Source organism: Mustela putorius, unplaced genomic scaffold, assembly GCF_011764305.1.
Source record: "Mustela putorius furo isolate JIRA1106 unplaced genomic scaffold, ASM1176430v1.1 tig00003858_pilon_pilon_pilon, whole genome shotgun sequence".
Classification (NCBI taxonomy): domain Eukaryota; kingdom Metazoa; phylum Chordata; class Mammalia; order Carnivora; family Mustelidae; genus Mustela; species Mustela putorius.
Window position 1 is genome coordinate 11,092,014 of NW_025422010.1, and position 1,153,433 is coordinate 12,245,446.

Here is a 1,153,433-nt window from a genome sequence, read left to right on the forward strand (position 1 = left end):
AGTATCCAAGTCTTATGTTCTTTTCAAATATGTGCTTTTCTTTTCACTAGTGAATGCTTTATATATCCTGAATGTCACTCTTTTATCAAATATATGCTTTATATCTATGTTTTTTTTTTTTCCTAATCTGTGGTTTGTTTATTGGACTTCTTAGTGATCTCTTTGGATAAGCAGCAGTTTTAAATTTTGTTGAAGATTAATTTATTTAATTTAAAAGGGCTCTTTTCTGTTCCTCAGAAAGCTCTGCTTATCCTCAAGTCACAAATCTACTCTGTTTTCTTATGAAGATGTCATTGTTTCAGGTTTTAATTAACAATATTCATCCCTTTTGGATGAATTTTTGTATGCCTCGTGATATGTATATACAGTTGTTCTAGTACCTTCTGTAGAAAGCTTCCTTTCTCAATAGGGTTCCTTTGACACCTGTTGAAAATCAAATGACCATGTAAGCGAGCACCTCTTTCTGTGCTATTGATATAGGTGTTGGCCTTCACTCTGCAATGTCTTGTCTTAACAGCTGTAGCTTTAGATCAGTCTTTAAATCCCTGATTCTAATCCAACTTTGTTCTCTTTTGGGGGGTATTATTACTTCAGATGTTTTAGATTCTTTGCATTTCCATATAAATTTGATAATAAGTTTGCCAATTTGTACCTAAAAAGCCTACTGGTGTTCTTACCAGGATTGCATCAAATCTATGGGTCCGTTTGTAGAGAACTGACATCTTGCCAACGCTCTTCTATTCATCTGTTCCCATGCAGAAATGTGGTATATGTGTACATTTATTTTGCTATTCTCTAATTTCCACCAAAAATAGTTTTTAGCATACTTGTTTTGAATATATTTTGGTAAATGTTTACACAACTATTTTATGTTTTTTGATGCTATAGAAAATGGAAATTAAAACATTTACTTTCCAACTGTTTGCTGCTAATATAAAAAATACAATTAATTTGGGTGACTGGGTGGCTTAGTCAGTTAAGCATTTACCTTCAGCTAAGGTCATGATCCCAGGGTTGTGGGATTGAGCCACACATTGGGCTCCCTGTTCATTGGAGGGTCTGCTTCTCAACCTCTCCATCTGCCTGACACTCCCTCTGCTTGTGTGCTCTCTCTCTCAAATAAATAAATACAAAATTAAAAATTACAATTAATTTATATATAATCATCTTGTATACCATGACCTTGGTAAATTATTTTACTAGTCCTAATAGCTGAAGATACTCTAGTCTTTCCCACATATTCTTATCATTTATAAATAGAGACTATTTTATTTCTTTTCTCATCTTTATGTCTTTTCTTTCTGGCCTTTTGCACAGGATACACATTAAGATGTTGAATTTTTTAAAAAGACTATGAACTGGTATTGAATTTGTCAAATGTTTTTTTTCTGTATCTATTAAGAAAGTTTTTCTTTTAAAGATACATATTAAAAACTTGTCCCAAACATCAACTCAAATAAATTTAGGAAATTGTTTGTTCAATCTATCCCTTACCCACAGCTGTCCATTACTATCGTGCTATATGGCTTTTGTACAAGACCACAACCTGGTGGGTCAGTGACAGAGAGTGGGCTCAGACACATACCTTCTGACTTTAAAGCTCCTACTCTTACACCAGCATCATGGTGCCCTTAGACTAGCGGAAGTATCATAAGAATTCTTGTGACAATGCTTTTAGTATTTTTCTCTTTATTTTTATGGATAAAATGCAACATACATATTATACTTAACAATGAAAGTTGGGACAAAAGAATCAATACTAACTTTTGAGATGGGAGACAACATAAGACAACATTGGGATTTCTTGTGACATTAAATAATTTTCTAATCAGAGCACATAGTTTTAGAAAATACTCAGGAAAATGACAAAGAAAAGATGTTGTTTTTAAATTAAGGTGTGTGTATGTGGAAAACTATTTAAAATGTTTGAGAGAAACATTTTAATCCATGTCATATTATTTTTTATTAAATGACACATTGATGGAAAACATTTGAAAATACCTGTCAGAAACTAGGAACTATTTAATCCCATAATATATATTCTTTTCAGGCATGTAAAACATTTGTGAAAAACATTTGAAATATGCTTCAAAGAAAGAAGGGACATTTTAATCTCATGCTACTTTTCAGTCAAGTGCAGTATGGGGAAAACAGCTGAAAAAATGCCTGAAAGAAGAGAGGACTATTAATTCCCACACTTGAAGACCTGCATTGCAACATGGTGAGACACACATGACAATGACTCCATGACAATGACTAAGGGACATGAATTCTCTCAGAGTATAACACAGGTCACAGGTACAGAGTATTTTTGGCTTTAAAGCTTGCACTAAAAAATATTTTACATCATTAAATGTTTATTATTAAATGTACACTGAAAGCTAACTGAAGTGACTTAAATAAGATGACTCAGGGACAGTTTGTAACAAAAACTGTTAAAGTCCATTAACTTTTTTCCTAAGAAAGACACGTGAGGTAGTTTATACTGTGTATACATTGTAACAAAATTAATATTCCAGTTTATTTGAAGATCTTACTGGCTCTAAGAATCATATCCCCCAGTGACCTGCTTAACAAAGGGATCCTCTTTTGCAAAATGGAGAAAACAATGAGCCAGCTCTAGGGTTTTTTCTAAGTGTCACTAAAATGTTAACTTTCTCTAATGCCTTCCTTGATATTATTCTCCTAACTGTACACCAAGAGCACTTGGGAGGAGGTGGGTGGAAAGCTAGTGAGAACTGAATCTAGGAGCTCAGGATCGGACTCTTGTTTGCATACATACTACTCATTTTTACAGACTACCATAACTATCTTAAAACAACTTTTGATAAAGCAAAGATAGTTTCAATAATTATTTGACAGAAAATTTTAAATTGTAATTGTAGGGGTTTGTTTATTCTTTAAGAATAAAATCAATAAAAAGAACCTCTACTCATACAAAAATTTGTGTGTCTACTGAAATTCTATAATCACTTAGTTTATCCTATGACTAAGAATAAAAGTTATATTCAGAGATACTAGTATTGACATGGCCTTCCATATTACATAGTTATTTGAAAGTTGTCACACATACTTAAATACATTCAAGTGATTTATTTAAAGCTATTGGGTTAGCTAAGTCTTTAACATCTGACACCACACAAAAGTAAGATATTCAGAAACAGTTGTCTCCTGTCATCTCTCACTTATTTAAAAGTAATGATAAGTGGAGTAAATCTTAAAACCTTTGGAACTTATACACAGGTTTAACATGTTTTCAGCCCAAACATGGGAAAATTCTCAAATAAAAAATTAGATCTGCAAATTTTTGATTTAAAAAGTCTTCTACAATAGTATTTAACTATATGAAACTATAGGAAGCACGATGAGAAAAACCAGTCCCTGTTTTCATGTATAAACAGAAGTATGAGAGCTAATTTAAAGAATTTCTTCTGTGTGTGGGTATAAATTACTGCCATCTTATGCTCTGGAAGTTAGCAGCTGCATAAAATAAAATGTTTACTCCTATTGTTCTGAATTTCAAAAACAATAAAAAGCATTTTTTCAGACTCTTGAAAACCATTATGTAAACTAACATACCATCAATTAGTGAAACATTGAAAAGTGATGAAATGTAGGAATATATAAAAACCTACATGACACATGTTTATCTTCTAATGGGTTTTCAGGCACAGGAAATAAAAATTCTCAAACAAATAAAATGAATGGATATTTGAGTTTTTTATAAAAATTAAAAAAACCCTAATGGCCAGAAACATAATTATCTACATGTTGAATATAAATAATGTTTTCAGAGCTATCAAGGCATAATAATGCTGCATATAAAAGATTTCTTCTAGGGGTACCTAGGTGGCTCAGTCGGTTAAGCATCTGACACTTGATTTTGTTTGGCTCAGGTCTTGATCTCAGGATGGTGAGTTCAAGCCCAGGGTTGGGCTCCACCCAGGGTGTGGAGCCTACTTTAAAAAAAAAAAAAAAAAAGATTTCTTCTATATGTGGGCTTAAATTATTATGTCATGTTTTAAGAATTGGTAAGTAGGAACATTGGTAAAAACACTTTTTTACCAAAACATTGGTAAAATGTTTTCTGTATTTATAACGTTACTGTTTGAACTGCAAAAGAGAGTCATTTGGACATTAAATCTCATTAAAATTGTTATAAATTCAATGAAATCTCAATCTGTGGATTCTAATCCAAAGCATGCATGTAGGATAAATGAGACCTCTGTCCCCATTTCTAGCTAACCTTAGACCTATATCTGTAGTCTTAAGATGAAAGGCAGAGCTGTCTGACCCTTCAGCACATTGTGGATTTGCTCTCCATTAGATTGTGGATGTGTGTTCTCACTGATTGTAGGTCTAAAAAACGGCTCTGCAGGATCTTCATAGTAAGACAGTTTCCAGCTTACCAAATACGCATCTGACTTTAAAGTCTGAGGCTAATCCACAGTGCTTGGCCAATCTATGAATGATGAACAGAAACAATTTGCTTTTACAGCATATAAAACCTGGATATAAGAGTATTTTTCAGTACTTTTGGATGAAGAGCAGTTGGATAAAGACAATTCTCTATTTTTAAACTGGGGCTACCGAAGTGACAATCTACAGTTGTAAAATATTAAAAAAACGATATGTTTGATCAGGAAAGGAAATCTGTGCCTGGCACAGAGAAAGCTTTTCATTGAGCACCATAATCATGATGAAAAGATAGAGGTCTGTGACTGGTAACTACACAGAAGGTTATGAAAGCATTAGAACAACCTCTGTCAAACTAACCTTTGCTATGGGAACCTGTGCTCATAAGAGAACAAGCTTTAAAAATATAAATTTTCAAGAACCCACAATAGAGAAATGTTTACTTGCACCAGAATGCGGATAGTCATAATACAGTACAACATACGTAACAATACAGTGTTCTTTCAACAGAAGTTCATCCTCCTCCAATTTGGGAGCAAGTCAGGGCATCGATATTGGATGCATAACTTTAGAAACTGATTCCTTTTGAAAAGAAAATCTGAATTATTTTGCAGAGCAGAAATTATTGATACTTCTGGCATTCTTGTTCAAAAAGGTCAACATATATATAACGTAAGTAAAACAAAGACTCTTCCATGTCTGTGGTGGAAATTATTGATACTTCTGGCATTCTTGTTCAAAAAGGTCAAAATATATATAACGTAAGTAAAACAAAGACTTTTCCATGTCTGTGTAGCATCTGCTACATAAAGAAGTATTTTTTATCTCTAGGTACAAGACGAAGTTCATTTCTGTTGTGAAGTCAAAGTACCAGAAATGATTACAGAGTTCCATATACTAGCTTGGCCTTTCCTCTGGAACAATCACAGCGTCTTTCCTTCACCATTATTAAGGAACCATAGGAGAAAGCCTCAGCTCAGTCAACCAGCTCCTCCTCCTCCACAGTTCATGTTGACAATGCCGGGAGATGCCTCTTGGGCTGAGAAACACCAAGAGGGCTATTGAAACAAACATGTCAAAACAGTCTTGTTATTTTCCCTACCAAATGTAGAATCTTCTTGGCATATAATACATGATAGGTGCCATCTTGGGGGTTATTTCAAAAACTTGGCTGGGGTTTAATCACCCACTCTGCTTGAGGATTTACATGATATATATCCAATATATAAGCATCTGGATCCAAGCAATGCTGCCCTAAAGGAAAGAGAAAATCAGAGAATGTTTTCGAGAGTGCACACTTCTACGTGTGCATGTGCGTGTGTGTGTTGGGAAGGTTCAAATAAGGCCAAGACAGTTCTCTTAGCCAAAGGTTAAGGTTCTTTAGCAAAACCAGTCTGCCTGCCTGCCTTATTCCTTCCCTTCTTTGTTTCTTTATGACTGTGAAATGCTTCAAATAAATCCCATGCAAAATTGTGGGGAAAAACAGTTGTACCAGCTATAGGCAAATTGTTCCCTAGACTCACCACATAAATTAGGAAAATACGGCAAGAACCTGTCTGAGGTATAAACTGGTCATTTATATAATAAAACATGTCTTCTAATGGTTTTACAGACAGTAACTTGACCAGGGCTAGAAAAGATTAAAATCACGTTCACTTCAAGAATGGTCATTTTGTTTCTTTACTACAGGTGCAATTCCCACAGACAGGAAATCTAGAAATGATAACAACAAAAAGATCATTCCATGAAGCAAATACAGTTGAAAATTTTTATGTACAGTGTGTTTGGAATGTATATCAAAGTCTCAAAGGAAACCACCAATATCTGACTCCTTGCTTGATTCATTTATCAAATATTTCTTGGAAGTTATTATATTCCAGGCACTATTCCAGGGGCTAGGGTCATAGAGAGGCATCAGATAGTGAAAAATATTTGCCCTGAGGGCAAATAAAGACAAAGAGCAAATAAGCAAGTATAATATAAAGTAAGTGTTGTGGTGATAAGAACATGAGAGAACAACAAAGCTGGGAAGGCACACCTAGAGAAGGTGAGATCCTGGAAGGTCTCTTTGAGAAGGTGACACAGTGGCAAACACCTGTGAGAGGTGAGGGAGTGAGAAATGAACACTCAAAAGGAGAGCATTCTGGGAAAAAGTCAGAGTAAATGCAAAGGCTCCAAGGCAAAATGTGCCTGGTGAATGGATCTGCAAAGCTGGTGCTGAGAGGAAGGCTGTGTATAACTTGAGAGGCAACTGCCCGCAGGTGCATTTAAAACAATGAGAAGGACTGAGCTCGCCAAGAAGTTACGTATAGGTAGCAAAGTTCCGAGGCCTGACCCCACAGTTTTCCACATTGAAGGTTGAGAGGATGAGAAGTAGCAGGCAAAAGAGACTCAGGAGCTGCCAGTGAAGTGGGACAAAACCCAGAAGCTTAGGTTGTCCTTGAACCAGGTGAAGAACGTGTGTTTTCAAAGAAGGGAAAGATCAACTCCGGCAGTTATCAAGACAGAACGAATGACTGGATTTCACAACGTAAGAGTTCTCTGGTGGCCTCAACAAGAGCAATTTTGGTGAAGTGCTGCGGGGTAATGCTTGACTGGAGTGGTTTCGAGAGAGAACAAGAGGAAGAAATTGGAGAACAGAAAATGGATTCAAGGAGTTCTTGCTGTAAAGCAGAACACTGGAATGGAAGTAGGTTTGAGAGAGAGTTTTGTGAAGATGAATATTACAAAAAATGTTTATGTAGTTGGAAATGATGCAGTTGGGAGGGAAAAGCTGATGGTGCTGGGGAGAATGGGGGGCTGAAGCAAGGCCCCCAGTGGCAGGCGGGAACACAAAATGAGGCACACGTGGAGGTGCTGGCCATCAGTGGGAGCTGGCGTGGTTCATCCAGACTGTGCAGAGGGCAAGCAGAAGACCTGAACAAAGGGGAAGGCAGACACAGATGCAAGCAGAGGCAATTTCTGTTGGATTCCTTTTTGTTCCCCCTCAGGGAAATAGGAAGAATTAACCTGGGCTGAGGATGAAACCAGGGAAGTTAAAGAAGAAAGGTGTCACAGTGGCAACGTTCCATGATGTTCTCTGTTTTGCAGGGATCTCCAGGAAGCGACTTTCCAACTCTGAGGCACACTTAAAAGACTCCAAAGTCTGCTCCGTATCAATTAAAATATCCACATTTAAATTTTGAAAATATTTTAGAAAATTCATACAACTGTTCTCATATGAAATTAAAAATTCAGAAACTTACTGATGTTGAATTTATATTTAAGAAACTCATAAAATATGCTTTTACAATAATAGCATCATATTTCTTTTAGAGTAATCAGAAAATTTAGGAGTAAAAACCGTTAGAGAATGCATACCTATATTTCCTCCAATTTCATATAACCGTTGGTTCTGAATCTTAAAGCATTCTGATGAACCATGACTGGAAAAAAAAAAAAAAAAGCAATGTAATTTAACCTTCTTCCATGATTTGAGGTAAATCTGTGCTTTAAATATCATGGCAACAATTCCTTCTGCCTTGAATGAAATACACTCACAAATCATTATTATGATCAAAGTTATGATAAATAATTCTATTTGTTTGACATGGCCAAGCATCCAAGGCACAGGGAGGGTGGGACGATTCCAAACCAAGATGGACACTGCTGTGCCCTACAGCAACCTGGAGCCCATTCTACCCACAACTGTCAGCTTCATTTAAGAGAGGGCTGTTACAGACACAGCAAGGCTGGTGAAGGAGCAGCTGCATGTTTAATACTGCCTTGTCATTGGTCACATTACTCTCAGTTCAAAAGAAGTCAGATTTCATTTCTCTTCTTGCCAAAAATTGAATGGGATTCTCTCCTCTGTCTGTGCCATGTTTCTAAACTTGCCTAAAGCTTTTCAAACTGCTTAATGTTGACTTCATTGCATATTTTTGCTCTATAGTGAAAGCAAGTCAGAGATAATAATTGTCCAATTTAATTTCTCCACCCCAGACTAAAATGCTGTGGTAGAAGAGTTGGCTAATCTTCATCCTACCTGAGCAATGAGTTTCAGTTTTGTTACTTTTAAAAAGATTGACCTCAGCTCTTTGTGAGGAGGAAAGATGTGTGACCTATTTTCTTTAATTAAACATTTTTATTTGAGATCATTTAGATTTGCTCATAGTTTTAAGAAACTCCACAGATAGATCCTATGTACCCTTTCCTCACTTTTCCCCAGTAGTAAAATCTTGCAAAGCTCTAGTGCATTACCACAACCAGAATGTCAACATTGATTCAGTCAAGATGCAGGACATTTCCATTGCCACCAGACCCCTCTCATTTCACTATAATAAGCCACTCACCTCCCTCTTCATCCTCATTTCCTACCCTCATCCCTTATCTCTGGTAACCTCCGCTCTATTCCACATTTTCTAGAAGTTTGTCACTTCAAAAATGTTAAATAAGTGGACACACTGAGTTTAGAACACTTTGTATTGGCTTTTTTTTTTTTTTCAATCACCATAAATTGGTGGAGATTCATCCAAGGTGTGGCATTTTATTTGCTCAGTAGCACACAATGGCATGGATGTGCCAGTTTGTTATTTACCTGCTGAATAAAGTCTGGGTTTCTTTTTCAGGCTTTACTATTATAAATGAAGTTGCTATAAGCATTTGCATACAGGTTTTTGTGTGAATATTATCTTCATTTCTTTGGGATATATGTCCATGGGGCACCTATCTGGTTCAGTCCATAGAGCATGTGACTTTTTTTTTTTTTAATAATATTTATTCAATTAAGAGAGAGAGAGGGACCGAGAAGGCACAAGCAGGGAGAGAGGCAGAGGGAGAAGCAGGCTTCCCACTGAGCTGGGAGCCCGATGCAGGACTCGATCCCAGGACCCTGGGATCGTGACTTGAGCCGAAGGCAAACGCTTAACCATCTGAGCCACCCAGGCGCCCCTTGCTCATCTTTAAATTAGGTTGTTTCTTTCTTATTTTTGAGTATTGAGTTTTCCTTTTATATTCTAGATACTAGTCATTTACTGGAAGTGAAGTTTGTTAAGTATCTTTGTCTTTTCATCCTTTTCATTGAATCTTTCAGTATGTTTTCAATCTTGATGATGTCCAATTTATCAATTTTTACCTCTTATGGATCATGCTGGTTTTTTGGTTAAGATTTATTTATTTATTTTTGAGAGAGAAAGCATGGGGGAAGGGGTAGAGGGAAAGAATCTTAAGCAGACTCCCAGCTGAGCATGGGGACCAGCATAGGGCTTGATCTCAGGACCCCAAGATCATGACCTGAGCTGAAATTAAGAGTTGGTCACTCAACTGACTGAACCACCTAGACATGCCTGGATCATGCTTTTGATGTCAACTTTGAGAACTCTTTACAAGCCTGACAACACAGAGGTTTTCTCCTTTGCTGTTTTCTAAGAGTTTTATAGTTTTACATTTTACATTTAAGTCTGTGATCCATTGTGGATTTTTTGTTTTTTGTCTATAGATGTTCAACTACTAGAGCACCATTTATCATTTGTTAAAAAGGCTACCTTTCATCCACTGAATTGCTTTTGTACTTCTCGCCTGGGTGGCTCAGTTCATTAGCTCTCCAACTCTTGGTTTTGGCTCAGGTCATGATCTCAGGGTTGTGAGATCGAGCCCTGCATCTGTCTCCATGATCAGCAGGGAGTCTGCTTGGGTTTCTTTCCCTCTCCCCCTGCCCCTCCCCTCTGTTCTCTCTAAAATAAATAAAATAAATCTTTAAAATTTTCAGTTATTAGAACAGTCAAATTCATAGAGACAGAAAGTAGAAGAGCAGTTACCAGTGGCTGGGGGAGGGGGGAATGAGGAGTTACTGTTTACTGGGAACAGAGTCTGAGTATGCAATGATAACATCTTTCTGGAGATGGAAGGTGGTAATGATTATATAATAATGTGAATGTACTTAATACCAGTGAGCTGTAAATTTAAAATGAACTTTGTTTTTTTTTTTTTTTTAAAGATTTTATTTATTTATTTGACAGAGAGAGATCACAAGTAGACGGAGAGGCAGGCAGAGAGAGAGCTAGAGGGAGCAGGCTCCCTGCTGAGCAGAGAGCCCGACGTGGGACTCGATCCCAGGACCCTGAGATCATGACCTGAGCCAAAGACAGTGGCTTAACCCACTGAGCCACCCAGGCACCCTAAAATGAACTTTGTTATGGGCAGTTTTTTCCTCTCCTACAATCAATCTTTCCTTCTTTTTTCTTTCTTTCACTCTCTCTTTCTCCCTCCCTTTTTTTTTCTTTCTTTTCTTCCTCCCTCCTTCCCTCCCTTTCTTCCTCCTTTTCCTTTTCTCCTTCCTCCCTTCCCTTCCTTCCTTTTCTTTTCTGTTTTTGTCTTATTGCAGTGGCTTAATCTTCTAATAGTATTTGAATAAAAGTAGTGTTCTTGATCTAGTGTTAATCTTTCATCATTAAGTATAATACTAGCTGTAGATTTTTGTAGATGGTCTTGATCAAGTTGAGGAAGTTCTTCCCTTTTCCTAGTTAACTGAGGGTTTTTATCATGAATGGGTATTGGATTTTATCAAATGTTTCTTCTGTATCATTTAACATGATCATATGCTTTTTCTCCATTCCAATGGTGGATTCTACATTAATTTCTAAATATTGAGCCAAAGTTGCATACCTGAAATGAATCCCACTTGGTCACTGTAATTCCTTTAATATATGCTGGATTAGCTTTGCTGATGTTTTGTTGAGGACTTTTGTCTCTAAGTTCATGAGAGATATTAGTCTTCAGTGTTTGTTTATTGTCTTTGGTGTCTGGTCAATACTAATTTCATAAAATGAGTTAGGTAGTGTCCATTCCTCTTCTACTTTCTGGTAAAAGAATGTGGTAAATTGGTGTTCATTTTTTAAACATTTGCTAGAATTCTCTAGTGAAACCATCTGGACTTGAAGATTTCTCTTTTGGAAAACTTTTAAAGATTCAATTCCTTTAAAGGCTACAAAACTATGTCATCTTTGTTGTCTTTCGGTAACTTGTGGGTTTTGAGGATCTGGTCCATTTCTTCTAAATTTGTGATTTTGAATATATAGTCTACTCACAATATTTCATTATCCTTTTAAGAAGGGGAGAAAATACAGAGAAACACAAAGAGGATGTGAAGATGGAGAGACTGAAGTGATAAGTCTATAAACCATAGAATGCCAAGGATGTTGTCAACCACTAGAAGCTAGGAGAGAGGGATGGGAGAGCTTCTCCCTCCCAGCTTCCAGAAGGAACCAACGCTGCTGACACATTTCTTTCAGATTTCTGGCCTCCTGAACTGAAAGAATACATTTCTGTTGCTTAGTTAGTTGCTAGTTTGAGGTAATTTGTTATGGAAATACTGGGAAACTAATATATAGTCATATCTCATCAGGCTCCTCTGTTTTTCACACTTGCCTTGTTTTTTGATGTCTTTGAGGAGGACTCATCAGGTATTTTGCAGAATGTTTCCAAACTGGGATTTGTCTGATGTTTTTCTTGCAGTTGTTAGGAGTTATGTGTTCTTGGGAGGAAAGCGACAGAAGGGCCATTTTCATCTTTTTTTTTTTTTTTTTTTTTTAAATCAGGGCTACATACTATCAGTGTGACTTTATCATTGTTGATGTTAACCTTAGTCACCTGCTGAGGTCAGATTTCATAACTATGAAGTTATTCTTTTTCTCTCTTTACATACTACAGTCTTTGGAGAGAAGTCACTATGCAGACAATAAAGAATGCTGAGCCTCAACCCTTTTAAAATATAATTGTATTGGGCACTTGGGTGGCTCAGTAGGTTGAGTGTCCAACTCCTGATTTCAGTTCACATCGTGTTCTTGGGGTCTTGGGATGAAGCCCTCCTTCTTGCTCCTCACTGAGCGGGGAGTCTGCTTGAGATTCTCGCTCTCCCTCTCCTTCTGTCCCTACCCTCTCCTCTGCCCTTGCTTTCATATATAAATAAAACTTTTAAAATAAATAAATAAGTAAAGTCTTAAATCTGTCCTCAACATACACTGAGCACCATAACCAGTGGTGCAATTTTTGCTTCAACCATCAAATATGATTTAAGAAATGCATAAGGAGTAGGATAATCTATTACAGTTACTATTTTTAACCCATGCTGATGTTCTCCTTTCCTTCCTGATGTTTCAAGTCTTCATTATCATTTTATTTCTATTTCGAGAACTTCCTTTATCCACTTATGGGTAAATTTGCTAGCAACAAAATCCTTTAGTTTTGCCTCACCCAAGAATGTCTTTGTTTCCCCTTCATTCTGAAAGATATTTTTTGGAGGACATAGAATTCAAGGTTGTCAGTTCCTTTCTTTCAGTAGTTGGAAAGATGCTATGCCATTTCCATCTGGCCTCCAGGGTTTCAAATGAAAAAGGAGAAATCTGCAGTAATTAGAATTGGTGTTCCCTATAAGAAAGGCATTGCTTCTCTCTGGATGATGTCAAGATTTCTTTCTTTGTCTTTAATTTTTACAAGTTTGATTATGTTGTTTTGGAAGGGATTTCTTTGGTTTGTCCTGTTTGGGTTCACTTAGTTTCTTGAGTATATAGGTTTATACTTTTTGCTAATTTGGAAAGTTTTCAGTCATTATTTATTTACAAATACTTTCTTTAGTTCCTGTTTTCTCTACTTTTGGTATGGCAGTGATGCAAATGTTAGCTCTTTTGTTACCGTCCACGGATCCCCGAAGCTCTATTCACTTTTTTTGGGTCTGTCCTCTTCCTGTTGTCCAGAATAAATAATGCTACTGATATTCCTCAAGTTTACGAATTATATTCTCTGTTATTTCCACTCTACTACTGAGCCCAACCAATGAATTTATTTCAGTTATTCTAATTCTAATTCTATTTCAGTTATTCTAATTCTCATTTCATTCTTTTTTATAACTTCTATTTGTTTGCTGAGATTTTCTATTTTTTCATTTGGTTCAAGATAATTGTTGAAACGTGTGTGTGTGTGTGTGTGTGTGTGTGTGTGCACGCGCGTGCACGTATGTGATGGCTGCTATAAAATCCTTGTCAGATGGTTCTAACATCTGATTCAATTTAGCACTGGCATTTCTCAATTGTCTTTTCTCATCCCTATTGTGATTTTCCTGGTTTTAGGTATAATGAGTGATTTTGTATCATACTGCAGATACTTTGGATATTATGAGACTCTGGATCTTACTTAATCATCGTTTTTTTTTTGGCAGACATTCCTCCTGTTGAAGTTTAGCATAAGGTCTGGGTGGATGTGTATGTTCAGCTTTTTGCTGGGCCCTGCTGACACCTTCGTAGTGAATGTGGGGCACCAATTGGCACTGCTTTGCTGCCTCAGATTGGGGGTGTAAGATCAGCTCCCTGCTGGCTCTGCTGCCACCAGGGAGAGGAAGCAGAAGTTTGATTCTTGCTGCTTCGTTGCTGTTGGCTGAGGGTAAAGCTCAGCTCTTCACTGGACTTCACTGAGGCTGGGGTGAAGCTGGTGGATAACTGTCTGCCGTGCACTGATTTATTAGGTCTCACTGCTGCTGGGGGGAGGAGACTCAGCTAGAGGCAGGACCCTGCTGACGATGTTGTGGTTGGGAACTGGATCACCACCTGATTCTGTTGGGTGGGGCATGTACATCAGTTGTCTGCTTGGTCCCACCAAAAACACAGGCGTAGTGATGTGCTTTTTCTGTTGGTGTTTGGTTGGAGTAGGGCAGGTATTGCCAAAATGGTTTTTTGTGGTTAGGCTATCTTCTCACCAGTCCTTTGGCTGTAGGGACAGGGTCTTCTTGGAGCTCCTTTATTGTGCGTCCCTGTGCCAGGCTGAAGGTTCCTGCCTATATGTCTCCCTGCCTGGACATATGGGAGGCAACAAGGAAATCCAGGAATTCACCATCATGTTGTTTCACAGGCCCAATGTCCCTAGGCAGTCAGCACTTGTCTGTCTACCTTTCAGAGAGTGTCCAACTTTCATTGTGTTATGTCTGAGGGTTTTTAGTTATAAGAGGACATCTGGGAGGAATGGGACTTCTCTCCCCTTTTTTTACTTAAACAGAAGAAGTGGTCAGTCAGAAAATAAGCCTCTAGTGAAAAAGGCAAAAATGGGCCAGTTTACAACTAAACTAAAGTTGGCCACAGTTCTAACTAGTGAAGAAAATGGACTGAACAACATCTTTTGAAGTTCATACAAAGGATTTGCATCTATCCATAGTCACAGATTCTAATCTATTTTTATTAGAACATTTTCATTCTACAAAAGGTCTACATCAGAATACAAAAGCAATTTTATCACGCATGTAACTAGCAATCATTTGGATGGTCACATCCCCCCAGTGGCATTTCAAGTCTCTCTATGACTGCCTAGTGGTAACTACTTACAGTGTTCTAGCAACAGAAAGAAGTAAGTTTTCTGCACTCCTGTTGGCCTCTGTCTACTCTTTTCTTTTTTATGTATGCTTATATATACACATACATAGATATATGGAGAAGGAGAAAGAGAACATACAAAGCATGCACACATCATAAGAATACTTGAAGAATTTTCATAAAGTGAACATACCGTATAACCAACCCCCATAATACTAAAAAACGAACTTCTCAGAAACCACTGTCATGGGTTCTTAGTTACTATTCCCTTCACGCTCACAGAAAGCCTCTATCCTGGCTTCTAACACCATAGATTACTTTTATTGGTTACTCTTGTTTTTTAAAATTGAAATATTTTTGAGATAGTGGTAGGTTCATATGTAGTTGTAAGAAAAAATACAGAAAAATTACTCATACTCTCTGCCCACTTCTCCCTAAATTGTAACATTTTATACAAATACAGTATAATGTCACAGTTAACATACTGACATTGATATGATCCATCTATCCTATTCAAATTTCCCACTTGTACTCATTTCTGTGTGTGTATATTAAGTTCAACATAACATGAAGAGGTTCTTTGATCTACCACCAGAGTCAAGATACTGAGCAACTCCAACACTGTCAGATCTGTGTTGCGCTTCTATGACCATACCCATCTCCCTTCCATGATGTCCTCTCCTCAGCTCCCGGCAACTACTAACAAACCCCCCATTTCTAAAATTTTGTTACTTCAAAATGTTGTATGAATGGAGTCTTGTGGTATGTAAGCTTATGCAACTGGCTTTTTTCCCCTCCCCATCAACATGGGTACCCCTTCTTAACAGTACTGTAAAGCTTCTCTTTAGGAATTTCCATCAGTTTTGGGGCACCTGGGTGGCTCAGTTAAGTGTCCAACTCTTGATTTTACCTCAGGTCATGATCTTGTGAGATCGAGTCCCACATTGGGTTCTGCTCAGCACAGAGTCTGCTTAGATTCTCTCCATCTGCCCTTCCCAACAGCCCCTCCCCTCTTGCTCTCACTCTCTCTCTAACAACAACAAGAACAAGAACAAAAATAATATCCATCAGTTTTACTAGAGACCATCAAGCTGTACTTATTCTCTACTGGATGGATTTAAACTAGTGTCTATCATGTTTCTCATCTTTTAAAACTCTCAGGGCAAATGTTTATCCTTGAATAAGCATGCCTGAAGAAAAAATCCTGATTAATGTTACTTCAAGGTGACTTATGGGAGAAACAAAAGGATTTTTTTTTTTTTTGTAAATAAAATTCTGATCCCAAGATTTATTAGTAGTTTTATTTTTTTTTTTTTTTTTTTTTTTTTTTTTTTTTTTTAATTTTTTATTTTTTATAAACATATATTTTTATCCCCAGGGGTACAGGTCTGTGAATCACCAGGTTTACACACTTCACAGCACTCACCAAATCACATACCCTCCCCAATGTCCATAATCCCACCCCCTTCTCCCAAACCCCCTCCCCCCGGCAACCCTCAGTTTGTTGTGAGATTAAGAGTCACTTATGGTTTGTCTCCCTCCCAATCCCATCTTGTTTCATTTATTCTTCTACCCACTTAAGCCTCCATGTTGCATCACCACTTCCTCATATCAGGGAGATCATATGATAGTTGTCTTTCTCTGCTTGACTTATTTCGCTAAGCATGATACGCTCTAGTTCCATCCATGTTGTTGCAAATGGCAAGATTTCATTTCTTTTGATGGCTGCATAGTATTCCATTGTGTATATATTAGTAGTTTATTTTAAGGAAAACAACGGCTATGATGTCCATTTAACTACATAAACTATCTGATGTAGGCAAGTTGAAGCTCAATGAAGCCTGAAATGTTATTCCAGGTATCTCTAAAACTAACTTATTATATTTTTTATTTTAATAAATGGTAAAACTCATGTAGTAAAGGAAACCCCCAAGATAGAGCATGTCTGTTAAGACTCCCGTTTGTAAAACTTTCTTAAACAAACAAACAAAAAAAACAAAACAAAAACCCCACTTTTATTACCAACAATTCTATGGTCTACTTAATCTCTTTCTCTACTTTTGATTTACTCTATTGGTAAAGTCCCCAAAGTAAACAGGTTCTAATTTTCCAAAAAGGTCAAGTTTGTAAAAGCCTTGGAAAGTTACTTCATCTGAAAAAAGATCACCTTCCTTGTATAGAGACCTTTGAGGGGTCAAAGGTATATTGTATATTCACTTATACTCACCTGTTCTCATATTGAAATTTTGCCAGTATGTCTTTGGCTTTGGTGTGACTAGTGAGCTGAATGGCCATGGACACCTTAGAGAGAAGCGGAGCATGGACCCTTATGACTCCTTCCGGCACGTCAGACTGCCAATGAGGAAAAATTCAGTATAATCTGTCAAACTAGGATGAATATCACTTTAATGATTGCACTTAAGAGATATGAAAATCAGTGGCAATGCAAATTAGGAAAACACATGAGTGTGACCAGTATTTAACCAGAATGAAACACTGCTTTCTTTTCAACAGGAGATTCACTAAACTTAACCTGGGATTTTACTTTTGTTACATGCTTAAGGCCTTGCTATATTTCCTTAAAATGAGAGAAGTAACACTAGGTTATGAAAAAAAAAATCTTGTGTTTCTATCAGTTTATTTCCTTGAACTGTGTCCTAAATAAACTTACTTTCAGCAGAATTCTATATTTCAGTATATTGTAAAATCAAGATCTGAAAAATTTGAGAATCAATTAGAAAATACAGCTTTTTAAATATCCTTTATCTTTAGTTAATAACAATGATTGGGGGGTCCAAGTTGAATTCCAAATGAGTACTTAAAACTTGATCTCTTGGGATGCCTGGGTGGCTCAGTTGGGTAAGCAGTGGCCTTCGGCTCAGGTCATGATCCCAGTGTCTTGGGATCAAGTCCCACATTGGGCTCCTTGCTCTGCAGGGAGCCTGCTTCTCCCTCTGCCTCTGTCTGCCAGTGCTCTCTCTCTCTCTGACAAATAAAGAAATAAAATCTTAAAAAAAAAAAAAAAAGTGACCCCTCAAAGTATGTGATAACACTCTGAAGAGGAGCATATGGACTGCTGCTGAGTATCTGTTTTCATGTGACAAGACTGGCCTGCAGACCTAACTTGGAGCTCTTATTAAATGACATAATCAAAGAATGGTATGGTCTAATTAACAGCAATTTCTGTTTTGTCAGGATTGAGTGGAATATTCCTTTTGTTTCCAAATTTTGAATATTTTAGAAATTAATTATCTACCTAGATATGAATAGAAATAAATTTCTATCTGGGGATCTTGCTAATTCCTCAGGTAATCATTTTAAATTGGAACATTCTCAAAGGATGGCATGGTTGATATAGAAGGTTCAAGTTGAACTGACTTACTATGTGCCCTAAAAGGATATGTTAATGGGTTGAACTGTGTCCCTCCAAAATATATATTGAAGTCCTAACCCCCAGTAGCTGAGACTATAACCATATTTGGAAATACGATCTTTGCAACTGTAATTAGCTCAGAGGAGATCATAATGGAGTAGGGTGGATATATATCCAATATGGCTATTGTTCTTATAAAAGGAGAAGAGACACAAACACACAGTGTGTAAAGATGGAGGCAGAGATTAAAGTGATGTGTCTACAAGCTAAGGAATATCAAGAATTGGTGGCATCACCAAACACTAGGAATGATTATCAAGAAAAGATCCTTCTCTCACAGCCTTCGGAAGGAATGAACTAAGCAGACACCTTGATTTCAGACTTTTAGCCTGCAGAATTGTGAGAGAATAAATTTCTAATATTTAAAGCTACCTATTTTACAGTAGGAAACTAATAGAAAATATTTTAAAATAGGGTCAGTTATTATTATGCTTTTATACTATCATCAGTGAGAACCAGGAGAACATGCCAGGGAATGGATGTTGAGGGTGCAGGCTGTCAACTTATTGGAACCAAGACTAAACTCCTAAAACATTGTTTTGGTTATTGTTGTCCTTCCTCTTCCAGCACCCTCCACCTCACCCCAGAAACCTCTGTAAGATAAATTACACTTTCCTGACATTACTGAACCTGAGATCATAATAATCACATTTTCCCTATAAATTCCTACACTATTCATACTTAGGTACAGGATACCTAACCATACATTTTGAGTCATCAGTTAGTTTACTCTCTCCCTATACTATTTCTTCATGTGCCACATGAAATGTCAAGTTTGAAGGCTAGATCAGGACCAAAATTATACACAGGTATGACAGACATGGCCAGAGAATGCCATGTAGGGACTTAATAAGAGAGGAAAGGAAATTATTTGTTTTCTTACCATTCTTCTCGAAGAGGGTGATTTTTGTAGTACCTTTGAAGTCTTGGGACTTATAACCTAAATAAAACACATAATCCTCAGGATTAATGTAGGCAAAACAAATACATGCTGCTATTAGAAGAGTAAACTGTTAAAATCTTTATGGAAAACATTTTGGAAATATTTATCAAAGTATAAAATGAGCCAACAATACTGCATCTGTAAGTTTATCCTACAAATATACTTTACTAGTGAGAAATAATGTATATACAAGTTTGTTCACTGTGCATAAATCTTACTAGCAAAAGACACAATCTAACTCTTCAACAATATGGGATTGTTCACATAAATTATGATATGTCTATGGAATACCATGCAAAAGAAGCAAAGAAGGCTTTGTAAACTCATAATGGAATCATGATATGGAATAATCACCATGACTTTTTAAGTCAGTGAAGCAAGACACAGGACAGTATTTCATATATGCTACACTCATGCAAAAAAAGGGGGGAGAACACTGTCTAGAGTTCCAGCTGCACTCCATGGTGTTGCTGCCTCAGTATCTATTTTGTTTGGCAAGCATCCTGCAGTGACCTTAAACTGACAGTAGTCCCTCATGCAAGCCCACGTCCTAGACATAAACCCATGCAGTCATGAGAAAATCGTGGAGTCCTGATAGGACTTCCCTGTAACCCTCATGAACAATAGTCTCCCCACATCCCAGGGTCATCCCTGTGTGTGCCCCTTAGATAAGACCCCTGTGGAATGTACAAAAAACCCTACTCTTTTGGTTTGAATTGACTAATTTGGCCTTAGCCTGGGAACCCCAAAGAACTGTACCCATGAACCCCAACAAAGAAACATGCTCCAAGTTCTATGGCTATGTCTGCATCCTGCCTTGACCTACCCATATGGTTCCTTGAGGCATGCTATGTACTTCCTCCAGAACCTGTGAATACTAAACTTTATTTCAGTTTCTGTAATGGTTTGCTGTTGAGCTGTATGTGATTCACCATCCAGTGCCCTGTGCTCCACTTAACAAATGTTAATCTAACAAAGTCATAATAAAAATACATTCATATTTATTTGCATATGCATAATACCTCTTTGGAAGTATATACATCTGTATGCTTTTGGGCACACCAACCCTATCACTGGTGATTATTACCTGTCTTCAGGAGAGGAAGTCAGAGGTGGCCTTATCCTATAGTATTTTGTACTTTTTGAACTTTGTAACCTATTACTGAACTGTCTATTCTAATCAAAGTTAAGAGGTAAATACATGGTTTAGTACAACAGAACTAAAGAAAGACTATTTCTTTAAGTATATGCTTCCATGGTACTTAAAACTTGAAATTCTACCTTTTTCATATTTCTAATGTTACAAGCAAAAAATAAAAATAGCTGACGTTCATATAGCATTATACAACTCACAAAGTGTTTTTACACATGGTAAGTGAGTTAATGCTAATGACAACCCCATGAATTAGATATCCTTACTTTTCTCCCCAATTTATAATATAAGAAAATTGAGGCACAGAGAAAGGTTTTAAATCACTGAGGCTACTAGCCCGAAGGATGTGACCAGGGTACTGTTTAAGTAAGAAAAACAGGGTACCTGGGTGGCTCAGTCAGTTAAGCAGCCAATTCTTGATTTCAGCTCAGGTCATGATCTCCGGGTCCTGGCATCGGGCCCTGTGTTAGGCTTCATGCTCAGGAGGGAGACTATGTGAGGATTCTCTCTCTTCCTCTGCCCCTTGCCTCACTCACATTCCACCCCCACCCTCTTTAAAATAAATCAATCTTTAAACTTATACTTTTCCCATCTCTGGTGCCTAGCTCAGTGCCAGGCTTGAAAATAACAGCCTGCATTCCTGGTTCAGGTACAGGAGGGAGCAGAATGACTCATTCACAAAGAATTCTAATTCTTTGTTCTGACCTAGGTGGTGGCTCCCTAGAATACTGGTTCAGAAGGCTTGCCTCTATCTTGACTAACTTGGAACCTGACCAGTGCTAAAGTGGTAATGGTGAAACCATTTACAGGCAAATGTTTTAGTGATGGCTGCCTGATACAGTGGATAAGAGTTGAAGAAGATGACAGACTAACTAAAAAGCTTGAGAGGCAAAGCTGGAAACTGAGATGCTTTGGGGATTAAGTGCTTTGAAAAGCTCCAAGTATTCCTGAGAATCTAGAAGGTCATTAGCATGTGGCTATGCATGTGTTCAAAAAAGACCTGAAAATAACTGAAGCTGTCATCTTAAGCTGGCTGAACTTCTTCTGGCTCTGTCCAGGCAGGAAGTGAAGGCTCAGGCAGAGTCATAAAGTGTCTAGTTGAATGCTGAACTGTCTATTCTAATCAAAGTTAAGAGGTAAACTAGTCATAAAGTGTCTAGTTGAATGTTGAAACAAACACACAGAATTCATCTGCAAAGACTGGGATTATTTTGGTACAAGGTGTTTAAGAAAATCTCTGTGCAAACATTAGCTAACCACTAAGCTCATGGAGCAGAGACTTCAGTAGCCACACAAAACAATTCAAGCTTTACAAAATTAGCTCAGCAAAAAAGTAATTAAACAAATAAACAATAGCTGAAACGAGCACCCACAAACCCTGGAGAATGGGGAAGAATCTTATTTCCAAAGTTGCCACATTATAATATTTAAAATGTCCATTCTTTAGGGCACCTATGTGGCTCAGTTAAGTATCTGCCTTTGGCTCAGGTCATGATCCCAGGGTTTTGGGAGAGCCCCACAGAGGGCTCCCAGCTCACTGGGGCGCCTGCTTCTCCCTTTCCCTCTGCCACTCCCCCTACTTGTGCTCTCTCACTCTCTGTCAAATGAATACATAAACTCTTACGAAATAAAAAAAGAAAACGTCTATTCTTCAACAACAACTAAATTATGGAACAGGCAAAAAAAAAGTCAAGAAAATATGGCCCATACACAGGGCAAAAGTAGGTTCGATAGTTTCAGAAGAAACTCCTGAAGTTTCTAGACATTAAATGTACTAGAAAAAGCCCTCAAATAAGATATTTTAAATATGTTCAAAGAATTAATGGAAACCATGTTTAAAGAACTAAAGAAAACCATAAGAATAAGATCTCACCAAATTGGGAATATCAAAAAAGACACAGAAATTATAAAAAGGAATCTAATGGAAATTCTGGACTGAAAAGTTCAACTGAAATGAAAAATCCACCAGAAGGGCTCAACAGCAGATTTAAGGTGCAGAAGAAAAAAATCAGGAAATTTGAAGATAAATTGATTGAGATTATCCAGTCTGAAGAATAGGAAGAAAAAAATAATGAAGAAAAGTGAACAAAACCTTAAAAAACAAACAAAACTTTAAGAACAAAACTTTAAAAAACCTAAGGGGAATTATAGAACAATATCCAATATGAAATGCACCAACACATACATAATTAAGAGTCCCAGAAGAGAAGAGAAAGGGACAGAGAGAATATTTGAAGTAATAATGGCTGAAAACTCTCCAAATTTGCTGAAAACACTGATCTACCTATTCAAAAAGCTCAACAAACCCAAACAGGATAAATTGAAAGAGATCCACAGCAAGATACGTCATAATCAAATTGTCAAAAGACAAAGTGTTTGAAAGCATCAAGAGAAAAGCAACTCGGCATGCATGAGAGATTTTTAATAAGAATAACAGCTAATTCCCCAGCTGAAACTATGAAAGCCAGAAGACAATGGGATGACATATTCAAAGCGCTGGAAAACAAAACAAAACAAAACCTGTCAAGCAAAATTCTATCTGGCAAAACAATCTTTAAAAAATAAAGAAGAAGCCTTAGATGCCACTCTGCTAGAGTCACCTGTGCCACCCAGTCATGGTGAACCCTCCATATCTTCAATATTTCTGTTGAGAAGTGAGTCCTTCAGCTATATTTCCTTTGAGCTGCTTAGAGACACAGTTTCAAAGACAGAAAACATTCATGCTCTGAGCACTGGGAAGAAAAGATTAGGTTATAAAAGTTCCTGCTTTCACAGATTATTTTGGGATTTATGTGCCAGGGCAGTGATTTCCCATGCCATAATTACACTGTTAGCAAATCTCTGGGGAGAAATTTCATGATGAAAATTTCATCCTAAAGCACATGAGGCCTGGTATCTTGTCCATGGCAAATGCTGGACCTAGCACAAATGGTTCCCAGTTTTTCATCTGCACTGCCAAGACTGAGTGGTTGGATGGCAAGCATGTAGTCTTTGGCAAGGTGAAAGAGCGCATGAATATTGGGGAAGTCACAGGACACTTTGGGTCCAAGAATGGGAGGACCAGCAAAAAGATCACCACTACTGACTACAGACAAATCTAATAAAATTGACTTATGTTTTCTCTTAACCATTAATATTCCTTTTGTAGCTCAGAAGAGCAACCCCTTATCCTCATCTGCTTAAAACAGCTTATCTTTGTGCTCTTGGAGTTCTTTGGGTTGCATAATTTCCTTATCCCCTCTAGGTGCAGCTGAGTTACAGAGTTAAATTCATGATTGTTAAAGAAAAACAAAATTAAAAAATGAATAAATTAAGACATCCTAAGATAAATAAAAGCACTCTTAGGAAAACTTCCCTGTAAGAAATATTAAAGAGGGTCCTTTAGGCTGAAATGAAGACAATAACTTGAATCTACATGGAGAAATAACACCAGTAAAGATAACTACATAGATAAATATAAAAGGCAGCATTATGTATTTTTTGTGACTCTACCTTTTTCCCTATCTAACTTAAAAGACAGTGCATAAGTCAATAATTATAAATCTATATTGACAGGCACATAATTTATAAGGATGCAATTTGTGGCGGGGCACCTGGGTGGCTCAACTGAAAGCATCTGCCTTCAGCTCAGGTCATGACCCCAGGGGCCTTCGATGGAGCCCCACATGAGGCTCCCTGCTCCATGGGAAGCCCTCTTCCCCCTCTCCTATTCCCCCTGCTTGTGTTCCCTCTCTCGTTGTCTTGCTCTGTCAAATAAAAAAATAAAATCTTCAAAAAAAAAAGATGCAATTTGTGGCAATAACAACATAAAGCAGGAGATATGGGGGGTCTATAAGTAGAGCTTTTACAGGTGAAACTAGTATGAACTAGATTGCAGTATCTTAAGATGGTCCTTGTAGTCCTCAGGGCAACCATTAGGAGATAATTTTAAAAATGTGTAATAAAAGAAACAACGGTTTCTTTCAGCAAAAATATATAGTAAAATAATGAAAAGTGGTATACTAGAAAATGCTCTACACAAATGAAAGCAGTAATGGAGAAATTGTGGAAAAAAATCATACAGCAAAAGACATATCATAAGACATACAGAAAAAAAATGAATGGAGAAACAGACAGTCCTGCTAAAGCTAGAGATTTCAATATTTCAGCACCTCACTTTCAGTAACAGAAGAATAAGGCAGAAGATCAGAGAGAAAACAAATCTTCATCTAGACATAATAAACATCTACAGAACACTAGTAACAGCAGAGTCCATTTACATGAAGTATACACAGAACATTTTTCAGGATAAACAGTATGTTAAGTCACAAAATGTGTCTGAATTAATTTAAAAATATCAAAATAATATTGGGGCACCTGGGTGACTCAGTTGAGCGTCTGACTCTTGATTTTGGCTGAGGTCATGATCTCAGGGTTGTGAGAGTGGACTTCCTGCTCAGTGGGGACTCTGCTTGAGAGGCTTTCCCTCTGCCCCTCCCCTCTTCTCTGTAAAAATTAATAAATCTTTAAGAAAAATTTAAAATATCAAAATAATATGAAGTATATTGGCCATCCATATTGGAATTAAATGAGAAATCAGCAACAGAAGTGAATCTGGGAAATTCACAAATGTGTGGAAATTGAAACATACTCTTAAATAACGAATGAGTTAAAGGAAAATTAAAAAGTGCTTTGAGGGGCGCCTGGGTGGCTCAGTGGGTTAGGCCGCTGCCTTCGGCTCGGGTCGTGATCTCAGGGTCCTGGGATCGAGTCCCGTGTCGGGCTCTCTGCTCAGCGGGGAGCCTGCTTCCCTCTCTCTCTCTCTCTGCCTGCCTCTCAGTGTACTTGTGATTTCTCTCTGTCAAATAAATAAATAAAATCTTTAAAAAAAAAAAAGTGCTTTGAGATAGATGTGTGAAAATGGAAAAGAACATACCAAAACTTATAGGATAGGGCAAAAGTAGATCTCAGAGGAAAATTCATAGATGAAAAGGTTTACATTAAAAAAGAATGAACTCATCAATAATCTAAACTTCTACATAAGAAACTAAAGAAAAAGGCCAACTAAACTCAAAACAACCTTAATAAAATACATAATAAAGATTAGAATTTTACTAAGATTAGAAAAACAAAAGAATCAATGAAACAAAAGTTGGCTTATCAAAAAATCAAGAAAATTGACAACATTTAGGCTAGACTGTGAAAAAAGAATGAAGATTCAAATTATAAATCCCAAATGTAAGTGGGGACATTACTGCCAATCTTTACAGAAATAAAAATAATTATAAGAGCACACCATGAACAATTTGTACACGAAAACTTAGATAATCAAGATGAAAAAGACAAAATTCTAGAAACACGCAAACTATCAACACTGGCTGGAGAAGAAACAGCAAGTCTGAATACAGTTATAATAAACAAGAAGACTGAATCTAGTGTTTTAAAAAATTTCTACAAAGAAAAGTCTAGATCCAGACATTTTTGCTGCTGAATTCTGCAAATTTAAAGAATTAACACCAATTATGCTTAAACTCTTCTAAAAATTAGAAGAGGAAGGAACACTTCCTAGCTCATTTTATAAGGCCAGTATTTTCAATACCAAAGCCAGACAAGGTATAACGAGAAAACTAGAGACCAATATCCCTTATGAATGTTAATGTAAAAATCCTCAATAAAATATAAGCAACCTGTCTAGCAGCACATTAAAAGGACTGTATACCTTGGCCAAGTAGGATTTATCCCAAGAATGCAGGGTTAGTTTGATATATGAAAACCAATCAGTGTAATATATAATATTAAAAGAATGAAAGGGTAAGAAAAGTGATCATCTTAATAGAGAAAGAAAAAACTTTTGACAAAGTTGAATAGCTTTCCATCATAAAAGCATCCAAAAAATCAAGAATAGAACGTGTTTTCTTGAGGTCCATCCATGCTATTGAAAATGGCAAGATTTTGGGGGCATAATGCCAAGCGAAATAAGTGAGATAGAGAAAGACAAATACAGTATGATCTCTCCTATGTCTGGAATATATATTTGGAATATATATATGTGTACACACATACACACACACACACACACACACATACACATCCCAGCTTGTAGACACAGAGAACAGATTGGTGGTTGCTGTGGTGGGGAATGGGGTACAGTGGGGAGAAATGGGTAAACTATTTTTTTCCAGTTTACACAAATTGAATTTTAAAATTTTTAAAAATTTTAAAAAGAAAAAAAATGAAATTTTCTCAAACGAATAAAGGTAATCTGTGAAAAACCCAGATTTAACATCATAGTTAATGATGAAAGATTGAGATTTCCCCTTAAGATCAGAAACAAAACAGGATCTCTGGTCTTGTCTTCTTATTTAATATTTTACCAGAGTTTTAGCCAGGAGGAAAAGAAGTAAAAGGCACTCAGACTGGGAAGGAAGAAGGAAAATTATCTCCATTCACTGACAGCATCATGACCTTATATGTAGAAATCCTAAAGAATCAACACAAATAAAATCAAACTATTAGTGTCAGTAAATGAGTTCAGTAAAACTGCAGAATACAAGATCAATACAGAAATAACAGTTGATTTCCATACACAATTAGTGATCAAAAAATGAAATTAAGAAAACAATTCCACTTGCCATAATACCACGATATCAACACGAATAATATTTAGGAATAAATGTTAATCCAGGAAGTATAAGACTTACATACTAAAAACTATAAAACAGTGTTAAAAGAAATTATAAATTATAAAAAAACCTACATAAATGGAATGATCATTCGTTTTCATAGACTAGAAAATGTAATATTATTAAGATGGCCATCCTTCAAATTGATCCACATATTTAATGTAATCCCTATCAAAATTCCAACTACTGTTTTTTTTCCCCCCATTTCCCAGAAATGGGAAAACTGGCCCCAAAATTCTCATATGGAAATTAGGGAAGCCTAAATAATCAAAGTTATTTGGAAAAAAAGAGTTGAAAGACTCTCATTTTTCAATTTCAAAACTTAAAAAAAAAGCTACATAAGGATAGACATACCAATTAATAGAACAGAATTAAGAGTCTAGGGGTAAAAAATCAACACACATTTATGGTCAATTTTCAACAACAGTGCCAAGATCATTCACTGGGGAAAGAGTAGTTTTTTTCACCAAATGATGCTGAGATACTAGATAGCCACATGCAAAAGTATGATCTTGTATACTCCTACCACATATCATATACTAAAAATAACTCGAAACAGAACAAAGACATAAACATAAGAGCTAAAACTAAAATTCTTAGAACACGTAGGGTTCAAATCCTTATTATCGAAGACTTGACAACAAAAGAAATACATAAACTATACATCATAATTAAAAACCTTTGTGTATCTAGGACACATCAGGAAATTGAGAAGACAACCCACAGAAGGGGAAAAAATATTTCTAATCATACATCTGATAAGGGACTTGTATCTAGAATATATGAAGAATTCCTACAACTTAACAGTAAAAAGACAACCCAATCAAAAATTGGCAAAGAATTTGAATAGACACTTCTCCAGTGAAGATACAAATAGCTAAGAGGCTCATGAAAAGATGCTCACCATCATTAGTTCTCAGGGAAATGCAAGTCAAAACCACAATAAGATACCACTTTATACTAAAAGGATGGATAAAATTAGTTGCTGATTATAACAAGTTTTGGTGAGGATATGGAAAAATCTGAATCCTCATACACTACTGGTGAAAATGCAAAAATGGGACAGCTGCTTTGGAAAAATAGTCTAGCAGTTCTTTAGATGATTCATCACAGAGTTGCTTTATTACCCACCATATACCCAAGAGAATTAAAACATGTCTCTATATATAAGTATAAAAGTTTATAGCAGCATTACTCATAACAAGTAAAAGATATAATCAACCCAAATGTCTATCAATAAATGAATGGATAAAAAATATGTGGAAATCCATATAAGGGAATGTTACTTGGCCATAAAAAAACAAGTACTGATACATACTATGACCTGGATGAACCATGAAAATAGAAGGCTAAATGAAATAAACCAGTCACAGAAGGTCACATAGTATATGATTTAATTCATTAAAAGTATCAGAAAGTTGATAAATTGTTGCTTAGGACTGGGAGAAGGAAATGTTGGAGGTTTATTTAGGGGGATGATAGCCAAAGAGGATGGTGTCTTTTCAGGTGATGAGAATGTTCTAAACTTGACTGCACTGATGATTGCAAACTTCTGGGACTATACTAAAAACCACTGAATTTTACACTTTAAATAAGTGAACCATATGATATGAGGAAAATATCAGCAAAGTTTTTTAAAAAATGGACTTTTTTTTTTTTCTCAAAGCAATCTTTTTTCCAAATTTAAATGTTGATTCTACTTATTCTGAAGTCACTTTGCCTGTAATCAATAAAGGAATACGGCCATTCATCATGATTATGATAGATCAATAAGCAATACTCCCAGTTCACTGCTTTGCCATTTACTATTCCTTTCCCTGGATTAACTTTTCCTCCCTTCTCTCTTCAAAATACCATCTGTCCTTCATGATGTAGCTCAAACATCACACTTCTTTCAGAAGTTGTCCACAATTCCCCAAAATGGAGCTCATTCTTTCTCTTCTGCGTTGTCCTGCCACACAGTCCATACAACTGGTCTAACACTTAATGCATATTCATGGTTCTTGTACACATTTCTCTCCCACATTAGGTGGAAATTCCTTTAAGAGAAAAGTAAATTTCTCTACATCCTCCTCAAGGATGAATGTTCTGACACTCATGATCTTCCTCAAATTAAATTAAAGCAATAAAGATAATTCTTCTAAAACCTGTTCCCTTTTCACCTCCATACAAACTATACTTAAGCAAAAATTCTTTGGAATGCAATGAATTTACACTAAACAACTCAAAGACTAAAAATTATTTTATTATCTAATCACTAGAGAATTCTTTATTTATTAGATATACTGGATTGCCCTAAATCTAATTTGCAGGAACTAAAAGGTTGACGTCCATCTTTGTGAGAACCATCTTAGACTTAAGTACTTAACAGAATTTCAAATAACTGTCATGATAGAGATATTTCAAAAACTTCAACCAGAAGCACATAATTCAACAAAATGGCAAGACCTTGGTACTCTGTTATGAATACCATTTCAAAAATATTTATAGTCACAAGGGTGAGAATATAAATTTTTTGGTTCTAAATTACAAGCTACTTCGTGTTATACTTTGAGAAATAAAAACCTGGGTAATAACAACATTTGCATCCTTAGTTCATTGTCATTACCTCTCGCTCTATGGTCTTCCTCCTCAGCAGCTTTTTGACACTTGGGAGCTGCTTCTTTAACAACATGGTAGCTTCATTCATTCTTCTGACTTGCGTGATTAAGAAAGACGGAACCTGGAGAAGAAACACTGCTTGAATCGAAAGGAAAGCATCTGAATTAAATCTCCCTGTTAGACTCCTTCTGGACACTCAGTATCCTGGAACCAGGGACCGTGGCATTTGTCCTTGTAAAGATTAGAGAAAATGGTAAGGATTCTTGTTTAAAAGTGAAAACATGCTCAGGAGCAGCCATTAAAGAATGTACAAAGATGTCACAAGCAACCTGGGATTATTTTCTCACATTTCCTCCCGTGACTAAGGGCATATAGACTTTATGTTTCCTGGGTGTAGATGGGATTCCAAGGAAAACAACACAGTCATCACACTGTTACTCACCTTCCACAGAATTTTCTGGTATTTAAGCATTAGGCGGATGATGTGCGCTGCAGTGTTTGCTAACTGTAATTCTTCATAATCAGAATGCTTGCTTCGACTGAAGAAAAGGTTTGGTGCCATTATAGTAGAAATATTCCATATACTCATTCGGTTTTTTGATTCGTTGGCAATCACTTTATTGAAGAATGTCATGAGGGCCTAACAAGAAACAGCACTGTGTCACATGACTGTATTTTATCAAAAGGCATCACTGATTGCTATCACTCATTTCTATACCCATTCATGGTGCCCCTGGAAAACTGTAAGAACTATAGAATGGTTAAATATATAATGTTGCCCCTTTTATTCCTTAAAAGTATTAATAAGAAATGCGAATGAATAGTCTATTGAATTCTCTAAATCATAAAAGTACTTCCATTTTTATGGAGTTTATTATATTAGAGATTTTATAAATGATAGTTTGCATTTTTATTTTCTTTTATCCAAAACAAGGCTGACAAATATTAAAATTATGTAGTAAACCAGAAAGAGGAAACACTGCATTTCAAATAAACACGAAGTGAAGTTTTGTTGCAAAGGAAGAAAAGTAATCCTAAAAAAATCCTTAACTTAAAGCATTACCATTGAAAACTATCTACTATTTCCTTGGGAAAGGAAAAACCCATTAAAAAAAAAAACACAAAAATCCCCGAAAACATGAGTAGCTCATTCCTCGGTCCAAATGTAAACTCAATTGAAAAATTGAAAAATTTTACTTTCTGGGTATCATTTTTCTACTGCTTTTCAATTTTGGAATATTCAGCAGACCAAACGGAAATGCTTACATGCAGTTGTTCTTGGCATTTAAAAAAGAGAGAGAGAGAGATTTGAGAAAGCTTAAAAAGTTTGGCTGAGCCACCAAAGTACAGATGCTTATGGGAACCTTCTGAAATTCACCAAGAGGGCTGAAATCTTAAAATGAAACGATACAAAAAAATTCTCTTTAGTTTCTCAAGTTTAAATTCTGCTATAGTATTTTTTTTAAGATTTTATTTATTTATTTGACAGAGAGAGAGAGAGAGATCACAAGTAGGCAGAGAGGCAGGCGGGGGTGGGGGGAGCAGGCTTCCTGCTGAGCAGAGAGCCCCGATATGGGGCTCGATTCCAGGACCCTGAGACCATGACCCGAGCTGAAGGCAGAGGCTTAACCCACTGAGCCACCCAGGCGCCCCAACTGCTATAGTATTTTAATGTGAAAATGGTTCGCATCTAACAGTAATAATAATCAACATTTATGTGAGGGTTTCTTAGGAAGCCAAGCATTCTTAATACTTCATATATATCACTGACTTTATTATTATTACAAACCCTGTGAAGTAGGTACTATTATTAACACTGTTTGGCAGATGAGGAAGCTAATGGAAAAGATTCAGGTAGCTCTCTCTGCCCAATGTCAATTAGTTAAGTGCAAAGCCTGGATTTGAACTGAGGAAACCTGATTCTCGAGCCAGAGCTCTTGATCTCTATAGCACATCAGCTTCAATCCTAGATCCAGTCACAATGTAGAATGGGGAAAAAGTGTGTGTGTGTGTGTGTGTGTGTGTGTGTGCGCGCGCGCGCGCGCGCGCGCGCGCGCATCTCCACCAGTCCCATGACGTTTTCGAGGATCTTCTGATAGAAAAGTGTTAGATTACCTGTTCTTACTGCATCCTTGGATATATGAGAGGATAGATGACATTCTGAGCCAAATATCTGACAGCAGATGCATCCTTTTTCTTCTTTATATATAAAAGAATACTGTTTACAAATACCCCCAAAACAAGCTAATAAATTTCCAGCTTTTGAAATATTACTGCATTATACTAGAAATAGACATTCTTATGTCACATCCAACCCCCATCCTTGCGGATATAATTGACATATAATTGACACACTTATTTTATTATGTAGGAGAGTAAAGGCTCTCACCAAATTGAAATGTCTGATGAGAGGCAGCACAAAGAATCATCTTTGTTTTCAGCATTATGTTTACTGGCCTCAAAATTACGGGCTCTTTCCAACTCATCTTAACTCAATTTCATTTGAAAGATTCCAAACACCTGTTGTACTTACAGCACATTTCCTATTGCATACAGAATCATTATCAAAATAAGAAGAAAAACTTTTGATTTTTGCCAACATACAGCAAGGAAATAAATCTGAAATAAGGCGCAAAATATTTGGGAGAACCAAGGAATATGGTTCTACCAAATGTTATACTATATGTTAATGGAAAAATCATTTTTCTGAATCTAATTTTCCTAACCTATAAAATGAGAAGATCATATCAGGAGATTTCTAAAATACCAAGATTCTAGGATGGTTTCATTGAATTATCTTTATAAGCTGTAAGACACCAACATTTTAGGAATTTCATTTAAATCAGTGACTTCAAATTTCCTCCCTTAAGCATACTCTTTGGATCTTTTGTCACCATTCTGAAGTGAGTAGCTGAGGACCTTAAATTATAGAGCTTTACATTCTGCAGCTTACATAATGGCCTCTGACATTATCACATTTGTCTTCTTCTGACATTATCCAATTTGTCTCCCATCTTTGCTTCTCCTCTTGCTAACCCTAGGCCAGTGCCTGGCACTAGACAGATACTCAGTATCTCTTAATAGATTGAATGAATTAAACTAAATGTTCAGAGAAGATTCCAGGATTTATGTTCTTTCCTGTCTTCCTTGGGAGAATAGCAGTAAGAATGTGGAAAGGCAATCACAGGCTGGCAGCATGCTTAGCTGGCTTAGTAAGTTGTCATCTTGGTCTTTATTTTTCCATCTGAGCCATTATCTTTGACTACGAAGGGCCAATGACAGACCATAAGGTTGATGTAACATACCTGGGCTGTGTCCCTGTTGGCATCAGGCAGTGCCATGATCATGAGATGTAAAGCTTGAAACTGTACTTTGATGTGAGGCCCTCCTAACAAGAAAACAGAAATAACCACACATTTTGAACAACACTGATGCATTCTGACAACATTTCTTGCTAACATCTGGTGGCACAGGAGGGCTCCTGACAGCTTTCAGTGGTGAAGACTCCGGTTTTGTGCCCAACAATGTAAATTTGTTAACTTGGACAACAGCCGCAGTCGATCAACTTCTCTTTTACATCCCATAATGTTACTGTAGAGGCAGGTGGCCAATGAGATCCTCAAAATAATTCTAGATCTGTATAACATCTCCCTTTTCAAAGTACTTCCACAGGCCTTGCTTTCCTTATATGCCATAAACAGAAGGCTTAAAATTAAAAGTTCAAGTCAACAGAAAATAAATCTTGTTTCTACATAACAAGGCAGCAAAGTATAATTACTAAGAGGATCGATTCTAGAACCAGGTTCAAATCCTGCAACTACTTTGGTCACTGAGTGACCTTGTGCAGCCTATTTAACCCCTCATTGCTACTATTTTGCCATCTGTAAAACAGGAGTAGTTATTGCAAAGACTAAGTGAGTTAGTATATGGAGAGTGTTTACATCAGTGCCTATAACATAGTTGCCTCTATATGTGTATGCTCTTGTAATTGTGATTAAAGGCATTTATTCTAGATCATAAATGGACATTTAAGGAACGTGACTATTGTTGGAGCTTTAGAGATTCTTGAGTATTTTATTCCTTGATAAAATGACAGAAGATGGCGCTAGAGGGCTTACATTTATAGCTGTGTATTAAACACTGATTCTTCCTGTTTTAGGGAAAGAATTTTAGGGATTCCATCCACAACTGGATAATCCACAACCAGCTGTGCTGAAACTGTAGAGTATATCAGAGCATTCCAGGCTTTGCTTTGTCTATCTGTATTCTCTTCACAATGGTCTCTTGGTGGGGAGTTCCTGGGGGGAAAGCATTATATTCTAGCATCCCTGGGGAGTTCTCAACTGCATGAATATCTATTTATATTCAATGGATGAAAGGCATTCACCTGCCTGTAAAGTTACTTAGCTTTATGGCAGTGGAAACACTCTTGAGACAAGCTACTAGGTTACAGGAGATTGTGTGCATCCTAGTTAGGAGCACATGACAAATGTGCATAACTATGTAACAAAGAATCAGCTGGGAGATTATTTATAGGACTGTATCATCTTGTCTTAATATAATCCCCATGTGGATTTTTAGAAATTTAGTCAAGTTTGTAAACAAAAATGACACAGGGTCAGGATGTTTTTGAAAATGGCTAATGTACACTGACATGAGTTTTCTTGATTAACAGGAACTAATCAGGAACATATCTCAGTACAAACCACTGAGGGACAGATAAGGCATTATTTGAATACATAAACTACAGGCTGTCTATAATCTTCCAATGCAGCCAACCCTCTGGCAGAGGGAACAACAGATGCAGATGCAGCCTCTGTATTTCCACCAATTTCAGAGAAATTATGAAGTTACTTTTAAGACTGAAACTCTAAACTGGCAAATAATCCATTTTCATTTTATTTAGGAAACCTATACCTATACCACTTTGTAGCTAATAGATTCATAGTTAATTCATTACCACATCCTGGTTAGGATCTTTTCCCCTTGAGGTCATTATTTTCTCAGAAACGTATTCAACTTTTCACAAAAGTGTCTACAGCTTGACTTAGTCTTTTAGTTTTATGGACAATTTTTGGGTCAAGTTTGGAAAGAGAATGTGATTACACTAAAAGACTACATTCTCCAAACCTCATTTTAAACCATAAAGATTAGCAGTTTAAACACAGGTACCCATAATTCTTTCCTTCAGAAATTCTTTCCTTCAGAACTAGGGCTTACTCTGGGTAGCAAAAAGGCCATTTTCCCTGCTGGGAGCAGCCCAGAACTCTGGGCTTCCTGTGGGGTTTGATGGTATCAAATCAATCACTGCAACATGGTATTTTTCACTTTCAAAGTCATACAAAAAAATATGTGGATTCCTCTGTGAACCTTTTCAAGATATTTTCCAGATTTCCTCCCTTCAATGAAGTGTACTGGCTACAGTCAGACACGGAACAATGATGTTAAGGAAACCTAGTTTATCTGTATGACTTTTTAAAATAAGATTCTCTGAATAGGACTGGCATTGGACTCATCCTGGCAAAATTTCATAATACCACAAAACCGCAAACAGAAAAAAAAAATCTTCTGTGGCACCAATTTGTTTTGATGAATTATTTAGTGTATATAACACAGATCAAAGGAAAACGAATACTTCTCCATTACCCAGGAGAGCAAACTATATAGAAAATACTATCCTTTTTGAACTTACAAATTGAAGGGAGGAAATACTGCTTTTGGTATGGCTGAATAAGCTCCTTCCTGACTAGACCCCTGAAGATAACTATAAACTCTGGACAAACACAAAAAACAACTAATCTAAGGCAGTGAAAAATTCATAAAAGCAGGCAGATTTAGAGGACTGGACGCTTGGAATTAGGGAATGGCACAGGGAGTTTCCCACTATTCTGGCTTTTAGTCTATGGTGGTATTGTAGGAGTTAGCTGAAATTCCAGTCCTTCTGCTTGAACAACCAAAAGACAGGATTCAAGACGACCAGAGACACTGGGAAATAATAGGAGGAGGCCCTGATTCTGGTATAAAATCTTGGCTGACTCATGAATGAAGCATGTGTGGAGTAACACTGGTAAGGATACATAACTGAACTAACAGTTCAGAAGACCATTACATTTGAGTTCAATTTACATTCAAGTAAATTGTTGGCTCAAATACAAACAAACTAGCAACAAAAACCAAAACAAAACTCCAACCTCTTTGGAGAAATATTATAGAATGCAGAGTCTCTAAAACACAGTATTTACGATGCTCAGGATATAGTTTAAATTTACTTGATAATGTAAATGCATTCTCAAGGGAAAAGACAATCAACAGAAACCAACCAGGAGGAGACCCAGATGCTGGCACTAGCGGACAAGGATTTTGAAACATCTATCATAACTATGTTCAATGATGTGAAGAAGAATATGCTTATAATGGATGAAAAAATAGGCTATCTCAGCAAATAAAATCCTTAAAAAGGAGGTAAGAATATGGTAAGGGAGACAAGAATATTCAGCAGGGAAAAGACAATCTCTTCAACAAATGGTGTTGAGAAAACCAGCAGCCACATGCAAAAGAATGTTACTGTGGAACTAGACCATGGTCTTACATACTTACATGCAAAAATGAATTCAAAATACCAAAAAAGGGGCACCTGGATGGCTCAGTTGGTTAAGCAACTGAGGTCAGGCCATGATCCCAGAGTCCTGAGATCAAGCCCCGCATTGGGCTCCCTGCTCAGCAGGAAGCCTGTTTCTCCCTCTCCTACTACCCCTGCTTGTGTTCTCTTGCTCCCTGTATCTTTGTCAAATAAATAAATAAAATCTTTAAAAAAAAAAAAAGAAAAACTCAAAACAGATTAACAACCTAAATGTGTGATCTAAAACCATAAAACTTCTACAAGAAAACATAAGCAGTAATCTCTTTGACATCAGCCAGAGGAAGATTTTTCTAGATAATAAATATCCTCAGGCGAGGGAAAAAAAAGCAAAATTAAACTACTGGGACTACCCCAAACTAAAAGGCTTCTGCACAGTGAAGGAAATCATCAACAAAACAAAAAGGCAACCTACTGAATGGTAGAAGATATTTATAAATGATATATATAAGGGGTTAATATTCAAAATGTATAAACTTAACACCAAAAAACCCCAAGTAATCTGATTTTAAAAATGGGAGTAGGACCTGAACAGACATTTTTCCTAAGACGATAGAGATGGCCAACAGACATATGAAAAAATGTAAATGAGATGTTACTTTACACTTGTCAGAATAACTAAAAAAACACAAGAAGTAACAAGTGTTGTTGTGGATGTGGAGAAAAAGGAACACTTATGCACAGTTGATGGGAACGCAAACTGGCACAGCCACTGTGGAAAACCCTATGGAAGTTCCTCAGAAAGTTAAAAGCATAACTACAATATGATCCAGTAATTCCACTGCTGGGCCTTTATCAAAAGAAAACAAAAACACTAATTCAAAAAGATATGTGCACCCCTAAGTTTACTGCAGCATTATTCACCATTACCAAGATATGGAAGCAACCCCAGTATCTACCAGCAGATGAATGGATAAAGAAAATACAGTGTGAAAAAAAATTAAGCAGATGTAGGGTTTGTATGTGTGTGTATATATATATACACAATATAGACACACACACATGCATATAATGGAATATTACTTAGCCATAAAAAAACAAAAAATCTTACCATTTGCAAAAACATGGTTGGATCTAGAAAGTATAATTCTAAGTGAAATAAGTCAGTCGGAGAAAGAAAAATACCATATGATTTTTTTTTGCAAACGAAAAAAATCAAATGAACAAAACAAAACAAATGAACAACCAAAAAAAAAAAAAAAAAAAAGAGAGAGAGAGACAAAAAAAACCCAGACTCTTAAATATATAGAGAACAAACTGGTGGCTGCCAGAGGGGAGGTAGAAAGGGGATGGGTGAAAAAGATAAAGGACCCAGCAATAGCACTACTGGGTATTTACCCTAAAGACACAAAGGTAGTGATCTGATGGGGCACGTGCACCCAAATGTTGATAGCAGCAATATCCACAATAGCCAGGCTATGGAAAGAACCTAGATATCCATCAACAGATGAATGGATAAAGAAGATGAGGTATATAAGTACAATGGAATACTATGCAGCCATCAAAAGAAATGAAATCTTGCTATCTGCAATGATGTGGATGGAACTAGAAGGTATTATGCTGAGTGAAGTCAATCAGAGAAAGACAATTATCATATGATCTCCCTGATATGAGGAATTTAAGAAGCAGGGTGGGAGATTTGGGGGATAGGTAAGAGAAAAAATGAAACAAGATGGGATCAGGATGGAGATAAACTGTAAGAGATCTTAATCTCACAAACACACTGAGGATTGCTGGGGGTGGGGGGGGTGTAGGGAGAGGGTGGTTGGGTTATGGACACTGGGGAAAGCATGTGCTATGATGAGTGCTGTGAAATATGTTAGCCTGATGATTCAGAGATCTGTACCCCTGGGGCAAATAATACATTATATGTTAGTAAAAATATTTTTTTAAAAGTACACTTATGATGAGTACTGAAAAATGTATCAAATTATTGAATCATTATATTATACACTTAAAACTAATATAACACTGTATATTAATTATATTTCAATTAAAAAATGCACCAACTGGAAATTCTAGAACTGACAAAACACAATATCTGAAATTAAAAAAGAATGAAGCAAACTAGCTCTTCTCTCTTTGTAAGCGTCTCTCATAAAACAAAATACTACATCTTACAAAGTAAAGAGATCCTAGTCACAGATGGCATGTGAAATAAAGCTTAGGAAAAAACTGCCAAGGCAGTTTTTTGTGAAGGCACAAAGGATTATTTTATGAATCTGATTTAGTTAAAATGTTTAAAGATTTAGAACCTACTATTTTTTAGGACAAATTTTGTCATAAAACTTAGGACCTATTATTTTCTTTCACTGTGGTTTTAAGGATTTTATAGTTCTGGTCAACCTGCAGGAAGCTGTAAACTGGCAGATATAGATATCATTTGTTAGGCTCACAGAGTGTTTTTAAATTTGAATTTGTAGCTGATATTTTCAAATTAGCAGTTTCCCTATTAAAGTGTGGATTTTGGCTCTCATTCCTACATGGTAACCATTTTTTAGAGCTGAGCAGTGGCCAGCCTTTTTATAAGGGGTGTGTCCTTTCAGTTTGTCCATGGGCCTTTTTTGTCCATGCAGAATTTCCATTTATTTAACAGCTTTGTGACCCCTGAATTCCTCTGGTTAGTAGTCAAAGCCCCCTTCATGTAAACCTATTCTACTTTTCTAAATTCTCTCTTGTCACATCTCCACAATATTCAACCCTCAGGCTAAAAGCATGCCAAATTATTCTCTCATTGCCAAATACAACACACACTTTCCAGTTTCCATGCTTTTATCCAAGTTCCTCACTTAAGATCTAATCTATGTGACTTTGTAGTTTTCAGAAACAAAACACCTTCTGTGTTGCATTTATTGTGTTTTACACATCATCAAACCCAGGTCCTTGGATTTAAAGAAGGAAGAGACCTTCTATTTTTGGAAGGACTATTACACACCAGGTATTATTCTAGATGTCTTCATTTGATAACTACAACAACCCTGACAATCAATTGTTATCTGTAATTTATAGGTGCAGTAATGAAGCTCAGAAAGGTTGATTACATGGCTAATAGATGGTTGAACAAGAATTCAAATCTCAAGAGCCTGGTCTTTTGGCAAGCTGTTCTTTTAATGGTCATAAAACCCGCTAACTTGTATCTACCAGACTTAATAAGGAAAAGAGAGGATTGTTTACCATCAAACTCAGTATTTCACCAACCACTGCCAGGAAATAGGAAATCTGTACATTTATGATCACATTTGATTATGCATCTTTCTTTTGCTCTGTGTCACTTTATTAATCTTCTATCTTAGCCCATTCACACTTTAACTTCTTCCACCTACTTTCTATGAGAGTGATGAAGGCAGGTATATATTCCACAGGGAAGAGAGAGGTGGGTAGTTCTCTGAAAAACGCCTTCAACATTACTGCAGCTTCTCTATGGCACATTCTGTCCCATTTAAATTTATCAGCATTAAACTTGGCATCCAGTTCTTCACGGTATTGCTGAAAATCAAGAAAAACAGTCAATATTCAAAGTGTTTTTACCACCTGATCCCCCTTTCCCTTTTAAAAACTGTCATTACATAAATTATTTTTGTAAATAAATTGAAAAGCCAATATCTACCAAACCTAACTTTTTCAACATAATTAAAGAACTGAAATAGCTCTTTTTGAATGATTTTTTCTAAAATCTTTTCAGAATAATGTTAATCTTGAAATAATGTGCTAATTCTACAAAACGATAAAATTCTTTACTCATCATAGTTTTGTTTCTGTGGTTTTGGCCAAATACAACTTATATCCCCACAGGATAAACGTACTGATTTGACAAAAGTCTCCACTTCTTTTTTTTTGTTTGTTTTCTTTTTGCCATCCTGTCATCTCCTTCTAAATTAGATCAAGAATGTATGCCTCTCAACTATTTCTCATACAGAATGAAAACTATGCCAGTAAAGGAATTCTGACCTCATGGCAACATGCAGACCAATGACATCTTCCTGGAGCAGTTACAGCAAAGTGTTAGGCCAAGAGGTACACATGTCTTCCACATGTCTGCATGCTTGCCCAATCCTTCATAAGGTTTGGAACACTGCGTAAATACTTTAAAAAAATCACTAAGCCTCCGTAAGTTTTAGGTTATACAGTTCACATTATTGATTCATCTGATTATCAATGCCCCCATTCTCCATGTTTCTTTTTCAAACTCATTTTCTACCACCCCCTTGAATTGCATACAATTTACCTATTAATAGCAGTTAGTTGTAGCAGCTCCCCAACTGACACTAACTACTCCAAAAAGAGAACTCTGAAAACTCTCAGGGTGTTTATGGCCTTCCAACCTTGAGTCACATAGAGCCAGAGTCAGTCTGCACGTCTGACCTTTCCCTACCACACTGCAGCTCATTAACCAGCCCAGACATTAATGCTGTCATGGCGCCCCAAACCTGGGACATGGGAGACAACCTGGCAGTACACAGAAACAGACAGGATTCCAAGCCACTCCCTAGCCCTTATTAATGACAGCAAGAGGAGATTTTCTTCTTGTCCTTGAGAAGCTCAATCTAATAGGAGTAAGAGAGCAAATCAAGGAAATCCTTTAATGATAAATACACTCTGTAAAGCACTAAAGCATATATCTGAAGCATACATACAAAGTGCTTCCTAGAATAAAAGAAGTAGAGCACAGACTGGGCTCTGGTAAGAGAAGGATGCATGGGATCCATTCTTTGCCTTTAGGCATCTTGCAGTTCTGTGAATGGGACCATCTTATGAACTCCTGATGCTAACTCAGGTCACATATTGGATGCTATACAGCCAGGAAAGAGGAGAATCCAACTTGGCTCAGGCCAGTCTTGAGTCTGTGAGGAACTTGTTGGGGGAAGAGGAAATAGAAGGGTACTCAAGACAGCAGAAAGTGCTCCAGCAGTGGTACACATGCACAGAGCCCCACTGGGTCTGGGGAACTCTGGTAGGTTCAGTATTGCTAGGGCGCAGACCAGAGCCAGCCCTCAGGTGACTGAACTTCATTCCATGGGCCACAAGGCAACATGGAACACATCCAAGCAGGAGAACAAGGTGAGATTTATCCTTTCTGACAGCCAGATGGGAAAGCGATTTGGAGAATAAAGCTTGGTGTTGATTAGGGAACAGACTAGAGGTAAGGAGACTAGTTACTGGGCCATTGCACCATTTCTGGGAAATTGAGGACTAACCTGGATAAGCAGATATAAGACAGAAAGGAGAGGTGGCACTGATGGAATGCCTGAAGAAAATACTCACAAATCAGTGATGGATTATTTAGAAGGTGACAGATCTGTCCAAAATGACTCTGACTGCTAGCTGGAGTCATGGACAGATGGAAGTGTTGTTAACAGGAAGTACAGGGAAAGCAGCAAATGTCTTCCATCCATTGCCTGGTGCCACAAAGCAAAGGTGAAACTGTTTTCAAGGAGGCAGGAAGCACCACTGAGAGCAGAATAACTAAGTTTCATCTCCCACATCCCTCTGCTGCAGGAAGCTGTCTGAAACACACCATGGCCACCATTTTAACCTGCCAGTGGTGCACTGTTGCTTGGTAAGCAACATGGTGCCAGCATCAAGAGTGGGCTCTATGACTAGATTCTTTAGGTTTTTATCCCACCTCCACAACTGACTAGTGTTAAGGCCTATGCCTCAGTTTCTCACGGTATAATAGGGATATTAAAATGACTTCAGGGGCGCCTGGGTGGCTCAGTTGTTAAGCATCTGCCTTGGGCTCAGGTCTTGATCCCAGGGCCCTGGGATCGAGCCCCGCATGGGGCTCCCTGCTCAGCGGGGAGTCTGCTTCTCCCTGTGCTCCTCACCCTACTTGTATTCTCTTTCTCAGTGTCTCTCTCTCTGTCAAATAAAAATATACAATTTCTATAAAGAAACAAAAAAATACATAAATAAAATGACTTCACAGAGATCCAATCAGTTAATACAATATAAAGTTCAGTGGGGAGGGCCCACCCCAAAGGAAGCGCTCAGTAAACGCTGGCTGCTCATAACATCCCCTCCTCTCAGTCGGTAATAACCTTTAGTATTATTAGTATGGGAAACCCATGCATATGTGGTTATTCGGGTAACAGTATCTCTTCATCTTGACCAGATGGACAGCATATAACAAACTGAGAGAAAGAATGTCCTCTCTTCCTTTTGACCAGAAAAAACTGAGGGCCATAGGAACAGAACTGACATTTCCATGGTGGTCCTAAACATGAAATCATAAACCAGGTGTTGAATTTAGCTTGCCAAAGACAGGAAAGGAAGCATTTAGAGGTTAAAGAAGTCATGTTTTCTGTCCAGTGTTAATGAGGACACTAGGTCAGGGTCAGATACCACGTCCTTCAATCTGCTCTGAGCAAATATACAACCTGCTTCCATTTCGGAGGTCGTTTTATAAAAATGCAAATGACCCACCTTCAGCTTCAAAAACCAGGTCAGGAAGGGAAATCAGTAGACCAAGTAACATAATTATGAAACATTTAGAGCAGCCTCAGAATAACTGAAACAAGTCAAAAACAAAAACAAAAAAAACCCACCCCTCGCATGTCAAACAGCCTGCCTTCTTCCATAAAATGTATTCCCCAGTGTTCAGCTCAAATTACTGTCATTTTTTGAAAAGAAAATCATTGGAAACACCAAGGCATTAAATTGGTTCCAAATGATCTGTGGCCTCAAATACAGGAACAGGCTCCACTGTTGTGTTCCCTGTGTGGCCAAAGCTAGCAGCTTCCCCCCAGGCCTGTGCCCCCGTTAGTCTCACTGGGCCTTGAAAGCACCAGACTGCTCACAATGATACATTAGAGTTAGTGTCACCCACTTGGCACAATTTGAGGATAATTATAACGGAGTTTTTAAAACTATCTTTCCCTAAACACATTCCTAGAAAAACTAGTCTAACAGAAGAATTTACACAAATAGTTTAAAGTTTGAACAAAGAAGAGAAATAAAGACCCCTTTAATAGATCACGTTACAATGTCTTTCTAACTATGATATTCCCCTTGTTTCTGTTTGCTGGCCCGGATTTCTCTCACATTGGTTTTCCTGGAGCTCAAATCATGCAAACATCTGGATTACATTCTTTCAGAGTAGTAAGAGAATAAATAGGCTGAAACTACATAAAACCGATTAAGGAAGAAAAGGGACTTTTCCCTAAATATGGTTCAGGAATGCATGTGCCTATAAGAACACTCTGAAGGAATTATTAGCCTTTGGTAAGCGTTTTTCAGGCAAAGATTACCTAAAGAAAAAGAAATTCTGCTATGGTGTTCAACTTCGTGCTTACAACGGTTGTGTAATGTTGTCTCCTTTTGATTATTTGAAAAAGAGAGTTTAAATCACCTCCATTATGATTTACACACACACACACACACACACACACAAGCTGAGAATAATCTGTGTAAATACCACTTCTCAGTTATGGAGGGAGATTTAGAGGAATGAAGTCAAATTGTGTCTAGGAAATTTGTTTCTCTAACTTCACTTTGGTTCTCTGACTCTTATCCTCTGATTCAGGGTACATATGACAACCATAACTCTTAGAATCTAAGACAAAAAGCAGATTCAATTTAGAAAGAATAAACCTTGAGGATCCATTAGGAATTTTCTTGCCTTTCAAATGACCTTGTGCTAGCATCTAGCAATCTCCATTCCCAGGGAAGTGACAACTCTCCAAATGCCCAGACCCCTACTGCCACTGGCAAAGTGGCACACTGCTTGGACTTCCCTTACAAAATCAATTAACTGAATAAAATAATGCAGGTGACTCCTGAAAGCTGGCTCTGCCAGCCGTTAGCACCTGCTCATCGGCCTCATCCCCTCCTTCACAGGAAGCCAGAGCAGTGACTGTGTGGTGTGGAAGCTGGTGCCGAGCCCCTCTGCCTGCTGAGGGGCTACACCCAAGGGCAGGGAAGACCGGTGTCAGCTCTGCACCTGGTCTGAGGCCCAGCCTGCTCAGCCTGGCTTCCTCCCTTGCACCCTTCAGAAGCACTATGCCTCTTCTACTCCTGATTCCATCTCAGAATCTGCCTTCTGGAGCTTCCAATAGACACAGCCTATTTATTCTCAGTTTCTACTTACAAAAGCATCGCATCACACTTCTAAATAAAAACTCTGAGATTTCTGATACAAATAGAATTTCCCTAAACATGTACCAAAATGAATTAATGAAGAGATGCTCTTCCACCTCTATGCATTGCAACCGAGTTAATTTTTCCCTCATCCTGAGGCTTTTTATTTTCTCAAGGACTGATTATTTAAAACTGCTCAGATTTTCACGTCTTCCAGCCAGGGAGTGATTCAAGGGCAGAGTGGAACTGTTCACTGTGATACCCCCAAGTAGACAAACTTATGAGTAATTTTAGTAATTCTCTCCTTTATACCACTGTGGAGTTTGCCACTATATGGAAGGAAGAAAGCAAAGCAAAAGGAATCACATACACAGGTGGTTTTATAATGTAGAAATTAACATTACTTTCAATAAAAAGAGGTTTTAGAACTACTGAGTGATTATTCTAGTGGGGACAGCCATTCCTACGTATTCTTATAAAGACTTTCATTAAAAAGATGGCCAAAGAATGTTTCCAAGTTTAAAACAACTGATCATGGGGGGTGCTTCAGTAGCTCAGTGAGGTAACTGTCTGATGCTTGATTTCAGCTCAGGTCATGATCTCAGGGTCATGAGATAGAGCCCTGCATCAGGCTCCATGCTGGGCGTGGAGCCTGCTTGAGATTCTCTCTCTCTCTCTCCTTCTGTCCCTCTCCCCCAATGCTTAAAGAAAAAAAAAAGAATAGTACATAAATAATAAATAAATAAGTAAAGCAACTGATAATGGAAATAAGGATTTATGTAATATTGGCTTAGTAAATTCCATGACCAAGAAGAACACAGCAAACTAAAGTGTTTAACCTTGAAAATAGTGATGGGACATTTTAGCTTTTCCACACTAAAGGTAAGCAGCAGTTTTTCATGGTAAATTGATGTGTTGTTTCTCTGTTGCTGGTTTTTTATTGTTATTGTTCTAAAAAATAAAAGGATACACAACTCAGGATCATGGAATATTTAATCACAAGTATCCAGGAACACTGGACAGGGTCAAGTGGTCCTACCAACAGCAATGACAACAATGGATTTAACACCTGGGGCCTGTATGAACTGGGTCTCACTAGCTTTGGTCTCCCACAAGAACGAAAAAAAATGTTCAGTACCTTGACTTTGGCAGTGCATCCTGAAAGTCGAAAAATTCCTTCAGATTCCAGGCCCGATTCTTCAACTTTCTCAAAAAACTAAAAAGTAATGATAAATATTATAAAAATGAATACCTCCATACAATAATAAACATCTGAAATAACAAGACGATGACAATAATAAACAAATTACCACGCATATATACATGCCTCGTATTTGAATGCCTTGAGAAATGTTCACAACCGCCTCTAAGGTCAACAGTAGTTTCCAATTTGCAAATGCAATGGAGACAGAATTGTCCTGTCACTTTTCCGGGACCAACCTCAAAAGTAATGGCCCCGTCTCTCAAGCTTGTACTTGGCCAATTTAAGATTTGATTACTATATATCTCTTTCTGCAGATGGACCAATAAAAAAAGTTTCTAAATTTACTATTATTAGATACAACCACATTAGCTGAGAGACAATAGGAATTCTAGAAATATGACCAAAAAGGCAGAAACTGTAAAGGTTTATACCTCTCTCAAGTTCCCATGGTGATACTGATGATGATGATGATGCTGTTAACGTAATAACAATATAACTTAACATTTATTGTGCACTTACTGTGTCAGATGCCCCTTTCTCAGCATCTATTAACTATTTAATTAACTATTTGCCATCTATTAACTCATTTAATCCTCACACTAATTCTACCAGGCAGGCACTAACCACATCCCCATCTAACTGCCAAGAAGACCAAGGCATAGGAAGGGTATTTGACTTGCCCATGTTTACACCACAGAGGAGGATCATCCAGAGTCTCTGCTCTTTTCCTTTTTTTTTTTTTAATAATTAAAAAAATTTTTTTATAAACATATAATGTATTGTTAGCCCCAGGGGTACAGGTCTGTGAATCGCCAGGTTTACACTCTTCACAGCACTCACCATAGCACATACCCTCCCCAATGTCCATCACCCCACCACCCTTTCCCTATCCCCTTCCCCCCGGCCACCCTCAGTTTGTTTGGTGAGATTATGCTCTTTTCCTTTTAAGAAATGGTGGTGCCTTGGGGCGCCTGGGTGCCTCAGTGGATTAAAGCCTCTGCCTTTTGCTCAGGTCATGATCTCAGGGTTCTGGGACCGAGCCCTGCATCGGGCTCTCTGCTCAGTAGGGAGCCTGCTTCCCCCCTCTCTCCCTCTGCCTGCCTCTCTGCCTACTTGTGATTACTTAAAAATAAATAAATAAAATCTTAAAAATAAATAAATAAATAAATAAATGGTGGTGCCTGAATGAATGTACTTTTTATAGGTTGGGTGAGAAATGCGCATTTAGGCCAAGGAAATATGTCCATAAAAAAGGTTCTCCCATAGGAGTAGAAGAATAATATCTTAAGCTGTCTTCAATGGAGAATACTTGACATGAGGAGTAGTAACAGCTAACATGTATTGAGTTGCTAAGATGATATAAATCCAGATTTGGTTGAACTAGCATTTACTGGGCACCTTCCACTTGCTAAGTTACATAATAATATAAATTCATGTGTTGAATCTCCTCAGTCTTAGATTTTTATGCATTGTCTTCAGACTCTGTCCTTTACATAGAAGAGAGAGGTCATCATTCTAGTTCTAATTCAAAAAAGGAAAGAAAATGTTCATGTCACTGTGGACTTTGGCCATGGACATAGGCTATGCTTCCTTTTGCCCTTCCTCCTGGCTGGGTGTATGTTCAAGGGTGAGGTATCTCACCCTCCTCTGCCTCAGTGGCCTCATGAGTAGAAGGGAGATGATAACACAACTTCCTCACGCTGCTCAGTGCTGACTACCCATGTTAGCCTAAGGATGGCATCTGCTCAGGGGAGGCACCCCCAGATGCCCCCATGCATGCTGGCATGTCGCCAGCACCCTCTGGCTCTCTCGTCGTTGTCCTCTGCCTCTATCAGCAGCTATCACCTCACTTGAGAAGCCACTTGGTCTGAGGCCCTGGCAGCAAAGTTTAAAGAGTACACAGTAAAGAGGCATGGCATTGTTACTGTGAATAAAGTAACTGTTTCCTCAGTCAAAATTTTTCTATATTACTTAACAACTCAATTTAAAATGCAACAAGATTTGTGTTTAGGGCTTGGGATTTTAAATGTTCCACTGGATGTCACTATTGAATAAATACATACTTGAGTAATCCAGTGTAAATTGTTGGCTATAAAAATGATGACTTAAAATCAAATCAGCTATTGAGCAATGATGGTCACAGAGATACTGGCAGATGAAAGTTAAGGTAATATCATTTCTCAAAACTCCTTTCCTCCTAAACATATCCTATCATAGTCATACCTGAAAAACCACCAGAAAAGTGGATTTTAGGCTTTATTAAGCTTTGTTTGGCAAATTCATTTAAATGATTATACATACATATTTGAAAACACCTAACTTGTGATATAGCTTAGCAAATACTTAATCAATAAACATACAGCTGATGATTAATGGTCATCTTGTATTCTGCAGAGAATATTCAAATACAGAGACATATAATACACACAAGTAAGCTTTAGAAAATACCGGAAAAAATTATGACAGAGGGAAGCCATGTGACAGAGCATCTGTGTCCATCACCTGATGCTTTATGGGCAGACATTGCAAAGGGCTCCAAAAGTCTGAAGCAAGGCAAACTGCTTCCAAGTGCTGTGGGATGATTTGGGGATGCATGAAGAAATCTGAAAATCACCAAGGGCCTGAGTCCTAAGTGGGTGTTAGTATCTTTAAACATACAAGAAAATTCATTAGCAGGTTTACAACTCCAAACTGCAAACAGGAGGCTCTATCATTTTCCCAGTCATTTACATCCCACTTACTTTTTGTAACACCAGGGGAACCTTCACTCCAGGGTCTTTCTTTCGGTCATTGTCCAATAGGACTGTAAGTGGAACGCCAAAAATACCATTGTCTTCATTGTATAATGGGCAAGAAAGAAAGGAAAAGGAATCAGCAAAGCACTATTCTTATTCCAGGGTGACAAAGTATTAAAATCAGAAGAAACCTGTGTTAACTACCTCGTCCTTTTACTCTCTCAGTTTTGTTTCTTTTCAGTTGGATTCCAAAGGCATCAAAAAAGGCAGTCAGTTCAATTAGAGAGAGATGGCGGACTTTCTTCATATCTTCAGCAGACAGATCTCCTGCTTCGGTTAGGCCAAATCTGGTTTTCTGGACAATAAATTTCTAAAATACATATGGAAGATATTTATTTCTTATGGCAAAGGAAAATTATTATCCCCTCATTCAAATGCCACCTGGACATTCTAAATCTGTAGAGCAAAATATGCTACTTGTACGAAAATTTCTGAGAAGCAAGCTGTGTCATAGAAAGATTGTGAATGATTTTTAGAACATTTGCAGAACATTCTTATGCTAAATTAGAATCAAAACAGTGGTCTGAAGTGCACTATAAAATTGTCATCACAACCATGAAAACATCTTTCTTCCAAGAAACATTCTGTGTTGTCCACTGATGTCCCATGTCCACCACATGGAATATACTGACCAGGGGCACGTGTGACAGGGTTCACACAGATCCCAAAAGCTAAGTACTCCCAGAAGAGCTTCTGATGTATCCTTTCAGGTTAGGGGACCATCAGTCCTTTAATCCGGTGTGAGGTATTCTCTCTGCATCCTCCAAAAGACTAACTAATCTCCCCACTGAATGTGATGAACAAGCGTGCTGAGACAGTAGTTATTGTACCTTAAACCTCAAATTCAGATATTTAAAGCCTAAATATTTCTAAAAAATAAAAACATACAGAAGGTACCAAATAATCTCACTATCATTTTGAGACAATGAAATTGCTATATTCCCCATTTCCACAATAGGAAACAAAATAAAGTAAAATGGTAACAACAACAACAAACTTTTGAACAATCCAGAAATACTGTGAAGACTAAAATAAGTAAGACCTCTTTTATTTTTTAAAGGTTTTATTTATTCATTTGAGAGAGAGAGAGAGAGAGAGAACAAGCAGGGGGAGCAGCAGGCAGAGGGAAGGGAGAAGCAGGCTTCCTGCTGAACAGGGAGCCTGACATGGTGCTGCATCTGAGGACCTGGAGATCATGATCTGAGCCGAAGACAGAGGCTTAACCATCTGAGCCACCCAGGCACCCGTAAGACCTTTTAAGAAAAAATTTGTTCTTATTAATATCCACAAGTTAGCATGGCTCTCAAAAAAGCTGGTATGGAAAAAAATTTGCTAAAGTAGAAAAATCTTAATTATTTCAGTTATAAAGCTTTGTATATTCTCTATAGGGGGTCCCTCAGGTTAGAACTTTCTTGAGGTTTTTAACCATCCACTCACTCATTCATTCATTTGTTCATTTAGTCAACAACTGTTCCTTGGAACCTCAAGTATTTTAAAAGTAAAATAAAAAACAAAACAAAAAAAAGTAGAATGCGGTTTGGGACATAACTTGTTCTATAAAAAAACTTAGTTGTTTTCCCTTTTTTCTGAAACCAAGGCTCCACATAACAGTAATATATAGCAACAACAACCAAGGCAAAAACTGTAATCATTCATTAAGTAATTACCACTTGCTAAATCCCAGCCTGGTTGAAGGAACTGGGGGCCAGCATCCTCATCCGAGGACCTGAAGATCATGCCCCTGAAACCAGAGTCCCAGTGGATTCCATCTTCTGCCCCAAAACAACCCTGTGCCCTCCAACATAGAGGTTTGCTTAAGGACCAGAAGGAGTTTTAGAGTTTGACATACGTAGGTTTAAATCCTATTTCAGCCTCCTACTCACTGTGGGGCTTTGGATGTATAACTTAGCTTCTTTGAGCCTCAGTTTGTTAGCTGTAAAATGGGAGCAGTCACAGGGTGATTGTAATGAAAATACCTAGTACAGCAGGCTGGTAGAAGACACTCAGTGAACCTTACAGTTCTTGCCCTGGCCTCTTGCTCCTCCCTCATCATGGGGTTGTTGTCCGGGAATGGTCCAGGCTACGTAGGTAAAGACTCAGCCAGTTTTTATAGGACTCACTGCTTCAGTCCTTAAACTGTCTTTGCCCTGCTGCTCATCATGCCTCTTGCTCTGATCAGCACAGAATATTCAGGACTCTACATCACAAACTCCACAAACGCATTTACAGAGTAGCCAACAGATCAATGTAACATAGTTCTTGTAGTGGGCTTTCAGGATATAACATCCTGGATATAGATAAAGATTCCAATATATAGTTACATAGATACATACTCTGAGGCTTTCAGGATAATGAAGTATATAGCTCCACTCGTCTATTTCATGATAATATTATAAATTCTTGAGAATATTTTTGATGGATTTTTAGTGCCTGTTCTGCAAGTGCTCACTTCTTGTTATGATGATTGACTTTTTGCAGTAAGCCCCTCTGATATGTGGTTTCTAGAGACACAACTAAGTATATAGTTAGAATCTGCATTAACCTATAAGTAAGGATAGAAGTTTCATGAAATCACACAAGCCAGGAAATCCTATTTCCTCTGTAAAACAGTATTCAAGCATACATCCTCACAACTCTTTTGCAACACAGTACTGCCAGGTACGGTCAGGCAGGCTGGGTACTGCATAGCACTGATGCCTGCCCTCTCCCTACACACACACACACACACACACACACACACTTAATAAAGAAAAAAAAAATCCTAGTTTGTCCCATGGAAAAACCATAGGAAGTTATTGGAATAATCATGAAAGGTTTTACATACAGTTAAAGCATAGTCCTCTTTCTTAAAATCTGATTTCTTGAATTTACTTCTTTTTGGAGCCTCTGTAACCATTTCTGAATAAGATACTTCAAAGGACAGCTCTTCAGTTTCTGGTGGAATGTTTTTTTTCCGATAATCATCATCTAAAAAAAAAAAAAAAGGATGTACAATTTTTTTATGTCATTTAATCAATCAATATCATGTACTGTAAAATAAGCACAAAATATTTCTAAGTTAACCTATAGGCACATCAGAACATTTACAACCAAAGAACAGAATCAGACTCACCTAGAGGAGTTCAGATAAATAATAATGTGGGGTCTTCAGACTTCCATATGAATGAATTTCTCTAATCATTATCCAAACAAACTTTCTATATCATCTGATGTTTTTAATCTTGTATTCTTATATCTCATGAAAGGCACTGAAGATTACTAGAGGAAAGCCCACAAAGGAGACATTTCTTCTGTATGTTATGATATTACAGTTAAGTCCATCGAAACCCAATGTTGCTGCTCCTGAGGAAGCAGAAGCTTAAGGCAGAGGGAGAACGGGCAAAGACCCCACTAGAATTCCTGCCTAAATTCACTTCTCCTGTGTTTCTCCCAAACTATAGGAGGTTTGGTTCTTAAGATGTGTTAAAATTCAATTTGGACTTCACTTCTAGGTCTGTTCATGTAAATTAACCCAAACTCTTGTAATTTGATTTGGTTACCTGACCTCCTACGCTGTTTATTAAAAAAGAGCCAAATGAGTAACAAGAAATGTCCCACATTTCTTGTGAGGTAGTTTGAAATTAAGACAATAAATTCCTTGGCCAAAAACAAGTGAATCCAGAAATCATCTGAGTAATCCTAAACTCTGATTCCTAACTAATATTTGGCTTGCCATCTTTTTTCATTGCCTGGAAAAACTGTTCATATGCAGTGAAAAAAAGAAAACTGATTATAAAAAAGAGAACTCATGTCTTTTACCCTCTTCTATAGACAGTGACTAAAGAAGAACAACGAAAAGAAATGATAGAAGACCTAATTAATCTCACATTAAAAGTTAAATGGAGAAATTTGCAAATCAACAGATTTTAAAATTTTAAACAGAAATACTGAACAAAAATACAATACTCAAGTGAAAGAGGTCCAGTTAAAAGGTAACCCTGTAGCCTTTATGTATTGTTAGAGTTGCTATGTGAGAGTTGCTCTGGTGCTGTACACACTTGAGCCTAAGTAGAGATTTTTGGAAGTGTCCTACTTCCACTCACAACTATTAAGCAGATCCAGATTCCTTGTGAAAGAGACCTCAAATCAAAGACATTACCCAAGTGAGTAGTTTCTAAATGATGTGAGGGTAGTGAAAGAGAAAAAGATTCTGCTTCCAATTTGGCTCAATTAATTTTTTCTGGTGTGACAGAATGGGGTGTTTGGAGCTGGCAAGGAGTGAGTGCTGGAGTGACAGAATCAAAATAGAAAAAAAAAAAAATCCCACATATTTTGACTTGACAAAGTCATGGCTAACTGTACTGAGTGCCAGAGAAAAAGCGAGAAGACACAGCTTCAGTTCGATATAAAAGGATGTGCCACTCACCACTCCCTGCATTCTGAACTGCCTGTGCAGGGTCTGGAGATCCGTTGGAGAGAACTGGTAGGGCTGGAAGAGGCTCGAGTACAGACTGTGAAACAAGGGAAGATGAACACAAGACGTTTTAGTATACAAACACATGCTCCCCAACATTCCCATCACATTTATGCTCTGCAGTTTACACAAGTTCTTCTCACACAAAACAATTCTCGATTCCATACACAGCCTGCACCTGATTTATTTTTCTGAGTTCAATCCAAACCTGCAGAGCTAACACGGTTTTCTCAACAGAGAACTCTGTCAAGATGAAAATAACTATCTTCTTAGCTCTTGAGAATTTGCTGCTTTTACCCTTCCTACGATGTAAAAATTACAATGCTTGATGTCACATAGTTTGACAATGACGGTATTTTTTATTCTTGATGTGGTGGTCATGCATATTGATCTTAAATTTCAGGTGATGATGTGGCTAGATGGTTAATGCAAAGGCCCCTGAGGCCAGATTGCTGGGATTCTAATCCAGGCTCTCCCACTTACTGTGTGACTTTGAATAAGTCTCTCGAGTTCTCTATCGCTTAATCTCCTAATCTATAAAATGATGATGATATTAGAACACATTCAAAGAGGTATTATGAATTTTAAATTACTTGTTCTGTAATCACTTCAAACAATATCTGATACACACTAAGCACAAAATGAGCGTTGGTTACTATTAATACTCAACATATTAATTCCTCCATGAAAAAATGAGTGTAATATTGTGAGAGTGATAATAATTACCGAAACCGTAAGTGTGTTTTCTAGTTATTTCTAATTTGCTACTTTCTTCACTAAGATCCTGCCAAAGCTTTGTCTTCTCCTGCAATATTGTCAGAGTTGAGTATCTTTTCTTTTTTTAAAGATTTTATTTATTTTCGAGAGACAGAGAGTATGGTAGGGAAGGTCGGGGGTGAGGTGAATGGGAGTGGTGGCACATAGGGAGAGGAAGGAACAGACACCCTGCTGAGCACAAAGCCTGATGCAGGGCCAAAGGCATATGGTTAACCAACTTGAGCTACCCAGGTGCCCCAGAAGTTGCATATCTTTATAAAGCCCTGTGAAGCAAGCCAACTGCTCAAGTCTGGATGGGTATTAGTAAAAAACCAAAACCAAAAACCAAAAACAAACAAACAAACAAAAAACTTATACACAAATTCTACCATTTCTACCAATATAAATTTTAATGTGGTAGTTAGTATCTATGAATGCGTGTAATGATAGAAATTTGCTATTCAATCACCAATCTTTTATGTACTATTCAATATAAAGTCTGTTCATTTCTTTTCCCCAGAGCCTGATGTTGTTTCTTTTACTCTCATATTTATTTAGCAATAACTGAACACCTGTTTCATGAAAGATTATCATGTGCTACAAATTACACAAGGGTGTCTTGAATTCTGAGCTTTGTGTTCTCTTTTTCCTATTTTATTTCAAAAGAGATGACACAATTGTAATTGTGTAAAAATCATGTCAATACATGGCTAATTATTAAAATATAGATTCCCAATTACTATAATTGGTAGATGAATGAGAAGAGGGGCGCCTGGGTGGCTCAGTCATTAAGCGTCTTTCTTCAGCTCAGGTCATGATCCCAGGGTCCTGGGACTGAGCCCTGCATCAACCCCTGCTAGGCAGGAAGCATGTTTCTCCCTCTTCCACGCCACCCCCACCCCCGCTTGTGTTCCTTCTCTAGCCAACTCTCTCTGTCAAATAAATAAAATCTTAAAAAAAAAAAAAGAAAAAAAAAGAAAAGACATAAAAAGGACTAGAGCTGGGACGCCTGGGTGGCTCAGTTGGTTAAGCTGCTGCCTTTGGCTCAGGTCAAGATCCCAGTGTCCTGGGATCGAGTCCCACATCGGGTTCCTTGCTCAGCGGGAAGCCTGCTTCTCCCTCTGCCTCTGCCTGCCACTCTGTCTGCCTGTGCTCACTCTCTCTGACAAATAAATAAATAAAATCTTAAAAAAAAAAAAAGGTCTAGAGCCATACAATTCGTTGTCCATCAGATTTTTGGTAGTACTAAAAACAAAACTACAGAATAAAGATTACCTGTACACTAATATCCTTAAAATGATATGGACCACTTTTCAGTGGTCTTCTGAAGTTTTCTAAAAGAGAAATGCTTTCTCAATTTTTGAAATAACTCACCAATGGGAGACAACACTCTTAAAAACTGAGAGACTTTTATTTAAAGGCTGAAACTGATGGTTTGGGATGCTTAAACCTACTAAATGTCAGTTTCTTAATCTGTGAAGTGGAGAAGTGCCCATCTGCTGAGTTGATTTATTAAGTCTCTAGTCAGCTCTGCTGGACTGAAGGTGTGCCTGCCCTTTGTAATGTAAATTATTCTGGGGGCTGTCTTGGGGGAGGCAGAAATTTAATCATGATCCCTGCTCATGAGTTATTATTTATAATGAGGAGTAGAGTAACATTTATGGAACATTACTGAAAAACAATCAACCCACTGTTCAGAGCTAATTTCTACAACACAGCTATGTATTTACTGGAGGGCAATGGAGAAGAAAGAGGTGCGGCCCGAAAGGGTTTCACCCAGAGGCAGGTGAAGCTGACCTAGAACTCCAAGCATGATGGAGAGGACTTACAGATGCAGAGGCGGCTGGCAAAAACATTCAGGCCCAAAATGAAGGTATAATTTCAGGTATGGAAATATCTGAAACACTTCCGTTACATGGAATTGTGGAGAGACTGGTTTGCCAGGAGTTGAGGCAAGGTATTAGAAAAACATGAGAAATAAAATAGTCAAGATGGTCAGCTCAAATTATGGAAGGCTTGGAAAGCCACACAGAGAAGTCGAGACCCTCCTAAGGGCTAAAACCAAACAGAACAAAACAAAGGAACATTCATGTGTTAGAGTAGGGGAGTGACGTGGTAAAAATGAAAAGGAGAAGAAGTCTCCCAATAAATGGATTTTGAATTCTTAAGTAGGTTGACTGAAAAGGCTAGGTGCTTGGTATTTATAGTGTAAAAATATCCACTCACCCATTAAACATATGAACACTAGCTTCCTTTGAAATTTTTACTAGTTATTTGAATATATTTGAAATATTAATACCATTCCCATTTAAAACACCCTTCCTTTGCTTGTCCATAACAGGTCCTACCATTTCCCTATGTGCCTAACCATAAAAGGCTGGGGCTTTAACTGGTGAGGAAAGGCAAGGTTTTCCAGCCCGTGAAGCTTGGTCTGCTGCCCAAATCATGCAGCACTAGGACTAGAGAGTAGAATATATGAGGTATGATTATTTTGAATTCCAGTCTGTAGAAAGTTGGCACTACCTGTTTGAGTTCTCTCAAAATTAGACTTTGACTGTACAATATTTCCTTCACAAGAAACACCGTACCTAACATTTTTCATGTTCATTACTTATAGGAGAAATTCACTAACTCAAAAGCTGTTTCTGACCTTCCTGACTAGCTGGCTGCTGCTTTTTTCCCTCAAGGTTTGAGTTGGTGTGTTATAACTCTATGTATAAAGCTGCCTTGAATTAATAGATAATAAGGTTTCCCCTTCTTCCCCTTATGTCCCTGAGATTGGAACTGGCAAATCTACATCTTGCCAAATTCTCCAGAGACACATGTTTATTTTTTTTAAATTGAAGTATAATTAACATAGTGCTCTATTAGTTTCAGGTGTCCAATATAACAAATCAACATTTCCATAGAATTTTCAGTCTTTATCGAGATAAGTTTACTCCTCATCCCCTTTATCTCTTTCACCCATCCTCCCACCCAGCGACCCCTTTGCAACGTTACTTTGTTCTCTGTATTTAAGAGTCTGTTTTTTGTCCCTTTTTTATTTTGTTCATTTGATTTGCTTCTACAATTCCACATATGAGAGAAATCATATAGTATTTGTCTTTCTCTGTCTCACATACTTCACTTAGCATTACACCCTACAGGCCCACCCATGCTATTGCAAATGACAATATCTCATTCTTTTTTATGGCTGAGTAATATTCCACTGCATCCATGTATACCACATCTTTATCCATTCATTTATTAATGCACACTTGGGCTGCCTCCATATCTTGGCTATTGTAAAAAAATTCTGCAAACATAGGAGTGTACATAACTTTCTGAATTAGTATTTCCCCAGTTTGGATAAATACCTAATACCCCAGAGATAAATAAGTGATATTCACTGACAAATATGCCATCAAGTTTGAAATAAAACATAGTAACAATTATAAAATCTATCCAATTGTGAATTTAAAGACATTCTCATAATATCTTGGATTAAAAATTAAATCACATGTGAAATTAAAAGCTAAATGTTAGAAAATAAGAACATTAAATTCCAAAAATCCATGATAAAAGTTAAACTGTTATTCAGAGATTAACTCTTAACTTTAAATGCAAATAAGTAAGATTAAAAGTAAATGTGTTTATAATCCAAGAGACTAGAAAAAATTATACAAGTAGAACCAAGAAGGAATGAAAAATTAGTAAGGATTAAATATATTAATACAATAGGAAAAGCAGGCTCATAATCAATTATACAATTATTTTTAGGTGATTTCCTAAAAAAAAACTGCTGGTAACAGGCAACTATTTACAGTTCTAACTGGGATAAAAGACATAAATATTAGGAACAAAAAAGGTGAAATACCTACCTCACAGAAAATTTAAAATTATACACCTAAATAAGTGTGTGTATATATTTGTGTATACACAAACAGCATATACTGAAAATGCTAAATAAACTGAAAGTTTTGCTACAATAAATATAGGTTACCAAAACTCACACCATTTGGGATGGAAATGAATATAATGCCAAAACCATATCCACTGAAAAAATAATCAAAACACTATGTCTACACTGATGCCAGGTCTTGGAGGTTTCACTACAAAATTACAATACAAGGAGATTATGCTGAGTGAAATAAGTCAAGCAGAGAGTCAGTTATCATATGGTTTCACTTACTTGTGGAGCATAAGGAATAATACGGAGGACATTGGGAGATGGAGAGGAGAACTGAGTTGGGGGAAATCTGAGGGGGAGACAAACCATGAGAGACTGTGGACCCTGAGAAACAAACTGAGGGTTTTGGAGGGGAGTGCGGGGTTGGGTGAGCCTGGTGGTGGGTATTATGGAGGGCACGTATCGCATGGAGCACTGGGTATGGTGCATAAACAATGGATTTTGGAACACTGAAAAGAAATAAAATGAAAAATAATTACAATACAAGCTTAAACATAATGGATTTTATAGATTATATATTTACACCAAATTTTAATATATGGCTCTAAAACACTGAAAAAGGACTCTTAACATATTCATACCAAGATTAGTGTATCTGTAACAACAAAAAGAAATTATATATAGGCTAAATACCACTATTAGAATCCTACTAATAGAACAGTTGTTAAAATGCTAAAATAGTAGAAACTGATATTCCATAATGTAATAAAGGTTTTATTTAGCAACAAATTTATAATTCATTATTAGAAAGATCTATCAACAGAATTTCCTAAGGTAACTGCTTAACAAAGAAAAATATATTTATTTTAATAGATGGACAATTGCTATATATAATTCAACCTTCATTCCTAACAAAAACAATTACAAGGCTCAGAAACTTAGAACTAATATTCTACTTAATAATGAAACTTGGAAGAATTCCTGAAAAAATCAAGAACTTATCAAAAGATTCCCATAATTATTATTTAATGTAACAAGTCATTATGGTTCGTTCAATAAGACAAGCAAAAAGAAATAAAAGGATTATTTCAAAGAATGAGTAATGAAAAATTTCACTATTTCAGGTGATTATTTGCACAAATTTAAAATCAAATGAACAGTTCTTTGAAGTAAAAAGAATTTTTGGAAAGGAATCTATAATTGTACAAATATAAAAAAAATTACTTTCCTTACATCTCTACAAAAACAAACTGGAAGATGACCAAAAAAAACCTACCATTTTAAGATGTCAATGAAAACTATAAAGTTCCTAAGTAATTAATCAATGAAAAATGTGTATGGAAAAAATGAAAGAAAGAATATTATTAAATTTTATTGAAGTATAGAAGACATAAATAAATGGAAAAACACAATTATTATTTCTCAGTGGGAGGAGTCGATATTTTAAGATGTAAATTCTATTCCCAACATTAATCTTTAAATTCAATGAAGTTCTTAGTGAAGTCCTAATAAGACTAATTTAATGGGTGGTTATAGCATTATCCTAAGTTCATCTGGAAGTAAAGACACCTAAGAAGAAAGAAAATTTTGATCCAGAACAATGAGAGTGAACACATCCCAACAGATTTCAAAAACAAACCACAGAGCCATAGTAATTAAGACAGACCCCATATATATATATAGATAAATAGACAGATTACAATTATCATAAAATTGACCCTTCAAATATATAGAAAAGATGAAAGATGGGGGGGGGCCAAAAACAGTATTGGTCAAGCTACAGTTAACCTTTTAGTAAAGTTAGGTCACCTACTTTAAACCTTTCCACAACACAAACTCCAAAGGGCAAGTTCTGGGGACCCTCTGAAGTCTTGAAGATGACAATAAAATGTCCCTGGGAATTTATACTGCCAGGTGAGATTTACTTCACAAGAGTCATGGCCAGAGCCCTTGAAGCCCTTGTTAACACATCACTGAATTACTGGAAATCCTATCATCTAGAAGAAACTTTAGAACCTAACTGGGATGTCAGTGGCTCCTTATAACCAAGAACCAGGGAAGGCAAAATGTATTCTCCTCATGGTACAACATTCTAGAATGATTTTCAGTACAGATGCAGTAAGGGTTAAGGTCTCATCTGTGGGCTGGCTACTCTAACAACTAACCAATTTGTTGAATATTTCTAAGTAAAGATATTCTGAGTATCAAGCAGTCCAAAAGAAGTCACACTGGAGACTGGTACTAATGAGATTTTTTTTGAGTCTCAATACCGCTGAAACTTTTATTTATATCACAATCATGATTCAATCAGTTTTCAGAAAAACAAAACATGAATGACTAACATACTCCAGGAGATACTATCTATAACTGCTACATAAGATTACAGTCTTTCTCTTACACCCTCTAACTTTCAAGAATCCTCTATCTGCTGACAATACATACCTAATAAGACTTGGTGAATGAATGAATGGATCAACAAAAGCCTAACAAACAAGGCCAACCCCAAATCCTCCTCAGCGACTCAATTATGCAACCATTCTGCTCCAAGTGTTACTTGGTGTGTGCATGGAACCACATGCCGTCCTTCGTTGGCTCATATAAAATGCCTGGGGCAGAAAAGTCAGCTAGAGAGAGAGGTGTCAGACTGTGTCAGGGGTTTTTACGTCAACTAAAAGACATGGGGGAACTGCAGCAGGCATTGAAACAAGGCTTGCATGTTTAGATCAACAACTTGCTGCTGTGAGGAGGATAAATTTAAGGGGTGTATACTAAAGTCAGGGAGATCACATAGGGGGCTACTTCAGTAATAAAGGAAGATGATTTGTTTCTGTAATAAGGAAGTAGTTACAGGAAAAGGGGGGAGTAGAAATATTCTATAACTATTTACAAGACAAAGTCCGTATTTCTCGGAGATGGGCACATACAGGGCAGCATGTAGGCAGAGTTGAGGCAAATGTATAGGGATGGTGCCCTGGGCACACGAATACCAGCAGCTGAGACACAATATACAGGATCCTGTACAAAAGCCTTGGAGCAGGAGCCCCCAGTCACAGGACCACAGCACAACTGTGAGAGGTCTCTTAAGGGTAACTCCTCATTTCAGTACCTATCAGAGTTTGTGAGGGACTTACTTTGTGTTCATCCATCAGTAAGTAGCGTGCACTGAAAAAGATCTCTAAAAGAGAGACATCCTTACTCATTTGCATGCCAGTGGACAATCTTAAATAGGAAAATAGCAGCCAGATTCAGAGCTGGCCGGTCAGACAACGGGGGCAAGCCCTAGCCCATCTGTGCCATAACCTGTAGGGCTACTGATAAGATACTCATCGTCACTCACATTCTTTTGTGCTTCTTGTATCATCACTGTGTAACAAAGCAACCTCAAAATCAAAAATCTAAAAACACAACAGGAAAACTCCTTCACCTGGGGCTCGTGACGTTCTCTCTGAACAATGGGGATCTACTGAGAGCGTGCTATGCATGTAAACATCAACCATCTTTTGTCTCCAACTGGTCAAAAGATGAGAAACTACAGCTCAGAGGCTCATGTGAACGTGCCCCCTCCACCTGCCTGACTGAGGTGCTCTTGCCTGCCATCAACTTGCCATCCAGTAACCACGACCTCACTGAACAAGGTCTCTGCCAGAGCACCTGCACAGAGACACCAAGTGGGGATGTACAGTGGTTCTAGGAGGGGGAGGGACATGATGAGGCTTTCTGATCAAAAGAAGTAAAGTTCTGTCACTCAAGGCCAAGCGAGTGAATGTGTTTGGAGTGGAGGATGTATATAGGTAAGTCCTGAGCTCTAAGGCAATAGTGCCTTCAGTATCAGGATGAGGGTGTTTTAATTTATCCTGTAGGGGTAAAGGACTTCTCGGTTTAAATGGCAGAATTAGGCCAGATTACTGGTGTGAACTCAGTCAAGAGGCCTAAAGGTACCAGATTCTTCCGGGCTTGATACACACAAAGAACATCCTCTAGTTTCTGACCACAGTGGTATCAATTTACAGAGTCCTCTTTTAAACTGAGATCTAGTGGGGCACCTGTGTGGCTCAGTGGGTTAAAGCCTCTGCCTTCAGCTGGGTCATGGTTTTAGGATCCTGGGATTGAGCCCTGCATCGGGCTCTGTGCTCGGTGGGGAGCCTGCTTCCTCCTCTCTCTCTGCCTACCTCTCTGCCTACTTGTGATCTCTGTCTGTCAAATAAAAAAAATAAAAATAAAAATAAAATAAATTGAGATCTAGTCATTCCTTGGTTTTGAGTCTCCTACTTCCTAACTGTTAAAATGTTGGTGGGTCTCCTGGCAGCTGTGGTTTCTTCACAATCTTAGTTCAAGTTTTCCTTATCTGTTTTGAAGAAATTGCTTCTTCTTGCCTTGAACTTGTAAATATGCTGTGCGATTGTTTTGGTGGGTGACGACTTACCACAGAGCCACTCCTAGGAACTGCAAAACCCCCTTCTTCATCTTGGGACCCATCTGACAGGGTGGTATTGTTGAGAGAAGCACCATCTGGCTAAATGAAGAAATAAAAGTACCATTTTTATTCAGGCAAACACTTCTAACGTGTGTGTTACACTATGTGTATCTATTTAGATGTGTGTGACACTGTACGAAGCTGTGACTTCCTGGGCAGGGACAGCTGCATCCAGTCCTTCAGGGAACATCACTGTGAGTTCCTAAATGCCAGGCCCTTCCACAGACACTGGACAGACCCCGGGCCCTGGAGCCAACACTGCTATTGCCTGCCACAAACTCCTTTTTCCTTAACAATGTCTTGGTTTCGTTCCAGGGAGTTAAACCAAAGAACTTCATTTCTAGGTTGCTTTGCAGCTGGGAGTGATCATGTGCCTAGTGTGATCAATGAGAGGTAAGTGTAATTTAGCAAGAGTGCTTCCAGAACAGTTAAGGTTTTCCTGACCAAAAGAAAGAGGGTCATCTCACATGCACTTGTGACAGTGCTGTAGATGACAGCCTAGAGTTGCGAGGTATCTTGTTGGAATAAGGATGATGGCCAAGACAATGGGCAGCAGAGGTGGAAGATCAAGCCTACCTGGGTTTGTGCTAAGGCATCCTGTAATACCCTGTCAGACTCAGACCACCAAACCTCCACGTGAACCAAAACAACTTCAACCCTTCCATTACATATGGCCAAACTTGTCTAATCTTTAATCTATAATTATCTTTTGCAGGGACTAGAATTCAATAGCAACAGTACCAGGTTATGTTCGTCATTTATAAAGTTAGAAATGAGATTTTTGCTGTACTGGACAATGGTTTCACTAAAATTTAAGACGTAAATATTCTTTTTTTACTAAAGGAAACTTACAAAATAGAATATATTGAATACTTATGAAAATACAGTGTTCTGTGTTTTTTTTAAAAAACTGTCACTCGAGGCTCAGTTGGTTAAGCATCTGACTCTTGATTTCAGCTCAGGTCATGATCTCAGGGTTGTGAGATTGAGCCCTGTGTCAGGCTCTGCAGGGGCACGGAGCCTGATAATTCTCTTTCTCCTTCTCCCTCTGCTCTCCCTTGCCACTTCTTTCTCTCTCCTTCTCTAAAAACGAAACAAAACAGAAAACCTTTTACTCCTTGCTTGACCACTTTTTCTATATTTCTTATGGAGAGTAGGCATTACTTTATAAAACGGAGAAGATTTTTTGAGAGAGAGAAAGAGAAAGAACACGTGCACAGGAGTAGGTAGAGGGGTAGAGGGAGAGGGAGAGAAAAAATCTCAAGCAGGCTACACACCCAGCATGGAGCCTGAATCTGGGCTTGATTTCGCGATCCTGAGACATGACCTGAGCCGAGATCAAGACTCGGCCACTTAACCGACTGAGTCACTCAGGTGCCTAAGAACCTTTTCCTTAAAAGGACAACTAAAACATGAGAACTAGTATAAGATGGTGGACTAGTAGTCAAGATGCTCCCCTCCAACCTCCTTCACCAAAAACGGCAGAAAACATACATATATATATATTTTTAAGGAGGACATTTTTTATAGCACTAGAAACCATCAAAGAATTCCATAGCAGACCAACACAGAAATTTCTAGATGAAAAGCAGATAGAATCGGTTTGGTAAAATAAAAACCTCTACCAGTTGCTTTGGAACATTTCTAGAGAGGAAGGAGAAAAACAAACAAATAACAGAATTGTACAAAGAGTACGAAAGGATCCTAGGTAAATAGTTAAAAATGTTTGCAAAATAGAAGCTAAGTAGACCAGCCCCTTAAATATACAGACAAACCCTGAATATAATGCAAAAAAATCTCCCAAAATGTAGTTTAAATAAAATGAATTAACTGCCTTAGGGTATAGGATCCCAGGATGAGTATACAGGCCTAAGAAGGAAATCATGAGGCCTAACAAAAGACATGGAGGGCAGATTGAAATGAATCAGTTTTGCCTGGAAGCAATAAATTAGGTTCTTCATTCCTGTCATCGGTTTGGTATCTGCGGATAATGTGTACTTGACCTACCTGCCTCCTCTACACACTTCAAAGTTAAGTACACCCCACTTAGAAGAACACACAATCAATAATTTTAGCCTTTGGAGAAACTGATCTACTCAAGTGCAAAGGAAATATATCATCAATTAAAAATTAATAAAGTCAGTGCTATGACTCTACAGAGAACTTTAGGGGCCCACTGAGCTGTAGAGTTCCACCTGAAAGTGTGCTGGTGCCCTCTGTCTTGTGGAACTTTCTACCCTATGCTTCCTTGGATCGAGTATCTGGTGGATCATCCCCCCCTTCTGTGACAGCATTCTCAATGGACAGCAGAATGAGGGAGGGACTGAGGAGCTGGACAGGAAAAAACACCCTGGATCCAGACTCCTGGTCAGAAGCTCTCTCTGCAGTGGAGGCAAAACCTAAAACCGGAAACACGTGCTGCCACTCAACAGGAGATGTGCACTTCCCTGACCAGATGGTTCTCACATTCAGGCAGACACTTCACTGTTTACGTCACTTATTATTACACATTCCAAAAGCTGACATTTTTCCACACAAGATGTTTATATTTGAAAATAAATGGAAAAAAATCTAAATATTTATATCTTAGTTGATACTTGAAAATATTGAAAAAAAAACATTTACATGGTAGTCTGTTATTTTTATGTATGAGCTCACCCTTGAGGATCAAGCTTTCGTTGACAAATCCTCTACTTGGGATACATGCACAAAAATTAGTTTTTGTGTTTGTTTCTCACTATAGATACTTTTGAAATTTAGTTATTTTTTTATTTACCTACTAAAGTATTCCCTGCTGAGTTTATGAGCTATGGGTGATGACCCGTGGATGGCTTGTTTGCCAACAATCTGAATTACATTACACCTTTACTCAAGAGAAATGACAATATACACCCTTTACATGAAATGAATCTCCATGGCGGCATTAGGCACAACTGCTCAAAACTGGAAACAATCCAAACGTCCATCATGAGGTGAACAGATATACCATTAGTCGTATATTTATGCTATGGAATATTAGTAATAATAAAAGAACCAAACTTCCATCACATGCAGCAAATGGATGTATCTAAAAAACTTACCGTGAGTGAAAAAAGCCAGACACAGAAGTGCATTTTGTATTTATAGTTCTACTTATATGAGAGTGAAAACCATCCTAACATGTTAGAAATCACCACAGAGCTTGCCTGGGTAGGAGCAGGATGACAACTGGCTGGAAAGGGGTTCAGAGAGATTTCTGCTGTGATGGAAATGTTCTGTTTTGACGGGCTTGGTTGTATGGGTAAAAACATATGTTGGAATTAACTGAATTACACACCTAAAATACATGCACCTAATGTTTATAAATTATACCTCAGTAAAAAAACCATAAAAATAATTTTGATTCCTTCAAAAAATTTAATTCTTCTATTCAGTGTGATTTAAGGGGCCATTGCTGCTATGAACCAAGAACCCATGGCTGTTCTAGGGAAAAAGTTGTTTTTGAGAAATAAGAATTTGTTTATTGAAACTTAGAAAAAGAATGAGACAAGCTAAAAAAAAAAAAACCCTACATTCATGACCAAGAAAAAAACCTACTAATCTGGAAAATAAAGATGAAGAGACAGAGCAAACAGACTAACATGAGAGGAAGTTTAGGAGATACGAAATTTAGGGGGCTCCTGGATGGCTCAGTTGTTAAGCATCTGCCTTCAGCTCAGATCATGATCCCGGGGTCCCAGGATAGAGCCCATATAGGGCTCCCTCCTCAGTGGGAAGCCTGCTTTTCCTTCTCCCACTCTCCCTACCTGTGTTCCCTTTATCACTGTCTCTCTCTCTGTCAAATAAATAAATAAAATCTTAAAAAAAAAAAAAAGATACTGAAATTAAAGGATGCCTGGGTGGCTCAGTTGGTTAAACATCTGACTCTTGATTTTGGCTCAGATCATGATCTCAGAGTCGTGAGATGGAGCCCTGCATCAGGGTCCACACTGGGCATGGAGCCTGCTTAAAATTCCACCCCCCTCTCTCCCCACCTCTGCCCTTCCCTTTCCTTCCTCCCACAATTCTAAAAAAAAATTTAAAAAGAAGATACTGCATTTCATTCACACATAGCAACAACCATCTAATATGTGTTCTAGAAGGGCGGGGACACAGAAAAATGGGGAGGAAAAAATGACTTAAGACATAAAAGAAGACAGTGTCCAGAAACTAGAGGGAGGGGGGAAAACAGTTCTAGGTGAAAAGAACTTGTCAAGTAGAGACCAAAATGAATGAAATAAAGGGCAGATCCTCAAGAAAATTCCGAATTCCAGGAATAAATTCAAAATAAATTAAAAATTCAAAAATTGGCAGGGAAACAAAAAAATATACCCCCTCATTTATGAAGGAATGAGATTTAGGCAACTAAAATAAGAAAATAAAAACAAATAATGTAAGAGTGCAATAGTCAGTCACTAAACATTAGAAGATATTCTATCATAAAAGTTATCCAGGACAGCTAAGGTTTTCCAATAGTAACGGTCAGTCATTTGACACACGTTCCTATTGGGAATACTAACATGGTATCCAGAGTTTGCTAACCATCTTGTAAGAGTATGGATTAAATGTTAAGGTGGCAGCATAAAAAGCAAAAAGCAGAAGTTCATGCTAAGCCTGTACTACAGATGTACCAGCGACAGTTTACCAACCAACATCAGTACTTGTTTTGTGATTAAAATAAACTCCTACTTGTTTAAATCAAAGTTCCTTAGATTTTATTTTCCATGAAGCAAACACAGATGTAACTGACATTGTTTTTAACAGATGCTATGATTGTATGCTGCAGTGAATTATGAAAGAATAGCAAATACAGGCATTTGATTTTCACTTAAGACACTGGAAATAAACTAGATCAACTACTTTGCTTTTTGCATATACTAACGCCTCAAATGACTAATTCATTTATGTGGACTGCACATTTTATCTATCCAAGAAGTGATTTTTAGAGGTTTGTTATGATGTTAGACTGGATTGTAGGACTTTTGTAAATGCCCAAATTCAGTGGCATTTGTGATGAGAGTCAAGGGTCAACTGTATATAATACATAAATAGAATATTTTAAGTAGGTTATTTCAAAATAAATACTTCAGATATTAATAAAATAATAAGATGTAATATAAGGATTATTAAAGATTTACTGAGCTATGACATACAATTAACTACAAACATTTAAAGATTAAAGTATACAGTTTGATGTTGTTTTGACAAAAAATGTAGGCCTGTGAAACCATCACCACAGCCAAGACAATGAACAAAACCGGCACCACAAAAATGATCTTATAGCCCTTTGTTAACCTCTCCTTCCTTCCTCTCCTCATCCATCCCCAGGTCACCAGGGAATCACAATCTTCCTTCTCTCACTATAGGTTAGTTACATTTTCCATAATTCTACATAAATTGGATCTTTTTGATCTGGCTTCTTTCACAACGCATAACCACTTTGAGATCCATCCACATTGTACATATCAATTAATTGTACATATGTACATATAAAGTTCATTGCATTTTATTGCTGAGTAATATTCTGTTGTATGGATATGCCAGAATTTGTTCATCCATTCATCTATGGGGAAAAACTATTCCCAGTTTGGGACTATTGTACTAGAAGCATTTGAGTAAGTCTTTGTATGAACATATATTATGTATGAGTAGAACAGCTGCGTCTGCAGTATATATATGTGTAACATTTTAAGAAGCTGTCACACTATTTTCCGAAGTGGATGGCCCACTTTACATTCCCACCAGCAGTGCAGGAGAGCGTCAGCTGCTCTACACCCTCAACAGCAGCTGAAATGGTCAGTCTTTTTAATTTCAGTCATTCCACAGGTTTTGTGGAAATATCTCACTGTGGCTTTATTTGCATTTCCATAATCACTAGTGCTACTGAGCACCTTTCACGAGTTTATTTGCCATCATTTTTGGTGAAGTGTCCATTTGAATCTTTTTCCCATTTTAGAAGATGAGAAAAATACCAAACACTGGAAAGCTCAAAGTATATTCTTGAAAGAGAAAGTGGATTTGTTTTCAGAAGTAAAGGGTCTATGTGCTTAAATTAAGGGAACTAAAGGTTAAATACTGGCAGGAAACAAACTGGGAATAATTTTCAATATCAAAAGAAATTTTATATTATTTCTGTAAACAATTGGAGTTATATTCTGGGATTAAATGGGAAAGTTAATCAGATGATCAAACCTCTCTTTTCTAAAACCTAATACAGTGAACAAAACATAAAAACAGGAAAAAAGATTCCCAGCAACATTCACATGAGAGGTGACTGGAGAGAGAGATATTCTAGGAATAACATAAATTCTTCTATAATCCAACTGCTGCCCCATCAAAACAGCACTAATGAAGAATATAAATGGAGGGGCACCTGGGTGGCTCAGTGGGTTTAGGCCTCTGCCTTTGGCTCAGGTCATGATATCAGGGTCCTGGGATCAAGCCCTGCATTGGGCTCTCTGCTCAGTGGGGAGCCTGCTTCCCTCCACTCTCTCCGCCTGCCTCTCTGCCTACTTGTGATCTCTGCCTGTCAAAAAATAAATAAAATCTTAAAAAAAGAGAAAGAGAGAATGTAAATGGAGAAAATTTTAACATAGACAACTGTCATGTCCAAAATGAGAAAAGACAACCCAAAGTGTGAGTAACCATACTTGGGTTCACTATATGAACATTCAAACAAAGACTCTCCCCAACACCATGTCAGCAAAGAGGAGAGAACCTACTACAATTCACCATTCTGCCTTTTGTTATCTGGGAGGAAGTTAGGAGAGGGAATATGATGACAGAAAAATAAAAAAGAAAAAAGAGACTATATGACTTCTACCAAAGAGAGAAGGTAGGAGTACACATAGAAACCTGTGAGAAAATGTTCTGGGCTAAACCATAAATGCAGTCCCCTTTCCTGTTTGGAAATAGATATAAGCTCCATCCTCCTCCTCAGGCTTGTCTGGCTGTTCCTTCTTCTGGGTCACCTGGGAGGAGAAGTGGGGATGGGGCAAGCAGGGAGATGGGAGAGGGAGGGAGACACTGGACACCTGAGGTTACATGTATGGTCAGAAGGAGGGTGCTTGATCTTCAACTTGTACTGCACAAATAGTAGAAACCTGAGGACACATGTTTCCCCTCCAGCAGAGGGACCTATGACTTGATGGAATGAACACTCTTCTGAGAATTTTTTAAAATAAAAGAAAAATGGAGAGGAGATAAATCTGTCCCAGGAAAGGCCTACAATCATTGGTTTTCTGGGTATTTATCTGTTTTTATAGAGTATGCAATTATTTGTGGATTTAACTATTAAACTTGGCTTTATTTAATGCTTAATGTTTTCCTGCAAATTGAGTAAATGTGGATAGGTATGTTGAGAGCTGTAGTTGTCCAGCCATCTTAATTATGGTACATTGTTCTGAAGTTTTGCCTGATTGTCTTGAAAAAAATGACTTCTTCATTCATCCCTATCCCCAGCTATCCTGCTGTAACTTACCAAGGACCCACTTGTTTTGATAATTCCTGGCAGTTCTTTTTCCTCCAGGGTTCCATCCAACTGAGCAGTATGGTTGTCACAGGTATCACCTGGCTAATGAAAGAATGAAAGTCATTTTCAACCAGGCATATCTGCCCCAACATGATTGTTTATTCAATTACACATTATATAAGACTCTACAAATGTATAGTCATATGGTGATGGAGCATAAGTTGGTCTCAAAAGCAAACACTGTTAATTACCTGCCAAAATCCACTTTTCTTAACTTACAAATATCATGATTTGCTCCAAAGATGTTATGTCTAAACTAAAAACACTAAAGTGTGATCATGTGATGGCTCTGACCAATGAGATACAAGCAGAATCCTACTTGGTAGAGCATCCAGGAAGGCTAATGTTTTCTTGTTAAAGTGGATAGAATCCACTAGCTGACGCTGCTTCTTCTTCACAAGGACCCAGTGTCTGTGATGCCCAGATATACTTGAGAAGCACTAAATATTAGCCCATAGGCCAAGTGGAGCAGAATGGAAAGATGAAAAACTTGGTAGATTCATGCTAGGAAATCAGCCACACCAGCCTCAGACTTTAAGGATAATAAATCTCTAATCATCTAAGTCATGAAGCTTACTGATTAACCTATGCCACTTTAAAGCCAACTTTATAATTTTTTGTAATGATTTACAAATCAGCAAGAGCAGTTTTTTCAATCAAGAAACTAGAAATACATTAGGTTGACTAACTCAAAAACACATAAGACTGAACCAAATATTTGATTCCTATTCACTGAATATTGTAAAAGCTCTGATTTTCATTATGCAGCAAGTGTTATCTAGAGATTATTATGATTGTGATAGATGGCATTTTAGGTCTTGTGCATATGCTCTAAGATTTTTAGCAGCATTTGTGATATAATGGCTTTCCCCAAAATAAAATGCAATTATTCTATTCCATGATTGAAGCAACATTTTGCCAAATTAAACATACTGGATATTAATGAAATCATACATTGCTACATGAGACTTCAAAACTGTTGTTTTTCATCTTGCTTTTCCATATTTTCTAACTTTCCTCCAATATGTATGCATTATAGTAAGAAAAATAGACATTATAGTAAGAAAAATAGAAGCAATGCTAAAGAGGCAGTACAAGAAACGAGGTCAGGACAGAGAACTGAGAGCACACCACTTCCAATCACTCAGAACTAGAGAAAGGTGTGTACTGTTATAAGAATAGCTCCAAGTGGCACTGGAAACCAACAGGGTGTCCTAATAACAGATGAGACATTGTTAGAAATTCCTGCGAATTAAAATGTAAACAATGTATTTCATAATTGTATAGAACTTACTCTAAGAACAGCATAAATCAACATTGCTGGCAAAGAAAGGTTAAATCGACAAACAGCAAACATACAACCAAGCGAGTTCAATGTGAAAATTACAAAGGGGAGGAAGGAGCCTTAGCTCAGTGGCCACAATAATTTATCATGAAGTGTTTCCTCAATGGAGGGACCAGACAGATCTCCCAAAGGCTCCCTTTACACCGAACAGCAGGCAGTAGCTACATATGGGCCCAAGAAAATCACTTCGGCTGAAGTGAACCACCTGCCTTGGAAAGTTGTCCAGGGTTGAGACCAAAACACATCTCAGTATCAGGTAACTCTGGACCTTCATCAAAGTCACGGAAGGGAGAATAAAAGGAAACATCAGTTTTTGTCTTGGATAGTAAGAAATGAAGTCATTCACCCCTCTCCTTTTGGTGTGTGTGTGTGCACGCATGCATGCGTGCGTGTGCACACGTGCATGTGAGCATGGATACTCATCCATATATAGAGTTTAACTTCCATTCATTCCCATATTTTACTGACTTACACAGTACCCAAAATCAGCCCTCTCATTTAATAAAGAATCCTTTGGGAAAATATCTGTATCATGGTAGAGAAATCACATAACAATAACACATCCTAAGTCACTAAGGGGTTGGTCTAGCCCATTAAATATATATCAATCACCAAGGACCATTAGCCATTTGAGAAAATTAGTGTAATGAATAAATTTACTCATGGCAAAAAAAAAAAAATCAACATTCTAAAAAAGTACAGTGATAAACATTCTGGGAAAAAGAATTGAGGGAAGGGAAAAGACTTAAAATAAGTTAATTTCAGAGAGATTTGAAAAGATATTACAACCATAAATCAGGACAAACTATCATAATAAAGGGGAAGTCATTGAAAAATGAGTTCCTATCAATTAATAGTATGACTACTGAATTAAAAAATCAGTAGAGGCTAAATTATAACCACTCATGGCAAAAATGACAATTAGGAATCTACAAATTGATATATACAAAATCTACTAGCAAAGAGAACAAATAGGAAAAAAGACAAGGAAATACAACATACAATTTAAGAACTATGTGAGTTTAACACACAGGCAATGAAAGGAAGCATAGGAAAATGGAAAATAAATGAAAGAAATAATGGAAAGAGAATGGCTAGAACTGAAAGAAAAGTAACATTTTTCACCAACAAAAAGCTAAGTGCTGACTGTAATTTAAAAAAAAAGGTGTCAGGGGCACCTGGATGGTACAGTCAGTTGAGCATCCAACTCGATTTCTGCTCGGGCTGTGATCTCAGGGTTAAGAGACTTGAGCCCTGTGTGGGGCTCGTTGCTCAGCCAGTAGTCTGCTTGGGTTTCTCTTTGCCTTTGCCCCTCCCCACAACTCCCCACCAAACACATGGACATAAGCTCTCTTTCTTTCTCAAATAAATAAATTTTTAAAAAATAAAAATAAAAAATAAATTTTTTAAAAAAGATGTCATATCCTGATGACAGTTCCAGTCTCCAACACTAAAGATAAAGGTAAAAGGCTTCCAGAAATATAAAAATGAGAAAAGGAAACAAATAAAGGAGTAAGATTTAGAGAGACATCAGATTTCTCAACATTAACACTACATGAAAAAGCAAACAGATTAATATTTACAAATTTCTGAAAAAATTAATATAGGGCCTAGCATTTGATACTTCTAGTTTAGGATTTAAGCTTTTTAGATCTGAAAATTTAGTATCCACAGATATTTTTTGCCAGTTTGCTCAAAGGATAAAAGATGTAATCTGCTAAAAAGATGTAACATTTTATAATATATATGATTATGCAAATTAGTATTTGTACCATTCTCTGTATTTACTCTACTATGTTAGCCCTCACCATCCTCCTAGGAGAAAGAACAATACTCGCTTTCTCATTCCAGAAACCTGTCAGTAGTTCAGGGGTAGGGCTGGAACAAAACTTTAATGTTCTCTTCCATCTCACTGCAAGATTTCTTCACGTGTTTGGCACCACACTTGCCCCTTTATTCACCTTTAAAAGGTGGTAAGATCTTCAAGGAATTGAAATACATGGAATAGTGATAAAAGGGAAAAGAAACAAAAGAAGCCTAGACTAATCATGAGAGTCCATGGCCAGGGTAGATGTATTGGGTGTGGCATATAAAACTTCAAGAGTAAAGCTCACTCTTCAGGTGGCCATGACATCTGGTAAGAGCGCAAGGACCACAAGTGGTCTAACTAGAAGCTCCCCTCCTACTCTGGTCCCTCATAAAAGGTCCCCTAGACAGACAATGTTCCTTATCTGGGGGACCAGACACAATTCCTGCTTATCCTTGAGTAACATGTTTCAGTTCCCTGTTAGCCAGTGAAATTATTCAAACAAGCGAATCACATTCTCCCATGGGAACCACGGGGTACCTCACTCTCTTGATACTACAAAACCTGTCTCCTACCACCCCTGGTTATTCACTCTGTTCCCAAGTGCACCCCACACATGGCTCTGTGTCCAGATCTCCCAAGCTGTGAGAACATGTGATAATAAATTGCTGTTGATCTTGTCTGTTGCTGAGTGTCAAGATACCCCTGTAACCCTAGGGTGGGAATCCCTCCCTCATCCACAGGATGAAGAAGAGATGATCAAAATAGTATACAGAGACAGCCAGGAGAAAGGCTGATAGAAATCCACTATTTGAAAACACTAGTATCTACTCTGTGTGTCCCTATTCTGGCTGGTCTGGAAGAGTAAATGGGAGAGAGGAATCACAGCCTGGATCAGAGTCCTGGTTGGAAGTAAGATATCTAAGACTCCCTACAATGCAGGAACAATCTAAAGCCAAGGGCACTTACTGCCAAGATAGCAGAAAAAGTAGACTTCTAACTAAATGGAATTAATAATCTTATGAGAAAATAATGAAATTAGGAAAAAAGGAAAAAAAAAAACTAGTGACAAAGTCTGCAAAATAGGATTGCTCACAAAACTTGACAAAACTCTCAGGCAACAGAAGAGCAGCCAGAAGACAAACTAGACACATCCAAACTCTTAAGCAGAATTTGGAAGGAACCAACAACTAGTTTGAATTAGGACAATCTTTTAAAGATCCAGATAGAATATTCCACATAAAATACATGTAAGATAAAAATAAAGTATAGAAACTAAAGATCATCATCATCATTATTCATCAGATCAATGATGGTACAAGGGTTATTCTTAGAACACCTAAAGTATCTCTCTTCCTCTGGTAGGAAAGAAAAAAAGTAGAGCTCAAGAGAAGGTTATATATGAGTTGTAACAAGGGAAAGTCTCTCTCCATAAATTTCCTGCTGTCATGAGTCCAAGTGGAGGCAGATGTCAGTAAACTTGTGCCCTTCTATGCCTCTAGTCTGGGTGCAGCACTTGAGTAAGAGGATGCAGGCCTTATGCTAAGTAGTATAAATCATGGCACTGGATTCATCTCACACATAAACCCCTTCTACTGAGATCATGTCATTGGCAGTTACGAACTCAGATTAGCACTCTTTGAATCTCTGAACTAAAATAGACAAGGTGGGCTCTACTGAAATGTGTTTACCTCTTGCACTAGACAGTGTACTTTTCCCCACTTATTGTTACACATTTAAAATGCTACCATGCTGCCCCTCATAAACTATTTATATGAAATGTCAAAGTATTTCTTATATTGAGAATTAAATCAATATTGAAAGATACATGGAGAGTAGCATAAAACTCTCTATTACGTGTTCAGGAAAAAGAACAACATTTAGATGATGACATCCCTGACATCTTGACTTCTGGCTGGGGCTAGAACTGCAGCCATCGTTTTGTTGTTGTAAAAGCAGACAGGCCATGTAGTTATTTGTGGATTTAACTAATTTTTCATTCCTGAGTTTAAGAGTCTCTGTTTCCTTCTTTCTTTCTTCTTTTTTCCTACATAAGTTTTTGTTTTTTAAAAGAGCACACTTACCAGCTGAATGGAAATAAAGGTTTCAGATATTTTCCAAAATATTTATAAAACACTTCATTGTTGAGAAATCACTTCTGGAGTGGTGGCTATCAAACAAATAATTATAAATTATTTTTTCAGTGTTCCAAAATTCATCTGTTTCCTTCTTTCTTATAAGGCAAGTAGGCATTTTGCTCAAGTTTTCCTGACTGCCTTAAAATAATCACTTTTCCCAGCCTCCTTACTCTTAAGTCCCTTGCTTTACCTTACCAGCTGACCATTTCTGCGAGGAATGGCTGATATCCCTTCTTCATACAAAGTCACATACAAAAGAGGAGCTGGGATACAACCAAAATCATCTGGCCATTGAAAAAAATGAAAGTTCAGGTTTATTCAGGCATATTCTCCACAGCGTAACTGCACATTCAAGTATGTGTTCTGCATATATGTGTACATTGATGCAGATTTGTGGAGAGATCCACAGATCTTATTGCTGTGCACCAATCACTGCATGTAGCCACTCATCTGCCAATACTGAGAGCCCACTACATTCAGGGCATGATGACAGACATTGGTCTCTGTGGAGAATACTGTTAATTGTTCACCCCAAACCCAATCACCAGTCTTCCTTAAAAGAATCCTGATTTTCCACCCCTCAGGGACATTTGTGTCAACTAAAACAAATGAAAACCAAACAAAAAAAAAAAAAAACGTTGAATTCTTAGACTCTGTTGCAGCTAAGGATGATCACATACATTTCTGGGCAATGAAAGGCAACTGGGATTCTACAGAGTAAGATTTCTAGGAGATTAAGCTCAGAAAGATAGAGTGAGTTGGTACAAGTTCCAGGAATGGCCCGGAATATGAATATAGCGCTAGGAGTGGCCCAACAAACTTACAGGTAAAAGGATGAAGGCTGCATATGAATGACAAAGTAGAAAGACAGAAAGAAGATGGAAGCACAGAACACCTACCTTCACCTTCTTCCAAAAGAGAGAGAGAAAAAAAAAATCTGTATTTGTATAACTCATGATTTCTTAGGTTTTCTGTTACATGCAGTGGAATGTGTATACAGGTAATACAATCATCGTTTCTTAAATAAGAGTGAATGAGGAGCTCCTGGGTAGCTCAGTCAGCTGAGCATCCGACTCTTGATTTTGGCTCAGGTCATCATTTCAGGGTCATTCGGAGCCCCACATTGGATTCTGCAGTGGGCTTGAAGCCTGCTTAAGATTCTCTCTCTTGGGAAGCTGGAGGAGAGGTGGAAGGGTGGGGAGTTGCAGGGAGAAGCGATAATTGGGTGAGGGGCATTGAGGAGGGCACCTGATGTAATGAGCACTGGGTATTCCATGCGACTATGAATCACTAAATTTTACCTATAGAACTAATTAAAAAAAATTCTCTCTCCCTCTCCCGCTAGTGTGAGCACATGCATTCTCTCTCAAATTAATTAACTGAAAACTAATTCAGGGTGCATGACTATTTTTATGCAGTCAGTTATGCTGGTCTCACCTTTGACTAGTTCTTTATCAATTATGAAGTTGGAAATAAATTAGATAGACTGTTTTGCTCAATTAAATGTGTTACTGAAAGGAACATCTGATTCACATCTTCTATATATTAGAAACAAATGTATTTGGGCACTGAAATTCTACTCCTGATGAACAATACTATAGACTGCAATATGTAACCAGAAGCTGATTTAGGATTTGTGATTTAGTGTATAATAGTTCTACTAACACAAGGGTTAAATATTCTTTTATGGCTAGGATTCCACTAAAAATTATATTTATTGGATATTTAATTAAATCATAAAAATTTATTTGGGGCTGTGGCACCTGGGTGGCTCAGTGGGTTAAGCCTCTGCCTTTAGCTCAGGTCATGGTCTCGGGGTCCTGGGATCGAGCCCTGCATCAGGATCTCTGCTAAGCAGGGAGCCTGCTTCCCCCTTTCTCTCTCTCTCTGCCTGCCTCTCTGCCTACTTGTGATCTCTCTCTCTCTCTGTCAAATAAATAAATAAAACCTTAAAAAAATTTATTTGGGGCTATAGAAGCAGTCATTTATCTTGCTTGTCCATATTTTCTAAGTTTCCAGGAAAGATTATTTTTGTAATAATAGGGAAAAACACATTTTTTGGAAGAAACAAATATTACTGAAGAAACAGCATAGGAAAATTGGATCAAGATAGCAAAATGCACATACCAATTTCCCCTCCCTCCACAAATCTGACTCAAAGTGTCAAAGAGATACCTTTTTCAAAGAGTAGATCTAGAAACCACTAAACATTTCCATTAACAGAACAGAAATTGTTGGATGTTCCTGGAAGATAAAAAGCAAGCAAGAATGGTTTGATAAGGGCAGAGGAAAACGTCAGCCCGAAAAAAAACTACAAAGAAAAATGTGTAGAAGATAAATGTTGATCTAGAAAAAGCACATATCCAACATGAGAATAAAAAAAAAAAACAGTAAGAGGGTGCTTGGCTGGCTCAGTGGGTTAAGCCTCTGCCTTCAGTTCAGGTCATGATCTCAGGGTCCTGGGATTGAGCTGGCACAACGGGCTCTGTGCTCAGCAGGGAGCCTGCTTCCCCCTTCTCTCTGCCTGCCTCTCTGCCTACTTGTGATCTCTGTCTGTCAAATAAATAAATAAAATCATTAAGGAGAAAAAAAAAAAAAAAAGAACAGAAAAAAAAAAGGCATCCCTAATTCAGAAGACAATGGCCAAAGTAACCTAAGAATGTTCTGAACAAAGAGGCCAGGAAACAATCCCTTCCTCTAGCACTGAACAGCAGGCAGCAGCTAAATGGGATTCCAGAATAAAACACAACAAGCATTCTCTTGGTGAGCACCTGACTTGGGGAGGAGGAGGAATGTTGTCCTGGTGTAGTGGTCCTGGACAAAAATAAAATTGACCTTCACTGGAGCCTTCTAAAAGAATATAGATAGAAGTATAAAAAGGAAAGTTAGGTTTGCCTGAAAAACAAATAAATTACAGTTCTTCAAGATTATCATTACTTTGGAATTGATACCGTACTTGTTTGTCTTAAAGTGAAATGTGAGAGCTGACTGACCCACTTGACCACTCACACAGGCCCAGACTGCATCCACTACGAGAATATTGGAGAGAAAATAAGTGTACATGATTACACAGGAAATATACAGTCTTTACCTATACTGATCAATCAGTCAATGACTTAACCTAGTCCTCCATTAATAAATAAGAATCAACACCCAAAGATCAAAATCAACTGAACAATAGTAATGTAATGATGGCAAAAATAAATACAGGATCCTGAAGAAGAAAACAGTAATTCAAGGAAACAAAGACCACGTTGGAATTTAAGGTTTAATTTAGTACCTTAGAGTGCAAAAAAGAGCAGATCACTAAGGCACAGAGAAACTCAGGGGAAAGAAGAGGCTTCAGGAAATTAATAATATGACTGTTAAATTTCTTCAAATCAGGACAACTGGGTGGCTCAATCAGTCAAGCCTCTATCTTTGGCTCAAGTCATGATCCCAGGGTCCTGGGATCAAGTACCACATTGAGCTCCCTGCTGGGTGGGGAATCTCCTTCTCCTTCTCCTCCCTGCTTGTGCTCACTCTCTCTCTCATATAAATAAATGAAACCTTTAAAGAAATTTCTTAAAATTAACTAAATGCTGAAGTATCAATACAACCATGACCAAATTATTGTCATTAAAAATAAAAAAGTTGAAGAGATAGGAAAGAATGTAGAATAAGCATACATATAAATAAAGCTTGGAAAACAAGAAAACATTTAAGAGACACAGAGGTTCAATTCAAACAATCCAACAGTCATCTAACAGAAGTTCCAGAAGGAGATAAGGGAGAAAAAGAGGAATTAGTATTGGTTTTAAATGTTAGAATACAATATATAGAACCAAAAAATGACAGTGCTCATATTGAAAGAGCTTTCATATGGAAAATCCCTAGCAGACTAGGACGTATGTTGTGAAAAGGTTAAACTGGAAAAAATGCAAGGTTCCAACAATAAACATAAAGCTCAAAAAGCTTCCACATTGGTATATAAAGGAATGAGGTCAGTAGAGATACCATGCTTCTCCACAGTCAACAGTGCACAAGAGAAGACAATGGGCAAGTATCTCCAAAATTCTCGAGGTTATTCCAAGCATGGGATTCAATGTGCAAAAAATTAAGAAAAGACTAGCATAATCTAATTCTCTTTTAAGTTACTGAATTTGTATCTTCACTAGGTAAGTACAGTGGATCAGATTCATATGTATAAGATTAACGTAAACTTATCTCATGAAACTCAAGACGTTAAATCTTCATTAAGAAAGTGAAATGGAAACTTTAGGTGACTGTTCTATTATTGTACATAAATGAGGACAAAGAAAGAAAGAGTAGGAGTGGATGGAGTACAGGAAGACAGAGAAACACACACACACACACAGAGAAGGAAGGAGGAAGTGAAGGAGGAAGAAGCAAATAAAGAGACAGAGAGGGACAGACAGGTACTTTGGGCAAAAGAAGGAGGGAGAGAGGAATTGGTATTTATACTGTCACATTCAGATAGGAACTTAAAAAGTTTAGGTATGTTTCTAAGAAACTTCCAGGTCCACTTGCAGAAACAGATGCTGAATTTTTTAGGAAGAAAATCTGTGAAGATGTTTATCAGGTCTGATACATGGTACATATACCATATTTTTTAAAATTAAATTCAATTAGCCAGCACATAATATATCATTAATTTCAGATGTAGAGCTAAGTAGTTCATCAGTTGCATATCACATCATGACCCTCCTTAAAGCCCAACACCCAGTTGCCCCATCCCCCTGTCCACGTCCCCTCCACCAACCCTCAGTTTGTTTCCCTCAATTAAGAGAGTCTCATGGCTTTTCTCCCTCTCTGATGAGTTCTTATTCACTTTTCCCACCCTTCCCCAATGATCTTCTACACTGTCTTTTATATTCCACATACAAGTGAAAGCATACAATAAATGTCTTTTTCTGACTGATTTATTTTGCTCAGCATAATACCCTCCAGTTCCATCCACGCTGATGTAAATGGTAAATATTTATCCTGTCTGATGGCTGAGTAATATTCCATTGTACATATATTCCACATCTTCTTTATCCATTCATCTGTCAATGGACATCTAGGCTCACAACACAGTTTAGCTATTGTGGACAATGCTTCTATAAACATTGGGGTATAGGTGCCCCATTGGATCACTACATTTATATCTTTGGGGTAAATACTGAGTAGTGCAATTGCTAGGTCATAGGGTAGCTCTATTTTCAACTTCTTGAGGAACATCCACACTGTTTTCCAGAGTGGCTGCACCAGTTAGCATTCCCACCAACAGTGTAGGTGGGTTCTCCTTCCTCCACATCCTCACCAACATTTTTTTCCTGACTTATTAGTTTTAGCTATTCTGACTGGTGTGAGGTGGTATTCACTGTGGTTTTGATTTGTATTTCCCTGATGCCAAGTGATGTGGAACATTTTTTCATGTCTGTTGGCCATTTGGATATCTTCTTTGGAGTAACACGTGTCCATGTCTTCTGCCCATTTCTTGACTGGATTATTTGTTTTGGGGTATTGAGTTTGGTAAGTTCTTTATAGATCTTGGATACTAGCCCTTTATCTGATATGTCATTTGCAAATATCTTCTCCCATTCCATAAGTTAGTTGCCTTTTAGTTTTGTCAGCTGTTTACTTTGCGGTGAAGAAGTTTTAATCTTAATGAAGTCCCAATCATTCATTTTTGCTTTTGTTTCTCTTGCCTTTGGAGATGTGTCCAGTAAGAAGTCGCTGTGGCTGAGGTCACAGAGGTAGTTGCCTGTGTTCTCCTCTAGGATTTTGATGGAATCCTGTCTCACATTTAGGTCTTTCATCCATTTTATCTTTGTGTATGGTGTAAGAAAATGGTCCAGTTTCATTATTCCACATGTGGCTGTTCAATTTTCCCAACACCATTTGTTGAAGAGACTGTCTTTTTTCCTTTGGACATTCATTCATGCTTTGTCAAAGATTAGTTGACCATACAGTTGAGGGTCCATTTCTGGGTTCTCTATTCTGTTACATAGATCTACATGTCTGTTTTTGTGCCAGTACCATACTAGCTTGATGATTACAGGCTTGCAATATAGCTTGAAGACCAGCATTTGTCACAGGTTTTCTATTGCTTCCTGTTCCAGTTTTGATAGTTTATATGATTCTAGGAATATATCCACTTCTTCCAGGGAGAACGAGAGAAAGAGAGAGAGAGAGAGACAGAGAGAGAGAGAGAGAGAGAGAGAGAGAAAACAAGCAAGCAGAAGGACAAGGAGAAGCAGGCTCCCCACTGAGCAGAGAGCTGGTCACAAGGCCTAATCCTAGGACCCTGGGATCATGGGTTAAGCGGCTCAGACGAAGGCAACGCTTGAACTGATTGAGCCACCCAGGCGGCCCCCAATATTCTTCTGATGTCCATTAAATGATAAATCGTTCTTCACTCCCTCATTTTCAATCTACAGGTGTCTTTGGGTCTAAAATGAATCTCTTGTAGACAGCATATTGATGGCTCTTGCTTTTTTCATCCAATCTAATACCCTTTCAAAGGTTTTCATTGGAGCATTTAGCCCATTTATATTCAGAGTAACAATTGAAAGATATGGATTTAGTGCCATTGTATTATCTGTAAAGTCCCTGTTTCCATAGACTGTCTGGTTCTTTTGGTCTATGTTACTTTTGCACTCTCTCTTTGCTTACAGGACCCCCTTTTATATTGCTTGCAGGGCTGGTTTAGTGGTCACAAATTCTTTTAGCTCTTGGCTTTTGTTTTTTTGTTTTTTGTTTTAATTAATTAATTGACACAGAAAGAGAGAGCATGTGCATAAGTGGGGGGGGGTAGCAGGCAGAGGAGGAGGGAGAGGCAGACTCCCCACTGAGGAGGGAGCCCAATGCAGGGCTCAATCCCAGAACTCTGGGATCATGACCTTAGCCAAAGGTAGATGCTTAGCTGACTGAGCCATCCAGGAGCCCCTTTTTAGTTTCTGTTTGTCCCAGAAGCTCTTTATCTCTCCTTCCATTCTGAATGACAGCCTTGCTGGATAAAGTATTCTTGGTTGCATTTTTTTTTTTTTTTAATTTAGTACCCTGAATGTATCATGCCAGCCCTTTCTGGCCTGCCTGGTCCCTGTGGATCGGTCTGCTGCCAGTCTAATGTTCCTACCCTATAAAATAAGGAACTCTTATCTCAAGCTGCTTTCAGGATTTTTTCTTTATCTCTGAAATTTGCAAGCTTCACTATTAAATGTCAGGGTGTTGACTACTTATATTGATTCTGAGGGGGGATTCACTGTGCTTCCTGGACTTGAATGCCTGTTTCCTTCCCCAAATTAGGGAAGTTCTCAACCATGATTTGCTCAAAGATATCTTCTGTTCCCCCACCTTCTTCTTCTGCAACCTCAATAATTCCAATATTGTTTTGGTTTATGGTATCACTAATTTCTCCCTTCATGGTCCATTAGGTTTTTTTTCTTCCTTTTGCTCAGCTTCCTTCTTTTACATCATTTTGTCTTCTATGTCACTGACTCTCTCTTCTGCCTCAGTTCCCCTAGCTGTTAAAACATTCATTTTAGACTACATCTTAGTTAAAGCATTTTTAATTTCGGTCTGATTAGATTTTATTTCTGCACTAGGAGATTCTCTAGTGTCTTTTAAGCTTTTTTCAAGCCTAGCTAGTAACTTTATCATTGTTATTCTGAATTCTGGTTCTGACATTTTCTTATAACCGTACCAATTAGATTTGGGACAGAGAGTATTACCTCTGGTTCTTCCTTTTGTTGTGAATTTCACCTTCTAGTTGTTTTGTCCAGAGAAAAATAGATGAAGAAGAGAGCAAAATAAAAAATATCAACCACAACCCCAGTAAAATATACACTAGACAAATCTGAAGAGGTCAGCAAGCAAACAAGAAGAGGAAAAGGGGGGCAGAGAATATAATCTTACAGATGGACAGAAAAGAGTAATCCACTTGATCCTGGGTGTGTTTTGGTCTATTTGTTAGAAGACACTAAATCCCCAAATTGTAAAGAAATAAAAACTTATACATATAAGAAAATAAAAGTGAATACAGTAAAATGAAGCCCAAAATGAAGAATATATCTATAAAATGTAAATGTAAAATTAAAAATTTTTTTAAAAACCTGAAAAACAAAGAGTTGATGAAATAAGAAACTAGGTGAAAAGGAAAAAAAAAAAACAGAAAATTTTAAAATGAAATACAAAAGATTCATGAGAAATTCTATATACTATTTTCCCTTATTGCAGGAGTTTTTTAATTCTGTGTGATCCATAAACTTGGTATTTGCCTGATGCCCCTGTTGGACTTCTGGGGGAAGATTCTGAAATTCTGGGAATCTGTTGCATGGATTCTCAGGTATCTTTGCCTGGGTGGAACTGTACCACCCTTGCCAGACAGCCGGCCTCAGTGTAAGCTATTTCAGGTTGCTCTCTGTGGCTTTTGTTCCCTGAAGGCTTTTCACACCGCTTTAGAGGACGAACAAAAAAGTAAAAATGGCAGTGTCCTGATCTGCTGAACAACTAGTGTCGCCAGTCTTCAGTGCACCCTCAGGGAAAAGCAGTTAATCCCTTCTGTGTGTGCTAAACTCTGCAGACTCCTGCGATGCACACCCACACAAATTCTCCTGGGAGGGGGGTCTCATCATGGTCCCCTGGCTCACTGGGCCCCTACTTGGGGAGTAGTTGCCTGATCCTATGACAACCCCTGCTGTTTCTCTCGGGCGGGGGGGGGGGCGCAGAGTGGGAGGAGAAGCAGCATGTTGGAGTAGTTATCGCTTATTGGACCTCTGCTTGCTTAGAGAGCAGTTGCTGGACTGTGCCGTGGTTCCTGGGTTTGTGGCAACACCTAGCTGAGAGCCCATTCCAGGCTCACTGAATATAGCTGGCTTCCTGGCTCCAAAGTTTGGAACTCTGCCACACTCAGGCAACCCCAGTCTGTCTGTGACCCTGGGGATCCAGAGACCACACTGTCCAACCTAAGATTATTCTGCCCTGCTTTACCACATGAGCACTTTCCAGGCGGGGATGTCCCTCACTGGAGAAGACTTCTAAAAGTTCTGATTTTGAACTCTGCAGCTTTATCAGTTTCCAGTAGCTGGCTTATAGAGGCTCCTTCCCCACCACAGTTTATCTTATGATATATCCCCTCAGATTTATGTCTCTGCACCTCCTACCTTGCAAAAAATGTTCGCTTTTCTATTTGTAGGATTTCAGCAATTCTCTTCTTATATCTCAGGTTGAATTCAGAGGGTTTCAGAATGGTTTGATAGGTATGTGGCTGAATTCCTGGGACCAGATGAAACGAGGGTCCCCTACTCTTTTGCCATCTTCCCTAGAAAGCCCTACCATATTTTCTTAAAGGCTAGCTTTATATGGGTCTTTACATTTTTGTTGAAGAACAATCTGAATTCTGAACTTACATAAACAATGCCAGGCTTTCATGGACTTCCAGATGCTACCCTTCTCGGTATAGTGCAAGACCTCTACTCCCTTCACCTATAACCACTCTCCCTGCTGCACACCCATTCTCTGTTCACTCTGGAATGGGGCCTCAGCAGAAAGAGTAGAAGGGAGAAGAGGAAGATGTGCAGGAGAGAGAGTGCCCAGGGCCATTCCCCTTGCCCACCATAAATGTGGCCGTCTCTCTGCCTTTGCGAAAGTTAAACCCAGTTTCCTAAATCTGCTTATTATGGAAAAGTAAGACACCCTTCAGTTATTTTTACACTTAAAGCCCCAGTGAGTAAGTGCCTACTTTATATTTTCCTTGAGGTTCTAGGTAAAAGAGGGAAGAACACTGTTTCTATGTGACAAGAAGTTTAAAGCTTTAGAAAACATAAAGAAGCACTGTATGCATCTTCTTGAGTACCTGCAGGATTCGGAGAAGCCGCAGATACTCTCCTATTTTGCAGTTTGCTAGGTTAGAGGAAAAATCTTAGTCTGAAGTAACTAGAAACAGAAATGGGAAAGGAAGCATAAAGACCAAGTTCTTAGGAATCACTTGAAACAATCTGGGGGATAAACGTAAAATGACCCAAGGAATTTACACCAGCAGGGTAAACCTTTTCTTTGATAAGTATCTTGGCCAAGATTCTCATGGCTAAAGCCCTTACTTCAAGTTGTGGGTGTCACTTTTACTCAAATATAGATATAGAAATCTTGCCTTCCACAAAGATACAGGTTTCAACTAGGATGAAAACTGAAACAGCACAAAACTAAAAATGGACTGCCTTAGGTATATCAATTTGTACTGTGAAAAGTTCTAGAACTGTACTGCTCAATACATTAGCTACAAGCCATATGTGGCAATTTAGATTTAAATCAATTAAGATTAAATAAAATTAAAATTTCAGTACCTTATTCACACTAGCTACATATTGGACACACACTAGCTGCCCTTTTGGAAAGCACAGAAATCATTTCCATCACTTTAGAAAGCTCTAAAGGACAGTGCTATTCTAGGGTATTATCAGCAAAAACACAAAGAGCAACTTGGAAATATGAGCTACTCTGACAACTACCCAGGTTGATTCATGTATCTAAGAGAAGATATGACTTTTAGATAACCTAAAGTAACTCAGATTGGAGGCTGCCTTCAAGCAAGCCTGCTACCCAGTATTCTTTAAGTTTTAATTTATGTCTTATGATAACAAATTAAATAGTAAGAAACATAGATCAGAGTGATTAACTAACTTGTTCCAGGCAACTATCTGTAACTATAGCAGAATATCAAGTTTCTTTTTTTTTTTTCTATATATCCCCAAAACGCCAAGAATTCTATCTGCATAGAACCTAATGTAGGACATAGGATCTTGCACACTGAAGGTATCCAGTAATACTGGTTGCATCACTGATACAATTATTGATTTCAGCGATGCAATGAATGAAGGAATAAATGAGTAGAGCTAATAGTAACATAGAGCAATAAGAGAACATGACTAAGAGCCTCAGAAATAAGATTGTGGCCACAGAATTACTAAGGGTGAGCTGGAATTTCAACCAGCCCTTTCTCAGAAAACATGTGATGCTTTCCTTATGTTTCTGAATCATTCTGTTGCCCACTTAATTAATGCTGTATCTTTCACTTTTTACTGCTTGCTTAGAATACTTTGGACTCACTTCCCTGGGAGTCCTTTGTCTGTTCACAGAATTTCCACCCAGTGCTAGATTTATTAAGTAAAGTCTCTGTGAATCCTAGGCACAAAGATTTGTTCCATTACCAAAGAAGGGAACAAATTTAGTGTTGAGGGAGACTGCTATAGGGGGGATAAGGAATAACACTTAAGTTTCAAATTTGTAAAAAATTTTGCAATCTGCTGTCTGCTTTAGTTTTCTCTAAAAGAGACAGGATGACCAACTTTTTCTAAGATCTTCTTCATGTTCTCCCTCTCACCCCTAATCAAGCCAAAATTCTGAGCCGTGTTCATTACTTACAGGAGATTCACTGACTCCAAAGATGTCTCTGACATCCCGAACAGACTGCTTGTTCTTTTTTCTCATGGTTTGAGTGTAAGTATTATATCTCTTTTTCACAGCAGCTGCTTGGGTTCGAGTCAGTGTAGAGAGCAAGGCTTTGCCATCCTCCTCTTCATTACCCGAGATCAGGGTTGATAAACCCACGTCTTGCAACCACTCTGCTTCAAGTTCTCCTTCTGAAAAATAACATTACCAAGAAAAGGTTAGAGCAGTCTGCATTTGATTAGACAACATGTGTATCTACAGGCCTGTTCATATCAGGGTATTAGGAAGTGTCAATAAACACTATATAAAGGCCATCTTGGACCCTGAGGGCATGTTAAGTGAAATAAACCAGAAAAAGACAAATCCTGTATGATCTCACTTCTATGTGAAATCTTAAAAGAAAATAAAAACAAACAAAAAACAAACAAAAACCTCACAAGCTCATAGATACAGAGAACCAACTAGTGGTCGTCAGAGGTAGGAAGTAGGAGGTAGGTGAAATAGGTGAAGGGAGCAAAGGTATAAGCTTCCTGTTATAAGTCATGGGGATGTACTGCATGGCATGGTGATAATAATAATAAATAATACTATGTTGTAATATTAGAAAGTTGCTAAAAGAGTAGATCTTAAACACTGTCATCACAAGAAAAAAAAATCTAGCTATAGTGATAGATGTAAACTAGACTTGTTGTGGTGATCACTTTGCAATGTATACAAATATCCTATCATTATATTGTACACCTGAAACTAGTATATCATATGTCAGTTATATCTCAATTAAAAAAAAAAGAAACCATCCTTTTTTCCAGAGTAATTCTGGGAAAGACCTGTAGGAATGAATTAAAAATCCGTATATTTTTAAAGCATTTATTTATTTGAGAAACAGCAATGCATGTGTGTGCACGTGGGAGGAAGGGCAGATGGAGGAGAGAGAGAGAGAGATAAGCAGGTTCCACTTGCACTCAGAGCCTGACACAGGGCTTAATGCCATGACCTTGAGTTCACTACGTGAGCCAAAATCAAGAGTCAGACGCTTACTTGACTGAGCTACCCAGCGCCCCATACAATATTTTTTAAATAAGTCAATTTTTTGAGTATTTTCTAGGAGAGTAAGGTAAATTGGCCATTTAGTAAGGTAATTTTCTTTACCAGAGTGTTAAATATAAGCCATAGTTGGACTTCCAATCTCAAACAATGATAAAATATGAATATTTAAACTAACTGTAATGGAAAAAGAGTGGCTTAGTGATATAGAAAAGGGTTTTTTAATCATTCAAATTCTGGTTTAAATCCCAATGCAACCATTTACTAGGTGAATGGCTTTGGACGAGTTTTAGCTCTAGGTTTCTGTCCTGCTTAGCAAAATTGAGGTAATAATAAGATGTATCAGTGACTATAAGGATTATTTTATTAATTTATTCATGAGAGATGGCAAAGACTCTGGAACAGAGGATGAATTCAATAGATATTCATTCTCTTGCTTTTCTCCAAAAGTCTGAATATTAGGTAATCTTTCTTTTTTGTCAGAAGGAAACTAAAAAACCTGAAATTCATCATAATGAGGGTTAGATACTATTGTAAATTAGATGTGCAGAAATAATTTTAAAAATTCAGAATAACAACATCATATAATGGAAAATTCACTACAAAAACATTCCTGGAAATATACTAAACAGGTATTACCTGAATTAGGTTTATTTAAAGTGCAGATTATACTGATTTATAAATAGCCTGTCAAGTCATCAATCTAAGACTCTTGGGACTCTGCTTACATTATTTCGTCACTGGTATATGAACAAAGCCTCCTAAATGTACTTTACAGGTTCAATTTCTTAGCTAGGCAATCTTTTCTTTGCTCTGTTGTTTCTATTATTCATTTCCTTTATAAGCTATCCCTTTAACAGAAAATGAAAAGGTAAACATAAACTTACTAGCCTTAATCTAAAATAATAAACTTTTTAAATTAGTGAGCTCTGACTTTGAAATCTTCCTTTACTTAAGCCATAGATAAGATTTTCATTTTTAAGAAAAAATTTACAAAAACATTTAATATTAAAGTTTTAAAAACTGGAATTTTTCCTCCCTCCACCTCTGTAAACAGTAATCAAAGAGTAGAAGGAAGGAGTAATAGGTGTTAAACATATACTAGGGGTGAGGATGGTCTAAATCCTTTCACTCAGACTACAGAAATCTGTAGAATATATATTCTCCATAGGAAAGAAATATCTCAAAGTAGAGATAAGTATTATTCCTGTAACACTGCTAAATTATGGAAACTGATACCCTGTATTCATCCCTCCAATTGCCAAATACATAACTTCCACATAGAACACGCCTTTGAATTTCAGCTCCATATATCCAACTACCTACTCATCCAACTATCTACTTGACTCCATCAATCATATATCAAACTCAATGTGTTCAAACCTGAACACAAACCTTCATTCCCAACTCTAGGCCTTTTTCAGTATTTTACATTTCAGCAAATGAAACCCACCATTCAACTATCCAGTTTGGCAAAGAAACTTAGGAAACATTATTGACATCTTCATCCTTTACATATCAAAACCAATATATCACCAAGACTTTTTGATATTAATTCCTCATTATTTCTCAAAAATTTTCCACTTTATTTATCTCTTCTGCTCTGACCCTGGTCCAAGTTACTATCATGTCTCACCTGAACTGCTGCAAAGCCTCCCTTCTGTTTCTCCCATTCTGGACTCCCCTTCTAAACCATTCTCCATACTGTAACTAAATTAGACCTGGGTACCTCTGCCTTTTGCTTGGGTCATGATCTCAGGATCCTGGGATGGAGCCCTGCATCAGGTTCTCTGCTCAGCAGGGAGCCTACTTCCTCCTTTCCCTCTGCCTGCCTCTCTGCCTACTTGTGATCTCTCTTGCTGTCAAATAAATAAATAAAACCTTTTTTAAAAATTAGACCTTTCCAAATGCAAGTATAAGCCCTTTTCTAAAATAATGCCACAGTTCTTCCTTGCTCTTGGGGTTAAGCATAAAACCCTTACATGGCCCACAAGACCCAAAGCCACTGACTTTCCTTTCCAAGCTTGTACCATGCTCTCTTCATTCTCCCTTCTCTAGCGGTGCTGGCTTACATTTGGTTCCTCAAAAGTTCCATGCTATATTTTGTTACAATGCCTTTGGACATGCCAGTCCTTCTATTTGGTCCCCTAATTACTGGTCATTGAATCTTTCAGATCTCAGTTTATTCATTTCTTCCTCAATGAAGTCTTTTTTTTTTTTTTCCTGAACCCTTCAGTCGAGGCTAGGTCCTACTTTTACCCATCCAAATCCTGCTGTTTGTGTTTTTCCTTCAAATAATTTTTTCCCCAACATACATCTAGTTATATCATTTCATTAGTTATTTTCTTTCCTCCGAGATTATAAACTCCATTAGAGCAGGAAACATTTCTGTCTTTGTTTATAACTCTGACACCAACATACAATGCCTACACAGATTAGGTACAAATATTTGTGAATTCTCCGTCGAAATATATAATTATTCTAATTCAGAAAATGAATGAAAAACATCAACTTTTGGAAATGAGTGTAGTTATCATACATATCATTCTGTAATGAAAATCCACCAGATCTGTAGGCTTGTTAGAGAAAGATATCAAAAAAAAGGAATAAAATCTTCCAGTAAAGGTAGAGTAGCATGTATAGAAATAACAATTCTGTGTAAAACAATTATGAACTCTGAACTAAGTACATGAAATAATTATTTGAGGGAATGTAGAAGAATCAAGTACAAGCAGGAACTGAAAAATAATTAAATTTTGACACAAAATGTACTGTGAGATTTACATCTACACAACTTTTCAACTGAGGTCATTTTCCAATCACTACACTATACAGAGTATGTAGGACACAAACAGAAAACCAGAGTCTTACTAATTTCAAGAGTCACAGGATGGAGTACAGGATCATTAGGATATCTGGAAAGTGAGGGGCATATTCCTGTTAGGAGGGAGCCTCACCAGAGAGAGCTCCAAAATCTGTGCGTAAACTCTCATCAAATCCTTGACTAAACATTAAACCAAAAAGGTGTATGTGAAACTCCAGGCATCCCACTGAAAAATAGCAGTCAAAAGGCTAAAATAAATGAGCCAGGCTGCATAGAGCAGAAAAGATGGTGTATAACCAAGTGAACTGTAGAACTGAAATTTACTCCCTTTAGAGAAAGATAGTGGGATACAGTCTCTAAAACATATCATAATGTTATAATATTAAATTATCAAAGAATCCCAAAAAAAGGACTAATTTGGCATGAGAAAAGATCATCATTAGAAAATACCTCTGATGACTCTGATGCTGGACAAGGACTTTAAGGGAAAGATTCTCATGAGTGAACAGAGAATTTCAGCAAAGAAATGAAAAAAAAAAAAAAAGAAACTAAAAGAACTAACACATAAATTATAGAACTAAAATTAAAATATATTAAGTAAAAATCTTGCTGGAAGGGCTTAACAGTATATTAAGGACTATAAAAGAAAGGGTTGGTAAACTTGAAGAATACAACAATATAAATTATCCAATCTGAAAGACATAGAAAAGTATTTAAAAATATTTAAAACAGAGTCCAAGTTACCTATTGGGAATGTTAAGTTTGACTTTCAGAGAAGAAAGCCATTGTTACAGAAAAAATTATTTGAAGAAAAAATGTCTAAAATTTTCCAAACTTTGTTGAAAACCACCTTGCTTAACTAACACCAAGTAGGTCACATACAAAAGAAACTGCACTTAAGGACAACCTGCTGAAAACCAAAGAGAGAGAAAATTTGAAAGCAGTCAAAGACAACAGATTACATCAGGGGAACAACAATATGCATGTGCAGACTCCTTATTAGAAATAGTAGAGGTCAGAACACAGATGACATTTAGAATATCCAAAATGAAAATAAAAACCTGTTAACTGATCATTTTAAGTCTAGCAAAAATACTCTTTAAGAACAAAGGTAAAATAGTTATTATCACATGAATAAAAACTAAGAAGTTTATTGCTGCCAACTTGCTCTGTAGTATATACTACAGGAAGAGCTTCAGGCTAAACAGAAAAGATATCAAATGGATACCAGATATATAAAAAAGAAATAGTGAAAAGTTAAAAATGCAGATATTGGTTTCTTTAAAAGATATACAGCTACTTCCTCATTCCCTGAAATTGAGTCTTAAAGCATAAAGATATTACTTAGACACAGTAAGGCAGGTGTTTATGCAGAGAAGCAGGGTGGACTGGGATGTTGGAGACCAAGTGGGATGAGCAGGGCAAGCATGAAAAATAGAGGAACTTGATAATATATGGAGAGATTGATCAAGTAAGTATATATGTTTAAGATAGTGGAAGCCAGTTTTCTCCTAAGAAAGGAGTCACAACAGGATATAAAATCAATGCACAGAAATCGACTGCATTTCTATACACCAACAAAAAGACAGCAGAAAGAGAAGTGAAGGAGTTGATCCCATTTAAAACTGTATCCAAAATCGTAAGATACCTAGGAATAAATCTATCCAAAGAGGCAAAGGTTATGTATTCAGAAAACTATAGAATGAATATTCATGAAAGAAATTGAGAAAAACACAAAGAAATGGAAAAACATTCCATGCTAATGGATTGGAAGAACAAATACTGTTAAAATGTCTATGCTACCTAGAACAATCTACACATTTAATGCAATCCTTATCAAATTACCATCAACTTTTTTCACAAAAATAGCAAAAATAATCCTAAAATTTGTATGGAATCAGAAAAGACCCCAAATAGCCAGGGGAATGTTTAAAAAAAAAAAAAAAAAACCCACAGCTGGTGGCACCACAATGCCAGACTTTAAGTTCTATTACAAAGCTGTAATCATCAAGACAGTATGGTACTGGCACAGAAACACACAGATCAATAGAACAGAATAAAGAGCCCAGAAATGGACCCTCAACTCTATGGTCAACTAATCTTCAACAAAGCAGGAAACAATGTCCAATGGAAAAAAGACAGTCTCTTCAACAAATGGTGTTGGGAAAATTGGACAGCCACATGAAGGAATATGAAACTGGACAATTTCCTTATATAATACACAAAAATAGACTCAAAATGGGTGAAAAACATTTTGTCTTTCATAAATGTGAAACAGGAATCCATCAAAATCCTTGAGGAGAACACTGACAAATAACTCTTTGACCTCAGCCACAGCAACTTTTTCCTAGACATATTATCAAAGACAAGGGAAGCAAGGGCAAAAATGAACTACTGGGACTTTATCAAGATAAAAAACTTCTGCACAGCAAAAGAAACAGTCAACAAAACCAAAAGACAACCAATAGAATGGGAGAAGATATATGTAAATGATTTATCAGATAAAGGGCTAGTATCCAAGATCTATAAAGAACTTATCAAACTCAACACTCAAAGAACGAATAGTACAATCAAAAAATGGGCAGCAGACATGAACAGACATCTCTCCAAAGAAGATATCCAAATGGCAACAGACACATGAAAAAGTGCTCAACATCACTTGGCATCAGGGAAATACAAATCAAAACCACAATGAGATACCGCCTCACACCAGTGAGAATGGCTTAAATTAACAAGTCAGGAAACAACAGATGCAGAGGATGGTGAGGATGCAGAGAAAGGGGACCCCTCCATACACTGTTGGTGGGAATGCAACCTGGTGTAGCCCCTCTGGAAAACAGTATGGAGGTTCCTCAAAACCCATGACTCAGCAATTGCACTACTGGGTATTTACCCCAAAGATATAAATGTAGTGATCTGGAGGGGGACCTATACCCCAATGTTTACAGCAGCAATGCCCACAATAGCCAAAGATGGAAAGAGCCTAGATGTCCATGATGGAATAAATGGATGGATAAAGAAGATGAATGGATAAAGAAGATGCGGCATACGTAAATAATGGAATATCATTTAAAAAAAATGAAATCTTGCCATTTGCAATGACATGGATGGAACTAGAGGGTATTATGCTAACAAAATAAGTCAATTATAGAAAGACGATTATCATATGATCTCACTGATATCTAGAATTTGAGAGACAAGGCAAAGGATCATAGGGGAAGAGAGGAAATAATGAAACAAGATGAAACCAGAGAGGGAGACAAACCATAAGAGACTACAATCTCAGGAAAGAAACTGAAGATTGCTGGAATGGATGGGGGTGGGAGGGATGGAGTGGCTGGGTGATAGAGACTGCAGAGGGCATGTGGTATAATGAGCACTGTGAATTGTGCAAGACTAATGAATCACAGACCTGTACCCCTGAAATAAATAATACATTATATGTTAATATATTTGAAGAAATAAAAATTTAAAAAAATTTCCTGTGATGATGGAAATGTTCTATGTACATACTACCCATTATGTCACTAGACACATTTGGATACCAACACTTGAAATGTGACAAGTATGATTAAGAAACTGACTTTTAATTGCATTAATTATAATTAAGATACATTTATATTAAAATAGTGATGTGTTAATGGCTATTATATTTGACAGCACAGATAGAAGCAAGAATAGACCATTAGCAGTTGGGTACACAGAAAGCCTGGATTTTTATTTTTAAATTCCAGTTGTTACTAAAAGAATTCAGGACTCCTCTGGGAAAAGATTGATTCTAGAGCTGGTCAGGGAAAGTATGAGATGAACTTGGAAACTCTTATTGTGACAAAAAGTAAAGAACTGCTTAAAGAGGGAAGAGTCATATCAAAATAACATGAAATCCAGCTTATAGGATTGCTGCTGGTCAAAGACGGGACATTTGGACATCAAAATACATAGTAATCGTAAAGAATTATAATCCATTAGATAAAAAATATCAATGAGTGAACTTGAGTATAAATTAATAAATGTATAAATAAATACATAAATTAATAAATGTATAAAAGTATAAATAAACAGAAAGAAAAAGTCAATCAAAGTCAAATTTTACATGTACACAAAGCAGGTTTAAAAGATGTGGCTAGAGCTTCTGGGGCCATTGCCACTCTTATTTTGGCAGTGGCCCACTGTCACTCTTGAATCAAGTGTTCTATACTTATCTACCCAATAAACTCTGTAACTCCAGCTCCCCTCCCCCTCCCAAAAAAGAAAGGAGTCACAAATATGGAAGGGGAAGAGTAGAATTAACCTAGCAGGGGACGCCTGTGTGGCTCAGTTGGTTAAGCGGCTGCCTTTGGCTCAGGTCATGATCCCAGCGTCCTGGGATCGAGTCCCACATCGGGCTCCTTGCTCGGCGGGGAGCCTGCTTCTCCCTCTGCCTCTGCTGCCTCTCGCCCTGCCTGTGCTCACTCTCTCTCTCTCGCGCTCTCTCTCTGGCAAATAAATAAAATCTTTAATAAAAAAAAAAAAAAAGAATTAACCTAGCAGTATTAGATTAGAACTGAAGATATAAATATGAACTCATGTATTTTAACATCTTTAGTTTTAGAAATATAGTTGTAAATGTTTATGTATGTACATATACATTATATTATATATATAAGCATACACTGTTGTACAAGTACGTATGTGTACATGTGTGAGTATGCATATGTATATGTATGCATATGTACACCTATATATAGGTACACATATACATATATATATTCCCTAGCTGTTTCCCAGTTCAAATATGGAACACTTTCAACATCAAAATAAATGATAATAAAAGATAACTAACAACCCACTAAATAAACCAGGAGCCTGTTCTGATATAAAGAAATAATTTGTAGCTTGATATAGAATGGGATATTTACAGAGTTTCAAAGAACCTCCCACTAAAATATGTATTGACCACAAAGATGAAAGGAGTACCTTTACATGGAGAAATCTTGTATATCAGCACCTGAAGTGATTCAAGTGGACACCGTCATTAATGGGAAAATCAAAACCCTGTGAAAGGGTACAGTGAGAAGAACACAGCATCATGACCTGCCAAAGATGCAGATTCTGAATCTGAATCATCAAGAAACATTGAGACAGGGTGCCTGGGTGGCTCAGTGGGTTAAAGCCTCTGCCTTCAGCTCAGGTCATGATCTCAGGGTCCTGGGATCGAGCCCCACATGAGGCTCTCTGCTCAGTGGTGAGCCTACTTCCTCCTCTCTCTCTGCCTGCCTCTCTGCCTAGTTGTGATCTCTGTCTATCTAATAAATAAATACAATCTTAAAAAAAAAAAAAAGAAACATTGAGACAAATCCCAGCAAAGGAACATTACACATAATAGCCTATAATCTTCAAAAGCATCAAGGTTATAAAATCAAAGAAAATCTAAGAAACTATTCTATACTGTAAAAAACAAAAGGAACATGACAATTAATTGCAACAAGTGATTCTGAACTAGATTCTTTTATTGTAAAAGATAATATAGAACATTTATATTTATATATATTTATATTTATAATATAGAACAAGTGTAGTCTAAGGACTGGATAACAGCAATGTATCAAAAATAATTTCTTGATTTTAATATATTATCATTATATAAAGGATGGCTACATACACAGAGAGACAAACCACAGGCCAAGCCATCAGAGATGAAGATTTTAATAACTTCCTTTCAGTAACTGATAGAATAACTAGAAAAATGTGTGTGTATACAAATATATATTACAAAAAACTAAAATATATAATATATATGTGATATCAAACACATATATAAATATGTAAAGACCTAAGGTAACTGGGAATAACAAGGGTTGGCAAGTTACTGACAAATGATCAAATTGTACCAAATTTTTAAAAGTTATTTAAATTATATTTGTAATTTTTTATGTTTTAAATTATTTCACAATAAAAATATATAAGTCCATATAAATAATGTTATATTGATGTGATATAACATGTGGAGATGTTATATATTTGACAACAGTATAAAGTACTGTACAGGAAGGGAAATGAAATTATACTGCTGTAAAATCCTCTCATTTTATATGAAGAAGTGCAATATTTACTCCAAGTAGATTATGGTAAATTAGAGGTAAATATTATAATACCTAAGCAGTAACTAAAAACAAACAAACAAACAACAACAAAGCAGTATAGTTAAGATGCATATCAAGAAACTATAAAAAAACATGAAAAAGAGACAAAGACAGAGTAAAAGGATGGAAAATGATATAACACACACACACACACACACACAGTGACCTTAAGAAAGCCAGAGTGTGGGTCACCTAGGTGGTTCAGTGGGTTAAGCATCTGCCTTCAACTCAGGTCATGATACTGGGTCCTGGGATCCAGCTCTGTGTTGGGTTCCCGGCTCAGCAGCCCCTCCACTGTTGCTCTCCCCCTCAAATAAATAAAATGAAGAAGAAGAAGAAGAAGTAGAGGAGGAGGAGGAGGAAGAGGAGGAAGAAGAAGAATTGTTAGACAAAGGGGACTTTAAGACAAGAAGTATTATTAGAAATATATTAGGGAGGGTGAGTTCAAAAGGGCCAAATTAACAAACAGGAATAGTAATCATAAATGTATATGCTACCTAGTAACAGTTTTAAAACATGAGGCAAAAAAATGACAGAATCAGAGGGGAAAATAGACACACAATCCAAGTTGGAGATGTTAAAAACCTTCTCTCAATAACTGATAGAAAAATTAGGCAAAAATTAGTAACAGTGTAATAGACTTGATCAAATGTACCAACCACCTAAACCTAGTGGGCATTTACAGACCACCACACTACGCAACAATGATAGAATATGTTTTTTTTTTTTTATTTTTTAATTTTATTTATTTATTTGTCAGAGAGAGAGCGAGCGAGAGCAAGCACAGGCAGACAGAGTGGCAGGCAGAGTCAGAGGGAGAAGCAGGCTCCCTGCGGAGCAAGGAGCCCGATGTGGGACTCGATCCCATGACGCTGGGATCATGACCTGAGCTGAAGGCAGCTGCCCAACCAACTGAGCCACCCAGGTGTCCCTAGAACATGTTCTTTTTAAGTGTACATGGAACTCTGGCCAAGACAGATTATATGCTGAGCCATAAAATAAGTCTAAATAAATGGCAAAAGTTGAAGCTTACAAACTGTTACCTAATCATAACACAATTAATTTAGAAACTCGTAACAAATGATATATCTGCAAAAATATTTATAAATCTTAAAACAAAACATTAAAACATTTAAAACTGAATGATAATGAAAATATAACATATTAGAATTCATGGGATGGAGTAAAGCAGTACTTCAGGAACTGTTCATATTCCAAAAGATAAAAGGGTAAAGTCAGTGCTCTAGGTTTCCATCTTAAGAAGAAAAAACAAGCAACTTAAACACAAAAATCACAGACAGAAGCAAATGCGGTTTGGCTATGAGCTGTCACTCACTTCTATTCAGCTTGTACTGAAGGCCCTACCAGCACAGTAAGACAAGATAAAGAAATAAAAGCACAAAAACCAGAATGAAAAAAGCACAATTGCCTCTATTCACAGTGATTTGTTTATGCTGAAAATCCTAAGAAATATAGTAGACAAATACTAGACAATGAATTTAGAAAGGTAATGAAATATGAGACAAAAATCAACTGTATTTCTACATACCAGTTGCTAACAATTGAAAAATGAGAGAACGAGAGTAATAACCAATCAAAAGACCCCATTGAGGATATGAATGCACAAGCCACCAGATCGTGAGAAATATTTGCAGTACATTAACTTGACAAAAGAGTTGTATCCAGAATATATAAAAATTCACACAGGTACACAATTAAAAAAAAAAAAAAAAAAAAGCCAAGGGGCATCTGGGTGGCTCAGTTGGTTAAGTGTATAACTCTTGATTTTGGCTCAGGTCATGATCTCAGGAGCCTGAGATCCAGCCCTGCGACCGGCTCTGTGCTCAGCAGAGAGTCTGCTTGAGATTCTCTCTCTCCCCCTCCCTCGGCCATTCCCCCTAACTCACACTCACTCTCCCTAAAATAAATAAATTTAAAGAATAACATAAAATAAAAATAGTAAAAAGATTTCACAAAGCAATTTATATGAATGGACAGTTAAGCTATAGCCACTATGAAATACCTCCACACATCCACTAGAATCATTCACATTAACAAGTCTAATATCTAATATTGCAAGTATGCAAAAGAATAGATTTGTCTGTCAGATAGTGGTGGAGGGAGTACAAAATGATACAACTGCTCTGGGAAAAAGTTGGCAGTTTCTTCTGTAGTTAAACATATTCTATGAAAAAAATATATATCCAAGAGAAATAAAAACATGTCTCCAGACTTTCACAAAATTATTCACAGCAGCGTTATACATAACAGCCCAAACTGCAAACAACCTTTAAGTCCATTAACAGTTAAATGGATAAACAAATTGCAGCATATTTGTACTATAGAATGCTGCTGTTATAAGTTGAATTGGGCCCCCCAAGAAGACAGACTGAAGTCTTAACCACCAATACCTATGAATGTAACCTTACCTTGAAACAAGGTTTTAGCAGATGTAATTAAGATATAAACTGAGATGAGGTCATATTGGAGTAGAGTGGACTCTTAATCCAACATAAGGGGTGTCTTCATAAAAAGAGAAGGAGAAAGACAAAAATTTAAGGAGCAGGCTATGGGACTATAGAGGCAGAGAATGTTGTATGTTGTCTACAAGTCAAGGAACAGCAAGAATTGTGGAAAACACCAGGAACTGAAGAGAAATACATGAAACAGATTGTGCCCAACATCTTCGGAGAGATTCCTGACACCTTGACTTCTAATCTTACAACTGTGAGAAAATAAATTTCTGCTATTTTAAGCCACTGGGTTTTGGGCTACTTCATTACAACAGCCGTAGTAAACTAATACAAACTACCCAATAATAAAAGGAGAGGAACTACTGATATACCAGATGAATCTCGAAAACACCAAGTTCAGTGAAAGAAGCTAAACCAAAGCTAATCTATGACACAAGAGCATCAGAACCAGGGTTGCTTTTGGCCAGATACAGCAAGTCATGGGAGTGTCAAGATTGGGAAAAAGCATGAAGATGTTTTCTCAATTGACTAAAATGTCTTCTCTCTTGATTACTGTGATGTTACAAAGTTAGCATTTGTCAAACCTCACTGAGTTGTACATTTAAGTTCTGTGCACATAGTTCAAAAGAAAAAATCTGTAAATAAATATTAAACTCTGGGGCACCTGGGTGGCTCAGTGGGTTAAAGACTCTGCCTTCAGCTCATGTCATGATCCCAGGGTCCTGGGATGGAGCCCCGCATCAGGCTCCCTGCTCAGCGGGGAACCTGCTTCCCCGCCTCTCTCTCTGCCTGCCTCTCTGCCTACTTGTGATCTCTGTCTGTCAAATAAATAAATAAAATCTTTAAAAAAATAGATATTAAACTGTAGTTAGTAGCTATGCTTTTTGTAGAAGTTTAGGTTAGCAAATCTGAAAATATTTTGTATACTCTAGGCTTAGGCAAACAATAATAAAAGCCAGGTCTCTCATTATTAGAGGAGACAGTTATAAATACAGGGGAAAAAAGATGCAACAACAAACCTGGTTGTGGTGAATTAGAATAGAAGGTTATCAGTATAAACTCACTTTTTTTTTTTAAAGATTTTTATTTATTTATTTGACAGAGAGAGATCACAAGTAGGCAGAGAGGCAGGCAGAGAGAGAGAGAGAGGAGGAAGCAGGCTCCCCGCTGAGCAGAGAGCCCGATGTGGGGCTGGATCCCAGGACCCTGAGATCATGACCTGAGCTGAAGGCAGAGGCTTAAATCACTGAGCCACCCAGGCACCCCCAAACTCACGTTTTTTAAGATAGTTAGCTAGCAAGTAAGAAAAGGGGATGAAGAATGACAGATATTTTCCTTCACATATCTTTCTATCTTTCTGGATCTGAAAAGGCAAAAAAGTAAGGGTGTAAGTTAAAGGGATAAGAATACACTTCACTAATGGAGATGGTTCCCTTGAATGGATTCTCATTCAATGTGTGGAAGAACTTTTTAGTTCTAATGGTTTGTGGTGTACCTAAATTATTTTTCAGACCTAAGAAGGATAGACTTACAGAAGAAGGAATGAAGAGTGAAAACGTTTTTATTTTTAAAGATTTTTATTTATTTGACAGAGAGACAGAGAGAGATCACAAGTAGGCAGAGAGACAGGCAGAGAGAGAAGGGAAGCAGGCTCTCTGCCAAGCAGACAGCCTGATATGGAACTCGATCCCAGAACCCTGAGATCATGACCTGAGCTGAAGGCAGAGGCTTAACCCACTGAGCCACCCAGGTGCCCCAAGACCAAAAACATTTTTAAAGTTTCGATTCCATCTTGGTAGTCGTCTAGCCTAGACAACTGGCTAATCACTGGCTAATGAAAACATTCTTAGGTAGATACTTACTACCAAAGTACCTTCAGTCTTTCTTGGATGTCTTATGTAATTACCTGTTGATAGGCAGCAACTGGAGATGACCTATTTTAATTCAAGGAAAGTAATTTAGCTCTTTCTAAAAAGAGTACATAAACTAGTTTGGTTTTTTTTTTTCCAGTTCTCAATTTTCTGTTTCACTGAAAATTAGTATATTTGACAGGGTTTTTATTTTGAGAAATACAAAGTAGTCTGTTTCCTAAATATATTAACACTATGGGGCACCTGGGTGGCTCAGTGAGTTAAAGCCTCTGCCTTTGACTCAGGTCATGATCCCAGAGTCCTGGGATCGAGCCCCACATCGGGCTCTCTGCTCAGCAGGGAGCTTGCTTCCTCCTCTCTCTCTGCCTGCCTCTCTGCCTAGTTGTGATCTCTGTCAAATAAATAAAAATCTTTAAAAAAAAATTAATTCTAGTAAATGCCTCAAAATCAATTTTTTTCCTCCAAAATTGTAGGGAATTATTTTCCCTTCTCTTTCTCTCTCTTTCTTTTTTGGAATTAATAGTCAAGTATACAAATGTAAAAGCCATTAAAACCAGAATACTCAGTCTGCTAAATGATGATGAATCAAATCAGTGATAGGCACAGCATCCCTAAGTAGATATGTAAGGAATCAATTTGGATTTTGACAGCCCTCCTTAGATAATGTCACCATGTATAGAAGCCACCATTAGCCAATCCAGTAGATATAAATCAGTGAGAGCTGGGAGCTGATATGACAAATTCTACAGATTTCATTTGTTAAACTACTATTGGAATGATGTCGACCTGCAAACAGAATAAGAGAGAGCACACAAAGAAAGACAGTAAACATATGGGACAAAAGGTCCTGCACCTTACCATCCACAGGCTTGACTTCAGCTGGTAACTGTTCTTCCTGTCCTCCCATGCTGTTCTCTTTAATGCTTTCTATTTCCCGCAAAAACTCCTCCATGGAGGTGCTGTCTATGGAGGCTTGTGAGTTGGAGCGGCTAAATGCAGGAGAATGTAGGGACTCGTTGGAGAGCATCCTGTTAATTCTTCGGCAGCGAGGAATAGATTTTCTGCAGAAAGAATAATATCTGTTGTTAATAAAAATCAGTCTTTGATGTTATAAATCACAAAATAAAATTTAGGCTTAAAATCAGTGGAGAAATGAAGTTAAGTGTGACAGAGAGGGGTTTGGGAGAATAATCTGCATTCAGTGGCGGCCCTTCTATTTTATTCTCTATAATTCGTAAGACTTTGTGGCTATGCAGGAATCCCCATGAAAATACTTTTTATAATTTTCACACACTCATAAAGTATGAAGTTACTTGGATTAGCCAAAACATATAGTTCAAGCCAATATCTCTGATGAACACAGCTACAAAAATCCTCAATTAGCAAACTGAATTCAATAATACATTAAAAGAATCATTCAATATCACTATTCCAAGGATGCAAGAATGGCTCAATATCTGCAAATCAATCAACATGACATATAACAATCACAAAAGAAAGAATATTAACCATACGATCATCTCAAAAGATGCAGAAAAAAACATAAAACAAAATTCAGTATCCATTCATGACAAAACCTCTTAATAAAGTGATTATAGAGGGAACATATCTCAACATAATAAAGGTGATATGTGACAAAGTCACAACTAACACCATACTCAGTGGTGAAAGACTGAAACTTTTCCTATAAGATAAGGAACAAAAATGTCTACTCTCACATTTTTATCCAATACAGCTCTAGAAGTCCTAGTGACAACAATCAGATAAGAAAAAGATGTGAGGCTTCCAAATATGTAAGGAAGAAGTGAAACCATCAGTATTTGCAGATGACATGATACTATATAGAAAACCCTAAAAATGCCACCAATAACTATTAGAATCAATCCATGAATTCAATAAAACCACAAGATACAAAATTAATACACTGAAATTTGTGGAGTTTCCTTTTTTTTTTTTTAAGATTTTATTTATTTATTTGACAGAAATCACAAGTAGACAGAGAGGCAGGCAGAGAGAGAGGGGAAGCAGGCTCCCCGCTGAGCAGAGAGCCCGATACGGGGCTCGATCCCACAACCCTGGGATCATGACCTGAGCTGAAGGCAGAGGCTTTAACCCACTGAGCCACCCAGGCGCCCCGGAGTTTCCTTTTTTTAAAAGATTTTATTTGTTTATTTCAGAGAGAGAGAACATGCACACAAGTGGGGAGAGACAGGTCAAGGGAGAGGGAGAAGCAGACTCCATGCTGAACTGGGAGACTGATGTTGGGCTTGATCCCAGAACCCTGAGATCATGACCTGAACTGAAGACAGATGTTTAACTGAGCCACTAAGGTGCCCTGTAGTGCTTCTATACACTAATAATGAATTAGCAGAGAGAGAAATTAAGAAAATAATCCTATTTACAACATCATCAAAAAGAATAAAAGACCTAGTAATAAATTTAACAAAGGAAGTGAAAGACCTGTACTTTGAAAACCATAAGACACTGGTGAGAGAAGTTGAAGACAACTCAAGTAAATGGTAATACACATCATGCTCATGGACTGGAAGAATTTGTATTGTTAAAATGTCCATACGCCCCAAGCAATCTACAGACTCAATGCAATCCCTATCAAAATAATAATAGTATTTTTCACTAAACTAAAACAAATAATCCTAAGATTTTTATGGAACTACAAAAGAATTTGAAGAGACAGAGTAATCTTGAGAAAGATAAGTTGTAGGTATCACAATCACAGATTTTAAACTATATTACAAAGCTACAGTAATTAAAACAGTATAATACTGTCACAAGGCACATAGATCTATGGAACAGACTAGAGAACCCAGAAATAAGCCCACACTTATACAGTCAATTAATCTATAACAAAGAAGTTAATATACAATGGGGAAAAGGCAGTCTCTTCATTAAATGGTATTGAGAAAACTAGACAGGTACATGCAAAAGAATAAAAGTGAATCACTCTGGGACACTTGGGTGGCTTAGTTGGTTAAGTGCCTGCCTTCAGCTCAGGTCATAATCCTGGCATCCTGAGATCGAGTCCCACATCGGGCTCCCTGCTCAGGGGCAGCCTGCTTCTCCCTCTGCCTCTGCTGCTCGTGGTCTCTCTCTCTATCTCAAATAAATAAATAAAATCGTAAACTTCCCCCAAAAAGTGAACCACCTTCCTATACCAAGATACAAAAATAAATTTAAAATGGATTAAAGACATAAATGTAAGACCTGATACCATAAAACTCCTAAAAGAAAACATGGGCAGTATTCTCTTGGACATCAGTCTAAGTAGTATTTTTGGGGATGTGGTTCCTCAGGCAAGGGTAACAAAAACAAAAATAAACAACTGGCAATCCATCAGGCTAAAGAACTCTGGACAGTGGAGGAAGGAAGGAAACAACACAACAAATAGGAAACTTATTGACTGGGGAAAGATATTTACAAATGGTACATCTGGTAAGGAGTGTATGGTGCACACTGAAAGGGTGATTTATGCAAGCATGACCCAAATGTCCCTGCTAATCATTATCTTGAGATCTTGTCCTCCTTCTATATTCCCATCAAACAGAATGAGTAGAATATATTGTTCAGTTTTCAAGGTTAGGGGCTCCAGGGGTGTCAACCCAGAGCAACACCCTTATAGCTACAGATAGTTGCAGGCTAATAGCTATACTATAAAAGATTACAACATGTAGATTCCAGAAGTGGATGCTGTCCAGTTGGCTGTTTGTAGACATAATCTATGTAAGTTCTCTCAATAAATCTATGTCTTGATCTCCATCTCTGAGTAATTTCTTCAATCTCGCCAGACCATCATACACCTCTGGCTTAGCGTCTGCTGGGATGTGGTTACACAAGGGGTTAATATCCAAAATATATAAAAATTCATAAAACTCAACACCAAAAAAAAAAGTCTAAATAAAAATGAGCAGAGGACCTAAACAGACACTTTTCCAAAGAAGAAAAACAAAGTAGTCAAAGACACATAAACGGATGCTCAACATGATTAATCGTTAGGGAAATGTAAATCAAAACTACAATAAGATATCACCTCACACCAGTCAGAATGGTTAGTATAAAAAAGACAAAAAATAACAAGGGTTGGCAAAAATGTGGAGAAAAGGGAACCCCTGTGTACTGTTGGTGAGAATGTACATTAGTGCAGCCACTACAGAAAAAGAGTATGAAGGTTCTTCAAAAATTTACAAATAAGAATATAATTCAATCCAGTAATTCCACTTCCATGTATTTACCTGAAGAAAATTAAAACACTAATTTGAAAAGATATGTGCACCCCTATATTTATTGCAGTGGTATTTATAACAGCCAAGATATGGAAGAAACGTGTGTCCACTGATAGATGAATGGATAAAGAATGTGATAAACACACACACACACACACACACACACACACACAAATATGGAGTATTACTCAGAGTTAAAAAGAATAAACTCTTGACTTTTCAGCAATATGAATGGACCTAGAGTGTATTATGCTAAGTGAAATAGGTCAGAGAAAAACAAATGCCATATGATTTCACTTATATGGAATCTAAAAAACAAAACAAATGAACAACTAACAAAAAATCAGAATCATAAATACAGAGAACAAACTGGTGGTTTCCAGAGGGGAGGGGAGGGGAGTAGAGCCATGCATGAAATAGGTGAAGGGGATTAAGAGGTACAAAATTCCAGTTGTAAGTCTTGGGGATGAAAAGTACAGCATGGGGAATATAGTCAATAAATTGTAATAATGTTGTTTGGAGACATACATTGACTATACTTGTCATCGTGAGCATTTTTTAAAAATATTATTAATATATAAATGTCAAATCATGAAACTCAGGTTTCAGTGGGCATGAGGGAATGAGAAGTTTTTGTTTAAAGAGTATAGAGTTTCAGTTTTACAAGAGAAAAAGAGTTCTGGAAAGAAGTAGTAGAGATAGTTACAACAATGTGAGTGTCTTGATACCACTGAGCCATATGCTTAAAAATGGTTAAGATGGTAAATTTTATCTTATATGTATTTTACCAGAATTTTTAAGATTTTATCAGAATTTTTAAAAATTGACAAAAAACTGGGAGCCTGGGAGGCTCAGTCAGTTGAGTAGCTGACTCTTTATCTCAGGATCGTAAGTTCAAGCCCACACTGGGGTCGACACCAGGCATGGAGCCTACTTTAAACAAACAAACAAACAAACAAACAAATATTTTTAACAAGTTGGCTGCTGAAATAATGAGATAGTGCGAGGAAATAATTTGTGACATTAAATAGAATTACCCTACATTAGGGTGAGGAAGAGGGTAATGACCTGGCCCACAAACACCCATAGTTAGTTCACGGAGAACCGTATTACCACAAAGCGTGGGGCCCAACCACTGAGGAGGGCAGAGCAGGCTCCTGTTATCTATGGAGGGCCACAATAGGACCACTGTCAATCTTTAAGACACACAGCTGAGAAGAGCATGGAGCAGCTTCATGGGGCACTTTCTCATGGAGTTGCTTCAATCACTAAATAAATTTGCACGTGTATGCCTTTAGAACATAAAATTATCGAACAAATGTTAGTTTAAAAATCAAGAGACACAATGGGGGGCATACATGCCAAAATGCTGGAATTCTCAGAAATTTTTAAGATTTGCATAAAAATAAAATTATTTTGGGAGCACCTGGGTGGCTCAGTGGGTTAAAGCCTCTGCCTTCGGCTCAGGTCATGATCCTAGGGTCCTGGGATCGAGCCCTGCATCGGGCTCTCTGCTCAGCAGGGAGCCTGCTTCCCTTCCTCTCTGCCTGCCTCTCTGCCTACTTGTGATCTCTGTCAAATAAATAAATAAAATCTTTAAAACAAAAATTATTTTTATGTGAGGTGGTGATGTGTTAAGGGATCTTATTGTTATGGTAATCATTTTGCAATATATACATGTATCAAATCAGCATGCATGCATCTTATATTTAACCCAATGTTATATGTCAAATATCTCAATAAAACTGGAAGAAATTCAAAATACATTTGATTTCTAAGACATATGATTGACAAATATCATATTTCCTAAGAACAATGTCTGATTAACAAGAACACTTCAGTCTCCAACCATGAATAACTGAGCTGCATTATGCAGTATGATCATCTGTTCTTACTCTTATGTTATTTTTTCCTTCTTATTAATCTTCCAATTTGGAGTGGGTGTGCAACTTCTTTCAAAGAACTCCAAGTATGCCTTCTTATCCTTGGTTAGGCAAAGTTGAACCAAAAGGCTGAAACTACCTCTTAACTAATGTGCAGTCTGAGCTGTTACACCCCAAACAAGAACTCCTAGACGGAAAGAGGCAACCAAAGCAATGGCATACCAGTATCCATCCGTGGCACTATGACTCATTTAGGGAAGTTTCATTTTTATATACAGAGCAGCAGTGGACTGCTATGGAATTTGGCCACGCCCTACAGCATATGCAAAGAACACTCATTTGAATGAGCAAACAAAGAGAGGGGAGTAAGAAAAATCCGTATGATATTTTCTATACCTCCAGGAATCCTACATTTATAAGTTGCTTTTAGCAGAAATTTCTGGAATTTTATCACTGATCCTAATACTATCATACTGATAAGTAATGCCAGGTTTGAACATCAACTGACCGTGAGTTAGCTAATTAATTTATAAAACTCAAAGCATTTTAGGAAAGTATGAACTATCTACTTTTATTTTCTTATGCTATGCCATGTGATAAAAATAATTTTAGGCAGCTGTGTTTAAAACTTGGGTGGTAAGAGTTTTCTACTGAATTCTTTACAGTTTGAGAAGACAGATTCTAATGGTTTTAGTACATATGAAATTGACAAAGGTATCATGATGCTTACTGCTTCCTTTATTATTTTTAGGCTCTTAAGACTTCTCCCTTTTGCAATAAGACCAATACTGAAAGCCACTAACAACTCTGTAGAACTCTAGTACAGAAACATCTACTCGTAAACATTCTGCTGGGGCAAGGAAAACAGAGGCAAAATATAGATCATGAGCATCTGAGTGACACACTGGTTCATTTTGAGATAATCCACCCAAAGAATTCTATAAATGCAGTGATCAACTCTTTTTTTTGGCAAAGAAGTCAGACAGTATTTTTGGGAAAAGCACATTTGGAAGAGTTCTCACTTCTTTAATCAGGGATCCAAATATTTCCCCCTTCATCCCGGGACAGAGTAAGGGTTATGACCTTCCACTCTTAAAATATTACATAACTGTGATCCTGAGGCTCATCCAACACTTTGATGAGATTTAATCTGTAGTTTCATACCTTACCATATTAGGATAAATAGAGCTTAATTTTCTTAAACTGTTTGTATATTTTAATTCCAAAACAATACCAAAAAAACATTACACGAAAAACAGAATGCAATTGTATTACACAGTAACTTTTGTTGGTAAAACACCATTAGGTTTCAAATTAGATTTTAAGAGCATGGTAATTTCCATAAATCCAAAGTGGCATTAAAAAAAGATTTTATTATTCCATTAACAATAATAATGGAATAAAAATTCCATTATTTTTCTAGAAATGACTTATATTATGTAGTAATGATTACTGGAGATCTAAAACTTCTTAGAGTCTACCCTGATTTAGTATTTTACAACTTGAGAACAACATAAATACCTTAAAGTAGCATAATTCTCTCTTTACCTGTCAACTGACTTAAAAAGTCAATAATCTTTTTAAAAATTAAATAAGTAGTCTTTTATATTTATCCTTTATGGTGTTCTTATATTTATTCCCACATGTCTCTGTACCCATAACAGATCATTTGCAATCAGCTCTGAGAACTTCATTTGGCATTTCCTCTTTTTTTTTTTTCCTTAGCACTTGTTGTACTGTGTATCTGCTGCCAACAAACTCCTTTAGATTTCTTTCTGAATACATCTTTAATTCCTTTTCAATGTGGTGAATTTGTTTACTGGGCAAAGAATTCTAGGCTAGCAGTTTTTATTGTTTTTTAAGACCTTTTATAAATGTCATCCCATTGACATCTGAACTCTTTAATCTGATCAGAAGTTTATTATAATTTTTATTGAGATACTTCTAAATGTCCTTTTTCTAGATGTTTTTCATAAATGTTCTCTTTCTATGTTTTTATGTTTAATTTATGTTTAATTACGAAATGCCTACACCGTGGTTTTGTTTTTATTTTGCATGAGATTTACTGAGTTTCTTAAAATCTGTGGGCCAATGTCTTTCATCAATTTTGAACAATTACCCATTTTTCTTCTTCCTTTTTTATTTTTGGTCCCACTCTCTCTCTTGTCTTCTTTTGAACTCCAATAACATGTATGTCAGCCATTTGATATTGTCCCAAATGCCCCTCTTGGTCTGCTTTGCTTTTCCTCTCACTCTTTCTCTGTTTTTCAGTTGAATTTCTACTACCCTGTCTTCAAGTTCACTTTTCTTTTCTTCTATGCATCTAGTCCATTGTTAAGTTCATCCAAGGAATGCTTCAAGTCTGGTATTATGTTCTTTTCATATGTCAAGTTAGTTCTTTTTAGAGATTCTATTTCTCTGTTGACATATTCATCTTTTATCCATTTTATGCAACTTTTCCTTTGATTCCTTTAACAATTATCTTTATTTAAAGGTTCTTGTCTCTTAATGTCAAAGTCTGTGCCATCAGTATGCCTTCTATAGTGATCAAATACCAGTCAATTGTTTATGGGACACATTTTCCCTTTCTTTTACTAATCCCATAATTTTTTGTTCTGTGCAGACATTGTTTTTAAAGGAACTCTAGAAAACTGGAGTTAATAGCAATTTCCCTTTTCTTCTGTCTAGTAATTAGAGTAAGACACAGATCACTTCGCTCCAATTAGGAGTTGACCTGGGTCTGGGTTATATTACAACTTTAATCAGTTTTAGGTTACCTCTGGTTCTAAATGTTTTAAATGTCCTGTGTGTTTATAGTTCCCACCCCACCACCAAGGAGGGCTTTAGGTTAAACACCATGGAACTAAGAACTCTCTCTGATTTAGAGTCTAGCCCCCAGCCTCCTATATTGTAGGGCTCTCAGAAAAAAATCTCAAGGGAGATGATTATGAGGTGTGGAGGTCCTACATTTGGGGCTTCAACAGATTCCAATCTGCTCTGCAGTACAGACAGCCATTAACAGTTGTACTGCTATCTCCTTGCCACAGCAGAGGCCCTCCACCCAAGCAGTATCATCATCAGCTGTAAAGACTCAGGGGGGAAAATATGCCCAGGGAGGGAAATGACAACTGGGCTCTGTCACCTAGGAGGAGCTCTGCCCTCCCTGAGATTTATCTCCTTTAGGTGGTGTGTCCATAGCTCTCCACCAGTTTTTAAAACATATCATGTTTACATTTATCCTTTGTTCTCTAGTTGCTATGGTGGGAAAGAGAGTCAGCCACCATGTAGTCTAGCCCTAAATGGAAGTAGAACTCCCACAGAACATTGTAAACATATCTGATTTCTTTTAACATCGTATTTGCTAATGAACTGCTAGCTCTAACCCAAGTCCAATTTTTCTAAGTATATTCCATAGAATATGTTTAAAAGATATAACTTTTGCTAAGAAATAACCTATGGGCCCTTACTGTCTCTTGTAAAGAATTTCATATATATCAATTTACTACCATACACATTACATCATTTGATCCTTACATTAACTCCATAAAGCAGCCAAAACAAGAATTCATGTCTCATTATATAATGAGGAAAACAGTTACCAACAGCAAAGTGGAGACACATAACTTCCCACTGCAATTACAATAAAATGTAAATGCTCTTCTAGGATTTCATGGCCCAGCACGTTCTGTCCTCAAACTGCTTCTGCAGTCACTCCTTATATCACTCTCTCCGGCGTTAGCACTAGGCATGCTAATCTTTTCTCAGTTTCTCTAAAAAGACAAGCTGTTTCTTCCCTCAGGAAATTTTCCTTTACTGGTTTTTCTGTCTGGAACATTCTCCTACTATTTCCATGCCAAGATGCCTCTCATCATTCAGCTCCCAAGGTAAATGTCACTTCCTCAGGGGATCTTTTCCTAGCCATCCTAAATTAGCATTCTTCCAGTTATCCGTCATCTCAGCTTTCTGCATTTCCTTTTCCCCATCCATCAACAACTTACACTTCATCTACTCACTTACTTCATTTTTGGGGATTGATTTTCCCCAGTAGAATATAGAGGAACCATGTCTGTCTCATTTACACAGTATCTGGCCAGTAACAGGAACTCAGAAATATTTGCCAGAATATAAATTCAAACCTTTCAATCCTGTCCAAATACTTTCCCTACAATAATCTTTCTTAATTTCAAAAGCCCCCTTAGGTATTACTGTATCTGTGTATGGCTATACATGTCTTTATACCATAGAAGAAATATAATATGGTTATTTTAAGAAAAACTGTGAAGCCAGCTGGCCCAGGTTTCAATGCGGGCTCTGGCACTTTCTGGATCTATGACCTACAGAGCAAGCTACTGAACCTCTGTTCCTCCACTGCCTAATCTGTAAAAAGGGAATATCAGTCACATACATGTCCTGGGGCTATTATAAGGATTGAGTTAATACATGTGAAATGCACAGCACATAGTAAGACCATGTGTTAATAACGGACTGCTATAATTTAATTTTTTAGCACACTTGTAACTAAACTTACAGTAAGGCTATAGTGGGTGCTAAAATATCATCAGGGCACTAAAATATCATAAGAAATATAATGAGATAAATAAAACTGCATTTGTCATAATTTTTCTCTGACCCAACCCCATGCCCAAGCCTTACTTCCTTAGGCCACAAAGGGCTATCTTACACAATTCTGGCCAAAGTCACATCATGGTTTCAGAGAGATCTTTTGTTTTACTGAAATAAGTGCTATCACTTTTTCTTCCTCATTCTCCCTTCTTGAAATGTAGACAAGATGACTAATGTCTCAGTAGGCATCTTGCAATGATGAGAGAAAACTCAAGAAAATTGCAGAGACAGGCCCTGCCATTACTGCATCTCAGAAATAATTTCAGATGTTGCCTATCTCTAAACTTCTCTAGAAATGTGAGGATAAGCTCCTAATTTTAAAAACAAATCTACCCTTTGTTGTTGTTATTGTTACTTGCAGTCTGAAGGACTCCCAAAGGATGTAACTGGAAAGAATACTTCATTAATTCATTTGCAATAGGGTAAGATTAGATGCCTTCTCTAACTCCACTCCTTTAAGGGAATTAGTCAAGTAAGAATAAACAGTCTTGTGTGCCTGAGTGGCTCAATCATTAAGCATCTGCCTTCAGCTCAGGTTATGATCCCAGGGTCCTGGGATCGAGACCCACATCAGGCTCCCTGCTCCATAGTGAGGCTGCTTCTCCCTTTCCCACTCCTCCAGTATACTTGTTTTCTTTCTCTCACTGTGTCTCGCTCTGTCAAATAAATAAATAAAATCTTAAAACAAAAACAAAAACGAATACATAGGCTTACTAAAAGAAGATGTGTCTAATGTAATGATCTTCAATTTAAGGAGCTACCAAATTATGTGCCTAATCCCATGTCTTGGTATGGCCTTGGTCAGTACACTCTAAAGTTAAACTTCATTCCCACTGAAGATATCCCTGTCTAAATATACAGGAATGTATTCACATTGTTCTCAAATCAAATATATTCCAAAAGAAGCAGAAAGAATATGCCAAAATCACAAAAATTTCCCCTTCCTCTTTCTGAAAAAAGGATTGAATTTTCCATTGTCACTCTCTTTGAATGATGCCAATGGCAGCTCAGCATAGTCATCTAGAGAAATCATCTTAGATCCTGACCTCAAGGAAGCCTTTGCATCAAAGCTCTTGCAAGTGAAATTGTTCAGTCTGTGGGACAGACCCTAGGCATAGTCCCCATAATGCAGTTGTTTGCCCTCTTAGTTCCCTCAGGAGGCCATTTAGGTAAAGTAAGAAGACAAATCCCTTGTTTTTAATGCTCTGGTTTCTCAGCAATCTTTGGATTCTAACATGCTTAAAACAAGCTCAACTTGGATATCTTGCAAAAAGCACTTGAAAGGCAATGGTGATAAATGGAAGCTATAGTTTCAGAGTAATAGAAGCAAGAACACAGAGCAGGTTTCTCAGGCTCAGTGACTCTGTCTTTCAGTATCATCTGGCATCCTTCATTCTCCTACCATCCCGGTTTTCTGTTCCTCTCTTGGCCTGCCTCACCCCTCTTTGGAGAACAAGGAGAAAGCTAATGAAACTATTCCATCAAAAGGTAAACAGGTCTGCCTGAACCTCTCTGTTGGCAGAAAAAAAATACAGAAAAATGTGTTTGTAGATTAGGTGGAGGCTTAAAACAGCAAACAAATCTCAGTTACTCCTCAGGGAATATCTGAAATGGTTCTGAAAGCTGGAAATTTTTCAGCTAACTGAGGTTCCTATCAGCAATTAAATTCTTATGCATGTATATATCACCTCTGAATACAAGCACGGGTCTAGAAAGGGGATAAATTGCAACCTGAAAAGAACAACTTCCAACCATTAAACATTGAACCCCAGGAATTTACAAAGGAGGAGCTTCAAATGGTACAACAAGCTCTTCGGCAAGAAAGAATGACAGAATCTCTTTTTGAGGGTAGAGGGAGGACAGCATGTTTTTCTGTATCTGTAGCTATAAAATAAAGTGAGCTCCGTGCTCGCTTCGGCAGCACATATACTAAAATAAAGTGAGCTCCATATGCTTGACTTTGAAATTTATGCCATGTTCTGTCTACTGCTTTACCAAGAAAAGGCCACTAAACCACATAATTAGAATACATCATTTATTTGGATATATGTAAACATTCATGAAAAAACGAGAATGTAATATTTCTTAAATTTCCCCTACGTTGGTTGAGGGAAGGGGTAAATAGAAAGTGACTGCTTATAGATATGGAGTTTCTTTCTGGCAAGATAAATATACTCTGGAATTAGTAGTGACAGTATCACAATTTTGGGGGCTGTACTAGAATCACTGAACTGTATACTTTATATTTTTGAACTGTATATTTTATTTTAAAAATTTTTATTGTGTTATGCTGATCATACTGAATTGTATATTTTAAAAGAATAAATTTTGTTATATTAGTTGTTCATCAATAATAAAACTATATGAGAAAATAATTCTAATTACTTTCTAAAATTTTGATAATTAAAAATGCTTTGACACTAACAACACAAAATACTGGTGAGGATAGGGAGAAAGAAGAATCTTCATTCATTGCTGGTGAGAATGCCAAAAACTATAGTTGCTTTGGAAGACAGTTTGACAATTTCTTATAAAACTACACATACTCTTAACCATACAATATAGCAATCACGCTCCTCAGTATTTACCTAAAGTAGGTGGAAACTTATGTTTACCCAAAAACCTGCACATGGATATTTATGGCGCTTTATCCATAATTGCTAAAATTTGGGAATAAAGATGTCCCTTAGCAGGTGAATGGATAAACATGGTACAGCCAAATAATGGAGTATTATTAAATGCTAAAAAGAAATGAGCTATCAAATCATGAAAAGACACAGAGGAACCTTCAATGTATATTTCTAAGTGAAAGAAAACAATCTGAAAAATCTACATACCATATGATTCCAACAATATGACACTCTAGAAAAGGCAAAATTATGGAGATAGTAGAAAGACCAGTGGTTGCCAAGGTTTGAGGGGGCGTTGGGAGGGATGAAACACATGGAGCACAGAGGGTATTTAGGGCAATGAAAACATTCTGTATGATACTTTAATGATGGATACAGGTAATTACACATTTGTCCAAGCCCACAGAGTGCACAATTCCAACAATGAACTCTACTGTAAACTATGGACTTTCAGTTGATTACAATGGGTCAGTGTAAAGTCATCAATGTAACAAATGTACCACTCTGGTAAAGGATGTTAATAATAGGGGAGACTGTGCATGTGCACTACAGGTGGTATATGGGAAGTCTCTGGATCGTCCCCTCAATTTCGCTTTGAATCTAAAACTGCTCTTAAAAAAAAATCTTAAAAAAGTTTTTTTTGTAATTTCAAATAAGTTTTAGGAATCAAAAAAAAAAAATCAAATTTTCAAAAGGGGCCATGGAGAGAGACACTCCTATGAAAGTCTATTGGCTGTTTTAAGCAAAGTATAATGGTCATAGATGGGAAACAGTCTTACCCATTTGACTAATAATCCTCTAAATAGGTGACGGGCTAAAATGTCTGTTTTTAAGGCAAAGGGAATCACCAAGTGTGAACATTTTAAACAAATACACAGTTTATGACTTTGATGTAGATTGATTTTGCTGAAGCTCAATCCCCTAAGTAACTAATCACATTATCCTCAAAGATAAGTTAAAATTATTAGTGGAAAACTAGTTTGGTGACACCTAATCATTGCTTAGAGGCTCATATTTTTTATTCAATTAGGAACTATGGGGGAGTGTCTATAAAACAGAATGCAAGGAAAAAGCAGCTTTCCCTTGCTCTTTAACAGAATTCTACACTTTACCTCTTCAGTGATGTATGTCATTAGAAAAGTCTTGGAGATTTATGTATTTTGTTCTTCTAAAATTACTCTTCTCCAAGAAATCTACATAAATTTCTGGAAGATTGTCTTCTTAGTTCAAAATTAAGCCACACATTCTCTCTCTTGATTAGTAATCAATTATTACCAAATTTCAGGGTATATTTTTGTTCTGTGGTTCCAAAGGGCTGCTGTGGCCAGTACTATTATGCATGACTTTCAAAGCAACTGACCAGATAAGTTCTCAATCTGGTGTCATCTGAAAGTGTGCCTCTTTGGTACTCTTGACAGTTGCTAGAATGCAACCATGTAACCTCTTTCCTTCTACATCTCTAGTGTCTATTTATTGTTGTTATTACCTAGTCATTAAATGGTCAGCCACAAAACATGAAAATGCTATTCTAGGGCATCCTTGTACTATTTTATAATTCTTTTGTCTATTGTCCTTCTCCAGCTCCAAAAATTCAATGACAGAATCACAAACAAGATCAAAGGTATAATCAGGCAGTAGCTCAGCTTCGGGTCCCATACAGTCATTCCCATGTGCATGGTCATTCTCATGTACATGGATTTTAAACAGCTAGCTGTGTGGTCCATCCTATTAAGGTTTTCATCTGGCCTTTTTCCTCACGGGGCAATAGTGTCAGCTCAACTTCAAACTATTTAGTAAAAATCCAACGTAAATATAAACCCAATTTATTAAATTCTGGCAGGAATGAATTGGCCATTTGGATGAATAATTATCCCTGATTCTCCTTTTTCACAATACATTTTCCACACTCAGACTTATTACATGATGGTTTTAGTTCTATAGGGTCCCTTGAGCAATAACAACTTTATGTTCCATTTGTTTTCATTGGCTAACCTTAAGATGGTGGCTCCTATCTTCCATACAAACAGCTTTAAATTGGAAACCCATAACTAGTGTTTCCAATGAAACAGAGGATCCTAGAGTTGGGGAGCTGAGAGGAAATTTGAGCAATGCCCAAATAAATCACATTTTACAGATGAGAAAAATGACGCTTAGAGAAATTGAGTAACTCATCTAAGAGCGCACAGAGCATACAATGCTAATTATTGAGAATTATAACTATAAATTTAATCTTCTTATATCTAATTCCATATTTGTTTTCCCTGGTCACTAGTCTCCTAATTCATTTATATTTTATATTCTTTACTCATTCACACACACAAAAAAAAAACCACCACCAACAGAAAACCCAACCCAAAAGCTTCATACTTTTACATTAGATAATTCTTTTTTCCCTTAATGGATTTCTTAAAATACACATGATAATCAAATGGATCCTATTTTTATCATATGTTGAAAAGTCTATCAGTAGTCAAAATTTTCACTAAATAACAAAGAGAGCTATCTGTAAAAGTGCCCCACAAGAAAAAGATTTTTTATTACAAAATTCTCTAAAAACCTGATATTCTGCCAGTTAATAAAACTGGCAATTGTAACAGACCATATACACTGGCTATAAAATACATATACCATATATTTAAAAACAACTATGATACATTTCATCTACAATTAATATATTAGCACTGTTAAAAATAAATCACATTTTTAATTTATCCATAGGCTGGTATATCATGATGTATTAGCATTTCTTGAAATAGTGTCAATAATTCACATCTTTTATTTAAAACCATTCAAAGAAGTAGAAGCTGAATTCCATTTGCTCAATTTTCCTTGTGGCATGTAGAGACATTTCCCAAGTATAACAGCCAGGTTAAAATAAAATAATAAATTCTAAATTCACATTTTTATTATTGTTGCTATTGTTAATCATCATCATCGACATCTAGTTAAAGGTAATTTCATTTGGTTCTCTACCTCACCCTCTCCAATTTAGTCTTAACATTGTTCATCATAAGATAAATTCCTTTAGCAAGCCATTAAGAGCCTGCAGTCAGCGCACTTTGCATACTCTAAATATGCCATAAAAACAACTGTGAGAATTAAGGTCCTCAAAGTCCTAGTTACAGAATGACAGGGAAAGGCACTGACCAGTAACTTGAATGCCCATGTTAAAATGTGAACTTTGGAAAAACAAGAGCTGTAAGTTCTACAAAAGAGAATCAAATAACTAATTTCATAATGGTTGACACCTCATGTGGTGGGGGCTCTTGTTGCCATTGCCTCTGAAACTACAACATTCAAGATGAATAGCTTTAGTACTTCAGTACCTAATCCCTGACAGCAGACAGACAACTATAAATCCCTGATCAATAGTTTATACCATGGGAAATAGAGTGATTTCTTTTCTGTCATTTTACAGGAAGCTTTTTCTTTCTAAGAATAACCCAACCAGGAAGTTCTCCCTCTTCTAAGGCTTCTATCCACTCCTTTCCAGTAACATTATCTTCTTTCTTTACCAATAGCTGGGATTAATTATGATAATCAGTAATTCCCTGAATAGACTCTTGTGCACAAAACTGGTGAGCTTGTGTAAAGAAGAGATACAAATGACACAAAGGACTTAGGTCTTCTATTTTATTGTGTTTGCTTTCGTTTATTTAAAAAAGAAGCTGACTCTTCATGGTTTTTCATAAATGGGCAAGAGTTTTCATTTTTGCTTTCATTTTCCTTGCAAAAGCTCCTTCTTTAAAGCAAAAAGTAGCAGCTTCTGCTTAACAGAATATCTGTGCTTCAGTAGATTATAAAATAAAATTCTACCAGGGTTTCTGTTAGCCTATATAGAACCATTATATGAATTCAATAAAGTCTATCCTCTCTGAAAAAATATGGCTTGCCTAATGGGTCAGAGCTGAATCTCTGCCCCACCTGACCCTTTGGCATTCTTATTCAATAAATAACTTGTACAACTATATTCACTGACCTTGAATTTTACTAAATGACTCAGTTTCCCACTTATGTCCCTTACAGAATTATTCTAGGAAAATGCCACTCTCCAGCCAAAATGCTAAAATCACATCTTTTACAACAACAGCAGCAAAAGAACAGCGTTCTTAAGTTTTGGATAATGTGGATATATATTAATTCATTAAGGAAAAAAATAATAATTATGGGAAAGATTGTGAATATTAGTAATGGTTAATGAGTAACCCTTTGAGAAATATGATTTTTCACAAAAGATTTTATTGGTGTTATTATCTGTGACAGAAAAAAAAAAGCACTATGTTTTTCTCAAAAGAAAGCATAAAAAAAGCATTATAATAGAAAAAAAAAATTGTAGTGTTAAACCTCCAGGACAATGGTAAGTGAAAACTTCCCAAGCCTCTCCTATACCTCTGCACTTCCAAACATAATAAGCAGGGATACATATGCTCTGTTGTACTTCAAAGTATATTTGGATGTACTTAACAGACATGTATTAAAGGACCACTGCAGAGCAAACTCTTAGAAAATGTTTACTGAATGAACAGTATAGACTTTGCAAAGGAATGGAAGCTAGGACCATTTCCACATCTGAGGAATAGCCACATGATAATCAACGAATTCAAAAAGCATATAATCAACCGGTTCAAAAATGATACCTGCCCCTCTCTTTTCTTTCCTCAAACATTTCCTTCTCTCTAATCTACCAAAATAGTTATTAAAAGCATTAAAAATCTTTCATTTTAAGATGTTTTACTCATTCATTCAATGAACATTTATTAATTTAACAAATTAAGTTTTGAAGAAACTTGGAAAAACATGACTCTAGTAGTTGTAGCAGCAAGAAGATTCAGGATCCAGGACTATTCTTCAAGTGGCCAAATACCATGGAATTTTTACAGTGTGATTAGACTAGTACTTTCTATTATATTTCATTGAGTTGATAATTCTTCCTTCTTGAAACATTAGTCCAGTGGCTGATAATTTTATGTTGTGAAAAATTTCTCAGAGAACTTGATAAAATGCATGTAACTGGGCCCTACTCAAAAATTTTCAATTCAGGTTTGGGGAAAGACCTGAGTATATGTATTTTTACAAACTCCACTCCCATGCTTATCCTCAGGAATTCTGGTGTCACTCATTTGTAAGTTACCTATTTGTGAGAAACACAAATCTGTCTTCTAGCAAGGCCATTCTATCCTGATTCTCATTAAACGCTTACAACCAGTACTTCTTTGCCTATTTTCTGAATCCTCTTTAACCACAGATCCTTAAATATTAGTATCTCTCTCAAAGTTCTTCATACTCTATGTATCTATATAGATCCCTCCCCTTCAAAAAAAACTTTTCCAATGTCAGAGTTTAGTGTTAACCTATATATTAATATCTTCCCAGTCCTTAACTCCATTCCTGACTACTCTCTCAGACTCACCCAAGGGCCTACTGGTCATCTCTACCTAGATATTGCAATGAGATTTCAGGACAATGGTATCCTCAATCACACATCCTACAGATTAAAGGCTAAATGGCTCTCCCCACACTTTCCCAAAGCTTGGAGTCTTCCCTCCCCTCCTGACTTAAGATCCACCTTAGGTGGCCTCTCCCTAAGCAAAGAACTTCTCAAACCCATTCTGCATTCCTCTTAACCTGGGCTAATGGAATTCTGAGCATACTTTTATCAATGCACTTACTGGTAATTCTATGAAAGACATAAAAGTAATTTGTATGTGAATGCTTTCGAATTCACATGAAGATAAAGACCATTAAACTAGAATATTTTTTCTATTCAGCTTCAACCTTCTTACCAATCAGCCAAAATGTTGGCTTGGCAGCAGAAAAAAGAATACAAGGCTTTTGCAAAGTATCCAAGAATTTAATCTGAGAGTGATTTAGAGGTGAAAGTGAAATAGGAAACGTGTAAAAGGAACAAAAATGTATTGCTGACTACAATATGATAATGATGATGATGATGAATAACTTAACCAATGTTTATTGAGTACCTACTAGTACTAGGTATGAGGCTCAAGGTGCCAAATACCATAAGAGTGGCTGGGTGGCTCTGTCAGTTAAGCATCTGCCTTTGGCTCAGGTTATGATCCCAGGGTCCTGGGATTAACCCCCAGGCTGGGCTCCATGCTCAGCAGGGAATCTGCTTCTCCCTCTCTCTTTGCCCTTCCCTCTGCTCATGCTTTCTCTTATTCTCTCTTATAAATAGAACCATAAACCACAAAACCTAACACTCATTGAGATTTCTAGTAAGGACAAATAAAACCCAAACAAATACTGTATATATTCATGTATGCAGATGTGCAATTAAAAATTCATAAAGTGAGGGACACCTGGTTGACCCAGTCGGTTAAGTGTTTGCCTTTGCCTCTGATCATGATCCCAGGGTCCTGGGATCAAGTCACACATCGGGCTCCTTACTCAGTAGGGAGCCTGTTTCTCCCTCTGCCTGCTGTTTCCCTTACTCGTGCTTTCTCTCTCTTTCTCTGACAGGTAAATAAATAAAATCTTAAAAAAAAAAATCATAAAGTGAGCTTCCATTTCCAACCATGAGAGACCAAGAGGGTTCAGAATTACCTTCCTACTGTAAACAACTAGGAAAGTGGGCAAAGAAAGGAAGCAATTGTTTTTAAACTTTAAAAACAGGCTATGCAGGACTGTGATGCCAGGAGAAAGTAAACAAATGCAATGAGACTCCCAGTGGATATGCCTATCTACTTGGAGGCAATTTCACAGAGAAGGAGATCCTGAAGATAACCCAGCAGCTGTCTCACAGAGGTAAAAGAGCAGATATCAAAACTCAGAAAGGCTGAGTCAGCTAGAATTTGCTTGTCAGAGTACCAGAACGGCTGGATCTATGAAGTGAAATTGCTTCAGGAACTGGCATAGGGGTCCCCTTGACTATTTGGTTAAACACCTACCAGGGCTACAGAAGTTGAACCTTCACAATGGTAGGTACAAATTAACTCCTGGGAAAAGAACCAGCAAGTTTTAATACAAAAAAATTTCCAGACTTCAAACAAGGTTAGCAATGTCTGCATGTACAGTGGTGTATATATTAGAAATATATCAGGTGGACTTTTGCTTTCACCCATGACAAAGTATAATACTTAACATTAGCCAGAGTAAAGAAAAAGAGTACACAGGACATACAGTAGAACCCTTAGAAGTCTCATGTCTTACTAGTAGGATTAAAACTACTCTAGTTGGGGCGCCTGGGTGGCTCAGTGGGTTAAGCCGCTGCCTTCAGCTCAGGTCATGATCTCAGGGTCCTGGGATCGAGTCCCGCATCAGGCTCTCTGCTCGGCAGGGAGCCTGCTTCCTCCTCTTTCTCTCTGCCTGCCTCTCTGCCTCCTTGTGATCTCTCTCTGTCAGATAAATAAATAAAATCTTAAAAAAAAAAAAAAACTACTCTAGTGAGAGGTAGACTAGACACTAGAATGCACTGGCTTTCCCTCAAATCCACAAACAATGGTTTGCCAAAATAAATCTGTGCAATCTTTAAAGAAATACAATAAAATTTAATAAACCACGCCTAAAATTTGCAAGTTCAATTGGCCAAACAAAATTAATAGATATGAAAAAGGAAGAAAAAAGTGACTCATAACCAAAATAAAATTGGCCATAATAAAGACACAGGGACAATGAAATTGGCAGGAAAAAAGGTCAAAAGAGCTATAATGAAAATACTCAAAATACTTAAGGACTTAAGATATGAACATAATGCACAAAGAAACAGAAGATACAAACAATGAAATTTCTATAAGTAAAAATACAACATGTGAAATAAAACATTCATAGAATGAATTAACAGTAGATTTGATACTGGAAAAAAATATCAGTGAACTTGAAGAGGCATCAATAGAAACAGCATAAACAGAGGTGCACAGCTAAAAAGGAGTGAGAAACAATAAACCACAGCCTCTATGACCAACAGGAAGATGTCAGGTGGTCTAATAAGTTTATTGCTTCCAACCAAGATGAAGTAGCAGGAACCAGATTTACCTCTGGCCTGAAATGAACAACATACACATACATCCACATACCCACCCACACTATTAAAAGATTCTCAAGATTATTAAGTGATGGGAGACTAAAAACAGTGATCACAAGCACAGAAAACAAAGAGTCCTGTAATAGCCCCAGGTTAGAGAGAGCTATCAGGCTATGGTTCCCATAACAGGAAACCCAGCTGAGGCTGCTGGTCTCTCAGAGTTTAAGAAATGCAGCTGAAGTCAAGGAATCTATGGAGCTCACAGAGTAGGGTACTGAAGAGTACCTGGTACTCTCCAGAGGATTCCACTCACGTCTTCAGTTTTCATATATGCAAACTACCACAGGCTAGAAGTCACCAGAGAATAGGATCCCCAGTAATCACAGAGGGTAAGGAATAGTTTGTATTCTCAGCAGACAGAGTGAAAAAGCTCATGGTTTACAGGACCTTGGATAGAGTACTCAGAAGCATTTTATCTCTACCATAGGGATAACTCTCCCATAGAGTAAATGCTACTCTCATCACACCCAACAAATTTTAAAAGCAAGACACCATAGTTTTCAAGTGCCAGAAAAAAAAAAAAAAATCAAAAATATTTACAAAAATATAAAAATATCTGGTCCCAACAAGATAAAATTCACAACATTAATTACAATTAAAAAAAATTATCAAGCTAGCAAAGGAGGAGAAGGCTGTGGCCAAGAGGAGAAAACTCAATCAATACAAACAGATGTAGAAATGACACAGGTGATAGAATTAATAGACAAGCACATTAAATAAGTTACTACAATTTTATCCTGCATGTTCAAGAAGCTAGGGGAAAATGATATGTTGAGTGAACAGAGGGAAGATTTTGAAAAGACGCAAACAGAATGTCCAAATTTGATGAAAACTCTCTAAAGTCCCTGATTTTAAAAGCTCAATAAACTCAAAGCATAAGAAACACACAGAAAACTATGGTGGCACATCATAATCAAATTGTTTAAATCAGTGATAAAGAAAAAAATTCTTAAAATCAGAGTAAAATACAAAAACAGCATGTAAAGAGGAACGAATAAAAGAATACCAGATTTTATGTCAAAAACAATGTAACCTAAAAAAAGCAGAGCAACATCTTTTAAATACTTGAAGGAAAAACTATCAACCTACAATTGTATACTCAGTGAAGCCATCTTTCAAAAATTAAAGAGAAATCAAGTTTTCTCAGGCATAATAAAAATCATAGATTCATGAGCAGCAGAACTTTCTTTCAAGAAATGTTAAAGGAAATCCTTCAAATGGAAGGAAAATATCTAGCAAAACTTTGATCTGTACAAAGAAAAGAAGAACATAAGAAATGGTAGTTACACAGGTAAATATAAAAGACTTTACCTTATTAGTTAAGTCTCCTTAAAGGCTAATAGATTGTTTAAAACAGAAATAATGTTATTTCATATTAATAATATTAAAATTAATCCATAATGTATGTTATCAAGTAATACTTAATTGAAGGTAGACATAAGAAACAAAGATTAAAATATGTAGCTTAGGGACGCCTGGGTGGCTCAGTTGGTTGGGCAGCTGCCTTCAGCTCAGGTCATGATCCCAGCATCCTGGGATCGAGTCCCACATCGGGCTCCTTGCTTCGCGGGGAGCCTGCTTCTCCCTCTGCCTCTGCCTGCCATTCTGTCCGCCTGTGCTCGCTCTCTCTCCCTCTCTCTCTGACAAATAAATAAATAAAATCTTAAAAAAAATATATGTAGCTTAAAGCAAACACTAAAACAACACAAAAGATCTATTAAATAAAAAATACCCAATATATCCAAAAGCAGCCCCCAAAATGAAGAAAAAAGGATAAGAAAGACAATTATACATAATATAAAAATAGTAAATTTACACCCAACCATATTACATTAAAGTGAACATAGTTCAAACTTCCAATTAAAAGACAAAGATTGTCAGATTTGGTTAAAATCAAGACATTTAAAAGCACTGCTGACAAGAAACACACCTCAAATATAAAGACATAGTTTAAAAGTAAAAGGATTTTAAAAATGTCATGCTAAAAAAATAAAATGAAAACTAGATGGCTGTATTAGTAACAGAGAAAGTTGATTACAGAGCAAAAAATATTACTAGAGATTAATAAAAATCATTTTATAATAGCAAAAAGGTCAATCAAGAAGAAATAACAAGCTTAAACTTTTACATACCAAATAACAGAGCATCAAAACATATAAAGCAAAAACTGATGGCCAGCAGAGAGATAGACAAAAATTACAATTACAGTAAGAGATTTCAAAAACCCTCTTTCAACAATGTGTAGAACAAGTACAGAGTAAATCAGTAAGTATATAAAACACAACTTACTTAACTGAAAATTACAGAACACTCTATCACCAATAGCAGAATACATATTCTTTTCAAGAGTACATTTACCCATATAGATTATATTTGGTCCATATAACCAGTATCAATAAATCAAAAATAATTCAAGTCATAGAAACATATTCTTTGACTACAAATGAATTAAATTAGAAATCTATAGCAAGAATACATGTAGAAAATCCTCACAAAACTAAAGAACACATTTCTAAATAACCAATGGGTCAAAAAAGAAAACAAGATGAAATTATAAACTATGAGAGTAGTAAAAATACAACGTTAGGACAAAAGTTGTGGGATACAGCTAAAGTTATTTATAAGTTATTTATAAGGAGGAAAATTTATAGCATGAAACAGTCATATTAGAAAAGAAGAAAGCTATCCAACCAATGACTTCAGTTTTCATTTTAAGAAAATCAGAAAAAGAATAAATTAAACCCAAAGTCAGGAGTGCCTGGGTGGCTTAGGCTTAAGTGTCTATCTTTGGCTCAGGTCATGATCCAGTGGTCCTGGGATCCAGCCCAGCATCTGGCTGCCCCCACAGCAGGAAGCCTGCTTTTCCTTCTCCCACTCCTCCTACTTGTGTTCCCACTCTTGCTGTATCTCTCTCTGTCAAATAAATAAATAAAATCTTAAAAAAAAAAAAGTAAGCAGAAAACAGGAAATAACAAAATATGAAAAATAATAGTGTAAATCAATGAAACCAAATGCTTGTTGTATTAAAGATCAATAAAATTAACAGACCTCCATCCAGATATAATAGGGGAAAGGGAAGAAGACACAAACTAGCAACACATACAAGATGAAAAAGGTGACATCATTACAAATTTTACAGATATTAAAAGAATATGGAAATATTATAAACAACTTTAGGCCAGTAAGTTCAACAACTCAGTTATTAAAAAAAAAAAAAAAAAGATTTCTTATAAGACACAAACTGCCAAAGCTCACTCAAAAAGACACAGACAATCTGAATAGTCCTATATGTGTTAAGCAAATTGAACTTGTAGTAAAACATCTTCCCACAAGGACAACTCCAGGTTTAGATGGCTTTACCACAGAATTCCACCAAACTCTGAAAGAAGTAATTACCAACTCTACACAAATTCTTTCAGAAAATTAAATAGGAGGAAACATTTACAAACTCATTCCATAAGACCAGCATTACCCAAATACCAAAACAAGACAAATACTACAAGAAATGAAAACCACAAACCAAAGCCCTCCATGTGCATAAATGTAAATATTCTTACAAAATTTACCATGTCAAATCCAAGAATATATAAAAAGGATAATACATCATGACCAATTGGGATTCATCCTGGGAGAGCAAGGATGATTTAACATTTGAAAATGGTTAGTTCGTTTAATTCATCAAACTTAATTATCTTTTAATTATTAACAGAGTAAACATTGAAACCACGATTATAGAAAGAGATACGGGAAAACCATTTGACAAAATCCAGTATCCATTCCTATAAAGAAAAAAGAAAGAAAGAAAAAACAAACAACAAAAACTTTGCAAATTAGGAATAGAATTACCTCAGCTTGTAAAGGGTATCTAGGAAAAACTAATATACCATATTTAATGGTAAAAGACGAAATGTTTCCCGCCTAAGATCAAGAACAAAGCTGGACGACTGCTCTCACCACTTTTAATCAAGATTGTGCTGGAGATTCTAACCAGCACAATCAAACAAGAAAAAAAGAGAAAAGATATCCAGATTCGAAGGAAAAAACTAAAAGTATTTGTAATGCAGATATCATGATAGTCTAGGTAGGAAATCCTTCAGAATATAGAAAAAAGGTCCTAAAATTAATAGATTAGTTCAGCAAAGTAACAAGATAAAGATCAATATATAGTATTTTATACAATATATAACATATAATATAAAAAAAACCCCTGCATTTCCACATACTAACAACGAGTAATTAGAATCAACATTTAAAAACAATACCATTTCCAAAGCATTAAAAATGTAAACTACTTAGGATGATAAATCTGACCAAAAGATGGGAAAGATCTATACACTGAGCTGAGAGAGATTAAAGAAGACTTAAATAAATGGAGAAATGTAAGCTGTACATGGATTGGAAGATTCAGTACTTTAGATATTTATTCTCCCCAAATTGATCTATTGATTCAATACAATCCCAAAGTCCAAACAGGCTTTTTTTTGTAGAAACTGGCATGATTTCTACAGTTGATATGAAAATACAAAAAACACAGACTAACCAAACGACTATGGAAAAAAAAAAAAAAAAACGAAAATCAAAACACATATATTACCTAAATTCAAGACTTATATAAAGCTACAAGAGAAAGCCATATAATATTATGATCAAACACACTAAGATCCAAAGGAAGAGAAGAGAGCCCCAAACTATTCACACAAATATTGCCAACAGGTTTTCAGCAAAGGTGCAAAGGCACTTCAGTGAAGGAAAGAAGAATCTTTTTAATAAGCAGTGCTGAAACAAATGAAGACCCATTTTTAAAAAGAAGGAATAAAAAGAATTTCCATCCATATCTCAGACTATATATAAAAATCAAATCAAAATGGGTCGTATAGCGCACCTGGGTGGCTCAGTCAGTTGGGCATCTGCCTTCGGCTCGAGATTGAGTCCTGCGCCGGGCTCCCTGCTCAGTTGAGAGCCTGGTTGTCCCTCTCCCTCTGTAGGCTGCTCTGCCTACTTGTGCTTTCTATCTCTTTCAAATAAATAAATAAAATCTTAATAAAAAAAATAATTCAAAATGGGTCATACACCTAAATGTCAAACCCAAAACCTTTCCAAACTTCTTAAAGAAAACATATAAAGGGTGCCTGGGTGGCTCAGCCCATTAAGTGTCTGCCTTTGGCTCAGGTCAGGATCCAAGGGTTCTGGGAGGAGTCCTGAATTGGGCTCCCTGCTCAGTGGGGAGTCTGCTTCTCCCTCTCTGCCTCTTCCCCTGCTTGTGTTCTCTCTCTCTCTCTCTCTCTGTCAGAAAAACAAAATATTTTTTTAAAAAAATTTAAAAATATGGGAAAACTTTTGTGACCTTGAGTTTATGTAATAATTTCAAAAGCAAGACACAAACAACATGGTCTGTAAAATAAAACCTATATAACCCGGACTTAAAATCTGCTCTTCAAAGGCACCGGTAAAAGGATGAAAAGATAAGCTATATTTTATAAGAAAATATTTGCAAATCACAGACCTGATTAGATACTTGTACCCAGCATATTCAAGAATTTTCCAAATTTAGTAATAATAAAACAACTGAATTTTTACAATGAGCTAATGATTTGAACATTTTGCCAAAGAAAACTGTACACATTGTTGAGAGAAAAATGAGATGTTGTATAAACCAAGAAGTAATACTTTCTCTAAGATACCATCCCTGATCTTATAAGATGAAAATTCTCTACCAACGTATATACTGCATTGACTTGAAGCTATGACTCACCTAGTTTCTAAAATGAAATTAGAAATTACGTTAGATTTATTGTGACATCCTCCAGCATAGGTCCTCACATGATGTCTGCTTTACCCAAGTACATATTAAATATATAAAGATGGATGAATAGTAGGTATATAGGGAAATTCCTTTTTAATTGAAAGTTGTATTAAAGAAACATGCTTCAGAAAATTATTTTAGGGGTGCCTGGGTGGCTCAGAGGGTTAAGCCACTGCCTTCGGCTCAGGTCATGATCTCAGGGTCCTGGGATAGAGCCCCCGCATTGGGATCTTTGTTTGGGAGGGAGCCTGCTTCCCCCCCTCTCTGCCTGCCTCTCTGCCTACTTGTGAACTCTCTCTGTCAAGTAAATAAATAAAATCTTAAAAAAAAAAAAAGAAAGAAAATTATTTTATAGGTGTAATCATTTTATAATTTCTTTTATGTGCTCTAGAAAATTCTGAATTTTATTAAACAAAATAAATAATTCTTCTTCCTTCCAAGTTTAATGCTTTTCCTTTAACTTCAGGTTTCATTTAAAAAAAAAAACAAAAAACTTGTTTTTATAAACCATTATCTGAAGTTAATCACTGTTCTCTAATTTCCTCTCTCTCACAGACCTCCAAATTGTAGAAATCAGTTCCAGGCAGTGCCAGCTCTCAAAAGATAACAGAGCTATGCTATTATGGAAGAGAAAAGGAAACAGAAGACTGGGGAAAGGGAGAGGGGGAGAAATATCATGTAAAATTTCATGGAAACCCAGAGTTCTTAAGCTGTATGTATTGTTCCAGAGACAACTGCCAGGATGATTCTGGCCTCAGACAACACTCTGAAGCCTTGGCTCTGAGAGCATCCGGAGGACAGAGATCTAGGACTTGACAGCCATCTTTTCTTTTCCAATCTCAAAGTGACAGAGAACAAATGCCAAGAAGCATCAAAGTGATCAAGGTTTTTTCCATTTCTAAAGTCTTGCTTCAGGTGGGGCATACCAATGCCAAAAGGGGAGGGGGAGGAGCTGTCCTCCCAAAACAGGACAGATTCTGAAGTGGATATATCTTACACAGAAACTTAACCTTGTATAACACCTGAACCCTAACAGACAAACAGGCAGAGACCCATTAAGCCCCGAAAATCTATTTACTTTCAATAAATATTTACTGGACATAGGCATATAAATTTGGCCCCTCTGCTGAGCTCTGAAGGCTGCCTGGATAAACCTTATTTTATCGCCATTATCAGTTTCCAGAGCTCTCTGCCAGCAGCCACCCTGACTAATGTCTGTTTCTTATTTCCCATTTGCTATTTGTTAAATTTAAACTTTTACATTAAATTCGAATGAAAAGTAAAATCACAGATTTCATGTGTGGCGAAAAGGAAAAAGAAATACAAATAGGAAGATTCAGAATGACATGGGACTTTCCTCCTTTCATTCACCAAAGGTCCGATGGGACTATATTAGACAGGTTAACCTGCCAATCTCATTCTTTATAAGACCAATAGGATATTACAATTAGATATTTTTGAAAAGCAACAATAAAGCTGAACTTAACAGAATTTAGAAAGAAAAAAGAGGAGAAAAACAGATTAACTTTAAAAAGAAAATGTAGTGAAGGAGCACCTGGGTGGCTCAGTAGGTTAAGCCTCTGCCTTCAGCTCAGGTCGTGATCTCAGGGTCCTGGGATGGAGCCCACATGGGGCTCCCGGCTCAGCGGGGAGTCTGTTTCTCCCTCTCTCCCTGCTCACGCAGTCTTTCTCTCACACACACACTCACTCTCAAATAAATAAACAAAATCTTAAAAAAAAAAAAAAAGTGTAGGGAAATGGTTACCACTGAATTTCTTAGCCAGCATGACTCCTTATCTTTTCTGAAGAAAATGATTAACATGTAAAAAAAAAAAGTTGTTTTCAAATGAGCAGTTATTGACTTAGAGGAGAAACATCTTTGAAGGCAGCAGGGCAAGAAGCTTTTAGGAGAAAAAAGATTGATCTATAAGGAAGGGGCCAGTGGGGACTGAGCAAGGCAGCTAAGGGGCAGGAAGGCACAGGTTCAAGCATAGCAGAAATCCTGTTTTTCTCAGTCAGGAATTCAGAGAGGGAGGAAGATTTTTAATGGAGAAAGGTAAGCCCATGTGGTCTCTGTATTCTCTGAAAAAATGAATATACATATGTGGGTATTTTTACCTATACAGAGCTATCTGGGTGTGCACATGTGTGTACTGTGCTACCATTTATCAAGCACTTCTTTTTGGGGAGTGCATGCCAGCAGAACTTGCTGGCTATGTATTCCTAGGGTCTGTTACTCTTGTACCTGGACCGTTCTAAGAGTTATTAAATAAATGGGATACTGCCCTTGCATGCTGCTATACATTTTGTTAAGCACTTCTATCCATCCATTTACCAGGCTGTCTCCAAACACAGAAAATGCCTATAGGCCTTAGGTATGATAGCCTGGCTTTGCCACCTGCTATAATTTGAATTTAGACTCTTAGGTTACAAGTGAAATATAAGGGTATAACTGTCTCTTGGCTATGTGTTGGTTTTTTTAAAAATTAATTTAATTTTATTATTTTTTAGTGTTCCAAAATTCATTGTTTATGCACCATACCCAGTACTCCATGTGATACATGCCCTCCATAATACCCACCACCAGGCTCATCCAACCCCACACCACCCTCCAAAACCCTCAGTTTGTTTCTCAGAGTGCACAGTCTCTCACGGTTTGTCCCCCCCTCTAATTTCCCCCAACTCACTTCCCCTCTCCGTCTCTCAATGTCCTCCATGTTATTCCTTATGCTCCATAAGAGTGAAACCATGTGATAATTGATTCTCTCTGCTCGACTTATTTTACTCAGCATAATGTCTTTCAGTTCCGTTCATTCTGATGCAAAAGTTGGTTATTCTTCCTTTCTGATGGAGGCATACTACTACTCCATTGTATATAGGGACTATATCTTCTTTATCCATTCATCTGTTGAAGGGCATCTTTGTTCTTTCCACAGTTTGGTGACTTTGGCTATTGCTGCTATAAACACTGGGGTACAGATGGCCCTTCTTTTCACTACATCTGTATCTTTGGGGTAAATACCAATAGTGCAATCGCAGAGTCATAAGGTAGCTCTATTTTTAATTAAGGAATCTCCACACTGTTTTCCAAAGTGGCTGCACCAACTTGCCTTCCCACCAACAGTATAAGAGGGTTCCCCTTTCTGCACATCCTCTCCAACACTTGTTGTTTCCTGTTTTGTTAATTTTGGCCATTCTAACTGGTATAAGGTGGTATCTCAGTGTGGTTTTGATTTGAATCTCCCCGATGGCTAGTGATGATGAACATTTTTTCATGTGTCTGTTAGCCATTTGTAGGTCTTCTGTGGAGATAATCACATGCAAACAACGGCTATATGTTTTAAGACTTTCCTTAGGGTGTCCCAGGTGGTGGTCTGGATCCCAAAAGTGCTTAGGGAGCCCCAACCGATAAATATCTGGTCACCCCAAATATCTCCTCTCACCTTGAGGGTTGGGCTACAGCAGCTATCCCAAGAAGAAGGTGGGACGTGACCAAGAACAGAGTCAGTGAACTACATGCAACAATCCAGTCTCCAGCTGCCTTTAAAAAAAAAGAAACAAACCAGCTTTACTGACATATAGCCACTCCCACTTGCTTGACTATAATCTATGGTCACTTGTAGCTTCAGTGGCAGAGCTGAATATTTACTAAAGAGATCTCAGGGATCACAAAGCTGAAAACATTTACATCTGGCCTTTTAAAGAAAATCTGCTGATTCCTGAGCCAGAACAAATGAATGTGTTCGGGGCACGTGTTGGCCGCCTACGACATGGTAAGAAAAAATCCTCTGTCTTCCCCAGATCAAGAGACCAGACCATTTCCTAAGGAGCCGGGGCTGTTAGAATAACACACTCCACATTTTCCCACTGGAAGCACAGGCTGTGTCCTCCTGGAGCTCTGAGAAACTCTAAGACCTGACTCTCCTTGCTGGACCTTGGGAAGAATGGGAAGCTCAGTTAAATTTCCTGCTGGTTTTTTTTTTTTTCATACTCTGAGTCTGAATCCTTGTACTCAGGTCCATTCATCTAGGGAGAAGAGTGCTCTGAACTCCACTCTTTGATTCAGATAGTCTTTAATAAAATAACTATGCAGGAAAATATACTAATGGCAGTCTGTGAAAATAAGATTTCAATGCTTCAGTTGATTTCTTCAGAAGACCTGTTTAAAAACTGTTTGACCCACTTCTGTGCATTTATGAAAAAGTGTAATTGAAAAGTTAAAATGGTCATGTGATTTTTAAACGTCTTTTTACATATAGAGAGAGGTTCAAATTCTACTGAATGAACAAAAAACAAGATTTGAAATAACGGTCTAATAAATTAGACCCATTAGTAAATCTAAGGAATGTATAAGAAAAACTGAAAACCAGAGTGAAGTTTTGATATCACAACTTAAGGAAAATAATGTATTCCTCAATGAAATTACTGAAGTATAGCTATGTCTTATAAGGGACCCAATAGCAGCACAATATCATCAGCCAATGGAGGGTCAAGCTCCTCCTGGCAGGACTGGTTAATTCCAAGACCCCTCTGCAGTTCACAGGACTGTTACCCCCATGTTCTTATTACATGCCAAAGGTCAATGAACCCATTTTCAAAAATGACAATTTCTCGGGGCGCCTGGGTTGCACAGTGGGTTAAGCCGCTGCCTTCGGCTCAAGTCATGATCTCAGGGTCCTGGGATCGAGTCCCGCATCGGGCTCTCTGCTCAGCAGGGAGCCTGCTTCCCTCTCTCTCTGCCTGCCTCTCCATCTACTTGTGATTTCTCTCTGTCAAATAAATAAATAAAATCTTAAAAAAAAAAAAAGGCAATTTCTCTAAAGTGTCTGAAGTCAGGCAAAAACATTAAGCAAAAGCCACTGGGATTTACTTACTACATTATGAAGGAAAAAAATAGATTTGAACAAAACCTGCCACTCTATTATGAAACTGAGTTTGTGGGGAAAAGCAGAGGGGCTGGGAGAGGAATACTCATTGTGTGAAGTGAGATAGGCTGGGAAAACCAAGAATAAACTTGGCAACTATTTTAAGAACAATTAGTTTTCCATATATCTATTTTGTAACATCTCAAGTTTAGGATTGCACACTGTACACGTTCTCTTAAAGAGAAATATTGTTTGACTTTAAGTGGAAAAATAGCTTAACGGTGTTTGTTACCTAATATTTTTGTTTTTCTTTCCTAACTGAAAATGAATAAAGAATTAATACAACTAATTTCATGATTATGTAGAATTCACAAAATATAACCTCTCCCCTTAATAACCATTGTTAGAATGACCTCATAGAGGCTTTAGCAAGTAATCCAGAACACTCTCACAACAATGAATGAACAATGGGTGTAAAATTTTCCATTTATGTTGTGAATTATATTTTCTGATGTCCTTCTTAATTACCCTTACCCTTCATGAATCTAGATGAGTCTCGATCAAATCCTCAGCATATTAGAATGAAATATACATCCTTTACCGAGGAAAGCAAACAGAGGATAACCTACCACATTTTAAATGTCACTGCCAAGAAACACATGCTGTGTTTTACAATTCACAGTATGGCTTCCCTTGGAAATGAAGTGGGGGAAGGAAGGAGAGTAGAGAAAGTCATTTAAACAGTTTCCAGAAAACTGACTGCAATTCTTTATTCTCTTCCACTCAGCAAATCTCCAAAAGCCTACATTTCACTTTTCTTCCACACTGTTTCTACCTCCAAATTTGCTCATTTCCTTTGGGCATGGGAATACAGAAAGAAGAAGGAAAAATAAGCATGAAATGAAACGGGTATATATATGAGTAGCACCCATGGTCTGAACACTTGAAATTCAAAGAACCACTAAAGAAGCAACTTCCCTTATTCATAATTGCTTTGAGCATTAAAAAACCTCACCTACTCTCACATGCCATGGTCTTCTCTGTATTAAAATTGTGTCCCATAACAAGTATGGACCATGTACTTTATGGTATTTTAGGGTTTCACATTTATCACTTTTTATAAGTATTTTAACTATGAAAAAAGGGAAACCCCAGATGTTAAGTGACTTGTCCAAGGTGACTTAAAATTGAATGGTCTTTCTGGAAAACATGTAGAAAGCTTTTGTACCCAAAATGATCAATATTAATGACACAAAAATCACCCAGAACAACTGAGGCATTCTTTTGAAGATCCTCATTATGTTCTGCTTAATGCTTAAAATACAAGTTTGAACCAGGTAATTATAAGCATCAGCCTGGAAGCAGCTTTTAAGGAACAGATTTTGTGCATAAGTAGATGGAAACTGGCTAGGTAAGAGCCATTTCTAAGGAGAACTACAACACTATGTGTCTAATGAATTAACCTAACAACCTATAGTTGAGAAAGGAAGGAAGGGATTGCAGCAATTTATGTACGAACAGTGGAAAAAGTCTATGATTTGATTAAGGAAGGAGGACCACACAATTTTACAGAGAGTTTACAGAGATCATGATTACCACACCATTAGGTTATTTCCCCTCCACCTCTTGTTTAGCCAGCACTGTAAAGACTAAAGAACACTAAAGATGAAGGAGAGCAATCTGACACTGTGAACCTATGCTTCTCTCTTGAACTGTGTCACTCCATAGGGAGTGTTCTGGAATGCTGTGGGAGAGCTTTTTGATAACTGCAATGACTGGGACTCTTGCTGGTATTTAATCAGCAGCGCCAAGAATGCTAGGAGTCCTACAATAAAGGAGATAGTCCTATACCAAGAAAGAATGGTCCCGTGTCACACATGACTTTCAAATACCCTGCTGGATATTAACCACAGCTGAAAGACCTGTTTATAGTTGTTGAAACCTAGAGTCTGATTCAGTGGAAGTCTTTTTTATATACTGAATTTTCCAGCAACACAATTATAGTGTCAGTTGATGAAAAACTGCACTTTATTTGAATATTCAGCATTCTAGAAATTCATGTCGTGTGCAGCAATCCAGCTCAGGTAGACTGGTCTCCACATGCAGTATCCCTATCCATAGTACTTCTTTGTATCAGAGTAACCATTTGACTCCTTCCTTGTGTCATCTCCTTTAGTTGCTTCTCAATGTTGACATATCAAAATACTATATAAAATGCAGTTCCATTTTTCTCTTTATATTACAGTTGGGCTATTATATTGATTTTTAAATTATATGCTTTGGTATGTTATCTACAAATATCACCTAGGGATGGTCAAGGGACAATGTGTCTGATAGAGTTGACAACAAGGGCTATCGACAATTTTTTCTTTTCTGGAACATCTCTCACTCCTGGCTTCTGTAACAACACTAACTCCTTGTTTCCTCGAACAATCATCTATTTCCCTGGCTCTTCTTGTGTCTGGCTCTTCAATGCAGCAATGTTCCCCTGAGTTTCACCCCTCTACACCCCTCTATTCTTACTGATTTATCTCTTCCTCTTCTATGACTTTGACCAACATTTACTTGCCAAACTTCTCACAAATCGAGAATGTAAGTTTTCCACCCCTTTTGCTGAATTTCACACCACATTTTCAGTTGCCCACTGTGTACTACTTGGATTATCTACCAGTGCAGTCCCTCAAATGCAACTAGCTCCAAAGAGAGCTCATTATCTTCCCTGCAAATCTGTTCCTCCTATATTCTCGTTTTTCTTGGCTGGTGGTGATATACTTTACCAAGTCTGCCAAATTAGAAAACTGGGATCATTTTAGGCCAGTTCATCATTTTTTACTCTCCCAAAGCAATTGTTCACCAAAGCCTACTAAATTATCCTGTATCTTGAATATTTCTAAAATCTAAAGCTCAATGTTTTATACTTTTTCTAAAACTCAATACAGCAGCATTAAAGTCCTAATGATCAGTGTGATTTAACACATCAAATCCTACTTGTTATAAGCCTATAAAAAATAATAGTTTTAGGGTGGTGCAGTTGGTTAAAGCACCCAACTCTTGGTTTCAGCTCAGGTCTGATCTCAGTGTGGTGAGATTGAGCCCCACCCACTTAAGGCTCCCAGCTCGGGTGGAATCAGCTTGAGTTTCTCTCTCCCTCTTCCTTTGTGCCCCTCCCCCACAATCACTCTGTCTCTCTCTCTCTCAAATAAGTTAATCTTAAAGAAAAAAAAGAAGGAAATAAATAGTTTTAAGCAACTGAATGCACAAAAATGTTAAATATAAAATTACTTATGAAAGTTTGAAACAACTGAAAGGAAATGATTTGGTTTTTTATTGTTCATCCCTACAAATGTGACTCTGTAGCCATTGAAATTATGCTAATGGAATGTCTTTATTATAACAAGAAATGCTTTTCATAGTGTTAAATGAAAAATCAAAATCTAAAATTATCTTAACCATATAAAATGTGCAGGGAAAAGTGGAAGAAATCACTAATGGCAATTATCTCTCATGAAAGAATGATAGATTATCTGCATTTTTCTCTTAATATTTTTCTGTGATCTTCCAGATTTTTCACAAGGCTCATGCTTTCCCTATAATTACTTTAAGTCCTTTTCAAGTCTTGTCAATGGTCCCTGTACCATAGTTCAGTCTCATAGTCCCTGTACCATGTACTTTCCTTGCTTCTTATTTCCTTGCTCTTCAGTCCATCCTCCAAGATACTAATGAAATGAACCTTTTCAAAGTGTGGACTTGTTCATGGAGTTCCCTTTCTGCTGGATTCCTACTGCACAAAGGTCCAGGAGCAAATGAGTAAGCATGTCATAAAAAGGTCGGACAGCCTCTCTCTAAGTCTGTTTTTTCAGCTTCATCCCCTGCAATTCCTCAGCAACACAGACCTTCCCACTTTTGCTTGAACAAGCCATGGACTGTGGCATTTTTTGCAAGGCTGTTTTCTTTGACAGGAATGTCCCTTTTTCCCCTTTGCTGCCAGGTCAAGAAACATATTTATCCTTTAAGACTCAATTCAAATGCCATTACCTCTATGAGGCTTTTGCTGACAGTTAGGAGCCATTTACACTCTCCTCCCAAATACAGTTGTGGATACTCTATTGTAGCACTTATCTCTTGGCATAAGAGAGACACGGCCAAAGAAAAGAAATTCCTCTTTGTGGAAAAATACAGTGTCTACGTCCTCATTGCATCCCAAGCCCTGACACAAAGTCTGGCACTCAGAAAGTATTTGATGAATGACCAAATTAATGAACAAAGTCAAAAGCTATAGGAAGAAAATCAGCAAGCACCTCAGATCAGCAGCTGGCCTGGAGAAATGATAGCTGGGCTACAGTTCCTGACTAGACAAAAGGCAGAAGGAACCAGAATGTTGGAAGTAGCAGAACTACTCAAGTTAGTTATGAAGAGGAAATGACAGATGGGTTATGCAGTGACTGATAACTGCTGGAGATTGTTAGAAAAGAAGGATTATACTATTACCTTAAAAAATCTCTTGGGGGGGGCACCTGGGTGGCTCAGTGGGTTAAGCCTCTGCCTTCGGCCCAGGTCATGATCCCAGGGTCCTGGGATCGAGCCCCACATTGGGCTCTCTCCTTGGCGGGGAGCCTGCTTCTCCCTCTCTCTCTGCCTACTTGTGACCTCTCTGTCTCTCTCTGTCAAATAAACAAATAAAATCTTAAAAAAAAAAAGTCTCTTGTGGGGTGTCTAAGTAGCTCAGCCGTTTAGCATCTGCCTTTGGCTCAGGTCAATATCCCAGCATCCCCGGATATTGAGCCCCGAGCAGGGAGCCTACTTCTCCCTCTCCAGTTCTCCCATGCTTGTGTTCCCTCTTTTGCTATCTCTCTGTCATAAATAAATAAAATCTTTAAAAAAAAAAAACCCAAAAAACAAAAACAAAAACCCTCTTGTGCCTTTGTACTGGAAATACAGAAGTCTTTGAGAGCTATGCCTAACACCTTTCATAAAGAATCAAAAACTCTGTAACTGTGTTTTTGAGTAGTAAAACAAAACACCTAACATCAGAACACCCATGGGAAGCTGAGACACCAGAGTATTATTTAAGGTACCTTGAATATTACTCGTGCAGACTGCACATTACAACTTTTTTTTTTTAATTTAATGCAGGGCTATGTTCCAGATCAACTGGGGCCCAGATATCACTGTTTTTTAAAAACCCCCACTGTTGGGAATCACTAATCTACTAGAAAACAATTTTCCCAACTGTATGCTGCATCTCTAAAAGGAAACCAGTAACTTCATGATTACTGTCATTGTTAATCTCATTCCTGAAAAGTGAGAGCCAATAACATACATTTAGTATCAAAGAAAGGTAAATAACAACATAACTTAAACAACTTCTTCACTCAAGTTAACTTTTATTTTAGCTGATTTTTCCCCTGTATCCTCAAAATGCACTTTCAATATAAAATTCAAACCTGAATAAATGATCATAGTGGAATACTATATTCCAACATCATATTTTGCTATTTTAAGGCCAGAGGAAAAAACTTGGAGAATAAAAAATTTATGAGAACAAACTGAGCTCTAAGAAGAAAATGTGCTATTAAAAGGATTTTTTTTTCCCCATGACTGGCTCAATTTTAATAGTTTTCAGTGGCAGTTCTTGCTGTGGGGAGAATGTGTTCTAATCCTTTAGACCTTACTTAAAATGGTACAATCTTACATTATTTTCAGGGATTCACCTATATATAGCAGGAACAATGGAAAAATGTTCTTGAAGAATTAAGAGAACACTGATCAGTCATCCTAAGAAGGCATTCTGGTAGGCAAGTGATAGGAGGGTAGAAGAGGGACAATAGTGGGGACACTGGGATGAGAAGTGAGGCTGTCGGGGTAAACTGAGTTCCAACTTTCTATGTCTGAGGGTTGCTTTCCTCTGAGTTCTCACATTTTACCCTCAGTGTAGCCAACAGTCCTGACTTAGGTACACACTTACTCCCTTTCAGATGCTGGCATAGTTAGGAAATTTTCTTAATTTTTCTTTAAGAGTATCTGATCAGGATAGTTTTTCGAAAAAAATCTTTACTAAAAACTAGAGAAAGGTGGGGGAAAGAAAATGAAATGGTAAAAAGCCATAAAATTTATAATAAATAAATAAAATATATATACATACATGTATATGTAATAGGCATATAATAATGTAAGTATGTGACCAATAGAGGCTAACAGTGCAGTTAAGCTGGTATAAATTAGCACTCTAGAAGTCATTATCCTGGTCATTTGACCTCAAAATGCTATTTTATTTAACTGATTTTCTCCTCCCCATTTTAAGACAAGCATCTTACTCCTGATTTCTCCCCACCACCAACCTCCAATAAGACTTCTTATTTTAAACACTGTGTTATCTTCTAGGGGAGTATTTTTCAAAAAAATTTTAACCACATATCAGAAGTACATCTCTGTCTATCCAACACACACATACATCTTATATGCCACAAACATAAACTTCTCATTATGTGTGATGTAAAGTCTCATTATGTGTGATGTATTCTGATATATTTCCTTTTCTACTCTATTTTTTCAAATGGTGATAGCAGCGTACTAAACTGATTCCATAACCTAGTACAAGGGAGTACTAGCAATAGAAAAACCAAGCAAAACCTGAAGATTTCCATCTTCTCTAATGCTCAGATTAACATGGAAGTTCATTTATAGACCAAGAGCAGGATAATGCCCCTTTCTTAGTTTTTCAACTCTGCCCATTTCTCTGGAATTCTCAGAAGGTACTGTTTGGTTCAGTTATTTCCCATAAGGTAAAGGACTATGACAAGCCAGGGATATAAGAATGATAAGGAGACCTGGGGCACCTGGGTGGCTCAGTGGGTTAAGCCGCTGCCTTCGGCTCAGGTCATGATCTCAGGGTCTTGGGATGGAGTTCCGCATCGGGCTCTCTGCTCAGCAGGGAGCCTGCTTCCTTCTCTCTCTCTCTGCCTGCCTCTCAGTGTACTTGTAATTTCTCTCTGTCAAATAAATAAATAAAATCTTTAAAAAAAAATGATAAGGAGTCCTAATCAATTTTAAGTAGTGACAGAAGTCAACCCAAATGTTAGCTGCTTACCAGCAGAGGAAGCAGGGAGCAACATGTACCAGCCTAAGGCATCATTTGGGCCAAAGAAGAGGGCGTTGAAGTTCAAGAATCCAGAATGATGAAGGCATCTTTTCTCTATCACTCCGTTCTAATGCCAGGAACAGGTGGCAAAACTGTGGCTCTAAGAGAATGATTTGAGTAACAGCTTTGTCCTCTTGAATGAATGAAAGAATGAATGAATAGTTAGGTCAATATTCACAGGCCTAAGCCAATATTTCATTTTTTAAAAATTACATAATGGTATAAAAATTGCCCCCCCCTTTGCTTGGGTAATTTGGAATGTATGTTAATTCATTTACATGAATTATGCAGAGACTTGAATGGGAGTGTAGCTTACAGGTGACAAAAGATGCCGGCCTAATTAGCAAATCCTGTGAGAACCCTTTTGAAAGGGGGATTTAGATTCTTTAACAAACACTGAAATTAACTCCAAGGACAGCTTATGAGGTAATCAGTTGGGTTTTTTTCCTCTATGAATTTTCTTCCCGAAAAAAATCAGCTCCTTAACGGCTTTAGGGCTCTGGCTGCCTGGAAGCATTTGCTGCTCTGCAGCTGCCTCAACAGGAACGGCTGTGACTGCACAGATTACTGGCTGTTCCTGGGAGAGACACTGCTATTTGTCAAATGTGACACGAGGATGAAGTTTGAGGACAGGGGATTACAATCAGGTATCGTCAAATGTGACTAGAATCAGGAAACACAGTGCTTTCACAGGATTTTACAGAGGGACTTTCTCACATTCACTAAGCATATTCATATTTAATTATGATAACTTTGGCCTCTGTTTCCACCTCATTTTGTTCCTATCTCTGCTACAGCATGTACCTCCTGCTATCGTGACACTGACTATGAAGATGCCTTCATTCCTTTAATAATCCAGTTGAGGGCAGGCCTGTGTTGCCTTATTTGTATCCTTAATACCTATGGCAGTACACACTTGGAGCTTAGAACGGGTGAACAATAAGAAGAGGGGTACAGGGATGTGAGCTTTGCTCTGGGATGCAGGATAGAGTGAAGGGTGAAAGCAGGGCAAGAGAAGCAAGAAAGGAAAGAGATGACATTTTAAGTAGAAAGCTTAAACTCAACAGGGCTCCTGGTCACTTACTCTCTTAGGAGGAAACTTATCTCTAGAGCAGGGCTTCTCAAACTTTAAGGTGCAGAGAAATCACCTGAGAATCTTGTTAAAATGCTTCTGACATTGGAAGTCTGGGGCAGAACCTAAGAGTCTTCATTTCTAACAAAGTTCCCAGGGGTTACAAATACAGCTGGTTCACAATTTAGACATACCTCAAGTAGCAAGGCACCCAGAACCTGTGTTCTAACATCTGTAGTAACTGCATGGATTTGATCAAGGTCCTGGGAGGAAGTTAGTAATAAATTCAAACAGAGTAACTGAGATTTTGGTAAGATGTGAGCAACATTAGGGGATGCTAGCAGCAAAAAAATTAAGGCCCCTAAGGCTAGCAACTGGGAGGAGGAGCCATCACCAGCCCCAGAAAAAAAGGGGGAAAAGGAGGGAGAAGTTACCAGAACTAAAGAACTTTAGAGCTGAAACAGGAATAGTTGGACATATAAAGATCTGTGTTCTTGGGTATCTTTGGTAGGACACACAAATTTCCCAAGGGAGTGAGAAGACTCACTCCTGTCCTGCCTTCTGACACCCTGCTGTGCCTCCCACTGGCCATACCCAGTTGGGACCTAGAGGGCAAGGTGGAGGTGGGGGGGATATTCTAAATGACCCCCCAGAGCAAAGAAGGAAGGGAGAGTATACCAAGGCACAGGGAGCTCTCCCACAGAGGAATATTTGACCAATTTAACTATTCACTATTTCCTATGGTTAAAAGTAAATATCCTTAAAACTGAGTCTGGCCTCCCCTGAGGGGGCTACAGAGCAAAAAACTGCAAAGAGTCTATGTTGATTCTGTAGGTAACCTTTGGAAAGAAAAGAGCCTCAAGGGGCTAGGTAAGTAGGGGCAGCTTTAAAGATAAAAGAAAAACAAGCTAAATGCCTGAGGCAGAAGCAAAAAGGAAGTGCTGGGAAACCATTAAAAGACCTGCTCAGGAAGTTAAGAATATAGTGGCCCCTACAGAGCCTGGAGAAACAGGACTGGCAGGTTGGCGACAGGGGCAAACAGAAAGACCAGCCTTCACTCTGGTTTCAAAAGCACTCTGCCTGAAATGCTTTAGAATTTAGACGCAGTACCACTGGTAGATTTCCAAGATTTGGGGAAGAAAGCAGACCCAAGGAAAACTAGAAACAGTAAGCGCGAAGACTAGATAGTCAGTTCCTAAGAAAACGCAACCAGAGGTCTCATAGAGAATTCCAATTATAATTGTGTGTGTGTGTGTGTGTGTGTGTGTGTGTGTGTGTGTGTGTGAGAGAGAGAGAGAGAGAGAGAGAGAGAGAATATATACATGTATACACATTACACATACTAGATTCCTCATTAGAGCTCCAATCAAGGCTCTTAGGAAAACATTAAGAAATGGAAAAAAGCAACATCCATATTTAGATTTTCAACATGTTAAAACCTCCTATCTTTTACCCTAAAAAACAGTGCCTTCTCACCACCCCAAGGGATGTGCCTTGTTCCTCGTTAGCAAAAGGAGGGACTGTACAGCAGTCATTTCCAGGTGTGGAGGTCAGCCCAAAATGCCTGGTATTGCAAGGAAGTGAGAGTACAATGTGGACCCTGCCTGATGAGTCAGATCAGAGTGACCTTTGCCAGGATGTGATAGAATGATGACTGGTTCTGCCCCCTTCACTACTTCCACCCCCTTCCCTAAGCCCATACAGTCAGTTCACCATTGGCCTGAGGGGGAACTGTCAGGAAAAATGGGGGGGGGGGCAAACAAAGATTCCAAATTCTTGGTTCTAGTTCAAATGAAAGACAAAAGTTGTTTTGAAAAGAGATATGAACTGGCAGAACAAGTTTTTTGTGCCTGTGAGAGTGTGTGTGTGTGTGTGTGTGCGCGCGCGCGCACACGTGTTTACTACCCTGGGAAGAAGGGAAAAATTCAGAGAGGAAAAAGAGCATTATAGGCAATTAGAGAACATGCATTCTGTGTCCCACCCCCAGAACAAAGCCCCTATCTATTAGGGTGGGATTTGGGATAATCACAGATTTCCCCCAGAAGTTTGGGAGGATCTGGTAAGAAGCTTGTTTGCTTCCTGCCTCCCTTCTTTCATTATTAAGGGAGATAGATGCAGAGACATTCCAAGTGACAAGGGCAGGAAGAATGAGCAGGGATGGCTTGGTGGGCTAAGGCAGAGGGCAGGGTTGCCTGCCTTGCCTAGGGGTGCTGAGTTTAGCTGACAGTAAGAGGAGATTGATTGATGCCTCATCTGGCTGGAGACAAAGGTACTGATAGCAGGGGCTTGCAAAGTGAGTAGCTGATGACAGGGAGCCAGGCAGGAGACAGAAACACCCACATCCACAGAACCACGTAAGCATCCCAGAGGCTCCTCAGCCAATCCCATCAGGGTCTGGGCATCAGTTTGGAGCTCTGAGAAGTCAGGGGAAGGAGAAGGTGCTGATCCAGAATAAAGGTCCCCTGACTGCCTCTAGAGCAGTACTCCTTAAAAGCAACATACAATAAGGAGAGGGAGGAGAGGGGTGGAGAGAAAGATCCTAAATATTCCGGAATCTTAACCAGAAGCAACTTAGAAAGCGCTAAATTGAATGGAACAGACTGGCTGTGGCTGTGACTAGATTAACTTTTTCTGCTATCTGCCAGAAATGGGGAATTAGAGTTAGAATATAAATTTTGTGGCCAGAAATGAAGAAAATTATGTTCTGTGACTGTGAAATTCATGTGCATTACAAGACTGATGGATTTTCCTCAGCATCCATTGCTTAAATGTTATATGTGAATATTCAGTTAAGGTCAAATTCTATCCAGAAGCAGCAGCACTATAGTCTGACTTCTGCAAACACTGGAGAAGCAGATCCTGGCTGGTCATCTGGCCTTGACCTGGGATATTATATGAGCTCTGATTTGCAGGGGGGACAGCTTCCCAGGTCCAACCCAGACTCAAAAAGCAGGGCCCTGCCTGGAAGCACCTGGGCCCATGCCTGAGAGGTGGAAGGCAACGTCAATCCCTTTTCACACGTGTGAATATGCCAACAGCTCCACTGCTCACAGGAGGGTCCTGCCCCTTCTGCTTGCCTCTCCTTGCCAACATCTTGCTGCAGCCTCTTATTTCTTCTAGTTTTCCAAACAATTCCTGTTCATAAGGATCTCTTATATAAACCAGGGACTCCTGGGTTCCTGTCAGTGACATTTTGGGTTCTCTTCGATTTACTATCATAGCAAGATGACTGAATTTCTGCCAGAAATTTGTTAGAAAGATGCACATTGGCCAGAGTAATTTTGAAGCAATAAAGAATTGTCAGGGTCTGTACCAATTCTTGACAAATGCATTTTCACCATTATCTAACCCATTTTCCCAATAATGAGGGTCTTTAAAATGCTATACAAGATGAGGCAAATATTTCTGCTTTCCACAAGGACTGGTGAGCAACTGAATGTGACCTTTGTCTTAGAATCAGGGCAGATACTGTTCATAAATGGCTGTTTAGGGGATCACAGTACATCTGTACCCTGGGAGTTACAACTAAAATTTTGTAGATTTCTGATGAAAACAACATAGAGAGCCCAGAAAATAAACACCGAATTCCTATACAGTTTGTGAAGCTGTATATATTGAAACTGTATACATACAGTTTGTGAAACTACCATTGCAAGTAGTTGCAATGGTAAAGCCTCTTGCCAAGGAAACATGTGAAACATGTGCAACTCCTGAAAACATCCAGCTTGTCAGGACTATGATTCATTTTCTTTTTTTAGTTTCTTTTCTTTTTTTCTTTTTTTTTTTTTAAGATTATATTTATTTATGTGAGAAGAGAGAAAGCAAGAGAGAGCATGAGTGGAGGGATAGGGGCAGAGGGAGAGGGAGAAGCAGACTTCCCACTGAGCAGGGAGCCTGATGAGGGCTCGATCCCAGGACCCTGGGATCATGACCTAAGCCAAAGCAAGATGCTTAACTGACTGAACCACCCAGGTGCCCCTAGTATTCATTTTCTATTACACAAGTTCCACAACCCTGATCAGCAGCCCAAACAGGTAGATACTACCCTCTGCTTAACTGCAGAGCTTCAATATCTATCTTAATATGCAATTTGGGGGAATTTCCCTGATAACATGATGTAGAGTTATTTTTACATGCACTATGCAGTATACCACCCTTCAATAATACCTGGGCCCAAACTAAGTCTGATTTTGATAATGGCCTACAAAGGGACCTGGGCTCTTATGCCTGCATGACTGTATGTCAGGAACATTAAATAAAAAAACTTCTACTGTAAAACTCAGGCAAATATTCCTTGAAAACTGAGCTGGAGAAAAGGAAATGAACATACTATATCAGCAGACGAATTCATATGTTCTGACCCCTGCTTAAGCTGGAGAGTTAGGCCAGTGCTTTACTGACAGGTGTGAAGTGGTGATTCTGTAAAAGAAAGGGAGGGAACCCTAAAAAAGCATAGTCTTCTAAATGCATTAGAAGAATGAACTGTTGTGATAGTCCCATATCCCCTAATATCAGAGAATCTATTATTCATAGTATCATCTAGCTAGGAATTGTATTACATTCAGAAAAGTCCAATTAAAAACATATCCAGAGAATGCAGCACTTACAAAGATATTTAAAACAGAATAAAAGAGAGAAAATAACCCTAGTCAATGTGCATTAATACTCAGTAATTATACAAAGCACTCCCTAGTGCCCAACTTTGGGTAAAATACCTGTTGAACATCCTCAACAATTCTATGAAAAATATTATCAGTGCTATTATAATTTCTTTTTACAGATAAAAAAAAAAAAATATATATATATATATATATATATATATATAGGCTTAAGGAGAGTTAGTCACTCATCTGAGGACCCATAGCTGTAATGGGTATGTAATATAAGATGTAGGATTCAAATGTAGGTAGTAGGACCTCAAGATTCAAAACTCTTTGCCCTGTACCTTGGGTGTTTTCCCCCAGACTACCCCCAATGTTGCTACTTCTCATGACCTGCTCACTGCTAAACAGCTGTCTATGAATAGACAATATGGACAGTTTTTAGAGAAGTTCCTGTTCACTACTAGAAGAGCATGCCACAATAGAATCAAAGCACTCACACATTTTTAGTACCTAGGAAACCACCAGTCAAGTTTTTAAGACATTTCACAAGAAACCTGGAGCCATTTAAGATATTGTCAGTCATTTCATGTGCATTCCATCACTGTACTAATTTATTTTAAAACTAGAAATGTAATGTGCAAATTTTATGAAAACAAACAAACAAAAAAAGATCCTAAAGAAATGATGAGACATCTAACAATTGATTTATGAGTGAGTTATACATTATCTCTATACTAATCCTTAGTCAATTTACAAAAAGCAAATTATTTCCCAAGTTTGAAGCTGATCAATAGTCTGGGAGTGATCCTGGTAACAAGCAACTGTTAATGGCTTAGCCCCTGTCAAAGGAAGCCAGCATAAAGAACAGCTTAGAGTCCTGTTGACAGAGGCTTGGGAAATACCTACTCCAAAGAGTCCACAGGGTAGCCATGAGAGTAAAACACCACTGAGGAGAGTCACACCTTCAATATTGGTGGCTATCCTGAGTTTTGTCCTGTCTACTTGTGGCACTGAGCTCCTCCCCAGGAACTTATCCATTGCTGTGGCTTCACTTATTGGCTGAGGATTCTCTAATCTTTGACCAGATCACTCTTGAACTCACACTCTTCAGGATATCAAATCATCTTTGTATGTTTGACTCATCATGTCCAAAACTCAGCCCCTCCCAACTGTAATCACGCCTTTTCCCCAGCCTCAGGAACGGCATCACTACAACCTTGCTGTTTTTCACTTCTCCCCCTTTTTACACATTATATTGGACAGGCCCACAAATCTGGCCAAATCTACCTTAGACACATCCCTCAAATCCATCTTTTTTTAATTTAACTGTATGTCCATTTGTATACAAATCTATGATATATCTAGGCTACTGCACACCGAACTTCTCTCTCAATATTTGGCTCCCTGACTTTTTAATACCCTTTACATACACTTGTAAAGGTTACTAAAACAAAAATTATATAAATTATATAATGCCATTCTCTTGTTAACCATCAGTGAATGAGGCTAACCCAACCATTTGGTAGACTGTTACAAATCCATTAGCTGGTATAAATGTTTCTTTACAACCTTTTTTACCTTTTTTAACGCATCTAGCCCCCACTCTAATTATATTTGCTGAAGTTCATCCATAATTTAATCGTGGGTCCCTTACGTAGGCTGGTGAATAGGAGTCAAGGAGGACAAGAGCGTATAGTGGTTAAGAAAGAGGGCTTTTCAGTTGGCTGATACGAACTGAATCATAGATTTACCTCTTACGGAGGTAGTAACTTATGTGTCCACTCTGAGACCTCACTTCCCTTTGTCTCAAAAAAATGGGATCACATAAATTTATTGTCAGAACTAATTAAGGCAATCTGTTAGCTATTACAATAATAGCTCCTCATCAGGTATATCTAGAGCAAATTTTCAAAGAAGAAACACTTTGTACAAATATATTATTGTTAGTTAAGTAATGATGTCCTCAAGGTTTGTATTATTTAGTTTTTAGAGGTTCTTGAAGGGACAGTTTGGAAAGAAGATGGAAATAGTTTGGTAGCAATTAAGAACTATCCTGTTGAGGCTCTTATACTACCCAGTTTTCTACACTGCTAACTTAGTAGTTCACTGAGTACAAGAACTAGAATTTGCCTCATATTATTACTTTCTTTACTGTGTTTTATCTCCAAATAATACCTTAGGACAGAAACTTCATCTTCTACTTCTTAACATCTCAACATCTCAACATAACCTAGCCCAACACGAGATTCTTGGTAGACCTTCAATAAATACTGAGGTCAGAGTGAGTTATCAGGCTACAGATTGATAATCCTCATGATAAATGCCCAAAGTTAAATGCATGAGTTTCTGATGCTGCTCAACCACGATGGGTTCCCCCCCCCCAAGGAATAAAGATTATACTTTATAAAAGGAAAAAAAATGCTTTATAATTCCTTTTGTCACATTGTACAAAGCAAAATGTAAATTAGCATGAACCCATGGGCACACAAATTAAAATTAAGTTTGAGTAATTAATTATCTTAATTGCAATGTTAATAAACACAGTTCATAACACGAAGGCCATCTTTCTCCAGGTTATCTGCACTACTTGATACAAGTAAATATGCACAGTGTTTATAAAAATGTTGACTAATATTTGACTGTTAAGTGAAAATAGCTATGAGTCTGACCTCTGATTGGAGACCATCTCACAATGCCTCCTTAGGAAAATGCTCCTCTCTAATATTCTGTCTCCACAAATCTATAAATGTTTCCTCTGACTGCCATGTTTTGAGGATTCAAAAAATTATGTCCATAAATTATTCTGAGCTTCACCAGCAAAATTAGCAGTTACTCTATGCCAGGTACCATTCTAAGTACTAGTCTGAGCCTCATAATCGGATGGAATAACTGAGGTTTAAGAGAAAAATTCACTAGCTGACGATTATTGCCTTACTAAGGAGTACAGTCCAGATTTGCACATAGCGTATCCATTCCCAGAGCCTCGCCTCCCAATCACGATATCATATGTCACTCATAAAGTAGAATTTAGTACATATTTTGGGAACTAGAAAGAAGGAGAAATTATACTCCATTAAGATTCAAGAAAGACCTCAAGGAGAAGGATGTGTAGGATTCTGACTGGCAGAGATGGAACAGGAAGGATGTGCATTCTAGGCTCTGGTGAACAAAGTCACAAGCCAGGCAGGTGCAGAGAACGGAGTGGGATGGACGAGGAGTCCACTGGCTTGGCTAGTGCTACAATAGAAAGCATAGTTGTGACAACTCTTCAGATGCCACAGGAGAACACTGTGGGGCTTTAACTAGTAAGCTGTACAAAGTTTTCTCGACAAGGTAACATGAGTTGAGATATTCTTTGGGAAGATTAGATTCTTTCTTTTAAAGCTTAGGAACTTTTTTCTCAGAAGATCATTTTCCTTACTTAGTCTAACAGACTATTTTGGATAATAATCCAACTCAAGAAATTCTCCACTGGGAGGCCTAAGGGACTGAAACTAGCAGGATGAAGCTTAATAGAAATGGGGATAAAGTTCAGGAACTTCAGCTGCCCATGTTTAGGATGACTGCTCCCTGGCAAGAATAAAGTTCCTATGAAAAAGATGAAGAGATTTTGGCCAAATTCAAGGTCAGTATAAGCTAAGAGCATGACACGGATGCCAGCAAAACTAAGTGGAAGATTAAGCAGCATAAAAGTATATCACACAGAAAGAGGAGATGATTATCCTAAACACAGCAGAATTGGAATTCAGCTCTGGGTACCACTAAGGGGGGATGCTAACAGCCAGGACTGATCTCAGAGCAGGATGGGTGAAGACAGAAAGTCAAAAGGCTACGCCACTTGTGTAAATGTTGAAAGCACTGGAGAAATTTAGAAGGCTCCAAGGAAGCATGATTACTAACATTTCAAGAACTGTCTTGGGAAGAACAATCTGTTTAGAATCACAATACAAAAATAGAATCAACAAGAGGATAATATAACCAATGAATCAACTAATACTAAAGACAAGCTCTCCATTAGTTACACGGGAGGAGGGATGTTACCAAATTAAAGGAAGCAATCAGTGTGTAGTGGGCTCCCACAAGCTAGCCAATGACAAGATAATGCTTTTAAAAAGAAAATTCACCTTGCTGAGTATGGGAGTATATAAATACTAGTCTTCAGGAATATAAATACATAGTCTAAGTATAGACTTAGGCTTCAGGAATTTGGAGATGTCAGTGTGAAGGAAGCGGTGAGACGGGGAGAAGGAATTTGAAGCTGGAATTTGAGCTGGACTTTGACAGATGAATCAGTTTACAATCTGAAGTGGTCAAGTAACTGCCAAAAAGCCAAACCTTCAGTAAACAGATAGAATTGTAAACAGATTACTGAAAATGCTCATTAAGTCCACTTAGGGCTTAAGAACATACAATAATTCTCTGTAATACATTCCTTCTCATTTTATTGCAGTTTATAGGGGGTAATGTGATCCTTTCCCTTCTTATCTCTCAAACGTATCCCCTATACACACACACACACACACACACACACACAAGCACACATGCACGCACACGCACCAAGCTTTATATATTACTGTGGAAGAGTAACAGATATAACCTTCTCCTTCAAGACAATAGGTCAGAAAAGGAAGTTAGAAATCAGAGAACACAGAATATGGGGGTCCTATTAATAGGGAAAACAGCCTTCCTTGACTGTTCAAAGTCCTACAGCAACTTCCACCAAAATAATAGTTTTCCTATTACCTCTAAATGGGAAAACACAAATAACAAATTTTGTCATTCCCTCAGCATTGTGAGGGAGAAAATGCCCAGGCCTCAAAGTCAAACAAATTTTGGTTCACATTCTTGCCCTGACAATCATCAGTTATATAAAATGTGGGCAAGACACTTGGCCTCACAGTACCTCAGTCCCCTTAACTGTAAACTGTGGATACCCACTCCTGCAGGAAGTTTTTGTGATGATAAAGGAAACAGGATTCATCAAATGCCTGCACCCATTCTGTAGTTCTACTCATCATTATCACCAAAATCTAAAGATTGCTAGCGGCAGACGTTTTGATAGCTCAGGCATTTCTGGGACTTTGGAAATTAGACTTCGTGAAAAAGCTCCAAATGAGCTTGTCTAATATTGGCTTCTGATTTCTCCTATTTCATAGATTAGAAAGCAGTTTTGAAGGAACTGTAACCTCTTAGTGGTAAGGGATATCTATCCATTGACTTCCCTAACTCAAAAAGAGACTGCACTTTGGGTGTTTCATTTTGTTAGAAAAAGGAGGTAAGGAGGAGCAGCTGCAGCAGCTGGGGATGGATCAAGTGATAAATCCTGTCCTTATTTTAACTAAAATACACTGGAAGATTCGTACCTACTGAGTAATTCAAGATTGGCAAAGAATGAAAAACAATTACGATGTAATATGCTATTATTTAAAAAGAAATCTTTTCAAGTAGGTAAACTGTGTTAGCCTCCATTTTAATGACATTGCTTCAAAGCATCCTGCCTGGAATAGTCACATAGTTCCTCTGGGCGCCCTACCCTGGCCCAGAAGGCTGTCCCATATGCTCCTGTGAGGACAGGCAGCACTGTGTGGGGTTACTGCCTCCCATATCTCCAGCATTCCTTTTGAAGTTTATGGAGGCATTTGGAATGAGCTCTGTAAGTTATGGGACAGGAAAAAAACATATCCTTAGCACCTACTTATGCCAGAAGTTTCAGATAGTTATGTACCACCTTAACATACAAATAACTGAAATATTGTGCCTGTCTTTTGAAACAAAATAATAGATGCTTCATGTCCCAAATAGTGATTTCTGTTTAGTACCAGGTTGGATTCTTGGTCAAATCTCCTTTAGGGTGATGAGCAGCTGGGCAGGAAATATCTTCATTTCAGACCCTAATTTTACTACTAGGTATATCCACATGAGAAATTTGGAAAGTTTTAAGTCTTCATGTTCATTTAATTAAACACATCTGACATATGGAGCATTATGTATGGTAAGCTTCATACCTAACAGAGAGACAAGACCTGTTTACTCTGCTCACTTACAAAGAGAGTTTGCTTGGTACTTGAGCTTTGTAAACCTATCATTTATTCATCACTAAAGGGCCCTGGCAATGAATGTCCATCTCATCAGCAGTGACATTGTGCAAACACTCCTCTCAATAGTTTTTGTCCCCTTAAATAATCCACAGGCTTCTATATCACTAAGAAACAATTCCCTTTTTCTCATCTCCCCCCCCCCTCCTGTTTAGATAAGCACTTGGGGGTGATTGTTCTCAGTGCAATCTTCTCTCAGCGAATGGTCTTATCACCAGGTCACACTATACCTTCAGAGATAGCCGAAAGGCTGTTAGACTCTGTCTCTGAAGATGGTGGTGCATTGCTTCCCCATGTCTTTACTATAATACCACTGCACATCTTGACTGAACTGGCTTCACCTTCTGCACTTTTAGAAAGTTTCCAGGCAGGGTCTGTGTTTACGTCAGCAAGACTGATTCAAAACACCACCTCTGGGGTTTTAAACAGGCTTTGAAACACATTCCTGCACTCTGCTCAACTCAGGTCAGTAGGAGGCTTTCCAGTAAATCTGTTACTTTACCTTGTCATTCTACTTTTTACAGAGGGGCACTGATTTCCTTGAAGTTCATCTCATAAGTGATTTTACTTTTCTAAAATTTCTGCTGGAACCTTGGCTAATAGAGCCTTGCATTATTATGCCCATTGTCTCCAGAACTCCTTCTCTATGAAGATTCAGCTTGCTTAAGGAAGATAAGCATTATTCTGTTTGGTTTTTTTTTTTTTTTCCCCTTCAGCTTTAGGACCATAAAAATTAAGTTCTTTTTTATATTTTCCAATCTAAGCACCAGTTTTGTCTTGTTAAACTTGCTTTTGATTAGCACAGTTACTATCCAATTAATCCCTTAGTTTATAGTTTAACAAGTGCCTTACAAAATTTGTAAGAGATAGGATGTGTACAAAGGGGGTTGGGCAGGGGGCAGTAATTACATGCACAACTATGGGGGGGCTATCAAAACAAAACTGTAGAATTTAAGAATGATTTCTAAAAATAATGTAAATCCTTTTTACTTACAAGATTTAAAGTAAAAGAAAGACTCCCTATTAGTAATACTCATCAAAGCACACTAGTATAAAATTATTTTCACAAACAAGCACATGAAGCATATCCTAGACATTATGCTTGAAATGTATAGCCTATCATAGACCTTGGTTTTGCTTACCACACTCTGAATCTAAAGGTAAAACTAAAAAGAAAAGAAAGGCCTTACCTCTCTCAAATCATACCATACAAGAAAAGCAGTATTTCTCTAAATGGGCTTTCTTAACACACTCTAATCTAAAAAGAAGGCTCAACAGGGTTAAAGGAGACTCTACCTTTGATTACAAAAGACATTAGTAAAACAATTTAAAAACAATAAAGAAACTATAAACACACTGGCAAAAATATAAAGATGATGCTACTTAACTAAAAAGAACTCCGAACACTCTGAAGCAGATGATTCTAATTTAAAGGAAATGAAATTCAAATAAACAACAAAAGCACGGGTCCTAATACTTCCCCTTCCTGTAAAAGGCAACACAAAGGACAAAAACAAGAGAAAAAAAAAGAAAGAAAGACAGACAAGACATATAAAGAATCACTGAAAAGGGGGCGGTATGGATAACAGTGCTCTAAAAATTAAAGGAGGTTAACAGATACTGTGGAAACCTTTCTGGGAAGGGCTGCATTTGTGTTTCTTGAAATAGGCCTTCTGTTTGCTATTAATCAGACTAAGGATGGCTTTGAGAGTATTCTATAACACAGGTACCGATTTCTTTAAAAAGGTATATAAGGGAGGAGAAGGTGGAGGCCAGGAAAAGATGAGAAGGAATGGACAAAGGCAGCACCCAAAAATCCCAGGCACAGTACTTTCTGTAGGGCAGGTATGCAATGGGCACTCCCTCTCCAACCACCTGTCTCTTCTAGAAGCAGGGCCAAAACACAGCTGCTTCTAGTTGGCACCCTTTGTCCTAACATGGAAAACCAGAGGAAAGGCTTGGTAGCCTGACCAAGGAAATACATTAATTCCGCTGAAGAGTGGAAGTGCCTACTTGAGTAATGGAGTCTACCTCAGTAGACGTTTCCAAAATTAGATAATGAACTAGAAAGACTGGATTAGAGGTTTTTTTTGTTTGTTTGTTTGTTTGTTTGTTTTTTAAGATTTATTTGAGAGAGAACACACACAGGGCAGCAGGCAAGGGGCAGAGGGAGAGGGAACAAGAATCCCAAAGAGACAGAGCCGCACATAGGGCTCTGTCTCACCCCCCGAGATCCTGACCTGAGCTGAATCCAAGAGTGAGACGCTCTACTGACTGACACCCCTGGATTAGAGTTTTAAAGGCTCCTGCTCAAAAACCTCCACTTACTCATTCAATTAAAAATGCATTTTTAAAAAAGCTATAGCAACCATCTACTCTCTTCTTTCCTCTCTTATATGAAAGAATCAGTCTGAGGCAAGAAGCTTATAGCCCAAGTGATTGATCTAGAAAGTGCTCTCAACCTTACCTTTTAGGAGGTTAAAAGTCTCACGGATGATATTCTTAAGGGAGAAATACGGAACATCTGTGCGACCATGTGTCCTCATGGCCTAGAAATGGGGAGGCCATCCTCCAGCCCATATCCAACACCCCACACCCTCTGAGCACTGCCTCCCTCCTCTGAGACAGGACAGCACTGGCTGCCTCCAGCCCAGCGGCAAAGAAACAAAGGGCACTGGAGTTTCTTGCAGGAGGAGAACTAATTCCCACTGCACGGTAGCTATTTAAAGAGGTAGTGCCTGTGGGACAGATTTGCCTCCCAGCCTTCCTGTTTGTGTCCCAGCTCCAATTTTCACCCATTTCCTAAGGAAGACCGCAAAGTGTAATCAGCCTCAAGAAGGCTGAGATTTATGAAAACTCGTGGAGCGCACAAGGGCGAGTTTTACAGTTTTCCCCTTTTCTTCTTTTCCCCACTAAACAGATATAAGACTTTATTAAAAGTACTTTCAAAGTCAAAAGCAAACACTGTATGTATCATGACTTAGTAAGTACTTCTACTCCTGAAAGAATTTTAACCTGAAATGTAGGAACAAAAGAATTTGTAGATAATTAATCTAACAGGTACCAAGTATTAATGCAGAGCAAAAACGTGCACCTTATGGTCAGAAGGCTAAGGCTTGATTCAAAAAACCTCTGGGATTTGCTAGCTTTAAGTAAAAAAAATTCACCCAATCTCTTGGGGCCTCAGATAAGAAATTCACCCCATCTCTCTGAGCCTCATTTTCTTTGTCTGAATAAATGGGAATAATAACATGTAGTTTACATGTCTACTGTGAAAACTGCATAAGATAACCGGAAAAAAACCTATATTTTGCCTTATGTAAAAGATCATGTAGTCACTGCATACTGGCATCTAATTTCCCAGCAGCTGTTACACAGTATCAGTCATTAGTAGATGGATACAAAGAGCTAATACATCCCCTTTCATCTCTCCAAAATTATATTATGTATGCATTTGTTCACTTTCCTGTTGTCTGACTTCCCCACTGGTAATGAATACTTAACAATATTCCCAGGATCAAGAATAGCACTTATCATTTATAAATATACAATAAGTACTTGTTAAATAAATGAAGAAATAAATGCATAATTTCAGAAAAATCAAGCAAAATGCTCTCCACACATAAACCTGTAACACTTATTGAATTAATGAATGAACCACAACTTTTTTTCTATAGAAAAACATCCCATAAAAAAATGCAATATAACAGAATTTTAAGGAAAGTTGGAGCTCTGAAGATTTTTGACATAAATATGACTATATGTTTTATGAGATCTCCCTGTTCAAATATATTATTAAGATGGTTAAGGTAAAGGCTTCTTACAACATGGATATGAGGTACAATAATTGGTATGAATTAATTCAGTGAAAGAGTTTACCTTAGTTTAGAATCTACCTAAAATCCTTCCTCAGGCCTCTTTGTTAAAAATGGGAACTCTTGGGGCGCCTGGGTGGCTCAGTGGGTTAAATAAAGCCGCTGCCTTCGGCTCAGGTCATGATCCCAGGGTCCTGGGTGGAGGGAGCCTGCTTCCCTTCCTCTCTCTCTGCCTGCCTCTCTGCCTACTTATGATCTCTGTCAAATAAATAAATAAAATCTTTTTTAAAAAGGGGGGTAGGGGACTCTTTTCCTCTGCTGCCCTTCAAGTTCTAGTGTGATGGCAGTGGGATTTGATAAGGACTCATTGATTTTTTTTTTTTTAAGAGCTTTACCCAGACAAGGAGGATAAAAACCTGGTGTCTCTTGTGTTTCTTATGATCCAACTACTAATGTTTAATATGACATAACAACATGCTGGGAGACAGGAGAGTCTCAGGGATCTGAAACAACAGATTTAGTTTTGAGCCTTCACATCATTGCCTCAATCCAGTTCAGGCCAGGTCAGTCTACCAAAGACTAAAAATCAATTCGTTGAGGGCTGCTCATTAATTTATCATGTGTAAAGAAGAAAGTGACTATAGTGGATACTTGTCCATTTTATTAAATTATTAAGAGAGGAAAGATCTTGCATCTTAAAAGATCATGTGAAACCTAACTCCCTCTAACTTCTAAGGGTTTCTCTTGCTTTAGCTTGAGAAATACGACCTTCCAGGTCTCACGTCCTTTACTCTCTGCCCTCTCTCTTGGCTCCCACTTTATAGATAGAACAAGAGCTAACTAGAGATTTTTGGGGAAGTGTTAAAAAAAAAAATAAAGATTTGAAGCTTCTCCCTCTGGATGAAGTCGTTTTGGTTCTGCAATATGAGGAAGCATTTCAGACTCACTGAGCCTGAAAGTTGGGTCGCTTTTGGCTAACAAGAAAGAATCTCTGAAGAACAGAGAGTGGTGGTAATATAAAAACAGAATTTTCTGCCTTTAACAAGTATCTACACTGCTTTTCTGAGCTCAGAGTTTCAGACATGACATGGTGTTTACCACAAACCTACTCCTCTCTGACACAACTTCCCCAGGGCTAAAGGCATTTTTAATTGAGTAATTACAGATACTAAAGTACTCTTGAAATAGATTTTTTTGACAGCTTCAGCAGCAAGGCTTTCTCACCTTACATGTACCTCTGCCCTGACAAACACCAGTCCACAGAGAGCTTGTAAGTTCAACTACGAGGGTTATCAGATGTGGCTTAAATGCCTCCTTGAACATGTACATTTGACCCTGGGGGAGGGGAACAAATGGTCAAAACTGCCATCCAACAATCATCTGATGTAAGAAGAACCCTTGGAAGCACCCACCTGAAGGCTCTGCCATCCTCCCCTGGGGATGCTGATGTACCACTAGCTCTATCCCGGAGAACAACTTTATTGCCCTAGTTACTGACAGACTTAATCAAGATAGCACTGTGTATTTGATTAGCAAACAAAAAGAAGATAACTTCAAGTTACTGATTACAGGGTTCTGCTATGCTATTTCTATTATTATATAGTCTCAAGTACATATCTTATTTCAATAAACATTTACCTCATGCTACAGAAAACATAAAAATCAACCTTTAAGGGAGAATAATGAATAGGCATGACTAAAGGGAGCAAATATCATAGAACACATTATTTCAAAATCTGCCATTACTAGGTATGTACACTGCACAACAGAATAATAATGAATGTTTCCTTTTTGCCATCTGTTGTTTTATAAGACAGCTATTTCCTGTGAGCTGATTCTAGTAACTATGATTAATGAGAAATAAAATACGTAAAACAAAGTTACATTGAAAAAATCAATCTTATTGATAAGAAAATATTTTGATGGCAAGTTAATTCTAAGAGGTTAGGACTGTTTCTTTTCCAAAATGAGAGATAAAGAAGATGATTGTTGTTCCTCCTTTTCTCCCTCTCAACTTGGTCTGGTGAGGGGCTCTGAAGACATAACATGTGTAGTAAGCACAGGGTTCCTATTCTCAATCAATTCATGAACTGGTAAGACAGGTACAGAAGTAACTATAGTAACTAATGTAGTGTGTACTAAAAGGGAAATATAGCTTAATATCAAGAGTGCAGGGCATGAAATTAAGAAGACCATAGGTCTAAATGGCCTTGCCACTTGCACAATGTATGAGGTTGGGCAATTAATCCTTCTATGCTTTGTCTTATTCATGATAATACAGAGGTCATATTAGTGCCTGCCTCCTAGGACAATGGTGAAAAATAAATTAATTTTGAGTATAAATCATTAACAGAGCATGTTGTTTTTCAAGTCTTCAATAAATAACACTGATGCAAAAGAAAAAGATTAAAAGAAATACTTAAATTGCCATGGATATCCAAAGGAGAAAGACGATTCCATCCATAAACAAGAGATACAGAATTTTCTAGCCAGGACACTCCTCTCTTGGGATAGGTTGAATGTACAGGTTATCCTTGATATGTAACTGGGGAAAGAGTACCTGGAAAGAAGAGGGGCTAATGCCACCTCTTATCTTCCAGTTCCCATACCCGCTTCTTTCTGAAATGCACAACCAAGATCCTATGTCCAGTCTCAGCCTGTGCCAGTCCAGGGCACAGTAAATGACCTTAGAGTCTCTTCTCTCCCTCCCCCAAAATTTCTTCTTGTTCAACAATGGAGATGTTCTCAAAGGCTACCTTATATGTAAAAGAAAACATCCAGAATATTCATAAAAACTAAAATTTCTGTTTCTAGTCATGATGGATTAACTGGGAATGGAGTAGCCTTCCTGCTATTCAACTGAAAAACTGGATAAAATACGTGAAAAACTGCTTATAAATATTAGAAGAAAGTAAAGATGTGACCCCTGGGAGAAAGGGAACAACTGAGATGAATCCTACAGTTATCCTAGCTTTCATCTTGGATGCATATTCCAGACTGGAAATGCAGTGAGAGGAAACTCAAGAATACTGGGGTCTCATTGACTTCAGGGACATAGAACAGAGTTCACAGAGGTTAAGGGAGATAAAATTTTCTAGGACAAATACCAAAGAGGAAGAAGTTATGCAGGCTCAAGAAATTCATATAAGGGTCTCCTTGAGTTTGTTGTTAAATATAAATCACACATAAACACGGTTAACTTCATAATGCTAGACAAAAGACAAACGAGGATCTTTAAGTTAAATGATTCACAGATATTGCAAAGAGCTAGGAGACACCTGAGCTTTTAATAGCCAGACTAGAAAGTCTGTGTTGAGCACTTGGGGCTTCAGGTCCCAGCCCCAGAAGGGTCTATAGTAGCAAGATAACTTTGAAGTATCAGTTTAGTAGTATGGCTAAGTCCACCCTACAGTAAAGGTTACAGTAGACCTGCCCACACAAACCTTTCAAGAGAAAGACAACAAAATTTACACTGAATAAAAACAAATCACAAATCTAGCATTCAATTAAAAAGAAATACTACTCATGCAAAGAAGCAGAAAAATGAGATTCAGAAACAGATTCCAAATGACATAGTCGAGGAATCAGCAGAGAAGGACAATTATAAATATGCTCAACATACTGAAGAATTCAAAGGAAATAAATGAGGAAACAAATAGAAAATTAAAAAATGAGAATTTATAGAAATGAAAAATTATCTGAAATGAAAATAAGCTAGATGGGATTATCGGGACATTAACTGCAGAAAGACTCGTATCTTTGAAGACAAGATAGAAGACAAGATAGACAATACACAGAGGGAAAAAAGGCTATAAAAAATGAACAGCCTCAGTGATTTGTGGGATGATAACAGAGTGGATTCCTAGGATAGGGGCCAGAGGATAAAAATGACATATAGAAATAATGGCTGAAATGTTTCCAAATTTGATGAAAACTACGAACTATAAGTCCAAAAAACTCAATGAGCCCAACAAAGATAATACAAAGAAAACCACAGCCAGGCAAATATCATGACACAATTGGTAAAATCCAGAGATAAAGGGAAACATCAAAAGCAGCAGAGGGGAAATATCAGACATAATATACAGAAGAACAGTAAGAATGACTACAAACTTCTCATTAAAACAACACAAGAAAAGAGTAGTTGAATAATATCTTTAAAGTATTAAAAAAAAAAAGAAAGATCATCCTAAAATTCTATATCCAGTGAAAAATCCATCAAAAACAAAGACTAAATAAATACTATCTTAGACAAACAAAAGTACAAAGAATTCATGACCAGCAGATCTGCACTACAAGAAATGTTAGAGCAAGTTTTTCAAGAAAGAAAATAATACCAGATGGAAACTTGGACCTGCACAAAAGAATTAAAAGTGTGGACACTTGTAAATTTGTGAGCACATGAAAAATTAAAGTATGTCCTTGTTTTTTGATTTCTTTAAAATAAAATCGACTGTTTAAAAACAAAAATAGTACCAGTGTATCATGATAAGCTTTTTGATGTATGTACTAACATTCATGACAACAATATCACAAAGGATGGGAAAGAGAAAATGAAAGAATAAAGCCATAAGGTTCTTAGATTACACATAAAGTGATATATTATTTGAAGGTGAATAGTGATAAGCTTAAGTGGAATACTGTAAACTCTAGAGTGACCACTAAAAATAATGGATAAACAGCTATAAGACAAGACTGGAGATAAATGGAATAATAAAAAATATACTTAAGTAATCTAAAAGAAGGCTAGAAAGGAGGAGAACAGATGGGATAAATAGGAAACATTTAGCAAGACAGTAATATTAAACCCAACTACATAGGCTGCTTATAAGAAACACACTAATTAGGGGCATCTGGGTAACTAGGTAACTTGAGCCTCTGACTCTTGATTTTTACCATGCAAACCTTAATCATAAGAAAGCTTGGATGGACATATTAACTCAGACAAAGCAGATTTCTGTGGCAGTTTGTGTCCTAGGGGAGGCAGATGTCAAGATTAAATTAGAGGTTCAGTAGATTTATTTGGGGAAACACTTGTGCAAGACAAAGGTAAGAGAGAGCAGGACTGGACAAGGAAAGACCTTCAGGAATGAATGCTATCTGAAACCAGTGAAAGGAGAGGAGGCGAAAGAAGATTTGGGTTGGGAGGGCCTCAGGCTGCAGTGCAGGTGCAAGTGTCTCAGCCAGGCTGATGGGCAGTCTCCAGCAGATACTGCCCAGTAGAAGACCTGGAGCTGGACAAAAAAAGCCCAGCTCCAGGATCATGTTGTGCTGTCAAGACGCACCATCCTGGGGAGAACACCCACAAGGATGGCAGCTAAAGTCATGGGCTAAGTATACTACTTTTTGGAAAGGAGTTCTGAAGAGCACGACTCTGTGGCAGCCACAACTTTAGAACAAGGGATATGACCAAGGGCAAAGCATTATTTCTTAATGATAAAAATCTGCTTTCATAAAGAGAACCTAACAACCTAATTCTAATGTGTGCACTAAATTATAAGACTTCAAAATATTTAAAGTCAAAACTCTAAGAACTAAAAGGAAAAACAGACAAAAACAGACATCTCTATAGAGATGTAGAGATGTATATAGATCTAGAGATGTCAAAACTTCTCTCTCAGTAACAGAGCAAGTAAACAGAAAATTGGGAAAAATATAGAAAAGTTAAACAACAGGATCAACCATATTAACTTAACAGATATTTCTAGAATACTCCCATCCAAAAGAGCAGAGTACATATTCTTTTTAAATTCAAAGTGCACGGGGTCCCTAGGGGGCTCAGTTGGTTAAGTGACTGCCTTCTGCTCAGGTCATGATCCCAGAGTTCTGGGACTGAGTCCCACATCAGGCTCCCAGCTCCATGGGGAGTCTGCTTCTCCCTCTGACCTCCCCTCTCATGCTCTCTCACTCTGTCTCTCTCTCTCTCTCTCTCAAATAAATAAATAAAATCTTTTGAAAAAATAAAATAAAATAAATTCACAGTGCACATCACCAAGATAAATCATATGCTTGGCCATAAAACAAGTGCCAATAAATTTTAAAGGACTTAACTCATAAAGTATGTTCCTTGACCATAATGGACTTTATCTAGAAATTGGTGAAAGAGATCTAGAATATGCCAAAACACTGGGAATCAAACAATATCCAAAATCCAAAAGCTTACATGAAAATGACAAATCCCCTGAGAGATATAAACTACTAAAACTGACAGCAAAAGAAATGCAATCTACCATATTTATTAAAGAAACCACAAAGAGAACCCCAGGCTTAAATGGCCTCACATATAAAACATAAAAATGAAAAAATATCAAACCTGCACAGAAAATGGGAGGCATAGGGAACTCCTCCCAGTTCATTGTAAGAAATCAGAATTATCTTGATGTGAAATCCATACAAGACCTTAAAACTAAAAACCAGCAGACCAACATTGTTCATAAACATAAATACAGAAATCAAGAGATATCAAATCTAGTAATAGCTGATGACAACCTGTATCTGACTGCTAATAAAGTCTACAACAATATTACTGTTGAGTTGTATTTATGCTTATGTTACTGTAAGTCCTCTGTTGGAGATGAAGACTTATATTGGCACTGCTCATTTGATTTAAACTCAATAGAACAGATCTTCCTCGTTAAATATATTCTATACTGGCTAAGATAATGCAGTAAAATGGCTGATAGATAGCAAGTGCCTACAACGTCTAATGCTACCATTTTTTAGCACCTACATCCAGTTAAAACATGTAGGTAGTCAAATCATTGTTTGCAGACTTGAACTAATTAGGCAGAGGGATCCTATTAAAATAGTGAATTCTTTAATTATCCCTGTTCATAATACAGAAAAACTGATGATAGAGGCTGCAGACTGATCTTACAAGGAGTTAGAATTGATTTGAATTCCAAGGCAAGCTTGGAAACAGGATCTAAGGGTCTTGCCTGTGCACTGGGTTAGCATACAATTCATACCTAATCAGTTAGAGAACAGGCTGCGACCCCAGGAGACAGAGTCTATAAACTCTTGAAGATGGACAGGCTACTGCAATAATGAGAGGGCCAGCTTAGTCCCAGCCAAGGACCCCTTGATTATAGAAGGGAGGGGACATCTTCCTGTGAACTTGCAGCATTCAGGCTTCTCTTAAGACATTGTTTATTGTCTTGAGCTATTCCTGTGGTGATTAGGAACAATCTGATGGAAAAGATTAATGGTGCTTTATCATATCTGAAAGTACAGTGGAAGTCTCACTGTTACTTTCTATTTTCCCTTAGCACAGTTGTAAACATAACTACTGCAAAGAGTCAAATTCACTTAATGACTAATAATAATATTAGCTTTACTTCTTTTCCTTTCCTTTTTAGCTAATAGAACAATGGGTGATTATATAGTAGATTATATAGCAGACTCTTCTTCAGGTATGTTTTGGAGATCTACCTGAATACTCAAATTTGTCAATATAAAAATTTTTTCACAGGCAGATGGCTATCTTACAATTTATACTTATTATCCTCATATCACGAATTAACTGCCTTCTTAAGGTTTATTCAATTCTTTTTCAATAATGAAAAATTTACTGAAATGATCAAGCATCCCTGTTCACCAAAAAAAATTCGTAGTGGGTGGCTCAGTTGGTTAAGGGTCTCCCTTCAGCTCAGATCATGATCCCAGGGCTCTGGGATAGAGCTCTGCAGTAAATAAACAGAGTCTTAAAAAAAAAAAATTATAGTGGGAACCTCATGTCTATATGAATTTCTCATATGTATGAAACTAAATTTAATTATCTTCTATTTAAATTTTGTAATGGGCTTATTTTATATCACATGTATATAAACCAAGACGAAATTTGACTTTCTAACTAAGAATAGCTTTATTTTCTCTTTACCTTATCCTCCACAATTTCAGTCAGGAAAGCTTCTGCATACTCAAAAAAAAAGAGGAAAATATAAAGCCAGGCTGAGATTCAGATCCTGACCAACATAGAGTCACACTTAACTAAGTGACTCCCCACTAACCACTCCTCAGTACACACACACCATGCAATGTGAATGATGGGGTCCCTACAAAATAAAAAAAGAAATACCTCATTTCACAGAACTTTCAACAAATAGTAAAACAAAATGGATTAAGACCATAAATGCTCATTCACAGTATTATAAGAAGAAAAATACTTTATTTGTGGGACATAAGGAATAGCATGGAGAACATTAAAAGAACGAAGGGAAAAATGAAGATGGGGAAATCAGAAGGTGAGACAAACCATGAGAGACTATGGACTCCAGGAAACAAACTGAGGGTTTTAGAGGGGATGGGAGTGGGGGGATGGGTTAGTCTGGTAATTGGTATTAAGGATGGCACATATTTTATGGAGTGCTGGGTGTTATATACAAACAATGAATCACGGAACACTACATCGAAAACTAATTATGTACTGTGTGGTGACTAACATAAATAAATAAATAAATAAATAAATAAAATGTAACAAAAGAAAAAAGAAAAACACTGAGAAACTAATGGTATTGATCCTGTTGAACAACAACGTAAAACCAGTCACCATTCCAACTATTTTTTATCCATCACTGTTTGGGTGTCTTTAGGCAAATAAGAAATCTTCCTTTAGTGGCAACAATCCAGACTATAGTAGTTCAACAATGGATTTCATCTTTGTAGGTAACCACCGTATCACAGAGGTGTTTATCTTATTATCAGAGAGTACTTGTCTTATCCAAAGAGACTATGTAGGACCCATAAACACAGAACAACACAAGCCTTGATTTATAAAGTGTCTTTCTTCAGGAACACAGAATTATTTGATATCTGTATTTCCTTGCTCTACTTCTATGAAGTGGAAATAATAGCAGTAGAACTGATTACTAAGGCAATTTTTCAGTCAGCTTTCCACAGTGAGGGCAAGGATGGCAGGGAGGCAGAGAGAAAAGCTAAGGAGGAAATGAGGGAGAGTAAACTCATCCCAGGCCTGAAAAGAATCTGCCAGCAAAGGCATTCTTCATTCTGATTGGTCTAGTACTGACATAGAACAAAGGATTCCTTCATTCATTAAATGTCCTTAAGAATGTACCAGGTACCAGGCGCTATATTGGAGATAACAGATACAATGTGAAGCAAAGACAGACATTCTTGGCCCTTGTCAAGACTGTGGTCTGAAAGGGAGGTAAATCCTATGACTGCAATTACGAAGTGGTGATAAATGTCATGAGTGAATGCTTCTCTGAGGAAAAGCTTCTTGAGCTGCAACTGGACAGATGAGTAGGATTCAACTCTGTGCAGGGTGATGAGGCTAATGTCCAGAAGAGCACTACAGACAGGATAAATGTGGTAAGAGGGAATGTGAGGCATCCGAACAACTTAAAGAAATGGAAGGAGCACCGGTGGCTAGAAAGGTGAATATGGCCAGATACACTGCCCTCCCGGCCATGGAAAGGATTTCAGTTCAGTCCTTATCCTTAAACAACAGGAAACCATTAAAGATCATTTTAAGCAGAATTTTATTATTGCTTCTCTAAGATTATTTTTTACCAAGTACACTAAGAGGAAGCATGGAAATCTTAATGAAAATAATTTCCATGAATCTTCCAATATAGTGTATGTATAACATGGTCCCTTTCAACATACAGTAAAAATGACTTCCCTCAATGCAAATGGAAGGCTTAGTCACAATTTTCATTCATCAAACAAATACTTGAGTACTATATGCCAGATATGATTCTCAGACCTGATTCCTGAAATTCATCAGAGAACAAGATAAAGACCTTCACCGTCATAGAGTTTAATTCTAGTAATACAGAAAAAAATAATACAGACAAGAAATAAGTAAATTATGTAGTAGTTGAGAAGATAGTAATGTCAAGGAAATAAGAAACAGGGTTAAGGAGGATAGAAAGAGGAAGCAGGAGAGAGAGGTATCAAGCTTAGTATTAAACAAGGTTTAATTAATTAAACAAGGCCTCAATTAGAAGATGAAATTTGTATAACTTTGGTTGCTCAACAAACTTTGACTGAAATAAAAGAATAATTCTAGTGCCATTTCTCAACACACTTCAAGTTTAATGTCTGAGACAATGAGATCAAAGGAAATATTAGCTATTGCTCAAAACTTACTGCTTATGTATTTTCTGTCTTGTCATGGTTCTTCTATTAACAATGACATTTTGAATATCAGCTCACAAGTTTACTGCACTTTCCATATGGCAGTGATTTATTCATGAGCAAAAGAAAACCAGTATCACCAGTATTATAACTTCAGCTTCTCTCAGCTGGTAAATGCTGACAGATTTTTATCCTCAATTCAGTCCTTATGTCAGTAAGGGTAAAAAAACCAAAAGATACTTCACAGTAACAGATACAGCAGGAGAGGAAATGAAAGGTAAATGTACATTACTAAAGTAATAGTACTTGTATAATCAATACAAATTTTTATTAGCTAATACCCTTAATTACAAGCAAGCTTTAAAATAAGTTTTAATACATGTCAAGATTGCAACTCACCTCTTTGTTTTTTGGAATTAAAAAAAGGTGGGAAGTGAAATTATAGCTTCCTTGACAACACAAATGGTCCCAAAATGATTACTGGGAACAAAAGAAGCAAAATGACTATCAAAGGAAATGTGCTCTGAATCCAGGACAGCAAATAGTTCTTGTTTACAGTAAGCTGTGAACAACCAGCTTTGACTATTAGCAGTTATGTGCCAACGATTATTAACTCAGCTACATACTGGGGGCATTAAGTCACAGGATGATTGTTGCTTTTATGCTGTACTTCCACTAAAGCTTGATTTTATTGCCCATTTTCCACAGCTCTTAGATCGGCTTTAGTTGTAAACAACAGCCTTTGGTAATTCTTCTACAGGAAACAAATGATGCAGCCTATGAATAAAGCCTTTATTATTTATATTTTATAATGTATTATAATATTGATAGCATTCAACAAGGGAAGAATAACATATTCAAGCACCATTCTCCATTTATAAGTCAAATGAGTTATCTGTCTTACCTAATAGATTATGTTTTTAATTTCGATCATCAGTGGCCTTAACAAATGAAATCATTTTTATTTTTCTCAAGTGTTTATGTTTCTTCTATTAGAAAGCCAAACTTTAGTCTAAACTTCCAGAGGGAGACATGTACATTAAGATGCCATGCCAGACTTAAAATAATGATAGTAATTGTAAAATATTTTAGATGTTTACTAGGTGCTGATTAGTGTGTAAGTGCTTCACGGGTACTATCTAATTTCATCCTATGTCATTAGATATATGTACCACCCTATGAGATTGTACTATTACTGGCATCATTTTACAGAAGAGGAAATGGAGGCACAGAGAAGTTAAGTAATTTTCCCAGAATTGTATAGTGAACCTTCTTCTGACTCTGTATGAGGCACAGAAAGGTTAAGTAATTGGCCCAAGATTGCACAGCATAGCTTCTGATGTTAAATGAGGCACAGAGCAGTCAAATAGTTTGCCAGAATTACAGAGCTAGGCTTCTGACAATGTTTGAGGTCAAGAATTAGGCAGCTAGCCTCTGATACTGTACAAACAGATGAGTAATCCCGCAGTGCCTCATTTACTACCTCTGCTTTCACATTGTAGGAATTTACATTTTTACAAGTCATCTACTTCTGGGAATGATTTTTTTGTTTGTTTTTGTTTTTTGGTCTCTATAGGTACACTATGCTGAATCAGGAAAATTATAGCATGAGGAAACAACAATACATTCTGTGAGCTTTTCAGCCAGCAGGTCAACTTGCTGGGATGAAAAGATTTGCAGTAATACAGTAACACACTCCCAAGGCTGCAAGTGCGTTTGCAAAAAGCACAGTAACAGCATGTGGGAAGGTGGAATGCTGAAAGGTAAGCAGGACAGAGCTCTGCCTGGCACAGATGCCTGGCTTCTACTGCCCGGAGGAAAGATAGATCAATTCAGCTCTAAAAGCAAAACTTAACTAACCTCTACGTCTTGGAATGAGAAAAAGATGCTACATCTATTTGCAGAACCTGTCCTCTAAACCCACTCGTAAGACAAGAAAAATCATTCTTGGTCAAGTATTCTCTTTGAATAGAAGACCTGCAAAGAATATGTAATCACTAGATGATGCTATGTGACTCATGGAAAGGGAAGGGGGAAAAAAACCAAATATTTATTTAGTTCCCAGGACTGGGCTAAACTCCATTTTATAGAGTTCCCATTTCATCTAATTAAATCTCGACAATGTACCTAAAAGGTACATTTATAGTGTTCTGTGTTATTCCGCCTGTTTGTAAGGATTAGAAGGACTGAGGGTAACAGCAGTTATGTAGATTGCCTGAGTAAATAGGAAGGAAGGTCAGAGTTTCACCTCAGATCTGTCTGACTCTGAAGGGCCACACCCCACACTGCCCCGCATGGCTGTCCCACTCAGAGGAGCATCTTTGTAAGAGACGGTCTATTTCTTTTGGAAGACGAGATTTTATCATGGTCAAGAGCTGAACTCTGGGGTGAGACTCCCTGGCTTTGAAACCTAGTTCTGCTGATGACTGACTAGTCATGTAAACTTGAGCAATCACTTGACCTGGGTGTGCCTCAGTTTCCCCGGCCATAGGTAACAGTACCTATATTGTAGTACTGCTTTGAATGTTAAAGGAGTTAATATACATGACACTTTAGGGTTACGCCTGGCACATAAATGCTCAATAATGTTCTTACTTATGTTATTAAGAGAACTCTGCAATATCATGAACTGCTAGAAAGTATTACGTGTGCAGTATTACAAACCTATTGTAGCCCCACTGTTTTATATAATGCTTGATATAAAATACATGTTTAGTACAGTCTGATAAATAAATTAATATCTAGACCAGAGGATTATAAGTTCTTAAAATGTTTGTTATCTGACCTGTCATTACCTCTCCCAAATCATCTCCTGCTCCATGCTGCCTTGTTATCTCCACTCCAGTAACACTGGCCTTCTTGCACTTTCTTGGGAAAAAAGACACCCTAGGGCCTTTGCCCTTGCTGCTCCCTCCAGCAGATTAGGCCTTCTTCAGATCTAAATTCAAATTCTTTTTCTTAGTAAATCTCTCTACCTTCCACCCCCATTTTAAATTGCAACAACCCTTCATCCAGGCCTCTGGAACCCTCAACACTTTGTCCCTCCTTTATTTCTTCCTATTGCACTCATTTGTCACAATACACTACATACTAAGAAATAACTTATTTCACTTATTTTCTATCCCCAGAACGTAAGCTTCATAAGAGCAGAAATTGTCTGTTGTGTTCTGTATACTACTGTAAGAGTATACGGTACTCTCAGTACTGAGAAGAGGGTCTGATAATACGTATTTGCTGGGTGGTGAATGAATATAAGCTATAAATTTACTGAAGATCATTATTTCAACTTTGTATGAGTCTGAATATAGAAATACATAATGATGCATGCTAGGAAAATAACAAAAGGACTGATCTTTGGGTAAAGATGGGTGTGAGATACTAGTAAAATATAAATGCTCCTTTCCTAGGAAGCTACTAACTTTGTATGTAAGTTAAACTGGTATTTCAATTCCCGTATTGCATCTATAATCATGGATAGTAGAGGAAGTTATCTATTTTATGGGAAATGAAAAGACAGTCTTTTTTTTTTTTCCATAAGTACACATGGTAAGTAGATACTGTTAAGCTTTCTCTTTGCCTACAATAGACTGACTCTGCATTTCACCTAAGTTAAATGTCTTATTGTTTTTTTTTTTTTTTTTGATCAGCATAAGTATGACCCTCTGTCATGACTTTCTATCCCTAAATTTCCAAAGGGAAGAACAGAAAATATTCTGTGCCCTCACCAGGTCCTACCAAAATTCACTGTAGCATACAAAAATGTATGTAGGGGCATACAAAAATGCTTTGAGCAGGGTCGCCTGGACAGTCCAGTCCATTAAGTGTCCAACTCTTGGTTTCAGCACAGGTCATAATCTCAGGGTTGTGAGACAGAGGCCCTCATCTGACTCTCAGATCCATCTCAGAGTCTGCTTAAGTTTCTCTCTCCCTATGTCCTTCCCCCACTAAAATAAATAAATAAAATCTTCTAAAAAAGGCTTTGAGCAGAAATGCTACCCACCCCTTCAGGACATTTTTTTAAATCTTACTTCTGTTTCCTAAATTATTATTTTTTTAATCTGGATATTAAAAAAATCTAAGATAATACAGATAATATTAATAAACTATGCTTTTTTTGCAGAGTCTTTATAAAAACAATAGAAGTAAAAATGCATGTCCTATGTAACATACATTGCAGTACATGTATGTATAAGTCAGTCCACACACTTAATTACATTTGATATAATTATATAGACAATCCTCCATAAACACTGAATTTAAAAGTTAATACTCAGGTTCTTTTTTGTTTTCAGTTTCTTTTTAAAATTCCAAATTTTATCTTTCAAAACCCTACTAAAATTTTACCACCTTCAAGCTACCTTACCAGGTTCCCTCACTATTCTGAGTTAAACACTTAATTCTGGATGCCATAATACCTGTAATCTAAATGATTTACTTATATATCGTCTCCCTATGAGACTGTGAACTGGAGGGCAAGACATTTATCTGTGTATGCCAGAGCCTGGACACCACATGGCACAAAGTAAATGTTCAGTAAATACTGAAATGAGTTACTGAATCAAAGTAAATTTTATAAATGAAGCTAATGAACCAAGTCACGCAGGATAAATTGAAAATAAACTCAAGTGTTGGAAAATAGGTATCAATTTTTTGAAAGGCACTTTTGATAATGATCCTTTTCTTTCTTTCTTTCTTTCTTTTTTTTTTTTTTTAAGGTTTCATTTGTTTGAGAGGGAGAGAGAGAGAGAAAGAGAGCATGAGCAGAGCGAAAGGCAAAGGGAGAAGAAGAAGCAGACTTCCCATTAAACAGGGAGCCATATTCAGGGCTTGATCCCAAAACCCTGAGATCATGACCTGAACCAAAGGCAGATGCTTAACCGACTGAGCCACCCAGACACCCCATATAATGATCCTTTTCTTAGAAAAGTTTTGTGTGTGCCAAAAAAAAAAAAAAAAAGTGGAATAATTAGTTTTATCTCTAAGTGGAACAATATATGTTTCAAGGGTTTTTTTCTCAAGCCAGCTTTTAAGGCCACTGCCCCTATAAAGCTCTTCTATTTCCCCAAATGGTAATGGCTACCGATTCCTTTATGACCCCAGGTCCTGAATATATTCTATCCCAGCCTATCTCCTTCATTAAATTTGTTTGCTCTCATGACAGCCTCTTTCACTAGACAGAAAACCCTCTGAGGGCAAAGATTATGTTATCTTCATATCCCTGATATCTGGCACACACTAAGTCTTTAATAAAAACACACCAAAAACAAAACAAAACAAAACAAAAACCACCACCACCTTCTTTGAGTGTAAAATTTTAATTTTGAGGGCACCTGGGTGGCTCAGCGGGTTAAAGCCTCTGCCTTCGGCTTAGGTCATGATCCCAGGATCCTGGGATCAAGCCCCACATCGGGCTCTCTGTTCGGCAGGGAGCCTGTTTCCTCCTCCCTCTCTGCCTGCCTATGTGCCTACTTGTGATCTCTGTCTAATAAATAAATAATATCTTTTTTAAAAAAATTTTTAATTTTGAACTAGCCTGACTCAGTTCTTTCTGGGGTCCCAGAATCTGGATATGGGCCCATTTGCCAATGTTAATGGACCCTCAATTAGAGGAAGGGCCTGTGAAATCCTAGAAAAAGGCCTAACTTACATTATTTTTTTTTTCTAACAACAAGTAACTCAATAATGGAGCTATTTGCCCTTCATTGCAATGAAATCATTCAGTCTCTTATGTTTATGTGGACTCTTCCCATGGAATTTCCAAATTAAATTGTATGGAATTATATTTTATCACCCACATGCTAAATTTCTGAAGAAAACTTTTTTAAGTTTTTTTTTTTTTTTTTTAAGATTTTATTTATTTATTTGAGAGAGAGAGAGGTCACAGGTAGGCCGAGAGGCAGGCAGAGAGAGAGGGGGAAACAGGCTCCCCACTGAGCAGAGAGCCCGATGCGGGCCTCGATCCCAGACCCTGAGATCATGACCTGAGCTGAAGGCAGAGGCTTAACCCACTGAGCCACCCAGGCGCCCAACTTTTTTAAGTTTTAAAAGAACAAAATAGCCAAAGGAGGGCCAACTAGATGTAGGAATATAGACTGGGTATGTAATATTTCTTGATAAATATCTGTTTTCATAATTCCCTTCCCTGATCCCAATAGCCAGAACTGCAAGCACCATGGGGAAAGAAGAGGGAGAAGCTATGAGATGCCATAGTCACTTGAGCCCCCTCAGCCACACTTCTGCCCCTTCACCCTCTCTCCTGAGAGCATTGCTGCTGTTTTCCTTCCCCATTTGCAGGCCAGGCACAATTTCTCTGGCAGCTAACTTTCCTCAGCAATGAAGCGGGGAGCATCCCACAAATATTAGTAAGCCACACACTGTCCTGGACACTGGCCAAGAGAATGGCGGGAGAAAAGCCCAGGCAGAGTCTGTGTTCCTGGAGCTTGGAAACTAGTAGAAAAGAAAATGAAACATGGCTTTGCAATAATATTAGATGAATGCTACAATAAGGTACATAAGGGTAAAGTGGAGTCAAACTCTGACACCTGTGTTGAGAATATATTCTACCTTAACAAGAACTGAGGAAAAGACATAGGATCATTTGCAGATGAGTGTATGGCTGGCAACTCCTCTTTTCCCAGTTTTCTGATCAGTAAATGTAGATGATAAACCTACCTCCCTCTTAAAGTAGTTGTAAGAATTAAATGGATGGGGGCACCTGGGTGGCAGCTAAGCATCTGCCTTCTGCTCAGGAGATGATCCCAGGGTCCTGGGATCCAGCCCCACGTCAGTCTTCCATCTCCATGTGGAGCCTACTTCTTCCCCTCTCTCTCTGTTCTTCTCCTCTGCATTCACTCTCTCCTGCTCTCATTCTCTCTCTTAAACAAATAAATAAAATCTTAAAAAAAAAAAAAAAAAAAACCACCAAACCAAAACAAAACAATTTAATGGCTGGCAAAAGATACAGCACTGTGACCAGGGCCTGACCCACCATAGGTACCAATGCCTCTCTGATATGATGTGCCATATGGAAGTCAGTCTAACCTAGGCAGTGTCTGAGATAAAGGGACTTCTAAGCTCAGTCCTGAAGAATGGGAGTGAATACACTGTAGATATACTACCCTCCTAAGACTGCTGTACCAATGTTCTACATGCAAGGTAGGCTTCCACATAGAAATTTATTTTCTCACGGTTCCAGAGGCTAGAAGTCTAATATCAAGGTGTCAACAGGTTTGTTTCTCCCAAGGCCTCTGTCCTTGGCTTGAAGATGGCCATCTTCTCACTATGTATTCAGATGGGCTTACTTCTGTGCCAGGATGCTTCCTAGTTTCCTCTTCTTATAAGATCAGTCAGATTGGGTAAGGGTCCACTGTAACAATCCCATTTTAACTCAATTACCTCTTTAAAAGCACTATCTCCAAATTTAGTCACATTCTGAGATACTGGTGTCAGACACTGAACACATGAATTCGGGGGGGAACACAATTCAGCCCATAAGAGGCACAGAGAAGAGGGTTGTTTCTAACAAATATACCACTTTGAAATAATTATTACTCTTAGAAAAGTTATTACTTCTAATAACATGCATGAAGTGAAAAAAGATGGTGTAGCATGTTGAAAAGAAACCCAAAGAATGTAAGCCCTTTCGCAGTATAAAGGGGGAATAGCAAAAGTTGAAAATAGAGAGGGAAGGAGCAGCAAATCGGGCCATGTAGGGTCTTACAAGATAGTTTAAATATTAAGCAACGGTAGTTTATCCTCAGAGGAATGGGAAACCACTGTGGAATTTCAAGTAGGGTGCATATGCAGCCTGTCTGAATTCCATCTTAGAAAAATCATTCTAAAAAAAAAAAAAAAAAAGAAAAGAAAAGAAAAATCATTCTTTCTGTATTATAAAGAGTTTTCTGGAGGCAGAGTGAGCATCTGGGAGCCATCTGAAGTAAGACAAGTGAAAAAGACTGATGGCTTGAACATGCCTTGGTAATGTAAGAAACTGATACAATCTGGAAAGCTATTCAATGGACCTTGTGATGGATGGGGGGCTAGGGGGGAAGGAGGATGATTCCTACATTACCAGGAAATGGGTAGATAAAAGTAAAGGAAGATGACAAAGTCAAAATGGACATTTTGAATTTCAGAAACTTATGGGGCTGCCAAGAGACCATTAGCTATTGATAATACCTGTGGCTTATTAATTCCTCACTCTACAACACATAATGTACCAAGAACTCTATAAACATTATCAAACACCCTTCTACAGAAAAGGAAGCTAAGCCCTAATGAGATACTATAACTTAACCATGGCCCCATATGTCTTCCACAGCCATCCCCAGGAACACCACTATCCTGAACTCTAATACCATATATTAGTTTTGGCTATTTTTGTACAGTGTATGGATAAAAGTGCTGTGTATATAATCTTTCGTATTTAATGTACATGCATCTTAAAGTCTGTAATCTAGACAATATGATACTCTATGTAGAAAACCCAAAAAACTCCACCCCAAAATTGCTAGAACTCATATAGGAATTCACCAAAGTGACAGGATATAAAATCAATGCACAGAAATCAGCTGCATTTCTACACACCAATAATGAGACAGAAGAAAGAGAAATTAAGGAGTTGACCCCATTTACAATTGCACCCAAAATCGTAAGATACCTAGAAATAAACTTAACCAAAGAAGCAAAGTATCTGTACTCAGAAAACTATAGAACACTCATGAAAGGAATTGAGGAAGACAAAAAGAAATGGAAAAATGCTCCATGCTCATAGGTTGGAAGAACAAATATTGTTAAAATGTGTCTATGTTATCTAGAGCAATCTATACATTTAATGCAATCCCTAACAAAATACCATCAATTTATTTTCACAGAGCTGGATCAAATAATAATCCTAAAATTTGTATGGAACCAGAAAAGACCCTGAGTGGCCAAAGGAATGTTGAAAAAGAAAACCAAAGCTAATGGCATCACATTTCTGGACTTCAAATTCTATTACAAAGCTGTAATAATCAAGACAGTATAGTACTGGCATAAAAACACACAGGCCAGTGGAACACAATAGAGAACCCAGAAATGGACCCTCAACTCTATGGTCAGCTAATCTTTGACAAAGCAAAAAAGAACATCCTATGGAAAAAGACAGTCTCTTCAGCAAATGCTGTTAAGAAAATTGGACAGTCACATGCAGGAGAATGAAACCAAACCATTTTCTTACACCATACACAAAAACAGACTCAACATGGATGAAAGACCTAAATGTGAGACAGGAATCCATCAAAATCCTAGAGGAGAACATAGGCAAAAACCTTTGTGACCTCGGCGGCAGCAACTTCCTGCTAGACATGTCTCCAAAGACAAGGGAAACAAAGGCAACTGGGACTTCAACGAGATAAAAAGCTTTTACACAGCAAAGGAAACAATTGACAAAACCAAAAGACAGCCAAGAGAATGGGAGAAGATATTTTCAAATGTCTTATCAGATAAAAGGCTGGTATCCAAAATCTATAAAGAACTTATAAAACGTAACACCCAAAGAACAAATAATCCAGTCAAGAAATAGAAAACATCAACAGACATTTTTCCAAAGAAGACATCCAAATGAACAACAGACACATGAAAAAATGCTCCACATCACTTGGCATCAGAGAAATACAAATCAAAACCACAATGAGGTACCACTTCATACCAGTTACAATGGCTAAAATCTAACAAGTTAGGAAACAACAAATGTTGGTGAGGATGTGGAGAACAGGGAACACTTTTACACTGCTGATGGGAATGCAAGCTGGTACAGCCACTCTGGAAAACATTATGGAGGTTTCTCAAAAAGTTGAAAATAGAGCTACACTACCATCCAGAAATTGCACTACTGGGTATTTATCCCAAAGATACAAATGTAGTGATCTGAAGGAACACCTGCACCCCAATGTTTATTAGCATCAATGGCCAAAATAGCCAAACTATGGAAGAGCCTAGATGTCCATAGATGAATGGATAAAGATTTTATATATATATATATATATATATATATATATACACACACACACTTACATACATACACACACATACATACACACAGGATGGAATACTACTCAGCCATCAAAAAAATAAGAAATCTTGCCATCTGCAACAACATGGATGGAACCAGAGGGTAAGCAAAATAAGTCAATCAGAGAAAGATAATTATCATATGATCTCACACATATGTTACTTAAGAAACAAGGCAGAGAATCATAGTGGATGAGAGGAAAAAATAAAAGGAGACAAAATCATAGAAGGAGACAAACCATAAGAGATTCTTAATCATAGGAAGCAAACTGAGGGTTGCTGGAGGGGAGGGAGTGGGAGGATAGAGTAAATGGGTGCTGGACATCACGGAAGGCATGTGATATAATGAGCACTCAGTATTCTATATATTATATAAGACTGATGAACCACTGACTTCTACATCTGAAACCAGTAATACATTATATGTTAATTGAATCTAAATTTTAAAAATTTTAGCAAATAAGTTTGCAATCTAACTTGAGAGAAATAAAGGCTGTTATAGACAGAAACATAAGTATAATCACATGAACCCATTTTCCTATATTCTAAGGTATATAGTACCTACACATTTGAATTGCCAGGTAAAATCAATAATGTGAAATGAATCCAAGGAAGATTAAGGCCCATTTTAGTGTTGTATCTTTTGAAGGCACTCGGTCACTGACCCAGAGTAACTGTAACAAACCCCTTCATATAAATTAAAGATTAGAATGTAAAGCAAATAGTAATGGGGAGAGAGCAGTTTTAAAGGTAAAGTTCTACTTCAGTAACTTAAAGTAAATTTAGGTAAGTTCTGGACAATAATAAATCTGAAATTAACTCTGATTTCAATTACTTTGTTTATCAAAGTAATTACCTTTTCTAATTAGGTATCTTTCACACTGCTGAGGAACACACAGTAACCAAGTATTTTGAATGTGTTTTTTAAAACAATAGGAATGTCAATAAAATATAAACTTTTTTTTACTGGTTTTTAAAATTCTTTTCTAAAATAATTCCAAAGAAGTTGTGTATTTAACTTTCAATATTTTACTGTATGTTCAATATACTTTATAATTTTACTATGTGCTTGCTGATTTTGAGTTTGTTTCAGGCTTGGACCTAAGAACTTCTTGGTGGGGTGGAGATTACAGTCTTTATTTTCAGGATAAGATTTTCCTCTGATAGTTCTTCTTATGAATTTTACTATTTTTGCTCTCAATGACAGTATAAAAAACTTAAAAAATTTTTACTTGAAGGATGAAAACAGTCACATTTGCAAATTTACTGCTATCCAACATTTAAAGTTGCCCAACATATGTAAAGGTAGAAAAACTCACCTATACATTATAGTTCTCCAAAGAATTTTCTTTGATCAAACGTATAGGGGCATGCATAATTATGATATGATTCCATTTCAGAGAATATTCACATCATTTTCTAGCACTGAATTCTTTCTGTGAACTCCTCCTGCAAGTCTTTGGATCCTGAGTTCCTCTGAAACCCCTAACATTCCTGATTATATTTTGATGTCTCCCTCCTAGAAGAGAGCCAACAATTAGCACAGACTTCTTGTTGAACCAAACAAGGTTCTGATTACAATCTTAATTAATCTCCTTTGAAAAAACAGTCAACCACCTGTGACCAAAATTTTGATTGCAGGACATTCTGCCTTTAAAATCAGTGGGTAGCAGCAACTTCTGCATGAAATTTAGTCTGGTTACTAGTTAGCAGAGGAACTCTGCACTTGAATATGAAAGTCTAGTCTCTCCATATTATCTTTCATTTCTTTTCAAGGTCAGATAACTAAGAATCTGTGAACATGTTCAAATATTAGCTATTTTCTTCTTTTCATTTTTGCTCTTGTAATTTCCATATTTATTTCCTGTCATAGATGAGTTATAGATTTCAGTTTCTTCACTCATTTAAGACTGATGTTCCAGAAACATCTCTGGCTTATTTAAAATTTTTAAATTTGTTGCAGAGCTCAAGCTCTAAATATACAAATACATACATACTATATATATATGTATATTTTAATATTATATATAAGTATATTCACATTTCCTATATGAAGACAGTCATCGCAACTTTATATATAGTACAGAAAAAGTATAAAATGATAAAGACTACCCAAAGTGGGGCTTTTATTGATCACTAACAGGATATTCCAAATGAAAACTAGAATTGCCTTATTCATTTCTGAGCTTTTCTTTTTGAAAAATCTAAATTTTTCCAAACTTGCCAACCAAGTCTTTAATAAAACTTTCTGAAACTTAATTAATTGTGTCTAAAAGGATTAAAGTAAGAACTAAACCCACATCTGTCAGGATATCTGAGTTTACCTCTTTTAAAATTAAATATAAGGCATCAGTGGTAAAATGAAGATTAGAAGAAAAGAGAGTAAGTATTGAAAAAAAAAAGCCTACTCCATGCTTATTAAGTACTACATTTTAATTGATTTTTAACCAGCATTTCACTCAAACTTACATTATACAGTGTCACATGTGAAATTAGTATGATTTTAAAAACCCATTTAATAAAGAAATATTTTAGAACAAATTTAAAGCAGTCTTATGCCCCTACCTGACTCTTACCTACAAATAAATCTTCAGTTCCTATTTTGCCTTTTCTCTTCCCTGATTAAAAACCACAACTCTTATTTATCGAAGATAATAAGTGGACAGATACAGAATGAACAAAAGTCACAAATACCATAAAATTTCATTTTCAGGTCGTTTTCATATAAATCTTTAACTAGACCAACCGACTAAGAGGAAAACTGGGTAATTTATATTTCCCCTTCTTTCCCTTCCTGCTTTCTAGAGTAATATTAAAAAGAAAGCAAGAAACAGACTCTAGAGCCATCTTTATGCCCTATACCAAAGGGGAACAGCACAATCATACTTATGATACACGGATTTTAAGCACCACCCCCCATTCCCATTTCTCATCTGATACAATTACAGTATGTTTGCCACAGGAATTTCTTACTTTGAATCTTCTAAACAATATTCCTAGCAAACCTACAATGCAGTGACATATGTTTAAAAAAAAAAAAAAAAAAAAGCAGTTCCTCAAGCTTCAGGTTGTTTGCCAGCTCCTCCTCCCCAAAACTTGGAAACAGCTGGTTAGCATAGCACAAAGAAAGGACTCAACAGCATTTGGGGAAAGGTCCTCAAAGTCAAAAATTTCTAGCTGAGGTATTGAACTACTGAGGCCTAGTCTAGGGGAAACACCCTCAAAGCCTCTTGATATGAAAGGTAATCCAAGGGGCAGAACTCATCAATTTTCTTCTGGGGCAAAGCAGTGTAAGAGCTTAAGATCTAGTCCTGCTTATGTTGGATGAACAACTCTGTGTTCAATGCTCTTCTCTACCAAACTCTGGAAAGACCCTTAACATCAGTTTTTAACTAATTTACTAAAATTGCTATAAAACACTGGCAATTTAATCTGTCCCTGTGTCTCTGAAGTCACAGGTCCCATTAACTTTGGAATGATAGAAGGAGACATAATGCAAGAGAGAGGTAACAAAATTGGAAAAATTATTTATACTCTTGCCATTGCTTAATTTTTTTAATTCAATGGGATAAAGAGGTAGAACATCAACCACTACTTAAATGTTCCTTTACTAAATCTATATGAATTTTCTTTCCCCTGGTAACATAAATAAACAAGCTGTGTATTAATCATCAATATATCCCTATAATTTCTAATTCATATACACTCTTCCCAATATGTAATGCTGGCCAGGTTTCTGCCCTCATTATGTCTGCCTCTGAACCATCTCTCTAGAGACATTTTACTTCTTTAGGTTTTACTCCAATTTGTTTCCTCCTCTTTCAATCCTGGTCTGCGCCCCATCTTTCCCCATATATCTCCACAGAATACATAACAGGGCTTCCTCCTGTTTCCCAAACTTTACCTTGTTACAGAATGGTTCATTCGAGGAATCAGTTTCAATCTTCCAAAAAATACTATTTTCCATTTCTGATAACTATTAAAACAGGCCATATTCTCTGTAAAGGGTCAGAAAGGATATTTTGATGCTAAGAGTTATCTTCATTACTCATCTTGGGTTTTTAACACATTTGTGACAAAATGATGGACCTAGAGGAAATGATGGATGCTAAGTGAAATAAATCAGAGGAAAACAAATACCGTATGTTTTCACTTATATTTGGAATCTAAAAAAAGAAACAAACAAAAAAACAGAAACAGAAATAGACTCACAGACAGAATAATTTAGTGGCTGCCAGAGGGGAAAGGGATTGGTGGGGGGGATGAATGAAATAGGTGAAGGGGATTAAGAGGTATAAATTTACAGTCATAAAATAAATAAGACAGGAATTTAATATACAGCATCTGGAATATAGCCAATAATACTGTAACAACTTTGTATGGTGACAGTTGGTAACCTAGACTTATCATGGTGAACATTTCTTATGTATATAAATATCAAATCACTAGATCATACACCTGAAACCAATACATACTGTTTGTCAATTATTTTTCAATTAAAAAAGGAAAAAGAGGACATGAAAGTTAAAGTTACAATGGGATATTTCCACTGTACCAGAAAATAAACCAAAGAGAAACAAAATAAACAAACAAAAAAGGGTGGAAAGCTCTTTTCAGTAACATCTCTTTAAACAAAAGGAATAATTACGACAGGCCCAAGTAAAAGTCAAAGCCAAAATGCCCCAAATAAGATGAGAAGGATAAGAAGATGACCCTGTGGCTATGATGTCATTATATGGGATTCAGGCATTGGGCCTGTGTCCCCAGAAGGTATTATAAATATATATATATATAAAATATATATATATAAACATATTTATATATATTTACATTCACATTTATAATTATGATGTTAACTTTATCCAGATATAATTTGTACATCATAAAATTCACCCATTTTGAAGGTACAACTTAATGTTCTTAGTAAATTTTAAAAAGTGTACAACCATAACTATAATCCAGTTTTAGAACATTTTCATCAAATTATTGTGACAATCATAATGGTTGCTCAGATGCCTCCTCTTCTTTTGATTTGAGAAAGCTGAATTACTTAGAAGTCTGGTGTCTAGTTCAGTGGGATTTTTTTTTTTAAGATTTTATTTATTTATTCAACAGTGAGAGATCACAAGTAGGCAGAGAGGCAGGCAGAGAGAGAGGAAGGGAAGCTGGCTTCCCGCTGAGCAGAGAGCCCCATATGGGGCCCCATCCTAGGACCCTGGGATATTTCTGTAGTTAACCACAATGTATGCTTTGTCAGATTACTATGAATCCTGAATAAATAGTAAAAAATGGTGTTTTCTTTCATTTATTACACTTTGATTTTTTTTTAAAGATTCTATTTATTTATTTGACAGAGAGAGAGAGAACACAAGCAGGGGGAGCAGCAGAGGAAGAGGAAGAAGCAGGATCCCTGCTGAGCAGGGAGCCCAGTGTGGGGCTGGATCAGAACCCTGGGATCTTGACCCAAGCTGTAGGGAGCTGCTCAACTAACTGAGCCACCCAGTAGCCCCACATATTTTTCTAAGAGGGTAATCTAGAAGAGAAAAATATACTGTAATGTTACTAATGTATTTTAAGTATGATTGTATAAGAATGATTTCCTCACTTGCAAATGAACACTACTTGTTTTTTTTTTTTTTTAAAGGCGGAGCAGGAAGAAGAGAAAGGGAGAGAGGGCAGGAAAGGAAGATTCAAAGACAGCAAAACATGAATGGTGCTTCATGAAGGGGGAAGGAAGAGGAGGAAAAAGAGAAGTTGTTGATTCTTTCACAGATCTTATTATGTGGCAGTTGATGTTCTCAGGTCTTGACTTCTAACTGGTATTTGTAACCCTCACACTAAGTCTATAAAATGTATGCTATCATTACCCTTAGTGAGGAACCTGAGCCAGCCCAAGGCTAGATAGATACCTTGCCCAAGGTCCCGCAGTCAGTAGAAGAGCCAGGATTCCAATCCATGCATGCACTCTGGTTCCTGCCACTCACCACTGATTCGCTTCTTTCAGACCTACCAGAGTTGAGTATTTCAATACTGGTGAGGCTGAAAATGAAATTAGCCGTGACTTACGGCCAAAATGCCCCAATTCTTTTGTGACCAAAATATGAACCACAATACTTGAGACGTATACAAATTTAACTGATATTTTTGGTGTATATTGATAATACAAAGAAATTGCTCAAATGCTGTCCAGGGAAAACATGGGATACATTTTATATTATTTGGACTCAGGCTTAGGGTGACCATATGTATTGATTTGCTCACAAAATTCCAGTTTAAACCTGTTGTCCAGGCTTGACTGTACAGCATCTCCTTTTGCTTTCAAAAGTGTCCCATTTGGACAATATAATAAATAATATTAGTCATGCACAACCAATGTAAATGGCACAAGTCAAACTGCATAAAATTCAGACCTAATCTCTTTATTATATTATTTTTCATGTCATTCTTTATAGCAATTTCAGAAGCCACTAGTCTATACCAACAACAACCAGTGGCTATCCAGCATTTACTCCTATTTTCATGTACATTTTTTTCTTGTTGCATGGTCCATCCCCAAGCCTTCTATTTAGCAAGAATCTTACTCTTAGTTTTTCCTACGTACAAAATTCCCTAGGACTGTGGATAAACTTCTAAAAGGCAAAACTAATATAAAACAAACAACCTCCTTCCCCATCTGAACATATACATAATAAGGAACTTTCTATAAACCTAAAGCTACATGAAGTTATCTCTGTAATGCTAGTTTATACCATATATGCTCATAAAATGGAGAATTCTATTAACATTTTCTAAACATTTTAAAGGATCTGGTACATCCCTACATGAATTTATTTTAGAGAGAGAGAGAGAACAAGAGAGCGTGAACAGGGGTAGGGGCAAAGGGAGAGGGAGAAGCAAAGACTCCCTGCTGAGCAGGGAGCCTGATGCAGAGCTTGATCTCAGGACCTTGGGATCATGACTTGAACCAAAGGAAGATGCTTAACCAACTGAGCCACCCAGGCACACCCCGACCATGAATTTTCAATAGTCTTTTAAGGGTACCTGAGTGGCTCAGTCAGTTGGGCATCTGACTCTTGATCTCAGCTCAGGTCTTGATCTCAGGGTCCTGAATTGAGTTCCACGCTGGGTGTGGAGCCTACTTTTAAAAAATAATTAATTAAATAAACAAATAAATACATAAATAAATAGATAGTCTTTCAGTTTTCCTAGATTCAATATCTGCACAAAAGCTGATAAGTGCTGCAAACGGCTTTTTTTTTTTTAAGATTTTATTTATTTATTTGACAGACAGAGATCACAAGTAGGCAGAGAGGCAGGCAGGGAGAAAGAGGAAAGGAAGCAGGCTCCCTGCTGAGCGAGAGCCCGATGCTGCGGGGCTATGACCTGAGCCGAAGGCAGAGGCTTAACCCACTGAGCCACCCAGGCGCCCCAGTGCAAATGGCTTTAATAACTCTGATTCTCTCACTTTCTTATCCTAAAACCCATTTTTCTTACATTGTGAACCCAAAGGTACCACTTTCTGTTTCTCTGCCTCTTCCTTCAAACACTTCATTTCCCTGTCTGTCAAATCACTGCCTCTCTTCCAATACTTTCTAGTCTATAATAATCACCCTAAAGACATTTCTATCCTTAAAGATTCCACTGTCACTTTTTGGAAATAAGCTATTATTCAATCTCACTCTCACTTTATGCTTCCTATAATGCTTCTGACTCAGCAGTTGCCTTAGTAGGCCTAAACTTTCTCCATATTACTTTACTGTTTTTCTGAAAAATTACCTACTTTTGGTCTCCTTATATAAACTCCCTGACCTCCTTCCCCTTGGATCAGGTTCATCTACCCACTCAGAGGTACAGACTTCTGGCCTCCAGCCTTCATTTACCCTACTGCTTACGAAGATCCTTAGGAAACCGATCTGCAGAAGGAAGGGAGAAAATTGCTGTCCTTGCTCTGAAGCACTGGATACCATTAATTTACTTTTATCTCAGTGCACAGAGTTACAGATGGTGGAGGGTACAGACATCATTAGTTATGGAAAGGTACTCCATGCCAGTTTGAATTAGTATGAAGGAAACAACTGCCCACTGTATCTGGCTTAGTTATTTGAAAGTTCTGACAATGTTTTCTCTTGGCCAGCACAGATTCTTCAGATCTTGGTATTTAAGATTACTCTGACTGTGATATCCCACACAGAAGTGTATTCATCTTTAATTTCCCTATATGTAACTTCTACCATGACTTAGCGCCACCAAATGGTCTCAGTTATCCAAAGAGAGGTTTTATCTTACTCTGATAAGGACATGTCATTGAAGGGTCCTCTATAAAAGCTGTCTGGATGTGTCATACCGTTTTGGAAGAAATGATAATAAGGTCTAAAGATCACATTTAATAGAAAGAAAGGGAGTTCATTAAAAATATACGGAAAATAATTACAGTTTCAGAGTCACATGATCAAAGATAAATTATATATCTTATTCTATAATAATGTTTTAAACAGTCATTTCTTCCTAATTATGTTACCTTGTTCCTTCATGAAAATGGTCTCATTTGAGATAAGTAGACATCAAGACAAAGATGAGATCATTGCAAACAGAGAATCAATGTGTCAAATATTTTAGAGCCACTGACATGATACTTAAGATAAGCACAATCTGCTGATTTAGACCAAATATGACCAAATCTTAATCCTGAAAAGTGAGCCTGCTTCTTTGTGTCATCCCTACACAATTAGACTGCCTAAGATTTCAGCAATCTCTTTTTTTTTAATTAACATATAATGTATTATTTGTTTCAGGGGTACAGGTCTGTGATTATCAGTCTTACACAATTCACAGCACTACCCATAGCACAGACCCAATATCACATACCCCATAGGACATCTCCAATGTCCATCACCCAGCTACCCCATCCCTCCCATCCCTCTCCCCTCCAGCAACCCTCAGTTTGTTTCCTGAAATTAAGGCTCTCTTATCAACCTTTTTGTTTTATGACAGTAATTACTAAGACAAGAATCAGTATGCTTGAGTGCAAAGTTTCAAAATGAAACTCGACAACAGAGTGAGAAAGATGCAGTAGCCACACCTCTGAGAAGACCATCAGAACACAAAAACAATAACAAAAATAAGATGAATCAATTCATTCAATTCCATTCCTCCAAATATTGCCTTTTCATTTAATTTTAAAATATCTCTTTTATTAGGAATCATTTTTTTTTTAAAGATTTTATTTATTTATCTGTCAGAGAGAGAGCAAGCGAGAGTGAGCACAGGCAGAGTCAGAGGGAGAAGCAGGCTCCCTGCGGAGCAAGGAGCCAGATGTGGGACTCGATCCCATGATGCTGGGATGATGACCTGAGCTGAAGGCAGCTGCTTAACCAACTGAGCCACCCAGGCGTCCCCAGGAATCATTTTTAAAAGTCAATTTCAGGTCAAACCTCTTACTCTGTAAGGTTTTACAGATTATGTTCTTCCCTGGGTCTGCAGATGTAGAATAAGCTGAAACTATATGAGTAAATCATAAAATTATGTTATCCCCATGAATCACACATATAAGTAGGGGATGGAAAAAATACATATACAGTTGATCTCAATTTTGTCTCACTGAAAACACAATACTTATTCTTATTGTCACTTCACATTAGATAACACAGGAAAACCTAATACATTTTTTAAAGGCTACTTTGAAGGAACTTACTTTTAATTAGACAAGAGCAGTCATTCTCATGTCAATTTTTTATAAAATAATTTTTTATCTTAAGTTTTTAAAATTTTAATATTGTACTGAAAATAAGCAGAAATATTAAACTGTCCCCTTCAAAGAGTCATTCCTTAAAAAAAAAAAAAAGTACAAAATACGCTCACTGGTACTACTGCCCACTAGGCACATCCTTATCTCTCTGCCTCCTCTCAAATTATAGCCTAGACTCAGAATCGCTTAACTAATAGTATGACATTTCTGTAAGACACAAAAGCTACTGATTTATTAGGAAAGGTCTGAGGCTCTATTTATACCTAATTTTTACTCTCATGTATAGTATTCATAGCAACAACAGGAAAACAAAAAGTCATCAGTGAGTGGGCCGAAGACAAAAGCAAATGGAAAGATCAGGAGCCCATAACAAGGAAAAAATAACCCTGTAATACTTGGTGCGACATTACTGACTACATTTCTTAGGAGCCTAAACTCTGAATTCCTCAACTGCGACCAGAGCTGATAAAGAAATGTTGAGAGCAACAAGCCACTTCCTTGTTACCTGTCTGTGCTCTTCAGCTGAGAGGAGGCAAAACCTGTGTGTCACCACACAGTAATCCCAGGCTAAGAATGAACCTCATACCCTATGAGAAGCTTCCAGAGCCCACTTCATAGCAGTCCTTTCTGCTTAGACATGGTCCTCTTTGTACAGCAGTTGGAGTGGATTTAGCAATTGGTTTTGCTGAGCTTGGAACCTTTGTTACACTGCATGAGGCCTGTGTTAACCAAAGACACAAACGGTCTTGGATGTAGACAAAAAAAAAAAAAAAAAAAAAAGGGTTGTAAAAGTACAAGCTGGAGGAAGAGGATCAAGAGAAAGCTCAGAAGGAAATCTGAAAGTTAAGAACCATGTAATGCCAGTGATACAATCAGAATAGGTAGGAAGGTCTGTCCTGCTCCTTGGTTTGAATTTGGGTATAAAGACCCAGTAATAGGTGCCTCATTAGCACAGTAGGTAGTGTATCAGTCACATCATAAAGACCCAGTAATTTAGGATAACTCTCATAATCTTTTGAAACAGTTCCAGAAACAATGTTTGTTGAACTCAGTAGGGGAAAGAATCCATTTGGCTCCTCATGTTTCCCTCCAAGAGTAGTAATGAGGATTAATAAAAAGCATGGCTGAGTAGAAATCTTATTAGTCTACCAAGGGTGAATGGTCTTTAGCCAATTTGTAAAGGGAGCTAAAATTAAATTTTTAATATGATTTAATGTCAATTAAATGCTTACAATAAAGAATGACCACCCTGAAAATTAATCTATCTAATAGCTAAAATATAATCAAATTGGTCTGTTCTAAAAATGAAGCCCTCCTTCCTTTCTAATTAAATACTATTTTATGAAGTTGGATTTGCCAGATCCCTGGAATTTTTTTAAATTTGGAAACATGTCTTCAAGTTTGCTATTTCTTGTAATCAGAAAATTGACTTCTTGTCCTAGCAATTGACAATTAACTTTATAACCCTAGAGAATTTCAAGGACAGAAAAATCAAACTAAAAACAGGAAAGAAAACCAAACAGCAAAAAGTACGATATACACAATTTCAGAGAGACAACCCTCTAGTATTTTGTAATCAATCTCTAATGTTGCTACTCTTATTAGATCTGGCAGTGCCATCTAGGGTGGACCACTGCCACAGAGAACCAGTGCATTCTTCAGACACCCCTGTAGAGCATGTGTGTATCTATGATATGCTCTGAAAACATCCCAAGCTACTGAGCCCTAAGTTAGGTGCTGCATTTTAACAGGAGACAAATTATCTCCAAGAAGAGGCACTGCCTCATATGAGGTCATGGAAATTTTAGTTTTACACTGTGAAAAACAAAAACATTTCCTTTCTCATTCACAATTCAAAGCCTGGGGTTGTTGTGTTTTTGTATTTTGGTATATGTGTTTTTTTTTTTTTTTCTTTTTTAACAAAAAGTGAAAATATAAGCAACTAACTATGTGGAAACTGACCTTGATCATCACTTCCCTGTGTTTCTTCAGGGTTTCATTTTCTATTTATTTTATAAGAAACTGTCTTCTGTGATCAAGTCTAACTGAGTCAATTATTTTGACTCCCAGTTTTGGAGAAGAAAATTCATACATTGTCCCCTTCCCTCCATTCCATGAACATGTACAAGCCATGTTGCTGGGTACTGACATCATAAGGATAATGGCTCCAGCTCTCAGGGAGATTGCAGTCCAGCATGGGGGCAGGGAGCAGCTACAGAGCAATATCATAATTATTTCAGGAATAATAAATCAAGGGCTGCAGTGGGCCTAGGGAGCACAAAGGAGATAAACTGGCCCCAGATGGAAGAGGAAAGTTAAAGGTACTAGGGCAGGCTTTCTAGACAGTGTAATCTGTAACCAAGGAGGGTAAGTCTTAACCGGGAAAAGAAGAACGGGAGAAGGCTCTTCAGGCAAGGGAAGCAGGATGTGTAAAAAGGGGACTGAGTGTTGTGGTTAAGAAGCACAGGCTCAGTTATGTATATTGTTCCACAATTTCCAAAAAAAAAAAAAAAAAAAGAAAAAAAGAAAAGAAAAAAGCAGCAGCAGCAACAGAGATTTTGGAGTGAGGCCACTACAGTTGGCTTGGGCAACTCACTCTCTGTGTCATTTCCCAATCTGTAAAATGAGAAGCAAAACAGTACCTACGTCCTAGGAGTAAGATCCTTGTGGCTTTAATACACATAAAAGTACTTGGACCTGTGTCAACTTTAAAGGAAGTACTAAATAAACATTAGCATTTATTATCATGTTTACAGACCCAGAGATGAGAGAGGACAGGGCACTTTCAAGGGCATGATGAGTTTAAGTTGCCTTCTCCAACCAGAAGAGTCCAGTAGACAGAAGAAGGAACCCAGAAAAGAGAACTGGGCTAAAGTTTATCGAAAGCCTGTTTTGAAAAATACTGGTTTTTGTTTTCTTTTTCATCTATATGAGATGATGGATATGAACTAAACTTGTGACAATTATTTCACAATATATGTAAGTCAAATCATTATGCTCTACACCTTAAACTTGTACATTGCAGTATGTCAATTATGTCTCAATAAAACTGGAAAACATGAATTATTTTTTAAAAATTAAAATGACATTTTGAAGATATACTTTTTCCTCCCTGAGGTCATCCCTGAACTTTAAATGTACACGAGGGTGTATCTTTCAATTAGCAATAATCGCGCCTCGGATAAACCTCATTGGCTACGATACTGCCACTGCGCAAAGCTTACGAGGGTGTATCTTTGAAGCTATGTACACTTCAGCTGTTACTCAAGATTAACCTGCCAGTACAAAATAATTACATCTTCCAGCATTAAAATACTCCTTTTCAAAGGGCAGGCTGATCGCACTACTCTGAATATGCCTTCTATCCCAACATCCGAGAAGGGGTATACTCCTAAATCTATGGGTGCCAAGCATTCCCACAAAAACTCATGTTTGGTTTCACACACAACATTTGATAGTCTGGGGACAGAGATACTTATGTTATGATGCCACATGGTATGTAGGAAGGAATGGCAAGAGGACAATATGAGACAATGTAATGAATCTTTCCCATAAAATAACATTATGAGAAGAATAAATGAAACAAGATGGGATTGGGAGGGAGACAAACCATAAGTGACTCTTAATCTCACAAAACAAACTGAGGGTTGCTGGGGGGAGGGGGTTTGGGAGAAGGGGGTGGTATTATGGACATTGGGGAGGGTATGTGTTTTGGTGAGTGCTGTGAAGTGTGTAAACCTGGTGATTCACAGACCTGTACCACTGGGGATAAAAATATATGTTTATAAAAAATAAAAAATTATATTAAAAAAAATAACATTACAGAAATATTGGAATATTGGAGGCTTGAGTTACTTATCATCTTAGTTTCCTCACTGGAAAAGTAAGGTTAAGGACCCTGGGACCTCTAATTCCTATAAACTACTTAATGAACAAGATGTATAGAATCAAGTCTGCACATAAAACTCTAGTAAGGAGGAATATCTGTGCTGTCCAGAAATCTGTCAGGTAATGCTACCAAGGAATGTCTGTAGGAGAGGGCAGTTATCTCTAACTTTCCAGGAAAGACTCACTAATAATTTACTACTCAGACTTCAGGCAACCTTTCTTTAATCTCTATTTTCAGTGTAATGTGGCCTCCTCAATAGACAATGTGGAAACAGATCAGATTGGCACATGAGAGTAGGGACTGGTAGTCTCAAGGGCAGATCACATACCTGCACAGGGATCCGAGAAAAGCCCTAGCAAACTTCCAATAAGGAGAAGGGCCTTGGACAGTGGGTGTGAGGGCCAAAAGGGTTATTTTGTCTTCCTATTAGACAATAATTCGTGTAATTTCATCATGTGTGAAATACTGAGAGGCTTCCATTTCCTCTACCTCTTCCTTGAGAAGTGGCTAAAACTCAGCACCTTCTTGTGCCATGAGCTCATTAATGTTGATGCCAACATTTTTCACTCCTGAGAACAGAAATATCCTATTCATACAGGTATTAAAAGCATAAACCCAGGTACTCAAGGTTCTGCCCAGTCAGCTTTCTCACACTAGTCCAAATGCCTGAGCCACAGACACTGCCCATCGTGCCAATGCCACCCAGAAGTATTCTGAATATAGGGAGACAGAAACGAACAGCAGTCTCTCGCACAGCAGGCATTCTAGTCAGTCCCTAGGTTGGCCAAGTTTGTTTTTATAGTGAATTTGTCTTCCACTTGGTCAAAGCTAATCTCTAGGTACTAAGGAAACACAGCTCTCTTGGGATATAAAAATGGTCATGAAAGCTATAAATATAAAGGTGAGGGAAAAAAAGAAAATTTTAAATACAATTTGACCAAATCTTCTTAACCTGTGCTTCATGATTACATAAAAATGCATGCAAATCCATATAACATACTTAATGTGTGCTTTTCACAAGGACCTAAATCTTTCATTAGGTTCTCTTTTTTTTTTTTTTTTTAAGATTTTATTTATTCATTTGGCAGACAGAGATCACAAGTAGGCAGGAAGGCAGGCAGAGAGAGAGGAGGAAGCAGGCTCCCCACAGAGCCCGATCCCAGGACCCCGGGATCACGACCCGAGCCGAAGGCAGAGGCTTCAACCCACTGAGCCACCCAGGCACCCCTCATTAGGTTCTCAAAGAGTTCTTTTTTTTTTTTTTTTAAGATTTTATTTATTTATTTGACAAAGCAAGAGTACACAAGCAGGGGCATCAGTAGAGGGAGGGGGAGAAGCAGGCTCCTGATGTGGGGCTCAATCCCAGGACCCCAAGATTATGACCCAAACTGAAGGCAAATGCTTAACAGACTCAGCCACCCAGGTGCTCCAGATTCTCAGAGTACTATGACTTGAAAAAGCTAAAAAATACATGATAAAAATATTATTTTAAAAAATACAACTCAAATCCCCAAGCTAGAAGTAACAAGAAAACAAAATACATCATTTTGTCTTTCATTTAAGTATCTTTGAGTAGGGGTGCATGGCTGGTTCAGTTGGATAAGCATCTGCCTTCGACTCAGGTCATGATCCCGGGGTCCTGGGATTGAGCCCCTTGTCCTGGCTGCTTATCCCTCTCCCTCTGCATCACCCCTTCATGCTCTCTCATGTGCTCTTTCTCTCTCTCTCAAATAATCGAATAAATAAATAAATATCTGTGAGTAATAAAAGTAATTCCAAATTAAAAGACACTATATGCTATACATGTTCAGTTTGTAAAAAGTTACCTCGCTTCAACAGTTCATCAAATAATTTTGACAATACTATTCATAATTTCGCTTTAAGTGAATTCCTCCTAACACGGGGGGGGGGGGGTGGGGGAGACAGCTTGGATAGAAAATAGTTCCCCAAATTAGGTACTGATGGATCATTTAATTGACTACTTGCTGAATTTCAGGTCCAATCATGCTTGGATATGTGAAGAATTCTATTCTAGGGGTAGCATCATTCCATGAAGGCAGAAAACCTGTAACTGAATCTCTTTATCACTTTCCCAAAACAAATAGGGGTACATTCCACTGCACTAGCAGCCATGGGCTTAACTGCAGCTGACCAAGTTTGAAATGACCTCCAAAATCTGTTCTTAGTAACATTCTTGCCTTCATGGAATTGCCAAAATGCCTGCGGGGGTTGGGTTTTCCTTACAGTTGAGTTGAATCTTCTCCCTCCACCTGCCCTGCATCCCTAACTCTTATCATCCACAATATCCAGCTGTGTTATCCAATGGCAAGGCAAGTTAATGGAGGGTAAGAGCTGTGGTGAGAGCTGTCTACAGCTCTGTTAAATGTGAAGTCTGAAGACTGGGACTTTGGCTGAACCGTTAGGATTCTGGCATATGTTTACGATTATTATTAAGCCAACTACTTCCAATGTGTGAGCTAGCTTCTATCAGTTATTTGACTGGGGGCGGAAGCATGACATGAATTCCAAAAGAATAAAGTTTATGTTTAAGTCTGATTCTTTCAAAATTAATGCTTTACTTCAACAAATTATATGGTATCTCTAAAGAATTGAAGATAGCCTCCCAAAGTGAGGTATTTTTACTTTTTTTCATTGTTTTGGGTGAAACAATTGGGATCTTTTCAACAACTCATTCAATGAGCCAACCCCAACTCACAAGTAAAATCCTGGAAATATGTATATGGCATCTACTACGACTTCCCTTACCAAACCCTCAATATATTCAAGCAGAATTATTGGCTCCTTCCTACACCACCTCTCTGCCCCACACCCTCATCCATACACTGATATACCTACGTCACATAATATATATCCACATACCTAATCCAAACACCATTTTTTTCTATGAAGCAAGTCCTGTGTTCTCTCCACAGGCTTCAAAACTTAATGAGATATGGGTCCCAACTGCCTTGAGCTCCCTTTTAAGCCCCTCAAACATGAGAACTCTGTCTTATTTAGCTTTGCTCCTTCACAGTGCCTTCAAGAGAAGACATCCAATGAATGTTAGCTTTAAAAGAAATTGAAAGAGAAAGATAAATCCACGAATGAACTAAGTAAAAGAGGATCTACGAGTCTCTATTTTCTCAGTTAATTTTTTTTTAAGATTTTATTTATTTACTTGACAGATCACAAGTAGGCAAAAAGGCAGGCAGAGGGAAGGGGAAGCAAGTTCCTCTCTGAGCAGACAGCCTGATGTGGGGCTCAATCCCAGGAACCTGAGATCATGACCTGAGCTGAACGTAGAGGCTTAACTCACTGAGCCACCCAGGAGCCCCTCAGTTAAGTTTTTTATTTATTTCTTTTACACACTGGTATTGTTAAAACCATTATTTGGATACAGTGTTTAATATACTGGCCTTTTTTCCATTAATATGTTTGCTATCTGTGTAAGTCTCATTCTTTCTCAAACAACTCTTAATTCAAATTTCAGAATGCTAACACCTGAATTTTTACTTGTGCCTCTTTTATTCCTTTAAAATATGTGAGCTAAGATAGTTTCCCCAAAAGTCAATCCAATAGTATATTTGAGGTAATGTGACTTATAAACTGAATAGGGTAAAGAACACTAGTTAAAGATGTGAAAATTCTGAATTGTCTCGGTTCTTTGTGACCTTGAAAAGTTATTATTCTGAGATTCAGTGTCCTCGCTGAAAAATGAGAGACTGTAACAGGTGCAACCTCTTATTCCATTCGACTTTATATATTCTGGAGAACTAATTCTCTGTATTTTGCTATGATGGGCTTGATACACAAACCTCACAAATACACAAAACAAGAAGCTGTTTACATCAGGGGCCTGAGTACTATGGCCCACTGCCACATTCAGCCCACTGCCTGTTTTTGTTAACAAAGTTTTATTATAGCACAGTCACATCTATTGACTTATTTACTGCCTTTTGCATGCTAACAACAAAAGGGTTGCAACAGAGACCAAATGGTTAGCAAACCCAAAATACTGGTCTTCTGTAGAAAAACTTTGCCAGTCTCTGGCAAATGATGCGCACTGTGCTGTGTGACTTCTTCCCTAAAGAACCCCACCCCTCTGTTCCCTGAATGAGACCTGGAAGTTCACCATTCTTTAAAATTCTACATCTGCTCTGAAAAGGTAAAACACCAGAAGTGTTACGCAAACTCTCAGCTGACTGAATCATCTGACTTCTACCTGGGGGCACTAAAAGGAAAAAGGAAGTCTTCGGTACAACAAAGCAAAGTGAGCAGGCACCAAAGATAAATCTGCTTATACCCTAATTTTGCCTGGATCCGCCACAGAGAGAGAAGTCTTTAGATTCTGATACTGTGATGGGTTTTAACCTAAACCTGCTCTCGTACCTCTTATATGCAACAACCGTACCTGGAGGCCAGTTGGATAACAACCATATAAAATAATAAAAGAGAACTACCAAAACTTCTACATACGTTATTACCACTTTTGGACTGTGATAGAATGATGTGTTTAAATCCCATTACTCTGACCAAAGGAAGGCAGACACAAAATAATATATACTGTAGTATTCTGCTTATGTAACTTTCAAGAATAGGCAATACTAATCTATGGTGATAGAAGTCAGAAACTGGCAGGGAGGAGGTTAAAGGGCAAAAGGGCATGGAGAGTTTTGGGGGTGATGGAAACATTCTATTATCTTCTTTTGGATGGTAGTTATGAGGCTCAAAAGTCATCTAACTGAATACTTAACTGCATTTTTCTGTATTTGAATATACCTCATTTTTAAGGGACTATTAAAGAATTTTATAAATTTGGGGGTATGTCTTCAGAAACCTTGGAGTTTTTTAGGATCACTGTTGTTACATAATTTTCTCTCCACAGTAACAGACAGAAGGGTGAGGTAGTAAGAGAAAGAAAGTGGGGGCGTTGTTGATGGAGAGAAAATTCTTGTCCAGCCTCTAAGACCATTTCCTTTACGAATACATTCTTGCAATAAGTCATCAGATACCTCAGTCTGGGCCTTAGTCTTCCAACAAAAAAAAAACTCAAAAGCAGGAAATGAGGAAACAGGTAAAACAGATCTTTTTCCTTTAAAGTGTGTGTTTGTTGGACTATTAAAAACCACAGAAAATATACAAAAACATGATTACACGCCACCTGGAAGTCTCTACTTTATTCAAGTTGTATTAAATCCATTCTAATTTTGTACCAATATAATCAGAAATGTTAAATCTAGTATATATAATATTGATAAAATTTATCTTACCAAAAAGTAAATTATTAATGAATGCTCTTTTTAAACTTGAACAAAAAATACAATAAAGTATGTTCCTCTTAATTTATGATCATCTGAAAAATCAGCTCTCCTTACTAGACAGGCCTCATTTTTCAAAGAAAGGCTTAAAGTCAAACATTTTATTGATCTACTGATACCCTGGCTTGGGTAGTTTGGTTGAAATAAACCAAACTCTACTTACAGTAATTGAGGCCACTAACACTGGACAACAATCTGTGCTTACTGCACAGACAGCAAAGACAGAGATCAACTAAACAAGCAAAATTAAATGAGACGGGATACATATTATTATACAACCAGTACAGGTCTAAAGCCAATGTTTTGGTTAAAAATCTAGAATTATCTAATTACCTTCATTTCCAACTTAATAAGAGAGAGAGAAAAAAAAAAGAATTTAAGTGTTTGAAGATTCCCCGGAGGTCAACTCATCAGTGGAACCCCCTCGTTACCCAAATGAAGAAGGAAAGGTGTGAACTGAGCTTGGCCTGAGCCTCACTGGTTGACCCCAAGTACACATGCAGTGGCCCCTGCTTCCCCAGCTAGTCTCACTTTAAGCCTGCTTCAGGGACACCAGCACCTGGCTGCACGCCGTTACACCTTTTCCTTCCACCTGCTCTTCTGCCAAAGACACTTCCCGCTCTCATTCCTCCTAAAGACTTGTGCACATTCTCTTTGTTTTTGTTGTTGCTGAAGTTTGATTGACATACAGTGTTGTATCAGTTCCAGGTACACAGAGATTCATCAATTCTATACATTATGAAATGCACACCACCCTAAGTATAGTCACCATCTGACATGAGAAAACGTGACAATATTATTGACTACATGGCCTATGCTGTGACTTTTTGTAACTGGAAATTTGTGCTCCTTCTTGGAGACTTAATTTAGTCATCAACTCCTCCAGAAGCTTTCCTTAACGCCTCTATCCAACTCTCACCAACCTAACCCCAAGTGGCAGTTACAACTTCTCTGCTCACCCAAAGCACCACAATTTTCTTCATTCTTCTCACCATTCAAATACGGAGTGTCCACACTGGGCCACTGCTAATGCTAGGGGTACAGAGGAAGAGGCAGCGTTTCTACCCTAAACCCTAAAGCAAGTGCCTCTGTACTTCAGAGGCAGCTGAAATAACCTGTTAACCAGTTGATCTAGTCTCATTGAAGGACCGACTATTAACCATTTGTTCTAGTCCCCAAACCCAATATATGGCACCCAGAGGCTCAACAGATATTTGTTCAACTTTGCTTTTATTATGAAAATTGGACTTTAAATTTTTCATGTTTTAATGAGTGAAAAAAACCTTAAGCAAAATTTAATCTTTAAAACAATGGAGGGTATATTTACCTTCTATTCATTATCTTTTTCAAAATTTTATGTGTCAAGGCACACTACTCATTTAAATTGTCACCAGTTTTTATTTGTATTTATTATTCTTTACTTCATAGCATATTACCAAAAGTTTATGTTAATTTAGTGGATTCTGAGAAGGTAGGTGGCATGTATGGTTAGAATAGTCTATTCCCTAACAGAACACCAACCCAAGATTTCTATACGTCTAGTATTTTTCTAACTCAAAATAGCAAATTCTGAAAATATCACCATATACTTGAGATTATTTCTATTTAATGAATGAATTGTTCATTTACTCAATAAGCATACATACAGTACCTTGACTGTATTAGTTCAGGAAACGAGATGAACAAGACATGGCCCTTGGCATCAACAAACAGAAGTACTGCTACTAAGTAGTGGGTTAGGTGCAATACTAGAAGTGTGTGATGAGGTAGAAAAGGGGCAAATATGGACATGACCAACTTGGTTTGAGGGGGAGACAGCCAGGGAAGAAGACTTCACAAAAGAAGTGATGCGCATTTTTTGGAAGACTTCCTGGTAGCTCCTCAACCCAAGGGCAATCGCATGTCCACATTTCAGCCTCCATTCCTTGCACTCAGCAACCATTTGTTAAAACTCCACTGAAAGCCAGGCCCTTTGATGGGGAAAGTAGTTAAGGATTCCGCAATAAAGAAAACAGGAACGTTCTTGTACTAACAGTGCTTATATACTGCCGTGGGGCTAAGGATAAAGTTTTATCCTGTATGCAAACATGTTATTATCAAAGGATTTTAAGTAGGACCAAATGTGTTTAAGTCTTGCATTTCAGAAATCTAGGCTTCATCACAGTAGAGTACGAGAGGAAAAAAATAAAACAAGATGAAATCAGAAAGGGAGACAAACCGTGAGAGACTCTTAATCTCAGGAAACACACTGAGGGTTGCCTCAGGGGAAAGAGGTAGGAAGATGGGTACCCGGGTGATGGGCATCAAGGAGGGCATGTGATACAATGAACACTGGGTGTTATACAAGACTGATAAATCACTGAATGCTACTCTAAAACCAATAATATATTATATGCTAATTAATTAAATTTTAATTAAAAAAAGAAATCTAGGTTTCTTTCTTGACTTTGACTGAATCTTCAGCTTTTTTGGTTAACTTTTTATAAACACCCCCCTTCAGTCTGCATTTTTCCTCTCTGCACCTTCCCATAAGCTAAGTTTTTATAACAGGTTCTATTTGCTGTCTTTATTTCCTCACCTCACACTTACTCTCCAACCTGCAGCAAACTGGCCTCCACTTTTAGACCCTCATTAATCCCACTCCAGCCAAGATCTTCACTGTTATCCACCCTCCAGACCCAGGGGGTGATTTTCAGTCTTGATATTACTGGTCATCTAGCTACTCCTGATACATTGTCTGCTCATGTGGAACCTAATGCTCTGGCTTCCAGAATGCTCCTAGCTTCTTAGTCTCCCAGTGCACTGCCCTTCCCTATTTGGCACTGCTCCCCAGATTTCGGTCTTTGTTCCACTGCTATTTCTACAGATACTTTATTCTCTCCTGCCAGATTGCATACAGTCCTGGTTTTAACTCTCCTGAATGCGGAAGCCTCCCATGAATAAATAGCTTAGAATTTTCAGGCTTGATCTCCCTCCCAAGCTGCCAGTTTGTAGAGCTTACTACCAGCTGTACATATATACACTTAGCTCAAAGTTTCACCTGCTAGACTATCTCCCCATCTACAATCTGATCATCTGCCAGAATTCTCAATTTCAATTAAAATACTCCCAAACAGAAACCCAAGTAATTTTAATCATCAAATCATACCAACTCCATTGCTTGTTTTCCCCAAGAATCCATCGCTCCCTTTCCTCTGTATTCTCACAATTCCTTATCATCTTTACTTGAACAACGGCATTTGCCTTCTAAATTATTTCGCTACCTCAGTTACAGTCCTCCTTAAAGCAATCTTTTAAACTCCAGAGAAATGAGAAGATTGGAGGATCCTGGAACAGAATAAGCAAACAGTTTCAAAATTACAGTTGTAACTATATGGATTTTAATTCAATTGTTCTGAAACCAGATTAAAACAACAAGAATGATCTGAATTGGGTATAAACATGTTGGAGATGGAGAGTGGAAGAAACAGAATGAGAATAAACCAGGTTAAATTTGGTTAACTGAAGAGAGTTCCTTCTTAAGACATATAAAAAAAAGTCCCTCCATGGACTCTAAAGAAAATTGGTGCTAATCTTTTTCAACTCCCACAAGAAGAACTATTTTAGAGTCTGGATACGTCTCATGTTTGTTTAAGATTGGCATAATAGAAATCAGCTTCATTTGAGCTTCTTCTAAGCAGTGCCTGACTCATGTTGTTTTAGCTGGTGTTGACTCACTGCCCCACAAAGGATGACACAGCTTTAAATAGGCAGAGGATGGCCTGCTTTTTCCAATTACATGCTTCCAGCAACCAGAAGAGGTGGGGGTCTTCTAGAGTTGAGTTTTCTGCAACTAAGCACAATTTAAACCTAACAAAAACAGTTGCCAAGTTGACCTGGTAATCACTGAGCTTTATAAATGAGGAGGGAGAGAAGTTAAGTTGTGGTATGTTAAAAATCACAGGGGCCAGGCATCCTCTGTTTTTCAAAACAAAATCTGCGGAAACTTACAGTCAGCTCTTTTCCCATTTAATTGCTTACTCTATTGAGGTCAGCAAATGTTTTTCTTTAAGATTCCAATGAAAAGCCACAAGTGTGTTTTTAAGACTCTCCACGTTAACTTTAGTGAGATAACGTAGAGGTAGCTGTAATCATGTTTGAAAGGAAGCTAAGGAAATGCCATTCTCATAATTGTTGCCACCTCTTCTATACTTCTATATCCTTCATGTCTCCCAGTGAGAGAGCGAGTTTCCCCCTCTGCCATGATTTCCTTGCCGTCAGCCGAACTGCTCCCAGAACACATCAGACCATGTTGTGGGCCTGAGTGGGTGCCCAGGGGTCAGTACAATGAATTCCGAGTCTGGTTCAAAAAGTTGGTTATTCCTTATAAGCCTCTCAGCGAGACACTTCTATACTTGGCGTATATGTTGTACCACAGAGATTGCCCCTTGCAATCCTTACTCATAAGCAGTCTTTTTTTTTTAAGATTTTATTTATTTATTTGACAGACAGAGATCACAAGTATGCAGAGAGAGAGGAGGAAGCAGGCTCCCCGCTGAGCAGAAAGCCCCATGCGGGGCTCTATCCCAGGACCCTAGGATCATGACCTGAGCAGAAGGCACAGGCTTTAACCCACTGAGCCACCCAGGCGCCCCATGAGTAGTCTTTCATGATGCATCATTCCTATTTGTAACACACTCTGAACTCCCTGGCTGGTTAAGAATTGTTAGAAGAGACTCCTAAAGACCCAGCAGTTAGGAGAGAAGTCTGGACCACACTGTTTATATATAACTAAAATGACTGTCCATTCTCCATAGTGTCCCAAGAACTGAAGTTTATCAAAACGAATACCTTATAAAATAAACACAAGTGCACAGAGCTGGAGGCCATTCTGATTCAAGTCCAGACTACAATGGGCCCTGGTTTAATTTTCCACATACAAATCCTTGCAGCTCAATTTTGGTCACTATTCTCCATTGCTCCAAGGTCATTGACAGATCAGGGCTATTAAGACTAGGGAGGGCTCAGGGGTCTAGATTGCCACAACTTATCTTACAATATCTAAAATTTTTAGAAAGATTTAGAACAAAACCAATCTTTATAAAAGTATGGCCCAGAACCTGGATTGGTATCCAGCTTGACTTCAAATCAGGATAAGCCAAAAAACTGACTGACTATTGGAAGACAAAATAGGGAAGATCCATTAATTCTCATGGAGTGTTGTTCCTCAACTTGCATTAAGAATTCTTACATTGTAGGGGCGCCTGGGTGGCTCAGTGGGTTAAGCCGCTGCCTTCGGCTCAGGTCATGATCTCAGAGTCCTGGGATCGAGTCCCGCATCGGGCTCTCTGCTCAACAGAGAGCCTGCTTCCCTCTCTCTCTCTGCCTGCCTCTCCATCTACTTGTGATTTCTCTCTGTCAAATAAATAAATAAAATCTTAAAAAAAAAAAAAAAAGAATTCTTACATTGTAGCATTTTTCACAGAACTTAAACAAAAACACCTACAATTTATATGGAACCATGAAAGACTCCAAACAGTCAAAGCAATCCTGAAAAAGAAAAGCAAAGTTGGAGGCATCCTTTATTTTATAAAACTGTAGTAATCAAAACAGTATGATACTGTCACAAAAACAGACACATAGGTCGCTAGAATAGAACAGAAAACCCAGATATAAACCTACAATTATATGATCAATTAATCTTTGACAAAGCAGAATACAATGGGAAAAGAGTCTCTTCCCCAAATGGTGTTGGGAAAACTAGTCAGCTACATGCAAAAGAATGAAACTGGGTCACTTTCTTACGCCATACACAAAAATAAACTCAAAATGGATAAAAGACCTAAATGTGAGACAGGAAACCATACAGACAATAATTTCTCTGGCATCGGCCATAGCAACATTTTTCTAGATATGTCTCCTGAGATAAGAGAAATAAAAGCAAAACCAAAACAAAACAAAACACAAACAAACAAACAAAAAACTATTGGGACTACATCAAAATAAAAAGCCTCTGCACAGAAAACAATCAGCAAAACTAAAAGGCAACCTATTGAATAGAAGATATTTGTAAATGACTTATGTGATAAACGGCTAACAACCAGAATATACAAAGAACTTATACAACTCAACACCTGAAATAAAAAATAATCTAATTTAAAAATGGGCAGAAGACATGAACAGACATTTCTGCAAGGAAGACATCCAAATGGCCAACAGACACATGAAAAGATGCTCAACATCACTCATCATCAAGGAAATGTAAAACTACAATGAGATATCACCTCACACCTGTCAGAAGGGCTAAAATAAAAAATATAAGAAACAAGTGTTGGCAAAGATGTGGAGAAAAAGGAAACCTCTGGTGGGAAGGCAAACTATTGCAGCCAGTGTGGAAAACAGCATACAGAAGTTCCTCAAAAAGTTAAAAATACACCTACTACGGCACCTGGGTGGCTCAGTGGGTTAAGTGTCCTCCAACTCTTGATTTCAGCTCAGGTCATGATCTTGGGGTTGTGAGACTGAGTTCTGTGTCAGACTTGGAACTGAGCCTGGAGCCTGCTTGGGATTCTTTCTCTCCCTCTGCACCCCCTGAAAAAATACTACTACCCTACCATCTAATAATCACCTTAATGGGTATTTACCCCCAAAATACAAAAACACTGATTTGAAGAGATACATGCACCCCTATGTTTATAGCAGCATTATTTACAATGGCCAAATTATGGAAGCAGCCCAAGTTTTCGTGGATAGATGGGATGAACAAAATAATAATGGAATATTATTCAGCCATAAAGAAGAATGAGGTCTTACCATTTGCAATGACATGGATGGAGCTATAGAGTATAATGCTAAGCAAAATAAGTCAGAAAAAGAAAAATACCATATGATTTCACTCATATGTGGAATTTAAGAAACAAACAAACAAAAAAAGCAAAAAAAAAAAAAAAGAGAGAGAGAGAGAGGGAGAGAGAAACCAAGAAACAGAGACCCTAACTATAGAGAGACAAATGAGAGGAATGGTTATCAGAGGGGAGAGGGGGTAAAGGGATGGGTGACCTAGGTGATGGGGACTAAGGAGTGCACTTATCATGATGAGAACCAGTGATGTATGAAGTGTTGAATCACTATATTCTACACCTGAAACTACTATAACACCATCTGTTAATTATACTAAAATTAAGAGAATAATTTAATTTAAAAAACTATTGGCACTCTCCCCAAGGGAAAAAAAAGAAAAAAGAACTTTTATGTTGTGAGTCACACTGCAAGGAATGAAGTAAAAAATACCTTTTCAACTATAGGAATCTTTTAAAGAAAGCAGTTAATAAAATTAAAATGAAAAATTCTAAGAGCTAGTTACTAAGAACATCAAATTAAAGGATTAACAATTGCCCTTCCCCGCCTCTAAGCACCCCCCCCCCGCTAAAAACCACAGAAAGTTTTCTTGTTACTAATTGCTTAGATCTCACTTTATTGGTGAAATTGAATGACCTCTTAGCACATTTGTATACTTTACAATACTGTTACCTAAGACTGCATGAGGGGCAAGAATTTAAATTCTTTTAAATTAAAGGAAAAAAATTCCTAACATCGTACTTGCTTCAACTGATGACAAAATTTTTCAAGCTATTTATATCCACTCATATTTAACACACTGAATACTTACTCCATTGGAACAGAATTAAAATGATTTTTTAAAAAAAGACTAAATCAAAACTGAGTATTTGTAATATCTATTATGTGAAAGTTGCTAGTTTGCTAAGGTGGATACAATAGCAATACTGTTCCTGCTCTCAATTAACCTATGACCAAACTGAGACAGAAAAACACTAAATCCATAATAAATAATGTTTCAAGATTTAAACAAAAGGTTAAAAGCACCAGTTCTGGAAGGGTTGGATGGGAATCCTCGCTCTATCATTACCTCACTGTGTAACCATGGGCTGCTTCTCTGTGCCTTAATTTCTTCCTATGAAACAGGACTGTTTTAAAGATTAAATGATAATGTATGTTAAGCTAAGTAAGTTGTCAATAAAAATAGTCCTTTAAAAAAAAGAAATGACATCATAGGACAACGATCTTTATGTATTGACAGGTGAAAACTGTTGTCAAGGAAATTTTCAGGAAAGAAGTTTAGTCCTTACTTTTCTATTTATTCTCCTTTGTTTGGTACTTCATCTCCAGACACAAATGAGAGTTTGGTTCCAACACAGACGTGCTAATTTTAGTTACTTGCATGAATGTTTAGATATGATAATGAAGGTAGGGAAAAGTATCAAGAGAAGAAATCAAATGTCCTATTATTAGCTATAATGTTATTTTTCTATGTTCAACATTTTTTTCTAAGCACCTGTCAGATATCTCTACAGATCTAAAAATATAAATACACCGATGGACCTTTGTATAAAGACAAATGCACTGGCTAGTGTTTTCTAAATAGATTTCATAAATGAATACTGAACAAGAAACCTCAAAAGAATTCTTTTCTCTATACATTACAGATATACAAAAGTAAACTTTCTTGCTAATCACAAAATTTAACACAGATCCAAAGATTTATCTCTCATAAATAAGATAATCAGCACCACAACTTCGAATTACTAAAATAGTAGAAATAAGTCTCAAGTGCTTCATAATTTTTAAAATTCTACATACTACTTTCTCTTTGGTTTCCTGTCCTTCATACTGTGTGCCTGTATGCAGTTATCTTCTAGTAATCTAAGGGATCAGAAATGGAATGCATAGATTTAATTACTTTTGAAGAGTAACATGAGACAAAGCAGCTGGTTCTCTAAGTGACAGTGTATGTTCTCCCACCCTTGGACACTTAATACCTGTCAAACAGATAGTTTTATCTATAATACTAATTTATTAAAGAGTGACATAACACAGTTGATACTAAAAGAATGTGTCATAAACCCAGATACTTAAGATGAATATATAGTTAAACAATCTTTTAGTTCCCATTTTAGAAAAGAGCAACTTGAAGCTTTTAGATATGCTACGGTTTATTCTGAAATGCATCCTATAGTAATCACAAAGAAATGAACACATGAAATTTCATGTGATGAAAAATGACACAGTATCCAAACTCACTAACTCAATTAACTAGAACACAGCAAGAAACTGAATCCAGACAAGCAAACAAATATATGCTCAAAGAAACTGAAATAAGTGCTATCAAAATCTTTTGTTAGATTATACAACTTAGTCTTTTCTTTGCACAGTTCTAACAACCTTGATTATCTAATGAAAAGTAAATTATAAAGCATGTTAAAAACAACATTAGAAAGAACAAAAGTACTGCTAAAGGTTTTCAAGGCTGCCTGAAAACAAAGGGGACTATAACAACAATAAATATTATTTAAGTTATATAAGAAATAAAACAATATACCAATGTAGGCTATTTACTATGAAGGCAAGCAAACTTAAACACCATACTGTCTAAATGATAGGCTATTTACCATGAAGGCAAGCAAACTTAAACACCATACTGTCTAAATGATGACAGTCATTAAGGAGCGTTACGGCCCTAGTTAAGGGTATGCCTGACCTTATATTTTTATCCAAAGAGGCTTAAAGCAAAATTTGTCACTTAAGTGGATAAACTTTACTTCCAAAATTTTCTTCTGAGGACATTTTATTGCCTTCCTTGGCTCTGTTCCATAACACCCTGCTTTTATTCTTCACAGGAACTGATATCTAGAGACCACAGATTGAGAAAAAGAGAATAGGAATTACTTTAGAAATGAAATAGTTTAGTTTAAGGACAGAATGAGAAGAAATTTTAATTACAGGTAAGTTAAATATCTACTTTAGTTATGATATATCTGCATATGTTCAGGTACTATCTCAGGAACACTGGTAAGGGGAAAATGTTTCCATTGCGTATAAACACAGTTCTAAGAAAATATAGCCACAATAATACCTTCTAAGCAAAGTGGGATTTAACATCTATCCTCTCTTAACACAGAATTTAATTTAGTAGCCTTCTATTTTTCTCTGAAGACTACCATAAAATTTCTCCGAAGACTATCATAAAATTAGGGAATAGGTTTCATGAACTCGGACCAGAAAAAACCGAACCATTTTTTATATTTGGTTGATTTTTTTTTAAAAGGTGAAGGAGATAAAACAAAGAGAAAATACTGAATGTGGGCTTTATAGAAGGGAAAATACATCAATGTAGAAGAATTGAGAAAAAAAAATCAGTGGAGGAAGTTAGAGAAGAAAACAGGAGTTATTTCATAATCAGAAAACCTTTACCCCAAGACACTTATTAATCACATAGAGGAAAATATAGTTTACCAGTACAGAAACCCAGCAGGCACCATTTTAAGCAGGTGATCAGAGCCAACATCAACATTAACAAGATAGATCACTACCCACTAATATGATGCACTTGAGAATGGCCCAATATCATTCTGTGGAAGTCTTACCCACAATGCATAATTTCAGTCTAATCATGAGAAGACATCTCACCAACCCAAACTGAAGAACTTCCTACAAAACTCCAAAATCGCCATAAGAGATAAGGACAGACTGCCAGAGACTGAAGGTTTGGGAGGCAAAACTAAATACAAGGTGGGATCTCAAATTCAATTCTACAACAGAAAAATTCTAATGCTAATTCTAATTCTAGTTCTCTGAATTTTTGTGGATACATTAAGGATTAGCGATCAGGAAGAACTGATCAGGTTAAAAATGGACAAAGCAACTGGCCAAATGTTTAGCCAAATGACATGATCAAAGGAAATGTGCCAGATGTTTTCCAACAGCTCCACATATGGAGGCACCTACACTCAGTAGGGGCCCCACTGTAAAAAGAAACCAGAGACACAAACTCTAGTTTTAACCGTAACATTAAAAATGACCCATAAATATCTTATCCTCTTATTAAGAATTCTATTTCCATAACTATTTCTGAATCCTCTAGAAAAAGTACTTTTTAAAAAAAGTATCTGCCCCATATGTTAGTATACCTCTGTATATGGCTGTATATGGCTAGTGTACCTCTGTAAATGTATAAGTCACATAGACTTATATAAGTACTTAATTGAAGGAGAGCTGGCACCTTGAAATAAATGTCTTTTCAATTTCCATCCAGGAAAAGTATGGCACTAAGGGTTGTTTGATTTAGTTTTTTCCACAAAATAAAGTATTTTTAATCATCAGTAATTCCACTTTAATCAAATTATTCCCACTACTATGAATAGTTAAAATATTATAAAACAATATCCCCTTTACAAAAGTTTTAACTTTGCTATAGAATTAGAATTCCTAGGATAACCCTGGTGAGCTTCTTTATTTGTTTTTTGAGGAAGAGCTGGTTCTCTTCCTCTTCTATTTTTGTTCTCTCTTGGGAAGTTTATGGTAAAATGAACTAAACATCAGAAATTCTCATGGCCCTTTAATTCTATACATGCACGAAAAAATATTATATATATATATACTTCTTCTTATCTATAGCTTAGAAAATCTTTGAAAAACAAGACACCTTGCTTTATCTTCAGATATCTTTCATTCCGTAAGCAAAATTAATTTGTATGTATGTCAATATTTTCACTTTGGATTCTGATTAAGAATTTAGAAGCTCAGCCTCTTTGAAAAAAAATCACATGATTATAAAGATAGTCCCAACCACTTAACAGAACTAGAAGTTTACAATCCTTCATTCTCTTTTATATCTTACAAATAGACTGTAAAGACAGAATGTTTGTGATACAAGGAATTATCTTCTCTCCTCCCAACAAATACTTAGTTCTCCAATTTTTTTTTCCCCTCCATGAATACATTTTGGGGATAGGTACCAAAATACCCAAAACATTTTACTCTCCTCTTTATATCAACAACTGTGATTAAAAGTTATAACAGTAATAATACATCTAACAATTACTGTATGTTTCATTGGTATTGGACACTATTCTAAGCACCTGAAACAAGCTGCCCAAGACGACGTGGTAATAAATGGTATAGGTGATATGTGGGGTCTGGGAGCCTGACCCAAGCCTGAGTAACTGGCAAGTACACTTTATACTGGCTACTTATTTTAATACAATAAAATGTCAATCCCTAAAGAAACCACAGTGGCCACCCAGCATCAATGCTGAACAGTTAGAGGGGAGGCATGTAATGGAGCAGCCATGACCGCTTCAGTTAGTGCTGGCAGGCAGCAGCAGAGCCCTGACTTGCTGGATCCTTTATTCTTTTATTATTATTTATTTTAATGAGAAGCTGGCAGTCCAGAATGATATCTGAAGACTCTTGCTTTCAAAATGTTGCTACTTATTCTAAGCTTTCTCAGAAAGTCCTATTTGTCTGAAAGGTAAAGGGCCACATTCTCACAGTAGGGGCTTTGTCTTATTTATCTTTGTATCCCTAATACCTAATGTGTGGCTGGCACATAGTAGGTACAAACAGATTGACTTCTGCTGTTAAAAATCCTGCTGTTTTATCTTGACCATTTTTAACCTTAGTAGGAATTCATTAATTTATTCAACAAGCATTTACTGAGCTATGACAATGTGCCAGACGCTGCTCTAGGCACTTGAGATTCCAACAGTGAACAAAAGAGAAAACTGAAGAGAGAGATAGAGACAGACAGAGATTATATTTTAGTGGGAAAAAATAGGCCCCCCAAAACCTGAAAGTCCATAAAGTCAGATGGAGTGGAGGCTTGAAAAATAAGGAGATGGTTTGCTTTGAACTGAACCTTTGCTACTCAGAGCTAAAGAACAATGATACAATAGTCCATACTGGTCACTCCTCCACAAATATGTTACACATATGTAAGCAATTAAAGGAAAGGGTATTCTTGAAAGAGAGAGTGCTTTCTTCATAAGTAGAACAATACAATCTTGCTCCTTGGCTTGAAAGGAAGTATTGATCAGTAGTTAGGGAGTCAAAGGTTAATAACTCGGTCCTGATTATTTCTGTTATCAGACTCATGATTGATGGTGTCCTCTGGCTCCTTGTAAATGCAGGAACCTCTTTTTGATTGTTGTTACTGGGAACCAAAAAATTAAGCTCTTCTCTCATGATTTAGTTACAGGGTACGGGGTCAACTATCTCCTGCATCAGAGAGTTGAGTGGTACAAAGGTTCCTATAGAGAGAGTGAGTGGTCACCAAAAATGCAAACTTAGAGCAGCATAAATCTGATTGGCAGCCATATGATAAAACACTAACTATGACACACAGCTCTTTTGCTCTCATGCATTATCATTCCACAAGACCACATGCTGAGTTAATGGAACTTCTCCTCCAGTTTGCTTTGGAAACGGATGTAGTTTCGGAAGGCCCAAATGGCACAATCTAGCTATTACTCCTAGACAGCTGCTGGGAGTTAGAGACAGGACAGCTACACCAAAACCATTTAAAAATGCACAAACCAGACCCCTGCTTCTCAAGAACTCACTTATATCTATTTAGTTCCTCATAATCTGAGTAATTATAGTCAGGGATTAAGTTTAAAAAAGACATCCTAAAGACAAATGCAAGTTTGTATCTTCAAGTAGCCTTTAAAACAATGTGCTACTAAAGCTGGAAGAAAATGTTACTTTCTCATTGTCTTTACATAAAAATAAGATTTCACTCAACCTGCTCTTTTTGGAAGAAACAATATTGTCTTTGTTAGCCAAGCCTAACATAGATCTCATGCCAATGTGGTTTGTTCTTCTCATGGATACTAGCCAAAAGGATATTCCTTGAAATAAAATCACAATCTGTTGAAAGCCTCACAAATCAATTAGATGAGGAGACAGAAGTAATCATTATCACATAACCAAAGATAAAAGTATGAAAAAAATAAACGAAAATAAACTTGATGCAAAAAAGAACATCAACACTCAAACTTCCCACTTGTTAAAAGAGAAGAAAAAAATAAAAAACCATTCCTCAGTGGATCCATAGTAGATAAAGAGCCACATTTAAATAAGCAAAACTTCCCCTAAATATGAGTCAGATAGCAAACCATCTCATTTATCATTGTCTGCCCAGGGAAATTTCCTAAGAGTCTAACATTTTTGTTTAGTTAATGAAAGTCACATTGGCCTTGATCTTGCGTCGAACGGATGAACACTGATACAGAGTAATTTAACATAGATCCATGCTATATTAAATCTAAAATACACATAATGAGATGGTTATAAACCTCTTTTGACCCAAAAGAAATAAACTATAATAGCATTTACAGCATTAAGTCAACATTAGCAATAATAAAATAATGATACCAATGTATATATGTATATATGCGGCTGAATGGTTTTAAAATCTAGAAATAAAATTGTTTTTAAAAAGTCTACTCAGATTTACTTTTTAGAGCATCTTTCCAGTTATGTTTTAACTCAGATGGCATGCAGTTACTAAAAAACTTTTAATAGTATTCGAGGATTTGGGATAATATATTTTAATTTCTTTTCTTTTCTGCTTGTCCCATTTCCAATGATTTTTTTTTTAATTCTCCAATATATCAATGAGTGAATTTGGCAGAAATGAGGCATATGCCTATTTATCCTCAAGTTGTATCAAGAACACAGACTTTAGCCACTGTCGGCGGAGACTTCGGTGCACTTCCCACTTGCAATCAAGGACACAATACAAAGCAGTAGACCCACTCATCCAGTCCACTAAAAGTTGGAACAAAAATCAAGTGAAGGTGCTCTTATGCCCTGGCAGAAAACACAGCTGGGAGATGAAAGCCCAAGCCCGGGAAACCTCTGCTCCCTTTGGAGTCGCTCTGGGTACCTGCTGCCAGGGTGGCTGGCGGTGGCCCTGGGCGCGCAGCGGGGTTCTGAGCTGGGTGGCTGGGAGCGAGCGTACGAATGGTAGGCAGTCAGCACCACGCCGCCCGAGTCCTCCACTTCCATCCTCAGCGGCGCATGTCCCCGCTCCGGCCCGAGAACAAAGGCGGAGACCAGCATGGACCAGCGCACGGGGACTCGGTCACCAGCGGGGCGATGTGGCCCGTCCAGCTCCAAGGGGCTTGCTCTGGCGGCTGTCAGGGGCGCCCTGGGAAGCCGCCCCGCCCTCGGGACAGCCCTATTAGCAAGGACTTAAAGACACGCCCACAAGTCCCGCTGGGGGTGGGGGGGGTGGGAGCCGGGAGAACGCGGCGGGAGGTGGGGGGCGGGCGGGCAGGGGGAGGAGAGAATCGGGGACCGGGGAGGGGGGGGATCCCTGTTTCTAGGAAACTGGAAACCTGCTGTGATCCTTCAGGGCTCAGGCTAGCTGCTCTAGCAGTTTTTCTTGCTTTGTTTCTTCTTCCTTTCCTTTTCCTTTTCTCATCCCCCTCCCCCCCCACCACCAAATGGGGGAGGCTTATCCCATAGCTGAGAACATTTCCTGCCTGGCAGCAAGAAGCAAGAGAAAGAAACCTTGCCCTGGGAGCCTGGGCTGAGAAGGAGAGGGGCCCGGTCTACAACGTGTGGTCTGGGAAGAAAGGGAGAAAATGTGACACTCTCTCATTTAAAGCATCCACATCAAAAATTGAAGAACCGGATTACGTTGCTGTGTGCTTGGTCAAGTTACAATAAACTTGATTTCCTTTTGGGCAGGTAACTCCCTCTTACAGCAAGCAGAACACCTCCCTCCCTCAACCTCAATGCCACCACAGCAACCAGACTCTTACCTCACTCCACATCCCTTTCCTCCTCCCAGTCCTGATCACACTAAGATACTGCTTTCAGCTTGTCTGAAAATTAGACTTGATTATTCTGGGCCCAATGCATGTTTTTTCCAGAAGTCTTTATTTAGAGGAAAAACGTGTTACAGGGAGGCAGATAAAAAGGGGCATAAGCAGAAATTATTTTCAATGATTTGGGATCTGAAATATATCTTTAGGTAAATAAAATTAGCAGCACAAATGGAAAGACAACATTCTTTTAACTACATGAAAAGGGAACCAGAAGTATGCTATGGAGGCCCATAATGAGTTCTATCTTTCAGGGGCAGACAGGGTGTTTTACCTGTTGTCTCTCACACTCCCCTGGGAGCTAGGTGAAGGAGAAAAAAGAAGTTAATTCACCCCATACTGAGGGGTGACCTAGGTCATGCTATTTAATAACATCCCAGAGTCTGTTTCTGCATCTGTGAAATGGGGAAAACAATATGTTAGGTTCTCAAGAAATGCTGGTCCTTTTTGCTACTTCCTTCATATTTTCAAGAAGAGAGACATTTGCTTTCACTGCCCTTTCAAAGGTTGGAAAAGAAAAAATATATACACAAAATGCTTCTTAGGAAATATTTTGTTGATTGAAGGGGTTGGAATAAGAATGACTAACATTTATTAAAATACCCTTTAAGTGTTAGATCCTGCTCATTAGCTCTTTAAACTCTCTGAGGTAGGTATTCTAGTATCTCAATTTTGTGAATTAAAAAAAAATCAAACATCAGTGTATGAAAAAGGAATGTTTCACTCTTCAAAAATTTCAGATACAAAGACATATCTGTTTACCTACAATGTTTTATACTAAATGCATCAAAACAAAGATAATACTTTCTTAAAATGTGAAATAAATTCATAATGTAATTATTGATATATGTCCATAATACTGCATCTAAAATTTTGGGTCCAGGGGTGCCTGAATGGCACTGTCATATCCAACTCTTGGGTTTTTGGCTCAGGCTCAGGTTCCGATCTTGGGGGTTATGAGATAGAGCCCCACATTGGGCTCCATGCCCAGTGGGGAGTCTACTTGAGATTCTCTCTGCCTCTCCCACTCATGCTCTCTCTAAAATAAACAAAATCTTTTAAAATAAATAAATAAATATAAATAAAACTTTGGGCCAGATATGTTTCAGAATTTATAATTTTTTTTTAATTTTTAAAAGTAATTTGGTGCAGGTGCAATTTAATATAGAACACTCTACCTCCAGTAGTTTGGGACAGGACCCTTTATTCAAACTTATTTCCCAAGCATAAAGAATTGATTCTAAACAGGATAAATAAAGCCTATTCATAGCCCACATTTATTCAGATCAGGTCTGTCACCAAATAAGTTTTGACACTAAACTTTTTTAAACATGCAATTTTTACAGCTTTTTACATTTTGGAATTACCATAAGGAATTACAGTAGTGAAACGTTTTCTGGGCATGGAATTTGTCTCGTTAGCATTTTTTTTTTCCCCTGAGCTATAGATTCAGAATTTTAAATACTTGCAGGGCATCTCCTTGTGAATATTTTTAGCCATAACTGCCTCAAGATGTCCAAAACTGCAGTGGTGTTCCCTCATGCCAGCTTCAGCAGCCAGGCCCCCTCTCTTATACATTCACATTTTCGATGCCCTGGAATCACTGTGGCTTCTCCCTCTGATCTCTTACACCACATCTGTCATCTCTTTCTCAAAATGTCCACCAACTGCTGCTTCTATTGCCCATGCTGTGGTCTTTGTTCTCACATCACCATCTCTTGCCTAGGTGACAGCCATCCTTCTTTGAAACAGATGACTTTCAACCACCTTCCTCTTAAATCCTCCCCTTCTTCAAAGAGCTGATAGAATGATTCCCCTAAAACATAGTTCTTCCCCTTCTCAAAAGCCCTGTTGTAATGCACTTGCTACAAAATAAAGTCCAAACTCCTTAGAATAGGTGCTCATTAATCTACTTTGATCACCTATTACTTTTTTACTACTGAGACTGGGCAGCCCTCTCACAACAGGCGGTCTTGCCCTCTTCCTTTACCCTTGCTCCTACCTGTTATTTTCCTGTCTAGAAATCCTTAAAAACCCTCTATGCTCCCCTTACTCCATGAAGCCTTCTCAGGTGTTCCTAATCCCAAGCCCTCCCCTTGCTTCTGTTACCAGAACCATCTCACTCTGCCATGCAGTTAAAGCACAGTCAGCCAAAACTGTGCACCATGTACACACTATGCTACTGTGCCCATGGCACACTCAACTGATAGAGGTTTTTTCCACTGAGCTCACAGGCGGTTAAGAAACCCTTCTCAAAACAGAGCCTCCAACAACAAGGCAGCTTTGCGATGAAACTATCTGCTAACCCAGAAGTGTATTATTATTTTCCAACAAAGCAGTGTCTTTTTCTAAATTGCAAGCTACTAGAAGAGCTGGTGTCACATTTTTGTCTTTATACTCCAGAGCCCAAAGTGCTTTGCAGAGTAGGCAATCAACAAAGAATATCTATAAAATCAATGACCATATAAATCAATGAATGAAGGAGATAGCACTCTTTCATTCAGTAATTCTAATCTTTCAGGGCAGCCAAGGAATTATTATAAATGATTCATAAGTCTGTACAACACTGTAAATAGTAACTGCAAACTAAAGAAAAAAATGTTCCACACGTATGTATTAATACTTTTTGAATGTAGGCATATGCTGTTGACTTAACAATATACAACTCTAAACATTCTTGAGTTTGGGGGCTTCAGAAAGATGGTAGAGTGCATATATTGGGTATTATAGTACACCCTGCAGGACATTTTCCTTTTGCCCTCCAGATCCCCTTGCTACCCTCGGTAATGCGTGGGGCCCCAGTGGCTCACCTTCTGGTCTACATCCCTGAGCTCCCTTGCCTCTGGGGTCAGGTAGAGCGCCGCCAAAGAAAGGTGCCAGCAGGACATCTACAGGGAAGGGGAAAAGCCAGTTTGCGTATATATTTCCCAGATTTGCTACCAGCTGACTCCTTCCACCTGCTAAGGCCTTACTTAGCTCCTGAGGGCAGCCCCCTCCCCCACTGCGCTCTCTGGAGTCCAGTAATGCTTTCTCTACCTAGTCTTTCTTTTTTTCTACCTAATACTCCTGCACTAGGAGTATTCGCAGCTCCTGGTGCATCAAGTAATCCCTCCTTTGTCCCTCCTGCAACATCCCTGTTTGCCTTCAACCCACCCACAGCCTTACAGACAATCCCTTTACTAAGCTCTCCTCATTTACCTGTGCCAAGTGCCCCATCTCTTCCTGCCAAGATTCTGACTGATAGGTGTCCCCACTGATATCTGGGGTAGTATCCTATAAGCAAAAACGCTGGTATGCCTGCAGTAAAGTATAAAAGATACACATACCAGGAGGGAGAAATACAAACGATAAATAGCCTCCTGTCAGTTCAGGTGATTTATCACTACATAAGCTCAGTTCTGAACAAGTTTTATAGTCATGTGATTCATGAAAAAGCTTTCAGATTAGAGAGCTTTGGGGATTTGGGAATTATAGATATGGGATTGTGGAGCTGGTAGAGTCTGTTAACATTTTTGGCATTCTAGGGGTTCACAGCACAAGACTATGACAGCTGGCTTAGCAGCAGAGTAACCAGGGACCCTGGGAAAGATACTCCATCTGGGAACTGGGTTGATAAACAGCTCCTAGAGTGGACAGAGTACATTCAGAGCACAGAAATAGCACTGGAATCATAGAGGGAAAATTCTAGTTTCCTATGCATACTGCTTTGTATATCACCGCAGCACCCAGCACTGGACCAAGAACAGGACACCTGGGTGTCAGCACCAACTCTGCCAACAGAAGGCAGGACCCAAGCAAATCGCTGAACTGCAAACCTGTTTCTACACACACAGATGAAATAAAACATTTATTTATTGAGTACTTACCATGTGCCTGGCTCTATTCTAGGCATCAGAACCTCAATTCATGGAATGCTCATAGCAGCTTTTTGAGATAAGTATTACTGATAGCATCTTCACTTTATAGTTGAAGAAACTGACTGCATTAACTTGTCCAAAGTCACCCTGGCTAGGACATGGCAAAACGAGGATTCAAACTCAGGGAGTCTGTCTGGCTCCCTACATCCAAGTTCTTAAGCATTGTATTTCTTTCTTTTATCTTTTATCTTTTTTTTTTAAGATTTATTTATTTGAGAGACAGAATATGCAAGAGTGTACATGTAATTGTACATGTAATTGTGTAGAGGGAGAGTGAAAGAATTTTAGAAGACTTCCTGCTGAGTGTGGAGCCCAAACTTGGGGCTCGATCACATGACCGTGAGATCACGACCTGAGCCGAAATCCAGAGTCGGACCCTTAACCAACTGAGCCACACAGGTGCCCTTATATTTCTCTTTAGTAAAAGTTTTGCTGAGGTTCAAGATACACTTCTCCTTTATATTGTAATAAAACAGGTCATCGGACTCATTTTTCTTTTGGCAGCTTCCTATAAACCTATTTAGCATTTTGGAGGATAGATATCACTAGCAGGTAAGAATAACGATGAAAACAGTAATAAATGAAGAGAGAATTACACGCATGTTCCACATACAACAGTAAGGTAGTTCACAATTTATACATAAGAACAATTCATTAGGGCACCTGGGTGGCTCAGTGGGTTAAGCCGCTGCCTTCGGCTCAGGTCATGATCTCAGGGTCCTGGGATCGAGTCCTGCATCGGGCTCTCTGCTCAGCAGGGAGTCTGCTTCCTCCTCTCTCTCTGCCTGCCTCTCTGCCTACTTGTGATCTCTCTCTGTCAAATAAATAAATAAAATCTTAAAAAAAAAAGAACAATTCATTAATTTCTCTCAGAATGTGTCAGAAGTTAACTCAGTATTTCATTCGGCCTTGTAAGTGTGTCAGTTGATGGTTATACATAAGGCATTAGAGAATACTACCATTTGTGAACCCTGCGTGCACAGAGACTTCATTGGCATTTGCCAATGAAACCGAGGAGGCAGAGTGGTAGACCAAAAAGGGTCAGACAGAGTTAAATCTGAATTACGAATTTGCTACTTTACTGCTTATGTTACCTTAATTTCTCTCCTTTTCTATTTCCTAATTGAAGCATGGAGAATCTCCTCTGACAGGTGATGGGAAGATAAAATGAGAGAGCATCTTTAAAATATCAGTTATAGTGCTAAGCAATCTTAGATGCTCAAGAGATGTTGGTTTCCTTCTCTCTTCTTTACTATCCGCTGTCACCCGTCCTCTACCTTTGCCCTTCTAGAAGCATCATTTGAATTCAATGCCCAAAAGTAAACAATCTGATTTTAGGAATTCCAAAGGCATTTCATAACCTTTACTGAAAGAAGAGTCAGACTCAACTCTCATAATGATGCACCTAGAAGAGCCTCACAAACTCTGGCCCCTGGGTGTCAGTAACACTGCAGTATTATGAAGTATGGAGACATCCCAACATACTCAGTTCTATGAGGAGAGGCAAGAAAACAGCATTTAGGCAAAACCTCAACAGGGACAAAAGAAAAGTGCTTCTTGTGGCCTTGGCTGCTTATCTGGCAAAACTACTGCTAGAATAATCACTTAAGAGCAGAACAGGAAAACAGCTGCAGCTGCAGGAGTCTTTGTTGTGCTGACCGCCGTTCCCTTAGCAAGAGGGCTTGAAGTTACATGGTCACTGGTCCTATCTTGCAGGAAATGAAGGCACAGTTCTCTCCTACCTAGGAGAACATGCTAGTTCTATCAAAACTCCTTATATGCATTCCAACTTCCCCAATATTCCCTAAAAAGGTTGGGTCAAATTAAGGGGAGTAAATGCAAATTTTCATTTATATGAAGAGGAAATACTTTAATGAAACAGGTATTTTAAAAGTATTTCGAAAGGTAATATGTAAACCCTCCATCATTGGGTCAGCTGATTATTCTTTAATTACTACCCTGAAATTATTCTCAAAACTTACTGGCACTAATTAAATTACACAAATTTATTTTCTGAATGCTCTTATTATGACAGAATTTTTAGACTACTCTGATTTTCCTACTGCTTTCTTATTGCCTATTTTTAAAGACATATTGTGTCCTATATTCTTCAGTAATTATTCTGTTCTCTATGATCAACTTGGTAATTGGGGTAACAGACTATGTCACCACAAGAAACTGTCAGCCAGGTTGAGACTCTATGTTATTTATGTAAGGGACGTAACTGAGTCACTCAAGTGACTTAACTGACTTCTACAAATAAACTGAATCGTTATTGACTGGAAATAAATCACAACCAACACACCCAGGCAGAGTGGGGGGGAAGAAGCCAGATCAACCACAGACATGAAACTTTGGTCTAAAGAGACTTGCATTATGGAATACTTTCTACACTCTGCAATTATACAAGGGGTTTTATTTATTTATCCATCCCTCCATCCATCCTGAGAAGGTACAATCATCATTAGTACCTACAATGCTAAACACCAGGTATGTAAAAAGAAACACGAATTTGAAAGCACAGTCTCTGCAAGAGGTAGGAGTAACTGTTGGAGTAGGAAGTCATCAAAGAACCTCCCAGAGGAGGTAATGCTAGAGATGAGTCTTAAAAGATAAATAACAATCAGCTAGCTCAGGTATGGGCAGTTGGGGGTGATGAGAAGGGTATTCCAGAAAGAGATAAGAGACTGAAAGTTACAGAGAAAAGTACAGATCAAAGGTACAGAAAATTTGAATTCAAATTCAAATGTGGCACAGGCAGGGATCTACCTTTAGTTTAGCTTTGTTGGACAATAAGGTATAAAGGAAGGAAAGCTAGAGATGAAGCCAGAGACAGAGGCCAGGCACTGCAGGGGTGGGTGTGGGGAGTGGGGAGTGGGGAATCCGAATGCCATCTGAGGAGTTTAAATTTTATCCTTGAGTTCAAATGGGAAATCCACTATAGGTTTCAAACAAGGCAGTACTGGGATCCTCTTGTGTTTTTGGATGGCCCCTCTGGGCTCTGTACACCCTGGTCTGCACTCAGCACTTCTGACCTACTTCTCTGCACTTCACAATCCCGTTTGGAAAAGAACGTACAGAAGAGCCTGGGGAAGAAGAAAGCCTGTTGTAAATGGCCAGATGCTAAGCCCCAAACAGAACTCTAAGAAAAAACCCAAAATGGATTTTAAATAGCTACGATGAAGAAGTTTAGCTTCATGCCTCAGAAAGGAAGTTGAGAAAAGGACCCAATCAGTCTCCTCTCTCTGAAACTGCTCATTATTACAGATCAGTTACCTGGTTTATTTACAGTCACCCCAGGCAGTGGAGATGGCCTGACTTGGAAAGTGATGAAATAAGCACATCAGGTTTCCACTGAGTAGAGGAAGGGGTGAGCAGGACAGTGAGGTGCTTGGGAACCAACACGGCATGCAGGGCTACCAAGGAAAAAGGTTTATTACAAGAGCTCACGGGCTGCAAACCACAAAAACATTTCTGATTCTGAAACAAGGAACAACGTTTTAGAAATATCGTGAGACTATCACGTGATGGAAGGTCAAAGCTTCAGAACACGGTCTGGGACAGAAATGAGAGCACAATCTTGCCAGAATACAGTCTGCCGGGGTGTCTTTCTTCCCATCCTTGCTTCATTCTTCTCAGGATACAGAATATCAGAACATTGTTATCAAATTCTCTGTGCTTAGGCTGCATGCTTATCGTCCATTAGACAGTCCCTGGGTATTAAAAGAAACAGTCTGGTTGACATGGCCTTTAGCAATGCCCTTGCCTTCTGTAATGGCAAGGCAAGCCCCAAGATCACACACCATGTTGAAGGACAGTCCCTAAATTGTTATTTGGGTGCAACTGGGTAGCAGGAGTGGATTCTGAGACACCAACAAATAATCAATGTCTACTATAGCAAGGTTTGGTGAAGCCACAGGGAGGCATATCTGGCATGAAATCACCAGGCAAGAGGCATGGTCAAGTCGTAGAGGTAAACACATCCAAGAGCTGGGAAGGGAAAAGGTCTTACAGAGAGTGAAGTAAAGAAATGATGCCCAGAAAAAGAATACTCTTGCCCACCTTGCAGTTTTGCCTAGATGTGGCCCTAGTTTATTTCCTGAAGTTCACAAATCATATGGACCTTTGATTTTTGTGATGAGAATAAGAGGGTTCAAATCCATATTGGCTCATCAGTTCTCAAATATGGCTCAGATGACATCATTCATTAAGACTTAAATGACCATGGGGCGCCTGGGTGGCTCAGTCAATTGAGCAGCTGCCTTCCAGTTAGGGTCATGATCTCAGGGTCCTGGGACTGAGCTCCACATTGGGCTTCCTGCTCGGCGGAGAGCCTGCTTCTCCCACTCCCTCTCCCTCTGCCTGCCGCTCTAACTGTACTCTCTCTTTCTGTCAAATAAATAAAATCTTAAAGAAAAAAAGAAAAAAAACGTCTTAAATGACCTGACCTGAGTCACTTGGGTCTGGAGATGTATAATTGAAAGTATAATTTTAAAGTAAGTTTGTGAAACGGTGGTTGAAATGGTAAGGGTGGAAGAAAAGCAGTGTTTGAAGTAGCAAAGAGATATGAATAAACTGTGTTTCTTCCATTTAGTGGTATAGGACTATGAGCCTTTATTTAATCTCTTCGAGATCCAATTTTTCTTGTCTGTAAAATGAGATGGTAGTACCTACCATACACAGTTGTTGGTGAGGATTTAGAAAGGAAAACTTATAAAACTGCTCCATACATAACACTCAATACACATATATTCTATTATGCTATACTTTCAAGAAATTGCTATTCTACCTTCTACTTTTTTAGCAATACCTATTTGAGGTTTCAGGGAAATCCAATAAATTCTAGCTACCATTATCAGTCAACCAAAGAAGACAATTCAATACATTCCTAGGACTATAAATATTTCTATGGAAAGGGTCATGACTGTATTAACAGAGCCATGCATTGAAACGGAGTTGGCCAACTGTAGGAAACTCATGTTTGTTTGTCAGTTAGAACAGTCAGTGATGTACCTAGTTATTATTCATTATTAGCCAGCTCAAAAAAAGTCATAGAAAGCCTGAATGTCTCAGCATCACAGACCAGAATACTGGCATGCCCCTCAAGAGGAAGTCTTGACTCACAAAACTGGCACTCCAAATCAGTCACTTCTGGTTGCTTTCTCAGAAGGCAGCTAGCACACTTAGTACAGATCCTGGGACAAGGTAGGCTTAAACAACTATGTAATGAATAAGGAGCCTTCTTCCACTTAATCCTTAGTTTTTACACCTGCAAATGTAAAATGAAACTATAGGTCTGCTACCTGGCTGTGCCTTTCTCAAAAAAAGTGGGAGGACTAGAAAGTCATAAGAGTGCAGTGCCAGTGTGCCTCAAAACTAGAGAACAGGATGCTGTGTAACCTCTGCCCCTGGATTGTGCAATGCAGCCATGTCAGAATGGTCTAAAAAATAGGAGTATAAGGCTAAAAGAAACAATAGTTGTAGTAATAAAACCTGTATTGAGGGAGAGGCCAGTTCTGATCTCTGCTCTGTCACCTGACAGCCATGAGACCATACCTTAATACTGATTTATATTTCTACCTGATCCCTTTCTTTAGAGCATCACCCCAAGTATCTTTACACAGGAGATACCCTTAGGCAATGTGGTCTGGATTGAGTACACCCAGCACCCTCTGCCTCAATGTTTGCTCAGACTTGAGCCTGGGTGTACGAATGGGTATTTGACCAAAGCTGGGTCACTTTCCTGGGACCTCTGCTAGATCTTCACAATAAGAATTTTTTTCTTTCTCTGTAAGGATACTGAAACCTCTGCAGTTGCAAACAGCCATCTTGCTACCCCAAAACTTGTGTGATCTATCTTGAAGCCAAGGAGAAGCAGAGATGCTGGGGACCTTCCTAACAGCATCATCAGACTCTCCATTCTGAGGCATGTCTGAAGCAAATACTACCACTTCTTTTGGTCCTTAAGCTAGTATGAGTTGGGTTCTTATATCTCACAACCACAGAATAATAATAATAAATAATAATACTAATAGCTGGCACACATATGGCTGTAAACTCTGTTTCTTTCATTTAGTGCCATAGGACTATGAGCCTTTACTTAATCTCTCTGGGATCAGATTTGTGTTTTACACACCTGACTCCCTTAACTCCCATAACAGCTGCATGAGGAGCTATTGTCAATATCATTCTCTCCACTCTGGAGATGGGAAATGGGAGCACAAAGAGGAGAATTCACTCAGGTCAGACATCCAGAAAGAGATACAAGTGGAATTCAACCCAGGTAATCTGACACCAGGGTCCAGGAACTTAGCAACTACACCACTGTGAACTTGGGTGGGGGGGCAAGCAATTCAACATATCTGAGCTTTCAGTGTGAGGAGGAAATACTTAACATTTTATCAGAGCAGGCTCTAGTAAACAGCAGTGATTGCAGTGTTTTATATTATTTCCCTATTTCATCCCATTTCCTTCATTCTGAGCGGTGCTTGGTGGGTGTAAATAAATGACCTTACATTTACAAACAGCTCTGAGGATTTGCAATGAATGCTGGGTTCTAAGAATCATGATAGTCTGTTCCCTAAAAACAAGTAACAGTTCTCTTCCTTTCCACAGAGAAAGAATGAACCACAGTTTGAACCTCATAACTTGATTGTCTGTCCTTGTCACCATCATATGCAGAAATAAATGGCCACTTGATGCTTGGCTGTTTTTAAAAAATCCTCTCAAAGTGACCGGAAAGAGGCTGGAGATGATGAGATACTTGACAAAGAATTAGTATACCCTTAACAGTGCTTCCAAGAATTCAGAATCCCTTTGTTCTGAATTCATTTCAACTGCTAATGGTGGAAAAAGGGTATATTTCCTAAATCAGATGAATTCCTGTTCTCTACAGATCACAAATCTGATCCAAATGAAATATAATTCTAAAGGTAATCTGGATAATAGAAATTAACCTTGAGATAACTGCAGTCACTTAGAGTCTGCTTCTTTTATGATTTTATGCCCCTGCAACTTCCCCATTCTTATTTGGAACTCTTCCCCTCTGCTGAGACAGGCCAAACCAGACACTTCCCTCTTCTTAGCCAGTTTGGTCTTCCAGGTCCCTCTGGTGAAGAGCAATGCAATAGGTGCTGAGGCATTCCTGGGCATCACCACTTGGCTGCAGCTATCAAAGGGAAAAAACACTCAATTTATCTACCCAACTATAAAACTAAAGTATTGATTTGATTTTGTATTTCCCAATATAACATTCTTCCTTTTCACCAAGAGTACAACTGCTTTAGTGTGAATTCTCCAAAGAAGGATCATAAACAGATAAAAGGAAGTGCAGCAGGGGCGCCTGGGTGGCTCAGTCGGTTAAGGGTCCAGCTCTTGGTTTTGGCTACAGTAGGTATCTCAGGGTGGTGAGATTGTGAAGCCCCACATCAGCTGGAGCTCGGCATAGAGTCTGCTTGGGATTCTTTCCCCCTCTCTCTCCCACCCCATCTGCTCCAACCCACCCTCTCCCCCTCTCCCTCCCATATGCTTACGTGCTCACTCTGTTTCTCTCTCTCCCTCTGTCTCTCTATCTCTCTCAGCTCTCTCCTAAATAACTAATTAAATAAATAACTTTAAAAAGTAGTGCAATATGGTCTCATGGCTAACAAGTGACAGAGCAGAGATCAGAATCAGCCTCTCCCTCCAACACAAGTTTTATTACTATAAGTAGTATCTCATTTAGCCTTACCCTCCTGTCTTCAAAGCCATTTTAACAGGGCTCCGTTGCATAACTCCAGGGACATAAGGCACACAGCCTCCTATTTTCTGCTTGAGGATCACTGGCACTTCTCTCCTGTGAATTTTGAGTCCTCCTACTTTTTAGAGGAAGTTTTAGTAAGGTAACAGTCCTGTACTTACAATTTTATAATTGTGGATGTAGAAACTGATGAAGTTGTCATTGTCAGAAAAGAGAAACAGCTACAGCTTTATTAAGTTCAGATTTTCACTTTCAAGATGGGCCCTTGAAGGACATTCCAGATATACTAGTCAAGAAAACTAGGCTTTTCATGACTCAAGCTCAGCACTTAAGGTTCCTAAACTTCCCATTAATAACAAAACCAAGAAGATTGGAAGATTGAATGTGGAATTTTTAAACCATAACACATAAGGCTGCAGATGGTGATATAAAGAAAAGGGCAGCATTGCTCCCACACAGAAACTGTCACAGAAGACCTAGAGAGGACCAGCAATGTCCAATATCCCCCCAGTAAGAAATGACTGGCAAACTCAAAGGGGAATTACTACAGCTAAGATGAAAATGACTTTGTGACACAGGGCTTCAGGGTTGATAGCCTAAGCTAGGGAGTCAAACAGTAGGCCTAGGCAGACCACAGGAGATCCCCAGGGTCAGAATAGTTCTAATGAGCAGGAGGAAATGCTGGAGATCCCAAGAAACACTGCCTATGCCTAATGAGTGAAATAGAGCTCCACCAGGAGTGGGGACAACGTGAACAACCACCCCTCCTGGCCTTCCACCACCAAAGAGTAAAGTAGGTAAGAAAAGTCTGAAGGACAGCAATAGCCCCACAGTGTTACAAATGTCTCCTGTACCCAGACACAATCTCAGGATACCAAGCAGAAGACAAAAACCCACCACAGAAAAGAAAAACCATAATGAGAAGTTGGAATTTTGATTGAGCTTAAGTCAGGAATTCAGTGATCTCCTAAAAAAGACTTATTTAAATCAAGATACTGAGTGTTTCTGAAGAAGCATAACAGAGATGAGTTCAAAGACAGATGAACAAAGGTACACCTTCTGTAAATCTAGCTTGTAAATCTAGCACTGCATGAAGATAAATGAGATAAAATTCTTGTCTTAAGCAGCTTATAATTTAGGAGTGTATTATAAGGTGAGGCATTGAAGCTAGGAGTTTTCTGCCTTATAATTTTGTATATGATTGGTCTTGAAATTTTATGAATAAATACATTTCATGCTTATAAACTGGGCCTATGGCGGCTAAGTGAGAATAAAGTCAAGGACCAAAAGAGCTAATGTTCTATTGCACCAATTGAGAAAAACATAGTAGAGCTGGATGAAAGCCCAGTAAAGGACAATCTAACTAATCACCAGGTTGAGAAAGATGCTTGATGAAAAGAAATATTACGATAATAAACCAGTCAAGAAATGAAAATACGGAGAGGGAAGAGATTGATAGGTCTTTTTTTTTTTCTTTATGGTATTGCAAACACCATAAAGCATTACTTGATCCCAATCCCAAAAAAATTATAAATGGGTTGGCTATCTCCAGGGTCTGATTCACTCTCAACATTTTTTTGACCTAATAAACCCCCCATGATATCAGAAGTAACATGATCTTAGGTATTTGTACTTTATGTGCTATGGATGCAGGCATGGTTCAAAAGGTTTGTTTATTGCTCTTGCGCAGGAAACATCCCAGCAATGGAGGATCTGCTCTCGGAAGACTCCAGTTAAGAAGGGACTTTCCCCAAAACACTTTAAAGCCAGACAATGAGAAAACCCAGATGTGATTGTAGAAGAATGCTTGTTACCCAATGAAACCCCAGCCACAGCGACACTGTCTACATGGAGCACCTTCAGGAAAGGTTCAGAGAACTGCAGACTCACATAGTCACTCCTAGGGCAGACAAGACAAGTCTCACAACTCAGAGTGGGCTTTGGGAAAATGCATAAGAAATGGCTTAACTCTGTACCCAGGACTTCAAAGCAAGAAACAGACATCTCAGGACAAAAGAAATTTGGAGTTATGGCAGCAATTTGGCCATGTAGCAGATGAGGTGGCTGGGCCAGCAAGGCCATTCAAACATGACAGATAAAGCACTATCATCAATTCAAAAGCAAGGAAGAAAGAGACACCTGTATAAAAACAAATCCTCCTTCCTTTATAGTTACTGTCACATGTTCGAAATTGTACAGAGATCTTATCACAAAGAATGGGTTTAGTCATTCTCAACAAATGCTTCTGATGTCTCCATAAAAATATAACTTAAATATCCCCCTCTGCATGTATCCTAACTGGTTATTAAAATGAAGATTCTGGTAAAGAGAAGCAAGGACCTTTTTTTGGTGAGTTTGCTAAACGGGCTATACTTATTTATGCTTCTACAGCTCCTATCACCTATTACCTTTCCAAGCTATACAATCTCATGGTGGTTTTGAATCTCCTGTGTACCCAGGCTGGAAGATGTGATTTCTTCCACATGCTCCTTTCTAAGTCAGCATCTAAAGTCCCCATGCTGTGCCAGTCGTGTGCTGGAGCTGATTTGTGCTGGCTCATAAAAGCAGATTATTAAATTTTTAGGAATTTTGTGAGCCAGCTGTTAAGACACAGCTGTTATTAAAAATGAATTGTATAACCTTACAATTAAATAATTTATATTTAAAACAAAGGTAAGAGACACTAATTATTTAATTACATTTTACTATTTTTTATGCCTTGGAGACTATTTATATCTGTACTATATATAGCAGAAGTACCACCTAATGGTATGCTCCTGTCTCAATCTCTTCCAACTGTGCACTCTGCACTCATGTCGGTAGTCTGAAATTGGCCATGGTGGGATATTTACTCCAAGAAAATCAGCAATTTACTACAAATGAGGGCTTGATTGTTTTGTTGATTGTCTAGAATTTAAAAAGTGAAGTAGAAATTGTTCACCATACAGATTAAACCTATAAGTATATTGTACCTGTAGCCATTACATTGTAAATACCAAACATAGAACTATTTATTCTTCCAATATTCAAAAACTATTTTCTGATTGAGCAAAGAAGCGATTCATGTCATCTACAAAGTAGTGATCCTGGGGCGCCTGGGTGGCTCACTCATTAAGCATCTACCTTCAGCACAGGTCATGATCCCAGGGTCCTGAGACTGAGCCCTACATTGGGCTCCCAGCTTGGCAGGAAGCCTGCTTCTTCCTCTCCTGTTCCCCCTCTCGCATTCTCTCTGTCAAATACATAAATAAATAAAATCTTTAAAAAATAAAAAAAGAGTAATCCTGACATACGACTTGATTGTTTCACTGTTGTCTTTCTGCTTAATGTAAATGCAAATATCAACCAACATTCATGTCAAAACTATACTCATTCATCAAGTGCTACTACAGGTTAGCAACAGATAGAACGGTTCAGCCAAAAAAAAATCAACAAAGTACTTTATGAAAATCAATTGGCTATATGAAGTTTCCAGTAAGGGTTTAGTGTATTTATTATTATTTATAAATTGTGTGGTACACATCCTACATATAAGTTCTATAATAACCTCATGTACAGAACACATACATTTTTTTTCCAGAGAGATAGTTGTTAAACATTTTATAAGCAAACCACCACCTGTGCCTCACTCTCATATAGGGAAAGGGGGAACTGGTCCATTTTTCTTTGTTAATTTTGTTCTTACTCTTAGGACAGTTATCTCTCTTTATTGAGAAGTATTCAATTTCAGATCTTTGGCTATTGGCCCTTTGTTGTTTTCTACAATGTCAAAGTAGCTTGGCTTAAGGGCTACTACAAGGAAAAGGCAGTAATTACCTGTTTTCTTTACAATTAAAAGTGGTTTTTAAAGATGAATATAGTTGACCCTTGAAAAACATAGATTTGAACTGTGTGGTCCACTTATACGCAGATTTTTTTATAGCACAGTTCTGTAAATATATTTTCTCTTCCTTATGTTTGTTTTCCCTAATAACATTTCTTTGCCTCGAGCTTACTTTATTATTTTTTTTAAAGATTTTATTTATTTAGTTGACAGAAATCACAAGTAGGCAGAGAGGCAGGCACAGAGAGAGGGGGAGGCAGGCTCCTCGCTGAGCAGACAGCCCGATGCGGGGCTCGATCCCAGAACCCTGGGATCACAACCTGAGCCGAAGGCAGAGGCTTTAACCCACTCAGCCACCCAGGCACCCCTCAAGCTTACTTTACTGTAAGAATACAGTACGTAACACAAATAACATACAAAAATATGTGGTAAATGACTGTTTATGTTACTGGTATGGTTTCCAGTCAACAGTAGGCTACTACTAGTTAAGTAGGTCAAATGCTATATGCCAATTTTCAACTGGAGGGGTGGCACTCCTAATCTTTGATTTTTCAAGAATCAACTTTATGCATATACCGCATTGTTTGTGCTAATAATCAAACTGGCCCAAAACATACTAGTTGTGACTTTGAAATTATTTTTATGAGCTTGAAAAAGATTTATGTTTGTGATATTTGAAAGAAAATGACTTTTTTTTAAAAGGAAAACAGTATGTACTCCGAGAACCACATTTAATTTAATTAATTTATTTATTTTAAGATTTTGTTTATTTATTTGACAGAGATAACAAGTAGGCAGGAGGCAGGCAGAGAGAGAAAGGGGGAAGCAGCCTCCCTGCTGAGCAGAGAGCCCAATGCAGGGCTTAATCCCAGGACCCTGAGATCATGACCTGAGCCAAAGGCAGAGGCTTAACCCACTGAGCCACCCAGGTACCCTGAGAACCACATTTTAAACCCAGATCTGCAATCTTCCAACTCTGTTATCCTCTTAGATAACTTCTCTGTACTTCAGTTATTCCATCTGTGAAATGAACATGATAATGCAATCTAATGAATAGGGTTGTTACAATAATTAGATTTGTCGTTGTGTGTAAAGTATTTAAAACATTGCCTGGCACACAACAGAAGGCTTGCCATTATCATCACCCCTGCTATTATACTATAAATGCTGCTGCTGCACAAAAAAGTCAACTTACTGACTTACAGATACTAAAAGCAAACTGTAAAGAGTCCTGACCTCAGATTCATGCAGGTGTAAAAAGTGACTTATCAAAATCATACAATTTGTAGTATTAGAACCCAAAACAGATGACCTATCTCTTGATAATCTATTCTCTTGTTAAGCTATTGGCTTCTTTCTGAGCTTTTCATTTATCTTAACTAGTCAATTTCTAGGAGCTGTGTGATTCTTCTTTGGAAAATAAAGCTTTAATCTAAGCGGACTAGGATGCTGGGCAGGTACATTGTCCAATATGGTAGCTACTTGCCACCTGTGGCTACTGAGCATTTGATGACTAGGGTGAACTGCAATATGCTGTAAGTGTAAAACACACAAAACATTTTGAACACGTTCCATAAAAATAAAATGTAAAATGCTCTTTAAGAATGTTTATGTTAGTTATAAGTTTAAACCATAATAGTTTGAATACATTGGGTTAAATAGAATATATTATTAAAACTAATTTCACCTATTTTCTTTTACTTAATGTTGCCTCCAGAAAAGTTAAAATTATACATGTGGCCCACACTTATGGTCTACATTATATTTATTTTGGACAGTCCTGCTTTATACAAGAGTAATCTCTATGTCCAATCTTGAAAGCTGAAAATATCTTTCTGTTTCATAAATCAAGACGTGTTCTTTGGCTCAAAGGAACAATTATCCACCTAGTCATGCAAGTTAGGACTCTAAGAGGTATTGATGACTCTTGCCCCTTCCTCTACCCCACACACAAGAGTAGCTGAATCATTCTCAAATCTCTCTGTATCCATCCCTTCTGCCAGTGCAGTCCTCACCATTCCTTAGTGGATATTACAAGTGTCTTCACACCATGCTACATGGCCCCAAGCCTTGGTTCCCAAAAATCCATCTCCAACATTGCTGCCAGAATAACATGTATCTAAACACAAGTCAGATCACGGCACTGTACTGAGAAAGGTCCATCCCTTGATTTCTATTACCAAGTTCACTGGCATGACACATTCCCTTTACCCTATGACTTTGACGCTGCTTACTTGTCCAGCTCATCTTAATTCTTTGTACATGCTACCTTTGAAGTGATACAAAGAAATTCTTAAGTATGCACAATTCTGTTAATTATTCGGTTGTGGTGGGAGTGCGAAGAGTGGAAAAGAATGGAGAGGAAGACCTGGGCAATGGTATAAAATGATTACTTATTATATTTATAAACTCATTAGTAAATTTTTTGAATAAAATATAAAACACATATTCAACATCCTACAGGATGTCCTGGCCAATGTGTTAAAAACAAGAGGAAAAAAACCAATCTGTATGGTTTTATCAGACACATGTTATTATGATTCCTCTGGTTTCCTCAAAATTGTGACCTCCTGAAATAAAATCATATATGAAAAGAGTTTTGTGCCTGGGACATGGTGTATATTTAATCCACAATCACTTTCTAACCCTTTACTTGCATCTCGCCTCTACCAATCCTACCCTTATCATCATAAGTCCCTAGGTGGAAGCCCAGGAGATGAAATCCAAACTTTCAAAAATAATGGATGGTTTAAGCAAGAGATCACTTGGAAGGCCTTTATCCATGTCACAGACCACTGATTACCGAGGAGCTTAAATATATGTTATTGCATGGAAGAACCTTATTTGTTGAAAATGAAGAGAGAAAAAGAAGAGCACTGGAAGCAGTGTGAGCAATAATTGGAAAAAACAGGAAAACACATTCCAGGCAGGCTTCTTTGCTGACAAAGAAACAGAAAGAAAGAAATCATGTGAATAGCCAGGTTATCTCTACTTCAAAAAGCATATGTCATAATATATAGAGATACACTGGAGAATTTCACTTAGTAGTAACATGAAACTTTCATCTTGATGAAAGGTAATTTGCTCCTGGCTAATATTCTTTTTTTTTTTAAAGATTTTATTTATTTATTTGACAGAGAGAAATCACAAGTAGGCAGAGAGGCAGGCAGAGAGAGAGAGGAGGAAGCACGCTCCCTGCTGAGCAGAGCCCGATGCGGGACTCGATCCCAGGACCCTGAGATCATGACCTGAGCCGAAGGCAGCGGCTTAACCCACTGAGCCACCCAGGCGCCCCCTGGCTAATATTCTAACTAACTATCCTGCTCAGTAACTAACTTCACTCTCCCTTTAAATTCTAAAAATTAAAATGTAATTCTATAATGACTGACTTACACATTTAGTTAAATCAGCAATTATGGAAACATCACTGTCATCTTGGTGAAAGTTGCCACTTTCATCATGATAATGCTTAGACTTTTTTTCCTTCAGAGATGTATAGTCCATTTTTTTTGTTTTTAAGATTATAAGAATTTTTTAACAGTCATCACCTTTGTGACTTAGTAAGATATGTACTCAGCCTGAGGGATTATTTGGAACACATAATTAATAATTATTTTCACTGTTACAAAAATGAAGATGCATTTACAAAACTGAACTTCTCCATTATTTAACAGTTGGCCAAAAACAAACATTCTCATAGGCTTTGCTATTAAGCTGCCTATGTTTGTAGAATCTGTGAGTCTGAGAAATACTTAGAATCCACCTAATCCACCTTCAGACCCAATTTAGGCACCCCGTTCAATTCATCAAGAGGTTTTCCCTCTTGCTCTCAGATCTAATTCATCAGACTTTTATATAATGATTGGACAACTTTTAAGCTTTCTATAAGTTTAAGCATCAAAATGACGCCTCTGGTTAAGTACTGCACTAAGAAGCTGATTTCCTATGTCAAAATTCCCCAATTTGAGAGAGTTCTGACACAGGGATGTTTTTTCAGTATACAAGGTTAAGGGGATTTCAATCTAAAATTTACATTTTATTTCTGTAAAACTACATAGTGGTAGCAGCCACACTGGAAGTTTTAGCTCTCTGAGGATGCTAACACAAAGGCATGATGATATTGTTGTGACTTTTTCCCCAGACTTTGCTGTGCTTCCAACACTCCCCGTCCTCACTTGCCCTCCAATCCCAATCTTTCATTCCAGGGGTGGCAAACCATGCCACATGGGCCAAATCTGGACTGCCACCTGCTTTTGGTAAATAAAATTCTATTAGAATACAGCCAGGCTCATTTGTTTACTATGGCAGCTTTCGTGCTACAACAGGAGAACTTAATAACAGTGATAGAGAGCATATGGTCTGCAAGCCTAAAATAATTACAATCTGTCCCTTTGGGTTAATATTTCCTGACCTCTGATCTAGCAGGATCACTGAGTTCTCTCTTTTATCCCTTCCTCCTATGTGGTGGATGACTAAGTCAAGGGAACGCTTCCACTTTTTCAACAACACAGCAAATACTTTCAAGCCACAAAACACTCTCTGCTAGTAATACTCTCCTTTATCTTCACTTTGTTGAGTTTCAATTCATCCTTTAAAATTCAGCTCTAGTGTCATTTCACTTGGGATTCTTTTCTTGACTATCCCATGAAATAAAACTCTTTTGTATCATTTTATTCTATAAACACTTTTGTCAGAATTTATCTCATTCTCTTTTAAGAATATCTTTTGTGCCCTCAAGTACATCAGTAAGTTCATTTCGAGAGAACTGATTTCTTTACTATACTATCTTACTATACAGACTCATGATATTCATTTATTCAATTCTCCTTAAGAGCTGTTTTGAGCTATTCTTTTCTAATAATAGACTTTGATTCAGAAACAGTATCATATATATCATATATCATATATTGTATCATATACAACACTGCATTTCATTTTCCCCAAATCCCCATCCAATCTATGCTTGTCAATCCCCAGGTAGCACAAAGCACAGAGCTCAGTACATAGTGTAAGATAAACTCCAAAAAGATCAGAGATTAAATGCAAAATATTAAACCACACAAGTACAGTTGACCCTTCAACAACATGGGTTTGAACTGTGTGAGTCCACTTATACACAGATTTTTTTTGATAAATATACTACAGTACTGTATATATAAATACTATCTCTTCCTTTTGATTTCCTATATAACATTTTCTTTTCTCTGGCTTACTTTATTATAAGAATACAGAATACAATCAATGTTCTTGGTAAGGATTCTAGTCAACAGTAGGCTATCAGTGGTTGAGTTTTTGGGAAGTCAAATATTATTTAAAGATTTTCCACTATATGGGGGGATTGGATGTTACCTCTAACCCCTACCTTATTCAAGGATCAACTATACTTGAAAAAACCATGATGAATTCCTCTATAATTTGATAATGATAAAAACTTCCCTAACTATAACTCAAAATTCAGGAGGAATAAGAGAAAACACTGATAAATTTTATTCCATAAAACCTTAAAAAATTTTTTTATATATAGGAAAGGCAACATGAGTAAAGTAAAAGGACAAATGACAAATTGAGAAAAAATATTTATCATTTCTATCACAGAAAAAGAGATAATGTTCTGAATATAGTTTTCAAAATAGAGAAGAAATAAGCCAACACTTTATTGAAAAATGAGTTGAAGATATTAACAGATAAATCAGAGAACAAAATGCATAGTTCTTATTACCCTAAGAAGATACTCAACCTTACTAATAATAAGAGATGTGAAAATTAAACTATAGTCACGTATTTCTCACTTAATAGACTGGCAACAATAAAAACATCTTAAATCTGTTGATTTTTCCTTGAGGAAACAGGTATTCATATACCAATAATAGGAATTCAAAATGATACACTAATGGGGGAGAATTTGGCAACTTCTAGCAAAACAACATATGCATTGATCTCCTAACTCAGCAGTTTGACATCTAACAATCTAATCATAGATACACTAGCAAAAGTATGAAAAGATATATGCAGTTGTTCATAGATAACAGATTGGGTGAGAACCACAGAAAACTATGAAGCTTCAAACAGGAAGGAGGAATACCTCTCCAAGACTACTATGGAGAGATCCCCATCATATATTGTTTTTGGAAGCAGCTAAGTGCACATGGTATGTGTCTGCTATTTTTCAGAAATAGTTGTTTTTCTTAACCCATCTCTCTACCACCTATACACACATACCAACAACAGCATATAACTTCAGAAGTACCGCTTGATGCCTGGATTTAGTTTGAGTCACAAAAGCCAAAGTGAAAGGTTCTCCCCCGCCCTCATTTGTTTTCCTAGTAATACTCAGAATCTTCTCAGGCACCAAGGGCCTGCAGCACTCTGACCTTGCCTCACCAGACTTGGGGAATGTAAAAAGCTTTTCAGACCAAATGGGTTTAGTTATTTTCATCATCTCCAATTGACCAGGCCCAAAAGCAAGTTGATTTTTTCATAATAAAGCCCCACATGATAATGCAGTATTTAGTACTTATCCAAAGGAATGTACAGCTGAATTTCCATAAAAAATATTTTCATTGCTAATTATGGGAAGAATTTTACTTAACACTTATTTTACACCTACTATGAGCTAGGCACTATTTTCATTACTTCATAAATATTAACTAATTTAATCTTATAAAAACCTATAATGCATTCTCACGGTTTCATTAAAGAAGAAAACTGAAGCAGAGAGAGATTAAATTATCTATCCAAAGTCACACAGCTAGTAAGTAAGGGCCAGAGCTGGGATTTAAACCCAGGCTTGGCTATTTACAATATTCTGCCGCCTCTCTATTGAACTCTTCTAGCACTTCAGTTATGCATGCTATAGTTCACAATACAGGCTGCCTTTTTTTCCCCATAGCCAAATGTCATGTTTTAAGCATATAAATCAACCTAAGCATATGGCAGTTTTTAAAATATCTTTGGACATGTTTTTAAAAACCACGTAAGACAGTCTTCAGAACAAGGGTCAAAGGGAAGTTAAGAATAATAAGTACATTGAGTTAAATACACAATTCTTTCCGATGCTTCACAGATGGTTCCCTAACTGTTCATTTACTTAAAAAAAAAAAAAACAAAAAACATAGGGGGAAAAATTTTCTGGATCCGTTACAAATATAGACAAAAACTCATTCACTTAAAAAAAGTTGCAGGTTTATCGGCTTATTTCTTTCACTATGATAAGCATGTGTATCATTTTATTTGCCAAAAGCTCACCTCTTCTCAATAGAGCACACAAGCTGGCTCCTGGGAGATTGAAGAGTGCCTCTCAAAGACAGACTTTGGGGAGTACTTGGTGGAAACATAAGCCCATTCCCAGTACATGCCCATATGGAACAATGTAAAAGGCAGTGAATAATCCATAGCAGAAATTTTGTAAAATGTAAGATGACTATAATCTATATATTTGAAGACAGATTACATTACAGACAGTTACACTATTATATAATTCATGGTTATGGTAGTTTATTTTACAGTTAACTTTGAAAAAAAAAATGGCCCAATTACAGACAGTATCTTACACTTCTTTGTGACGGACCACAGGCCTCCTATCACTTGCATTCTCTAGCCCTGAAAACTAGCAAAGCCTATAAATAACACTATATTGAAATTCCCTTAAACTCGAGGGATTAGTGATACAGGTATTCTCATGCTAGAAGGCAGTATCCAATGAGAAAATGTCTTTGTAAATCCTATTCATTTAGATATTACGGGAACAATGGAAGAGGGAGGTAAAACTCCTTAAGCCATTACGACAGATATAGGATATCCCCAAGCGAAGTAGAAATTCTCTTGCTCTTGGGAAATAAGAAAAAGGAATTTAAATTGTCTTACGACATCCTAGAACAGAGGGGCAAAATTTAAAATAGTGGGGAAAAAATCCAGTAAGGACTATAGAGAACCAATAATTTAATCAATTCCCCTGCTCTTCAGACGAAAACATAATGAAAATGTATGTTAGTTCAATACTCAAGATAGAACAGGGGAAAAAAACAACAGAAACTAGAAAAAGGGAAGACCCTCACCTTCAGGCATACTGCCATTATCATTTCTGTAACAACAGCAACCATGCACGACATTTTCCTGAATCACTCCAGTTTCAAATATTCTGTATTATTGTTCGGATATATTCATCTGTATTTATCACGTTGTGATTTTTGCATAGTCCAGGCCCTCCTTCCTGACTAGTAGCTGGACAAAAAGGGACCCCTGCCATTTCCCTCTTCTCCTCCCCTACACCCCAACAACCCCAGCCCTAATGTGTTTTGGTACTTTAACCATACCTTCCTTCTCACAGTGACAGCCAGGTTTCCCAACCTGACCAGTCTCAGACTTCCAGCCCTGAACCGTTCTCAAGGCCATCAATGCAACCCCATCCTTCACCTCAACCGAGAAAACTTAGTTTGCTTGGCTCTGTGCCCAAAACTTCCTGATATCCCCCAGCTGCTTTTTGGCCACGAGTTCCCTTTCCATAAATCACAGCAACACAAAAGCATATTTTAGGTACTTACCTACCCAGCTAACTTTAGTTCCTCACTCTGTGAAAGGTTCTCTGACAGCGCAGTGAAGAGGAGGAAACAGTGAAGAGAAAATCAGTTCAGTTCAGTTCCTGAAATATTTACTGAGCATCCGCTATCTGTTCCATGTAAGCACTCTCCTCCAGGCTAGCTGAGAAGAGATGGCGCTGACACACATTGAGAGCAATGATATACATCCCTTGCTCTCAAAACTCTTAGAGTTGAATGGGTTGGGGCAGGGCTGAAAAATCAACTATAATATACGGATAATTCTTTTTTTTTTTTTTTAAGATTTTATTTATTTGACAGAGACAGACACAGCAAGAAAGGAAACACAAGCAGGAGAAGTAGGAGAGAGAGAAGCAGGCTTCCTGCTGAGTAGGGAGCCCGATGAGGGGCTCCATCTCAGGACCCTGGGATCACGACCCCAGCTGAATGCAGACGCTTAAGGACTGAGCCACCCAGGTGCCCCATATAGGGGTAATTCTTACATGACATGATCTAGATTCACTTGAGAAATGAATTACAGAGAGGATGAGCTAGGGAAATAATGGTTGTCTTTCTCTGTTAGGAGCACCAAAGGAGAAGCAATTGCTCTGACCAGAAGACTAAGAAAGTCTCTATGGAAGAAGTGGTTCTGGGATTAGACCTGGAATGATAAGTAGAATTTCAGTAGTGGACAATGAGAGAAAGTATAGGGGAAATGCTCTTGGTGGCCCTGCCTATGTTGTAGCCTCCTAAAATCTGACTACCTACCCTCACTCACTTTCCAGCGGACAAAAGTGTATTAGTCTGCTAGGTCTGCCATAACAAAGTACCACAAACTGGCTTAAACATCAGAAATTTATTTTTGCCTGGTTCTGGAGCCTAGAAGTCCTAGATTAAGGTTCCTGGAAGGGCTAGTTCCTTCTAAGGGCTGTCATGGAGCATCTGTTCTTACCTCATGCCTAGCTTCTGGCAGTTTGCTAGCAATCTTGTCATTCCTTGGCTTGTAGAATCATTACCCTGCTCTCTGCCTTCATCTTCACATGATTTGTTCCCTGTGTGCATATCATTTTTCAAATTTCCCCTTTTTATAAAGACACCAGTCATACTGGATAGGGCCCACCCTAATGACCTCATTTTAACTTGATTACCTCTATGAGGACCTTATCTCCAAATAAGGTCACATTCTGAGGCAAGGAGTGTTAGGAGTTTAACATATGAATTGGGGAGGAGGGATACAACTCAATCTTTAATGGGAAGATACTAAAAATATATACCAATATGTGAATATTATATTAATTATATTAACACTAAAATATAACACATGTATATTAGTCAATACAATTATGAGTAATATAATTATAATAATACATCATAAATATTAGGATATATAATATTTATAATGATAACATAGATCTTTACTGAGCACTTACTATGAGCTAAATTATTTTCTCAATATTATTTCATTTCATTCACAACATTCTATGAAAAACTCCCTATTTAAAGATGAAGAAAAAAAATAAAGATATTCAAAGGGGTTATTCAAAGGAGTTAATAAACTGCACACAACCACATGCTTACAAGCTGAAACTTACACCAAGGTCTATATATTTTTATCCTTGGAACCCTAATCAACTGCACTAAATATGTTATTAATATACACACACATTTAGAAACGGACAGCAGTAAAGTAATAAAATGGATTCTTCTGTATGGTTTGTGAAAATTATTCTATAGTTACATATTATGTAGACAAATTAGAAAAATTGCTTGTAGCACAAAAGCATTTTCATATTTCTGTACTTTTGTTAGGTGAAATACTGGTCTTTTTCAAATTCTTCACAACAAATCCAACAGCACCTTGAAGCACCTCAAGTTTCATATTTCTGAATAGCAAGAAGGGCACATTTTATGCCTACAGATTCCAAGTCCAAAAATGACTTGTTTTCTTCCCATGAGAAATAAATGAGTAAAGGGAACAGATAATGCTTTACAGTACAAACAGGATCCAAATAAAAATACTAAAGAACCTGGCTCCTGAATAAGTAATAAAAGGTTTAATGCCATCTACTCTGACTCTAAGTCCCTTCCAGAGGATACCAAGTGTAAAAGGGAGGAAAGAAAGTGAGGGTATTTTCATCTTTCCATTTCGGTAACAGGAGTTGTACTAAAAAGGAATCATAAGGGTAATGATACTTTAGATTTTCACGGTGCTTTAGAATTTTCAGTGTTCTCACTTATTTTGTTTGGTGGGCAAAATAAGGGCAATGACCTCCAATTTACAGATAAAAACATTAAAGCAGAGGGTTTAAGTGGTCTCCAATGTGACCTAGCTAATAAATAATAAGAAACACACACAAAAATTTCCATATCTTCAGAACAGTTTTTTGTTAGCCCCTGGAATGCTAGCCTTTGGGAATACCATGTAGCTCTTAACATCAAAGCTAAAATGATTTATGAAGCTCTTCATCAAGAATCTGTTGCAAAAGATGCTGAATTATTTTTCAGGTCAAAATGTTCATTAACTCGGGGCACCTGGGTGGCTCAGTCATTAAGTGTCTGCCTTCAGCTCAGGTCACGATTCCAGGGTCCTGGGATCGAGCCCCGCATCGGGCTCCCTGCTCAGCAGAAGGCCTGCTTCTCCCTCTGCCTGCTGCTCCCCCTGCTTGTGTGTGTGCTCTCTCTCTCTCTTTCTTACTATCAAACAAATAAATAAAATATTAAAAAAAATGTTCATTAACTCTTAATCAAAGTGCTCCTGATAGGTCTTTGTATGATTTCATGAGTGGCTACCAAGTATCTATCACCTGTAAACAATGAACTGCAGAAAAATAAAACACAAGACCATATCATTCATCCAAGGTTTAAAATATAACATTAATTTATTCACTGACTCAATGAATGAGTTGAATAAATGAGCTGAATATTGACAAACTACAATGTGCTAGACATTGCGCTATATACTAGGAATACAATAATTAGCAAAAATGAAATTGTCCCATCTTTAAGAATTTAACTGGCTGACATGTGTGTGTGTGCATGTGTGTATGGGGAGGTGGGCCCATAACTATAAAATTTTGAGATATGAGGTGTACTATGAAAGAAGATTGTCTTCCAAGCAGACAGACTGGGATCATCAGGAAAGCCCTCTTTGAAGAAGGGATATGAGTGGTGAGGTTCGAGTATGTGGATGAACTTAACAAGGAGCAGTGGTGGGGTAAAGAGGAAAGAGATAACCACACAGAGGAAAGAACGGGTACAAAGGCTTCAAACTGGGATGGCACATAACACATTTTAGAATATAGATGAACTGTCAACAACAGCCACCTCTACGTTCTCACCTCTTTCTCTCTTTAACACTCTTCATTCAGGTTTCCATCTCTACCACTCCACTCAAACTGTTCTTAAGGTCAGCAATAACCACCATATTGTAAATCCAGCAGGCACTTCTCTTTCACCTCATTCATCTCTTACTGGCATTCAAACTGTTGATCATCCCCCTTGCCTCATGAAAAAGCTGAAAACAATCTCTTGGCTGGCCTTCTCCATTTTTTTGCTGGCTCTTCTTTTGTTTGACCTTTAATATTGGAGCCCTAGGGTCTGATCCTAGGCCCTTTACTTTACTGTATTTGTATCTTTAAAAGATATCACCCAGTCACAAGGCCTTAATCCCACTTAGTTGTTAACTCTCAAATACGTACTTCTAGACCTGATTTTCCACTGAGATTCAGACTCTTATATATAATTGCCTTCTTGACATCTCCACTTGAATACCAAACGTAGCTCTCTCAGTTAACATGGAAAAAACCTGATCTCCATCTCCTCAAATCTGCTGATCTTCTAGCCTTCCCTGTCTTAGTGGGAGCCTCATCCCTCATTCTTCTCTTTCCTTTACCTCCATAAAAATACATTTGCAAGTTTTTATCTCCAAAATGTACCCTATAATCATTCACTTCTTTCCACATTTATTACTATCACCTTAATCCAACTAACCAAACACAGACAAGTTTATATATAACTAGTCTCCCTACTGGCATTCTTTTTCTCTTTAAATCCAATTCCACATGACAAACAGTTGTTCCTTTTAAAATGCAATTTGGATCACTCCACTGTTCTGCTTGAACCTTCCAAGGGGTTTCCCTTTCTTGGAATAAAATCTAAACTCCTTAACCTAGCCTACAGGTCTTTCATAATCTGGTCCAAACTCACCTTTTGTCCTCATCTTCTACACTCTTCTTCCTGTGGTAAGTGGAATGTCTCCCTCCCCTAGACACCCACACCCAATCTCTGGGACTTGTGAATACATTACTTTATACAATTAAGGGGGATTGAGGTTGCAGATGAAATTAAGGCTGCTCACCAACTGACCTTAAAATGGAAAGTTATCCTGGATTCTGTAGGTGATCCAATGTAATCAGAAGCGTTCTTAAAAGAACAGGGAGGCAGAAGAGTCAAGAGAATGAGATGTGATGACAGAAATAAGGTCATCAACATGACATAATCTAAGACTCAACCCACATTGTTTTGAGGGTGGAGAGGAAGGGCCATGAGCCAAGCAGTGTCAGCAACCTCTAGAAGCTGGAAAAGGCAAGGAAATATATACTCCCTTAGAACTTCCAGAAAGGAATGCAGTCCTGCAGCCACCTTGATTTCAGCCCAGTGAGACTCATTCAGACTTCTGACTTCCAGAACTGTAAAATGGTAAATTTGTATTTTTTAAGCCACTATGATAATTTGTTGCAGTAGTAATAGAAAACTAATATGCTAGCTCACCATGAACCAGCCACACAGGTCTATTTCATAAACAAACTTGTTTCTCCCTTAGAGCTTTTATCTTTGTTGTCATCACCACTTGGAATGTCCTGTTCCGATACATTCACATGGCTGACCTGGCTGCTTCTTGTCATTATGAGCTCAGCTTCACAGAGATGTCTTCCCTGACCACTCAGTTCAAGGTAACTTTTCATCACTTTCTTTCTATCACGTTGTTTTGTTTCATTGTAGAACTTTTACCCTCTGAAATTATCTTTTTTATTGATATGGTTGCTTGTAGCCTAATTTCCTACTCTAGAATATAATTTCCATGAGAATAGGGAACCAATGTACTCACACTTCTGATTTGGTAAGGTTTGGAGACAGAGTGAAGAAGGGGCAATGGTATACATGGATATAAGGAGAATAAGTAAGAAGGATACTATTGGGCAGTCCAGGCAAAAAATGATAGTAAACTTGGACCAGGATAGCAGCAGTAAAAAAGCTAGTGTATTAGAGATACAAATTACAATTAAAATGAATAAGACTAGATGATAGATTGAAATATAAGAAGTTCAAATGAGAGGCGCTTGGATGGCTCAGTTGGTTAGTTAAGTGTCTGCCTTCAGCTCAGGTCATCATATCAGGGTCCTGGGATCTAGCTCCATGTTGGGCCCCCTGCTCAGTGTGTGGGGGGAGGGGGTCGTCTGTTTCTCCCTCTCACTCTGCCCCTCCCCCTACTCACGTTGCTCTCTTGCAAATAAATGGATAAAATCTAAAAAAAAAAAAAAAAACCCAAATGAGTAGATCTCGAGAATGACTTTCAGACTTACATTTTAAGTAAATTAGAAGAATATGATGTCAATTTCTAAGGGGGTGGGGAACTGAAGAATGAGCAAGCTGAGTGCACGCATCAAGGGGAGAAATTGGAAGAACAGTTTCACTTTGTTAAGTGTGATTTGTCCTCAAGACATAAAAGTGGAGGGGTGCCTAGGTAGCTCTGTCTGTCAAGGTCATGGTCCCAGGGTCCTGGGATCAAGCCCATATCAGGCTCCCTGCTTGGTGGGGAGTCTATTTCTCCCTCTGCCCACCCTCCACTCATGCTCTCTCTCATTTTCTCTCTCTAAAATAAATAAAATCTTTAAAGAAAAAAAAAAGACATAAAAGTAAAGATATCATACAGACTACTAAATTTTGAGCCAGGAACTCAAATTAGAAGCAGTGGCAGATGATGTGCTCTGACAATAAAAACACAGAAAGTCATGAAATTAGATGAAATCACCTAGGGAAACGACATAAAGAGATAAGGCTCAGGACACTGCAAGTTCTCCTGTACTGAGAAGACTTACCAATGCTCCTCATTGCACCAGAAAGCTGTCGATCATGTACCAGGAAAGATGCCTGTTTGTGCTTTGAGAATATGCTCAGCCCATTTATATAAGTATGGACAGAATTCCTTCTTTTCCACTCCCCTCTGCACATTCAGGCAGAGGAGGGACCCACAAAGGAAATGCTGAAAAACAGCAGTTAAAGAGACTGAGGGAAACCAGAATTTCACTTCATAGAATCTCTAATAATGCCCCAAATAAAAAGAAAAGATAAGAAAATAGGAATTTGTGTGGAATAAATGACTCCTCCCTCATCAGAGCATTATGATACCAAAGCTTCTCATCCCATGCTAAATGCTTGCACTGGATAAAAATTTAGGGACATGCCTCTCAAAGAAAACACAATTTTGATGCAATTAGTTTTCCTATAAAAATATCATCAAAAAAATAATTTGCCAGCTCGCAGCAGCCAAATTCAAGTACCGGGATCTGTTTCACTGTGGTCCCATGGCACTTCCCAATTTCCTAATCCAGAGGTTCTCAAAGTGGGAACCCTAGAGTTCCCAAGACCCTTTCAGGCAGGTTGCAAAACCAATACGAGTATGATATTCCTAACACCAAGAATGTAATTTATCTTTTTCAGTCCATTCTCTCTAAAGTGTATAGTGAAGTTTTCCAGAGACTACATGATATGGATATCATAACAGACTGAATGTTGAAGGAGATGGAACATATTAAAGAGATGAGCAAAAATGTAAAATAGTACCATTCTTTGTTTTGTAACGTTATTTTTCATAAACATTGTAACATGTAAGGGGTTCATTACTGAGTCTTAAATAAACTGAAATTTAAATTTAAATTTTAAATTTCCCAGTTTTAATTTCTGACAATAAATACTAACAGACAAAACCCATAGGAACAGAAGCTCTTTGCTCCTCAGTAATGTTAACTGTGTGAAGAAATCTTGGCACCAAAATCTGAGAAGCACCGTCCTAAAAGGTAAGAGAAAGGGTTCTGACACCTGGGATAAAGGACAGCAGGCTCCCCATTCCCTTCCTCTGGCCAGCAAAGTCTCACTTGCACTGGAACTTTAGGATGCTGTCCCCAGACACCCCAGCCTCGGCCCTGGTTTCAGTCCCGGAGTCCCAGCCTTCTCCGAAGTCGCCGTTCCCTGGGGCCCGGCCTGGCCTTCACACCTCCAGCCGCCACCCAGCCAGGATCTCCGCACGAGGCCCGGGCCTTGGGAGGCCCTCAATGGTATTTGGCCAGAACGGTACGCACGGGCGGGAAACACCGCGGGCATCTCACCAGGCCTGTGGAGAGGGGAACTCGCCCCACCACCCCCGGACTGGGCCTCCTACTCACCGGGGTCCCAAGTCTCAGGAATCACACGAACCGCTGGGGTGCGCGACAGCAGGGACCACGTCACGGCCAGCCCTTCGCCTGTGCCGGGACAGCTTCCTTGGACTCTTGAAGGAATATTCAGCCCCGCAGGTCGGGCAGTTTCGCGTTCTCTTGGCCTGTTCCTGCTCCTCAAGCACACAGAGAGGAGAAACTTGGGGCAGACGTCTTCAAAGCCCTGTCGCGAGTGAACATACTGAGGCGTGGAGGAGGGCAAAGAAGCAGACGCTCCAGGGACAGGACCAGCCAAGCGTCAGCCACCTCTGAGTCTGCGCAGTAGAGATGGTGTAAGATCTCCCACAATGCCTGTGCCCCATGTGGCTACAGGGTGGGGGTGGGGCATCTGGGGGGCGGGGCGGCCTTGAAAGGGGGCGGGGTTAGCAAACTGGGTTCTAACCCTGATAAGCTTTGGTTGGTAAAAACCAAAAGAATACCTCAGTTTCTGTGTTTACAGGGTGGGAATACGTTTTAAGAATTAAAACCAAATACTCTAAGGAGCAGAGCATGGCATGTCTAAATATAAACAATAGTTTGAAAGAGGATAGAGCCAGACTACCCAGCCTAAAGAGGATTGTATACAGGGAGAACTGGGTGCAGAAGAGCAGACTCAAGGTCAATATGTAGTTCAGCTTCTCTTAAGCAAGCCCTGGGAATTGCTTGGGCCACCCGGAGCCCACTGTCTGTCAGCATCTGAGTGAGCACCCCCTCCTCCTGTCCTGAGAAGGCACCAAGCAAGATGTGATCCAACAAGATTCCTGTCTACACTTACAGACTTCCCTCAGCCCCTGGATCACGAAGAGTGGAACAGTGGATATGCCAGCGGCCCTGATGGTGTGAAACAGAAAGTTGCTACAGCGTCGACATATAGTTGGGACTTAAAAGACCCAGCTCAAGATTTATACTCCTCTCATTCCCAGACCCAAGCTGGAAAAGTGATGAAACCCCTCCTTCTTAGAGAAAAGGACTTGAATCCAGAAGATCTTGTCTGAGAGGACTTGATAGCAGGCCAAGAAAAGACACTTAAGTTCAAAGGAGCTAGTCAGAGCAGGACTGAGCAGAAGGCTCTGTGAATTTGAATTTCAAAGGCAGTAAAAAATGACAATAATTCTCAGAGCAAAAGGGGCTGTGTCTCACAAACTAAACAACTCTGCTGTATCAGTGTCTCTGTCTCCACTCTTGACACTCACTAATAGATTTTTTCTCTATATATCTGGACTTCCCATTAGAAAAGAAGTATTTGGTCTTCCAACTTGGCTTTTCAATGTCCAGTCTACATTGTATAACTATTATCTTTTTTTACATAACTTTTTTAAAAAAAGATTTTATTTATTTTATTTGACAGAAATTACAAGTAGGCAGAGAGAGAGAGGAGGAAGCAGGCTCCCGCTGAGCAGAGAGCTCCATGCGGGGCTCAATCCCAGAACCCTGGGATCATGACCTGAGCCAAGGCAGAGGCTTTAACCCACTTAAAGCTCAGCCACCCACTGAGCCACCCAGGCGCCCCTTTACATAACTTTTGATGACAAAGTAAAGTAGCCTCAGCAAACCACACAAACTAAAATCGGTAGAACTACTAACAAATCAACAAGTTATAGTTCTGAACCTCCTATTAAGTCTAATGATTTTTGTGTAAATGGGGCTTTTGTATTGATGTATATACATTAAAATGCAGTCAATTACTGGCTTTCCAGAGCGGTGTGTACGTGTGTATCAGAGATACAGATTTAGAAGCAAGTGTCTTGGTAGAAATTCCAGTTTTCATGTACTGAACTTTCACGGTCACTTGACGTGCTAATCAATGGTAGGTGTCTTACAGTAAACAAAATATTACTTGTCTGAAATGACAGCCTTCACAATGAAAATATAAATCCTGGCTAGAAACTCCTGGGCCAGCTAATGAAAAGCTTGATGTATGTAAGATCAAGTTACATTACTTAGGGTGCCTGGCTTGTTCAGTTGGTTAAGCATCTACCTTCGGTTCAGGACACGATCCAGGGTCCTAGGATTGAGCCCCAAGTTGGGCTCCCCATTCAGACAGGAGTTTGCTTCTCTCTCCCTCTGCCCCTCTCTCTGCTTGTGCTCTGTCTGTCTCTGTCTCTCTCTCAAATAAATAAAATCTTTTAAAAAACAAGTTTACTAACATTCATCAAAAATCGCGTGAAGTCAGACTGTGTTGTATTCAGTCCTGTTCAACTTTGTCTATGTGCCAGTGTGTTTGAGAATGCAATAAGGAACTTACAAAGCTGTGTCACAATAAGTATCCTGACACCTAGGAGGCTCTTTCACCTTACCAGATTACAAACGTTATCAGATATCATTGACAATGACACAGAAATTGTGGGATGTAGATGGATGACTGCGTTCTTAAAGCACAGAAGCCGAAAGAGCAAGCAATTAATCAACCACTGCTCTGTGGAGTCAGCATGGCGTGGGGAGCTCGTAGAGAGCCTTCAGGAGCCTGCGATCCAATACCAGTTTACACAAGGGAAATACAGTCCCAAGTCCATGAGGTTTCTTAAAAAATGAGAACTGTCATTGGGTTCTGCCTCTTGGGTTAAACATTATCCATTAATGATTGATACACAAGGAGAAAACTATCTTGAAAGCTGGAAAGTTGTGTCCCAGAAGGAAAAGCAGCATTCTTATTATTTAGAGATTAATAAAATGTAAGAATCACATGGCTTCCAGGTAGAAACTTAAGTGGCATAATGGGGGAGTATCAGGAGTCAAACTACATGGGTTTGGATCCTGGCTTTGTTGAGTCCCAACTTCTCAAATTGGGCAAGTGAATTTCAGCCTATTTAATGGGGAGGATAACAATAACATCATAAAGCATTAAGTAAGGAGATGCATATCAACCACTTAGCATGCTGCCTGACCCATGATAGATGTTCAAAAGGGTTTCAGGTATGGAATGGCAGGACAAGGGCCCCAGGAGTGAAATTTTAGACCCCGCCCATGCACAAGTATCGAACCATGCTCATCTCAGCCCCATGACGCCCGATAAAAAAGGTACACAGTTACAATACAGACTCTGGTTGTAAAGAAAGCAGAAGCGAAGGGTCACACAGTGTTCCAGACTTCCGGTGGCTTCACTCCATCACCCACTCGCACTCAAATCCAAGATACAGATGATCATAAGTTATTTGGACTCTTTGAGGGAAAAAATGTTGACTTTACATGATATTTGCTGCCTTAACCACCCAAATTTTTAAGGCATAGTGCCCAGAACCCAGGCCAGGGTTGGAACATCTAAACTGCTCTTCGTTTCTGGCTGTCTTCTACCTCATATGACTTTAGGCATGTCGTTAAACACTCTACTTCCTCAACCAATAAATGAAGGGGATAGAATTTTTGCCTACTTGCTTCATACATTCTGTTAAGAAAATAGAGATAATAATTTACAAGCATTTTGAGAGGGGAAATGAGTTTAAGAGATACAGAAAAAGAATGATAATTCTAAAGTTCATTATGTGATTAATAAATATTCTTTGGAGGGAATTGAATGATTCACCGTGGTAACAACTGATAGATATGCATGACATGCACATAAGTGAGTAGAACATACACACAGCTATGTAACCGAGCTATGTATTTAGAAGGAGATGTCCCAGTTCTGACACTACCTGGTGTGACTGTGATTTGAAGTCTGTGACATTAAGTCAATTAAGATTTCTTTTATTTGGTTTTCTCAGTTCAAGAACACAGACAATAAAATGCAAACTCACAGCATTATCTTTTGAAAATCAAATAGATGTGAATGAACAGTTTATGGTTTCCTCTAAAAATTACAATGTTAGTAATTAGTACCGATAGACTAGTTGAAAATCTTTAATTGTGGTAAAATACACGTAACCTGAAATTCACCATCTTAACCATTTCTGGATGTACAGTCCTGTAGTGTTAAATGCATTCACACTATTGTACAACCAATCCCTAGAACATTTTCATCTTGCAAAACTGAAACTCTGTACCCTTAAGATAAAAATACTCATTCTCTCTTGCAACTCAGCTCCTGGCACTACCATTCTCTGTTCTGTTTCTATGAATGTAGTAACTCTAGGTTCCTCATATAAGGGGAATCATACCATATTTGTCTTTTCATGACTGGCTTATTTCACTTAGTATAATGCCTTCAAGTTTCATCTAAGTTTTAGGCTTTCCTTCCTTTTTAAGACTAAATAATATTCCTTTACAGTATATTAATAATGCAAACAGTTTTCCTTCTTTTTTTGGTGTTCTTTATTTATAACTTATTTTCCTCCTTCTGAAGATATTTTTTAGCCTTCTCCCTGTACCAATTTTTGTATCTTTCAAATGTGTTATATTTATCACAACCAACCTGATAAACTCATTCCTTTCACATCAAATGTTACTCTGCTTTCTTCTGGGAACATCTGGTTCTTTTTAAAAAAATGAGAAGCCTGACAGAAACTATAATAGGCTAGTGCTGTACCAACTTGACATAAAAAGCATTTCAACAAATTCAACATGATTGATGGTAGAGTCTCTTAATTTAGCTGTGCAGAGAAAAACTGCAAAGATTTGGCATGTGTGTCACTATCCTCATGGAAAAGCCATTTTTTTTACAAGATCTATCATGACTGTTATTGTAATTGATAACGTGGTCTAGTGCTAAAGTTTAGTGTTGCTGGTTCTGTAGAAAAATAATTTTGCTTCAACAAGAAACACTTATTTTATAGGCATACCTTGGTGATATTGCGGGTTCAGTTCCAGATCGTTGCAATAAAGCAGTATTACAATAAAGCAAGTCAAATGAATTTTTGGTTTCCCTGTGCATATAAAAGTTACATTTATACTATACTATAGTCTATTAAGTATGCAATAACATTATGTCTTAGAAATGATGTAATGTTTTACATTCTTTGTTGTCGTTTCAACAATCTTCACAGCATCTTCATCAGTAATAGATTCCAGCTCAAGAAACTTTTTCTTTATTCATCCGTAAGAAGCAACTCCTGATCCATGAAAATGTTATGAACTTGAAGCAATTCAGTCATGTCTTCAGGATTTACTTCTAATTCTAGTTCTCTTGCTGTTTCTACATCTGCAGTTACTTCCTTCAATGAAGTCTTGAATCCCTCAAAGTCATCCATGAAGGTTGGAATCAGCTTTTGCCAGACTCCTGTTAATGTTGATATTTTGACCTCTTCCCATGAATTATGTATATTCTTAATGTCATCTAGAATGGTGAATCCTTTCCAGAAGGTTTTTAATGGACTTTGCCCCGCCTCATCAGAGCAATCACAATCTGGAGCAGCGATTGCCTTGTGAAATGTATTTCTTAAATAATAAAACTAAAAAGTCAAAATGACTCTTTGATCCATGGACCACAGAATGGATATTGTGTTAACAGGCATGAAAACAAAATTAATTTTGTTGGACATCTCCATTAGAGCTCTTGGGTGACCAGGTGCATTGTCAGTGAGTGGCAGGTTTCAATAGTGGCCTTAAAATATTTAGTAAACTATGTCATAAACAGATATATTATCATCCAGACCTTATCGCTCCCTTTACAGAGTACAGGCAGAGTAGTTTAACATAACTCCTATGGGCCCTAGGATTTTCAGAATGGTAAATGAGCATCGGATTCAACTTAAAGTCACCAGCTTCCTTACCCTCTAATAAATGAGTCAGTCTATCTTTTGAAACTTCAAAGTCAGGCACTGACTTCTCTCCAGCCATGAAAGTCCTAAATGGCATCTTCCTCCACTAGAAGGTGATTTCATCTACAATGAAAATCTATTGTCTGGTGTAGCCACCTTCAGCAATGACCTTAACTAGAGCTTTTGAGTCACTTGCTACAGCTTCTCCATCAACATTTGATGCTTCACCGTGCACTTTTAAATAATATAAATGGTTTCTTTCCTTAAACCTCCCGAGCCAACCTCTTCTGGTTTCAAACTATTCTCTTGCAGCTTCCTCATCTCCTTCAACCTTCACAGAATTAAAGAGCGTTAGAGCCTTGCTCTGGATTAGGCTTTGGCTTAAGGGAATGTTGTGGCTGGTTTGATCTTCTAATCTAGACTACTAAAACTTTCTCCATTATCAGCAATAAGGCTGTTTCACATTCTTATCATTTGTTTGTGTATTCACTGGAGTAAACTTCTAATTTCCTTCAAGACCTTTTCCTCTGCATACACAACTTGGCTGTTTGGTGCAAGAGGCCTTGCTCTCAGCATGTTTTGTCTTTACTAAACTTAATCGTTCCTATGTTTTGATTTAAAGCTAGAGACGTGTGACTCTTCCTTTCTTTTGAACACTTAGAGGCTGTTGTAAGGTTATTCAATGACCTAATTTCAATATTGTTGTGTTTCAGGGAATAGGGAGGCCTGAGGATTGGGGGAGAAAGGGAATGTTTGGGGAATAAACACACATTGTTTATTGATTGTGTTCACCATCTTCTATGGGTACAGTTTGTGGTACCCCAAACGCAATTAAAATGGAAACATCAAATGTCGCAGATCACAGATCACCATAACAAATATAATAATGATGAAAAACTTTGAAATACTATGAGAATTACCAAAATGTCACACAGAGATACAGAGCACACGAAGACTGTTGGGAAAATGGTGCCAATAGACTTGTTCAGAGTCACCACAAACCCTCCATTTGTTAAAAAATGCTCTAAAGTGAGGTGCAATAAAAAAAGTTATTCTTGCATACAATTTTTGCTACTGGTTATTAAAGAAAATCACCCAAACAGAAATTCATTTACAGAAAATACTTTGCCACAGAGATTTGTTCCTGTCTTATTTCAGAGGTTTTTAAGAAATTATCTGATTTCTCCCCTTCACTAATGAGAACACTTTTCTGTAGCTTTCTTTCTTATTACAGAGAAAAAGTCTAAAGCTAATTTGAAATTTTTCTAAATCATTCCTTAGAATGGTTTGAATTTTTTTTTATTCCGAATAAAAATCCGTCACTATTTCTTTTTCAGCATTTATTATCTGCCTGCTGTTTGAACTCTTCTCCCAAATGTGAAGTATATCCATACACAGAGGATGAAGTAAATTTGCGATAAATGTCAAGGTATTCCCAGGGAGAGGTTTTAGACTGTTTCTACCTCTTGGCTAACCATTTCCCACAGTAATGTTCTCTCTTAGTCCCAGCCAATAATTTTCTCCACATAATTTAGAAAATGGTGTGAATGAAAGCACAGCATCAATCATAGTCTGAAAGAAATTCTTCTCATAGGTTGTTTATCCGGTGTGCTGAGGTAGGGGTGATAAGCCCTCAGGTGTATGGGGCCCCTGATCATTTCCTCAGCCCTATTGGCTGCTGCTCCATTTTGAGTTTACATCTATAAAATGGCTTCTTTTTTCAAGGATGCTTTATCTCTTGTGCCAATCTATCCCTCTAGGGAAAGCGGAATACCTCCTATAACAGAAGGGGAAAAGCAGTATTCCCCTGGGAATCTATCCATGTTAGAACTAACTATTGCATATATTACTATTCAATGCCACCAGGAAAGATTTTCCCAGCCCACCACCCGTCTGCTCCTAGCAAAAGGAAGATGGCTTAGACAGCCACCTGTACCAGCCATCTGTTGGCTTCCTTCATGAAACACAGACAGGCTGAATCCTGGCCTAAGATGTCTGGTATAGGGAAAGATGGCTTACTTCCAAAAACCTCTGGACAGTACCCAATAATTTCCAGGTACTTTTCACTTGATCATGAATTTAATACGTTTTAGTGTAACACACACACACACACACACACACACACACATATATATATATATATATTTTTTTTTTTCTGATTATCAAAGTAACCCAGTCCCACTTCTTGGGAAAAAATTGTAGCTAAATCTTTACATACAACTTTATTCATCACATCATTATTGGCAATATCAAAAGACTGGAAATAATATTACTGTCTAGTAGGGAAATGCATGGTAACATCCTGCCTTCATTACAAATGGTATTTTAAAATTGAGAATCAGGAAAAACCTTACCATATAATGTTAAGCAAGAAGAAGAAGAAGAGGAGGAAGAGGAAGAGGAAGAAGAAGGAGGAGGAGGAGGAGGGGGAAGAGGAGGAGAAGGAGGAGGAGAAGGAGAAGGAGGAAAGGAAGGAAGGAAGGAAGGAAGGAAGGAAGAGAAAAAGCGAGCAAGCAGGATACTTGACTGAACAGCCAGTATTAAGTCAAGTGTCAAGTCACATACACATTCATATTTGAGTGCTCAGAAAAAATGGAAAAAAAACATACCCAAACGTTAACAGTTATATTCTCTAGGTGATGGGGTGGTGATATGATCTTTACTTTTTTCCATATACTTATTTGCATTTTCCAGTTTCTCCACAATGGTCATGTATCGCTTCTATAGTCAGAAAAAAATGCTTTTTAAAAAATGCATGTTTATCACAGAAAATTTGGAAATTACTAAAAAACGCTATTAAAAAAATGAAGTTACCCATAGTCTCAGTATCCAGCGTCAACAGCTTTTTAAAAAATGTGTTTTTTGGACGCCTGGGTGGCTCAGTGGGTTAAGCCTCTGTCTTCAGCTGGGGTGATGATCTCTGGGTCCTGGGATCGAGCCCTGCATTGGGCTCTCTGCTCAGCAGGGAGTCTGTTTCCTCCTCTCTCTCTGCCTGCCTCTCTGCCTACTTGTGATCTCTCCCTCTCTCTGTCAAATGAATAAATAAAATCTTTTAAAAAAATAAAATAAAAAATAAAAAAATGTGTTTTTCTCTGATCTCGTTTCCATATACACAGTGGACTCACACTATACATTGATTTGACTTGCACATTTTAACTGATAAATAAATAGTGCCACTCCAACCTCTGCTCTCTTCTTCCAATTTCCTTCTCTGACTCTGCCTCCCTCCCTCCCTCTTATGGGACTCATCGGATTACATGGGACCAACCTGGATCATCCAGGCTAACCTCTCATTTCAAAATCCTCAATATCGCAACATCTCTAAAGTCTTTTTTTCAACAGGCTGCAAGGATTAGAACATGGACATCTTGGGAGGCACATTATTCTACCCACCACAGTGATTAGTCATCAATTAAACTAAGTGCGAAAGCCATCAGGACTCCTTGGAAGCATATAAAGAAATTCTCATTTCCTGCAGTTGGAGCACAGAAAAAACAGAAGATTAGTTTGAGGCCCTAATTAGAAAACTATCAGACCTCCAGAGCCGATTGAATCCTATCCTGTCTCCTCTCTGATAAAGACGAGTGCCCTCCCTTTCATCTGAAGAGGATACAGAGGCCTCTGTCCGCCCTGCAAGACAGAAAATGCTGCCGTGCCTAACCCCATTTTCCTCCCTGGACACCAGTGACCTAAACAGAGTTAATTACCACATAGCCTCCCTGGGGAAGTGTGGCACCTGCTAAGAGAGGGAAATAATTATACTCGAAAGAAGCCGCAGCATGTTGCCAACAAAGACCTTTGGAACCAAGAGAATTTGAGTGGCTCTGTGTCCTGCCGGGACTTGATAAGAAGTAGAAAATAAAGTTAGATAGGTAAGGGAGTTTATTTGGAGATTTGCTGATAGGGTGAAGGAAGTACCCACATTAAGTGAACTGGAAATCTGTCACAGCAGACTATGGAAGAAGGGACCAAAAGGAATTGAGAAATGGACATTCTAAAGAGGACATGCTATGAAAGGGCTGGAAAACCCCCCATATATGGCTATGCACCAAGGGAGGGCCCAGAGGACATTCTATACACCAAAGGTATCGATAAGGGATGAGCATCACAAAGAAGCTCTGAGGTGATGGTCTTCTGTATGCAAGGGTGATGACAGAAAGTGTTGGTGCAGAACTGCACTCCCAGATAGCAACAGGGATGATAGCATCTTGACATAAAAGAGGCTTCAGTGTCAGAAGAGAGTGGGTGCCATTATCATAAACAACAAGGTTGTGACATATACAGAGTTGTGGAGATGATTAATAGAACACGACAGCCTTTGGGGTGTGATAGACAAAATGAAACAAGATTATGTCTTGATCTGTACAATTCAAAGAAACCATAGATGTCTGATCAAGAGACTGAAAGCAGACACCCAAACTGGAAGTCATGATGGCTTGCATAGTTTCCAGACCTGAGCCAGGTTCATACCCATGGCTCATTGACTAAAGAAAGCTTGGGGGTCCAGAAGAAAGGACCTTGCAATACAAGCATATGAAACATCTCCTAGCTTTTCCCCAAGAAAGACATGTGGCTATTTACTCAGGTAACTACACATGTTGCAAGAAGAATGCCAACTATTTCAAAGACTGTTGGACACAGGGTCTGAGCTAATGCTGAGACTCACCATGGTCTCTGTTAAAGTGAGTTTAAGAGAGCCAGGTTACAAGTAGGTTAGTCTATAATAGGTTAGTCCATAGACGTAGCCAGCGGCAATTCCCCCAGTCCCCAATAATTTAATTGAAATTTTGGTATTCGATAAATATTAGTTGGTAATGATAACACATATTTGATAGATTGTAAGAACCTCACATTTATTCCTTAATTTGTGGAGTTAAGAGCTATCATGGTCATCAAGGCCAAATGGAAGCATCTGGAACAATCCTCAGTCCCCATCCACTATCATCACACCCAAACACCCTGGCCAAAACAGTATCACGTTTTGTAGGAAAAGCAGAGATTGGGGCCATGCTTGGCCTTAAAGATATAAAGGCTTTAAACCCCTTCTCCACTTAATTAACCACATTGAGCAATTTAAATGAATCCTGTCAACTCCAGAATAAACAAAATAAACTTTGTAAATAATCTCAAAACCTCAACTTAGCCAAAGTTGACTTTATCTCCTCTATTGGTTAATTTTTATAGGCCAATATCACTACCACATATTCTCCACATAAATTACTGTTGACTAAATTCAGGCTGATGTACTGCTGAATTGAAGACTAGATAGAGACTGAACAACTTAGTCTCACTGGAATCAAATATGACATGATATCCCATATTAGCTAGAAAGATAGAGTTCTCAGACAACTTTAATCTACTTCTCATTTCTTTAAAGTGGTCATTTCCAATTTCACTTGGAGATGAAATATTAATTTTTAATCCAGGAAAGGCTGTTCAATCAGATAATATCAAAACCATGGAAAGGAAAACAATAGGAATAAACAAGTCTTCAAGAAAAATATGGACTCAGAGAATGCAGGGATATAAGAAAAGCAAGAAAGTGAAAATGGCTCATCAGACTTCAATTTATTCCCCAACTTTATCTTTTGGGGAAAAACAAACCTCAAAAATATTTATTAAGGATCTAATATATTCTCTAATGATTCTGTATCAATTTGCTTGCAACTTCCGTAGGATATGAACAGTGATTATAATCTGATATTAAATCTCAGCTCGGGGTGCCTGGGTGGCTCATTTGTTAAGTATCTGCCTTCGCCTCGGGTCATGGACCCTGTGTCCTGGGATTGAGCCCCACAGCAGGCTCCCTGCTCGGTGGGAATTCTGCTATTTTCTTAAATAAAATCTTAAAAAAAAAATCTTAGCTCTACTACTTAATAGCTCTCTTATATTGGACAAGATACTTAAATTTTATGGTTCTTAGTTTTCTAGTCTAAAAAGTGGAATGAATTACACTACTTGTTTCACAGGATTTGAATGGATACTGAATGAGATAATGTTCATGAATAGTTAGCATATTATCTGTACATAGTAAGTGTTCAGTAAAATTTAGCGATGGTTGATGAAATTATTCTGATAATAATGATATTCCATAATGAGATTAAGAGTTCCTACTTTAGGGGTGTCTGTGTGGCACAGTTGGTTAAATGCCCACTTAATTTTGACTCAGGTCATGATCTCAGGGTCCTGAGATTGAACCTCACATTGGACTCTGTGCTCAGCAGAGTCCCTCTCTCTCTACCCCTCCCCCAGCTTTCCCTCTCTTTCTATCTCTAAAATAAATAAATAAATCTTAAAAAAAAAAAAAGGGATTTCTTACTTTAGGGGCACCTGGTGGCACAGTTGGTTGAGCAATCAGCTCTTGGTTTCAGCTTAGGTCATGATCTTCATGTCCTGGGATAGATCCCCACATTGAGCTCCATGCTCAGCCTGAAGTCTGCTTGAGATTCTCTCTCTCTCCCTCTCCCTCTGCCCCTCCCACAGTGCTGTCTCTCTCTCTCCCTAAAATAAATAAATAAAACCTTTATAAAAATAAAAAAATTTTAAAAATTCTACTTTACATATCTTTTGGTTAAATGCAAAGAATTGAATTTTAATTGCAATTTTTAAAGCCCACATCATTCCTTTTTGATTTATGGGAAATTTCAGAAAGTAGGACTTCCTAATACAAAGTTTAGAACATTTGTATGAGAAGAATAAGAATTCTTTGCTAGAACAAAATAGTTGTAGTAGAAACATTAGAGACTATTCTATCCTAATTGATTACAATTGGCCACCTCATAAACTTTAATGCTCTAGGCAAAAATTTCTTTGGAAATATTTTCAATATTTTCAGCTTTGGTCCTATAGCTTTCAATGTGTCATATAAAATGACTCCTAGGAAGTAGGATTTGAGAAAGTCTAGTTTGGATCGTAAAGGAAACAGTATTTCTATTCATGGAGAAAGAAAATGTATTTTCATTGTGCAAAATCTACCTGCCTGAAGGTTGAAGGCTGAATTAGGGAATTTTAAAAATTCTTTTTCTGTGGCATATAACTTATATACAGAACAGTGCAAAAACAAGTAAACATCACCCAAATCAAGAGATAGCATTATTACCTAGGAAACCTGACATCAAGAGAGAGAACATTACCAGAATCCCAGAGATCTCGTGTGTAACATCTTAATCATGAAAACTACCCTCATTTCCATTGTTTTCCCCAGGAGGGTTGAACTAAGTAATCTAGCTGGTCATTTCGAGAAATGGAGTCTCTGGGTGATTTTTGAAGTCTGTCTTAATCCTACCATCGAGTAATGAGCTTAAAAGTGTTGATCGATAGGAGCACCTGCGTGGCTCAGTTATTGAGCATCTGCTGTCCGGTTCACTCAGGTCATGATCCTAGAGTCCTGGGATCTAGCCTGCATCGGGCTCCCTGCTGGGCGGGGAGCCTGCTTCTCCCTTTCCCTCTGCCTGCTGCTCTGCCTACTTTGAATCTCTCTGTCAAATAAGTAAATAAAATCTTTTTTTAAAAAAGTAATGATCAATATGATTACATTTCTATGCAAGTCTCTTTTGTAATAAGAGAGCGCTACACTAAACTAAGGCCAAGGATATCCATGAAACATTAGTCAATACTCAGCTGACTTGAAGAAGGGGAGAAACCTTGAAAAATCCAGATATAATATTCATGAATGTCTCTCATGATAAAGTCTACTTACTTGAAAGAATTACTCATGGGTTCCTCTTTCGTTGAAACTGACAGATACTTATCACATGTTCTTCCCCTGCCCCATACCCCCCTACCTCCCCAAAGTTCTCTCTCTCGCTCACTCAGTCACTGAGCAATTCTTCAGGGAACTTGAGAGACTTACTGACTTTTACTTCTGAATTTTAAATTCCATTATAAACAAAGACTCCTTTTCCTATTGATTTTGTCCCCGTTTTCTGGAAGCTCCAAATGATTCTTGGCTTCTGTACATCATTCTCAGAGTAATCTCTTCCTTTCCCCTTTGGAGCTTCTTAAAACAAATCAGCATAATTGTGTCTACTTACTTCTTTAGCATAAAGCCTTCCTTCTGGTCTTTAAAACCACTCAATGATCTTAGAAATGTTTTCTCCACACTTTTGTTGACGAGTTTTAAAGCAAGTAAAAGCAAGCAATCCAAATGTTTGATTATTTTAACTAACAAGAAGACCCCTGCCACCAATAACCTTTCTTTGTAAGATTACTGGTAAAGTTCATTACTGCTTCAAGCATAATTCCTTAAAATATAAGACTGTCCTTTCTCAGGGCTCCTGGGTGGCTCAGTGGGTTAAAGCCTCTGCCTTTGTCTCAGGTCCTGATCCCAGAGTCCTGGGATTGAGCCCCACATCGGGCTCTCTGCTCAGCTGGGAGCCTGCTTCCCCCTCTCTCTCTCTGCCTGCCTCTCTGCCTACTTGTGATCTCTGTCTGTCAAATAAATAAATAAAATCTTAAAAAAAAAAAAAATTAAAGCCATCATTATTCGGCTGAACCATGTCAGAGGAAATGCATCTTTTTTCTTCTCTCCAAGATCAATATAATACCATACATGAGGGGAAAACTTTATCTGTATAAACAAAAATGGGCTTCTCAGAAAGAAATCTGAAACATTAGATGCTCTGTTTCTTGTAGTAAAAATATTTTTTCTACTCTGGAATAAGTAACCCAGATCCAAGCAACAGTTGCTTAAAATCATATATATGATTTTAAATTCATATATATGATTAAAATCATTTATATGATTTTATAATAAAATAAAATAGTTGCTTAAATATAATAGCAAATAAAAATAATTGCTTAAAATGGTCAATGTCTGTCAGTTCCATTTTCCATTGCTTGGGTATGTCCCAATGGTTTTCAACACACAAAAGGAATTTTTTCAGCATTTTCATAAGATAAATAGTCAGATTTGCAATAAGAATGTTCACTACTGTATTTCTTCTTTAGAATAATAAATCCTGGAAGAAAACTAAAAATTCATTAATTACTCATCAGGAATAATGTTTACTTTCTTCATACTGTTTTGAACCTCCTCAACGTTAAAATTAGCTGATTATTTTGTAATAGGGATTTTACCAAAATTTTAATCCACAGAAGACAACTTTTATTGTTTGATTTTTCTCCAGAACAAATATAATTGAAATGGGGGGAGGGGGACGAGTAAGGTTGCCTTTATTTCAGAAAAGCATTATCTGACTTATTGATTTAGGTCTTCATTTTGTTTCAATAGTACTCAATTAGCCAGAAAGTAACATCCAGAGATTTAATGAAGAAATCACCTTCAGTATAGAGTGGGTATATGTCTCAGAGACATTCCTGTACCATGGTTTGCCCAGAAATATTTTTTAGCAGATTTTGATTCGGGTGTTTCTACTAAAAGTTTTTAAATTTGCATTAAATGTAAAAGACCAAATGACAGGGAGCCTGGGTGGCTCAGTGGGTTAAGGCCTCTGCCTTCAGCTCAGGTCATGATCTCGGGGTCCTGGGATCGAGCCCCACACTGGGCTCTCTGCTTAGCAGGAAATCTGCTTCCCGCCATTCCCCCCCACCTGCCTACTTGTGATCTCTCTCTCTTCTCGTCAAATAAATAAAATCTTTCAAAAAAGACCAAATGACAAATAGCTAATTAGTACTTGATATTTTTATAACTATATTATTTCTATGTTGTAGCCTTAGAAGAAAGTTAGTATTAAAAATGAGAAAAACACTTTGAGTTCTTGCCCTCTTGATTTTTCTATGAAACTATTTTGGAAGACTGCCAAGCATGTGTTCAACAAATGTTTTATACTGGAAATGTTTTGCCATAATCACAAACTGATTGAATAACTGTGATAATTTAAGTGTTCTTTTGTTCACATGCTTCAATGTTTTGTTCATTTGCTTGAAATATGTGCTTTGCTTTTAGCTAAAATCAGGTTCATATGTATTGAAAAATAAAGAGCTGTATATTTCCATAGCCATATTCTTGTAACATGAGATCTGTAAAAGATTTGAGAAATAAGTTAATAATCACTTGGCATCAAGTGAAAAGAAAACTCTGTATGGGATATGTTTTCATAGTAAGAGCATTTGATTTTGGTCAAATTCATGTCAAAGAAGAATTAGAATTAATTTTAACCTTGGTATGCCTAAAATATAGACAGCCAGATTATTTTAATAGGAAACATATCTTCACATTCAGAATTGCTTATTCTCAGGCACAAAGTTTCCATTTCAAGCACTATAGCCTTGTAGAGCAAATCCCTCATTTATCTGAAAACCTCAACTATCCAGATCACCTTTGAGAATCAGGAAAAAAAGGGGAAAAGCTTGTGAACATCAAAAATAGAAACCACAGATCCTCAGCACACCAGCCCTTCTCTGAGAAGTCTATAATAGATTAGGAATCTCCATTCAAAAAGACTCTTAAAAGTCAGGCTGAAAATAGTACAAAGTAGTGATGTTGACATTACAGTAGTTCAAGAGGAAGCTTCGAAGCTGTAAAGTAGGCATCATGAACAGAAAATTGAAGGCCATTGTGAGTAGGATCAGCATACTCTTCAAGGGCAGACTGTGGATTGCAAAATACAATAATGGGTATGCTTTTTTAGAAAGACTTTATTTATTTATTTGAGAGAGAGAGAAGACATGAGCAGGGGGAAGGGCAGAGGAAGAAGCAGGGTCCCCGCTGAGCAGGGACCCAGAAGTGGGGTTCAATCCCTAGACCCTAGGATCATGACCTGAGCCGAAGGCAGATGCCCAACTGACTGAGCCAGCCAGGTGTCCCTATAATAATGGGTATCTCAGTGACACTGATTGTTTGCTCCCAAACGCACATCCTGCAACAGTGTTTCTCACACAGGGCCATCTGTGGCTCTCAGAGCTCCTGTGGATTGGCTGTGACATGCCACCCATGAAGTGCAGGGACAGCAGTTCCAAAGATGTTCAGAGCAGAGAAGGATCAGGTCAGTTATGTACCCTCCTCAGTTATCCTGGTTTTCTCCTCACTGCCTGCGTTTGTATAAATTCATAGGATGGAAATGCCAAGAACATAATTTGCCTTACAAGTGACAATGTGGTTAAAACAATGATATATTATGGCCTGGAGCATTTTCATATTTATATTATAAGACATTCCTAAGTTTTCTTATGGGAAAAAAAAATCGGTCAGAGAGGGCACATAGAGCTTATAAATATAGCTCACAAATGTATCGTGTGATTTTACAAGTGTATTATTAGTTTCCAGTAAAAGAAAGGGAATTCAGATGAGTCTGTTTTCTAATGAGCAAAAGCATAGAAAGGTCAAGAAAAAGATACAAGGACCCTGCCTGGACCCTTTGCAAAATTCTTTGCAATTACAGAAAGTTAGAAACGACGACTCTGAGGATCTCCAGCAGCACACTTGGAAGACCTCACAGGCAGCAGGAGTGTCCCCTTGAATATGACACTACACCTCTGGCTTTGCTGCCTTGGCCACAAAGAGTGAAGTAGGAGCACTGTGAGCTGGTAAAATAAAACTGGACAAAAAGGCAGCATTTGTAAGGAATGCTCTTTCCTTGAGGGATATTTTAAAAGTGCATGTCCTTTTTTTTTTTTTTAAACTGAAAAAAAAGTCAAATGTTAATATCTTTGTTGGGGTTGAAATTTTATCACGGATATGTTTAGCATTTGCTTTCTCCACTGCAGGGGAAGGGGATGCTATGCTTTTCTTCTTAAAGCAGCTGGAAATTTATTGCCAGTGCTAGCAAAAGCAGTACCCTTTTCCCTCTGCGTTTGTACGGATTGCATAACTGTGAATTAAGTGATTAAGTACAATGCCCTGTCTTACTGAGAGGTAAAGAGACACGGGGCTCAGAGGCCTACTTTGTTACATCAAGGATCACGCTGGAGCTCATCATACTCTTGATTCAAATCATATTATTAATTTTGTTTTGGATGAGAACACTACATTTTGATTATCGAGACATTTTTATAGAAGGTAAGAAAAAATAATGAGGGCAAGGAGCAACCTCCCTCATGTGAGCAGACAGCAGTGCTAAGTGTTACAAGCATCAGAACATGCTAGAGGAAAATGAAACAGTTACACGGTTTCCTGAAGGTGCCTTCTTTCTTCTTGTTTTCCACTACTTAAGCTGCCTTTCCTCCCCAGCGGGACATCACTGAGACTGCTGGGCACAGTGAGATGACAAAGAGGTTTATAGCAAGCACTTAAACTTAACATTGAATACTGTCACTGGGGGAACGTTGCGTGCGGGAGGTAGAGAAGAGAGGACAGAGACAGGGAAGGACACAAAAGGATGAGTAGGCAAGAGGAAAGGAATGAGACAGTTGATATTTCTGTGTCTGCCAGTACACAAGATATTAATGGTGTTTAAGATCAACCACCAGTGCGGTGCCTGGGTGGCTCAGTGGGTTAAGCCGCTGCCTTCAGTTCAGGTCATGATCTCAGGGTCCTGGGATTGAGTCCCGCATGGGGCTCTCTGCTCAGCGGGGAGCCTGCTTCCTCCTCTCTCCCTCTGTCTGCCTCTCTGCCTACTTGTGATCTCTCTCTGTCAAATAAATAAATAAAATCTTTAAAAAAAAAAAAAAAGATCAACCACCAGTTGTGAAAAGTACTTTTTAAAATTCTTGATATTTGAAAGACTAATTCCAGATTCAGTAATTAGCAAATTTTTATAAATATTATTTATACTGTATTTGTCAAGTGTGCTATTTCCTGCTTCAACAGTCAGGAAAACATAGTAAAGATTTGCAGTATTTCCCTGAATTAATTTTTTTTTTTTTACTTCTGTTTCTCTGAAACGATTAGCCTTCTCTGAGCACAGGTCCCCACTCCCTGAAGCCCTCAGCTGGTTCATGCCTCCTCCCCCTTCAGGTCTTTCCTCTTCGATGCCACTTGTTCTAAGAAGCATTCCCTGAAACTCCAAGTCCAGATTTGAAACCACCAGCATGTTCCATCAGCACCCTACATTTCTCCTGTCTGATCTCCTAACACACTGTAAAAAGAGTGGTCCATTTATCTATCTTGATTCTCAGCTGGACTCCAAACTCAGTAAGGAAGGAAAGGGATAGTTAGGAGCATGGGCTCTGGGATATTAAAAACACTTTGTAGGGCGTGTTCGTGCCAAGTATTAGGCTGAGCATGTTACCTCTCCTAATGCATTTAGTCTTCATCAGAACCCAGAGGAGAATGGGGCAGAAGCAGATTAACTTTCCCTAAATCACAAAGCCAGCGACTGGCAGATCCAGAATCCGAACTCTGGCCTTTGTTTCCAGAGACCTCCATGTTCTTAACTGTAAGACTCTGTTGCCTCTCTAGATCAGAGCATCTTGGGTTCTAGAACAAAGTCAGCCACGTACTAGTCATTTCACCCGGGGTTATCTCTTACTCTGAGTGAACCTTGGTGTTTTCATCTCAAAAGTGAGAATAAATAACAACATTTGCTTCAAGAAGTTGAGGAGATTCAATGAGATAATGTCTCCAGAAGTCAGCAGATAATGCACTCAGCATAGTACTTAGCATATAATGATTTATTTATTTATTTATTTGTCAGAGAGAAATCACAAGTAGATGGAGAGGCAGGCAGCGAGAGAGAGAGAGAGGGAAGCAGGCTTCCTGCTGAGCAGAGAGCCCGATGCGGGACTCGATCCCAGGACCCTGAGATCATGACCTGAGCCGAAGGCAGCGGCTTAACCCACTGAGCCACCCAGGCGCCCCAGTACTTAGCATATAATAAGTGCTCAATATTATTTCTTTGCTGTCCTTTTATTCTTATTCCTATTATTCTCCACTTTTTCTTCTTCCTCCTCTCTTTCTTTCTATTTCTTTTTCTCCCCCCTTACTCTTTAGAATTGTGCCTTCAGCTCTGAGAAGAAGACAGACATACAGCAGACATCAATGAACATGTCATAAATGAAGAAATAAGGCAACGGATGAATGAATGAATAAACGGGATCTCAGGCAAAATTTCTTTGATGCCCCTCTGCATCTTCCATGTGCCTTAGCCGTATATTTTCTGCCTCAGCAGACTGAGAGAGAGCTGTCCAGGACACCCACAACCCTGGAGAGGGTTGGCCTGCCAGGCCCTGGTATGTCTTCTTCCTCCCAGCAAAAACCTTGCTCAAGATCAGAACCTTTCCAGGCTAAAAATGTGTGACTTGGTTAAAAGTGAATGAGTGACCAGGCTGTCCTAGAACCACAAAGCGAGGTCCATTTGCAAGAGCTTCGGAAATGCCTATAAGCACTGTTTAGCCCCAATTCTAAATTACAGTTGACCCTTGCACAACATGGGGGTTAGAGACTCGGACCCCTCATGCAGTAGAAAATTCATGTGTCCTTTCTGATGGCCCCCCGAACTTAACTACTAATAACCTACTGTCAACCGGAAGACTTACTGAGAACACAAATAGTTGATCAACACCTATTTTGTATGTTGTATGTATTACCTACTATATTCTCAAGATGAAGTAAGCTGGAGAAAAGAAAATGTTATTAAGAAAATCCTAAGCAGCTAAAAAATGCATTTATAGTACTATAATGTATTTATAAAAAAAAATCCATGTATAAGTGGACCCACACAGTTCAAACCTGTGTTGTTCAAGGGTCAACTATATCTGGTTTTCAAACAATCTCAAAAATATGCATTAGACTGACATTATGGATATATCAACATATTGCTAAATTAAGCTAATAAGCACCCTACAAAACCATTACGATGGCATTGTTATTGAATATTAATTTAAGCAATAGTGAAAGCAGTTATTGTAATAACTGCTGGAATGTATATGAAATCTGTATTTACTTATTTATTTGGAGTTCATAGCTCCAAAATAGTGTCAACATTTGAAGCTGCCAGATTATATTGGGCTAAACACGATTAGCAGACATTCCTTGCTGGACGCACCCACCGGTTAAACATAAGCCAGAATCCAACACCAAGTGCAGTTCAGGCATTCCGGAATCAAATACCTAAGGGAAGAAAAATGATAAAATCTCAGGTCTTCTCATTCTTGGCAAGTACTTCTACATTTTTTTCCCAGTGTTAGATTTTAGGGAGAATTCTTACATAGAAGGAATTTCCTGTGAAGTGAGAAATGTCACAGCGGTGTGTTTTCTCCTGACCCCGAGTCAATTCACCAAACTTGCCTCAACTCCCTAATCTGCGGGGATGATTCCTTTATCCTTTTATTTGTCTGTGCTCCTGCTTCCCCGTGTGGGTTGGAAATACGACTGGGTGCCGAGGTGAGCGCCGGCAGCGCCTACACTGGAGAAAACATGGCAGACTCTGGTCAGCTTGGGTGTTTTCAGTGGGGGTTTTGTCAGTTCTTTGTTTGGTGGTTCCCTTTGTTGCACTCACCCCTCTTCTTCCCGCCCCCCCCCACTCTTTTTGATAGGGCTCTACTGTTCCTTTTTTGTGGTTGTTGAGAGTGGTTTGATCTGGGAGAAGATGCAGTTCCTGGCTTTCTCTTTTGGTGTCTTGATTCTAAAAGGCAACTAAAAAGAAATCCAGATGTGTTGGGGACGGCAGGGGTTTCAGGAGAGTCCCTGCCGGGGTTGTTTTCATGGTCCCCGTGGAACGTTCAGAGCCATAGGCAGAAACCCACCCTCTAGGCCAAGCGTTCGTTCTCAGCTCTTGTCAATTGAGTTAATGGGCCCAAGGGAGTGAATGCTGTTTCAGCTCAGTTCTTTGGCATTTTGTATTTGTCTATTTCTTTCAGAAGAGTCCACTTGCCTTCACCAAATTTGGCATGTAAAATTTACCTCAATTTTTGGTTTATCTCTGATTTTTTGGCTTCATCTAGCACCTTGAATAAAACAATAGATCTTCTGGGGAAAAAAAAAAAGAAAAAGTCACTAGGATTCAGTCTCAAACAAATCAAATTGGTGGAAATACCTGTCTTTCACCTGCACAGGGTTAACTCTGACATTGTCAGGTTCTTCTCTATTTACCAGAGATCTGCATCATTATCTAATGAAACTTAAGGCATTTCCAAGGACTCCACAAATAGAGGAATTTAAAATAGCTATTTATAGAAAAGAAAACTTAGTTAATTAAAATCGTATTAACTAAATAGCCACAACCGATGACTTACATTTTAATTATTGATGGTTCACGTTACCATGGGCCAGGCCTATATTGTTTCATAATATATTTTAAAAATTAAGCATAGATTAAAAAATAAGTTTCAATAAATTGAAACCACTTTCTCAAAAATTTACTCTGTAAAGCATATAGTTACAAAATACAAAGTTTTTTTTTTTGTTTTGTTTTGTTTTGTTTAAATATTTTTTTTAGAGAGAGCATGAAAGTACATGTGTGAACATGAGCCGGTGGAGAAGCGCAGAGGGAAAGGGAGAGAGAGAATCTTAAGCAGCCTCCATGCCCAGCCCAAGAGCCCCATGCAGGGCTTCATCTCACAACCCTGAGATCATGACCTGAGCCGAAACTGAGTCCAACACTTAGCCGACTAAGCCACCCAGGTGTCCTCAGTACACAAAGTTTTATTGTTAAGGGCATACAAGTCTCTCAGAAAGGGAGTTTCATTATATTTTACACCTGAAACTAATACAATGCTGTATGTTAATTAAGGAAGGAAGAAAAGGAAAGGTTCCTAACATCGGAGGTGTATATTGTGGTGAAGAAATTTATAGAATAAAACCTCTCGATGATATATATGTGTAAAATTTCTATTTAGGATAAATGATGTTTAAAGAAATAAACATCATATTATTAAAAGCAAAATAACTTTAAACAAAGTCGTTCAAATAATATTGCACCTGTTCCTGAATGCATATTGAGTGTCTGAGGCTAGAAACCTGAGCTCTGGACAATATATGGGGATAACAGATGTGGTTCCTGAGCAAGAAGAGAAAGATATGACTGCAAAGTGCACAAAGGTCAGACCTACAGTGAAGTATTGTTATATATAGCACGGACTTCCAGAAGCAATCTGTTTCCCTCACATATGCACAACACACGCTTACATACACACACACTTTTTTTTTCTTTTCCTTTTATGATGTTAAAGCATTTGGGGTTCCTTAATCTCAAATTCCTATTAAATCCTACCTGGTATCCCTCTTCTAATTCACATCCTTCCTTAAGGGTCTGTGTATCTGTTCGAACATTTTTCTATGCACTTTCGAATTATTTTTCCAATTTTAAGTACAATCTACCACCCCCAACGTGGGGCTTGAACTCAGGACCCCAAGATCAAGGGTTGCAGGCTTCACTCACTGGGCCAGCCAGGCGCCCTTATGTCCTTTTAAATTGGGTCTTGATTTGGGCTGTAAGTCTCTTTGCAAATTCTACCCTGGTGGTCCCGGAATCTCAATGTGCAGGGATCATTAAAGTTATCTGCTCCAGCCTCTGCTCTGTGTGGGATTCCTGACTTAATTTTTCCCTAAAGAAGGATGTTGGGGGTTGGCTTTGCTGCCTAGAGCAGTGGGAACTGCCTTCGTCGCAGGCCTGCCGGGATCGCTGCTGGGAATTCCTCACACTGGATGTCTGCCCTCCCCAAGTCGTTCCTTCTCCTAGTCATCCTGTCGTGTCTCCCCAAGTGACTTCCTCAGTAATAGTTTTCTCTGTATTGTTGACCATGCTCCTTTCTTTCCCCATCCTCCTCCCCTTCCATCCTTCACCATCCCTTAAAAAGGACTTAAGAAAAACCACACTAAAAGTATTCCTACCAAGTGTTCTAATGTATCTAAGGGTCTGCCACTTTAAGTATAGATCAACTTCCATTGATACACGAGCACGGACACACACGTACCACAAATACACACACTGCACCATACATGCCATATACACTCACACATACACACATGCATACACCACATACACAACACACAAATAGACAATGCATACATGTACACACCATACATACACAATACACATACATCACACCACACACAGAACACAACACACACACGCCACTCGCATGCAACACACATATACCATAGTGCACACACCATATACCCCCATACATATACAACACACCCACCACATACACATGCATACATACCCACACCACACACCATGCACACATGCTTGCACACACACACCATACCACACACCCCCCACACACACCCCCATACACACCCACAACACACATACCACAATACACATATGCTCACACACTCATATACCACACAAACACACACAAATGCATACCCCACATATACAAACATATCGGCTCCCTGGGATCTAATTTTGATCCACCATCTCCTTTTGTCCATGAAGAACTTGACATTTTCACATACATCTGGTATTAGTAAAATTTGCAAAGTAATACCAAGGATGATCAACACGTAGCATTCTGAGTCTTAAGGACCTTAGCAGAGACGAATGCCCTTAAGCTCCTAATACCAAGCCTTTGAACAAGCAGAAGGCACTCTTCGCAATCATCTGGGAAAGGGTTGGGATCCACTGCTCTGATTTCTTCTGAACCCCCATCCTTACTCACAAAGGCCGAAAAGTTAAAACAGAGGTTCACAATGGCAGCCTACGAGCTGAATTGGGCCCTTGGGTACATTTTGTGCAGTCTGCCCTGAGGTTTAAAGATAGTTCAGTTAGTGGCCAGCATTTACAAACAAGGACATTTTACCTAAGAATCTGGGTATCTGTGATTCTTAAGCAAGTAGACACTTAAACAATCCTTGCGCTGTAGTCCTTCTTGGCGGCAGTCGGCAGCTCGACTCCTAGACAACACAAGGTACAAGCTCTCTCTGTTCCCTCCACCATTCACTTTCTCTTCCATCTACTCCCCACCATCCTGCTGCCTTACCTCCTTGGCCCCTAGAGGCAAGGGAGAGGTTCCTCTGATGGAGACACTTGGAGTCTGCTTGCAAACTGATTTAGAAAAACAAAACCTTAGGTGGGTCACAAGCGGTGACTGATGATGGCAAAGATCGAAGGAGACTTTGGAAACATGGATAACATAGAATCCAAGCTCCAATCTGAGCATATTGCTACTTACTGGGGTAAATCCCATGCAAATAATCTATTCGCAAAAAAATGCTAATATCACAAAGACAGAAAATTGGGGGCAACAAAATGTAAGTGAGAGACTACTGTGTGCTTCCCGAGCTCCAGTTCCTTTCCCTCCCAGGCAGTGAGCCAGACTGCCCATCTCAGCCTCCCCTGCACTTGGATGTGCCACATGACCTAGAACTTGGACAGAAGAAAGGGTGCCCCCATAAGCTTGACCCCAAAAACTTCCCTCACAATCTTCCCTGTTTTCTTTTGGTGCCCAATCTCCAACCAAATGGAGAGGACACCAAGGACCTAGAAGCAGGTAGAAGATTGGAAGGAGTCTGGGGAACCCACCACCCCAGGCCCATCACAAACCCCCAGATCCGACTCCACACTGACTTGTGACTTGAGTAAGAAATAAGCATTTGTATCCCACTGAGACGCTGAAGTTTGGGGCAATGTACATTACAATAGTCAGCCTGTCCTCAATCCATACAGAAGGTTCCTGAAAGCCAACTAGGAAACGGATGGTGTAAAGTGTTCCAGATGGTAATGATTGCTAATAAGCGTATCTGTGCCACCAACTAGATAAGGACTCACATAGAAGCTCTTTAGTCCTTAATGGGCTAGAAGGCTGCTGCTGCCAGGTTCCAGCTCCCTGCTGAAGAGCAGATGAAAGGCTGTTGCTGTGTTTAGGAAATCTTTTATACAAAATTGCTTTGCGCAGCTGTGCTTTTCCTGCCCAAGTGGAGAGGAATACATAGAGGCAAACCCCATCTGTTTGGGATCTGTTTGGAGACAGTTAATGTGCCTCCAGGCTCCCAGGTAACACATACCTGAAGAGGGGAGCAGGGAGAATATCAGGATGAGACTTAATTTTGCATAAGAATAGCGTCTGAAACCTGCGGCCCCCTAGAGGGATACGCAATTGCAAGTTAGAACTCTTTATTAGCTTAGGACTATTGAAATGTTAGGAGCTTTAAAATTCTGATTTACATTGGCCTTCAACTAGGGACACGTTTTTCCCTGTGCAGTCATGAGGACGCCCATTTTCCCAATTGCAAGTTTTCCCTTTTCTGTCCTGTGTTGGCAACTATAGTGAGGGTTTCTAAGGATTTAGCAATTTTTTTGAGATAATCAGTAATAAAGGAAGAGATGGTATCATAACTAACTCATTACTTTGGACTTTTTTAAATTTTTGCTCTGCTTGTTGCAGGTTGTGTGTGTGTGTGGTTTTTCTTTCTTTAAGATTGTATTTATGCATGCTGAGATTATATTCACTGTTTTCTTTTATGGTATCTAAAGCAGAGTTAGGCATTTAAAGGACGGCTTATTAGGATATAATACGACAGATACAATTTTAAATGACCCAAGGAGGCTCATTTATGTGATACCAAGTATTTGTGAAATATACACTGTCTCTAGAGAAGTGAACACAGACTCGCTGACATTCTATACTTCAACGCATTTACCATTTACTTTGGCAAAATCCCACTGGATTTGGGCAACCCTGTGGCAGGTGGCATTACAGTCATCTGTGACTTAGGCATGTGTAAGGCACGTGTCAGGGAGCTCACAGTTCCCTGGACATAGTGAAGGAAGAGGCATTGTAGCTTTTTAGGTCAAAGGTTCAAAGACCTGTTTTCAAGCAAATTTAGATTTTTTTAGAGGCTGAGCAGCTGTTTCCCATATTCTTGGCATAAAAGAATAATAAAAATGACTATTATTCATTGAGCTCTTAATACGAACCAGGTACTTAGCACTTTGCACACAGAATTTCATGATCTGCATTCAATAATGCTGTGGTTTCAATATTATTATCATCTTTTTCCAATGACAATTCTGAGACTTCGTGTCTGGCCCGAAGTTTACAACAGCTAAGGAGCAGAGGAGGAACCCAAGATATCTCCATTTTAAATAACCAGCCCAAGGTCAATCAGATAAAGAGCGGCAGCCTTGCAACTTCAACACAGTTCACACCTGAGCGCCCGCTCTTAAGACCTATTTGATAGTTTTCCCTGCCAAAACAGTCCCAAGCCGTAAGAAAATAAGTGTAGTTTAACATAGAGCCTATGACCCAAGCCCAGTGTCTCAGAGCAGCATTCATAATTCTAGCTACGAAAAGGTTAAGGGGAAAGGAAGCAGTACTAGGAAGGATCAGAAGCAAAGCAAGGTAGGAAAATGCCGAACAGTTGTCTCCCTCCTTTATTTTCTAGCTTCCCACCAGCAGGTGAGCTGATGTCAGGCTGGGGTTTGAGGCCAAGATTCTGCTATCCTAAGAATCACACTTTTCTTTGGCCTTCCTAAGAGACTGGATGAGCTGAATACTCCCAGCTCCTTAGTTACTGATAACCCTTCAAGCACGTGTGGACTCTACCTGTGGAATAATCTGGAAGCCTTCCCGGTTAGTCTGTAGATAAGTGAATGAATGTTTGAGAGCCTACAGCTTTTCCATGTCCTCCACGAACATAACTTTTTTTTTAAGTAAGGTTTTTATTGTCTTCAAACAGAGACTTTCTGGTTATTGTAGGCAAAAGCAATCACCTGAATGCAAGGCTGGATTGAAGAATGGATTGTTATCTAAAATTGAAATTTTTCTCCTTGGCTTATCTTCCATTCACATATTTGCTCATTCATTTATTTATTCATCAACCCTTACCGAGAACACCCAGTGTGCACCAGTGAACTTGGAGTGATGTTCTGAGAGAAAAGGAAAGGGAAAAGTGACAATCTGTGAAATAGATCTCTAGGGCCAGGTGCCCTGACATGACCCTAACTACGGACAGGGGTGGGGAAGTGTGCTCATGAGGATGTGAGATGGGGGCTGAGGCTATGGAGCAAACCAAAGCAAATCGGATTATCAGCATGCCCATCTGTGGAGATTTTCTGTAGGGAAGGACCCAGTCCAAATATAATGAAATAAGAAGATGGAGAGCCCAAGACAAGACAAATGGGGTATTTACTTGAAGAGGTGATGAGGGTTGGAGATGAGAAGATGAGAGATGAGACTAGGTACCAACAAACTGAAGGGCAAGTCGAGGCCATTCAGATGCAGAGAATATAGCCCTTTCCAATGCCTTCCTCACAAAATGGTTCTTCTCTTGTTTTGAGGCTGGAAATGTAAAGAAATAAACAGCTCGGGGCACCTGGGTGGCTCAGTGGGTTACGCCTCTGTCTTCGGCTCAGGTCATGATATCAGGGTCCTGGGATCGATTCATGCATAGGGCTCTCTGCTCTGGGGGTGGGGGGTAGGGGGCTGGGGGTGGGAAGGCTGCTTCCTCCTCTCTTTCTCTCTGCCTACATGTGATCTCTGTCTGTCAAATAAATAAATAAATACACAAAAAGTCTTTTAAAAAGAAAGAATGAAACTGCTCCACATTGATGGCACTTGGTGACTGAATGCAATGTGTGGTGTGGAAGAGAGAGTCAAGAGTGCAAATGTGGGGTCACAGTAAGTTCTGCCTGCAGGGCTTGAGAAGCCTGTGGTACATTCAGGCAGGGTTTCTGGTGAGCAGGTAGATACGCTTATCTGGTGTTGGGAGACACGGATGCAGAAGTTACTGGCCCAAAGGCAGGTCATCTCCTATGGAATGTTGTTCTAGAATAGAGTCCAACTTGATGGCAGGCAATCTGTCCATACACTAGGGAATCTCCAGTTTAGAAAGGTCACTAAGTTCAAATTCCATTCCAGGATTATGATTCTGGGATGCTAGGTCCCAGTTTCCCTTTTGGTTCCTCAAGCCATAGAAAAAGAATTGGTCAAAACATGTCTTTTATACTCTTGGAATTCTCATCTGCTTTCAACGAATTATGTATATAGTTACAGAAGAAATGTTCCCTTCTAAAAATAAGCCTATAAAAATCAGACAAAGAGGGGAATCTGGGTGGCTCAGTCGTTTAAGCGTCTGCTTTCAACTCAGGTCATGGTCCTGGGGTCCTGGGATCGTGTTCCGCATCAGGCTCCTTGCTCAGCAGGGAATCTGCTTCTTCCTCTCCCTCTGTTCTCTCTCTCTCTCTCTCTCTCTCCCTCTCTCAAATAAGTTAAAAAAAAAATCCAAATATCAGATAAAGCAAATAGTCTATATCATTTCCTGTAGGTGTTTTTGGTATTTCACCCAAACCAGGTCAAAATAAACTCACATTAAGAAATCCGACCCTTCGCTCTCCTATGTTTAATCCCTCTTATCATAGAAATTCCTGGTTTGGGGAGAGATAGTTCACGGAAAGTGCAGATGCTTATTCATTTGAATGACCAGATCTATGGAACCTCATTCTGGGCAGGGAAATGTGGACAAGCCATATAAATTCTTGCCAAGCACAGCTAAGGAGGGCAGACAGAAATGCTGCCCTGAGATCACCTGTTAGGAAGGCAATTCCTGCGTTTGTGCCCTGGCAGGTCCCTACAGTCTCAGACTGAAACAAACATTGCAAAGGAGAAGCCCTGCCTTTTACATAATTCCTGCAGAGCAGGAATCTCATTAACAATTGCTAAGAAACAACGCATGGGAACTCTTCAAGATTCATTTATATGTCAAAATGTTCCTGACTTTTGGGTTAAAAATGAATAAACTCTAAGCCAGTGAAGTGGGCAGAAAAACATTTCTGTTGGCAATTTTACACTGCTTCCTCCTTGCTTGTTTCTCTCTCTCTTTTTCTAGACTTGTGTTTCTATTCTGTGAGATTTGCTACCACTTCTGGAAGCAAGCCAGTTGGAGGAATGGACTACCTATGGCTTTGGGACATACCTTCCTGGGTAGAGCCTGGCCAGGGTGCTGCTGTAAGTAGTGTAAACCTCTGGGCTCAAACTCTGGCCAATGTCCCTGCTCCCATGTGTGCTCGTCCAGACCTGGTCTCCCACCAGCAAGATACCAGAGGAGCTTCTCACCCTTACTTGTGCCCCAGCATGGCCTGAGCTCCAGGGTGGTGACCAGGCTCTGCTTCTTTCCCCAGTTGGAATCCTGTCCCTGAATCCATCTTCCTGAGTTTCAGCTCCTTCCTGCTCCCACCATGCATGAAACCCTGTCAGCAAGATCCCATAGGCAGTTTGCTTAGGAGCTGTGGCTGAGTAGCCTCCCCCCAACCCCCGCTCTGGAGAAGAGCTTGGGCTTTCTCCAACCAGGCTTTATCCTGGAAAGCTACCTTCCCCATCAACAGCACCACCAAAATGAAAGAAAGGATCTTTGCCTCCCCATCCCAATGTCCAGGATGTAAGGGTTGAAAGATACATTAAGTCCAAAAACCAGACTTGTGATTTAAAGGGCACTTTAAATCTAAAGAGCCTGATTGGAGCACCATTCTTCTTTCTTCTTCTTCTTTTTTTTTTTTTTTTAAGATTTTCTTTAGAAAGAGAGAATGTGCATGTGTGAGTGAGGGGAGGAGCAGAGGGAGAAAGAGAGAGAGAATCTCCAGCAGACTTGGCACTGAGCATGAGCCCCACATGGGACTCAATCTTCTGACTCTGAGATCACGGCCTGAGCCGAAATCAGGAGTCTTGTGCCTAACCAACCCAGCCATCCAGAAGCCCTTTGAGCACCATTCTCATAAGGGATATTACTTACTGAAAAGAGATTCCATACCAGTTGCTCTTTAAAGAAGGAAGAAAGATAGGACGCCTGGGTGGATCAGTTGGTTAATTGCCCAGCTCTTGGTTTCAGCTTAGGTCATGATCTCATGGGTCATAAGACAGAACCCCTGGGCAGTGCACACTCTCAGCAGAGAGTCTCCTGGAAGATTCTCTTCCTCTGTGATTCTGAAAGCATGTGCACGCCAAATTTTTTTTTTTTTAGATTTTTTTTTAATCTCAAAAAAAAAAAGTAAAGAATGAAGAAAGATCAAAAAGATGCAAAAACAGGAGCTGTTGTGAAATCACCTTGTCAGATCATGTACAATAAGACACTCTCTTCTCGCTCTATGCCACCATCCTGATCAAACAAATCTCAGCTTTTCTCTACATGGCTTCTTTTGATCTCTATATTCACAAAGAAGGCACTTGATGGCTTAGTCCTGGCTGGATCCTTGTGATGGGTTTCTCCTTTGGGTAATGTGCTCTCCATGTCTGTACATCTATGGTCATCTGTCCCATCTGTGTGTGCCAAGCACTTCTTCTGTCTTCCCCACTAGCTGCAGCAGTCTTTCTAAAAACAACTTTGTTCTGACTGCTATCCTGCTTAGTGTCATTGGATAGGAAAATAGCACCCCTATTCCTATACTCCCCCAAAGCCCACATGGCCAAGGGCCCTATTCTTGGCCTCCACTCAGGCCTGCTGTGGACCTCAACTCAGAGCAGAATGAGTACAATGACCAGCTATGTCTTCCTGTTTCAAATGACTGTCATTCAGTGCCTACAAAAGAGATTCTTTCTCTGGGAACTAGACCAAAGGGTTAATTGAGAAATGAAAAATGATTAAAGGAATCCTAACAATAAAGTGTATACAGTTCGAATATACAATATCCTACTTAAGTATACACTTAACTTTCCATACAAACTGTAGACATTGTATGATGTGGGTCTCGGATGATCTCTCTCTTGCTGAAACAGTCCATTAAGTGCAGCAAAGGAAACTGGGCCTCTGAGTGTTAGCTAGACTTTCCTCTGTGTTCATGACTCTGCCCACCTGGTTCCGTCTCCCTGCTGATAAGCACGTGCCTTGGGCCTGCATACCAGCCCTGGGGATGCCTTGTCTCTCACATTGTGATTCCTCAGTACTCAGATGTGAACTACAACCCCTTCATCAACCATTCATGTACTTTTTAGCTACCTAAGACTCTACACGCGATTAAGCAGCCCCTGAAAATCTCACCCTTAACTGCATTTGTTCCCACCAAATGAGTCTCAGCAAAATGTTTGCTGGAGCCGTGTGTTACGCTAATGATCTTTCTATTACACTATAAGTCCCACTTTTCATGTATCTGCTTTCCGCTCAAGAAGGCATGCCTTTCTAAGGCATTCTCATCAGCCCGTACTTTGTTGTCTAAGAAGCCCAGTGATTTTCTTTCCATTAATGCTCTCAGTACTCAGTAGATGACACATCCTATAAGTATTTTGGATGACACTACTTTAAGTATTTTGGACAATGGGCTTGATTTATGTTCTCTGGCAGGGGTTGGGGCAGGGGGGAGGGGGCTGGCCCAGGTGGTGGTAATTCCGCAGGCCAGATTGCGACAGAAGGATTACCTGTAATTATTGGCACAAGTTACAACGTGTTGATAATGACGGTCCCAAGCAGGATGCCAAGAATCAGAGTTAGAGAATCATATTTGGAGATCAAATGTGCCATCAGGTCTATCAGGGTCAGAGATAGAATTCAATGGCCAAGGGATCATGAAAGAAGAGCCCAAGGAATAAAGGATTGAAACAAGGGAGGGAGGGAAATCTGGGTACCAAGATGGGATGATGATGGGCTTTTGAGCCTTTTGAGGCTGAGATGAGCCTTTAGTGAGCCAGCCATGGAACAAAAATAGTGTGTTTTCTGCTGCTTGGTGGAAAATTCCAAATTTGATAATTATTTGCGAAGGGGTTACTTTGGCTACAGAATTAAAGGCTCAGCTCTTAAAGCTTGTGTTTCATAAGGAAATAAAAAATGCGTACACAGTGTACATTAATGAATCACAAGATGGTATAAGTTAAGTATAACATGAGTAGTATAAACAACATATTCTAATTATTCACAGTGATAAGAGATCTGAACTTTGAATTCGAAACCCTAGGTTTTCGAAGGGAAGAGCATCACATTTTGCGAAGATTTTTCTGGAGACAGCATACGTAACAGATCAAGATAAAGTGACTGAGACAGAGAAATCCCTTAGAAGATTATGGTACTAGTCCATATATGGTAACAGAAGGGTTTAGTAATATAAGTCATAGCAATAGAAATATTTTGGATAGACCCATTTAAGGTTGTCCCTCAGATTTTTTCTTTAAATAATAATATCAAAGATAAAATACATTTGTTTCATTAAGTTCACACCCCACTGAATATCCTTTAAGCCATCTCTCTTTATATACTGGTCGAGCTTTGCACAGAGGGTCTGGAAATTGGAAGGTAAGGTGCTACATAAGAGGAAACAATTATAGGAGGAGATAGTACGGTAAAATATTGGTGCCTGCATGAGTGTTGGAACTGGACACATCTGAGTTCAAACTTGTTCACCAGTGTATAATCTCGGGCAAGTTACTGAAAACATCTCTAAACCTCTGTTTCCTCATCTATAATATGAAAATAATCTTTCCCTAGTGGTATTTAGGAAGGGTTTAAATGCAACCACATAGTAGCTATCTCTAGACTGCCAGCACTACAGAAATATAGCCTATTGTTACCATGAGACCATTTAAAAGAAAGTGTTATTTTCTATGATAATGATACCCCTGGAAGGTCATCTGGAAGGTTACTGCATGTACAGACCTCTTTGGATGTCCACAGAACATGGTGGTGCTCTGGTCCTTATGCACGGTTGACGCTGTCCTCAAAACAAATCTTGCATCCATCTATTTCATGTTGTGAACATTAGGTTTTTAAAAATATTTTTAAAAAGATTTTACTCATTTATTTGACAGAGAGAGAGATCACAAGTAGGCAGAGAGACAGGCAGAAAGAGAGAGAAGCAGGCTCCCCGCTGAGCAGAGAGCCCGATGCAGGACTCGATCTCAGACCCTGAGATCATGACCTGAGCCAAAAGCAGAGGCTTTAACCCACTGAGCCACCCAGGTGCCCCACGAATATTAGTTTTAAATTATAGTAAGTTCCTCATTTTTATACTTGAGGTTAAGACTTGTTAACTCAATTTAACATACATAGAAATGCAAAGCAAACATTTAAATCCACAAATCCACATTATACTTCTTAGGACAAAGCTCTAACATTTAAAAAAGAAATAGTTTTGGATTACCAGGCACAAAAGTGTAGGCTTATATTTTAGTATCTTATTTTTTATTTTTGCATTAAATGTCTTTCTTTTTAAACTTCAGTATCTTATGGAAGCAATGTCTTCTCCATGTGTCTGTGTGAATGTGTGTCATACATAGTTTCGGCGATTAGTTCTGAGACACATCTGAAAATAATTAGGCCGCAGAGAACGTGAAAGAGGATTACTTATTTCTCTTCTGGTTTCATGTGACTAAACCCAATCAAGAAAATTGCATCCATCCTGAAAACACTTTGATGCAGAATTTTGGCTTTGATGGAGGAGGGGGACACATTAAAGTCAAGAGAGACAGGGGCTTGGGAACAGAGTCTTTAAGAACTGTTGGGTGTTCTGGTCTGTGACCCACTATGACTGAGTATGATAGGTAGATAACAGAGTTCAGTGGTCCCATTTGGTGTTCCTTTATTAGGAAATGTTTATTCATTTTTCCTCTTCATTTCTAGTCCCCTAAACTGGCTTTAAATACCAGTGCCTGTATCCCCACAAAGACAAAAACTCTCAGATTAATATCAATCGGAGACTACTGAACTATTTAGTTTTATAAGGCAGTTTTAGAATCCATCCATAAAACAAAGAAAGAATTACCTGCAGGAACCTACAACTTCTTAAATGTCAAAATCTCCTCCTAGATAAAAAGAAGGAGGAAAAACTCCAACACAGAAAAAACATTTGGACCAACGAACCACCACCTCCTATAATTTCATGGTAGTGATCAGCATAAGTGCTACCTGTCACAGGTGTCATGTGATATAAAATAACTATCATTTATTTTGGCAACTTCACTGCTAATATTCCAGGGAGTGGTTTGTCATCTGCGTTCCAATGGGAATAAGATAAAAAACATCAGTTTGAAGTTAGTGAAAATAAAATTACAATTTTTTTTTCAGAAATAAAGAAATCAATAAATTGAACTAAGTCAAGGAAAACTTCAAATAGGATGGCCAACATGTTGGTTTCTAGCACATGTCAAGCCTGTACATTTATTTCAGATCCATTGGCTCAAGTCTGTGGGGACAGGACAAAGAAGACAAGAACAACAACAAAAGGAACTCCCTGCAAAGGCCTGGCTTATTCAAGAGCTCTGTGAACACTGAGGATGAAATTTAATGGTCTGTGACTCCTCTAAGCACAGACCACCTAGTTAGCATCGTTGAATGCCTTTGATTAGCTTGGCCAGGAGAAGTAACCTACTGAACCCTGAGTAGATGTGGCAGACAGAAATCTAAACATCACTGAAAGCAGCGAAGTCATAGGCATTAACCTTCCACAAATATTTATTGAATATCTGGCAGCCTAGGGGCTCTCATTCCAGGAGGCTCTGACAAACTAAAGGAGGGAGCAAGAGAGACACGCATGTGACCAACCGCAATTTATTTTCACAAGCAGTGTACTGAAGAACAAAGAACTAGGAGAACACTTCAAAAGACGGCAATCTCTTCTGACAGGGGAGTTGGAGTAGTCTGGAGGAACTCACAGAGGTGGTGATGTTCCAGGAAGACCCTAGAAAGTAAAGAAACCCACCCAGCACAGTCAGGTGGGAGGGACGTTTTATGTGGGAGTGAGAAGGGCATGGACAGAATGGGGCAGCAAATGGCATGTGGCACCAGAGGGGACGGAACATGAGGGGTGGTGAGAAGGGAGGGGAGTAAAAAGTGACATTGCAAACCTGTTCTGAAGGAGCCCGAATGCCATGCCAAGAAATGTGGGCATTATTCTGGAACTATCATGAAATCATTGGATCATTCATTCAAACAATATTTTAGAGGACCTACCATGTGTTAAGTAGAGGTTTTCCTCCCATCAGAAAGTATAGCATTCCTGTGGTATCCAGATAGCATCAAGTATGGAAGCAACTGCCACTTGCTTTTTTTTTTTTTTTTTTAATTTTATTTATTTATTTGATGCGAGGCTTGATCCCAGGGTCCTGAGATCATGACCTGAGCCAAAGGCAGACTCTTAACCAACTGAGCCACCCAGGCACCCCATAAATGCCACGTTCTAAAAGTGAAAATCCTCTACGGATTTTTTTCATTAGCAGAAGCAGGTATTAATGTAGGCATCTTGTAAAAACAAAATGGTGTAAGGCAGCTTTCAGATAGCAGGGAAATCTGTACTATGTTAGCTTCTGAAGAGTAAAAGAAAGAGAAAGGACAGATTTTTCTCGAGGGGTGCATAACCTAACAGGGAGAAAGGCAGGCAAACAATCCCTACACAGCAAGTTAAATGCTAAGACAGACGTGGAAATACCGGGGACTCCGGGAGACAAGACCAAGTCGGGAAAACGCAAGGGAATCCTGACAAGGGCTTCCCTACGAAGGCCGTTTCTCTGCGAGTGCCCAGAACTATTGTGTTATGGACACACAGACTCACTGACTCTTGCAACAACCACCCAAGGTAGGGGCTCCTGTATTATTAATCCCATCTATGGAGGCTGAACCCGGAACAGTGTGAGTCGCCAGGCCCTAGGGTTGGTAGGCAGCAGAGGTAGGCTTAGAAGCTGACAGTCTGGCATAAGCTTGTATGTTTAACAACTTCGCTGTTTCATCTCTGAAGGGAAAACTTCACTTGATCAGAGGCTCCTAGGGTGAGAAAGCAGAGACCTCTGAGTTGAGGTGGTTGGAGGAGCGAGAATTCTGAGGGCCCAGGCCGAAGCCGCACAGGGCCTGGGGGAGGACAGTGAGTGCAGCTCAGCCTCTGGGGCCAGGACACGGTGGAAGGGGGTGAGGGGTGGAGGGTGGGGAAGTGCCAGGGTGGCCCCTGAGATTTGGCACCAGGCCAGAGCTAGACTCTAGGCTCTAAGCAGCATCTGTCAACACGGTCAAACTCTAAGAGCATTTTTGGGACAATCATTTTCTAACTTGATATTTATTTATATGTTTTCAAAGTCCTAATTGTTCTCTTTCTCATACCATGCCAACCCAGAGCCTATCTGTACCTTCCATGTTGGAAGATGGCATCAGCGATGTTGTCTGTGACCTGCGCCCACCCAGGGAGCAGAAGATCTCCAGCCTCACCCGCCTGACCTCAGCGGCTCTGCGGCATGTGGCTCTTTCCACCTCAGCCACTCCCTGCAAAACTCGCAGCCACTCTGCCTGAAGGCCATTTGGCCTCTAAGCTTTCTCCCAAGGCCTGAGGCTCACTGGGTCTGAGGTACAGCCTAGCAGTGTGTGTGGGGGGAACCCAGAGGCAGATAGGGTAGGTGCATAACCACCCCACCTCAGGCCCTTTAGGTGGGGGAGATTCTGGTGTGTTTCCTGCATGCTCCTGGGGACCTGACAGGGTTGAGTCCCCCATGCCTCTCTGTCATGGCATGAGCCCATTGTTCATTGGTTCTTCTCCCTCTGACCTATTCTCCAGCTCCCTCAATCCTCTCTGCTGGGACCACCTCCAGGTAAACTTAACCTGCACCAAATCCTCATTTCAGGCTCAGCTCTCAGGAGACCCAGACTAAGACGATTTCTTTAAATCCTGTTGCGTTTCCTCCTTTCAGCTTTTTCATCATGACCGGCTCCACGGGTTCTCAGGCTGCCACAGTAGCCAATAAGGGGGGGGGGGTCTAAGGTATTAGTGACCTAAAAGAAAATGACATCCACCCCTTTTAGACAGAGGAAGAAAAAACTGTCGGTGGTTTTTAAGTATTTGTGTGGAGATTCGTTTCCATAATTTTCTGCCCGGACCCTTGATATTCCTATTCCTAAAATAAAGGAAAGGAAATGGAAAATACTACTCCATTTGTCATCATCCGAGGAGTTTGTAGCTACCGCACAAATCCCACCCTGTCCTGACCTCTGGGTGAGCTGCTGTGACTACCCAGCGCAAGGGGTTCCACCAGATTTGAGGATCTGAAGATTTGGCAAATATCTTTACTTTTACCTTTCCCCCATTGAATTGTAGGTTTTCCTTCCTTCCTTCCTTCCCTTGCTTCTTCCCTCTTTCCTTCCTTCCTTCCATTTCTTCTTTCTTTCTCTCCCTTTCCCTCTTTTTCCCTTTTCCCCTTCTTTCCTTTCCTTGCACTTTAAATCCCAACCTAGGCCCCTCGAATCCCCAATATTCTTAATATTGTGAGAGTGTGTGTGTGTGTGTGTGTGTGTGTGTGTACAGGCAGTTGGTGGGGAGTCTGAGAGCCAGGGAAGGCAAGCCTGCTCTTTGGTCCTCACTTCCTGGTTGATTATAAATTCAGGATGAAAGGAAGATCAGAGAAGATGACCTCGATGAATTCTTACAGAATCCTATGACGGGAACACCGTCTCAACAGCGAAGTAAAGTAATAATGAGGGAACACTAACATCTCAAAGAACAAAACTAAATTGTCATCTGCTGAACATAAAAGAGGCTTGGAAGCAGTAGCCAGGAATTAACAGAGCCTTCCAAAAAACAGGTTGAAGGTTTAAAAAGGGAGTACCCCCAAACGTGGTAGAATCCCGAGATGGCTCTAACCATTTCTGTTAGGACCTAGCCCACAGCCTGTTCAGAAAGAGTCTTGCTCCTAACCGGCCCTCAGCTCATTCCTGCTGATGTGCTAAGTGATGCTAGCAGGGAGAGTTAACTTAATGAGGAACTTTTAAACATCAAAAAACCTTGAAGATCAGAAGAAACAAGGAGCTAATGGAGTGAATCCAGGCATGGTGACAGGCATGGGACAGATAACTTGAGAGAGAGGAGTTTTCATAGCATCATTAAGTCTACATCATGGAGAGGGCCCCTAATCTGGCTCCTTGTAATACCAGCCCCCCACAACCACTGTCAATTTTCTGCTTGATGAGGTGGGGCATGAGAAAGCAAATTATTTAATTGGCCAACACCTGCACTTACCCACAAAAACCTCAAGAACTTCATGGAAAGACAAGCATATTTCAATAAGACACGGTGAAGCTTGAAAATAAAAGCAAGTCTGCTATTTTCCTATATTGAAGGTGAGTTCACATCAGAAGCCCCTTCCTGGGGATGGGATGGCTGAAGACAATCCATATTCCTGGGTTGGGGGTGAGGGGGATAATGATTTATCCCGAGACCCAAAGCACTAAAGGTTTCCTTTGGACAAGGATGCTTGTGGCAACACCTATCAGGGCCTTAAAAAAATAATAAAACTTCACTTACAAATAAAGGAGAAATACAGTGATGTTAAGGTACTTGCTTCAGAACAATAAAATTAAAACATTCAATCTGATGGACTTAAGATGAACATAGAAGAGCCTTCCATCCTTGTTCTTGTTTTGTTGGTCCAGGTAGGATAGATTACTGGGAAGAAATATACTGAAAAGCCTCTTCCTTCTTATTTTTTTTTTTTTCATATTGGAGGAAGGAAAAAAAAAGACACATAAGGAAGTTTGGTTTCAAACATTCGCAGGAATAAGTATCAGTTAGTTTGTGGTGAATAACAAGCAATCCCAGAAATTAGTGGCTTCAACCATCCACCACTTATGCAGCCTTATGATTCTGCAGGTCAGTGGTTTGAGCTGATCTGGGGGGCTCTTCTGGTCTTGACTGGGCTCACTTGTGTGTCTGTGGTCAGCTGTGAGATAGGTAGATTTTAGGGTTACCAGCTGGGCTGACAGAGGCAAGAGCAGGATAGTCTGAGCATACACACAAGGAGGGGTGAAGAACTCTGTCCTTTCCCACACTCGAACCCAGCCACTATGCTATGCCTGTATAAGACACAAAAATCCCGAAGGTGAAAAAGAAGACATCAGCATTATGGCTACTTCATGACCGCCATTCTCCTGGAAGAGAATCAGTTCTAAAAAAGCCTGTTTGTGTTTCCTTTCTCCAGCCTGACATTGCCTTAGTATGTAATATTATGAAAAATGACACCTAATAAGCATAGGATATTATATAAAATAATACTTCTAACGTGTTTTTGTCTTCTTCCTATGACTCTACCACTATCTTCCCAGTCACCTTCACCTTGAGTCACAGCTGGACGATCACTGGAGACAAAAGGATCACAATGAAAGAGCAACGTGTCTAATATCCTGCTAGTGATGGAGTTATTCACTCAACACTCAGAAAATATAAACAATTTCCCCAAAGTCAGTTAGAGATGAGAATAGTACTGGAACTCCAATTTCCTTTCCGTTTTTTCCTCCCTTTCTCTTTCTTCCTTCCCTCCTTTCTTTCTTTCTTTCTTTCTTTCTTTCTTTCTTTCTTTCTATTATTTATTTATTTTTTTGGAACTCCAATTTCTCGATTGTTTTTTTGATACTCTATTTCCACACCCCCCCCATACTGTGTTCTTTACACCTGATTGCCTGGATGGCTTTTGCCAATAAGTCTGATGAATCGGTTGGTTTTCAGATGGCCAGAGTGTTCATGAACAGTGTACTATCTGAAAAAGAGTGCTCTGCTAGAATAAGCAAGATCAGCCCGCAAATCAGGACCTCCCTACTATGCTCCAGGAGCCTCTTGCTGCTGGCTGTCTTCGGGGACTCCTGCTGGCGTTCGTCCCCCCGCCCCCCTTCCTGGTGGCTGTACTTCTTGAGGAGGTTTAGGGGCAATGTCGCTGGCAGAAGAGTCCATGCCTTGAACTCTGTTGTTAGTGGCCCTAAAGATTAGTTTGGGTTGAAGAAAAAAGAAAACCCCCAATAACAGTTCTATAAGCATCGTTCTCTCCTAAAACTCTTCTCACGTCACGGAAGTTGAGTTAGCTGAATGGGGCCAGAAAGGCAGCTCTGCAAATTCCTTACAGACCCCGGTTGCTCCTTTCTGCTTCTCTCTTCATCTTTAGGTTATCACTTCTGCCCTCAAGGGCATTACAAGGCTGCTGAAGCTTCAGCCATCACATCTGCCATCCAAGTAGTGAGAAGGCAGATGGAGGAAGGAGGAATATACTTCCTAGTATAGCTTCCTCTAAGCACCCTTCTTGGATGTCCCATCCAACATTTCATCTTACTCCTTCAGGGCTTGTTACAACACTACACCTTGCTATAAAGAATCTGGGAAATATAGTCTCATTTGGACACATCCCTAGCCTGAATAAAAGCAGGCTTGTCTTACAAAGAAGATGAGATTGACATTGGGTAGGGGCCTGTCAGTCTCCCACACTTGCTCACCAAAGATAGCCAGACTCTGGTGAAATAAAATGTTGTTTCTCCTCAAAACAGTATTTCTCTCCTTGTGATTAGGGAAGGCCCCTGCACTTGTAGTAGGTAGTCAGAAATTCTATCTGGTGACAGGGCCAAAATTTCTAACAAAAGATGGCAAGAGGGCTTCTCTAGAGTTCTGTGTATTTAAGAGGGTCTTTTTATTTTTTTTTTTAACTAAAATACATGTGAGCTCATGAGATTTCCTCCCCATGAATTTTCCTTAACTTTCAACATTTAAAAGTAAATTTTGGTAAAAATGAAATGAGAATAATGTTATTAGAGCAATGCAAAATTCTAATGTAGTCATCAGAAGATGCAAACTAAAACAGAAAAATTAACAATAGTAAGTATTAATAAAGATTGTTTATTCATAGTTGCTCCAGGAAGCAACTGGAACTCATGTGTTGCTAATGGCAATGTGAGGAGGTACAATTTCATGAAATTGGCGATTTAAAAAAAATTGGTGACTTTTAATCATGAATCCCTGGCAATCTACTCCTTCACATCCAACCCAAAGAACTGAAAACATATATTAGCACAAAGGTTTGAACTCTAGTGTTCACAGCAACATTATTCACAATAGCCCTAAGCTGGAAACAACCCAAATGTCTGTGAAGAGATCAGCAGATAAAGAAATTATAGTATATTCCTGCCACAGAACACTACTCAGCACTAGGAGTGGATGACCTGCTAAAATAAACAACAACATTAGTGAGCCTCCAAATTTTAAAAATACGTGAAGCAAAAGAAGCCGAACACAAAACGAGTACATACCATGTTATTGTGTTTCTCAGATATTCTGGAAAAGGCAAAATTATAGGGAGAGAAAACAGATCAGTTATTACAATGGGCCAGGGCTTGAAGAGATTTACGACAAAGGGGAACACTGTTCTACACCTTAATGGCGTTGGTGATTACACGGATGAATGACTTGCCAAAAGCAGGTGAAGTGAGTGCATTTATTGTATGTAGATCATGTCTCCATAAAATTGATTTTTTAAAAGATTTTATTGATTTATTTGGGGGAGACAGAGAGAGAGCATAAGCAGGGGGGAGGGGCAGAAGGAGAGGAAGATGCAGCCTCCCCGCTGAGCAGGGAGCCTGATGTGGGGCTCGATCCCAGGACCCTGGGGTCATGACCTGCACCAAAGGCACACACATATAGACTGAGTGTGCCACTGACTGACTGAGCCACATAGACACCCCAGTAAAACTGAGGTTTTAAATGACATGAGGATATCCCAAGAGGTCATTACCCATTTACCTCCAGGGAGCTTTATGTGAGGAAGTCCTTCTGTGTACCCCCTTGGGACCACCCTCGCCCTATCAGCTCTGGGGTCTCGGATTGCTGAGGACAAGGGGAACTTCGTCTTCTGCAGGAGCTGGAAGCAGTGCAGGTAACAACTGAATTCCGTATGTATTTGAGAGTGGTTAATAGGACAGAAAAATCCTTTGGCTGAATAAATGGGAAATTAACCAGTGTCTGTCTGAGAATGAATTTCAGTAGGTGCTATCCAAAGTGCTATGTCACAATTATAGATGCTTTAAGTATCTAGTGAGACTTATTAAGAGCAAGACTGTAAAACACTGGGCATAGAAGTGGCTACCTGAAGCAAGGTAGATAAACAGGCTCAAGTCTGTCTCCAGGAAGGCTCCCCAGACTTCACGGGACCTGCCTCACATAGCCTCCTCACTCCTAGATCCTATGTACTGTGTCCAAATGGGGGTAGTACCAGCTTCCAGAAAAATGTCTAGAGAAATTAGCTGTTTGCTTTAAACCACTCCAACTGTCTTTGCATATACACTTAGGAGATAAGTAAAATCCGTATTACTCCTGGAATGCAGGCAAGCTTGTGGTATAAGTTAAAAGCAATTACTATGATAACATGGATGCGGGAATGGAAATTATCTTAACAAATGTGTGGTTTTGATTAATTATATCAGCATTTCTGTAGGCCCCACAAGATCCCACATGCTTGGGAAAGGCTGCATATTCTGATGCCCTCTTGGAGATCCACAAAGAATAGTTGCTCATTAAAGGGATTTAAAAGCACTATATTTTAGAACTCTAAGACAGGATTTCCCAAATTTACATGACCAGACCCCCTCTGCCCCTTTTCTTCCTTACCTTTTGTTTCCCATGTAAGACGTTTTAAAATTCCACGGCCCCTGCCTCAGGAATTGCTGCATAAAATGACAAGTTGATTCAGCTGCTACAAAAGCACTCCTCAAAGGTCACTGTTGTATTGGTGTCACCTGTATGTAACGATGACATTCAGAGAGCTTTTATGCACACGTTTTGTCTTACTTCAATAATTTTATATCTGTGAGAGTGAGATAGGAATGTATATCCAGATTTTTAAAAATTTCAGTTTCTACACTTAGGGTTAATTTTAACTTCCGCATTAACTTCCAATTTATATTAATAATTTTTCCACTTACAGATGCAAAATTTGGTACCCAAATGGTCATGCAGAAAAGCAGTCCACTGCTGGCAAAATAAACTACTCTGGGTACAGTCAGCCACCTGGCGCTGACTAGATGCCATCCACTAACGGTTGCTTACAAGTGGGGGCCAGAACTACTTTACTATGTTCCTTCATTTGTGGAGAAAACGTTAGGCATAATTTTAAAAGCAAAAATAGGAATATTAGAAGAACATCTGAACTCTCTCAAAAAATTACTATCCTAGAATAATTTCTCAATGACTATATAGTTTGATTTAACCTGTCTCTAAGGTTTTCAAAGTGCTATGATATGCATGGGTTTTGCTCATTCCATAATTTTGGTTTCCTTTACCAGAAAAATCAACTTTTATTTACCTGAGAGGGTTAGATATTTTATCTTTGTCAAAAGACTTGTGTGTAATTTCATGATTTCTTTTTATGCGTGTTTCTTGAATTTGAAGATCAGTTCCCGACCATCATCAGTGGACTCCTGCCCATGGCTTTGGAAAATACAAGTACATCGTGTCAATAGAGTGAGTATGCTGTGATTCCCCTGAATATGTCTATTTCCTAGAAGCTCCAGTTCTAATGAACTTCTTAGTACATTTTTTTCTTGGTTAGATCTAGATACATCCATATTATATAACCTAAAATAAAAATGCTTCAAATATGCTTTTCAGAGTGACAGACAATTGAATGTGTTCCCTGGTAGGCCTCAGAGCTCCCAGCCTTCCTGGAATGGAGCAGGTATGTCCTTGCATTTGATAGTTTATTGACTAGTGATAAGAAACATTAATATTGAAAAATTTGACCATGTGATTAGTACCAGGTAGTATCATAGACTACAGACCACTCTAGTCAGAGACAGTCAATGTAATGAGAAAAGGGTGAAAAGACACAGCTTGGAAGCCCTTAGTATTCCAGGTTTCATTAGCTTGATACTAAGGACCACTACCCTTTGTGTGTAGAAATAAAATTGCACGTGTTTCAGCATGTGAATATGGAGAGGAATTTACTTCCACTTTGCATAAAGAGGCATTAGATATAAAAGTAATATTAAAAGTTATAGCCATTTCTTCCTAGTCACATAAGATAGCTAGGAAGACCTTATCATTTTGAATGCTACTGTAAGATCATCGAAGGAGGGGAGGGAAGAAGGAAAGAAGGAGTTGGCCATTTGGATTTCATGATAGTTATAATTAAGGGTTTTCCAGGGGACTCATTAATTTTAAAAATGCTTACAACATTACCCCTGCTGAAATTTGTTTATAATAACTCAATTACTACTCTATGGTTACATTGTTTTTTTTTTTTTTAAGATTTTATTTATTTATTTGACAGAGAGAGATTACAAGTAGGCAGAGAGAGAGAGAGAGAGAGAGAGGGAAGCAGGCTCCCTGCCGAGCAGAGAGCCCGATGCGGGACTCGATCCCAGGACCCTGAGATCATGACCTGAGCCGAAGGCAGCGGCTTAACCCACTGAGCCACCCAGCCGCCCGGTTACATTGGTTTTTAAAATGATATGAGTTAGGCTTTAGAGCAGGGCTCTGTTGTTGGTTCTACCTACTGCTCAGTAGAATGACCCAGGAGACTTTGAGAGAACACAGAGGCCTAGATCCTTCTCTAGAATAACTAAACCCTAACTTCAGAGGTAGGCCTGGGACTGTGTGTTTTCTAAAGATTCCCTCAGGTGATTTTGTGCCCAGAAGCATGGATTCCAATCCTCACTGTTGAAGAATTATTCCATATAGTCTCATGAATACTAAATGAAATGTTTTTATCTATCTGAGATACTTTTCACTAGAACAAACTAATACACGTTTTAAAAATAAATGATGTGTTCAGGTAGATGATCGGGGGGAGTCCTCAAATACCCTGGTAATTACCTTCATCAGTTTGCGCTAGATTCTACACAATTCACAGAAATAACTGAAATGTACATCTAAATCTATGTAAATTATATACCCTTATAATTAGCACCTTGAGGTTTTTTGGTGAATTTCTTCCAAGCTGCAGTTAGGAAGCTCTAAATTCTGAAATTGGCTGCAGAAGGAGGATGCTTTCCAATTAGGGTATTTTCTCTTAACTAAGTAATTAAAGTAGCTCAGTTGATTTTAACAGCCTTCAGGTAAGAACAGACAAAAATGGTAATGTATGTCCTCATTAGGGAATAATATGCTCATGCAGGAAAAGAATTCACAAAGATGGAAGAACAAAGTGGAAATTATTCCTTAGGTATGATAGCTCGTTAGCAGAATTTTGTACTATACCATTACTTAAATCTAAGAAGAGATTTAAGCATCTCCATATATTTGATAGTAATCCAGAATAGTTCATTCTAATTCAGAGTGTACCATCTCATTTAGGTCTGTACGGATTTTAAAAAAAAGTATTGGAAAACAAATGCATTCTTTAAAATATATTCTTTTTTGTGCTAAATAAATAACTATCCAAAAGTATTTGTAGATTAAGTTCACTTAACTTTGTATTTCAATCACTTAAAAGACTACAGAGTTATTCTAAATAGTGTTTATCAAGCTTGAGACTTTTCTCCAGGTTCTGTCTTCCTTTTTGGATCATATTTTCCCACACTGCTTTGGAAGACTGTAAAACCTCAGATAACCAACAGCAGGCATAAATATTTTGGAATGTTATTTTTAGACTGAAAAATAATTTTAGCCCCCAAACTCTTGATATGAAAAGTCTCCTTTAATTTGCCAGTTTCATTTCTAGGATGATTTATTCATTCAAAATGTTCTATAAAGGATTGTGGGTTAATTAAATAGATCATCTGGTAGAAATCCCAGCATTCAGAGGACATAGTTAATCCAAACTTCAAAGAATATCAAACTAGGATAAATACAAGAAAACAAAAATAAATGAACACAAAATGAATCCATATTTTCCTCCTGTAAACTAGTCATGGTTCTCTTCAAATGCCACTTTGGACAAAAATATAAGACAAAAGCAGAAAATACCCCCAAGTAGTTAAAATTTAAAGATTTGGTGGTGTTTAGATGATGCTGGTGTAGCAGAGACTAGAAACACATTGTCTCAAGACAGAAAGACAGATAGATGTTGCTGTTTGGGCTGTTTGGGTTGTGGTTTTTTTTTTTTTTTTTTGTGGATGTTCTTCATCCTGAAAGCTCAGGAAAGGAAACAAAGAATACTTGTGAAGGGAAACAGATTCTACCCAACAGCATTATTGAAATCCTATTCAACAACTTTTATTACCTGAAGATATCCTCGAGTAAAGAGTCAAATGGACAGATTGGAGAATTTAGAATAAAATGATCAGATCTGAGAATTATATAGAGAGGCTTCTCATTAAAGATGGCAGACAGAGCACTTATATCTATGTCTCTGCCTACCCAAGGTCTCTCTGAAATTACTTAAAACACATTTTTAAAACTGTACAACATACGGGTACCTGAGTGGCTCAGTCAGTGAAGCATCTGTCTTCTGCTTGGGTCATGATCCTGGGGTCCTGGGATTGACCCCTGCATGGGGCTCCCTGCTCAGTGGGAAGTTTGCTTCCCCTTCTCCCTCTCCCTCTGCTCCATCGCCCGCTCGTGCTCTCTCTCTCAAATAAATAAATAAAATGTTAAAAAAAATTTGTGTAACCATAAGTGTACTATCAGGGGCCCAGAGTTGGCTTAATAAGCAGAATAGAACCTTAGAAATTGTCTCAGAGAAGTTCCGATCTGGAGGATATTAGGGTTGAGAAGAGGTTATTTGCTTATTTATTCAATCACTAATTTGACAAATAGGTATCAGTGCCTACCCTATGCCAGGCAATTTCTAGGTGCTGAGGATTAGCCAACCCCACCATGGACAAAAACCCCTGCCCTCTTAGAACTTACACAGGCCACATAGGAAATCAATCAATCAATCCATAGATAACATATGTCATATGGAAATGAAATAATATGGAGAAAAATAAAGCAGAGGATAGAGTAAGGGAGTAAGCAATAGGGCTGGGGTCTTAAATGGAAGTTGTCCTTGCCCATTTGGGCTGTGCCATAGCCAAATGACACAGATTCAGTGACTCATGGACAACAAATACTTGTGTCTCATAGTTCTGGAGGTTGAGAAGTCAGGTGTGAGAGTTTTAGGTGTCTGGTGAGATGTGTTTCCTGGTTCAGGTGGCTGTCTTCTTTCTAAGCGCACAGGGTGGAAGTTGGAGGGAGTGCTCCAGAGCCTCTTTAATAAGGACACTAATGCCATTCATGAGGGCACCATCTTATGATCTAACCACCTCCCAAAGTGTCCTCTCGTGAAACCACCACATAGGGATTCACCCATATGAATTGGGGGGAGTGGTGCATATACACACATAGCAGGGGACTCAGAAAGATCTCCCTGAGATCTGAATGAATTGAGGAAGCAAGTCACACAGATATCTGCAGGAAGCATGTGTTGAGCCGAGGGAAGAGCAGGGACCATTGCCCTGGGGAGACAGTGTAGTGGGGATTGAGTGAAGAGGGATGACACACAGGGGGTGCCTGGGTGGCTAAATGGGTTAAAGCCTCTGCCTTTGGCTCAGGTCATGGTCTCAGGGTCCTGGGATCAAGCCCCGCATCGGGCTCTCTGCTCAGCGAGGAGCCTGCTTCCTCCTCTCTCTTTGCCTGTCTCTCTGCCTACTTGTGATCTCTGTCAAATAAATTAATAAAATCTTTAAAAAAAAAAAAAGAGGGATGACACACAGAGGAAGTGACAAAGAAATAGTAGATCAGATGAGACTTTGTGGACCATGGTGAAGACTGAACTGTATTCTGAATGAGATGAAAAGCCATGAGAGTATTTTGACAGGAGAAATGAAATGATGTGATAACATTAAAAAGAAATCACTCTGGCTCCAGTATGGAGGAACAGACTGGAAGGGCAACAGGAAGGGCAAGGGATGCAAGTTAGGAGGTTATTTTACAGTCCAGTTGAGGCACGATTGTGGCTGAGATCTGTACATTGAAGTGAATGAGAAGTAACTGGATTCTGAATAGAAGACATCTGAATAAAGTGAACTTGAAAATAAAAACAATACGATTGCTTAAAACACATCCGTACATACACAGATTGGTAGATGATGTGCTGAAGTTAAAAATTGGACAGCTGGGTGGCTCTGTCATTTGGGAGTCTGCCTTTGCCTCAGGGAATGATCCCAGGGACGTGGGATCAAGTCCCGCCTCAAGCTCCCTGCTCAGTGGGAAGACTGCTTCTCCCTCTGCCTGCTGCTTCCCCTGCTTGTGCTCTCTCTCTCTCTCTGACTAGTAAAGAAATTGAATTTTTAAAAAATTGGACAAAACTTGGAGAGTAAATTATTAATCTGGAAGGCAACATGAAGGAAATATAATATTGACCAGAAAACAAAGAGATTAAAAATTAAAGTCAAAAGCCATGAAAGGCAGTGAAGGAAATCCAAAATATAGCCCAGATTTCCAATTAGGAAAAATAGAAAAACAGAGGAGGAGAGGAAATAAAGAAATACAGAAAGAAAATTCTGGAAATTTAAAAACAAAACAAGGAGACTCTTCAGACTGGAATCACCACAGACCAAGCAAGGCTGGTGAGAACAAGTAAAAGCCTCATAGTCAGAGATCTCTAGAAAGAATGGCACATCTCTAAAAAGGAAAGCGTACAGACTTAACATCAATCCTCTAATTAGAAACACTGTATGTTAGACACAAGTGAAACAATTCATTCAAAGTTCCGAGGAAAAAAAAATATTTTGGTCCTGGAATTCTTCACTCAACCAAAACAACAATCAAATGTGAAGACAAAGCAAAATATGTTCAGACACGAATCTTACCATTTGTGTAACTTCCATGGCAAGAAAATTGCAAAGTGACTTGTCAAGAACAGGCAGAAGTCTGGGATTTCACTCTGCTTACAAGCTGGTTTTCCAGTTTTGTAGCTGCTGACAGAAAAGTGACTTTGTTACTCATGGTACACTAGGCCCTACTAGGCAGCCCCCCAGTCCTATGGGGCTGATGCAGGGCAGCCCAGGTGGGTGCAGTGCATGACAATGGTTTTGCCTCAAGGTGACCCTGACCTTAGGAAATCTCTGGTCATCCAAGGGGCTGTAAGTAAAACTGACCAACTCTCCCTTAGAGGAACACATCATCATCATCATCATTATCCTTGTCAGGAAACAAATCCGCCCTCTATCCCAGAGGAAGATACTAAACTTGCCATACAAATGGCCTTGAAAAGATTGTGTTGGAAAGGCTGTCACAATCCATATAGAAATGTCATGGAGTTGTCCCCCAACATTATTCCAGCAAGACAGAGGGAAAAAATCACAGGAAAAAAATATGAGATATCCTTATGCAAAAATTTTTACATCTGACTATGACCGGGGAAATAGATAATGCTCGAAAGAAATTCACATATAATTACAATGAGGTGCTTGGAAAAGTCTCCTTTGACCCACAGAGTTTAAGTGGCACAACATTACATTTCCATTTCATTCTATGTGGCTTGTGGATAGAACCACATTCCAGTTCTACAGTGAGTAAAGTTTACATAACTTTTTAATATGATTAAATAATACTTCACTGTGGTTTATTTATTTATTTACTTTTTAGATTCAACCCTCAGACAACTTGTGGGAAATCTAATTCTAATTACAAATGAAATCTTAATATTATAAAAATATCTTAAGCTGGCACAGCCCAGACAGGACAAAATAAGAAAGACCAAACTTAACTTCCCTCCATGACTAACTAAGAAACTGCACAAAGTATGTGGAACAACTGTTTTCAGGGGTTGGACAACAGCCAGCTCCGGACTATGATCCCTGAGAGTAGACAAACAAAGTAAGCTCTACGTTGGTCCTGTTTCTGCCTGGAAGCACTTTCCCAAACACAGGTGTAAGGAGAGGAACCCCAGACAGGGCCAGTGTCCCACTGAGAGGACAAGATGGAAATCAGAGTTCGAAAAGCCTGGAGCAGCTGGAGATTGAAGGCTTGAACCCCCAGAAACCAGACTCCTTCCATCTTACAACACTGCCATTTTCAACACAAAACCTCAGTGACCCACACATGAGTCATTCCTTTGAAGGATGACAAGGTTCAGAATCCCCACCAGTGCCCCCTGCACTCTGAGAAAACATTATTGGTTTTAATGACTGTTTAAGCAATAAACTCTCATGTTGTAAGCCAATGAAATATTTAGATTGTATATCACAGCAACTAGTGTTACTTACCCTGACGAATAACACATGATGTTTTTCAACTTCAGCATGGCAAAAGAATTTCATAAAACAGAGATAAAAATGGCAAAAGTAGGAGAATGTATTTGCAATATGAATTGCAAAGAAAATGCTGAAAAATCAGTAAGAGAAAGACTAACAGGTCAATAGGAAAATGGGTAGAAGTTATAAACAGAGTTTTCATGAAAAAAATGCAAATGGTATTTAAACACATCAAAAAATTCTCAAACTTGCTCATCATAAGGGAGATGCAAATTAAAATTAAAATTATATAGTGGTTTATATTTTTTAAGGCAGTAAAGTTCATTTAAAAAAGCAAATGTTTTAAAAAGACTTTAATATATTTAAACCAAACCTCAAAAATAACAAATAAAAATGTCCTTATAAAAATGCATATAATATCCCAATATAAATTATTAACAGATAAAATTAATAAGTATTATTCAAAAAATAATAAAAAACAAAAGTGTTATTCAGAAAAAAAATCTAGACAACACATTAAAATCAAAAGCATGTAATTAATCCCCCCAAAATTTAAATCCAGGGGCGCCTGGGTGGCTCAGTGGGTTAAAGCCTCTGCCTTCAGCTTAGGTCATGATCCCAGAGTCTTGGGATCGAGCCCCGCATCAGGCTCTCTGCTTGGCGGGGAGCCTGCTTCCTCCTCTCTCTCTGCCTGCTTCTCTGCCTACTTGTGATCTCTGTCTGTCAAGTAAATAAATAAAAATCTTAAGAAAAAAAAGTTTAAATCCAATGATGTTATTGAATCTTTTGAAGTCTGATCTTAACAAATAAAATGAATCATGTCACCATGGTTGCGTTGTGAGTGGATTACTGAGCAAGTATTTTCAGTGGCTGAAAAATCCCTTGCTGACTTTGTTTCAGTCACAGGAATGGTGAGCAGACAGTACTCCAAATGTCTTCTAGAGCTCCATCATCTTCAAACAATTCTTTTTTAACTAAGAGAAGTTTTCAACATTTTTTCCTTTTTTTTTTTAAATAGCGGAACTGCAATATTTTTATCAATCACAAACCATAGTTCATCTCTAATTCACCTTTAGCTTAATTTAATCAAATATAGAATTTCCCTACCAACAAATTTGACAACCTAGAAGAAATGAATAAATTCCTAGAAACATAACCCAGCAATGTTAAATCATGAAAAAACAGAAAATTCGAATAAACAGATTACTCATAAGGAGGTTGCATTAGTTATCAAAAAACCCAACAAATGAAAGTTTAGGACCAGATCACCACACTGAATTCCTATCAAACATTCAAAGAGGAATTAATGCCAATTCTTCTTAAACTCTTCCAAAAAGTAGAAAAAAGAGGGAATGCTTCTAATCTCATTTTATGAGGCTAGCATTACCCTGTTACCAAAATAAGACAAGGATGTCACAAGAAAAGAAAAATACAGGCCAATGGTCCTAAAGAACATGGATGCAAAAATCCTCAAAAAAATATTAGCAAGTTGAATTCAACAATACATTAAAAGGATCACACGTCACGATCAGGTGGGATTGATTCCAGGCGTGCAAGGATGGTTCAACATCTGTAAACCAATCAGTATAATATAGTACATCAACAAAATGAAGGATAAAAATCACAAGGTTATCTCAATAAAGCCGCAAAAAAGCATTTGACAAAATTCAACATCCATTCTTGATAAAAACGCTCAACAAAGTGGGTATAAAGGGAATGTGCCTCAGCATAATAAAAGCCATATATGACAAACCCACAGCTAATAGCATATTCAATGGTGAAAAGTTGACTGCTTTTTCCTCTAAGAGTAGGAACAAGATAAGGAATTCTACTGTTGCCACTTTTACTCACCGTAATATTAGAAGTCCTGGCCAGAGCAATGAGGCAAGGAAAAGAAACAGAAGTCATCCAAAGTGGAAATGAAGAAGTAAAACTGCCACTATTTGCAGATGATGTGATATAATAGTTGCAATACCCTAACAGCACCACTAAAAAGCTATTAAAATTACTAAACGAGTTCAGTGAAATTATAGGATATGAAATCAGTATACAAAAATCAGTTTTTTCTAAACACTAACAAATTATCAAAAGGAGAAATTAATAAAGCAATTACATTTACAATTGCATCCAAAAAACATAAAAAATACCTAGGAATGGGGACGCCTGGGTGACTCAGTCGGTTAGGCCACTGACTTCAGCTCAGGTCATGATCCCAGGGTCCTGGGATCAAGTTCCACATGGAGGTCCTTGCTCGGCAGGGAGCCTGCTTCTCTCTCCGCCTCTGCCTGCTTGTGCACTCTCTCTCTCTCTCTCTCTGACAAATAAATAAACAAATAAAATCTTAAAAAAAAAAACCAAAAAGCCACCTAGGAATGAATTTAACCAAGGACATGAAAGGCCTGTATGCTGAAAACTATAAGACATTAATAAAAGAAACTGAAGAAGAATTAATACTGTTAAAATTTCCATACTAAATAACCAATCTATAGATTCAATGTAATCCCTATGAAAATTCCAATTGCACTTTTCAAAAAATAGAATAAACAGTCCTAAAACTTGTTTGAAACCACACAAGCCCCCCAGATCTGGGGGCTTTCAAGTGTCCTGATTTCACGCTATATAACAAAGCCATAGTAATCAAACTAGTATGGTACCAACAGTACAACAGACACACAGATGAGTGGAACAGAACAGAGAGTCCAGAAACAAATCCATGCATATACGGTCAATTAATTTACAACAAAGCAGGCAAAATATACAATGGAAAAAGGACAATCTCTTCAACAAGTGGTACTGGGAAAACCTGACAGCCAATGCAAAAGATTGAAACTGGGCCATTATCTTCAACCATACACAAAAGTTAACCCAAAACTCATTAAAGACTTGAACATAAGACCTGAAAACCATAAAAATCCTAGAAGAAAACATGGATGGTGAGCTCCTTGACATAGGTCTTTGTGACGATTTTTTGAATATGACACCAAAAGCCAAAGCAACAAAAGCAAATATCAACAAATGGAACTACATCAAACTAAAAAACTTGTGCATAGCAACGAAAACTGTCCATAAAATGAAATGCAACCTACTGACTGGGAGAAAATACTTGCAAAGCATGTATCTGATAAGGGGTTAATATCCAAAATACGCACATACAACTCAACACCACAAAAAGCCCTTTATGCCCGTGATAGAAGGTTTGCCACACCACACTGCTAGACTCAGTGGGATTCATGCAGAATCCCTCCTATCTGTACTTGTAGACCACACACCCTTTTGAAAAATGAAGTCCTTGGTGGCGCCTGGGTGGCTTAGTCAGTTAAGCATCTGACTTCAGCTCGGTCCTGATCTCAGGGTCCTGGATCGAGCCCTGCATCAGGCTCCCGGCTCAGCAGGGAATCTGCTTCTCCTTCTTCCTTGGCCTGTCTCCCCCACTTGTCCTCTTGCTCTCTCTCTCTGAAACAAATAAATAAAATCTTTAAAAAACAAGCAAACAAATAAATAAATAAAAATGAAGTCATCAATTTTTATCTTAAAATGTAAATTTTAAATTTAAATTCAGGTCTATTTACAAAAAACAATGATATCCCCACACCAGCCCTCTCCCCGACCCCCCGCCCCACCAATACCATATTTTACTACTGAAAAAGGACAATGTGTCAGAAACAAGGATTACAAAACACTGGCCTTCTAACCTTTTCTCAGGTTCAGAATGTGTAAATCAGCAGTAAGGATAACTCATGGTCTTTGTGGGACAATCACAGAGATGATGACAATAAAATGTCTGGGACGTAGAAGGCAGTCAAAAGTTTTCCTAACTTTTTGACGAAGCTGAAGGCACGTGTATGGGGAAAATCGTGGAGGTTATAGAGAACAGAGTTGGGATTTTGGTCACAGGACATGAACATTGGGATCAACATTGTTCTAGGGGCTGCTGGAAAGGATATTCCTGTCACAGTGTCAGCTCTATTATGAGTATTTCTTCAGTCATACGCACTATCAAAACTGCCCAGTAACAGAGAAAGTGGAAGCAGTTTAAGTAGGCATTTGGTGGCATTAACGAGGAAAGGAGTCAAATTTTCATCATAGTTTCATGTAATCAGAGCGATTTTTGGCTACAGGGGTCATCCTGGCAAAGTAATATTAATAATAACAGTTGCCAAGTCTTTTTTTTTTTTTCTTTCCCTCTAGAACAAAGATTAGTAGGGTAAATCTAGTGAAGGATTTTGAGAAAAACTGATATATGAGCACTGTTCTTAGTATCATATTCATCAGGAGTTATTTGCAAAAGATTAAAGACAACTTACTGCCCAGCTCTAGTGGGCTCCAGGACAAATTTTTCCAGCGTTTTATTGAAAAGAACAACAATGCAGCAAATTCAATTTGACCTTAAGACCAAAGAAATAGTTCGAAAAATTGGCTTACTTGAATTACCATAGTTAAAAGCTCGCTCTCACGCTGAGACCCCCTTGGATCCCCATTTTACATTCCACCACAGGTTAGATAAATAGCACTTCCTGGGGCTCGCCACAGTCCCCCCACGACATGCTGGCTAGGACAGAACAGCCAAAACCAGAGGAATGACAACAAGCACTTTTTGTATTCTTCCCCACGCGGCGGGGGTGGACCATTGCTGTCAAGGTCAGAGCTCACTAATCATTAAATATATATAAAGGATTGTTTTAAAGAAAACATGTTCTTTATTTGCAGGCACTGAAATGATAAAACCAGGGCACCCTAAATGAGAAAACCAGAGGATGCAGCCTAGAACCTCTCAAAGGATCCACACCATCATGGCAATTTGATAAAATGTTCAAGCTGTTGAACTGTGGCAGGTGAAATTCAGGATAGATGCGTGAAAAAGTCCTAGTCACAGAGCAGCTCTAACGAGATTTCAAATGACTAACCCTGCCACCTTTCCATCTCTTCTTGGCCAGCTACATTCATGGTAACTAAGCCACTGGAAGCACCTGATGTCCATGTCTGTCTTGCATGGCTCCTGGTAGCTGGAAGCTTCTGGAATGGATATGGGCAGGTCAACTGGGATATCTGCCAACACTGTATCTCTTGTTACTAGATTCTCAACCCTCTAATCAGTGAGCCAGGGCAGTCAATCCTAGGGCAGCATGCTTCTAAATTCTCATGTCAACAGTTCACTTACCCAAATACTCCATTAGGAGGTCTACAGAAATTGGAGGGATTCAAAGCTGGTATATTCCTGGAGAAATGAGTACTTGAATGGTTTTGGCAAGAAGGAGAATCTGTAAATGTGTGCAGAGTCTCAGGGCACAGTCATAATCAGTTGACTTTTTATCTTTTCAAATGTAAAATTATGATATTGAATTTGCTTTACACTGAATGCATTTTTTCTTTTTTTTTTTACATTGGATACAAATTCGATGTTATAATTTTATATTATTTTCATATAAATTTCAGAAAATGTAGCTCAAAAAATTTTCTTGATGTGCGACAGATTGTTGAAGACAGTGAATGGTGTTACTTCTTAATTTTCTGTGTTTACTACTGTCTTTACAATTTTTAGTGAAGATAGTGATAATTTTACATTGGTGCCAAAAACAGCTTTTTGAAAATGAGAAACATTGATGTAGTCCATATCCTCATTTTTCTGGTGCATCCCAGGTCCCAGCTCTGACCTGGGAATCAAACTGGAGTCCGAGCCCTATGATGATGGCGCCAAGTTCACAGAGGTGTTTGAACTTGGTGATTGAGGAGCATTTGTGAGGATGCCCCGAGTGGGGCTTAGAGTCTGTCAGCATTTGGAGGTGAGCTGGGATTAAAACCCACACCTAAACAGAAGCCGGGGAAATGACCTTGGTGTTTGCCATCCCTGAAACATTAACTAGAAACCGTCTTTTGACTAAAATCTTAAATTCTTGTGTTTTATTGCCCTTGACTATTTATACACAGAGAAAGTGTTCAGTTATTTACAGTTTCTTGTTACTTAGACTCTGGATAATTAAGGTTTTATATATCTGTCTGGAAAGACAGACATGAGGTTCACTGCTACATGCTGTTTGATTTGATAGCTATGTGTTAAGGAACATCAAAAGCGAGTTTGGGGAGCGTGCTACAGACTAGCTGGGTGTTGTGGTCAGACCAAGCTCTTCCCAGCTCTTCCTTCGGGTGTGGTCGTTTCAAGCAGAGCTCAGAAAATCACTGGAATTTGGAGACTCCTCAAATTAAAGTAATAAGCATGTTTGGATTCAAGTTCAAACTGAAGAGAGAGATTTGCCTGAGAAAATTTAATCCCCTAGCATAGCTATAATTCTGCTATTTGGCGTTTTTTGTTTTTTTGTTTTTTGTTTTTTTCCAAGTTAATAAGGAATAGATGAGCATTTGGGCTCCAATCAAATAAAAAAGATTTTTAGGACGTCTTTTTTTTTTTTTTTTTTAAGATTTTATCCACTTATTTGACAGAGAACTCAAGTAGGCAGAGAGACAGGCAGAGAGAGGGGGGAAGCAGGGTCCCCACTGAGCAGAGAGCCTGACAGGGTTTGATCCCAGGACCCCAGGATCATGACCTGAGCCGAAGGCAGAGGCTCTAACCCACTGAGCCACACAGATGCCCCTCAAATAAAAAAGATTTTAAGAACAAAACTGTATTAATATCCTAAAAACTCTCCATGAGCTTTACCAGAACCCTACAGTTGAAGTTCTCTTTCTGTTATTAACTTCTATTGTTAGGTTTACAGTTTTATTCGGGAGACCTGCTCTGGCCAAAACCTGACAAACAGGTTCCCATTCTGTGTAAATGAAACACCTGAAGGGGAACCCGCCAGCCCAGATTCTGTACACATTTTGCAGTTTCTCCCTTTCCATCTGGGACTACTGGGATATTCTGTATGTGTAAATAGGCAGGCAGACACATAACAGGGAGGGTTCTACCCCCCACCCTCATCCAGAGAAACTGGGATGAAGATCATTTTGTAAACCAGAGAGGCAGGACTTTAGGCGAATGTGCCTCGCAGAGCCCTCCCACTGGTTTAGACAGTGGTACCGTCTCTTGCAAGTGAAACATCTTCTATGCTCTCGTTCAGGATTTTGGCAGACGAGGATTTTTGCTATCATTACAGCACTCGGTAGAGCTAATGATGGGTTCTCTGTAATAGCAAGCCCTCCCACGAGCCCTTTGATTAGAATTCACAAGACTTTTGCTTTAAAATAATTTCTGATCAAATTCTTCTTCTTTGTTTTTCTTTGCTAGCTTCCTCCCACTTTGTTGGGCTGAAAAGGAACGAGTTTGAATGAGTTTAAATGGCTTATTAGTCTTATTTCAGCCTCTGCCCCATCGATGCAAACTGGCCTCCCTCGGCTTTTTCCTTCTTTCTAATTTTTCTTAAGAAAAATGGAGCACCTTGTGCCAAGAAAAATATTTTCTCCACCAAGCATCTTCCAAGGAACTGAGTTTTTACTCCAAGTTTCAAAGTTATACTTCAAAATCTCAAGAAGCCTCCACACTTTATCTCAACCTTACATTTGGAAACCCTAGTAACTTTATCTTTGCCTGAGCAGCACTGTCCAAATGGCAAGTACAGTTTATTCCAATTTAAGTGAAGGATTTCGAGTTAAAACTTTTTCTTTTTTCAAATCCTTGTATCTTTTGGCCAGAACTATAGCTCTCTCTTGAATGATTCTTAGATCATTCCTGCCTGCTTATCATGGAATTATTAACACCGAAGAACTCACCCTACCTCCACCTTCCCCAGCTTTTAAATTTGTCAGGGTGGAAATATCACAATCTCTAGGAGCCTACTTTCTTGTAAACATTTGCTACTGGTGTGTTTACCACATGAGGATCAAATATGACTATTGCCAACAGAAAACTTCCCAACCTTGGAAAGGTTTGCAAATCCCGCTGCAGTTTAAAAGAAAAAAAAAAAAAAAAAAAAAAAAACCATCCACAACAGGAGACTAAACTCATGGATTCTTCTAGAAGGGCATAGCCTTCTCTACCTCCAACTCCTTTTCTGTGTTTGGCTCATCACGGCATGAACTCCCCACAGAGAAGAGGCAGATTAAGGAGGGAAAGTGTAAAAACAAAAGGAAAGGTTTGGAGGCCAAGTGGGCAAGCATCCAAGGAATGAGATAACTACTGGAAAAAGGCAGAGCTCCTTCCGAATTAATCATCCCTTGTCCTCATTTCTATATTGCTCATTCTCTGTTTTGAGCCCAGAGGAGGTTAAAACAGAGAGATGAAATGAAATACCTCCATAAGCAAACCTGTGCTGATGATACTTTGTGGTGCTTACTCGAGGAACATGGGCTCTGCTCCCTCCTTTGGCTGTCACTGTTGCACAGCAGGAATGCCACAGGATGTGCACCTTTACGCTGATGTCACTGATGGTGCCGTAGCCAAAGGATGTCCCTTTAAGTTGACCCCAGTTAAAGTAAATATGTGCATTTCAATGGGTGCTAGATAGCAGCAGGACAGACTTCTCTGATGGTTGACCTTCTTAGGGCCAAGTTCACTGCCTATTGGCCTGGTTTGGCCTCTTGTAGGCAGTGCTCCTCAAATTTAATTACCTCTAGGATGTGAAACAATCTGCAGGATAAATGCCATCAGGTTTCCTCAAAAATGCAGGAGATTAGAGATTAAAGCACTGTAACTCATAACTTACAGTGTTTTCATAATAAAAAATATGATGGTTGTATTTCAGGTGGGATGTAGAATTCCTACTTTATATAAGAGAACATCAGGCTACCAAGACTTTACTATTTAGGGGCCTTGAATGTTTAAGGGGCAACCTCAGAAACATTGACTCTCTTCTGTTTATAGGTGGCTTCAGTAACAATATTTTAGAGATACTGATTGAAGGCAGCACTGCTAAATGAACGTGCCAAGTTATACTTATCCATTACTGGGCTGCAGGTTAAATAGACTTTTTTTTTTTTTAAGATTTTTATTTATTTATTTGACAGACAGAGATCACAAGCAGGCAGAGAGGCAGGCAGAGAGAGAGGAGGAAGCAGGCTCCCTGCTGAGCAGAGAGCCCGATGCGGGGTGATCCCAAGACCCTGAGATCATGACCTGGGCCGAAGGCAGAGACTTAACCCACTGAGCCACCCAGGTGCCCCTAAATAGACTTTTTAAAGAAAAAGTCGGTTGTAATGACAAAAAGCAGATAACTCTTAGTTGGGGAGACCACCAGCAGTTTGGGAGGAGATTATAGACAACCGGGGGGAAGGAAGAGGACAGAAGGGTCCGAGGTACTTGGTGGTCAGAGTGGGGCTGCCAGCCAGCGTGTCCTGGGGACACATGTCCTCTCTTGCTCCAAACCAGTCAGTTCATGGGTCAGTAATCAATGTGTCCAAAAATGCAAACAGGCTTTGGAGACTCAAGTGGCGGTTAATCATTTGTATATTAGGGTGGATTATGTGAATCAGATGTTTTTCTCCTGACACCTGAATTAAAAATGGATTCGGAGCCGAAAATCATTCAGGTGTGAAGGGGTAGCATGGCTCTCCCTGGAGAAGGGCTGGTCTGGGAAAAGAATGTTCTGTGAGACCCAAGATACCATAAGGGCTCTGAGACCACAGTCGAGAGTAAAGGCAGGTGGAAATCAGCTCAGAAAGGGAGACAAACAGATCCCAATGACGAACTTCAGGTATTTTCATATTTTGAGCACATGAATGGAGGGGTTTGGATATTCTGTGATATCCATATGCTGAAATTCTTCCTTTCTGTTCTTTGTTTACAAACCTAAAAACCTGAGAGACAAGGCTTTGTTCCTAGAAAATCAGGGCTAAGTAATTTAGCCAGGCCTTAACTACCATTTAGAGCATAATGCATGGGAATTGTGCAGATGTCTTGAATGCAATTTCTTCATTCTGTGCCTCTTTCTGGTTTCCTTAACTCTCCCCATTCTTCAGGAAGTAGCACCCGTTCCAGAATAACCAGTCTGAAGTTGGCGAGCACCAGCTGTAATGGAAGGTAACCTTTCAGGTGAGAGGTCAGGTTCGGGGGGAACGGAAGGCAGCAAGCGTCCTTCCCACTGGCCTCCAGGTGACCTTGCAGTGTCTATTATCTCTTAGAGTCCATACTGGTCCAATAAGTTCCTTCCTAGCCACCTACTCTACTAAAATCACTAACTTCCAAGTGGGCAAATTCAATCCGAAACGTCCACAAAAAGGTCGTTATAGCAGCTAATTTTCATTGGGCGCTGAGCATGCCAACACTTCTTCCATGTGCTCGTGATCTCTAGGATTGGGTCACACAGACAGCCCAGGAGGCTGGGACAGGAGTGCCAGCTGGAGGGGCTGCTTGTGTCTAAAGAGGCCAGTAAGTGAGTGGGAGCCACTGAGAACTCGCCCTGTGTGCAGGGGGAGAAGCGCTGTTGGAAGAGGAGACCTTTGAGGGTAATTTTTATGTGAGAGAAAGTATGTACCCCATGAGTCCCAACAGCCATTCCAAGGAAATGAATCTGTTTTCTCTTTATGGTTTCTGGTGGTCTCGGCTCTATTTTTATTACATTATTTTACTTAAGTGGATGTGTTAAAACATTTCATAGTACTTGTCTAAGTGCACAATTGTGAATGGTTTACTGCATTCTTTTGTGGTCTCAGGACCACAGTTTCTTTTCTCTTTGTGGAACATGCTGCTGAAATTAAATGTCAGTTGAAAATATGACCCAATTTACCAAGATGGATACTCAATTTCTTCAGAAAGTTCCTTTGTGTAAAGCAAGAGACGACTGGGTTTTCCTCTCCGCCCCCCAATCTCCTACCCAAGGCAGTGGGCGTCAACTCCTGCTGCTCTAAGGGGGAGAGATGGTGGAGGCTCTGTGCCCAGGCAGCCTTGGAACTCTGTTAGTGGCATGACTGGAAAGTCACTGGGATTTAGGGGCACCTGGTGGGCCACATTCCTCCCCTACTGATACCAATTCATTCTTTGACACTTGAATCCATCCTCTTGAAAAGGAAAGGAAAAAAAATAGTGAAATATGTATACTTGGGGTGTATGTGGGTTTTGGGGTCATCAGCCAAACCTGGTGAGGGTTTCAGATCTGTTGCTCTGTAGTAGAGACATGGGGCAGGCTGCATAGACTCTGTGGGCCTCACAGGAGGAAAATAAAGACCCGGGTTTTGACGGGACCCAGTGCTGGCTCGTGCTAGGTTCTGGGTAAGTGATTGTGTCCTTCTAGAGAATATATCAGGCTTACTTTCTTCTGTCATCGGAGAATAGCATAATGCGTGGAAGTGGAGGAAAATGGAAAATGGAGGGAAAGAGGTGAGTGGGAAGGAAGAGCTGCTAAAAAACTGGCTTAATGGTGAAAAAGGGATTCAGAAAAGGGGTGCCTGGGGGTGCACAGTTGGTCGAGTGTCAGCCTCAGGTCACGATCTCAGGGTCGTGGCATCAAGCCCTGCATCAGGCTCTGCACTCAGCCTGGAGTCTGCTTGAGATTCCCTCTCCCTCTCCCTCTGCCCCTCCCACTTGTGCTCTTTTTCTCTCTGAAATAAATAAATAAATAAACATATATATATGTGTGTATATATATACACACACATAAAAATATATACATATTAAAAATATACATATATATGTATATTTTTTTAAGAGGGGGATTCAGAAAAAAGTTGAGGAAGCAGATTTGTCAGGGGGCAAACCCAGAGCTGAAACTTCCACAGAAAGGTGATAACAGTAGCCGAGGTTCATGCACCGCTGACCAGACCAACATATCCTAGAGCAGATATTGTTCTTATCGCCCCAGCTGGACAGATGGGGATCCTGAGGTCTAACACGTTGAATTGGCATGCTTCAAATCAGCCCCCTGCTAAGGGGTGAAGCGGTGAATTAGAGTCAGACATTCAGAAATCAGAGTTCTTGTGAAACTCGCGTGCTGGGTAATGACGGGCGGCCATGAACTGCCTTACTTTCCTCTGCTGTGCCCACAATGGCAGATAGATATTTTTGCACATTTCCATGAGGTCCATGAGCTGACCTGTTGGTGTCAGGGAAGGAGGGAAGAAAGGGAAAGGGAGGAAGGAGGGGAGGAAAGAAGAGGGATAAGGCAAGAACTCCAGAAGCAAGAGCCTGCAGAGGTCCTGGCACCTGCTGGGGCCCCAAGAGACCCCTGTGGGGCAAGGGAGCCTGGTGAGGGGGTCACATCTTTGGCAGCACGCTGGCCCCTGATTTGGGCAGAGTTCTTGCAGGCTTGAGAGAGGAGAAGCCTCCATCCATCAGAAATACTTTCACAGTGGAAATGTGAGCAACCTCAGATTTCCTTCTGGCCTCTCTAGCATCTTCTTAGCACAGCCAGCCAATTTCAGCTATTAAGGACAATTTATTTTTTTATAGAAGGATTTGGGTTCTTATTCTTTCTAAAAGCTTTTTTTTTTTATTCATTTCATACGGTATTTCTGGACACTCTTAGCCTTTTATTTTATACAAAACTCACCCTATCACACATGTGTGAAATTAAAATTATTATAGCAGGATATGTATTTGTCTTTATATGTGTTATGGAGAGCTTTGTGATGGTGCATTATTTTGTTACAATGTATACAAATAGTCAAATCACATAGCAAAAACGATAGAAAGTAAAGGAAAAACTCACCCACAATTTCAGGCTGCTCACATAAAATCTGTTATAATTTTTGTTCCAGTCTGTTTTCTCCTATGCAGGCATTCACAGTATTTGCACAATTTTATACCCCTCCTTTTTCACCTATCATTTTGAAGGTATGTTTCCATTTGGGACTAGTTCTTTATCATCATTTAAAATTGCTTAATATACTATTAAGTACCTACAGTATATTTTTCTCAGCTATTCTACTAGAAATTAAGTGCTGAAGAAAATTGTGATTAATATGAATTTTGGCATGAAAAAGGACATGATGACTCTAAGGCACAAGGCAAAAAAAATCTCTATTAGCTCTAGTAGATAGCTGCTTAGAAATCTTTTGAAAGTAAAACCATGGACTATTTTTATAGTAATCACTATTTTTCTTTACTGTGCTACTAGAAATCATAACAGCTAATATATATCGATCACCTCCCATACACCGGGCCATAGTCAAAGGGCATTCTGGTATTAGTTCATTCATTTTGTCCCCACCTGACATGAGGAAGGCACTATTTGGAGCCCTATTTTATAGCTAATGCCACTGAGACACGGAAGGATGAAGAGATTGCACAAGTTCGTAGCTAGTAAATGGCAAGGTGGGGACTCGAACCCATGCTGGCTGGACCCCCAGTTTGTGTACTTAGCCACCATAAATTCAAATTAGTAGAGTGGTGCCTGGGTGGCTAGTTGGTTAGGTGTCCAACTCCTGATCTCAGTTCAGGTCTTGAGCTCGAGGTCATGAGTTCAAGCCCCACGTTTCTATAATAATAAAAATTTTAAAAAATAAAATTAGCAGAAAACTCTTGCACATTGGAAAGAGTTTGACTTGATGGGTTAGACCAATCTGGGTCCACTTTTGACTGTCCCTTACCAGCTGCCCATGCTTAGGCAAGTTACTTAACCTCTCGGAAACTTGAGTTTCTTTACCTATAAAATGAAATTAACAGAGTTGTTAGAAGGTACACATGGAATCATAGGAGCAAGGTGTTTGGCGCATAGATGCTCAATGAATGTTAGTTCTGGCCTTTCCTCTGATCATCAGTTTGATAGGCAGCAAGAGAAGGAGTGAGAGGTCAATTCTCCTTCATTTAGACTGGAAGAAGCTGGTAATAGATGGGGGATAAGTCCAAGCTTTTAGTATCATGTTGGTTTTCACTTCAACCCTCAAAAAAAAAAAAAAAAAAAAAAAAAAAAGTGAGCTATCGGGATAGAATCGTATGATGCAGAAGTTAGTTGAGCAAATGGTAAAGGATAAGACGCTGAAAAATGGTCTAAATTAACCAGATCTATTCATTCCAAAGTGCAGGCCCTCCAGACATGGTGATGTCCCCAGCACTAGACTGTACTTGCACACAGTGGGTGCTCATATGTACACATTGAGTGATGTGTATGATGCATTGATGCCTAAAGGCTGCATCTCAGACATTGAAAGAGGTTTGCACTTCTTTCAGGCTGGCCTTAGGAAAAACCGTGAGATGGATGAAGTCTGTTTTAACTCTCTGAAAAGTTCCTGAATTCTGTCTCCCCTTCTGGCAACTTGCCTTAGGTTTTTCACAGCCTCCGGGGTTCTCAAAGCCTCATTCAAACGTCTTCACGGGCTTGTCCTCGGCTCTGCTGGAGACCTTGAACCTTTGCATTGAACCCTCCTACCCTGTCTTCCTCTATCAAAACGCACCTGTCCTTCAGCCAGCTACCCTCAACTTCTACAGTCCTGTGCGGAATCTGATTGCCTGAATCAGACTTGAGTTCTATGCCCATAACAGCCTAATGTATCTTTCCTTCTAAGTGGCATTTCAGTGCCTGGGCTTTACAGGCGACAATATTTTGGAGGCATGAGCCATTCGTGCCATTTAATGGGAAATTAACTTCGTCATCTTCCAATGACATGTCTCTGTTGATGGGAATTTTTAGAAACTTGTTCTGCTCTCTACAGCTGAAGCTGAAGAAGTTACAGAGAACATAAAGACAGTTAGATGGTTCCACCGAGAGTCATAAGAAGGAACAAATAAAGAGAGAGAGAGAGAGAGAAAGAGAGAGAACAGAGAGGGAGAGAGAACATGAACACTTCTTTAGAGAAAGTGAGAGTTGCTTTAATAGGCATTTGCTCTGTGCTCCCCTGAGACCAAGCAGGGGAGGCTTACACTGCAGTCTCGTTTGTCCATTTCTGAGTCCGTTTAGAATGCCTACTTTGTCTCCAAGCACTCAGTGGTGGGACTCAACTCATATGAGGGTGGTATGATCAGACATTAAGGGAGGTTTCCTGGAAAAGGCTAAACAACTAGAAGCCATTAATCAAGGAAAATGTGAGATCCTTCTCTCTAGAGGTTAAGGCAACTCATTTCTCTGAAATGATTTCATCGCGGTTGTTCTCTAGGGTAAGTGACTGCCCTAAAAGTTTGCCGACAGCCTTTTCTGGTCTTGAGAGCCGACCATTCCAGACTGGTAAGAGCAAATATCTGGAGGAGTGCTTTCCCAGGCAACCCGAAGTCACCACTCCACTGGTGCTTTAATCTAGCGCTGAATAATGGCAGCAGTGGGGGGGTTCCTCTTAGGGAGAGGGAGCCCCACCCCAAGCCAGTACATAGGATTGATGCCCATCTTGTTTACGCTCAAACCGTTCATGCTTTTAGGGATAGCTTTGGCCCTGGGATGGGCCGGGCTCTCCACTACCCTTTGGAATTTCCCACGGCCTTGTGCCATTGTTCTGCTCCTCCTAATCAGGCCTGAGGCTTCCATCAAGTCATGACTGTTTGCTATTTTCAGCAGAGAAATGAACAATGCGGGAAATATGATCACTCTTTCTAACATGTAAACAAGCCGAGTTAAAAACATCAGGGCTTCCCCCTCACTTCACGCCAGCCATGCTGGCCTTTTTGTGGTTCTCCCCCTGAGGTCCTTTGCTCAGACTGGTATGTTTTCCTCTGGCTGATTCTTCAAATAACTGGCTTCTTTTCTTTCAGGTTTGGGTTTAGCTGTTTACAGCCTCAGAGAAGTCACCCGTGACTTCAAGACCTAAAGGAGCACGGTGATGTCTAATGGCACCTTCCCGCTTTCCTTCCTAGGACACCTCCCCCCCCATTCCCAAACAAGTGAACGAACATTGTCTACACGCATACACACACACGTATATTTGCACATACCTTGGCATATATATTTGCCAACTTGTTGTTGGTCTCCTACACCAGACTCTCAGGACACTGGAAGCAAGATCTATGTGTGTCTGCTTTAAATCCAGAGATAAGCACAAAATAGGAACCCTCTGTATATTCATTGAATGAATATGAATGAATGAATGAATGAATATCCATAAATCCTTCCTGGCAGAATAGCTAATGCTCTATTGTCTCTACCTGTGCTGTCCCATGGGGCAGCCACCACCTGCAGGTGGCTGTTGGTCACTTGAGGTATGGTACAACTGAAATGTACTGTAAGTGTAAAATATCTCCTGGACGTCAAAGACTAGGCCCCCAAAATGTGTGTAAAAAGAATCCAATTAATAATTTTTAGTTCGATTATATATTTAAAATCACATCTTAGATATACTGGGTTCAGTAAAATATAGGATGCATTATTAAAATTAATTTTCCCTGTTCTTTTTACTTCCTTCATTATGGCTACTAGAAAACATAAAATCATAAGACTTTCTATTATATTGTTATTGGCCAGTGCTGGTCTATACCTTCGCAAGAACAATCACGAAGTCAGGATGTTACCTCTAAATGTTGTTTCAACTCAAAGAGTAACTTCTCCCCAGTATTTACCATGCTGGACTCTAGTCCTGGATCTGCCAGTAACTTGCTGGAAGATGGGGGCTGAGACACCTTCCTGCAGGGGTCACATTCCCTCGTGTAATTAGGCAAGAACGGAACTGGGTCCTTTCCGCTGGGACAGAATAGTATATAATTCTGTTATTAATTGCGCAGTATGGATTAGGACAGCAGAGAAATACTCCTGTGGGATGGAGAGATTTTTCTAAACACCTGCTCCCTTCTTCTCCCCTTGTCTTTCAAATGTACCCTGCAAACTAAGCTCCATAAACAAAGTCAAAGATACATTTTAACAAATAGCTCTGTTTTTCCTGGACTCGTTCATTGTAACCAAAGTTGATACAAATAATAATCTATTAATTGGATTCAAAGAAGTTATTTTAAGGGCCCAGGGGTGGCTCATCCGGTTAAACATCTGCCTTCGGCTCAGGTCATGATCTCCAGGTCCTGGGATCTAGCCCCACATCGGGCTCCCTGCTCAGTGGGGAGCCTGCTTCTCCCTCTCTCCCCTTGTCCTTCCTCCCTGTTCATTCCCTCTCTCTCAAATAAATAAATAAAACCTTTACACACACACACACACACACACAAAAGGCGGTTGATTTAACTGGATTTTCAGAGCAGCCTTGGTAGAAGCCACTATTTTTTTCTGCACATATTTATAGACAAAAACTCCCGAGGCCCTGGCACATGGCGTTTTGCCCCATCCGGCTCGGCAGAGTTCCGTGCTGCAACTGGCCTCGCCTGAGTTGGGTCCAGAGCAGCGCCCAGCATGCCTGATACGTTACAGGATCGATACCAGCCTCCCTGCTGTGGGGATTCCAGCTGGGCTAAATTGCTTGGCAAATTCAAGTGGGTATGTTTTGATTTTAGGTTCAGTACCTATTTGGTAAACCTCAAGAGAAAAGGGTGAGGGAACTTTATAGCAACTCATATATACTCATAGATTCTTTGCCAGAGTCCTATTTGTAAAATGTGGTTTTGACCATGTTCATTGCCTGTGCGGCTGCTCCCTCAACAATGCCCCGCCTCCCTCCTCCATCCTGTCCCTTTGCTTGTGGCTTTCTTCTGGCCTGGAGGAGCCCTCCTCCCATTCCACTTGGGCAATCCTACTCATCCAGCTAGCTCCTCTCTTGAGTCTTCCAGATTCTCCAGACAGGAAGTGAAATGCTCCTAATCTGTGCTCTCGTAGGAAAAGAAAACTGAACATTGATTACTGAACGTTGATTATTTCAATTTTGCAGTATTATCAGATATAATTTCTCCAGCGACCCGCCGTAATAGGTAGCAGCGAAGAAGCTGGGGTGCAAAGAGGTTAAATAAATGTCTCCAGGTCACCCTGCAGGTCAGGGTCAGGCTCAGGATGCAAATCCAGAGCCTGGATATCTTGAGAAGGTATATACAGCCCCTTTTTCCAAGATGATGGGATTTTTTGTTTTTTCAGGGCCTGCTCTATGCCTTACTAATCTTTTTATTTCCCAAGAGCATATAATAATGGCTGGCCTACAACAGATACTCACAAAACGCCTCATAATGAATGCATTAATTAATATTCAATCTAGGAAAAACCTGTGTTTAAACTTTTAAAAAGTCACCTGAAATATTCAGTCTTCATGTAAAACTTGCCACTACTCAATTCACTTGCTTTCGTCCCCCGAGCACCTCTTCACACTTCTGCCCAGACAAGGTATGTAAAGCCCAGTAGACGTCAGGAACACAATGAGAGTAATGCCCACACTAAGATGAGGCTATGGGGTGTGGTGACCTCATGTGGTGACCTCCAGACCTCCCTGGAGGACAGCAGGGTCTTTGGTGTGAGGGGATTCCTTCAATGCAGTACTGATCACCCATCCACTTCCCACTTGGCGTTTTCATGCTCAGGGGATTTGGTTCTACCGAGTCCAGGAATCCAGGAATCCAGGAATAATTCCAGGATTCAAGACCACAGACATAAGGCAAGATATCACCATTCTTTCTCCAACTTTTTCCTGGCAAAGACCTGTGGATGATCACAGGTCCTCTCTCCCACCATCCTTTAACAGAAGCCCAAAATCTTCCTCAACAAAGCCACTAATAATGGATTGGAGTTGACACTCTACATGAAACATATTTGCCATCATGAGCAAATATGTGTGTGAGCAAAGCATTCGGAGGAACCCACTCCAGCAAGTCAGCCCCACAGTTGCTGTAGCAGACCCTATCCTGCCCATGTGTCCCTGTCATTACAATTTTAATGGGCACTTGTTGGAGTCCCAGTTGTAAGCACTTAGTGTAGGAACCCACATTTCACCTCTACACAAAAGGCTGGGAATGCTAGAGATTAACAATAAGGCCATGTGGCTGCTGGAAGTTAGTGTATAAATACCCCAGGTTCCTCACTCCTGAGATGTCATTCCTTCTTTTGAGGGACTCTGGTAGCCTCATTAGACAGTTGTCACATCTGACTGTGGGCTTTCTGGCAACTCGCTTGACAACGAACCTTTATTTGCTTCTTCCCCTTTTCTGTCTTACTTCTCCATTCCCCTGCTGCTGTCACCTGGAATCACCTCCCAGATGAGCTGCTTGCACTGAGGGTCATCTGAGGGTCAGCTCTTGGGGGCACCAAAGCTAAGACAGTGGTCATATCAAAAGTCTGAAGAATGGCACCTCAGAGCTGCCTGAGCTGTGTTCAGTGTTTATGGAGAGATGAATTGCTTCTGATGGAAACTCGAGAGTAGGGCTGAGAGCATGAGAGAGTGAGAGTAGAGTGGGGCTGAGGTATGGGACAAGGAAAGAAGGAGTTTATTCAAGAGGTTCATTCTGCTATAGGGTCAGGAACATGGGGCAGCAGCAGCAGCTGTGCAAAGGAGAGATGTGTGGAAGGATGCGAAACCCGCCACTAAATCAGTGCCTCCTGGGAAATCATGAAATCTGATTGAAACAGACATCCATACGGCTCTTTTTGTGCTATGCTCTTTTCTTTGGGGGAATTTGCATATTCCTTGATTAAAAAGATAGGCATAAAGTGTCTTGAAAAATATTAAGAAGTAAGCCATTGTACAAAGCCTTTCGTTTTGAATAGTAAGAATGCTGTTTTCTCATTTCCTTTGGAAATCTAATTGAATATTCCTTATAAAAAATTGCTTCAGGATAAGCACTTAAAATACACTGCTACTAGCTGTGCTCCTGTTTTCTCGTGAATTTTTACCTACAAGGAAATCACATAGATCATGATAATGGCCCTATGACTTACCAAGTGGAACAGTATTAAGGCTATTTTCATTCACTATATTGAATGTGCTATCATCTTTCCTGTAAAAGAAATGACCTAGACCAAAATAATTTCCCAAAAGTCACTAGATTGTTTGATATAAGAATGTTAAAGACCTTTTTTTTTTTTTAAGAATTTATTTATTTATTTGACAGAGAGATCACAAGTAGGCAGAGAGGCAGTTAGAGAGAGAGAGGAGGAAGCAGACTCCCCGCTGAGCAGAGAGCCCAATGCAGGACTCGATCCCAGGACCCTGGGATCACAACCCGAGCTGAAGGCAGTGGCTTAACCCACTGAGCCACCCAGGTGCCTCTGGTAAAAACCTTTTAAGAATAGGTGATATGGGACACCTGAGTGGCTCAGTCAGTTAGTATTTGACTCTTGATTTCGGCTCAGGTCATGATCTCCAGGGTCCTGACATCAAGCCCCTCATGGGACTCTCCGCTCAATGGAGGGTCTGCCTGAGATTCTCTCTCTCACTAACCCTTGCTCTCTCACACTCATTCACACTCTCTCTCTAACAAATAAATTCTTAAAAAAAGAAAAAAGAATAGGTGATGTACAAAGACCAAGAGTAGAGTAAGTTCAACAAGAATCAATTGCTATGAGATTTAGTTGGTCTAGCTTGGTGTTCCTTGTCCTTTTTTCTGGGGAAAGGAGCAGACCCCAAAGACTTTATTTATGCAAAGACTGGGATGTATTAGAATGGGCTCTGGCTTGAAGAGAAGCAAAGAGAAGGCAATGAAAGGCAAGCACGGGGCTCAGAGTTACTGGGTCTGTCCCCCTGTCCCCTGCCCCAGCCCTTAACAAGCTCTGTGCTCAGGCTCATACTCAGTCTGGGAATAGTCAGAGTGGCCAGCAAGGATGTGCTCCGTCGAACACAGGGTGCAGGAAAAAACTGTACCCGGGACTATCCAGACCAAATGTTGCCAGTTTTACGCCACAGTAAAATAGATAAAGAGAAAGTTGTAAAAATCCCTCCAAGATAGACTCGGTGACAATGTACTCGGTGACAATGAGGGTGTGTACCATGTCCCCAGAACAGACCATGGGTGGGGCAGCAATGCCTGCATGGGGACAATATGGAGGAGAGGGAAAGAGGGGTAGGGTACACCCCAAGGGGGCAGTCTATGAAAGAGAGAGGGAGATGGTGGGGGGACAGGAGGAGAAGGGGTGCTTGGCTACTGGCCTTGGTTCTAATGCTGTCTGGACATGATTTCCCACACAAGTGACAATCCAGCAGTGACACGTGCACAACAGATCTGGCCAACCCCTCAGGACTGCTGCATTCACCCACCAGATCTTTCCCAACATCATATATTTCTTTGTTCCCGCCAACCCACTGCTCGCAGCATCCTTCCCATGCTCTCTACCTGGCTGGCTCCTCCTCCATGATCTAGTGCTGGCATCTCCTTCTTCTGGAAGCCTCCACAAACCCCAGGCCTGGAGTCTGTCTTCCATAACAGCCTAGAGTACCAATAAGTCTTACGTGGGCATTGTGTCTTTTAATGTCTGTCCCTTCTATAAGCTGGAGAACCACTTGAGGCAGACACAGTCACCCTTCCATGTTTCTTCCCTAGTCCTTGATTGCATAACAAGTACTCAACAAATGTTTGCTTCTTCAAACTACATCTAGCTACATGATGTCTTCCTTTATGCAGTTTCCACTTATTTGCTCACTAGAAGAAAATTGTTCTTCCGAACGCTGCTCTTGTCCATCATTTTCTTAAACAACACAGTTAACAATGATCATGCTATCCGTAGGCATCAATGGAAGGATCTGGGCAGAACACTTCACTCAGAGTCTGCTTCTTTCACCTGTGGAACTGGCAGAGTGCTATGAAATGTCGCCCTGAAATGTTTGACAGTCACTGTGACTCCCCAGGTGCTGTCCAACTTGCAGTGACTTCGGTCAGGCACTTCATGGTTACACAAGGTGGATGACTAAGGCCCTAGGGGGGACATTCAGGGATCCACATCTTTAAAATCTTCTCAGATCCTTATGATGGGGAGCCATGGCTGAGCGCTGCTACCTCAGTCCTGTCCCCTTGGTCTGCCCAGGACTGTCTGTCAGACTGTGAAGTGAGGCTGGTTTTCTTTACGGAAGGACTGGGGCCATCTCAGAAGGGCACTGCCATGTTCTCACTCTTCCGCATGCCCTGACGGTGAATATTCTGCCTCAGTTCCCATCAGATACAACAAACTGCTTTCACCTCCTGAGGCAAGGGCGCTCAGCCCTAATCCAATGCCAGCGGACAGACGGCCCCAGGAGCTCTTTACTGAGAAAGGTGGTGCAGGGTGTATCCCTGTTCCCCTGTGCTGTGGGGAGTCGAGGACACCACAGTGACATGGAGCTCCATGCAGAAACTGGGCAAAAAGGAAACAAAAGGAAACCCTGAGTTACCCATTTTCCTCCTCGCTTGTTATTCTCTACTTTTTGGTAAGCATTGCTGCACAGGGTGCCGTTAAAAAAGCTGAATCTGGGGGCACCTGGGTGGCTCATTGGGTTATATGTCTGTCTTCAGCTCAGATTATGATCCTGGGGTACTGGGATCGAGCCCCACGTCGGGCTCCCTGCTCAGCAGGGAAGTTGGCTTCCCCCTCTGTCCCTCATCCCGCTTGTGCTCTCTCTCTTGCTCTTACTCTCTCTCAAGTAATTAAAATCTTAAAAAATAAAATAGGTGATTTTAGTTCTCTTATCTCTGATTTAAAAAGAAAAAAAAATAATCTTAAGCTGGTGTGAGTTTTTAGACTCCTTGAGGCTCCCTGTGGCTCACAGGGCTGTCCTTCTCTCCTAAGCATTCCTGATCACAAGTCTTACTGTATTTACATAGCAAATGACTGTGTGATCATCCCTGTGACTTCTACAATGAATACAGTCTACAGAATGGGAATCCCTGTCAGATTTCTGAAAATAAATTCTGTAAGCTTCTGGGTTCCCTGTCATATCCTTTCATGTGGCTGCAGCCAAATGGTCAGATAAGGCCAAAACCGACCAATTTCTGCTGCCCTTGGGCTTTGAAAGGGACTGTGGGCTTTCAAATCACACAGACCTGGGGGGCAGGCTGGGTCTTGCCATTTACCACACACAGAAGGAAAGCTTCCTTCAGCCCTTTTAAAACGTCTGTAGGAAAAGCGGTCTTACTAGTTCTCTTGGGTTTGCCCTTTTGGAGTGCACGCCTTAACACAAGGGACCTATCCATCAGCCAGGCTCGGATTATCTTCCTCTGGCCACTGACCATGTGCTGGACTCTGGTGAATCATGGCCCACAGAAGGAACAGGCACCCCTCTTGGTAGGTGCCTCAGAAGACAGGGAGTAGAACAAGCCTCCTGTGTTTCCTGCCTCGTGGTTCTCAAACTTGGCTGCACCTTGGAACCATCTGAGGACTTTCAAAACCTCTTGATCCCAGGTCACATCAGTTCTGGGGGGTGAAGGTCAGGCATCAGGAGTTCTTGTAAGCTTCTCAGGTCATTCCAGTTGGCTACAGAATGCATGTGCCTCTCTATAGATCTAGTTTCTTTGCTCTTCTCAAAATTCTTGATCAGATTATGCAGGTAAGACTTTTTCTTTATTGAAGTATGGGGACCATTTCAGAAGTGAATTGCAATCTGAAAAAAGAAAGATTAAACCTTTTGTCAACTTGTAATTCACCTGAGTCTCTCAAGAAGACACTCAAAGACCCATCATGAGGAAGAAGTCTCCAACTCCTGACCTTATCACTCTAGCATTCATGGTCAAAGGACATCCTTCCTGGAGCTCTCCATCCAGAAGCCTATATGCTGCCCCCAGCAGAAAACCCACTCCCATTCACAGGGTGGCTCCCATGCCCTGGACCCATCCTGACAGCCTCCACACCTCTTTCTCCCCTAGTTCTTTTAAAGTAGCTTCTCTGGTGATCCATCTGGGGACAGTGATGGATCTATGGGACACACATCCTACAGCAGAAGAGAAGATTCAGGTCCCATTGTCTTTCCACTTATGTGAACTATGTAGGTGTGCTGGTCTCTGTGACCAAAGGATCCATTACGATCAGCCAGTGATACCCCAAATAGGAGACATAGTATTTGGAGGAGGTTATCTAATCTAATAATAAGATAGCAATCCCAATAGTTGTAAGATGTCTTTCATGCTTTATCTGGGAACACCTACTTGCATTCAAGTAGGTTGAATTCAACTTGGTTGAATGCATACATTCCCCAGGGTAGGCATGGGCAACTCTTCTCACACCACCAGATTAAAAAAAAATTGTAATAGAACTTAATTTTAGGGATACCTGGGTGGCTTGGTCGGTTAAGCGTCGAACTCTTGATCTCAGCTCAAGTCCTGATCTCAGGGTCATGAGTTTGGGTTCAGCATGGAGCCTACTTTAAAAAAATATATATATGTAGATATAGATCTATATCTATATTTTATAGCATTTTTAGGTTTACAGAAAAATTACACAGCAAGTACAGTTTGCACATATCCCTTTTCCTCCCACACAGTTTCCCCCATTATAAACATTTCTCATCTATGTGGTCCACTTGTTACAATTGATGAACTTTTGATGTTATCATCTGTTGATGTGTTATTATTCATATGTTGATGTTGATAGGTTAATATGTTATTACTATTATTTTTATGTTGATATTGGTATGTTATTATTGATACATTGTTACGTTATTATTAACCGAAGTCCATGGTTTATGTTAGGGATCACTCTTCATCCCACGGGTTTGGACAAATGCCAAAGGACACATATCCTCCATTACAATATCATACAGAAGAGTTTCACTGCCCTAAAAATGGCACCAGTTCCATCTCTTCTTCCTTCCCCTTGTATGTCTGGTAACCACTGATCTTTTTTACTGTCTCTATAGTTTTGTCTCTTCCAGAATGTCATATGTGGGAATCATACTGTATGTAACCTTTTCCTACTGGTTTCACCTAGCAATATACATTTAAGCTTTCTGTGTCCTTGCATAGCCTGATGTCTCATTTCTTTTCATTGCTGAGTAATATTCCATTTTATCACTGTGTGTGTGCATTCACATATGGGAAGATATCTTGGCCTCCTCTCAGTGTTTGGTAATTATGAATAAAGCTTCTATAAACATTTGTGTGCAGGTTTTTGTGTGGCATAGCTTTCTATTCAGTTGGGTAGATACCTATGAGCACAATTGTGGATCATAAGAAAGACTGCTGTCTGGTTTGTAGGAAACTACTGAACTTCCAAAGTGGCTATACCATTTTTCATTCTGACCAGCAATGAATGAAAGTCCCTGTTGGTCTACCTTCTCACCAGCATGGGGTATGGTCAGTGTTCTAGATAGTCACTGTTCTAACTGGTGCTTAGTGCTATCTTGTTGTTTTAATTCACAACTCCCTAATGACTTTTGATGTAGAACATCTTTTTATATGCTTACTCACCACCTGTGAATCTTCTTTGGTGAGGTGTCTGGTCAGGTCTTCACGCATTTTTTAATTTAGTTGTTTGCCTTTTCTTATTATGTTTTAGGAGCTCTTTGCATATTTTGGATACATATAGTTTGCCTTCTCATTCTCTTAATGTGTCTTTAACAGAGCTATTCATAATCTCAATGAAGTGGAGTCTAACAGTTCTTTTTTTCCATGAATTGTGCTTCTGATGTCATATCTTAAAAAGTTATGGCCAGCTCAATCCCTTACAATTTTTATAGTTTTATGTTTTACATGTAGGTCCATGATCCAGTTTGAATTAAATTTTGTAAAAAGTGTAAATTCTGTGTCCCAGATTCATTTGTTTGCCTGTGGATGTCCAGTTGTTCCAGCACCATTTGCTGAAAAGAGTATTTTTTTCCTCCATTGAGTTGCCTTTGATTTTTTATAAAGATTTTATTTATTTATTTCTCAGAGAGAGAGAGAGTATAGGTAGGCAGAGGCAGAGGGAGAAGCGGCTCCCTGCTGAGCAAGGAGCCCTATGTGGGACTTAATCCCAGGATGCCAGGATCATGACCTGAGCCAAAGTCTGCTGCCAACCAACTGAGCCACCCAGGTATCCCAAATTGCCTTTGTTTTTTATCCAATGTCTGTTGACTACCATGGTGTGGGTCTATTCCTGGGCTATGCTGAATCCCTTCTCTCCACCATATAGGGAAAAGACAATTTGGTGAGATTCTATATCTTTTCACCAATTTTTGTTTTATGAAACAGTTTGATCTCAGTAGATATTTAATTCTGTTCTTGTCTCACTGCTTGTTCTAAAGTCCCTCTCTTTTCTGCTTCACTGGGTTTAAGGCCGTGGGGAAGAACCGAGTTTATTTGATATGTTTTCTCATCTACGGAATAAGAGTGATTATTCAGGTCTCATAGGGTTATGTTGGGGAATAAATGACATAATATATCCAAAGTTCCTCCAAAAGAGATGCCGGCTAACCAGGAGCAATCCTAATTCCCATTAAGAGAGAGAATGGGTCATGCCACGTTCTAGTCATAGTGACACCTCATTTTATGTCGAACTTGGGGGTAAAATGGCATGTATGGAATCACATCACAGTCCCCAACATATATTCGATTCTCAACAGACTTTTATTAGATTGAAATCGAATTGCAGCAAAACATTTTATCCAGGTAGCTCACATCCCTTCAGAATGGCCGGTGGCGCCTGGCATTCACCAAACTTGGTTAGCCTTGTCAGGACGACGCAAGCTTTGGCTGGGCTAAAAAATAACATTGGCAAGAGCTGGGAAGATTTTACACTACTCCTGGATCTCTGTTCCCCTCGCCACCAAGGGGTCTGTTCCAAATTGAGAGCCGAAGCCGCAGAGCCACGTTCCCGCTCTAGAGATATTGCTCCCTTTCCGCTCCCAGCAGACACACTCCATGGCCTTCAGCACGCTTCTCTCTGATTCTACCTTTTCTTCAGTTTCTTTTTCTTTTTTAAGATTTTACTTATTTATTTGAGTGAGAAAGAGAGAGAGAGAGAGAGAGAGAAGGAACAGGGGGAGCAGCAGAGGGAAAGGGAGAAACAGGGTTCCCGCTGAGCAGGGAGCCCGACCTGGGGCTCAACCCCAGGACCCTGGGATCATGACCTGAGCCCAAGGCAGATGCTTAACTGACTGAGCCACCCAAGCACCCCTCCTTTGGAGTGTTTTTAGGCATCCTCTTCTCTGAATCTTTCCTGCTTTCTCCTGCTCTCTTCTTCACAGTGAAGCTTCTTATAGAACAGGGAGCTAATATCCCTCCGTGGCTACTAATGGGGAACTCAGGGAAGTCATAGGAAGTGATGGTCAAGGACAAAAGTTCTGGGGTTTGACTGTCTCCATCTGCATCCCAGCTCTGCCACACACTGACTGTGTGACCTTGGGCACTTGAGCTGACCTCTCTGGGTCTCTGCATCTTCATCTGCCAATTGAAGAGTATAGTCATTGGACCTTTCCCACAGGATCAGGGGCACATTGAAAGTGTTTCACGGGAGTAAAGTGCTTCCTCTTGCTTCAAGATCTCAGCAACCATTACTGTCATTAAGCAAAACAAGGAAAGGGCCTGTGTGTGGCACCGATGCTTTCAGGCTACACCCACACAAGTGTCAACATTATTTGTACCTGGACAAAATACCAGACAGACAAAATCTTTTAGGAAAATATAACATTTTTAGCTGGAAAGGATTAGAAGATCAGGGTGTTCAATGGGTCCGTTTTGGAAGAGAGCACAGGTGAGATGTTGGGGCCATGCAAGGTCACACGGGGCTAGGATGCCCACCCTGGAGTCTCCCAGCATTTAGGTTAAGGCACAGCAAGCCTATCTCCCACCCCAGGACAGCCAGGATTCCACACTCATCACTCTTCAAACCCCTGTGAAGTCCAAGGCATAAGCATTCCCCATCTTCCCTCTGATTCTAACCACAGGAGAGTCACCCCAATTGCCATGTTATTTTATACATTCAGTTATGGTGCTGACTTCATCCTCTAGAATATTCTTTGGGACAAGGACTATTTCTCATTCCTCTGTATCACTAGCCCAGTAGAGGCATTAGGAAAATTACACAAATGGCACCATACCCACAAGCTGCTTAAAATCTGACAGGTGGGATGGGGGTAAGACAAGAATGTACAAACCCAACAAGTGACTCAAAGAATCGTAACCCAGCACCATTCAGGAGGTGTCGACAGAGCTCCTGAGTTCCAGGGAGTCCTTAGCTGTCCTGCAAATTGCAGGTCTCCTTCTGTCTTTGGTGCTTCTGCTCGGGCGCTGAGCCCTCGGGAACTGCTGTCCTTGTCACCTCTGGATGTAGCGGAAACAAGTGGCAGCTGGCTAAGCCCTCAGCTGTCAGGTGGCCAAGCAGCTGCCACACGGGAGGCCTGCCAGGAAGTGCCTGTGCCTGGCAGGGACAGAGGGGACGCGGGCCCCACAGGAATGCTGTGTATTGAGGTGGACTTCTCGCTGGCATCTTCTCTTTGTCCACAGGAAAATATGACACTGCTTATTGCTGATCCCCTTGGAGGCCATTTGGGGCGGTTTGGTGGGAGTGGAACATGGGGAGGGTGGGTAGTGCCATCTCGGTTAACCAACCAGGCCAGGGAGCGAGGTCTTCTGGTAACAGCATTCCTCAGCTAACGGAGGTCGCACGTGTCCCTGCAGGGGCCCCGCGTCAGCAAGGCTGCCCCTCTCGCATTCACGCTACTCCAGTCCCTTACTCATTTCACCTTCCCAGCTGACATCTCTCCAGTCTTGTGATCAGAGGAAACCACTGCCACATCAGCAGCATATTTTGAAAGCCTCATAAAAGAACAATTAAGTTTACCTGTGGTGATTCTGATGTAACAGAATCTTCTTGAGAGAAACCTCTCAGCGGATCAGAAGAGAGCAGAGTCCTAGAGGAAAAACAGTGATTAGAAACGAAGCAGTTGTCATAATTCTGGAAAACAGTGGGGGAATTGTTAGCATAATGAGCAGTTAAAATGTAAATGTCAAGTTGCCTACGAATCCCTTTGCCTAGCCTAGTTGAATAAACAAAGCTGAAAAGGTAAAATTATTTTTCCTTTTGAAATCCGAGCTTGAAAGTTAGCCAGCAGAAAACCCCGGAAATCATAGAGAAATGTGCTGAGTATTTGGTTTGTCAACCATATCTTCTGTCCAATACAGGGATTGGACCGTATCTACAGGAACCTCAGAAGCTGTTTACTTTCCTCTATCATATGTACATAAAAAGCTTTTTATGGTGCCATTTTTGGGGGCTCTGGCTTTCCCAAGCTTGCATCCTGGTATAGATCAATGCAAGAATGTTTGTATGTGGCCTGGGGCAAGTTACCAAACTATTTTTGCCACTCTGTAACAAACTCCAAATGGTCCTGTGGTTCGATCTCTGGATATATCTGTTCTGTCAACTTCTTGTGTCTTTTGGATTCTTGAAAGAACGAATAATAGGCACAAATTAAGTACTCACTGCACAGCAGCTGCCTTTCTATGATTTGGGAAGCCTTTGGACCTGGTTATAGTTCTAGGAAGAAGACTGAAACTCATTTAGAGTTTTCCAGCACTGGTGAAGGGTTTCTGCAATCTCCTGGCCTCTCCAGAGCCTGAACCTTATCTGTTGTTTAAATTCTGAAGACTAACACCGTGCCTGGTACTGAGGAGGTCCTCAGGATACCCAGTATGCAAAGATTTGCCTTCCCTGTGGATAGGGACGTCCAAATGGGCTACCCTCATGAGTTGTTAATAAGAGGTGAATCTTTACTCAGGTGCCCCGCTAGCTACGTGAGTCATTGTGGGCAACTCATTCCACTTTTTCTCCTTGAAGGGCCCCAGTCTGTACATTGAGGATAACGAAATCCAGCATATAGGGTTCTTATGAGAGATAAATAAGGCAAAGTATATAAAGCACACAGTAAGTGCTCAATAAATGCTCTCTTCCTTTTTATTCTCTCTGTTGATTCCTTTCCTCAGTCTTACTTGCCTCCTCATGGGAGATTGGATTTTGGTGACTATCCCTCTTCCTGCTAGAGCTATAACATGCCAGTCGTCTCAAGGGACTCTGGCTTCTCCCTAACACATGGATTGAGGAGGCATGGGATGGCTCAGAGGAAAGTTTCTGGGCTTTGCAGGCAGCCAAGAGATCCAGTTACCCTGGTTTTCATACACCACATTTACAAACCATAGCACATTTTCATGCTAGTTTGTATTCCAGAAATGATTTGTTAATAGGGAGACAAATCCTGGCCAAGCCAAACGACCGTGTTATGACTTATACATCCCCAATCTTTTTTCTAACTACAGTTCTGGTATTTCATGAATAAATCTTACTCTCAGGAAATTTATAGCCACTTTGGAGATTTCAGAGAACAGGATCATACCGATGAAGGGTGGGCAAGGATTGCAAATCCAGCCGCTTGGCCTCGCCTGTCCAGGATACCGGAGGGAAGGTCTGTGCTGTGAGCACCAGGTGACTGTCACACTGCCCTTCTCAACTGCCACTCAGACCAAGGAAGTTTCTTCCAAGTCCAGCCTTTAGCTGGGAAATAGTGCAAGCAGCTTCGAATGATTTCTCCCTCCATTTTATACATTATGCTGTTATTCCGTTTTTCAAAGTTTCTTAGTAACCAATAGCTAATCATTATTATTTTTTTAGAAGGTAGAACAGAAACTGTGATGGGCTGAAAAAGAACTAGTGAATGATTTGTCATTGTTATCCTTGTTTTTGCTTCGGGGGAGGGTTGGGCTGGGGCCGCAGACAGGTGAGGGCATTTGCCCAATCTTTGCTTTCTAGGGCCTTCTCTGAGGAAATGCCATGCACAGCAACCTTTAACCACAGACACAGGACAATGGCTTGCCTTCTTCTCAATGTATTCTGAAAATCCGCGGCATTCGTTCATATCTTTACACAGGTATTATACTATTTAAAATTATATGCTCAATACTGAGAAGTATGCACTTCTTCTACTTTAAAAGACCATCATTACACTACACAATATCTGGTGACTATCAGGTCTCCAAATCAGTGTAGATCCTCAAAAACTCTTTCTTAAATGACACTGACAAACTGACCTCTGAAGTTTTTAGGACGGCTCCAGGATTTCAGCGGAAGGGAATTTCCCAGCTGGAGTTGTCAAACCTATTTACTTTCACCTGCCACGCAGTATATACTAGCGTTCTATTTTTCTAGCAGATCAGATGCTGAGAAAAAGATGGGCTCATAGTGCTCATGGAGTTTTCTGTGCGGAGCAAAAGGCCTCTACATTATCAGTTTAATGGCGAATGACAAAATGTTCAAAATGAAAGTCCAATAGGATTTGTTTTATGGGGCGCTCACATATGTCTCAGCTTTGTCTGTCTTGGGAGTTTATCAGTGCACATCATAAAATATTCCCTAGTGAGCACTAATGCCAATATAATGGTGCTCGTGGTGCACCAGGTGGTAATGTGTATGGTGCAATATTTGAATAATGTTTAGGGAACAACTAGCTACATAAAGTTTAATTAGTTGGAGCACAAACATCACGAGCTCTAAACAACTTAATTATTTGCTGGCTATCAGTGTAATAACTGCTTCTCAAGCAGCACACCCTGAGGGAGACTGCGCAGTAATGACAGTGGTGATGAACACAGCCCATCAGAATTTCAGGAGCTTCGACCTTCCTGCCCTGAGCAATAAGTCCCTGTCCCTTGCCTGCACCCCTCACACTCCTTCCCTCTCCTGAGTCCTGTGCCCATTCAAGCCTACCCTTTAGGAACCATTTGCTGTCTGCACCAGATGCCCTTCACTCACCAGGCATTTATTGAGCATCTGCTGTACGCCAGCAACCTGGTTCCCGACTCCTTGCAGTTTACCGAGCACCGCGGGTCCTCTTAAGTTCTGTGCCTGATTGCTGCTCGCCTTCCCCTACCTGCATTCATAACCAGGTCCGATGGACACGGCACAGTCTTCCCCGTCACATGAGGAACAGATGTACTTGCACTGCTTCTCTGAGCCTGAAGCATCTCGGACCGCAGGCTGGTGTCCCTTCCCTGCTCGCAACTGCCCAGCCTGCAGAGCAGGCAGGACCCCAGAGAAGTGGGCGTGGTCTCCAGTGCCAGAGGAGCCGGGCTGCCCTCCCATTTCCAAGTCAGGGCCCAGCTGGCCTCTTCATAACTCCGAGCTTCCATGGAGGTAGAACTAACCAGCCCAAGAACAGGGAGGCTCACTTGAAACCTTTGCTACTTCGGCTAAAGTAGCTTAGTGGGCTGTTCCTTGTAGGGAGTACTCAGAAAAATTGTTTGTAACTCGGTATACCAAAAAGCTAATGATATCAGCTGGGTTCTCACAGTCTGTAGGGCAACTTTATACCAGTTAGCAAAAGGGAAAGTCTCTCCTCTGAGCAGACAAATTAGAAGCATGTGCCCCTGGGCGCCTGGGTGGCTCAGTGGGTTAAGCATCTCCCTTCGGCTCAGGTCATGATCCCAGGGTTGTGGGATCGAACCCCATGTCCGGCTCCCTGCCCAGCTTCTACCTCTCCCTCTGCTGGTGCACTCTCTCTCTCTCTCTCTGTCTCCCTGTCTCTCTCAAATAAATTAATAAAATCTTAAAAAAAAAAAAAAAAGAAGAAGAAGAAGAGGAAGCAGCAGCATGTGGCCCACTTAGGGCAAATGCAGCCTCGCACACAGAGCCAGGCTGGCATCCCACATGCTGGCCTTCCGCTCCCACTCTCCCCTGTGCCAGTGCCTTCTGCAGCCCAGGAACCACACCTGCATGAGGTTTCTCAGTTTAGTAGGAACGTGGCTCTGGTGGACAGGCTGGGTTCCAGAAGCGCTGGGCTCTGTCTGCCTCAGCAGGGCGCTCTTCCAGGAATGTCACGTTCACACGCAACCCCTACACAGCCAGCTCTCATTCGGGCTCAACAGCCATGTTGCATTGCGGGAGTGGGGGTTACCCAACACACCTTTCTTGGTTTTAGTGGTCTTCCACGTGATCCCGTGGCACTTTGGGCTTACCTCTGCTGCAGCTCCCGGAATATTCTATTGTAATGGTTAGTCTGCTTCTTGCTTATAACGTGAACCCGTGAAAACAGAGAATTTGTTTTACTTAATTTTGCTTCCACTTTCTGGTTGGGCATCGCTCTCAACTGATGAAGTTGCATCTTATTTGAAAAAAAAAAAGAGAGAAAATTAGAACCGAATTTCTACATGCCTCCACGACCAAATCTACCACCCACCTGCGTCTGTCTGTACTGTGCACTCTGCCTTCTCTCCTGATACCATGACACAATGGCCCTTGTGCTTATCTGTGACCAACCCCTGTCATCTGCTCCAGGATAATCATTTCCAAATCGCCTCCACCTTATGAATCACTGGTTTTTCTCTCTAAACTGCATTATCCCTGTCAGAACAATACTATGCTATAGCATTACATGTTACTAAAAAAATCTCCAACCATTCCGCAATTTCTCAGTTCTATTTTATAGCAAAATTACTTTAAAGAATTGCCCAGATTATGCCTATATTTCTACCTTTGCCATTCTCTCTTGTGCTAACTCTAAACAAGCTTTCCCCCAGCCCCTCTACTCCACTGACACTGCTCTCATCCAGGCCACTGGTGGCCTCCATGTTGCCAAATCCAACGGTCCATTCTCTATCCTCATTTATGATCTATAGCATCATTGGTTGGAGGTGATGACCCTCCTTCCGGGAATACCATGTTCATTTGGCTTCCAGATCCTTATCTCCTGTCCTCCCTCACTGGAAGCTACCTTTCGGACACCTACGAGAGCATCCCCATCTTCCCAGCTTCCAAACACTGGAGCATCCCAAGGCTGAGTCCTCAGTGTTTTCCTCTATCCAGACTCACATTCTCTGTGACTTTGTCCTGCCCCAGCACTTTAAATATAACCTACAGTAGACCCTTGAGTGACTTGGGTTTGAACTGCAGGTTCAAACAGATTTTTTGTTGATAAGTTCGATCCTATAACAGTATTTTTTCTTCCTTATGATTTTCTTAGTAACCCATTCTTTTGTCTTACTTACTTTATTGTAAGAACACAGCACATAATACATACAACATATAAAATATGAGTTAATTGACTATGTCATTAGTAAGGCTTTCAGTCAAAAGTAGGCTATAAGCAGTTAAGCCTACTGAATAATTAAGTTGGGGAGGCAGAAGTTACACATAGATTTCCAACTGTGTGGTCAAGCTCCCATAACCCTTGTGTTGTTCAAGGGTCAACGGATATGCTGGTGATTCTCAAAGTTTTATCTCAAGCCCAGACCTGGTCTCTGAATTCTGGGATTATATTCCCAAATACTCAATACCTTCACTGGGATATCTAACACACATCTCTGACTTTTATTTTTATTTTATTATTTTTTAAAGATTTTATTCTCTCGCATGAACAAGAGAGCACACACGAGGGGAGCAGCAGAGGAAGAGGGAGAAGCAGACTCCCCACTGAGCTGGGAGCCCAATATGGTGCTCAGTTCCAGGACTCTGAGATCAAGACCTGTGCCAAAGGCAGACAATGAACCAACTGAGCTACCCATGTTCCCCTGGAGCAACTCTAACTTAACATGACCAAAATTAAACTCTTGATTTTTTTTTTGACCCCCAAACCAATTTGTGCATTTTCCCTTCCCCATAATTGATAATTCTGTGTTTCCAGTGTTTGCTCCCAAACATCATAAACTCTTTTCTCACCTCACCACCAGTCCACCAACAGTTCTATTGGTTCTTCCTTCAAAACCCATCCAGGATCTGAAGATTTCTCATCAATTTCACCACTACCTATCATGAGTCACCATTCCATATCAGGAAGACCCTTTCTTCTCGAGACATGGTGTGTGGAGCAGCGGCACCAGCTTGCTTGGGTGCTTGTTAGAAATGGAAGCTTTCCGTTTCATATCAGACAAAACACATTGGAACTGCATCTTATCTAGTCTCTAGATAGTCCATTTGTTCATTAAAGTTAGAAATGTTCTGATTCAGACTAGTGCAGCAGCCTACTAATTGTCTCTCTTCTATCCTTGTGCTCTTAATCCTATTTTTCTTACAGCACTCAGAATGAGTCAGGATGTCACTCAATTTTCCCAAACCAGTGATGGCTTTCCCATAGTTAATGTCCTCACTATGGGTCAGAAGCCTCTCTCTTTTTTTATTTTTTAAGATTTATTTATTTGACAGACAGAGATCACAAGTAGGCAGAGAGGCAGGCAGAGAGAGAGAGAGGGAAGCAGTCTCCCCGCTGAGCACAGAGCCAGATGCGGGGCCCAATCCCAAGATCCTGAGATCATGACCTGAGCTGAAGGCAGAGGCCCAACCCACTGAGCCACCCAGGCGCCCCCAGAAGCTTCTCTTTGATCTACACTTTCATCCCCCTACCCTCTTCTGACCTCATCCCTTACTCTCCCTTTGATCACTCACTCCAGCTATGGGGGCCTCCCTGATGTTCCACCCATTTGCAAGCATACGTTAGCTGCAGGACCTTTGCACTTGCTGCTTGAAACTCCTTCTCCTTGCTCCTTCACTCAGATCTCTACTTAAATGTCACATTATTGGTGAGTACTTTCGTGACATCATAAATAAAATAACATTCCTCCATCACCCTTTCACCCTTTTCCCTGCCTTATTTTTCTGCATATTTCTTCATATCAAACACTCACTTGTTTATTGTCTGTCTCTCCTCAGTAAAATGTAGGTTCCAGGAGGCCAGGGACTTCTGCTATCATGTTACCTGCTATTGGAATGGTGCATGACACAGAGTGATTGCTCCTGAAATAATGACTGAGTGCACAGTTAGATCTCCAGGGTTTTGTTGGATATGCAGTTCACCTTATAAGAACAATAACATTTGTTAAATGCCTGGGGCGCTCTTAGGTCAAGTGACCCCCAGAGTAGGCCATGGTTTAGAAGGCTTTAGAAAGTAGGGATTTTTTTTGGAGCTTCATCAACTGATGCATTTATTCCATGTCCTTCCTCAGTGGTCCAAGCGCTGGAGACAGGGGAAGGAGACCCAGTGCCGACCAGGGAGATGGGAGGGCTGGAACATACGTGCCATGTGTGTGACATCAGCCCAGCCTGGCTGGAGGGGTTACTCCTGGAAATGTAGTAAGAACCGTGGCCCAGATCCAGTGTCCGTTTTCTCAAGCGCTGACCTCATCTCCTGGCTGATTTTCCCTTCATTTTATGCTTAGCGGCAGGTTTGCATTCAGCAGCCTCCAGCTGAGTTTTTGTAATCAACAGTGAAGGTGAAAAGTCTGAGCAAACCTTCGGTGACAGTGGAAGGCAGGCTAACCGCGCCAGGTCTGCCGGAAGGTCGGCAGTAAGCAGAGGAGACGGCAGGATAGTAAAGAACCCCCAGGTCTGAAGCGTTCAGAGAGCCGCCGAGGCACAACCTCTTTGCTTCTCAGTCACACAAAGAACCAATGTCCAAGATGCTCTTAAAAAGTTTAACAAGGAACTGTATCCTAAAAGCATCTTAATCTTTGATGTTTATTAACCTGGAGGGAAGTAAATGCCTGGGAGGATTGTATCTAATCAGGCAGAGATATTTGGCAGGCTTACCTACATACGAGTCGAGTTCCTCTTTGGGAGGAACTTGCTTTTTTTTGGAAAAATATTTTCCCTAGTGCTTGTAACAAGCCGGTTTCAATTGCACATGACTGTTTTCAATTACCTTCTGAGTTTCTTAGAGTCACTCAGTGCTGTGGGTGGAAGAGGCCTGAAAAGGGTTCTTGCCCAAATCCGTTGTAGTTCCATAGATAAGGTAACAGAAGTTCAGGAGAATGAAGCAACTTGCCCTGAAGTTGTAAGCTGTAATGTTCGGAACGCTCTTGGGCCTTCCCAGGGGTCTGGTGGCCCATCTGCCTCCCCAGTGGTGAAGCCACACTTTGACAATATGAGCAGTGGTCTTGCATCACAGCCAAGGGCAGAGTAAAATCTTCAGCATTTACCACCTTCTCTCATTAACCCCCACCTCCAGCCCCAACACCCTGCCCACTGCCTTGGTCCCAGACCAAATAGCTCCCCTTTCCTAGCTTCTGATCCAGGTACAAAGCCTGGAATTCAACTCTGCCCCTCTAAGTTTCTCTCTGGGAAAATAACTTCATATTTCAGTTCATCCTCTGAAAAATGGGAGCCAATGTTACTAACCTTGTAGGATTTCTGTGATGTCTGTAAGAAATGGAGTGAATTTCCTATAACCTTGTGGATAAATACGAAATAGCTACTCTCGTCCACCACGGAGTCCCACTTTATTGTCTTGTCTTCAGCTTTTACTAAGGAGGAAATGATTCTAGTGAAAGGCCTCAGAGCCCCTGTTTGACCTTGAGCAAGGTGCAAATAATTGATAAAACTTAATGCAGAAAGAGCTGGCTGTCTCATCCTAGAGCCCTAGAGCCAGAGGTCCTGGGCTGCCTCTTTTCTGCTAGTCACTTACCACTCTCTGAAAGAGAAATCCAGGCAAGGCCAGCCAACCCTCACTGTGAATCTCCCTTTCTTAGAGCCCATGGTGACAAACAGGCTATTGGGCTTCTCCTCCACACCTCCTTGCCCATTCATTATTGCACAAGGGCCAGGAAAAATGTCACACTTTGACACAGATACAGTAGAAAAGATTACTGGGCATGTTCTGCAGAGGAATGCTACAGATATTGTCCATAATTATATAAATTAGACATAAATTATACAAATAGAATAAGGAATTGGTTCATGCAATCATAGATGCTGAGAAGTTCCTGGATCTGCAGCTGGAGGGCAAGCTGGAGACCAGGACAGTGGTGTGGTTCCACTCACAAGCTAGCGAGTGGGAGGCCCACAAAGAACAGGAGTCAGGATGAGGTGCTCCCTCACTCTTGTTCTTGTTCTTGTCAGGTCTTCAGCTGATGAAACAAGGCTCACCACATCACAGAGGGCAGTCTACATTATTGATGTGGGATGCTCATCTCATCCAAAAATGGCTCACAGTCACATCCAGAATAGTTTGACCAAATGCTGGGCACCGGTCCCTCCACATTAAATTAACCATCACGCTAAATAAACTTGCAGTGGGATACTGGGCACAGCCCTCGGGATTATCTGACTCTACAGGGTCTCTGCCTTGCACTGTCCTTGAGTTCATTTGTAACTCTATAAACTGTAGAAAACTGATAGTAATCCCAGTGATTTTTGTCCATAGAGAAGACACAGATGAATTTTGTCCTGGTGGAGATGTAATCAATTTCCCACCTGGGGAAGAGGCCAGTTTGCATCTGTTTTGTTTATTTCTGCATTCCTAATTGCTTATATATGTTCTTGGATTCTCTCGACTTTTTTTTTTTTTTTAACATTTGAATGATTCACTAATTAATAAGTGAAAAAAATCTTTGACATGTGTTCCTGAAACATCTTGAAGAGAGTCTTAAAAAATTATCCTTCAATCTTGGGGACTTTCCAACCTACAAACTAAGGCTCCCATGGAACTTCCAATGAGACCCTTTTTGGCTTCTTCCATCTGAGCTCCTGGAGCACTCGTCCACACAATACTTTGATCCTGTCTTCTTCCTGGTATTCTTTGCTTCCATGTCACATCTCTAAGTAGCCTACATATCGCTTGACAGCAAGGACCATGTCATGTTGTCTTGTATGTCCTATAACACCTGTCACCCTGCCTCACACAGGCTAGGTATCTTGTCAACACTTTTTGCCTTCCAAGCCTCAGACAACTTGGAATACTTCAATTAGCTCCTGATTGCTAAATGCTGACGAGGCCTCCAAGTGTTAGTTTTGGTTGAAAATAGCAAAAAATAATAAATGAAAAAAATGCCTAAGGCTTGTGTATTGTTTTCTGTGTTGCAGAAATGTTGTAAGCATCCTTACACATGTCTAAATGTTTAATCCTCATGATAACCTCACAAGGTTGTCCTGTTCCAATCTGCAATGTGAGCAATGATGAGTTGAGGCAGAGAGTATTAAAGTAACATAGCTATGTATAAATACATATATGAGCTCTCTGGGAGCTCTTCCCGCCCTCCTTCATCCAGACCTGCAGTACAGGTGAACACACATCACCTGTCTACCTTCTGGCTCATCCCTTCATTACGCCACCTTACTGTGGGACTTCTCTCTGTGCTTACAGATTCTGGGCACTTTCCTGCCTGCCTTCAGAACCATCCAGATGTCCAAATGTCCTTTGGTCATTAGAGACCTTTTGAATCTGGAGAAGCCCAGATTGAAGGAGCATCTGAGTCACAGGACGGGCTACAGTGCATCCCATGGAGGGTCCCCTATTGCTCCTGGTACTTAGAAAATGATTCATGAAACAATTCTTCCATGTATTCACTCATTGAATCATCTATTCACTGTGGACTGTGTGATGGGCCTACAGCAGATGGACTTCCCCACCCTGGAGGGCCACGGCTATGGTTCTGGTGGCTGGTGGGAAGGAATCCAGAAGCCTCACAGGGTAGAGCCACCAGGCACCCAGAAGCTTGCACTCCCTCGGGGAATGTTCCTCCACCCACAAGAGAACATGTTAAATAACAATCAACCTTCTCCAGCCTCTTTTCACCATTATAGGTGAAAACATAGCTATGTTACTTTTCACCATTATAGGTGAAAGAGGCTGCAGAAGAACAGAAAGCATGTTCTATGTTATATTTGAACTGCACCTTCTGCTTTTTCAACAAGGACCCCACAGATCCCATAGCTAGCACTGACTACAGGCTCAGCTTCCTGCCAGAAGAGGATCTTTTCTGCTCAGCCCCTCAGATCCCAGACAGTCCATCTCCTTTGCCCACAGCAAGCACACGTGAGGGTTTCAGGCATTTCTGAATCTGAACAAAACTTGGGCTATACTAGGATCCCAGTTGGAATATAAATGCTCCATAAAGTGAAAGCGGGTTGCCACTGGCTGTTTACCAGACTGTGTAAGTGGAGACCGCAGCCCCCCCGCCCCCCAACCCCGTGACTCAGCCCTTTACCACCTGGGTGGCCTTGAGCAACTTCCTAGAGTCTGTCTATCTATTAGAATGGAAGACAAAACAGTACTTAGCTCAAAGGGCTATGCCAGCAACATAGTAAGCCTTCAACAAATGTTAACTAGTTCTCTGCATTTGTGGAGAATTATTAAGTGTTGGGACCATGGAATTAAGATACGTGCATGAATGTGCAAAGATTAAACCAGGAGTGGAAGAACTCTTGTAAGACTAGGGAAAACTTGACCAGCCTAAAGGCATTTGTATTCAAAATTTTAAAAGAAAACACCAAGGAGCCCCCCAAAAAACCAACACAAAACCAAAGAAAAACCCAAACTTACAGAACTCTGTGGGCCATATTTTACCCATGGGCAACCATATAAGTGAATGTGATTATGTTTTGCAAGATTGGTTTCCCGTTGCTACTTCTTTGCCTACTTTAGCAAAATAATAATACAGCCCCTGGATTTATCATTGTGAACAATAGAATAGGCAGTACATCTCACAGCACGCTGAGATGTTTTTCTAAGGTTTGAGAGGAAGAAGAATCCATGATATTTAAAACCTTCAATAACACATAATACAGATTGTTGCATTTTGAACATGGGTTCTTTTTTGGTTTTGGATGGAATTGCTTATTTGGAAACTAGTTACCTCTAGTGAATGATATTGTTATATCTAAGGTGATACTAGCAATACAAGACAGAGAAAAAGAGTCTACCCCTAGGATCTTTGGACAGTCTGAATCCCTGAGTACCCCCTAGAACCTCACCCCAACCCAGGTGCATACCTGCAAACTACACAGTCTCTGCTCTGATTAACTCTAAATTCTCTCTGTTCCTTATTTACCTTACCCCAGTTTCTTCTCCTGACTCCCCAACTCTCATGGCCATGGTATGTGAGTTCCATCCCTTTTCCGTCAATTGTTAGCTGTCTCTTGGCTGGCCAACATGTATTTGCAACCACCATACCACCATTCCCCAAACCCATACTTTCAACACATACCAAAGCTCTTTCCTTATCAATGCAAATGAGCTTAGCTCAGATGGACACACGATTGAAGCAGTTCCCAATCATCGCCCTGAAACAGACCAGATCGGACGGACACACTGCCCCTTAGGTTCTCCAACCAGCCATGTAGTAATCACATCCTCAAAACTTTCTCAGAAGTCCAAGTAGATATTGTGAAACATTGGAGTTTTCTGGCTATAAATATTTTAAGTGAGAGGGTATGTCAACTGATGCCAAGATGTTGATTTCCAAACAATATCATTCTAAATAAAGATCCCTTCCTTGATATCAGTATATGCATAAAGAATGTATGGTAGATAAGATAGAGGGTAAAACACGCAGTAGATTACCTTTGAAGGATGTTTCAATTCCCACAGGATATAATGGAAATTCCTGAAACTCCTAGGGAAAGAGATAAAACAATGTGTTCCCTACTTTGATGGATAGGATGCTAATGTTTTCTCTTCCGGAACACACATCCCTTAGGAAACAGAAGCCTGCGGTAATTGGTTGAATTTTCAACTAAGTTGCTGCCCCCCACTCCAGGCATATGGAGCTCTGGAAGTTCAGATTTGTTTTGGTTACCTTTTTGCAAAGGAAATTGACTTTCCTGAAGATAGGAGTTTAGTTGGCCTTGAGACTTCTTTGGTTCTTCCAAAAACTGCATTAGCACATCCCTATTTTGTATGCACACACACACACACACACACACACACACACACATATGCTGGGAGAAACACAGACCAGCTTGGACTCCCAGTGGGAGATTGTAAAAGATATACAATACTGGGTTCCCAGCTCCTGTTTGTTAAATGAATGAAGGAATGCGAGGTCCCATTATGTAAACCATTCACCATGGGAACACGAGAAAGGAAGCAAGCAAAATATAAGCCTGGGCAACTGGAATTACAAGAAGGTGGTGACCTCGTAGATGGCGGGGACTGGATTTACTTAATTTCTGTTGTAAGACGCCAACCAGACAGAGAAGTAGAGTAGGTCATCCACCCACGTAGATTTCCCCCATGCGGCAACATGTCTTCCACCCCTCGCCTCTACCCTTGGCTCCCATGGCCTCTACTCTCACTGGCCACGAATGCCTGGACTTCTGGAGGATTTCAGAGGCCATCTTGTCATTCCCACATACCATGAGCTTGTAAAGCACTCAGTTCCAAGAACGACTGCTAGCATTTAGGAATCGTGAAAAAAGAGAACCGGAGAACTTCCCCCAGTAATTCGTCTGTGGGTCTCAACCCCTCTCACGGCATCATCTCCTTTAACCTGGGGGCAGAAAGAGAGATCCTTGGGACTGTCAAAGTGTAAGATTAATCAATAAACAGCACAGTAAATATCCGGTTAGGCTTTGATAATGCTGTCCATTTATAAAGATGTGTACCTAGGGTACAAATAATCCTTTGCAGGAAAGGCACTAGTGTGAACTCTTCAGCTTTAAAAATCAGAGTTCTATTAAATATTAAAGAACGAGACTGGGTACAACTTCTCACAAGCCAACCATGAAGTTACATTAGTGGCCAAGATAACGTGTAGAAAACACAGTAGAATCTCTTTCGATTTTGAATCTCTTTCCTGTTGTGCAATAATAACCATTTCTCCTTTTCTTCTTGCTCACGAGTATTCCTTTGTACGAAACAGTATCTACTCTATGGTAAGGAATTTTCATAGTTCCAAGAGCATCTCTGCATTACCGCACCATTACCTTTCCTCTGTGTGTTCAGGGCAAACCACTTTTATGGATTCACTTACACACTTCACATCCGTGGAGAAGCAGATTCCGGAAGGACGGCATTTGCAGGAGTAACTGTTTACTCAGAGAGTGACTAATGGACCATTAGTGTTTTCTCTGTTTCAGATTTATTCTCTCTGATTTCTTACCAAATGCTCCCAGGTAGTGAGCAGTTGGGGCTGAGGCACTGCAGAGTCCTACACAGACACAAACCCTCTGGCCGTCCAAGACTGATTAAACTGTCAAACCTATGGAAGGAAGGAAGGAAGGCAGGAAGGAAGGTTTAAATAATAGGAAGGGCTAATAAAAGGAAATAAAATGTGTGATGTCACCCTAAATTTTGAGTTTTCTTTTAATTAAAAAATTAAATGTGGGCATGTCCACTTCTCCCTCTGCCAGCTGTTCCCTGTGCTTGTGCTCTCTCAGACAAATAAGTAAATAAATAAAATCTTAAAAAAAAAAAAAACTGGGTGTGGATTCTATGCAGGGTATAAAAAAAGACAAATGCTTCCTTTGGTGTATAGTTGGGCAAGAAAACTGGTGGCAGGCGGTGAGCACCTCGGCAAAGGGTCCACAGGTACTCGGTTCCAGACATCCAAGTCTGGGCTCTACCAGGCACTAGGTCCACGGCTTTAAGCAAGCTTTGTAGTCTCTTGACACCTCAGCTCTCTCCACGGTACAAGAGCAGTACAATCCTGTCTCAGAGAGTCATTGAGAGGATTAGAAGAGAAAACACAGCAAAAGGCAGAGTGTGGCGTTTCGTATACAATGGGCTCTGAGCCTTCTGGACCAAGGCAGAGAGGGAACAAAAGGAGTTTGCACATAGGACATGACCCCAGAGGCCAAGGGAAGATGGGCCACTGGGGCGGAGTACAAGCAGAGTCCTAGGACAGACACAGGTCCCCCAGTCATGAGACAGATGAAAATGCAAGTGTTTCCGGCAACTATAGCTTAATTTGCCTAGAACCCCCAGTGATTTAGAAAATCACTCTGCTCTCTACTAATCTTTAGTCAAGGTTATTCTTAGTCTGTTTCCATAAGAAGACAGAGCTTCTGCCCTTTTGGAGAATCAGGTGCACCTCTAGTTGCCTGCTGCCTTAAGTTTTTACCACATCTGCAACAAAGGTGTGAGAATATTGTTAATGGCTGTGTTTTGTTCCTCTCAATGATACGAAAGGCTTTTTCACACCTTACTTGTTATATTTTTGAGTAGGCAATTTCTGAGTTTGGATGGTCTCTTTCAGAACCAAATTAATTAAGTGTATATTGCAAAAATGTCTCAAGTTCAATGCACGTATATTTCTACGTGACTAATACTCTTATTGTATCTTCAACCCAAGACATGAATAAGGTGTAGACCTTTGGTGTCTACTGATAAGAGCCTGGTTTAAGTACTTTTATAGTTTCTATTCACTGTTTGTTTGCCACTTAAGCACTCCTATCATTAATAACCTACTTGATGATTCCAGCTGTAATTAAATGCTAGAAAACAAACTAAGTGGACAATATCACAACAGAAGATTTTAGTGTTTTTAGTGTTACATCAAATTGTAATTAACTGAATCAGCATAATGTTAAGCATATTTCAGAAAAAAATATTTAAACACATTTACAGAAGTTGAATAGACCAGAGAAGTATACTCCGGCTGTAGAGGCAGATTCTTCTGGGTCCAGATCTCATTTTAAACTTTTCAACATTCCATAAGCTATGTGACCTAGAGCAAATTACCTTACCTTTCTGTGCGTCAGTGACTGTATGTAAATTGGGACTGATTTTTATCCACCTCAAAGAGTTGTTTCAAAAATCAAGTATACGTAACATATATAAATTACAGCTCACTAAGAAAATAGTGGTTTATTCTTAACATTGTTATTATAATAAGTTTAAAAAATTCATAATTGGGATCTGTACTGTATTACCTTTGAGGCACTTGGTCTCAAATCCAGTATTGGGAACAATCTGGTATTTTAATTCCTTGTTATACCACAGATTAGATGTTGTTGAAAATGGGAAATGATAATAACCACCAAGAACTATTTTTTTTAAAAAGATCTCCCACATATTTCTAACAAAGGCCTTAGAATACTCCCTCAAACCAAGGGAGCTGGGCAGTGATGGGGCAGACCAGTAGAAATGAAAAGTAAGAAAACCACAAAAGGTTAAGTCATACAAAGTCCACACAAAATGGCACCCAGACACCCCACAAGGTGAAGGGAAAGTATAAGGCAAATCAAAGTCTCAGGGCACCTAGCTGGCTCAGTAGGTTGAACGGTCTGCATTTGGCTTAGGTCATGATCTCGTGGTCCTGGGGTCGAGCCCTGTGTTGGGCTCTCTGTTCAGCGGTAAGTCTGCTTCTCCCTCTCCCTCATGATCTCTCTTGCTCTGGCTCTCTTTCAAATGGTTAAGTAAAACCTTAAAAAGAGAGAGAGAGAGAAAGAAATCAAAGCCTCAATCCCAGAAATAGGAACTGGGGTCTGTAGAAGCCAGAAGGCCCTGACCAGGAAGCTAACACCAAAACACCTGAATCCCAAGGAGACGTCCCTCCTCACCTACACCTGGGGAAAAAGGAACATTATTACTAGTGTCATCATCAATATCAACTAATAACCTTTGCTAGGTGCTCACTAAGTGCCAGGTGCTATGTAAAGCCCTTTGCATGTAGTATGGTTTCTCCAACAGCCCTGGAGTTCATTACTGGGATTGCTGGTCCTGTTTGCAGGTGAGAAGATGGAGGTGTAGCAAGTTGAAGCAACTTGGCCAGCGCCGAAACTCTAGGGCAGACTGTTGCCCGGTGGGTCTGACACTGAACTCCATCTTCTTAAAACAAACCAATAACAATGGCACAGCCCACAGAGAAGCAGGATTCTGAGGCATTTTTATTTGCTTCCTCTAAGTGCCTCCTGTTCACACAGTGCTGGCCTGGTGTGGGAGTTGGCTCCTACCAGTTCCCAATGGTGTTTGATGACTTTACAATGGTTGCTTGAAACTGACCACAGTGGGAGTGTTTACACTCCAAAAATTGACAAATACTGCCAATTGAGGGTTGTTTTTTTTTTTTTTTTAAATTTGAGTATTTGGCCAGTGAATTCACTTCTCTTCTGTTCAGTGTTTCACTTCTACCCTGGAGAAAGTGAGCATCTTTAAATTTCCATACTGCAATTAAATTTCCATACTGTCATTTGTCTTTTGTGACTTAATGGATTTTTATTAATTAAAAGTAAACTTAATATTTGAGCTAAAATCCAAGTGGTATTTATACTGTAGGTGCTTACTACACACCACACTTCTGATCAGTTATTTGTGAAAGGGTAAGCCTATTAAAAGAAATAGTCTCTTTGAAAGCAGTCACTGCTACAAACACAGCAGACTATTTTGACTGAGTTTGAACTCCTCAGCACATTGGGTGATTTCTTCATTAAGGCAACATATATATGCTGAGTACCACTCAACACCAGGAACTCTGTCATGGGCTGGTCAGAGAAAGTTCTTCCTTCTCAGTGTAGTAGCAAGGAGATAGAAATGTGGACAACACTTAGAATTCAATGTGTCAGCACTGAATACAGTATGTGTATAATAATAGAGGTCTGTAGAGAGGACCCTGGGACACCAGAGGCCACACACTGACTCAGGATAGGCAAGTCACCAGAAGGCTTTTCACACAAGGTGAGGCAGGAAATTCTAGACTAGAGAATAGAACGAAGAAGGTCGTGGGAAGGGGAAGAAGTAGCATGTAGTCAAGGTTGACTAGGCAGCATGGGGAGACTCAGCCAGTAGTCAAAGCCACTGCTAGAAGATACATGGGGCCATGGTAAGGAGGAACTGTGGAACCAGAAAAAGAACGCCTTCTCAATCTGTATGAGAGAGATGGCTTTCATTGTAGGGTGTGCAGGGCTAACACAAGGAGAGACAGAGGAGACCAGATGGCAGATACTGAAATATTCCGTAAAACCAGTGGGAGGAGACTAGACTGGAGTCTGGCAGGGGGCAGAGAATGGGCCCTTATGCAGTGTGAACAAACCTCCTTAATACTAGGGGCCAGGAAGTCCTCACTGTATGAATGGAGGTCTCAGGTCCTTAAATTTCCCAAGGGAAGATTCAGTGTGGATCTGAGCTGGGGTCAAGATAGCCAGAAAGAAAGTAGCAAGCACAAAGCAATTTATTAAACTGAAAGCATACTCTCAATGTGGGAGATCATGCAGGTTCTTCCAGGTGGAACCAGCCCCTAGGTATCTTGAGCTTGGATATCATTGGGTCTCTCTGGGCTGGGAGGAGCTGTGACGCACAATGAGGTCATCTCTAATGGAGGCTGCTTCCAATGATTTGGGGGACTCCCACAAGGTTTGTGCCAGAACCATCATGACAGCCTTTCTCCATGGGGAGCTGTCCTTACAATGCAAATACATTAAGAGTCTAGGGGTTACCCTGGGGTAGGAGTAGAAGAGGAGAGAGCATGCTCTGACCTGTAGCTCTTGATCCAAGGTCTTAGAAGCCAAGGTCAGCCATGAAGTCTCCCAGGTTTTTATTTATCACCAATTTTGCCTCCAGCTCCTGTCTCTATCATTCCCCTTCAAGGACTTGGGACTCTGTCTCGAGACATTCCTTCCACTGCTCAGGTCTAGCTCCTAGCTAACACTTTCACATGATTTTAGAGGAGGTGGGGATAAAATAATAAGTATGGGTAGGTAGGGTCCAGGCTTTCGGGCTCTTACCACTCAGTGACTACAGTCATATAGCTGTGACTGTGCACCGTGGAAGGACACGCGGACCTCAGCTGGTGGTCTGGAGTGTCAGAGGACAATACCTGTGAGCTATAAGAGCTCCACTCCCCCACTGTCGGGGCATGGGATTCTGTAGCTGGTACCTTGCTTGCTGCTTCATATTCTCTCAGTGAGTCCTTGTTCAGCTAGGAAGAAAGAGCTGTCAAGGATTCAGAACTCAGAGGTTTTGAACAAGGAGGTAAAGTCTAAGTTCCTCAGCTTGTTGGCAGAAAAACTGTGTTTGTGTCAAGGATGAGATGTAGGCTGGATGGAATACAGACTCGGATCCTGGGATGTGGGTCCAACTGGGGCTTTCTTCCGTTTCAGCTGCTGAAGTCCCGCAGCGCAGTAATTCACAGCTGGCCTTCCCATCACCGTATTTGCACCAGTAAAGGCTTGCTGTTTATGGTTGTGAGGGACAACAAAACACCGATTTCTAGAAGGGGCCAAATATTGGGGTTTTGAACTGTTGATGCAGAAGGGAACTTAGAAGTTTCAAACTTAGTTTGTGGCTATAAAATTGTCATACATTATGGAACATGGTGAGTAAAAACATCGACTGCCTCTAGAATCATTCTTTGATGGACAGTCCCCTTCTTGTTCGGTGTTCGTGTGGAACTCAGAAAACAGAGCCATTTCTGCTAGGAGCTGCTATCATCCCTTTGCCTTCCGCCAGTCTTTTTAAAGTTGTGCATCCCAAGGAGATGGAGGGTCCCCAAAACATACCAATTGACTTCCAGGAGGTACAGAGGACAGACCAAAGTCTTAGAAAAGGGAGGAACCATGAAATAAAATCTACAATACAGGCGAAGGGTATGTGGGCTGTCTCTTGACATTTCTAACCATTTCTAGCCAATTCTCCAAAAAGCCGCCACACGCCACACTGTACCACCATAAAATACTCCCTACATTCTCAAAGGCAGCCTGGCCTGAAAGTTTAAACAGACTGTGTCTCCTCCTCCTGCCTGCCAACCCATGTGCCCTGAGCTTTTGTTTGTAAATTATATTGTTCCTTAAGAATAAAAAAAAAAATAAACAGATGAAAGAACAGTTTTCCCCAGTGCGTTTCAAAGGCATTTATCAGAACCTCAGCAGTAAATCTTATTTTATTTGAAGGGATATCAACTGACCAACATCCTTCCAAAACAAAAAGTATCTGGATGGGCAGAAAGCTAAATGAACCCATACGGTAAATTTGTAGCCCTGGACTTGTCTGCATTAACATTTTCCTCTTCATCCATTCATAAAATGTAAATGTAATGGTCTGGAAATGCTCACAGGCTTTCTAAATGTTTCTTTGCCTGGTATTATACCAAGGCTCATTTATTCATGTCCTAAGCTATAATATAAGCTTCCTAGCAATGAATCACCCTAATTATGATCAGGGCCTACACATTTCATGTTAAAGAGCATTGAGAGTCCAACAGATCAGAAGGAAATTGCTCTTCAATGCATTTTCTCCCCTGCCTTTCTCCTCTTTCCTCGGGAACTTTCCCTGACAATTGAGGTAAGTGTTTCTATGGTTTATAATTCATATTATTTTAGTCCTGATCCCAATTCAAAAACTCTGAGACAGAATAGCCTCATTCTCACTCAGGGTTAAACTGCAGATTTCCTTCCTCCTTGATACCGGACATAGGGTTCAAAATATCTGGCCTTGGGACACTGGACCATCCTTTAACAAATAAAAACTGTTCTAAAAGAAAATGCCAGTTTCATATACCTTGGATACTTACACTTTGGACTGGAATCTCTTACTAAAAAATAAACTCACCAGTTTTCTTATTTCCATTTACAAATAAAGATTAAGTAAAGATTTTTATTCAGTAATTTTTGCCTTTGGGGACACCTGGGTGACTCAGTTGGTAAAGCAGCTGCCTTCGGGCTCAGGTCATGATCCCAGCGTTCTGGGATCAAGTCCCACATTGGGCTCTTTGCTCAGCAGGGAGCCTGCTTCTCCCTCTGCCTCTGCCTGCCTCTCTGTCTGCCCTGTGCTCACTCTCTCTGACAAATAAATAAATAAAATCTTTAAAAAATAATAATAATAATCTTTGCCTTTGGTCATAAAATTTCAGGCAAATTAAATGACTGCATAAAGGGAATGCATGAGTGACTGAAAGTCTGGGTTTGGGGAAAAATAACTGATATGCTAATTAAGTCGGTTTCCAACTAACTCTTTCCAAAGACGATGGGAAACCGATATGCTCGGCTCACCAGCAAGCTATTTTAGTTGGCTCCATCCCATTCGGCATTGCCCAGGAAGTGGTCCGAGCCTCCCTGCCCCCTGCAAGGTGGGAGGAGAGGAAGCAGTCTTCGAGTATGTCCGCAGAAATGAACCTGAAAACAATCTGAGTTTTCATCTTCCCTGGGCTTTCTCGGAAGGGATCACCGCCCCTCTCCTCATATCACATAGAGATAAAGGGCTGCAAAATTCTTATTACAAAAGGATTTGGCTTTTCAAGTTCATTTATTCCCCATCACAGAAATATTCTGCAGTGTAATGACGATACAGGAGATTTTTCCGGAAAGATTTAAGCTTTGTCCTGGAATTTGTACCATTTCAGAATTTTCATAAAGAGAACGGTACTCAAAATAGAGGTTTAGTCTTTCCATAAATCATCTGCTGAAATTTTCCAAGGACACCTTCCTTCTCCTTTCTGAGGAAATCAAGATGGAGCGGAACCTTCAGAAGGACAACCGTTACGTGGCTTGTCATTCGTCTTCCCTACACAAAGTCTCTTCCGTTCTCAAAGTCCTCAGGACCCTGCTTCTTCCAGTCATGTGACTCCCTGAGGGTCTCTGACAGTAATTCCTTCTGCAAAGGTCTGTCCCCTGCCCAGCCCTGTGGGGAACAAAGCATATGCATCACATCTAGCCAATCAAAAACATCTGGCTTTCCCTGGCTAACTACTATCTTCTCATACATCCTTATGGCTTAAGACCTGTTCTTTTATTATTATTATTGAGATGCACCCCATCGGAGAGACTGTTTTGAGCATCTTCAATGCAAGCATACCTTTTATAAGCTATAAATATAGACTACTCTCGGAATATATTATGCATTTCTAAGATTTTATTCAGTCACTCATTCATTTATTTATATTTATTTAGAGAGAGAGGGGGAAGGGGCAGAGGGAGAGAGAATCCTGAGCAGACTCTGAGCTGAGCGTGGAGCCCAACACGGGACTCGATCTCACAGCCCTGAGAGCATGACCTGAGCTGAAAATCAAGAGTCAGATGCGCAACCAACTGAGTAACCCCGGTGACCCATTATGTGTATTTTTAAGTATCCATGAAAACTGAACTTTAAAGGTATCAAGGTAGCCATTAGTAGAAATGCTAAGATTTTCTTTCTTTCACTCCCACTGGGATCGGGGCAGTTGACTTTGCCGGTGACTGGATGGTGGAAAGTGGAAGGTGATCCCAGACCTGCACACAATGGGGGTGGTAGAGGAGGAAGAGGGGCTCGGGTGCCTGTGTGCAGACTGAAAGGAAGCAACCGTGCTCTAATTGAACCCGGGTTTTGTGACTTGACTATTTCCAGATTCATTCTGAGTCATTTTTGATAATCCCAGCTCCCACCAGACTCAACAGTGTCATAATCAGAATGACTCACAGCTGAGCTAATAATACATCTATCAAGTTATGGACACCTCAGAATTGTTCCCACAAAACTGAAAGAAGTTGGGAGAATTTGACAGTACTCAATTCTGTCTGCTAGAAATATACACTTCCCCTGGCTCTTTCAAAGACACCATGCAAAGTTAGACTATTTGAACATGCAAGAGTCATTACCGGAAACTGCAAATCACATCAAACAAATTATCCTGATCTCATCTAAGAGGTCTCCTGACCCGGCATAAAGATTGTGAATTTGCAGGAATTTGTTCATCTGTATTTTAGATAAAACATTTGAAGAAGTCTATTTTGTTTTCATTCACATTGTGAAATAATTCATCAAAACATCATTTTTTTTTTAAACAAAAAGCACACAGAGATTTACTAGTTAAATGTTGAGTTTGTTGTTTGTTAGAAAATAAATATTATCTGTGATGTCTGGCTGGCTCAGTCAGTGGGGCATCTGGACTTCAGCTCGGGTGGTGATGTTGGGGTCCTGCGATCAACACCAAACCCCCACAGGCTGTCTGCTCAGCAGGGAGTCTGCCCCTCCTCTGACTTGTGTTCTCTCTCAAATGAATAAATAAAATCTTTTTTTTAAAAAAGGAAAGAAGTTTTGTCACAGATCTCAATTGTCTTTACTACCTCTAATATAACCCCTGATTTCTGCAAGGTGATGGCAGAGAAGTACTCAGACAGAGGCTTACTTCAAAAAGAAATGTGAAGGAAACCGCCTGCTGCTTCCTGAATGATCAAACAGAGAGAGCTGTTTCATTTACCCACACATTTGTATGTTCCCTCATGCACCAGCTTCCTTTGAATCCTAAACTATGCTAGGCAGTCAGGGTTCAGAGCCCAGAGGCAGGTTAACTAGTTCCCTGCAGGAACTAACCCAGATGGCCCAGAGAGTGGCTGGGAAGAGCCCGAAGTTTGAGGGGTCCTCTACTCTTGCTGCCTGGATTGAATGATAAAAACAAAAACAAAAACAAAAACAAAAACACAGTAAAGTTATGAAAAAAAGATAATAATAAATAATAAACATTTACTGAGCAAGTGTTGTGTCACCTACGCTCCTACACATTTAACGAATATAGTTTCATGACAGGAATATAGTGAGGGAATCTAAGGAAAGGCCCTTGAGTTCTTGAACTCCTATCCCAGCGTCAGCATTGACTGGCTGGTGGTATTGGGGTAAGTTTAGCTCACTTCTCTGAACGTCAGTTTCCTCCAATAATAGTCTTTATCTCGGAGGTCAGTACTAGAGTTAGGAGGCATAAACTAGGTGTTCGGATAAGCACTTGGGGCAATGCCTGACCCAGTAGAAGTCCGTACGTTTTGGCTACTATGTGAATCCTAATAACTCATGCATTGGCTATGAGGTTATTGCTATTGTTTTCTCTCTTGTACCGATCAGGGAAGTAAGGCCTAGAGATGTCTGGTCACTGGCAATGTCACCTTCATGATGCGGGGCCTGGGTCATCAGGGGACGGTCCACAAAGGCCCGGGAAAGAATATAAATTTAAAACACGGTGACTGAGGGAAGAAGGGAGGAGAAGATGCTTCCACAGGAATGACGATCATGATAATTCCAGAAAGAAACTCTTATTTTCAAAGAAAGAACACACTAATATCCTGGAGTATCAAAAAGAAGTAGATTAGAGAGATTTTTCATTATGTGGATATTAATAGATTACAAGGGTAGATGACCACATGAGCAGATGAGAAACATTATCTTGAAATTTCAGAATGTTAAGTGGATTTTAGCTTTTTTCCTCGAGCAAGCTAGAGAGGAAGAGACTGAAGAGATGCGTGTCTGTGTCAGCTGCCCAGCTGGGAGATGCCGAGGTAAAGATGGAAGATGGCAAAAACAATGAATTCTGTTATGCTGGGGAAAAAAAAAAAGTTAATACACAGCATAGATTGACATTTTGTTTTGTTTTTCCCACTTGTTCCATATTTTGTTGCTATTTGGCATTTAATTATAAAGGGTATATAACATACTACTTTGTCATATCAAAACATTCTTGGGGGCACCTGGGAGGCTCAGTTGGTTAAGCGTCTGCCTTTGGCTCAGGTCATGAACTCAGGTCCTGAGATGGAGCCTGGCATTGGCATTGGGCTCTCTGCTCAGTGGGGAGCCTGCTTCTTCCTCTCCCTGTGCCCCCTACCCCCACCCATCCCGGCTCCTGTTCTCTCTCTATCTCAAATAAGTAAACAAGATCTTTAAAAATTATTTTCTTTCTTTTTCCATTTATGAAACACTGATCCCTAAAATTTCTTCCCTTCTAGTCTTAAGACTCAGTGTTCTATACTCATGTGCTATGTCCTAAGTTACAGTTCCATCTCCGGCACAGATGATGGAGACCAGGAAAAGGACATAATCCAAGGGGACCGAGCAACTAGTAAGAGGTCACTTTTATAAGAGTCACTATCAGAAATAAGACTATACACCCATGTCTGTAGGGTTGCTTCTGAAATGAGTACCATCTCCTCTGTTAAAGTCCTATCCCTTTCACTACTAGAAGATCTCAGGGTATGGGGACACTCCTACTAACTGTCATTCTGTTAATTTCTCCAACGGACTGGGTGGGGAGCAGTATCTTACTGAAATACTAAGTTAGTATTTTTTGTTTTGAATGATAGAAATAGCAACAATGAATCATTACTTCCCTTCAAGTATTTACTAACTCACATGTCCTACTGAGACTCAGGGTTGAGAAAACAGAGGTTTGACTAACAAAGTTGAAATTTGATGTTATTGTGTGGCTCATGGCTGTTTTTGTCCAATAAACCAAACTTGAGGCACTTCTTGATTCCATTAATGTCCACTCAATATAAGGAGCTTTTCCATACGCCTAGCAAGCTTTCTTTCTTTACTCTGAAGAAGAGAGGCTTTGAAAACAAAGCAGTAGCTTCTAAGACCCCCAAGGCATAACCACAAATGAATTATAAACAAAGGAAATTTTGCTCACAACTTTTGCCATACAGATGATATAGAATGGGCTTTCTTGCACCTGTAGATCCAACAGGTCAAATTTTGCTAATACTTTCTGCCAGATTTCAAAGTCATTCAGGAAAAAGTTTGCAACATCACAGGAAACATGTACAATTTATTTCAACAAATACTGTAAATAAAATCACTGAACATAACAATTAGTTGAACATAAAGTGCATGCAAACTATAAGATAAGCTAATGAATAACTTTTCTGTTTTTATTAAGAATATGTTCATGTATATTGTATTTTTGTTGTTAAGCTTTATGAGTTCCTATCATATTTCAGATATTAACCCCTTATCAGAGATATGGTTTGTAAATATTTTCTCTCATTTCATAGGTTGCCTTTTCATTTTGTTAACTATTTCCTTTGTTGTGCAGAAGCCTTTAATTTGATCTAGTCCCATTTGTTTATGTATTTATTCTTCATTGTCTATGCTTTGGGTATCATGTCCAAAAAAAGAAAGAAAGAAAGAAAGAAAAGAGAGAAAGAAAAAGAAAATTCATTGCCAAGACCATTGTCAAAGAGTTTTTTCCTTATATTTTCTTTTTTTAAATTTGTTTTGAAATTTTATTTATTTATTTGACAGAGAGAGAGAGAGAGAGCACAAGCAGGCAGAGTGGCAGGCAGAGGGAGAGGGAGAAGCAGACTCCCTGCTGAGCAGAGAGCCCGATGTGGGGCTCCGTCCCACATGACCCAAGCCAAAGGTAAACACTTAACGGACTTAGCCACCCAGTTGCCTCCCCATATTTTCTTTGAGGAGTTTTATAGTTTCAGGTCTCACATTTAAGTTTTTAACCCATTTCAAGTTAATTTTTGTGAATAGTGTAAAATAGGGGTCCAGTTTCATTCTTCAGCATATGGAGATCCATTTTTCCCAACACCATTATTGAAAAAATTTTAAATTAAAATTTATTTAAATTTAAAAATGAGCAAATAAACCGAATAGATGGTTTTCCAAAGAAAATATACGAATGGCCAACAGGTACTTGAAAGGCATTCAACATCACTAAACATCAAAGAAATGCAAATCAAAACCACACTGAAATACTCCCTCACCCTTTAGTGTGGCTATTATTGAGAGAGCAAGCGAGTGGTATGGTGGGGGTGGGGTGTGAGAAGGGAGGAGATAGCAAGTGGTGGAGGGAAGTGGAGAAAGGGGAACAATTGTGCACTACTGTAGAAATGTAAATTGGTGCAACTGCTATGGATAATAGTATGGAGCTTCTTCAATAAATGAAAACTAGGGGTCGTCTGGGTGGCTTAGTCATTTGAGCAGCCAACTCTTGGTTTTGGCTCAGGTCATGATCTCCAGGTCCTGGGATCAGCCCTGCGTTGGGGTTTCCACACTGAGCAGGGAGTCTGCTTGAGATTTTCTCTCTCCCTCTCCCTCTCTAAAATAAATAAATACATTTTTAAAAATTTAAAAACTAGATTTAAAACCAAATTTGAAACCAAAATCTTTTTTTTTAAAGATTTTATTTATTTCTTTATTTGACAGACAGAGATCCCAAGTAGGCAGAGAGGCAGGCAGAGAGAGAGGAGACTAGAGAGCCTGATACGGGGTTCGATCCCAGGACCCCGAGATCATGACCTGAGCTGAAGGCCGGGGCTTTAACCCACTGAGTCACCCAGACACCTCTAAAACCAAAATCTTAAAAATAAATGAAAACTAGAATTACTCTATGATCCAGAAATCCCACTTCTAGGTATATAACTAAAGGAAATGAAATTAGTGTCTCAGAAATATATCTGTACTCCCTTATTCACTGCAGCATTATTCACAGTATGGAAAGATATGGAAGCAACCTAAGTTCTGTCAATGGATGAATGGATAAAGACTATATGCAATAGAATATTATTCAGGTATAAAAAAGAAGGAAATCCTGCCATTTGCAACAACACAGTTCAACCTGGAGAACACCAAGGGCTATGAAATAAATAAGTGAAATAAACCAGACAGAGAAAGACAAATATTTTATCACTTATATGTAGAATCTTAAAAAAACAGAAGTGAAACTCACAGAAGTTGAGAGTAGAATGGTGGTTTCCAGCAGAGCATGGAGGAAATGGGAAAATATTGGTCAAAGAGTACAAACTTCCAGTGATAAGATGAGATAAGATGAAGAAGCTCTCAGTATCTAATGCACAGCACAATGACTACAGTTAATAATATTGTATCATATCCTTGACATTCGCTAAGAGAGTACCTCTTAAGCATTCTCACCACACACATAGAAAGTAGAAATTACATGAGGGATTGATATATCAATTAACTTGTTTGTGGTAATCATTGCACATTTATACAAGTATCAAATCATCACATTGTATACCTTAAATATGTGTAATTTTATTTGTCAGTTATACATCAACAAAGCTGGGAATGGGGGCAGAGAATACATTTATATGGTCTTAAGATATAATAGATACATGGGATACTTGGATGACTCAGTCAGCTAAGCATCCAACTCTTTTTTTTTTTTTTTAATTTTAATTTTAATTTTTTAAATTTCTTTTCAGGGTTCCAGAATTCATTGTTTATGCACCACACCCAGTGCTTCATTCAACACATGCCCTCCATAATACCCACCACCAGGCTCACACAACCTCCAAACCCCCTCCTCTCCGAAACCCTCAGGTTGTTTCTCAGAGCCCACAGTCTCTCATGGTTTATCTCCCCTCCAATTTCCCTCAACTCACTTCTCCTCTCCATCTCCCCATGTCCTCCATGTAATTCCTTATGCTCCACAAGTTAAGTGAGTCCATATGATGATTGACTCTCTCTGCTTGACTTATTTCACTCAGCACAATCTCTTTCAGTCCCGTCCATGTTGATACAAAAGTTGGGTATTCATCCCTTCTCATGGCTGCGTAATATTCCATTGTATATATGGACCACATCTTCCTTATCCATTTTTCTGTTGAAGGGCATCTAGGCTCTTTCCACAGTTTGGCGATTGTGGCCATTGCTGCTATGAACATTGGAGTACAGATGGCCCTCCTTTTCACTACATCTGTAACTTTAGGGTAAATACCTAGTAGTACAATTGCAGGGTCATAGGGTAGCTCTATTTTTAATTTCTTGATAAATCTCCACACTGTTTTCCAAAGTGGCTGCACCAACTTACATTCCCACCAACAGTGTAAGACGGTTCCCCTTTCTCCACAGCCTCTCCAACACTTGTTGTTTATTATCTTGTTGATTTTGGCCATTCTAACTGGTGTAAGGTGGTATCTCAAAATGTGATGCCCCCAGTTTTGTTTTTCTTTTTCAACATTTTCTTAGCAATTCAGGGACTTTTCTGGTTCCATACAAATTTTAGGATTGTTTGCTCCAGCTCTTTGAAAAATGCCAGTGGGATTTTGATTGGAATGACATTGAACGTATAGATTGCTCTAGGGAGTATAGACATTTTAACAATGTTTATTCTTCCGATCCATGAACATGGAATGGTCTTCCATCTTTGTGTCTTCTTCAATTTCTTTCATGAATGTTCTGTAGTTCCTTGAGTACAGATCCTTTACCTCTTTGGTTAGGTTTTATTGCCAGGCATCTTTTGGTACCTGGTGCTATAGTAAAGGGAATCGATTCTCTAATTTCCCTTTCTGTATTTTCATTGTTAGTGTATAAGAAAGCAACTGATTTGTGTACATTGATTTTGTATCCTGCTACATTACTGAATTGCTGTATGAGTTCTAGTAGCTTGGGGGTGGAGTCTTTTGGATTTTCCATATAAAGTATCATATCATCTGCGAAGAGAGAGAGTTTGACTTCTTTGCCAATTTGAATAAATTTTATTTCTCTTTATTGTCTGATTGCTGTTGCGAGGACTTCTAGTACTACGTTGAACAAGAGTGTTGATAGTCGGCATCCTTGCTGTGTTCCTGATCTCAAAGGGAAGGCTATCAGCTTTTCCCCATTGAGGATGATATTTGCTGTTGGTTTTTCATAGATATATTTTATGAAGTTGAGGAATGTTCCCTCTATCTCTATACTTTGAATTGTTTTAATCAGGAGCAGAAGTAATCCAACTCTTAATTTTGGTTCAGGTCATGACCTCAGGGTAATGAGATCAAGCCCCATGTCAGGCTCCACCCTTAGCAGGAAGTCTACTTGAGATTCTCTCTTCCTCTGCCTCTACCCCTCTAAATCACCAGCCCCGCCAACATTCTCTCTCTCTCCCAAATAACTAAATCTTTTTAAAAATTTTTTTAAAAAGATGTGAAAAATACAAATGAGATCTTCTAAATTCTTTTTGGCCTGTCTCTGGCTCAAGTAACTCTAAACAGAAATAAAGATGTTTGCTGAAAACAACATACTCAATGAGTTCATGTGAGTTATTTTTTTCTCCATACTGGCTCCTTGGGGAGAAAATGGTGGTTAGCATGTAGTGTTCTTATGCTCCACTGTGTTGGGTATCCCTTAAGGAACAAGTTGAAACCTTTGGGAAATCATAGGGAGGTTTTACAGAGACTGACCATGTCATTGAATGTTGTCACCTATAGCACCCACGTGAACAATTCTCCCAGGTACAAGCAGTGTTGTTTCTACTCTTTGTTCTGCTTTTCTCCATCTCTTTCCCTTCTGTCATTGAGGCTGTGCTGTGTGCTCAGAACAACTAGGCATTTGCTCAGTAGTTTGTACTTCCATCAACTTTTCTTGAATGAAGGAAGTGAGAAAAATTAGTTTGCTGCCCCTACAAGGCATTTGCCCAGATTCACATGAAATAACATCAACTTGTAGCAAAGGCTGTTGGGAAATTATAAAGGAGAAGATGCTTTAAACTCTTTAGGGAACAAGAAGGACCAAAGGAAATAATGTAGCCACATAACCACAGAAAGTATTTATAGAATGCCCGGTCTATAAGCACTTTAATACATTATTTTATCAAGTCCTCATGACCCCCCTTCAGCTGATATTACCATCTTTCTTGGGTGAGCAAGGCGGGAAACAAAGATAGGTCTTTACTAGGAGTGAGTCTGGAAAGTGGAATTATTGCAAACCTTTCAGCTGGCATCTTTTCCCACATGGTTCACTCCTGGCATGAGCTTGTCTTTCGGATTCCTCCACTTTTGTTTCCCCTCTCATGTAGCTTCATCTCTACTTCCACGTTAGCCTTCTCATGAGCGACTTTACCTCTCCGGGAATGCACAAAAACAGGGAAACACACAGCCAAGAAATGATAAAAATGACGAGATAGTGGGATGTGGGGAGAGAGATGGTGGGATATAGGGAGAGAGACGGTGGGATGTGAGGAGAAAGGGATATTACATAGGATATGCCTGAATCAATGGGAAATTGGTTTCTGCCCAGAAGCCAAGACCTGAATTTGCTAGCATCTGCAGAAGTTTGGGGGCTCGTGTACGCATTTACAAGGTAACACTTAGATTTGCCACATACATATTCTACAGCAATATCACCTACGACCTAATGCTGTTTTCCTGGGACATTCCTGAAATTAGAGCCTTATTCCAAGCCTTGATGCAGCATTTATCTGAAAAGTGATCCTGGGGAGCAGAAGGTATGGGCCCCGGGCAGTGAAAGTGGGGAGGAAGGAAAGCCAATACAAGATGCGTGGAAGGCCTAATTCACCGACTTTCTGAAGATGTATTCATGGAATTGTCTGAGCAAAGGACATAATGGAAAACTAGCGACCCTCAGTTCCCATCTCATGATGGTCAAACATGGCCCTGTGGGCATTAAGTCTCCTACCCTGTCCAGCAGGCTACCGTAGGCACCTGTAGAGAAATCCCAAGGAGGAAGCAAGAGGCATAGACAAGGATTTCATGGGTTCCACCAGCTCCAGGCCAGTCAGCGCCTCTGTGTTGTGGGTCATTTCAGTGTTGGCCACGGGGGGAGACAGGGTGGGAGGAGAAGGGATGTGTACCTCATCTCCAAAAACTGTACATAATATTCCTAGGTACTTGTTGGGATCCATGAAATACTGATGAAGATTTCATGAATATACATGGCCATGGACAAGGCCCCTTCTGCCTCCCTTCCATCCCTCACCTGTGATGTGGGAGATGGGTTGAGGAAGAACCCTGATTATCTGAGCTCATTCTCGTTTCATCTGCGGCTCTTTTCTACAGAGACTGGTTCAAGGAATTCAGGCTGAAGTCAGTCAGAACATGATATTCTCATTGTAATTTGTCCCAGAAGCTCCAGCAGCCTCTTCCCGGGGTGGGCGTTGTGGCATACGTGGGTATGAGGCCTGGCATGGGTACGAGCATTTCTGCCCCTGAGTGAAGCCAACCTAGAGCAAGAACAGGAGGGAGTAGCTAAAACCACGCAACTGCTGGATAAAGCCAGTGTTGGAGCCATCCCGTCTCAGACTCCCAGCTGAATAATACTTCCCTCATCAATTAAGCCATTTTAGGACAGATGTGCCATCAAAAGAATCTTAGCTGCTACTCTGGCAGTCTGAGTTTCCCCATCTTTTATTTGCTTTTTAAAGATTTAATTTATTTATTTAACAAAGAGAGAGAGAGCAGAGGGCAGCGGCAGAGGGAAAGAGAGAAGCAGTCTTCCCACTGAGTGGGAAGCCCAAAACGGGGCTCGATCCCAGGACCCCGGAATCATGACCCAAGCCAAAGGCAGACGCTTAACTGACTGAGCCAACCAAGCACCCATGAGTCTCCCCATCTTTTAGTCAATGATTTAATCCCACAGAGAAATTTTGATTCTAGAGGAGGAAAAGTTGCCTCTCTCTTAGGAAGAGAGTAAGCTTCTCTTTCTTAGTACATGGATTGACTTCTTTGTAGTTACACTGGTTCAATGAGTAAGAAATAACCACTTAGTGTTATCCCATCCACAAAGCCTTCAAATCATCATTGTTTTTCCTTCTGGAGCAGTTTGACCAACTAAGCCACCATGTGCCTTAAAAATATATTTCACCCATGACCTGCACAATCAGAGTGAGTTGATGGGAAAGAATTCAGGGCATTTTCCAAGAGGCGGGGGGGAACTTAGCTTATGTAATACAAGGAGTAGCGAACTGTTACTTATTAAAGAAATTCCTGTTGCATTAATATTTCATACCCCAAAGGATTCAGTGTGCTGGCCCCATTTTGTGTGGGTTCTGCAAGACTCTGTCCTTAACTTGCGAGCTATTCTGTGGAATAGGGATAGCGGTTAGTGGGAGGAAGACAAAGTAAAACTTTACAGACAGATCTCTGGGGATGGGCATGGCTCTCTCTGCTGCAGAACACGGGGCTGCCAAAACACTTCCTGTGGCATTGTGTCCCCAAGCATGACTCATTCTTGTAGTACTTGCTGCCCATCCATTAGAACTACGTGAAGGACCTTTCCGTGTGACAGATACTAGGACAAATCTATTATATGTTTAAGTAGCCATGGCAAGAAAAATTCCAAATCTGTCAAATGTTTAGACAAGGTTGTTGCCTGGCCTTCCAAACTGCTGCCCATTTGGCTTTAGTGAAATATGACGTTTGACTTTACATCTTTGTCTGATGATTCACTAGATAATTCGAGGCACCTTTGTCTTCTGACTCAGAAAAGTTAATGAAATGGGAGGCAGTGCTGCCAATTTTCTGAATCTCCCAAAAGAAGAGTTATGAATATTCACTTTCCATCAATTCCTATTCAATGCCTTATCCCAATTAAAGCCTATTTATTATAAGGGCCTGAAAACTCTTTCAAATTATGCTTTCTGAATCTAATCCTCTTATGTTCTGCTGCATGAATACATTTGGACTGTCACAATTACACATTCTGGTATTTAAAAAAGATCCTAAACTTTTAAAAATATACCACCAAAGGCATGATCCATGAAAGAAATAATTGGTAAGCCAAATTTCACTAAAATGTAAAACTTCTGCTCTGTGAAGGACACTGTCAGAAGAATGAGAAGACAAGTCACAAACTGGGATAAAATATTTGCAAAAGACAAATCTGGTAAAGGGTTGTTATCTAAAATATACAGGGAACTCATGAAACTCAGCAGAAAGGCAATGTATAATACAATCAGGAAATGGGCAAAAGATCTGAATGGACACATCACCAAGAAGGTATAACAAATAAGAATATTTCATCAGGGAAATGCAAATGAAAACAACAGAGAGATATCACTATATGCCTATCGGAATGGCATATAGTGCCTATCAGAATAGCCCAAATCTGGAACCCTGACAACATCAATTGCTGGTGAGGATGGGGAGCAACAGGAACTCTCATTCACTGTGGGTGGGAATGCTATCATTCTAAAATGACATAGCCACTTTGGAAGACAATTTGGTGGTTTCTTACAAAACTAAGCATATTGTTACCCTTTGGTCCAACAATCTTGCTCCTTGGTGTTTGCCTCCACGATCCAAAAATTAGGTCTACACAAAAGCTCGCAGATACATATTTACAGCAACTCCATTCATCATTGCCCAAACCAGGAAGCAGCCAAGATGTCCTTCAGTAGGTGAATGGAAAAGTAACTTGTGGTATATCTAGACAATGGAACATTATTCAGCACTGAGAAGAAATGAGTTATGAAGCCATGAAAAGCTATGGAGGAACTCTCAATGCAGAGTGAAATAAATCTATCTGATAAAGCTGTAAACACAGCGATTCCCACTAAGTGACATTCTGGAAAAGACAGAACTATGAAGACAGTAAAAAGATCAGTGGTTGCCAGGGGTCAAGAAGAGTAGGAATGAATAGGCAGAGCACAGAGGGTTCTTAAAACAGTGAAAATAATCTGTATGATACTCTAATGGCAGATACAAGCCATTCATTACATTTGTCCAAACCCATAGAATGTCTATCACCAAAGTGAACCTTAATGTAAACTATGGGTTGTCACTGTTAATGATGTGTCAATATAGGTTCATTGATTGAAACAAATGGACCACTCTGGGGCAAGATGCTGATACTGAGTCAGGCTTTGCACCTATGGAGGGCGGGAGTATATGGGAAATCCCCATCCCTTCTGCTCAATTTTGCTATGAACCTAAAGCTGCTCTAAAAACTAAAATCTATTTAAAAGGAAAAAGAAAAGACCTTGAGTTTAAAGCAAGTGTATATGGCACCAACCCATTCCCACATAGGCAAGACTTACAATGTTCCTTTTTTCAGAGAAAAAAGGAAAAAAGGGGCTAGTGATCTATACATGTAGTAAAAACTTTAAGGATTCTGTTTTCAGTGCAACTGGTGGAATTATTATTCCAAAATAATCTAAGTCATAATTCAGAAGGGTATTTTAAGGTTTTCAGCAAACATGAGTTTTAAAGAACATTTTCTTCTCCTGCAACTCAGGGGTGTAATGGTGGGTATGACTCAGCACCAAATACGAACCCGTGCCCCAAATCATGAGTGGGGAGGGTAAGTGAGTCATCTTCTCTGAGCCACCTTTGTTTAGGGAACTGAAATAATACCTCTAAGAGTGTTGAAGGAATTAAATGAGATAATAGTAAATGTTCATTTCCTTGCCCGCTTACCATCTCTTGGAAACCCTTCAAGAGAAAGAAAACCCAGGTTTCTTGATTTTCAAACTTTCTCACTCTTTCTACCATGCATTACCTCATGTTCCTCTGGCAAGTTGAGAACCACACAGGGAAGATTATTGCAGAATTATAAATAAGCAGCTGCGAAAGCTCAGTTTTGAGATGTTTTCTGAGAGAAGCAACTGGTGGCCCAAATTAGGTATGAACAAACTGAGCCTTGTGTTTTGCAAACAGACCTGCTGGAGACTAAACAGGATGCAGGAGGATTGCCCTTCTTAAGCTTGACTATATTTCTTCTAAAACTTTACCATTACAAAGACTTAAAAAAAATTCATCACAACCCAACTATATAACTTGTAAATATGAAAGTGCTCTAAAAGGATTATTTGTGAAAGCAGAAGGCTAGAACTAGTTGCTTGAAACAATGATGATCTATCCCTTATTGGAATGACCTCTTCCAGCTCCTTCCCTCTGTTTAGGCATGGGCTCACCTCCTGCTTTTGCTCAGCTTGAGATTCACCTTGGGTGTTTTTGTGATTTGTAGGGGAGCTACAGGAAGCAAGCATGTCAGCAGAGGATTCAAAGCCTTCTTCTAAGGTGAGAGTGTTAAAATACTCATAACCAGTCAGCTATCAGTGGATTGTGACCCTCAGTACAAATGACAGTGAACCAAGTAGTTAAGACTGTAGTGTCTGCAATCAGGTGCAAAGGCTCTGTGGTCAACGTGCTCCAAACACTGATTGATTGATTACATGTTAGCAGTAGGTCAGACCTTTTTTTTTTTTTTTTTTTTTTTTTTTTAAGACTAGTGGTTTGAATACTATTCCTCAAACATTTCTGGTAGATATTATGAAAAAGAAAAGAGAACCATAGATCCCAAATGGCATCACAGAGGCCAAGTCACCAAACTAGAGTTAATACCTAAGCTAACTGCTATTTCAACCTCCCCTAGAAATGTAGTCTTTATCCATTCATCTGTTGATGGACATCTAAGCTCTTTCCATAGTTCAGCTATTGTGGACATTGCTGCTACAAACATTGGGGTGCACATGCCTCTTCATATCACTATGTTTGTATCTTCGGGATAAATACCCAGTTGTGCAATTGCTGGGTCATAGGTAGCTCTATTTTCAACTTTTTGAGGAACCTCCATACTGTTTTCTAGAGTGGCTACACCAGCTTGCATTCCCACCTGTTGGATAGGAGGGTTCCATTTTTTTCCATATCCTTGCCAACACCTGTCATTTCCTGACTTGTTAATTTTAGCTATTCTGATTGGTGTGAGGTGGTATCTCATTGTGGTTTTGATTTGTATTTCCTTGAATGGATAAAGAAGATGTGGTACACATATACAGTGGAATATTATGCTGCCATCAAAAAGCTCAAAATCTTGCCATTTTCCACCATGTGGCTGGAACTAGAGGGTATTATGCTAAAGGAAATAAGTCAATCAGAGAAAGAGGATTATCATATGAACTCACTGATATGAGGAATTTGAGAAATAAGACAGAGGATCATAGGGAAAGGTGGGGGGAATGAAACAAGACAAAACCAGAGAGGGAGACCAACCATAAGAGACTCTTAATCTCAGGAAACAAACTGCTGGAGGTGGTGGGGAAGGGATTAGGGTGGCTGGGTGATGGATATTGGGGAGGGTATGTGTTATGGTGAGTGCTGTGAAATGTGTTAAGACTGATGATTCACAGACCTGTACCCCCGAAACAAATGATACCTTATATGTTAATTAAAAAAATTAAAATTAAGAAAGAAAGAAAAGAAAAAAAATGCAGTCTTAATGGGCAAGTCAGGAAGTTTTAGATCAGCACCAATAAGGTAATCTGTTACACCGGTCCTCTCCATCCGCCAAAGGAAGATGAGGTGCTCCACAAAGAAATTTCTGCCCCAATCATAAGCAAATATAAAAAAAGGAAATGAAAACATTACTTCTCCTTTAGCAAAGTCCTTTTCCTTACTACTTTCCTTGCTTGGTTATGAATTTCAACAAATGCAAAAGGCATTTTAAATCTAGAAGTCAATTAGAAAGGATGTTTAGAGTCCACAAAACTCATAAAATTCTAGAACTCAAGTTGACTTACTCTTAATTTTGCAAATAAGTAATCTGTAAACCATAGACATGGGGCTGGTATAAGTAAGAGAAGCAACTAAAACTATTAAATGGCACAGATGAGATTAAATCCTGGCTCACCTGATCCCCATTCAATGCTTTTCCTTTATCACATCCTACCATTCAAGAAACCTCCCTACATGGTCTTCATCTCTTAAGGGCAATTATGTTATGTGAAATAGCTGTCACTTACACTAGTATAGTTTGTTGAATTTAGGTGTCAATAGTTGATGTTTTTTAGACACAGGAAAGTCATCAAAAGGTAACAGTACTTTTCCTTGATCAATGCAATCTAATCGTTCCCATTACCATCACCCACCAGGAGGTCCCCAGGATGATGCTGAAGGTGATACCCAAACTTTATAGTCTATGATTTTCCCACGTTCTGTATCTTAGGTAGAAAGAAAGCAACTGAGGTTTCACAACAGTCTGAAATAGGAAATGAAAGTCACCTCTCCCTTAATCCACAAGAAACGCACGTCTTGATATTGTACGGAATCAGCATGGTCCTGTCTCAATGGTTTCTTCTACCTACACAATTAGAACAATGGAACTTGCACTAACCTGCTTTACAAAGAGGCACCTTTTCAGGTCTGCTCCTGCGATTTAGTCAATCTTATCTTTTTTAGGATCTCCTTGGCGTCTGAAAGGTAAGCACTGAAAGCAAACCCCATATGAAGTAAAAGAACTAGATTCACTTCTGGAAATCCAGGATATTATTTTCCAATGTTATTACAGTGTATCATGAAAACATACAAATCTGGTGGACCCAAACCTTTCCTTACATCTTAACCCTGGTGTTAAATTCATGACCGTCACAACTCTTGTCTTTTCACCCACACAGAAGAAACCCACACCTTTTTCTGCCCCATGTGGCCTGGTACTGGTTTTCATCTTTTGCTACTGGAAAATTCTGCCCAGCTTTCATGATTCCCAGTAATTCCCTGAGCACAGCTCAGAAGAGCCAGAAACGACAGTTCTCCAGTCAGTTGCTGAGGTATCTGTAAGGGGTATTGACCCCACGAGCAATCAAGTGTCAGAGAACTCTGCCTAGAAGTTTCTATAGTTGTAATCCCACCCTGACTGAAATAAATTCATTCCAGGCAATGGACAGACAGAGGGACAGATAATACCTTGAGTCATATACTAGCATGAATTGACCTTTTCATGTTCTGTCCATTGTTTTAGGCATTTCAAGTCCATTTTCTTCCTTAGGAGAACTTTGGAATCTTAGGTCTCATTAAGAGTCATGACCCTTACTACACACACATACTAGAGTACCTCTGAGTTAGAATGTTGACCTGGAGAGGACTCCTTCTTTTACTTTTACCAGCTGATTTTCAGTTGGCCAAACTTTCGCCTCTGCTCCCTCTGCTGGAAAACTGTTGAGCAATGAGGATGATCTTAGGTAAACATAAAGTGCAAAGAACCTTGAATACTGCTAATTTCTTAAATACTGAAGCTTTTTATTCCACTGGGGAAAATGGCCCCCTAACAATGTACTTCTAAAATTTCTGTTCAGTGTCAACATAAATATCTCTGTGGAAAGAAATTCTGTGGCTCCTCCATAGAAACTTGCTCAATCTGTTATCTCATTTCTGGTCTAATGACTGGAAGGTACGATACCAAGAATATGAAGCAATGTATTCGTTGTTTAGAGCACAATGCAACTCTGTTGATTGTATGCAACTTTTCATGAGTTATGCAAGGATTTAAACCAAACATTCCTTCATGTTTATACTAACAGTATTTGTTATCTCTGGGATATCTCTCTCAATTGGAAGGTCCTTGCCTCACGTAGGAGATTTGTTCTAACTAAGCTTAATTTTCAACATACTCTGAAGCACTTTCTTGCCCAGTTTGTTTATACTGAGTATTGGGCTCTGCATAACCTTCTCTTGATAAAAACGAACTGGTTCAACCGGTTGCATTACAAGCAGGAAACACAATGCATGTATTCATGGGGAATGTCTGTCTTTCCCGTAAAACTTTTAAAAACTAAAGCTTTAAAATATTTTATTTTAGTGTTGATTTTCCTTTTATGAATCAAGAAATAGTCTGCGCTTTGGCATAGCTTGAAGATCAAACGTCTCTCAACAGGATAGACGCCTGATTAGCTCATCAAACGGGGACAAAACTTATTGGGGGTGGCGATGGGACGGGGGATGGTTCTTAGTTCATCACTTAGTTTTGGGATCAGAAACATTCAGTGACCAGCTAGCCCTTTACCCTCAAGAAAGTCATGCTATGGATGTGTTTGTACAACCTCTTGTAGATTGAATAAGGCAAATGGCATCATTTGAGAAAGGGTTGGACTCCATAGCTTTGACTACAAAACATGGGCCTGCTACTGCCCTGCGTGACCTTCTTACTCAGTGGTCTTGCTCTCCTGGGTTTATTCTCAAGTCAAAGCCAAGAAGAGGTTGTTTGAGTGCATTCATTATCACCTTCCCCTTCCAAATCTATCCTTGAGAGTTTGCACAAAATCCCAACTTTTCCATCCCGACAAGGCATATTATCATATTGCCTCTCTCTAGAGGAAAGGTTAATATAATTTTCTTAGATGCATTAAGTGGTATGACTTGCAAATGATTCCCACTGTTCCATTTACATAATCTATGAAACGTTCCCAGTATTTGTATCTCAAGGGAAAACAGAAATTCAATTATACAAAATTTCCATCAGGGCATTATATGATAAGCTAATGATTTACCTATTGCTTTTTACTTATTTGTAGACTGAAGTGTCAGAAAAAGCAATTCAATGAGGATACAGCCAAATTGTTACAACTGTAATGCTTTAATAAATATAATTTCTTATCCTTTAATGTAATTTCTAAAATTTAGATTATATGATTTTGATGAGCTTATAAATGATATTTTAAATGGCTTACCTAAAGCTACAGGGACCAAAAATTGTAATTTAAAGCACAGAAAATCTTTGGTACACATTTTCTCTATGACCATTAGCTTCATATCATGATTTACAGGAGATCTGCTTTAGGTCTTTCCTTAGGAAGTTATTTGTTATGGTTTGGGTGCTGAGATTGTGTTCGGGCACAATTAATTGAGATGTTCTCAAGATTAGCACCTTGGGGACCGAAAGAAGTTTTGGGCAGAGGATGGACTGAACTGTGACATGAGCATCAAAAATGTAGGAGATCTGAGTCTCTCCAGAAGGCAGCTCCAGAGCTAAGATCTGAGTCCCCCTCCCCACACCCCACCTTGAAGCAGGAGCATCAGAAAACTACCTGCTCCCTCCTTGGCCCCCTTGTCCAAGCAGCCCTGCCCCATGGGGCGAGTCTTTGGGGAAGGCAGCAATCTTCAGCCTGACAGTTTGTGGAGAAGGACTCAGAAGGGAGCCTGGAGCTGCTCATCTTCCAGCAGCAGGGAAATGGGTAGATCAGTCCTGAAGGTAAGATCTGGGTGAGTCACCCGAGCATCCATTACAAAATCCCAAGGAAATCCGCTGGACAAGTGGTTTGGGTCAGAAGGCCAAAGGGTTTGCTGATCTGCATTAAACCTGTCTCAGCTTCCCCCCAGGAACAGTCGGGAAGAGCACATAGTTTGGATGGAGGCAGAGGGGAGTTTACTGAACCTTTTACCAGCTGCACGTGGCTCCCTGAGCTTGTTTTTACCTGCCCGCATAGGGAGTAACGGTGCATGTCAAGAGTTATGAAGAAGCCTCATTTTGTCCTACTTCCAAGCTAAGTTAACTTGCCACGGTTTCATGGATTCCGGCTGAAGACACAGTGTCAAGGACTCTGTCCTTCTGGGTCTGGAGGAGAGCGATGCAGGAAGCAAAGGCAAAAGAAAAATTCAGTTTCCTTATTACTTACAGCCCATTGACAAGTTCTTGAAACAGGCAGAGTGACATTCTTCTAGGAACTCAGCTGCCTCGATGTCAATACTTTGCTCAGGGCAAAAGGCAATCTTAGCCTGATCTCCACCCCCCCCCCCCCGGGCCCCCACCACCGTGGTCCTGTGAGTCTCCTGTAACATATAAAAATTCCTTTGGAAACTTTATTTATCTCTACCTCCCAGGATACGTGTTAGCAATCATCCCCCAAACATATGACCCACTGATCTCATGACTAAGGTTTTATTAGATGGTAATAAATAACATTTCCCAACAGTAGCTAGCCCCCTCAGCATCCTAGAAGCCTTGTTTCCAAATTCCTTAGAGGGTTAAACTAACCCTAACCCCCTCCCAACTTGAAAGTACCCCAGTGTAGCTCTTTCTACCCAGGAGTCCTGTCCCCATGCTTTAATAAAACCAACTTTTTGCCCCAAAGATGTCTCAAGAATTCTTTCTTAGCTGTCGGCTCTGAACCCCACCAACACTCCGAAATGACATCAAAAAGGACAGTTTATTTTTCACAGTAATAAATTCACTGGAGTGTCAATATTTGCTTTTGTTCTCCAAGCCTCAGTTTTCCCAGGCTGGCACAGAGAGGGCCAGGGGCCCGTGAAGACACAGGAGGCTGTGATACAGGGATGGAACCTGGAGCCCAGAGGTCACAGATCTTTGATACAAGCCCAGAGTGAGCCTGTCCTTTGCTCCTTGGGTGATATTATCTCTATCTTACAAGACTGGTGGCTGTACAACTGGTCCTTGAACAAGAAGTCTGGAACAAAGGCAGTTAGTACCTCTGCTAGAAAGGCATGCATAAACACTAGAAATCCATGAATTGTCACTCAGCAGTACCCATCTCATTTGCTGACAGAGAGAAGGAGAGTGGAGCACCATAGCAGTTAAGGGTCTGACTTCTCCGTCTGACTTCTCGGTCTGACTGCTCGAGTTTAAATACTGGCTCGACCACTTTAAAGAATGTGACTTAAGGTTCCTCAACCTCTGCCACCCTCTGTCATTCATCTGTGAAACTGAAATAATAATAGTACCTGAAACATAGGGCTGTGGTAAGGATAAATTGAGATAAGCGACATAAAATGGAAGACACGTGGTAAGTAGATCCTCAATAAACGGTAACATTATGATAGTAGCCTGGACACTGACCAACTTCCTGGTTGTTTTCCCCAAGCCATGCCAGAAATAGGAAATGAGATTTTCCTTAAGTCTTAGTGAGGAGAAGCGTTTGACCCCACATAATATTCTCTGCAGGCTCCTCCACACAAGATGCCTTTCAGTTCCTACTCCCATACCACACAACCATGTGTTTGTGCTCATTTGGCCTGAGGAAAGAAGATAGCCCTTCACTCTGGATAGACTATGACTTGGGCAGCTCCATAGGACTGACCTAGAATGTTTGTCCTGACAACCAGCCACATGTGCCTAACTGTCTTGCCCAGCCTCCTTTTACAGCGACCACACTGACCACACTGCGACCACACTGACAGATCCCAATCAGTGGGCTCAGCCCACCACAGCGACTTGGGCCAGTCCTCACCTTGCAAAGGAGGAACATAAAGATCTCTACAGAAATCACTCAGAGCCTCCACAGCAGCAATCCTGTAAGTAGCCTCACTCTGCCCTCAGGGGCAGAGAGGTCCCTTTTGGCTTCATCTGGGATGAGGGACTTGGAAGGGCTAAAGGACCCAGCAGGGTTCTTGACAACCCTCAGATACCACATCCTTGACCTTAACAAGCAAAAAGGGAGATGTCTTTATGGAAGAGATGGGTCTGAGGAAGCAGACTAGGCAGTCAAAACCACTAGGCTACACCTCTTTAATCTTCCTGACCACCAGGTATATAAACCCACCCATGCCTTCTTCTCCTGTCCAGTCACAACATCCCTCCTCCTGTCCAAGGCCAATCCCCCAGAAGGTCTGGCATTCCGACCCTTCTCAGTCTCTCAGATTAGGCCCCCTCCTGTGCTCTTCTCCTCTTTCTCTTCTGGATCATTCCCATTCAAAATGTACAATGTGGCCACAAACCAGGAGCAGTGGCACCAGCAGGAAATTTACTAGGGATTTTGAACTTGTACCCCACGTCTGCATTTTAACAAGCTCAAAGGGGATAGAAATGTCCATTTAGGACACTGGTTCTCAAACTTGCCTGTGCACTGGACTTACCTGTATAGTTATAAAAAAAAATACAGTTGCCCAGACTTCCCCTTGCAAAGGTTCTGATTTAATTATGACTAAAGAAGGTCTGGGCATCAGGATTTTAAAATTCTCCCCAGGTAGTTCGCTATAGTCTTAAGCGAACTACAGTTCTAGGTTAAGAACCACAGTTCTAGGTTATCTTATCTTTAAAAAAAAAAAAAAGAAAGAAAGAAAGAAAGAAAGAAGAAAAAAAAGGCTCTACTTGAAACTAGTTCTCCAGTTATTTATTTTTCTAATTACTCTTTCTTTGCTTCCTTTGCTTCATAGGCAATAGATGACTTTCTTTGACACTTTGTCTCAAATTCACTCCACAACCAATTCCAGTCTGACTTTTCTTCCACCAGATTACCCAGAATGCCTGTGCTAACCTACCAGTATGCTCTGGTTTGGCTAATGGGGAACTTTGAGTTCAAATCCGTATCAGTATTCTTGTTCTGCCAGCTACACAGTGGACTCATTCTCTGGTTTCCTCTTTAAGCCAGACATTTCTCTCTTCTCTTCCAACGGTCTACTTGACATCTCCGCTAGGACCTCTGTGGGCTTCTCAAACTCAACACAGTCTGAGTGGAACTCTTATTTTTCCCACCAGAATTAGTCCCTCTTCTTGGCTTCTTCTCAAGAAATGCTACCTCCTTTTTCTATCTCATTAAATGATACTTCAGTCGAACTGGTTATTCGCACCAGAAAGCCATAGATGTTTTTCAACATCTCCTTCTATCAATCTATCACCAAACCTAACAGAGTTGACCATCAAAATTTATCCCAAATTTGTCCCCCTTTTATCCCCATCTGTACTGGTATCAGTTCAACCCAACCTGAACTACTGCAATGGTTTTCCAAACAACCTCCCTGTTTAGTCTCCTGCCCCTTCAATCCATCGTATCCACAATCCACATCATCTCATCGTTGTCTGCTTAAAACCCTTCAAGGTTTACATGTGAATTCAGATAAAATGAGCCCTTTCTTACCCCTCCAATCCTGCTATGTTTCCTGCTGAAAATGTTCTTTCCACACAACACTGTCAAGCCTGTCAAGTCTGAGGTTCTTTCTTACTGAGGAAACATCCCATCGTGTGGACAGGTAGCTGCCTTGGCCCCAATGGCTCCTTTGAGTACAATCTGAATTGGATGGAAATGAGACCCGATCCCTTCTCCAAACCATTTTCTTAAGGAAAGTATTTTAAAGGGACTGCCCCTTTCTCTCAATACCATCGTTTTCTCCAAAGCTTACCAAATAATGCATCAAAACTAAGTATCAAGTTCAGGTTGTCTGTTTAGCTTTGTTGTGCTGTAGTAGGGATTTAATAAATCTCAGTCTTTGACTGGCTGGTAGGTAGTAAAATACATTTCACAGGGGATTTAGTTATTTTTTTCCCATGAAGTCTGGTCTCTTAAAATGTTACTACAAATAATCTGTCTCTCAACTTTATAATGACATCAACATATGCCAGAAAATATCTAAAGCAATTTGTTTCTTACTATCATAATGGCCTGTGATCATTCAAAAAAAAAAAAAAAGAGGGCATCAACAAGTAAAGGGTAGGAAGGAGGGAAAGAATAAAGGAAGAAAAGTCCTCTCAACCTATAAAATCAGAAGCAAACTTTAAAAATAGTTAATGCAGGGTGTGTGGTATGATTTCTGGAAAGTATGCTACATGTTCATCAACTGTTGGTTGAATAAAATTAAAATTAATTTTATTAGCCTTAAAAAGTAAAAGAAGACATGGTGATCTCTTTGACATTGGCCTTAACCACATTTTTCTAGATGTCTCCTGAGGCAAGGGAAACAAAAACAAAATTAAACTATTGGGACAACACCCAAATTAAAAGCTTTTGTATGGTGAAGGAAACCATCAACAAAATGAAAGGCAATCTACTGAATGAGAGAAGATATTTGCAAATTACATATCTGATAAAGGGTTAATACCTAAAACATGAAGAATTTTGTGATCTAGTGTGGAACACCAAATAATGTAATTAAAATGAGAAGAGGACTTAAATAAACATTTTCCCAAATAAGACATACAGATGGCCAACAGACACATGAAAATGTGCTCAACCTCACTAAACCTCAAGGAAATGATATCAAACCACAGTAAGATATCACCTTACACCTGTCAGAATGGCTAGAATAACAAGTGTAGGTGAGGATGTGGAGAAAAGGAACACTGGTGTACCGTTGGTGGGAATGCAAACTGCTGCAGCCACTGTGGAAGACAGTATGGCGGTTCCTCAAAAAGTTAAAAATAGAACTACCATATGATCAAGTAATCTCACTATTGGGTATTTATCCAAAAAAAACGAAAACACTAGTCCTTTATCTGATATGTCGTTTGCAAATATCTTCTCCCATTCTGTCAGTTGTCTTTTGGTTTTGTTAACTATTCAAAAATATATATGTACCCCTATGTTTATAGTGGCATTATTTACAGGATACGGAAGCCATATCAGTGTCCAATAACAGAAGAATGGATAAAGAAGGTGTGCTATATATAAATGGAATATTATCCAGCCATTTAAAAAAAAGGTATCTTACTATTTGTGACAACATAGATGGACCTAGAGGGTATTATGCTAAGTGAAATAAGTCAGACAGAAAAACAGATGGTAATATGGTAATATGATTTTGTTTATACATGGAATCTAAAAAAAAAAAAACCAACAAAACAAATGAACAGACAAACAAAAAACAACAAACCAAAAATCAGACTATTAGATACAGAAGATAACTGGTGGTTCCCAGAAGGGAGGTGGGCAGAGGGATGGGTGAGATAGATAAAGTGGATTAAGAGGTATAAATTTCCAGTTATAAAATAAATAAGCAACAAAGATGAAAAGTACAGCATAGAGAATATTGTCAATAATATAATAATAACATTGTATGTGGACAGATGGTGACTACACTTAATGGTGAAAAAAAACCCTATCATTTGCCAGTGAGATAGACAGATTTGTATCACTGTCAATTTCCTGTTTGTAACCCTATGCTATAGTTAGTTACATAAGATGTTACCATTGGGGAAACTGAGGAAAGAGTACATGGGCTCTCTCTGTGTTAATTCTTTCAACTACATCTTACGCAGGCAATCATTATATATGTGTGTATATATACACACATATATAATCCAGTTATCTCAAAATAAGTTTAAATCATATCATCTGAAAATGTCAATACAGTGTTTGATACACAGATAGATGAATTGATAGGCTTTGCTTTATACTGACCTCTCTAGCCACAGCAATAGTCAACATAGTTATTTAAATGGTAACTGTTGTCTTTTCATCTCAAAGCCAGTTTCATTCTGAAGCATTAACAGCTATTCTTAGAACTCCCTCTCACCCCTGAAAAGTAGACATACTCTGTTTTTTGTATTGGCCAAGACCTTTTTGTATAGCCATTAAGGCTAATGGATTTATGTAATTCCACTGTTTTTTCCATCCAAAGGTACAAACTTTTCATTTCTCCCTAAGATGTTGCTCATTGGGATAAAATGCATCTTCAACATAAATTACACAAAAATAGGTTAAAACTTACCTTCGTTTCCTCACTATAATTAAGACTGTGGGTTTAATCCACTGGGACTATTTTAAGCTCTGAACTAACAAATTGAATTTTACTGTGTCTGTTTTCTTTCATTTTTTAGGTGTTATGATAGCAAACAAATATTTTATAAAAGAATTAGCTTTTAAAATGCTACTTTGTCTTTCAAATGCTTTTAAATAAATTACTTTCAAAAAATTACTTTCAAAATATAAATGTGGACCATCTTTTTATTTTGAAAGTAATATATAGTTGTTTGCCTTATTGCTTTAAAAAATACAAACTTTTTACTTTGAGATAATCATAGATTCACAAGCAATTATGGGAAATAACACAGTAAGATCTTATGTACTTACTCCCCAGCTTCCCCAGTGGTAACATCTTGTAAAACTGGTAGGATTTCACAACCAGGAAATTGACATTGATACAATTCACATCTTATTCACATTTCCTCAGTTTTGTTTGTATCCTTTTGTTGACATATGTGTTTATTTCTGTGCACAAACTTTTTTTTTTTTTTTCCTTCCAGTAAGTTTTCAACCAGAAGAACATCAGACCTCATTTGTGTTTCTGCTTCTGGAAATAAGAGATAGAGATTTTAGCCACAGAAATCAGAATCTACCCTGGAGTTTGCTGTTTCCCTGTGATAGCATAAAAATGTTCCATACTGCTCCCCACAGAACAATCAGCAACCACAAAAAACACATGACAGTTTGGGTGGTCTGTCTTGGTCTTTTATATCAGAATTCTATATATTAAAAGGGCAGGCTTTTCTCTCATTGCTCCCCACCCACCCCTGTCACCGCATCAATCCCCCTCCTTACTTTCTTTCTATTTGTTTTTAACATATGAACTAAAAAATAATAATAATTCTGGAAAATCACAACTTAAGTAAGCAAATCTACTTTTCAAAGAGTTGCAAGCAAATGATTAACCTAAGGAAAAAACTATTTAAGGGCAAGTAGTAAATAGATCTAATCTTTGTCATGAACAAGCTTGACGGTTTTTTTGTTTGTTTGTTTGTTTGTTTTAATAGTAGGTTGTTGGTGCTTAAATACGAAACAAAAAGAAAAATGTGACAGTGGAAGATCGGGAGAATAAAAATAAAGAATTCATTCTCTATAAATAGTTGTGATGATTTCTTACATCTCGGACAGTCTGTTTGCCTTAAATTAACACATATGCACACAGCAAGTACGCACACTAACAGGTACACACATAGGCACACATCTCACGCACTCAAAGAGTTCAAGTGCCAAAAGCTAAAACAGACAAACAGCCCAGCTAGGGTAGCGGCTTTCCTAAGTTACAGATACCATAGCTCCTGTAATAAATGAAGGGGAAAAGGATTGTTGTTGGCAAAGCATGGAGGATGGTGATTATTTTCTCAGGAAAAAAGGGTTAGATGTCATATTTTCTTCTGTTTTAACACAAATGAAAGAGCATTTAGAAAAACAAGATGCTTAAATCTTGTTAGGATAGGTAATCTAATGTTAGCTTAACAGTAAAACCCAAAATCTGTTTGCCCCAGATTTTTTTCCACAAGGACAATGTCATTATCACTTGATAAAATTTTCCCACTGGGCTCTTTTCTCTCCATGCTTCCTGAAGTAGATATACTTGAGAGGGGGGAAAAATGGGAAGAAACACCAAAAAGGGGAAGTATTCTAGAATGAACTACTCTCATAAGCCATCAGCCAGCCCGTTTGAACTTTGCATTCATCTTTAAACAATCTGAATTTACACGGCACAGTCTAAGAGTATTAACCACAGAAAACAGACCAAATGGGCCATACATAATAGGTGTGCAGTCTGATGGAGTTTTATGAGAGATCCAGGGCGCATTTCTACTCATCTTGCTAGGTCACGATCTTTCTCTCCATGAGCCTTTGGTGTTTTGTGCTTGAGCTTTTAGCCGAAACGAGAATGAGAGGAGCCCTCACACTTTATGAATCCCAGGTGTCTGTGAAGTGGGACTGGGAACTTCTGCCTCCCCACCGTGCAAGGGCTTTCTAGCCAGAGAAAGTATTCTGAACCTTCTTTATTCAGACCCAGGTATTCTGAAACCTACTGAGAGGTTCACAGGATAGAAGCAAATGAGATCAGTGGCTTCTCTCCTCTCACTCAGAGATGGGTCCCTGCTCACTCACACTGTGAGCAGGGAGGGCCATGCGCTAGCCTGGATGCACGCTGACCTTGAGCTCTGCCAGGGGGGAAGGACCACATCAGCAAAGTGATCTCGCGCACATCTGAGTCTGTCCGCAGGACGTCATTCTGCATTAATAACAAAAAGTGATGAACCTTTTGAAAACATGCTTTCCTTTTAATTCCTGAACACATTACAGATACAGCAATTTGTAAGCCAACGCAATCTTTTTTCAGTTATGCAGACATGGAGGCCTTTCGGGCCATGGCCAAACCAAGCATTATCTGTCACCAGGCGGTGTGTGGGAGCCCAAGGCCAAGGCTCTGCTCCTGGCCTCGGGAGAGCTGGCTAGGGAAGGGGATGGGCCTGTTTCTGATTAGTCCATTTCACCCAGTTCCAAAAAGGAGCCTGGCTCTTGCTCAATCTGGCAACATAATCTACAAGAGACGTCGATTTTGGACAGCATCCCAGAGCCGCGCTCAGGAGGAAGGTGTCCGATGGTGACGTCTTCCTATGGGAAGGGCAGAAGGGAAAGCACCCTTTTACACACACGGCACCTCCTGCTAAGGATTTAGCCTCTGGCCTGACAGGCCAGGATTAGTGGCTCAGCTCTCAGAAAGTCCCCTCAGTCACTGACATTCATTTCCTGGACACTTAAACCAACTGATCTGCCTAATAAATCCAAGCCAGAGTCCTCTACTTCCCTGGCCACCCCGTTGAAAATGACCAGTCTCCTCAACTGATGGAAGCCTTAGCTGGTGTCAGCATCAAAGGCTGGATTGAGACTTATCTCTGGCCTGCAGGCTGGACAGGCTCTCATGATGCCAGGCCTAGAGCGGCATTCCCAGGATGGGGCATGTTTAATGTCAGCGTGTGGTCAGTGAGCCCAGGACTCAGAGGCCAGGACATCCTATTGGCTAAGCTACAGGTCTGTTCTCTCCTTGGGTGGTTTCCTTTATGTTCCTGAGCAAGCGTTACCCCAGCAAGGAGCCACTCTTCTCTCTTTGAAGTTGTACAGGTGAATCCACACCCACATACTCCCCTACACATCCACATTCAGAAAACCTACTGTGAGTCTATAAACTTTTATTTTTTATGTGTTACTTGCTTCAGGGGCACAGGTCTGTGAATCATCAGTTTTACACAATTCACAGCACTCACCATAGCACATACCCTCACCCATGTCCATCCCCCAGGCACCCTATTGAGTCTCAGAGCTCTAAAGTTGATACTTGATCTTCCTAGCAGTGACTTGCTGATTACATTCTTGTTTCCACAAAAGTGTGCAAAAAAAAAGAAAAAGGACATAGTTTTCTTCACTGATTATTTTCAAATAAGCATTTTATTTGCAGAGATACTTAATGCTATAGCAAACTTTTTAAATGCTCCAACACACTCATATAAAATTCTGATTTCTGTCTGAATTCAATAAGGAGTCTCATATGGTGGTTAAGCATTCAGGCACAAGAACGAGTGTTTCTGTGGCAAACGTAATTCTTCCACCTCCTAGAGATAGAGATTTGGTAAGGCTACTTGTTACCAAGTTACTTTGTGCCTTGATTTTTTTCATGTTTGTAAAAAGGGGCTAACGGGAACAGTCCTGACCTCATAGGCCTGTTAGGAAAACGAACTGAATTAGCACAGGGAAAGGGCTTAGAACCCTGCCTGGCATTCAGCAACTAGCCAGGAAGAGGGTTGTCCTGGCTGTTACTGTTCAGTGAGTGTTATCCACTAGTGCTCTACAAACAGGTGCCGGTGGAAACACTTAGGCAGCAATTCACTGTTTACAGCATTTCACTGTTTTCAAACTAAAGCCACATCCATTATGCTATTTTCCAGGCTTCATCAAGAAGGCTCTGGTGGGTGTGCTGTGCCTTGTTTCCTTCATTTACTGGCTGTAAAAATGAATCCCAGAGAAAGTATTTGTTCAAAGGATGCAGAGAAAGTTCCAGAGTCCGAATGAACCCCCCAGCTTTCTAAGCTCTACAATAACTATGAGTTATTCAACCTACTTTGCCAATGATGTAAGTCATAATTACAATTTTCATTTGCTGTACAGCAAGGTGTCTTTGAGTATTCACAAAAGGAACTCATTTCTCTTTTCCATGTAAATACAAAAAAGCTCCTAGAAGAATTTTTGCATCCAAATAGAGCAATGATTTTCAAACAGTGGGCCACAACCCTTTAGTAGATAATGAAATCAATTTAGTGAGTTGCCACCAGTAATTTTTTTTAAGGGAAATGAAACAAGATAGATTATATTAGGATAGAATGGAAAATACTGGAGAATAGTATTTATTATTTTGTGAAGCACTTATCTCATTTATGTTTCATTTGTGTGTGTATACGAGTTTGTAAGGTAAAGGATAAATAATTTTTAAAGTGCATTTTTTCACACCCGCTAGGATGGTTATATTTAAAAACAATGGAAAATTACAAGGATTGGCAAGGATGGGAAGAAATTGGAACCCTTTTCCATAGCGGGTGGGAATGTAAAATGGTGCAGCTGCTGTGAAAAGCAGTTTGGCAGTTCCCTCAAAAAGTTAAACATAGAATTACCATACGACCCAGCAATTTCACTCCCAGACATATAGTCCAAAAAATTGAAAGTAGGTTTTCAAACAAATACTTGTACACAAATGGTCACAGCATCACTACTCACTACAGCCAGAAGGTAGGAACAAATCAAAAGTCAATGGATGAATGGATAAACAAGATGTGGTATATCCATGCAATTAATATTGATTCCGCAACAAAAAAGAATGGGTAACAAAAAAGAATGGCGTTCTGATAGATGCTACAATGTAGATGAACTTCAAGAGCATTGTGCTAGAGTGAAAGAAGCCAGACATAAATGCTCACATATCAAATATGATTCCATTTATGTGGAATACCCAAAATATGTAAATCTATAGGGATAGGAAGCATATTAGTGGTTGTTAGGGGCTTGGGAGATGGGGAGTGAGTGACTCCTTAATTGATATGAAGTGTCCTTGAGGGTGATGACTGTATTCTGGAACCGGTCGGGGGGGGCAGGTGGCCCAACATTGCTAGTATGCTACATCCCACTGGATTATTACATTTTAAAATGGCTAATTTTATGTTGTATGAGTTTTGTCTCAATTTTTAAAAAAAGATTTTATGTATTTATTAGAGAGGGAGAGAGAGAGAGAAAGAGAGAATGAGTGGGGGAGGGGCAGATGAAGAGGGAGAAGAAAGCTCCTCGCTGAGGAGGGAGTCAGACATGGGGCTTGATTCCAGGACCCTGAGATCATGACCTGAGCTGAAGTCGAGTTGGACGCTAAACCAACTGAGCCAAGCAGACACCCCTCAATTTGTTTTTTTTACGACTTTATTTATTTATTTGACAGAGAGAGAAAGAGATCACAAGTAGGCAAAGAAGCAGGCAGAGAGAGGAGGAAGCAGGCTCCCCGCTGAGCAGATGTGGGGCTCAATCCCAGGATCCTGAAATCATGACCTGAGCTGAAGGCCAAGGCTTAACTCACTGAGCCACCCAGACACCCCCACCCCTCAATTTTTGTAGTGATAAAACAATTTCTACTTTTGGGTCCTAGTCAAAGAATTTGTAAGCCACTGAAATGGAGGGTTATGTTTAATCCAGTGTGCCTGTCCCCCTGACACAGCAGCATGATCTCTCCATCTGTTTTGACCGCACATGGGAGAAGAGAGGCACCTTCCTTCCTCAGTTTCCACACCTAAACTGCTTCTTTCTATTCAAGGAAGGGAAATTGGACTTCAAGACAGAAACTACTACCTATCATGGATTTTCTCAAGAACTGAGAGGAATCATGGACTCCTTCCACCTTGAGAGCAACATGGAAAGACAGATAGCAACTTGGCCTTGAGAAAGGGGTATGGGATTTAAAACTAGGTCTAGATTCAAATCCCGACTCTCACATATTTGTAATTCATGATCTTGGGCAATTATTGTATCCCTCTGTTTCTTCATGTGCTAACTTAGCATTTTTGTTGTGAGGATTAAATAAGATGATACATGTAACACTCATAGAATCTAGTTGATGCTTAACAGTAGCTACTCTTGGAACAGCTGGGTGGCTCAGTTGGTTAGGCATCTGCCTTCTGCTCAGGTCATGATCTCAGGGTCCTGGGATGGCATCCTGCTTTAGGCTCCCTGCTTCTTCCTCTCCTTCTGCCTGCTGCTTCTCCTGTTTGTGCTCTCTCTCTATCAAATAAATAGATGGAATCTTTAAAAAAAAAAAAGAGAGTAGCTGTTCTTATGATGATTGAAATTATTCTAATATTTTATCATTTTTAAGCCCTATATTTTTTCACATTTCAACATCTCCAAAATCAGGAGGTATCTTGCAATTGAAAACCATTCATAGTTTAAGAGGCCTAATTTTTTATATTTCTTAGTGGCACATCTTACAATTGATAGTATCTTTGATTTGATGAAATATAGTACTTGGAGGCAAGTGGGTTAGAACACTGAGTCTCAACCCTATAAGACCTCATGCTCCTTTAAATAATTTTTCTGTATCTTCCCTTTGATTCTGAAGTAAAATCTACAGTTAACATAATCAACCTACATACATAAGATCAAAAAAGTCAATATACTCCTTCAAAGGATGTAATCAAGTGGGTTGATACTTTACCTATACAAAAAAATCACTCTAAACACAATAACTACAAAAATACAACAGTGACTAGCATGATAGAGAAAACAATTGGGGATTTTCTTTAAATTCAGTAGCTTTTTTCTGTAAGTCTAGTAACTCACTTAATCCTTGATAATATGGAGATACAAGTACTAGATGTTTCTATTGGTTTGACTTTTGCTATTAACAAACACTTCTCCCACTAGAAAGAAAAGCACACTGCTTATGGGTGGCTAAAGGGATAGTCTTACAAGGATGCATGCATTGTTTCAGAAAAGCATACATATACCAATCCTACAATAATTAGTAACTGCCATATATCTGCCATGAGAGTCAAGGGCAATTGTTTTGTTAAGAATTCACCCACACTGGGGCGCCTGAGTGGCTCAGTCGGTTAAGTGTCTGCCTTCGGCTCAGGTCATGATCCCCAGGTCCTGGGACTGAGCCCCATGTCGGGCTCCCTGCTCAGTGGGAAGCTTGCTTCTCCCTCTTCTACTACCCCTGCTTGTGTTTCCTCTCTCCTGTGTCTCTCTGTCAAATAAATAAATAAAATCTTAAAAAAAGAATTTACCCACAGCATGAATTACAACTAAAATAAGAGACAACTATTTAAAAAATGCTTAAATTTCTAAATATCAAAAGACACACTAAAGAGAGAAAGTGAATAAAACATGAAGTGTATATATTTACATTTATTATGAAAACATAAATGTAAAAATAGTGTTTACATGTATTTAAAAAACAATAAAGGAATAAGCAAACAAATAAAACAAAAACAGTTGAAATTGTTAACTAGGAGGAAGAGGGAGAGGATAGGATAGGGGGGACAAATTAACACGAAATTTCTTTAAATATGCCTTAGAATCATGTATATATTTTATATGCAATTAAACAAAAGTTAGCTCAAAGCAAAAAAAGTAAATCCTAAAATTATATGTAATATTAAACAATGAACTTAATTACCTAATTGGTGGTATACCCTCACAAAGAACTATTCCTGGTAACTTTACTTTGAACAACTCTAATATATTGTAACTAAAATAAAAGAAGAATAGCTCATAATAATAATAATATACTTTTAGAACTATTTCTAGTAATCATAATGTTTATGCGAGTGTTAGTATCATTATTCTGAGATAGATGTGTGTGTAATGTGAGAAGGTAATTGTATTTCCATCATTGAATATTGAGATTTTGGTATGGGAGAAAGGATATAGAGGATTGATTAATCATTGAATTTAAAGTAGAAATGTTAGTATAATGTATTTTATCTTTATCTTTAATTTTATCTTTAAAAGCCAAAACATATTAGTTCTGTTACTGAAAGGGTTAGAAACAGTGACCAATCTAGAAGCAATGAATACCCACACAATCCAGATTGTGGTCTCTACATACCCATCTTGTTAAAAGCAAGCAGGCTTAGAAATCTTTTCAAAGCAGCTATCAAAGATCTTATCGAATATAACTAGGAATATATCAAAGGACTGAGGATCTCAATTAAATACTCTCCCATTGACTAAATATAGGACGATTAGAGCATCAGTAAGAATAAATAATAATGCAATAATAATAATAATAATAAATAATGCAGAAGATTGCAACACATCAACTTATGTTTGAGGACATCTGCAAACCAACTTATTTTGCCAGCAATCAAAAGATAAATATCAAACATTTATCCTGTCTTTCCAAAGATCCAAGCAATGGTCATCAATGTAGTTAACATTAAATAGAGTCAAACATACAAAATCTATCTCCTTGTGGAAGTAAATAGTACTATCCATGAAGTCTTGGGAAGGTGAAAAGGAGAGAGAAAAGAACCAAGCATCCAGATATAACTACCACTTGAGGGGCACCTGGGTGGCTCAGTGGGTTAAGCCGCTGCCTTCAGCTCAGGTCATGATCTCAGAGTCCTGGGATCGAGTCCCGCATCGGGCTCTCTGCTCAGCAGGGAGCCTGCTTCCCTCTCTCTCTCTCTGCCTGCCTCTCCATCTACTTGTGATTTCTCTCTGTCAAATAAATAAATAAAATCTTAACAAAAAAAAAACTACCACTTGACAAGAGGTACAAGTGACGGAGGAACAAACATGTTAAAGGACACCACAGGACTGTAACCAGCAAAACCACACTGTATGACACTGCAACTGAACAAGAACCCTGTTTATGATGAAAGGGGTGGGGTTGGGAAAAGGAGGAGAGTATAATTAAAGACAAGATAGAGGATATCCTGTATAATAAGTAATAATAATAAGTAAAGATGGACTTTAATGACTGAGAAACCAACTGTTAAGCATAAATCTTGTCCGGATCCTGATTCAAAGAAACAAAATCTATGGGCACCTGGGTGGCTCAGTTGATTAAGCATCCAACTTTTGACTTCAGCTCGGGTCGTGATCTCAGGGTCCTGGGATCCAGCCCTGTGTTGGGTTCTGTGCTCAGTGGGGAGCCTACTTGAGGATTCCTACCCCTTTTCCCCTCTTCCCCTTCCCCTGCTCACACTCTCTCAAAGGAATAAATAAATCTTAGAAAAACAAAATAAAATCTGAAACCCATATTTAGTACAATTAGGGAATATGAATACTGACCAGAGAGTCAATAAGATTGTGTCCGGGCACCTGGATGGCTCAGTTGGCTAAGCCCCTGACTCTTGGTTTCGGCTCAGGTCATGATCTCAGGGTCCTGGGATCAAGCCCCAAGGGGGGCTCTGCACTCAGTGCAGAGTCTGCTTGTCCTTCTCCTTCCCCCTCTGCCCCTCCCTCCAGCCTGGTGGCTTGCACTCTCTCTTTCTCTCAAATAAATAAAATCTTAAAAAAAAAAAAAAAAAGATTGTGGAATTATTCTTTGGTGGGGGTGTGGGGGTAAGGTGGTGGTTATTGATATTGTGAGTATGTTTAAAAAGGGAAATTCTTGTTTTTTTAAAAAAGATACATAGAGAATATTCACAGATGATATACTCTGACACCTCAAATTTACTTCAAAATAAGTCAGAGGGGGCAGGTGGTGGGTGGGAGCACAGAGGAAAAAGAATGGCCAGGAGTTGATAATTACTGGAGATAGGTGATGAGTACATGATGGCTTATTATCTCTACTTTTGAATGTACTTGGAATTTTCCATAATAAATAAATTCAAATGTATGAAAACAAAAATATTATAAATAAAGCATTCAAAAAGAAACTACCAATAGTAGTTAACTAAAAGAGAAAAGATTTCCAAAGAACCACAGGAAAATATTATGGATTTTCAGGATAACAGTTTTGAGATGGAGAAACCATATGGTAAACCAAATTTATATATCCATGAAAGACAATGAAAACTTTGTTTATCTTAACTGTGTGCCTGTTGGCTGACTTTGTGAGAAAATCATTTAGAAAACTCCTGAAAAAGTAACTAGAGAATTGAATATGGTTAAAAATTGTGGCAAACCACAAAGTTGGAGTTTTACCAAGTTAGATATAAGATATAGAGTTTTTACTGTAGCCAAGATTATGCTGGAAAATTAACCTAGTCATTCAAATGAATGATAAATATGACATTTTCTGTTATATTTGCACAATCCCAAAACTTTTAAACAGACATATTTATTTACACTGTCTCCTTTGAAATTAATGGGAAAAACACAGAACTTAAATATAAACTCCTGACAAAGATGTGTTCTCCGAGTCAAGGGACACTTACATTTCTGCAGATACAAGGAAGTCATTGATTCACCCGTCCTCCGTCAGCCAATAGCTTGAAATATGGCCGTTAGGATTGCATGAAGCATATAAAGCAAAACCTCTGAAACAGCCCATCCCCACTGAGATTTAACAAACTAAACTCCCCTTAATAATTCTTCCACATGTCTAAATAATTCCCTCTGGAATATTAACTTACTCAGTTAAGAGAAAGAAGAGAGAAGAACATACCATATTTTATGTTTACCCACGGAGTCACTTGGAAAACCATTAAGTGGTACCACATGGGGATCCTGACATGTGAGAGCCAAGTGGTCTCTGTGCCTTTCTGTTTGTTGGAGGCCGACCTGTGGAAAGCACACTGGATTGGCAACTGGATACTTGACACACGGCCAAGACTCTATTACTTATGAGCCGTATAACCTTGAGCTGGTCCCAGCTTCCCTATCTGTCAATTAGGATTCCAAGGGTAGAGGAGCAAGGTAACAAAGGGAAAGTCTTACACTTCTCTTTAAACATTCACCACAGGTTCTATGCCAGTGAGTCAGACCATGCTTGGCTCGACTTTTCATCAATAATAGCAAACACTTATTAAATGTCCGTGAACCCTCAAATACCGTGTTCAGGGCTAGGATAGAAAGATAAGTAGAAGGTCTCCCTCCCATCAAACCCGTTAGGGTTCATCAATGAGCAGATGAGTAACACAGGGCAATTAAGATGTTTTTAAACATAATGTGCTATGGCCCAGAAAGTCTCCTCAGGATATTTATGTGCACAGAGTCTCAAAGAAGGAGGGAACCGTTTATCACCACTGGCAAAGCAGAGAGAAGCATGAGGTGGGGAAAAGCACATTCCGAGCAAAGGAAAGGCTCAGAGAGAGAGTTTAGGAAAATCCAGGGACATGGAACAAATATCCCCAAGTGGCTTACTGATGGAAAGATGAGACCAAGAATGAGTAGGTTGGGAACAGACCGTGAAGGGCCATGAGTGTCCTGATAAGGAATTTGGGCTTTATCCTCTGGACTTTTGAGGCCCATCAGAGATTTTTTTCACCCAGGGAAGCCCACAACCACTTTCTTGTTCCGTTCACTGCTGTCAACCTCCATTGGTGGTGTTCTGAGCCTCCCAGGAGCAGGGCCAACATGACCTGATCACATTTTTGTTCAGAAACATCACAGGCCATTTTACACACTGCACTGTGGGCACAGTTCCCCCTGCTACTGGTTTTGATGACACATGGTTGAAATTGCTCTTAGTTTATGCTGTTGACACTGATGATCAATTTTAATTTTAGATCCCTTGTACATAAAATGCAGGAGAAATCTGACTCCAGATTATAGTCAGGCAGATTTGTTCGCAGTACAAGCTCTCCCTCGGGCTGTTTCAAGCCATTAGGATGAATGTCTTGCCCTGGGCTATCTATGACGTATTTGTTTTCTGAAAGAGTTAATGCAACTCCCAAATGTGTCTAGTTTATTCCCCTAGAATATTTGAACTATGAAGGAAGAATCTGTGTTACTTAGAGCTACGAAAGCCAGGATTTACCTAACTGCTTCTTCAAACACAGTGCTGTACACGTTATGAGATTCCTAGGGGTTACAGAGAAAGAGAAACAAGAGAAAGGCTAGTTTCTGTCCTGGAGTGTTGACAGTCTAAGAGGAGAGGCTTCGTGAGCACAGACCTAACGATTGAAAACACTTCATTAAAAACATTAAGGAGAAATGTGACTGTGACATACTTGGAAGAGACAAGCTTACCAGAGTAAGATTTCAACAGCTTCTAGGTGATACCCTTCCTAGAACATGCCACTGTATGTCTCTATCCATGTCTTTACAGTAAGACTTGCCAAGAAGAAAAATTTTAAATATAACTTTAATTGGTAGATGCTGTCCTTCTAATTTTGAGCTCTTAATGCCTACTTTAAGTCTTTCTCCTCAAGAGTTCACATTCTCAGGTACAGAAAATTATGTCTTTTCCTTTGCTTTTTATGCAGTCATTTTGTCGGGTGCAAATGCTGAAAATGAAATTTTCTAGAGAGAGCAGTCAGCACAATAGTTTCCCCAGAAACGAAGGAGGACTACCAGGCAATGTAAGAGACCAGCTCAACCTTTTCCCACCCCTCCCTAAGGGCACACAGCTGAGAGGCTCTGTAGCCTGCCTTTAGGACCAAGCAGAAATGATTTCTAAATGGATAGTTCAGGCCTGCAATCCCTTATTGACAATTCCAAAACCTCCAAAGCTCTGAAAACCAAGCATTTTTCTAACTCATTGGTGACAAAAGCTGGCTTGCACTGATAATTGGGTTTGTTATTTATTCCATTTGGTATGAACATATTTTCCCACAGACACAGAAATGTGTTTGATCATAGAATGCTGCTCAACCCCCGCTCAGCACAAGTATATAAAATTTATGCTTTATCATTTGAAGATCTGAAAATTCTGAAGTCTAAAACAAATCTGGTACCAACAGTTACAGATAACAAATCATAGCCATGTCATGGGAGCCACTTATAAAGCCCCTCTCCCATCCAAGAGCTGTACCAATATCCTCTCATTTGATCCTTACTGTGCCCTATGAATGTGGCATTAATAGCACCGTTTAAATGATGGAGAAACTGAGTCCCAGCAAAGTTAAGCAATTCGTCCCAACATCCACATCAACCAAGTGGTGAGCAAAAGACTCAAACTCAGGTTCGTCTGATTCCAAAGCTCATTCTCATTGCATTCTGCCTGGGGTTTCTCATCATTGTCCCTGTTCACCGCCCCCATCAAGCCACCCCCTTAATGGTGAGCCCTGGCTTCTGGGATCCTTCAGGTCTAGGCAGATGCTGAGGAAATGAAGCTGGGAAGCATCTACCCGAGCTAGTTTCTCTTCTTGACCCTTTGAACTATGAACGGGTGTCTTCTTTCAAGACCTGCATTTTTATGCCGATTCATTGCCATCTAGTGGTCATTTTTAAGATCAGTTTTGCATACTATGTTAGGATGATGTAGGATCCTTTCTAACAGGCAGGGGGTTTGGTCCTTGGATGTATTGGAAAAAAAGAACAAGATGTGTAGTAAAAAGGAACCTAACCCAAGTAAATAACTTATAAAATGAAATAAATGTTCATCTTCACGTTCTTCAGGTGAAGGACTTGCAAGATGGGCGGGGTTTGCTAAGGCTTTATAAAATCTCACCTCTGACCTAAATAATCAGATTAAATCTCCCGACACAGGCTGCTTAGGGAAATAAAAGCTTTCTCTCGAACCATTTCATCAGCCTTTCCTCAAAGTTTGCCAGGGACTCTCTCTGTTCTAATTATAATATTTACAGTACAAATTGGCAGTTGCCATGTACATTCTCCCCATGAAATTTTAAAAAGTCATTCATGACCTCATTTACATATGTTCCTTTCCAAAACTGACAAACTCTTACTCATCTTTGGCAATAATGATACAATGTAAAAACTTGAAAGTGGGTGACAGGGAATCATAATATCGCCCATCAAAAGGAAAGCTTTTAGGCATTTCAGTTTAATAATATCTATTGAGCTTCTGTCAAGTCCTGTGACAGATTCAAATATGGACTTAACAGTTTCTTGACCTCAAGTTGCTTAGAATCTAGAGGAGAGAGATCACCAAGTACACAGTTGAGGGAAAATACAGAATGTGATGCGGGAGAATCTGTCCAATAGATTTATAAATTGGAATAGTAGGAAAATCCTGAAGACACTCACTAGCTTGCTAGTTTCAGAGGCCAGGACCTAGGAACATCATAACACAAAGTGTCCTTGGATGAACTGAGGTCAACCTCAAGTACTTAATTAATAGACCCACAAGAGAATTAAAGTGGCTTAGCAGTTAAAAATGAATACCTTTGGTGGCATGACACACAACCTTCCACTTATTCTTCCAGCCTAACCCTCCAGCAGGAAAGTCATTTGAATGTCAGCATCACATGAGTACCATGACATGGTACCTTTGGATTAAACAATGAATCTTGGGAGGCAGGAACATGAAATAGTGAAGCAGATCCCCCAAATTCACTTTATTTTAACATTATGTGGCTTGCAAGAGAAAAAAAAAGGTGTAAGGATAAAATGAGGAGCTTAGGTATTTTCTTTTTTGAAAGCTAGCAATCTTTTTTTTTTTTTTTTAAAGATTTTACTTATCCATTGAACAGACAGTAGTAGTAGACACAAGTAGGCAGAGAGGCAGGCAGAGAGAGAGAGAGGAAGGGAAGCAGGCTCCCTGCTGAGCAGAGAGCCCAACGCCTGGCTCAATCTCAGGACCTTGGGATCCTGACCTAAGCTGAAGGCAGAGGCTTTAACCCACTGAGCCACCCAGGCGCCCCTGAAAGCTAGCAATCTTAATCAGAACTTAGTACTACGCCCAGTGCCATTTGTCTCTGCTTTTTTCCCTTCGGCATGTTTCTCTCGGGTTCCTTGGTCTCTTAATTCTGAATTGCCAGAGTGTCTTGCTTTGGTACACATGTTTATTCATGGGGTCCTGTTTACAGATTTCATTCTATCCAAGCAAGAATGCAGCAGTAATGAGTTTTTTTGTTTGTTTGTTTGTTTGTTTGTTTGCCTCTGGGTGTGTGATGTCAGTAAGAGCAAAGGCAATAAAGGACAAGACTCAGAGACTCAGCACCGAGTGGAAGAACCCAGCGATTTGCACAAGGGCGAGGGTGGATGGAAGAAACAGGTTATGCTGGAGAAGGGCGAAGGGCTTCTGAACTATGGCCCAGAGACAGCACAGAGAGGAAGGGACAAGGGACCCCACACAGTACTCAACTGCCCAGTTCTTCATGAAGACTCAGGGCATCCTTATTTATTCCTGAAATTGATCCAAATCCTCATTAGGAAAACAGGAGATTCTCATTTAGGGAAGGACAGCACGGAAGGCACTCCCTTGTCCATCTGGAAAACGAAAGTAATGAAAGTCCCCAAATGATTTCCAGAGTTCCCAATACATGCACAAACTTTATCTGAGTCTTTCAAGAAGTGAGGCTTTGGATGAGGCGTACAGCTGTGCGGTTCGTTCATTGGCAACATACCCTGTTGGAAGGCGGTACCGGAATCGTAAAGGCACTCATCAACTCTAACTTGAGGCCACTTAGATTCAACCTCCATTAGCTACCCTGAAGCTGGGCAAGTTCCTTGACTCTTCTGTATCTAGATCCCATTATCTGCAAAGCAGGAAAGTGATAGGATTTGCCTCCTGGGGTTTTTCAATGATTGAAGAGTGAATCCAGAGTGAATCCATATAAGGCACTCGGCATACTGCCTGTCACAGAGAAATCCCTCAATAAACACTAGCTGTTACTATTACAGGGAAGTGTTGTGTTAGCTTTAAATAATTCAATCTGAATGCACTTACCGAGTGGTTAATACAGGCAACAAATAGTAAAATGAATGTTCATAGAAAAAGATGGTTATTATCTCTATGGAAAGAGAAGTTAGCAATCATTGACTTAGTCAACTACCATGGTAATATTCTTGAATGCAGTATTATGAAAAAAAAAAAAAAAAAAAGATGTGTTTTGGGTAATTGATTTTGGGGGGTAAATTTTCCTGTTAAATTCTACCTTACCAAAGATTTTTGTAGAGGCAGTGAACGTAATGTAATGACAGACAGATAGTGCATGGCTTTCTTGTGATCTAGCTCATTTCAAGAAGTTTGGGAAAACTAAAGGGAGAAAATGCTAAGCACGTCCTTTGGACAATTTTCCCTCATATCTCAATTTCTGGAAAATATCTCCTCATTTATCAATTTCTTGACTGGGTTTTTCTTCAGGAGCGACTCAGTAACCAATTTAGCATTGAGCTCTCAGAAAATGGCAAAAGTACTAAAGACCTAGGACATAACACTATTCAGGATTCAGGGTAACTTTTTCCATTTTTTTTTTTATTAAACATATTTTTTAAATGCCAGCACTTACCAACTGTGCAAAGAAGAACGTCATAAAAACAAAACCCCCAATCCCCAGTGTGCACAGTAAATGGAGAGGCAAAAATTCAATAATAAAAAAAAAAAAAAACCAATTTCAAGTTTTGGCTTCTGTGGAGTTCCATACACCATACAGATTCAGAAATCTTTTAAAATGAGAAACCAGCAATGTGTGAGAGACCCCTAATAATTGACAGTTTATTGGAATCCCGGGACAGGACACAAGCAGTGGTGTAATTGTCACATGGAGAACGTGATGATAGCGTTAATATTTGTAAAATGTTTAGAAGGTGGGTGAACGCTAGAAAAATGATGGAAACAAAGCTCTAGAGTTCTGCCTGGGTTTTGTTGTTACTGTTGTTGCTTTAGCCCAGCCCCAACCTTGGAGAGAAAAGTGTTCACAGGCATGTCCTTGAAAGTCCCATCTTGGGCCTCCAGCCCAATTTAACATAAAAAAGCCAAGCAACCTAATTTTGTCACAGCCTCTGCATTGCAGTAAAGGACAAGCTCATGTGTCCACTTCTAATTCCTGCTAAAAAGTGTCATCCGTGGTTCTGTTCTACCTCTCAAACCTACGTCTATTATGTCAGCGAACCCCATCAGCTCTGTCTTCACACTCTGTCCTGCATCCAGGCACGTCTTACCTGCTGTGTGCCACCGTGGTCCCTGCCGCTGTAGTCCCAGTCCCCGTCATCCCTCCCCCCGCTCATGGCCATCATTTCCAACTGGCTCCTGGCTTCCTCACTGGTTGCCTTTGGTCTATTTTCAAAACAGCAGTTGGAGTGATTCTGTTACAATGTTAAGACACACCATGTCAATCTGTTGCCCCCAAACCTTCCAATAATTTCCCTTCCCGCTCAGTAAAAGCCGCCAACATCACTGTAATGGCCAAAGGCATCTCCTATCCATGGGTCCCTGCTCCTTTGGGCTCTCTGACCTCCTTTCTCCTGCTTCATTGCTCTCTCTCTTTCCTCGTCTCTCTCTCCCTTCCCCTCAGATGCTAATCCCACTCAGATACTCTGAACTGAAACACACCCTTCCCTCTAACACCCACTTTGCCACAAAGCTCCTTGGTGGTATGAACTTAGTAGTCTTCCCTTGTGGTACTGAAAAGTGCAAAGCCCCTTCCATACCCTTTCTTTCCCTTTCCCGACTTTTCTCCTGAGCACTTATCATCACCCAACTTACTGTGTGTTTCATTTTACTTAGTTTTCTAACAGCCAATGCTGTCAGAATGTAGTTCCAGAAGGGAAGGATATGTTGTATTCACAGTGTCTGTCCCTGGTACCAAGCAAGTGATGAACAGGGCTACATTTAGGTTTATGGGGCCTGAAATTTAGTACACAATCTGAAGGACCCGCTTTAAAAAAACAAAAACAAAATTACCAATACAAAATTTGGTATAAAAAGTGAATATTTACTTAGAATTGGAAATCACAGTAATTATTTGCTTAATAGTCAAAAGCTAACATAAGAATCACAAAGTCCAAAAAAAGACACATTGATTTAGCCTATTTATGTCTATAATACTTTTTGTCTACATTTTTAGCTATTCCCTCTTTAATACCTTAATACTTCTTTTTATAACAATACTTTTAATAGCTTTTGTAGAGAAAATTAAAAAGTCATTTGGTTTTTCCTCTGGTGTAGTTAACTGAAGTTTTGTTTTGCTCCTTTTAAATTGATTGCTTGGTTGATTTATTGTTTGTTTGTTTTTTAAAGGTTTATTTATTTGTTTTAGGGAGAGAAATTGTGAGCGGGAGGGGCTGAGGGAGAGGAGAGGAGAGAATTCTAAACAGACCTCGTACGGAGCACAGAGCCTGATGTGGGGCTGCATCTTATGACCCCAAGATCATGACCTGAGCCAAAACAAAGAGGCACCCAACTACGCAAGGGCCCTGATGTTTGGTTTGTATTGAAAGTTAGCTTTACAGCTTGCTGTAGATAATGTCACATTAAGTTATTAGGATTGGAGTCTAATTTGGAAGAATGTTTTCAGGTTTCTTTCATGTATAGTTAGAGGATTTCAGGTTCCTGTGCCCTGACCAATCTTTGATACTCCCTGAAACAATGACCCTCACCATTCATCAGTGACGTCCTCACTGGAATGGCCTGATAGGAGTTTCACGCTAATCTTCGTAAATGTTAGTGGGGATAATATTTGCAACTTAACGCACAATTTCACTGTTTTTGTTTGTTGTCTTTTTACAGATTCACTGCTTTTAGTATACAGGTTTGTACCTTACAACAATAGGACATCCAATAACATCTAGTACATGTAATTCTCATCAGAAAGAAAACATTGCCTGGTGTCTTTATAATTGTATCTGCTACACTTTTTAGTACATTCCTGACCGGGGATAACTTTGGTTTTAACCAGGAGAATGGAATCAACTATTTTGAGTTTAACAAACCTAGTGAATGGAAGAGTTTTCCTCTAGAGTTCTGCCCAGTTTTTGTTGTTACTGCTGTTGCTTTAGCCTGGCCCCAACCAACTGAGCCACCAAGGTGCCCTGAATGTGGTACAGTCTTAAGTGATAGGAAATTCAAGCTACACACGCCCTGTATGAGCCCTGTCCCTCTAGGTTAAGAGGAACGTTGTGAGGATTATATGTGTGGCAAAGGGCAGCAGGAAGGAACACTGAAGAAATGGTGGGAAAATGTTATAAAATTGGGGAACATTCTATTGATGCTCTTGGCACTGGTCTGGAATTAGAAAGGCCAAGGAGGTAAGGGACACTATGACTTTGGACAAGTCCTCTCTCAAAGCCTCAGTTTTGCTTTCTACAAACGTTTGGCCCACCATGGGCAATCAGTAAATGGTACAACAATATTGTTGTTTTGTTGGTGGTGATGGTGTTATGTAATGACAAGACTGCTGTGATACATGAATGGGTTATTCGTTCACCTCAACTTCTTCTGGTTACCTTTCTGGATTCTGCCATTCCTTCTTCTTTAAACCACACACCAAAGTGAACAAGGTGGGGGCCCACTTATGGCTGGTCCCTGTGCCTGATACTCGTGAGCACTGATGGTAGGTAGGGCACCTCACAAAGCAAAAAGTCAGTCATGAAAGTCACAGCCCTCACTATTTCTGCCTTCATATTCTGTTTTTGCCATAAAGCTCAGAGCTTTTTCTGAAGCCAACTTCCCAGCTGGCAGCCTAAGCTTAATCCACTTTTGCCCTTTCCCAGAAGGTAAACTGGTATGTGAAGAAGAAGAAGAAAATATCTAGACCAATTTTTTTTTCCCCACCCACTATAAAGAATTTTAAAACCACAGGATTCATGAGTTTTCACCAGATGTGACATATGTAGTAGCCCTCTAGTTGACCAGTCCCTCCTAGTTCACTGTTGAAGACTCATGTGACTATAACCACAGACAAAATATTACAGCAATGGACACAAAAATATGCCCCCCTAAAGTAAATAATATCTTTTGTGAATTACATTTGAAAGCTAAAAGTCTATTTTAAACTAAATGTATTTCAAGTTCTTTATTCATTTTTTTCTTGTGGTAGAAAAATCCCAAGTTCATGACCACTGCGATGAGAAGGAAGGCAAATGTCTTCCTTCCTCAGCCTGCAGACGTGGGAAGGGTGGCCAGCAGCAATGACAGATGGCTTGATCCACTCTGCCATCACCAAGTTCAAGCTTTTCCAAGTGCATATAGAGCTCCTGTTTTCATAGGGTGTCCATGTATACAAATCCATGGAGAAGGGGATGTGGGAGTCCAAATGGGTAAGAGGAATATGAAAATTCAATAAGAACGCAAAGAAATTATTTGGAAAATAGAAGTAAACACTCTTGGAATTGTCTCTGGAATTTATGTGGCTTATAAAGCAGATACAGATATCTATTCCAATCAGTGTCGGTTTTGTGCCCCAGGAATTTAAATTGAAATGATTTTTTTTCCTTGAGAACATTTGACATCTGCACATTAAGTTTCTAATTTCCTTATCCAACAATTTTGTACCCACTTGCTGACCTATAACTGTGCAGTGACTTGACATTGACAATTGACCCCGTGTTCATTCTCAAGCCAAGTGCTTTTTTCCAGGTGCGCTTTTTTTTGTTTGTTTCTAGCCAATTTCATGATAAACTTTGGCCTCAATTATATACTTTCTAAAATCAATGAGAAGGAGTTATTTCTCCTTTCTCCTTATATAGCACACAAATTAGTGAGACAATATTCTTGTCTAATGTTATACATATTTTTTTCTTTGCAGTAATATTGATTGTCCCATTTTTCTCACTTTTCCCTGTGAAAGCCCAAAGGACGGTCATTTGTTAAATGACCCCACAGCAGATGAAATTAGTTCCCACTTCTTTCCAGAGGCTTTCTCTGCCAGGGTTAAAGCCATTCTTTCATAGCAAAATACCACAAATGCCAATATTGTATTTTAGATAAAATATGTTTCGAAACGAAGAATGACAACAATTACAATGGGCTTGCCCAGGATTCTGAACAATTATTTATCCTGACGTTTGGACCTTAATCTCCAGTAGATTTTTTAAATGTTGCAAAATTAGAACTGATTAATTATAATAGTATATTCTTAGAGCTTTTAGCACCCACAGTCTAGACTGGGTCTAGAAACCTATAAACCTGTGCCTTGATCATAGCCTGAGAACAGGGCTATGGGCAACAGGCATGGGTAAACAGATAATCATCCTCATAGAATAGTAAGCTTGCTTAGTTAGGCTATGGATCATCTCTCAAAGACAAGGTTAATATTTAAAAGGGAGATTTCTGAATTCTAAATATTTGTCAGTTCTCTCTCCCTCCCAAATTATGATTCCCATGTATGGGGTGTCATCAATCTTAACTTTAAAACTTATCTTCTATAATTATAGGAATTGGCAATTATCTTACCCCTGAGGAGTGAGCCCAAGGGTGAATGCTCTGGCCCCATAGTTGAGTTCCCACTTAGGGCTACTATGTAAAATACAAGAGGCTCAGTTAGATTTGAATTTCAGGTCAACAATAAATTATTCTATGCAATATTAGGGGCTTGGTTATACGAAAACTCATTTAGTATTTATTCAAAGTTCAAATTTAATTGGGTTCTTTGTAAGAGACAGAAAAGAAGACACAGGGATAAAAGGAAAAGGTCATGTGGAGACAAAGGAAGATCCTAGAATGATGCAGCCATGGGAACACACAGAGCCACCAGAAGCGGGAAGAGGCAAGGAAGGATGGCTTCCAAGAGACCTCAGAGGAAGTATGGCCTGGCCAACCTATTGAATTTGGACTGCTGGCATCCAGAACTGTGAGATGACATGTTTCTGCTGTTTCAAGTCCCCGAGTTTACGGTAATTTACTATGGGAGTCCTGGCAAATGAATCTACTCACTTATATCACTTTTTGTTGCATCTTGTATTTGCCTCCAACCACAGTCCTGATTCAGCTGTCCTTACCATTTTTTGTTTTGTCTCTCTCTAAACCCAAATGATAAAAATATGCCATTTGCTAATAGACCTGAATGAGTCTATTACAAATGAAGACCCAATATAGTGTAGTACTATTTGTCATTTGTTGAAAATACATAGATTGATGTCTATTTCACATTACATGTTTTCCCACAAATCCTCCCCTCACAACACCCCATACTCTGTGTGTATATACAATCTTTTACGGGCATGTATAAAAATAAAGACATTTAAGAAAAAAGTGAAACATTCCACTTTAAAATCACATTAAAAGCTCTGCTTTTAACATGTAAATATCATCATTTGAAAAATAAAGTTTAGCTTCATCAGATTTGGGCAATATAGGTACTTCTAACATGAATTTTAATCATGAAATGTGACACCTGTGTTGGTTTTAAATGAAGAGGTGAAAGAAGTGATAACATAAGGTTTTCGAGTTGGATTTTGTTTCCCCTGTGTGAGGGAATTCTAAAAACCAGTTATCACTGAGAAAACAAAGACTATTTCCAGTAAATAGAATGTTTTTGCAATGAGGTTAGACAGGAGGTAGTTCCGGCAGTGGGCATGAGGTGGGGCAAAAGGGCAGGTTGCTAACTGACCTCAGTGAGCGGGTCTTATTCTGGACTGTACACAACAATTGCTCGGGGAGCTTTAACAAGATGCACGGGCCCTGCCTGGAAAGATTCTGACTCTGTTAGTCTGAACTGTGGTCTGTCAAGGGTATTTTTAAAAGCTCTCAGGCAATTCTCTTGCGTGGCCAGGGCTAAGAAGCTCTGATGCAGACTGGAAGTTTGGTAAGTCCCAAAGTCTCACTCTGAGGAAAGTGTGCTCACACACACCCACATAGGGTCCATGCACCGTGGAGAACAACCATTATCAACCACCCATCCTGAGCCACAGGCATCTTGGTGGTCCCATGGCTCTCTTGGCTCCTCCCAGGATTCACAAAGTGTGGGTGGGGTCTTTCATGTTTACATCTTGAAAAGTAAGAATCAAGAATGTTAAGGATGTTCCAAACATGCTTGTAAAAGCAATGGAGATGGGTACGCACGAAGTTCCACCTTTCTACAAGGTCAATGCCATTTCCACTTTGTTTCTTTGTCTATTTCCTACTATTGCCGGTGCTGAGGAAAAGATATAATTTAGGAGTGACCCATATGAAATGTGTGGAGCTGCTGGCTGCATATGCTGCTTATAGAAGAGAAAAGAACTTTATCCCAAAGGTACTATTCATCCTCCAAAGCCAAACTGACTGACGTGTATAGAAAGGTATGTGATGGTTTTTGGATATATCAGCTTGGATAGGCTGAACTACAGTCTCAGTTACATTCTCAAGTACCACTCTAGTTGCTGCTGTGAAGGGATTTTTGCAAATGTGATTCAAATTCCCAATTAGGGGCCACCTGGGTAGTCACAGTTAGTAAAGCCTCCTACTCTTTGTTTCTACTCAGGAGGGATTTCAAGCCCTGCCTTGGATTCTGTGCTCAGTATGGAGTCAGCAGAAGTTTTTCTCTCCCTCTGCCCCTTCCGCTCTTGTGCGCATGCGCACGCGCTTTATCTCTCTGTCTCTCTCTCTCTCTCATTCACTCCCTCAAATAAACAAACAAATAAATAAATCTTAAGAAAAAAATCCCCAGTTAGTTGACTTTAAGTTAGTTAAAGGGATATTATCCTTCATGGGCCTGCCCTAATCAAGTAAGCCCTATAAAAGAGAGTGTAGGGACCCCAAACAATTTCTTCCCTGTGGGATTCCAACCAGTCCATGATACACTTTTCATGATCGTCTCCCCAATAGACTTCAGGCTTGCTTAACTAGCCTCCAGAGCTGCATTATATTTAAAATCTCCTATTGGCTCTGCTTTTCTTACAAGTTCAGATAAAAGCAACAACAACAAAAAAAGGGCTTCGTATCTGTGCGTGTATATCCTTGCTTCTAAAGAACTGCTTATAGAGGTTCATTTAGCAAACCACAAATTGCTCTAAGACAACTTGTCAACCAGAAAAGACCCTCTTTCTTTTGTTTTGTTTTAGACCAGGGGTTTTCAAAGTGTGCTCCCACCCCCTTTCCCATCCCACCAGTAGCATACATATCAGAAGAGAATGTCTTACCAACACAGATTTCTCCAGCCCCATCCTAGGCGACCAAATGAGAAACTCTGGGCCTGGTCTGCATTCTGTGTTCTGATAAACTCTCCCGTGATACTGATGCAGGCTGACGTTTGAGAACAATTTAGGCAATGATGTAAGGATAGACATTTGTAGAAGTTTTTTTTAAGTTATATAACATGAGATAAAACAAAGCTAAAGAATTCCTGTTTATAAAATGCATGTCTCTTTGGTTCACTTTAGAGCTGACCGCATCTCTGCCTTGGAAAGGAGCCCTTCCAAATGGAGCAATCAAGGTTTGCCTACAGGATAGTGACAAGCACAGACTGTCAATCTCCCATTCCATCAGTGCTGTGGCATCAAAATCGCAGTGGCTTTATGTCTGCATGTGTCATTGCTCCCTAGTTAACTCTTTGCTGGCTGGAAAGTTGTTATTTGGGTCATTTAAAGTCAGGTAATGGCTGTCTCCAACCAGAATCCCTCCTGTTTCCTGCTTCCCCACCTTGTATGCCAATCTGCAAAGTCTGGGCTTCACCCTAGCTATTGTTCTTTTTTGTTGTTGTTTGGTTGGCTGGTTTTTATGTTTACAGTAAATAGATTAGCTCAGCTGATGACAGGTTGGTGTTCTTAGAATTTATTTAGTGCCAAAAAAAAAAAAAAAAAGAATTTATTTAGTGCCTTTGATGCTTACTTTTGTTTCCTTCTTTTTTTTTTTTTTTTTAACGTCACCCCATATCCATAGGCTGGACTCCTTTCTCCAGCCAGCCATGTCAGAAATGCATGGTTTTTGTCCCAGGTGAAACAGGGAAAATCAGACCATCACAAATGCATCACCCCTTCTTGGAAAATGAACTCGAGGTGCTCAACCAGAGGTGGACCATTGACATCAATCCAAACCCTCCTTAACAGAGGAAGGAAATCCACTTTGCAAGTTCTATCAGCCCTGAGTTAGCACCTTTGCATTTTCACAGGAAATAAAACCTGTTTTAGTGCTTATTTGTGTACTTTGTTTTCTGTTCTGAAGCAGTGTCATCTTGATGTCTCAACATAAGGAGGGATGAGAGCAAAGATGAAAGTGTCTATGCAAATTTGAATAACTCAGTTACTGAGTTTAACATCTTTGCATTTCCACATTCAATCCATTTGAATAAGAATGCCTTATTTCTTCTTTAAGATAAGAATTCACCTTCAATACTCTTATCACAAGCCAACCTTACCTACAGTTTGGGGCCAAGTGGGAAGGTAGCAAAGTAGCATTATCATTCTAAAAACACCTTATTCTTTTTCGAAGTTCATGGTAATTTTTATTATATATATATATTTTTTTCACATTTGAGATTGGTAAAAATCACTTTTTCTAAATATATTTGGGGGTGGGGGGGGGGGAAGAAAACCTAAGCTGAAAAAGGTCAAACAGACCTTGTAAGTTAGGTAGGCCATTCATTCACCCATCCATTTCATTCTTCATACATTAATTTCTTCATTCATTCATTTAGTGAATATTTGTTGAGGCTAAAGTTATAAAACAATTTGATTGGGGAGTATGCGTGCATGTATATGTGAGTACAACATACTCTAAAAACGCTTTTAATTATTAATGTATCTGTTATACTCTCATGTGTGCATTATTCTTTATTCTTATACCATTAGGAATAATTAATTTAATATTCCCACACATACAAGATTAAGACAATCTCATATCCTTAGAAAGGAAGCTTCAGCCAGCCTCTCAATTTAAAATGTCAATTCAGTGTGTTAAAACACCAAAGATTCATATTAGGACGGTGAAAGCAAATATCAAGGCAGCATAAAACAAACACTATTACAAGACAGATGAATATTTCATCAATTCTTGTTTTCTTGTTCCTTTAGATTGGCCAGTGTCTGTGTATGTGGCTGATGTTGGAACAATGGACTTAATGGAAGTGATGTTAGCACTTAAATGAAAAGTACTAGTTGAGTAGTAATTAGAGTACTGAGTTTCTTGATATTCTATCAAGATATTCTTGAGTTTCTCAAGTATCTGTTAACTGTCCTAGACTGACATTTCTGAGCAAAGCCTTCCCTATGGTATGTATTATCATAGAAATACAATTCTCAGAGAGAAAAAGAAACTTTAAATAGGTAGCAAGGTGGGATACAGTACTTAGTTCAAACCTCAAGTTGTTAAATCAGTTTCAAATGGCATAAGCAGCACTGAATGGAACAGAACAGAACAGATTGGAAAGGAAAGGAAAACATCAGAATGACTCTCATGGAATGCCATAAGTTGGGTATTGGGTGAAAACATCTTCCTATATAAGGAAAATCTTTTGCATCATCAGCTATAAATCTTCCATTATAAACACAGAATTATTTCACTTTAAGACAAAATTGCTCCTGAACCTACTAATCACCCTGACTACTGTCCCAATTCTTTCCTTTCCTTTAAAGCAAATTTCCTGAAAGTAGTATCCATCCTTTCTCATTCTCTCCTTCAGTTTATCTTGACTACTCTTCCCACAGCTTTTTGAGCTCACCACTCCAACAAAACAACTACAGTCAAAGTCACCAGTGATGACCATATTTCCAAATTCAATGGCAAATTCTAAGCCCTCATTTGCTTGGCCAACCAGTAGCACAGGGTGTGTTAGTTCACTCTTAGAAACACCTCCTCCTGGGGCAGCTGGGTGGCTCAGTTGGTTGAGCATCCATCCAACTCTTGATTTTGGCTTACGTCATGATCTCAAGGTTTTGTGATCAAGCCCCACATTGGCTCTGAGCTCAGTGAGGAGTCTGCTTGAGATTCTTTCCTGCCCCTCCACCCACTATCTCTCTCTTTCTCTCTCAAATAAATGAAGAAATCTTAAAAGAAAAAAGAAAACTTCTTCTTACCCCTCCACTTCTATCATTCTGGTCCAAGTCATCTTCTGTCTCTCATTCTGCTCTATCATATCTGACCACTCTAGCCTACTCCCTATTTCCCAAAACTGACCAGACGTGCACATTATGGGAATCCCAAAAGAAGAAGAGAGAGAGAAAGGAAAGGAGAGCTTACTTAAATATCCAATGGCCCAAACAACTCAAAACTGAGAAGGGAAAAAAAGGAGATGTAAATTCAAGATGCTCAAAAAAATCTAACTAAAATTAAAACAAAACAAAACAAAAACTAACTAAAATCAAAGAACCACACAGGGACACATTACAATCAAATTGTCTAAAGTCGAAGACAAAAAAAGAATCTTAAAAGCATCAAGAGGGAAGAAACTTGTTATATACAAGAGAAGCTCTGTAAGACTATCAGAGGATTTCTCAGTAGAAGACTTGCAGGTCAAACAGGAGTTTAAAATGTTGAAAGAAAACGAAAACTGTTAACCAATAATACTGTATCCAACAAAACTGTCCTTTGAAAACGAAGAAGTGAAGACTTCCCTAGATAAACAAAACCTGAAGGAATTCATAACTAAAAAACTTACTCTATTAAGAAATGCTAAAGGGAGTCTTTGATGTTGAAATAAAAGGTGCATAGAATGTAAAAGACAGTAAAAACCTAATCTGTATCAATGTATAATGTATGATAAAGTTGTAATTTATAATACAAATAATATAAAATGTGGAGAGATGGAGGTACAAAACAGTGGAGTTTTTGTATGTGATTGAAATTAAACTGTTATCAATTCAAAATAGAATGCTATAACTTTAAGATATTTTATGCAATTGCAATGGTAATTATAAAGAAATTATCTATAGAAAATACATAAGAGAAATGAAAAAAGAAAAAAGAATCAAAAGAAATAAATAAGAGAAATGTCACTACCAAAAAATATATGAAACACAACAGAAGGCATTACAAGAGGAAAGAGGGGATGAAAATGCTACACATGATACAGAAAACAACAAAATGGAAATAGTAAGTCCTTCCCTATCAGTAGTTACCTTAAATTTAAATGGATTGAACTCCTTAATCAAAAGACACAGATTGGATGAATGGATGGTTAAAAAGATAGGATCCTACCATCTATAGTCTACATGACATTCGTTTTAGATTTAAAAAGACACACAGACTGAAAGTGAAATAATGGAAAAAGATATTCCATACAAATGGTAACCAAAAGAGAGAAGTGGTTATACCACAATCAGGCAAAATAGACTTTAAGTCAAAACCCGTGATAGTGATAAAAGAATCAATTAAGCAAGAAGACATAATAATTTAAATATTTATGCACCAAACCTCAGAGTCCCTAAATATATGAAGCAAACTTTGGTGGAACCTCTGAAGGGAGAAAGGCAGAATCACAGTAATAGTAAAAGACTACAACCCTTCCCTTTAATAATGGATAGAACAACTAGATAGAAGATGAAAAATATCACGCTTGAACAATTAGATCACTCTGACAAACCAGACATATACAAAACAACAACCAACAGCATTAGAATATACAGTCTCCTCAAGTACACAAGGAACATTTTTCAAGCTAGACCACAAATGAGGCCACAAAACAAGTTTAGAAAATTCAAGAAGATTGACCTCATGTAAATTATCTTTTCTGATCACAGTGGAATGAAACTAGAAATCTGTAGTATAAGGAAAACCAGAAAATCTACAAATATGTGGAAAGTAAGCAACACACTCTTCAACAACCAAAAGAAGTTACAAGCAAAATTAGAAAATACTGTGAGGTAGACAAGAGCAAAGTGCAAAATATGAAAACTTATGGAACACAGTAAAAGCAGAGATAAGAGGGAAGTTTGTAGTTGTAAATGTATACATCAAAAAAGAAAAAAGATCCTAAATCAAAAAACCTGACTTTACTCCTCAAGGAACTAGTAAAAGAACAAACTGAACTCAAAGCTAGTAGAAGAAAGGAAATAGAGGTGCCCAGGTTGCTCAGTCAGTTAAGCCCCTGCCTTTGGCTCAGGTCATGATCCCAGGGTCCTGGGATAAAGCTCTGCGTTGGGCTCCCTGCTCAGCAGGGAGTCTGCTTTCCCTCTCCCTCTGCTCCTTCTTCCTGCCTTCCTGCCTTGTGCTCTCTCTCTCTCTTTCTTTCTTTCTTTCTTTTTTTTTTTTTTTGTGCTCTCTCTCTTTCTCAAATAAATAAATAAAAATCTTTTTTAAAAAGAAAGAAAATAATAAAGATTAGAGCAGGGACAAATAGAACGGAGAACAGAGAAACACGCAAAAAAAAATCAACAATACTAAGAATGATTTTTTTGAATGGATCAACAAAATTGACAAAATTTTAGCTAGATTAACTATAAGAGAGAAGACCCAAATAACTAAAACAGCAATGAAAGGACATTACAACAGATGCCACAGAATAAAAAGAAAAGAAAATAATAAGAAAATACTCTTGGGGCGCCTGGGTGGCTCAGTGGTTTGAAGCCTCTGCCTTCGGCTCAGGTCATGATCCCGGGGTCCTGGGATCAAACCCCGCATCAGGCTTTCTGCTTGGTGGGCAGCCTACTTCCCTTCCTCTCTCTCTTCCTACTTGTGATCTCTGTCTGTCAAATAAATAAATATAATCTTAAAAAAAAAAAGAAAATACTCTAAGCAATTGTACATCAACAAATTTGATAAGGAAGAAATGAATAAATTCGTAGAAATAAACACTCAACCTACAGTGAATCATGAAGAAATAGAAAGTCTGAACAGACCAATAAATAGTAAGGAGATGTATCAGTAATCAAAAACCTTCCAACAACAACAACAACAAAATCCTAGGATTAGGTGGTTTCGCTGGAGAATTCTAGCAAACATTTAAAGAATTAACCCCAACCCTCCTGAAACTTCTCAAAAATTGAAGAGAATGGAACACTTCCAAGTTCATTGTTTGAGGCAAGCCTTATTTTGATACCAAAGCCAAAGAAGCTACAAGAAAAGAAAACCATGGAGCAATATCCCTGATGACATTGATGCAAACATCCTCATCAAAATCCTAGTAAGCCCGATTCAACAACACATTAAAAGGATCATATACCACAACTAAGTGGGATTTATTCCTGGAAAGGAAACATTGTTCAACATATGAAAATCAAACAGTGTAAGTTACCACATTAACAGAATGAACAAAAACCCCCACATGATCATCTCAACTGATGCAGAAAAAACATTTGACAAGATCCAACATCCTTTCATGTGTTTCAAAAGCACTGACAAATTAGAATTAGAAGAGAATTACCTCAGGGTGACTGGGTGGCTCAGTTGGTTAAACGTCTGCCTTCAGCCTAGTTCTTCATCATGGGATCCTGGGATCAAGCCCTAGGTCAGGCTCCCTGCTCAGTGGGGAGTTTGCTTCCCTCTCCCTCTTTCTCTGACCATTCTCCACCCCTAGCTTGTGCTTACACTCATGTGCATGCTCATTCTCTCTCTCCCTTTCTCAAATAAATAAATAAAAAGTCTTAAGAAAAAAAAAAGAATTACTACAACATAATAAAGGCCACAGCTGACATCCTATGCAATCACGAAAAACTGAAAGCTGTTTCTCTAATATCAGGAACAAGGGACCAATGTCAGGTCCACCATTTCTATTCAATATACTATTGGAAGTCCTAGTAAGAGCAGCTAGGCAAGAAAAATAAATAGAAGTCATCAAATTGGAAAAGAAGTAAAATCATCTGTTTGCTGATGACATGAAGTTATATATAGGAAACCTAAAGATTCCACAAAAAACTGTGAGTATGAATGAATTCAGTAATTTATGGGATACAAAACTAAAACACAAAAATCAGTTGTGTTTCTACACACTAACAATGAACAGTTGAAAAAGTAAATTAAGGAGCTAATTCCATATATAATAACATTAGAAGAGGATACAATATTTAGGAATAGAATTAACCAAGGTGTGTTGAAAGAATTCTCCCCTGAAAACTATCAAACTATCTCTAAAAGAAGTGAAAGATGACACACATAAATGAAAAGACATTCCATGCTCATGGATTGGAAGATTTAATATTGTTAGGATGTCTGTAATACTCAAAGTGATATAGATTCAGTACAACCCCTTTCAAAGCTCCAACAGCATTTTTTGAAGAAATAGAAAATTTCAGACTAATAGCCATTATGAAATCTCAAGGAACGCTGAAGAGTCAGAAGGATTTTGCCAATGAAGAAAAAAGTTGAAGAACTCAAATTTCTTTATTTCAAAGCTTATTAAAAATCTGTAGTAATCCACACAAGGTTGTACTGGCATAAAGATGGACACAGAGACTAGAGGAAAGCCCATCAATAAATCCTCCCATACATGGTCAAATGAGCTTTGATAAGGTCACTAAGACTACTCAATGAGGAAAGGAGAGTCTTTTCAACAGTTGGTGTTGGGAAACTAGATATCCACATGCAAAAGTATGAATTTGGACCCTTATCTTACACCAGAAGCAGAAATTAACTCAAAATAACTCAAAATAAATCAAAGACCTAAATGTAACTCCCCAAACTGTAAGCTCTTATGATAAAACATAAGGGGAAAACTTCGTGACTGGATTTGGCAATGATTTCTTGGATAGGACACTAAAAACTTAGGCGAAAAACCAAAACTAGACAAATGGAACTACATGTAACTTTTAGTCATCAAAGGACATAACCAGCAGAGTGAAAAGGCAACCTACAGAATGGGAGAAAATATTTGCAAGCCGTACATCCAATAAAAGGTTAAAATCCAGAATACATAAAGAACGCTTACAACTCAACAACAAAAAATTAAAAGAGCCCAGTTAAAATATAGGCAAAGGACTTGAGTAGAAATTTTCTAAAGATGATATGCAAATGGCTAATAATCACATGAAAAGATGCCCAACATCACTAAAAATCAGGGAATTGCAAATCAAAACCATAGTGATATAGCACCACACAGGATGGCTACTATCAACACATATACACACACACACACAATAATAAGTATTGGTGAGGATGTGGAGGAATTGGAACCCTTATGCATACAACTGTTGGTAAGATTATAAAAGGGTGAACTATGGAAAACAGTTTGGGTTAAAAATTAGAAATGCCATATGATCTAGCAATCCCACATCTGGGCATATATCCAATTCTTTTTTTTTTCTTTTTAAGATTTTATTTATTTATATATATCAATTCTTGAAAGCAGAGTATTAAAGAGATTTGGTATCCCTATGTTCTTAGCAGCAGTATTCACGATAGCCGAGAAGTAGAAGCAACCTACAAGTCCATCCACAGATGAGTGGCTAAACAAAATGTGATATATACATGTTGTTGGGGCCAATTCCACGTTAAAACCTGTTAAACCCCTAGGGCCTGCCTGGGCCTACTTGGCCATAGTGACTCTATGTTGCCTAGGTAGACATTTTGTTGTTTAATAAATGCCTCAGCAGTTACTAATGTCAGTTACTGATATCAGTTCCAGGTAACTGTTGCTAAAATGCACACCTAAAACAAGGCCATTTTGTTTAATAAACGCCTCAACAATTATTGATATCAGTTCCAGGTAACTGTTACTAAAACACACACCTAAAACAAGGCCAGACAGGTGGAAACATCCAATCAGCCAAAGCCACTTATGTAGAGGTCTGCAGTTGTACCCTATAAAACTAGCCTGTAAGACCAAGGGGTCGTCGCTCTCTTTGGAGGCGGTCCTGGCTGATCTGTCTGAAAGCTCTACATAACTTCCTCGTTCCCCTGGCTGGTCAGTCTAACTTCTAATGCTTGGCATATAATAAGGCTTTACAGAACTTTTACTTTGTCTCGGTCTTGTTCCTTTGATAACGGACCAAACAATATAATGGAATATTATTTAGCCCTGAAAAGAAAGGAAATTCTATCACATGCTACAACATAGATGGACCTTGAGAACATTATGCTAAGTGAAATAAACCAGACTCAAAAAGACAAATACTTCAGGATTCTACTTATAGGAGATTTCTAGAGCACTGAAATCCTAGAGACAGGAGGTAGTATGGTGGGTGTCAGTGGGTATCGGGTAGGGGGAAGTTCTTGTTTACTGGGTAGAGAGTTTCTGTTTTGCAAAATGAAAAAGTTCTGGTAATCTGTTTCATGGCAATACAAATATGATTCACACTACTGAACTGTGCACTTAAAAATGGCTAAAGTGGTAAATACTGCTTTATTTTTTCACTACACTCAATAAAACTCCCAAAAACTAAAAACAACTATGTGTCTTCAAGGAGTCAACACTGGTTTATAGTTTTTCTTCTGAAAACAAATGGGAGAGGCAGATGTTTTCTGAAACAAGTATGTGTTTAACTCTAGTTTATCAGTTTTTCAACTGCTATTACTGAGTTTCTACACCTTTTGGGGTCACTGAGGTATCTGTCATCGACTTCCACAACCTAGCTCACAGCCTTCAGCTACTTGGAGATTTTGTGTCAATTTCGGAGAGAATATGAAAGAGCATAATGTTAATCCTGAACATGCTCTGTGCATAAAACAGAAACAGATGTTACCTCGGAGGGGCTGTGAGTTGCACTGGGGTCCATCTTGCTTCAGGTGACTTGCCTACACAGAATTGTGGAGAGACCTAGAGCTGCCAGAAAGCTGGAGGAGAGCTGTATAACGAGCGCCTCAGGAATAATCCCTCAGCTGGGCAAAGGTGGGTGGCTGCTGGCAAGCCGGTTGTCATTTTTCTCTGCAGTCACCATTGCTATATAAATCCGTCTGCTGCAAAGGCTGCTTTAGGGAGCCAAGGCAAACGCCACACTCTTTGCCAGATATGTCAAATGAATCCCCGTATTTCTGACCAGCAGCCCATAGACTTTTTCCTGGAGTGGGTAGGCGGGTGTACCTCGGGGCAACTGCTGTTTAATTCACTTTTTTTCCTCCCCTAGGGAAGGACAGCTTTGCCAAGAACTCTAAAGTCTGAGGAGATTAAATTAGTTTGCACTAAAGGCAGTCAATTTCTGGGTAATTTGTTCAGGCACCGGTGTGTCCCACTTGGATTACTTCCCCAATTATGTGGGGTAGTTTTACTGATCCCGAGGGGATTGGGTTTCAATAACCTGGCTCTTCTAAGGACACCATCCTGGGGGGTTGAAGTGTCCCTCCCAAGGAAATGCTGTGCTGCTTTAGCGGATTCTTGGATGACCTCCTGTGGGTAAGAAAGTTCCAGGTGTAAACGCTTCCTTACCATGAAGGCATAGACAATACTTCCTACTTAGAATCTAATCTCCACAGACTCGTGTGGCTTTGTGCTACTCGTAGATGTTGCTTACAAAACATTTTCATGAAATAACTCTTGCTCCCCTAAGTTAATCATTTACCCTTCTTTGACTCTCTCCATTAGAAAGCAAAATATACAGTTGATCTCAACGCGGGCATGACCCATCAGCTGTGACTTCTCAGCATCACCCAGATATACATTAGATAGGCGGTGGGAAATCCTAACGTGAAGGTACAAGCCCTGTGGTCCCTTCCGTATCCCCTTTCCTGATTCTACAACTCAAAGAGGACCAGGACTGACCTGACTTCTCCCCTCCAGCGTTGGCTCTGAGACTGAGCCTGCCCCCCACCCTGCTCTCCTGCTGTGATTGCAAACACTTTGCTCCTGGTGAGGAATGGTGAGGGCTAGGTGCTAATCAGAAGCAGAATAAAGACTGGGTTTTAAATTTCAGACAGAGAAAATGGGAGATTTTCAGGAGTGAGAGGTTGAGAGGCACATCCAGGGGTAAGGTTGGGGGGTGGCGGGAGTGGTGGGAGCAGGAAGTTACCAGATGTGGGAGAAATTTGAAAGCTGGGACCATAGTGTACACAGGTGGGTCCTCAGGCTAGTCTGATGAGACTGTGGGTCCTCCCCCAAACACCTTGCCCTTTTACCACCTGTCCTTCCAGATTTTCCCCAACATCACTCTCAGCAGAGGAAGAAGATGTTGATGGGAACAGCGAAAGTTGGTTAAAACAATACCCCACTGGGGTTGCCGTGGACATACACTTTCAGAAGCTACAGTTCAAAGGGTGCACACCCGAGTAGTCCCAAGGCCAGGCCAGAACCTCTGTAAGTGAAGTGCTGGGCTCTGCCCACTGTGCGGTGGAGAACTACAGCAAACTGGGGAGTGGCCCTGCCTTGCCCAAGGTCATCAGTTAAAACAAAAAGAAAAAGTCTGTGCTAAACCAAGTATATGTCCAATGGCCCATCTTCAGACACTCTTGAGTTCAGTGCCTCAAATATTCCCTCCAAACAGCCAGCCAGCACTATTACCTTTAAAAGAAATTCTAGTGCACCCAATGCTGTCAGCAATGTTCAGGCCCCTGGAACACTACTCAGCACATGTAGGTTCCCAGGAAAGGCTTGTAAGAGGTCTGAATGTCATCATCAAAGAGCAGGTGTGCATGCTGCAGGTCTAGCCCCGTAAACACCTGTGCATAACAGCCCTGAACTTCGATGTGAGAAACACTGAGCTCTCTTGGTCCAAGTGTACTGTGTGCTAGATCCCATTGTTTCACCAAGTTTCCCGAGATCCTGGAGAAGGAAGGCCTTGCCACCTGCCTGTGTGTCATTGGGTGACAGCCACAACTGTTAGAGGGTGAGACGTTACCATTCAGCCAGTAGGCCCGGAGAGCTTTGAAATATTCATCACGGTGACCGTTGGGCATGTCTGAAAACTCACAGTATTATCCCTGAGTGGTGCATGGGGAAAAAAGGAAGAAGAGAAGACACAAAGTCAAGTATTCTCAGCTTATAGAGAAGCTAATTCTTCATTCATTCATTCATTCAGCAATTTGGTTTGAATTCCTGAGCGCCAGGCATGGTCAAGGATGCTGGTTCTATGTTAAAAGTAAAATATTTCAAGGTAAGTAAGGGGAAGGAAAAGCCTCATGAAGCCCAATCTTGTTAGCTGGTCAATGATTTGCATCAGGTGTGCTGTGATGCAGCCCATGAGGGGCGTTTGGCCCACAGCCCTGCTGCTCACTTCTACTCCGAAAAACTACTCGCAGCAAATACCTGCCACGGTTCGTGACAACGCTTGAGGGATTTTTTTCCCTGACTGCAGGGACATATTTGGCTCTTAGGTTTCTTCCGGGGTGAGCCAGAAGTGCCAGGAAGATAAACTCCTGGGAGCATACCTCAACCAGTGAGGATGGGCAGCTCCTGGATAAGAAATGACCTCACAGTCTTGTCCCTTTACTGGGATGAACGCCGAGGCTGGCTTGCTCTATGCTGCTCCTCGTGACTCAAAAACGTAATGTGCTTCCTTCTTTATCTCAGCTCCTCATTCCCCTACCAGTGCTTCCAGGCTTCACCTGGAGAATTCATCATGTGCATTCAAATCCTTGTTTTAGGGTCTGCCTCTCAGAGAGCCTGAATCAAATTACCACATTACTGACATTTTTCCAGATAGTTTCAGTTTAAAAAATTCCATCCCACCAATATATGTCACACCCTCTAGTTTAAGAGAATCTATTTGCCACGCATATGAGCCACATAAGGTATCTTCCCAAGAGTGATCTTGGTTTTGAATCAATAAATCTCCCCTACGCCTACCATTCCACCTCCAACTATCGATGCTACAAATGGACATAGAATAGAGAGAGAAAAAAAATTTTAGTTTCTTTTTATTAAGAAATTTCTTTTTACTTTAATTTCTACAAATGTAGTCTGCTTTATTTCCTGACACCTGGGACTATACAAAGTTTTCTGGTGTAAAGTTCAAGTTTCACCTCCAGCCATGTTGAAGAGAATTGGGTTAACGAGCCCCATGATGCTGGCCCTGCATAGCCCTTGCTCCTGTCAGTATGCCCCTTGCTCTCTGGGGTGGCCATTGCCAGCAAGCAAGCACCATGCTTACAGAAGAGCCTTAAAGGCCAAATAAATAAATAATTTTTAAAAAATCAATTTGATTGTAGACAGTCTAGAAAGGAGTACACATATGGGATCCAAAATGGAAAAAAGATAAACTGTGAGCTTCAGAATTTGTTTAGTGTCATGTCACTTACCTCCCCAAAGTCTTGATTTTAGCCAGAGTTTCCTCAGGCCAGTTTGAAATAAGGATATTTTTTGAACTACTGAATAATAACCAAACTGCATAAAAGAATGATGATTTGTTTTTTCTATATTTTATGCAAGGGATTGGGGGGGGAGCATTTTTAAAGCAGTTCTATGTAACTGTAGCTCAAAGAAGTCATAAAACTTTGTGAAAATCTGTGCAAGGTATTTGGCCGATTGCTCCATCCTATAAGAATTTAACCATCAGAGAAAACGCAGTGACAGACACACATACATTTGTGTATGCACACACCAAACACCCACCTGGCTTACCATTTTCTCAGAAGCATGTATCAACTAGTAGCACGCTGCATATTTGTTCACAAAAGACAAATTAATCTGCAACAGTCACCTGTTCAGCCCCCTCACATCTGCTGGAGCATCCCAACTGGCTTTTATCACCTTCACAGGCAATGTGAAGCCAAATCTCATGGGGCTACACTGAGAAGTGACATAAGCAGACAATTTTAACAACAGTGACTTAGCGATCTTAGTCCCTGGGAAAAAGAAAAGAAAAAACGAAATTACAGACAAAAGACTGTTGGTTTTTGTTGATAATTTAACACAAGATGGAATACACTTAGAACATGGAAAAACCAGAGTGAAATTTTGTTATTAATTACAATAAGCAAAACCATTAGAAAGAGAGTAAAACATTAGAAATAGTTAAGGGGCACCTGGGTGGTTCAGTGGGTTAAAGCCTCTGCCTTCGGCTCAGGTCATGATCTCAGGGTCCTGGGATGGAGCCCCGCATTGGGCTTTCTGCTCAGCGGGGAGCCTGCTTCCCTTCTTTTCTCTCTCTCTCTGCCTGCCTATCTGCCTACTTGTGATCTCTGTCAAATAAATAAAATCTAAAAAAAAAAAAAAAAAAGAAATAGTCAAATGTGCACGAGCTCTATTTTGTATTAAGCCTATCACGTGCCAGCCTTTAGGTAAGTTTTATAGCGTATACCTTAAGTTTTGAGACAAGTAAAAAAAATCAAAATAAAAATGTATTTTTATGTATATCAAAATTAGACTAAAACTCATAGCACTATATCTATTTTAAAAAGGTAAAGTTCAATTCAATTGAGCAAATATTTACCAAAAAATTACCAGGAACTGGATACTATATTTAACTTCTCCATGCATTAGTTTCCTTCTCTGTACAATAGGGATGACCATAGTACTCACTTCAAAAGGTAGTCATGTGGATTAAATGAGTTAATAAATGTAAAACTCTTAGAATAATGCTTTTTAAATAGTGAGCTTTCATCATCACCACCATCATCACACATCATCATCATCACCATCATCACTATCATCATCACCATCATCACTATCATCATCACCATTATCACCATCACTATCATCACCATTATCACTATCATCACCATTATCACCACCACCACCATCATCACCATCATCACTATCATCATCACCATCATCACTATCATCATCACCATTATCACCACCACCATCAACACCATTATCACCACCACCATCATCATCACCATCATCACTATCATCATCACCATTATCACCATCACTATCATCATCACCATTATCACCACTATCATCATCACCATCATCACCATCACCATCATCACCACCATCACTATCATCATCATCATCACTACCATCATCACCATTATCACCACCACCATCATCATCAACATTATCACCATCATCACTATTAATCATCACCATCATCACCACCACCATCATTATTGTCATTTTTCAGTTCTGAACATCACGGGAGAGAGAAAGCTGAGGTAGTCCTGCCTACATGGGATTTAACATGTTTGTGGGGGGAAATATGCTAACTACACAAGTAACTATAACCCAAGGCACAGATGGAAATTTCTCTCAAAACTAATCCTAGTATACTCAGATATGGAATAATTTATTAAGAAAAAACTATATCAGAGAGCTTGCATGTGATATTGCTCATTCTAGGTATCAGAACTTTGACACTTACAATCAAAGGGTCCACCCAGTTCTGGTGTCTAATACCCAGAAATAGTCTTTAAACTTGGGACTTCATATGAATGGAAAAAGGAGTTGCTTAAAATGAATAAAGCTATAGTCTGTAATAAGAACTCCACATCCTCAGGCACAGTGAGTCATAAGGATATGCTGGTGTCCCTCTCCAGGCCACCATCAGTAACACTGGTAGAAGCCATTCCCCAGAGTGCCAGTCATCCACCTGCATTCTCCTCTGTGATGTCCAGATACTAGGATGTCTGCTTCTTACTTCAGGGCACTCAGGGTTAACCACTGATAGTTTCAACTCTTGCTTTTTAACCCAGAGATGGCCACATAATGAACACTGCAGCTGTTTCAATGCCCCGAGTATATTTTGAGAGCCACTGGCCACTCGTCTATTCCATCTGCAACAATGAGCAGTGGGCTGTCCTAATCCATGTGTTTTCTCTGCCTGTTGCGGCCATGGGGGACATCATGAAGCCCCTACGAGAAGACCACCCATCTTTCTTTTCCCTCTCTTATGGTTCCCTTTCCCCTCCTCCCTTTCGCTTTCATTCTTAAAATGCCTACTACATATTACTTCATTTATAAAGCACATATAATTTACAACTTATGAAAAATTAAAAACCGTCTATGCAATAATGTATTTGTTGTCATGATTTCATAACAGATGTGACTGCCTGTTCCAAACAATGAGACAAAGATGACTCTTTGCTGGCCTTCCAATCACTGTCTTAAAGTCAGCCAAATGGAACAGGGCTCCTAGGATAGATGATCTTCAAGGTTAGAAACATGCTAACAAGTCTATGTGTCATAAATAATATTGCATTTACAGAGAGATTTGAAAAAGGTCAGTGCATTTTCTCCACTCTTTTGAAGCTGTTCTCTTTATTTATTAAAGTGTTTGGGTTACAGATTAGCTTTCTGCCTTTATTAATGTCTCTTCTACCTTGAAACCAAACTGCTTGGAGAAACAGCGAAGGACTGGCTTACTTTATTGCATTTGTAAGTACCTTTAAAAATCATTTCATTTGTGAATTTGATTACTGTCTTGGGGGAAAACATTTACCAGCCAAGGAGAGGAATCAAAAAGAGACAGAACTTAGTGTTCACCAAGAAATGACATTTTGTCATAGGAAACTATTAGATAAAATTTGAACCTCATCTCTTTAAAAAAAAATAGAATTCTTTATTTTTTTTAAGGACTCGGTATTCTGGAAAAAATGTGTTATGAATAATTAATAATAGAATTTGAAGTTTCCACTTAAAAAAAAAAAGCCATACTGATCAGCATACGTTTTGCAGAAACACCTTGAAAACATAAAAGGTGGCACCATTGAGAACCTCAGTGCAGGTTTTTTGCTTTCCTGGGACCACATGACTCACCCAGCATCTGAGTCACTCAAATCCTGTCCCCAAACTCCTGGCCCCGAAGCATCAGTGAAGATTAGTCACTCTTGGGACGCCTGGGTGGCTCAGTTGGTTGAGCGGCTGCCTTCGGCTCAGGTCATGATCCCAGCGTCCTGGGATCGAGTCCCGCATCGGGCTCCTTGCCCCGCAGGGAGCCTGCTTCTCCCTCTGACTCTGCCTTCCACTCTGTCTGCTTGTGCTCGCTCTCGCTCTCTCTCTCTATGACAAATAAATAAATAAAATCTTTAAAAAAAAAAAGATTAGTCACTCTTAGGGGAAGTCACGTCCTTCCCGGAAGCCTGCCTCCCTTCCCTAGAGGTCCCCTCAGCACGCAGGGATTTTCTCTCCTCATCTTTCTATCCTCCCTTCCCTCTTCCCTTCTTCCCTCCTTCCTTTCAAATTCTCTTCAAATGTCTTCTCTTCAAATTTACAAAGTTTATTTTAGCCTCACAACTAATATAAAAATATATTCTCACTGTGGAAAATTCAAAAACAACACTATATCTGAATTTGCCTTGACCCCTCAACACCGTGGCAGTCTCTCTTTTTAGAAGTGGGCACTGTTTTCAGAGCAGAATGTAAAGCAACCACATACTCAAGGATGTAGGTAGTTCTGTCTGCGTGAATGGGTTAACCAAAAGGGTATGACGCTGTATTCTGAAATTTATTTTTTAAAAAGTATTTTAGGGGCGCCTGGGTGGCTCAGTGGGTTAAAGCCTCTGCTTTCGGCTCAGGTCATGATCCCAGGGTCCTGGGATTGAGCCCCACATTGCGCTCTCTCCTCAGCGGAGAGCCTGCTTCCTCCTCTCTCTCTGTCTGCCTCTCTGCCTACTTGTAATCTCTGCCTGTCAAATAAGTAAATATAATCTTAAAAAAAAAAAAGAAATAGAATCTTACGTTTGATTTTAATCCCATCCCCTGCTTTTCTCCTTCACAGTAACCACTCATCATTCCTCTACTTCTCTGGATAGTTTTTCCATGTATGTATCCTCCCTAAACCATTTGTTCTGTAGGTTTTCACATTTCTTGTACTTTACATAAATAGGATCAAATCCATATACATACCTGTAGCTCATTCATTTTCATTGTCCTGCAATAGCTCATTGTATGATTAGACCACCCTCAATATATACATTCTATGACTTTCTATAACTTAGATCACTGCCTATTTGTTTCTAGGTATTTCCTTGGATAGATCCAATGACATCTACGTGTGGAAGTATCTAAGGCATGTGCCCAGGACTGACCTGGTCAATGGGTATGCCCATTTTTCAATTTAACAGATAATGTTCAATTGTTTTCCAGATTGGTCATGCCAACTCCCACTCCTACAAGTAGTATAGAAGTTCTGGTTCTTCACATCCTGCCCAGCACTTGGGAATGACGGGATTTGTGAATTTTGCACAATCAAGTGGCTATGAAATAGCACCTCATTGCTTTCATTTTCACTTCCCTGATGGTTCATGTGGTTGATCATCTTTTCCTCTTCTATGAACAGCCTATTGATGTTTCAGGTCCATTTTTCTAGGTGATTATTTCCCTTTTGGAGTGGGGGCTTGTAGGAATTCTTTATATTGTTGGATATGCATATTACAACTCTTTTCTCCCTGTTTTGGCTTATCTTCTCACTTAATTCATATCTTGTGATAAACAGATTTCTTAATTTTAGTATAGTCAAATGTGTTAATATTTCCCTTTTAAATTTATGATATTTTGTCTATTTTTAAGAACTGTGCTTCCCCTGAGATTATAAAGGGAGTTTCCTGTCTTGTGTGAATTGATGGTTTTGCCTTTTACATTTAAGTTTTTAATCTACCTAGAGTTGTTTCTGTCTGATGAAAAATAAGATTCAATTTTCATTGTTTCCATATGGATAATCATTTGACATCACTCCATTTATTGAAAAGTTCATTCTCAGTTGATTTGCAAAGCCAGCTCTGCAGTAAATCAAGTTTTCATATAGATGCAAGTAGGCTCTTGGGCTTGTTACTTTCTTGCATTTCATGTTTCTTGTGAGTGCTGATACTTAGTAGGACAAGTCTCCCACCTTCATCTTCTCTCTCAAGAGTGCTCTGTAATTTTGTTTGTTCTTTATTTTAGATTCAGCTCATCAAGTTCCATTAAAAGGAGCCCTTCCCCTCTTCAAAAATCCTATTGGGATTTTGACTGGAATGCGTGGAATCTGTAGATTATATTGGGGAGAACTGATATTCCTATGTTGTTAAGTATTCCAATTTTGGATACATAATATGGCTCCCATAATTTTGATATGCTTTAATGTCTCTCAATACTATCTCAGTGTACTACACTCAGTATACTTTCTCAACATACTATCTTCATAAAATTCTTTTACACCTTTTGTTAGCTTTTTTCTGTATAGTTTATATTTAATGGTTTTTATTTATTTATTTGACAGACAGAGATCACAAGTAGGCAGAGAGGTGGGCAGAGAGAGAGGAGAAAGCAGGCTGCCTGCGGCGCAGAGAGCCCGATGCGGGGCTCGATCCCAGGACCCTAGGATCATGACCTGAGCCGAAGGCAGAGGCTTTAACCCACTGAGTCACCCAGCCACCCCTATTTAATGGTTTTTAAATGGTATTTTATTATATATTACACTTGTCACTATAGTATAGGCATACCATTGATTTTTTCTTTTTTTGTTTTAAAGATTTATTTATAGATTTATATATAGAGAAGAAGTAACGTGGTTGGGGTGGGGGACAGGGACAGAGGGAAAGAAAGATAAGCAGACTCCTTGCTGAGTAGGCAGCCAGACCTGGCTGGATCCCACGACCTTGAGATCATGACCTGAGCTGAAATCAGAGTCAGATGCTTAATCGACTGAGCCACCCAGGCACCCTATGCCTTTGGTTTTTACATTGATTTTAGCAAATAATCTTGTTAAACTCTTGTTTATTATAAAAGAAATCTAAAGATTCTTTCGAATTATCTATAGACAATGATATCATTTGAAAATGAGTATTTTTTCCCTTTTTTTTTCATAGTACTTGTGAATTTTATTTTTTTCTGGCCTTATTATATTAGTTAAGACCCCTAGTACAATGTTGAATAAAAAGGTGGTAATAGGCTATCTTGTCTCTGTGGTTTTAAACAGAATATATTTATGGTAATGTTTCACATTACTTCCAAGATAAAGAATTAAAATCCACCAGGCTGTGGGAGGAAATTAAATGGAGTACAAAAAATTAAGCCTAACAGCAATATGAGTGAACAACATAATTATACTGGAAGAGGTGGAGAAAAAAGAAATAATCTAATCATTTTGCAAGAACAGTATCTTAGCTGTATAGTATGAGTTTAGGTTTACCAAAGAACTGTACCCAACTCTTGGACTTGAGATAGTAAATTTGTATTTCTCAAGGGCATGGGTTAGAGATTCTGGAACTATTTGAGGTCTTCGAGGATTAAGAAAATAATGTAATGCAGATAATGGGAGTCAGGTTGCTCATTGTCAGAGAAAGGTGTTACATAGAAGGAAAGCGGGGACAGGCTAGAGTGAAACTGTGACGTTGGATTGGAATCCAAAGTGTCTGCATGGACAGTGTTTTAATTACATAGAGATAGACAGATACTCCTTATCTGTCTATAATAAGATAAATTCCTTACATGTTTCAGACCCTTCTTTGATATTTTATCATATTAAACACATATTAATACTCTATATTCATTATAATACCAAAATATTTTAGATTTGACTGTGTTGATTTGTGTGACTCTTCCTCAGCCTTTTTGTTTTCAGTTAGGCAGATAAATAGGTGATTAGATAGAAAGTAGATACGGAGAGAGAGGAAGAGAGAGAAAGCTCCCATTTTTCAGACTCTTATCTGTGGGAATTCTTTGAAGACTTGGTTGAATGTGGGTCCCACTATAGCATTTATATTTGTATCTTAGGTCGTCTGGGTACAAGACAGAAAATCATAGGGGAGGGGAGGGAAAAATGAAACAAGATGAAACCAGAGAGCGAGACAAACAATCAGAGACTCTTAATCTCAGGAAACAAACTGAGGGTTGCTGGAGGGGTGGGGGAAGGGAATAGAACAGAGCCACACACTTGATTTTGGGTGTATTTTGGTTTGTTAGAAGAAGCTGCCTCCCAAAATTTTAAAGAAAGAAAAACTTGTGTGTGTGTGTATATGTATATATATGTATATATATACATATATATATGTATATATATATATATGGGTAAACATGATGAAGGGATGGAATATGACTGTAAAGATGAAAATTTTAAAAAGATTTTAAAAAAGGAATTGCTAAGAAGATGGTTGAAAAAAGAAAAAAAATAAATAAAAAGGAGAGAATGTGATCAGGCTGGAGACTAGAACTAAGCCATACACTAGATTTAGGGTATTTTAGTCTGTTAGAAGAAACTGTATTCCAAAATTTTAAAGAAAGAAAAACTTATATGTATTCAAAAAACAAGGTTAAATACAATGAAGGGATAGAATACAACTATAAGAATGAAAATTGAACAAGATTTTTTAAAAAGGTATTGATAAAATAGGTTAAAATAGAAAAGAGGAAAAATTAGAAGAAAAATAGAAAAAGAAACAAATAATGAAAATTAAAAAAATTAACTTCGAAAGACTAAAGGATCATGGGGAAAAAGTCATAAATTCTATGTGCTGTATTCTGCTAGCACTTGTGTTCTGCAGTTCTCATTGATCAGTAAACATGGTATTGGCTGGATGTTCTTGCTGATCTTCTTGAGGGGGTGCCTCTTGCAGTGATTCTCAAATGTTTTTGCCCGAGAGGGAATTGGACCACCCTTGCCAGGGGCCAGGATAAGTAATCCATTCGGGTTTGCTCTTGGGAGCTTTTGTTCCTTGAATGCTTTCTGTAGAGCCCTGGAGGACAAGGATGAAAATGGCAGCCTCCCAATCTCCAGCCCGGTGGAGCGGAGAGCTGGGGGGGGGGGGCACTCCTCAGTGTACCCTCAGAGAAAAGTAGTCAATCCCTCCTGTCTCCCTGGTCTCTGGCTGGACTATGAGCTCACCTGGCCTGTGACCCAGGGTTTCTCTCTTTGGTGCACGGCCCCATTTGGAGTCTCCAAACCCAGCAGATTCCTGCCACACCCTCCCCTGAAGCTCCTCTGGGAGGAAGAAGGCGAATCTCCTTGAATCTGCCACCTGTGGGGTCCCTGCTTGAAGAGCAGTGGCCAGAATGTGACTTGAATCATGGTTGTAGGTAACTCCAAGCTGAGAGTCCCCTCCTCAGCTCCGTCTCTGCAGCTGGCTTCCCTGCTCTGATACCTGGGAGCTCTGCCACTCCCAGACACCCCTGGTCTTTTTATGACCCTGTAGGTCCTGAGACCACACTGTCCCCACAAGAATTCCACTCCCCACTTAGCCACTGGAGCGAAGTCTCTCCTGGGAGCTGACTTCTACAAGTTCTGCTTTTGTGCTCCACTCCTGTCTCACTTGCCGATAAGTGGCTGACAGAGGCTCCCTTTCCCCACAGTCTGTCTTCCCAAATATGACCTTGGATTCACTTCTCCACATGTCCTACCTTCCAGAAAGTGGTCGATTTTCTGTTTCTAGAATTGGTGCTCTTATTCTCTTCAATCTCCTGTTGAGTTTGTAGGTGTTTGGGATGGTTTGATAACTACCTAGCTGGATTCCTGGGACCAGCAAAATTTAAGTCTCCTGCTCCTTCGACATCTTGTTTCTCCCCTGAGGATTCCTTCACTCTTGCTGGCTCATGAGTACAATCTAAAACATTCATCCCTGTATTTTAAGCAGAATGTGCCACTGTTCTCTGCAGAAGGATTGGGTTCTGGCTGCCTCTGGAAATGCTAACAAAATCTAGTATATGTAGAGGATTTGTTTTCTGCCAGGGCTCTGGTCCACAGATTATGTCATGTAATCCTCACACTAACCCCAGGAGACAGGGACAATTGTTTTTGCTATTTTATAACTACTTTATAAGTGCTCCTATTTAAGGAACTCACATAATGTGGTTCAGTGGTAAAATAAGTTTAGGTAATGTTATTCTTGGACCTAATTCTCTGTTCAGGATTATCTTCCAAATCAGCACAGGAAGAGTAGTTAAAGGTGAGTTAGAATCCTGGTTGGGTATTACCTCTGAGTCATTTCATATTGCCTATTAGCTTGTAAGAATTATTTGACTAGTTGGAAAAGAAAGGGGGTTCCCTGAAGAAGGAACAAGATACAGACAGCTCGTCTCAGAGGGAGGCATCCAGGGGTGTCATTATGGAAGACCTTTAGAGGATTATTGTTTATATGGGGAAAAGGTCTAAGGATGTGTGCGCCTGGCAAAATGCAAGATTTTGCTTCAAAATTGTGTCTGTTATTTTTTCCAGTTAAGGTCTGGTAGAAGGCTCTCCATAGATATTTTTGCTTTATCATATTTAGAGCATTAGATTGAAGTTTAAAAATTATTAAAAATTGTTTTATTACTGGGCACCTGGTAAGTTCAGTGGGCTGGATGTTGGCCTTTCGGCTCAGATCATGATCCCGGAGTCTTGGGATCGAGTCCTGAGTGGGGCTTCCTGGTCCACAGGGTGTCTGGTTCTCCCTCTGCCCCTCCTCTCACTCATTCTCTCTCTCTCTCTCCCAATAAGTCAATAAAATCTTTACAAATTTTATTTTGGGACTTAAAAATAGCCCTGAAAAACAAAGCAAAAAACAAATATATTCCTGAGACTTCTATAAAATATCAGGAATAAATAGTCCTTTCAGCAGACACAACAAATTGAACAGTGAAATAGGCATTGTTATATTTGTTTGGGGTTGTTTTCCATAGAAATTTATTCTAAGAACAAAATTTTCAAGCAGAATATGACATATTCACTCTGATGGCATTTGAGTCCAGCCATGATTTGACAAATTTTTAGACATCACAAAGAGATTTTTTTTTTTTTTTACAAAGAGATTTTTTTGTAGAACTCTGAGGATTTAAACATTCTTAAAATCTTCATTGGGATAAAGCTGTTCTTAACGTCAACATGTCACAGGGGTAAAACAGGTCGTGCTTTTCTGGCAGTAATTTTTCCTGCGTAGTGGAGGCTGCATTTAGTACACATACCTTGGCAGAGTGGTTTACATTTTTATGTGTTTAATCTTTATAATATGTATCCATCCCATATTGGGATGAATGTTTTAGCTCTAGGATAAAATAACATTTTAACTTCCCTTTCTCCTCTATTTTCATTCATGTCCCTGTTGCAGTCAACATAACAGAGACTTTCCTATGAGACAAAAATAATTCATCCACAGGATTTGTCAGGGGAGGTAGAAATACATATATGACTGCACCCACTCATGTATGAAATGAGGAAGGACCAACAATGCTAAGTGCATACATCTTCAATGATGTGCTTTCCCACATTGCTCTCATTTGAATGAAAACTGGCCAACCCAAAGACCCGGTGTCTAGCTAAAGAGCTAGTTTTCTTTATAAAGATGTATAACACTAGTGCTTTGATGGTAGTAAGACTTTAAGAGTTTGGTGTAAATGCCAATGTCGTTAGCAAGTCAAATGATGTCGAGTTTGATATTAAGAACTCTAGCCCATCTTCTGCATATGGCCCAAGTTAGGTTATATCTGTGCCATGGGATGATGGAACCACCTGAAATCCTTTCAGGATTTGATTACATGCCTATGCACCTATGGTGTGTGTACCTATGCACCTATACAGACAAACAGCTAGATGACGTGCTTGCATCTGAATCCAGGGAGGCAGAAGGTTTGATAAAGTACAACAAAAGTAATATTTTTCAATCAGAATTTGGTAAGAATTTGGTAAGAAGTTTGTAAAAATATTAATTGTAGTAAAATAATACATAACATAAAATTTATCATTTTAGCCATTTTTAAAACATTTTATTTATTTATTCATTTGAGAGAGGGGGGGGAGAGAGATTGAGCACGACGGTGGGAGGCAGTGTTGGAGGGGAGCATCAGGCAGAGGGAGAGGGAGAAGCAGACTTCCTGCAGAACAGAGACCTGATTTGGGGCTCGATCCCAGGAACCTGGGATCATGACCTGAGCTGAAGGCAGACGCCTAACTGTTTGAGCCACCTGGGTGCCCGCCATCTTAACCATTTCTAAGTACATTCACACTATTGTGCAACCATCACCGTTTGATAAGAAATGCTGTTTTGTTACTTTCTTGTTTTTTAAATTTGTACCTAATATCATTCTTCCTTAAACTTTAATGGACTTTGGCCTTTTTAAAGAAAGTGAATAAAATAATAGTATCTTCAAGAATATGAAGAGAAAGTATGTAAACTCTGGGTTGGAACATATGCTGTTTCCGACCCATAAAGCCAGTGCCCCTGAAACACCAATAAGGCAAATGCTGTAAGTTGTCTTTCCAGTAACAGTGAGGATTTTGCTCTGATTAAACCTGTTCTCTTAGTCTCTGTTGGGATCCATCGCAGAAGTTTTTTAAATGATTGGCTGAAATTTGGGGGTTTTCATTTATTCATATTGGGCTCCCATATGGTTTGATCTTTTTTTAAAAAGAGATAATTCTGATAAAATTCTAATAATGATTTTGATGCTGAAAGAGATCCTTTGTTTTCAGCAATGAAAAGATTTTAAAAATATAGATCACACCCTAAATTATAATCCTAACACTGGCCAAAGAATTTATAACCATAGGATTTTTTTTTTTTTTAAAAAAAGGGAAGAAAGAGAAAAGGGAAGAAAGAGAAAGAGGGAAGACAAGGCAAGGAGAAGGGGGGGGAGAAAAAGGCCAAATACAAACTCACTCCTATGGAAAAATCAATATATACACATAAAAGATACATATTTTTTAAACCTTCAAAAATAATTTTATGTATTTATTTTTGTTTGTTTCATATTTCAAGTTTTTAAAAAAATTAGTTAGTTAACATGAGTATAATATTAGTTTCAGGAGTATTATTTAGTGACTCATCATTATACCTGTAGAAGATACTGACACCCATATGGCTACTGTGGCAAAGACTGCCAGTTGCCTATAGTACTTCCATCCTCTCTTCCTCTCTTATTAGTGGGTCTTGATTTTTAACTTAGCGAATTGCCATCTAACTATGAGACTATGTGTTCAATTCTCCTTTGCAACAGTTAGATATGGGTGATGTGTTGTGTGGAGTTTCCACACATCTTGGCCCGTGAGGATTTCTGATGCTGCCATCTCTCCAGGTTCCTGGTACTAGAACTATACCTACCCAGGGGCTGCTTCTTTGCAGACTTCTTTTTCAGGGAAAGAAATCAGCTTTCCTCTTACAGAAGTTGCTGTTGTGCGGTTTCTTTTATTTGTAGCAAAACCAAATCCTAACACAGAGAGCTGCTTAACTCTATCAATATTAGAAAATAGTTTCACAGTTATTACTTCTTTATAGATTGAAAGTAAACCTATAATATAGGTAGAGGAGAGATTATAATCTCCATTTTATAGACGAGGAAATGGAGACTCAGGAGAGGTAAGTATCTTGTCCAAAGTCAGAAGGCTTTCAAGCGCAGAAGCAAATCAGGCATTCATGTCTTAATCTTACTTTCCACTCTATCTCGGGAGTCTCTCTGGCCTACAGAAATTAGCTTGCTAGCATCTTCATTGTGCAAATAATATTTAATATTTAATGACCATTGCTATGTGCCAGGCATTACCGTAAGTTATTCAGCTTGGAGCCGAATAGTTCCATGGAATAGGTACTCTAAATTGTTCTCGTTTATTTTTTTTTAAAGATTTTATTTATTTATTTGACAGACAGAGATCACAAGTAGGCAGAGAGGCAGGGAGAGAGAGAGAGGAAGAAGCAGGTTCCCTTTTGAGCAGAGAGCCCAGTGTGGGTCTGGATCCCAGGACTTTGGGATCATGACATGAGCCAAAGGCAGAGGCTTTAACCCACTGAGCCACTCAGGTTTCTCCTTTAGAGATGAGCGAACTGAAGCTAACGGCAAGGTGATGAATGGCAAGGTTGTGACTTGCTGGAGGCAGATTGGCTTTAGAATATGAGAGCTTCACGTGGGGCCTCTAAACGGGTGAAAGAAAGGGCATCGCGGTGGCTGTGGTGTTTCTTCTGAACAAGGATGAAACATATTGCCTTAGTCCACTTGCACTACTATAACAAAATTCCAGAACTGGGGTGACTTGTAAACCACAAACACACTTTCTCACCCTTCTGGAGGGTGGAAGCATGAGGTCCTGGTGCGGGCAGTTTCTGTGTTCTATCAGGGTCCACTTCCTACACATCCGTGTTTCTGCTCTAGCGACGATCTCTCTGGGATCTCTTTTATGAGGGAGCTAATCCCATTCATGAGGGCATTCTTATGACCCAATCACCTCCCCAAACCCACATCTCGTAATCGCCTCAGTGTGGGCATTAGGTTTACAACATGAGTTTGGAAATTCAGACATTTCACAAACACTCAGACCTTAACGTATACACTGCATTATAATTCCCAATATGGAGAGCGTTCATTTGGAAGGACTTTCTTACCATCGATGCCAAGAAAAAGTCTAACTCTTTCAAGAGTTTTGTAGTTATTCACTTGTTTGAGATGGGCGGGACTCTAAGGTAAAGGATGGGTTTTTCCTCCTAATCCTAGGATGTTTTAATCTTTTTTGAGTTAATGAAGTTTTTAGATCAAATAGGTAGCAATCTAGAATATAAGGAGAATGGGAAGATATGTGTGGTGTTGAATTACATAGCTAGAGAAGACCAAATAGAAAAAGCATAGCGTGAAATTAAATTTATGCATGTTTGTATTGTACCTAGACAATGCCTAGCCTGCTGTTGGCCCTCAGTAAATATAGCAGCAATTACCCAATTGGTCCTCGGATGTTGTGCTGTGTGGCATATATCTTGCTTGTTTGACTAATTTTTTGTCTGCTTAGCCTTCATTTCAACTTCTAACAGTACTTCCAACAAGAACCACACTGAGTGACTGAAGAACATTCAGTCAGACCACTGATGTTCAGGCCCATGTAATACACACAAGGACAGGAGCAGCTAGGAGCCCAAAGGATAGGATTCACTTCTTTTGAAAAGTAAAGCGTGGATATTTCAATGTGACTGAGAATCATGCAGAAATGTTGCTCCCATTGGAAATGTGACTTCATGTGTTGTATTGGCCTCCCGGACTCTTAAGCTTTGCTGTGACATGAAGGGCCATAAAGTCTATATGAATGATTGACTCATTTCCCCCTTATTTACATTGGAGAAGTTTCGTTCACTGGAGAAGGGGAAAAAGAAAACCTCTTTTGTTTCATCTCCAGGATACTCCCAAGAAAAGAGCCTGTGTTTTCAGACAGAATGACAACTTTGCCATCATTTGCTGGCCATTGGCTTCAGGCTTAGTTACTGCAATAAACTAAAATTTCTCAGTGCAGGACGGAACCCTAATTCTATGATGAGAAAGCATGAAACCAAATCTACATACAGGAAGCCTCACTGAAAAGATGGTTTGCTTGTCTTCATGGGATAGTATCGGCCTTCACAGAAACAGATCTTTGGGGGAACTTTATCCCACAGCAATCTGAAAAGTTACAGGTGCGGCATAGCCGTTGCTATGGAGATAGCAAGGCTAAAGGAAGCCTTGACAGTCCAATCTTCCCTAGACGGCTGCCAGTGAGTTCTCCCGAAAGGTGAGGGCTAATGTAAGGTAGGAATGCAAATTCTCTTTGGGGAAAAGAAAAGGGGTGGAATTGTATTTAGCACAGAGAATGCCTGAGTGGTTATAACCTGCTTCTCAAGGAGAACAGGAAGTCTAGAAGGAGCAGACAGCCAAGAAGTTAGCAATGCAAATCAAATCTGTCTTTTTAGATTAGCTCAGGAGTAGTCATTTAAAAGAGAAATGAAGAGAGGGCTGGGGGTGGGGTGCAGAAGTAGAGAGGAGCTCTGATGATTTAGCAAAGAAGGCAACCCCTTCCCCAAGCGAGAGACAGACAAAGATTTTGATACAATGTGAAATCACGGAGCCTAGAGCTATACAGATACATAGGGGTTGTTGCTAAGGCCTGAGAGATGTTGCTAAGGATTTCTTGTTTTGAAGCCATAAAGGAGGAAAAAAGGAATCCTAATACTTAAGGATTAGTGAGATAGGTACCAACTTCTGGCTCAGCCAGAGATTCTCAAGTGGTAATGTGCATACTTCCCCTGGGGGGAGAATCAAAAGTTTCAGATCATGTAGTTCACAAAGCGACTCAAACATCCTTCAGTGATATCCTATTGCTTTAGAAATAAAATCCACTCTCTATCACGGCCCCTAGGGCTGAGCACCAGCTTGTTCCAAAGTCCCCCCACCCCCAGCCCCTTCTCCTTCCCTCTCCTGTCATTGTGGCCCAGAATGAACCTGGGCTGTTCACCTTCCTCCTGGACTCTCTCGCGCGCCTCTGCCTGGATGACACATACAATGTACAGTGACATCCTTATCCCTGGGTCTGTGCTTGTCACCTCCCCCTGAAGATGCCCCTCCCCTCCCCCCGGGGGCTTCCCTGATTACTCACTTTCTCATCACTCAGCCTGGGTTACAACCTGCAATTACTAGGTTTATTCATTTGTTTGTTTGTGCATCTTTGAATGGTGATCCACTCAAATGCTTACTCATTCAGGCAATATTTCCTGAGCCTACCAGGTGCCTAGAACAACACGAGCTTTTAGGGTTTATCAGGAAACAAAACACACCGAGATTCCCACCCTTGGGAGCCTGACATGAGAGAGGGGAGAGCACAATAAATAAAGTACCTAATATGTCCCATGGCAACATTTACAAGCTGTAAGGCAGGGAAGGCCTAGTGGGAGGTGGGGGGTCAGGGGGGGCGGGGGACCGCAATTTGAGCAGATTTGGTCCTGCTTCAGGTCCAGGGCACAGCGCAGTGTGGATCAAATGCGGGAGACAGAGTGTGAGGGAGGGAAGAAAAACAGCAGATACCCAACCCAGGCATCTTTCCAAAATTCCACCACACCTGTAATCATGGTCAAATCCTACAGAATTTGCTGGAGGGGAAAAAGTAGAGACACGCCGCCTTAAACATCCTCTGCACCTTCATGAAATACACTTGTTTGGGTGCTGTTCCTCTACTACATAGTTCAGGATTTCGCCTATGATGGAAGGATGCCAAAGCTCACCAGGCTGCATGATATCAAATATGGACGTCAATCCTAAGACGCATCTTGATTTAAGACACGTTAAAATGAGAAAATGATCTTTTAACCAAGGAACTATTTTAATTATATCTTTAGAGGAGTTGAGTGGAGAAACCATGATTTTAATTGGGATTTTAGCCAAAGCACTTGCCTTGTAATTCAAGGCACCAGAAACCTGTTGCCTGTAGGCAGTAAACAGTCATTACAGGAGAAAGTGCTGAAGGAGGGAGAGACAGCCTTGGTGCTTTTCATGATGACTCCTAGAGTGCTAATGGCAGGTGTTTGAGGTCCCAAGGTGTTACCAAATGGCCTAAGAATGTTATGCAGGAACCCCGCCACTGCAACATAACGTGAAGTTTTCCAGGGGATGGGAGTTTTAGATACTAGATCATAAGAAGAACTTGAGCAGAGAGCAATGCTTATTACAGAAAAATCCCAGTGTGTTTGCATTTTTAAAAGATTTTTCATTAAATTTTTAAATTTTTTAAATAAACCTATAATGTATTTTTAGCCCAAGGGGTACAGGTCTGTGAATTGCTGGGTTTACAAGTGTGTTTGCATTTAATGTGTTCTTCTTGCATTTAAAATTGGGGTGATCATCTCCAGAAATGTGTGTGATAAGTAAGCCAATAACTGACTCTCCCTTCCTACCAAATGCCACCCCAACAAGGAAGTGATTGATTTCCTCCCAGAGTCACATGCCTTGACTGCCTGGACAGGAAGCAAACAGACCACAAAATGTATCTTTAACATGGCAGTATTGAAGAATCCAGTGTTTATTTCTCAGGATCAAAAATTATTATAATAAGCTCTAAGAGAATGTTCACATAGTTTGCGTGTCTTCCAATTTGGTTGTATTGAATATGGCTTTTACTATACCACTGGTATTGGTCTCCAAGTCTTTCATTGTAATGGCATTCAGCTTATACTTCCTTTGGATTTTTTAATTATTCAGGCTCAATGGAGAAGGCTATTAATTATTCACTTAATCCGTCTCTCTAGTAAAATGCTCTTTGGATCCTTATTAGGCATTTTGCTACCTAGTTAGACATAATTATCCAAATAAATAATAACTCTCTGTTTTTTAGGAACCATTCATGCATAACCTTGATTTCAAGAATGGATTTGTAAGCATAATATTATTATGTGCAACAAGACTGCTAAGGTCACAGTCTGATAGTGCACTCATCATGTGTGACCAGGGATAGTTTTTTACAGACTATACAGGCTGAAAGGTGGCCCACACTCTTCCCAACCTAGCAAAGCTTCCACGCTTTTCCACCTACCCGATCAATCAATAATGTTTTAATAACTTAGGAGGCTGTTATAAGTCATCCATGACATGGCCAAAATATTTTATTGTAGAGCAGAAAGAGGATCATACTTGAACCAGGCACCTCTGGCACACATTTCATGATCCTCCAAGGCCATCGCTGTGGGGGCTCTGACCATGTCTCACTGGTGTTACAGTCCCATGTGTGCATGCCTCTGCACAGTGTTCCCCGCCCTGCTGTGGGGCCTGCTTGAGACTGCGGTACATAATCCAGAGATGGTTGGGAGATGTAGGGGAGGGTCCTGCCTCCACTCTCTGCAGAAGACAGTTCTGAGACACATTTCCTAAGGCTCTTCCGAAGACTCAAGCTGAGGGCACCTGGGTGGCTCAGTTGGTTAAGAGTCCGGCTCTTGATTTTGGCCCAGGTCATGATCTCAAAGTCAGGAGATCGAGCCCCACATTGAACTCTGCACCATGCTTGGAGCCTGTTTAAGATGTTCTCTTTCCCTCTCCCTGTGCCCGTTCTGCCTGATCTCTCTCTCAAAAAAAAAAAAAAAAAAAAATTCAAACTAGACAGAGCTTCAGTAGTGCAAGCCCTTAGAGAAGATGTTCCATGAGATAAACTAGCTGGCTCTGTTTGTGGGGGAGTCCAGGAACTCTATATGGTTTATGTCTTTCTACAGTGGCAAACTCTTCATTTTCTCTTTAAAGAAGTCCAAACAAAAACAATCCTGATAGAAAATCCCTAACCCCATATATAGCCTGGTAAAATGCTAAAAACAGCCCCAAGAATCAGAAAAGAGCCGTCTGGGCCCTTACTTTTCTGTGAATATATGCACTGGGCCTCTGCCAGCAGCCAGCTCTCTGCCACGGTGGGTGCACAGGGGAGTGTGAGCTGAAGTCTGCCTTGGGCCACCCTCTCCCAGGCCTCTCCTTAGAGGACATGCATAAAGGACGGGAGTCAAAGGTCAACTTTCCAGTTTCAGCTCTAAGTTATGCGATTTTACTATTGTTACCTGTATTAGATATTATGTGCAAGCAAAATAATGATTCCCCTCTTGTAGTACTGAAAGCAATCACATCGCTTTGCCTGTGCAGGCCCCATTGGGCTGGGAAGCTGTGGTAACCCCTCAGGCCTGGGGTTCCGACCAGCTCTCCCCACCACGACATCCTGCCTTCCAGCAGCATTTCCTCCAGGTGGTCTGAAGAGGCAGCCCGGAGGGGAAGCAGGCAGCTGCTGGGCTGGCTGGACCATTCTCCCCGGGGCCAGTAGGTGGTGCTGGGGCAGCACGGGACCCCGGGCTACACTGGGGCTTAGCATTTTCCTAGGTAGGAAAAATGCAACACAAGTCTTCCTTAGACATTAAACAGGCAGTGAGTTTTGTAATCCTTTGCATGTTGCAACTAAAATCTCCAGTGCTTTTGTCTTGAACTCATTTCTAACTTTATTCATCCCAAAAGTTCAAAATAGTTTCAAGGTTCTTTGAAAGAAAACCTACCAAGCCAGAGGCCTTGTCTTATTTACCTTTGTGTGATCGAAACCTAACAACTTAGTAGAAGCTCTAGAAATGCTTCTGAAATAAACAAAGCATCCACGTAGCTAAATCATTTATAGATGAATAAGCCAAGATTCTGTGGGGCAAAGTGGTTTGTTCAAGACCACATCAGCAGTCTTTGACCAGCCCCAGACTAGACCCGGGGCTCCAGAAGTTCTTTCTGTTGTCCCACACCACCTAGCTGCTGCTTCTGAAAAGCGCCCGATTATTCTCTTTATTTTATTATTGTTTTTGAAACATTTTTGAAAGTTTTTTAAGCATTATGAATTTAATATATCAATCAATGAGAAAGTTTGGCTCCATGTACAGAGAAATTCGGCTTACAGGCATATCTGTTTATTAATATGTATTTGGGATATTTAATTAAAAAAGAAATCTTCGTGTCAAGGTTCAAAAACTTCAATTTCCATCTATTTCAAATTATTCAGCATGGCATCATTATACACAGCAGGAGAATTGTATGATAGCAAAACTTCATTTATCCAAATTTAGTGGGGGTACAATAAGCTAATTAAAAATGTGAACTCAGCAAATCTTACTTTTATAGTCCTCAAAACATTTTTGGAAAATGTTAACCATTTTGGATGGGTAGCTTTCTTAAATATAATATATAATCCTTGCCAAATATGGCAAAAAATATGGCATTTAATCTAAGTGATCTGTTATGGCTGAGTCCCCACTGAACTTGTTTTGCCCTGTGCAATGATGCCATCCGGGGCGTCAGAGGTCAGTTTTGACAACCAGCGCTCTTTGTCGTGACCATTAAAGACAACCTTACTCATTTTAGTTCTTGTTTCTGCAAATTTGGGTTTCTTGTTTTCTCCTTATGATCATTCTGTCTGTTCTGCTTCTCCCTGTTGTATCTGGTTTTCTCTTGCCCCTGTCTCTAATGGCTTTCTCCACACTGTCCACAGTCACCCAAAGCTACACACACACACACACACACACACACACAGAGCTGATTCCAATTTATTGTGGGTTGAGAAATAATTATCGTAAAACTGAAATAAAAGCAAAACCCTGAAACTGTTGCCTTGCAGTAGAACACGGTACAAGAAATCTTGATAGGGTTATTGACATGCATGGCCTTTGTGTGAGTATGAGTTCTGTGCCCAATTCCAATGGTGGTGGTAGTGGGGGGTGTTTCCAAACCACTAAACTATGCTCAGACATCAGCTGGGTGTCCCACAATTCAATTTAATAGCGATACCTTCTATCTGGACAGAGTGTCAGATCTCTCAGGTTAAGGGCTTAGTCATATGGGACTGCCTCCCTACACACACACACACACACACTCTCTCTCTCTCTCTCTCTCTTCAGATGTCAGCTGCAAGTTCAGGTTATCACCTGGGCTCCTGACTCCCTGGCAATGGATGGGAGGCTCCAGTGATCCCTCCTTTAGGCTTAATTAATGTTAGAGTGGTTCATGGAATTCAGAGAAACATGGTACTTATTGGATTAACAGTCAATTCAAAAAGGATGGAACTCAGGAACATCCAGATAGAAGAGATATGCAGGGCAAGGTAAGAGTGTGGAGCTCTCATGCTCCCTTTCCAAGCAGCCACTCTCCCCACTCTCTGGCTGTTTACCAACCCAGAAGCCCTTTAAACATTGTCCTTTGGGGTTTTTTAAAAAAGATTTTATTTATTTATTTATTTGACAGACAGAGATCACAAGTAGGCAGAGAGGCAGGCAGAGAGAGAGAGAGAGAGAGGAGGAAGCAGCTCCCTGCTACGCAGAGAGCCTGATGTGGGGCTCGATCCCAGGACCCTGAGATCATGACCTGAGCCAAAGACAGAGGCTTAATCCACTGAGCCACCCAGGCGCCCCTCCTTTGGGGGTTCTATAGAGGCCTTGTTACATAGGCATAATGGTGAAATCACTGGCCTTTGGTGACAGAACTCAATCTCCAGCCCCTGACCCCTCAATCTCCATCCTTAGGGGCTTTCCAAAAGTCACCTAATTAACATAAACTCGGGTGTGGGTGAAAGGGGTTTGTTATAAATATTAAGATACCTTATGGTTCTTAACTCTTAGGAAATTCCAAATTTTTTTCCCTTTTTTAAGATTTTATGTATTTATCTGACAGTGAGAGAGATAGAGAGCACGAGCAAGGGGAGAAGAGCAAGGGTAGAGGGAAAAGCAGACTCCCCACTGAGGAGGGTGCCTGATGAGGGACTCGATCCCAGGACACTGGGCTCACGAACTGAGTCAAAGGCAGACACTTAACTGACTAAGCCACCCAGGCATCCCAGAATATTCCAAGGGTTTTAAGAGTCCTGCCAGAGGGGTGCCTGGGTGACTCAGTGGGTTAAAGCCTCTGCCTTCAGCTTGGGTCGTGATCTCGGGTCCTGGGATCGAGCCCCACGTGGGGCTCTCCACTCAGCAGTAAGCCTGCTTCTTCCTCACTCTCTGCCCGCTTCTCTGCCTACTTGTGATCTCTGTCTGTCAAATAAATAAATAAAACCTTAAAAAAGAAAAAAAAGAGCCCTGCCAGACATGGGGAAGAAGAGCAGACACAGATTTCTTATTCTACATCACAACATCACAGATCACCTGCTTCAGAGTATGGAGACTTTGGGGCTGACCATGACCTATGCAGTGAGATTGCTTACCAAACAGCTTCCAGTTTTGGGAGGTTTTCAGTTTCCTTGTATATGATGTTTCATATGCTTGGCATATCCACTTATCTCGTTTTTTACTTTGGTGAGCTCTTGCCTAAACATTTGTAAAATGCAACACACCAGTGGAGAGACAGCTTACATGCCAGCAACAACTGTGTGAGTTTTGAGACCTTAAAAGAAAGAAAATCTGACAATTTTCAAGGAAAAGAAACTAAGCAATATTTACTTGCCACAGTCTGGGAGAAAAGCCAGTATTTTAGGGGTAGCTATCTCAAGAGCCTCAATTTTAGAGAAGGAGCTGGGAGTCAAGGTTGCTGGCTGAGGACAGGATGTTCTAAAAGTATCCATACTTTCAGGAATGATGAGTAAATTTGTGGCCCGACTCCAAACACCTTCTTTCTGAGCAGGACTTTTCTTTGTCTGAAGACCTATTTGGCTGTTCTATAATTACTGGCCTTTTTATCTTAATTGTAGAACCATGTCTTGTCTTCTTTATTGTGGGGCATGTCACATCCTTGGCTTAATTGCAAAAATTTCCATTTAAAAACAGCCCTATTATTAATGATATTATTCAACCAAACATGCTAAATTGAATATTGTCTATACGGCCCTTGATTTTAAATACTCCAGGGAATATAAAAATCTTTGGAATACCATGATTTCAATACCATACATACACTTAGCTTCTTTGGTCCTTCACTGACTGGTTTTCATCCAACCTCTTCTTCGACTCATTGTTTAGCCTCTGCATCTTGGCTCTTCCTCCCTCCACCCTCTGATGAGGGGTCTTCCCAAAGCATGGCCTCTGGCCCTCTGCCTTCTCTGCCCACAGCCTCTCCGGAAGCACTTTTCCCTGTTCATGACTCCACTAACAACACATGCATACAAAAGATTCCCAAATGTACATTCTATGCCAGCCACCTTCTCTCACCATCCTTTCAAGGTCAAACCCAATCTTCCCAGCCACCCAATTTTAGAATCTAGAATAATCTTTGACTCTGTCAATCCTTCAGTAGCCTTGAGATGTCAGGCAAACAACTTTACATCAATTTCTTTTTCAAAATGTTTCCAAATCTTGTATTCTTTGCTACACCTGCCCCCCTACCCCCCACCCCCCAAAGCCTCTGGATAATTGTGCTTGCCTTCTAAATGATCTGCCTGACTTTAGTTTTCCTCTTTTTTAATCCCAACTGCATATCATCTTCAAACTAATATTTTAAATACACTGTTCTAATTACATTACTTCCCAACTTAATAATCCCCATTGGTTCCTTTTTTAAACTTATAATGTTGAGTATAAATTCCTCTGCCTGCCTGACCATTAGCTCCAGGGTCAGCAAACACAGTTTCATATCCATTTCTGTCACTTGCTATCTGTAAAATAAGGATAATCTACCTGCCTTTGAAGATTTTGTGAACACTAAATAAGATTTGCAACATCAAGAACAGAACTTGAAAGACAGCAAATGTTTCTTTAGAAATATGTGCCATTTCCCACCCAATTTGTTTCTTGATGAGATTGAAAACAGTAACATTATCAACACTGCAACAAACCAGACAGAACATTTATAAAATATGCTTGAGGAATGGATACATGAGGCTGGGAATGTTCATACCAGTGAGTGTTTGGGAGATGGCATGGTTTCAGAGATAACAAGTTCTACATTAAGACGGTGGCCATGGGGGGCTGAGATGGCAGGAGGTCCGGAGGTCGGTGGTGAGGAAGACTGTGATCCAGGATGACCACAATGATGAGACTATTATGGTCCCAACCTAGGGGTCAGTGTAAGAACCACTAGTTGTAGGTATACCAGATGTTGTATGGCTTCTAAATTGATGCAGTGTGAGGTCCACAATATCACTAATGATCCATTCTAGCCAAACACTCTAAATTCTATCCGTTAGCTTTCTAGATACAGTGTCCCTTAGATATAATTTCCAGGAAACACAGATGTAACAACCAGGCAACACAAGACTCAGATCTGCTGTTGGGGGTATAGTTCACCAAGGACCTCTGGATTCGCACCGGCATGGCTGCCTTCTTTTTCTCACCTCACACCTGTAAATAGTTGAGAGCTTCTGGGGTCCTAGTACAGGCTATTCCTATGAGATGCAGGTGTCCTCTGGTCTGCAGCTTCTGGCTAAGAGCTCTCCATTAGCTCATCTGGAACATTAGTCTGTAATCTGTGATGAACTGTAGTCTGTGATTATACATCCCAATTCCTTCCTTCCCCTTTTCCCTCACAAGACTCAGACCTGCATGCATCATGGTCTGACAACTCACCAATTTCCCTTCCTCCCTACGATTTACAATTCAAAGGCATATCCATCAATAAGTATTTTACACATCTAATCCCGTTTTGACATCTGCTTCTCAGGGGACCAAAACTAACACCAACGGTTCCAGGAGTTTTCCCAAAAATTGAACCATAGGATTGGGATTGGAGACTGGCACATGTATCTCCTACTGGACAAAAACAATGTTATTCTGAATGTTATATGAGATGAAGGTAGTCCCTGGTCCAAAGAAGCGCTCAACTACTGAAGATTTTATGGGTGACAGCCTGGGGAGAGTGCCAGGGAAGGAGACTACCCTTGTAGGTTGAATTATTTAAGCATTTGAAAAATATGGGGGAGGGGGGACAATGTCTACAAGGATGGCAGAGTTGGCTGGTTACTGCTAGATTGTACTGCTGCCCTGCAGAGGAATAATGGGAGACTGAGGACCAGTAGCAGGCTGAGTGTGAGAAGCAGATGGCCTCTTCAGTAGCTTACAAAGAGGCCCTTGTCTCTTGCAGCAGAAGAGTAGACACAGCTGCATAACAGACACAGGCCCGATAGAAGCACAGAGTTCTGGAGATGTCTAAATGCTCAGCCAAAGTCTGTTATGCTAAGGGCAGGGCCGGTGCTACACTGGACCCAGCTCTTCCTAGTTCTTCCTAGTTTCAAGTATTTGTGTCTCTTCAGAGCTTAACATTCAAGGACATCATGTTCATATCTGAAATCAGCCACTGTAGGATATTGATACCATGGAAATCAAGAAATACCAAAATTCAGGGGGATTTCCCTCTCTTTGCCTGAGATCTGGTTGTTAAACACTTACCAGCACACCCGTAGTCAGGGCTTGGCTGGCAGCACCTGGTATTCTGAAACATCGGATAGAAACACCTGGATGAAAATTCCAGAAAATGCTGTCTCTACAGACCACGTGGACCCTTAGAGGTTGCAGAGAGGGCCCACCCTTCACTAGGAAGAGCCAGTGTGTCCCTGTGCTCAAAGATGTTGTAGAGGTCTTCCATCTGCAAAGCAGTAGGTACTGCTTCCACTTTCTCTTCCAGACTTCAGGCCTCTAATCAGGACTAAATCTGTCTGGGAGTGTATTGGACCAGACAAGGGAAGAAGAATATACATGGAAGGAAGGAGTTTTAAGAATTACCTGCAGTGCCCTGATAGGAGCAGGGGGAGCGGGGGGTACCCCTGGCACTGGATTTTTGGAGATTCTTGATCAAGGGGAACAGAATTTAAGACTAGATAAGCAAAAATTTATGTGAGTGGGGACACAGGACATAAAACCTTGGCAACACCTCAGGGAGGGCTGCCAGATAAGATAAAAGCATGTTTTGTGCAACATTTGAGAGATACTTATACTGTAAAGTATTTGTTGTTTATCTGAAAGTCAGCCCTAACCCCAAGAGATGGGCAAACCGGCTGCTAGGGGAGTTCTTTGGAGCCTGGAGAGTGATGGCCAACTCTGAGCAAAGTGGGAATGCCCGAGTTGTCCTGGCAGAAGGTAGAAGAAATAGGCTGAGGGAAGTGAGCTTGCTGGAATGCATGTTATAAGGCTGGAAAACCCTCCAGGAGACTGTGTTCCACAGGGGGACTGCAGGGACACGCCATCCATTGAGGTCATTAACAATGCCCTGATGCGAGGGCAGTGACGTCACGAGGACGTTCAGAGGTGCTCCTCTGCTGGTGGGGGTGACGGCAGGAGAGGCGGGCCGGGAGCTGAGCTCATACGCCTCCATGGTGTTGATGAAGCCCCAAAGTGACAGAGGCCAGGCTGCAGTCTTACAGATGGTGGGCTGCAATTTCTCTGACAACCAAGGACAGATGACCAAGGGGACTTGTGGAGATGTTGGCATAAGATGGTGAGGGAACCCAGAATTTGCATTCTCAGATGCACTCATAAATGCAGCCAGACAGACATGCACAAGAATAACACTTAGAGCACTTTTCTAACAGTAGAATAATGCAAAAAGCCTAAAACCTAGGGCTAGTTACATAAATAGCACATTCAACCCTAGAATGGACTCATTACCTGGAATCAGCTTGAGTCTATGTGCTGAAGGAAAGATCTCCACAATGCAGTGTTGAGTGAAAACAGAAAGTAGTGAAAGGATGTTGATGTGTTTATTGACTTTGAGACAATTTATCTAACCGATGGGTGCACTTTTCTGTATATATGTTATCCTTGAGGAAAAGTATACTAATAAACTGAAATAGTGAATAGCATGATCTCCTTTTATAAAAACAAACAGCTATGTAAGCATGCAGATACATGCATGTATATTATTACATGTGCACAGGAGATGTCTTCTCTTGTGTGTCCATATGTGTACATGTTTGTGTAAAGATGCAGACAGGAGTCCATGTGTGTATATGTGACACATGCTGATGCAGGGACACGTACATAGATGTGCAAGTGGATGGCTGGGGCGCTGTGTTCTGGGGTATCCCTCATTTGAACTTTAGATCGACCATTTCTATTCTTCTTATATTTAGAAGATAAATTTTATAATTCTCAAAAAATTAAGAAGGATGGAGAACTGTGGTCAGGAATTGGTACTGGAGGAAAATGGAGGGACGCTTACTCTGACTCTCGGCTTTTAGTCTGAGAATCTAAACACCCTGTGTGTGGGACAACTGAAGGACACTACCGTCTCCAGAGGACAAGACAGGCTTCAATTAAGGCAAGGTGGCAGGGGGAATGTTTAGAGAAGGACTAGAGGAATTTGCTGATCCCTGAGTGGGAGTTCCAGAAAGCACAAGGACTGTGCTAGAAGGAGATGGGGTGCAGTGAAGCATTCACTCAGCAGCAAGAATATGCAGGGTAGGATAGGGATGAGAATCCTGGGGAGACTAGAGGCTATATAAGGACTGTGCTTTGGGAAATAACTGAAATCATTGGAGTAGGGGGTGTTTAATTCTGATAGGTACTTGGAGGAAAGTCTAAGAGTGAGACCCAAGGGGAGGAGAGAGGGCTCTGTCACCTAGAGCAAGCGTGTCACAAACAAGCATGAAGCCAGTTTTTTCACTTGGTACATGGCGAACATGGTGCATGTGGGTGTGGAATGTGACCTCGGCAAATCCACGTAGTCTCTGCTAGGTCACCTTCTCCGGGGGATCAGGCTTCTTTGTGACCTCCTGCTTGTTTGGCCCTGGGATGGGGGTGAGTGGGTAGCAGTTAGGTATGGAGTAGTTAACGTGTTCTAGCCGGCACAGCATGGTGGATACGGACCTGGGAACCAGGGAGAGCCTGGTGATGTGCAGATGAGACAACAGGTCGGAGAAATCCAAGTCACGCAGGCCACTTTTGGCCTTTGAAAGGACTTTGGCTCTTACTCTGTGAGTTAGGTGAAATCGTAGATTTTAAGATCATTCTGTGTCCCTTGGTTGGTAACTCCCCACATCCCCCTCCTCAACCCCTGGCAGCCAGCGTTCTACTCTCTGGTCGTATGAGTTTCACTACTTCAGATTCCTCATATCCATGGAATTATATAGTGTTTGTCCCGTGACTGGCTTATTTCCCTTAGCATAATATCCTTATGCTGTCACATTCCGTAGGATTTCTTTCTTTTTAAGGCTGAATAATATTCTAAAGTGTGTATATGCCAAATTTGTTTATCCGTTCATCTGTTGAACATTTGGGTTGTTCCCATGTCCTGGCTTTTGTGGATAGTGCTGTGATGAACACGAGAGCACTAATACCTCTTTGAGATCCTGATTTCAGGTCTTTTGAAAAAACATCCAGACATGGGATTGATGGCTCATATGGTAGTTCCATTTTTTTTAAATTTTTTTATTTTTTATAAACATATATTTTTATACCCAGGGGTACAGGTCTGTGAATCGCCAGGTTTACACACTTCACAGCACTCACCAAAGCACATACCTTCCCCAGTGTCCATAGTTCCATCTGGTTTTCCACAGCAGCTGCACCATTTTACATTCCCACCAACAGTGGGAATTCCAGTGTTTCTACCTACTTGTAAACAGAGGTCTGCTCTACCACTCTCCCTATAATTAGCAATACTGAAAGGTAAACTTCAACAGAAATTAAGAGGTTAAATCTTATGTTAACTGCTCTTACTACAATAGATTTTTAAGAGTTTTTTTTTTTTTTAAAGATTATATTTATTTATTTGTAAGAGAGAGAGAGAGAGCATGAGCAGGGGAGAGGCAGAGGGAGTGGAAGAAGACTCCTCACTCAGCAGGGAGCCTGATGGCAGCTCAATCCCGGGACCCCGGGATCATAACCTGAACCAAAGATGCTTAAGCAACTGAGCCACCCAGGAGCCCTATTTTTTAAAAAAAAGATTTTATTTATTTGAGAGAAAGAGAACATCAGAGCAGGAGCTGGGTGGCGGGGGCGTGGGGAGGGGTGGACGGTGGGCAGGGAGAGGGAGAACCAGGCTCCCCGCTGAGCAAGAAGCCCAATGTAGGACTCCATCCCAGGACTCCAGGATCATGAGCTGAGCCAAAGGCAGACACTTAACTGATTGAGCCACCCAGTGCCCCATTTGTTTACACTTTTATGCGGATTTGCTGGATTTATGCCTTTAGCTGGTGAATTTTACCCAGAGGCTCCTGAAGAATTTGCCCTGAGCAGATACTACACCCTGTCATTTTCTAGGGATGGCTCTGGGCACTCTGTCTCCTCAGGATCCCAAAGGGTGCTTAGTTGCTGCCTTCCTCCACATTACAGGTATTGGCATAAAGTCACAGACTGATGATTTCAAACTGTGTATTGTCACGATGCATTCGAAACCAAATGCATTTGAAGTCATCTGAAGCCTAAAGTGCTCCTAGTTTTTCTTCTCTATCAGATAGGTGCGCTACATAGCAACAGAAGTAGCAGATCAAGAATTTTTTTAACTGGAGAAGGAGAAAATCTCTATACAGAAAAAAAGCTGAAACCAGAGTACATACTTTAATAACATAGTATATGCTCAGAATTCGATCTTTTTTATTGTACAAAAGCTATTTTAAGAAAATACCTTATGTGCCTAATTTTGACAAACATGAGTATAGTGACTCAGTTCTAATAAAAACCTGGATATCATTTAATTCCAACTAATTTTGTTATTGACATGTTACTTGGGATACAAAAAATGTTTTCTTCCTAGTCTTTACATGGCTCACAAGAAAACCCTGGAGGATTCTACCAGAGTACAGAGGTAAATTATGATTATATCCCAATTATACAAAATTTATCATAAAACTAGTTGCAGGGATGCTTAACAAATCATTATTAGACTCACATAAAAGACAACCAAAGATGGGATACCTGGTGGCTCAGTCAGTTAATTGTCTGCCTTTGGCTCAGGTCACGATCCCAGGTCTTTGGGATCAAATCCCACATTAGGCTCCTTGCTCAGCAGGTAGTTTGCTTCTCCCTCAGCCTGCTGCTATCTCTCTCTCTATGTGACAAATCTTACAGTCTATTCTGACAAAAGCCTCAAGTTCTCTGTCCATTGATTAGTCTATCCAATCTGATTCCATAAACTAAAAATAAATGCAATATTGAGTGTTAGCACAGTATTCTAAGAAGGCATGTGCATGTACATTATAGGACATGTACAACTATAAGTCAACGTTCTAGTGATCTGGGATCATCCACATTTAATATTAAATATTAAGATTAAGGGATTATAGGGCGCCTGGGTGGCTCAGTGGGTTAAAGCCTCCGCCTTCGGCTCAGGTCTTGATCCCAGGGTCCTGGGATCGAGCCCTGCATCGGGCTCTCTGCTGAGCACGGAGCCTGCTTTCTCCTCTCTCTCTCTCTCTGCCTGCCTCTCTGCCTACTTGTAATCTCTGTCTGTCGAATAAATAAATAAATAAAATCTTTAAAAAAAAAAAGATTAAGGGATTATATATTTTATTTAGCCATAGGCTGAGTCATTCTGCCTCATTCACCTCTGTTCTCATATGATGCATGAAAGAATCTAAGTTTATTCCAAAGCAACAAATCCAATGTCCTGCTCCATGAACCAGAAGCTAAGGTACACCAGCATGTACTAAGGCACACTAAGTACACCATGACATTGATCTTATTTCAATCCCATTAAGTAGTTGTCCCTGGATGGGCATAAAAGGAGCACTCTGATGGATCTTCAGTGTTCACAAAATTGGCTCTGCAATATTTCCTTTTAGCTTGATCATTTGTATGGACTGGAAGGGTGTCCCCCCCCCCCAACCTTGGGTCTTATGTTCACATCCAATCCCAATGTGACAGTATTAGGAGATGGGACCATTGGGAAGTGACTGGATCATGAGGGTGAATGTCATGAGTGGGATTAGTGTTCATAGTAAGAGGCCAAAGAAGTGAGCTGAGCGACGTGAGGACATAGCAAGAAGGTAGCCATATATAAACCAGGAAGCAGGCTCTCACCAGGTACTGAATCAGCCAGCACTTTGATCTTGGACTTTCCAGCCTCCAGATATATGCTATTTTCTTAGAGCAGACTGAGCTCAGAGATTTTCTTTCCCTTTTCCTCTTTATTCTCATTTTTTAACCTTAGCCTATCTTCTAGTCTCATGTGTATGTAACTAAAATAGTTGGAAGACTAAATCCTATCTTTCTAGGTTTTGATCTCTGGTTTGTTTTAATTGGGATACAAGCTTCACTGCTCTAATAAAGGCCAAAATAACAGTGACTTCAACAAGATAGGACTGTGTGTCCACCTCATGTAACAGTGTGAGTGCAAATGGCCCAGACCTGATACGGTGCCTCTGTGATTTGGGGGAGCTAGACTCCTTGCTGGCTGTTCTGCTATTCTCAGTAATGGCTTCCAGCTTGTGGTTTATGATGATGCTCCTTATTTCATCTTCTGTCCTACTTTCGAGCCAGTGGGAAAGGAAATAGAAAAAGTGGAAAACAACAATCTTTCCTTTTAGACAAACAATTCAGAAGTTGCATGTATCAGTTGGTCTCATAATTCATTGGCCAGAATTTAGCTTCACGGCCACACACGGCTGCCAGGGAGCTGGGTGTGGCTGCTAGGGAGCTAGGAATGTAGTCTTTACGTGGGTAGCCATGGGTCCAGCAACTTAAACTGGGGCTGACGGAAGAAAAAGAGAATGGACAACAGGAGATACCGACATTCTCAATCACAGATTCCATTGCCTGTTTTCACTAATAACTATGCCTTAGGACTGTTTTTCTCATGGGTGGGTATTTCTAATTTAAGCCCCCTTTTGCGTCCTGCTCTGGGGATTTCTTCTATTTGTGTATTGCTCATACCTCTGGCCTCTAACAGGTATCACTGGGTCTAGGAATAGTCTGGACACAGAATTTAGTGGCGGATCACTGGTATGAGGACATGATCTAATCATGCAGAATATCCTAACATATGTTCTGACATTTCTATCTTGGACACTTCAATATTGCTTCAGGATAAATGTGTGACAATTTTGCTGATGGGAATGCGGCCAAGCAAACATCTTTTGGCAAGCTTGCTTTGCCAGAGAATTACATCATGAGCTCTTTGGGACTAAGAGAAAAGAGAAAGGAATCAGGACCTCACCAAGTGGCCTCAGCAGGTCTTGTTAGGGTCACTAAAAGTATATATACAAATACCTGTTTAGGAATTGGTGGCCTCAGAGGCTTTCTTTCACTTGGACTGTGCATTGCAAGAGGATAGCAGCCGATTTGATTTGTGGTTGACTAGGAATATTTGCTGTTGAAATGTTAACAGGCCTTTTCAGGAAGGCTATGAGCTCACGTAATTTCAAAAGTGCTTGGGCTTTGCCTGATCTTGAACAGTTCCAAAAAATTAGATGTGAAAATCCCATGGGCCGTTTAATAAAATTAAATGTAGCTATCATATATAATTTTATTCCCAGGCCATAATCACCAGGTTGTAATCAGAACTTAATTAGACTTTCTAGAGTCTCTTGGGAACCACGAGGTAGCCAATATTTTTCTTCTTAGGGATGATTTGACATATATCAAGGATGAAGGATGGCTGGAAATAGGCCCCAAAGCTCTTTACATGGAGCTATCTATGAGGCCAAAAGTCCTCACATACAAAAGAGTTCCAGAATATTCCATACCTACTAAGAATTCTTCCAAGCAACTAGGTGAATAGGTTGCAAACCAACACCAACAGTCTTTTCCAAAAAAGACTGAGCTTCTTTTTTCTTCAGCAGTTACTAGTAATCATTATCAATTGTCTCACTTGATGTAAACCCCGAAGTTTTCTTTAAGCAAATGCCTAATAGATCACTTTAATTTTTAATGGGTCAACTTAAAATATAATAGTCTGAATGTATACATAAGGAGTGTGAGTCTTTAAAAACCATAGATCAAGCAGCTGGGATGAAACTGAAACAGAAGACTCACTGAGCATTAATACTGGAAGGAAGATTCGACTTGAAAGGAAAGAGTAACATTTAAGAACATTTCAATGAGATGCAATTACTCTTACTAATTTCAATTTGGGATTAGTTGGAGGTATTCAATCTGGGATAAGAAAAGGTGATCCATTTGGAAAAAAATAGTAATTAAAAGGTTCAGATAAAAATGTGGTCTCAAGACACAGATAACAGCTACAGTTACGAACATCTAAAGATTTAAAACAACGAAATCAAAAGCAGGCTTAATGAAAATAGGTCCTATGCTTGTTTTTGTGGTTAAGCTGTATAATGAGCCTATCTGTTTCCTGCATATGCCTTTCTGTTAGCAAACAACTTGGGAAAGAGCTAGTGAGGCAGAGCAATAATCTCTTTAAAATATGAATTCATTTTAATAAATCAAAGTAATAACCTAAGTTACAGGAAGTTTGGGGAAAAAATAATCACTCATCATACCATTACCATAACATATTTAATGTTTTATTTCTGGTGCTTTTCTTTCTATCTTTAAACTGTATGTATATTTTCTTTCATTTTTTTCAGTCATTCAGTCATTCATTCGCTCATGTAACTGTTGAACAACACGGACTGAAAAAACCCTTACCCTCCTGGACAATTTATTGTCATTAGAAGGGAGCAGCAAACAAAAGAAAAGTATGATGGAGAAAATAAAGTGGAGTAAGGTGGATGGGCATAGGGTATATGTTGTAATTTTTAATGGAATGATCAGAGTGAGGCTCAGCCAGGTAACTTTTGAGCCAAAGCTGGAACCAGGTGGGGAGTGAGCCATGAGGATATCTGGGGATCAAAGACCTAGGTAGAGGAATGGGGAACTGCCAAAGTTCCTGGGGAAGCTTGCCTGGCAAGTCTGGGGCGCTCCAATCCCAGCTGGAAAAGCTCAGTTCTCCTTGAGCACCTATTCCCGGCAGCCATGGACACCGAGAGACCCTATCTTCATGTGTATCATTTCATTTACTCTAATCTCTCCCGTGCTCCATGGTTTTTCCCTTTTTTCCCATTCAGACCACGACAATTTGTTTTTTTAAGATGGTGTGCTGAGACATACTGTCTAGTTGGTTACTATTAAGAGTGGAAACAGTTTAAATTGTAATTTCTTTAAAAGTGGGCATTGCTGCTATAAATGAACACTATATGTTTTAATAAATTTATTTTGTAAGTACTTCATTGTATTTAAAATTCTCCTAATTTTTCAACAGACTCATTTGCCACTTTTAGGCTTACAATTATGCCATTTACAAGGTGTAATAATTTTAACTTTTGCTTTTCTATACCTAGGCATCTAATTTTTGTTTTATGCTCTCTTGTCATTGTAAAAATTGTCTATTAAATAATAATCATAATATTAGGCTCCTTTATTTTATTCTGGATTTTTTTCATGAAACTGTCTCTGGTAGTTACCTTTTTTTAAAAAAAATTATTTTATTTTACCTTTTTTCAGTGATCCAAAATTAATTGTTTATGCACCACACCCAGTGTTCCATGTAATACATGCCTTCCTTAATACCCACCACCGGCCTCATCTAACCCCTGTTCACTAAATTTTCATTTCTGTTCATGGTTTTATTAGGGATAGGTCAAATTCCTGTTTCAGTTTCTATTTACATGATTATTTTGAATAGAGAACAAACTGAGGGTTGTTGGAAGGGAGGTGGGTGGGGATGGCGTAACTGGGTGATGGGCATTAAGGAGGGCACTTGTAATGAGGACAGGGTGTTATATGCAATGATGAATCCGTAAATTCTGCCCCTGAAACTGATAGTGCACAATATGTTAACTAACTAGAATTTAAACAAAGTCTTGAAAGCAAAAACAAAAACAAAAAACCAAAATTTTAATCCACTGATGGGATATAGCTAAGCATCTTTTAAAACTGAACTTCCCTTATATTATTTTTTTTAAGGGTGGGATTTACTCTTTATTTACATGGTACTGTAAGATATGAGATTCCACATAGAAATAAGTGACCCCCTGAGAGGAGGACCTTCATAGAACATGTCCAGTTTGGAACTGTTCAAGTAGTTTCCCTGTAAAAAGTGTGACAATTAACAAAACACATTTAAACAGACTTCTTAGTAGAGAAAGAATAAGACAAACTTATACCAACATGGTATACAACAAACTACTTTATGCCTCAGCTGTACAATCTAGAAGTTCTATGTCCTAGGAGTGCCATCTTGAACTTGGAATGTAGAACTCTCAGAGGTAGTTTCTGACCCAACATTTAGATCTTCATTTTCCCCTACAGAAAAATACTTCTGTCAAGTTTTTTATTTATTTATTTATTTATTTATTTATTTATGAGAGAGAGAAAGCATGTGGGTGAGGGTTAGGAGGGGCATAGGAAGAGGGAGAGAGGAAATCAAGCAGACTCTCCACTGAGCATGGAACGCAACGCGGGGTTCTATCTCACGACTCTGACATCATGATCTGAGCAGAAATCCAGAGTCGGGTGCTGAACTAACTGAGCCACCCGACTCTGAATCAAGTTTAATGAAGCTGTGTACACAGACTCATTTTCATGGTTTTATAGCCCTTCAGTTTTGTTCAAATCTCCACATTCTTCAATCATTATACCAAGTGTCTCATTTTCACCTAGTTTCTAGCAGCCTGAAAGATAATTGAAATGGCATCCTGAATAACCGAATACCTTTGGTATCTTTCACAGTTGAAAGGTTCCTCAATGATTCTATTATGCCACAATGAACAAGGTACACAATCTGTTCAAACATTCTGCCCCTTGTATGGTTGATCACAGCCCAGACAGCTTCCTTTTGTGTCTGAAGGTCTGACTTAGAGAGAACATCAGAGAGGAATGGACTAATCCATGATTCACAACTTGCTGTATCTTTTCCTGGTGGCCAGCTGTGATGTTTGACATTGTCCACAAGGCTTCCTTTTGAATATTAATTTTGGGGTTCATTAGCAGGCTGGGAAAGACAGCAAGTGCTCCTGCATCTATTACAATGTGTATCTGTTCATCTGTCTCCATGACAGCATTTCCTATGATTTGTTTGTCACAATGGATGATTTGGTAGCTCCTAGAAGGTTCATAAGTTGGGGAATGACTCTTGTTTTCACAGACATTTCAATCCATTCGTTTGGACCATCAGGAAGGTAGCAAATGGCCCAGCAGGTATCTGCCATTACTTCTGGATCATCACGATGCAGGAGAGGAACTAAGGTAGGAAGAATCTGCTTAACAGCTTCTAACGGAGGTGCAGGATGCTTGTTGCAACAGAAGTTTGAAAGTGTCCAGGCAAGATTAGGTAAATACCACATGCTAAAGATGATGTATCGGGAATTGCAAGGAGAGCCAATGGAGGGGTCAGCTGCCCATATGTGATAATGAAGTCTCCGAAAACTGAACTGTCACCTTCAATGTTTCCCAGAGCCCACACAGCTTGTTCACGGATGTGGGCATGGGGAGATGCCAACAGAGAAATGGAGGTGGGGATAGCACTTGCATCTTCCTCAGCCTTGGTCACGTCTGATGTCCCGGAAGCAAGGTTAGTGAGAGCCCAAGCAGATTCAAACTGAATGCTGCTATGATCACTTCTGCCCAAGAAGGACACACATTTTGGAATTAAACCAGCCCAGATTATACTGTCTATGGGGGGCTGCTTTTCCCCAGAAAGGAGTTTCCTGACAGCTTGAGTTACCCAGAGCTGGCTTTCAAATTGTTGCTATTTATGCCTTTGATGATGTCATCAACAGACCAATTCACAGCGCCCTGGTTGGTGTGGTTTTCCCCGCAGTGGAGAAGTAGCCTCATCAGGATGGGAGCTTACATTCCTCCTTATCAGCATTTGGTCATCCTTCTTAGCTTTCCTCAGCTCCACATTAACTACTATTCAGCACCGCCTCATTTCTGTACTGTCTTTCCCCGTGTTCTTGAATCTGTTAAGACGGGCAGCTGGTGAATTAGCATTCTCATTGGTGGGCGTGCCTGTGAGGCAAAGGGAGAAAGAGCCGCAGGCTCAGGCTTCCATGGGGTGGCATGGGGTGGGAGGCGGTCGGGGTGGGCAGGCTGCAGGTCAGCTGCTCTCAAAACATCCCCTAGGGCTCAGCCCAAAGATGGCATCAAACTTTCCTCATATTCTTGAGATGACTTTGGTCATGAGGGGGCTTACACTATGGTGTTGGATGACAGTGACTGTCATTACATAGAAGGTATTCACATCTGTATCGCTCTAGCTTTCTTGGGGGAACAGGAATTTGAGCAGCGTATTAAACAATTGGGAGTTTGGGGGGACCCCAAGCTAACCAGTGTAAGATAGGAACAATATAAATGAAGAACTGGGTATTGCAGCAGAAACCATGTGATGGAGCTCGGCTGAGGGAAAGGGGTAGTGTACGCTCTCCAGGAGCCCGCGTGGGCACTATGGGTCAGATCTCAGCACATGAGCATCATCAAGCCAACGACAAGATCTTGCTGTTCTGCTTGTGGAGCTACTCAAAGTTTGGTTTGGAATCTTTGTGCTGCCTCCGGTTGTTATCATTCTGGCCTGATACAGCTTGTGAAAGTTTTTTGAGCACATGTACAGATGTATCTCATCTGTGGAGGGCCTCCTTGTGTGAAACCTTCCATAGGCTGAGTCATGATTCTTGTAGCAACAATTCTAGAGTTTCTTAAAATTGCTTCTAAAATGCTGCCCAAGGGACAGGGGAAGGGAAATGTTCTCTGAGGAAGTCCCTCTAGGGAGACATTAAGTTTGTTCGTGGTCATTTAACAGGTTTAAAAAGTTGCTTGCAAAAACAAGCACAGAGAAAACATTTCCACTAAATCGGAATTCCAAAGCAGCTCTGGCAATTATCTGTTAAAGACTAAGGTCAGTGGGAGCTAAGGAATATGTAAAACATTCCTTACTAAAATCTTTGGAAAGCTGCTATCTCAGCCTAAATTCACTTCCTGGGGACATCATGACATGTCTGTCATGTTTTGTGTAACAATAATAATATCAGGACATTACTGAGCACATATGAAATACCAATTATCTTATTTAATTTTCATTTCAACCCATGATTCTACAATCAAAACCAATGGATAAATGACGATTCAGACTCAAATGTGTCTATTACATTTCCCTTAATCACATGGCTAGGAAGTGGGAAAACTTGCATCAAAAAAATGTTGCTTGCTGGGGCACCTGGGTGGTACAATGGGTTAAACATCTATCTCTTGGTTTAGGCTCAGGGCCTGATCTCAGGGTCGATCTCAGTGTCGATATCAGGTTTGTGAGACTGAGCCCTGTGTTGGACTCCTTGCTCAGTGGGGAATCTGCTTGGGATTCCCTCTCCAAAGCCCTCTCTCAAATAAACAAATAAATATTTTTTTAAAAACCTGGTGATTCACAGACCTCTACCCCTGGGGATAAAAATATATGTTTATAAAAAATAAAAAATTATATAAAAATGTTAGTTGCTAAGATTAACATCTTTTAAAAAAATGTTATTTGCTAAGAAAGAGGTTATATAGATGGTGAGAGGGTCAATTGCATTAAGCCAATTCAACAAATATCTATTGAATATCTAACATGAACCAGGCAGCATTCTGGACTTGGTGATAAATGTCTAGACTGAGTTGATGACGTAGGCAAGACTCTAAGGTCCCCGCTCACTTTTGTGCCCTTTTCCTACCAACCTCTTTCCTTCTCTCCTACCATAGCCTCCCTATGACTCACTGTATTTTTAAATTCTTTTGGGTGCCTTGTGACTGAAAGGTAATCATACTGAAAAGTAATAGTAGCAATAATGATGACAACAACAAAAGAAATAATTACTAATATTGAACACATACTTTGTACCAGCCACATACTTCTAACTGCATTAACTCATTTACCCCCAACAGCATACTGAGGTCAGCACCGTGAATACTGTGCAACATTACATCCCTTGCTTACGTTCACATGGACAGGAGAAGTACCAGAGCCAGGCTTTGAACTTGATCTCAGTTTTTTTAGTGAACAGTCCATGAGCCAGGCTCCAGCCATCCCTGGGCCATGTGCACCATCTGCTATGTTTATGGAAGGAATGTGCAGCAATCATTAGTTCACATGGAAAATAGCGCTATTTTCACTCTGGCCTCCGTATTTAGGAAGTAACATGAAGAAATTTGGCTGAAATCAGAGAAAAAGAAGAACAGCCCAAATTAAAAAGTAATGAAAAAATTAGGTTTGTGAAAAAGTATTATGAAGAGTTTGAATTATATGATGTCTAGAAAAGTCAGCAGAGGGACAACCAGAGTGTTTTCCCATATAGGATGAGCTGAATGAAAGGGTTAGGACTCGTGATTAGCCACTTCCACAGAAGGTACATCAGAAGGAATAGAGACCTTTGAGTAGAAGAGCTGAGTAAGATAGAAGGTAATGCTTCCTGACAGCTTAGCAAGACCCATTGGAAAATCTGCAAAGGGGGATTCATGAGATTTAGAGAAGAGGGCATGAATTCCAGACGGTTAAAGTGTCATTCTGTCAAAGCTTTGGACAAATGAGTGCTTTTCAGAGTGTTCTCTGTGCAGTTCCAGCAGCTAATTTATTCCCTCAGACTTTATTGAGTATCTACCGTTTGCCTGTTACTGTGTGAGCTGCCTGGTTACAGTGGTGAAGGAAAACTGATGTGGGTGGGTTCAGCCTTTGTGGAATTTACAGTCTAACAGAGCAAACAGATAAAAAAGTAAAATCACCTCCTGATACCTAGAAAACTGCCTGGCTAGTATCCTGAGGGCCTCTCCCCCTTACCATTTCCCTACCCCAACCATGTCCTGCTTCCATGGACCTAGCCAAACTGGGAGCCCAGCCCGGCTCAAAGCCTCTAGGGAGGCATGGTGGGGCAGAAAACCCCTAGAAGTTTCCAGGGCTAGCAGCCTCTGTAAAATAAAAACACAAACCCTCAAGGAATGAAGATTCCCTAGGGTAGAGGAAGTAGTTAGTCAGAGCAGGCAGTTCTAAAACTAGAAAGTGTTTTCTTCATTGTTGAGGGGAAGAAAAAGAATGGAAAGGGGGGAAAAAAGAAAAAGCCCAGTGATTCCGCGGGAGAATACCTCTAGAAGTGGCAAGATCCCTTAAAAGTGTGCGGAATCCCAGGAGTCGAGGAGATCTATGATCCCTGCCCAACATCATGGTCCCTTTGGGGGGTGGTGACACCACAGAGGAGAAATCTTTTTAGGCAGAGCAGCTCTGTGTTTGATCTGGTTTATAGAATGCATTTCATGCAAGAAAAGGATTCTGTGGCTAAAATTTGAAAACTGCTCTACAAAACCATGTCTTGATGACTTTATTCTAAGCATTTTATACTTTGAATCCAGGCTAAATAGGACCTTTATTTTTCAGCACATAGGCACCAGCAGCTCCCCTCTCCCTTCTCCCTGCCCTGCATTTATGCTCTCTACTCTTCCCTCCCTGAGGCTGTGTGCATGAGATACTGCCCCGTGTGGGGGAACCCTAAGATGGCTCTGCCACTCCTGGATCCTTCTTCCAGTCCTTCCTCTTTTTCCCTCTTAGTCTTTCCAAACTCTTCCGTCTTTGTTTTGGTTCCAGCTCTTTGGCTACATTGCACTGATGAATTAGAAAGTTAGAAAGAAATCAACAATGTATGAGTTTAGGTAGGGGTGCCTGAGTGGCTCAGTGGGTTAAGCCTCTGCCTTTGGCTCAGGTCATGATCTCAGGGTCCTGGGATCAAGCCCCACATCAGGCTCTCTGCTTATCAGGGAGCCTGCTTCCCCCTTTCTCTCTGCCTGCCTCTCTGCCTACTTGTGATCTCTGTCTGTCAAATAAATAAATAAAATCTTTAAAAAAAAGTATTAGCTTAGGTAGTATTGTCACAGAATAATTTATATTTTAAGAAGGGTGATTTTCTGGGACCATCACTTTAGTCATGGCAGCGAATGTTTACCCAATGCTTTGTTATTTGCCAGGAGTCAGGTTAAATATGTTCAAAGGATAACCTCACTTAATCCTCACTATAAACAATATGGGGAAGGCATCGTTACTAGCCCCTCTCTATAGAGAGGAAAATTAAAGCACAGAGATGTTAGGTAATTTGCCCAAGTTAATGCAATTAATAAAAGCGACAGAGGTAGAATTTTAATCCAAGCAGTTTGATTCCAGAAGCCAAGATCTTCACTGCTTTGCTCTCTTGTCCCCAAGGAAATAGAGCTTATTCTCCTAATCTATTTGTTGACTTCCTTACCCAAGTACAGCACTGTTCTAGGTATGCTCCTATCATCATGTAATCATTGTTACATTCTATGGAAAGATAACAGAAGACTTCTTCAGTAAATCCTTGCAATTTCTAAAACATACATAGAGAGTAATAGATGCTCATTACACATCTTTCCTAATATTGAGAAGTAACCTTGGAGGATTGAAATTGTCCAGATGTGTAAGTTTATATTATATATAAAACAATAATCTATATACAATAGCCTAAAATTGCATAAAGTACATATTTTCTATTTTTTCCTTTAGCCCCAGAGTCTATATGCTTATTATTTAATCATTTATAACCACTAATAAACCGATTAAATAAATCTGATTACATTTGTCAAGCTATTAGCTTTATCTGCAAATTCCTTTTTCCTTTTGGCCTTCCTTTGGGAATCATTGAAATTGGGGCCAACTTTTGACATTTGGTGAATCTTAGTAATATATCACATGCTGGTAAACATTTATAAATTGATGCCTATGTGTATGAGTGTATATGCAGAAAAACAAAACTCCGGGTACATTGGAGGAAAGATGACATACATCAGAGTCACCCACAAGTTTCAACACATTTCTAACATGTGGGATTGCCTCTGAAATAACAGATACAAAGTAAAGTTGAAAACTGGTTCAACTGCCTACTTAATTCTAATCCAAATATGTTTCATATCAAATATGTGCCTAATTAGGAATACATATCTGAAATACACAATACATAGATTCAATCTTTCACATCCCCTCAAAGAGTCTGTGCACTCTGTGGACTCCCAAGGCAGGACATGTTTCTGTCTCTTCTTGGTGATGAAGCTAGAACATAGTTAAATATGATGCCAAAATTAAGTAATGTTTTACAGTTCACAAAACCTTTTCATGTACATGAGTTCATTTGTGCATAAAAGCTGGGCTAAGTGGCCAGCCTAAGGGCCAGAGGGATGAGCCTCATTTTAAACCTCTCTGATTCCTCCAAATCCATGCTTTTTCTAATAAAATGCAGCCATCCTGTGTGTTGGTCCACAGCTTTCAACAAAAAATGTTTTGTAGAGTCATATTTGGTTAAAAATGTCCCTTTGTCTGCAGAACTATAGGACCCAAATGTTCTTACCACAAGATCCAAGATCCGTGAGACTCCAGGGAGTTCATGCAAGGAAGCTATTAGGGCTGTGTGGCCCTCTTATTGTCAGAAGCCAGTTGTTCTGTGCATATTCAGGGCAGCATTTATTTGAGGACATAGCTAGTGATTTTTGAAACATTCTTAATTCTGTGGACCTTCTGCTTCCAAAAACATAAGAGCACCGCATTAGATGTCCCCAGTTGAATCCCCACTTTTCTTATTTGGTTATGTGCTTCATAGTTAAGGATTAACTATGACATGTATGAAAATATGTACATGTATGTAGGCATGACAAGGATGCAGGTAATGTTTTCTGAATGAATTTATGAAACCACGTGGCCTAAGTCTAATTGCTTTGCTTTCTGCTTGGTTAGATAGCTGGGAGGTGACATTTTGGTTCTTATCAATATTTGGTGGGGGAGAAATTTACCATCAAGTCTGAAATTCCACTACTCAGTATTTATCAAAGTAGATATTTTAAAAATAAAAATTTCCCTCATTATTTACTTCAGAACCACAACCTAGAATTAAGAGCCCAGATCCTAAAGCCAGAAAATGTGGCTTCTAATTTTAGCTCTGGAATTTAACTAGGTAAAGATCTGTGAACCTCTCTATACTTAGGTATTTTTTTTTTTATTGTGACATACATAACATGACATTTATGTGACCATTTTTAAGTGTAGAGTTCAGAGACTTTTTTTAAAAAAAGATTTTATTTATTTATTTGACAGATCACAAGTAGGCAGAGAGGCAGGCAGAGAGAGAGGAGGAAGCAGGCTCCCCACTGAGCAGAGAGCCCGATGCAGGGCTCCATCCCAGGACCCTGAGATCATGACCCGAGCCGAAGGCAAAGGCTTTAACCCACTGAGCCATGCAGGCACCCCCAGCTCAGTGACATTAAGTACATTCACAGTGTTCTGTAGCCATTGCCGCATTCCATTTCCAGAACTTTCTCATCATCCCAAACTGAAACTCTAAACCCATGAAACAATAACTCCCCTTTCCCTATTCTCCCCACCCCCTGAGAGCCACCTTTCTACTTCATGTCTATGTGAATTTAACTACTCCAGGTATCTTACTTAAGTGGAATTGTATAGTATTTGTACTTCTGTGACTGGGTTATTCTACTTAGCATAGTGTCTTCATGATTTATCCACAGTGTAGCATGTAACAGGATTGTTTTCCTTTTGAAAGCTGAATAATATTTCATTGTATACACATACAACTTTTTGCTTATCCATTCATCATCAGTGGGCACTTGGGTGGTTTTCATTTTTTGGTCTTTGTTGATAATGCTACAAGCATGTTCACGAACCTGTTTTCAATTCTTTTGTGAACATACACAGAAGTAAAATTGTTGGATTATATAATAATTCTGCAAGTGCCACACTGTTTTCCACTGTGGCTGCACCATTTTATATTCCAACCATTTTATATTCCAACCAGCACCATTTTATATTCCAACAGCAATAAGGTTCCAATTTCTTCACATCCTCATCAGCATTTCGTATTTTCTGTTTTGTTTTGTTATGGTAAGCATCTTAATAGGTATGAAGTGAGATTTCACTGTGGTGTTGACTTGCTTTTCCATAATGATTAGTGATGTTGGACATCTTTTCATGTGCATTTTTGCCAATTGTGTATCTTCTTTAGAGAAATGTCTACTTAAGTCCTTTGTCCATTTATTAATTAGGTTCCTTTTTTTTTTGGTTGTTGTTGAGGTATAGTAGTTTACATATTCTGAATTCCAATCTCTTATTAGATATATGATATGCCAACATTTTCTCCCAGTTATATTCTTCAAAATGGAGATTCTGTCAGTTCTCATTTCATAGGTATACTAATTTCCATGGCTGTTGGGAAAAATTACCACAGACTTAGTGGTTTGCATAAGAGAAATTTATTTTCTCACAGTTCTGGAGACCAGATCTGAAGTCAATATCTTCTTCAAAAATCAAGGTATTCGCAGAGCTATGCTCCCTCCAGAGGCTTTAGGGGAGCGTCTATTCCTTGCTTCTTCCAGTTTGGGTGGCTGCGGGCATTCCTTTCTCTCTGAGTCTATGGTCAATGCCTTTTCCTCTTCTGCTTGTCTCACATCTTCCTCTGCCTTCCTCTCAGTACACTTACAATGGCATTTGGGGCTCACCTTGTCCATTCAGTATGATCTCCTTATCTTAGGATCTTAAACTGAATCACACGTACAAGACTTTTTCTCCAGGTAAGGCAGCATTCCCAGGATCACAGCATCAGGACCTGATTTGTTTGGGTGACCATTATTCAGCTGAGTAGAGTAGGGTGGTCCTGAGGAATCATGAATGGACCCATGTTAACACCTAGCAGTGTGCCAAGGCTGGGGTAAGCCATCACGAATGTTGCGAGTTATTACTATTACCTATTCAATAACAGTGGTGTCAATCGCTTCAAGTGACTATGACTTGAAATCATTAATGGGGCTTTTCCTTTTAATTTTTCTCAAGGTTAGTGGTGATGCCAACTGGAGGATCCCCAAGAGAGAGCAAGATGCTGCAAGTCTCACATGACCTGTCATCTCCGCCCATCCATTTCCATAGAGATGGAGTCTGGTTAAGGCCAGTTCAGACCTTATAAAAGAAACTTGCTTTCAAAAAGCACAGTCTGAAAGCCAACTGAAGGCCTGTGACCCGGGTGATTAAGTGGGACAAGGTTGTGGCCTGTGAACCTCGAGTCTCTTGTCTTCCCCTGGGACAGTCGGTGGTACCTGTCAAGAACAAAAGAGTGGGGAAGAAAGAACAGTTTGTAGCAAGTTTAATCACTGAAAATTCTTCTCTACAGACAGTGCTTATATCAAGTAAACTTAGAAATATGGTCATTTTGGTGATTTTGCTCAGTTTCCCAAAGCGAGCATTAGTTATATCTAAGTGGACAAACTGTATAAAAATATTGAATTATGTAATTATATATAGAATATATAATGTACATAGTAAAGTATGCATGTACATAATAAATACACATACATATAGGAAATATGTATATTCCCTTTGAGATATAAAATTTATGGAATTTATTTAAAAATTCAGAAAGTAAACATTGCTTTCCTCCTATGTGTCAGGCCCTTTCAGGGCTGGTGAGAGTATGTGAAAAAAATTGAGCAAAGCTTTGCTTTGATAACCTGCATTCTAGTGGGGAGAGAGAAAGAAAGAGGGAACAAATAAATAAACAAATATTTCATATGTCTCATGATGAAGTGGTGGGAGTGTGCTGTTTCCTACAGAATGATGATTTGAACAGGACTAAGCCCTAAAGACTGTGAGAAGACTTCCAGGAAGGTAAAACTACTTAGCATGTCATAGTTCTTTCTTATTAGTACACAGAAAACGGTGTAACTAAAATCCCATAGTGTCTTAGAGCCCCTGAGGTATACACAAAAATCCTTATACTGATAATCGTTTTTATTTTCAAGGCAAATTACATTAGAGATCATGCTTCTCACTTAAAATGAATTAAGCCAGAAAATAATACCATTCCCTATTGTCTTCTGTACTATTAATTTTGAGGCATCGTTGTGGAAAATATGCACTAACAGAAATCATGGAAACCAAACAAACTTTTTCTGACAGACTAATCATCACCAACTAGATCATCATTGTTAAGTGTCCTCTTGGAGATCAATATGTTGAAGTCCTTCAATATTTTACGATGTGGCCTTAGTTGGAAATATAATCATTGCAAATGTAGTTAAGTTAGCACGAGCTCGTTACATGGGTCCTAATGCATATGACTTTATAACTAGGGAGAAATTTGGTCACAGAGACAGATACACACAGAAGAAAGACAATGGGAAGAGATACAGGGAGAAGGGGCCGTCTCAAAGCTGAGGAATGAGGGCTGGACCAGATCTTTCCCCAACTGCTCTCAGAAGGAACTGTCTCTGTCAACTGATGCCTTGATCTCTGACTTTTGGCCTCCAGAACTGTGAACTGACCTGTTTCTATTGTTTAAGTCACCTAGTTTGTGATACTTTGTAACAACAGCTTTAGCAAACTAAAACAATCATAATTTTAAAACTATAATTTAGAAATTCATAATGACAGAGAATTTAGTATCCAGCAATTAAAAGCCCCCCTGCGCCCCTAAAGAATTCCAGAATGTTCCTATGTCATGGATGTTCTTACCATTAGATAAAAATCCGTTCTTAAGTAAAACAGTCACCCAGTTTCCAAAATTTTGGCTCCAGTGCCATGTAGACAGCATACATTGTCTTTGTACCCTGTGTGTGATAGTAACAATCCATATTTGCAGGTCTCTACAAATGTGTAGCTTTCATTATTCGCCTAATAATGAGACTTACTCTACATTTTCAGGCATTATTCTGCCTAATGACAGAAATTGTGGTCATGTCTCTGGTGTTTCAGATTTAAACTTTAGTGAATTCATGATTTTGCCTTCTTCCTGAGGGCCATTCCATTTTGAGGTCAGCTACGGAGTCACGGCCCTGGGTGGGTGTGTTGAGGAGGGGTGTGTTGAGAGCGGGATGGCACAAGACTTCTGCTATGTTCAGCCTGTTCTTTAATCTTGTGGCATCTGCTGAGCCATAACCATTCTGCTTGGCGCCCAGCAGGGACCCTTTCTCCCTATTGGTATATTTGACTATTGCCGCTTGCTTGGCAGCGCGTGGCACCACTGTGGAAGCCAGTGTTGGATGTACGCCGTCTGTCCCATGCTGATTTCCAGCCTCCTTCAAGTGCATCAGCCTTCCCTCGGGTCATTCATGCTCCTTCTTGGGGGTGGTAGGAAGCTTTGGGATCGCTCTCCTGCCCTTCGGAAGTTGAGCACAGCTGCCCGGACTGTCCTAGCCTGTCTTAGCTTACTTAGACCCGTCATCACCACCCTAATGGCTACACGATAGAGGAGGATGTCATATTTGGTTTGCTCTATCGGCTTTTCTGAGCCTTACGAGTCCCCTCTATCTTGGGATCTCCAAATTTTCTGGGGGATTTTTCAGTGCACCCACGCACTGCACACACTTTCTGGAGCTCAGCTGGTCTCCGTGGAGGGCAAGGAAGCACAGGGCTCTCTCAGAATCATCACCAGGACCAGCCCGGGGAGCACTTCCCTCTGCTTACACAGAAACTTGCTCTTCAAGTGAGCTGTCAGCTTACACCTGGATCAAGCATTTTGTTTGTCTTCCACCTCCTGAAAACTGAGAATTATGAGATCTCTAGTCTCTGGAGCAGAAAAGACCTACATCTGGACGTCAAAAAGGTGAATTCCTAGGAAAACAGAAGAACAACAGCAATGCAGTGATGCCCCAGAGGGACTTAATATGTCAACTACTACTCTGTCACATGTTTTTCATTTTGATATGGTGTGTTTCCAGCGGGTTTTTTTTTTCCTTGCAGAAAGGGGATTGCTTCTTTTTTAATATTTTTGTTGTCGATGAGAGTCTTTGTTCTCCCTAGTGTCTACATCAGACCCTATTAGTTAGTTGGGTGCTTGAGAAAGCACGTTATTTCGCATATTAGAAAAATTAGTCAGTATGATGATGTTCCTGCTTTCATATCATTGTTTAGGAAATAAAGCATACGGTTAATGATTGGCTATTAAATGTGCATAGTAAGTTGAATATGTTCACAAAGAAAAAGTACCATTTCAGCCCTCTTCTAGCGTGTGATTGAAGATGCAGTAGAAGGGTGCCTGGTTGGCTCAGGCAATAGAGCATGTGACCCTTCATCTCCAGGTGGTGAGTTCAAGCCTCACATAGGGTATAGAGATTACTTAAATAAATAAATAAACTTTAAAATACAGTAAAGCAACCAGTAAAAAAGACCAGTAAGTAATTTTTACTTTCTTTCTGTACTGATATTTATTTCACTCTTCAAAAATGCATGTAATTTGGGGCACCCGGGCGGCTCAGTCTGTTGGGCATTCGCCTGCCTTCAGTTCAGGTCATGCTCTCTGGGTCCTGAGATTGAGCCCTGTGTGGCTTCTCCCTCTCACTCTGCCCACTCATGTTCTCTCTCCAAATAAATAAGAAATAAAATCTTTAAAAATGCATATAATTTATTAGCATTTCTTTAGAAGTTTAGTTTTCTTCATACTGAATCAACTTTAGAGTTAAGAGGTCTTTGAAATTTTAATTTATAATTTTCTAATTTTATGGGATAGAGAATCAGAGAATTCACATGATTTGTCCAAGCTCATCCAGAAATCAAGATCTTCTGCCTCCCCAAGAGAAGCCTCTTTTTTATTAATTAAAAAAAGTATTTTTTTAAAATTATGTTATGTTAGTCACCATATAGTACATCATTAGTTTTTGATGCAGTGTTCCACGATTCATGATTTACATATAACACCCAGTGCTCCATGCAATTTGTGCCCTCCTTAATACCCACCACCAGGCTCACCCATCCCCCATCTCTCTCCCCTCTAAAACCCTCAGTTTGTTTCTCCGAGTCCACAGTCTCTCATGGTTCCTCTCCCCCTCCAATTTCCCTTCCTTCTCCTCCTTTTACTATCCTGTGTACCTCTTACACCAGACTTAGAATGTTATTTATGAGGAAATTTATGTTTAAGGTATGCCTGAACAAACCTGCAAAAATAGTATTGGGGTGGGGGGTTTAAAATAGGGACAGAATCCAATTTATTAATATACTTTGCCTGCCATATATTGTTCCACTAACAGAAAATTCCTCAGAAATGTAGTTCACAGCCATTCTGAAACATATCCCAGGTCTCTGTAAGTTACAAAAGATATGATTGGCACTTAAAGGTATTTTTTAAAACATAGGATATGGTAAAACAAAATTGAGTCATTTTTCCCATATATAAAAATAAACTAGATTGAGCTATTTTATGTTTTCATCCACTTTCAGAAATAATCAGTGATGCAGCTCTGGAGAAAGAGGAGTGGACCATGTATTACAGTATCATTATTTCTGGAAGAATTGTTAGCACATCAGATAATGTGATCCAGGGAACATAAATTGACTTGAAAAAAGGGGGGTGGGGTGGAGAATTCTATTTAAATGTGTAGAAAGTGGGGATACTGTAAAGAACCAAGGATGGAGATGGACAGTAAGGCTTCTAAGATGGTAATCATATGTCCACAAGGTTGTTAGTTTGAATAACAGTAACCCATATGTGATAGGAGAGAAAAGATTTTAAATGCTGTTAAGAATTGTCCTGCCAAAGCAACAAGTTTGAATGAGAAATGCATCTTTTCGAAGCTGCAAAACCCTTTTCCCTTTGCCTAGCAGGTGAAGGAAAATCTTTGTGAAAGAGGGAATAGGGAATTCTTAACATAAATGTCTTATTTTCTGAATAATAAAGTGTTTACTATATAATCCTAGCACAGAGTTGTACACAGAGTTTCATAAGTTGTAGCCATCATTGTCATGATAGGAATATAGATTTATAAACTCCAAAAAAATCAGTAAAAAAATCTTTAAAATAAACATGTTGAACAAGGTCACAGGAATACAAATACACAAAAATCTATTGCATTTCTCTATAAGAGTAACACACAGCTTAAAAGTGAAAAAGATTTCATTTACCACAAAGACAAAATATTTGATTCTTGGAACTTGAACATTATATTTTGTTGAACAAATTAAATCCTGGGGGGGGGTGGGTGGAGAAAGAAACTTGAGAACAAAAAAGAAACAAGTACAAGTAATTCATTAAATACATTAACTCAATTACTCTATGAAGTAGACATTTTTTATATTTGACAGAAAGAGAGAGAGAGGGTGAGGGGGAGAGGGGGAGGAAGAAGCAGACTCCCCGCAGAGCGGGGAGCCCATTGCAGGGCTCAATCCCAGGACCCTGAGATCATGACCTGAGTCAAAGGCAGATGCTTAATTGACTGAGTCACCCTGGCATATGAAGTAGACAGTTTATAATATATATTATACAGAAAAGGAAAGTGAAGTACAGAGTAATAAAATAACTTGCCCAAGGTCACACCCACACTAGAACTTTCTCTGTATTGAAATGTGTGCACACTTATACACTCAAAAATACAAAGAAATCTTCAGTGAAACAGTCAAAAATCCAGTTGTCTGTTCATTCTGGTTCTGAGATGGGTATAACCATGTGACTATTAGAAAACAGAGCTTAACATCAAAGATGTTAAAACAAGAATCTTGTCTGATAAGTTCAGTTATGAAGTTAAATGTAGCAAAATAAGTACACTGATACCTTCACATCCCCATTAAAACAAAAATTTTATTCTTCACCATAATGGTACATTAACTTCATACTTTGAAGTACTCCCTCAGCTTCAAATACTTGGCAATAAAATGAGTAAAAAATAAAAATATATAACTGAAAGAAAATACAGGTTGGTAAACAAGTAAAACAGAATTTTAGAAGCAGCTCAGAGCAGTGAACAAGGCTAGAGATAACCACAATATTTGTTCCATGTCTGGAACAAGGAAGTGGTCACTATGGAGTCCAGTTACTGAGACGAGGAGAGAGGAGCCCTAGAATTTTCGTGGAGGGATTGGGGGGGACGGGAATGAGAGCTGACTTAGGAGGGGCTCCTACATACTGAAAGGAGTTAAAAAAGTGTTGAAACCCACCACCTTAATCTGTGAATTTTAGCAAACTGTAGGTCTAAGCAGGTAGGGGGACAGAAGGCCGGCAGTCAGGAATGGAACCATGCCAATCACTGGTTTCAGGAATGGGTATGTGCTATCCCCAGGGTTCCCAAGACAATGTAAGAACTCAGTTTTGAGAGTGGCCATTCATCTCCAACTGAAGCATAAAATAAGTACTATTTTTTTTTCCTGGAAATTGGTAGACTAATTAAAAGACATAACTTTTATATGTAGAATAAATAAACATATACATGCAAGAACAAAAGGCCAAGAATTGACATCAAACTTTTTTTTAAAAGATTTTATGAATTTATTTGACAGACAGAGATGACAAGTAGGCAGAGAGGCAGGCAGAGAGAGAGGAGGAAGCAGGCTCCCCACTGAGCAGAGAGCCCGATGTGGGGCTCGATCCCAAGACCCTGAGATCATGACCTGAGCTGAAGACAGAGGCTTTAACCCACTGAGCCACCCAGTTGCCCCTGACATCAAACTTTTGAGGAAGAACAAAGAAGTGGAGGATATTTCTATCAAACATAAGACTTTCATAAAGATAAAGTTTGGGGAGAGACTAATACACCAATGAACGAGAAGAAAGAGGCCTAAAGCCCAACCATATATATAGAAGTCAGATAAATGACAGAAATAACAAGTTAGTGGGGAAAGGAAGTATTCAATAAATGGTACACGGAGAACTGATCAATTCTTCTATGGAAGAAAAATTGCTGTCTACTATATACACCATGAACAAAAATCAATCCTCAGGTGGATTCAACATCTAAGTGTGAAAATTGAAACACGGGAAAATATCTTCATGACTTCAAGTTTCTTAGAGAATAAAAAAACACAAAATATACTTAAGGAAAGATGGGAAAAGGTAACTATTTTATTTTCTTTTTTTAAAGATTTTATTTATTTATTTGACAGAGATCACAAGTAGGCAGAGAAGCAGGCAGAGAGAGAGGGGGAAGCAGGCTCCCTGCCAAGCAGAGAGCCCGATGCGGGGCTCAATCCCAGGATCCTGGCAGATGCTTTAACCCACTATGTCATCCAGGTGCCCTGAAAGGTAACTATTCTAAAAAGAAAACTTTCACGCGGGGAAAAAACACTATATACTGAAAGTGTAAGTCATAGATTAGTATAAAATATGTGAAATGTACATAAACCATAAAGGATTTGTATCCAAAAACATAAAGGTCTTAAAGAAAAATGACAAAACAATTCAACAGAAAAATGATCAAAGTATGTGAATAAGCAAATGACAGAGGAAGAAACCAGAAAGATGTTCAACTTCATCTGTCATCAGGGAAATGTAAAATTTATAAATTGGTGGAAAATGTAACATTTTGCAGAGTAATTGGGAATAAGAATTCAATCATGTTACTTCTTAGTGTGTGTGTGTGTGTGTGTGTATACTTAAACTCTATGTATATATATAGTGTGTGTATAAATATATGTACATATATTAAATGAGCAGAAAAAGAGATACAGGAGAATTTTCACTGAGTTATAAACCAGCTTGTAATCTTGAAAAAATTAGAAACTGACATTATATTCAATCAGAAAAAGATATTTGGAATAATATATAACCACTAAAATAAATACACTAGGTATGTATGTTTTGAAGTGAATGAAATTTAAACAGTTTTTTAATAGAAAAAAAAGTAAAATTAAAGTATGATACGCACAGAAAATACCACTTAAAGTTTTAAAACATGAAAAACATAACCTGTATGTTTTATGTCTACATATGTATGGAGGAACAGTATAAAAAGGCACATGATTATAATAAACACTACCTTTGGAATGATGGTTAATTCTAACAGGGGTGGGAAGGGTCCTGAGTTGAGGAAGCTTGCACTGGAGGCTTTAGCTACATCAGTTATATTTCATTTCTCCCCCATGTGGTGTTTTCAGGGTATATTTAATATATTTTTTATGCATTTCTGTGTGCTTGATACATGTGATGCTTTCTTTTTTTTTTTTTTTGCGGGGGGGGGGGAAGCTTGCTTTCTCAGGTATGGAATAATTGAGACAAATTTATAATGCCTAACACTCAAATTCTATTTGATGATTGTTTAAAGGAAATGAGCATTCAATAATAGGAAACTACAAATAAATCATAACACTGGTCAATCCATATCTCTATCATTTGTTAATAAATATAAATTTTGGCAACATTAAGAAACCATTTTATACATATTACCGAATAAATAAAAATTATAAAATGTCAATTTTTATATCTGTTGGATCTGAGAATGCCATAAATTTTAAATATTTCTAATCACATTTTCAATGGCTATAGATTTTTCTGGAAAAAATAAACCAAGAAACTATTCGATGTCATTTGGCACAATAATCCTACTCTTTGGAACTCTCTAGGAAAATAAACAGATAAAAACCAATTTCATTAAGAATATTTATAGCGATGCTATTTATGATTGCAAAAACAAAAATTTAATAGGGAAAACCCAGATGTCTAAGGATAGGAGATGGCTAAGCAAAATAGGTCATATTACAGTGGAAGATCACTGCAGAGCTATAAAAATGTCAACTGTGTGGCTCATGCTGATGCATGAAAATATGAAATAATATTAATTTTATAAAGCAGAGTTATAAACATGTCAACTGTGAAAACCATGCTGACACATGGAAATATAAATTAAAATTAATTTGAAAGAGCAAAGCACACTATTTCCTGAATTCATGATTTCCACTATGAAGAAAAAACAGCAATAGTTGGCAAAGACAAGAAGAGAATTTGGAAAGGAATAAACACATTACGTTGGGTTTATTGGATTATTATTCTTTCCTTTAAAATTGTCTGTTTGACATGTATTCATTAATGAAACAAGACCACAGGGACTCTATCATAAGCGTAATGATTTTGTGTATAAACAGACATACATGTGATGCTGTGGTATGATTAGAAAATACCCATCCTTTTCTCTTTTGATATTGTTCATCCTCTAGGCAGGGGGCCGCATGATATACTAGGGAAGAACATTTTTCTTAATAGATATGCCCAGACTGAGCCATGTTAAAAGTTTACCATGGCAATGGTCATCGATTAGTTTCTTATTTTGTAAAGGATACAGCTGATGCACAGTCAGGTGTTAAATCCACAGATATAAAACTGACAAGAGTCATTTATAACAATCATGTCACCATGAGCTACAACCCTGTATTTCATATACATTTCTATATGTCATTCTGTGCCATCACTAGGGTTAATCTTCCACTTGGATCAATGCATGTATAATCAAAGGTACAAATAACCCCCCAAACACTGTAGCTTTGTACCACGGCTGAAAATCTTTTTTTTTTTTTTTAAACAAATGAATATGTGAATGACATTATGGAGGAGATAAAATTCTAACAGAAAGATAATACTAGAAAATTAAAATTAGCTCTCTGGGATAGAGAAGATGTGAAATAATTTTTTTAGAAGGACAAAATTATTTTTGAAGTCTTCTGTTTTATCTTAAAAATCCATGTACTTTCGCATCTACTGTATGATAGATCCATGTTATTTTAGTATAAATTTTTAAGCTTTTAAAAATTGAAATGTAGTTGACACACATATTTACACTTTTTTTTTAATTTCAGAAAGAAAATGAAACCACTAAATCTTTTCCAAGATAAAGGATATTTATACCTATTACTAGAAAAAAAGTTTGTAAATCATTTAATAAATTGTTTTCCAAGCACTAGTTGGTGAAAAATAATAGTATTAACTTTTGCTTCATAATATTTTTATTTGTGGATCTACAAAATAAATGCAACTAAATGCTTTACTATCAGGGATCTGGTTCTTTAAGGTAGGATGTTCTCAAGGTTGTATTGTATTGTCAGAAATCAGTGAAACCTAATTAACAACACTGTAGAATAAAACTGAAGGCCATAGAAATAATAATAATTTTTCCATTTATAAACTAAGAATAATGATGCTAATAACTCAATGTGGTGAGAGATGATATTAAGAATTGTGAAATACTTAGAAATAAAACATTAAAGGGGCATTGACAGTGTGACAACTGAATTTGCATAATTAGCTACTTCAAAATTAGCTGCTTCAAAGAAGCACCTGGATAAATGTTGACCAAAGCCTCTATAAAGAAGATTATTGGACAAAAGTTTTGAAAATAGTATTAGAATATGGCATAAGTATTATAAAACATAAGTACAGTGAAAGACCTTCACTAATATGCTGAGTAAACAATGAGGGATTCAATGCACACAATTGACACGTGGTACTCTGGCTTATTGGTACTTGTATCCATGGAAAATTCAGTTTGGTTGTTAAGACTGTTTGTGATAAAGTAGGTGTCCCACCTTTTGATTCATGTTTGCCGTTCATTTATTGTGGTGGTGGTCCATTTCCAAGTTTAATTAGAGCCTTTGGAAGCAAGAGAACAGAGAACAAGCCTGTGCATTGGAACTTAGAACAAAAACCAGGGTGTCATACCTGAGTTGGGACCCAAGGTAAGATAATATAAGAGTTAAAAAGAGCAATTGTATGGATTTTTTTTTTTTTGAAGATGGAGGTTTATCAAGTTGCATATCCAAAGCTCTCCTTAATAGCACCCGAGTCATTCCATATGCCAGAGCCCAGAGTTGGCACTAAATAGAGTAAGAACTAAAGGAAAAGGAACTAAGAGGTGGAAGGGAGGTAGACGTTAGTTTAGGAAATGACAGGGATTAAAGAGTAGACTATGAGCCCAGACAAATAGGCTAGTTGCTTGCATACATTTCACCATAACAATGATTGTGAAGATTGGCAGAGAAAGAAAAATCTGAAGCAGAATATTGAAAACATATACGAAATATTACATAGGTCCCTTGGGGTTAAATTGTAGCTGTAGCACCTCCCATACCATCCTTGTCATGCTCAGGTATAGATCGAGCAGTTGGTAATCATCTCTTCTGGTAATTGTTTGAATGTGCCTATCTTCAGAGCCACTCTATTCATGTAAACAGGCGTAAAATCTTGGAATCTCCAACACAGAAAGGCTTAATAAATTTCATCTAGGTCAAGCCTGTATTGATGAATGAATTTCCTCCACAGCTCATTTCTGATGAGCATTCACCCAGCTTGCCCTGGAACAGGGTGCAGTGGTTTTTTTTTTCCCAGAAACTTTTTGAGCATATAATGTGCAAAGAACTGTGCAAGGTCCTGAGAGGGATATAAAGTTAAATTAAGACATGGAAATGTGGAGAAGTTACTGAGTAGCTTCCTATCCTGGAACTCCCTATCCTGATCCAAACAAAGCCACTGAAACAAATTAAAATGACAAGGCAGTCATTCCCATGGTCTAGAAATATACAAACACAGAGACACACAGTGGACTGCAGGGGCTAAACTATCAGAGACAAATGCAGGTCCATTCTTCTCAAAAAAGCATTTCATGCTAGATGGAGGACTGGAGCAAGACTCAGTATCTAAAACTGGGGTCAGGTACTCTCACCTGGCTCCGCAAAGGAGCCAGAAAGCAGATACTTCTGCAGGCTTCTGGCAGTGCAGCCAGAGAGAGGAAGGTTTAGGACCTAGACCAAGTTTCTCCCCATCTAAACCCTCAGTATCACCATAGACTGGAAGTCTAGCACTTCCAGGACAAGCCCTGAACCTGGACAAGAAGGTGAGGACCAGGTAGAGGCAGAAAATGGAGGGCAGTGGAGAGAGGAAGGGGAGAAAACACATCTCTACTCGAAGACTCCAACGATAACTGACACTGAGAAAAACAGGCAACAAACCAAAATAGGAAGAGGAATTTACTGGCATTAAGGTGTAAACAGGAAAAAAACATCAAAATAACTTTGAAATAAGCATGGCTAAGAGATTCCTCCCCCGCCCCCCAGAAATAAAGGAATAAAATATATGAAAGAAGTGATTACAAAAGGGAAAAACAATGACCATCTCATTAGAAATCGAATGGGCATCTGACAATATCCAAACTTGTTCATGTAAACAAAAACAAACAAAAAAACACTTAGTAACAAAAGATACTGGAACTTCTTTAACCTGAAAAAGGATCTCTACAAGAGACTACAGTAAACACGGTAACTTTAGAAGCATCCTTACTAGAGTTAGGAGCAAAATAAGGCTGCCTTGTATCCCCTACAGGTTCATAAGTACTTGAGGCCCTAACTAATACACAGCGATTAAAAAGTATTTGAGAAATAATATCATCTTTTATAACTCAGAGTAAGGAAGGATTTCTTTCAAAGAAAATTCAAAAATCAGAAGGATAGAGGCTTATAGTAAAGGATGCACCAAATTCATCCTAACAGTTGTTGTCTCTGCAAAAACAGATAGCAAGAGAGGAAGAGATGAGAAAAGAATTTAACTTTAAATATTATGTCTTACTTCTTGAAACACATCAAGTATAAAGTGTGAACTGATAGTCTTTCTAATTGGTGGATGCATGGGTGTTAATTGCATTACCTCCTACATTTTCTAAAAAAAAGAATTTGTCGAAAAGGACAAAAAGTAAAAGTAAAATCCCACAGATAATTAAAAACATAAACACTAAGTTAAAAGTTATGGTTTCTCTTCTTCAGAAAACCATAGTTCTCAGAACTATAGTTCTCTATATGTAAACTAGTAAGGAATTACAGTTAAAACCAAAATAATATAAATGCAATATAGATGTATAAACAAAATGCTATAGGTATGTAGGAGAAAGAAAAAAAGTAAGGTAATACAGTTGATAAATGACTCATGGGAGAGATTTCATTAAGTGTTGAATCCTCAAAGGTACATCTTATTTTAATATTCAGAAAAGCCTTGATAGAAGAGGGCTCCCGGATAAGGCTTCTGGGCAACTTGACAAAACTTGCAGCCATTCTGAGAACAGGGAATATCTTGTCTTCAGCAAGAGAGTGGGAGATGGAGCTGGTTGTGCTGTCTGGGGTAAAGCGTGGTGACCTGGAAACATTTCGAGTAATGTCTGGACTTGGAAATATGGGCCAAGGATAGCCATGAAGGGTTTTTGAAGCTTCTGAGAGGGGACAGCACTTGGGGCATCTGCCTATCCCTTACAACAACACATCAGGTGTGGGCATCTATAACCTTCTGAATATGTATGCTGCCCACTTAGAAGTTAAGAGTAGACACTTGAGTCCATCTGGGCTAATTAATCTTTCCCTCCCAGGAAGGAAGAACTAGCATCCAGCAAAGGGGATCAGTCTGTCACGTGCTTGAACTGGAAGTGATATGAAGTTGGGCCTGGAGTGGTTGGCTATCTGCTGAGACGGAGAAAGACACCGCATGTCCAGAGGGCAGGAGAGACTTGAGAGACCAGAGACTCGAGAGACCAGAGTATCACCTGGAGTGATAAGGACCTGACCCTGGAGAGTCAAGCTGTTCTTCCCAACTTTGATTCTAGAAATACCTCTGATTCTGCCTGATAAAATTGCTTTTTTTTTTTCTAAGTGACCTCCATGGGGTTTTGTCTTTAACTAAGGCCAAAGGAGGTGAGTAGGCTCAGTGTTGTTAGAAGTACAGGGGAGTCCAGCAGGTAAATAACCAGATGATGACATGAACTAGGACAAATTATACAGCCATTTATGACCTTTAAGAGAAGCATTTCAGCAGAGTTCTGGAGTAGACTTCAGGCTTGAACTCCCCCTTCTGTATGGGGACAGAATGGTTTTCTGTATATTGGTTGTTTACCCTTGCGATGGCATGGCTGCCTGTCAGCTACAGCTGCTGACCAGCATCACTAAGGAGAATCTTCCAGTAAATTACCAGTCTGGAGTATTTGAAGTATAGTTTCCACTGGATGAGTGTGGTTTTTAGCACACCATTGAAAAGCTGAAAAATCCCAAGTCAAACTGAAGTCCTGGGCCATCTATAATTGAAGACATTAATTTAATTAATCCACCACACTCACAAAGAAGGATTTTTTTCCTGTTTAGATGGAGTAGGGAACTATCCGAAGGTCAATGGGGGGGCGTGTTTCAAGGATGTCCTGAATCGCTGAGAAGTTTAGTAATAAAATAGAAGGCTTAAAATTACTTAGCAACAATTTCCTTATTCTTATATTTTATGTTGTTGGCTCAACTAGACCAAACTGGTGAGCTTTGTTCCATTCAGGGATATAGATAGATAAAAACCTATTTTCTGGATAATATTAATTGTTCAGTAATACAGAGTAATCAACTGTCTTCAATCCAGAAACAATACACGATATTTAAGTTCAAGGTATTCACTTGGTAACTGAAAGCCTAAAGAAACATGCATCTTTTTTTCCTATGAGAATGGATAAAGTCTTTTTATTTCTTTAAGCAAATGTCACTTTAGTAGTTTTAGGTTGATTCATACTTGAAGAATTGAAGAATTTGTATTGGAGGTATTATAATGAAAAAGAATACAGGCATATTCAGTATTTTTTCATGGAATCATTGATGTTAAGATAATGTACTAAACAAAAAACCCTGACCTTTTAATTTTGGTTAAAGTTTTAATAAAATAGGAAAACTAAATGTAAAATGGAAATAATTCAAACACACTTTTATTTAAGCAGTTAGTATGGAAGGCATCATTGATACTTTTGAATTTTGGGGATTGGGTCAAGAGAAAGTTAAGAAAAAGTCATCCTTGCAGAGGTTGAAAAGAAAAAACAAATCAGCGCATTATTCTGCAGTACCAGCCCTCACAGAAGATGGTTTGTAAATATACTGCTGATGGAGTTTTTTAAAGCACCCAAATCCAGTCAAGGTGACCTGGAATAACCCAAGGATTGGAATGCAAATGGAAAATGGACCTCAACGAAGAGCATCATATCCAGCTGACTCAGCCTTTGGGCATCTTGGCTGGAGACGTCCCTTTATGAGAATGGTTCTATCAGACAGTGGTCTCTTGTCGACACTACCCACTAAGAGCCAGCTTACCTTGTTTTGATTTCATGGCCATTGGGCATTCCTTTAACTAATTTGCCTTCCTTTGTAGGCAAGATAGGATGCCCACCACTGCCACGGTGATGGGAATGTAGTGGTGGGAGTGTGCTGACCCCCAAACATCCATCTTTTTGGCATTTATATCTGCCAGTTTCATTGGTATTCTTGTCTTTAGCTGGTTGCCTTAGCCCAATCACTTCTGGGAGAATTAACAGACTCAGATTTCTGGACCTACAATGTTAAGAACTAGACCCAGCCCCTAAACTTGGTGATTTCGAAAGGAAGTACTCTGCCATGAGACATACCCTCTGTAGCCAGGTGGCTTCTTCCATGATGGCAGAGGCAGGAATAACAACTGCCTTTCCTGACACCTGCCATGTGTTCTACATATCATCCCACCTGTTATTTCTTAGAGAATGCACATCTAGCCACTGTTATTTGGGGCATATATCTTTTTAAGAAAGTATGAATTGCCTACTCTGAATTTCCCATTTTTCTTTTTCCAGCTCTCTCACCTTGGAGATGGTATGGTTGTGTCATCAATATCTTTGAAAATGCGATTAAAGGGATGCCTTGCTTGCCTTCTGCAGTTTTCAGGCCTTTTTCCAAATCCTATTAGTTCATTCAGTATGGTTGTAGTGGAAATTGAAGTTTGCCTATTGATGTAAGGATCCTAATCTTGTTCAGTTTACACAGATTTTAAATATCATCAGAAAGATTGTGTAGAAGTTGGATTTTTAAAAATTCAAGGGAGTGTACCTGGAAAAGGGTTTTTTAATGCTATTTTATGAGAGCTTTGTTCTACCAAAAAAAGTGAAAGTGTAAAAATAAATAGATTTCTATATAAATTTTAAGTCTTTAATTCAAAATTGTATAATGTGCATATTGTTTTACTTATGAGGCTTTTTAGTATCATCTGAAGTTAGCTTTAATTCTTCAATATTATTTACATTTCTGTCTGAACCAGTATTTATACTTAAGCAGAACTCTATGTAATTATTTATATATCAACTCATTAAGAAAGCTTAAACTTGGACAGTCTACTTAGGAAAATATTACTGTAACAGAGAAAATGTGGTGTGGTGTGAGTAAAATTATTAACAATGGCATTAATATGAAAATAAACTTGAGGATAATAATTATTGATGATAAATGGCGACCAGTGAAATGATTTTAGCTGCAATGGACAATTTGTTTGTGGAGTAAGCATAGAATGCTGTTAAGATAAACTCTCTTCAATTATACAGAAGCATATAAAGGTATTTACTCTGCTTAATTCCCAAATGGTCCTAATAAATATATGCTAGGAAGCAATCATGAATTTTAAAAACACTTTTGTGTCAATGGGCAATACCGTTATTGATCAAATAATAAAGCAATGTAATTTAATTCTACTTAAAACAGCAAACATACATATAAAAATAACATGTATACAACATTGACAAATAAAATAAATCCCCAATTAGAAAAAAGTAAATAAATTTAGCAAATTTTAAAATGGAGGTTTTTTTTTCAAAGATTTTATTTATTTATTTGACAGATCACAAGTAGGCAGTGAGGCAGGAGGGGGGGGAGGGGGGAAGTAGGCCTGGGGAAGGGGGAAGCAGGCTCCCTGCTGAGCAGAGCCCATTGTGGGGCTTGATGGGGGGCTTGATGTTGGGCTCGATCCCAGGACCCTGAGATCATGACCTGGGCCGAAGGCGGAGGCTTAGCCCACTGAGCCACCCAGGGGCCCCTAAAATGGAGTGTTGTTTAAATAAAGACCATCACTATCTCAGTAAAGGAGGAGTTTTCATTTCCACCCATGAGGTAAACATTCTAGAACTGCCATGACTATAACTGTTATGTCTTGATGACATGCCTAAAGGGGCTCTTCTGCCACCAGTGATTCCTATCTAACAATAAGCCATCCTTACTTCTCTGGTCAACGTTAACTTTGGCACTTAGTTTGTTAGATTCAACTGAGTTATGAATTAAAAAAATGCCTAGGAACCATCACTGTTCTAAACCCCATTGTTCACAACCGACCATTGGTAACATTGCAATACTCCACAATGTGGCTATTTCATTTTAATGGGCAGCTGTTCAAATAAAAGGGGTTTACTACAACAGCTTTTCAAAAATTCTGTAATAAGTGTACCAATGCTTACACTGCTTATATTTCCATATAATTTGAATAACAGTATCGTTTAAAACAGATGTCAGCTTCTTTGAATATAATCATATGTGGTTGTCAGCACTATGCACCCATAGATTTACATATAAGTAACCCAGGATGAGGTTCTCTGCCTGTGTCACCTGTCTCATTGGTGCATTCTTCCTCTCATTTAAACCTTGCCCATGAAAACAGTGTTTCCGTTTTCATCAAAGCAAGCCAAATATATTCAATAAACATAATAATAACTTTTCTCAAAAAAATGAGGACAAGGTGATGTAAATTCACTCTATTTAGATTTCAATCCAGCTTTCTTTGATTTTGTGTAATATTAACATTGATTTGTCTAAGGTAAGGGTGGAATCAGAAGTGCTTTTAACTCTTTCCGTGCTGGGAACATTTTGACATTTATATCACTAAGATTTAGCGTCTTTAATGATAGACACTGTTGGGAGAGACCACGGTTACACTGCAGTAATCGGAACACTTGTCCTTTGCCAAAATTGTTGTCTGTGCTCCCAAAGGTAGCAGATGGAGGGGAACCTCTCATTCATCCTCTGGATTCCATTCTAATTTCATGCAGTCAGGTGAGTAAGTATGTCAAGATAGTCTCCTGATGTGTGCCTGTTGTCACAGAAATATATCACAACTCTATAAAGTCTTTAGCATAAACATGGTAAATGGGATGAAAAAAGTACACCACTTCAACAGCTATTTTTTTCTTTTAAGATTTTATTTATTTGACACACACACACACACACACACAGAGATCACAAATAGGGAGAGGCAGGCAGGGGGCGGGGGGAGCAAGCCCCCTGCCGAGCAGAGAGCCCCATGTGGGCCTTGATCCCAGGACCCAGAGGCCATGCCCTGAGCTGAAGGCAGAGGCTTAAACCACTGAGCCACCCAGGCGCCCTCAACAACTGTTTTAAATGCTCGCCCTATACCGATGCCCTCTGCTTCCTTTTCTTTTTCTTTTTTCCCCAAATCTTTTCAATTGATTAGAGCACAGAACCCAGTTTGTGTGTGTGCGTGTATACTTGTAAATTTCTATAATCATGATTCCCAAAACGAAAACTGCATTAGCAAAGGGTTTTATAGTTCTCTTTTCCGTAACAACCCTAAATTATGTTTGTAACCAAGGGACCAGTCTCGCCTGAAAAACAAAACAGTTACAGGTGTTTGTTTATGGTAGTCAACAACAAAGCAAAAGATCATTTTGGAAATTATCATTTGGAAATCATCATGGTTAATCATGTTAAATTACCGCATTTCTTGCCGGACTCAACAAACTAAGATATATATATATATATCTCCTAACGGCTATTATTTGCGTATTAGAATTTTTATACAAGACACCTTCATGAAAAGAAAATTACATTTAAAAGTCACACAATACGGTCTTCGATTGCCAGCTACTGTTAAATAGAAGCCAAAATAGATGATTTAATACATTTCTTTACAAATCGGCAACAACGCTTTGTGAAAGCCGGACGCTAGTCAGTCAGACTCGAAGTTCCATGAGGGCAGGAACTCCTTAGTTCCCGCTTCCTACTCAACCTCAAGCAGCTAGAACAGGGCTAGTCAACATTCGTTCTCGCCACGTGAAAAGAGTCTCCTTTTATTTTGAAATGGGATCCGCAGTCCGGTGTGTAGCGAAGTCGAGAGCGGGAAAGGGGCATCGGAGACGAGGTTGCAAAATCGGAAGGAGCGGAAGGACTGAGAGGAACCCGGAGGCGAGAGAGAGCATTCGGAAGGTGAACCCTCAGAGCTGGGATGAGGCAGGGACGAGCGCCCCGGGACACCACTGCGCGAGCTGGGAGGGGCCAGGCAGGAAGTAGCCAAGATTTGGGGGACTCCTTCCCAGGGAGCAAATAAGAGAAAGACGCACGTGAAGAGAAAGCCGCCGCCACCTCCCTCCCACGTGAAAGCCCGAGCGGCCGCCCCGCGTCCACTGCGCTCCCGGGGGAGCGGAGCCCGGAGCGAGGCAGGTGCGGCGGGAGCATGCGCGCGGGGCCGGCAGGGGAGGCTCCCCGCGCCCCACCCGGCGCGTGCACCCTCGCGCCCCTCCCGCCCGGCACCGCGGGGCCAGCGGCGCCGCAGCCTGGGCCGGCCAAGCCTCGCCGCTCCGGCTCGCGCCCCGCCGGTCTGTCGCCGAGTCGGCGTTGCGGGCGGCCCGGCTCTGCTGGGGTAAGGAGGACGCCGCCGCCCGAGCCGTGTGGTCGGGGGACCGCGTGAGCGCCCACGGCCGCCACCGCCAGGGATGGCCCCGGGCCCCGCGCCCGACCGAGGGGCGTGCGCGTCGCCCGCGGCGAGGCCGGGCCAGGGGGCGGTGGCGGTTAGGAGTCGCCTCCGCTCGGAGCCGGCTCTTTCTCTTTCTCTTTCGCCGCTGGGCGCGCGCCGGGTTCCCCGCGCGAGGCGCTGCCCCACTTGTCGCCCACTTCGGACGGGCGTGGCGTGGCCCCGCACCGTCCCGCTCCCGGCGCAGGGGCCACCTGGGCCCGGGGTGTCGGCGCGGTTACCTGGGCGGGGAGGCGCCGGCGCAGCCCAGGGCCGCGGGACGAGGGGCCGGGGCGGGACTCCCGGAGGTCCCAAGCCGGCCTCAGGCCACCGGTCGCCCGGCGGTGGGCGTTTGGTTTTTGTTTTCTCTCGCGGGTCGGGCGTCCCCGGCCTCCCCGTTCTCCGCTGACAACTGTCGTGTGTGCCGGGACTCGGCTGAGGCCAAGACCCCCGCGGGCGCTTCCTTACTCCATCCCCTTTTTCGTCCCTGGTCCTGGTCACTAAGTTCTGCTCAGCCTGGGGCGGGAGCGGAGCAAGTCCGCGCTGGGGCCCGCCTAGCCAGTATGTGGCAGTTTAACTAGCTCGACCCCCCCCTCCCCGCCCCCCAAGCCCGGAACTGCGCGGAGGCACGCTGGCGGGGTCTCCCTCGCCCTCTCCGCAGGAGGTGGGCGGAGGGGGAAGCTAGTGGACCTGGGTACACCTGGGGCGGCCGCAGTTAACGTGCGGGATTGGTGTAACCCTTTTCTCCAGGTGGGAGAATTCCGGTGGGTTTGGTGCCCTGCCTTTTATATCCTGTAGTCACTGATTAAAGTCCACAGGATGTACTTTATTTTATATATGCCTTTATCCACTTAGAGGCATAGTCTTAATCTGTCCATGCCTGGAGGTGGAAACTAAATAAAAGGCAGGTCTGGACATTGTTATTGTTGAGACTCTTGCGTGTGATTACTTCATGAAGTCAGTCTGGTCACTGTGACCTGCTCTGCTGCGGTGTTTCCATGCCCACCACTCACCCTTCAGGGTTATTTGGTCTCCAGGACCAAAGTGGCATTGTCTCCTGGATCGCACTGTTGGAACTGTTTCCGGAAGTTGCTCGGGGCAGCTCCAGCTTCAGTCCTTCGCTTAAATAAGTGTGGTGGAGTCTTCTGGTGTCTTTTAGTTCCCTTAACTCCAAAAAGGTGAAAGTGACAAACAGGTGGAGTTTGTTCTTGATGCTTGGTAATAGATTTGGAATGCATTTAGCTCTTGGCAAGACACCGAAAATTCCAACTTCGGTTTCTCCTCAGGATACCCAAGAATTGGGAGAAAGGGTTTTGAAAGAGGATAGATTTCAGGAGCATCCAAGTGGATCGGATTCTGCTGTACCCGCATGGGGTGTGATTGTTAAATAGGAAAGATGAGCTTAAAACTGCAATTGATTATGCTCTCATACTGTGAGGTACATTGATGAGTTTGTATGGGAGGTAGCTCTTGACTTTGGAATTCTTTTTTCAGTGCTTTTTAGGACAATATGGGTCTGCCTCTTCAATGACATCTCCATCTGTTTTCTGAGAAAGGATATTGGTGGGAGGATGATCAGGTGAAGATAGAATTAAGGAAAACTAAGGAACTGTCTTAACTTTTACTGTAAGAGAATTGTGCTTTTAGGTTCATCACAAGGATTTTAGGTGAGCTCTACCATCTCCCAACGTATTGCAATACTGTGTGTTTGTATCTAAAATTATACTTCTAATTCATCTTTACTTCTCTTAAAAAATTCAGTTGTCATTTGCACAATAAACCATTTACTATGTAATTTACTATGTATGTTCATACATTTGTATGACAAACCACTAAAAAACTTGAGCTTTTAATGTGTTGGGAGATCAAACATGCACACCACATGTTTGTGAACAAGATGATATACAGGAACTAGTAAATGGGATTTGAGACTAAAACAATCTAAAATAAAATGCTGTTCGTCTGAAATAGATGGGGGTCAGAGGGTCTGGCAAGGAGAAGGTCTTTGGGGTCTGGAGTGATTAGAAAAGAACACAGAGAGAGTAGGCCTTGGGCTGAGTCTTGAGGAATGTTTCTTCCACAGATTGACAAGGTGAAAGCCAAAGAGATTGGGGGCCTAGGAAGGAGAAGGGAGTTTCATGCCTCAAAAGGGATAATTATGATTTGTTTAGGACTAATAAAAATTGTTTTCAGTGTCCACGTTGGGAAATATGGTTGTGCATGCTCTTCCCACCAGCCCCTATCCACCCAAACTAGAAACCTTTTGTTCTTCATGATCCAGTTTAATTCTTCCTCTGTGAAGGTGTCCCTGATTTTCGCAACAGACTTCCATTCCTTGACTCCTACTTCTCTTGGTTCACCTATAAGTGCATATGTAAAGACAGTTTTTTTTTTTTTCCTGATGGCTCAGGCTTTAGATTTTGCTGTTTCCTGTTTATTTATTTTTAAAAATTGAGACAAAATTGACATATTAGTTTTAGGTGTAGGACATGATGATTTGATATATGTATTGTGAAATGATTATGACAATAATTCAAGTTAACATACATCACCACACAGTTATAACTTTTTTTCTTGTGATGAGAACTTCTAAGATCTGTTGTCTTATTAACAACTTTCATACAATACAGTGTTATTAACTACAGTCACCATTAATGGTAATCATCAAAAAAGTTTTATATATTTTTCACAATTTAGCTTCCATCTTTAAGTAACACATATTCTGTTATGAACAGGTCCTTAGTCTTCTTTTTATTCAGAATATTGTTTGTACTGTAGTTCTAGCCTTTTAACTTAAATGATAACCCTTCAGAGTCTGGCATGGTCCTTGACAAGTGGTTAAGTGCATAGTCAGCAGATATTTGCAGGACTGAATATGGATTCAGTGTGAGCAGGCGGCTGCTAAGCGGAGGCTTGGGGTGATAAAAGCAGCAGTGGGGAACATCATTCTGATGATGAAGGAAGATTTTCAGATGGAAAGCTCTGAAATTCTTACTGCGAAGAAGAGGGAGACATGAAGCCACTGGGGAGAAGGGGGTATGGGAAGCGCCAAGGCCACCCAGTCTGACCAAGGAAGCAAAAGGAGCCCCAGCTTCTCTGCACCCACCCCATTCCCTCACCTGTGTCTTTGGTTCCCTTTCTCTAGAGCTGAAGGAGAGTTTGAAAATCACAATTAGGAAAATGTTCGTTTTTTCAACGTTTTTATTTAGGAAAGAATGCTGCTGTTGAAATGGGGAAATTAGCAGGAGAGCCCAGTAGGTGGTTTGGGAGCAGGGTGGAGTGGATAAATTCAGTGTTTAAAATACTGAATTGAAGGAGACACTGAAGTGATGAGTTTGGAGAGAGGAACTCTGATGTTAGGCAAGGAGAAAGCCATCTAGGAAATGCTCAGCTGGAATGGGGGTGATAGTAAAAAGCACGAGACAGTGTGAATACCTTATCATTGGGGGGCAGGGGATGAGAGAAGGTCCAGTGACTGGTCCAGTCAGTGATGGTGTCAGTGAGAGCTGGTGGTCAGAAGGAGGAGGAAAACCGGGCATCACAGGAACAGGGAAGCCAATGGAGGAAGTTCCACAGGAAACTCCCTGTTAAGCCTCATCTGTTGTTAATGAAAAACCGAACTGAGAAGGTGTGGTTGAACTTGGCTGGCAAGAGGTGATCTCAGTGGTAAGGCTTCAGTAAGAGCTGTTTGTAGCCTTTGCTTTCTGTTGTAGGTATATAGATGTCCCCCTTCAATTTGAATAGTGTTTTGTAGTTTACAAAGCATTTCCACCTTATAGTATTAGTAAACATATTTTGAACATAGTTTATTATAGGAACATAACTCCAAGTGAAAACTATTTAGATTCATTAAGAAACCAATGGACTATTCACATACCCTTACAGCAAGTACTATAAATATAGATGCTATCTTGTATTTCAGCAAAATAAAAGCAAAAACAATGAATTAGAACATAATTGGGGGAAATGAAACTCTTCGTTCACACATGTAATACTATCTTTTAAGCATTTGCACTCATTTTTCCTTTTAGACAAGTGCCTTAGAAGAATTTGTCCCTGTTTTATTTTGCAAATACAAAAAGAAAAAAGTTTTCCACAGTAGAGATGGAAAATCGCATTAGTTGTCACTGCTCTACTCCCCCAGTCTGTGTGTGCCTTTCAGGGAAGATGTCACTGCAGGAGGGCCACTGCTCAGCATCACCTGCTGAAACTTTCTTCATTTTGTATTGATTTCAGCTCATGTGTGAAGCCATCCTCTAAATGAAGCTAGCTAGAGAATGCTTATGCATCCCCTCTGAAGATGGATCTTAAATGATGAAAGTGTGGTCGCTGGCACAATTAATAATTGATTAATAAATTGTTTGGAAAGTATCAGGTGTGGGATGTGGGCAGTGGAGCAGAAGTGCATGCATCTTTCTTTGTCACCGTGACTGGCTACAGAGAACATGTTTAGGACAGATGGACAGTGCAATACTTTCATACACTTTGCTTTGGTGTGTGAGCTATTATGATAGCTTTTAGGATAATGATAGCTTTTTAGATTAAATCATTGTTGCCCTCTTCCCTGTCCTTTTGAGGGAGGAATGAGCTGAGGAACACAAATGGGGGCAAGGCATTTTTTTCTAGTATCCACTCTGTGTCAGCTGTGTGCTGTGTGTATTGGGATGGCTGAAAAGGACTTAACTCCTGCCTTCTTGGCCTGTACAGGCAGGTGAGAGGGCAGATATTAAGCAACATCCCAAATAAGTGTAAAAGGGCAAACCTTCAAGTTACTATGAGAAGGACCAACAGGAGTGCCTAATAAAGGTTTGTGGGTCACAAAGTTTCTCTCTAAGGATGAGTAGCTGCTAGCCAGGTAGGAGCAGGGCAAAAAGAAATTCAGGCAGAGGTAAGCACATGTGTGAAGCCCTCCAAGAGGGAAAGAGCTCATGCTCTGGAGGAAGGGAGAGGTGCCAGCTGGTTGGTGGGGTTGTTGATGCCAAAGCATGTTGAGACCCCTTCCTGCCCATGGAGGCCATGCTGAGGATCATGCATTCTTTCTTGCCATAAGAAGACTTTGCAGAGTCTGAGCAGAGTATGACATGATCTGCTTTGTAGCCAGTGAGGCCCAGTCTAGCTGCCATCTACAGAGTATTGAGCACCTGGCGAGAGCAATTAAGATACTATTGCAGGTGTCCAGGTGGGAATCCTGGTGCTTGGGCCAGGCAGTTAGGGGGTAGAGATGGGTAGAAATGAAAGTAGTTCAGGAATATTCTGATGGTAGAATTTATAAAATCGCTGATAGGTTAAAGGGTAAGGGAAAGTAATCCAAGGTTATTCTTTTGATCTTTAGCATGAGAAATTGGGTGAATTTTAATGGATGGGGAAGATTAGTAAGAAGCAGACTTGGTAACTTTGCTTTGACTGTTTTTTCCAGTGAAAAACATACAAGACGTAAAATATATTTTAGGGAGATAACTGGATGTCATTGTGATAGGTGTTATTTATCCAGCACTGTGCTGGACCCATGTTTTAGGAGTTTAGCAAATATGGGCTTTCTTTTCCCCTCTTCTGTGGCTGTAGGCTTTTTGTATTCTGCTTAGCTCACATCAGACCTAATGGACCTCCTGAATTTGAATAGCCAGTCTGTCTGCAAATGGGCACACGCATCCAAATATGTGTAGTCTCAGAGCCTGCTGGCAAGCAGCTTTGGGGTGTCCCAGTACTGATCCTGTCACTGGGAGACTCTCCAAGGCCCGAAACGCTCTCTGGTCCTGCAACTACAAACCATTGCTTGCCTTCATGGTTCCTTCTTTTGTGAGTACATTAGACTTAAAGATGAGATTTTCTTGAGAGACATTTAAAAAATTGCTTTTGGTTATTATTATTGCTATAATATATTTCTAAAGAAAAACTGTGGAGTAGATGATAGACATGCTTCTAGGTCTTTGTAAATGGATGGGAGTTAACCTTGATGCCAATTCAAGGCCCAGTTCATAGATGAACCCTTGTTCATCTGTGCTCTTGTCTTTGGCTTTCTGGATTTCACCATGCATGAGAAACTGGATAAACTGCAGGAAGACTGGTGAGAAGCAGACCTGATAGCTTTGCTTTGGTCATTTTTCCAGTGAAATACCTACTGAGTATAGGCTGATATTAGGACGACAAGTTGATGTGGGTTGTGTTATGTCTCATGTGTATACTGACTTGGCAGTCTTTGGCAAATGGAGTTAAGACTTAAATCCAGGGTCACCAATTTGGACATGAAAAGGGGCTAGCAAGTAAGGGCACTGAGTGAAGTAGACAGAAGAAAACTCACAAAGCGCCCTTGATTTCAATTCTATTTTCTCACCTTTGAAAACTGGGCATAGGTACTTGTCCACTCTAGGAAGTTCTTTCAGTACAGAACTGTGGGAAGGGAGAAAAATGCCCTCTGTGCTGTGCAAACAGTGGGGAGTAGTTTTATATGGTCTAAAGAGGTAGCTGTTATTAAAACACACACACAACAACAACAACACCAATAGCCAAAAAACCTCAGATTGGAAATCTGCATTTAAAAAAAAATGTGAAATCTCCCTACTTAAAAATACTGGCTCATACTTTTTAGGACACTGCTAAGATAGACAATGTATTTGCAGACCAGATGAAGTTGTGGGCTGCCTTTTTACAACCCTTGACTGGTGGGGTCAGCTCTGGGATTCCGTTTAATCATTTTTTCTTTCTTACTTATTATGATGGAGAATATCAGGAAGCATACCAGCTTGTTGCCCTGATTCCTGTCCATTTAAGTCTGCCTTGATTAAATCTGTGTGTGAGGAATGGGCTGTGGGCCTGGCCTTGATTCTGTAAGGCAAATACTTGTGCAGGGGGCTAGAATTCTCTAAATTTGGGTAGAATCTAGACATTTTAAAGCTTTCTGTCATGTTTCTGTGGAATTTTTTCATGTGTCTCCATTATTCAAGTCTGTCTTTCCCACCGGTTGTCTAAGAGTTTGTGTAACTTATGGACACTACTTTCTGTGATTGGAGGGGAACAGTGTTTGCTCTGGCTTATGGACTTTTGCACATTTGTACCTGCCTTTCTTGTGGCTGTGAACTTTCCTGCTCCAAGAGTCCTCCAATTCTCCCTAAAAGTGGATCACTCCCACCCCTCTGGGCTTTCCTTCACAATGTGCTATTGTCTGCTATTTCACTCAGAAGGATGGAGCCTTACTCTACTGTGTTTCCCAGGGAAATTTTTGGATTCAGTTTACTACATCTTTCTGAAGTTTAGCAATTTCCTGACATATGTCAAAGACCAGTAAATAAAAGTTGAATGATTTTTAAAAAAAATTTTATTTATTTATTTGACAGAGAGAGATCACAAGTAGGCATAGAGGCAGGCAGAGAGAGAGAGGAGGAGGAAGCAGGCTCCCTGCTGAGCAGAGAGCCCGATGCGGGACTCGATCCCAGGACCCTGAGATCATGACCTGAGCCGAAGGCAGCGGCTTAACCCACTGAGCCACCCAGGCGCCCAAAAGTTGAATGATTTTGAGTCAATTAATGACAGGCTCATAAACCAAAGAAGTTCCACAAAATCATTAGCACATTGGGATTCTGTTGAGTAACTAGCTAAGACTTTGAGTTTGATTAAAAAGGTAAGCACTGACCTTTCAGCCACTATTTTTTTTTAAATCATTATTATGGTCACATATCAAAAAGAATATAAAGATTCTTCTCTTTTTGCTTTATGGCAAAGAATATTCCCTATTATTATACCCTTAATTCCCTATTATTATACCCTTTAGTCCTGGTCCTAGACATTATCAAGGAGAATTATTGCAGATGCCAGGGTAGCACTTCCAAATCTATATTTTATGCACTCAATTTCTGAGGATGGTTAGAACAAAGATTTTGTTCTCCTTTTTCTTCTAAAATTGTGAGCTTGCTTTGATTTTTTTTTTTTCCAGAAGAAAAAAGAATGCATGTTTCTCTGGCAGCTGAACACATCCATTTGGGTTTAGAATAGAAATTGTCAGGGCTAACAGACCCAGAATTTGAGAAGCCTTGACCACCGCGGGAGAACATCTTTCTGCTAAGAGCACTTGGAAAAATCCAAGGCTTATAGGTGATTTTCAAGTTGATAGACTTCTGTGTAGGACCACGAGTGTATTTCATTTGTTTTGTTAATTGAATGTCACGGATACTTGTACTTTTTAGAAAGATAATAGGGTAAGTCACATTGCTGGATTTTGCACCCCATGTAAATTAGCAGCTGTCAGCATGCTGTCTTGGGCAGAGACCCTCTGTACAGTACAGACGTGTCCTCGCTTCCGGCCGTTGCCATCTTTGTGTCTTGTGTGAATGAGGGTGCTCAGCCATTTTACTGCAGTCAGTCATTAGTAATCTTTAGGGCCACTTTATTCTTCTGCTGAGGACAAGGAGAACATCATTGGCAGTCTTTTCAGAGCTGGCTGGCATCTGTGTGAAAAAACAAACAATGCCCATTGCTGTGGAGTAAATGGTGAGGAAAAAGAAGCTGTGGAGGGTATAGTTATACAGCAATTACCAGTGTGATGTACAACGTGTAAGCCTAGTAGACATGGTTTTAAATTAGGCTTCTGTCCAAATAAGTTGTCTGTCAAGTTTTTAGAAGCTTCAGCTCAGAGTAGCTGTGACTACTGTCACAGAACAACCACAGCTTAGGAAGAAGTCTTGGCTGTTCCACATTTAACAGTTTAGATTCATAATATATATATTTTTTTATATTAGAGGGTTTGGAAGTACTCTAATTCAGTTCTCTCTCAATCCCTATAATGAACAGGTAATGTTTTTGTTCTCAGGAGGCTGTCCTGTGTGCTGTAGGATGTTTAGCTGCAGTATCCCTGGCCTCTGCCCACTACAGGTCTGTAACACCTCCTCCGGCTTAGTTGTGACAGCCCAGATTGCCTTCTGACATTTCCACATGTCCCCTGACGAGACGACCAAGAGGGGAAAGTCACCCCCGCTGAGAACAACTTACCCAGTTCAGCCTGTTTTGTAGAGGACAAATCAGAGGTCCAGTTGTATTAATCATTGTGCCCAAGATTGGAAGTCACTATGTGAGAATATGAATTAAAAAACACATTATCCAATGGGAAAGGATTTCGTAGCAATCAAAACTCATTTTTCTCATGTAAAAAACTAGTTCTGATGACAGTTGCTGTTGATTCTGTCTTGCCATTACTAGCCAAATACAAATGTCAGTGCTGTTAATCAAACTGTGGCAAAGACATAAATTACTAATAGTACTTCAAAAGCCAAAACAAGTTGTAAAGTAATTGAAATTTTACCACATTGATAAGTCATGTATAAAATTACTTGGTTTTGAGCTCCATCTTCTTATGTCTTGATGTTCTTTGCCCACTTCATAAATTTCTACTAATAACAAGGATAAACAAATCTTGTCACATGTATTTCTAATCCAAACCCCTTATTGCAGAGAGGGGAAAATGAAAGCCCCATGGAAGGCCTGATTTACTCAGATTCTTCCACTTGAGTAATGGCAGAGAGTGGGAGGCTTGACTTGGCCTTGCTGAGCTCTAGCTCTGGCTGTTTGCTATTAGAGCACATCACCTTCTGTTTCCCTTCGCCAGGCTGTACAGCAAAGTTGTGTTCAATAGCTTGGCCAATCTTATTCTAGAGTAATAATTAATCCTTTGTGTGCTTGCACAGTTGGGAATTATGAAGCCAGTAATAGAAATATCTGCCAAGTCAGAGGACCCTCATTCAGTCCATAAATGTTTATTCAGTGTCTGCTTTGGCCAAGGATGTGCTAGGCTGTGAAATGTAAGGGAGGTGAGAAGGAGTCAGCCGTTATGATGCTGATCCTGCCCCCAGGAAACTCACAACCAGAGACACATTCAAATTTGAGGCTTCTCTGTATCACAGGAGAGGAGATGTGCTGATTTATTTATGTATTTATTCATTTAGCTGCATTTTTGAGTACCTGCTGCATGCTGGGCCAATGCTAGGCCCAGGGTACTCTGTCTTTTTAGTCTAGGAAATACCCAGCATGAAGCTGAGAGGGGATGGTGTCTGCTAATGAGTGGTCCCTCAGGCTCTACAAGAGAGGCGTGAAAAATATCAATGCCTATGCTGACAAGGGAGTGACCAAGCTTCTCAAAGTTAGTGAGAGCGAGAATGTCTTTGTTAGGTCCATAGCTGACGAGCATTACTGTTCTGCTCCACAGATGGTGCATAGAAACTGACTGTGGAAGGTCACACAATGGCAGGGCTGAGTTACCTTCATGCCAGTTCTAGTCATTGTCAGCTAGATCACATAGCACTCCCTCCAGAGACCAGGTGTAACAGAAGGAAGAAAACTTCCAAGGTTTTAATCAACCCCTTGTAGGGATGATTGATGTCTTCAGGGTTGTGTTATTTCCATATTGTTTATGTGGCTACTGTTGGCATATGGCACAAAAGAGGAGGGAGTTCATTTTTTTTTTGGAAATTGACAAATCTATGTCCTTATCTTTGAATGTGCTCATTGAGTGTGATATCACAAATGAAGATAATAAATTCGGCAATATGTACACTTCTGAATGAACATGAAAAAAGTTCTCCACCTTTTCCCCAGGCTAAGTCACTAAATGTCAGTCAAAGCCAAAAATAAAAAAAGTGGCTTATAAATTATTTTGAGAGATGATTTAATTCACTCATCTTCTTTAAATTATTCTGATTTTTTACCTAATCCACTTCAGAGTTTCCATAATGAATATTCTTATGGCTAAACAAAAGCACAGTTCCGTTTTACATCCCTCCTTAAGCTCACACTTTCCTACAGGCAATGAGGGTCTTATTCTTATGAGACTAAGTCAGGAAACCTTTTTTTATTTATTTACTTACTTATTTTTAAACTATTTATTGGAGAGAGAGCGTACATGCACACCGCATGCCCATGCACACAGGAGGGAGGTACAGAGGGAGAGAATACCAAGCTGACTTTCCACTGAGCACAGAGTCCAACTGGGGACTTAATGCCACAACCCCGAGATTGTGACCTGAGCCAAAATCGAGAGTTGGATGCTCAACCAACGGTACCACCCAAGAACCCCAAAAGCGATAAAACGTTTAAAGAGGGAAAAGCAAATTGAGGGTTTTTTTAAAAATTCATTTTGCTCCTAGAGTTTGTACTTAACTCCCACTCCTGGCTAGGCATAAAATAAAAACCTAAGTGAATGGCTTAGGCTGTTCCTGTCACCTGTATTCCTTTTTCCCTTGTTTGTTGAACTTGATAATAATAATAACCAAGGTCTATGAATGTTTTGGGGTCAGGGGTTCCAACTTTACCAACTCTTTGATAACATATATTTGTAACATCCCTCTTAGTATCTTGAAATGATATTATTAGGTAAATAATTTACCTGCACATGCTTTCAGAAAAGTCAATATAATGTCCATATATATTAAAATGGGAGAAATAAATGGAAGGTAATTTATAATTAAATGATTGCACCAAATGTTTGGACATGATTAGTCTAGAAAATAAAATGAAGTAGTTGGATGGCTTGTATTATATAATAATTCGCCAATAAAAATGCTGACTGTATATGTGGGGGGAACCTGGCACAATCATTTCAGTTTCCAATGAACACATGGTTTCAGCTCATGTTGTGATCTCAGGATCCTGAAATTGAGCCCCACGTTGGGCTCTATGTTTAGCAGGGAGTCTGCCTGAGACTGTCTCTTCCTCTCCCCTGCCCCTCCCTGCTGCATGCCCTCTCTCTCTCTTTCTCTCTCTCATATATAAATAAATCTTTAAACAAATGCTAACAGGGGGGTTGTATCAGGGAAGGGGAGTCTTTGAGCAGTCATGTGCTTAATTATATAATTTTCTAAAATGGTGGAAATAATTGTCAAAATTCTCCTTGAAGCAAACTAAAACCTTTCCCCAGTTTACATAGAGTTGCATTCCTGGGAAAGGCAGGACATATTAAAACCATTGCAAAAAAGCACTTTCTGAATATATTTAAAATGAAATTATGCTCCATGTTTACAGAAACCTAAGTAGGGTTTGCATATACATGACTGTCAGGTAAGAGATTCTGACCTTTTAAAAGTGAGAGCCTTTGCAGTACCCTGTCTCTTCCTTTTTTTTTTTTTTTTTTAAAGAATTGAGAAAGAAAATCAGTGTAGGGGGTTTATCCATGTATGGTTTGGCTAGAAGAGTCCTATATGCAAACTGTTTGTTCAACTCATTGGTACCATATCTACATTTTATAAGCTCTTTCTGCCCATGCAGTTGTTGCTCTGGGGTGGGATTAGATTCCAGCACATTCTCACAATTTGAATAGGATGTAAAAAGCCACAACAAATTTCTACAAAGTAATATTTTTTAAAAAGATTTTATTTATTTATTTGTCAGACAGAGATCACAAGTAGGCAGAGAAGCAGGCAGAGGAGGAAGCAGGCTCCATGCTGAGCAGAGAGCCCAATGTGGGATTTGATCCCAGGACCCTGGGGATCATGACCTGAGCCAAAAGCAGAGGCTTTAAACCACTGAGCCACCCCGGCGCCCTTACAAAGTAATATTTTAATGGTGTTTGATATCTAGTTAAAATTCCAAGAATGAAATATAGTATATAAAATGATTATGCAGTGATATCTATAAATAGCGCTTGTAAGGATCGAAAGTTAATACGTACCATGTACTTATAATCATTGAAACACCTCCACACTCATGCTCACATTGGACGATTTTGAGTTTATTGTTTTTTTCTTTTTTTTTTGGCGGGGTGGTTATTGTTGATTTGGTAATCCTTACTGTCCATGAGAGGTATAAAGGTATATTCACCTATATTCAGTTTGCTTGCCACTGTATAGTTACTATCAGATATAGTGTAAGATTGTGTTGAAAGGGTGGTATGTGTGATCTTCTGAGGTCTGTTTTTAATGATGCAAATTAGAGGTGAGAGTAGGCGAACACATCTGGCAACCTACAGATTAAAATTGTGTTCTGGTCCAACAGTGCAAATGGGGGAACATTGTAAGTATTAGCTTCTGACACTCAACAGCGAGGATGCGGCAGCGTGGGAATCTGAGGGGATGGCTTTGTGAGTTTGGCCTCTTTCACTGTCTGCATTGAGGATACCGTTCAAAGCTTGTTGCCTCTCTCAACCTGTCTGTTCTCAAGAGGTGTATTGATTTTGGGGATGAGCATTAAGCCATTTTCTTGATTATTGCTTGCATGTGCAGAGCTTTTGCTGCGCTTCCCAAGTAGTTTACAAAAATCAGACCTACAGGTTTTATAGTTACTCTTCTTTGATATCATCCCTGGCCTTTATGTGGTTGGTTGTTTTTTTTTGTTTGTTTGTTTGTTTTTTGCCTCTTGTTTTATTCTGTATCTAGAGGCCAAGAGTAGAAACACCTGGACAGGTGCAACCCATGGTTTGTCAATTAATATGGATTTAGAGCTAGACCAGATGTAGAGGAGGCAGAGAACATTGACATAATAAATTGTTTAAGATTCACTGTTTTGAGTTTTAGAAGGTTTATGATAGTTTAATTTTTTTTTTTCTTAGCAGAAAAAATTTTTTAAATTAAATTTTATTTTTTCAGTGTTCCAAGATTCATTGTTTATGCACCACACCCAGTGCTTCATTCAACACATGCCCTCCATAATACCCACCACCAGGCTCACCCAACCCCCCAACCCCTCCCCTCCAAAACCCTCAGTTTGTTTCTCAGAATCCACAGTTTCTCATGCTTCATCTCTCCCTCTGCTTTCCCACTATTCACTTTTCCCTTTCTTCTCCTAATGTCCTCCGTGTTATTCCTTGTGCTCCACAAGTGAAACCATGATAATAGACTTTCTCTGCTTGACTTATTTCACTCAGCATAATCTCCAGGCCCATCCATGTTGATACAAAAGTTGGGTTTTCATTCTTTCTGATGGAGGCGTAATAGTCCATTGTATATATGGACCATATCTTCTTTATCCATTCATCTATTGAAGGACATCTTGGCTCTTTCCAGTTTGGCAGTTGTGGCCATTGCTGCTATAAACATTAGGGTACAGATGGCCCTTCTTTTCACTACATCTGATCTGTGGGGTAAATACCCAGTAGTGAAATTACAGGGTCATAGGGAAGCTCTATTTTTAATTTCTTATGGAATTTCCACACTGTTTTCCAAAGTGGCTACACCAACTTGCATTCCTACCAACAGTGTAAGAGGGTTCCCTTTTCTCCACACCCTCTCCAGCACTTGTTGTTTACTGTCTTGTTCATTTTGGCTATTCTAACGGGTGTTAGGTGGTATCTTAATGTGGTTTTGATTTGAATCTCCCTAATGGCTAATGATGATGAACATTTTTTCATGTGTCGGCTAGCCATTTGTACGTCTTCTTTGGAGAAGTGTCTGTTCATGTCTTCTGGTAGTTTAGTTTTTGGGAGTGTGAAAGAATGTGAAAGGTCATGATGCAAAATATCTTAGGTTCCCACACTTTTTTTTAGCACTATGTAAGGTGTCTTTTTAAAGTTTGGTATTTCTGTAGTATTTTATACTTTCAGAACATATCTATATGGATTTCAGTTATTACTGTTTTTAAACATGTGCTGATACTGCTACATAGTGATTTCTCAAGGTCTAGTTATTGGTGGCAGTAAACTCATAGCCAAAGTATTTAAGATATCTGTTTTCATCTTTATTTAAAATTTTTTTGTTTATTTATGTTTTAAAGGATTTTATTTATTTGAAAGAGAGCGATTGAGAGAATGAGTGGGAGGAGGGTCAGAGTGAGAAGCAGACTCCCTGCTGAGCATAGAGCTGGAAGCAGGACTTGATCCCAGGACCCTGGGATCATGACCTGAGCCCAAGGTAGACGCTTAACTGGCTGAACCACCCTAAAAGGCGTCCAAAATTTTTTAATTAAAAACATTTTTTTGCAGGTCATCAGCTACTCAGAATTTCTGTAATAGAAATAATGATTTTGTGAGAAACTAAAATGATTAGTATTCTGAATATCTCAATGTGTCATATAAAGAAAATGCATATGAAAAGTCTTAAGATAGGTTGAATGAAATTTACTCTGTTAATTTCCCATTAGCTCTGTTATCTAAGAGAGTTAGAATTTGTTACTTCCTAAGAGGTAAGTATAGCGAAACCTGACATTTTGCTGGCTTTTGAGAAGATGGCAACTGCTGAGATTTCTCTGCTGAATTATATTCAGTCATTTGTGATAAAAATGAATTGGAAATAAATGGTTATGGCTGAGGATTAATGTGCAGTAAAAAACCCCTCAAGAACAAAGCTGCTATACAGTTGGTGGCACTGTTTCCTTTTTCTTTTCAAAGGTTTGACTAAGTGTAATTAAATATAAAGAGGTTTCATGTGGCCTTCTTTAGATCTAGCCAGATTAAAAACAAGTAGGAAAAGTAAATTAGAAACCAGTTTGAGGTGAAGATCCAGCCCCCATCTGTTACTGAAATGTATCTTCTAACCCATAGTTATTTAGAGCTGCTGAGCAAATATTGGGATACAGTCTCGAGCTGCTCAGGGCAGGCTATAAGGGCCAATCAGCTCCATGTCTTCTGGGGCCAGGCCAGTCACCTAAGGAGGTGAGGTGGCCCTGGGTTTAAGGCAGGAGGGCACTGGTGCCCTTTGGAAGTTTGAGCTCTTTGTTGCTGGGCTTAATGTTTTATTTGCTTGATTTGTTTGATTGTTTGCTTGATTTATTTGCTTGATTGTTTGTTTCAAAGTCAGAAATCCAGTGGTATAAAATGTGTATGTAATCTCCATTCTACTGTAGAACCATCTCTCCCTTTTCTGGTCTCCAAACTCCTAACACCTAGGGTCTGAAGCAGAGATTCTGAGCTTTGGGGCTGTTTATACACCAATGAAACTACATGTTAGCTTAAGGGAGTTGCTGATTTTTTTAAAATTTTCACAAACAGACAAAAAACAGCTACCATGTATATAACGTCTTCTCAGGAAGGTCACCGTAACAATAAAAATGTAGGAGAACGATCATCTCACAACACTGAATTTTTCATTCCAAGCAAGGACAGGTGGAAATTTTTATAAAACTGGCCTAGCTGAAGAAAAGAACTTATGATACTTTTCATATGTGAAACTTTTAATATTTTAAAAATGATTTTTATGATGTCACACTAAGATACTGCTTCACGTTGATTTTTTTTTTCTTTTTTTTAAATGAGGATTTTTTTTAGTCTGGGCTACTCTTTGGGCAACATTTGAAATAAAGACAGGATGCCCACTTGTTCTGGCAACTTAAAAACAATTACACAGGTATGGACAATAGGGAGCAAGGGTCACCATTGGTTTGCTCAGCTTGCTGTCATTGGCATGATGTAGGATGTTGGCATCTATAGTAGTTTTTGAAATAAAATACTGTGTTTACCTGCTGTTTTTAAATGCTTGTCTCCCAGTGTCTTGCAGTGCTGTGTTCAGAGATGTGGAATGCTTTGCTCGCGACTTCCCTGTGGATGGGCTTCTGTCCGGCTCTCATCAGCCCTGCCTCCTGTTGCCCTCCTCTCCTCCCCTTCTTTGTTGTCTCCGTTCTTCTGAATTTCATCTCAGTGTGGCTGGCTTAGCTGCTCATGCTTATTCACCATTTTTTTGGTTCAGTTTCTGAGAATTCCTAAACATCAATTTTTACCCTTAAAATGTTTACAGCTTTGAGTAAATAGATGTTCAGAAATGCCCCCCCCCCCCAAGCTCTGACTCCTTGCTTAGCCTTTTATGGCCATGTGAACTTATTTACTGTACCTCGGCTTTCTCAGCTGTAAAATGGGAATGACAGTAGTGCTGTAGGAAGAGGAAATGATTGTAAGCATAAACCACTCAGAATGAAGTAGCAGATAGCTATTGTTCAGTAACTGTCAGAGACAGATTGTCAGTTGTTATAAACACTTACTTAAATACTGCCTCAAATGGGTGTAAATTTAGTTACACACTGCAGAATGACATGCTAATTCCCCAAGAGAATAAGTAAATGCATGCTGAGGAATGCATTCTTTTCTTTGGGGAGGTCACCGTTCTTTGTCCATCACAGGACTAGTCTGTGTGGAAACCGTTGCTTCCTTGTTAGTTGGTGGCAGCATGGGTTAGGAGTCCACACCTTCCTGCTGCACCTGGCCTGTAGGGCACAGGTGGGCCTCCTGTGTGGGAGAGAGGCACCGATAAGGTGAACGAGTGGTGGTAGATGGAGAGCCCGGTGTCCAGGCTGCAGAACCGGCTGCTCCATTCCCTACTGGGTGCCACCTTGCACTCAGGCCCTCGCTGTGTGACTCCAGGTGCCCATGCCCAGGTCCAGCCTTGTGCAGTCAGGGATGCCTCTGGAGGCTTGTGGTATTTGTGGGAGGGGCCCCCTGAGGCTTTGTAATACCCCATGGCTGTATAGCAATTGTTTGCAGACTGTGTGGTTGGTATGAAAAGAATTGTGTAATCTTAAAAAAGGGGGCTCTGTTTGACTCTTCATTTGGGAGATACTTTTTCATAACAAAATATTTAAATACCAAAAATTCAGTTTCAGAATGCAGGTCATCTACATTTACTGTAATAAACTCAAAATTGCATTCTTTTTTTTTTTTTAAGATTTTATTTATTTATTTGACAGAGAGAGATCACAAGTAAGCAAAGAGAGAGAGGAGAAGCAGGCTCCCTACCAACTGAAGAGCCTGATGCGGGCCTTGATCCCAGGACCCTGAGATCATGACCCAAGCCAAAGGCAGAGGCTCAACCCACTGAGCCACCCAGGCGTCCTGCATTCTTTTTCTTAATTCATACAAATTGTTGTTTTTTTTTTTTTAACCCAGAGGGAGGAATAATCATTGATTAATATGTATTTTGAATATGCCACTTAGAAGAGCTTGGATTCAAGTTTTGGTCTTGTCCAATACTTTAAGACTTTGGGAAAGAAATAATTTTATAATGCTCTTTCCTTTTCTACTCCTTTATTGAAGATAATATCCCTGGGGGCTAAATTATAAAAATAATCAAAAGGAAAACTGAATATGAAATACCCGTGTGATATGGTAATATATTTAGCTGTTGGGGAGCACAAATGACAGTCATGTCTCGATTTTTACTGTGTTTAATTATGATTTACTTCTCCCCAAGTGAAAGTTACCTCTGCTTTTCAAGTGTTGCTACTACTCATTGTATTTTTTGAGATCCATGATTGAAATTAATGCACCAAACATATTTCAGTGCATATTTTTAGCACTGAGAACCGTAAATTGGGTATTTCGGCACACATGTCACAAGTATTGAGTCAGACATGCCACTTTGTTAATATTACACTTTTTAAAATAAAGAGAAATTTCCCTGACTCGGGGCTGAGTTGACCTTTTGGTGTTATGTGCATTTTCACTGTACACACATCCTTCTTCCTTCATCTGTGTCAATAGGATGGGACAATTATTTTGATCGTCTTTTCCAAAAGAAACCAGAACAATATTCGGTGAAATATGAGGAAAGCAGAATATGATGAATAGGGGTAAGACAGGTGGTCATCTAATCTAGTGTCATATGATGGAAGAAATAAGGCTGTTGTGCAGGAATGATCATTTTTTATTATTGAAGGTAATCTTGAAAGGAGCAGTTCATATATATTTTATATAAAGTACTGGAACAGCTAAGAAGGAAAGAAAAATATATGTGTGTATATATATATGTATATATATGGAAACAATCAGTTTTGTAAAGAATGAGCTATATCCTTCTGTGTATTGAAGGGAGTATGAAATTTATTTTCATGAGATTACATTTGCAAATGACCTTTCCCTTCATTTTTTATATAGTCCCATCTACATGCATTAAAGGCTCTTGAAAATGGTATAAAAATAAGAGAATTGAAGCCAATTTGTTCTTGGTGGTAAGGTGGGATCTCTTTTTTCTTTCACTAGATTTACAAAGTTGATGGATTAGGTAAATATGGTGGCATTATTTCAAATAGAATCATTCAACATGTGGGTATAACACCTACTTTCTTTATTCCACAAGTAATTATTGGGGGCTTGGTGTGTATCAGGCACCGTTACAGGCGTTTGGGTGCATTAGTAGACAAAACAGGCCAAGATGCTTTGTGGTGCTTACATCCCATGTAGGGGGGAGACTGTCAGTAACAGCTGAGCTCACTAAACAGGTAAATCATTTAGAATTTTAGAAGATGACATATTATGGAAAAGAACAAATAATGCAGGGTAAGAAGTACTGGCAGTGCTGGCTCATCAGATGTAGGTGTCCATGAGGAGAGATTCCAGCCAAGTGGGTGACAGGTAGGCAAGAGTTCCAGAGAGAGGGAGCAGCTAGAGCAATGGCCCAAAGGCCCAAGGGACAGTTTGGAGACTGCTGTGAATAGGGGAGTAGTAGGTAATAAGGTTGGAGAAACGAGGTTGGGGGTGAGGGAGGGGAGGTGAGCCCTTATGGGGACCTGGTGTTTATGTTGATATGGGGAGCTGTGGGAAGTTGTGGTTGGAGGGTTGGCATGGATGGATTTGTGCTTTAGGACCATCACTCTGGCTGTGAAGTGGAGAACAGTGCTGAGGGATACCTGCTGGGGAGGCTCTTATAAATAAGGTGGGAGACAGTGTGGCTCTGACCAGGGTGATCACAATACAAGTGGCAAGAGGTGGCTGTGTTCTGGATGGTTGGTGAAGGTTGACCCACGGGGGTTTCCTGACTGAGTGGGTGTGGCTGTGAGAGGAATCCATCATGGCTCCCGGCTTTTCAGCTTAAGCAATTGGCATGAGAAAGTTGCCACTTGAGATGAATAAGTCTCGAGTGAGCAGATGATTGTTGTGAGAGTAACATGTGCCAGCATGTATGAAACTCTTAGACCAGGGTCTGCTCAGGGTTAGGTCCTCAGTAAATGTTGGTGTCTGTTGTTAGCATTAATAGTAAGTCGTAACTGGGTGTTGTTGTTGTTGTTGTTTTTCAGTCTGCTCCCAGCGTATCTTCTTAATGCTTCCTATGAGGAGTAGGTAGTATAGAACAGAGTCAGCAGAAAGCTGGACTCCACAGACATTAGTCAGGTGGGTGGGCTCTCCTTTTCCCACTTGCTGATTTCCAGTTTAGGGCAAGTCATTTCTTCCTCTAAGCCCACCAGTGTCATGGAAAGCTCACATGAGAAAAATAGGTTGCATATCTAAGAAATTAACATATATAATGCACATAATATATGATTATGTTTGGTCCATTGATTTCACAAAAATAAATATGATCATAGTATGCTCTGTAGGTGTTTTATTTTTAAAATTTTCATTTTTTTTTTAAGCACAGTGATACACTATATGACACATGAAAGAATTTTAAAAAGCTTCATGCCCCACTTTCCCTATCCCTACCTCTCCCAGTTCCTAGAGGAAACCTCTTTTGTTTTAAAGGCTTTTTCTGGTTGCCTCCCCTGGTTCCCTAATGCCCTCTTCTCTCCCCTGTTAGGGACAGCTGACATCTGGGTGTCACTGCTCTGTTATATCTCTGGGCTGAGTTGCCTGTTTAGGAGGACCCAGGCTGTCTCTGACCACAGGGCATGTCCAGCCTGTCCTGGACTCATACCATCAATTCTACTTCTCATTGTTGGGTTTTCTAAAAAATCCAACAAAAATCCCCATATTTCTTATTAGTTATACAGATAAACCCATACGCAGAGTTTTGCCTGGCCAGTATAATTATAAGGGTGTTTCTCCTTGAGTTTTTCTTTTCTCCATTTTAGCTTGTCTCTTCCCTCTTCTTCTACTTCCCTTTGACCCACCCCAGTGTCTCCTGTCTCCACTGGATCTTGCTTTCTGTGTCCTACTTTTCTCATACAGCACCTTTCCCAGTCAGGTGGGACAAGTCTACTTCATTCTTTTAAAGGCTGCTTAATATTCCATAGTAATGATGTGCCATACTTTATTCTGAAATTTCCATATTGTTAGGCATCAACTTTTTTTCTCCCCAAATTTGTCTTCAAATAATGCCACAGTAGACATCCATGAACATATTTTATTCAACCATCTCCATATTGTTGAGGACTAATGTTTTTCATTTTTTTCTTATTAATGCTAGAATAACTATCCTAAATATATTTGGTGTATATACTGGTACTTTCATTTTTATGACATATATTTTAAAGAATGGATTCTTGGGATGATGGGGATATATATATATATATATACCTCATATATACATATATGTGTATAAATACTTAAAAGCAATCTAAATATGCACGTGGGCATGCATGGGTATATAAATACTTTTCTTAAAAGCAGTCTAAATATGCATGTATGAGTATATATAGATACCTATGTATAATTTATATATACCCATACATGCATATTTAGACTGCTTTTGTTTTAATAATTTTATTTATTTTAAAAGAAAAATTGTGCATATTTAGGTGTACGATGTGATGTCTCTTTAGACACATGTACATAGTGAAGTAAGTACCACAGTCAAATTAAATAACATATCCATTATCTCTCATAGTTACCTTTCTTTAGTGTGTGTGGTAAGAATCCTTGAAATTTAATATCAGCAAATTTCAAGTACATAATATGTTATCATTAACTATGGTGACAATGGTGACTGTACTGTACATTAGGTTTCCAGAACTTACTCATCTTATAAATGAAATCTATGCCCCTTCCCCTACATCCCAGCCTCTGGTAACCACCATTCTATTTTTTATTTCTATAAATTTGACTTTTTTTCCTTATTTTTTAGATTTCACATATAAGTGAGATCATTCAATGTCTGGCTTATTTCATTTAGCATAATGTCCTTCAGGTATATTATGTTCTCTCAAATGGCAAGATTTCCTTCTTTTTTAAGAAGGCGCAATGTGTTGCCTGTCTGTCTCTCTATAGATTTAGACGTAAGTATGTGTGTATCATATTTTCTTTAACCATTCATCCATTAGTGGGCTCATAGGTTGTTTCCATATCTTATTTACTGTGAACAGTGTTGCAATGAACATGGGAATGCAGATATCTCTTCAAGATAGTGATTTTATTTCCTTTGGATATATACCTAGAAATAGGATTATTGAATCATATGATAGTTCAATTTTCAAGTTTTTGAGAAAACTCTGTACTGTTTTCCATAACGGTTGTACCAATTTACATTCTCACCAATAATGCACAAATATTCCCTTTATGCTACATAACTGCCAACACTTACTGACTTTTGGTTTTTTGATATAAGCCACTGTAATAGGTGATAGTTCATTATGGTTGTGATTGCATTTCTCTAGTGACTGGTGATATTGAGCATCTTTTCAGGTATGCACTGTACATCTAAATGTCTTTACTGGAAACATGTCCATTCAGGTCCTTTGCCCATTTTTAATTTTACTTATTCTTTTTGCTGTTGGGTTTTGAGACTTTTTAAAAAATATATTTTAGATATTAATCCCTTATCAGCTATATGGTTTGCAAAATTTTTTTTCTAATTCCATAGGTTGTCCTTCCATTTTGTTGATCATTTTTTGGCTGTGCAGAGCTTATTAGCTTGATGTAGTCCCATTATTTATTTTGTTGCTTATGCTTTAGGTGTCATATCCAAAATATCAATGCCGAGTGCCAAGTCAAGGAATGTTTTCCTGTAGATGTTTTATAGTTTTAGATCTTATATTTAAATCTTTAATCCATTTCGAGTTAGGTTTTTCTGAGTAGTGTAAGAAGTCTAGTGCCATTTTTTTACATGTTAATATCTAATTTTCCCAGTATCATTTATTGAAGAGAACTTCTTTTCTCCATTAAGTATTCTTGGCTCCCTTTCCAAATATGAGTTGATCATATATGCATGGTTTTATTTCTGGGCTCTCAGTTCTGTTCCATTGGTCTATATGTTTGTTTTTATGCCAGTACCATAACTGTTTTGATTACTATTGCTTTATATATAACTTGAAATTTGGAAGTTGATGTCTCCATTTTCTTTTGTCTGAAGATATATGTACTTATATATCTAGATATTTATCTATATATATATGTGTGTCTGTGTATATGTATATATATTTGTATATAAACATATTTTATTAAGTTTTAATTTTAATTTCAGTTTTGTTAACATACAGTGTTATATTAGTTTTAGGTATATAATATAGTGGTTCAAAAATTCATTTTTTAAAAATTTTTATTTGAGAGAGAGTGGGAAGGAGAGGGAGAATCTGAAGGACATTCTACACTGAGCACAGAGCCTGACATGGGCTTTATCCCGACAGTGAGATCGCGACCTGAACTGAAGCCCAGGATCAGACACTTAACCAGCTGAGCCACCCACGTGCCCCTGATTCAGCAGTTCTGTACATTACTTAGTGCTCATAATGATGAGTGTACTCTTAATCCCTTCACCTATTTCACCCATCCCCTCCCCCACCTCCCCTCTGGCAACCATCAGTTTTTTCTCTATAGTTAAGAGTCTGTTTCTTGATTTGTCTGTCTCTCTCTTTTTTTTTCTTTGCTTATTTTTTTGTTTCTTAAATTCCACATATGAATGAAATCATATGGTATTTGTCTTTCTTTGACTTATTATGCTTAACATTATACCTTCTAACTCCATTCATGTTGTTACAAATGGCAAGGTCTCATTCTTTTTATGATTGAATAATATTATAAACATATACCGCATCTTCTTTATCTACATATATTTTCATTTGTCTTTTAATTTTTTCTTTGATCCATTGGTTGTTCAGGAGAGTATTGTTCAGTTTATACCTGTTTCATGAATTTTCCAAGTTTCCTCTTTTTATTGATTTCTGGTTTCATACCATTGATTTGATTTCAGTCTTCTTAAATTGTTGAAACTTGTTTTGTGGCCTAACATATAATCTACTCTGGAGAATGATTCCTGAGCCCTTGAGAAGTATATATATATATTGGCTGCTGTTGGACGGAATGTTCTGCATATGTCTATTAGGTCCATTTGTGTAAAATGTAGTTCAGGTCCAATGAATGTTCAGGCCATTCTTTATGGATGATCTGTCTATTGATGAAAGTGGGGTATTGAAGTCTCTACTATTACTGTATTGCTCTCTATTTATTCCTTCAGATATGTTAAAAATTACTTTACATTCTTAGGAGCTCTGAAGTTGGAGATGTATCTGTTTACATCTATATATCTATAAGTGTATACACAACAGACACACACACACACACTATTGTTATTTATTCATGATAAATTGACCTAGTTATCATTATATAATGACATATTTGTCTCTTATTATAGTTTTTGACTTAAAGCCTATTTTGTCTTTATATATCTTCTCCATTCTGTTTTGGTTTCCATTGGTATGGGATATGTTTTTCTTCATTTCACTTTCAGACTATGTATTCTCAAAGTTGTAGTGAATCTCTTATAGGTAGCATATAGTTGGGAATTGTTTTTCAATACATTCAGCCACTCTGTGTCTTTTGATTAGAGAATTTTATCCATTTACATTTAGAATAATGATTGACAGGTAAGTACTGCCGCTTTTAAAATTATTTTCTGCCCCCCCCAGTAGTTTTATAAATTCTTTTGTTTTTTTTTTTTTCCTCTTTTGCCATCTTTCTTTGTGACTCAGTGATTTCCTGTAGTCATATGCTTTGTTTCCTTTCTTTTCATCTTTTGTGGATCTGGGTGCATGAGCAGCTGCAGAGGCCTGGGTTATCATGGCGGTTTGGGTGGGAGAGGGAAGAGCAGCGAGGGAGTCAGTAGCTGGTGTCAGTGAATATGAAAACCTGGAAAACTCTCAGCAGCAAAAGCTGCAGTGGATGGCAGTGGTGCTAGCTGTTGGTTTCCTCAGTGGTGCAAGCAGGCCTGGTCTTCTGCAGAGTGGTGTGCTGGGGACCATGAAGAAGTCCTCCATGGTGAAAGCTGTAGGTGTCCACAGGCACCTGAAAGGGTGGGTGAGGTCCTCAGCAATGCAGGCTGGTATCCTCTGCAGCGCAAGACGCAGGGTACTGCAGCTCCTCTTACTGCATGGCTCATAACGGTAGCCCGTGTCCTTCTTCCTTGTTTCTAGCCATTTCTAGATGTCTAAACTCCAACAGTCTCTGGGTGGGGTGAAATTGAAAGGGATCCTTCTTGCAGTGCCCCGAAAGGTGGGGAAAGTGGGTCACTCACCCTGCTCTGCTTTTCCTGGTGAAGAAAACTCTGTCAGGCTGGGGAATTCCCTCTGGGTGCTGGGTAGTGCCAGCCTGGGAGGTGCGGTGATGCTGGCAAAAGGAAGCTTTTAATTAGCCTTTTGGTGCAGTCATTCTCAGCTTTTTTTCTCCATTGCATTCCTGAAGCTTACATGGATTCCAGAGCATTTGCACTGATGTCTTCATTTGTGGATAGCTGTCTAATTGCTGTTACGGGAGGATGGAGACTGGTGTCTCTCACTCTCCATTTTGATCACGTCAAAAATCTCAGGTTGCTTTCTAAAATCACATCTTCGGGTGCCTGGCTGGCTTAGTCAGTTAAGGGTCTGACTTTTGATTTTGTCTCAAGCCATGGTCTCAGGGTTGTGAGATCGAGCTCCGCATCAGGCTTCATGCTCAGTGTAGTCTGCTCGAGATTCTTTCTCTCCCTCTCCCTTTGCTCTTCCCCCACATTTGCACTCTCTTTCTCTAAAATAAATAAATGAAATCTTTAAAAACAAAACAAAACAAATCACGTTTTATGTCCAGCAACAAGTAAGAGGGTATCTTTTCCCCACATCTTTAGTTAGAGCTCTTTTTAATATTTTGTCAGTTTGATGATTATAAAAGGACATTTAGTTATTATTTTAATTGTATTCTCTAGAGTCTAGCGAATTAGATCATCTTTTCATCCATTTGTTGGCTGTTGGGTTTGCTGTTTTTTCCATAAATCTAGATTAAAATGTGTATGCCTCTACATTTTGTTTTATCAATTTGCATATACTATTTGTTAACATTCAGATGGGAAGGATGAGAATTACCCTGTATTTATACTACTGCTTCTTCTTTATTTCAGTTTGTTTCTTATTCCATCAAGATACTTTTGACAGTTTCTCTTGGTTCCCCACTTTTCAAGATTAGGATATTTGCACCTTTCCTTTTCCTTCTACTTTCCCCCATTTCTCTAATTTAACTTCTGTTGGTTGCATTTGAACACTGTGAAAGATGTTAAGAGTTATATTTTATTCTGTAACCACAATCCTGTACACTGTGTTTTGCACACTAGAAAACAGTAAAGGTTGAAAGCCAGTAAAATTTGTTTACGACACAGAGTATTAAAGCATAAGGGTCCAGAGATACTATTTAAACCACCACTTCTCATACTCTTCTATCAAAGCATGCCAGTGTCAGTTGAGAAGAAATATAGTTCTTCTCTCATAAACTCATACTGTTAGGTGCATGTTCAGGCAGTGTTATCTCTTCTCCATAATATATCAGTTTTCTTTTTTAAGAAGTATAATTGGTAAATACAAACCACTCCCTGGATCTGTTAATACAGTTCGCTCTCTGGAGAGATTTGTAAGCTTGTATTGCAGCTTGAGTCCTCATGTGGGTACTCTAGTTTGATAAGCATAGACCTAACCCTTTGGTTGATTGTATGGATAAGGGAGTGGTAGCAAGGGAGATGACATGATCCATCCAAGTTCTTTTAGGTGAGGATCTCCTGTTTTAGATTTCCCTTGTGGCTCCCAAGACTTTAATTTTATAAGTGATATATAGTTAGGGCCAACCTGTATTTCCAGCCTTCTTTTCTTTTGAGTATGCTTAGCTCCCAATCCTTGGAGTCATTACCCTGTCTCCATAATAAAGTCAGACATCAGATCCTGGCATCTTCACTTTTGAGGTATATCCAGAATCTGGCCCCCTCATGTGATCTCTGATGCCACCATCTCTACCCATGCCATTGTCTTCTCACCTGGACCACTGCTGCAGGTTCTTGATTGGCCTCCTGGCTTATACTCCTGCCTTTAGTAGGGCCCCTTGTATTCTTTTCTCTGTTCAGAATCCTTGAATCTCATTCACATTTCATTAATGGCAAAATGAAAGTCCTCTCCATAAACTGTGTGATCTGGCTGTTCTCTGCTTCCCTGATACCATTTCCTACTTTCTCCCCCCATTTACTCTGCTTTAGCACATTGGCTTCCCTGCCATTTTTGGAGCCTGTCATTAGGAACTACTGCAGGCCTTTTGCATTTCCCTTTGCTGGGAATGTTTCTCACATAGATATGTCAGGTTTTTGTGCCCTCATTCCTTTCAGATTTATGTTCAAATTCTCCCTCACAGGAGAGACAACTTTGACCTTAGCACTTATCCCTCCCTGCAGTATATATTATATGCTTTTTCATGGTCTACTTCCGGACTGGAGTGGAAGCTCCACGAAGACAGGAGCTGCCTTGTTACTGCTCACCTTCATATGTGCAGTGCCCTGAATAGTGCCTTGTACATAGTAGGTGCTCAGTGAAATATTTGTTGAGTAAATGAGCGATTCTTGATGTTTATTGCTCCTGGCCCTAAATATCTGACTTCAGTCACACAAAGGTGCATCCAGTCATTTAAATCCCAAGTATTTATTATATATTATATGTCACCTGTGCCAAGCATGATGTTCTCCTCCTTATCATGGCCTTTGCTCACACTGCTCACATTTTCTCAAATGATTTTGGCTTATTTTTTTACTTGTTCAAATATTTCCCATTATTTAAGCTTAACTCAGATATAATTTCTTCAATGAAACCTTCAATCCCCAAGCTGCAGTTAAGCGCTTTCTCCTCTGCATGCCCAGTGTGCTATTTGTAGCTCTATTTATTACCGTCTGTCTTGTATTACAGTTATTTATATACATGACTTATCTCTCATCCTGGGTGGAAGGAGCTGTTAGGAAATCTTTATACTCCCTGAGTGCTGGGTTCTGGTGTTTTGGCACACCAGGTACTTGTGAAATGATCATTGAAATAAGTTATACGTGATACTTAACCCATGGCATTGGTTCAGATTTAGAGATGGTTTCACATTGTAATTGATGTAAAGAAGACTGGGGATTTGGGTGACTTCCTGAAGATATAGTAGAAATTAAAGGGCTGGCAGATGGACCATATGGGAATTGAGTCCATCTGGCCTTAGGAGGGAGATTTAGGAGTAGGAAGGGTTTTTGGAAAGGGCTGTCTTGGGTAATCATTCTTGCTTCAAAAGGATAGAAAGTTAATTTACCTAGTAACTAATAATTAAAAACTAACATGTGGAACAATGTGAACTAAGAGCTTTAAAACTGACATATTGTTTTTTTTATATTATGTTATTTTAGTCATCATACGGTACATCATTAGTTTTTTTTTTAAGATTTTATTTATTTATTTGACAGAAAGAGATCACAAGTAGGCAGAGAGGCAGGCAGAGAGAGAGGAGGAAGCAGGCTCCCTGCTGAGCAGAGAGTCCGATGCAGGGCTCGATCCCAGGACCCTGGGATCATGACCTGAGCCGAAGGCAGAGGCTTTAACCCACTGAGCCACCTAGGCACCCCACATCATTAGTTTTTGATGTAGTGTTCCAAGATTCATTGTTTGCATGTAACACCCAGTGCTTCATGCAATACATACTCTCCTTAATACCCATCACTGGGCTAACCTGTCCCCCCAAAACCTCTCCCCTCTGAAACTCTCTGTTTCCTGGAGTCCATAGAGTCTCATGTTTCTTCTCCCCCTCTGACTTCCGCCTTCTATTTTCCCTTCTTTATCCTGAGGTCCTCCATGCTATTCCTTATGTTCCACATATGAGCGAAACCATATGATAATTGACTTTCTCTGTTTAACTTATTTCACTCAGCATAATCCCTTGCAGTTCCATCCATGTTGATGCAAATGGTGGGTATCCATCCTTTCTGAAGGCTGAGTAATATTCCATCGTATATATGGACCATGTCCTCTTTATCCCCTTGTCTGTTGAAGGGCATCCCCGCTCCTTCCACACTTTGGCGATTGTGGATATTGCTGCAGTGAACATTGGGGACTCCAACTTTTTTTTTTGAGATCTTGAGGAATGGTTAAACCACAGTTGCTTTGAACGAAGGTGGTAACAGGCTTAAAGGGGAGTGAACTTTTTAACCTTGTTGAATATGGATGGTGCCTCTCACTGGTAACCTTGCCATTTCTCTTTCCTGTATTTTAGCTACTCTTGCAGATATCTACCTGTAACTTACAGCTTTTTATCTTACTCTAACTTCACAGAAATACTGAGATCTTTTGCTTTGAATTTATTGCCAGCCTGCTTGTCTGCATCCAGGTCTGTGTGTCTCTTCTTTTTTCCCCTTCTCCATTCTACCTCAGAGGAAGGATATCCCTCCTCCTTTCCAAGTCTGGGGTCCTGTAGGAACTCTTCACCCCTCCTGCTCCCTGTTCAGGTGTCTTTACTGGTTGTTCCTTGTCTTTAAATTTCCTACTCCTTTCCCGTTCGTCCCATGTGCCTCTCCATGTTCTGCACAGATAGCTTCAGGGTCCTCACAACTTGGTGGCTGGCTTCCCTCAGGGATGCTATTGAAGACAAGAAGCGAGCCAGGCAGGAGCTGTCTTTTCTGTCCCAGACTTGGAGGGCATATGGCATCACTTGTGCACATTCTCTTCGGGAGAAGTGAGTCCCCAACTGGCCTTCATTCAAGGGGTGCAGGATTAGATCTGACCTCTTGAAGCAAGTAGTTATGAAAACATTTGCGGTCATATTTTAAAATCATCACGGCATTGCTGGGAATGGTGTCCCACATTCATTGCAAGAAAAGAGAATTTTATAACTTTATTGGTTTTTCAGTAGATAAATGCAAGTGGTACACAATTTGAAGGGGAAATAAAGCTCCTTTCCACACCATATTCTCACTACCCACTTGCACTCCCTGGAGACAGCCATTGTAACCACTTTATGTATGTCTTTCCAGAGAAATTCCAATCCCGTGTGAATATAAGAAAGTGTATATGCATGTGTGTATCTGCATAAACACATGTGTATGTATAAAAAAGCACCTTAGGTATGATTATATTTTCAGGAGAGAAACCATGGGAGGGGGATCTGGCTACCCTAGTCAACAGGCCCTGCACATAGGGCAGCAGTAGCTTCCTCCCTCTGATTGGTGAAGACCGCACCTCTCTGGGGAGGCCGGCAGTTCCCAAATATGGCCGGTCATCACAACTACAAGGAGAGTTGGTCCAAAAAAGTCAGATATTTGGCCTCAACCTTTAGAGATTCTGATTTAGTAAGTTTTAAATGGGTTTGGGAATTTTAATTTTAATTTTAGATAGTTACAAAGATAAATTCATATATTCTCTATGGAGGCAATTTGGTAATATGTTTAAAAATTATACCCGATCTTAAAGTCTTACTCAAAAGTTTTTAACCCTATAGTTAGAGCAGCCAGTGTATGAAATGATATGTATTCAGGTTGCACAAGAAATTTATTAAAATTTCCTAGAAATTAAATTAAAATTAAATTAAATTAAAAATTAAATTAAAATTCCTAGAAAACTTCCTAGTAAGGGATGTGTGTGGGGGTGGAGAATGGGGTGAATAGGAAGGGCGATTTCTCCATGCATTCCTGTGTGTATTGTTTGGTTCTTCAAATCAGATGAATGTACACTCATTCAGTGTACGAATGAGAGGATGCATAACTAAATGAATAAGTACAACAAAATACAGCGCAGTGTTCCTACTGGTCAGGGTAGTGACCCTTGAGATAGGAAGTTGTGAGGAGGTAGAAGAAATCCTTCACCTCTCTTTCGCCTTTCCCCATTCTGGCTCCCTCAGGAGTTTTATTTGCCTTTTGTTAGAGCTTATTTCTGGAATTCCCAAGATGACTAGTCAGCATTTTTAGGTTCCATGTATAGTTGACACTTTGTATCCCTTTTTGTGTTTTTACAACTATTTCAATGATAAGGGAGGAGAAGGGCAAAGCCTGTCCTGATAGCTTTATTAATCCATTCACCTATTCATGCAATGAACTTACTGAAATATTAGCAAGGGCCAAACTCCGTTGTAAGTCCTGGGAGCTATGCTGGTGGAGGACAGGGTGAGGGCCTGAACTTTTGGGAATTTACACTGTAGGTAGGATAGGCAGACAGTAAATACACAAAACAGCAGTCTGAAGCAACTGTTAGGGAGTCAGGGAGTGCTGCTTTGATGATTGTTCTGATTGGCAGGGAGGGCCTTCAGGAGGAGGAGAGAGCTGGGATGAGCCCTACCTGTGTGATGAGAGGCAGGAAGTCACATGAGAGTCTGGGCAGTGTTCCAGGCAGAAGGTGCGGTGGGTGCCGGGATGCTGAGGAGTGCCTTGCTTGGCACCTCCAAGGGGCCGTGAGACCCACTGTGGCCAGAATGAGGCAGGCAGGGGGAGAACAGTTAGTGGAAAGGATATTGGAGGGTTAGAGAGGGCTAGACCATGCAGTGCCTCATAGGACACAGTAATGAGCTTGAAGTTGACGTAAGTGCACTGGGAAGCGATGTGCATCTTGAGCAGAAGAATGATGTGTTTTTAGTTAAGTCCTCTTGGACAAATGTCTTGGGGCACCTCACATTCAGCACGTCTAAAACTAAACTCATTACTTTGTCCCCTGGATTTGCACCTCTGTCTACTTTTGGTGAAAGGCACTGTTTTATTATTGCCCAAGGTGGAAATTTGACTTCCCAGACCCTCTATCTTTATTACTTACTGATCACATCTCGTCTGTCACCAAGTCCTACTTGATTCCCCCGTGTTGTATTTGCTTTCTTCTCTACCTCTCCCTCTTCACTGCTGGGGTCAAGCCATCAGCATTTCATGCATTATAACCATCCCCCAGGCATTATGGCTGGTGTTTGAGATACAGTAATAGGGAAGTCTTCTTGGAGTGTAGTCTATTGAGGAACAAATAGTGATGAAATATGATAAGTGCCATGGTAGGGAAAAGGGAAAGTGCTGACGGAAGACTGTAGCAAATGTCCCTCACCTGGGAGACTTTCTAGGAAATGCCATTTAAACATTTAAACTGAGACTCAAGGTCAAATAGGGGAGTAGGAAGTGAGAGGGAACAGGGTAAATTTGCTGCATGGCTGACTAGGATGTGAGGTCAGTGAGCTTTGGGGAAGTTAGGTCAGGAAGTACCTTATGAGCCAGATGAGGCTGGACTCTGCCTTAGGGCAGTGATCAACTGGGCAGAGCCAAGAGCAGAAACAGATTTTTGGGCCACATGTGGACAGCGGATTTAGAGGGAGAAAGAGTGACAGTGATGATTGGGGCTGAGGCAGAAATCTATCTGGCCACCAGTGAGTCAGTATTTGAATTTCTTGTGTGGACCTATAAATTAATTCATCAGATCAAATTTGAGTTATGACACAGTAGCAGCCAAGATTTCTCAATTATACTAAAGCAGAATCTTTTTGGAAACCAACATTTTTTCATATTATAGGGAATGTCTTCAGAATATAAAAGCTTTATTGAATTGGATCTGAAATGAATTTCATTTAAATATTGAATTAATTGAAAGCCTTGCTTCTGAATATTTTTCCATAGATTTCACGCTCCTTTAGAAACTTCATTTTGGCTCGTGGTTTAATATTGGTGATAAATACTGGTAATGGAGGAGGCGGTGTTGAGAGCAATGACAATGAGAAGCATGGCTGATGGTTTGCGTGGAAACTCTCCCCTTTATTATAGGAAGGGATTGGCATGGTGGAGGGAGGCCAGCAGTGGTTTTATGGTTTCCATTGGGTCCAGGACTGGCAATGTAGGGACAGATAGTATCCCTCACTGGTGAGGACAGCACTCAGTCCCCAATTCACCATCCTGATCATTTGAATTTAATGAACTGTTTGAAATTTTAAACATAATCATGGAAGAAGGGACTGGTTTCTTCATTTATACAGCTTTTTGGGTCCATCTGTCCCACACATATTTGTTGATATTAAATGTGTTTTAGTCACTAGCCAACAAAAAATACATATTTTTCACATGAGGTAGGCATCAAACCTCCTTTTGTCTAAAAGAGATATTTTGAGATATTTTGAGATACTTTGATTTTATTTTGTGGCTCTCTTCATAATACTTTTTAACAAACACCTGTGTGCCAAGCACTTGATCGAAATTAATCCCTTTTGTCCTCATGGCAGCCCCATGTGGTCCGGTGCCATTTTTATTAGCAGTCACATGCAAGGGAGCTCAGGCACATAAGACTTGCCTCTGTTGCTCAATGTCAGGAGGCACAGCTGGACTCGCCCCCAATGACTGTGGTTCCAGAGTGGTCACTGTGGGGACAGGAAGCAGGAGGATGTGACTCTTCTGCCAAGGGTCAGCAGTGTGTTCATTGGCTAAATGTGGGTGACCACGTAGGGTTTGCATTCTGCTACTACTTTTTACGAGAACACTTCCACATGTGGACGGCAAAAGATTAGAACAATTAAAAAAAATGCTCTTTTAAACACATATGTTTGTTTCTGCTATGAATTTCTCAGACCCATCCTTTAAAGAAAACAATAGTTCAGCTTTGTCTCTTAATTAGAAGAAAGCAACACAGTTTCTATTTTGATTAGTCTATCACTTTCAAGTTTACTTTTATAATATTTTAGTCTCTAGAAATGATGGAATGAGTTTATCTATTTTTATTAATTCACTTGGCTTTTGGGCATATCTAAGGCAGTTTGTAAACCAAGGCCTACACTGTAATTTACTTTTACTTTCTTCAGGATTATCCTGTGGCTTACTTGAAGGCATGTTTTGTACAGTTCCTGATCTGTTTAACCACATGCTTACTTTGCTGACACTTGGTAAGCTTCCTTGTTTATGACAGAGATCACCATAATTTGGGGTAGAGTGACTTCCTTTTTCCTTTCATCACATCTTCAAGATCTTCTTGTATATATAGGGGATGCACAGGGCTAGTAGGAGTGGGGTTTGCTAGAAAGCTGTGCTTGGCTGCTGACCCCAAGCATATAGATGAAGAGGGAGCCATCAGGGACACTGAGCTGAGTGATTGCCTGTGTTTCTATGTGAACAGTACATGGAGGGGACCTTGCTCCATTAAACCTGGTGGAGGGCATGTAGAAAGTTGTTCAGAGGCATGAAACACTTTGGCTGCTCTTTAGGAAGGTTTGAGAGAGGACTCCTCCATTAAATTGCTTCTCTGCAGTGGATGAGACAAACTGTCCAACTCCCAGCATGGATGGGACTGCAGAGACAAGGATATGGAAACTGGATGGCTTCCCAGAATCTACAAAGTCCCATCTTAATGGTGTAGGATCGTTATTTTCTTGGCGGATTTTTTTTTCCCCCAGATTATTGTGGGTGGAGGGGCCAGTGTTTAAATATTAACATAAAATTTAATCAAATGTGTATGATTTTTGTATCATTCCCAATTTTAAATGATGATTTCCTAAAAGGAAAAAATAAAGCCTTTCTAAGTGTGTTTTGCAACAGTAAAGCTCTTAACGAGCATTCATTATCATCTTCTGTCAGGAGGGCACTGAATATAAAACTTTCCATTATTTGCAAAATATAATTATAGTGGATCAAATTCTTGGGGAAAAATTGTTTTCAATGAAGGAATTAAAGTGAGATCATGTTTTTCCATTTTGTTTTTAATAAAAATCCCAAACAAAAAATTTAAACAATTAATATACTTGCAAAAAGTATAAATTCATCTATTGGCTTATAATTAGGGTGATCATATATTTTAATATACAAGCCAAGATACTTTTGAGAGGGAAAAGGGGGACTTACTGGACAGGAATTAGTAGGTCAGCAGGTGTGAACTGGGCCATCTTATGCAAACAAACAGCTTAAAACAGCTTCACTTTGATCACCCTTCATATAAGAATGCCTTCTAAAAAAATGAATATCAAAAAAAGGAAAATAAAATCAAATGTTTCAAATTTTATTTAATATTGAGAAGCATTATTATTGGTTCTGAAATTTGATGTTACCCTGCTTACAAATTAATAAGTTAGCTTATTACTGTTTCACTGATCTGGGCAGAAGACAGGAGACTTCTGGGTCAGACAACAGGTTCTACACTTTTTGGCACAGCAAGCACCATGAGCATCCTCATAGTCATGTCAGTTTCCCTTTATCCTAAAGACCCACAGTGGTGACTTGATATGGTCCAGATGGAGGCTGTGCATATTGGATGTCTGCATCACAGTTGAGTTCTGCACTGAGGGTGTCCACTGCTTTTATAGCAAGCAGTAAGTAAGCCTGGTCTTTGCTGAGGGTGGGAGAGGAGATGAAGAAAGGAGGAGAGAGACCGACTTATCTGTCAAAGGTATCAGTTACATAAACAACTTAAATGGCGTGGAAGATGAAAGAGCAGGGCCTTGCAGCTGTGGTACATTCGGCAAGATGTATAGAAGGGCATAATGCCCAGGAACATAGTCTCACCCAATGATTTGTTATAAAATGTATTTTCTTTATGGTTTCAGGCCTGTGTTCATTGTATTGAAGTAGAAGGTGAAGTAGAAGAGGAGACAATCATGGAATTCAAAGGGCTTCTTAATAGTGATGTTGATAAGCTTCCTGAGAAACCAAGCCAGACTTCTGCAAACATGTGGAGTTTCTATTTCTTTATAAAATGGGAATATGATACTAATATCTGCTCCATAGGGTGTGCTGAGGACTAAATGAATTTCATCCATATTTTGTGAATAAAATTTGTGGCATCTCTTAAAAGGCAAATCATAGTCTTTTGTGACCATTAATATTGTTGATGATGTACCTTTCCAGTGATGATGGGAAATCTGGAAATGGGGTAGCATTCTAGCAATAGCCTGGCCCTCAAAGCGCTCCATCCAAAAATCTCCTGCCCTGAGGCTGGGTGGCCCCTGAAGATTTCTGCTGAACACACATGAGCTGCTACAGCTACTTGGTGAAGAGCTGTGGTAGTGAGGAGACTGCTAGCTGTCTGTCCCAACTCTAGCTTTCTTTGTTTCTTTCTCTCTTTTTTAAAAAAAAGATTCTATTTATTTATTTATTTGACAGACAGAGATCACAAGTAAGCAGAGAGGCAGGCAGAGAGAGAGCAGGGAGCAGGCTCACCATCGAGCAGAGAGCCCCATGCAGGGCTTGATCCCAGGACCCTGAGATCATGACCTGAGCCGAAGGCAGAGGCTTTAACCCACTGAGCCACCCAGGTGCCCCCTGACTCTAGCTTTCAAGGGAATGGAAGGGAAGGGAAGGCTTAGGATGCCTGTTGTACTCAGATGGGAGAGGACAAGTGAGGATCCGTCCTCTGTGGGTCCAGGACCAAGACCACCTGAGGTAGGCCATGTCATGACAGTTAACACCTAAACCTCCCAGACCTGGTGGGAAGCCTGCTTTCGCTAGGAGACCCCTCATTTTCCAGGAAGGGCACATTGCCAAACAGCTCAAGAGGGTTTAACTTGAACTGAGCTAAACTGTCAAGGGCAGTGGGGTATCTGTGTGTTTGTTTTCCCAGCCTTCCCAGTGATTATTTCTAAGTAAGTTTTGAAATGAGAACACTCTGTTCTCTATTTTACTGGAGACTGAGGAGTGTTCTGTGTACATATACGGAGAGTAAATTTTCTTACTCTTCAGAAAAGATGTCATTTCAGCTCATCAGTAGAACCTTTATGGAGTTAACTCCAGGGTAAAGCTCTCAGGTCGTCGACCTTAGCTCTTACTGGGTGAGTCTTCCTCATGGCTGTGCCTTCTGGTGCCTGCAGCCCTTTCTGTGAGGAAAGGGTGTCTCTGCCCAGTCTGGGGTTTCAGTTAGGCACATCACAGCAAGTTCCTGCTGTGTCTTCTCTTTGTAATGCAGAGATCTGTTCCACAGATAGTGGTTTCTTTGGCTAGAATAAAATAAAATGTTCTGTGGTTGTAGGGGTACAAGTAATTCATGAATTTCCTTTAAAGGCAATGATTTACATTCTTGAATCTGTTGGAAAAAGGCAGGCAAACTATGATAGAAAAGCTAGCATTTTGATGGCTTCCCAGTATCTTGGGGGCATAAAACAAACATCTGTATTCAGCAGAATATTAATGTTACAACATAATCTAGTCAACTGGATTTTCTTTCAGTGAATATTCTTTTTGGGGACATATGAAATTAGATCCCCATTTAAAGTTGTATTCACTGCTTTGCAACATAATAGAGATATTTAGAACTTTTGAATATTAATTCTTTTGTATCATGAACTTAATAGCTATGTGTTTCACATAGAAAGACTCCTAAATCTTACCCAGTTTCTGTTTTGTACACTTCTTTTTTTTTAATTCTGAAAAAGCTATTTCTAATTACTAATGTCATTATATAAAAACATTGGTTTTTCTGTTTTAAGAATTTCGTGATACTGTGGACAATTTCAGTTCTTGGAAGATGACCTTAACATAGACTTACCATATTATGATTCTCTTGTTGAGACAAAATAGCCACAAATCACTCTCTGATCTGAAAGTGCTTCTCTGTGTCTTAAGTATGGCTACGTTTTGGGGGGATTTGTGTATTTCAGTTGTTTAATGAGGAGTGGGCTAATCATCTGTGGACAGGAAATATGTTAATACTGTAAGGAGTTTATGTTATATATAATTATTACGTTTGTACATTTAGAGAAGGAAAAGACTAGAATTCAGTGGTTGAAAATCCCTTCAGTCTAGCCCATGCACACATATATATGATTGAATTCACAAAAGCACGCTATCTCTCTGCCCTTCACACCCGCCCTCCTGACAGAATGGTCCCTATTGACTGCCTTCTGTGAGGTGCATTTGGCCAAGGCTCTGTGGCTTTTTCCAAGCTTATGCATTGACAGTCTCCTCTTTATTCAGCATAGGAGAATAACCTTGATTAATTCAATTTAGTCTAATAATTATAAAAAATTAGAAAGTGAGGGCAAAATCTACTGTTCCTTGAAGAACTAGCAATGCAGGAATTTGACGATCTCTTTATTTACAAACAATGCAGCATTTCAGGTAAGGTTTTTCAAGTTGGCATTTTTGCAGAAGGCAGAAGGGACTGAGGAGCCAATTTATATGAGGAGATAGTGGTCAGGATTTTGCTTTTTCCTTGACTTTACAAGCTTGTCTTGCTCTGTGGGCCTTGTTTTCTTTATCTGAAGTATGAGATCAGATGATTCAGACCTTTGTTGCTGCCTTAGCTTCGTAAGAGAAGTCTGAACAATTTTCTTTATTTAGATGGCTAAAATGTCTATTTTCAAATAGGAAGGTGACAGTAGGAGAAATCCTTCATTTCTTTCTCTTAGGAAGAAACAGAATAATTTCGAGCCAGTCTAAATTAGCCTAAATAGTTGTTATTATGTGCATTTATGATTAACCTACTTGTATTTCTTTTTGAGTTTATACTGTGTATCTTTATTTCACAAAGCTAATAGGAAAATATCTCCTAAGACATCTTGGTCTTGATGGACAGAGTATTTCTTTGATCTCTTTATCTCTTTGTCTGTGTGTGTTTTCTTTTTCTCTTTCTTTCTCCTGTATAAAACATCATGTTTATACATTTGGGTTTATATATTTTGTAATTTTTATAAACTTTTTTTCTGGAAGGAAGCATGTCTGTTGCATAAAACATATTCATACATACTTTACATCTAGATATGATCATCTCTGCCTTTAATAGATGTTTTTGGCAATGATGATTGTAATTGCATTGATTGTAAGTATAAATATTCAAGCTTCAATTTTAAAAGATATATAAACATATCTTAGTAACAGCAGCATGAATTAACATTCTATTTAATTTGAGAACTTACATTATACTTATGATTTTTCTTGACATAATATATTAATGAAATGACTGACATCCTTTTTGGTTACTAGTCTTTTTTTTTGTTTATTGCTATGGATGTTGATAGTACCTTTTGAGGAGCTGCTTTTGAAACATACCATATATTTTGTTTGTGAATATAAGTCATCAAATTGAACTGTCTGGATGTTAAAGACATAGCTACTGAGGCCTGAGATTATAGTTATGAAGTTATTGTGTTTAATATAGAAAGCATATATGATAGATAAAATATTTTGGTATTATAATTATTCCTAATTAATTTTAAATATGATTAGTCAATCACAAAAATACATTATTTTTGTTATGCTTAGATGTAAATTTATGTTAAGTGTAAATTTACGGGGTAATCTAATTTGGTCAGTTTTGAAATTTACCAACTCATGTAATCATGAAGAATGGGGTGGGAGGAGTAAGTTCCCAGTCACTCTTATCTTCCAGTTAGGAAGCACCACTGGAACTTTTAGGTTTGAATTATGGACTCTCTGTCCCATATAAAAGTAAAGACTTAATTAGTATATTGTAAGATGGTAGTTCTTAAACTTTTGGTCTCAGGACTGACCCTATTATACTCTAAAAAATTACTAAAGACCCCCAAATTGCTATTATTATTATTATTATACATTTTATATATCAATATTTATTGCATTAGAAATTAAAATAGGAAAATTTTAAAATATTTGTTCATTTAGAAATAACAAGAAAGTTGTTAACAAACATATTTTAATGAAAACTAGCTATTTTATAAAACATATTTAGTGGAATTGTTTTATGTTTTTGCAAATGTCTTTAAGTGTTTGACTTCACTGATGACAGCTGGATTCTCATATCTGCTTCTGCATTCAGTTTGTTGTGATGTGTTGTGCTGGCCAAAGCGTATGGGAAAAATCCAGCCTCACATGGATTACTAGGGTGGAAAAGGGAAGACCCTCCTGGGAAGTATCATGGAGACCGCCAAGGATACTCAGACTACACTTTGAGAACCCCTGTGTGAAGATGTTGAAGATGTTGCTATAAACATTTGAAAGATCCTTCCCTTCCTCCCTCTCACACTTCCTTCCTCCCTGGCTTCCTTTTCTCCCCTGTCCTCCCCTCCCCCCCCTCCTTCCGACCCTCCCTCCCTCCCTCCCTTCCTCTCACCCTATCTTCTCTCTTACAGTGTAAGTGGTTGAAGGAGTGTGATGATAATGAGAAGTCATGGAATCCTCCTGGAGTAGGGTATACGGCTGTTTCTAGTTATGTGAATTAAACATATACTGTTTTTGAAACACAGTATCTGTATTCTGTGATACGATTTACTATAGGCAGTGGGGAACTCTGGGTTGGGTTACCTGTATTCAAAGCTAGGCATTTCCATTTGCTGGCTTTATCAGCGTGGGCAGTTTCTTAGTCTCTCTAATTCTCATCGTTTATCTATAATACGGGATTAGTACGTGTACCTGCTCCCTATATTTATGTAGGCCTTGGGGTGAAAATTCCTATAAAGTATTTGAAAGTCTGGAATACAATAAGCATTCAGCAAGTTAGCTATTATTATTTTGATTGTTGCATTTGGGTTTTTGAAAGTAGCTTAATGGTTATGCTAGGAAGTAAACACCATTTTCTTTATCTTTGTAACTTTTCACATCATGCTTCATTTGCTTTGGTATGATATACTTGAATATATTTTTCCTGATTGTCGACTTTCATCATATTACAGTTTGGAATATGCAGGGATTCCTGGAGCCACATGGGCTACTACTGTCAGGCCTGGTTATGGATGGGGATGTATAGGTGCTGAATGGTCAAGGTCTGCTTTTATAGCTGGCTTTCTGTAAATGAGTTTGTTTGAAGAAATGCTTGTGAGGTTAAACAAAGTACGAAATTCACTTATTGTTAACTGCCACAGTTTGCCAGCTGTAAAAAGGAAACTTGAACATATTTGGTGATTTTTCTTTTATTTATTTTTTCCACTAGGGATAAAATATCTGTGTGTAGCATTTAACTGTGTTCTTGATGTTTCTTCTAGACCATTATCTCTGTAAGATTTCATAGAAAACAACCTCTTCATTTTCACAGGAATCAAGGGAAAAGTGCTTTAGAACAGAGGTTACTTGCTGTAATTCACAGAACACAAGTGCTATTATTGGGCATCAGTGTGTTAAACACATACACACCTGCTACTCCCTGGGCTCCTCCCCCCAAAGCTAGAATAACTTGGGAATTGTAATTTAACATTTCTTTAAAAAGTGCATTTGTTTCCCTATACGTTATATTGCTTTTCTTTTCCCATTACTTTCTAATACCATATATAAGAAAGTGGCCTCTTAAATATTGTTAATGAGTTGATAGTAAGATGTTATAGGACACAAGGGAAGAAAAGTTGGATATGAAAAAGTACACATTTTGAAGTCAGAGATACTTGGGTTCAAATTCTGGCAGTTATGATTTGGGGCAAGATGATGGATTTCTCTCTCATTTAAAAAATAGTTAGGGGCGCCTGGCTGGCTTAGTGGGTTAAGCCGCTGCCTTCAGCTCAGGTCATGATCCCAGGGTCCTGGGATCGAGTCCCGCATCAGGCTTTCTGCTCAGCAGGGAGCCTGCTTTCCTCCCCACCCTCTCTGCCTGCCTCTCTGTCTGCTTGTAATCTCTGTCTGTCAAATAAACAAATAAAATCTTTTAAAAAAAATAGTTATGACGGTACTTCACAGGGATGTTGTAGAGTCTGTAGATTATGTAAATGAAATGTAGCCAGGATTAGGGTAGCATCCCCTTCTAGAGTCACATGGCTGGCAAAGTGGGGAAGAAACATTTTTCCGCTAGAGAGGGAAACTGTTCCAGAAGGAGAGAAAGGCATTGAGTGGACAAGATGTAGAGACAGTGTATGTGAGGTCTCCCAGTGTGGGACTTGGCACCTGCTCATACAATGTATTTTCTACTGCTTGGGCCCTTTGGTTGCTTGAAACAGAGACCCAACTAGAGGTAGTCTAAGATAGGAGAGGACAACCATTGACAGTTTCCTGATGTGCTCATGGAATCCAGGGATGGGATTGCAGCTGGACTGAAGAACAGACCCCAAGAGTGCTACTCTGCTGAGGACTCTTCTTCTAAGTCTCCTTCCATAGCGCCTTCATTTTTTGTCTCTATAGTCTGTTTTAGTCCATTTCCACATTATGAAGATTGGGTCTGGCAACAATTCCCAGTCTATGTGTTACATTCTAGCTGGCCAGAGAAAGATTAATCTGATTTGCTGGGATTCCAGTTACAGATTTCTTGGGAAGGAATCTGATGTGTCTGGCTTGGGTCTGGAAGCTACCTCTGGTCCCATCAGCTCTTGCCAGGGCCTAAGTTCATGTGGTGACCTTAGGGCAACTGCCAGGGTAACAATATGGTTGGGAGGTGCTGGAGATGGGGCAACTCCTGGAAAAGGGATGTTGGCAGGAGAGGCTGGCAGACTGGTCATTATAATTTATATGGGAAAGAGAACTGAATTTAGTGCAAGAAGCTTTGTATTTGAGCCTTGACTTGCTGTTTTGAGCCACAATGGCCCTAAGCATTTCTCTTAATGGGAGTGTGACTCCCAGTGTCCTCATCGATGCCTTATGCATAACATATTGCAGGATGTCATTGAAAAATGAACAAAGGCTCTTGCCATTACCATTGCTGCTGTGTTTATTGCTATTGATATTGTTATAATTATCATCATTATCCAGTCCGCCCACCCAGTGTCACTCCTGAGACACAGTCAAATCAGCTAACGTATGTGAAAGCAGATTAAATACACACATACACACACATGCACGGGCACACACACACACACACACACACACGAAGGTATTACTGTTTCATCACTATCTTGTAGTGAGTCCATCTTGGATTTCTCAGCTTACCTCATTAAAACATTAAAATGATAAATCTCTTTCCAGAATTTCTTGGCTGCTGGACAGTTTTTGGATGGTTGATATATAAGGCCTTAGAAAAGTGAAAACCTCTAGAGGAGTGACTGGTTTAGTCTCCTGTCTTATCTGGCTTTCTAATATCCTCCCTAACAAGTTCTATTTCTATATTAAGTATGGTATTTATGAGACAGAGAATTACCTTTTACTTGCCAACTTGTTATTAGCTTGTCATATGGTGGCTCAGAATTATCAACTCATACTTAAGTAATTATGAAACACAAAGAGAGGAAAAAAGGGAAGACCATGGTTTTCCCATGCACTCTCCCCTGGAAGCCATTGTGATTGCCACATTCTGCTTGCCACACACATGGACGGACATGGAGAGTGAGGTGCAGAGAAGGCTCCATCTGTGTGGTTGAGAAACAAACTTGGAAGACATTCTCAAACTCTCTTTTTTAAATAAGGCTCTGTTTTGGTCATCTCATACTTTAGCATAGCATTGGAGTTTCATTCTCTCATAACTCTGGGCATATTTTCTGGGATTAAGATTCATTTACTGTAAAATTCCTCTCAAAATTCCTTAGAACAAACAATTTACTTAGGATGCTTTGTAAAAATAATTTCTTTTAAAAAAATATGTCATGGCCTAGTCTTCTCCTTTTGAAGGGTGATATATGTACAAATGAAAAAAAAAGTTTAGTGAGAATTCATTTCAACCATTTGCTCAGGAATATAGTTAGGAATTATTTGTGATTATGCTGTATTGTTACACATTGACTTGAGAATTAAGGAAATTACACATTTTTATATGTTAAGGCAATTTCAGAATGTCTTATATATATGACTGCTGAAATAAACTTCTTACTAGGCTGTGAAGTTAACTGGCACTAGATAGAAATGTTGGATTTTCATCAATAAATACAAAAAGACCAAAATGCTTGCCTTATGCAAGGCATTTTCATACCCTGATATCCCACCAGCACTGTCATGTTGGATATTTAACCACAGAGAGATGAAAATTGCAACTTAACCCATTCAGTTTAATTTCGTTCCATCTCTTGTGCTCTTGCACAAAGACTTTCCTGGTAGAAACCACCAGGATGCACAGTAGGGTATCTCTCTCTCCCTGTAGACCATCTGACTTCCCTGGCACTGTCCTCTCATTTGTTCTCTGTGAATAAAGGCCAGTCTGAGCATTTGAAAAGTTAACTTTGTTGAGTAAAGAAATTACCCACAGGTGTTCTGACTCTCAATCCAGGAAGGATCATACAAGTTCTTGGATTTACCCTGGACTTACTAGACCGATGGGCGGGGAAACAAGGGGGAGGTAGCTGATGTAGTTCGGGGTTACTTTCTTATCCCCAAAGCCTTGACTTTTGCCACAGCTTTCTTCCATGTTGGGTAAAGTTTTTGATACTGTGTTCTAAAACTCTGTTGGTTTTGGAGGAATCTGCTTTGGAAATGTGGTAACATTATTCATGTGGCACCTTTTTAGAGGGTACTCTTAGCTAGGCAGCATGGCATGTTGCAGGCAGCCCTGAAGAGGATGTTGTCCAGCTATCTAGGCCTGAGGCTCTTGTCAGCTGGCCTTTGGACCCTGTCTCTGATTTGTCTGGGCCTCAGTTTCTCTTTCTGTAACACAGTAAGGTTGGATTGATTTGGATGGGTATTTTATGAACTTTACTTCCATAAAACGCAGATTCATTTAATAGGTGCTCTGATAGGGGAAGGGATTTATTTTCAACTAAGTTTAAAAATAAGGTTTGGATTCAAGTTAGCATTTTGTTTTCAATTTCAGATCTAGCTACTTTTACATTGTTAAAATTCATCAAGAGGAATGATTTAGTGTTCAGGTCTTCTCAACCTTATTTAGTCACAGCGTATAAATAAGGGTTAGGAGTGTGGGGTTTCCAAGATAGCTCAGTCTGTATCTGAGCCATGCCCTTTGCTCATTCTATAACCTTGGGCAAGTTATACTCAGTTTCCCCAACTGTAGAATAGGGCCCTGAAGATTATATGATGTCTGAAGAACAATTTGTAAAATTCCTTTCAATTAAGTAAGTGCTCAGTAAATGTTAACAAGTCTTAGAAATAGTAGATTATGATTCTATGACTGACATATCTTACCTATCACATATATTTTTATATGATGGTGGTAGATAAAGAATCATTTCCATTTTATAGAGAACAAGATAAAAATCTGGAGCATTTGAGTGCTTCGCTGCAGGTAAAGGTATACCACGCTGTAGAGCCAACACTTGAATAGGGCTGCTGCTTTTTTTTTTTTTTTTAAAGATTTTATTTATTTGAGAGAGAGAGAGACAGAGATAGTGACAGAGCAGGGAGCCCAACTCAGTCCTCAATCTCAGGACCCTGAGATCATGACCTGAGCTAAAGGCAGAGGCCTAACCAACTGAGCCACCAGGCACCACCTGAATGGGGTTTCTGATTCTCCATCCAGGACTCTCCTCACAGGACTGCTTCCTGTAACACAAGTAACACAAGTAACACAAACATTTCTTAGCTTAGGAGTCCATGTTTGCAGTATCATCAGTGTGGAGACATTCTGTTACCTAGCTGGCCAGAGTCCAAGTTAAGGACATTGTCCCAAATAGAGTTACAGAAGTGTAAATTAGACTTAAGTCTTAGAAGCCATCTTCTAGGGGGATCTAACGCAGTTATTCTGCAGATGAGGTCATAAACTCCCAGAGCAGCAGAGGCCTGGCTTAAGGCTGCATAATTTCTAGTGAGATCAGTTTCTTCTCCTGATAGAGGGGACGACTTTTGTGGATGAGACTGAAAGAGGACAGAACCTTCTGTGATGTTTTCCCTGCTTTATCTGTATTTGTCCATGGCTTACTTGAAATTTTTAGTGGCTACAGTTTGTGATTTCACATGAACTACAGGAGAACAGTGAGAGAATAAGATTATGTTCTGAACTTTAAAGCACTAAATGACATCAGACTGAAGATAAAGGTTTTAATGGGGGAAGCATGAGTAATTGCATTTTGATGGTTGTATCACAGTTTATGCATCTTACATAATCCATATTGTTTAGGCAGCTGATTTATCCATCAAATAACCAGCAAATCCTGCCAGTCTCTTTCCTTTATGCCTGTGGTCTAACCTTTCTCTAATGATTTTTTTCAAAAGACCAAGATTGTGATAACTGGGGCCCACTAGTTGAAAGGAAGTTTCATAATTGCTTTATAGCATTTTGGTAAGGGCAATTTAAAATCAGGCAATCAGCATTTTGAGTATTCTAGCATTCATATTGAGAAGAAGAGCAATCTCTCTCTCTCTCTTTCATTTTTTTCTCCTAAATTTTAACTGTCCGGAATTAGAATAGCTCACTGGTTGAGGAGGGAGGGTGAATAGTTTAATAGAAGAGATAGCAAAATTAAATGAGCTGCAGAATGGAAAGAAGGTACTAGTTACCTCATCTCAGGATTTCTTGTTTAGTGCTTTTATATATTACTAAACTTTATCTCATGCAGTTCCATTCAATACAAACTTAGGCATTGGGGGAGGGGGTTTGGGAGAAGGGGGTGGGATTATGGACATTGGGGAGGGTATGTGCTTTGGTGAGTGCTATGAAGTGTGTAAACCTGGTGATTCACAGACCTGTACCCCTGGGCATAAAAATATATGTTTATAAAAAATAAAAAATTAAAAAAAAAAAGAAAATAACAGAATATAAAGTAGTGTCAAAGACTCTAGTCTGTCATCCCCATTTCTGTTTAAGAAAAATGAGGTTTCTTAATTACATTTTTTTGAGACAGACATAAGCAGGACAAAGTGAAGTTTCAAATGGGAACTAATTTGGCAAGATAGTGCTTTGAATGAGGCACTGCCAAAGTTAAATATGTTTAGAATGATCTAGAAAATCAGAAGAAGCATCCATACGTGAGGATGTGCACACAGATAATTAAGTTGTACTATGTATAGAGTTTGGGAGTATGCTCGTGTATGTTATGTTGATTCCTATCCTCTCTCTGAGGTTGGCCTTTGGGTTCCTTATGAGTAGGAGTAGTATCCTCTGCTTCCCCAAGGCGTTCTTTGGAATGTAAGTATCATCTGGTACCAGGTCCTATGCAAGCATAGAACTATTTTGGATTTGAAATGTGTAAACACAGAAAGTCCAAATGACTCCTGTGACTTTTATTAGTAACTAGAAGGAGAGCTTCAAGCAGATGGCACGAGGGTGAGGTGGAAAGAATGGCTTTGGGAGGACCATGACCGTGACCCAGTGACCTGAGAGTGGAGGAGTGGAGGAGCCTGGGAGGCCCTAAGCCTGCTACTAACTATTGTGGACTTAATGTGGACTTAGATTTTGGTTCCACAGAAATGGGTGTGGCTGACCCCACTGGGGATGAATCAGACAAATACTGATGAATCACTGTGCATGCACATAGAGCTGGCATAAATCCTATTGCTTTAATAATTATAAATTTAAATTAAGGAAAAATAATTCATATTAAGGTAAGGTGGGGCTAATGAAGTTTTACCTTTATCTAGCTCAGTGTTTAGGCATGCATGATGTAAGTTAATGGCGTTTTAATATTGCAGGAGTTGACTTGAATACCACTGAAAGATTTTTAACTCATTGAGATTAATTTATTCAAACTAGCCCTATGTTCTTAAATTTCAAAAAATGGTAATTCTTTACAACTATTGCATTTCCAGACCATTTACGTTCAGATGGTTTTTTCTAATTGGTTGATTGTGCCGGTTGGTAACCTTCTTTACAGTAGCCCTGGGTTTTACTTGTGTTCTGAGGTGCTCTGTAGACAAAATGGAAGGAGGTTATGCTTACCTAGCACTTTGGCTTTTAGACTTAAAGAAAAAAAAAACCCCACAAATATCTTTGTGTTATCCTAATGCTATTGCAAACAATTGAGTGACTAAAGAGTTAATTTATTGAGAAATGTGCTTAGTATGCTCTTGACAGAATTTATTTTAAAAAGCCTATGCCACTCGTATTTTTGTACCTTTTATTTCATCACATCTGCTTAACCGAAGTCCATAGAATTCTTGGCTTATCGTGCATAATATAAAAATTCTGTAGTAAGAATGCTTATTGAAAATAATGAGTGGAATGCATATGTGATTAGCAGCAAACAAATATGCATAGCTTTTTTGCTTTAATCATGGTCTTTTGAAAGCTGAGGTTTTAGAGCTGCCTCATAAACAGTCAGTTCTGTTGATTTGTATCTTACTATGAGTTATGTCACTGGCAGCAAGCCCATATATTTTCCAACCTAATTTTTCAAGTGTGTTTTTATCAGAGGTGAAATATCTGGAAAGCCTATGAAACAGAATGTGCCCATTTAAAAAGATACTGCATTGTTGTATTTTATAGTAACTTTATAACTATATAACTTTATATGTTTCAGTTCAATGTATTGATAAACCATGATTATCTTCATTTAATTCTAGAAGTTCACAGGAGGCACAGTTGACCCTTGAACAACTTGCCTTTGAACTGCACAGGCCCACCTGAATTTTTTTTTTTTTTTATAAACACATCACAGTACTGTAATGTATTTTATTTTCCTTATGGTTTTCTTAACATCTTTTTTCTCTTGCTTTATTGTAAGAACACATTGTGGAATACAAGTAACATATGAAATATATATTAAACAACTATTTATGTTATTGATAAGACTTCCAGGCAACAGTAGGGAATTACTGAGTAAGTTTTTGAGGAGTCAAAAACTTTTGTGAATTTTTGACAGCAAGGCAAGGGGGTTGGAACCGCTAACCTCTGCCTTGTTCAAGAGTTAACTGTATTTGGATTTAAAAAAAAATAAAGTAAGAATTTATATAAACTCTTCATGATACATAACTATTCTTTAGGAAGGTATGAAGAATAATTTAGAAGAAAATGAAACCTAAGAAGTAAAATATTTTTTATAATGAAGTACCTGAAAGAAGTCTGCCTTCAGTTTCTTCCAGCTTTGAGGCGAGCAACTGTATCTTTTCTTTAAGTCTTCAGGACATAGGAAAGGTAGGGAACAGATGGAGTAATTTTATGATCCATAATACAGCTTCCCTGTGCATTTCGCTGAAGAAGTGAGGTTACTACTGCCTGTATCCTACTTTCAGGGCAGTCTCTGGCTCAGGGCTTTCCAGCCTCCGGTTTGAAGAAGGCAAGATTCATAATGTTGGAAATTATCTAGATGTTAGGGAGTGAAAAAAGACAACTAGTCACAGTAGAATTTGTAATAATCTTATCAACCACTTTTATTCTTCCAGACCAGAAGATAGAACATGTGATATGGAAGTTTCTTAGTGTGAGAATATTTACCTTCTTCTTTATCATAATAGGTTCTTAACAAACTTTGAATGAATAGTAATATTTAAAATTTATAGAGTTCCTGTTTTTGGAATGGAGTGAATGCATTAAGTAATAGATACAAACTAAGCTAAAGATTCGACACATAATGTTGAACATATTTGATTTGGTTAAAAGGATAGAATTACTAAGAAGGGGACTGATCATGGTATTTTGGGATCTTTGGTTTTGAGCTATAAGTGCATAGGTATTCCAGACTTTTTTTTTTTTTTTTGTATTCCAGACTTTTAATTAAGAGATTTCAAAGAGAATGACTAGAATGCCCCCTTTTTCAATGATTATGAGGAATGAAATGAATAAAAATTCACTTGTAATTTCATCAATTAGTACAATGACTGGAAAAATAACACATGCTCAATAAACTTGAAAAATCAATTAGAAAAAATTTTGGTAAAATATGTATAACATGAAATTAATCATTTGAACCATTTTAAGTGTATAGTTCAGAGGCATGAAGTATATTCACACACTGTTGTGCAGTCATTACCAACATCCATCTTTGGAACTTTCTCATTATTCTGAACTGAAACATTATACTCATTAAACAGTAACTCCTTATTACTTTCTTCCCATTATCATATTTCCCAAACCTATAAACTAGATAATTATAGATACCTCATATAAGTGGAATCATACAATATTTTTTAATCTTTTTTTTTCCCATTTGACATAGTTTTCAAGGTTCAGTAGTGTTGCAGCATGTGCCAGAATTTCACTTCTTAAAACTGCATGATACTCCGTTGTATGTATATACCACCGTTGTTTATTCATGCATCTGTCAGTGGACATTTGGGTTGTTTCCATCTTATAGTTTCTGTGAATAATGTGGCCATGAACATTGCACAAATTTCTGTCCGGGGCTTGGCTTTCATTTCTTTTGGGTATGTACTGAGAAGTGGATTGCTGGATCATAAGATGATTCTATGTTTAATGTTTTGAGGAACCTCTATACTGTTTCCCATAGTGGCTGCATCATTTTATATTCATACCAGTAATGTACAAATGTTCCAGTTTCTCCATATACTTGCCAATATTTATTATGTTCTACCTTACTGTGTATGGAGTGTATCCCATTGTGGGTTTTTTTTTTTTTTAAGATTTTATTTATTTATTTTTTGACGGACAGAGATCACAGGTAGGTAGGAGAGGCAGGCAGAGAGAGAGGAGGAAACAGGCTCCCTGCGGAGCAGAGAGCCCAATGTGGGCCATGATCCCAGGACCCTGGGATCATGACCTGAGCCGAAGGCAGAGGTTTAACCCACTGAGCCACCCAGGCACCCCTCCCATTGTGGTTTTGATATGTATTTGCCTAATGCTAAGTCATATCAAACATGTTTTCATATGTCTCTTGACCATTATTATGTATTCATTGAAGAAATGTCTATTCAAGTCCTTTGCCCATTTAAGTTTTTTTTTTTTTTGTCATTGTTGAGTTTTATGAGTTCTTTATGTATTCTGGATAGTATCCCTTATATGATCTGTACATATTTTCTCCTTTCTATATGTTGTTTTTTCACTCTCCTGACAGTGGTTTCTGATGTTCAAAAGTTTTTAATTTCACAAAGGCCAGTTTATCTTTTTTCTATCAATTGTTGCCAGATCTAATGTCATGAAGCTTTTCAACTGTAGAGTTTTGTAGTTGTTATATTTAGGTCTTCCATCCATTTTGAACTAATTTTTGTGTATGGTGTAAGATAAGGGAACACTTCATTCTTTTGCATGTGGATATCTAGTTTTCCTAGGAGCGTTTGTTGAATAAGTATACTCCCAAGTAAATTTCTTATTGAGCTACAAAATACAAAAAAGTTCACATATCTTAAGAATACAAGCTCAATAGATTTTTATAAAGTGGGTACATTATGAACACTAGTACATAGGGACTCTTGCACCTCTACATGCTGGCTTTGTTATGAGGACCACAGAAGCCTCCTCACTCTTGCCCTGCCAGTCATTCCCCACAGTGTTCCATGTCACCAATAGGATTACTCTGCATAAGTTAGTTTTGCCTGTTCTTGAGCTTTTATCAGTCTGATCAGACAGTATGTTTCTTTGCGTCTGTCTCCTTTTGCTTAGGATATTATCTGTGAGAGTCATTGATGTTATTTTATGTATCAGTATTTTAAAAAATGAATATGTATTATTCAGTATATGAATATACCACAATTTATTGATTTATTCTCCTATACATGGACATTTTGCTTGTTTCCGGTTTGAGGTATTAGGGATAGTGCTACTGTGGATGGCATTCTCGTACAAGTCCTTGGATGATTATATTTATTTTTATTGGATATATACCTAGAAGTAGAATTGCTAGGTCATGGGAGAGGTATACAATCAGGCTTAGTTACTTCCAGATGGTTTTCTAAATAGTTGTACTTATTTACATGCCTACTAACAGTAAATGAGAGCTGTAATTGCTCTACATCTTGTCTACCACTTGGTGTTCTTTTATTTTTAATTTTAACCATTTTGGTGGCTGGATAGTGGTAGTACTTTGTGATTTTAATTTGAATCTCCCTGATGACTGCTGAAGTTAAGCATCTTTTCACACGTTTACTGGCCATTTGTATATTTTCTCTTGTGAAGTGCCCATCCATTCAAATCTTTTGGCTACTTTTCTACTGATTGCTGTTTTCTTACTGATTTGTAGGAATTCTTGGTATTTTCTGGGAGTCTTCAGTTTCACATATATATTGCAGATACCTTCTCTTGCTCCTTGGATTGCCTTTTCACTTTCTTAACAGGACCTTTTAAAGAATAGGTATCTTAAATTTTAATGTAGTCTAGTGTATGTACCTTTTTCCTTTATGGAAAAACAGTCCCTTTTTGTGTACTGTTTAAAGAATCTTTACCTAAAGTCATGAAGATACTTCCCATTAATTTTTCTAAAACCTTGATTATTTTACTTTAATTACTTAACTAGGTCTATGGTACAATCTGAAATTCCTTCTGATGTAGGGGTAAAGTAGAGATCAAGATTCTTTTTATACCACATGGATATCCGGTGATGAAGACCATTCTTTCCCTATTGTATGTGCTATTGCAGTTCCTTACTTCAGACTGTGTGATCTTTGTCATAAATTGTGTCTGTTTCTGAACTCTCTGATCTGTGTGCTGGTGTCTATTTAACTTTCTATTGATGTTGGCTGCCATATTTTATACTGTAACTTTAGAAGTAGTGTAAACATAGATTTGTTGCTCTTTATTTTTCTAAGAGAGAGAGAAGCTGGGGGAGGGACAGAGAGAGAGAGAATCCTATAGGCTCCAACCCTGAGATCATGACCTGAACTGAAATCCAGAGTTGGACAACTATCCAACTGACGCATCTACACACTCTAGATTTGTTCTTCTTATTCTTAGGCCTCTGCATTTATATAGAAGTGTTAGGATAAATCAACTTCTTTGTAAGAAAAACCACACATGTTAGGATTTAAGTAGAGTATATTGACTGTGTAGATTGCTTTAGGGAGAATTATTACCTTTTCAATATAGAACTTTCCATTCCATGCACAGTTAACCCTTGAACAATGCAAGGGGTAGGTGCACTAGCCCCTCATATAGTTGAAAATCCACATCTAACTTTGACTTTTCAAAAACTTAACTACGAATAGCTTACTGTTGACCAGAAGCCTTACCGATAGTTAACACATATTTTGTATGTTATCTGTAGTATGTATTGTATTTGTATAATAATGCAAGAGAAAAGAAAATGTTATTAAGAAAATCACAAGGAAGAGAAATTGCATTTACAGGACTATAATGTATCTACTGGAAAGAATCCAGTTTTAAGCAGACTCATGCAGTTCAAACATGTTGTTTGAGGGTCAGTTGTATATGGCATATTTTTTCTTTATTTGAGTGTTAAAATTTTATTTTCAATAATGTTTTATAGTTTTCAGTGTAGAGGTCTTACTCATCATTTGTTAGATTTAGTATTAGATTTTTAATATTAATTAATGCCACTCTAAGTAACCTTTAAACATTTAAAAATTTTTATTGGTCATTTATAGAAAAAATTTGTTTTTACATTGACTTGTATCCAGCAATATTGGCAAATGCACTTATTTCTAGTAGTTAGTTGATTGTCTTGGATTTTTTTGGTCTTTGGAATCATGTTGCCTGCAAATAAGGAGAGTTTTGATTTTCTTCCTTTCCATTTCTTAGACTTTTTATTTCTTTTTATTGCATCATCACACTAGTTAGGATATCTAGTGTAATACTAATAGGAATGCTAGTAGGCATCTGTCTTCTTTGCTCTCTCAGGAGGAAAAACTTTCAGTAATTCACCATTAAATATGATTTTTTAAATTTTATGTCTTCTTTTTTTAATTGAAGTATAGTCAACATTATATGATGTTTAAGACTTCTAGATAATATTTGTTAGAATTAGATCACTTATATTCCTAGTTTGATATGTGTTTTTTAAATCATGAATTGGTATTGAATATGTCAGTTGTTTCTTTTTCTATATATTGTGATAATCATAAGATTTTTTCTCTTTTTAAAAAATTTTTATTTATTCATTTTTTATCATTCAGTTAGCCAACATATAATACACCATTAGTTTTTGATGTAGTGCTCAATGATTCATTATATATAATACTCAGTGCACATCACAACACGTGTCCCTCTTAATACCCATCACCTGATTACCCCATCCCCCCAGTCGCCTCCCTTCTGTAACCCTCAGTTTGTTTCCTGGAGTCCAGAGTCTTTCATGGTTTGTCTCCCTTTCTAATTTTTTCTCATTCAGTTTTCTCTCTTTCCCTGTGGTCCTCTGTGCTATTCCTTTTATTCCACATATGAGTGAAACCATATGATGGTAATTGTCTTTCTCTGCTTGACTCATTTCACTTAGCATGCTCCCCTCCAGTTGTACCCATGTTGATGCAAATGGTGGGTATTCATCCTTTCTGATGGCTGAGTAATATTCCATTGTATATGTGAACAACATCCAATGGATAAAGAAGATATGGTTCATAGATACAGTGGAATATTTCTCCCTTTTTTTAAAAAAAAAAGTTATTTATTTATTTGACAGCCAGATATCACAAGTAGGCAGAGAGGTGGGCAGAGAGAGAGGAAGGGAAGCAGGCTCCCCAGGGAGCAGAGAGCCAATGCAGGGCTTGATCCTAGGACCCTGGGATCATGACCTGAGCCAAAGGCAGAGGCTTTAAGCCAGTGAGCCACCCAGGTGCCTCTATTTTTCCCTTTTAAAAAGGGTATTTGCACCCATACTTATAGTTTGTAATTTTCTTTTTTTGTCATGTCTTTGCCAGGTTTTGGTACTATTAGTTTTTGTTTTATTTATTTATTTTTTGTTTTTGTTTTTGCTTCAGAAAATAGATTGAGAGCATTAATTCTTCCTATTTCTGGAAGAGATTTATGTGAACTTTGTGTTATTTCTTCCTTAAATAATTGGAAGAATTCACCAGTGAAGGGATCTGGGCTTAGAGCTTCCTTTATAGGCAGGTTTCAATAAGAGTTTCATTTTATTTTATAGGGAAAGTTATATTCAGATTTAAAATGTTCTCTTCGTGACCTGAGCTGAAAGTTTCATTTAACTGACTGAACAGTGGAGGCACCCTGATAAATATATATATATATATATATATATATATATATATATTTTTTTTTACTTTTAATTTTTTATTTTTTATAAACATATATTTTTATCCCCAGGGGTACAGGTCTGTGAATCACCAGGTTTACACACTTCACAGCACTCACCAAAGCACATACCCTCCCCAATGTCCATAATCCCACCCCCTTCTCCCAAACACCCTCCCCCCCGGCAACCCTCAGTTTGTTTTGTGAGATTAAGAGTCACTTATGGTTTGTCTCCCTCCCAATCCCATCTTGTTTCATTGATTCTTCTCCTACCCACTTAAGCCCCCATGTTGCATCACCACTTCCTCATATCAGGGAGATCATATGATAGTTGTCTTTCTCTGCTTGACTTATTTCGCTAAGCATGATACGCTCTAGTTCCATCCATGTTGTCGCAAATGGCAAGATTTCATTTCTTTTGATGGCTGCATATTATTCCATTGTGTATATATACCACATCTTCTTGATCCATTCATCTGTTGATGGACATCTAGGTTCTTTCCATAGTTTGGCTATTGTGGACATTGCTGCTATAAACATTCGGGTGCACGTGCCCCTTTGGATCACTACGTTTGTATCTTTAGGGTAAATACCCAATAGTGCAATTGCTGGGTCATAGGGCAGTTCTATTTTCAACATTTTGAGGAACCTCCATGCTGTTTTCCAGAGTGGCTGCACCAGCTTGCATTCCCACCAACAGTGTAGGAGGGTTCCCCTTTCTCCGCATCCTCGCCAGCATCTGTCATTTCCTGACTTGTTGATTTTAGCCATTCTGACTGGTGTGAGGTGATATCTCATTGTGGTTTTGATTTGTATTTCCCTGATGCCGAGTGATATGGAGCACTTTTTCATGTGTCTGTTGGCCATCTGGATGTCTTCTTTGCAGAAATGTCTGTTCATGTCCTCTGCCCATTTCTTGATTGGATTATTTGTTCTTTGGGTGTTGAGTTTGCTAAGTTCTTTACAGAATCTATAAAGAACTTAGCAATATATATATATATTTTAAAATTTTTCTTCCTCCTGCTTTCTTTGGGTTTGCTTTTCCTTTCTTTTTCTAGCTTCTCGATAATTCATTTAATGCTATAATTTCATTCTAATCACCCATTTTAGGTGTATCTCACAAATTCAGATATGTCACATCTTAATTATCATTCATTTCAAAATATTTTCAAGTTTCTTTTGAGATACATTCTTTAGTAAACAGACTGTTTGAAGTGTACTATTCAATTTCCAGATAGTTGAGGATTTTCATTTATTATATAATTATATTGTGTTCAAAAAATATATTCAGAGTATTATGATTACTTGAAGTTTGATTTATGCCTGAACATATAGTTACTTTTGGTAAATGTTCCATATGCTTTTGCAATATATTTGTATATAATTTTTGTTGGTGCAGTTTCTGTGCTTGGTCAATTTGTTCATTGTATTATTCAGATTTTCTTTAGCCCTAATTATTTGATTTCTTGGAAGGACTGGGGTAGAATCTGTAGCTTGATGTCTTTCTTCAGTTTTGGAACTTTTTTTTTTTAAGATTTTATTTTTCTATTTGATAGAGAGATCACAATTAGGCAGAGAGGCTGGCAGAGAGAGAGGGGAAGCAGGCTCCCTGCTGAGCAGAGAGCCCAATGTGGGGCTTGATCTAGGACCCTGGGATCATGACCTGAGCTGAAGACAGAGGCTTAACCTACTGAGCCAACCAGGTGCCCCAGTTTTGGAACATTTTTGACAATTTTATTTTCAAACATTGTTTTTTGCTTAGTTCTCTCTTTTCCTTTTTGGGACCCAATTACATTTTACATGTTTAAACTGAATCTAACACATCTTTTATGTTTTTTTTTTTTCCGTATTTCCCATTCTTTATTTCTTTTGCTTCAGTTTGGATATTTTCTACTGATTTGTCATCAGATTACTGCAATATCAACCAGCTGTTAAACCCATCTGTCAGCGCACTTCATATAATGTATTGTCTGTCCAGTTCGAGAATTTTCATTTGGTTCTATATATTCCAAATATCTGGTGACATTCTCTATCTTTACATCTTTTTTCATACCTTTTCCTTGATATTTTAAACATAATCTTGGTTATTTAAAATTCTTGACTATTAGCTTCAATATCTGTATTATCAATGAGTCTGTTGCGGTTTTTGGTCATCTCTTATCATGCATAGTAATTTTTGATTGAATGCCAGGCATGTGTGTAAGAAGTCATAGAGGTTCTAAATGTTATAAACTGTAATTATCTTACTCTAGAGAAGGTTTACTCTTTCCTCTGCAAGGCAGAAACATTGGAGATTGATCACCTTAATCTAGCTGAACTGATGTTACGTCACAGTTTCACAATCTCAGTCTACCTCTGGATGGTCCCTTTTCCTTAAGGACACCCCTCAAGGACTTTAACTGAGATTTTGTTGTGTTTACCTCTTCTCCTTGTGGAGTCTTAAATTCTGATCTTTGTTTGCACAGTACTGTGAGACTTTAGAAAATTACATTGGTTATAGATGCTTATGGCTTAGCTTTTTCATTTTTCATCTTGCTGTGTATCAGAGTAAAATGGGTCAAATGTTTGAGGACCTACAGGTGTTTAATTTTGACCCTGTAACCCTCATAAGATCACATAATCTTCACCCTTGTCCTTTGCATGTACAGGTACAACCAGGAAAGTGTTGTATGGATCAACAATTCACCTTTCTGAATTTTTCTTTCTTTTTTTAATATTAGCTTTTCTAGTTTTCATTACTTTCATACCTCTCTGATGCCTTTATTGGTTTAGTATTTTATTGACCTTTTCTTGATGTTATTCAAGGAAGTATTGGTTTGTTATTAAGCATTAATTCTAATTGGATGTCCTCAATAAATGTTTATTTGCAAAAATTTATGGCTTTTAGAAGCATGTGACATCATAGGTCTGAACTATGATTGTAATTCACGTCTTTAACTACTAAATTTGACTTAATAAATGAATGCTAATTAAGGAATGACTATGGCCTTTGAAAAATGATTCAGAGTTAATAGGGGATCTTTAAGACTTTTCATTAAAGTAAAGAAAATAATTTTAGTTTGTAAACTCTATTGATTTTAGAGTAGTGACAAAATTCTAATACCCATATAATTAGTGTGCTGTGAGAGCATATTATTTTTATCTCTAGGAGTGAAATTGATTTCTGAGAGCCTTGATACCTTAGACAGATTTTGGAGAGACAAAAGTAAAACCTTAATGTTTTAGGAGAGGTATTAGTACACGCCTTTTTAGTGTTCTTGGGGTTGTAGTTTCCTTTCAGTGATTTTGACATATATAAAAGGGGACATTTTAGAAGTAAATGACATGACCTTATTTAACTCCAAACACAGATTTGGCAAAGCAGAGATACAAAGAGTTATGTCAATAAAGAGTTAAATTACATGAACAATATTAAAAAGAAATCAGCTCATATCTTCTTGGAAATCACACATCTCCTTACCCCAGAACAAGCCATAACTTCCATAAACCAGATATGCTGCATATGACTGTTGTATAGATACAAACCACTGCATTTCATCTGTATAAGACACAACTGATTTTAAGTAATATTATTATTTTAAGGGCCAGTAGTATGATAAAGCAATGCCAATTAAACAGTTATATGGTGTTTTCATATCACTAAGAATTTATGTTTTGTTGAAAGAACTCTTCTGTACTTTCTTAAACATACATTTTTATTATTTATCACTCTTGTACATATTCAAAAAGGAAGATATCAGTTTAATACTTTGGATTGAGCTTTTCTAAACTTAGTCACCTTCAGAGTACAACTCCACTGAATCACCACAACTCACTCATCATCATCTGTGTTTTCCCACACAGTATCAGCCTCTGTGCCCTCAGGAATGCTAATGTTGAATCATTTCTTAAAAGAGTGTTTCAATATTGTCTCTGGGATTTCTTCCAGGCTGTTGGCATACATTCTATGCATTTTGATGATATCATCAGATGGTTTATCTGACAACAACAAAGACTCAGTATTCTTTCTTCAAATGATCTGCAAGTGGTTTGTTGACCAGAGCATCAAAGTGTTGTCATTGTTCTGTCTAGCCCTCAGGAGGCACTGCCAGGTCTATGCATGGGCAGGCAGTGTTAATTACATAAGAACTGCTACCTGGCTGGCAGCACTGCAAGACAGTCCTGGTTTCAGATTTGTTTAATTGGGCAAGCTGTGTTTTATCATTTTGTCAATATGGCAGACATTGCTATGTATTATGGCCACTTAATTAGTATCTGGCTCCCCTGTACATGACGTGTCCTGTATTTCTGGCCACAGAAACACACTTCTTCAGGCAGACAGTATGGAAAGAAAGGATGAATTTAGCATACTGCTTGACATGAATATTTGATATTTGGGGCTTATGGGAAGATCATTTTAAGATTATTGAGTGACTAGGAACATAAAAAGGCACAAGAGACTCTGAAAGTGGATGACAGTAAAAAGATGTGTTGTTTCTATTGATTTGCCTGGGAGACTTTTGTAGTCTCTTCTCACATAGCTGGAGTCATTCTCCAAATTACATAAACACATATGTGAGCATCAGTCTCTACCCCAATCTTGTCCTTCTCCTACATGCTCATCTTACTCATAAACAGTTAGGTATTTGTTCACATAAGATAATTGTGTTGGTTTAGTGCACCAAAATCTCGCCAACTATTGCTTCTACATCTTCCAGAACCCAGTCATTATCATCATTATTGATTCCTATTCTTTTAAAGCTTTAATGATGCTTTTATCTTATACCATCTCTTCATTTCCCCAAAATTCTGAACATCATATTTTTAAAGTTTCAAATATTTAATCATTTGTTTTGAAGTTGTTGTTTATAATTTCGTAAGGTCTTTTAAGGTGGTTGGAAGAGCACAAAGACATTATAAAATGAAAATTAGACTCACAGAGTAAGATTTGGATGTTGAGTTAGAGAAATGTTGGGATTACAATCCAAATCGTTCTCAGTGTTCTAAAGTGGGGAACTATTTAGAGAGCAGCTGTCCTCTTGATGTTGCTGCTGCCACTGCTGCTGCTTTGCTACTAAATTTTTTTGTTAGCCTGGACTCTTTTAGTTGCAACTGACAGAAATCCAATTCAAATTGGCTTAAGCAGAAAAGGAAAATTATTATCTCATAAAACTAAGAAGTCCTGGTGTGGCATTTGATCAGGTATGGTTGGATCCAGGGGCTTATCATTCTCAACATTTGGTTCTGCCTTCCTCTGTGTTGCTTTCAGTGAAGCTGTCTTTTACTTCGTGGTCTCTGCAGCTCCACACTTAGCTTCTACATAGTTAGCAGTCTCAGAAGGAAGGTTCTTTTGCCTAGTATCTGCAGTCAGAGTCCTAGAATGGATTTCTTTGATCTTTATTAGTTTGCATATTTATTTTGGAAGCACTAACAGTGGCCAAGAGTGCGGATTTTATCAAGTTGGCCCTTTTTAAACCTTCCTGAGTTACCTGCCTACTTTGGAGTTATGTGGACTCAGAATGAGGCTTCCAAAAGTAAAAGTCAAGTAGCTGGACAAGGAGGATGTTGGGCTAGCCAAACCAATGGGTTCTCTTTATTGGTGCTATTATGCAGAAGCTGGTGATGTACAGCACATGTAATGTAGTTGGCTTATGTGAACAAGTAGGGAAAGGAAAAACCACAGGGGAGTAGATCCCTAACCTAAGCTCTGACTCTCTCAGGCTTATAGGGTAATAGTACTTTCCCACTTCAAAATGATGTTAGTCTATCAGGTCTGAAGGGGGCTATATGATGGCACTCTATGGAGGCAGAGTGTTAAGATTAGAAGAGTCCTTCCCTGGGAGTCAGAGTCCCAGGTGCTACTTTCTAAGAACATAGACCAGTAAGTTTTTGCTGCACCATGAGTTCCTAGAAGGTAGAGAATGTGCTTATGTTGCTTTTTTTTTAAAAAAAAATATTTTTTATTTTTATTTATTTGAGACAGAATGAGAGAGAGAGAGCATGAGAGGGGAAAGGTCAGAGGAAGAAGCAGACTCCCCGCTGAACAGGGAGCCAGATGCAGGACTTGATTTAGGGACTCAAGGATCATGACCTGAGCTGAAGGCAGTCATTCAACCAACTGAGCCACCCAGGCACCTTTGATTTTGCTTTTTAAACATTTTGAGTCTTTAAATTGTTTTCTTAATCTCTCCTTCTAGATCTGTTAGATGTATGTTGGGACCTCTCCCATTATCCTTTATATCTCTTTTATAATTTTTGTACATGCTTATCCTGTGTTTATTATTCTGAGTGATTATCTTAGTTCTGGATTCTAGTTTATCAGTTTTCACTTCTAAAAAGTATACTTATTTAACATAACTTTAAAAATTTTTTTTAAATTTATTTGACAGACAGAGATCCCAAGTAGGCAGAGAGGCAGACAAGGGGTGGGGGGACAGACTCCCCGCTGAGCAGAGAGCCCGATGTGGGGCTTGATCCCAGGACCCTGAGATTATGACCTGAGCTGAAGGCAGAGGCTTCAACCCACTGAGCCACCCAAGTGCTCCCTTATTTAACATAACTTTCATACCATATTCTGCATTTCATTTCCATATTTTCTCTTTATTTTTGAAATCTACTTTTTTAAAAAAAAACTGAACAATGTTTTTTTCTTGTCTTAAGGAGTCAGTATTGTCATTTATTTCTTCAAGAGTTTATACATTCTTATATTTAAGTCCTTCTAGTCTTTTTCTATTATGAAGACTGCCAAGGTGTTAATTCTTTTTGGTTGCTTTTGTTGATCTTGTGTGTTTCCTTGTGTAGTCTGTGGTTTTAGTCTATGAGTTCACGTTCAGGGAGATATTCATGTGAGTTTTGAGATTGACTTTGGTGGGTGAGCTATCTCGATGGGGCAGTTTTACTGTTACTGATCTGTACTTTCTGGATAGGGGGCAGTGGAACCCCATACCAGTGTATAGTACAAATCTGTGTTTCTGATTTCTTAGTGATTATCTTCCCACCAGTGTTTTAGTGAAGGTGACCCTCTTAAAACCATGCTTGCATCTTTTGGTTTCAGTTCTTACTCCCCAATGGGAGTAAAAATCAAAGCTCCTAATTCGTATATCTGATTTCATTTCCTCAGTTTTATCTTTGTTTTTGGCATCTGAAGATTTCCCGCTTTTAACATTCTAGAGTTCAGTTGTGTAATACAAACATTTTTGTTATGTTTTCCCAGTGTATATTTCCCCCCTGCATCTGTTGTATTTCCCATCTTGATCAGAAATCATCTGTAGCTCCTAGTATATTGTCTTTCACGTAGTGGAAATTACACAGACATACATTCACACACAAATGTATTTTTAAAATTTACTTACGTGCTTAGTAACTGGAAAAGTGTTTTTTCAGTTAGAAGAATTACAAGGCTGACAGAAGAAACTAGATTTGTTACATAGAAAGGAAGAAATTTGAGTTTACCATAATGTTATAATAAAATGTTGATAATACCTACAAGTTTTAAAAAACATGTCCAAAATACATGCATATTATGGGAGGAAGAATAATGATCCTCAAAGATGTCCATATATTAATCCTTGAAGTGTATGAATATGTATGAATATGAGTTAAGGTTGTAGATGAAATTAGGATTACTAATCATTAGACCTTAAAATAGGGAAATTATCCTGGACTATTCAAATGGACCCATGTAATCACATGCATCCTTAAATGTGGCAGAGTGAAGCAGAAGAATTAGTGTCAGGGTGATGTGCTCTGAGAAAGAATTGACTGGCCATTTGGCTTGAAAGATGGAGGAAGGAGTTTCAAGCCAAGAAATGGTAGAAAGAAATGGTAGAAACAGCAAGAAAGTGGATTCTTCTCTAAAGCCTCCCCTAGAGCCTTACTGGCCCCTTGACTTTAACCTAATAACACCCATATAGGACTTTTGACCTCCATATATAATGTATATATGTATAATAAATTTCTGTTGTTTTAAGCAATTAAGTTTGTGGTAATTTGTTACAGTGTCAATAGGAAAGTATTGCACATACTGTATGACCCAGCAATTCCACTCCTAGAAGAAATTTGACGAATGTACATTTCAGCAGGAAAAATGTAGTAAAATGTTTGAGTAGCATTGTTTGTAATACTGCATACCTTGAAATTACCCAGATGCTCATCAGAAACAAAGCAGATAATTATGTTGTGACACGCTCTGCAAAAGTGTGTAACAGTAAGAGAGAACTATCTACATGTGTATGCAACAATATGGATGATTATTACAAAAACGATTTTAGCAAAAGAAACAGACCCAAGAACAATGCATACTGGGTAAGTCCAGTGATAGAGTGTGTAGAAAATACAGAAGTTATCAATAGTATTTGAAGTTGGCATAATCATCAAGATTGTCTTTGATGAATAGACTGAAAGGGAATAGGATTGTAATACTCTGTTTCCTGATTTGGGTACTAGTTACATATGTTTAGGTGTTAAAATTTACTGAGCTACATACACTTATATGTATTTTCCTTTCTTTTTTTTTTTATTTTTTTAAACATTGTATTTTTAAGTAACTCTACACCCAGGGTGGGGCTCAGACTCACAGCCCTGAGATCAGGAGTTACAGCTCCACCCACTGAGCCAGACTGGCGCTCCTTTTACACATTTTTCTGTGTATATGTCACACTTTCATAAAAAAAGAACATGTCCCAGTCATTGGGTCATTTTCCATAAAAACAGCAATCTAGTCAGTGGGGCTGAGGCTTAGTGTCATTGCCAGTGAGCTAAGAAATCAGACTGAGAACTTGTGATTGGATGAGTTTTCTGCTACCTGTCTGACTTCTTCCCCATCAGTGCATCAGAGAAATAGACACAGAGAAAATTTCTTAGTACTAGTTTTTGATTTGCCTGATGAAAATTCTGATTAATAGAATTCAAATATATCTAATGCAGGCTTGAAAAACTTGTGATAGATACATACTATAGTAACAAAACTACCCCCCCCAAGTTGGTTGGTTATTTATTTATTTATTTATATTATTAACATAAAATGTGTTATTTGTTTCAGGGGTACAGGTCTGTGATTCATCAGACTTACACAATACACAGTACTCAACAGAATACATACCTTTTCCAGTGTGCATCACCCAGGCAACCCATCCTTCCCACCCTCTTTCACTCCAGCAACCCTCAGTTTGTAACAAAACTATTTGATTTTTATTTCTGCAGATAATGTATTTTTATATTATCTAATGTGTCTTGCCATTTTAGGCAACAGTTCCAATTACCACATTCAAGTGCCAAAGTATTAAAGATATTCCTGGAAGGAGATTTATTTGAATGTGCTTAGTGGTGCTTAGGAAAATTTAACTTGGGCAAGGCTTCATAGTGACATTTGTTGGAAAGTCTGTTTTAATGAGTGTAGTCTGTCCTCAATAAAATATGAAGTGGTCTGTTGTCCAAGCCATATTTACACATTTTCCCATTATCTTACCATCAAAAATGTATGTCAGTACTACTGCTCTGCACTAAACACATGCTTTGTCTCCATGTTGTAGCTAAAGGCAGCAATAGTAGGTTTTTAGAAACAGTCATTAGTTAAGGTATACGATTCTGCAGTTAGACCTGTTCAAGCTTTGTCCTGACTGGCCATGTCACTGGGGGCTTGTTAATTTCAACAGGGCAGGTGAGAGGCTACCACCACATGGTTGGTGCACAGAAGAATAACTATAAATAATAGTTACAGGGATGATGATATTCATGCTTTGTCACATGTCCCAGTTGTCATTTAAGGTTCTGAATGAATGGTCGATACTGAGTGAGGATATAACTTTGTAACTTGATGGTAATATTCATGGGCAAATGAAACCTTTGTAGAAGTAAATATGAAGATGTAGCACTCCTTCTCTAAGACTACCCATGAATGCTGAATTTTCATCATAAATATTCCAAATACATAGTGAAGAGTTGAGAATAAGCCAATGAACAACCCTCTGCCAGCCATCTAGACTGAATAATGTCAGTGTTTTGTCCTGCTTACTTTGATGCTTTCCAGGCAATGGAAACGCTGTAGTTCCAGGTGCCGCCTCTTTATCCATAGTCCTGTTTCCTTCTACCCGCTACTGAGATGCAGCTACTAAGCGGCAGTTTTGTGTCCCCTCTCAGTCATGTGCTTACATTTTGAATAGACCTCTGTGTATCCATAAGCAGACGTTTCATAGTTGGGTCTTTGGTGTGTATATCATTCGGCACCTTGGCTTTTTTCTTCAAATATATTTTAGAGATTTATCTGTGATGGAATATATATTGAGCTCATTTATTTTTAAATGCTATATAGTATTCCCTTTTAAAATATATTACTAGTTATTCATTGACTTTCCTATTAGTGGGTACTTGGAATATTATTCAATTTTTCTTATTACGGACAGTGTCACAGTAAATATATTCTTTTTGCATCTGTGCCAGAGTTTTCCTGTGTATCTAGAAGCATTTGGATCCAGTTGGTAGTTACGTGAGTTTACACTTCAGCAATATGTGAGAATTCCTGCTGCTTCACATTCTTTCTACAACTTGATAAGTCCTTGCCAGTCACTTTCCTGGGTGTAAGAGGATATTTATTTTTAATATGCATTCTTTGTTTCTACCTGACCCTGCCATAAAACATTACATTTCTGAGCCCTGGATATTCTTCCAGTAAATGCCCTTTTGCTTAGGAGAACCAGATTCTTTCTCTGACTTGAAATTTACATGCTTATCTTTTGTCCCTGCTGAGATTTTACTCAGTGGAACTAGAAATGCTGGGGCTCAGCTTATGCCCTGGGACTGACAAGCAGAATGGAGGAGGCTAATGCCCCTGGTTCAGTTTACACCCCTGGTTTTCCTCCTCCCTTGAGAATAACTGGTCTAATGAAGGCCTGCTCCTGGCCTATCCACCCCTTGCTAACTGCACTCAGTACATGCTCAGAATGGGTCTAGCGAGATATTTTTTCCCCAAACATTAGAGAAAAAGGCAGCAAGTCTTGGTGAAAAAAGGGATTTAGCAATAAGAAAAATGGACTGTTCAGTTAGAAGAAAGTGCTATGTCCATTTTCTCTTTCCCTTTCTCTCTCTTTTTCTTTCTTTCTTTCTTTCTTTCTTTTTTTTTTTTTAACCTCTGTCAGCTTTTCTTATCTTGGATGACTAGGTTACACCATTAAAAATGGCTAAAAAGGGGCACCTAGGTGGCTTAGTTGGTTAAGCGTCTGCCTTCAGCTCAGGCCATGATCCCAGGGTCTTGGGATTGCACCCCACATTGGGCTCCCTGCTCCAATGGGGAGCCTGCTTCTCCCCCCCTCTCTGCCTGTGGCCCCCTCTGCTTGTGCTCTGTCACTCTTTCTCTGTCAAAAAAAGAATCTTTTTTTTTTTAAATAAAGTTACTAAAAAAAATCCTTTGCCATTTTATATATACAAAAACAACATATTTTAAGATTTATTAGAGAAAGAGAGATTGGGGGGTGAGGGGCAGAGGGAGAGAAAATCTTATAAGCAGACTCTGCTCTGAGCCCAGAACCCCATGTGGGGCTTGGTCTCAAGACCCTGAGATCAAGACCTGAGCTGAAACCAAGAGTGCTTAACCAACTGTACCACCCAGATGCCCTCTCAAAACATATATTGTATGTCAGTTATGAAACTTAATAGAAAAATATATACCTATGAAGCCAATGTCCAGCTTAAGAATGAAAACATTACAGTGCTGTTAATTTTCTTCTCCACCTGCTTTGCTGCATTTTATGTTTATTATTTCCTTGCTTCTTCAGAATAATTTGCCACATAAGAATGTATCTCTAAGGCACATATTGAATGCTTTTGCTTGATTTCTTGTTTTAAAAATGTACTATGCAGTCTTCTAGTTTTCTTTTTTTATCCAATATTATTGCTAATTAAGTTCTTACATATGTAGTTGCACCTGATTCATTTTCACTATGTAACATTAAATTGTGGGAATATTACACAAGTTATTTTTTCAGATTCCTGTTGATAGATATTTGGATTGTTTCCAGTCTTTTCCCCCATTTAATACAAACTTTTCTCCTAATAGAGTACAATTACTAGAGTTCTAGGGTCCTGGGATTTGCTCAAACATCTTAAACATCAACAAAACTTCAGTTGTTTTCAATGGTTAATCGGCTGCCAGAAGAGTATGAGAGTTCCCATTGCTCCTCACCCTTGCCAACATCTGGTATTGTCAGAGTTTTACATTTTTGACACTCTAATGGTCATGAATTGGTATTTCATTGTGGTTTTATTCTTAATTTTCCTGATTACTAACATGGCTGAGCAACTTCCTTAAATTTCTTCGTGAAATTCTTATTCATGATTTTGTCCCCTTTCCCCCCATCTTATGGACTGTTCTGTCTGCTATTGCTACCAAAAACTATTGCATCACAAAATCTTAATAGATCTTTGTGTGATTTGTCATTGGGCTTGCTTAGGTGATTTATGAAAGACTTAAGGCCATTCATATGCTGAGGCTTGGCTGCAGGTGGAGTCAGGTTCAAGTGTGTTCTACCTGCGTTCATTTTGGGGTCAGCTCTGAAGGATAAAAGGCCAACTGAGGCATACTCTTTTGATGGTGGGTAGTTGTAGTGTAGTAGGGTCAACAGTAATTGCACAAGCACATTTTAAACCTCAGCTCACATTGTATTTCCCATTGGCCAAAGCGAGTCATAGGCAAGCCCAAATTTAATGTATTTGGTTCATATGGAGCAATGGCAAGATTGAGAATGTCTCACTCTGTTACAAATCAAGAATTTAAACTGAGAAAAATGAAGGCTTGGAAAAGTATATTTATATAAATGGAAACCAGAAGAGATCCTCTTAGCTTCTATAGCTAAGAGGGGTGGCTACACTTTTATAAAAAAAAAAAATAGACTTCAAGTCAAACACTGTCACAAGAGATAAAGAAGAACATTATATAATGATAAAAAGGTCAACCCATCAGGAAGATATGACAATTGTAAACATATATTTACTTAACATTAAAGCAGTTAAGTATATAAAGTGAACATTGACTGAACTAAAGGGAGAAATGGACAATAGTTACTGTGGGAGTAGGAGACTTCTGCACCCCACCTTTAGTGATGGATAGAAGATCTGCTAAAGATCAGTAAAGACACAGAGGACTTAAACAATTGAATAGAGCAAATGGACCTAACAGATGAATATAGAGCGTTCCACTCAACAGCAGCAGAATACCTGTTTTTTTCAAGCATACACAGGACTTTCTCCAAGGTAGGTCATGTGTTATGTCACAAAAGAAGTCTTAACAAATTTAGAGTGATTGGAATCACACCAAGTATCTTTACTGATCACAATGGAGTGAAGGTAGAAATCAGTAGCAGAAGGAAAACTGGAAAACTCACAAATATGTAAAATTAAATAAACACTCTTGAATAACCAGTGGGTCAAAGAAGAAATCAAAAAGAAAGTTAGAAAATATTGAGACAAATGAAAAAAAAATACAACATAATGGAACTTATGGCATACTTAGTATGCAAAAGCAATGTGAAGATGAAAATTGACTGTGGTAAGTGAATACATTAAAAAGAAAGATCTCAAATAAACAAGCTAACTTTACACCCCAAGAAACTAGAAAAAAAGAACAAACTAAACCCATGGATAGCAGGACAAAGAAAATAACAAAGTTTAGGGCAGAAATAACTGAAATAGAAAACAGAAAAACAATAGAAATAAATGAAAATAAGAATTGATTATTTGAAAACATAAAATTAAAAAGTCTTTAGCTAAACTAACTAGGAAACAAAGACAAGACTCAAAATCAAATACGCGGGGACATTACAGCTGATGCTATAGTAATAAAAAGGAACGTAAGAGACTATCATCGACAATTCTACACCAACGAACTGAGTAAATCAGAAGAAATAGAAAAATTCTTAGATATATATAACCTACCAAGACTAAATCATGAATAAACAGAAAATCTGAACTGATCTGTAACTACTGTGGAGGCTGAATCAGTAATCAAAAAACTTCCAGCAGGGGTGCCTGGGTGGCTCAGTGGTAATGCCACTGCCTTCGGCTCGGGTCATGATCTCAGGGTCCTGGGATTGAGTCCCGTGTCAGGCTCTCTGCTCAGCAGCCTGCTTCCCTATCTCTCTCTCTCTGCCTACCTCTCCATCTACTTGTAATTTCTCTATGTCAAGTTAATAAATAAAATCTTAAAAAAAAAACTTCCAGCAAAGAAAAGCTGAGGACCAGATGGCTTCATTGGTGGATTCTACCAAACATTTAAGTCTATGATCCACTTTGAATTAATATTTGTATATGGTGTGAGGAGGGCCCCCAACTTCATTATTTTGCATGTGAATATTCAGTTGTACCAGCACCATTTGTTGAAAAGAATGTTTTTCCCCTAGCAAATTGTCTTGGCACCTTTTTGAAAATTAAGTAGACAACAATGTATGGGTTTATTTCTAGAAGATCAATCTGTTAAATTGGTCTGTATGTCTGTCTTTATGCTGGTCCCATACTGTTTTGATTATTGTGGTCCCCCCTCAGTTTTTATTTAAATTACAGTTAGTTAACATACAATATAATATTAGTTTCAAGAGTACAGTATAGTAACTCAGCACTCATATACAACACTCAGTGCTCATCACAACAAGTGATGACAGTCCCCATCACCTATTTAACCTGTTCTCCCACCCACCTCCCCTCTGGTAATCATCAGTTTTTCTCTAGTAGTAGGGACTCTGGTTTTTAGTTTGCCTCCCTCACTCCTTTTTGCCTCCTTTGTTCCCTTGTTTTGTTTCTTAAATTTCACATATGTGTGAGATCATATAATACTCTTTCTCTGATTGACTTTTTTCACTTAGCATAACACACTCTAGTTCCATGCATGGCATTGCAAATAGAAAAATTTCATTTTTTGATGGCTGAATAGTATTCCATTGTATATAGATATCACATCTTTATCCATTCATCTGTCAGTGAACATCTGGGATTTTTCCATAGTTTGGCTATTGTGAACATTGCTGCTATAAACATTGGGATACAGGTGCCCCTTTGGAGCATTACATTTGTATCTTTGTCCCTAATAGTGCAATTGCTGGGTGGTAGGGTAGCTTCATTTTCAACTTTTTGAGGCACCTCCGTACTGTTCTCCAGAGTGGCTGCACCAGCTTGCATTCCTACCAACAGTGTAAGAGGGTTCTCCTCTCTCTGCATCCTTGCTGACACCTGTTGTTTCCTGACTTGTTAATTTTAGCCATTGTGACTGGTGTGAGGTGGTATCTGAATGTAGTTTTGATTTGTATTTCCCTGATGTCAAGTGATGTTGAACATTTTTCATGTGTCTGATGGCCATTTGCATGTCTTTGGAGAAATGTCTGTTCATGTCTTCTGCTCATTTCTTGACTGGATTTTTGGGGGGGAGTAGGAGTGTTGAATTTGATAAGTTCTTGAGAGATTTTGGATTCTAGCCCTTTATCTAATATGTCATTTGTGAATATCTTCTCCCATTCCATAGGTTGCCTTTTAGTTTGTTGATTATTTTCCTTGCTGTGTAAAAAAGCCCAAGTCATGATCCCAGAGTTGCAGAATCAAGTCCCACATCAGGCTCCCAGCTCTGCAGGGAGTCTGCTTCCCCCCTCTCATGTTCTCTCTCTCTCTCTTTCTCTCTCTGTCTCACTAAAATAAATAAATAAAATCTGTTTTAAAAAATGCTTTTTATCTTGATGAGGTCTTAATAGTTCATTTTTGCTTTTGTTTTCCTTGCCTCTGGAGACATGTTTAGTAAGAAGATGCTTCAGCTGAGGTCACAGAGGTTGCTGCCTGTGTTCTTTAGGATTTTGATGGATTCCTGTCTCCCAGTCAGGTTTTTCATTCATTTTGATTTATTTTTGTGTGTATTAAGTTTTGAAACCAGGAAGTGTGAGTCCTTTCTAATGATTGTTTTGGTGGTTCTTTGGGGTTTTGTTGGTTTGTTTGTTTTTTGCATTTCCATATGAATTTTAGGATCAATTTATCAATTTCTGCAAAAAAAAAAAACCACTTGGGATTTTGATAGAGATTGTACTGAATATGTATATCAATTTGGAGAATATTGTTATCTAAATTGGTAAATCTTCCAATCCATGGATAAGGAATATCTTTCCATTTATTGATTTCTTCATTTATTTATTTTTATGGTATTTAATAGTTTTCAGCTTGTAAGTCTTACACTTCTTTATTAAACTTGTGTTTATTTTTTGATCCTATTATGAATGCAATATTTTAATTTTGTCTTGTCAATTATATTTGTATAAGAATGCAACTGATTTGTATATATTGATCTTATTTAACTTATCTATTAGTTCTAATAGCTTTTTAGTTGATTGCTTAGGGATTTTTTACATACTAGTCATGTCATTGTAAACAGAAACATTTTTAATTCTTCCTTTCCCATCTGGATACCTTTTGTTTCTTTTTCTTGTCCAGTTGCCCTGACTACAACCTCTAGCATATTGTTAAGTAGAAATGTTGAAGAGAGACATCCTTGTCTTATTTGTCTTATTTGTCTTTTACCACGGAGTATGATCTCAGGTGTAGGAGTTTGATAAACACTATCAGCTTTAGGCAATTACTTCTATTCCTATTTTGATGAAAGTAATATTTTTTAATCACTGAAAGTCTAAGTTTTGTCAAAAGCTTTTTCTTTATTTATATGATTGTGTGGTTTTTATCCTTAATTTTCTTTTTCTTTTTTTTTTTTTTTAAGATTTTTATTTATTTATTTGACAGAGATCACAAGCAGGCAGAGAGGCAGGCAGAGAGAGAAGGAGGAGAAGCAGGCTCTCTGCTAAGCAGAGAGCCTGACGCAGGGCCCGATCCCGGGACCCTGAGATCATGACCTGAGCCAAAGGCAGAGGCTTTAACCCACTGAGCCACCCAGGCGCCCCTTATCCTTAATTTTCATAATGTGGTATTATATGTTCATTGATTTTCTAATGTTAAACTAACTTTCCATTCCTGGTCATGCTGTGAAATTCTTTTATATGTTGCTGGATTCAGTTTGTTAGCATTTTGTTAAGGATTTTTGAATCTGTGTCTATAAGGAATATTGGTGTATAGTTGAATTTTCTTGTGTTATTTTTGTCTGTAGACAAATTGGGGCAGTACTGGGTCTGTCTCATAAGATGAGTTGGAAGTATTGTTTCATCTATTTTTTTTTTTTTTTGAGAAAGAGTTTGTGAAGGATAGGTATTAATTCTTTGAATATTCAGTATAAATCTTGCAGTCCTCGCCTTTTCTTTTAGGGAAGTCTTAAAATTATTACCTTTATCTCTTTACTTGTTATAGATATATTCAGATTTTCTATTTCTTCTTGACTTATTTTCAGTAATTTGTGCTGTAGAAGTTTCATTTCTTCTTGAGTCATTCTCACTAATACGTGTCTTTGTAGAAATTTCGTGTAAGTTATTTAATTTGTTTGCATTTGGTTTTCATAGTACATTTGACCCTTGATCAACATAGGTTTGAGCTCCATGGGTCTACTTATACATACATTTTTCTTGATAAGTATTGTAAATGTATTTTCTTTTCCTTATGTTTTTAATAGCAGTTTCTTTTCTCTAGTTTATTATAAGAATACAGTATATAATACATATAACATACGAAATATGTGTTAATCAACTATTATGTCATTGAAGCTTTGGTCCACAGGGGTTGCTTCAAGGGGTAAAACTGTCTCCAGTACCCACATTGTGTTGACCACTTGACTCCTAACTTCCTCTGCCTTTCTCTTGTTCTCCAGCCCAACAGGCTCAAGTCTTGCCACTTTGTTTCTGATGTACTGCATATTTATAGAGAGGGTTATTTGGGTATATTTTAATGGTTTTGTTCTTTGTTTAGAGCAATTGACTGTTTCCTCATCTGTGAAAAAAGGCTTTTAATAGTTTTTGAGGAGTCTAAAGCTCTAAGTGGATTTTTGATTGCATGGGACACCTATGACCCAAGCCCTGTGTTGTTCAAGGGTCAACTGTATTCCCTTATAATCCTTTTGATTTTTGTAAGATCAGTATTGATGTAACCTCTCTTACTCTGGTTTTAGTAATTTAAATATTCTCTTTTTCTTGTTCTAGCTAAAAAATTAAATCAGGCTTGGTTATCTTGTTGACTACACTTAAAATTGGAAAGGTTTTAAACTTTTTTCATGTCCAACCCTTTTTCTTCACATGCTTGTATTATTGTTTATAATTTTTTGTTTCACTTTTTAGGACTGTCTTTTCTTTTACCTTTTTGAGCATCCTAAACTTAATTATTTAAAGAATACTTATTAATATTTTCTTTTTAAAAATACTTCATTTATTTGAGAGAGAGAGATTATGAGCAAGGGGTGGGGGGGTCAGAGGGAAGCAGACCCCTTGCTGAGCAGGGAACCTGATGAGGGACTCCATCCCAGGAATCTGATCATCATCTGAGTTGAAGACAGGTGCTTAACCAACTGAGTGACCCAGTTACCCTCAATATTTTCTACAATTTAAATTTTATCAAGATGAATTCCACCCCCCTAGTAGCTGATTTTTTTTATCTTTCTTAGTATTTGATTTATCTATTTTTGAATTTTGATTTGCGATGCACTTGGAGTAAGATTATTTTCTTTTCTTATTCTATACATGCCTTCTCTCTCCTGAATTTTTAATGTTTGTGGTTGCCTGTGTCTGGCTCCTCAGAACCCACTTTCTTGTCAGGAGTTAGCGTTTGTTCTTCCTGCTTTCTCTGACTCATAGTTATAACCCATCATTCCAGGCATTTGTGGCAGAAGTTCCATTTGACTCCCATTCAGCACTGGTGCAGCCTCCTGCCACCTTTGGCTTCAAGGGGTAAAACTGGCTTCAGTACCCACATTGTGTTGACCACTGGACTCCTAATTTCCTCTGCCTTTCTCTTGTTCTCGAGCCCAACAGACTCAAGTCTTGCCACTTTGTTTCTGATGTACTGCATATTTACAGAGAGGGTTATTTGGGTATATTTTAATGGCTTTGTTCTTTGTTTAGAGCAATTTACTGTTTCCTCATCTGTGAAAAAAGGAGTGATAATGGTATATATGTCCTTGGATTGTCATAAGTATTAATTGAAAATGTATAGGTAGAGGGATTCTAACTATATGCCAACTATATGCTAACTATATGCCAGGCAGATATGAGTATTCAGGTAATGTTAGCTATTAATGCAATTAAGAGAGAGCAGGAATTCATGCAGAAATTGTCAAAATATACTCAGTTGCAATTGTTTATTAATTTATTCAGACACCAACTACTGTGTATTATAATCGACATTGACCACCAAGAACACTGATGCAATTGCACGAGGATTTATTTGACATGCTTAAGCTTGGGCCCAAGTATACCCAATGAATACATTTTAGCCTGGTAGCGTGCACTGCAAATCAGTGCAATAATCAGATATTTGTATTGGATATTGTGGTGCTAAATTCACTTTAAATTCTGTGCAACATCATAGAAGCAGCCTAAATGTTCCTACACAGTACATTTTCTAATCAATGTTAGACATACTTTCCTTTCTGTGAACAAATTGCCCACTTTAATTCTTTAATGGCAAGTATTATGTTTCTTGTTAACTTATGTATGTTTCTTGTCCATGCAGTGACCATAGAATTTGCTGTCCAAACTGGAACATTTTGGGGAGTGGAAGGTGGTGTTATTGATAATTATGCCAGTATGGGTGGCATGAGACAGAATTATGCTGGGTTATCCAGGGCAATAATGGCTACCTTCATTATCTTCCTTTCTGGAATGTCTTACATATCATCCTTATATTCTGCAAAGTACCTGTGACAGTCTTGATGGTAACAGGTAGTCAATAAGCATTTTGTGCAAGAATTACCAAATAGCAAGTGGACATAGGCAGGCAGTGCATTATTTTTATTATTTCAGACTTTTAAAATTTGAATTGAAATTATATGTTTTCTAATAAGTAATCTAATTTGTCTTCTTAATTAGAAGGTCAGTAACACAAGTGTTTGGCAGTATGCAGTGTGAAAATTCCACTAACTCTGAAGGGAAATCAAACTGATTCAAAGGATTCATTTGAAAAATCAGTGCACTGTTACCAAATTTTCTACAGAGATACAGATCATTTACATATATTGGATGTCTTGTTTTAATATAACATATTATTAGGAGAGTCTTTAATTAAAATCATTTAAAATCACGTCTGTTACATATAGTTAGTGCTTGGATATAATTACAAAGCCAACGTGCACTGGGGAGTAGTGCCACCTGTCACTATTCTTCATTTCTTCTTGATAAGATTTCTCTGATGTGTTTTAGAGTCCAAGGTTATTCTTCCTTGACTCTAATTTTTTTTTTATTTCTTCCAAACTCGGAAAGGAGGCATGTGACTGATGTGACATTTGGGGCATTTGGGGACTGGGCATTGTTAAGGCAATCAGAATAATCCATATATTTTGAAATCATGCCAAGGATATCAGGTTAAATTTATATCAAAAGAAGTGTTCTATCTTTTGATCAGAATACATCTTATGAATTGACATTTGAAGGGATCATATAAAATCCCTGTCTTCCTGTGTGTCATCTTGTCTTCTGTCTGTCTGTCATATCATCCATCTCCTTTGTTTTGCATTTTATGGAATATTTGATTCTTTTTTGTCTGGGAACAAAAACTTACATAGGCTGTTAGGTATCTTTTATATTTTTGGTTGTATTATCTAAAGGGAATCCAGTTGTTAACCAAATTGTACTTTGAAACTTCTCAGTGGAAAAATTTTCATCTTTTTTTCCCCAATACATAATAATATGGATTCAGGCTTCTTGTTCTTTCCAAACAAACCAGAGTTATTGAGATAATTACTAGGAATTAGAAAGAGAGATCACTCTGGTGGCAGGAGAAAAGCATTAGTAGCCAGATGATTTCAGTTTGACAAGCTATGGGGTGTTATTAATTGTGAAATGCAAGCTAGCCTTGGTGGTGCTTATGTCTTGTGCAATAATACTTTGCTAAAGGCATCAAGTCTAAGCTGTCCATCTGCATACATGTTCAGAGTATTCCTGGGAGCTACACATGATAAATTGTATTTATACCCTATAAAATGAATGTGATGTTATTGAATTTAATAGGTAAGTGCCTATTGTAAGGACATAAATATCAAATGACTGGAAGGAAATGGATATGAGGAAATGTGTTTTGTTTGTTTCTTTGTTTTTTAATATATGAAGGAAAAAGAGGGGTTGTCACGTTAGAGAACTATACTCACACTAGTGAAACAGCACTGTAAAAGGAATAATGTGTGGATCAAGGACTGTAACACTAACTTAAGGTGTTTGAGGCTTCTCTGTAATTCAGAGATGTGTTTATGCAATTCAGGGTTACAAATACATACTGAGCCAGAAGCTATGTAGACAATAGGAAAATAAGGATCAATAATTCACAGTCCTTGTCATTGGCCACATAAGGGGAGACCTATATATAAATAAAAATATATAGTATAAGGTATTGAATAATGTGACAGAGATAAGCACAAGTACAATAAATTTTATGTCAGATGCACCTTGTCCTTTGGGAGCAGGAGGTGAGCAAGGAAGGCTTTTCTCAAGGCCATGAAGTCTCTTTAAGTTGAGTCATAAAGGATGAGTAAGAATTCAATTGAAAAAGGAGGGATGGATAGCAGGGACGGTTTTCCAAGGTTGAGGGATCAGCAAAAGTGTGGGCTGAGAAGCAGCAGGGTATAGTTGACGGGATGATAAGATTGGAGGTGGTCAGATTTAATAGATATAAGGGGAGAAAATAAATCCAAGAATTGTAGAGGGGTGCGGTTAAGCATCTGACTCCTCATTTTGGCTTAGGTCATAATCTCAGGGTCCTGAGATCATGCCCCATGTTGAGCTCCACTCTGGGTCTCCCTCTCTCTTCCTCTCTCTCTGTCCTTACCTCTCCCCCCTTTCTTTCATTCTCTCAAATAAATAAATAAATAAATAAATAAAATCTTTTAAAAAAAAGAAATGTCAAGTAGATTAAAAATGAGCAAAACCTGATAGGGCTGATGTAATGGATGAAATGATGCTAACTGCTAGTCCTCTGGCTCTGGCAAAGTCAGGGCCACCAGTAGCCCAAGAGGTGTCTTTAAAAAAAAAAAATCACTCATTTTTTAAAATTTCTTTTCAGTGTTCCAGGAGGTGTCTTTGTTTGAATCAGAAGAAGATACATTTTTTGATACCTGTCCAGGGGGAGTGGTGTGTGTGCACAGCCCAGAGTGGATTTCAGCCTGCACTTGCCCACTGGCTTGGTGCTCCTGGGCAGTGTCTTGTCTGAAGAATGGCAAGGGGCAGATGGGGGCAAACAGGTGGGCCAGTCATGTCGTTAGTGCAAACAGGAAGAGAGAGTGTAGCTGGGAGGCAGTGGGAGGGGCAGTGATGAATTCAGTAGTGAGTGTGTTCGGTTTGTAGCATCCAGGGTCATTGTGCAGGAGGACATCTCAGGGAAGAAGTTTGAGTGAATGATTCTAAACACTGGGGACTGTAGATGATTTAAGTTAGCTAAACTTTTAAATTACATGTCAGTCAGTTGTAGCTAAAATTATTCAAACCAAATTCTTGCTTCAGTGGTAATCTGATAATGCTAAGGGCTAAGTTCTCTAAAATGGTGAACCTGCTTATCAAAAACTTATTCCAGATAACTTTTCAAAGAATGTCTACTAGTGTTTATTCATTTTTTTAATTTTTATTTTTTATTGAGCTACATTTGATGTATAATATTATGTTAGTTTCAGGAATATAACATAGAGATTTGACAATTAGGTACATTATGAAGTGGTCACCACAATAAATGTAATTATCATCTGTCACCATACAATATTATTATAATATTACTGATCATATTTCACATGCTGCACTTTCATCTCCATGACATATTTGTTTTATAACTGGAGGTTTGTATCTCTTAATTACCTTCACTTGTTTTACTCATCCTTCTATTTCCCTCCCCTCTGGCAACCACCAGTTTTGTGTCTATATTAGTGAATTTATTTGTTTGTTCATTTGTTTTATTTTTTATATTTTACATATAAGTGAATCATATATTGTCTTCTTCTATCTGACTTATTTTACTTAGCCTAATACCCTCTTGGGCCATCCGTGTTGTCATGAATGCCAAGAATTAATTTCTTTATATGGCCAAGTAATGTTTCATTGTGTATATTTATATATATAGATATATATCACATTTTCTTTACCCACTCATCTGTTGATGGACACCTTGGTTGCTTCCATATCTTGGATTTTGTGAATAATGATGGGTGCATGTAACCTTTTGAATTAGTGTGGTGTGTTTTCTTTGGGGGGGGGAGGGAGTGAATACCTAGAAGTGGAGTTACTGGGTTGTATAGTATCTCTATTTTTAATTTTTTTTTTTTTTTTGAGGAGCCTCCATACTGTTTTCCATAGGGGCTGTACCAGCTTGGATTCCCACCAACAGTGCAAGAGGGATCCCTTTTCTCTATATCCTCACCAACTCTTGTTATTTATTGACTTTTTTTAGTAAACTCCACACCCAGGATGGAGCCCTATGTGAGACTTGAACTCATGACCCCAAGATCAAGACCTGAGCTAAGATTGAGAGTTGATGCTTAACTGACTGAGTCACCCAGGCATCCCTTTATTGATTTTTTGATACTAGCTGTTGTGACAGGTGTGAGGGGATATCCCATTGTGTTTTGATTTGCATTTCTCTGATGACTAGTGATGTTGAGAATCTTTTCATGTGTCTTCTTTTCAAAGTCTCCTTTGGGAAACTGTCTATGCATGACTTCTCTCCATTTTTGATTGGATTATTTGCTTTTTTTGGTGTTATATGGATTAATTCTTCCTTCCTTCCTTCTTTCCTTCCATTCACATTTATTTATTATAGAGAGGGCAGAGGGAGAAAGAGAGAATTCTCCAGCAGACTCTTGCTGAGCGTGGAGCCTGATGTGGGGTTTTTTCCCATGACCCCAAGATTACAACCAGAGCCAAAGCCAAGAGTCTGACACTCAAATGACTGAGACACTCAGGTGCCTTGAATTCTTTATATATTTTAGATACTAACCCATTATCAGATACAGCATTTGAAAATATCTTCTCCTGCTCAGTAGACCACCATTTTTTTTTATTGAAGGTTTCCTTTGCTGTGCAAAATCATTTTAGTTTGATGTAGTCCTATTTGTTTATTTTTGCTTTTGTTTCCCTTGCATGAGGAGACAGATTCACAAAAATAATACTAAGGCTGATGTTTAAGAGATAACTGCCTACACTTTCTTTTAGGAATTCTATAATTTCAAGTCTTACATTTAGGACTTTAATCTATTTTGAGTTGATTTATTGTGTATAATGCATGAAAGTGATCCATTTTCATTCTTTATTCTTTTTCATGTAGCTGTTCCAATTTTCTCAATACAATTTTTGAAGAGATTGTTCTTCTACCGTTGTATTATATTCTTATCTCCTTTGTCATACATTAACTGACCATGTATGTTTGGGCTCATTTCTGGGTTCTCTATTCTATTCTGTTGATCTGTGTATCTGATTTATTCAGTAGCATATTGTTTTGGTTACTATAACTTTATAATATACTTTCAAATCTGAGATTGTGATACCTCCAGCTTTGTCCTTCTTTTTCAAGATTGCTTTAGTTATTCAGGGTCTTTTGTGGTTTCAAATAAATTTTAGGATTATTTGTCCTAATTGTGTGGAAAAATACCATTGGTGTTTTGATAAGGATTGCAGGGAATTTGTAGATTACTTTGGGCAGATTCGACATTTTAACAATATTGATTTTTCCAATCCTTGAGCTTGTATTTGTTTTATCTTTAGTTTTTTTTCATCAGTATCTTATATTTTTTAGGACACAGGTCTTTCAGTTTCTTGGTTAGATATTTTCCAAGGTATTTTATTATTTTTGATGCACTTGTAAATGGGATTGTTTTTGTAATTTCTTTCTTTGACTTTTTTTTTATGGTGTATAGAAATGTTGTATCCTGTGACTTTAGTGAATCAATTATTAATTCTAACAGTTTTTTTGAGTCTTTAGGGTTTTCTCTATAGTTGTCCCTTGAACAATGTGGGGGCACCAATTCCAGTGTAGTGGAAATTTGTATATAAACTTTCAAACCCCCAAAACCTTAACTACTAAGATCCTACTGGTGAACGGAAGACTTACTGATAACATAAACAGTTAAGTAATCCATGTTGTGTATATTATATGTACTATATGTTGTCTTTATACAATAAAGTAAACTAGAGAAAAGAAAGTGTTATTAGGAAAATTCCATAAAGAGGAGAAAATGCATTTATTGTATTTTACTGTATTTATGTAAGTGAACCTGTGTAGTTCAAACTTGTGTTATTTGAGGGCCAGCTGTATATAGTATCATGTCATCTGCAAACAGTGGAAGTTTTACTTCTTCCTCACCAATTTGGATGCCTTCTATTTCTTTTTCTTGACTGATTGCTGTGGCTATGACTTAACAATATATTGAATAAAAGTGGTAAAAGTGGACATCCTTGTCTTGTTCCTGATCTTAGAGGAAAAGCTTTTAGCTTTTCACTATTGAGTATGATATAAGCTGTGGTTTTGTCATATATGACCTTTATTATGTTGAGGTATATTCTCTTTAAATTCTGTTCGTTGAGAGTTTTTATCATGAATGAATATTGAATTTTGTCAGACGCTTTTCCTGCATCTTTTGAGATGATCACATGATTTTTATTCTTTGTTTTAATAATGTGGTGTGTCATGATTAACTTGCAGATATTGAACCATTCTTGCATCTCTGGAATAAATTCCACTTAATCAGGGTGAATGATCCTTTTGATGTATTGTTGGATTCAGTTTGTTAATATTTTTTGAAGATTTTACATCTGTATTTATCAAGGATAATGGCCTGTAATTTTCTTTCTTGTGGTACCTTTGTCTAGTTTGGTTTAAGGGTAATACTGGCCTCATATCATGAATTTGGAAGAATTCCTTCCTCTTATTTTTTGGGGGGGGGGATAGTTTGAGAGAGATAGTTATTAACTCCTCTTTACATGTGTAGTAGAATTTACCTGTGAATTCATCTGGTCCTAGACTTTTGTTTGTTGGAAGGTTTTTGATTACTGATTTAATTTTGTTACTAGTCCACTACTGTTTATTAGCATACTGAAGAATGGTCATGGTAAATTGGATTCATATTTTTTTTTAATTTTCTCTGTTCCAGATTTCTATGCTATTCCTTGTATGACAAAAGCCCTCTCACCAAGAATACTTTTGCCTTGGCACTTGTGGACAGTCAGACCATGTGAGTATGGAATCTGAGTAGGTAGATTGCAGTGAACCTGAATTAGTTAAATTAAGCAAAAAAGAAAACAAAAATAAAAACAACTGCCTCCCCAAAACTGCACAAAACAGCCAAAAATATTGTGCTAGGTAGACCAAAAAAATAGTATCTATTTTCTTTAAGATACAAATTCTAGATGAAGTAGAAAACTCATCTCTTTTCCCCATTAACTTATTATTTTAGTGGGATCTATAAGAGCAACAGTGAAATCTTATGTCAGCTCATTTTTCAGTGTATTTATGGCAACCAGTTAGAAGTTTAATGAAAGCATTATTTGGGTTTGTTTTTGTTATTCTAAAGGGGCAAAACTCCTAAACTTTTTTTTATGTGGCACCATTTTGCAGAAAAACACTGCTAAGAAGTGCTCAAGTGGCAATGAAACAGCCCAACAGAAAGAGGAAGCTTAGTATGGATTCCAAAGAGCATTTGAATCAGGATGGATGCTTGGTAAGATGTCAAGTTCCTGGGCCCTTAGTTTGTGCTCACTGTGGAAATTTACAGTGTAATTGTATAGTTTGTGTAATCACAGCAGAGGCTGTTTTTTCAATAAGTAGGAGCTGTCTGCTTCTGGTTGAGTTTTATATACAGAGGTATAGAATATAAATGTCATTAAAGCCTGACAACATTTTAAAGGGTAATAATTCATTTTAAAGTAAAAAGAGAACTTTTTAAAAAAATTTTAAAACATTTTAATGCATATCCTTTGAACACATTTACATGTATTTTAAATATAACATATTGCAGAAAAGAAAAAATATTTTACTATGTATATCTCATAAGATATGGTAATTCATACAGTTACATCTTAAGATATTCTGTGACTGGCCTGTGCTGTCCAAGATTTTATGCTGGTATTTACAAACACAGTGCATGGCTATGATAAGATAATTATCTCTGTGAAAAATACTTACAGGATTTAACTTTCACAATAAATGCTTTGATACTTAATATTTTATCAAATAAAATTTGTTAACTCTTTTCTTTTAATTTCCCACCAAATATAGCACAAATAATTTATGTCTTATTAGAAAAGGATATTTCTCCAACTGAGGGTGATTATTTGATGAATAATCTAAAAAAATATAAAAGATAAAAAGAAAAAAATACTTCCCCCCAGTCAGTTATCTAATAGTTATTTAAGGAGGAGCTTTAATTTGTCTTGGAGACGGACTAAAACATTGAGTAGTTATTACTAGATGATTGGATACAGGTGCTTTTTACATTGTCTTTTCTTTTCTTTTTTTTAAGAGTTTATTTATTTATTTGCCAGAGAGAGATCACAAGTAGGCAGAGAGGTAGGCAGAGAGAGAGGGGGAAGCAGGCTCCCCACCAAGCAGAGAGCCTGACGTAGGGCTTGATTCCAGGACCCCGAGATCACGACACAAGCTAAAGGCAGAGGCCCAACCCACCAAGCCACCCAGGCACCCGTATGTTATCTTTTCTATTCATATACTTTACCATTAACATGTGTTACTTTTTGAATTAGAGATAAAACTATACATATGTATGTGTAGGAAAATACCAGGAGGAAAATCCAAATATTAGTCATGGTACATTTTAGTGGGAATTTTAGAGACCTTCTTCCCCTCCCTCCCTTCCTCCCTCCCTCCCTTCCATCCTTCTTTCCTTTTTAAAGATTTACTTATTTGAGAGTCGAGAACACACATGCATATGTGAGTGAAGTAGGGGGAGAGAGTGGGGGAGAGAATCCTCAAGTAGACTCCATGCTCACTGTGGAGCCTGACACAGGGCTCAATCTCACAACCCTGAGATAATGACCTGAGCTGAAACCAAGAGTCGGACATTTAACTGACTGAGCCACCCACACGTCCCAAAGGGAATTTTCTTTGTAACAATGGAGGTAACTGATCATTATCAAGTGAGGGACAGAGACTGTGGACTGGAGGGTGTTGTGTTTGTTAGGGTTCTCCAGAGAAAGAACCCTAGTAGTTGACTGTCCTGTCACATCCCTGTTGACAATCTTTGTCCCTACTTGATAATGTTGAATTAGATGTATATGTGTACAGTATATAGAAAGATTTACTCGAAGGAATTGATTCATACAATAGTGAGAGCTGACAGGTCTGAAATCTACAGGGGAGGTTGGGAGGCTGAAGACCCAGAATAGAGTTAATGTTGCAACCTTGAGTCCAGAGGCATTCTGGAGGCAAAATTCCCTCTTTAGAGAGGTCAGACTTTTTTTCTATTAAGGCCTTCAGCTGATTAGATGAGGCCCTTCCACATGATGGAAGATAATGTGTTTTACTCAGAGTCTACTATTTGAGTATAAATCCCATCTAAAAAATACCTCACAGTGACATCTTGACAGCTAGAGGGTATAATACATCTTGCTTTTAGTAACTTATGCTCTTTCCCTGTGGCAACTTTTTGTATTCCTACACATTTCAAGGTGGCAGAAGTGACCAGGATACATCCATAGTGACGGTTTTGGTGATAGTGGGGCATTAGAACATTCTCATTAGTGACCTCTCATAGGCTCTTACCATGTATTGGTCTGGGTTTTGGGGTCTTCAAGTGGTTTGTGGTTATGCATTTACATATTGCAGCTGGCGAAGTGACATGGTGTCATACACTCTTTGGTTTGATGTCAGGTTAGGTATGGTTTAATGAACTCCCAGCATTAAATAAGACATGCCAAGTGATGATCTTGTCCACAGTTGGTTTTTGGATGTTAACTGTATGTCTGTGTCTAGTCACAGAACTGCTTCCTTCAGATCAGCCTCACTGGGAGGTGAGATGGTTAATGTGGGGCTGGGATCCAGTCCCCTTGAGGTCCTGATTGGCTTCATCTCAGTTCTTTGAGAGTTAGTCACTCTCAGTGTACCCCAGAGAGCTCACTTCAAAGGGATTCCTTGGACCAGACTTAGAAAGACCTGAGCCTGTCTCAACTTATGTGACGATGATGTTTTTCTCAGCATTTTTGGTTTGTTGTGTCATGCCTTCTGAGGATACAAGTTACTAAATATGTTCACAGTTGTTCTTGGATAGTGGTTCTCTAGAACAACAGCATGGGCATCACTTGGAGGTTTGTTAGAAATGCAATTTCTTGGGCTTTACTCCAGACCTCTTGGATCAGATATGTCAAGTGAGGCTCAGCAGTTTGTATTTTATAAGGCCTCCTGGTGATAGTGGTACGCTCCCATGTTTGAGAACCACTGTCTGAGAGACAGTTAGGCCTATATTCCCTACTAATTGTCCTAGAGTCATTCAGTAATGACTAATGAAGATAGGCTTCATAATTCTTACAGTTTTGTGTTTAATATTGGAGACTGCCTCTCCTGTCTAAACACATTTGCTATTTTTTCTCAGTATCATTTTCTGTCAAGCTGCTAAAATTATTACTGTCCATTCTCAGCACTTCCGTTATCTTGCTCTACAACATGAGTATTCAGACTTCTGTCTTTTCTGTATCATCACAAATCCTAGTCTTCTCTTGAAGCTGAACTTGGTTTCTAACTTGATGCCGGTAACTTTACTATTATTTCCTTTCCATGTTGGGATTTCCCCATTTTTGAACCCCACAAGTGCTCAACACTTACATAGGAGCTGTTTGAGTGTGGTGCCTTACGTGGCTGGATTTCCAAAAATATCTGTTGAATGATGTTCCTGGTGTTTAATGGTATCTCCAGGCAAGTGGGCTTCTTTGATCATACTAAGATAATGATATTTCAAAGGACCATATTACCGACTTGAGTTTTGAGGTGCTTGGAGCATACAATTATTTTTAAGAATGTTCACATGGGATAATAAAAAAGATGTGCATTTAGGATGAATTCCACACTATACTGTGAGCTAGGGGCTTGTTGCAAGTTAAAGTGTCCACTTTAATAAGTTAAATTTAATAGTTTAATATAATAAACTGATTTACATCTGTGGCTGCATTCATGGTAGAGAGAAAGGGGTTCAATCATGCTTGAATTTGATTATGAAAATCATGTTTGAAATTTGCTTGAATTATCACTAACATACTTTACATTCTTTGTAACCCATATAATTTTACAAGTGACATTTCCCATCAACTAAGCAAAATAACATTGCTAGATTAAGCACATTAAACATAAAACTAATGAACAGTTGGGTACTTTCTAAACATCTGCTTTTGGGGCACCTGGGTGGCTCAGTCATTAAGTGGCTGTCTTCGGCTCAGATCCTGATCTGGGTCTGGGATGGAGCCCTGAATTGTACTCCCTGTTCAGGACCTGCTTCTCCCTCTCCCACTCCCCCTGCTTGTGTTCCCTCTCTTACTGTGTCCCTCTGTCAAATAAATAAATAAAATCTTTTAAAAATTTTAAAAAATAAACATCTGCTTTTGAGGTAGTAATTTCATATCTTCAATATCTAGTAATTTACAGATGCTGATAATAGTATCTGCCAATGAATGTCTTCTTATACTAAAAGTTTCTATTTCTTCACAGAAATTAAAAAAACATTCCTTTATATTTTTCAATATGCAGGCACATAGTTTAAAAAAATAGTACAAATAGTATGGAAATCAGAAATAAATTCTCTACTGTATCCACTGATACACATGCTAAACCCCCCAATTTTCTTTTTTAAGATAAGGAGAAAAAGAGCAAGGGAGGAGCAGAAGAAGGAGAGAGAGAATCTTATGCAGGCTTCATGCCTAGTGCAGAGCCTGACTCAGGACTCACTTTCAGGACCCTGAGGTCATGAACTGAGCCAAAATCAAGAGTTGGATTAAGTTGATTAAGCCCCCCCCCGGAACCCCTCACAAATCTTTATTTAAAGGTGTGACCCCGTTTGTATTTTCTCATCTATCTGTATAGGAATCAAAAGAAAAATAGGAAGCTAAAAAACCCAAACCCCTTATGCACAAATACATACAAATACATTCATAATACCTACTACATGCATACATGTATCCCAAAAGGGCTCATATTATACTTCCTGGTCCATATCTTATTTATTTATTTATTTATTTATTTTTTGCACTTAAGCATGTATGTCTTGGAACGCATGCAGAACATGTCACTGTTTTCAGTGGTGCTTAGCATCCCACTCTGTGAATGTACCATAATCCATTAAACAGTACCCTTCCCTAAACATTTAGGGAATTTTTAGTTTTTGTTGTTCTCTGCTGTGTTGAAACCAAATGTTCTATTCACATGTTTTCATAGGCTTTTATAGTTGATTCATGGATAAAATCTTATCAGTAGACTTGTTATACTACATGCATTTAACATCTTGATAAGGCTTTTATATCATCTTCTGAGGTCATCCCAGGGTATACCCTCTCTTATGCCATCTGCACGAGTGCTTTTTTTGCTTAGGTTTTATTATTGCATGTCTGATGCCTTTATTTACTGAGATCTGTCATGTGGATGAGTTTCATTTATGGGCTGGCCCATGGTGCTACCGCAGGCTTGAAGAGGGGCATTGCCCTGGGTCTGGTAGATTCCTTAACATGTCATGCTTCTCCGTGTATCCAGCATGAAGACAGGTGTCCTTTGTTGTCTTTTTCCCACTCACCACCGTTAGAATTGACTGGAAAAGTGTAGGTACATGATAATTGAGGAAACAAGCATTTTTTTTCCAAAGTGATTTCTAAAGTGTTTGGTGTGCATGTGAATGTTCTGGTCATAAGACCCCAAACCATGTGTTGACTGTAAAATTTCAGATTTCCTACATAAAAATGTAAGTTTCCTAAATGAAAAAGGAAATTTTATTTAACTCTAGAAGAATAAAATAATTGTGTGTGTAAAATATCTGATACTGCGTAAATATTGGTTTCCATTCTTTCTCTTCCTCTGTACCTCTTAAAATCTAGGCATCTATATCTGATTAGTGAACTCTAAACTTTGATAAATAGAAATAGGAGACATCTATCTCTAAAGGATCTGAATAAATCTGAAAAATGAACTTATTATTGTTGAATAGAAAAGAACTAACAAATACAGGGCAATGTGCGACAACTAACTGCTTATGCACACGAGTGCTCCTAGGTGCATTCAGCCTTCAGAGAAAGGTAGAGGCATTGAGGCCTAAGTCTCGGCTTTGAAGGATGAGAATCTAAGACATCTGTATTTAATGTTTTATTTAATGTATTTAACAAATAAAATTTATCTAATGCATATTTAATGCTGTTGTAACAAATGGTTCATAAATCCAACCTGGTAAAATAAATCCAACCTGGTAAAATGCAATATGAAAGAATACAACTTCTTTGTATTTTAATATCTGGGTGCTCTAGGCAACTAACCTTGAGAGATAAGGAAGTTGAAGGGTCAAAGGAAGGATCATCTGAGCCAAGGAAGCAGCATGACCAAAGGTATGGGGTTGGAAGCAAATATGATATATGTAATAAATGACGAGAGTATAATGACTTGTCTGACTGAGCAGATGTTGCTATTGGCAGTTTTGTAGAAAGAGTGTTAGGCCAGGAGTCAGAGTATTTGGATTTTAGTCTTTGGCTCTGGAGGTAATTAGCTCTATGATCAAGGACAAGTCCTTCATCAGGCTGGGGCTCATTTTCTTTGTTTATAGAACAAAAGTCTTAGATTAAAATATCTTAAGGGTCTTTCCCTTTCAGTGAGTCTGAAATTTGGTATGTAATGAAATAGAAAGATGACTCAAATGGACGTGAGTGGCTAAGCTTAGAGAGTCTTGACGGCAGAGCAGAGGAATTTGTGCTTGATATTGTGTCTGCCGACCTTGATATACTAGAGGAAGGAGCCATGGTTGGCTTTGACTTAGGCATAGTGTAATGAAATTTTTTATAATATACTCAAATAGATATTGAGAAAATATTTAGGGTAGGGTTGTATTAGTTTCTTAATCTTGAGTAGTACCTAATTTTTTTTTTTTTATCATTTTGCTGCCCTACACTTGACTGCTATACCAGTTTACATCAGCCAGTAGAATTCATTTATATATGGGGGAAACATAGAAAGGGGATCTTCTCTCTCTCTCTCTCTCTCTCTTTTTTTTTTTTTTTGTGGAAGTCTTAGCTGATACTCTTTTAAAATATATCTGGAATTTTGTTTTTATTCAGGTAGAGTGAGGCTAACAGATCTATAGGTGATTTCTGAAAATTAGTTTGCTACTCACATTTCCCAAGCGGGGAGCACAGCACACTGTGCAGCACTGTCCCAGGAAGCCCTAGTATGTTCAGGGACAGAAAGAAGGAGGGGAAAACATGGGCAAGAGTCTTTATTTTGTGTGTATGTGTGTGTTTAAGGTTTTATTCATTTATTTGACAGAGAACAAGAGCATGAACACAAGCAGGGGAAGTGGGAGAGGGAGAAATAGGCTTGCTGCCAAGTAGGGTGCCCAATGCAATCTAGATCCCAGGATGCTGGGATCATGACTTGAGGGGAAGGCAGATGCTTAACAACTGAGCCACCCAGGCACCCCCTTTATTGTGTTTTTTAATAGGAATGAATGGATGAGGAGGGTCAGGAAACTAAGGAGGCTTAGGATTGGCTGGTTTTAATAATTTTTGTAGTTTTGGGCTTGGGGAATGTTCTCTGATTGTCCGGTACCTGGCCCTGGGATGATTTAGGGCTGGAAGATAGCCTCCCAGACTGCAGGAACTCGATAAGTAGCAGTGAGTGGGGAATGGGTTCAGGGTTGGTTGGTTTGCATTTCAAAGACATGATCCAGGCAAGTTGTTGGCTATCTCTAAGAATTAATTCCCCCACCCACAAGCCTCCAAAATGTAACAGCATTATAAAATACTAAAAAATAAAGAACATGATGAATACAAATACTAGAGAGAGATTTCTTTCAGAGATTATATTATTGAATATTTGAATAAAATGAGATCATTTCCTTCTGTCTGTGTGCATCTGAATTCCAGGAGAGCAAAAGAAAGTAATCCTTTCCTGTTTTACTATTACTATTTTTTAATCTGAAGGTTAATTTCATTTGTCTTAGTTTGTCATGCACATTGGATCAGAGACAAAGAGAATATGAAAAGTGAACTTGACAAGTGAAATTCAAATGCTAGTTTATTACTGGAGATTTCAGTGGTTTCCATAGTCCATGAAACCAATAGCTGTCATCATCTGTTCCTATGGAAGAGAAGCAGTGGTGGCTGGATAGCTGTCCTGTGCCCCAGGGACTGGTCTGAGGGTGAGAGAGGAAAGGGCAGTATATGGTAGCTCCAAAGTTAGGACTTGAAATTGCTAATCACAGATCAGTGGGTGAAAATCCTTTGTTTCGCTTCCTTGATTGGAATTTGTAGATAGGGAAATATAGTCACTGATTAATTAGAAAAATCACTGTAATTTGTAGTAAAAGTACATGATGCATCCAGGTCCATCAGGAGGTAACAGAACATGAGGGCTTGGTTATTTTACCACCTTATAATCCTCTCTTCCAAATGATGCATTTTAGGTTGGCTAATGGAAATGTACTGTAGCAAAGACTTATTTTGTGTTCCTTGAACCACTCTCTCTCCCTTTTCAGAGTGTTTTTTTTCCCCCTAATGCTTTATTTTCAGTTTTCAGAACTGAAGTTTGAAACCTGAGAAATCACAGTAATGGTTTTATTTTTCTCAATTCATACTGATTTTCTTAAGTGTTCTGAGAAGATAAAGAAAAGTGCTCATTTTACCTTTCTTTTTTTTTTAATTAACTCTCTATTCATTAATAGCATTGTGGATTTATTACCTTTATGGAATAATTAATTAGCTCAGATAGAAGCAAAGAATGTTAAAACTAGCAGGAGCTTTGGAGAACATTTAGTCTAATCCTTTTATTTTATTTTATTTTATTTATTTTTTTAAAGATTTTATTTATTTCTTTGACAGAGAGAGAGAGAAATCACAAGTAAGCAGGCAGAGAAGGGGAAGCAGCCTCCCTGCTGAGCAGGGAGCGTGATGCAGAGCTCGGTCCCAGGACCCTGAGATCATGACCTGAGCCAAAGGCAGAGGCTTAACCCATTGAGCCACCCAGGCACCCCAATCCCTTTATTTTATAGACAAGAGAAATTAGGTCCAGATAATATATATCATTTGTTCATGATTATATACTTTTGTGGGTGGGGTTGGGATTTGGCATTATCCCAAATTCAGCATTTTTACTGTTCTAAGGTATGATATTAAGTACTCTTTTATTTACAAAATTGTCCAAAAAGTGAGGTCAGTGTATCTTAAGAGAAACATAAATTTATTCTTAAATACAAAATTGTGATCTTTCAGGTGTATGTCTACGTATCTATAACCTTGATTCATCCAAAAAACATACGGACATAAGGAGCTTGGATAATTTAATTCCAAAGTGAGAGGTAACATTATTTTTCAGAGGAATATGATTCTTCTATCTAGGCAGAATTTCAATAGCAAATAAAGAAGTGTGAACCAAACATCCTAATCTACAAACGGAGTGACAGGCAGCATATTATATATTTCTTTTTATATTTGAATGATACAGTGATTATAAAAATGCTTCAGTAACTGTTGTGCTCACATAATCAACTCTTGAATACTATTTCTTGTTACCATTTTCAGTTTTTGCAGTAGAACTTTCATGAGAAAAGACTGGTGTTGTTTTGAATTATGTAAATTTCCTGTGTATTGAGTGGGTAAAAAGGGATGAAATTGGGGTAAAGAGCTGCCTTAGAAAATTAGACCGATTCAGTTCATCATTTTACATGCAGTGGAACAGGATTAGATTGGATTGGGTTATGGCTTTTCTGTTTCCACACCCTGCCTGGTAAATGGTGCTGTGGGGCTCATGCTGTGGTCCATAGCCCTTCAGGAGTGGCATCAGCAGAGGCTTGTCAGAAACTGGTAATCTCAGGCCCTAACCCAGATCTATGGAATCAAGGCCTGCCTTTTAATAAGATACCCAGGTGACTCATATGCATGTTAAATTTTGAGAAGCTCGGGATTATAGTTTTATCAGGTTCTATTATTTTAATTGCATAAAGATATCCCTGATACTTTTGGGTGTGAAATCAGCAGGGTAGAAAAGTACTTGAATTCATGCCATCATTCAGCAAATATTTGTTGAGCTACATTAGGTGCCAAGTTTGTTTTGGGGATGAGAGATGGTTAAGATACTGTCTGCTTTCAGTAAGCTCATCAAAGCAGGTGAGACCAATAAGACAGATGATGGTAGTACAATGTGATAAGCCCAATAATAGAGATTTGTATATGATATTTCCAGGTGTAAGTAGGTTACCTAATTTTCATGGGTGGAGAGGGGAGGAGGAAGTAGGAGAAAAGAAATCTCCCCGAGTTGACTCCATTTTTTTTTTTTTTAAGATTTTATTTATTTGACAGAGAGAGATTACAAGTAGGCAGAGAGGCAACCAGGCGGGTGGGGAGGAAGAAGCAGGCTCCCTGCCTAGCAGAGAGCCCGATGCGGGACTTGATCTCAGGACCCTGAGATCATGACCTGAGCTGAAGGCAGAGGCTTAACCCACTGAGCCACCCAGGCAGCCCACCCCAAGTTGACTCCTAAAGGATAAGTAGGCATGTATTAGTTTTCTATTGCTGCTTAACAAATTACACCCAACTTAGTGGCTTGAAAGAGCTAGTTATTATTATGTCACATTTTCTCTAGGCCAGACACCCAGGCATGACTCAAATGAATTTTCTGCTTAGGGTCTCAAAGGGCAAAAACAAAGTGTTGGCCTGGCTGAGATCTTTTTGGGGATGGGGGGTGTACTCAGTGGCATCTTTCCAATCTCATGTGGTTGTCGACAGAATTCTGTTCCTTGTGGTTATAGGACTGAGGTTTCTGCTTTCTGCTGGGTGTTGAACAAGGGCCGGTCTTGGCTCCAAAGAGACACTGTAGTTCCTTGTTACAGGCCCTTTCACAGCATGGTATCTAGCTCTTTCAAGGCCAGCGGGAGATCCTTCTGCCTTAGTCACCTAAGGTGGAGCCATCTGTTAAAATGCAGTCAAGGGACTTTGGATCTGCACTTTCAAACCTGGTGGAGAGAGATGTGGATCCATTGGCCATCTTATCTGTGAGTCAGAGTGAACAGGACAGAGGTGGGCAGGAGGGAAGCTCTGGAGAGCAGCAGGGATGGTTGCATACAAGGTGCAGGAAGGCAGGGAGACATAGGTGAGGTCAGAGTGGTGCAGGGAGAATGTGCCAGTGCAGGGTTGTCACAGAGGAGGTGAGAATGTGTTAAGGAGTGGGAGACAGCTGAATACATTTAAGTCTTTATTCTTTCCTCCATTAGCCATTCAGTGGTAAACACCTATCCGTGTACAAACACTGGACGTTGTGTTTCATTTGTGCCCCAAATCCACCGTGGTTCCTGTTATATAATAATGGCTCAAAAATGTTATTTATTGGGGCGCCTGGGTGGCTCAGTGGGTTAAGGCCTCTGCCTTCAGCTCAGGTCGTGATCCCAGGGTCCTGGGATTGAGCCCTGTGTCGGGCTCTCTGCTCAGCGGGGAGCCTGCTCCCCCCACCCCCGCCGCCTGCCTTTCTGCCTACTTGTGATCTCTGTCAAATAAATAAATAAAATCTTTAAAAAAATGTTATTTATTTATTTATTATTATAATTTTTAAGTATTTTATTTATTTATTTGAGAGAAAGAGAGGGAGAGAGCACAAGCAGAGAAGCAGAATGAAGGAATAGAGGGAGAGCTGGGAGCCCAATGTGGGACTCAATCCCAGGACCCTATGATCATGACCTCAGCCAAAGGCAGATGCTTAATCATCTGAACCACCCAGGCACCCTTGATAAGTGTTTTTTAAATAGGTAATTAATTTCGTGAGGGTTTTGAGATTCTTTACTCTCCCCTCAGTATTCTTTCATCAGAGATTCTGTTCTTTTGAGATAATGTTTCTTCAGTCGGTCAACAGGAATAGGTAGGCTAACTTAATTTTTATGAAGTCTGGATATATTCTTGGCAGTTTGAAATCTAACAGAACACTTGACAGCTACCGTGGGGAGTCCACCATGTGCCATGTGCTGCAATACGGCTTTCTCCGTGGATCTCAGTTCAGTAAAGAGGCTATGATTTCTCCAAATCACAGACTAAAAAACAGGGTCCCAGAAATGAAATCACTTGCTTAGCATTGCACCACTAGTAAGGTGACTGGGGATTGGACCCTCAGATGCCTGACTCTAACACTGAACAGAAGAGAACTCACTCACTGTGTGTGAAACACTAAATATTTTAAGGAATCCTATTAAAACACAAGGTTGTCGTATTAAAGCAGTGTGTCACTGCTAACTGAAAAGATAAGCCAGAAAACCAGAAGAGAAACACCAGAAGTAGGAGCAAATGCACATGGGAGTTTAGTATATAGTATACACATGTTGGGACAGATGAATGGCCACCTGGTGAAGATACTGGGTGCTTACTTCACATTATTGTGTGAATATATTCAGATTTATCAAAGATTCAAATGTGGGAAATTGTAAATGTAATAGAAAAACAAAGTAGAAGCTTTTTATAATTTGAGAGTAGAAAAGGATTTTCTAACTTTTATTCAAATCTAGAAGCCATGAAAGAAAAGTTTGGTAATTTCCGTTCTTAAACAACAAAAATCTCTGCATATTTAAAAATATCATAAAAAAGTTAAAAAGACAAATGACAAACTGGGAAAAAAAGAATAAGGCATCTATTAATGTAGACAAAAGACTAATCTTCCTAATTTATCAAGACCTAAAGATGAGTAATCATTCCAACAGAAAATAGACCAAGGATGTGAAATGATATTTGACAGAAAAGGAAAAACAAGAAACTTTTAAATATACAAAGTGATCTTCAGTTTCTTCCTAATGAAATAAATGCAAATTATAATTATAGTAAGATATTTTTCATTCATCATCTTGGCAAAAATCCAAAAATTTGATAACACGCTCTGTTGACAGGCTACAGGAACACAGGTCCTAATCCAAGGCTCATGGGACTATTGAGTGGGGAAGCTCATGTGGAAATTAGCAGCAGGAAAATATGAGTCTCTGTTGACCAGCAGTTTCACTTCTTTCTTTTTTTTTTTTTTTTTGGAAGATTTTAAAGATTGATTTCTTTATTTGAGAGAGAAAGTGAGCAAGCATGAGCAGAGGGAGAAGCAGAGAGAGAATCACAAGCAGGCTCCATGCTGGATGCAGAGCCCAATGTCTTAAGAGCCTGAGATCACAACAGGAGCCAAAACCAAGAGTCAGATGCTCAACCAACTAAGCCACCCAGCCCCCCCGCCCCCCCGGCAGTTTCAGTTCTGAGAAGCCATTCCACAGATATCCTAGCACAAATGCAAAATGACATACATGCTAGTTTTTCACTGTAGTGTAATATGACTTGGAGAAAAGATCAGAAACAACCCAAACATTCATAAATATGGAACCAGTTAAGTAAATCATGAAATATCATTCAGTGCAATTCTGTGCAGCTGTGATGAAAGACCAAGAATGTTCTCTGTGACCTGATAAAAATCTCTGAGGTATTTTGTTAAATGAAAAGAGAGGTAGAAAACAGTATTATGATATGCTGCCTTTGCACATCAGAGCAAGAAAATAAGAATATATATTCATGTTTCTTTGTATTGTTATAAAGAAAATGTTGCAAGGACATATTAGACTCTAATAACAGTGGTTACTGGGTGGAGGTATTGAGTTGGCCAGATGGAGGTGGATGAGTGGGGAAGTTTTCACTACACTACTGCTTTCTGTGTATATTTTTACCTTGAACCATCTGAATTCAAAAAACAAATGATGTATAGAAAGATACCAAGCTAAGGCATCTCACTGAATCTATCACAGTCATATACGGCTATATTGGCAAGTGGTTGCCTGGTTTGCTTACCCATCAGTAAAGAAACATTAATCACATATCTCAATCTATGCATTTATTTGAAAATTATATGATTTACTATTATACAAATTGTATTTTGTACCTTAAAGCCATAGACCAAAAAAGGAACTGAAATTGTGTAATATAAAAATGAAATTAACAGTATTTATTCTGTTACAAACAAGTTTGTTATCATTAAAATATTAATATTCATGAATCTTTTTTGAAAGCTTGATTCAAAGCTTTATGTTGACATTATCTGAAGTCTGTTTTTTAGATTCATTTGTAATGGTTATCATAGCCAGGATGACTGAGTATTTTGGTTTCTCTAGAACTTAGGGGTTCCTCACATGTGGGACTTCAGTGCTGTGACTAGGTCAATCCGGGGAAAACTGGGGCAGTCAGTCTCCCTTGTCATAGCTTAAAAAGACATATCCCAAAGATATATAAGACTAACTTGAAGAAGTGATCGTTCACCAAACCTACCAAGTCATGACACTCATTTCTCAGCATCTCCCATTAATTATGTGAAGGCTTTTGCATATTTCACCTGCTGAATTTTCATCTTTCCTGATGACAGTCAGTTTTTCTTGGAAATCAATAAAAAGTATCACATATTTGTATTTTTAAAAGTAATTTCAAAGCCCCCTCAAACCCTTCATTTGGAGGATTTTTTTTAAAAAAGATTTTATTTATTTATTTGAAAGAGTGAGAAACAGTGAGAGAGGGAACACAAACAGGGGGAGTGGGAGAGGGAGAAGCAGGCTTCCTGCTAAGCAGGGAGCCTGAAGTGGGTGGGGCCAGATCCCAGGACCCTGGGATCATGACCTGAGGCGAAGGCAGATGCTTAATGACTGAGCCACACAGGTGCCCCTATTTGGAGGACTTCAAAATTGGGAAACTGTTCCCCAATTTTTAAGTGTGTAATTGTGAGTTTATATGTAGGCATACATTGTTTATGACCACAAAACTATGTAAATGAAACATATTTCTGGATACCCATTAACAAATGCTCTTTTCCAGTGAGTATCTTTCTTTTTTTTAAAAATTTTTTTATTGTGTTATGTTAGCCACGATAGAATACATCACTAGTTTTTGACACAGAGTTCCAAGATTCATTGTTTATGTACAACACCCAGTGCTCCATGCAATATGTGCCGTCCTTAATACCCACCACTGGGGTCACCCATCTCCCATCCCCTCCCCATCTTCCAAAGCTCTCAGTTTGTTCTTCAGAGTCCACAATCTCTCATGATTCATTTCCCCCTCTGATTTCCCCCAATTTACTAATCCTTTCTTTCTCCTAATATCCTCTAAGTTATTCTGTATGTTCTACAAGTAGGGGAAACCATATAATCGACTTTCTCTGCTTGACTATTTCACTCAGTATAATCTCCTCCAGTCCCGTACATACAAAAGTTGGGTATTCATATATTCCATTGTATATATGAACCACATCTTCTTTATCTACCCATCTGTCAAAGGGCATCTCAGCTCTTTCCACACTTTGGCGATTGTAGACATTGCTGCTATGAACATTGGGGTACTTATGGACCTTCTTTTCACTACATCTATATCTTTGGGGTGACAAGCCAGTAGTGCAATCGCAGGGTCATAGGGTAGCTCTATTTTTAATTTTTTGACGAATCTCCACACTGTTTTCAAAGTGGCTACACCAACTTGCATTCCTACCAACAGTGTAAGAGGGTTCCTCCTTCTCCACATCCTCTCCAACAGTTGTTATTTTCTGCCTTGTTAACCTTTGCAATTCTAACTGGTGCAAGATGGTATCTCAATGTATTTTTTTTTTTAAATTTCTCATTTGTGAATTATTTTGTTATCCCTCCCCCCCCTTTTTTTTATTAGTTTTTTATTTTTTGTAAACATATATTTTTATCCCCAGGGGTACAGGTCTGTGAATCACCAGGTTTACACACTTCACAGCACTCACCAAAGCACATACTCTCCCCAATGTCCATAATCCCAATGTGGTTTTGATTTGAATTTCCCTGATGGCTAGTGATGATGAACTTTTTTTCATGTGTCAGTTAGCCATTGTATGTCTTCCATGGAAAAGTGCCTATTCATGTCTTCTGCCCATTTTTAAACATGATTATCTATTTTTTGTGTGTTGAGTTTGAAAAGTTATTTATAGATCTTGGATATCAACCCTTTGTCTGTAAATATCTTCTCCCATTCCGTGGGTTGCCTCTTTGTTTTGTTGACTGTTTCCTTGGCTGTGCAGAAGCTTTTTATCTTGATGTAGTCTCCAAAGTTCACTTCTGCTTTTGTTTCCTTTGCCTGTGGAAACCTGTCTTGAAAGAAATGCTGTGGCCACTGTTGGAGAGGTTACTGCCTATGTTTTCCTCTAGGGTTTTGATGGATTCCTGTCTCACGTTGAGGTCTTTCATCCATTTTGAGTTCATCTTTGTGTATGACATAAGAGAATGGTCAAGTTTCATTCTTTTATATATAGCTGTCCAATTTTCTCAGCACCACTAATTGAAGAGACTTTTTTCCACTGTATATTTTTTCCTGCTTTGTTGAAGATTATTTGACCATGGAGTTGAGGGTCCATATCTGGGCTCTCTACTCTGTTCCATTGGTGTTTCTGTTTTTGTGCCAGTACCATGCAGGACCCATCCATATGCTATCTACAAGAGATGCATTTTGAACCTAAAGTTATATCCAGACTGAGAGTGAATATATGGAGAACCATCTTTCATGCCAGTGGGCCTCAGGAGAAAGCTGGGGTAGCAATTCTCATATCAGATAAATGTAGTCAGAGGTATAGAAGGACACTACGTCATTCTTAAAGGGTCTATCCAACAAGAAGATCTAACAATTATAAATGTTTATGCCCCCATCTGAGAGCAGCCAAATACATAAGCCAACTGTTCATCAAAATAGTCATATTGATAAGAACATGTTAATTTTAGGGGATCTTAACACACCCGTCTCAGCAAGACATAGATTCTCTAAGCAGAAAATCAACAAAGATATAAGAACTTTTTAAAAAAAATTTTTTAAAGATTTTATTTATTTATTTGACAGAGAGAGAGATCACAAGTAGTCAGAGAGGCAGACAGAGAGAGAAAGAGAGAGAGAGAGAGGAGGAAGCAGGCTTCCCACTGAGCAGAGAGCCTGATATGAGGCTCGATCCCAGGACCCTGGGATCATGACCTGAGCTGAAGGCAGAGGCTTTAACCCACTGAGCCACCCAGGTGCCCTGATATAGGAGCTTTGAATGACTTTTGGACCAGATGGACCTCATAGATATCTACAGAACATTCTACCCTAAAACAACAGAATAACCAAGAATAGACCATATACTGTGTCACAAATCAGGTCTCAATACCAAAAGATTGAGATTATTCCCTGGATATTCTCAGACCACAGTGCTTTGAAACTGGAACTCAATCACAAGAAAAAGTTTGAAAGAAATTCAAGCACTTGGAAGCTAAAGACCATCCTGCTCAAGAATGTTTGGATCAATCAGGAAATCAAAGAAGAACTTAAACAATTCATGGAAACTAATGAGAATGAAGACACATTGGTCCAAAACCTATGGGATATGGCAAAGGCAATACAAAGGGGGTAATTCATAACCATCCAAGCCTCACTCAAAAACATTGAAAAATCCTGAATATACAGGCACTCTTTACACCTTAAAGAATTGGAAAATCAACAACAAATTAAGCCAGCCCCACCCACAAGAAGGGGAATAATTAAGATTGGAGCAGAGATCAATGAGTTAGAAACTAGAGATATAGTAGAACACATCAACAAAACTAGAAGGTTGTTCTTTGATAGAATTAATAAGATTGATGAACCACTGGCCAAACTAAGCCAAAAGAAAAGAGGAAAGACCCAAATTATTAAAGTTATGAATGAAAGGCGAGAGATCACGAATAACACCAAGGAAATAGAAACAGTCATCAGAAATTATTATCAATGGTTATATGCCAATAACTTAAGCAACCTAGGAGAAATGGATGCATTCCTGGGATAAACTTTCAAGAGTGAAACAGGAAGAAATTGACAACCTGAATAGACCAATTGAAGCAGTGATCAAAAACCTCCCAAAAAACAGAAGTCCAGGACATGACGGATTCCCTGGGGAATTCTACCAAACCTTCAGAGAAGAAATAATACTTATTCTCCTGAACCTATTTCAAAAAATAGAAACAGAAGGAAAACTTCTAGACTTTTTCTGTGTAGCCAGCATTACCCTGATCCCCAAACCAGGCAAAGACTTCATCAAAAAGGAGAATTTTAGACCAATATTCCTGATGAATATGGATGTCAAGATTCTTAACAAGATCCTAGCTAATTGGATCGAACAGTACATTAAAAAAAATTATCCACCATGACCAGGTGGGATTTAGCCCTGGAAGGCAAGGGTGGTTCAACATTTGCAAATCAATCAATATGATAGAACAAATCAATAAGAGAAGAGAGAAGAGCTACATAGTCCTCTCTCAATTGATGTAGAAAAGCATTTGACAAAATACAGCATCCTATCCTGATTAAAACTCTTCAGAGTATAGGGATAGAGGGAACATTCCTCAGCTTCATAAAATCCATCTATGAAAAATGCACAGCAAATATCATTCTCAATGGGAAAAAGCTGAGAACCCTCCCATTGATATCAGGAAAATGACAAAGGTGTCCACTCTTGCCACTGTTGTTCAACATAGTACTAGAAGTCTTAGCAACAGCAATCAGACAACAAAAAGAAATAAAAAGTATTCAAATAGGCAAAGAAGAAGTCAGATTCTCTTCACAGATGACATGATACTTTATGTGGAAAACCCAAAAGACTCCACCCCCAAATTATTAGAACTCATAAAGCAATTCAGTAATGTGGCAGGATACAAAATCAATGTGCAGAAATCAGTTGCTTTCTTATACACTAACAATGAAAACATAGAAAGGGAAATTAGAGAATTGATTCCATTTACAATAGCACCAGGAACCATAAGATACCTGAGAATAAACCTAACCAAAGAGGTAAATAATCTGTACTCGAGGAACTACAAAACACTCATGAAAGAAATTGAAGAAGACACAAAAAGATGGAAAAACATTCCATGCTCATAGATCAGAAGAATAAACATTGTTAAAATGTCTCTGCTTCCCAGTGCAATCTATATTTTCAATGCCATTCGATCAAAATACCAGCGGTATTTTTCAAAGTGCTGGAACAAATAATCCTAAAATTTTTATGGAACCAGAAAAGACCCTGAATTGCTTAAGAAATGTGGAAAAAGAAGAACAAAGCTGGGGTCATGATGTTGCCTGATTTCAAGCTTTACCACAAAGCTGTGATCACCAAGACAGCATGGTACTGGCATAAAAACAGACACATAGACCAATGGAACAGAGTATCTTTCAAAAAAAAGTTATCCCTTAGTCTTTGTTAGATGGTCCACCTTCCTTCCAGAGTTTCTACGAGAGTGTGTCTGATGAATTGCTTGCTCTGTGGAGAGAAGTTCTGCCATGTTCTTGTTGGGCACTTGTGGTGTTTGTCATATTCAATCTCTGGTCTTTTTCAGAGGAATCTTTGAAGTCCTTTGTCTCTACTTTGCAGGTTAGTTTGTCTAAAGTTAGATAATATAATCTGGACTGAGTCATAATAATCTGTCATAGGTGCCAGTAGGTTGAAGGAAGATGTATGTTGGAGGACTTAGCTCTGGTGTGGGACTTGCCTCTTCCATCAGCCTGCCACTGGCATGACTATCATACCCAGGCAGGAAGAAGACGATTTTATCCACTTCAGTATTAACTGATATTGAACTTTAATCTCTCTCCTATTTTAGCCACCAAAGAATTAAGACAGTAATAAAGGATTCCTCCCATGTCCAAATGATCGTGGTGTGCCTCTGGGATTTGCATACCCACCCGAAGGCCTGGCTGCTGATATACTATCCCCATTGTTACAGTGCTTTTCATGGCATGGCTTCCTGCACACAGAGAAGTTCGTTTCTGGTGTGTCAAACAGTTACCCAAAAATATGGCCTAAGCCACATTTTCTGTGTTCTAGGAGCAAGCTGAGGAAGATAAGAAGCCCAGAGATGGTGCCACCCCATTGAGTCACGGTAATCATCCCCATCGTTTACAATTTTAGTACACAATGAATAACTTTTAAATGAAGTTTTTATTAGATTGCTTTTGTTGTTTTAGGTTTATTAATTAAGCTTGTAAACATAGTGTCATTTATTGTCATTGCTGTTACATACTGTTCTGGAGACTTTTTCAGAGTCATCTAAGATTTCCAAATATGTACAGCAAGAAAAATGCTGAAGCTCTGGCCTTGTTTTTTTGCCTTTTAAAAATGCTGTAAGTAAAACAACTTCTGTTTTGTAAACCTTCCCTGAGAACAAGACAATAAGCAATGTTACTTAGTTTAGTGTAATTCTTTGCTTGAGCTTTTCCCAGAGTAGTTTCATCTTCTAATGATTGCATTTGTGCTCTTCCACTGAAGTCTTGTTTTAGAAGAGATTGCACATTTGCTCTAAATTGAATATCCCTCATTATGGTTAATACATCAATAGGTTTTAGATAACAGCTTATTAGTATTCAGCTAATTCTCTGATGTTTTAAATTTATTTATTTATTTAAAAGAGAAAGCACAAGTGGGGGACATGCAGAGAGAGAGGGAGGGAGAGACCCTTTAGCAGGCTCCATGCCCACCGCAGAGCTCACAATGGTGAGATCATGACCTGAGCTGAAATCAGGAGTCGGATGCTTAACAAATTGAGCCAGCCAGGTTCCCCTCTGATGCAGATGGTATTTTCTTGGAATATATATTCCATTATTTTATGATTATTACTATACAAGCAGACACCTGCTATTAAATTTTCTGTAAAATATAGTTGAATTTTCAACATTTTTGCTCCATGGAAGGAAGCATATACATTTGATAAATGTTTTCTAATGATCTTTTGAAAGTATGTTTAACATTTGTTGAATAAGCTTTTTTTTTTTTTTTTAATAAACAATGGAAACAACTAAAAATATCTTGAAAAAAATGACAAGCAAAAATTGAGGTTTTAAAGACCATTTTATATTGTTCAGTTTGGGGACAAAATATTGAAAATTCATGATCTTCCATCTAAATGCTTTTAAAATAAAAGTTGTTTTCTGCTCTAAGCAAAATATGCTGCTTTAAATTCTTTTCTTCTCTTGCTGTCAGATAGTCATGTTCTTTGCTGAAAAAGCAAAATAGAATACAGTAATTTGATAATTATGTAGCTTGATGTTCAACTCCATTGAGATACATTTTAGTTATGCAACATTAGAATTCTAGAAATAAATTTGGACTGTATCTGGCCCTAACAGCGGGGCTTTTTTAAACGTTATTTTTTCCTTTGTACGAGAGATTTTGTGATTTATAATGTTGTTGTTCTCCTTTGCAGGTATATTTTCACTTTAACGCAAATTGTTCTAGATTCTTCTACTCCATGGTTATAACATTTATTCTAGAAAAAGAAGATGCAGTTAGACTAACAATTTAAGAATGTTTGGCCCTCAAAATTTAGATATTTTTAGTAATTTAGTATTTATAGTTTCATATAGCCAAATATATGTTTGTTGTAAATAGTATTTTCAGTTTTATTGGAAGTGCCTCTTTGCTCTTGTTCTTCCATTGTCAGACTAGTTTTTATGGTTAGTGGTCCATTCTCAAAAGTTTTCACCTGTGGTTTATCCTCAAATCTGAGGTTGTTGCTGTTTGTCCCAACTATTGTCCATAGGTACATGTTTAGAAGAAGGATGGGATTAATTTGTGCATACAGATGCAACAGACTGCTAGTGGAAATGGAAATGAAATTATCTGAGGGGGCTTTTGAGGTCCTGCTTTTAGTGGAATGAAGGAAACTGTTCTCTAAATTGCCTATTATATTATAGTGACGATTTTCTTACTCCAATTCCTGAAAATTGTTTGATTTTTTTCTGCAGGCTTCTTGCAAGACAAAAGATTTAGTCCTTACTTATGTCTTAAAAATAATAACAAAAGGAAAGCAAAAAAATTGAATACATACATATTTATATGTAAACAGAAAATTGTATTAAAAAATAAACACAATTCTTTGTCCTGATTTTACAAGGAAGAAATTTCTTTGGAAATCATTACAAAATAATTTACTGAGAGCACAATCTGTGCCCTAATACTGTCCTGTGTTATAGATGATGAAGCTTTGAGAGGCCCTTTGACTTTTTTAGGGTAGATAACTAGTGAATGATGGATCCAGGGTTTAAGCCCACATCTAGTAATTCTAAAGCATATGTCCTTTCTGCTTTACCTGTTATTTAGCATCCTCCTTTCTTTGTAGCTATTAAGACAAAAATAGAGAAAATGAATCTTGCTAAGAAATGTGATGGGAAAGATAACTGCTCATAATCAAGGTGCTAATGCTGTGTAATCCAGCCCTCTGTGTCCATGGGAACTGGCTGAACTAGATTTTTCCTGACATAGTCATGCCTTGGAATTAATTTTGTTTGGTTCTTTTGGAAACTTTCTGAGCTAGAGTATTCCTGGTGATTCAGAAATTTTAACAATTGCCTTGGATACCTCTAAGAAAAAGTTTGTTTTAGTAAGTATTATTTGTTAATAATTATTTATGACTTAAGGTATCCAGTCAGTGTTATTAATCACTCCATAATCCCAGATCTCTGTACCTGAAGTCTCCAAGATAAAAACAGCTCATTTCTTCTGTTGGATGAGTGATCTGGCTTTTTTCCTTCTAAATTTTAAGTGTTTTTTTTTAACTAATGCTAATATTTTTTGGTTGAGTGTTGGGGCAGTGAGGTCTTTATAAACATAAAAAGAGTAGAAGAAATTATAAAGGAAAATGATATATATATATAAATTAAATAATATATAAATATATTTATATGCACATATAAATATATTTATATATAATATATATAAATTAAACTTTGTACATCAAAGAACACCATAATAAAAATTAAAATGGAAATAAACCAGCAAATATTTACCACAACTACTGACTGAAGGTCCATGCACACAATGGATTTAGAAGAAATAATGAGATACACTAACATCTCAGTGCAGAAATAGACAAAAGACATGAACAGGCAATTCATGGAAGATGGAATAAAAGAAGCTAAAACAGAAATGTGTTAAATACATTTAATTTACTAGAAAGCAAAGAAATACACCTTTAAATGTAATGATGAACATTTTTTTGGCCTCCTAATTAACAATTAAAAACATGCTGACTCCACTTGCTGGTGGACCAAGGGAGCTGGCTGTCCATACGCTGCTATTGTGAGTGCAAGTTGTTCCATTGTTTTACGGAACATATTGTTGGCATTTATTGTTAAATAAACATTTCCTTCAACTCTGGAACTCCATTTTTTGGAATTTCTCCCAGTGAAGTAAGCCATCTGCATTGAAGGTATGCATATGATATTGGTTGTGGTACTGATTATAAATGGAGAAGAGCTGGGAATAATATAATTGTCCTATGAATTTCGAATAGGTAAAATATTATGGTACAACTGTGTGTAGACAGTTGTGTGTTCACTTAAGTGCTTTCGAAAAAAATTAAATTACATGGGAGGGAAAGCTTATGGTAACATATTAAGGAGGAAAAAAGCTCAGGTGAGTAATCTCAGTGTGGTTGAAAAAAAAACAACTATCTATAGCATGGAAAGAAAGATGTTAACAATTATGATCTCTAAGTTGTGAAATAAAAGAACCTTTTCTATCATTTCTAAGGTCTTTGTTTTGTTTTATTTTGTTTGTGTTTTTTTTTTAATTAATTTTTTATTTTTTATAAACATATATTTTTATCCCCAGGGGTACAGGTCTGTGAATCACCAGGTTTACACACTTCACAGCACTCACCAAAGCACATACCCTCCCCAATGTCCATAATCCCACCCCCTTCTCCCAAACACCCTCCCCCCAGCAACCCTCAGTTTGTTTTGTGAGATTAAGAGTCACTTATGGTTTGTCTCCCTCCAAATCCCATCTTGTTTCATTGATTCTTCTCCTACCCACTTAAGCCCCCATGTTGCATCACCACTTCCTCATATCAGGGAGATCATATGATAGTTGTCTTTCTCTGCTTGACTTATTTCGCTATGCATGATACGCTCTAGTTCCACCCATGTTGTCGCAAATGGCAAGATTTCATTTCTTGACAGAATGGGAGAAGATATTTGCAAACGACATATCAGATAAAGGACTAGTGTCCAGAATCTATAAAGAACTTAGCAAACTCAACACCCAAAGAACAAATAATCCAATCAAGAAATGTTTCTGGTTTTTATATTTTGCAATTAGTAGGTAATCATGGTACAGTCAGGTAAATATTGAAAAATTAATTTGGAAAATTCTGAACATAAAAACTTCAGTTTATGGAGTAGAGGATGCTGTTGGAATGTCTATTTTTGGATTTTTTCTTTTTTTGTAAGTAAACTTTTCATTTTGGAATAATTTTAGATTTGAGAAAAGTTGCATAGTATAGGTAGTCTTGTATGCCCTTCCCCGGTTTCTGCTAACATCCGTCTGTAGGACATTTGTCTGAACTAAGAGATTAATGTTGGTACATCACTGTCAACAAACTGCTTAGTTTATTCAAATTCCACTGAATTTTTTAATAATGCTTTTTCTCCAGATTATCATTAGAGGTCTCTGGGCATCTGGCACTTTGACCGGCACCTGCCACTGAACCCTGCCTTCCTCCATTTCGCTTTGGCCCAACAGAATATGCTGTCTTGGGGCACCTGGTTGCCTCAGTCAGCTACGAGTCTGCCTTCAGTTCAGGTCATGATCCCAGGGTCCTGGGATGGAGCCCCATGTTGAGCTCCCTGCTCAGTGGGGAATCTGCTTCTCCCTCTGACCCTTAGTTTGCTAGTGCTCTCTCTCTCACTTTCTCTGTCTTTGAAATAAATTATAAAATCTTTAAAAAACAATAATGTACAGTCTAGACCTTTTGCTGTCTTTTGCCTGGAGGCCTCTTCTTCTGGCTTATCCAAGTAGCTGGCTCCCTCAGAACAGCATTATCTTCTCTACTTTCCCTATTTTGTGTTTTTCTCCCTCTTCTGTTTTCTCTCAGCATATCCTAGGGCATTTGGCTTTTAAAAATTAAGTTATACAATATGCTTTGTCTCCCACTTAAATTGGGTATCTTTTAAAAAGGCATGTCATCAGGTCCAATCCGGCTGGTAGGATTTACCATTTAGTATACTGAAGTATACTGAAGTAATAATTTACTAGCACTCTGAAGGATTAATTAGCTCAATGGCCTGGAGAAGAATTAGCACAGCTTCCAAAAGTGCTTAACTTACTTTCAGGGAGTAGTTCTGGTGCTGGGGGATATGGTTCATTAAATGATTCTGAAAGATTCAAAGATGGTCCTTTGAGCATTGTACTTCTGTTAGAGTAACTAGTTCATTTTCTGGGTGTAATGACAGAAATACTACTTTACAAAGTAATTGTATGTCAGTGGAAATAATACCCACAATTTTAAAACTTTGTGAGCGGTCTGTTGATTGTCACCAGTGTAGTTCCTTACCTAAGAATGGACAGCAACACCAGCAAAGGGAAAAAACAAATCAATCTTACTTTAGTCCCTTCTATTTTTATAAATGGCATTTATTGTCAATAAATGGATAGCTAAATGTTTAGGTATTTGGCAACTTTGAATATATGGAATTACATTTTCGTTGAGCTATGTAACTGTCACTGGAGGATAAGCAGGGGACTTCTTTGTAACTAATAGACTTTTTTGGGGGGAAACTTTAACAAAATGTGTTCAGATGCACTTTAATTTAAAAAGAAGATGTTTTCTACACACACACACACACACACACACACACACACTACTACTCCGTAAAAAAAATAGTTTTTAGTATATATTTTCAAATAATTTATTTGGTCTTGAAGAGTGGTTTATAAGGGAGCTAATCTTTGAACTTAAATAGTCAAGTTGACAGACCTCCCTGTAGTATTCTGACACTTTGAGGTGAATTAGCAGTGCTGTGAATATACACTCTCACAAAGGAAGAAGCACATTTATTTTCTTCTGGGGGGTCAGTCAATAGATGATATCAATTGATAAAACTGTATAAAGTGCAAAGATAGAGGAAGGGCCTGTATTTATAAAACTTAATCATGAAGAGTTTTTATTGGTCATGTTGAATTCTTTACTATATTAAAGTAGACATCATATGAAAATTTTTACTGCATTAAATAACTTCCTGAGAAAGCCTTCAGATTATGTTCTTCAGCTGTCCTGCAGAGCAGTCTCTCCTACTTCTGTTTCTGGAGGTCCCTGGTGGGTAATAAATGTTAAACTCTGGAAAAGGGACTGAGGGCTCTGGCTTTTGGATTGACTTAGCAAAAGGAGATGTCACAGAAAGTACTTGTTCCCCTGGAGGTGTCAGGGAGGCTTTCAGGCTCTGCGGGCCTCATAGCTCTAGGGAGGGCCTGACTGCTGCCAGCCACCGTCTCCTCCTGAGGGTCTTCCTTGTTCTGTTCCTAAAACCAGAGACTTTTGTTTAACCAAAGGATTCTTTTTACTAATGTGCTTTGCTGTTTTAAAGCATATTGATTTTTGTTCAGCATAATTATCTTTTGCTACTGAGATTAAAGCTGTTTTTTGGGGGGCATTTCAATATTCTTTTGAACCTAAACGGTTTCCCTGTGAAATATTTGATTTGGACTCTAGGCTTATTTGCTGACATGCCTGTGTTTAATGACTGCTTCATCTCCCTGTGCTCTCTTAGCACCGTTGAGTGAAGCATTCTTCTTTCTTTAACTACATTTCTTAACAATTTAGAACTATTTCAAACTTACGGAAAAGTTGCAAGTACAGCTCAGAGACCTTTTTTTTTTTCTGGAATACAGAGTAAATTGCCATCCTGATGCCTTCTCATGCCCAGATGCTTGGGTATGTATGTCCTACAACCAAGATCATACCCTGCCCAGGCAGGAAGTTAAAGTCTATACCTTACTGCCAGGCAAGCCACAGACCCCACCCAGGTTTCCCCAATTATCCTGACAGTGCCCTTTGTGGGAAAGGATCTGGTTCAGAACAAGGCCTGCATTTAGTTATCTGCCTCTCCAGGCTCCTTCAACCTGAGGACCAGTTCCTCAGGTTTCCCCGGACTTGAACTTGACATTCCTGAAGCTCATAGGCTAGTTATTCTATAAATGTTTCTCCTTTGGGGTGTGTCTGATATTTCCTCGTGATTAGACTCAAGGTATACATCTTTGGGGGAATATCACAGAAGTGATGCTTTTTTCCCCTTTTGGCCTCCTATCAGATCGCACACAATCATGATTTGTCCCATTTCTGATAACTTACTTTGATCTCTTGATTAAGCTGGTGTCAGGTCTGTCCTCTGTAAAGCGTCGGTTTTTCCTTTAGAATTGTTAAGTATTATAGAGAGGAAATTAAAAGCTCTAAATATCCTATTTTTCACCTTACTTATTATTTTCTTTCTCTCTCTCCTTCCTTTTTTCTAATTTATTTATTTGAATGTAGACTTATGGTTCCTTGTTTATTTATTCATTGGATTTTAATAATTTCTGTCAGTATTTTCGTGCCAAATTGACTGATATTTGGCCAGTAAGAGCCCCTTCAAGTTGGTTTTCATATCTTTTCGATAGGACTGTATTATTCTTTGAGCCCTTGCATATTTTGTAACTTAAGATGTTTTAGTCTCATCTTATACTCTCCAATCAGTAATATCTCCAGAGGGCTCTGGTTGTTTTTCATGGCAGGGGTTAAGTGTGTTCATTGCTATTAGGCTGTCATTGTTCCCAGGCCTTCTCCCTGGACAGAGCTAAGGAATATCTCTTTGTATGTTTATACACACACATCTACATTCATACAGATTTATATGCCACAAACATACATGCTTCATGCCAGCATGTACTTTTATTTATATCAGTCTCTCTCTGTATCTTGAAATCTATGAATTCATAGCTATCTCTCCATTTCCAGTTGGATGCTCAGGATTCATTCTAGTTTTCCCCTTCATAGATTTGAATTTCAGCTTTTGACAGTGAGAAATGTAGCTCCCATTATCTTTAGTATATTTGCTTACTTGCTGAATCTTCCATTTATCCTCCCATTATCTTTAGTATGTTTGCCATTTGCTGAATCAACCATTGTTGCTACCGCCCCCTCCCTGGCATGTATGACCACCTGGCTTCACTCAGGCGCTACCATTCTGGACTGCCTCCATTCAGATGCCATCCTCAAGCTCCTTTGCACAGACCCTCCTCTGCGGGACACCTTCCTCACCCTAACTGGCCTTGGATGCTCTGTCCCAGGCTGTCCTTCCAGGGGGCGCCCTCCTTTCCCCATTTGGACTCTGACTTTACACTCTGGGCCAGCTTCCCAAGTGGATGCCCTTGACACCATGTTTAGGATTCCTCCACCCCCTGCTCCGTGCTATTGCATCCTTCCATGGTGACATCCCCTCACCCTGCCAAGTTGTCAGACTCTGCTGGACTCCCTCCACTTGTGGGTATTTTCTTTATAGCCCCTCATCCCTGCATCCTCCCATGTGGATGCCTCCCTGTTCTGTCACATAGGGCTTTAGAACAGGGGAAGGGAGGGGAAGACAGGAAGGAAAGAGAAGGGGAAGAAGAAGGCCAGGAGGATGAAAAGAACATGATACCATTCTTGAAGATGAGATCAGGAGAAAATGAGTAGCATCTGAAGTGGTGAAAAAGCCAACAGACAGGGCGGTGAGGAGTTCTGAGTGTGGGGGTCCTGCCTATGTCTCGAGGCTGGCTGGCTATCTGCCTTGCCCAGGTGAACACCATCTTTAAGCAGATCGTAGTTTTTTTTTTTTTTTAATTTTTATTTATTTATTTGACAGAGAGAGATCACAAGAGATCACAAGTAAGGATAGAGGCAGGCAAAGAGAGAGAGGAGGAAGCAGCCTCCCTGCCCAGCAGAGAGCCCGATGTGGGTTTCAATCCCAGGACCCTGAGACCATGACCTGAGCCAAAGGCAGAGGCTTAACCCACTGAGCCACCCAGGCACCCCTGTAAGCAGGTTGTTCTTGAAGCTCTTGTGTTTCGGGGTAATCCAGTCATTAACATGTCATCTGAAGGCTCTGACTTTTCTGTGTGCCTGGTACTTTCTGATCTCATGGTAGGCTTCAGATCTACATTCAGCTGTGCACCCTCATTCTTCTCCCAGCCCTGAGGCTGACCCTCTTCCAATGCGTCTGGGCTTAATTCCCAAAGTTACGAAGCACAGGGGAGAGTCAAGTATGACAGTTGTGTTTTGAGTCTCAATACATGGGATCAGTGTGGATGTGACACGGAGGCTTCCACAAAGTGCCCATGGATTTCCTTCCATGGCCAGAAGGAGATAGGAATTGCTGGTGCATTTTTGCTGCTTTGCTTGTTAGTTGTTTCAGTATTTAAGTGCAAAGCTACATTTGTACAGTAGCTCACTTCATAGAGCAGATGAATCCCTTAGAAATTCATTTGGAATGTTCATGACTAGAATCTTATTTTTCTCTACTAATTTTCATACATATAATTGAACCCTACATTAAAAAAAAAAAAAAAAGCTTTCCTTTAAGATAGAATCTAGCTGACACTGAAAATGTCATTGTGTAATACACGGAACCTTTCCTAGAGCTCAGGCCAGAGCATGCAGGCAGGTGGGCCCAGATAGAGGGCTGGGCCCTGGGGGTCTGGCCGTGGATTGGTCATGAGCCCAGGGTAAATGTTATCTTTCAGAAGTCCAAACTTTTAGTTTCTCTTTTGATATGTGAAAGGAAATAAAGAGTGTGTGCTTAGAATTAAGGAGACCTCGTTTGAATTTCGGTTTTGCCACTTAACTGGCTGTGTGACTTCCAATAATTGTTTCACTTCTCTAAGCTCTAGTTTTCTTGCTTGTGAAATGAGAGTAATAGGTAATCTTTCTTAGCCTATAATACTTCCAGGATTGAATGAGAAAGTACTTACAATGTGTTTGGCTCTTGGTAGATACTCAACAAATGATATTTTTCTTGAATAGCTTAATAAATAGGGAATTTTTGTGTTTGCTTTCAGTAGTTTTTAGGTTGTTTTTGATATCAGTTCTCATATTTTGCTTAGGAGATTTCTTAAGGACAGTTTAAAAATTATCTACCCTAGAAAATTAGAATTAGGTGAAGCATTTTTTTGAAAAATGTTTTATCTGTGTGCCAGCATGGCTCAGTGGGTTAGGCCTTTGCCTTCAGCCCAGATCATGGTCTCAGGGTCCTGGGTCTCTGCTCAGCAGAGAGCCTGCTTCCCGCCCCCCCCACCCCGCCCTGGCCTGTCTCTCTGCCTACTTGTGATCTCTCTCTGTCAAATAAACAAATAAATTCTTTTTAAAAAAGTTTTATTCTACTTAAGAAGGGAATTATTTTTCTTTGAGGAATAGACCAATACAAAGTTTAAACCTTTAAAGTTTATTTATTTACTTATTCATTTTTAGTAATCTCTACATCCAGTGTGGGCCTTGAACTCATCACCCTGAGATTAAGAGTCACATGCTCCACCAACTGAGCCAGCCAGGTGCCCCTAAACCTTTAAAAACTCATTTGGTTGTCTTCTCTGCTGTAACTGGAAGCAGCACAGTGTGTTTGTCGCAAGTCTTTCTGAAAAGCCTCTTTGGCGGGTAGCTATGTGTAGAAAGTAAGCTTTTGGAAAAACACTGTAAGTGAAAATGAAAGGTTGTTGCCAATATTTTCTGACAGTTGCGAGGAAAATGAGGAGCATGGGAAATGATAGTGCCATGGGTCTGATCTTTAGTAAGTTGAACAGATATAAAAAACATATGGGGTTATAAAAAGATATACATTTTTGGAAAACTTGCTGAATGGGTCCATTATTTGGGGATAAAAGAGATCTTATATTTGACTTAAAGTCATTCCTGTCTTAGCAGAGCCCATGCCCAGCAGCCTTGTAGAGAAGAAGACATGCCCAATTTGGTGACAGGCCTGCCCACCCATCAGATGTCCAAGCTGAGACCTGGATGGACACCTTAATACCTTATTATTATTATTTTGGCTTTTCATGGACAGTCTATCATCAGGGGCTGTTGGTTTTGCTTCTGGAATATTTTTCTAGTCTGTCTACTCTTTTCATCTTTCCTTAACTGTGAATCGTTGTTCTTCTCCCCAGTGACCTTCCTCCATTGCATTTCAACATAAAGCCCAAAGTTGTGAAGCACAGGGGAAATCCACTTGAATCCAAGCTGTCGCCCTTGTCTGCACGCCCCAGCTCATCTCCCAGACCTGTTCTTGAGATGACCTACGCCAGTCTACACATTGCAGCCACACTGTTCTTTTAAAACACAAACCAGTCTTTTGCTTTGCTTAAAATTTTTAAAATGCTTTCCATTGCCTATAAGATAGAATATGGGAAAATCTTAATAAGGATTTAGTAGAACTTAACCTTGGAGAATCTGGAATCTGGTCCTTTCTTGCTTCCTCAGCCTCCTTTCCAGCCGGGCGTCTCCCCATTCCTCATGCTCTGACGGCCATCCTTATTTCAGGTTCTGTCACAGGACCCCTGTACCTGCTATGCTTCTTGCCAAGGTGTCCCTCCTCTTTCTTTCCAGGTATGTAGACTTGGTGTAGTAATAGGTATAGTACTCAAGTGCCCAAGGTAGTACTCAAGTGTACTACTTGCCTAGGTGTAGTACTCAGTTGTTGCTAATGCCTATAGAGCCTCATGTTTTCACTTTAGGAAAGCTTTCTCTGATGTTCCAGACTAGGTTGAGCTGTCTGTTCTATGCCCCTAAGACCCTATATTCTATGAAAGAAAGCACTTAATATAGTTTATAATATTTTTGAATATTTTATTCTTACCTTATTTTTTTTTTTTTTTTGAGAGTGCGCACATGTGTATGCAATCATGTGAGTGGGATACGGGGCATAGGGAGAAGGAGAGAGAATCCCAAGCAGGCTCTATGCTCAGTGCAGAGCCCCATGCCTGCTCAGTGTCACAGCCCTGAGATCATGACCTGAGCCAAAATCAAGAGTCGGTCACTTAACTGACTAAGCCATCCCCTAGATTAATAGCTTGTGAGTGAGGCCTCATGTCCACTATTGTGTCCACAGAGCTTAGCACATAGTAGGTTCTCCATAAGAATTTGTTGAGTAAATGACCAGAGAAAGCAGTTGATGAGGCTGAAAGTTGATGTGGGCCATTGGAGAAGCACCTTATTTGCTGTGTGATGCTGGTTGGATTTTATATTCTTGTTAATAAAGAGACTTTGAAGCTTTGGGCAGGAGAGTGATAGCTTCTCTTGTGGAGAGGGAACTGCACGAGAGTCTCTGGAGAAGACTGGGGAGAGGTGGTGGGTAGGAGAGGAATGGAGAGATCAATGTACCGGTGAGAGCTGGTGAGATGGGGCCGCTCAGCTACCACAGAGCCAGGGCACCTAAGAGGAGGAGATGGGTCCAAAGGTATTATTAAGAGGTGGAGCCATGGGAATGGTAAATGGGTGACTGCAGGGGCTGCAGGAAGCATCATCAGAACTAGTGTGTGCCCCAAGTCTCGGACTTGGGGAACATGGAGATCTCACTGGGGAACAGTGCTGGATTTTTGTGTGGAGATTGGGGCCTGTGAAAACCTCCAATGGTTTGCATTAGAAGCTGGTAAGAGGGGTTGAGGGGCAGCTCGAATTTGAGGGGCAGCTACATCAAGTGTGTAGGTAAAGATAGGAACCTGTGAGTACAGAGAAGGCTAAGGATAACCCTCCTGTGTGGAGAGGAAGAGAATCCATTGCGGAGCCAAGATGGAGCCCTCAGAACCATGGAAAGAGTGTTGGGTGGCCAAGAACCTTTGGGGTGTTCTTTGTGTGCCCCAGGACTGACCATACTGCACTCTGTATGAGTAGTTGGGACATAGAATAAATCTGTCTCTGTGATAGAGATTTTGAAATAGAAACTTTTTTTTCCTAATTAAGCATAAATTTCTATAAAGCCACATTTTAGAAGTTTATGACACTGCTATTTTAGTTTTGCTGTACATTAAAAGTATTCTAACAATATAAGTCTATGGGTTGCCATTTTCTTTGTACTTTTAATTATCTGTAGTTGTCTTCACAGTGCTTAGGATCTTGTGAGAAATTATTTCGCTATGGTGGTTGTTGTAATCGTTTACAATGGCATATCTGAATTCAGTAGTTCATATCTTAATTTGACAATGAAGCCATATTTTATTGATGATTTTAAAAGCTTAGGCAGGATGCTTTGAAATTGAAAACAGTTATTTAAATGAATGCACATTTAAGGCTTATCAGGATAATAGGTTCATTGGACTAAGCCAATTATGCCAAAACTAAACCTTGGGGAAATTTTTTTTTCATCTTAAAAATGATTAGCTGATTTGTTAGATACCTCCCATCCCTAAAACTTTGACTATATATTTTTTTAAAAAAATTAGAGAGTTAATGCCATAGGTTTCTATACAAAAGAGTTCTAGGAGAGTGAAGGATTTTGGTGCTGTCTATATGTACTAATATAAATGAGTTCCCTGAACATCAGCTTAAAGGGACAGGAAAATATTAGCTATGAGTGCGTTCTCTTAGTTCTTTCATAGTTCCTTTATTTTATACAGTGAACCTCAGTTCGAATCAGACAATATAGTATCTACTATGTGATAATTTTTGTCCTAAGCTAGCTTACCGTTTGTGGATTCCTTCTTATTTTTCAAACAAATTAAATTGATTACTTGGTCCACTTTCATAGTTACTGAGTATTCAGAAAATTTTTGGTGGTGAATTTGGACAGTTTACTGAGTATCAGTACTTACTCTTTCTGACATACAGTTCTTTATTAGTTTCTCATGAACACGACTTAGCAGTTCCAGCAGCAGAAATTTATATTACAGTTCTGCACATTAGAAGTCTGACACGGGTCCCACTGGGCTAATGTCAAGGTGTGGGCAGGGCTGTATTCCTTTGGAAGCTCCTGGGGAAGATCTGGTTCCTTGCCTTTTCCAGCTTTGAGAAGCCAGCTATACTCCTTGGCTTATGGCCCCTTCCTCCATCTTTAAACTACCATGTAGTATCTCCCTTATCCTTTTGTCATAGTGACATCTTCCTTTAATCACAGCTGGGAAAGCTTTTCCCCATTTTTGTTTTAAAGATTTTATTTATTTATTTGAGAGAGGGTGAGTGAGAGAGTGAGCAAGAGAGCACATACAAGTTGGGAGAGGGGCAGAGGAAGAGAGAGAAGCCAGCTTCCTGCTGAGCAGGGAGCTTGACATGGGGTTTGATCCCTGGGATCATGAGCTGAGCTGAAGGCAGATCCTTGTTTGTTTGTTTTTTTTAAATTTTAAATTTTATTTATTTGTCAGAGAATGAGCACAAGAGGGTGGGAGCTGAGGTGGCAGGCAGAGGGAGAAGCAGATTACTTGCTGAGCAAACATCCCCGTGCATGCAAGACCTCATCCCAGGACCCTGGGACCATGACAAGCTGAAGGCAGATGCCCAACTGACTGAGCCACCCATGTGTCCCTGAAGGCAGGTGCTTAAGTGACTGAGCCACCCAGGGACCCCAAAGATTCTCCACTTTTAAGGATACCGATGATTACATTGGGTCCACCTGGAAAATCCCAGATAATCTCCCTACCTTAAGGAACTTTAACTTAATCACACCTCAATTTTGACATTTAATATAACATTAAGAGTTACATTACATTTAATGTAACATTGAGAGTTTCTAGGGATTAGGATGTGGATGTCTTTGCGAGGCCATTATTCTGCCTAACGTAAGTTCTCATTTGCACAATCACTTTGATCTTCCTGGTAGAAAACGAGAATTATTTTGTACCTGTTGCTAAGGGAAAAGTACTAAATTTAAGGGTCTTTTACTCATTAGGTCTGCAGTTGCTGCACTTTTCTTGTTGCCTTTATACAACATTGTAATTCCAAAAAAGTCCAAAAGAACTCAGTGGAGAAAGAGACTGGTGGGGACTAATGGAGTTTTCATTGCTGCTTTGCAGGCACTTTCTAGGAATTTAATTATATGAAACTGGTTTAGATGTTTTTAAATGAAAATTCTTTTGACAGTGCTAATTATCTTTCCACTAATAACAGTAGTCTTCCTTGACCCAGATGGTCTCCTAGTGAACCGAAATTCAGTGTTCCTTCATGGATTTTAAACTTATATTCACTGAGCATGATGAGTGTTTTAAAAGGTTATAAATCTGTTAGGTTAAGATATGATTTGGGAAGGAATTTATTTTAAGCACTTTTAGTATCAAGAGAGAAAACAATTTTGAATAATATTTAAAATATGTTCATTAATTGAAGCCCAGCAGGGGATATGTTGAATAGAGGAAGGTCTAAATTCTGATCAACAGATTAATTAAATTAATGAAAGTTGGAATAGCAACTGGAGCTCAGTTTTATTTAGTAGATTACATTAGACGTTTCTAAGATATATTGAAGAAAAAGGTTAAGGGAAATATGCAGTTAATCACTTTATGAGGAGAATATTGCCATCTCATATAAATGGATATTAATTTGAAGATCTGCAGGTATTTATAGGGGAGTATTTTAGTACAGCCAGTAATTATAAGAGTCTTCTTTAAGGATTCTTGGCGATGAAAATTGTTTTCATAGAACTGCCTGCCCCACGTTTACTACGTGTCAAGGGGGAAATCAGTTAACACTAGGAAATCTACACACAAGATTTTTTTTTTTTCCTACACACAAGATTTTTACACTTTACTGTGCTCTTTGCCATTAACCGAATATTCTAGTAAGAACTCTGAAGTTCCTTAGTTCTTTATTCTCCTCTAGTGACACAACTGGCTCCACTTAGGAATCCTGATCTTCATTCAAACCTCTTGTTAAAGTGACCCTTCATCTCTGGAAGTTTCTTCTTGTCTTCATCTTGTATTCACCTACCCACCTGTCTGACTGATCTCTCAGGTGAGGTGTTTACTATTTCTTCCTCTTCTCCACCTCCTCCTCCTTCTCCCTCTTGTCTTCCTTCCCTTATTCCTCCCTTCCCTTCTTTCTCCTCCTCTTTTGTTACTTGCTCTTTCCTTGTATTCTAATACACCAGTCTGTCCTGGTTTTCATGTCTCTGTGCTTTCTCTTTACCAGTTCTTTACTCTCTACCCTCCATAAAGTGTTGAGATCTCCTTGTATTTCAACTATTATACTTTTTTCATATTTCACTTTTTCTTTTGGTGATTTCTGTTATCTGGATGCTACCTCAGTTATTTCTGCCTAGCTGCAGATTCATATCTCAGCTCCGCACTGGAAGTGGACTCCACCTGCTTATCCCTCACTCTATCAATTCACACCCTCCTCAATCTTCTTTTCTTTTTGTCTTTGGTCTTTCTCTCCTTCTTTCTTTTTTGGGGGGGGATGGGGGTGGGGGTGGGGGGACATTGTTTCAACAATGGAACAGTTTGATATTGTAAAATCAGTCAACAAAATTCATACCTCAACAACCTAAAAGGGAAAAACCACATAATGATCTTTAACAGTGAAAAGGCTTTTGGTAAAATTTAACTGTCATTCCTAGGAAAAATTCATTTGTGAAATAATTAATTATAATAAAAATTACCAAAGTGTGATAGCAAATATACTAAAGAGCAAAACAAAACCATTTCAATTAAGATCAGGAAATAGAGATGCCGATTACATTTGTTGGTACTCAATACTGTCTTGGAAATTTTAGTGAATGAAATAAAAAGCAAATTTAATGAGTAATAAAAACTTTGGAAAGAAAAGATAAAACTAAATAGATCAATAGTTGCAGATATATGATCTTTATATATAGAAAACTCAAAAGAATCTCATTATAAGCTACTAGAATTACTACAAGAATTTTGAGGTGGTTGGATAGAGAATAAATATAAAAACTCATTAGCTTTTCCATATATTGGCCACCAGTTCCTAGAAGTTGAAAAGGGAAAAATATTGTACCCATAAAAGCTATATAGTATACAAATTTTAGAACAAGTTGAATAAGAAATTTTGTATGAAGAGAACTGGAAAATTCTATTCATGCATATAGATTAATATCTGGATAAATGGGAACATGTACCACAAAAATGTCAACTCCTCCAAATTAATATTTATTTATATTTGTTTTCTCTTTAGTTTTTTTAAAAGATTTTATTTATTTGACACATAGAGAAATAGAGAGCACAAGCTAGGCGAGCTGCAGGCAGAGGGAGAGGGAGAAGCAGACTCCTTGCTGAGCAGGGCCCTGGGATCCTTGGGATCTCTGGGATCATGACCTGATCTGGCTGGACATTTAACTGACTGAACCAGATCAGGTGCCTCATCTTTTTACTTATTTAAAAAAAAAATTAATTCCCGGGCATCTGGGTGGCTCCATTGATTGGGCACCTGACTCTTAATTTCAGCTCAGGTTGTGGTCTCAGTGTCCTGGGATCTAGCCCCAAATAGGGCTCCATGTATAGCAGGGAGTCTGCTGGAGATTCACTCCCTCTCCCCCTCCTGCCCCCTCTCTTAAATAATGAATGAATAAATCTTTTAAAAAAATTTAATCCCAGTATAGTTAACATACAGTGTTATATTAGGTATACAATACATTCAGGTATACAATACATTCAGGTGACTCAGCTGTACATTTCTCAGTGCTCATCAAGATAACTATACTACTCTTAATCCTCTTCACCTAGTTCACCCAACCTTCCCCACCCCTCTGGTAACCATCTGTTTGTTCTCTATAGTTAAGAGTCTATCTTTTGGTTTGTCTCTTTTTTCCCCTTTGTTCATTTGTTTCTTAAATTCCATATATGAGTGAAATCCTAATGGTGTTTGTTTTCCTCTGACTTATTTTGCTTATCATTATATTCTCTAGATCCATCCATGTTGCAAATGGTAAGATTTCATTCTTTTATATGGCCATATGATACTCCTTATATATAACACACACACACACACACACCCCACATCGATTATATATATATTCAAAATAAATATATATCTTTTGTGGTGCCATAAGATTTATGATTATTTGTTCTAGTTCTGTGAAAAATGTTGTTATTTTGATAGGGATTATATTAAAAGTGTAGATTACTTTGGGTAGCATGGACAGTTGAACAGTATTTGTTCTTCCAATCCATGAGCATGGAATATCTTTTCATTTCTGTCATTTTCAGTTTCTTTTATCAGTGTCTTACAGTTTTCAGGTATAGGTCTTTCACCTCCTTTGATGCGATTGTAAATGGGATTGCTTTTTAATATTTATTTATTTATTTATTTTAAAAAATATTTTATTTATTTATTTGACAGATCACAAGTAGGCAGAGAGTCAGAGAGAGAGGAGGAAGTAGGCTCCCCGCCGAGCAGAGAGCCTGATGCGGGGCTCGATCCCAGGACCCTGGGATCATGACCTGAGCCGAAAGCAGAGGCTTTAACCCACTGAGCCACCCAGGTGCCCTGGAATTGCTTTTTTAATTTCTCTTTCTGCTGCTTCATTATTACAATATAGAAATGCAACTGAATTCTGTGCATTGGTTTTGTATCCTACAACTTTTGTATCCTACAACATTTATCATTTATTGGTTCTAGTAAGTTTTTGGTGGAGCTTCTAGGGCTTTCTATGTATAGTATCATGTCATCTGCAATTAGTAAAAGTTTTGTTTCTTCTTTATCAATTTGGATACCTTTTGTTTCTTTTTTTTTTTAATAGATTTTTGTGGTTAGGACTTCCAGTACTATGTTGAATGAAAGTGGTGAGAGTGACATCCTTGTCTTGTTTCTGATCATAGGGGGAAAGCTCTCAGTTTTCACCACTGAATTTAATAGTTGTGTTTTTCATATATGGCCTTTATATATTGAAGTTATGTTCCCTCTGAATCAACTTTGTTTGATGGATGCTGTACTTTGCCAAATGCTTTTTCTTCAGCTATTGAAATTATCTTATGGTTTTCATCCTTTGTCTTATTGATATGATGTTATTTATTTATTTATTTGTTTGTTTGTTTGACATAGAGAGCCCAAGCCGTGAGACAGAGGATAAGGGAGAAGCAGGCTCTTTTGTGAGCAAGGAATCCAGTTCAGGGCTCAATCCCAGGAGCCTGGGATCATGATCTGAGCTCAAGGCAGTCGCTTAACTGACTGAGCCACTCAGGCACCCCAATATATTACATTAATTGATTTATAAATATTGAGCTGTTCTTGCATCTCTGGAATAAATCCCACTTGATTGTGATGAATGTTATTTTTAATGTATTGTTGGATTTGGTTTGTTAATATTTTGCTGAGGATTTTTTCATCTGTGTTTGCCAGAGAAAATGGCCTGTAGTTCTCTTTTACTACAGTGTCTTTAGCTGGTTTTGGTATCAGGGTAATTCTGGCTTTGTAGAATGAATTTAGAAAGTTTTCTTCCTCTTCTATTATTTGGAATAGTTTGAGAAAAATAGTATTAACTCCTCATTAAATGTTTGGTAGAATTCACCTCTGAATCCATCTGGTCCTGGACTTTTGGATTTTTGGGGGGGTGTTTTTTGATTACTGATCCAGTGTCATTGCTGACAATCAATTGGTCTGTTCAAATTTTCTATTTCTTCCTGATTCAGTTTTGGGAGGTTACATGTTTCTAGAAATTTATCTATTTCTTTTAGGTTGTTAAATTTTTGGCATATAATGTTCCTATTTTTTCCCTTATAATTGTTTGTATTTTATGGTGTCAGTTGTTATTTCTCCTCTTTCATTTGTGACTTGTATAAATTATCTCTCCTTTTTTTTTTTTTAAGTTTTTTGATGAGTCTGGCTAAATGTTTATCAACTTTGTTGATCTTTTCAGTGAACCAGCTCCTGTTTTCATTGATCATTAATCTGTTCTATTGTTATTTGTTTGTTTTTTGTTTCTATTTAATTTATTTACGCTCTAATCTTTACTATTTCCATCCTTCTAATGGTTTGGGGTTTTTCCTTTTTCTTCTTTTTCTAGCTTCTTTAGGTATAATGTTATATTGTTTATTTGAGATTTTTCTTGCTTCTTGAGGTAGCTTTGTATTGCTATAAACGTCCCTCTTAGAATGGCTTTTGTTTGATCCCAAAGATTTGGACCATTGCATTCTCATTTTCATTTGTCTCCATATATTTTTGATTTCCTCTTTGACTTCTTGGTTGACCCATTCATTGTTTAGTAGCAAGTTATTTAACCTTTGTGTATCTGTGCTCTTTCCAGATTTTTTCTTGTAGTTGATTTCTAGTTTCAAATCTTTTGGTCAGAACAGATGCATGGTATGACTTTGATCTTTTCGAATTTGTTGAGGTTTGTTTTGTGGCTTAATACATGATCTGTTCTGGAGAGTGTTTCATGTGCACTTGAAACGAATGTGTTTTCTGCTGTTTAGGATGGAATGTTCTGAATATATCTCTTAAATCCATCTTGTTCAATGTGTCCTTCAATGCCACTGTTTTCTTGTTGATTTTCTGTGTGGATGATCTATCCATTGATGTAAGTGGGGGTGTTAAAGTTCCCTACTATTACTGACTATTACTGTATTATTATCGCTTAGTTCCCTTATGTTGTTATTAACTGTTTAAGTATTTGCGTGTTCCCATGTTGTGAGCAAAAGTATTTGCAATTGTTATGTCTTGTTGGATTGTTGGGTTAATGATTATATAGTGTCTTTCTTTGTCTCTTGTGACAGTCTTTGGTTTAAACTCTATTTTGTCCAATATCAGTATTGCTACCCTTTCTTTTCACATGCATTTGCATGATAAATGCTTCTTCATCCCTTCACTTTCAGTTTGCATTTGTCTTTAAGTCTGAAATGAGTCTCTTATAGATGGGTCTTTTTTTTTTAATCCATTCTACCACCCTGTGTATTTAGATTGGAGCATCTAATCCATTTATAATCACACTAATATTAATAAATATGTATTTACTGCTAATTGGTTACTTGTTTTATGGTTGTTTTTGTAGTTTTTCTCTGTTCCTTTCTTCTCTTATACTCTTCTCTCATGATTAGTTGGTTTTCTTTAGTAATATACTTGCGTTATTTTTTGTTTGTTTTTTGCATCTCTTGCTCGTTTTTGAATTGTGATTACCATTTGGTTTATGTATAACATCATCTGCATATAATGGTTTCTATTAAGTTGATGATGACTTAAGTTTGTGCCCATTCTTGATTCCTCTCCACGTTTTAGGTATATGGTGTCATACTTTACATATTTTTGTTTTGTAAGTCCCTTTTTAGAAAAAATTGTGTTATGTTAGTCACCATTATTATTTTTTGATGTAGTGTTCCATGATTCGTTGTTTGTGTATAACGCCCAGTGCTCCACACAATACATGCTCTCCTTAATAACATCACCAGGCTTACCCATTCCTCCACCCACCTCCCTTCTAAAACTTTCCATTTGTTTCCCAGAGCCCATAGTCTCTCATGGTTCGTCTCCCACAACAATTTCTCCCCCTTCATTTTTCCTTTCTCCTAATGTCCTCCATGCTATTCCTTATGTTCCACAAATAAGTGAGACCATATGATAATTAACTTTCTCTGTTTGACTTATTTCACTTAGCATAATCTCCTCCATTACCATCCGTGTTGAGCAAAAGTTGGGTATTCATCCTTTCTAATAATTGAGTAATATTCCATTGTCTATATGGACCACACTTTTTTTTTTAAAGATTTTATTTATTTATTTGACAGAGAGAGATCACAAGTAGGCAGAGAGGCAGGCAGAGAGAGAGGAGGAAGCAGGCTCCTTGCTGAGCAGAGAGCCCAATTCGGGACTCGATCCCAGGACCCTGAGATCATGACCTGAGCCGAAGGCAGCGGCTTAACCCACTGAGCCACCCAGGTGCCCCGACCACACTTTTTTTTATCCATCCATCCGTTGAAGGACATCTTGGCCCTTTCCAACATTTTGGCTCTTGTGGACATTGCTGCTATGAACATTGGAGTGCATGTGGCCCTTGAATGATTTTTACAGATATTTTTACTGTTCTTTTTTTCCCTACTTTCCTTATTCTTGCTTTGATCTTTCCTCCTCACTCAAAGAGGCCCCTTTAACATTTCTTGTAGGGCTGGTTAGGGGTCATGAATTTCTTTCCATTTTGTTTGTCTGGAAAACTCTCTATATCTCCTATTCAGAATGAAATCCTTGCTGGATAAAATATTAGTGGCTGCAAATTTTTCCTTTTCAGCACTTTGAATACTATCATGGCACTTTCTTCTGAAAAATCCACTGATAGCTTTATATGGTTTCCCATGTATGAAATTATTTTCTTTTCTCTTGTTGTTTTTAAAATTCTCCTTTTATCTCTACTTTTTGCCATTTTAATTGCTACAAACCTTTGTGTGAACTTCCTTGGGTTGATTTTGTTGGGGGATCTCTGTGCCTCCTGGATTTGGATTTCTGTTTCTTTCTCCAGATTCAAGAAGTTTTCTGCTATTATTTCCTCAAATAAGCTTTCTGTCCCTTTTTCTCTTTCTTCTCCCTCTGAGATTCTATAATGTAAATATTATTATGCTTGATGGTGTTACTCTGTTCCCTAAATCTGTTTTCATTTTGCATAATTTTTTTCTCACCTGGTCAGCTTACTTTCCATTACTCTACTAGGTTGCTGATTTGTTCTGCTTTCTCTAGTCTACGATTTATTCCATCTAGTATATTTTAATTTTCATTTATTATGTTTGTCATTTCTGACCTATTAAAATCTTTGTTAAGGGTCTCTCTGATGTCCTCTTTTCTCATGTCCCATAGTTATCTTTATGATAATCACTTTAAATTCTCGATCAATCATATTACTTTTATCAGTTTCTCTTTCATGTGGGGCATATTTTTTTGTCTCCTCATTTTGACTGACTTTCTGGTGTCTGTGTGTTAGGAAAATCAACTATAATGCCTGCTTATGAAAGCAGTGACTTTAGGAGGAAGAGGTCCTTTCATGCCTTATGGTGTCTCCTCTCCTGTTCAACAGAACCTGGTGTTACGGGGTGTCAACTCTGTCTGTTGTGTGTGCTCTACTATTGCGGCTGAGCTGTTTTTTCTATTGGTGCTGTCATCTGCAGTAGCTCTCTTTGCCTGTTGTGGGCAGTGCTGGTCCCTATGTTGTTAGTGAGCCAGTCAGGCAATACCTTGCGCTTAACTTGAATCAGACCATGCATTTACCAGAGATGCAGTAGCACCAAAGGCAGGGCACTTGCTCTGTGTTGTCCCCTGTGAAGCTTTTGTTGGTAGGCAGGGCCTGCAGTTAAACCAGCTGTCTGCTCCCAGCCCTTTGTGGTGCGTGCAGTCTGACTGGTGTGTGTGTGGTTATCTCTCCCCTTCCCTGGGGCAGGAGTCATTTTGAAGTGGCACTGGCTCTTGTTGGGGCTGCTTGCACACTGCCAGGCTTGTAGCCCAGTTTGGATGGACTCCAGCTGAGTGTACTGGAGGGAGCAGGACTGCAGAAATGTGTGGGGATGGAAGTGCAGTGTTAGTGAGCTTTGTGCTGGCCCACAGGACTGATACAGGCTGAGTCGAAGAGGGTGGATTTGCAGAAGTGTGAGGGAGGGCATGTGTGATTTTAACAAATTAGGTAGCAAATGTCGGCACTACATTGGTTTCTGTAGGTGGCTGTGTGTTTATGTTGGGGAGTAGGGGAGGGAAATGGCACCCACCAGCTCCTTTGTTCCAGAAGTCTCCCAGCAATCCCTGCTCTTCCAGCACAGGCTCAGAGATGAGTAAACACATTGTTCTTCTTTATACCCCTGTTGTATTTTAAACTGTTGCTTCTATCTTGTATCTCCTCAGGGATGTTTGTTTGTGCTCTCTTTTTAAAGGTGGGGACCCTGTTTCCTCTCGCCCTCTTCACTTTCCCAGAGTTGAACCTGCTGCTTGTTAATGTTCCAGATTTTAAGTCCTGCTGGTTATAAGAACTCAAGAAATGTGGCTCCTCTGGCTTTCAAAGCCAAATGTTATGAGGATCTGTCTTCCCCATGGGCTCCCTGGGGTGAGAGTCTGTTTCTCTCCCCTCTTCATACCCATGGTGTCCCTCCTTCCTGAGGCCAGCCCTGCCCTCCTGTGGCCAGCCCTGCATTTGTTTAGCTCCCTACCAAGTCTTTGCCCTTTCTACCTTCTTCAGTGAGGCCTCTTCTCTACATGTAGCTATGGAGAGTCTGTTCTGCCAGTCTTTGGATCCTTTTTTGGGTTATTTACACTGATGTGAATGTTACTTAGTTGTATTCATGGCATGAGGTAAGCTTAGGGTCCTCATCCTCTACCTTCTTCCTTAGAGGCTCCCAAATTAATATTTAATTCAGTTTTAAAGTAGAATCCCAATAGGTTTTAATTTGAATTTGTTTAAATTATGTACTGAACTCCTCAAGATTCCAGTTGTATAGTAACAGGCAAGAATCTGTGGCACTGAATAGAGAAACCAGAAGGAGGTTTCTTTCTTCTTTGTATGTATGTAATACATACAAAATTTCTATGTATGTAATATATTACATAGAGGGCTAATATACATGGTATATTTGGGTATATCAGCTCAGGAGAACAAAGTGTAGACTTTTTGACAGATTGTGTGTGTCAAATTGGCCATCTGTCTATATAAAAATGAATTACAAATAGATTAAAGATTTAAATGTTTTTTTAAAAAAGGTTTTACAAGAATATTTTTAGAAGACTAAAATGAGTTATCTTAGGAGTGAGGTAGAACTTGGTCAGGAGTGGAAACTATATTCTGTGACAGAAATGATAGACATGTCAAAATAAGTTTTTATTTAATCTGAAAATGTTATTTCACTCATTTTGGAGGATGTTTTCATTGGATATATTATCTTGCTTGACAGTTTTATGGCTTTCTTTGCTTTAAAGATGCCATTCTGTTAAGTTTTTACCAGCATTGTTTCTGAAGAAAAGTCATCATATTAAAATTACAGAGCCCCACCTGCACTAATACTATCTACCCCTTTTTTCTGTTTTATTTTCTCCTAACCCTTACTAGCACCTGACACACTATCTGTTTTATTTATTTATCTTATCATCTGTTTTCACTCACTAGAATTGATGGTGGAAAAAGGAAGGGATTGTTTTTGTTTCATGCTATATTATGAGCTCCTAGCATATAGTAAGCATTCAATGAGTATTTCTTCAATGAGAAATAAAAACAGAATGGATAGTGTTGTTAATTTTCTTGTCCACTGTGTTCTCACAGCTCCTAGCTCACATCTCTGCAGTTGTGATTTTCCTTGTTCCATAATAGTTACCTTGTTCCCTGCTAAGCTGCATACTCCTTAAGGGCAAATACTATATTTTATTCACCTTTGAATCGTTAGCACTTAACAACACAAGTTCGCTGTCATAGAAGATTCTGTTTGTAGAATCAGTGAGTGTACTTGGTTCACCTTGGTTTTCTCTGTCTTACAAGGCTCCTCATGATTAGACTCTCAAGACTCTTTGAGCTTGTCACTTCTAAGATTACTCTTTCCTGTATACATGTCCATATGCATACCTATGAACTTTGTCCTCTTCACAAAGCCTGCTTCCAGTCTTCCTCCTGGTCATCTCCAGACTTCCTTGCACCAGGGTCCATTACTGTTTTTTTGGAAGTATTTATTTCCTCCCTCATTCATCTTGTTTCTCTTGTTGTTCTTTCTCACTGTCCTTTACTGATTGTTTTCTTTGGTACACATCTTCAATGCTATCATTCGCTAGGATTCTGTCCTATCTACTTTGGTACTTGGTCCTATCTACTTTGTGCTCTGCACATATTCCCTGAGAATCTCCTCTGCTTCAACCCCTTATTCACTCATGGCCATTAAACCCAAGTTCCTAGTCCTGATTTTTCTCCTCAAAAATCTGTGTTTTTAATCCCTCCACATAGCTTGCCCTAAATACCATTTACTCCTTTATATTTCAGAGATTTTTTCATTTCTGAAAGTGTGTTCATGTTGCTCTCTGAGCCTATTCCTCTGAGTTTTGTCTTGCTTAGGGGCAGGCACATTCAAAGACTCCTGTCTCCTAAGCTTGAGATGTCGAAGTCCTCACTTTCCCATCTTAACAATTATCCAGTTTTGTCAGTTGCCTTTCAGATGTTCCTCTGAATTCTTTCTGCTCCTCTCAAACTCAGTCCTCCAAGCCAGAGCAGCTGTCTGACGTCCAGACCTCACTAGCTCATGCCTTCTTGTTGAGACAGCTTTCTTTCTGGTGTCTCTGTTACCAGTTCTCCCTCCTTGTTCAACCCCATCATCTGAACAACTTCCATCAGTAGTATCTTTTTGTTGTTGTTGTTTTAAATCCAAACAAGTATAAAACCAACAATGGGCAGGGCAGAGGAGAAATAAGACCAAAACTTACAGCATGCTGTGCTACTGAGCTTAAAAACATTCACTGGTTTCCCAGCCTATATATAGGCTAAGACTGAAATTCTTCACATGGTGTTTTAATTTTTTTGAAGATTTTATTTATTTATTTGACAGAGAGAGTGAGAGAAGGAACACAAGCAGGGGGAGTAGGAGGAGAAGCAGGCCTCCCACCCAGCAGGATGCTGGGATCATGACCCGAGGCGAAGAAGGCAGACTCCCAATGACTGAGTCACCCAAGTGCCCAGAATCTTTCTTTTGCAAGAGAGATCACTCAATCTTTCTCAAGAAATGGACTCTACTATAAAAGTTGGGGGAGATCATGGAGGCTCATGGAAGTTGAGACAAGATTGTGGGCAGAGTACCTATCCTGCTGCTGTCTTCAGGGCTATTGGTAGCTGGAGCCTGGTCCCACTCTAGAGCAATGGTTCTCCCTTCCAGGGCTTGTGAAAGCAGATTGCTTGGCCCAGCCCCAGAGTTTCTGATTTTGTAGATGTAGAAATTTTAATCGATACCCCAAATTTGTGTTTCTCACAGTTCCTCAGGTGAAACTGATGCTGCAGATCCAGGTGCCACACTTTGAGAACATTTTTCCTTTAAGGCAAATGTCATGTCATCAGGAAAGTCTTCTTTGATGATATTAGTCAGAATTAGTTTTTTCTCTAATTTTCAGATTTTTATGTATTATGTTAGAACAGCAATTCTTGGGGTATCTAAGTGACCCAGTTGATTGAGCATCTGACTCTTGGTTTCATCTCGAGGTTGTGGGATGGAACCCTCACATCAGGCTTCACAGCTTGAGATTCTCTCTCTCTTTCCTTCTCCCTTTGCCCATCCCCTGCTCTCTCTCTCTCAAATCTGTTTTTATTTATTTTTTTATATTAATTTATTTATTTTCAGAAAAACAGTATTCATTATTTTTTCACCACACCCAGTGCTCCATGCAATCCATGCCCTCCATAATACCCACCATCCGGTACCCCAACCTCCCACCCCCCTGCCACTTCATACCCCTCAGATTGTTTTTCAGAGTCCATAGTCTCTCATGGTTCACCTCCCCTTCCAATTTCTCCCAACTCCATTCTCCTCTCTAACACCCCCTGTCATCCATGCTATTTGTTATGGTCCACAAATAAGTGAGACCATATGATAATTGACTCTCTCTGCTTGGCTTATTTCACTCAGCATAATCTCTTCCAGTTCCGTCCATGTTGCTACAAAAGTTGGGTGTTCGTCCTTTCTGATGGAGACATAATACTCCATAGTGTATATGGACCACATCTTCCTTATCCATTTGTCCGTTGAAGGGCATCTTGGTTCTTTCCATAGTTTGGCGACCGTGGCCATTGCTGCTATAAACATTGGGGAACAGATGGCCCTACTTTTCACAACATATGTATCTTTGGGGTAAATACCCAGGAGTGCAATTGCAGGGTCATAGGGAAGTTCTATTTTTAATTTCTTAAGGAATCTCCAAACTGTTCTCCAAAGAGGCTGCACCAACTTGCATTCCCACCAACAGTGGAAGAGGGTTCCCCTTTCTCCATGTCCTCTCCAGCACATGTTGTTTCCTTACACCATTCTAACTGGTGTAAGGTGATATCTCAATGTGGTTTTAATTTGAATCTCCCTGAGGGCTAGTGATGATGAACATTTTTTCATATGTCTGATAGCCATTTGTATGTCTTTATTGGAGAAGTGTCTGTTCATATCTTCTGACCATTTTTTGATATGTTTGCCTGTTTCATGTGTGTTGAGTTTGAGGAGTTCATTATAGATCCTGGATATCAACCTTTTGTCTGTACTGTCATTTGCAAATATCTTCTCCCATTCCGTGGGTTGCCTCTTTGTTTTTTTTTTTTTTTAATCATCTATTGTCTTTTATTTATTTATTTATTTATTTATTTATTTATTTTTTAATTTTTTATTTTTGATAAACATATATTTTTATCCCCAGGGGTACAGGTCTGTGAATCACCAGGTTTACACACTTCACAGCACTCACCAAATCACATACCCTCCCCAATGTCCATAATCCCACCCCATTCTACCAAACCCCCTCCCCCCGGCAACCCTCAGTTTGTTTTGTGAGATTAAGAGTCACTTATGGTTTGTCTCCCTCCCAATCCCATCTTGTTTCATTTATTCTTCTTCTACCCACTTAAGCCTCCATGTTGTATCACCACTTCCTCATATCAGGGAGATCATATGATAGTTGTCTTTCTCTGCTTGACTTATTTCGCTAAGCATGATACGCTCTAGTTCCATCCACGTTGTTGCAAATGGCAAGATTTCATTTCTTTTGATGGCTGCATAGTATTCCATTGTGTATATATACCACATCTTCTTGATCCATTCATCTGTTGATGGACATCTAGGTTCTTTCCATAGTTTGGCTATTGTGGACATTGCTGCTATAAACATTCGGGTGCACGTGCCCCTTTGGATCACTACATTTGTATCTTTAGGGTAAATACCCAATAGTGCAATTGCTGGGTCATAGGGCAGTTCTATTTTCAACATTTTGAGGAACCTCCATGCTGTTTTCCAGAGTGGCTGCACCAGCTTGCATTCCCACCAACAGTGTAGGAGGGTTCCCCTTTCTCCGCATCCTCGCCAGCATCTGTCATTTCCTGACTTGTTGATTTTAGCCATTCTGACTGGTGTGAGGTGATATCTCATTGTGGTTTTGATTTGTATTTCCCTGATGCCGAGTGATATGGAGCACTTTTTCATGTGTCTGTTGGCCATCTGGATGTCTTCTTTGCAGAAATGTCTGTTCATGTCCTCTGCCCATTTCTTGATTGGATTATTTGCTCTTTGGGTGTTGAGTTTGCTAAGTTCTTTATAGATTCTGGACACTAGTCCTTTATCTGATATGTCGTTTGCAAATATCTTCTCCCATTCTGTCAGTTGTCTTTTGATTTTGTGAACTGTTTCCTCTGCTGTGCAAAAGCTTTTGATCTTGATGAAATCCCAATAGTTCATTTTTGCCCTTGCTTCCCTTGCCTTTGGCGTTGTTCCTAGGAAGATGTTGCTGCGGCTGAGGTCGAAGAGGTTGCTGCCCGTGTTCTCCTCAAGGATTTTGATGGATTCCTTTCGCACATTGAGGTCCTTCATCCATTTTGAGTCTATTTTTGTGTGTGGTGTAAGGAAATGGTCCAATTTCATTTTTCTGCATGTGGCTGTCCAATTTTCCCAACACCATTTATTGAAGAGGCTGTCTTTTTTCCATTGGACATTCTTTCCTGCTTTGTCGAAGATTAGTTGACCATAGAGTTGAGGGTCTATTTCCGGGCTCTCTATTTTGTTCCACTGATATATGTGTCTGTTTTTGTGCCAGTACCATGCTGTCTTGATGATGACAGCTTTGTAATAGAGCTTGAAGTCCGGAATTGTGATGCCACCAACGTTGGCTTTCTTTTTCAATATCCCTTTGGCTATTCGAGGTCTTTTCTGGTTCCATATAAATTTTAGCATTATTTGTTCCATTTCTTTGAAAAAGATGGATGGTACTTTGATAGGAATTGCATTAAATGTGTAGATTGCTTTAGGTAGCATAGACATTTTCACAATATTTATTCTTCCAATCCAGGAGCATGGAACATTTTTCCATTTCTTTGTGTCTTCCTCAATTTCTTTCATGAGTACTTTATAGTTTTCTGAGTATAGATTCTGTGTCTCTTTGGTTAGGTTTATTCCTAGGTATCTTATGGTTTTGGATGCAATTGTAAATGGGATTGACTCCTTAATATCTCTTTCTTCTGTCTTGCTTTTGGTGTAGAGATATGCAACTGATTTCTGTGCATTGATTTTATATCCTGACACTTTACTGAATTCCTGTATAAGTTCTAGCAGTTTTGGAGTGGAGTCTTTTGGGTTTTCCACATATAGTATCATATCATCTGTGAAGAGTGATAATTTGACTTCTTCTTTGCTGATTTGGATGCCTTTAATTTCCTTTTGTTGTCTGATTGCTGAGGCTAGGACCTCTAGTACTATGTTGAATAGCAGTGGTGGTAATGGACATCCCTGCCGTGTTCCTGACCTTAGCGGAAAAGCTTTCAGTTTTTCTCCATTGAGAATGATATTTGCGGTGGGTTTTTCATAGATGGCTTTGATGATATTGAGGTATGTGCCCTCTATCCCTACACTTTGAAGAGTTTTGATCAGGAAGGGATGCTGTACTTTGTCAAATGCTTTTTCAGCATCTATTGAGAGTATCATATGGTTCTTGTTCTTTCTTTTATTGATGTGTTGTATCACATTGACTGATTTGCGGATGTTGAACCAACCTTGCAGCCCTGGAATAAATCCCACTTGGTCGTGGTGAATAATCCTTTTAATGTACTGTTGAATCCTATTGGCTAGTATTTTGTTGAGTATTTTCGCATCTGTGTTCATCAAGGATATCGGTCTATAGCTCTCTTTTTTGGTGGGATCCTTGTCTGGTTTTGGGATCAAGGTGATGCTGGCCTCATAAAATGAGTTTGGAAGTTTTCCTTCCATTGCTATTTTTTGGAACAGTTTCAGGAGAATAGGAATTAGTTCTTCTTTAAATGTTTGGTAGAATTCCCCCGGGAAGCCGTCTGGCCCTGGGCTTTTGTTTGTTTGGAGATTTTTAATGACTGTTTCAATCTCCTTACTGGTTATGGGTCTGTTCAGGCTTTCTATTTCTTCCTGGCTCAGTTGTGGTAGTTTATATGTTTCTAGGAATGCATCCATTTCTTCCAGATTGTCAAATTTATTGGCGTAGAGTTGCTCATAGTATGTTCTTATAATAGTTTGTATTTCTTTGGTGTTAGTTGTGATCTCTCCTCTTTCATTCTTGATTTTATTTATTTGGGTCCTTTCTCTTTTCTTTTTGATAAGTCGGGCCAGGGGTTTATCAATTTTATTAATTCTTTCAAAGAACCAGCTCCTAGTTTCGTTGATTTGTTCTATTGTTTTTTTGGTTTCTATTTCATTGATTTCTGCTCTGATCTTTATGATTTCTCTTCTCCTGCTGGGCTTAGGGTTTCTTTCTTGTTCTTTCTCCAGCTCCTTTAGGTGTAGGGTTAGGTTGTGTACCTGAGACCTTTCTTGTTTCTTGAGAAAGGCTTGTACCGCTATCTATTTTCCTCTCAGGACTGCCTTTGTTGTGTCCCACAGATTTTGAACCGTTGTATTTTCATTATCATTTGTTTCCATGATTTTTTTCAATTCTTCTTTAATTTCCCGGTTGACCCATTCATTCTTTAGAAGGATGCTGTTTAGTCTCCATGTATTTGGGTTCGTTCCAAACTTCCTTTTGTGGTTGAGTTCTAGCTTTAGAGCATTGTGGTCTGAAAATATGCAGGGAATGATCCCAATCTTTTGATACCGGTTGAGTCCTGATTTAGGACCGAGGATGTGATCTATTCTGGAGAATGTTTCCATGTGCACTAGAGAAGAATGTGTATTCTGTTGCTTTGGGATGAAATATTCTGAATATATCTGTGATGTCCATCTGGTCCAGTGTGTCGTTTAAGGCCTTTATTTCCTTGCTGATCTTTTGCTTGGATGACCTGTCCATTTCAGTGAGGGGAGTGTTAAAATCCCCTACTATTATTGTATCATTGTTGATGTGTTTCTTTGATTTTGTTATTAATTGGTTTATATAGTTGGCTGCTCCCACATTGGGGGCATAGATATTTAAAATTGTTAAATCTTCTTGTTGGACAGACCCTTTGAGTATGATATAGTGTCCTTCCTCATCTCTTATTATAGTCTTTGGCTTAAAATCTAATTGATCTGATATAAGGATTGCCACTCCTGCTTTCTTCTGATGTCCATTAGCATGGTAAATCCTTTTCCACCCCCTCACTTTAAATCTGGAGGTGTCTTCGGGCTGAAAATGAGTTTCTTGGAGGCAACATATAGATGGGTTTTGTTTTTTTATCCATTCTGATACCCTGTGTCTTTTGACGGGGGCATTTAGCCCATTCACATTCAGGGTAACTATTGATAGATATGAATTTAGTGCCATTGTATTGCCTGTAAGGTGCCTGTTACTGTATATGGTCTCTGTTCCTTTCTGATCTACCACTTGTAGGCGAAAAAAACGAAAAAAAATGAAGAAAAAAAAATTTAAAAGAAGAAAACACCTAAGAACAATGTAAAAAAGAAAAAATATATATATTAGATAAACTAGTAAAAAATCGTTAAAAAAGAAAAAGGTAACAGTTAAATAAAAATTTTACCCGAAGGCGAGGGAAAAAAAAAGCAAAATATGAAAAAGAAAAAAATTAAATTAACTGCAAGATTAAAAAAAAATCACAGGGAAAAAGCCATGAGTTCCGTGCTTGGCTTTCTCCTCCTCTGGAATTCTGCTGCTCTCCTTGGTATTGAAACCGCACTCCTTGGTAGGTGAACTTGGTCTCAGCTGGATTTCTAGTTGATCTTCTGGTGGAGGGGCCTGTTGTAGTGATTCTCAAGTGTCTTTGCCCCAGGCGGAATTACACCGCCCTTACCTGGGGCCAGGGTGAGTAATCCGCTTGGGTTTGCTTTCAGGAGCTTTTGTTCCCTGAGCGCTTTCCGTAGAGTTCTGGAGGATGAGAATACAAATGGCGGCCTCCTGGTCTCCGGCCCGGAGGAGCCGAGAGCTCAGGGCCCCACTCCTCAGTGCGCCCTCAGAGAACAGTGCCCAGTTACTTCCGTCTGCCTGACCTCCCGCCGCGCTCCGAGCTCACCGAGCCTGCTACCGGTTCAACGTCACCCCAAGCTGCGAGCTTACTGTTGGCTCTGTCTCTGTAGCCGGCTTTCCCGTTCCAATACCCGCAAGCTCTGCGACACTCAGACACCCTCGATCCTTCTGTGACCCTGCGGGACCTGAGGCCACGCTGACCCTGCGTGGGCTTCGCCCCGGTTTAGCCTCTGGAGCGATGTCCCTCAGCGGAACAGACTTTTAAAAGTCCTGATTTTGTGCGCGGTTGCTCCGCCGCTTGCCGCGAGCCGGCCCCTCCCCCGGGGTCTATCTTCCCGTCGCTTTGGATTCACTTCTCTGCCAGTCCTACCTTTCAGAAAGTGGTTGTTTCTCTGTTTCCAGAATTGCTGTTCTTCTTCTCTTCGATCTGCGGATGGATTTTCAGGTGTTTGCAATCTTTAGATAAGCTATCTAGCTGATCTCCAACTAGCTGAAGCAGCCTCAGCCTGCTACTTCTCCGCTATCTTGACTCCTCCCTCTCTGCTACATTTTCACCATGTATGCCGACGTGAGGCAGTATTGTATTATGGGAGTGCACAGGTTAGAAATTTTGTTTGAATCCAGATTTTTCCAGATGTGTGACCTCTGTAAGCCTGTTTCCTGTAATTTTAAAATGAGGCTACAAATATGATATTTACTTTTGTAAAGAATAAATGGAAACTATACTTTCATACATACACACATCATGTACATGCATTGCATGTACACACACATACACACACACACACACCCTGTAATTTGGCACCTGGCATATAATAGGTGCATATTATGTGACAGGCCATGTATAATCAAATATATGTTATATATTAGTATGTGTGGCAGAAGAGTAATAATTGGAATGTTTTGCTGTAGCCACTGTATATAGTGAAAAGAAGTGGAATTTAAGGTTTACAAACCTGTGTGCCTATCTAATACTCTGTGAAATGAATGTCGTCTCTGTAGAACATTCAAGAAAATTACATTAAAAATAAAGAGAATTCAGTGCCTGAAGCAGTGCTGTTCGTAACTGGTTCTTACTCTTCAGGAAATTGAGCAATGAGTTCGTCAAAATAGATTATCTCTGAATTCATTTTAAAAGCCAGAATTATTATCTCACCTGCCTGCCTTCCCTTTAATTCATTGAATAAATATTTATGGCCAAGCATGGTTGTAGCTCCAAGGTACAGTCATAGACAAGATCAACGAGATCCTTTGTTTTTAGGAGTTTATATCACAATTCTAAATAAGCAAACTAGTTCCTTTCAGCTGGCATGAGTCCTCATAGAGTCGGTGATGACTCCAGGCCTGTGTGTGGCCCCAGGAGCAGAGGAACATGGTATTTCCTTGTCTCACTGGCCGGTACCATGTTGCTGACTAGTCCTCTTGCTTTACAGAAGTACTGAATTCATGGAAAGTTGTTATTTTTGATACCATGTTTTCTTTTTCTGACAAAACTTCAAAGGGTTATTATAGACTTATGTGATCATAAGAGATGATCATAGATATGATTTAGTTCTGGTGAAATGATGATATATAACAATGGGAAATATGATTAAATTGAGAAATTATACACAATCTTTTTAAGAACACAGATGTAGAAAATGAGGTATCTATATTTGCTTTAGAGACAAAACTGCCATAATTTTTTTTTTGTAAAGCAGATAATTGTAATGTAGTAAAATACTTCTGTGAAAATAGGGATGTTGAATAATCTTACTAGCGAATCTTCGGGGTTTGTCAAATTGTTTTCTCTATTTAAAAAAATAAAATATCTCATATTGTGGTACAAATGGCAGTAAATATGTAAGTGCTATAATGGTTGAAAAGACTGTAAGCTCCTTGATGGAAATCACACTATGATGTCTTATTATTTTCAAACAAAGCAAGAAAAGCCATTGATGACAATTCTGTTAGCTTTATTTGGTGATTAAAGTGTTTTTCAATACACTTTAGTAAGTGTATTTCTTAGCAAGAATATGCTAGTATGTTGTGATTGATAAATAGTAAATATTAATGTATATACTGTTTTTAAACTCTAAATTGACATGATTTCTCTTTATAATCTGAGCTTAAGTTACTCCCTTTCAGTCAATTATATCTATATGTATATCAAAGGATAAATAATATATATCATTTATTTATTTTTCATCTACTGGATAAGGGACTAGGTTATATTTCTATTTCAATGGGCAGCACACTTCTTATTACATTAAATCTCATCAAATATTTTTTAAATAATTAGAAGTCTACATGAATTCTTCCTGTACAATTAATGGATTTTTATGTTTGTCACTGCATCAGGTTGTTTTATTGTCTTGAGAGGTTTCAAACGTTTGACTTAGAGGTGCATCTTACTGCCTGTCACTCCCAATGCTTATGCAGGTCTGACCTTTTACCATCTGTCCCTTCTTCAGGAACATTCTACAGCATGATAAACGTTAAAACTCATCGAGTGCTTTTTGGCCATCCAGGGTGTGTGCATATGAGAGTGTGTGTGTGTGTGTGTGTGTGTACATGTATGTTACTAATACTTGTAGAGAATCTTGAAATAGTAGAAAGTAACAAAGAATATTTACATTAATCCTACTACCCACATAGAGTCACTATGCATATTTTGCTATTCCTATTCAGTTGCTTTTCTATGCATGTGTGTTGTATGTGTGGACAAGTGCCTTGCACAAAGAAGGTACTTTATAAATGTGTTGAATGAGCAGATATCTCAATATATGTAAACATTTTTATTTTAAAACTTAGGATAATATAATCTGTTTTATGATCTTTACATTGATTTTACTTAACCTAGAAAATTTCCAAGATATTTTGTTACTTAAAATATAGTTTTCAGGGGCGCCTGGGTGGCTCAGTAGGTTAAAGCCTCTGCCTTTGGCTCAGGTCATGATCCCGGGTCCTGGGATCAAGCCCTGCATCGGGGTCTCTGCTCAGCGGGGAGCCTGCTGTCTCTTCTCTCTCTCTGCCTGCCTCTCTGCCTACTTGTAATCTCTGTCTGTCAAATAAATAAAACCTTTAAAAAAATAGTTTTCAGTAACTTCAAAATCATATGTATATATGTGCCTATGTATATATGTATATGTGTTATAGTCTTTTTAACCTTTTTCTCATATTACTATTATTTTGTGTTTTTGTCATAATAATGTTTTGATGTATATTTTTACTATCAACTTTTATCATGACTATTTAGCACGTTAATCCTAGAGGGGAAATTACTGGGATATCAAAGTGTAAACTTAAAACAGTTATCAGTCCTTTTCATATTTTTATTATTTAAAAATGATATTTTTATTGAATTACAAAGGATAGCTATTGATTTAGAAAATTTGGAAAGCAGAAGGATAAAGTGCAGAGAAAATTGGGAAGAAGCCATAATCCTGGCAGCAAAAGATGACTTCACTTAAGGTTTTGATTTACGTAATTTTAGTCTTTCATATTTCAATTACATATTTTACCAAAAAGTATCATTTTGTTTTCTAAACTGTTGTCTTTTTCCCCACTGGTAGTATATCATTTACATAGTCTTTCTCTGCCATTAATCTTCTATAATGTAATTTTACAGCTTATTATTAAAGTGACACATCTGTATAATGTATTTAATTAATCCTCTTTGTAGACCAGTAGTTTGTTTCCAATGTTTCATTATTATGAGGAGTTCTAGGATAGAAACCCTTGTGTGCATTCACTGTAATCACATTAACATCCAGATTCTTGGAAACAGAATAGCTGGTTCAAAATTATATATGAAAATTTTTTAAGGCTTTTAACATATATTTCCATATTGCCTTCCAACAAGTTTTACCACTTGATGTTCATCCCAAAAAGTGGTATGAAAACAAAAGGAGATTATACAGATATTTGCAGGTCATTCACCTTAAAATGAACCAAGTCATGTTTTGGAAAAGCAGTACCTGTTTACTCTTCTTTGAGAGGAATAAGAAACTACCCATTTTTAAAAAGATTTTATTTATTTATTTGACAGAGACACAGTGAGAAAGGGAACACAAGCAGGGGAGTAACAGAAGGAGAGGGAGAAGCAGGCTTCCCGCTAAGCAGGGATACCGATGTGGGGCTCCATCCCAGGACCCTGGGATTATGACCTGAGCTGAAGGCAGATGCTTAATGACTGAGCCACACCGGCGCCCCCAAACTACCAATTTTAAGTGTTTATCAGTGGTCTTCTTGGGGAAGGGGATATATTCATAGACTTGTTCTAAAACAGGAGAAGCTGCATATGGACTGGTTAGATGATTTTACTAAATGCTCATGGAAAGTGAGAGAGAAAGTTTTTATTAGTTGCTAGTTCTCCTGATTACCTATTTGACAAATCAGCCTGCTTGTTGTGTCTATCTTCAGTTAGATACTATTTTTCTGTCCTTAACTGCTTTAAGAAAAGTCACTGTGTTTTCTTTTCCAGTCCCTTCAGTGGCTGCACAGGAAGCATGGTCGTGGGAGCAGTACTTGACAGAACAGAAGGCTATAGCTGCACCTGTTGAACTGTTTTCCAAGGTGAATCATTAACAGTCATGTTTTGGCAAGGAATGGGCACTTAAGAGAAATAATCAAAAGGAAATCATTTGCCTACACAGAACATTCAACTGATTTCAGTTGTAGGTTTCACTGGAAAGTAACATAACAAAGGTAATGGAAGCCTTAGTGATTCAGAATGTGTCCTCCAGAAACCCAGTGCTACTCCCTTTCAGCTCTGTGATGTTGGGCAAGTCATTCATTCTCTCTCTGCTTCAGTTTCCTCATCTGTAATGTAAGGAAATTACCATACCTACCTCCCAGGGTTGTTGGAGGATGAAATCAGTTGTTACACCTAAAGAGCATTGAATGCAATGGGCACATAATCTTTCTTTGTATTAGCAGATATTACTTGCACAGGACCACCCAAGGATCAGGTTTGAGGGGTCCTTTTTTTTTTTTTTAAGATTTTATTTATTTATTTGACAGATAGAGATCACAAGTAGGTAGAGAGGCAGGCAGAGAGAGAGGAGGAAGCAGGCTCCCTGCTGAGCAAAGAGCCCAATGTGGGGCTCGATCCCAGAACCCTGAGATCATGACCTGAGCTGAAGGCAGAGGCTTAACCCACTGAGCCACCCAGGTGCCCCTGAGGAGTCTGTTTTTGATGTGTTGCATGGAAGTGTTCGGTAAGGCAACGTGTTGGAGGAGATAGCGAAACCCCATGTTCTGCCTGAATCTAACAATGTCCAGAGCAGCCTGTGTGGGCTTGCTTGACCAAGTGACTGTTGGCACAGAGGTGGGGAGAGGTTTGACTTGAGGGGAATCATCTTTACCCAAGGTACCAAATCTCCTGCTACCCTTTCTATTCTTCTTGGTCTGTGTTTTCAACATTTCGGGGGAATTTATATTTAAAAAACCGCATCAGATTTCATCATTATATTGCATTTTAACCAGCGGTGAGAAAGTAATGCTTTTTATTTGCTTTGCTTTTTATGACATTTTGTTGAGATGTATCTAGTACTTTTTACTATGCAAAAGGGCTAGCAATATTTTAAAAGATTTAATTATTTATTTTAGAGCAAGAGAAAGAGTACAGCTGGGAGGAGCAGAAGGAGAGGGAGAAAGAATCTCAAGCAGACTGAATTCAAGCAGTCAGAATCTGAGCGCAGAATCTGATACTCGGCTCGATCTCATGACCTTGATATCAGGACCCTGAGATCAGGACCTGAGCTGAAACAAAGAATCAGGTGCTCAACCGACTGAACCACCCAGGTGCCCCAAAAGGGCTAACAATTTTAATCCTGGCCGTGGCAATAGAATGGGGGAAGAAGTAATGTTAATAGGGAAAGAAAGAGAAACCAAATGCTGGCAGCTCCCATTTAAGAAATACTAAATATTTCGTACTCAACCCAATCTTCACATCAAATGCCTTTCTGGAGCTTTGGAAAACCCATGTGTATGGGTATTCCCGAAACCTGCTAAATTAGAACCTCAGTGACTGGGGCCTGGCACCCTGGAGAACCTCCTTGGGCTTCTGTGCGCAGGATGGAGGTCCGAGGTGGTAGTAGCTTGTAGGAACTATGCAGTGCCTGCTGACTCCTGATGAGACTGCCACTTGATGAGAATTAGGGTTCAAGGTCCCTAGGGAAGGGGTCTCTTCTTTCATGTTTCTTCACAGTCTCTGTTCTTAGTGTACTCATGATCAGTCAATGTTGAATGACTTCTGGGTAAACTCTTTTCATTTCTGAGCATGGAAGTTCCTTAAAGAGAGTTGGCTCTGACTGGAGCAATCCAGGGCAACCTGTAGTTACACTTTCTCTCCATCCTTGGGCCCATCTTGTGCCCGTGCTGTGTGGTCACTGCAGGACAGAGGGTGGAGTGGGCTGGCCCCAAATCCAGCTAAGGCCTGTCAGAAGCTGGGAGCCCCATGGGCACATGTAGTCCATCTGGGCCCATGGTGCAAGGTTCACCACAGGACATTGACCAGGCTTGTGATCCAATGGCTGGGCATGGATGGGTACCGTAGGGTCTCAAGGCAACCAAGGTCCACAAAAATGTGAGACCAGTCAATGATTGAAGTTAGGACTTCCATGTAGCAGTATTGACCATGAATGATTCAGGGTCTTAGGAATCAGACCCCCGTGGGTCTCCTGGCTGGGGTCCTCTCTTCTTTCCACTGAGAATTGAACCACTTTTTAGTGTGTTTGGCTGAAATGGGCCTTTGTTTCCAGAGCAAGGCAGGTTTGGGCTGATGACAGAGAGCCATTAGATTCTAGCCAGTGCCTGCATTTTTCCCTCAGCTCAGCTAGTGAGTGGATTAATGTTATTTCTTGATTTCTCCTTCAGGACAATTCAAGGTCCAACAGCTAGTGCAAGAACACCTACAGATAAGAAAATTTCTCCCCCAGATTTTCCCTTGTGACTGAGTAAAAAAAAAAAAAAAAAAAAAAAACCACCAAGGGGCAAATGTGAGATTTCTGTTCTAGAGATCTGATAAGAGAGGTACTGGCAAGCACTAAGTGAGGGGAAACATGGCATTGTGAAGGCAGGGGTGGGTTCCCTCTAGAGGGTGTAAGTGAATCTGTGACTCTGTCCACAGAGGAGAGATGAGCAATGAGCAGGGAATGCAGTCTTTGGGGAGTCCTTGCCTCATCATGTGACTTTAAAATATGACTTTCTCAACCTTGTGGACTCAATTTTGGTCAACTCTGAAACTGACCATAGAGTATGAGCACGTGAGAAAGTGGACATGTCTGACCTGTAGGCATGGCTTTGTCTTCACTCAGAATTTAACAGTCAAGCTACTCACGTTTTTGAGGCTCCATCTCTACAAAGCTCCATGTAAGATGTAGACTGAGACACTAAGGGGTTTATGACATGGTTGCTTAAAATCTTGCCGTCTATTGGGATATAAGATATTCCTGAAAACATGACAGTGGTGTGAGGTAGAATGTTCTCGTCAGTCAAATGTGCATGTAATGAGCTGGGTGTCCTGAGGAGAGGTGGCATCTCCTCCAGGCCTTATCGAGGAGGAAGAAGCTTACCAGTTACTAGGTCTGATTTGTCCTGATGACTGAAGATGCTGTGTCCAAATAACAGTGTTACTCTGACTGGACATTTATATTCTGAGATGAAGTGACATGGTTTATAATTGAAAATAGCTTTCAGTAGAATAAAAAAGGCAAATGGGTCAGGCCAGTCTTCTGAGAAAGATGATCAGTTTGAACTCAGGTTTGGAGTAACATTGTGCTCTTGACTCTTCCTGTCCATTTTAAATGTGTAAATATTGTAATAATGATGTTCAGGTCAGCCTGCTGAGATGGAACTTTTCAGGACCCCGAAATGTTGAAAATAAAATGAAACTGTTTGCATGTCCTGATTGGAAAACTATTAAAAATATATTAACTATTGCTTTTCTTTCAATATGTCATTTCCATCCTAACATTCAAGTTTTAGATGGTGTACCAGTGACACACACACACATACGATCAGTTCCATCATACAAATCAGACATGTATTCTACGAAGAAAATGTATGTGTGTATTTTAAGAGTGTGCTTATTTTATTTGCACACAAGATTTTTGAATATCTATAGGCCCATTTTGAATTTCTTTTTGTACAAGACAAAGCAAAGTGTTTTATAATTTATGGTTTATCTTACCATCTGGGGTAGTGAGTGTACAAGGATATAAACACCTTCTGTTGACAGAAAATATAAAAACATTTTCTCTTCATTACTGGTGAAATGTGCCTATCGTGACTTGATTCAAACTTCAAAATATTTTTTCCTTTGGTTTTGAAGTTGGTTCTAAAACTTTCTCTCATCTCTCCTTGCCAGTCATCTGACCGTCCACTGCATCTCCCTGAAGCATTCTTTCCACCTGTTGCCCATCAAAGGCTCAACTATGCCAGCCTGGAATCCCAGTCCCCACAGTCTGGCCTCATCTGCAGATGCACATGAACAGCTTCTGTGCCGGTCAGCCTGTTGCTGCCCGGCTTAACTGTTCAGAGCCTTTATCCACATGGGAGGCCTCTGTGTCTCTTCTTGTTCTCTGAACTTCCTATGTCCCTGTTCTTCCAGGACCCTTCCCCTTTATGAAGCTGTCCTAGCCTCTGCACTCTGACCTGTGGTCTTGGCAGCCTCTGTCTTCCTGGCTCCGGCTGGTGGGAGTGAGGTTTGGGAGCAGCATAGGACCAGCATGAAGGCAGATGCTGTCCCTCTTGCTGTCTAGCCGTGAGCTAAAGGGACCCCCACCTCCACCTGTCCCAGCGTTCCAGGGGCAGGTCTGACCGGGGTAGCATAACCCTCCCTCGCCCCAAACCGCCCTTGTCCCACAACCACACATCCTGGTTGTCCTTAGTGACTTCCCTGAAAGCTCTGCTTTTTATGTCCAGCAGATGTTTCTGTCTCCCCAGCCAGTGTTTGGCCGAGCAGATAGGCTAAATGTGTGCTTGGGCTCCTGCAGGCCAGGGATACTTGAATATTATTAAAATGATTGGTACTTCAGAGCAAGATGAAAGTCATCATGGAAAAGCTAAAATTGCTGGACTTCTCTGTGTGTCTTTCTGTGTGTCTTTTATAGTGTATAGAGTTACAGTTTGAATTTTATATAGCAAACGGGTTGTTTTTCTTTCTCTTTCTCTCTCTCTCTCTCTTTTTTTTTTTTTTTTTTGTACTTGTAACAAATTACCATGAACTTAGTGGCTTAGTATAACACAAATTTATTATCTTAAATTTCAGGAAGCCAGAAGTCTAAAATGGGTTAGCCAAATTATGTTCCTTCTGCAGGCTATAGGGGAGAATCTCTTTCCTTGCCTTTTCTAGCTTCTAAAGGCTTCCTACATTTCTTAGCTTGTGGGACCATATCACTCCAACCTGTTTCCATGGTCACATCTCCTTCTCTGGTCCTTTGCCTCCCTCCTACAAGGACACTTGTGATGACATTGGGCCCACGTGGATAACCTCTCCATCTCAAGATGGTCCACTTAATCACATCTGGAAAATCCGTTTCGCCATATAACATACCATATTCACAGGTTCAGGGATTCAGACATGGCTCTCTTTGGAAGCCACTGACCACAGGTGCCATCTCCTTTCCATTACTGTGCTGATCTGTCCCTGCCCCTGGCTTGAGTGGCTTCTCATGGCTGGCTCCCTGCCGTCATTCTCCTGTGACCTCTGCAACACCCTCTGTGGTAAAACAAATGATGTATTGGGGCACCTGAGTGGCTCAGTTGGTTAGGCACCTGACTCTTGATTTCGGCTCAGGTCATGATCTCAGGGCTGTGAGATTGAGTCCCATGTCAGGCTCTATGCTTGGTGCAGAGTCTGCTTGAGATTCTTGCTCTCTCTCAACCCCTACTGCCACCCGTTCTCTCTCTCTTTCTCTCTCTCTCACACACAAATAAACACATAACGAAATCTTAAAAATCCCACAAGGGATGCACCATCCTTCATAGCCCCCCTTCTTGAGGCGGCATGCATAGCTGCTTTGCTGGAACCTCCATGTCCCGAGAGTGCACTGTTGTCTCTCCCACCCACGCTTCTCCACCCCTCAAGGTCAGGTCTCCACCACAAGCCTCCTCCTGCCTGCTCCTTAGTATTTTGTCATTTATGCTGTCTCTTCCCTATGGTTTCCACTCTTGTTACTTCATTGGACCTGCGCATGTACGCCTATGTGCACGTGTGCACCCACGTACTGCCTCCCTGAGCTTCCCCTCTGCTCTTGCCTGGGTCTCCTGCTCATCCTGGGACATCCTTTGCCCACACGAGCCACCTAGTGCCTCACGTGCCAGACCCCCCATCCTGGGGATGTCCACTTGCTTTCCGCTACACTTGCATCCATCAGAACTGGACCTCTCCTGCAGTGTGGAACTTTAAGTCCCACGTCTGATCCCATCCACTGTCTTTGCAGCCCCTTTTGCTCCCTTATTCTCATAGTACCAGCTTTTCCTTTAATTAAGACCTGTGGTTGTTGAATTTGTCCTTTACCTTCCTTCTGGCTTCACATCTTCCCCTGGCCAGGCTAGGCACCCTGGTGCTATCATTTCAGCCATTTTCTTGCCAGGATCTTCAATTGCCTTGTCCCCCGTCCTCCTCTCCCCATAGATGCCTGCCAAAATCCCAGCTCCGGATGGATCACGTGTGCTTTCTAACTTCTGTGCCTAATTAACTGCCAAGCCCTGCTGCAGAAGAAGCACAAACATCAAAGCTTTGCAGCTTGATGGCACTGTAGACTAACAGTCTCTGCTAAGAGGGCAGTGCCTGGCTGTCCTTCTTGCCATCAGTCTGAGCACTTCCTACTCTCTGGGAAGGCACTACTCTCAGGCCTCTGCCCTCACTCCCAGCAGAAGGCATCACTCCTTGGATGGACTTGGTGCAACCTCCCTCCATTCCCTGCCACAGACCTTCACTCACACCAACTCAGACCTCTTTCCCAGGCTGAACTGGGAGACGTATCCCTTTCCTCCCCCTTTTCCTTTTACCTACACTCAGGAGCCTTCCCATTTATGCTTTTCTAGAGAGAACTGATCAATGACCCATCAATCATCTCATGTCCTGCTTGTAAGCTACCTTTGCTTCTCTTCCAAGTGATTGTGTCTAGAACATGAACACACCTGTCTGTCCCATCTTTAAGAAAGCATACTGGCCCTTGGTCCTTCACTCCCCTTAATAGCTCACCTCCTTAGTCTGCTCTAGATTCTTGAAATGTTGGCAGGCATTTTCTCTTTTCTTTATTTTCTAACCTTTTCCTCCTCCAGCTCTGCATCCTGGCCTTTACTCCCACCATGACCTGAAACTGTGCCCACAGAAGTGCCCCCCTCCACTCCCTGCCCTGATTTCAAAGCCACACACATCAGGCCTTGGCTTACACTCCCTCTGCTCCAGGATGCTGTCCACTGTTAGCTGCTCCTTCTGCGTGGTCCTAGCTACTCCTTGCCAGGCACTTCTGAAAATCCTCTTCTCTTGGGCTTCTGTCTTGGGCCCCACTCTGCATGGCCCCTGGGGCATCTCATCTACCCCCTTAACTCGAGTTCCACCTAGACCCAGTGGAGTTTGCAACGTCCTAGATCTCTAGATCTTCCTACCTCCTCATTCTGTGTGATTACACGTAGTGTGTTTTGTCTCTGGGTAGAGCTGTAATCTCTGTGAAAACTGACTGGGTTTCTTTCCTTTTTTAAGTTCCTCTCTGCTTCGTGATTCTCTGGGAGAGGTGCACCTTGGAGCATCTTGTTACTGGCTGGGTGCTGGTACATGTGCTGCCCCATTAAGCCCTTTCAGCTTCTTTCCCTTCACTTTATAGAAGAAGAACCCTGTAATGCATTTCTCTGACTCTCAGTTTTTAACTGAAAGTGGCAGATTATATCACTTGCTTAGAGACTGTTGAAGAATTACATAAAATATATATACAGTGTTTAGCCCAATACAGCGTCTGACATGCAGTTCGCTTTATTAGATGCAAGAATTCTTAAGATGACACGTGTCAGATTCTAGTCCTTTACTGTCCCTGGAACCTGCCCTCCTTGACAGCGTTCATTCAGAGCCCTAGCCAGAACGCCATCTCCCGGGACTGCGTCCTCGTCGGGACTGGCCTCCCTTAGACCACAGCAGTACTCTTGGCTGCTCCCTGTGAAGCATGGTCTCCCAACTGAGGTCTCCTGATCTCCTGTGCGTCAGGACGAGTGTCCAGTCTGAAAACCATGCATCACTGGAGCTTTGTCTGAAACCGTAGTGTCGGCAAGTCCTGCCGTTCTACAGCTTCCATGTTCTCTCCTCCTGCCTTTGTGAGGGGAACAGAAATGTCTCCTCGGTTGCTCTCCTTTGTCTCCCAAAACAAGGCAAAACCATGTTGATTTTGGCATTTCTGCTTTTCCTCCCCCTGCTTTTCTTCAGTGGCATTTTTATCTCGGACACTCCTTAACATGTTCTTGTATTGTACGGTCCCTCCACCTCTCTTAAAATCTGTAGTAATCTCCTATGATTTGGGAAAGAAATACTTTGTGTCCATATAAGGAAATTTTAGCCATCTGTAGGATGATGTGGTGGTTGTGGGGAAGGTTCATGTGGGAAAGGTTGAGAGTAGTTGGGGAACAAAGACATCTTCCTAATTTAACCCCCTAATTGCCCTAGATATGATAGCTTTATTTGAACACACTCCTGTTCTCGCTCAGCCTTCCTTGGTAAAATCCAAGTGAAAGGAATTTTAACTTTAAATTTAACTTCTGTACCCAGACCTGAATTATATTTTTAAAAATCTATTTTTTAAGATATGCCAGTACATTAAATAGAATCTGAAAGACCCGTGTCTGTGTTTTGTTTTTGATGAAGTCTAGAATTGTGTTTAGCATTGCAGGTGCAGAAAGATGCTGCCATGAAAATTCATATTTGTTACAACCCCCTGTAGAATGATTTCAGACAAGTAGGACCTTTCCAACCCAAACAATTCAGTCAGATGTCAGGTTTTTTGTGCTTTGAACATGCTTCCAAATTATTTGATAATCACTGAGAACATTATCATAGTACTCATGTAGATCCTTCTTAGATAATACTTTAAATATTAATCATTAGCCACATGATGACCATGCATGGCTTTTTTAGTAGTTAAAGTGAAAAGGAAATATCTCATTATATTATGAATTCTGATATGGTCAGAATCAGATTATAGCCTGGATCTATATCCTGTTTTATATATTTAAAGTGTGTGCTTGTTTTTCTCTTTGTTTTTGCCTTCTATGTGTATTTTGATGCCCCCCAGTTTTAGGATAACCTCGTTGATATTTAAGAGTTCTCCCGGGAAAGAGCACATTTTGTAAAATAATAATAATAATAATAATAATGATAATAATAATAATACTGTGTGTATTATATTCACATCTTTGATTGGGGCTTAAATCCCAAGGCATATTGGACAGAGAAAGACGTGTGTTTTAAAACTGGACTGTAGCCTCAGTATGTGAAGTCATTTAAGCTGATTAATGGCTGGGGCTCTGAAGAACAGAGGGAATTCTCATTCATGTTCATTTCTCATGTTCTCTAAAGCTGTAAGTTCTGGGGCAAAACTGAAGATACATCGTGATCTTGCAGCTCAGATATTTTTCCTATTCTTAGAATCCACTTGTCTGTAATAGTGAGATTCAAAGTACCAGCGGCCTGGCAGATAGTTGAGCAGATCTGAAGCAGTGAGACCAGACAGTCCAATCAGGGCTGCTTTCTCCTGCTTGGAGGGGGCTTGGAGCCCCTGTGAAGGCTGCTTATCTGCAGTTCCAGCTGGAAGCCGAATGTCATGTTCCAAGTTGTTCAGAGGAAGAGAAATTAAAAGAAAATAGTGGTATTTAGAATCAAGAGTAAACAGTTTCCACAGTTCTCCTCTTACAGTTGAAGCAAATTTATATTAGAAATATCTTTGTCTTTTTACCCTAGGCAGGTTTAGTCCCTTAGAGGAAAAAAAAATACGTGGGCTTATTGCTTTAGACACTATTCTCAGAGATTTGTGGAGTCTACTCATGTTGACCAGTGAATTATCAGACAACTTCAGAAGTTATTTTCAAAAGTTCTCTCTAGGCAGTCATTTATTTTATACTGTGTGGGTTCTTTCTCTTTGTTCATAAAGATCTTTGTTGGTGTAAAGCTGCCTAGATCTAACAGTATTCCTCCCACTCCGCTGTGAGCTTCCCTTTTGTTTCTGAGACTGTAATTCAGTCAGTGGGTAGGTCAGGGTGCCTGGACACACACACACACACACACACACACACAAACAGTGTCAGTGGGTAGGTCACGGTGTCTGGATACACATACATACACACACACACACACATACACGCACACTCACACACATACCCCTCAGCCAAACTTCCTACTACCAATAAGGTCAGTAGTTCTGGTGAAATGACAATGTTTGCATCTGAGATTATAGTAGAATAGATTCACAAAAAAGCAGGAGGAATTGCATCCACTAGCTTCTAGAGAATACTTGTGTTGTGCCATGAATTCTTTGTTCTCTTTTTGTAGAGTGCTGCTTGGTATAATCTTGGCAACAGTTTGGGATACAGAATTAACCTATGAAAAATGTTCAAAATAACAAGGAAGTAGTCTCTAAAATGAGAGTTTAAAAATACACAACCAGCCATCCTTCACTGCCGCCTTAACTGAAGCCTTGCAGCAAGTTATGTTTAATTATGTAGGTGACGATTTTTCCCCATTAGCCTAACAAATAGATGGCAAAAATAGGCATCAGTTTGAAAAAGCAGGATTTGAAGCATGTCTTGTTGCCTGGCCTGTATATCCATGAGGACCAGCTGCAGGAACTGCTTGGGCCTGCTTATCGAAGACTCCTGAATATGTTGTGTAGTCAGGGGATTGATTAGTGACAGATTCCCTTAAAGGACAGCCATGTGACTCCTAACCTTTTTTAGATATTAGACCCTTTTGAATATCTAATGAAAGTTATTGATAATCTCTTTAGAGAAGTGCTTATATCCATTCGCACACAAAATTTTAAAATATAGGAGGTTTCTAGAATCCCAGAAGACATCATAGATGCCACTTCTACTCTGCCATCGAAACCAAGGACCCTATACATGAGTGCATGTGTGTATGCATTTATCTGTATCTGTATATCTATAAATACAGATGTATTCAAGGTCTCCATTTTCTCTGTGATTGAAACAACAGAAAGCCAGGAGGATTCTCATATTCCTGGGAGGTTCCATTGTTAGCTCAGGTGAAAATCATAAAGGTCCCAGAAGAGAAAGCAAGAAAAGAGTTTCATAACCTTTCATATTCTCTCAGTATTTGCAGTGAATAGACATTTAAGATGAAAGATTCATTGCAAGATACTATACCTAGGGGGACATTGAAGCTATAGTAATGCACTAGAAATTTAGAATTGAAAAGTATGTACAAAAATGTCATTGTTCATGAGCTATATATAGAATCCTTGAACATATCAGTCAGTATTGATAACATTTTAAAAGTAAAAATTAACACCTTATGGAAAATCTGGGTATTTCTTCCAAGCCTGAAACCTGGGTGTCAGTTTAAAATTTCCTGCCTTGGGGCGCCTGGGTGACTCAATCAGTTAAGCATCTGCCTTCAGCTCAGGTCATGATCCCTGGGTCCTGGGATTGAGCCCCACATGCTATTGGTCTCCCTGCTCAGCAGGAAGCCTGCTTCTCCCTCTCCCACTCCCCCTGCTTGTGTTCTCTCTCTCACTGTGTCTCTCTCTCTGTCAAATAAATAAATAAATAATCTAAAATTCCCTGCCTTCTTCGTCCTCTGCATCCGGCCAGTCCTCATGTACTCCCTGTCTTGACTTCTCCGTAGGTACTAAATCTGCCCTTCCCACCCGTTCCCAGCTTTGGCTCCACATTGGTCACAGTCCTCTTCATCACTTGTCCAGGCACCTGCCATGTTCTGGAATGGAATGTAACTTTGCAGTGAAGCATGCAGACCAGGGTTTGAATTCTCATTCCAGCTTTTTAACTGACTGATTGTGCAAGTAGGGTATGTGTGAGTATCTCAAGCCTCAGATGTGACATGGGGATTATAGAGTTCCAATACAGGGGATTTTAAGGCTTCAATGAACTGAGTTAGATACTATAGATGGCACATGGCAAATTCTCCTTAAACATCTTCCCTATTTCTAGTCTTGTTATTTTTTTCTTTTAAAGATTTTACTTATTTATTTGACAGAGAGAAATCACAAGCAGATGGAGAGGCAGGCAGAGAGAGAGAGAGAGGGAAGCAGGCTCCCTGCCGAGCAGAGAGCCCGATGTGGGACTCGATCCCAGGACCCTGAGATCATGACCTGAGCCGAAGGCAGCGGCCTAACCCACCGAGCCACCCAGGCGCCCTAGTCTTGTTATTTTTTAAATTAATTCTCTACACTGCCACTAATAAGATCTTTATAGAAGGAAGAATGTTTTTCTCTGCCCTCTGCTTAAAAGCTTTTGCTAGCATTTCATCAACCAAGAATAAACTGAAAGGGCTTCTTGTGACCTGTGTCCTGTCTTCCTGCCTAGCATCGTCATTACTTAATTGTGTGCGTGTGTGCTAATTTTTAAATTACAATGCCATTTAAAAAGTCTATCAAGACAGAAGAGTTTGAAAGTTTTAAAAGGCTTTCCCTCTGTTGGTACCTCTCTCTAGGTGAACCACTCATAATAATTTGACGTGTCTGTATGTATGTAGTTATGTGGATAGGTGAATGATGGTTGTCTAAATAGTTGTGTTTTACTCATCTGGTGATTGCTTCATATTTATGAGTACATTACAGCTATCATGACACCTTTCCAGATTGAGGCCTGTATCTTGCTTTTTTTTAAAATATTTTATTTTTAAGTCCTCTCTATACCCTTTAACTTAACAACCCGACATCCAGAGTCACATGCTGCTCCAACTGAGCCAACCTGTCTTGTTTTTGTAATAGCTGCACTGTCTTCCATTGTATTGTGTGTTTTGTCTCCATCTGAAATTATTTTTACATACATTGTTGTGGTAGGCATATAACTGAGTTTTTCTTCCCAAAGGATAGTCATGTGCATGTGTCCTAATGACCTTTATTTTCCTGACTTAAAATGCCACCTTTACTCTGTATAAAATTCTCATACAACATTGGGCGATCATTTAGTGGTCAGATAGCATATATTCAGACCATCAACTTTGTTTTTTTTTTTTTTAAAGCTCATTCTAAGTGTTAATTATGAAGGTTTAAAAATGTTGAAGTCTTTAGTCAGTGAATGGGATGGTGTTGATTTACTATACTGACTACTCACTCTTACACTAAAGCCAGATACACACTGTGGTCTCAGGCATATTACATAACCGCTTGTGCCCCAGTTTCATTCTCTGCAAAATGTACATAATGCCTATTTCATAGGACTTTTATGACAATTTAATGAGTTGGTATTTGTAAAGTGCTTAGAACAGGATTTGGCCCAGAGTTAAGTGCTACATACGTGCTTGTGTATAAAAGCCATCTGTATATGGCCTGATAAAGGATAGCTCAGGCTCTATTCCCATTCCTTCTTATTCCTTATTCTTCATTTTGGTTATAGAGATAATTATATATTGTTATTAGAGGTTGTTGGCTATGATAGCAGGTGTTTGATGGTTCTTCAAATAGATCTCTATGGTCCTGGATATATTGATTAAACATAAATTCAGAACATTTTGTTTTATCAACTGCTAAGCCAACAAGAATATCACCCTCAAAACCCAGCAGATGGACTCTGCTTCTCGTAACTTCCCTTTGGTTGTATTTGTTTTAGGAAAATGCTTCTTTATGTTCCCTTTGGCAGTGTTTGAATGATTTTTTTTTTAATCCCATCAATAACATGATATTTTTTTTCCCCTCACTGAGTAAAGAAAATCATCAAGTATTGACCAAGAGTTAAATTTTCTTTGGTTAGGCTGTCTACATCACAGTTTGCCTGCATAAAACTTCTTGTGATCTCACATGTCACATTTAAAATTGTGACATTTCAGCCTAGGAGATACACATGGAGACAGTTTGAGATTTTTGAAGATGTTGCTGAGATAAACCAGAGAAGAAGACCACTGCACTCATGGCAGTGGTCTTTGGTGTTATAAGGAATCTTACCTCACCATCTGCATATAAAATCTGTATGAACGTTTTTCGCTTTGACAGCCATCCCATGAAGGTTCAGAAATCAGTGGCCTGTCGTCTTGGACTGGTCCTCTCCATGGCCTGCTAGAGGTGTGTACTTCAGCGGCTGTGACTCCCTTGCCTCATTTCTCCATTTCTCCATTTCTCTCGATACTGAATTAAGACCAGGAAAATATTGTTGCCTGCCAACGCTTGCCTGTGAATAAAATAGAATGCCTGTGGGCACGCAGATAGAATCTTCCATTTAGAGGATTGATACAGCTCTGTAACACACATCTAGCTGCTGTTCGGCTGGTGCTGATGGCCACCAGGCTTCTGCCGTCTCCACAGAGTGGCTCAGAAACAATCAGTACCAGCATAATCTCTCTGGTCCTGTGAGGAGGTGCTCAGTGTCAAACAGAGTGAAACGCCCAGAATTTCTCACAGATACCTACCAAGTGTCCAAGAGCTGTTTACAGGGTATGTTTGTTACTTTGGAGCAGAGATCTACTGGCACGCAGAGATCTACTGTGATGAGTGCCTTATGCATTGTACTTCACAAAGGAATTCTGCCGTTAGCCTGTCTGCTTTGCTCTAGGCGTGGCGTTTTGTTTTATTTGGGTTGGTTTTTTTGCTTGTTAGCTTGTTTCTTTTTTTCCTAATGCTTGGGCTCATTTTATTTTTTTAGTAATAGTATGCAATTTGTACCTGCTTTTGCTATGTGGTATAGAACTTGGAATAATTCTTTTTATCATTACTGACAAACTTCATTATTTTGCAAATGTCTGGGAAAAGAAAATGATGAAATAAAACAGCTTTACTTCTGTGCCCAAGAGTACATGGCACATCTTTGGAAATGCCTTCCATGGCCTTGAGCTGGGTTTTGTTTTGCTTGTTCTGTTTCCACATCTGTCCTCTAATGTGGAACAAACAGTTGGCTGGCTTTCAGAAGATTTGGGTCCTTAGTTACAATCTGCTACCAAACAGGTCGTATGACCTTGAGAAAGTCTCTTCACCTCTCTGGGTTTGAGTTTATTTAACTCTAAATGTTTTTTCAAGTCTACAGACCTTATGATTTTTATGACTGAATTTAACAGACTATTGTTTGCTTTAGCGTGTGATTCCAGTTCCCTTTTGTCACCATAAATATAATTTTATAGCACAGCTATCAATTGTATTCATAAAATACATGATTTTTAGAAAGGAAAAAAAATTAAATCTGCTATGAATAAACCATTAAACAGAAAAGAGACTGATGAAAGACAATGCTGTTTCTCACTAGAAGCTGCCTTTCAGATTAATGTTTTGTCTTTTATTTGAAACCCTCCAAAGAAGCTGTGACTGTTGTAGCCGCGTAGCATTCCTTGCAGTGCTACCTGAAGCTCCCAAATTTTACTTGAGAAACCTTCTGAAAATGCTGACAAGAATAACATTGCTCATCCTAACTCCCAGCTCTGAATTATTGTCAGTGTCTTGAATTTATCATTCATATGTGAAAAGGGAGCACAGTCTGTTCCATATAATCCTGGTTCTTTCCTGTCCCCAATTTTCTATCTTTCGGTTTTGTTAAACATGAAAAATGTTCTCTCAGTTTTTACAGTTTCTTAACTTTCCTTTCAGAATTATTGATATATTCCCTGTGGTCTTTCCTGTTCCGTTGGTTTCTTATCAGTGTTGTGTGTACGCACATGCATGTGTGTGCAGTGTTTTTGAAGTTAACCAAGAAATTTCAAAGCAGCGAACAGGAGGCAATCACATAAAACCTGTTATATACAGTCTGCTGGGAAACAGAGTAGATGTGAGAAGAAGGCTGGGGAATTAAACACACACATGACATTTATTTTTGCAGAAATAAAATATTTCTGAGAAATCATTCATTCTTGCCATTTCATTTTTGGGTTTTGTCATCCTTTAAGTTTTTCCTTGGAAGCTTCTAAAATGATCTGTGAATGTTCTTAACGACATCTTACAAGCCAATTCATAAAGATTTAAAAACAATTTCATATTCATATAAAAAAGGCACACACTCAACTGTAGAAGAAGGTTTAGTAAACTATGGTACTTACACAGAGTGGAGTATGATGAAGCTGTGACAAGGACTGTGGGCAGTCGCTGTGACCTGACATGGAGTGGTTTCCACGAGGTGTTAAGAAATGAAAAAAGCCACATGCAAAATAGCATATATAGCATATATCGCACCTTTTTTTGTGAGAAAGAAGGGGAAAATAAGGCAAAATGTTTCTTTTTTAATTTTTACAAAAAGAAATCCAGGAAGGATAGACCAAAAACAGTGAGGGTGGTTACCTCTAAAGAGGTAGAATGGGGAGGATAGGATATGGGAGACAGAGAGACACTTCTTTGATAACCTTTTTGTACAGCTCGAACTCATGGAAGGATATTAACATTCTACATATTAAGAAATAAAAACAAATCACCAAGAACTGAAAGCACATTTAAATCAATGAACACAACCATATTTCAAATGGATACTTTAACTGCACTAGAGAGAGAGAAAAATGTGAATCCAAGTAGGTTATGAACATGGTTTTTAACTGCATACCCCATTCGTGGACAGCAGAGCAGGGAGGGAGAATTGCAAACAAATCCTGAAATCTTTCAATAGATTTTTTTTTATTATAGTACTGTGGGTAAAATAGTTCTGAAACTATAGTAGATGCTATAGGATTTAGTATATGAGTAAATGTGCTGACCTGGTTAGAGGAGAAAGACAAAAATGGATGGGAAAATGCAGAATGAACTCTTTGGGGTGGTCTGGGATTAGACATATCAGTATGAATTTAGGATTTTTAAAATATACATAAGTATGCATATACATACATCCATGTGTAAATATTTCTGTATGTATATGTATGTGTGTTTTGTATGTAACTGTATAGTGAATTGGGCAACACTGTCATTGTGTGATCAAAATCAACACCACCAGTGAGAGGATGCATGGGTGTCCTGTGGCTCCAGAGGAGATATCCTGAGGACGCTTGTCACCCATGTAACATACTGGCAGAGAATGCATGACTGAATCTAATCATGGAGAAATGTCAGACACATCCAGAACGATGAGCTTTCTGTTTAAAAAAAAAAAATGGAGGAGGGGAAAGACTGTTTTCTTTAAAAATGTTTTTGTTGTAAGAGGTAAAGAGCGCGGCCGGAGGTCAGGCAGACGGGAGGTAAAGAAATAGTATGGAAAAAGTTCCAGATTAAAGGAGACTAAAGAAATATATCCACTAAATTTGATATCTGACCCTACCTGAATCATTGTGGAGGGGGAAAGTGTTATAAAATGCCTTGTTAGATAAATTGGAAACACTGGAATATGAATTAAAGATTAGTTAAATGTTATGTTTCCAGAAGTTGATAACTGAATTGTTGTTACATAAGAGAATGTTCTCATTCTCAAGGGAACTACACTGCCTGCTCTTAAGGGAAAATCATTTAGTATTTAAGGGTAAAGGGCCTTCAAATGATTCAGAAACAGTCATATATACATGTGGATGTATATGTGTATATTTATATCAGTGTACAGGCACAGATATGAGAGAGAGAGAGAAAGAACACAAATGGTAAGACAAATGAGGTTTCTACTGTTGTTAACAATAAAGGAGTCCAGGCAAAGGCTATACATGTTCTTTGTATTATTTTGTTCTTGCAGCTTCTCTTTTAAGTTTGACATTACATTCAAATGAAGAGATTTATTTTTCAAAGGAATAAAAATAAACATTAATGCGTTAACCGGTAATAAAGAGTAATAAAATTAGTGATTAAAAAGCAGCTCTTGTTCTAATAAAACTAGATTTTAATCATTTTCTATTAGCATTCTTATAACTTACTTCAATTAAGAGTAAATTGACTAGTAATGCTGAATCTGCTCAAAACTGCTCAATAGTAATGATAATTTGCTAGGCTGTGGGAAACAAGGCTAGTATTAAAATAATATGAATGGGAACACATTAGAAAGTTTATTACAAAGTAGATTCCATTTACAGTAGCAGTAAATATTAAAAGGTACACAGAAATAAACATAAGAAAGCATTTTTGACGCTTTTTTGAAAATTTTAATAACCAATGATGTTGATTCAAAATTTTAAAAACATCTTGGACAAACAAAATGATTAAGTTAAATGGAGAGGGAACAAGTTCCTGAATTAGAAAATGGAATATGATAAAGGTTGCTCTCCATATAGAGTCATAAGCAAATAAGTTAATGTGATATAGGAAAATATACCAATGAACAGAATAGAAGGGCCATAAGTAGACTCATAAATGTTTAGAAATATGATATAACAGAGATAGTTTTGCTGATAATGGAAGTATGGACTACACAAAAAATTTTGTTGAATAGTCTGTTTTCCGTATTAAAAAAATAGATCCTACCTCACACCATAGAACAAAATTAATTTCAGTTGCATTGTAGATTAAAATATGAAGAACAGAAGTTTTAAAAGAATGCTAGGGGAATGTCTATGTAACTTCAGGGTTGTGAGGGGTTTCATAATGATGTGCACACTGAACAGGAAGTAATTGATGTATTTTACTACATTAAAATAAAAAAATTCTCTACAACAAAGTCAGAAAGAGCCAACTCACATACTGGGAATAGGTAATCATTACAATTAATAAAGGATTGTTTCCAGAGTACAGGAAGAGCTTCTTCAAACCACTAAGGAAAAATGGGCAAAAGGAATAAATGGGGAGTTCACACGACATGTAGTTTCCATATAAACTGTTTCCTAAGTAATGATAAAATGATCAAAATGATCAAACCATCTTTGAGGCCCAAACATAGAAAAGCAGCCATTGATCTTTAGGTGTATCACTGAGCCTCCAAGCCCATACTGTGAGTCCTTGATTGCATGCATAGCAACACCAAGTGTGTTTTAATATCACATTGTAAAGGTATTTCAGTAGCTAATGTTATATCATGAAATTTCATAGGACCAATCCTTTCCGGAGCATGAAAATGGTTTTCAGGTTGGAATGAGATTAGAAGGCATTGACCCCCGACATCCATCTGTATTCTGTGTGCTTTCTGTAGCTGAGGTAAGAGGTGGTGTTATTGTCTTGGGCTGAGTGCACAGTGACAGAAGAGAATTTTCTAGAGAATAATGAATTTGAGTGCTTTCCATTATAAACAAGTTCTACTACATCACAGATGTATTTTAATCAGTGATGGGTAAAATATGTTTCTTAATGAATTTTTTTCCTTCTGTGAAGATTAATCTTTTAATAAGTCCCTCATCACTAGCAGTTACCCTTGATTAAGTTGGTAAATAGTTTTCATTTGAGGTTGATAACAATCAGTGAATCCTACAGTGTTACTTTTGTCTGTTAAAAGAGACATAATTATTCAAGTTTTAGCTGAACTGATGAGAAATGTGTATGAAAGATATCCAAGCACATGAAATATCTATTTATATAAATGTAAGCATTTTATGAAAATTACTTAGAATGAAGAGCCATTGATGAAAGTAAATGGCTTATAAAATGTAATATTTACTAAACATTTTATATTATTAAAATGATGGAAGACCTCTATATTTTTAATTACCTCATATAAAAAAGCCCTATTCACTTAATTTACTGATTGATTATAGCTATTAAACTTGTATAGCATGTCTTAAGGATGTATTCTACACTGTTTTATTTATTTCCTTAATTGAGTACACTGGATTTATGTGTTAGAGTTGAAATGAAGACATACCCATTTTGGTTTTGCTCTGTACTTTAGCTTGCATACTGTCATGGGACAGTGGGAGATGGGGTTTCCAAGAGCAATATTTGAGAGGTGTTGAATGAACAATCAATTGATGGATGTGTAAACACCTCAGATTTCTAGACTGAGTAAAAGGATAATTTTTTTTTACAGAAAAAATTCTGGATACTTGAAAGATCGTGTCTGTCAGCATTTTGTTTTATTCAGATGTCATCTCTAAATTTGCCTTTTAATACAAGCACATTTGGATGGAAGTGTTGGTTTATATTATGTTGATAGCACTGACAGAATATGTGAATATTTTGTTAATTTTGTGTACCCTTCAAATGCGTGACACTTAATGAAGGATTGCAAACATTCCATTTTACAGGTGTGTGGTTACCGCCTCAGACTTCACTTTGATGGTTATTTAAGCTGCTATGATTTTTGGACCAATGCCGGTTCCCCTGACATTCATCCAGTAGGGTGGTGTGAGAAGACCAAACACGAATTGCACATCCCTAAGGGTAGGCCGGGATGGAAAGAGAGTTGGTTTTATTTTAACAACATTTCATGAAATACTAATGAGAGCCTGGTGTGAATTGATTTTCAAAATGAAAGTTTAATCCCCCCCTAAGCAGTAAGACTACAAGGATACCATTTTTAGAAATGAATAAATGTCTTTAAAAGAAAAGCAATGGGGGCGTCTAGGTGGCTCAGTCAGTTAAGCATGTTCCGAGGGTCCCGGGATTGAGTGTTGATCAGGCTCCCTATTCAGTGAAGAACCTGTTTTTCCCTCTGCTCTCTGCTCATGCTCTCTCTTGCTATCTCTATCTCTGTCTCTCAAATCAATAAAATCTTAAAAAAAAAAATAAAAGCATCAATGACTGCTTAGGTCAAATATGCTGATCAGGTACCTATGGCAGAAATAAAATCTTATGACTTAATATAAAGTTTATTAAACCTGAGATGGAATAAAGAAACTTATTTTACATCATGCTTGAAATGAACTGTTTCACTTAGTCGCTGATACCGTATGGTGAGGAAACTCAATTCACTGTTTATCATTTGTTTCAAACCCTGGAAAAGACATAATTACGAAAGAGAGGAGGATTTCACCGTCTACTTCCTTTTTTTTTTTTTAAGATTTATTTATTTATTTATTTGACAGAGAAATCACAAGTAGGCAGAAGTAGGCAGAGAGGCAGGCAGATAGAGAGGGAGAAGCAGGCTCTCTGCTCAGTAGAGAGCCTGATATGGGGCTCGATTCCAGGACCCTGGGATCATGACCTGAGCCGAAGGCAGAGGCTTAACCCACTGAGCCACCCAGGCGCCCCTGTCTACTTCCTTGAATCAAAAATCTCATCTCTGTCTCTTGTTATGTGTGAGAGGAACCTGGGCCTGGCAGATGTGACTGAAGCCTTTTTTATTTGCTGTGTGCTGGTGAGGTGAGGACTTGATCTGTTGAGAGACTCGTGGGCCTGTTTCCTTGCACAGCAGACTTCTGTGTACCGGCTTCTGCTCAGATGCCAGAGTACTGGAGGACAGTGGCACTTCTGGAGTTTGTGTACAGCCATTTTACTGCCCAACTCAGAGTGACTTTTGGGGATCCACCCCTGAGACTGAAGGCAGAATCCCTAAGATTGCTGGATTTCATGAAAGCTGGTCATGGGCTCATTTTCAGTAGGTTTTTATGGAGCCCTTTCTGTGTGCTGGCACTGGGGATAGAGTCATGAATAAAATAAACCATCTCTGTCTTCGTGGGGCTTTTGTTCCGGGGTGGGGGGCAAAGAGTCTTAGACGAAGGTGAGGTAGGATGGCAAGCAGTGACAGGGTTGGGGGATGGGACAGACTGCATGCTGAAGAAGGGCATGAGAACGTGATGTCCCACAGACAGGTGGATGAATGAGGGAAGTCAGTGAGGCCCCCCTTGAGAGGGCTGCCACCACCAGGTTGAGGAATCCCAAGGAGGTGAATTTGGCTGGAGCACAGAAGCAAGGGCAAGGTGTGGGAGATGAAGTTAGAGGTGTAGCACTGTGCAAGGAGCCTGACTTTTGTTCGGTGTAACATTCAACCAGAAACAGTTTATTGAGCCCCTCTTATTTGTGCCAACCCTGTAGGAGTCACTTTAGGGCGCACAGAGGGGAGGATCAGTACAAAAGGCAAAACCCACAAAGATAAGCAGCAGAAAGCTGTTGCTGCCAAATGGTGTTTGAAATGTAAGGGGGTTTCTATAATGTCCCCAAGTGCCTGGAACACTGGATTGTTGCATCATCAGGACCTCTGATGTTCTCAGTGACATGGCTTCTGCAGGAGTGACCATGAGTTCAGGAACTTTTGTCTCTTCCCTCTGCCCATTTTGGAAAGCCTCACTAAGAGATGAGACTCCCATCAGGCCATCAGCAGACCAATTCTTTATCTTAATGAATTTAAACAATTTGTAAGGGCATGATATGCATGATGGGAAATCACGTCAACAGTTTTGAATTTCATATGTTAAAAGACATTGAAACAATTTAGAGATTTTAATTTAAATCATTTGTGGTCTACCACAGGACTTTGAATTTATAATAGAAGACTGAAGAAGGCTAATATATTGAATATGCACATGGTTATATCCTGTGGGTATTTTGAATAATCCATACTTTTTTTAGGTTATAGAAAAGATAAATTTGTTTGGATGGATTACTTGAAGGCCTGCAAATTGCAAAATGCTCCCAAGAAATTATTCAGAAACAGAAGTTCTGTAAGTATTTTCTTCCTCAGTATAAATCCGATTTCTACTTGAGCTTAAATTTCTTAAAATTCACTATATATTCTGTTGTATTTTTTCAGAATCCTTAGCTTCATATGACTTTTCTCACTTAATTTGTCCGTTTCCTATAGGTGTATCCCACCCCACCTTTAAATGTACACTTAAATACTTTATTTAGATGCAGAGAGTTGAAGACTATATTTAAATCCTACTAAAATGTAAAATGCCTTTTGGAATGGTTTTTCCTTCTTGATTCTAGTGAGTTATTCGTTTGAACTTAGTTTGGTGTTTTGAGACCAGTAGATACCACAGGTAGACTTTGAATAAACCCAGCCTAGTCGGATTTCTGTGTAATGAGAATGAGGGTGCATTTTCTACAGATTCAAGGGACGTATGAAGATATGAAGATTTGGGTGGAGCACATTTGTTATGCTATCTGTGTCCCCAGTAACCTGTCAGCTCTTCAGGAGAGAATGAGAATAAGGTGCAGCCCCTGCCTCCTCTAGGCCTGTCAGCCTGTTCCCCCCCACCCCTCCCGGCAGTGAGGCCACCTACCTGGGAAGGGGGCAGGGAACCCTAGGGTTGCTCTGCCACCTACTGGCTGTGTTTATCCCTTTGTAGGACACTCACCCTGATCTTGAAATCGATGTTATATAACTGCTCTGTGTGTTTCATAGAATTTTATCAACAAAAGAGAGTAATAGAAATGGGAAATTGCTTTTAAAGATGTAATGCGCTAAAGGAAAACAAAAAGCAGGGCTCAGTATAGACCGTAAAGAGGTAGGAAAAAAACATTTTCTAGTCCCCAGATCCCAGGACTGGCTAATTACACTGGTATAAAAAATGGGGTTTTGTTATTGTAATGTTACTTTAAATCATAGTCCTTACTGTTTTTTACTATGAAAAAATGTGTATAGATACTAAAAAAAGCATTTGGATTTCTTTCAAGTATAGATTTATTTATGGATTCATGCATGTGTTTCTTAAATATCCAGAAAGCCACTGTTTTCAGATTTCATCAAAGTAAATGATAATTTTGGTGCTAAAGAGCCTATCTTTACTACTTCTGGATGGTATTTGGAAATACTGGTATTTGGAAATTGTTAAAGTCTGTGGGGAGCAGAGAAAATTATTTGATACTCTTGTATCCAGTAAACATCATATTTTTAAATTAATATAATTTCTTCTAAGAACTGAAAAGGGAAAATAATGATGATGAGGGAAATACAACTTAACCTGCACAACAAAAGAGAAAAAGTACAAGGTAAAAGCTAGTTTCCTTGGTTTTTGTTAAGAATGCTAACCTCGTAACAGTTTGTTGGAATATTTGTACTAGCATTTGCTGGCTTCATTCTAGAGGGTAAGTGTTGCCTGTAGACTGTTCTGATGCTAAACATAGACGTTTTGACAGTAGCTTAGTCCTATCTGGTGTCCTGTTTCTTTTTGTGCCTCTCCCCTCTGGTGCTGTGTTAGAATGGGCCAATGCCTAAAGAATTTCAGGTTGGAATGAAGCTGGAGGCCGTCGACAGGAAGAACCCTTCCTTGGTGTGTGTGGCAACCATAGCAGATATTGTTGAAGATCGCTTACTAGTGCATTTTGACAATTGGGATGATAGTTACGATTACTGGTGAGACACCAATGTGCATTTTATTTCTGTGTGTTCATGTTTGGTGTTAAGAATTTATTTTCTGGTCTTGTCACTGTCCTTGCTGTTCTTAGAGTAATGAACATCAGAATTTAGTGGCCAACTTTTCATGACCTTCTCTTCCACATGAATTGCTGAATTAAAATGCCCGAGAAACTTACCCACTCTATGAGAGGTTACCTAATGAGGCCTCAGCTGAAATAATATGACCAGGTCAGGGCACTTCATTGTGTTGTGTCTAGTTTGTAAGGGAAGCATTTCTATGAAGAGGAAGTGAAGAACCTGGAGCTATTTTTTTTTTTCCTGAAAAATGTTGAACTCAGCCTGTCATATTTTTGAAAGGGAAGATTCACAGGGAGAATGGAGTGAATTATTTGAGATCCTGTGGGGAGCAGAGAAAATGTATGCTACAATACCATTAAACTAACATTGCATGAGTTACAGAAGGCTTTCTGGGTAAAAACCTGAAATATGGAAGAGGGAATGGCAGAAATGATTTTTGTAGCATTTCTTCACAGTCTATCCTGAGAAACCATCAAGTCTCTGCCTAAGGCTATGGCTCTTCATGTGCATGAAGGGGGCCCTATTCTCTTCTTTGAACTAAGAAGCAGAGCATGGATTAATTGTTCTGTGTGTCTCAGAATGGTCTGGGTTCCTTGAAAAGGAGAAGGGAAGAAATTGGAGGCATATGGAGTCTGGTCTGTCCTGTTAAACTTGGGCTGGCCTATTAATATTTTTTCCCTTGATGCTAGTAGGAAGTGGTGGGAGAGGCTTATTAAAATGTTCACTCTTTGGGGATAACACTGGCAGTTCAGGTTCTAGTCAAAGTCTTTCTTAAAAGTACTTTTAAATTTCAAGAAAGGTAAAAGAGAAGTTTGGTCACTTAGCTTAAAAAATACAGTACTAAAAATTACTTCTAATTTTATTTAGCTATAAAATATTTTTGCTATGTAATTATATCTTCCATGGTATCTCTTAGTATCTAGAATGGTCATTACTCTTGGATTATTTCTCTGGCTTTGACCTGTGTAGGATCTGAAATAGAATCCTGTTTTGCAGGTGTGATGTAAATAGCCCTTATGTTCAGCCAGTTGGTTGGTGTCAGGAGAATGGAAGAACTCTGATAGCACCCCAAGGTAAGCGGGCTGGCTGCATTTTCTTTGAAGGCATCTCTGTGTGATGGCGATGACTGTTCTTATTTTCTGTTGATGCAAACCAGATTTTAATAAAAGTGTATGATAAAAATACTGTGCAAGGCTGTTTTGATTACCCTGTAACTCATGTGTCTGAAATCTGCTAGTCTTTCCCATAATGAAAATGGACTGGGTTTATAAAGATGCATTAGGCAGCCACTTTAAAAATGTTGCTGTTCATTCCGCGTTTTGGCACACACATACAAAAAATGTGCTAAAAATTTTTATCTAATGAAATGTGTACCATTGCTGCAGATCATTATTTAAAGCTAATTTTTCCCATGTGTTATCTATCTTTAACTTATGCTAATCCATTAATTGAATCATAATTTTATTATATATTCTTTGGAGTTAAATGAAGAAATGTAGAAATCTAAGGAGTGAGAATTAAGCATGAGTCTTCAGACTTGCCAGACCTCTTTACCAAACCAACTTGATGGTTCAGCTAAACACCACAGTAGGGACTCTTTCTAGTTATTTATATTTTTTTCTCATTGTAGAAATATTAAGTATTTAGAGAGTTTCTATATCAAATTTATGTTTTCTAATATCAATATTAATTAGGTATAATGGTTGTTTAAGCTTAGCATTTTAAAAGTAAGTATTCTAGGAGAAACTGATTTCTTTCAATTAAAAAAATGTAGAGAATGAGGGCACACTCAGTGAGGGGTCCAACTCCTGGTTTGGGCCTAAGTGGTGGTCTCAAGGTGTTGGGATCAAGCCCTGTGTTGGGCTTTGCACTCAGTGTGGAGTCTGCTAGAGATTCTCTCTCCCTCTCCCCTCTGGCTGCCTCAACATCTGCCCCCTCCTGCTTATGCTCTCTCTCTGTAAAATAAATATATAAAACTTAAAAAAAATGTGGAGTATGTAACGTGCCATTCTAGAATGGAGCAGATGTTTAATGTTTTGATTTGAATGATTCTGGAAATTTACTGTGTTTTAATTTTTTTTTTTCCCTTGATACAGAAAAATGATTAGGATTTGTCATCGAATTTGTGAGTTAAGTGAAAAAAAATTAAAATTCAAAACAATCAACAAACCAAACCAAACTTAAAACCACAACCTATTTAAACCCTCCAATTAGTCTAGAAGTTTTTATAAAATATATAACATCTTCTCAAATTTGATTTTGATATGCAGATAATTTAGAGTTGTTTGTTCTATTTTTCAGTAAAACTGGCTAAAGCTAACTTTAGAATAATGTTCTTCAAGATGAGGTGAAATGTTCGTCAGATCTCAGAATATGCGGTTTGAGTTAGTGTGCCTGGAGGTACAGCACACTCTGCTTCCCGTTTTCCTCTGCTGGAATAACTTCTTTGCTACTTGCAGCTTATTCTCACTACATTTCACGGATGTAATCAGTAGTTAAGTTCATCTCCTTGTCTTCTCGTGCTGTCAGCCTAGAAATAGTCTGTGCAGAGATTTTAAGAAGTCTATGTCCAGAATCTTTCCATCATTAATATGAACCGAGGAGCGAGGAGGCAAAGCTCCCATACAACAGATAAGGCCAAAGCTTTCAGGCCCTGATTGATGGGTGCAGGAGACTATTTAGTTCATAAAGTCCACAAAGCACTGATGGAACTCAATCCAGATTTATGGTTTTTCCCATACAATTGATTGCATATACAAATGTCATCACCATGCCGAGATTTGAAAAAGAGTTGTAACCAAGGACCAATTTAATGATAGAAAGTCTTCACTTTGGTGTCATATTTTCTTCCCTAGGATGTAGGTTTAAAATTCTGAAGAGATTTCGTCCTGATATACAATGTCTGAGTTAAAATATTCCAGTTAACCCACCTGTAAACCTCATCTACTTGTTAATATCCTTTTTACACATTATGGAGTGTTTTTACACACTAAAATACTGCCCTCCCCCAAGCCCCAATTTGTATAATACTTTGTTTCTCTGCAGTGAATTCTTTATCTACTTTTTTTTCCCTATTGAGATATAATTCACTTATTATAAATTTCACCCTTTTAGTATTTATTTCAGTTGTTTTAGTATATTCACAATGTGGTACAACCATCATCTCTATTTTTTTTTAAGATTTTATTTATTTATTTGACAGACAGAGATCACAAGCAGGCAGAGAAGTGGGCAGAAAGAAAGGAAGGGAAACAGTCTCCCTGCTGAGCAGAGAGCCAGATGCTGGCTTGATCCCAGGATCCTGGGATCATGACCTGAGCCGAAGGCAGAGGCTTTAACCCACTGAGCCACCCAGGTGCCCCCATCTCTATCTATTGCCAAAGATTGTCATCATTCCCAAAAGAATATCTTCTTTTGCTCAGTCACTCCTCATTCTCTCCTCCCTCTCAGGCCTAGGCAACCACTACTCTATTTTATATCTCTTTGGATTTCACTATTCTGGACCCTTGGCATCACGGAATCATACAGTATATGGCCTATTAGGTCTTGGCTTCTTTCACTTAGTATAATGTTTTCATATTGTAGCTTGCCTCAGTAAATCATTCCTTTTGTTTACCAATAATATTTTAGTGTATGGATATGCCACATTTTGCTTATTAATTCATTATTTGATGGGCATTTGGTTTGTTTTCACTTTTTTGACGGTTATAAGCTTTCATGCACAAGTTTTTGAGTGATGTTTTCATTTCTTTTGGCTATAATTCTAGGACTAGAATTGCTAGGTCATAAGGTAATTCTGTGTTTGAGGAATTGGCAAACTATTTTCCAAAGGAGCTGTACAGTATACATTCTCACTGGCAACGGATGAGAATTCCAGTTTCTCCACATCCTCGCCAGCATGTTATTGTCTTCTTGATTATAACCATCCTGGTAGGTGTGAAGTTAGATCTCATTGTGCTTTCAATTTTCATTTATCTAATGACTACTGATGTTGAACAACTTTTCCTGTGGTTACTGGCCATTTATATGTCTTCTTTCAAGAAATACCTGTTCATATTATTTGCCCATTTTTGAGTTAGCTTATTTGTCCTTCTGTTATTGAGTTTTAAGTGTTCTTTGGATATTAGACAAACTGTTGTCCTTTTCACTTTCTGGATGGCTTTTTTTTAAGTACAAAAGTTTTTAATTTCGATGAAGTCCAGTTTATCTGTTTTTTTCTTTTGTTGTACTTTTGATATCTAAGAAAGCACTGCTAGTCTATGGTCACAAGGACTTGTTATAAAAGGCTTTTATTTCCCCCAATTGATTGGTCTTGGCAGAGTTATTGAAAAACAGTTGATTATGGACAGAGGAGTTTATTTCCAGATTCTCCATTCTATTCCATTATTTTATATGTCTGTCTTTATGCCAGTACCACACTATCTTGATTACTGTAAATATTGTGAAATTGTGAGTTCTTTAACTCTATTTTATGTTCTTTTTCAAGATTGTTTTGGCTGTTCTGAGTCACTTGCAAATATGTCCTTATGAATTCTAGAATCAGCTTGCTGATTTCTGTCCAAAAAAACCCAATGGGGATTTTGATAGGAATTGATCTCTAGATCAATTTTGGGGGTAGCCATCTCAAAAATATTAAAATTTTCAGTCCATGAGCATGGGACATGCTCATCTTTTCACTTATATGTATTAATTTTCTTTCAATGATGTCTTACAGTTTTTAATCTACCAGTCTTGCACTTTTATTACGTTTGTCCTGTAGTGTTCTATTCTATTTTTTTTTTATTAACATGTAATGTATTATTTGCCCCAGCGGTATAGGTCTGTGAATCATCAGGCTTACACAGTTCACAGCACTCACCATAGCACATACTGTTCTATTCTTTTTTAATTGAAGAGAAATTTACATGACATGTAATTAGCCATTTTAAAGTGTATGATTTAGTGGTAGTGTATTCAGAATGTTATGCCACCACCAGCTCTCTCTAATTTCAAAACCTTTTCATCACCCAATAAAAACATTCTGTACTTATTAAGTAGACACTCTCCACTCCCTGCCTCCCACCCCCTGGTAACCTTTACTCTGCTTTCTGTGGATTTTCATATTCTCAATATATTATACGTGTTATATATAAAAAGAATTCTGTGTCTGACTTCTTTCACTTAGTGTAATGGTTTCAAGTTCATCCAAGTTGTAGCATATATCAGTAGCTCATTCCTTTTTGATTGACTACTTTTCCATTGTACATTCATATGCTATGATTTGTTTGGCCATTTATCTGTTGATGGATATTTGTATGGACATTTGTACTTTTTCCTGTATTACTAATACTATTGTGAGCATTCTTATACAGTTTTCTGTGTGGTACTGTCTTCTCTTTGGTGTACACTCAGGAGTTGAATTGCTGGGTCATATGGTAATTCTATGTTTAGCATTTTGAGGAATGGAGAGTTATTTTCTGAAGTACCTGTGCCATTTTACATTCCCACTAGCAACATATGGCAATGATTATTTCTGAACATACATGCCAACTTGTTATTTTCTGTTTTCTTGATTATGAAGTGGTATCTTATTGTGGTTTTGATTATATTTCTCAGGTGACCAGTGATGTAGCTTATGTGGCTATTGGCTATTTGCATATCTTTTAAGAAATAGTTATTCAGATCCTTTGCTTATGTAAATATATTGGGATGTCTTTTTGTTATTTATATATTTTTAAAATATTATGTCCATTTATTATATTATCATTATTATTATTATCTTGAGAATTTTTTAAAGATTATATTCATTTATTTGAGAGAAAGAGGGTGCACATGGAGGAGGGTGAGGGGCAAAGGGAAAAGGAGAGAGACTCTCAAGGAGAGAGTCTCAAGCAGACTGCATGTTGAGCATGGAGCCTGACATGGAGCCATCCAGAGACCCTGAGATCAGGACCAGAGCTGAAACTGAGAGCCAGACTTCCAATCAACTGTGCCACCTAGTCACCCCTGTGACAGTATTCTGGATATGAAACCCATATTCTATAAATGATTTGCAAATGTTTTCTCCTTTTCTATCAATTGTACTTTCACATTCTTGATAATGTTTTTGGCTATAAAATAGTTTTTAATTTTGATGGTCCAGCTTATCTGTTTTTTCGTTTGTTCCTTGTTCTTTGATATTAAATCTAAGAATCCATTGCCAAATCCAAGGTCATGAGGGTTTACCCCTATGTCTTTTCTATGGATATTATAGTTTTATCTTTTATATTTGAGTTGTTGATCCATAATGATTTAATTTTTGTATATGAAGTGAGGTAGTGGTTCAACTTCATTCTTTTGCATTTGGTTATCCAGTTAGCCAGTACCATTTGTTAAAGAAACTATTTCCCTATCACATGGTATTGGCACCATAGTTGAAAAGCAGTTGGACCTAGATGTTTAGGTTCATTTCTGGGCTCTTCATTCTATTCCATTACCTATCCTTAAGCCAATATTATTATTATTATTATTATTTTTTAGAAAAATGCAAGTTCACAGAAAAGTTGATAGGAAGGCACAGAGATACTTTTTATACTCCTGCCTTCACACATGCATGGGCGACCTCCAGAATCACCATTGCTCATCACAGTGTATATTTGTTAGAATTAATGAACCCACATTGACACATCATTATCACCTGAAAGTATTTATTTAGGATTCACTTGTGGTGTTGTGCATTCTATGGCGAGTTTGGACAAATGCATAATGACTAGCTATCATTTAGGTATCATACAGAATATTTTCATTGCCCTGAAAATCCTCTGTGTTTTACTTAGTCATCTCTCTCTCACCCCCCAAACCCTTGGTAACTACTGATCTTTTTACTGTCTTTATTTTTTTGCCTTTTCCAGAATATCATGTAGTTGAGGCCATACTGTAGGTAGCCTTTTCAGACTGGCTTCTTTCACTTCGGAATATGCATTTAATGTTCCTCCATGTCTCCTCAGGATAGCTCACTTCTTTTTAGTGCTGAATAATATTCCATTATCTGGGTATATCTCAGATTATTTATCAATTCATCTACTGAAATTTATCTTGGTTGTTTCGAAGTTTGAGCAATTATGAATAAATCTGCTATACACATCCATGTGCAGATTTTTGTGTGGGCATGTTTTAAGCTCCTTGGATAAATGGCAAAGAATGATATTGCTGAATAGTATGGTAAGAGGATGTTTAGTTTCATAAGAACCTGTTAAACTGTCTTCCAAAATGATTGTAACACTGCATTTACACCAGCATCATGTGGGAATTCCTGTTACTCTATATCCTCACCAGCATTTAGTGTTTCAAGGTTTTGGATTTTAGCCATTTGAATAGGTGTGTAGTAGTATCTTGTTTTTAATTTGTATTTCTTTGATGACATATGAGATGGAGCATCTTTTCATGTGGATATTTATCATCTGTAAGTCTCCTTTGGTGAGCTCTCTGTAAAGGTCTTTAGCCCATTTTTTAGTCAGGTGGTTTGTTTTCTTATTGTTGAGTTTTAGGACTTCTTTGTATATCTTGAACCTGTTTTTTATCATAAATGTGTCTTTTGAAATATTTTCACCCAGTCCATGACTTGTCTTTTCATTCCCTTGACAGAGTCTTTAGCAGAGCTGAAAATTTTAATTTTAATGAAGTCTATCTTATCAATTATTTTTTTCATGGATTGTGTCTTTGGTGTCATATTAAAAAATCAAGACCAAACCCGAGGTCATCTAGGTTTTCTTCTATGTTATCTTGTAGGAGTTTTATTGTGTCACATTTCATATTTACATCTGTGATTCATTTTGAGTTAACTATTATGAAGGGCTTTATATCTGTGTCTAGAATTTCTTATTTTTTTTTTGCATGTGGATGTCCAGTTGTTCCAGCATCATTTGTTGAAAAGACTGTCTTTGCTCCATTGAATTGCCTTTGCTCCTTTATCAAAGATCAGTTGACTGTACTTATGTTAGTCTATTTCTGGGCTCTCCGTTCTGTTCCACTGAGCTCTTTGTCTATTCTTTTGCCAATACTATGATGGCTTGATTAGATACAAGCTTGATTATATCCAAGTATACCAGTTGTATAATAAGTCTTAAAGTTATATAATTTTGGTCCTTCAGTTTTGTTCTTCTTCAATATTGTGTGGCTATTCTGAGTCTTTTCCCTCTCCATATAAACCTTGAAATACCTGTTAGTATTCACAAAATAACTTGCTGGGATTTTTGCTGGGCTTGTTTTGAATATATAGATCAGGTTGAGAACTGCCATGTTGACAATTTTGAGTCTTTCTATCCATGAACATGGAATATGGCCCTATTTAGTTAGTTCTTTGATTTATTTCACACATATTTATAGCTTTCCTCATTAGATTTGTACATAGTTTGTTATATTTTATACCTATTTCATTATTTTGGGTGCTAATGTAAATGGTATTTTTTAAAATTTCAAATTTCATTTAATCATTGCTGATACACAGAAGAGCAATTGGCTTTTACCTATTTATCTTATATCCTGCAACCTTGGCTTTCTGTTCCTAGAGAAATGACTTGGGATTTTGATAAGTTGCATTGAATATAGAGTGCTTTAAGGAGTATTGCCATCTCAGTAGTATTAGGTTTTCTAATCCATGAACATGAGATGTCTTTTTACTTTTTAAGGTCTTTTTTTTTTTTAAGATTTCATTTATTTGAGAGAAAAAGAGAGAAAGGGGAAGAGTGGGGTGAGATGCCGAGGGAGAAGTAAGCTCTCTGCTGAGCAGGGAGACCAATGCAGGGCTTAAACACAGAACTCTAGGTTCATGATCTGAGCTGATGGCAGACACTTAGCCAACTGAGCCACTCAGCCCACTTTTTAAAGTCTTTAATTTACATCAGTGGTGTGTTTTATTTTTCAGTGTATAAGTCTTTTTTTTACATCCTTGGTTGAACTTACTCCTAGGTATTTTATTATTTTAGAATGTATTGTAAATGAAATTATTTATCTCCCTTTGGAATTATTTATTCCTGGAATAGAAAAACACAGCTAATTTTATATCCTGCAACTTAATTAATTTATTAGCTCTACTAGTTGTTGTTTTAATGTATGGATTCTATTGGATTTTTTTTTACATAGAATTAAAAGGACAAAGTTCCAAAAGATTAAAATTTCCAATTTGAATGCCTTTAATTTTGTTTCTTGCCTCGTTTTTCTGTCTAGGACTTCTAGTACATTATTGAATATAATGGTGAAAGTGGAATTCTTGTTTTTTCATAATCTTGGGACAGAAAAATCTGTCTCTTACCATTATGCATGCTGTTATCTGTAGATTTTTAATAAATGCCCTGTATCATGTTAAGAAATTTCCCTTTACTCTTAGTTTTGAGTGTTTTTATCATGAAAGGATATTGGATTTTGTCTGATTTTTTTTTTGTATCTAATAAAACATTTATGTGGGAATTCCCCACCCCACCCCCATGGTTTCAGGGTGTATAGTTCTTTAAATGTACTGTTGAATTCAGTTTGGTACATTTTGCAGAGGATTTTTGTATTAATATTCAGAAGGAGTATTGGTATTTAGTTTTCTTGTCATGTCTTTTCCTTTTTTTCATTTTTATGCTATTGTAAATGGAATTGTTTTCTTAATTTCATCTTTAGATTATTCATCGCCGTTGTGTGGAAATAGAGTTGATTTTTGTACAATGACCTTATATTCTGAACCTTGCTGGATTTATCAGTTCTAATAGTCTGTGTGTATATATTCCTTAGGATTTTCTATATGCAAAATTATGTCATCTCTAAGTAGTGAAACTCTTACTTCTTCCTGTCCATTTTGGATGGCTTTTATTGCTTCCTTAAATCCTCTGGTTTTTAAATAGTAGTGGCAAGACCAGACATCCTTTTCTCATTCCTAATATTGGGGAAATACTCAGTCTTTCCACATAAATTGAGGTATTTGCTGCTGGTTTTTTTAATAGATGCTCTTCATCAGATTGAGGAAGTTCCTTTCTGTTCCTGGCTTGTTTTATTCTGAAAGATTAGTTCTTTATTCTGTTAATATGGTGTTATTATATTTATTGCTTTTTATATACTGACATAGTCTTGTATTCCTTTATTTATATACAGACACAGTCTTGTATTCCATGTACCTACCCTTTTAAAATGTTTTTTTTAAAGATTTTATTTATTAATTTGACAGACAAATATCACAAGTAGGCAGAGAGGCAGGCAGAGAGAGGAGGAAGCAGGCTCCCCGCCAAGCAGAGAGCCCCATGCAGGGCTCAATCCTGGGACCCTGGGGCCATGACCTGAGCTGAAAGCAGAAGCTTTAACCCACTGAGCCACCCAGGTGCCCCTAAGATGTTTTTTATTTCTAATGGTATATCTAAGGTTGCTGAGAGTGCTAAGGAAAAACCGGATATACACAATAAGTCAGATGCTTGGTTATTTAAAATATTCATCTACAGAATGATTTCTTATTTTTAGGAGGGACTCAACTGTGTCATAAAGGAGTTTCTTCTTATGGTGTTGGAGGGAACTGACCCTTCATGGTCACAGGACCACACCGGACCACAAGAAGCTTCCCATTTGATGTAGTGACATGTAAAATAAAATTTCAAGTAGAACAGCCATTTAATCAAAGTATGAGCAAGAGAGTGGAGTTTAATGAAAATATATGCAGAGGAAAAGTGAGCAAACATTGGGTGAAGACAGTTAAAGCTTAGCTGTAAATGAAATTGCTTAAAGCTTGTGATGAGTTATGATTATGCTAGCCTGTAGGTTGTGAAAACACAAGTGCCCAAAGATCTCAAGTCCCTATTAAGAGAGGAGAGGTTTGAAACAATGGATAGTAGAAGGGGCCCTGAGGAAGGATGATAGAATGCTGTGTACTCAGTCCACAAGAGGGAATTTGGACATAAGATTTTTAAAAGACCCACCAACCAACCCACATGGTCTTCACATATTCCCTCTGCTGTGACTAGGCTGGAAATAGGATGCCAGAAATATACGTAATACATTAGATGTCATATATATTTTATATTTTTTAAATATGTATTTTTAGAGTTTGAACATAGTAAAAAGAAATTAATATTGTCTCTACGAATGATTTGTTTCTGTTAGTAATTTAACACCACAACTTGTTAGCTGTAGTTATTTTACTTTAAGTGAATTTATATTTTAAGCATCATTTATGGCTATAGAATTTTACATAAAATTTTATTTTATGGTGGTAATTACATTGTTGTCAGAAGAAAGTGTATTTGCTGTATTGGTTATAGCTTCTACGTGTGTGTGTAATTGCACTTCTGAGAACAATTAGGGTGCTTGAAAGTAGAACAGTGTTTGCTGATCTGTATAGTTGCCCCTAGTGTATAATCAGATTCTCATAGATTCCAGATAAAAGAGACTTTTCAGAGAGAGAGATAGAGAAAAAAAGGTCAGTTTTCAAAATGTGCGAAGTATAAAACGTAAAGGTGCTTTTCACTGATATAAATTTAATACAAGGTGTTACATATTCAGTGTCTTTCTACAAAGGACTGAAAAAGTATGGGCTTCTATTCCTTCAGAAGTAGCAGTCTGCTGAAATTTTAGCTGAAGTTAGGAAATGACAAAAGGTTGTTAGGCAGACCCTTTGGTGTTTGAAGGAGAGAAGCTCCTTTCCAGAAGGTTTGCTGGGTCTCGTAGTGAGCTCTTTGAGCTTCACTTGGTTATGAGCCGGCTATGTTCTGTGAAGAGTCACTTCCTTATAATAGGGGGACAAGTCTCATCTCGTGTTGAAGTACAATCCCCTAGTAGCATAGTTTTAGGTGGCTCATGGTATAGCCAAGTCTGTACAGTTAAAATTAGAGCTGTCTATTAAAGAATATTAACTGGATTATCAGGGAAAAGTTATATTTTTTGCTTTTTCAGTTCCTTTGAATGGTATGGCTGAAGTAACTCTGATTGCTTTGTAGTATATGAAATTCCCAGTACTCTGCATTGCTTGGTGTGGCTTATTAACCAGTCAGAACAGTATTGTGAAGATTGTTTTCTCAACAGTGGGATTACTTGTATGAAAATCTGTGGTGCAGTTCGCAACAGGAGCCTCCATGCCATCCAGCCTCCTGCTCAGTGTGGGCGGGTGGACAGGAAGCCCTGCAGGAAGGTGATGGTTGTGTGGGCCTCTCTGACTGACAGCAGGACCATGTCCCCCAGGAAGGATGACAGCCCTGCATAGAGTGCCCTTCCAACTGCAGACCGCTGTTCCCATTTGAAGCATACTCTGAACCCAAACTCAGATTCAATTCAGCAAACATCTCCAGAGTGACTTCTGCGCTCCTAGAAGGGGGGCAACCAAATAAGTATAAAACATGATAAAGGAAGGGTTCTGTCTATTTCTATAACACACTATTGAGATGGAATTCACACACTATACAACTCATCCATTTATTATGTACAATTTGGTGATTTTAAACATATTTACAGAGTTGTGTGGCCATCACTGCATTCAATTCTTCAAAAAGAAATTCTGAACCATTTTGCATTTAGGCCCCAACCTTCATTCCCTTCTACCCTCTGTCTTTATAGCTGTGCCTATTCTGAATAGTTCATGTAAGCAGAATTCTATAACGCAGCCTTTCAGGTCTGGCTTCTTCACTTAGCATAATGATGTTAGAGTTCATCATGTTGTAATATGGATTGGCACGTCACTCCTTTTAATTCCAAATATTATTTTGTTGTATAGATAATCCACAATTTGTGTATCCATTTATCCGTTAATGGGTATTTGGGTTGTTACCACATTTTGGTTATTTTGAATAATACTGCTGTGAACATTTGTGTGAGAGCTTTTGCAAAAATGGTTCCAATTCTCTTGGGTATATACTTAGGAGTGGAGTTGCTGGGTTGTTTAGCAATTCTACATTTAACTTACTGAGTAATTGCCAGACTCTTTACCATAATTTTAATTCCCACGGGTAGTGAGTGAGGGCTCCAGTTTCTCTCTATCCTCGCTACACTCGCTGTCTGTGTTCTTGTCCATCACCATCACATGAAGTGTGAAGTGGAATCTTATTTTTGAATCTCATTTTTCTTGACTGCCCAGTATGACTTCACAATTTACCTGTTTTCATGGCAATTTTGTGAAGAGTTTGTCAGTTGTTTCAATTTCATAGTGGAAGCCCTGAGGTTCAGCGAGGTCAGATAACTGGCCCTAGACATTTCATGTGATGTGAAGGGGATTAGGTGGCAGGCTCTGTGAGTAGATTTCCTTTACCTTTTCCTTTTCTCTGTGCTGCTTATAGTCCTATACATGGGCTTCTGACCATAATGAAAGGAACATTTTCAATAGACCATTGGAAACATAGGAGAGGGACATGTAAGCTCCAACTCTGCATGTGGACATCTTCCTTTGGAAGCAGTGTTGGCATTCAGTTTTTGAAAGATGGGCAGACATTCACCTGAGAAGTGGAGTGGAAGGGAATGTTAGGTAGAAGGAATTATATGCACGTCTTTAAAAGAGAAGTTCCCAGGGGTGCCTGGGTGGCTCAGTGGGTTAAAGCCTCTGCCTTTGGCTCAGATTATGATCCCAGGGTCCTGGGATCAAGCCCTGGTTGGGCTCTCTGCTCAGCGGGGAGCCTGTTTCCTCCTCTCTCTCTGCCTCCCTCTGCCTACTTGTGATCTCTGTCAAATAGATAAATAAAATCTTTTTAAAAAAAAAGTTCCTGGGATTCTTGGGTGGCTCAGTTGGTTAAGTGGCTGCCTTTGGCTCAGGTCATGATCCCAGTATCCTGGGATCGAGTCCCACATCGGGCTCCTTGCTCAGCAGGTAGCCCGCTTCTCCCTCTGCCTCTGCCTACCACTCTGTCTGCTTGTGCTCACTCTTGCTCCTTTCTCTCTCTGACAAATAAGTAAATAAAATCTTAAAAAAAAGAATTCCTGTAAACTTCATATTATGGGCATATGAGTAATGTGCTGGGCTGCAGGATAAGGAAGAGGGGGCAGGAGGTGAGAAGCGATTTAGAATGTTAGGCTCAGAATGAATTGGCCTTGTAAATGTTTCTATTTTGTTTAAAGTTGGAAATAATTTTAGACATTCAGAAGTCACAGTAACAAAACTAAACTCCCTTCCCAACCATTTGAGATTAAGTTGCCGAAATGAAAGTTTTACATCACCTGGTTATATCCTCTGTGAAGCAGGCATGCACAGATTTCATCAGGATCACCTGTGTTTACCTGTCCTCTCTAGTGTTCTTTAATTTGCAACAGTTCTTCATCTTTCCTTGAGTTTTATGAACTTGACACTTTTGAAGAGTACAGGCCAGTTTTTTGGTTTTTTTTGTTGTTGTTGTTGTTTTTGTTTTTTTATCACAAGCTTCTCACTTTGGGTGTATCTGCTGTTTCCTCAGGAGTAGACAGATTATGCCCTGGGGAGGAATATCCCAGAAGCAATGCATCTGCCCAGGTGGTGCTGTCCTTTCCCTGTTATTGTTAACTTTGATCTTTTGATTGAAATGGTGTGTGCCATTTCACCACTGCAAAATTACTTTTTCCTTTTTGATTAATACATACTTGGAAGTGATTTTGATATTGTAATTATTCTATTTCTCACCTTTCACTCACTAGTTTTTAGCATCTTTTGATGTTTATTGGATAAATTAGTAATTATTATGATGTTTGCCAAAAGGTAATTTTCTAACTACATTATTTCCTCTACATTTATTAGCTGACTTATGCTATCCTGTGACTTATTTGTTTATTCAGTTTTTTATATATAGTAACTGGAGTTGTGGATTCCTATTTTATTCATTGTGTTTTAATCTCTTACTATCATTATACAGGACCCTGGTCGGGGAAGGTGGGATAAAAGGACAGTGAGCAGAGTTTTCTTGGTCCTGAGGAACTGACAGTTTACTGAATTTATAAATAACTCTTATAGATGATAGCCAGGAGATTAGTTTAAAAAAAAAGTAGCATTTTTTTTCCTTATAAATATCATGCTCTAGAGTAAATACATTTTAATGTGATATTAAAAAGACACTCAAAGCAGAAAAAATAAACTTGCATATATTACTAATCATGGGATAGTTTTCTGGGGCCATCTGATAGTGTGTCATTTTACGTTATAGTATCTATGCCTCCGGGAGACATTCTCCTACCAGAGGTCCCGTAAGACAATGCCATGGTTCCTTCAAAAGGGTAATCCTGCCACTGCAGCATATTATATCATGTGCCTCTCTTCTTTAACTTGATTGCAAATCATATCATCATTTCCTCAAGGCTTTTCATGGAAAGCGAAATCTCTACACAATTCTACAGAAACGCTGTAAAGGGATAGTATTCTCTCTTCCGTAAAGAGTGTTGAGTCAGTGCTGTTCTCCTTATGAATCTAAGTTTATTTTACCACTGAATCCTTATACATAAGCACCAGTGAAGTAAAGCAGAGAACTTAGTATAAGTCAAACTTACTTAAAATAAGTGTTAGTTACATTTTTCTTTTCATAAAAGTGCAGGAAAAGAATCAAATATAAAATGTAGTAATGAATAAATTAAAATATTAATCTCACTACTCTATAGAGCTTAACCATTATTATTCTGTTATTTTATTTTTTCAATCAGCTTGTGTTTTTATTTGACTATATATTTAATTTAAAAATTAAAATTATAATCTTATTGTTCATACTACTTTTGTAGCCATTTTTCCCCCTTTTACTTGAAAATATAATTTGGACATACTTACTCTTCTTTAAATAGCCTTTGAAAACCTGACTATTAATGACTGCATAATTATCTATTATAATAGATAACACAGTTTATTTTTTTTTTCTTTTGCATCAAATATCAAATTTTTCTAATTCTTAAATAACAATGGAAGACATCCTTTTAAAAATAGCTTTGTAGGGATGCCTGGGTGGCTCAGTTGGTTGGACGACTGCGTTCGGCTCAGGTCATGATCCCGGAGTCCCGGGATCGAGTCCCACATCGGGCTCCCAGCTCCATGGGGAGTCTGCTTCGCTCTCTGACCTTCTCCTCGCTCATGCTCTCTCTCACTGTCTCTCTCTCAAATAAATAAATAAAATCTTTAAAAAAAATAGCTTTGTATATTTGTTATTACTTTCTTGTTATTGTAGTGGAATTAATGGATTACAGAGGATAGAAACAATTTTTAAGCATTTGATAAATACTTCCAGATTACCCTCTAGAAAGTTTTTTCCTTCCAGCAATAATATTAGAAAATTCAGACATGAAAAAGAAAAAAATGGAACAAGACCCCAGATCTCTCAAAATATAGACACAAATTTTCTTTGAATGTTGTATTAGCAAGAATTATTTTGTTTTGTTCACTATTTATCCAAACATAAAATAGGCAGTAAATCACATTTAAAAATATTTAAAATAGGCTGCGCCTCTCTGAGCGGAACATGAAGGTCCTCTTTGCCGCCGCCCTCATCGTGGGGTCCGTCTTCTTCCTGCTGTTGCCAGGTCCCTCCACGGCCGACGAGAAGAAGAAGGGGCCCAAAGTCACCATCAAGTACTTTGATCTGCGAATTGGAGATGAAGACATAGGCCGGGTAGTCATTGGTCTCTTTGGAAAGACTGTTCCAAAAACAGTGGATAATTTTGTGGCCTTAGCCATGGGAGAGAAAGGATTTGGCTACAAAAACAGCAAATTCCATCGTGTGATCAAGGACTTCATGATCCAGGGTGGAGACTTTACCCGGGGAGATGGCACTGGAGGAAAGAGCATCTATGGTGAACGCTTCCCTGATGAGAACTTCAAGCTGAAACACTACGGGCCTGGCTGGGTGAGCATGGCCAATGCAGGCAAAGACACCAATGGCTCCCAGTTCTTTATCACGACGGTGAAGACAGCCTGGCTAGATGGCAAGCACGTGGAAGGCATGGAGGTAGTACGGAAGGTGGAGAGCACCAAGACCGACAGTCGGGACAAGCCCCTGAAGGATGAGACGATTGCAGACTGTGGCAAGATCGAGGTGGAGAAGCCCTTTGCCATCGCCAAGGAGTAGGGCCCCCGGGACCTCTTCCCTTTGAGCCACCATCTGTGCAGCCCTGTTGCCTTCCCCTGGGTGGAGACCAGCTACCGCAGGGTTTCGTGCTGCTCTGGCCCCAGTGCCGGCCTCTGACAGAGTGGACCCCTCCCCGCACATTCCGCAGGCCTACCTACCGGCCTGGTTTTGTAACAAAGTCCTACCAATGCTGACCAATTAAAAATATATATATATTTAAAATAACATAACTCATACACAGGTTGAATCAGTAATCAGAAATCTCCCAACAAAGAAAAGCCTTGGACTTGATGTCTTTGCTAGTGAATTCTACCAAACATTTAAAGAATAACTAATGCCAGTCCTTCTCAAACTTTTCCAAAAAACTGAAGAGGCAGGAATACTTCCTAACTCATTTTATGAGCCTCGTATTACCTTGTTACAGCCAGAAAGAGACACTAAAAGAAGACTACAGACCAGAATCCCGTTTGAGCCCTGAAGCAAATATGCTCAGCAAAGCACTAAAAGACTGAATCCAACATCATATTAAGAGGATTATATGCCATGACCAAGTGGGACTGACTTCTGGAATGCAAGGATGATTCATCATATGAAACTTGATCAATGTAATAATACCAAATTAACAAAATGAAAGACAGAAGCTTGAAATAATCATCACAATTGATGAAAAATCACATGACAAGATTCAATACACTTTTATGGGAAAAAACAAAACAAAACAACATTTAATAGTTTAGGAACAGAAGGAAACAAACAATATAATAAAAGCCATATATGAAAAACCCACAGGAAATATTATAGTCAGTAGTGGAAGACTGGAAGTTTTTCTTCTAAGATCAGGAAAAAAGCAAAGATGCCTGATTTTGCCTCTTTAACATAGTACTGAAAAACTTAGAATAATTGGCAAGAAAAAATAATAAAAGGCATTTGGATTGGAAGGAAAGAAAGAATCTCTGTTCCTGATATGATAATATGATCTTATATGTAGAAAACCCTAACACACACACACACACACACACACACACACACCCCTCTTAGAAATAATAAATGAATTCAAAGTAACAGTATGCAAAATCAAGACTCAAAAATCAGTTACATTTATACACACTAACAATAAGCAATCTGAAAAGTATTTTTTTATCTTTATTTATTTATTTATTTATTTTTAATTTTTTATTTTTTATAAACATATATTTTTATCCCCAGGGGTACAGGTCTGTGAATCACCAGGATTACACACTTCACAGGACTCACCAAAGCACATACCCTCTCCAATGTCCATAATCCCACCCCCTTCTCCCAAACCCCCTCCCCCCAGCAACCCTCAGTTTGTTTTGTGAGATTAAGAGTCACTTATGGTTTGTCTCCCTCCCAATCCCATCTTGTTTCATTTATTCTTCTCCTACCCACTTAAACCCCCATGTTGCATCACCACTTCCTCATATCAGGGAGATCATATGATAGTTGTCTTTCTCTGCTTGACTTATTTCGCTAAGCATGATATGCTCTAGTTCCATCCATGTTGTCGCAAATGGCAAGATTTCATTTCTTTTGATGGCTGCATAATATTCCATTGTGTATATATACCACATCTTCTTGATCCATTCATCTGTTGATGGACATCTAGGTTCTTTCCATGGTTTGGCTATTGTGGACATTGCTGCTATAAACATTCGGGTGCACGTGCCCCTTTGGATCACTACGTTTGTATCTTTAGGGTAAATACCCAATAGTGCAATTGCTGGGTCATAGGGCAGTTCTATTTTCAACATTTTGAGGAACCTCCATGCTGTTTTCCAGAGTGGCTGCACCAGCTTGCATTCCCACCAACAGTGTAGGAGGGTTCACCTTTCTCCGCATCCTCGCCAGCATCTGTCATTTCCTGACTTGTTGATTTTAGCCATTCTGACTGGTGTGAGGTGATATCGCATTGTGGTTTTGATTTGTATTTCCCTGATGCCGAGTGATATGGAGCACTTTTCCATGTGTCTGTTGGCCATCTGGATGTCTTCTTTGCAGAAATGTCTGTTCATGTCCTCTGCCCATTTCTTGATTGGATTATTTGCTCTTTGGGTGTTGAGTTTGCTAAGTTCTTTATAGATTCTGGACACTAGTCCTTTATTTGATATGTCGTTTGCAAATATCTTCTCCCATTCTGTCAGTTGTCTTTTGATTTTGTTAACTGTTTCCTTTGCTATGCAAAAGCTTTTGATCTTGATGAAATGCCAATAGTTCATTTTTGCCCTTACTTCCCTTGCCTTTGGCATTGTTCCTAGGAAGATGTTGCTGCGGCTGAGGTCAAAGAGGTTGCTGCCTTTGTTCTCCTCAAGGATTTTGATGGATTCCTTTCGCACATTGAGGTCCTTCATCCATTTTGAGTCTATTTTTGTGTGTGGTGTAAGGAAATGGTCCAATTTCATTTTTCTGCATGTGACTGTCCATTTTTTTCAGCACCATTTATTGAAGAGGCTGTCTTTTTTCCATTGGACATTCTTTCCTGCTTTGTTGTAGACTTGAAGGTCTATTTATGGGCTCTCTATTCTGTTCCATTGATCTATGTGTCTGTTTTTGTGCCAGTAACATGCTGTCTCGATGATAACAGCTTTGTAATAGAGCTTGAAGTCCGGAATTGTGATGCCACCAACGTTGGCTTTCTTTTTCAATATCCCTTTGGCTATTCGAGGTCTTTTCTGGTTCCATATAAATTTTAGAATTATTTGTTCCATTTCTTTGAAAAAGATGGATGGTACTTTGATAGGAATTGCATTAAATGTGTAGATTGCTTTAGGTAGCATAGACATTTTCACAATATTTATTCTTCCAATCCAGGAGCATAGAACATTTTTCTATTTCTTTGTATCTTCCTCAATTTCTTTCATGAGTACTTTATAGTTTTTTGAGTATAGATTCTGTGCCTCTTTGGTTAGGTTTATTCCTAGGTATCTTATGGTTTTGGGTGCAATTGTAATTGGGATGGACTCCTTAATTTCTCTTTCTTCTGTCTTGCTGTTGGTGTAGAGAAATGCAACTGATTTCTGTGCATTGATTTTATATCCTGACACTTTACTGAATTCCTGTATAAGTTCTAGCAGTTTTGGAGTGGAGTCTTTTGGGTTTTCCACATATAGTATCATATCATCTGTGAAGAGTGATAATTTGACTTCTTCTTTGCCGATTTGGATGCCTTTAATTTCCTTTTGTAGTCTGATTGCTGAGGCTAGGACCTCTAGTACTATGTTGAATAGCAGTGGTGATAATGGACATCCATGCCGTGTTCCTGACCTTAGCGGAAAAGCTTTCAGTTTTTCTCCATTGAGAATGATATTTGCGGTGGGTTTTTCATAGATGGCTTTGATGATATTGAGGTATGTGCCCTCTATCCCTACACTTTGAAGAGTTTTGATCAGGAAGGGATGCTGTACTTTGTCAAATGCTTTTTCAGCATCTATTGAGAGTATCATATGGTTCTTGTTCTTTCTTTTATTGATGTGTTGTATCATATTGACTGATTTGCGGATGTTGAACCAACCTTGCAGCCCTGGAATAAATCCCACTTGGTCGTGGTGAATAATCCTTTTAATGTTCTGTTGAATCCTATTGGCTAGTATTTTGTTGAGTATTTTCGCATCTGTGTTCATCAAGGATATTGGTCTATAGCTCTCTTTTTTTGATGGGATCCTTGTCTGGTTTTGGTATCAAGATGATGCTGGCCTCATAAAATGAGTTTGGAAGTTTTCCTTCCATTGCTATTTTTTGGAACAGTTTCAGGAGAATAGGAATTAGTTCTTCTTTAAATGTTTGGTAGAATTCCCCCGGGAAGCCGTCTGGCCCTGGGCTTTTGTTTGTTTGGAGATTTTTAATGACTGTTTCAATCTCCTTACTGGTTATAGGTCTGTTCAGGCTTTCTATTTCTTCCTGGTTCAGTTCTGGTAGTTTATATGTTTCTAGGAATGCATCCATTTCTTCCAGATTGTCAAATTTATTGGCGTAGAGTTGCTCATAGTATGTTCTTATAATAGTTTGTATTTCTTTGTTGTTAGTTGTGATCTCTCCTCTTTCATTCATGATTTTATTTATTTGGGTCCTTTCTCTTTTCTTTTTGATAAGTCAGGCCAGAGGTTTATCAATTTTATTAATTCTTTCAAAGAACCAGCTCCTAGTTTTGTTGATTTGCTCTATTGTTTTTTTTGTTTCTATTTCATTGATTTCTGCTCTGATCTTTATGATTTCTCTTCTCCTGCTGGGCTTAGGGTTTCTTTCTTGTTCTTTCTCCAGCTCCTTTAGGTGTAGGGTTAGATTGTGTACCTGAGACCTTTCTTGTTTCTTGAGAAAGGCTTGTACCGCTATCTATTTTCCTCTCAGGACTGCCTTTGTTGTGTCCCACAGATTTTGAACCGTTGTATTTTCATTATCATTTGTTTCCATGATTTTTTTCAATTCTTCTTTAATTTCCCTGTTGACCCATTCATTCTTTAGAAGGATGCTGTTTAGTCTCCATGTATTTGGGTTCGTTCCAAACTTCCTTTTGTGGTTGAGTTCTAGCTTTAGAGCATTGTGGTCTGAAAATATGCAGGGAATGTTCCCAATCTTTTGATACCGGTTGAGTCCTGATTTAGGACCGAGGATGTGATCTATTCTGGAGAATGTTCCATGTGCACTAGAGAAGAATGTGTATTCTGTTGCTTTGGGATGAAATGTTCTGAATATATCTGTGATGTCCATCTGGTCCAGTGTGTCTTTTAAGGCCCTGATTTCCTTGCTGATCTTTTGCTTGGATGATCTGTCCATTTCAGTGAGGGGAGTGTTAAAGTCCCCTACTGTTATTGTATTATTGTTGATGTGTTTCTTTGATTTTGTTATTAATTGGTTTATATAGTTGGCTGCTCCCACGTTGGGGGCATAGATATTTAAAATTGTTAAATCTTCTTGTTGGACAGACCCTTTGAGTATGATATAGTGTCCTTCCTCATCTCTTATTATAGTCTTTGGCTTAAAATCTAATTGATCTGATATAAGGATTGCCACTCCTGCTTTCTTCTGATGTCCATTAGCATGGTAAATCCTTTTCCACCCCCTCACTTTAAATCTGGAGGTGTCTTCGGGCTGAAAATGAGTTTCTTGGAGGCAACATATAGATGGGTTTTGTTTTTTTATCCATTCTGATACCCTGTGTCTTTTGACGGGGGCATTTAGCCCATTCACATTCAGGGTAACTATTGATAGATATGAATTTAGTGCCATTGTATTGCCTGTAAGGTGCCTGTTACTGTATATGGTCTCTGTTCCTTTCTGATCTACCACTTGTAGGCTCTCTCTTTGCTTAGAGGACCCCTTTCAAGATTTCCTGTAGAGCTGGTTTGGTGTTTGCAAATTCTTTCAGTTTTTGTTTGTCCTGGAAGCTTTTAATCTCTCCTTCTATTTTCAATGATAGCCTAGCTGGATATAGTATTCTGGGCTGCATGTTTTTCTCGTTCAGTACTCTGAAAATATCATGCCAGCTCTTTCTGGCCTGCCAGGTCTCTGTGGATAAGTCAGCTGCCAATCTAATATTTTTACCATTGTATGTTACAGACTTCTTTTCCCGGGCTCCTTTCAGGATTTTCTCTTTGTCACTGAGACTTGTAAATTTTACTATTAGGTCACGGGGTGTGGGCCTATTCTTATTGATTTTCAGGGGCGTTCTCTGAACCTCCTGAATTTGGTGCTCGTTCCCTTTGCCATCTTGGGGAAATTCTCCCCAATAATTCTCTCCAGTATACCTTCTGCCCCCCTCTCTCTTTCTTCTTCTTCTGGAATCCCAATTATTCTAATGTTGTTTCGTCTTATGGTGTCACTTATCTCTCGAATTCTCCCCTCGTGGTCCAGTAGCTGTTTGTCCCTCTTTTGCTCAGCTTCTTTATTCTCTGTCATACGGTCTTCTATATCACTAATTCTTTCTTCTGCCTCATTTATCCTAGCAGTTAGAGCCTCCATTTTTGATTGCACCTCATTAATAGCTTTTTTGATTTCAACTTGGTTAGATTTTAGTTCTTTTATTTCTCCAGAAAGGGCTTTTATATCTCTCGAGAGGGTTTCTCTAATATCTTCCATGCCTTTTTCGAGCCCGGCTAGAACCTTGAGAATTGTCATTCTGAACTCTAGATCTGACATATTACCAATGTCTGTATTGATTAGGTCCCTAGCCTTCGGTACTGCCTCTTGTTCTTTTTTTTGTGTTGAATTTTTCCGTCTTGTCATTTTGTCCAGATAAGAGTATATGAAGGAGCAAGTAAAATACTAAAAGGGTGGCAACAACCCCAGGAAAATATGCTTTAACCAAATTAGAAGAGATCCCAAATCGTGAGGGGGGATAAAGGGGATAAAAAGAGGTTCAAACAGGATGAAAGAGAAAAAAAAAAAAAAAGTAAAGAATTAAAAAAAGAAAACAAATAAGAAAAATATAAAAAAGAAAAAATATATATATTACATAAACTAGTTAAAAAACGTTAAAAAAGAAAATGGTTGAGGAAGTGGTGATGCAACATGGGGGCTTAAGTGGGTAGGAGAAGAATAAATGAAACAAGATGGGATTGGGAGGGAGACAAACCATAAGTGACTCTTAATCTCACAAAACAAACTGAGGGTTGCTGGGGGGAGGGTGTTTGGGAGAAGGGGGTGGGATTATGGACATTGGGGAGGGTATGTGCTTTGGTGAGTCCTGTGAAGTGTGTAATCCTGGTGATTCACAGACCTGTACCCCTGGGGATAAAAATATATGTTTATAAAAAATAAAAAATTTAAAAAAAAAGAAAAAGAAAATGTTAAAAGTTAAAAAAAATTTAACCAGAAGTCGAGAAAAAAAACAAAAAAAGAGAAAAAAATTAAATTAACTGCAAGACTAAAAAAAAAATCACAGGGAAAAAGTCATGAGTTCTGTGCTTTGCTTTTTCCTCCTCTGGAATTCTGCTGCTCTCCTTGGTATTGCAACCGCACTCCTTGGTAAGTGAACTTGGTCCTGGCTGGATTTCTTGTTGATCTTCTGGGGGAGGGGCCTGTTGTAGTGATTCTCAAGTGTCTTTGCCCCAGGCGGAATTGCACCACCCTTATCAGGGGCCGGGGTGAGTAATCTGCTCGGGTTTGCTTTCAGGAGCTTTTGTTCCCTGAGCACTTTCCTTAGAGTTCTGGAGGACACGGAATACAAATGGCGGCCTCCTGGTCTCCGGCCCGGAGGAGCCGAGAGCCCAGGTCCCCACTCCTCAGTGCACCCTCAGAGAACAGCGCCTAGTTACTCCTGTCTGCCCGACCTCCGGCCACGCTCCGAGCTCACCGAGCCTGGGACCGGTTCAAGGTAACACCAAGCTGTGAGCTTACTGTTGGCTCTTTCTTGGTAGCCGGCTTTCCCGTTCCAATACCCGCAAGCTCTGCGACACTCAGACACCCCCGATCCTTCTGTGACCCTGCGCGACCTGAGGCCACGCTGACCCCGCGTGGGCTTCGCCCCGGTTTAGCCTCTGGAGCGATATCCCTCAGCGGAACAGACTTTTAAAAGTCCTGATTTTGTGCGCCCTTGCTCTGCTGCTTGCCGGGAGCCGGCCCCTCCCCCCGGGGTCTATCTTCCCGTCGCTTTGGATTCACTTCTCCGCCGGTCCTACCTTTCAGAAAGCGGTTGTTTTTCTGTTTCCAGAATTGCTGTTCTTCTTCTCTTCGATCTGCTGATGGATTTACAGGTGTTTGCAATCTTTAGATAAGCTATCTAGCTGATCTCTGGCTAGCTGAAGTAGTCTCAGTCTGCTACTTCTCCGCCATCTTGACTCCATGTTTCCATTATTTTTTTCCTTGGAACTTCAGCTCTTTGATGGGTTCTAGGAAATTTATAATTTTTCTGAGTATCTGGGTGTTTCTCATTATTGGGGACTGAGTAACAGTCTTCTGTAGCTTTCTACATTCTACACAGAAATGGCATTCACCCTTAGTTTCCAATAACATTCTTATTTTATGAATCTTATCTTTCTAAGGATATAAGTTAGAGGTTCATCTATATTTTAAATCTACTGGTTTAAATCTTCTGTTCCTTATATTGTCTCTTTTCTCAATTTTCTTTTTTATAAATCGTTTTTGCTTGTTTTAGTATTTTATTTATTGGGTTTTTCAGATCTCTGGTGAATCTTAGTTGTCCTTTCATTTTTTAGAATAAAGTCCTGAGAAGCAGAGTAAAATCTCTGGGTGCTCTAATGGAGCTTCTGAAATTTAGTGTCCCTGTGGGGTGCTGAGATGTTAGCCAGAATTAGAGGATGCCCCAAAAATGTCATAACTAGGACTTTTGGGTCAGTTCCCACAGGAGAGTCTCCTTCTTCCTCCTGACTGAGGTGTGTATGTGGTGGGTGGTGGGGAACGAGATCGTGGGAGTTGTTGAGACTGGGGAAGAGGGCTGCCTGCAAGTTGAGATCCAGATACTGCAAGTAGCCATTGTTCCATGAATAGACTTCGTCACTGTGTAAGATCCCAAAGTCTATAACTTCTTTGTTTCAATTTGTCCAGAGACTAAATCCTCCAGCCTTTCCTTAATATCAGAGTGATAGTTGCCTGGTTGTATGGGGCAAGGAGGATGATCTAATGTGCCTGACAGTTTCTGTTAGGAGTTTAATAAAGTTAACAGTTAGCTCCACACTGCTGCTTTCAGAAGTATCTGATGCCTGCAGCTCCTGAAGAGTTCCACGGTTCTATAACATAAATTAACTTGCTCCATTAACAGATTTGTTTTAGCTATCTCAGTGCCATGAAGTCAATTCTCACTCGTTTCCTTTTCACACTTTAGGGATTTCTGTTGACATTTCTCATCTGCTTTTGTCTTTTTACCTATTCTCAATGTGGCTTTATATCCTTGTACTGGTATTGTATTTTGTATTTATCTATTTGTAAACTGTATTTTATTTTTCCTATTTTTAAAAACATTATGTTTCTCTTTCCACTCAAGTTAGTTACTCCTCTGAAGGAAATCACAATTGGTGCTAAACCTTCTGTATTAATTATCATAAACTAACTAGCATATCAAATGACTCCAAAATTTTAGTACCTTAACATGTTAAGAATTGATTTCTTGTTCCTCTAATAGTATAATTATAGTTAGTTCTGCCCCATGTAATTGTCTGGGGACTGGGGATTCCCCCAGGTCCTTGGAGATCCTTTGGCAAAGGCTGAAAATGGAAAACGAACTGATGTTTGCACATGAGATAAATTTAGGGGCCCAACTCAGAAGTGGCTTATTACATCATTTCCACTCACATGCATGGGCCTGAACTCAGTTACATAGCTACACTTAACATCATGGGAGTCTAGGAAATTTATTTTCCCAAGAGGAAAAGAAAAAGTGGTTGAACTATTAGCAATCCTATGCTCTCTATATTTGTTAAGTCTCATATGATTACATATACATGTACACATACATATATATCTATGTATTTATGAACCCCTATCCTTTTAAAATAACTGCTTGTGGAAAATGGGATTATATTATATACATAGTTTCCATTGTCTTTTTATCTTGTTCAGATGTGTCTAATGGCAAATCTCTTCCAACTCATTTGGTATAGTTCTGATTCTTTTTAAAGGCTGTATAATATTCCATTATGTGTTGCATCAAAATTAATTCAGCATTTTCTCTGTTGATAAGTATTCATTTAAAAATGCCTTTACTGAGGGAGGAGGGGCAAGATGGCAGAGAAGTAGGAGACCCTGTTCAACAGATCCCCTGAAGTGAGCTAAATATCTACCAGAACACTCTGAACACCCATGAAATCAGCCTGAGATGTAAGATTATACACTTCTGGATCTCTACAAGGCTAGGAAATCATCTGTGAAGAGGTTAAGTGGAGTGGGAATGCTCAATATGTTATTGAAGGATAAACAGAGGGGAAAGGGAGAAACCAGAAGCGACTTACAAGAAAGTAATATCCCAGTATGAAAGTGCCCTGTGCTTGGGAAACAGCATTAACTTGGGGTCTGGCTAAAAGCACAAAAAAGAGCAAAAAGTCTTAAGGGGCAAGTGGTGGAAATAGGTGGCCATGGGCATGGTCCTAAGCCCATGGTCTCAGGACAGTCACAGCCAAGGACCACCTGTGCCTAAGAGAATCCAGTGGGAGCTCCAATCCTCCTGGGCCCATGGCTTTCCACTGATTGCACCACCACTTGGGCTGGGTGCACCTTCGCTCTCCCGTGAGAGAGCCTGGTGGTGTGGGCACTGGCTGGTGGTCCCTGAACCGGCAGCCTTCTGTAAACTGCACCTGCTGGGTTGTGGGCATGGACCCCAGATAGCAGTCCCAACAGCCACCAGGATTGGGTTCCCCCAGACCAAAATTGCCTGTGGTTTTAGTGGCACATGTTACAGAGACAAGTGGGGCCTTTGGCAACCCCTGAGATGGTGGCTGGGGGTGTGCACCGCCCATGGGAGGTTGTGGTGCTCAGAGGAGATTGCAGAGGGGAGTATGTGTGTTCTGGACCATCTGGAGGAGAGTCGACTGAGGCTTCTCTCTGAGGTGGAGGACTGGGTGTGGACAGTTTACTTTTTGTACTAGCCCTCTGAAAAGGGGGGTGTAGCTGCCCAAGAACAAAACCCTCCAGAGAACAAAACAACTTGAAAAAATTGGTTTCCACAGAGTCCCCCTGCTAGGGGGCAGGGCGACTCAGCCCAACCAAGAGTGACTGAAAAACAACACGGTAGGCCCCTCCCCCAGAAGACAAGCCAAAAGAACAAGAGGAAAATAACCACAGGTTCCCCATAAAACTGTAAAACCCCAACATCAGGAGAAACCAATATAATAAACCCTGGTATTGCCCCCCCAAACCTATATATTTCATAGATACAACTTTTTTTTTAATTAGTTCTCACAATTCTTATTCTTTTATTTTTTAACCTACTCACCATTACAAATAGATATTTAATATACCATATTACATAGTAACTTTTTAACTTAATCATTTTTCATACATATAACTGGGTTTTTTTTTCTTTTTCTTTTTTTTTTTTTAATATGTATAGACATAAGCTTCAAGGTAATCCTTTTTCCCTATTCAATACTATCTCTGTCTATAAATCAGTTTTAATTTCCCTGTATCTCTGGAAAGTTGAGTCCTTTAACAAAGATAACAAGATACACCCAGGAAGTACTGAAATAACCTTCCTTGCCCATATCAAGGACTTATAATCACCTTCCCATCTTACTCTTATGTCAGTGTTTCCATGTATTTGTTTTTGTTTTTATACTATATAACTCTTACTCTTGGGGTTCATTTTGACTGGTTTTTCTTTTCTTTTTCTTTTTTTTCTTGTTCTTGTCTTTTACTTTTGCTGATCTTTTTGTTTGTTTTTGGTTTATGTACCTTATAAATCTTTTGGGATTCACTTTGGCTGGATTTTTTCTTTTCTTTTTTTTTTTTCCCCTCTCTTTTTTTCTTTCATCTTTCTTCTTGGTGGTCACTTCCAGTTGTTATGAAACTTTCCAAGGGACACCTTGACTGGATCATGGTTGATGTATTCAGCTATACATCCCCTTAACCACTTCTCACCAAAATGACTAGGAGGAATAACCAACAGAGGAAAAAACCATAGACTGTGATCTCTGCCACAGAACTATTGGATACGGACATAAACAATATGTCAGGAATCGAATTCAGAGTAAAAATTGTCCAGGCAATGGCTAGGTTGGAGAAGACCATCAGTGGCAACATAGAATCTCTAAGGGCGGAAGTGAGCGCCAATCAGGCAGAAGTTAAAAAAAAAAAAAAGAAGAAGAAGCTATTAAAAGATCCAATCTAATCTAAATACTCTAACAGCTAGGGTAACTGAGGCAGAAGGTTGAATTAGTGATCTAGAAGACAAACTGATGGAAAAGCAGGATCAGGAGGAGGTCTAGAAAAAACATCTTAGAAGCCATGAAAACGGAATTAGGAAAATAAATGACACCATGAAACATTCCCGTGTCAGAATTACTGGGATCCTTGAGGAAGTGGAGAAAGAGAAAATACTAGAAGATACAGTTGAAAAATACTGGATGAAAATATCCCTAATCTGGGGAATGGAACAACTGTTAATGTCTTAGAAGCAGAAAGGACACCCCCACCCCAAGATCAACGAGTCTAGAAAGACATTCGGACACTTAATTGTGAAATTCACAAATCAAATTTTAGACAAGATATCTTAAGAGCAGCTAGGGGGAAGAGATTCCTTACATACAGAGGAAGGGCCTTCAGAATAACATCAGACCTGCCACAGAAACCTGGCAAACCAGAAAGGGCTGGCAAGACATATTCAGGGCAATAAATGAGAAGAGCATGCAGCCAAGAATACTTTATCAAAAAAAAAAAAAAAAAGAATACTTTATCTAGCAAGGGTGCCATTCAGAGTGGATGAAAAGATAAAGAGCTTCCAAGACTGGCAAGGTCTAAAAGATTACGTGACCACCAAACTGGCACTACAAGAAATATTGAGGAGGGGTTGTTCTATAACAGAAGAAAGAACCCAAGAGTGACAGAACAGAAATTTACAGAGACAATCTATAGAAACAAGGACTTCACAGGCAACATGTCAATAAAAACTTATCTTTCAATAATCAGTCTCAAAATGAACAGCCTAAATGCCCCCATAAAAGAGTACAGGGTTGCAGACTTGATAAAAAGACAGGACCCATCCATATGCTGTCTACAAGAGACACATTTGGAACCTAAAGATTAAAGATCAACTTCATAAAATCTATCTATGAAAAACTCACAGCAAATATCATTCTCAGTGGGAAAAAACTGACAGCCTTCCCATTGAGATCAGGAACACGACAAGGATGCCCACTCCCACCACTGTTGTTCGACATAGTACTAGAAGTCCTAGCAACAGCAATCAGACAATAAAAAGAAATACAAGGTATTAAAATTGCTGAAGAAGAAGTCAAACTCTCTCTTCACAGATGACATGATACTTTCTATGGAAAACCTAAAAAACTCCACCCCCAAACTACTAGAAATCATACAGCAATTTAGTAATGTGGCAGGTTACAGAATCAATGCACAGAAATCAGTTGCTTTCTTATATACTAGCAATGAAAATATAGAAAAGGAAATTAGAGAATTGATTCCATTTACTATAGCACCAAGAACCATAAGATACCTTGGAATAAACCTAACCAAAGAGCTAAAGAATCATACTAGAGGAATTACAGAACATTCATGAAAATAATTGAAGAAGACACAAAAAGACAGAAAAACATTCTATGTTCATGGGTTGGAAGAATAAACATTGTTAAAATTTCTGTACTGCCCAGAGCAATCTATACTTTCAGCATCATCCTAATCAAAATTCAACTGGCATTCTTCGAAGTGCTAGAAAAAAAAATCCTAAAATTTGTATGGAACCAGAAAAGACTCCAAATCACTAAGGAAATGTTCAAAAAGAAAAAGCTGAGGGCATCATGTTGCCTGATTTCAAGCTTTACACCAAAGCTATGATTACCAAGACAGCATGGTACTGGCACAAAAACAGATATATACACCAGTGAAACAGAGTAGAGAGTCCAGATATGGACCCTTAACTCTATGGTCAAATAATCTTTGACAAACCAGGAAAAAATTGCCAGTGGAAAAAAGACAGTCTCTTAAATAAATGGTGCTGGGAAAATTGGGCAGCTATGTATAGGAGAATGAAACTCAACCATTCCCTCACACCGTACACAAAGATAAACTCAAAATGGATGAAAGACCTCAACATGAGACAGGAATCTATCAGAACCCTAGAGGAGAACATAGGCAGTAACCTCATTGACATCAGCTACAGCAACTTCTTTCAAGATACGTCTCCAAAGGCAAAGGAAACAAAAGCGAAAATGAACTTTTGAGACTTCATCAAGATCAAAAGCTTCTGTACAGCAAATAAAACAGTCAAAAAACAAAGAGGCAATCTATGAAATAGGAGAAGATACTCACAAATGACAAACAGACAAAGGGCTGATATCAAAGATCTATAAAGAATTCCTCAAACTCAACACTCAAAAAACATATAATCATGTCAAAAAATGGGCAGAAGACATGAACAGACAATTCTCCAATGAAGACATACAAGTGGCTAGCAGACACATGAAAAAAATGTTCGACATTGGCCATCATGGAAATTCAAATCAAAACCACATCGAGATACCACCTTACACCAGTTAGAATGGCCAAAATCAACAGGAGAGGAAACAAGTGTTGGAGAGGCTGTGGAGAAAGGGGAACCCTCTTCCACTGTTGGTGGGAATGCAAGTTAGTACAGCCACTTTGGAAAACAGTATGGAGATTTCTCAATTAAAAGTAGAGCTACTACTCTATGACCTTGCAATTGCCCTACTGGGTATTCACCCCAAAGATACAGATGTAGTGAAAAGACGGGCCAAATGTACCCCAATGTTCATAGCAGCAGTGTCCACAATCATCAAGCTGTGGAAGAAGCCAAGATGCCCTTCAGCAGATGAATGGATAAAGAAGATGTGGTCCATATGTACAATGTAATATTACGCAGCCATCAGAAAGGATAAATACCCAACTTTTGCATCAACATGGATGGGACTGGAGGAGATTATGCTGAGTGAAATAAGTCAAGCAGAGAAAGTCAATTATACAGTTTCACTTACTTGTGGAACATAAACAATAACATGGAGGACAATAGAAGGAAAAGAAAAGTGAATTGGGGGAAATTGAAGGGGGAGATGAAGCATGAGAAACTGTGGTCTCTGAGAAACAAACAGAAGGTTTTGGAAGTGAGAAGAGTAGAAACATAGGTGAGACTGGTGGTGGTATTAAGGAGGGCCCATATTGCTTGGAGCACTAGGTTTGGTGCATAAACAATGAGTCTCGGAACACTGAAAAAAATAAAATTAAGATGTTAAAAATAAAAAATAAAAAAATAAGCCTTTACTGATATTTTGGTAGCATTTAGAAGGGGAATGGAGCTAAATGTATATGCTCATTTCTACATTTTTTTGGAAGTTTAGCATTCAGATTGGTTGTGAATGTATGCTAAATGCAAGATTATTTCCAGAAATAAAACTATAATAATTTATATTTTGAGAAGTAATGAAATGTAGTGTATAGGAGTAATGGCAGTTGGCTTCCATAGATTCTCTAGAATCATCAATTTGCTGGCTATATTATTAGCAAATATCTTAGATGTTTGAAGAGCACATAGAAATACTTTAGCAAATTATTTTTTGATACCAAATAACTATTTTAATTTCATAATTTCTTTGCAAAGCTAAAATTACATTAAAAATTTATAATATAAATAAATCTTGCATTTATTTGCAACATTAACTGTTAACATTTTTTAGGCACATAAAATTACTATATTTTAAAGGGCATTTTGCGCTTTCCTATGGATAGATTCTATTATCGTAAGGAATGTAAGGGTTCAGAGAAAAATGTGTATTATTGATTATCAGAACAGATGTTAAGTACCTACTAAGCATGAGACCCAGCTATGAACTAAGAATATAACAAAGAACGATATAGACATAACATGTAAAGATTTTTAGTTATGGAACATTACTCAGTGGAATCTGAGTAACATCACGTGTTACTCATCATGATGTTACTCATCATGTTAGTTGGTGAACTTGAGGGAGAAACAGAAAATAACCAATAGGCTTTCTATAATGTGAGGTACTGAGAGAGACAAACAGAGACAGAAAGGGAGGGAGAGACAGGGGAATATAGAGGAACAGAAGCAATTACCCCATCTTGAATGCCTGTCAATTACCAAGTACTGGGTTGGATTCGGTGCTGTGGGAGCTATGATCCTTTTGGAGCCAAGTTCTTCTGGGAGCTTATCTAGTATAGTCTGGATTTTTTTTTTTTTTTGAAAGTGATTTCACTAGACAGAGAAAGAACTGTATTACCTTGTCTATTCCTAATGGACTTCATCTCAGCTTTGAGCAAAACAATCAATTACAAATAAGCTCCTATTGAAAAATACTTGAAGTATGGATAGTTTATCCAATAGATGGAAGTTCTCTGTGCTTTAGGATCTGACGATCAAGGAACACATCTGACATCCTGTTATAAATGTTAGGGAGTTTAACTTGTACTCTTTATTCAGAAAGGATGTTTTAATTTTGATTGAGATGAGCTGAACATGAGTCCAAGACTTCTAACGTCTAAAGTACCATCACTGTGAGGTCAGTTTCAACCTATTTTTTGAAAGCAAAATTGAGTTCACCTGAATTAGGTTTAGCAGTGATTGAGACAACTTGCTGTCCTCATGTCTTGTATTTCTTTTGTACTAAATAGTGCTCCACTGTGTAGCACGGGCTGCTGGTGGTTCCATGATGTTAAGATCATTCTCGCAAAGAGCTGCTCCATGTGTGCAGAACCTTTTGAGTGGAGTCAGGGAGAACTGTGGACAGTCTACTACTGGGAGGCCTGGGCATTCGGAGGAGCTACTTTCCTGCCTTGTCAGAGCTACTGGAAACAGAGAAATAAATAGGCAGTGTCTGAGGGGCCCACATAGAAAATCCACTCTCTCAAAATGACGCCCAAAGCCTCGGAGGGCTTCAGGAGGACTGGTTCCATGGTTCTCTTTCCTCTGCCGGTGCTTCCCCGTGGTCTTTGTGCCCAGCAGCCTACAGAACACTCAGCAAACCTCAGAACAACTCTTTAGAAGTCTGGGTTTCTGTAGCTCACTGGTCAGCAGAGCAAGGTGCTCACTTTGGCTTCGTTTTCTGTTGTCATGCCTCAGACAAGTCACTTGAAATGCCAGATCTCACTTCCTCATCAGTACAATGAAGAGTTAAATGAAGTGCCCTCTTAAAGCCACCAATACCCTGTCTGTGCTGACTGACCCTTCTCAGTAAGACTCTTGACACATCCTTTCTTACTGTTGATTATTAAACAGGACTATTGTCCATTACCTAAAAACTGCTTGTCCCAGGATGCCCAGAATTTTTGGTTCCTAGACTGACCACTGATATAATTATCATTGTCATGCTTCTCTGGGTTCCATGGGGCAGGTTACACAGACCAGAATGCCAGGCATTTAAGGGTTTTTACTGTTTATTCATGACCATAATTCTTTAGACTGTTCCAGTGGCAAAATTATGTTTCTTTTGAGGCTGTTGTTCTGGACGTAAAATAATGGAGAATGTTGTTATAAGAGTCTGTAACTAATCTGATGCATAAGTGGTTCTTTCTAATACAAGGGGAATGTACAGATGCCACAAATCAGATGCCCTTCCTTTGGTACTGTCCAGTCTCTAGAGCTATTTGGAATCTTGGCCGGTACCAGTGCTGGAGCATCGCGCCTCTGAACATCGGAACAAAACCAGAGGGCAAACAACTATATATCAGCGTTCCATTCATTATTTTGAGGCTAGACCAATATAATTTTGGCTCATGTATCTGTTGTTCATGGCCACTAAAATATCAAATGCAAACTTATTAAGAAATACATTTTAGTCATTCAGCAAATATTTGCCAAGTATTTATTGAGTGATAATTACATACTAGACACTGTTCTAGACTCAGAGAAAGTAGCAGTGAGGTGAATAAATCCCTGTTGTAAAGCAGTTATATCCCTATAAAGTGAGAGAACAAATACATAAAATACTTATATAATAAGTTAATTGGTTGTAAGTGCTATGGAGAAAAAATCAGGTTAATAAGGTTAGGAAAGCACATGTATTTGGAGGGTATATATACAGGGAGTTCAAGGAAGGACTTACTGAGGATGTGATATTTGAGCAACAACTTAAAGGAGGTGAGGTTGGCAGTCCAGGGTCCATGGGGAGAACTTCCCTGTGAAAGAGAAGCAGGTACAGGTCCTCGAGGAGGGAGGAAGTTGGCTGTGTCCCTGCTGAAGCAGGAGCAGAGTGAAAGGGAGGTGAGGGTGGAGTGGTAAGGACATGCTTTTCCCTGAGTGATTTAAATAGCCCTTGGAATGACATGATTTAGGTATGTTTTCACTTACCTAAGTGAAAGTTAAGTTTCTCCATTCTTGTGCCCATCCCCGTGTGTTGTATCTTCTTCACGGACTTTTTCTTGACCCCCGGTTTTTGTAACTCCAAGCACTGAGATTGACCGCCATCTCTCAGCTTTTTCACATGGGGCTTTCTCATTGCCATCTTGGGAAGGCACTTTCAGACTACCCCTAATAGTCGTGCTGCTTCTTCTAAAACAGCTCCTAGCTCTTTAGAGAGGCTTCTCCTCCCTGGGGCTCGAGCTCTTCTACTCCACCACACCTCCTCCTCCCTCTGGCTGTCAGCTAGTTGCCTCATAGCTATCTGCTAACGTTAATTGAAGATATTTGTCACCTGGGTCTTCCCCTTCTCCAGAGAACTGCCAGTACCTGGGGGAAATCCAGGGGCTGCCTAGCAGGTGCCTTGCTTTGTAGTTCTTTGATTGCAGTATCTGATACATTTCCCTTGTTTGGTTCAACCATCTGTGCCCACAGCCACAGTGTGGACCTCATCTTTCCTCAGCTTTTGCCTGTTTCAGAAGTGTTAATGTCTCAATAGTGTGGAAAGAGGTGGGATGTGAACAAATTCATTTGTATCAACAGCCTGCATCCAATCCAGTGATGTTCCCACTCTCACCCATACCATACTACACCTTGGCCTTCAGGGGGAGCTCACGATCCCAGTCCTGAGTCCTCACCCTCTTTTGACCATGGAGCTCTGGATTACTGTACTAGGGGAAGCAGTGGTTGAGTGTGTGGATAATGGAGTCAGACACAAATGTTCTGATCCTCACTTATAAACTGAGGGTGACCAGGGATGCCTCACAGCATATGTGAGGAATAAATGACTTAGTGTAAATGGAATACTCAGTTGAGAAGTTACTAATATGGGGAAGCCAGTTAGGTGTTGCTTCTTGGAGACAAGTGAAGAGGTTAACGGTATTGTTCCGTGGGGTGGTCTCACATATTTCTTGAAACATAAAGGAATTCAAACTTGAAAAGCTTCTGTCTCATTGCCACCAGCTGTGTGAAAGTATCTGGCTCTTGCCTCTTCCTCTGTTGCCCCACTACTGCCTCCCTACCCTGAGGTGGAGCAGGACTCAGAGTGGGGTCCTGGAGGAAGGCAGGAGGAGCAGGTAGCTTTTGTAGGCCTCCCTAGGCAATGAGACATTCTTCTCTTCTTAGGCTCATTGAACAGGGAAGATGTAAATAATACATGTTTTCCTTTCTTTATACAAATCTAACTCATTTCTGGAGAGTGCCATAGAAGCAGTTATTGCTTCAGAAACATTTAAAAAAGTGACATCTTTTTTTTTTTTTTAATTTTTACTTACTGATCACAAAAAGGGTGAAAAGATGGTTTCTTTCATAGCAGCCTGCTAGATTTCTTTCTTTTCTTTCCTTTTTAAGCTTTTATTTATTTATTTATTTATCAGAGAAAGAGAGAGAGAGCAGAAGCAGGGAGAGCAGCAGGCAGAGGCAGAGAAAGAAGCAACTTACCCGCTGAGCAAGGAGCCTGATGCGGGACTTGATCCCAGGACCCTGGTATCTTGACCTTAACCAACTGAGCTACCCAGGTGTCCCCTGCTAGATTTCCTTAAGGGGCTTGGGCAACTCTAACTGCTTCCTCTCTTAGTCACTTCACTTGTTCCTCAGTCCACCGCACACTGCTTTCTTTAGTCACCATTCCACAGAATCTGCTGCCCAGGCCCTTGGTGGGGAACCTGGAGCAGAGAGGAGGGGACGTGGTGCTGAAGGGGCAAGGTATGGACACATTCAGAACCCATGCAGAAATGTGGAGAGTTGAAATACAAGGAATGAGTTTGGACAGTCATTAAAAATATAAAAATATGAGCTACAAAAGTAAATGAAGCATAGAAATAGTGAAACAGAAGGTATGTCACAGGACATATAGACAAGGACAAAAAGCAAAGGGAATCCTAAGAGAGCTTTTTAAAAAAAAAATTCCAGTTTAAAACATGTTTATAGAAGTGAGATAAAGCAAACCAGTTCTGAAAGTAAATGTAAATGTTTTCCAAAATCCATTCAGAAGTTTAAAATAGATGCACCTGAAACAAAATAATTTTTAAAAGATGGGGAAAATGTTATCAAGAAAACATAAACAGAAAGTAACAGAATGGCATACAGTTTAATTTTTAATAAAAAAGAATTTGATGCAAAATGCAATCAAAGTGTCTAAAGGGGACATTTTTTTTTGGTGTTTAATAAAAAGCACAGTTACTAGTGAACATTACATATCCTTTTCTGTGTTAAGTAATGTAACATCAAAATATGGAGCAAAACACCCCATGATCTAGCAGTTTTACTCCTGGATGCGTTCCAGCTGCAGTGTGTATCACCCAGAGAATGTACTAGAATGTTTGTAGCAGCACTTTCCATAATAGTTCCCACATCAAAACTACCCAAATGAGCATCACCAACAAAATGGAAAAATAAATTGTGAAACCATCACCCAATGGACTACTATACGTCAGTGAAAGTAAACATTCTGCATACAGCAGTCCCCATGAACACAGAGTGCCGAGCAAAAGCTGTCCACCGCAAATGAGCACATGCCATAGGATTCCATTTATACAAAGGAAAAAATGGAACTAGCTGAGCTAATCTTAGAGATGAGAGTTTCCCTTTGTGGAGAGGGGGTAGTGACTGGGAGGGCGCACAGTGAGGAGGTGGTGTCCTGGCTTCTGGTTACAGGGATATGTTAATTTTGTGAATAGTTTTCAAGCTGTTTACTTGATTTGTATATTTTTCTTTAAGTATATTTTATTTTAGTAAAAAGTTTAAATATGAAGAAAAAATTATCAGAAAGTAGAACACTGTGCAGAAAAACTGTTTTAATGATTTTAGCATATTGCTTCAGGCTTTTTATTTAAATAAAAAATAAACAGATTTTTTAACAATATAGCCATTTATATTGAATTAATGCATACTGATATTATACATTAAAACATATATGTCTATATCTGTATATACTTAAGAAAAGTTTTGACTGTTGATACTATATTAGGCCAAAAAGAAATCCTGAAGTCTTCAAACAGGAATTAGGCAGACCATGTGACATTCTGAAACTGAAATGTGATGAACTAGATACTATTATTAATATTTCAAACAACTATAAAAATTGGGGTCCCTGGGTGGCTCTCTGGGTTAAGCCTCTGCCTTCAGCTCAGGTCCTAGGATGGAGCCCCACACCGGGCTCTCTGCTCAGCGGGGAGACTACTTCCCCCTCTCTCTCTGCCTGCCTCTCTGCCTACTTGTGTTCTTTCTCTCTCTCTGTCAAATAAAGAAATAAAATCTTTAAAAAATTAATTAAAAATTAAAAAATAAATAAACATCTACAAAAATTAACCTTTGAGATATCTCTTAAATAAATATTTGGCCAGTGACTAAATGAAGGTGACAATTACAGATCGTAGCAATAATTATTTTTGAGAAATAAAAGTGAGAAAAATACATATGTTAGAAAAGTTTGTCCAGGTGTCTGAAACTGTATTCAAGGGCAACAATGATTAAGTTCATAGTCTTGAATGCTTCTATTATTTAAAAAATGAAAATAAATTAATTTTCTTTATAATTCAATTTGACAAGTAAAAACAATTCTAAGAGAAATATGAGGAAAGTAATAAGAATAAAGGCAGCATATAAAATAATTAGAAAAGGGAAATGAGTACAATAGAGCTGATGAATAAATCTAACTACTTATTCCTTTAAAGGAAAAAGAAAACAGCACAGTAATAGGTAACAAAATGTAATTAGGAATAAAATAACACAAATGTGAAGGGAAACAAGAAATCCGATTAGAAATTTTTTGAAACAGAGTGCTTTATGCCAGGTTATACCAATATATATATATATTTAATTGCAATTAAAAATGGTAAACCTGGGAAATTACAATTACAGAGATGTAATTAAGAGAATAAAACCCTAATAGAGGCAGAAGTATTGGAGGAACTGGAGGTATGGGAGGAATTAGAAATGTGACCAGGGGCACCTGGGTGGCTCAGTGGGTTAAAGCCTCTGCTTTCGGCTCGGGTCATGCTCCCAGGGTCCTGGGATCGAGCCCCACTTCGGGCTCTCTGCTGGGCAGGGAGGCTTCTTCCTCCTCTCTGCCTGCCTCTCTGCCTACTTGTGATCTCTCTCTGTCAAATAAATAAATAAGATCCTTTTAAAAAAAGAAAGAAAGAAAGAAAGAAAGATGACCAGTTCATGGTCTGAAGTCAGACAGTGATTCTGAGTTTTTTTTTTTCAAACTTCCAAGAAGGACTTCTGGGTGTAACCTTGCTCTGCCAAGTATGCACAGCATCATTTTACCTTGGCTTTCTTGGGTGAATGAATGAACCAAGGAATGAGAGCTCCCTTTAACCTCCCTCTCAGAGGTGCAAATAGACAAGTTAGGTAATGTATGTGAGGTTCTTAGCACAGGGGCTATGTACATGGAAATCAAAATGTCAATGTGTAATCTTTTGATATGTGTATATATTTTTTCAGGTTATCCTGATCCAGAAAATTTTTCCTGGACAGAGTATCTGGAAGCTACTCAAACAAATGCTGTTCCTGCCAAAGTTTTTAAAATGGTAAGTTTGTATCTGAGTATACTCTCACCTTTAAGCAATATACATGTTGACTTCATTTGACAGTTTTTAAATTATTCTAGATTTTTTCTTTTTAAAGTTGAGTGTAATATTCATAACCAATTTGCCTTGTTTTCAGTTAAAACTGCAAAGGAAGTGATTCACTTACAATGGTTCCTCTACACAAAAGTTAACAATGGTTTTCTTACTCGAAAATCCTGGTAGCCCACTCTAGTGCAGTGAAAGTCACCTCATTAACCTCAGAAGCTGGTGGGGTCCTTCATTTCTGCCTGTATCCGTCCATGAAGTGGGAACTCTGTGCTCTCATAGTCTCGGGGACTATCTGAATGTTCAGGACACCATGATAAAATCAGTGAATTGTATGGAGCCTGTGTGTGTTCTAGTTTTATACATTTTGAGGGAAACATTGCTTTTAGCATTTGTTAGAACACCAGTTTTTAAGCTCAAATTTGTCCTTATACATTTATTCCAGGGTTGAACCAAGCATAAATTATTTGGTAAAAGACAGTGCATTGATAGTATAGTTAGAGATCTATATGTCTAAAGTGGTTTTCAAGTTGTTCCCTTTCAGCTGTGTGCTCCGGGCTTCCTGACTCATCTTTAATCAGTATTTTATATAGTGAGCTTCCACATACGATTTCATTTATGAAAAGTTTTCTAGGGATCACAAGGGGTTTGAAACAAAATGTTATTTCATTTAAAAAATGATTATACAGTAGGCTGGATTTGAAAAAGAAATGTAACCAAATTAAGATGGCTAGAAGTCCTAGAGCGCTTGGAAGGACATTGAGAATTGCAGAAACTCAATAAGCAGAATACCAGCTGCTTATATTATCTTTTTCTCTTTTGCTTTCTGTCAAAACTCATTTTATTTTTCCAAGAAGAAAATTACAAGAAAACAAAATTATGATTTAGTTACAAAGGCAACTTCCAGGCTCTGACAAAGGTTATTATGGCTTCATCTCAAGCTATATATCTTTGGTATCTGCACTATGAAACTGTTACCTTTCTTACTGGGACAGTGACCTTGGGGAGATCGGAAAGATTTTCAAGCATCAAAGGCCTAATTATAGTCCGTGTACTCCATTTAGTAGGTGTAATAATGCATTTTGGAAGAAAATATGCTTCCACAAAAGCTGGAGAGAAAACAGATGAGGTACTGGGGAAATATTTAACTATTACTCATGAATCATGAAGGTTTTATTTTTCTAGTGTCATTTCTAGATTTGAGGAATTCAATGCAGTTTCATTTGTAGTGAAGTCAGGTGAATACTTTCGTATGTGATAGCTTTCGAAGTGAAATTTTTGCCAGCCTATGAACACTATCTGAGTTGTCTTTCAACTTTGATTTTGGTATTTAAATTTCCTTGGGGTCAGTGACTTCGTAATCTCAGTGTATTTTTTCCCATTGAGTTTTTTTTTTAGTGTTTTCTGAGTGTCCATCATTATAGACTCCTGGTTCCTAGCATTTTAAGAGTTGGAAGAAAGCTTGAATTTATTAATACAGTTTTTAACATACTTAGGTTACAGGTAAGTAACAAAAGCACAGGTTATGGTTTTAAATACATTGGGGTATGGTTTTAAAACAGTTTAACTGTGATAGTCATGCAGGTTTTATCTATTTTAAAATTTAGATTTATAAAGGATTATGTTTATCCTTTCTAATTGTTTATTAAATAATTTTGTCTTTGGGCCACACACTCCAAAACTGGGCAGTGACAATAGTCAACAGTTTCTTAATTTATTAAGTTAATTTCAGAAAAAAAAACTTAACAATTAGTTAATCAATTAGAAGCTTTTCCAAATCTTGTGATCATTTAATGAATTTATGATTTAATCTCTTTTTAGCTATCTTGAAAATTACCAAAAAATTCTTTCTCCTCTCACAAGTATGAATAAGATTGGATAAAATAACATGCATTAGCCCTAGGTGCCTTTCAACCTAAATTGCAATTGTATTAGGGTCTGAATGCAAAGTCAAAACAGTTGCACTTTAGAAAACATGCGTGTCTGAGCAGTTGAGTTTTGCTGACTTTACTCTTCTGACATTCCAGCGGACACCCCACGGTTTTCTGCCAAGCATGAGACTTGAAGCGGTGGACAGAAGGAACCCCAGGCTCATTCGCGTGGCTACAGTCATCGATGTGGATGACCAACGGGTAAAGGTATGTACTTCTGAGCAGTGCACTGCTCTCCTGGCCAGTACCCGCCCCTCCCTCAAGGCTGAGAGAGGGAAGGGAGAGAAAGAGGGAAAGAATCCCAAGCAGTCTCTATGCTGAGCATGGAGCCCCATGTGATGCTCGCTCCTATGACTCCAAGGTCATGACCTGAGCTGAGACCAAGAGTTGGAAGCTGAACCTACTGAGCCACCCAGGCACCCCAAAATTCAGGAATATTTTGTCATCGAAAATGAGCCTCAGGTTTTTTTTCTCTGAATTCTCGTTTAACTTTAATTATAAAATCATGGGATTTGTAGGAAAAATTCGATCTTAATAATATATCAAAACTTAGAATTTCAACTGACAGATTATTTTCTTCTGATTCATAAGATAGATATTGTGTTATTTGTTAGATATATTTGCCACCTTATTTATGTGAGCATATTGGGTTAACACATGACCTTAAAATATTTGAAAAAACGTAAGTTCCTAAAATGAATTTAGTGTATTTTTTATTTACCATCTAAACATTGATCCTTCCAAATCTCTGAGAATTTAGCTGGTCCTTCCAAAGGAATATTTCATGTATCTTCTTATTCTTTCTCTTTCATGGTAATTGCCTTGTCCTTTGCTATAGCCTATAGGGAAAGAGTTGGAAAGTACACGGTCCCTCTGACAGGATTAGAACCTTAAGTGTTACCTCTGTGGTTGTGAGCACAGTGGAGATCCCATTAGGATTTTAGGTCTACATTAAGATGTGTTTATGCAGCTGTCGCTCTCAGTCCTGGGAAATATGCTTTATAAAATGTGAAATGAATTACTTCCACATACCATTCAGTCTGTCAGAATGTTATCAGTCCTGAAATAGATAAAAATGTCTTATGGGTTGTGGCTCACTTTTGGTCTCACAGACAGCCTCTGCCCTCTTGCAGCCCATTCCTGGGATGGACCCTTCTGCCAGGGACCCTCCATTCTGTACCCTCCCCTAGTCAGTCCTCCAGTTGGGTCCATGCTTGTCTTGTCCCATGAGGTATAGGGGAAGGATTGCGGGCTGGCAATTTTCCAAATAGAAAAAATCATAGAGAAGATTCAGAAGTTTGGCTTCAAATTCCACTCATCATTGTTCCAGAGGAGAGAGAGGCATTGAAAAATGAGCATATGGTATTCTCCTCTGAATTCTTGTTTAAAGAAGTTGAGGGCTGTGGATGGGGCTAGCTCTGCCATTGGGAACGCAGTAGATACTTCCCTGATCTCCTCGTTGTCAAGCACATTCCTCTGTTCATTTACTAATGTGCTAACCATATTCTTCTATATTTTTTTATTTTTAAAAAAATTTATTATAATTTTCTCTTTTAAAGTCTATTTCCTTCCAAGACTGTTTTTTAGCATTGATACTGGCACATAATAGTTGATTAATATATGTGTGATTGAATGGGAACTGAGTGAGTGAAGAAACAAATGGCATTGCATATACTCTGGCATCTTGTTACTTGAGTGTGTGAAATAATTGTATTAGTCAATAAGTACTCTTCCCTCATTCTTCATCCCTCTCCTAATTACTCTTCCATTGGAAATCCAGTTCTGCATAATGTACTGGAAAGTGTCATAAGATGCACAGATCTGAGTTGGAATTTCAGTTCCGACTTCTTTAACGTTACTAACTTAGTGGTTACTCAGTGTATTTGAACTTTCCTTTATCTGTAAAGCACTGTGGTTAACAATGCCTACCTTGTTGGCTGATTCAGTGAAGAACACCCGAAAATGTACCTGAGTCTACACTTCAGGTTGCTGCTCTTACCTGCCAATGCAAATGTCTGGTGCTGCTCTCCTTGGGTGCCTTTATAGTCTGTGTTAAGGAAGAGGCCTCATCAAAGTAGCTGTCATCAGTAGATGGGGAAGGAACAAGACCATGCACCGTGGTGAGCATGGCTGGAGTTCCCGTGGGAGGGCTGGTGTGTGTCTATGGGATGGTGCTGCAGCGCCTTGTCTGACTTTGGAAAGTAGAGTCAGCCTGTTGCACCAAAGAACAATGCCAGTGGAGATGATAATGACAACAGTAGCAGTTTATATCAGATGACATCTCATAAGGGCTTCCAGTGCATTAGGGTACCCTTATAGCAACCGTGGGACACGAGGTGTGGTTATCAGATTGATTTTGTAGATGAGGAAACTGAAGGCCAGGGAGGTTAACTAATGGGTCCAGGGTTACAAACTAGAATGTGGGGAACCAGTTTATACCCCAGCTTCTGCACAGAGGTTTTCAACTCTAGAGCTTATAATTTTCCTACTCCTTCTTATCTTAGGTTCTGCTTGTTATCATAAATATCCCACTTCCTGATGGGAGAGCGGGTGTGGAAGGTGGGGATCGAGTTCGCTCCTCACCCACCCTACTTTGTCCTTTGTGCTGGGCCCACATTGCCGGTCTTCCCAGGAGATTTGTGTGGTGCTTCTGGCACTCCCTGGCAGAGTGAAGGATATCTGGAAGACTAGGTTTTTTCTTTTCTGCCACTCCCCAGATATGTTGTTGCCCTGTGTGCTTGATTAATTCTATTTTTAAAGTGGCTTTTTTGAGATATAATTCACACACCATAAAATTCACTGGTTTTGAATGTATTCCCAGAGCTGTGCAACCATTACCACTATCTAAGTTTAGAACCTTGTCATCCCCCCCCCCCCCAGAAAGAAAGTTCATACCCCTAGCAATAACTCCTCAGTCTACACTTCCTCTCAGTCCCTGGCAATCAGTAGTCGACTTTCTGTCTCTATGGATTTGCCCTATTCTGATCATGTCCTATAAATGAAATCACATAAGATATGATCTTTTGTACCTGGCTTCTTTCACTTAGCATGATGTTTTGAGGGCTCATCCATCTTGTAGCATTAATCCATATTTCATTATTTTTTATTTCTAATAATTTTTTAAGATTTTATTTATTTATTTGACAGACAGAGATCACAAGCAGGCAGAGAGACAGGCAGAGAGAGAGGAAGGGAAGCAGGCTCCCTGCCCAGCAGAGAGCTCTCATTTTTTATTTCTGAATAGTATTCCATTGTGTAGATCTACCACATCTTATTAATCCATTCATCATCGATAGACATTTGAGTCATTTCCATTTTTTGGTTATTTTGAGTAATGCTGCTATGAACATTTGTGTGTGTTTTTGGGTGGACATGTTTTCCTTTCTCTGGGGTATATATCTCTAGGAGTAGAATGGCTGAGAGTCATACAGTAACTCTTTGACATAAAATGTTTCCCATAGTGATTGCCCCATTTTATATTCTCATGAGCAGTATATGAAGGTTTTAGTTTCTCTACATCCTTAGCAACATTTACTATTATGCGTTTTTGTTTACTTTTTCATGTTTTAGCTAGCCTAGTGGTCCTATGTGTATAGATACGAAGATTCTGAATTATTACTGTTGACATATGACCACTAACAATACATTGGCCAAAGGAGTGGGGTCCAGTGACTTCCTAGTGGTTGTGCTAGTGGAAGTAATAACAGCAGTAGGTGTGATGTCAGGCTCAGATGTCACAGAAGTATTACCAGTACAGTAAGAAGGCCCAGTTACTGAGTATGGACTTTATTCCAGATATTTAGCTAAGTATGTGACATAGTGTACCTTTATCTACACAGCAACTCTTTTTTAAACTTACATTTTTACTGAGGTCTAACTGACATGTGACGCTGTACTAGTTTCAGGTGTACAACATAGTGATTTGCTATTTCTTCACTCTGTAAAAGGACCACGGCGGTGAGTCTAGTCACACAAAACTCTCACACGTGTATGCTATTTCTTTTTTACAGTTGACATGGAGGCTTTAAGTAATTTGAGCCAGGTTTCCCAGTCAGGGGGAAGAACTGGGTGCAAACTTAGACGTTTCTAGCTCCAAAGCCAATGCTCTCTTTTCAGATACTCCCCTGTAGCTGTGATAAACCATGGGAAGTAGAGACCATCAGTTGTCTGTGTTGGTGAGTTGGAGCAGTGGCAGCCTGATTCAAGATATTCTTCACTCTCGCACTCTTAAGTCCACTGGTACTAGTCAAGCCAGACCTTCTGATTTTCAGACTGCTGGTCGTGTATTGTTCACCAGTAGCCGAGTTACAAAGCTTTTCTTGCCTTGGGAGAGTTTTCAGATGTTGTTTCCCCTTGTGTTGATTACTGTGTTTATTAATTACCATAGTTACTCTAATAAATATTTATGATGTATTCAGCATGTATCGTGTTCAATTTATAGCCAGCTATTATGTTTAATAATTATTCTTTTGTTTGGTTGCACACTGTACTCTGTTATGTTTGAAAGCCCATTACTGTCACCTTATCAGGAAATGCACATTAAATTACAATAGATGGATGGATGCTTTTAGGAAGTTTAGCCTTTATTTGGGAAAAAAAAATCTATTCTTCTACAAATAAATGTAAAAGGAGGACTTAAAACAGAGAAATATTTGATAAATATTTGCCCTGTGGGACCACAGCTAAGCTGTGAAATGAATTATAAATGTATTCCAAATAGATGCTTTAGGAAGTTCTACTGAATCATTAATAAATTGAGTGTCTTCAGCAAGTCTTTTCATATTTAATGCATTAACTGGATGTATTTGTGGCATTTCTAAATGAAATAAGAGCATCACGACCAAGAGAAATTGTCATGGTAAGTTGTCTACTTGTATGACTAGAAACTATTTTGAATTTTCATTCAGGCCAATAAGTTCAAAGCTTTTGTCTGAAAAAGCCTGCAGGTGGATTAGTGCAAAGCAAAAGTCCAAATACAAGTCAGGAAATGTTCATTTTAATTAAGGGTTTCCTGTGCTTCGAGAAAGTTGCTTGACCCCTGTGAGTCCTAGTTTAATTATCTGTCAAAAAGGGAGCAGAATTGGAATATATCATCTCTCTTTCCACTGTCCCTAGCTGGGATGCATTTTTGAAAATGATTTTGAAATATGAGGACAGAACAAGATACTAACATTAAAAATGACTGTCCTTTGAGTTAAACTTCTAATTAATGCCCATTACAGTACCACAGTGATTGATGACTGTCTTCATTTGGGAAGGAGACTGGGACTAATTTCAAAAATATTATGACCAATTAATGAAAAGATATTTTTTAAGAGTAGGTGAGACTATAAATTAGTGTCAACCCTGATTTCCAGACAGGTTTAGGAAGATAGAATGCCCTCCCGGGTAAAGGTGCGTTAGTGTAATTCTAGTAGCAACAAACAGCAGCAATAGTGAAGTGAGAGCTGGCTAACTCAGACGTGGTGCCCACGTGCTGCTGTTGATGTGCTTAGCATTTTCCTATTCTCAGGATCCACACGGCAGCCCTGTAAGGGAGAGACGGGCAGAGAGACAACCCTACAGAGCTCAGGCCTCTTGTGACAGGCTGCCCAACGACAGCCTGAGCTCTGAACCCGCAGGGCAGCATCTTCTCCTATAATGGGACAGCAAATAACTATTTCGATCTTTATGGACCTTATGGTCTCTGCCACAGCTGCTCGGTTCTGTGGATTAGCACAAAAGCAGTCACAAACAGTAGGTAAGTGGATGAGTGCGGCTGCGTTCCTGTAAACTTTGTGGACATTGAAATTGGAATTCTATATCATTTTCACATGTTACAAAATATTCTTTTGAACTTTTTTAGCCATTAAAAAAACTGGGACACCTGGGTGGCTCAGATGGTTACGTGTCTGCCTTCAGCTCAGTTTGTGATCTACGGGTCCTGGGGTTGAGCCTGTCAGGCTCCCTCCTCAGAAGGGAGTCTGCTTTTCCCTCTTTCTGCTCATGCCTTCTCTCTCTCTCTCTTCTCTCTCTCTCTCAGATAAATAAGATACTTAAAAGATCTAAACCATTTTTTCATCCATAGGATGCACAAAAACAGGTGATGGGCCCTGTTTGGCCTGTGGGCTATAATCTGCCAACTCCTGTCTTAACAGATACACCAGACTGATTGAGTTATGAGATGAACTTAGTAAATACGAACTTATAGTATAAACAGTTTTGTATTCTTACCTTATTTTCCTAAAAATCTTTTTTAACCAAACCACATCTGTGTTTACTTTCCTATCTAGTTCTAGATATTCAGTAGAAAGAGGTAGAAGAGGTGAGGCCTACCTTATCATCAACAGCTTCTAGAATTAAATATATTTCTCCTAGTATCAGTTTTCTTACCATCCATTCATTTGATGATTTTCAGTGTGAACGTAGTTAAGCTTCCAAAATGATGTATAACCTTTCACAGGGCAGGCTTCCTGGTTGCTGGACTTGTATTCTCCAAGTACTATAAGTAGAGACTTACCTTTAATGTTTTTAGTAAAGTCAGTATATGCAGAACTGAGCTGTATGCCCAACAGCACAGCCAGGAATAACCGCCCTGGCAGGGAGTCGGACGTCCCACTCTGGAGCCATTGCTGGCACCCCTTAGGTAGCCTTCACGCAGCTACCTCCTTACCAGCCTGACCTGTGAGATCTAATGAGATCCTGGCATGTGATTATTTGGCTGGAGGCATCAGCTTAGTCATGAGCTGGGTAGAATAGAAATAGAACATTTCACAGTTTTCTGTGCAGAACACTGTCTGTGTAGACACTTCTTAAATAAAAGATGATGATGTCGTAGCACTAGTTGTTCTTAACCCTTATTTTCAGATTATGCATTTCTTTGAGTGTCTGAGGGATGTCACAGATCATTCGGTTGCAAAACACACATACCTGTGGATACAAATGCTGGATTAGATTTGTGTTTCAAGGGTTCCTGGACTTTTTGGTAAGGATCTTATTTAAGACTAACAGTTCTTCAGTTAAAAAAAGATTCCCCCTTTCTCTGTACTCTGCGCTTTTATTCTACACTTTATATTTACTCAAAAAGTCTGAGCACCTTTGCTGCCTTTTATTTCCCAGATACTCAGTCAGAACCTGCAGTGCGGACTGTCTTCCTTCAGAGCGAGCAAGAGAGTCTCTTGGATTCGTCTTGGCTTTGGAGGAGACATGCATACTTTCTGCTGTTTTCCCGAACAGAAGTGTACTATTTCTGACCAGCGGCAGCTTTAACATTCCACATGCCCTTACTAATACTGATACTTAGCTAATTATGCTGAATATCATCTCTTTTTCTCACATCTTCCTTTATAAGAACTCTATTTTTACCACTGGAAGACTATCTATCAAAAATAAATAAGTGAGCAAAAACACCCCAGAATAAAGTGACTAGGCAAGATGGTGAATTAATCTCCCCTCCTTGTTCCGAAATCTGTGTCACTTCTTGAGATAGAAGAAAAGACGATAGACTCAGGAAAATGAGCTGCTTCTGTGAGAAGAGAACAAGTAGATTCTTACATTAATTTATTCCCCAAATGGGGTTGTACTATTTTCCCACTTCCACCATAACAAATTACCACAAACTTAGTGACCTAAAGTGACTCAAATGCATTATATTTCTCTAGGTCAGTGGTGTCACTAGGCTCAAACCAAGATTTCAGCAGGGAGTCCTCTTGGAAGCTCTTGGGGAGAATCCTTGTCCTTGCCTTTTCCAGTTTCTAGGGGCCAGCTCTGCTCACTGGCTCACGTTCTCTTTCTCTGTACTCAAAGCCAGCAGCATAACAATTTCAAGCCTCTTTCTGATATTCCAGCCTCCCACTCATCAGGGCAGTTGTGATTACCTTGGACTCACTGGACAACCCAGGATCATCTTGTCCAATGCAAGATTACACCTGGAAATTTCCTCTTGCAACACACAGTAACACCTTCACAGGTTTCCAGGCTTAGGATGCAGACATCTTTAGGAACTATTATTCTGCCTACTATAGTAGTACTGGATAAAATTAAGATGCTCATTAAAGTGAGGGGGGGGTGTGGCCTACTATAAAATCAAGAGCTTCTGCTTCACTAAAGAGACCATTCCAGGATCTATAAACCCTAGGATGGTGTTGAGACTTGGAATGTGCCCTCCTCAGCTGGTTGGGAAGGTCAGTTTAATCCCAGTTCAGTAGGGGGCTGTGGCACAAGCCGTCATTGTAAGCGCAGCAAGCGAGCGAAGATGCTGCCGGGCAGATGGCTTCTCCAGGAGAACAGTTTTTCTTCTCTTAGAAAAAGTATATAACATGCCTTGTTTTATTTGCATTTCCAAACACCAAATGCCTTTATTTACTATAATGTAGAGACAAAGGAAATTTCAAATTTAATCTCTCTTAATGCGTATGTGTGTGTACACATACGTGTGTATATATACGCATTTCTTCCTTTCTTAAATTGGAAGCCCCTTGGACAGGTGGTCTCCGTGTGATCTGTGTTTGGGCCTGAGAGCAGAGGAATTACAGGAAGTTGCATAGCTGTGGGAGCCATCAAAGCTCCACTGTGGGAAAGAGGCAACAGGGGTCTGTAGCTCAAGCAGTGACTATAGATCTTTTTCTGCTACTGCTTTTTTAGGGGGGGCTTATTCCCAGCACCTTCTATCCCAGGACTTCAGCCAGGTGTGTGTGTGTCCTTGCTTCATTGACAGAAATAGTGATGAGCCATGGAAACAATGGGACCAGGCCACTTTCACAGGGACTGTCTTCCCCATCCCTAAATGGTCCTATTGGCAGAAAAAGAAGGGATGTGTAGATCCTGTAAACTCAGAGGATGGATTTGTGTTCCAGGACTGTTGAACCAACAGGGGATAATTGAAATTGAACCACAGATGGGGTTCAGAGGTACAGGCTGGCCAGGAAGACAGCCCCAGTGAAGAGGTGGACATTCTGGTGGGCAGGCCAAGCACAGAGTGGAAACAGGCACAGTTGAAAGTATTTAGGCGGGATTCCACATCTTCAGAGCCAAACTGGGTGTGGCATTCTGAGGGTTTAATACAGGGGAGGGTTTCCCACAACAGCAGAGTACAGATCCATCTTCATCTGTTAGAGTGTTGCAAATGGATAATCTGGGCCTTCCCAGACCTGCTTGAGTGAGAACCTGCATTTTAACAAAAGCTCCACCTGCCCTCTTCTCAAACATGAACAAGAATACTTATTTACGGTTAGAGAAAGGCAGTCTGCTTGTCCTCTGCCCTGGTTCTTAGTTCTCTTCTCCATATGGGTTGAGGATGTTGGTACATGTCTACTGCCCTCCACAGTAAGCCAGGCATGAGCAGCTGCTGTTGGACTCTGAATTCAGCAGACATCAAGATCTGGGTGGTTTCTTGGGGAGCCCTCAAGCCTGTGATACTGTAGGGAACTCAGTCTTGTAATAAACCCCTTCAGATGTCTGTTCCCTAATTAGGTGTCCACTGTGAGGCTTTATGTCAGAGGCCCACGAGACTGGCACATAGTCTTCATATTCCTAATGTCATGATCAGTATTTCCCTGTCCTTTTCTTTTGGGGAGTGACAATTATTATTATAGGGTCTATACAACTACATTTACCTGGTTCTCCTCTACTCTTTGCTCCTTTTGAGTCTTCTCATTGGTTTTTCTCTTAACTTCTTGCCCAAGGATTTGGTCCCTTTGTCTTTTCTTCCCTATACTGGTGGCTCTGAAGCCTGAGTGTATATTTAAAATGTCCAGCCATTTGTAAGCTCCTCAGGGGATCCCCATGCACTGCCTGGGCGGAGCACCTCTGCTGGCTTCAATCTCCATGAGTGAACCCCTCCATTTCCCCCATTGTCAGTAACTTTTACTAATAACTTTCAAATTTGTATCTATTGCTTTGACCTCTTTCCCAGAGCTCCAGTGTCAAATATTTAACTGTTACTTGACATCTTTTATATGTTTCATGAACTCTTCAGTATACAGGCCCAAACTTGTTTCCTCCTTAGGCATCCTTGACTTAATAATGGCAGCCTACCCACCATATTGCTTGAACCAGGCAAGTCATTTTGGGAGTCATTTCTAAAATTTGCCCATCTTGGAACAAACACATTCAGTCAACTACCATGTTCTATTGGTTCCAACTCCAGATACTTTATTCCTAGTCTCTATGCTGCCCTCCATCTCATGACAACCACATTACTGATGGCTGACATCATCTCTGATTTGGACCACTTAAGTTGCCTCCCAGCTGGTTTCTGCCTCCACTTGAGTCCCTATCGATTCATACTACGCAAAGGTGTTAGTATGAATTTTAAAGTGTGGGTTGGATCACATGACTCTCCTGAATACACCCTTCAGTGTCTTCCTATGATTACATTTAGGTAAAAAAAAGAACCAACTCTTTTAATGTGCCCCCCTAATGCTGGGAAGTCTTGACTTCTCCAATCTTCTTGTGTACTTTTTAACCTTTAGAGTCAATTGTAAAATTTGGGGAAAAAATGCTGGGATTTGGCTAATGACTTTGGACTTAAGTTTGAGCAATTCTTTTTTAAGTTGAAGGTAATGCTTCACTCTTACCTTTACATGAATGGGTCACATGTAACCATCTCTTCTACTTTTAAAAAATGCCATAATCATTTTCTTGAAGAACTGGCTATATTCAAAACCTTGTGGGCAATCACAAGGTTTTTTGTGACCAGCTTCTCTGACAACTGGCAAAATTCTTCACAATGGATTTTAAGGTGCATCTTGATTTCATAATCACTGAACTTGTAATAAGGGGTGGGATGAGGGATGTGCATTATAGAATCAGGGAAATGGGAGAATTTTTTTCCATGCTTTTTTTCAGTAGAGATTAGTTTTATGAACTTAGCAGATGTGTTTTTTCTAATATGTGAAAGTGGGCTCAGTTTCATGTGAATGTACCAAAGTTATAAAAAATAAAGCCCAAAGCAAATATGTTTAAATTTTGTACAAATGAGCTACATATAGATGCTTTTAGGGCTGTTCAAAGTCAGTAGGTTCTGGGATGACTTCAGAGGTTTGGCATAAAGAGAGACTTCAGTGAAGTAGGTGTTGTCTTGTTCACCACCTGCCACGTCTCTGACATTTGCCTTCGTTTTCCAAGTGGGCTATCTTCTCCTGCTCTGAGTGTCCCTGTAGTCTCTTGCTTCACTAAAAATGTGATATTTACCCAAATGGTTGCCTGTTTGCAAATTTCTGAGTGAGACCCAATCGGTCTTGTGGCTGGAGAAAAACAAAAAGCCATTCTGAAATGTCTAACTTTAAATTTATCTCCACAAATGTCCTCGCAAACCCTAAGGGCATTCTTGGGATTCTCCTCCATTTCTTGAATCAGTGTATGTCCCCATCATCCAAGAAGACTATTTCACACATCCTCTGTCCTCACACCTTTCTCCTTACTCCCCTTGTCTAACCTTGCTTCTCATTCTCGGGGAAAATAGAAGAAATGCTGACTAAAAATGATCCTCTCTCCAAGCGCAATCTACCTTTCTATCCATGTCTGAATGCACATACTCAGAATTCCTACTTGTTGCTGTGGGAGAATTATCTCCCCTCTTGTCTAATTATCTCTGCTTCTGTAAAGCAATTTACTCTTCTCTGACATGAATTTAATTTTCATCATAAGACTTGTGGTTATCTGACATTAGATTATGTATTCACTTATTTCCTTTGTCATCTGTTTGAATGTAAGTTAATAGAGGAAACCCTTTTCTGTCTTGATTACTCAGGTGATCTTGATATCCTCAGTGTTCATAGAAGAGTATCTAGCATTTCAGGGGTGGCAAATAAATACTTGCTGAATGAATGAGTGTGAATGTATTGATAGAGTATTTACTATAGTGAATTACTGCTTATTAATGGTTACTTCTTATTCCTTATCAGAACAAATGTACATTAACTAGATACCCTCTACATATTCCCTCACAAAAGAGTAGCTATTTATAACACCACATAGAAAATTGGATTAATTGGTGGTTTGGTATTACTAACGCACCTTTGATAAGCAACATGGTAACTGTAATCATGGCTAAGAATGGTATAATATTTGAATAATTGAAGTCATGCATTATTTCATTGTATATGATGCTTTCTCCCTTGTAATATTGACATTGTGAATCATGGCAGTTATAACAGTGTCGAGCAGAGCCCATTATGGGACAATTATACTAATAACACATGACAAACCATGGGACTGTGGAGTGGTAATAGATACATAATGGGTAGTAAACAGTTTGGATTCTGAACAGTAATGGTAGCTCATGATATTCTAGTAATAATAACCTTATCTTAAAACGAATGCAACGAATGCAACTTTAATGTCAAAACTGCCAGCCACATGAAGGGTGCACATTACTTTTTGAGGGCGACTCATTTCTCTTGGCTTAAACCCCTCTTTGCTTTGCAGCTAACAAGGCCTGTTCCTGTGCCAGCCTGTGTCCAGAGTGTCCACAGTATAGCTCTGTTGGGGAACTGGCCTGGCAAACCCCAGCCCCCAAATTGCTGTATCCTAAAATCTACAAAATATCATCAGGTCTTATCTTTTGCTGTGCTTCACACTTGCTCCAATATTCCTTCAGGAACGGTTTCGCACCACAGTGCTTTGCGCAGCCTTGACCTCTGCAGTGTGCTCCCTGAAGCCCTGCTCAACACTCCTTCCTGTCTGTGGGGTTCCAATATGGCTTTTGTGGCAGCTCCCTTTTGCCAGGGAGGTCGTTCATTACTCTGTTGGTTTTGCTGTCTGGTGCCTTCCTCCGAGGCGCTCCTAAGCTCTTTAGCTGACTTGAGCTGGGGCATGGCAGTGAGGCCCCAGTGTTTTGCTCTGATTATTAATTACAATTTTTCTCTCACTATCCTTGAGCCAATTCAGTGCTAGGACAATAATTCCCTTCTGTTGAAGCCCATTTTAATGTTTCCATTTCAGTTGCACCCCAGAACTACATTTATTCAACACATGGTGTCATAGCGGTTCTCTTCTGACCCCAAGAGTCCTTCTTCTGACCCTCCTTGTCCTTCAGATTCCCCCTTCTGCTTAGGGCTCTGGGTAACATAGCTAAAACTTCCCCCTCATTCGGCCATTCCTACCATCTCATGGCGGTAGAGCTCATGGTTACTTTCTCAAGATCAGATCGCCCCTTGTCCAGGTGGTAGATTGTATACGCAGTGCCTACCAGTAGGCTCTGTACAGTCATCGTGGGAACATTGCCTCCTGGCTCTCCCCAGTGAGGTAGCCACTGCCCACGTGCGGCTGGCAAATGTGACTGAGGAGCTGAATTTTCAATTTCAGTTAAGTTTAAGGAATTTTAATGGAAATAGCCACACGTAAGCAGTGACTCTCATATTGGACAGTGCAGCCCTGGGGCATTTGGTGGCAAGTCCAAGTGGTGGCCGGGGCACACCCATTGGAAGCAGCCCCTTGCAGGGCATGAGGTATTGATTAGCTGCCCCAGGAAGCTCATACTTATCAGATTTGGGAGCATGCATATGCTAGCTTTTCAGCCAGCTTGTGTCTGAAGGTCAGGCTCCTGTTGTCCCTTTAACACCACTAGGGAATATCACAGGCTTAGAAGATGGAACAGATTTTTTACCCAGTTTGGAAACCAAAAATGTAATTCAGATGAGAGGAAAGGCATACTGGTTAAACAGTAAGTAGAATCAATAATTGCTCAGTGACTAATTCTCAAGACTGAACATTGTCTAAATATTTAAATTGAGCTTTTGACTCCCCCTAAAATGTGTTTTCAGGATTGTGAACATCACAATAAATAAATATTTCCCTCCTAGACTAACAGAATATGTCTGCAATTTGGCGATTTAATAATTATCCCCCAGAACTAGAGGTGACCTGTCTATCATTGTCAACATTTAAATTCCCTGTCCTCGTTGGAAAGGCTGAGAGACCTTCATCTGATACTCCTTATAACACAGGAGCATTTCTTTTCCATGTTTACTGATTTGTAGAATTTTAGAATTTTGAATTTAGAATTTTTTTGGAATGGCACTGAATTTACTGCAGTTCAAGGCAGTTGGCTGCCAGGAAGAAACAGACCAAGACAAGGAAGAAGAAAACGCAGTAGAAACCAACATGTTTAGAGCTGGTTACTCATTTCTTATACATTCGGTGGTCAGAGCATGACACAAGAAGCAGAAATAAGGCAAAGGACTCTTTTCGACTTGGGATCTCAATAAAGATTAGAGTAAGTAAAGGATATTGAGAAGAGTGCAGAATTCCTGGGTTTTGAGGCAATGGTTTATCTTTCCCTGATAAATGTCGGAAACCTTATCAGATCAGCAGGTGGGGAAATGAGACACAAATGGAGCTACAGTAACTGCTGTATTAATGTCGTGTATGAGAGGTTGCAGTTCTGCTTTGGTGCTGGGAGTAGGTCGTGTTCAAGTTGTGTTCCTCCCACTTCCATTGTGAGGATGTGTCTTCTAGGAGGAGTGTGACCTTTCGTCAGCAATATCAGGCCCAGCAAAGAGGGGCTGCAGGAAGATAAAAGCACTGTTGAGATAAGCCTGAGAGGCCGCAGTGGCATGGAGGGGGTGGGGGATCAAAGAAGTGGGCTGCATGTAGAGGCGCTGGAAGGAGAGGGGTGGGGAAGGGAGGAGGGGGCTGTGGGCCCAGCCCAGCGCTCCGCTGACCTGTGCTTAGGAGCTGCTGGCCCGCAGCATCCGAGCATCTGAGCTTCCAGCTGCTTCAGAGCGGGGGAGAAGGGGGGTCGGGAATGAGTAGACACCTGGGAAAATTTGGGTCTGGCAGTAACCCTGCCTGGAAGCCCATCCAGGCACTGCAATGAGAGGACAACACAGGCCCCTGCAGTCTGAAGCTGTGCAGGGAAAGGCCACCTGAGGAAGCTGGTGGCAGCCACTGCAGACCCACAAAGAGACCCAATGAATGCCGTAAGACTGGTGCGAGTACCCAGGCTTTCTGCACCAGCAGCAACTGCCCGCTGCTGTTTCAGGCCCAGTTTTCTAGGTTTGTCTATAAAGTTACTCAGGGCCCTGCTTGGCCTTCCCTTTTCGGTGGAGCTTGTGACTTTGAAAGGATTCCTTAAGGAATATTTGTGAAGGCTCCTCTGCAAGTGAGAGAAATTCAAGGCTAACCCAGCATAGGTTAAGAAAATGGGGGAGTTGGGTGCCTGGGTGGCTCGGTTGGTTAAGCAGCTGACTCTTGATTTCATTCAGGTCATGATCTCAGTGTCCTGGGATTGAGCCCTGCTTGGGCTCCACACTCAGCACAGAATCTGTTTGAGATTCTCTCTCTCCCTCTGCCCCTACTCCCTGAGCACAATCTCTCTCTCTCTCTCTCTCTCTACCAAATAAATAAATTCATCTTTAAAAAATGATGGTGGACGGGACGCCTGGGTGGCTCAGTTGGTTAAGCAGCTGCCTTCGGCTCAGGTCATGATCCCAGCATCCTGGGATCGAGTCCTACATCGGGCTCCTTGCTCAGCGGGGAGCCTGCTTCTCCCTCTGCCTCTGTCTGCCATTCTGTCTGCCTGTGCTCATGCTCACTCTCTCTCTCTCTCTCTGACAAATAAATAAAATCTTAAAAAAAAAAAAAAAATGATGGTGGAGTGGGGCATCTGGGTGGTGCAGCCAGTTAAGCATCTAACTCTTGATTTCAGCTCAGATCATGATTCCAGGTCATGAGATCAAGCCCTGATTGGGCTCCCCGCTCAGTTGTGAGTGTGCTTAAGACTCTCTCTTCCTCTCTCTCTTTGCGCCTCCTGCATGTGTGCACGCACACGCGTGTTCTCTCTCTCTTTCTCACATAAATAAATAAATCTAAAAAAAAAATGGGAGCATGCCAGCAGGATTTATTGTCTCACTGAAATGGGAAGATATGTGTAGTAGGTAGTAGACCCATGAATCAAGGGTTTCAAACAGCACTATCAGTCCATCCCTCCATATCTCTTTCTCTAGGCTCTCCTGACTCTGTCTCTCAGCTCTCCTCCTCACTGTGCATGTTAATCCTTCCTCCAGAGAATGGGCTGTCTCCACTTAGTTGTGGGGCCACCAGCAGGGCCATCCCAGCACAGCAACGCCTATGGAATAGTCTTCCCTGCTGCTCTAGCAGGGGAATCATGGGGGGATTCCGATGGGGTCAGGAGCCCACACCCAGACCTGTCACTGTGGCCAGGACTGAGGGTTCTCTGCTTGGCCACTGTTGACCGTGCTGAGGCCTGGAATGCAGTTGAGTCTGAGGTCTGTGGTTGTGGAGGCCAAACCTCAAAGGGAGGAGCTCATTGGTCAGACAGACTGCCAGACATCTGTGCAGCACCACTCACCCCAGCGTTAGCATTAGCGGTCCTTGCCATCTATCTGTCTCCACATCTTCAGGATACAGGTCTGAAGTCAGAGCTATTTCTCCATCCACTGGGACACCTGGGGCTTAACACTGAGACCATCACATGCTTCCAAATTTCGGTCTTTGTGTTTAAGTCTCTCAGCATCTCCTTGAGCATTTTTCACCTACAGAAGGGGATCAGAGTTTTATATTTAAAGGCTTTGGATATTTTCTTTTGAATAGATAGGGTCCTAGGACCAAATAATTTTCATAAATGATATAACGTTTCTAGTGATTATCTATTCAGAACTTGAACTTAAGACCCCAATTTTAAGAGTAAGAATTATGTGTACTCAAATTTAAGATCCCAGGGTTCTATTTAGGAGGAACCTAGTTTAGAGACTAATTAGGGTATTTCTTGCTACTTGTGGGAGAAGTAGACACATGCAAAATCTTTGAGTCTGCCTGTGTGTGCCTTAGGCACTGTGGATACTTAGAACGTGACCATGGGATGCAGACATGTGAGCCAGGGGCAGAGTGGATCACGTCCCCAAAGTGTATCAGGGTGGAAGTGTACCAGCCCTCTTCTCTGTCTGCTGACTGTCCGTGGCCACTGAGGATCGTATTACCTTGTCTGCCCCGGGCTGCCTGGCAAGGAGTTCTTTAAAAATTCAATTTTATTTTTCTGGCTCAGGAAAACCAGGCTTTATGGAATAGCTAATAAGGCCAATCAGATAAGCAGTAGGCATCTGCAGAAATTAAACTGAGCAGAAGCCGGGATGGCATGGAAATTTTAAAAAATGTTTTCTTCTGGGCAACAAAATATTGTATCCCTAAATAATTTTTTTATAATAAAAATCAATTTCTGCCAGTTTTCAACTACAGCAATGTCGGAGAGTCTTTCCTGGGTTTGCTGTTTGCATATGTTTGTATGTATGTTCCTTAGAGAGTCTGAGGCTTGTAGAAGATGGCTTCATCCCAGTCTGTCTGCCCCAAGTAACTTGTATGTCTGTAGCCACATGTAACTTCGCACCTCACAGAAAACCCTGACCAACAGCTTTAGCTCTACTGGGTAATTATGCAAGCAATCTAGTCGGGGGTAAGATATTAGATGTGGCATCTTCGGGCGCATGGGTACCAGGTGGGGGGGGGCACTGCTAGAGATCCAGGGGACAGCAAATTCTGAAGCCAGATGAGAATCTGGCTCCCTTTCCTTGAACCTCCCTCTGAGGGCATGGGTCTCTTAGTGCAGCCCAGGGAGGTCTGTGCTCAGTGCTAGAACAGATATTGTGTTCATCTACTAGAACCTCAGACCATGATCTCTTGATGAATTGTATTGTTCCCGACCTAATGTCATTGTCACTTCCAAATATTTCTTTTTTTTTTTCATTTTTACATACTGTCCTCAGCCATAGCCCCTACTTACCTAGCGATGCCCACTCTGCATCAGGCACTTTCATTCGTTACAACCAAGAGCTAGGAAACCTTGCACTTAGGCAAATTTGGCTTCATTACCTCCATTTTGTAGGTGAGGACATCGAAGTTCAGGCTGTATATGTGTCTTGCTTAAGGTCACTGAGCTAGTGAAAGGTGGAAGCTGGATTCCATGTGGTCTGTACATTTTGAAAGGTCCCGTGTGGTTCTACTGTGAAGACAGCTTCCCTGCATTGGCAGTGAGGGCTGTTCCCTGCCCCATCGATCTGCAGGGGCTCTAGTGAGGAGCAGAGACTGGGGGTTTCTCTGGAGCTGTCCTCACAGCCTGTGCCTGCTGCATCAGATTGCAGATTTCTTATCCATACCCCAGGAAGGAGGCGGTGCTGTGGGCGGGGTGCTCCATGTCCCCTTACTGACGATGACTGGGCAGTTCTAGATTAGGGACCACCGCCCATAGCACAAGGAGGTAGAGACCTTACCATTAGGTATTCCGGCTTGGCTGGAATAATTGTGAAGTACGCTGTTTAGGCTGCATGGCACATGGGCTATAATTAATTAAATGGGCCACTTCCCACTGTGCTTGCTTTTAAATTGGTAATAGCTATGATGCCATACTTGTCACTTCACAGAAAAAAAATATTTTTAAAAGAAATGGTGAAGATGACTATGACGGTGGCATTTAGCAGCCTACATGTGGCATTTCCTCCAAATATGGTATTTGGGCCAGTTTGCAGAGGTGGGTGGGCGGCTGTGACCAGCACCCTGAGCCCCCTTATTGAGCACGGACTCATGCAGGTTCTCTGGCTGAGTCCCTTTCCTTACCTGGATCATAGGGTGTTAACTTGTTTTCAGGGCCAATGCAGACAGGGATGCTGCTGAATTGCAAGAAAGCGTGAAACAGATCGCTGTATATTGGGAATTTAACACTCGCTGATGCCTAAAATTCTTAAAAGTTAAAACTGCAGAATATCTTTGATTTTTTTTCCCCCCAGTGGGAAGGACTTAAATAGGCTCCAATCTTTTTCCCTTTTCTTAACTTAATTTTGGAGAGCTTGACTGGAGGATATTTAACGGGTCACACTTCTCTCCTCTGTCCCACAACATACTGCAGTGAGCACCGCGGGGTCCACCTCAGTTGTCCTTGTTATTCTTTGAGGTGCTTTCAGCCAAATAGCAGGAGTTAGAGGCTGTGTATTGAATTTGCGCTGGTACGAGATGATTAAGCACACTCAAAAGTGGTCTGTTCTTTGGGCGTGTGGGGCAGTCTCCCCACTCTGCCTCACCTTCCTCCACAGACACTGGAAAGAAGACCCAGCCACCCAGACTCACAGTAATGCCACTTCCCACTCCTTTGATTCTGCCGAGAATTGTGCCCTTCATCCCTATTTATGGCGGTTCGATTAAGCTTAGACCCCCCGAGCCCTTCAACTGCTCCCTCACCCCAGTCCCCAGTCTTTGCCTTGTGTTCTCTGGAGTCTTTTTCTGGATTCTCTTCACTCCTCTACTCTAGACAAAACGTGGGTCCCCCAAGGACATAGTCTCTTCTGCAGCCTTGTCCAGTGGGAGCCCCCAGGGTCTGGAGGTGAGAAAATTGTGCTCTTCATTCTTTATCGTTATTTTCAGAACTTCTCCTTTTCCCTCCCTAAAGCCCTCCAGCTTGAAAACTCATTTCCTCAGACTCTACTTACCACTACTCCTCATAGTTACAGTCGCCTACCAGTGCCCCCTCAATCCTCGGTTATTTTAGCTGCTGGCTTATGGCCACTGTTGCCAACACAACCCTGGTCTTCTTTCTTGGTGGCTTCAATATGTACACATGTGGTCCTTCCAAAATTCTGTCTTCTCAATTCCTTGAGCTTCTCTCTTTGGATTATCTTGTCCTCCACACTGGCCCCTATGATCTTATTTTAGTTTCTACTTCAATTCATTATTGTTGGTGGCAGTAATGCAACACTTTTCTAATCACTGTTTCTGACCACCACTGTATTCTTTCTTAATGAATCTGTCAAATACCCCAATTCTGTCAGTCCTTCCACCCCCACGGGACTTCCGATCCATTGATGTATCACTTTTTCACCGTTCGTCACCTTCTCCTTTTCCTTTTCCCCCCTTTCCACAGCACGGATTCAGTAGATGAGTGGTCTAATCACACCACTGAATACACTTTCAGCTTCCTTGTTCTTTGGTTCATCTTACTGGTTAAAAGCACAGCCTTGGCAAAATCTAGCTCTTCCTAGTCTGTACCTGTCTCCTGAAGCTAAACATGGCTAGAGAAACTCCCATGTTCTGCCAACTGGGCTTCCTGCACAAACACAAAATGCACCTGGACCTCAATGCTGACTGGGAATAGTTATGCTTCCCTAATCCATCGACTCTCCCATTGTCCCAGATAACTTTCATATCTGTTTTCCTCTCCTGAATTTCCCACTCCTGTTGCCTCACCCTTGTTCTCAGATGATGATGCTTATTATTTTGTACCCTACGTAGAAAATGCAATCAGAACAGACATTTCTCACATTCCCAATACTGTATGTACCCACCTTCTGTTCCCGTAGATCCCATGTGCCTTCCTGTTATTATAGATGACCCTTCCATGTTCTGTTGAAGGCAGTGTCTCCCTTCGTACACAGTCCCATGTCTCCTGCCTCCTCAACCTCATGTCAGCAACTTTTTCCTCCTTCCTTTACCATCTATTTTTCTTTTCATGAGATAATTTCTTATGGAATTATGAAATTTCTGTTATCTTAAAAATATCATTTCCTAGCTCCATTTCCCCATTCATTTTTCTGTTTCCACTGAAAGGAAGCCTCTTTGAAAGAGTTGTCTGTACTTCTGTTAACACTTTCTTCACCTGGGTTTCTGGGCACCACATTCTCTGAGTTTTTCTCCTTACTCATTGGAAATTCCTTCTCTGACTCCTTTTATTTAATTCCTCCTCATGTTCCCAAGCTCCTAATATCAGTGTGTTACCAGGGCTTGTCACTGAACCTTTTCTCTTCTTCAACTATATTTAATTCCTTTTAATTTCATTAAATGTCATGGCTTTAAATATCTATATACTGGAGAACTCCACAAACTCCTGCATCAAACTACCTACTCAGCATGTCCATTTGGTATCTAATAGGTTATCAGGTTTGACGTGACCCCAATTTCAATACCAGATCTTCTTTCCTAAACTTTTTCTTCCCACTGTCTTCTCCCATCTCTGGTAATGGCCATTCCATCCCTCCTAATGGAGTTATCTTTGACTCCTCTCTTTCTATCACAACTAATATTCAGATCTGACAGTGAACTGTTTGGCTTTCACTTTGAAGCACGTAGCATTGGCCTTCTTCTTCTGTAGATAGCCCTCTAGTCCAGGCCACCATTGTCTGTCACCTGGATATTTTCTTTAAGATTTTATTTATTTATTGGAGAGAGAGAGCACAAGCAGAATTAGGGGCAGAGGGAGTGGAAGAGGGACAAGCAGACCCTGAGCAGGGAGCCTGATGCAGAGCTCAATCTCAGGACCCCAAGACCATGACCTGACATGAAGGCTTAATCGACTGAGCCACCCAGGCATCTCTCCCACCTGGATTATTACAGGATCCACCTACCTACTCTCCCAGCTTCCAACCTAGCAACTTTTCTGCTGCCCTCAGTGGCTTCAGTGCAGCAGCCACACTGATTCTCATAAAACAGAGGGCAGATACGTTGCTCTTCAGCAGAAAGCCCCTTAGTGCCTTTCTTTTTCTCCAAAGGGTGAAAGCCAAAGTCTGTAAAGCCTCACTTAACAGGGCACAGAGGTTACCTCTCTGACTTTAACTCTTAAAACTACTTTTGCACTTGCTCAGCCTGCTCTAGCCAACTGGGGCTTCTTGCTGTTCTGAGCAGGCCTCAGGGTCTTTGCACAGACTGTTCCTTTTGTCTGTATGATCCCTCCTTATATATCAAAATCTCTCACTCCCTCCAATCTTACAAGCCTCCCTTTGCCAGTTTTTTAAAAAACAGCAACAGCTCTCAACTGGAGCCCTCCTACTCCCTCTAACTCTGCTTTATTTTTTTTTATCGTTTCTGTCTTTCACTGGCTTTTAACTTGATGAAATTCAGTTATGTGATAGTATGTAATTATCCCTACTAGAGTGTAAGCTTTAAAAGGCAAAGATGTATCTTCCCTCTTTTATTTGTGGATATATTCCTCCTGCATATAGTAATCACTCAGTTAATATTGGTGTGTTGAATGAGTCAAAGAATGATGGTTTAGCATTCTGTCAATTCTGAAATTGCCTCATTTTCAGGTAAGTAAGCATGTCACAATGGAGGAATTATTTGTGGACCCCTCCCTTATTTACTTTGTTAACTAAAGGATAATTTATATAGAGTCGAAGGTACACATCTGAAGTGTATAGTTCAATAAATTATTACATATGTAGTTATCCCAATAACTACTATCCATGTCCAAAAAAGAGCATTTCCATGTTAATAAATTCTAATTCCATTATTAATAAAGATAATATTTTTGTTGGGTTAAAAAAAAGATCACTCAGAATTTCCTCTTGAGTTCTCCTCAATCAATACCAAAACAATCCCCTTCCTACCTCTAGAGAGGTAGCTGTTTTTCTGACTTGAATTTTACCATAGATTATTTTTTCCTATTCTTACATTTCTTAGAAAGGGAATCATACACTGTTTCTTATAAATGGAATCATACTGGGGCGCCTGGGTGGCTCAGTGGGTTAAAGCCTCTGCCTTCGGCTCAGGTCATGATCTCAGGGTCCTGGCATCGAGCCCCACATCGAGCTCTCTGCTCAGCAGGGAGCCTGCTTCTTTCTCTCTGCCTACTTGTGATCTGTGTCTGTCAAATAAATAAATAAAATCTTTTAAAAAATAAAAATAAAAATAAATGGAATCATACTATTTTGTGTCCAACTTCTGTAATATTTTTGTTTTCAAATTTTCTTTGTGGAGTTAGATTCAAAACAGGTATAAAAACAGATACAATTGAGGCTTTTCATTTAATGTGACAATCTCTAGATCTTTTGTTTTAAGCAGTTTTAACTGATGTGCCTGAGTCAGAGATTTTTTTGGTATTTCTCCTGTTTGGAATTGACTCAGTTTCTTGAGTATGTAGATTTATGTTAATCGTACATTTTGGAGAATATTCAGCTATTACCTCCTCAAACATTGCTTGTGCTTATTTTCTGTGTCCTTCCCATCTGGTATAATAGTTACATATGTAACTATGGTATAATAGTTACATATGTAACCATCTGGTATAATAGTTACATATGTGTCACACTGTTTGCGAGTATCCTGCATCACTCATGATCTGTTTTATTTTTAATCTATCTTTTTATCTTCTTCTGCTTGAATTAAGGCAATTCTGTTGAATTTCTCTTTTTGTCCACTTGGCTTACCTTTTTTCCCTCTTTCCTCTAACATATTTAAACCAACTGTTTTATAATATCAGTGGCTTCTAATTTGAACATCTGGATCACTGGTTGGTTTGCCTCTATTGTCTGTATTTTCTGTTGATGACAAGTCACCTTACCTGCTTCTTACGTGTCTCATAATTTCTCACATGTGCTGGATGTTGTGTATTAAAGAACTCTAGATACTAAAGTAGATGCTATGTGCCCCCAGAAAGGCCATGCCCTTTCTGCTCTTAGGGAAGCTAGTGAGAGAAGGGTCTTTATGGGTTGAATGGTAGCCCTGCCAAAGATACAGCCACTCTGTTTCCAGAACCTTTGTGATGACCTTATTCAGGAAAAGGCTATTTGAAGATATAATTAGGTGAAACATCTTAAGATGAGATCATCCTGGATTTTCCCAGCTGGGTCCCAAATCCAATGATGAGGGTCCTTATAAGAGGCAGAGGAGAGGATGTAGGGGAGAGTGGGGTGATGCAGCCTTGAGTCAAGGAAGCCTGGCAGCCACAGGATACTGGAAAAGACAAGGGAGGATTTTCTCTTAGAGCTTTCAGGGAAGGGCTGCCTCACCAGCCCTTTGATTCCAGACTTCTGACCTCTAGAACTGGGAGAGAATACATTTTATTTTTAAGCTCTCAAGTTTGATTGAGGTAACTTGTTATAGCAGCTCTGGGAAACAAATTCAAGGGCTGGTTACTTTGGTTAGGACCCGATAGGGACTGGAACAGGCTGGTGGTTTAATTTTAGTTCATCTCTGCTTTCAAATGAATTGAGAATGAGGACTCTTGTGTGTGCACTACAGATTCTCCATCTAGTGACGGAGGCCACAAGAGATCTCCTGCTCTCCAGCCCCTCCTCACAGCCTCTGGTGCCCTGGGCCTTCAGCAACTCACAGAGCTGCTCACAGCTCCAGTGCCTGCTTCTGCCTCTGGCAGAATCCTGCCCCCTGTGTCGGGAGAGCCGAAGACCTTGGCTCTCTCAGGAATAGGCCCTGCCCTACCCAGTATTTGGAGCATTTGGACCGTCTTTGTAAATACTGCAGTTTTAAAAGTTTTGTCATTAGTTTCTAGATATTTTCTAATTGCAATACTTCTAATTCTCTAGTGTTCAACATCCCAACTGGAAGCAGAATTCCCAAATATGTCTGTTGGAGTTTAAAATTATTAATAACTAAGCATTTAATGTCAATATTATATAAATATATGGCACATACAAACGTATACATAATTATTTTAAAATACATTTGTATGTAATTTAAAATATAATTACCTAATAATTAATACCTTTGTGTATGGTTTGTGTGGAAGTTAACAGGACTGGTGTATGATCTGCATGAGGGCCTGTATTTGCTGATTCTGGATTCTAGACCCTAGGCATTCAAGGTAGAAAAGTGGGAGAAAGGGAGTAAATAGATAAGCAGAAATACTCAGGAACATATGTATTGAAATACCGGAAATCATTTTCTGGCTGGACAGTAGTGATTGTTTTTGGCTTTTATTTATTTACTTATATATATTTTTAATCTTTTTTTGAGATTTATTTATTTTAGAGAGAGAGAGCAAGAGCCTGCAAGCAGGGGGAGGGTTAGAGGGAGAGAGAGAGAGAGAGAGAGAGAATCCTCAAGCAGACTCTCTGCTGATTAGTGAGTTGGGTGCAGGGCTCCATCCCAGGACCCTGAGATCATGGCCTGAGCCAAAATCAAAAGTTGGATGCATAACCAGCTGAGCCACGAGGTGCCTCTTGGCTTTTATTTAAAATAAATGGGAAAACTAGCCCTAGATGATTATTTTTTTTATCTTACTTTTAATATTTTTGTCTTATTTTATTTAAATTCAATTAATTAACATATACTGTATCATCAGCTTCATATGTAGAGTTCAGTTATGCGTCAGTTGCATACAACACCCAGAACTCATCACATCACATGCCCTCCTTAATGCCCACCACCCAGTGACTCCATCCCCTTACCCGCCTCCCCTCAAGCAACCTTCAGTTTGTTTCCTAGGGTTAAGAGTCTCTTATGGTTTGTCTCCCTCTCTGATTTCTTCTCATTTTATTGTCCCTTCCCTTCCCCTATGATTATATCTTTGTATGATATTTGTAATTTACATTACATTTAGCTGTTGTGACATGCAAAGTCTTAAAGGGCAGAAACCAGATTATGAATAGTTTTGTTTGTTGTCGTTGTTTTTCTGTACCAAGAGCTCTTTGGGCAAGAAATGTATTTCAACAGAAATAATTTAGACTTCTGATACTGAATTATGAGCAAAAATATAAGAAAACATGAGTAAACATGCTAATTACAAACATTCATTCTCCTCTGTTGCTTGAAAGTTATTCACTGGTTTGAACATTATTTTTTCTACAGAAATTTAATCCATTTTCAGAGTGCATTGTTCTGGTTGAGATAATTACTCAGTTATACATGAAAAGAGGAGGCTCCTGCAGTCAACTGGATGAATTACCTGTTTCAGAGAGTGTAGCATATGTAAATATGAGCAATTTATAGAGAATTTTAAATTCATAACAGTTCTGCACTCCATCTCCTTGTTCTTTAGAAGCAATATACATTTATTTTAATGACCTGGTGTAATGCATGGGACATGAATATAATCAGTATGTAAATGAAACCTACTGAACATAGATATTATTGTTGAAATGAGCCAAGATCTTCATTTATTTTGATTTGACTTTTTAGATGAAATCCTTTGAATTGAGTAATGTTGGAGTAAATTTTAAGACTATTTTTTTTTGTAAAAAGAGGCTAAACAGATCATTAAAAATGATCTCAAATATATTTGTTAAAAATAAGCATCTAGGTCTTACAAGCATTTACTCTGTGTGTGAGCAGTTAGGCTCTTTTCACCCACATCATTGGTAACCCAGGTCGGAGCAGAGAAAACAAGCATTGTTGATGCCAAGATCTCTAGCATTATTTCTTGTCTGCCTCTTGCCCCCACCCCCACACATTTGGGCTTCAGCACCGCACATTAACAGCTTCTTCTTTAAGATTTTAAACTCCAGGATCATAGTTTCTGAGTAAAGTTTTCTCTCTGTTAAGCCGTCCCCATTGCTTCTTGCTCTTCAGACGACGGTGCCCCACTTTGCTGTCCCCCACAGCCAGGTCTACCAGCTTCCCCGGCTCCCCTGTCCAGACCACGTGGGGACACGCTGTGTGTCCCTGCTCTTCTTCGGGCCCTCAGTGACTGAAGGAAGCAAACATCAACTGAAAGAATCGTGCCTTGGTGGGTTATAATTTGCTATCCCAACTTGCCTTTCCAGTCTGCACCGTCCCTACCTCAATCAGTGACTTGCCTGGGGTTTGCCCAAGCAACTAAAAGCCATCCTGTGTTTATTCCTCAGCTTCTCACCCCTCTGGCTTTTCTATCCTCAGTCTGTCTCACATGCCTCAGCATCCCTTTTCTGAGACCATTCCAGTCGTTTATCCCTGTCCACCCTCTCTTCATTCCTGTCATTAGTCACTCAAAGCAAGGTCTTCTGCTAACATGGGATCAAATTTCTGAGGTCCTGACCACATTGTCCTGAGAAAGCCCAGCTGCTGTCCTTACCATTCAGGATGATTCAGAGTGTGTTTTACACTTGTTTTCCTTCTTCCCACTTACTCACTCCTCAGATTGAGCAGGGCAAGACTCTGTCACCTGCTAGCACTTGCTAACCCAAGGGGTTGTAAATACTCCCCGTTCTTTACTGGGGCCTTGACACAGCTGATCGTACCTTCCTTTTTGAAACAGTCTTCCCTGGACTTCTTCCTTACCATCTGGCTTGATTCTCTACTTTCTTGTTCTAAGGGTTCTTTATGGCTTCTCACTGCTCTGCCAACTTTTAAATAGAATTCCTGAAGATTTCTTTGTAGATGTGTAACAATCAGGGGCCTGCTGGAAACAGAAGGCACATCATACACTTTGTTTATTTTTTTTTTTTTTTTTTTAATTTTTTATTTTTTATAAACATATATTTTTATCCCCAGGGGTACAGGTCTGTGAATCACCAGGTTTACTTTGTTTATTTTTCACATCCAGCACTGTTTCTTTCTCTATCTGTTCCTCCCTTTCTTTTTTCTGTCAGCACATACATGCTCATGGCTTCACCAGTCACCTCTATGTTTATGACTTCTGAATCTATGCCTTATCTTTCTCAACCAAGATCCAGGTACTAATTTCATTTGTCTGTAAGATGTTTGCACTTGAATATGCCAGGCACTCAGATTTAATGTGATTGAAATGGAATGCATTACACTCCCTAATCAACAAAATTAAATCGAACAAAACAAAAATCGGAACCTGTTTCCTGTATTCCTCCTTCAATAATGACACAGCCTCCTGTCGTCAGTATTAAAAGCAGCTGTTTTTATTTTTATCAAAGTTAAACTTACACAAAGTGCCAAAAGCAGTTGTAACAAGTTTTATTATAAAATAGTTGTCCCAAGACCACCTTCTCCCAAATCTTCCCCAGTACAGAGACAACTGCTTTTGTTAACTTTAGTTAGTTGTTAGAGCATTTATGCCTGTGATTTTTTTTTTAAATAACATATAATGTGGGGTCCCTGGGGGGCTCAGTGGGCTAAGCCTCTACCTTTGGCTCAGGTCATGATCTGAGGGTCCTGGGATCGAGCCCTGCATTGGGCTCTTTGCTCGACAGGGAGCCTGCTTTCCCCCACCCCGCCTGCCTATCTGTCTGCTTGTGAACTCTTTCTCTGTCAAATAAATAAAGAAAATCTTTTAAAAAAATAACATATAATGTATTATTTGCTTCAGGGGTAGGTCTGTGAATCATCAGTCTTATACAGTTCACAGCACTCACCATAGCACGTACCCTCCCCAAGGTCCATCACCCAGCCACCCCCCATCCCTCCCACCCCACTTCCCTCCAGCAACCCTCAGTTTGTTTCCTGAGATTAAGAGTCTCTCAGGGTTTGTCTCCCTCCTGATCCCATATTGTTTCATATTTCTCTCCCTTCCCCCCAGGACCCTCTGCCCTGCCTCTCAAATTCCTCATATCACAGATCGTATGATAACTGTCTTTCTCTGATACACTTTAGGCCTGTGATTCTAAATACAGGTTTGTTTTGCAACTTTTTGACTTTTATATGGTGTTTTCACTCTGTTTCTGGAGCTCTCTTTCTTCCCCTGCCTCCTGGCCATGCACACTCTTCACTCTATTCATTCTCTCCATGTAGACAGACCACAATTTTAGCTAGACCAAAATTTGTTTTTACCTATAAACAGTCACTATAACCCAGAGAAACATTTGTCCACTTTTGTTTCTGAAGAATAAACAGCTCAAAATCATGTCAGTCACTTTCACATATTTCAGTGTCATTTTACTTGAAAGGGAAAAAATGTTGGTAGTTCAGAAAATAGATCTGTAAAATAAATAGATCAGTAGGTTTTGATTAAACTTAAATAGATTTGTTCAGTAATGTTTACATAATTGGAACAGGCATATTTGAATCTGCACATTTGTTTGTTTATTCATTTTTCCAACAAGCACAGTGTTAAAATGCTTCAACAAATATGCTCCAGATATTATCTGGTGCTGATAACAAAAAAAATTGGAGGAAGTCTTCAGTTTCCGGTTCTGCAGGTAAGGAGCTTGGAAGTTGCCATGATGTCCTAGCAACAAGTAAAAAGCTGAACAGGCTAGAAAGCCAACAATTCTTCTTGGATCTGAAAGTGAGGGGAGTCTTCAGGGCACACTGTTGCCCTGAGATTGGAGAGATGGCAAGTGGGTACAGGGACTCATGACCCTCCTGGAACATGAGGAAAACCTGAAAGGGAATTGACAAATTGCTGGAGGCTGTGTGTGGAGAACTCAGATTTAAAAGCTCCAGGGGACCCAGTCATGGGGGCCTCCACAGTATTGTGAAGTTTACATCTAGGAACTTGACCAGATTCTAATAAGAGCTCAATTACAGTAAATACTGAATACAAATCTCATACATCCAGCAGTGGGAGGGGAAATGAAACCATTTTGAAATAGGCCAGACCACTCTGTTCTTGGCAAAGCCTGTCCTCAGGGGAAGCTAGCTAACCAGAGTCTAACCTACTGAGGTGTTACCAGAACCTAATTGACTTGAAGGAAGGGAAATACCTACCTCTAGCCTGCATAACCATCTTCTTCCAGCTGAGGGAGGAGAACAAACCCGAGAAATGCCAGTGAAGTTCACAATCCAGAGGCTCACTAAAAAACAGATCTAATCACAATTCTCTACACCTCACCCCCACAGTAATAAAGTCTTGTTTATAGTTGTTCCTTTTATCTGATATATGATGCCTATCAGGAAAAAATTATAAGGCATACCAAGAGGCAAAAAAAATATTTTTGAAGAGACAGAGCAAGCATCAGAACCAGACTTAGTAAGGATGTTAGAATGATCAGACTAGAAATTGAAAATAACTGTGATAATATGTTAAGCATTCTAATAGTTAAAGTAGACAGCATGCAAGAATAGCAGGACAATATAAGCAGAGAGAAGGAAATCCTAAGAAAGAACTAAAAGAAAATGCTAGAGATAAACAACACTGTAGCAAAAAGGTAGAAGGCTTTTTTTTTTTTAAAGATTTTATTTATTTATTTGATAGAGAGAAATCACAAGTAGATGGAGAGGCAGACAGAGAGAGAGAGGGGAAGAGAGAGGGGAAGCAGGCTCCCTGCTGAGCAGAGAGCCCGATGCGGGACTCGACCCCAGGACCCTGAGATCATGACCTGAGCCGAAGGCAGCGGCTTAACCCACTGAGCCACCCAGGTGCCCCTGTAGAAGGCTTTTGATGGGCTTCTTAGACTGGTCAATTCTGAGGAAAGTACCTCTGTCCTAGAAGGTGTCTCAATAGAAATTTCTAAAACTGAAAAATGAAGAGAAAAAAGGAAAAAAACAGAATATCCAGAGACTGTGGGACAACTACAAAAAGAGTAAAATATATGTAATGAGAATACCAAAAGGAGAAAAAAAGAGGAACAGTAGAAATATTTGAAAAATAAGGATTGAGAATTTCCCTATATTATTGTTGAACATCAGTCCACATATTGAGGAAACAGAGAGAACATCAAGCTGGATAAATGCCAAAAAACTATACCAGGGTGTACCACCTTGAAAACTATAGAATATAAAAGATAAAGTCCTAAAAGAAGCCAGGGAAGGGGGTTGTTGTACCAGTAGAGGAACCAAGGTGGGAATTGTATCTGTCTTCATCTCAGAAACCAGGCAAGAAAGAAGAGAATGGAGTGAAATATTTAAAATGTTGAGAGAATAACCCTCACCAACCTAGAATTCTGTACCCTGCATAATTATCGTAAAAAAAGTGAAGGAAAAATAAGGACTTTTCAAGACAAAAATTGAAGGAATTGTTGCCAGTAAGTCTGTCTTCCAAGAATGTTAGAAGAAATTCTTTTGAGAGAAGGGAAATTAAATAGGAAGAAACTTGGCTCTACACAAAGAAAGAGTATTGAAGGAATAAATGAAGGGAAAGTGAAAACTTATTTTTATTCTTGATATAACACACAATAATAATTAAATTACAGTTAATTCTAAATAATAAGAGCAACAATGTTTCTATTATATTTATTTATATATATTATAGGTATATGTTTATATGTATATGTTTATGTATACTTATATATGTTCACTGAATGACAGGAGTGATATCAGAGGCAGGAGAAAGGAATTAATATTATTTTATGAGTGAAAAGGTATGGTATTATTTGAAAGTATACTTTAATTAGTTGTAAATGTATATTGTAAAGTGTAGGTTAACCACTAAAAGAAGGGTTTTTTTTTTTAAAAAAGTATAATTGATGTGCTAATAATGGAAAAATAGAATCATAAAATACACATTCAGAACCATGAAAGCAGAAAAAAAGTAGAACACAAGAATGGAAACAGAGAAAAAGGACAGTGAATATGGTAGATTTTAATCCAACTATGTATATTGGTAATTATTTTGAATTTCAATTGAATGAATGCACCAGCTAAGACAAAGATTGTCAGACTATATAAAAATACATGATCCAACTCTATGTTATCTCCATGGAACCCACTTTAAATATAAAGATACATATAGATTAAAAGTAAAATGAAGGATGAAAATAGACTCTGCTAATACTAGTGAAAAAAAATATCAGGAGTAGCTATATTAATTATAAGCAGAGCTGACTTCAAAGTAAGGAAAGTTATTTGGGATAAAGAAGGACAGTAGATAATGACGAAGTGGTCAGTTCTCTAAAAAATAATTCTTATTTTTTTTAAAAAGATTTTATTTGTTTATTTGACAGAGAGAGAGGGATCACAAGTTGGCAGAGCAACAGGCAGAGAGAATGGGGAAAGCAGGCTTCCTGCTGAGCAGAGAGCCCGATGTGGGTCTCTTTCCGAGGACCCTGAGATCATGACCTGAGCTGAAGGCAGAGGCTTAACCCACTCAGCCACCCAGGCGTCCCCCAAAATAATTCTTATGTACCTAAGAATAGATCATCAAACTACATGAGGTAAAAACTGATAGACTTGCAAAGAGAAATAGATGAATCACTCACAACTGGAGACCTCAGCACCCCTCTCTTAAGAAGTGGGCAGATCCAGCAGGCAGAAAATCAGTAAGGATCTAGTTGAACTCAACAAAACCATCACTCAACTATATAGACTCTCTTATCCAACAACAGAAGAATACTCATTCTTCTCAGACTTAACATGGAACATTCATCAAGACTGACCACATTCTGACTCATAAAACACATCTTAATAGATTTTTAAAAGTATATAAAACATACAGTGTCTGCTCTCAGACCACAATGGAATTATAATAAAAAACAGAAAGATAATTAGGAAACCCCAAAATACATGGATATTAAATAACACATTCTAATTAACACATGGTTCAAAGAAGAAATCTTAAGAGAAAGTAAAAAAAATATTTTGAACTAATTAAAAGTATCAAAATATATGTTTATAAAAAATAAAAAATTAATAAAAAAAGAAAAATATATAAAAAATTGTGGGATGCCTCAAAAGCAGTGTTTAGAGGGAAATTTATAGCATTGAATGCATGTATCAGAAAATAAGAAAGATCTAAATCAGTAATCTAAATTTCCACCTTAGGAAAATAGAGAAGAGTAAATTAAATCCAAAGTAAGCAGAAGAAAATAAATAAGAAGAATTAGAGCAAAAGTCAGTGAAATTGAAAACAGAAAATCAGTAGAGATCCAGTAAGCCAAAGTCTGGTTCTTCAAGATCAATAAAGTTGATGACCCTCTAACCAGGCTGACTAAAAAAATATAGAGAGGACACCAGTTACTAACATTAGAAACAAAAGCAGAGACATCACTGTGGATCCTCTGAATGTTAAAAGGGTAATAAAGAAATACTGTAAGCAACACTGCCCACAGATTTGATAATCTAGGTGAAGTGGACCAATTCTTTAAAAGACACAGTCTGCCAGAACTCACACAAGAAAACATAGACAATCTGAATAGACCTTTGTATATTAAGCAAATTGAGTCAGAAATTAATAATCTCCCAAAAGAGAAATCACCAGGCCCAGATGGTTTAACTGGTAAATTCTATCAGACATTTAGGGAAGAAATTATACCAATTTTCTATAATCGTTTTTTAGATGGTAGAAGGAGAAGAAATACTTTCTAATTCATTCTGTGAGGCCAGAATTAACCCTAAATTCAAAGCCACACAAGAACATTACTAGAAAAGGAAACTATCTGCCATGAACAGGGATGCAAATATCCTCAACAAAATATTCACACATCAAATCCAGAAACATATAAAATGAATTATACACCATGACCAAGTAGGATTTATGCATGATAGGCAAGGCTGGTTCAATATCCAAAAATTAATATATTCCATCATATCAACAGGCTAAAAAAATGACATAATCCTATCAATAAATGAAAAAAATTTGGTAAAACCCAACATATATTCATAATAAATACATATATCCTTTATGCATGTAATTTAGAACTGGCCACTAGTAAAATTGATGTTGTACTAATAAATATAAGGATGGATAGAAAAAATATGTAACTCACCCATGGCTTCAAAAATTTAGAAATAGTGCTCATGATACATTCAGTTCATAAGTAAAGCTGCAAGTATGTATTTTTGCTGATACAACCGATATAGATATGATAGTCATTGCATAAATTTTTATGCCTTATATTGTCTGTTGTGTTATTCAGTGTTCCCTATATAAATGTACAGTAAATTCTTGTCAGTGATAATATGGGAATTTAAACTAACTGGTGCAGTTTTTTTCATATTATAATCAGAGTTGTGTAATATTTCCCCTTTGCCATTATTTTTTGGGGGGATTATCTATTTATAAAAGTCATCTTTAGACTACCAAAGGTAATTACGTGTTTTGGCTTACCTGGGATAATCTGGGATTATATGTGTTGTAATTGTGAATTCAGTAGTGCTCTCTCTCTTATGCTCTAAAATGTCCCATTTGGACAGTAAATCCTGTGGTCCCTCAAAATATAACCAGCTTTTCTTCTCTTTCACATGCCTTATGTCCCACTATTCATATTTAGAAACACTACCTTCCTGTAATGTGAGCGGCTAAACTCCTTTTTGTGTTGGTGGTTTGTAAATAATGAGTATGAAGAATTTGTAGTTTAGTAGAAAACCCTTGATGATTTGCTAGCAGATCCAAAGTGGGAATTTGGGATGTCTGGGAATTCGGGATGTCAGGACAAATGGAGAGTGCTTGTTGAAGCAGTGTCCACTAGGGCCGGTGTCCTGAACAGAAGAGGAAGGGAGCACAGGTTATTCTAATGAATAACCAGAAAGGAAATGGCCTTTATTTTCATGATGGACATGTAGCATATGTCACTTCAGTGCTTAACACATTTCAAATCTTCCAACAGAGCTTATAAAGATATTTATGTTAGTTACCACCATAAACTGATTTTGAGGTTGTGTGTCCTCACACTGCTTCTGGAGGAGGTTTTCCTTCCTAAGATACTATCCACGGACCTGTGGCTGTGGGGCCCTGAATGTGGCTACAGTTATGCCTAACTCTGAGGAACTATTTAGATTTCTTCACAAGAATTAAAGCCCTGGGAATTCTATTGGAAATTTGGCATTTTTATTTCTTGTGGGAATCTTATGGGGAAAATATATTTTATGGGAAAACTAATTGTATTTGTTATAACAGTAACCATAGAAAGAAATGGAAACTTATGTAGACATATTTATCACAGATGGAAATATCACAGTTGAATGTCTTCAACATTAGGCCTTCAACCAAATCCCTCTTGGATTGGTTTCTTACAGAATTAAAAAAAAGATTTGTGATGATTTAAAAAAATAAGTTATTCTTCATTGCTTTAGATATAAGTGAGTTTAGTGGCAAGTTCAGTTGATTAACAACCTTGTTGCCATGGGGATACCCTAAGGAAGCATTTTAAAAAGCTTTATCCAAAAACCACCTTTAGCAGATAATCTAGGATGTGATGTGTGGTTAAAAAAAAAAAAAATACAATTTCCAGGCATTGTTCCTGACATTCCCTATACCCTGAATTAGAGTTCTGGTAGGGCAGGAGAGAGTTGGTATTTTGCTAACTGAATTTTGAAAACCACTGTCCAAGAAATATGCTGAATTTGGGTCATGGCCTTAAAAAATGACATGTATTTTAGAAGAACTATTGTAAAGCTGTTAATTTTTCTATTTCATGATTACATGTCTTTATTTTTATAATACTTATTATAGGAATGTACTAAAAGGAAGATGAAAGCAATTGTATTTGTAAAAGAGCAGATGGGTTTAGGGAGAGTTTAGCAGGGCAAGGGAATTGAAGTAATTTACTAAGAGTGGGTATGGAAGCTCTGGAAAGGACCGTAGGTAGGGGCTGCCAGTCCCAATACTACTGAACAGCAGTTGAGGCTCATGGTCAGGAGGATGAGTGAGGGTTTCATATCACAAACAAGGACTGGAAATGCTGGGTGTAATTCCTTATCCCTATGGATCTCATTGGCTTCTTATGTAAAATGGAAGTAGTAATGTATGAGACTAATTTTAAAAGTCTACATACTTGTCTGTTATAACACCTTTTCTTCATGTTCCCTTCCTCTCTGTTCTTGCCTGGATAGACCCCTGAACAGACTGGCTTGGTGTAGATAGAATTAATGTTGATTAATGTTGAATGTTGAATGTGCAAAAGTATGCGTAGTTCTGGACTGCAGTCCTGTATTCTTCCATGCTATTTTGTTTTCAGTATGAAAATTCCTTTTTATACTTTAAAAATACAATTTACCTCTGCTACAGTAGATTCTTAGGTATAGTAGTCCCAAATATCCTCACAATTTATATTCTTCTGTTGTTCTCTCAAGAAATTGTTCTCAGCTGAAGCCTAGTTTTGCTGTTTACTAGGGTGGGATCTCAGCGAACTTCTTTGAAGTCTCCTTTCCAGAATCTACGAAAACAACATATTGTAGACATTAAGTGATGATGTATATATTTTACAGCTGTGTCTGGAATATATAAGCATACAATAAAAGTGAGTCCCCTGCCATATCCAGTGCTCTTGCACTTAGATGATGGTGGTATTTTTGTGAAGGTGTGATGTGAGCTTGCTTCTCCTACGGAGGAACTTAGGTCTAGACTCAGCACTCTTTCTGCACCCCCCGCACCATGCAACAACAGATGTCTGCATCACAGGAAGTGAGGTTTACTATTGCCTTATTAGCACCAATAGTTATGAGTAATAAATATCAGTAAAAATATATGAAAACTCAGTTTTTCTTTCTAGAATAAAATGGAAGGTTAAGTCTAGTTAACTGAAAATGTATTCAGTTAAAGCAAGAAGAGTTCAGGTACAGTGAAGCCTCTTTCTGAATAAATTAACATCATCTACATGCTTATAATTTGTTTGCCATAGGCTTTTAAAATAGATTAGAAGCCTCTGACAATAAAATACACATATCCAATAAGCTCATTAAAGTGGAAATTACAAATTTAAAAACCATATAGCAGAAGCAAAGAAGCATAGTAATATCAGTTAGGCTAGTAAAATTGCTGTGATTGAGCATTAAATTTAGCTTCCAGTGTTCCTAGACAAAAAACTGTTTATTTTCCAGCTGCCGTAAGGCACAGTGAGAAGTGATGGTTACTGCTGTGTACCTCATTCCACTGATGGCTTTTTGATGTCTGAGAGTGTGTAAGTCATGGTGCTAATGTCATGGCAGCATCGAAGATGGCTGAAGCATATTGGTAAGGCTGGAGGGCTGAGGGGCAGTAATGATAAGGCAAAATGAGAAAGTCTATGTCAGATATAATTGGCAACTTTGGATTTACATTAAGGCATATGGCCTTGTTTTTTAATATACTGATCTAATTCTTAAATGTCCAAGTTATTTTACCAATCATTGAGACTGTTTGGTTCAATTATCTGACTTTTACCAAATTAAGATTGTTTGATTCAATTAGCCAACTTTTGTTTTCCAGTTTATCAAAACCTGAGGTAGAAGTATCCCTGTGTTTACTCAGCTTTATATAAACCCAAATATATAAAATTCATAAATGCATGAAATGGAGGTGATTTGATTTCAAAATAATTCTTTCCTTTATGAAAGAACTCTGTAAATATTCTTAAAATGCCAATCTCCTTTATTAACTTGACCATCTGGTTAGAATTCTTAAAATTGGATTTTCAACTCCAGAGATATGAAGATCCACAGATATGAAAATATCTTTCATAAAGATGTATATGGGTCAGATTTTGGTTATATATTCCAAGTTTAGATGGCCCTTGTGGGGGAGTGGAGCCTTGAATCTTTGGATTAGGAAGGGCTCTTTTTAATCCCCATGGTTTCATTGTGAGTGATTACATATAGCACTGGAAAGGGTAATTTAATATTTCTTAATGAAAGTAAGAGAAAAAATTGAACAAAGTACTTTAAAAACATTGTATCTGCTTTCAAACTTTTTTAAAAAAGATATTGTCATTTTAGTTTTCCCGTTTTAGACCTGAATTACACAGTAGGATTCCCAAGTCCAGATACAATAGCAGGAATAGAGAGACCTGACTCCTTGCAGCAAGATTTGCCCTGTCTTGTTTGTGCTTAGAGGTCGTGGTCTTGCTTCTGAAACATAAACAGTTGCACTGTAAACTGAAAAGAGAAGGACATTGAAAGTCAGAGCAAATATTAAAATTTGAGAAAACTTTCTATTTTTCCTTATCTCCATTTTACATAATTTCTGCTGTTAAATTCAGAGCAACAGGCATCATTATTTTATTTGTTTATTTGTATGTTATATTAGTCACCATACAGTACATTAGTTTTTGATGTCGTGTTCCGTGATTCACTGTTTGTGTATAACACCCAGCATTCCATTCTTGAAAGGAGAGCCAATTTTTGTCACAACTAAATATTTAGTTGTCTGGTACTGACAGTATTATGCAGTTTAGCTATGTCCAGAGTGCTGATATGTCACAATATATAAATATAGTAAAAGATCAGAGTAGCCCCATTTGATATCAGCTGCATGTAGAAATATTTTTAATAAGATAACTTTATGGACTTATAATTACAAAGGATAAAAGGTTACAGATTTTATGTATGGATTTTGATGACTTGAGAAATGTACATCCTGTATAACTACCCTCCCCATCAAAATTTGACAGCTATCCAAAGCCACAGAAGGTTCCTTTTGTGCCCCATTGGAGGCAGTTCTGCCCCCCACCTTCTCCCAGACAAACGTGGATCTGATTTCTGTGGCTGTTCTCAAATTTCATATAAATGGAACAATACAATGTGCATTCTTTTGTGTCTGCCTTCTTTCTTTATATGAGGTCTGTTTGATTGATGCATGATTGTGCATGTATAACAGACTGTCCCTTTCTGTTGGTGACTACTATTCATCTTATGCCCATACTACACTTGCTTGTGAATAGATGTTCATCTGCTGTTGGGCATTTGGGTGGTTTTCAGCTTTTGACATTTTGAATGAAATTGAAAGGAACATTTGTTTACAAATGTATTTTCATCATTTGGGTGGAATTGCCAGGAACCACAGAGTAAGAACATCTTAAATCTATAATAAAATAGCACAACATTTTCTAAAGTGATTGTATAATTTTCCAACCCTGCTAACATTGTATGAATGTTCTGGGAGCTCCACAGCCTCACCAATAATTGATGTTGTCAGTAATTTAATTTAAATCATACAAGTGGGTATGTGGTATGTCTCATTTTGGTCTCTTTGATAAATAGTGAAGTTGAGAATTTTTTTATTTACGTATTGACCATTCATGAACCTTTTCTTTCATAGAGCATGTTAAGTCTTTTGCTCATTTTTTATTGGGTTGTCAAGTCTTTTGTCACATACATATATTACAAATATCCTTGGCTTGGTTTTCCTTTTTATTAATGATGATTTTGAAGAATTTATTATGATTAAAATTGAGTTTATCAATTTGTCCTCTTTGGGTAATGCTACTTATATGTTAAGAAATTCCCTAATATCCCAGTATCATGAAGATTTTATCTTAAGTTTCATCCTTGAATTTGATTGTTTTAGCTTTTTTTTAGGTCTGTGATCCATTTCAAATTAATTTTTATGTGGGAGGTGAGGTAGAATCAGCTAGCTAGTTTGGATTTTGTTCACATGTGGATATACACTTGATGTAGTATCATTTGCTGAAAATGCTGCTCTTTCCCTATTTAATAATCTTGTCATAGCCATTGAAAAGCAGTTGAATGTGTGTATATATATGTGCGTGTGTGTGTGTGTGTGTGTGCGCGTGTATGAATTGATAAAATCTTTTCTGTTCCAGTAATGTATTTACCTATCCTTAAGCCAAATGACACTGTCTTCATTACTGCCGCTTTATAGTAATTGTAGAAATCAGTTAAAATGGGTCTTTAAATTTGTTCATTTTTATTCCAAATTGTCATTCCACCTGATAATACTTACCTTTCACTTGAAATATTTCCTATAATATTTCTTGCAGTGCAAATCTGTAGGTGAATATTTTCTCAGGTTTTATTTATCTGAAAATTAATTATACTCCTTTTTGAGGGATTTTTTTGTAATATATAAAATCTCAGTTGACAGTTTATATCCATTACTACTTTAAAGATGTCATTTCATTGTCTTGTTGCCTTTTCTGTTTCTGATGTGAAGTTGGCTACATTCTTGTCATGTTCCCTGTATGTAGTATGTTATACTACTTTAGCTGCTTTCAAAGAATTTTCTTTTGTCTTTCATTTTTAGTGGTTTGTATTTATTTATCAAGATTTATTTATTTATTTGAGAGAGAGACAGGAGAGAGAGGAGGGGTAGAGGAGGAGGGAGAGAGAGAATCCACAAGCAGACTCCCTGCTGAGTACAGAGCCCTGACTCAGAGCTTAATTCCAGGATCTGGAGATCATGACCTGAGCCAAAACCAAAAGACAGGCACTTAACCAACTGAGCAACTCAGGCACCCCATTTTCCTTTGTACTTATGCTTGGTTTTGCTGTTCTTCTTAAGATTGTAAATTGGTTTTTTTTGACCAAAATAGGGAAATTTTGTTGATGTTATTTCTTCAACTTTTGTCTGCTTTGACCATTATTCCCACTCCATTGTCTGTCTTCTCCTTCTGGACTCTAAATACATGTCTGTTAGGCCATCTGATTCTATCTTACAAGTACCTGAGGCTCTGTTTATTTTCAAAATTTTTTATTGTGTATGCTTTAGTTTAATAATTGCTATGAATCTGTTTTAATGTTCACTTATTCATTTTTCTGCCATGTCTAATCTGTTATTAGCCTATTCAGAAACTTTTTATTTCTGCTTTTAAGTTCTAGAATTCTATTTGTTTCTGTCTTACAGTTTCCATTTCCTTGCTGAGATTCCCAATCTGTTCCCTCATCAGGACCATTTTTCCTTTAGGTCCTTAAACTTTAATAGCTACTTAATAGCTTTAATGGCTACTTAAAAAGTTCTTGTCTACTAATTACATCTGGGCCATCACAGGGTCTCTTTTTTAAAAAGTGAGTAAGGCTCACATTCACCTGTTTATTTGCATACTAAATACATTTATATTTTATGTTGGACATTATGAATGTTGCAGTGTTTGGATTTGGGAGAACTTGTTGTGTCAGGCAGTTAATACTGATGGCTGTTCTTAAACTTGTTGAGGTTTGATTTTAGTCTTTTTTAGGGCTGGTCCAGAATACTCTAGGACATGGTTCTTACTGCAGAAGTATGGCCTTTTTGGTGTCTCAGTCAAATTCTCAAGGTGTTTTACGATCTCTGCACTCTGGTCTCTCCACTCTCCCAGTAGGTGTGACCTCTGCTATCTTCATTTTACTTGCAGCTCTGTATCAGATGTTCTCTTCTTCACTTCACCTCTCACCTTGTGTAGGTACAGTCCGGCCCTTGACCAAGGCCTTGCAAAAACAAAACAAAACAAAAACAAACAAACAAAACCCCAGAGATTTCTGGGGTCAGTTCTCTCTAGTGTTTGTCCTCCAGTTTCCTGCTGCTTCACCAGCACTGAACTGCAATGTGTATCTCCTCAACACAGCAAGACTGCCTTTTCTCCACCTCTGCTGCTCTCAAGAAATTGTCCACAGGCTAACAGTGTCACAGGGCTGACAGTTGTACTGAGGAATTCCATTTCTGCGGTGCCTATTAGCCAGTGTCTAAAAACAGCCATTTCCTGTGTTTTGTCCAGCTTTATAGTTGCTGCTGGGAAAGGCCAGTCTGTCTCAGCCAGAAGCCTACATGTGGTATAAATATGCTTTTGAAAGTTTTTCTTAAGATATTGGTTCTCAAACTTCAGCACATATTAGATTCATCTGGAGGACTGGTTTACGCACAGATTGTTAGGCCCTGTTTTTTAGAGTGTCTGATTCAGTGGGTTGAGTTTGGGCCCAGCAATCTGAATTTCTAACATGTGCCAGGTGATGCAGGTACTGACAGTCTGGGAACCAAACTTGGAGAACCACATGTTTAGAAAGATGGACCTTGAGAAGAAGTGTTGGACTCTATTTGGGATTTACTATACACAATTTCATCTTTTTATCTTTTTTTTAGTCCTATGTCCTGTATAACAGACTTATGTTTCAGTTGGTTTATTATAATGCTTGCAATCTTGCTCTTTTTATAAAAATTATGATTTTCATAAATTGTGGGTTTTTTTTTTCATTGAATAAAGGATGCATCATTTAATTGATAGAAACAGAAAATATATAAGAGAGTAAGTAAGCTTATTAAACATTGTCATTCTTATATTTTTTTGCTTGCACAAATAATTTGGTTCATTCAGAGTGATAAGAAACTTACATAACATGGAGTTTGGTAAGTTTCAGAAACAAGTGTGTGATTTTTGTTTCAGAAATCAAGTTTCATTTTAATTATTCTTGGACCTGTGTGTGTGTATGTGAGTTATATGTATGTGTGTTTTGTAGGTAAGATGCAAAATAGTGATAACCATTTGCTGGATTGCTGGACTTGAGCCACATCTCTTCCTCAGGTTCCCTGAAATCTCACCCCATTTTTTATAGCTAGCAGGAGCACTATTAATCCATCTACCTCAGCATATTCTGTCCTCTCTTTTACCCTCATTTTCAGTGGCTCTATCTCTCCTTGTTTGTCAGGATTTTGAAATTTATTGCTTTCTTTTATTCTCTCATATCCATGCATTTCCCAATAGTATAAGGCTGTACTGATGTCAAATTGATGACTCCTGTCCATGAAACTGACATGATTTTTTGCAATGGCAGCCAGGAGAGAAAGTGTCTTCCCACCAGCATTACAGTATTTATTACTTGGTTGGGAAAATTGATTGGTATTATCCCTTCAAATTCTAACCAATCTCTGACAGATTTTTTTTATTTACCAACTTTCATTTCTCAGAAAAATTGGTACAACAGCCTTTGGTGGTTAGATTAAAAGGCTCTTTGATGACACATTTTAAAATATTGTTCTAGTTGTAATGTATGATTATTATAATTGCAGTCTCAAATTCAGAGGTCTGTCTTCTAATATTTAGATATAGGCATAATGAAATACTAATTACTAAATATTAATTACTCAACAGGTTCATTTCGATGGCTGGGACCACAAATATGACTACTGGATGGATGCAGACAGCCCTGACATTCACCCAATTGGATGGTGTGATATAACAGGGCATCCACTGGAAATCCCATATCGTGAGTATTTTGCTCTTTGTTGTTGATTTTTAAATACTCAGCCTGAATTCTTACCTGAATGCTATTTTTTTCATGTCATTATAAGTATTTTATTTTATTATTATTATTTTTAAAGATTTTATTTATTTGACAGGGAGAGATCACATATAGGCAGAGGCAGGCAGAGAGAGAGAGGAGGAAGCAGGCTCCCCGCTGAGCACAAAGCCCAATGCGGGGCTTGATCCCAGGACCCTGGGATCATGACCTGAGCCGAAGGCAGAGGCTTTAACCCGCTGAGCCACCCAGGCGCCCCTATTATAAGTATTTTAAAAATAAATATCAGATAGGTGATTTGACTAATCAGTGTTATAGCTATGCTATAATCTAATTATTCAGTTAAGCCTCAAAGGAGATACTTTATAAAAGAAAAGTCATAATAATCATTAAAGAATTATTTTGATAGGTTGTCTAGAAGAATCTTTATTTTCTACATTTTAGTTTGGAAAACTTAACCCAGTCTAAATCCATCTAATTTGCACCAGACTTTTCGCCAAAGTGCATTTTGGTTTTTTAAACATTCCGTCTTAATTAATTTTTTATAGATTAAATTTCAAATAGTTTTAGAAGAAACAAATATTTTAAATTTCAGCAGTTATAAAAACTTTAGTTGAAAAAAGTCAGCTGTTAATGTTAGTATCTTCATTTCTTCTTCCTTTCCAGCTACTTAAAGTTAAGGAGGAAATTAACCACTCTAAATTTTAATGAGCCTTGAACCAAAATATCTTATTCTTTTGTCTGAAGGATTTCTTCGATCAGATTAGGCTGACATGACTAATAGCGGGTTCCAGACACATGTGCAGGCACTGCATTCTTTTGTTTGTTTTGTTCCCTCACTGCCTCTGTGGCTCTCCCGTTGGCTTCTTGGGATGAATCTAGCACTTTATTCTGTTAATGAGGCTGTCTTCCATTGAGCCAGCCCGATGATGCTTGAAGCGCAGCTCTAAAAGGACTAACAGCATCTTTGAAGTAATTCCTTGACTTCTTATAAAAGTGAGAAGAGGTCCTGACTTAATAATTCAACAGATATGTTTATCTTGTGGTAGGTGCTTCAAAAATGACAAAAAATCAGTAAGATACAGGTCCTTATGTAAGGTAGAGTGCATTAGCCAGCATGGCGTCTCTATATACAGAATGTAAAACCAGAGACCGTGGTCAGCCCTGTGTTGGAGGGATGCTGTTAGCATTTGTGCCTTGTGGGGTTTTCCTGATTTCACTCTTTACTCTGCCTGATTTCACTGCCCAATATGTCAAAGAGATGTTTCTCATTTTATGATAACTTCTCCTCTCCCTCATTGACAAGCACACATCCATCCTCATCACAGTAACATTCTCAAGGAGGAATAGTCTCTATGAAGGTGGGGATGGGTCAGTATTTCAGGGACAAGGACAGCTCTCTGCACTCCCTCTCACTCGTTGCCTGCTTCTTTGTGAAGCCGCTTAACTGGTTTCTGGAACAGAATGTCTCACAAGCATCCCAAAGTCTGTGGATCAAGCTGAACTTCATCCCAAACCAAAACCAAAACCAAAACAAAACAGACAAAAAAAAAACCCACAAAACTTGCCTAGAAAGCTGTCCTTTCTACTGTAGTTCCTACTTGATTTCAAAGTTCTTACTTCTTTTCTATTTTTTATTATGTTATGTTAGTCACCATAAAGTATGTCATTAGTTTTTTTTTTAATTTTTTATTTTTTATAAACATATATTTTTATCCCCAGGGTTACAGGTCTGTGAATCACCAGGTTTACACCCTTCACAGCACTCACCAAAGCACATACCCCCCTCAATGTCCATAATCCCACCCCCTTCTCCCAAACCCCCTCCCCCCAGCAACCCTCAGTTTGTTTTGTGAGATTAAGAGTCACTTATGGTTTGTCTCCCTCCCAATCCCATCTTGTTTCATTGATTCTTCTCCTACCCACTTAAGCCCCCATGTTGCATCACCACTTCCTCATATCAGGGAGATCATATGATAGTTGTCTTTCTCTGCTTGACTTATTTCGCTAAGCATGATACGCTCTAGTTCCACCCATGTTGTCGCAAATGGCAAGATTTCATTTCTTTTGATGGCTGCATAGTATTCCATTGTGTATATATACCACATCTTCTTGATCCATTCATCTGTTGATGGACATCTAGGTTCTTTCCATAGTTTGGCTATTGTGGACATTGCTGCTATAAACATTCGGGTGCACGTGCCCCTTTGGATCACTACGTTTGTATCTTTAGGGTAAATACCCAATAGTGCAATTGCTGGGTCATAGGGCAGTTCTATTTTCAACATTTTGAGGAACCTCCATGCTGTTTTCCAGAGTGGCTGCACCAGCTTGCATTCCCACCAACAGTGTAGGAGGGTTCCCCTTTCTCCGCATCCTCGCCAGCATCTGTCATTTCCTGACTTGTTGATTTTAGCCATTCTGACTGGTGTGAGGTGATATCTCATTGTGGTTTTGATTTCTATTTCCCTGATGCCAAGTGATATGGAGCACTTTTCCATGTGTCTGTTGGCCATCTGGATGTCTTCTTTGCAGAAATGTCTGTTCATGTCCTCTGCCCATTTCTTGATTGGATTATTTGTTCTTTGGGTGTTGAGTTTGCTAAGTTCTTTATAGATTCTGGACACTCGTCCTTTATCTGATATGTCGTTTGCAAATATCTTCTCCCATTCTGTCAGTTGTCTTTTGATTTTGTTAACTGTTTCCTTTGCTGTGCAAAAGCTTTTGATCTTGATGAAATCCCAATAGTTCATTTTTTCCCTTGCTTCCCTTGCCTTTTGCGTTGTTCCTAGGAAGATGTTGCTGCGGCAGAGGTCGAAGAGGTTGCTGCCTGTGTTCTCCTCAAGGATTTTGATTAGTTTTTGATGTAGTGTTCCAAGATTCATTGTTTGCATATAACACCCAGTGCTCCATGCAGTACATGCCCTTCTTAATACCCATCACCAGCCTTGTGTATCCCCCCACTAATCTCCCCTCTAAGGTGCCCACTTTTTTTTTTTTTTTAAGATTTTTTATTTATTTGACAGGTCACAAGTAGGCAGAAAGGCAGGCAGAGAGAGACAGGAGGGAAGCAGGTTCCCCGCTGAGCAGAGAGCCCGATGCTGGGCTCGATCCCAGGACCCTGGGATTATGACCTGAGCCAAAGGCAGAGGCTTAACCCACTGAGCCACCCAGGTGCCCCATAAAGTGCCTATTTCTTTTTTTTTTTTTAAGATTTTATTTATTTATTTGACAGACAGAGGTCACAAGTAGGCAGAGAGGCAGGCAGAGAGAGAGAGGAAGGGAAGCAGGCTCCCTGCTGAGCAGAGAACCCGATGCGGGGCTCGATCCCAGGACCCTGGGATCATGACCTGAGCCAAAGGCAGAGGCCTTAACCCACTGAACCACCCAGGCGCCCCAACGTGCCTATTTCTTAAGCAGAGTCATTCTGGATTTGTTCCTCCTTATCCCTTCCTCACCCCACACATACAATCAGTGACCAACTCTTAACTGATTTTTCATACTTAATTTTTCCAAAATGTATCTCTGACCCCTGCCTGCTCCCTCCCAATGCCATTGCTTTTGCTCTATCATTATAGTTATGCAGTCTACTAGTTAGTGAGTTACACAAATCATCCTGAAAAGCCAAAATCGATCTCAAAATTCAAGCTTTACAGGCAATATAGCCTGCTTATTAGAAGTGTGGAATCTGGAGTCAGAATGCTTGCATTTGAATCTCAGTTCTGCTGCTTACTTAGCAGTGTGACTCTCTGTGCCAATTTCTTCATGTAGAAAATGAGGATAATATTAGTCTATCTCAAAAATTTGTAATGATTAAATGGGATAAATACACACATAATGCCTCAAAAACTACCCAACCAGTAGTATGCACTGATTTAATGTTGGCTATCAGGAAATGATAAAATACTCTATAGATTTTCATTTTTATATGAAAATATATGAATTATTAAGGATAATGAAACTTTAAGTTATGCTAAAATTAATACAAGTAGAGTTTTCCAAATACTTTAATTTCTTTCTTCTGTCCTTTCTTTCTTTATATTCATTTATTTATATTTATTATTGAATTATAGGTGACATACAGTATTATATTAGTTTCAAGTATACAACACAGTGATTTGACATTTATATACACTACAGAATGGTCATCATAAGCCTAGTTACTGTCTGTGACTTCAGGTATAACTACAGTTATAAAGTTGTTATTATAATATTATTGGCTACATAACCTATGCTGTATTTTGCAACCCTGTGACATGTTTTCTAACTGGGAATTTGTACCTCTTAATCTCCTTTACTTCACCCACATTGTTCTCTATACTTATGAGTCTATTTCTGTTTTGTTTTGTTGGTTGGTTTAGATTCCACATATAAGTAATATTATATGGTATTTGTCTTTCTCTGAGTTATTTAACTCAGCATAATATGTTCCAGGTCCACTCATGTTGTTATAAACAGAAAGTTTTTATTCTTTTTATGGCTGAGCAATATTCCACTGTGTCTATCTATACCTATACACCACATCTCTGTATTTGCTCATCTGTTGTTGGGCTGCTTCTGTATCTTGGCTACTATAAATAATGCTGCTAAAAAACGTAGGGGTACATATCACTTTTTGAATTGTTGTTTTTGTTTTCTTCAGATAAATACCCAGAAGTGGAAATGCTGGCTACTATGGTAGTTCTATTTTTAATTTTTTGTGGAATCTCCATACTGTTTTCCACAGTGGCTGCACTAATTTACATTCCCACTAACAGTGCAGGAGTGTTCTCTTATCTCTACACCCTTGTCAACACTTGTTATTTCTTGTATTTTTTTAATTTATTTTTTATTTTCAGCATAACAATATTCATTATTTTTGCACCTCACCCAGTGCTCCATGCAATCCGTGCCCTCTATAATACCCACCACCTGGTACTCCGACCTCCTACCCCCTGCCTCTTCAAAACCCTCAGATTGTTTTTCAGAGTCCATAGTCTCTCATGGTTCACCTCCCCTTCCAATTTCCCCCAACTCCCTTCTCCTCTCTAAATCCACATGTCCTCCGTGCTATTTGTTATGCTCCACAAATAAGTGAAACCATATGATAATTGACTCTCTTTGCTTGACTTATTTCACTCAGCATAATCTCTTCCAGTCCCGTCTATGTTGCTACAAAAGTTGGGTATTCATCCTTTCTGATGGAGGCATAATACTCCATAGTGTATATGGACCACATCTTCCTTATCCATTCATCTGTTGAAGGGCATCTTGGTTTTTTCCACAGTTTGGCGACCGTGGCCATTGCTGCTATAAACATTGGGGTACAGATGGCCCTTCTTTTCACTACATCTATATCTTTGGGGTAAATACCCAGTAGTGCAATTGCAGGGTCATAGGGAAGTTCTATTTTTAATTTCTTAAGGAATCACCACACTGTTCTCCAAAGTGGCTGCACCAACTTGCTTTCCCACCAACAGTGGAAGAGGGTTCCCCTTTCTCCACATCCTCTCCAACACTTGTTGTTTCCTGTCTTGCTAATTTTGGCCATTCTAACTGGTGTAAGGTGATATCTCAATGTGGTTTTAATTTGAATCTCCCTGAGGGCTAGTGATGATGAACATTTTTTCATGTGTCTGATAGCCATTTGTATGTCTTCATTGGAGAAGTGTCTGTTCATATCTTCTGCCCATTTTTTGATATGATTGTCTGTTTTGTGTGTGTTGAGTTTGAGGAGTTCTTTATAGATCCTGGATATCAACCTTTTGTCTGTACTGTCATTTGCAAATATCTTCTCCCATTCTGTGGGTTGCCTCTTTGTTTTCTTGACTGTTTCCTTTGCTGTGCAGAAGCTTTTGATTTTGATGAAGTCCCAAAAGTTTATTTTCGCTTTTGTTTCCTTTGCCTTTGGAGACATATCTTGAAAGAAGTTGCTGTGGCTGATATCGAAGAAATTACTGCCGATGTTCTCCTCTAGGATTCTGATGGATTCCTGTCTCACGTTGAGGTCTTTTATCCATTTTGAGTTTATCTTTGTGTACGGTGAAGAGAATGGCTGAGTTTCATTCTTCTACATATAGCTGTCCAGTTTTCCCAGCACCATTTATCGAAGAGACTCTTTTCCACTGTATTTCTTGTATTTTCGATACCAGCCATTCTGATTAGTGTGAGGTGACATCTCATTGTGATTTTGATTTGCATTTCCCTGATGACTAGTGATGTTAAACATCTATCCATGTGTCTGTTGGCCATAGGTATTTTTTTGGGGGAAAATGTTTATTGAGGTCTTCTACCCATTTTTTAATTGGGTTGCTTGTGTTTTTTGGTGTTTGTTGTCTGAGTTATTTATATATTTTGGATATATATATATATTTTTTTTTGAAGACTTACTGAGTATACTATTTGCATATATCCTCTCCATTCAGTAGGCTGTCTCTTCATTTTGCTGACGATTTCCTTCCCCATGCAAAAGCTTTTTAGTTAGGTACAATCTCATTTCTTTATTTTTGCTTTGGTTGCCCTCATCTGAGGATACAAATCCAAAAATAATATTCTAAGAACTATGTTTAAGAGTTTACTGCCTATGTTTTCTAGCATTTTTATGATTTTAAGTTTATATTCAGGTCTAAATGTATAGTTTTATCCCCCTTGTAATTGATTTCTAGTGTTTAGAAAAAATGCTTCTTATTATTTTAGTCTTCTTACATTCTTTGAGATTTGTTTTGTGACTTAACATGTAATCTATTTTAGACAGTGTTCCATTTGCACTTAAGAAGATTATATATTCTGGATGGAATGTTCTAAATGTATCTGTTAGGTCTATCTGGTCTAAAGTGTTGTTTAAAGCCACTGTTTCCATATTGATTTTCTATCCATTGATGTAAGCAGGGTATTAAAATTCCCTACTATCATTGTAATACCATCAGTTTTTCCTTTATGTCTGTTAGCATTTACTTTATATATATTTAGGTAATTCTATGTTGGGTACATACATATTTATAATTGTACTATCCTTTTGTTGGTTTGAACTCCTTATTTATTACATAATGTGTTTTTGTCTCTTATCATAATCTTTATTTTTTTAAAGGTTTTATTTATTCATTTGACACAGAAAGAGAGAGAGAGATCACAAGTAGGCAGAGAGGCAGGCAGAGAGAGAGGGAGAAGCAGGCTCCCTGCTGAGCAGAGAGTCTGAGTGGGGCTCGATCCCAGGACCCTGAGATCATGACCTGAGCTGAAGGCAGAGGCTTTAACCCACTGAACCACCCAGCCGCCCCCATAATCTTTAAAGTTTGTTTTCTCTGATGTATGACAAGGGTACTGCTACAACTTTTCTTTTTTTTTCTACATCTTTTCTTTTCTTTTCTATTTGTATGTAATATATCTTTCCATTCTTTTACTGTCATACTTCATGTGTTTTTAGGTCAAAAGTAAGTCTGTTATAGGCAGCATATAGATGGATCCTGTTTTGTCCATTCAGCCCCCTTTTGTCTTTTATTTTTTTGATTTTTTTAAAGGTTTTATTTATCCATTTGACAGAGAGATCACAAGTAGGCAGAGAGGCAGGCAGAGGGAGAGGGGGAAGCAGGCTCCCTGTTGAGCAGAGAGCCCGATGCAGGGCTTGATCCCAGGACCCTGAGACTATGACCTGAGCTGCAGACAGAGGCCCAACCCACTGAGCTACCCAGGCGCCCCCCTGTTCAACTTTTAATTGGGCATTTAGTCCATTTACACTTGAAAGAAATTATTGATAGATCTGTACTTACTGCTATTTTCTTAATTAGTTTTTGGTTGTTTTCATAGTTCTCTGTTTCTTTCTTCTCTTATTCTTTTCCATTGTGGCTTGATGATTTTTGTTAGTGTTATATTTGGACTTTTTTTCTTTATTTTTTTGTTTATGTATTATAGGTTTTTGTTTTATGATTACCATGAGGTTCATATAAATACCCTGTGTATACAGCAGTCTATTTTAAGTTGATGGTCACTTAGATTTGAACACATTCTACTGATTACTCCCTCTACTTGTGTTTTGTGTTTTTGACATATATTATTTTGTGTATCCCTTGACTATTATTGTAGATATAGTTTATTTTACTTCTTTGTCTTTCAACCTACATGGTAGCTTTATTAGTGTTTAATCAGTGACCTTTACTATGTTTGCTTTTAGCAGTATGAATTTTTCTTTCACAATTTTCTTCTACTTATGGCCTTTTCTTTTCTGCTGGAAAAAGTCCTTTTAAACATTTCTTGTAAGAAGGTTTAGTAGTGATGGATTTCTTTAACTTTTGTTTGGGAAACTCTTTCTCCTTAAATTCTGAATGATATCCTTTCTAGGTAGAGTATTCTTGGTTGTAGAATTTTTCCTTTCAGTTTAACTACATTCTGCCACTTTCTTATGGTCTGCAAAGTTTCTGCTGAAAAATCAGCTCATAGTCTAATAGATGTTCCCTTTTGTGTAATTACTTGATTTCTCTTGCTGCCTTTAAGATCACCTCTTTAGGGGCTTCTGGGTGGCTCAGTGGGTTAAAGCCTCTGCCTTTGGCTCGGGTCATAATCTCAGGGACCTGGGATCGAGCCCCGCATCGGGCTTTCTGCTCAGCGGGGAGCCTGCTACCTCTTCTCTCTCTGCCTGCCTCTCTGCCTACTTGTGATCTTTGTTTGTCAAAATAAATAAATAAATAAAATCTTAAAAAAAAAAAAAGATCACCTCTTTATTTTTAATTTTTTTTTTACCTTAATTATTATATGTCTTGGTGTGGACCTCCTTAGGTTCCTCTTGTTTGGGGTTCTTTGTGCTTCTTGGACCTGGGTGTCTGTTTCCTTCCCCAGGATAGGGAAGATTTCAACTATTATTTCTTAAAGTAAGTTTTCTACCCCCTTTTCTCTCTCTTTTCCTTCTGGGACCCCCATAATGTGAATGTTAGTTTCTTGTTACATAGGTCTCTTAAACAGTCCCTTTCTTCCCAATTGCTGGTCTATTCTCCTGCATCCTCTAATCTGATGGTGATTCTGTCTAGTGTAATTTTCCTTTCAGTTATTTTATTCTTCAGCTCTATTTAGTTATTTTTTTATTTCTTTTTTGAAATTCTAATTGTATTCATCACTTTTTTCAAGTGTGGTATCTTTATGACCATGACATTGAACTCTTTATCAGGTAGGTTCCTTATCTCTGTTTCATTTAGTTCTTTTTTTGAGGTTTTGTCTTATTCTTTTTTTTTTATTCTTTCTTTGTCTTTTTCTATTATTATTCGTTGTTTTATTCTTTCACTTGTTCTTTCTCTGTCTCTTCATTACACCTGCCTATCTGTGTTTGTTTCTAGGTAGGTCAGCTATGTCTCTCAGTCTTAAAGGGGTGGCTGTATGTAGAAGGTATCCGGTGTGGCCCAGAAACACAATCCTCCCTGCTCAGCAAAATCATGTAGTCCAGGCATGTCCCCTATGGCATGCATGTGTCTGGACTGTGACTGTTGCTAATACACTGGTGGGCAGTGCTGCTGCCCCCCCCCTTAAGAAAGAGACATTTTGGGGTGCATCAGTCCAGGCTGAGGCTGCTCACCAGGTGTGGTAGGTCTGGAGATGCTTTGGAAGGACATCCCTGGATTTCCTGGTCTTGGTTCTGGTTCTGCAGTACCTGCTTCTGGAAGTGGCTTTCAATGGGTGCCAGTCCCAGTTAAGGCCACTTGCTGGGTGTGGTGGGGGTGGGAGCCACACTGGGGGCTATGCCAAACAGCCCTGTTTGAGGCTTCTTGTAAGGTAGGGTGGGAGCTGGTTTGGAGTGGCATATGCGGGGGTGGGCATGTTGGTCAGGGCAGACCTGCGGGGGAACACCCGGCCATGATGAGTAGCGACAGCATGGTGGATGGACAGTATCAGAAATGACACCTGCCAGCTGTCAGTCACCATGGCAGAAGGAGAGTAAGATAAATGGTGTCCCCTCTATGCATCTGTTCCTAGAGAAAGTGCCTACAGATCCCTGTCCCTGTGGCACATGTCCTAAGATTAGTCAGTAAATCTCCCTGTATGATTAAGGTACTTCTTAAATTGTTGCCTCTGTGCTGGGTCTCAGAGTGAGTATTCTGTGCATATGAACTTTAAGAGTAGAGTCTTGGTTTCTTATAGGTCTCTGGCTCTCCTAGAGTTAATTAGGCCTTGCTCATTAGCACGGTTAGACATTATGGGGGCTCCTCTTCTTGGTGTATGGTCCTCAGGGCAAGGGTGTCTGATACAGGGCTTGGACTTCTCGCTCCTCAGAGATGACCTCTGTGTTTGTGATACCCTTCTGGTTTGTGGGTGGTTGTGTTGGGGACCACTTCTTTGCCCCCCCCCCACCCACCTATCTTGATGTGGCTTTTGAAACGTATTGTTATTTGTCTGGGACATCTGGGTGGTTCAGCTGGTTAAGTGTCTGTCTTCAGCTCAGGTCATGATCCCAGGGTTCTAGGATTTAGCCCTGTGCCTGGATCCCTTCTCAGTGGGGAGTCTGCTTCTCCCTATGCTCCCCTCCCACCATTGTGCTATCTCTCAAATAAATAGATAAAATCTTTAAAAATATATCTTTAGTTGTCAGTTTTTCTTAAGTTTGACCTCCATATGTTCTTGATAATATTACAGAATTCCCATTTTGTGTTCACACTTAGGTCATTGGAATCTTTATAATTTGGTTCAGAAATCGTTGCCTTCATTTGGTCTTGATATTCTTTTACTGCTGTGCCTATTTTTCTGTTATAAATTTTTTGATAAATCATTAATATAGTTTATTGTATGTTGCTTGGTTGACACTATGGTTTATAATTCTTTATATCTGGACCATTAGTGTTTTAATTTTTAAATATGTAGACTTTAAAACATGGTTATAATATGAATAAATATATATCATCCATGCCTCTATTGTTAAAGCGAAAAATATTCTCACACACATACACATGCCCACACACACAGTACTACTCCAAAACTTATTCTGTTACTTCTTTATTTATCATTGAATTTTTCCCCCCACTGGAAACTAGAAAAAGTGATTGGCCTAGGTATCTAACAAAACAGAGTGAGAGGGTGTAGTGTTGATGATTGCAAAAGATATGACTATCTTTTCTGATGTTTTTCCTATAATTATGTAAAACCCAAATCTAATGTTATTATCTCTATTCTTTTTTTATTGAAGTAAAGTTAACATTATGTTTCTCCATTCTTTTTTTTTTTTTAACTCAATTGAATGAACATATAGTGTAGTATTAGTTTCAGAAGTAGAATTTAGTAGTTTCATCAGTTGCATATAACACCCAAAGGTCATTCTCTTCGAGTTCATTGTTTGCATTCACTGTCTTCCAGACTCCTTTTCGTGTGCACAAGGCACTTCACAATCTGTGCTTTGCTCACTGCTATGCTTACTCTTCCAGAAGCAGAATTACTTCATTTACACTGAATGGTATTATTCAGAGTGCCTTGAACATTGACCTCACAAGATTTTGAAGCCAAGACATCACCTTTCTATGCATTCCTCCATATCTTAGCTTTCTTTACAGAAAAATCACCTCCTCAGTTTGTGTCAAATCCCTGTGTGGTGAGAAGCTGGCAGGAGCACTTGCTCCACAGTATGAATTACACCTAACATCTTGGCTCTTATCTTGTCTTTTATGGATTATATTTGTACAGTCAACCGCATCAAATCAACTTTTATTGCCAAGTGCTACATTAAGTCAAAAAGTTGTTTTTATTTACTCATATAATTCAAACTGAACTTGTTATGTCCAGGATCTTTGAAAATCAGATCAAAGTAATTTTATCTTGTACATAGATCTGTAAAACCACACAGAGCATTTTCTCATCTGTGAGCAAACATAAGAGACTTTATTTTTAGTTTGCAGGAATTTTTAAGGTATTTTCAGATATTTTAACTGTCTTATATTTTTTACACTCTTGTTTTACTTTTGTTATATTTATGTGGCTCAACAATTGCCTTCAGTACTTTATTATATATGATATACTAGATTTATAGATCAAACATTGCAAAAAATACTGAAAGTTTGGAGTTTGGGAAAAAAATCTTAGGAATCATCTGATCTACTCTACCATTTTATGGAGGCAGAACCTGACTTGAACTTTATCTATTTTATCGATTTGCTCCAGTGAAATTTTACAAAAAGTATCACCACAGGTTGTATACTAGTAGTATTCTGTGAAAATAAGAACAATTAAAAGAAAGTATGAGGAAGACAGTTTTCTAATCTATTATTCTCATCTGTTTCTCATTGTGGAGACTTTTCCTTTGACTCTTTCCCAACATATTTGTAGCTCAATATTATAATAAATGCTTTGGAAACAAAGGAAGAAAAAATACATATAACATAAATTATTTTTTTCTTCCATGAACTTCCAATTTATGTCTGAGGGAACTGTAGTTTGCAGATGTATGAAACAGAATAAAATCATATAGCTGCCTAAGAATGAGTACCAACAAAATCTACATTGCTACGTTTCTACATGTGGTTTTAAATACAGAGCAGAATGACATAGGGCTAGTTCAGCCAGGTCTTTTAGAATGGTGTTGATCTAGGCCCAGAAGAGAACAAAGGTCCTGAACCAGTGGAGGGAGCATGGTGGCCTCTTTAGAGATGGAAATGGCACAAGCACAAGTAAGATTAGAATTTGTTGGCTATCATACAAATTTTATTAGAATTAAAATTGAATTTTTATATTTTAATGGTTTTCTAAGTGAGTGGTAGTCACTCTAATGTCTGTTTTTCTTCTTTTTACTTTTTTTTTTTTTTTTGAGAGAAAGGGGGTGGGGGAGGGTCAGGAAGAGAGAGGATCCCAAGTAGACTCCCCACTCAGCATGGAGCCCAAAGTAGGGTTCAGTCTCACAACCCCTTAGATCATGAACTGAGCTGAAATCAAGAATTGGATGTTTAACCTACTGAGCCACACTTGTGCCCCATTTCTACTTTTATAAAGCGATTTAATCAATTTATTTATACTTAATGAAGAAATTGAACCAAGATATAATACATGTGATAGCCCAAGCTTCTGCAAAAATGTTCATACAGTATATTTTTGCCAAGACCAAATATTCAATAATTGATAGTATTTAGTCTCCAAGACCTAATATAAGTTATTGAAAAGGTAACTGTGAAAAGCCACTTGCAAGTGAAAACTTGAAAGTTCCCATTCAGATGGCAGGAGCGCCAGTTTGTATGGCCAGGGAAGGATTTCTTTTTAGCTGCCACTCCCAGCCACAGATGCTCACCTGCAGTTCACCCTGTATTCCACTGTCAGGTTAAACTCTCCATTTCTCATGCCATGAGGGCAGAATTTGTGTTTCATTTGATGTATAATCCTTCATGATGGACTTTTTCTACACTCAGGATCAAAATGAAGTACCTAAGATACAGCACTAAGTTGTCAAGACCTTTCCATTGTGCTTTGCATACCCCTGATGTCCTTAAAAAGATATAAAAATATCAGAACCGAAAAACCATGTCTATCTCAGTCATCAACAGAATTGCCATTTGGCAATCATTTTAGTTAGTCATATCATTTGGAAACTGTAATCCCATTCATATTTGATGCTAAATTTCTTTATATAAGTCTAATTTCTTTTATTATATTGTGAATTATTTGCCCACAGATTACCTTCTCCATTGGATAATGGAGTGCCCAATAGTTCTTGCTTTGGAAATTCACTGAATTTGAGAAAGAAAATGATGGACTTTGGAGTTAGAAAAACTTGGATTTAAGTTTTCATTCTGTTCTGACTGGCTCTGTGTCTTTGGGCAGGTTGCTTTACCTCTGGGACTTGTAGACTTGTGCAATTAAATACCTTAAGGGCCACTTTCAGTTGTCTGGCACACAATGGGCCTTCAGTGAAAAGCAGATTGTGGTGAAGAGCACAGACATGTTTGCTTCCCCTGTCACCATTTCTCTTCCTTGATCCAGAAAAATGGGAGTTGATTTTATTTCCTAAAACTTATACAACCAGTGTGGTTTTTTTCTCGGTACTTGTTAAAATTGTACTATCCATAAAAGGGTTGCTGATTTCTGAGCGAATATTGACTGACATTAAGGACAGTTCAAAACATTTAGAATTATTGATTTAGATTTAAGATTAGCAGATGCCATAAGCCCCATTAAACTCAACTAAAGAATTTTGCAGTTCTTTAAAATAAAAATCTGAATATGTTGCAATTCTGCACCTAATTCTGATGTCTGGGTTTTTATCCCACACCAATGGATTTTCCGACTCTGGCTGGGTGTTCCGCCATTCAGCTCAATTCTCACAGTGTTTGCCCGGAAATAGTGTAAGGGTCTAAGTTTCCGGGCTCAGTTGTAGAAGACTGCACCCACCAACTTCAAATGCCAGTCAGTCTAGGTTGTCACCTGTGCTTCTGGCCATAGGTTCCAACAACCTATCTTTAGGTTTAATTAATTTGCTAGAGCCTCTCACAGAACTCAGAAAAACATTGTACATACTAGATTATGTGTTTATTATGAAAGGGTCTAACTCAGGAATGGAAGCCAGAAGGAAGAGATGCAAAAGGAGAGCTTCCATGTTCTCTCCTGACTAAACACCGTCCCCATATCTTCATGTGTTTCCCAATCTGATGGGAACCTCTGAACCTCATCCTTTTGGGTTTTTATGGAGGCTTCATTACATAGTCATGATTGTTTAAATCATTGGCCATTAGTGATTGAACTCTGTCTTTGACTCCTCTTCCCTCTCCAGAATTGGGGCCAGGGGAGTGGGACCCAAAAGTTCCAACCCTCTAATCACTGGTTGGCTCCACTGGCAACCAGCTCCAGCCTTCTGTGCTTTCCAAAATTCACATTGTTAGCATAACAAAAGGCACCTTTATTGCTCTCATCACAGGCAATTCCAAGGGTTTTAGGAGCTCTATGCCAAGACATGGGGGAAGACTAAGTATATGTTTCTTATTATAAATCACAATATCACAATCGTAAATATATCACCAGTGAAATAAAAGTATTCTTAGTTGTTCACTAGCTTTGTGGTTGTCAGACCAAATGGTTATAAACCGTTTTTCACCTGAGCCTTTGTATTAAGCACAATTTTCCATTCCTTTATCCCTGATTTAGCAATGGTAATTTCTTCACCTTTCTTTCTACCTCTCTTTTCAGTCTACACTTACTGCTTCTTCCCTCTGGGTAGGTTCTGCATTCCTCATGCCTAGTGCTTATCTGCTAGCATTTGAGCAGCAGATGAAGTCCTTTGCAGTCAAGGGTCATCTCCTCTCCCAAACTGTGTGATGACCCCAGGGAGATTAACTGTCTCCATCCCCACCATCCTACAGCATTTCATCCTGTCATCTTTTGGGTCAGGAACATGTTTCTTGCCTTCGCAAGCCCAGAACTTTCTTGTGACTTCTCATTTCACACAGAGTTCATTAAGTTGCAGAAAGCTTACTCCCTCCAACCTAGAGGCCCTCCAAAGTCTGCCCCGGCTGGCCCCATCAGGGACCTCCACCTTTGTCTTTGCCACTCTGGCCCTTGCTGTATCTATGCCACACCGGCTTTACCACCACTTCTGCCTGTGTTGTCCCCTGGGCTGGGAGCTTTGTGCTGCCACATGCCACCTGGGCTTGTTCAGCTCCCAGAGGGAGCTGCTTTATCCAAGCTTCCACAGACAACGGCACTGCCATTCTCTAGCTCCTTAGATGCCTTTGGGTTTGCTGATGGCAGATTTCACAGGCCAATGTGGTACATTACGCATACATGTTTCTGTCTTCACCCCTCCTCCGTTTTGAGAGTGCCTCTCCTGTGGTGGCAGGGGCATCATGCTGCTATTGGTCCTCAGGGCATAGTCTGTGCTGCCTCCACTCAATAACGCAGACTTGGAGCTCAAGAGATGGTCACTGAATGACTGAGTGAATGAATGGATGGCTTGCCTTTGAGACCACAAGTTCCCTTAAAAAGGGTTTTTGTATTATTCACCTTTGCTCCTTGGAATGTTCACAGCTCTTGTGGGTGGCAAATGCACGTCAGAAATACTTGTGGGGTACCTGGGTGGCTCAGTCAGTTAAGTGTCTGCCTTCTGTTAGGGTCATGATCTCGGGGTTCTGGGATGGAGTCCCTGCTCAGTGGTGAGTCTGCTCCCTCTCTCTGTATGATCTCTCTCGCTCTCACTCTCTCACAAATAAATAAAAATTTTAAAAATCTTCAAAGAAAAAATACTTGTAGAAGAGTCCAGAATATAATGAGCCAATCCGCCAACAGAGCAGCTTCTTCCCAGAGGCTGTGGCCCTGTGTCGTCCCCCTCCTCTAGACTGCATACTTCTTCATGCCGTGTGCTGGGATGACTCAGCCTGTATCCTCCGTGCGGGCCCTCAGGAAATGTTTGCTGCATTTGCTTGTTGTTTGCCTCACTCCATACATTGGATAAACGTAATCCTTCTGTACCTGCTTCACCTCCCTGCTCCTTCAGCCCTTGTTTCAAACACTCTTTTAGAAATCAGAATTAGACGGAATAAAGTATTTGATTGCGTGGAGATGCTTTGTTAATGTTTTAAGTTAGGAATAAAAAGATCAGCATTGAAATATGACAAGCCCCAATGCCTCTAATTAGGCATTAGAGGTTAGAGACAAAAAAAGAACCTTTTTTTTTTTTTTTTTGGTTTAACAAGTGAGGTGTGGGTGTACCACTTCATAACTAATAGCCTTTTCTCACCAGGGTACATGGGAAGTGTTCTTTCTGCAGTGACAAAGAACAGACCCCAAATGACAAGCACTGGTGGGGGTGTGGAGTGACAGGGCAGACCACCCAGTCCTCCAGGGTGGGGACCAGCAGTGCAGGTGCCCATCCCATCAGACAAACCTGGCCTCACCATTTGTGCCAGGAATACGGTCCATCACAACCTCGAGGGGAACAGAGCTGCTCTCTCAATGTGGATATAAAAACATGTAGCTGTAGGACCGGGTTTGATTCATATTCTCAGGAAGTATAAGCAAACCTCAAACAAGCGCTTTATCTTTGGGAGTCACCAGAGATGTGGCTGGAGAAGATAAACCCAACAGAATCCTCCCAGCTCACCAAGCCCCAGCGTATCATGCCCAAGTGTGGATGCAGTGGTTAGCAGCGCCTATTAGAGATGGAGGTTGGGTGGGTGGCCCCAGTCAGAATGTGCTTCCTGGCTTACCCGACCCCAACACAGTGTCCTTTTATGGTCAGAGAAGTCTCCCTTCCCCATCACCCACACTTAGACAGGAAGGTGGTCACCCCAGCTGTTGGACAGGCCTGTTGAAGGGCCAAGTCAGGTGTCCAGAAAGGGACAGCATCCTCTGCTTTGCAGCCTTAGAAGTGTTGCATAAGGCATGGTGGTCTTCGAAGAGGGTGGCAGAAATCGTTTACTCTGTCACACAGCCTCATACCCATGCTAACTGCACACCGTTCATGACCAGCACCTTGCCAGGTGTGCAGCTGTTTCTAGAAAAAGGCAGAGCTTTTTTTTTTTCCTTAAGGAGGAATCCCTCTCAGGCCTGGGAGGAATCTGAGGAATCTGTAGGTTGATGCCTCAAGATATTTCCCCAAGTTGTGTGGTCCCAGCTGTTTGCTCCAGTACCCAAATCTCTGTGCGACTTTGCATCTTGATGCCAGGTTCTTGTTCACCTACCAGTGCTCTCAAAGACCCTATGCCTCCTTACTGAGGCATAGAAGAACATCTGGGTCCCTTCTGGGTCCGATGCAGGGTATGTCAAAGCAGAAGTATGGCCTTCAGCTCATTAACTTGACCACAGGCCACTGCTGTGTCATTACCTTCTGCTGTATGGGATCTTTTCTTAGAGATGTGGGGCCACACCTTTGTAGACCAAAGGAAGCAAATAGCCGGCTATTGCCCCAGGCTCATATTGGGTCTTCCCATTTATAAATAAATGCCCACTCCAGTGCTAGCTGAAGAGGGTGGAATGGGAACAAAGGAGGAAAACCAAGAAGACAGAATGTGAATACACATACCTCTCACCTCCTAGTCTTTCTTTCTCCTCTCATCCATCCACTCACTCCTTTCTTTCAGTTTTTTGAACACAAAGTCTTTTCACCCCAGGGCCTTTGCATATGCTATTGTTTCTGTCCAGAATGTTCTATCTGCTCTTCTAATAGACTACACTTTCATACCCTTTGGAATTCATTTCAGATGGTCCCTTAGGAAAAACGCCTTCCCTAACACATTATCTAAAGAACGATCACCCCTGTTTTCCATTTTATCACTACCTCTTCTCCATAGTACATATCATAATATTGTAGTACATATCATAATATGTAGTTATTTTAATGGTCTGTTTCCTTGCTTTTTGTCAGTATTATAAACTTCATGAGTGGAGAGATGAAGAGTGTTGTGTCTATCAGCATTTCTCCAATGTCTGGATTCCAATATTTATCTGTTTTTTTCTCTAAGGGTTGGTTCATCATTTATGCCAAAGCATGCATCTTTAGAGGCCACCTTGGGTTCTCACCTGCAACCATTATGGAGTGAATTCTTTACTAGCAGTTGTAAAATTAGTTCAGTCAGGTCTAGTAGCAGAGATATCAGCCAAAATAACTTCCACTACCAACAAAGAGAACTTTCATGAATAGGAAGCTGACAAGCAGAAAAAGATTTCCTTAGCTGACTTCCATGTCTAAAGAATTTTGTCATTGTTCTTTCTTTAGCTTCTGTTTGTTTTATATTTGGAAGTAATTATGATGCCTGATTACAAAGTAAATTAAACATAGATAACATTATTATGAAGTTAAATTGTATATTAATAGACTATTTTCACAAACTACAATAATAATAGCTATAACATTTATTATAATTTATTTTAAGGACCCTGTAAACATTGCTAATTTATTTAACTGTTAAGCAAAAACAAGCATAATAGAACATAACTTGATAAAGGACATAACCCATTTTCCTTTTGGTTCATTACACAGCAGATGTATAAATATAACAGAATGATTTGTAAATAAACCAAATGGCCTGGTATGTTGTTTATCCTATTGAGTGAGATAAAATCCTGAAATCTGAAGTAGGAACTCAATGATTAATAAAACCCCCTTTGATGACATTTGGGACCCTGTGGAACTAGAAAAGTTTTATTCTGGTGGAGATGAAAATTCACTTAAATTATAAAATATAACTTAATGCAGTTTTAGTCCACATCTGGAATGATAAATATGATGATGAATAGATGTCATTCTGAGAAAAAAAAGGAAGATTAACTTAGCCAGGTAATAGCACAATTTCAATTTCAGTCTATTTTAAAGAGAATTTTATGAGGAGAGTTTAGTTCTTGTTCTTCCGAAATCCAGCAAGCAAGTAATCAGCAGTTTTAAGAGTCCCTAAGTACTCATTGACTTAATAGACAATTACAGCATATTGTGCTTAAAAAAGTTAGCTATTTTAGAAGTCCCTAATTACAGATTTACATGATAGACTTATCAAGGAAAAATAATACATTTCAAAATGTACTTATAGTCTTAATGATATTATCTGTTTTAAATGTTCCTTGTTGAAGTGCTTATCCTGTGTGCTCTACCTTCTGGAGGTGTGAGGGCAGAATTCATATACTTTGTTCTAAAACTTGATATTTGGGTGCCTAATTCTAGCATGGAACAGTTTTGTGGATTATTTTCTCATCATAGCTAGATAACTTCCTTTGCTTCTGTTCATAGTTATTGAAATGAAATATGACAAGGTGGTCTTAGTTGTCCCATTACAGACACTATTAGATTGTCTCTCATCAAAGCACTGTTCTGTTCTAAGTTACTGATACTACAAATACACACAAACTTCTAAAAGTCCTGGAATAGCTCAGTGGTTTGACAATAAAGCACTCTATTCCAGCGTGTGGGTCCTGTCCCAGTGTACAGGTCCTATCCCAGTACGTAGGTCCTATCGGGCCACAGATTTGTGGATGTCAGCACATGGTTGTCCTATAGAGACCCTGGATTAGGCAGAAGACTTTTCAGGATTTCTCAGAAAGGTTTTAACCCTATCCAGAAAACTGTGATGACTTCTAAGGAAAGGGAAAGTGATGATAAGCAGTTGTTACACCCCAGTGTCTACGTTGCCCTACAGGTTTGGATAATGGAAACCTTGAATGATCAACAGACTGCCTGAGAATATTGTTTAAGGAAGGTTTATTATCTTAAAGGGTAATGTCAGTGTACTGAATAAAGACCTTTTTTGGCATCTCAATTGTACTGAGCACTGTGCCAAGCTTGGAAAGTCCTGTGGGACATGGTTTTACACTGGTGACTGTAGTGGATGGGGCAGCTAGGATGGACTCTGAACAGACACCTGGCCAGGGAAGGGGAAGGCAGGTCCCATGGGAGGCATTGCAGGGTCACTCTGCTGCTGCAGATACCAGTTTCAGTGTGAAGAGATTGAAATTTCTCCTCCCAAGATTCTAGTCATACCAACATCTAGTTTTGAGCTTGGGGGTCAGAGTGAAGATGGGGAGCGTGTGAGGGCAACTCCATATGTTTGTTTACAGACAAGCTTAGGGGTAGTAGCATCTTGGAGATGTCTTATTCCCTTTCTTTCTGATCTTAGAAAAACTGACAAATACCTGTCAATTTTATTTTCTAAGTAGATCTATCCTTAAATGACCCATTAGAATAAAAATAGAATCAAATATTTTTAACATAAAATAAGTATTATATATTTACATTATGAAGGAAGCTGTATAGAGATTATGGTTTGTTTTTTCATTTCACTCTGCATTCTAAACAACCAAGAGTCATGTAGTTGAAAAGGTGCACAAACGTAAAATTCAGTGAATAATGCGAGAGCCTTTGGCTTATATTTTAATTTTCATGTATGCTTTGATACTCATTTCAAACCAGAAAGTAAAAATTAGAGTATTTTTTTTCTTGGCAAAGCAATAAATTTTAACTTGAACACATACGAATATTGTAATTTTAAGAGATGTCAGAAGAGCCTCCCTAGGTCTTTGGGATAACAGACCTCCACACTGTCGCATCCAGCTGGGGACGCCATGGGGCTTTCCTTGCATGACCTGTCCGTGGAAGGACTGACACATTTAGGAGCTCCCATCCTAGCCGCTGCAGACACAACCTCAGAGTTACTCTGACCCTCCAGTAGCCTCTACCTATTACATATGACATGAACCTGTCTTCCATTGCCACTTACCTGCCCTAGAACGTTCTTTAGAGTGCTCCTAATTTTACTTGGCAGCATTCCTTCATAAAAATGTTCTGCATGTAATGTTTCTGTGATCACCAAATAGTGGGAAGCCGATACGGTTGAGGTCATGGCTGTTGATAGCGTATCACTGCCACTCTGTTACTGGCCCACTCCTTCAAGACATTATTCCCCTCAAATAATCCTACACTTTTTAATGCTGCTTTGCTTGACTCTTTCTCTGCATACGTCTCAAGGAATGGCAGAGCAGAGTGAAAGAAGTGGCTGTGGAAGTTTATAATCTTTAATGTGTAGCTGGTGTTTTTTATAGGGAAGAGAACATCCTCCATCCTTTGTTTTTAAGTCATCACTCTCTTCGTATCAATGGACCTGTTTTGTAATGGAAGTCATTAGGAGCCGACTCTTTATGTAATACCTGCCCACGAATTCCCTACAGTATCAGGTGGTCAGGGAAAGCGGCAACACAGTGAAGTCTCCCATCTGATTCCAGGATTAGCTTTCCACCTTCCCCAAGTAAAGGCAGGATGTGTTTTTAGTCACAATTACTGAAAAGCGTGTCTCGCTCAGCCTATTGCAGAGGGTTAGTCCTTCATCACTGAACTGGACAGTCAGCATGTACTGAGCTGAAGGCACTGTGAGTAGCCTGAGTTCAAGGTCATGCTGTATAAAGACTATACCTGGACCATTGCCATCTCAGGAAACTGCACCTCTTGTAAGGAGTGTGTGAGGAGAGCAGCGGTGGTCTCCAACTCGCTCTGCGCGATCCCATGTTGGTCTCTGACTCACTGTGTGCGCGTGCGTTCCCGTGGTGGTCTCCAACTCGCTCTGAGTGCTCCCGTGGTGGTCTCCGGCTCGCTGTGCGCACTCCCGCTGTATCTGTTGCTTTCGCTGTGTAGCATGGTGCAATCACCCAGACTTCACTCTGTTCATTCCAGATATTTGACTAACACATGTGTGGTTACCCTTGCTGTCGCTTAAGCTTTAAAGCAAGGGATAGTGTGTTCAGAGGTTTTTTGTCTATAAACCTATAGAAGTGTTGAGTATAGAGGTTGCATCTTGGGCAGCATAACAGAGTGAAAAGAGCACAGATCTGCAAGTTAAGAAGCTTGAATTCTTGTCCTGACTGCCATGGTATGATTTATGATTGGGCACAAAGAATTTGATCTCCCAAAGCATTATTTCCTTATTGCAAAACTAAGAGTGGTCTAGGTCAGTGGTTTCCAACCTGAGAAGGAACACCTAAGTAAGATCCATAAGCTTACCCCTGGAATTCAGATTTTTGGGGACCTGAACTTTATATGTCCAAATATCTGTGTTCTTTCCAGCTTCTCCTGATCCTCTGTGGCTGTGCCCATGGTATCTGGCCTATGCAGAACCTGGTAGGTTATTGTCCTGCTACTTTAGAATGGACTCAAAGGGCAGGTACCATGGACACTTACTCAGCCATCGGCAAGTTAGCATTTCATGGTCAGACCATATGAGGGGCACTTTCTCTCCTTCTCAGAATGGAGCATCGTCATATCTGTGATGAAAAGGGTGTTGTTATTTGCTGTTTTGAGCAGGTAGCATGGAGCAGGTGTGGTCTCTTGCCTATCTTGCACGGTAGTCCCTCTGGGCGGCACTAACACTTTACAGGCAGGAAGCGCTCATCCTTCTCCCTCAGGCCAATAATCCAAACTAACTCAAAGCCCCCAGTGAGTAAACTAGTACACAAGTCTTGGAGGAAAGGTGGGCTGCTCCTTCCATTTCATCCAGGCATGTGTTACCGACCTCAGGGTAGAGGGTTTCCTTCCCACTAAAACATGGCAATTCTGCCAAGACTAATCACAAGTTACTCAATACAGGAATGCCATTAATTGTAGTGTTAGGTTTAGAGTAGAAATCACAATTAATTATATACATATAAACAAGCTTCCCAAACAACTCTCAACATTTAGGATAGTCGAGGTGCTAATTTTTGGAGGGATTGGGCATTAATGCCCATTTCTACTTTAGGAGTTATTTACAGGCTATTGGAAAGATGTTATCATCACCCCTTTTTAGAATCACTTCATAGTTTAATTCTTCTAAATAATTTCTTCTTTTGGTAAAAGGAGAAAAATCAGTTAAGGGATTGGAGATGCTCAAAAACAAACATGAATACAGTTTTAGGTCAGTTTTGTATCTCTCTTCACATGAATAAGAAAAGTTCTAGGACTAAGGAAGGCATAGTTACCATCCTTTGGGATTCTGTTTAGTGTCCTGTTGCAGGGGGCAAAGTAGAGGGAGAAAGGAAGGGAAGAGAGGGGATAGAAAGAGAGCATGAGGTTGGGGAGGGTAGAGAAACAGAAATAGAGTATAGCATGAGGAGAGAAAGGGAAGGTTGCAGCGTTTTTGTTTTGATTAGGTAGGACTAATTCATTTACATAAACCAAATACCAAATTAGTTGTTGTTGTTTTTAAGAAAGTTGATTTCATGAAATAAGATGGGATCAGGAAGGAGACAAACCATAAGAGACTCTTATTCCTGCAAAACAAACTGAGGGTTGCTGGGGAGTGGGAGGGTAAAGATAGGATGGCTGGGTAATGGACATTGGAGTAGGTATGTTCTATGGTGAGTGCTGTGAAGTGTGTAAGCCCGATGATTCACAGACCTGTACTCCTGGGGCTAATAATACATTATATGTTAATAAAAAATAAATTAAAAAAAGAAAGCTGATTTCATATAAAAGACAAATGAGGGGAGATGTAGCACAAAAGAAAGTAGTTTTAGCTTCTACAGTAGCTGGGAATTTTTTAAAGATTTTTATTTATTTATTTGAGAGAGAGCACAAGCCAGGGTGGGGTGAGTGGGGAGGGCAGAGGGAGAGGGAGAAGCAGAATCTCTTTGAGTAGGGAGTCTGACACAGGGTTCCATCTGAGGATCCCTGGGTCATGACGTGAGCCGAAGGCAGACCCTTAAGTGACTAAGCTACCCAGGAACCCCAGTTTTTATAATAGCTTTGAAAGAATTTGTGTAAAAGTTAAGATTTAGAAGACAAATGCATCTACTTTTATTTCTTTCTTAAAAGTAATAAAAACAATGATACAGTACAGTTTAGTGAAGTAGTTTTGTTTGACTTGCTGTTATACACATATTGCCCCCTACCGCCTGCCCCTCACCCCAGTATGGTTATGCACTAGAGGCAAGTTTAATTCAATTTAGTTCAGTAACATGCAAACCAGATATTTCATGTGAACCAGTAACGCCCAAAGTTTTTTCTACTCTTAAAATTCTGTGCTTCTGCATTATCTATGTGGACCTCTCCCAATTTTTCCCTTCCATTAATCAAGAGTATTGTTTTTCTGATTTTTTGAAAGGTTAAAAACTGGGTTACAAAACAGGTTGGCATTTTATGAAGGTCTCTGCTATTTGATAATATGAGAAGAGCCTAGTTTTGTGTAAGCAGTTGGGTACAAATTGATGCCCCAATCCTGTGCCCGTACTTAAGCGCGAGATCCAATTTTTCTGGGCTCCCCTTGTTATTGACCAGTTACCTACCATGTTATTCTGTCTCTTATTTAAAACTCCACATGTGATAAGTGCATTTTATATTTGCTAAGGAAATCTTTGCCCACTGTTCTGTCTCCTTTTAAATACCGAGCAGATCCCAGTAGAACATGTTTCTCTTTTGACCATAAGTGTTCAGTGGGAAGCTCTAGTCGGATCCGTGGGAGGGGCTTTCAGAAGGCTAACATTGCTGCTGAACTCTTCTCACCACGGGGTGATCATGATGCTCGCCGCAGTAGAATAAGTATCATTGTCACCACTGGCCACAGAGCAGGACTCGGGCACATTTCTGGATGGGGTCCTGCATCAGGTGGGTGATTAGTTTGCCTTCCATTACAGCTATTGCCATGGCTATATTTTAAAGGTTTTTCTAGATCAACAGGTTAGACAAAACAGTCACATTTGTAGGAACCTTTTCTTATTCTTAGGTTGCATTTCCATTTCACAAAATTATTATTCTATTTTGCTTACATATCATGAAAACTGACAGCCTGAAACCTTGGACAAGCAAACATGGTGTTTGGTTACATTATTTTCTTCAACACTGTTTTTTTCTTCTTCTGTTTGAAAAACTCATTATTACAGCACAATGGGTATTTGTTGTCCCTAATTTCATTAGGAGATAAAGAATAAGTATGATTAATCTATAATTTCAGTTTGAAAGGTATGCTTATTCTTTGCATTCTCTAGCATTCAGGGGTAATTATTTCATTAAATCTTCTTAAGAACTGTAAAATAAATTTCCTGGGAGCAGGGCAGGAGGAAAAACAAAACAAAACAAAACAGGTTACTGCCCTAAAGGTTTCTTCCTAAAATAAAGACAGTGAAATCCTAAGATTACCTACCAAAGAATCCTAAGTGTATGAAATGGAAACACGTGCATATCTGAATAGTTTCTTTTATTTATTTCTTATAAGACTTAGATTTAAATCTGCTCCTTCCCTTGCTCCATTCTTAATTTCAGCTGATGGTCTTGGGGCCTGTTTTGCCAAGAAAACTAGTGCTCTGGGTGGAGAGCACTTAGTGCCCAGGTCTGCCCCTTTTTTCTCTTCCACATTCCCTTATCTTGAGTCGGGCTTCTTGGCATCCAGTGACCAAAAACGGTCCCACTCCAGTCCCAGCAGCTCTGCGCTGCATACACACAGCCGGGGAACAGGTGCCCTTCCTCAGCACATGGTCACAGCCCCTGACTTGCTTCCTGGTGCACTGTCTGCATGTCCTTCTCCATGGAGGATGCATGGCTCTGCCTGGCTGCTCCTTCTCCACCCCTTCCTCACGCTCTTTTCGCCTCTACCTACTCTGTTTCCCAGAGCTCAGTCCTCAGGCCTCTTCTCTCCTCCACTGACACTAACTCACCATGGGATCTCACCTAATCCATGGCCTCAAGCACCAGGTGTAGACACCATGGTTGCAGGGTACCTCTAGACCCCGCCACAAGGCACAGCCTGCACCAGGCCCTTGCCTACTGTGCCCCTCAAAGAACAGGCTCAGTAAGTATATTCTTAATTATTCTTCAGCCCTTTCTGTTCTCCAGAGCCCCCACCTAACCCAGAATGTCCCTTTGGCCTGTGAGATCTCATCTCTTGCCTGCTTTCCTTTTTGGCTCCAACCACACTGGCCTTCCTGCTGTTCTTCCAGAAATGTGCTCTCACTCCGTGTAGAATCGAATGTCAAGACTTCCCCCCTGACTACCAGCCTTAAGAGCATCCCCACTTCTGCCCCATGACTTTATGTCTTCCTAGCACTATCACTATCTGACATTCCATTGTGTTTCTCAATGAATGTTTATTCTATCTTTGGCAACAGAACATAAGCTCCAGGGACAAAAGGTCTTTCTGTTTGGTCTGCTGCCATATCCTTGGCCCTCCAAATCCTGTCTGGTATATAGCAGGCACTCAGTACCTCTTTAAATGAGTAAATAACTCTCAATGGCTATTCAAAAAAACTATTATTTAAAAAAATAGTATCAAGAAAATAAGAGTTAAAGTATCTTAACTTGTCTGCTAGCAGTATCAGATTTAAATCTGTTCCACTTTTCTGTGTATCCTCCAGCAGATATTACCACCTGATGGTAAAGTCATTTCTCTGTAAAACACTTATGAAATGAATCAGGTTGAACTGAAAACTTTTCTGGCAGTGGTAATTAGCTAGGAAGCCTGCTGCTTGATCCTTGTGCCCTGATGTGGGCACACATCGGTGCAGAGCTCACATATATATGTAATGGAACAGAACCCCTTCATTTGCTTCAGTGCCATTGTCATTCTGCCCCCAATCACCTCTAGACCCAATAAAATAACAGTTCGGAGGGGGGGCTGCTTCCTGCTCAGAAAGAGAGCCGTGAACGCAGCCTCTAACCCACACTTACTGGATCAGTAAAGCCTTTTCATTCACGTCACTGGTGGGCACCAGTTTCCGCCATTTTGAAATAAAGGCCAATTCCCTTTCTCATTTTTTAGCAATGAGTGCGAGCTCTTTAGTGTATTGATTTTTCCCTTAATATCTTACATCTTCTTTACGTGACAAATAGATCAAATGCTCATATGCGATTCTTGTTTTTGTCTTAGAATAATTGTTTGATTTCACAAAAGGATAAACACAATAAAATTGCTGTTTTCTTATATGGACTTTTCAGCTGCAAGTCACACAAAAATCTGTTTACAATGGTTTAATCAAAGAGGTTATTCTTCAACACTTTTGCTTTTGTCTTTGTGCTTGTCAACCTTGTGAGTTCTAACATCTGCATTCCATGAAGGTCGAGGAAGGGGAGGACATGGGCAAAGCAGCACTGGCATCACCTTTACCCTCCTACTGGGAAAGAAGCCTTTGTGGACATCCTTATGTTGCACTTCCCTTAGGTCTTATTGTCCCAGATGGTGTCAAATGACCACATCTAGATGTGAGAGGCTGGCAAAGCCAACATTTTTATTTATTTTTTTATTTTTATTTTTTTTTTTTTAGATTTTATTTATTTATTTGACAGAGAGAAATTACAAGTACACTGAGAGGCAGAGAGAGAGAGAGAGAAGGAAGCAGGCTCCCTGCTGAGCAGAGAGCCTGATGCGGGACTCGATCCCAGGACCCTGAGATCATGACCCGAGCCAAAGGCAGCGGCTTAACCCACTGAGCCACCCAGGTGCCCCAAAGCCAACATTTTTAGCTGGGCACATTGCTGTCTTGAACCAAATCAGGGTTCAGTCAGCAAGAAAGAGGGAATGGACGTTGGGTGGGCAACTACAGTGTCTGCCTGGGCTGCTGATGGCAGCCACATAATTCCATGTGAATGGGGGGCCCATTAGGACATTTTACTTACTGTATCATGTGAGTGTGAAGCATTGCTCCTTACTCGGATAATTTCCAGTCTACAAGGATATTTTCAATTTTGTTTTGCCTTTGCAGGAAGAGCTATGCCATTAGATTGACTCCTGCCTAAGTACAATTTTCACAGAAGACTTGGAATAAATTAGGAGCTATTAGTGCTTGATAATAGCTCATGGTATTCAGAAATAGAAAATCAGAGATTGATTTTAGACAAGCTAAGCTCTGAAATAGGAGTAAAGTGGGGATTAGCTTCCAGCATGGTGGTCAGGATATGCCAAATAATGCCTACAGGTGTTAATTGTTTCTGTCTTTGTGATTTTTGATTCATTTATAAAATGTTTTTATTTGGTATTTATTATGTGCCAGTTGCTACTTGTAGTGGCTTCTGGGGCTCCAGTGGTAGACTCATTAGATAAGGTCAATGTCCTGACTCTAGTGAAGGGAGACAGGAGCTCAGCAGATAAACTAGGAAATTGATTTCATTTAAAGTGGCAAAAAGCAGGCAAGGAAGGGTAAAATGTTCAGGATTGTCTCTCTAAAAAAGAATGATGTCAAGTTGAGAACATTTTCTTCTTGAGACTTAATTCTTTAAATATCCAAGTTAAAAGGAAGATATTCTTGGTAAAAATGTAATTATTTTCTGAGGAAAAAAACATTAATTTTATCATAGGTTCCCTTATCCTAGAGGCAATAATATGAAGGATTATAGAATTCACAGGTTTCTTTTCCCCAACAGATGGCTGTCTAATTCACCATTGAGTCAACCCATTAAACTTCATCATACAAAATATACCAAGGAAAATTGTTAGATTCCATGCTTTTTTATTGCATGTTCTTCTCTACTTCTTCTTTGTTATGATCCTTGCTTGCAGTTCTTAATGTAATAACTCTTCTCATAATAGTTGAGGTCATACTCTTCCTTACGTATCTAACAAGTAGAGAAATATAACCCCCATTGGGACATTGGAGATAAATGTGCCTTGATAAATATTTAAAAGATCACTTCAAGCCTAATTTAATCAAGTGCATTGAAATAGTCCTGAAAAACATATTAGAGAATCTTCACTGACAGTTTATTGGAAAGTTGTCCACACAGAGCGACAGGCTGACTGACAGAGAACATTTGTTTGGTGGTTTGTTTATAGGTATAATATTCCAGGTCTTTGTGACGGTGGCCTTGGTAGTGGATCATGAGGCGCAGTTTGGAGAATCTCTTTATATTCTGTGCTTCTTTCTTATAAATCTTTTTATTTACCGACTGACATAAACATACTTCTTAATTAGAGACTTGTTTACAGTTCTTTAACTATAGTTTTCACTGAATTTGTTTAAAAGTTGTTTCTTTCTCAAGGCTGCTTCCAAAAGCTACCTTTGGATTAGGCAACATGTTTCTCTCTGTTTATCCCTCAAGGTGTTTTGCAAAATTTTGAAGGCATAATAAGTGTCTAAGACAGATTTTCTTCTCACTCAATAAACTTACCGAAAATGTCTCTGAGGTCTAAATATTTGCTGTGGTACCGTCTAATATTTGTTATACGTAGGCTGTGGGCTTGTATATAGCCTGTGAGCATCTACAGCTTGCAGGTTATAAACAAAGCTGTAGAAATGGCAGCCCAGGAACATATCTTGAGGTCCTCTGACATCTTCAGGTTAACTAGAGGAGGGAGATCTGGCAAATAGTATTCCAAGAGAATGCCCATTTGCAGCAAGGAAACTGTAGGGGGTTGGGGGGGGTGCTGCCACCAAAGCTTGTGGGCAGTAACAACTTGAGAAAGGATAGTGCGTAATCGCACCAAGGCAGCAAGTGTGATGTATCCTCAGTAGCACATGACGGGCTTCATGCACAGCAGTCATTAGTGACCTGAGAGGAATGATATGGTTTGAGAAGCGAGATGTGAGGAAACAGAAATAACTTCTCTGAAGAGTCTGATTGGGAAAGGCAAAACAGTGAATGGCTCCTAAACGGGAATGTGAGTCTCCCAAAGAGAGTGTTAAGCTTTTGTTTTCTGTTTTGTTTTGTCTTTTTTTTTTTTTCTTTTTGTGATGGGGAAACTGGAATTTGTTGAAATACTGGTACAAGATTCATTAGTGCAGGAGTGACAAGAATATATTAGAGCCTCAAGACCCTATAGGTAAGACCCAAATGGAAAGGGTGAGACCCACCCTGGAGGGGAGAGAGCTCCTCATTGTGATGGAAAGGAAGGAGGGAATGCTGTACCCCAGGACAGGTTCCTGTTTTCCCAGTGAAGTACAGGCAGGGGCAGCGGATAGAACTAGAGGTAGAGGCTTACAGAGGCCTGGGAGAGTGGGGAGGGGCTCAGGTGACACTGAAGACCATAGTTTTGTTAACAGTGAATTTGCACCATTGTGTAATTTTTTTCTAGGAGAACTTATTCCTGTGAAACACAGACCAGCAGGGTGGTGCCGCTGACCCATGGCAGGCTCTTTATATCCTTCCTACAGTCACCTGTCACAGAAGGTCTTCGAGGCAAGGGGGCTTAAGTTATTCGCAACAGAAGGGAGCTCCTGGTTGGCAGAATCAAAGAAAAGGGAAGGGAGTTATTTATGAAGGGAGAGAAGTGAGGATGGGAAAGAAGGGACTCTGTGGCCTGGAAACTCCCAGGATATTGAACCATCATCGGCAGCTGGGCTACCTCAGCAAGCAATCTGGAAGGATACGATTTTGTAGTCAAGATGGCTTGTTTGCTTAGTGCTTTTGGAAGCAGTGTCATTTTGTGTGATGACAAGATCCAGAGCGCTTTTTCTAAAGGGAGAGCAGACTGAGGAAAATCACAGAACAGAGAAACAGGGTTGAGCTCCTGATAATCTTTAGAGATAGATTGCCCTTGGGCTTGATAGAGTTTCTCTCTGGCCTGGAGTGGTTACATATTAGCACTGATATTAGTATTAAGTACATACAGCATTATAATAGTATCAGTGCAGCATAAGTGTTACTGTACATAGTATTAGTGAAGTGGAGTAGGAGTCAGTGCTTTTTTTCAGCTAGCTTTGAAAGCTACTTAATTAAGCATGGCTAGGGCTATGTTCACCATCTTTGGCATGTCTCATTTATTAGCTGAATTTTTTTTTTAAGATTTTATTTTTTTAAGAGAGAGAGAGGGAGAGCGGAGGGGCAGAGTGAGAGGGAGAAACAGATATCCCACTAAGCAGAGAGCCTGACACAGGGCTCAACCCCAGGACCCTGGGATCATGACCTGAGCCAAAGGCAGACTCCTAACTGACTGAACCACCCAGGCACCCCTATTTATTGAATTTCTGTCCTGTATTTGGGGGAGCTTTGTTTTGGTTGAGTGGAGTTTCAAAGGGAACCACAAACCAGACCTCACTCTTTCACATTTTTAGCTCATGGTTATATCACCTTTGCCAGTATGATTCTCTAAAAGAAATGGATGAATGTTCTCATATTTTTAAAACATTTCAATGCCTGTATATTTCGCTCTGCCTCAGATATCAGTTGTGTTAGTTTTAAGTATGACAGCACTGATATTTTCTGCTAAATCATGTTATAAAACATTACAAGTATCTAGTAAGTATTTTAGTGATGGTTTGTTGTTAATTTGCAAAGTCTCAATGAATATCATTTACATATTTTAGTCTTTCTAGTTCTTTACTGAGGTGTTTTCAAGGTATGTTCTTTTACTTCCTGAAGGAGCAAATGATGTGAAAATCCTTCCAGGGCAAGCTGTTTGTCCTACACCAGGGTGCCGAGGAATAGGCCATATCCGTGGTCCACGGTATTCAGGACATCACAGGTAAAAGTTTTTCTTGTTTAAATTATTTTAGGGATGAATTGGAACAGTGTGCAGATTAGCAGCTATAGGTAACATAAAAAATGACTCTCTTGGAGCCAAATGCCTTCCCATCATGCTCCCTTCTCTGTGTCTCTAAGGCCCCACTTGACTTGAGTAAAGCCCCACTGCTGCCTGCCCACCTCTGCCCTTCCTGGAGCTTTCTTGGACCCTTGAGGTCTTTCCTGCACCTGCATCACTTCCCAGAACCTCTGGTGTCTGATACTTTCCTTAACAAGTGCCTGTTCTATGGGATGTGCTCACCACTCTGTGTCCCACCCCAGGCCTGAATTTTCTCCACACAAATGCTGCATCCTGCTGTCTTCTAGAGAAATTCCAGAGCTTCTTGCCTCTCCCCCCAATTGTTTTCACCTCGCCCCTATTTCCCTTTCTTTATGTCTTAGTCATTTGGAGATGAGGTAATTCAGTGATAGAATAGAAAGTATTAAGTATAAGTTATATTGAAGCATATACCCATGTATCCAATATTTCAGAAAAGTTTAGAGAGGATAGTGCTTTAAGAAAAAGTAAGTACAAATAAATCCATATAAGTCCCTACTATGTTTTCTGTTTACATCAATTGGTAAAATAACATAGAGATGAATTATTCATATGGTGCTATAGTTATAGAATATGTAAACTAAAAAAAATTGTTGAAATAGAAAAATACATAAAATAAATGTCATAGATAAGTAGAAAGAGAAGGGAATAGGTTATGAAATGTGTGATGCAAGGTGTAATATTTGTTTGAACAGAAGAGATCCATGTGGAAGTCTTGCTTTACCAGGTGGTTGCAATCCTGGAAGCCAGCACTGAAAACAGTTCTAAATGAACCAAAGCAAATGTTACTATAAGGAATAATGGTAAACACATCCCAAATAGCATAAATGAATATGTTATATGTGTAAATGTAATATTAACACTTAAAAGGATGTCATATAGAATCCATAAAAAAAGAAATAAAGATATGTGGACATCTTGGGTACTTGGGCAAATGTGTAGGACTCATGGGCTAGGAGACTGGGGACAGATCTCTGGAGACATTGTGGTGTTATGTGCGGGAAGGAGGAAAAGAGAGTAAAGGACAAAAAGTGGGAGGGAGAGGGAGTGGTCACACCATTTGGGGGACTCTGTATTAGGTGAATACCCTGTTGAAAAATGATAGAGTCATTTTTCAGACATCCTTAGGGGTATATAGCTATGAAGAATCTTCCTCAGGCTTTTGTTGTGGGCTTCTTTTTGTTTTTTTAAAATCTAGAACTGCATACCCCTCTATGATTAGTCATGAGTCATATATGCCTGTTTAAATTAAAATTAATCAAAATTATGGGGCACCTGGAGGGCTCAGTGGGTTAAGCCTTTGCCTTTGGCTCAGGTCATGATCCCAGGGTCCTGAGATCGAGCCTCACATGGGGCTCTCTGCTCAGCGGTTAGCCTGCTTCTCCCCTCCCCTCTCTTTGCCTGCCTCTCTGCCCACTTGTGATCTCTCTTTCTCTGTCAAATAAATAAATAAAATCTTTTAAAATTAATCAAAATTAAACAAAAACTAAATCCTCAGTTCCTCAATCACATGTAGCCAAGTGATTGGCCACCATACTGAATGGCACAGAAAGCAATGTAGCATAGCCGTGAGAGTGTTGACCCTGTTCTGCCTTCTCCTAGTAGATTTTTGAGTGGCAGTTATTTCCAGATGAAAAGTGAGTCCTTCCTTCAAAACTTGGGTCATTATCCTGAAAGTTAGGAAGACTGTAACATTGTGGTTGGCCTGGTTTACCCTCCTGAGGCACTGGGGCTGAAATAACAAATATCACCCCGGACAGCTCCAGCGTGATTCCCCTGGAGATAAGATTACCAGGTAGCTCAGTCAAGGTCTCTTCTCCCACTTCATCACAGTGGACTTGGCTCCCACACTGTTCCTTCATGTGGTTCGCTTGCTTCTCCCTGCTTGGATTTGGAAAACATAGCGAACAGAGTCAGAGTGGGTGTGCTCCACTTTGTTCCAGCAGCTTCCTGGAACTTTTCTCATTCAGTATGGCACAGACAGACCCAGTTGTTGTTCGTATTTGTAGTATCTAATTATGAATAATATTGAGACTGTCCGACAGGATTTCCTCCATCCACCATGCAGCCTTTAAAGATTGGCCTCAGAACTTCTGAAGAAACTAGAAGAGTGTGGAAGTAGAGTTTAAAGAAAGGCATTCAGTGAAGCCTAGCAGAAAAAGCAAATACTGCACCTATATGATAGTCAGAAAGAAAGCACAAGGCAGTCTTTCTCCAGACCTAACAATTCATAGGGCTGCTCAGGGCAATGCCTTTGGGTCTTGGCACTCTTCCCGCCCTAGACCTTGTTATAATAGAGCAGGCTCCTGTAAATTGAAGTCTTCAAAAGCTTAATGATTCCATTACCTCAGAAAAAAAAAATAAACAACTACCTGTGATGAGTTTCTTTCTAGATTAGAAAAGACAAAAATTAGATAACTGGATGGTTCTTAAACTTGCATTTAGAACTTACACAGGATTAAACTGACAGACAAATTTTTACTTACCTGTGAAAACAGATTTTATTATATTTAATACTATTTTGTATTCATGGAATGAGGATAAGTCCTTGGTGGGGTTAGTGTTGATTGTAAAGCAGTTATGGAGGGCAGAGGTTATAGGCAATATAAGGTTAGCTCTAGTAGGCACAGAGCATTTCTCTCTCTTGCTTTTACCATTTTCAGTGACTGGTCTTGTCTTATCAAGTTTAGCTTTGAGATGCTAGAATTACTAATTGACTGACTGTATCCATTTTTAATTAAAACTTTGATTTCTTTTTAAACTACCAATTGTTGTTTTCACTTCTCTATAGGTTATCACATTCTGAATATCATTACTAAGTCAGTCAATGTACTAATGTAATGTTGAGTATAACTTAAGAACTTGGAACTAATTGGGCAAGAACAGTTACGATAAATCATTCATATTCTTTGGGGTTTGTTTTTATGTATTCCCATTACTGTAGTATTAATTTTACATTGTTGTATAACATGAAAAATATTGTTCATCAGTGTGTATCTTTAGTGGTATCTGTTAAGAATATTACACAAACACACACAGCTAACTACACCTACTAGGAATTTGCCTTAACATACCCAAAGTTGTCATTATACATTTTCCATCTTATTTGTCAATGAGACGGTAAGCAGGAGATGAGAATTTTTAAATGTTGCATTCTCCCAGAGCGCTGGATTTGTTGTCATAATCATCTCTAGCTTGAGTTTCCTGAAGCATGTGAATTAGACTTGCATTTTCTAAAACGAAAGTTTTTTTTCTTCTTGTCATAAATATGTACCTTTACCGAGGAGTCATTGTTATACAAAATGCTTTTTACAGTTTCTAGTCCAGAAGAGTTTTAGGCAAATATTTTTACATTTAAAAAGAGGAAGAAAATAATATAAGTAGAAACCCCTTCAGATTCACAAAGTCCTGTACAAAACGGCTCAATTGACCTCTGCTTCCAAAGCCTTGGGGAATGCTTGGAAGTATAGGAAGACAGTGATTTTAGTTGTTCTATAAAATACTCTGGGCAGCAAAGTGCTTGCAAGGAGTGAATCTTGTTTTTACCATTTTATGTCAGAGTTTCTGATTCTGATATTGAAGGCATGGTGTTTTGAAAGGAAGTAAACAATATTCTTAAAATAAGTTGTCAGTGTCTTGTTTCGTACAGCGGGCAAGGAGAGTTGTGACATCAGGACATAGCTGACTACATCTGAAAATAATAGACCTCTTTGAGAGATCAGGTGGACCTCTTGGTATCCTTTTTAGATGGATTTCAGACAGGTTTACTCTAGTTTTCATTAAAATAGTCAAGGGGTTAACAGTAATATTCAGAGCTGTTTAGAGTTGATGTAAAATCTGCATAAGCCATTATTTAGGAAAATTGCATCATTTCTTATCTGTATGAAAATAGGACTTTTGGTACACAATTATCACACAATTTACATGTTATTTGAATGAATTTACATAGTGAGTAAAATGAAGTAGGTGTGTTTGTTAACACAGAAATATTTAAAGATGACAATATTGGGACTACAAAATGTAAACTTAATTTAAGCCAGGGTCCAAGATTAGACAGGAATTTGTTTTTTCTAACTTGAGTAGAACACAGATTCGGAAAGACTTGGTCGAGCTCTGTGTCATAAAATATACAAAAGGGGGGCACCTGGGTGCTTAGTCTGTTAAACGTCTGCCTCTAGCTCTTTATCACAGGGTTCTGGGCTTGGGCTCCATGTAGGGCAGGTTTGTTGGGGTGGGGGGTGCTGCTCAAAAGGGAGCCTGCTTCTCTCTCTGCCCCTCACCTCTCTGCTCCTGCTCTCTCTCAAATAAATAAATAAAATCTTTAAAAAATATACAAAGGTAATTAGTTAAGGAGCTAATAATGACATTCTTTACACAAAGAGCCAGATATTGTTACAAGGTAGGGACCTCTTGCCCCAGTGCTCCCAGTTGAGATACAGGACACACATTGCTGGTGTCACACCATAAAGAAAACACACACACACACAAATAGAAAAGGGATATCTACTGCTCAAAAGAAAGGATATCTGATAATCTACTTTTGGGTGCTATTCATGGAAATTTATGGCACAACTTGGCCTCTATTCATGATTTATAAATCAGTTTGCCAGTGTGTGTGTATGTGTGTGTGTGTGTCATGGCATATATGTGTGTTTGGTATGTATGAATGTATATATATATATGTGATGTGTTCATATGTGTGTATAATGTGTGTGGGTACAGTAGGTACATCTGTGGGGTGTGTAGTATAGTGTGCGGTGTGTGTTGGTGAAATTGTGTGTATGTGTGTGTGTGGTGGGGGTATTGTTGGGGGAGTGTGCTGGACTGTGTAAGTGTGTGTGTATAAGTGGTGTGCAGAGCCTGTGGAACTCCTCTGGCTCTTGACCTCATTGACGAATCTCTTGGCATTCTTAGAAGTGGATTTTCATCTTTAGGGAGAGCATTTGCTGTGCTGTGCCCCTGCTTCTTGGGTGGGTTTCCTTCCTGGTTGCCTGGCAATGCAGCCTCTGAGCATAAACCCCTGCACCCTCTCTGATCTCTCCCAGCCCTGCCTTCCAGCCCAGACTCCTTTGACAAAGCCATTCCCCTCCAAATCCTCTCTCAGCAGCAGTTGGGCCCCTTGGATGGTCCATTCATCATTTCTCCAAACCTGGAGACCATACCCAACCCCCTGCCCTTGCCGGTTTCTCTACAGGTGAGCTGCACAGCCATATTACTGGGACTCTCCTGCCTCCTGGGATTACCTTTGCCTCCTTTCTGCCATGTACTTGATTTCCTGGGTTTCAAGTCTTGGTCCCTGGTTTATTTTCTCCCAGGTTTTGGGGTAGGATTGTGGGAGGTAGTTGAATTTTTTTTTTTTAAGATTGTTATTTATTTATTTGATAGACAGAGAGAGCCACAAGTAGGCAGAGAGGCAGGCAGAGAGAGAGGGGAAGCAGGCTCCCTGCCGAGCAGAGAGCCCGATGTGGGGCTCGATCCCAGGACCCTGAGATCATGACCTGAGCTGAAGGCAGAGGCTTAACCCACTGAGCCACCCAGGCGCCCCTGAATTTTTTTTTTAATATCAAAAGTATTTTTTATCTCTCCTCAACTATAGTCATTGACTTGTGGATAGAATTCTAGTTGGAAACCTTTTTCTTCAGAATATTGAAGGCATCGCTCCATTTTTCCCTCTGCATACCAGAAGTCAACTGTCATTCAGATTTCACTTCAGGAAAGGATTGGTCTTCCTCTTCTTCCACCCCACCCTCTGTAAGAATTTCAAGCCCTGGACATTTTCAGGACTTTCTTTTTATCACTGGTATTCTGAAATGAGATTTCATTCATAGGTTCAATCAGCAAGCTCATGTCTTTTGTTTCTGGGAAATGTTGCTATGGTAATTTTTGAGTAATGCCCTCTTTTCTATGTGTTCTGATGTTCTCCCCTAGCACTGACTTCCCTATCTTTTGTTCTTTTTTATGGACTGTTTTTCAACCTTGACTTGTAGTTCTTTGGTTGAAATTTTTAATTGTACTGGGATTTTTTTTTTTTTCAGTTTCTTGAAATGCATCGTTATTCTCTGATTAGTTTTTTTTATTGCATCTTGTTCTGATTTTTTTTGCTTGTGTGTCTTTTTTTTTTTTTTTTAACTCTCTGACAGTATTTGAGGCTGTTGTTTTCCTGCTCCCTACATCCCCTTTTTTCCCAGGTGCTTGTGTTTTGACTTGGTTTGGGTGAGGTTGGTTGGCTTCTTTCTATTACATGAAGGACATTCTGGTAAGTCCAGCAGTCCTCCGTGTTCACTCTTGAGAGAGAGGCACCAGAAGGCTGGGATGTACCTTTGCATGCACATGTGGGGCCCACCTGCTGGTGAACTTCTTGGACTGGTCAGGCAACTGCCCAGCTAAGGCCAAGGAGCCTGTCACCAGCAGTGAGCCTCCTCCTCTGAGTAAGTTCCTTCTAGCAGACATGATGTTTCCAAACGTTTCCTGGGTATTCTTACGCCATCCTCTCTCTGCAGACTCTTGGCTCTGTCCTTGTCTGATATAGGAAAGACGCTAAGGTCTGAAGCCAACAGCCAAGAAGGAATTCTTGAGATGTCTTTGGTGTAAAAAGATGATTTTATTAAAGTACAGGGACAGGACCCATGAACAGAAAGACCTGCACTGGGGTCAAGAGGAGTGGCCCATTATCTAGTTCCAAGTTGGGAGGGGGTTAGGGATAACGGAAGTCCCTAAGAAATTTTGGAAGCAAGGTTTCCAGGACCTTGAGGGGGCTAGCTATTGTTGGGAAAAGATCATTTACTTCTGTCTAATAAAACCTGAGTCATGAAACCCTTCAGATGTGTATCTGTGGGTCATATGCTTGGGGAATGATTGCCAACATGTATCATGGGGAGTTAGAGATAAAGGAAGTTTCTAAAGGAATTTTTATCTATTAAAGTAGACTTACAGGATCCTGGGAGTTGGGCTAAGATTATCTTTTGCCCTTAGTGAAGTATTAACATGGAGACAGCAGAGTTCCTAGAGGAATGTCAGTCTGTTTTCAAGGACTTATCAATGGGCTACAGATAGTAAGGAAATTTAGTACTTTTTCTTCTGCCTTTGTTTCCCACATCATTATCTATTTTCCTGCTTCAAAGATGTATTGATTTATCTGCTGTCATTTTTTCTTTTGTGCTTTTTGTTTATGTATTTATGCCCTCTCATTCATTTATTTGATTATTTTAGTAATGAGAGAAGGAATTCATTACCAAGAAGAAAGGAAAATATAATTTTCTAATCTGCTATATTTTCTATTTTTATTTTTTTTTAAGATTTTATTTATTTATTTGAAAGAGAGAGATCACAAGTAGGCAGAGAGGCAGGCAGAGAGAGAAAGGAGGAGGAAGCAGGCTCCCTGCCAAGCACAGAGCCTGTTGTGGGACTCAATCCCAGGACACTGAGATCATGACCTTAGCTGAAGGCAGAGGCTTAACCCTCTGAGCCACCCAGGCGCCCATTTCTCTTATTTTTAAAACTTGGTTTACTTCCCAGGTAATCATTTAGTTAACAGTATATAATTTTATTTCTCTTTATTGTTGTTTTGCCTTATAATAATAGCATTTTCTTCTTCATATCCATAGAAAATAAAAGATTGTATAAAATGATTGGCTCTGTAAATTTTATGAATTTATAATGACTGATTGGAATACTGTGTAGAAAAGGATTCTCAAAAGCATGGTTTTAATTTTATATGCACAGTACTTCTTAATTTGTTGTCACCTGCAGTTAAAGCTTTATCATGCCAAGAGAGTACCTTTATGACATGTGTTCACGTTCATCTGATTCCTTTGTCACTTGGCCTGTCATTTTCTTTGACTTTATGTAACCACATTGTGAAATTGAACTAGGTAGAAATTTAAAAATAAACTTGTAGATGTATTTTTACTTTAATAAGTAAAAAGAACAAGAGGATATGACTTGGGATAACACTTTTAATTGTCAAAATGGCATGATTAATTGCCCAATTTAGTAAAAGCAATGATAAAGTAATGAAAGATCAGCCTTGGGTCTTTAAATCATTTCTATCCATTACTTAGAATTCTTTTCTTTTTAAATTTATTTTATTTATTTATTTGACACAGATCACAAGCAGGGGCAGCAGCCAGCAGAGAGAGAGGGGGGAGCAGGCTCCCCACTGAACAGAGAGCCCAATGGGGGCTCAATCCCAGGATCCTGGGATCATGACCTGAGCCGAAGGCAGAGACTTTAACCCACTGAGCCACCCAGGCGCCACCATTACTTAAAATTCTTGAAGGTTAATGTGTATGTCTGATTTTACTCACTGGGAAATAATTGTATGAGAATTCTGATTTTTCCCTTTAAGGAAGAAGACTGCATATGGGATCCTTAGCAACTGGGGTGTTGATTTCCAAAGACACAGTATTCTTTGACGTAATCGAAGGATTTTATTTTGTACAAAATTTCAAATTATGTGAACTGTCAAGGTTGTAGGAATTGCATCCTTATTATAATGAAGGTAGATTTAACTTTAGTTTATTTCTACATAAGACCAGTTTATAGCAATTAATGGTAGACCAAAATGATAATATCTGGTAATTTTAAATCGCCTTAAAAACCAAAATCAAGGGCACCTGGGTGGCTCAGTTGGTTGAACAACTGCTTTCGTCTCAGGTCATGATCCTGGAGTCCCAGGATCGAGTCCCACCTTGGGCTCTGTGCTCCACAGGAAGTCTGCTTCTCCCTCTGACCTTCTCTCCTCTCATGCTGTCTCTCTCTTTCTCTCCTCTCTCTCTTAAATAAGTAAGTAAAATCTTTAAAAAAAATCAAAGTAAAATATAGACAAAGTCCATTCTCTTAAGAACTAGAAATTTTACCACCTGTGTTACTTTTGAATTAATACCATTTTATTAAAGAACTAATCCATGGTCAATAGCAAAATTTTAGGTAATATACAGAAGTATTCAAGAGCAAATAAAAACCATTCATATTCCAACTACAAATTTATATGCCTTAAATATGTTTTGCTTTTCAGGTTTTTTCGTATATGTGTATTTCCCATGAGTAAAATCAGACAGGATATACAAATTTTGCCATTTGTTTCTCAGTAAAAGATCAAATTGTTTCTTGTTTTGTTAAAAATTTCTCAGATACATTAATCAGATGTTATTTGGTGCAGAAGTTTAAATACTGTTATGTCTTTGCATGGTGGATTCTGTATTAGTTAGAAATGATTCTTAATCTTTATTTTTCCCTGTCCTCTGCATTTTCTCATGTTAATAGTGCCAAGCAGGATTTTTTTTAATTTTGAGAAAATCTATCTATTCTATTATTTTTAGCACATCATGTCAATTTATTTAGGTATTCTTTTTGTGAGAAGCATATAACTGTCTTAAAAGTAAAGTCCCATCTAAGAGTCATTTCCTATTGATAACATAATTTGACCTATTTGCAGTTATTGTTATAATTATTATATATATTGTACATATTCTAAATTTTTTATGTCATAAGTTTTTGTTTGCTTGCCTCTTTGTTTTAGTGACGGTTGTGGGGCAAGGGATGGGAACTTCCTTCATTCTTGTCCTCCTGTTCCAGAGCATTTTGTTTATTAATGAGTTCTAGGTTAAAGGGAAAGTTTTTAGTTTTTATAATGGTTAGTCTGAACTTTTCCAGTGCATTCCTACAATTGTGTTTATGTAACCATCAAAGTCATAGAACATTAATATGGCTTTCTTTTGTGAAACTTGAAACACTGGATGCTATTCTTTTTTTCCCCTCATCCAACATACCCACTTGTATTAATTGAACTTGCGATTAGATACTGTACGCTTTTCTAAACTTTTCAGTTTTTAAGCAATAGAGTTCAATTCTTAGAAAGAACAGAAATGGGCAAACAATTTTGCAGCCATACTTAAAACAACCATATACCCTTACTTCTATATATTTTACTGGTTCCAGAGGTATCCTCAGCCCTTTCGGTGCAGTTATTGAATTTTTTAGTTTTTATTTTAATTGCAGTTAGTTAACATACATTGTGATAGTAGTTCTAGGTGTGCAATATAGTGATTCAACACTTGCATACATCACCTGGTGCTCATCACAACAAGGGAATTCCTTACTCCCATTCACTTATTTATTGATCTAACATCTATTATTCTTTGTTATGGCACTGTTTGTTTCGAGGTTTGTTTTAATTTGTCTGTAGCATCTATATATTATACTTAAAATCTTTGTGTATCTCATGCATGAAGTCCGTCTCAGAGGAGATAAATGTCTTAAGCCCAGAACTTTTCCTTCAGAGTTCCAGCATTGCTTCATATCACCTTCTGGTTTCTGTGCCATGTGGGCAGAGTCTAATGCCAGCCCCACTGATGGTGGCAGAGGTGATCTGCACTTCTTTTGTCAAGCTTTCTTACAGAATATGTTTATGTGTTTATGTATGTCCTATGAAATTTAAAATCGCCCTGCATATGTCTAGATATGGTTCTCTTTTCTTTTCTTTTTTTTTTTTTTTTTTTTAGTTGATCTGTAATACTGTATGTTCTTTCATAGCTTTTAGGCCAAAGTCCTCTTTTATCACAGATCATCTTCAAGTATTTTGTATGGTATCTGTAGTCTTCTCTTCAAAATTTCCATTAGATGACATTGGATCATCTGGATCTGTCCTTCCTGTCTCTCTTTTTGTCTCTTATTGTTTTCAGTTCTTCATTCTTGCCTCTGCATCCTGGGGCAGAGCTAGTTTGATCTTTTGTACTGACCCTTGGCAGTCCTCTCGCACCTCCTTGCCAGCTTTCTTGGCCACTCTCATTCATCTCTATCACCATGTACTACCTCCAGTGGCTCCTCTTAGGCAGGTATTAGGAGAGACATTTCAGATGCAAAATTCGTACCTGATCCTGACACATAATCATCCCTACACTGGAAACTTCATTTCTCCATTTATTTTTTTTCAAAATAAAAAGTTTCAAGTGCATGTAACCCTTAATTAAAAATAATTTAAGAATGTCCCTTACAATTTCAAATGGTTGGACAAGGGGTAAGTTCACAACATGTATGGGTCTCAGTTTTTCCATCTGCAAAACAAAGTTATTGGACTAGATGATTTGTCATTTCCCTGTTAATTATCTTACCTACCTATTGTTACTCTAAGTGAAATTCATCAGCATAATCTTCTGAAGAGCTAAAGCATACTGCTGGGACAGAGCTTACTCCACTTGCCAGGAACTCACCCAGATGTAAATTTTACTATTTGTTAAAATGTGAATATCTTGAGTTCAGGATCTATATTCCAAATGTAAGGCCTATAACTACAAAACTATAGCCAATAGAAAGAACCGGGTTGGAATAGCCCCCTTCCTAAAGACACTGCAAAAATCAAGATTAATGATCCTTCTGTTATCTGCAGGCACAACAGAAAAGAATATGACTCCCCAGTCAGTTTGTTGTGACTTCCTAGAGTTACTCAAATTGTCAAAGAATTTGTCCTAGCTAATCTGAATGCATAGGAAACTCTGTAATCTAATTTAAAATAGATTGTTTTCCCCTAAGAAATAACATCCCTAAGACTAGGAAGTTTCACCCACTGTGGTTTCTTTCTTATAGGTAAAGCTTCTTCTGGAGACTCTTCTCCTAATTTTTAAAAAGTTACCATTATTAAATGTAACATAGCCAGAGCCTGTCTGCCTTCCATGTGTGAGGATAATGTTGATAGTATCCCTGATTTTTGGAAACTACTTGGAGTGCAGACATTAGGGTGGACCAAGTTTGGTACAAAATTTGAAAGTTGATATTTCTCCTTTGGAAAGAGCCTGTTATACAAGATAAGAATACCAATGAATAACATGTTTATTTGTACATCATTTAACCTCCCTGAGAACATTTTCACATGCATTATCTTAATATCTTAATGCACAGAGCAGCCCTACGATGTAAATTTTATTGTCTCTAATTTATGAATGAAGAAAGTGAGTTCTGGACACACTGTGTCTTCTCTTCCTGGTGCACAACTAGCAAGTGGCTGATGTCCACTTCTCACTACTTCTGGATGCATGGGTGCTAGTTGCAATTAAGTCTTTGACTTGTAGATGAGGAAGATTTAGGTCAGAAAGGGAAATGGTAAGATTAAACTACCCACAAAATTACTCCATCTGGATAATCAGTTGTTAAGGAGATGGTCAAGAACAGTATCCTCATGAGGGAAGAGCAATACAAAATGATCTCCAGGATTCCTTCCAAACTATACATTTTTGATTCACAGCTCTGGAATACATACATAAACACATGCACACACATGGAAGGCAGGGGCTCTTGAACACAATTCCAGTTGTTGCTTATACTTTGCTCTAGACAATAAGGAAAAATATTAGCTACCTGAATGTCTGCCTCCTCTTTGGTATGTAGAGATGTTCAAGTACTCCTTGTCAAACATGAACTATCAGTAACAAACTTATAAATCAGAAATCTGAAATAAAGTCTCAGGCTGTGAAAATATTAAGCTAGATATGATGATTTTAATTACCCCTTTGTCTCAGTTCTTCTCATCTTGATGATATAATAAGTACAGCATCATGCTCTAATGTCTGTTATTATAATTCAGTGCCCACATATGTCAGATTTAATATTCATTTGTTCATCTTTATGTGGAGCCAGATGGTAGAGGTGAATTGCCTATTTATAAGAACTAGCTGCAATTAGTGAATTTTCTAATTCCTTCAGTGATAACAGTGGGTGCATTCAGGATGGTTTAGGACTGCGTTAGAAATGCCAGAGCACCAATGCGAGGTAAATAATGTGGTGCTATGTATCCCAAAAGATCACGTTGAATACTAAAATAGACACAGTGTCATTGACCTCAATTACAATGATGCATGCTGAAGAAAGTTCATGTATGAATGGAGAAGAGATAATTCCAATATAATAAACCAAGCTTTGATCTCGGAGGCCAGTCATGCAATGTGGTAAACATCAATTATGTAGTAAATAACAGAATTTGTTTTAAAAGATACGGCTATTCTGTGCCTGATTATATGCCCAACAAAAATGCATGCATACGTCCACTAAAAGATACGTACAGGAATGTCGAGGCTCTGGTTACCCTTGGTGGTATTACTGGAAGAACTGGGAACAGAGGGGCTCTGTTTCTTGGTCTGGTGCTCATGTCAGGAGCGTGCTCAGTTGGTGAGAACAGTTTACAGTCTGCTCATTCTGAACGTAAGGTCCCCTTCAATAAAAAATAGTTCGCAAAAAGAAATTACCTCAGCAGTATTGAAGTGACCTTCCCAGGACACATTACCCACAGCTTTCTGCATGTGGTCTTTGATGGTCTGACGTGTAAGGGACATCAAGATGGAAGGAAGCTGCCCAGCCACTCCTACCCCTCCAGAGACCTCTTATGACAGGACAGAGAGAGCAGACACATCCAGGGTCAGGGCTGTTAATGAGCTCCCTGGGGCTCCTGGGCTGTTGACCAACTCAGGAGGAGGGTGGTCAGCTTCTAAGGCCCCCATTACCAAGGCCTATTGTCATCCCACTGTCTAGTGACCTGGAAATGGACCTGTGTTGGCCTGAGCCTTCGTTGGAGCCCCATGGCCCACAGTGTTCACCTTAGGTTTTCGTCTGCTTTGTGTGTCTCTATCATGGATTAAAAATAAACACAGTACAGAGTAAAATGTTGAAATTTCACCGCATTGGGAATTAGGAGCCCTTGCTCTTGAGCCCTCTGTTCTGGAGGATATTACCTTGTTGTTGGCCTGGTTTTGCCTCCTTTATACCAGACACTGAGTGGAGTAGAGAAATGACTTCTCCTTCTCTGAGACAACGGGTCTTGCAGGCAGAGGTATCAGGATAATGAAAATAGACTAAAATCCCTTCTAGTAAAATTTATATTTCATGGAAAACCATGTTGGAGTCAAAACCATCCTTGAGTCAAATCTTCCACACACCTGAAGTGGGCCTGAGCCTTCCATCAAGTGTATCTGGCCAGGCTTCTGTGCTGTTTAAACTAGCTCGTAAAACAGATGACAGAACCTCGGAATAAAAGAGCGTGCACCACTGCTTTGAGTATTTCCTGAGCAGGGATGCACACGCCCGTAGCCTTACACCCTGCCTCTTTCTCGCATCCCACACGTTTATCTAAGAGTTCTTTGCTGGTAATTCACAAACACGAAAACTGTCTTTCAAAAAGGAACTAAGAGCCATGTCCCGTTAAACAGCAAACTGACGTTCTAGCCTGCATGTGAGGAAAGCCTCCGGGATCGTTCCGGGCATTTCCAGGCCGGCTGCATGTGGGCAGCCACTTTGCATCACTGTGCTCACAGCAGATCCTGGCTCCTTCTGACCGTCACTTCCAGCAGGCTCTAGTCTTTGTTCACAGGGATATGTGCTAAGGATTTCAGCACAGTACTCCCCAGCTACTATATTTCTAAAATATCAAGCTAGGGGCTGGGAGCAGGAGAAACCAGGGATCTCCCTCGTGACCTGTGACTTGGTAGAATACTTTTTGTTAGTAGCTGGTGGGAATGCGGGGATGGGCTGGCTGTGGGCCACTCTGATAAGAGGTATGGGTCGGGCTTGGAAAGGAAGCTCTTGGCAGGGAAGGATGTTGTTCTGGTAGCAAGATAATCTGCACTAGAATCATTAGGACATACCAGATAAATATAAATACACAGCTGTACCTTGATGTGAAAATTTGTGCCCAATGGTCAAAGCCCTGCTCTTCTATAATATGTGAAAACAAATAGAGAAGAGCAAAGTCCTCGATGGTCAGTTAATCGATTCCTTCTGGTGTTACTTAACAGTATTTAAAAATAAGGCTGTGTCTCCCTCCCAATCCCATCTTGTTTCGTTGATTCTTCTCGGGATAAAAATATATGTTTATAAAAAATAAAAAATTAAAAGTAAAAATAAATAAATAAATAAAAAATAAGGCTGTGTAAGTGGCCAGTGAAATTTTTATGTGTATTAAGGGTTTCTTTTGAATGGAATAGCTAGGTACTAAAGAGAAAAACACTGTAGAAATTTATGACTTAAAAGGCAGTTAAAATTTGCAGATACGTGTTTTATAAAAAGAATTACTTATGACTTTAACAAAAAATATATCACATGGAATGGCTTATGTTTCTCTCTTTCTCATACAGTTTTTATCCTTTCATTGAGCAAGGATTTACTGAATGTCCTTTATATACCCAGCATTTTGCTGCATATAGATCTGTTCCTGTTCTAGAAGCTCACAGTCTAGGAGAGGAGATAAACAATACCTATAATGTTAACTAAATGGTACGAGAATAGTATGTTTGGGAAGCCATGTATGGGTAGTCATGTGAGGGTCCCTTGAGCTAATTGAAGAGTTTCAAGAAAAGTGTTCCAGAAAAGAGGATATCTTCCCTGAATCCTGAAGGATGAGTAAGATTTAACCAAACAAAAGAGGAAAGGATAGCTGAGGTACAGAACAAGTGAGTACGTATGTGCCCATGTGTGTGGTTGCACATTATTTCAAATATTGGGAGCTTGGATTTGGGTGGTGATAGTGGAGGATGATGGGTGACAGATGAAGTTAACGATGTGACCAGAGCCATGCCCACCCTGCTGCCAAAGCATTCCAACCTTTGCTGGCCCTGCCTTCATAGCCTCTGAGATAAGAAGTTGAGAGAAGACATTTCACCTTGCATTCAGGTCCCAGTGGTTGTTGTTTTCCTTGGGTGCATATTTTGGTGGTGGCTGGTCCCCTATTAAGACATCTGTATAGTAAGGGCTAGCTTGTCCTTCTCACGTTACTAATACAGAGCCTCAGACAGTCTTTCCATGAGTTTATGCAGTGCTCTCCAGCTAGTTCAGGATGCTGGCATCAAGAATATTTATTTTCTAACAGTGCCATTGTAGTTTCATTGTTAATAATCCAATGAGAATTTTTTTAATACTTGACACTTCAAGATTAGGTTCCTGTTGCGTGCCCAGAATCTTGACATATAATGCTGTAATCAGCTGTCACAAAAAGAGTTTCACAATAGATATTATCTCCATTTTATAGATGAGGAAACCGCGGTCAGTTTCAGAGGACTGGCTATTGGGTTATCAATAAATGGCAAAGCCAGATTTGAATACAGTGATTTGGGTCCTCATTGCCCTCAGTGCCATCTCCTTCCCCTGCTGTGAAGCCCAGGAGGCAGCCAATAAGAGGAGGGAATATCCACAGCTGGGGCCACCTGTCAGCCCAGTGCAGGCCTTCGGGCCCCCATTTGCATTCAACAATCTCTGGGAAGTCGGTGAACATCTCTTACTGTGTCCTCCTGTCCCCTGCTTCACCAGCTCTTCAGGCCTGAACTGACCTCAGCTCCTACTGAAAACATAACCATCCAGTCAGGCTTCTGTGGGCACAAGAGAGGAGCCCTCCTACTCAGCACCACTATGGAACACCCACCCCACCCCACCCCCGCAGCTCTCATCACCTGTCTGCCTGTACATCAGTCTCTTCCTTTCTGAGGTCATCTTCCCCACAAGATCTAAACAGACGCTTAGTACATCCGCATGACGGAACACAATGCAGCAGAGAAAATGAACAAACGACAGCCAGACACAGGGACATGTGGGGTTCTCACAAATGTCACATTAAATGAAGACGCAACAGCAAAACAATGTGTGCAGCACGATGAGATTGTATACAGTTTTGCAACAGGCAAACCCAAACACTTTTGAGTAGGGAACCATGCAGAGCTGGTACAACTGTAGGCACAAGCAAAGAAATGAGGAGGGAAGAAGGGATAGACATGGGCCCACTGGGGACCTTCGCAGTGCCGGCAGTGTTCTGTTGCTTGACCATCGCTTTATAATTATGTTTTAAACAAAACTCACAGGTATTTTGGTCTTTCGTATATAGGAAACATATAACAAAACAAAAAGTAATAAAAAATTTAAACATACCTAAATCTCTTCTATTAAAAAACAAAACAAAAAACCTTTTTCTACTTAAGTCCCTCTGTAACTTTCTCCATGCCCCCCCTCCAGCCTTCACCCCAAATATCCAGAGGGGTGCTTGTCCCTGCCCACCTGCCCCTCCAGCACTGTTGCGTGGCTTCCGGCCATGAGGCCCTTGGACACTGTTTTCCTAGGTTACCTGCTGCCCCTGTTGTTGAACCCCATGGTCATTTCTGACCCTCCCCAGGTCCTGCTTTCCTGCAGTGGTTGTTACTGACCTCTCTGCCTGGTGTCCAAGACAGTACCTCCTACATCTTTCTCTTTCTCCCAGTCTTCCTTGTTGACTTCTCCCGTGACCTGCTCCTAACATGTTCTCCCTCAGAGTCCTTCCCAGGACCCCCTCTAATCACTCTACTTCTGGGACCCTTCACACCAGTTGTGGATGAAAATGCTGGGAAAGCTTTGTATAAGCACTGATGCCCAGGCCCCACCTCCCAGAGACTCTGAGTTTGCTGACGTGGGGTGAGACCCAGGTTGTGGGGTGCCTTACAGCTAAGTGGTTCCAGTGTGCATGGGGACTGAAAACCACTTCTCTCTGCTTCCTCTGCAAACTCATGGCTTGGTCATGACCATGGTTTTTGTGACATCCAAGTGCTCATGACTTCCCTTTATGACTTCCCATTTACCTCCAGTATAAGGCACTCCTAGGCAAAGACTTGTATATCCAACTGCCCAATGAACACCAACTTCTGGACGCTTGCTTGGCGCCTCAGCCTTGTCATGGTCAAAGCTCCAGTAATTGCCCCCGGCGCCCCAGAATTTCAGTGTGTGGTGTGATCACTTATCCAGTTACCTGACTTGCAAAGTGAGAAACCATCCTACCTCGTTCTGCTCCCTTACACATGGCATTCAGTCTGCCACCTAGTCTTCTTGGTAGATTCTGCTTCCTAAATGGTCTCAGTTGTGTCACTTTACTCTCTGCCATTCTTTCTCAGTGATTTGGTCAGCCCTCTCTTGTCTGATTCCCTTGCCACAATCAGACTGGTCTTTTTCAAACATTAAGCAGACAGTTTCATCACTCTGATTTCAACACCATTCTGTGGCTCCCGTTTCTTGCCAAAGCATTACCGTGGCTTCTAAGGCCCATCTCCACTGCAGCTGCGTACATGTTCCAGGCTCCCAGTTCCTGAACGTGCTTTTCCTACTTCTGGAAATCCTCTTGCAGTCCCTGTTTGTGTATATACTTCCCTTGGGTGACCCCCACTCATTGTAACACAACGTGGACCTCATTCTTAGATTTCCATGGCTCCCCCCGTCTGTTGTGTGACTTCATACGTGCCCGTAGAGCATCCCCCTGGCCCAGCACACCTGTCCTGTCTGGCAGCTCCACTGACTTGTCCTTCACCCTCTGGCGCCAGCCAGCGATCCTGAAGGTGACACTGGGTGCCGATCGTCACGGGACCCAGTGTCCTCACCAAGTGCCTGGCACACATGGGATGGATGGAAAGTAATAAGATAGCCTTCCTATGTTTTTTAAAAAATATTCAAGGATTAGAGTATAAAGAATTAAGTAAGGGAAGACACTTTTCTGTTGAAATCAAATGGCACATATTTATTGAGCACTGAGAGATGTAGTTTTCAAAATGCAATTTTATTTCAGTGATATTTTTGTCTTCATCTGTTCAGGCTAGTATAACAAAATGCCACAGACTCGGTGGCTTATATATAACAGAAATTTAATTCTCACCGTTCTGAAGGCTGAAAGTCCAGATCGGGGTATCAGTATGGTCATGTTCTGGTGAGAGCCTACCTCCTGGTTCATAGCCAGCATCTTCTCATTATGTTCACACATGGTGGGAGGGGCAAGGGAGCTCTGTAGAATCTGTCTTAGGGGAGCACTGATCCCATGTGCTAAGCTACCTCCCAAAGGCCCCCTCCTAAGAATGTCACATTGGACATTAGAATTCCAACATATGAGTTGGCCTGGGGACACAACAGTCAGTCCATTGCCCTAATTATTCCAGAAACATTGGTTGAAATATTGCTGTGTCCCTGCACTGTGATAGAAGCCACAAGAAGTCATAAAGGAAATATACAGACACACAAGGAGCATGTTGTCTAATAAGGGTGAGAATACATGAATACAGATGTTTTAATACAAAATGGAAAAGGATGAGTATCCTAGAGCAAACACAGATGAGTACTTAGAGCTTCAGGGGAGGGTGGATTAATTTGTAGTAGGTCAGTGACAGAAAGCTTCCCAGAGAAAGTGACGTCTGCACTGTACATGGTCAGCCAAATGCAGGGTGTGGAGAAGGTGGGGAGGGAAAAGAGCTTCTGAACAGGGTGGAGGGTGGTGCTGGCTCTTTTCTTCACCTCATTCCAGTTACCTCTGTGCTTTATTTGCCTTCACTGGAAGTGTGTGTGTGTGTGTGTGTGTGTGTGTGTGTGTGTGTAGTATGTCCACCTAGAACCCTTCCTGGCACATGTTAGGGGCTGAATATTTTTGGAAGGAAGGAGGAGAGCATAAAGGAAGGAAGGAATTTGGTTTTAATCTCCAAGTAGGTATGCTATGGATACTGCAGAGGTGACGACAGTGAGTTTCAGGTGGCAGGGTCCTCCGTGCTTGGTCTAAGTGTACATTGGAATGATTTAAAGCACTTTGTTCCACATTTATTGGGGCACCTGGGTGGCTCTGTGGGTTAAAGCCTCTGCCTTCGGCTCAAGTCATGATCCCAGGGTCCTGGGATCAAGCCCCGCATCGGACTCTCTGCTCAACGGGGAGCCTGCTTCGTCCTCTCTCTCTCTACCTGCCTCTCTGCTTACTTGCGATCTCTGTCTGTCAAATAAATAAACAAAATCTTATTTATTATTATCTCAGATTTAAATCCAGTTTTTGAAAAAGTAATTACGACAGTGGAATCAAATTGTCTTTGAGTTTTCCCTTAGCCATAGGGCATGCCCCAAGAGCAGAGCAGAGAAAGGTAGTGGGTTAGTTCTCTTGAAGCTGGTCAATTAGTGAGTATCTTTGAGAAATCCTTATCCAGTCCTATTATGTATATTTACCAAATAAGGAAAAGGGAAAATAACAATTACAGGACTCCAAGGAGCCTGTGAGAGCCACTACCAAATACTTATTTGTAATTCTTTCAGCATTTCGGAAGTGAAGTGTTCTATAAATACAAATCGCTACTCCTTGTTTCTCATTTTCCCCCACACATTTCTCCAATTACATATGTGTTATAGTTTTGCTTTAAATGCAACAAAGCTTGATCAGTTTTGTGGTTATATAGCTTTTTGAACTATTTTTAATATGCTTTCTTTTTTGAGTCTTTGTTCTTTTCTCTCACAGTTTCTGAAAGCAGAGGAAGCAATTCCCATTTTAGCTTATGAATATGTTAGCCGCCAATACAAATCAGATAACACTCAGACATGCGCAAAACACGGGAGAGTAATTTTCAGTTCTCCAAAGACTCTTGTCCATTTCCTTTGTTTTGATATCAGGATATACAATTCTGTAAAGTATTCTCATCATTTTGTCCTTCCTGAAATTGCTTTTTGGGAAACACTGAGTGAAAGATTCAGTATACAAACAAATTGAATTAAATATGGAAGATAGATGATTTGGGCTCTGTTCTTCTGATGTGCCGGGGAGTTAACCAGGCACAGTTCATTAACACTAATGGAAAAATTCATCATTTACCATGTGCATTCCCAGACATTGTAGAGGCAATTTCTCCCCCTAATTTGTTACATAACCTGATTGTTGGTAAATGTACTAAGATCCAGAAAGGAGCTATTTTTATCATTCATGCATCTTAAAGATTAGTTCTCGTTAATTTAAATTTTACTTCCATTGAGAAGAGGTTTCCTCTTTAGAAATAAACTTTTTTTTTCTGTAAATACATCTCTGACATCCTAGACACTATATCCTTCTTTAAATTTCTAAATAATGAGAGTTTATACTTGCCATATTTTAAATGTAACTTACTTTCTTACTGTATTTTAAGTATGGTTCAAGATTTAGAACAAAATTGTTTTTATCAATTTGATTCAGCAATCTCTATGGAGTAGAGATTCCAAAATATGCACACCCTTTCATGCGGGGAGGTGAGTGTTGTTAACAGCTTTGTCTCTGTGGTCTAAAGCTGAGACAGGATGTAAGCAGGACAAGAATATGCATAGTGTCTGTGTACTTTGCTCACAGGCTCTAGAATGTGCTATATTCAGCATAAATACTTCTAAAGACATGGTCATTCACTTTTCTTGTCTAGTAAATGGGAAGTGCCAAAGCAAAAAAAGGGAGAGGGATTTTATTGGACATACACGAACTATAGAAAAAGAAAGGATTCTTTATAAAAGAATTTAAGATTAAGATTAGTCCCTTTTTAAAAAGAGATTTAAAAGTTTAGTTATTATTTTGGAGATAAAACAGGTTTGTTTTTATAGTGACATGAAGTCAAGAATTTGGGTTCTAACATTGGTAACCAGGTGGGCATCCCTACAAATTAATTCTGTTTTCCCTAATTAAAAATATGTTCAGGAACTCGAAAGATAAGGACTGATGCTCATTGCTTCAAACACAAGAGAAACAGATGACCCTGCAGCAGGCTGTTTCTTGTTTCCTGTATCTCCCTCTCCTGCATTTCAACTTCATCTTACAGATTCCTAGTGACAAGGAAAGACCACCTGCCAGGGAGCCTCCATGTGCCAGTGACTCTGTGGCCTGAAGTGGGGCTCTTTGCAAAGCATCTCTGCTATGCGTGAAGCTGGCCAAGGGGCTAGTGTGCCCTGAAACATTCATATGTCATTATTTTCCAAGTCTTACTTTACTTTTTGCAACTATAACAGCTTTATTAAGACATAATTCACATACCATGCAATCCACCCATTAAGGAGTAAAATTCAGTGGGTTTTAGGGAGCTCACAGAGTTGTGCAACCATCTCCACTATCAATCTTTGAAAACTTTTCTGCCTAAATACATCTTTACTCATGTGCACTGCCCTCACGTTCACTCCTCTGTGCAATGCTACTTAGCTCTTCCTTCTCTTCTACTTTCGTCTCCACTTATCACCCTTCTTCTCTTCATCCTCTTCCCTCTGTTTCCTTCTCTTCTTACGTTTTCTTTCTTTTCCTTGCAAATGGCAAACACTCCTCTGGGTCTCGCTATGGTCCCATGCAAGGTGGGAAGGAGGGTGAGAAAGGAGGTGAGGGCGGCAGTCACAGGGCAGGAGTGAAGGAAGAGAGAGCCGTTAGCCTGAAGGTCTGGAGCACCTAGAGATGAACGAGAGCAGACCCAAAATAAGAACTCAGCTTCCAGCACTTTCTCCTTCCGCTGGCACGCCACTACTATGAAGTTCTTTCTTATAAGCTTGCTTGCTGTGACAACACACACTGCACTCGCCTCAGTCCTGTCCTTCTATCGTTCTCCAAAATAGTAACCACAGACAGATTGCTGATGCAGATAGGCTGCTCTCATGGACCGTGCACTCGCTTGCTCTCTCTCTCTCTTTTTCACACACACTCACCCCACAGACACAGGGGAGAGAAAAAGATGCAAACGCAGAATGCAGTGTGTGTGCAAAAACGGACTCATCTAAATGTACTGAGGTGACATTTCAAAAAATATTGTTTAACTGCAACATGCATTTGTTCCATTACTTGAAGATTAAATTTTGAAACTTGACAGAGGTCTTAGGCATCAGTGGGAATAGAGCATATTCTCACAGGAAACAGACACACTCCAGTCTGCAAATCACTTGGTTGAATATTAAGCAATTACACTTCACCATATTAATTTCAAATAATCTCTTTTGACTCGTAGTAAATATTCATGATAAGATTTGCCCTTAGCTCCACAGCTTGACACCCAGTAGGGTGCCCCCTCCCTTCACTCTTGAGTGTGCAAATCCCCTGAGGCCTGCCCTGGTTCCAGATGCAGGCTCTGTGAGCAGTGATGCCTATGTGGTGACAGGAGACCCGGGACCAGGAAAGCACCTCAGCCTTCTGCTTTTCTTCTCTTTTCTTTAACAGAACAAGAAAATATTAGAAAGAGACTGCAGGAAAGTATAAAAAAGTCATGAAAATCTCTCTCAATTTTAAAGAAAATAAAAAGGTCGGGAAAACTGTAGTTGTTGGACACCTTCTGTGTGTTCAGACCCTCAGTGGCCTGGGCATTTTCTGGGGGGACACAGAGGGCTTCCAGAAGGTCTGTGGAGTCAGGGGAAGTCTGTGCCAAGGTTTGTGTATATTCACACATGAGCACATTTCAGCCAGGGAATCTGTGATGTTCAACAGATTCTCAAAAGGATTTTGTCCCCAAATAGGCTCTGGAGTAATACTGAGGAATCATTCAGAAAGGTCCTACAGAGTGAAGAGCTCACCCAAGGGAGTGAGGCCTGGATGGACAGAGGGCCCTCCAGCTGGCAGAAAGCAGGGCCATCCATGGGCAGAGGCTGTCACACACAGGGTTGTCCCAGTCCTAGAAGCGAGAATTACCGAACAGTCTGACGGCGATGACAACAATGGTTAAATGCACCTGCATTTGTGGACATGCTTGTCTCATGCCTGCACACGGGGTGTGGATAGGAAACCCAGAAGGAAATAAAGAAATAGGTTGGTGTTTTGCAGTGGGAGTAGAGCAACACTTTCTCTTCCACCAACATTCTACACTAGAAATTGTAAAACTTCTAAATTATATATTGTAACTTTTATCATTTTTTTAAAAAATGCAAACCAGTATCGACGAAAAGCTCAAATGAGAACACATAAAGCCTGCGCAGGTCCTAAAGTAATAAAATTCCCAAATAATTTTCATGGTCTTAAAAAGATAAGGAAATCTTGCAGAGATGTAGGTAGAAAGCATGGAGCTGAAATTGAAGTCTGTATAGAATTGGAATACTTATAAGTAATTCTCTGTCAAACTGATGAAATTGGATGAGTCAATAGAGATTTAAACAATTTTGTAAATCCAACAAACTGAACCTGTAGAGTGCTTGAACTCCCAAAGACACTTACCGACAAGGAACAACCATTGCCACGATGGAGTCCCGTGACAAATTCACATTTGTGTCAAGCATTGCTTTAAAAAGGTGGCCCATGACTGATCTAAGAAGAAATTGACCATTTTTCAGGGAGACGCCAAAGCATAACACCTATTGAGGAGATTTCACGTTTTAGACAAAGAGGTAATGTTGTTTTACTTCCACTACCTTCTCTCCTCCAGAACATCACTGCATTCAGCTCTTGAAAACATACACATCTGCACAGACTCACAGCCCCCTAAAAACCTGCAGGTGCCCAAACAGGTGCGGGGGGCAGTATTTTGAGGTGCTCCAGACCTTCAGGCTAATGGTTCTCTCTTCTGTTCCTTGGAAGGCTAGGAGGGAAGGAGGTGAGACAGCCAGTGCTGCTGTGCTCCCACGATCTTGACAAGCCCATCTGCCCTGAGACAGACTGCGCTTCCAGTCTTTCTCAAGGATGGCTTCCAGTCAGTGACTAGCTGGGAAATCCAGCTCTGAGAGCAATTTATGGACCTGAATAATCTATGCCTCTGCAAATTGGAGCTCATTTCAGCTTTCTCAGATTGTGAAACTTAACATATCTAGAGAGCTTGAAATGCCAGCTTATCCAGACAGATGTGCTAACAAAAACATACAACTGGAACACTTCCATTAGGATGATTTTTGTGCAAGCAAGGTTTTAAAAGATGGTAATAGACAAAATTAAAAACGAGAAAACTTTTTCTTCCTTGTCACATATCCTTTACCCTCTGGGCTATACCCTAGTCCCCCCTCCTCCCTCGGATCTCCCACCAGCCACAGCAGAGATGGCTTTCTCACCTGAAAAATGCTCTTTACCACTAAGCATATCTCCTTGCTCCATTTTAATCTGTTCTAAAAGCTGTTCCCCACGACCATATGCTAGACCCGGTTGTGTCTAGCATAGCAAGTGGCAATGCGAGAGGGCCAAGAGTTGACCAGTTCAAAGCAGAGGAGAATCAAACACCAGTAGTGTGTGGGGTGTGAAGGGGGGGTAGGAGGGCCTGTTCACTCCAGGTCCTGCCCATTGTCATGTCACGAGATGAGGTGGGTGACTCAGCATCTAATTCAGTGATTCAGAAGAATTTGACATGCAGGCAGGTACCCAAGGGGAAATGTGCAGAATAGGCAAAGCCTTTGGAGATTCTCAGCAACATTCAGCCATGCAGATGTATGAAATGAGGGCAGCAACTGGCCAGTGCTCAGGCTGGAACTCGGAGAACGCATTCATTCTCTGCTGCAGCCACAGGTATCTGCTGGCAGGGCGCCACAGACGTCTTCCTGTCCAACTGCTCATTCTATTAGGTCGTCTCTCTTAATCACCCTAGGAGGAGTCCAGAATTCTCCTGTCAGTCCCATGGTTTAAAATGTTAGAAAAAAATCAGTGAGCCTGCCCTGCTCACCTTTGATATCACACACACTCACAAGATTCTAGCTCAGTGTTTTCTTTAGCACCTCCCGAATTCAGTAAGCCCCACCGATTAATTCTCTGTGATATGTGTCAGAACCACGTTTTCCTTCTGTTCCTGCCACTCGTATGCAGACCCTCGTGGCTATTGTCTAGATCTCACCCCCGCCAAGCCTCAAGCTGGTCCAGTGGCCCAGAGCCACTAGAATGACGTTCTTGAGCTCTGAGTGAGCACCAGCTTTCCCGATTCATGACCTGCTGCAGCTCTGACCACTAGAAACTCTCAGCTGGGCATTCAGGGACTCCCATATAGTGAGCAAACTTCGTCCAGGCCTGTTCCCCAGCCCACTGGGACTCTTCTCCTGGTCTTGTCTCTCTGCCTCCACCCTTGGGACTGACTGAAACCCGTCCAATTTCAAGAACCTGCTCCTGGGCCCTACCCATCCTAACTAAACCAACAGTGGCTGCTGCAAAAGCAGTTTCATGAAAACAGTCTCTTCCTAGATTTTATTTATTTAATGAAATGCTGCATATAATGTGTGCACTTATCATGATGCCTGGATGTATATTAAATATTAAGTACATATCCCTATAGCTATAATTATATCATGCGTTATTAAACATAGGCTATCCATGATAACAATAAACCACAGCAAATGCTTCTTTTGCCCTTTAGATTTCTGTTTGTTTTCCGACCCTTGAGCTAGGATCTTTGCTATACTTGGGTTACCCTGATGCCCGGTATTGTGCTGCTCATGTAGTGACACTTGGTCAGTACTGGTGGATGAAATGAATTGACGGCTGCTTTGCCTCCTTCTGCTGCCTCCACTGAAGCAGGGTACAGCTGGGACGCTCATGTAGCCGTAGAAGGTAGAATGTTCTATTTGGTCACATAGATGCAACCTGAGTGGAGATGTATGTGGATGTGAATTATTCAAATTCTCATTTAAAAAGACGCTAAGGACAGAGCTTTAAAGTCTCTTTCTGGCAGAAAATCAAGGCTATCTGCTCTCTATTTTCTTCTCCTTTCTCACAGTTTTATAAATTACAGCTTGTCCCAATAAAAAATTATCCAGATGGCCGGTTCTTCACATTACATTTCATTCCATGCAGGGGATGCGCCTTTGTTTCTAAAGAATCCCTTCTTTAGCACATGTTCTATTCTTGCAGCAGCTCAGTAAATTTCAGAATGAAATTTTAAAAATACGAAACAGCTGAAATTCTTAAAGTAGTCTAATTTCCCCACTAGCTCTCTCTATATAATCAACAATGCCAACGATATTATATAAATATATTAATTTCATCAATATCCATTTGGCAAAGCACCTAGTATGTACAAGGCATTTTGCCAGATCTTCCAAAATTTTTATTTTCTCTAATCCATTCAGAGAAAGATCTAATGCCAGAGGCACTTTGACGTAGTAGTTAAAAGTCTAAATCTTGGCATCAGTTTCCTAGGGCTTCAGTCTCATCTCTACAGCTTCTTAGCTATGTGGCCTTTAATGATCGACACTTTCTGTGCCTCAGTTTCTTCATCTATAAAATGCAGGTAGTAAGAGGAATACTGTGAAAGTTGAATGGATTAACTTGTCAAGAGAGCTTAAGTCAAAGAACAGTATGACCTGTTACAAATATTAGACTAATCAAGTTGTGTTCTGGTGGTACCTTTAAATATTTGAAGAATCTTACTACCTCAATTTAATAGAAATAAGAACATCTGAGTATATATTTTATATTAGCCTGGTCATCTTTTAGAAAATATTTTATGTGTTGATTTTTAATAACAAATAGTTAAATTACTTGAGCAATATTTTGGAACAGTTCATGGTAGGAAAAATAGTATTGATCCCATTTTCTTGAAAGAAGTAGGCATTCATTTTTAACCATGATTACATAGATGCCCCAGTCTTAAATATCTCAGGATTGTTTTATTTTAAAAAAAGCAAAACAAAACAAAAACCTGTTTTTAAACAACTTCCTTCAAGATTTAATGAAAGATTTCTAATTCTACTGTTGGTTCGTTTTTCTAATTAGGACGATATTGCCTTCCACACACTAAATTATAGTACACATTTGCCTTTGGTGTGTTAACTAATTTAGAGGAAAGAGAATTGACAAATTCCTTAATATGGAGCCTGCCTGTGCATATTTGAACCTACAGATGAGTTTTTATTTGCAGAGTGTGGAATGATAAAAGTTCACCTCTTAAATAGAGATCCACAATGTATGCCTTTATAGTCCTCCAAAATATTAATGCATGCTTACAGGGTAGGGAAGGGAAGCAGGACTTCTGTAAATTTTCCTGTATCTGTTAGTGTTTGGAACTCCTAAGCTTAGGTCACTGAAGGATGTCTTGTCCTCTGACATGGACTGATTTGGTTTTGCTTTTTCCATCATACACACTGCACTCCTAATCTTAAGCTTATACGTTTGTCAAGTTGGTGGTGAATTTATCATTCTGAGAAAGAACATCCCAAAACAACCTTTGAATGCCCTGTTCAATATTGGATCAATATTAGCATTTAACACAAGGGTTAGATGCTTGTGAGTATATATAAATAAATACAGATATAAACATATCTTTATCTATATCCAAATAAGTTTTTTACAATTTTACTTAAATTGAGTATATTAAATTTAAGACCATACAAAAGATGGAATTATTTCATTTTGATCCATAGCCAAAGTATATGCCTTTAATTTATGGATAAATTTTTTAAATTATCCATAAACTAAAGGTATTTTGGAACACTTTTAAGTTGAATTATTCTTGGAACATTTTTAAGTTGAATTATTCTCCAGATGACCTTTGGACAACTGTCCTGAAAAATGTTTTCTCTTCTGAGTGAAATTTTGTTTTAAAACAATGCATGTTTATGGAAAGAGGAAAAATGTACTTTAAAAACCTTTGCAGAAATTAAATGTATTTCAGATTAGAATATTCCACTTGAAAATACAGTTCAACAACTTAAGCTATAAAAAATAACCTTGAAATGTTCATAACAGATACCAAAATATTAAAATTTAAAAGGTGATTGATATATAGTATATAGTGATGTATAGTATTGGTATATAATAATAAAAATGTTCTTTGTGATGATAGAAACACAAACTTATTACTGTAATTGTTTTGATTGAATTAATAATGCAGCATACTATCCACTTTGTTTAATTTACTGCTTAATGTTAACCATGTAGATAGTATTCTGTTCAAAACTTTTATACTGCAGATTCTATTCATCAGATCTTCTCCATGCATAGATTATATAAATTATTTAGTATATTAAGCTGGTTTCAGAATAAAATTTTAAATGCCATTTGTGTGCTATTTAGCATACCATTACATTCCTTGAGAATAATTTCTACCTTGAGTGTTTATAGTAACCATCCACTAAAATACTTTAGAGGAAAGAGAGTACACACACAAACACACACACCACCCTTTAACCTTCATTCTTGATGCATCTTTCCTTCCCTGTCTAGTTTATTGACAATATTACCTATTCTGGAATAGTTAAAACATTTTTGTACACTCAACTAAAGGGTATCTCCTAATGAATACCAAGTAAATGTCATATGTTATATTTGACTTTTTAGTATTAGACATGAATGAAATTAACAAATTCATATCTAATGAAAAAAAGGAAATTGCATTTAATTTTATCTGTTTCTGTATATACCAGTGGAGTTCCTATTATTGGGATGTACTCAAGCCTTTATCAGTTTCAAATCTGTGGATATTTTAAAAACCACATTACAAACCCAGTAGGCTAAGCTGTGATAAAGGCTAAATTCTCCTCCCAGTAAGGGCTTGTTCTCCACTTCTGCAGTTGGGCCTTTGTTGTTTCATCTGGGCAGTGGGTAGAGATGCCAGAAAGGGCTAGATTAATTTTTCTCTAAGAACTGAAGCAGTTTTTGGGAGTGAGGATTCAATCTGTGGTAGCTAAATAGGGAGACTGGAAAGAGAAGAGCCAAAATGCGCTGAGTTACAAGACACTGATTAAAGGAGTGACATTCTGGGCTGATTGAGATGGTCTTTTCTCTGGGTTTTATGTTTGAAATCCTTCCTGGCCACAACTTGAGTGACATCCATAAGGAGTTATAAATTATATGTATGTAAATTCTATATCTATTTATCTGTTATTTATTTAGCAACTGATGTGCTGCTGCTGGTGTAACCCAGTCTTACTCAGGTTACACTTATGTGAACAACTGTGGCCTCTTATTTTAAGAAACTTATAGTAGAGAAGATACATATAAACAAATAACAATATAATAAGAAAACTATTCATAAAAGTTGGAAAATTTGTGATTGATTTTTCTTCTTATATGACCAGAATTTAGGTTTTATGGGTAGTTAAGGTGGAAAGGGCTTTGCAAGGTAGTCAGATCAAGGGAATCCTTGAATGTATGCAAAGAATTTAAATTTGGGTCTAAGAGCATACATTTAAAACAAGTGATATGAAAAACAGAGGGATAAATTAAGGTTAGAATAGCCTTCATTGGATGCACATGGACCAGTTATTATTTTAAGCACTCTGCATCCCATGTAATGTTTACATTCACATAGTAAGTGGAATGTGATTCTTCGTGTTGCATGTGAAGAATCCATAACTGATGGAGGGTGAGGACTGCTGGTAGAAGGAGGATTGATACTCAGTTTGGTCTGTCTCTAAAGCCTCTTTTCCCATTGCAGGATTCCTCAGGTGTTTTAAATGAGTAGAATAAATTATTCTCTTAAAAAGAGAGGTAAAGAAAAGAGGAGCCTTTAATAAAGTTTCTTAACACTAAAGGGATCATTAGGATCCAGGAGGATGGAGCAGACATACTTTTGTCTACTACTCCTGCTAAAACCTGGACATTATGTATAAAAGAAACAAGAGGGGAAGCCTGGGTGTCTCAGTCAGTTAAGCAGCTGCCTTTGGCTCAGGTCATGATCTCAGGGCCCAGGGATGGACTCCCACATGGGGCTCCTTGCTCAGCAGAGAGCCTGCTTCCCCCTCTGCCGCGCTCTGCCTGCTCTGCCTGCCACTTCCCCTGCTTGTGTGCTCTCTCAAAAATAAATAAAATCTGACAAAAGAAACATGAAGGCTATGAAAAGTGGAGAGGACAAAGTAGACCAGCTAGAGAACTCAACACCTGAGTAGCAACACAGCAGTAAATTCCATGTTTTCTTTGTCCTTGTATACTCTGGATTGGTGGTGGTTTCCATTGTTTTCATTTGTTTCAGGTGTGTTCGTAATTGCCTGTTGAAACTTTTTTTTTTTTAATTATGGCTCCTTTACAATTATTGTGAGATAATTGTGTCATCTGTGTCATTTTGATGTTGGCATTGGCAGTGTGAAAACATGAAATTATCAAACTCACTGGTAAAATGTAGGCATAAATTGAAATTCAAAATATTCTTATATTGTAATGGTGGTACACCAGTCACTTTAACTTTAGTAAAAAAGGTTTTTAAAAAAGTAAAAAACATAGCTATAGCTATAGTAATGCATTATAGATACACAATATAAAAAGATGTGAATTGCGACATCAATAATGTAAAAAGTGAGAGAAGTAAAAGTGTAGAGTTTTTATATGCAATGGAATTTGTTATTATATATTTAAAATAGTTTGTTATTAGTATGTTTTATGTTAGCCTTATGGTAATCACAAAAAAAAAATCTGTAATGGATACACAAACTCTAAAAAGACAGGAATCAAAGTATACTGATAAAACAAAAAAATCATCAAATTACAAAAGAAGACAGCAAGAGGAAAGAAAAGAACAAAGAAACTATAAAACATTCAAAAAACACTTAACAAGATAGCATTAGTTAGTCATTGCCTATGAATAATCATTTTAAACACAAATAGATAAAATTCTCCAAACAAAAGGCACAGACTGATTTAATAGATTTAAAAAAAAAAAAAGATTCAACTATGTGCTACCTACAAAAGACTCACTTTAGCTTTAAGGAGACACATAACCTGAAATTGAAAGAATAGATGAAGATATCCCTTGCAGTTGGTTACCAAAAAAGATCAGGGGTGCCTAGCTTTATGTCAGATGAAATTACCTTAAGTCAAGAATTGTCTTAAGAGGGGCACGTGGCTGGCTCAGTCAGTGGAGTGTGCAACTCTTGATCTCAGGGCTGTAAGTTTAAGCTCCATGTTGGATATAGAGATTACTTAAAAAAATAAAAGCTTTAGGGGCAACCAGGTGGCTCAGTCAGTTAAGCATCTGCCTTCCGCTCAGGTCATGATTCCAGGGTCCTAGGATTGAGCCCCACATCAGGCTTTTTGCTCGGTGGGGAGTCTGCTTCTCCCTAAGCTCCCCTCCCCTCCACCACTTGTGCTCTCTTTATCTTCTCTGTCAAATGAATGAATGAATAAAATCTTTTTAAAAAATTGTCGTAAGAGACAAAGTCATTATATAATAAGAAAGGACTCAATTTATCAAGAGGATATAACAATTATAAATATGTAGCCAGCAGTGGAGAACCCAAATATATACAGCAAACATTAACAGAAGTAAAGGGAGAATAGGTAGCAATAAAATAGTAGGAGACTTCAGTACTTCACTTTCAGCAACAGACAGATCATCCAGACAAGAACCAATAAAGAAACAGTGAATTTGAACAGTACTACAGACCAAATGGACCTAACAGACACATACAGAACATTCTGTCCAAAAGCAACAGAATACACTATCTTTTCAAGCACATTTTGAACATTCTTCAGGATAGATCATATGTTACATAACAAAACAAGTCAACAAACTAATTAAGATTGAAATTATATAAGGTATCCAAAAATGATAGTATGAAACTTAGAAATCCGTAACAGGAGGAAAATTCAGAACTATGTGAATGTCAACACACTCTTGCACAACCAGTAATTCAAACAAGAAATAAAAAAGGAAATTTAAAAAAAAAAAACTTGAAACAAATGAAAATGAAACACCATATATCAAATATATGATGTGCAGCAAATGTAGTTCTAAAAGGAAAGTTTGTATTGATAAATACCTACATCGAGGAAAAAGAACAATCTCAAATAAACATCCTAACATTATAACTCAAGGAACTAGTGGAAAGAAAAGAGCAAAATAAGACCAAAATTAGCAAAAGAAGGAAGTAATAAAGAGTAGAAATAAATAGAGATTAGAAATACAACAAAAAGATCAATAGAACTAAGTTATCTTCTTGTAAAGATTTAAAAAATTAACATACCTTTAGTTAGATTAAGAAAAAAGAAAGAAGACTAAATAAAATTAGAAAAGAGAGAGAAGACATTACAACTACAACCATGGAAATATGAAGGATCATGAAAGACTAATACAAACAATTACATCACAATTAATTGGCTAACCTAGAAGATAAAGTCCTAGAAATATACAACCTTGGAAGTGTGAATCATGAGGAAATAGAAAAACTGAACAGACAATAATGAGTAAGGAGATTGAACGAGTAATTAAAAATCCCAGAACCAAGGAAAGCCCTGGATGAGATGACTTTCTGGTGAATACTACTAAACATTTAAAGAAGAATTAATTCCAATCTTTCTCAAATTCTTCCAAAAAAGTGAAAAGGGGTGGGATTATGGACATTGGGGAGGGTATGTGATTTGGTGAGTGCTGTGAAGTGTGTAAACCTGGTGATTCACAGACCTGTACCCCTGGGGATAAAAATATATGTTTATAAAAATAAAAAATTATAAAAAAAAAAATAAATGTAAAAATATGAAAAAAAAAAAAAAAAAAAAAAAAAAAAAAAAAGTGAAAAGGAGAGAGTACTTGCTAACTCATTTTCTGAGGCCAGCAATTCCCTAATACCAAAACCAGACAAGGACACTATAAGAAATTTATAGGCTAGTATCTCTAATGAATACAGATGCAAAAATCCTCAACAAAATACTAGCAAACCAAATTCAACAGCACATTAACATGATCATATACCATGATTGGGTGGGCTCTATCTCTGGGATGCAAGGATATTTCAACAAATGCAAATCAACAATTGTGAAGCACATTAACAGAATGAAGAATAAAAATCATATGTTATCATATGATAACATCCAGAAAAAGTATTTGACATAATTCAGCACACTTTTATTATAAAAACTCTCAACAAATAGAAGGAATGTAGCTTAACATAATAAAGATCATACCTGACAAGTCCACAGGTACAGTCATGGTGAAAAGCTGAAAGATTTTCTTTTAAGATGGGAACAAGACAAGGAAGCTCACTCTTGCTGCTGGCGTTAAACAGAGTCCTATAAGGCATGCCCAGATAATTAGGCAAGAAAAAAATTAAAAGTCATCTAAATCAGAAATGAAGAGGGGCGCCTATGTGGCTCAGGGGGGTAAAGCCTCTGCCTTTGGCTCGGGTCATGGTCCCAGGGTCCTGGGATCAAGCCCCGTATCAAGCTCCCCACCGAGCGGGGAGCCTGCTTCCCCCTTTCTCTCTCTCTGCTTGCCTCTCTGCCTACTTGTGATCTCTGTCTGTCAAATAAATAAATAAATCTTTTTTAAAAATCAGAAATGAAGAAGTAAAATTATCTCTTTTTGCAGTTGACATGATCTTACCTATGGAAAAACCTAAAAACTACACTGAAAAAACTGTTTCTATATACTAATGATGAACTATCTGAAAAAGGAATTAAGAAGACATCACAACAGCATCAAAAAGGATAAGGTACTTAGGGATAAATTTAACCACTGAGGTGAAAGATATGTATAATGAAAATGATAAAACACTAATTAAAGAAATTAAAGAAGATATAAATAAATGGAAAGATATCCCATGTTCATGGATTAGAAGAATTAATTTTGCTAGAATATCCATACTGCTCTGAGCTATTTACAAATTCAATGCAATCCCTATCAAAATTCTAATATAATTTTTCAAAGGAATAGAAAAAATCCTAAATTTCATATGGAACTAAAAACACCCTGAATAGCCAAAACACTCCTGAGCAAGAATAACAAAGCTGTACACAGTACACTCTTCCTGACTTCCAATTATACTATAATACCATTAAAACAGTAATCAAGACAGTATGCCACTGGGATAAAAGCAGACACAGAGTAATGGAACAGAATAGAGCCCAGAGATAAACCGACATATATATGGTCAGCTAATCTTTGACAGGGGTGCCAAGATTACATAATGGAGAAAGGATTGTCTCTTCAAGACATGGCATTGGGAAAATTGGATATCTACATGTAGAATGAAACTGAACTCTTACACCATACACAAAAATCAACTCAAAATGAATTAGAAACCTAAATGTAAGGCTTGAAACTTTAAAACTCCTAGAAGAAAACATGGGTAAAAAGTTCTTTGACATTTGTCTTGGCAATGATCTTTTGGATGTGATACTAATAACACAAGCAAAAGAAGCAAAAATAAGCAAATGGGATTACATAAAATCAAACAGCTTCTGCACAGCAAAGGAACCACAAATGAACGAAAGCACAGCTTTCATAGGAGAAAGTATTTGCAAACCATACATATCTGATAAGGATTAATATTCAAAATGTGTAAGGAATTCATACTACTTAATCACACACACACAAAAATAACCCAATTTAAAAATAAAGGACCTGAATAGACATTTCTCCAAAGAGGACTCAGAGAAGGCCAACAGGTGCATGAAAAGTGCTCAACATCACTTATCATCAGAGACATGCAGATTAAAACTGCAATGATGTATCACCTCACGTCAATAAGGATGACTTTAATAAAAATTAAATAACAAGTATTGATGAGAATGAGAAGTGGGAATCCTTGTACATTGTTGTACAAATGTGAAATGGTGCAGCCCCAATAGAAAATGGTATGGAATTTCCACAAAAAATTAAAAACAATACTGCCATATTACCCCACAATCTCCCTTCAGGTGTGTATCCAAAGGAATTGAAATCAGAATCGGATGTCTATCCAAAGGAACTGAAATCAGAATCAGAGATACCTGCACTCCCTTGCTCATTACAACATTATTTGCAATAGCTAGGATATAGGAAACAATCCGAGTGTCCATCAATGGATGAATGGATTGAAAAAATGTGACATGTACATACAACAGAAAATTAGTCTGCCATTTACAACATGAATGGACCTGGAGGTCATTATACCAACTAAAATAAGCCAGACTAATATGGTTTGATGCTGCTTTTATGTGGAATCTAAAATAGCCTCATAAAAGCAGAGAGTAGAATGGTGGATGCTGAAGGCTGGTGGGTAGGGGAAATGGAGAGGTGAAAGGTTAAAAGGTACAAAGTTCAGTTAGGCAAGATCAATCCTGCAGATCTACTATACAAAGCACAGTGCCTATAGCCAATACTGTTACGTACACTTAACATTTTCTAACAGAGTAGGTCTTACATTAAATGTTCCTACCACTGAAAAATAAACACATACTAAATGTGGCAGGAGGAGTTTGGGAGGTGATGTGTATATTTATGGCCCTGTTGGTGGTGATGGTTTCACAGATGTATACTTACTTATCCCAAATGGCTCGTGTTGTTTACTTGAAATATGTATAGCTTTTTATGTGTCAGCCATACCTCAATAAGTTGCTCTAAGCAATGAAGAACCAAATAAAAATTATAGAACTTAAAATATAATAAATTGGATCATTATTATTATATTTTGCATCAGAATAGACCTTTAAAAATTAAAAATTCACGAGCATTAAATTTGGGTTAGGCATGATACCAGGAGCTCGCTTGATTTGACTCATTTGGTTTTCACAAAAATCCCTGTAAGAAAGGTGTCATCACCATTTTATAGATGAAGTGAAAAAGAAAAAGAGATTGAATAGCTTGCCCGAGGTTGTGACGCTGGAAACTTGAATCCAGTTTCCTCTGATTCTTAAATCTGTGCTTCTTGGCACTCAACTAAACCGATTACAGTGCTCCATGGGTGTAGTAATTCTCTTTCAACTTCCTAACTGCCCATTTTAGCAAGTTCATAATATCTAGCCTGACTTCAGAGCTGCATTACCCCCGCAGAAATGTGTTTTTAGAACAAAATGTATTTTATCCAACCTTTTGAACTCTGAGTTCTGTAGCTGTCAATTTCTTTTAACTCTACTTATGAAACTTTTGTTTTAAATATTTATACTTTTTGCTTACTATGTGCATTCAATTTGCTAATACTTTTAATGACAATTAAGTGATGGTATCATCTATTTTCTGGGCAAAAAACTAGTCAGAATCAGAGAAAATTTACCCCTAAGTTATCCTGGGCAAATTCATTTTATTTTACTGTATTGTATTGCATTACATTGTATTACATTGTATTGTATTGTATTGTATTGTATTGTAGTGGGGCAACTTCATTTTAAAACCACCTGAATTTGAAGAAAATTAGCTTTAAGACCTTAGAATCTCATAGCTATACCAGTTGATTTTTGCCTCTCTCTGTGTTGGAGAACAATATAATAGAAATTGTGTTACCTCCTCAGTTGATATTAGACAATGTTGTTTCTTTCTCCCTGGTCTATATTCTAACATATGTCATTTGTACTTGTTCCTTTTTTTTTCTGGCCTTGAGAAATTACTTAGTTGATTTGGTCAGCGGTAGTGATGAATATCCTGAGTATTTGTGCCTGCCTTTCATCCTCATAGAAACAAAATCATCAACAATTTAAGTCATTAGCTTTTAAAAGTTTCTGTAGAGACTATTAGACATATTCCATAATTTCAACAAATGCATTTCATCATTTATCATGCTTTTCAGTGCCATTTGGCCAAAATATCAGTATTTTCTTAAGAATAAAAGATGTTTGGGGCACCTGGGTGGCTCAGTGTGTTAAGCTTCTGCCTTCAGCTCAGGTCATAATCTCAGGGTCCTGGGATCGAGCCCCCCATCGGGTTCTCTGCTCGGCAGGGAGCCTGCTTCCCCCTCTCTCTCTGCCTGCCTCTGCCTACTTGTGATCTCTCTCTGTCAAATGAATAAATAAAATCTTTTTAAAAAGAGAGAGAATAAAAGATGTTCATTTCATTCTTACGCTGTGCAAGTTTAGACTACCTACGTATTAAAGACTGAAAAGGAGTAGCTTCTTTTCTTTTTTATTTTTAAGATTTTTAAATTTTATTTATTTGACAGAGAGAGATCACAAGTAGGGAGAGAGGCAGGCAGAGAGAGAGGGGGAAGCAGGCTCCCTGCCTAGCTGAGAGACCGATGCGGGGCTCGATCCCAGGACCCTGAGATGATGACCTGAGATGAAGGCAGCAGCTTAACCCACTGAGCCACCCAGGTGCCTCAGGAATAGCTTATTTTCATAAAGTCAAATAACAGTGAGAACAAACCGTACTGAGTGGACTGGGAAACAGTGAGGGGCGGGGCGGGGAGGTGTTGCTCTTTCTACGTGACCCGCGTGTGATGAGAGGCACCTGTCCCAGGATGGCTCTTGTCGCCTCAGGGCCCAAGGCTGAATCGCAAGACAGGAAGCATTTATTTTTCTAGCTCCTTCCCATTTCCTCGCTGACCCCCCTTTCTCTGCGCCTCCTTTGAGGCCTCTCATAGGATCTGACGGTGGCGGCCATTGAGAGCCTTCCCGCTGCCTGTTGTTTTGGGGAGGCAGACCCCTTAGACCATCTCTTCCATGAATGCTTCCAAATAGGACGTCTCCACCCAGTCCCACAAGTAATTCTTTGTCTTTTGAAGATAGATGAAGAGACTTAGAATTTAGTCTCCCTGCTCAGATATGATTTATCTATGTCATCTTTTCTAGGTCATGGTAGGAAATTGAGAATATAGTTGGCTTATAAGATAATTGAGACTAAAATCTAAAACACAGTAGGCCTCGTCAAGGGGTAGGTTAGTTGCATTAGAGAACTGTCTCTAATTTTGCCTAGCTGAGGGCTTATACCTAGAGAAGGGCTTCTCCTGGGAGCTATTGTCTGTTTCTGGCAACTTCACTTTTCAGGATTGGAGAAAGATTGTCAGTGATTTGACACTCTTCCTGAAATACTGCTGACCTCTGTGTTGTTGGTGTTTATTTATGTCTGGGCGTACAGCACTGAAGGGGCTATTTCATTTTTGCTATTTTGCTGAAATTTGTCATGCTTCCCAACATTTTCATGTCATGCCACAGAGAGAAAATGATAATCAGTACTTGGGAATGAGAAGGAATTTAGAGCTTAGAGGAGGCTGCTCAAGGCTGGAAGGACTGACCTGGGACTCTGGCCCCTCCTGGCTGCCCTGAGGGTGCAGTGGGACACTGGTTGGGAAGCTACCAATATGTAAGTCGAGACAACTCAGTTATAACCTTAGGGCCCAAACTGGCCACCGCCTAGGATCTTGTGGAGCATGGCCCATTATTTTCAGCAGAACAGGGTAGTCAGAGAAGCAAGAACCAAATCTGCAGCTTGGGTATGAGAAGATGAACACACGGTTGATACAAGATGATGATCTAGTAGAACAAGCAGAACCGGAGTTGGTGATTAGCAGTCATCATCTAGACTCAGAATTGGGGCCAGATGCGAGAATCCATGATGCAGGTAGGGACCCCAGTTAGAGAGCAAAACTCAGTAATAGAGAATAACTCAGGATGAGGAGCACGTAAAGGACTGGCCAGGTGATATCTGCCAAGTGCAGCCCCACTTCTGGGTTGGGGTTGAGATGCAGAAATCCTGTCCTGGGAAGGAATTGAGAAGAAAATGGGAACATAGGACTTCTGTCCCAGTAGGGCCCCCAAATTCTAAGTGTGGCAGCAGACAAGGCATTTAAGAGCAAGGACAGAGGCATGTGCCTCTTTAGGAGATTTGGAGCCCACGAGACTGCCTAGACTCATGAACAGAGCATGAGCACAGCTGTCAGCACTGGACACTGCTTCCGGTGGGAACCTTTGAACCCTACAATGAACAACAGGGTTTAGCAAATTATCTTTGGCCTCGGATCAGTATTGGTCCTGGGAATGTCAGGAAACTCACCAACCTGTGCACAAAAGGAAGGAAAATTCAAAGGCTGAGGGCCCTCCTGGGCAGGACACACAAAGCAGCGATTCAGCCTCAGCTGCCAGGTTGTGCTGCGTCTAGCCCTCCACCATTGCAGCTCGAAGGCAGTCAGGAATGCTCCTCTTAAAAGGAGTACAGGACGTTTTCCTAAAGAAAAAAACATGTATACTGATAAAATTTAATTTACTTTTCTGTTTATTCTCAGATATTAATATTATGCTTAAATAATCTGAAAAGCAAAACTAGTTATTTTATTTTATTTTATTTTTAAAGATTTTATTTATTTATTTGTTAGAAGGAGAGAGAGAACAAGTAGAGGGAGCGGCAGGCAGAGGGAGAAGCAGGCTTCCCGCTGAGCAGGGAGCCAGATGCAGGGCTCGACCCCAGGACCCTGGACCATGACCTGAACCAAAGGCAGACGCTCAACTGACTAAGCCACCCAGGTGTCCTAAAACTAGTATTTTTTAATTGTCATCATTTTTATGTTTCTATTTATGAAGAAGACTGTTAGGACCACGGTTTTAGATCTGTTAGAAGATCCTTTTAAAAACTTGTCTGCAACTATCTGGTACTTTTTGCTTTGCTTAGTGTTTACCTTCTGTTCATATGCCTTGGTGCTATTGGTGAGCTTGTAGCTCTTCTTTACCAACTATTTGGTCAAACCATATGAAATTCAGATAGTTGACTGCCTTTGTCTTTTAGAAACTACACTTTTGGGGTGCCTGGGTGGCTTAGTGGGTTAAAGCCTCTGCCTTCGTCTCAGGTCATGATCCCAGAGTCTGGGATCGAGCCTCACATCAGGCTCTCTGCTCAGTGGGGAGCCTGCTTCCCTCTCTCTCTCTGCCTGCCTCTCTGCCTACTTGTGATCTCTGTCTGTCAAATAAATAAATAAAACCTTAAAAAAAAAAAAAGAAACTACACTTTCATATGGGTCAACTGACTAGTTTCTGCTCTCTCTTCTTCCTTTTCCTGCACATAGCAAACACCCCCTTCACTAAGGAAGGCCAGGAAAATAGTCCGCTCGGTCAAAGAAGCCGCATCTTCCACACAATACTGCTGCTCAGGGCTTCCCCCTCAGCCCGCAGTTTCTACACCTGCTATCATGGTCCTAATGAGCTCAAATTTGAATGTACTACTTTCCCATCAGTCAGAAGCTGACATTTTGCCTTGACCGACAGAGCGTTAGGCTATAGAAATTTCAGCTTATGTCAACAGTTTTCTAATGAGACTTTATCTTCAGAATCTCCTTTCCTCCTCAATATTTAACTAAACCACAATAAGTTTTAAAAAGCTTTGTCATGGGTCTTGAAACATGGGTCTGGAAACAAGTCCCACATTGGACTTCCTGTTCAGTGGGAGTCTGCTTCTCCCTCTCCCTCTGCTGATCCCCCTGCTCCTGCTCTCTCTCACTCTCCCTCTCAATTAAATAAATACAATCTTTCAAAAAAAGAAATACTTTTTTAAAAAAATAAAAGTTTTTATCACACACACCCAGGACAATCAACTCAGTGGGTTTTTAACTGTAGACACACGCACAAGCACATGAGTAAGGTTCTGCATTTGCAGAAAGGCAGGCCAAAGCCAGGGATCCCGTATCATTCACACAACTGTGTTCTCTCCAAAGAGCACAAGTAAGCATGGTGTCGCAGTACGGAAATGGGTTCATGGCACAATAGCAGGTTGGAAAGGGTGCAGACTGCTCTAGCTGAGATGTTAACATCCCCTCTTCTCTTGTACTTCCGTGTCCCATCACCATCATCTTTCGAGTTCTTCACCATAGCAGGCCACACCTGGTTTTGCCATTTAATATGTTCTTTTGCACTTCACACTTCATTCTGATCCCTGTAGCCTGGAGGTGGGGTGTCACCGGGCCTGCCTGGTGGAATCAGGATGTGTGGCACCCTGACGACACTCCCGGTGTTCCATTCCTCACCTCTGGAGACACGGAGGGGCTGGAATGGAATTAGGAAGCAACAGGCAAGGGACAAAATGATTAGAGGGACTGACTGATGAGTGAAGTTTGAGGGAACCCACATTTCTTTCCACTGAAGCAAGTCCCGAACAGGAGCGTCTGTGACTGCTGTCTACACTGCTGGACGAATAAGGCTGGGGGACAGAGCATCAGTGCCGTGCAGCACGAATCAGGTTGGGGGATGATGCGAAATTAAGAAAATTCATTACCTTAATACGTCATTTAAAAGTCTCAATTTGAGAATATGTATTAGATGGATAGCAGAGCTTCTGAATCATAGTATCTTAATGAAAACTTATTTGTGCTTGAAATAAACACTTCCTAGTTTCTCTTAGGATAGCCTCATGCTTTCAACTTTTATCTGCAGAGAGTTCTTTCTAGAATTTCCCTTAGATCTTGTATGCTGCAGCTTCAACAGTTACTGCCTCTGTGCTGTTATTGGAAAAAGTTCTTTATCACATCTTAGCTTCTCACACAGGACTGTAGTGGCTGCGGGCATACTCTAGCCATTAGTCACAGCGAACAGGGTGCTGTTCTCCCCTGTAAACACCTGCCTCGGCTTCTCTTTGCACAAGAATTATACCACACTTCTTTCCTGTTTCTTCTTTCGGTGATGTGAAAAACCTCACATGGTGCTAATTATTAAGTGATCTATTTTGAGGCTTCACAAGAAAGTGCCAAGCAACTTTGGGAAGGTGGCTTATCCTGTGTGTGACTGTTTTCTTACCCGCACAATAACTTTATTAATATTATCTGAGTATTTAGTAATAAATGTAGAAATAATTTATGTTAAATCTTGATTTTTAGTGGTCATCTAGTACACACTCAGTAGTGATAGCTTTTTTGGTTTTATTATTATAAATTATATTTATAAATATATGTTAACTTCTTCACTGGGTTTCTCTAAAATTCTTATGATGTAGCAGATGCTCAGCTAATGGATTATTGAATCAGTAACTGAATAAACCAATAAATCAGCACCAAGTATTACAGATTACTGAACATGCATATAGAGAGGACTCTCTTGTGTGTAGCAAAGGCTGCTTATCCTCTCTACTGCCCGCTCAGATTCACTCTGTCTTGTTGGGCAGGCTGATGTCATCCAGAAGATCAATTCTAGATATAGGTTAATACTAAAGACCTTCTGGGGTTAGATTGTATATGGGCTGTCCTTGGAAAACTCCATCTGCTTGAAAATAAAGGAAGGGGGCACTTGGGTGGCTCAGTGGATAAAGCCTCCACCCTTGGCTCAGGTCATGATCTCGGGTCCTGGGATCAAGCCCCGCATTGGGCTCTCTGCTCAGTGGGGAGCCTGCTCTCCACCACCACCTCCGCCTGCTGCTCTGCCTACTTGTGATCTCTCTATCTCTGTCAGATAAATAAAATCTTAAAAAAATAAAATAAAATAAAGGATGAACTGCATTGGTCCCTGATTTTATCATGCCATTAAAATTTAAAAAAAGAAAATGTTCATGCATCCAAAAAGAATTTATTATGCATCATATGTCAGCAAATATACAGTAAATTGGAAGCAAATTCCTCAAAAAGACCAGACTGCCTAGATACCGATGCATTTGACTCTCTGCTTCTCTAGATGGAGAGGATGATAACACTATGATAATAATAACAACTACTGTGTTGGGGTGTGTGTGTGTGTGTGTGTGTGTGTGTGTGCGAGATTTGTCATGGTCCCAGCACCCCTTGGAGCTGAATCTGATTTTCCCATGTAACTGGAGAGAAACAGAAGCTTGAGAATGAAATACTTTCCCCTGGGGTTGCCTGCAGCTGACCATCACCCCTGGGCTTTCCCTGAGAGTGGTTCCCTCACTCCTCTAAGAAACAGCAGAGGTTTGGGGCTTCTTTGGGGACAGGGATGCAGGCACAGAAATCCGATGGAGACTACCAGTCTGTAGAAAGAATCAGATCATGTGTCCTAGTAGCTCATTGCCAGTTAGGCTCCAAACATCCAAGATGGAGGATTCAGTCTTTTCTCTGGTCTCTGCCTTTCATCTCAGGTGTTCCTTCACATTCAAACACAACACTTTCTAGCAGGTTTCAGGAGGATTAAGCAGAAATACAGATACAGTATTTCTAGATACATGAACGTTGAGAAAGAAAAGCATACTATTTTCTGATAATGGTGAATATTTTTCATGGCCCATAGTATCTGGTGATGTAGGTAATCAAATCAGGGCATACATATCAGAAGATACAAACTTTGAATCAAGTGTTTACATAACATTTCCATTGCTCTCCCAGAAGCACATTATTACATTATTCTTAGATGTTTAGGTTTCTAAAATAGTAAAAACTGGATGTGTATAGCAGATGACTATACCTTTCATTCTCTGGAACCAGTGTTGTGATCTGGAACTTGAGAGTTCTTTGAAGGGCAGTATTAAAGGAAGCTTATTAGGGTGTCCTCAGTGGAAGAAGAAGGCCTCCCTCCAGTTCTTAAAATTTGGATGTCAGTCTGTCTCTGTGGTGGTAGATTCCCGGTCAACTGCTGTAAACTGACAACTGTACGCTCGTTTTTATACAAACCAGTGCTTTTGGCTGCCCGTATTCAGACATGAACCTGAAAAAGGAGGCAACTCTTCATGATCGTCTGAGAGAACAAACACAGGCAAATTTGGAACCCGACTCTTCACATTCGAAACCGAAGAACATCTGTGGCTTGAACTTCAATGGAAAACATGAAATGGTGAACAGTCAGCCCAGGTAAGGAACTTTTGAAAATGTAAACCGGAAAGTGAACCATGTAGAAGAGTAAAAGAACAACATTTTTAATAATAATACCTAGTTCCTTGTGTTTCTTTGAAATGGTTGTTCACTGGCTCATGGGATTCATCTAAGGTTTAGTCTTCATTTAAAAAAATACTTTTTATGTCTTTGTTTTCAAAAGTTTAGATTCACGTCTTTCTAGATGTACATGTTACACATGAGCAATAAGAAAGCGCATCTCATCTATAAAATTCCCTAAGATTCGCTTTTGCCTTGAAAACATCTTTGTTCTGTGGGATGGTTTCAGAGATGGACTCTTTAGGACGTGGAGTACAGCGTCCGCTCCATCCTACCAGGATTTCCTGTCCTGCCTGATATCTGCCTTGTCCTTGTTAATCCAGGTGCCCCTCCGATGTGATTTCTTCTAACTCGGAACAGTTTCCCTGTTGATTCATTGGTAACACGTGATCCTTTGGTTCTTAAATGTGAACTTACCGCTGGAAGCAACAATTTCCAGTTTTCATTTACATGTTACTGTTTTCTAGGGAGCTGCAAATGCAACCTTGTTTTTTATATGTTTTAACCTATGGCAGGAATTATAAACATAGAAAAATCTGACACTCAGGAAATAGTGAGAGACCAGACACTGGCTGGTCAGAGAAGCGAGAAGCGGGTGTTTTAAAGACCATGCTGCAGGCAGAGGCACTCCTGTTCAAGCCCTTCAGAGACTGCAGACTCCCTGAGCTCTGAAGGAACGGTTACCTGAGGGGGGCTGCTGTTTCTTCCCAACCTCCAGAGCCTTGCCCTTTTCACTCAGCCCTAGGTGGAAGGAAGAAGCAGGTGCCTCTCATCATGTGGGAGTCTGAGCTTCCACTGAAACAACTTTCTGCCCCTTTATGCCTTCAGTCCCAGCGAGGCTGCTGCTTCCCTCTCAGCCTGTTCATTGGGAGAGTTTGGTGCGAAGTGTGGGTTTTGTTTGTTTTGTTTTTTCAAGCAAATGTTGGTATAGCGTATTTGGGTGGCATTTCCTTCTTGTTGAGTAGTTGATTTGCTTCTGCACACCTCTGTGCAGATTACCTCTCCTTTACTGCACCATCTATTTCCTATAGATACGCATGCCTATTTTCGTAGCTGTGTCATGCATTTTTTATTATTTGTTAGACGCCCACTTCTCTTGTTGAAACTTCATAGGGTCTAGCTGTTCTTTACTGCCTCTTTCCCACCCACACTGTTTACAACTGTAAGTAGTTGAGAGCTCCAGCATCCTTTCCGTGTCCTAGTTGAGGGAGAACTTTTTCCTTTTTAAAAAACTGTTTTCCAAGGAATGGTGTTTATTTATCCCAGAATTATAGAGATCAGTACATCCTTTTGCTCATATTCTTTCTGTTCTGTTACCTTTTTATTTCCCAAATAAAAACTTAGCTCGTGACTCTTGTAAACATTTTAGACATTCATCCTCAGTGTCAAAAGTCAGAGAGACAAAACAGATCTTTGAACCACTTCCAAAAAAAAAAAAAAACACAAACTGTTAAACCGCCACATTCTCTGAGGCTAGCTAAGCCTTTCTTTTCAGCAAACACAGATATATGGCCTCTTCTCTCTTGAATTCCTCTTTGGAACTTACTCTTTTCTTTTCTTTTTTTTTTTTTTTAAGATTTTATTTATTTATTTGACAGATCACAGGTAGGCAGAGAGGCAGACAGAGAGAGAGAGGAAGGGAAGCAGTCTCCCTGCTAGGCAGAGAGTCCCTTGTGGGGCTTGATCCCAGGACCCTGGGATCATGACCTGAGCCGAAAGCAGAGGCTTTAACCCACTGAACCACCCAGGCACCCCAGAACTTACTCTTTTCAATACATTATTCTATGCTTTACCATTTTGAAGGGGATTTACACTGAAATAGATCAGATAAGCATAATTACTACAGATAGAAAGAAGAAGTAGAGAATGTTAGTTGATTACCACGTAGAAAAATGACACATGACCCTATCCTGTGGAATCCTATTTCATGTACGCCCAGTGCTGTGTAAATAACGGGGCGAGGGGAGGGGAGTCATACCGTGCACATCTTGAATCCCTTCTTAAGCCTTCTTTTGTTTTCCAGTCTCAAGACCAAAGCCCTCCTTGTGCTCCAGTCCCAGTCCACTTCTTTTCATTTAATCATCTCTCATGACAATGCTTGCACAGTATTGGCTGGAGTGCCCACTTTGATTCTACCCCAATCTCTATGATGTCCTGCTCATGGTCTAGAATTCCAGGGAGAGGGAAGAACAGAGCAAAGAAATCATCAAGGAATCATATGTAACACTAATTCTGAGCAGAAAAAAATATATTTTAATTCTCTTTACAGTTTACTTGTTGTGGTTTCCTGAGGCTGAGTTTGCTCTAACCCAAATCATTGCTCTTAAAAATCACAAAACAGTAGATATAGGTGGAGGATATTTAAATTCAATCTCTTTCTTCTATCTGTTGGGAATGATTCTCACCTGGCTCACGTCCAAGGATAAGAATGGGGGATAAATTAGTGAAAATGAGAGTTACAGTTTCCATCCCCCTCCCATCCATCCATCCATCCATCCACAAATACATCACTGAGCTACCGACAGGCCTTCTATTACAGCAACACTTGTCACTTTAGAATCTCAGACTTCTGACAACTCAAGTGCAAAATGTAAAATTAATTCTTGACATTTTTCCCAAATCAATTAGGTGCTGTCCAGAAATTTAGGGAATTTTGTCTTTTTCCTAACTGCATCCCAGTTTTATAATTACTTTTTAGAAGTGTATTTGTTTCCATATTAATCTTGGTAGAGGGAGTTTATTAGTTATTCATTTGATTATGTTCACATTTTCTGAATAGAAGGTCAAGTTTTAAAATTGAGTAGATTATATACTACTAGATGTTTACAAGATTCACATTCATGGAAGTAATATTATATGTTAACACAACTCTTAAAGACCCAGTCTCACAATAGGCCCTCATTACTGAAAGACTGTCATTTTCCCTTTATGCTAATAGAGTGAGAAGTATTACATTCCTGGTGCATTAAGTACAGGCAAATGATCTTGAACTTGAGTTTCTTTCATTTATGTATATACTTACTCTAGAGGAAAGGGGATATTTTTGACAGTTTATAGTTTGCACATACATTACCTTTGAAGCTTCCCATAATCTTGTGATTTAGACAAAACAGATATTATTGTCAGCATAGTATTGCCATTTATAGGTGAGGAAATTGAGATCCTTAATAATAACTGATTTGGGACCCAAATATAGGTGTTCTGTTTCAATCCAGCATATTCCTGTTTCAGTAAACTAATAATAGTAACACTAGAAGTATCAGTAATAATAACTATCTAATATTAATATCACCCACACTTTGGGCCACAAAACACTGTGTTAAACAGTCTGTATGCATCATGTTAGTTTAATTTTATCCTTACAACAACCCTATTTATAGTAATTCTTATTTTGATTTTATAATGTGGACACTGCAGGTTCAGGAGATTGGGCAGAGTTGGCAGGATCGCACAGACAATTAGTAAGAAAATTAGGATTTGGGTCTAGAATGGCCTGACTCCAAATCTTACACACATTTCAACTACGTTAGACTAACAAAAGAATGTCAGCTTAACGCTCTGAAGGGTTTGGCTGAATTTATGTCTAGATGACTTTCTACTGTGTCTGTGATTTTCAGGGTCATCTGGTGATGCATTTATTTCTTATTTCTTGAAAACAGAACTATTGGAAGGGAAGAATCTTACCATGATTTCCCCCAAACTATTTATTTTTATTTATAGTATATATAATACAATATCTTCTATCTTGAACACATTTCATTATAATAAACTAAAGGCCTCTCTCTGCAACATGGGAGTAAAATTATACTCATTAAAACAGTTTCATCATATCGAAATTACTTTGAAATGCAACTGTCCTTTCCCCCCTTATTATCTGTTAGCTGGCTTCCCTGGGTCTGAGTGGAGCATTTTCTTTCCAGCATTTCCCAGCCACCTAAGTATTCTTTAATAACTTCTTTTGCCTCCCCAAAGCAGCTTAACATATTCTAATTTACATAATTTGTAGAACACCATTGTTAATATTCAGTCATATTCATACTCATTGCTATTAAGAAAAACCTAAGAAGAACACCTCAGTGGCTTAGTCATTTAAGCATCTGACTCTTGCCTTTAGCTCAGGTTATGATCCCAGGGTCATGAGATCAAGCCCCCATTAGGCTCCGTGCTGCTGAGCATAAGGCTGCTTACGATTCTTTCTCTTCCTCTGCCCCTCCTCCACGCACGCTTCCTCTCTCAAAAAAAAAAAAAAAAAAAACCCTAAGAAAATGCCTAGTAAATCTCATTTTTCTTTCCCCTAATGCCTTCTATATTATAAATTTTATGAACTTCCCTAAGGCCTATACTGATAATAAAAATGGCTGAGGAAGCTATGGTAATCAGAGAGAATGGCGTGTAGTGAAATAGTTCCTTAATGATCCTCATAATAAATTGTGCTGCCGTGAGCCAGCTAGTTTATTTCCACTACTCAAATTAGCTGCCCCATAAATACCTGCTATGGGGTCCATTCTCAGAATTAAAACAGTGTTAGTCTGTTGTTTCCTATATCAACCTTCCTAGTCATTAGGTTTTCCTTAATCCATCAATGTTTTTCTTACAACTTCCCACATAAATTCTCTGCTTGGGGAGATAAAGCCCACTCAGTGTCCCACTCACTCCCTATAATCACCCACAATATTGTTTTTATTCCTGGGCCAGTGCCTTTGTTCCCATTCTTCCTACTTTATCTACTCCCACCTGCATTTTCTCCCTTCTCAGAGGCTCAGCTGTATCCTTAACGTTTTCTGCAGCAGTTCCAGCCCATATGAGTTTCTTGATGTCAGAGACCGCATCGTACACATTTCTGTATTCCTGACACTTCGTATAATGCCTGATGCTCAGTAGGCACTCAACCAATTAAATAGGTTTTGAGCAGCTGCTTTGTGCCAGGAACTTGGTAGGTTTGAGGATATGGATCCAATAAGAGATAGTCCCATTCCTTGTTCTTAACACTCCTCACTCCTTTATGCTTTGGTCTATACTACACATCAATAGCTTGTTTGTCTGTGTCTACATGGGCCTTCTTAGAGCTTACTTTATATGTATGCCTTATTTTCTCAAAAGAACAGGAAGCTGCTACAGTGTATGAACCAATTTTCATTATGCTTTTGTTTTTTTCCTCATTCCTGGTCACATTATAGGTTCTTAGTAAATCTTAGTTGATTGGTTCAGCTGTATTCATTAGTTTGTGTCTTAAAGTCTCAATTTCCTCATCTGTGAGATGAATATAATGTATGAGGTGTAGATCTTGAATATAGATATATAGAAAGTATGACTGGGCCTGACCCATAATAGAAACTATTGATATCTTTTCCATTTTTATAAAAACTGTTGAATTTAATGTCTTGCAACTGGGCCAGTTCTAATTTTGTATGTACGACACACATTTGCCCCCAAAATAGAAATTTGAACCTTTATTTAGTCTGAACTCTTCCTCTGCATCTGAAATGCAGTTACATCGCTTAATCAAGTTAGCAGTGGTCAAATGTCAGGATTTTTCCTGGACACCCAGGAAACCCTCTGTACAGGTTGTGGCTAGACAGGAAACCCCCCACGATCCAGACAAACTCCCTCCTTCTCCACACCTCCAGGCACACTCTGAGGGACCTCTAGTGGGTTATGACAATCCTGGGGTTTGTAGTGGAAAGGGACTCCCAAGATCATGTAGTCCTGCTTCTTCAACAGAGAAATAAGATTACCAGAGCCAAAGAATTGAGTTCCCTATTGACACTGTCATGAATGTTCACTTGAAGCCCTCTGACTTCTGGGTCATTGCTCTGCTCACTCTTCCATACCTCTTCCTCCTCTAGACTCAAGATTAGGTTAGAATAGAACTGGATTATGGTAGATGAATGCCTGAATGACACTTAGCCTTGCAGAATTGGGATCCTGACTATAGCTACTTCCTGAAATTGTATTCATTCATTCATTCATTCATTCACTCATTCAACATTTACCCTTTGAACAAATACTTAAAAAAGTTGTATTCCAAACTCTAGTGATACAGCTAGAACAAAGCAGACAAAAATCCTTGTCTTCAGTAAGCTTTCACTTGGTGGTAAGAACATGGCCCAAGCTAGTAAAGTGGCGGGCTGAGGTCTTGAACTCAGGCAGGAAGAGTTGGCAGAAGGCATGTTGATTCACTCATTGCATCAACATTTATTTGTTCAGCAGATGCATGTGGAGCTTCTACTGTGGCTGAGTGGTATGGCAGGTGCCAAGCATATGGCAGGGAACACAACTGCCCCATCCCTGCATGGAGTATACTGTCAAGAAGAGGAGGGGAGGAGAGCAAACAGAAGTAAACCATAGGCTGTTTGGTGGCTAAGTGCCACCAAAGTAACAAGAGAGTGAACAGGCAACATTTGCAAAGTTTCCAGCAGTTTCCTATCCTAACCTCCTAAAGACCATAAGCAGATCCACGCCATTAGGGCAAAAAGTGGGGGGGGGGTGGCTCTGTTGAATAGTGTGCAAATTGAGAATGGAGTTGTGTCAAGATCAGCTCAGGAACGTAGACAGTGACGGTACTAGGGAAAAAGGACTTGGCCCTCATGGGATTCCTCATGCCTTGCTTCCTGTGGCGCCTCGTAATAGTCTGGTGGTTTGTAAACAAATTTACACTTCTGCTGAAATGTTATAAAATACTCAATGTATGCCTTAAAAAGATCTTTAAAAATATTTCTCTGAGCTGGTTCTCACGAGGCATTTTATAATTTATTGTGGATCTCTGGATTTCTGGAATCCTGCCTTGGCCCAGCCTCTTAGTAATTAAATGCTTCAGAACAGTGTGTGCTAAGATGTCCACGGTTCCTTGCATAAAGGAATACTGGTGTTCCCGCACGCCAAAAAAACAGAACTTTGTTGCCCAAGCACCAGTGGGCATTTGTTCTCAGCTACATCCTTGATCTGGTTTTAAAACAGTTATTTTTCACTCATTGCAAATAGTAAAATGGGGACATTTAACATGATTTTTTCTCATAACTAAAGCAATTTTTTGTATTATAGGAAAATTAGAAAATACAGGAGAGTAAAGAGAAAAAATTAAAAATTAATAATACTCAGCCTTTTTCTGGTTAAATAACCTAACATATAGGCTTATAAAAATATGATAAAATTCCCACTGCAATAACTCAGGTAATAGAAAAGTTTTTAGAAACATACTTTCTCACTCCCCACTTCTCAGTGCCTCCTGAGGTTACTTGTATTTTACACTTTTTCTGTGTTTATGTATGCATATGGATATTCAGATATACATTCATTTAAAAAATATTATAGTAATTTTATGCTAATGTTTCTCTCAAGGTTGGCTTATATCACTCTGGATAGATTAGGATGCAATCATATTGAGTGTAGGGGAAAGAGGCTGCGTTCCTGATAGGTTAATATGTCAGTGATGTTTTAAAGGACACTGACATTAAATGCTGAAACTTTAATAAAATGCACACATATTTTTATCCCAAGGTTACAATGGCACTCTGAACAAGGCACCTGAACAAGGCACAGGAAGTCAGCATTTGTGGCCACAAGAAAAATAATCTGGTCTTGGACTTTTACTTTCATATGGCAAAGTTTTAAAGACTTAAAACAACTAAGTCTGCTCACAAAGAAAAAGAAAAAACAGATTTTCCTTGTCTCTTATGGACTGCCATGTAAAAATATTGTTTGCTGGCTTAACGTCTGACAATAAGAGATACTAGCTTAAAAATATGTTTTACTTATTTAACAGTATGTCATGGGTAATTTGTCATATTCACACAAATGGGTCCAATGCATTGTTTTAAATAACGTATCATTTTTCATAGCGTAGACATACTCTATTCAACTAACTCCCCAATCAACAGATGCTCAGGTTGTTTCCAGTATTTTTCCTCTTTAAATAATGCTGCAATAAACATTTTTATATGTATGTCATTTATTGATGGTTGATAATGCAGTAGTTTTTAAAAGTTGAATTACATTTTATTTATAAACTAAACCTACTGTATGAATCTGTCCTTAGATTGGTCTTATAGGTTCTTGAGTTATTTTACATTACTATAACTAAATTCGCATATACAAACACACATACACACAAGTGTACACACACACACACACACACACACACACACACAGAATCCATATATACGTGTGTAGAAAGCCCTTGTAGTCCTCATGACACATCCCCAGCCTGCTCATCTCACCTCATCACACACCGCACCTAGCGTGCATCATTCCCCCACCAGCCCGCCACCTGCCAGTGTTTCTGCAATGCTCCGTGTTCACGCTTTCCTTAGTGAAATTTGCTTGGAGGCCTGCACAAACCCCTCTCCTCCTGAAAGGTTTTTCTGATCTCACTGGCCTTTTAAGCAGAAAATCCACTCCTACTTTGTCATACCAAAGCAGTTTCTCATCTCTACCTGGAGCCCTTTTCTCAATCTGCTTTGTGTGAAAGCTGGCACTGCACCCATCTGTATCTTCTGGTAGATTCTGAGTCTCTTGGTGGCAGATACCATTTTGGCTGAATGTAATATTACCTGCATGTAGGTAAAGCTACATGAATGAGTTTGAATGAATTGAATGTAATACCTGCTTGTGGGGAAACCTTAAGGAAATACTGATTGGACCTGGGCAATACGTTTAAAAAATAAAAAGTCAGAGCTCAATATTTGCCTTTGAAGCCCTATTGTAAGTGATAACTAACTAGAGTTACTAAGGCAATTTTGTGAAAAGGTAGTAAGTAAAACTATCACATGTCATATGTATATTTTTGGCTTTAGGAAACTTTTCCTTTATTGCAAGCCTTTTCTCTAAAGGGCCAGAGAGTAAATATTTTAGGCTCAGCCAGTCTTAGGATCTCTACTGGTTCCTCAGCTTGCCCAGTGTAGTGGGAAGCAGCCGTGGACAGTAAGTAATGAATGAGCAAGGCTGTGTTCTACTACAGTTCCATTCACAGAAGCAGGTGATGGGCAGGATTTGACTCACGGGCTGCTCTTGGCAACTCCTGTTCTAGACAGCATCTGACTACATTTAGACTAACCTGACTTAACTCCAAATTTTGATTTTTCCACTTTAGGTCTTCAGCTTACTGTGTGACTTATTTAACCTCTTTGTGTTTTTCAACACATGGATATAAGAGTAATATTGCCTCCTTCATGTTAGACATCTAGTTCAGGGCCTAGCATTTACTGAGCCCAGAAACAGAAGCCACTAACTTGCCTTGTTAAAGGTAGCAGCAGCATAGAAAGGGGGTCGGAGAGCATGCAGCCCCTTTTTTTCCACTGGAAGTAGCAAAATCCAAAGGACAAGGCAAGTGGAAAATCAATGGGAGTAGCAGAGACTATAGGATGACAGTGGCCAGTCTCCCCAACAGAAGCAGCGATTCTCTAAGTTGTGCACTCCTGTGTAGAGGGAATCAGGGGTACATAGACACACATTGACATTTCTGCTGTACCAGCAATCACATTAATAAAAGACTTTGAAGGTTGTTTGGAGCACCTGGAACTATGATAAAAAGGTATGGGCCAGGTTTCAAGCAGAATTACCGTTGAAAGAGTAATACCTGGAAATTTCAATGGTATGGCCTTTTTAGCTAAAATGCAAACAAATAATCTTTGGCACATTACTGGCCTAATCATCACCAAACATTTCTGCTGCCCGCCGGCGTGCAGGAGACTCTTTCCAGATGCAACACTTCAATCACATTTCCTCTGCCAGCAAGAGGAAGTCCAATACTTGAGAACAGCGTGCAAGGCTCTCCACAACTTGGCTCCAGCTTGTTCTTTTAGCCTCACCTCCAAGCCCTCCTTTCCCTGCACAGTGCAGGTGTGTCGGCCCAGTAGGTTGATGAGCCTCTTTGTGGCTGCTGAACATCCTCTCTCTTACTGTGCCGATGCCTGGTCTGCTGCAGCTCCTGCTTTTCTCCCACCTTAATTTTCTAGAACTTTACAAGCCCACTGGTCCTGCACGTCTTCCTTCTTTTAGGACCAGACCCAACTGCATCCTCCACAGAGTCCCCCTCCTGCCTCACTCCAGGCCGTCTCTCCCTCCAGCTGTCAGAAGCATTCCTGACTCTCCCTTTCTTTTGCTGTGCCTTGTGACAGCTTCTTGATGCCTTCTGTGAGTGCTCCGCAAGCCCTGGACAATGATGCACAGAGTAGGGGGAACCTGGATTTGGAGTCTGCAGACTTAAGTCTTCGTCTCACCACTGACTCACCAAGATGGAAAAGTGGTTTAGTGTCTCTGAGCCTCCGTTTCTTTATTTATATCCAGGGCCTTATACCTCTACCTTAGAGAGCTTTTGTGAGAATGAAATAAGGGTGAACAGAGTGAAGATCTAGGGTCCTTAGAAGGTGCCTGTCTCCCTCAAGAAATGTTACTGAGCCTGAACTGATTACAGGGTTTGACTTGGTGTATCTCCCTAGTGATGTAATCACTTTGAAAGCCAAACTGTACTGAAATACGTCTGTGGTTAACGGCAGTGCCTGGAATTTTATTTTAAAGCCACTCAGTAAATTTATTTCATTTATTTTTAAATTGCTTTTTAAAGTCCCCATCAAAGTTATATAAGGAATCCTAGCTTCTATTTTTCAAATTTTGAAGATAGAATCAAGATCTTCATCAGGATCTATTGTAAAGGGATGCTTTTAAGATGGTTTGAAAGTCAACTCAGTTTCATCAGTTTGTAAAGTTTGGGGAATATACCCAAACAAATATTTGCCAAAATATATAAGCAGACTAAAATGGTACTTTTTTCCATTTTATTCTTTGCAAAATGACAACACCATGGCTATTGAGTGTGCACACTGTGCCTCTGGCTTTCCATGTTGACCAGCTCTCTCCACCAGCTGTTCACTGCCTAAATCCAAGCCCTCTTTCTATTGCTCATATTCTTTCCTACAAGGAGATAAATAAATCCTGATGATCTGTATATATGCAGAGCATAATGAAAATTAAGCGTATTGATTAATGAAAGTATTCCTCACATTTTTGTACACATCAGTGCCGAATAAAAGTTTGCAAACTATTTTATAATACAGAGTTCCGTGAATTGTTCAGTCTCCATTTTGCACATTGGGAAGCTAAGACCTAAGCTGAGAGTTTAGAAATGAGCTCCAGGGTTCAAGCCTAGAGCCTGGATGCATGTTTTCTCTGCCGAGGGTGCTGGTCTCCCCACTACACTGCAGCTTTACTACCCAGAGCAAGCGTGTCCCACAAGTAGCTATCTAGTCCTTCATTTTAAAATCCACGGTGGGATAACAGAAGAAATTCTTCCTCTGTTTCTTGCATTTTTTATTAAAAATTGTCTAACAGGGGACAACTAGGTGACTCAGTCAGTTAAGCGTCTGCCTTTGGCTCAGGTCATGATCCTAGGGTCCTGGGATCAAGCCTTGTGTCCAGCTTCCTGCTCAGCAGAGAGCCTGCTTCGCCCCCCTCCCACTGCTTGCTGCTCCCCCTGCCAAATAAATAAATAAAATCTTTCTTAAAATGTCTAATGGTAAAAATATATATATCTAATAGATAGAATATGTTTTTACCATGACAGATATTATAAATATAATGTCCTAAATAGATAAAATTACCTCCAATTATGTATAAGTCATTTAGATTCCTGTGTAAGGTTTTGGTGACTGAATCAGTGTCCTCATCTAAAACAAAAATTGAAACAGTACTTGAAAGCTTGTCAGTGAGGATAAAAGGAGAAAGCTGCTGTACAAGTGCAATAGGAAAATGCATTTGCAAAGCAAACCATTACAATTTTTGTGAAAATCATAAATATATAGAGATAAATTAACCAATGATTTCAAGGTCTCTCTACTCAAAATGATACTTGGTAATTAGCAACACTGGAAAAAGTTTCATTTTAGCAACTTCCATATTCATTACAAACCGTGAACCTCAAGTTTGTAATAAAGTTGCATGACGGAAGAGTTACAAAATTAGTCCTTACTGCATACAGGAGCATTTTAAAAGTTAATTAATTCTCTGACATTCAACCGTATAACTAAATTACTTTATACAGTTGTTTAAGCACAATGTCTATAATCTTCTGATTAAAATAAGAGCTAAAATCATCAGAGCAGTTACTATTTACCCACATGCTAACCGTACCATCCCTTATCATCCCTGATAGCTCCTTCTCAGAACCTGAAGGGATCATCCCCCAGAGAGTTCTAGAAACTTTCTGCTGTAACAGACTGAAAGGGGGTTGGAGGGGGGGTGGAGAGCTTTCAGGTTGCAGATTTCAAAGTTAGATTTTCTGATGGAAAATACCTTTTTAAAATCTTAAACTGAAGAAGAATTGTAACAAGGCTCTGTGCAGCAGAATACCTGCGAATTCACTATTGTTTAGCCTGTGGTTTCTATTTAAATTTGTGCTTCTGTCATGATTTATTCTTACCTCACCAGATAATGAATCTAGATTTTATTTCTGTTCTTTGCCCAGACTTGTACAGCAGGCAAAGTGTTTGAAAATCAAAGGAAAAGAAGATATTGACTTGGATAATCTCTTCAGAGGTAAAAAGACAAAAAAAAACAAAAAACAAAAAACAAAAAACACTAGCAAAAACACAGACTGTGCTTTTTGTTGTGAAGAATGTCTGATTTGTTTGCCGGGTTGGTTTTATCATTCCAGGAGGGGATAGTGGAAAGAGCTTGACGAGACAAGAAGAGATTTGTGTTCTAGTCCCAACCCTACAGACAAGTAGGTTCTAATACTTCTCCACCCCAACCTTGATTTTCTCATTTTTAAAGTGAAAGAACTAGACTGTAATTTCTGTGATCCTCATTCGTGATAAGACAAATCAAGACCTATCGAAGTAAAGGTCTCAGTGGCGGAACTTCTCTGCCATCTGCCTAGGGCATGAAGGAGCATCTCATGGCATTTTTATATGTTGAGGAACTGGAAAATGTATCTAAGTATTAAGACACCCAAGAAAGTTGTTGGGCGGCAAGGGGCGGGAAGCTTTGTTTAAACTTAAAACTAAAAGCTGAAGGATTATTAGTGTAGGAAAAATAATTGCATGTTTTCATTTAATTCTTTTTCTTTCCAAATAAGTTTCGCTCTTTTAGATAGAATTGTGTCTATAATTTTGAGGTTATACTGTAGCAAGCTAGCTAAGGAATAAGTTTCCCCTCAGTTGTGTTCTTTCAGTGCAATAATTTTTATTTAATCAGATGAAAACATTGGTGACTTGTAATGAGTATCCTATGTCTTCAGCCATAGTAGTTTTGCATGTTTGTATCTCCCAGAACACGGCAGGAGCCCTGTTTCTCTTACAGAGGAAAAGAAAATTAGTGAGTTTTCTGCTGACTTGGTAAAAAATGCAGCAAATTAAAACAACTCGGTAGCACTGCACTCCTCTCCAGTATGATTGCTTAGTAGCCTTTTCTTAAGGAAGAAAGAGTGCTTGGCAGCCATTGTCCAAAAAGAGCTCTGACCTCTCTGAGCAGAGCTAACCCATTCACTCCAGGCAGGCACCAAGCTCAGCTCCCAGCCGAACGACTCCTGATTCCATCTCAGCCACAAAGAGAGGAGGAATCTTTTCCGAAGAAAATGGAAGGCGGTGAAGTTACTTTGGTTTCATTGTGCATCTACACTTTGCTCCCTAACCAGAAGCATTTCTGGGTAATATCATCAGATCTGAACATTGCCTTAAATAAAATAAATGACTGATATTTTAGAAACTGCTCCATACAAATGTTCTAATCCATCTTACAGAGCCTCCGTTCTGTAAACAACATGTGTTTTGGAGCCGTATAAGGAGCTCTTAAAAAGTGTCAGTGTTTTAATTCATATTTTGACACTTTTGAAAATATCTCCACAGAGTAATTATGTATATGTTCCTGTTAAAACAGATACACAGTCAATTTTGTAATTCACATAGTAAAAGTAGTAATGAGGATCATCCTTATAAAAATAGAAAATATCACTAGCAAAATACATTTGCATAATGTGAAAGATGAAATCTCTTCTAACTTATTCACTGTGTACTTATTCTTTCCTGCATCACTTTTAAAAGGTTTATAATGCCGACCTTAAAAATAAAACAACTGGGACGCCTGGGTGGCTCAGTTGGTTAAGCAGCTGCCTTCAGCTCAGGTCATGATCCCAGCGTCCTGGGATCAAGTCCCACATCGGGCTCCTTGCTTGGCAGGGAGCCTGCTTCTCCCTCTGCCTCTGCCTGCCATTCTGTCTGCCTGTGCTCGCTCTCTCCCCCTCTCTCTCTCTGATAAATAAATAAAATATTTAAAAATAAATAAATAAATAAATAAAACAACCAGTTATTTTACCAGCAAAATGAGTTTACTTAGGTAGGAATAGCAAGAATTGTAATTAGGGACAAGCCATCTCTGGTAAAAGCATGGGCAAATCCAGAGAACAAAAGAGAGGAACATTGCTTTATAGAGAAAAAAGAGGAAGTTGCTCTGGACGAAAGTTGTTGCAGAGAAGGGAGAGTTCAGGGTGTGATTGTGACATTAAACAATTATTTACTATTTTGCTTTTATTTTTTGCAAGCCTATAAATCTGAGCATAAATTCTAAGTTCTTACGCTTATTATTGTTCTGGGTATAGATATGAATAAACTCCTTCTTAATTCATCAGAGTACTCTTTTAAAAAGGAAAATGGGCTAAAATGTGTTCTCCATTTCTCCTATGAGGGGAAATGCTGTACCTCTGGTATTTAAAGATTGTGTGTACGTGTGTACACATGCATGTGCAGCTTGTGTTTTTCATATCTTGGGTTTGTTTTCAGTTTTTACTTGGAAACATCTTTATTTCCTAAATGATTTTATTCACAATTTGATTCCTGGCAGATATAAAATTTAAAAACCTACCCATAATTTTCAAGAATACTTCTTAGACATACGATTGTCTTTCTTTCACCATAATAATGATTAAAAGTAAGATTGGATGATAGAAATTTTTAATTAGTCATACAAACTTATTGAGGAAAACATGATTATCTGAAAGGGTGTCTGGAAGTAAAATTGATGGAAGTTAGAGTTTGTCTTCCTAAACTACAGGTTTGCAGGTAAGCCTGTCAAGTGTTATGCATGAGACATGGCAAATCGTAGTTCTCTTTGCCGTCTTTTGTTACGTAAAATAATGCATGATGATACCGTTGCCATATTTGCTGTGCCACATCCCTTCTTTGGACTTGAGTTGAGCATCTGTGTGGTGACCTTTCAGGGTTTTACCTTCTCCATGAATGTTCCACAGATAACTGCATAAAATCTGCTCCTTTGAATACAAGTTGAGTGAAGCTGATGAAAGTGCATTTCCATCAAGTATAAAGGACCTGTACATCTTAGCAGTCTGCCCTTTTGCTCACTTAGAAAGCCCAGAACCAGAGCAGCTAAAACTTAGCTACTGGTTAGGTACCACAGACACATGTCACTGTCTAGGCCACTGCAGTGCCCTGCCCCAGGGGACATCTTTGGTATTGTAGAATGTTCAGCTAGAAAACCTGTATTTTAACTGTTTACTATCCTTTGTTCTCAAATGTGTAACTAAGGCTCATTTTTTTACAAATCCAAACATTTCATCAGGCGAAAAATAACACAATATAAGCATGAAAAAGGTAAACATTGTTAATAAATCCCTCACAGATTTATTTTGGATCTGTAATTCACCTTTTTGTTTTGTTACTAGTATAGAATCATGTTTGGTGAACTAGAGTTGAATTTTTCCTCTAACTGCATGAGGTACATGGCTCTCATGTACACCTGCTACGTTCTTTTATTTTTTAAGTAATAATTTTAGACGAGTTCAGGAGATTATTCTCACTTAGTCACCATATGCGTCAAGAAATAGACTCTGAGCAGAAGCCTCCATCGTGCAGTCCGGTTACCACCTCCAGTCAGGACATCACACTTCTGATTCCTGTCACTCTCACTGTTGCTTTGCCTTGTTTTGATCATTTTATCATTGAAATCACACAGTATGTATCCATTCATGTCTGACTTTTTGCTAACATTACATTTGTGAGATTCATTTGAATCATTGTTTGATTCTTTGCTTATTCTTTTTTTTTTTAAATAAAGACATTTTTTCAGTATTGATTTTTTTAATTTTCAGAGAAATGCAATTATAGAAGACATGTTAAAAATCACAAATAAGATAACTACTCCTACACATAATCCAACTGAATTATTTTTCATATTATCAGTACAAAGTACACAAGAGATAATTTTTAAGCATTTACTGAACAAATTGATTATTTTTTCACTTTAATATTTATTATTAATGCTTATTGAGTGCCTTCTATGTGTCCAACACTGCTTTATCCATCCTTTCTCATTTATTCATTTATCAGTTAGGATTTGGCTATTCTTTTTTTTTTTAATTTTTTTTTTAAATTTTTTATTTTTTATAAACATATTTTTTTATCCCCAGGGGTACAGGTCTGTGAATCACCAGGTTTACACACTTCACAGCACTCACCAAAGCACATACCCTCCCCAATGTCCATAACCCCACCCCCCTTCTCCCAAACCCCCTCCCCCCAGCAACCCTCAGTTTGTTTTGTGAGATTAAGAGTCACTTATGGTTTGTCTCCCTCCCAATCCCATCTTGTTTCATTTATTCTTCTCCTTAATACTGCATATTACTCAATTTTATGAAGATGCCACAGTTTATCTGTCCATTTTAATATTGGTTGCTTTCAGTTTTGCCCTCTCAGTGGTGGTGCTGCTAGAAAAGTTCTTTTATGTGATTTGGTGGACCTGTGTGTGCATTTCTGTAGGGTACAGACCGAAGAGGGAAATTTCTGGGTAATTGAATGGGTTTGCATTTAGGAGCTGGTGTCAAGTATTTTTACAAAGTGGTTGCACCAATACATTCTTGCCAGCATGATTTGGGACTTGCAGGCACTCCAAATCCTTGTCAGCAGTTAATACTCTCAGACCCTTGTCTTAGCAAGTTATTTGGGTTTGCTGTGCTAGTTAATCATGCTCTTAATTTTGCGTTTCCCTGGGGCCAAATAGGCTTGAACACATTTTTGTGTTTATAGGCTATTTGAACATCCTATTTTTGTGAAATGTCTTTCCCATTTGTCTTTTAGATTGTCCCTTTCTTATTGATGTATAGGAATTCTTGATTTCTGTAAACAAGTCTATTTTTGGTTAGATATATTACAAATACCTTCTCCAGTCTATGATTTGCCATCTCACTCTCCTAATGGGGCCTTGTGATCGATAGAAAGTCCAAAATTTAATAGGGTGCATTAATCCTTTCCATTTTGGTTAGCATTGCTAGTGTCCTGTTTAAAAAAAATTTGCCTATTATACATTCATGAAGATATTCTGCTTTTTTATTCTAGAATCTTTACTGTTTGATCTTTCAGATTAAAAATCACCTAGAACAGATTTTTTTATACATGACATAACAAAGGAGCCAAGATTCACTTTTTATATGAATATTCAGTTGACCCAGCATCATTTAGTAAAAAAGACCTTCTTTTCCCCATTGCTTATCATAAATTAAGTGACCATGTATGTAGAGGTCTATTTCGGGATTGTGTGTTCTGTTCTATTGACTTGTCTGTTCTCGTGCCAATACCATGCTGGTTTAATTACTACGACTTTTTAACTTTATATCATAAATCCTGATAGCCAAAAAGGCCACTTCTCCAATTTTGTTCTTTTTCTTTGGGATTGCTGGGCTATTCTTGTTCCTTTGCATATCTAAAGAGCTTGTCTATTTACATACACACACACACACACTCCCAAACAACTTACTCTGATTTTGACTGGAATTGCAGTGAAAGTATAGATCAATTCCAGATGAACTGGCATGATCTCCTTCATGAGCCTGGTACATCCTTCCTTTAAATTTGGCATTCTTTAATAGTTTTCAATAATGTTAGGTAGTTTCTCTGAGCCAGGACCTCCTGTGTAATGTTGAATAGAAATGTGATAGCAAGGTATCTTTGTCTCATTCTCAGTCTCGGGAAGAAAGTGTTCAGAAGTTTACTTTTAAATATGAGGCTTACTGTAGTGTTTGTAGTGCCCTTTAATAGGTTGAGAAAACTGCCTCCTCTTTTAGTTTGTGTTTTTATTTTTATGAATAGGGATTGAATTTTAGCAAAGGCCTTTTTCTGCATCTCTTTGGATGATCACATGGTTTTTCTCTTTATTTTGTTAATGTGGTGAGTTACAGTGATTTTTTTTTATTTAATTTCTTTTCAGTGTAACAGAATTCATTGTTTATGCACCACACCCAGTGCTTTATGCAATACATGCCCTCCTTAATACCCACCACGAGGCTCACCCAACCTCCCCCAACCCTCAGTTTGTTTCTCAGAGTCCACAGTCTCTCATGGTTCATCTCCCCTTCTGATTTCCCCCAACTCACTTCTCCTCTCCATCTCCCAGTGTCCTTCATGTTATTCCTTGTGCTCTACAAGTAAGTGAAACCATATGATAATTGACTCTCTCTGCTTGACTTATTTCACTGAGCAGAATCTTTCCCTGTCCGGTCCATGTTGCTACAAAAGTTGAGTATTCATCCTTTCTGATGGAGACATAATACTCTGTAGTGTATATGGACCACATCTTCTTCTTAAGGAAATGTCTTGTTGAGGTTTACCATATTTTTTGGAAAAGTCTGGAAGTTTTATGTGTCTTACTTCAATGAATTTCAATAAATAAATATTCATGTACCACCACCTCAGTCAGAACTTAGAACCAGTATTTCTTTACCAATACAGGTAGGCCTCACCTTGCTGAATATGCAATGAAATAATTCCAGTCCCCTAACAACACAATTCAGCTTTCAGTTACCACAGTATGTTAACTGTGGACCATTGCACAAAGTGCTAGCCCTTTAGTCCACAAATCACCACCTAACTCACAGATCAGCCTAATGATCAGTGACCAATAATATCTCTTCTTTCAGAGGCTGTCAGTGACTGGCCTGAGCACTTCTGTTATTCAGTTCACATACTGACAGCAAAGCATGGAGGGTATGGCCTTCTTGCTCCCAGAGACAAACACATGGGATGTTTTACTTAAGTGGATACTCCATTGGCCCCAACTTAACGAAAGTATAGTAAAGAAACAAAATGAAAACACTGGAAGTGAAAGTCTAATCAAATGTTCACAGATTTATAGAAAGAATAGCCCACCCTGGAGTTGCTGGCACAGGCCTCGTTTGAGAGACACTAACTGTGCTGCCAGAGGGACTCGGGGAGAGCAGACTTCTGGACATAAAAGAGAAGCTGCTGGGACAACCAGATGAACATGTTCTGCGGGAAGAGCCCTTCACGTTAAAGGGACTTGCAGAGATATTCAGAGCATTGTACATGTGAAAAATAAGATGGTAGAAACTGACCCAAACTCAGAAAGGAGTATGACAATTTACCAAAGCACAGAAACGATGCTTGCTCTGTATCGTACATAGAGGACATGAGGAAAACCAACACTGCTCGCCTCTGATAACGTTTTTTAGAAAGAAATATAACGCTTTATCTCAATGTTTTTAATGTTTTAAGTCACAGTGTACTAAAATTCTTACCCCTGCTATTGTTTAAATCTCCCTAAACAACTATAATCAACAGTAAAATATTTTTAATATTTTGATCAAAATTTGCAAAGGTCATAGAGAATTCAGTTTTCTCCATTAATTATTAAGCTCACCTTGTATTTAGCTCATGCCCAGTGAGAACGTCTGTATTTTATAAAGGACATTTTCAAATATGTTCATAAGAGAAGTTGGTCTGTGAATTTTCTTTCTCATGAAGACCTCATTGTGTTTTGGTATGAAAAGTCTGATGACCTCATAAACTGAATTGGGAGTATGTACTCTTTTTCCCATTTCCACAAAAAAATTTATGGAAGAAAAGTGACATTTCTTTCTTAACTAATTAGATATATTCACCAGAAAAGCTATCTGAGCCTGGAATTCTTAATGGGAAAATTTTAATTATAGATTCAATTTCTTTAATAGATTGAGTACTTTAGATTTTTAAAATTTCTTACTTTGGACTATGTTGATTTTTTTCTACTGTGCATTTGTTTTCTCTTTTATTAATTTCTGCTATTATATTTCAGTCTTCCTGATTTCCCCTTTTTTTGTGGTTTATTATTATTGTTTCTCTAACTTCTTTAAATGATTGCCTGGATAATTAATTTTTAAGTATGCACTTAAAGCTATTAATATTAATCTAAGATCACTTTCCAACATTAAACTATTTTTGATTTATCAAATTTCATAACCATTTAATTCAAATTTTTTCACATTTACACTGTGCATCATTTTATCTATGGGTTGATTATTAATTGCTCACTTCCAGATACTTGTGGGCTTTATTATCTTATCTTTATTGGTTTCTAGCTTTATTCTACAGTGGTCAGAGAACATATTCTGAACAATGAGTTTGTTAATCATGTTATTAGATTTTTATTTTTACTGATACTACTTTTACTTTTCTTTTCTTTCTTATTTTTTTTGTCTGCTTGTTTTTCTGCTTTTTTTCTTCTACTGGTTCCTGAGAGAACTGTGTTAAATCCCTCTTCTATGATTGTAGAATTAATGATGATTTCTCCTTTTTCTGTATATATTTTTTCAGGCTGCATTATTAGGTTAATGTAACTTTAGAATTATTTTATATTCCTAATCAATTTCTCTTTTTATAATTTTGAAATGTATCTTTATTTATCCTAGTATGTCTTTCCCTACAGTCTGCTCTATCTGGTATTAATGTTAGTACATCGGTTTTCTCTGGTTAACATTTGGATGGTTAGTGTTAGTCTTTCCATCCTTTTATATTCTCATCTCTGTGTTTATATTTCAGTATGTCTCTTGGAAGTGGCATGTGATACTTAGTTTGATATCCATCTGAATACAGCAGTCTTTTAATTAGAATATTTAATACATTTATTTGCAATGTTATCACCATTAAGATGGGTTTATAGCTATCATTTTAATAATTGTTTTCTATTTTTCTTAATAGTGTCATATTTATTTTTATATTTCTTGCTTTATTTTTTATTCACCAAGAATTTATTTTATTATACTATTTTCCCTCTATTACTTTGTTGGATGTACATTCTTTTAGTAGATATCATAGCTAGTATAATATCCATCATTGTATAGGATCATTTTTCTTCCGTGAAAGTTCTTTTTTATATTTCCTTTAGAGTGTCTCCTAGCTATGTTTTTTCTTTTCCATAAGTGTCTTTCTTTTGCCCTAACTTTTGAAGAATATTTTTGCTGGTTATAGAATTCTCAATTGCCAGTTAATTTTTTTTCAGGTTTTAATAAGATGATATCTTATTGTCTTCTGACCTCCCTAGTTTTCCTCAAGAAGTCATTTGAGGTTTTATTATGTCTCCTTTGAAGAGAATGTGTGTTGGGATGTATCTTGTTGTCTCCAGCTGCTTAGAATATTCTGTTGTCTTTGATTTTCAGAAGTTTTATTATGAAGTGCCCAGATGTAGTTCCCTCTGTCTTTGGAGGGTTCATATTGCTTCTTAAGTCTGTAGGTATATAACTGGGTTTCATTATTTTGGAATTTTTTTTGACTTTTATCTCTTCAAATATTGCTTATGCCCCATTTTTCTCCTCCTCTTGCGATTTGATCTACAAATATATTACACTGTTTCTTGTTTATATGTCTTATATGCTATTCTCTGTGTTTTCCTTTCTTTTTGAACTACATGCTTCAGTTTGGATTTCTTTTTCCACTAATCTTTCTTCAGGATCACTAATATTCTCTTCAGTAGTCTCCAGACTGCTCTCCCGAATGAATTTTTAGTTAATTCTTTGCATATTTCTGTTCTAGAATTTTCACATTATGATTATTTATTTGAGAGAGAGTGAGAGATCGGGGGGAGGGGAAGAGGGCGAGAGATAATTTCAAGCAGATTCCTTGCTGAGCACAAAGCTTGACATGGAGCTTAATCTCACGACCCTGAGATCATGACCTGAGCCACCCAGGTGCCGCAACACATTATGGTTTTTAAACTGGGTTATAATTCTTGAGTAAAATTCTCTATTTTGTCATCTGATTTCTTAAACACATTAGTCACAGTTATTTATTCTGTGCCTTATAATACCAACCTGAATCATCTGTGGGCCTGCTTTCCTTGTCATCCTTTGTAGGAGGGTTGGTCTACTGAAGCTACTCCATCATACTGAGGGTAGAATTTCTGCCATATTTTGCTCAACAGCCACAAAATTTCACTGAGTGATTCTACCAAAATTTATTTAATTAAATGCTCATTCATGAATATATATATATATATTTTTTGCCTTTACATTTCAAAGTCACAGTAAATACTCATACAATCACATGAGGACATTTGTGGGAATAACCACCACTGAAGGAGTAAGTTGTTGCTCCTTACCCTGCACACTAAAATAGAGTGTCTGAGAGAAGGAGCTTAATAGCAAATTGATATTTATATCAACTGTGGGGTCTTGGTTTTGGGGCGTGGTTTTTTGAAGTTCATCTTTGAAATTAGTGTTCTCTCTGTCCAAGCATCTGTCTCACTCTGTGTGGCATGACCCTTCAGACCAGCAACAACCCTAGCTACGGCTCCACAGACCCTGATGGCTCAGTTTGGAAATGCCCTGTGATCCCTAACAGTGAATTCCATGCTTACTACATAATTTTTTCGTTAGGTTAGAGACTACCACATGTCCTTTAAATTGGGTGAAAAATACATTCTGCCATTTTTAGTTTAGGTGAAGGATAGATAGAAACAAATTATCAGTGTATAATACACTTTGTGTATTGTATTATTTAGAAAACCAACTTATGCTATGAGCTGTGTATACATTGAATTTTAAGAGCCTTCTTGGGCTTCATGCCCCATGGGTTTTTTCTCACAGGGAACTGAGGGAAAAAGTGACTCTCCCACCGCATTCTAACTGACATTGTTGGCCTAAGGGAATCATCACAGGTAAAAGAAATTGTTGGTTTCAGTTTTGATGTATAAGTCATCACTCTCATCCTCACAAAAAAGAAGCTGAACAAACTGAAAATCAGCAACAGTTTCAGGTCTATCAGAGAGTGGAGGTCCTGCCCTTAAGGGAAACTATTTTGCCAATGGTTTATATGTCCTGGGAGAAAGGCAGTTAAACAACTCCAATCCCCTCTAGCTGTGTGTCTCACATAAGGGAAGGGAAAAAAGAAAGTCTAATAAACTCCTCTAAGGCCACAGGCACTCACACCCATAAACAAAACAAAATAAAAAACAAAAAACTTGTTTTAATCACAAGACACTAGACCTCTTCCCCAACCAGTATGTTGACCACCACATCAATAGGATGCAATAAAATAACAGTAGATTTATAACTGAGAACTCTGAGACACAGACTTTATTTAAGGAGTTGCTAGAGAAACCCAAAGACAATAGAGACAGAAACAGGATTCTAGAGGAAGCTGGAACCTCTGACATCCGACATGTACAGATGAACTAAACATTGAACAGCCTAACTGCTTGTTGTTTTAACATATAATCTCACACCAAAGACATTTTACCTAAGTTCTTATTACCTGATACATCCTGTCTGACTTTCAACAAAAACGACAAGGCATGCTAAGAGACAAAACAAACCCGCAATAGACTGAAGAGATAAAGCAGGCATCAGAAATAGGCTCAGATGTGGCACACATTTTAGAATGATCAGACTGGGGATTTAACCATGATAGAGCTTTGTGATTATGTAACTATGATAAGAACACTAATGGAGAAAAGAGAATATGCAAGAATAGAGAGGTAATATAGGCAAAGAGATGGAAACTCTAAAAAGGTATCAATAGGAAAAGCTAGAAATAAAAAACACTGTAAGAGAAATGCAGCATGCTTTGGGTAGTCCCATCAATAGACCAGACAGGGCCAAGGAAAGGATCAGTGAGCTTGAAGCGATGTCAGTAGAATTTCCCACACTGAAAAGCGAAGGGGAAAATGAAAAGGTGCTACAGAATACCCAAACTGAGGAACCATTAGAAAGAGTGTAAAATACGTGTAATGGGAAGATCTGAGGAAAGATAAACAAGGGCAGAAGAAATATTTGAAATAATAATGGCTGAGAATTTTCCAAAACTGACAAGACACCAAACCCCAGATCCAGGAAACACAAAAACACCAAGGAGGATGAATATGAACAATTCTACACCTGGTATGCCATATTCAAACCAAAGAAATTGAAGACAGAAAATCTTGAAAGAAGTCAGAGAAAAAAAAATCCTTACCTATAGGGAAGCAATAAGAATTACACTCGACTTTCTTCAGAAGCCATCTAAGCAAAAGGAGAGTAGGGTGAAATACTTAAAGTATTAAAAGGAAAAAAAAACCCACAACCCACAATTCTGAACACAGGGAAATTATCCTCCAAAAGTGAAGGAGGAATAAAGACTTTCTCAGACAAAAAAAAAAAAAAAAAAAAAAAAACAAAGGAAAAAGGAGATTTATCACCAGTAGACCTGTCTTGAAAGAAATGTTAAAAGAAGTACTTCAAAGAAAAAGAAAATGATATGGGTCAGAAAGGCAGACCTAGATAAAGAAAGGACATTAAAGGAGTAAACAGAAGTAAATTAAAATCTCCTGTTTTTCATATTCTTAACTGGTCTAATGAATCGCAGTTTTTTCAAATGCTTTTTAAAATCATCATAATGTATGAGGTGATTCTAGTTTATGGATAAGTGAAATGAATGAAATCTTAAAGAAAGTATAATTAATATTCCAAGAAAGGAGAGAAAACCAAATTACATAAATTTTCCATTAAAATGAGAGAAGGGAGAGAGAGAAGAAAGACAAAAAACAAAGACATCACAAGTGCAACAAATTCAAAATGGATCACAGATCTTAGTGTAAGATACAGAGCTATAAAACTTCTAGAACACTACACAGGAGATAATCTCTCTGACCTTGTGTTTGGCAATGAGTTCTTAAATACAACACCAAAGGCACAGTTCATAAAAGAGAAACGTGAGAAGTTAGATTCCATTAAAACTTAAAACTTCTGTTCTGTGAAAGACACTGTCAAGCAAATGGAAAGACAAGCCACAGACTGGGAGAAAATATTTGGAAAACATCTATCTGATAAAAGACTTGTGTCCAAAATACACAAAGAAGTGTTAAGAATTAACCATAAGAAGACAGCCCACTTTTTAAGAGGGCAAAGATAGGAACAGAAGCGTCAGTGGACACAGACCTAAATGAGCACACAAAATGATGCTCAGCGTCCTATGTCATCAGGGAACTGCAAATTACAACACCATGTGCCTACACACCTGTTGGGATGGCCCCAATTCCCCAAACCATTGAGGTTGTGGAGCAACAGGGGCTGTCACTTGGCGCGGCTGAGAACACGAAACAGCATGGCCACTCTGGAAGAGTCAGGAGGTTCATTTCTAAAACTAAACACAGAACTATCATAGGATCCAGCATTTCTGCTCCTAGGTCTTTACCCTAGTGAGCTTGAAACTCATGTTCACACAGAAAGTTACACACAAATGCTTATAGAAGCTTTGTTCCTTATCACTAAAAGCTGGAAGCCACCAACATGTCCTCCAGTAAGTAAACTGTGGTATATCCACACAGTGGCATATTATTAACATTAAAAAGAAATGAGTTAAAACTGGCATATTGCTAAGTGAAAAAAGCCATCTGAGAAGACTGTATACTCTATGATTTCAGCTATATAATTTTCTATAAGAGGCAGAACTGTAGAAACGGCAAAAAAAATCAGTGGTTTTTAGGAGAGGGGAACCGTAGGGAACTTCTGTACTATTAGGTCAACTTTCTATAAACCCCAAACTGCTCTCAAAAATAAAACATTAATTTTTTTTAAATGTAATTGTAGTACTTAGGATCTCTGTGATGACTCGGCAGTCCTTGGTGTGATTTGGGCCAGAGAGAGGGATGAATCAAGCTGGAGTCCATGGGGCAAGGTAGGGAACTATTTGCAAGGGGCTAAAAGGTGATTCTAAGGACAGGAGCTTGGTACCCACAATTAAGTCAAGACAGACATTCTGACAAGTGAAAAGAAACATGGTGTAAAAGGCATAAGTAATGAATCTTCTCAGTTTAGTCTGGAAAGGTAACAGTCATCGCAGAGATATGTAGCCTGGTAAGACCACATACATGATACACTGGTTCTTCTGGGGCGTTGATACTGCCTTTCTTCTTGCTAATGCTCTCCTGCAGGCAGTCTGCTGCTTTCTTCAGATGTCAGTTAAAATATTAATAATTAGAGCTTTCAAGGGAGAATTGAATATAATAGAAGTTTCTCATTAAAAAGGAGAGCTTTACTTTAAAAAATAAATAGCAGAGCCCTGAGTCCCAATTCAGAGACCAGCTGAGATTAGAGGTGTTGAGATAGAGCTTTTGGAGGTGCTGAGATTTGAATGATGAGTTTGTTTCTCTGCCAGATGCTCTGAAACTCCTACACTCTTGGGCTTGCTAGAGCTTCAGCATGGCCGCCAGTGAGGCTCGAAGCAGGAATAAAATTCTTGGAAGTAGGTGGAGGGGTCTGGATGCCTCTTAGCCTTCTTTCTAGGATATCTTGAACTTTTTTTTTTTTTAGTTTATTTTTTAATATGTTCTATATTATCTTTCCAAAAATTCCCTTCATCCTGCTTTTTGAGAAGACTTTTCTTGTCAAGTTCTAGAAGCCCTTGAAAATGAGCAAGCCAGTTTTTGTTTTTTTGATGGAATCTAGACATAGTTTATAGCTTATAGATTTTTAATACATAAGCATTATTGACAAAATATTTTGAAAATTCCAATGTGGAGAAAAGTTATAGTACAAGAATTAAAAAAAAGTTTGAGTAAAAATAAATCTGCCTTAATAAGTAGATATTTATTTTTAGTTATAAGGCTTGAAGGACTGACAACTCTGAAAACTCAACTCCACAGCACCAAGTCTGGTGCAGTGTGGGCAGCCATGCCATACGCTTCCTTGGAGTATTCCAAAAATAACCCTCTCAAACTGGAATCTGCCTCTGACACATCCTCTTCCCCACACTGACACCGTCCGTGGTTATGGGAGAACACAGCTTTCCCTATCCCAGTCTCTTCAGCCGGCATGCTTAGCCGGTCCCGTGAACATTGTCAGGGGATGGAGTGCAGACACCAGTTGTCAGCTGATGAGCCTCTACTTGTTCTCTGTTGAGAGCTGTGAAGAGTGGACAACCCAGAGACAACCAGAGAAACAGAAATTTTTTTCTAGAATACAGTCACAGCTTGTATTCCAACACTGCACCGTAGTCTTTCTCCAGACTCAAAATGGGATTCTTGGGTTTTTAGATTCAAGCGCATCATCCCAGGCAAGGTGACGGGGGAATTCTAGTAAGTTTGCCTTATTCCCAGGTTTGGGGGATGTGGATATTCCCTTCCCAGACTCTCTGAACGTGGAAGATTCCCATGACTGTGGGTAGAATGGATGTTCCCCACAACAGAGCATTTGTCTCTTTTGTTTGCCAGTTCTCCCTGGGCATTTACAGGCTTCTCTCCCTCATCTCTAATTTTAGTGCTAAAGGGAAATATTCCCAGGCTACAGCAAAGAAGCTTTACCTATCCAATATATCAGGGATCAAAGAAAGAAAGCACCCGAATCCCTCCAACAGGCTGATATTGGGCGACACATTTTTTGCTTTGATGACAGGTGCTGAAGCTTTGAAACAAAGCAAAACAAAACTGCCCAGGTGTACTGTCTCCCTGAAGAGAACATGCCTGCTTTATAGGGAAAAGTTTTCTAACCTTGGGATTTATACCCTATAAGGATATAGTTAATAAGAGCTCAGGGCTCATTCTAAAGGATACAGCAGAAGGGTTAGAGAGGAGAGAATGTTCAAGATGCTGGAATAGCTAAGGGAATGAGGCGGTAGAATTCTTTTTCTTAAAAGCCCTTCATCCAAACGTTGTCCTGGGTCCCTCTATGTAGACAGGACTGCTATTCTGACATTTCGTGACTGTGGGGAGAGAAGACGTAAACGGTGATGCCAAGCACCTTGTGTCTAAATAGAGAATCAGAATCCGGTATCTTGAATTATATGTAAATGATTCTTAACTATATCATCGGACATTCGTCACTGTAGATTTCTAAACTAAAATTCTTTGGACCTAAAAATCATTACTGAGGGGTGCCTGGGTGGCTCAGTAGGTTAAGCCTCTGCCTTCAGCTCAGGTCATGATCTCGGGGTCCTGGGATCCGAGTCCCGCATCAGGCTCTCAGTTCAGCAGGGAGCCTGCTTCCCTCTCTCTCTCTGTCTGCCTCTCTGCCTACTTGTGATCTCTGTCTGTCAGATAATTTTTTAAAAATCTTTAAAAATAATCTTTGCTGAGAAGTACAAAATGAGAGTGCTGTTGCTGACCCCAGTACACTTAGGTTGTTTTCTCAAAAGTTATGCTGATATTATATAAGTTGAAAGACAGGAGAAATTTTTTCTGTCTGTATAAATTGAAGGAATAGCTATTAATATGAGTAATTTTACCTAAATAAAGGGTATATATTACTTCAGTACCATATGAAAATATACCTGAATATGCTTAGTATGTCAATTAGGTGTTTGGTTGAGTCACTCGGAGTACATTGCATCTCTTCTTGTTGCCATAGTTACTGTTGCCTTGTGGGGGTACATCCTGTATCATTTATGTCGTAGACTTTATTTATTAGCAGAGACAACAGTTTGTTCTGTTATTTACATGATTCTTCCCCATTCACTGTTTTCTTACTCTTTTCTTTAATGATTTGTTTACTTTTCCTTGAATAATTTTACATGATGCCATTTTCCTTCAGATTTTAACTGCTAAGACTTCAGTGGTTTTGATTTGCAAATTATCAGATTATAAAATAATCATAAAGTAAATAATAAAATAACAGGTATTTCAGGAAACTGGAAACCAAACTAAAAAAAAACAGAAGACAAGATGACTGAACTATTGTAGATAATAGCTATCCTGGTGACCTTTTTATTTTCTTTTGTTTTGCCTTTAGAAAGATGACGCTTTAAAAATTTTTTCCCCTGGTGAACATAGATTTTAATTCATATACTTTATCTACTTTTTATTCTATAACTTTGAAAATCACACTCTTCAAAAAAAAAAAATTTTCTTAGCAGTGGCATCAAATAATAGTTGTTTCCTTAATATGTCACTGTGATGGTGGTTGTAAAGATAGTAACAGATTCATCTGGCACTCACTTCCCATATCACAACACATTCATGTTTTTTGTCCCTTTTTTCCATCTAACGGTTGTGGTTACCATTTTACTTACTGTTCAGATAACAGAGGCCAAGGACAGGTGTCTTGTCCAAAGTCACACAGCTGGTAAATGACAGACTTGGAGCTTGGGTTTTCCTCCAGAGTCCACACCACCCTCGGAGCTGACTGGCTGTGTGGCCCCATGGGAGGTGCGATTAGGGGAAAGTTAGGAGAACTGACTTCAAGCCCAGCCTCACACTTGCTGCCTGATGCAGCTAAACCATTCAGACTGTGAGCCTTGGTTTCCTCACCTGTCAGATGGAAGGTATTTCTCTGCCTCACAAAGTAATAGCTGATCAGATCAAAGGAGAGTTAATATGAAAGGGCATTAAAACAAGCACTATATATATTAAGGTATGACAAATACTTAGACATTTCTCTGTACGCTCATCAGAGGTGGATTAATAACACTTTTGGCTGAAACCCCTGCAGGGAACCTCATGCCCAGCTGGGCTCCCAGGGCTGAATGTGCTCTAGACACCTTGTGATTTTACTTCCTCTCTGACCCTTGTTAAGTCTTCACTTAAACATAAAAGCAAACTTCTTCTGCAGAAACATGGAGGATTTTGCTTTTTGTTAAATAGATTGGCACTGAAGTCTGTGTCAAAAGCCATTTCAATGTCTCTGACATTTTTACTCTATTTGTTGACAGGCCTTTTCTTAAGAAGAATGCCTTTCTGCTTGGTCAGAAATTTCTCCTCAGAGATGTCAGAACCGCTGTCTTACCTCTAATGCATTTTGTAGCCCAAGTCCTTTTTATTTCAAAGAAATACAGACATATCTACCCAAAGCCATGCTTTAACACAAAATAGAGGGAAAAACCCAGGTGTTTTCAGCCTTGCTGGTGAACACACCTTTAGATAATCACCCTCTGGCCATTTGAAGAAGCAATTGCTTTCACATTTCATATTGGTCTAATTAAAAAAGAAATGCTCTATTTTCAACTTTTTGAGGAACCTCCATACTGTTTACCAGTACTGTTGGTGGGTGCACTGTTGGTGGGAATGCAAAGTGGTAGAGCCACTCTGGAAAACAGCATGGAGGTTCCTCAAAAAGTTGAAAATAGAGCTACCTTATGACCTAGCAATTGCACTACTTGGTATTTACCCAAAGATACAAATGTAGTGATCAGAAGGGCCACATGCACCCCAATGTTTATAGCAGCAACATCCACAATAGCCAAATTATGGAAAGAGCCTAGCTGTCCATCAACAGATGAATGTATAAAGAAGATGTGATATATATATATATATATACACACACACACACACATATATATATACATATATGTATATACATATAATGGAATACTATGCAGCCATCAAAAAATACCCGAATCTTGCCATTTGCAATGATGTGGATGGAACTAGATGATATTATGATAAGTGAAATAAATCAATCAGAGAAAGACAGTTATCATATGATCTCACTGGTATATGGAATTTGAGAAAAGAGACAATGGATCATAAGGGAAGGGAGGGAAAAATGCAACAAGATGAAACCAGAGAAGGAAACAAACCATAAGAGACTCTTAATCTCAGGAAACAAACTGAGGGTTGCTGGAGGGGAAGGGGATGTGAGGAATAGGGTGTCTGGGTGTTGGACATAGGGGAGGGTATATGTTGTGGTGAGCGCTGGGAAATGTCTGATGAATCACAGACCTGTATCCCTGAAACAAATAATACATTATATGTTAATAAAAAAAGAAAGAAATGCAAATGTGTGCATACAGGAAAGAGACTGAGAATAAAAGTTTAGTCATCTGTGTTTCATACATGTATCCTGAAGTATAGTGGAGAGATTCTTCCCTGAGGTCCTGAGACTCTGGGTTCAGTCACTAACTTTTTCTGTGGCATTGGACAACCCTCAGGGCACGTCTGTTAGAAGAGGGTTGCATTTGGCTAAATTGCAGGGGGTAGGGTTGTTTGTTTCTTCATTATGCTTATGTCAAAAGATTACTTTTTTTCACTTTTTTGAACTTTCTACCTAATCTCTATCTAAAGATTTCCTTAGAGAAGTTGCGGTACATAAAATACTTTATCTTTTCTGTATGTTTTGGGGTGATAAACTTTTCACCGAAAATAAGTGTGCAATTTGAGCTGCTTCTTCAGCAACAGACAGCATGAAAGTATCTAGTTATAGCATCTCATAGATTCCTGTGATAAAAGCTATTAAGTTCCTGTAAGGAGTTATGAAAGCAAGGAGTTTTCAAACTATATTTTGTGTCTTCCAGTGGATTCATTATCCAGTGGATAATCTAGAAGTAAAAAGATAAAAGCTGAGTTCCCAGGAGGGGAAAGAGGCTGGAGCCCACCCACTTGGTGCTGTCCCCTCACCATGTAAGGGCCCTGAGGCATTTCCACAGAACTGTTTTTGTGGTGCCAGAATCCCTCATCCATCTTATGGCCGCTCAGCACATACTTTCTACACACCCAGCACAATTCTAGGCATGGAGGAGACCACAGTGAATGAGAACAGAGCTGGTCCCAGCTGTCACAGAGCACACGGTGTAGTGAGGGTGACTAACACGAAGCCGTGGCAGGTTATGGCTGAGGTAAGTGCCAGAAAAGAGCAGCACAGGGGCCAGAGGGTCAGTGACGCTTCTCTGAGGAAGTGACTTCCCATCCACTTTTGAAGGGGGAGGAGACATAAAAACTGGACATCAGAGGAGGAGCAGGGGCAGACGTCAAGGAGAGAAAAGGAGGACGTTCACCGATTGTTTCCCTGAGCTGACAGTAGGAGTACCATGTGTGTTGTTCACTGAGATGTTCTGAACTGATAGTCTCAATGCTATGTTAAAGACCCTGTGTCTCACCCTGTTTTACCGAGAGGAAACCAAGGTATAGGAATTACATTGTGTACCCTGGGTCCTGCTGCCAAAGATGACAGATCCAGGATTTGAACCCAGATCTTACTGCAGAGCCTACACCCCGGGCCACCACCCTGCCCCTCTAACGTGAGCAGACATTTCCAGGGACTTAGAGTGATGGCTACGTGTGCTAACAGTCTGTTTGCCAAAATGACGGGTCAGGTGTCTCAGCCCATTACTTCTCCCACTGAGATGCGTGATGCTATAAAGATGGGGCGGTGAGAGGCTTCAGTGGGAGAGATGTGGTCACTAAATGGGCAAGCTCACGGGAGCACCAACAGCCTGTCTGCAAGGAAGGGAGTGAAGCAGGGAGCTTGAAGCATTCTCAGAAGAGAGGCAGTGTTTGCCAGCACGCCGGTCACACAGGCACGACGCGTGAGAAGGACTGAGCTTCACGGGGCCCAGTGAGTCGGACTCTGCAATAGCATTTGCGTGCCGTGATTCGTCTTCAGTCACCTTGCAGATAACAGTGAGTTCCTCTGCCCTTGTCATACACTGTGTGTAGATGTCGCTTAGTTATGCCCACTGGACTGGGACCTTGTCGTCGGCCAGGAATTTTTGCTTATTGCTCTATCTCTGGGCCTGGCCTCGTGCCAGTGCTGCAGTGGACACTCAGGGCTGAATGAATTTTGTAGCATTTCTGGAACTGAGTCCCTTTTGCCCCTTTCCTTGTAGATATTCCTTGCTTTATCAAATTTATATTTCAGCTGTGCAAGCGCTTGGCTTACTAATAAACATAAACAGATTACAAATGTCTTAACTACGTCAGCACACTCTGTTTTATAGAGCCAACACACGCTGGGAATCTGTAAGACACCTCCTATCCCTTTTAAAGATAGGAAGGCATAAGAGACCAGGGCAGGCTGATCACATGTTCCAACACTGGACTTGCTCCTCTGATATTAAATTTGTGGTTGAGAGTGTAAGTTGACAGAATGTTCTATTGGAAGTCTGTGAGTTGTAAATGGTTTCTGCCTGGCCATCCACTGGGCACTGTAGTTAGAGATATGTGGCATTCAATTTGCATAGCCCACTTCCGGGCTACTGCGGCACATTTTCCAGTTTGTTGATTTGTTCTTTCTTTAAAAACTAACATTGTCAGAATTCTTTATGCCCATTACCCTACTTATTCACTGAATCTTGAAACAGAAGATTCTTCACTATTGGCAAAGTAACAGCCCGCTATTTGCAAAACTTAAATTGAGATTCTCTCTTTTACCTCAGAAGGTTGGATGGGAAAAAATACATATGAATTTTCTAATTCTCTGCCCTTTCAGCTGCAAAGGTCAAGCAAGGATAGTTGACCTTTTTTGCCATTTGCTTAAATGTCTGGAAACTGGTATTTATCATTCCACAGGAGACATATAAAGTACAGTAAGCCCTGTTGTTCATGGTGACTAGTATCTGGCAGGGAGAAGGCACTGATCCATATTTATTATAATCCAGCATATTGATTAATCCAAGGTATTGATCTAAAATATGTTAACTTCCATATTCTGAAAATTGCAATTAATTTGATATTGAAAATACACTGAGCATATTTTATTGCTTTATGATTTTAAAAAATTCCACAGACTTCCTACACTTCTAAGTCATTGTTTTTTGTTTTAATTATTAACATATAATGTATTATTTGCCCCAAGGGTACAGGTCTGTGAATCATCAGGCTTATTTCACAGCACTCATCATAGCACATACCCTCCCCAGTGTTTATAACCCAGCCACCCTATCCCTACCCTCCCCAGAAACCCTGTTGTTTTGTGAGATCAAGAGCCTCTTGTGGTTTGTTTCCCTCCTGATCCTATCTTGTTTCATTTTTTCCTTCCCTACCCCCCACAACACCCCCGCGCCCTGTCTCTCAAATTCCTCATAATAGAGATTACGTGATAATTGTCTTTCACTGATTGACTTATTTCGCTCAGCATAATACCCTCCAGTTCCATCCACATCATTGCAAATGGCAAGATTTCATTTCTTTTGATGGCTGCATAGTATTCCATTGTACATATATACCACATCTTCTTTATCCATTCATCTGTTGATAGACATCTGGGCTTTTTCCATAGTTTGGCTATTGTGGACATTGCTGCTATAAATATTGGGGTGCATGTGACCCTTCGGATCACTACATTTGTATCTTTAGGGTAAATACCCAGTAGTGCAATTGCTGGGTCTTAGGGTAGCTCTATTTTCAACTCTTTGAGGAACCTCCATACTGTTTTCCAGAGTGCTGAGCCATTGTTTTAACATCAATTTAAATTACATTGATTGATGTGACAGTGCCATTTAATAGAAATTTCCAATTGACAACACTCTTTCAGTACCTGTCTACATTCATAATTTTTTAATCAAATCATTAAAGAAAAAAATGCTTATGAAATTGAGTTAAAGGCAGTATTTTAGTCATTATTAAGAGTTTCTCTAAGTTCTTCACAAGTCTTTCGAACAACCTCCAATTGCTTTGCAAAGAGCTCCAAAAGAGACATTTTATAATTGAACAATGAAATATTAGAAAAGCCACAAGGGAAGCCCATCAGTAATCAAGCACTGAGCTCAGTGGCCAAATATGCACCATCAGTGTTTAATGAGACAGAGTAGCTAACTGATTAGAAATATTGCAAGTCCCCACTGGTTCCTGGGATGTCTGCTCCCACAGCTACAACTGCACTTTCAATCGTTCCTTCTATCAACGCTCATCCTGAAAAGCCAGGAATTTGCAAGGCAACATACTGAAAGTCATTGCTAGTGAATAGGGTACTTATAATGCCCAGGTCCATTAACAAAGTGCGGCACCCCTCCAGACCCTTCTCATCAGCACTGGTACTATGTCCTTCAGACACCCACCAAATGCAGGAGATTGGGTGGCGTCCCAGGGCAAAGGCCACGGTCTCCATCAAAGTTACAGAATAAATTCCATCCACTGCTGAAATTTTCAAGAAATGGCTGAATTCACCCACTGAAGGAAATGCATCAGGATTTCTACCCAATTCCTTAATGAATGAGAATACAGATGCAGGCAGCAATGGCCTCGGTGCCATCTCCTGGCTCCAGGGTCTGAAGGGTTTAATCAGAATATTTCTGATTAAGATTAAGAGGGCAGGGGCACCTGGGTGGCTCAGTGGGTTAAAGCCTCTGCCTTCGGCTCAGGTCATGATCTCAGGGTCCTGGGATCGAGTCCCGTGTCGGGCTCTCTGCTCAGCAGGGAGCCTGCTTCCTCCTCTCTCTCTGCCTGCCTCTCTGCCTGCTTGTGATCTCTCTCTCTGTCAAATAAATAAATAAAATATTAAAAAAAAAAGATTAAGAGGGCAGCCAAATTAGATTGGCTCTGCATGTTCTTAACTGTTGTGGAATGAGGGCGCAGAAGACCCCTCTGCTGTGTGGAAGGCCAAGAAGGAGTCATCAGATTGACTGGAGGGCTCTCACAGCTGACTGTGACACTCGAAGTGACTGCCACTATCACCTTCCACGTGCACTTCCCCCAGAGACCTAGAGCAGGAGGAAAACCAATCTCACAGCACAGAAGGAACCTCAATAGGTTTCCAACTTGTTCACATCACTTGCCCAGGATTATTTAATATGTACCATATTGAGAAAACATTTAAGAGTAAATCAATACATGTTCTGCAACAATATTTGCTTAACAATTTTTTTTCCCATTATGAGCAGATCACCTACTAGGAAAAAAAATTATTTCCTTTATTTTCCCTCCTTCTGTCCAGAACACATGGCAGACCCATGTCATTGCCCTAAGAGGAAAAAAAAAAACCTCCATTAAAAACCAGATGTTGTACACATTACAGCAGCAGCCCGTGGAGCTACTGGGGGACAAAACAGATCTTCAAATAGCAAGTCGGAGAGCTGCTCTGCCCACTGGATTCAGACTACATTTGCATTTTGGAAAATATTAGGCATTGATTTTGTTGAATTGCTTAAAATTAAATAATTTAGAAATTAATGTGCACAGAGATTAATAATAGCATTACCATTTATAAAGACTAAGAAACCTTGTTCTTAAATTAGAAAAAATGTGCAAGGACATTATTAATATTTTTATGATTTTGAAGACTACAAGGTTAATTGCTTTTCACAGTGGTGAGACTAACTAGTCTTACAGAGTTTCTACCTAAAGGAAAAGGCTAAGACTAGATTAGCCAGGATTTTATATGGTCCTGAAGAGTGTCTTTGACACACTATGGGGAAGTACGGACAAAAGAGGATTCAGTGAGAAGTTAGATTATACAGAATTCTTTTTCTAGAGGAAAAAAATGTACAGAGAATTAACATTGAACCCTTCCTTTGACCTCCAAAATTGCATCACTTTTTATAACATTTATGAATAAAGTCCTGGCAAAGCACTTAGTAGTGATTTTTTTAAGTTTGGTCTCTTGATGAATGCTATACCAAATTGAGTAGCATGAGTGGTTAATTGCTTTTAGTACTCAAAATACTGTATTTACTGCCTTACCGAACTCAAATCTATGTTTTGTGGCATTTTGCTAGCTCGTATCTTGACTGGTTAACAACTTTTATTAGCAAATGCAGAATGTAGTAGAATTGCATAGCTGTTCTGTGCAATTATAAATTGGGCTTATTGTGCAAAATTACTTTCCTGAAACCATTTTTATAACACAAATTGAAAAGTTCCTATTTTTGTTTTTGCTCCCTCTTTTCCCAAGAAATAATCAGAACAGTGGAGGAAGGAAGGATGCAGATATTCCTGAGCTGCAATTGTGGCTGCCAACCAGCTCTCTTATGGGCCAGTGGGTGCTCTGGGAGCTTCTCAAGACCCTCATTAAGTCTCCTGGGAGGTGTAAGCTTAACTCACAGGAAGATCTATTGTCAAGACTTAAAAAAAAAAAATTAGGTAATCAGAAGCAAAGCCTTTTTGGTGATCTCTAGAAGCAAAATTATTCTTCTGATGAGCCACTCAAGGACTGGAAGGAGACTGGATGAAGGTGAAGGGTGCTCACTCTGTGGCAGGCACCAGCAGGTGCTTCTCTCTTGTGTTATCTTCTTTTCTTTACTATGGAGAAACAATAGTACATAACCTTTCCAGAGACACACAACCAATAAATGGCTGACTGGCATCAGCACCCAATTTTTGGTCGTTCACCATGAAGGTAGCATGATGGCCTGATGAGTAGCTTGGCAACAGAGGCTGGGGGCTCCTACCTATATTAAAACTGCATGAGGACCACTTTCCCTGAGTGCCAGTTTGAGACAAAATGAGATATGGATTGGCCAGCCCCACCATGAGACAAAATGAGAGACGGATTGGCAAGCCCCCACCACATTCATTTGTGGTCATAGCGTGAACATAGACTCAAATGAAAGATATGTGTTTTTTCATCAAAAGGTAACGAGTCGGTGAAGTGTTTTCACTCTCCTTCAGAGAAGTATTGCCATGAGTCAATATTAGTCTTTTACTGCATTCTTAGAGGGACTTTTCTTAAAGTAGTTATCTGGGCACTTATATTCCAAGCACAATTCAGTACCTTGCCTAGTCAAAGCATACCCTAAAAACAAAAGTAGTTATCAGTGACTAGTGCTCTTGAGAAAACAGCCATATTTAACTTTGATTCCATGAAAGTAAATTACAAAATAATGAGCCTACTAAGTGATCCTGATTCTTTTACTCTAAGATCAGCTGCTCAATAAACATTTTATGGAGTAATTACTGTGTGTCCAGCTCTATGAGTTTTCACACAGTCAACCTAATGGTAGCCAGTCCAAGTAGAGAAATACAGAAGCACGTAATTTTTTAGTTAGCAAGCTATGGAAAATCTTGGTCATTGGAAATGAAGTTAAAACATTCATTGTTCTTCAATTTAACTCATAAACTTAGATCTCTGTTTGCACTGTGGTTAAGAGCATAAGAATTAGAATTCATTTGTGCATCCATTCATTGATCTATTTAATAACCATGTATAGATAGTTACTGTTAGATAAGCTCTGTATTAGACATTGGGGTATATTGCTTGCCAAAACCAGAAACAGACTACCTTCACTAAATATTACATTCTATCTGGGAAGATAGATTGAGCAAATGACCATATTTTTAAAAAAATATCAGCCTCTACCTTTGGCAAGTGCTATAAAGGAGAATTTATGTGAGACTATTTTTAAAGATTTTTATTTATTTATTTATCTGATAGGCGAGATCACAAGTAGTCAGAGAGGCAGACAAGAGAGAGAGAGGTGGAAGTAGGCTCCCTGCTGAGCAGAGAGCCAGACGCAGGGCTCAATCCCAGGACCCTGAGATCATGACCTGAGCCAAAGGCAGAAGCTTAAACCCACTGAGCCACCCAGGCACCCCTATGTGAGACTTTTAGGGGACTATTTATTATAAGAGGACTTGACAAAATTGAATGGAAATAATATGAGGTTTCTGAGAAAGAGACATTTGAGCTACAACAGAAGGGATGGACAGAATGTAATGATGAGGCACAGGGAAGAAAGAAGAAACATAGCAGCAGAGGGTAGTTGTTCAAAAGCCTCATGAAACATCGGATAGTAGAGCATCAGGGACTAAGGGAAAGGATAGCTTGGATGGAGAGAAGGAATTGTTGTGAAGCAAACATGGTTCAGGATGAGCCTGGAGAAGTAGAGTCTGGTCTTTGTACTGAACACAATGGCAAGACATTGCTGGATTTAAAGCAGGGATTTAAATCCACAGTAAATTACAGGGAAGTGGGCAGAATGGACATAGGCTGGTCAATTGGAAGACTAGAGGAGTTTCTAAGATAAAGGTGATAGCTCAGAGTTGCATGGTGATATGGAAGGAATGGAGAGAAGAGAATATATTCAAGATGTATTCAGAGGTAAATACCAAGAGGATATTGGGGATGTGAGACAGGGGATATTAAGGATGACTTGGGCAACTGAAGAACTGTAGTACCTTTCACTAAGGAAATTTGAAAATGACCAGGTTTGGGATTTGAGGGCAGTGGAGACAGGAGTGAGAATACTGAGTTAGGCTTGAATGCATGAAGTTTTGAAAAGTCTTTAAGAGAGCCAAGAGGAAATATCAGGTAGCAAGTATGTGGTCTGGAGCCAAAACTGGAGCTCAGAAGTGAAGTTTGGACTGGAGATTAACCTTTGTGGGTAGTGTGCATGGAGGTGGTAATTGAACTCCTGGGTCCAGGTATAATCAATTAGGGAGAGGGTGTGAAGGTTCTTGGCCTTCCTAGAACCAAATATCAAGGAACTCTAACCCTTAAAGATTGGAATGAGTCATAGGGAGAGAGTGAATCATCTATTCAGAAGGTAGGAGAGGCAAGGACTGCTATGTCATGAACATCTAGAGAAAAGAATCTATTAAGAACAGAGGAAGGATCTCAGCACTGAGCATGCTGAGCGGTCAAGTAAAATGAGGACTGAAAACTCTGTGTGGGCCTGAAAATAAATTATGTTGGATTGAGTGATGTCAGAGTCACTGAGGACATCAGTGAAAGCCATGGTAGAGCTAGGGTCAGATTCAGGTGACTGAGGAGAGAGTGGGAGCTGTAGACATGGAGACAGCCAGTAAGACAACTTATTCATGAAGGTCAGCTGAAAAGCTCAGGAGGGAGATAGGGTGAGGCCTGGTAATAGGTGGGGCATCTAGGAGGTTGGTGTATGCGTGTCTGTGTGTGTGTGTGTGTGCGCGCGCGCATGTGTGTGTGTGAAATGAGAGGAGCTCAAGAGTGTTCTAGCATCAGAGGAAGGATCCTGTGAAGCAGGTTGAATTTGTACAAGATAGAGGGGCTCACTGAGGTCATAGCTTCTGAGAAGGCTCAAGAAGATGGGATTAGCCTCAGGTGGGCAGAGAGACCATTTCCACAGGTTCGGTTTTAGGGAAATGCAGGCAGTCCAGTTTGTGGCTTCTATTTTTTCTATAAAGTAGGCAACAGATCATCTGCTGGAAGGGTTCAGAGATGGGCAGCAGGTCAGGGAGGTTTGCAGCAGTATTTGTGGAGAGTGGAAAAACAGATGAGCCAGGGAGGTGCCATGGGGCCACCGGGTGGGTGACATTGAAGGCCCCCTTGCTTTGATGCTTGTGAATGTTTGGTAGGACCAGTCTGCCCTTACGATGCCTCCGCAGGCACAGAAAAAAGCAGTTAGGGACGTTCTTCTCAGACTGCTATCTTGGCCAGATGGTTGCAATGAGCTGACAGAGAAATAAGGAAATGTGAAGTATTTGTAGGACATGAAAAAAATTTCCACTGCATCTGAGCAGACAGTGGAGGGAAGTGAAGAAAGAAGGCCAAGAGGTTGGGAGTAACTAGGGAATGAATCATTTGAAGGTCCCCATGAGGTCCAGCAGCTCATCAACCAGTTGGAAGCTGATGGGCGACAATGGTGGGTGTTGTCCTGGAAATCCCTGATGCTGCTCAACCCCAAGGCTTGTGGTTGCAGGACCCTGCATCTCCCCTGAGGCGTGACCCTGAACCCAGAAATGCAGGTTCCACAGGCCTCGCCGGCAGGATGGATGGCCTGATGGATGGCCTTGACAGCTGAGGCCTCCTATTTCGGCCACAGGCAGGCCACATGTACAGGGCAGCCCCCTTCACCTCCAAACCTCGGTTTGCTCATCAGGAAACTGGGGTTGGCCTTCTGTGGTTGTGAGCATTGAATGAGGTTGTGGTTAAACCACAACACCAAACCTGACTCTTGATTGGGAATGCACAAAAAGTGTCAGAAGCTGCTGTTTCTTGTGACACAGGCATTTCCTAGGCAGGCCACATGTTTCATTGTCATTATTGTTTTATTTTAACTCTTAAGAGTCAAGGGCAAAAAGACATTTTGGATTTTATAGAAACAGTGTGATTTGGAATGTGGCAATGACAAGATGTCCACGTACTCTTTCTTCCTCTGACTCCTCCACCGAGAGTTGAGAGCCGCAGGTCAGCTGCAAGGGTGCCAGGGTGAGGGGCGAGCTGACCTGTAAACAGGGTGTCTTAGGTGCCTGCTGTCCTTGAGTGCCTCTCTTTTTCAGACTAGGACTAATTTAGGTTCCTTTCACACCATAAATTGCAAGTGTCAGGTCCTGAGGAGTTAGGCCACTCAAAGGGCTCCTTGCCTCAAAAGAGATGTGAGTAAAAGGTTCACTCATTTAGGTTTATTTGTTTCTCTGTCACCCACAGTCAACAAAGTTGGGCCTGGGTCTTATTTATCTTTGAATATAGACAGTCATGTAGGTGCTCAGTAATTGCTTATTGCATGGAGTAGACTGATCGGTAAGGTTTTCAGTCCTGTAATGGATTAGGGCGGGGCTTCCCCTCACCTGAGCACTGCTTAGGCCTACACTTAGGGCCAGATAATTCTTTGTTGTTGGGGCTACCCGTGCATTGTGAGATATTTAACAGAATCCCTGGCTTCTATTCACTTAATAAACTTAATTTTCAAAAAATCAGTCTGTAACAGTCCAAATCAAAGAAAGATGAAAAAGAAAGGATCTAGGGCACCTTTACTTCACCCATTAATTTGCATTGGTTTAAGTGAGGGGGAAAACTTAAAAAGTGAAGGCTTTCTTTTAGCACAGACATTCAGAAAAGGGGACAAAAAGTCATTAGGCAAAGATAAAGAGCCAACCCTGGCATTCAGATACGTAGCAGAGTATTTTTTTAAAAGCAAGATAAATTTTTCCTTTTTCTTTTTCCTTCAATATTTTCATCACAACAGTGATCTTAGTTGGCTTGGGCTGCCATAACAAAATAGTACACACTGGAGGCCAGAAGTCCCAAATCAAAGAGCCAGCAAGATAGTTTTCATCCTGAGTCCAGTTCTTGGCATGTTGGCAGCTGCCGTCTTGCTGTGTGCTCACATGATCATAACCTCTTCTTTGTGTGTGTGTAGGGGGGGTGATGCGGGAGAGGGGGGTGCAGCAAGAGCATAAGCTCTCTGGCATCTCCTAATATATGGGCACTAATCCCATCACGAGGGCCCCACCTTCATAACCTAATCCAACCCTAATTACCTCCCAAAGTTCCCATCTCCAAATATCATCAGACTAGGTGTTAGAACTTCAACAATGAATTTAAGAGGGGGACACAAACATGCAGTACCTACAATCTGCTCAATAATAACATGCAGAAATGGGTGATAGAATTGTTCATTATTTATGAGGCAGTGATTGTTTGACCAAAAGCTCTCTTGAATAATTTTTGCTGGCTCAGTAGAACGTAGGCATTTGTGTTGTCGATATCTTTCTGTCAGATACTCCTTCAATGTGGACACAATTGTAGCAACCATCTTTTATTTACTAATGTGCCCACTCCTCCCTTCAGTGTATCTGTCCCTTAGAATTTCACCAAATCAAGGGAATAATCAAGAAATGATTCTAGTATCCTCTAGAATCATTTTCTAGTGTCTCTATTAAAACAATGTTTAAGTAACTTATTTTGATTTGCATTGGTTTTGGTTAAATCTTACTGTGAAATAAATACGTAATATAGCAAAATTTCATTACAGCGAAAGTTATTTGTTAGCCCTTTGGTCCCATTATAATGAGATTAGAAAACCAGTGTGTTAATGCTGAAGAATTTACACTGATGAGAGCATGTAGGTTACATAAATCTATATTAAATACTGAGAAATAGGGAAGAGGTAATGATAAAACAAAAATGAGATATTTGGAATCATTTTAAAAATGCATTTTCTACTCTGGAAAATTCTATTTTTCCTTAGTATGCAGGTGGGTCTCTTCCCCTGGAGTAGCCACCTGTAGCTATGACACACTCTTTGCATTTTCTTTACACAGAACCTTATTTTTCACAGATACTGAGAAGTAGAGTTTCTTGCTCCATCCTGGAATCCATCTTTCCCCCAAACCCAAGGAAATATTTGGAGTCTGTCTTAGACAAAGGTCAGAGTTGGCTTCCCCAGTTGGGCAGGTGGTTCATGTCCTCTCTCCTGAACTAAGTGCAGTTATAAATGCTTCTTTTTTGCTGGCTCTTTCCCATAATGGCTAAGACCGAATGAGATGCAGAAGCACAGTGTTTTTCACACGGTGCCCATTCTGCTGAAACTGACAGAGATAGAAGACAGTATGTACCTCCATATATACTTGCTCGTCTATCTTGTAATTGTTCGTGTTCACATCTTTCCCAGTGGCGATATGCTTTCTCTGGCAGCACTTCCCTCCTCCCCACGTAGAGAGTTGTGTTATTTGTAGACTCACCAGCTCTGTAGATGCCTGTCACCAGGGCAGTGCCCAGGGAACTACGTCACACATTATCTTTGAGTGGTGTTAACATTTGTTACGGTGTGGTTTGCATCAATCTCCAACCTGGGGTGAGTGAAGCCTACTGGCCAGGTCCAAAAGATAGACACAGTCAGTAAATTCAGTGTTCTTGTCCTTTTCTCTAATCACTGGACCAGAATGGTACACAGATGCTCCACTTATCCTAACTCGTTCCAGGTATCCTAACTCATTCCTGCCTATGGATGTGAGTTATCTTACTCCTTATGTCTTTTCCACGTTCTTCTCTCAACTCTTTCATCCCCGTGCCAACTATTCCTCTGGAGCCAATTTTTATTTCCCTGTCCTGCATAAAAACAGCGCTTTTATACATTAATTGAAGTACTATGCTGTCCTCATCTAAGAGACTGGGAGAGAGATGGGGGCTGGGGCAGGGGTGAGTTGCAGACTTGAATCTTTGGAGAACCAGGTATTTCCTAACATTGATTATTAAGCTTCCTCTGTATGATCTCAAATGGCATTGCATGGAGGTACAGAATAAAGTTTTCCAAACCATAATCCTTCAAGCCTATGTGACCAGAGGCTACAGTTGGCTATGCAGTTGTACACGGTTGTTGTTACAGATCTGTGTTCTACCAGTTACTCATTTACAAATGGCTTTGAAGTTGGTTGTTATTACAGATCTGTGCTCTACCAGTTATTCATTTGCAAATGGCTTTGAAGTTGGGTGTAGAGAAATAGCACCTCTTGTATATTCTCTGCCTCTCTGAAATGAGGTGAAAGAAGGGATTAATTTTCTCAAGAGCACAGGAACACCTTGTTCATGGTTCTTTTATGCTCCTTGGAAACAGGTGGATCAGCTTGCAAAAGTCCCTTAAATTGACACTAAAATAATGCTTCATCATCACCCTGGTCCTATGGGGAGGAAAGTGCAACTCAGAAAAACACCTGGGCTTGAAACTTGGGTCCCATGAGTCTTTTCTCTGTGATCACAAACTCATTTCCTAGCAAGTAACAATTGGATTGAGTAAGTATTTTAATGGGTCCATCCAGTGAAAGAGGAACTATGTAACTGAAACCCACGAACCAGCTAGGTAAAGAGAAACATGAGATGGTAGAAATACTGGGTTTGGTAGTGCCTTGAGTAATTCAAAGCACTATGCTGTTTGTATTTATAAAGGAAAAATACCATTGGGTTTGATTTAGCTGTCTGGCTGTTTATGATTTATTTAGGTCAGTTGCAGTGTGTTCTGTGTTCATATGCCTGTTTTTAAATGTTTTACATGTTATTATAAGAGATTTTTAATTGCAAATTGCAGTGAAATTTCAAACCAGAAAATTCTTAGAAAACTAATGAAATAAGAAAAAAATCAGGATAGCAGTAAATAAGACAATTTTGAAACAGTTTATTTGGCAAAATTTGAAGTGGAGAGCCAGGGCAAATATAGTAAGACTGCTTGAAAAAGTTGATTGGCTAAATTTAATCACCCTTGAGACTCTGGAATCAAAAAGATATTTTTTTCTTCTTTTTTTTTTCCTCTCTTCTCTGCAGTAAACTTGTAATGCTCCAACTGATGTTAGAAACACACAAAAATTTGAGAAGGGAGGCCTGCTAAACCAAAAGTATTAGTATTGTAATTTATATAGTATTAGTATTGCCTCTTTCCCCCATAAAAACCTCTTCCTTCTGAACACAGGAATACTTCATTTGTTTTTAGTAAACCCAATACTTCATTTGTTTTTGTAAACGATAAAAACTGATACTTGATAAACAGTCAGAAAATGTACATACGCATGTGTTCTACCTACTTTCATTTAACGATGTAAGTCTCCTAGACTTGGCTTTTTGCTAGCTACTAGATCTATCAGCCAGATCTTTAGAAAGCTAAAAAGCATATTCTTGATTTTTAATAGGCATAACATGTGCAAATACGAAGTTCAAAACGTATAAAGGGGTACCCAGTGGAAACCAAGTCCTGTTCCTGTGCCACAGAACCAGCTTCCCTCCCCAGGGTAATCACTCTGACCCTCTTCCTGTCATCTCTCCAGAGAGAGCTCTCTACATACTTACATGTGTGTTGTGTGCTTATACATGTGATGGCATGCTGTATGTATTGTTAAGGACTTCCCTCTTATTTAGCAATAAAACATGGTAGATGGTTCATATTAGTACATATGGCACTGCCTCACCCTTTTTTACTGTGTGACTGTAATCTAATTTATTTGACTGGTTCCCTGTCAGCAGCCGTTAAGGTGGTTTTCAATGTTTGCAACATAAAGAACGCTTAGCAGAGTGGTCTACATCCATCATTTTACAGTTCTGGGAGTCTATAGAAGAGATTCTGGAAGTGGAGTTGCCGGTCAGTAGGGGTATGCCTCTTTGATATTGCCACACTCTGCTCCGTAAAACCTAGACCCGAACGCTCCCTCTGACACTGTCTGAGAAGGCCTCTCTTGGCATATAGTATATTGGGAAATGTGTTTGTCCACTCTAATCAAATAGGCTTAAAAATAATATTAAGAGTGAGAGTGAGCATATTTTGTTTCGAATTGTTTGTATTCATTTTTCTGTGAACACTCGTTTAAATCCTGTTTCTGTTTTTCTTTTTAGTTGTGGCTCTGTGTGTATATATAAGGAAATTAGCTACTTTTCTGTATTGCAAATTGTAACTACTATTTTTCAGTTTATCATTGTTTTTGGACTTGCTAATAGCACTTTTAATGGCTTTTAAAATTTTTTATTCAAGTATATCAATATTTTCCTTTGTGACTTCTAAATTTATAGCACATTAAGGGGCTTTTGTTTCCTTAGAAAGAAATCTACCATGGTTTCTTGTCATTTTACTGCTTTTTCTTTTTCACGCTTTCTCTCTTTTTTTTTTTTAACTTGGGAGTATTGTATCATTTGGAATTTATATCTGTGTCAGGTGTGAGATAGAGATTTAACTTTCCTTTCCCTTAGCTCCCTGTCCAGATGTCCCTACTCCCCTGGTTGAATGGGAGATGTTTTCCCCACCGGCTCAAAATCCACCTCTATCATGTGTCAAATTCCCTTATGTGTTTTAGTTTATTTGCATTGATCTTCCTGTCTTCTCATGTGTTAGTACCACACAGGTGATTTATTTGCTCTAGCTTTATACAAGATCTTAAAATCTAAATAGCAACTTTGTCTCTGTTAACACTCTTCCTTTTCAGAAGTTCCCCAGCTACTCTCCACTTACTCTTTTTTCCAAATGAACTTTAGTATCAGTTTTTCTGGTACAAAAACAAAATCCTATTAGTAATCTTACTGCGATCATATTAAATTCATTATTTAACTTTGAATTTGTTTCTTTATGGAGCTAAACATAATAAGCCTTTCCCTGCTCAGATATTTCCTGCTTCTTGATAGTGTTTTTAGTTTCCTTATGTGGAAATCACAGCCCTCTCATGAAATTTATTCCTAAACTTTTTAATATTTTCATTGCTACAACAGATGCAATCATTCCTTCCTTGATGTCCTCTAGCTAGTATTACTTGTATGTAAAACAGTCAATTTCGATCTGTTAATTTCCACCTCACCACTGGGTCATTTTTTTCTTCTTATGTGTAGCTTTTCCATGGAATTGTTTTGTGTTTTCTAGGTAAATGAATGTGTCATCTACAAATAATGATCATTTTACTGATAGAAAGCTGTTTATTCTCATTTTTTCTTTACTGAAGTAGCCTCATGACTTTTAGACCATATACCTAAGCATTCTCTCTGGCAAGAAAGAGGGGGTTTTCTGAGACAGCAGACCTATGTCTCCCATATGACCAACAAGAACCCCTCCACTGCTTACACTTAATTCTACCTGTGCTTTTATTGTGATTTTTGTTTGATTAGTCCCTTACTTACTGAAATAAATTACAATAATTCATTGCTCATATTTGTTTAGTAGTAAAGAACATGGAATAAGATGTGGTCATAGCTTCAATAATTTAAACTTTGATTTTATTGGTGTCCTTACAAATTCTGTTTAACATTCAAAGAGAAAAAAATGTTTAAGTTGCCAAAGTTTAAAATTACCCAGTTAAAAATGTATGGAGTGTTATTTTAATACTGAGCATGTTCTGCTGTGTCTCATTATCTGAAAACTGGCAATCTTGTAAGGAGCCAAATAGTTTCTTTTCTTTATAACTGCTGTCGTGGTGGTCTCCAGTGTTAGAATTCTCATAGGTCTCATCTGCACGGACATTGCCCGCCCACTAGCAGGCATGCAAATCACTTCAGATTCTTTCTTGCGAGAGGATTGATCATCTTAGTTTTACTGTGGTTAAATTTAACATAGGGTGAGGAAGCCATGTAAGAAGTTATGGATAGAATCTTAGCTCAGAAACCAGTTTTTGTGCAGGCATTTGCAAATCATTTAACCTCTCTACTTTGAAGTTTTCAATTTTTTAATGTAAATATCATTAGTCAATTAATTGACATTTAATATTAACATAACTCTTTTTAAAAATCAAGAGAGGGAGAATGAGCAGGGTGGGAGGAGCAGAGAGAGGGAGAAGCAAACTCCCCGCTGAGCAGGGAACCCTACAGAGGATCACGACCTAAGCCAAAGGCAGGCGCTTAACCACCTGAACCACCCAGGCACCCCTAATATTAGCAAAATTATTAGTAGACCAGTCAACTTCTTGTATCTGTAATCATACTATTACATGAACACAGGGTTCTTGTCTCACGGAATCGAAGAGTGAATCTTGTGAACAAAGGAGAGTGAGCAAAGCTATAGGGTTTATTAAGCAAGGATCCAGAAAAAGCTCTCAGAAGTGAGAGGGGTCATGAATGGGTTGCCACTGAGGGCTTTTAGTGGCAGTCTTTTATTGAGAACTGACTGGGAATCTCATGGCCTTGAGTATCTTATGCTGTCTTGGTTTAAGTGTGAACTATTGATAATACCCTTAATGACTTAATTCTTTGAGGTGTGGCCATTTTTTATAATACAGTGTAGCCGCCAAAGAAAAATATTCCCTAACATTCAAGGCTACATGGTCTGTTTCCTTACCTCTTGCTCACGCTGGCTTCGGGCTTCTGCCTGCCAGGATAGTTTTAGAGCCCAGCCAGGGGCCCCTTATCTCCCCCTGCCTATACTTTAATGCTATTCTTATTCAATCCTCTGTAGTTGTTATTATGGGTCCTCATTAAAGTGCCCTTTGCATTGATACTGTTATACACTGTGGTTGTTCTGATCCCAATATGGCATTTTAGCTGTGGAAACTGGGTAGGTTTTCATGTTCCTTTGGCAGATTGAAGGAGCAGCTGGGATAGAACCCTTAGGTTTTTCATAAGCTGCTGCCTCTAGCAGACCATAAATCCGTCCATCACCTCCCTGAAGTTTGCCTACCACTTTCTCAGAAAGTAAAGGATTAATGCTTACCTCTTGCAAACGTCATCGTAAATGGGAAATGGCACATAATGTAAGTCAAGAAGACCTAGCAATAAGACACTGGCATCAAAATCTCTGTGAAAGCTTATAAGATATTTTAATTAAGCGAAGTGACTCTATTTGAAATAATAGTCAATGGGGGCAATGACCCCACTTTCCTTTAAATTATATATACAACATCTTTTTCTTTCCTCTAATCTGCATTTGTCTAAAAGCTAGATAAAAGTGAGTAAGACTTGGAAAAAGTCCATTGCAGAAAGAGCCAATAAAAAATAAAAGCCACATGAAAGAGGTCAGTAAGAGCGTGATGAATCTATGCACTTCCTAAATTCTTGTTTATCTGCCACTGACATAATGTAAGTGATGCTATGTGACCAACAGTTGTTATCCTACCAGACATCAGAGAGATGACAGGCAAAATACCCACCAACACAGCAAAACATGGAGTAGGGATCTGGGAACTACACAAAGTAACGGATTTGTGAAAGTAAAAGGGAGTGAATTTCAGAAACAGCAAAAACTGGAGCTTACTCATCCACAAGTGGGCTAACATGACACCAACAGCCTGGAAAGATCCAGACTTGTCTTCAGGTTATGGTTTGTTTTGAAAGGTCAGGTGAAGCTTGGATTTCATTGGATAGGTGAGGACTATGGGGTAAGGGATAGGAAAGTGCATGCTCTATCTGAATTTAGAGACGCCCCCCCCCCCCGAGGCAGTGGGTACACTCTTCTCAACCTAGGAGCTGTGGCTTATAAGTATATGCTTGTCACATTTACCTGGAAGATCAATGCTGTAGATAGCCAGTGGATGCTTAGCTAAGTACTCTGAAATGTTCTGGAATGTTCTGGAATGTCATTTTTTCAGGATTTTGTGGCCGCCAGAACCAAACCAGAATCCTTGCTTTCTAATGCCCTCCATGTAGCTGAGGCATTTGGGGGATCCCATGTAAGTATGATCACCCTGAGGGAGAGAAGTGGTATTGATGGGCATTCATAAGTAAGCAGGGAAAAGAAAAGAACCTGCTTTGAAGAGAGGAATAGAAATTATTTTTAAACACCCTCTGTGACTATTTAGCTAAATGCAGGAGGCGTACTGAACTTTATTTTCAAGTATGTGACCTTTTCACAATCATAAACTGCATACTGGAATGTGCCAAAATGTGCAGTAGTTTTAATTAGCCACCCTATTGTGTAAAACCACCAACCAAACTGAATATGAGGTTTTTTTTTTTTTTTTTTTAATGCCCATTGATTTGAGTAATTAGAAAAAAGGAGTCATTGTAAGCAACATTCTTCAGTTGAGTTTATCCTGGCCTTTTTAATTTAAACTAGAGTAGGACAAAAAAAAATGTAAATTACACTATCTGGTTACATTTATTAGTTCAGAAAAATGAATATGGCCAGCACTAATTAATTAGCAGGGGGACTATTTGTGTGATGGCATCTTTCAGCTAGCACACGTTAGAGGGGGAAAAGTATGTGGTTTATGTTATTTTGTTTCTGTCGGCTCTAGCAAAGCAGTATCTTGGAATATATTAGCAAATAACAATGACAGATTCATTTTGTATTTTGTGCCCCAAAAAACTATTTATGTAAATGTAAATGCTGTATTTGTAATATAAAAATAGCTGGAAATTGCCATCTTCTGAGTGTTTCAGAGAGATGGCAAGAGAGGAGAAGTTAGGAACCCCCAGTTTTATGGAGATTATATTAACTCTTTTTAAAAAACATATGGTAATACCCTCATTTCATTGAATTCCAATAGATGTCCATCTAGCCTTCAAAATAAATAATCACGGTGGTCATGAACATTGCAAAAGAGTACGGTCAGATAAGAAACCAGAAGACACTCTTAATATTAGGAAACAAACTGACAGTTGCTGGAGGGTTGCTGGGGTGGGGGAGGGGGAATAGGAGGATGGGGTAATTGGTGATGGACATTGGGGAGGCCATGTGTTGTAATGAGCACTGAGCATTATATGACTGATGAATCACAGACCTGAAACAAATAATACATTATTATATGTTAATTAATTGAATTTAAATTTTAAAAAATATTTTAAAAAGAAACAAGAAGGAACTTGCAAGAGAATTGTAACAATGGTAATTTTATATAAATGAGAAATTAAGAGTTTCTCATTGTAAATCTGTGGTATGCAAAATACCAATACAACAAAAAGTAGAAATAGAAACTATTAAGAAAATGTTATTTATGGATAACTTTTTAGAGATATGTCTATTGCATAAAGTGGGGTACATTTATTTTTAATCTCAATGTGACTTTTTCCAGTATGGGAACTGTGATATAAATAAGCCACATTCATAGATTTTTTTTTTAATTTGATTTATTTATTTATTTATTTGACAGAGAGAGATCACAAGTAGGCAGAGAGGCAGGCAGAGAGAGAGAGAGAGAGAGAGAGGGAGGGAAGCAGGCTCCCCGCTGAGTAGAGAGCCCGACGCGGGACTCGATCCCAGGACCCCGAGATCATGACCTGAGCCGAAGGCAGTGGCCTAACCCACTGAGCCACCCAGGTGCCCCCACATTCATAGATTTTTAAAACAAGACTAACAGACTTGTTTTTTAAAAAGTGTGGTCACTATGTATTCGCATTGGCATTGTGCAGGAATAGAAAGCATATTGGGTTCAAATCATTAGTCTGCCCCTTTTAAACTTGGGCAGGTTTCTTAACCTCTCTGAGCCTTAATTTTTACTTGGAAAGTAAGGGATAATCATACTCCCCAATGTGACTGAGGACCAGTGAGATGACGTGGGTGACGTACGGCCCAGCACTAGGTAAATTGTTTGTTATTATCCTTCTTTATGAAAATGGCTTTTAGTTAAAATTACTTTAAACACTTCTTCCAAGGACTTTCAATAGATTACTACCCCTTCCTTCCCCCATCCCCACCTCATATTTAATTGTTTCCCACAATACCTTTCATGAGGCTTGGCAAAAGGTGGTACTTAATAAATGCTAGTAGTGAGTTGAGCCATTTAATACTAAATAATTTACTTTTTCCTCGTTTAAAGTATATGTGAAGTAGAGGCTAAATATTTCCGTAAGAAATCAGCCATTTCTATGCCATCAGCCTGCATTTTCCACTGGAATCTTCTGCACTCTATCAAAAGTAAAATGAAGCTGACACCTTCTGTAGATTTTTACTTTCTTTTCCATTTGAGGTTGGAAGACTATTAAAAAAAAAATAGAGCTTCCTTTTATCTTTCTGCAAATCTTGAATCAGTGCATTCAAATGCAAAGACCATTTTCTACTTTTCTCATTTTTTCCAGTTTTTATTGTCATCCCTGAAGCTAATCAGAGCACCTGTTCCAGTGTATGCCCTTGCAGAGAAGTCAGTATGTCTAGCCACAAAAGTGATTGCTTTTAGACTCTTAGTATAGCCACAGCTTTAACAGGAAAAGGAGAGTGCCCAGGAGAGTGGCCTTATATGCCTGGAGCCCTGACCACCCCCAGGCTCACCCTGAAAGGGGTTAGCTCCTGTAATCTCGCTGAATCCTCACCAGCATCCCAGATGCCCTGGTTTTGTCGGGGAGTAACCAGAAGCCTGAGGGTACGGCAAGTTGAGGCATGGTCACCGGCTTGGAAATGAGGGTGACAAGAATCACACAGAGCAGAGTGACTTAGGAGTCACTGTTGTGCATGGCTCCCTGTGGGGAGTGACAGCTGTGCTCTCCAGACAGAACATGCGCGTATTCAGTGATACACGTGGAGTTAGGTGAAGTGAAGAACAGTAGAGCATTGTGAAATGCACAAACTCTGGGTCTGACTCCAAACTTGGTGTAGCATAGTGACCCTCGGCCAGACCTCTTCATCTCCTGGTCCTTTATTTCTGCAAAGCAACAAAAGATGATAGTGCCTACCCTCCAGCGATGGAGTTGGGCTTCCTTGTGATAATTCATAGGACGCGGGAATTATAGGGCATGGCACATGAATGGACAATGAGGTTGTAAAGTAGATTTTTAAAGAGCTTGTGAGCAATGATCAAGAGTTTCAGCTGTCATCTGTTGACAGTAGGCATCACTGGAAGTTTATAAACTTGTCCAGGAGGCGCATGATCAGACCTGGGTTTTGGAGTGAAGAGTTTGAAGGCATCGCACAGGATTAATGGGTGAGGGACCAGCAGCATGGACATGTGGTCAGAGGCGTTCCTGTGGTTTAGGCAGGAGAGAGTGAAGCTTTGAAATAGGACAGGGTGACAGAAATGGGTGAGCAGACCCTAGATATGGCAGAAGATGACTTGAAGGGGTTGAGTTCAGGTTAATAGAGGGGAAAGGAAATAGAGTAGTTACACATGACCTTGAGGGCTCTAGTAACCTGATGTTGTATGGCTGTGATGTTATTCACCAAAAGCGGGGAATATTAAATGAAAAATAGATTTTATGGTGAAAATAGTAAGGCTAGTTTGGGACATGCTGAATTTTAGGTGACCTACCAAAAAAGTCCTGAGAGAAAATGTCTATCAGAAATTGGCTTGGGTTCAGAAGTTACATCTGATATGGACCAACATTTGGGAATTACAGAGGGGATGGCAGAGGTAAACCAGGGAGTGAATGACTACCAGTTCTACTGATTCCTCTTTAGCAAAATAACCGTCATGATGGGGCTTCTAGGGGGCGCTCAGTAAATCTTTGTGGCAGGAAGGCAGGAGGTTAGTAAGATGTAGGAAGGGAATGGCTTCAGAGAGAGAGTAGAGCTCAAAGAAAGGGCCAAGGAGAGCAGAGGAAAGTGGGGTAGGGAGGGAGAGCCAGCAGAGGAGGCTGAGAAACAGAATTTACAGGAGAACCGGGGACATGATCTCCTTCCTAGCCATTTGTCTGTATTGAATAAGATTTTACCGATACCCTAAAGCTGAGTGTTTTGCCCTTTGTTCACGCCTCAGAAGTAGTCTGAATACTGCTAGTCACTTCAGTGCAGGGAGCACCATGAAAGGCAGGATCTCCTCCACTGGAGAGCAGCTCCTGCTCCAGGCAACAAAAGGGAACAGGCACTGTAAGGACAGACTGTGTCTTTGAAAATAGTGACTCATGGTCCTAGCTCTTTGTCTCCTTCAGTCTCTTTTTCCATTGTCCCTTTCTGATTTGTTCAAGCGTCATTCTCACCCGCGGATAGATCTGTTGGCAGCATCTCCTACAGCTACATGGAAATACACTGAATGTAAGAAGCGAACTCGAGTTTCACCATGCTCTGGATTTCAATGAGACTTGGGTTCCAGATGTGCCTTTGCCACCAAGGATCTCCTCAGCCCACAGCAGGCTAGCATCTACTGTCCTCAGGGCCCTGGCACTGCCCCTCCTCAAGGTGAAAACTGGCCTCCTTCTTGAAAAATCCTTCTTGAAACCTTCTTGAAAAATCCCACTCTGGCGTCCTAGATATCACACCATTCTGGACTTTCTTCACTCTGGCCTCTCCTTTCTCCGGGTTCTTTGCTGCCTCCTTTTACCCTATTTAACTTTAAATGTGGTTCCATGGAGCTCTGTTCTCCACCAGTCTCTGGGTAATCTCATTCAGTCTCATGACTGTTAACTTCCCAAGTTCTCTCTCTGGCTCCTGTCCTACTCATGACCTCCACCAGCTTAATGAGCACATCTGGTCCAGATGAAGGAAGCCAGCCCACAACTAAACTCAATATCTTCTCCTCTACATCTAAAACTGGCTCCACTGTCTATCCAATTGCCCAAGCCGTAAAGCTAGGATCTCCCTTGCCTTCTCTCGTTCACTAATCACATATATCCAGTTAGAAACCAGACCCATTGCCTCTGCACTCAGTCTTCCCTCCATGCACACTGGCACTGTCCTGAACCAGCCACTGGCTTCTCAGCTCCACTACCAGACTGTGTCTTCTTACCTGGTCTTCCTACCTCTCTGCTTATGCCCCCACATTTCATTCTCTCCTTTGTCATTAAAATGACTTTCAAGTCCAATCATGTCACTTAGTGCTTAAGGCCCTTTCGCAGCCTTTCTAGTGGCCCCAGAATAATAAGCTTTCAAGTCCCTTCATGGTCTGGTCCTTGCTCACATCTCCAGCCTCCCTTTCATTTTTCTTCTCACCTCTTTTGCCTTTGCACATACTGTTTCCTCTTCCCAGAGCCTTTTCCTTCTTCTCACCTCCACCCAACACTGACTAAATCAGAATCGACCCTGTCACCTCAACCTGCACATCTTCCCTCTTTAGTCTCTGTCACCACCAACTCCCCCCCTCACCCACTTCCCCTAGCAGGATGTGGAGTCCTGCTCTTTAATCTCATAAACCTTACAATCCCTATACCTCTCCCAGCATGGCATTTATAGTGCTTTATTTTATTTTATTTTAAGAGAGAGAGTGTGAGCGGAGGTTGGAGAATCCCAAGCAGGCTCCATGCTCTGTGTGAAACCTGACATGGGGCTCGATCCCACGATCCTGAGATTGTGACCCAAGACAAATCAGGAGTTAGACACTTAGCCGACTAAGTCACCGAGGTGCCCCCTAACCTCTATTTTAATTGTTTGTTTAACTGCCCGTTATCCTAGAATGTGAGCTCTGCGGGGCAGAGACTCTGTCCGTCTTGTCCATTCCTCTGCTTGCAGTCCTAACTTAGCTCACAGCACACAGTAGGCATTCGGGAAACTCTCAGTGAACAAATGCTGCTCCCGCGGAATGCAGTGATGGACAAGGAGATCTGCATCTTGCCTTCAAGGAACTCGTCTTCTTGTAAAGAAGCAAAACTTATAGATAAGTATCACATAATAGGCACAGAAATAGGAACACATATACCATCCAAATTAGTATAGAAAAGAAAATGGCTCACTTCATCAGGAAGACTTGAGTTGATCTTTAGAAAGTAGAAGGGGTTGGCATAAGGTGTTCCCGCCCTGGACTTAGCTCTGCCACTAATTAGCCTTTTTACCTTGGGAAAATTACCTGTCATCTGGGAACCCCACTTTCCTTCTCTAGAAAAGTGAAGATAAGAAGGGTTTGCTGCACAGAACTGGAGGATTATGTGGAGGGATTTAAATGACGCATACAAAGCGTGGCACTGAGTAGGTGCTCAAGAGATCATGGCTGTTTTAGAATTTGAATGGACTTAGGTATACTTATTCAAGCCTCCTTGAATGAATGCACCCGAAGACAAATGAGGGAAAAAAGAATCTATTTCTTAAATGTGACTAAATTTACAACTTCAGCCTATGTCAACATAAAAGCAGTTCTGAACTGTGGCCTAAAATGTAATTTATCATTTGCTTCCCTTAGAACTGCAGTACACTATTAAGAACCAAAGGGGCAGCCGTTGTGCTAGAAAACTCCCTTTAATACAACCTGAGGGAATAATTTGCACTGTTACCGTCATGCACAGAGTGATTTGCTAGGACTGGATCATCTTTATTCATCCATAGTTTTGAGTGTGCATAATATTATGTAATAAGCTCCTCATCCCTGGACCGTGGATTTCCCAGTCTGGTGTACTGAGGGACGTATAATTTAAAATATAAAATCTGTGGCTCTGTGCAACAGTAGAAATAAATGCATTTGGAGATATGTGCTGTGAAATGTAATTCTGATCCAAAGGTGTAGGCACATTTTATTTCCTGGGGAAAAGAGCTATGTCCTGTAAGCTTATTCTCGATGTTGCTGGTGATCTTGAACTATCTGAGTACTTCATTGCTAAGAAATAATATGAAATTTCTGTTACCCACTTCCACACCAGTTTCAGAACATCAGCAAGTTGATCTCAGTTAGTTTGGGGGTCCCAGAGATAAGGTTAATTATTAATTAACGTCCATAGCTGTGGGCGAATTGTTGGGAACCATGTAGTTCTTACTTTCTCCTTGCTAATCAGAGTCTTCGCTCTCAGATATTTTCCAAACCTGAACTCTTTCAGAGTGCCGGCATGGCATTGGTTTGTTGTTCCCTAAAGAATTCTCCAGTTATCTGAATTAATGTTCCTGGTCGGATTCAGAGAAGTGGTTTGTTTACAGGAAGAACAAATTCCAGCCTGCCCTCGGAACTCAGAGTGGAGATGAAACGTTAAAGCTTTTTCCTGTCTTAGCACTTTTTAAGAATCACATTGCATACTCACAACACAGAAGATTACCTCTTACTGTTAGATGCAGTAGATACCACTGAAGTCTTTAGTTAACAGTCAATGGTAATTGCCATTCGAGAATGTACCAGCATTCTCTATCAGGATGTCCATGGATAAAAGAAGGAACTGGGTATGATGCTTGACTTCAGAACCTCCAATGGTTCTACATGGTCCATGCAGCATACTAACCCATGCTGTAAATGGGAATCACCGGTATAACCTTTATTTTAATGCTCCTGGTCAGGCCCCACCAAAGAGATTATAATTTATGAATTCCGGATTTTACTAACACAGGCTGTTTGGAAATGCAGGTTTGGTAATCGCTATTCTATGCATGACAGGAGTCTTTACAGCTACCCTCTGGTCTAGCTTCCACCTGTCCAGGAGTTGGGCCATATCTGTCCCTTCTACATTTCCTTCATGATGTCACTTCCACTTCATATCCCTTTGCCCATCTAATGACCTACTCATCTCCTGAAACAGTGGCTTATAATCTTCAATGTGCATAAGGAAAATTCTAGAATACCTGAAAAATTCCAATTCCCCACATGCCATCCCAGAGATTCAGATGCAGTAGGGCTGGGATAGGCCCCAGGCAGGGCGCCATTTATAAGCTCTCCAGTCAACTCCCAGGCAAACATGGTGGCACTTTGAAGGCCAAGTGCTGTTTAAGTTTTTCTCTGCACACCCTTTCTGGTTCCAGCACTCAGCTTCCGTTCCTCTGCTCCATAGGCTATGCTCACCCAACTCTTGTCCCCATTCTGTGCACACTAGGGGCTGCTGTCCAAGGGTCTGTGTCAGTAGGGACGGGGTTATCTTCACTTTTGTGTCCCAACCCTTAATTCTGTGCCTGGCACAATTCAGAAAATGTGTGTTGAATAGACTGTAGTGTTTTGTGACATAACATATATTTATCATTTTAAATTATAGTGTAAAATCTAGGAAAAGTAAATAAAATTCCACAGCTGCTGCTCCGTGACTCAGTGTCAGAATCAAGAGTAGATTGTTTTCCTCTTGCTGGGGCTGCGGCCATGACAGCATCTCCCACACCGTCCCGTCTTCAGAAAGGTCTCATCACCAGCAGGCCCAGAGCTGTCCATTAGAATTTAAAGGCTGTCTAAATCCATTTTACACATTTCTTTAAACATTAGCTTTTGAAATATCTTTCTGGGGTGACGGAATGCAGTCTTCTGTGAGGACATCTTGTGTTTGTCGTTGTTGTCTTTATTTCTGCCCAATTTCTAGAAGGCGCAGGACCAGAGTCCTGCTGCGGGTGAGCGTCTTCACCCTGGGAGTCTGTGGGCTTCCCTTCCCAGACACCAGCTCAGGTAGGCCGTTTTCCGCCCCCTCCACCCTGTGCTTGGGCTCTCCTGTGAGCAGGTAGAGACCCTGTGCTGGGATCCAGCCAGCTGCCTGCCTCTCAGGTCCCCCAGGGCCCTCACCCTCTCAGAGGAGCTCCACACAGGGTTTCTCCCCTTCAGCTCTGTGCTGGGACGAAAACTGCCCTGACCCGCCTCATCACTCGGGGCCCCTGTGCCTTTTACTGCTCTTCTCACTGGTGTGAACAACTTGGCACATGACAAGAAAACAGCCTCTTGTTGGCCGGAACTTGCCAGAGCCACCATTTTCTGTTACCTCACACTGTTCCTGGCTGTAGTAAATATTCAATTAATATCCATTGAATGCTGGTAGAGCACAAGAAGCTCAGTTCAGAAGTGGTGATGGGAACAGGGTGGCGGCTCCTGAGACAGGGAGAGCTCTCAGAACTACACCCCACTGCCCTGTGAAAACCAAATGCCATGACTGTTCTTCCACGTGCCTCCATTCCTGGGCTTCAGAGGCCACAAAATCATCTCAGTGGTTTCATCCATATGAAGAATACTTGAATTAGAAGCACTGAACTAATCCCTATGAATAAAGATGAAAAAGACATGTCTCCTACCTGCAAATTGCTTTTCAAAGAAATTAGGGCATGACCATACATCTGAGATTAATGCAGATGAAAGCTAAATGATGTCCAAGGAGTAACCATTATACGTAGCTTCCCAGTATCTGCAGAATGAAATTCAAAATCCCAGCTGTTTTTCAAGACCCACTTTCATCTGGCACCTTCCAAATGCTCCTGCCAGGGACACCAGTGTAGTTCAGTCAATTAAGGTCTGCCTTCAGCTCAGCACATAATCCTAGAGTCCTGGGATCCAGTCCAGCCTCAGAAGCCCTGCTCAGGGGGAGCCTGCTTCTCCCTCTGTCCCTTCCCCTCTTTGTTCGCTCGCTCGCTCTCTCTTTCTCTCTCTCTCTCTCTCTGTCAAATTAATTAATTAATTAACTAATTAATTACTTAAAAAAAATTTTTAAACACAAATCCTCCTGCCATGTCCCCTCTTGCTCCCCCAGAAGAGTCCTTTTCTCTGACAGTATGATCTGTTCCTTGTTCTCCAGATAAACTCTGCTTAATCCTCCCTCCCCGCCTTCGCATTCCATCATAACCTTACTTAGGATAGTCACTTTTCTTGGTTTTTCTAAGTTATGCCCTTTAAGACCCAACATCAAGCCCTCTGCAAAGTGGGATCTTCCCTCACAACCCCAAAAGAGCACTTAACTTGTGAAACATAAAAAGAACACTCAGTATGGATCACATTCAGTGTAGTTGTGATTTCTTTTTATGTAAATGCTCTCCTTTCTCAAGGACCATACATTACATTGTTTTAAAATGCCCAATACAGAAGATAGTTTCAAAAAAAATTAGGAGAGGATGATCACCTCTGGCTGGAGAAGACAACAAAAAATTCAGAGGATATAAAGTGAAGAAAGGCATTGGGACGGGCCTACCTCCATCACTCCTGGTGTACAGAAATCAGAGTTCTGCATTTTGGGGCACAATGTTGGGAAAACTGTCTTGCTTCAGGTCTTAGCTCTGACATGCTGATCTGAACATGGCTGATTTGCCTTCCTCCATGGGAGCTTCACCAGCACCGTGTTTCCCTGGTGACCTTCCCATATCCCCAGTCCCTCCTTCTTGGGTTTCCATACAGATTCTTCTTCCTCTGCCCGCCATTGAAATTCAAGTTCTTCGGGGGCCTTCTCCTCTCTCAGGACTCACCTCTTCTTTCCTTACACATTCGTGGCTGGGAGGGGGGATATCACTTACTCCATGACTTTAGTTAGCAATCTGTCCACCAAGCTGAACACTTTGAGATCTACCTGTATCTCTAACCCACATCTCTTTTCTGACCTCCAGACCCAGAAATTCAGCTGCTTGCCAGGCACTCTATTGATAGGTCCCCAAGCCCTTCCACATCTGTGTGTCAGCGGATGGTATCCCTTTTCACCAACTGAAGCAAGAAACCAGAGTAAGGACAATGGTTTATCCCCCTTTTCTCAACATCCTGTTACTGTTTCTGAGTTCTTTTGGTTTTTCCTGTAAATTATTATACCCCCCACATCCATGTCTCCATTCCTCCTGTGACTTCTGAATCCCAACCACCAATATTTCTCACCTGATTATGACAAGGGCCAACCAGTGTTTGCCCTGTGTCCACTGTCACCCTCCTTAATCCATTCTTCATGCAACAAGCCAAAGTCACATGTAATCATGTCATGTTTCTGCTCGAAGCTCTTCAGAACTTCCCCATTGCTCTTTGGACAAATTCAAGTTTTCTTACAAACCCCTTCATTGTTCATTCCCTCCTAGCCTTTCCTTGCATTCCGTCTCCTCTCTGGCAATGTCCTGCTGTCCTTCCCCATGCTGCATGGCAGCCACCACAGCTCTCTCCTGTTAGATTCCTCCCTGGTCCTCTGGCCGCCAGTTCTCTGCCCTTGCTCGTGCCCACCAGCACCCCTCTCAGCATCACAGTCACTCTCACCCTGCCTGGCAGAGTCCTCCTGGCCTAGATTTAGATTGCGGTGACAGCTTCCCTTGCCTGGCAGCCTTCTCTGACCTCAGGGTCCAGCCGGGGCTCCCGTACCTGCCACCGGAGCAGCTCTGCTTCTCTCTTCACGGATCTCATCATGCTGTCTTGTCACTGCCACACTGTTTATGGCTCAGTGATGTTCTGCCTGGAGGATGGATGGATAGGTAGATGATCTGTTTACCCAAAAGGTAGCTTCTGTGGGAATAAATCTTTTAAGAAGGAGGACCACATCCAAGGGATTCATTTATGGCATGGGAAATTATCAGAGATGATAGGAGAAGTGCCACCAAGTATTTTATTTTAAAAATGCATTGTATTTGTGTGGTGTATACAGAACCATTAAAAATCAATTTCATCACACCAGCAGCCCAGGTGAATTGATAGCCCCACATGATGAAGGGGCAGAGAATATTAAGCTTGTTCTTCAAAGACAAAATTGAGGCCCAGAATAATGAAGGCTGTGACTTAAGGTCACACTGGCTTGGCAACCAGGACCAAAGAAAATCTCCTTACTGGGGGCCCAAGAAGACCCCTAGAGGCTGACTGCCTTCAGGCCAGTCACTAGAAAACAGAGTAACTGTCTTCTCTACCAGGAAGGTCTTGGAAAAGAGAAAATGGTTGAGAAAGCATATAGTGAGAAAGAACAAATATCAGGTCAATCCTATTTATTCAGTCATTCAGCAAATATTTTGGGGTGTCTACTGTGTATCTCTGTGCCATGCATTGGGGAATGTAGTGGTGCATAAAAATGGACATTGTGTCCGGCTTGTGCATTGACAGTGAAGAAGCAGAAAAATAAAAAACATGGAAAGTAGTGTGAAATTTTAGTCATGGGAAGAGTTAGGAAAGCAGGTACCTGTGGTACCTCAAGAACAGAGGTGAAAGGGACGTCTGACCAGATCAGGGAGATTTTGAGGCTGTCCTGGGGAAAACAGGTTTACTGGAGAGGAGTGGGACTGGGTTGGGAGAGGCAGGAGCAGGAATCTACTAGTTTCTTGAAAGGTTGAAAGTCAGATGAAAAACACAGAACCTCACCTTAACAGAACAGTGAAGGAGCCAAGGTATTTAACTTAAAGGTTTTCCCACATTGCATTCTGAAGTAGCACAAGACTGGTGCTCCAGCCAATTACAGCAGAAAAGTTAGAGGAAGAAAAGACAATGCAAGAAGCTGGAAGGAAAGCAAACTGGCATGGGAAAGGAGCAAACGCATTTTCCTTTCACCATTATGTTCCATCGTCAGAAAGCTCTCTCCCATTGCCAGGGGGCAGGTGTTTGCCTGCCAGTGCCTGCCTCTGGGTACTCACTGAAAGTCCTTCTGAGTCAGGACCTTTCCCCTGGCATCAGAATGGAACCTTCAGGGACCCTGCAGGTAGGAAGCCGAGGACCTGTGCTGATTTGGTTCTCTGTAGGAGAGTAAGCATGTGTGAGTGATGCACCTGGCCCCTCTGATCCCTCAGTGAGGATCCCTGGCCTTCCCTGGATCAGGAAGATGGGCGAGGAGAAGAGGGAAGGAATCAGTGCCAGGGAACAGATGAGAGATGGGACAGGAGGGAAGAGCTTGCACGCCAAGTAAAGGAGCAGCATGTCTACAGAAGTGCGTAGATCCACAAGAAACCACATGTGCAGTTCTCACAGATTTGTACAGAGTTCAAGGTGAAAAATGCCAGGGCTGTCAGTGTTCGCCTGTTTGCAAAATATGTTCACACTGTCACTACGAATCCAAAGAGAAAAATGGCGAATCCAGTTAATTGCTGGCAAAACTGACGTCAAAATCAGATGCCTGTGTCTGTTTTCAGAACTTATTTTCTAGCCAAGGGCTTGAAACCTGCAATTCTTTTTTATTACCTTGGTGACAGTTTCCCTTGTTTCATGAGGGTTTTCCTCCTCCCTGATCTTTATTTCCTTGACAGGCAAATAAATATAACTGTAAGTTCCCCAGTGCACCTGCTGTGTCCCTTCCCAACAGCTCTTCAGGATTGCTGTCCCTCAGCCCATCTGCCTTCCCTCTAACCTGCTTATCCCCGCGGGAGTTACACAGCCCTGCAATGCAGCTTCCTGAACCAGCACTTGCAATGCCCAGCCCGCACATCAGGGTAGTGACCAAAAATTCTGTTTTAAAGAGAAGCTTGATTAGTAAAGCAGCCCAGGCCATTGTTTAAAGAGGGAATGATGAGTCTTTCTTGACTTAAAAATCCCTTCAAGAATTCTCCTTCAGCCCCAAATTCTGCTACTTTGTACTGTGTTTGTATCTGTATGTGTTTGTGTTACCCTAAGGTATTATGAACCCAGGGAAGTACTTTGGCCTCTGTCCTCTCTAAGAGGTCAGTAGCAGTCTTCAAATCCACAGTGTTCCTGTTGAGCCAGTCGGCCTATAGCTGATGTGCACCTGCTCGCTGAAGTTGGTGGAGATGTAACAGGGTACCCCTGAATCCTGGCCACAGTGGCAGGGAGGAGTCAAGTGGTTCCTTCCGAATAGATCAAGTAGGGAGTTAGAGTCTTGGTGACCAGGGAATATGGAAATAGATTAAGTAACAATTCAGATGTGGATCAGTCAAAATACAACTGGATCAACATCTTTACATGCTGACTTGTCACCTGTCCCCTCTCCTCACTTTCATTTGAAGTCTATAGAACAATCTTTGTCGGATTATCAGTCTGCAGAAACTTTGACCTTACCAGCAAATACTGTAATTATTCTGAAATGACAAGAGAATCTATTTCTACCTCTTGATCTTTTTTTTATTTTTTTACATCTTTCTAAATATGCTATTATGGCTGACAGACTGAATGAGGACTTGTCACATGCCATTTTAGCTTGTCTTTCTGTGTATTTTCAGCCAACATTAAAAACACATATAGTGGTAATTAAGTCTTCTTTAGAAATCATTTCTTACTGGTAATGTGCTTTTCAGTTCCCTCAATGAGACACCATAACTTGACAAATTATTCTGTTGGCAGCGGTAACAACAGAGCCTGCATAATTGTAAACCCTTCCCATGCTGGTACTTAGCAGAGCAATTATGCAGCCTGATTTCCTCAGTTTGGAATAGAGGCCACCATTATTAGGTTTCCAGAAATATTCCTTCATTCGGTCTTTTGGGAGGAGTCACTAGTCACTTGACAAATGAGAGTCCAAAGTGATGCTGCCTTAGAGAAAGGTTTTGTTGTTTTAGAGTCTCACCTCATACTAATTTTTATTGAATTTAGACCGGTCATGAGATCCAGTTGGGTATAAATCCAAAGAGACGATCCCAAGATTCCCTTTGTGATGAAAAATTTTCCATTTATTTTACTTCCATTTCACCTTTTTAAAAAACTTAGAATTATTCAGGGAAAATATATTATATTATGTAAATAAAAGGAGACAGATGGGTTAAAGGGGGGAAAATATTTCCATTTTAGCTCAGCTTCGGAAATCTAGGCCAACACTGATAAAAATTGAAGAAACACAGATTGAAACCAGATCTGTCTTACAAGAAAAATGGTGCAGTATTAAGACTCCAAACACAAGTGACTCTGACTGGAGAAACCATTTACACCAGCTTCAGAGACGTTGCTTTCCGATAGACTCGTTCAGATTTGATTTTTTTTTTTAATGATGTGAGTCATTCCTGATCAAAATGAATCACAAATGATTTTTTATGTGAAATTTGGAGGGCGTTTCAAAGGCATTAAACAGATCATTTCAGAGCAGTTCCACCCCTCACATTCATCCTGTATTTCTTATTAGATTAGCAACGTTTTAAAATCTAAACTCTCACTTGGTGACATTTTCATTAGCACTTCTTATTCCATGTTCTGGCTTTTAAATTTTAATGCATGTCTTAAAAAGAAAGAGAGAGAAAAAGCCTCTTAAGAGAAATATATTACTTTCAATTTACCATCTTCAAATAAATAAATAAATAAATGACAAACAAGCTAGCAGACCTCACGGAATAGCTAGTCCTAACTAGAATTTAAAGGAGTCACCGAGAACTGATGGGGGCAGGGAAGACAGCCTGGTTCTGAAGAGCCAAAAAGGTGGACTCTAAGGGAGGACTGCCATGTGTTTTTTAAATTCTGGAGGAGCAGTGACTAAAGAACAAACTGAAATATGATTCTGAGGCCCTGGCTGACCTGCATAAGGGACAGTGGCCAATTTGGTCTTCGTTTCAATTAAGAATAGCAGTTAATGAAATAACTTTAACCTTCAAAGATGAGGGAGGCACTAAGCACCCTTGAGTATTTGTACTTGCTTTGGCTTCTAGAACACTGGCTTGTCTATGTGCTTTGGGAACACGAGGGTTATAACAAGGCAAGTCGGAGAGGCCTGTTGAGTGCCGAGAATTGGAGGCTCCGGGGAGACTCTCCTCGGCCCTGACCCCAAGGTCCTCACCCAGTCCGTGGCATTCTTTGGCATGGGTGACCAGCCTCATTCTGGGCCAGTTGCTGCTCCTCCAAGGCTCACCCTACTGCACTCACTCTGCCGCCCTAACTTGTAAGTCACCACAGACGTCCAGGCCTTCCTGCATCCTAGGGCTCTCTGTCCAGCAATCCCAGGCCCGTCCTGACTGGAAATACCTGCCTCCCCACATGCCACCCTGCCCTTGGACTTGTACTGACAGTCACATATCTATGGCTTACAAGAAGGAAGTCCCTGCCCCCCTGAGAGCTGGTCACCCCTGAGGGAGGCTCCTCAGGGAGGTCTGTAGAAATAGGAGAAGCTCTCCTTTGTCAGAAATGTTTGCTGTCAGTCAGAAAATACATAGACCAAAGCATGCCTCATCAGTGGAGTCAGTGAACCTTAGGTTTTGGAAATGTACTGGCAAAAGAGAAAGGCCAAATTGTAACAAAGAGCTGCTAGTATGAGAATTTATACAGAATCCAAATGCTTAGATGGAAACCTGCACCATCTTCTATCCTTCCATGGTCAAGGGGTCCACGTACATCTCTCTGTCAGATATAGATGGACCCATGCCCCTGTTGCAGCAGAAATTAAGATTAGCCTTGCTGTGGGGAAGGGGACCTGTGTTCACTGAGAGGAGGGAGGAGCAGTGCCCCCCAGGACTGCAAGGATAGATCCTCATGACCACCCGTCCTTGGAGATAAAAAAGGATTGTATTTCCCAACGGAATTTTCTACAGCATGAAATAAGATAAGGAAAGGACAGGACCTTATTTTACAAATCTTATGGTAAAGCAAGACACAACACATGACTATCATAGCATTTTTTTCACTTTTTTTTAATATAATTTTAAAATTGGTAGCCTATTCACATGATAATGAAGGTTTTAAAATATATAAAAAGGCACAGAATGAGAAGTCTCCTACCCACTCCCATCTACACAGTACTCCCCCTCCTGACAGATACCCACTGTTAGTCTTGGGTGCATCCTTCTAGAGTTTTATACACACAGGAGTGAATATAAATATATTTTCTTATCCCACCTCCTTATTTTTAACACAATAAGCAGTGTGCCGTATGTACTGTTCTCACTTGAAATTTTTTCGCTTGACAGTATACCCTGGGGATTGTCCCCATTTGTGCACAGAACCTTTTCCCAGTGCCTGGAGCATGGTCTCATGGTCTCACGCTCTACTGTTCCATGGAATGATGAGCCACTGTGTCACCAGACTACTTCCAGTTGTGTATGTCATTTTGCACACGTGCTAGGAGGTCTATAGTGTAAATTTCCCAAAGTGGGGGGAATAGCGGAATGAAAGGGAATATACCTCTCTCACTTGCCCCACAAACACACACACTAATTTATACTCTTTCTAGCAATTTTTTGAGGATGCCCATTTCTCCATACCAACAAAGTCTGTTCTCAAACATTTAGATTTTTTTTGTTACCATGGTAGTTGAAAATGCTATTTGTATAATTTTAATTTGCATTTTTATTGTGAGTTAGATTGAGCCTCTTTTCCTGTGTTTAAGAGTCATTCCTGTTTCCCTTTCTGTGAACTTTGCCAGTGTTTCTGTTGCCATCTTAGTCTTTTTCTTTCCAATTTCAAAGAGCTCTTTATTTTTTATAGATTTTAGGAAATGTGCCCTGTCTCCATAGTATGGGTTGCATAGATCTGTTCCCATTTCGTTTTGCTTTTTCAGTTTTTTATTTTACTTATGGGTATTGTGTTTATTTGGCTGGTTACTTGGTTTAGGTTGACCTTGCCCTCACTCCTCAATTGTTTTACTTCTCTTGGGAGGATTTAACACAGTGAAAGAGGTCTTTCTCATGCCATGACAAGGTCCTGTATATTTTATTCTAGTACTTTTATGGGTTTTTACTTTTTTACATTAAATCTTACATTTATTTGGAATTTATCCCAGTGTATCCTGCCAGCTATAAATCCACCTTTATTTTATTTGGTTTTGATTCAGAAGACTACCCACTTGATTCAGCCAGGTCTGCGCCGTTTCCTCACTGATCTGGGAGGTCACCTTAAATTTACTAAAGTAAATTTAACCTGTGCGCACTAAATTTTCTTAAGTACTTGGTCTGTTTAGGAACTTCATACTCTGTTCCACTAATCAGCTAATGTACCTATGCCACATCATTTTAATTATTGAAGTCTTCTAAAATGTTCTAACATCTGGTCAGTGAGTCACATGCCATCACTATTTCTGCTTATTTTTTGTTTTGTTTTTTTTTCCATGTGAACCTCACAGTTGTCAGTATTTTTATTGAGATCATGGTAAATGTATGAGAGTAACTAGATGTGAGATCTTTATGATGTTGATTCTTCTTCTGCAGGAACATGTTGTCTCTTCATTTACTGGAGTCTTCTTTTGTGTCCCTCAGAAGTGTTTCTAATTTTTCTCCAACAGGTCTTACACATTTCTTATTAAATATCTTCCTGGGGATTTGACTATTGTAAACTGGCCCTTCCACGTTTTCTTCTAACTGGTGTTACCTGTGTATGTGAGGGCTATTGCTATCAGTGTTTTAATTGTATACACTGCTAATTTAGTAACATTTCTTATTTTTTGCTGGAGTTTGTTGACTGATTCTCGTGATTTTCTGAACTAACAATGATACCATCTGCAATAATGATAGTTTGAACTTCTGCTTTGTAAATGTGACATCTCTCATATCTTTCTCTGATGTAATTGTTTTGGCCTGGGCCCCAGTAGGACAAGGATACCCATAATAAGTAGTAATGGTGATAGCAGGCATCCTTCTTGCCCACAATTGTGTTTGAAATTTCTCTAGTGCTTCTGCAATAAAAGTTAGCATAAAGCTCAGTATGAGACTAAAGTAAAGATATTTTATTGTGTTAAGAAACTATACCACTTAGCTCCTTTATTGAGTGTTTCTATCAATAGTGATTATTTCAATAAATGCCTTTTAAAAATCTGTAGAGATAGATGATCTTAACTTTTCCTTCTTAGACTTTTTGATATGAATAAAGTTCATATTTTTGCTAAATTATTCCTAAATTTATTGCTATTTTTTGCTAAATTGTTAAATTTAGCTATTGCTAAATTGTTCTTGCATTTTTAGAATAGACCTTGTATTTTCATGATACATAAAATTGCATTCTATTTAGATTTTGGCTTTGAAATTAATAAATAAAAATGGTCTATAGTTTTTCTTGATATATATGTGCATGCACTCTGTCAAAAATTTGAGTATCAATGTTATACTTGCCTCATAAAATGAATTTGGAAGTTTTCCTTTTTCCTGCACTCTGGAGGAATAGCCCTAGAATCTTTTGTACTCAAATAGTTTGGTAGGAATCCCCTACGAATCCACCTAGACCTTTTTAAGTATACAGTTTAATGAACTGGAGCTTTGCCAGGAGTGAAGAGGGTAAATTTTTTTATACTGTTGTCTGTTCTATGGGAAAAAAAAAAAAAAAACTGTTTAGATTTTCTATTTCCTCTAGGAGCAGTGTTGGTAAATTACATTTTCCCAGAAAATTATCCATTTATTCTGCTTTTCAGATGTATTACTAGAGGTAAGCATAAGTAGTTTAACACTTTCTGTTTTCTGTATTTTCCCTTTAGCTTACCTTATTTTCTGTTATCTTTTTACATTTTTTATATATGATCTAATTGCTCTGATTTTCTGTGTGATTCTTCTGAAATTAACAAGCTTTATATCTTTTCAAATGGTCACCATTATAAATTTATATAAATTTTCTAGTTTTCTTTCTCTTCAGAGGACATTAGCTATGTATTTCCTACTATAAGCAGTGATAAAATTAGTAGGTTTTCTCCTCCTCCCCCATCAGATTTTAATCAAAAATATTATCTTAACTGATATCTACCTTTGTACTGTTAATGTGTATGCACTTCTCTTACTTGATATGTCAGCTTTCAGTAAAGAAATTATTCTACTTTCACCTTATCCCCCTTCCTTTTCCTGTGTTCTCCACTGTCAGAGTTGGTATTGTTAAACCATACCATCCTCCTTATCTTCTTTTTGTTTTAAATAGAGAGTTAAACATAGTCAGAGCTCAGCACTAATCCTTCTATTGGACTTTTCTTCTTCTGGAAGATCTTTAAGAAGGACTAATAAGAAACATAGTCTTTGAGTTCTTCCATGTTCAAAACATGTCTATAGCCTATGTATCTGAAGGACAATTCATCCAGACATAAAATCCTTTTTTTACACTTTCTTTCCTTGAGTATGTTATACATGCAGCTCTCCTGTCTTCTAGTTTTCTTTTTAAAAATCATTACAGTTAAATATACATGACACGAAATTTACCATGTTAACCACTTTTAAGTGCATAGTTCTGTGGCATTAGGTATGTTCACATTGCTGGGTGATCATCACTGTCATGCATCTCCAGAATTTTTTCATCATTCCAAACTGAAACCCAGTGCTCATTCAATGGTAAGCCCCATTCCCACTCCCCATAGCCCCAGGTAACCATTGATCTACTTGCCATCTATATGTATTTGACTCTTCTAGATATCGCCTATAAATAGAATCATACAGTACGTATATTTTTCTATTTTAACTTCACTTAATGTCTTCAATATTCATTCATGTTGTAGTGTATATCACAATTCCATTCCTTTTTAAGGTTAAATAATATTCCACTGTATATATATACCTCATTTTGTTTATCCATTCAGCCGTCGATATACCCTATAGGATTTCTTTAGGGTTTTATATATGTAAAGTCATGTCATCTGCAAAGAGACAAGTTTACTTCTTCCCTTTTAATTTGGATGCCTTCTTATGAGTTAGGAAGTGTTCCCTGCTCTTTAATTTTATTGTAAAGATTGAGAAGAACTGATGGAAGTTTTCTGAGTGGTAGCATTCACCAGTGAAGACAGCTGGTCCAGGGCATTTCTTTTTCAAGGGATTGTTGCTTACTGATTCAATCTCCTTAACTAGGTATGGGTCTATTCAGATTTTTTATTTATTCATGATTCAGTCTTGGTAATTTTTGTATTCCTAAGAATTTTTCTACTTCATCTATGTTATCTAATTTGTGGACATACAATTATTCGTAGTACTCTCTTAAAATCCGTTTTATTTCTGTAGAGCTGGTAGTAGTGTCTCCACTTTCATTTCTGATTTTAGTAATTTGAGTCTTCTCTTAAAATTTTGTCATTTTTATAAATCTTTTTGAAAATCAGCTCTTGGTGTCATTGATTTTTTTCTTCTCTATTTTATCTCTATTATAATCTTTATTATTCCCTTCCTTCTATTAATTTTGAGTTTAGTTTGTCATTCTTTTTCTAGTTCCTTGAACTGGAGAGAAATTGTGAACTTGACATCTTTTTTTTTTTTTAATGTAAGTATGTACATCTACAAATTTTCCTCTTAGCACTGTTTTTGCTGTATCCCATAACTTTTGGCATATTGTGTTTTCATTTAAATTTGTCTCTAAGTTTTGGGGCACCTGGGAGGCTCAGTGGGTTAAAGCCTCTGCCTTCCGCTCAGGTCATGATCCCAGGGTCCTGGGATCAAGCCCTGCATCGGGCTCTCTGCTCAGCAGGGAGCCTGCTTCCCTTCCTCTCTCTCTGCCTGCCTCTCTGCCTACCTGTGATCTCTGTCTGTCAAATAAATAAATAAAATCTTTTTAAATAAATAAAAATTGTCTCTAAGTTTTAATATTTCATTTTGATTTCCTCTTTGAATCATTGATTATTTAAGAGTGTGTTAATTTCCACACATTTGTGAATTTTTCAGTTTTCCTACTATTGACTTCCTACTATTTCCTACTATGACTTCTGATTTCATCCTGTTATGGTCAGAAAAGATATTTTGTATGATATTTATCTTAAAATTTGTTAAGACTTGATTTGTGGTCTAATGTGTGATTTACCTTTGGAGAATGTTCCAGGTACACTTGAGAAGAATGTGTGTTCTGTTGTGGAGTAGAATGTTGTGTATATGTCTTTTAGACCTAGTTTATTTTGTTGTTCAAGTCTTCTGTTTCCTTACTCATCTTCTGTTTGTTGTTCTATCCATTATATGAGGGGAGTATTGAAATCCTCAGTTGTTACTGTAGAGCTATCTCTATCTCTCTTCAATTCTGTCAGTTTCTGCTTCATATATTTTGATAATCTGTCGTTAGTTGCCTAACAGTTTATAGTTGTTATATTTTCTTAACACTATTGAAACTTTTATTAGCATATAATGCCATTCTTTTCTCTTATAAACTTTTTTTGATATAAAGTCTATTTTGTCTTATATTGGTATTGCCACCCTGGCTCAAAGGGTACCCTTTGCTTGGAATATCTTTTCCCTTCCTTTCATTTTCAACATATTTATGTCTTTGGATCTAAAGTGAGTCTCTAGGAGACACCATATAGTTGTGTCATATTTTTTTAATATCTTATTTATTTATTTGACAGACAGAGATAACAAGCAGGCAGAGAGAGAGGTGGAAGCAGGCTCCCTGCTCAGCAGAGAGTCAATGTGGGGCTCAATCCCAGGACCCTGAGATCATGACCTGAGCCAAAGGCAGAGTCTTTAACCCACTGAGCCACCCAGGTGTCCCCTTTCTCTTTTTTTTTTTCCAATGATTTGATTGTTATGTATCTCAATCGTGTGCCTTAAAATATATCCTATTTGAGATTCATTATTGGGTTTGTATATCCACATCTTTCCTCAAATTTGGAAGGCTTACACCTATTACTTCTCATCTCTCTCTCTCTCTTACTCTCTCCCTCTCTCTCTTTTCTTTTAGGATTCACACAATATGTATGTTGGTCCATTTGATGCTGTACCACAGGTTCTGTTCACTTTTCTTCAGTCTTTTTTCTTTCTGTTTCTCAGACTTGATAGTTTCCATTGGCCTATCTTCAAGTTTACTATTTTTTCTGGGTGTTCAAATCTGGTTTTGAATCTCTCTAATAAACCTTTCATTTTAGCTATTGTACTTTTCAAAATCAGAATATCTTTTTAGCTCTCTTTTTATTTCTGCCTCTTTATTGATATTTTCCTTTTCTTAATATGTTGTTTTCTTGACCTTTTCTCGCTCTCCCTTTAGCTCTTTGGCCACTTTTAAGAAAGTTTTTTAATGTCTTTGTCTGGTAAGTCTGTAATCTGGTCTTAGGGAGGACACTTCCTCCCCCCCCCCCCACAAATGGGTCATAGTTTCTTATTGTTGAAAACTAGATGTTTGAATCTCGTAATATGATATCTCTATTAATCAGAATTTCCCCCTTACCTAGAGTTTGCTGTTCTGTCTTTGTTTTTAATTGCTGTAGGTTGTTTCTGTATTGGGGATCAGCCTGAGGTATAAACTTCAGGTCTTCTCAGGTTTTTTTGAGCCTACAGTTTAGCCTGAGCATGTGCAGTAACTTTATAAATTCTCTTGTATATGCAATTGCTTTTGGATGTCTTAATCCTTAAATATCTGGTACCAAAGGGGAAAAGGGAAGAAAATTTAAGGTACTATTTCTTTACATGTCCTGGAAGCCACTTCAGCCAGTGCAGTTTCAACAACAGAGGCTGCCTCTATGCCTGTGCTTACACAATCAGAAGCAGCAATCAGTGATCACAGCACAGTTGCTTGATATCTAGAAGACAAGGTCCTTATTGCCTACCCTGGCTCCTTCAAATCACATGCAAGCCATTCTAGGCACATGGGTTCAGTTGCCCACCATGGGGCCAGCAGATAGGTAATGGGCAGGCACTACCCCACTAATAGCTGAAATTGACCAAAAGTCGCAGGGATTTACTATGTCAACCTTCCCTTGGAAGGTGGAAGTCTTCGCATATATTCCAGAGTTCCACAATTGTTACAGAGTCGGAGTCAGTCAGGGTCTGCCAATGCAAGCACTATATGGAGGAAGCCAGTGGCCTCTTGGTACCTCCTGCCTACCCTTCTCCCTGTGTTCTGTTCTTGAAGGTTTTGAGGACATACCTAAGGCTCATCTGGAGCCCAAATGAGTCTTTATCTTTAAACTCCAATCATTTTACAAAGATGTATCTTGTTATTGAATTCTAATTCACCTAATATGTTTAAACATATAGAGCTAAGTGTTTGGAAAGTGTTGTTCTTATTACTACTTAAATATTTGTTTTGTTTCATTGTTTTCAGTTTTTCCCCAAATATGCTAGTTATACATTTGCTAGATCTCCTCTAATCTTTTGTTTTTTAAAATTTTTTATTTCAATTTTGTTTTGCTTATATTTCTTTTTATCTTTTATGTCCCTTGTGCTGTATTATAAAAGATACACTCTTCCTTTCTGCTCCTTCCTGTTTCATCTTCATTTCAATGATGGCTTTAATTTTTCCTTCTCCTTCTTTCTTGAGTTCTGCCTTCCTCCAATCCACTGCCATCTCTGCTCAAATCCTTGCATTCTTACTTTGTGTTCTTCATTCACAGAGCTAATTGCTTCACTAAGCTGTTTTGTGTTTCTAAATGCATGTCAACATGTCTGATTACTATTCACATCTCCTCAGTGGCAACATTTTTCCTGCTTGGATTTTTAATTTATAATAGCTTCTGTTGGGGTCCTTGAATTTGGTCATGGCATCTTTGCACTACAGTGTACCAATTCCTTTTCTTTTCTTTCTGCCTTTGAAAGAAACCACTCATTATTGAATGGGTTGGATTTTCCTGGACTAGCAATTTGCATGCACCCCGCTCCAGAGTAATGGGAACTGGGGGTCAGGCTTCACAACTAAAAGTTTTCTTTTTCTTGGCTGACACTGAGACAAATAGCTGACTACAGTTGGCTGACACTGAGACAAATAGCTGACTGCAGGTATCGCTTATCTGAGTTATTCTTTGTGTAGCTGTGAGTTCTCTAACTCTGAACCAAACTGAGCCCAAGAGGGCTTCTTCCACCACCCCTGCTGACCCCAGGTCCTGTGTCCATTTTCCTGTGGTTGGGTGCTTACAGAGATCTCCCACCTTCCGGCCCTTCTTTTCCTTGTTGTCTCTGCACAACTTCTGGCAATCCCCATTGCTTCTGACCCCTCTTACAGATATATTAGAATCTGGGAACAACGTTTGCCTCTTAGTTTCCCTAAAAAAGAATCTGCGCTGTTTTATTTTCTTTGTTTTTCTGTATGGTTCCAGGAGGAAAAGAGAAAATGCTCACAGCCATGTGTCTTACTGATTATCACATTTGAAATGACTGTAATAAAACCACATTCTCTTTTCTTCTATTCCATTCAACACATCTTTACGAAGCATAGTACCTTCTGTTGGGACCATAGGGTGTACACAGGAGGAGAAGTTGTTCTTCTTTAGTGGGGGTTTAGAAATGGAAACAATTGTTATAGATATGAGGTAACATGGGACCAGTGCTGCTTTATGGGTTCAAACCAAATAGTCTGGAAGAGAGCAAAAGATTCATTTTCTGTGGAAATCAGAGAAATTTTCAGGAGCAGATAGCAGTTAAACTGAACTCTAAATAGTGGGTAAAGTTCGACAAATACACATAGGAGAAAAGAGATTCCTGATGGGCAAAAACACTAATCAGAAACACAACACTAGAACCGTGCAGGCACTTTCAGGAAAGAGCGGGAAACTGGCTGCAGGACACATCAGAAAGAGTCACAGAGAGCAGGTGGATGGACCGTGAGAGCCCACAGTCTGGAGCACTGTGCTAGGGAGAGCCATCCTGGACTTTATGGAGGAGAGAGTGCCAATGCTTTGAATTCAGTCATTGTTCGTTTGTTGTTTGCTGTTTTGTTTTGATTTTGGAGAAAATGCAATGGATAGATTTTTGCCAGAGAAAAATTCTGGCTGTAGGTTGGAGAAGATTCAGAAATAGGAGAGCCTGAAGATAGAGGCTGTAGCATGCGAGTGGTGGCTGAGTAGGATGCTGTCAGTAAGGACAGAATGAGGAGACAGGGGCCAACAGTGTAGACTGCTGTTTACCTGTAACAAAGTCAGACACAGGCCTTCCACATTCCCATTCTTTGCCTTATAAAGGATTGCCTGAACTGGGAACAAGGTGCCTCTTAACCAGTGGTTAAGTTTCTCTTCTTCCCCCATACCCCTAAACTTCGGTCCTCTTGAAGCTACAGACAGGTCTCGTTGCCCTTCCATTCCTCTTCCCCCACACCCTGTTCTTTTTAGCCTTGTTTTCTCCCCTGTCTGAAAGAAAAGCCATTTCTTGTCCAGTCCTTGAGAGTTTGCTGATATTATGGTCAGAGCTGCCACCAGTTGTGACAACCCCTTCCTCTCTTACAAATCATCCCTTAGCGTGGTGTCTCTCTTTATTTGACGGTATCAAATCAGTTAGGATGCAGGGTCAACCAAACCAACTGATTGGACAGGAAGAGTTTTTTAGAGGTGGAAGGGGGAGGAAAAATCAAGCGGAGCAAATTTGGGGCCAGAGTGGCCACCTGAGAGAGAGAAACACCACGGATTTTTCAGCTTGTTTTTTTTGTATCTGTGGTTTCAGTTTGGTTTATTTTTCTCTTGTGAAGAAAGGCAAATTCTTCTATTTAAACTTGAAAAAAGAAAAAATAAACTTGGGGAAAAAAATCTTTGAGGTCTTTATATTTCTAAAATACATCTCACCTAAGTTAGTTTTTCTCCCCATCTTTTAAATCCCCCATCACCAAACATGCAAATGAGTTGAAATCAGGAGAGAAAAGAAAATTAAGTGCTGTTTTTGATATTGATGATTTGGGCTTTACTTCCTTTTATCCATTTACAAGATCCATAAATTTAGTATCCAGTAATGCCTAAGTCATACTCCTTATAAGAGAATGTCTGTCCCCCATCATCCCCAACCCCTCAACAACTCTAGGACCCTTTGTGTGCTTTCTGCTGCTTTCCAGAGTCTCAGACATTGGGCTTAAAATGCATGGGTCCTGGCATCTTCAGTGTGTTTCATAATCCCCACTTACGTTACTCCACAGCCAGAAACAGTAGGAACCGTCAGGCCCAGCTCTTACCCATGGAAAGGTCACCCCTGGCTTTCATTTCCAAGATGATGAAATAGAGCAGTGCCCAGGGCCCAGACCCCAGTAAGCCTAGACCCCACCAATGCCTTGCCTGGGCTTTCATCCAACTCCGTGTCCAGCGTGGTGTTTTAGCCCAAGCCTGTTTGATACATGGAAACCTCCAGCTCTCCTTTAATGGAGGTTGAAGGTGCAGAGTAACTGAAACAGCATTTCCTGAGCTAAATGGAACCCCTGCAGGGCCCCCACCCTTTCCAAGCTCCCTGTCAGCCGTGGCCATTAGGTTGACGTTTTCCTGTTTCTCAGCCTCTCTTTCATTTTACTGCACTTGTTCTCACGATGTGAGATGTGTCTTTTGAGTCCCCTGAGCTCTCTCCGCTTGGTTCTGTGTCTGCTGAAGTGGGAGGCCTTAGCGGTGTGGCCCAGACGATTACTCAAACCTCAGCAAAAGCACAAAACCAGATCCTCACTGGATTGCCCAAGAACGTACTTGTTTCACCTTCATCTGTGCTGAATGCTGAGTTCCTCTTCTTCTAAGTAACTTTTCAAAATAACCTATCTGTAATGTGTTGAATTGTTTGGAAGCCAGCTCTCAGGTTTGGCTTCCAGCATCCTCTCCCCAGGACAATAAAGCTGGTGCCTGGTGAGCACGCAATGCTGAGAAGTTGGGAGGGAATCAAATCCGGGAGCCTACTGCTGTTTTATTTTACATGTCCTTGATTGCATCTCTACCTAGCAGCACCCCTGCATGGAACGGTTGCCCCTGTGGAAGGTGCCGATGGTGGCTGTCAGGCCATGCATCGGCCCCACAGCCCCCTGGATGTATTCGGTTGCTCTGGCAGGTGTGAGGAGCGTAGCTATTTTCTAACCATCTTGGAAATTAGCCTTAAATCTGCTTTCGAAAAATCCCATTTCTGCATTCACCCTTTTGTAATAATAATAAAGTCTCATAAGTCAGAATGATGTAAAGGGGGCTTATCTGAATAGAGGCCAAAATGCCTGAATTGTGGACTGCTTGTAAAGGCCTACACTCTGCGTGACGTCCAAATGTACGATAGGAGCACCATTTTATACGTGAAAGAGAAAACTGGCTATATCAAGGGAGTTCCAGGTAGTAGAACTGGAACTGATGGAGAGAAGTTCAAGGAGGCACTGTGGCTTTAACCTGAGGAGAGCCCGGGGTGTGTTCACCGCCGTGCTGGGACAGAGCAGTTTACCATGTGGAGGGGACGTTGCTGCCGGAGGTGGCAGGTCCAGGGAAGCCCCGATCCCCTGCCCTCCGAGGGGCCAGCTCAGCAGAGTGGCTGCAAGAGCTGAGTCAGCCCACATGCCAAGCTCCAGATCCTGCTCGGCTCATTCAGTTTTTACCCTTGGGCAACTGACTTAACCCCTCTCTGCTTCAGTTTCCTCCCTGTAATGGCATTGGTAATTCTGAGAAGTTGATATTTGGGGGGGGGGGGGACACCACCAATGAGTAACAAGGACATAGTAGGTGCCCTGTGACTATTTGTTAAGTATAACTAAGGAAAATATTTTCCAAGCTTTGTGAGACACACCAAAGAGATTTTTTTTTTTTTTTTGAACGCCTCCTTGGTGCTAAGCAGTAAACAGGATGGACACAGGCCCAGAATCCACACAGCTCACAGCTCGTGCTGGAGAAAGTCAGACAGGCCCCCAGCCCCCAGCCTGGAGAGGGCTCCCATGACAGACGACGCCTGAAGCAGGGCTCGAAGCAGTTCCTGGAACCAGGGGGAAGGGCTGGGGGACCAGGATCAGGGAGGTGCGGGGAGGGCTGTAGTTCCTAGCCGAGGGCTGACCCTTTCCTGTACCCTCAGCTGGTGCCGGCGTGCTGAGGCTCTGCTGATTTCTTTTAGAGCCATGACTCTTTACAGCCACTAACTCCATCCATCTGTCCATCTGTTTACTTAACTTTACCAACACTTGAGTCTCTACAGCTTCCTAGGGCAAAAACATATTTTTTAGCTACCCAATAAGAACTTTCATCAGTTAGAAGCATGTATAAATTTGTTCGCTTGTTGCCAATTCCATTCTGGTGCCATTTGAATAAAAACTATTAGGAAAAACAGCATTTAATTCATTTTGTGTCCTCGTGGAAAATAATGGCTATAATCACAATTCCACTTGTTAATTATTTTTACTACATAGGTTGAAATAACCAAAGCAATTGTATAAATGCATGATCTTATAAAATTTTTGTTTGAAGGATCTATTGGTGGAATTATTACTATTTTTTTTTCCTTTGGTGAACCATGAACAGTGAAGCTCATCTGGTGTAAATGAACAGCTCTGACGATGCCTAACCCTAAGGAAATGGGAAAACAGCAAACATACACAATCATCAGCATGCTCTGAAAGAGGCTTCCAGTTCAGCCCATCAGGTTTTAGTTGGGAAATAAAGGGTGAAATCACAAAGCTGCTTCACCACCTATAAAAGGGAGCATATTCTCTTTCAGATTCAGTGAAATGACTAAACCCTTGTGTATTCAGTTTGGGGAGACCTCCCAATGGGTTGATGACTTGAGAATGTAGAGTCTTGCCCCAAGATCTATCTAGAATATGCGTCCCATTAAGAAAAAACATGGGGCATTCCTTGTCTCCTCAACAGAGCACACGTGTTCCTCAGCCTAGAAGGCCCTAAGTTCCGCCGCCCACCCCCTCGGCAGCAGGCGACCCAGCCCTGACATCGCCTTCCCTGAGCCACCACCATCTTCTCTGTGCCCACCCCTGAACTCTGTACATGACTTTGCCTTTGTGTTATTTCATTGCCACTACGAGGCCTTTGAACTTATGCCTTTCTTTTTTTTTTTAATTAATTTTTTATTTTTTATAAACATATATTTTTATCCCCAGGGGTACAGGTCTGTGATTTTTGTCTTCCAAGCACCTGGCATCTCTTTGGATGAATGGCTGTATTGTTGGCACAGTCTAGAGCCCAAAACCATGCTGTAGAGGATACTGGCTAAGAGGGAGGAAGAGAAGTGGTGATGTGAGAGTGGGCCCACCAGTGCGTGGGAGGAACCAAGCCAAGGATGCCCACCTCCAGTGTCCGTGGGGTGACCCATTCCACCCCAGACTGGGACACACATTTGAATTTTTCAAATGACCTAATATTTTCCAGCTAAGCAGAAGTAGTTCCCCAAAATTCCAGTGTAACTAAAGTTGATATTTAAAATTTTATTACAGAGATTTTAAAGATGGGCTAACTAAGTAGAGGGAATTTTTTGGTAACTCTTTGTCATTTAAATTCATTCAAAATTTGACACTGCTGGCTGTGGCTTTTTCCCTGTTTGACCTCTATCGTCGTCCTCTTTCCCCACTCTAGCTACGGAAAGTGTAAGTATGAGAATAAACGGGTAAATAGAGTAGGCAGCTCTGGTGTAGAAAGAAGGTATTTTGAAGGGGCCGGCGACTAACTTGCAGTGTGACTTGTGGCAAGTCACGGAAAGTCAACAGAACTTTGAAATGTCTGTTAACCATCAAGCCCTGTACATCTCAAGGACCAAATGGAGAGGGACTCTGCCCTAAAAAAGCTTACTATTCATCCAGTCCTTTGGCTGACATGTACTTAGGCCCTGTGTAAGCAAGGCACTGTGTGAAGCCTGTATTACGGGAGCAGAAAACACAGATAGATGCACATTTAGGTACAGCAATCCGGGAAATGAAGAAAAAGGTTAATACTGCTCCGGAAAGGATGAAAGGAATGGATGGAGAGGAGAGGATCCTAAATTGTATTTGGGAGCCAGAAAGGGTCTGTCTGTGGAAGTACCATTGCTGCTGACCAAGGAAAGACAAGAGGGGCGGGTATCCCGGGAGGGAAGAGGGCGAGACGCATTGGGGGGCAGCGCTATGACTGGCCTGCGGGAACAGGGAGGACCGAGAAGGAGGGAGGGAGATGAATACATTAGGGAGAAAGAAAATGTTGTTTGTTCAATCCCTGGTACCGTGATTTGTACATACATATTTCATCGTCAGCACCACCCTTGACTTCCTGGCCCATGAAAGATACCCTTTGTCAGCACAGGAACAGAAGCATAGCCCATCTTCATTCGTTGGCGAACAAAAACCAAAATAATGTGAATGATATTACAGACTGAAAGGAATTCTCAAGGTGTCTACTGGACTTTCAGGACTGAGAATGTGTAATAACATGCTAAGATGAGCTGATGGCTCCCTTTGCTATTCAGATAAGATGGCACTTTATAGAAGATGAAATATGAGCTCCAGAGTGGTTAAGTAACACGCCCGGGTCATACAGCTTCACGCTGCAGTAGTCGGATTTGGTACCCACATCTCTGTGACCTGAAAACCCATGCCTCCTCCTCCCACCACAGTATGCTTCAGGCATAATAAGGTAAGTCCTATGGTAGAAGTATGCAAGCTTGTGAGGTAGCGGGAGGGTACCTCTATCCAGGAAAGAACAGGGACAGTGTTGCAGGGCCTTCATTACAGTGAAGAGTGGGGCAGAGTCACTGGCGTTTTAGCTCCTTTGACCTCCAAAATGCTCTGCTTCAGTAAAACCCTCCTGTCCTCTTAAAGGAAAGGGCTCCGACTTACACCTTTCCTCTCTCTGTACCTTAGCTCACATGCACTTAGTAAATGTGATAGATTACTACCCATGCTCAGAAACAAGACAGATAAGGACAGGATCTAGAGAGTCAAGTATGTTCATTTTCTTTAGAAGCTCCTTTTTGCCACAGGGAAACATAATTCTGGGTTTGTGACTAAATTCCATTTGTTTGGAGGTGAGGCGGTTCGATTTCATCAGAGTGGAGATGCATTCTTTCCTACAAGAAGGTTCCAGTGTATTCTGTTTCCGTGGATCCCCATGTGAATTAATAGCAGTTAAACACTGCCTTCTCTTTGTTCTCTGGTTTTCTTCAGGTTTATTCCTTCTAAGGAGACAGATTTCTCTGGGTGAAAGAGTCTCAGGAAATCCAGCAGTAGGCACTTAAGCAAGAGCAGGGCTGTAAAGCAGTTGCCATTTGAGAAGGCTTATATTGTATAGTAGAAGAGGGAACTTTATGACCAGCAGCCAATAGGACCAGTAACCTTCCTACCTTAGGATGCTTCATTTCTGAATCAGAACCCTTGAAGGACCTCGTCCTAGCAGGATTCCATCACATCACTACCAAAACAGTCTTAAAATCATACTCTGATTATCTTACTTCCCTGTTTCACTGCCTCTCCTGCTCCCATGGCCAAACAAATAGAACCCATACCCCTCCGACTGAGTGTCCCTCTATCACTGGTGTGCATCCTCTGATGGCTCCCTGGTTAGAAACCACAGACCCACCTCACTGCATTGTCCAGATGACTGCATCTTTCCCCCTACCTGAACTGTAAGACGGGCCACCACCACCACCACCACCACCACCTTCCAGTAGCATCTACCCAAGCACTTTGCTTGGCCTGCAGGGGGATCTCTCCAAACTGATTCTTTACTCAGTCACTCCGTAAGTACTGATTGTGCTCCTGGTATGTGTCAGGCATAGTAGAAAATGACACTGTGTACCCTTAGGAGGTCACCAGTCTTCTGGTTTGATAGGCTGTGTGATTATGGCCAGCCTCTGTGCTTTAAGGCTTTGCTTTAGCATCACCTAAGAACTTGTAACAACTATCAGATCAGAGCTTCCCACCAACTATCCTGCACTAACAACATTCCCATGTGAACCGCTTTGCACAGCAGTGTGAGAATTTCTGCATTAAGAGTTGGGGCACCTAGGTGGCTTATATCGGTTAAGCATCTGATGCTTGGTTTTGGCTCAGGTCATGATCTCAGGGTTGTGAGATCACACCATGTGTTGGGCTCTCTGTGTAGTCTGCTTAAGATTCTCTCTCTCCCTTTGCCCCTCTCCACCTATCTTTCTCCTTCCCTCTCTTAAAAAAAAAAAAAAAAAAAAAGAGGGCTTACAGTAAATTTAGGTGGGCAGTTTGGTTTGTACATTTGCTTTGCTTTATGATGATTATATACCTATAGCTTTAAATCATTCTTCATTTAGCAAACTTTTTGAGGACTTGTTAATATAAGTTAAACTACTTGGTTTTACAGAACACAACCACCTTATAAATAAGCAAATGCAGATTTACCTGTATTGCTTAAAAGATGAACATTTTCCAGATACGGTTCATGTCATATTTTGCAAATATTTGCATTATACTTACGTTCAGGGCATGGTACTAGTGCAAAGATTATAAATTAGCATCTGGAGGCCATTTTTGGTCATACACATGTTTGTGTGGTCAACAGGTTTCATCAGTTTTTGATTCATTACGTTCATTAGAAATGAACAGTTTTCCACGTAAAAAGCTAGACCTCTGGCTTCTCTTGAAAACTGGGCAGCCCTGGGCCCATTTTCCTGATGCCACAGTGAGCTGGCACTGGGGGGCTGTCTCCTGTAAGTGGGAGATGTGTTCTCCTATTCAGCATGGCCTCTACCCACGTCTCTGGCCCCTGTAGACAGTGGGGTCTGAGAACCTATGCCAGGATCTACCAGCACTCAGAGTGAACCTGCATCATGGAGTTTGCCCCGTTATAGTTACCTTCAGAGTCTTTGTCAAGAAGTAGCCCCAGTGGGAATGTACCATGGATGAGGACAGAGACCTCACTCTCGGCTAACGATTCTCAACCCGGGTGGCAGGAGCTTATAAAAATGCCAGGGCCCACTTCCCATCAGCACTGCCCAGAAATCCTGACTTAGCAGATTTTAAAATCTCCACCGGTGATTCTAACCTGACTTGAGCCCCACTGATCTAGCCCATTTACCTTACTTGCAAAATAAAACTGAAACACATGCCAAAGTCAGAAAACAATAAATTGAAAGGATTTATGATGAAGCCTCATTACTCTGGGCATGGATGATTCAACGTGTATGACAGTTTTGTCTAGTGGCCTATCATTTCCCTTTCTTATCTATAGAAAGAGCGGGCTAAGCAAATGAGCACTGTAAGCGAGGTTGCTTTAAAATGCCTTATAGAGACCCGATTTTTTTTTAAGGATTTGAATTCAGACACTGAGTTAGTCTACATATAATTTGCATTCCCTATTACAAAAACAAAACTTTGGAAGATGCCAGCAAGCACTGTGAACATGTCATACGGAGCCCCTTCAACAATTGTGGAATGGCTTTATCGCCTTGTCTGTTATCACCTAGTCTAAAATTCCATTTGTGCTGTAATTACTTTAAACTCATGTTTATTACAGTCAGAATTTGACCGTTTATGGCACAGCAGTGTTCATCCAAGGGTGTCATTAGAGGGAAAGGAAAGCTCATGCTGCTGCTTTAATGAAACCATTCCCCTCCCTCAGCCCCCAGATTCACTGGTGCACTCGAGGCCTGGCCAATGGAATCTCTGCCATCTGGGACAGATTCTCTTGATCAGGGGTCTGACGATCACCAGAGTAATTCATGAGATGACTTTAGGCAAGAAATTTCATTATTTCTAATAGCTTATAGTGGTTTGATATTTTAATGTAATTATGCTTAATTATATATTGTAATATGCATGGGCCAGGCTTTGGAACTGGGTCTTGGTAAAATATAGCTAATGGAAAATTTTCCTCCAGTTTTTCTGAAACAAGGAATTAAATCCTAACGTGAAACGGAATGCAAATCCAACAAGCAGTCTCTTGCCAGAGAAAATATTGGTGTAATACATTTGAATGGCCCAGTTTCAGTTCGCTTGGCTAAATCCCCAAATCATACGCTGTTTGAGAATTGTTTCAGAAGTGCTGTTGCTCACCTTTCCACTAACCTAGTTTTAGTAATTTCTGCGTGACTTTGTGAATTTTGACCAACAGACAGTCTGGGGGAGGGAGATGTCCAGAGACTCATACAGAATAATGTTATTTATTGCTATCACCGGTAAAGGCTCAGAGGGGGAGAGGTGCCCGGGGCAGGTTTGGGGGTCTTGCTGATCTGCCCTACCCATGGTGGGTGTATGTGAAGACAGAAGGAAGAGCAGGAACAAAAATATTGCTTGTTCCTGTTTGGCACATCTCCCAGGAGCTAAGCAGGGACGGCTGTTTTTTATTCCGTTTGGGCTCTCATTGGGTTTGCAGACATTCGGGGCTGTAACAAGGGAGGACAGTGGACAGGTGTCAGGATCCGTGCGAGTTTGCTAAGGCTTAAATTTTATTCTTTCAAGAAATAAACCCATTTTGGAGTTCCCTCCCTCTCTCTGCTCTGTCACTGCTCTCCTCTCTTCCCGGCACCTTCGCTCTTCCGCATGGAAGACAGAATGCACTGAGCAGAAGGAGCGCGGGTGCCCAGGCCCTTCCCAGCCCAGAGCCTCTTTAGAAGTTCAGTGGCATCTACTGTGGCCGGGTCCCTTGAGGCCGGGCTACCTGGAGCCCGAGCCAGACTATAGGCCCCAGCCCCAGCCGAGCGGCAGGATCTCAAAGGCACCATGAACAGACAGGTCCAGCCTTCTCATGGATGGGAGGAGATGGCTACTTGCCTTTTCTTTTGGGAGTTGCTCACTCTCTGGCCTGGAAGGAAAGGTAGAGAACAAGAAAGGGGTAGTTCCTCACATTTACACTTGTAAATGTCAGGCTTAAGGGATGGTAAGCCGTCCCATACCAGTGACTTAATTCCCTGAACATTCCCATGTTACTAAGTCCATTTTCCAGGTGAAAACACTGAGGCTCTGGGAAGTCAGACGTCTAGAGGAAGGTGACACGGCGAATGCGCAGTGGAGTCCGACTGTGGACTGGGGTCTGTCGCCTGAGTCTGTGGCGCCCTCCCCGGTGCTGTGCCGGTCACCGCAGACAGATGCACACATTCATGCGGCTCCCTGAATAGGACAAGCTCTCCCTGGGACAGAACTTTTGTTTCGTTTTTAGCAGATTTTAATGGTGCCTATTTTGAAATCTTTGCTTAAGGGCACCTTATGATGTTTAGGAAAGAAAAAGAGAGAAAGAGAGAAACCTAGCCACTAGAGGGGAGGAAAGGAGATGAGACCTTCCTCTAGAAGCTTCCAGGGGAAGTTTATGAAAGGCTCCTTCATTTTACGACATTGCACGCAAATGCTGACTGATACATCTGGTAGAGATGAGGAAATAGCAATAAGTTAATGGAAAGAGCTGAGAGATGGGAGTCAGGTGCTGGCTTGAGCCCTGTCTCGGCCATTTGCCAGTTCTGTGACTGTGGACAGATCTCTGGGCACCCTATATATCCAGGACCACGGTGTCCCACAGGACTATTGGAGCTCAGATGCCATAGCATACGAACCACACTACAGAGCCGCTGAAACACTGCACAGGGGAAAGGGGTTCTCACATGCGAGTGCTCCTGGCCTGTGGTCTGAGTGGGACAGAGCCAAGGCACGCACCTCCTTCACTGACTCCAGCACCTTCTTATTCTCAGGGGAATCAACTGCTCTAGCAGTAACCATTTTGTGGATGGCTCATTCTCTTTGATCAGGTCACTCTAAATTGCAGACCTGAATCAAGACCTCACTACTGTCCACTTCAGTTGCTGGCTGGTCCTAGAGAGAAATGTCAGAGTCTTCTCTAAACTGTGTCCCTCTCTGAGCCCCAGCAACATCTGCTCCCTGGACCCCAGCTGCAAAATCCACCTACGGAATTAGCCTGTCTCCTGGTATCCCGTCTGCAGTGTCTACCCTTCCTTCAACCCTCACTCTGCTGTCTGTATTCCATGTCTTCTAGCCCAGTGCCAGGTACACTAAACTCTGCCCTACATACCTCACGCCTCAGGGTGAGGCCCCCTACCTCCTCACCTGCCCGGGCAGCGTCTCCCTCAACATGCTGGCTTCTGATACCTCCATATCCAGACCAATTGTTGCCTACATGTTGACAATAGTCCTTGTAACTTCAGTACTCAGAAATCACTCAGAAAGGTCCGTGTCATACAGTGGTTGAGAGCACAGACAGGAAGCCAGACAGCCTCACTGGGGATCCCAAAACTGCCACTCTCTAGAAGGTTTCTTAGGCAAATTCCATTCCCTCTCCCTACCCCATGTTGCTTACTTTAAAGGCTTAAAACCATGCCTGACACACAGAAACCGTTGCATGCATGTGGGGCCTTGTGGGGCAGGCCCTGCTTAGGGGGCAAAGGGGGAAAGGCCAGGATTTTAGTGCTGGGAACAGAAGGAGCAGAACAGTTTAAACAGTATTTAATAAAATATTCTCCACCTGCAACAGTAGCTTCCCTCGAAGGCCATTTCGGATCAGCCTTAACGAAGGCCGGTCTTCTGGCTGCCCACTGATTCTCCCAGAGTCACCTGTCGCATGCTCGTTTTTGGTTCAATGTTACATACTTGGCGGCCCAGCCCATGTGCTTTGCCTTGGTGTCTTCACTACTTTGCCTTGTGTTCTCATTTGAACTTTGAGTAGGTAAGAGCTTTCTACTTGAATTTCAGAGCCGTTTATAAATAGGCTGTTTAGTTTCAGCCAGCAGGTAAAAGCTTTCATTAAATTGTTCCTCCTTCCCATAGTGCTATTATCTGGAGATCTCAGAAAGGAAAAGTTAAGAATGATGTTTCCTATTTGTTAAGAAGCCCAGTTTGAGGCCCAAGCTGCTGTTTTCCATTTCCCTACCTATAATTGACTGATAGGACTCTGACCAGTCATCTACACCTGTCAGCTTTTAACCCCCTCTGAGAAAATTCTCCTGAAGTCACCTAGATCATTATCCATGATTCAGGACCAAAGTCCAAAAATAATTCAGAAACAAGGTTCAGGTTCACTCTGCATGCAAATTTTTTTAGCATATCCATTAATTTTCTCACCAAGAAAGAAATGGGAACATAAGCAGCATTAGCTGCCTTTGAAAGAATAATAAATGAAAATGAGGGATGGGGGGGCTACCCAGAAGTCTCCCTTTTCTATTCAAAATCTAAAATGTAATAGCCTCTGAAATATTTTGAAAGGCCCTTTTTTCCCAAATACTCAGTTCTATCAAGAATTTTTTGCATTGTTACAGTGACATAATTAAATACATGTAACGTTTTCCTTGGAGTTGTATTCACTTCTTAACATCTTCAGGTTTTTGTTGTTGTTTTTAGAGATTTTATTTATTTGACAGAGAGAGAGATCACAAGTAGGCAGAGAGGCAGGCAGGAGGTCAGGAGGAAGCAGGCTACCCGCAGATTAGAGAACCCATTGTGGGGCTCGATCCCAGAACCCTGGGATCATGACCTGAACTAGAGGCAGAGGCTTAACCCACTGAGCCACCCAGACACCTCGACATCTTCAGTTTTGAAGAACATACTGGAAACCTCTAAAAAGAGGAAGTCATAAAAATGACTGAAGAGAAACCATTTCTTGGCGGTGCATACAAGTTGTAACAGGAGATTTGAGCGGGGAGTGTTCTAGAATAAGGCACAGCTCAATGATGGGCTTCCGTAGCCTTGTCACACTTCAGAAATGTAGCCACGATGATTTATCCTGGCATTTCCCCCCAAATGACCCTGCTATGGCCTCATAAATGTACGGGGCCTTAGAAGAGAGTTCCAGATGATTTTGCTATTCCCCAGTGAGAACAAAATTTGACACAATACAGCCTCACTGTGTAATTGAAGTATATTGAGTATGAGGACATCAGCCCAAAAGGAAGACTGCAGAGTGGTGGGGCAGTCTCATTGCCTGAAAATCCGAGGTTACTGGGGAGGCAGGAGGGATCTTCTCGCCTCAGAAACTTGTTGTTTCTCATTTATTTCAGGCACATATTCCATCCCCGCCGCTCTCTTCTGCCACCATCCCATCTTGTTCTCAGTGTTTTCTCTTTCAAATGGTTTATTAGAAGCTCTGCAGAATGTCCCTAAATATCACACCTTTCAACAGACAGGATTGTGAGAGTGTGGTGACAGCCTCCCTGAGTCAGTCTCCCTCAAACCCAGGCTGCATCACAATGCTCTCCTTCTTTTATGCTGTTTTTAAACCCCACCCACACAAGCTCCCAGGTATTAGCAGCTTACCTTGTGTGGTTGATAAATAAGAACAGGATTCTGTGATTGTTTGTGGTGTTAGTGTTACCACCTTATTCTCTTAACTTATTAACAGAGATGAAGGTATCTTGTGACGGAGTAATCCCAGAGCATTCAGCTCAGTCCTTCAGACATAACATTCTCTCTTTGAGTGACAGCACTTCCACAAGATCTTCAAGAGGAAAAAAACCTTTTAGGGAAAATTACTGATTCCAAAGGCATTTGCATTTTTGACAGAGGTCCAAAGCGTAGTTTTGTAGGCAAGTATCATTTACTTGAGAAAGCGGTTTCCCTGTATCAGTGCAGGGCAAGCATTGCCTCCATGCTGGAAAGAAGGCCTTCATGAACAACAGGCTGTTTCTTTGTGAGATAGGCCACATTTGTCACGAGGCTCCTGTAACCAAGTCCTGTGAGTCTCTCATATTTCCACACACAGACGTGAAAGATCCAAGGAAATTGTCACCTTGTCACTGAGGCAATGGGGCCCTCCGCCTATTTTCCTCAGTTGCCCCACTGTTGTTACTTGAATTTCATACTATGACAGGTTTGAAATAGTTACCTAGAAGTTACCCCGAAATAGTTACTCAGCATTTACTAGTAGTCATATTTTTTATGACTTAAATACATAAAAAGTAAAATTTTAAAATTCTATATCATTTTTTATGTTCACATACATGGGAAATAAGTCAATAAATCAATTCAGGATAAATCATACTATCTCTTATCCCACCACATTCCTGTCCCTCTAGGTATGCCTGTGATAAATGTGACAGCTTTGATCCAATCTTGTGCACTTTTTAAAAATGGAAATTAGACTGTCATTCTGCAAAGTATTATGAATGTGTCAACTAGGCATCTGCCTCAAATACCCTGTAAATACAATAGGTTCATAAACTTGACTCTTCTGAGCTATAATTTATCCTGATTACTTTCTGCAAAGAACATATTTTTCAGCCTGTATTTTCTAGAGGCGTGCCCACTGGCTCTGTGGTGGACATTTTCCATGACATTTTCCATGACGTCTGAGAGACACTATACAGCCCAGGCTCCTGAATGGTTCGGTTGGTGGGTCCTCTGGTTCCGTGCTTCTGCATGGAATTCTGACTGGACAATGTGAATTTCAGGTGACAGAGACCCTGGTTCAGACTAAATGTTCTTGGCTCCTGTGCTAACACATCATCAAGAAATAACCTCCGACTGTGTCCACAGCTTGGTGGATCTGGGAAATCACTTCTGCACAGCACAAAGAACCAACCCCCCACCCCGAAGGAAGAGAGCACATTGCTCTAGGCTGGCACTCAAGGGGTGTGTTGGGAAAATGTGCAATGGTCAGGGCAGCAGGAGCAGGACCAAGGTGCAGGGGGAGTGGGCAATCTGCATGGGAAAAAGGACGCACAGGTGTTGCCCAGATGGAAGTGGATGTCTCCGTAGGCTGGCCTCCCGATTTGTAAAAGGAGGTTGAAATGCAGACTGTAGTGGCAGATCTGGTTCCTTCATTATCTCTTTGCTTCCTGATTTGTTTTTAACTTGTGCCAGGTACTTATTCATGCCAGCCAAATGTTTGGAGTTCTTTTCCTTTTGCTTCTTTCCAACACACACACACACACACACACACACATACACACACACACACACACACACACAATGTGAGAACAGTAAAAGCTTTCTGTTTTCTTGAGGCTAATAAATTAGAAAAAGTCAGATGTATTATCTGCGCATATTGGCATCAAGTGAGGTTCATTTCGGGACAGAACATAAATGACGGAATGGAACAGCTTATATGGGGCTTAAACCCCAGTTTCTGACAACACTTGAATCATGTAATGAATAAAAGGTTATTACATATTTTTTGCTTCTCCAGAATAAGTTGATTTTCTTAATTGCTGGTATAGTGTTTCTTTTCATACTTCTAATAATTTTGAAGGAAAAGGCTGAAGTCTATATAATACCAAGCTTATTAATTTCTTCTTATAACTAGAAGAACTAGCCTTAAAATTATTTTCTGCTCCACCCGTATGTCTTCCAGTGTTCAGGGTCCACTGTGCCATCTCGAATCGACATGTGAGCCTGGGGCCAAGGAGGGTGAGGACCCAAAGGGGGCGAGGGCGGTTTCTGCCACAGTGCGTGGGAAAATACACATGCTCTGTGAATATAGGAAAAAACAGGAACACGGGCAGGAGGGGTTCACCGGAAAGCCAAGTAGTAGGGAAATATGGTGTGGGCGCGAACACGAGCCATACTTCACGAACAGCTGCTGCCAGGGATTTCTGCCTCTCTGGCCCTCGTCTCAGTATTTACGAGGGAACCGGAACAAGGACCACACAAGCAGCAGCCTCTCCTGGGGGCACCGTTGGGACTTGCCTCCCTGAAAGCAGGGAATACACTGGAAATACATACAACTCCCAAAAAAAGGAAACATCCCCTGAGCTGCTTCCTCATTGAATTTGCCCAGAAGGGAAATGTGAAAAGAAGCCCACAAACTAATGTGTCGATGTGTTTTGATGTGTTTTCAACGAAAGAAAGGATCACAGGAACACCTAAGAGAGAGCGCTCAGGGTGGATTCACAATGGGCAAGCTGGCTTCTGCCAAGTGCCTCCCTCTCCCAGAGCAGAAGACAGGCGAGGGAACGTGCCTCAGAATGGAAACTGCTGGGCCTTTGGGGCTGTCCCAGGCTGGAAGAGTTCCCCCAGGACCATTTGCGAAAAAGAACAGCTCCTCCACAGGGTGGATGGAGCACAGAAGCCTGTGAAAACAGGCCGACTTCCAAGACACACAGACCCATCACTTGGACCTCCGAGCACCCCCACGACATAGGCTGATTTCTCTGATTCTGTGAACACGTCAGCACCTCCATGAGGGGAGCCCTTGGCACTGCTTTGGAGGGAGCGTCTGTGTCGAGCTCCTTGCCAAGGAAGGAGGCAGCTTTTCTTGCCAGAGACGGGAAAGGATGAGCAGCAGTGCTGAATTCCCCAGTCAAAGTGGGTGGGCCCCTGGGCTCATGCACTGGGGGCTGCTGTCTTCTCCCTTCTGCTAAGCTGTCCTCTCCAAGGCTCAGAGTGCTTCTTTGATCAGGTCTACACAGTTTCCAGGTAGAGTCTCTGAAAACATGTTTATTTTGAGATAAGTCTGGCAATACTCCCAAAGATCTGTCTGGAGATCTGTTGTCTTAGTGGTGCAGCACTCAGCACTTTATAAGGCTTTCCTTAAAAAGGAGAGGCACCTCTGTCTTCCCCAGAATGATCAGGCCCCACAATCCCTGCCTCCCCAAAATGTCACTTTCGCCTCTTAACACTTTATACAGAAATCCGGAGGCAGTGACAGAAGGAAACTTCTTTCAAGGGATTGGAGGAAAGGAGTGCCCCTGCTGTGGTGGGCTCTGGGGTTGGCATCCCACCCCTGCCATTGCCTGCTGAATATCTTTTGCCAAGTTCCCCACAGTGTTTGAGACCCTCGAGAGCTAATAGCACTACCCCCACGAGGTCAGGTGGAGAAAATAAAGCCGTCAGTAAGAGGCAACCAGCAAACGAGTGTGCTCTTGGTTCCCAGCTCACTCCAAGTCCAGACTGGTGCCAGCAGAGGGCTCTGAAGCCACCCCTCTCCCCCGTGGCACTGGCAGCTCTGGAGCCCATCCCTTCGGGTGCCATTTTGCCATCCCGATGGAGAGCTCCCGGCTGGTGTGCACAGTGCCCTGCCCTGGGCTGGCTGGGCTTCACCGTGAGCCTGGCCACCGTGGAGTCCTCAGGAACTGTTTGACCCGAGATTTCCCTGAGGTTGGGCACCCAAGGACTCCTTGCTCCAGCAGTCCAGAGGTTAGGAATGGGGCAGTGCAGAGAAGGAGGCAAAAGCCAATGAGGTGTTCCCTGAGGGCACGAACACAGTGGGGAGCCTCAGGCTTTCCATCAGTCAACACTGATCATCCTCCCTCCTCAGGATTTCTGCCTGTCCTGCTGCCTGTATATCATCAAACAGCCCTTGAGCACCTGCCCTGTGTCAGGGGCCACGCTAGTACGCTGCGGGTCGGGGGTGGGGGCGGTGGCACAGAGAGAAAGCACAGAGAGAAAGGACAAAGTGGTCTTCCCCCCCCTGGAGGTGGGTTGTGTAAGATTTTCAGGTTTATGATGTATTAGCTCACTTGTTGCTCCCCACCCCTACATTACCGGAGATGAGAAACAGCCGAGGGAGTTAGGAGCCCGGCACACTCACAGGCCTGGGCTCTGACACTGGCCCCACATACTGCCACCCTAGGTGCCCCCCTACCATGCCCTCAACGCAAATCCACCGGCCTCCTTCCAATCCCGAACCACCATCCACAGCTGGGATTAAGAGGGCAATTAAACTGTTCCTCACGCTCCGTTCTGTTTTCTCCTGTGCCACAGTGACACAGGTCTAAGCAGGGCAGGGCATTTCAGACTTGCCAGTGTCCGCTCAAATAGGGTGCGCTCTTGTGACTGCACGCAGTGAGCAGGGATAGGAAGTGGACAGGTGGTAGGGGGGCAATTTGAGAAGAGAGACTCCATTTCTTGGTCAAGTTGGCACCAGTGTTCCTTTAATTATGGTCTCACGTCTGCAAGTGAAAGGAAATGGTCTTGCAGAGAATAAAAAAAAAAAAAAAAACACATGCTGAGCGATTGAGTTGTAGTATTCAATCAAAAGGAGTTAATTAATGATGTCTCAAGCTGTGTGAAGCAGATACTAAATGAAAAGGTCACCCTTTCACCATCAAAAAATATGCTGCACTGAAATATTTTACTGGATGACTAACATACCAAAAGTTAATATGGATTTCTCTGCATTTTCGTTGAAACGAAACCAGGGGGTATCTGCTTCTCAAGTATCAAAATTGAGATGTTAGTTAGATTCCATATCACAAACAATTCTCAGCCTTTTCAGTAATGAGTCTATTTGGCAAACGAGAGCCCACGGGATGGAAACTCATTGTTTTCCCTGGCACAGAGCGAGTTAGCATTTGCCACCGCGTTATTTGTCTCTGCGGTACAATTCCTCAGACGGCTCAGCGCTCCCATCAGGTAGGAAGCACCTGGACTCCGCTGTACCATGTGTCAGATCGGTGCCGCCCGCGGGGATGCAAGGAGGAAGCGGAAAGGACTGCCCTTGAGTTTATACTCCACGAATCAGGACGGCAGAGCAAACAGTCTCTGTATAGGGTAGCAAGTGGTGCGGGCGGTGAGGGAGAGGCCCTGACCAGGCAGGACACCCCTTGTTGAGGGCTGAGGACAGTGAGGAGGCCTGAGGACCTCCGTGCAGGGAATCCTAAGTGTCTGGGAACTGACGGGTAGACTCCTGGCATTGGAGACCCCTTACAAGAGAGTTTCCTGCTCTAGGATCAAAAGGAGGAGCGAAAACCCTGCCCTCGGGAATAAAAGCTGGCAGCTGAATCCTGTCATAGGCGGGGGGACTGAGTCTCATTATAGGGAGTTAGTATTGCTCGCCACTTCCCCTGCTTGTGAAATGACTTGTCCCATCGGGATCCAGTTGTGTTTGGCTATAAACTGGTCGAAGGCGCCTTTGTGAAGGCAGCAAGGCCAAGAGAAGCCAGGAGGGCTGTGTCCCACGGGCCAGCCATTGAGGGGCTGGAGGAGCCAGCTGAGGACCGGAGGAGATGTGGAAGCCACTGAAGGAGGCGCAGCCTTGAGTTCCTATGGCGGGGCTGGGGAAGAGAAGCCGTGCGGGGGAGAAATGGAAGACTGCAGTGTCTAGCAGAGGGTGGATACAGTTTGGGTGCTTGCTGAGTAGGAGCTGCGAGGAGACGCTCAGTCAGTAGGGAAGAAGGCCAGCAGTGGGCTGTGGGGCTGGATGGCCGCCCGTGAGGAGCGCTGCTTCTCGGTCTTCAGAGATATTGACAATGAGGACAGGCAGGAGGGGTGTCAAGGGGACAGGCCAGTGTGGTGGCACCTGCTCACAGGGAAGGCAGGCCTGGAGGACCAGGGACCGTGAGCTGGGGCACTGGGTTTTCACTAAGGGAGCAAGGCTGAGGAGCGAAGGCCAGTTGGCTCCGAACGGAGGTGATGAATTATAAAGCCCAAAAATGAGGTCTCAGAGGAGGCTGGGCTTTTCTGTGACAATCGAGGACTCTCAGAATATGGCAATAGGAAGTCTAGAAACTTCAAAGCTCTGTGTCCATCCTCCCCCTAGGACCCATTCACCAGGGAGGAAAGAGAGGAGATGAGTTACCACAGGATCCTTAAGAATTTAGTGATCTGGGGGTGTACGGCCAAACTTTTAGAGAAAGTGGCTTGAAATCTGAGTGGTTCCTGATCTGGTTTTGAAAGCCACCATTCTTTGCATTTGTAGTAAATGAAGTTAGTTCCTACTTACCCAATACATGCATTTCTTCCTTCAGTCATTTATTTACCAACTGTGGAGACAATGAGCATCCTCTGTGTGTCAGACCAGTGTACCAGTGCACAACTCCGGCATCCGGCCAGTTGACTGTGGAGCCAGGATGCGAGCTCAGGCCGCCTTTCCAGCAGCACTCCCCCACCCAGGAGGGCAGTCTCTAGTCTCCAGTCTTCTGTCTTCCTCCATCCTCAGGCTTGCAGTGGCTGGGGTCGTGCAGGCCACCCGGAGCGGTACGATTATCACGGTAGCACAAGGAGTCCTGTGGACTCTAGTCAACCCCCTGGACTCCCCGCACATGGCCCAGATGCCACAACTCTGCACTCTTCCACACGGCACTGTCCAGTGGAAATACGCTAGCGGCCTGCGAGCTCCAAGTTATCTAGCAGCCACGCTTAAAATAACAAAAGAAACAAGAAGAGTTCATTGATTGGCACTTTATTTAACCCAATATATACAAAATATCATTTCACATGTAAATCAAGATTTAAAAGTGTAAAGGCATATTTTACATTTTATATATTTATATACATATATAATTTTTTTTGGTAAAAGTAATCAAAATCCAGGACACGTCATTCACTCACAGCACATCTCAGGTTGTACTATCCACATCGCACGTAGTCCAGGGCCACGTGTGGCCAGTGGCTGCTTTGTGGCTACTACACAGATCTAGAATATGCAGCATTCTTCATTCAGCTTCTGATTCTATTGATTGGCCCCCTGGGAAGTCCCAGACATTTCTATTGCTTCATCTCCCACATTCATATAAAATCAGTGCAGAAAAAACAGGTTTGTGATGAGGAAAGACAAAAGATGAAGAACCACGATCATAAAGCACTCTGCAGATCAAATGTATGGGTTCTAAATAATAACGTTACAAAAAAAACGGAGCATGGGACAGCAAATCACCCCATTTGCTAAGAGAAGAAGTTAGGGGTGCAAACCGGCAGTGGGCAGAGGGCCTGCTAGAAACTGACCTCCTATTCAGGTATATTCTTGAATGCAGATGTTGTGTGGTTGTCTCATCTCCCGGATGCTGTTTGGGTTCCTCTTGCTCTGGGTTTCTTTTTGTTTTGAGGAGACTGGGGGGTAAAGAATTAAAAATGAGGAGGGACTGAGTGAGTTCAGCCTGGTCAAATCAAGAGAAGATGAGGTAGTATAGAAATGACTGTGCCCCCTGCCCCCGGGCTCCTGTATGGCTCAGTGAATTAAGCCTCTGCCTTGGGCTCGGGTCATGATCCCAGAGTCCTGGGATCAGGCTCTCTGCTCAGCAGGGAGCCTGTTTCCCCCTCTCTCGCTGCCTGCCTCTCTGCCTATACTTGTGATCTCTATCAAATAAATAAATAAAATCTTGAAAAAGAGAAAGAACTGACACCCCAAGCCCCTTAAGAACAAAGACCTGAAACCAGGGGATCCTGAGAAGAAACAATGTTGCCAAGTGCAAAGCCCATCCTGAGCCTTTCCACACTTCCCCAGCAGAAGCCACTACTGGGGCACAAGGCTGCAAGCAGAATAACTCCTCGGGAAGTGATGGGTAAATTGAGGAAAGTCTGACAGTGATTGTCACGGTATACAGTAAGCAAGAAAACACATAACAGCATACTGGGACTCATTGCCATTTTATTTTTTATTTTCTTCTCTTTAGAGCAGAGAACACAGCAGAATTGCTACCCCTTTCATTGAAGAGAGAGGGTTGCTTGTGAAATGGGTCTCTGTAGTTAGTGGGATTAAAAATAACTCGAGGCCCAGCCGTGCAGCCTCTGGTTACCATTTATGACTCACTTGCTTCAGTTTTGTTGTGCGCGCCTTTGTGAAGAAACAACCATATTTTTAAAGAACATTTCCATAAAGGATTTTTTCCCTTTGTGGGAGAGGAGCCGAAGCTGGGAGAACGAGAGGGGCAGAGAAGAAATCAGGGACCTACTTTCATGTTATTTGCAAATGAATTAAAATCTTTTCCTCTCAAAATCCTTCAGATTTTGTTGAAGTCTGTAGGATGGGGAAGCTGACTGTGCTCATACCATGTCCTGCATCTGTCTGGTCGTGACACCCAAGAGGCAGGCCTGAGTCCCACAGCCTCCACAACTGGGCAGGTCTGGCTATCCCCGTGGACTTGGAGCAGAGGGCCTGTCTGTGCCCAGCTAGGGTTTCCCCTTTCAGAGCAGATGGCACTTGCCGTGGAGACTCCTGTCCCATCAGAGAGTCTGCTGGATTCCAGCAACTTGTTGCCTCTGCAAGAAGGGCATTGACTGACTATTTTTGGAGATGGAACTATTTATTTCCTCCTTTCTGAGTGCTGCTGAATGGATATGATCCAAGTACCAGACCAAGTCTCCTGGTATTCTAGTTAGGGCCTCCCCTCCCCTAGAGCTGGACACGCAGCTGAATGTGCTGGCTGCAGAAACTAGTGAGTGCTCCAGATCTCACAGTGCCTGGGCCAAAATCAGTAAACATACCATAATATATTTTTTAAATTCATAAAGCCCGAAAGAAACACCCAGTGAGAGAAAAATAATATCCAAAAACTTGTTACGACCAAACTGTTCTAGAAACAGCAAACCACCTAGGTGACAAGTACTACATGCTCAGTGTTTTCTGGAAGGGGAAAGACATCTTAAGTGTAGGGATAGCTTTCTTTATTGTCATTCACACGTTGATGTTAGAGGCAAAGCCGGGATTACACATGCATTTCACTTTCTGACCCAAAAGGCATTTTGACTAATTAAAATATTAAAACCTCTAGTAGGGGGGCTGCTTTCACAGGCTGAATTTTCTTGGCTGACTTTTAGGGGAGAGGGTAGAAACAACTTGCTGCAGTGTAACTGGGAAGCATCCCATATCCCTCAGCTGTGTTAGGGGGATACTGGGGCTGAATGCTGGGCCTCGTGGATGAAGTACATAAGTCACCCAGTTAGGAAGCCCCCTTCTGTCCTGTGTTCATGGTGGACATCCTTTTGAATCCAGAAGCCTCTGTTTACTCAAAGAGCCCCAAGACAAATGATCTGATTCTTCTCACTTGATAATAGTTTCTGAAGACAGTATATACCTTCATCACAGGCTTCTGCTTTTTAATTTATTAGCAACCATTTAGGGAGTATCTAATATGACGTGAGCTGTGCTGGGCTTGGTAAAAAGTTAAAATCCGTGTGTTCGCATTTCATAAAAATGTATGCAGATTTTTAAGTGGATATTTTCAAAAGCCTATTTTATGCACAGAATTTAAAATGATGCAAATCACCCCACATTTTAAAAGTCTGTCAAGAGCCACATAATTTGAAAGCTGGCAGGCTGAATGTATTTTAGCGGCATGACTCGGTTCCTGCACATTGGCACCGGTGTGCCCGGGCAAGATGCCCTAGCCGGCGTCGGCAGTGGCCGTGGCTCCCACGCTCCTTTCCTCCCACTAAGATTTGGCAGACAACTTTTGTGACCCCAACACTGTCATTCTGGGACCACTTGGGTGTGCAAGCTGAACATGGCCTGAAGCCCTTGAGGTTCAGTCTGTATTTTAGCTTTCACAGGTTTTAGGCATATTCAGCCACACTGGCTTCGGAAATCTTCTATGTCCAAACATTCCATTAGAAGTTAAAATATCTTTGCATCTTATGTTAAAAAACGAAATTCAACTTTAAATTTGAAAGATCTCATTGGCTTTCTTCAATGATTCATGAATTGAACAACATCCTCTCTAGCAGATAGAAAGTGATGTAGGAAAGATGTTAGGGTTTGAAGTCGACGGCCAAGAAAGAATTCTTGAGACATCTTTGTGCAAAGGTGATTTTATTAAAGCACGGGGACAGGACCCGTGGGCAGAAGGAGCTGCAGTGGGGTTGTGAGGAGTGGCCCATTATATACTTTCCAGTTATGAGGGCGTTAGGGATAGTGTAAGCCTCTAAGGAATTGTGGAAGCAAGCTTTCCAGAACTATAAAGGGTCTAGCGATTGTAGGGAAAATGTCATTTGTTATTCTCTAACAAAACCTTAGTCAGGAAACCCTTCAGATGTATATTGGTGGACCATATGCTTGGGGGATGATTGCCAAAACTTATCTTGGGGGGGTTTAGAGATAAAGGAAGTTTCCAAAGAAATTTTTATACATGAATTTTATACATTTTTATACTTATAGGATCCTGGGTGGGGGGTGGGGGTCATGGTTTTGGGCTAGGATTGCCCTTTGACCTTAGCAAAGTATTAACTTTGAAGTAGTTGAGTCCCTAGAGGAATGTTACCCTGCCTATTTTAAGAACTTGTCAGGGGGGATCTAGGTAGTAAGGAAATTTAATAATTTTTTTCTGCCTTTGTTTCCCATATCAGAGAGGAGTTCCAAGGAACTGTACAAAGTAGATTTTTCAGGCAGAAGGGGACAGGGACAAGCAAAGAATGGGTTGTTTTGGTCACCTTTGTTTGGGGGATGGCAGGGATCCAGCAGTCAGATTACCTCACAATGCTCACCAGGAAATTCCAGACTGACTGGCTGAGATTACATTCCTGGGAGGGGCTGAAACTACAGCTAGGCTAGGTATTAAGTCTGGGTTTGCTGATGTGGGGCTGAGCACATACAACTCTGTTTTGAGCCTGTCTCTTTTATAATATTTGTAACAGTAACGTAATCCCTAACATATATTGAACACTTATCATGTCCCAGGAGCTGTTGTAATGCTGACAATTCAGTGGGATGTATTATGATTACCCTCCTTCAAACACCTTGATATATGGAGGCTAAGTCACTCAGCAACTGCGTAGGCACCGGGACTCATGAGTAGGCGAGCTGGTGTGGACCCTACCCTTCCCCCATTGCCACAGTCCTCTGACACAAGACCCATCCTAGCATTCTCTCAGCCAGACATGAGGATCTCACCCCAAAATCATCAGCTTTGGAAGTAGTTGGACCTGGTAAATGATACAAAAAAAGGCAAGACAAACCACCACAAAATGCTCTCCAAAATCCATTCCCTCTTTCCTGTTACTGCTAGAAAATTAGTCTTCCATGGTGTTAACTTTGAAAAATGGATATCCCTCCACAGGGCATCAATCCTGACCTCAAGGAACTTACAGTCAAATTTAGAGTAGCCCTTACCCTTTAATGGATGGTTCGGATATGCTGGGGACCACACTGTGTCCTCATTCGCATTCTCCTTCCCCTCCTGCCAGCTCTAGATGGTACATGTTCTTGACTCCAGTCCCACCTTCGAGTTGGCAGACTGGTTATTCCAAATTCCTGCTCTCAGACTCCCTCCCTAACCTAATTTCATGTCTTTCTGAGCCCAAATACTCACCTTTCAGGCTTCCCATCTCATTTTATAGAGTTAATAATAGTGTAAATACTATTTGTGCTTGGGATGTAACTAGTTCTGGCAGTCATTCCCCAAAACATGAGGTTGTAGGTAAACAGACAAGAGTCTTTATACCCATGAGAACTCAAAGCCAGGCAGGGGACTATTCACCCAGCACACTGGCATCAGACCTTTCCCGCCTGCCATGGGAGGACTCACTTTGTCATATAGAACTTATTCTCCATTAAGTTCTGTCCATCCTTCGAGAAACCTGGCTTTCACCTCCCTTCAAGCAGATAGTTTGATTTAAATAGGAACACAGTTAACTGAATTCAAAAACTAGAGACAGCATAAAGCCTTGTGTGTTTAAGCAGGCAGCACACAGCTCAAGGTCCCCACCTGAGCTGAAGGCCACCTTGTTCATTGAATTGACCCACAGGCCCCATATTCGAGGGCCCGGAGTCCTGAGAAGTAGGGTACTGAGGACCCCCAGTGCTGTTCGGTGCTGGTATAAGCACACCTTAGACAGATTTCCAGGTGGACCCCTTGGCATTCAAGGAAGTGTAATTCTGCTTCCAGAATTACAGTGTGGAAAATGTTCTTGCTGGGGAGCACAGTCATTCTTTGACAATTTTAATGCCTTTGGCCTTTATTTGTACATCACAGAAATCTATTCACCGTCCCTTCACATCTCTGTACTTCCAAAACATAAGACTCGTTAACGGTGTCCTTTTAGAGTCCTATACAATTCGGAAACAGTACGTGATTGGTTTACCCAGGACATGGGTTTGAGATACAGATGTGATTTTTTTTTGTTTTTACGTTCACGTTATTTCAGCAAAAAATAACCAAAAAGCGATTCATTTTCAGAATAAAGACTCAGGTCTGACTCCCTCTGAGCAGATAGGGTTAACTCCTCATTGCCCAGGAGAGCCCTGGGAGGTCTTGACTCTGCGGCCTTGACCTCAGACACTAGGGACACTTCTGCCCCCTGGGTCATCAGGGCTGGTTTTGTACATGCTCCTTGTCCAACCTGACACCTTCATTAAGGAACAGTCACATCTGTAAACATGCTGGCTTTTCCGAGAAGATGTGAAGTTCTGCTTCCAAACCATCAGCTCTGCATACTGTTGGCTGATCTACACGGAGGGAGATAACCTATTTACATACTAAAAAGGTCAGTGTTGGACAATCAGCATTTAGAGATGAATTTGCTGCTGCTTGCAACTGGAGCATAAGAATTTGGGAGAAGGCCGCAATTTTGCTGTCTCTCTATCTGTGCAGACAGCAAGCATCAGTAAATATGCAGGATGTCTGCACCCAGCACTCAGGGTGGTGATGAATGGGCTTCATCCTGGTTTGGAACCTCTGATTACGAGCGTGCCGGTGACCGTGCGACCATGCCAGGTGCAGGTCAGCCTAACCTACTGAAAACTATACAGAAATATTTGCATAATAGCTTTTCAGGCTCTGTTAGTAAAACATAAACCATCATAATAGAGTTTAAATTATGTGGCTACTGCTTCCTTGTCATTTGCACTGGGAAAGGTAGACTTCTAGAAGGCTCAAAACAATTTTTTATGGTCTTTTCTTCTCAAAGTATTTTAGAATAGCAATTGCTTTATTTTGTTCATGTGTGTTGAAAGCATCTTAAAAAAATGACAGTACAAAGGCATGAGTTGGGTTTTCTCTGAAATCTTTGTAATGTTTTTGTTCCTTATCCATTTATACATTCAAAGCAAAATAACTAGGGAATTAAATTCAGATCTCTGGCTCCATCTCAATGTTGGGATATAACTTAAGAGTCAAGTCACTCTGGAGGGTGGAAAACCAGTTCCGTATGCCCAGGGACAAGTAAGAGGCGGGAGGGAGGCATTACCCCTTAGTGAGAGCAGCCAATCCTGAGCCAGCAAGTAGCCGCTGCCCTCCAGGTCTTAGAACCAGAGCTCTCAGAGCTCTTGCTCTGAAAAGAGTATCCATTTAAGAGTTCCAATGTCGGGACAGTCACATCTCAGCTGCAGCTGCTTCCTGCAAGTCCCGGGAGGTCATCATGTCTCGGTGGGAACTAGCTCAGCAGCTGCCACCCACATTCCCAAAGAGACCCTGTGCTGCATTCCACATCAGTGTCCCCCAGGGGACCTGTGAAGCCAGATGTGGACCTGAACTCATTGTGCCTTTGGAGGCATATGAAGCAGCTTCAAGGAAGAAGTTGTCCTTTGTGGCCACTCATGTCCCAGATGGGTCGGTGGGCCAATCTGCTTAACAGCCACGTTCTCAAGGCTCTGTGCTTCCTCTGACCTCTGATCTGGAGGGAGAAAAGCCAGTGGCAGTGACAGGCTAGCTCTTGGTTGGCATCAAACAATGTCTCCCAGAGATTATTTGACCTTGCTTCGCAAATAGCCGGAGTCATCCTGGGCCTTATATAACATCTGTTTCTCCTGACAGTTGCTTTGAAACAGAACAGTGGCGTGTCCTGTGCTTGGGGATGCCTCCTGGCAGCGATGCCAAGGGACTGGAACACCAGGGTCCCTGCTGAGTGTGCACCTGTCCTATCCTGGCCCCTGGGAAGAGGGGCTGACCTAGGTGTTACTCCCTAATTGGCCCCATGCGTGTGTTTGACCCACCCTGTCTCTCTTCCAGAATACTCGGCTGAGCAGACACAGCAGGTGCTGCACCAGTCCATCTTCATGTCCTCAGTGTCGGCGCACCCCTTCCGGGACCTTCCCCTCGGCAGGGAGCAGCACTGCAAGCTCCTCCCGGGCGTGGCCAACATCCAGGCCAGCGAGGTGGCCCGATGGACAGTGGATGAGGTGAGCGGGGCAGCTCTGGGGCGCTGGAAGGACTGGGCCCAGCTGCGGGGAATTTTTCTTAGGCACAAAATCCATGGCATCAAATTTTAGATCCACACATTAGGGAGAAGGACAGGCTGATTTTGAGGGAAATAGGACAGCCCAGTTGGTTTTGGCCCCCAATGCCCACTGGTACCCCAGAACCACCTCTGCTCTCTGTCACCATCGGCCCAGCACCACTTTCGGTAGAGCAGCCCAAGCCTCTGGTCCCACGTCACAGATTCACTCTGGGGAAGCACACGTGTGTAAGCATCTTAAACTTGCCTCCAGGCAGCCCCTGCCCTAAGCAGCATCTTGTCTGAGGAGCACCTCCCCGGGGTGGGGGTGGGGGGTTGTTTCTGCAGGGCTCCAGAGGACAAACTGCTTCTCATTACGACGCGGCTCTGGGCCGGGTTTGTCCACTTGAAGCCACAGATGAACAGTTCACCTTAGGTTTGTCTTTAAAGTGAATCAGAGTGCAACACAGCATAAGATGCTGAAACCATGGGAAAATGGATCGAACTTTAATACCACCATGCCTTACAGTGTTGGTTTTTAATAAGGACCAGGTAAGTCCCATTATTTGCTCTAATGCTATAGAAATGCTGCATATATAAAGCAGTTTTCTTTTAAGGAATACACTCTTGGACATTTCTTTTGATAAAGGTATTATTTCCACTAGTCAGGCCTTAATTAATTTTTTTAAATGAAGGAAAACCCTGGGTCACTGAGAGGACAGGTAACAGCGGAGCTGGAGTTAAATTAGTCACAAAATGTTCATTGAGCACTTTTCACAGTCAGCTTGACTTCATGTTGGTTCAGGCCTTCCTTTCCAGCCTGGGACCAGGAGCAGGTGACAAAGGCCATGCTGAGCTGGAGGTTCGGGGCAAGCCTGCTCTGTCCCCCTCTTCGCCGGCCCCTCACAGAATCTGCCTGGTGGATCGCCCTGCCCAGCCCTCCTTGCCCAGAGCAACAAGGGCTGACACCCTTCCGTCAGCACACCCGGCGGCTCCACCTCTCCTTGCACTCTGTCCAAGTGCCCCCGGAGTCCTGGTCACGGAGCCTTGGCTGAATATACCCGTGGTGATGAAATGTGATCCCAGGTCTGTCCCTGCCCCTCGCTGAGGAATTCTGACCAGTCTACAGAGCATGAAGTGGCTTCATGACCAAGCCAACTGAACTAAGTCCTGATGTGTCTGTAGTCCAGTCATGTGCGGCTTTGGCCTTTGAACAGCAGGCACATTATGGGGAGCTCAGGGGCAAGTCATTTGTTCCTGACTTTCAAACCATTCACTCAAGGTTCTGCTAACTTTTAAGTTAGACTGACAGTGGCTTCTCTTCCCTTGCATCATCACCATCATGCTTAGAAAGATGTCTTGGGGGAGGCAGCCACCTGAATTCAGCCGCAGCCCTCTGTGCACAGAGCAGCTGAGTCCTGAGAGTGGATGGACAAGGTAGAGACACAGACCTCGGGGGGTGTCTCTGCCTACCTGCACAGAATCCCAAGCTCCCCAGACAAAGTCCTTGGCATGCCTTAGGACCTGCACGGGCAGTCCTTTCTGCCTTTCCAGCCCTACCTCCCACCATGCCCCCCATGGGCTTCCCACCCTGGGCTACAGTCCCTGCATGGGGTCCTCACACTGGCACAGTTGCTACCCCGGCCTCAGGTGGCCCTTCCTGCTCTGCCAACGACCAGTTCTGGCCATTAGCACGACACTCCCCTCTGGCAGAAGCCTCTCGGTGCTCCCATCTCCTCAGAGAGTCTTCCGTCACTGACCTACACTCGCTCATCTGCCCCTCACCAGATGAGGAGAGACCTTATTTCACTCACTTGGCATGTATCTGGAGAACTACTCTCTGCACCTGGCACTTAGTAGATAACCCAGGAATGTTTGTTGAATGATGTCGCGTGACAAGGGCATCATGGACACGTCCAAGCAGAGCAAAGAAGGGCGGCCATTCCAGTCAAAGGGAAAAATAGAAGGTCATCTGGAAGTGGGTATGGTGGATACACGGATGGCAGATGTCTGGCACATCTCTTACTAACGTTTATAATGACAATGAACATTGTTAATATACTGAGAATAAGGCAAGCACTCTTTTGTTTTGCCCATTTTACAGTTAGGGAAGTCAAGGCACCTAGAGACTAAGCCAGCACCCCACAGGGCCCCACAGGCAGAGCCACGCACCCTGGGGCACAGACAGAAGTGCCCCAGGATGGGAAAGGTGCACCGGGTGTGAGGCTGGACACCGGCGTGCGTGTCCATCAGCCGGCAGCACGAGCCACGTGAGGCGCTCACAGAAAGTCTCCTGTGCAAATGGTGCTTCGAGGGGAGGAGAGTGACACCGTCTGTGGAGGAGTACATGTGAGAGGAGGCAGAGGGCGGGGACCAGCGGGGGAGCACTGCCACATTCCCGGTGTGGAGTCATCCGGGTCTGTGCTGGGCGCTGCCAGAAGAACCCCCCGAAGTCGAGGTCGGCAGCCGTCTTCAAGCTGAAAGAACACAACACAGTGAAACAGCTCAGACACTGAAGATGAAGAGCGGAAATGAGCCAAACGTGACTCCATGCGCAGTCTCAGCACCACGCAGTTTGGGACCCAGGGCGATGCTATACGAGCAAGAGCATGCATCTGGAAGAAAGGGGAACTAGTGGTGCCACCAAACAGAATGAAACTTTGGAGGAAAGAGCCCAGTTTGGGGCCAGGAGGAGAAGATGGTGAATTTCCTGTGGGACATCTTGAGGGAGAGGGCCCTGCAGATGATGTCGCAGCAGTGAATGCACAACACCTGTTCCCAGGGCAGAAATACCGCCTGGGATGTCACTAATGGATGGAGGAGCTGAGTGAGCCTTCACCAAGGACACGGCTGTCCAAGGAGAGCTGCTGAGGACAGAGAGGGGACCACAGTTGGAGAGAGAGTCCACAACAGAGATGTGTCAGCAGGAGGCAGGTGGCAAGTGTCCCATTCAGCAGGGCACAGGCCAGATGTAGCACAGGGCTCCTGGCTGGGGCTGCGGAACTAGATTTCCACGGATTTGGAAAAAATGTGGAAAATGTGTGTATTTCTTGCCTTAAGAGAAGGGCCAGGCCTTTTATTAATGTCTCAAGAGGACCATCATCCAAAAAGAGCAGAACCTCTGTTTTAGGAGCATTAAGCAGTGACAAGGAAGTGTAGGGGGCTTCTGATTTGATGAGTCCCAAGCCTGGCACTGCAGGAAATCGAGGGCTTGGGGGTGATGAAAGATAGTGGTGATCATGCTGCAGATCTCCATGGGTCGAGGAGGTGCTCACTGTGGGGGACACTGAGTGCACCATTAAGGACTATTAGGCAGCAAGGTCACAGTCCCTGAGTTCTGTGTAGTGGATACACATGGAACCTCAGCCCTTTATTGCTGAAAGAGGCCTTAGAATATTCTAGATTATAAATAAGAACATCATCCCTGAGGCTGTCTTCATAAGCAACCCTGTCGTGATGCTTCCATAACCATGACTTCCTTCAAGGATGCATTCCAGAGAAAGTGTGGCTTATTCCCTCAAGTTAGTATATCATAGTCTTGAAGTCTCCCTATCTAGATGCTCTTGAGAACAAGGAGCATTTCCTAAATTTATTTCTGTATTCTCACACTCTTGTGGCACATTTCCTGGAACCAACATAGGCCCCTCAAGAATCTTGGATGGGATGAGACTATGGGCTTTGTGGTGACTCTGTTTGTATCTTTGAAGATAAGGCAGCCCTCAGATGGGGGTTTGCTTAGGGGGCATTCCAGTGAGTACCAACAATAGAGTTTGTGACTATTTTAGATGTCATATTAAAAATGGGACTAGGGCAGCAGCAAGGATTTGAAAAGGCTGTGCAGGACAAGAGGAGACCAAGGTGGTTTCTGTTCTTCTGTGTTTTGTTCTCATTAGGCAAAGTATTGGAGAGGAGCCACAAGAGCCCAAGACAGGATACATTGAAAATGGACTTGTGTGTCCTTGCATTAAGTGCCATTCAGGGAGACTCAAGGCAGGAGTCTGTCTGCAGCCAAAGATGAAGAGCAAAAACGTTGCCTTTTGTCTACTCTCCTGGCCTGGGAGGGAGACCTGCTCTCTGCATTCTGTTACTTGGGAAGAAAAGCCTGCTCAGGGCCATCCTAAACTTGCCCAGAGCATGGGAGCTGGCTTCTCACTCTTTTAGGCTAATTCGATTGGAGCAGTGATTTTCAAAGCACAGGTAGGCTGTGAAGTCGATGTTGTGGTTCTAGAGTGAAAGACATGATGAAAGGAAAGACCGTATCTGTAGTAAGGGTGATTATTTTGCGAAACCTTTGTTAGAAATGTGTGGGTGTGGGCAAACACTCCAGTCGTGGTCAGGGTGAAGTGTATTTCGTACCCTGGGCCATGGAAATGTTCTGTAAAAGAGTGTAAGCACTACAGAGTAGGAACTAACTATATCTCTTTATGTCATTATAGTAGAGTATCTTGCCCAGAGTAGGTGTGTGAGAAATGTGTGATTGAATCAACGGGGAGGTGGATTTTATCTGGTACCCTCCCACAGGTGTGCACGGGCATGTGGTACCCTCCTGCCAGGTGTGCACAGGCACATGGTACCTACCAGGTGTGTGGGCACATGGTACCCTCCTGCAGGTATGCACAGGCATGTGGTACCCTCCCACCAGGTGTGTATGGGCGCGTGAGGACAGGAGGCTGCGGGTTGTATGTTAGAGCCACAGGTGTGGCTCATGTATGCTCAGGGCACATATGGGTGCTTTTACTCCTTATGATCAGAAATCCTTTTTAAAGCAGCACGTATAAATTGCCAGAGCCTCAACCAAGTTCTCCCCAAATGTCCATTAACTTTAAAAGATGGCAGCTGCTTTAAAAGCAATCTTTACACAGGAGGGAGTGTTTTGAAAAATTCAGGATACTGCTAACTAAGCATAGCAGCCTTATACAAGTGGGCCCTTAAGAAAGGGCAGATAACAAATTCCACTGTTAAAAAATGAGACCCAGGCTGGAAACATAGTCCCCAGTGGACTTGGAGCCAGGGCAATCAGGCACACAGCTCCAGGCTCAGCAAGATCGAGAACACCACCGTTCGGAAAGATTTAAGGGCACAGCAACCCCATGGAAGCAAACAGGCCTGCTGAGCTCCGAGAGGATGCCAGGAAAAGTAGGTCGCTGGGGGAAGTAAGTTGGGAAAAGTAATGGGCTCATTCAAGAGTTGGCACAGGGTCATTGTTCTTAGTCTTTCCAAAGTGCTGTGTCATCCCCAGGATTAACCTACTCAGTGGTTTTCCAAGACAAAGCTGGGGCTTTTGCTGTGGGACACCCCACTCCTGAGAACTCAGGGAACCGGGCATCAGGCAGCCTCCACACCAGCTGTGCTGCTGGGAGCCAAGGCAGAAGTTGGCCGCCCCCAGACCCCAACAAAGGTGCCATCACCTGAGACCAGCAGACACATCCACATATCCATCTTGGGTGCGGGCAAACAGATGGTAGCTTCCTGCTTCCTAGAGCTCATGCCCATCTGAACAGTTCACATTTACCACAGACTTGGAGAGATAAACAGATTTTTTTTTTTAAGATTTTTTATTTATTTATTTGACAGGCAGAGATTACAAGTAGGCAGAGAGGCAAGCAGAGAGAGAGGAGGAAGCAGACTCCTTGCTGAGCGAAGAGCCCGATGTGGGGCTTGATCCCCGGACTCTGGGATCATGATCCGAGCCAAAGGCAGAGGCCTTAACCCACTGAGCCACCCAGGCGCCCCAGATAAACAGATTTTTAAGAGGAGGAAGAAAGGCAAGCTTTCTGATAGTACTACTCTATGCTATGTTCGAGCTCACCACTTTCCATTTAAAATATTTAGCAAAATGGGCTTTCTATTAAACCTCAAAATATAATTTATTCTTACACAGAATAAATACTAACAATACTGAATAATGAGACTGAATAATGATCAAGGCCTTTAGATATTTTTAAATTCTGGTCAGAAAAGTCAACCTCAGTAGATTCCATGGAACTTGTTTTTGACTTTGGAAAAGGACAGACTGAATAGACCCAGAACCTTTTTCCAAAGAAGCAGAAGATTTCCGGCCAGTGGTTCAGCAATGGAGATGAGGCTTGCTGTCTGAGGGAGGTGGGACAGGGAGGGGCTGCGCCTGGGGCCCTGCTGGGGGCCACCCGACTCCCCAGTGATGCTTCACTTCCGCTCTGACAGGTTCATTATTCCTGTTAAAAATCCTGTCTACCTCCACATGGACAGTGACTCGTTGGCTAACAGGAGAGGAAATGTGGTTCTTTCCTGTGTGCCCAGAAAAGGATATTTTAACCCAGCAGACCATCAAAGCAACACACACCACTTTTGCTGCAAATGGAAGTTTCTGAAATGTGTATTTTAAAAAGACTCTCTCCTAAAGCTCTTCTCCTTGTGGGGAATCCGGGCTCCTCGTTTCTGGCTTGGCTTTCCCACAGGAGCTGATTGAGCTATGACAAAATGTATGTCTTCTGCTAATTCCTAGTCCTGCTTTTTTACTTCTAATTTTCCTGCTGTGACATTCAGCCTCTTGTCCTGTGAAAGAGCCATCTCAGGAAAACCTGCCTGTAGAGCAGTGGCTTTGGACCAGGAAGACATGCGCAACAACTGGACACGTTTTTGGTTGTCACAACAGGGGGGTGAGGGTGCACGTGGCACATGGCAAATGGAGGCCAGTGTGGCTGCAAAACAGACTGCGACACCCAGGATGCCCCGCGGCAAAGAGTGCTCAGCCCACACCAGTCAGTAGCGCCCGACACGCCAGCCCTCCAGCAGTTCTCTTGGGCTCTGCTCTGATTCCTTTTGTCCCACACCCAGCCTGTGGGCAGGTCTCAGGATTGGACTTGCAGTGCCTCCTGCCTCCAGCTCTGAGCTCTGCCCCATGCAGTGTCCAGGCCCTGGGGCCCCCCACCAGACAGCTGCAGGTGTCTCCTAGTGACGTCCTACCCGGTGCCCCCCGACGCTGCTAGATCACCTCTCAAGCTCTTTCGTGCCGCGTTCTCAGGACTGCCTGCACGTGAGCATCACCTGGGGTGTCTAGAAATGCATGCCCAGCACATGGACCAGATCCAGCCTCGTGACTTCGGCGTCCCTGTGGCCTGAGCCTCACTGTCATACCTGTGTAAAGCTGTTGAGGGGATTCCAGGGTGCGGCCAAGAGAGAGAACAGCCCCTCCAGGGCTTCTTGCTGCCCATACCAGGAAACCACATGGCGACCCCCTCACCCCCGTCTTTTTCCACAGCTCCCTTTCTGCTCCACAGTTCTAGCCACACGGGACTCCTCCATGCCGATGCCGTATGTGTCATGCGTCCTGCTTATGGCTTTGCCCAGACGCTCTGTGCTGAGAAGGTCTCCACTCGCCAACCCCCCAAATCGCCCCCAGTGGAAACATGTCACCCAACAGTGCCTGTCTCAGCCTCCATCTCCCTTGTGATCGCTTTCCTGGGTTCCCGTCTGAAATGCCATCTATCCCTGCTAGAAGCCCATAGTCTTTCCGCCTCTTCTAGGACTTAGCACATCTGAGAGCATGTATCAGTGTGATGAGTAAGGCAGCCTTACGTGCCATTTTCCCTTTATCCTCCTACCTCTGATCAAACCATAAACGCGTTGGAAGTTCCCACCTGACCTGCTCACGGGTCCTGCTTCCCAGCGCCCAGCAGGGGCCTCGCCCAGCAGGAGCTGAGGAGGGGGTGGGGGGGTCCCTGGCCAGAGAGCAGCCTCGGGAGCAAGGGGACAGCACCCCCCTCCTAGTGTCCCAGGCCTTAGAAGCTCTCTGGAGCTCCTGCTGTCACCCGCCCCAGTTACGTGTCTCCACAACTTGACCAACAGTGTTCCCACGCCTTCCTCAGCTCCATGATTTCAGCCACCTGAAAAGAGCAAATCAGGTACCTCATCAGAAGAGCACCAGGCACTTGGGCGAAGCCCCTCGAAGCACTAATGCCTCCCAGGTGCTCCCAGGCTCAAGGATGCCTTTGTGTGGTTTGGGAAGATTTTCTTTTTTCTTTTTTTTTTTTTTTTTTTAATTCTCATCATCCTGCACTTTGGAAGGATGACTGTAATGACTCATGATAAACAGACTTGCAGCATCCGAGGTGAGGAAAGCAAACACCGACATGCTGACAGCCCCTAAAAAGTAGTTCTGGAATCCTCGTATCCAATATAGCTGTGAATCAGGGGTGTGCATGCAGGGGGCAGGGTCCGGGTTCGCGCTGCGGATGTTGGTTCTTGGCCGCTTTGGAAGCCGGAGATCAGCCGAGGCCGCAGGGCTCTCTTCTGCCAAGTGTGGGGAGGGTGAGTGTCCGCTGTCCTCTCCCTGCAGGGAGCCGGGGACTCCCAGGCCTCTTGGATTGTAGAACATGTTGATACCAGGGCCTGCACTCCCTGCCTTCCCGGGGGCCTTCTCCTTCAGAGAGGGGGGAGAAGGTTCGCATGCTCCCTGCTCAGCTGGCACAAGACACAGCGCGTGAAGACAGTTGCTCTTAAAAACATCATCTCCCAGGTTTTGTCATTGCTGCCTCCTGGGTTGCCTTTCCTCTGTGCCGCAGCCATGCCGGACCTTGCCAAAAGGGGCCGGACTCCCCTTGTCATTGGTCTTTGAGAGTACGCTTTATCACATTTGTTCATTCGGCTCCCTAGAAGCATCGCTGGGACACTCATGGCTTCCTGCTCTTCCAGCCAGGTGGTGCTCTGGTCTCTCTAATTAGAAGGAACCTGGGCCTTGTGTGTGGCTGGGGAGGGAGGCGGGGAAAGAGTAGGAAATGAAGCTACAGAGGTGATTCTCCAGAACTCCTGGTCTGGAGGCTGTAACCCTGAGTTGCAGAACCATCCCTGGCACTTCCCGGCCATGCGTGACCTTCAGAGAGTCATTGAGCCTCCTTGGGCTTCAGCTTGATTGTCACTGGTGAGGGAATTTGGTCAGCAGAGGTCCCTGGAGTCCCTGTGAGACTCAGATGGGGCCTCAGAGTCACTGAAGGGCCAGGTGCCCAGTCCTTTTCTCCGGCAATCACTGTGGAGACTGCTACTCTTGGGCCATGCCCTCCTACCTTCCCTAACTCCACAGGGAGGACATGAGGATCAGATGAGAGAAGATTCCAGAATGCTGGCACGGCATCCATGGAGACTGTCATTGCCATCACAACAGTAACCCTGTGTAGGTCATCTGGGCAGTAAGAGGCCAGAAGAGACTGGGGCTGGGCTGATTGTTGAGCTGGCACAGGCTAATGGGTCTTGATAGTTCCTATTTCAGTCCCAAGAGTTTGAGGGATTTGCAATATATTTTACTCAAATGTTGAGTTACTACAACCCAAGAAATTATTTCAGGTGCGTGTTTTCATCTTGCACCGTAGGTGGCTGAATTTGTACAGTCTCTCCTGGGCTGCGAGGAACATGCCAAGTGCTTCAAGAAAGAGGTAAGAAATGCAAAAATTATATGTCTTTCCATAGTCTGGTCCCTGAAGAGCTTTGTTTTCATTGACTTGAGCATAACTGAGAGCAGCTGGTGGGCCACAGAGAGGGCTTGGGGAGGGACAGAGCCCAGCAGGGCAGTCGGGCCCCGAAGGGTCAGCCTCTGTCCTTGTCCTGCCTGTGCTGAACTCTGCATTGTCACAAAACATTCTGGTGCCTGGCGCATGGGGCCTGCTCGAGAAATAAACTCTTTGGGGGAAGAATAAATGAACACGTCAGGCAACCCTTATGGGTGCTGTGCCGGCTCTGCTGTGATGACTTCAGGCTTCACTGTGGGCAGGAGGGGTCCTGCAAGGAGCCTGTGCCCAGGGAGGAGAGGGAATTTGTCTACCCCAGGGTGACAGTGGGACCGTCCTGTGTGTCCCTGCTCTATACCTGCTTCAAGAGGAATACAGAGAAGCCAAAGAGCCCTTCTGTGGGGTTTCTGTTTCCTACTCCATGTTAGTTGGGAATGTCTCAAACTGCTTAATATTTGTCCTGGAATTAGTAACCATAGCCCTAGGGGCCCCAGAAGAGACTGGATCAGCTATAGAGTAATAGTGAAAATATGGTGGTTCCTGTTTATTGTGGACTTGCCTGTGCTGGGCCATGCTGAGCACTTTACAGTTGTTGTCCTGGGTCCTCCAATAAGCAGTGAGGAGGCTAGTGCATAGCAGGAAGAAGGCAGCAGATTCCAGTCTCTGTTCATGATGACTCCATCACCATTGCTCTAGAAGTCTGTAAGAAAACTCTTCCTAGAGCCACCAGTGTGTAGCACACACCCTCCCGCTCCAGCGGTCGGGACATGCTTGGTTCAGGGAAAGTACTCTTGGAGTCTGGGGTCCTGGGATCCTCAGAACCCAACAAGTCCTGCACCTCCAGGTAACTCAGCATCAGGGTCACTCAGGTAGCTGTTTGGGTAGCTGCCGGTTGAGACATGACGTTCACCTGCTTTCACCTGAGCCCAGCACTGCTCAGAAGTAGCTAGCCTGGCCTCACACATTTGAGCTGCTCTCAGCTTCAAGCAGTGCCCAAGACCCACCTTGTCCACAGGTGTCTGTAGGTCAGGTGGCTCCAGCGTGGCTCTTATGACCAGCAGTTCCCTGGTGGACAGAACACTGACCCTGTCTAATGCCTCTGTAAAACACAGACTTCCAAGAGGGGACTTTAAAGCTTGGGGTTAGCGTGTTTCAGCACCTTAGAAAGTTCTCCAGGTTTTCCGTTCCCCAAATGGACAATTCTTCAACAGACATTATCATAAATGCACAAGAAGGTTTTGGGTTTGTTTTTGTTTTGTTTTGTTTTTTACCTTTTTTCACTAATATATAATGTATTATTTGCCCCAGGGGTACAGGTCTGTGAATCGCCAGGTTTCACCCTTCACAGCACTCACCATAGCACATACCCTCCCCAATGTCCATAACCCAACCACCCTCTCCCTAACCCCCTTCCCCCAGCAACCCTGTTTGTTTTGTGAGCTTTAAGAGTCTCTTATGGTTTGTCTCCTTCCTGATCCCAGCTTGTTTCATTTTTTCCTCCCCTACTCCCGACAACCCTCCGCCCTGCTTCTCAAATTCCTTATATCAGAAAGAGCATATGATAATTGTCTTTCTCTGATCGACTTATTTCACTCAGCATAATACCCTCTAGTTCCATGCACATCATTGCAAATGACAAGATTTTATTTCTTTTGATGGCTGCATAGTATTCCATTGTATATATATATATATATCACATCTTCTTTATCCATTCATCTGTTGATGGACATCTAGGTTCTTTCCATAGTTTGGCTATTGTGGACATTGCGGCTATAAACATTCAGGTGTACATGCCCCGTCTGATCACTACATTTGTATTTTTAGGGTAAATACCCAGTTTTGCGATTGCTGGGTCATAGGGTAGCTCTATTTTCAACTTTTTGAGGAACCTCCATGCTGTTTTCCAGTGGCTGCACCATCTTGCATTCCCACCAATAGTGTAACAGGGTTCCCCTTTCTCCACATCCTCGCCAACATCACAGGAAGCTTTTTACAACTTTCTTAACACTTTAAAACTTTAACTTTCCACTTTAATTTAGACTTAATTTCAAAACTTGGGTCCATGGGGGATGCTTATGTCTCAGTGAGTCATTGACATGAAGGGTCTGTACCAATTCAAAAAGGTTCAGGGAAGGAGGGTTACCATAGAAAACCCTTTCATCCTGTCTTCTTGGTTCTAGAATCAGCAATCTTTCTGAGACAGTCTGCTTAAATAGGTGATGTGGGTGTAGGACACATATACGGTCCCTGGGACTCAAACTGAGAGCAGAGTGGGGCTTTTAGAAGCTGTGGAAATGGCCTGTTTGGTAGTCCATCCCCATCCTGTGAGTCTCAGGGAAGCTACCACATGTCAGACCACCATGTTTTAAAAGTTAGTAAATAAGGGGTGCCGGGTGGCTCAGTCGGTAAAGCAACCAATTCTTGATTTCTACTTGGGTCATGATCTCAGGGTCGTGAGATTGAGCCCCACATGGGTATCTGCAATCAGTGGGGAGTCTATCTGTCCTTCTCCCTCTTCTGCCCCTCCCCCTTCTGCACACTTTTCAAAAGTTAATAAAACATTTATTTTGTATATATTTCTGCTCATAATGGCATTTATCATTTTAAAAATTTCAATGCATGTCAGTTAAAAAGAGAAAATAAAAATGAAACCACTATCCCACAAGCCAAATCTGACTTCACTTAATTTTTGGTATAAAGACTTTAAATATCTTCATTATATGTACATATATATGTGGTCACACATGTTTAATGTAATGGAATGAAAAAGATCTTTCTATATCATGTCATATTTTGTTGCTTAACAAAATAAAAAATTAGAAAAATTTGCCAAATCATTGTTTCATCAAGATGTGAATTTCAGTGACTGCCTCATACCCCAACCTAGACGACACCATAATCCTGCTATATTTGAAATCCTGGACTGTTTTCAATATTTCACTATTACAAATAACACTAGAGTGGATGCATTGCACTTTGTTCTCTTGGGAAAAATTCCTGGAGATTTACTTGGTGGATGAAAGTAGGGGTTTTTTTTTAAGGTTCATAATACAAATTCAGGCAAAGATTTTTTTTTTTTAAAGATTTCATTTATTTATTTGACAGACAGAGATCACAAGTAGGCAGAGAGGCAGGCAGAGAGAGAGAGAGAGAGGGAAGCAGGCTTCCTGCGGAGCAGAGAGCCCGATGCGGGGCTCGATCCCAGGACCCTGAGATCATGACCCGAGCCGAAGGCAGCAGCCCAAACCACTGAGCCACCCAGGCGCCCCCAGGCAAAGATTTTTTAAACATAACAGAAATTTCCCCTGTATGTTGAGTTCATATTTAACTGAGTCCTGGGTAAAAGCACGCGGTGGCTCAGCGGTCAGAGCTGGGTGGGAGAGGGTGCCGTCTTTCCCTGTAGTAGGAGAGCTCTGCAGGGAGGCGGACACCATTCAGTGTCCATCCCCACCCCCCAACCCCTGCCATGAGTCCCCAGAAGTCGCCAGAGGGTAAACAGTATGTGTTTATTTACTCGCAGCAGATCGATGGCAAAGCCTTCCTGCTTTTGACACAAACAGACATCGTCAAGGTGATGAAGATCAAACTGGGTCCAGCACTGAAGATTTATAATTCTATCCTCATGTTCAGGAATTCCCAGGACCTCACTGAAGAAGACTCTCTCTCAGGCCAAGAAGCCAGAGGATAAACACACCACCTGAATGGCCATGGCACCAGGACCTTGTTCTTGCAGCAATAAAACTGGCCCACATTAATTTGATTTGAACGTCCCCATGGTTATATCCATATTTAATTTGGACTTTGAAAGCAGCTGTGGTTTCGATGTGTAGAGGGTATGATGACTGATCCAGGGCCAAGGATGCAGGGGCCCGTGTATGGTTTGGGGACATCTTTATCTTCGGCGGTGTCCTTCCAGCTCTGATGCGTTGCAACAAACAGACCAAAGAAGCCCACACATACACCTTCAGTTTTTCTCCTTCACCATTAACCATTTTTCAAGCATAAAACTCTAAAGCAGTGAAATAGTAGAAAAACAGCATTCATAAATACATTGTTCATGTTTTCACCAGAACATCTGAACTTGGCGCAGATTTGCCATCTGGATGCAGTGAGTCTAGGAGATAGAGGCCTGGTGCTTTAGAAAGACTTCATGTGGGATTTTTAAGTACTTTACTCAGGAAAGTGCGAATCTTTAAAAAAATAATAATAAGCACATATTTTCATGATTCATTAATTCTCCTTTTTGTTCCATTAAGTATTTCTTGTTTGTGCTCCCAGTGGCTCAAAGAGCACTTGGGGAACAGTCAGCCTGGGCAGGTAGCAGAAGCTGGCCAGACCCTCCCAAGGACCCCCTCACACACAGCAGTGCCTGGTGGCCATCTGCATGAACATGGGGGACCCTTGTTCTGCTACTGAGGCGGGCCCAAGGGCCAGCCACCCACCCGCACCACTGAGGCAACCTCAGGAGAATAGGTAGCTGGCCCCGCTCTCCCTCTGAGCAGGTGTGATGAGGAGCCGTCGTGTTACATCTTCATAGAGACAAACCATTAAAAGGGAAGTTCTCTGAAGTAGGGAGCTGGGTGGCTATGATTTGTTTGAACGATTCTGATTTCTTATCAGACCTTATTTGTTTTGTGTAAGTGACTATATCTGACACTTAAGAGGAATCAATCCTACAATTTTGAAAGACAATCCCCTTTTTTATACCCACAAAGTTACCCAGGCCCCCATGGAAGTGGAGAGCCCTTGTTTTGAGAGGAGGGAGGTTGTGGGGGGAGAAAACAAACAGACCTCACCCATTTGCTTCATTAAGAATCTTATGGTTGAAGAAAATTGATTCAGCTTGGAGAGATTCTCAAACTGTAGGTCACTGAAGCAAAACAATTCTCTAAGAGGTGTGCGTGTATTTCATTTTTTTTTTTTTTAGATCTTCACCTAAATGGAATTTTAATATATTATTGGTTCATGTAAATTTTTGTTTTCTGTGTTTTGTTTGCTGTTTTCTGGTTGTTGTTTTTTTTTTAGACTGCCATGTACAATTTAATTCCTGCTTCTGCTGTGTTAAAATTTTAATATATTTTAAATGATAATAAACAGATAAAATAAAACCCCTACCTCTATGCCTTAATGAATATGTTGTTATAACCTGTTCCCACACCACAACCTGAAGTCTTTTTTCTCAACCTCAGAAGAACAGAGCATTGTGTGTGTTAGCCGGCAGAGAAGACAGCCTCGTTTGAGAATCTGAGATATGTTTCCTTAGGGAAGCAGATCCAGCTGTTAATAAGTTCAGAAATTAGGGGCACCTGGGTGGTTCAGTTGGTTAAAGCATATGACTCTTGATCTCAGCTCAGGTCTTGATCTCAGGGTCGTGAGTTCCAGCCCTGAGTTAGGCTCCATGTTGGATGTGGAGCCTACTTTAAAAAAAAAAAAAAAAAAAAAAAAAAAAAAAAAAAAAAAAAAAAAAAACTTGAGAAATTAAAATGGAGATTTTTAAATTAAAAAGACCCTCACAATTGCTCATTGTATAGGCTCCATGGAAGACCTGAGGTGCCTGTTTTGTATATTTAAACTTGTCATTTCAACAGAAGGATCTAGAACAGACCAGACAAACTTGGATAAATTGGGGTTAAAGTGTTGTGTTCCTAGAAGACAGTGTGATCAGATGGAGCTTAATCTGGTATCTAGCCACCTGTTGGACACCCCAACTTGTCACCCAACATCTTCACCTTGCCATACTGGAATGGCACCTCAGATGGTCCCGTCCTTGCTTCCTCACCTGAGTAACTACCGTCATCAGTGAATCTCCCTGACTCAGGAAACCAAAACATCCGACTCTGTCCATCTCTCTTACACATTCTCCTACAGCATGACCTCACTGAAGGTGGAGACTGACGGGGTGCGGGTGAGCTCCTGAGGGCTCCCTGCTGGTCCACACACTGCCGGCTTCCACACCTCACCCCCCCTTCCCCTTCAGTCCCAGCACTTCCCTCATGCTGCCCTCCTGTGCTGGACCTCCCCTGAGCTCCTTTCTTCCTCCCAACTCGCCCTCCTAGTGGGGCTCTTAGCCGGCCATAGGCTGATTCCTCTACCCTAGGTGTTGTCTCCCTGTTAGCCCTGCCTGGGAAGACCAACTGCAGCCCACCTCCCCATCATATGGCTCCTCACTTGCCGTCCTCACCACATGCTTGCTTACCCCACTAGTCCAGTACTACTACTCTGTGGGGACAGAGGCTTGCCCCTCACTTCCTCCCAGCACTTGATGTCATACCTGGCACTTAATCCGCCCATAGTAAGGGATTCTTGGTCTTCGTGAATGAGGCAAGCCCATCAAAGTCAACTTCAGATCCCAGTTCTGTCAATTCCTAAAGAGGCACCACTTATCTATAAAAAGAAAAGAAGACCCACCCTGAGGAATTTTTTAACATCAGATCTTGTGGATGTGTGGATGTGAATGTAGCCCACACAACATACCTAAAGGGCCGGACACCCAATAGAGACCATTCACTATAAGTCAGGAAAAGAGCAGCAACAGCCATTCAGTTCTCGATCATTCTTCCAGGAATCCCCACACATATACTGCTGAAGTTTGCATCAACCCTAAGGACCCCAAAAGGCCCGCTCTTCTCAAGGTGGTTATCTGCTAGGGGGCTCAGAAGCACAGGGAGTGGGCTCCGGGATGATCTCCACACTACCACGCCCCACTTTGACCCCCACCTCTTCCTTCCCCTCACCCCATGCTCTCCAGACAGGCTGGAAACCTGACAAGTTGAAATCTTTCTCCCAGGAGGAGCCCCCCCTCAGGAGCAAGACAGCATCCAGAAATGCCCCAGATGGTTTGAAGGCTTCGGCTGCCCCCCAGATACCACACTTAGTCTCTTACTGTCCTTTTTCCCAATTCCCACCTGGAAGATGTGTGAGTTGGGGACAAAGCAAAACATTGCCAGTAGGACTTCAAGAAATACAAACTTCTGGGTTATTAGAAAGAGTGCCCCTGAAGGGCCATTTGTACGACACATCATGGGGCTGGAAATTAGATCATTAGCAAGGATACTCAGGGAGCTTAGGACCTCTGAGACCATGGTCTTTGAATGCCTTTAATTTTGGATTCTTTTTCACAGAAATAAAATTCTCTACTTCCAACAACCCACAGTCCTCCCAAGAAAAAAATCTCTCCTTAATCATCTCTGAACGACTCTTTTCTCCTGGCCTATGATTAGATTCTGACCTTGGTTAACTCAAGTCCTAAACAGATTCCAAGATTTATGAAAGACGGACCCCTGTTAACCCCAGGCTCTGAGTTGTGACCTCTTACCCTTGTGAAGGCTGACCTGAACATCCCTGGTGGAATTCTTGGTGGAATTCTCTTTGTCTGTGGAATCTCCTTCTGTTGAGTGAGGGTTGGAGGCAGGAAAGTGTCGGGGAAAGTACTTGGGCTTCAGACTGAAGTCCGGCTTGAATCCTGACTCCTGAGCCCACTCCAGAAACTTTTCTTCACCATCCAGCAAATGACCAACTGGCCGCAGTACTCATTCCTTTTGAAATACTGAGTTTCCACTGCATTACATTTTTTTTCTTATCATTTTAAAGAACACGCCATTTGTCTCTGCAACTCTCGGCACTGAAAAATACATTCTTGAATATGAAGTGTTCCTATGAATATATTCTTAATATTCAAGAACACATTCTTCATGAATACTTTTTCTTGTAAGTTCTTAACAACTTACTCTCCTTATAAATATATTCATGAAAAATATATTTGTTAATAGACTCTTGAATATTCAGAATCCTTATAAATAAATTCTTATGAATAAATATATTAATGAATAATATATTCAGAAAAACTCTTCCTTCAAAAAAATATATTCTGGCTATCCTCGCCCGGTCTCTGTCCCTCCTCCCCCACCCGTCCATATGTAGCTGCAGCAGAAGCCGGGGACAGCCGCAGTCCTGAGAAAGACAGCAGGAGCCAAGCAGCTAATGCTCAAGAGTTACACAGGGGACCTTGCTGACTGAGTGCTTGGTTCAATGACCCACCGCAACTTGATTTCTCAGGGAGATCACCTGCTCCCCAGTCTTTGCACCAGAGATCCCTTTCAGGCAGAGGATGGATTTCGAGTCCAGTGATCCAGTAAAACACAGTCCAGCCCCACTGCTGAGTGCCCAGTGCCCAAGTGCCCATACTGGGATGCACAGGCAAGTCCCAAGGGCCCTTCAGGGCCACAGTGAAGACTCAGTTCTTGAGTGATGTCAGCAGAGGACCACAGGCACATTGGATCAGGGCACGTCCCTTGGAGACCCCAGAACGTTGAGAGACAAAGCTGCAACCTCCCAATTTCTATTTGCCGAGAGTGGCCATGGGAATGATTCGGAGATGGAAAAAAGTCAGGGAAAGGGGTACAGGGTTAAAAATAATAATAATAATAATAAAAATTAAGAGCCACCATTAAGAAGAAAATGAAAAGCAAAAGTTGGGAGAAATGAGGCTTTCGTTTAAAAAATTTTCTTCAAATTGTTCTAAGTCATGAGATGAGACTCCTTGTGTCCCGTTTTGCCTATAAAACAATACCCATTGTTTGCCCCCCTCCGGGGGTTTCAATTTGAAATGAGATCATGTTCCCCTTGATGGAAGAATCTAGACATCAAGGTAAATCGATGCAGGGAGAACACAAATGCTCAAGAATCCCAGGTTAAACCCAGGCGTTCCCACAACAGGTATTTCACAGTTGTTGAATGGCGACTGATAGCAATTGTATTAAGTATTCCTGGGGACTGTTTAGAAATGCAGGACCCTGTATTTTACTGTGAGTCCTGGGGCCTCAAAGGCCTTTTAGGAAAAAAAAATATATATATATATATGTATGTGCATATATATATATGCGCAATATATGTATGCATATATATATATGCACATACATATATTGCGAACTACTGCCTAGTATTAACTCAATTGCATTTAAAAAAATAAATAAATACAAAATGTGTTTGCAGGGTCTCTTCCCAAAGAACCTGAGTTTCTTCGGCAGCTAGCTGTGAATGGGTAGAGCGTGTGTTGCTGATGCTTATGTGGACGGGATTGTTTCTCTAGATACTGTTCCATGACTTGGGGTTAGGATTTGCTCTGACAGTTTGCTTCAGAAGGGAGTGGAGAATCTGTTGTGTATGGTTTCTTGTTTTTTTGTTTTCAAGAAGAAGCAATTCGAGTTTCATTTGGTCTGACCTCTCCAACAGAAAGAGTCAAACCAGTCAAAAATTAGTTTATTAAAGGAAAACTCACTCTGACAGGTCACTTGCTGTTGGTGATTGAATTTTTTTTCTTTTATTTTTCAGCTAATTTGCAAAGTTATCCTCCAGAACAACCAGCTTACTATTTCCCCCCCTTTTTATTTATTTATTTTTTTAAGAATAGATTTGTTTTTCACATGCTATTGTTAGTATTAGTTTGAAATCTGCCCTTCCTTCACAGAGATTTACCTCAGTGCCTTTGGGCCTGAAAAGTTAAGTCTAAGAGGAGAAGAGACAGTATCGCAGATATACCTCCATATTGATTCAAAATTTTTCTTCAAATGAATCAGCAGACTCACCTGAACAGATGTCATCTTTTTCTGTTGTGGAAATGATTAAATTCATCTCATTCAACGAGTATTTACTGAGAGCCCACTATGTTCCAGGCACTACTGGCATTCAGAATGCATCTGCGGACAAATAAATAAAAATATCTGCTTTTGTGCACCTTAAATTGAAGGGAGGGTAGAGACAGACAAACCACAAGCATAAAACTATGCAGACGAATAGGAGGGGAGCAAGGGGGAAAAGTCTAGGGTCTGACAGAATGTAAATACAATCTTGCTGGGGCCCGGATCTTATACACAATATGGTCAGGGGATATGATGGGGCGAAATCCCCAGGCATTTAGGGATGCGAGTCATATGACACATACCTGCTCAGACCCAGGTGTTACTCAATTCTTTCTAAACCTTTGTTTTCACTCTGCTGTTGTAAACTTCAGAGATGGTCTCACATCTCCCCGCGGGACCTGGAACAATCCTCCGCACAGAGGTATCTCTCGGTACATTTTGCTAGCTGGCTGGCTCGAGAGTGTGACTATTATTTTGAGTACCAGTTTGATGCTAGCAATTAAGTCATCTGTTACCTGGAAATTTCTGGTCCTTTTTCTCCCCACTCAGATCCTACGTAGCAATTAATAAGAAGTAATCAACGACACTTATAATGTGATTAAGTAAGTCATCTGTTACCTGGAAATTTCTGGTCCTTTTTCTCCCCACTCAGATCCTACGTAGCAATTAATAAGAAGTAATCAACGACACTTATAATGTGATTAAGTGAAAACTGTCATCACGTAGGTGATTTTAAAAATTACCAGGCTTTAAATACAGACTCATTAATTTTCGCTCAGTGGTGTTCTAATATTTATTATGCATACATAAGAATTTTAAATACGAATCTGTTTCCACATTGCTATGCTTGGTAATCCTGTCCCCTGAAAAAATAATCCCGCTAGTAATTCTCAAGCCCTCCGGTAGGGTAGCTCAGGTTAATAATGTGATTCACAAGAACAACACTGGACAAGAAATTGATGAAAGGTGTCAGATCAAAAGGTGGAAAGACTTGACACTTTCTGGGAGTCAACACTAAGTACCTTGAATAAGAGGTCCTGCTTTACAACTGTCTTCAGTGCCCCCACAGGGTGAATTTTTCAAATTTATCAGTTTGGTGCATGTTCATTTGAAAATTGATTAGCTTTTGAGGATGTACAATTTTGGAAAAGTGATTAGCTAGCTAGCTAGCTAGCTAGCCAATATCTATCTGTCTATCTATCAATCATCTCTAGGCAAGTTCTCTGTAACTCGAAAGCCTCTAACAGTTTGTCAAGATATGAACTTGGGGCAGGTTACTGTTTGTGAACTCTTTAGGAGAAGACTGAATTTGGCAAGTCCAGGTGACCTGAAGGGTCATTTGTAGCTCGTGATCACACTCAGCAGATTTCAGCGGACAGAAACTGATTTCACAATTCAATCTATATTCTGTGCAGACAATTGGAATATTCTTTCTGCCCTCAGAAGAAAACAATAAAGAAATAAAGAACTCGCTGACTTAAAAACCTTTAACTTGAGGTTGTGTACTCCATTTTTTGGTACCAGCGTTAAGCTGGGGGAAAGGATTTCTTCCCATGAATCCATTTTGTCCTCATTTCCCGTTTCTCTGTGGACAATAGATAATTACACACATCCAGCCTTAGAAGTAATGTCATAGCTTTATCGACCTTGATAAGGCTCTGAAAATAACATAAATAGAACATGACTTGAATGATTGGGTCATGTGATTATTGTCATCTTCATTCTTCTGTTTCCAAAAAACCCTAGTAAACACAGTTATACAATCTCCTACAGGGACTCGTTCATGATAACGCCTTGAAGAGAAAGATTATGTCTTGTGGAACTTTCTACCACGCTCAGTGAGAGCACAGAGACTTAAACATGCTGGGCAAACTGAATTTAATATTTAACAACCAGACAATGTATTAGAGACACTCAATAGATATTTATTGAAGAAATAAGAAAAAATACGTACCTTCAATTATTCAAACTTCAGCTTAGGTGTAAACATTCTGGGGACTCCTGGGTGGCTCAGTCAATTAAGTGTCTGCCTTTGGCTCAGGTCATGATCCCAGGGTCCTGGGATGGAGTCCCACATTGGGCTCCCTACTCAGCAGAGAGCCTCCTTCTCCTTCTGCCTGCTGCTGCCCCTGCTTGTGCTCTGTCAAATAAATAAATAAAATCTTTAAAAAAAAAAAAAGATGTAAACATTCTGATATCTCCTAGTCCTGCAAAATCATCTTTTGTGTATTTTTGAAGACCCTAATGAAGTCATCCCTTAGCCTTCTCTTTTCCAGATGACTAAATCCCCCTTGTTTCCACCTAGTTCCATAGTATTTAACTCTGAAATTATCAGGTTATACCTGTATTAATTTTGGTTTTTTTCCCCCGATCTCCATCTCTACATACATTCACGGTTCTTTGCTTCATTAGAGATCCCTCCCATCATCCCTGAAATGGTCCTCTAGAAGCCAGTTGTTGTCACCCTGACTTATGTCTTATTTCTGGGAAAAGTCAATGATGTCAGAGATAGACTCGCTCTTCGTCCCCGTCAAGTCTTGAAAAAGTCCGATCTGTGGGACGTGAGGTGGAGATAGCCCAGAAAACCACTGAGTCATGAGGCCATGTGATGCCTCGCTGGAAGGAACATGGCGGGCCCGCTATCCTGAAGAGCATTCCCAGGGGCCGTTATTTTGTTAATGGTTTGTAAAATGTTACACCAAACGAGCATCTAATGAAGAGGTGTTAGGCAAATGAGAATCCAGTGTTCAGGCTTAAGGATGTTACCTGGGTACTTCTATTGCATTTCCTATGTTTGATATCCCACGTGTCTAGTTATTTGAAGACTTTTCTGTTTGGCCCATTTCATTTTCTTTCTTCCCAATCTGAATTTCTCCCTCACTTACAATTAGCATCGCATGATTTAAACAACTCCAAGACTTCCTTATATTTCCTGCAGCGCCTCACCTCAGGGCTAAGATTCTGACAACTCAATAAGTTACCCAGCTACATAAAGTTGATTGTGTATTGAGCTGAATTTTTTTCTGAAGAATTTACTTTTAATCTGGGAAATGTCCATGACATAACTTGCTTCCAGTGAAAACAACCCATATCAGCCACATCCTTTGTGGTTGTCTCTCATGAGTATCTTAGGTCATGGGAAGAGACCCAGGTCAACGTGATCTATGATTACATGGATGTGACCAGAATCAGTGTGGCCTAACCCAAACTAGGCATAGTCCTCCTTGGATAAGTATGTGAGCAAAGAGGAAAATCCGGCCTTGGTTGTTACGTTGACCTTGGGATATCCATCCAAGAACAAAGTATTCGTGCTTTATTCCACCTAGAGTAATTACTTAATTAGGAGGCCGGTGGTGGGATAGTTTTCTAGGGAAAATTAGGGAAAGAATTACTATTAATTTAATCATTCATCCATTTGTTTATTCATCCTTCATTTACTGAGCATCTACTTAGGTCAGCTTATAACACAAGCTGTTATGCTCAGCTTATAACACAAGCAGTTACATGCTTCATTTCAATCTTTGAATTATAATGAAGGAATGATCAAATAACCACATAAACAAACAAAAGTCAGAATTACAGTATAATTTTTAAACTATAAAAAGCCTTTCATAGTTCACACAAATTCTAATAAAGTGTTTCAGAAGGTCTGAGATGTTGGGATCAAGTAAAGGCTTTCTGATTTTTTTTATTGTATCCCACAGAGAGATGCTTTAGATCACAACTTAGTCCACACACACACACACACACACACACACTCATGCACTCACTCACACACATTTCTGTTCAATTGTTTTTTTTTTTTTTTTTTAAAGCTGGTCCTAACCCATTAAAATTGATTTCATGCCCAATGGATTGTAACCACAAGTTTGAAAAGCACTACCATAGGATACTCAACATCAGCCCTGGCTGAACATAGTAATCTCTGAAAGCATTGTTAAAAATACCAATGCCTGGGCCCTACTCCAGACCAACTGAATTCAAATCTGGAGGTGAGGTCTGAGCACTGGTATTTTATTAAAGTTCCCCTTGTGATTCTAATGAGCACTGAGGATTAGTAATCACTACTCTACATAATGGGAAATGTTCTTTAAAATAAACAACTACCGTTTTCACCATGTAAGTAATATGTGCATCTACTGAAAAAATTCAAGTTTATATTTATGAAATAGAAAATAAGTCTGTGGCTTAACTCCTCACCTCTCACTTCTGCTGTCTAGAGGTAAACATTATAAATAGCTTCGTGTGTATCCTCCCCCAAATTTGGGCATGTACAGGAATCTACAACCTTTTCACAAGTTTCGTGTTTCCAGAGAACTTTAATACTATGTTGACAAACTATAAAAATTACTGTTGGTGTTTTGATGCGGATTACATTGGATTTATGTTTATTACACAATCCAATGTTTATTACATTGGATTTAGGGATGTGAATTGATTACAGTGAATTGATGTTTTCCGTCTTGTATCTTATTCAAGAATATGATATATCTTTTCATTTGTTCAATTTTTTAAATGTCTTTCCAGAAAGTATTATAGTTTTTTTTAATGTAGATGTCTTATACATTCATTATTAGGTTTATACCTAAGTGTCCTATCTTTTTTATGTTATTATAAATGAGACAACTTGCCTCATTCCATTTTACAGCTATGTACTATTTTTGAAATTCTACTGAATGTGGTTATTAATTTTGAAATCAGTCCTGCTAACTGAATTATTATCTATTGCTAATAGAATTTCCCTCAATTGATTATTTCACATTTTCTATACCATTACGCAGTCTGAAGATAGTAATAATTTGTCTCCTCAGTTGAAGTACTGACACCACATATTTTTCTCTTATCTGATTGCTTTGACTGATACTTTCAAAACAATGAATTTTAATTTGGGATGGTTCCAGAATGTTACATCTATTATACAAATGACTTAAAGCTAAAAATTAAGTACATAATATATAGGCATGTTAAGACTGAGGAAAAAAATAGGTAAAATAACTTTCAACAATTTTCTTCAGTTCCCTTTTCCTTTAAAAGTCTATCTGGGCACCTGGGTGGCTCAGTCAGTCAGGCATCAAACTCTTGACTGTCATTCAGGTCATGATCTCAGGGTTGTGAGATCAAGTCCCTAGCCAGGCTTCTCGCTGGGTATGGAGCTTGCTTGGGATTGTCTCTCTCCCTCTGTCCTTCTTCCCCACCAAATCTAAATAATAATAATAATAATAATTGTCAATTTGGGACAGAAGACATGAATAGGCACTTTTTCAAAGGAGACATCCAGACCTGATGACATCTTGTCTTATTTTTTAGCTTTTGACAAGTTCCTCATATTTTTCTATAGTAATTTATCTATTTTAGCAGAGCTTCCAGATAAAATGTAGGACATCCAATTAAATCTGAATTTCAGAAAGACAACCAATATTTTTTCAGTGACTATTATATGAGACATAACCCCCAAATCTTACTTATCTGAAATGTAAATTTAACTAGAAGGGGGTCCTATATTTCTATTTATTGAATCTGATGACCCTAGTTAGAAATACCGATGTCTTGTGAACTTTGGTAATATTTTTCTAGAAAATTTAATTTTTCACTTAGCTTTTCAGAAGGATCAACATAACTTTGAGCCAAGTGATCTCTTGAAATATTTCCTCATTTCTAATTTTATGTTTTCTCCTATTTTTTTTTATTGGAACAGTTAGTGGTTTGTTTTGTTGGTTAAATGAAAAGCAGCTCTTGGAATTATCTGTTCTGTTTTTCTAATTAATAAATTAGAAGTATTTATATGTTAATGTCTATGGATTCCTCCCTCCTCCATTCTTTGGTTAATTTTGCCATTCCTTGGCTAGGAGAGCTCAGGCTAGAGAGGAAATTTTGGAATTCCCAGACAGTTGCTACTACTCTTCTGAGTACGTAGGGGATGAGAAGAGATGAGACCCTGAAATGCCAACAGTTACACCCCTAGTAGAGAAGAACGAAGTCAAAAGGAAGCCTGAGAAGGAGTAGCGTGAGACAAGAGTAGAGTGGAGTGAGACAAGAGCCAGGAGAATATTAAATCTCAACAATTCTAAGCTTCAGCGTCCTCACTCATAAAATGGGAATGGTAGTATCTGCCTTATCATCTTAATGTGCGCAACGTTCCCAACACATAGTAGGTGATCAGGTATGATTACTGACAGCCAGTCCTTCCCAAGTTGGAGTCCCCCTCATTTGTCCTCACACCTCCCCTGATCTTGTTTGTTGTTTTGGGGGGCACTATGACTGTGCCATTCTCCTCATGTTCCAATGTCACATCTTAAGGACCCACTACCATTGAATCTAGAGAAGTCACTGCTGCAGTCAGCATCCTACTCTTGGCCATCTGCCCATTTCTCTCCAGAACTTGTTCTCCCTGCGGCTCGTTTTCATCAGCTGTCACTCTCTTCTGGACTCAAGGCTTCCCTTTTCCTTTCGTCTTTTGACTCACCACAACTACTGAGCCTCCAGAGACTGGACCAGGAGCCTCGTCACACAGCTAGAAGATAAATAAGTCCCAGGGATGTAATGCCCAGCATGTTGACTGTCGCCAACCCCACTGTGTGATGCATAGCAAAGTTGTTAAAAGAATAAATCCTATGAATTCTCACTACAAGGAGAACACTGTTTTCCTTCTTTCTTCTCTTCATATTGTATCTACAAGAGAAGATGGATGTCAGTTGAACCTACTGTGGTAGTCATTTCACACTCCACGTAGATCACACCATCATGTGCCTTAAACTTACACAGTGATACCTGTTGATTATTTCTCAAGAAAACTGGGGGGATACCCAAATATTCCAACAGTGTGTCTGCCATGTAAACAGCTGCTATGCCTCAAGAAACTTGCTCCCAGGACTTTTAGACTTTTTGCCTCTTCCCTTTTCCCTATTCTTTGGTTGATGAACTCAACCCAGGATGGTGGCTGCTACTTGCCACTTGTTTGATAGCGCTTTTGTTTTGATATCATCATCCAGTATAGAGGTTATTTACATTTAATTGTTATCATTATAAATTAGTTTAAATTTAATTAAAGTTAAATGAAAATAATTGCTTTTCTCAGTCACAGCAGCTGGCCCTCCCATGCTCAATAGCTCCCGTGGCTCGTGGCTGCCGTCTCTCCAGCATGGCTTAGAGAACACTTACAGCACCGCACCAGGTTCTACTGGGCAATGCTGCCCTAGGCTATCGCTCGGCACTTAGACCCAGGAACTTTAGACAGTTGGCCCTGGAAAGGCAGAATCAGGCAGATTAACCCCTGGGTTATGCTCTTCTGATTTCCAGGAGCCACATCCATTCACTGCTACGGGAGATCAGAAAAATCCGAAGCTGTCAACCCAGAAAACAGATATTTGATTCAAAATATTTCTGTGGGGAGAGGAAGAAATCAGGATGTGTCACCTGGACTGTGTTTTCTGAATCCCCTCTACATTTTTAAAGAGAAAACAAAGGAGGGAATACTCCCTGCTTTCCTCTCTGTTTCTTCTGGGTCTTGGAGTTGCTGAAGCAGATTTAAGAACAATGCTGTTGTCTCTGCACGCAGCCTGCCTCCCAGATTCCAGGATGGGAGTGGGGGAGGAACTGGTGAAAGGGAGGACAAAGTCACCTTGTCACTGACAAAATACTTGCTTGAAGCTCTTTTTTTTTTTTTTAAGATTTTATTTATTTATTTGACAGACAGAGATCACAAGCAGGCAGAGAGGCAGGCAGAGAGAGAGGAGGAAGTAGGCTTCCTGCTGAGCAGAGAGCCCAATGCGGGGCTCAATCCCAGGACCCTGAGATCATGACCCGAGCCGAAGGCAGCGGCTTAACCCACTGAGCCACCCAGGCGCCCCTTGCTTGAAGTTCTATGTGGACCCAATGTCAGGGCGGGGCAGCGCGGACTAAGGCAGGAGCGGATGGGGATGGGGGCAGTCAAGCTGGCACCGGAGGGTTCCTCCCCTTCCCTTCCCCTTGGCCTTGACTCTCGGTTCCTTTCTCATGCAGACAGAAAGCTGGCCCAGCTCCTTCTCTGCACCCAAACTCCTTCCTCAGCCACTGGTCTTCCCTGAGCCCGTAGGGAGCAGCATCACTGCACTGCCTGAAGGGCAGCCCCGCAACCTCGGGCCTTCCCCCTGCCCCTGCTGCCTGGGGCCTGAGCATGCCTGAGTTCTGGGGGGAAGGGCTGGCTGTGCCCAGGGCTCCGGGGGGATCCAGGGGTCTCCCAGGGTCATCTGCAGGCCCCTGAAGGAGCATGACTCCCTCACAGGTGCACTACTGCTGCTCAGGGTCATATATATATATATATATATATATATATATATATATTTATTTTAAGACTTTATTCATTTAATTGACAGACAGAGATCACAAGTAGACAGAGAGGCAGGCAGAGAGAGAGAGGGAAGCAGGCTCCCTGCTGAGCAGAGAGCCCGATGCAGGGCTCAATCCCAGGACCCTGAGATCATGACCTGAGCCTAAAGCAGAAGCTCAATCCACTGAGCCACCTAGGTGCCCCAGGGTCATAATTTTTAAGACATTCACACGTCTCACTCACCAACCTCTTTAATTTCCCACAGAAACTTGGTGCCATAGGTCCTTTTACCATCCTCACCTTCCAGATGGAAAAACCTGCACAGAAAGGTTAGTTCACCTGCTCAAGTCACACAGGCAGCAGGTGGGATCTATAGCCAGATAATCTGGGTCTACAGGGACCACTCTCAGCCACTGTACTGGGGGCCCGGCAGTCAAGTGGTGCTTCAGAAACCCCCAGAGAAGTCATCAAATGGGCTACCACTCCCACTTCTGCATTTCCCATTTTTTGCAATGATAGGGCCTGGCTAATGGCTAAGTAAGCCCACTGGGGCCAGTCCGCCTGGCACAGAGAGACTTTGTAAAGCCAACTCTGTCACGCTGCACTCCCAGCTTCACCCTGAGGTGGGACACAGTGGTCCAAAGCCTCAGGATTGCAGCATTTTTCGGGAAGTGCACATTGATGAATGGCCGGTGCTTTCAGAAGAGAGAGCCACGTCTGGTCCTCTGTTTCCCCAGTACTGCCTGAGGTGCACTAAGTCAGGCGCTGGGCTTTGCGGGTCACTAACATCCATTTCAGGCAACCTGGGGCCAGCACTGAGCCATATGTCAGTCCCCTGCACACCCTACGTGGATTTATTCTGTGGACATCCCCTCTGCTGGTTCCTCCTGACACTGTCTCTTCTAATGACTTCCCCAGGACAAACCACATCGCGCTCAGCAGCAGCAACAGTGATGGTACAGGGCTGGTGCTCCACGAACCGTTCCTGAATGACTAAGTGAACAGAAATATTTTGGTGGCCTCCACTGTAGACAAGAATGCCCCAGGGTTTTTTGTTAGCCATTGCACTGGGGTCCATCGCCGTCCTGTTCCCTCCCCAGAAAGCTGCAGCTGAGCCCCTGGCTCCTGGCTTTGAGAACTGAGCTGTACGACTTCTCCTTCTGCCTCCCCTGTGCCACATTAAAGACAGAAAGCCAAGGGCATCCAAGTCCATCTTCAAAGGGCTGACTGAGACGCAGGTGCATGACCCCGCAGCTTTAGAGATCACGTGACATCTGAATCCCCCGAGCCTGCTGAGTCTGTGCTCTCTCTGACAGCCCCCCTGCCTCCTCTGGGCCAGTGTCTGCCAGCACCGGGCAGGCTGAGATGATAGTCAACGCCTGGGTTGGTTTCCAGCCATGGGATCCCAGCGAGGATTTCTTACTTCCAGGACAAGGCTGGTTTGCTGAGCCTGCTAGGGGCCTTCAGATAGTAATCCCTGCAGGTCTGCTTCACGCCTGCCCCTGGGGAATACCACCTCGGCACATGGCTCAAATGGCTGCCGGTGACTTTTCTGTTGAAACTCAACAGTCCACTGAGTCATTTTAGAACATAAAAATACAAAACCATTTTGTATGTGAAAAGCAATAACAAAATAAACCCTGGGAAAACAGATCTGCTTTCAAATACAACTGCATCGGGGTTACGATATATTAATACGTCTTCAAAATGAATAAGATGATGACTCATAGGACGTAGAGTATTGGGCAATGGACAGAAATAACAAATGTAAGATCACACATTATCCTCAGAGAAAATAGTCAGATCAGTCAACAGATAATAGTCGAAAGTTCAAATAAGGCCAGACCATACATTGACACAGAAACACTTGTAAAATGAGACAATAAGCCATGGGATCAGTGGACAGTGAGACAGGTTCACATTTTGTTCTCTCTCCCACGGAGGTTCAAACCTCTCAAACCATCTATTGAACCTTTTGTCTTTCTTTCCTGCCCTCATAACACATAACACCCAGCAATATGGTGTCATCTCCACACCTGACAGAATCTATGCTACCACAGATGATCAGTGAGTGAGCTCCTGGAGGTTAAACCCACTACCAAATCTTGGGTCACCATTCTGCCTCATTTTCCAGCTGCCTTGTGCACTGATAACCAACCCCTCACTTTTACACCATCATGCCCTCTGCCTCTTCATTCTACCCTTTCCACCTCCCTCCTCTGTGAGGGCTTCTCGTCTGCTGCCTGTGTCTGCCGGCCTCCCTACCACTCTGACCCTAGATCTCGCTGGACCATCTTATCGACCTCGATGGCAGGCTGTGCCTGTGGCACGAGCTGCATGGAAGCTGATCATTTGTCACCCCTTTGAACAAAATATTCTCTAAATAATTGCTTGACATTTACTTAAAGGCATCGCATACATGGCCCACACAGAAAAGCCAAAAGCCCTATAGTTGGTCAGATGCCCTCTTCAGAAGCAGACTCTTACCTGCTGTTCCTTGAGGATCTCCCACCTCACCCGGCTGACTTATCAGAATATTCCTCCCTGACAAGGGTTCTTGTGAATGTAATTGTCACTATCTTGTTGGAGAGACTTAGCCCTCTCTCAAGCCTGGAGTCCTGGCCCCTTCACTCCATCTCTGTGGATCGATGACTCTTGAATCTATAGTCTTCTACCTAGATTTCCTCCAGACCTATGGATATGAGAACTCACTTGGCTTCCAACTGTTCCTCTTGAATGTTCAAAACCAAACTCAGGGCTCCCAGTCCCTGCCCTCTGTACCTTTCCAATCAGATCCTCTGCCTGTGCACCCTTTCTGCCCAGCTAACACTACCGCCCACCCAACTGTAGACATTCAACAAACTCAAGGGCTTCCATTGACTCTGCATTCATCTACTTTCCCTCTATCTAATTGGTGACTAAATTCTTTTGATCTCATTCCCTCAGTAACCTGGGAACTGTCCCTTCCACTTTCACTGCCATTCCCCTATTCAAAGGACAATTTTCTCACCTAGTTTTCTTCTGTAACCTCCCAGCTGACCTCCATGGTTCAGGGCTCTTCCCACCTTTCGTCTGCTCTCCACTTGGCAGCCCAAGTGACCTTTATACAATGCAGATTTGACCCCTTCCCTCTCCTACTGAAGACATTCCAATGGCTCTTTATTATCTCCAAGATACTGACCAAGGTCCTCATTTGCCTCAGTAGAGTCAATTCTTGCTGGTGCCTACAGACTTGTGTCTCTGACTTATCGTTCAGTATTGTACATCTTTCGATAACTTTCAGTAACTTGCATGCGCCTATACCGTCTCCCAAAATCTTTGTGCATTCTCTTTCTGCTGCTAAAATAGTCTTCTTAATCCTTGCTGCCCCGGGGTCTCAGCTTGGACACCCCTCCTTCAGCAAGCCTCCTGGTCCCCAGTGGCCCCATCAGGAGCTGGCTCAGTTGTCGAGCAGCACAGGGACTCACCATGTCCTGACACACGGGGCACCATACTATAAGCATTTCCTATGATTCTTTGTGCCCTGTGAGCACATGAGCTCTCTGGGGGTTCCGGACAGTCTTGGTTCTTCCCTGATAGTCACAGATCCAGGGACAGAGCTAGGCACTGCCATTGATCAGTATGCACCGAAAGAATAAAAGGACTATGTTACCAAACTTCTAAAATGTGCATGTCCTTCTGAGAATCTATCTTGGTAATCACAAATATGGTTGCACAAATATGCTTGTTTAAAGATTATTTATAATAGAAAAACACTAGAAATAACAAATGTACAGCAGAGGAGGAACAGTCAAGTTAATGGTAATGAATCTATGTAAAAAATGTTAAGTGGGCATATTGTATTTCTTGTCATATAATATTAAGGGAAGAAAACATAGAAAGCAAAATGTGTACTGCAATTTAGTAAAAAGTAGATTTAGAGCAGGAAATGATAAGAAAGGAATTAGGCAACATGGTAAGAAATTATACCTTTAAGTGATGGGATTGCGGATCACTTACATTTTTTCTCTTTTTCTATATTTTCCAAATTTTCTTTTAAAAAAAGATTTTATTTATTTATTTGTTAGAGAAAGAGAGAGAGAGGGAGAGAGAGAGTACAAGCATGGGGAGCGGCAGGCAGAGGGAGAAGCAGGCTCCAGGCTTAGCAAGGAGCTGGATGCAGGAACTGATCCTAGGACCCTGGGATCATGACCTGAACTCAAGGCAGTTGCTTACCAGACTGAGCCATAGGCATCCCTATTTTCCAAACTGTCTTAATTGAATGTTAATTAGCAATATTTTTCTAACTGGAAATACACATGGGTATGCTCGTGGGCACAACCAAGCCTGTCCCCTCAGACTCCCCAGCACCGAAAGATCCAGCTCATTTGGTAAGACTCTGGGTCCCATTTGGGGAATGACTCTGCCAGGGACAAGCTATGGTGCCCAGCAGTATGTGTCCATCACACCAAAATTCTGCCAAGCTCCTCGTCTGGCTTCCTTATTAACTTCGAGGTCCCCATCCATATCCTATTCTGCCCCTCGTACCAGACCACCTGAGACCTCTATTCCTCACCACTCTTCCCTCTTTCCAGCAGCCTCATCCAAAGTGCAAGCAGAAGTTTCTCCAAGTTCTTGGATTGGTCCTGAATTGCCTTCCTATCAGATCTTTACCTTTTATTTACACAGTATGGGGACAACCTTTCATCCTGAACCCAATGAGAAGCTGGCTGTATCGTGGCTTGGGGAAGGTAAACTCTGAGAGCAGAAAAGCCCCTTCTGATCACTTCTATCAACTCCCTCTTTTGCAAATGAGGACAGAAAGGTCACACATGACAAGAAAGAGCAAAGTGTAAACCAGATCATGTGCCTGGGTTACATCTGCTGACATATTATGTAATGGTCTTACCTGGTCTATAAGTTGTTTATATATTTTTTGAAACATCTAATTCTTCAAAGAACTGAAACTTGAATATTCCAATGTGTCATTCACCCTGGGTGGACTTGAGAAAGAAATGGAGTACGGGGGCAGTGATGTGCCACTCCACGGAGAGACTCATGAAAATGATATGCATGGGAAGGCTGAAAACCAGACATGGTGAGTTATTTGGGGAACCCTGGAGAGGTGCCCCGGACATTCCCAGTACTCTGGGGACCGGCCTTCCTCTTCCTCTCCAACTCTGCCTCCACCATTGCAGACCCTAAAACCAGCAGTCCTGCTTCCAGCACCTGCTGAAGGGCAGACTGCTGACCACAGATGCACCCCCACAAGACCTGCCGGGAGCGTGATGATGTCCAATGTGGAAAGACGTCTCCCATGCTGAAGGTGAGTCCCTATGTTCTTGGCCAGAGCTCCAATCCTTCTTTCTTTTCAAGGCCCCGGCTCTTTCATTGCTGTCTATTCTTGGACTGTAGTCTGATCTCCCCCAAAAAGCAACACCAGTCCGTGGGACCTGTCCAATTCAGAATCCCCCCGCCCCTCTGAAGCCTTCCTGGTGACCTCCATCAGTGCATCCTGCTCAACTCTTCCTTCTCTCTGTGTGCCTTCTTCTTAGTCAGGGTTCTTCTCCCTAAGCTCATCCAGAGACCCTCTGTAGCCATAGCCTGCCACAGGACTCCAGTTCCAGACATGTCTAAAGTGTGAAGGGATTCAAGCAAGAATGCTTGCTGCATCATTGTACCTGTGATGAGCCAAAAATTCTGCGGGGGTGAGTGTCTTCAGCATCCCCCTCCCCCGAGCTCACCCTCTTCCCCTGCCCTCTAGGGAGATTCTGCTTTTACCAGGTCCATCCATCATAACCTTGTGTGATGCAGAATAAGGGGTGGGGGTGGAGTGGGGAGAGGAACCCAGGTTGGAATTGCGAAGAATTTACAGATGGTTGAGAAAAAGAAACTTAGGAAGAGTCATTGCAGGCATTTTAAGGTATCTAAAATTTTGTTTGTTTCATGATGTGTTCCTTTTATTGGGTAATCTCTCTTGCGACCATAACTTTAACAAGGCTGCATATTATTTTTGAGAAGAGTACTAGTGAATATGGCAAATGGCTTAATCCCTGTTTTCTCTCCCCATAATTTATCTATGTCAAAGAATACAGTAATATGCCGTGTCTGCCATAGAATACTTGGATTTGGGAGTAATGTATTAGAAACTAGGATAAAACAAATAACCTTCTTTAAAAAAATTCTAACCCTTTTGGATATTAACCATCTTAAAGATGCTATGGAACACAACCAAGAATGGAACCTCCAGGCCAGCTCTAGGCCAGCATATGATTCACTGTGGTCTTGCTCTTCTCACCAACCAAGAAACTTGAAGCCACTGAAGTACTGTCCAGGGCTTTCTAGTTTCCAAGTGATTTCTTATATATTAGCTAATCTGGATATTCAGAACCACCTGGGATGACGTGCACTATAATGTTAGCTCCATTAGAAGATGATAAAAGTCGGGGCGCCTGGGTGGCTCAGTGGGTTAAGCCTCTGCCTTCGGCTCAGATCATGATCTCAGGGTCCTGGGATGGAGCCCCGCATGGGGCTCTCTGCTCAGCAGGAAGCCTGCTTCCTCCTCTCACTCTGCCTGCCTCTCTGCCTGCTTGTGATCTCTCTCTGTCAAAAAAAAAAAGAAGAAGATGATAAAAGTGAAGTTCACAAAGGCGTTAAGGAGCTTGTCCAAGGTCATGTGGCCAGAAGGAGCAGCTGCTTCTGCTGCTGCGGGAAAAAATTGTCCAGAATCCAGGTGAGTCAAATATCCCTGAAACCCCGATGAGATTCAGTTGAATGATTCAAGTGTCTTTGATACTGTCAGAGAGTGGGAGTACTTATTAGTTGATTGTTAGCAGGAAAGAAGCCATTTAGATTATGATAGATGTTCAGCCCTGAAAAGGAAAGAAATCAGGTTGCTGTTCATTTAACGACTTCATACAGCGATTCCGTGATACTGAGGACTCCCTAGGTCCCATGCTGACAGCTCCACCGTCACACTGACGGGGAAAGCATTAGAATCACTCAGGTAACATGGGGTCTTGACAATGATTCATAATGGTGGTACGAGATTTCAGATCTTCCAAGCAGGCTGGAGGAGGAGGCTGAAAATTCTCAAGCCAGAAACTTTGCAAAGTTGCTGACAGTAGACGTTAGCTCTACAACAAAGCCATCTGAATCTGCATTGACGAGGAGAGGAAAAAGTGTTCCAAAAATTTCTCTAGTTGATTGGTGTAAGAATATACCAAAATCATGCCGGTGAGTGTGGGAGCCCACGCTCAGTGCGGGAAACAGCATGGCAGGAACACTGTTCCACTGGTTACTGTGGTTCAGGTGCAAACAGGGCAGCAAGAGAAACTCACACTTCTCTCTCCTTCAAATACACTGACATCTTAAAAATGTTTGCAAAAACTCTTCCGCTACACATATTACCAGGGAGGCCCAGGTTAGGACCCAAATACCCCAGGCACGACCCTACTTCTATACTCCCCTGGAGATGTCCTGAAGATCATTCTGTCCTTCCCTCGATCCACATGAAACACAGACAACTCGTCCTCTTTGCGAAGAAGAGAAAAGAGTCATGGACTCCGGGTCGTTTTGAGAAAGTGGAAGTACAAGATAAGATGAAAAGCAAGAGACGGAGACTTTCATACACCTGCAATGCTATCTCTCATGGGGTGACCCTGAGCCTGCCCCAGTGACTTGTCCCCTGACAACACACTCACCACCCCCGCCCCTGCCCCCGCTCACTGACTCCTCTCTCCTTAAAGCTTTCTCCTTTCTGAAATGATCTTTTCATCTTTCTGTCTCCTCCTGAACTTAAAAGTGCCAATGCTTTACCTCCGATTTCAAATATTCCTTATGAGACTTTTTGAGCTATTACCTCTTATTTGTGGCAGACATACACAACATCCTACGAAGGTACAACCGCTTCCTCCTTTCTCTTCTAAGGAGGGGGGGGGGTTCTCCCAAAAGATCCTGCTTCGGCCCAGTTCTCTTGAATATATAGAGGGCTAAGGGCCTACTAGCAGCACGTGGTCTGAGAGGGAAGGACAAAGAAATTCAGAGAAGAAAAGAGAAGGGAGAGACATGAATGGAAGCTATGGGGATAATTTGGGGAAAGAGAAACAATATTCAAGGAGGATTTTTAGAAAGCTTCATTTCAGGATGCAGGACACAATTCCCACCTCTGTCTTCTGGGGCCCACCCTTCAGAAATTTTTAGTATGAATTTTTCACAGCACCCCCTCTGTGTGCTTATTTGGATAGAACGATGCCCTGAGACTGACCTGAAGGTGGAAACTTACTGGATACATTCAAATTATAGAGTGTTATAGAAATTCCCTTACGTAACTTTTCACATGTGCATGCCTTGCCTCTCTAAATTATATACTTCCTGAAAATAATAATTTGAGGTTATACTATTATATTCTGAATCTCTAGAATATTACCCACCACTGTGTCTTACCTGTGATAAATACTCATTATTTATTTTATTTCTTGATCGACAGGGTAAGCATGTTGGCAAGAATTATTATAATTTGGTACTGTGAGGAACCAATAGCTTACAATGTGAGAGAATCCAGAGCTTCGGCAAAAAGATACATTTTTGTTGTTGTTAATGTTTTTTTGTTTTGTTTTGTTTGTTTGTTTGTTTAAGATGCTAGGCAGAGGCTAGTACAGGCTCAGTATAACAGTGTTCATATTAACCTTGGAAGAAAAATTTAGTGCTCAGTGCTAGGCTCAGAGAAATACAAGTGCCTATCAGCCCCTGTGTGCTATTGATGGTTTTACTTCTCAGGCAAATTATTTTCAGTAATTGTCAATACATACCAGATTGCCAAGCAGAGCAGTCCCTGAGAAGACGCTGCCTCAGGCTTAGAAATGTGGTCTCCTACCCACTTAAGCCCCCATGTTGCATCACCACTTCCTCATATCAGGGAGATCATATGATAGTTGCCTTTCTCTGCTTGACTTATTTCGCTAAGCATGATACGCTCTAGTTCCATCCATGTTAAAATAAAAAATTTTATTAAAAAAAAAAAAGAAATGTGGTCTCAGGGGCAGAGAACTGTGGACTAAGAGGATTCTGAGCAGTTGGAACGCTGGTAAGTCTTTAAGAACCTGAGGCTTAAGGCTATGCCAGCAGGCTATGCCAATCTCCATGGTGTAAGCGCTCTCACTGTGGCAGATTTCATGACGTCATGGAATGCTCTTTGGAGCCAGCACAAGCCAGGTCCAGCACACCACCGATCCTATCCTAAGGCTATCCCCTTCTGCACACCCAAACAGCAAGTCTACAAACTGCAGGAGATAGGGGCGGGGTGTGTTTGTGGGGGTGTTTCTTTGAGAAACAGGAGGCTGAGAAGTTACACAAGGCACCAGGAATTATGTTTAGAACATTACAAAAAGGCAAAATATACAGAGAATACAAATATAAGTCCAGTCAACCTGCTAATAAAATACACCCTTACAGGGAGCATTATGTTTGCAAAGACCTCTCAAATTTCATTACTGCCCTGGGCTAAAATGAGTACCTCAGGAGAGCCAGAACGTCAGAATTATATACTGTTAAAACCTTAGAGGTCATCCACCTAGCTCCTTTGAGGAATGTGATTTTGCTCTGATAAGCACAGAACAAGGAAAATGTCAGCAACTGAACTTAGGTCAATCACCTGAAGATTTCTCCTCTGTTGGCCCAAATTCTTTTGCCTCCAACACTCCATTAGAACTCTCTTCTGGGTCTTGTTTCCCCCAGAGCCTAACTGAGATGTGCTAACATGCACAGGTCTGGTGACCCACAAAACTGGCAACAAGCTTTCAACAACCGAGAACCTGCCATAAGTCAATTTTGTCTGTTTAAAGCAATCTCATCCTGGTGTGTGTGTCGGCAGTGGTGGTAAGGTGGTAAGTGGAGAGCAGCCATGCACCCCCACAGCCCCTCTCCATCATCACCGCCCTGCGACCCACTGCCCAGCCCCAGCCTCATCCCTGTGCCTGCCAAGGGAGAAGAGAGACAGATAAGGGCTGGCAAAATGTTCTTCTCTGTTCTGATCAACAGGCCCTTTTCTAAATAATTAATGAAAAGACCTACTCTACAGTAATTCTTATAAAAGCTACCAAAAAAGAGTCTATAAGCTGGAAGAGATGCCTAACAATACTCTCCCTTTTAGGCAAAAGAGGTCACTGACTGAGATGGATGGGGGAGGGTTTTGTACTTCACATGCTCATGCTGATTCATGTTTCCAATGATCTCTGTTACCTTTACCCCAGAATGTCTGTCCTTGACCCAGAGCTTGTTGGGTTTTCAGAATTCAGCCTCTCAGGAAAGAGAGCCAGGATCTGAGAGCTCTGAATGAATTATTAATAAGCATTAATAACAATACAAAGGGGTCACACTGACTGAACTTCTACAGCTTACATACTTCCCTTGTCCATCCCATTGACGTGAGAAATGTCAATCTTGTGCCACAAAATGATCCAAAGCAACCTTCTGCCTCTGACACGGGAACAAATAGGTACTTTGTGGAAGAGCTTGAGGATGCTCCAGAAATTTTCCCTAAATAACAAATTTGGCTTTGTGTTTCACTTATCTAACTAAATTTTTTGACCATATTTATTTTGTTCAGTCAAGATGGGCCATATCAGCCAAATTTTAACACTCTCTGTAAGAAAAACAGAATTTCCTTACCAGTCTAGCCCTTAAAATACTGAGTGTTCAGCTGAAATTTAATAAAATGTGTTGAGTTGAATAAAAATAAAGACCATGGATGTAGTTTTATAAAGGCTAAGGATGTCTGTCTTTCAGCTCTAATCTCTGTATCGAAAAGTTCACAATTATTATAGCATCTAGTCTGATGATATATTTTGCTGCTGTTTTATTCCTGTTAGTGTTTTTTTCCCCTTAAATTCTATTTTGCACTAGCTATCTTTTAAAATTTGATTACTACATAATTACCTGGTGTGCCTTTTTTCTTGTCCTTATTCCTTACAGATCTGTATCATTTTGTTTTACAGATGTTTCTTTCAAGTAGAATACAGCTGAATTTTTTTTTAAGAGTTTAAGTAAAGTCTGCACTCAACGTGGGGCTCAAACTCACAACCCCGAGGTCAAGAGTTACATATCACTCCGACTGAGCTAGCCAGGTGTCCCAGTGGAATTTTGTTTTTTATTCATTCTACTAGCTTCTTTCTTAAGCTAATAATAATCATGCTTACATTTGAACTAATAGACCACAGGTTGTGTTTTCTTTATCATCATTTTAACCACTCATTTCCCTCCTCTTGTCTTCTATTGAATTTATAGAATTTTCTATATCCCAACTTTTGTCTCTCATGGAAAGTTTGGAAGATGGAGATTATATTTATATTATTTCTGTAATTTTTAAAAAATATATAACATACATACTGAACTATAACTTTAACATATTAAACTATTCAAAAGGCATTTTTTTCTGCTTTACTAAAGTCATAGCCCCTCCTTAGTTATTTGCATTTTGTAACCTACTGTTACTTATATTTAATAACATATTTTATTAATTGCTGTCTTTATTACTGTGTGGCTTTTTGTCTATCTCCCATCAGGTCTCCTTCTTCCTGATGAGATGTAATCTCTAACAGTGAAGGGCTCTGAGTGGTGAAGGTTTGTGTCTTTATATGCCTGAAAACATCTCTATTTCATATTCAGTCTTGAATGATAGTCTGGATGGGTATAAAACTAAAGGTTAAAAACTGTTTCTCTCAGTATTTGAAGTCCATTGTTTTCTGGCATCTGCTGCTGGTGAGAAGTCTCTCTCACTGTCATGTCTTTGCAATAATCTGTCTTTTCCCTGGCAATTGCCATGATTTTCTTTTTGTTTCTGATACTCTGGATTTTCATTCTGATGTCAAGTCAGAGATTTATTTTACTTAACTATATTAGCATTTGTTGGTTGCTTTCAATCTGAGGACATGTCTTTCTTGGATTCTGGAAAGCTTTTAGCCATTAGATCTATGACATATCTACCACATATCTTAACTTCTCTTTCACATTTTTACTCTAATCTCTTGATGCTGCATTCTAGGTGATTCTTCAGTATGGGCCTTTAGTTTATGGATTCTCTCTTCATGTCCAGTCTGGTGTTTAAATCATTTATTAAGTTTTAAATGCCAGTAACAACCTTTTATTTCCAAAGTTTTAAATTGATTCCTAATCATGTCTACATGACCTTGTTTTATTACTGCTTGGTTTTGTTTCACAATCTTTTGTTCTTGTTATGAATATTCTTCCTATATTTCTCTCCTTGAACATCTAAATTTACCTAATGTTAATGTGTTTCTTGGATGGATAACCTGTTTCGACGCCTGGACTTTATTCATGTTCATTGCCGGTTTTGTTTTCTTTCTTAACATCAGTATCTTTGTGTATTTTACAATCCAAAAAAGCCTTTTGACGCCTATAGATTTGTAGGATCATTTTGAGGTGTTTGGTTGTTTGTTCTGTTTTTATGTCTCCCGTCTTCTGTGTTCCAGACTCCCTGCTCCTAAGTTTGGGGGCTGGGCTCATCCACCTGCCTGTATCCCCTGCCCGGAATTAGGTCTCATGTCATTATTCAGATCCCTGCTCAGGAGGGCATATCCACCACATTCTTGGTCAATAGGAGGTTCATGAGGCTCATCACCCCTCTGTGTCACATGTTCACAGCTTCCTCTTCTGAGCCTGCTGCCAGCCCCCACGCAGGTGGAAGGCTGTCTCCCTTCTCCTGCAGGAGCGAAACTCTACCGCCCTTGCCTGCTCCCAGTCCCAGAGATCAGCAGGCCCATAGCTCTGCTTAGTCACTGTTTTGCATTGTGGTTCCATTTCTAGTCTGGAGGGAGGTTTATGCTAAATGTTAAGATAACTATAGTTATTCATTTTTTCCTTTTTAAAATCAATTATTGCTATATGCTTGAAGAATGTTAATACTTCAAACTGAATTTACTGCACCTTCCTGTCCACTTACAACAATAAAAATTAACATTCATTAAATACTTATGCGTCAGGCGTTGTGCTAAGTATTTTCATATCTTACCTCATTTACTTCTTAAGATACTTCTATGAGGCAGGTGCTCTTCTGTATCTCTATACTAGAAGAAATCAACACTCTGTAGAACTTAAGTCACATGTTCTCTGACACGTATTCTGATCAGGACAAAATGGGATTCGAATCCAGTATGTCTGACTTGAAAGTGATATGGTGAGGATAAGAAAATATCTATTGATAATAATCTGACATTACTGACTTTATGACCTGTAGAAGAAGCCACAAGGAGAGGGAGAATGTGGGCTGTGGTTCTGTGGTGCTGGCTTCTAGCTAGTTCATTTACTAACTACCATATAGACCTGGGGAGTTACTGGAGCAAGCAAAGTATTCTATCTATAAAATGAGACTATTAACAACTGATTTTTCTCTCTGTTTCCTTATGAAGGATATATATATGTATGTATATGTGTGTGTATATATATATGCATATAAATATATCGGGTAATATATATCAGATCTAAAACATTTTTAAAACATGAAATATCATATATTTTATATTTTGTGTTGGTTTCAACCTTTTTTCCTGTATTGAAACCAAGAGATATCATGAGCAAAGTTTATATTATTTTCCTTGAATATATTGCCTTAATCTTGCCCACACTAAAGCTCATTTGCTGTTTTGCTACCCACTTGTGAAACCTCATGAGATCTTAACAATGGTTTATCCCTGTTTGACATTTCACTTCCATCTTTAATTTTGGAGCTCTGTGTACACTCTGATCCAAATCACTTATAACACTATTAAATAAACTCCTAACATTTTTTTCCATCCAGAGTAGTAACTACTTTCTTCTATCTATTATTTCTTATTAAGTGAATTCTTTATCTACAGCAAAACAGATATCCCCTCCCCCCCCACACACACACCTCCTGATTGGTGGCCAATGTCTTGATGGTCCCATAGCTTTTTATCAGCGTTTGTTCCCTTAGGAAAACATCCTATAATGGAAAGACCAGATTATGAAGCAAATTGAAGGTAACACCCATCCTGAAGAAAGGATGCAATGACTTTGTAAGTCCAAGTATCCCAAAGGCCAAGTAGGGCATCTGACACAGAGTAGATTTTCGTTAAATGCAGATTATCTTCATCACTCTCTGAAGCCTGAAAGTATTTCTTTGCAGCAAACTCATAGAAAAGTAAATGTTGACTAAATTAACCATACTCCAGTGATGCAAATAACTTGCTTCTTCATTTTTATTGCACTGTCAAGTTCAATAAAGCAGCAACACACCTCGATGTTCAATGTTGATAGATAATGATGACTCATTTCAGACTCCAACAAGCATGTAAGCTTCATTTTCCACATAAGTGGTGGTCCCTTGTAAGGTGACTCTGAAGTATTTGAAAGGAAAAAAAGTGCAGGATTCTGAATAAGGATGGTGACTGTGAGGAAGCCTACGGATGTGTCAGTTCCAAGCCCCGAGACCATCAGTGACACCCTCTATAAACCATGGACAAGTGGTTTGTGTGATTCATGGGTGGCCACAATGTGATGTTCAGCAAAACTCAAATCTATTCCAGAGAAATCACTGAATTTGGAAACCTATGGTTCTATAGGTGGTAGACAGAAAGAGAGGAAGCCTGAATAGAACTTTTAGGATCCTTCTGGTCCAGGGTTTCCTAGGCTGAGTAAGTGCTGGCGTATGTGTGTGTGTGTGTGTGTGTGTGTGCGCGCGCACAGATGTGTAGGGACTCAGGGAAACTGGAACTAACTGGAGAGAAGGAAAGAAGAGAAAACAGGAGGGAGGAAGGAGAACTGGAAAGGGAACAACAGGGAGTCTCATCGCTGTCTCCATTTACCTTCCTCTTGAACAAGTCTCCCCATCACCAATATGTGCTACTTTTCTAACTGCGTATTTCCAGAAAGTTGTACTGTCAGGTTCAATAAAGCAGAGACTTCTCTAATTTTCAGTGTGGATACCTAATGATGACTCCTTTCAGACTGCAACAAATATGGAAGCTTCATTCTCCACACAAGCAGTGGGACCTTTTACAGCTAATTTGCTAAGTGAATATTTCTGCATATTTCCAGAAAGTTGCACAGACTCATATTATTGCTAGTATATACTATAGGAAATAGCATAATTTCTTCCTAGAGGAAAGGAGATATATTTGCAGGCTGTTCTTTCATAACTATATTTATTTGCACAGTAGATTTCTTTCCAAGTCACTGAGTCATATCTTCCCAGACACAAAACTGAAACCTCCTTTTCTTTTTTATCAGGAGATTGACATTCTCATATAACATTTCATAATAAAGTGTTCAAAGGTCACATTTAAAATATAAGAAATATATATGAAATAAAGTCATTGAGAACTGGAGGTATTACAAGCCTCAAGCTAACCAGTGGCTTAATAAAAGGACCACAGTAACTGGGAGAATAGAAATTCAGATGAAAGCCCAAAATAAAGCCCCTCCCTCACTTTTTATATGCTTGACTTTCAGTATTTTTGGGGTCTGCCCAGGGAAACCTCTTTAACCAGATGAGTCCAACACTAGTATTTTTCCACTTAAATAAAAATGTGCTGCATGGAATAAAGAGCCTCACATTTAAAATAGGATGACTTTATATCTGTTGTAGCCACCTTTCATACTACTACAGGTTTGGCACAGTGCTGAAAATTCCAGTAACTTCTTGAAAGACTGGCATCCTTCTGCTTGGCGCTTACTGTTATGTCTCCAATGTTGGTGAAACCACCATCCTATATCATCTCAGGGAATTTTCTTCAGGGAAACTGAATTTATGTTTCTATTATCCCTGAACACATGTGAAATTTTGTAAAACGAAAATGCAAAGTATTGCAGGATTGGTGAGCAGCCCTGAAATTCTGTCCTCCAAATGAAGACGTGTGTAACAATAAGAGAAAAGCTATGGCTTCCCAGTTAAATATTACCCTCAGCTAAGAACCAACAACTTTCATTATTAGAAGGCACAAAAATAAGTCCTTCCCTACTTCTTCCCACCCACACCCCCTGGAAGCTTCCAAGGAGTCATAACCCAGATGTCACTGCGGCTTTCCCAGACTCTTAGGAACTGTATTAGAATATGTTAAACTCTCTATAGAAGCATAAAGCCAGAAACCTGTGAATCCCTGAAACTCTTAAGTTCTCAGAGCTACTTTTTCACTGTTTATCTTGCCTGACAGATGTGAAATTCAGCTTCTTCAACACACACGCGTGCACGCCTCCTTATACAAAACCAGTTTTCTTGAAGGTTGAAGGATCATGAAAACGGACACATAGTCAACCTATTTTAAATGGCAAAGCATCCCACTGTACATGTGGCTGTCTTTAGACATTCTTTCAGCTTTCCTCGGTCCACAGTCTCCATCACGGTGGTTCCTCACAGACCCTTTCTCTATGCTGTCTCTTCTCATTCCCTGTACTTCCGGGACTGCCCTCTGAATTCTTCCCCCAGCATCTCCTGCAGATGAAGAGCTGTTCCACACACACCACCCCCCCACCAGGTCCTGCTTCCAAATGCTGGGGGTGCTGGGCAGACAAGAGTGCCACAGGGTTACAAGGACCCACTCCCTTCGAAAGAAAAAGCAGTTGCACACATCCTGTTCCCAATATGCAGCATACATGTCCCCTAAGGTTTTTCTGTCTTCTTAAAAATTTAAAAAAAAAAAAAACATTTTACATCTTTTTCACTTTCTGTCAGAGATCATCAAATACATTTGTAGCTTATAAGGCTTTAGTGTCATAGTTTATTGACATAAAAAATAAACTTATTTGCTCCCCCAATGGGAATCTTACAGAGGGTTTCTTTCGCTCTTTCACAATTTGACTGATAAATGGTCGGCAGTAAGACTGATAGTAATTTTCTATATGTTATACATCCTGATTGTGTTGCCACAAAGCTTTCTTAGGTCTTGATAAATAAATGCAGAGTCTCACGTGGCTTTGGGAGGCTTAGAAAAACAGGCTCTCCCACAGTTGCAGGGTAAGTTGCTGCCATTAATCAATGCCAGACTTGGTACTAGGTATTTACATCATTATGTTATTAAAGTCAGCATGTAGCTGGTTTTGAGAAATGTTCTAAATATATATGTTTAATAACTACCTCAGGATATACTAGCAGTACCATTTTTAGTATCAAGTAGATTTTTTTAAATTAAGTGACCCCATTTAATAGTTATTTTTTCTTTCATACTGGAATTCATCCTTTTTGTAACTTCTCAAGTATCAAGACTAAATTTTAATGTCACCCACTTTCATGGACCACTGCTAATTGGGAAAAAGTGACCAAAACCTAGTACACCTTCAGGAACATTCTCAAATTAAGGTGCATTTTGTTCTTCGCAAGGCTACTTATATTAGCTACCCAGTCTCTGTAGACTGGATCTTCAGGAGAAGCCTCTCTGAGGAGGTAACATCTGAGCTGAGACATTAAAAGACTGTCGTGGAAAGATCAGAAGAAGAGCAAGTGTCAAGGGCTTCAGGGGAGAACACACCTGGGATGTGGAAAGGAGGGAAGGGGCCAGATTGGCTGGTGGTATACTGAGCGGGGGCCACTATTCAAGAGGCAGGACGGGACTAAGTGCCACAGGGCTTTGAAGTCAGGGTTAGAAGGCCGACCTTGATCATCCATGCAGTGGGAAGTCATGAATGGATGGAAGCAGGGGGGAGGGGTACTGATGTCATTTCAGTCTTCACTGATTGCTCTGGCTGCTGTGAGGAGAAAGACCGGAGGGGACTAGGGAGAAAGTCCATCTATAAGTAGGCTCCTGCCCCAGTCTAGGTGAGAAATGATGGGGTTTGGCCCATAAGAGCAGATGAAGAGGGAGGAGGGCAGAATGGGGACATATGCCACACAGATAACTACCACACAACGTGGGTACCGAATCGGATCGCGCCACAGTGATGCTCACGCATGGCAACAATGAATGTCCATCTGAAGTCCTTGGTTATTTGTATGGAAACATAGCACCAGGTTCCCTTTTGAGAACCGCTGCTTTCAAATATTCTAGCAGGCATGGGGGGGAGTCCCATTTGCTCCTTTACATCAGTAGGCGAACTTTCAGAAGGATTGCATGAACTATTTTCATCTGCAGAATGTTGGAGGTAATTCTCGCGCATCAGTGCCTGATGAGGCTTAATTAGTTAATGCTTATAGGGTGGTTAAAAATGAAAAATGAAAAATGTTTAAATGTCAACTCTGACTCTGCCTAATTGTATTGTAAGCACTTAGCTCAGAAGCTTGCTGAGCATTCCTCTTTGAACCGACAGCTATCCTCAAGGGATGGTAAGAAGGTAGGAGCGGCCTTTTCTAACTGCAATCAAAAGTCCATCTATCACTTCACATCCTTCTCCAGAAAGGATATAGGAATCAAGTCCCATGGAGAGGTTCTTCATTATCTTCTAGAACACCATGCCAAAGGGTCATTTCTATGAGAAGATGATGCCCGTAGAAATACCACACTATTTAGTATTATTAGAGAATAAACATTTCCATAAACCGTCTACCTTGAAGCACCAAATCCTTATTTTAACTAATTCTGATGATATCTCTCTTAAATGTCAGGCACACTTCCCTACATGTAGGGAAGTATTTTCCATATGACTTCATCTTTTTTTTTTCCCCCACATTTGAGGTTCACGATTCCATCAATGAGTACCATGTCATAATTGTGAGCAAGTGATACCTACAGAAGCTGTCACATCCCTGAGTCACCACTACCACTAACTGGTCTGGCCTATGTGGCTTTTTTGGGTAGATTTTCCATCATTTATGGTCAAGTCATCCATTGTCATTTACTGTAACTGTCATGTTCACTCCAATGATTCCTCATGTTTTTAGTCTGCTACACACGGAATTGTGCATGAAATGACAAGGGAAGGGGTTTCAAGTGAGGAGATGAGGCTGCTCAGTTTTGAGTGAAAGTGTTTTGAGTTTTATCATCTCTGTTGGGACCATGTAGAAGACTGTAGAACACTGGCATTTTATAAATAGAAGAGCAAACTGCGAAGGGATTTATCATTACCACTCACACTCGCTATTCAGTTTCCTATTGCTACTGCAAAAACGCACTGGAGACTTACTGCCTAAGAACAACACAAATGTATTATCTACTGTTCTGGAGATGGGAAGTCTGAGTGGGGCTTCCTGGGTCCAGGTCCAGGTCCATCCTTGCATCAGCAAGGCTCTTTCCTCCTGGAGGCTCTAGGAGTTAGTGTGCTGCCTTGCTTTTTTCAGCTTCTAAAAGATGCCACTTTCCTTGGCTTATAGTTTCTTCCCATCTTTACAGTCAGCAGCAAAGAGGGGCACTTTGGTGGCTCAGTCGGTGAAGCATTTAATTCTTGGTTTCTGCTCAGGTTGCGATCTTGGGGTCATGAGATGGAGCCCCACATTGGGCTCTGCACTCAACCAGGAGTTTGCTTAAGACTCCTTCTCCCTCACCCTCTGTCCCTTCTACCCCATACTCTGCCTGTGCGTGTGTGCACTCTCTGTCTCTCTCTCTCCCTCCCTCTAAAATAAATAAATAAATCTTTGGGTCACCTGGGTGGCTCAGCTAATTGAGTGTGGGATGCTTGAGTCCAGCTTAGGTCATGATCTGAAGGTTGAGAGATCGAGTCCCATGTCAGGCTCTGCACTCAGTGGGGAGTGTGCTTGAGATTCTGACCCTCTCTCTCTGCCCCTTCCCCCTAAAATAAATAAATAAATCAAAAAAATAAAGTCAGCAGCAAAGACTCTTCAAATCACTGACTCCCACACTCTGCTTTTGTCAACACCTCTCCTTCTCTGACCCTTTTTAAGGACCCTTGTGAGGGCATCAGGTACTTTCAGATAACCCCAGAGAGTGTGTACATCCCAATGTCCCTAACTATACCTGCCTTGTCAAGTAACATCATCACAAGTCCCAGAGGGGATTAAGACATGGACATCTTTGATGGGCCATTATTCTGCCCATCACACTTGCCAAATGTGAGCCTCTTTAGCCTTGCGTTGGACATGGAAACCGTTAGCTGTTTAGCATTTTTTAAATTACCAATTTTCTTAAAGCTTCAAAGGATCTAATGATCTAAACCACTTAAGGAAACTGGAAGGTTCATTTCCTTTCTGTGTAAGTCAAGATGTAGGAATTCAACTACACCTGCCTTCAGGGCTAGGAATTAGCCTACACTTCTGGTCCTATATATACTATACATGATAGGGGCTCAGAGGAGTCTTATCTTGATTACATCCATAGGTGTCCAATCAGGGAGGCTCATCTACACCCAGGTGACCACAGTGCTATTTGGAGCAGATCCCCAGAAGCAAACTGTTGACTGCATTGTAGAAAGAATGGGGTTCTGGGCACATGCTCCTTCCTTCTGATGATTGACTGGCTACAAGCTCCCATCCCTTGTATTCAAAATACATCTGGCACCTTGTTATACTTACATGTGGTGTGGGAGTAGAATGTGTACACCTGTGCTAAAAATCATCTGTGTTAAATGAATAATGAGATTCTATTAAATGATAAAAATATTCTATTAAATGTTAAATGAAAAATGAGATTATAAAAAGTTGGGTAATTAAATAAATGTTTCTATTTACTCTGAAAGAGGACCAAAGTTCCACTATACAAATCTGGAAATGTGCTTTCATTTATACACTCATTCGTGTATTGAGAAATCGAGATAAACAAGAGAGATAAAAGTCTCTGCCTTCCGTGGGTTTCTAGAGTTATATGGAGAGGCAGATTCAAATAATCAAAACTAAAAAACTTTTTTAAATGTGATTAGAGATTGTCATTAGGACCATCAAATAAACTGGGCTGGGGCGGCCAACTAGCTGAACTTCAGGGAAAACTTCTCTCAGGTGGGACAGTTACTCTGAGCTCTGAACGATCAGGAGGCAACCGTGTGGAGACTGCTATGGGCACAGGGAACAATGTAAAGACCTCCAAAGCAGAAAAGAGCCAAACATGTGGAAGGATTTAAAGGTCAGATAGTGTGCAATGGGGTAAGGGGCAAGGAGATCCTGGTCAACGTGGCCTGTTGGTTTCAACTTTATTTGATGTTGAACCGGAAGCCATTAACATTTCAGGAAGACAAATGCCTACAAAGAATGACATCTTCTAAGACGGCAATATGGAGATTAGATTGATAAGAATAAGAAGGGAAGCAGGAAGACCACTTAGGTAACCAGCACAGCCTCCAAGGCAAGACAGTGGGTGGGACCCAGGGTGATGGACCAAAGGGGATACTATATGGCAAGTCTGGTTCTGAAGGTGGAATAGACAGGAAGTGCCCAAGGATGAGATCTGGTGGGGAGGAAAAGCAAAGAGTTCTGAATGAATTCTCCTTCTTTTTGGCTTATTAACTGGATGGATGGTAGTGACATTTATCAAGAAGAGGAAAAGCAGAGGGAAAACAGGTTTGTGAGAGAAAATTAAGAATTCCCTTTTGGATATTTATTATTCACAAGCCTGCTAGACACACAAGTTGAAATGTCAAGTAGGCCGTGGGATTGAGAATCTTAGCACAGGAGGAAACCGAGAGCAAAACTGTGTACTGTAACATTTTCTCCTATGACAGGATTCCTCCTTCCTCAGGCATCGCTCTGGGCCCTTAGTGGTTTCTAATCAAGTTATCCCCCTTTTGGGGGTGACCCAGGTATGCTACTTGTTGATGAAATATCCCAAGTGGTTAAGAATCTGAATTTTAGGACACCTTAGTGGCTTAGTTGGTTCATGGTCTGCCTTTGGCTCAGGTCATGGTCTTGGGGTCCTGAGATCGAGTTCCACATCAGGCTCCCTGCTGAGTGGGGAATCTGCTTTTCCCTCTCCGACTACGCTTCTCCCTCTTATGCTCTCTCATTTGTGTACGTTATCAAAATGAATAAAATATTTAAACAAACAAACCTTGGACTCAGACCTCAGAGTCTGTAGTAGTAACCTGAATTAATGAGCACCCAGAGCTATCACTGGGCATTCACCCACAAGATGTAACAAAACCAACCACTGAGTGTCTAGTTCACAGAAGCTACACAAAGTCTTGGTGAATGAGTGATTTCCTATAATGTCTTTATTTTTTATTGAGGTTAGCAAGTATGAGACTAATTTTCCCTCAGATAAAACAAAAAGTTATTTATGGATCTACACATTAGACGTCTGCTTCTCAGACTTTAATGAATTGGAATGACTCTGTGACTCATTGGGGGTCTTGTTAATAACAAGGCAAATTCTGATTCAATCAGTGCTTGAGAATCTGCATCTCTAACAAGCTCCTCGGTGTTGCTGAAGCTGTGGGCTCTCAAATCACACTCTGATGCACGAGGGAATGTACTCAACTCTCCTGCTTCCATTCATCAACTTTTCCTGGGATGGATATGAGGGGCTGGGCAAGACTTCCACAGCCAAGTGGGACCAGGGGTGCCATTGTCTCCTAGGGAGTGTAAAGCAATTCTTTTTGATTTTATCATTTGACACCCAACATTTATCCCTGTACATTGTTAGTTATCATTCCTTGCTGTCTTAATTTCCAAAAAAAAAAAAAAAAAAAAAAAAAAAACCCAAAACTAAAAGTGCATAGAGAGCAAGAACAAGCTCTGTAACTTTTTTTTTTTAAATCACTAGCCCCAAAACTCCATTTCCAAACCTATACAAGGTAATGGCCCAAGCAATATTTGTTGACTGATTCATGGATTTCCCCAGTATGGATGGACCCATTAGCATTAACTAGACTCGTACAGAAAAAGCAATGTGACATTTTCTGTGAAGCTTAAAATTGAAATCAGATAGACTTACAGGTATTCTTACATGTAATAAAGAGACAGACTGTGTATGTCTGTATTAATAATCTGGGTTAATTGCATAACAAGATTCTTCTAAAAGTTGGATAATTGAATAAAGAAGTATTTCAGAGCACCTGGACCCTCTAACAGCTTCTCAGTTACAAAGGGAATTACATAAAACTGTACATCCATATTAAAAACAAATTAAACAATAATCATGAATATTATGCACAATAATAAAGTAACAGTGAGTAGCTGCTTGAAGTGAATTATCAGGAACATTTTCATGATTATTCCTTAATTAATTGCTCCATAATCCAAAAGCTTTCTTTCCCTCTCGGTATGCATGGCAGCATAATATTGTACTTCTTCCCCAGCCCTCACTAACAGCTGAACAGTTTGTTCGCTATACCACGGCAATGAAAAGGACATTTACTTATGTGGGAAAACAACCTCTGTGTGGCTGCCACTTGGAATTCAGTACGGATTACATACTGCAATTAATATGAAGACCATTGTCTGAATGACGGCCGTCCCTTCTCCTTTGTGCTCACTGGGAACAGGGTGCCTGGTGCAGCAGCCCGGGGAAGACCGCTCTGGAACGGTGAGGATGGCCGGCTCTGATCTCTGCCCAGCAGCAGCGTTATCTCAGAGATGCTGCTCCAAGGGGTGGCCCGGTCCCAGGAACAGCTGAGGGGAAGGATGACCACAGCTGACTTTTCTTTTCATTTTTCAGAAGTGTCAATTACCCAGTCAGTCATTCTTTAATAAACACTTTAAAAGCAGCTATTCTAGGTTAAGCACTGTGCTCGGCTCTAGATAGAGCTATAAGGACAGATGCTCCCTCTTTAGGAGCTCTGAGAGGGCAGGAGCTTTATCTGCCTTGCTCACGCCATAGTTCCCAAATCCAAGAGGGTGCTTGGCTTATAATAGGTCTTCAAAAAATATTTCTCAAGTGAATGGAGGGATGAATGGATGGGTTTAGTGGGGAGCTGAGATACATAAATGATGACCTTCTGCTTGATAGAGTACTTTGCATAAAATTATACCAAAGCTGCAATTTATCGAGCCTCCACTAAGCCACAGGCCAGGTACTGTCCTATCAGCTCCGCACATGACCTATTTTAATCCTCGTCATCACCTTGAGTAGCTGTGGTCATCACACCACTGCACGCTGGGGGAGCTGGCGTGAAGAGTAGGCCCCGCTCACACCGTCAGTGATAAAGAGAGAACTTGGATTTCGGTTTGCTGGAACTCGTAACTGCTACACTATACTGCTCTCTCTCCCAACTCCAGACAGCCAAGCGCTTCCAAATCGTGGGTCCAAATTGAAAAAGGAAAAAAAGGAGAAGTGTGAGTAACTTTCTGCATTGGGAATGCTCAACGTGACAGCAACAGCAATCTCTGTCCTATAGTGAGACTGTTCTGCTTCCCTCCAGGTCTCCTTAAGTCTGAGCTCAAGGAAGAAGCAGGGAAAAAACCCAAGCTGACTCAAGAGCTTGCCTCCAAGAGAATTCCAATTTTCATTAAGCAGACAGAAATCAGGTGGTTCTCCTTCTTTAAGACAAGCCACCTGGGGCACCTGGGGGGTGCAGCGTGTTAAAACCTCTGCCTTCGGCTCAGGTCATGATCCCAGGGTCCAGGGATCGAGTCCCGCATCGGGCTCTCTGCTTAGTGGGAAGCCTGCTTCCCCCTCTCTCTCTGCCTGCCTCTCTGCCTACTTGTGATCTCTGTCAAATAAATTAATAAAACCTTAAAAAAAAAAAAGATAAGCCACTGCAGAAAACTTCACCTTCAGCAGTTTCTAATACAGAGAAGCTCCTATTGACAACACAGTTGGAAGGTGAGGGGGAAAAAAAAGTCAATTTTTAAAAAAGTGATTTTTTTCAGTGTACCAACTTCTAGATAATATTGCAACATACAGTTCTGTGTTAAATGACAGAGGAAACAGGCATAGGTACCACGAATATTTGAAATCAGTTACAGACAGCAAATGCTGGAGATTTCCTTTTCAGATGACTTACCCACCACTGAAGCCTAAAGCAGGGAGCTGTTGGTAGACCTGCAGGTGTGCTGTGGAGGGAAGGTGTGTGGACAGCAGAAGTGGGGGACAGTCAGTCAGAAAACCTGCAAAATCCACGGCTCTCAGAAGGGCAGAGAGATAAAAACTTAGAGAGGCGGAATGACAAGCAAAACAAACATCATCCCCCCTAAAATGTGCTGGGGGCTGACTATAATCACTTTCAAATCCCTTTCCTCCATATTCCCCCCAAAATTCTCAAGCATTTGCTGCATTCTGTTTGACTCCACGGCTTCCTGGCCTCAAGGGACACGTGAATCCTGAGGATTGTGGGAGGAGGAGGGGTATTTAATAAAAGCAGTTTAGAGCGGTGGTTCTCAAAGTCAGCCCAGATCAACAGCATCTGCTAGACCAGGGGTCTGCAATTTTTTTTTTTTTTTTCCTGTAAAGGGCTTAAAATACTGTAAGCTTTTTAGCCAAGAGGCAAAAGCAAGGATATTACGTGGGTACTTACATGACAAGACAGGAAATCAACATTTCACAGTTTTATTGATGAAAATCAACCTATAACAAGTTTAATTTTTTATAATACAGATCCGCTAATGAGAAGAATGTCCTTCTCTTTGTGGGGGACAATTGACTTCATTGGGATTCAAAGCTATGGTCCGCTATCATAGAATCAAAGGTTTCTCTGTAAGAACCATCACGGGGTTGCTGAGCTTACTGATAGAGGTTGCTGCTCAGATTTGGCTACTAATCCTGAGAACTTGTTAAAAATTCAGATCATAAGGCTGGACTTCGTACCTACTGCCTTAGAAAGTCTGAGTGTGGAGTGGGGTTGATGACCTGTGTCTTAACCAGCTCCGCAAATAATTCAGATGCACCCAAACATTTGAGAACTACTGGTTTAAACTACCTGAGGGTCCGTTAACCCCACCCACCCTGCTGTTACCATGGTTACGGCCATTTCCCAGTCCTACCTTCCTACTGATATTATTTTAAGGAGTTTGGGTGTATAGTGTTATTTCAAAAAAACCTTCTGAGTCTTAGGCAACTCATTTAAGAAACATGGCATGCCGATGCCTGCTTCGAAATTTCTGAGCAGAGAAGCAGGACTCCTCCGGGAAGAGACTCAAAGCCAATAAGTAGAAACCACTTCTAACCAATGTGCCAGAAGGATAAACCCTCAGACACTTTGTTTTCCAGAGAGATTCATAATGGAAGCTTTCCCATGATTTCCAATGATTTCACCTCTTCAGCTGCTACATCGGAGCTAACTCGTGCCAGTGAAAAATTAAATGGAGTTACAGCATAGATGCTGTTTCTTGATTGAATTGGTAGTCTTGGTGTTACAATCATTTCACACAATCCTAAATAAAATCTTTGTAGCAAAACCAGAGGGAAGAATTACAAAGACTGTACCCTGACTCGTCTTCTCTAATAAGCTGCCTCAGTTTCTCCATGTGTACAATGGACATGATCAGACTGCACTGACAGGATTATCTTGAAAATAAATGGGTTTGCGAAGGTCTCTGGAGTTGACAAATGCTGAGAATTATTATTAGGTGTTATGTCCTAACAAACTGACAAAATGATGTTTACGCTGACAGAGTACGGAGAACCTATTATTCATGCAGAATGTCTCCTGTGGCAAAACAGACTGCTTCATTGTCCATCTGGCACCTTTGAGGCACTGGGAAATTTCTGCTCGCAATTCAGATAGCTCTTTAGACCCACTGGACGGGATTCCTCTGCAGACATTTTAAATAGGTTACCCACTGGCTGGATCCCACCGCCATCCACTATCTGAAATTGGGTTTAGTGGAGTCCCTTGGGGGTTAGACAGCAGAAAGAGAAGAGGAAGGGATATTGTCTCTGGAAGGGCTTATGGTAAGTCTTCTAGAAGCAACTTCCGGGTATTTCCCATTAATATCAGGTAATTGATCAAATCAAAATAGATGGGTGACTAGAAAGTTATAAAGAGCCAGACCCAAGTGGACAAGAGGTGGGATTTGAAGTTTCCTGTTTTAGAATTTTCGGGCAAAGCCAGGAAGGCTGCAGTTGTTTGAGGGGAATCCTATGTTCTCCTACTCTTAAATGTTTGCCTGAGACAGGCAAGGAACTCAACTCTGAGAGAGGCTGAGGTGAAACTCAGTAAATGTAAAGAAAGTTACGTACACCCAGCAATGCACCCGGCTATCCAGGTGGATGGAGTGAAGGTACGTTTAAAAGAAGATGGAAATGAAGGAGGCTAGGGAGAATTTACAAAATGAGTTCCTAGCCAAATATGCAGCTCTGCATCTACTTTAAAAATCGAAGACGTAATGGGGGGCACCTGGGTGGCTCAGTCATTGAGCGTCTGCCTTCGGCTCACGTCATAATCCTAGGGTCCTAGGATCGAGTCCCATACCAGGCTCTCTGCTCGGTGGGAGCCTGCTTCTCCCTCTCCTACTCCCCTTGCTTGTGTTCCCTCTCTTGCTGTGTCTCTCTCTGTCAAATGAATTAAAAAAAAAAAATCTTAGGAAATAAAAATAAAAAATATATAAAAATCTAAGACCTAATGGGACAATTTGTTTAAACTAGCCCTGAGATGAAGAAGGAAATAACAGGAAAAAACATAACTGATGAAAAGAAAGCAAACCTTGTAAAGAACCCCACAGAATCAAGAGAACTATGTAACATTTTAAAAGTAAAGATAAAATGTATACGGAATCCACAACTGTCTCAAAAACTTTTACCTTGAGGGGCACCTAGGTGGCTCAGTCTTAAGTTTCTGCCTTCGGCTCAGGTCATGATCCCAGGATCCTGGGATCGAGCCCCACATCAGGCTCTCTGCTAAGCATGGAACCTGCTTCCCTTCCCCTCTCTCTGCCTGCCTCTCTGCCTGCTTGTAATCTCTGTCTGTCAAATAAATAAATAAAATCTTTAAAAATAAATAAATAACAAAACAAAAAATTTTACCCTGATAGAGGATACTGTCAATCGTTATTTCTAATCCCCACTTCATGCTGTGCTTGGTATTTAAATTATTTGTACAGTGATGTGTATTTTTTCCCTTTTGTTATTTTGTTATGAAGCCAAGAATTCTAAAAGGCAAAGTACCTCAGTCTATTCCCATAAATAATCCAGGTGGCTTTTAGATGTTAACCTGTTGAGGCCAGTTCCATCAGGAGCTAAGTGGTCCTGAGAATTCCCAGCCCTGAGCCTCAGGTAAACAAAGTGTGACTGGCGACCCATAAGTCATAATCTTGTCTTATTTTGCTTCCTAACATGCTTTCAAGTAAGGATAGAGGCACTGGTTAGAACTTACTTCTAGAAAATTGCTTTTGCTAGAATTTACTTCTTTTCTAGAAGTTCTAGGCACACATACGTGAGCCTTGTCTCTTCCCCAGCTTCAGAAACCTAAAATGACTTTGGCTGAACTGTAAAGTTCCCTGTGCCTCCATTTCTTCTTCTTTTCTTTTCTTTCTCTTTTTGGCAGGGGGTGGGGGTGGTGAGGGAAGGTGTGGCTAAAATCCTTTCTATTTTGAAATTACAAATGCACAGGAAGTTGCAAAGCAATGTACAGACAGCAGATCCCACAAACACCCCCCCCATGTTCTCCCAGTGTTAACAGCTGCATCACTGTATCACGGTCCCAAAACCAGGAAACTAACATGGGTGCAATGCACAGAGCTTACTCAAAGTTTGCCAGTTCTATATACACTTGTGTGTGTGTGTGTGTGTACGTATGCAACTTGATCACATGTGTAGCTTCATGGAACCAGCACTACAATCAACATGCTTCACTCCACCATCACCAGAATGTTCCTTTGGCAACTGCTTTGTGGCCACACCCACCTCCTCTCCACACCATCTCTGACCCCCTGGAAACCACGAATCTTTTCTCCATTTCTATAATTATGTCCATTTCTTCATTCAAAAATGGGCTTGGCATCTCCTATCTCCTCATTTGTTCAAGAATTCCTTCACAAGGCCTGTTCATATAGATACTTTCCTTTTTACTGTAATTACCAAAAAGTTATCCAGGTCACTATGGAAATGATGGACAAAAAATAAAAATACATGCAAAGAAAAGAAGTGGGAAAAAAATATTACCTCTGAAATCCCATCACCCAAGAGATAAGAGCCATGCAATTTGGACATGTTTCTCTCCTTGATTCTGGTCTCCATAAAATGGGCAACTAAAGGTCTCCATAAAATGGGCAACTAAAGTTCTCAGAACTCAGGACGTGTCTGGGGTAACATTGTTAATGTAGAATTTCCTTTCCATTTTGTATGAGTTAAGGAATGCATTCGGATGCACCTTACAAAAAAACCCAACCGATAATGGCTTAATCATATCCAGGGGTTTTGTTTCTCACATACAAGAAAAGGGCAGGGCGGGCATGGGGCATTGGCTCAGAGAAGAACCATGAAGGACTCAGAGGGACTTGGGCTTTTCTTTGTGCTCTACTACTCTGAGCAAGTAGGATATCATCCCTAGGCTCATAAGTGCCCTTTTGGTCAATAACATTAAAAGTTTTCTCACGAACCATCCTTTGTAGACTCTGCTTAAATCACAGAGACCAGAACTGGGTCACACAACCGCTCTAAGCTGGGATGCAGGATATGATGTATATCTGTTTTCCTGGCTTCTAGAGAAAAACAGCAAGGAGAGGGAGGTTAGCAACAACTTTTAGGTAGCCAGACAGCACTATCTGTCATGTATTATCAAATTCCAATATCATTTGTATTTGAACTTTAAAACAGGGTTACATGGACTTAAAAAAAAAAAAAATTCTGGTCTGGTGTTTTCACTTACTATGTCATGAATATTTCATCTCAAAATCTGATCGAGTTACTGTACAGCAGGGATCAGCAAACGATGCCATTACAGGGTAAAGCCATTCCACTCTCTGCCTGGTTTTGCAAATAAAGTCTCACTGAAGGACAGCCACGCTCATTGGTTTCCACACTGCTTTGGAATGTGAAGGGCGAGTGTCAGTACTCTTACAGAGACCACACCGCTGGCAAGGTCTTAGGTAGTTATTATCTGGCCCTGGACATAAAATGTTTGTTAACCCTAACTGGACAGCATCTTTAACGGCTGCTGATTTTCAATACAGTGGATGCAGATCCCCTGGATTATCAAACCAATTCTCTACTTTTCAATACTGACATTGTTCTAGTTTCCACCATCACAAAGAAAACAGTAATGAACATCCATGCAAAATTTTGCAAATATCTCTATTTTTTTTTAAGATTTTATTTATTTATTTATTTGTCAGAGAGAGAGAGAGAGCGAGAGAGAGGGCATGCACAAGCAGGGGAAACAGCGGGCAGAGGGAGAAGCAAGCTTTCCACTGAGCAGGGAGCTGGATGTAGGACTTGATTCCAGGATCCCAGGGTCATGACCTGAGCCAAAGGCAGACGCTTGACCGACTGAGCCACCCAGGCATCCCTAATTTTTATAGGAAAGAGAAAGTATAATGTAGTTGTTAACAGCATAGTCTCTGAGGCTTGATTCCTGGGTTCAAATCCTAGCTTTAATAATCATTAGCTCTGTGACCTTGAGGAAATGACTTAACCTTTATATACCTCAGTTTTCTCAATCGCAAAACCTACCTCGGAACTGTTGTGACAATTATGAGTTAATACCTGCGTGGTGCTTAGAAAAATGGCTGGCATGAACTAAGTGCTATGTTTATTATCTATTGTTGTTAGTTTTTTGTCATCATTATCATTAGCAGTAGGTTAAATCCCTAATGGTGGAATTGCTCAAAGAGTAGGCAGATTTTAAAACTTATATTACGTGGCAACTATGTTTTCCTATTTCTGAGCAACAGTGAATATTATGTTTTAGAAAGAAGGGTGTGTCGGTTCTTTTTTCATATTAGGAGGCGAATAACTGTAATCAAAATGCAATTGTTGTTCACAAGTTTGTTATTTTCTCATTATTGGTGAAATTCATTGATTTTTGCCTATTTGCCATTTGAATTTCTTATCTTATGAATTGCCTTGTTTTTTTTCCTTTTATCCATTGTTTCCAATTAATTTTTTTAAGGTATTGGACATATTTTTATATATTATATACTCTTTGGTGCCTACATTGAAAAATTATTCCTTGTTTTATCTTTATTGTTTAATTTTCTTTTTGATATTCATTAACTAAAATAGTATTTTTAAGTGCAAAGTATCAACTTTTTTCCTTATGATTTTGGTCTTTGATTCCTTTGATTTCTTACTATCCTGGGATCCAATACATATTCACTCACATTTTCTTTATTTTTTAACAGTCTAATTTTTTTTACTTTTGAATCTTTAATCCACCTGGAATTCATTCTGAATGTTGTGAAGCAGGAACCTAACTTTTATTTAACTGAATAGCGAACTTGACAGGATTTGTTAAAAATCTTGACCTGCTAACAAGAAGTATCAGCTTGGATATATATAAAATGTCTTTCATTGTTTTACCCATCTATGTGCATGCATATATTTAATTTTTATTTTCTTTTAATTATTAGAACTTTAATAATTTACTCATTATTGTAACTTTATAATATATTTGGGTCTGCATAGTTATTATTTCTTTACTAATTTTTTAACTTTTTCTTTTTAAACAGTTACAGAGTCACAAGATTCAAAGGTAGCACAGTGAGGTTCCACGTACCTTTCTCCCATGGTTTCCTTGTGGTTACATCTTACATGATTATAGTACAAGATCAAAACCAGGAAACTGACATTGGTATGACATGCGTGTGTAATTCCATGCCATTTTATCACATGCGTAGATGTCTATAACCACCACGGATATACAGATTCCAGTAATCAACTGCTACAATCAGGTTAAAAAGCTATCCTATCACCACAAAGATCTCCCTTGTTCTACTACTTTGTGGTTATCCCCAGCTCCCTCCTTCCCCACTGGCCGACCCTTGACCAACATCTCTGGCTTCTGAAAACCAGTAATCTGTTCTCCATTTCTATAATTTTGGTATTTAGAGAATTTTATAGAAATGGAATTATACCATATGAACCCTTTCAGACTGGCTTTTTTTTTCCCATTCAGCCCAATGAACATAAGAATCATTCAAGTTATAGCATCTATCAATAATTTGTTCTTTTTTATTGTTGAGTGGGTTTCCTCAGTAGGGAGGTAGCAGAGCTTAACTATTCACTTATTGAGGGACATTTTGATTGTTTCCAAATTTTGGCCATTATGTGTAAAGCTGCTATAAACAAATGTGTACACAATTTTGTGTTGATATAAGTTTTCAGTTCTTCAGGATAAATGCCCAAACATGTGAATGCTAGGTCATATAACAAGGGTATGTTAATTTTTCTTAAAAACAGCTAAATTACTCTTAAGTGATTATATCATTTACATACCCAGCTGCAATGCATGAGAGACCCTGTTTCTCCTCAACATCATAGGCACTTGGTATTGACTATTTTTTTTTTTAATTTCAGCTCTTTTAGGAGAAATGTAGTGGAAACTCATCACAAACTTCATTTGCATTTTCCTAATGGCTAGTGATGTTGAATATCTTTTCATAGGCTTATTTGTCATCCATACATACTCTTTAGTGAAATGTCTATTCATGCCTGTTGCCCATTTTCTGATTGGATTGTTTGTGCTTTCTTAAACTGTTGAGAATGAAGTGCTCTTTATGTATCATAGATGTGAGTCTTATCAGGACATATGATTTACAGATATTTTCTTCCGGCTTATAATAGCTTCTCTTTTTATTCTCTTATTGATTCAGTTTTCTACAGAGAAAGAAAATTAATTTTGACAAGGTCAAGTTCATTGATCTTTTCTTTTTTTTGGTATGGATTATGCTTATGCAGAAACTCTTCACCATGTCCAAATCTCTCCCAAAGAGTTTTCCCCTAAACATTTTATAATTTTGGATTTTACTTTAAAATCAAACATATTTTAGGTTATATCTTATTTAAGGTGTGAAATTCTGATCCAGGTTTATTTGTTTATTCTCAATATAAACACATAAATATTTAGTTTATTCAATTATTATTATTCCTGCACTTTAATCCAGAAATTCCCCTTCTAAGAGTTTATACAGTTTAATCCAGAAATTCCCCTTCTAAGAGTTTCTCAAGAGAAATGATTTTTGTCTTGTAACCACATTTTGGTCAGAAGTGCTTTGGCTCCCTATACCTCCTTATGCTTACCTAAATACTTTGGAGTGTTCTATTTTGCTTTATGGAGATATAATTTACATAATATATAATTCATCCCTTTTTTAAAAAGATTTTATTTATTTCACAGAGAGAGAGAGATCACAAGTAGGCAGAGAGGCTGGCAGAGAGGGGCGAGGGGAAGCAGGCTCCCTGCTGAGCAGAGAGCCTGATGCAGGCTTGATCCCAGGACTCTGAGATCATGACCTGAGCCAAAGGCAGAAGCTTAACCCACTGAGCCACCCAGGTGCCCCAATTCATCCCTTTTTTGTATTCTATTTATTCGGTGTTTTTTATAGTATATTTACAGAGTTGTACAACCATAACCACAGTTTCATTTTAGGACATTTTTATTACCCTAAAAAGAAACCTTGTGCCCTTTTATAATCACTCCCCAATCCCACCCCAACACCAGACAACTAACTCTACTTCCTGGTTCTGTAGATTTATTTTCTCTAGACTTTTCATACAATTTGAGTGATAGATTCAAATATGTGATTTCCTGCACCTGGTTTCTTTCACTGAGTATAATGTTTTCAAGATTGTCCACATTGTAGCATGTCAGCTCTTCATTCCTTTTTTTTTTTTTTTTTTTTTTTCCCAAAGATTCGTTTAGGTGTTTGAGGTAGGGGAAGGGGCAGAGGCAGAGAGAAAGAGAATCTCAAGCAGGCCCCCCTCTGTGCATGGAGCCTGAGGTGGGCTTCATCTCAAGACCCTGAGATCATGACCTAAGCTGAAACCAAGAGTCGGATGCTTAACCAGCTGAGCCACTCAGGCACCCCTCTTCATTCCTTTTTACTGTTCAATAGTATTTCCTTGTATGGATGCACATTCTGGTTATCCATTCACAAGCTGATGGACATTGGGTTGTTTCCACTTTTTAGCCATTATGAGTAATGCTGCTATAAATGTTCATGTACAAGTTTTATGTGGAAATAGATTTTCCTGTCTCTTGGGTAAAGCTCTAGAATAATGTTCATATGGTAAAAAGAAAACCCCAGTTAGATTTTTATTGAAATTAAATTGAGCTTAAAAAAATAATTGGCATCTTTGCAAAACAAATCTTTGTCATTATATCCAGAAAAATGGTGTTACTACATTTATTTAAATGTTAGAACCTCCTTCCAATTCTTCTGCTTATGTAGGCTTCATGATTAATGGGAGGCTGTCTAGTATTTCTAATTAATTTCTGTATACCTCCCTTTTGTCCACAAATCCATTCACTGTCTTGTACATGGACAATGCATGACAGGTACTCACCAGTCACTTTCTTTGGTGTTTGGGATGCAGCAGGGAACAAAACCAAGTAGCTGCTCTCATTGAGCTTACTTTCTGGACAAATGAAGGGACAATTTTCCTGGAATCTTAAAATAGCTGATAGAATGGTGGCTCGAGTTACCATACTGGGAAGCGGGATGATGGGGGGTAGGGGCGGAGTTAGAGTTCCAGGCAGATGTCAGGCCATCTTTCCAATCCAGAAGGCCTTTGAGATGTAAATGACCCATAGTGTTTAGACCTGCCTGTGACAGAGGTTTCCTCCTGAACTGTCAGGTCTATAGTGCTGGGGAAAGGCCCCTGATGAAGAACAGATCAGTGCCGTCTCACTGGCAGGAGGGGAGGAGGGGAGAGCCACACTCGCGGAAATAAAATAACCTGTGACAAAACCGATGGGACTTCCATTTACAATCTCGCCAGCTTGTAGGATCCTGGAATCCCTGTCAATTCCTCAGGGGTATTATTTATATTGGGCTGGCTATCGGGCCTTGTGATTGACAGCAAAACTCTAAAAAAAAAACGGTGCGTTTGCTTGGAGGGAGAAGTGTAATAGGGAGAAACATCCCCCTGTGAGCATGAATTTGGGGACAGCAATATCCCAAGGAGAAGAGAAGAAGGATGACGGTGGCAACTTAGAGAAGGCGGATGGCGTCCCTGAGCCCTGCGGAGCCGATGGCCAGGAAAGCCCAGAGAGGATGTCCAGAGGAGGAAAGGCTTCTGGCAGAGGAAGAGGAAGAGGAAGAGCTGCCCTCCAGAGGCACAGGGCTTACAGTCCTTTTGCCTGGAAGTCCTAGGAGAATGAGTATGGAAGAAGGACCCACCCAGAAAACCACCAAGAAAATTTTGCAAACAGCTAGTCCATGAACATTAACCCTGTACAGAGATGCTATGATGAGAAGTTATTAAATAACCTATAGAATCCACACTTCTGATACAACACCTGAGAAGGAAATGCAGAGGAGTGTTTGAATGCCACGTGAGTTCATCACCTGATTTACATATAGAAATACTTCATGAAACGTTTCTTCAAAAACAGACTGAAAGAGGGTTGAACTCTTGCTCCGTGTTAAAACAATATAGGTCTCTAGGTAGTTATCCCTCTGAGGATAGGGAGGTTCTGAATACAAATAACCAGAGGTGAAATTCCCCTGATGATCCAGAAGCTTCTGTGAGCTCACTAATGATCGGGAGAAGGGAGTAAACAGTACCCTAACTAGTGGTGAGACAAATGAAGGAAGTATTCTAGACACCCATAAGGACACAGACCAACAGCAAAAGATCTGTCTGGATACAGAAAATGTGCTAGGCGAAAAATATGAGGTTCGACTGGGGAAAAGTGCCAACTAATACCTCTGGGGTATTGTCCAGAGAAACGAGGTAGTTAATGAGCTAGAGAAACCTGAAAAGCAGCTTTGCTGAAAGAAGCCAGAACAGAGAGAATATAAGAAAGCAGGTAGGTGTCTGCTGTGTGATCCTGAAGGTCAATATGTTAAGTGGCAAAAGCAAACAAAAACCAAAAACCAAACAAACCGACACCCACCCCCCAAGACCACCAAATGACCAAAGACAAAGATCCTTGGTTATCTAACCATCAAGATAGCTAAGACCATCTTTTCAAAGTATATTCTTGAAGAATACTGGTGTTCCATAACTAGGTCAAGTTGTCCCCTGGCTCAAGTAAATGACTGTGCTTTTTTCCAATGTTTAGGATGTGATCACATCCTAAAGGTTTCCTTCCATATTCCTTAAAATATTTGTGGCTTACTCTATTTCTGCATGGGAATCAATGTCAGATAATTTGTGATTCAATACCAAATCATGCATTTATTTCAAGTTCAGTATCTCAAAATGTTCCCAAGAAGAACTCGAGATTTTCAAGTATCCCACCTCCTTAAGAAGTTTGAGAATCACTAATCCAAGTGAGGGCCAAATCCAGAGCTGTATAAAGCCAAACTCAACAGCTTCTAAATGTTTCGGGACATTGGAAGTTCTACTGTGTTTTGTACAAACCAATCTTTCCAGTCACACAGAAAAGCAGAAAGTGCAGTGCCTGACTGACATTACATAAAGGACCTATCTCCAGCTTCCACAGCTTTAAGCAAGAATATAAGGGAATGGAAGACAGGAAAGAATCTTTAAAAGCCATCTAGTACTTTCTTCATATCTCATTCAATACCAACTATTCAACATTATGCATCATTTAAATAGTGCATTAATATGTATCGTGTCCAAGAGGTTATGCAATATGCCCTTGAGATTTTTATGGCTGCAAATGCAAAGAGGGAATCAAATTATCTAGTTGACTTTCTACATCCTTTGTATAAATAGGACATTTTCAGTCTCCACCTCACCTTGGGAGGCAAAGTATCACCCAGGAAAAGGGTATGAAAATGACCATTTCGAGGTGGTTTAGAAACCATTTTGCTCCGGGTTAGGAGACGACAGTGACTTTTGATGTCTCTGCAGGCCAGTGGAGACGGGCCCAGGTAATCAAAGAGCTGGTTCCACTGATGAAGGCTTAGAGCCTTTAACTTCCTCCCAGCTGAGAAGCTGGACTCCTGACCCTGCCCTGACCACTACCCCCACCAGGTGCGCTCAGCTGTAAGCAGACACTCCTGCAGAAATCCCTTTGCTGCTTACAAGGGGGAAACGGCAGTCTCTGAGTTCAAAGACTTCTCAAGTAAGCCATTAGCTCTATGTTCTAATGTGCAAGCTCTTACAGCGGTGGCTGCAAATTACTGTCTCTTCTAATTCCCCTCCCTTGGGTCGCAGATTCTCAGTCTTGATCATAATATATTTATCTCTGTAAATGGGGGAAACATCGTTTCCTGGGGCGGGGTGGGGGGAGAAAATGGAGCTGGAGCACTGATTGGTATCAAAATCTTCTATCATTTCATTAATATTAATGTCATCAAAGGCAGAAGTTATAAGTGATTGGGAGGAATTTGAAGGCAATGTGTGACACAGCTTCCTCGCTTTTGTGAGATGAATACATTAAGCTCTCAAGATTTGCTGTAAATACTCAGAACGCCACAGACCTTTCTGTAGCCAAACCCTGATCTTTGGAGGAAGTGGCTTTGGAGAATAATAAAAACCAGGTATCTTCTGAAATATTATCTCTGCTTTTTCTACATATCATTTTCCAAAATACCATACCAATACTTTACCTCTATAGAAAGCTGTGTAATCACTTTATTTCGCCTGTCAAGAAGTGATGTTGGCATCTCTCTTGACAGAAAAATATTTGTGACTTTTTTCTGAGGCAAAGGTCCTTCAATCTTCTTCAGTCTAAAGAAGCCCACTTAGATTGTTATCGGTTGGATGTCATAGAAATTCAGAACTAAATTTAGTGTAAAAATTGTGGTTTGACTTTCATTCTTCAGGAAGAAAATTTCTATCAATATTACTTTGAGCCCATTTTAATCATTTAACTTATCTTTTGTGGTTCTCACAGGATCAGAAGTGTTTCATTGGGTACAACTATGCCATCAGTGCTGATTTATTGGTTTTCTGTATTAGACATATACATATGCTTTGTGATGGTAATTTGGGCGATTCAATTTTCTATTTTTGCTATGACTCTTTATACCTTCAAAGGATAAAAATGCATTGTAGGTGGTACTATGAGGTCACGTGGAGGGTGTGTGCAATAAAAGAGTAACTGGTTGGCACCCACTTCAACTGTGAAATTTGGGGCACCTGGGTGGCTCAGTAGTTAAGTGTCTGCCTTCGGTTCAGGTCATGATTCCAGGTCCTGGGATGGAGCCCCATATCAGACTCTCTGCTCAGCAGGAAGCCTGCTTTTCTCTCTCCCACTCCTCCTGTTTCTGCTCTCTCTCTCTCTGTCAAATAAATAAATAAAATATATTTTTTAAAAAACTGTAATTTTGGGGCACCTGGGTGGCTCAGTGGGTTAAGCCACTGCCTTCAGCTTGGGTCACGATCTCAGGGTCCTGGGATCGAGCCCCACATTGGGCTCTCTGCTCGGCAGGGAGCTTGCTTCCGCCTGCCTCTCTGCCTACTTGTGATCTCTCTCCCTCTGTCAAATAAATAAAATAAAATATTTTTAAAAAATGTAATATAATTTTCCATATGGCCCTTTGGCTCCTGATGGTCTTGAGTCCCAAACATAAAGATTCCCTGTTCAATAACTCAGCAGTGGGGATGCTAAAACATTGGGGCGCTCAGGGAGGCCCACCGCCTCCTAATAGTGGAGCAAATTGTGGGACTCACGTGATGGTCAAGGTGGCACAGTTGGGAGACTGAGGAAACCCAAGCTAACTTCAAAACATAATTACCCTAGGGGTGCTGAAGCTCCGAACATTAGGGGGTGACAGAGTAGAGGCCAGAGAGCCACTGCCACCTGCCAGGGACTCAGGTGCAACCACAAAGCTATTTGAGGAACATCTCCCTGCCTTTTGGATCTGACCAGAACTTCATAGGTAGCCATTACCCTCCGCTGCATCTCCAGTACCCAACCATGAGGAGGGCTCCATCACTATTCACCATCGTGACCACAACCACTCCCATCTGAATACCACTCTGCCGCCCTCGCTGCCTATACCCCAAGAAACACCTATGGTGGTGGCTCCGAGATTTCTCTACGGCACGTGGTTAGGGACAGTATGGTGTGATGAGGAACACTAACATAGGAAGGACTCAGTTGTTGCTACTATATGTTTATTTAGGGGTGGCAGAGGGAATGGGGGACCAGGGCGCCTTTTCTCCACAACTAATCCTCCAACCTGCCACCGATGATCTCATTTCTTCCTCACAACAATCTTAAAAGAGAGGGGTCCTAAATCACCCTAAATCACCCTACATCCAGACGCTTAGTCACTTGCTCAGTATCACATGGCTAGAAGGGGCCAAGTTACTGGAGTATAAGTGGTCTTAATCCAAAGGGCAATCCAAGAACAGAGTTATTTGATCTTTTAGAAAGCTGGATGCAGGACTCAAATCCAACAGACTGTTTTTTTTTTTTCAATAAATGCATAAACCTGCAAAGTGACCAGGTTTTAACTTGCCTCTTCTATTTGAGCCAAAGACCAGGCTAGCTGCCCTATGTAAGAAGTACATATTTGACCACAGATGTCATACACCTCTGGGTTCATTACTGAAACTAACAGTTAAAAGCAGACTTCTCCGTGTGTCACGCATGCAGACTCACATGCACACCAAGATGGAGATGGGGTAGATTCTGGTCCCTCGTCCCTAAAGTGGGAGTCCGGACTAGCGCAGGGTTTCACGGACTTTGCTGTGCACACAGGTCCTCTGGTTAAAAGGCAGATTCTGATTCAGCAGGTTTGGGATGGAGACCCAGATTTTGCATTTCTAGCAAGCTTCCAGGTGATGCTGCTACTGGTCCACAGACCACACCTTGAGGAGAAAGAGCCCAGAGTACCTGAAGGTCCCCTCCAATTGAAAGCGTCTTGGTAGGTCCACCAATAGCATTCTCGGCCCCTACTCCTGGGGAGGTCACGTCCATTACTGCTCACCTGCCCAGCTCCATACCTTCATTCCACATAGCCACTTAATCCAAATCTCTTCCAGGTCCAGGGTAGGTTCCGCATCCATTAAGTGTTCCTTAACTCGTTGTGTGTTTTTGTTTTTTTTTTCTCAGTTATCATTTTCTTCTAAAGTCCTCTAGCATTAGAGATTTACTTTCTCTTGCCTGGCGTTGCTCACTGATGATTTCTGGATGAAATCTAACTGAATTATAGGTGAGTAAGGCCACATCCTTACTTTCAAATGGTCAGCTTTTTTTTCAGCTCCTCAGTGTACATGTTCCTCCGTGGTGACCCTTCCCTGGAGACCCAGTCTAAATGACCCTCTTCCAGCTCCTTCTGACCAGTCACAGAGCCCACTTTGAATATCTTTGTAACACTCGTCAAGTTTTGAAATTGTCTCCCTTGTGTGCTTATTTGCTCATTTTTTGTCCACCCCCCTCTAAGAGAGAGGAACTCTGTTCACACTGTTCCCCACTCTATCCCCTGTGCCTAGAATGGTAGCTAAACATAGTAGGTGCTCAAGAAATACCTGTTAAGTGAATAAATGCAGGAATCCAAGAGCTGGGCACACAACAGGTGTTTCAGAAATTGCTTTGTGGATGAGTCAGAGACATGTCACCCTAGCACCGATCTTGAACTCTAATGTTTCTTTATTTTTGAAAACCACTTCCTTGTCTGTTTCTTCTTTCCTGCTGGGTACCCGCAGCAGCTCACAGCACAATTAATTCTGAAAGAAGATCAGACATGTGAGCTCCTATTAGCTCTCAGTAGGACCAGTCCATCTCTCCATAGTGCTTGTAGATGCTAAGAAATAACAGGAGGGACCTGAGTGTGGACATTTAGGATACCTTTGGGGAATGGAGGGCAAATTTAGCCGTCGGCTGTCTGGGGCTATTCCACCGATGGAGCCCTCTCTGCCAACCCCTTTCCTAGCTCAGCTTTGATCTGCTCTCAGGCCTGCCAACGCACCCCAGTTTCTCATCTGAGACCTCAATTACTTTATAAGACATACCATCTAGCTTTGATAGGGTACATGGAAAATGGTAGAAAACGCAGGCTGGTAGGGGAAAATGGAATGTACAAAAAGGAACTCACTTATTAGAGAAAACAACCCTGGTTGGTCTCTAATCGAGAGCATGGTGATTTGTTTTTGTTATATTTTTGATGGAGCCCGGTGATCTGTAATGTTGAGAATGATGGAGGCTGAAAGCGGAGTGCAGTCTGCTCTCGCCACACGTCATCTCTCCAGGACGGAGGGAGAGGCCCCCATTTGACCGGCTCTAAGGAGTGTGCTGTAGACTCTTCCTCATTTCCCTTCCTCTGTAGTGAAAGCTTCTGGGCTTGAACTCTTTGACACCATTCAGAAACATAAGAAAGGGCTTGATCATGACCTTGACGCTAGCATGAATTTACTACCCTGCTTCCAAGCTGAAGTTCTTGAAAGTGCTGCCGAGTTCTGTGTCTCAGCTGTTCCCCCACGGGCCCCGGGAGTGGAGCTGGAGGTGAGTGCCCATCCCTCCTGCAGGGCGGGCTTCCACGGGCAAGGGCTAGAAACAGGAACATGGAACTTGGAACTGTGAGAAAACCCAAGGCCAAGAGCTGCCTGGCTATAGAAAAGCTGCCCTTGCACTTCCAAGTGCTCTTGCTCCATCTAGGCTCTGCTCATGTCTTTCTGCCTCTCCTGTTCCAAAAGAAATCCAGTAAGGCTGTAATGTACTGTTGCAGCTCCCATTTTCTTTCAGACTCTCTCATCCCTTACATGTGCCACGAAAACATCTGTGAGGCTACCAAGGGATGTTGTGTTGGAGTTGCAGATAAAGGATGGGAGGCCCAGTTAAATCTGAATTTCCTATCAACAACAAATCGTTTTTAGGTTTATGCTCCATGCAATATTTTTATTTGTGAAATCTATTGCCTAGTTTATTGCTTTTTTTTTTGGGGGGGGGGGGGGGTCCTGCTTTTTCCTGTCACGTTGCTCATCCTGGCAGAGTACGAAGCCATGAGAAAAGAAGAGGAATTTTATGTTCTGTGTTCAACCTTGGGATAAACAGGTTCCTTCTTCTGTTGTCGAGATGCCAGAAATCAGCTTGAGAGTCCTTTCGGTGAGAGCCTCAACCCTTCAGGCTGAAGAATGTTCTCTTGGTTGTGTTTTCACAGACTTCAAATTTGACTGCAAAGTGACATGAGTTTGATAGCTGGGTTCTCCGGCAGAGTGAAATGAAAGGGCCCTGGCCAGCCACACAATCAGGAGAGCAGCAATGGAGAGAGTGTTCTCATCCTCCTGGGCAGAGGGGGTTTGGTGAGAAGCACTGGGCCTCTGCCCCACAGACAGGCAGCACAGCTCAATCAAGGCAGCTGATTCCATGACCCCATTCCAGACAGATTAAGTGCGGGTACGGTCCCAAGTGGATCCTGATGAATAGGAACAGAATGGGAGAGTGAGTAAAACAAGCTGGGAGAGGACCTTACGACTAACAAGATCGAAAGCTAAATTTAATAAGTGTTTACTACGTGCTCGGCATTAGTTTACAGGAACTTTGTTTATCCTCACAAAAATGCCGTGAGGTAGGGATTAGTGTCGCTGTCTCAGTTACAGATAAGGAAACAGGAGGCAGGCAAGATTAAGTCATTCACTTAGTTAAATGAAGTAGCTAGTTAGTGAAGGATACAAACTTGCTCCAGAACCCACTAAACTAAACCTCCTCTGTTTGGGGACCAAGCAGTCTGTGAGAGTGGGGCTTGCGGAGAGGACGTCATTGCTGAGCTGTTGAGACAAGCCAACCCTTTCCCCCTTCAGGCTCCTGGAGACCCGAGGAACCTGGGGGGACCCCTGGCTGCCGGCCACCGGGCTCCCCCTTGGCAGTGCTGACAGCCCAGGCTGGGGAGCCAGACCGTGTTAATGAAATGATCAGGGGAAGCAAATGGGTTGTGAATAAATTATGAAACTGAAAAAAAATGACATAAGGATTGTTTTTAAGAAAGAGCAAATGAAAAGTGTCAGGTCACAGTTTAATCCAACCAAATGAAGCTCATCTTTTCCTCTTTTTTTTTCCCCTAACGCCTTCATTGCTCTCCTGCTACAACATGTTCCAAATGTTGTCCTGAGCTCCGAGTTCTCAAGACACTAATGAATGATCACGATTAGGTAGTCTTAGCCCTTTAGCCCTTAGCAGGGACTCAGTATCCCACAATCCCAGAAATCATCCCAACTGAAATGGCCAGTGAAATCAGAAGGAAAATAAGTCGGTGAGAGGGTTCAAATAAAATAACTCTATTACTCAGAAACCCCTAGAAATATATGTTGAAACTGTATTATTACAGAGAGGATAAAGGACTCTGCTGGAAACAGACGGATCTGATTTCCTCTGATACCCTAAGCTAAAAACAGAGAAAATTATTGAAGGTGGTAACGCTCAGGTTAAATAGTTCAGAGTTTCAGAGCGCTCATTTTGGAAGGACACCTCTGGTAATAAACCTTGAATCTTATTGTAGTCATCAACATAAAAACAAACAAACAAACAAACAAACAAACAAAATACCTAGCTATGTCCAAGTCCTCTTTGTCTAGAAAAGGATTCTTTTCTTCTCCAGATCCCTCAAGTGAGTTTTAAATGTGCAAACGATAACTATAATTTATGCAGAAATTAGAAACTGTTAATGACTTAATCTCTCTAAAATCCTAAGGAAGTTCTGCAATATTATTATCTTTGTACAGATCGGCAAACAGAGGTCCACAGAGGAGGGGAGGTGCCACCCATGGTCCCTGGCAGCCAGCTGTGTAATGAAATGAGATCTCAGATCTGGTTTCTGTACAAAACACCAGATTATTATTGAGATTCGAGAAATCTGGAAGCTTAGAGCCAAAAAACCTTTACGGATTACAGCTAGACCTAGTTATTTCTCCTTTGCAGTGATTTCTTTAAAAGGAAACAATCCAATGTGGAATTTAAAACTTTCCCTTTATATGGCTTGTTTTCTAGCAATTATAATCTGGGCAGCAATAGAAAGGTGGAAAAAGATGGGTTCTGAACACCCTGATCCTCATCCAGATTCGTTATCCGCTTGAAAAGGGTGACAGAGGTCACCTTTCCAACAGGCAGGTGCAGGGTTTCCTTTTAGGAAACATTTCTCCTTCATGCCTTCCCATCTCCTCACCATCTCCATCTCCACCTCATACAACATGGCCCACAGTTACATCACTGGACCTGCAAATGTTTTTGTCCTTATTGTTCTTTTTGAAAAGTGCATGCTTGTGTTTTAAAGACAAGTGAAGGATGTGTGTATTAAGGAGGAACAATCTTGTAACTGGAACTGTGGCCAGCAAAGCCCTCCTGTGTGGGTTTCAGTGGATCCTTAGACAGCAAAACTCAGCACAGACAACACCCACTCCACACCACCGTCACAAGATTTCTGTCGGCACCCCAAAGTTCAGACAGCACTTGTTTCCTCCGCTCTTTTCTCGCTTTCTTCCTGAATCCTGGCTGCCTCACTTCAATAGATAATTAAAATCTTTTTTACTTTCTCAATACTCCGTGGGGAAATTCCACTTTGAAATTCTCTTTGCCCTGTCATGTTTACTCTACAGTTCGGAGGACAGGGATGAGCTAGGAAACAAGATCTTTCTCTCTCCACCTCGCGCATTTTTAAAATGACGTAGGGAGTTTGGACATACTCCCTACCCCCACCTCCCCCTCTTTGATCCTAACCCTGATTCCTGGAGAATCATACTTTTCCTTTTAGCGCCTGCTGATGACCGCACGGGGTGGGAGCCAGAGGGGCTGCCCAAGGAAGCTCCCCGGAGCCCATTCTAATCTCCGCGGAGCCCTAGCTGCCCCGCGTGCCGGGGAGACGCCGCGGTCCCGGGGAGGCCGGTCACAAAGCCCGGCTGGGCTGGGGCGCGAGGGCATCAGACGCTGGCGGCCCCGCGGCCCGCGGTGAGCGCCGCGCGGCGGGGGCGGCTCTGCTCCGCGGGCCCGACTTCGCTGGGGGACAACTTACTGTGCTCGCTGTGCGTCCACACCGCAAACTCCCAAGAGGGAGGGGGAGAAGCAGCCCAGGCTGCGTCGTGTCCGAGAGTGGAGGCAACAAAAGAGGAGAGGGAAGAGGGAGGACAGGAGGGCGGGAGGGCGGGAGACGGGGCGCTGACCCCTCTCGCGCCCCAGAGCGCCCCTCGGACGCTGACGGGCAGATCCTCCGGGAGTGCCGGCCCTTCCTTTGGGCGCTCTCCGGCCCGCTGCTCAGACAGGTAGTTGGAGGGAAAAGAACAAAGCTCCCGGCCAAGGCGGTCGGCGGTCCCGGGGCGCCCCGGGGGCGGGGTAGGCCGAGGCCGAGGTGCGCCCCGCCGGCTTCCCCGCCCCCCGCCCCCCGCCACACTTCGCTCCCCCCCCCCCCCAGCGCCTCCCGGTCCTCGGGGAAACGGTTCCCCCGAAGGCACCGGCGGCGGGCTGCGGAGGAAGTGAAGGGGGGGAGCGCGGGGAGGCCGGCGCGGAGTGGGGGGGGGGAGCAGCGCCGTGGAGGAGGCGGGGGGCGGGGCGGGGGGCGGGTGCGCCCCCGAGCAGCAGAGTCGGGCCGGGTACCGACTGCCATCCTGCCGCAATTTCCCTGTGTCATGGCTCCGGTCTCTTAGCAACAGCCGCGAGTCCGGCCGCCCCGAGCCGCGCCAGCCGCTGCCGCCGCCGCCGCCACCGCGGGCTCAACTCCACCCGGCGGAGCCCGGCGCGCCGCAGCCGCACAAAAGAGGCGCTGGGGCCGGCCCGGGAGCGCCGCGGCAGGGCTCGCGGGGAGGCGCAGGAGGAGCGGCGGCGGGGAGGTCGGCTCCGAGGCAGGATGCGGGCAGCGGAGGACCTGACACTTCTTGGAAACTCTTGGAAATGGCTCCCGCCACAGCCGCGGAGGGGGCTGCGAACCTGGGGCGGGCGCTCGCCCCCGCTGGGCTGCTGAGCCGCGCTCTCCTGGTGGGCCCCGAGGCGCTGTCCCTGCGCCCCGCCGTCGGCTCGGACTGAAAAAGTTTCTCCATGGTTCCTTTGTGTCGCCCGAGCGCCCGTTCGCCGCCCCGGAGCTGCCCCAGCCTTCCCCGGTAAGTGAGCGATATTGTTTGCTTATAGTGCTGCCATTTTGAGCAATTCTGTGAGTACTCGGCCCCCGAGCTGGCCCTCCCCAGCCCTGCGGCCCCGAGCCCGGGTCCCCCGGGCTGCTGCAGCTCCGGCAGCGTCGTTTTCCTGGGCGGGCTGCATGGGATGCGCTGCCCAGGAAAAGCGAGCTCAGGATTGCCCTCACTTCGCTCCTGCCTGTGTTCTTTCCAGAGGCGGACTCCCAGCTGCTGCACTCATGTGACTCCAACATAAATAAGCAGACCAAATAGCAGGGCAAGGGGTTCGCTGTCCTGCCCATTAGGGAGTGGGGGGTCGAGGACCTGCACTGAGTCCCGGGCAGGGCAGGGCGCTCCCAGCCTGTGGGCTGGGAGCCTCAGACGCCGAGTTGGGGCTTAATCCATCATGAGCCGAGAACTTGAATGTCTCTCTTGGAAGCAGTTGTATTTTTAGACATCCCTCCTTTGCTTCCCCCATCCTCCATTCCTTAACCACGGAAAGACCGGCACCAGGCAGTAAATTGCGAGGGCAGCCAACCTCGACTGCCAAGTTTGTTTCCCTTCATTATGTATAAAGAAAAGCCTCAAAGGTGGGTCTTCTTTGCCATCTGACTTTTGTCAGTATTTCAGGTCAGATGACAATACATTATAAAGGAGTTCAGCCTTAAAGGGAGCTGAAAGAATAATAAACTAGGGAGTTAATTACTAGCTATTAAACTAATTTTAAGATCTGTAAACTATTGTTGAAATCCATTCCAGTTTTCCTGATGTGCTGTCTACCCAGAGCCAAGGCTGTCTTACTGAGGAGACATACATGTGGGTGCCTTCTTTCCCAAAGATGCTCAGCACTCTGGTGTACCTTATCAGTGCCCAAGAAAATGTTAGCCCTTCTCTCTTCTGGGAGAGCTACCCGGCCAACTGAGTCTAGGTTTCTTTCTAAAATGTCTGGCTCCTGAATCCTTAAAATGACTGCAGATCTCCAGATTATTGCATTAAAGATACTACAGTCTAGGGATCACTTAAAACAGCAGTCTCTGTGTTACAACTACACAATAAATGTGCTTATTTTGGGGGATGACAGATGAACAGTAGCTACATTTTTTTTTTTTTTTTTTTTTTTTTTTTTTTTTTTTTACAATCTGTTTGTACTTACTGGTGCAGCCTCTTCTTGAAACAAAATTTTAAAGGCTTATAGATGTATTCTCTCTACTAACCCCTCTCTAACCTACCTCGTATTTCTCTTTACTGAAAACCAACTAAGTTCCAAGGAGACATTGACTCGCAAACATTGTAAAGAACTGATTACTCTCTGCTTTGCCACCAGCGGAGAAAAGATTCTGCCTATATTAATATAATGGAGGGGATCAAGGGCCAAAGCTCTTTACCCAGGCACCAATTAAAAGCAAAATTCTTCCTAAGTAATCCCACATTTTCAAAGGGTAATTTATTCTAAAACATGAATTATTTCATAAAGGATAAAATACCAAAAGGCTTGTGAGTGATATCTGAGCCTTTCAAATTCATACAATGCCCTTAATTTTAGCATCTCTATTATAGGATGGAACACAACCAATGGAACAGAAAATGTTTTACTCTGGGGATCCAGCAGGATTGAAATTTTTAGAAGCTCACAGATATTAAGAAAGATGCATCTGTGCATTTACCTACAGGGCTTTATTATAAACGACTAAACTTCCTATAGGATAGTGCATTGATTGTTGCCACCCTCCCTTTCTAAAAATGACCTCATGAGAGAAAGATGAAGAAAACAAGCTCTCACTTGGGGGAGATGTCATTCTACAAATCATGATTATTATGTAGACTGCTATACCTAGTTAATTGCCTTCTCATTTGAATATGAGGATTCTGAAGAGTGCTTTTGGCACATTAATAAGGGGTCAGAAAGCTCTTATGGTAGAGTGGCTTTTTCCCCCCCTTTTCTTTTAAGATTGTAATTTTTCTACAGAAGGAGGTGGGGAAGATCTTTCTTTTAGAGATTCTAGGGGACTTCTCAAAGTCCCTGATGAGATTTAGCACAGGATACCTTTAAGGGAGTTCCTCTGAGGGAGGAGAGGAGGCCAGAAGGAAGAGCTCAGTTACATAACCAGTTACCTAAAACTAAATATTCCACCCCAAGAAGCTGTCCAGATGTTGCAAAAGAGAGATGAGGGGAAATGCTGCTTGCCTTTAGCTGTAGGAACAGGAGTAAGTGGGAGACAACTTTGTGAAGGGATTTATTGCCAGAAGACTGATGTAGTTCTGGTGTTCTCCCCGAAATGAACTCTCTATTAATTATCTGCAGTAAATAAGCCGTCTGCCTGCCAGTATGTGACCTTTAATTTTCATCCAGTGATGGAAATTGCTTTTGTCATTATAAAACAGTAACTTTTGTGACTGTTTTGGTGACTTTGGGCTAAACATTGACAAATTCCTCTGCTTAGAGACTTGAACCTCCTGTACAGCTCCCTTGGGCAATCTTCCTATGATTCCCATAGGAATAGGACAAAGGGAAAAAGGCTTTTGCCAGGAAAGTCCTCAACCACCACTTTTGAGTCCCCACCTTTGGTTTCTACTAATGGTCAGCACTCCTTCGGCTGCCAGCTGGGAGGATTTGAAATCAGCAATGCTGGAATATCACCTACAGAATGTGTGTGGGAAGGTGGTGGGGGGGAGAAGGAGTTCTCTCAAATTGTTTTATGACCTCCTATCAAAGACTGCAACAGCGTTTCTGGGCCCTGATCCGTCCACCCCACCCCCCTGGTCCCTGCGGCCGGCACCTCACTTAGTGGGTAGCCCTGGGGTGGCACACATGTGGTGGGACCTGGGAGCGGGACGTTTGCAGAGCGTGGGATGTTGCTGCAGCCAAGCCTATACCCTCTGACTGTCTTCCTCTGCTTTGCAGCAGGAGGAGGTGGCGGAGCAGCTAGTGGACAGCTGGCGCCCCCACTACACAAGCCTCTGCCACAGAGACTAGCCCCGCAGGGCTCTGGCTCACCATGATAGCCACCGGCGGCCTCCTGAGGATTTCCGCCAGAAAGCAGGATCCCCTCCGCCCCCCAACCCTGGTCCCCAAGCGCAAGCGGAAAGCCAAGAAAAGGCGCAAGAACGATGTGGTGGTGGTGAAAGGCAAGCTAAAGCTGTGCTCCATCTCGGGGCTCATTGCCCTCTGCGGGATCCTGGTGTTGCTGGTGGGCATAGCCATGGCGGTCGTGGGCTACTGGCCCAAGGCCAACGGGACCAACAGGGAAGGGGGTAAGCAGCTGCCACCCGCAGGCAGCGGCCACCGCGCCCCGACCACGGCCAATAGCAGCGGCAGTGGCAGCAAAAACCGGTCCAGGAACCACCTGGGGACACCGGGGGGTGTCAACTCGAGTTTGGTGGGCGCGCCCCGGAGCACACCTCCCGCGCGGTCCGCCGGCCCTTCGTCCTCTTCCACGTCTGTGGGTTTCTTCTTCCGCATCTTCTCCGGGTACCTGCACTCTGACAAACTCAAGGTCTTCGGGCCCCTCATCATGGGCATCGGCATCTTCCTCTTCATCTGCGCCAACGCGGTGCTCCACGAGAACCGAGACAAGAAGACCAAGATCATCAACCTGCGGGACCTCTACTCCACCGTCATCGACGTGCACAGTCTCCGCGCCAAAGACCTGGCTGCCGCCGCGGCTGCCGCCGCTGCCGCCGCCTCCTCGTCCTCCGCCCCCGCTTCGGCGCCCACCGGGGCCCCGCCGCTCAACGGCTTCCTCAGCTACGTGCAGTCGCGGGGCCTGGAGCTGAAGCCCGGGAGCTGCGGCGGCAGCGCGGGGGACGCCTTCGGGGCGGGGGCGATGCTGGCCAGGGGCTCCTGGCCCCACCCCGCCGCGCTGGGCGGGGGCGGCGGCGGGGCCAAGGGCGCCGCGTCCCCGCCGGACCTGGCCTCGTCCCCGCGCTGCCCGCGGGAGCCCCCGAGCCTGGCGGAGGCCGTGTACAGCATCTACCGCGAGCGCTCGGGCGTGGCCAGCCGTCGCCGGGCCGCCGCCGCTGCCGCCGCCGCGGTGGCCGCTGCCGCCGCCGCCACCGCGGCCGCCAGCAGCAGCGGCAGCCCGGCGCCCTGCAGCCCACCCGAGAGCTGGGGGCGCCAGAGCACCGCCAGCTCCCTCGTGGGCTCCTCGGTGAGCGCCTTCGCGCTGCTACCCTTGCAAGGGGACCGCGACGGGGACGGGGATGGCGCCGGGGATGGGGACGGGGACGCGGAAGGCGCGAGCTGCAGCTGGCAGAGGCCGCCTGGGGAACGTGGCTCCCGAGAGATTCCGCGGGGCGAGCTCGACCTGAGCTTGACCGACCTCCGTGGTGCCCCAGGCGGCTCGCGCTGGGCGCCCAGAGAGCTGGAGGAGCCCGAGGGCGCGGCGGCGGCGCACACCGCCAGGGGGCAGGGTGGCCGCCTGCCCAGGACCGGCAGGTATGCCGCCCTGCGGCGCCGCAGCACCAGCGGGCTCCCGGACTACAGGGCGCCAATGTCCCCTGAGCCCCCGCCCTCCCCGGGCAGCGCGGAGCTGGACTCGAGCCTTCTGGCCAAAGCTGCCTCCCCCTCCCGGTCCCTGCGGCTGGAGGACTCGCCCCCTGCCAGGCCGGACTCGCCGAGCTCCCAGTCCGATGACCCATCCTGCTGCAATAAGGGCTACACCCCACTGCGGGAGGCTGGCACCTCTTTGGAGTCGGTTGTGGAAGCAGTAGCCAGTAAAAGTCCAGACTGTGAGGTCCCCACGGCCCCGGGGGCGCAGCAGAGGCCCCCCGAGGATCCCAGCCAAGGGCCACCCGCGGGCCAGTCACCTCAGCCGGTGCAGAGGCAGTTTACAAACAAGGAGAAACTCTTCATGATTTCCCGGTCTCATGCCATAGGGGTAGAGGATGGAGAACTGGAAAGTACTGGCATTTAGGAAAAGAAGGAGCGAGGGGAGAGGGGTAGTGGTGGGCAAAGGAATCAGAGGATTGGGGGGTATGCCCACTTGAATCCGTGAATTTAACATTTCCCTATTTCCTTGTGGACTTACCCGAGGAAATCATCCAATACCCAAAGAGCTGCAGAATGTTATCCCTGAAATGCGTTCACAAGATTCCTGTAGATAACTCCAAGCAATTTTTTTTAAAAAGCAAACTAGTCTTTTATGTCCGATGGTGATTGTATGTTCCATGAAAACCAAATGTATTAAAAGGTCAGCAATCTAGTTCATTAGATGAAATTCTCTTAATTTTCTTAGGATCAAAATAATATATTTTTTTGACAGTAACTGTGCACTTTACTCCAACTTTTTCCTCCCCCTCATTTTCCTAACCCTGTCCTGTGCCTCTGGTTTTGTCCATAGCCGCTTGTGAATGACAAGCTTTCCTTCTCTTGTGCTTTTGTGGAGCATGGAAGGATTTGTCGAAGTTCTTTGAGAACTGCCCTTACTCAATGAAGTCAAAGCCAGAAGCAAGAGTCTGTCAGGAAAGAGCACTTTCCCTTGCCCCGCCCTATTCTGCTCCAACAGCTCAAAGGCCTCTTTATTTTTTAAAAGGGTATTTACATTTTGCTACTAGGGTGTCTAATGGAGGAGGGGATGGGCATCATCTAGATGGATTGTTACATTCCTAAATTCACTATATCAAGTACACAATATTGAGTATTATCACACCTATGTTGCAAATAGCATTATTAAAAAAACCTTTTTTTTTAATAAAAGAAGTTTCCAAACAAACAGTTAAACATAATATCGCTTCATTTTGCCTTGGAACTAATGCCTCTAATACACATCAAACATTTAACAGTTCAGCTGGTAAATCTAAAATATTATGCTATGACACTATACTATGATTGTAGCTGTCCTCCCCCAACGTGCTCAGTGCTATCATGACTCTATCCATTTACAGAAGATTTTTAACTTTTAAACATAGGGTAGTATTGAACATTTGGGAATTTCTCTTTCAAATAGAATGAAACATCAAATAAATAGTAATTTTCTATAATACTTCTAAGTTTACCTCAAAGTATTAATTTACAGAGCACCAGGCTTAATGGCCCCTTTTCATCCTCTTGGATTTGACTTACTTGGTTTTGATTTTAAGTTCATGATCTGGAATCCATGGCCTACATAGGCTGAAAAGGTAATGTTTTAATAATTTGGTAGATGGGTTACACACTTAGTTTTACTGAAAGTCAATTAGTTACTCTTCAAGAACAGTAAAGAAGGTACGTTCTGATCCCCTCTTCCTTTGAATGTGAGGGCTAAGAACCTCGAGGGTGCTATTACTTTCTTTTGACCATTTGGGCATGAGGCTATCATTGTAGGACGCTCAAATACTGATTTTAAAGGAAAACCAGCCAAAGATGTGGTCATGTCAGTCCCCATGGATGAAGCAGTGAGTCCAGTGGGAAGAGTGCAGATTCAGGGCTGAAGCTAGACACCCCCCCCTCAGTATTTGCTAGCTGGGTAACTTAGAACAGTCACAAATGCAGTCTCAGTGATTTGATCTATAAAACGGGGAAAACTAGACAGACCTCATAGAGATATGAGTGGGTGGGCAAGGGATTCTATGTACAAAGGGGAGCAGAGTACCTGGCTCAGTGAACTCAGTAAATGGCTATTGTAATTATTATTATCATTATAATAAGTTGTCTGCATGCAGGCTGCGGAATAACCCTTCCTTCAACTTGAGCTCAAGAAAGCCTGGCTAAAACCTGGAATATCCACTTACTATCTACATGACCTTAGGCAAATCACATAATCCCTCTGGGCCTCTGGTGGATAATATAATCTCCCTGATTGCCTTCAGCTCTAGAAGCTTTACTTCATTTCGGGGTATTTGTTTTGTCCTGGATATAATCATATTTGTACATACAACTGCAAAGTGAGTATATTTTGTAATCTACCATTTAGTGTGACATGCTGTAATCAGTTTAAAAGGACCTAATTTATTTCCACATTGGATCTGCATTAAGCTATTAACTCACTTGAAAGCTGTGGATTAATTTATCTCGCTCTTCTATAGAGCAAAAGTGAGTTTGCGCTAGTAAGAGGGACAAGCTAGTGTAATGATACCTCCAGGTAGTCTTAAATTTCATTGGTCTCTGTTGTTTTATCATACTTCCCCCAAATTTCTGATTTCTCTAGTTTCTCTTCTCCATTATCTTGCATAGCGGGCCAGGATTTATACAGGGTTTTGAGGATTAGCTAGACCTGTTGGCAGATGCAGAACTGAAATTGGCATTTCTAGAGACCATCAGAATCTTTCTTACCTTCTTAGCTTCCTGCTAGATCCTTTCCCAAAAACTAGATCCTTTCCCAAAAACTGTTCTTAGAGACTCGCAGAGAAGTGTTAGGGTGCACAGCTAGTTTAAAAGCTGGAATCTGTGTCTAATTCTTCCGGCTGGCATAAACAATGTTTTTCTCCATGCGACTTGACAGGGTTTGTGGTATCCAAATCAATAGGATTATTTGAAGCGATCTTAGAGATCATGGAGTCCCTCCCCTCTATTGATAAATGAGATTGCTAAGAATCAGAAAGATGGGACAATTTGTTCAAAGACAAATAGCAGTGGCAGGACTAGAAAGCTAAAATAATTGCAACAGTTGGCATATTGCATCCCCCTCACCCCCACTGCCCTATATTCCTACTCTGTACCAACTAGCTGGGGGACACTGGGCAAGCTCCTTAGCCTCTCTTTGTCTCAATTTCCTTTTCCATACAATGGGAATACTAATGCTCCCTACCACTCAGGACCTGACCAAAGATTCGATGAATTCCTATCTGTGTAGAGCATTTATAACAGGCTTAGCACGCGAGACTGTCATAAAAAGTTTAACTTAAAATAGAAGTAAGCTGGGGCGCCTGGGTGGCTCAGTGGGTTAAGCCTCTGCCTTCAGCTCAGGTCATGATCTCAGGGTCCTGGGATCCAGTACCGCATTGGGCTCTCTGCTCAGCAGGGAGTCTGCTTCCTCCTCTCTCTCTCTGCCTGCCTCTCTGCCTATTTGTGATCTCTGTCTGTCAAATAAATAAAATCTTTAAAAAAAAAATAGAAGTAAGCCGTTAAAACCATTTCGTATGACCTTCCTTTTTATGAACAGAATAATTTCAGGTTTAAAAATCTGAAGTATAAGGCAACAGAGCAGAGGGGCTCCAAGCATGACTTGCAGAGGCAAAGGACATTTTACCTGGGTTTCCGCATCTGTTAGAAGGAGATAATCAAGAGCCTCTGACTCATGGAATTAATTATTTAAATGAGAGCTAAATAAACTAATAGACTCAAAGAACTTAGAACCACTCCTGGCACAAATAAACCTTCAGTCAGTGTTAACTTCTATTATTAAGGCAAAACACAGAAAATTAATTAGGAGGCTAAATTTACTATTCAGTTGCTAGGGGCAACCATAAACTTACTGTACTGAGAAGTCTTTAGAGTTTGAGTTTTAGGAAGAAAAAAATAGACTTTAAGAAATGAGAATCTAAGCCCCTACAATGTCCTCAGTAGCAAGTAGAGGTACTGAGAGCTAGATATGGGCCCTCAGGGTCCCCTCGTCATGATATTATGTAATTACCAATGCGGCCGCAAACCGATTCCATGGCTGTATTTGGTCATGGCTGTTCCTTTTCCATGACAGAGGCCGGTTGCCTCAGGAAGGCCAGGCTAGGGCGAGGTCCAGGCCCCTTTCTGTCAGAGGAGTGGCTTGAGAGGAAGGCTCTGGGAAAATAGTCAGGGGCAAGCGCCTGTTGATCTGTTTACATTTCTAGACAAAAGTTTTTGTTGTTGTTATTGTGTTTGTGTTTTTTTCCCATACGAGATTTCTCTTTAGTCATTTGAGTTCTTTTTAAAGATGGAGTTTTGAAAATTTCCTCTCTGAATTAGAGAACTTAAAAAAAAAACCCTCCAACAACATAAAATTAGAACAAACTAAATCTATGAATTCGTATTCTGTCAGAATAGCATTTTTGTCAAGAGACAAAATACCATTTTGCCAAGAGACAAAATACCATTTTGCCAAGAGACAAAAATACATTTTATAGTTAAATAAAGAATAGGATGGATATTTGTGGAGCTTTCTATAGACCCAGACTATTTATTTTTTATTTTTTGGCTAAAAATCATTGGGTGAATATTTAGACTAAGTTTTTGAATGACTAACTCTGAAAAGCATTTGGAGACTTTTTTTTTTTTTGGTCCTTGGGAAGTCATCTTTGAGGTTTTTTTTTCTTCATACAAGAATGAGTGTCTTTAAATGGAGGTGCAAATTATATGTGTTTTATAAAGTCACTACAAATTGGGGGGAGGGGTGGTCCATGTGCATTAACAACTTTAGTCAAACACTTTCTGCCACTCCCCCAAACTGGATGAGCTCCTTATTGTGTGTGACATCTATTTCTTTATGAGGTCAGGAAAGCACTGGGCTGGTGGTGGACCTATATATGGGCCTGAGCCACAGTTAGAGTTATAAATGCCTGCCAGCCTGGGAATTTCACCTTCACCCTTGAGCTGGGGGTTGCTGCCATCTGAAAATTAATTAATTAATTTGTTTGTTGATTTATTTATTCAACTTTCAACTCACTCCCAACCCTCACCTCGTTCATAATGCTAGCCTGTGATATGGCCCTGTATGATAAACAGGATGGTTGGCTGATATGTTGTAAAACATCCTGCTCATGATGTTGCCAGTCAAAAGACTTAAAAAAAAAAAAAAAAGCTTATGCAGATTCACCTGGAATATCATGAAGCACGAGCATGTCTCAACAAACCTGTGTGGCTTGACCTTTGCTTCAGACTTCACGCTGCCTCCAAACCCCACTAAGGGCAAGAACTCGGGCACAACAAGAGGGTTGGCTATCAGTCACAAGGAAGCAGACCCAGAGATGAAAGAAAAAGAGAATCCTGCAAAAAAAAAAAAAAAAAAAAGAAGAAAAAAAAAATAAAGCTAGATTAAAGTCACAAGGAAAGCTTTTTGTTTCACAAAGGAGCCCGTGGTCATTTGGTTTGGAGATCATTTGTTTATTAGACAAATGTCTTAAAATGAAACATGACAGTAACTTTTATTCCTTAAAAGATATTCTTTCAGCACATGCATGGCTGGACGTTAATTTTTATATTTTTTAATATTAAAGAAATTCAACGTAACACTGTCTTGACACAAATCCACTTGATTCTAAGAATTGCTAAACATCTAATTACATTAAATAATGGAAAGGAAACTCATGGGCAACTTTACAAAAAGTTGCTTTTTGTGTTGGGAAATTTGAATATCTTTAAATTGTCTATACTTTCAAAGAAAGAAAATATGCCAGTTTTCAGTTATAACTGGTATATTAGGTCCACTGAAGCAAGGCAGGTCAAAGAAACACTTTGTCTTAGTGTAGGTCTTTGGCCATTTGTTTTACTTGCTAATTACCTTATTACTCCATTTTTCATAGACATAACTTAAAATCATTTTCATAGACATAACTTAAAATCATTTCATAAACAGCTTTGTCTGAAGCGGTGCCCTTTCAGTGAAATACATTCTTCCTTTTGGATTAAATTGTTTTATCTCTTTTTCAAGATACATTGGTAACTGCCCATCATGAGTCAGGTAGGCAATATGCTAGGGGGAAATGATGGAACTTTGAGACACCATTCCAGACCACGGGATCCTGCAGATCTTGACCCAGGCACGTAACCAATAATTTCAATATAATGTAAGTATCACAAGTATCATGAGGTGGACCCTGCCGCTGAACCTTGAGAAATGGAAAAAAATGTCAGGCAGGTGCAAGAAGGTGGTCAAACAGTGTGTGTCAAACAGTGTGTCAAAGGTGTGTCAAACAGTGGAATCGGCATGAGCAACTACTTGGGTGCAGAACACAGCCCAGTGAGCTAGATTTTCATAAGATGACTTACATGTTGCTTTTCCCTAGGACCCCCACAATTTCAGAGTGACATGTTTATTTTGAAAACAAAAACAAAAAAACAACAAAAACTCTCTCTCTTTTTATAGGTAGTAGACATGTATTAAGAGGAAAGTGATTTGGGCATTAAAATACTCAAAATGTGTATCCTTTACCATTAGATATTTAATATTTAGATATTATTCTCCATTTGTAGCAGACTTCAATGAGCGAGAATTCTTGACCCAGAAGTGTCAGTACGTGCATGAACAAACCATATTCTCATTGGACCTAAACTGTCTTCATGAGTAAGAATGGTTTTTGCCAATTTATACACTGCTTTAAAATAACAATTTAATCTGAATGTTCAAGTGCTGGAAACCATTTCTCTAGATGTGGTATAAAGGGCTAAAGCTGGGTGAGGAAGCTGCCACTTGGCCATTCCTTGTATGTTTCCAGCCTGCTGGATAATGTTGAATTGACCCATGTGCCGTGAGGACTGGAAACAGCATCAACCTGAGGATATTTTGGCAGACGATAGGGCACTTTACAGAATCCAGACATGGTAACTGAATGTATTTCCACATCAACTGGCCCCCTCATTTATATCAGATCAAAAATAATTTATCTTTGTTAATAAAGCATACAGTTTGGATTTTTTTTCTCACATCCATGTTCCTAGCAAAAGTAGAGATTTACTTCAGACCTAGATGTTCTGTTACAAATGTGTACGAGATATAAACAAGGATTCTGTATGGACTGGGACCAAAAAGGCCATGCTTTCCAATTTCTAGACAGGCAATGATTTGGGTATAGTTACTGGAAACCAGATTCAGCCAGAATAATGGTTTGGCACTGTATAAATGTCGCCTAATACTTCTTTACCCACAAAGCTGTCAACTAAAAGATAGTTCTCCTGCCTCAAAAAATCTACTTTTCAATACAAATATTCTATTGAAGTAAAAAAAAGAAAGAAAGAAAGAAAGAAAAGTAGTATTCTTCTGTGTTTTGGAATTCCCCACATTTGTTTTCTCCAAAAATCTTCATAGTGCTTAAAAGAGTGAAGGCAAAGATATAAAGCGTGTTTATTCTTTTTTCTAATGCATGAAAGTGAGAATTTTGCAAAAGCACTTTCTGTCGCACATAAAATCCAACAGATATTATCAACTGCGCTTTCATTGTCAGAGCCTTTAAATAAATCCTTCATAGAGATATAGCTATGAGTAAGAGGCTTATAATTTGGAAATACTGATAGATAAAGTACTATGCTTAATACAGCATGGTAAATGATAGCGGGAAACAAATTGAATTCTTGACAGAGCAAGAAAATTCAGAAGACTAATTTGGTGACCTAACTGCTAATCCTTCTGCTTATTTAACCACTCATCTCAATGCGTTTGGAGCCCAAACTATTACCTCAGTCAGGGCTTACACATTTGATTGTACCATTCCTTCCATTTGTATTCCTAATTTCGTTTCAGTTTCATGCCTAAGAACATTTCTTGATTTATTAGTCTTGCTTGCTTGGGATTAGTTGGGATTAGTACTTTAGGGGGGGGGGGGGGGGGGGGGGGAGAATGCGTTTATAGGGCTCCTGGGTGGCTCAGTGGGTTAAGCCTCTGCCTTCAGTTTAGGTCATGGTATCAGGATCCTGGGATTGAGTCCCGCTTCAGGCTCTCTGCTCAGCCAGGAGCCTGCTCTCCCTCTCTCTGCCTGCCTCTCTCCCTACTTGTTATCTTCTCTCTGGCAAATAAATAGATAAAGTCTTTAAAAAATGCATTTAGAATAATAGCAGCAGTAGCAATAATAATAACAATGGGCTTAAAGGAGACCAAAAAGTAATTTGAGTACTTGACTAATAATAGAGGAATTGTTTGTGCCCAATTTTTTATATCTTCTCAAATAGACAGTAAGCTGGACCATATCTTCTTGAAACATGCGCTGCCCACAAACCTAACCACCAGGAAAGTCCATGTTTACAACCCCCTCATTTCTTAAATCTCACAAAGTTTGAACGTTAAAAAAAATTTCTTTTATTTTTACAGTGTATTCTAAGTTGGAATATGGGAGTGAATGTGTTCCAAGATTTCTTTAATACAAAGTGAATGAAAAGGAAATTTAATAATGTTATTAACTGCTTTAAAAAAAAATGCCAGCTTTGATGAAGTCAGTGGCAGTTAAACATAACACTTACAGATTGAACAGAGCATCTGGCTAGCCTGTAAGTATGAATTGTCTCCGAAGGAAGTACTGAACAGTAATAAAATAAATAAATAAAGTGATACAAAAGAAAAAATAAAAATAAAAAAAAATAATGTATTTCAGGCATGATTAGAGCCATGAGTAAAAATAATCCAAGTTGATGTGTAGCAATTTCTAATGCAACATAATTTTAGAAAATTATTTAGTGATTTTATAAATGTGACATGCCTGGAAAATGTTAATTAAACTGGTTTACACAATGGTAGCGATGTATAATTATTTAGCCATGCTCCCACAGTCATTTGCAAGGAAATTGTAAGCTCCAATTCTAAAAAGCTGTTGTGGATTGTAACCCCTGGAGCTGGTATTTGAATGCAGAGCCTTTTCTAGCCACTGAAAATGAAGTGTCACAGGCCTGCCCCATTCTTCTCTGATTTCCCTGACACGTGTTAGGAAGAACAACTTCAATGGCAATCCCAGTATGGTTTTCGCACACTTCATTCACGGAAGGGCATGAAAGAAGAGATAAGATATTAGTCGGGTGTCAGAACGAATAATCCAGCCACTGGATCTTTAGATTCATAAGCACTCCATAAGATCTTCAAGACAGGAAGGAGAGATTGTTGAGAAGATGAACCAGAGAACCTTCTAAAATCTAGAACATTTTTACCATGATGTCCTAAAGCTGATAGGAATGCCTGAGCTTGATTTCTGAATCTTGGCCTGGAATTCTAGATTTGGGAAGCAGGCTTTTGAAATGAAAACTGGGATGGATGATGGAAGAAGCATCAAGGGGAAGGATACCTTGGATTTTGAGCTGCACAAGTTACAGACCAAAGGGAATCTCCATGTCCCTTAGGAAACTCAGGGCGGCATAAAGCAAAGTCCATCTGGGCAACTCACTGCCTTACTTTGAGGTCTGTGAAAAATCACATAGTAAGAAAGTACAGCACAGCAAGAAAACCCTGGCTTCAAGCGGATCATATTTCTCTGACACAGATCGCACACCTAAACAATCACAAATCCTCAAACTTGGTTTCTTTGTCCCAGAATTCTGTTATAGACCAGGCTCATAGTTATACTAGCAAAGTAGATACACAAGACACAGTGAACAATACTGTAACTGGTTTTTATATTATATTTTGGTTTTCATACAGAAGAGTTTACATTCTCATTTTGCCTGCTATTTTCAATATGATAAGCATGAGGGAACACCCAGATAATTGAGAGCTCTGGGCCTTGTCAAGTGGGCTTCGTAAGACTAGAGAAAAATCCTGAACGTGAAGTGAACAAAACATAGGGCAATTGTACAGGCGCTGGCATTGATTTCACACTAAACTTGTAACCTTAACATAGGAATAATTTGTTGTGCAACTACGTCGCTCAATTTGAATATAAAGGATTTTTTTCAAGACTCTAATTAGAAAATTCAGATATGGCCAAAATAATTTGGAAAGAGAGGCGCCTGGGTGGCTCAGTGGGTTGAGCCGCTGCCTTCGGCTCGGGTCATGATCTCAGGGTCCTGAGATCGAGTCCCGCATCGGGCTCTCTGCTCAGCAGGGAGCCTGCTTCCTCCTCTCTCTCTCTGCCTGCCTCTCTGCCTACTTGTGATCTCTCTCTGTCAAATAAATAAATAAAATCTTAAAAAAAATAATTTGGAAGGAGTTTACATTTGTTCTCATGACAGCTGGGGGTATGTATAAGGGCAGATTTGCCATGGAGAGTGTTCAAAGAACTAATCTCGGAGGGTAACACCATAAACATTCATTTGCGGCGATATCACGCACTTGAAGTGAATTAGATTCTCTCTAGTTTAGACTTCAAAGAACTAGACTAGGAATTTCTTCTTGAATTTCAAAGCACAGTATAATCCTTGTTCACAAAACAAGCAAAATATAGCAATAACAATGCAAATTTTATCTCCCATTACATTATGCCTGGGGAAGCTCACTTAAATAGTAGTTTTCACTCCAATTTGGGTTTTCTGTAGACATCATAGAGTTCAAGCTTGGACCTAATTAGCAAAAACATGTTAGGAATTTTACTCCTGTTAAAGAATGAATCAGTTAATTTAGGTGAAGAGCAATCTATTCTGTTTTATCCTTATTTGAACACCTACATTGGTCATGGCCAAATCTTCCTTAAACGGTGTATGCATTGCAACGCCAGAGCTCTGGTGAGCAATTTCAAACTATTTTAAACACAAGTCAGTATGTAAAATATATCAAGACCCCATTTTCAGACTGTTTTGTGTAGAATCACTTTCTCATGCTTTTATCCCTAGATGACTCAGATATCTTCACGGTTTTTTAATGGTCTAAAATCTTAGATTTCCCTGTATCTTGCTCCCCCTACTGTTGAGTAGATGTATGTACTCCTTAAAGCAAAATTAAATGTCCTGTTCAAGGTACAAGCCTGTTATCTATAAAATGAATGCTCTTCCTAGTCGCCCTCTCCCCCTGGTTAAAATGTGAGATAATCCAGATAATAAGTATTTCTACCCCCATTATTCCCATCAATAGGATAATCTCACTCTCTATTCTTTCTGAATTCCTTTATGTAGCTGGGCTCACATCCTAGAAATGTGAACAAATGTCCATTACAAGGCTCCCTGCCCATTTTTCTTGACCAGCATACTAATGCTGGCCACATTTCCCACCCTCATACCTTCTATGTGTCCATTTATTTAGCAAACATTCATCATAAACCCAATTTTCAGACCTTGTATTTAACAATGAGGTTGGGAAAAGGATATATTTCTTGACCTTGAAACATCACACTCTAGTGGAGGATACTGATAGGCAAAGGAATAATTTTTATGTGTGACAAATGGAGAGGAATTTGTCATAGTCGTTAAGAACATAGACTTTCGGGCACCTGAGTGGCTCAGTGGCTTAGAGCCTCTGCCTTCGGCTCAGGTCATGATCCCAGGGTCCTGGGATCGAGGCCCACATCCGGCTCTCTGCTCTACAGGGAGCCTGCTTCCTCCTCTCTCTCTGCCTGCCTCTCTGCCTGCTTGTGATCTCTGTCAGATAAATAAAGAAAAAATCTTTTAAAAAAAAAAAAAAGAACATAGACTTTCAACTCGGAGCTAGTCCTAAACATTTTTTTTTTTTTTTAACCTGCAAACTAGGATGATAATAGTAGCTACCTCAGCAGATTCGTATGAGGAGTAAATAACCTAAGGTATATAAGGCCCTGTGTCTAGCTCATAGTAGATGCTCAACAAATGCCCACTAGTAGTATTATTGGCCAAGAATGGTATCATAATCATTAGCATTAGTTAGGTTTCCTGAAAAAGACACTTTTCTCAATCATGCACTACTCAGAAATGTCTTCATTTGGTTTGGTATAGTACTTTGAATCAGTCAGAATTCACACAGAAAGGAGGAGCACTATGAATTGCAGAACAAGGAATGTGGTACAGAAATAGGACCTTAGGAGGAGCTGGGGAAAGTGAAGTTCCAGGAAGGAAATTGGAATATCCAGGAAGGAACCACCAGGCTGGGAAACCAGCACGTCCAGCCACCAAAATGGGACTCCAAATGGAAGTCTCCGGGATTGTTTTGAGAAGCTGGGCTCCTGTGTATGCCCACCTCCATGGGTTCACCACCAAGCATCTGGTGGTGGTCCTAGGGCAGCTGTTGTTTCAAAGAGTCATCAGTTCAGAGGGTGAGCTGGGCGTGAAGCAGAGGAGAGCAAAGGCCAGCTGGATCTCCCTGGTCTTCTATGTCTGCTGTAACCCCATCAAATCTTCCAAGAGTAATGACTGCTGCTTTGCTTTTTCCTTTGGCATATTGGCCTTTTGGCCAACTCTAACTCAGAACCATACAGGCTAATGTATGCTGAGAAAAGTAGATCCAGATTAACGAGGTTGACACAGTTTAAAAAAAAAAATCAGAGTCCATCTGTCATCAACTTGGCATCCATATACACCCTTTTAGACATTCTTTTTTTTTTTTTTGAGATTTTATGTATTTATCTGACAGAGAGAGAGAGAGATCGCAAATAGGCAAAGAGACAGGCAGAGAGAGGGGGAAGCAGGATACCTGCTGAGCAGAGAGCCCAATGCGGCACTCGATCCCAGGACCCTGAGATCATGACCTGAACTGAAGGCAGAGGCTTAACCTACTGAGCCACCCAAGTGCCCCCCTTTAGCCATTCTTAACTCCCAAATAAAGACATAAGAAAATCCTGCTTCTACCCAATATGTTACCACAACCTCTCACACAACTGAAAACACACTAATTCTTTCTCTCTAAAAAACAAAACAAAACAAAAAGAACATAAATTCAGTGTGTTCCTTGAGGGATGTTCATTTTTCTTATAGCTAAGTCACACCCAACCCTCTGCTATCCTAAAGCTTAAATATTGAAATATGCCAAAGTTAACCACTGTTCACCTATCTTAAGTTAGACGATGAAGAGCTGGAGTGAGGAAAAACAGGGGGAAAAAAAGCATTTATCTTTCATATTCCCTTCACCTTCAGCAAGCACGTTGGCTGGCTGTGATTCCCCTCTCAGTGGGTAACCCAAACCTTCCCTCCTGAAAGTTCTGTGCCAAAAGCATTCCTGCCTATGTCAGGTTGTTGTAATTTTTCATTAATATGAGAATTCAAACAGGCACCATCAGGATCTCCCGCATTCCAGATAACCTCATTGCTAGCATTGGGTAATAGCAAATTTCTCCTTGACAGAATTAACAGCATCTCCTAATACAATAACTCCTCCTTTACCTGTAGGTTTACTGGCACAAAGCACCCAAGAGGCCACATGACAATCCTAAATTCCAATTTACTGGAATCAAAACTGTATCCTTGGTTGAAAGCATTCCTGCCCTGGGAACTAAAATCTTTAGATTCAGCAGAACCCAGACTTGCAGCTTTTCAGAAGCAAACATTTCGCTAGTAAGTCATTAGGGGTAAACAGTGAGAGGAATCACTCCCACCTGTTTCCACCCCTTGATTATTGGGCACAATAAATCATGGCTGTGGGAGAAACACCAACACATACTGGCTGCTGGCTCAGAGAATACAACACATTCTAGAGAATATTCCAGCCCTGCAAGGTTTTGCCACACAGCTAGTGCTGTGACCCCCGTTGTGTCAGATCAGCTATTTAGATGACTGGAAACTTGTAAGCATGAGCCTATAGCTGTATATTGTCAGAATCAAAACTATATGAAATACCATGATTGTGCAAAAGCATTCTGAAAGCCCACAGATCGTGGTTTTAGCAGGAACATTCTATCAGGGAAGACAAACCCATAGCTAGATTTGTGTTCTACTCTAGGGAGAGTAAAAACACTGTCCCTCCCATGAAGAATTAACCTGCCTCCATTGCGGGGACTCACTATTGTCTCTGCTGTCATGATCATCTATGAACACATCAGACAACAGTAGAAGGAAGGAAGATGACTGACATTATGAAATGGGTCATCTCGTCTACCTGATTATTAAAACCCTCCTCTCCCAACACTGTTCTTTGGTGAGCATTAATATGGGACACAAGTATCTTCATGCTCTGTGTTCATTCAAATAGGGCTATCCATGTACCTCTTTACCGAGACCTTCTTGTCACCGATTTTCCAATTGTGGTCCTTCTAAGTGCCTTAAGCTTAAATTCTGAATAAATGCAGAGCCATTCTTCTGGGAAGAGCATTCCTCCTTCCAGGCAAAATGAACCCCCAGGCATATTGCTTGAAATTCTGTCCACGAGAGGACTTCCTTTCAGCAGTATTCTTCTAGGCCACACTGAATTAGAGCTGTATTCCTGTTCTTGTTCAGTTTTTGTTTGTGTGTGTGGCAAAATACACATAACAAAATTTACCAAATGTGCCCTTCAGTGGTATTAAATACATGCACATTTACCAAATGTGCCCTTCAGTGGTATTAAATACATGCACATCATCGTGTAACCATCACCACCAACCATCTCCAAAACTTTTCATTTCATACAACTGAAACTCTATACCCTTTAAACAACTCTGAATTCTCCTCTCCTTTCCTTTCTTTTTAAGGCTGAATAATATTTCTTTGTTTATATATTCCATATCTTGCTTATCCACTCATCATCAATGGACACGTGATTTGTTTCCATGTTTTAGCTATTATGAATAATGCTCTTACAACTATGGATATACAAATATCTCTTTGAGACCCTGCTTTCAATTATTTTGGGGATGTAGCCAGAGGTGGAATTGTTGGATCATATATTAATTCTATTTTTAATTGTTTTTGAGGAACCACCATACTGTTTCCATAGCAACTGTACCATGTAACATTCCCATCAATAGTACACAATGGTTCTATTTTTTTCATGTACTCACCAATGCTTGTTGTTTTCTGTTTTTTGTTTTGTTTTGTTTTTGGTGGCTATCCCCCCAAATTAAAAAGAAACAAAATTAAATATAGTAGCCATCCTAAAGGGTGTAAGGTGGGATTTCATTGTAGTTTTGATTTGCATTTCCCTAATTATTAGTGATACTGATATCTTTTTATGTGCTTATTGGCCATTCCTATAACTTCCTTTGAGAAATTCTATTGAAGTTCTTTGCCTATTTTGGGATCCGATTATTTGCCTTTTGTTTTGAGTTTTAGGAGTTCTCTATATATTCTAGATATTAATCCCTTATCAGATACATGATTTGCAAATATTTTCTCCTATCTATAAGTTGCCTTTATTACTCTGTTGATAGTGTCTTTTGATATACAAAATTTCAAAATTTTTATAAAGTTCAATACATCTATTTTTTCTTTTGCTACCAGTGTCTTTGGTGTCATATCAGAAAATCACTGTAAAGCCACTGTTATGAAGATTTTTTCTTATGTTTTCTACTAAGAATCTTATTGTTTTAGGTCTTGCTTTTAAATTCTTGATCCAGGGGCGCCTGGGTGGCTCAGTGGGTTAAGCCGCTGCCTTCGGCTCAGGTCATGATCTCAGGGTCCTGGGATCGAGTCCCGCATCGGGCTCTCTGCTCAGCAGGGAGCCTGCTTCCTCCTCTCTCTCTCTCTCTGCCTACTTGTGATCTCTCTCTGTCAAATAAATAAATAAATAAAATCTTAAAAAAAAAATAAATTCTTGATCCATTTTGAATGACTTTTTAAATTTGGTATTAGGTAAGTGTCCAACTTAATTCTTTTGCATGTGGATATACAGTTTTTCCAGTACCATTTGTTGAAAAGATTGTCCTATCTCCATTGAATGGTCTTGGCACCTTGTTAAATATCATTCGACTGTGTATTTCGGGGTTTATTTCTGGGCTCCCTATTCTTCCATTGGTCTACATATGCCAATATCATACTGCTTTGATTATTATAGTTTAGTAATAAGTTTTAAAGTCAGGAGCATGTGTCTTCCAGCTTGTTTTTCTTTTTCAAGATTGTTTTGGCTATATAAGGTCCCTTAAGATTCCATATTAATTTAAGGGTTAGTTTTTCTATTTCTGTAAAAAAAAATTGGAATTTTGATAGGGATTGCATTGAATCTGTAGATCACTTCAGATAATATTAACAATTTAACAACATTAAATCTTCCAGTACATGAACATGGGCAGTGTTTCCATTTATTTATATCTTTAATTTCAGTAATGTTTTGTGATTTTTAATTGTACAAGTTTAATTTGTGCTTGACATATGGTATATGGTATATACTCGAAAATATTCCATACCACCTGAAGAAGAATACATGTTCTGTTTCTATTGGATGGAGTGTTCCGTGAGTGTCTGTCATATCTACTTGGTCTATTAGACTATTTAAATCCTCAATTTCTTTACTTATCTTCTGTCTAGTTGTTCTAGCCAGTATTGTAAGTGGGGTAAATTCATACTTGTCTTCTCCCATTTACTGGTTGGTGACTACTCTGTTCTGCTAAGTTACCTCACAAGACTTCACTCTACCCAGCTCCTCCCACAACTGTGTATAATCTACTTTCTACATAAATATCTTATTCTATAACTCATCAAAGTTCTCCTTCTGTCGTTGAACTCTGATGGACAATCATTGGCACTGGAAGTTGTTTTGGGAGAACAGAATCTAAAAGATGAGAATCTTGAATAAATGAATAAATTCTCTGGCTCAACTAGATGTAAAGGCATACAAAACATGTTTCTGAAAGCAGGGGGCATTGGTATTCCACAGCATTCAATGTCAAAACAGTTCAATTATTACTTACAACCACCTGTGAGTAATTGCCTCTACTCATTTCCCACCCCCATGCATCAGTGCACATATTTCTGGAGCCGTTTGCACAGAGCTTGCAGGAGCCATGGTGAGCTCCTCTGATCATCAGAGATCTGTGTTCTGATCACTGATTGCTGCTTCTGAACACAGAGGTGCTGACAAAGAGGCAGGCAGTTATGTTACACCTCCTTGGACTATTGCAAGCCCCCACCAATCTGAGAAGCCAAGCATGCTCAGCTGTCAAAATGGTACTGAAAAGGGATGGCTCTTGGGATAATCTATGGAAAGCTGTGACCTCTTTATAGTTACTGCTTGTGTAGGTCTTCCACCAACCACCTAGGGTCATTGGTGGAAAAGAGTGTCAGCAGGTGGGAAGAAGAGCTCAGCACGGAGTGGAGGAAATCAAGGACAAAACCCAGAACCTAATGGCACCCCTTTATCTGTCTGTTACCATATCTTCAATGACCTTCCAAGAGTAATGATGGATACTTTCTTCTATCTTCTACACACTGGCCTTTAGGCTACTGTAACCTGGACCCAAACATGGGAGAGGATTCTAAAATATAATTCCAGTTCTACAGAATTGACATGGTATTAATTTGTGAGCATAAAGACTGCCCTTATTTCAAAACACTGAAAACTGAACATTAGAATTTCTACCAAGTTGGTATTTACCTCTTCTTGTCTTAGGACATGTAGTTTTGTTGCCTTTTCCAGTTGAAGAAATAGTCAACATTTTCAAGAGCAATTTTGAAGGCATTAGCAAGAACTATCTCTTTTTTTGTTGTTATCAAACATAGCACATAAAATGAGTCTGTGAACAGTTTGAAAATATTTCTTTGAAAGAAAATCCCTAGTAATATTTTTGTTTAATTCCCAAAGCATTTGGGAATTTAACGTGCAAGAATGGAGGAGTTGGAAAAATAAGATTAATGTAGTTAAGGAAGGTATGATGTATTTTCAGAGGGCAATTACAAATACTAGATGAAATTATTACTAGGTATCTTGATCTATTTAAATTTTTTCTCCCTCGTACTGTAACTGTAATGAGTCAAAACAAAGTCAACTACATTAAAAGTTGTGTTGCCTTGTATTTTGTCAAGCGAAAGTATAGAAACAAGGAAATATGGGATCCCCCATCTAAGAGATGGAATAGATACCAGTGGTATTATTTGACAGCAAGGGAAAGTTTAATTAGTTCATTTCTTATCCTCCATTTGTCCTGAAATTTCATAAATAGAGATTTTCTTTGACTTATTAACATGATGCACTTAAAAAATATATTAAACTTCTACCTATGTTCGTAGCAGCCCTAGTCATGGAGCCAAAATGTGGGAGCAACCCAAGTGTCCATTAACAGATAAACAGATAAACAAAAGTGGTTTATACATATAACAGAATATGATTCAGCCGCCTTTAAAAAAGAAGGAAATTCTGACCCTTGCTAAACAAGGATGAACATGAGGACACTATGTTAAGTAAATAAGCCAGTCACAAAAAGACAAATAATATGGGATTCCACTTATATGAGGTACCCAGAGTAGTAGAACTTATAGATGTAGAAAGCTGATTCGATGTTACCAGGGGCTGGGGAAAGGAGGCAATGGAAGTTGCTACTCAATTAGCAATAGTTTTAATAGAGGATGATAAAAAATTCTGAAGTTGGATGGTGGTAATAGGTGCACAAAAATGTAAGTATATTTAATGTCACAGAACTGTACAGAATTAAAGTGATTAATATGGTAATTTTCTTATTACATAAATTTTACCACAATTTTTAAAATAATTAAAAAATGAGACGATGTTATTCACTCCTCAGTATAAATTAATGCAGATACATTCATGTAAGTAGTGAGCATTAGGAATGGTGGTTTTAAGTGAGTAGGAGAAAAAGGTTGTAAACCTGAAGCATAGGACACTGGCTCTAGGACATTGGCTCTAGGACATTGACTCTGGACATTGACTCTAGGACATTGACTCTGGACACTGGCTCTAGGACAGCACCTTAAGAAAGGTGATAAAGTAGAAAGGATGTGTAATTCATCAAAGATTACCTGGGACCTCTTGGAATGAAACAAGAAAATGGTGTGTAATAAATACAACAGTGGATAGTAGCCTGACTTAAAATGACTCCTTCCGGGGCACCTGGGTGGCTCAGTCATTAAGTGTGTGCCTTCGGCTCAGGTCATGATCCCCGGACCCTGGGATCCAGCCCTGCATCGGGCTCCCTGCTTGGCAGGAGGCCTGCTTCTCCCTTTCTCACTCCCCCTGCATGTGTTCCCATTCTCTCTCTCTCTCTGTCTGTCAATTAAATAAATAAACAATCTTAAAAAAAAAAAATGACTCCTTCCTCCAAAGGGACACCACTAATAACAGGAGTACCCACTGTCCACCCCTGTGGGACATGACTTTAATCTCCAGGCCATAGCAAATTGATCCAGGTCTAGCCACCTGTCCTAAGTTTGCCAGTCAGATTTTTTCTGCCATGAATTTAAGATGCAGAAAAGGGAGAAACAGAGCCTAGAAGCTCTTGAGTTTGGGTCCCATTATGTGATCAGCAATGCAACAAACACAGGGTCCCCAAGATGGTCCAGTCACTGAAGTTCATGGGGTTGCCCCGCTCCTGTGGCGGTAAGCCTGCTTGGTTTGGGTTTGAGTTAGTATAATAATAACCGGGTTATTCCAGTTCCCCTTCCCTTCATCTCCCATTTTTGTTTGTCTTTATTTTTTTTTTTTACTTGTTAGCTACAGTCGGCTACTGGGTTCACAACCAGAAGATCTTAAACGAACACAGGAAGGCACAGTGTTTCTGGTCACAGAGGTCAGTGGGCCGCCTCTCTCTGCTCTATGCGGCCCTCACGTTTCAATGTCAAGAAGAGCAAGTAAGTGGTATAGTCAGCGAGTTAACTCAACTCCCAATAACAAGAATTTTTGACAAATTGATACCGCTGATTCTTATAACATATATTTTTACTAATACATTAAGCATTTTCATACACACACACACACACACACACACACACACAAAACTTCCAAGTCACAATCAATGGGCCCTCCATTAGGAACTGATATAATAACTCACAGAACAGAACAGTTGGAACGGTCCCTTCAATTTTCCTGTCACAACTACTCCAAGCACTTCCTTTGTCTCAGTGGCTCCATGTAGGTTAAATGCTTCTAATCTGAAGAATAGAAACCCTACAGACATTTAATTACCATCATTAGCTTATCAATCACTGGACTAGATACACACTTTCTTTCCCTTAACACTTATTTCCTTATGCTCGTCCATACAGAAACATAAATAAAGAAGGCTTAAGTTGCGCATTTGTCGCTCACTGACCTCAAAGAAGAGCTCACGCTAAATGGAATTTTGGAGGATCTTCATCTTGGATATGGCTGGCCTTCTCAGCAACTTCATATGAGGAAAGTGTAATCATAGCACATAACCTCTCCTGATACTCTCTATGACAGCATCAACTTCAGCAGAGGCCTGATTTAAAATACAGGCACAACATTAAAAAAAAAAAAATCTATCCTATCTGCTGTGTTGAGCAAGGGTGGTGAGGGCTGGAGCCAGAGAAGTAAGGACTAATGATCTGTTTCCTTCTGCTCCAGTCCCTAGGTAGGGGCCCCAGGGCAGTGGCATCACCTGGGAATTTGTTAGAGATGTGAATTCTCAGGGCCCACCTTAGAAGACTGACTCAGCAGAAACTCAGGAGGTCAACCCAGTCATCTGTGTGTTAACAAGTTTACCAAGCCCCCCAGCTGATTCAGGATGCTCAAGGTTGAGAATTACTGCCTCAGACTCTACCATCAAGCCTGCTCAAGAACCCTTTGGTCCTATGGAGGCTCAGACAAGACAATGTGTGTGGATGGGAAAACAGTCCACTGAGGAGGCCAGAAGACGAAAGACAAAACTGAACGTGGGAGCGCCTGGGTGGCTCAGTGGGTTAAGCCTCTGCCTTCGGCTCAGGTCATGATCTCAGGGTGCTGGGATCGAGCCCCACATCAGGCTCTCTGCTTGGCCGGGAGCCTGCCTCCCCACCTCTCTCTGCCTGCCTCTCTGCGTACCCGTGATCTCTGTCTGTCAAATAAATAAAATCTTTAAAACAAACAAACAAACAAACTGAACGTGGATATCTTCTCAGGGGTTAAGAGAACAGTGATGAAAGACAGGGGAGAGAAATCTTGTGATGGTGGGAGACTGTTCTCAGCATCACCAGAATTCCAAGGTTCCTGGTTATTCCCAACACAAGGATTCAAGGGAAACCCAGACTTACCAGAATGGCTAGGATGCTAAAGTGATTTTAGGATCATGTAGTTCATGTCTGCCTCCTTGCTTCAAGGTTCAGAACCACAGCCTCATCAAAGCCCCCATGGTGACTGGCTTCCAAGACTCTGAGTATGAAAATGTAAAGAAGATCATTTCTGGTGTATGCGTTTGCGAGCGCTGCCATCGCAAAACACCAAAGCCTGGATGACTTCAACAGCAGAAACGTGCTTTTCCCCAGTTCTGGAGGCTGGGAGTCCAAAGTTAAGGTGTCCATGGGCTTGGTTTCTTCTGGGGCCTCTCTGTCTTTGGATGTCACGTTCTCTGTGGGCGTCCACACGGTCTTCCGTCTGTGTCTGTGTTGACATTTCCTCTTCTTCTAGGGACAGTCGTCAAACTGCATTAGGGCTCACCCTCCTGGTCTGGTTTGAACCTAATCACCTCTCTAGAAGCCCAGTCTTCAAATACAGTCACATTCTGAGGCACAATGGATTTCAGGAGAATACCCTTCAGCCCAGAACACTCAGGAATAAGTGCCTTCCATGACGCCTGCTCTTAACCTTGTCACTCCAGACCCTGCAATCTTCCTTGTCTTGCCATGCGTTTATAACAATACCTGAAGGAGCTCTGTCACTCAGGGCTTGAGAAAAGACAATTATAAGATCATAAGTGATCAGTTTCATATAACTTAGCGAGAAACAGACTCTCCCATTTACACAAGTCTAGTTATACTTACATATATACGGTGGAAAGGGCTGATGCAGTAAACTTCTAGTACAAACACAACCTAAGAGAAACAAGTGAATCTTTAAACTCTTGGACTAAGTACATTTTTTCTCAGTGGACTCTTTTTTTTCTTTTTTTTAAAAAGACTTTGACAGAGAGAGACAAGAAGAGAAGGGACACAAGCAGGGGGAGTGGGAGAAGGAGAAGCAGACCTCTTGCCCAACAAGGAGCCCAACACGGGGCTTGATCCCAGGACCCTGAGTTCACGACCTAAGCCGAAGGCAGATGCTCAACAACTGAGCCACCCAGGACTCCCCTCTCTGACTCTTGTCGTCATCATTCAGATAGAGCATCCAACTCTTGTCTCTGTACTGGGCCCTGCATTTGAGCTCCACTACACAACGCAAAAGCACCTTACCCTACACCTCTCAGTGCTCCATGAACAGAATGTAAATCCCCGTACCTGCTTACTACAAGCAAGTTTTATTTGTTTCACCAGGAAATGGCTTCTTTGAGGGGATGGAAGTCATTTACCACCTAGGAAGCGGTCTAGGTGTCAGTCTAAATGTTTTCTCTATCTTCTGCTGCAGGGAGGCTTTCTGTTCCTGTCTTAGGAAACCCTTGAACTGGAGACAGGGATTTGCCTACAGATTCTTCATGGCCTTTGGCGACCATGGCCTTGGGACGAAATGGCCTCAGAGGGCCACAGGTTAGACTCCTTCCCCATTCGACAAGCAAGGATTTCAACACTGAAGTCCATGCCTTGCTTAAAGACAAGGCTCCAGGTCTCCTGGGACATCCTCAGATGTTAAATTATTTTCAACCAATATAACCTCCCTGGCATTTCATCTTCAGATTCTTCAAGTACTATAAGAGGTCTGTGACTTTCGAAGAGCTAGGCTTCTCCCCCTTTCCCATTGTGCATATATATCAAAGAGTGAGCGTGACCCCGAATTCCAGAGCTTACCGTTGGGGAGAATGATGCATGACTTACCCATGAGAAGGTAAAGAACACCTATTTGGGGATTTCAGTACTCGGGGATATTCCTGTCCCATAGAACTTAAGAACCTAAAGCAATACCAGATTGGAAATGAAGTTTTAAATCATACACACTGGGACCTTTGAAAACCAAGACCGATACTAGTCTGGTCCCGATGAACAACAGAAGTGATCCGATATTGCCCGGTCCGAGTTGCCAACCTAGATTAGGAGATCATTCTAGGTCTAAGGGAGCAGGGTCAGGAACCCACGGAAGGGGCTGAGAAGGGGTGAAGAGAGAAGAGAAAAGAAAAAAGACTTGCAGCTTTCAAAAGGAAGCTCTTATTTGCTGGAACTATTTCTATGGCTGCTACATTTCCGCTGTCGTGATTATTTATAGACCATCAAAAGAGTCTCTCTTTTTCATGTGTAGGTTCCAATTAAAAGCTGCCAGAAGCTCATCAGACCTGGGAAGGTAGCTCTGTGGCTGGTCTCACGTCACGTCTCAAGCAGCCTCACTCCTGCTCCCCCAGATGGGTTTCTCCTTCAGTGAAAAATCCACATTGGAGCCCTTTCCTGAAAACAGAAGCAGGGGACCTGCCTGGCTCTGGGACAAAGCAGAGTCCTGGTCGTGGTTTTCACTCCTGGCCTCTTCATGGGTTCAATCCCATAAGCAGAAAGTTGCACCTCAATTTTTTTTGTTTGTTTCTCCTTGATGGAGCAAACATATTTCTTTCCCCCCTGTGGAATATGAATTTCCTCTCGGTCTCTCACAGTTCAATGATTCCTGGCAACATCAAAGAGCAGAGACAACAAAATAGGATGCTTTCTGGACAGAAAGAGGCTGGGTCCTTCAGTCTCTCTCACGAAATAATGGTGTCAGCAACACCTCTCAGCCAAGATAATCGTCATCGAAAACAGCCCTGAGGAGCTGGAAAAATACTGGATTGTGAGAGCATGGGCATAGATGCCATTTTCAAACCAGAAATGCACTGAGTCTTTGGGGGATATTCCGATTTCTTGTTATTTTGTAAGGGTTATAGTACCTCAGATGTTTGGGGGAAGGGAACAATGAAGTATAAGAAAAACCTGGAAATTAAAAGTCATTTGGGGGGGCCCTGAGTGGCTCCACCAGCTAACTGTCCGACTCTTGATTTTGGCTCAGGTCATGGTGTCGGGGTCGCGGGGCTGAGCCCTATGTGGGGCTCTGGGCTCAGTGGGGAATCTGCTTGAGATACTCTCTCTTTCTCTCCCCCCTCTTCCTCTGCCCCTCCTCCCACTTGTGCACTCTCTTTCTCTCTCTCATATAAATAAATCAATCTTTAAAAAAATGGTTTGGGAAGACATTAGTTGAAATAACAAAGGGCAGCCATAAGGAATGCTTCTCTACATATAGGATTCCAAACTGGGTGATTTAGGAATGTCCCAGGTGGTAGGACTTTACCTGAGAACAAAATCAAAGTAACTCAAATCCTAATGATGTGGACATGCCTCTCCCATTGCCGTCCATATGCCGAACCTCTCTTCCCTTCTCCTCCGAAGTGGCCACCCCCAGCACACCCGGGTTCCATAAAGCTGGACTCAGGTGAGGGAACGGAACTGTGGGAAACATGAAAAAAAAAAAAAGCGGATGTGAGTCTGGGTTGTTTTGAAATTGCAGGTGCTGATACCGAGAACTGGAGACACTTTTTTTTTTCTTTTTTTTTCTTTTTTTAAATCAACACTTGCAGTAGATCAGTGATTCTCTCGTTAGGAATGATTTGGCCCCCCAGAGGGGACATTTGGCGATGTCTGGGGATATTTGGGGTTGTGACAACTGCCATGTGTGTGAGCTCCTGGCCTCTAGTGGGTAGAAGCCAGGGAGGTTGCCAAACATCCTCCAATCACAGGCCGCTGCCCCCAGCTCCTCTCCACTCAACAAAGAGTTAATTGGCTCACAATGTCAATTAATGCCCACGTTAAGAAGTGCTGTGACATGTTAAATATGGCCACAGATATTCTGCCACTTCTTCCATTAAGAGATGGAGTCCATTTCCCCTCCAGAGCCAAAGGGACAAGAGGCTTTTTAGCCTGTGTTCCCTTGAGCCCATCACACCTGAAGGAAGTCTAAGATGAAGGTCAAGTCGACAGAAAGACCCAGCTGTTCAGCTGCACCCACAAGGTCAACCTACGAACCCCCCCAGCTCTTCCACAGCATGGTGAGAAACCATAAACTTTTTAAAGTCACTAAGGTTTGGGCTGTTAAGTCAGGTAGCAACAAGTCACTGAAATGAACCGAAGAAGAGAGAATTGTGGTATGGAAAGAGCTGACTTTCCCCAGCGATCCCCAAAGCCATGGTCCATCAGATCTTTCTAACAGGCCGATGGGAAGTGGCTGCAGAGAGTGCCCTCTACAGCTTTCCAGGCTTTGCTTCCCCCCACACAACCAGACCAATGAAAGCCCGTGGGGATTTCTGGGGAAGTCACCCTTTACTGGTGAAAGCATTTTGACTACCCTGGGCCTTGCTTTCCCTTCTTACTTCTCATTGGGAGTCAGGAGCCAACGAAGTCTGTTGAGCGGAAGAGAAGAGGATACGAAAACAAACAAACTATGCAGGAATGAGAATCTCACTTAAGCCATTATGCTGCCCCATGTTTCCTTCACTCCCTATGCGGTCCTCTGGAAAACCCCTGAAGAGACTGTGGTTCTACTCACAAGCAGTGGGAGAATGAGGGGCTGGCTTTCCTTAGGGAGGGTCATCCTCGGCACTCACATCCAGTAACCAGGAAACCTGAGCCAAGACCACGGCCTGGCTGGAAGGCGGCAGGACCATGACTGTGAATCAAAGACGGGTGTGCTGGCCTCTGTCAGGTGGCAGCTTACAGCCCACAGAGCTGATGAAGCTCCCCTCTGTTTCTCACCTTCCTTCTCTCCCTTCCCTGCTTCCTGAGCAGCCAAGTTCTCTGAGCCAGCCAGCTTCTACCACACTGTGCAGCCCAAGAAAGTCTAAGATTGCAGGGTTCTCCCCCTGCCCCCTCCCCCAACCTCTGGTCACTGTTCTCTGAGACATAGAAGCAGGGCTGGTTGACAGGGTTCTGCCAAGGAATCTGTAGGTAAGTTTCTCCGTCTTGAACACAGCATCTTCCAGCGCTTGGGACAGGTAAGGACAAAGGATGCCTTTGCATTGGGAAGGACACCTTGAGGGGAGCATCTGAAGGGAGCAGGACTGACTGGGGTCTGGCGGGAGTGGGGGAAAGGGACACCAGCCCCCTCAGCTCCACACCCCTCCACCCCGGCCTGCGCCCCCCGAGACTGGTGGAGAGAGCCTTCAGCCTGTGTAGTTTCCCAGGGGCCGGCTGTGCAGGGCAGGGAGAGGAGGGAAGGAGAGCCACTGTTTCCTTAGGCATCAGGGATTTGCCACCCTGGCTGGACGTTAGAATCATCTGGGATTTTTTTTTTTTTTTTTTTTTAAATAGTTGATGTCCGGACTCGCCCCCAGAGAGTCTGATTAAAAAGTGTCTGGGATGAGATCCTGGCATTTGTAACTCCTAATGTGCAAGTATCTGTTCGTATTTTGCAAGGAAACTACTGTTTCATTGTCTTCTGGGGTTGAAGCCGGTGCCTTCTTAGCCCACGTGCCTCAGTGCTAGGGCCAGAAGAAACTCACAAGCGCCAGCGCCCTCTGGTGGTGGCCAGGACTCTGTACAATTCTTAAGGAAAACCTGACGCTGGTCATTAACCATTGAAAAATTAGAAGACACAGATACGCAGAAGAAAAAAAAAATACACAAATAACTTGCACTAATCCATGTTAACAACTTGTGTATATATTCACAGAATTTCTTTGAAAATTTTGTTCTTTTAAAAATAGAACTGGGCCGTGCATGCTGTCTTGTTAACATTTTACTTAATATACTATGAATGCATTTTTATGTAAATAAGGTCAATTCCATGTTAATATGCAATTAAATTTATTTGGTTCTTATTTCACAGGCAGTAGTAGGGAAAATATTTAGCATTTATGGAGCATTTACTATATGCTAGAAACTAAGTACCTGTAATGGATAATCTCATTTTATATTCACCGCACCCCTATGAAGTAAGTGTTCTACCTGTTCCCATTTTATAGATGATGCTATTAACGCTACAGAGGTTTGACAATTTCTGTAAGTGGTGGAACCCAGAATCAGAAATAAACATTTCACTTTATATTGCCAGATATTAGATATATTAGATATTAAATCTCTCTGTCCCTTCCTGTTGTCATATTTGTGGTTTCCTTTGGGGGTCACAAATTGTATTGTGTGACACACACACACACACACACACACACGGTGATAAAGATTGTTTCCTTGCCCCTTATGCTGAATTCCTAGATGAATCCATGGTCAAAATGTAAGTATTTTAATTGGTTTACAACTCTTATCAAACTTTTCCCCCAAATGCAGGGCTATACTCTCAATAGAAGGTAAAGGAAGCGGGCACTTGTATATTCTTGTGTTTAAAAGCTTCTTCAGCTTTAATTTCTAATATAGTACAATTACACATGCATACACATCCTTATACACAAGCTTCTTAGGGTCTTAGTAATTTTAAGAGAAGATTCCTGAAATCCTCTGGGTTAGGAAAAACCACCTGGGGAAATTTCTATGGGGGTGGTGCCCTCACCCACATCCCCACTACCCCTTTCCTCTTGGTCCAGGACTCTCCCTTGGCGGCAGGACGCATTCTCCCCCTTTCAATAGTTTCCATTTTTATGTCCATCCCTCACTCCTTCTGTCAAACCCAGACATTCTGTCAGCAGTTGGTCTAAATCCCCCATGCCACCCTAGCCAGCATACCGTCCAGCATTTCCAGAAAAAACAAAAACAAAGAGAAAAAGCAAAAAACCAGCCCTGTTCCAAGTCATCCCTCTTACTCCCGGCTCTGCCGGCAAAGCTGTGATGGGCCGGCCTGCATCTTAGCAGGGGTGACAAGTCCTGTGGGAAGAGAATTGGGTTTGGATACCATCTTCATTTGGTATCATGGAAGTTGGGTCACCACACATAACTTCTTTAACCTCTCTGAGCTTAGTGTCCTTATCCATAAAGCATGAGAACATTTCCAGGGTTCTGCAAATTAAATAAAAGAAGTGAAATAGCTAAGGACCGAGAGTGCCCGAGAATGGGGGCTCAACAGTGTCTAGTATTTCTCTGGTAGGTCTACACATCCCCTTATTCTTCATGTTTCCTGTCTTTATTTTATAAATAGATCTCATAAATAGCACAGACCCTGGATTTTTTTTTTAATCCAATATGACAACCTCAGTCTAACTGAAAGACTGAATCCATTCAAATTGGTGATTCTAACACAGTTGGACTTGTTTCTTTAAATTCGCAGTGTGAACTATGTTACACAAAAAGAAGTAGAGCAAATCCTATGGTTTAAGGACTAACTAGAATTTCTGTGTGCTGACTACTTGGGTTAGAAATAGAATTTATCATTACTCTAGATATTTCAATCCCCAATTACAATTATTCTTCCCACCTTCCTGAGGTGACCGATGTCCTCCTCTTTGTTTTAAACATTAACTCACTATTCTTTTGAGCTTAACCACCAGCGCATGTATGTGCCATATATTGTTTCGTCTTATTTTTCAAACTTATAAAAATGCAATCACACAGAGTTGAGTCCTCTGTAAATTTGCTTTTTATAAGCACTTGCCATTGTGTTTTTGAGATGATCTATGCTATTATGGGAAGCTATAGTTTATTCAGTTTCTGCTGTGCATAGTCCATATTTAAAACAATGTTTAAATTCAGTTTTATTAACATAACGTGTATTACTAGTTTCTGAGGTAGAATTTAGTGATTCGTCAGTTGCACCTAATACCCAGTGCTCACTCCATCAAGTGTCCTTCCTCCTTAATGCCCATTACACCTCCCCTCCAGCAACCCTCAGTTTGTTTCCTATAGCTAGGAGTCTCTTATGATGTGCCTCCCTCTCTGCTGTCTTATGTTATTTTTCCTCCCCTTCCCCTTGCCCCTTTGTTTTCTTAAATTCCACATATGCATGAAATCATATGGTATTTGTCTTTCTCTGATGATTTAGCTTAGCATAATTGCTTCTAGTTCCATCTGCATTGTTGCAAGTAGCAAGATTTTTTTTTTGATGTCTGAGAAAATATCCCATTGCATATATACGTATATCTATCTCACATCTTCTGTACTCATTCATCTGTCACTGGACATCTGGGCTCTTTCCATAGTTTGGCTATTGTGGGCATTGCTGCCATAAACATTGGGGTGCACGTGTCCCTTCAAATCCCTACATTTGTAGGGTAAATACCCAGTAGTGCAATTGCTGGGTCGTAGGGTAGCTCTATTTTCAACTTTTTGAGGAAACTCCATGCTGTTTTCCAGAGTAGCCGTACCAGTCTGCATTCCCACCAACAGTGTAAGAGCATTACCACAGGGGGGTGGGTGGGGGGATGGGTTAAATAGGTGACTGGGTCAAGCAAGGCACTTGCGATGAGCACCAGGTGGATGGAAGTATTGAATCACAATATTTATTGTACACCTGAAATTTATATCACACTATATGTTAGCTAGCTGGACATTAAACAAAACTTAAAAAGAAAAAAAGAAAAAAATCTGTTGCATCTAAATTTTCAAATTAACAGGCTTCCATCTGGACATAGTACATTCTTACCTGTTAAATCCTGAAGCACCTCAGGTCAAGCTCTTTCCCTTCCTTGTCTTTGCTCTCTGTTCTTGATTCATGGTTTCAGAGCTGTGTCTGTTTAATTCACCTCTTTCAAAGAACCTACTCATGACATTAATTCTTTCTTTTATGTCTATCTTCCAATTTGTTAGTGGTGCCTTTCATCTCTACGATCACCTTCCTTTATTCTACCTCTTTTGGGATTTATTTGCTGGATGTTTTTTGTTTGTTATTTCTTATGCTGGAAGCTTAGTGCCTCACTTGGACCCGTCTTCTTTTAAATGGAAGCATTAAAGGTCACCATTTCCCCTGTAAGTCCCACTAGCATTTCACAATTTCTTACACAATATTTTTGCTTCTCCTTTGACCCATGAGTTGTTTAGAAGTTTGAAAGACTTGCCAACTTATGGAATTCTTTTAGTTTTGTTTTTATTCTTACTTGCACGTTCGACCCAGGATGTGGTTTCTGTGACAGCATTCCTCATCCAGTTGAGACTACCTCTCTGGCCTCAAAGATAATCAATTTTTGAGAATATTCCTTTGTTTGGAAGAATGTGCTTTCTTTCATTGCTGTAGGCAATACCACACATAGGGAACCTCATTAACCGTCTCTATTGTTACTCGGTTTTGTCTGCTTGAACTATTAATTTCTGAGAGGAATGCATTAAAATCTCCTACAGGTATGTTTTCTCCTTGATGGTCTATTTTTAAAAAAATTAAACTCTACTCTTACGATTGTAGAATTTCCTATCTTCCTGCTTTTTGTCATCTCAAGCAAACCTCTACTACCACCAGTGTCACTTCCCGCTTGAACTCTTTTATCAGATATTAAGCGGCAATGTCCTCCCAGGGGCCACGTCTTCCGCTGGCCAGAAATAGAAACCCTCTGCTTGCCCGGGTTTCCTGGCTTGTGTGCCTTCTATTTGTCCTCCTCCTTCTATTACTCCCTTTTCACCTGCTTTGCCTTTTGCTTCTTTCACATTTTCTTGCTTATATATTTTTCTTTTTTCCCTATCCTGATTTGGGATCCATCATTTCCATTCTTCCAGGGTTTATCCTCAAAATGTGACCCCGTACCACCATCTTAACCTTCCCCTGCAGAACAAGAGGGTCTTTGAGACCAAATCCAATGATTTCCCTCCCACTTATGTGGCGTTTTTTAAAAAATCAGTATTTCTTAGGGTGCCTCTGTGGCTCAGTGGTTTAAAGCCTCTGCCTTCAGCTCAGGTCATGATCTCAGGGTCCTGGGATCGAGCCCCAGATCAGGCTCTCTGCTCAGCAGGGAGCCTGCTTCCCCCTCTCCCTCTCTGCCTACTTGTGATCTCTCTGTCAAATAAATAAAAAAAGGTGTTTTTTTGGTTTTTTTTTTTTTAATGAAATCAGTATTTCGGCTTGTTACTTAACCCCATGATTTAGGTATTTTACTTTGCCACAGAAAATATTCAATTAGAATGGTTTGCATGCTTACGATTTTTTTAACTAACCATGTCTTACCAAATCTCAGACCTTTCTGAGATCATTTTCCTTCCTGAAATATATCTTTTCGGGAAGCCCTTTGACAAAGTTCTGCTGTTTGTAAACTCTGGTTGTGTATGTATGAAAATGTCTTTATCTCATCGTAGTTTTTAAAAGAAAACTGTGCTGTGTTGGCAGTCATCTGCTCTCCGCATTTAGATTATTCTCTGCTCTTCTTGCTTCTATTATTTCTGTTAAGATTCCTGCAAATTGTTTTCCCCTTCTATCTCCTCTGCTCTATTCATTTTCTTCTCATTCACTACGTTTATGTTAGGCCTTTTAATTCTGTCTTCCCTATGTATTAATATCTTTCTCCCTCAAATTCTTTTCTTATGGCTAGATGGTGGGTAACTTCGATATCTTGATGTTTATTATTTTCCTTTTTAAAAAAATTCAAATATACTAATGATTTGTGTAAAATATGCTGGTTAGATTATTTCAAGAACACACTTTTCATTTTAGCTACATGCTATTTCGCCTCCCCCCTCAGGGTTTTTTTAATTTTAATTTTTATTTATTTTTTAAATTTCTTTTCAGTGTACCAGAATTCATTGTTTACGCACTACACCCAGTGTTCCATGCAATGTGTGCCCTCCATAATACCCACCACCAGGCTCACACCACCTCCCACCTCCCACCCCTCCAAAACACTCAGATTGTTTTTCAGAATCCATAGTCTCTCATGGTTCATCTTCCCCTCCAATTTCCCCCACCTCCATTCTTCTCTCCATCTCCCCATGTCCTCCATGTTATTTCTTATGCTCCACAAATAAGCTACATGCTATTTTTGATAATCCTTTGTTCCTACTTTTTAAAAAAAGTTTTTAAAAGTTCCGACTTTTTAAAAAAAAATCTGTTTTCATTATGATGGTGCTTTCTTATTCCAAATCTGGTCATTCTAATAATCTGAAGTGTTTGTACAGGAGGTGGTCTAGGTTGATTATTTTGCTAACTTACTGGTGGTGATTCATTTCCTTGGGTTTATGATGGTTGACATTTAACTTACATTTAATTTGATTATCTTTGACCCCATAATCCATAAGAGTTTTGAGTTCTTGGGTCATTTTCCTCCATAAAGGATGTTTCTACGGGGAGTTCGTAACATCTGGAGTGTATCCATCCCACCCACTGTGGGTCCTAAGCTTAAATTCCAAATCTGCTGCTGATGTGGGCATGCGTCTCCAGGAAAAACCCAGCTTTGCAGGTTTTCCCATGCTCAAGTCCATTTTCAGCCCACTGTTATATTTTTCTTGTTTGGGGAATGTGTTTTCATTTGCTTGTTTTGGCTGTTGAAAACTCCCATTGTTTGCTTAGGAGCTCAACAATGTTTGGAAAAGTGTGCTTGCTGTAATCTATTCCCATTCTAGCAACATCAGCTCATTGACCCTTCCTGATGCCTAGTCAGCCATGTTGTTGGATATTGGAAGTCTAATAAATAGGCATTATTATTATTATTATTGATTTGGAAAACACAGCTTCCATACCACGGGGCAATGTGGAATCCTGTCCCGGCATGTGGAGAAATTCATAAGCAGTAATCAAAGAAACTGATAAATAGAATTGATTGCTGCTGTAACATAGGTTTTGGAATCAGCATTTTTAAAACTGGAATTAGGTCTACATAATGCAAACATGTTTTGACACAGCTGCCGTTGCAGATTCAAATGACAGAATCTGGTCCAGAGGAAGCAGCCCACACTTCAAAGTTGTTCAACAGTATTCTCCTGATGCTGCTGATACCACTGCTTCCTGAGGCAACCGCCTCCTGCCAGTTCATATCAAAATACACACTTAGCATCGGGAGAAAGGACCTTTTGGTTTTCCGAATTTATTTCCTTCCATTCTTCTCCCCTCCTTTTGCTCCTCTTGCTAGTGAACACAATTCTATCTTGATCTTAAGCCCAAACTCCAAAGGAGCAGGGACCATTGGGAATTGGAGGGGCTCTTATCCAAGACTCTTGGACCCTCTGATAACAGAAATTGCTAAGATAGAAAAGAAAAGAATGCGCCTTTTTACTGGGAATGAGGATAGTGTGCAGTGTTTTTGAGGTGTTAGAATAAGTAATCCATTTGATGTCCTCATAATAAGATGTGCCCTTCTATTTTCACTCCTCTCAGATATGAATTATTGAAGACTCTTATTGTTCCTCTGTAAGTCTTCTATATAATGTAGAACTCATCTCGCAGAAAAGAAAAACAAAAACTGAAAGTAGCAAAAAAAAAAAAAAAAAGATGCATCTAGAGCTTGTGATTTCTGCCAGCAGCAAAATCATTTCTTGTACTTTGATACCAAAACGGTATCCCATTTTATTTCCATCTTGCGCTCAAGGTAATTACCCTTCAGAGACACCTACAGGGAGAGGCTACGAGAATGTCTGATAATTTTTAATGCATTTGCCTCTCTGCATTTTCTCTCCGACATTCTACTAAGTGGAGCACATCTGCCATGAGACATCAGCGGAGGATGACTTCATTAAATATTGAATACTGTTTTCTGCCTCCGCAAGTGTTTGTCCCATACCAAACCCTCAAGTGGTGAAAGTGTGCGAGAGGGCAACCCATATCCTCATGAACCCCAGCCTGCTCCTTAGTTTCTTAGGAGCGGTCAACCACCTGCTGTGTTTCCAAGTTGAACAACTGTCACGCTAGCATCTCTAAATAATTGTTATAATGGAAATGTCAGGGAATATGTTTGGAGATTAGAAGCAGTTTTCAAGATTTGCAACCCCTATTTGTACAACAGTCAATAATAATTCCAAATGAGAGGAAAAGTGGCTGTTCTATTGCTTCTATTGCTTTTCCCGAACTCTATGCCTTTTCTTTTGCCTCTATGATGGAAATACAGACTTTTTAAACCTATTTTATATTCACCTTGGAATTTTCGCCATCCATAATTGTAAGCCTTTGAAAAATTTCCTATTTTTCAGGAGTTGTTGATTTTCCCATTGGTGCCATCTGCTGGTCTAGATATTTCAACCAGGTTCTGGCTTGTAAGTTTCAATACAGTCGCGAACATTTAGAATAGATTTCTAAAGTAATGAAAAATCTTTGCTTAAATTTTGTGAAAATATTATTTTCACACACATTTGATATGTCATATTTGAATTCATAGATCTTTTTTTACCTTACCCTAAAGTTGTAATTACCATGACTCAAATCATTCATATGTATATTTATATGTATGTCATATTATATTATATGGTATAATATTATACTGAATAAAGGCTGATAGATTGGCTTTCCTGTTTCCTTTGATAGTTATGAAATTTTGGAAAGTTGATATAAAGGTTTAGTTACATAATCTCTAAGAAGCAAATGTCAAGGCTGCAGGATAAAAAACTGATTTGTTGAACATTTTTATATGCGATTTAAGTGAACTCTTCCCAACCTCAGAAAATAACACTTACACTTATTGTGAACACTATTAAACAGGTGGATTTTGACCTGATAAGTCTAAAGGACTTTCTTTCAAGTATCTGGTTATATAGATTATATAGAAACTTCTGTCTATATTAATTCATACATCTATATTACATCAGATCCAGTTATCAGCAATATTTTTCTTCTGGTTTTCTATAGGCTGTGATTGATGTTTTGCAATATCTCAAATGTTCATTAATTTCATTTATTGTAATGTTTCAAATAGATTTCCACCCGCGATTTGTAATCCAGATGGCTTTCCAACAAAGGGCATTTCTCCACCTTTGTATTTGCATCCAGCTTCAAGAGATGCCCAGTGGTTTGCTTGCTGTGTTTTGGCGTGCTCCCCTCTCTGTGGTTGGCTGAGTATTGGAACATATCCTCCCTTTCCTCCGCTCACTGATGAGATATAATTTATGTTGATTCAACTCTTCGCAAATTGCCATCTGTCAGCTTTGCTTTCTCTAATCCCTCATCTCCCTCCTTCGTTGCATTTGGTTGAACTGGCGGAAGCTCGGGTATTGGCTTAGAGCAAAGTCTCTCCATCAATAGTAAAGATCCCATTTGAAACTAACATCTCACTCACGAATTGCCTTCTTTTTAACCTCAACTGTGGCAATATATTCATTTAGCTTTTCATCATCCTCTGCTACACAAAAAATAGAGCAGCAGCACCCCTGACATCCCTGGCTTCTGGGGCCAGGTCGAGAAGCCCTTTGTTATCAATATCTCCCCGATAATCTGTCTTTGTTGATATTATCTGGTCTAGTTGTATGCTTTCAGGAACCTGATAGATGGAATGTTCGCAGCGATCATATCCAGATTCCTGTTCCCTCACTCTTGTGCCTGAAACACAGATCAGTTTTACTAGAAATTTCTATACCGAAGAGACTGTCTTTATAGTCTCTTTATAGATCTGAACAAATCTTTCTACAACCATGGAATATAGGAAAAGTTATGTAATGTAATTAGAAAGTAGATAAGCATCATTTAATTAATAAGAATATTAAAGCATGATGAGAATCTCTTTATAGACAGACTAAAATTAGGCATAATTAAATAACCAATGGCTTTAGAAGTGCTTTCCCTAAGCCAACATTTCTTAGTCTTGGTGCCATTGATGTTGGAGACCAAATAATTCATTTTGGGAGGGGGACATCCTGTGCATTTGGGAATGTTTAGCATTCCCAATGTTTAGCAAAAAACTCCTGTCCTTTTGTTGTGACAAACAGGAGTATCTCCAGAGATTGCCATACATCCCTTGGGGGGTGTGGCAAAACTACCCCCCCTCCACACTTTTACATATGAATATTAATGAAAGAAAAACACTGAAATATGAGACACTACCTAGAAGTCCAGGTGGTTTTAGTTAGCTTGCAAATGACTTCACATATGAGAAATGTCAGAGGAATTCAAACATGACACAGAAACATAGAACTTAAAACTGGAGAGGAATATGAAAATGTTTCTTCCAGAAATGGAGAGCTAGAATATAGCTCATGATCGTGGACTCCAGACATTTTCCCGGCAAAAAATCTGAGACCTGAACACAGGAGTCGTTAGTCAAATGTTCGAACAGAGATGTTGCCAAGCTCATATTTCTGATTTTCTAGGAAACCAGGAACTCATGGAAGCCCGGTGTAAATCAGAGCTACTAACCAACTGCTTTCACAACCACTGGTCTGATGGGTAGATTCTGAGTGGTAAGAGGAGGAAAAGAGTCTCCAATGGGTTACGTTGTCATGGTTCTTGGCTGTGAGCCTTCTAAAAAATCCCCATGAAGGGGCTATCTATCTTGAACGTGAGACATTTCCTGGGAGCAGAGGCCTTTGGCTCAAAGTCTCCATCGATCTCCAGCACACCATAGCTCTGTTACAGTCTTTAGCCTCATTCTGATTAAGCGGAGAGGTTATAAATCCTTTTTAGTTCCAAGGAAGCTTTTCCAATGGGCATGTAATATACACAAAGGTACTCTATTATAACAAGGTTTCCTTATTTCATGATGTTGGAGATGCCATAGGCTAAATTATGCCCCTGTCATATGAAAGCCCATATAAAAAAAACATTCAAATATCATATGGTTAGTTCTGAAACCAAAGTGTAAGTCCAACGCAAGCCCTTGTGTTATAGAGGAATTACATTTTATACAACTGTTCAGACTGTGTCATATCCACCACCTAAAATAATGTCTGGTTCTGAAATTTTGAGTTAACAGAATCATTCATGCTCATCATAGTGAGTGGAGAAAATAACTCAGAGCAGTTAAAAAGATGGATTACAAGACTTTGCTAAACCTCAGTTACTACATCTACAAAATGGGGAATAATAGTTCTTCCACCTCCTAGGTTTCTTTTGAGGGTTAAATGAGATACTAGGTATGAAATGTGGTTCTGGGTCTGGTACATGGCAAGAACTCACCAACTCTGAGCTTTTTACTATATAATTACATAATATATACTGTTGTTATGAGGGTGACCAAGTGACAGTGATACCCTCTTCCACACCACGTGTTTTCATACGGTTTCCCAAAAAGAAAACTAGGGAAATCCATACCTAAGAAAACAAGTGAGTTTTCTTAGCAATAACCCAAGAAACTGTAAATGCTTGGTAAAATGATTGGGGAACTCTGTTTGGGATAAAAGCCATTGCAATTTTGTAAAGAAATATTATTCAAAAGAAAAGGAATCAAAAAGGACCCCTGGAGGATGTCTCAGTTGGATAAATGTCTGGCTCTTGATTTTGGCTCAGGTCATGGTCTCAGGGCCATGAGATCGAGCCCCATGTCTTGGGCTCCATGCTCAGCGGGGAGTCTGCTTGAAATTCTTTCCCTCTCCCTCCGACCCTCCCCCTGCTTTCACTCGCTCTCTCTCTCTCAAATAAATAAATAAATCCTTAAAAATAATTAAAAAAAGAAAAGGAGTCAAAGTATATCTTAGCTTCAAAGACAAACAAAACATCCAAAGTCATCTTAGAATGCAAAAAAAAAAAAAAGGAAAAGGATATTATATGGCAAGGATTTCAGTTCTCTTTTAAGAGTGACCCAGGGTCAAAGTGTCTTACCAAGCAGACAGGCCATTTCACATCCCTCTGGCTGGGAGGCTGGGAGCAGCCGCATAGGACGATCACAGCTCAATCATGGAGCTGCGAAGATCCACTGCTGTTCGGACACCTGCTTGCCAAACTACCTTTGGAGAAGAATCTGACTCCCGGTGCCAACTTCCCAGTGGGAGAATGCACACTGGCACCAGTGATATAGATGTGGTCCCTGAAAATGCCTCCTTTGCATGCTCCCAGGGTTTGGGAAGCATGTGACAGTTTGGGAAATGTCTTACGAATGAGAAGCACCTGGCATGCAAAGCTAGGGAATGTGGCTTTAAAGACTTGTTCTGCCTCTGAGGACAGCAGCTTCCTATAAGACAACTGAATTTAAACAATGTCATGTCAATGACCTTGACACTTCTTCAGTGCTTACTTTGCTCTTTGCCACTTGGTTTGGGAAGCTCCTCTGTTAGTCTAACTTAGTGCTAATTATAATCATCCACTAACTCCATGAGGATTTTAGGCTTCTGAACATGACTGGCCCTATCTCTTAAATGGGGAGATTCTCAGTAACTAATTATTAAAAATGTATAAATCTACATACAAATTCAACGTATCCCCAGAGAATTGTGAGAAATCTCTTTTTTAATCTTCAGAGGGTGAAAGGACCCAGAAGTATCTAAAAGGTATCTGGGAGATGTGTCTAAAGAAGAATTTTACTGTGATGGAAATCAATGTAATGAAATTCAAATGTTTAACTTTGATTAATTTGAAAAGCTTACCACAGAAATGTAGCAGAGAACATCAAAAATATTCTGAACATCTTGATAATTAGAAATGTAATACAAAACAGACACGTACAGACTCCTAGCTATTAATCCAGAAGGAAGATTCAAATAGTCCAACAGAGTATATTGTCATTAGAAACTTCCACACAGACTAGAGATTTGGGTTGGCATTCTTTCTTGTCACATAACTGCAATTACTTCCTAGAAGCTTATGGTTTATTGCATAGTCTGGCATTCTAGTAGAAGTCTATTGGGTCTTAATTGGAAAAAAAGAAACAAAAACAAAAACAAAACTTGTGTGTTCACTGGTGGCCTAAAATGGAGCCAAAATTACCTACTCTGTGGATCGAAGAGCATTTGTCTTGACTTCTGCTGAGGTGAAAGTCACTTCTGGGCTATGACCTGATGTTTTTCCTGAGGTTTCCTAGTGTCTTCATTTTTAGAAAAGTGCAGAGCCTGAAGAAAAAGGTCTAGCCAAGAGGAGTTCCATCTTGGCTGCACATTAGCCATTTTCAAAAACACCAGTGTGGGCACTTGCGTGGCTCAATCGGTTAAGCATTTGCGTTCAGCTCGGGTTGTGATCTCAGGGTCCTGGGATCGAGTCCCTCATCAGTCTCCTTGCTCACTGGGGAGTCTGCTCCTCCCTCTACCCTTCCCCCTACTGCTTGTGATCTCTCACACACTCTCTCTCTCAAAAAAATAAAATCTAGGAAAAAAAAAAAAGAAAAAAGAAAAAAAAACAGTGCTTGTAGACTCCTACATCCAATGCAGAAAGTCATTCTAACAACCAAAAAAAAAAGCTATATAAAGTACAAAATTCAAGTTCAGTACATAAAAAAACCCAACAGAGGTGGCTCAGTTGGTTAAGCAGCTACCTTCGGCTCCTGGGTCCTGGGATCAAGTCCCGCTCCCAGCTCAGCGAAGAGTGTGCTTCTCCCTCTCCCTCTGCCTGCCGCTCTGCCTACTTGTGCTCTCTATCTCTCTGTCACATAAATAAATAATCCTAAAAAAAAAAAGAAAATGTTTTTAAAAGATAATAAAATAAATAAACTAATTAATAAACCCAACAGAGAGCTGAAGGCATGACACTAACTTTCAAAAGTGATGAGCCCTTGTTGGGAGTTTTCTTCTACCTGTGGAGAAGCTCCCTGTGATCAGGAATGAGGAAGGGCAGCCACATCAATCTGCTGGTGCTACCGTAACAAGGCTCCCTAGCATGGGGAGCCTGAATGAAAGACATTTCCTTGGGTCTGGAAGCAAGACGTCTACAATCAAGTGTCATCAGGGTTGATTTTTTCCTGAGGCTTCTCTCCTTGGCTAGTAGATGGCTATTTACTCCCTTTGTCTTCATATGTTCTCTCCCCTGTGCACGGACACAAGCCCACATGTTGTCCTGTTGTTAGGACACCAGCCTTTGGATTAGGGCCCGCTTTCAAGAACTCATTTTACCTCTTAAAAGACCTTATCTCCAAACTTTTTGAGGTACTGAGTGTTAGGACTTCAACATGTGAATTTTGTGAGGATACAATTCAGTCCATAGCACCACCCCGACTCTTAATGAACCTGTAATGGCCACAAGTGGGCCAGTTGACGTGATCCAGTTCAGAGCCCTGACCGCAGAGCAAGACCTTCTCCACAAGTCTTCACCGGATGTGTGTGGGGCAACACGTCAGTTTCCTGTTGCTGCAGCAACACATTACCACAAAGTTATTGGCTTAGAACAATGCAAATTTATTATCTTAGAGTTCCATAGGCCAGAAGACTGACATAACTCACTGAGCTAAAACCAAGTTGCTGGCAGGGCTGTGTTCCCTTCAGAGGCTCTAGGGGAGAGTCCATTTCCTTGCCTTTTCCAGCTTTGAAAGGCTCCCTGCATTCTTTGGCGGGTGGCCCCTTCCTCCATCTTCAAATCCAGCAACACTGTTATCTCCCTGACCCTGCTTCCTTCATCACATCTGCTCAGGATGTGCTCTTCTACCTCTTCCTTTTCAATGACCCTTGTGATGATACGATGTTTACCCAGGTAATTCAGAATAATCTTGCTTTCTTAAGGTCATCTGACTGGCAAATTTAATTCCATCTCCCACTTTCATTCCCCCTTCCCATAAAATCTAACATCGTTTTAGCTTCTAGGGCTTAGGATGTGTACACCTTGAGGAGCCATAACTCTGCCTACCACCGTCGGTAGTATGTCAAAGGCGAGGGCAGCACAAGAGTTCTGAAAGCTATCTCCCTGAAGGCATGCCTCCCCTGAATGCGAGTGAAGGCTGCCCAGAAAAGGAGATGGGAGGACAGTGATGCAGAGAGAAAGACCTCCAAGCCATTTGAGGTCCCCATAGACTATAATGCAGCGCTGGTCAGCAGGGCAAGAGTATTCTCCAACCACGCAGAACACGCATGAGGGGACAGGGCCGGGGAGCAGACCCTCTCCATGGATCCAGGGACAGATCAGATCCAATCAGCCCTCCACCACTCCCCCCAGCACCCTGATCCAAGTAGGAGGATGCCTTTTGTGGAGTAAATGCTATTACTTCCATCTCTACCGTTCTTTATTAAAAAGTGTTCAAATAAAAGCCAACATTATAAGACACAGAGAGGGAAAAGAAAATGTGACCCAGGGTCAAAAATTGCCAAGAGTCAATAGAAGCAGCCCCAGAGAGTCCACACATTTGAATAACAAGATGGGGCCTTAAACATAAGTCTGATGGAGATGCCAAAGGATAAAGACACAAAGAACTACCAACAAACACTGAACACCACTTAGTAAAGTCCACTTTGTAAATTTGTTTCTCACAGGCTTAGAGATTCTGTAACTACTTCATATGTGTACTAGGGCTGACCATGAAAAAATACCTTTCAGGTAATAAGAGGTTTCTCATTGTCAGAGAAAAAAGTTCCAAGTTAGGAAAGGAGGGAGGTGAGAATAAACCCTGAGGTATTGGACTGGAATTGGAGACGTGTGTGTGTGTGTGTGTGTGTGTGAGAGAGAGAGAGAGAGAGAGAGAGTGAGTTTGTGCATTTGATGGACATGGAAATTAATAGAAAATATGTGTATGCATGCACTAGTACTTACACACATTTCCAAACTCTCTCCACTGACAGGGACTAGAAGCAATGGCATCATGGTAGCAATGAGCACACTCAGAGCCCAGATCTTGGTTTTTACATTCCATTCTCCAATAAAAGGAATCAGGGTTCTTTGAAAAACAGATTGTTTCTCAGGGTGGGGTGTGGAAAATACAAGAACAAACTGGAGTGTCTTACGGAAAGAAGTACTCAAAAGATGGGGATATATCAAAAAGCATAGGCACCAGCATGACAAAGCTCCTGAAGGCCAAAGCTGGAAAAATTTGAGCAATAAAATAATGATAATATTAGATTATATCATCCCCAGATTAAAATACATATGCATGAGTCCATACTGAGATAACAAAAAATTGAAAGAAAGACAACTCTTTCTTACAGAATTTAAATTAAGACAGGCGCCTGGGTGGCTCAGTCATTGGGTGTCTGCCTTTAGCTCAGGTCGTGATCCCAGGGTCCTGGGATCGAGCCCCACATTGGGCTCCCTGCTTAGCAGAGAGTCTGCTTCTCCCTCTTCCACTCCCCTGCTTGTGCACTCTCTCTCTGTCTCTCTCTCACTGTGTGTGTGTCTCTCTCTGTCAAATAAATAAGTAAAATCTTTAAAAAAAGAATTTGAATTAATAAATGTAGAAGAAATAAAAGAAATATAAAATTATCTTTGAACACCACAGTTAGAATTGATGCAGGCAAGATCCACCAGTCGTTGCTAAAATTAGTGGACACAACTTTGAGGAAAATAGGGATATTTATATAGTCTAAATGTTCTCCCCAGGAAATTTACTAACTACAAAGAGAAAAAGAATGATTTCACCATAGAGAAATCCAGAAGACACCACCTTTACGAAGTGATCAAGGTTAACATCACCAGTCATACAAAACATATCAATGTTATGTACTCTGTGAATACACTGAGAAAAGTACCTCACTGCTGTAATGTTTGTTAAGAATGCATAACCTCAATCTAATCATGAGGAAATAGATGGCAAACCCAAATTAAAGGACAATCTAAAAGAAAACAGTACTCTTCCAAAGTGCCAAGGCCATGAAGATAAGGAAAGAGAGGAATGGTCACAGATCAGCAAGTCTAAGGCAGCATTAGGAGTAAATACAAGGTGGGATCCTGGACTGGATCCTTCAACAAAAAACAACATTCCTGGGACGCCTGGGTGGCTCAGTTGGTTAAGCAGCTGCCTTCGGCTCAGGACATGATCCCGGCGTCCTGGGATCGAGTTCCGCATCGGGCTCCTTGCTCGGCGGGGAGCCTGCTTCTCCCTCTGCCTCTGCCTGCCATTCTGTCTGCCTGTGCTCGCTCTCTCCCCCTCTCTCTCTCTGATAAATAAATAAAAAAAAATCTTAAAAAAAAAAACAAAAAACAATTCCATTGATCTCATGACTGGGTTAAATATAATCATTAAAAAAAAAAAAAAAACATTCCTGGTAAAATATGGTGATATCTAAACAAAGTCTGTCGTTTAGGTAACAGCAATATGCCAATGTTAACGTCTTAGTTTTGATAGTTACCGATGGTTATGGAAGCTGTGGGTATCCGAGAAAACAAGGGGCAGAATATGCGGGTGCTCCCTGTACCAATTGTTCAACCTCTCTGTAAATCTATAATGAATTCAAAGTAAAGAAAAAAAATGTGCCAAAGGATCTAGTGGAAAAGGTTGACAACCTGCTTAAAGAGAAGAAGAATTTCCAAAAAAGACATCGAAACTATTAAAAAACAACAACAAATGGAAATATCAGCACTAAAAGGTACTGATGACACCTGCGTCTATACAACAGAAATTCCAATTGAATTATTCTGTGGCAGGGAACAGGCAGTTGGAAGTGTGTGTGTGTTTAATTTCCAGAGCAATTCTAATCGTAGCCAAGGTTGGGAACTCCTGAGCTAGCCTAATTGAATTAACATTAAAATATAATGAAGCTATATACAGATTTTCCTTGACTCACTTATGTCCTAATATTATAAGTAGAAAATGCATTTAATATACCTAACCTATAGAATAGCATAGCTTAGCCTGGCTTACCTTAAATGTGCTCAAAATACTTACATATTAACCTACAGTTCAGCAAAACCATGGAACACAAAGCCTGTTTTATAATGAAGTGTTGGGCGTCCCGTGTAATTGGTTGAGTACAGCACTGAAAGTAAAAGACCAGAATGGTCATCAGTGTGTGACTTGTCCACCCTCGTGATGGTGTGGCTCTCTGGGAGTGTGTTTCACACCAACTGCTAAAAAATCATAAGTGGTAGGTCAGGCACTATCTAAACTATGTGTTGGGAGGCATCTAAGACCTTACTAGAAGGTCTTAAGGGAATCTGCATATAGTTTTCCCATGGCTAAGATGACTTACGGCCAGATCGTAAGAGATGAGACAGCGTCAGGGTGAAATCCCCATGCAGGCTTCCATGTTTTTTCTCCGTCCCACGAGGGGGACACTTGAGCGTGCTTCTTTCTCCAGCAACAAGTATGTGATGTTTCTTGCCCAGGGAAATTAGAGAATGCACGGTTCTCATTAAAGAAGTCCAAGGTGATTTAGTGAGAGCTTGTCACCTAGGTACCCTCTGCTTAATATGCTCCAAAATCCAGACTTTGAGAAGGAATGGAAGTGTTCTGCACAAAACCACATTGTACCAACTGCTGAGACCCAGCGAGCCATCTTATTGGTTAGGAAAAGTTTTAGATCACTGTACGATCTGTTTACCAATCAAGATCCCAGACGCCAGCCACACCTACCTTACCAGCAGGTTTGTCTACAGACAGCAGTCTTAGACCTGCAATGGGAACCCTTCTGCACATACCATAACTCTCACCACAGCTCACATTTTCCTGAACACAAGTGAGAGGACAATCGCTGAGTTGTTTTACATCCGTTGTCTTGTAGACTCCTTACGGCAACTCCATGAGCAGGGTGTTGTGTTCGTTTTATAGCTGAGATAATTTGAGGTGTAGAGATTGTTTACCCCAACAACACACAACTAGTAAATTAGTGATCACCAAAACTCATAGAGCAGTTCTGACACAACCTGTTCTCTTTTTTTTCCCTCTTGAAATTGGAGATAAATAATAGCTTCCTGCTCTTTACCATAGAGCATATTTGCAGATAAATGATGAGGCCTCCAAAAGTTCCTAGAAAAAAATAACACAAATTCTATTTTTTCCACTGTTATTACCAATGTAGGTAGTTTTAATTAAAATGGGGGTCTCAAGTAGATCAATAAATGTGGCATTTGAAAAAATCACCCTCAGGGGTTTCCCGGATCTCTTTACTATAGTAGGATAGTATGTGAAAATATCACTTTCCCAGTTTATTGCCAATTTGCTTTTTTGTTTGTGTGTGTGTGTGTGTGTGTGTGTTTAAGGTAAGTAGTCTTTTGCTTTTCAAGTATTTCTGACTTCTTCACTTTTTGGCTCCTCCTTGGACCATGGAATTTTTTAAAAGATTTTATTTATTTATATGAGAGAGAAAAAGCATAAGCAGGGAATGAGGGGAGGAGCAGAGGGAGAAAGAGAAGCAGATTCCCTGCTGAGCAGAGAACCCAATGCCACGCCAGACCTTAGGCCCCTAAGATCATGACCTGAGCCCAGGCAGACGCTTAAGCCACTGAACTACCCAGGCTCCCTGGACTGTGGAAGTTTCGTTATAAGTGGTTGCTATGCACATTTCAAAGCTGCTGAAAAAATTCACCAACCTGTTACAAAACATGGCTCCATAGCCTCTCGGGCAGTTTTAGTTTGATAAATGTTAAGTTTAATTTTATGACCGACACCCCTATGTATATTTCAGCAACTGGAAACCAAAAGGTGACAGAGACCTTCCTTTTTCTCTTTTCAGAAAAAAAAAAAAAAAAAAAAAAAAAAAAAAAACCTCCCTTACACTGAGCCCCAGAGAGCACCCCTGGTCTTTGAGAGAGCGCCCAAGAGCCGGCCAGCCGTGCTGGTCTAGCAGGAAGACTGCCCGTGCAAAGAGGAGTGGCTCTTCTCTTCCTCTCTTGGCGGAGTCCTCTCATGGGCAAGACAGGGCTGTTGGAAAATTTATGGCAACTGAAGCAAAGACACTGATTTAACATTTTAAGTAGAAGATCATCTTAATGAAATAAAGAGTAACTTTCTGGACAGAGGTTGACAACTTTTTCAATTTTTTCTTTTTTGGGCAACTTTTTAATGAATGTCCAGATAATAAATATTTTAGGCTTTTCAGGTCATTTGGTGTCTGTTTCAATGATTCCACTCTGCCTTGCTGTGTACGAGGAGCCTCAGACAATGAGTAAACAAAAGGGTATGGCCATGTTCCAATAAAACTTTATTTACAAAAACAGGGGCAGATTGGTTCTGGTTTGCAGGCTGCACTTTACCAACGTCTGTTCTAGAACATCAGCAGAATTTGCTGTATGTGATTTTTCCTCTAGGGTACCCAGGAAACATTAACCCCTTTATTTGTAACGTAACTTATTATTCCTACCTATAACCCGAGCAGAGTTTCAATACTCAAACGCTAGAATTTCCTGATGTGACATGCATGAGATTGGCTTATATACTCAACTTTGTTTATGACGAATACCAGTACTAATTATTCTTAAATATAGAAATGCAGATAGAGCCTGTGTGTGTTAATCAATAGCCCGTGAGCCATTTTGGTTGGCACAGTGCCATATTCTGCCTGTAGTACAGCTGGGATCTGACTGTTTTCGAGAAATGTTTTGAGGTACAATGACAAAAGGACTATATCCAGATGCCTGGACATGATAATGCATCTGGAAAGGGGCGAGGCTGTAGAATCAATAGCAGTCAGATGGGTCCACCACACAGATATTCCTGGGAGACCACGATTTACAAATACAAAGAAAATCTACATAAGCCTTTAGGTTCACAGTAGCTTTTTTCTAAATGCAATTTGAATTTCAAAATGTAACTATGCTTATTCAGTGATTGATTTGCACAAAGTAACTCTAGGAGCGCCCTACCACACTGTTTGAATTTTAACGATACATGCCTTGATGATTTTCCTTGTGCTTTGAAAGGATGGCCAGTTGTATGAAACAGTAGTTACAACCAGTAGATGGCGTCTCTCAGCTAGAGCAATATTTTAGACCTATTTTTAACATCAGACTTGCTGATTTATGAGGGCTTACCCTCTGACGTTATTTATAATAGATCATTTTAATTTTGAGCCCTACTCATCATAATTGAATTTTAAAAATTGCCATCCAATAAATTCACATAAAGGACGAAAAGAGACCAAAAATTCCCTCAATTTGAACCTGATAGTTCTATTGCACTTCCACATAATAGGCAGGCTAAATGTTCTGAATTTTTAAAGTGGATATAATTTAAAGACATTAAACACTGAACACAGGCATTTGAAATACAGTTAGTTCTTTATGATTGAATAAAGCCGTCTTGCTAATTGCTGGACAAGGACCAAAAGATATAACACCAAACATCCTCCCACTTGGATAAATTCCATAGGAGTCGAGTGAGTTTAAAAGTCTCACAAATAATTAAATTACGGACTAGGATAGATCAGAAGGAGAAAACCAATAGATTGAATTCTGTCCCTTAGAGCCTGATTTGCTTTTGAGCTGACTGTATTCAGCGATCTGCAATTGCAACAAACTGAAGTCATTAAAAACCCATTCATTTTCTTATGCAACCTCGACAGAACTTCGGTGAATTTTATCCCAGATAGTGCTTTGTACAAGGAGGCAGAGTCGGTGAGTTTCAACTCTTGCTTTTTCCCCTGCAGTGTTTACCGATGCCGATATCTCAGTTTGTGAGTAATCTGGGATGTGGAAGAAACAGGATGTGTCTGACTCTACATGTTCTAGGTTGCAATCCACATGTTTTGGTGTGGGAGCTGGATTGATTTCATAAATAAAAGAACATTCTTGGAAAAGTGAAGGACAGAGGTCTGTAGGGGGGAAGGAATAATCTAATCAGAGACTTGTTTCCTACTTTAATCACGAGCCATAAAAACAGCCAAATCCCATGTCATGCTGCAGTAAAGGTTACATCAGCACTTCATACAATATTTATAGTGTGAAAGAAGCCTTGCAGTCTGACTCCAATATGACATTAATCTTCCTGCTCTGTCCCTCACCCCACCCTCACCGCACCCCCCCACCCCCAAGTATAATGTGTTCCCTCGTGCCATTCTGATAATGGAGATGACTAACTGGGGAATATTAATGTAACAAGAATTCTAGACCATAAAACAAATATAGAATCACACTGGGTCCTAGGGGAGTGCATTTTAAGTGCCTTTTTTAAGTAGTGGGGCTAACTGTCCCCAGTTCACCCTAGATGGAGGGGATTCCTGGATGTTGAACTTCCGAACCTAGACAAGTTGGTGATCCCATTTTTAAGAGGGTATGGCTTGAGAATATGAAGGCTTCATTCAAAAATATGCATCTTATCCTTGGTCATATAAGACGTCATCGTGACCAAGACATGGCATGAGGCTGGTACTTCAAGCTCGAGCCTGAGACCAGACCTGGGGTTTCTTGGCCACAGAGCAGGGAGCTTTCTAGTTATCCTGTTTTCTTCCTTAACCTCAACCATCTAGGCTCACAGGTTTAGGGAGAGCCGGCAGGGCTTTCCGAGGCTAATCATTCAGGGAACCCCGTAGCTGTTTGGAGCAGCATCTCAGATCACGGCCCCTCCTGGCTTGCTTTCCTCCTATTACCCAGGCTGTCATTCTCATTGAAAACTCATTTATACTCAGAAGAATAAATCAAAGCAGCCGAAAAGAAGCTCAGCCATAAGGATTCAATCAGCGTAATTGTCACTCTTCTCCACGAAGCTGCTCTGGGTAGCTCGAGGACCGTCAGGTGGGACTCGAAGGCTTTGTTGCCTCTGATGTCTCTGCTCATTTCACAAAAAGCTTTCTCGAGGACTTCTGGTAAACCAATGATTTACAGTTCCCGAAATGGGATGTGGAGCTGGATCGTCACCTTTATCGCAAGCATTCAGGCAATGGCAACATGATGGAGTACTAGAATAGCCAGAGGGATTAAAAGGCCCCTCGTGATTGCTCACTGGAAACTCACAAGGGCAGATGGAGTGCCGCACAAAATGTGCGCCACATAGACAAGGCAGTGGCTTCTACCATGGCCAGTGGCCCAGGCTGGGTATCCCATGTCTGCATTCCTGCCTTATGCCCCCTCAGCTCTCATCCACCATTGCTGGCTCTGCTTCCAGTGGTTTCTTGTTTGGAGGGTAGCTTGGAGCGTCTCCATGGTTTTCTCCAGCTGCCCTGTTGGGTACAGTGTGCATACTTCTGTGTAGGGACCCAACGGTAGGGAAGCAGCGGATGGGCTGGGACAGCAGTGGGGCACAGGACCCAGAAATAAATTCTGCAGTAAATGACTGGGTATTTACGCCAAAGATACGGATGTAGTGAAAAGAAGGGCCATCTGTACCCCAGTGTTTATAGCAGCAATGGCCACGGTCGCCAAACTGTGGAAAGAACCAAGATGCCCTTCAATGGACGAATGGATAAGGAAGATATGATCCATATATACAATAGAGTATTATGCCTCCATCAGAAAGAATGAATACCCAACTTTTGTATCAACATGGACAGGACTGGAAGAGATTATGCTGAGTGAAATAAGTCAAGCAGAGAGTCAATTGATAAGTCAATTATCATATGGTTTCACTAACTTGTGGAGCATAACCAGTAACATGGAGGACATATAGGGAGATGGAGAGGAGAAGGGAGTTGAGGGAAATTGGAAGGGGAGGTGAACCATAAGAGACTATGGACTCTGAAAAACAGTCTGAGGGTATTGAAGGGGTAGGGGGTGGGAGGTTGAGGGAGCCTGGTGGTGGGTATTATGGAGGGCACGTATTGCATGGAGCACTGGATGTGGTGCATAAACAATGAATTCTGTTATACTGAAAAGAAATAAAAATAAATAAATAAATAAATAATAAAATAAAAGTTAAAAAAAATTCTGCAGTAAATGAATACTGTGATAGAGGCTGCAGAAAGGTCTCTCGGTTCAAAGATAGCAGCTCTACCCAGGAGGCCAGCGTTGCTAAAAAGTAGGACAAAGTCCAGAAAACATTCTTTTTTTTTTTTTTTTAAAGATTTTATTTATTTATTTGACAGACAGAGACTACAAGTAGGCAGAGAGAGAGAGGAGGAAGCAAGCTCTCTGAGGAGCAGAGAGCCCAATGCGGAGCTCGATCCCAGGACCCTGAGATCATGACCTGAGCCGAAGGCAGAGGCTTTAACTCACTGAGTCACCCAGGTGCCCCCCAGAAAACATTCTTATGAAAAATGCCTCCCTCCTCACCACTGTGAAATTTCTATGGGCAGCAGGTCAATAACTTCTTAAAAAGCCTACCTAACCTAAGAAAACAAGTTATCTTGGAAATGTGATGAGTAGCAACTTACTACAGGCAGTTATTCCAGAGCTCAAGAGAAAGGCAGAACGGGTGGCTAAATTTGGACTTCAGGTCCAGATGAGGAGGTATTTTAAAATAGCTCAGGAACTGACTTCCAGAAGACTGGGGACAAAGATATGGGTAATCTAACTGACAATCTTCTCAAAGGCCATTAGCATCCCTTCTTTTGCCTGCCTTCCCTATATGAGGTGGAGGGGCTTGGATCTGGTACATGTGTCCTGGCCAAGGTGTCCTAGGGCCTTTGACCAAATTGTCCCCATCACATGTCTGCATCTATCTGAGTGCTGGCCCTTGAAGAGCAAAAGAAGTGTTTGAAAATGGCAACAACAAATCATTTTTAATGAATAGAGGACTTACATGGATTTAGCAATCGGCAAAGAAAACATTTGCAGCCTAGTAATTTTCAAACCAAACTTACTCACTTGTTATTTAATTTTTAATAAGAGAGGAGGCATTGCCATCCACCTTTTCTAGAGGTAAAATAATTTTATCAAACAGCTGTGGTGCAATGATTAAAAATTGTCTTTGAAGCCAGACAATCAAGGTTCAAATCCAAGTTTTACCACTTGGCAGTGTGTGTGATTCACAGCTCTTTATAATTTAGCTTTTAAGCTGAAGATACTGGTGATTCCTACGACCTAAGGGGGTTTGAGTATGAGTCAATACACACCGAGAATTAAACCCTGGCACATAGCAAATTCTTGTTTGTTGGTATTAACTGTCATCACTGAAATCATCACCTTTTCTGAATTTGAGTGGAGACAACAGGAGAAAGGAATTTTCCTTTTTGCAGGAAGAAGAAAATGAAGCTGCATTAATTGTCAACTGTGTCATCTGTCCCAATAGGAAAGGCTCTTCAGCAATGGATCTGGTACAAGTCACTGACTGTATTTTTTGCTTCAGCAATAAATATTAGATTTCTTGGGCTCATTCTAATTAACATTGTTTTCCTATATTGCTACCCACTTCTGGAATATCTCAAAAATGCAAAATTATGGACATCTAAACAATATGTCCCAGATGACCTTTATATGCAAAGGAGACAAAAATTCATGTAAGTCCTTCTGTTCTGACTTTACGTTAAAAATAGGGCCACCTTAGTGCACTTTTCATTTGCACCTGCCTCATCTCTGGCCAGTTCCTTCTGGGTGGTGCAACTCCAGCTCATACTAATGAGATAACTGTGCTCCCCTATTACTTATTGGATTCATTGGAAGTTGAAGTCTATTTCTTGGACTGAAAAAGCAGAGAATGCTGGACCTTTGTCAAGAAGCTTATAGAACTAAAAGTAACCTCAGTAGAACATTCGCAAAGGCAAAGGAGTTACATCAAAGGACACATCGTAATATGTTCATGAAGATGGTATACAGTCTTTATTCAAGACACAGCTTGAATGTCACCTACTTTGTTAACCTTTCTTAATTCCCCCAGTCATGTTTGTTCCCATATCTGAAGTTGACAGTACTCAAGTAAGGCTTTCCTTTTGGCACTTGTCATGTTGTAACTTACCTGCCTACACCTCTCACCTTTTCCCCCTTCCATGCTCTCTTTCTCCCCCAATTTCTGCACCCTCCAATATAGAACTCCTGTTAAAGTTCTCACCAACCAGTCCAGTACATAGCATGACCCTGGTGCTCCCAAATACTTGTTAATGAGGCCAACCTTATTAGCATGTGCCCACATCAGGCTCTCCTCTCGTCCTCAGTGTCAGAGGAACCAGGATCCCTAGGCTACTTGCAGTCAATACCCACGTGCAGCCCTTTTTAGTGGGATGAGAACAGAAGTCTTGAGTATTGCTTCCAAGTTGACACCAAGAAGATGTGAGATCCCAGCACCGTGACAAATGCTCCACATTAAGATGGTGGCACATCCAGCAGTGTTGGCTCTTGTAACCATGATGAGTGGGCTCTCTGCTGCTCACTCAGGAGATGATGGAAAATACACCTTTGTGGTTGAAGCCACTGGGATTTGAGGGGTTTGCTACCACCTAGAATAGCCTACCCTATCTTGACTCATAGGCAATAGATGACAAATATCATTGCTTCATTCGACTCAGACATTAGATTGGAAGCACCGTAGCGTCCCAGGAAAAACACTCCATTCTAGGGGTCAGAAAACAAGATGCGTACCTGCATGTGTGTGAGCTTGCATTTTAATCACTGACAAACTCTTGGAGTTTTTACTGCCTCGGAGGGAAAATTATGGTGAACCAGAGTGATGTTAAGCCACATGTATGATCCACACATTTGAAGATAGGAGTTGCTACTCATTCTCTTTCTGCTGACCACATGGCCCTTCTGGGTCAAATGCTCAAATTTAAGGGATTACTACTATATGGACTACAGGTTAGAAAAGGTTATTAGTCACTACAAATCCAGGACAGAATCTCCTTTGTACTTCAGCCAATTGTTTTATAGCTCCTTAGCAAGAATACTTCCCTCTGTGAGCTGCCTCCAGAAGAAAATGGTTTCTATCCAATGATATCTAACTGTCTTGAGTAATCTGGTGGTGAAAGACAGATTTTGTCTGGCACACCCAACCTCCTAGGCAAATTGACATTATGGAAACTGGAGTTCCTAAGGGGCTCCCATGGTTAGGCTGCATGGTGTAAGCCAACACGAGAGACACATCAGCTTTTGAGAAGAATGAAATTGTGGGTTTAGATCAATGGGCAGGTCTGGCACCGCAAACTTTCATTCAGGCAGGTGGCTTTGAAGTGATGCAGGTGACCCTGTGAACTCACGACTTATGAAGGTTCATCGAATGTGATTGAGCTCTGACACATTCTCTGGATATTTCAGGGTGTTTACACTGCAGGTGGCCCAGGTTAGGACCCCTCTTTCATTAGGAATGTGCTCACTGCTGTATTTCACCAAGTGAAAGAGTCAGGAGCTCACTCTGTCGACCTGGCTATCATGGGAGGAAAGCCTCCTCACCCAGGAAATGATCCCCAGGTTCTGAGCTATTGCAATGGTCCTTGGACTTGTTCTTTAGAAGGCAACAATGCAAAAGAAATGGAGCAATCCTCTACTTGCTTGGTATAGAAATGGCCCATTGTTGTGCTAAAAATGAGGTATCATTAATGCTAGGCTTAGAGCTGATTCCTTTGGTTTCCAGCGTGGGCTGCTTACTGAAGCCCTTAAGGATCCAACCTGACAGCTGGATTGAGCAGGCCCCAATAGGTCCTGGGCTTCTGTATGTCCTCCAGCATGGCAGAATTAAGGAGTCTGGTGGAGAAGCAGGGATTTGCTCTAAGGTAAGTTAGAGGAACCCCTCTTATTTCCCAGCTCCAAGTTAACACCAGGGCAGGCTAGGTCTGAATAAGCCAGAGGATGTCTACACTAAGCTCTGCTCTGTTTGCAAAAAAAGGCACCTTTGGGACTTTCCATTCTCCAAGCTCCAGAGCATGGGCATATGTAGAGACAGCTGCAGCCATGAGCACAGGAGCACCTTAGTGGCCCCACATGACAACAGCTCCTGGAGAGGCCCAGGAGCTCAGATCCCAGGTGCCTGGAAGTTCTCCTGAGCACTGAGGAACACAGACACAGCACCTCCTGTACAGCTTGGTTTCTCTGACTGGCGTCTTACCATCTTGGACAAGGTCTAGGGAATTCATAAGATAATTAGGTTGTTGTTTATTTGCATAAGAATATTTATTCTTTAAATAAGAAACCTTTGTTTTACTCCCTAGGAACTTCAAAAAAGCTTTTCACATGATCTCACTACTTTCAGGAGGCCTTTTGATAATGGGATTTACATTTTGGCCCTTTCATTATGGGTACATCTTAAGGCTAACGGGAAAAAAATAGAGCTATCTGCTTAGGGTCTGGAAACACCTCCTCTGCCCTCCTCTAAAGCCTGGGCACATTCCCATCACCAGCACTTTCCTGGGGAGTCAGGTGTGGCCCTCTTCTACTTACTCAACAGTGTGGAGACTCTTCAGTTTAATTATCATCATCATCTCCATGGGCCAGGGGCCTGTTGAGACTTTTAGAAATATTCAGAGTAATCTTCACAACAACCATGACAGGAGATATCATGGCAGAGGAAGAGAATAAGGGTCAGAGAGTTTAAGTGATGCTCAAGGATGCTAGAGATTAGTGGGACAAACCCACACTCATATCCTACTGAATACCATTGACCCAGGTGTATTCAGATGCCAGGCTTGGCATTCAAAAACTCAAGCAATAGTGCAGTGGGTACTGTAAAAACAATTCAACAATACATGGTACTATTATCTGTTCCATTTTCAGGTAGGAAAATGTGGCAGTCAGGCACTGGGGATGAGTGGACTCATTGGTCGATTCTTCCTAGTTCTTCTGACTTTAGGGCATTCACAGGATTGCTTGTTTCCACTTGTGACAGTGTAGTATTCCTTAATGGGGTTGGGGAAGATGCAAATGGAAAATTGCATTGTGATACTACTCATAAATGAGTAGACTTTGGAGACACCAACACATCAACTTGAAAAAGAAAATTTAAAAATGTCCAAGTCTTGGATACTCCTGATCATATAAGGTAAAGACATTGGAAGTTTGATCTGACAGACCCTCCTAAAGTATCTGGGGTGGGGCTCCAAAATGGCAAACTGTCTTGCACTGGGGAGATGCAAGTCCCCCTGAGAAAAGCAAACCTGCTTCATGAGTCTCTGGGAAGTTCTGCATGACCAACTCCTAGAATGCCTATTTGAGGCCCATTGTGGAAAGCTGGAAATATTACAGCTTTCTTTTAAAAATAATTCCATGATACAACTTAAATCTCATGAGTTAGAAAACCAAAAATTAGAAGAATATTGTTTTTTTCTAAGAAGAAATATAGTGTATACTTAAGAGAAAAGGCAACCATAATCACTAACTAATGAAGGAAGACGTGAAGGCGGGCCAAGAGAAATGCTCTTTCATTATTTTGAAGACAAAACATGAGGGCAAAACTTTGTGGTATCTCTTGCCTTTGAGTACATCCTTCAGTGCTAATGAGGCAAAAGCAAGGAGGGCCCCTGGGAAATCAAGGTTCAGCTCTGGTCCTCAGGCCTGTGTTCTAGGAGGGGCAGGGAGAAGCTGGAAGACACTGTACTTGAGCCAGAACCTCATCCTTCATCTTCTCCTGCACCATGTGGGCTTAACCCTGCTGGTTGACAAGAAAGTTCCACCTTCAGTTCTTTAGAGGAAAGAAGAAATAACCTCAAGTCTCCTGTGAAAGTGATAGCTCACCTTCTCTCTTCTTTCAGTCCTGTGAATGTCCATCTTAGAACACAGAGCCCAGCCTGAGAAGATGTGTAATCAGTGTAAACTAAGGACTCCCAAAAGAAATGTTCTCTGCTCATCTACTTTGGAGCCACAACCTCTGCTGGGAATAAGCTTTCTGGAAATATGAGAAGTGGGTGTACATCTAATGGAAACATAGTAAGTGGCTGGACAGTTGATGATAAGCTGTCCTGTCCATGACTACCTGGGGAGTCATTGATTGGAGTGTTCTAAAGGTTGTGATTGATGTCCACTATCCAGTTGAGGAGTCCAAAGTACCAAGCAGAACTCTAACTTATTTCTGAGGAGTATTTTAATCTCACCCAGTGCATGCTTCCTGGGACCTCAGCACAAACCTATCCTGAAATTCACCTATAAGAAAAAGAAAATCACTTCCTATTCTTTGGGGCAGGTGGTTATTTAGGGAAAGCAAATGAACCATTCCAGGTTCATCTGGTGAGCCATAAACCCAAGCACTGTGTAATTGCTCACTCTCAAAATAGTAAGCAGCACTGGGAGGGTCAAACTTGAGTCATTGCACCAACTAGCAAAAGGTCTTCAAATTCTAGCTGAGCTATATAGAGACCTGTGTGCTGCAGCCTTCTGGGACAGTGACCAAAAGCTAGAATTCCTCTAGTTTTTGCTTTCTCCATGGATGGAGGCTCTGATGGATAGCCATGATCCAGAGTGGTTTCCACAAGAGAGAGGGGAACCACTGATACATAATTAGCAGCATCTCATAGATATTTCCCCAGAATACTCAGGAAATTCACAACTTCTTTCTGTTCCCTGTAAAGTTACCTTTCCTTTTTTTCTCCAGAGTAATTATTACCTAAAGGCATGAACATCAAGAAGTATTTAAGTGGAGTTGTTTAAGATCATGGGTAAATCAAGACTGATTTTATATAGATGACACCTCAGTGTCAAGGGGCTTACCCTGCAGTCCTGCCCAGGATCTCCTGTTCTTCTGCAGGAAGCTTCACACATACCACTCAGCTTGGAAAACCGCCTGCCTCATAATATCATATTAGGAAGTGTACCTTCTACTTTAGTTTTGCTCTGTTTCAACACCAAAATGGCCCCTGGAAAATTCACAGATAAAGGAGAATCACTGGACACCAGAAGACAATCTGATTGTCTTCCTCTGTGCAGAACAATGAAAACAATGTTCATTAAGGTACTGGAGACTCATAAGGAGTGCTCATCCTTAAGAATGCATGAAAATACCTACTCATGACATTGTGAACAATGTCCCCAAGATCAGCAGGTCTTCCTACATGCCTCCTACCTCCTCCCAAGTGCCTCTACAAAACATGAGCACCTTCCCAAAGCCAAGTCAGCTGCCATTTGCCTGTTAATGAAAGGTTGCTCAAGTCGTTGAAGGCTGGGAGATCGACCAGAGACTAGAATTTTCTAATCAGAACTAATCCCTCCAGGCATATAGCATTTGATACATCAAAGGCTTAATATTTGATACATCAAAGGCGTTCTCAGTAATTCTTTTGAGGAATCAAAAAACTATGCTAATGAATGTATGAGTTCCGTGGTTTTAGATAGAAACCTTTTTTTTTTTTTTTCCTGGCTTCGGATAAACTTTTTATAACTTCATTTGATTGAGGAAGCATCTGTATATGTGCAATGATTTAGGATAATTCAAGAGAACCAATTGCTCCCAAATACCTTCCTTGCCAGCTTGCCAGTACCCTATTAGTGAATCTCTCAGGCTATGGATTTGAGAGCCTTATTAAATTACATGTTGCCCCAAAGACATAATGGATAAAATGCAATCACCCATTAATATCTTAGGATAGACTCATTTGTCCAATCAGTTTATCTCTCTCTTACACGGGATGGAAAGGTTGGGCCCTACTGACAAAGGGTTGTCCACCAAATTCACTTATGGAGGTAGGGAAATTGTTCCTTAGCAAACACAAACCCCTTCTTTTCCTTATTGGCTAATGCTGTCCATTCAATCTTTGACATCATTTGAAAAAAAAAATGCATTTACCACATATCTGTTCCCAACCTTTCAAAAGCTTTAATCATACTTCTTCTTCTACCTGAAAGCCCTTCTCACTACTCTCTCAAGTGACATGAAGCAAAAACTTTGATTTAAAGTTCACTCTGTGGAAAGCAAGGACAGATAGGTGGAAAACACTTTCCATTTATCTTTCATAATAGGGTCTATAGAGGTTTGGGGTACGGTGCTGAGTCAACATGGGGTTGCAGGCTTGCCTCTGCTGATAGTTGAACTCTTTGGACAATCAATTATTCCACAGCCCATTGAGAAAGTCCAAAGACCTACAGTGGCTCAATAAAATTCGCCAAGAGTATTGAACTTACAAAGGAACACTTCTGCAATATTGGTTATCCCTGACACACTAGATGGCTTGTTTCAAAGAGAAGCTTCAAGAATTTTATGGTCACCACTTTTTCTTGGTGTTTTATCTCAGAGTGAGGATTGCTAAAATCTCTAAGCTCGTATGTACAACACAGGCTGCATTCCCACAATCTCTCCAAAATGGTTAAAGAAAAATTGCAAAATTGAGTACTCACTGGTCATGCACATTTCTATTGCATTCATCAAATTCGTTGGTCACTGTCCTTCCTCTTCTCAACACCACTAACCTTCATTCATATTAAGCAAGAAAGGCAAGAAAAAAGATCTTCTTTGATATATTTTTCTTTATGGTAACTGGGTAAACCCAACCTAATAAGCTAATAACAATTAACACTGACAACTGATCCCAAATGACAGGAATATTAACAAAATATTAAGAAATCTTTACTGGGACAAGCTTTTTGTAAACTAGACTAATGACCAAGGGAACACAATGTTTTGCTGGGTCTTTCCCCCTAGACCCCTAATTCATTGGTCTAATTAATTATCTCTATGTTAAAGGTCTACCCATATATTTCATTGACAGCTCACTGATGTTAGACTTAAAGAATGTAATCGGACCCAAAGATGTAATAATACAAACTATCTGATTTGTCTTGCTTTTCATGCTATACTTTCTCCATGCCATGATCACACACATACAGCTTCTTGATAGATACTCTTAGTGTGAGAATTCCCAAGTATGAGTTCCAAGTGTCATACCAAAAAACGAAAACAATCAGAAGAAATCATTATGTCTGAATGTATTTCCTCAAACAACTTACTGAAACAATTGAAATTGGGAAAACATAGTTGTGACAAAACCTGTAGACAGCCAATGGGTTCTTATTTTTGAACCTCATCATCACTGGTCTTGAGCTGAGGGCTGATAATGTGGCTGAATATCACCTGCTTTGGGATCCTGATTGTATAGGAGACCCTAAAGTTCTAATGTCATCTAGAAGCCTAGTTCTTTTTTTTTTTTAATTTTTTATTTTTTATAAACATATATTTTTATCCCCAGGGGTACAGGTCTGTGAATCATCAGGTTTACACACTTCACAGCACTCACCAAAGCACATACCCTCCCCAATGTCCATAATCCCACTCCCTTCTCCCAAACCCCCTCCCCCCAGCAACCCTCAGTTTGTTTTGTGAGATTAAGAGTCACTTATGGTTTGTCTCCCTCCCAATCCCATCTTGTTTCATTTATTCTTCTCCTACCCACTTAAGCCTCCATGTTGCATCACCACTTCCTCATATCAGGGAGATCATATGATAGTTGTCTTTCTCTGCTTGACTTATGTCGCTAAGCATGATACGCTCTAGTTCCATCCATGTTGTCGCAAATTAGAAGCCTAGTTCTAATTTTTATCTAGAAGTCACACAAAGAGAAAAACAATCTGCTTTGTTCAGTCACAGAGTATCTTAAGTGATCAAGAACAAATATGACTGTTTTCCAGAAGAAATAAAAATAAAAATGAATGGGTGTCAGTTTGTTTGGGAAAAACAAATAGTAGAAACAAATGGCTAGCTAATTGCAAAGAGGGCTTTGAAATCCATGATAAGAAGGTAGAAATCCCAGTAGTCTCTAACACTTGGGGACATTCTTAAAGTCAACAACTATTTTTCATAAGAAGGAGGAGGAGAAAAGGTAGAGTCAGCACCCCATCCACTCAGGGCTTGGAAAGTTAGGGAAACATAAAGGGACAGCCCTCCACAGTGCTTACCTGGGATGTTTTGATGATACTCATTGGTGGCCCTGAATTTAAATTTAACTTTTAAGTGAGTTGTTATTCAGCTGCTTTCCCTGATACACTGTGTGCTTCCAGTAGAAACCACGGGGTGGATCTCACTGAGAGGAGCACAAGGGAAGAAGCCAAAGCTTGTTGCATCTCCCACAGTACGGATCTCCCCATCTCTTCTCCTCTGCTAAGCAACAACTGTCATTTCAACTGTGTGAAGGTGGCTTCCTTGACATAGCACAGATTCCAGGCACTGATTTTAATGCCTACATGAGTCCATTTAAAGCATCTTGTTACAACTTTGCCTGCAACCTGTGCACACAATTTTTTCCTGAGAAAAATCACCTGCGTTTAACATACGCAGCTGTGCACACGGGCAGATGAATGGTTATCTGAAATTTGGAGAAATGGAGCTGCCTGGCCCCAGATATTATACCATTCCCCAACCTTCTGACTTTTTCAGCTCTTAGCCCTTCATATGAGTTAAAACAAGATCTCCTAAAAGCTTAAATTAAAATGCAAATATGTTACCTGGAGGCGGAAATGTTCTAAATTGTTCAAGTTTACTGATGCATGAGCAAGGATTAGTTTCTCTGATTAGAAAAGCATCTCCTTCAAATGCAGTGTCCTAGAAGACTAGATTATGCCTTTTTGATTGTTTGCTTGGAGTGGAGGAGAGGGAGAGAAAAAGGTACCAGGTGGTGGGTATTATAGAGGGCACGGCTTGCATAGAGCACTGGGTGTGGTGCAAAAATAATGAATACCGTTATACTGAAAATAAATTTAAAAAAAAGGATAGTAAGATCTAAAATTAAAAAAAAAAAAAAATTCCAGCGCCCAAGATTTTAACCAGAGAGGATGAATGGACATTGGTTGAGCATATCCTGAAGGTCAAGCGCTTTACGTATTTTTGTTAATCTTCACAACAACCTTATGAGGTTGGTTTTAGCAACCTCAGCTTACATATAAGAAAGCGAAATCTCAGACATTAAATAAGTCTAAGTAGGGGCAGAGCCAAGAGTTAGGACCTGGTTTCCTAGATTCTAAAGTCATTGCCCCAGAAAATGTCTGCAGGATCAGAGGGCTACAGTGAGTTCATAAATCAATAATTACCTCTTCTTTTCTGTTCTCCCAAACACCAAAAAGGAAAGAGACAAAGTGGTCTGCATAGAGAGAGAACTCTTATCAAGATACTATTGTAAAGTGTCAAATGATTTTATAGGGTGATACAAGTGTAGATCTTGACTTGAATGTTGTTTATACATTTGTCACAACTCATCTAACTGTACACTTAGAATCTGTGACTTTGACAGCATATAATTATAATATGAAAATAAATTATAAGATTTACTTAAATTATACACTTCCAGTACCAACTTCATGAACCTGGGCTGGCCTTTACTTCCCTGTTTGGTCAGAGCAAAGAAAAACAATTTTCTCACTTAAAGGAACAGGATAGAGGTGCCTGGGTGGCTCAGTTGGTTGAGTGTCCAACTCTTGATTTTGGTTCAGGGCATGATTTCTGGGTCCTGGGATCAAATCCAGCTATGAACTCAGTGGGGAGTCTGCTTCAGATTCTCTCTCGCTCTTCCTCTCATTCATTCTCTTTCTCTCTCTCAATTATACATAAGAAATCATTTCAAAAAATAAAGGAATAAGGTAGATCCTTAAGACTTGCACAGAACTCCCACAGATCTCAAGAAAGAATAATTTTAACAGGGCTTATGACAATTAGTATTTCTTCTTTCTTACACCTGAACCTGATAACCATGGCAAAAATTCATGCAGAAAAATGTCTGTGATGATGGTTCTGGATTATAAAGAAAAAATAAATATTAATTTGATAAACACTACTTTATAATTCAACATCCAAAGTAAATTCATGCATTCCTTGAATGTCAAATTCACTTTAAAAATAACGCTAATCATATTCTCTTTCTGAAGCCTAAATATACCAAAATAAGACTTTTAGTGCAATGCTTGAAGAACAATGTAATTATTGTGGTCTTCATCCAGTTGCCTGTTAATTGACTATTGAAGTTGAAAAGCATTTCCATAATTAACATCATGCCATCTTCCAATTATATATTTGATAGCATGAAACTGATCCATTTTCAAAAGCCACTAATGGAATAACTTGTTTTGGAGGGGATGGATATTTTCCGAGACAATCCAGGACAGTTGCCTGATCAATATTTAGCCTTTTGAAATCCTGTGCACAGAGGGAGTAAAGCAAAAGCAGCATGAAAGCATTGTTTTAAGCTCATCTTTGAATAGCCTTAAAATGATGAAATTTGGGAGGCAAAAAAAAAAAAAAAATACCTCAGTGTGATTAGAAATACTATAGAGTCTGTCCAGACAGCTCAAGACAAGTCCTGAAGCTGAACAGTATGCCAGTTACAATAGAAACTCTTTACTTCTCAATGTGTTAAGTTCACCAGAGACCTCCCAAGATGACAAAGTTTTAAGAATAGATGAAAAATATGGCGACCAACTCTTTGCAGTTTGGTGCAAGCATGACAACTATCAGTTTTTACCTAATAACTCTGCGCCCTTTAATTTGGCTAAAACGAACCACAGAAATGATAAGTTTTGTTTTGTTCTCCAAAAATAGTTACTAGGAAACCCAGAAGTCTTCTAGAAAAGGGAGAGGGGGTCGGGGAACTGGCTTATTACCATCAACATATTACCTCTATCCTATAAAGAAACAATTAAGTTAGGTTAACACATTTTTAGTCACCATATTGGAGCTGGGCTGTGAGACAGTGGGACAGGGAATGTGTGAAAGAAGAGATGGAGAAGCAGAGGGGCACTGTATAAATCACAGAACACTCTCCAGGTTGTAGTAGGAAACCTCAGTCTATACCCTCAGAGCTGTACAGTCTATACAGTAAATACCAGAAGACAGAAACTTGCAAGGTGCCCAGAGAGTATTGACCCTTGCATTCAACCCACAGAGAATCATAGCCAATATCCGGTCTCAAGGGCAAAGTTGTTCACAATATCCTAGCTGGTAAGCTGAAGGGACGGTCTAGGAGGTAAGGAGATTCAGATTCAAGTTTTGGATTTGGTGCTATCCTGTTTGATTTTGAGAACATTGTTTTACCCTTGGAGATTTCAGGTTTCTCCTCTACACCATAAGGTAGGAAATTGAACAATCTGTCAAGACCTTTCTACTCTAATATTAAGTACTTTTTTTTTCAAAGACATAGGAAAATGGGATAACACTGGAGAAATGAAAAGAAATTTTCACATCAATATACTATTCACTTCCTTTTCTCTGAGGTTATCCGTGATTCTCATGGATCTTGTGATGGGTTGAATTATATCCCCCCACCCAAATACCTATGTTGAAGTCCCAACCCCCAGGACTTCAGAATGTGAATATTTGGAAAAGGATCATGGCAGATGTCATTACTTAAGATAAGGTCATACTGAAAGAGGGTGGGACCCTTTTATTACCACATCCTTCCACAAAGGGGAAACTTGGATACAGAAAAACAGGCACACAGGAGAATGTCATGTGTAAAGATCTGAATTAGGCTTCTACCACCCAAAGAACTACATAGCCCTGCCAATACCTTGATCTTGGACTTTCAGTCTCCAGAACTGTGAGATAAATCTTATTGTTTAACTCACCAAGTATATGGCATGGTTATGGCAGCTCCAGCAAACAAACTCATGTCTCTATCTCACTTCTGTTCTCATCACTTTCCTGATGAGTTCTAGCCAACTGTTCTCTTTCAATGTCTCTTAAAACTCAGGTCTTCCATTTCCTCCTTCAGGTTGAACCCACTGTTCTTGCCAAGTCAAGAGCTCTTTTCCCTAAATTTGGATGGCCTCTTGCCATTCAATTTTAGTAAGCAGTACATAGGATTAAGCCATTCGCTTTTCTATTCAATCATGAAAATGAAAGTCTCCCCCCACCAACATCCATACCTCTTCCATTACCAAAGACACAAGATTTGTTTAAAATATGACAACTATGATGGCAGGTAAGTGTGTAGTAATAAATAAGAGATCCTGGAATAATCACAGGGCATTACAACATTTCCAGTACAAACCTTTCTTTTCTCAAAGATTGCTAAGCATTTTCTCTTTGGCTCCATGCCAACTCCATCAAAAGAATATTGAACTGGATCTGCTGAGATTTAATGTGCCTGCCCATTAGATTAGATTTTGCACCAGCCCCTTGCCCTCCAAGGAAGTGTCAAGTCTAACATTACTTGTAGAAAATAACTCCTAAATAAAAATAGAAAGCAGAAGAGTTTTGCGTGTGTCACAATGACATTTAAAGAAAACTATGTGAATTGATGAGCATGTTAATTAACTTATTTGTGATAATTGTTTTACAATTGATGCCATATCAAATATCACATTGTATACTTTAAATATATACAATTTTTATTTGTTGTATTTCAAGCTGGGGGAGGGGAGAAAAAAAACCTGATGCAATGGGGAATCAGAAGGTTCAAGTTTTGGCCAATCAATAAGAATCTAGCAATGCTTTCATCTTACCAGAGTCTCAACTCTGTATAACATTGCCAAGTGGCTGTGATGAGAACTTTTGCATCACAGGCAGTAAGAAATGCCTGGTTAGTGAAGTCTTTTGAAAGCACATTGCCTGTGTGGACTTTCTACCTTCAAGAGAGAGGCCCATGGTGTGGAGGGTCTTACGTCTGTCTGGTTCCTGCAGGCCTTGGAAAAAAGCTCAGGAACAAGTCAGAAAATTGGGTCCAGTCTTCAGACAATGACATTATTGAGTGCTCCCTCCCAAGAAGGCATGTGAATACACAGAAGGCATGTGAATACACTTGTCTTTTATAGGGAGGTTATAAGAAATAGCTTAAATGATTTTGCAATTGGGAGCATCTATTGTATTTCCATAGGGCTGACCAGGATGGAGCTGGAATGGGCAGGGAGTATGTGTGAGCTGGCTGAAGAAAAACAGAAGAGTTTAAGAAGGACATAATTTAGCTTATAATTATAACCTCATATAGAAGAAAAGTTTGAACCCACCCTTCCTTGAGTACTCAGTAACTTCGCAGCAGGGTGGGGAGGGTCTCTCTCTTTATTACACAAAACTGGCACATACAAATACAGAGCTTGAAATATCACATTAAATTACAGTGAGAAATCTGAAAATAAACTATCCTAAATCAGCATTTCTCAAACTTTCATATGCAAAAGAATCTCTTGAATTAGTGGTGAAAATGCAGAATCCTATATATTCTGGCATATTCTGATTCTGAACCCAAGAATCTGCATTTTAACAGGCTGCCTGGTGAATTCTGATGCAGGAAATTCAAAGATAATTCTTTCAGAATTAGTAATCCCTATCTCATGCAAGGTTTTTCTTCCCAGTTAAAAGTGATTCCTTAACCATCACTTTTTTTATAATAAAGCTTTCCTTTTAAGTAAATACTTAACTCAAGAAAAGTCCATCAGACACTATGTTCTGACTTTTGGCTTAGAATCTATGGTCACCATTTTAAGGAACCTCCATGCTGTTTTCCAGAGTGGCTGCACCAGCTTGCATTCCCACCAACAGTGTAGGAGGGTTCCCCTTTCTCCGCATCCTCGCCAGCATCTGTCATTTCCTGACTTATTTTAGCCATTCTGGCTGGTGTGAGGTGATATCTCATTGTGGTTTTGATTTGTATTTCCCTGATGCCGACTGATATGGAGCACTTTTTCATGTGTCTGTTGGCCATCTACCCAGCAATTGCACTATTGGGTATTTACCCTAAAGATACAAACGTAGTGATCCAAAGGGGCACGTGCACCTGAATGTTTATAGCAGCAATGTCCACAATAGCCAAACTATGGAAAGAACCTAGATGTCCATCAACAGATGAATGGATCAAGAAGATGTGGTATATATACACAATGGAATACTATGCAGCCATCAAAAGAAATGAAATCTTGCCATTTGCGACAACATGGATGGAACTAGAGCGTATCATGCTTAGCGAAATAAGTCAAGCAGAGAAAGACAACTATCATATGATCTCCCTGATATGAGGAAGTGGTGATGCAACATGGGGGCTTAAGTGGGTAGGAGAAGAATAAATGAAACAAGATGGGATTGGGAGGGAGACAAACCATAAGTGACTCTTAATCTCACAACAAACTGAGGGTTGCTGGGGGGAGGGGGTTTGGGAGAAGGGGGTGGGATTATGGACATTGGGGAGGGTATGTGCTTTGGTGAGTGCTGTGAAGTGTGTAAACCTGATGATTCACAGACCTGTACCCCTGGGGATAAAAATATATGTTTATAAAAAATAAAAAATTAAAAAAAAAAGAATCTATGGTCACTATCAATGGAAGCATCATCTCATTGTGAGGGGATGTACAAAAGGTTCCAGCAGGTCCTGAACTCACCTCTTCTCTTACTCTGGTCTGTGGAACCACTCGAAGCCTCCTCAGCACCCTTCTCAGGACGCCTTTGTGAGAATTCAGCCACTCTGTGGGGCTCACTGGTTCCTGATAGACCTCAGATCTGACATTCTTGGTCTCCTAGAGTAATGGAGAGAAGAGGTTTCCTTTCACTCTATCTCAGCTCTATCTGCATGGAGAGTTTCATCAGGTGTCCTATAACAATGATCCTGTCCAGCCAAAATAACTGTTACAAAATATCATGGCTGTGATGGGTCAAAAGAGGTTGGGAAGTGGGATCAGTGTGAGAGAATATGTTTTGTCCCCTGGACAAGGCTCTTCAGGGTCCTTCTGGTTCTTCTAAAGGAACTATGGGTCCTCGTATAAAATCCTGATCAAGTAAATGCCCAACCAAGGAGAGACATAAAGGAGGGGGAAGAAATCTCTTGGTTTCCAGGATTTTTTTGTTAGTGGGAAGGATTGGCTCTGTAGAGACTGTACCAGGGAAACATAAATAAATCATTATGATGATTATAAAGTAAGTCTAGAGAAGGTGAGAGTATCTAAGTTCATGCTTCTTGGTAGGAAGATAAAATGATGAATGGCTTAAGAATATGGGTTGTAGAGTCCAACAAACTTGAATTCAACCACAGGTGAACCTCGGAGTTATACAGAACCAGTAACTTAACTTCTTTCAGGCTCAGTCATTTCATCTGTATAATGGAGGCAAGGATACTTCTTCCTCTGTGGGCTTGAAGTAAGAATTAAATTTATACAAATATAGAAATTTTTGTAGTATAGGTATGTATGTAGGATGTATACACATATATATAGACACACAACTAAATGCATATATACTATGGATATCTCAGAATACTGTTTGGTATATAGCAAGTGTCCCATAAGTGGCAAGGTTAGTAGTAACTTAGAATTATGGAGATAAGAAAAGAGACCTAATGACGAATTTAAACATCTAACATTGGGAAATTGTTTTCCTTCTGGTATCACATTTTGTTTGCTAAGGCTATAACACTGTATGCATATTGTAAGTCATTTATTTATTATGTATTATGTGCTGGCCATCATGAATACAAAACCAGTGGGGCAGAGTAGTTGGGGCTTCCTCTCTAACTCTTCAGCATCATGGCCAGCTTCAATGGGACTATCCTTGAATATTGTTGGGACTATTATTCTAACCACTAGGGCTTTTCTATCCATTATCATTTCTGTGAGAAGATGCAATATACATTTAAAATCTTTTTTACATTTTGTTTTTGAAAACAAATGGTTATGAAGTAATTCTCCACAGTCTCTTGGGATTCTGTATGTCTTACAAGCAAGGCATGGAATGCACTCTGTTCTAGACTATCTTTTCAAGGACATCTGTATTGTGAACTGGCCTGGAACAAAGGAATAGCATCTTCTTCTGGAGCACAGAGCAAGTTAGCTTAAAGCCTTGGAAGATAAAGACGGTGTTCCCTTTGGAGTAAGAGAAAAACATGCTACCTACTCTTTATCAAAGATTATGTTTCCCCAAGTTCAAGAATCCTGTACTACTGTGTCACAATCCTCTTCAAGTACAGGTGCCCTGTGTCCCACTTCTCAGCATCCTGTAGGAACTGGGGCTTGGGAACCAATGCAGAGATGTTCCTTGGGTGACTGTGATTGTTCTCAGTAGGAACAGTAGCTCATGGCATGCCCTGGTCTCGTGTCTTCTACCAGCATCCGTGAAACCATGGAAAGCTAACCTTCAGCTTGCAAATAGGATAATTTCTCTGACACTTCACAGTTCCAGATACAAACTATAGGGTGCAGCCACCAATATTTCAGGGAGAGGTAACTTTTCTTTCAACTCTAGTTTCTTACAAACTGTGTGGATTTATTACATATTCAGCCTGGTGAACAGGATGAAGGGCAAAGTCCCCCCAAGTAAGAGATCAAATTTAAAACTAAAGTGGCTTTGCCTTCCTCTTCCCTGTTTGGTTGGGGCTAAAAAGCAATTTTTTTTTTTTAAATCACAAATTGCAGTTTGTGTCTAGAGAAAGGAGATAAAAGAAAGAGGGGGAAGAGAGGGAAGAGAGGGAAGAAATAGAAATAGGTAATGATAACAAATTTAAAAGCTATTTAATATAAAACTGGATACCTGGGTTAAGAATCTTCTTTAAGGAGCCTATTGAGGACTTGGCAAAATTGAAAAATTCACACCTATTCACATCTTTCCCCAAAGAAAATCCACAAAAACTTCAAAATGCTCTTACCTGACCTTTGGTTATTGGAATAGCTCCAAGTTAAATTGAGGCCTCTCCTTCTCTTTCTTTTTGTCATTTGGTTTTCTTTTGCCATGTTATTATCTGCACTTACAGTACTTCCTATTACTGGATGTGGAACAGCTTTAGTCTGCTGAGGTATCTCCTCTGGGCTTTCCTTATCACCTGCTCCTTCCTTGTAGGCTGCCATCTTGTTATCTCAACATTGGTTTTCCTCCACTTCCTCTAGATCACATTTCTATGAACCAGTCCAGTACTGGAGACTCCCACTGTCCTTGATCTTGTGGGATCTTCATAATTGTGTTGGGAAACTTTGTCTCTGCACACCAACTCTTGAACCAGATTCTTGTTTCTCTTGATTCTGCAGAAGCTTTACTGTTGCAGAAGAACCTTTTCTAAGATTACCACTGCTGCCTCAAGACCCTCAAAATGGCTTTGCTCCTCTTGACACAGGACTCTCAGGTGTGGTCCTTCCAGGGCCTAGGAACCCGAAGAGACCCTGAGATGTCTTCTGTAGGCATGCCTGCTGCTCTTTCAGCACTCTTGGCCTTGTGCTGCTGCTCCAACCCTCCTAGGCCTTGCTCCATCCTATGTTGCACCTCACCTGCTTTGGGGAACATGTCCCTTTGAGGTTCTTATTGTAGCATTCATGGTCCTAGATTCCCTAGACCCTCCTGCTGGGCCTTTTCTTGGCTTGACTATTGAACTGGCTGTTGAACTTTGCTGCTGCAGCTTCAGAGCATCTTTTGTACTTGGTCAGCAGGCCTAGGCAATTCCTTTAAGAATCTATGATCTGGCCTCCTCCTCATTTAAGTTAGGATATGGCCACTCCTGTCAGAGCACCAAGTTGTGTTCCTGCTCTGTCAAAACTCTCTTCTACGTGTGCTTTCTTTGTTCCCTGTCTTACCTTTTCTAACTGAGACTGATGGCCTTTTGGTAACATCCTAACTTCTTCCAGATTTCCTTGCTGCCATGAGTTCATTATTGTCATCATTTCCTTTTCCAACAACATGAATTCCATTCTTAAATTCCCTTAGACCTGTTCTTGCCTTGGAACTCTCAGCTCTCTTGTATCATAAATTTGTTGTGTTCCACTTAGGTCTTTCATTTCTTTTTCATTTACCTTTTCCTTCTTGGGATGGTTGTCTGAACACTGGATCTTCTTCCCCAGGGCCAAAATGTTTTTCAACTTCTAATTCTTTCTCTTCAGTATGAATGAGTCTTGGTAAGTAGCACTGGGGCTCTCCTGGTTTGAGCATGGAACTTGCTTTAGTTTATATCGATACTTCTTAGATGGCCCTGCCATCTTGTGTTATAGCATTTGTTCACACAAGCCTGGGGGAGGGGGTGGTGCTCATCGCATCTTTGCAACGCAGTGACTTCTGCAGCAGATCATCTTTCCTTGAGTCATTTCTTTATCCCATCACTCTCTTTTAAATTATTTCTTTCTCTTGAATATTTAAGAAACCTTTTATCTCTGTCACATCTTCTCATGATGATCTTGCTGTTGCTTTGGATCCACAATATGTGAAACCTTTTGGTCCTGGACACAGGGTTGCAGACTCATCCTATTTTTGCCTCTGACACAGTTCTTTTGCCTTGATCTCCTGAGGGCTCCCTTCCTTCTGGAAATAACACTGTTACCCCCGTGCAGTCAAACCAGTCATCTTGGTACTGGAGGTTTTGGCTCTTCAAAATACCCTCATCTAGGCATAGATTCTCCCCTATTTAAATACGGCTCTTAATGCTTCAGCAGGATCTGCTTTTGACACTCCTACTTTGACTTATGGTAATACCATTTTCTCCAAAATGATGGTTATCTCTTCTAGGTGTTTCAAGTATCAACAGAAAGATAAGGCATTTTTTGCTAACAAAAACCTGGACCCCCAACAGCACACCAAAAATTACAGATGCCTAACATTATTATAAGCTAAAATTATGACTGATATCATAAAACGTACAATATGTCAGGTGGGACAGGGTACTCATTCTCTCATTTGCTTATTTCGAGACACTATAATTAGTATTGCAAATAAATAGGCATTTTTAGCAAACAAAATAAAACTCGAAAAAACAGTCAGGAATTGAGTGCCCAGCTGTCCCATCCTCGAGGCATGGCACTAATGTAACAGGAAGGCTTAGATTTTAGTTAACACTATGAATATTACTTCCCTTTACCTGTGCCCAGCAGTAGACACGTGCCCTCCATAGGCTCCTTCTCCGTCTGCTTCACTCCCAACACACACACCAGCCTTTTCATCAACCTGTGGAAGTGAAAATAAAGATCTTGCTTTCACAGCACATTTCTCACCCAAGTATCTCCACCCAACAAATTAGTCTTCTGTAATTTCCACACCTTCAATCTTTGGTAAGGAAAAAGAAAAAGAAAAAAAAAAGTCATTCAAATAGGGAATTCTCTTTCCCTCATATTTCTGTATTTCCCCAAGACCCAATAGAAGGCATCATGGGCTCGTGGGATTGATGATTTTGTGTTCAAATTCTACTTTTATTTCTGGAATAACTTAGATCTTCCATATCTCCTAGCAGATGTAAATTCTTCAAAGGGAAGAACTGTGTTATAGTAATCTTTTATTTCCAGTGTCTGACATAAAATTCCTACTTTGTAACTATACACTGAAATGTGACATAATCTACCAAGTGACATGGTTATTTAAGTCTATGTGAGTAGTTAATAATAATGTGTAATAATACATGTTAGTAATAACATGTAGAATATATGTGAAATTACTTTATTAACTATAACATACTAGAGACAGAGCCACTGCCATGACAGTGCGAGTTGCTTGGTTGACTGGCTCCTCATACAACCTGGTGAAAATTATAAAACAATTATAAATTATAATGAATATATTCTATATGATACATATTATAAATATATACATATAATATATACATATACATATATATACATATAATAAATAAATAATTATTTTTTAAAAGATTTTTTATTTATTTGACAGACAGAGATCACAAGTAGGCAGAGAGGCAGGCAGAGAGAGAGGAGGAAGCAGGCTCCCTGCTGAGCAGAGAGCCCAATGCGGGGCTTGATCTCAAGACCCTGAGATCATGACCTGAGCCGAAGGCAGAGGCTTAACCCTCTGAGCCAACGAGGCACCGCCATAAATAAATTATTTAAAATTATAAAACAAACATTTAAATTTTCCATTTAATTTAATTAACACATTTAAATTTCTAAATAGGAAATGGTCCTATGGGCAAACAGTAAACAAAGAAACACCTATTCCAGAAAATCATGAAAAGTCAGTAAGAAACTCAAGTCTGTGGTGTTTGAACCAAGACCCCTTCCTCTCTCGACCCTCCCAGCTCAGTGAGGGGAAAACTCCACTCCAGATAGCTACATCTCAGAAATGCAGGCTCTCAGCTCCTCATGGCTCCCAATCAGAGGGCTTTCTTCCTGTGAGGAGCAGAACTTTAGCACTTCTCATCTGTCCCCAGTTATTTATTGTTGTTGTTGCTGTTTTTTTTAAAAGATTTTATTTATTTATTTGACAGAGAGAGAGATCACAAGTAGGCAGAGAGGCAGGTGAGGGGTGGGAGGGAAGCAGGTTCCCTACTGAGCAGAGAGCCCGATCCTAGGACCCTGGGATCATGACTTGAGCCGAAGGCAGAGGCTTTAATCCCCTGAGCCACCCAGGTGCTCCCAGTTATTTATTGCTGAGGAAAAGTCCCAGGGGAATGAATGAGAGGTAAGAGCTTCTTTATTCCACCAGCACTTGATCGTGTACTGGAAACTCCACACTGAGTGTGGCATGCAGAGAATGTTGTGGCCCTTATTGTCATTGCCTTGATTTGTGAGATGGTGGGTCACACATGAGATATAAACTGAGAAGGCCTCAGCCTGCTGCTACCTTATACGTGAGATATAAACTGAGAAGGCCTCAGCCTGCTGCTACCTTATACGTGAGATATAAACTGAGAAGGCCTCAGCCTGCTGCTCCCTTTCCTTATACAGAGTGTTCACCTCCCAGAGAGGGGTGTCACTCAGAGAGAAGCTTGCCATTCTCTCCACATCCAGCACCAGAGCCCTGACTCAGAGATTTTTCCTGGAGGAAGAAACATGCTGTGAAATAGCGCCTCATCTTTTCCCACAGGAGCTGACTTGATGTTCAACAGAATGTGGAGAAGTTCAAGTCTAATGATGCTCTTAAGAATAGCGCATGTTGTGGTAGAAGGCAACTGGGGAGAGATGCATGGATTTAATAAAGTTACAGCCTAGACTGTAGGCCACAAATGTGCAGGGAAGAACAAGGGAACAGAACAGCTGGAAGGAGGCTTCATCATATTAGGACAAATACCAAACACTGACCTTGGACACTATTGTTTCAAGGGAGTCACATTTACTTGAGTTAGTTTGCCAATTTGCTATCTTAGAGTTTAGTTTACAGGACTAGAGGAAAGCATGACTGAGAACTAAAGAAAAATAAGTAAATGAAGGGAAATTTGGTGACAATGTCATATCAAATAATGGGTATCAAATAAAGAGAAATTATTAAATACAGAGAAATACAGAATAATTATTAAAAAAATAAATATTCTGGAGTTGAAAATTACTATAATTGAAATGAAGTTCACTAAAGAGACCAAACAGTAGATTTGAACTGGTGGAATAATTAAGCACTTGAAAATAGGTTGATGGAGATGATACAAGCCAAAGGAAAGAGAAAAATGAATAGACAATAAAAGCTAACGGAATCTCAAAGAGATGTGGGACATCATTAAGCACATGGACATATGTGTAAGGGTAATATCAGGAGATAAGAAAGTGAGAAAAGCTCAGAAAAAAAATATTAAAAAAAATAATGATTGAAATTTTCCCAAATTTATGGAAAAATGTAAAATAAACATCCAGGAAGCTCAACAAACTAAATGGGTTAAACCTAAAGAGATCTACAGACAGATACACCACAGTTAAAGTGCTAAAAGTCAAAACCAGGAGAACATCTGGGAAGGAATGAAAGGGAAAAAACTTGTCAGTTACAAGGAAACCCCAATAAGATTAAAACCTGACTTCTCAGCAGTAAAAAAGAGACAACTTGTTAGGCAGTATAACATATTCAAAATGCTAAAGAAAAAAAAAAGTCAACCAAGAATCCTATGTCCAGCAAATTATCATTCAAATATGAAGACAAAAATAAATATTTTTCCCAAGCAAACAAAAACTGAGAGGATTTATTTATACCTAGCAGACCCACCTTACAAGAAATACTAAAGGAACTTTTTCAGACTAAAAGTGACCCTAGATAGTAATTCAAATTCACATGAAAAGCAAAGAGCAGTTATGTTCTTTGTAATAATTATTATTAGTAGTAATTAAGTATATAATAATCATATAAATAATTATGTAATTAATGAATATAACAATCATATCCAATTATTAAACACATGTATATTATTAATTATATATGATTAATTATATGTTATGTGATTATAAGTTAATAATATGTATTATACATAATTATATAATAAAAATATATAGGGGTGCCTGGGTGGCTCAGTCGTTTAAGCATCTGCCTTCAGCTCAGGTTATGATCCCAGGGTCCTGGGATTGAACCCCACATTGGGCTCCCTGCTCAGCAGGAAGCCTGCTTCTCCCTCTCCCACTCGCCCTCTTTGTGTTCCCTATCTTACTGTCTCTCTCTGTCAAATAAATAAATAAAATCTTTAAAAAAGAAGACACTATAAATGCATATTTTTCTCCTGTCTTCTCTTAATGATTTGAAAAACAACTGTGTAAGATGACACAATGTACTGTTGGGACTATAACTTATAGAAGGTAAGATATGTGTAACAGAGTTGTTAATAACAGCACGAAGAAGGTAAATGGGAGCAAAACCATATTGGGTTAAGGAAATCACTACAGATGACAGAGCATAAAAATGTATTATTGACTTTGTAACAACGGAGATGAACTACATATAAGAATGATACCTCAAAAGGGGGAAAAGGTACTAGAGGAGTAACATTTCTGTATAGGCCTGGAATTAAGCTAGTGTAACTGAAGCTGATTCTGGTAAGTGGTATATAATAAATCCTACAGGAACCACTTAAGAAAAATCTCAAAAGTAAAAAATTCATTAAAGGAATAAGAATATTACAATAGAGGGGAGCCTGGGTGGCTCCGTGGGTTAAGCCGCTGCCTTTGGTTCAGGTCATGATCTCAGAGTCCTGAGATCGAGTCCTGCATTGGGCTCTCTGCTCAGCGAGGAGCCTGCTTCCCTCTCTTTCTCTCTGTCTCTCCATCTACTTGTGATCTCTCTCTGTCAAATAAATAAATAAAATCTTTAAAAAAATATTACAATAAAAATATTCATATACTGCAAAAGAAATTAGTAAAGGAGAAATAAAGAAACAGACATGAAACAATTGGAGGACAAACAGTAGGATAGAAAACACATTGAATTATATTCGATCTTCAATGTGAATGGATTAAACAATCAAAAGGCATTGATAGACTGGATTTTTAAAGATATGATTTAATTATATATTGTCTTCAAGAGACACTCTTTAGATTCAAAGATGTGAATAGGCTTGAGTAAAAAGATAACAAACAACATCAAGCAAATAAGAACCACCATAAAAGCTGGAATGGCTATACTAATATCAGACAAAACTTTAAGACAACAAATGTTATTAGAGATATTGACATATTTTATAATGATAAAAGTTTCAATACATTGGAAGATATAGCAATTATAAACATATATGCACCTAATAAAAGAGCACCCCCCCAAAATACATGAAGCAAAACCTGACAGAAATTAAGGGAGAAATAGACAATTGAATAATAGTTGAAGATTTCAATTCCCCATTTTCAGAATAGAGAGAATAAATTAGTCAGAAGATCAAGAAGAAGTCTTGAAAAATACCATAGATCAACTAGACCTAACAGACACCTATAGAATACCCCCAAACAACGAAGTATATATATTCTTCTAAAGTACACATAGAACATTCTTCAGGATAGATCATATGGTAGAACATTTTTTAACAAATCAATAAATGTGAAAGAACAGAAATAATATAAAGCATGGTCTCTAATAATAGTGGAATGATATTAGAGAACAATAACAGAAAAAAATGGGGACAATAACCAATACATGGATATTAAAGAATACACTCTTAAACAACATCCACAGAAGAAAATAAAAGGAATGTCAGAGAATAGTTGTGGTGAATGAAAATGAAACATAACACATCAAATCTTTTGAGAGACAGCTAAAGCAATGCTTACAGGGAAATATATAGTTATAAAAGATCTCAAATCAAAAATCTAAAATTCCACCTTAAGACACTGGAAAAAGAAGAGCAAACTAAACCTAAAGGAAGCAGAGAAAGGATATAATAAAGATTAGGGTGGAAATTAATGAAATATAGAGAATAGAAAAGCAACAGAGGGACTCAATGAAACCAAAAGTCATTCTCTGAAAATATCAACAATATTTCAAAACTTTGGCTAGGCTGACAGACAAGAGAGATAATACTCAAGGGACTGGAGGAGATTATGCTGAGTGAAATAAGTCAAGCAGAGAGAGTCTATCATATGGTTTCACTTACTTGTGGAGCATAAGGAATAACACGGTGGACATTGGGAGATGGAGAGGAGAAGTGAGTTGAGGGAAGTCAGAGGGAGAGACAAACCATGAGAGACTGTGGACTCTGAGAAACAAACTGAGGGTTTTGGAGAGGAGGGGGATGAGGGGTAGGGTGAGCCTCGTGGTGGGTATTAAGGAGGGCAAGTATTGCGTGGAGCACTGGGTGTGGTGCATAAACAATGAATTTTAGAACACTGAAAAAAATTAAGTTAAATTTTTAAAAATTACTAGAATAAGAAATGAAAGGACATTTCTCCCAACCTTACAAAAACACAAAGAATCATAAGAGAATGTTATGAATAATTGCATGCCAACAAATTCAATAAATGAAATAAATTTCTAGAAAGGCACAATCTATTGAAATTGATTCAAGTAGAAATAGAAAACCTGTATAGACCTACAATAAATGAAGAGATTGAATTAATAATAATAGTAGTAAAAAAACTACCTATGAAGAATAGCTCAGGTCCAGATAGCTTTACAAGTGAACTCTACCAAACATTTAAAGAACAGTTAAAACCAACTTTTCATGAACTCCTGCAAAAAACTGGAGATGAAACTTTTCAACTCATTTTCTGAGGCTGGTATTACCCTGATGCTCAAACCAGACAGACATCAGGAAAGAATTGCAGACTGACTTCTCCTATGAATATGGATACAAAAATCTTCACTATTGCTCTCAAACTGATCCAGTTATATATTTATATTTACACAGTGTATACATGTGTGTGCACAAGTACATGTGTATGTATATATGCATATTTATACAGTATATGTATATGCGGCAAAGATTTCTTAGATATGACAACAAAAACATTAGCAACAAATGAAAACATTGGATTTCATTAAAATTAACAACTTCAGTGCTTCAAAGGACACTATTACTAAAAAATAAAACATTTGCAGAATAGGAGAAAATATTTACCATACACCTAATAAAGTACTTGTATCTAGACTATACAAATAGCTCTTATAACTTAATAATAAAAGACAAACCAATTTAAAAATGGACAAATGGTTAGAATACACATTTCTCTAAGAAAGATATACAAATGGCCAATAAGCACATGAAGAGATGCTTGACATCATTGTAACCAAGGAAAATGCAAATCAAGACCACAATGAGATATCACTTTACACCTATTAGGTTGATTACAACCAAAAAGTCAGATAATAACAAGTTCAGTGAGAATGTGAACAAGTCAGAAACCTCATACACTGCTCATGGGAATGTAAAATGGTACAGCCATTTTGGAGTACAATCTAGCTCTTTCTCAAATGATTAAACATACCACATTCCATATGACTCAGCAGCAATTCCATCCTTGGGTATGCAGCCCAGAGAAATTAAAAAAAATATGTCTGCACAAACATTTGTACATGGATGCTTGTAACAACATTATTTATCATGTCCCAATGCTGGCGACAACTCAGATGTCCAACAAACAAATGGATAAGTGAAATTCCATACAATAGAATATTTGACCACAAAAAGGCATCATTCTGATACATGCTAACACATAGATGAATCTTGAAAACATATTAAGTGAAAGAAGCCAGGCAAAAAAGACTACATATTATATAATTCCATTCATATAAAAGTCCAGAATAGGGAAATTTATATAGATACAACATAGATTAGCAGTTGTTTAGGACTGAGGGATTTGGGATAGCAGCTAACAGGCACAAAGTTCCTCACTGAGATGATCAAAATGTTCTGAAATTGACTGTGGTGATGATTGCATGTCTGTGAATATCCTAAAACTGGTTGAACCAGACTCTTTGAATTATATGGTTTATGAATTATATCTCAATATAGCTATTTGTAAAATTATGAAAAGTACTAATTAAATGCAAGTTAAGATTATTTCTTTGTTCCTGGTTTATATGACATTTAAAGGCCATTTATGCAATATTATCATGACACTAAAAAATTAACTTTTTTAATGCTTAAAGAAATCATTATAATTGTAAATTCTCTTGAGTCCTTTGTGTGATAAGGAATTATCTTGTATTATTGTTCTAAACAATCATCACCATATGAAAAATATGTTATTTAAAATTGAGAGATAATTGGCTCTACTTTATTGAAAATCTATATTCTTCATAATAGCCTTAATGATTTCTTTTCTTAGGACAGAGATAATTTAAGGGAAAAGTGTGTTCAGCTTGTGGTTGGGTAGTCCTTGTAAATGTGTTTCAGTTTGTTATAGTTGGCTCATGTCATCTTCTTCTAAATGTACCACATTATGTCATATTTAGAGTATCCTTTTCCAAATGTGAGATGAAATCATTTTGCAGAAGCAAGGAAACTTTTACATTGAGTAGAACTGCAGTCACAACTAAAGAATAAAAACAGCTTCCTTACCACTGGCAGACTTAATGGCTTTTCCACTTTAATCAAAAGATTTGGACTTTGTAGAAGACTTTAAGCCAAAATAAGGGCTTTTCTGTCCCCAGAAAATGTTGCCCAAGAAGAAATGAGCAAGAGTTAGCGCTGAAATAGCTGAGTGATAACTTTTAAAGATTTCTCTATTAGCATCCATAAAAGGAAGTTGGTTACCATTCTCCTCTTTGTTGATGGTTAGCTAAAATTGAAAAGGATAAAAAGATACCCAAAACTGATTTTCTAGAAGGATACTCAGATAGCTCCACATAGGGAAAGCCATGTCTACATTCCCCCGGTAAGACCATTCTTTAGACAGGATTACAATATGATACATGGGCAGAATGCTCAGAGAAGACAGGTAATAGGTAATGTTATCTACTGCTTATGAATAAAGAGCCCAAGAATTACTTCAAAATTATTCTGTTTATATTCTCCTGCATCACGGACCAGAGCTTAACAATCCCTGAATAGAACATTCAGAGGACTTTTTTGTACTCCAGTGTTCATGGCAGTACTCTTCACAATAGCCAGGAGTCAGAGACAACCCCAGTGCCTACTGATGGTGAATGGATACACAAAATGTGGTCTATACATACTATAGAATATTATTCATCCTGAAAAAGGAAAGAAATTCTGACCGAGGCTACAACATAAATGAACCTTGAGGACATCCCGCTAAGTGAAATATGCCAGTCATGAGAGACAAATATCGTATGATTCTACTTACATGACATACTCGGAGTAGCCGAGTTCGTAGAGACAGAAAGTAAAATGCTCGTTGCCAAGGGCTGCAGGGAGAAGGGAATGTGGAACTATGGTTTAATGGCTGGAGAGTTTCAGTTTGGGGAGAAGAAAACTTTCTGGAGGTGGATGGGGAGGACTGTGGCACACCATCCGTGCTTGTACATTACGCTACTGAACTGTGTACTTGAAGTGTTTAAAATGGTCAATTTGATCTCACGGTATAATTTTTTATTTATGTCAAAATTGACGTGCTTGCAAATTTACATAATGCTTAGATTTACTTAAATTTTACACATGCATGTCATTTTTGATGTATATAGAAACCTGTAACAGGAGCATTCAAAGAGCTCAAGCAACTCAGCGGTGCACTGACCCACCCCCACACTGTCCTAAGTGGAGTATTTCCGATGGATGGAAAGTGGAGAATACTTAAGTAATATAACATCGTAAACAGTGGCTTCTTGACTCTACCCTGGTACCTGCTGCTTTTCTGTTCCTGCCTGAGACATAGGATCCAGATGTGGCTGCGTTCCTTTTCCTCTGGCAAATGAGATTCCCCAGAACTTACGGCTTACTGACTTTTAACATATGTGGCATAATCTAAAAGAAAATAATCAGTGAGCTTTCCCAGTCCCTTAGGGTCCCCAGACCAAATAGTCTTGAATCAAAGCAGCTCAGGCTAAATCAATTGAAAAGGTCACAGACAAACTGTGTAGGCATCCGAGGATCTGGGAAAGTTTGCCTGATGGACCACGGCCCAGAGGTCTGCCCTGACTGGGCAATCAACATAGTCCATTGATCTGAAGTTGAATGGGTGTTGATTATGAAATAATTGGCTGATAATGACAGCTTAGATTTCTTTTCTCTTCAAGCATTCTGTGGGAAAACATGCACTGTCAGAGAGGAGTTTCAGGAAGAATCAAAAAGTACCCTTAACCAGCACTGTTATAATTCTCTATTTACCGGTAATTTCACATGAGAATTCAAAATATGGAGTTGTACGATGTCATCAAGTCAACCCCGTGAAAACCAAGTGGCTTGACTCTGGTCATGCTGATAGATAATTAGAAGGAATTCCGAGTCCCCCAACTCCTGTTGGAGGCATTCCCCACATCATCAGCCAGTTTCTTTCTTATGTAAATGAGATTCTCAAAGGCTGATCTTGGAACCAGCAGCTTCGGGATGACCTGGCAAATTGGAGGTTGGGGTACATGGTGGTGGGTATTATGGAAGGCACGGATTGCATGGAGCACTGGGTGTGGTGAAAAAATAATGAATACTGTATTTCTGAAAATAAATAAATAAATTAAAAAAAAAAAAAAAAAGAAATGCACATGTTGAAGATTCATCCCAGGCCTGCTCCATCAGAAACGTGTGGGGGGCATGGGAGTGGGTTGGGTGGGCCCAGCTTTCCAGGTGATCCTAACACACATTGATGTTTGCCCAGTATTACTATATGCCATGGTAACTAGCGTTCCTAATAAAGGCTCCAGTGTATGTCAAGACACAAAATACCTTCTGAAACAAGATTCTAATTACATACCACACAGGTTTAGTATGTAAGTAAATTGTTTTGCGTTCTAGTCGCTTTAAAAAATGCCTCTACTCAAGGAGGTTTGATGAAGGCTTCAGCAGATGGAGAACTTACTGCATTTATAACTATCACATAACCTTGGGTTTCTCAAGGTAAACAGTTAATCAGATAGTTGTCACACAGTTTACTTCCAACTCATGAACTATTGGCTATCATCACCCCAGGAACTGAAATACTTACTTAACGTGAACATTTAATTAAGTCAGAACTCCATCTACTCCTTTTCTCCAAACCTGTGATAACCTTTTCACCAGTACATGACTGTGGGCTTTTTAATAAAAACCATTGTAGAGAGAGAGAGAGAGCGCCTTGCTTCATCATCTAAGATGCTGATTTCGTTATTTAACTAGTAAGTTCTGTTCTGACTACTTTGCAGACGCCAGCCCACCAGATTTCTGCCTTTAATTCTCCCACCTTAGTTCATTTGAAAAGCGCATTTTCAGCAAGTTTTCACTCAATTTCCACATTGTCTGATTTAGCCAAATCAGCTGCTAGAAGCTTATACAGGATTAAAACATTAGCTTCTTTTACATCTTGGTCCAAGGATGAATTCTCCATAAATCCAAGTTTAGGTGAAGCGCATGCTCCTGAAATGCTAGTACCGCCCAGACACTGATTTCCTGTGAACCTGCCCCTCTGGTATCATGGGAGAGGGAACACAGAAAATGGCAGATCAAGCTACACAGGTTGGAAACGACAGCCATCTCTTTATCTCCTCTAACTTTAGCCATAGGAGCTTGTGTGCTTGCTTCATTCAGACAGTGAAGGGAGGTGCCTGGCAAGTCTTTTGTGAGGATGCAGGGAGAAGACCCCAAATCCCAGGCACTTCAGGAACTCTCTTCTGCAAGTCCTCACCTCACTTTAGGTCAGCATTGTGTACCCCCTCCTTCCCCCTCAGGCCACAAGCTCCTGCTGTTCTGTTTTTATGAGGAATGAACTGGTGTCCCCTGTGAACAGAGTATGGGCTGGCTAGCAAAACTCGAGTTAAATAAAGACCTCTGAAAAGAAAATACAGTCAAAAGAGAGCAGGCTTGTTTAAGGAGAGATATCTCTTTAAGGAGAGATACCTTTATTTTATCTTTTTATTTATTTTTTTTTTATTTTATCCAAGTATAGTTGGCATACTACGTTACATTAGTTTCAGGCATACAACGTAGTGATTTGACAATTCTAAGCATTATGCTATGCTCACATGTGTAGCTACCATCTGTCACCACACAATGCTATCAAAATACCTCGGATTGTATTCTCTATGCTGTGCCTTTCGTCCCTGTGACTTATTCATTCCATAACTGGAAGTAGAAGCATGTATCTCCCACTCCCCTTCACTCATTTTACCCATCCCCCCACTCTCCTCCTCTCTGACAACCCTCAGATTGTTCTCACATTTATAAGTCTGTTTCTGTTTTTTCATTTGTTTTGTTTTTTTCACATGTAAGTGAAATATATAGTTGTCTTTCTCTGTCTGACTTATTTCACCAAGCATAATACCCTGTAGGTCCACCCATGTTGTCACGAACAGCAAGATCTCTTTCCCTCTTATGGTTGAGTAAAATTTCTCTGTATTTATATTTGCACTCACACACATACACACCACATCTTTTTTATCCATTCATCCATTGATGGACAGTAAGTTCTTTCATTTTGACTATTGTACATAATGCTGCAATAAACATAAGTATACATATATCTTTCCAGATGAGTGTTTTTATTTTCTTTGGGTAAAATACCCAGTAATGGAATCACTGGATCATATGGTAGTTCAGTTTCCACACTGTTTTCCAGAGTGACTGCACCAATTTACATTCCCATCAATAGTGCACAAGTGTTCCATTTTCTTCACATCTTCACCAACATCTGTGTATCTTGACTTAACACTCTTTTTAATCCCCCAAATGTAAGTGCTGTGGGAAGTCTAGCTCAGCTGCTAGATACGATGTTCTGACAAATTCAGGGAAGATGTCTAACACAGTTTTGCAAGGAGTCTTCACTGGGCCTACACAACTTTTATTTCATCCCCCCTACCCACATTTGCCAGTTAGCCTAGATCTTCTCTTTTTGGCCATTATCATATATTTGATAAGAGTTTTTCCACATAGCTCTAATAAAGCTATGTTACTATTTATTTATGTTACTATTTTAGTATTATGGATTACTTTATTAATTTAATTTTTATTAATTGTCTAATGAAGCTATATTCTGCCTTCATGCCATATTTGTGTTCCTGAAAAACCTCATATTCTGCAAAATTACATGCTAAAAACCAATGGGACTTGGAAAAAGTGGAGTTAAAGTAGACCACTGATGGGGTGTCTGGTCTCAGTTGAGCATCCAACTCTTGATCTTGACTTAGGTCCTGATCTTAGAGTCATGAGTTCAATCCCCATGTTGGGCTACACACTGGGTGTGGAGCCTACTTAATAAAAAGAAAAATAGACCACTGAAAATCTATGCAACTTTGCAGTTGGAGAAGTAAGAAAACAAGCTACAATTGCAACCCTTATTAAATTACCAGCACAGTTAAGTCTTCATTGACATCTGTATGGACCAAATGTCATAGCAGCAGCCTTAAATACTGAGGTTCATGTTTCCTCCAAGATTTAGATCCCTGAAGACATTTGCCTATGATAGACCAATTTCACCAACATAAAACATATAATCTGGGGGTAGGCTTCTTCATCAGTCAGTTTTTATAGGAAAAAGAAAATCTTTGTAAATTCATCATCTGCATTTACAGCTTCCCCAGATAGCTGGTTCTCAGAGTGTGGTCCTCAGATCAGCAGTTTCTCAGCGTTGTGCAGAAATTTGTTAACCACACATTCTTGGGCTGTCTTCCAGACCCACTGAATCAAAAACCTTTGAGGATGGTGGTTGGAAAAAGTGAGGAGACCAGAAATCTTTATTTTAACAAATTTTTCAGATCATTCTGATGCAGATAAATTCTCAGGACAACTAAGATACTTAAAATGTAACTGTTCCAGAAGCCACTAGAGCAGCTGCTTCTTGGAGAAGACATTTTGCATGACTTCAGCTTTTTTCTTAAGGTCTTCAGTATTGCTAAGTCTTTGATTTAATTGTGAGAAAGCTAGCTGCTGATGTTGTCAGGATCACACTGGAAAAACCATCAACGTACCAAAAAGGCATCTGTGTAAAACTGACATCAAGTCCCTATTGATCGGTTACATATGAACTGAATCACATTAATGAATCTTGTGTTTCGCTAAACAGACTGTGGTAGAACAGAAGTGTTGGGTGCAGCAAGAAGAACATAGGCTTTAGGGCCCAACTGAAGTGAGTCTGAAAAGTCATTCTCTCCTGGGACCTCTCCTCCTCCATCCGTAAAGACATGTTGTGGAGAAGCATTGCATGTAAATAAGATAGTAGAGGTAAATATCTAGCATATGTTAGATGCCTAAGTAAATTGTAATTTCCCACCCTTCATTGTTTTCCTTATAAAAAAATTTTTATAAAAAGAAAATTAAAAATAGAAGCTGAATACATTTGTATAGATCCAATATCTAATTTCCTCCAAGATTATTCTATTATTTTCTTGTACTTGGTTCTTTTTGGTCCTGACTCTCATAAGATGTCAAGTTGAGTTGTGTCTAGTAAGTCAAATTAAAAGTAAAATCTCCAACTCATGTTCTTGAGGGTGATTTCTTCACTGTCTACAAAATCACCAAAAGATGTTTTATAAATGAATGCAATAATTTAGTAATTGCTTATAAACTTTAATAATAAAATAATATTACTATATTATAATTAAAATTAAAATTAAAATGATATTAATATAATATAAAATTCCATATAATTAATAATCATCTCATGCCAATGAAGATGTCCCAAATATTATCCCAATATAAGAAATATTGATGGTTACACAAATAACAGTTTTTTAAAAATACCTACCAATATTATAAGAGTAGTGGTAGTAGATGCTAAAGGAGTAGTTCTAAGAATATTTGTAACAATAGCTCATGTTATAGCTACAAGAGCAGAGGCATAGTCCATTATGACCACAGCAATATTCCCAGTATCTGACAGCACCGGGAATGAAGTATGTGCTCAATAAATACTTGTTGAATGAATGAATGTCATGTTTTCAGTAATTCGGAGTGTCTGCATCTGTATCTTATCTGTATCCACATAATGCCAAAACTCCGTAGACCGAGAAGATTATTAATTTGATTCTACAAATATATTAGAAGACCCAGAAAGGTAAACGGACAGGAACAGAAACTCAGCGAAGGTCTCAAAATTACTCATCGACAGAGCTTCTGAGTTTCACAACTTAGAATGTATAGAGACACAATCTGCTCTGAAATATTTAGTCTGTGGATGTGTTATCTTCCAAATGTGGCTTTCTTCCTCTTAAAGTTTATATTTAGCATTGGCAGTTGGCTGCCAACATATGCTTTGACTAAAACACTAGGTTCAGAGGTCCCTTGCAGAAGCATTCAAGAGAAGGTAGGAGAGAATGAATTTTTCCTGTGGGCTTAGAGCTAAAACCTTCTGCCTAATATCATATCATTTTTATTTAAATTCAAGAATTCTAGAACCTTTATTAAAATGGATGGTTCTAAGGGTATTTTCATGCCTTTGCTCCCACGGCTACATCATTGAATCTGTGGTCTTCAGAGGAGCCTGCTTCCCTATGCTGAAGAGGTATCCCTGATATCATTCTTTTGTTGTTAGACAAATTGGCAGTCTAAAGAAATATCAGACTCTGAACAGACATTCTACCATTTATTATTAAAGGTAGGTATGGGTAACTTTCCTAATGAGAATAAGCCAATACTTATGGACTAATGGGCAAGAATGAAACAGGAATCAGGGAACTGAGCAAAATCCATGAGATGCAAAATCCAAGAGGTACAGAGTCAAGCATTACTAAGTTAAGAAAACAGGAGCTGCAATTTTTCATCACTCAACAGTAGCTGAATAAGGCACAAAATATAAAACAGTTGGTTGCACCTTTGTAGATAATATAAAAAAACAATGAAATACCCACATAGACATTCAAGTAGAAAGTGTGAAAATTATTTATGCAGCTTAATTTAGAATGTTCTATTCTTCCCTGGAGCATTTGATTTTTCTTAGTCTGAGTAAAAATAGATCATAGTAACAAGTAAAACATGATTCCAGTCCACAGTAAAATTATATCTATATGTACAGGATGGTTTGTACGAATCTTGTGCTCAAGAATTCTCTCTTCTCCCCTCTCTCAGAGGATGATTTATTAAAGTAATTTTATCAGATTGATATTTTTATTTTTAAAGTTTTTAGTTGGGCAGAGAGATGTGTTCTAACATGGAGACCAGGAGACTCAGAGATTCTTTTGAGAGGCCCAGGCAATGTTCTGGTTTTGCTGATGCTCATGGGCTTGATTTCAGCTAGATTGGAAGATCTGCAAATCTCAGTATGCCTTTCTGAGCAGTTTAAAAGAATCAGAAGTAGTTAAAATTTAGAAACTGCATTAAATGTAATGTATTTAAATCTGAAACACGAAGGAGACTTTTACAATTTTTTTGGAGCTAGGAGCTGATCTTGCTGGATAGGAAAAAAATAGAAAGCATTATTATCTCCCACTCCAATTCATTTGAAGCCGAGGAAAATCTCATTCGATTTCATTCAAATTACGCTCTGGCTCTGTGTGAATGATATATGTTATTTGAGAAAATGAGGAAGATGATCGCCTCTCAGCTAATAGCCCATGACGAGGTGTGGGTGGGTGTGTGTGTGCACCCGCGCGGACGCATAGGCACGTATGCACTTGCACAAGCCTTATAAGGGATGGCTTTATTATTTTTTTTTCAAAACACCACATTTAAGATAGTGTTGTAGGAGATATGAAGTTTATGGTCAAGTTTAGTAGGAATAACCTTAAATAGTAATTGATTTGTGGCACAATTACCATTTTGATTAATTTAGTCTTTCCCTGTGTCAAGAGGTGGTAGGAGGGCCATGCTAATAGCCTTTTGAATTACCGTTTCATCTTTTTGGTACTGGAGTTGAAAAGTCCTTTTAAATCACTACTGTATGTCAAAGTCAAGCGTTTTATTCAGTTTGGTTTCTAATTAAAGTTAAAAGAGGGCATGTCAGTCACTGGGAAGTAAGATACACATTGAACAAAAATACTTCTATCCTGAACTTTTGTCCCTGAAAATGATGCGAATTTGTCCTTAGGGAAAAAAAGAGACTCTGCAAAGCTTCTGCCAATTCAAGGGGAAAAGTTTGGATGTGTAAGTATGATGACTATCTTTCCTTATCCTGCTCCTCAAGGCTAGGCCATCCGCTTACAATACTGGACAGCCTTCTGTCTAACCAAGACATGCCCCATCTGGCCTTAGAGAGACTCTTTGCCAGATCCCTCAAGTCCTCCAAACCCACGAGTCCTGTCTTCCCATATGTTCTCATTCTTTCCAGTCTTGTCCTCTCTAAAGGGGCAGTCTATTGGCGTGGGGCAATTAATCAACCACTTCCCAGGTTCCCAACTAAAATCTTTGCGTTTTAATCAGATGTCCAAAAAAATACTGAGAAACATTAAAGAATGCCTTTAACTGTATTATTTCCCATGTGGTTAAATATAGGAAGCAAAGAAATAGTATAAAGCAGAGGTTCCTTTCAGAATTCTTTGAATTCATTTATCCATTCACCTACTTTTAGTCATTCATTTATTTTTTCATTCAATAAAACTTTCTCCAGCGCTGTATTAGTTTTTTGTTGTTTCTGTAGCAAATCGCCCTAAACTAAGTGATTTAAAACAATACACATTTATTCTTACAGTTCTGGAGGACAGAATTTCAACGTCAACTTCACTGGGCAAAGGTCAAGGTATTGGCAGGGCAGGTTCTTTCTGGATGCTCTAAAGGAGAATCTGGTTCCTTGCCATTCTCAGCATTCAATGCCCATCTGCATTCCGTGGTTCTCAGCCCCTTCCTCCAGCATCCAAGTGTATCACTCCAATCCCTGTCCTCTTCTTCACATCACTTTCTCCTTTGGCTTTGACTCCTGGCTTCCGCTGATAAGGACTGTTGTGACTACACCAGGTTCACCCAGATAATTCAAGATTATCTCATCTCAAGACTCTTAATTACAAAGTCCCTCCTGTCATATAAGCTAACATTCCCAAGTTCTAGGGATAGGCACATGGACTTATTGGGAGGCCATTACTCAGCAACCACAAGCAATAAGAGTAAGGCATGATGCTTGGTGCTTGCCTTGAGCAATGCGGATCCCATTTAGGGATCATATGGTTTGGCGAGTGAAGTGAGATGTATGTATGAGTAACAGATGGAAAGTGAGGATGCAACGAGATCAATGTAGACAGAAAGCCATGGATGTTCAGAAGGGGGGAAATTGCATGAAAGTAAATAGAAAACTTCCACTCAGAGTACTATTTGAGCCTTGAAGGTGAAATAATGTGAAAGTAAAGACCAGAAAAACTAGGAAGAGGGCAAACAAATAATTATTAGGTGACTGGAGAAACATGCCTAAAATTTTATGTTGAGATGAAGTGGTGGGAAATGTTTCAAAAGAGAGTACTTGAATGTTAGGTGAGAGACTGTCACTGTTTTGATAGATAGCGGGAAAGACATTGAAGCGTCATGTGTAGAAGCATGGAAAGATTATAGTGGTGACAGCAATGTGTACCTGGGCATTTTTGCTGCGTGGTCTACTTGTGCAGACATGAGTCTGACATGTCCTCGCTGGGAAACACACAAAGGTAGGGTGTATCAACGGACTAGAGGTTCGAGGATGAATGCTAACACACTGCTTTTCTAGATACTTTGCTTCTCACATGCATGTTGTGCTCCCTGAGAACAGAATCAAAAGGATGGTGTAAAACCCAAGAGGACTCTACCAGCTTTTCAGACTCTCTCTGCATCAATTATTTAACTACAGATTATTACCTACAAAATCAGATTCTCTTAAGATTTATAATTAGTGCTAGTAGTATTCAAGTTTTTCCATGATGTAGCTAAAAAGGAAAAAAAGCCACAAAACCATGACAGCTCAAGTGAGAAGACCACCATATTTATATTTGTAATATTGCTCCCTATTAGCTTTGTGACCTTGAATGGGTCTCTTTAGCATTTTTGAATTCCAGCAATAACTGTAGCACCGGTTTTACTAATTCACCAGCATGTTTTAATGAGATAATATGCAAAGATGCTTTGTACATTCAGAAGGTTATTACAAAAATTCACATTGTAAAAAATAATGTTGAGTCTATCATTTGTTGAAAAAATATTTCTCATGGTGTGTTGCTGTATTGGCTATAAGGCAGGTCAAATTAAAAGAACAAAATGTGCCACCTTTGAGGTGTTGATCCCCTAAATGGGAGCACCAAAGGTTGCCTGATGTCCATCTGACTGGTTTCCGCTTTGGGAAGTCATGAGAACCAGAGGCAATCTGACTTGAGGCAGATATTGAGAGAGACAGAAAGGGAGCTGATAAATCAAGAATTTAATTAACAGAGTGACTCAGGTGGAAAGGTTGAAGCCTAACTGGGTTTCTGTTTACATTAAACAGATGTGATTTGTAATCTGACTCAATTAGCCAGACATTAAATGCATCTTGAAGCAGAAATATCATGGATGTAAATATTCTCTTTTGGAGGACTAAGAAGCACTCAGTAAAATGACAACTTTTCATCTCTTTCTGGTGTTACATTAGGGATGCTCTGCCTTCTCTCCAGGCCACAGATAGTTATCTTCTTGCCCACCCCATTCCCACCTCCACATTTGCCTTAATCAAAATTGAAGGCTCCATTCTCTTGGTGCCCCAAAGTACTCATGACAGATACTTACAGATAACATGATAAATGATTCTCTGCTAATATCTTGGCAGTTACTCCAAAGTGTTCATAACTGCTGTTTCAAGATAGGTAGAGCAAGAATCAAAGCAGGTATATTTCCTTAAAAAAAAAAAATCCTGCTAATAATCAACTCTTATAAGGTCATCGGAGCAGGTGCTGTTGGAGAAGTCTTCCCCCTCTATGGTGCAAGAACAAACTAAACTTCAATTCAAACACTGAAATGTGTTCTCTTTTCTCATAAGAGATAGTTGGTTTCTGTCAGTGTAACTGGGTTGTTTGAGAGAGACAACACATTTTGGGAGAGGCTGAATCCAAACAGAAGTATGATTTTGGAGAACTCAGGCTCTCTACCATCAGTACTCTGGTACTGCAACCCAAAGCCTTAGACCTTTTGCTCAGGATCATCCACTGTCCTCCTACATAACATTTCTGCATCCTCACCACCACAGAGCATGACCCAAGACATTGACATATAAGCCATGACCGCCAGCAACAAAGCAGCATGTAGACAGACGAGGGCATTTCTGGAGATGAACTTCACTGGGTGAAGTTCCAGATCCAGATCCCTGGCATTATATCCCATGCCTCCTTTTGCTACTCCTTCTTGGATCCCAAAGTCATTCCTTGGGGTTAGGAGAAAGGGAAGCAAATATTCAGACCTATTTTTTCCAAAGTGTATATTGACATGTGGAGAAATCTTTGCTAATTCTGAATAGTAGATACAAGAAGATAGGAACCCAGAGTAGAAGCATGCTCAACCAGCAGGATGCCTGATATTGGGGAGTGCACCTTGAGGGGGACTGCTCAGCCCCATGCTGGGGCAGGTACTGAGCACCCAGGAGTGAATGCTCACAGTCCTAATCCTGACTCTGGACCAACTTCTGGCTGGTCCACTGCACTCCCACCAAAGCCAAATTATTTTCCTCAGTCTCCTTTTGGTTTCTGGAGGGCAAGATTATTTTCCAAAGCACCATTGGTCCATCTGGTTTGGCCCCTGCCCCCAGTATCTCTCACTCTCTTCCCTCTCCCCACTCTAGTTTATACTAGAACGTAGTATATTCACTTCTCTTGGCCCTGGCTTCTAGGTTCCTCTCTTGATCTCTCCATTCTGCTGCCCTAAATTCTCTCAGAAAAAAAAATTATTAGCTTCCTCAATTCTCATCATTGTGTAACCTCTGTAACTCCACTCTCCAGAGCCCTTAACTTGGACAGATGTATTGACTTACTCTCCACTGCAGGACTCAGTCTCATCTGAGACTCTAGGACACAGGAGGATATATAAGTAGCCACTTTAATGTAGATATCTCTAGACATAAGCCTTCCTAATAGTCTTCTCTCTAAGTATTTCATGTCATGATCTATATCTAGGAATATCAACAGTCATATTCTATAAGGCTCCGATTGAAGATCTTTAAGGGGGAAAAGCCCATTTTTTACTTCAAGTAGAACTCTGGGCCCATCCCATTTTTGGAATATTGGCAGAAAATTCTTATGGCACTATTTTGAGACATTTGTTCTCTATGGCTGACTCCAGGAGGTTTCCTTATAAGGAGGAGATTATGGTTGTCAAGAGACAGTAGACATGAATTACCACCAGCAGTCTCTATGACTGAACAACTACTAAACTGGATGTAGGGCAGGTATGTACTTCTTCTATGTCCTGCTGACAGCCCTTCTTCCTTGCTTAGCCAAAGCTCAGAATTTGAATGAGCCTATAAAGTAAAGATAGGTCTCTAATCAATAACCTAATTTTATACCTTAAGAAACTAGAAAAAGAAGAACAGATTAACCTGAAAATAAACAGAAGGAATGACATGATAGAATAAAACAGAACTAAATGAAATGAATAGGAAAACAATAGAGAAAATCAATGAAACCAAATGTTGAATTTTTGAAAAGATCAATAATATTGACAAAGACTTAGCTAGACAGGTCAAGAAAAAAAAAAAAGAAAGAAAAAAAAGGAAAGAATCCTTAGTAAAATCGGGAATGAAAGAGGGACCATCGCTACCAAATTCTAAGAAAATATATAAACAATCATATACCAGCAAATTAAACAACCTAAATGAAATAGACAACTGCATGTAAAGGCACAAAGTACTGAAATTGACTCAAAAAGAAACATAAAAATGAAATAGATTTATAACAGTTAAAAAGATTGAATTAGCAATCAAAAAATCCCTCAAAGGAAAAGCCCAGATATCTTTACAGGTGAATTCTGCCATGGGCAAAAAAATCTAAAGAATTACCACCCACCCTTTACAAACCCTCCCATAAAATAGGAGAGGACCATTCCCAATTCACTAATTGAGGCCAGTACTACCGTGACATCAAGACCAGACAAAATGTCACAAGAAAACTATATACCAATATTCCTTAGGAATATAACACAAAAACCCTCAAAAAATATTATCAAACTGAATCCAGCATATATTAAAAAGATTATACACTGTAGCCAAATGAATTTATCGTAGGTATGTGTGTGTGGTTCAACACATGCAAATCAAGCAATTACCTTGTAGAGTAAGGGAAAAAGACCACACAATTATCTTAATCGATGAAGAAAAAAACATTTGACAAAATCCGATACTCTTTCATGATAAAACATTCAACAAACTAGGAATATAAGGGAACTTCCTCAACATGATAAGAACTATCTATGAAAACCCTACATACTTATTGTTGAAAAACTGGATGCTTTCCCTCTAAGATAAAAAAACAAGACAAGGATTCTACATTTTCTACTTCTTTTTAAAAAATAGTTTTATTTATTTATTTATTTATTTATTTATTTATTTATGAGAATGAGTGCATGAGAGAGAACTAGAGAACATGTAGGCATAAGCAGGGAGGGGGCAATGCAGAGGGAGAGGGAGAAGCCGACCCCCGAGAAAGAAGCCTGACTCCAGGCTGGGTCCCAGGACCTTGGATCATGACCTGAGTGGAAAGCAGACACTTAATCAATGACCCACCCAGATGCTCCCATTCTTTCCACTTCTATTTAACATGGTACTGGAGGTTTTAGCCAGAGCAATCAGAAAAGAAGCAAAAATAAGTTATGCAGTTGTGAAAGAAAGAAGTAAAACTATCTCTACTCACATACAATGTAATCTTATATGTAAAAAATGCTAAGAAATTCATTAAAACATGATTAGCACTAATGAATAAGTTTAGCATGATCAGAGGATCAATAGCAATCATATTTCTATACAATGTATTTCTAAAATTGAGGAATCTGAAAAGGGAATTAAATAAATAATTCCGTTTACAATAGCAACAAAAAAATAAGTACCTAGATTTAACAAAAGAAGTACAAAAACTATTCTCTAAAAACTACAAAACATCATTGAAAGAAAGAAAACCTCAAAAAAATCATTAAAGACCTAGATTAATGGAAAGACAGCTCATGTTCATAAGTGGGAAGACTTAACATAGGTAAATGCTAATACGCCCAAAATTAATCTACAGATATAATACAATTTCTAAAAAAATCCCAGCTGCATCCTTCCTTTTTTGAGCAAAAATTGATAAGCTGTATCTAAAATTCCCATGGAAATACATGGAAAGGGATAAGTTATCTTGAAAGTGAACAAAGTGGGAGGACTCACATGTCCCAGTTTTAAAGTTACTACAAAGCAAAAATAATCAAGATTATGTGGTATTGACAGGGGGATGCACATATAGATCAATGGAATGGAATTGAGAGTCTAAAAATAAGCCTATATACATTTATGGTCAATGGATTTTCAACAGTACCATTCAATGAGGAAAGAATAGTCTTTTCAATAATGGTGCTGGGACAACTGGATATTGACAGGCCAATGAAGAGATTTAGACCCCTTTTGCTCACCATATACAAAAATTAACTGAAAATGGATCAGAAATCTAAATGTAGTAACTCATAGTATAAAACTCTTAGAAGAAGAACATAGGTGTAAATCTTTGTGACCGTGTATTAGGCAATGTTTTCTCAGTTAGGACACCAGAAGCATGAATGACAGATAAATTGGACTTCATAAAAATTTTAAATATTTGTGCCTCACAAGGACTCCATTAAAACTGTAAAAAGACAACCCACAGAATGGAAGAACATAGTATTTTCCAATCATGTATCTGATGAGGAACTTGTATTTAGAATACATTAAGAACCTGTATAACCGTACAGGTTCTAATACATAACTCAACCGTAATGTATTAGAAACTTTAAAAGACTTCATATTTTCCTGAGGCTGCAACATCCCCACAAACAAGCTTTGAGCACCCTGGTCACATGGCCAGGTACACCTGTGTGATAAGGCTAGTCCCTGTCACAAGTTCCATTTCTTGCCCATCTGTGGGCTAGAAACTGTGACCTAGTGATGTTCAAACATACCAATGAAATCCCCTCATACCTTTTGCATGTTTCACCCTGACCTCCAATAAAGACACTTGCTCCCTTGTCCTCACACTCTCTTGGCTCCCCAGCTGTTTGGCTACACCATAGCACATACCCTCCCCAATGTCCATAACCCAGCCATACTATCCCTACCCCACTCCCCACCCCACCTCCAGCAACCCTCAGTTTGTATTCTGAGATTGAGTCTCTTATGGTTTTTCTCCCTCCCTGGTCTGCCTCTCAAATTCCTCATATCAGAGATATCATATAATTGTCTTTCTCTAACTGACTTATTTCAATTGGCCTAATATCCTCCGGTCCCACCCACATCATTGCAAATGACAAGAGTTACTGTTTTTTATGGCTGCATAGTATTCCATGGTATATATACACCACATCTTCTTTATCCATTCATCCGTTGATGGATATCTAGATTCTTTCCATAGTTTGGCTATTTTGAACATTGCAACTATAAACATTCAGGTGCACATGCCCCTTCAGATCACTACATTTGTATCTTTGGGGTAAATACCCATTCATATGATTGCTGGGTCATCGGGTAGCTCTATTTTCAACTTTCTTTTTTAAAAGATTTTATTTATTTATTTGAAAGACAGAGATCAGGAGTAGGCAGAGAGATAGGCAGAGGGAGATGAAGGGAAGCAGGCTCCCTGCTGAGCAAAGAGCCCAACGTGGGGCTCAATCCCAGGACCCTGGGATCATGAGCTGAATCGAAGGCAGAGGCTTTAACCCACTGAGCCACCCAGGTGCCCCTATTTTCAACTTTTTGAGGAACCTCCATACTTTTTTCCAGAGAGGCTGCACCAGCTTGCATTCCCACCAAGAGTGTAGGATTCCCTTTTCTATGCATCCTGGCCAACATCTGTCATTTCCTGACTTGTTAACTTTAGCCATTCTGACTGGTGTGAGGTGGTATCTCACTGTTGTTTTCATTTGTATTTCCTTGATCCCCAGTGATGTTGAGCACTTTTCCATGTGTCTGTTGGCCATTTGGATGTCTTCTTTGCAGAAATGTCTATTCATGTCTTCTGCTCATTTCCTGGTTGGATTATTTGTTCTTTGGGTATTGAGTTTGATAAGCTCTTTATAAACTTTGGATACTAGCCCTTTATCTATCATTTGCAAATATCTTCTCCCATTCTGTCTTTTGGTTAGTTGACTGTTTCCTTTACTGGGCAAAAGCTTATTATCTTGATAAAGTCCCCATGGTTCATTTTTGCCCTTGCTTCCCTTGCCTTTGGCGATGTTTCCAGAAAGAAGTTGGTGCAGCTGAGGTTGAAGAGGTTGCTACCTGTGTTCTCCTCCAGGATTTTGATGGATTCCTGTCTCACATTGAGGTCTTTCATCAATTTTGAGTTTATTTTTATGCATGGTGTAAGGAAATGGTCCAGTTTCATTCTTCTGCATGTGGCTGTCCAATTTTCCCAAGACTGTTGAAGAGACTGTCCTTTTTCCATTGGGCATTTTTTCCTGCTTTGTTGAAGATTAGTAGACCATAGAGTTGAGGGTCCATTTCTGGGCTCTCTATTCTGTTCCATTGATCTATTTGTCTGTTTTTGTGTCAGTACCATACTGTCCTGATGATTACAACTTTGTAACAGAGCTTGAAATCCGGAATTGTGATACAACCAGCTTTGCTTTTCTTTTTCAACATTCCTCTGGCTATTCAGGTCTTTTCTGGTTCCATATAAATTTTAGGATTATTTGCTCCATTTCTTTGAAAAAAGTTGATGGTATTTTGCTAGAGATTGCATTAAATGTGTAGATTGCTCTATGTAGCATAGACATTTTCACAATATTTGTTCTTCCAATCCATAAACTTGGGACGTTTTTCCATTTCTTTTGGTCTTCCTCAATTTCTTTCATGAGTACTTGGTAATTTGCTGATGCTTCTTTAGTTGGGTTTATTCCTAGGTGTCTTATGATTTTGTGTGCAATGGGATCGACTCCTTAATTTCTCCTTCTTATTTCTTGTTGTTGGTGTATAGACAAGCATCTGATTTCTGTGCATTGATTTTATGTTCTGACACTTTACTGAATTCCTATATGAGTTCTAGCAGTTTTGGAGTGGAGTATTTTCGGTTTTACACATTAAGTATCATGTCATCAGCAAAGAGTGAAAGTTTGACTTCTTTGCCAATTCCTATGCCTTTTATTTCTTTTTGTTGTCTGATTGCTGAGGCTAGGAATTCTAGTACTATGTTGAATAGCAGCGATGATATGGGGCAGCCCTGCCATGTTCCTGACTTTAGGGGAAAAGCTCTCATTTTATCCCCATTGGGAATGATATTCATTGTGGATTTTTTATAGACGATTTTATGAGATTGAAGTATGTACCCTCTATCCCTACACTGTGAAGAGTTTTGATCAATAAAGGATGCTGCACTTTGTCAAAGCTTTTTCTGCATTGATTAAGAGGACCATATGGTTCTTGTTATTTCTTTTATTAATGTATTGTATCACATTGATTGATTTGTGGATGTTGAACAAACCTTGCAGCCCAGGAATAAATCCCACTTTGTCATGGTGAATAATTTTTTAATGTACTGTTGGATCCTATTGACTAGTATTTTGGTGAGAATTTTTGCATCCATGTTCATCAGGGATTGGTCTGTAATTCTCCTTTCTGATGAGGTCTTTGCCTGGTTTTGGATCAAGGTAATGCCGGCCTCATAAAGAAGTTTTCCTTCTATTTATGTTTTTTTGGAATAGATTCAGGAGAATAGGTATCAATTCTTCTTTAAATGTTTGGTAGAATTCCCCTGGAAAGCCGTCTGGCCCTGGGCTCCTGTTTGTTGGGAGACTTTTGATTACTGCTTCAATTTCCATACTGGTTATAGGTCCCTTAAGTTTTCTTTCTCTTCCTGGTTCAGTTTTGGATCATTTCTTCCAGATGATCTAATTTGCTAGCTTATAGTTGCTCATAATACATTCTTAGAATTATTTGTATTCCTTTGGTGTTGGTTGTCATCTCTCCTCTTTTATTCATGATTTTATTAATTTGGGTCCTTTCTTTTTTCTTTTTGATTAGTCTGGCAAGGGGTTTATCAATCTTATTGATAAACTGGTTCTTTCAAAGAACCAGTTCCTGGTTTTGTTGATCTATTTTAATGTTCCTTTTGTTTCTATTTCATTGATTTCTGCTCTGATCTTTATTATTTCTCTTCTGCTGGGTTTAGGATTTTTTTTGTTGTTGTTCTTTCTCCAGCTTCTTTAGGTGTAGGGTTAGTTGTGTATTTGAGACCTTTCTTGTTTCTTGAGAAAGACTTGTATCGTTATATACTTTCCTTTTAGGACAGCCTTTGCTGCATCCCAAAGATTTTGAACAGTTGTGTTTTCATTTTCATTTGTTTCTATGAATTTTTAAAAATTCTTCTTTAATTTCCTGGTTGACCCATTCATTCTTTAGTAGGATGCTCTTTAGCCTCCATGTATTTGAGTTCTTTCCAATTCTCCTCTTGTGATTGAGTTCTAGTTTCAAAGCATTGTGAACTGAAAATATGCAGGAAATTATCCAAATATTTTGGTACCAGTTGAGTCCTGATTTGTGACCCAGGATGTGATCTATTCTGGAGAATGTTCCATGTGCACTAGAGAAGAATGTGTATTCTCTTGCTTTGGAATGAAATGTTCTGAATATATCTGTGATGTCCATCTGGTCCTGTGTGTCATTTAAAGCCTTTATTTACTTATTGATCTTTTGCTTAGATGTTCTGTCTATTTCAGTGCAGAGGGTGTTAAAGTCCCCTACTATTATTATATTATTGTTGATGTGTTTCTTTGATTTTGTTATTAATTGGCTTAGGTAATTGGCTGCTCTCATGTTAGGGGCATAGATATTTAAAATTGTTAGATCTTTTTGTTGAACAGACCCTTTAAGTATGATATAGTGTCCTTCCTCATCTCTTATAGTCTTTGGTTTAAAATTTAATTTATTCGCTGTAAGGATTGTCACCCTAGCTTTCTTTTGATGTCCATTAGCATGGCAAATTGTTTTCCACTCCCTCACTTTAAATCTGGAGGTGTCTTTGGGTCTAAAATGAGTTTCTTGCAGACAGCATACCAATGGGTCTTGGGTGGGTTTTTTTGTGTTTTGTTGTTGTTGTTATTGTTTATTTGTTTGTTTGTTTTCCATTCTGATACCCTGTGTCTTTTGATTTGGGCATTTATCCCATTTAAATTCAGGGTAACTATTGAAAAATATGAATTTAGTGCCATTGTATTGCCTGTAAGTTGACTGTGAATATATATTGTCTTTGTTCCTTTCTGGTCTAGGTTACTTTTAAGTTCTTTCTCTCTGCTTAGGGGACCCTTTTCAATATTTCCTGTAGGGCTTATTTAATGTTTGAAAATTCTCTTAATTTTTGTTTGTCCTGGAAGATTTTTATCTCTCATTCTATTTTCAATGACAGGCTGGCATGATATAGTATTCTTGGCTGCATATTTTTCTCATGTAGTGGACTGAATATATCATGCCAATCAATTCTGGCCTACCAGGTCTCTGTGGATAGGTCTGCTGCCAATATAATATTTCTACTGTTGTAGGTTACAGGCCTCTTGTCCCAAGTTGCTTTCAGGATTTTCTTTTTGTCACTGAGACTTGTAAGTTTTACTATTAGAGGGTGGAATGTGGACCTATTTTTATTGCCTCCTATATTTTGATGCTTGTTCCCTTCCCCAAATTAGGGCAGTTATTTGTTATAATTTGCTCCAATATGCCTTCTGCCCCTCTCTTTTTCTTCTTCTTCTTCTGGGATCCCAATTATTCTAATATTGTATCATCTTATGGTATCACTTATCTCTTAATACTTATCTTATGGTATAACTTATCTCCTAATTTCATCTTATGGTATCACTTGTCTCTTAATATCTCTTAATACTGGAACCTCTCGTGATCCAGTAGTTGTTTATCTCTCTTTTTCTCAGTTCCTTTATCCTCCATCATTTGGTCTTCTATATCACTAATTCTCTCTTCTGTCTAATTTATCCTAGGAGTTAGAGCCTCCATTTTTTATTGCACCTCATTAATAATGTTTTTAGTTTCAAATTGGTTAGATTTTAATTCTTTTATTTCTCCAGAAAGGGATCCTCTAGTATTTTCTATGCTTTATTCAAGCCCAGCTATTATCTTGATACTCATCATTCTGAACTCTAGTTCTGACATCCCACTAGACATCAGTACTGCCTCTTGTTCTTTTTTTTTTTTGTTGAGGTAAGTTTTTCTGTTTCATAATTCTTATCTGTTATCCAGATAATAATAGATGAATGAGAGAATAAAATACAAAAAGAGTAGCAATGACCCCAGAAAAATATACACTAACCAAATCAGAAGAGACCCGAAACTGGGGGGAGAAGAAAATAGAAAAAAATATATACACATATAAATCATATAATTAATTAATTATATAAATTAATATTAATTAATTATATACAATTAATAATAGTATATTAAATATATTAATCTTATATTGATTACATATATATATGATTAGACTGGTGACTGGAACAGAGTCACACACTTGATTTTGGGTGTATTTTAGTCTGTTAGAAGAAACTACCTCCCAAAATTTTTAAGAAAGGAATATATATATACATTTATATATATATTAATTTATATATATATATAAATATATATATTAATTTATATAATATATATAATATATATATAAATGTATATATATATTTACCCTTCTTTGTGTGTGTATGTGTATATATATATATATACACACTCAATATATATATACACACACAAAGAAGGGTAAACACAATGAAGGGATGGAATATGACTGTAAAGATTAAAATTTAAAAAGATTTTTAGAAAGGCATTGATATGATAAGAAGTTGGTATCAACATGGAGGGGATTGGAAGAGATTAATCTAAGTAAATTAAGTCAAGGAATGAAAGTCAATTATCATATGATTTCACTTACTTGTGGAGCATAAAGAATAACATGGAGGACATTAGGAGAAGGCACGGAAAAGTGAATTGGGTTAAATTGGAGGGGGAGATGAAGCATGAGAGACTGTGGACTCTGAGAAACAAACTGAGGGTTTTGGAAGGGAGTGGCGGTGGGGGGATGGGTGAGCCCAATGGTGGGTATTAAGGAGGGCATGTATTGCATAGAGCATTGGGTATAGTGCATAAAAAATGAATCTTGGGACACTGAAAAAATAAAATTAGAAAAAAAAATTAAAAAAATTCAAATGAAAAGACAAGAAGTTGGATGATAAAAGAAAAAAAAAGGGAGAGAATGTGATCGCTGGAAACTAGAACAAAGCCATATGCTAGATATAGGGTATATTTTAATCTGTTAGAAGAAACTGTATCCCAAAATTTTAAAGAAAGAAAAACTTATATATATACAAAAAAAAAGGTTAAATACAATGAAGGGATAGACTATGACTATAACAATGAAATTTTTAAAAGATTTTTTAAAGGTATTGATAAGATAAAATAGTTTAAAAGGTTAAAATAGGAAAGAAGAAAAATTTTTAAAAATAGAATAAGAAAAAAATAAAGTTAAAAAATATTGAACTTTCAAAGACTAAAGAATCATGGGGGGAAAAGCCTTGAAATCTATGTGCTATATTCCCGTAGCTCTGAAGTTTTGCAGTTCTCATTTGGTCAGCAAACTTGGTCTTGGCTGGATGTTCTTGCTTATCTTCTGGGTGAGGGACCTGTTGCTGTGATTCTCAAATGTCTTTGCCTGAGGCAGAATTGCACTGCCTTTGCCAGGGGCTGGGCTAAGTAATCTGCTTGGATTAGCTCTCCGGAGCTTTTGTTCCCTGAACACTTTCCATAGAGCTCTGGAGGCAGAGAATAAAGATGGTGCCTCCCAATCTTTGGCCAGGAGGAGAGCTGAGGCTCTCAGAGCCCCTGAGAGCTTGGGGCCCCACTCCTTAGTGCACCTTCAGAGATAAGCAGTCAGGCCCGCCCCTCTCCCTGGTCTCCAGCTGCACTCGGTGCTCACCAGGCCTGTGACTGAGCGTTTCTATCTCTGGCACTCGGCCCGTCTGGCATCTCCAAACCCAGCAGATCCCTGCCACAAGCTCCTGTGCTACTCTTCCCAGAGGAGGAAGGTGAGTCTCCCAGGATCTACCACTTGTGGGGTCCCTGCTCAGAGAGCAGTGGTTCGACTGTGCCTTGGATCACGGTAACCCCGAGCTGAGAGCTCATTCCTGGGCTCTGTTTCTGTAGTCAGCTTCCCTGCTCTGACACCTGGAGCTCTGCCACACTCAGACACCCCCAATCTTTCAGTGACCCCGTGGGTCCTGAGACCACACTGCCCCTGCGAGGGTTCCACCCCTGCTTAGCCTCTGGAGTGATGTCCCTCAGTGGAGCAGACTTCTAAAAGTTCTGATCTTGTGCTCCGCTGCTCCACTGCTTGCCAGGCGCTGGCCCCTCCCCCTGCGGTCTCTCTTCCTGTATATCGCCACTGATTCACTTCTCTGTACCTCTTACCTTGCAAAAAGTGGATGTTTTCTGTTCATAGAGTTGCTGCTTTTCTTCTCTTCGATCTCCTGTTGAGTGTTTAGGTGTTCAGAGTGGTTTTATAGCTATCTAGCTGAACTCCTGGGGCCCAGTGATATTTAGGTCTTCTAATCCTCCGCCATCTTGCTCCTCCCTCCAAGAATGCAATTTGGATACATGCTCCAATATAAATGAATGGGGGAACAAGCTAAGTGAAAGGAGCCAGGTACCAAAGGCCATATATTCTATGATTCTGTATATATGAAATGTTCAGAGAGGCAGAAAGCAAATTACCATGGACAGGGAGAGCGGGGGCAGGGGGGGGGGTTGTTCATAGGACTTCAAATTGAGATGATAAAAATGCTCTGGAATTAGTACTCTTGGGATGTACAACTCTGGATAGACCCCCAATCACTGAATTGTAAACTTTAAAAGACTGACCTTTATGGGATCTGAATTGTTTCTCAGTCAGGTTATTTAAGGGATTCCCGGGGTGCTCAGTTGATTAAACTTCCAACTTTTGATTTTGGTCAGGTCATGATCTCAGGGTGATGAGATGGAGTCCCACATTGGGGTCTATGCTGGGGATGGGGCCTGCTTACGATTTTCTCTTTCCCTCTCCCTCAGTCCTTACCCCCTTCCCTCTCCCCCCTCTCTCTCTCTTTCTCTCTCCTTCTCCAAAAATAAAAGTAAAGTTGCTATTTAAAAATAAAAGCCCCCAGTGAGCCCCCTTGCCTCCAGTAAACAGCCCAAGCTCTGTAGCAGGTGTGGCCTGTCCTGCGTGCCTTTTCCTCTCAGACCATCTGTGGCACCCACTTGGATTTGACCCTCCAACAAAGTTGAGCTCCCTGCAGGTCCCAGAACCCACTTTATGGACTCTCACTTCCCTGCCTTAGAGCGTTAGATTATCCTTTCCTTTCTTGTCAAATTGCTATTTTACTCATAAAAAAAATGATTAGTATAAAAATCTCAAACACACAAAAAATAGAGACTGGTACAATGAACACCCAATGACTATACCCAACAACTGCTCTTTCCTGTGGAATTCTCTGGTGTCATGTTCAGACCTCACTTTGACTAGTCAGCCCCATGATCTTTTGTGGCTTTTCTTTTTATTCTAAACCAGATCCCCACATGAAGGAACACACACATACATTGGTTGTTAAGTCTCTTAAGTCTTTCCTAAATCTAGAACATCCCCCACCATCCCCCCATCACCCTCAGTTTAATCTCTCATATTAAGTCTCTTATTTAATAGCCAAGGTCAGTTGTCTAGCAGAATATCCCACAGTCTGGATTCGGATAATTGTTTCTTTTGGTCTGATTTAACTAGTTTCCCCAGTCTCTGAATTTCCTGGGAAGTACAAGTTAGATCTACAGGTTAATGCCCTGCTAGTTGTTTGGAAAGAGCACTTCATGGGAGATATTATACACTTCATACCGCACTGCAGCAGAACACGAACTATGTTATTAGCTCCCACAGTTTGCATTCAACCAGTAAAACTTCCCCTTTTAGAAGATCCCTTTAATTGTTAATTAGGTTTGTTCACGGAGGTTGTACTTTGGCATACAGTTAATTCAGGGCTGTAAGTCTTGGCTTCTTTTTTCTAAGTTGGTATTATCTTTGTGACTTCATTGAGAAGAAGCACTGTGTTAGCCAAAGGGGTATGAGAAGAGGTAGGCCCTGTCCTCAGGGGTAGCCCTGGGGACCTCTTGTGTTTCATGCGTGTCGAGTGTTGGATCATGGGTGCACACGGCGTCATGTGGCACACGCATGAACACGCATGGGCGTACACCATGGTGTCAAGAAAGAGAGTGCCTTCAACAATGTTGAGCACCTGCCCGGAGCCCAAACCATGCTCCAAACTCCAAGCTCCCAGGAAGCTGCCGGCTCAGGAACTCCTGGGGTCCTCTGCTTTCTTGCCAGGTAGAAAGCCTGAAGGCCCAGGGACTAAACAAAACTTTAAAAATTGGTGAAAGAATCTGTGACTGTTCCTTGAGCACCAAGCCCGGAGTTTGGCTTCTACCTTCTCAATGTTTGCAGTTAAAGAAACAAACAAGCAAACTGGTTCACACCCACACCAGCTAGGCTTGCATGCTGCATTAAGTCAAACCAGAACCCCAAACTGCTTTCAGCTCTCTAGGCTGCACCGAACCAGACTGGGAGCCAAAATGTTCCTTACGCTGTGGTCACCTGGAAAGCCAGGAGCCACTGAACTCTACTCAGCACAGACCTGAGACCTGCTTCTGAGCCCACTTCTCTCCCACACCTGCATTTGAGCCCAGGGTACCAGTGTTCTTCCCACATGCGCGCCTCGTGCCATTTATATACTAATGGATTGGCTAAATCAGTTTGATCGGTTTGATCTCTGGTGGCCCAATCAGGATCAATTTTAGAAACGCAGACCTGTCTGGAAGGGTGAAAAGGAAACGTGTGAGGAAAGGGAAGCCAGGGGCGCCTGGGTGGCTCAGTGGGTTAAGCCACTGCCTTCGGCTCAGGTCATGATCTTAGGGTCCTGGGATAGAGTCCCACATCAGGCTCTCTGCTGGGCAGAGAGCCTGCTTCCTCCTCTCTCTCTCTCTGCCTGCCTCTCTGCCTACTTGTGATCTTTCTCTGTCAAATAAATAAATTAAAAAAAAAAAAAAAGGAAAGAAGGAAAGAAAGGGAAGCCAGTACAATTTGCACAATTATGGAGGCAACAAACAAGAGCATTCCAGCAGTATCTTCACCTGCTACCGTCCGTCCGGAAGAGGTCAGCAGTTCCCGGGTGCACATTTCCGTGATGGCGCTGTGTTCGTTTCTCTGGGCCATTCCCCCCTGCACAGCCTGGGACATGTCCCTGAAGAAGTGAGGAAATCAATGCCAAGGGCTCTGGTCCATGGGTATGACCTAAATAGCAGCTTTGCTCCTGATGAGGTAGTGCTGATTGCTTTTTGCACGTATCTTTCATCATCATTAGCCGGCCCCAGCTTCCCCTCTTTAGATAAGGATATTATAAAACAAACAAACAAACAAAAAACCAAGAGACTGAGCCGAGAGAGCTGAAGAGGCACAATTCAGCCAACGGTCACAAGCACACAAAAAGGCAGCAACATACGAGAAACCGAAAACAATGCATCTGAGACCTACCATCCCAGGCAGCAGATATCAATGGCCCCATTCCCGGTGAATTCTCCATGCCCATCAAGGGCACCCCAAACTACCTTCCACGTCAGCAGCAAGCCTGTCACTTCACACACATCCCGCGAGGGTAGCCTTTCCGACATGCTTTTTCACTACCAGGTGGTGAGGTAGTGGCCCCTTTGGTAAGTCAAGGAACAGAGCAACCCTAGAAAATCTCTTTTAAAAATTGTAACATCCATCTTTCTGCTTCTGCCGAGAGACCCAAAATAAAGTCCAGGTTGTTTGATAAAATGCCACGAGGCTCTGAAAACGGGAGTCTGAGTCTACCGTATGACGTGTTAGATAGATCTATTTATTACTCGGGATTTCGCCTTCACAACGTTAGATGGCTGCCCGTCCCTACCCCTCCTGGCAGAATCGCTCATGACTATCGGGAGGGAAAAGCCCCATGTATTACAACTTTCCTTCTGTCTTCGGTCATCAAAAATGAATTTCCCCCAGCAAAGAGTTTATTTTGCAAATGAGTTGAAGTGATTCACAGGCTGCTGAAAAATAGCATCTTGAAATTTATTCTTAAACTCAGTGCTTTATAAACTTAGTTCACACATATGGTGTTTCCCAGGCAAACATTCAAAGGCATAGGGATCTGTGTGCCTGTGGCAGGAAAGAAATGAGGAAGCGGTTTGAAGGCAGGGTTTTGGTGACTTCGAGGAGGCCTGTCGGGCCTCACCCTGATAGCTCCAGGCACGCACCAAGGGGTAGCCATCAATCTGGAAATCAGTGCGGATAGAATCCATGCCATAGCAGAAAGCAGGAGAGATGGGCTTCTCATTCTCCTTCCTCCCTCACCCCGTCTACTCCCAGGGCACAGACAAAAAAGGGCCAGTTCACTGCTCTGTGCCTTGTAAGAAAACCCCTGAATCATTCCAGATGATTCACAGAGAAGGAGTCACATATCATCTGGAGCATAAAACCCTGGGGTGCAGATGGCAGAATTCAGAAATAGAACGAATTCCGTTGCTCCAAGCACAGGGCCAGACACCTGGCATGGGGAAAGCCATGGTTATAAAACTAACATGGGACCAGACACGCAACCTGGCAGAAACGTGTCCCGGGAGACAGCTGGACAGAAGTCAACCATGAATCTGCCACCATAGGAGTGTGGCTTATCGCCTCCTGCAGACTTCACTGGCTTTGAGAGACGGGGGGCAGGGGCCATGTGAAGAAACAATTTCTCTGCATCCATAAGACAGCATTCTGTCTTAGGTCCTAAGCAAGTCACTTAACTGCAGTTCGGATCTCAACATGCTCCCCTATAAAACCTGTCCTGTGGAACCCCCCAACTCCAGCCCAACAAATAAACCATCTTTCATTGCACCCAATTCAGGGATATAAGAAACCTGAAGTGAGTTCAGAGCTATCTCTGGGTTTTAGAGGCTTTAAGAAACTTACCAAGTGGTAAGAGACAGAGCTGGGGCTAACACATGCCTGTCCTCGCCCCTGGAACAGGGTTCTTTCTAAAGTCACAGGGAATGAGAACACAGTCCAAGAGCAGAGATGGAAGGAACCCTCCTGCGTTCCACATAGATTTCCACCTTCCTTGCCCTCTGGCTGCCCAAAGGGCCTGGGTGGCTTAGTGAGTTAAGCCTCTGCCTTTGGCTCAGGTCATGATCTCAAGGTCCTGGGATAGAGCCTTGCATTGGGCTCTCTGCTTGGCTGGGACCCTACTTCCCTCTCTCTCTGCCTGCCTCTCTGCCTACTTGTGATCACTCTCTCTCTCTCTCTCTGTCAAATAAATAAATAAAGTCTTAAAAAAAAAAAAAAAAAGGATGAATCCTGGCTAGGAATTCTTCTTTTCCCCTCTGCTGTGAATGGGATGCTGGGAGGAACCATGTATAGTGATACATTAAAAAAATAAAAACAAAATACCAACAGCCAACTTTTATTGGGCACTCGCTGTATGCTAGGCACTGAGCTAAGTGCTCTATGTGTATCATTTATTTAAATTTTCTCCTAACACCCTCATGAGGTAGATCAGTGCTAATAATATTATTATTTTTCTTTTGAATAGTCCAAGAAACAGTTTTAAGTAAGCTACTTGCCCAAAGTGAGACGGCTTGTTCATGAAGGAGCCAAGACCAGGACGGCTCTCCGTCTGCTTCCAGAGCTTAAGGTGGTTTTCTCCTCCCAACATTCTCAGCAGCGGGGAGGGTGCTGAGGATGGGGAGGTCTGGGACTCAGCTGTGCTCATGTTTCTCTCCATTCTTCATCTGCACACTGGTCTCTGCCCCAGATCTGAAGAAAAGTGAGAGGGAATGGAGCCATCCAATCAGAAGAGGAAGGGTCTCTGATTCCACATTCTGGGAATGGATGGAAGAATTTCATTGTCATTTTTAAGCATGAGGAGCGACCTTACTCAGATAGCTAGGAAGCCCTCTCCCCTGTTCTCAATAAGGAGAAAACAGAAAAAGGCACATTTAAGTCACAGCCTTAGGGAACTGCCGCTGAAGAAAGCATTTCGTGACCAAGTTGATGACCATGGGAAGAAGCTGCCAGAAAGGGAGCAACATCTCCTCGGAGCTCTCTGACAGGAGGGAACATTTCTGCCTGGCAGGGTGTTGCTATTCATTGCAACACTGGAAAATTTTAAATCAAAAATGAGATTTCCAGAAATGTGTTTTCCTAAATTCTTCACACGGGTGTGCTATTAATATGGAAATGAGGAGAGAGTTTAATCATGTTTGACTGTTTGCTGGAAAGAAAGCAAACATGCTGGTATGCTAAGTATCATCAGGTTTGTAAAATGGGGTCAGGCTGATGTGGGATTGATGGATTTCTTGCTGCTTATTCTCTCTTTGAAAGGTTGGAATAAATTCAATGCCGAGAGGGGCCACCATACCCCTGCACCTGGCACGGCGATCCTGAGAAGCAGGTGGCCTTGGCAGTGACTTGGAGGTCTGGAAGGTGGACCTCTCCAGGCCAGCACCTGTCCCTGCCCCTGAGCCTGGCCCCAACCACATGTCCCACATGTGATTGTGGGGCAGGGAGGGCCCAGGACGGGCACAGGGCAGGCACAAAGCTGGAGTAGAAGATCAAAGGGCAGATTAAACCAGAATTCTCTGTCTGCGTATAATTGATTCCTGTTTACAAAGTGTCTCCGTGTATATTGTTTCAATTAATCCTCCGAAGACATCAGTGAGAAAGGCAAGGTAGATATTTTTATCTACCTGGTTTAGAGATGAATGAATGAGACCCAAAGAGAAGGTAAGGGATTTGATTTTTTCAGTGTTACGCAGATCACAAGGCACAGACAGAACGCAGGACCCTGGCCCCATTATGCCACAGCACTACCGCCCATGCCAGGGGGTCCCAGCTGGGCTGGGCTCTGTGCCTTCAACTTCTACATGCCATGTGGGCTCCAGCCCCAACTGAGACTCCATCAATTACATGTTCAGGGGCTAATTTTGCTCCCAGACATGGCAGAAGTAAGCACTTCCGGGTAGTTTCAGAACCTAAGTTAATTAATATCTTTAGGAAATGCGTATTATACGGTCTTCTCGTAGCCACTGTGAAGACCACAGTGAATAGGAAGGAAAAGCACCTGCTTTTGGGAGCCTGTCATCGAGGGTTGTGCTCTTGACTTAATGCATTTGTGGTGGCCCTGCGACCAAAGGCAAACTCCGATTCAATAGATCTGGGCTGGGGGTCTGAGCTTCTGCATTTTTAATGGGTGGTGTCAGTGCTGGGGGTCCACAGACCAGCATCTGGTGGCTAAAGCATCTGTTAACAGACAACCATAGGCTGTGATAGGTAAAGGTCTTAAAACCAGACTTTGCTTTTTCTTCCCCCCTTCCTTATGGCTAAGCTCTTACTTACCCAGTACTGATCTTCATATTCTCTGAAATACATGGAAAGTTCTGTTTTCCTCTAAGTCTTATTCCTACTTGTCTCTGTGGGAACTGAAGTCCAGCCTCGGCCACCTCTCTGCCCAGCCCCCACGACAGGATGCTTGTCGGCTTACCTGGCTGCCTGATACTCACCACCAGACGTACTTCAGGTTATCTACTGGTCCAGCTCAATGTGCTTTCATCCTGAACTTCAAGGTCCCTGCCCATCCAGTCCAGCACCTCCTGCCATTGACTGGATCAGGACACAGAAATGTGTCCAATCCCCTTGATAAACAAGGGAGCAAGGCGCTCAATTCCCAAACAAGGAGGAGTATTTTAAGCTATGTCAACATCTTCATTAGACATTAGTTTTATTTGCTGTCAATTATGCAGAAGAGAACCCTTGTCCCACCAAGGATAAGTGTCTCTCTGCACTCCCCTGTGAGGCCCACTTGTTTCTGCTGATGACTTTATTAAAAGGTAAGTCAATGCGGCCTGCTTATTAGCATCGAAGCAGGGATCAATCAGATCAGGGCTATAGATGAACCTTCTGAGATTCCTTCTGAAATTGCAGATGGAGAAAAAGAACCAGAAAAGAAGCCAGGAATTCAACTTTCCAAGGCAGGAAATGTCGGGCTGGGATCTGAATGCTAGTATAAAAAACCCATGAGCAGAAATTTCACGAGTAGAAGAAAAGCACATTGAGGGGCCATCCACGGTTACCAAAATGCATGCCCTGCACATGTGTTGGGATTAGAAGACAGTCTGTGACTTCAAGATCACGGATGTGAGATTTCAGAATTCTCTGGAAGTCTGCAGATAAGCACTTTACCTGAAGGCCCACGGCGATGACTCTGTGACTCCTGGTTCTGTGAACAGCTCTTGCCTGTACCACATCTTTAGCAGAGAAGTCTGTTTATTTCCTTCTCTAGAAGGGTCTTGGACTCGAGAGTGTGGATGAAATGAAATCCGCTTTTCTCTCTCACCCAAACTCAGCCTCCGCATTCAGTCCCCAGCCTTTGTGTGATGTGCTGCTCACAATACTGCATATTTTAAAAAACAGGCTCTCTCCAGGGTGCCTGGGTGGCTCAGTTGTTAAGCAATTGCCTCCAGATCAGGACATGGTCCCAGGGTCCTGGGATCGAGCCCAGCATCAGGCTTCCTGCTCAGCGGGAAGCCTGCTTCTCCCTCTGCCTCTCCCCCTGCTCATGTTCCCTCTCTCACTGTCTCTCTGACAAATAAATAAATTAAAAATCATATATATTTTCCCTATTTTCAGACCAGAGGATAAAAGTCTTTTGATTAAAAAGCACTCTCTCTGATTTCTTATTGGCATGTAGCTCTTCTTTTGTTCACCTCGTCAGCTGGAAGAGAAATGATGATGTTGAGTGAAGGGCAGCCACACAGCTCAACCTCCCACCACAAGGAAAGCAGGGTTTCTTTTCCTGGAGGTTCAGAGGAGCTGGAGCTTTGGGAAGGGGGTTTCGGAGCAGATAAGGCTCTGTGACTTCTTCTGTTCGCCTCCCCTGTGCACCCTCTCGGGTGGGGCTGGGGTCTGGCCAGGGGAAACACCCCGATGGTTACTGGAAAGGATGGCATACGATGAATGCCTTATACCCAATGCCCACCTCATTTTTCAGACTCACCAAGTGCTCAGTTGGCATGACAGACTCTCACAGGGCCCTTGGGGGCCCCAGAAGCCAAAGCATCCCTACATAAATAAGGTCCTATCATGGGTGAGACCAGAAGCAGGAAAGAGCTGAGGTGGGCAGATGGGCACCTGGAATCGGCAAGACCAGAGGGGCCATAGGTGGCATTTTGGCAGATGTGAGGGAATTGAACAGTTTGCATTTGGAAGCTGCCTCCTGGGGCTCGCGGCCATGGGCTTGACCTGGCCAGAAGGAAAGGCAAGTAGACAGAAGGCCTGGGGAAGGCTGACAAAAATGAGGCCGAGCCCCAGTGTCAAAGCAAATTTGGATTCTTCTTAGTACCCAGAAAGATGAGAAGGAAACCACTGACCTGAGCTGAAGACAAAGCATGAGGCATTGTCAATAGAAAGAAAGAGCCTTGATGGCAATCTCTGTTCAGCCAAGACAGAATTGAAGCAAACTCCAGTGTCTGAGCCCAGGAGCATCCCCTGTGGGTCCAGAGCTGAGTCCCAGGTAGAGGCAGAGAAGCAGTGGGCACCCTGGTTGGGTCCCTGGTAAATAGGTTGTCACACTAAGTCACCCACAGATCATAACAGAGAACATAAGGCAAGAAGCAGGGATGGGGGAAGCTTTTTTTCTCTTTCTTTCATTCTCTCTTTCTTTCTTTTTCTCTTCTTCTTCTTCATTTTTTGTTGTTGTTGTTTTGTTTTGTTTTGTTTTTTACAAAATGCAGGAATAGGCTGGTGAAGCAACTGTGTAAGGAGCATAGAATCAGAAATGTCAAGTGCTCCACAATCAAGTTTGTGAATGAATACATTCGTGACTCTAGCCATCCACATGAGCAAAGGTTTAACTCTTTCTTGGTGGGGCTCAGAACTCCCTAGCATGGTCTAGTCCCTGGGTATCCAAAAGTCATCCTCACTTTATTTTTTAAAGATATTTTTATTTATTCATTTGAAAGAGAAAGAGAAAGACAGCATGAACAGGGAGGGGGCCTGAGAGAGAAGCAGCAAACCTCCGCTGAGCAAGGAGCCTGACGCAGAGCTCAATCCCAGGACCCTGGGATCATGACCTGATCTGAAGGCAGATGCTTTAACTGACTGAACCACCCAGGTGTCCTGAGTCAACCCCACTTGAAACTTCAATTCAAAACTCACCTCTTCCAGGTAGCTTTTTTCCCTGATGAACTCCTATACTGCACATGTGGATCTAAGCTCTGGCTTGTATTCCTCTTCCCACTCTAGTGCTCCCAAGGTCAAATGCATGTACATGGCACATGTAGAAAATTATTCTTACCAGGGAATTTCCTGAGAACTTTGCTTCATAGTGATTATTAGTATGAAAACAATATTAATTAGCACAGGCCTGTTCTAGGAATAAATGACTTGTGTAAATATTAATAATAACAATTATTATTTTAAATGAAATTTACACATACCTATGAAATTCAAGTTCTTTATCGTTCACTGACAAGTAGTAATGATAATATAAAACTAATGTAATCTCTGTGTAGAATGAGTCTAATTAATGAATTTGCTAAAGGCCTCTCCCTGTTAATGGGTCTTTAGTCAATGGTGAGTTTAGATTTAGGACATAAATTTTAGGTCTACTGGTAATATATGTGGAAATGTGAAGGATTCAGCCCAACAAATATGTATTTCTTACTATGTATTCAGTTCTGAGGGCAAACACTGATGAATCAGTCAGGACCCCTGCTTCTGAGGCGCTTACCATCTGGGGAAGATGATCTGAAAATATTTGTGAAGCAAGAGCTAACAGGAGAGAGAAAAGTTGAACATACAAGGGAGATGAGGCAAACTTTGTGGGGGGCGGGGAACGGGATCAAAAAACAAAATTTGGGATGAGGGACTGACCTTTATCTGAAAACGAAAATGGAGAATGAAGTGTGGGTTTCAATAGAAATGGGAAAGCATTCACCCTCAATAGAAATGGGAAAGCATCTTAATTCACTTAGAAAGTAAGAGGCTCACAGTGTGCTGAGGGCCAGAGAATTGAAAGGGGGAAGCATGACCGGGGGAGCTTGAGGAAAGTAGAAAAAGATGAACAGGGTAGTTGATAAACAAAGAATTAGTTTCTTAGTGTTCAAGACCCAGCCAAGACAGGGGACCAGGGACTTGTAGTGACACCAGCCAACACAGGTTGAGGACCCTTTCCCAGTACGACTGGCAATAGCTAATACCTGGGTGTATTAGTAGACATTTTATAGAACGAATCCATTGTGGGGAGATTCTTGGGAAGAGCAAGGGAGGAAGAGGGGTATAAAGGCATTAAGCATGCTCCTGGACTGCGCTTGGTTGCATGCTGTGTTGGAGAGAAAGAGAGGTTTCAGGGCACTAATAGGAGGGTGTGGGCACTGGCGGCTTATCTCTAGAGCAGAGAAGGGGTGGTGGTGAGACACAGGAGGTGAGTTCTATAGAGAAGCAATTCTCAGCAATGACAAGCACCTTGGTGTGACTCTGGATGTAGGTGACAAACATGATGTGGAGATGAGGATGCCTGGGTGGCTCAGTCAGTTAGGTGTCCACCTTCTGCTCAGGTCATGATCCCAGGGTCCTGGGTTGGAGCCCCACATCAGGCTCCCTGCTTAATAGGGAGTCTGCTTTTCCTCTGCCTCTGCCCCTCCCCTCTGCTTGTGCCCAATCTCTCTCTCTCTCTCTTTGTCAAGTAAATAAAATCATTAAAAAAAAAAAAAAGTGACATGGAGATGGAAGTCTCTGGATTTAAGGTCCCATGAACTTAGGCTCTTGGATGGACCACTTGCATGGATACCAAAGTCACAGCTGATAATAGATAGCAAGACAGAGGACAGAAAAGGTCTGTGATTTAGGCTGCTAAGAGGCCAGTGAGAGATGTGGAGATGGGGAGACAGAAGTATGAGAGGAATGAGAGGAAGAAAGGAAGATGAGAGGAAGTGATGAGGATGGGAGTCCCCAACTCTGACAGGTGAGGCTCTGTTTAGGGGAATCCCCAAGAGAAGCAGGTGAAGACAGTCTTTCATTAGGAAGCCAGGATCCCTTTGGCAGACTCCCTGGAGGATGGCATAAAGTCATGTGACCAGGTTCTGCCCATCTGAGATGCCTGCCCCAAACTTGCAGCAGGAAGCTCATGTTTGTGTCCATTGTACGGGAGCCATTCTGGAAGGGGATGGCCATCGAATCCCCACGCCCAGCTGTTAGCCGCACAGGCATGGAGGGATGGCAGCCTCCAGGAGTGCATGGTGCCGAGTGGGCCAGCAGTGGGTTTTCAACAGACCAGTAGGCTTTGCTCCTGCTTTTAGAGCCTGTAAATCTGGCTCTCCCACCTGGACTCCCACCCCAACCCAAGGCAGCATCCACACTGCAGCTGGCTAATCCAGCCTCCCATGAACACATTTGTTTTCAGCCCACCTCAACAGGCCAGTTTCTGTGGTTTGCAACCCAGGAAATCCTGACCAATGGTGGGATATAGCCAGAAGGAAAGTACCTCAAGGAAAGAAAGGTTTTCTGCAAGGGTGGAAGGGGAATGGTTTGGGACATGGATTTGGGGCATGGCAAATGCTGCCTCTGCCTGTCTGTGTCCTCCAGCACCCTTTCCGGACTCTCATCCTGGTACTGCTCTGTGTTTCCCAGAGAATATCACTTTCCCTATAGCCCTTGGTTGGAGAAGGTTCATGCTACCACCTTCCACTGGCCTGTCAGTAGGGTAGGGGCTCATGTTTAGGTGCCGAGCATGTCCGGGTGGTGGGTGGTAGTACTTTGTTGATTCCACATCAGGTCTGATCTAATATCTGGAGAGTGTTGTCTATGACTGTGGTGGCCGTGCTTCCTCAGGGGCTATGCACAGAGGATATGGGTTGCCTCCTCTGCCCATCTGAGCACCAGGAGATGTGTGCCGAATTCTTGTTGGGTCAACCTGATTCAGGAATTCTTTTTTTTTTTTTTTTTTTCTGAAGATTTACTTATTTGTTTTAGAGAGAGAGACTGCACACACACACACATAAGCATGGGGGGGGGGGCTAGGGAGAGAGAATCTCAAGCAGACTCCATGCTGAGTGCAAGCCCAACACAGGACTTGATCTCATGACCTGAGCTGAAACCAAGAGTCAGAAACTCAACCAACTGAGCCACCCCGGTGCACTTTGATTCAGGAATTCTTATACAGCAAGACCTAAAAGGATCCTTGAACTTGGGACTTAAAATAGATAATAAAGGACCAGGGTTAAGAAGACTTGACTTTCAGTGCAGAATAGACAAAATGGAGTTGACAGAATCATTCGTTACATAAGCGGAGATGTAAGTAAAAATAGAAATAATATGCAAGCATAGGGTTTTGGTTCTGGTAGGAACAAACTGAGTCATGAGTGAGTGGAGAGTATCACGACACCAGTTCTCTTCAAATCTTTTTTCTATTAAGTCACCTGTAGAGAATTCCTTCTTGCATTTCACTTTGGTCCACACCAACTAAAATAGACAATTATTATTACATGTCCATCATCCGACAGGCTCTGCGAAGTGTTGGGATATAGCACTGGCTACGATATAGTTGCCCTTGAAGGGAACTTACAGTCAGTCTGGGAACAAGGGCAATTACATCAGGGAGAGCCAAGCAAGCATCTGCCATTGTGAAGTGTCTAGAACACAGGGGTGTTCGGTCGCATGTCAAGCCAGCTGTTTTTCTGTGTCCGGGTAATACACTATGAAGAGAGTTATCAGTTGACTTCTCTGAAAGTCCATATTTTAATACAATTTCTAGTCTTCTCTCAATTTCTTTCCTTTAGCTGTTTCACAAGTCCATGCCAGAACAGAATCCAGAGCTCCTGAAAGGGTTCAGCCATGCAATTCTCTCCCAATGCAAGACACTCCATTGATGTTTGCCATGAATGCCTCCTTCAAAATACACTCTGGAAATAGTTTTATAACCAGGTGGGAGGGATTTTATAGTCTTTGCTGCCTGCAAGTTGGAGAAGTACATCTTCTCTAATAATGGCGGCCCTGAAGCTATTTCCCCATCCTGGGTGAAGATGTCTATTTTTTCATCAGGGACTACCCACTCAGATCTTATAGTTGGGGCTAAGAGCCATCCCTTTATATAAGACAAAATGCCACCTTGCCAGCTGTTTTCTATTTCACTGGTTTATCTTTATGGCATATGGGTTTCAAAAGCATTTGAAAACTAAAACCTTTAAAAAATTGTATGTCTTTCCTCCCTTGACTGTCATCTCCTCTGTCCATTCCTTAAATAAAAACATTATCCCCAATTTAGTGTTTGCTTCTCTGCTCTCTCCCTCCCCATCTCTTGGGAGTTTCCTCCACCAAGTCTCACAGGATGTTGGGTTTTGGTGGGACCTTGAGGATCAGCCACTGCAATGGTTCTCTACTTCCTTTGCTATCCTCAATGAAACTTCTTCAAAGCAAGTCTTGCAGCGTCCAATACATGAGACAAACAATGGGAAGCTTCTTTCTTTTAAGGGGGTCAGGGACCCAGACCCTGCTAGCTGCCTCTTTGCCCACCCACGCAGTAGCCCCTACACAGTCCTACACAGTGCTTGTCAAAGTAGGACCCGAGGTGCTTGCAGGAGACTCAGACTTATGCCTTCTGAAGAACGACCACCTCTGATCCACTGAATCAGAGTCTCAGGAGGGGCCCTGGGAATCTTCATTATACAAAACTCTTCAGCTAAGCCTCCTATTCATAAAACTTGAGAAGCACTGCCTAGTAGTCCAGAGGCATAGTTTAAAGCTGCTATTCTGAGACACCCCCTTATCTTACAGACGAGGCTCTTTTTTAAAGATTTTATTTGTTTATTTATTTGAGAGAGAGAGAGAGAGCAGGGGAAGAAGTGGAGGGACAGGACTCAAGCAGACTCCCCGCTGAGCACAGAGCTGGATAATGGTCTCAATTTCACAATCCATGAGATCATGACCTGAGCTAAAATCAAGAGTCCCCCACTTACCCACCTAGGAACCCCACACAAAGGAGTCTCTTGAGTCCCAGAGGGTCAGAGCCAGATCTTCAAATAGAGCACATGGAAAGGCTCTGAGTTCATGCGGGGCTCCCAGCAACCAGTTCCAACTGCCAACAGGAAGTCACAATCAGCATTTCAAATCCAGGTTCATGTGGAATTTGCATTCTGTTCCTGCCACACCCACCACCCTGGGCTCCAAGGTGGCCTCCTGAAGGTCTCAAGCCTGGCCTCAGACCTGATGTTGTAGTTTTGACCCAGGACTCTAGGGGACTCCCTGCCCTCTCTAAGCTTCCTGGTCAATGCCCTCCTCTTGGCATTGTCACCAGTGTTAATCACAGACTCTGTCCAGCACCACATTGCTGTAGAAAGACCCCTGACATTCACCGCTGTCCTGATACCTCCATTCTTTGTCCTCATAATGGACACAGTCATGTACCCATGGGTGGTCTCAGTATTGGTTAAACATTAGCACCACCCAGGGAGCCTTTTAAAAATACCCACCAGGTCCCACCCAAAAAAATCTTTCATCAGCATGAGATGAGCACTGGGCATTGGTATTTTTTTAAATAGTCTTTATCCATTGCCCACCTCCCCCCTCTACACCACTTCCCATAAACCCAATAAGGAGCACAGGTGGAAAAGCACTGCTCTAACTGGAATAGAATTGCTTTGGGACACATATGTCTCCGTAGCAAGACTGTAAGACCTGCCAGTGTATATACCGTGTTCTGATCACCTTTGGATTGCATTTTTTCTTTCCTTCCTGTATTTACTGAATGTTTATGGAGTGCCTATAGTATGCTAGATATGAAAACCACTATGCTAATGGGCCCAGAGGTTTGAAATAAGTCAGACAAAGACAACCACCATATGATTTCCCTTTTATGTAGAATCTAAAACACAAAACAAAGTAACAGACAAACAAAAACAAAAACATTCTCATAAATCCAGGGGACAAATGGGTGGTTGCCAGAGAGGAGGGGTGAAGGGGATTAAGAGGTATAGATAAGTCTCAGGGATGAAAATTACAGCATAGGGAATATAGTCGATAATATTGTAATAATGTGATATGGTGATAGTCAGTGATGACATTTAACCCGGTGAGCATAGTGCGGGATTGTTGCATTGCTGCTCTATACCCAGCACAAGTACAACCCTGCATTATCAACTGTGCTTTAAAAAATAAATAAAAACGAGGGGTGCCTGGGTGGCTCAGTGGGTTATAAAATAAATAAACACAAACCAGACTAACATTTTAACTCATTTGAAACCCCAAAAGGTAGAAGAAGCTAATATTCACAAATCACTGGGAGAGAAGGACTGTCATCAAGAACTCTTACCCAAATGAGACACCTGTCACCTGGGAAAATAAAAGAAGCATATCTCTGGATATGTAGCCCATGTATTCCCATTAGAGGAATTATATGAAAAGGTACAAAAAAAGAAAAAAGAGAGAGAGACACTGACAGATGATAGATAGATAGACAGACATGACTCTTACCATTTATCCCATTTAGACTGTAGTCTCCAGAAAAATCCATGCCTAGTTTTAACATACAACCCTATACTCCAGTGCCATATCTTGCCCCTTGAAACAGAACCAGCATGGAGTGCAAAGCACATTCGCTTTTGTCACTGGTGACCTATGTTCAAATTCAACATCTGACACTGACCTGGCTATATGGTTGAGCAAGTTACTTAACCTCTCTCTGAACCTTATTTTCTTCATCTGCTAAAAATATTCTCTATCTGTGGAATTATGGTAAGAACTGCAGGTGGGTGAGAAGCTGGCCGGGTGCTCCCAGTGGCTGACCAGTTGCAGAGAACACTCCAGCCTTTCTGGGTACATCCAGAGTTACATGGATAGTGCTAGAGAAAGTCAGAGAGAAGGTGGGTGCTGCTTCTCTGCCCATAGGATTGGGCAAAACATAAAGAAAAATAGTTTACTAGTGATTTTGTTTAAGTCAAATGAAAAAATGTTGGAGTTTGTTTAAACATGCTGCAGTTTCTGGGTACCTGGGTGGTTTAATCTCTTAAGCGTCTGCCTTCGGCTCAGGTCACAATCCCAGTGTCCTGGGATGAGTCCTACATCAGGCTCTCTGCTCAGCGGGCTGTCTGCTTCTCCCTCTCCCTTTGCCCCCTCCCCCTGTTCGTGCTCTCTCTCTCAAGTAAATAAAATCTTTTAAAAATATATAAAAAGTAAAGAAAGAAAATCTTAACATGCTGCGGTTTTAAGATCCCCAGAAAAAGTTAGGTGGTGATGCTGTTCAAAAAAATGTGAAAGATAGCAGACAATCACCAAAAGAAAAAAAAAATACATGAAATAAGAAAAGTTAGCTTAGTTTGGGTAAGCAAGTAAAAACAGTGGCAGGTTGGGAAGTAGAAGACTAATCCTGGCTGAGCTACTAACTAGTTGTACAGCTTCAGACCAGTGTGCCCCACACTTCACTCATTGATTAAGTCTTTAAAAATATAAAGCACAATACAAATATTAGCTTGGTATATCCATTTCCTGAAGGTGAACAGAAAGTTTTAAAAAATATATCCAAGTGCTAATATTGTACTACGTGACACCAAATTTTCTCTCCTGGTGTTTATTCCATGGTTTTTCCCTCGAGATGTGAGTATGAGCTAATCTGTTTTCTGCATTGGACATCATGAATCTCCAGATCTAAGTTAGACAATGCAACAGCAGCCTAATTCATTCTTTTACCCAAGCTCAAGGAGACAGGCACTTACAGATTTCCAAGATGAAGACCTCTCTGTTTTAAATGGCTTCCAGCAAACCAATGTCATTTGACTTTGTAGGAAACACCATTTTTATCATTTGTCATTCCTATTATCTCCTGGAGGTGGTTCATTGTTGAAGAGCTATAGGGAGAGTGACTTAACTGCTTGTTTGCATCTTTTTACCCTTCCTCTCTCCCTCCCCCTTTCATTCATTCTTTCTTTCTCGATCTCCCCTCCCTCTGTCTGTCTTTCCCTTCCTTCCTTCCTTTCTTCCTCTTTCTTTCTTTCTCTTTTTTTTTTTTCTTTTCACCAGTAAACTAAACGGCAGAGTAATACAGTCCTTCCCTTTTTACGAGAAGTAAAGGGATTTTGCACCTCCGCACCATTTTATAACAGAACACACCTGAAACCCATTTTTTAAAAAAGTAACGGTAGTACACTCTATCCCCTGGCCATTACATTGTTCATTCTTAACCTGCCCTGAGTGAAAATGCAAAGCCCTCGTCCTCATTCTTGACCCGCTGTAAGGTTGGCTTTTTCAAAGGAGAGTGAGGCAGTTAAAAAGGCAGGACGACCTCTGTAAATGACTCAAATCAGCACATCTAAGACCAAAAGTCCCTGGAGACTGGTGGTTTTTTTTTCTTAAGATGGCCCTGCCACTTACTGCTTTCTGGCTTGGCTGAAATCAAGAAAGGGACGTGATTATCATTATTTTCCAGTCAGAAAGTTAAAACCAGACAGTGACAAATCAATTCTCAAGGCATACATTTTCACTTGTGAAATTGAAAAAAAAAAAAAAATCCTGAGAAAACCCATTGCTAGTCTTAAAAGTTAACATGCCAACAAACCTCTACGTGTCAGAGATTTTTAAAATCTCTAATGCTCTTTTGTCAAAAGGAAACTGATCACCACTGGGGGGCAAATCCACTGGGCATGGTGAGGCTTTCGGGGTGGGGGTGGGAGGAGTTCAGTGAGAGTCCTGAACAGCTCTAATAGCTTAAGGATTGGATCAATGTGAAACTTAATACTTTAATGACTGAGCATCTCTTGGGCCCCCCTTATATTTCAATTGTCTGGTCCTAAGAGAATCATTTTCTACTATTCATCAAGCCTTCTTGAGCAGAGGATAAAGCAAGGGTATAACTGAGTCAGGTGGGGCTAAGGGGAAGAACTTCCAAAGGGAGAGGGCAATCTCCCACACAGAGGGTGGCGGTAAGCACTCAACTTCTAGAACCAGAGTTTCCCATCCATGTAGCCTGGCTGAGGTACTTATCAGATTTAAGTCCTGTTTTCTTCTCTATCTTCCTGCCTTAGGTTGGTTCATGCGAAATGAGATCCTCCCATAAAACGCTGAGTATGATGTTTGGCACACAGTGAACACTTACTAATTATGGGGAATTCTAGTGATTTCCTTTTCTCAGTGTTTAACAATTTGCAGAGTGGGTATCAGGGGTCAACACATTTTGGGTGAACGTGTGATATATGGCTGATGCTCTGAACGGTTCGCTATTGGAACAAACTAATGAACTTACATTATTATCAGAGATTGCTGACATACAGAAGCCATCTGAGTTTATAGGAAACTTTTCTACCCATATCCCCAGCACATGTATATTTCACCCATCCAGATTGGTAACAAGTATTATTGCAGCCCTGGCTTTAGAAGGCCTGGGACTCAGAGAAAGGTAACGTTTATAAATAAAATGTATCAGTATCCAAGGAACCCTCTAAAGAAAATGACTACTACTTCTGTTCTGGAAATGATGCCAACATTTATACTCTCACATACTCTCCAAGAATGTGAGACTGTTTCCCAGTTGCATTAGAGTGGTTCTTTGTCTCTGTAGAGCTAGGGAGAAGTTGGTGGAAATTGACAGAGAGGAGACACACCTGTATACATTATGTACATAAAGTGTGTGTGCGTGTGTGTGTGTGTGTGTGTGTGTGTGTGTGGTTGAGGGTGGGGAGGAGGTGAAGGAGCCAGTTCAGTCCTGAAGGGATTATAATAGGCTTTTATGGAGTCCATGAGTCTTGAATGGATTCTTGGAAGGCACACGTTTACCTGGCCGTTGGGGCTGAGAAGGGAAAACAGGGTTAGGCCAGACACACGGAGAGGCATAAGCAAACACACAGAAGAAAGAAATAGCCTCACTTCCATGGACATCTGGAATCAGGTTAGCTAAATTTTGCCTAACGTGTAGGGTACATGTTGGGGATGGAGCTGTAGCTTTAGTTTTCATTCCAACCCCCTCTCTTTGTCTCCACTTCTTTTCCTTTACCAGCCAGAATTCTTGGGTACAAGAAACCAGCTCTGGCCATCCTAACCACAAAAGGGGTTAAGGAGTTTCAAGTTAAACAAGGTGAATCGAATATGCGTAGTTTCCTATGCTCCCTACTGAAATTCTACTAGAAGCACAGTAAAACAATAAGGAATTGTCTTTTTTAAAAATAGCATATATACAAAAGGAGAATGAAAATGGGGAAAGAAATACCATCAGACATTTTTTTAGAAGCTGAAAAGAAGGACACCTGGGTGGCTCAGTGGGTTAAGTCTCTGCTTTCGGCTCAGATAATGATCTCAGGGTTGTGGGATCGAGTCCCGCATCGGGCTCTCTGCTCAACAAGGAGTCTGCTCCCTCCTCTCGCTCACTCTCTGCCTGCCTCTCTGCCTACTTGTGATCTCTGTCAAATAAATAAGTAAAATCTTAAAAAAAAAGAAAAGAAGCTGAAAATAAAATGGTTTACTGGTCACTGACTCAGTAGAGTGTCTATACATATGTACACTGTAACACAATTAGGTTTGTGCCGTGGAAGAGCCAAAGACTCGGAAATTGGTGGCACCAGGTAGCTGGGAAATGGCATAGAGGTAGGCTGAAAACAGCAAGATGGACTTGAAATCCTCTCAGTAGTAATCAGACCTCCAAATCCTGGCTCTGCTCCAAAAGGTCAGGCAGTTGGTCCTCACTGCCACCCATCAGAAGACCAGGTATTTGTTCTTTGGAGAAGGCAAAACAGCAATCTCTGGACTCAAGGCACAGGAGGCACAGATGAGAGTGGAAAAGTACACTGAAAACAAGGAGTTGAATAAGCATTTATATATCGAAGGCTGGTAACCGCAGCCCTCTTCCATAATTAGCCGCCTGGAGGCTGGCATCCAGGTGCATCCCTTCCAAGCAGAAGACAGAAAGTTGTAGTAGCTGTTTTTGTTTGTCAGCCCACAAGGAAAGACCTGTAGGTGCTATCATGGTAACAACGGCCCAAGTGGAACAACTTAGGGTGAAACCCACCACTATCCAGCCCCACCCACATGAGGCTTCCAACTTCCAACTCAGCTCTTCAGTACCCTCCCTTCAGTATAGGAGGACAGCTTCTTACATCATAGAGGAGACATCTGAGGAACGCTTCTACATGAAGCTCAGAGAGCGCTACAGGTTGAACAACATGCCTCCCAAATTCATATGTTGTCCTCTTATCCTAACCCTAGTATCTTAGAGTGTGACCTTATTTGGAAATAGGGTGTTTACAGATGCAATTAATTAAGATGGGCCCTTAATCCAATATGACTGATGTCCTCATTAAAAGAATGTCATGGGAGAGAGATCTGGAATAGAACTTCCCCTCACAACCTTCATATGGAGATAACTTGCTTGTTTGACTTCCAGCCCCCAGAACTGGTGAATTACAACAGCCCTGGTGAATTATTACAGAGACAAAGCCAAATAATTAGGATAAAAAAATTGGGGGAGGGGCCCAAAACAGTTATATACTAAAATACAAAATTAGAAAAAACCTAATTATGAGTAATGTCTTCAGAGACATAACAAAAGATATTCCATCCATAAAACCAAAACAGTGAGCTCTTAAAAAAAAAAAATTGGAGAACTAAAATGAACTATTGGAAGTTAGAAATGAAATTTAAATATTTTTAAAAGACTAACAAAAATATCAAAAGGAAAAAGTTGAATTAATTTTCCCCAAGACAGTCTTTAAAAAAATCAAAGTGATTTTTAAAAAGAGAGAAGGAAGTTAAAAAAATAATTAGGAGAGAAATCCAGAGTCTGACATACAAATGGTAAGATTTCTAAGAAGAGAGAACAGAGAAAATGGAGAAAAGTATACCAATGATGCAACAATTCAGAGATGTTTCCCCAAACTGACACTCTTATGTTTCTAAAATAAAAGAGCCCAGCAATTGCCCAACTTGATGCATGATACAAGACCTGCACAGAAGATTATCATCATGAGAACAGAACATAGAAGACAGAGGGACTATTTTTAAAGATGCTAGAGTTAAATAATAAATTATGTACAAAATATCAAGAATTAGAATGGTACCAGTCTTCTTAAGAGAAATTTCGAAGACAGAAGACAATGAATGAATCAATGTTTCCAAAATTTCATACCAAGCTTTCTTAATCTCACATTCTATTCCTGAGAGCTCAAATTGGGGGAGCGAGGGACAGACGGTGAGGGAGTAGGAGCCCTATGCAGGGCTAGATCCCAGGGCCCTAGGATTATGACCTGAGCCAAAGGCAGGCACTTAACCAATTGAGCCACCAGATGCTATTTTTTATATGTATTTTAGAATATCTAACTTTTAAGTGGTGCACATTTGCTCAGATGAAAATGGGAGCATTTATTGGAAAGTTACAGAGGGCTCACAGCCTCTGGAAGGGACAAGCTTGGGAAAAGGGTAGAATTAAGGGAGCTCCAGAGGCCAGGAAGTGGGAGCATGTGACTAGAATGGTGCTCTCGTCCCCCCACCACAGAACCCCACCTTAGAGAGGCTCAGTGCACATTCCCTCTGTCTCTGGCTAAGTCTGGGTCCCTTACCCAAACCCTGGCTACCAAAGAGTGGGAGGGCAGAGTTTGCCTCCTTAAGCTTTCACAGTTAGCAGTAGGTTCTAGATTCTAGCATCAAGGAACTTATTCTCACTCAGGGAAGCTAGTGGGGTATTAAAAAAGAGGGTCAGTCAACCCATTCTTCCATCTTTGTCAAATTGGGGATAACCGAGTTTACTGGCTCCCTGCCCTTATCAGTTCTCTTTTGTTAGCTCCCTCTCCTCCAACAGGTAACACTAACATGAAACCTAAGTGCTTCTACCTTCATCCAAGATATCCTTTTTGAAGGAGGAGGAGATTGGAGGGAACAAAGAAAAGGGTTGTCTATTTTTTCATCCTTCTACAGTGAAGGATGAAAGGGAGGATTCAACACGTGTTACTCACTGTGACTGCTTTAGCGACTGCTAAAAATGCTGGAACTGGAACTCAGACCTTTGGACACCCACCCCATCCATTTGAGAACAGACTAGGAAGTAGCCGACGGGGTAGAAATACCTCAGCACCAAGGTCAGACAGACTTCACTTCTGCTAATCTCAGAACTCTGCGGAAAGGAAAGAGTTAAAGAAGGCTAGCCTATCCCTATGGCAAAGAAAGGAAATGTTGTTTTGTTTGAACATACTTCAGGGCTGCAAGAGAAAATATCGAACTGCGAATAGATCCCTCTCATAGCATCTGTTATAGCATGACTACATATATTACAGCATGACTACAGGCATGTTGTGTAGACAGCTTCTTGGAATCCCTAGTGGCTATGAGATAAGTGTCCTTGAGCTGCTCAAAATGTTGGGTATGTGCCCCAAACCCACTCACAGCCTTTGCTCATCCTTACTTTTGAGCTGTTGCTAACTGGGGTGTGGAATTCAAGGGAAAGTTCTCATTTTAATTGCACTCATTTAACAGGTTATTGGAGGTGTGGCCACTTTTTTCACTCAGGCTTCCAGGTGAAAGATGGAAAGAAGGTGGATGCTGGGGAAATAGGAAGGTACTCCAAGGACAAAGGCAGCCTGTCAATAGTACAAGGTAGTTTCCTGTTGATCAGGAGTACCTAGGCACTGGAAAACTGTCTTGTACCCCAGTGTCAGAGAAGTAACTGGTTCTAGCTGAGTGGCTTGCTGGGGCCATAACACACCATAGTCCTGACCTTTGGGGTTCATTGCGAGAGCAGTAAAGCAAATGTGTTTGATTAAAGCACTTCATAGTCCTATGGTTCCAGGAAATGTTTAATGTAATTAATCTGTAAAATAATGATATAGCCCATTGCAGCCATGAACAAAACAGAATTTACAACTTATACTTTCACATATACACATACAATCAAAGCCTCACATTAACTGTCTACCGTAAATTTCCTACAAATTCACCTCTAACGATCTGAAAGTGTAGTTAAGCTAACCTTCACAGTGCATAGGAAGCACATTCTTTCAAAATCAAGATGGCTCTCGGGAAAATAATTGGATTATCATCAGTAAAGGAACCTTGAACCTGTTGTGATTGGTCCAGTTGTGATTTCTTTTGGCAACAAGGAGGCTGGGAGTGGGATTCTGGATACAGCAGAGCTCTCAGAAGAGGGCACCTTTGCAGTCTAGTTACACAGAGAGAGCAGAGTTTAGACAGTTTCAGAAGTCATAGGACTCCACTCAGCATCAGCTCAGCGCTCCAGGTGTTGGAACTCTGCTGAATCTAGAATTAACCAGGAAACCAATGCATCAATCAATGAATTTGAGCAGAACAGCTTTGAAGTTTATTCAGAATGGCCCCCCAGTATTCACCTACTACAGTGTTCATGCTCTCAGGGGTTGATAGAGAGGGTCTTAGTCTAGATGTGAGGACTCCATGGATTATAATAGTAACTGATTCTTGTGGAAGGACAAAAAGTCTTCCAATTAGATATGGATCAAATTAATGTAAGACTGAGGCACAATTAGGTATTTTCTTCCTGCAAAGGTGAAGCTAAGTGGAGATGTGAAGTTATTAATCAGTTAAACAGAACCCCAAACCCATAGAAATGACTCCAAAGAAAGCTTGGTTGAAAACTGTTTTCTGTGAGCTTTCATTATAAGTGAAATTACTTTCTTAGGTGCTTGGCTCTGTGCCTGTTGCCTATCCTCAAAGGGATGTTTCAGTATTAAAACTTCTGCAAAGCCTTGAGTAGCTTTGTAGGTTATTCTTTTATCCTAACTTTTCCCTCCTCCCTTTGGAGTATGTCCTCCAAGATTCCAAGAGGAAAAGGAGAAAAGCTCACCCTTCACTTTCATTGGACTCTCCGGTCCAGTTCAGTAGGGTTTTATCATCCTGGATTGGAAAAAATGCCAGGATGCTTCATAAAATCAGCCAGCTGTCTGAGAGGCACACTCAGGTATCTATACTCCATTGATATGTAACAGGGTCAGGCTTTCAAGCATCCCCATCACTCTCCTGTTACATCACCAGGTCCTCTAGTGGACTTTTCTCCATGTGCAGGTAAACACACCTATTATAATGAAACCCCTACATCCTGAATCTGTATCAGTGTCCCTATTCCTTTAAACACGACCCTGTTATCCCTTGGGTTATGAAAGCGAGGGAAACCAGTGGCAGGTATGGGAAATCTGACTCTGCTAGATCTGTCTCTGGACTCTCAAGATGTGTCTACACTATCCCAGCATGGGAGAAAGTGGTTTGGTCCTTTCAGCTGTGATGACACATGTCCATTCTCGATTATAGGGAAGAGATAATATGATTTATTGTTATTTGTTTCCTTAGGATCTATTGCCCTCATTACTTAAGTACTGCACAATAGGAAGTTAGCTGCCTAGGAAATTAAATTTATTAAAGCTGTTAGGTCAAGAATACAAATTCCAGGGATTATTAATGTGCCAGATGTCTCCTGCTCAAACCACACTGATCACAGTTATCTAGGACACCACGTTTAAGTGGAATAGGAGTGATGGTATGGATTTCCACTAAGCATAGCTACCATAGGGACACTTTCAGAAAGAGAACTAACTTCTGGCTTCTGCGTCATGGCCCAACCAATCACAGAGAAGTTGTGATATTTCAGACTTCTGTTATTCTTAATTGTGTTCTTTTATTTTACGAAATTTTGAATATGTTCATTCTCTAACACTGTCTTCTAGATTTAGGATTCTTCTCGAGAATTGAATTTTCAAGAAGGCTGGATGATGCAAGTGTTTTTGTGGACTATTAATTACAAGAGTGTTCACAGTGAACAAAGTGGGTTCAACTAAGTAGGTTCACCCTAGCACAATGCTATTAAAATCAATTATTAAATAACTTTGATGATTGACAAACCAAATCATTGATAAGAAACCATTACAACTATGTTCAATAATTGCTGTTATAATCCAATACATTAATATTATGTTGTCTATTCCTGCATAACAATATTAGTACAAATTTAGCAGCTTAAAACTACACACACATATTACCTCTCATTGCAGTGGGTCAAGAATCTGGACACACTTAGCTGAATCCTTTATCTAGGGTTTCTCACAAGGCTATAACCAAGGTGTCAACCAGGATTAGGGTCTCATCAGAAGCTGGAATCCAACTTCTGACCTCATCTGACTGTAGGCAAGATCCAGTTTCTTGTGGGCTATTGGACCAAGAGCTTCAGTTCCTTCCTGACTATTGATTGGAGATTGCCCTCAGTTCCTTGCCTTGTGGACCTCCTAACATGGAAGCTTACTTCATCAGCCATCAAGAGAGGAGCCAGGGGGTGCCTGGGTGGCTCAGTGAGTTAAAGCCTCTGCCTTCGGCTTGGGTCATGGTCTCAGGGTCCTGGGATTAAGCCCCGCATCGGGCTCTCTGCTCAGCGGGGAGCCTGCTTCCCTTCCTCTCTCTCTGCCTGCCTCTCTGCCTACTTGTGGTCTCTGTCAAATGAATAGGTGAAATCTTTAAAAAAAAAAGAGAGAGAAAGAGAGAGAGGAGCCAGAGGAGAGAGCCTACTTGTAAAATGTAAGTCTTATGTGATATAATCTTGAAAGTGACACCCTGCTATCTTTGCTGTAATTTATCATTGAGAATCAAGTCATGGGTCCTACTCATAGTTATGGAGAAGGTATTACATAGGGACAAGAATACCAGTAGGGAGAGATAATTGGGAAGATGTTTTAGAGTCTGTCCACCATAAAAATATTGAGTTAGAATGAAAGATTTGATATTGTTAAGAAAGATCCTTTAAAAGTTTAGGTCTAAGCCATAAAATGGGAGAAAAAGACATTAGTGGCAGAAGCTCAAAATAAAATTTTCCTGCAGGAGTAAGAAATCAGTAAAATATAGATGATCTTTAATCAGAGGGAAAGAATAAGAAAAGAGATTAATAAGTTAGTCTTTGGAGGGGCACCTGGGTGACTCAGTCAGTTAAATATCTGCTTTGGCTCAGGTCATGATCCTGGCATCCTGGGATAAAGCCTCGCATTGGGCTCCCTGCTCAGTGGGGAGCCCACTTCTCCTTACCGCTTTTCTCCTCACCCACTCATCTCTCTCTCTCTCTCTCAAATAAGTAAATAAAAGCTTTAAAAAATAAGTTAGTCTTTGTAAATGAGTAAGAGCAAAGCAAACCAGAGTAATTCAATTCAATTCAACGCGTATCTGCTTATGTGCTATGGGGAGTGAGGAGAATGTAGGAGTACAAAAAGATGAAAATAAATAATACAGGGCCTTTTTCCCCAAGTTGTTTATAACACTAGCAAACATTCATTGATTTTATCCTCAGCCAGACACAAATCTAATAACTTTACATGGATTATCTAATTTAAGCTTTAAAACAACCCTATAAAAACAATAACACATATTAAGGTGTTATTATTGTTCCCATGAAGAAGGGGAAACTAAGACACAAAGGGCTTCGTGATTTGCTCAAGGGCACAGAGCCAGTAAATGAGGTAGTGTCACTCCAAAGTCCATCAACTATGCCCGGAGTCACCATGGGCCAAGGTTGAAAGTTACCTGCTTTTGTAAATAAAGTTTTGTTAGAACACAGACATGCCCATTTGATTACATGTCCATGACTGCTTTCACATTATAATGGCAGAGTTGAGAAGTTGCCCCGATCACCTACAATGTCTAAAATATTTACTGTCTGGCCCTTTATAGAAAATAATTGCCAGTCCTTGCTATGAATCAATATAGCATAATACCTCTTTGGTAAAGAGACAGACATGTCATGTACTCGGAATGCTAGGATATGAGATGGAATATGAACCACATAGAGGTACAAAGAGAATAGAAAAATGTTACTATGTCTTTCCTGATTCAATGGTGGTAAGTGGCGGTGGAGTAGGAGAATGGGGGTGTGGTTTAAGGTTCTTAAGGGCCATAAAGCTGATATAATTTCCTGAAAAGTGGAAATAAGAATGGCATAAGAGAGATTAAAGCTATGATATAGCTAGATTTGGTAGTTGTAAGGGGAAAAAAGAGAAATTGGAAGAAAGATGTGTGTCCTACAGTGTTTATAAGTAACTAGTGACAGTTTATGCAAATAAAGTAGTAAAATCTAATCAAACATCTTGTCTTGTAGAAAAGCCAGGTTCACCTCTAAACTTCAACACTTACATGAAAGTAGTTTTTACCAACAGAATCAAGCAAATGATAGGGAGCAGTCACATAAGCTTGAAAGTTCAGTTTGCTTTATAAACATGAAACTATCACTTGAGTCCAAAAATGCCCCTGAAGACACTAGAATAAAGCTGGCGGGAGGGGTGTGTGTGTTGGGGGGGGGAAGCTGACAACTTGAAGCCAGCATATTCTTCATGATTCATCTGTACCTGCCTTGTTTGATTTCTTTAAGTCTTGCTCCTGCCTAGAGTTTTCTTATTTTTCCATCATTTCGCTGATTCAATGGATACAGCAAGGGAATAGGCTTACCCGAGACATTTAGAATTGGGTGAATATCTGCTTTGATCTTTTGTTCATCTTTGTGACTTGCTAATGGTAATGATTGGATGGAAGAGTTGACCTTCTGTTCTGTCTGACATCAGGGTCTGCTGGTAGGTGTTACGGGCCTCAAATAGAAATAACCACCCTCCAGTGGGTTTTCCTTGAAAATGTAACTTTTGTCTCTGACAGTAAACATCGCACAGAAAAGAGAAAATTTAATAAAATAAATACATGTTTGACTATCTTTCTCTAGAGCTTCAGAAATAGTTCAGTGTTTCATAAGCAGTATGGGGCGTAGCATAGGCTCAGCCAAAAGATTGATAGGCATTCCGCTGCTCCAAGATTTCCCTGGGTGATCATAGCTGTGGGGTTTCACTGCTTGCCGAATGGTTATTACACAATCCCTGCCTTTCCAGCCTATTTTTCTATCACTTATGTTCTTCTAGTTTTAATTCTGATTTTGTGTTTTTGGCAAAACAGAAGTAAGTTAAATGGGGTTGAAGGTACTTGGAGTCAATTGAAGTCAACTGCTGTTAAATATGTATGAAGGTTACAGGATCAGAGCCTCACTTGCCAGAAGGAAAAAAAAAAAAATCTCTTATTTTGCACATTTTCTGCCCGTAGGCATTTTTAAAGAAGCTCCTCTGCATGCCCCAAGCTTTGCCTCAGCTACATTCCATTCCATTTCTGGTCACACATTTTTGTTCCTTAAATATCATCCCCATTTCCACAGAGAAGTTCAGACTATGCCTAAAAACTTCAGGTACCCTTTCTGTCAAGGCAGATGTTAATTGAATTATAGAAGTTCTGTATTCTCACCTGCTTCTAAATCTTTCAGGATCTCTGTCTATTTCACTCTAAAATGAGGAAAGCGCAAGGTTTACCCAGGAGGCCTACATTTAATTCCTTATTAGAATCTTGTTCCCCCAGAACTACATGAAAGCAGGAGTCAGAAGAGTGACTGACTGACCCAGTCAGTTGAACACTTCAATTTTCTTCTAAGAAATAGATATTAATGATCTGTAGAAGGTGTTAAATACAGACCTTCTCCACTAGAAACAGAAGGCTGGGTTTTCTTTCCATCTGCATTTATTTCCATCTTCCATGGAAAAGCCTAACTTTAGGATTAAGAAAATTCCTGTGGGGCACCTGGGTGGCTCAGTGGGTTAAGCCGCTGCCTTCGGCTCAGGTCATGATCTCGGGGTCCCGGGATCGAGTCCCGCATCGGGCTCTCTGCTCAGCAGGGAGCCTGCTTCCTCCTCTCTCTCTCTCTGTCTGCCTCTCTGCCTACTTGTGATCTCTCTCTGTCAAATAAATAAATAAAATCTTAAAAAAAAAACAAGTCATTTAAAAAAAAAAAAAGAAAATTCCTGTAAGTACAAAAACTATCAGAAATATCATAAAGCATCAGAAGATGAATCAAAGCGTCAGGCTTGGGTAAAAGGGAAATAAAACCCCACTGAGGGACAACATCATGGTGGACTAGTTAGGGCGCTCACTCTCCCAGCATGCATTCTGCCTCATCCTATAGGGTTCTGGTTTCCCCAAGAATAAAGCAAAGAGTCATCGCAATTTCTCTTAATCTGCCAGACCTTATCAGACTATGTGAGCCAGAAAATTTCCTTTTGTTCATCTACTAAAATTTTAGATGGCTATATTCTATGTTGGAGAAAATGTTTTATTTTCAAATAGAGATTTTTTTCTCCATATGTTCCTTTCGGGGGGTGGGGGGCAGATGTCTCCTGTGGAAGGATTAAACATCTCTGCCGCATTGATACCATATTATTTGCTTTCAAGCAGAAAGATGCTTGTTCCTTCTGAACAGAAGCTTCAGGGACCATCTCATGGCTCCGCCATGCTCTCATTTCCCTCTGCCAAGAGATAAGCAATGCTGTAATAGGGACTGTTACAAATGTCTGGGACCCAGATTGTTGTAAGTACAGCAAGAATGGAATATGGGCAAGAGATAAACCTTTATTATTGTCAGCTGCTGAAAGTCAGGGGATGTTTGTTACTGTAGTATAACTGAGCCTGAACTAATACATATTATTTGGAAAACTCCAAAGTCTTTTACTAAACCCAGCAGCAGCCTAATTTAAAGTATTTGCATTGGCCTCATCCTACACACTTTGTTAAGTGTGATCTCTTCTTAACCACTCATCCATGTATTTATTTAATCAGTCGTTCAACAAGTGTATCTTATGTCTGGAGTGCTTGCCATGTATCTTGTACGCTGCTAAAACATTTGGACTCAAGGGTTCAGTGTGTGCCTTTGGGAGCAGACAATCTTGAGAGGAAGATGAATATTAAATAATCACACAGGAGTACCTGGGTGACTCAGTTGGTTAAGCGTCTAACTCTTGGTTTAGGCTCAGGTCATGACCTCAGGATCCTGGGATCAAGCCCCATATTGGGCTCCCTGCTCAGTGGGGAGTCTGCTTCAGATTTTTTTCCTCTCCCTCTGTTCCTCTCCCTGCTCATGCTCGCTCTTTCAAATAAATAAGTAAATGTAAAAAAAAAAAAAAAAAAAATCACACACTTGGGACGCCTGGGTGGCTCAGTTGGTTGGACGACTGCCTTTGGCTCAGGTCATGATCCCGGAGTCCCGGGATCGAGTCCCACATTGGGCTCCCAGCTGCATGGGGAGTCTGCTTCTCCCTCTGACCTTCTCCTCGCTCATGCTCTCTCTCACTGTCTCTCTTTCTCAAATAAATAAATAAAATCTTTAAAAAAAAAACAATCACACAAATACAAAATTACTAATTGTGCAACAAATACGAAGGAAAAGTAAAGGGCTCAGCAAGAGAGTGTAATAGGGCACTGAGTCAGATTGGGCATTCAAGGAATTTTTTGCTATGGATCAAAAGCTGAGACCTGAAGGAGGAGTAGAAGTTAGCCAGTAGAGGCACCAGTGCTCCAGGTAGAGGGAATAGAAAATGCTGAGGCTGTGCAGTGGGAAAGGATTTGATGTTTGAGGAATGGAAAGAAGGCTAATGTTGTTGGAGCATGACACGTGGTGGGGGAGAAGAAAAGACAAAAGTAAAGGATAAGCAAGATCACAAAAGGCCCTGGAGGGTGTGTAGCCACACACTCCAGCTCGTCCTAGACGGTCCTAGTGAATGCTATTGCCACACCTACCTTTCTCTGTCACGGTACCTCCACTTGGATGATAAATTATATATCCACCTTATGTGTCAGACACTGTAAACATTTAGATTTTAAACCAGGGCATAAAGGGAAAAGCTTTTGGAGGAGAGTGAGTTAACTGTGCCTTTTAAAACGATAACAGGCTGCTCTATAGCAGATGGCCAGCGTGAAGAAATGGAGACCAGTGTGGAGGCCACCGACAAGGACCAGAGAAATGTGGTGGTGCAGATGGAGAGTATGATGATACATGAGCTGTATCTGTAATGGCAAATGGCAAATTTGTAAATGGCAAACCACCACGAAGTTCTATCATTTTCTTTGTTGCTGACCACAGGAGCACAAGGTGCACCTCGGAAAAAGAAGAGGTAAAACCGTCAACTTTTGTTTTAGGCTATCCTTATGCCAAATCCCTCTGCCTTAGCTTTTGGCTTATCTGCATCCTTATGAAAAATAAACGGATGGTTTTACACAACACATCAACATTTTATTTTCTGTGGACTCTTTGGCTGCTTGCGTCTCCATGCCCTCCCTTTCTCTCATTCCACTTCTTTCCTTGGCCTCCTCTTCTTCTTCCACATCAAATTCCTTTCCAAATCCCTTCCTTCCTCTCTTCTATGCGTCCCTTTTCTTCTCTCTGAAGATAAGGACAAAACAGGAAACACTTTGTGGATAGAAAATCAGGGGAAATATACCTATTATATCAATAGTGCATTTTTATTTAACTTAGTTTATACTTCACTAAATAGTATATAGGGTTACTTTGTACGAATAAATTATTGACATGATTTCCCCCCTATTTATTGACCAGCTTCCCATCCCATGATGCCAGAAAAGTTTGAAGCCCACCCAATATACATTGTCTAGAGGTAGGTGGGAAATTAGGGCAAGATGTATCCTCTAGGAATGTGAAGACAGCTTTCTGGGTTTCGGTTTCTGAAAGAAAATAACGCTCCAAATATGAGGTCCATGAAATATCTAATTTTATGACTCTCTGATGTCTTTTCAATACATTACTCTGAAGGTTATCACAAAATACTCCAGAGATAGGTGAAGTTCAAGTACCAGAACATAATGACTCTGGTCATTCAGTTCAGGTCTCAAGTTTTTCCATTTTTACTGAACTGTGTATTATTAGTGAAAAAAGCTTATCTTGCAAAGAAAAGTCAATCAAATGAGAATAAAATGTGCCTGTCCTTCCAACTGAAGAAAGGAAAATGCTGGTGGTTTTTTGGTGGTAGCTGGAAACCATGAACACTCACCAGAACCCATTAGATCCATGACAACTCAATTAAGCATGCTTAGGAATGTCAGCCAATCAGTGACAACCACAAGCATCTGATAGTCAACCAATCAGCAAGACTCTCACTCTGGTACCCTTGCTTCCACACAGATGCAACCAATTCCTAAACACACCCACCTTCCCCAACCCTATATAAGATCAGATGTTCGCTTTGACCGCAGACTATTCCTTCGAAGCATAGCTTTCTCTTACTTAGCAAGCAATATATTCAGGTATTAATTCATGGCTTTTTCCTTCGAGATATGGAATTTCTGGCATTTCCTTCAAAACCTGTATTTGGAATTGCTTTAAAATTTCATGTAATTATATTCTTCTCAAACAGAGGCTCTTAGTTAAGTATGGAACCAAGTGTGGTTTCACAGTTTAACTAATGTTTGTTACTATAAAGACCCACATTTAAAAATCCTCAATCAAAGCAAGTGTTTAAAGTTTTGACCCAGAAAATACAAAAACACCATAATTGAGAGGGCAGACTTCTAGGAGTTGGGGAAATGTGGGGCAGCAACATGAATTAGCTTTGAGCAATTGTGTTATTTTTGCAAAGAAAGTATTCTGGCAATCTGTTTCTATAGGGCAGGAAACACATGGAGCCTGGGAGCTGGGAAGGAAGTAATCCACACGAGATGCGGTGCAGATTTTTGGGAAGCTCTTAAGTGTTCCAAACTTCCCAGCTTAGTCTTCAGACATAATTTTTTTTTAAGTACTTATTTATTTGACAGAGAGAGAGAGATAGACAGCAACAGAGGGAATACAAGCAGAGGGAGGGGGAGAAGCAGTCTTCCCACTGAGAAGGGAGCCTGATGCAGGGCTCTATCCCAGGACCCTGGGATCACGACACTTAACAACTGAGCCATCCAAATGCCCCGACATACGTGTATTTTTATGCTGTTTTAATTTTCACTATTTATTTCTTCCTGTTTCTCTTTCATTCGGCAGTAGCATCCTTTCTGGAAATGTCAGCCTGACAGAAAGGGGGATGTTCGGTGAGTCTCCCTGAGGACCAACTCCTGATGGGTTGGGAATGGGAAGTAAAAATTCATGGGGAATGTTAAAGTAATGTGAATTTAAACAACTATGAAATGACTCCTACCTTTCAAGTTAAATATAATATTCCCTGTAAGCAAATGTGTTAGGAAATGGTCACTCTCATGTTCTTCTGACACAAATATAAAATAATTAGTTTTCTAGAGGATAGTTTTGTAATATTTATCAAAAAGATTTAAAACATGCATAGCATCTGAGCCAGTGAAATTTCCTGTAGGGCTGTATCCTAGGGAAATGATAATAGATATGCATAAAGTATATGTAAAAGGATGTTTTTATAAAGCGTAGGGGCTTGAGAAGATCTACTTCATAGGGCTAACAGTACTTATATCTGCACTGTGGAATTAATAGGATTTCCATATCTTTTTTAAATTTTATTCTTGTGGTAAGGAAAGAAATATATTTCAGAAAAAAAAAATTCAGGGAGAGTTTATGTCCCTCTCAGTTAACATTTTCCTTCTGGAGACAATAGCCGTCCCTATCTCACTGATGCTAGGGGAGTAACCTCAACATTGGGAATTTTATGTCAAATAGGAGGTAAGGGTTTGCCATGGGAGCAGATGGTAAGTGTGCTAGAAATAGCAGCTTGATCTGTTTTGTGGCCTCACTCTGCTGTTCATACCTGTGCTCAGGACTGGTGGAGGACATCTCTGGAGAAAATAGCCTCTGTGGAAGAAGTCCATAGGAACCCAAGATAAAAGACACAGGAGCTCACATGACACTCACCTAAAGCCCGGGCAGGGCCCACTTTCTATTTGGCTCTCCTGCCTGCTTTCTTTCAGGCTCCTGAGGTCTTCTAGCCTTGTGGGGTCCCACTTTCATGGTTGGGTTAACTCCCTTTCCAGTTGGGTATTTTTCTTTGCTGCCATTTCCTTGGTTCTATCTTATTTCTGAGGAGTCATTAAGCTACATGTGCAAAGCATATTTAGGGGTTATGCAGCTGCAGAGGCCCATGGATATTTAGTGGTGAACAAATCTCCACATTTTTAAAGCTCAGCTGTTTGAAACATGCTGAATGCAAAAATCATTGGTGAGTTACAATATGTTAAATGACTCTAATTAAATGCCTCTATATTATGTCACAGTTCATGATATTTCATTGCAAAAATTAAAGCTGGAACACCTCGAGCGGTGAGCGCTATATTCTTTATCCCCTTATATGGCACTGAGGAAGAATGGCACAAAAGCAACATTGAAAGATAATTGTGTTACAGGAAGAGGTTTATTATTCGGATTCTTTTATCCTCTTTATAACCTTTAGCAAATGATTTTTGTACAATGTTGTACATTGTCTCCATGGTTTTCATCTATTTGTTAGAAGAATGGGGAACAAATTACATTTAAACAAACTTTCCAGCAGATGATAGTGTCTAGATAACTGGTCTGTTGTTGTTTTCCCAATTTGGGTGTTTACATAAAGCAGTTGTGAAAACAAGACATGAAATCCTAAACTCTCATTGAGTTCAGCATAAAATTGGCAGCTTGGGTGAAGAGCTTCCTGGTCAGTTATTAAAGCACACTTTAACTTTTTCATTTAAAGAAAAACTTCTGGAATTTCCTCAGATCTCTTATTAGTATTTCCCTATTTTGTACCTGGAGACCTATATTTGTTACAATTGTCTTTCTTTTGTGCATATTGGAGTTTGACTCCATCCCCAATTAAAAATGTCAGTTGGAAGATCAGCTCTTAATAAATTCCACAAATGATTGAAATTTTCAACTTCTTCTTAAATACAAAACACTAAGATTGATAATTTGCTTTTCAGTGTGGCTAACTGATAATATTCTATTAAACTATAAATCATGGAGCTGATTTGACAAAGTTTTTAGTGCAGTAAATTATTTATATAGTCATTCTGCTTGGGTAAGGACCATAGTGTTCTGCTATGGTGGATGATAAATATTCTGGATTCCGGTCCTGCTGGTGCCAATGGCATTCTGAGCTAATCTTTTTATTTTTGTGTCCTCAAGGAGAAAGTATGGCTCATGAAACCAAACTTGTCATCAAGAATATAGAAAGAATAAACATAATTATTGTAAAATGCTTTATAAATAGAGGGTGATATTGCTTGCTACATCCTGAACTTGATACACTAGTTTAATTCCAGATTGGGAACCAAAAGTTTTGCTTCAACTGAGCAAGGTGGCCCAAACCCCACTTAAAGTGGGTTCTCCACTTTGATTTCCCTGGGACACTTTTAAGATCTACAGGTGCCCAGGCTCTACACTGAGTAAGGGTATCTGGGGGGTAAGGGGGTTCATGACATCTCTATGTGTGATTCTTTTTTTTTTTTTAAGATTTTATTTATTTATTTGACAGATAGAGATCACAAGTAGGCAGAGAGGCAGGCAGAGAGAGAGGAGAAGGGAAGCAGGCTCCCCGCTGAGCAGAGAGCTCGATGTGGGGCTCGATCTCATGACTCTGAGATCATGACCTGAGCCGAAGGCAGAGGCTTTAACCCACTGAGCCACCCAGGCGCCCCTATGTGTGATTCTTTAGTTCCTTTCAATTTCCTGATCACTATCTGCCCAGAAGGGTATTACTGTTCTATATGTGTCCTTTTGTTTACTCTTTAGAACACTTTGATTCCTATTTTACAGATGGGAAATAAAGATTTAGGATGCAGATGTTTCAAATTCGCCAGGGTCACAATTTCCAAACACACAGCCAGAATATAACCCAGCCCTCTGTGGCCCCAGAACCCAGATCTGTTCCTCTGCTCTTCTGCCTCCATAAGCAAGAGCTGATATGCCTGGCAGAGGGAAAAAGCCTGGCAAAGAATTGGAGAAAAGCAGCAGGGTCTTCCTACTACACCAGTCCCATCTGTTTTCACCTGGGTTTCAAGCTCCTGGAGACTGACTGGTGGAGAGTTTTCCAGGAAAGGCAACCTCTGAATTGAGTGTCGATGAGTCAGGTTCCCACCATTGCTTATCTTTGCTACCTTCTGCAGCTCTGGGTAGACAAACTAAAGGTTCAGAACAGATGCCATTTGTACACAAGGTTCTGTTTAAGCAAGATATTTCCATGCATGGCCAATGGTAACAATGATTTGCAGATCTGGTTTCAAAAGATTCCGCTAAAATGAAAATCCCATAGAACAGATGGAATCCTAAGTCTCTGTCCATAATGTAGTAAATATTTATAACAAAAACTTTGTTCTGTTGCTCACATTTGTGCTGTGATGGCACTTGAAGGCAACGAGGGATTTTTTCAAAAGGCATGTATTTGGTTTTGAAAAAGATGTGCCTATAATTTTTGGTTTAACCATTAGTCTTCCCAAAGAAAGGAAGATGATTGTCAGTAGGGTCTCAGCACTTATAAGGTTGAAGGTAAGAGTGACTGAAAGATAAAATCTTTGCTAATAAGGAAGAGAAGAAGCACTGAAGAGGGAAAGTCTCCAGTGGAGAAAATGTCACACAATAAAAAGGCATGAGCTTTATCATTAGAAATATCTGTGTTCGGGGTGCCTGGGTGGCTCATTGGGTTAAAGCCTCTGCCTTCAGCTCAGGTCTTGATCCCAGAGTCCTGGGATCGAGCCCTGCATGGGGCTCTCTGCTCATCAGGGAGCTTGCTTCCTCCTCTCTCTCTGCCTGCCTCTCCGCCTACTTGTGATCTCAGTCTGTCAAATAAATAAATAAAAATCTTAAAAAAAAAAAAAAGAAAGAAAGAAAAAGAGATATCTGTGTTCCAGTCCTGACTTTGCCTTATATAAACATTTATTTATTAAATGAGTTCTAGTCCTGTCAAGATACAGAGTTCGGCATCTAGCCAGATACTGAGTTCGGCATTAGGCATATAGAGATAAGTAAGGAACGGTTCCTGGGAGCACACAATCTAGAATATATACAAATTTTAAAAACATTTAAATTGATGATGGCTAAGCACAATGACAGTGCCCTTTACTGGGTACCAAATGAGGCATAGAGAAGGAACATTGAAAGTCAGAGGAAGAGGGCAGACTGGGAAATGTTGTTTACTGGTGACTTTGGGTGAGTTACTTTCAGGAAGCATCAGTTTTCTAGAGCTGATAATATTTATCTTGCTGGATTGTTGTGAGAATTAAATAAGCCACATATGATCTACCATGATACCCAGGCAAACAGTAGAATTTCTATGAATAGTAGATGTTCATCCTATGATTGTGGTCACAAAAAAGGATATTGACATGAAGGCCCAATGGGTCAAAGAACAAGAAACTCTAATAGTGTTTAGAAGAGCCAAGTGCTTTGCCCGTTAAGCGAGGCATCCAGGTCTCTCCTCTGTGCTCTGTAAGTACCGCCCAGTACTGTTTAATTCCATGAAATCGTGGGCTTCCTGGGGATAGACACAACTCTATCTTATGAACCACTGTGTCTCCAGGATTTAGCCTTGACCCTAGCACGTACTAGTTTCTCCAACATGTTCATGGAGGGAAGGACATGGAAGATAAGGGAAAGATGGAAAGAGAAACAAATAAAAAGAAGAAGGGAGACTTCAGACAAAGTCACTTTTCAAGGATGCTACTGTCCCCTTACCCTTATTTCATGTTTCACAACAACATCTTCCATAACCAATTCATCCCATTCATCAATCTTCCATCACCAATTCCATTATATGTCATTCGCTAACCTGACATCATGCACAGTCTCAATCCTGATTTCCTTTATCTTCCTTTTCCCTCTTTCCTAGGAGGTTGAAATTCTAGCCATGTTACTTACTGAGCTGTATGCCCTTACATAAGCCTTTAATCTCTTTGAGTCAAGTGAGGATAAATCCAGTTAAACATGGTAGATTGAAATGTGCATTAAGTCCACTTACCTCTTCTTAATATTCTATTATAATTACAGTGAACATGTTTTAAATGGGAGCGGTGATAAACTTAGAAGAACAAAAGTGACAGCACAGAATAATGGTTAAAAGTTTTTGAAAGTTGGTGGCTCATAGAAGAAAGATAATTGGCTGAATTCTGCAGAGGGGAAATCAATAATGAGCAAGCTGACTCATTACACTGACTTGCAGAAATGGTCAGAAATTGTAGGTACCTCTGAAGGTAAAGGTGTGGGTAAGGCTTAAGAAAAAAGAGAGACAAACAGACAGAGACAGAGACACAGAAACATGGAGAGAGAGAGCCAAACCTCCAGATTTCCTCCTTGGTCTGTCTAGTCAGGCTACTATCCCTTCCATGTCCTTGACCAAAATATGAATGTTTCTTCTCTGAAGAGCTTGAACCAGAGGTGTTCTGGAATTGGAATGCCAGGAAGAGTTAAGTGAGATATAACATCATACCAAAGTTAGGAAAAATAAGTCAAAGTCTGCATATTGGTGTGTGATGGTCCCCCCAGCCTTCCCTCTCTCCTACTGCTACTAGACTCCTGTCAGCCAGGCCTGTGCCATAAGGAAGGGTATTGTAGGACTCCATTCAAGGAGACTCAGCCAGTAAGAAACACCTATAGACCCTTGTTCAGGAGTCCTCTAGCAAAATGGCATAGTCCCTACAGAGAATTCTCCTAGTTGACAATTCTCATTTACACACACAAAAAACCTCCAACCAGCATTTTGGTGCCTCACTTTTAAATAAATACAGGCATCTGAGAATCCCAAGACATTCAAGGACATCTACTAATGTGAAGGAGAAAAACAAAAGTAAGCAAATGGAAAAAGAAAAGAAACTTAGAAGAAATAGATATAATGTAGCAATCAAAAGAAAAATTCAATGACATTATTATTAATATGCCCAGAGTTATCAGAAGGAGCAATGTCTACAAAATTCTAAGGGAAAGTTGTATCCAATCTAGAATTTTATATTTAAGCTGTTGATCAAATATAAGAGTAGGATGAAAATATTTTCAGACATTCAAGGCCCCCAAGTTTATCTCACCCAATTTGTTCTTAGCCCCTGGCTATCTTTCCACAATAGCAACATGAGGAAGGGGATTGGGGAAGCAAAGGAAAATGAATGTGAAAATAGTGACCTTAACACAGGAGCAAAGGTCAGGGAGGATGGTAAGAGAAGTCCCAGGATGGCACGTGTGCATCCTGCCTGGTAGGGATGTCCAATCCCAATTACAACAGAATGTAGGGCTTCACCATGAATATCTTCAAATTAAAAAAAAAAGGAAATCTATATTGTCCAGGATACTGTAATATATTGCAAAGACATTTACTGTTGTATTGGAGATGAATTTTTATTAAGTCCATAGAAAAATAGGCAAAAAAATCATGGTGTTATTGACTATAGAAGAGAAAAAAAAAAAAACCTAAAGAAAAGAAGTAAAATTATGCTACGTAACTTAGCTATATATAATAACATATGCATACAAGTAATGTAAGCATTACATTTTTATTTAACCAGAAACAGAATCACCAGGAGAAAAGGGGTGAAAGAAAGTATGCATGGGATGGCAAGGGAAGGCAGAGAGAGCTAAATGCATGTCATTCACAGTAAAAAAAAAAAAAAATCAATATATTAGAAACAGAACTGAAAAGTCAATAAACTATAATATAAGCAAAGTGTTTAGCAAGATGGAGAAAAAATGCCAGTAGAAACAGCTAAAATGCTTGAAAGGGATTGTTTCACTTGAACAGATGTTACAGAAAAGAAGGAATAAGTATTTGTATGTATTAATTAAATAAATATTAAATATGTAATGCACAAAGTTCATAGCAATTGCACCGTACACAACAGAGACTCAAAAAATAGTACTTCAAGGAATTTGATTAAATGGGCAGAGGACCTGAATAGACATTTCTCCAAAGAAGACATACAGATACATGAAAAGAGGCTCACATTGCTGAGCATCAGGGAAATGCAAATCGTAGCGACAAAGAGATATTACCTTATACCTGTCAGAATAGCTAAAATCAGAAAGGCAAGAATTAGTGATTATTGGCAAGGATGTGGAGGCAAAAAAGGACACTTGTGCACTGTTGATAGAAATGCAAACTGGTGTAGCCACTGTGGAAAACAGTATGGAGTTTCCTCAATAAACTGAAAATAGAAATACCATATGGTCCAGTCATTCTACTCTTGGACATTTATCCAAAAAAGATAAAAACACTAACTTGAAAAGATACATGCACCTCTATGTATATTGCTGCATTATTTACAACCAAGATAAGAAAGCAACCCAAGTGTCCAATAATAGATGAACACATAAAGAATATATGGTGTGTTTTCTCTATAATGGAATATTACTGAGCCATAAAAAAAGATACAATCTTACCATTTGTGGCAACATGGATGGATCTGGAGGGTATTAATCTACATGAAATAAGCCAGACAGAGAAAAACAAATACCATAGGACTTCATTTACATGTGCACTCTAAAAAGCAAGCCAAACAATTAAGCTAACAAAAAGCAGAATGAAACCTATAACTATAGAGGAAAAAACTGATGGTTGCCAGAGGGGAAGGGGTTGAGGGGAAGGGCAAAATGGATGAAGGGAAGTGGGAGATACAGCCTTCCAGTGATGGAATGACTAATTTAGGGGAGTAAAAGACACGGCATAGAGAACAGAGTCAATCATACTGTGATAGCAGTGAATGGCGGCAGATGGTAGCCACACTCGTGGTGAGCACAGCATAAAGTACAGAGAAGTTGGATCCCTATGTTGTGCACCTGGAACTAATGGAACACTATGTGTCAACCATATTCAAATTAAAAAATCCAAAAATTAAATAAATACAAGGAAAGAAAATAGAAGAAGACAAGTGGTTCTGACTATCATTGATGTCATTGCTCGAAGCAGCCCCAACTGTTCCGTGTGAGCCTTGCTCACAGAAACCCCAGGCTGAAGTCTGTGTTGAATGTGCCAGCAGCTGTCCACATCCCCTCCGGAAGAACTTGGAGAGGCTGGGAGGGGAGTGAGGCAGACATCTGGCTGGAAATAGAAGCACCGTCATTTATAGAGTTCCCCTTTGGTTCTTAAAATATTACAGTATAACTATGTATGTGTTTATAACATAAAACACAAAGAATAAATACATCCCCTTCTATCTGGTGCCCAGTGAGTTTACCAGCTCTAAATATGGGGGCTGGGAGCACCGGCCGGAAAAAGGGATCCATTTTGGAGTATCGCTTGCTTCCTTCAGCCTCAAAGCCATCATTGTAGTCGTCAGGGATGGTCCACTGGAAACCAACATGATGAGGGAGTCTTAGCCATCTAGATGGAGACTCTTACACATTTGTTTCTTTCCTGAAGATACAGGAGCCTGAAGTTGAACATTTGGGAAGAATGAGGTTGTCTCCCATCATATATCACTTTTCTCAGAGAAGCAGATCAGAGCCTGTGAGCCTCCTTGTCATTCTCTACCCTCCATAAGCTAAACAATATTCATCGCAGGGTTATTGCTCCCATCACCATTATTTTTTCCACAGATGACATCTGTTCTATTCTCCGTAACTCCCGTAACTCCCCTACAAGCCTAGAGTTTTTTCTAGAAAGAAAACAACTTCCACGAAAGGCGCAAGACAAGAAAACAAATGTGTGGTAAAATGGACTACAATGTGGCACAGTGTTCTCAAGCCAAGGCATTGAAGCAAGGCATCCTCTCCAACGTGACTTCCGCTATCCTAAGGCCTGCTCTCCACACACAGGGAGAAGTGGGGACCCGGGAAGTCACTATGACAATGAGGAGAGAAAACAAGAGCAGTCGCGTCACAGGCCTCAGCTGTCATCCTAGCTCTGCCCTTAGGGAAGTCTCTCTGGGCTTTCCCCTCTTCCTCAGGGAAGCAAGGGTTGATGCTGGCTGAGTTCCTCACACTCCGACGCCAGGTCCTCTGCTCCTCTCTCTCTCCAGAGCAACAACATCAGGGAGAAGCTGAGAAGACAGGAAGGAGTCAGTCATGGCTGACGTCTGCCTCAGCTTGTCTTATAAGCCGGCCCAGCTCTGGGGCTATCTGAGCCTTAGTTTTCTTTATTTAAAGGGACAAACATCAGCGCTTTACCCACGCTCTTGCCCTGAGGATTTGAGGTGGCTCAGGATGTCCGGTGTTGGCTACAGCACCTGGCACAGAGGAAGAGGGACTGGTGAGGCTTCCCCGGAGGAGAAGCCCGCAGGCTGGCGACTAAAAGTTTGCTGACTGCTCTGAGGAGCTGGGGAGATGGGTGCAGATGCACATCCTTGGGGAAAACGCACGCCTGCAGACATGGGTTTAAACAAAAGCGATGACAGGAAGTCCCACAAAGGCAAAAGAGATTTTTTTTTTAAAAACCTGGTGACCTGTTCAATGGAAACTCAGAGGAGACATGATGAATTTTTCACAAGTGTTTATATGTAGCTCTGTCCCTGAGGCTGCTGTCCAGGGCTCCATGCACACCACCCTCACACGCCCACACACATTCTCTCTCTCACATACACGCACATGCATTCACACTCTCTGCCTCTCACACACACACACACACACACACACACACGCTTGCTTGCTAGTTCTCTTTCTGGGTCCCCCCTCCACATGCACACATGCACACACACGTATGTGCACACACACGAGTGGGGCTCTGTCCATGCTGGACTTATTAAGCCACTGGCTCTGGCAAGGTTATGGTCATTGTTCATAATTCATAAAATGCCATAAATGTCTACACTGCCTTACAGTGGACAAAGTTCTGCTGAGTAACAACAATAACGAGATAAAAAGACTACTTTCTTGCTCTGAGGAGCATATTGTTTGAAACCCGACCCATGAAAGGTTAGGAGCCCTGACAGCTTCTAGAAATGCACAGTCAGAAACTGCCGACTTGGAACAGGGAGGCACAGTTAGGTTACAGGTTTTCCAGGAGGGCTTTGAGGTTTGGGCAGGCTACTGATGTCTCAGTTAAGGAACTAAGGGAAATGTAGAGAAAGTAAGTGTTGTCCAGGGCTCAAGGCACCCTAGAGTCTGGAAATTGTTGTCCAGTCCTGGAATTCATGGTATCTGACACCCAGGTGTCTGTCTCTCATAGACGATGGAAGTGAATGAGGACAAAACACCTAACAGGGACCAAGTGTGTCCACACACACAGCACCGTGTTTGCTATGCTGAGATGGAGAGTCAGGCGCTAAACCGACTGAGCCACTCAGCTGCCCCTCCACTGTGCTGTGTATGAGTCCTAAGCTCTCTGTGAGCTCGTCCAGTCCCATGTTCCTCACTGTACAGCGATTAGTTGCTGTGTCTGAGATCAGAGAAGGCAGCAAGTTGCAATCTGAACCAGGCCCCCCGACCCCAAGGCCTTTTCTGGTCACCATGCTACTGGCTCGTCACCGGACTGTGACTGTAACAACATTTCCAAAATTCATCCTCTCCTTTTTCTTGCGGTTCATCTCCTTCCTCCCGTAAACCCCACAGGAAGACACCTGGAGGCCAACAGCTTTGGAGGGAAAGACATACAATCCAGCCCAGGTGTGTTCTTTCCGTTTTGCTCACAGGCCTTCAGACGGGCTGGGGAGGCAGAGGGGCATCTCAGGGCAGACTGGACCGACTTGTTCGGCCAAGAAGGCATAGTGTGTCTAAAGTGATGATTTCAGGGAAAGTCTCTGGCAGCCAGGGGAGAGAGACAGTTAGCTTCAGTCTCTGCAGTATTACTTACTGGAGTAAACAGCAGATTAAAAAAAAAAAAAAATCTGCTTATTGATTGACTAATGGACAAACCATAGCCTAAGCCCTTCAAATGTATGTGACATTTATCACCAAAAAGACCTGTCCCATCAAGGTGCATGTACCAAAGGCACAGACAAAATACACAGCTGCTTGGGAAGAGTTTTGGAAGTTTTGGAAAAATCAACACCTTGGCCCTCCAAATAATCATGTTTTTGGTTTTGTTTTTGTTTTTCCTATTGGTTGATCCCTGAAACTCCATCCTTGGGGCTTTGTCTCATTAGCTCCCTTCATTCACATGGTTAATTTTGATCTTACCCTGTGCCAGGCCCTGCCTGGGCTTGGCTGGAGATCCAGGCAATGAGATGAGAAGCTGCCCACTATCTCAGGGAGAGACAGACAAATTCAAAGGCATTTAACACATAGGAGTGAGCCAGTGGGAGGCAGCAAGTCACAGGTGGACGGCCACAGGAAAGGAGATGTCAGCACCGGATGGAAGCGAGTGTGAGTCTGGCCCAAGATGACAAAGGGCCCAGAGCTTGTAGCACAGCAGGGAGCCTAGTCCAAGACCCTGCTCCGCCAGGTGGAGGATTCTAGAAGGGAAAGATGGTACGCTGGAGGGAGGGGGGTGATGTCATCATATTTTTATCTTAAAATACAAATCAGGACCAAAAAAAGGAGGCTGGCCTGCATAATCCATTTTGCCACTCCAGTTCTAATATTTTGAGTGTTCTTAGGAGAGATGATGACTTTTTAAGCAAGTGATAGATTCTTTGGCGTGAGTAAAGGATTCACAAAGACTAATTTTTATTATTTTTAATAAAAGACTAATTTTTATTATTATTAAACAGGGCAGAACACCTAAATGGGTTCGAGTACCTGTGGGAAGTAGCAAGGGGAGCTCGGAGGAAGAGCTCGGTGGACATGTGGTGCAGAAGAGAGAAATGAGTGTCTTAGCCTCGTCCGACCAAGCCAATTACCAGGTAGGACATAAATTACATAAATGTATTCATTTTACTTAATCTACCAGAAATTATTATTTCATGAATTTAGAACCCAATTTTAATCAACAATAGGACACATAGAGTCTATGGGGCAGAACTGGTCCCACCTGAAAGATAAAATTTGAAGAAGGTTCTGGTACCTTTGGCTTAGGTTCCTATTCAGTCACCTCAAAATATTATTAAGGTTGAATTTCCCCATACAAAGTAATGATTTTGAAAAGGGCAACGGACGTCTGTCAAATAATTGTTGGCCAGCCCGCAACTGTTGCCGGTAGAAGGTTCTGATGGTATTGGCTTGTACGGGAAGGACAGCCTTCACGCAGGGGTAGAGGAAACGTACGTGTCCGCAAATATCTGCCAAGTGTCTGCCGCGAAGCAGGCACCATGCCAGGTCCTGGGATGGGACATTGAACAAAGAGGGACAGCCCGAGACTTTGTGGTCCTTACATTCCAATTACAACAAGAGACAGATTCAATTCAATAAATGGGGAAGGACCAGAAGTTGTTCTGTGAAGGAAAACCGGAGGGAGAGGTCAACCAGATTACGGGATGCATTGACATCAGTTTCCCCTAGGGAGGTCAAGACAGTCTTCCAAAGGAAGGTGGTTTTTTAAGTGAAGAACTGGACTTGGAAACTCGTGAGGGGAGGCGTGACACGAAGTGGTTGGGGCAGAGAAAGCACACACAAGAATGCAGTCTGTGCTGTAACTGAGACGCAGACACAGTGTAGAAGAAGGTTGGGGAAGAATGTGGTCAAAACCACGGAGGGTGAAAAGCAATAGTGAAGTTTTATCATTACCCTCACCCTAGGGCCCTGCTGCCGAGGAGATCTTTGATTGTCTACAAGGGTGGAGAGTCAATGACTCACAAGATGCACATGTCTAAAAACCTACCAACCAACACTAAAGACCATTCCCTCTGCTAGAACATAGCATTACACTTTCTTTAGTAATTTGGGGGAAACAAACAAGTGGGGAATGCTGAGAATTCATTCCCAGCGAGCCATTAGGATTATACAGAGAGAATAAAAGCCTATGGGGGAAAAAAGCAAGTGTGCCTGGGAAGTTTTGGTGACATGATAGATCAGCCATTTTCTTGCTGCTGAATGATGGCATTGCGATTGAATTTACTTTAATCTCTAGAGATAGAAGAATTTTGTAGTCTTTTCAACCCCCCACCAAAAAAAGGAAAAAAGAAAAAAACCCACTTTCTGGTTCCAGATTGCTTACCCCTGGGGAAATGTTGCTTTGCTGCCAGGAGGTAGGAGGTTCCAAGGAAATAAATAGAGCATGAATTGCTCCTGAGGTATAGATGTCTTTCTACATCTGACATTCAGAAAAGGAGTTCTCAAACTGTATGTGGGAGCAAAAACCCATTGCAGTTTTCAGTTTGAGGTTAATCACAGAAAGGAAAGAACTCTGAGAGTCTGTCATTTTACTCTATGTTTCCCTCTCTTCTTAAAAATCAAAACAGCCATCTTACTTCCGTCAGGATTTCTTAACTGGCTGGAGGGGTGATTTGTTTTAGGAAGTATATTGTTCTCCAGTTAGTATCTGCAACACTGCTCCCCAAGGCTCATGGTGAACACGAGGTCACGGTGAACACTGGTGCCGAAAGGCCTCTTTGAGATCCCACAATCCTGAGAAGAGCTTCCTGTTGACTCCGTGTGGCCATAAAATTAGAAACCAGGCAGCCATTCACTATAAATTATTAGAAGGTATCCTAAAAAGAGTTCATCTTTCCTCCAAAAGTTTTCCTCTTATCATTCAATATACTTTTAATTTTTCCTTTATTATGTAAGGTTATGAAAGAGAACTCCTCATCATGTCCTAAAACTTGGGATTTCCGTGAGTCGCCCTGAATGACAGTGTGGTTGCCATTTCCGGTGGCCTTTCCTGGAAAACAAAGGGCTTCTGCTTGAGAAAGAGGAGGCCATTCTCACAAAATCTCCTTAGAGCCTCCTCTGCATTTCAAGACGAAAATCTGACATTACTTCAAGAAGGAGCTTGAAACTATTCACATTTGCTCCCTCTCAACATCTTCTGTCAGAATAATGAAAACCTCCGTGCCTCCTTGATGGAAGGCTGACATTCTGTCCTTCAAGAGCTTCTACTGGCCAGAGAGGGAACTGAAGAAATAATTTTCGGAGTCCCTATTGATTTGGCATTGCATTAGCTGTCTGCTGAGCCAAGCTATTTATTGACGAAACGCTAGCCAGCCACTTCTAATTAGCTCAGCTTTCCCCAGCATATTTTAAGGTGGGTGAAAAGATGCCAGAATGGGATTCTCTAAAGCTGTCACAGAGCTAACTCCATGACCCCTAAGTCTTCCTGAGTTTCCAGTCACGTCGTAAAGGAGCCGAAAGACAATGTTTGGTTCTTATTCACAAACAATCCCTTGCATGGAGGAACATGAAACTGTCTCTTGAAAGAAACTGGGGAACCACAGGAAGGGAAAGTTATTTCTTTCGTTGAGGCAAATGGCAGAGTTCATCGGGTAAGACCAAGTCTATCTTTGCCCAGGGATGTATTTCCTTCCAGTCACTGACCTCTGTTAGGTAACACCCTCTGGGAAGCCGCTCTTACCTACTTAGATTCAGTCTTTGAAATGCTTTAGGATCTCAGAGACAATCAGGAAACAGTTCATTTTTTTAAAAAATGAACTCAGTATTGAAATATATGTTACATACAGGAAGGTGCCTAAAACCATAAGCATACTGTTTGGCATTTTTTGTATAAAGTGAACACAGCTGTGTCACCAGAACGCAGGTCAAGAAAGAGAACATTTCCAGCAACCAAGGAAACCTCCTCTGTCCCTTCTTGTCACTGTCCCCCAAGAGGGTCCCCACTGCATGGGCTTCTATCAACAGAGCTTCAGTTTGCCTCCATTTTATAATAAATAGAATGATATAGGTCTATAAACTTCTGTTTCTGACTTTGTAAGATTGACTTTTGTAAACTTCTGTTTCTGAATCTTTGTAAGATTCAACCAAGGACAACACACATTTGAGGTTAAGTTACATAAGAGATGATATCTGGTCTATAGTTTTTTGCCTGATTTTAACAAGTGTTTATGAAAAGTCAAAACCAAAATGCTGAGCTTTTATTAACAGAAGTTTAGGAGACGAACCAAATTTATTAGTGCAGATAATCTTGAATAGAATAGTTTGCATAAGTGGAAACGGCTATGTCAATTTACCTCAGAAATATTCAAAAGGCTGTGTGCACCCAGGTCTAACAGAATAATAGTAAGCACTCACAAATTTCAAGTTTGACGTGAATGTATTCCTATTTATGAGTTTAGAGTGACTCCCGGCTTTAAAAACTTTGCAAAATTCTTCTAAGCTTCTTAAATTCTCTGCAGCTTAGAGCAACTATATAAATATTCACAGGATTTCCCAAAGCAAAAATTGCTGCTTTTCTTGGCCCCTGACAAGCAAACCAACAAGAGACTTTACTGGAATAAGATGCAAAGCACAATCATATTGAATTTGAACATTAAATTTAAAACCAACTCTTTAGGGGCACCTGGGTGGCTCAGTGGTTAAGCATCTGCCTTTTGCTCAGGTCATGATCTCAGGGTCCTGGGATTGAGCCCTGTATTAGGCTCTCTGCTCAGCAGGGAGCCTACGTCCCCCTGTCTCTCTGCCTGCTGCTCTCTACTTGTGATCTCTTTCTGTGTCCAACAAATAAATACAGTCTTTTTTTTTTTTTAAGATTTTATTTATTTATTTGACAGACAGAGATCACAAGTAGGCAGAGAGGCAGGCAGAGAGAGAGAGAGGAGGAAGCAGGCTCCCTGCTAAGCAGAGAGCCCGATGTGGGGCTCGATCCCAGGACCCTGGGATCATGACCTGAGCCGAAGGCAGAGGCTTTAACCCACTGAGCCACCCAGGCGCCCCCCTTTTTTTTTTTATTTAAAAAGCAACTCTTTAGAATTTCTGGTGCTAGTAATCAGAAAGGCAAAATGTTAATGAGACTCCATGTCAGTTCAGCTCTTCTAGTTGGGATTTGCTCCTGCTTTGAAAAAGAAAAATAACCTGTAATACATCCAAATAACTTTTCTTTAATATTGCACTGTAAAAGTAAAACTTACTTTTTATGATAATTAAATCATAAGCCCTCATTTTCATAGAGGAAATGTTTGATTTTTCTCTTGTCTGAAGAACGGGCACTAGAAAGATCTGTCGGAAAGCTCCCACATCCTGGGCTGGCATATGAGAGGCCAAATTTAAGGCCAAAATTAAGAAGTTTCAATGACCAGCTGAGTCTCAAATACTAGCACAGAGCACTGAACATATCTGGAAGAGACCCAGCCACCCATTCATCCGTGTATCCCGCACAAGTGGGTAATAGTTTACTGAATGAACAAAGTGCCCTGCTAGAGTAGAAAAATGCATACTTGGCACCAATTGTCTGCTGGTGAACAGGCTCTCTGGAGAAAAAAAATAATCCCTAATATTAGTGTCTTCCTTGTTCTACGATGTAAATGTTTTCTCTGTGTCCAGTGTCAAGACACCAGCGTGAAGTCGCTGAACAGAAGTTGGGGCAGGATGCGGACTTGGCTCCTGTAAACGGGAAGAAGTCAGCTTCAACCCATCGTTGCCTAGAACACACAGTTTTGGTGATGGAAAAAAAATCCATACTTGGAACCAAATAAAGGCAATATAAACAGTGCTGGACCTTCTTATCAATTAATCTAAGAACATGGAGTATATATTCTAGGAGTCTGAAAGCCCACAGAGAGGGTGTCTCATTCAAGGCTAAGAGAGCTGAAAAGCAAGAAATGATTTCCCAAGGAAAAGCAACATAAATAGAGTAATCACCGCAGGGCAATGACTTGGAGGAGTGCCAAGAAGTCTGAGGGCCCAAGTATCTCCCTGCGAAATTTCTCCTTGATGTGAAATTCCTGTGGTTAGTCTTGATTTTTTTTTTTTTTTGCATTAGTCTTTAGAGTTAGATATTTGTGGAAGGGCCTTGTCCAGATGCCAGTGTGCCCTGAGAGAGGGGGCAGTCTGAGCCCCTGGTAAGCAGGCAGCTGGGAGAAGGGGAAGGAATGCTGACTAAGGAGGGACGGGTCAGCTCCATTCCTGGCCTGCTAGTAGGTAATTGTGTGACCTGTGGTGAGCCCCTTCACAGTTTCAAGCTTCCATCTGCTTATGGACCCAATAACATCTTCTTTCATCCGCCTCGGACATGCTGCAAATCACCTCTGCATCCAGGAACCCTCTGAGCCCGGAGTCAGACAGAAGATCGTGGTGTTTCTGTGCTAGAAGATCCCAAGCTTTGACAGTGTTGTCTAATTGGCACGGAGAGACTAGATATGGCAGCCGAGAGATATGTCCGTCTACTTTGTACGAAGGTTATTTTTGGTAAACAATTTACACTAAATCTACCATGAAATGGAACCCTCTTAGGAGTTCCTGTGAAGATAGCCAGCTCTTACTAACACTTTATGAAGGCTCTCGAGATTTCCAAAGGAAGATGTCATGCAACTCTGATCATCAGACTTTCTGGAGCCTATGAAGAACCTGCCCACATAAGATTCAGTGTTCCTTGGTGAGTCAAACTAAATGAAGTGCGAGAGAAATGCCCAGAATTTTAAATACCATGAATCAAGGTTAACAGCGAGATTCAAATATCTTAAGATCGCGAACTGGGCTTGGATTTGGAGACTGAGTTTCCTGCCCCTCCTTCCAACCCATCCTTCGTATGCCCAGGGTGTATATGAGTGTGCGTTTTTATCGTCCTCCTAAGTATCCTAAAAGTTACAGCCTAGTTACCACACATCAGAATTCACTTTGGTCAGCAGTAATTGGCAAGCAGATTTTATACTGCTCATCGTAACGGTACCCCAACTCACAACAGAGCCAGACAACACAGAAAGCTGAGCTGGAGCGGGCTCCAGCCCTCCAAGGGCCCTTCTGAACCCGGGTCCCTAGAATCCTAACATGTGCCTGCCACTGCTCGGCTCCTAAACTCCTTTTTGAAGAAACACAGATGTTATCAGATCTTAATTCTTACATATTGAGGTTAAAAAACAAAACAAAACAAAACAAAACACTGGTGGCTTGCTCTCCAGCCATTTTTAGACAAAGAAATGCGTTTTCCAAAATATTTGCTTATTTCTAGCGAGGAGGGATTCTTCTGTCCGAGAAAATTTCCATGGGCTTTAAAACATGACCAAACTAAAGCTGTGCATGGCCCTCCTGCATGAGCTGACATCAGCATGTCGCTGAGAGCCAGTTGGCATAAGAGCCCCAGGATAAGAAGAAGGACCATTCTCAGTAAATCGTCAGGGGCAAAGGCTGTTTGAGGTCTTGCAACCCTGGCGGTGTCCAAGTTTTTCCAGAGATAGATCAGCTTGTGGTTCAGAGGATCCATTAATTGATGGAGAAAATGGGCTTCCACAGGTGGAGAACCTTCTTCATTTATCTACTTGCATTTGCGTCATGTTCTTTTTCTGACTTTGAAAGAAGCGCAAGTTTGTGAAAATGCAAATGGTAAAGAACAGGAGAAATAAAAGCAAATGTTCCCTGTAATTGCATACCCCAAAAATCACCAGTTAGTATTTTACGTGGGCTTTCCTGGGTTTCTATGCACACATCAATATTTACATAATAATTACCATTATTTTAAAAAATGGATCATAATGTTTGTGTGTGTGTGTGTGTGTGTACTTTTTACTACTTATTTTTCCTTCCAGTTATCCTGAACATCTTTTTAAGTCTGTTCATACAGTTCTCTTTAAGGACTGCACAGAAAGGACCCTCCTTTAAGATATATGCATCATTGGGGTTTCTTTGTGATGGAAGCATGGGCCAGGCAGTGAGTGTCCCATTTCACAGATGGATAAATGGAGTTGCAGGAAGAATACCTGCCCTTCCAGAGTCCAGAACCAGATGACACCCAAGCATGGTGGAAAGCTTTACTCCTTGGGCTTTGAGGCACAGTCCCCTCCCCTGGGCCCAGTCCGCTGCCTCCCGCATCCAAAATATAAGTTAAAATGATCACTTTTGAACAGGCTAAGCTGCGCTAACCATAGATTGATTCTGCAGGTTGCTGCCGAAAGGGATACTGAAATAATCATTAAACCACAGGGGATGGTCATTCATCCCTGTAAGAACTAAAAATAAACCGACTGGGTTTTCTCTGCTCCATTTTCTAGCAGAGCAAACCAATGATGTATACATTGCCTTAGAAATCTTCTGTATGTTCCCTTAAGAGAAACAAGCTTTTGGAAATTATAGTTATTTATTGTTCCCTGTTAAGATGTGGAGACCCTGATAAGCTTTCCATTCTCTCTTGACTGGGAAGACGGCTATCCTTTTGGGTTGGAGGACACTCTGGGCTGCCTCTGCATGGACAGGCTGGTGAGCTCTCTTTCTCACCCAGTCGAGGCTCTGGCTGTATGACTTCCAGGACATGTGCTCCCTGTCCTTCCCCTCCACCTGGAATGCCTGTCCCTCCCCACGCATCTGCTAGTATATGATGCATCCTATCAGACTCTGTTCAAATCCCTTCTGCCCTTTCCAGCTTTGACCCTCTCCTTGTCCTGGCCAGATTCCCCAGGCTCTCTATGGCTCCTGTTTTCTCTTCTCCCTCTCGCTCACTGCTGCAGTCAGGCTGTCTACCTGGACCTCATATGTGGGCCTATTGTCATTGCTCTCAGTCACGGAGTTCTGTTGATTCTCCTGTTGTGTCTAGCTCGTGCCCTGTGCACCATTCCCAGGCCCTCCACCCAGCCCTATGCCCACACCATCTTAACCTCCGGTCTTAATGTGACTTGTTCCATGGATACCTGCCTTCATGGTTCTCCTCCTTAGCAGACCACCTGTCTCCTCTTTCAGGAAACCTTTGAGAAGCAAACTCCAATCACACCCTTCTCTCTCAAAAACGTCAGTGGAACGCCATCACTGGTATGCATTCACTCAGCAGCTGTTTGTTGGTGCTGAGACTCTGCAGGGGAAGAAGAGCTTAGCCCCTTTCCACCAAGGTGCGGTTTCCCTGGCAATGGGAAGACTCAGCGGAGAAGCCATGGCAGACCCATGGGATGAGTGTAGGAAGGAAGGAGACCAGGGCTGCCGGGGGCACAGCCCAGCCTGGGGCTCAGGGGAGCTGAGTTCATAGTGAGGCCTAAGGAGTGATGGAATCTATCATGGTGACAACCTTTCACAACCTGTCCTTGGCCAGGCTTCTAACCCCTTCCCCCCATCCCTGACCCTCCCCTCTGGCATCTTTGTGTAGCTCCCTTAGCATGCCACACCTCTCCTCTTGGGTTTTTCTCTGCTCAGAAATCCTTATTCAGGTGTGTCCACCCTGTCTCTCACCTTCAAGTCTAACCCCTTGTGCACCACTGATAGTCAACCGTCCATCCATACGCACCCATGCGTTCATTCTACAGTTACAGATTTTCACAGGGATGCTTTGTGTCAGGTATCATATTACAGGCTGAATATAGACATAAGGATTGAAAAAAAAAAGGCTTAGTCTCCACCCTAGGGAAGCCCCTGTCTATTGTTTAAAGCAACTAATTCCCACACCTGGACTCTGTCATCTTGTTGCAGGTAACAAATGTTTTATGTCATATTGGGCAACATCTGCTTGTTCCTTCCCCTCCTCCCTCTCCCCATTCTCCTTCTCAATTCTGGTTGTCATGGAGGTCTTTATCACTGGGGGATTTACCACATTATACCTTGTGCTACTGATCCTCTTAGGTTGCGTTCTTTCTCTGACTCAGCCGTAAGCTCCTATAGGTCAGAAATCCTCTTTTTTTTACTCCTTACAATGCCTAACGAAGTTCTCATATTTACTCTAGAATATTGTAATGTGTCAGGCGTTCCCAGTTAAGGCTCTTGGCCTCTAGGGTCTCCCAGATGAATGGAAAGCAGAGCGTGACCATGGGTAAGGGGCATAGAGCCATCAGACGCCATTCCACACAAGGCTCTGGCTTGGAGAGCCTCTGATGCCACGAGTCACCACACCAGGAAACATCATCACTATATTGTACAACCTTGGTCTGACCCCCTCTTGCTTCCTGTCCTGGGCCTCCTCTAGATCTTCATCACTGACTGCTCATGGAGAAAAGTGCTTCCTTCCTTGGGCCCACTCTCCCACCATAGAGGCTCTCTGACATTTCTGTTGTTCAAAGCCAGACTCACGAGCACAAGGTACCCACCTAATTCAATAAATTCTTTTCATTTCTAAGCCAGAGCTGCAATGATTTATCTCAGAACCTCAAATCATTTTGACTCTAACATACACTTAAATTATAAACCATGTCAGGAAAATATCTCATTTTCTGTAAGTAGCCATAGTCAGGTTTAAAAGTTATAGGATACTGTTTTATAGAGAAAAGGTTGAATGCTGCCATTTCCTGCCTAAGCCTGTAATAAGTGACACAAATATAATGGGTTTTTTTCTTTATTTTCCAATGACTTTGGAAAACATCAGTGGGAACTGCTTCCTATTCCCTTCAAAGATTTAAATTCCAGAGACTTTAGGAAATATTTTTGAAAGTTTCCAGTTTGGTTTTGGTTGAGGATTGCTGATAACCTGCTGAAATCACATTTAATTGAAACAGAAATACCAAATTGAATTTCTTCTGGATGCTGTCCTATCTTGCCAAAATTTTAATGAGTTTTACATGTGAAACCTTGAGAGTGGACATATTAATAATAATTTCAGCCACAGTCCTATTTTGTTGTGGAAGAGTTACCAATGCAGTGAATTTTGAGAAATGTCCCTGTTACATATACAGTGAGACAAATACATGAATAGATAAAACAAGTGGAAATAAAACAAAAACCTAATACCAGGATATCTTGGCAATTTCCTACCCATATGTCTTATTTTGACAATAAAATACTTACAAAATCAACTTCCACAAATGCTTGAACACAGCAAATGTGGGCCTAATGATAGACTTGGCTTGCCCTTTATACTTCTTACCTTAAGCAACAAAGGTAATTTTCAGAAAGCAGAGTTGCTGTAAGAGAAACATCTGTTTCTCTATTTATAAAGCAAGTGAAAAAATAATAAAATTCAGTGGACATTATTCAAAAAATAACCTTTCCTTAAGAAAACATTTCAGTGTACCAATTTTATTTCATTACTAACAGGTCGTTTCAATGGCAGAATATTAGAACTCGTTTCCCATTATCACCACTAATCGGAACAAGAGTCCCACATGCTGATGATTTTGACAAATTTATGTCGCTGGTAAAATGAAAATCATATTTGTCTGCAACCAAATCATAGGCGATCACTGCCTTCATTACTGGAAAGTTGAATTTCACTGATTTCCAAAACTCTGAAACTCAAAAGCTGGATTTCCTCTGCTACCTAGGATCTTAATCAGCGGTGGGATGTTTTATATTGATTTGTAGCACATCACTATCACTGAACGCAGCTGAGAGCATGGAGCAAGGTTAATTGAATTGATAACATGGCAATGTACAAATGGCTGAATATTTTAGCATTACATTTACTGGAAATCCAAAAGCATTCTTCATTCCCTACCTCTTTCCTAATTGGAAGATATCCTCAAAGTTTTACTGTTTAACCTTGTGGGTCTGACCTCCTCCCTCAAGCGTGTAACTAGTCACCTTGGCACCGACCAGAGACTAATTCAGATGGAATAACAAGCAGAGCCAGTCTCATTGTGTTTTACCAGGAGATAGGGGAGAGAAAGAGAGGGTACTCCGTAGGCCAGCACTGTTTAATTTGTTTTTGCCATCGCTTTTCAAAAGCTCTGTTCTTTTACTGCCCGGGAAAAGGAAAGGTTTATTTCTGTGCCCGACAGAGAAACTCGTGTGTGATGGGGAATGGGTGTTTCAGGTGCCCCCGGTCATGGCTGGCCCTGAAAACAGACAGCCTGCTAGCGCCAGGCATCTGCTTATCCAGTTGATGGTTTTGAAGCATGCAAAAAGCACCCACCAGGGAAAGCTTGCAGTCCAAATGTGGTTCTGAAGCCCATTGCTACATCCAAGCCTCCAACCCCACCATGGTCCCCTGGCCAGCAGCGCCTCTTCAGCCATGTCCGTGGAAACTCACCAGCCCCCATGGAAACTGACCCGCTCCAGGTCCATTCCTGATCCAAAGTGCAGGCGCCAGACAAGTGTGTGCCCTGACTGGCCAGGCGTCGACTCAACATTTATGGAGGGGCTTTGAGGTTCCAATTCTGAAGTTGCAAAAATGAACAAGCCCCAGCTCCTCCCTTCCAGGAGGTCACAGTTGGAATTGCTCAGACTAAGAGATCAGACGACACAGCCCCACATCCCATTAAGAGGCCCCTGTGGAATACTGTTCGGATGAGCCCAGTGTCCTGGAAAGAGAGATAGAGTGGGGACAAATAAAGAAAAAAATTAAAAGGAGCATAAAGTGTTTGCAGTGTAGAGGCACCTGGGTGGCTCAGTTGATTAAGTGTTCCAAGTCCTGGGCTCGACTCCCAGCTCAGCAGGGAGTCTGCTGCTTCTTCTGACCATCTTCCCTTTCATGCTCTCTCTCTCTCTCTCTCTCTCAAATAAATAAATAAATAAAATCTTAAAAAAAAAAAAAGAGTTTGTAGGGGAGAACAGCAACAGCTAACCTCCTACCTCTTGCCCAGTGCCAGATCTGAAGGATGACACAGGCCAATACAGTGGCCTCTGAGCTAGGAGCTTCAAAGTTTTGATAAGTAGACTGTTATCACTGTGATCATGTCACATCATATAGGTCCCGAGCCACAGACTAGCTGATGTAAAAATGCTGACACAGGTTACATTATCTCATTTAATCATCAGAACAATTTTTCCAGTTGGTACTATGATCCCATTATACAGAATAGAGATAGATCGGTAACTTGCCTAAAGTCTCATGCCTGGTAAATGTGGGAATCAGCGTGTAACCTCAACTGTAAACATGTATTTTTGCCTGAGTTGGACTGCCTTCCAGCAACAATGCAGTAGGATCCCAGCAAGCACAGTATTTCTGCTTTGGTTACTGGGCAATGGGAGGGCCCCCTTTAGCCCTTACCCAGAACCAGTGGATCAACCCATCTGGGGTTTTCCCAAGCCACTTATGACTGGGCCAGTGTTGGTGTTCTGTAGTTGGCTCTTTTCTCTGCCACATGGGGTGAGGTGTGCTTGGCTTGCTGGGCCATCTGCTCCTCCAGCTTCTGCCAACCTAGAATTTCTCTCTCCCTCTGGCCACCCTGGCAGTTCTTATTCCTCTATTCCCTTTGTCTTTCACTCCAATGGCCTTTCTCGTTTCATATTTTTCCAGAAGGCTGCTGGTTTCATTTCAAATAGGCTACTTACTTGCCTTCTAAAGAGGAGCCTACCAGTCCAATATTTTAGGTCCACTGAAATGCAGCATTTTGGAACCAATAGATCTACAAATTGTCTCTGCTGCTTACTAGCTGAATGACATTGGGCGAGTGGCTTTACCTCTCTAAGCCTCGATTTTCTCATCTACAGAATGGACGTAATGATGCCAATCTCATAGGGTGGTTACGAAGACTCATTAAACTTGCTTTTGCAAAAAACACAGAGCAACATTTGCTATGAAGGCCACCACATTTCATAATGCCAAGGCAGGATGGGAATGGGTGTTTCTGGTGTAATGCAGTTGCATAGTGCGTGACCTATGTAACAGTATCTAACAGTCCTGCCTGGCATACAGTTAATAATTAGTAAATGTTGTTATTCTTTCCTTTCCATCTTACTAGTCATTCCTCTGGGAAATAAATTGTAAAAGGCCCTTAAACTCTCCCTTTTGGGATTGGGATTGCAGCTCAAGTCTATAGCATATGAAGCAAAATAGCTGCATTGTCCTCCTCATCCATTTAGATGGTTAGGAGAAACTTTCATGTAGAAAAGCAAGTGGTGATAGCTGACTTTTAGTCTGTCTCCTGCCCATAACGTGAAATGGTTGAGGGCACTGAGTCATTCAACCACTCCTCTAGCCCAAGGGGAATGTGAAGATCCTCTTCACAAAGGCAGGGACACAGCCTTTCCTCCTGGGTGGTCTGCTCTCAGCCTGTCTGGCAGACTGAATTTTAACTCACTGCATTACTTCTATAGCAATTTTATCAGTGAGGTCTTTCATAGGGAATAGATATTTGCACAGTAAATGCTTATTTCCCAGCAAGTCTCTCTGGGTTCACTGTAATGCCAGAGAACCTTCTCTCTGGGAGTGGTGAAGTCTCCATAAAAGGAAGATCATTTGAGCCATTCTCCACCCCAAAGCCTTTATGTTTCCAACTTAACATGATTGTTTCTCTAGCCCTTTGCCTGCTAATAAATATTCTTCTGATCTCTTGAGCTGGACAAGGTTGTTGAAATTACTATCCCTTTCTTACTCTTCATAGCCAAGCTCCTTAGATACATCATCTATACCTACTCTCTGTTGTATTTGCTTCCTGATTTAGCCTCTATAATCGGGCTTCTATTTTAAGATCCTCTCCTGTCTTGTTAAGGTCCTTCCTTCCCCTTTTCTTGGCACCTCGCCAGACTCGCCATTTTTTTTTCCCTTTGAGGTCACCAGTGACTTTTTCCTCATCAAATACTGACCTTATGAGGCTCCACAGAAATTGTGCAATGGAGAAAGTCTTCCCACAGGGATGTCAGAATAACTGGAAATCAATCTGGGAAAAAAAAGAAACCTTAACTCCTATTTTATGATTGTAACTTTTTTTAAAGATTGATTTATTTATTTGAGAGAGAGAGAAAGCTTGTGTATAAGTGGGGGTGGGAGGGGCAGAAGGAGAGGGAGAGAAAGAACCCTCAAGCAGACTCCCCACAGATCGCAGAGCCTTCATGGAGCTCCATCCCATGACCTCAAGATCATGACCCGAACCAAAACCAAGAGTCAGCTGCTTAACCAACAGAGCCACACCCAGCTGCCCCACGATTATACCTTTTATGCCCCAAATCAATTAAGACCTAGACATAAAAGCCAAATCTCCAAAACTAGAGAAGGAAACATAGGAGTCTTTGTGGCCTTGAAGCAAGCAAAGATTCCTTAGAGAGGACCTGAAAAGTACAAATTATAGAAGAAGAAAAAAGTGATAAATCAGACTTGATCAAAATGCAAACCTTCTACTCAACAGGAAAGAATCATGAAGAAAACTAATTGGCAGGCCATACACGACCAAGAAAATACTCCTCTTAGAAATATTTGACAAAGGACTTGTATACAAAATACATAAAGAACTCATAACAGCTTAATAATAGGAGGGGAAAACATCAATAAAAATGGCAAAAAAAAAATCAGTTAGGCAGAGAAATGGCCAACAAGCACATGAAAAAGTATTCAACTGCATCCTTACTAGGGGAATGAAAATTGGAAAGACAGACAATACCAGATTTGGTGAGACACAGAATGGCCATAACTCTCACACTTTGCTGGCTTAGGTATAAAATGGTATGACCAGTTTGGAACACTCTTCGGCAGTTTCTTATGACACTGAAAATATAACTGTATTATACCCAGCAATGTTGCTTCTAGGTATTGCCCAAGAGAAATAAGATCGTATACCAAATAATAATAATAATAATAATAATAATAATAAAGAAAAGAAACAGAGAGACTTGTATAAAAATGCTCACAGTGTCTTTCTTAATAGAAGCTGAAATTGGGGGGATAAAAAAGTGACCATGAGAAGTAGAATACATTTTTAAAGTGCCATAGAGCAGTACAATGGGATGCTATTCAGATGAAAAAGGAAAAAATCCAAATAACAACATACTTGCACTCAAAAACCTGCCGTGGGAAAGAAGAAAATTGTCAAAGATGTCAAATTTTCTTTTTGTTTAAAAAAAATTGTGTTTATTTATTTGTCAGAGAGAGAGAGAGAGTGCAAGCAGGGGGGTAGGAGGCAGGGGAGAGGCAGCCTCTCTGCTGAGCAGGAAGACCGATGTGAGGTAGATGCCAGAACCCTGGGATCATGACTTGAGTCAAAAGTTGATGCTTAACCCACTGAGCCACCCAAATGCCCCAAAGACATCACACATTCCAGGTGATTACATTTATGCGAAGTTCAAGAACAGGCAAAAGGGAGTTACAGAGACAGAAACCAGGACAGTGGTGTGCTCTGAGGTAGGGAAAGGAGCTGAGAATAGGGATTAACCAGTCAGGGACACAAGGCAGTTTTCTGGGGTGGGGGAAATGTTCTAGATCTTGATAGGAATGTGACTTCCATGCATGTAAGCCTTTGTCAAAACTCACTGAACTTGTACACTTAAAATCTGTGAATTATCTGAAAATTGTCATTCATTAAAAACAAAGTTTCTCAAAAACAAAACTTCTCAGACTTTTTGCTATTATCTTATATCTCTTCAAACTCTAACCTCCATTTCGAGAGCCCCTCTTCTCGTTCCCACCCCTTATTCTGTGTGCTGTTGAAGGGTCTGCACTTATTCCTCCTATCCTTCCCCTTGTGTTCCCTCATTCATTCATTCACTTCAAGCACACTCTCAAGACACAATACAACAAAATTCGTAGACCCAAAGATACAGATGCAGTGAAAAGAAGGACCACATATACCCCAATGTTCATAGCAGCAATGGCCGCAGTCGCCCAACTGTATAAAAAGCCAAAATTCTCTTCAACAGACGAATGGATAAAGAAGATATGGTCCACATATACAATGGAATATTATGCCTCCATCAGAAAGGATGAATACCCAACTTTTGTATCAACATGGACGGGACTGGAAGAGATTATGCTGAGTGAAATAAGTCAAGCAGAGAGAGTCAATTATTGTATGGTTTCACTTACTTGTGGAGCATAAGGAATAACATGGAGGACATTAGGAGATGGAGAGAAGTGGGTTGGAGTAAATTGGAGGGCAAGACAAAGCACGAGAGACTGTGGACTCTGAGAAACAAACTGAGGGTATTGGAGGGAGTTAGAGGTGGGGGGGATGGGTGAGCCTAGTTGTGGGTATTAAGGAGGGCACGTATTGCATGGAGCACTGGATGTGGTGCATAAACAATAAATTTTGGAACACTGAAAAAAATAAAATAAAATAAAATTATGGGGCACCTGGGTGGCTCAGTGGGTTAAAGCCTCTGCCTTCGGCTCAGGTCCTGATCTCAGGGTCCTGGGATCGAGCCCCGCATCGGACTCCCTGCTCAGCAGGGAGCCTGCTTCTCCCTCTCTCTCTCTGCCTGCCTCTCTACCTACTTGTGACCTCTCTCTGTCAAATAAATAAATAAAATCTTTAAAAAAATAATAAAAATAAAAAAACAAAATTAAGATGTTAATTAAAAAAAAAAAAATTCCTAGAGTCAAGGCTCATTTCCCAGTAAGGCTAGAGAACATTCCCTCTGCTCCCTAAGAGAATCTGTCCTCCACGATTCACAAGCCACCCACCCTCTCCTCCCTTCAACCCACCGCTTCTCACCTCCCTCTGAAACCAAGCACAACAGTTATTTACCTGGAACTGTCATAAGACCCACAAATATCAGAGCCAGCTTGGCACAGGGTGCCTCCCCCCACACCAAGCCCATGTCACAGTGTCATCCTTGCCTCCCTGAAATAGGCTCCTTCGGTTTTTTTATCCTGTTACCTTCAGAGGCTGAATGGCCTGGAGAGTGACCGTAGCTAACTCTGGTGTCCCAGCGGCATCTAAGCACACAGCTGATGTTCAGTGAATATAGATAAGTAATAACAACTATATTCCTGAGCCCGGGAGCCCAGTCCCAGGTACGATGCGACCAGAGAAACAGAGCCACAGACTCTGAAGCTTTGTATGGTCGTTAACTGAGACTAGAAAGCTAGCAAACTACATAAGAACAATGAGGTGATCTTTTAGAGTCAGGCCTGGCAATAACCAGGATGACTCAATTTTCCTGGGTTCTCTTTGTTTTATTTCCTTTGTGTTTGGAAGAGACCCTGAGGTGTCTCATACAGCCACAAAGGAAAGTCATCAGAAAAAGCAACTGAAAACCCTATCACTGCTATTTTCTTAGCTGGGTTTTATTTATTGCTCAGCTGAATATTCAGAAATCTATGACTGGGTAATGGCTTGTGGGGAATATGACAAGGTGTCTGGCAAAAGCATTCTTGAAAAGCATTATCCAGACCAAGTAATTTTCTTGTTCCATCATTTGGTACCAAAGATGTTGAATGACTTGTTCCGTTTCCTAGGAATACTTTTGTGTGACGTCCCGAAGCTGGTTCTCTATGACTTCGGAGTAAAGTTATAAGTAGATATCATTGCTGCTTTTACTACGATGACCGAAGATATGCCTAATGCCTCTGTATCTTTTAACGGTTCACATGTTGCTTTTTGTGGAATTGAGATCACAGAGCCTCTGGGCAGGTGTTTCTCCAGACAGAAGGATGCAAATCCTAGGCGTGGGAAAATGACCCTGTGCGTTTAAAGACACGGAAACAAACTCCTTTTAACGGGAGACAGGGGAAAGGAGAGCTGGAGATCAGGGAAGGTCGCGTGGAGAAGTGCTTTTGAACTGGACCTGGTTAGTAATTAAATCTGGTTATACAGATATTAAAGACACGTGCCTTGCATGGAAGGCCAAAAGCATTAAACTTTCAAAAGGCTTTTCATTGTCCTACATTCTTGTGAATGACCTGTCCCCATGTTCTTTTCTGTTGCGGTCTCTCTCCTCACTTTCTCCTGGTCCACTGGGTTGGACTCCCTCCAAGCCTTCCCTTTCATTCCTTGACATGAGATTTGTCCCCATCTTTTCCCAGATATTAATGCTTCTTCTCCTTGTCACTTGATCAGTCAACCTGCCCTGACTAACCTAGCCAACCTGCTCAGACACTATCCTACCACCATATGAAGTGGTCTTGATGGCACACATCACTAATGAGAACAATCTTCGTTATCATATTGCACATTTCCTGTGGGCTCCATGAGGAGCATACGTTCCCCGTCTTCATTTCTGTATCTTCAACACCTAGAGTAATGTCTGCGGTAGACCAAGCACTCGTTAAATGAATGAACGGAGGTGTGGAGAAAGGTGCTCTTGTTCCTTGAAACTCCTTGAAAAATGCACAGAATGAATGAGGATCGAGTAAATTGTGTTTGCTTACACTTTAGTCTGGATGGAAAAGAGTCGTGGGCACTCAGTTTGTAGAGTAAGGTTGAAGCCTGGTTTTGGTAGGTCCGTGAGCTTGCAAGCAAGGCTGGACAGATGGAAATGTGGCACCCAAAACATGAATGTTGAGGAGCCGAGGCAAAGACTACACCAATGGGGAGCAAATGCATGCTTTGGGTCTCTGTGGCGGCATGAGCAGAGCCATGTTTAGGAAGGTGAAGGCAGAACCAGTGTGGAAGATGGATCTGAGGGAGGGGTAGGAAGAGGCAGTGAGAGTAGTGCTAATCAGCATAACAGTGGTGACTACAATGTGCTGAGGGCTTTCCAGGTGCCAAACCCATTGTTAATGACACGCACTGCACCCCCTTAGCTGAAACCAAGCACAACAGTTATTTACCTGGAACTATCATTAGCTGTGCTCACAGAAAGATCCTGGGATCGAATCCCTTTCTATAGAAAAGAAACTTGAGGCATGAAGAGTGGCTAAGTAACTGGTTCAAGGTCTCAGAGCTCAAAAGAGCAAACTGGGAGACATCTGAGGGGAGTATTATCTGAAGAAGGGAAGGGAAGACATTATTGCGCCCACCAAATATTCTTGGGTGCCATCATTCCAGTCATTCTCCAATTGGGCTTAGCCATACGACTTGCTCAGGCCTGTGGAATATGAGTGGAAATGCTAAGGGTGGCCTTTGGTTGGAGGCCGTGAGAACCAGTGTGCAGTTCCCCTGAGGTTTCCTTCCTTCTGCCACAGAGACTAGTACCAAGACTCTTCTGGAGCTGGGTCCCAGAGTTCCTCGTGTGGTGCACAGCCCCCAGCCAAGCTGTGATGGACACATGGCATTGATTGTCTGGAACCCCTGAGATCTATATAATCCAGCCTACCCTGGATTCTTTATCCAGGGAGGGTCACCACAGAGTTCAGTAGAACAGTATCAACAATCCCCCTTGGGCATTATAACATTCCTGGTTATGATCAACATTGGTTCATGCAGGTACTTGTTTATTTTTTTTCCCCTTCATCCTGACTTCCAAATATATCGATCCTCAATAGGCATGTGCCCAGGTAAGATGCTTTGGTGAGAGCGTGCTTTTAATTTACACGGTTGGTATTGTCCTCTAATTCCCGTTCTGCCTCCTAAGTGGTCTTAGAATTATTTTCTTCCGGCCCCATTCTCTGCACATGGCTCTAGGCACGTTCCGTTTGTTTCTTCTCCAAGCTTCAAAGTATTCCATAGCAGCGGTCCATCACCTGTCACCTGTCCACGGCCCTGATGGTGCACACAATGTAATCATCCACTCCCCCTTCCCACACAATACCAAAACAAAATCCAACATAGACTTCACTGACGAAATCAGCAAGGATTGTTCTGGGATATGTCAGATGACTTGGTCATAAGTCTGTGCATACTTAATTCCATTAAATACTACTAAACTGCCATGTATTTGAAAAAGCTTGTATAAATTTACACTGTGATCAGTGGTGCCAAGGGTCCTGGTGCCCCACATGGTATTCAGTGTTTATTTTTATTCACGTCTGTAAAATGGTCTGGCTCCATCCCCTGCTGGAGCCTGGGAGCCAGCGTTGGGTGATGCCCTGAAATCCTCGTATGGGGACAAGGCTCTACAAGACTAGCTCTCTGGGACTGGTGGGCTCGGCCCAGCAAGCATCGCTGCATTCCTGTACTGGTCACCGGGGGTTTGGGACACTAGGCCTTCTGTCCTTGTAGTCACAGCGCCTGGTCTGGCCCACAGCAGGTACTCAAGGAATATTTGCAGCTTTGTTGAATTTGCTGCAAGAGCATCAGTAACTTACCATTTCAGGACTCCACTAAATTATTCAGTTGGCCTGAAAGCCAGGATAAAACTTCCCAAGATGCCCAAGTCCCTGGGTGAATTCTCTTCACCAAGAAGTATAACAAGCCACAGATTTTAATGATTCCAAGGGCGCTGCCTGGTCAGTCGCTCTCGGCTTCGGGAACATGTCCTGAGCTTGGGTTTGCAAGATGATGTTTGTTTTCAGTGGGTGAGACTCACCTCTCTCCCATTTCCTTTTTTCCGCCTTCATTCCTCAGGGGATCTGAACCAAAATTCCTACTTTGCTTTACAACCTAGAAATGAGCAAATTTCATGTTTCAGATTATAAAACAAACAGCAGTAGCAAACACCACCATGCCAGTCTTTTGGGAACAGACTAGCCGACTCTGGGCTCCCTGAGGAGGAGCCATGACTAGCAATGGGCAGGCAGCCCAGCTCTATCCCTTCCGCGGTGGCAAAGGGGAGCCTCGGTGGCAGTTCACCACAAATAAATGCGATGATGCGTGCTTCCCCGTCTTAAAGATAATTAGTGCCAATGCCAGGTCAATAATTCTGGAAGGCTAATTGGTGCTGCATTTGGCCTCTTCCCAAACCTCTCCTCCACGAGGACCTGCAGTGACTGACTTATGTGCCCAGATGTGTTCAGCTCACAATCAGCCTCAGCCTTCTCTTCCACGTTTGTCAGCGTCTCCAGAATAATGCATTTGGTTTAAAAAAAAAAAAAAAAAAAGCAAGTTTGGGAGCCCAGCAAAAGCTTGATTAAGAGAAATGTTTGGGCCATGGGGTAGTTTGATTAATTTTATGTTCTAGGTAACTGAGAGTTAAGTAAGAAATCCTTTTTCGATCCCTGTGACTGAAAACATTTCTAAAATGAACGAGTCCGTTCTCCTGTCCTTGTGAGCACAGAGGAGGGAGGACGGTGGAATCCTTCTTGGAGGACAAGGAAGTTCAACAGTAATTCTTGGCCATCGTTCTCAAATGCCGATTATAAGATTGTTCATGTTGATTTAGAAGATATAGAAGCTGGATGTGGACAAATCCTGATTTTTTCTAGGAGCTGAGATTTATAAATAAGTCTTTGCCTTTCCTTTTTGTAATTTGCCACTGAGGGTATTAAAAGAGGTCTGGTTAATGGAAGGTCCTGATTAGTTGGAACGCAGAGAGTGGAAGTTTTTGTATTTTTGTGATTGATGGTCTAATTAAGCTAATACTATTTTTTTCAGTTCTTGAGTCCAGAGACATGGTCTTCTGTGGATGAAAGTACCTCATAAAAGTCATAAATGGTATCCAGAGAATATTAAGTATAATTTTTGCTCAACATTGATTCGTATTATGCATGAGAGGAAATTGACTTTTTAAACACTCATTTTTTTTTAAGCAAATAACCTTAATTTATCTAAATGTGTTATAAAAACTTCTGTTTTGGAAAGGCAGCATAGTATAGTAAGCTGAGTTCTTGCTTTGAAGTCAGACATAATGTGAGTGAAATTTTAGCTCTGCCCCTGCTGTGTGGCCATAAAAAAAAATTATTTAACCTCTCTGAGCCTGAACTTCCTCCTCTGAGAAAGAAAGATAACAAACTCTCCCTCACAGGAAGGACCAGGCTGGAGATTAAATGAGAGGATATGTGAAAGTGCCTGGTGCCTAGTGGTTGATGAAGAAAGTCAGATCTGTCCCCATGACTTAAAAACAAGTTGGGGCACCTGGGTGTTTCAGTCAGTTAAGCAGATGACTCTTGATTTTGGCTCAGGCCATGATCTCAGAGTCCTGTGATCGAGCCCCACGTTGAGCTCCACACTGTGCATGGAGCCAACTTGGTATTCTCCCTCTCGCTCTACCTCTTCCCCTGCCCCCACTTGCCTGCTCACATTTGCTCTCTCCCCAAACAAACAAACAACAACAACAACAACAACAAAAAACCCCAAATTGTATCATGTATTGTCTTCATCAAAACCAAAAAATCTAGAAGACCAAATATATCCTAGAAGAGTAATATTGCCTGGTCAGGCCATACCTGCTGCAGAATTGATTAATGATGGCTAATTTTATGTGTCACATTGACTGGGCCAAAGGATATCCAGGTATCCAGTTAAACATTATTTCTGGGTGCATCTGTGAGGGTGTTTCTGGATGAGATGGACATTCCAATCTGTGGACTCAGTAGAGCAGATCACCCTTCCCGGTGTGGGAGAGGGAGGGGCACCGTCCAATCCCTGAGTGCAATGAAAGGTGGAGGAAGAGAGAATTTGTCCCTTCTCTGCCTGGACCTGGGACATCAGTCTTCTGCCCTGGGACAGGTACCCACCCTGTTGGCTCCCCTGCTTCTCAGGTCTTCTGACTCAGACTGCTCTGTGTCCATGGCTTTCCTGGGGTCTGCCTTGTGGATGGCAGGGTGTGGGAACAGATATTAGCTTCCATATTCTCATGAGCTAATTCCTTATTGCAAATCTTCATATATATCTCCTATCGCTTCTGTTTCTCTGGAGAAGCTTGACTAATGCACCATTTTGGGGAAGCAACCTCCCCTTACTGACCTGAATTAGAACCACTGATAGGGGAAATCTTTAGCCTTCCTCCCGCACTTGTTCATGCCTCTCATTCTGATTCCTGTAAACAACATGGAAGCCCACAGATCCAGAAAGAATCAGGATTTGTCCACGTCCAGCTTCTATATCTTCTAAATCAGCATGAACAATCTTATATTCGGCATTTGGGAACGATGGCCAAGAATTACTGTTGAACTTCCTTGTCCTCCAAGAAGGATTCCACCGTCCTCCCTCCTCTGTGCTCACAAGGACAGGAGAACGGGCTGGTTCATTTTAGAAATGTTTTCAGTCACAGGGATCAAAAAAGCATTTCTTACTTAACTCTCAGTTACCTAGAACATAAAACTAATCAAACTATCCCATGGCCCAAACATTTCTCTTAATCAAGCGTTTGCTGGGCTCCCGGACTTGCTTTTTTTTTTTTTTAAACCAAATGCATTATTCTGGAGACACTGACAAACGTGGAAGAGAAGGCTGAGGCTGATTGTGAGCTGAACACATCTGGGCACATAAGTCAGTCACTGCAGGTCCTCAAGGTATTTTTACACAAAGTCTTCTCACTTTTCCTTGCTCTTGGTCTTCTTTTTCTTTCTTTTTCTTTTTGTTTAGTTATTCCCACAGTAGCAAAACAAAATTTCAGTGTGACATTAGAAACTGAAGTCTGTGTTCACACAGGTTGGAAAGCAATAAACCATGTAAATTAAGGTTTTTTTGTTTTGTTTTGTTTTTTTGCAGGTTTTCAAGACAAGGTACCTCATTCGATGTCTGACTATGGAGAGAAATGAGGCCAAGCTGCTTTATGAATAGGTTTTAAATCTGTGGCCTCACACGAGTCCTCATGCCTCAATCCCTGCTTCTGGACCAGTAAGTTTAAGAGGAAGATAAAGATGCTCTCAGAGGCCCTTGGCTGCCCCACCTCAGCTAGGAGTGCAGACTGAATCCCGGGGAGAAGCATCACTCGGGGTGAGAATGTAAGCAGTTTTAACTTTCTTCCTCTGTGAATGGAAAATACAAATACCTCCTTGGTAGGGTTGTTGTGCCATTTTTTTTTTTAAGATTTTATTTATTTATTTGACAGAGACTGAGCACAAGCAGGGGAGCAGTATGCAGAGGGAGAGGGAGAAGCAGGCTTTCCGCTGAGGAGAGAGCCCCATGTGGGGCTTGATCCCTGGACCCTGAGATCATGACCTGAGCCGAAGGCAGAGGCTTAACCCACTGAGCCACACAGGTGCCCATGTTGTGACATTTAAAGTAAAAATATTTAATAAGCATATAGGAGACTCTCCATAAATGGCAAGTGTTTTCTTCAAGCACGTAGAGTAAACCTAGGAAACAGACACTGGATTGATCTTTAAAATGGCTGAACTTAGGATGCCTGGGTGGCTCCATCCGTTAAGTGTTTGCCTTTGGCTCAGGTCATGATCCTGGGATCAAGTCCTACATTGGTCTTCTTGCTCAGCAGGGAGCCTACTTCTCCCTCTGCCTACTGCTCCCTCTGCTTGTGCTCTCTCTCTCTCTCTCTCAAATAAATAATAAATAATAAGATGGCTATACTTGACCTGCCAATGATGTGGCATGACTGGAACTGTGTGTATGGCTGATGGGATGTCAAATGGTGTGACCATATGACCCAGCAAAAACCACTCCACAAAAGGACTTATACAAGAATGTTTCCATCAGTTTTATTCACAATAGCCAAAAATTAAAAGACTGAATGCCCATTAGCTGATAAATGGGTAAAGAAATGAAGGTATGTCCCCACGATGGACTAGTTCTCAGCCATTAAAAGGTAGAAACTACTGATCCTTGCAACAAGTTGAATTAATCTGAAAAACATTATATTAAACACAGGAAACCAAACAAAAGAGAATATATACTATATAATCCCAAAGTTTGAGAATTTAAGTGATAGATCAAAGCAGCACCTACCTGGGAAGGTGGAATGGTGGTATTAGCAGGAAAGGAAGCTGACAGAACTTTCTGAGGGGATGGACATCATCTAAATCTTTAAGTGGTGGCTGCACAGGTGGGTACAAAATGGTGCAGCTACACCATTAAGATATGTATATTTCATATTTGTAAATTATACCTTAAAAATAGTCTAAAGATCCCCCTTGGCAATTCATACCTTGAACAAACCCTCAAGCCATCAATACAGCAATCCACAGGGGTCAGAGAAGACTAACTACACCCCACGGCCCCTCCCCAACCCCTCCATGGGCACAGGCATAGGTTTTTCATGTGCTCTGATAGGAGAGATCTTCAGCTCCTCAACAGACACTGATCATATCTCTGCCATATAATGAGATATGGGAAGAATACAGTAACGTCTCTTCCTTCTGAATTTTATAATGTGGTTACCGGAATTCGCTCATTTGATGTTGGGACAGGGATTGGAAAATATATATTTGCAGGTGCTTATTTTGGTCCAGCTGGCATTTTCCCTAAGAGCACGAGGAATTCATCTTGTATCATTCAGGGGACAGGAACCTGGCACGCCCCCAGAGGAGCCTTGGCTTTATAAGGCAGTCCACTTATAGCCACAGTCTGCTGGGGAGAGCCAGAAAGTCCTCCCACCCTGAATGCCCAAACTGTGACATGGACAGATTTTTTTCCTAACACATCATTTCACTCTTTCATCTGCCTTCAGAGTTTGAAAACATGTTTATGAATTACTTACTTTAGTGGAACCTATTAAATTAGAAGCCTCGTTTCTTGATAACAAGTAGATTAAAATGTGAATATTTCTTGGTCTGCAGACAGTGAAATGTTTGTTTAATTCAGGAAGACATGCCATTGGTGTTTTGAAGCAAAAGCATATTTGTTATGAACAAGGAATTACTATCTGCCAGCGGGATGGTGACAGTGGAGAGGACGCTAGGATCCCTGGCCACCCATCACGAGGCCATCTAACACTGCCCACATGCTCTGGGGCTCGGGCAGAAGCTGTCCTGGCTTAGAGGAGCCAGGGGAACTCTACAAGGGCACATGTCCTATAGGATCAGAATCATCCAGCATCGAATTTCGCACAACCCTGTACAAATACTTTACAACCTCTCCCAGAGAGTCATGCCTAGTCATTACATCTGGTCCCTCCAAAGGGCCTCCTGTGAGCCGGGAACTGCTGGCCACTTCCTAAGCCTAATCAAAGGGAATCCTCCCAACAGCTCTGTGCAATGGGCCTCGCTACCTTAAGAGCTACTATTTAACGTAAAAGTCCCAGGCATTAATGTGTTCCTGGCAACAATTCCACAAAGAGAGAACAATCGTTCTCTCCACTTTACTGGGTAGAAATGTGAAGTTGAAGAGACCACACGACACAGCTGATGATCACACAGCCCATAACTGCAGAAGCCAGGTGAAAATTCAGTTTGATCTGACATCGGCATCTGAGCTCCAGCCCACACCCAGACCTCAGACTGGGTTTGCACACGGTAGGCAACAAGGGAAAGGAGAGCACTGTAGTGTGCAAAGGTCAATGCCCTGAGTGTGGGGAGGGCAGGAGCTAGAAGAATCTGATCAGCCACAGAGGAGGGGTGTGGAGGAAAATAAAAGGAAGTAGCTCAACCAGCCCAGCAGTTGTGTGTGTGTGTGTCTGAGTGTGTCTGTGTGTGCATGCTTTTGTGGTAGTGGCAGTGACCGTGGGGGTGGTGTTGTGGAGGGGGGGAGCCGTGTTGGGAGGGCTCTACAGATTCTGTCCTAATTTTGGAAACAGGTATCCTGTTTCCATGGTGGCCAGTCTCTAATGGAAGAGTCCAGAGCCAAAGGCAGGTGGCTTTCTTTCCCAGAGAATTGAAGTGTTTGGGCACAAAAACAAAACCTGACCCAATGTCTCAAGAGCCCATAGGAAAGTTCTTAACGTGGCAATGTAATTTAAATGTTTCATGTTCTCTGTCTGCAATTATTAAAAATTTCTGTGTGTATAATTTATCTTTCCAAATGAAATAGAAGTTGCTAGAAGGTCTGTGTGATGATGCCTAATAGTGCCCTGACCAAGGCCCTCCCATTCCTAACACCCCTGACCAATGCCTAAGGCCCCAATTCTTGGCCTACAGGTAGTTGTGCAGGCAGGAAAAGCCCCCACCCACCGGCTTGCAAGGTCCCCCCTCCCCACCCTCCAAGCCAGGACAGCCTGGAGGCATGCTCACTATCTGCCATGACCCCCCTCAGTGGGATTTTGCCACAGGCGACACCCAAGGGTGACTTGTACAGTCTCTTCACTTTCTCACCCTACATTCCCCTCCCAGGACTTCCCAAGATCAAATCCCCATGCCCCAGAAAATTCACCTCTATTTTCAGCTCCCGAGAAAAGCCATACTAAGAGAAATATGCATTTAAATCTTCCGGGCTCAGCATTCAGATCAGTGATTCCCCGAGTGTGGGTACCAGGCTGGCAACCTCGCCTTCCCCTGGGAATCCGTTGCAAATGCAAATTCTCAGGCCTCGCCCCAGACCTGCTGAATCAGAAACCCTTGAGGGCTGGCCTAGAATTTTGTGATTTGACAAGCCTTTCAGATGATGCTTTCGTTTCTTTGTTCCCAGCTTTCTTGAGATATAATTCACATACCACATTGTGTAAGTCTAAAGTGTGCGACATGATGATTTGGTACATGTATATATAGCAAAATGATCAGCACAATGAGGTTAGTGAGCACATCTGTCACCTCATAGAGCAAAATTGTGCATGTGTGTGTGTGTGGTGTGTGTGTGTGTATGTGATGAGAAGTTTTAAGATCTATGCTCTCAGAAACTTTCAAATATACAAAACTGTTATTAACTGCATCGCCGTGCTGTACATTCCATCCCCGTGGCTTATATTCTTCTTATAACTGGATGTTTGGACCTTCTGACCACTTTTCCCCCACCTCCCCATCTCTGGCAACAACGAATCTGTTCTCTCTATCTAGGAGTTTAGCTTTTTTTTTTTTTTTAAGATTCTACATATAAGTGAGATCACACAGTGTTTGTCTTTCTCTCTGACTTATGCCACATAGCATAATGCCTCCAGGTTCATCTGTGTTGTCACAAATGACAGAATTTCCTTCTTTTTTTATGTCTGGATAATGTTCCTTTACATGAATAAACCACAACTACTTCATCATTCATCTGTCAATGGGAACTAATGATATTTGCATGCCTTGGCCACTGTGAGTAATTTGCAGTGAGCATGAGGGTGCAGATACCTCTTTGAGATTGTGATTTTGTTTCCTTTGAATATATTCCCAGAAGTGGGATTGCCCTTCCAGATGATTCCATCACACAATAAAATTTGAGAACCCTTGACCTCCACATAAAATAAGCAATTGTTTAATGCAAGAGTGGAGGAGGGAAGAGAACACCTCTTAGTCATGACCAGTCAGAAAGAGAACAACACACTTCCACATCTCACTGGAGAAGCCTGGAGAGCCTTTTAAGCTGGATGAGATAAAGAAGGAATCTGCCTCAAGGAAGACCTTTCCCTTGACTTAGCTGACATGAAGCCAGTGGTGGAAATAGAGTTTACACAACCACACTGAAGAAGTTGACTCCTTCATACACCACACTGGCTTCAACAAGTTCTCATTTTTGCTCAGGAGTTAGGAGCCAACAGTCAAAGCCTGTGTTCATTATTAATTATCTCTTGGGGATTTATAATCTCTGGTCTTCTAGGCTTCAAGATCTTCTTTCCAACCTAGAAAATGGTGACCCTCTCAGATACCAGGTGTGACTTTTGATTGATGCTAGAAGAGATCACAAATATAGATCCCCCTGACAGGTGACAGGGGTACGCTGTGGCTGAGGGAGCCTAGGCACTGAATCTGAGATGCACAGTGGATGCTTCTAGGTTCCCTCTGCTTGGTTTGCCCACCCCTACCTTCCCTGTCTGTCATCCATCACACTAGGAAGAAGAGGTCAGAGCAGATAGGGCAGAGTTCAGATAGGTTAGGGAGAGCTGAACAAAGGGCTCAGAAATAACTAAGATATTTGAGGAAGAGATGGAGTAGATGAGGCCTTGGGGATGTCAGTAGGGCTCAAAGCCATGAGCACTGGGATTCAATCGCATACTTCACGCTCACACATGGGAGAGTAGGCTCCTCTTGGAGTGCTCTCCTAAAAGGGAGCAACCAACAGGATTAGTCCAGGGAGTTTTCTCAGTTGTACTCATCAACCCACAGTGTCTTGAAGTTGGACTGTCTTGCTAAAATGGAACTTGCCTGCCATGTTCATGTGATATTGGAAAAGTCACCTTCCTCTTTGGACCTCAGAGTGAGGCCAGCAGTTATCACCATATTCTTGCAGATCTAGGAGTCTTTACTTCTAAATTCCCTACCACAGAGCCTTCTTTATAAGGTAATAGGATAACAGAACTCCCTGTGTGCCCAGAGCAAGTTCAAGAATCGGTCTTTGGCTGTGGCTCCATCCTTCTCTGTCACTTCACTCTGCTCTTTAGTCTGCACTGACCTTGGATGAAGTTCCGAGTGCCATCATGCTGGGATGACCTCCTGATCCTGGGTCTCATGTGTTCTGTAGCCATCAAGAATTATCAGAAACACAATCTTCCCAGGAGAGAGCCACTTGCTCAAACATGACTCCTTCTGGGACCAGGAGATCAATGATGAGCAGACCCTTGTCTCAAGCTAATGGGCTGATGGGAGAGGGCATTTTGCCTTTGGCCTTCTGACCACAGAGTCTCACATCTGTGAGCTTGTCCACCAGTCAAGCTAATGGAAAGCCATACATTGGGTAAGGGTCGCAAAATACATGGGGTGGATAGCCTCCTACTTTGCCCCTTTCTGAACAAAGCAAACATGGCTAGATACTATGTGGCTTCTAGGAGAGGCTGGTGCCTAGGCCAGTCGCAGGAAGGCAGTCCCAGGCTGTTAAAAATGGAAGCACATTGTTCCTTGATTTTTGTCAAGATGCCAGGGAGGGACACCAAAATCTTCAGAGGTTACCTTTATGTGTTTTTCCCTGGCCTTTCTTATCAGAAAGTATGTCTCCCAAACCCTATGATCTCTGAGAAGCAGCAGCTTTTGGACTTCTCTGTGTTAACCTGAGTGCTTGTCCACTTTGGTGTGTCAAGGGCTGCCTGAGACACTTGAGCCATTTCTAATCCCTTTCCTTTCAGAGCTGATCCAGAGCGGTGCTCTGGAAGCCTGCATTTCTATTTCAAATTGCAACCTTTGTCACACCAACTGTCACCAGCTCTTATTATCTTCTTCTTTGAAACTGTTCTAAATTCTGACATACTTGGCCCAAATGCTTTGTTTTATCCAGTTTCTACAGCTATGAATGTGTCTTTCAGACAAGACCCTTAGAAAACAATCAATGTACATCTGCTGGGGCCACAGCAATGGAAGTAGCCACACACAAAGGAGGGACATGCAATCCAATCTGTCATAAAATAGCACCAAAACAGGGAATTCTGTTTGCTGAACAGAGTATTAATGACTCAGTACTCATTAATGACTCAACAGTACTGTTGAGTCATTGTATTAGTTCATTTATCCTATTACAGAGACTTCTCAAGGCACACTGTACATTCACTCATTCTAACAGTTTTCCCTAATTTCAGCAAAGAGTGCAGGCCATTGAGTCTGCCTGGCCAAATGCTACCCCCATCACTTGGGACAATCTTACTCTTCCTGTGGTTTCATTGCTTCATTAAGAAATTATAAGTTTCAATTTGTTGCTTTAGAACAGAACAGGATTGGAATTCCAAAGTAATGGGGGGAACTTATGCCAAAGAAAAGTAGAGCCAGGATAGTTGATTGATTAATTAAATAAGATATTTTTACGTGTTAAATGTTAAGAAAGAAAGAAAGAATTAGAAAGAAGATTAACTCAAGAAAATATATTTGGAAAATATATTTGGATCATAACTATAAAAGAAATAATTGATGTGATGATGATGTCAAAATCTAACTTTATCAAAATACAAAATTAAAAAGCAAGTAATCATCAGGAAATAAACAACTTTTTCAAAATAGACATATAACAAATGCTTGTTATCCCTATAGAAAGAGCTCTTCAAATCAGTAAGAAAGCAATGAAAACTCTAATAGGAAATGGACAAAAGACATGAACAAGAAATTCACAATATAAGTGGCTCAAATAAAAGTTAAATCTGTGATAAATATTTCATTGCACAGAATCAGCAACATGTAAATTAAAAATAAAAATGAGATGTCCTTTTGTATCTATTAATTTAATCTTTACAAAGAACAATAATAACCTGCATCAGCAGAGGTTTGGGAAAACAGGCATTCTCATGCATGACTGAAGGAGCACAAATTTGGTAAAGAAAAATTTCATTTTTAGTAAAATTTTGACAAATATTTATTGAGCACATGTGATGATGTGCCAAGCAAAAGGTCAGACTTGGGAACAGAAGTCAGTCCGCGAAGGATTCTGCACTTCTTGGAGCCTTCAGTCTAGCTGCAGAAAGTTGGAGGAAGGGAGAAAAAGTATATTCAGAGGGTAACTAGAAGAAACCTAATATATTCTAGGACCAATGACATAAGAGTATTCAAATTTCACAAACTTGATCACCCCTGCCTGCATAGCTGCAGAACATCAGGGAAAATATCCTACCCACATTTACCCCCACCCCCACATCAGGCTGCCCTCCGCTCTTTGAAGGGCAATTTGCAGGAGATTTCTCACATATTCAGAAAAAAAAATTGTCACTATCCTTCAATTCCTATCTCCTTGTTGTTCTCTTTCTCTGAATTAGCTGTGCAGCTACTTCACCATTGTCATGGCAAAGTGGCCTCTATGACAAGCATTCTACACTGCCTGTGGCATTCTCTCTGACACCCTCAGAGCCATGAAACCAGTTCCAAGGAAGGCTCTTCTCTATTCAGGCCTTCCTTTCCCAGAGGACTTGTGGTCTGTTCTATAAAGAAATACAGACCCTCAGATTTATGTATTCCTAAAGCGTCTGATGCTGGCTTTCTTCTCAGGATCACTCTTAGAAAGATGACAGGAGCTAGAGGGGAAGTATGGACTCTAAAACTTTTAAAAAGCAAGCAAAGCTCTGTGATAGTTTTGAACAGATGTTAAGTGGGGGTTAGGTCACCGGAGGTAGGGGTGAGACACCATGGAAAAGGAAGAATCAGGTTCTACTCTCACTTCCTCTTTGAGATATCCTGGGACAGTCCTTATCTACTCCTTCTCTAATAAGTCAGCAGCAATAGTCCAGGACAGTGTTATCAACAGGGTACTATCAGGAGGGACAAGTTGATAAAAAAGAGAAAATGGGAAAAAGACAATTCCCATTAAAACACACAGCTAGAATTTCAGACAATAGTAACTTGATGGAAGAGAGGGCTGGAGGAATGAGGGAACCAGAGAGATATGAGAATGTGCCCAAATCCTTACTAGTCAGTGGAAAATGAAAATATTGAATTTGTTTTTAAAAAATTAATAGGAGTAAATAATCATGAACAATTTTAAGGACACATATGGACAAAAACAGAATGTTTAGTTTTTAAAGCATCAGAAGGAAACACAACCCAAAGAAAAACAGGAAAGGAGAAAACAAGAACAAAAGGGAGAAAACAAAGAAATAAAAAAGCACATGAAATACAGTGACAGGAACAATTTCTAATATTACAGTCCTTGACAAATATACCTGGAGTAAGCACACATTCTAAAGGATAGAAGTTTTCAGGCTGGAGCTAACAAACTCAAAAGTTGAACAGAAATTATTTGCAAGAGAATGCTTTAAACAGAGAAGACACAGAAAAACAATGGGAAAGTTGAAATAGGTAAATCTGAAGTAGAGGATGTCTTGCTCTCCGACAATAGAGATTATAAATCAAAAACATCAAAAGGGACAAAGGAATGTCTAGTAAGTGAAACAGAGGAGTAGGGAGATGACACTCATAGTCACACATATGCCTGAATATAGCCTCCTACTGTATCAAGCAACACTGACAGAATTTCAAAAAGAAATAAAGAAAACCACAATTTTCATTTTTAATGGAGACAGAAAGATTATTTCAAAAGACATTGGCCAAAAAATTTTCTAACCCATAAAAACATCAAGCCACAAATTCAAGAATTTCTAAAAACCCTCTGAATAAACACAAAGACCTCATTCAGTTAAATCCTGAAAAGCAAAGAGCAAGAGAATAATCTCTAAACCATCTGGAGGAAAAAAATGACAAAACAACAACAGTAAGATCACCTCCTCACTTCCTGGTTGGGAATGAGGGCAGCCTGATGAAAATGCAATATTTTCATGAAGTGCTGAAAGGTCATAGCCTTCATTGAGAATACTACACTCAGTGAACATGTCCTATCCAGATGAATAGAAAAATAGACAAAAGATCTAAATAGACATTTTGCCACAGAAGAGACATAAGTGCTCAGTAAGCATATGGAAAAAAATGTTCAACTGTAAATGGGATTATAATCCTTTTCTGCTACTTCATTATTAGTATATAGAAATGGAACAGACTTGTGCATATTAATTGAATTTTGATTCCTGCAACTATACGGAATTCATTCATTGGACCCAGATTAACATTTTACAAAGACATAGAGATGGTCAATGCACACAATGAAAAATGTTCAACAAACTTATCATTAGGGAATTACAAATCAAAATCACATGAAACATCACCTCACACCTGTCAGAATGGTTAGAATCAAAAAGATAAGAAACAGCAACGTGTTGGTGAGGATATGAAGCAAAAGGAACCCTTGTGCAAATTGGTACAGCCACTGCGGAAAACAGAATGGAGGTTCCTCAAAAAATTAAAAATAGAATTAAGACATGATCCGGTAATTCCACTACTGGGTATTTACCCAAAGAGAACCAAAACACTAAAATGAAAAATAATATGCACTCCTATGTTTATTGAGCATTAAATACAATAGCTGAGACATGGAAGTGCCCATTGATAGATGAATGGACAAAGAAGATGTGTATATAAATACAATGGAATATTACTCAGCCATAAAAAGGTTGCCATTTGCAACCACATGGGTGGACCTAAAGGGTAGAATGCTAAGTGAACCAAGTCAGACACAGAGAGACAAACACCATATGATTTCACTTGTATGTGGAATTTAAGAAATGAAACACAAATCCACACAAAGAAAAAAAGGAGATAAACAGAAAAACAGACTCTTAAATACAGAAAACAATCTGTTATCACTAGAGGGAAGGGTGGGGAGATGGGTGAAGTAGATGAAAGAGATTAAGAGTACACTTCACATGATAAGCACTGAGAAATGTATAGAATTGTTGAATCATTGTATTGTACACATGAAACTAATGTAACCCTTTATGTTAATTATACTTTAATTAAAAAAAGAAAATGTTCTGTGTCACTGGTCATCAGGAAAATGGAAAAACCACAGTTGGATACAGCGACACATTGACAGAATGGTTAATTATTTTCTTTGAATGTCAAAACTTAATGTGTTGAGGTTGTAGAACAGCTGAAACTCTCATTATTTTTGGTGGGGAAATAAAATGATACAACCACTTTGGGAAAAGTTCTGGCAGTTTTTAAAAAACATAAAACTAAACATACAATCACATCCCAGCCATTCCATGTCTAGAGAAATGAAAACATGTGTTCACCAAAAGACTTAGACAAGAATGTTCACAGCAGCTTTATCCATAAAGGCCCTAAACTGAAAACAGGCCAAGTGTCCATTAACAAGAGAATGGAAAAACAAACAAAAAAAACCTAGTAAATTCATACAATGGAATAAAATGCTACCATAAAAAGTAATTATGTTTAGGAGGACTTGCAATGCCACGGATGAATCTCAGAAGACATTATGCTGTGTGAAAACAACTTTATGCAAAATAGTACACCTGTTGATTCTATTGTGATTTTTCTCATTGCAACAAGTTTCACCCATTTGAAATTTTGTGTATAAATGGTATCCTCCAAAGAAAAACTGCAAATAAGCTGAATTCTATTTAAGGTTATTCACACTGAAATTTATGAAGAAGTGTATTGGTGTCTATGATTTACTTTAAAATGCACCCAAAATGAGATCAATTAATGTATGGATAAGAGAGATAGATGGATAGATAGATGAGTGGATATGTGAGGGGAAAAAAGTGGAATGTTAATGGTAAGATCTAAGTGGTAATTTTATAGGTGTTCACTACAAAATTGCAAAAACTTTCCTGAATGTGTGAAAATTTTTATAACACATTGGACAAAAATACACAAGACCCTTAGGACAAAGATTGTCAAATTTTACTAAAAGCTATAGAAGATTTTTTAAAATTTCTTTTTAGCATAACAGAATTCATTGTTTTTGCACCACACCCAGTGCTCCATGCAATATGTGCCCTCCTTAATACCCAACACCAGGCTCATCCAACTCCCCACATCCCCCTCCAAAACCTTCAATTTGTTTCTCAGAGTCCATAGTCTCTCATGCTTTGTCTCCCCCTCCAATTTCCTCCAACTCACTTCTCCTCTCCATTTCCTAATGTTCACCGTGTTATTCCTTATGCTCCACAAGTAAGTGAAACCATAAGATAATTGACTCTCTCTGCTTGGGACTTATTTCACTCAGCATAAATCTCTTCCAGTCCTGTCCATGTTGATACAAAAGTTGGGTATTCATCCTTTCTGATGGAGGCATAATACTCATGGTATATATGGACCATATTTTCTTTATCCATTAGTCTGTTGAGGGGCATCTTAGCTCTTTCCACAGTTTGGCAACTGTGGTCATTGCTGCTATGAACATTGGGGAAAAGATGGCCCTTCTTTCCACTACATCTTTCCACTACATCTGTATCTTTAGGGTAAATACCCAGTAGTGCAATTAAAGGGTCATAGGGTAGCTCTATTTTTAATTTCTTAATGAATCTCCACACTCTTTTCCAAAGTGGCTGCACCAACTTGCATTCCTACCAACAGTGTAAGAGGGGTCCCCTTTCTCCACAACTCTCCAACAAATGTTATTTACTGTCTTGTTGATTTTGGCCATTCTAACTGGTGTAAGGTGGTATCTCAATGTGGTTTTGATTTGAGTCTCCCTGATGGCTAATGATGATGAACATTTTTTCATGTGTCTGTTAGCCATTTGTACGTCTTCTTTGGAGAAGTGTCTGTTCATGTCTTCTGCCCATTTTTTGAAGAGATTCTCTGTTTTATGTGTGTTGAGTTTGAGGAATTCTTTATAGATCTTAAATATCAGCCCTTTGTCTGTACTGTCATTTGCGAATATCTTCTCACATTCTGTGGGTTGCCTCTTTGTTTTGTTGACCGTTTCCTTTGCTGTGCAGAAACTTAGATCTTGATGAAGTCCCAAGAGTTCATTTTTGCATTTGTTTTCTTTGCTTTTGGAGACATGTCTTGAAAGAAGTTGCTGTGGCTGATATCGAAGAGATATCAGGTTACTGCCTTTGTTCTCCTATAGGATTTTGATAGATTGCTGCCTCAAGTTGAGGGCTTTTATCCATTTTGAGTTTATCTTTGTGTATGGTGTAAGAGAATGGTCAAATTTCATTCTTCTATACATAGTTGTCCAATATTGCCAGCACCATTTATTGAAGAGACTGTATTTTTCCTCCAGTTGTATTTTTTTAATTTAACCAACTTAGATTAAACTTTATATGAAAGAATACAGATCTGAGACCAGCTAATGCAACTTTGAAAAAGGAAAGTGTAAGAACTTGTCTAACAGATTCCTCAAGATATTATCAAGCCATAATAATAATAACATGCAGTATTGGTACAAGAACAGACAAATTGGCCAAAGAGAGAGCTTAGAGGAAGATCCACATGTGTATATAGGAATATCATAGGGGACAGATATGGCCTCATGAGTCAGCTGGGCAAGGATGAGTTGATTAGTGGATAGTGCTTAGAGACTGGCTTCCTAAATGGGAAATAGAAAATGGAATCCCTTCTGAAACCACATACAAAATGAATACCAGATGGATTACTTGGAAAACGTAAAAACTATAATGTTATTGAATGACCATCCAATAAACTATCTTGTAACCTAATGGTAGAGCACTTCTTACCCAACTTCAGAACTGCAAACAAGCTCATCCTAGATTCTCCACTCCCCTCATTTTCCTGGTTGACCCTAGTGCAGTGATTGACTCCCCCTCCCCCAGTCACATCAGTTCCTAAAAGCACACACCAGAGGCTCAGATGCCTGTGTTTCAGTCATCACTCAGACAGAATCCCAGTTTATAATCAGCTAAAACATTTTGCCATATCCTCTATTAAAACTACAGGGGGGAAAAAATGGAGGTGCCTGGGTGGCTCAGTTGGTTAAGCAACTGCCTTCGCCTCAGGTCATGATTCTGGAGTCCCAGGATCGAGTCCCACGTTGAGCTCCCTGCTTGGCAGGGAGTCTGCTCTCCCTCTGACCTCTCCACTCTCACACTCTCTCTCTCTCAAATAAATAAATAAAATTTTTTTAAAACTATAGAAAAATAACATTAAATGAAATTGACATTATATTTAAAAACCACCAAAGCACAATCAATATGTAAACAACAGAAACAACAAGTTTGTTTTGGTGGTAAGATTATAGTCTGTTAGTTTTACCTGTGTACTTTTATAGATTTGACAAATTGACTGAATTGAGCAGATATTAAGGGGTAAAACTTGTTTTCCCCAAGGCAAATGGGAACCTGCTTTGAGTGGGTGTGTGACCACATTGCTCTAGGGGAGGAAAGATGTTGATAGACAGTGCCCATAAAGAGAAACACTGGGTTTCAACTTCCTTTGTATGCTCCACATTCAAGATCATGCTGAACATTCAGTAACACTGTATTGAAATGAAATCTCATCCACTGAGGCTGCAAAAGAACAAACCTAACTGCAAGTGTATGCTTTTATTTTCAAAGTCTGGCAAATACACAGGTAGGAGCATGTACACACACACACACACACACACACACACACACACATACACAAGCACACCCTCTGAGTTCCCGGAACGTCTGTGAATCTGTCCTGGTGAAGCATTGATTTCAAGGTTGAAAGGAAGCTTCCATTTGTATTCCCACTGGCATCTCATTCTGCCAGTTTGCTCCTAACTGGGGACAATGGGAACAGGGTTCACTGAGTTAAGAACATTCCTCTCCTTGGACAAATTTTACATGGTCTTCCTCCTTAATAAATATATTCATATATTTCTGATGAAAATATTGTCAACCTTTGACTTTCAACTCTAAGATCTCATGTTTTAAAGTTCTTGTTATCAAATATGAACTCTGACAAGCAACTTTTAAATCGGTGACAATGTGGTTAACATAGGCATGAAACGTGCCCCAGGCTGAGGCAGAACTTCATTAGCTCCGGAGGGTGCAGGAATGAAGATGAGCCCGTGCACTGATGAAAGGTTTATTTTTGTTTGTTTGGTTGGTTTTTTTTTTAATTAAAAGCTTTGTCTTTTAGTTGGGATTGGCATCCTTACGCATTTTGGAAGTGGAGTCTAAACAGATGCTTTGGATGTGTGGAAAGATGACGGGAACCAGAAGCAGCAGAAGTGCCTTTGCAACTTTAAAAAAGTGCATTTTGCAAGAGTTTTTGCAAGATTGAGTATTTCTCTATATTAACCAAGCATGTATTTTGCATCTAAGACAAGCCCTGTACTAGACTCTGGGACTTCATGAACAACATGACCTCCCTTCCTTTATATTCTCCCTCCCTCCTCCTCTCTCTTCCTTATCCCATTTCCATCTCCTTTATTTCTTACCTTCTGCAATTATTTAACTAAGAAACTTCTGTGTGAATAACGACCTGCTCCCTGTCTTGAGATATCAAGAATGACTCTCCCTTTTGCCTCCAGGAACATGGAATCTGGCCAAAGCACAACGCACATGTGCACAAGAAGTCAAAACCCAATAGGAAAACTGGATGCATTAAATAACAAAATAGGAGAGATGTTACAAGATAACAGCATAAAATAGATGCAAATGAAAAAGTGGGTCTCTAGATAGATCAAAGGAAAGGGAGATCACTTTGCTGGGGAAGGCTTTTTTTCTCAGTTAGGCAAGTGAGCCTTTATGGAGCAACTAGAGAGACAAACTGTGTTTATTTGAAATGGATCTTGCTGAACACCTAGGCGATGTGAGAGCCGAGGTAGAGTACAAAGGAAGGTTACTAGCAAGGTGGAGGTGAACAGGGAACGTGCAGGTTTGGGAAGGGTGCTGGGTAGCTGGGGAAAAGGAGCATGGCAA

The 1,153,433-nt window shown here is 40.0% G+C and overlaps 5 protein-coding genes and 3 pseudogenes across 13 annotated transcripts; 4 read left to right on the plus strand and 4 right to left on the minus strand.

Annotated features, from left to right (window-relative positions):
* Positions 1-1,672: 1,672 nt before the first annotated feature.
* ARHGAP28 (Rho GTPase activating protein 28) lies at positions 1,673-209,365 on the minus strand. Of its 5 annotated transcripts, none has more exons than XM_013051393.2 (19): positions 209,063-209,260; positions 131,089-131,186; positions 101,289-101,491; positions 86,069-86,286; positions 69,322-69,414; positions 61,773-61,862; positions 52,657-52,741; positions 51,076-51,218; positions 48,396-48,561; positions 48,198-48,289; positions 45,391-45,468; positions 39,500-39,662; positions 32,845-32,927; positions 29,982-30,179; positions 29,547-29,660; positions 19,064-19,120; positions 16,975-17,099; positions 7,777-7,841; positions 1,673-5,474 (listed from the first exon to the last, which is right to left on the minus strand). In XM_013051393.2, exons 3-19 carry the CDS (start codon positions 101,455-101,457, stop codon positions 5,365-5,367), a joined length of 2,049 nt encoding a protein of 682 aa, XP_012906847.1. In that variant the 5' UTR covers positions 101,458-101,491; positions 131,089-131,186; positions 209,063-209,260; the 3' UTR covers positions 1,673-5,364. The 5 variants fall into 5 exon arrangements, with proteins under 5 accessions (XP_012906847.1, XP_012906846.1, XP_004742790.1 ...); XM_013051392.2 differs by lacking the exon at positions 209,063-209,260 and adding an exon at positions 153,887-154,619; XM_004742733.3 differs by lacking the exon at positions 131,089-131,186 and having other exon boundaries at positions 209,063-209,365.
* LOC123387658 lies at positions 21,067-23,377 on the plus strand (annotated as a pseudogene).
* LOC123387712 lies at positions 188,174-188,351 on the minus strand (annotated as a pseudogene).
* Positions 209,366-438,139: 228,774 nt separating the features above from the next.
* On the minus strand, positions 438,140-462,800 carry LOC101681297 (annotated as a pseudogene).
* Positions 462,801-466,600: 3,800 nt separating this feature from the next.
* Positions 466,601-904,486, plus strand: L3MBTL4 (L3MBTL histone methyl-lysine binding protein 4). 5 transcript variants are annotated; one of them, XM_004742737.3, is made up of 20 exons: positions 466,601-466,696; positions 547,915-547,995; positions 548,379-548,481; positions 567,831-567,885; positions 605,213-605,304; positions 623,820-623,924; positions 624,968-625,103; positions 627,231-627,322; positions 628,805-628,959; positions 630,037-630,113; positions 668,464-668,549; positions 670,622-670,732; positions 712,717-712,831; positions 744,513-744,615; positions 788,524-788,697; positions 801,236-801,306; positions 801,425-801,493; positions 891,033-891,202; positions 900,582-900,644; positions 904,237-904,486. In XM_004742737.3, exons 3-20 carry the CDS (start codon positions 548,410-548,412, stop codon positions 904,402-904,404), a joined length of 1,914 nt encoding a protein of 637 aa, XP_004742794.1. In that variant the 5' UTR covers positions 466,601-466,696; positions 547,915-547,995; positions 548,379-548,409; the 3' UTR covers positions 904,405-904,486. The 5 variants fall into 5 exon arrangements, with proteins under 5 accessions (XP_004742794.1, XP_044921322.1, XP_004742793.1 ...); XM_004742736.2 differs by lacking the exon at positions 466,601-466,696 and adding an exon at positions 466,724-467,129; XM_045065386.1 differs by lacking the exons at positions 466,601-466,696; positions 801,425-801,493 and adding an exon at positions 466,724-467,129.
* LOC123387621 (peptidyl-prolyl cis-trans isomerase B-like) lies at positions 645,356-646,215 on the plus strand. The gene has a single exon (XM_045065388.1). The coding sequence runs from the start codon at positions 645,405-645,407 to the stop codon at positions 646,008-646,010; it is 606 nt and encodes a 201-aa protein (XP_044921323.1). The 5' UTR covers positions 645,356-645,404; the 3' UTR covers positions 646,011-646,215.
* A 55,843-nt stretch (positions 904,487-960,329) lies between the features above and the next one.
* LOC101676649 (collagen alpha-1(I) chain-like) lies at positions 960,330-964,779 on the minus strand. The gene is made up of 3 exons (XM_045065766.1): positions 964,122-964,779; positions 963,388-964,080; positions 960,330-960,801 (listed from the first exon to the last, which is right to left on the minus strand). The coding sequence occupies exons 1-3, from the start codon at positions 964,777-964,779 to the stop codon at positions 960,773-960,775; spliced, it is 1,380 nt and encodes a 459-aa protein (XP_044921701.1). The 3' UTR covers positions 960,330-960,772.
* On the plus strand, positions 964,078-970,196 carry TMEM200C (transmembrane protein 200C). The gene is made up of 2 exons (XM_045065389.1): positions 964,078-964,465; positions 967,380-970,196. Exon 2 carries the CDS (start codon positions 967,474-967,476, stop codon positions 969,388-969,390), a length of 1,917 nt encoding a protein of 638 aa, XP_044921324.1. The 5' UTR covers positions 964,078-964,465; positions 967,380-967,473; the 3' UTR covers positions 969,391-970,196.
* The last annotated feature ends 183,237 nt before the right edge of the window (positions 970,197-1,153,433 follow it).

Coding starts and splice junctions, on each gene's coding strand:
- TMEM200C (XM_045065389.1), top strand. CDS start 967,474: ATGATAGCCACCGGCGGCCTCCTGAGGATTTCCGCCAGAAAGCAGGAT.
- ARHGAP28 (XM_004742733.3), bottom strand. CDS start 209,238: ATGCTGGTCTCCGCCTTTGTTCTCGGGCCGGAGCGGGGACATGCGCCG. Junction 45,469..48,197: donor TTCCCCTGGTGTTACAAAAA/GTAAGTGGGATG, acceptor ATTACTTTTTAG/TTTTTTGAGAAAGTTGAAGA. Junction 30,180..32,844: donor CCAACAGGGACACAGCCCAG/GTATGTTACATC, acceptor GTTTCTTGTTAG/GCCCTCATGACATTCTTCAA.
- LOC101676649 (XM_045065766.1), bottom strand. CDS start 964,779: ATGGGCAGGACAGCGAACCCCTTGCCCTGCTATTTGGTCTGCTTATTT. Junction 964,081..964,121: donor CCGGCCCCAGCGCCTCTTTT/GTGCGGCTGCGG, acceptor GGTGGAGTTGAG/CCCGCGGTGGCGGCGGCGGC. Junction 960,802..963,387: donor GTGGACGCACAGCGAGCACA/GTAAGTTGTCCC, acceptor CCTATTCATCAG/GATCCACTTGGGACCGTACC.
- LOC123387621 (XM_045065388.1), top strand. CDS start 645,405: ATGAAGGTCCTCTTTGCCGCCGCCCTCATCGTGGGGTCCGTCTTCTTC.
- L3MBTL4 (XM_004742737.3), top strand. CDS start 548,410: ATGAAACAGCCCAACAGAAAGAGGAAGCTTAGTATGGATTCCAAAGAG. Junction 628,960..630,036: donor GATGATAGTTACGATTACTG/GTGAGACACCAA, acceptor CCTGTTTTGCAG/GTGTGATGTAAATAGCCCTT. Junction 788,698..801,235: donor ATGGTGAACAGTCAGCCCAG/GTAAGGAACTTT, acceptor TTCTTTGCCCAG/ACTTGTACAGCAGGCAAAGT.